The sequence below is a fragment of the Leptopilina heterotoma genome, unplaced genomic scaffold (assembly GCF_015476425.1).
Source record: "Leptopilina heterotoma isolate Lh14 unplaced genomic scaffold, ASM1547642v1 Lhet_164, whole genome shotgun sequence".
In the NCBI taxonomy this organism is placed as follows: Eukaryota; Metazoa; Arthropoda; class Insecta; order Hymenoptera; family Figitidae; genus Leptopilina; species Leptopilina heterotoma.
In genome coordinates this window covers 500,034-1,640,556 of record NW_025110880.1, presented here as the reverse complement: position 1 = coordinate 1,640,556, position 1,140,523 = coordinate 500,034, and the positions used below count along the sequence as shown (strand labels likewise).

Here is a 1,140,523-nt window from a genome sequence, read left to right as displayed (position 1 = left end):
TTTTTGGAAAAAACGCGTTAAAAGAGCAACACCACTACAGCGGGCTATAAGAAGCATTTGTTTAATAACTTTTTTTAATGTAAGGAAAGGAAATACAGTAACAATATTTTAAGTACAGTGAGAGAAATTTCTGCATAAAATAGTATTGAAACACTCAACGCGCTTCGCATGCCCTCTGTCGTGAGTTTTTGTTATGAAATCATAATGAATTCGCTCCGCAGTCATACCAAAAGAGCGTTATCCCTACGAAATGAGTATGTTGTTTTCACCAATGGCGTATGTGATATAGATGTGAAAAAAGCATGGCTACAGTTCATACTATTTTATGCAGAAATTTCTCTCAGTGTAGTTATTAACTTATATATTCAACTTAAAAATTACAAATTTTAATTAATAAATATTCCAAAATGTCCGCACTGGAGCCATTTTTGTAATGCATGTTTTATGTAAGTTAAATTCCTTCTCCGGTAAAAAAGCTTGACATTTCAATGAAATCGATTTCAGACATGTATAAATCCTTTTTTTCCTTATTCTAGAAGGTTCGAAAAATTTTTTAAGCTAATAAAAAATAAATTTTTTTTTAAATGTCTACAGTGGTGTAACCACTTGAACAATTATTGTTAAATAATTGTAAATTAAAAAAACAGGTATATTTTTTTCAATTTTTTACTCAAAATGCATTTGTTTATGCTTGGGATGAAACATCCTATACTCAGCATAATTTGTTTATGACTTTCTTAATTTTCCACATAGAATCGATTAGCGTTAACAATTTTCAAACGTTTAAAAAAATTTTTAATTTGTTTAAACAATTGGAAATTAAAAACAAAAAACGGGTCTTTCTTTTTTTTAATTTGCCTATGAATCCAATTGTTACTTTTTAAATAAAACATCTGGTTTCTTTATGGGGCTTAATGGGTATTAAATTAAATTTTATATTTGTTACAATTCTATATTAAAAATTTTAGTCTAAATTTTACTTGGTAAACTTTTATTTCACTAATTGTTTGGACATTTGCAAAAACTTTTATTTGGCGGAACTTTTTACATCAAAGATGTTTATATTGGGATCAAAATACTTTTTGCATCATTAATAAAATTTTAGGGTATTTTATGAAACTGTTTAGTACTTCAGGCTCTACGTTTGTGTAAATGTCAAAAAATCCAATTTTTTTAGAAAAAATTCAAATATTTAAAAAAATACTTAATGTATTGGAATTTTCTGGAACACATATCGGGATTTTAACCCAATTAATAATATTCCAAAATATTTTGCAAATCCGTTTAATTAATAATAATATTAATTAGGCTGATTCTAAGAAAAAATCGAAATTGATGTCCTTAATGATTTCTGTAAATCAGGATCGTCAATTATGAAAAGTTATTTTTTTTAATAAAACTACTGTACTAGATGTTCGAATTTATGGAACAAATTTATTTTTTATATGATAAACAAAAAAGATATGTCCAAGAAATTACCCTGAAAATCATTCCCTCACTATGTCCCAATTGCTAAATTTGAAGAGAATTATTAACTCAAAACGTAAAATTCCTTACAAATTGTTAATTATCTTATTCTTTACTTATATACACAGTAAAAAGAAAATCTTATTTTAAGGCACGAAAGCTGCCTTAAATTAAGATGCAACATTTTTAAGACAGTCAATGTTGAATTTACGCACGTTTTTCGTATCCTTTAACATTATAGCAGACAGTGTTGAATTTAAGGCCAATTCTCACATATTATATTGGTGGATATAGGACTGCCATACAGTATTGCTGTTTCAGTTATACGCAGTGTAGAAAAGCCATATGTATGTGAAGAACACCAATACTGTATTTTAAGAACAGAAATACAGTATTGCTGCTTCAGCTATACGTTCTAACCATACTCGTATGTCAGAATTGACAATATCATTTTTTCAGGGTGTAAAATATTTATATTTGCTTTATTTATTTCAGTACCGTCAACTGGGGCTATTGTGTGAACGCGACGTTTTTAATGAATATAATTATTAAAATGAATTATTTTGTTAATTTAAAGTTTGATTACATGACAATAGAGAGCAATAAATGTTATTATTTAATTTTTTGTCAGTTGGCAAAAAAATTTCTAAAGACGGAAAAATTGGGTCAAAAATTTTGAAAGTTCGGAAAAATTATACCAGATCTTCTAGACTTTTAATGTGTCTCATAAACTGAGCTGGATATTTGTTGTCAATTGTGTTGTGATGATACATACGCAATGCGCTAACTTTTTATTGACTATTTGAAGAGAAAAGTGGAAAAACCAGGATTCTATGGGGCTATTTTGTGCACTTAAAAAATCAAATATTTTTCAGAAATTTGTTGTTTAGTAAGTAATGAAGATTCTGTTTATCATTTTTATACATTTTTGTCTTACTTTTCTGTTAAAAAATTATAAATTCGGTTATTAAAATCATTATAACCTCAACCGGTGCGCAGCGTAATTTCAATAGATGAACTTTAATTAATATTTATAAGTGTTTCAAATTAGTTTTAATACTTTTTCTCTCGTTTCTCTTAAAACAACTTGAAAAGTACATTAGATTCTCTTTCATTATTATTCTGCGACGTAGATTTTCAATATGAAAATATATCCTTATCTTAACAATCTTAAAAACATAAGTAAAATTTTAGACTGATTATAGAAATCAAAGTTTGTCATTTAAATTATTTAATATTACTTTTATAAATCACTGTGTTTTGTTCGTATAACAATTAAATTTTTACATTATAGATTTAATTATTATAATTTTGCAATAAAAGAATAATTGTCGCTTCACAGAGTTTTTAATTATTGTGGAATCATATTAAAAATCATTCCCTCACGACTCTGTTATACCTTCATTTTCAGAAAAAATTTTTTATCTTTATATTCAATTTAAACTCAAAAAAGTTAGGGACCATGATAATATTTAAATCAAATAAGGCATAAACTATACGGTTTGTGAAAAAAAATTCAATAATGAGTTAAAATAAATTGATCAACTTGGAAAAGCCATTTTCGATATTTTTTTAGAATCAGCCTAATAATAATATTCCAGACTATTTTACATATCCGTTTAGAAGTTTACACCGAAAAAAAATATTCTTGTTTTGAGAGGACAATTCCTCTTCTAAAATCCTCTTACATTTTATTCTTGAATTAAGAATATTACTCTTCATTGGAGACTATTCCTCTACTTTTAAGAGGAATTACTCTTAAGTGGAGAATAATCCTCTTAAAATACGAGGACGTTTTTGAGCCATATATAAGAGGAAAATATTAATTGAAATAAGAGAAATCTTCTTGAGACAAAAATATTTTTTTCAGTGTAGGCTCTACATTTGTCAAAATTAAAAACAAAAAACATTTTGTCAAAATCGTATTGTTTTCGGAAAAATCAAAATATTTCAAAAAATACGAAATGTTTTAAAATTTCCTAAAATATATATCGAGGTTTTAAACCAATTAATAATATTCCAAAATATTTACAAATCCATCTAGAAGTTTAGTTTTCTTTGCTTTAATTCTATAAAAGTATTCAAAATATTGAATAACCTTATCATAATTCTTTCTTTTATCATTCTTTGTCCAACAAAAAAAAGTAAGAATCCGACAGTAATCGGCCACTTGAATCAATCTTTTTAATTAACACTATTTTAAAAGTTCAATTTATATTTTTTTTCGAATTCTTTTATGTGATGTTGTTTCTTACGATCACACAAAACTATTAAAACAATCATGTTTATAAAAAATAAATTTATATTCGTTAAAAAAATTAGTAAATAAACAAGTAAGAATACGACAGTGATCGGCCACTTAAAAAAGCTTTCAAAAACCGTACAACATTTTTTTTTCAATTACAAAAGCTTAGATTTGTTTATGATCACCTTAGAAATGATTAGCAACAAACAAAATATTTTGATCTCATACGGTTTTATAGCTATTCAAAATTGAGAAGTGTCCGACTGCTGTCTGGTTTACCCTATATATACGGTTTTTGTTTTTAACCAGCGTCAATTCTCTACCACGAATCTTGATATAATTTTCTAAATTGTTTTTTATTATTTTTATAATTCTTTTACGTATGGAAATATAAAAAGATTCATTTCTTTAACCCTTTAATGTCCAAATGTGCTGATTTTTAACTTCGGTTTCAAGCTTATATTATTAAAAGAAAAAAATTATTAAAAATTCTACAAGGACATGTCCATATGTTTTTGGGGTCGCTCTTTCGAATAACATGGTCAAAATTTCCAAAAAGTGACGTTTATTAACCCTTTTTTTCAAAAATACTTAAAAAACATAAAATTTTGGGAAGTCATTTTTTTTAAAATCCAATTTTAGTTGTGATACCGATTTTTCCAAGCCATCTAAAGTTTAAAAAACGTATTCCCGATAGTTTTAGTTTAAAAATATGCTTTGCGATTAAAGATGTTTGGTATTCTTTGATTCTAAATGGCGGCTGAAAGTGAAAATTTTTCCAAAATTTAACACAGGATGGAAACAATTTTCCAAAGTTTTTGAAATCGCTTGAAATTTGTTACTCGAGGATTTTCGAGGTCGCTGATTACGAATCTGAAGTCAGATTTTAAAAATTCAAAATGGCGAATCTAATATGACGGACAATAAAATTAAAAATGCATAGTATTCGCTTGAAATTTGTTACTCGGGGGTTTCCGGGGTCGCTGATTACGAATCTGAAATCAGATTTAAAAAATTTAAAATGGCGGATCCAATATGGCGGACGACAAAATTAAAAATGCATCGCATTCGTTTAAAATTTGTAACTTGGGGGTTTTCGGGGTCGCTGATTACGAATTTGAAGTCAGATTTAAAAAATTCAAAATGGCGGATCCAATATATACTTCATATATTGGCTTCAAATTTGTTACTCGGAGGTTTTCGGAGTCGCTGATTACGAATTCAAAGTCAGATTTAAAAAATTCAAATTGGCGGATTCAATTTAGCGGACCACAAAATTAAAAATGCATCGTATGAACTGCTCATGCCCTGTTAAATATTCTAGCATACGATAACGTCCTTGTAACCAATAGGATGAAGTTTTAATTTTATCAACCAGCTATATTGAATCCGTCATTTTGAATTTTTAAAATCTGATTTCAGATTCGTAATCAGCGATCCCGAAAACCCCCGAGTAACAAATTTGAAGCCAATATATGAAATCTCCCGCTCAGATTATCTCACATTCCGGAAAAATCCCAGGCTAATGGGCGCGAACCAAGTACCCTTGATCCTACAGCTTCCGCCGAGCGAGGAATTTATCCGACTGAGCTAATCTGTCGGTTTAAATGGATATCATATTAAATGCCATTTATGCTATATAAATTGTATGTTTAATGAAATGTATGTCAAATAAATTGCAAATAAAATGTTTTTTATACGAAATAGATTTTTTGTCAAATGAAATTTATGGTAAATGGTTTTATTTCTTTTTAATTTTTTTTACTCAATTAATGTGCCATTAAAAAATAACTAGAGGAGACTGGGGCTAAATGTTAAACAGTCAAAACAGTTAAAATTAATTATCTTTCGAACGGAAATAGTTAGAGCATTGCAGTTTTGACTATAGAAGGGTATTATCACTCTAAAATATAAATGTCCAAAGTTATGTGACATTCTGTTCATTTTTCTGGTGTCTATAATATGAAGTGTGTTTTGACCCTACATTTGTAAATTTTTACGTAAAAGAAAATTTCAACTTTAAAGTATATTTTTTGAATTTATCCTCATCACAATAAGTATTTTACTCTATTTGGGTCCCCTGAAGAAGCAGATTTATTGTCTAAAAAAATCATTTATGCAAAATTTAACATTTAGCCCCAGTTTCCTCTAATTTAGAAATTTGAAAAGATTAGTACCTTTCGTCACGCTCGCGGACAGCGAGGAATGGAAGATCGGGCTCTAGCTTGATTTCCCTGTGATGGCCCTACCAGAAATAGAAAGCCACCGCTAGGACACTTTTAGTTCCCTTCAATCGCTCGGTTTATTAAATATTCGAATAAATACACGGAGAAAAAAATGCTGTTGAATCAATGACACCCGGGCATTTTTATGATACAAAAATTTTTTTAGTTGTCGCTATTGCTTCAATAACACCATATTGTTAATCCAATCCTTTTATGGGGTTAAAAATATACAAACGATAAATTGAAAAAAGAAAATTAGGTTTACATATTTTAATTAATTTTCATAGCTACAAATACTTCTATATAAATCTTTATTTTAACTTTTTTTTTAACTCACATACACATCTTTATAATTTTTTTATTTTTTTCAATCGAACAAATTTCCCCTAAACGGCTAAAAACACACACACACACACAAACTTATTTTTTTTCGTCAGAAAAACACGGTAATACGACATATTCCCGAGCGGTCACCCATCCAAGTAGTAACCGCGACCAAAGTTGCTTAACTTCCGTGATCGACGGGAACCGGCGCGCTGCATTGTAATACATCCGCTTCTTAATATCAGTCGCTTACTCTACAGTTAAATGCCGTGCTGGAGTTTTTTCTCTTATATTAAGTAATATTTTTTTTTTTTTTTTTTTTATTGTTTATACTCCTGCCCTATTGGCCTTACGCACTTCGACAAGAGTCCCCGAGAAATACTTTTTGGATTAAGCATAACCATACTACTTAGAAATTTTCTATATATTAACCTAATTTGCGTCTACAGCCGACTTTATTAGGAGTACTCGCATTCCGCCTGGACCACCCGTCAATGGGTTTTCTCGCCAGAGAAGAGGGAAACTGTAGAAAACCTCTCTGAGTACAACCGGTTTATTGACAGTCGAGTTCTAATGGTGTGTACCGGACAATAATCGACGGTGCACATCATTATACCTCGACGTCAAACCTCCCGCTCAGATTGTCTCACGTGCCGGAAAAATACCAAGCCAAGTGGGCGCGAACCAAGGGTACTTACCCTTGGTCCTTAAACGACCGCCAATGCGAGGCATCTATCCGACTGAGCTAATCTGTCGGTATATTAAGTAATAAAAGAATTTATATTTCAGGGAATTTATATTTAATCAGTAATTAAATAAATATGTTATAATCTAAACTGAGTTTAGTTTCGTGTCGACTTGAAACTAAAGTCACTTTGTTAATTTAGTTTCGTGTTAACTCAAACACTAAAACAAAATTAAACTTTCGAGACGGTCCCTGATTATAATAATAAATAAATAAATAATAATAATAATAATAATAATAATAATAATAATAATAATAATTTTTATTTTAAATTTTATTAATTAATATTTATTATTAATTATTATTTATTATTATTATTGTTATTATTATTATTATTATTATTATTATTATTATTATTATTATTATTATTATTATTTTTTTTTTTTTTTTTTTTTTTTTTTTTTTTGCTTAGGGAATTTTGGGAAATCTGTTTACAGATACCTTGGATTCCGCACTCCAAGGTTATGTGGGGTTGGTAAAATAAAAAAAAGGGAATTTAAAAAAAAGGATAAATAAATAAATGTTATAATAAATTTAATAAACTGGCGACCTACTACCAGCCCGACCCACTAAAACCCGTAACCCTTCTTTTGGAGCCCTTTACCCTCCCTCGGAACTGTCGTAAGACTTTAGCCTTCGAGGGAGGCGCTCCAACTCTATCGCTGCTGCGACTTTGTTCTGTGTCTGCGGTTCTCCTGCGTCAATAGTTAAAAAATTTAAAACTATTTCAATATAAAAGCGGAATTAACAGCACAACAACAATAAAAAACAAAAATTTTAAGAAGTTTAAAAAGTCAAAAGATAAAATTATAAACGGATATATAAAAAAAAATAAAAATAAACGCGTATAAAATATTGAAAACATAAAATTGTACAAAGATGAATAAAAAAAACAAAACAAATTAAAAAAAATGTATAGGGACAAATAAATCACAAAATAAATTAATAAAAAACAAACAAACAAATTAAAAGCTGTTTAAATTACGCTTTTTGGCGGCCGTCGAGATCCTTCCTCGACATAACCGAGATTATGAAGTTCTCGACTTGCCGCCAATTCTCTTCCGACTGGGTCATCAGCGATACCATATTCTCCGGTGTAACTTGACTGTTTACACCTTCGAACATGGCCCGCCTCTCCAAGTCCCATTTTTTGCATGAGAAGAGGGTGTGCTCCGCGTTGTCCTCAGGGAACTGGCAATATGCACACACCTCGTTCTCGCGTAATTTAAAGCGACACAGGTACGAGTTAAAACACCCGTGACCTGTGAGCGCCTGAGTCAAATAATAGGAAACCTGACCGTGTTTCCTATTTATCCAGGTGGCGAGTGCCGGGATAAGGCGATAGGTCCATCGACCTTTTCCCTCACCATCCCATCTTTCCTGCCATCTTTCTATGAGCCTGTGCCTCGCTTCTTTGCGGATCAGGCCCTTGCTTGGTCTTAATTCCTCATCCCAGGAACTGCTTTCTTTAGAAAAGAGAAACATTTCTTCCCTTTCCCTCGCCAAGAGATCTGCTGGCGGGACACTTGCAAGGACCTGCACAGCACTCGTAGATACCGTCTTATATGCAGAGATGATACGCGTTGTTATCGATCTCTGCGCCGACAGTATCTTTTCACAGATGGTAACACATCTTTTACTCCTCAGGGATGGGGCCCACGCTGGTGCTGCATAGAGCATTTTAGCGTGGGCGACACTCGCCACCAGTCTTCTTTTTTGTTCACGGGGTCCGCCAACATTTGGCATTAACCGTGAAAGATTAGCCGCACACTCGATCGCCTTATTCGACGCCGTAGCCATGTGGTGGTGGAAGTTTAACCTTCCATCCAACTCCACACCAAGGTATTTAATTTGTTTACTCCACTTGACCTCGAATCCGTCTATCACGATTCGTGGGAGCTCATAACCACGTCTGTCTGTGACTAGCAGTGCCTCGGTCTTTTCCAGGGCCATTTCAAGACCTCTGGTATCCAGCCAGCTTTTTGCTAGTCGCAGACATTCGTTCACCAATGTCCCAAGAGCCTCCTCACTCTCGGCAGTGCACACGAACAACGCGTCGTCCGCAAAGCCGATGATCATCGCACCTTCGGGCAGATCCATTCGCAGAAAATCATCGTAAGATACATTCCATACAAATGGACCCACCCTCGAGCCTTGAGGAGCCCCACGCTGCATCTCTTCCCTGAGAGTGCAGGTGTCTCCCTCATATATAACCCACCTGTCGCTAAGATAATTATCCATTATCCGCAACAAGTAGGGCGGCATGTTTTTCTTTTCCATCGACTCGATGAGATCTTTCCATCTTGCGGAATTAAACGCGTTGCGTATGTCAATTGCTACCAACGCGCAGAAGCTCTTCTTTTTCCCAGGTCCCAATTTGTTTTTTCCTGCTTTGGCTATGTCCACAACTGCCTGGATGGCATCAACTGTGGACTTGCCTTTACGGAAACCAAATTGGTAATCGGATAGACGATTCTCTTCGGTCAAGTGGCCCTGCATTCTCTGGAGAACCATATCCTCTAGAAGTTTACCCATCGTATCTAGCAGGCATATAGGCCTGTACGATGAAACCTTATCTAGAGGTTTTTCACCTTTCCTTAGGAGGACTAACCTCTGTCGCTTCCAGTCGCGGAAGAACTCTCCTCTCTCAAGGCAAAGATTGAAGCATCGAAGCAGAATCTGGGGTGAAGTGTCGATTACCAACTTTAGGATCTCGTTACTTATCCCATCGATTCCAGGCGCCTTGCCTGTTTTTAATCTTTTGCCTGCTTTTTTCAGTTCACTAAGTGTGAAGAGTTCCTCCTCTTCGACTTTGCAAAAACTCCAGTCCCTTCTAAGGTATGGTTCTGCAGGAGGAAACAAAGAACTTATTATCTTTCTGACCCAATCGGGATTGTCCAGGCCGGGGGTCTTTTGCCTCGTCACTAATTTCTTAGTTACGATTTTAAAAGCCAGACCCCATGGGTCCTTATCGACCTCCTCGATTAGGTCCTTCCAGCTACGGCGTCGCGACTTGCGGATCTCTTTCTTGAGGTCCTTTTTCGCCTCCTTGAAAGCCTCTTTCAGCAAGGGATCTCCCTTAGAACGGGTATATGTCCTTCTTGCTTTGAGGCATTCCTTTCTCAAGGAGGACAGTTTTTCTGACCACCAGTGCAAGGATTTTTCCTTGGAAAGGCGCCTTTGCGACGTGGCATCGACGCATTGCAAGCGGTGACGATTATATTTCGCACCGCTCGCACCTCTCCATTTAGACTTTTCGGCCTCCTCACCCAACCAGAATCCTCAATTAAGATAGATTCTTTTAGGGACCGGCTGAACTTCTCCTTGTCGAGTTTCTTAATGTTCCACGAGAAGGTTTTGCGACTAGGATTATTATTATTATTATTATTATTATTATTATTATTATTATATTATTATTATTATTATTATTATTATTATTATTATTATTATTATTATTATTATTATTATTATTATTATTATTATTATTATTATTATTATTATTATTATTATTATTTTATTATTATTATTATTATTATTATTATTATTATTATTATTATATTATTATTATTATTATATTATTATTATTATTATTATTATTATTATTATTATTATTATTATTATTATTATTATTATTATTATTATTATTATTATTATTATTATTATATTATTATTATTATTATTATTATTATTATTATTATTATTATTATTATTATTATTATTATTATTATTATTATTATTATTATTATTATTATTATTATTATTATTATTATTAGTATTATTATTATTATTATTATTATTATTATTATTATTATTATTATTATTATTATTATTATTATTATTATTATTATTATTATTATTATTATTATTATTATTATTATTATTATTATTATTATTATTATTATTATATTATTATTATTATTATTATTATTATTATTATTATTATTATATTATTATTATTATTATTATTATTATTATTATTATTATTATTATTATTATTATTATTATTATTATTATTATTATTATTATTATTATTATTTTTTTTTTTTTTTTTTTTTTTTTTTTTGCTTAGGGAACTTTGGGAAATCTGTTTACAGATACCTTGGATTCCGCACTCCAAGGTTATGTGGGGTTGGTAAAATAAAAAAAAGGGAATTTAAAAAAAGGATAAATAAATAAATGTTATAATAAATTTAATAAACTGGCGACCTACTACCAGCCCGACCCACTAAAACCCGTAACCCTTCTTTTGGAGCCCTTTACCCTCCCTCGGAACTGTCGTAAGACTTTAGCCTTCGAGGGAGGCGCTCCAACTCTATCGCTGCTGCGACTTTGTTCTGTGTCTGCGGTTCTCCTGCGTCAATAGTTAAAAAATTTAAAACTATTTCAATATAAAAGCGGAATTAACAGCACAACAACAATAAAAAACAAAAATTTTAAGAAGTTTAAAAAGTCAAAAGATAAAATTATAAACGGATATATAAAAAAAAATAAAAATAAACGCGTATAAAATATTGAAAACATAAAATTGTACAAAGATGAATAAAAAAAACAAAACAAATTAAAAAAAATGTATAGGGACAAATAAATCACAAAATAAATTAATAAAAAACAAACAAACAAATTAAAAGCTGTTTAAATTACGCTTTTTGGCGGCCGTCGAGATCCTTCCTCGACATAACCGAGATTATGAAGTTCTCGACTTGCCGCCAATTCTCTTCCGACTGGGTCATCAGCGATACCATATTCTCCGGTGTAACTTGACTGTTTACACCTTCGAACATGGCCCGCCTCTCCAAGTCCCATTTTTTGCATGAGAAGAGGGTGTGCTCCGCGTTGTCCTCAGGGAACTGGCAATATGCACACACCTCGTTCTCGCGTAATTTAAAGCGACACAGGTACGAGTTAAAACACCCGTGACCTGTGAGCGCCTGAGTCAAATAATAGGAAACCTGACCGTGTTTCCTATTTATCCAGGTGGCGAGTGCCGGGATAAGGCGATAGGTCCATCGACCTTTTCCCTCACCATCCCATCTTTCCTGCCATCTTTCTATGAGCCTGTGCCTCGCTTCTTTGCGGATCAGGCCCTTGCTTGGTCTTAATTCCTCATCCCAGGAACTGCTTTCTTTAGAAAAGAGAAACATTTCTTCCCTTTCCCTCGCCAAGAGATCTGCTGGCGGGACACTTGCAAGGACCTGCACAGCACTCGTAGATACCGTCTTATATGCAGAGATGATACGCGTTGTTATCGATCTCTGCGCCGACAGTATCTTTTCACAGATGGTAACACATCTTTTACTCCTCAGGGATGGGGCCCACGCTGGTGCTGCATAGAGCATTTTAGCGTGGGCGACACTCGCCACCAGTCTTCTTTTTTGTTCACGGGGTCCGCCAACATTTGGCATTAACCGTGAAAGATTAGCCGCACACTCGATCGCCTTATTCGACGCCGTAGCCATGTGGTGGTGGAAGTTTAACCTTCCATCCAACTCCACACCAAGGTATTTAATTTGTTTACTCCACTTGACCTCGAATCCGTCTATCACGATTCGTGGGAGCTCATAACCACGTCTGTCTGTGACTAGCAGTGCCTCGGTCTTTTCCAGGGCCATTTCAAGACCTCTGGTATCCAGCCAGCTTTTTGCTAGTCGCAGACATTCGTTCACCAATGTCCCAAGAGCCTCCTCACTCTCGGCAGTGCACACGAACAACGCGTCGTCCGCAAAGCCGATGATCATCGCACCTTCGGGCAGATCCATTCGCAGAAAATCATCGTAAGATACATTCCATACAAATGGACCCACCCTCGAGCCTTGAGGAGCCCCACGCTGCATCTCTTCCCTGAGAGTGCAGGTGTCTCCCTCATATATAACCCACCTGTCGCTAAGATAATTATCCATTATCCGCAACAAGTAGGGCGGCATGTTTTTCTTTTCCATCGACTCGATGAGATCTTTCCATCTTGCGGAATTAAACGCGTTGCGTATGTCAATTGCTACCAACGCGCAGAAGCTCTTCTTTTTCCCAGGTCCCAATTTGTTTTTTCCTGCTTTGGCTATGTCCACAACTGCCTGGATGGCATCAACTGTGGACTTGCCTTTACGGAAACCAAATTGGTAATCGGATAGACGATTCTCTTCGGTCAAGTGGCCCTGCATTCTCTGGAGAACCATATCCTCTAGAAGTTTACCCATCGTATCTAGCAGGCATATAGGCCTGTACGATGAAACCTTATCTAGAGGTTTTTCACCTTTCCTTAGGAGGACTAACCTCTGTCGCTTCCAGTCGCGGAAGAACTCTCCTCTCTCAAGGCAAAGATTGAAGCATCGAAGCAGAATCTGGGGTGAAGTGTCGATTACCAACTTTAGGATCTCGTTACTTATCCCATCGATTCCAGGCGCCTTGCCTGTTTTTAATCTTTTGCCTGCTTTTTTCAGTTCACTAAGTGTGAAGAGTTCCTCCTCTTCGACTTTGCAAAAACTCCAGTCCCTTCTAAGGTATGGTTCTGCAGGAGGAAACAAAGAACTTATTATCTTTCTGACCCAATCGGGATTGTCCAGGCCGGGGGTCTTTTGCCTCGTCACTAATTTCTTAGTTACGATTTTAAAAGCCAGACCCCATGGGTCCTTATCGACCTCCTCGATTAGGTCCTTCCAGCTACGGCGTCGCGACTTGCGGATCTCTTTCTTGAGGTCCTTTTTCGCCTCCTTGAAAGCCTCTTTCAGCAAGGGATCTCCCTTAGAACGGGTATATGTCCTTCTTGCTTTGAGGCATTCCTTTCTCAAGGAGGACAGTTTTTCTGACCACCAGTGCAAGGATTTTTTCCTTGGAAAGGCGCCTTTGCGACGTGGCATCGACGCATTGCAAGCGGTGACGATTATATTTCGCACCGCTCGCACCTCTCCATTTAGACTTTTCGGCCTCCTCACCCAACCAGAATCCTCAATTAAGATAGATTCTTTTAGGGACCGGCTGAACTTCTCCTTGTCGAGTTTCTTAATGTTCCACGAGAAGGTTTTGCGACTAGGAGCTTCCTGTCTCTTTCCTCCTCGTGTGTCTCCCATTGAGACTGAGAACTCAATGTACTGGTGGTCACTTGCTGTATATTCCTCAGAGACCCGCCAGTCGCTTATGCGGCTAAATATATTAGACGATGCTATCGTTAGATCTATTATCGATCCGATCGCACCTCGTCTAAACGTCCATGTTTTTCCCCGGTTTACAACTAATAAATCGTTCTTGGAGATCATTTCTCCAATCAGAATTCCTCTCTTGTCGAGCCTCGTCTCACCCCACTCTGGCGACTTTGCATTAAAATCGCCAGTGATGATGACATCCAGCTTGGATTCTATGAGGCTCGATTCTAGGTCTTCTATATTGGCTTCGAAGGTGGTCAGCGGGTCGTTGGGTGAGAAGTAGCAGCTATACATACGTATGTTAGCCACCTCTATCCACACAAACCCGCTGCTTGTCTCCAAGAACTTGTCAACCCGCAATTCTGGGTTGCACAGCTTGATGGCGGCTCTCTTCGCCTTATCCTGATACCAAGGTGCGAGGTCGCTTCCTTGATACTGCTCACTGCAGAACAGGATATCCACCTCATTTTCCCTAGCTGTTATTATTATTATTATTATTATTATTATTATTATTATTATTATTATTATTATTATTATTATTATTATTATTATTATTATTATTATTATTATTATTATTATTAGTATTATTATTATTATTATTATTATTATTATTATTATTATTATTATTATTATTATTATTATTATTATTATTATTATTATTATTATTATTATTTATTATTATTATTATTATTATTATTATTATTATTATTATTATTATTATTATTATTATTATTATTATTATTATTATTATTATTATTATTATTATTATTATTATTATTATTATTATTATTATTATTATTATTATTATTATTATTATTATTATTATTATTATTATTATTATTATTATTATTATTATTATTATTATTATTATTATTATTATTATTATTATTATTATTATTATTATTCTTATTATTATTATTATTATTATTATTATATTATTATTATTATATTATTATTATTATTATTATTATTATTATATTATTATTATTATTATTATTATTATTATTATTATTATTATTATTATTATTATTATTATTATTAGTATATTATTATTATTATTATTATTATTATTATTATTATTATTATTATTTATTATTTAATTATTAATTATTATTAATTAATAATTATGTTTTATGTTGACAAAGGGAAAAAAAATAGTTATTTCAAAATTAGTTATTTCAAAAATAGTTAAAGCAGTTAATTTAGTTAACTCTGTATATAAATTATGGAAAAGATTTGTGTACAATATGAACATTATTTTTTAATAAAAAATTATATACTCAAACAATGTATAATTACATTAGAACTATTTGAAACAAAAAATGAAAACAACACTGTAACTTATAAAATTTATTTTTAATTTATTTTGCTTATTCACTTATTATTATCTTTAAAACAAAGTATAAAATTATCCTAAACTCTACTTGAGAAAATTTCGATAATTCGACAGTTTACTATTTTGAGAAAAAATTGTTTAAAAAATTAAAATAACTTATTATTTTATCTATATAATTAATTGGATTTCCTAACCCAACGTTTGCGCATTGAGATATCGACTCGATATCTCTGTCCAGAATTTATCAGGGGCCTTACCAGTTTTTTCCAGTATGAATTTCCTCTCTAGATTCCAAGTGGGATCTAGGGAGATATTTCTAATCCGGATTTCCTCACAAGAATCTTGCCAGTTCCAGTCAGGCTTTCCTAGGCTAGATTTTCTGGCGTGGTTCTAGCTAGAATCCAACCATTAGTAGGGAAACTTAGGGAAATTTCTACACGGGTTGTTTAATAATTATTTATATGATAACTAATCGTCAGATTTTGAAATAAAACTGCCAAAGTATGCAATTAGATGAAACAAATGCATAAAAAAAACATTACATTTTTTGACCGCACCAAACTATAAATATATTGACAGAAAGGTAAAAAAATAGTTAAATTATATGAAGTTTCATACGAACGAATAGAGTGGGGAGTTAAACTGTCTCTCTCACTCTCACTGCCCCACTCTAGTAAACGGCCCAGTAAAATTTTGGCCAGAGCCAGCAGCGCGACTAATACCTTAATTATTTTAAAACTAACTTAAAAATTAAAAAAAAATTACAAGAGATCATTATAATTATAATAAAGAATTATTAAACTTAATTATTATTACTTAAAGGCGCGCATTTTCCGGGTAAAACTACTATTCAATCAATTCCAATCATATTTTAAATATTTTTTTCAGATTCTACGTATGGTACACTTCGAGTACCACACGTACGATAACGTACGAAAATTCTCGAAAATAACCCTTAACATGTTTATTTATTTTTTAACAGAAAATTTTTGCAAACTTTTTATTTTAACAAGATTTATTATTTCGCAACGTTAAGATTGGATTCATAAACGAAAATCTGCCAATTTGGAATAAATATAAATCCTGCTTTTGTGCTATAAACTTGAAGAGTTTAAAGCCATGAGTTTAAGTTTTGATATACTGTGGAATATTTAAATCTGGAAATCCGGGTCTTGTTGGAAAAGCAGGTATATATAACTTATGTAGTAGTGACTAGAGAGTCACTACTAGTCACTCTCTCTCTATCTTTTACTCTTTTTTTGTAGACCGATCGTTTGAGCTTGCAATGACACAGCAGACGTTTCGGCGCACCAGAGGAGCATCATGGGAATGGCCATTTATGTCCCTCCTAAAAGTGGTCACAAACCATGCTCCGCGAAGAAACGATTTGCCCTCTTTTGCATTTTACGTACTGCTAAGCGAGCAACGTAATCCCAACCGCTGGGATTAAGGCGCATCGTGCTTGACAAAATCCCCTCGACTTGAGCTACAAGTTTAAAGGGGTTGCTTTGGGCGGTGGTCCACGAAACCATTAATTTTCGTCGGATCTCATCATCCAGTTGTAGTTTAAAGTTACTAGTTCTTAATGCAGCGCTACCAAGTTGGTGCTGCGCGACAGAGATGGAGAGAGTTTACACTTTATATATCTATATAGACATGTCCTCGACAGTTTCACTGAGGCTTGCGAACCAGTAAAGCCCCAAGGCAATGTCGAGTAGGCAACTCGGATGGCCAACAACCAGACAGAAGCTTAATAAATTACAATCGTGTTAATGACATCCCAAGAGCGATAAAAGAACATTTCTTAGGTTATTTGTCAAGATTCAGTTGCTCTCTCACACTGAATTATGATATCCTGTCAAAAGAATTATCAATTGCTATAAGTGACAAACTCATTTTCAGATGTTCGAGATAACGATGAATCATTGAGCACATGATGTTGATTATAAATCAATAAAGAATCCGAAAGCTTTATATTTAATACGTGCGCCACTTAATATAGATATATCTTTGGGGATTCAATTTATTTGTCAGGGGAGAGTTTAAAAATTAAATTGTATATAAATCAGACTCTTGGGCATTTATTACTGGATACCTACTTATTATTGAATTATTAGTCTCTGTGTCTCTTCTTATTTCAGGCATGAGTGTTTACAATTATACACTTTGATAGTCATTAGATTTTTTTATTATGTTCCTAATTATTACTCTCACAATTATTCTTTTTCAAATTATAAGATTGATGTTATCACTCGGTCGTATTAACAATTTAGGAAATTTTAAAATCTGACTGAACAGGACTGCTATTGCTGTGCTGTTGAAACGTAAAAAATAAATATTTTATTTTCATTGACTCGGAGTGATCAGTAAGGGTAAAGAATTTAATTTGCAGCTTTAAATAATTAAAAGTCGTATATTAATAAAAATTTCAATTCTCTGTCAGTAAGAAATATTTGTTAAATTTAAGATTATGTGTTACCTTAATCGTTTCTTATTGACAAAAAATTCTTATTTTTATTCAAATCCAACTTTTAATTGTTTAAAATGTAAATTAAATTCTTTATGCTTCTATCGAAAGGTAAACAAATTTAAATTTGTCTTTTTTTAAAATACGAAATTGTGACTTTGAACTGATTGTTTTTCGGATTCTTCATTAATTTTTAAAATTAAAATGTAAGATTATTTAAACCAGAATTATACTTGAATTATACTTGAACTTAATACTTATAATACTTATTATACTTCAACTTAATACTTGAAAAATGTTTTAAAAATATCATTCTACACTTTATTCAATAATTTGTTAATCTTATTGATTATTTTTTAATGCAGTTTTTAAGAAAATGCTATAAAAGCGAAAAAAAATGAAAAAAAAAATTCTAAAAGCAAATCTAAGGGTGAAATTTCTGAGTTTCTTCATGTTTAAGAATGAAATTCTTTTCGCTCAGTCTTAAATTTTTTACCTCTGAATTTTGGGTACCTGTAAGTTTCTAAATTTTGAACTGCAAAGTTTTGAAATTTCTAATCTTTGTACTTAATTTTTTGAATCTCCTAATCATTAGTTTTGCAGACTCTTTTAATTTATATCTCGAATTTTTTATCTTTTATTTTTAGGTTCTTAAATTTCTAGACATTTAAAACATAATTCCCTAAATTTTGAGTGTCTTACTGTTTTAGTTTTTGGTTTATATTTTTAAGTTTATAATTTTCAAATTATTGATATTTATAAAGAACTGTAAAATTTGAAACTCAAAATTTCTAGTTCCAAAATGTTTTAGTTTTGATTATCAAAAAGCTAATTATTATTAACCTCTGATTTTTAGGTACCTCAGTTTCTAAAGCATTAAGATTTGATTCTCTAAATTATATTATTCTCAATCATTTAGTTTTTGGTCTTAAAGACTGTAAGCTCTAAATCCCAAAGTTCCTAGTTCTTAAGTTGTTTTAGTCTTCTCGTTCTTAGCTTTTAATTGTTGACAACTAATTTCTAAGTTCTCTAGTTTATAAATCATTAGGGAGGGGGGGTAATAAGGTCTAAACGGTGAAAAAAGCATGTTTTTAAGAATTTTTTTTTTTGGCAATACGCAAAAAATTAATTTATTTCATCGCTTTGCATATAATATTGCATCATTTGAACAATATATCTCTAAATTTTAATTAAAAAATATTAAGAATTGAGCGAGATAATGAGATTTTCCTCAGGCGACTCCAAAAAAAAAATTGATTTGCGATGTACGCTCTAACTCGCAACAGAATCATCCAAAACAAAAAAATTAAAGTGCATTTGTTATAGGAGATGTTTTTTGAGGAAACACTGGGAGCTTTTTTTAATTACCAATTTTACAATAACAAATTAATCGATTTTTTTATAGCGAAAATCGACTTTTTGGCTTTCAAGTGCTACAAAAAATCGAAAAATAAAAAAAAAATTCCTCCTAGCGTTACCTCAAAAAACATCTCTTTTAACAAATGCACGTTGATTTTTTTAGATGATTCTATTGCGAGTTAGAGTGTACACTGCAAATCAATTTTTTTCTGAGGCGCGAGAAAAATCTTATTATCTCGCTCAATTCTTAATATTTTTTAATTAAAATTTAGAGAAATATTTTTCAAATGTTGCAAAATTATATGCAAAGCAATAAAATAAATTAACTTTCTGCGTATCGCCAAAAAAATTCTTAGAAACATACTTTTTTTACCGTTTAGACCTTACCCCCCCTTAAAACTTGATGCTTTAATTTCCATCTAACTTTTTAAAAACTAAAATAAAACTAAACCTAAAATAAAAAGAGTTTTAATATTATATAAATTTCTATTCAAAAAGAAATATTTTTATTTTAAACCTCCTATAAGCTCTAATTCTTTGATTTTATGAAGTCTAAGTTTCTAAACATGGAAGTTTTTAATATCTAAATTTTAAGTTTTTTAATGGGGGCTTTCGTAGCTTTGTAATTTTTTTGTAAAGTTTGTTGTTTAGATCAGAGTTTCAGATTTCTAAGAGTCTTTAAAATTTGATAATCTCATATTTCTCAGTTTTAGGTTCCTTACAGAAAAGTTTTCAAATAGGGAGCGTTCACAAAAGATGTCACGTTTTTTGGGGGAGGGGGGGTCTCTGGTAAACGTAACAAAATGTATTTTTACATGTGAAATTGCATGACAGGGGGGAGAGGGGGGTCTAAAATCCCGAAAAATTGCGTGACATCATTTGTGAACGCTCCCATTGGTCATGTTTTAGGTCATTTTTTTAATGGGGGTTTTCGTAGCTTTGCAATTTTTTTGTAGGGAATTATCTAATTAATTAATCTAGGTAATTATCTAATTTTTAGGTAACTAAATTCTCTAAAATTATGTCATCTCTAATCTCTGAATACTTTCAAGCCGAAGTTACAATTTCAAAATTAATTAAAGTATTGTAATAGTTAATCATATACACGGAGAAAAATGGAAAAATGATTTATGCAGTCAGTGTAGTACTCCTTTATAGAATAATATGTGACAGGTACACACTATAGTATTAGAAGTTTCATAGCTGAAGACTTTGGGACTCAACACAAGTTATCCCACACTGAGAAAACTGGAGTATTGGACTAAACATCTGGAGGGACAAATCGTTCATATTTGAGAGTTAGCTATATTGGATAACAATCTAAATGTTCAAATTCACCATTGACAGATATTCGTGCCATTTCTCTAACAGAGGGACAAATTAACCATCTTGAGAAATCCCTTCCTTATCCGTCGCGAAATGAATAAATATGGCAACCTAACCCCTAAATTAAATAGGGTGATGTGGGGTGATGTGCAACGTTTTTTTTCGTTGGACGAAAATCATGTCAAATAATTAAATTTTTAAATATTTCAAAATTGAATGACTTAGAGGCATTATAATAGAATATTCCTGCTTTATTAGATTTTCAGAATTTTAATTTTTTCTTACAAATTTTTCGCTTTTACAAAAACGTCTCTTTTTGCATTTTCCAAAAAAGTTGGGGTGATGTGCAACACCAGTAAAATTCAGGTATGTAATGCATAAATATCAATGAAAATCTCTTTAATTAATAATTTTAGGCAATTTCAATGCAAACTAATCGAAATCTGCCAAAAAAAAATTTACTAAAGTATAGTTGACCTCTAAAAAATGGAGATTTCACCAAAGAAAAAAAAAAATTTTTTTTGTTTAATTTTTTACTTATTCATGACTGAATAAGGAATATAATTAAAGGAAAATAACTAAGCATTTTTTATTCATCATGTGAATCGCAGTTATCTCACGTAAAAAGTAGTTACGTCCACCCAAAAAAAAAATTTATTTTAGAAGGACTATTTAACTCTCTTCATAACCAAAGGAAACATACACTTTTTGAAACTCCGAATTTGACACTCCAGTTTTCTCAGTGTATAAAATAAATTAAAACCCTTCACGAAACGACTAGAAATGTAAAGCGCGAGAAATATTTCCTTCTCGAGAAATTTAAGTCAACTTTCGTACAGCAAACCTATCTGCGAGCTGTCTCGTGAGTTTTATATCAAAAACAAGCTACTGAGGGCACAAACAAATGGCAATACTTGGCTCTGTTCAATATCGAACTGTAGATCAGAAATCGGCGGTGTTGCACATCCCCCCATGTTTCACATCACCCCACATCACCCTACGTAAAATGTCAGAATAGTATATTGTGCAACAAGTACAGAAAGAAGCTGTTTTCCGACGAGTGCAAAGTGTGCTGCTCCGAGCGAAGCGAGGGCAGTAATTTGCACAAGTTCGGAAAATCTTCTTTCGTACGTGTTGCACACAGTACTTTGTGCAACACCTGTTAACCGAAAAAAGTAATTTTTATACTTTTCTAATCAATAAATATAGTTTTATGTTCATTATAGTGTATATTATACTGTTTACAGAAAAGTGTGCAGGAAAGTACACTTTCCTGCACACTTTTACATGTGCAGAAATTGACCACTTTGTGCTGCATTTATGTTAAAGAAAAGTAGCTCTTTTCCAGCAGGTGTTGCACAAAAATAATTTCGCGCGCATCAGATCGTACACATTTTCTGCGCAACTTTTAACCCTCAGATATAATGGAAGAGAATATACAAGTAGATTTCCATTATCAATTCAAAATTTATTTTAGAAGGACTATTTAACTCTCTTCATAAGCAAAGGAAACATACACTTTTTGAACCTCTGAATTTGACTCTCCAGTTTTCTCAGTGCATTCATCAGCTTAAACAAGACTGTTTATATAGTCTAAGAGGGAATAAGAGTATAAAAAATTGTAATGAGAAATTACTTTCTCATGTAATTGTTAAAAGAACGCGGCAGTGTACAAAACACAAGTCAATAACATAAGCGAATATTGAACAACTAGTACTCAGTCCAGTTCTTTCGAAAAATGAACGCCGTGCACATAAAGTAGATACCTACTCAAAAACCACAAGTTATTCTCTCTCTCTCACACTAATATGGTCGTTCACTTATCTTACCGTTTCACTTACTCTTACTACTCTCAACTATTATGCAGTGCAGTTAAGTTAATTAAATTATTAAATATTGCTGTGAGAATAATTAATTATACATTTCATTCAAGGTCAATTCACTATTTTATACCCGAAAAAAAAGAATAATCAAATTTACCATGAGGAGAGTCAAACTTGAAAAAGGTTAAGAAAAAATAAATGTTTTTTATTTATTTATTATTAAATTCTAATAACCGTATCAAATTTAAACTAGTTGACAATATTATTAATTCAATATTATGAATATTGTTGACATCCATACTTACATTAATTACAAAGTAAAATCCACGCATGATCTAATTTATTTCATTGGTAAGGGATGTTTCTTAAATAGGAAATTTCCCTCATCGATTGCGTAGCCGAGAGGCTTAATGTAAAAGCGTGCGATTTATAATTATATGCGTATATTTAGTTGTATGGTTAGGTAGGTGTTCAATCTCGTATGATTGTAAGATTTTCCGATGCATTTAGTTGTTAATTGTAAGTATGAAGATGTGGGAAGAATAAAACTTGTGAATTAATGAATATGAATATATAAAGAGTGCATTTAACATATTTTTCTTTTTTTTTAATGATTGGTTATTGTTTTTTTTATATAAAATTGACGAAGTGAATAAAAGGATAAACACTCGTTTCGTGTCGCGTCGTCCATTTATTTTGACAGGTTCCGCGCCTGCGTTTCTTTTTGTGAAAATTTCGAAGTAGGGGACTGAGTCCAGTTTCTCTACTATGCACACTGCAGCGCGCCTTATAATCTTCGCCTGTGTTTCAATGCTGTTTACAGTGAAATTTGGAACTAAGGCCCTCTATACACTATACGCAATACCCTAAGATGCTTGATGGAAATGAATTAATGTACTTTTACTGGACTGAGTCCTGTTTTTTCAATATTGACTCCCAGTTTTTCAAATTCCATTTTTCTCAGTGTAGTTCTAGGTTTTTTAGCTTAAATTTTTAGAACTTTAGATCAAAATTTTAGGTCTCTAAGATTCTCCATAAATCTGTAATCTCTAAAATATTTTAAAATATTTAAGTACAAATTTTTAGGTCCTTAAATTGCTGGTCTTAAGATAGTATATGTCGAAAAAGAAGCTTTCAAATATAAACAAGAACAAAGAGAAAAATTTTCTGGATGTAAAAATATTCTTCTCGTTGTAAAGCAAGAGGGATTAAGAAATCTTGTCTTGCCTTTCTTATGTAAGATTTCATTGTTTCGTTTTATGTTTTGTTTTTTGCGGCACTAAAAACACAGAAAATTAGAGCCATTGATCCAACTTGACAGTATTACTGTCAGTTTTCAACATAATAAAAACACGTTGAGAAAGTTTTTGAAAAGAAAGTTATCGTCCCATCAAAGCCTTGTAATATAACTTTTTTATCCTATTCCCATAAAACAGGCTAAAAAGTTTTCTAGTTATGCGCATCAGTTAACATGTTTTTACGACCAGTTTCGCAACTTATAATATTCCTTTATATCCACACTCCATCATATTCAACCAAAGATAAAAAGCTAACTATCCTAATCAAAAGTCAATAAATAGATTAATTATTTCTCAAAAAGGAAAAAAAGGTAATATATCGATTTCAGTGTGAATAAATATACAATTTACGCGAGTGTTTTATTAGGTACATTAAAAGTGTTCAAAACGTTTGGGAATTTAATTAGAATCGGAAAATACGAATCGTATTATGACCAGATAGTCGAGCGTTGGCGCGTGTCGAGCATTTTCAGCGACCCCTGAGATTTTGGATTCCTGAACGTGACTCGCAAGCTCGACGTATTCCGTCTCAAGCGTCAAGTAGAAGAGGAGGCGCCGAGTGATAAGCAGTTAAACTCTCTACGTTTGGTCTCTCAGCTATCTCACCTAAAGCTTTCCTGTAATTTCTTTGACTGTCTAAAGTGCTCTTCATTTATTCCTCCACTTCTTCAAAAGAGGAGCCAAAGAAACTGGGCCGAAAACTTTACCACTTGCCGTTTATCGCATAACTTTTATTATTTTAACTTATTAAATTTCATTCCATTGATTTACCGCACTTTTTATTCAATTTCAGACAAACAGAAAAATATCATCCTACCCATCAACAAACTTACAAATTTTTACACATTTCTTTTTGTTTAATTTCGTCTAAGAAAATTCAATAAATAAAAAATAAAAAGTGTTTATAACAATTTGAAATAAAAAAATGCTTTCCAGTAAAGGGGACCTTACACGACTAAAAATTAAGTTATTTTTTACCATCGAATTACTATTTCATTTTTATAATAAACTACCGTCATATTCCTCGCTCGCTAACGCTCGCTCGGAAGACATTTTCTTATTTATTTCCACTTACATAAATAGTTTTTGAAGTAAAAATTATGTTAAAAAAATTTTTAACGTCAAAAACTCTCCTGATTAAACTAATTTTGTTTAAAAAAATCTTTAACTTCAAAAACGATCCTTATACCTCATACAATATGAATGCAGGCTAATTGTTTATAACATTTTTACACCAATAGGTCTTTTCAAAAAATTATGTAATACATATATGTTTTCGTAGTGGTTTTTAGTGTAGAATCAGTAGATAAGTTTTTTATAAAAATCGATTTTTCTTCATTTGTTTATAAAAAAAAATTGTTAAAAAAATATTTTTTTAACATTCAACGACAAAAATTATCATTAGAACCCATGCCAGGATTTCAATAGTTACTTTTATTATATCTGCATTCCTTTGCCTATAGGTATCAATGGGTTAATGTAAAAAATCTTTTCCTTAAAGCATTTTTTCAGTTAGTAGAAAATAAATTTGACACAATAACGTTTGACTTTTGTTCCACTGAAGACCATAAAAATAAAAAATTAGAAATATAAGCCTGGATAAAGTGTGGATGAAAAGACTTTTTACAATAAAAAAGGAAAATAATTTTTATAAAAAAGTTAAAAATATATAGTTAAACTGTTTATAATTAACTATATTAATTTGAATGATCTTTCATTCTTTCATTCATTCACTTTTTCTGTCCCTCACACTCTGAAGTTGTCTTTTACTTATACTTTTGTTTTTTGTTAACATTATATTATTATGTTATAATTATTTTTATTTTATAATAAATAATTCAAATTTATAATGATAAATAGAAATCATCAGAATTTTTTTCACATCTTTTCATTAAAAGACTAAAATTTTCTTAAATATTATGTTTTGTCAAATTGAAATTATTTTTGTTCTTTACTTCTAAAGAAAATTAGAAAATTGTTAAACAACTGTGATTAAGAAATAGAAAATTTATTTATTTTGCATTATTTTTGTTTATGAATCACAATTTCTTTAAACAAAATTATTATTTTGTTTTAGAAAAAGAAGACAAAAATTTGCACAAAAATCTTATTTTTAATCTTCTTTTTTTTGGAACAGGATTTACCACAGAAATTTGTTATAAAACATGAAGAAATCGATCATTCCGATTGTACTTTTCGCTGAATTCATTTAAAATTTTATGAAAAAATAATTGAAATTCTACATTGTATTTTATTATTTATAGAAATAATTGAATTTTTTCATCGATTTTAATTGAAAAAAAATTAAATTCTTCAGAAAAATGTTATTATTAGAAAATTAGTTGAATTCTTGCCCAAAAAATTAATTAAAATCTTTCAAATCATTCAAATTTTACAAACAATTTTATTATTTTTGAAAATAATTTAATTTCTCAGAAGAATTTTATTATTTTTATGAAATTAATTGAATTCTTTCCAAAAAATTGATTAAGATCTTTGAAATAATTGAATTTCTTACAAGAATTTTCTTACTTATGAAAATAATTAAATTTATATGAAGAATTTTGTTAAAATTTTAAAACATAATTTAATTCCCCTAAAAAATTTAATTATTATTTATAAAAAAAATTGAAATCCTCTAAAAAAATTTACTTACTTAAAAAAATAATTGAATTCTTTACAAGAATTTTATTTTTTTTTTAAATACTTGAATTCGTCAGAAGAATTTTATTATTTATGAAAATAATTGAATTTTTGTAAAGAATTTTGTTAAAATTTTAAAAAATAATTGAATTACCTAGAAAAATTTAATTATTTATAAAAAAAATTGCATTCTTTAAAAGAATTTTGATTAAAATCTTTGAAATAAATAAAATTTTGTAAAGAATTTTATTATTTTTGGAAATAATTGAATTCTTAGGAAAAATTTTAATATTTTTTATATTAATTGAATGTTTGAGAAGAATTTTTTAACATTTTTTTTTTAATAATAGAATTGTTTTGTGAAATTTTAGTAAAATAGTAATTAAAATTTGAATTATTTTTGGGAAATTTTATTAAAATAGTAGATATTGAAAATCATTAAAATTAGAAATTTTTTTGAAAATTATTAAAATTAGGACAATAATTTTTTTGACGTTTATGAAAATAATTAAACTTTGGAGAAGAATTTTGTTATTTATAAAGTCAATTGGCATTTTTACGAGAATTTTTTTAAATTTTGAACATAGTTGAATTTTGTAAGAAGAATTTTATTTTTTTTTTAATTATTATTTTTAATTATTTCAAAATTGATTTTTTTTAGTGTTTTCAACATGAATTTAAATTAGAAAAGTTTTTTTTTTTAAATCTAAAATGTCGGATACAATATGGCGGACAAAATTAAAATTTTATCAGATTCGATTAAAACTTGTTACTCGGTGGTTTTTAGGGTCGCTGATTACGAATCTACACTACCGGTCAAAATTGAGAGACCATCCATTTTCAGGTGATTGAAAAACATTTTAAGACATAAAATGTATGGAAACTAAAATATTTTGCTTTTTATTTTTTGAAAGATGATAAAATTTTGAAAAGAACAAGATCTTTTAGAAGTCATTTGGCCAATATTTTATTTAGATATTTTTAAAAAATCGTCATTTTCAATGTCTTACAAAAATTTGAATAACTTTTAAAATAATGAACGCTTTTTAATGATCTTAAGCTTATTTTACAGGTCATTTGCTACACTATAAGAATTACTTATAGGCATTAACGTGTAATTTTTTTCCTAGAAAATGCAGGCCGTCAAAGTTGGAACAAAAAAATTCAAAAAATTTGGAACAATTTTTCTGTACTAAAAACTATTTTAGAAAATATATAAAACATTATATGGTGTAGATTTTTCAAGAAAATTTAATAAAAAAATACGTTTGAATTTTAAAAATTATTTTTCTGTAAATAAGAATGTTTCAAATTCTTTATATTTTTTTGGTTCAAGTTTTTATTTTAGAAGTTATTCAAATTTTTGTAAAACATTGAAAATGGCGATTTTTTAAAAATATCTAAATAAATTATTGGCCAAACGACTTCTGAAATATCTTCTTCTGTTCAAAATTTTATCATCTTTAAAAAAATGAGCAGAAAAAAATTTTAGTTTCAATAAATTTTATGTTTTAAAACGATTTTCATTCGACTGAAAATGGGTGGTCTCTCAATTTTGACCGGTAGTGTAAAGTCACTTTTTAAAAATTCAAAATGGCGGATCCAATATGACGAAAAAATTTTCAAATTTATCCTATTCCCTTAAAACGTGTTACTCGGGGGCTTTTGGGGTCGCAGATTATGAATATAAAGTTACTTTGTAGAAATTGAAAATGATGAATCCAATATGGTGGACAAATTTTTAAATTTGATCAGATTTAATTAAACAGTGTTACTCAGGGGTTTTTAGCGTATCTGATTACCAATTTGAAGTCACTTTTAAGAAATTCTAGCTTCATACTGTTCTATAATGTAAACAATTTGTTATTATTACAAACTTTAAGCGAAATGTATTAAAATTCGACATTTTTTCAGTCATATGGGATCCACTATTTTCAATTTTTAAATTGTGATTTCAGATTCGTAATCAGATACCTTAAAAACCCCCGAGTAACACGTTTTAATTATATCTGATCAAATTAAAAAATTTTTCCAACTTATTGGATCCGCCATTTTTATTTCTAAAAAGTGATTTCATATTTGTAATCTGTGGCCCCATAAGCTTCCGAGTAACACGTTTTAAGGGAATCGGATCAAATTTAAAAATTTTTTCCGACATTTTGAATTAAAAATTTTTAAAAAGTGACTTCAGATTCGTAATCAGCGACCCTAAAAACCCCCGAGTAACAAGTTTTAATCGAATCTGTTCAAATTTGAATTTTGTCCGCCATATTAAATCCGCCGTTTTGAATTTAAAAAAAACTTTAAATTTATATTCAGGGACCCTAAAAACTGTTAAAGAATGAGTTACAAAATAATTTACCCCGTTTTTTGCTTTTAATTCATAAAAGTATTTTGAAATTTTTGGACCTTTTGACTTTTGACAGCTCTATTGGCATCGGAAATGAAAATTTGCAAAAAACGCCCATCGGCATCTCAAAGTACATGAATAAAGAAATCTTTTAAGACCTAGAACGTTTAAATCCATCAAAGCAATTTTTTTAGAGCTCTGTTCGTGTTGACGTGGAATTTCCCTTATTTATATCAAATATGCAATTATTTTTCATAATTAATTTTTTTAATTTAGACCAATATCTCTTTAATTGCGTGAAATAATTATTTATGTAGTCCTTATACCAAATTTATAATAAATAAATTAATGTTCTTCCATTTGCATACGTAAAAGTTATTGCATACATAAATTAGCACACTAAAAAAATTATCTCATTCAAATAATTTTTTTATCTATATATTTATTTGATTTAAATAACTTGAATTATGCGAATATACGAAACTTTTTTCTTAGAAAATGCAGGTTGGCAAACTTAGACCAAAAGAATTTAAGAAATTTGAAACAATCTTATAAACCCCTTGGCTGTTTGAAAAAATAATCATATGATTGGCCCAAAATGTTCAGAAAAATCTGGTAGATGAATTTTTATGAAACTTAGTATTCAAGGGTTTTTGGGGTCGCTGAATATAAATATGACGTCAAAAAAATTCAAAATGGTGGATCCAATATGTCGGACAAAATTTTAAAATTTTAAACAGATATTATAAACAAAAAAAACAAAGAACAGAAAGTGTAATGTAAAACCTTTGCAGCCTCCACGCGGCACATTCTGGGGTCATGATTCGTTTTATCAGTTAATGCAAAGGATATAGAATAGAGTACAAAATTTGATAAAAATCGTGATGAATTAAAAAAATTACGTCCCTCATTTTGAATTCATAATTTTTTTATTTTGAAAGACAAATTTAAATTCAGCGACCCAAAATATCCCTAGATACTGATATTGATAAAAATCCAAATGAATTTCAAAAATGCTGACCGCCATTTTGAATTTTTTAAAATTAAGTCAAATTCGAATTCACCGACTCCAAAAACCCTTATACACTAAATGAGACTTATATTAAAAATAAATTTTCATAAATTTTACTTGTTTTTAAATTGTTATATTATTTAAAGATAATAAATAATCATTTATTTATTACTTAATTTAGGATCATTGGAATCAATAGTGTGTTAATAATGATGTAAAACAATTTATTTGATAATTTACATAAGAAATTGCATTTATTTTGCGCTAAGAAGTTTACTGCCCAACGGTCGTTAACAGGCAACGGGTTAACAGAAAAATAATTTTTTAAATTCAAACATATTTTTTTACTAAATTTTCTTGAAAAATCTACATCATATCATGTTTTATATTTTTTAAAGGATAGTTTTTTGTACAAAAAAATTATTTCAAATTAAAATTTTTGTGTATAACTTTGCCGACCTGCAATCCCAGTAAACAAAAACTAATTGAAATAAATTAAAAAGAATTCACATAGAGCTTTGTGACATCCTGCTTTGTGACAAATACGAATTGGAGCTATGTTGCAATTTTCCTGAATTCGTCAAACTGTATTGAAATTCCAAACCTTCTATTCTTACTAATTCAATGGACAAGTTTTGGGGCCTTTAATTTTTTTTAATTCGCCAGCACGAATTAAATGCATGCCTTGGTCATTTCTTTCGAATGCGAAAGGCAAATTCAGGCAAATTGAATCGAATTCAATCGAATATACAAAAAGCTTGAATGAATCCTGCTTTCTACCAAAAATCTTAATTCATTTTAATCTGTTTGAATTAGTTTTTTTTTACTGGAATCTCTAAAAAAAAAATTACACGTTAATGTCTACAAGTAATTCCTATTCTGTAGAAAATAACCTTTAAAGTAAGCTTAAGATCATTAAAAGTGTTCATGTTTTTAGAAGTTATTTAAATTTTTGTAAAACATTGACAATAATGATTTTTCAAAATATCTTACACAGAAATAGAATTGTTAAATCTCAATACTCAATAATCTAATTCTTTTAACTTACATTACAATTCAACACTTCTTATTTTGGAAATTTTGTATTGTAGAAAAATAATTTTTAGATTGTGTATGGATAAAAAATTCAATTTTGAAGTTCTGAATGTTGTTCGCATGCTTTATAGTGATAGAACACTACTGCTCATGCGTAATAATGATAGAATACTACTGCGTATGCGTTATAGTGATAGACCACTTCTGCGCATCCTGACATTCACAGAACACAACTGCGCATGCGTACTATTGATAGAACACTAATGCGCATGTCTGACATTAATAGAATACTACTGCGCATGTGTACCATTGATAGAACACTACTGCGCATGTCTGACATTTACAAAACACTACTGCGCATGCGTACCATTGATAGAACAGTACTGCGCATGCCTGACATTGATAGAATACTACTGCGCATGTCTGACATTGGTAAAACACTACTGCGCATGCCTGACATTAATAGAATACTACTGCGCATGCCTGACATTGATAGAACACTACTGCGCACGTCTGACATTCACAGAACACTACTGCGCATGCGTACCATTGATAGAATACTACTGCACATGCGTATATGTATGTACAATGAGTATGTATATATACGATACGATGAATAAATGATAAAAGTCGAACGCCCGAAGATGAAGTACGGAGTTACACGACCGACGGACGACAAAACGACGACGAATATGTTAATATTATAGGAGATATAATATATATATATATTATACCCAGATAGCCAAGCGTACTGATTGTCATTTTCCAGTACGGCGTGCTGAGATTATTCTCGTATTGTACCACTACAAAATAATTAAGTATATACGTATTGGTACGGTACCAGTATAACGACGGTATGTCGTACGACTAAAATTGTAAAATAAAAGTACTCCATAAAAGTATGAGGCTAGTATAATACCATGACGTTGTACTGTCATTTATGAAAATATAGCATATTCGTACGATACAAGTACCATACCGGTTCACCGTACTCTGCGTGGTAATGCGAACATAACCTAATTTACTTTACAGTTGTCAATGACATATGCCTCCAGTGCACATGGTGCAATGATTTTTTGTTGAAAAGCTGACTTTTAGGATGCAATACAAAAGTTGTAATATTTGTAACATGCAAAGGTGGGCAGAAAAGCGTTAATCCGTTAATCGTTAATTAACTTCGTTAATTTTTTCGTTAACTATTTAACTTTTAAGTTAATTTTAAAAACAGTTAACGGACTTGTTAACTTCCGTTACATTTCTCTTTCGTTAACTAAGGTCCGTTAAATTTCTTTTTTTTTTAATTTTAATTACCCTACTAAAAATAAAGTCACAAAGCGACAGAAATTTAGTCAGAATCTCTGATGATTTTAAACTGCTTTTGTTATGATTGCAGCCACAGAACATCAGACTTAAGTCATATGTTTAAGCATAAAAATTCAAAAGTAGTCAGGTTTTTTATACAAAGTCGACACCCTCTTTTACCTGGAAAAAGGTCAACTGACAGTCATAAAATTGAAGGAAAATCTTTTTATTTGTTTACGTTTATATTTATTTAAACATTATACTTGTTTTTCATCGACTTAGAATTCTAACGTTATGTTCTTATTATTTATACAATACGCTGGGTTAGTGGAAAAAAAGGACACCTCGAATTTTGGTTGAAAAAGAGGACACCTCGCATTTTAGTTGAAGAAAAGGACACCTCGAAAATATTAATTTTATATCAATTCTCGTTTGGCGATACTATGTGTAATGTAATTGTTTTTTGAGTTTTTGTAATAGAAGATTCAAGAACATATTATCTTCATAGTTTTTTGAGCACAGAATCTCATAAATCAATTAAATTACACAAATTATCGTCAAACAAAAATGCATTTAAAATTAATATTTTCGAGGTGTCCTTTTCTTCAACTAAAAAGCGAGGTGCTCTCTTTTTTAACCAAAATTCGAGGTGTCCTTTTTTTCCACTAACCCATTGAATATCCTTTAGAACTTAAATTCAAAAATGATATTCTTTTTTATTTATCAATTACGGTTTTCGAGATACGTTACAGTTTCCTTAAAAAATGTTTTTATAATAAATTTTAGATATTTGTAATCGTGGAGATTTTTAGATTCTGAATTTATATTGATTTCACTTGAATGTTAAAATTGCAAAACTTTTGAGCAATAAAAATCAGGTTGGAGACCCCCGAAGCTCATAACAAAAAACCCACGATTCTATTGTGAAAAAAGGGATACGCACAAATTTGAAGTTTTAACGGTACTTTACATTTACCCACTATATTTTGGTGGGGGCTAAAAATAAAAAAGATGAATTCAATGAGAAATAATCACAATCCATAATAATCAGGATTCAACAGGAGCATAAAAAACCCTTTAGTCAGAATTAACCAAAAGCTTCAGAAAACGTTAAAGTAGTCACAAAACATCAAATTTTCTGACGTTTTCTTATTATTCCTGATTTTATTTTTAGCAGGGTATCATAATAAAAATATTTTGTCGAAACTTTAGTTGTTTATGAAAGTAAACATGTGTCTCTTAGATTTGATGTAAAAAAATAAAAATTAATGAAAAAGAACATTTGTTTTTTTGTACATTAGAATGCAATTACGAATTTTTTTAAATTTATGTTAACTTTAACGGTTAACGTTAACTTCCGTTAATTTTCTTGTTCGTAAACGGATTAACTATTAACGAAGTTAACTTTTTCACTTAACGAATTAACGATTAACGACGTTAATTTTTAGGTTAACGGTGCCCACCTTTGGTAACATGTGTCATTATATTTAAATTAGAAATCAGTGGTTTAGTTTCTATTCATCTATATGTAATATGTGTATACTATTAATCTCAAGTGGTTTTGCTTTGTCATGATGCTTATATTTTTATCATTAGCGTATTCTAATTACTACAACAATGGACAACTTCTGATTTTTAAACTGTTTTGTGCTTTACACTTGAGAAAAAATTTTAATTCAAGAGTTACAATAAAATATATATAGAAATCGCAATATTTTTAAATAATTTTTCTTATAGATCACATATACATGTGTTATCATTTATAGGTTAGAACGTCCAAATTATTTTCCTTACAATAAAGTACTTTAGATTATAAATGGCTATTATCACAGTTATTTTAATGAATGTTTAAAAATTAGCAAAGCAAAACCACCTTAGAATTATTTAATTAAAATACTTTAAAACACTGATTATTCTAATAAAAGTAAATGTGGTTACAAATTACATGATTTACATAATATCTTTAGGTACAAAAAAATAACTCTTTTAATAAAAATAAATTACTTCAAAATTAAATTGATCTTAGTAATGATTCTTTCAGAAAATTTATCATCAAATATTAAATTAAAATAGTTAATACTTAATACAGACTAAAGCACTAGAGGGGGAAGGATATAAAAGGCTTTACACGAAGTACTAGTATAGTACGAATACAGTAACCGTACGATAAACTAAATTACAAAAACCTTCAGTACACCATACTATTATCGTACTCGTATTATACGAGCATAAGCATACTGGTACGATATACTAGTACAGTACCTGTTACCGTGCGAAGGTAGATGGCGAGTACAGTACCAGTACGATTAATACGCCATAGTCGTATTGTACATGCATCGTACTAGTACGCTGGTTATCTGGGTATATATATTTTTTTTTTAGTGATGCCGAACGACCAAACGATGAAGTACGGAATTACACGAACGACAAAACGACAGCGAATATGTTAATATTATAGGAGATTTACTGTTAATTTATTTACCTACCATTAATTTATTATGAAATTTTTAATGAAATTAAATAAATAAACAACATAATATTAATTTATTATGTTATAGAATGCAAAACTTTTAATTTTATTAACTAAATAAAAAAAAAAAAAAAAAAAAAAATTTCTTTGTCACCTTGAAAGAAAGGAAAAAAGCAAAATGTTGTAGAAATTCCTTAGGAAATGTTTTGTAATTATTTCCTTTTCGCTTTGTTTAGAGTTTATCTTTAATAATCTCCGTCAGTTTTGAAGGAAAGGAAAAGTCGACCATTAGTATTTCTGATGAAGCTTGACGTTAATGGGCGTAGTCCTTGTTTTTCAAATAAGAAACAAATAAAAAAATCGTGAACTATCAATGTTGAAAGAATTAATTATATGCTAAAATTGTAATTAAAATGAAAGTGAATGTTTTTTAAAACACCTTCTAAGAAAATATTTGGCATTACTCACTTAAAATATTGGCCCCAGAAGACTATTTAGAAAGTAGTTTGGATATTAAAAACTCACCTGAAACAAAAAAAAGATAAAATTAATTAGGATTTTGTTTATTTTTTAATTATAAAGTCAAGATTGCTCTGTAAATTAGGAATATTGCTTCATTTTTCAATTATAATGGTATTTTTTTAAATAATTTATATTTATTTATTTTTATTTATTGCACCCAGAGCAATGTTTTATTTGAACTAAATATAATATATTCAGGTTAAATAAATACTTGTTTTTATTTTGCTAAAAATTTTATTACAATTTTTAAAAATAATTGAATTTCGGAGAAGAATTTTATTATTTATAAAGATAATTGAAATTTTGACTAGAATTTTTTAAAATTTTAATTTAATTAAAATTCAATTTTTTAGTTTTTTTTAACTAAAATTCTTCTATAAGTCCATTATTTCTAATAATTAATTAAATAAATATTAAAAAATTTAATTTATTTCAGAAGATTTTAAATTATTAAAATTTTTCTAAAATTTAAGTTCTTTAATTCTAATTAAATTAATTAAAAATTGAAATTTTATAAAATTTTAAAATGAAACCTTTTTAAGTTTATTTATTTATGAAAATTGTAAACGCAACTTTTTTATAATTTAATTAATTTTAAAATATTTAAGTAAAATTATTCATTAAATAATTTATAAGTAATAATTTTATGATACTTCTTCAAGAATTAAGTTATTTAAAATAAATTATTGTCAGAAATGGAAAAAAGGTTTTGTATTAGAATTCGTCGTATAGTTTTATAGTTTATGAGTTATTTATTTGTAATTGTATGGTTAAATATAAATTTTTTTTTCATAACGAAATAAGTTATTTAGAAATAGTCTATGACAAATAAAATTATGTCGCCTCTCATGTATATATGAAATAGATTGGAAAAAATAATATTTCGAATCAAATATGTTTCTCGTTTCAAAGTACACCGCAGAATTGAATACGAACGATCAAATTATGATATTGATTCAATAAGGAAATAAATACTCAGATACCGTTCGATGGGAACAATAGTACATTTTCTTGATCTGAGAAAAGGAAATATCAAATGGAATTTCACGATAAATATTAAATCAATGATTGTCAAATGAAATGGGGAAGTAAATAACAAATCAAAAAAAAGAAAGAAATGAAAAAAAGAACAAGAAAACTAAATTACTGCAGAAAATTGAATTAATTGAATAAGGATAAATTTATCAAGAGAAAGCAACATCGATTTCGTTTTCAATTTAATGTTCAATCAAAATTCATTCACAATTATCAGAGAGATCTGTATTTTAGAAAGAGAAAAGAAAGAGAGAGAAAAATACTATGTTCTCGATAAAATCGACAAATTCTCATAAGAAAATAGGTCACCTTAGAATAAATTTGACCTTCGAGAAAATGATATTTCGCGGTGAGTAATCAAGTTAGAATGAGTGAATTTTTAGCATACGTGGCATTTAAATTATTCAATAAAAGAATGAAAATCAGCTTGTTTGGTCACGTAGTTCAAGTCCATGAGACGGATCCAAAACTTGGTGAAAGTCTAGGGTGGGGGAGGAGATAGAGAAAAAGATCGCCATACGTGTCGCATTAGAACAATCGTCCCTAGTCTTCCTTATCGTTTGAAAGCCTCCTAATGCTTAAAGAAGAGAGAAAAAGGGGTCGATGCCCCCGGTAAAAGCTCGTGAGTCGCAAATCCTACAGCTAGCATTCAAGAGCCGACGTCGGACGAGCGTGAAACGTCGTTAATCACAGTCGGATTCGGTATCGAGTTTCATTCCTCCCCACCTCTCGTCTCCCCTTGCAGAGTAACCGTTTATGTCCGCTCAGCACTTGGGCTTTTCTCCATCTGACGAAATGAGGTTGGAAGCGGAAGAAACTTTTTGAATTCCCGCCTCGTTTCCGGACGCAGTGGAGGGAAAACAAAGATTCCCGCTTATTATTATTGAGAGCATATTATCGTCGTTAGCAACTAGGCCTCTCTTTCAGTGAGGGCTCAAGGAACGGCGTGGCTCGTTAATCTTATAGGCCGCTATGACCGCCGGCTGCCTGTCCCACGATCGATAGATAGCGAATAGTTGGACTTCTTCCGAGAACATTTATCAGTTCCTTTTTATCACGTATACTTTCCAGTCAATCGTCCTGCGCAATTCGACCTTTTCACCATCATTTGCAAATAGCTACAACTTACATTATATACGTATACAATATACCTATATATTGAAAACTGCTCTCTTCTCTCTCTATTGCTCTCCATACGTGGATGCTGTGCATCAATCAGGCACACTTCAGATTAATCATTACGATGGTCCAAAAAAGTACAGGCATTTTTTTTAATTCACTCCCAAAATTTGTTTAGTTTTTTCTAACTTTCATTATTATTTTTTATTTACTGTTCTATTTTCTTTTTTTTTACGCAGTCGTAAATTAAAGAGTTTTACTAGAATGATTCTATTGACTAATACTACAAAAAATTTTAATTCCGTAAAATTTCTACTAAAATAATTCTATAGAATTTCTGCACGAATTCTAGTAAATATTTTGTAGAAAAAGAGAGAGATAAGTTATTTGAAAGCAAGAATAAACGATGAAATGAATATATATATATATATATGTAAGTAAAATAATAAATTGTGTTTGTTAAATTATAGATTAAGAGAAAGTAAAAAAAAAGTTTAATAATAATTCGCTTCATTTCGTTTACGGGTCATTTCATTTAAATTGTCATAATCGTGTCCTTTGCCAATGAAAACTATTTGTTATAGTTTTTGGTAAAATTTATTTTCCAATGTCGTGAAATGCAATCTCTTTTAACATTTTTTCAACTTGCAAGCATGTAAAGATGCTATGTATAATAATGGCAGAACGAAATGCAGGCAAAATGTCATGAGTGTCCCATGTCCAGGAGTGAATTATTATAGTTTTCAAGTGCACGTATTTTCGTTATATTAATTTATCACAAGTAAACAAAAAATTTGCAGTGAACTATAACTTACATATGTAAGAAAAATTAACTGCTGATAACTTTATTTAATTGTTTAACCCTTCTAAAAAAATAAGAATGACGTGTCCCTCGCTTTTACATTATTTTACTTGGAATGCAAAATTTTGTATTTATGCGTGTTTAAAGATTTATCCAGGGAGCAAATAAAAAGCTGTTTTACTGACGAATCCGCAGCAGAAGATAACGGCGAATCAACTTCAAAAAAATTGAATACCGTGTTTCCAAATGAAGTTTTACGTTGGGGCAGAAACGAAAAGATTTAAATGTAATTAGAAAACTGTCATGAGTGTCCCGTCTTAAAAATTAGTAAATTAATATTTAATATTCAATATCAGAATGAAATTAATAATAGTTTTGAATTCTCTTTCGAATGAGACCAGAATTGTCGATATAAATATAACCTGTTCATAGATATAAGCCAAAACGAGCAAAATGTCATGAGTGTCCCACAAAGGAGGAGGTTCCCTAAGGCTTATATTTTGGCTATTTGGGATTTTGATTTAAATAATTAAAATGTATATTTTCATAAATAAGAATTATATTTTTGTCGATTTTAGTCGAAACGGGGGTGTTTTAGCCAGATTATCCTTTGGATACTAATTTTTTTTTCAAAAAAAGGATGTGGAAAAGGCACAAAAAAAATTTCTAAATTATAATGCAATTGACTTAAAACTTTATACTCGGGGGTTTTTGGTCTCGCTAATTTTAAATTTGAAGTCGGATATTAAAAATTCAAAATGGCGGATCCAATACGGCGAAAGAATTTTGTAGAACCCGAAAACCCCCGAGTAATGAGTTGAATATTTTTTTCCAAACGAATGTAATGAGTGTTGTATTATGTCATGAGAGTCCCAAACCTTAAGCCCAAGTTTTACCTTCGAACAGTTCTAAAATGTTAAATAAATAGGCATAAAACTATTTTTCTCAACTTTACCAATGCATTAACTGTTAGAACAGAGTCATAAAATAATATATTAATAGCAAATTCTTATTTTCTTGGCGAAATGAAAATGTAATTTTTTTATTTGAACTCACTTTTCTCTGTATTTTGTTTAATTTAAAAAATTTTCTTTATCAAATGTGACCTTATAGTGAAATTTATGGTTCGTTTGAGTTTCATAATTGTAAGAGTATCGAAACAATACTTGTCCCTAACAAATTAATCATCATTAAATTTTAAATGGAAAATTTGCAGAAATTTTTTTTTTTTAATTTTACTATTTCTGACGAAAAACGTCTCTTATGTGAAATATATCACTTTAATTGCGCGACCACTATGAATTTCGTTAATGTAATATATATATATATATATAACTGTTTAAAAAATTTGGTTTAAATTACAGAATCGAAACTTGCTACTTCAACTATTGTTGAGGCTGAAAATGACAATGTAAATGAAATGACCCTTATGAGAGAATTTTTATGATATCTAGGCGGTCATTTAATGAACTGAATTGGCGCGAAATTAGAAAAGAAGAAAAAAACCTCTGCCAAGTTGTATATTTTTTTATAATCTTGGTGCTCATTTCATGAACACTTTGCTTCCTCATAGAGATAATAATAATCGAAATATATGAATAACTTTTTATAAATATGGTAAAAGTGATTGAATCTTGGGTCAATCAATGTATTTTTAAATGACCTACAAGATAGTTATAATAGTTTAATAGTTAAACAAAAATTTTTAGTCAAACAAGTTGAGAAAATGTCATTTTCCACAATTTTTGGTTTTTAATATATCAATAATTTCGAAATTTATTATCGAATTAGGTTCAAAAATAAGTCAATCGAATCGTTTTATAATGCTCTACAAGTTGGTAACGATAATTTTATTTCAAAAAAGTCTTATTTTCCAAAATTTTTTATTTTTAAAAATTTAATATCTCCGGTTAATATAGACAAAAAATGTTCAATAAGCGCTCAAAAGATTCGTCTAAGAAAACTCTACAAAATTAGAGAAAAACATTTATTGGTGTCCTAACATTTTTTTTAAGTTATGGGCAAAAATAGTATATTACATTATAAGGGCAGAAAGTTCGAAATTCCTGCACTGCGCGAAATGATCATCGCGTAGTTTAGGGCTTTCGAATTTCTGCCCGTGTAATGTATACTATTTTTCATTATATACGGTCGAAAGTACGCTCGCTAATTTATTTTTTAAGAAAATTGCAATCGTATTTCATTTGACAGCCGGCCATCTTTATTTACTTTTGCTCCTCGCTTCAACGCCTCTAGCGGACACTCGCGAAGCTCTGGTTTTGTCTCTGTCTTTCTCTTGCAAACAATATTCGCCTGCCCCGACATTTGATGCACGAGCGAAGCGAGTGCTTCTGGTCGGGGGCATGCACGAAAAAAAATGTGAAAAAGATAAATTAATATTATATTTTCAAAAGAATTTTTCTGGTGGTACAAAATTAATTTTATGTTTCTAAAATTCTAAACGTTCTAATGAACACAATTTCATTATTTTTTCAAATTATTAAAATTTTATTATAACATTTTGGCACGTATTAAAAAAGAAATTAAAAATTTTTTAATTATTTTATTTTTGTTTTTAATGTTTATTAAAATAAGTTTTGAAAATAATTATATCAGCAAAAGATTTCGTTCATTTCAATATTCAGAGCTTGTGAATAATAAATTTATAAAGTATAAAAAGATTTCTTGATAATTTTTTTTCTCATTTTATATTGCTATAACAATTACTCGTTAAATTGTCATTGAATTCGAAATTTTCTTATTTACCGACAGTAGTGTTTTTACCGACAGAGAATTCTTTTACTTCCGCTGTAATAGAGGTTGGGTATGAAAATCAACCAAAGCACAAATGTTTGACTTTCTTCTGCGAAATCGCAGAGGGAAGTACGTACTTTCGACCGAGGTATGAAGAAAACGATTTTTTGAAAAATTACATAAAAATCCCAAAAAAATATAGTTAAACTTTATGAATCGGGCTAAAAATACTCTTATATTACGTCCGCACGTGAGACCTAAAATTTAAAAAAAAAATTTGTCCCCAAACCTCTTCATAATCTTCAGATATTTATGAAAATGTAATGTTTACACACACACAGACATACGGAATGACATTTTTCAAAAATGTCATTTTTGAACTCCTAAGGTCAAATAACATAAAGATATGTCAAAAAATCGAACTCGAAAAATTTTAGTATTACAATTAGTACTTCCTCTATGAGGAAGTAATAATAATTAATAACGTATCAATGTTAATATTATTAATAATGTGTAATTAATTGATATGCAAAATCAATAATTAATATTTATACAAAAAAATTTTTGTAAATTTCTACCTAATATTTACTAGAATCATCATGCTGGTAATAATTTATAGAATTTTTTTGATTTGGTATTTATTTACAGGTACACGCATAGAAAGGGTTTGCTGTGGCAGCGAACATTTTGCTGCCACAGCAAACCTTGTTCGTTGAAATATGGACAGCGAACAAGTTCGCTGTGAGATCAAACAAGTTCGCTACGACAGCAAACTCGACTAAATTTTTACTAATGTTTGCTGTCACAGCTAACATGTTCGCTGCCAGTGCAAACTTCTTAGCTGTGGTAGCTAATTTTCAGAGATTTTACAGCAAACATCTGTTTACTGCTGCAGCTAATTTCTTTTTTTCCGTGTATTTATTTACTTACGTTTTTACTTTATATTCAAATTTTTTTTTATTCCCAGGTGGAAAAATCCCCAGGGAAATGCTCTTTTAAATTTCCCACAGAATTTTTATTCAAAACTCCGTTGTAATTCCGATATCATTCCGCTAAGAGCATCAATTAAATTAATTATTAACTACAACTGAAATTCTGATTTATGCTTGTATGCAAAGTATTAGTTGTTCCATATAATTATTACGTAAACAAAATTCATGTACAAAAAAAATTATCGAAATTCTGGTCGGAATTACATTGAAACTCCTGTCTTAAGTTAATTCAATAAAAAGTTAATTATTAACAACAATTATTTATGTAAACAATTGTGGTTTGTTGAAATAGTAAATAATAATAATAGTTAACAAACTATAAAATTTTAACAGTTTAGTTTTGAACATTTTTAATTCAATTAAGTGCAGTTTTCATGTAGCCTAAAGTGTCGAATACTATACACGGAAAAAAAGAAATTAGCTGCAGCAGTAAACAGATGTTTGCTGTAAAATCTCTGAAAATTAGCTACCACAGCGAAGAAGTTTGCAGTGGCAGCGAACATGTTAGCTGTGACAGCAAACATTAGTAAAAATTTAGTCGAGTTTGCTGTCATAGCGAACTTGTTTGATCTTACAGCGAACTTGTTCGCTGTCCCTATTTCAACGAACAAGGTTTGCTGTGGCAGCAAAATGTTCGCTGCCACAGCAAACCCTTTCTATGCGTGTATCCTTAATCAATATGTCCGTTTGCTCGTAACTTTCGGCACAACCAACGAATAGATCTTCATCTCTGGTGTCAATTAGATCAATTATTTTGTTCTCAGACATTTTTTATTTGTTTTTCTGTAATATTTCTTGAATATCTAAAATTAACATAAAAAAATTAAAATAAAAGTCACTTATGGCCATCTTACCCAATAATACATGACTGAAGTAAACATTAAAATGTTAAGTAAATAAAATAATTTTTCCATTCATTTTTTGCTTATATCGAAGCGTGGGTTATGCACTACTTAATAAAACTCAATAACAATATAACAATAAGAAATCTGAAATTCTCAAATTATTTTGAACCCATGCAAAAAAATGTAGAAGGATTAAGCTTTCATTTTAATTATTTTTCAACAAATTCTGTAAAATATTTGAATTGGCCATCTCTCCCGGACTTACCCTAATTAAATTTATGTGAATTAAAATTTGTTTCTAATTATATTTATGTCTAATCAAATTATTATTTCAAGTAAATTTTGTGCCAAACGAAATTTATATCAAGTGATTTTTATGTCAAATGAAATTAACGTCAAGTAATTTTTATGTCAAATGAAATTTATGTCATGTGATGATTATGTCAATGGATATTTTATTGAACGATTATGCACAGAATACAATTTAACAAGAAATAAAACAAACGTGTCTTCTTTTATCATTTTTAAATATAAAAGCAATGTTCTCATATTATAACGATAATATTCCTTGAATATATAAAAGGAATCAAATAAAATGCAATAGGTCGCAAAAATTGTCCATAAGTCACTGAGCGCTACACTATTTATTTTTGTAGCTATATTAAGCGATAAGCTTTTATCTGCGAATGATGTACTATATTGCTTTCAGCCGCCTGGTTGTTTCGCAAAGCTCGGCAAAGATCAGGGGATTCGCCTCGTTACACTTTTGGCGATAAAAAAAAGTAAAGCAACAGACACAAACGAGCTTGTATGATGACCGCGTGGGATCAAAAACCCTAACAATAAATCAGAAAAAGATTTCTATTATTCAGCATCAATCGAGAAAAATGATAACAAAATATGTTTTTCTATTTAAAGAGAATTAAGAGTCTTTGGTCGTTTGTGCTTTATTCTTATATAGTAGTTGAGAATATTGCTAATTTAAAATAATTGTACTTTTGAATAATTTGGAATAATCAGAGTTTGAAATTATACACTGTAAAAATTTATTTATTCCTTGGGGAGTTAACACAGGGGTGTAAAGTTTTTACTCTCTTTATCCAACTCCCTTGGCATTAACTCCCCAATGGGTGCGACTTTTATAGAATCTCCTGGGGAGTTAAAATTTAACTCCCTTTTTTTACAGTGTAATAATGCAGGATAATGGTAAAATTAGAATTATGGTAGTTTCAAACAATCTTAATTTGCAACAAGGGTAGTGTAGGACAATGGTAATTCGGAATAATTTATAACTGAAAAATGATAATTTGGGACAGTAGTAATTTAAAAAATATATGAGTGCTTTATTTTCGTTTGTAGTCAATTAAGATTTGAAAGTCATTCTTTACCATATACTGTGATTAACAGGAAAAAACGGTTATTTACAGTACTTGGAAGAAGAAAAATAAAAGGGAAGAGGATGCATAAGTAGTCAATAATTCAGATTGAAGTTTCCTTAGGTTTCAACTTTAATTTTTATGACTGCATTGATTTTTACTTGTCACAACTACTCAACGTAATTAGCTTAACCCAGTTCTACATGATACTTGCTAATCAAAGAAATACGTCTATTAATTGAGACAAAAAGCTTATTGCTACTGTTTCCTGTTTTTATATGTCCATTAAAATCATCAACTAAGATATGACCCTACATCCGAGATTATTACTGATTATTAGCATTGTAAAAGTTAACCACCAAAAAAAAAAGAAAATCAAAATCAATGTTGGTGACGCTTGTGTTTAAAATCGAGAATTTGTAACGTTAATAATTTGAGACTAAACTGAGAAAAACATTTAATTTTAAATTGAATTAAACTTATTTTGTTTAAATCAAACTTAAAATACTTTTGCTATACATACATTGTAAAAAAACGGAGTTAAATTTTAACTCTCCAGGGGATTTTATAAAGGTCGCACCCATTGGAGAGTTGAAGTGAAGGGAGTTAAAACTTTACACCCCTATGCTAACTCCCTAAGGAATAAACAACTCAAGCGGGTGTTGATGAAAGGAGTTATTAAATTAACTCTCTTTTGGAGTTGATATTTAACTCGAAAACTTTTACACCGGTGACCATCAACTGCCTAAATTTTTTACAGCGTATAGTCAAGCATATTTAAGTTTTATTCAAACATAAATTATGATAAAACTGAGAAAAAAATTCTTTTTAATTAAAAAATAAGTAGCCAACCAAAAAAAATATGTTTGAATTAAACATATTTTATAATTGGATTAAACGTAGGGGAGAGTGGGGCAAACCAGCCCGGGGATAAACCGGCTAGGTGTCAATATCTACGAAATGGCGAAATTGTCAAAAGTGTTGTTTACAAATTTGAAACCACCGTGTGTAGTATACCTTACTTTTTTTAATTTGACAGTTTTCACATTTGTTTGTGAAATTATTATTAATTAGAATGTTTTTTTCATTAAAATATTTACTTTCAATGAAAAATAATTATTTTCTAATGAGAATTAGACCCTTTAATATTGTTTCCGTAATAATATCAAACGTGCTTGTTTCTCTCTAAATCTGAATAAGTGAAATTTTCACTTTTTTTATGTGTGAACCTTTTTCTCACTTATTAATAAGTAGAAACTACTTATACATAAGTGAAATATTCACTTTTTTATATGTGAACTTGTTTTCACTTATCAATAAGTGAAATCCGCACTTATGTATAAGTGAAATATTTAGTTAAAAAGAAATTCATCTGCGCATTATATTATAATTTATTATTTATACCTACTTTTGAATGTTTAAAAACAATGTTTTTATCATTTCAGTTAATATATTAGAAATATTTTATTTTATTTAATTATAAAAATTGTCATTTAAAATTTAATAAAATTTTTTAAAAATATTCAGTTAAATATTATATTAACAGTAATCTAATAACTAACTTTTTATTTACTAAGTATTTATATACATATATAATAAGAGAAATTTTAAACAAAACGTTAAAGTAGAACACAATAAACTATAACTCTTTATAAGTATCACCCAATAATTTTCTATGAGTATAAGGCAACTTATTAAGTGGCATTGTAGTGTTTCTCGTTGATCATAAAAGTTAAGCGACATTGCTTGCAGTTAATATTAGGATGGGTGACCGTTTGGGAATTTAGCTTAAAAAAGTTGAAAAATTGATATGTTTTATAAGTTTCAGACTGATAATGAGAAGAGAAGAGAGTGTTAAATAGTTGATAGTAAATAAATATTTTTTTATATAATATTGATCCTGATTATTTATTTACATTCACTTCTTAATGTCTGAGTATTCACTTATCTCATAATTGAATATTCACTTATTCATAAGTGAATGAAATTCACTTATTCATAAGTGAATATAATTCACTTATTAATAAGTGAATATAATTCACTTATTTCATGTGTGAATATTCACTTATTCTACGTGGAAGAGTTTTGAAACATGGAATAAGTGAATATTCACTTAAAATAAGTGAAATTTCACTTATTCCGATTTAGAGAGTTTGTTATTAAAAAAAATATTTATTTCATTAAAATTCAATCCAGTTTTATTATTTACATTACTACAACCATTGTTCACATGATTCTTCATGTTTGTTGTTATTGTAGATTATTCAAATGCAATATTTTAGATAAAAAACCTAATTGGACGGTTTACCTTAGGGGGTGGGGCAAATCGGCTAGTTTGCAAATTTTTTAAAGTTAACACAGCAACTAAACATTAAAAGATAAAATATAGGCGTCTCTGGGAAAAAGTTGCGCAATTAAATGATCTTTCAAACAAGCCAATGAAAAATGAAATCGGTTGGTTCATGAGTAAAAAAACCGTTAGTATGGCCGGTTTGCCTCACTCTCCCCTAAATTTAATTATTATACAGAAATAAGAAAAAATTATTTTTTTAAAGATTGTGATTCAAAAGATTTCAGGGTGAGAAAATGTATAAGAGTGATCAAGGTTTTTAAATTTTCTAAAAATGTTTTCAAACACTAAAAACTAAAATTTTTGTAGTAATTCTAGAAATTTGATATTTTTCAAGTACTTTTCATATAATTCTCTGACACTTTCCTAATATCCCTCAGAAATTTAATTTTTTCTATTACTTTTCCCTAAACCTGTGGTAACTATGTTTTACTAATTTTTAAATAAACTAAATTTTTAATAAACCCCGGGTTTATGGTAATTTACAATCCTGATAATTTGCAACAATAATGGAAATTTAAGACTACTTTAATTTAGGGTTAGTCCGGGGGAGATGGCCATAGTTTTTTTAAAGTGCTGTAAAAATGATAAAAAAGCGATTTACGTCTAAACTTTTATTGATAATAATTAAACATTGAACACTTAACTTTAAAGTAACGAAAAATAAAATAAAATATTTTCATAGGAACAATCTCAAAATTTACATTTTGTAAAAAGTGCATTTGTCCATCTCTCGCAGAATGTCCGGGTGAGATGGTCACATGTGTGCGGGAGAGATGAACAATACTTATAATTTTTTAGTTTTAGCATAAACTTAATTTTTAATCGTTCAAATTACTTTTCTCTTATTCTGGTCACATTTTAAACATTTGTCATGGGATTCGGTGCAGTTTTCATCTCCATCTCTGGTGTCAATTAGATCAATTATTTAGTTCTCAGGCATTTTTAATTTGTTTTTCTGTAATATTTCTTGAATATCTAAAATTAACATAAAAAAATTAAAATAAAAGTCACTTATGGCCATCTTACCCAATAATACATGACTGGAGTAAACCTCAAAATATTAAACAAATAAAATAATTTTTTCATTCATTTTTTGTGTATATCGCAACTGGGGGTTATGTACTAGGGGAGAGTGGGGCAAAGGCACTAGGTTTACATTTATCGATGTATATTTTTTAAATTAAGCAATTAATTTATGCGGTCTTTGTTTTCTATTATTCTAAAACTAATCAACAAGAAATTTTAATAGTTGTTATTTAGTATATTATAATTATAAATACATTATTTAATGAAATTTAAAAACAATGCAAAAAGTGCCTTTGCCCCACACGCTGAGGCAGCGACGTTTTCGCTTATATTTCTAAAAGAAAGCATTTATAAGCCTTAAAAAATTAACAATTGATATTTATTAGAATAATATTTACGAAACATAAGGTTAACAACATATTATTAAAAGAATTAAACTATTTAAATAAAAAATAAAAACTTTTAGTGATTTTAACCTTATATTGTGAATTAATACATAGAAAATTCGAATATTCAATTGTTTTTAACCAAATTATGTTCAATATTGCCTTTGCCCCACATAACAAACTTTTTTCTTACTTTAAATTTAAAATATTTAGATACAAAATTAAACTAAAACACCACGCCAGTTGTGTGGAAAAATATTTAATTTATTTACATGTTACGTTTTTAAAAATTAAATACTTAAACTTATGTTTTAAAAAATAAAAGTTTGTTCAGTAAAATTATCATTTTATTTTTGCAAAACAATTTTTTTGTTATATTTCTTAAAATATTTGATATTTTTAGGTTTTTCTTTTTTAATCAATTGGTCTGGTTGCATTGCAGCTTAATTTTTAATACCAATTGGAATAGACAGAAAATAAAGGAGATATTTTAAAAAACGTCTTTGCCCCGCATAGCGCCTTTGCCCCACTCTTCCCTACTCAGTAAAACTTCAAATTAAAAAATCCGTTAAAAAGTAACAATATAGCAATAAGAAATGTAAAATTCGCAAATTGTTTTGGACCCATGCAAAAAAAAATGTAGACGGATTACGCTTACATTTTCATTATTTTTCAATAATTTGTTATTTAAATTTATTAGTAGTCACAAAAGGTTGAAGAATAACTCATAATAAGTGATATTTATTTACAAATTCTGTAAAATATTTGAACTGGCCATCTCTTTCATATGGCCATTTCCCCCGGACTTACCGTAGAACAATCGTAATTCTGGGATATTAGTGATTATTTAGGGACAATGATGAACAAATGATTAATTTATGACAATGGTTATCATGAAACATTGATAATTTACAAGTTACAACAAAGGTATTTTGGTACGAAAATAATTTGAGTCAATGTTATTTTTGATTTTTATTATCTAATAATACCTCCAATAATATTTCGATCAAATATACCAATTAACATAGAAGATGAAGATATTTTTTGTTGATCAGAGTCAATATATTTTCGAAGATGTTTATTAATTGTCAATGAACTGATCATTATAATTATTTTACATATCTAGCTTTCGCTTCTACAAAGTGAGGCCTTATCAAGAATATACAACACTGTTAATAACATGTGTTTAAAACACTCTTAGGATCCTCCTCCATTTGAATGTTTAAAAAATTTGTTGTGTTTGTTTTATTGTATGTAAATTTTTTATTGTTTTATGGATTTTATCTTTTGTATTGACTCCGAATGGAGGAGGATCCTAAAAGTGTTTTAAATTTTATGTTATTAAGGGTAAGTCCAAGGTGTGAAATGTAAACAAACCAAAAGGTAAACAAACCAAACACAAAAATCGTACTTTTGTAACAGCCATTTCTCTTACAAAAATTAACATTTTTACACTTTCTCTACAAAAATGGAAAATTAGAGTTTCAAATTGTCCAAAAAAATCATTTTTGGCTATGAGCAATAAAAAGCAATTAGTGAAATAACTAATTAAAATGACCAGAAAAATAGCATTTTTGACGCGTCGCGAAAAATAAACTGTTTGAGTATATCAACCGCACGGATGATGAAGAAGTTCCATGTCAGCGATTGGACCTTCAACATGTGGAAGGGTAAATTTTTCCCTTTCTTTCTTGAAATTACAAGAGAAAGGGTAAAAACTTCTTCATCGTCCGTGCGGTTCATATAGTCAAACACTTTATTTTTTCGCGACCTGAGACTTCGTTGCTCTCTGCGCAAGCGCAGAGCGTACTATGAATGCATTGACAGCACCATGTGGAAGTGCACATTTTGTTTTGATTGAAACTTAGTTGTTTTCTCATTTTTTTCACCTATGCAAGGCGTAGTTACCAAATAGAGTACGTCAGTTCACCATTTTCATAAAGAAAATGTGAATTTGTATTTATTTACGAAAATGAGACCTCGTGCAAAAATGCTTCACTATGCGCTATTTTGAAGCATTTTTGCACGAGGTCTCATTTTCGTACATAAATATAAATTCACATTTTCTTTATGAAAATGGTGAACTGACGTATTCTATTTGGTTACTACGCCTTGCATAGGTGAAAAAAATGAGAAAACAACTAAGTTTCAATCAAAACAAAATGTGCACTTCCACATGGTGCTGTCAATGCATTCATAGTACGCTCTGCGCTTGCGCAGAGAGCAACGAAGTCTCAGGTCGCGAAAAAATAAAGTGTTTGACTATATCAACCGCACGGACGATGAAGAAGTTTTTACCCTTTCTCTTGTAATTCCAAGGAAGAAAGGGAAAAATTTACCCTTCCACATGTTGAAGGTCCAATCGCTGACATGGAACTTCTTCATCATCCGTGCGGTTGATATACTCAAACAGTTTATTTTTCGCGACGCGTCAAAAATGCTATTTTTTGGTCATTTTAATTAGTTATTTCATAAATTGCTTTTTATTGCTCATAGCCAAAAATGATTTTTTTGAACACTTTGAAACTCTAATTTTCCATTTTTGTAGAGAAAGTGTAAAAATGTTAATTTTTGTAAGAGAAATGGCTGTTACAAAAGTGCGATTTTTGTGTTTGGTTTGTTTACCTTTTGGTTTGTTTACATTTCACAACTTGGACATACCCTTAATTGATAGTGTTGTATATTCTTGAAAAGGAATCACTTTGTAGAGGCGAAAGCTAGATATGTAAAATAATTATATTGATGAGTTTATTGACAATTAATAAACATCCTATACCAATTAACGTTCCCTAACATTTTTCCTAATTGTAAATTCCTAATGAACGTGTTTCCTAATACTTACTTTTTGAAGTAACTTGAGTGCAATATTTCTAACTCAAACTCATATTTCTGCTTTATATTCATTTCACTTTTGAAAAGAATTAAAGAAAATTTCAAGGGATTTTTCTTAACTTAAACTTATTTTGAGCAATGTCTCTCAAGTTAATCTTAAGATAAGAAAATAAATGAAAAAATACATCGAGAAACTGTAACCAGGTTAAAAGCAATGGTTTTCTTTTGCTTCGTTGGACCGGTTTAGATTTTCCCTACCGGAGTTATAAACTCTCCTCTCTTCATCTTAGCGTTGCATTTATTTCTCACAAGGGAAGAAATTCTTTGCCGGAATATGTTGTGTGTTTAGACTATATAACCCAGAGAGAAATGCTTCTCTTTCGCGCGCGTTTCTCCTTTGCCATATATACATCTATATATCTATACATATAAATACACCGAGTCTCATCTTGTCCCCCTTGGTAATTAATGGGCGTCCATTAAAGTCTTTAATATCGCGAGAATGAAATCCGTTACGAGTGCGTTGGATGCGGTGCGGTGCTGCGGTATCTATTATAGCAGAGAAATAGAGTGAGAGAGAGAGAAGGGGGGAGGATATACAACACAAACGATGAGCCACCAGTCATTGCTTGGCGTACCGCCGCTTGGATTCGAACGACACGATAAATTGGAACTCATAAACGCGCTAGCTTGTTTTTATCGGGAAAAATTAATTGTGCAAAAGTCGAGCAGTGCGCGGATGATAAAAGGCAATAAACGACAAGCAGTTACGTTCAAAATGAATGTACACATTTTTTTAATTTTTTCTGCTATTTCTTTTTTTTTGCTTCCTTTGTTGTGTCAAAGTTATTCTCCACTCGATATAAATTTTACAGGGCTCAAGAGTTGAAAGAAATTCCAAATGTTTTTGATATTTTCCAGTATTTTGCCTTTAATTGAAAAATATTTTTCTAATTATTTCCTGTTTTTTTTAATATTCATGATGTTTCATTTTATTTCAATAATTTTGAGTTTAATTTTACGAATGCTGTGAATTTTTATTGCATTTTTCTTTGTACTGAATCGCTGATTGATGCTAGTAAGTGAAAATGAAAAATAGTATCAATTTCGTCGTGGAAAAAATACAACTATTTTACTAAATACAATTATTGAAATAATTATTAATTATAACTATTCGAGCGATTATTAAAATTGAACGTAATAGTATTAATTTATCAACTATTTATATTATTTACTTTATCTCGTTTATGAGAGAACTTTTATGCCATCTAGGCGGAAATTTACGGAAGTATATTGGCGGGAAATTCAAATTTAAAAAAAGTGGAATAAACATAGATTTATAAATATTTATGCAAATGTAAATTAATTATATTTGATTAACTTATAGCTATTTTCTGTAAAGCTGGTTGACAATCGTAAATCTTTGAGCGGAAAGTTGCATATAATCGGATTTTGCAGAGTGAAGTAACTCTGGTGTGTATATTATAAACACACAAGCTCGTTACCTCATATCGTCAGGAGAGTCAGAGAGTGTAGTTACCTTTCAAAGAACTTGTTTCACCTCTCGTGATCGGAATGCCAATGTTATAACTTATATACGTTCACTGCGTGCCGGTATGCGGTTCATCTCTGACGTAATAACAAGACATTCTGGAAGCTTTTTTGGGGGAACAAGGTCACAATGACGGGCATTTATTATTATGCCAGACTCGAAAGAAAATTAGTTACCTGGGTTGTCCAACGGTATTATATCCATGGCATCGGTGTTTTATATATAAATATATGTGGGTCGAAACGTGACTTGATACGTTTTATCAGCCGTTCCATATCAAAATCGACGCTGACAATCTCCCCTCTCACACCTCCTTCTCATCGGTTGCAAATCATGCATGACACTATTCTATTTATGTATATATTGTCAATACTAACGTGTGCAGCTTTACATTCATTCAATTTTGATGCTTCTGTACATGCCAGAAATCCTCATTATCCAATCGAATTACTGTTCATCCGAAAATAGTGAAATTGGTTTTTTAGTGTTGCGTCATGTCGCAGTTTAAAATTCATTTGTATTTATTGATTCTTTCTTCATTGGCAAAATGTCATTAAAAATTTTCGTTTGCCACTATTCATTATTTCTATATAATTGTTTGTATAAATTATTCAGATATTTTCAATCCTCGGAGCACGCACCTCGCTTTTTCCGACCATTTTTTAAACCTCAATCAGTTGGTCATCTTTTCTATAAATTTAAATTTGGTGACGAAATATAGAGAAAACAGGATATAAGTATAAATTATCCTTGAAACTTCCATGTTTAGTTTTAATTATAAATGGTTAATAATTAATAGCCTGGCTTTTAAAATCGTTGCTAAAAAATTAGTAACGAGGCAAAAGACCCCCGGCCTGGACAATCCCGATTGGGTCAGAAAGATAATAAATTCTTTGTTTCCTCCTGCAGAACCATACCTTAGAAGGGACTGGAGTTATTGCAAAGTCGAAGAGGAAGAACTTTTCATACTTAGTGAACTGCAAAAAGCAGGCAAAAGATTAAAAACAGGCAAGGCGCCTGGAATCGATGGGATAAGTAACGAGATCCTAAAGTTGGTAATCGACACTTCACCCCAGATTTTGCTTCGATGCTTCAATCTTTGCCTTGAGAGAGGAGAGTTCTTCCGCGACTGGAAGCGACAAAGGTTAGTCCTCCTGAGGAAAGGTGAAAAACCTCTAGATAAAGTCTCATCATACAGGCCTATATGCCTGCTAGATACGATGGGTAAACTTCTAGAGGATATGGTTCTGCAGAGAATGCAAAGCCACTTGACCGAAGAGAGTCGTCTATCCGATCACCAATTTGGTTTCCGTAAAGGCAAGTCCACAGTTGATGCCATCCAGGCAGTTGTGGACATAGCCAAAGCAGGAAAAAACAAATTGGGACCTGGAAAAAAGAAGAGCTTCTGCGCGTTGGTAGCAATTGACATACGCAATGCGTTTAATTCCGCAAGATGGAAGGACCTCATCGAGTTGATGAAAAAGAAAAACATGCCGCCCTACTTGTTGCGGATAATGGATAATTATCTTAGCGACAGGTGGGTAATATATGAGGGAGACACCTGCACTCTCAGGGAAGAGATGCAGCGTGGGGCTCCTCAAGGCTCGAGGGTGGGTCCATTTGTATGGAATGTATCTTATGATGATTTTCTGCGAATGGATCTGCCCGAAGGTGCGGTGATCGTCGGCTTTGCGGACGACGCGTTGTTCGTGTGCACTGCCGAAGGTGAGGAGGCTCTTGGGACATGGGTGAACGAATGTCTGCGACTAGCAAAAAGCTGGCTGGATACCAGAGGTCTTGAAATGGCCCTGGAAAAGACCGAGGCACTGCTGGTCACAGACAGACGTGGTTATGAGCTCCCACGAATCGTGATAGACGGATTCGAGGTCAAGTGGAGTAAGCAAATTAAATATCTTGGTGTGGAGTTAGATGGAAGGTTAAACTTCCACCACCACATGGCTACGGCGTCAAATAAGGCGATCGAGTGTGCGACTAATCTTTCACGGTTAATGCCAAACGTAGGCGGACGATAACAACGCGTATCATCTCTGCATATAAGACGGTATCTACGAGTGCTGTGCAGGTCCTTGCAAGTGTCCCGCCAGCAGATCTTTTGGCGAGGGAAAGGGAAGAAATGTTTCTCTTTTCTAAAGAAAGCAGTTCCACGGATGAGGAATTGAGACCAAGCAAGGGCCTGATACGCAAAGAAGCGAGGCACAGGCTCATAGAAAGATGGCAAGAAAGATGGGATGGTCAGGAAAAAGGTCGATGGACTTATCGCCTTATCCCGGCACTCGCCACCTGGATAAATAGGAAACACGGTTAGGTTTCCTATTATATGACTCAGGCGCTCACAGGTCACGGGTGTTTTAACTCGTACCTATGTCGCTTTAAATTACGCGAGGACGAGGTGTGTGCATATTGCCAGTTCCCTGAGGACAACGCGGAGCACACCCTCTTCTCATGCAGAAAATGGGACTTGGAGAGGAGGGTCATGTTCGAAGGTGTAAACAGACAAGTTACACCGGAGAACATGGTATCGCTGATGACCCAGTCAGAAGAAAATTGGCGGCATGTCGAGAACTTTATAATCTCGGTTATGTCGAGGAAGGATCTCGACGGTCGCCAAAAAGCGTAATTTAAACAGCTTTTAATTTTTTTTGTTTGTTTTTTATTAATTTATTTTGTGATTTATTTGTCCTTATACATTTTTTAATTGTTTTGTGTTTTTTATTTATCTTTGTACAGTTTTGTCTTTTCAACATTATATACGTGTTTACTTTTTTTTCTTTTCTTTTTTATATCCGTTTGCGATTTTATCTTTTGACTTTTTAAATTTCTTAAAAAATTTTTGTTTTTTTTATTATTGTTGTGCTGTGAATTCCGCTTAGACTATGAAATAGTTTTAATAATTTTTTTTAACTATGGACGCAGGAAAACCGCAGAGAGAAGAAGAAAGTCGCATTACCGACAGAGTTAGAGCGCCACCCTTGAAGGCTAAAGTCTTACGACAGTTCCGAGGGAGGGTATAGGGCTCCAGAAGAAAGGTTACGGGTTTTAGTGGGTCGGGCTCGTAGTATGTCGCCAGTTTATTAAATTTATCATAACATTTATTTATTTATCTTTTTTTTATATATTTCCTTTTGTTTTTATCATACCAACCCCACATAACCTTGAAGTGCGGAATCCAAGGTATCTGTAGGCAGATTTCCCAAAAGTCCCTAAGCAAAAAAAAAAAAATGGTTAATAATAATTATATTGTTGATAATAATTATCGTCCATAAGATAATAAAGTAATCATTATTTTAGAATTTTAATAAAACAATATACATAGCAGGGACCGTCTCGAAAGTTTAGTTTCGTTTTAGTTTCTTTAAATTAACAAAGCGACTTTAGTTTCGAGTCGACACGAAACTAAACAAACAAAATGATTTTAGTTTCGTGTCGACTCGAAACTAAAGTAACGTGTAAATAATATTAGTTCAGTGTCAACTTGAAATTGAATTAACTGATTAAATTAAATTTCGTGTCGACTCGAAAGAAAAGATTGAAAAACATAATTATTTAGTGTCAATCACAGAAAAATTGTTTCCCTTGACATACGTAACTCGAGCAACTTAAGTAATTAATTAATTAATTACGTAAAAAATGAACTTACGTAAGTTACGCAACTAGAATGTCTTACGTAATTATTGGAACAATCATAAGTTTCGTAACTGCAGTATTAATTAACAGAACTTACGTAAGTTACGTAATTAGATTAACTTACGTAAGTCCTATTTCTTACGTAACTTACTTTAGTTATGTTATTTACTCTGTTTACGTAACACACGTAAGTTTTCTAGTTACGTAACATACGTAAGATAGTCTAGTTACTTAAGATACTCTTGTTCCATTAATTACGTAAAGCATTCTAGTTACGCAACTTACGTATGTTACTTTAGTTATGTTATTTACTCTGTTTAGGTAACATACGTAAGTTCCATTAATTACGTAACTTACTCTAGTTACGTAATTTACTCTGGTTACGTAAGTAACATTAATTACTTAAGTTGCTCAAGTTACGTAAGTCAAGGGAAACAATTTTTCTGTGATTGACACTAAGTAATTATGTTTTTCAATCTTTTGTTTCGAGTTGACAAGAAACTTAATTTAATCAGTTAATTTAGTTTCAAGTTGCCACTAAACTAATATTTAGACGTTAATTTAGTTTCAAGTCGACACGAAACTAAATAGTTTCAAATACTTTTGTTTTTGGATTATTCAAGAACTGAAACGAAAGTAATTTTGTGCAACACCTGTAAGGAAAGTAATACTTTGCATGCCTGTAAAGTAGGCGCAAAACAGTACTTTGCTGCACTAGTGCGGCAAAGTGCTTAAACTTTTGGGTTTTTTTGGTGATATACATACGTATTTGTTTTCTATTTGTAGAATACCTGTTTTTTACAGTAATATACGCGTAGAAAACCACGTATATTACGTGCGGTAACATACGTTCCAAACCCTGCTAAACAGTACGTATGTTGGCGTCAACTAGCGTTTCCAAACAGCTTTTTTTATCAAAACCAAAAGGTGTTGCACAAAGTACTGTGTGCAACACGTACGAAAGAAGATTTTCCGACTTCGTGTAAATTGCTGCCCTCGCTTCGCTCGGGACAGCAAACTTTGCACTCGTCGGAAAACAGCTTCTTTCTGTATTTGTTGCAAAATATATTATTCTATTTAGTTTCGTTTCAGCATTGGTCCTTGCAATATAGATATAATTATTTTCAAGAAAATAATATAATAAATTTAATAATTATTATTGTTGTCAATAAAATAATACTTATTAACAGTAAAAAATTTCAATTCAAGAACTTATTAAATCCTAATGTAAAATACAAACTCAATTTTAATAATTAAAAAAAAGATTAGAGAGAGCTTTCCATCAAAATGTTAAGCATTTTATAGAAAAGATGTGTGAAAATGCTTTAAGTTTAAAGTGTTTATGTCAGAGCGTTCGAATGTTGAATGAATATATATATATATATATATATATATATTGGAATAGCGAACCTTCCGGTGGTGAAGCAATGCTCTCGCTTAACGGGTTATAATCGGAAACACTCGTAACTCCGCCTCGTGTGACAGTCCAATGTCCCACAAAACAAGACCTGCGGATGAACCCTATCCATATTCATTCTCTGCGCTCAGAACACCTCACCGCACTAGTGGGTCAGCACGAATAGCCATTCCCTCTCAACAGCGATTTACTAATGAAATAATGCCCATGTCACCATTAAAATCTACTTTTCGTTTTTTATTCTTCTCGTCTTATTATTCACTTTGGTGTTTTTCTCATTTTTCTCTAAAATACGATTAACTTTGGCCTTTTGTGGAATCATTTTAACACTTATGATAAAATTGAAAAAAAGTATTGAAAAAACCGATAAAGATTGTCAAAATTAGCAAATATTAAAATATTAATATAAAAAAATTAAAAGAGTTTAAATATGTTTTAGTCAAGTATATTAAATATCTTACTAGCAGTACCCGTGTAGAATTAAAAATAGGATTTAATAAGGCCCTCACAGAGAAAAACTGAACTCAAAATGAGTCGAAAAAGTGACTCATTATGAGCTGCAACAAAAATGAACCTCGCAGATGGCGCCACGTTCTATGTCATTTAACATGGACTCATTTTGAGTTGCAACAAAAATGAGTCCAAGTTTTTTCTGTGCTGAATAGACGTCCTTTTGTTTAGTGAGGCATAAACTAGGAAAATTAGTCAGGACCCGTTTAACTTCGTCACGCTTGGAAAATCAGGCGATGATGTGGAAAACTAGAGAGGTTCTAACTAGATCGCCCTGTCACTGCCTCAATAGAAAAGCAGAATGTGGGAATTGAATTATAGGGCTCTTTAGCGCCTCACTATTTTTTCTAAATACCCAACTAAAAATTTACGACCGGCGCTATATTGCACCAGTAACACTGAACAAGTCACTAAACAAACACAATTGTAAACAACACTGATTTGACCAATCAACCTGTCACTATCTTAACACTAACACTAACTCGCACGATATGAATCTACTTTCTCATCGTCCTTATATACTAAACAGAACATTTCTTTACTGCTTGCGAGAAATAGTGCAATATTTTGAAATTTAAAAATCTCAAATATTTTTGCTCAACTAGTTTTCATATTTTAAATAAAATTTTAATATGCGTTTAGAACTATTTTTCTGATTTATTTCATTGTTTATTATTTAGAAATTTGGATTTGTCAATGAAATTGAAAATTAATTCAAATACCTATTAGGGGCATAAATAAATACCAGACAGATTTCCCTGTTTAGACAAAAAGGGCATTATAGTCAGAACCTGATTGAAATATTCAATAGAGGCATAAGTAAACTCAGTCAGTATTCCCTATTTGGAAAAAGAAGGCATTCTAGTCAGTACATCGGTGCCCTTTCACTGCAAAAAGAAGTATCTTAATTTAAGATGTTTTGGTAGTCATTTCTAAGATGTTTTGGTAGACACTTTTTAGTTACTTGAAACATCTTAATTTAAGATGTTAAAAGTATCTTCGTACACATTTTCTGTGTATTTTTGGGGGAAAAAGTTTTGAGGTTAACTATGGGCTCTTATGGAAGACACTTTATGTATCTTAGTTTTTAGTAACTTACACTTATGGCGCATCTTACGATTGTCAAGTAACTTATCGCTAAACATCTTATTGCAACAGAAACATCTTAATTTAAGATACTTTAAAGAACTTACCAAAGTATCTTACTTTTCTAAGATGGAAGAAATATCTTCATCACTGCTAAAACGTATAAGGCATCTTAAATATCAGTAAGATGCTTTAGAAAACATCTTATTTTAAGATGTAAGATACCATTTTTCCATCTTACATCTTATTTTAAGATATCAAAAAAGACTCATATTTTTGCAGTGTCTTCAAATAAGGTAAAGTCGGGAAATTTCCACACGGGTACTAGTATTTGAATATTAGAATTCTATAATAGTAATCATAGTAGAGTAAAAAATACTATAGACTCGTAAATTCAAATTTTCCGTTATAAATGTTCTAATAGTAGTATAAGTCAGTATTAGTCAGACGATTAAAAGTGACGAATCTTATTTAGACAATTTTAAATAGTGAATGATCATTTTAGTCAGACGTTGATTTAAAGTTCTCGTCACTTTATCAGTCGGAGTAACAGCGATATTCTGTCAGACCTTCCAGTTTTCTGTAAATTAAGTCTTAGTGGAAAGAACCCGTAATAGTCAGACAATCCATAAAATTTAGCAATCAGTGTTAAAAACAGTATTAGTGTCAAAAAACTTAGTTTTTTCCAATTCTGGCTAGTAGTAAATGTGAAATTTAGTCATATCAGACGTAATAAAGTCTAATCTTGACTTTAGTAGAATAAATCAGTTTTAGTCATACTTTAAATTCTAATTTTTCTCTTAGTAGTATAAGTAGTTACCAGTCAGACATAGTGATAATCGTCTTCTAGTTTTAGTACTAGGAGTACTAGTAATTTTTAGTCAGACGAAATAAAATCTAATTTTTATTTCAGTAGTAAAAGTCATTTTTTGTCAGAATTCCAACACACTTCAAAATTTCTTCATCAATAGTATAAGTATTTTTAGACATGGAAAAGTGACAAATGTGTTCATGTTTACTTCTAGTAGTGCTGGTAGTCTTTATTAGACATCATAAAGTATAATTTTTTATTAGTAGAACAAGTTACTTTTAGTCAGATTCATTAAACCCTTGAAGCATTTTAATTACTGGTAATTGTAAATGTTCGTCATTATAAACAAAATGTTCAACTAGCAGGAGTAACAGCAATATTCTGCCAGACCGTTCTGTTCTTTTTATATTTAAAATCAGTAGTTAAGGTCAGTTTTAGTAACAAAGAACTTGACGAAATTTTTTTTATTTTTGCAAGTAGTAATTCAGTCAGACGTGATAATATCTAATTTTGATCTTAGTACTATCAACACAGAAAAAAGTAAGTGTTGTATTAACACAAAATTTGGTATTAAAACGACACGCAACGCTTTATTACCAGTGGTGTTATTTTAACACACCAGTGGTGCTCTCTAAATTTGAATTAATAAAAATGTTTACTAATTTGAATTAGTGACTGACTTTTTGCTTCTGAATCAGTCAATTTTTCCAATAAATAGTAATGTCTACTAATTTATTAGCCAAATTTACTAATTCAATAGCAAAAAGTTAGTCACTAATTTAAATTAGTAAACATTTTTACTAATTCAAATTAAGAGAGTGTTATCTTAACACATCCAGGTGTTATTTTAACACTACTTGGTGTTAAAACGGCACCACTGTCTGCAACACCAATTTCAAATAACACGCAACAAATTTAACACCTACTTTTTTCTTTGAATGCTAAGAATCAATTTTAGTCAGACTTCTAACAAACATTTAATTTTTACATCCTCATAGAGGAAGTATTGTAATACCAAAATTTTTCGAGTTCGATTTTTTGACATATCTTTATGTTATTTGACCTCAGGAGTTCCGTATGTGTGTGTATGTGTGTGTAAACATCACATTTTCATAAATATCTCGAAATCATCAAGAGCTTTTGGGTTGAATTTTTTTTTAAATTGTAGATCTCACCTGCGGACATAAAGTGAGAGTACTTTCTGATATATTAATAAACTTTAACTAAATTTTTTTTTTATTTTTAATTTTGCAAAAAAACGTTTTTTGCCCATAACTTTAAAAAAATGTTAGGACACCTATAAATGTTTTTCCATAATTTTGTAGAGTTTTTTTAGACGCATCTTTTAAGCCCTAATTGAACATTTTTTGTCCTTATTAACCGGTGTTATTAAACTTTCAAAAATCAAAAATTTTGGAAAATAAGACTTTTTTGAATGTTGAAAAACGTAGAAATAACTTTAAAATTATCGTTATCAACTTGTAGAGCATTAAAAAACGCTTCGATTGACCTATTTTTGAACCTAATTCGATAATGAATTTCGAAATTATTGGTATTTTAAAAACCAAAAATTGTGAAAAATGACATTTTCTCAACTTTTTTGTTTGAAAATTTTGATTTAACTATTAAATTATTGTAACTATCTTGTAGGGTATGTAAAAATACATTTATTGGCTCAAAATTCAATCACTTTTACCATATTTATAAAAAGTTATTCATATATTTCTATTATTTTTATCTCCATGAGGAAGTAAAGTGTTCACTCTCTAAATTTGAATCAGCGAAAAGTCGCTGATTCACCAGCCCAGAGTATGCAGCTGATGAAACAGCGTATATACGCTGGAAAATCAGTGCATATACGCTGTTTCATCAGTGTATATACGCTATTTCATCAGCTGCATACTCTGGGCTGGTGAATCAGCGACTTTTCGCTGATTCAAATTTAGAGAGCATGAAATGAGCACCAAAATTATAAAAAAAATATACAACTTGGCAGCGGTTTTTATTGGTAGTATAAATAATTGTTAGTCATACAAAAAACAAAAGTGACAAACTTGTTCTAGTTTTTCTATTAGAAATACCAGTTATTATAAAAATCTACTTTTGATCTCAGTAGTAAAAGTAAGTTGCAGTAAGACTTTTAACACACTTCTAATTTTGAGAAGCATAAATATAATATATAATTAGTAGTATAAATAATTATTAGTAACACATAATTGACAAGTTAAGGGACAGGGGGTAAATTTAGTTTTCGCATTAGTAGTGCCAGTAATTTTCTTTTAGACGTCCTGAACCTCTATTTTGGTTTTCAGTGGAAACAGTCGTTTTTAGCCAGACTGATTCTTCATCAGTAGTAAAACACATTTTCAGTGAGACATTATTCAAATTTTTAACTACCGGAAATACTTAAATGAAAGCTCTATTTTCCTCAGTAGCATGAAATTCATATCAGAAATAATACAACACTACGAAAAAAAACTAAAACTGAAAATTTATTTGTTACTTAAAAACCACATCTCTTTTTTTCATTCGTGAATGGCAAGTAATTCAAAGGCAATTTGGGCTGGAATCCAAAACCACATTTACATTCATTTTGCACACGAATGATCATATTTGACGCTATTTCATGGGAATCATAAACGAGTATCCGCGCGCGCGATCGTTAGATATACTGATAACGAGTAATGTTCGATTGCCCGCGACCAAAGTACGAAATGTAACGATTCCGTCCTGCTGACGCATAGAACAATTTGCTGGCCATAGCACGATCAACCCCGATGAATATGGATTTTGATCTCTCATATGGGTTATAGAGGAGGGGCGACACTCCCCACCATTCTTCGCACAATAGTTGACCATTATAAGTGACATATATGCTCGACTTGCAACTAACCCAATGCATTTGATATCCAACTTTATTGATATTGCTCGAATTATCACACACTACTGTCCCGGCTTCAAATCTGTGGAGTTAACGGATTCCATATAGATACATTCCCATAATCAGAATATAATTTCTTATCAACACTCACCTGATGCCCGCGAATCTTTATCGTTTTAGGGAATATCACGCTGAATTATAGATCGCTAAAATTGATAATGTAATATTTCATTAGTAAATTTCAATTTATATTAAGGCTTTAATATATGTATCTTTACTGATGTGATTGACCAAACTAAATTTGTTATTGATATTTGTTGTTGCTTGAAAATGATTCTTACCCAAGCAAAAATTTCTGTCAAATGCCAGTATTCACAACAGGCGCAGTATTGCACCAGTACTGGCATACCAGCAGTTGGCTTGCCAGTACAGGTTTAGTACTGGCTTCAATAAAATGTCTGTACTGCGCCAGTACTGCCCTTTAAGACTGGTATGCCACTACTATGCCAGTACTGTGCCAGTATTGCTAACACGGTAAACTGACAATTGTCATAAAAATATGTTCCACATAAGTTACAATTAAAAATATTTATTTTAGAAATTTATGGAAATTTTTGCGGTAATTTATGGAAATTTATAGAAATTTTCGCAATAATTCGTAAAGATATGAAAAGCAAAAATTATCATTAAAATTTTTGATTTCAGTCATATATCGAAATTTTACGGTAATTTATGGAAATTTATGCGGTAATCTATAAACATTTTGACGTTAGTTTATAAAACTATGTAAAACACAAACAAGAACTAAAAAAATTAACATCGGTAATTTATGGAAATTTATGAGATAATTTATAAACATTTTGACGATAAATTTTTAACTAAAAAATTTAACGTTGGTAATTTATGGAAATTTATGGAAATTTTTGCAGTAATTTCTGGAAATTTATAAACATTTTGACAATAGTTTATTAAAATATGTAAAACACAAATTAGACCTAAAAAATTTAACGTCGGTAATTTATGGTAATTTATGGATATTTTCGAGGTAACTTATGGAAATTTATTAGGTAATGTACTAATTTCATTTTTTTGAATTTAGTTCAATTAAATAATAATTTAACTAAATTATACAGATAAACGCTCTTTATTAATTGTAAGTGTAAAAGGTGTCGAAAATTAAAATTTATTGTCCTGTAGCTTCGATAGGGTAGTGGTTAGAGTGTCAGGCTAGAAGTCCGTAGGTCGTAGGTTCGATTTCCCACAGTGGCAAATTTTGTTTTGTTATAGGTTTGCCTTTATTCTACGTTGTAAACATTAATTTGATTAAAAGTTAAAAGTTGGGGATTATTACATGTTTGCAAATATAAATTAATTTTTTTTTTATTATATTAAGATTGAATTTAAATAAATTTTCCACTAGATTGGAAAATAGACGGTCTGGTCTGATTCAGGCCAGCGTCAGAAGATTTTTTTTACACGGATACTAAACCAGTACTGAACCAGTACTGCGCCAGTAATATCAAACCAGTACTGAAAAGCGTTATCATTTCGGCAAATGCCAGTACTGGTTCAACCATGGCGGCCAGTACTCCACCAGTACTGGACAGTACTGCGCCAGTTGTAAATTTTTGCTTGGGATTATCGGACATACGTGGGTTTTTACTACTTCCACATTCAAAATAATTTAAATATTAAAGGAAGCTATTTTTATTTTTATGTCACGTTTCAGTGTTATAACATTCAAAATTAAATTCAACAAAATATAAGAATTTTTGTGTATAAACGAAGCAATATTCTTAAAATAGTAGAAAACCCAATAGCACAAAATTTTCCATTCACATTTCTGGAATATTCCATTGAATCATTGGAAATGAATGAAATATTCCTACTATATTAAAATTACAATATACCAATGGTATTGTACCAAAGTTTAAAAAATTAAATAAATTTTATAAAAATAAACCAAAATTAAACTAATAAATAAATAAAACATGAAATTAACTTAAATTAAAAAAAACATTTTTTAATCTTTTTCAACTTTTGTACAATAGCTTTAGTAAATTCTAATCTTACTTAAAAATTCAATTATTTTGGTTTTAATATCAGAAATGAAAGTGATTTTAAGACTTTTTTGAAGTTTGTATTAGTAGTGTACTTTGAATTGGTCAAACATTAAAAAGTGTTTATGAATTTAACAGCAAAGGACATTCTTAGTCAGACAACAATTTTAATGCTTCTTTTCTTCCATTACTGCTAAATTTAATTAAAGTTAGTAAAAAACAATTTTAACAAGTTTCAGTAATTTTAGGAACAAAATAAATTAAACAAAAAAAAGATAAAAATCAGTCAGAAAATTAGTGAAATTTTACTAATTTAGATTAGTAACAAAAATTTTGATTCAGAAATCCTAATTTTTTGTTAAAATGTTGATTAGTAGTAGACTAATAAATTGGCCAGACTATTAAAAATGACTTTAGAAAATTTTAAGTAGTTGGTATTGGTTAGCACTATTGGTCAGACGACACGTTTTAATCGCTTTAAATTGATATTTCAATTCCTAATTTTCAATATGAATATTATTAAATTATTAATTTAATAGTAGTATGAGTCACTATTGGTCAAACAATTAATCAGAAGTAATATTTTTAAAATATATTAAGTAGTGAGTGTCATTCTTGGGAAGACAACAATTTAAACTCTTTAATTTCGATATTAGTAGTAAAAGTAAGTTTTAGTCACCCAGTATACATATAGTCGACAGACATTTATTAACAAAAATAGTTTCTATAACACTAGTTACGGTTACTTTTAATTGAAATTGCTATTTTTTTTATTAAAATCAGTTCCAGTAGAATGGTAAAATTTTTGTAGAATATTTAAACTTATAATTTTTATAATTATAAAATAATTAGTTGCACAGAAACAAAAGAATTTCTGTTATCTCCATTTTCGAAAACTGACAAAATGTTAGTAATTAGATTAATTAGAGTGAGAATTAGAGTGTAATAAATAACAGAGTAGTACACTTTTTTAAAGGAATTTATTTAAATTTATTTGTAAATTGAAGAATTTTATGTGAATTTAGCAAATAATTTATAAATATAATTACGAATTTGTAAATTTTCGCAAATTTGTTATGAGTAAAGAAGATATTAGTTATTTGAAACTCAGTAAATAAATGAATAAATTTATATAAATAATTTCAAACAGTATAAAAATAAGCAAACAGGATAGTTAAGAGCATAAATTAATATTCATTCAATATTTATTAACAATCGAAACAGTAATATTTGTTTCTCTAAGATGTAGATAAAATTCCAAAGATTATTCAATTTCCAGATGAAAGTCAATTATTAACAGCTCAGAAACCTATTCAGCTATAATGTCAAGATTAAATTAATAAAAAAAATTGCATGTAACTGTTATAAAATTACAATACAATAAAGAAAATAATGATTAATAACAATTATTGTGAGAAATAGCTTTTCATACTTTATTTTTTATTTTGTTTGAGTAATGATAAAAGAGACAGGATTCAATATCGTAGAATTTCATATTAAAATTGTCGAGTTTGTTTGTATATTTATATCCCATTCGTAAGTTTTATGAACCAACTTTATAGTATGACTGGTTTTAGAAAATAAATTATCCTGTTTTATAAGCACTGTTTTCTTACTTGGTCGAGAAATCGGTGCAACTATCAGGCTCTAAGATAACTTCTTTACTATTAGAATTTCAGAAAAGTAATTCCAAGTGGCAAAGTTCACAACATTTCGCGTAACATTTTTTTTTCTTTTTGCCAACACTTGGACTCGTTTTAGCTTTTTACCTACTTACGTTCAAATGTCGCGTGTCGTCGCAATGGCAATTGCATTTAGTTTGAATGACCCTCGTTCCTTTTTTTTAGCCACCTTCGCCTAAAAGGCTTGCACTTTATATGTGAATCACATTAGAATTCAAAGTTATGAGGTGTAAGATAGTGGTTCTTTTTTATTTTAAAATAAATGTATATACATATATAAAGTCGTTTTTGGATGAGTTCAAAATGATAAGCAGTAAGTTTGCTCTTTAGTGTCTACCAAAAGCTATCTTGAGATTTCATTTTATTTCTGACCGAGCTGAAAATATTTTTCATTTTACCCGGTGAAAGGATTGCTTTCTCCAGCGAAAGAGAACTCTTTCTTTCTTTCTCTCTAACTCTATTTTTCTCTCCCCATCCCTTTTCCCTCCTACGGGGTATATAGAATCAAGGAAATTGTCCAACTTGGAAAATACCTTCGAGGGAAAGAAACTGATTTTTCAACACTGGCGGTAAAAGGGGAGGGGCAAAGTGATAAAAATTTATATTTTTTATTTCCACCAAGCTAGAGAGAGAAAGATTTTGCACAATTTAAATATCAACACTTATTTTGATTTCAAGAAAAAAAAATTAAATTATTTTTGCAAAAAAAGTAAGGGAAATTGTCTTTCAATTTATACTTTTGTCGTCATGTAATTGAAGGATGTTGCATTAGACGAGGAAGAGGAAGTCTCTTGATAATAATAAAGCAAAATGGCAAAATTATATAATCGTGGAAATAAAACGTTTGAAGAAAAGAAGAGGAGAAGAGGTCGCTTGTAACAATAATATGATGAATGAGTCGACTATTATATGATGTGCAAAAAGATGATATGGTCAATGTCCTTTTATAAATATACACAAGAATTAAATATATACACTATGAACGTCAATGTAATAAAAATACACAATACAATAAATTTTTCTTTTTCACTCACAATTTAACGCTTACAGTTCAGATAAAATAACGGTATTTATAATTAATGGTAATTTCCAAAAAACGCAATTTTTAAATGATAATTTAATAGATATTAAAATTGAGAATTAAATTGATATTTAAATTCCTAATTTGAAATATGTATATTATGAAATTATTTATTTAATAATTATCATAAAGATTCACTACAATTTCAATTATATAATTATTGCCTCCTCATGGCAGAATTGTTTTACCGAAAATTTTCAGGTTCTATTTTTTTACGTTTCCCTAAATGTTATGACCTAAGAAATTCATAAATCATATTTTTTAAAAATGACAAATTGTACTCTAAAAATACTCTACTACTAAAAGGTACTCAATACTTTAAAAATCTTGAAAGATCAATTTTTTAAAACTATAGATCTTATCGAGGACATAAAATTAATAGCCTTTAAACCAAATTCATTAAAATATTAAATTTATCTGTTTTTTTTTGGATTTTCAAATTTGTCAAATAAAGTTTTTCGCAAATATTTTCAAAACAGTGCTTTATGATCTATGTTAACTTTTTTTCAATTCTGTAGAGCTCTTCAAAATGCGTCTTTTGACATATTAGTCAACTTTCTTTTGCAATCGTATCTAAAGTTAGTGACATTTCAAGAATTGGAAATTTTGAAAAAGTTACTTTTTGTTATTAAATTTTCATTTTAGTTTCAATATTTTCTATATTTATTCAATAGAAGCTTTAAAAACAAATTTTATGCCACATTTACAAAATTCAAAATGGCAGATGCAATATGGCAACCAAAATTATTGGATTTCACCGCAATTCGCTTGAAACTTTTTACTTGAAAATTTTTAGGCTTGTTAAATATAAAATCCATTGTTCGGTAATTCTTTAGTAATTAGTTTTTATTAAAAAGCATCAATTTTGAAACTTTTTCCGTTTTGAACATTATCATTGAAACCGAAATTTCGAATTTTTTAAAATTCTGTCACCGAATTTCAATTTTACAACTAAAAATCCCCGAATAATTACTTTTAATCGAATGTCGTAAATTGAAAATTTTTTTTGATCGACATATTAGATCCAACATTTTTAATTTTTTAAATCTGACATTAAATTCGAATTCAGTGCCCCTAAAAACTCTCAAGTACCTAAACATCTTTTGACACAACTTTTATAAAATTTTGTGGTCATACTGGATTCACCGATTTGGATTTTTTAATTCTGCCCAATGGGAAAAAACCATTGGCGCATTAATGGCCCAATAATGGGAGCCACCATTCCATTATTGTCCCATTATTGGCACCCAATAATGGACCACTAATGGTAAAATCGTGGGATGTCCACGCGCCGATGCCAATAATTGGCAAACCATTATTGGCATATTATTGGACGGGCAGAATAAAATTCTACAGATATTCGTGAGAATGCTGCCTCCTTATATACTTTTTAAGTTTCATGTTAGTTCCGAGAGAGTTTTAAGCAACACCTCCTATGGGGCGTTGAGCGAACTACATACTTACTACATGATAATTTCTGCAGCGTCGGTAAGTAATTGTATGTAGTTCGCTCAACGCTCCGTAGGAGGTGTTGTTTCAAACTCTCTCGCAACCAACATGAAACTTGAAAAGTATATAAGGAGGCAGCATTCTCCCGAATATTTTTGGAATTTTATTCTGCCCGTCCTCTCCTATTTTTGCACTGATGGATGTGAGGTAAATAATTTTTAGACTCTGAACGAAAGGGTTATTCACATTTCGATGTGATAGAAAATAATAACCATTTCTATAAAATAATTAATTAAAAAAATTAATATTTTTAATAATAATAAATACTAATAATAATAATAATAATAAATAAAATAATTATTAAATAAATAAATTTATTATTTAATAAAATTTAATAAAATTTTTTTTTATTATTGGTTTTTTAATGGCAGCCAATAATGTGCCAATAATGGTTGCCAATTATTGGCATCGGCGTGTACATCCCACGATTTTATCATTAGTTGTCCATTATTGGGTGCCAATAATAAACCTAAAGAAAACCAATGGCTTCCAATATTGGGCCATTAATGCACCAATGGTAGACTAATGACTATTTCCCATTGGGTGATGAAAAATTTAATTTCAGCGACCTTAAAAACTTTAAATACACGGAAAGAAAAGGTCTGGAAGAGATATCCATAAAAATATTGTTAAGCAGAATATTGTTGTGTTATCCAATTCAATGGAAGACACAACTTTCAGAATGGAAGCACATTCCTTATTCAATGGATGAGGGAGCCATATTATATTGTTGAATCAAATATGGATGTGACATCCATAGGCATGGTTGGACTTACAATTTATGCTATGGATTTTCACATACGGCTGCCTCATCCAGGGGTTGGGACAAGTCACACCCAGAAAGTCTCCCCCGGACAAGTCCTCCCAGGACAAGTCTCCACGGACTTGTCCCCATGGGACAAGTCTTCCCATAGACAGCTCCTCCCAGAGGACAAGTCTTCCCAAGGACATCTCTCCCCAGTAAAAAATTGTTTATTTAAACAGTGACAAATTAAGGACAAGTCTTCCCAGGACATCTATCCCCAGTAAAAATTATTTATTTAAACGGTAGCACATTCATGACAAGTCTCCCCGGGACATCTCTCCCCAGTAAAAAATTGTTTACTAAAACAGTGACAAATTCAGGACAAGGCTCCCCGGGACATCACTCCCCAGTTAAAAAATGTTTATTAAAACAGTGTCAAATTCAAGACAAGTCTCCACAGGACAAGTCTACCCGGGACATCTCTCCCCAGTAAAAATTATTTATTTAAACGGTGGCACATTCAGGACAAGTCTCCCCGGGACATCTCTCCCCAGTAAAAATTATTAATTAAAACAGTGGCACATTCAGGACAAGTCTCCCCGGGACATCTCTCCCCAGTAAAAATTATTAATTAAAACGGTGTCACATTCAGGACAAGTCTCCCCGGGACATCTCTCCCCCAGTAAAAATTATTCATTTAAACGGTGACAAATTCAGGACAAGTCTCCCCGGGACATCACTCCCCAATAAACAATATTCATTAAAACAGTGGCAAATTCAGAACAAGTCTCCCCGGGACATCTCTCCCCAGTAAAAATTATTTATTTAAACGGTGGCACATTCAGGACAAGTCTCCCCAGGACAAGTCTTCCCGGGACATCTCTCCCCAGTAAAAATTATTTATTTAAACGGTGGCACATTCAGAACAAGTCTCCCCGGGACATCTCTCCCCAGTGAAAATTTTTTATTAAGGGGGAAGTCTACTGTGACAAAGGAAAAAATAGGTTGATTTTTGCGGATTTTTTTTTTCTAACAAAATACGACTTTGACATTAAATTAAATTAAACCGTGTTAAAGTAGGATGTTGAAATTTAATAATTTAAAAACTTTAAAAGATAAATTTTAAAAACTTTAACTCACGTGTCCTTCGGACAAAGAAATTGTAAAGGTAGTGGATTCCCCCTTTACTTAGTTTTTACTTCAACTAAGAGGTTGAGAACCCTATACTCTTTGAATTTGGAGAAGATAGGATAATTATTAGGATGTTTAATAAAATATAAGCAAAATTAAGATTAAACATTATAAGATATATATTTTCTTAATAAGTCCCTAATACAAATAAATCTAATTTTTACGTGTGTAAAAAGTAATTCTGTACGTGTGAATGAGATAATCGTGTGTGTCGTAAAATGTAAGACGTTTTTACTCACTACTTGGTATTCTGTACTTCGAAATTCGAATCCAATGACGAATCTTGTTTTTATCCTCTTTACTGTGAACTTTAATATTCCTTAGATAATGCACAATGCTGAGACTTCAATTCTTTTATTCTTTAATATAATTTATGATTTCTTTTTTATTTTCACTTCTTTTATTTTAATATTTCTTTTCAATTCCCTATATTTAATTTTTATTACATAAATTCTCTTTATTTATTTTCTTTCACTATATTTCAATATTTTCCTTATATTTCTTTGATTCCTTTAATTACACACTTTAATTATTTATATTCAAATATATATATTCAATTCAATCTTTTTTAACTTTTTATCTACTTGTATTATTCTCAATTAAATTCACTTTTTAAAAACAAACTTTTTATTCGACCCTTTAAACTCTCGGTATATATTCGATTAATTCACACGGCCTTTTTGCCGGACTTGGAAAAATGCCTGGCCAAATCTGTTGGCTCAAAACAACAGGTATCGACGACCTGCGACTAATTACTGCAGGCCTTAATCGCCTGGGCTCATTGTCGGCTCTATGGCCCGGACTAAACTGCCCAGATTTCTCAGTGTCAATCAATTTTATTGAAAGACGATTTAGTGGGGAAATCGTATGTTAAGTTCATTGTACTTGACTGTTGTCAAGCCAATTTCTGCAATCTTGCAGATTTAGGCAGTGGCGTAATCCGAGTTCAGTGACTTAGATGCACCACTCCTTATATTGAGCAATTTACTTTTCATATTTTCTAACTATTCCTCAAAAGAGTCAACAAACTGTTTGTCCAAGAAAAGGAATTTATTAAGAAATACCGTATTAGATTTTTAGGTTTTTCACCTCAAAATTGTGAAACTTCAAGGAATGTTAAATTCAATTAAATTACTTATTTATTTATAATTAGATTATTGATTTATAGAAATGCATTGGATTAAAATATCAAAACGAAGAATGTCCCTTTCGTGAAATTACAATGGTTGTTCTTGTGTAAATGTTTCATGATGTCTTAACAAAATCTTGTGTTGTGTGTAAATGTTGTATGTAATTTTAGTTTAAATATAATTAAAAGATATTAACAATATAAAAAGTTACGGAGTTCGGCCGTAACAAACCGTCCTATATTATATATTCAAGTATTTGTAAAAAAAATTTTAAGTCGAAATATTCAAAATTGCCGTCGTGGCACTCCTTTAAGCGCAATTTCGCTTCCTTCAAGCGCAAAAAAAATGGTTGTCATGTACATATTATCGAATCTCGTCTGACAAAGGATTTTGACAATAAAAAATTTTGTCGCCGAAAAAAAGAATTCTTGAAATTTTTTTAATTTTTGTTTTACATTTGATTTTATTATTGTTTATATCAATTAACCCATTAACGCCTGAAACCTCAGAAATGTTGTGTTTAATTAAAGATTTAATTTCATATACAAAAAATGCTTCATGCAAGTAACTGAAGTGTTTCTTTATGTTTTCGGGGTCGCTCTACAAGATTCCGGGCTCAGATTTTAAATCTATCGCAAAGAAAATTAAATATGGCAAATTTTGTGCATCAAATTGCAAAAAAAATAAAAAAATTTTTTAAAATAATTATTTCTTTCTGAAAACATTTTTTTAAACGAATACAAGTGTCACAATTTGGCACAAACTTATTGAACTTTCAAAATATATGAAACCGAAAATAAAAAAACAAAATGGCGGCTCCAAAATGGCGCTAATTTGAGAAAAAAATCATTCAATTCCTTTTATGGTGCACCGATATTTACCACGGCTATGAAATCTAACAGAACTTAGTGCTTATATGTTTTTGAGATCGCTCATGACGAATATATAATCGTATTTTCAAAATTCAAAATGGCGGATACAATATGGCAAACAAATTTTTTTTTATTTACTCGATTCGTTTGAATTTTGTTACTCAGGGGCAGGGACCGTCACGGAATCAAAACAAAACTAAAAAATACTTTTGTTTTGATTTGGATATGGGTATCAGAATCAAAATTCTACTCTATTTAGTTCTGATTCCAATATCAAAATCAAAATTCCACTCTATTTCGTTTTAGTTTTAATATCAAAATTAAAATTCCACTCTATTTCGTTTTGGTTCCAATATCAAAATCAAAATTCCATTCTATTTAGTTTTGATTCCAATATCAAAATTCTTTTTTGTTTTAATTTTGATAAAATACTACTGCGCATGTATAAGTCTCACTGAACCTAAATTTTGTTGCAAATGTCAAATATATCAAAAGATAATATCGTTTCTACATACGAAATCGGAAGTAGAATTCGAATCGACTTCTGTTTCTATAAGAAAACCGAATTGCAGTATTACAGTATCAGAATCAAAATAGGAAGTAAATTTTGTTTCGTTACAGTATCAAAATCAAAATAGAAAGTAAATTTTGTTTCGTTACAGTATCAGAATCAAAATAGGAAGTAAATTTTGTTTCGTTACCGAATCAAAATTAAAATACATTAATAATTTCGTTTTGTTTTGGAATATCGTAACGAAATAAAAGTTTGATTTCCGTGACGGTCCCTGCTCAGGGGTTCTTGGGGTCACAGATTATGAATTTGCAATTGGACTTTCAAAATTCAAAATGGCGGATCCAATATGTCGGACAAAAATTATTTAAATTTATTAGATTCGCTTGAAACTTGTTTCTCAGGGGTTTTTAAGGTCGCTGATTATGAATCTGCATTTGGGTTTTCAAAATACAAAATGGCGAATCCAATATGGAGGACAAAAATTATTTAAATTTACTAGATTCGATTGAAACTTGTTTCACAGGGGATTTTGAGGTCGCTGATTATGAATCTGCAATTTTTTTTGATGGATTTTCTTTGTATTTTGCTATATTCTGCCTTATTCTGACTGTTCTGCCTAATAGATGGTCATCATTTTCAAATTTCAGGCGACTAGAATTGATTAAATAATTTTTGTCCGCTAAATTGGATCCGCCATTTTGTGTTGAGAAAATCCAATTGCAAATTTAGAATCTGCGACCCCAAAAACCCTTGGAGTAACAAAATTCAAGCGAATCGAGTAAATTTTAAAAAAATTTGTCGGCCATATTGTATCCGCCATTTTGAATTTTGTAAATCCGATAGCAGATTCATAATTTGCGACCCCAAAAACCCCTGAGTAACAAAAATTAAGTGAATCGAGTAAATTTTAGAAAAATTTGTCGGACATATTGGATCCGCCATTTTGAATTTTGAAAATCCGATAGCAGATTCATAATTTGCGACCCCAAAAACCCCTGAGTAACAAAAATTAAGTGAATCGAGTAAATTTTAGAAAAATTTGTCGGACATATTGGATCCGCCATTTTGAATTTTGAAAATCCGATTATATATTCGTCATGAGCGACCTCAAAAACATATAAACACTAAGTTCTGTTAGATTTCATAGCCATGGTAAATATCAGTGCACCATAAAAAGAATTGAATAATTTTTTCCTCAATATAGCGCCATTTTGGAGCCGCCATTTTTTTTTAATTCCGCTTTTGCATATTTTGAAAGTTCAATAAGTTTGTGCCAAATTGTGACACTTGTATTCGCGTGAAACAAATATTTTCAGTAAGAAATAATTATTAAAAAAAAAAATTTTTTATTTTTCTTTTACAATTTGATGCACACAATTCGCTATATTTAATTTTCTTTGCGATAAATTTAAAATCTGAGCACGGAGTCTTGTAAAGCGACCCCGAAAACATAAAGAAACACTTCAGTTACTTGCAGGGAGTATTTTCAGTATATGAAATTAAATCTTTAATTAAACAAAAATTTTCAGAGGTTTCAGGCGTTAATGAGTTAAATAAAAAAAGATATCGACAAAATCCTTCGTCAGACGAGAGTCAATACTATGTAGATGACAACCATATTTTGTTTTTTTGGTTTAGATCACCCAGACGTGAGATTTCATGTACACCGTTTGTGCACCTAAAAAAGGACGAAATTGCGCTTGAAGGAGTGCCACCACGGCAATTTTGAATATTTAGACTTAAAAATTTTTGTATCCCACATGCACAAAAATGGCGCTTTTGGATAGCTGACGACAGGGAGTAAAGTCACTCATTTGTTCGACCATATGAAAATGGCGTCCATTTTCTCCCATGTGCAAAAATAACAGTTGACCCCATGCGTTATTTTTGCCCAAGGGAGAAAACGGCCGCCATTTTCATATAAGTCGAACAAGTGAATGACTTTTACTCTCTGTCGTCTGCTGTCTGAAATCGACACAATTTTTCACTGGGGAGAGATGTCCCGGTGAGACTTGTCCTGGGGAGACTTGTCCTGAATTTGTCACTGTTTTAATAAACATTTTTTAACTGGGGAGACTTGTCCTGAATATGCCACTGTTTTAATAAATATTGTTTATTGGGGAGTGATGTCCCGGGGAGACTTGTCCTGAATTTGTCACTGTTTTAGTAAACAATTTTTCACTGGGGAGAGATGTCCCGAGGAGACTTGTCCTGAATTTGACACTGTTTTAATAAACATTTTTGAACTGGGGAGTGATATCCCAGGGAGACTTGTCCTGGGGAGACTTGTCCTGAATGTGCCACCGTTTAAATAAATAATTTTTACTGGGGAAAGATGTCCCGGGGAGACTTGTCCTGAATTTGCCATTGTTTTAATAAATAATTTTTACTGGGGAGTGATGTCCCGGGGAGACTTGTCCACTTATGGCATTATTTACTTTTAATATTTACATTTGGGGAGAGATGTCCCTGGGAAGACTTGTCCCATGGGGAGTTATGTCTCTGTGGAGACTTGTCCGGGGGAGACTTTCTGGGTGTGACTTGTCTCATATTCCCTCATCCATATAAACTTTGGTTGGGAGATCCATAGTTAGTTTAAAATTTCGATACATGTTGCGCGCAATAATTCATTATCATGGTATCCATTTAAAAATGGTCGTCTCAATTTGTCCGTCGCGTCGGTTTCCTGTCACGTCTATACATATATAATCGCGTTGTGAGTTTATTGTGTAAATAGTGTTATAATTGTTTATTATTTATAATCGTTATTGTCTATTTGTGTTTATGTAAATTCATTTTCATGAAATATGTGTAGAGTAATATAAGGAATATTATATGCTCAAATATTGTAGTTGTGTGTATAGTGTAGTAGATAGCGTTAGTGTTTAGTATGCGTTAGGTCTAGGGTTCGTGTCTCCCCCCCATCGGTTAATAATTTATTTCGTTAATATGCGGTTATTCAATAAGTGGTGTGTATTAATTAACAAAAATGTGTATAAAATATCTCAAGTGACATGGAATTTAATTAATTGAGTGATTCAAATTTTTTTCTTTCCCATTTCCATTACTATGGATCACCCAACCATAGATCTTTTGCTGCTTCAACAATATACAGCCAGCCATAGAATATGGATGCAGCAACCTTAACTGTGGATATCCTGTATTTTTCAATATAATATGGCTGTGATATCCTTGTATCTGGATGTGTCAACTATTCCTTTTTCTCCGTGTATGGTTGAATTATATTTTTGCAGAAACTTTTTTGTCCGAAAACGATTTTATTGACAAAACGTTTTTCAAAACGTTATTTTAAAATTGGTAAAAAAAAATGAGGTTTGGAGTGACATAAAAATGAAAGTTTCAAATTATTTTATAATAATTATCATGAAAAATATCATTACTTTTGAACTTCACTGTCTTTCCTAATCGTTATAGACTTTTCCACAAAATACCAGCTCGATTAATTCGATATTTGAAAATAAATTTTTCAACTTTAAAAACTGACCGACAAATTGACTTTGCTACGATGCGATCACGTGATTTGCCATTCACATGCCATTAAGTGTTTTAAAATTCAATCAACTGTAACATTTTCAATAAATCATAACTTCAGTAATTGTTACTTTAAACTTTGATAGAATGAAATTAAAAATTGCAAACTTCAAAAAGAATGGTATTTTCCAAAGAATATTTCAACTATATATATGCAATTTGCAACTTTGACAGCTTTGAAATATCAAATAGTGGTTGGTTTTTTTTATTTAATATTTCTAAAGCTCCATTCTAAATGGAGTAAAAAAGGATGGCAAACTGTTACGTGTAAAGAATTTATGGAGCTTGAGATTGAAATGTTTACAATGGCAAGTAAAACTCAAGAAAACAATTGAAACAAAAAGCACGAACGAGAGGTAGACTGAAAGGAATTAAGAAACAAACGTTTGCGAAGGTGTAAAGTAAGAAAAGCGAGTAGTGTTAATAGACTTTAGCACACTTTATGGTTCTAGTTTTCTGGTATAACTACGCTCGAACATTACAAAATAAAGTTTTATTTCTATTTCCTCCATTTGTCAGATAATACATTTAATTCCCCTAAGGACTTATAAGTTATAAACATAGATTTTCTTTTTCTCCAAATATTTAAAGTCTCTCCATATCTCACTTTTTGTTTCGTTTCGACCTTTTTTCATTTCAATTTATCGTCTAAACTTTTTTTGACAGCAGGTGGAAAAAAAATTCCCTTTGTTTCAAAGTACACATTCAGTAGACATACACATGTTTGAAATATTGTTTTCCACCGGTGCGTTGCGAAAATGAAAAGTTGATTTCGTTGAATAGAAAATACAACAGGAAACAATTTTACGAAAGTTTTTCAAGTCTACAGAAAAAAAAATTGTAAAAGTTATCATAATAATGTAAGTTTTTGTACCTATATTTAAAAAAAATAGTTTTTTTTGTTCATACAAAAGAAGAAAGGTGACACAAGTAAAAAATTTGGATCGATAGTTAAAATCTACGTTTGGTAGTGATTCAAAAAGTTTTTGTTGACCAACACTCTTTTCCAGCAATGCAAAAGTATTTCGCTGGCAATTTTAAACTACACTTATATCAACCGTCATTCCCAATAGAAGAGAGCGCGAAACTCTCTATATATATATATATATATATATATATATATATATATATATATATATATATATATAGAGAGAGAGAGAGAGAGAGAGAGAGAGAGAGAGAGAGAGAGAGAGAGAGAGAGAGAGAGAGAGAGAGAGAGAGAGAGAGAGAGAGAGAGAGAGAGAGAGAGAGAGAGAGAGAAGAGAAGCGAAATTTCCAGCGAAAATGCCATGTTTTGGAAAATTAATGGTGTGTACAGTTGAAAATAAAGTACCGAGCAAGGAGAATAAGTTTGCGTTATCCTAAAGAAGGTACTACCCCCATATCCCAGTTGTTTGAGGATATGCGTGTTCGGTATCTAGGAGAAAAGCAGTTGGGGGTTACATTTCGGATGACGTATCTGCGTTTAGTAAACACAACAGTAAGTTACGTCGTGTGGCAAACGACTCCTCCTGTGACAAAACAAAGTTTGATACGTGTGTGCATGAGAAACCCTGCAGCTTCGTGGCTCCTTTTATAGTGCGCGCCTAGAGCGCCTGTTTACCCGGAAAAGCAATTACGGTCTGAGCGTAACCGCCACCCATATCATCGCCCACTTTTCCCATATATACGTATACATACACACAATTTTCCCACTTTAATCCAATTCTTTCATTTTTTTTCTCTTTTTTTCACCGACGCTTTGTAATTAGCACGTGTCCGCTTTGCGATGCATATAAATAGCAAGCCGAAGGCGCTATAGAAAAACTTGTCGGAATTAAAATATCAAACTGAAAGAGAAAGATAAATAGTCTCTCTCTCTCTGTTGAAAAAAAATGCCTTTACGTTCTTGTTTCAAAATAATCCTGCTGAGTTTAGATTTCGAATTGTGGGCCCGTGAATGGTCCTATCTTCGCAGTACCAGTCAATTGTGAAGAAGTGATTCTAACTTGTCCTTCTCAGTTCTTATTATGGTTATTCAAAACTTGTTTAAAAAAAATTGGATTGTAGGCAGATTTCCCAAAATTCCCTAAGCAAAAAAAAAGTTATTAAATATTAATCATTAATTATATTTATTTAAGTAAAAACGTTTAATTTAGTGCATTAAAATAGCTTTTCTTTATCAGTTCGTAAAACATAATTTATTGGCAAATAATATAATATGTGAGGAAAATTTTCTAAAGTGAAGACTATTATTTTTGATACATATAAAAGGAAAATATGCATATTTAGTTTAGAGGAATCCGCATCAAATTAACATTACTTTTGTAGGGTGTGGAAATACTAAGTTCCACAGAATTTTCTTAAATTGTTATAATTTCGGTTTTTTTTTGCATAAATGTATTTTTTAGTAAATACTTCTAACATATTTATTAATAGAAAACTCAATAAATTGTAAACCTAGAAAAAAACTGCATCCCTCAAAGTGTACTTTATAAAAATTGTTAAAAAAAACTCGTCTAGATGTACTGTTAAAAAATTATTAACTACACTGCAAAAACAAGTGTCTCATTTTGAGACGTTTTGTTCCATATTTGAAACACATAAGATGTCTTAGTCCACATATTTGAAACAGATATGTGTCTCATTTTAAGACGTTTCAAAGTGTCTTTCACATTTAGCAATGCATTTTGAGACACGAAATGTGTTTCGAGTATCCGTCTCACACTAAGAAGACGTTTTACGTGTCTTATACGCATTGAGTTACCTTTAATGTCTTAAAATGAGACACGAGATGAAATTAAATGTCTCAATATAAAACAGATTTTGTATCTCAATGGTTTAAACACTTAAAGCAACTCATTTTAAGACACGAGTGAGATACCAGTTTTTGCAGTGTAATAATGTTCGTACTCATTCATTCTTTCATTTTTCCGTGTGTCTACACTTTGAAGTTAGTTTTTGTGTATGCTATTGTTTTTTTTTCTTTAAAAAATATTGTTTGACAAATCAAAAATATGCAGGTATTGTTTCATGATTTATAATAAAATAATATTAGAAATTAGAAATCTTTTAAAAAATTATAAATTATGATCTTGTTGATTATATGCTTTTTTTATAACAAATTTGGTTTGACTGATCTAAATTATGCAAATTTTTCTCCTTTTTATTTATGAAAAATATTAGAAAATTGTTAATTATTAAAAAATTATGGTTAAGAAATAGGAAATATTCCCATTTTTATTTCTCAATAACAATATCGTTCACAAACACATTCTATTCTTTTGGAAAAAATAATATTACATATTCCTGTTTCTTAATAGTTTTGTAGCAAATTCTCAATTTTTATAAAGAAATAATTTGGATCATTTATATTTCTGAATTACCTGTTTAGATATTGAGGATTGCTTTTCTTTATTTAAATTTTATATTTGGTCAAGAGAAAAAACCCATTTTACAACTTAGACGTGCATTTTGAGAAAAGATTAAGATTAACCGTACAACATCATAAAATATAGAAATTCTTTAAATATTGAAAATAAAGATATACCTTTTTTCCATTGTAAGCGTAAGTGCAATTTGCAATAAACCGAACAGATGTCAACGCAATTAAGGTTTATGAGTTTTACTTGAAAATCTCAAATTCAGGTAAATTAAGGGTCTCAGAAAAAAAAGGTTAGTTTCCTTCCCACGCGAGTGCTAATAATTTAGAAACGCCTTTAACTAGTTAGTAGCCAATGACAGCCTTTTTTCTTGCAATCATCCACTACTGCTCTTACAGTAAATGTATCTTTCCCTTTTTTCAAAATGTATACTAGAAACTAAAAATTCAGATTGTAACCAGATTCGGAACTCAGATCATCTCTCAGTAAATTTAATAAACACAAAATGTTATTTAATTCTGTGTCTTTAATTATTTACATGCCTTATTAATTTAATGCATGCGCAAGAAGTTTTATTTAATTAATTAAATTTTTCTTGTTCAACTTCATCATTACAAATATTATCATTGCTTTAATAAAATTCAAAGTTTTTTAAAAATAAATAAAAAAAATGTTTATAACTTCTATTTGTCAATTACAAAATTTAATTGAAAATTTTTGAATTTTTAGAAAATAAAGGAAAAAATTTTATTCAAAAAAAAAATATTCTGGTACATTTATTTACGAATTTCTTTAGTTGTAAAATTATTCGAAAACATTAATAACTTTATTTTTAAGTAAATAATTAATCATTATTATTTATCCATTGGAATTAAGATTTTCAAAAATTTCAAATTGAAATCTTTTTGAAATTAAACAACTTATAAAAATATTGTTATAAAACATCGATTGCTCCGAGTCGAAGAATCGGAGTGATCAATTCCTTCGTGTTTTACAACTAGCGACAAAATCATTATTTTATATTATAAGAATATTGTTACTTCTTCAACATTATTATCATTTCAATTTAATTATTATTTTCTAGAATTTTTAACTGAAATTCTTGTCTAAATCAACAGTTTTTTAAAATTTATTGAAAAAGTTGTTTGATTTGTTTATTTGTTCATTTGTTTACAATTTTTCAATTTTACAAACTTTTGATTATTCGGAAATTCTTCAATTAAATATACCTATATATATATTAGAAAATAAATACTTTATATAATTTTTTAAAAAATTAATTATACCTACAGAATTGTCAGTTAAAAGTATGAAAAATTCAAATTCAGAAAAGAATTTTATTATTTATAAAGATAATTTGAAATTTTGCCGATCATGTTTTTAAACTTTTGAACATAATTGAATTTCTGCAATCATTCGTAAATTCTCCAAAATTAAATTTTTTTTAGTGTTTTTAACTAAAATTTTTCTGAAAATTCATCATTTTTAATAATTAATTAAATATATATATTAAAAAATTTAACTTATTTCAGAAGAATATAAATTATTAACATTTTTAAAAAATCTAGACGTGATACGTAATTTTGAAATCCGGAATCGTGTTCAGCATACAAAAATACATCGGAAACCACTCTGACATCTAATAAAAATAAAACCTTGTAGACCTGTGAAATTAATAAAATTCTTTCTATTTAATTGGAAAACCAAACCGTACTAGGGTGATGCAAGAAATTTTTTTATAAATTATATTTATAAAAATATTTTAAAATTGTATAATAATATTTTTCCATCGAACCACGATATTTTTCAAGTGAATTTAATTTTTCGAACATTTCTAAAGATGAACATCATGATTCTTTTGAAAAATATGAGTTTTTATAGATTTAATAATATCAAAATAAAAAATGATATATTTTTCCAATTTCAAATACATGAGAAACGGGCTTAAAAGTACGGTTTAGTATAATTTTATTAAAAAAAAGAAAGGGATATTTTTTTCGATAAGCTTCAATCCTAGGAGTGAGAGCAAAAGAATTACTACTTTTTTCACCTATATTTATTTTTGGACTACCTTAATCCACACTCTTTAACTATAGTAGAAAACTTCTAACTTAGGTTAAAAGAGTAGGTTTTTGCCACAGTCTGTGAAAGATCTTAAATTGAGATCACAACGTTTGCATGCTGTTATTGGTCTCAGTTTGTGACTCTTGGAAAAACTATGTACAAAATTCAGAATTCAGTTACTAAATTCCAGATAACAATGTCTTTGACATGTTTAATGGCCGTAATGATCAGTTCATTAGGCAGCTAATCATCCATTAAATTATCGTTTGATGATTGGCGACAAGGATAATTTATCTCGCAATAATCTAATTAGCTTCCAAAGCCATAAAATGCAAGTAAGTTGTAAATGAAATTGCGATAAGGAAAGGTGTTAACAACAAGGCGATATATTGAACAATTTTATGGTGACGATGGTGATGATGATGCTGCCATTGCTGTCTTTTAGAATATTGCGAATCAACTGTCACTTTATGTACCCAGGAAATTACACTATTAATAGGCAGAACATAAAATCGATTGATTTCAATAAATATAAGAAAACGGTTATTTGAACTAGATTTTGAGAACCTCTGAATGGAACCAGAATTATCACTGATCGTGCGGTTGCCTGTCCGTCACTTTGTCAACATGTGCATAATCTGATGCAGTTCTCCCGTTAAATCATGTGGGCAACTGCATTCCTGACAATCAGTAGCGTACTCGTCCGTATGTACTACGCGGCTATACATATAACGGACGAATGCTGAACAGTGTAATCGGTTCGACTGATTCCGTGGTAATTTAGAGCCGCTAAACGCGTGATTGCTTCTATAAGCTTCCGATAATTTTGCAGAAAACCTCTTTGCACTGTTCTCTCTCTCTCTCGCTCACTCCGATTTTGTGGTCTATATGTGGCAATTATATAATAGAGTGCAATTTCGAGAGAGAGAAAATGAACTGACGCAAATTCAAGTACGAGGTGGTAATTCGATTCGCCTAGAAACTCGGAAATCTCTCCCTCTCATTCTCTCTACTCATCCACCTACATGTTTTCGTAACAATTATCGTTTGCGGTACTCGCATTTGTCTTTTTCATGGTATATGTGTTTTGATATCAAAACTACTGCCCACGCATATCTTGTTGATGGAAACGTTCTTAAATAATGTGTTGCTCTTGGGTTCTTTCGTATGCCATCAGATCATGATAATCTTAACAGTTCAGACCTGAAACTAATCGCAAATGTAATCTGCACTTTTCAAGTGATGTGTGGAAAAAGCACGTTTTTCTCCTTTGGAATTCTAACACCAAGATTCTAACTTGTTTTTAACATTTGCTCTCCCAAGTCTTCTTCTATATTGGTTGATGATCGCATCTAGATTTTTTCTTAAATTGATAGGAAATTGATGCGAAGAATTAAATTAACTTTCGCGCTGCCAATGGTCACTTAGGGTGAATCATGAATGTAAATTTTGTAACTCATCAATTTAGTTAGGATTTTAAGTCACTAAACAAAGTTTGCATTAATTTTTTAAAATGAGAAAATAAATTTTTCTATTTCGTTTTATTTATTTATATAATTTTTTTTATACTTAAGCTTGAGAACTATTGACCTACTCCGGAGCAAAGTTGACACAGCTAAAAGAAATCAGGAAAATCAACGAAAAGTTAGGGAAAATGAAGGAAATGTCAAGAAATTTTATTAAAACTACTAGAAAAATATCCACACTGAAAAAAATGATATTGTTGATTTTGTCATACGAGTATGGTTAGGACGTATAGCTGAAACAGCAATACTGTACCATAAATATATTTTTTTCAGTGCAATTTCTAGAATTACTACAGAAATTCTAGTATTCAGTGTCCAAAAATATTTTTGAAAAACACGAAAACTTTCTCTCTAAATTTGAATTAGTAAAAATGTTTACTAATTCGAATTAGTGACTGACTTTTTGCTTTTGAATTAGTAAATTTTACTAATAAATAGTATTTTCTACTAATTTATTAGTAAAATTTACTAATTCAAAAGTGTAATATATTTAAATTAGTAAAAATATAATAAAAATAAGTTATAATCACAAAAATAGAAAATGGATCACAAATTATAAAATAATAAAGAAACAAATTTAATGATAAATCGTCCAACATCCTTCCGGCAGGACGAAAAAGACTCAGGTGAGTCCCTCCAAAATCACTAAAGAAAACTAACATGGATTCAGATAAATAAAAAATGATATATATCATTGGAAAGGTAACGAAACAAGCTTTCAGCGCATATAAATATCGAGCTTGTAAGTTCAAAACTAAGGGCTGGGTAGTTTGAAGAAGTTCAATTTTCCAAAAATTCACATAATTTTTAGTCACAGAATGACGAAGCCCGGTCCTGCCGGCAGGACGCTTTTCGCTTTATTTAAGAGACTACCAAGCCCAGGTTTATAAATTTAAAGACTCGATATTTACATCATTTGAAAGCTTCTTTCATTACCTTTCCAACGATATATTTAGTTTTATATTTATCTGCTTCCATATTAATTTTATAGAGCAATTTCTAAGGGACTCGCGCCTGAGTCTATACTCAAATATACTGAAAAATATTAAAAATGAATTTTTTTTAATTAAAAAATTAGGTTTCATTCTTTGAACGTTTCTGAAGAGAAAGAGACCTGTCCGGTCAAAAAATATTGATTTTTGGGGATTTTACATTAAATTTACGAAAAAATGTTTTTTTCACTGTTGAAAATCATAGCAAGTTTGAAGGATTTGAAAAATGGTTTAATATTATTATTTTAAAAAATCAAAAATATGGATTTTTTCGTCTTTTCGTCTACTTTAATCCCAAGGAGTGCCAGAAAAGAAAAGTTGAATTCCCTTTTTTTAAAAGCCTTTTTTTCGAAACGTCCTTCCGGCAGGACGGGCGCTTGGACGATTTATCATTAAAGTAGTAAATTATATATTCTCATGAAAATTATCAATGTCAATCAAAAAAAAAATATTAATCAGTCTCGAGACTATTGTGATAAAAACATCAAATATTTCGCCCTTGTCACACACTCACAAAACATACACACACAAGTCAAATAATAATATATACATATAAATAGAACGAAATACAGTAAAAATCACAAATAAAATTGATCAAATAAAGTAGTGAGAAGAAATTAAACAAAAATGAACAAAATAAATTGTCATCACTTCCCTTTTTATATAGAAGTAGTTTTGCGGGTAAATTCGGCGGTCTAGAGCGATCCGGAATGGCTTGGGTGTAGTTTACATGCGAGATTCCCTCGAGTTTACTTTTATTCCTTAGGACTGCACCATTTAGCGTCGCGGAACTGGACCAGGATACTGCCAGGATTAGTTTCAACACCTCACTTCACGGACTCTGCTGCTCTTTCCGAGATTAGTTCTTTCCGCCCATTTATTATCATAAAAGCGCCACACTAAATCAATAAAAAAAAAACCCCGAAAATAAATAAAAACCCTGAACAATAATTAATTGAAATAAAATATAATTTCCCTTCTTTTTATAATTTACCTCTAAATCTTCGGCGTCGGACTCAGATGTATGGCGCGGAAATCCCCTTGTACTTCAATCTTTTTTGGTAAGCAATGAGGCAGAGAGTCCGCGAAGCGACGAATTTATTAGCGCGTGACAATTTTCCCACCCAAACCAAACGAATCCCCCTACACCCATCATTTCTCCGAAAGGCCCTTCGTTTTCCACGAATTCTCTCGATGTTTTCGCCACTAGCACAAGCTGCATCGTATAGGCGCTAAATTCAATTTCTTACAAAAGCAAAAAGTCAGTCACTAATTCGAATTAGTAAACATTTTTACTAATTCAAATTTAGAGAGTTAAATTCTCCTTCAAATTTTTTCCACTTTAAGAACTTTTGTGATTAAATTTTCCAACAATGCCCTTAAGTTATCAGGAAAGATTTTAGTCACAGGCAGTTGCAATTTTTATAATTAATTAAATTTTAATAAGTTTAAAACTAAAATTTTTGAAAATTTGTATTGCTGTGAAGAAATTAATAAAAAAATAATGATTAGTATAAAAAGCCAAATTAATGGGTTCAAGTTGCATATAAATCAATTTTATTTCAATTTAATTACAATTGTAATTTTTATTAAGTACTTAATTTTGAAACGATTTAAACTTAAATTTAAAAAAAAAGTTTCAAAGAGTTTTATTAAAAAGTTTAAAAATTAGGATTTATAATTTCTATATAGTTTCTATAAACTTTTTGAAATAATTAAAAGTCCCAAAAATTTTATTAAAATAAATGAATAAATGAATTTTTTAAGAGTTTTATTGACATTTATTAAAATAATTGAGAAAAAGCCAAAGTTATTTTATTTTTAAAAGCTAAACACTTTTAAAGTTTTAATTTAAAGATTTTTTTTCTAAATTATTTTTTTTAAAATATAAAATTTTTTAAGGAATCAGAAAAAAAGTAAAATTTCTGCTTGTACATCAGACTAAACAAAAATTAAATTTGTGTGGCAACAAGTCAGAGAAGTCAGGGAAAAGTCATATATTTTTATTTAAATTGCTGGAAAAAATTAAATTTTTAGAATTCATAAGAAAATTCCGAATTTTAGAGACTTTTCTGTTAGCCTCATAAACTATGCACAGTAAAAAGAAAGACTTATTTTAAGACAGAAAAGCGGCCTTAAATTAAGATGCAACATTTTTAAGACAGTGAATGCTGAATTCACGCAAAGGATTTTGTATGATTTAACATTATAGAAGACAGTACTGAATTTGAGACTGACCTTAAATTAAGAATTACTTTTTACTGTGTGAAAGTACCACGAATTCTAATACAAAACCTTCAATTCTTTTACTTCTGACAATAATTTCTTTTTACATATATCTTAGTTAAAAACAATAAAAAAATAAACTTTGGAGAAGTTACAAATGATTACAGAAATATAATTATTTTCAAATGTAATAAAATTCTTTGCAGAAATTTAAATATGTTTAAAAATGTTTTTAAATTCTCATCAAAATTTAAATTATCTTTATAAATAATAAAATTCTTCTCCGAAATTCAATTGTTTTAAAAAATTTCCCTCAATTCAATGATTTTCAATATATGATTTGAAATCAAAATGGTTTCGAAAATTAATTCTCAAAGAACTTTTTTAAAATTAAAATAATAATTGAATTGAAGTTATGAAAATAATTTTTAAGAAATTACAGGATCAATATTGTTATAATATAAAATAATGATTTTATTACTCGGTTATCTTTAATTATTATAAAACAATATTTCTATAAATTGTTGAATTTCAAAAAGGTTTAAATTTCAAATTTTTGGAAAGTTTAATTCTTATAGAAATATAATAATGATTAAATATTTATTTAAAAAAGAAGTTATTGATGTTTTCGAACAATTTTACAATTAAAGAAATTCGTAAATAAATGTAATAGAACATTTTTTTGAGTATCTAATAATTTTTAGAGTGAAGCAGAATATTCTTTAGGGTAAGGGAAAAAGTCAAAATTCTGTCTGTAAATCAGGAAAAAGTCAGAGAAAAACAAAATTAAATTTTTGTGGCAACCCTGTTATACTAATAAAAAAGATTTAAATAAATAATTTGCTTGTTTAAATGACAACCAAATAACTTGGTTCTCTCAATTAATGCTCGAACGAAACATTTTCCTCAGTGTTTACCTGCAACAAATGTAGAAAAGAATATTTTTGATTTATTTGTAAAACACAGATGGTCGCGATAGTCCATGTACACAAAAATCTTGATAGCGAGAATGTTAAAAATAAAAATTAGATTAAGAAATAAGAAGAAGAATGAACAAGAAACATATTTTGGGAAAGAGATATTCGTATCAAAGTGGAGGAAAAAATGTTCATAATTCGAAACAATTTGAAATGAAGTTTTGAGAAATAATTGAAGTAGGCACTTTGATGGGTTTTCAACACGTCCTCTGATGAGTTCAGTGTGTCGAAGACGTGACCTTCGGAAAGTAATCAACTTGTCGCGCGACAGAACAGAAGCGGGGGCGGCGTCTCGCGTGTCCACTCGTCTTCGTAATTATACACCAAGCGGAGTCGAAGAACATCACAATCTTCGCCTGCTTGATGCGGAGAATCGCTCTCTTCTAAACGCCACATTTAAAGGAGTATCAGTAACCTACAGTGTTCGGTACCGTTACCAATTCTGCGCATACCAAAAATGGCTTTGCTTTAGTTACGATGGGAATTTTGCAAGTGGTAATTTAGCTCTACCCTGAGCAATAAATGGCGGCCACTTCACGCACTTTGGACTTCCGCGGTAGCTCGTGAATGCGCCGATGAGAGATGGATTCAGAAGGTCAAGATCGCATCCATCTCTCTCTCTCCTTCTCTCTCAGCGAAGGAGTCGATTGAAAACATTGATAAACGACATTCATTACACATCAAGTGAAGTTTGCGATCACGTAACATGATGATTCTTCATTACCTACATTCATTAAATTAAAAGTCCCGATGAGATGTACCGTTTATCTCTCAGTGAATCGATTGGTCTCGTGTGGGTCGTTCGCCCGCGAAAAATGACACTGCAATTCGTTTATTTTACTTTTTCGTTTTTGTTTTTCATAGACCGTTTCATAGAACCGTTTTCATAGATATCGGATCGTTGAATCATTGGAAAACCAAATGTTCTGGAAATTTCTTTTTATATTCGATTCGCAAAAACTTTTACTGTATTTTATAAAGTAACCAATGTGCTGAAATTAATTAAAGTTCAATACATTAATTTAACAGAATTATTATAATCCAGTTTATAATACAATTTGTCCATTTGGAAAATTAGATATTTGTATTATTTGCAATTTTATAAGCTCCTTCTCTCATTCTTGCTCGATATTAATAATTAATTGGGAAATATTTTCTGTTTCAGGTGAGTGCTGATCTTTTGTTGATATATTTGAAATTTAGGGTAAGTTATTATGTGTTATTAAAACATATTAATTCCGTTCTCTATGAACCAAGTGGAAAAAATTTTCCATACTCTATTCGAATCAGATGAATATTTTTTCTCGGAACATCATTCTACTTTTGAAGAAATTTATTGGTGCCATTTTTGATTTTAGATTTTCGAACCCAATTATCTAAATTCTAATACCAATAATATTCTTGCTAGAATCTTATAATTCACTAGAAACAAAAAAAAATTCTATGGTTATTTTTAAAATTCCAGTGGAATTCCCAAGAAAATTATTATTGAAATTGAAGAGGAATCTCGAAATGACGTTTCCCAAGAAATCTGTTTAAATAGGGAATGCAAATTTCAAATCAATAGTTTAAAAAAAGTTAAATTTTCTCCAAATCGTATTTATTATATTTTATTGCCTGAAATAGATTGGTTAAATAAAAATTCTACATTAAATTTTTTTTATTATTGATTGACTAATAAATCATTCCAAAATTGTTTAACTATAAAAAATATTTATGAGTTAATAAACTGTGGGTCGTGCTATTGTTTTTAATTTACTTCCAGTGGCTAAAATGCACATTGTCACTTATCAATTATTGAGTGGCGCATTTTATTTATATATATATATATATATATATATATATATATATATATATATATATATATAGTCGGCCCGTGTGGAAAATGAAAATTGGTCCTAGCCAGGTCCTACCTATTTTGCCCTGTTAATAGCTTGGTCTTAGGTTGGCAGTGTAGGTTGGACCAACAATGGGTGGTGATGCGATTCTAGCCTGGTCCTAACTTGGGAGCCTAGTTAGGACCAGTTTATTTATATATTTTATTATAATTTTAATTAGTTTATAATATTTGCTAAAGAAATAACCTAAATTATTAATAATAAGTATTAGTTTTAATTAATTATTATTTTTTTCAATTAAATGATGACCAAAAGCGAATTCATAAATAATGTTAGTATATGTAGAGATTAATATATATTCCTCTAATATATACATTAAAAATTATAAAAAAATGAGAAATTTGTTAATTAAATTATTTTACAGTATATATAATCATTAAATCGCATACTTTTACGAATACAATGCAGAAAAATCGGAATAAACGCAAACCTAAGAAGTAAATAAAATCTAACGCACGCGGGAATCGAACATCGTACATTGTTTATAGAATGCTTATTATTAAAATAAGAAGAATTTATAATAATATTTGGTTGACCTCACATGTGTAGCTTAATAATAAATAAAATTCAAGTTAGTTGCCAGGTAATGGGACGTGGCCAGTGACTAGAACTTTTACCTTATATTAGAAAGTGAAATTGAGAAATGAAATGTGAGAATTGTAAAGTAGGAATAGCAAGTGGAAATTGAAAGATGGAAATTGGATTTTAACCCCTTCGCAGTAACAATATGATTCCATCATATTTTATTAATTCAAATTTGATGTCAGATTTTTAAGATTCAAAATAGCGATCCAAAATGGCGACGACAAGAATTGAAAAATTGCTCCGACTCGTTTGAAACTTATTACTCGGATGGTTTCAGGAGTCGCTTATTACGAATCTGATGTCAGTTCTTCAAAATTCAAAATGGCGGACCCAATATGTCGATCCATTTTTTTTAAATTTAACTAATTTGTCTAAAAAGGTTTACTCGGAAGTTTTTAAAGATACAATTTTTAATTTTTTAATTCTGACATCAAATTTAAATTTATTGAACTAAAAAAGTCCCCGAGTAAACATTTTAGACAAATCAGTCAACTTTCAAAAAATTTGTTCACCATATTAGATCAGACATTTTGAAATTTGAAAAACAGGCATCAATTTCAAATTCAGCGACCCCTAAAACCTCCAGGAAACGAATTTTGATCGAATCGCATCAGTTTTAATATTATCCGACATATTGAATTTTGTAAATCTAAAATCAAATTTGGATTCAGCGACCCCGAAAACCTCTTAATAATAAATTTCAAGCAAATCTGTTCAATTTTAAAAATCTTTGGTAGTTATATTGGATCCGACATTTTGAATTTTGGAAATCTGACATCAAAAATTTAAATAAAGAATTTCGAAATATAGGAAGTGTAAACTTGAATAGAAAAAGTAGGCAATTTAAAGAACTGGGAACGGAAAATTGGAATTAGAAAACGAAAAGTCGGAATTCAAAAATAGGAAGCATGAAATTGGATAGAAAAAGTAGGAGTAGACAATGTAAAATAGGAAACAATGAAAAAGTCTTATTTTTCGATCCTCTGTCTTGAAAATCAATGCATTTTAAGATGTTTTTGATAACTTAGAAGTGACTACGATAGTATCTTAAAGTAAAATGCCTTCTTTTTACGGTGAAAACTCTTAATCAGAAAACGAAAAGTCGAAATCACCAATTTGGAAGTTGGATAGAAAAATTAAAGAAAGTGTAAAAAGAAATAAAAGTGAATTTGAAGAAAGTAGAAGATAAAAATATTAAATTAGAAATAAAATACATAGTATGAATTGAAATAAGGATACCCTAAAATAAATACTATAACTAGATTAAATTTTTCTCCGATTAGCCACAGGCGCGGATCCAGGGGGGGGCACAGTGACATGCCCCCCCCCCCCCCGAGAATTTAAACTTCCTGGAATTTTTTAAATAAAAATTTCATTCATAATAGGTCATCAAGCTAGCGTCTAGCAGATGGCCCCCCCCAAGAACCTTGTCTGGATCCGCCTCTGATTAGCCAAGATTTTACCCTCTAGAAAAACCAACTAAAAAGCCACGATTGGTATTTTGAAAATAAATTTCTCAAGTTCTTCTTTATTTTTCGAGCTCAGTGTTGGTGATAGGTTGATAAATGAGTAAAAGGTGGTTCCGAAAATTGGCGTATTTTTTTTAACCACCACCTCTCTCCTGCTCTGAAAGGGAGTAAATTGAACTAGAGACAGTCAGGAATAATGAAAGTTTTCTCTCCCCACCCGATAACTATATAAATCGGGTTTCGCATTGAATACAACCCACAACGGGGGATCGGGTATGTAGTGAGAACGCGGAAAGAGTCAACGACCAGCGAAGGGAAGGAGGCGGAGACTTTCCGTTAGTCCGTAATTTTCGGGTCTACCGTTTACGTTGGTCTGGGTTGGGTGGAAGGGGAAGATGGATGCTCCTTTGCCAAGCTCGCGGCTCGACCCCCGCGCTCTATATACAGAGCACAAGCACTTTGATGCAAGACCGAACGGAACGTCTCGTGGAAAGGGGTCCATTAGTGGAGCCATTTGAATATTTGCAAACGGTGCAACCGGGTATGGAGGTTAAAAAGATGTAACATACTGGCACGTCATTTCCACTCAGGTTTGAAACTGTCGTCTCAAGGGTCTCTCTCTCTCTCTCTCTCTCTCTCTCTCTCTCTCTCTCTTTTTTTTTTCTCTACTTCTTCTTCGACTACTTCTTCTTCTACTTCTTCTCGCTAACGGAACCACCTCAGCAGTGTAGCCACTTAAAACTTCATTTTCGAGGACGTAAAAGCAATCGCGGATGAGGGGGAACATAACAATTTCGCAAATGGCACCTTTATCAGCATCTCTTTTTCTCGCACAATACATTTTGCCCTTCTCATCTCACTTAACAAGTTATGCGATACCTGTGTCGGATTTTTGTGGTACCTCATTTCTTCAAGTGTGGGTTGCGATGTGATACAATTCGCGAGATGATGCGAAATGTTTCCGGTACTCAGCTTCTCTCTTCTTTCGTTTTCTCTTGATGGACGATGACCTTTTCACGCTGCAAAACGTGTTTTGTTTTTCAAAATGTTGACCGTTAAAAACGAAGAAATTGCTCAATCCTGCAGGCAAGATCTTTGCTCTTGATGCGAAACTTGTTTCATCCATCAGATTGAAAGAGGGGATTCAAAAAACCTCGGCAAGTGCGCAAAGGACCATCAATTTCGCAGCTTCCCAAGATTGGTTGTCACTTTTAATCTTGGGTCATTCCTGGCAATAAATATAAATCTAATATTCGGAATTCAAATTTTATTTATATACTTTTATATATATATATATATATAAATATATATATATATAACTAAGGGTCAATTATTATTGCACTACTTGCTTCAATAATGGTTGCTTTCTATAAACCTAACCTTGGGGCAATCTTGGTAAAAAATTTGGTTTAATATTTGGAAAAATACATAGTTAGTTTTTACATCTGTAGTCTTGGGTCAATTCTATCAATAAAATGTGGTCCAATATTTTTAAAATTCGTAGTTAGTTTCTTTACTGAAAATCTTCGGCCATTTATGGCAATGAATGTACTTCAAGTATGTAAAATTATGTTTGATTTTTTCACCCCTTTACATAATGTCAATCTTGTCATTAAAATTTGGCACTTTTTGGTAAATTCATGGTGGATTTGTACAATTATAACCTGGGTCCAATCCTGGCATTAAAATTTGGTCCATCGTATACAAAATTCGTTATTGGATTTTTCAGTCATTTTGGGCCAATTCTGGCAATGAAATTTGGCTCAATCATAATAATTCGTGGTCAATCTTCATTCCACGTCATGGATCAATCCTGTCAATAAATAATTTTACCCAATTATCAAAATTTGTTGATGGTTTGTGCACTCGTTATCTTGGGACAATCCTGGCCCTTAAATTTGAACCAATTTTTAAAAAATACATAATTGATTTCTAGAATCATGCCCAGAACATACAAAAGTGGTATTTGAACACCGAATTTGGTTTTAAAATAGCACACAACAAATTTTACCCTCGTATGTAGCGCCAGTTTCTTTGTCGATTAAACATTGACTAACTTCACACGCAACAAGAATTAACTTACACCAAATTTTCTCTGTGTGACCATGGGGTATTTGGAAATTGATTTTTAAAACCCTTTTACCTTGGGCCAATTTTGGCATTGAAATTTGAGCTAATATTTAAAATTCGTAATTAATTTCTTCAATCACCAACTTGGATCATTCCTGGCAATAAAAACAAGTCCAATATTCAAAATTCGAGATCATTTTTACACTCTTTCACCTTGGGCCAATACTGGCAATAAAACTTGATGCAAACAAATCTGTTTTTGGTTTCTAAACTCATAACCTTGGGCCAATCTTGGTAATAAAATCTGGTTTGATATTTTAAAAAAATTATAGTTAATTTTTCTATTTTGGAACAATCCTGGTACTAAAATTTGATTGAATATTAAAAAAATTCGAGATTGTTTTTCACCATTTTACCTTGGGACAGTCTTGGCAATGAAAGGTTGTATGATATTTTTAAAATTCATGATCAGTTCCCTTAATGGACATCTTAGGCCACTTCTATCAATGAAGGTCAATGAAGTTTGATTTTTGCACCACTTCACTTTGGGCCAATCCATGGCAATAAAATTTGAACCAATATTCAAAATAATTTCATGATTGCTTTCTACGCCTCATCACATTATACTAATCCTGTTGGATGAAAATTACTAAAATAATGTGTCAATTAAATTCCTAATTATCGCGCGTCAAAAATGTGATTATCATTAATAGATAGCGATTGTGAACCGCATAGTAACGGTCAAATGTGCTCGAAAACAGGTTTATAATGCAAAAGCGGTACTTTGAAAAAGACAAAACAGGAACACGGATCCGTTGAATGTTATCAAAACGGATTTTTTCCCAAGCAAAGCACCGGTTTTGTTGGACATGTGAATAGAAGAGACTTGCTGATCAAATTCGAGCGATCTAATGTACTAAAAGTTTCACGACAAAAAGCACCCATAACATAAACAAATAGATAATGGAGACGATGAAAACTGGCGATATTAATATGAGAAAAGGAAGGAAAGAAAAAATAGGAGAGAGAGAGAGAGAGAGAGAGAGAGAGAGAGAGAGAGAGAGAGAGAGAGAGAGAGAGAGACCTACGCCCTTTATTGAAGCAATTGAAAGCAGGGACGATGAGGAAGAGTTTTCACGTTACCAACTCCAATTTAGTTGCAAACTTGCATTCCGCGGTTTAACTGCAGTAAACAATCGTACAAGGCTAGTGGCCGGTTCGCTGCAGTTGCTACAGTTATACGGGCTACATTCGATAACTCGATACCAGGGGGACCGTTGGTGTATACATATATATATAAAGCGACCTCTCCTTTTCCCACATTTTGATCCGATTAGATATCCACGTCTTTGCAATACACAAGGGCAATCTGCATAATGAGACCTGCCGTTTCTCCTATTTCGTCGTCATCGAATAAGGGTCGTACCGAATAGAGAAAAAATCCGAGGGATATGTGTGCCTAAGCAATGGCAGAGCGATCTCAAAGTCCTGGACACAGGAGGATCTATGAAGTCGTTAGTCACGCTTCCTGGACTCTCGCGTCTCTCTTTCTGTCTTCTTCTCCCAGTTACTCTCCTTCTCTCTCTCTTCTCTCTGTTACTCTATGGTAACATTTTCTCTACTCTGTACCTGGTTGTCTTCAAGCTACGGTCTCGGTGCCTTTTAATTATCCGACCGGATGCCAGACCACCAAAGTACTTATTACAATCCGGAATAAACGAAAAAAGGAAAAGATATATTAAAAAAAGGACAAACAAACACAAAGATATGCAAGAGAAATATTTCAATCAAATTTCTTCGAATCAAATCAATCATAAGTATGAATCAAATGTAAAGAGATATTTATTTTCTGTATTTTAATATTTATTATTAACAACGAAAGAAGTTCGATTTCAAAATATCCGGTTATTCTCTATCTCTCATGTATAATTATATACTTTACTCTTTGTAGTCTTAATTTGCTTCAAGGATTCCTCAAGGTCAGGTTACTTGAATGTATGTATGCAATTGAGAAACTACCCATCACAATTGTTGTATTCTACGAAAGTCTGAACATTTTAAGGGGTAATATATATTTTTAAAGTTTCAAAGACTTACAAAAATATGAAACTGGGTGCCAGTTTCAGCTTCATTACAAAAATAAAGAAAAATGTTTGATTTTGATAAAATTTTGTCTACACGGAGAGAAAAAACAAGGCTTTTCCCCATGAAAAAATATGCATTTAACGCGTGAAAATTATCACAGTAAAAATGCAGGACGCTCACGGGTTTTCCCGGTGAGATTCTTGCAACGAGCTAAGGCCAATAGGGGCTAAGGCATGGCCTAACCGCTAAACGCAAGAAATTCATCGGGAAATCCGGCGAAACTCCTACCTGAAAAAGGCATGAAATATTTTAAAACAAAAAGACGACTAATTTTTGGGAGAGAATTTTTAATTTTCTTCAAAGAACACTTTTTTTGGGATACAAATTGCAGTACTACGTCTATGAAACACTTTTTAAAGAACTTTCAAATGAACGAAATTTATTTAATTCTTCTTTAAATTCAAATTTTATTTTAATAATATATTACGTCACGTAACAAAAAATAATTTATAAAGTTTCGAGTTATTTAATTTTTTGTTTTTATATTGCAGTTAGAAATTTTTGAAAATATTTATATTGGCAAAAATTTTTGTTCATAAATAATTTTTAAAGCTCACCATTTCTGAATTATATTTCCGATTAATTTAAAACAAATTATTCAACTATCCATTAAACATTGTACCTGGAATGTTCCATTAAAATATTAAATCCCATACAAATTTTTTTAAAACGCAATTAAAAATTTCTCTTAAAGTATAAATCTCTCAAACTCAGAGTGTTATTGTAAGTTTGAGAAATTAAAAAGAATTTTATTCAATAATGTGAAAACAAAATAAAGAAATTTAATAAAGACCTTCATTTGAAGATTGAATTTAATTTTTCATTCCACACTTTTTTCCTATTATAAAATATATACTAAGAAGGAAATGGAAAAATAATGGAGCAAATCAGGTAGCTGAAATATAAACTAACTGTGAATCGTATTTAATGTTCTTTTCATGACCAATTTTGCTTCCTTATTATGTTTAGTCAGTAAATAAATTTGTTTTTCTCACAGAAAACTAGTCAGGAGGTATATTTGTAAAATGTCTAACGTTAAATAAATTATACCAACTTTTGTTTATATCTGACACAAAACCGACAATTCCGCGCGTAATAAAATTATTAAAATAATTTTTTCATTTTATATAGAAAACAAAAGTGTTGAAAACAAAATTTATTTGATATAGTTTCACGGGAGGCGTAATATAAATTTAGTTATAATCATTTTTCAAATGATGTAAAATAACAAATAAAATGGAAATAAAGTAGTGGGTGTGATATAAAAAAGAAAATGTTACAATAAAGATAATAAAATTGGAATATAACAGTTGCCCAATAAAATTATGTCAATTTTGTTTTCTCACCTAACGACTATATTATCAATAAATTCTGCGATTCTTTCCAATAAAAAAGAAAGTTAAATTAATCCATCATTATTTTTCATTGCACCATTTCGTTTTTTTAAGGGCATGTGGAACCAGCCAACTTCAATTGATACACGGAGAAACTTTTTCTTCTAATATTGAATATATTTGGTTATCTTTATTCTAAAATTACGTTAGAATGTGAGAATTTTTCGTGCGTTGTGCTAATAATTTGAACATTAATACGAAAATATGATAAGTTCGTTATATATTAAGCAACCTTCGGTGTACAAAAATTACTATCTGCATTAGAAATAGTCTTATTTTTCTTTAGAAAAGAATAAAATGCTAGTTTTTGTTTGTGAAATAATACGGTAATTCTAACCTTTTTTCCACATATAGATAGAATATATAACAGACATTCTAACGTAACATACCAATTTTGGAAGGACTGCGGGCGGACTTAACCGGTTTCGCCCGAGCATCACCGAGTCCATCACCTGACGTCGCGAACTAACCCTAATGTTTTCGAAGTTGAAATTCACACGTGTATGAAAGAAAAAAACCTTTTATTAATAAACGTGAATGTCTCCTCATGCCAAATTAAATTCAAGAACTGTTCCTCAATATAACATAATTTTTTTCACGACTTTTACTTATTTACATAATTTGATTAGTAAGTTATTTTAAAAAATGCTCTCTCTCGAAGGCACATATTTTTCCACTCGTTTAATATATAAGGACGATTCAGCTGTGTACTTCTAACGAATCGTGCGATCTTTCGGTTTCCGTGACCAATCGTCGTGTCTTTACTTGCGTGTGCGTGTGTGCGTTATTAATATAGGTTAGGTTCTTACGTCGTGTTAAATAGATTTACCTACAGTTACAGTGACATACACTAATGCCATCTACCATCAGATCCAAGTATCACTATCGTCTCTATGAGTATCTATAGACAATTAATTTGTTGTGTTTCTTTTTAATTCATGGCTTTCCCAACTTTGCAAAAATTATTATTTTCTTTCTAAAACAACATACTAATTTTCGTTAGTTTCCTTATGAAGAACTGTAAAATATATACTGAATGAGTGTTTTTGATAGTCTCAATAGCAATTTCTATAACCTATGTCGTTTTTCCCTTGAATCTAACCTAACATACTAAAATGTCTCACCAGTTTTAAGAATTAGTGGTATTAAAAGTCTCCGTGTACGTATGTATTAATATTCCCACCGGTTTCCTTAAAGAATATAAAATAAATCTTAATGAAATTAAGGAAAATTTTATTTCAAACGTAAACGCATGGATCTTTAACCCAATTAATACAAAAATTTGCTTTAAAATATTATTTTTCATAAAATAAAAATTTTGATATTTTTCCAGAAAAAAAGACAATCGAACACAAATTATTATGGAAAAAAATGAAAAAATTTATATTTTTCTATTTAAACTTTCTTTTTTTTATAAATTAAATTTTGTATTCGATTGTCTTTTTTCCTCAAAAATTGTCAAAAAATTAATGTTTGAATAGAAAAATATAAATTTATTTCTTTTAATGATTTGCGTTCGATTGTCTTTTATTCTTGAAAAATATTATGTATTAATTGAAGTTGGCTGGTTCCACATGCCCTTAAAATTATCAACATTTTACTGCAAAATTTCGAAAATTGACCAAACCAAATATCAAACTAGGAAAACTGGTGGGACCATGACCGAAACCTTGTTTTAATTTAAACAAAATCTTCCAATTTCTGTAGGTAAAGTAATAAAATCTGACAATTTCTCTCTGTCTGTGCAGTTTGATATCAATTGTAAACTTTTTTGATTCTCTTTCCCCTCTAAACGTTTCTCTGCGAATTGCAAAGGCAATGTGTTTCATGTCCGTCTCCCCCCAACCCTCTCCATCGGAGGTGATACGAAACAAAGTGTTGTATTGGTTAGTAAAGGCACGTTCACTTGAAAAATCACAAAACACTTGATTTCCTCTCGTGATCCTTGTGATTAGCGACAGTGAATCGTTGGAAACCTCTTCGGGACAACATTGGATGCTCGTAGGACATATCAGACAGGTGAATCTCTTCAGCAAAGGCAAACGGCGCGTGAAACCTTATGTTGCTGTCTTCAGGCATGCTACCGTATCGAGTTACGTTCGCTATATATCCAAGAGAGAGAGAGAGAGAGAGAGAGAGAGAGAGAGAGAGTCCACGTTCAGACACTATTTTATTTATTTTTCTTTTTTTTTTTGCTTTTCTTTTACGACCAAAGTGAAAACCTTGACATTGTTTTCTTTGTTTCGTTCCACAAGCGAGAGCTATTGCTTTCATTTTATTGCCTTTAAAGTTCTCGCCTAACCTGTTTAGGTGGACAAACCTCAAGTACTCGCCTCATGCATAAGGAACCAAAAATTCAATTATTCCCGAAACAGTTTGTTGCATTATGGGAATTTATTTTTGCGGTTCTTAGTTGAAATTTTTTTAGAATTTGTTTCTTCTTTATTCTATCTTTTTTCTTCGGCATTATTTCAGTTTCATTAATTCATCTTTATTATCTAATCTTTACTATTTCATCCGAAATTTTATTTTTATTGTTTCTTCTTGTTCAACAAATTTTGAACTTTTTTTCAAAATTTTTATTTCCTTTAGATTTTGAATTTAATTATATTTATATTTGGTTAAATTTCGATTTTGGGCCCTTTTAGTAAACTCTGGGTCTGTCAAACGTAGATTTGAGCATTATTCAGAGTTCACGTTCAGAGTTCCAATAGTGAAGCATATGGGCATGAAGTTATTAAATAACATGACCTTAAGGAGGTTGCTAACCTTAACAAAACATCAAAAATAAAAAACGGTTTTTAATACAAACAAAATATTTTATAAAATAATTTGAAACAATTTTAGATCACATTTACACTATTAAGAAATAATTAACTTAAAGAAATTTTTTTTTCAAAATTTTTTACCAACAAATGATTTTTTTAACATTTAGACTTTTTTCTTTCTCAGGCAAAAATCGCATTTTTAACTTTTAAATTTTTAAATAAGGTAAAAATAACACAAACATAATTTTAAAATAATTTGCCCCTAAGTACCTTTCTTCAGAGCGCTTTATAAATAATAGCTTACTTTTTAAAACATTCTCTATAATCGTAATTATTTTAATATTGTTAAAAATATTTAATTTAAAAATGATTTAAGGGGAGGCACCACCTTTATTTTGACCCCTTTAAAATTAAATTATTAAACTAGGTAATATTTTTTTTCTTGCATCATTTTTAACCTAAAGATATAAGATGGTAAAAATATTTAATTTAAATTTTTTTTCTTTTCATTTGAATTTTATTGCAAATCCATGCGAGAAGTTGTTTAAAATTGTAAAATGTGCTTGGAAAAAAATTCGCGTTAAAAAATATTAAAAACATTGTCAAAATTGACGTTTAGCTCATTTTTGTGGTCAAAACCTTAATTATGCAAAATGCCATGATTTTTAACATGAAAATAAAATTTGGAAATTTCTGCAAAATTTAAAGATTTGAATTTTAAAAATCGATCTTCTGTAAAAGTTTTTAATATTTTTCAACCCCAATTTTTTTCCAAGCATATTTTACAATTTAAAACAACTTCTCGCATGGATTTACAATAATATGCAATAAATGAAAAGAAAGAAATTCTAACCTCTTCAAAAATTAAAATTTAATTTTTAATTTAATTTTTGACCATTTTATATTTTCAATATACAAATATTCATTTGCAGAAAAGAAAATTTTTTTTTTTATTTTAAAATTTTTTAACTAAAACATTACTTTTATAATTTTTCTTCTTTGATTGGAATTATTCCTCTAAAAGTAAGAAATATTTTTTAAAATTTTTTGTCGTTTTTCTGCACGCAGCTTCAAACTGTTAAAAAAATGACAGTTAATAAGAAATATAAAAGAGGAAAATCCTCATAATTGGAAAGGAAAACTTTAGTGCACACATGTAAGAGGAAAAAATATTGCAAAAAAGATATCTTTAACGTTATTAAAATAATTAATATTGCACACTAGAAAAAAGATAACTAAAAGTATATATTTGTAATAAAGCCTATGCAATTATTTATTTGTTGTAAATAAAAATTTTATTTATCACAAACAAAATTTATTTTAAACAGATAAATAATTTAGTAGGCTCTGAGAAAAATATTTTTTTCTGAGTGTTAATAATATTTTAATGAAGAAAATAAAATATTTTTTACAAAAATTGGACAAAAATTACGATGTTTGCCTAAGAGGAAAGAAGAAGTCTAAATGTTAAAGAAACCATTAATTGACAAAAGATTTTGACTCAAGTTAATTATTTTTCAATAGGTACAACCAAATCTTACAAAATGGTTTCAAATTAATTTGTATCACATTTTGTTTGGTTTAAAAAACATTATTTTGATGCTATTGTAGGGTCACCAACCTCCTTTAATTTAAATACTCCCGAAACATTTTTTCTTTGATGAAAATTCAATTTTGGTTCTTAGTTGAATCTTTCTTCTTCTTTATTCTTTCTTTTGAATTATTTTATATTTATTATTTCATCTTTATTAATCCATCTTTATTATTTCTTAATTTATTCAGCAATTTTTAACTTTGTTTTGCTATTTTTAAAATTTTTATTTCCATTTACATTTCTTTTGGTACACTTTTAATTCTATGCTCTTTTAGCATACTCTGGGTCGGTTAGACCCAAATTTTTGTTTGTATTTTTCTTCATTGTTTAAAATTTTTATTGCAAATTAGGTGACGCAGGGGAAAAAAAGTTGTAGACAGGGGAATTAAGGTCCCGCAGGAGCGTAGCGGCTGCCCAAACCTCTTTCCCTCAGACTTCATGTCTGTAAACTCCGATTTGCAACCGACTTCACATTTCAATAAAACTAAATTTATTATTTAAATTGTTCATTAACATAAAAAATCTGGGACTTAATCCTTAGCTGTACATGATTAACAGAAAAAGCTCGATCATGAAAAACTTCAAGACGGAGCAAACAGTGGGATATTTTTTTCCTTCCAATCTGAAGTTGAATAGAAATAAGGTAGGTAATAGAAATAAAGCAGTGAGCATCGACGTCTAATAAAAATAACACTTCATTTTCTGTGAGAATTGTTGTTATAGAGTGCAGGATACAATGTATCATTAAAGTTGCGTTTACAGAGCATATCTTGAATTTTACTGCTCTAAATGAGTCTTTTAAAGGTAGCATATTCACAGAAATTTGCAATTTAATGCAATAAATTGTATATTTCAAGATCACTTTTCTCAGAGCAGTATCATTTAATGATTTTTCGTTATTTTTCAACATTTTTCTTATTTTATGATTTCGTTTTTATAATATGTATCATGCTATTTTTTCTTCTCTTTCTGACCATCATTTATACTTTTTTGACGCAAGTAAATTGGAAGATGCACACTATAAGTAAACTACAGTCATCCATAAATAGTATGTATGATATAAATAAGGAGTTGTTCAAAAATTTTCAACAGCATAAGTATATCATTAAGCAAATGTTTATAGCTGATACGAAATTTTACAACTGCAAATGATACTTTACACATTTCACTATAAGGAATGATTGATTTTAAACAGGTAAAAAGGAGGTTCATTTAAAAAGCTATCTTCTTTACCAATCAACGCACCTTTTTTTATTTAATGGACTAGTCTTCTCCTCTCTCTCTCTCTCTCTCTCTCTCTCTCTCTCTCTCTCTCTCTCTCTCTCTCTCTCTCTCTCTCTCTCTCTCTCTGCCCGAGGTACTACACCAGTAGCAGCATCATTTAAGTTATGTTTAATTTTTAATGCTTTACTTTAATGCTCTTCGTGCTTTTTTCGCGTGGCTAATACTGTTGTAAAAATTTCCTGAGCAAACTCTGTAATCTTCAGCTCATTAACTGAAGCCAAAAGACGCGGAAGTTGTTAAAAGTAATATCAAGTAAGAAAAAGAAATATTCAGTGCAAAAAAGAAAAGAGGATAAAAAAAATATTAAAAAAGAAATTCGAGTAAGTTAATCAAAGTTAATAAGAATTTACTTTTTGGCCAGAAAGGAATCTAATGTGCATGTGTGTGACACATTCGTAAGTTTTGGGTTTGGAGATGTGGCTTAAACTTAATTACTTTAGGAGTTGGGTTAACTTGACCCACGATGAGTGAAACAACATGTTTCTACACCTGCGGGCGTTCACTCCTGTTAACGAGCGTGTAATATTTACGTCACCTCCGATAGAAGGTCGTTCACATCTCTCTGAGCTGACACATGCATGATCACTGAGACCAGGTCGGGCAAGGGCGCTGGCCATTAGCTATGATACCGTGGGCGACGGAAATGTTCTCCACTGTAATCACCCCTCAGGAAACTGTTGTTTGTAACACTTCAAAAATAACTCTACGATTTAAATCTCATGACTACAGTATTTTTTTTTTTCATTTTTATTTTTTCTCTGTGACTCTATTTCCACTCCCGCAATCAGTGAAAGAAAAAAATCATTATAATTTATTTCAGTCTAATAATAAATTACTATTATCAAATAAACATTTACTTTAAATCTATTCATTTTTATCTAAATCAAATAAATTTTATTTGAATAAAATAAATTGTAGATATTTGAATCAATAATTTAAATATAAAAAATATAAACAAGTTGTAAATCCAGATGTTCATTACATGAACATTTTGCTTCCTCTTTACGATCAGCAAAAAAAATTTGCTTCCTCGTGGAGGAAGCACCCAATGGGAAATGCCAGTGTAGTGCCGATGTTCACCACTGGCTTAGTACTCAGACGATTGTTCGGCGTAGTCTAGCCGAGCCTCGACAATTAGTGCTGGCGCAGTACAGAATTTTTGTTTCGCCAGAGCTTGGACAAGCCACGGCGGTAAGTGCTGGCTGAGTATAGAAAAATTGTTCACGACGCTCTTTGCCAACATTGCTTTTTTGACATAAACTTGAAAAAAATTATAAAAAAAAGTTTATAAATGTTTATAAATATAAATTTATTGAAAAAAATTAATATTTTACTTTTCAGTTGTTCATATTTATTCTTAATAAATTTAATAATAACAATTTAACACAATTGTCTAATTTTGTAAATAATAAATTATTTAAACAAATTAAAATTATAAACAAAATTTAAACTTTAATCTCAATAATAATTTGGTTCCTATTAAAATACTATTATACTTCTTACTATGAATAAAAAATTATTAAGAAATTACCACGTAATTTAAGAATTACGTAAAATGTTAAATACAATAAATAAAATAATTTAATTTAATTATTAAAAATTTAGTTTAACTTATTTTACTTCAATTTATTATTTCTAACGTATCCCTATTTTTTTCTCATCTTTGACTCAATAATTGTATGTCTGAATGATACGGAGATATTAAAATTTTACTGCACACACGTGTCGTTAGCATAGTGGTTAGAGCGTTAGTCTGTTAGTCCGTAGGTCGTAGGTTCGATTCCCCTCGTCAGCAATTTTGTTTATTTTCATAGGTTTGCGATATTTCTAGATTCCAATCGTTAGGTACTAAAATATGAAAATCTAATGCACACTTACTGTAATTGTTTATTATTTAATTTTTAAATGTTATAAACAATTTTTTTCTACTTAATTTACTATATCCATTGTTAGTCTCCATCTTTAATACAATTTCTTTAAGAAGAGAAATATTTTATGAATAATAACTATTTATTAATATTATTTACCATTTTGTTGTTAAATTATTTATAATTATGAATTTACGACTAATTAATAACAATACGGCATTTATTGCGGCAATATTCTCAGCCAGCACTGGTCCAGTGCTGCGCCAGCGCTGTCTGGCAGCACTGACAGACAGTACTTCGGCAGCGCCGGACGGCGTTATCATCCCAGTGCCATGCCAGTGCTGGCTCTCAGCCTTGCCGCCAGTGCTGCCAGTGCTGGCGCAGTACTACGCCAGTTGTAAATTTCCCATTGGGCATTAACGATTTATTTCATTTTTAAATAACTTTTAGTAAAAAAGTGAATTTTTCAAATCTGATTGTAATTAATTCTATAATTTTCAATAGAATATATACTTTATATACATCAATCGATTCGTCTTGATGCAAAGAATAAGATTTTTCATTTATTTTTCAATAAATAATAACATTTTATTGTACAGCAACATGATTTTTAAGAAAAAATGAATTTTTATTAATAGTGCAAAATTTTGGTCTATAATTGGTTTTAATTCTATAAATTTAAATACAATATATACTTTATATATACCAATCGATCCGTCTTGGTGCAAAGAATAAGATTTTAGAAATAAATGAGTAAGATTTTCTTATACGGCAACATAATTTTGCGGAAAGAACTCATTTTTTGATAAAAATGCGAATTTTTCAGCTTTAATTGTGATTAACTCTGTAAATTCTCATACAATTTATACTTTTTATATACCAATCGATTCGTCTTGATGCAAAGAATAAGATTTTATTATATATTAACTGCAATAACCAACTTAAAAAAAATTTTTTTGAAAAAAAAATTTTATTCTGAGAATTTTTTAAAGTCTATCAATCTATTTCGAGATATTTTTATGATAAATATACCTGGTAAATTTTAGCCAAATTCGTTAAAACCTTTTCGAGTTATCGTGTCCACAAAAATCGGGATCCACACACACACACATACACACATCCACACATACATCCGGACAATTGTTCAGGGTCTTATATAACATAGTCCTATATAGAAGAAAATTTGTTAAAAGGATTTTTAAAAATTTTGTAAATTAAAGGACTACAAAGCTTCCTCACGAGGAAGCAAAAACATAAAAAAAACATTTAATTGACTTAACCCTCCATCCGTCGCATGGTGAGAATTTCCCTCACCCAGTTTCTTTTTTTATTTATAACTTTTAAAATCAGGGACCGACACGGACACGAAAAAAAACGAAAATTCGTGTCGTGCCCGTGCCCGTGCCGTGCCTTGGCACGACACGAAAAACGTTTTGTAATTCGTGCCGTGCCTTGGCACGACACGAAGTTTGCTTGGTATTTCGTGCCCGTGTCAAGTCACGACACAAATAAAATTTTTGAAATGTGTTGTGCCAAGGCACGTTTTAAAGGCACGCATGGAATATTGTGTAGAATCTCAAAAGCAATATTTAAGGCACGACACGATTTAGTAAGTGTAACTCGTGTCGTGCCTTGACACGGGCACGAAATACCAAGCAAACTTCGTGTCGTGCCTAGGCACGGCACGAATTACCAAGCGAACTTTGTGTCGTGCCAAGGCACGGCACGGGCACGACACGAATTTTTCGTGAAAGTCCCTGTTTAAAATACAAAAAATTATAATTTCATATTCTCGGTACCTTTTACGGCACTCTTCTTCTTTACATTAAAACAATTTTGGTGTTTTTTTATATTTTAATTTCTTTGTTATTGAATTTGAAAGCAGCAAATGTCGGGGATTTTTGACGCGAAGTTTAATTTATTATTAATTTTTTATTTAAATAATGAACAGGAAATAAAAGTTAATTTTACTGCCAATAGGTTGTTTAGAAATTCTAATGAACATTAAAAAAAAATTTGGCATTTTAGAACAAGTTTGGACTAATTTATGAGGGTGAGAATTTCCCTCACCTGCGACGGATCGCGTTACAAAAAAAAGTGCGACGGATGGAGGGTTAAATAAAAACTACTTGATATAAATAAATATTTATTTGATAAGAGATAATTATTTACATGAATCAAATTTTTTTTCAGTGTAAAGACTAAAACAACTTCTAGAAAACAGTAAAGATAATAATAATAATAATAATAATTTTTCATAAAGTGACGCGTTTCGAAGATAGGGACCAAAAAAGCCCAATATTTTAATTTATGTTTTTAATTTTTTAAAAAAGTGTACAAAGGGGGATCAAATCTTAATATAAGTCATTAATATTTAAATCTTGATTACATATAAAATATTTAATAAAAACTTATTTTATCGTTATACATCCAAGAAAAAACGTATAATCAATGTAAAACTTACACAAACAAAACCCTTTCTACCTTTTCTAAAGAACGCGTCACAAATTTTGTATTAATAATTCGAGAAACAAGTAAATAAAATATTTTCTTAATGCTAATCGCAAAAGTAGAAATAATAAATAAAAATAAATAATACAGTGACAATAAATACAATACTAAAGCAACAAGTTGTAAATCCAGATGTTCATTACATGAACATTTTGCTTCCTCTTTACGATCATCAAAAAAAATTTGCTTCCTCGTGGAGGAAGCATTAACAATAAATATATTTCATTTTTAAATAATTTTTAATACAATTTAACATTTATAAAATAAAGTGCATTCGTCTTAATAGAAAGAATAAAATTTTCTTATACATATATGAATCTAAATAAACAAAAAAATTTTTAGTAAAAAAGTGAATTTTTCAAATTTGATTGTAATTAATTCTATAATTTTCAATAGAATATATACTTTATATACATCAATCGATTCGTCTTGATGCAAAGAATAAGATTTTTGATTTATTTTTCAATAAATAATAACATTTTATTGTACAGTAACATGATTTTTAAGAAAAAATGAATTTTTATTAATAGTGCAAATTTTTTGTCTATAATTGGTTTTAATTCTATAAATTTGATTACAATATATACTTTACATATGGGTGATTTGCACGTAACTGTAATATTTGGCGGCGTCACAGAAAACACATTCAAAATAAAAAATGTTTGCTTGGGTATGGATACATTTCTCAGGTATATACAACAGGTATATAAAACCTATTCGCAACCACAAATATGTACAAATAGATATTATATTTTTTGATAAATTGCGGAATTCCCTCCAAAATTTCAGCTCCGTGGCGTGTCCGTTTTTTAAAATTTTAAGTTAAAATTCAGAAATTTTATTGAAAACGCGGAAACTGGAAACGAGAATTTTTGTAATATGAATTATGTATATAGGTGAACAATTTGTACATATAATGCATCTTCTAATACTTCTTATAAAATTATAAAATGTAAAATAGTTTTGTCCACAAATTTTTTCAATTTTGTAATAAGATTTTTTTTCCTATAATTTAACTGTTTATATCACATTTTAATGTTGTCTGAAAATTACAATCTAAAATAAGATCCATTAGCAACAAATATCAGTAAAAAAGAGGTTCAAAAATTGGAAGTTCTACACTCAAAAACAATTTTTTTTTGTAAAAATGTGAAGGTCACAAAAAAAGTGATCAGTACCGTGGTATTACTATTCTTTTAATCTAAACACTCTCTGTTGTAATTATTACGATTTTTTTGAAGATTACAATAGAAACAAATTATCTGCCCAAAGAAAAGATTTATTTTGCAAAATTGTCGGAGTTAGGTTAGTTTAAATGTCAAATGTCAGCTCCGTGGTGTCACATAAAATATCAGCCTGTGGCGTACAGTGTGAAGGTGCAAATTCATGGATCAACAGTTGCTACAATAACACATATTATAGAAGAGGACAGACATAGTTGTGTCCTTTTATATTTCAGTGAACCGTATTATTATTATATATATTTTAGGCAACCGTTGACTTATTAAAAAACACCTTAATATTCGAAAAAACACGCCTTTATTTTTGGTGCTTAATTTAAAATGTCTTTATGTCAACCATGCAGAAGCACAGTATTACTGTTGATCGTAACGCTTTCATTTGTGAATACTTTTCTGAAATTAGTTTTATGCGCTAATTTCATAATGTTATGAAAATAAAATTCTCTGGTTATGTGAAGCTGATAGTAAATAGTAAATATTTTTGCTGGGGCTATTTTGTGCATCAAAATGCTTTTTTTAACTCAGTGACGCTCAGTGATTTATTCAAATTCAGAATTAAAAGAAAATCAACTTTTGCTTATACTTCCTTCTGAAGGTTTCCTATGAGTTAGTCAATGAAATAAATTTTTTTGTCGGAGTTGTAGTCATTAAAAGTTGTGCACAAAATAGACCCCGGGATGGGGCTACTTTGTGCATTGATCTTTCTGTTTTTATAATGTTACGTAAACATTTTTTTGATCCTTTCTTATTCATTAAATCTTTTGTGTAGATATTTCAGAGTAAATTAAAAAAGAATAAGATATTAAACAAAAAATTTTGTAAATATTATACAACAAAATGTAAAAAAACAATAAGATTTTGCTAAAATCATGATTTATTAAAAATTAACAACCTTTCTTCAAATTTTATATTACTCAGAAAATAAATAACACTTTTTCTTTTTAAATATACATTTTACAATAATACATTATGATAATTATAATACTATCATTTAAACACATGTAAATAACTTTGAATCTCATCATTTCAATAGGAGCTTTTTTAAATGTTTTGAATATGATATTTTTCAAAAACTTGAAATTAATATTTTAAGGTTAAATGAATAACAATTTAATATCTAATACACTTTTCAAGTTATTAGAGAAACGAGAGAAATAGTTTTAAAACTAATTTGAAAAACTTATAAATATTAGGGGAATGTAGTCAAGGTTGGTCTACTGTCTAGGTAGGCCACTCGCGTTTTTTTGTCAAGTTCACTAGCGCCACATACGCGCATAATTGTCGAAGCTTGTCTTAGTGAAACCTAACTTTTTGTTCAATTACATTTTCGGAAAATAAAAAATTGTGTTTTCTGTGACGTCGGTACAAAAAAAGCTCAAAAAAAGTTTTGTGCATAATGTGAAAAACCATTAATAAAAGATAAAAAACAAATTGAATCGTCAAGGCAAGTATGCAGAAAATTTGTGGGACTCATGGTTGAAAGAAAAACAAAGTAAAAAATCGAATCCCGAAACGTATTTCTTTATGGTTACAACAATTCGGTAATGTTACTTACTGTCAAGGTTGGCCACTATGTGTTTAAAATGCGCAAAGATGAGGACGAGCTACTTCATTTGCAAAAACTGCAATTCTGTATAACTCATAATATAATTGATCATCTTATTAATATTTTTATTTAATTTTATTAATATTTTAGTGCAAAATTTTTTTTTATTTATATTTATTTTTTTATATTGTTTATTGTTATTATTTTGTTATTTCATTAAGTTACAAACTGTAAACAATAAAGAATCAATTTTCCGTAACTCCAAACATGTTATTTTATTTTTTAAAGATTAATGCCCTTTGAATTTTAAACATGGCCGACCTTGACTGTAATGGCCAACCTGGACTACAAATTTTTTTTTTTTTAAATCTTTATAACTTTTTCATTTTTAAACCTGTCAATTTACTTTGTACAGAAAAAATGTTCCTATTAAACAGGACTTTCCAACCATATACTTCAATTGTCCAAATTCATTTTTAAAAAAAAGTTATAAACAATAGTCAAAAAGGTGGCCGACCTAGACTATGTTCCCCTAATTAAAGTTAATTTTTTGCCGTTATGTTCCTCACCGGTTGAAGTTTTAATAGTTTTAAGGATTTTAATTAAATTATTTTTGGTTTTTTGACAAAGAAGTTCTTTTTAATAATTTTATTTATTAAATATACCTCGTACATAAAGTATCCCCAGTTGACGGCAGTATTATTCAATGCATAGGGTGGTCAGCTCCGTGGCAACCAATTTACGAAAATTTGTTATAATTTTTTTATAATTATAGCTGTAGTAAAACCGTTCAAATTACAACTATATTATGCCCTAATGATGAGGAAAAGTGATATTTAACATTAAAAAACAAAATTTTTTATCTTTTAAAACTGATCTTGAAATTGCACAGTTACGTGAAAATCACCCATATACCAATCGATCCGTCTTGGTGCAAAGAATAAGATTTTAGAAATAAATGAGTAAGATTTTCTTATACGCCAACATAATTTTGCGGAAAGAACTCATTTTTTCATAAAAATGCGAATTTTTCAGCTTTAATTGTGATTAACTCTGTAAATTCTTATACAATTTATACTTTTTATATATACCAATCGATTCGTCTTGATGCAAAGAATAAGATTTTATTATATATGAACTTCAATAACCAACTTAAAAAAATTAAAAAAAAAAAAAATTTTCTAGAAAAAAGACAAAAAAAAAATTTTTTTTGAGAATTTTTTAAAGTCTATTAATCCATTTTGAGATATTTTTATGATAAATATACCTGGTAAATTTTACCCAAATTCGTTAAAACCTCTTCGAGTTATCGTGTTCACAAAAATCGTGATCCACTCACACACACACATCCATACATACACACACATCCATACATACATCCGGACAATTGTTCAGGGTCTTATATAACATAGTCCTATATAGAAGAAAATTTGTTAAAAGGATTTTTAAAAATTTTGTAAATTAAACGACTACAAAGCTTCCTCACGAGGAAGCAAAAAGGAATAAATGTATAATTTTTGTAAATAAATATATAAAAAGAATTGAATAGATAAAGTAATGAAGTGAAAATGAATTATTAATTTAATAAAATTATAAAGTAAAAAAGAATTTTAAAATGTTTTGAGTTAAACATTATTTTTGTACTTTAAAAATTAATTATTAATAAAATTTTCAGTATCTGAAGAGAACAGATAACGCTATAAGTAAATATTTTTTTTTTTATTTTGATTGGAAAGATTGATAATTTCCAACATTTAACAATAAAGCAAAAAGTTATAAATAAATAGACAAATAAATAGTAGATAAGGAAACAGTAAAAAATAGTAATTAAACATAATAAACTATAAAATAATAAATAGAAAAAAACCGAAAAGAGGAAGACTTTATACTAATCAACTTTTTAAATTGCAATATTATAAATTAAATTGTCTAATTCTTTAGAATTACAAGTTGAATAAGACGTGAGTAAACAAAAGTTTTTAAAATGTTTTCTAGGAAACTACTTGAGACAAACGAGGTTTCTCTGTTTAAGGATAGATCTTAAAGTCTTATAAAGTAGAGACTTAACTTTTTTTCGTTACTTTTGCACGATTAAACAAAATAATGTCTCAAACACCACGTTGATTTTATTATTTTTTATCAGATTTTCTTATTCCACTAAATCTTTACTTTTTGTTAAACTTTAAACTATATTAATGACAGTACTATTTAAAAATGTCAACTTCTTTAAAATTAATCAAAAAATATAATTTTATAATATAAATAATATTATATAAAATAATATATTTTATTATATATTGATTATTATTAATATTATAACACTAATAGTAATTAACAATTATTATTAATCATTTTTAATATTTATAATAAAATATAAAAATTAATAATTATTTATTATTATTAACATTATAATATATTGATAATAGTTAAAAATTATTAGTTATTTTTAATATAATAATAATTAACAATATTAATTCTATTCTTTTAATTTCCATTACATTTTTCGTGTTTTTTCTCCTAAAGTAAATTTCAGTCACTTAACTAGAAATGCTAGGGGAGACCGAGGTGAGTTGAAACGATTTTTACATTATCCAGTATAACTCAGCCAAAAATTATCCTATTTTTATGAGATTTGTATTTTTGGATAAGTAGTTTTGTGTAGTATGTGAATCAAAAATTAAAAATGTAAAAAGTTGTAAGGGTTTACAAAAAAATTGCAAAATCCAAAATAGTTCCCAGTGTTACAACTCACCTAGTACCAAGGTGAGTTGTAACATATGTCGACGTTAGTTGTAACAGTTGCAAATTTTGTGATTTTAATGAGAAAAATTAATTTTTAATGCTTCGTTCAGTTAGTAAAGTAAATTTAATTGGTTAGTAAAGACATCTTATTAATAGAAACGAATAAAACACTCGTTTTAATACCTTAATTTATTTTTGGAATTAGGTTATCACATATTTCGCTTCCTTTAACACTAATTAGATATTTTAAACCAATCTTTGGTATTTAATTACGATCTATAATAACAATTCGAGCTTTACAATAGCGAAAAATAATATTATATAATATATTTTATAGAAATTAACCAATAATAAAATTTTTTCTGCGAATTTTTAAATAATTAAGGAGTAGGGGAGACTGGGGTAAACCCGCTCACTTTTTTTCAGATCGGTAAAAATCTAGGAAATTATTCTCTAAATCCAAGTTAATTTATATCATTTAAAAGCTTATGATTTCTACTAAAAAAATAAAAAAGAGTTTTTGAATTATCTTTTTTAGTTTTACTTAGAGAAACTTTTTAATACACATAATACCAAATTTCGAAATCACAATTTTCCAGGGTAAACCCACTCACTTTATCTTTTTAAGACGGAACAGTTTTATTTTTTAAATATTAAAGTTCGTCTTATTCCCGTCTTAAGTAAGATTTATTATTAACAAACTATGAGTTCTATAAACAATTCTATAAACAACAAATTGGTTTGATAAATAATGAATGTAGGTTTCATGAATTACAACCATGGATTTAAATAATGTTATATTTTATTAAGAGAAAGTAAAATGTAGTTACAATTTTGGTTTTAATAAGTCATAAATTTTGTTATTGTTGAAGTATAATATGTAAAATTATTTTATTTTAAATTTTAAATTTAAAACTAAGTGAGCGGCTTTACCCCGACTTCACGTGAGCGTTTTTTTTTCTGACACCTCTAAAAACTTTTGATCGCCTCTGATTCTATGTTGAATTCATGAAACTAAACGAAAGTTTGTTAATATAAGTTAAATGTTAAGTACTATTCACAGTACTAATATCTCCATCTTAAGTTGAGTTCATAGCGTCAAATCGCTAGTGAGCGGGTTTACCCTGTGAGCGGGTTTACCCCAGTCTCCCCTAAATTAGAGTAAGAAAATTTATGAGATCAATATTAATCAAATTAAACCAAAAACTAAATTAAAAATGAGCAACAAACTCAATAATAACAAAAAAAACCTATAGAAAGAAATTATTTTGACTTTTGTATAGGAAAGAGCAACTCGAAAAATGTTTTCAATAATATTTTTTTTTCCTTTGGAAAATATGAAAGTGATTTACACGAAAATTTGTAAAATTCTAAATACTTTTAAAGCCATAATATAAAACTTTTTTTACTTTAGCAAAAATTAAAACAGTCTCTATTCGATCAAGCACAAATTTGCGTAAACCTAGGTGAGTTAAAACAGCCTGTTACAACTCGCATAGGTGTGAAAAACTGTGCATCGGTTCGAATAATTATTTTTTATTTTAAATTTCGAGACTGACACTAAAAAACAAAACCATTTCATGAAACTAGGATATCCAACAGTTATTAAGGTAAATATTAGAATAACAAAAATATAATATGTGTCGAATAATAAAGTATCAAAATTTCGGCCGAAAACTTACTTTTAGCAATTTTTTTGCACATATATTAAATACATCTCAAAAACTTTTCTCAGGTGGTCAAGTAAATTTGCATCAAATAGTGAATCAGAAATGTAATAAATTCACGCTTTTCACAATTTTTAAAATGTCATAGTTTTCGAGAAATCGTCTTTGTTACAACTCACCTCTGTTACAACTCACCTCGGTCTCCCCTACTATGAACTTCGTTTTAATAAAACAATTTCAACAATGATTCATACATTTTCAGTGTATTTTTCATTCTCGCACACATTCTCGTGACTCATTTTCCAATTGTTTCTTCAACAAAATGACGTTTTCTTTTTTTTCTGTGACAATACATACTTGTTATGCATACCCAAAGTTCCTAACCGTTAAATACAATTTTGTTCTCTCTTAGCTACACTTCTTTTGTTGGCGGGGGAGGAAAAAATGTCTCTCTGGCATTTAGCAACATTGTAAGGAATTTTACACTTGTAAAAATATACAGAAAGGCGACGATCTTTGAATAGTTAACATCAGATAAAAAAATATGTCCTCATACGTGCTAAGTTTATGTAAATGTCTTATATCTTTTTTTTACTTGGAAACAAAAGAATTTTAAAATATTTTAATTTGAAGATTTTTTTAATATATTAATAATATAAGTAAAAAATTTTAAAGTAATGCAATTCAAGAAGGGTTAGAATTTAGAAAATTGTTAATTTTTAAAATTTGTTCCCTTTTTTTAGACATTTAATAAAAAATAAAAAGAGAAAAATAAATAATGAATTTTTTCTTTTGATGCTGAAATATCGATAGGGGTGTCTTTTTTATTCTTATTGCAAATTGCTTGGCTTGTTATTTAATAAATATGAAGCGTCATCTTTATTAATGTCTATTAATGAAGGACTGAGGGAAAATTAAAGATGGCACAGACGATTATCTATATCAAAAAATAAATCCTCCTTGTTTTCCCTTATAATTGAACCAGCAAGAGAAACTTAACGAGTTAAATCTTATGGAATTACTGAAGCACTTAAGTCATTAGTTCATCTCATGACTCAATTACATGTGCTGCTAAGGCTTATTTCGCTGCCTTTACTTTTCCTCATTTTATTTCCCCCATGAGACGAGCTTTTATTGCAAACAAGAATAATCACCATGTCATTTAAAAGAGTTGATGATTACTGAAATTAATGTTCAGAATTTGCCATCTTTCAAATATAGAGAAAGTCTCGTTTAAATTTTTTCTTTTTTTGTACCTTTTTCTCTTTAATTAAAAATCCCCACTGAGCATTTACGTTTATTACAGAATCTGCAGATAAGAAGTTTTCCATTTTAATTCTTTCCCCACCCTCTCTACATACACATTTTTAAAAAAAGGGAGAAAAATTTCCACTGACTTTTTCTATGCAGAAAAGTATATTAAAAATAAGAAGAAAAAATGATTAATACGAGATTCTAACTTTAGCAGAAGCACTCCTGAAAATAAGTAAAAAAAGAAAGAAAAAAATGTAGAGAGAGCTGCTGATAAAAGCACAATTTATTCGACGATTACGTGATATCGCACTTAATCCACCAAAAAAGTTACCAGAGATAAGTGGTACTGCTCGTATTTAAAGCTAAATGGGGTATAAATGCAAAATCAACTTACAGTTGAATTTTGTTTTTGAAAATGAAAAACTCGTTTTGGTATTGAATTCAACTTTAATTATTGTTTTGAAATACGGTTGTACTTTTATTGTATAAAAGTTTTCTTTTAATAAATTCATACAACTATATTTTTCTTTTTTATAATAAATTTCATTATCTGCAATGAGTAAATAAAATCATTTTTTCCAAAGTCCTAAATATTCAGTTCTAAAAATATTTTTGTCATTCAAGAGAAGATTCTAAAATGACCAAAAGGACACTATTTTTCAAATTACCTCTAAACGTAGTTTTCAATTCCGATCATAAATTAAAGTTCGATTTAAACGATTTTAAATGAGGAAAATTAATTCTCAAAAAAGTTTTCATATATCACTTCGACCAAGTTCTTGAATTCTCTACTTGAATTTAATCATAAAAATACTTCCCCTTTTTCCAAATCTCAATTTTTAAACAGTTCCCAAAATAAACCCTAAAAAATAAAAATGGTTTTGATTCCGATCCTAAAATTGACACTGCAAACTAATGAATACTGAAACAAATACTAAAATTAATAAACACAATTAAATATTATCCTAATGATTATGAAGCAACTACCAAAAACTAATCCTTAAAATATTTTTGCACTTTATATATTGTTGTTTCCACCAAAAATTATATAACTGGATCCCAAATCGTAATAAATTTGCCCTTCTTAACTCCTGCTACGAAAACTAATTCTACAACAGGACCTAAAAGTTTCCTTGATATTTCACTTTAACCAAAATCCTATTCTCAAATCCTGAAACCCAATAACTCACCAAAGTCTCCTATTGTTTGGAGCATTGTGCATAAACTAACTCCTCATAATTATCTCCACAAATTGGATCTCAGTTTAGACCCAAGTTCTTCAATTCTGTTTCTCTAAAGTTACTAAAATACCATCTAATTTTCCCATTTTATTTTCTTTAAATTCAACAATTTTTTCCACACACACATGCTTATACAACAAAAAAATATTCTTAAAAGCGGAAGAAATAATCTCTCAATAAATTTAAAGAAACTATTTAGAAAATTGTTTCCAATTATGGTAAACTGCATGACACAATTATGTTTAACTGAAATATTTCAAAGTAAAGAAATACCATAAGAAAAATAGCGAAATCTTTTGTTAATTTGTTTAAGAGTTAAATTTCTATAAAGTTATCTCATTTTCCTTTCTCGGTAGTCGTATTATTTTCTCTCTCTATATATACAACCCCCTTCTTCTATTAGTTATTACTTTAATAGCGTGACTGATGCATGGAGGATAGAGGGGGGAAAATAAAGTAAAAAGAGACATTCTACAAGACTTGAGCCCTAAGAATATTTTTTGAAAAATTCTTTTCACTGCTCTTAAGTATCTGATCGTTAAGTTTCTCTCTCTCTCTCTTCTTTTCTCGTTCGCCTACAATCTTTACCATTTTCTTGAACGATTACGTGGGGTAGTATGTACTGCGTAGCAATTGGCATCGTATTAAAGGCAAAGTTCCCCTCTTTTCCCTATCATTCCGCCGCCCTATTCTCGTCTCCAGATCACAAATCCTGATGTGCAGGTTTTTCCCTGCCAACCGATGCACAGCCTTCGGGCGTCTGGATCATCCAATTATTTTCGAGCGAGCCAATATTTTATTTTCGCGGTCTCTCGATCGCGGGTAGAGCACCGACAATCATCGCATGGTCATCGCTATCAAGTTAACTGTAACCCGTCCGCAAGCGGTCCGTGTGGTCAGTCCCACGCACATGTGGGATTGAGCGATCGGCGGCGCGTTAGATTTATAAATACACAAATATTTATACAAATGTTGAAAAGTATTTTATATATATTATATAAATATAGCCACGCTGCCCTTCCGTTCATTTCTTTTACGATTAATTTAAAATTTTAAGAATCTGATATGAAATTCGCAATCAAACATTCAAAAAACTTTTAATATATCAGTCTAATGGAAAATTTTAATTATTTTTCGAATATCGTCCTCCATATTTAGACGTTTAGAGGCAGGAACTTTATAAGCTTGAGCATAAAAGCATAAATTACAAAAATGTTGTCTAGTGTTAAAACTCACATTAAAAAGTATTTTTGAACAAATAATAATTACAATTTGCCAAAGCATTAAAAGGCATGATTTTTGTTTCTAAGCAGCACAATGCTGTTTGAGCACATATATGTCGCATAGTTCAATAACTGACTAGCTGCGAAGTTGTTAAAATATCTACTGAAACATCAATTATTTTTAACTTACAATTTAAAATTTTTAAAATCTGACACCAAATTTGTAATCACTGACCCAAAAAACCTGTGTACGATATGAGTTAGAAAAAACACGAAGTCGAAACTGGGACCCAGATATTTGTATCCATTATTTTTGAAAATTAAATTTTAAAGTTAAATATTATTATTCTTTAAAACCAACATAAAATTTAGTGAAATTAACTGGGTGCTGACGACTGGGTGATAGTTTCAGCTTCTTAAAAAAACATTATGAACATTTTAAATTTACGTCGAAATATTGGATCTGCCATTTTTAATTTTTTAAGTGTTTATCTAATTTTTGACCAGGAAACAAAATTGGAAACAGTATTTTTGGTCATTGAATCCTTTAAATTTAAGCTGTTATAAAATGTTTTTTGAACAAATTTTAATTGAGAGATGGAGTGGCCCATTTGAGTAAGAATGCTTCGTATATTAAACAAATATTATAAATGTGTGATTCTTCTGAAAGTTTCTTTTTGTATATCTCGATTACTTTTATAAAATCTGGGATTCTGGGATCAAAAATCTGCACGCATGGTTGATGAAATATACAATTTAATCTTTAATTGAAAAAGTAGAGTTCTTTTAGCGCATTAGATTATTAATAAATATAAGAAACCTTCTAAAAATACGATGTATTTCTTTTTTCTCAAAATTTTAAATTTCTGTTTGGTTTAACGCATATGAGTAATGTACTGTAGGATTTAGGTTAAGCTATAGAACTAATTAGAAACGTTCAAATTTTGTTTAGAAATGAGAATAAATAGAAAATTAAAATATTTTTTTCCTTATCCATTATTATCAAATAAATATATATACTTCAAGCAAGTACTTTTTATTTAATTCAAATAAATTTTATTTCAACAAATAATTTCTCTATTTGAGATAAATACAATTTAATTAATATTAATAAAAATTATTTGATACAAATAAATACTTATTTGATATAATAGTCAAGTAATCTGTTATTTGAATCAAGTAAGTTACCAAGCTTTTATTCTCCGAATATGACTTAGTAGAAAGTTGCTTATGAAATGATGAAAATTCGTTCACCAAATGATTTAGTAATAATTTTTCTAGAAATTAGTGAAATTTTACTAATTGTTAGTATAATTTTACTAACAATTAGTAAAGATGCTATATTAAAAGTCGATAAAACAGTTCCACTAATTAATGTAGTAAATCCGAAGAGGGTGGCAGGTATACATATATATAACACAGAGAAATATATACATTTTTCTGTGTTTACCTTGATTCCTGCTTTCAACGTTTCGTAGAAGATCGCCATTGCACAAAGAAAGAAGAAGAAGAACAAAAAGAAGAAGAAGAAGAAGAATTTCTTCAACTCATCCGACTGCTCTCAATTCCCACTGCAGCGAGAGTCTTATAAGAATTCAATGCGCACACAGCGAAAAAAGACTCCCTCGGCAACCTTGCCAAATATTTCTTATACACACTTTCAATTCAAATGCCAATCCTCAGACAAGTCGCTGGTAATAAGAATTTCAATTTCTACAAACCGCGAATTCACCTGTTCGCGCCCTTTCATCGAGATTAAAATACAAAAAAAGAATAAATATAAAAATACATAACTATAGCTCATAGGTGTGCATTTTTCACGAAATGTACATTTTTCTCTTGTCAATTTTTTTAGAAAAGTTTCTTCAAGATTTCTTTTGTACACGTGTGTACACTTTTTTTCCTTGAAAAAAATTCGATGCCAAACGCAATATTTTGGCATGGATTTTTTTTCATTATGTGTCAAATCTAAATATATTTTGGAATTTCTGGGACAAATGAAGAATTTTGTTTTTTTGAGAGACGGGGAAATAAAAAATTAAAATCACTGTAAATTTTGTAAGTCAAATATAGTAATTTATGATTAAACATTTTTTAATGCAAACTTATTTTCAAAATTATTACAACTGTGATGAATCAAAATAATTCTTTCTTACTTTTAGTAAGATATTTTTTCTTTTTTCGATATTTTTTCTATACTAGAAACAACGAAAAGTTTTATATAAAAATTTATACAAGTTACTTCAGTTTCCTCTCCTTTTCTATTTACCATTTCACTTTTTGTTTAACACTTTTACTCTTTGTCGCATAGCATTTTAAACTTCTTAACGTTCTTCCACATTTTTTTCCCTACTCAACTTGGAAATTTTCTTCTGACTTGTAGTCTAAAAATCAATTAAAGCAATATATACAAGCCTTCGGGGAAGAAAAAAATCGAAAATGAATTATTTTTTAATGTTCTATTGTTATTTGACGTAAGTCATTCTTGTTCTAAAGCCGCAAACTTTTATTGCTCCTCACAGTTTCTTGAACCTTTGTAAACCTGAGAGAAGAATATACAGTATATGTTCAAAACAAATTCAAAAACACTGATATAAAATAAAGCTGATTAATTTTAAATATTTCTCACTCTTTCCTACTTATTTCTTGATAAAGTTTTCTGTTTACGAAAATAATTTAAAAGTGTAAATTTTTCTTCAAATAATATTCACCATTAGAGTAATTGCTGTAATTTTTGGCGATTGAAAACCAACAAAGAAAATCGAATGCAAAAATTAACGGAGAAGAAATAAGTAATCTCATAAAAAATTTAAGGGGGGAATGGAATCTAGTCGAGTTAAAAAAGTTCCATATTTTGTAGCAAGTAGGGGAGAGTGCGGCAAGACGGGGTACTTAAGGTTTAAAGCGCAAAAAAACGAAAATTATCGAATATATACTTTATTATTATTTTTAATTATCATCTTTGGGAATCAGTCTTTCGTAAAAAAGGCGTACAAAGGCCATCTGTTTCTTAAAAAAGCTTATAATTAATAATATTGAAAAAATTGCAAATCTCCCCATCTTGCCCCACCGGCGGGTAAGATTGGGTACTCAAGAAAGCAACCTATTTCTGTCGACAAATTTCACAAGTAAAGGTTGCATCTTCATCTTCATGCATAACTGCAGTGAGCCCATTGGCCACAGACAAAAAAAGCAGCCCAACCTCCATTTGAGTCTAAATAATAACCATTACAATAGAGACAGGTGTATTTTCCATTTTACCATCGCTAATTGATGATTTAACCTGACAAGCTTTTTTCTTTTTGGTCACTCTTATTTTATTCAGTCTTGATTTTAGTAGTTTTCTTAACTTCTCTTATTTCTCTTTGTTTTTGCTTAATTTGTGAACCCCGTCTTGCCCCACTCTCCCCTACCCCATCTTGCCCGCACCTACGAAATTGAATAATACGATTAATTACTACAATTTACGATTCAACAAAGAAAAAAAACATATGCTTCCCTTCTTCTGTAACCCTTGCCAGTTAGAAAAAAATTTATACAGTTCATTAACTGTTATTATTAAATAATAAACGCCTCCTAAAAAAAGTGAAAAAATGACAAGAAAATCGTCAAAAACAGTTTTTTTAGTAAAACAGATAAAAGATTTGTTCTCATGGCTTTTAGGTTTTGTAAACAAGAAACTATCGTCTCGGTGCAGTATTATGTAAAATATAATCGCGATTGGTTAATTCGTTTGTTAAATAAGGCCGGTACCCCGTCTTGCCCCACTCTCCCCTAACTAAGATCAAAAGTTCCGCAATTAAAAAGAATTCAGGTATTGAAAGAAGAATAGTAAAATGAATTTGAATAAAGCAAGAAAGAATCAGTTCATGGACAAAAAATTTTTCTCGCTTATGAAATTTGAAAAGAATAATTAATGAACAAAACCGTAGAACGAGAAGTATTTCTTTTAAAATTTATTTATAAAAAAAATTATTTTTAATTAAATTATAATTCTTTTAGGTGAAAATTTTTTACACTTTGAATTGAAAAACTAATTTTCCTCAAAATGAAAAAAAATGAAATGAAAGTAGTAGAAGATATTTAATGTATATTATGAGAACATGCTTTTTGCACTACCTATGTAAAAGTGGAAAATCGATCGAAAAATTAATCTACCGAGAAGAAAATAAGTAAGAAAAAAAGAGTAGCACGAGAAAACATTGAATATTGGCGTCGATATTCATTTTTCGTGTGAAACATGTCGACAGACGTTTTTAACGGTGAATGTAATTAATTTCGCGCCCGTCCACGTGGCACTCCCATTCATGCCCGAAGTCTTCAATTACTTCCTCGCCGCCTCACCCCCCTCTCGGCTACCCCCTTTCTTGTAAAACGGATGTTCACCTCCGAGAACACATAATTTTTCCAAGGAACGAGAAGGCCGATAGGAGTGCAAAAAAGAGTGCATGCGAGGGACGGAGAAAGCAATAGAGTTAAAGAGAAAAAAGATTTAAGAAAAATCGAAAAAGGAAAAAATGGGAAAAAAGAAAGAATAGACAAAAAGAAAAGAGGAAGAATAGAAAACAGAGATGGAAAAATTAATCAAAGAAAAAATAAAGAAGGAAAAAAGAAAAGAGAGCAAAATGAAGAAAAGGGAAAGAAAGAAACGAAGGGAAGAATAAAAGAAAACGTGTGAAAAAGAAAGAAAAATTGTGCATATAAAGAATACGGTTAAAAATGAAGAAAAAGAAGAAATAAGAAAAAAAAGAAAAAGAAGCAGAAAAAATGGTTAAGAAGAAAAATTGAGGATAAAGGAAAAAAAGGAAAAAGAGAAAAATAAAGAAAAGGGGAATTAAGAATAAGAGGGGAGAAAAAACAAGAAAAAAGCAGAGAAAAAATATGATGAGAAAATTAAAGAGAAATGGGTAAGAAAAGAAGAAAAAAAGTCAAATAAGAAAGAAAAAGGAAAATGAAACGGAAAACAAAGAAAGAGAGAAAAAAGGAAACCTGTAAAGAATGAATGATTAAGGTGAAGTGAAGTGAAAGAAAAATTGATAAAAGGAGAACAAAATGAAGAAAATGGGGAGGAAAAAGAAAAGAGAAAAAAAAGTAAAAATAGAAATGGAAATAAGTAAATATATGGGAATAAGGAAAAAAAGGTTAATGAAAAAACATAGTAGCGATTGAAAGATAAAAAACAAAATAAGAAAAAGAGAAGAATAGAGAAAAAAGAAAACAGGATCGAAAAGAAAAAAAGGTAAAAAAAGGTGAAAATATTAAAAAGGGGAAATAGTGAAAAAGAAAGAAATGAAAGAAGAAAAAAAGCGAAAGAAAATGAAAAGAAGAAATGAAATACAGAAAAAGGAAAAAAATGAAAGAAAAATAATTAAAAAAATGTAATAACCCAGGAGGAAAAGTCGGACGAATGTCGGATTATACAACCGCCTGGGATCCGCGCCCGTACGGACCGCCAGCACCGATGGTCTGTACCGATTCGGATCCTAAAATGCAACCGGCGCGGAACAGATTAGGCTCCGACTTTTGGATCCACCTTTCTACTTTCGTCAGTACTGGCGCGGTACTGGATTTGTTCCGCCTGCAGATTTCATTCTTCTACGCGCGTCGGAAGAATGACGGATATTAGGTCTGTACTGGCTCGGTGCTGGGGCGGATCCGACTGCGGATCTCGTCATTTATTGTTATAGTTTACATTATCAGTATAATCATAAATTTATTTTATTATTATAATTAATTATTACAATAACTAATTGCATTTATTATAATATTATTATTAGTTAACCAATAAATAAATTAATAGTATTCATGCAAAGGAAGAATATAAGAAACTTAATTTTTTCATTATATATATAAAAATCCAACTTTATTAATGTGCAATTAAATAAATAATTTTTAATAAATAATATATTAATTTGAAAGAAGTAAAATATATTTAACTTGAAAGAAAATGTGATCAATATATTATAATGCCTACAATAAATACCTAACATATTAAATACAATATATAAAAAAGAGATTATTATTAATTAATTTATTATTAATTAATTAATAATCTCTTTTTAATTTAAACAATATATTAAGTAATTATTTATTGACACTTTTCTGCAAATTAAATAATTAAAAAAATGTGTTGTGCATTAAAATTTTATTCAATTTAATACTATTACTTATATGTTATAAATTGTTTTGCAGTGAAGTTATGTTCATATTATTCGATACATTATGTAATAAAATATTAAAAAACATAATAATAAAAATATAACATTTTTTTTAAACGAAATATTGAAATATTCATAAATACACATTCAGTAAAGTATTGAAAATATACCGGTATTACAACAGTTCGTATTTCCAAATTGCCTATTGCCGCGTAGTAATTTTACAATTTTTATTTCAGCTAGTGAGACTTGAAAGCATTTAAGATTTGAGAGTTCCATGCGAGCGTAGCATAGTGGTTAGCGTGCGAGATTTCGGTGCGTAAATATTCGGTTAGGCGTAGGTTCGTACCCCCAAGCGTTAGGATTTTTCAAATGTGTATGTAATAAAAAATTGCGTTTAAGTGTATAAAGAAATAAAAAAATGTGTAAAGTGAACTGTCAATGAATTGTCATCCGTATTTATCTTTTGCAATTAATTATTATTTTTTTATTGATATTTGTTGAAATTATTATTTTGATCCGAGCCGGTTGTCAGGCGGTAGAATGCCAGCATTGCCAGCGCACATCTGGCTAGGAAATGAAAGATCCGCAGTCGGTACAGTGCCGGGTCCCAGCCGGTTGAATTATACACGGAACGGCTCTTCGCGGCCGGTTACCGGGCGGTAGAATGCCAGTTCCGAGACGGATGGCCAGCCAGCTCCTGGCCAAGTCATCTTTTGGTAGAATACCAGTTCTCGGGCGGTAGGCAGGCGGTTCCCAGCCAGTACCACTACTCCGGCGTCGGTACAGGCGAGGATCCGCGCCGGTTGCAAATTTCCCACTGGGAAGAGAAAATGGAAGAAAGAGAGTAAAAGGAGAAGAAGAGAAAAGATACTCTCTAAAACTGAATCAGTGAAATTTGACTGAGAATCAGTGACTCTATTTTCGTGTTTTGAATCAGTGAAATTTCACTGAAGATCAATTAAAAATGATTGAAATTTCAATAATTTTTCACTGATTGGCTAATTAAAAAATAACTGAAATTTTCAATATGTGTGAAAGAAATTTTTAGTAGTTTTTTAATTGGCAAATCAGTTGAAAATGACTGAAATTTCAGTTATTTTTAACAGATTTTTAGTGAAATTCCACTGATTCAAATCGCAAGAATAAAGTCACTGATTCTCAGTCAAATTTCACTGGTTTTCAGTGGAATTTCACAGATTTAGAGAGTACAAAATAAAAGGAGAAAAGAAAGGAAAAGACGATTAAGAAATAAATAAGAAAGAAAATAAATTAAATAAGAAAAATGGTAAAAACTAAAAAGGAAAAAAGAGAAAAGAAAATAATAAGAAGGACAAAATAAGAATAAAGAGAGAAATAGAGAAAAGAAAATAAAAGAAAATAGATAAAATAAATGAAAAGAAGATAATAAAAGAGTAGCAAAAAGAATAGAATAGAATAGGAAAAAAGGGTAAAAACAAGAGAAGAGAAAAGAAAAAATAAATGGGGAAAAGAAAGAAAAAAGCGGAGAACGAAGAAAATAAGAGAAAAAAATAATTCATAATTTTTTCATTTTGCACTTTTTTATAATCCACCTATTTTTAAGAAAAATGAATATTCAAAAAGCATCACAATATTTTCTGATCGATTTTATTTTATGACCATTTAATTGCTATCCAAAAATTACTTTAAAAATAATTTTGTCGAATATTTAAATTATTATTTTCTTGATATAGTTAAAAATATCGGTGTACCCTCCCCTTTAATAAGAAAAAAATGGTAAAAAGGAAAAAAGAGAAAAGAAAAAATAAAAAGAAAAGGAGAAGAACAAAAGGAGAAGAAAAGAGAGAAAGGGGAAAATAAAGAAACATAAAGAAATATAAAGAAAAATAGATGAAATAAATGAAAAAAAGATTAAAAAAAGTAACAAAAGGAAAAGAGAGCAACAAAGAAAAGAAGAGAATCAAGCAACGAATGAAGCAACTGCAAAAGACAGTGATATAGAGAAAGAAAGAAGAATATAAGGTGGACGATCTGAGAAGGATGAGAGTGAAAGATACTGTTGGATAATGTAGAAGGAGTGAGAAAGAGAGAGAAGAGGGGATGCACTTCCATGAGAGCCACCAGACTAGACTTAGGAAGACCGTGAAGGTGTACCCAGGGGGCTATTAACCGTACGCAAACAATGATATAAAAGCGGAAGTAGCTGTGAGCAGCGGCGCCGCTACTGCCGCTAGGTCTTATCAGAATTCCATTCTTGCAAGGGAATGTGATAAGAGAGAAAGGTGTCTCTCTTCTTTTTCTTTTTTTTAATACACATTGCGAAAACCGCATAATTGGGAGATCCCACAATGTAAGACGACTTAACACACATATATATATATATATATCTGTTAGGCTTTTTACTTTTCTACGTCCGGTAAACATGATCCTCCGCACTGCTTTTTATTTCTTGTTTTTTTAGCTTTTTGATTTATGTACTCTGCTAGGTGAGTATTATGTGTAACAGGTTTTGAACCAGCCCCAGTGCAATTAACACAAGAGAACAATGTGGTATGACGGCTCTTGTGGGGGTATTTAGAGGTACTTTGGAGTTTAAGAAAATCAAGAATGAATTTTTCTCTAAAAGATTCAAAGTATTTTCGAGAAAATTACGTTGTAAACATTTATTTGTTTTTATATTGTAGAAAATTATGAATTTCACTTGGATAAATTTTCATTTAGCTAAATTTTCCATATTGAAGAATCCTTATTCTGTAAAAATTTCACTTAGAAAGATTTGTATTTTGAAAAATTTTTACACAGAGAGGTTTTTATTTAAAAAATAAAATTTTATTCAAACAAATAAATTTTAAAGAAAAAAAATTCTCTTTCAGTTTTCTATTTGGCTAAATTTTATTTAGTATAATTTTCAATTGTTATTTACTTTACCAACATTTGTTTTGGAAAATCTCTACAAAAAAGTAATTTCTGTAAAAGTTTGTATTATTTAAAAAAAATTCTGAAAGTTCTATAAAATAAAAATTTAGTTTAAAACTAAACAGAAATTAAATCATAAATAAAATACAAAAAATTCTCTTTAATGTCAATTCTACAAAATTTCTCAAACTTCTGCCAAATAAAAATTCTAGAAGTTTAGAAAAGTAGAAATTTTGTCCAATAAAAATTTGTCAAATAGAAACTCTTTAGAAATTATTAAAATTTTCTTAAGTGTTTATTTTCTAAAGTAAAAATTCCTCCAATCGTAATTAAAAAAATACGTTAAGTAGAAAGTCATATAATTAAAAGTCTTGTTGTTTGGAAATCTTGCTAAATATTCAAAATTTTTTGTAAATGACAATTTTCTTTAAATAAAAAATATAAAGGATAAAAAATTCTAGTATATAAATTGAAGGCACTTGAAACAAATTTTTAGTTCTCAACACAAATTCTCCTAAACAAAAATTATCAAATAACTTTGACACGAAAAATTTTTATTTCAAATAGTTTCAAAGATTTTCAACTCTTTTAATTGTTTCTCTAAATAATATTAAAATTTTCTTGCAATCATGAAAAAATTAAATATTTTTATACATTCTAATATTAAAATTAACTTATAAAAAATGTAATTAAATTATCGTTCAATAAGAATTTTTAATAACAATAAAATTCTCAATAAAAAAGACAAAAAATTTAAAAGGTTCTAATTTTTCAAAAAGGAGAATTATGTACGTTATATGCTTAAAATTTCCTGAATCTTTTTTCTTGCAAAGTTCAAAGAACCTTAATGAAAGTGAATTACAAATCCGTCTTAGGAATAAAAAAAGAAGTGTTTACTTTTAATGGGAATCCATCATTCGCAAAGATGAAAGAGAGAGAGAAAGAGAGAAATACAGAGAGAGAAAGAGAGTGAAAGAAAGGGGGGGGGGCACAAGACGATGTTTATCGTTCCGTTTTAGGTGCGTTTAATTTTTCAAACATTGCGCACAATTTGCCAAGCTATTGTCGGACAAGGGAAAACTATTTCATTGCCATAAGATAACCGCGGGGCAAGTTGCCCGAACGTATAAATTTCTCCCAAGCAGAATTTCGCTTCTGCGTGCCATTAAGATGAAATTAAAGTGAAATACCCCAAGAGTGGATGAATATATCCGACGATCTGTTACATTCTGACGTTGTAATGGCAGGTTTTTAGTAATTATTATCAACGCTCAAGTTATACTGCTAGTATTTCCTTGCGCTGCAAGCGAGGAAAATATTATGCTCTCTTATTTACAATTAAGTGACTTAAAATTTATTTAACCTTTTATTAATTTTACATAAATTTAAATAATTTAAAAAAAAATTACACTTTACTCTTTCGGTCATTTATTACATGCAAAAATAAATTAATAATTTTCCAAATTATTTATTTATTTTGAAAGAAATGCTTTTTCTATTTTTAATGACTTATTTATGAGAAAGTTGATCTAATGATATCAAAATGTGACAAAAAACGAATCAAAACGTTACTTCGCAAAACTTTTGATTCGTTTTTTGTCTCAATTTAATATCCTTAGAAAAACTGTGTAATAGAAGATTTTATAATAGGGAAAAATTAATACCAGAATAGTAAAATATTAATTGTCTGACTAAAAATTTCTTTTACTATAGGCCTAAAAAGTAAAAAATTAAAAATGTCTGAGTTAAATTTATCTTTACTACTAAAACACAATGTTAGATCTTAAAATACTTGCAAAGATTTAATTTACAAAACTTTTAATAATTTGATATACACTGAAACCCCACTTATTTGAACATGGTTCACGCAATTCGACACGAAGTGTCGCGTTTATTGGTATTTTGATCGACATAACCTATTTTGATGACGTAATTCGATAAATTGACATGATTGGTTGGTTTTGTTTGAACTCAACCAATGGGAATGTAAGTATCTTTCCATTGGTCGCGTACTGCGCATGAGCTAAAATAAGTGAGGTTAGTGCTGATTCTAACTACAAATAACTGAAGCAAAAACGGGTTCAAATAAACGCGACTTTAAGTAAATGAGACTTTAATTAAGTGGGGTTTCAGTGTACTTAAAAAGATTTTTACTATTTAACTATTTTTGCAATATAAAAAACTCCAGAAATTTAAGGTACTACTACACTTTAGAAGGCTCTTAAAAGACCAAATTAAAAAAAAATTTTCTTAGATCTTTTATTATAAATATTTAAAAAACTTTTTTGCCTATATTAGTACATATTTGGAGAATAAAAATAATGGTTTGTTTTTAATTTTTATTTAATATCATAATCTGCAGACAGCATTCAGATCGAAACTCCAAAAAGTTAGTTGTCCAATTGCGGACAGTTTATCTCAAGATTGACAAATCGGAAACAAAAAATCCAAATTGCTTTTTAAAAAGGAAGGTATCTTGCATAGAAATCTACCACCAATAATGAAAAATCGACTAAAATAAAAAATAGCAGATGTTTTAATAATTTTTGTCAAAATACACTATGTTTTTCAGTATTTTTCTAGTCTGCAAAAATGTTCTTTTTTAATTTTTTGATCATTTTTTGGTAAATTGTCACACAGGACATGCTAACAAACAAAACGAGTTATCATTTATTAAAATCGGTTTAGTAGATTCAGAGATAAACTGTCCGCAATTTGAGAAAACGTTATTTTGAGAAAAACGCGTTTAAACTTATATGTATCGTTAGAGGCCATCCATAAATTACCTAAAATTCTTTTGCAAATTGAAACACCACCATTTTTTTTATTTCAGACACTGTTACATACATTAGCACCAATGTTTCTAGTGGTCGTAACAAAAAGCTGGACCCCACCATCCCCTTAAAGACTTACTTAATTTGTCAATGACTTTTTACATTAATTGAATATTTTTTGAAAAATTTACTTTTATTTTTTACAATTGGTTATAAATACTTTAGGAGGTGTTTTCTGAAGTCATAAGGAGTTAAAAAATATAATAAAAGAAAATAAAAATTTTTTTAAATTCTAAAGTGTAGTAGTACCTTAAAAGGCATTGTCTGACTTAAAATTACTTTTATAATACATGCATAAAAAGTCCCACTTCTGGTGCAAGGAAAATATGCGAGAAAGGGTGTTTTATAGCGAACGATCATATAAATATTTCCGCGCATGCGTATATTGTTCCTAGTCTCTTTATTTCACACTTTTTACTTTATTTCACAGTTTTCATTTAACAGCCAATCAGAAACGTTGTAGTGACTTGCTATTGCGCCATCTGTGAGAAGAAAATCAAATTAGAATGCATGTCGGTAAAAAAGTCTACATGACTCGCGCCATTTTCTGAGAGTTTCTAACCTTCTTGATGAAATCGCTCGCGTGAAAAATTCTGTTTTTATTCTTTTATCATACTTTTTATTGATACGTCTAAAGCTGTTTTCGGCACTCGCCCCGAGTTAACTCCGGGTTAATGGTGATTGGTTAGACCAACAGAATGTTTTTGATGATTGGATAATATTTAACTCGGGGTTAACCCTGGGTGAGTGCCGAAAACAGCCTAAGTACGCGACTAGGTTTCAGGGGGTTTTGCCCCCCGACGCGTCCGGTCTCTTGATGTATTAGAAAATGCCATTCTTTGAAATGTCATAAATTATTATTATTTTGAGTTGGTTTTTTTGTAGTCGGGGGGCTCCGCCCCTGGACCCCGTCGGGGAAGACCCCCCGAACCCCCCCCGCGCGACCAAACCAGTCACACTAACAATTGCTTTTGCAACTGGTAAAGAGTATAAGATTTAAAAACATTATCTGATTAAAAATACCTTTTTGACAGAAAAAAGAATTTAATTTTAAGAATTTTATTAAAATTAGAAATTTTATTGAAATTAGAAGCGACTTACAATTAGAGAAAGAGAAATTCAACCGATTTGTCTGACCAAACATTACTTCTACTACTTAAAAATACAAATAGGTACCGAAATATTAATTTGAATAAAATTCACTACCTACTAATACATTTTTAAAAATTAGAAAATTACTGTCACAATTAATACTATATGTGACGCTCCACGAGAAAAGGGACCTTATGACAAGAGTAAACAAGGTCCCTTTTCTCGTGGAGCGTCACATATATATGTATAAAAAATGTAAATTATTTAGTCTAACTATAAATTACTTTTACTAATGGTACAAAAAATTTCGAGATCAAATTTGTCTTATTAAGTTTTAATTCAATGGGTATGTATCTTAGAATTTTATCAAGAATCTTTCTCTCTCTCTCTCCATCTTTCTTTTTTCTCTGGGAAATTGTGTTTACGGAAGGTTGGATCTAAGAACTAAGAATTCCATGCGCTGCGGTTTTTCAACGCCCTATTCTCAGCACTCTCCTACCCGCATCATGAGCAGCGACCTTTTGTTTCCAACTATACGTAAGGTAAGGCTACAGCGCATTAATTGTCCAGCGGAGAGACGAATTTCAAACCAGAAACTTTATCTTGTGAAAAGAACAAGAGAGAGAGAGAGAGAGAGAGAAAGAGAGAGAGAAAGGGAGAGTCTTTTTTATTTTTAACGAGGTCTCCTCTTTTGCGTCTTTTCCGTTATATTATATTTTCAGTTTTTACTTTTCGTTTTATGCTCAACGTCACGGTTGCCCCGGTTCGCGTTCTCGAGAATCGAAAGAGCGGACATGCATATTCATAAGAGTTATTTAATCCGGCCGCGAGAAGATACAGCCACCGAAAAACAGATGAACGAGCATCACTTTGTTCCAAAGAACTTGCGGTCACACTCATACACATATATATATATATATATATATATATATATATATATATATATATATATATATACTTTATACCCAAGATTTTTTTCAACAGAAAAAAAATCTTGTAATTATTTCACATTTTTTCCCTATATCTATATTTTTCTACATCAAACAATTTTCGCTATTTACCTCTCTTTTCTACTTTGAGAATATAAAATAATTTCAACAATTTTATAAACTAATTATTTCCACTATCAAAGAATTTTTTTGCACCCAAGTTTAACAAGTTTGTGATTTTAATGTTAATTGTTACAAGAGTATTAAGAAGAATCGTAAAACGATTGAAATCTCGTTTGGAGTATATGATAGTTGATAAAAAGATATGCTGAATCTTAAAAATTCTGAATTAGCATTCAATTTTTTGTAGAGTAGAAAATTTAAAAATTTAGAAAAATTATTTGCGTAGAATAAAATTTAATAGATGTTAGATGCATCTAATGTAAGTGATGGCCAGAGTAGGATTCGAAAGTTTGACTAGAATTGTTCCTTATTACTACTGTGATGAAATGATGAAAACGAGAAGAAATTGAAAGTCTGACGCAAAATTTACTTTTACTTCTTGCGTAATATTTGTACGAATTAAAATTTGTCTGACTACATTAGTCTGACCTGAACTTTATTTTATACTACTGAGACAAAATTTTTGGCGTAATATAAACAATTTTTGTCAACTGTAAATTTACCAACTTTTACAACTACATACTTTTATCAACTATTTTTTAATATCAAAATTATACAAGTTTTGAACTTCTAATGAAAAGTATTTTTTACTATACTAACGCTAATAACAAGTAAACTTTTTTGATTAGAATAATTTAAACAATAAATTATTGAATAAAAATTTATTTGATGCAAATAACCAATATTACTTGACTGTTATCAATTAAATATTTACTTGAATCAAATCATTTTTATTTGAGTCAATTAAATTATACTTGCTTCAAATACTGAAATTATTGATTCAATTACAATATTTAGTTGCCTCAAATAAAAATTATTTGGTTCAAGTTAATATTTATTTGATAATAGACAAGTAATCAGTCATTTGAATCAAATAATTTTTTTCAATGTGTCTGACTGAAATTTACATTTACTACTGTTTACAGAATTGTAAGAATTTTACGACACATTTTAACTGAAAATGCCTTTGACTACTAGTAAAAGTTTACAAAAAGTTCGAAATTTTATAATTAGAGGAGACTAGGTGCAGTTGTTTCAATTTTGATAAAATCAGTTACAGTGATTAGAGTTTAACTACAGATAGTTTGGTCATACATGTCTGACTAAATAATTACTTCTACTACTGGTATTAAAGAATCACAAGAACTAAACTTTTCGCCTTATCAAAATTTAAATTTATCAAAATTTAAAAAATATTGACTTCTACTTTCACTGTACAAAATTACAGTATGAAAATACCAGCCATTTTTAGAAACTGGATTATTTTTCCTTTGTAACAAATATCCAATTGACAAAATGGAATTCAAGACAAGAGCAGAAGAAACAAGTCTCCAAATGGAAGTCTATAGCATAAAGAAATAATTTTGAAAGGCGTGATTGAAGATTAAAGAGAAACGTTATTGAAAAAGGGACGAGAGTTTTAAGAATGAAGATAATGATTTCCTATGTTGTGATTAGTAAGAAATGGAGGCAGAGAGAGCGAAAGCTAGAAAGAGAAAATGAATAAAGTGTAAAGAAGAGACTTTAGTCAAGAAACAGGAACTGTTTTTTCCAGTGTCTATATGGAATCAAAGTGGCTGGCACGCTCGTAAGAATCTGTTGTATGTAATCATTTTAATTATCGTGGTCATTATCACTAGTCGATATCCAAGAGAACTCTCGATAAGTTGATATAGACTAGGGATTTTCAACAACATTCACACAATGTATTGCTGGTCGGCAGGCGATGATGCATAACGTCGTAATTCACTGTCTCGTATAACTTATGGCATTCTATGCTAACGTTGACGGGCATTTATCGTCAGCGTTCTAATTGACACGTTAATTTCCCACCCGGAGATCGGGATCTTAATTGCGACGTTAAAAATGTACTTGCTCGAGAAACAGCACCCTTTAATTAGCCCCACGGCCAGATCTTCAATGTCGCGCGCGCTCTCTCTCTCCGGTAAAAGTCCATTAAACACAATACACAATATTCAGTAGACAATATACAATATGCCTTAAATATCACGCGCAATGTACAATATACAGTATAATGAATATCATAATTATTTGTGTAATTATATACATATATTAATGATATAATAAAGCGTACATATTATAATATATAATATACAGTAGGTATATAATAGTAAATATGCAATGTATTGTTATGCAATATGAAATATAAAATATGCCGTATATAGTAATCAATAAGTATATAATTATATAATATACCTACAATATAGAATATATAAATATAATACACAATATACATCATATAACATAATAAAGTGCTTCGATTTCAGACATGGTCCAACTCTGACTATAAGATCCAACCTTGACTACATTTTTTTTAAATAACTTTTAAAATTTAAATCAATCAATTTACAATGTTCAGAAAAATCGTTCCTCTTTCTTAGATCTTTCTAACAATATAACTAAATTGCCTAAATTTTTTTGTTTTTAAATTTATAACCAAAATTCAAAAGGTGGTCCAACCCTAACTATGTTCTCGTAAATAATATTAAATATGCAATAAATCAGGGTTGTCACAAGTCAGAGAATTCAGGAAAAAGTCAGGAAAAGTAGAATTGGTCAGGAAATCGGGGAACAGTCAGGGATTTTTATTAAGAGCACTGAAAAAAATTAAATTTTTAGAATTCATAAGAAAATTCTAAATTTTTGTGTCTTTTTTGTTTGTCTCATAAACTATGAAATTAGCACGAATTTTAATACAGAACCATCAGTTTTTTCCACTTCTTACAATAATTTCTTTTTAACCCCTTGGCTGTCAACGAGATTTCCACTGTTTGGGCCAAAAGTGTGTTGAAAAAATTTTTAATGGATTTTTATGAAACTTGGTACCCTAAGGTTTCTGGGGTCGCTGATTACGAATCTGACATCAGTTTTTCGAAATTCAAAATGGTGGATCCAAGATGGCGGAATTTTTTCAAAATTCGTCGAATTTGCTTGAAACTTCTTACTTGGGAGTTTTAAGGGTCGCTGATTACAAATCTAACATTAGTTTTCGAAAATTCAAAATGGCGGATCCAATATGGCGGACAACGAAATAAAAAAAACCCCCGAGTACTACGTTTCAAGTCAATCTGATCAATTTTTTATTTTGTTGTCCGCCATATTGGATCCGTCATTTTGAATTTTGGAAAACGAACGTCATATTCGTAATCAGCGACCTCGAAAACCCCCGAGTAACCGGTTTCAGGAACATTTAAGAAGTTTTTAATCACCTTTTTTAAGTTGCGCATATATATGCGTCATGAACCACTTTTGGTATAAGCTAACCCTAGAAGAATTTTAGTTAAAAAAACTTTAAAACATTGAATTTTGGAGAAATTACGAATGATTGGAGAAATTCAATTATTATTAATAGTAATAACGCTAAATTTCAATTATGTTCAAAAACTTTCAAAAATTCTCGTCGAAATTTCTTTATAAATAATAAAATTCTTCTCCGAAATTTTCAAAAATTTTAATAAAATTTTTGGCAAAATTTCAATTATTTTCAAAAGTTTTCCTCAATTCAACGATTTTCAATATCTACTATTTTAATAAAATTATTCTAAAGAAATCAATTATTTACAAAAAAATTTAATAAAATTCTACGCAAACATTTAATTATTCTCATAAATTATTTATTTATTTTTCATAAATAATAAGAATAAAATTCTTTATGAAAATTCAATTTTAAAAAACAAAACACATTGAATTATTCAATAAATAATTATTTTTTGTATTTAAATAATTAAATTCTTGTCGAATCTTCTATTAAAAATTGATTTAAAACTAAATTTCAGTTAAAATTTTAGATAATAATTAAATTTTAAAAGCATTAGAGCTTGAATTTTTTTAAATAATTGAATTGAGTTTTAAAGCCGATTTGTCAGCCATTTAGAATATAAATAAGTACTATTAGGTAATACGCAACTTTTTATTCTAGTTTGGATGTTGTACCTATAATAATATATTTTTTATTCTAATTTTAATTTTTGAGTTGCTCTGCGCAAAACATTTAGATGAACTTTTCAAATATATTACAAGCTGTTTAAGTGAACGGGTAATAAAAGTATTTGTTTGTACATAAGAAGAAAACTATACTCAAAACGTATACAATGTTAATTTTTGGAAATTGAACTAAATTAAAAATTTATTATAACCTTTATAAAAACTGGTGTTGGGGGTTAAAAAGCCAGGGACAAAAATTCTTTGAATATTATGTGAAATTCATTTGTTTTCTGCTTACACTAACCTTCTTATTTTACAAAATTAATTAAACACGACGAAAAAATAGTTCAAAGTGAACTAAAAAAATAAACAACAAATAAACAGTTACAACGAAATATGGTATGTGTGGTGAAACTTAAAGAGGACTTTTAGAATAGGTACGAAAAATTTGTAGTGTAAATTAAAAACAGGTAAACTTAAGAAAATATTCAATTTTGCTTGCTAAAAACTCTTTAAAATTTATTAAAATATTTTAAAAATAAGCTTATTTGTCATATAAATAAAGAAAAACTATAAAAATACCAAAATTAATGACATATTTTGCTAAAATCGCGAGGTGGCTTTTTCCCCTCACCAGGTGGTACAAAAAAGCCAGTTAGAGTGCTTTCGTAAAACTCTTATAACTTAGTCCTTTCATGGGATAAAAAATATTTATGTCAAGAATTTTTAAGCTTAATTACTAAACGTTCAATATCAATTGGAAATTTGAGAAAAAAAATTTTTAATTCAAATTTTATAGCGTCAAATGTAAAAATGTGACTTTTTTACTCCACTCTACTCTATATAATTAATTAAAAAATTTTCGAATCAATCAAAATTTTGCAAAAGTGAATTTTTGAAAATTCTCAAATAACTTTTTCAAAGTTTATTAAAAATAATTGACTTAAAGAAAAATTTTAGTTAAAAATTGTAGAAAATAATAAGACTGTGCGACACATTTTTCTTTCCCGGTTGGCTCTTGTGCTAAATGATAGTACAAATAAACAGTAATTTAACCCTCCAAGGGTTTTTGAAATGTAGATCAAATTTATTTTTTATAAACCTTTGAACTTATGCTCATTTTTGTGATATTTTCAAAAATTTTCAATCTTTTGCTACACTGAAAAAAAAAAGTATTGAACCAAGAAAATTTTTCTTGGTTGAAGCAAATCGTGGGATTGAATACGGCCAAGACTATTAAAGTATTGATTCAAGAAAACGATTTTCTTGACATAGGATATTTGGGAGAAGAACATATATTCTTGATAAAAGAAAATATGCAATTCGACCAAGAAGTTAGTCTTCTTATACGAAGTATGAAATGTATTAAATGAATAAAATATTTTCTTGTTCTAAGAATATATATATAGTTAATTGAATTATTTTATTTGATTCATTCAATTTTTTGTAACGTTCGTTCAAGTAATTCAAGATTTAAATGAAGAAAACATTTATTTTGTGAGAAGAACAGATATTCTTGATCCAAGAAAATATGGAATTCGACCAAGAATTTAAGTAGCATGTAAGAAATGCAGAATATATTAATTCAAAATCATTTATGTATCAAATCAAGAAAGTATGTTCTCTGTCCAAGAAAATATTTTCTTGATTTGAGAAAATTTATAGATTTCAATCAAAAAAATACTTTCTCAATACAAGTAAATTATTTACTTAAATTACCCCCCCCCCCTTACCCCCATCCCATCTTTTCTAATACTTAGGTCAAACATTTTTATTATTTAATTAATTAACATTTATATTTTTTATTTAAATAATTAAATAATTGTTATTTTACATATATATTTACATTTAATTATTACTTAACACAAATACAACAAATATACCTTGAAAGAAAATTTTCCACGGTCGGAGGAATTGAACTCGGGTTGCACGCACCAGAAGCCGTCACGCTACCACTATGCCATCCTAGCCTCAATGGACAGTTTTCAAAAACTGATATTTAAGTTGCATATACATTTGAAGAAAAATATTTTCTTGGATCAAGAACACCGGCATTGTGTTAAGTAAAAAAAAGTTTCAAAGCAAATAAATAAAATGATTCGATTCAAGAAACATGAATTCTCCACACAATACTTTATTATTTTGCTTAAGAACATGATATTCTAGATTCAATACTTTTTGGTACTTCGGAAAAGTAAAATATTTGGTTGAAATAATTACATATTGAGTTCTGCCAAATACTAAATTGTTAATTCAAGAATTCTGTTCAATGCTAATAATTACTTGACACAAGAAAATGAATTTCTTTCTTCAAATAAATATGGGATTAATTGAATGTAATTTTTAATCAACTTGAAACAAATATTTACTTATATTAACCTTCGTATTTTCTTGAATCAGGATTATATGAGCGTTGAATTAAGTAAAAACTTTTTTAAAGGAAACAAAAGAATGATTTAATTCAAGATCTTACACTTAATTGAATTGAATAAATAAAATATTTCATTCCAGAAAATATAATATTCTCGCAAGAAATTAATGATTTTGAAACATGAGAATATAGAAATGCTTCAAGTAAAAGAAATGCTTAGATTAATTAATATTTCTTTGAAACAAAATAATTTTTAATTGAGTTGAAACAATTATTAACTTGTATTAATCTTCCCATTTTCTTGGCTCAAGACTATGGGTGTTGGATGAAATAAATAGTTGCTTTAAAGGAAATAAAAAAATTATTTGACTCAAGATACCAAATGACTCAAGGAAAATTACTTGACGTGAGAACATGATATTCTTGATTCAATACTTTTTCGAGACTTGGCGCATGTAAAACAGTTCGTTTGAAACAGTAAGATATTTACTTATGTCAAACCCATATTTTCTTATTTCAATAACTTTGATCAATGCTCAAAATTACTTGACACAAGAAAATAAATTTCTTCCAATAAGAAAATATGGGTTTGTTTCAAATAAATCAGGCCAAGAAAATGCATTTACTTGATTCAATGAACTTTTTTTTCAGTGTATATTTAAGTAGAAATATGAATTAAGTAATGAGTAAAATATAAGTATTAAATAAATTCTAATTAAAAAGGTGTAATTATAGTACTTAATTGGAAAAGTGATTATAAAAGCTAATTTATCGAATTTTTCTGTATTTTTTTAACAATTTTTTTATAACCATAATGTAAATAAATAATAATATTTAAATTGTTTAACAATTATTGCATGCTTATTTTGATAATTTTTTACTCTTAAACAATTAAATAAAAAACTTTGTCAGGGTACAGTTTCGATAGATTTTTTCATGCTCTTTCGATTGGAAATAAGCACATTAAAAAAAAAATTTTTTTTGACCTAAAAAAATCAAAATTAAAAATAAATTTGACTTTTTGGGGGGAAGGATACGATTTTTTTTTTTTAAACGAAAACTAAGGTTTCTACTGACCGGAGCAATGTTTAAGAGGAAAAAATTATTTAACAAAAGCATTGTACCGTAAGACCCCTTGATCACACATCTAATCATTTTTAGAGTGAATGGAAATATTCTTTGGGATCTGGGAGAAAGTCAAAATTATGTCTGGAAATCAGGGAAAAGTCGGAGAAAAACAAAATAAAATTTTTGTGGAAAGAAAGGTACCTATGAAAAAAATCATTTTAAAGTTATGTTTATTTCATATATTATTATGCATTATGAAATATAAAATATACAGTATATAATACTCTCTAAACTTGATTAGTAGTTTTCTATTAATACTATTTCAAATTAGTAAAAGAGATTATAGATTAGGTATATATGATATATTATACAATATGCATTATACAATAAACAGTGTGTAACGAATAATATATACTATAAGTGTATATTACACGGAGAGAGAATATATATTAAATTTTGTAAAAATATTTTCAAATTGGGGAAAAAGTGCGACAAAGCGAAATTTTGATATAAAAAATACTAAACTTTAAAAAAACTTATGTGAAATTTAGTATAATTATATCAAATATCAAGAATATTAATTAAATTCTAATATAACTTTAATAAATTTCACAAAACTTTTTTTAAAGTTTAGTATTTTCTATATCAAAATTTCGCTTTGTTGCACTTTTTCCCCAATTTGAAAATATTTTTACAAAATTTAATATATATTCGCTCTCCGTGTAATTGAATGATATAAGCAGATCCCTGGGAAAACATTCAATTCCCTTTCATTAAACTTTTACTACAGTCTCGAAACTCGGAATAAAGCTCTTATCCGCAAAGCAACTTCAATTAGATAAAACTAAGAAACTGTGGAGGCTGGGTCGAATCTCGAGGATCGGCTTCAAGGTTGTACGGCCGATTAAGTATTACAAATAACTCGTTAACAGGGAAAACTTGGGTCTCAAGTTTAACGAACCTTCGTAACTTTTAGTGGCTGATGTCTGCGAAAATATATAACGCAATATTCGTATATGAATGGATAAATCTGATGAGACACTTTAACCGGAAATTGTATAGAAAGCTTTACCAGCTTTAAGTTTTACGAAAATTAAATCAACCTTTCAGCAAGAGCAAAAAAAGGGGAAAACTCAAAAGAAGAAAGAAAGAAAATCTTCTTTTATAGATCGTTTTTTTTTATATTAACTTCACTTTTAGGAAAGTTGAATAAAACTCTGTATTCAATAAGGTAAATAAGAAAATGTATTTTTCAGACTGCTGAAAGTGTTCAATTTTTTTTTTCTATTTAATGTTTCAGTCAATTTAATTTTAAATTAAGTTTAGTTTTTTAAATTAAATTGAACTAAACTAAATTAAATTATACTAAACTTATTTAGATTTAGCTGAATTAAATTTTCAATTTAAATAAACAATAAAAATATTTAAAATATTACATTTTTCCCGATAAACAGGTATTACTTGTTTTATTACTTAGGAATTATTACTAATATTCTATCATTTAGATTTTGAATTTAAAACAGAAAAATTTATTTAATTAAATAAAAAGTTAGAATAAATTTAATTACTCTAACAGTTATTACTAATAAATCATTGAGATTTTGAATTGAAAACAACAAAACTTATTTAATTATTACTTATAAATTATTGAGATCTCGAAGTGAGAACAACAAAATAGACATTGTATTAAGAACAATATTTGGAATTTTGTAAAGAGCACTTGCTTTTTTAATATCTATTTGATTATAAATTACTTGATTAATCAACAGATGTGTTGATTGTGAAACGAAAGAGGTGAGAATCAAGAAATAAAAGGTAAAAGGACAGTGCGAAATCGATAAAGCCACGAAACTGCGATAAGGCGAATCCCATTCTCCCACGATAGGGAGAAGACTATTGTGCGACTAAACTTCATTATCCGGACTAATTATTTCGAAGTTAGTTGAACGATTCGCCACAATGTAATGGCTGAGGAAATAGTCACGACGACGAGGACGAAGGAGAAAGGGGTTAAAAGAGCCACAGCGAGAAAGGAGCATAATCCCAATCTTGCTAAATTAAATCCCTCTAATGTATTTCATTGCTGTAATTAAAAGCTCAAGCATCTCTAAAAAATTTAACCAATTTCGTGTCAAATCACACTAATTAGCGCTTTCTGACACTTTTGGAATTATGATCATTTTTTTGTATTTTTCCTCTATTCTTCCTTCTTTTTTGTGGGTAAATTACGAAATTAAAATAATCCAAATTTCAACGAAATTAAATTAAACGAAATGAAATAAAATTTTTTAAAAAACTTTTTACAAATTTTTTTTCAGGGTGTGAAATCTTTATTTTAATTATTATTGGGATAAATAGAAAAATTAGTAGGATAAAAATTTATTTTTCTGTTTCTACTTCTCTAATTGTGAAATAATTTTAAAATTAAATTATTAAAATGAGGTGGATTATTTTTTACTTTGATGACGAAACCATTGATTGACAAAACAGAAAATTTGTTCCGATTTAAAACAAAATTGGGTCTCTATAAAATTTATAGAAATAAATTTTTTCCTGATGAGGAACTATGAAGTTCGAAACTATTTAGTTGAAATTAATCTCTTCTGAGAAATAAATATATTATATTTACATCTGAAACCCATATTCAGGCCTTTTCATTATTTCACAAAAAATAAATTTTATTAAGACCAACAAAATTTTGGTTGTAAAATTTTCTTGCATTTTTCTAATTGCAAAATTTTTAGATATAGAGGAAATAATATTTTGCTGTCATGAATAAAACAGTGGTTTTGCAATTTTCTTTCCCTTTTTTTAATTGAAAAATAATTAGGTTAAATTTGTAGGAAAAAATATTTTGCCATGAAGACAGAACTTTTCATTGACCAACTAGAATTTTTTTTTACTTTGCAAAAAAAGAAAATTTTTATTGATGAAAAATTTTATTAAGCTAAATGAGTTGCTTTCACAATTTTTAGGGTTCCGTACACCTACGGTGTATCGGCGGAACCCTATTGGTGAGACTCTGTTGTCCGTAGCCAAATCGTGTCCCCCCCCCCCTAGCGGCTAAACTATTTGACCTAGAGAGCTCAAATTTGGTACAGATATGTATTTTCACACGTAGATTACAGGAAAAATATAGAGAATGTGTTTGGAGATGATGGTCATAGCGTTGTCAAGGAAATAACAAGATTTTTGGCCAAAAATGCATAAAAAGTGACCATCCCCCCCCTTAACTTCTAAACTATTCAACATGGAGGGCTAAAATTTGGCATACTAGTGTATTTTAACGCGAATATTACAGGAAAAATATAGAGAACTTGCTATGTATTAATGTCCATAGCGTTGTCAAGAAAAAACTAAAAAAAATTAAAAATTTTTTTTTTTTTTTCTAATTTCTACATTATTTGATGTAATTAACTAAAAATGGGTTAATTAGTCTATTTTTACAGTCTGATCACAAAAAATATATTTAAAAATCTAAAAAAAAAATTAAAAAAATTTTTTTTTTTAGATTTTTTAACAAAAAATTTTTTTTTACATTTTTTAAAAATTTTTTACAAAACTTTAAAAATAAAACAATAAAAACAGCAACAAATTTTGTTCCTCTACTTATTATTGTTTACAATATTAGATATATACAATACTTTAATTTTTTTTATCAAATGATATTAATATATTTTTTTAATTGTTTATTTTAATTCTACCAATTACCGATAAATGTTGCAAGTATTGTTTTAATATTTATGTACGGAACCCGCCATTGCAGTGCGAGTTCAACTCGCACTTGTCCAATTTTTTTTTCTTTAATTTAAAAACAGAAATTAAAAAAAATTATATTTACATGGTAAACAATATTTTGATATAACAAAAAAAAAAACGTTTTACTAACCAAACAGAAAATTAACGAAACAAAAAAATTTTAATAAGCCAACAAATGTTGGTTGAGTAATTTTTTTCTTTCTCTAATAGCAAAATAATTGAACTGGGTTTACAAACAAAAAATAAAGCCAATTTGGAGAAAATATGTTTCCACAGCGAAAAAACGTTTGATTAACTTAACAGAATTTGTTGGCCGTTATAAAAAAGTTTGATCGATCAAAAAATTGTATTAAACCAATCAAAAGTTGATTGCTCAAATTTTTCCTCCTTTAATTTAAAATTAATTAAAAAATTATATTTACATGGAAAACAATAATGCCCCCTTAGAAATGAATAAATGCATATTTTATTATGACAAAAAAACATTGTATAATCGAAACTGAAAATTTTAACAGGTAGAAAAAGAATTTGTTGATAAAAAAAAACAAGTTAAAAAATATTTTTCTATTACAAAAAAAAAATTTGGTTAACCCAAAAGAAAATTTTTGTCGACAGAATAAAATTTTGATTGATTCAAAATTTATTGTACCAAAAGAAAAAAATTTCTCGACTCAGCAAACAAAGTTTGATTGTCGCAAATGTTTCTTCTTTCTACCAAAACAAAAATATTTCTCAGTCACTCTCTCAATAAAAAAAGGCCGAAATTCAATTCCCTCTTTTGCCTTGAGGGGAAATTGATTGAATTTCATCAAAGAGAGCCAATATGAAGAAAGAAAGGAGACAAATAGTAGTCAATTTATTAAAATCCAAGACGATTTCACAAGCGTGCGGAATTACTTAATTGGAAAACTGTAGCTTGAAGTAGGGAGTTGATTCAAACTTTATAGTGTCGATTCTTTAGAGTGAAATTCGCATTGGGAGACAACACTTGAATGTAATTCGAAACTCGTACAGTTTAGGTATTTTAATATCGAAATTCCCTCCTTTCTCGCGAGGTTAGAGGAAATTTTCACGAAACTTCCCTTCTTCACTATCTCCCCCTCGCCTCCCTCCTTCGAGAGCAACTCCAAGAAAAAAGCCTTTCTCATAAATAAGGTTTTAAAGATTCTCAGCAGAGACTGGGCACAGTATATATGCAACATTGATTCACTGATTTCTCTTTCTCCCACTCTTGTTGAGGTAAAATATATCGCGAAGCAATATTGGAAAATCCTTTTTGTAAAACGTTGAGCAAAGAATAACAACTTAGGATGACAATATATCCAATAGTAACCAAACTTGGTGCTGAAAAGTTGTATCATATGTGTCGCGAATATTGTGGAGAATTCATTTTTTTATCAAAAAATTTTCACAACAGTTATACACTCCCTCTCAATTATTTATAATCTTTTCTCTCGCTGATCCGTCTTAATCCATTTGTTGAAATTCTTTATTAGCTTCCAATTTCTTCGTTTCTTTTTGAAGGTTTTTTTGGGGGGTTCATTTAAAAAATTCACTCAAAAGCACTTTGGGTAATGCCCCCCATTATTTTAGAATATAACACCAAGATTTTAGAAAAGATCTTCAAGAGCACATACCTCGAGATGTTTTTCGGGTTTTTTTTATTGCGGTTACACACTGGGACCAGGGAAATTGATGACGAACGTGGTGGTGATTGCACGAAGAAAGTTTGCACACTTGAGGAGAGCTCGGTGCCCTTGGACTTGAGCCCGTTCACGGCCACAACCAACACAGAAATGCTGGGATTGCAAGGCGTGCGGCCACTTTTCCTGCCGGTACACCTTCAAGTGGGAGGGGGTTTTACTCTCTTGGCAGGTGGAATGTTCAACCATCAGCAAACGCATATTCGCAAATTATTATCAGTCATTGATATTAGGGGATAAATGAATGGAAAAAAGTGGGGAAAAAGAGTCAGTGCGGGAGCGGATGACGGAGACAGGATTTTCAGACACAGTCAAACTTAAACCACTGAAAGAATTATAAAACTATTGACTACTGAACTGAATTATAAAGACATGGTAATAACCTTTTGGTTTTGAATTTAAATATTGCGCCATTATAACACTGTTAGTCACCGTCCAGGGCTGTTTTCGGCGTTCACCCTGTGTTTAACACCGAGTTAATCCTGATTGAGTGGTTCCAACAGAATGTTAAAAAAAATATTACCTATTAATGATTGGACTTTCGTGAACTCGATGTTAACACCTGGTGAACGCCGAAAGCAGCCCAGATGTCATGAAAACTCGAGATATAAAGAAATATTAAATATTTAGGTTATTACTTAGACCATAAATTATCACATAATTATCATATTGAAGAAAATAAAAATAAAGCATCATATGTGACGCGACACGAGAAAAGGGACCTATCGCCGCAAAAGAGAATTTTACAGGGAGAGCGTTTAAAGCGACGCCATGTGCAGAAAACCCGTGTATTTACGCGTATATGCTTAACTTTCGGGCTTTATATTATTAACACTATTTAAGTTTTTCAACTTTTGATTTTCTCACGTGAAAGAGCAAAGAATAACACAGGCCTGCAAATTTTGGCTTAGTTCTGTTACAGAAAAAGAGAAAGTTTTAAAGTTTTTAGCTTCTAGCTTTCATCATGATTTTAAGTATTTTATTTTGAAAGTCTTGAAGCCCCCTGTATTGAGTTTCGGTTGTATTTGACCAAATTGCAACTGCGTAGACTATGACCGGTCTTATAATTTGTTTGTACAAAATTAATTTGTTTTTTAAGGAGATAGTGCTTGTCCTACCTATTAAATAATATAGCATTGCAGCTTCAATATATGTGACGCGACACGAGAAGAGGGACCTATCGTTAAAAAAATCGATTTTGAGATTATAGTGCTATTCGACAGATTACACAGGCCTGCAAATTTTGGCTTAGTTCTGTTACAGAAAAAGTGGTAGGTGATTCTTATAGCTTTTTTGACGTAGAATACGAATCCGGTTTCCAAAATGGCCCATCACGTCAGGATTTCTTGTAATATTGCCTTAAATAGCCAAAAAATGGCTATTTTGGACACTTTTCGGAATTTTTTTTGGTTAACCAAAATTTTTTTGTTCAATTTGCACAATTGCATCGTATAGTACTATATCTAAGCTTTAAAACCCATTTTTCAAAATTGCTTTACGATTTTTTTAAAAAAAGTTATGTAGATTTGAAATTAAATGCCATTTTGAACTTCTTTATACATATACATTTTCCTAAATAAAAAAATTTCAAATCTACATAACTTTTTTTTAAAAAATCGTGAAGCAATTTTGAAAAATGGGTTTTAAAGCTTAGATATAGTACTATACGATTCAATTGTGCAAATTAAACAAAAAAATTTTGGTTAACCAAAAAAAATTCCGAAAAGTGTCCAAAATAGCCATTTTTTGGCTATTTAAGGCAATATTACAAGAAATCCTGACGTGATGGGCCATTTTGGAAACCGGATTCGTATTCTACGTCAAAAAAGCTATAAGAATCACCTACCACTTTTTCTGTAACAGAACTAAGCCAAAATTTGCAGGCCTGTGTAATCTGTCGAATAGCACTATAATCTCAAAATCGATTTTTTTAACGATAGGTCCCTCTTCTCGTGTCGCGTCACATATATTGAAGCTGCAATGCTATATTATTTAATAGGTAGGACAAGCACTATCTCCTTAAAAAACAAATTAATTTTGTACAAACAAATTATAAGACCGGTCATAGTCTACGCAGTTGCAATTTGGTCAAATACAACCGAAACTCAATACAGGGGGCTTCAAGACTTTCAAAATAAAATACTTAAAATCATGATGAAAGCTAGAAGCTAAAAACTTTAAAACCTGTGCACGAAACTTATGATATCAAATTAATTAAAGATTATATTTTTATACAAAAAAAATTTTTATAATAATATTAAGAACATAGATGAGTTAAAAAGGGAACTAATCATTTACAATAATAGAAGTCAATTTCCTTTTAGAACTACTTATAAATTACCTTATGATATTTTATTATATGATCTTAATTGAATGTCTCAGCATTATGCTTTTGTTTCATTTTTATTGTATTTTGTTAACTATTTTTAAGTATATTTAATTTACACTCAAATCACAACACTAATTAGTTTTTAAAACAATTTTTACTAAAAGAATCTTATTTAACACATTTATCCAACTTATATTATATTATAAATAATATAATAATAAAATAATATAGGGTAGGGTGGGGCATTACTATTCGCGGGGCGAAACTATTCTATAGTCCTGGAGAGAAAACTATTCATCCGATTGAAGTCCCTTTTACACTGTATACTTGTCATATGAAATGAACATTGTACGCCACATTTGAGCTTCTGGCGCCATCTATCATAGGATTTAGGTACCCAAATGTGATTTTGATATACTCGCTTACTTGTTTTCAGTTATTTAGTCTACCATTGTAAATAGTGATAAACGGTCGGAAAAATTATTTCTAAAGTAAAATTTAGAGCTGAACACGAAAATCATAATGGATTTTTGATATTCTATTGTTCAAAAATTTTACAAGTGTTTTTTCAAAAAATGTGCGGATGGGGCGAAACTATTCGCCCACTGATGACAGCGAAAACTACGAAACAGTGTATATTTTTTTGTCTTCTTGTTTTTAGGTTAGAATGGTAAGAAATTGGAAGAGAAAAACCAGAAAAGCTCCTCCAATTAACAAATTAATTTTTGTATTTTTTTAAGTATTATATCATTAAGGGTTCATACCACTTTGTAATCTTCAAAAAAGCAAAATTTTTTTTATTACGGATTTCGATAGTAAAATATGTCAAAAATGTGGTGTAAAATTTTTAGAAAGATCCCAGCACTCAAACTATTTTTATCAGTGCTATTTGAGCGCGAACACGGCTATGTAAGTATACAACACAAACTTTAAACGCGTTTTTCTCAAAACCACATTTTTCCATGCTGCGGGATGTTTTTTTCGGAAACTACTAGACCGATTCTCAAAATTTTTTTACGAAAATCTTCGTCACATGTGTGGGTATCGCCGGAACTAGAATTATTTAAAAATATTAATTTTTACTATTTTTTTTAAACCGAAAAAACTGCCAAAAAAACCTTAATTTTCAAAAAAAAAAATTTAAATTGACGCCATTTTGTTATTTTTGCATAAAAATTAACCCCTTAGCAGTGTAGTCAAAATAAGCTTTTCGTGCCACAAATGTGCAAAAAAAATTTTTTTTTTAATTACTTGGTATTATTATATTTTATGTTTTTGGGGTCGCTGAATCCGAATATTTGACCAAAATTAAAAAATTCAAAATGGCGGCTTAAAAATTTAAAAGTTTCCGTATTTGACTAAAAATACTCACTTGGAGGTTTTTGGGATCGCTGATTTCGAATATTTGGTTAAAATTTAAAAATTCAAAATGGCGGCTTCAAATTAGCGGCTTTAAAAATTGAAAAGTTTCCTGATTTGACTAAAAATGCTCACTTTGGGGGTTTTTGGGGTCGCTGATTTCGAATATCTGGTTAAAATTTTAAAATTCAAAATGTCGGGCTTCAAAATGTCGACCGAAAAAATGTTAATGTTTTCGGATTTGGCTAAAAATGAGCATTTGGGGGTTTCTGGAGACACTGAATTAGAATATTTGGTTAAAATTTTATAATTCGAAATGGCGACTTCAAGATGTCAACTAAGAATTTAAAAGTTTACGATTGTGGTTATAAATAGTTATTTGAGTCTTTTGGGGTTTATGTTTTTATATATGTATAATATATTTTACATATATTATATTTTTATATTTATATATATTTACACGATCTATTTAAAACACCGCTCTTAGTCAAATCCGGAGTCACGAACTATTTAATTTAATTACTATTATTAAATTTTTTAATATAGATCGATTTTGAGTATTTCACAATGTTTTAAAACATCGGACATATTAATTCCTCTGCTTTAAGTTTTAAGAACTAATTTGAGAACTTTAAATTTTTTTTGTCGCCATTTTTGAGCCGCCATTTTGAATTTAAAATTTTTGATTAAATATTCAGATTTAGAGACCTCAAAAACCCCCGATTGAGCAATTTCAACCAAATTCGTAAACTTGAAAAAAAATTTGGTCGCCATTTTGAAGCCGCCATTTTGAATTTAAAAATTTTAACAAAATATTCGAATTCAGCGACCCCAAAAACCCTTAAGTAAACATTTTTAGTTAAATCTGTAAACTGTTAAATTTTTTTGGTCGCCATTTTGGAGCCGCCATTTTGAATTTTAAATTTTTGACTAAATATTTGGATTTAGAGACCTCAAAAACCCCCGAATGAGCATTTTCAGACAAATTCGTAAACTTAAAAAAATATTTGGTCGCCATTTTGAAGCCGCCACTTTGAATTTAAAATTTTCAATAACAGATTTGGATTCAGCGACCCCGAAAACCCCCGAGTAGACATTTTTAGCAAGATTCGTTAACTTTTATATATCTTTTTTTTCGATCCCGCTATAGCGGTCTTACACACTGGGGGCACGAACTATTTTTGCCTCTATAGACGTCAAACACTGTGAAGGGGTTAAAAATTCTAGTTCGGGCGATAGGCACTGTCCTACTGAAGATAAATCAACTTGAATTTTGTGTTTTAGATTTTTCTAATTTAAGAAATCAATCCCGCAGCTGGCATTGGTATTTTTAGCAAGTCTAAAATTATTGTTAAATTTTAAATAAACAAATAATATATTTTTAATAAAATTAGGTTTTTTTTAAAGTTAAAGAGTGTATTTATTGAACTAAAAAAATGCAGATCAATATAATCCATAGGAATCATAAAAAAAATTCTAGAAAATAGCTTCATTTTCAAGCGTGGAAAGTGGTATGAACCCTTAATAGCTGCAAGAATAGTTTTGCCCCTCGGTTTTTTCGACATAAAAAAGGGTTTTCGTAAAATCGCTGTAGTTCGGAACAGAATCGAGTTACAGCAAAATAATACATGGAAAAATTGTAGTTAAGAAGTCAAGTTTTCAAACGGTCCTACTCATTTTTTTTAAATACATTTTTGAGACTCAAAAATCCAAACAAGAATAGTAATGCCCCACCCTACCCTAAATCAAAAAATATATCTTTTAGTTTTGACATGTTCCTGGACCACAATTTGTTATTAATAAAATCATTATAAACAAATGGATAACAAAAAGTAATGTTCCTTTTTCAGAAATACTTAATTTTCTATTCATCCTTTATTGGGGGAAACGGAGAAATGACAGTGAATTTTTATATTGACCAGGAATTTTGAAATGTTTATCAAAAGTACTGGAAAAATACTACATTTATAGAATTCATAAGAAAATTATAAATTCTGTTGTCCAACGTGACAGACTTAAAAACAAGAAAATATTTAATTTAATTTAAAATTTCTAACAATAATTGAATTTTATAGATTTGAAATTTCATTTCTTTTAAATAATTTTGAGAATAATTTTATTTAAAAATTTAAAAAATAATTGAATTTTATAAAAGTTGCCCTTTCAATTTTTATAAATAATATATGAATAACTAGAAAAGCTGGCTATGTAATGTATTATATTATGTTAATTATAAAATTTTTTATTGTCAATAATCAACTTCAATTTTAAATAATTTCAGACACAAAATTTAAAAAATCTAACTTTTTTTTTTTTTTTTTTGCTTAGGGACTTTTGGGAAATCTGCCTACAGATACCTTGGATTCCGCACTCCAAGGTTATGTGGGGTTGGTATGATAAAAAAAACAAAAGGAAATATAAAAAAAAAGAAAAATAAATAAATGTTATAATAAATTTAACAAACTGGCGACCTACTACCAGCCCGACCCACTAAAACCCGTAACCCTTCTTTTGGAGCCCTTTACCCTCCCTCGGAACTGTCGTAAGACTTTAGCCTTCGAGGGTGGCGCTCCAACTCTGTCGCTAATGCGACCTTCGGCTTTTCTCTGCGGTCATCCTGCGTTAATAGTTAAAAAGTCAAAACTATTTCAATATAAAAGCGGAATTAACAGCACAACAATAAAAAAGTCATTGCCGAAAACTTAAACATTTATGCATAACTTTTATCCTCAAGTAATAAAGGTTCCAAAAATACCATTAAAAAAAATTCTGTTTATCTGTCTAATCGGCTTGACCGATTAGATCGAAATTTTGCAGTCTTTTAGGTATTAGTCCAACTTAAAATCTTAGCCATTTTTGATTAAAAAATATTAAGCTGAACAAAAGTTATAAATTCAAAAAAAAAATTTCTTATTTTTTGCAGATTGTTATACCTAAATTTATTAATTATATACATATATTAGGGTGGTTCTTATTTGGGCGATGTTTCCAAATCTTCGGTCTCACCCTAAAATCTTAATCAAGGTATAAAAAAAAATTTTCCTGAAAGTTTGAAGCAAATCGAACAATATTAACACGAGCCTCTAGTCGACTGGAATTTTAAATGGAAAATACATGTAATTTTTTCTGGAAATTTTGAGGTCATTTTGAAAAATTTTAAAATGGCGGATCCAATATGGCGGACATAAAAAATAAAAAGTCGTGCAATTCGACTGAAACTCGGTACTCGGGGGTTTCTAGGGTTGCTGATTGCGAATCCGAGGTCAGTTTTAAAAAATTCAAAATGGCGGATCCAATACAGCGGACATAAAAAATACCAAAAAAATGTAAAAAAATAAAACCTTAGATTTGTAATCAGCGATTTCAAAAACCTCCGAGTACCGAGTTTCTGACAATTGAACGACTTTTTATTTTTTATGTCCGCCATATTGAATCCGACATTTTGAAATTTTTCAAAATGACCTCAAATTCGTAATTGTATGGAATCAGTAAGTAATTTATTTCTACATTAATGTAAAAAATTAAAAACAAATAAAAATTTTTTTCTTAAAGTTATTAATTTTTGAAGGGAAAAAGAACATGTTTTTTGACACTATTTTCAATAAGGCCTACTTTGGTAACATGTAACTCGTTTAATGAGAGTCCTATGATATTCCTGATTTTTTTCTACACGGAGAGAAATTTATAGTAGTGGGTAACATAATTGTGGTTAGGGTGACCATCTTTAATGCTACGTATACAGACAGCTATCTAGATAGTCACCGTTACCATCAATATTATCAGGAGTAACATCTTGGTAGTACGGGGTAGCATAACTATATTTTTTTTAGCATCTGTGATGGTTGCCAGTAGCATAATGATAGTATCGTGTAACATCATCTTTTTAACATCAAAATCTGACTATCCATTTCTCTCAGTGTATGTTCCTTAAATCTTTCTGAATAATGTTATTTAATCAAATAACCGTTATTATAATAACTTTTTGAGATTATTAAACGAAACCGTAGTTGTGTTATCTTTGTTGGAAATTAAGGTTCGAAGATGAGACAAAGCATACGTTACGGAAAATACGACACTGCTTACGATTCGCCAAAGAAATTTTGGAAAAAAAATTATTTTAAGTAATTATTTGCAAAAGTATTTTCAGTTTTTTGCTTTATTGCACCATTAGCAGTCAGGTGCATTCTACTGTAAGTCTTTTTGTCCGAGACTCCAAGTTTAGCACTACTACCTTTTTTTGGTCATTTTTTTCTGTGGTTGAAACTGATTTATAACTTTAAAGATCTGGTTTCTAAGGATGTACAAAGGTGTAAACACCCAAAATATTTTTCCTGTCTTAAGAAATTCAAAATTGTATATATATATATATATATATATATATATATATATATATATCAGGGACCGCCACCGACACGATGTGACACGAAAATCATGCGCAGTAGTTAAATGAAATACTAAATTTAAGTGTTAATATAAATAAATATGTCCCTTTTGCGGCTGGATATCTCAACTTTTATAAGAATGCCAAAGTTTATAATTGATAAAAGAGCTGTGATTAATGTTAAAAATTTTGATGAATACTGTTTTTTATGGTCTATCATTGCACAAAGATATCCAGCTGAAATGAATAAGGAACGTACAAGTTCACACCCTCACTTTAAAGATACTGATTTAAAGTTTGATGATTTTGAATTCCCCATTTCTCTCAGCGATATTCCAAAATTTGAAAAATTAAACAACCTGAGTATTAATGTTTATGGAATTAATAAAAGTAATAAAAAGAATGAAATTGTTCCACTTTATTTAAGTAAAAACAAATCAAATGAACCTACTTATCACTTGTTAATGATTGAAAATACTGAAATTGATTTAGACGATGATGATGATGATGATTTTCAAAATAACAAAGTTTATCATTTTGCATTAATTAATAATTTATCTCGTTTAGTAAGTTCACAAATCTCAAAATCAAAAGTTTATGTCATTTTGTACACGAAAAATCATTTAATAATCATAAAATGGATTGTGATAAAATAAACAAGTGTCGAGTAATTTTGCCTAAGAAAGAGGATAAAATTTTACAATTTAAAAATTACAGAAATAAAGAAAATGTTCCTTTTGTCGTGTATGCTGACACTGAAAGTCTCTTAGAACCTATTGCAAGTACACACACAAACACATCAACATACCAAAAACATATCCCGACAAGTTTTGCTTTCTATGTGCATTGCAATTTCGACGAATCTCTTTCAGAATTTAAATCATATCGAGGTTCAGATTGTGTTGATTGGTTCATGATAGTATTAAAACAATTAGCTGAAAAAGCAAATTCTTATTTTACAAATATTATTCCAATGAAAAATTTAACTATTTTACAACAAATTCAATTTAATACTGCAACAGTTTGTCATATTTGTGAAAAACCTTTTGAAATAGATGACATTAAACACCGCGATCATTGTCATTTCACGGGAAAATATCGTGGTCCTGCACATCAGGGTTGCAATGTAAATTATAAAGATTCACATATTGTTCCCATAATTTTTCACAACTTGTCAGGATATGATGCACATTTCATTATTAAAGCTTTAACATCGTCTTTTGAGGGTGAAATGAAACTGTTACCAATAAACAAGGAAAAGTACATTTCATTTTCAAAGTATGTTAAAGGTACAAAAGTAGTATTAAGATTTCTTGATTCATTTAGATTTATGCCAAGTAGTTTAGACAAATTATCCTCCTATCTTGAAAATGATGAGAAAAAAATTACTAAAAAGTATTGTAAAAATATGGATGAGTTTAATTTATTAACAAGAAAAGGAATATTTCCTTACGAATATGTTAGTAGCTGGGAAAAATTAGAAGAAGGTCAATTGCCAGTAAAAGACTCTTTCTACTCTAAATTAAATGACGCTCATATTTCAGACGAAGACTATGAACATGCTTGTAACGTATGGAAAACGTTTAATTTAAAAACAATAGGAGAATACTCTGACTTGTATTTACAGACTGAAGTTCTACTACTTGCCGACATTTTTGGAAATTTTAGAAAAACTTGTTTTACAACTTATAACTTGGACGCGTTACATTACTATACTGCCACAGGACTGGCATTTGACGCTATGCTCAAGTACACAGACATAAAACTTGATTTGTTGACAGATGTGAAAATGTTGCTTTTTATTGAAAAAGGTATAAGAGGTGGAGTTTCACAATGCTCAAACAGATACGCGAAAGCTAATAATAGATTTATGGAAAAAGATTTTAATCCCCTAATACCAGAATCTTACATTATGTATTTCGATATAAATTATCAGTATGGTGCTTCTATGAGCTATAAATTTATCTTTGTGAATGAAATTAACTAAAATACATAGAGTTTTAAAATTTAAGCAAAAGCAGTGGTTAAAACCCTACATTGATTTAAATACCGAGCTTAGAAAAAAATCGAGTAATGAATTTGAGAATAATTTTTACAAGCTAATGAACAATTCCGTATTTGTCAAGACAATGGAAAATGTTAGAAAACACAAAGATGTTAGATTAATAACAAAATGGGAGGGAAGGTATTGCGCGAAAAATTTGATTGCTCAACCAAACTTTCATAGTTGCACCATATTCGATAAAGATATGGTCATTATTGAGATGAATAAAACAAAGGTATACTTTAACAAACCAATTTACATAGGATTTAATATTTTAGACATATCAAAAATAATAACATATGACTTTCATTACAATTACATTAAAGAGACTTTCAGTGATTCTGCAAAATTACTCTACACAGATACTGACAGTCTTGTTTATCATATTACAGTGCCAAATTTTTATGATTATATTAAAAGAGATTTACATAAATTCGACACATCCACTTATCCTGAAAACAACATTTATAATATACCACTTGCAAACAAGAAAATCCTGGGTCTTATGAAAGACGAAAATAACGGTAAAATTGTAGACGAATTTATAGGTTTAAGATCAAAACTATATGCATTCAAGTTATGGGGTGATGAGGAAGCTAAAAAGAAAGCAAAAGGGGTAAAATATTCAACTAAAAAATAGGATTCGATGATTTTAAGCATACTCTCAATGAAAATAAAAACCTGATCCGATCTCAGCACTTTATACGCAGCAAAAAACATGAAGTATTTACTGTTAAACAAAATAAAATTGCTCTATGTTGGCAGGATGATAAAAGAATTTTGATACCAGGGAAAACTGACACCTTTCCTTGGGGTTACCAACAGCATGATCCAATGGAAATAGATGAAATTGATGTATAAAATGTTAGTTTGTATTAGTTCTCTACTGTTCGCTTTATATAATTTTTACAATAAATTATACTTAAAAATATTGTAATTTATTATAATAAATAAATGTAATCAAAATAAATGTTGTTGTTTCTTATACCTGAAAATAATAGGGTTAGGTTAGGAATAATAATTACAGTCCAATTGATATTTTGTAATTTTATTGAGGAAAAAAATATAATACACATTTTAAACTAAAATACTTAAATATTACAGTTGTTGCAGAACCATGTTTTTAAGTTTATAACGTTCTGAAGAGCACAAGTAAAAGTTTTCTTGTTGATTAAATGTTTTGAACAAGTTCCAATACATGTTTCAATGTTTAACTTTTTTAATGAAGGACAATTTAAATCATTCATATCGATAATTTCAATACAATATTTTTCATCGATTAAGCTTTTTAACCATTTTTTCTTCTCTAAACCTTTAACATAAATTGTCTTTGCTTCTTTAAACACATTTTCTAAAATTTATTTTAAATAAACGTACGGTACATCACCAGCATTCCAACGAATACCATGGAAATTATTTTCTAACCAACGATTGATACATTTATATTTGTTTGTGACGCAATTCCATGGACAATGAGGTTGAAAACCATATTTATTGGTATTGAATCATTATTTACAGAAACTATAGCTAATTCTTTTAAAGCAAATTTATTAATTGGCAATTTGAATCCTTGCACATCCATCAAGTACTGCATTTTTAAATCAACTAATCTTATTACTCGTAGAGAGTTAAATATATATAAACTTAAAGTTAAACAATTTTTTTAACAATTCCACTGATTGGTTTATATTCAACGATGCGGTCATGCAAAATTAAGCAATAAGCTGAAGTATTGGCGGGAAAATTTTCTTTTGATTTGAATTCTAGGCGGATATCAACTGGTCCACTTTTTAAAGACTCATTTTGTTTTGAACAATCCACTACAACTAAAGGAGCATATTGTAAAAATTCTTTTTTTGATAAAATTGGTTGAGACTCTTTACTATAATAAGAAGCTTAAAAATTTGTAAACATTTCATATAAAGTAGAGTACTGATTTCTACCAATATTCAGATTCATGTTGCCATAAGGATAACATTGTGAATTTAAAAATAATTTTACATCAGATAAATCACAATGATCAAAATAACTAGAGTTTTGAACTGTATTATTTTTTCTGTTTCTCTGAAACCCTAATACAATAAATCTAGGTTTCTCTAATTGACTTGAAGTTTTTACACTCCAAATATGCTTAGGAGTAATTGGTAATAAAGGATATTCCTACAATTCCCAAGTTCTAAAATTTATTGGAATAGATGGATCTTTTTCAATATATTTTAATAATTTAAATTTTCGAGCATCTGATAATTTTATGTATGGTAATAACCATTCAATTTTTTCAATGACAATTTTAAACTCTTCTAAAGGTGCTACTTGCAACACTGCGTTAGCATCCGTTCTTGATCTGATTAAAATAAGCTCATGTTTAGCGTTAATAATAACTTTTTGGTAATCTTCAGCAAAACCAAAAATCATACTTAAAGGAATACAAACATCAAAATAACCTTGTGCATTTGTTAAGGTTGGTTCATTCGTAAATTCTAACCAACCAACATTTTCAAGAAATTTATTTTGACTAGCATCCAGAGAAATATAATTTTTCATTAAACTTGTAAGACCAACATTTTTATTTTTATCAATTTCTACACCATTAAGTTCATACTTTGCTTCTTCAAATAAATGACATATGCCATTAGAAATTAAATTTGTACGCTCTAGAGCTGTTCCATCAAGTTTTACAAGTTTTCCAGTGATGTGAATCGAGCTTTTGCTTGGAAATAAGCAATGATCCTGATTCTGTACCGTAATGCGGATTTCGTCACTATTGTTGTATGTTGATGAGGTGTATGGTTGTTGCGCATGAACTTTATAATGAGCAATAGATTCATCAAAAATTACTGGTGAATCAATATTTCAAATTTCCCCTTCCATAGCAAATAATAATACGTTGAAATACAAAGGCACAAATACAAGTAAAAATAACCTTAAATCTATTTTTTACTCTCTTCCTTTTTTTACAATCTTTAGACTGAGATTTTTTAGTAGTTGCAGGTTCTGAGGTGTTAATCTCTTTAAGATTCGCCGACGACTGATTTGCTTCTGACATGGTGTCTTAATTTTATAACCAAAACCAATCCTTTTTCTATTATTAAAAACAATACCCATTATTTTAAGGATTTAATATAAAGCCTTATTGTTAAAGTTTCCCCTCGAAAATTAACTAAATTTCCGTCTTGGTCTACAATTCTCAACTGAATATAGTCTATGGTCTTGACAGCGACTGGCAAGTAAATGACGTGATTTGGTACTTCCACTATTTTATATCCTGGTGGAACAATAGGAAAAAATTCATGAATTGTATGCACTTTTTTACCATTAATGTATGCTCCCGTTGTTATATTACATACTACTCTTAATGAATTTATTTTAATGATTGATACTGGTTGATCAGACTCATGGTATTCTTGAGCTTTTAATTTGCGAGGTTCTCCTCCTAACAAAAACAAATCCTAACAAACTACCTAGAGAATCATTGGGTTTAAAATTAATTTCTTCATCACAATAAACTGTACATTTCAATGTATTATTGTTTGGTTTGATTCTAAAATTAATTCCTTTATTTTTTAAAATTAAATGCAAAACTTGATCAATATCACTAACTTCATAACTTCCTGTGGATATAATAATTTCTTTATTTCCTACGTAAAATTTATTCTTTCCAACATCTATATTAGGAATAGAATTAAAAGTTAAAAATTTAACAAGACCAAGAGCATAATTTTTAAAATTAGACAACTCTATTGGTGGAAAAAATTGAGATTCTAAGATGGAAGAATTTCCAGACAACGTTAAAATAAGTGAATCGTCCATGATGAGGTCAAATTAACAACTGACATTTAAACTAAAAATATCATTTATTTATATGCAAAGTATACAAATCAGGAATATTCAATTGATTACATAAAAATTTAAGACATAAATGTCCGCATACATATGTATTATAGTTTTGATATCGCTTATGATTATATTTTATGCTACCAACACCAAAATACTTAACAAGATCCGAAGGTGGTCGAAGATTACCAAAACTATCAAAATATACGATTTTATCTTTATTCTTTTTATATGCACACCAATGTGTACCAGGACCATCTTTATCATCTAGATTTATTATTGCAAATTTATTTTCTTTAGGACCACGCATAGGTAGTTCATTTCGCATAAAAACTCCTCGAAAATATGGAATTTTTAAGCGCTTTGCAAATTTTAATAAATCTAAGTCTGTTAGCGCACGGTGAGGTAGCTTTACTTCAAGTTTTTTGACTTGCATTCTTGTCCTACTTTGTATGGTTTTAGATGAAGGCCTAGTCCTGCTTTATATGGTTTTAGAAAGAGACCTTTTTCTAAGGCAATAGATTCCTTTGTTTGATTATGTCGCTTGCTTTCCTGTAGTTGACGTTTTGCAGAATTTGCATCATTTACAGCTTTTGCTATGCCAGCTGCTCCCCCTGCGAGAGCCCCTGTTGCACTTAAACCCGCAAACAAAGGAATAAGAAAAGGTAAAATTCCTCCCACTTTAGCAGGTATCGGTAAAACTCGAGGTTTATTAATTTTTCGCCTGCCACAAGCAATTTTAACTGCCAAACGTGCACCTTCAAGTGCTGATTTAATAGTAGACTGTGCATTTGTATCTAATTTCATAGATTTTTTAGCTGCGGTTACAATCTTCCTCAACGTTGATTTTTTATTTTCTCTCTTTTTCTTCATATTTTCTTTTGACTTGATTCCCATGCCCAATTTTGATTTGACCTTCATTGCATTTGTTATTGCGTAAGCTGCAGCTCTTTCACTATAATTTGCGTCAGGAGCAAACACACGTTGCCAAGCTTTATCAGCAAGTACTCTATCAGCTGCGTTTCTCGTTTCTACACTTTCCCTATTTTTCGAATAAGAAATATCGTGCTGTTTACAAGCAGCGTCAAGAGGGTTGATTCCTGGATCACCTCGTGCTAATCTTTTCGCCAATTTTGTTCCTGGACCACAGTATTGATATCCAGGTATGTGAAGTTCGAAAGGTAATTTGTTGATAATTTTATTCAAGACACCTCTACCTCGTCTTACTCTTTTCGAAGTTTTCTTTAAACTAGTTTGTTTTCTATTTACACCCATATTTATATTCTTTTCGGTGAGAAAACTTTTTCAAGACTAAAGTGGAAATCTATATAACCAATGTATTTATAGTTTTTTGTCATTTGACTACAAACAGTCGACCTTTAATGATCTAGCAAAAAAATTAGGACAGTAATTGGCGATTCAAACAGTTCAAGCAGCGCCACTGTTGGAACTAATATATGCAGGACAGCTGGTCTATGTTTCTGTTTGTTTACTTAAACTTTGTAATGATTTTAATAAAATAATTTATTTAATTGTATAATATACAGTTTATTTATTAAAATAATTATAAAGTTTAAGTAAACAAACAGAAACATAGACCAACTGTCCTGCATATATTAGTTCCAACAGTGACGCTGCTTGAACTGTTTGAATCGCCAATAGTCAATTATCACAGTAATAGTCAATTATCCCAGTTGCCTCTGACAGTAGGGCCTAAAGTGGACCTTGCCCAAAGCATGAAAAAGTTAACCATCGACACAAAATCGCAAACATCTCCTAAGAAATTAGATCCACATAAACGTCATTATTGGACTTGCATGCAAACGTTACAAGTGTCTACAGTGAACTGACATTGAAACTATTAAAAACCTTGTATTTATAGTTTTAACCTCAGTTATCGTAAGAATGGAGTTTGAAGCACAATCGATCAAATTGACAGTCTACAATTTTGACACTCTTGTTCAAGATTGTAATAAGAAAACAGAAAATCGTCATGGAAATTTATTGCCAAATAGTGTGCGAGGAATATTTTGTGGGCCGTCAAATTGTGGAAAGTCAAATGCTTTACTTGCTCTTTTAATACATCCCAATGGATTAAGATTTGAAAATGTTTATGTGTACTCAAAATCGCTTTTATTTATGTCAAACATATGCATGCATTCCAAAACATTTAATACGTGACAATGTTAATTTACTAGTTTTATTCAAACAAGATGAAATGAATCTTAGACATATTTATGATGATCATGTAAATACTGATATGACATTTATGGAATTTAAAAAACTTTGCAACTCTTGTTGGAAAAATAAGCATGATTTTATTGTGATTGATAAAGATCGTGATATTAATGAAGGTAGATATAGAAAATGTTTTGATTGTTTTATGAAATTAGAGAAATTATATTTTTTGTAAACAGTTTCATTCAAGACATTGGTCTATCAACATGTCTTCTACGCACTTGAAACATTTGCGAAAGCAAAAAGATATTCTTGGTCAAATTGCGAAAGCCAGTGATGCTATTCGACGAAAGCACAGACTGATGAAATTGGGCAAGGAAGAAATTGAACAGACTTTAAATAATACCTTTAAACATATAGTGACACCAATTCAGAAATTAGTTGACGACATTGAAATTGTCAAACAAATTCGACCAGTAAAAATTGAAAGAGAGGGAGACCTTCCTTTAGAGTTTGAAGAAGATCAAGAAGTTAAGAGAGAGAATGATTTATTTTTAAGAGATGACTTATCATTTGCAACAGCTGCTGATGATGGCGATAACGGTGATGATTATGATGATGATAACGGTGATGATTATGGTGATGATGATAATCATTATGATGATGATGATGGAGATGTTAATGGAGATCTACATCTCCATTAGATAAAACAGAGAAAGATGGTGCTATTTTATATCTTCAAATGTTGGATGAAAAGGGAAAAGATTTAGATCCTTCATATGGAGTTCGCAAATTATCTAAAGGGCAATTAATGATTGGTAATTCAGGAATAAATTTTGAACAAAATAACATTAGTGTAGGTAATAAAACATATCCTGCAACGAAAGGTTTACTTGAGCTTTTATTCAAAAAAGTTCCAGAAGAAGCTGCTTTAAGTGTAGTTGATCAGGAAAATTATAAAAATATTGTAATATCAACTAATGCTCATAAAAAATATGACAAAGCAGATGGCGCTGTTAGAGATAAAAAGAGTTTAAAATATCTAAACTATATAGCAGTACATTCTGGTGAAGGTTTAATTCCAGAATATATGACTCAACAAGAAGATGCAAAAATTGATTATGTTTATTGGGATGATCCTAATGAATTGGTTGATCGTTTAAGATTGCTCTTAGCATCTCAAGCAGCTGTAAATCCCAGTCATAATAATGAGATTATATCAATTATTGAAGAGTTGAGAGAAGCTGGCATTGTTTATTAATTAACAGTTGTAGAAATTTTTATCATTTTCATGATAAGTATCGACATATTCGGACGTCAGTTTAAAAGCACAGAAACTTCAAATCGAGGTCCACCAGGAATTTGTGAGCGATTTAATCGTACTTTGAAGAATAAAATGTGGATGCAATTCAGTTTACGTGGTAATTACAAATGGATAGATATATTAAGTGATTTAGTAAATGCGTATGATAATAGTAGACATCGGACAATAAAAATGAAACCGAAAGATGTAAATGCTCAAAATGAAAATAATTTGTTGTTTAATGTATTTAAAAAAGTTGCAGTAAACAGGCAATATAACAAATTTAAAGTTGGAGATAGAGTACGTATAAGTAAAATTAAACATGTTTTTGAGAAAGGTTATACACCAAATTGGATTACAGAAATATTTACTATAAGCGATGTAAAAAATACTAATCCAATAACATATATATTGAAGGATTATCAGGAAAATCTAATAAGTGGATGTTTTTACGATCAAGAACTTTCTAAAGTTAAATATCCAGATGTATATTTAGTTGAAAAAGTATGAAAAAAACGAGGATCTAATGTATTTGTAAAATGGTTAGGTTTTGATAATTCTCATAACAGTTGGATAAACGAATCTGAATTATAATGTATTTGAGAAAGGTTCAAATAAAAATAAATTGAATTGTATGCATTCTTGTATTTATTTATCCTCTCTTTTACAATAAACGACCATTTATACATTGAATATTTGACATTTGATGAATAGCTTCATTTGATATTTGTTTACAGTGAAATGTGACAAGTTCCAGCAATAACGTCTCTAAATTTAAAACATTAGTTCTTCCCATCACTTTTTAAAGTATTCTACTGTAATGTTTTTTAATAAAATCCGTGGCATGTTTTGTACACTTTACATTATTTTTAAAGATTAATTCTGCAATAGACTTTACAATTATATCATTACTATACTGCAAATTGAATTTTGATAGTTCTACATATTTTTGTTTGACACAAGGAATAAGTTCATTAAATATTGCAAATGACGTTTCACTAAATATAAAAGATTGATTTAAACGCTCAATTGATATTAAACGATATGTAACACTAAAACGTATTGTAAACGTTTCACAATCCAACACTGTTGCATCACAATCTCCATTGAAAAATTGTATGATATGTTTTACTGCATCACACAAAAGGCGCCATTCTTGAAGCTCCAAAGACAATGATACTCGTGGATGGCTGCTTCTTAGTTAAATTTTTGGTATTATTTTTCCATTTGTGTCCAGTTCTGCTCCAACGACAACTTGTTTTGTAAATGATGGATTTAAGTTGTAAATTTTTGATAATAACATTTCTCGACATGGTAAATATGACATTTTTTTGTCTTCTACTGGTCAACTCCCTCAGGAACAAACTCTATTTGATTGTAAAGTCCTCCACGATTTCTTGAATATACCACCTCTTACAGCTTCTGCTTTCAGACTGTTGAAAAGATTTGCATCCTCTTCAAATATTTTTAGCATTCTTGGTGGTAGAAAAATGTTAAATTTATTATTTATTTCAGCAATAACTTTCAGACCAAATTTCGTATCAATTTTTCGAATGTCTGTTACTTTATAGAATGCATCGATGGTTAATTCCTTTATTGTTTTGGTGACCAAGACTTTGCTTGCCTTGTTTAATTTATCGAAATTCATTTTTATCACTTAAATTTAAATTTTGAAATTTTTTCACTAAAATATTTAACTGTGACCTTTCTTTAATTAAACTTTTAACTTTAGCAATTTCTTGTATTAATTTGTTTAATCGCACTTGAATTTCACTATGCTTTGCTAATAATATGTTCATCAGCCAACTTAAACTGAAGGAATGATTTCGTTTAGAAAAATTGCTCTCTTTATATACACAAGATATGACCTATTTAACCTTGAAGTTAATTATAGTTTTCTTAGAATTGCGGTAAGATCAAAAGCATTCTTATGAAAAGTACCGAAAATGTTTGTAAAAAAATTCCTTAGATAAAACTTAGTCAAAACAAAATAAATAAACTGTATAAAGCAGACCGGAAGCAATAAATCAAAGATATCATAAACAAGTACATGGGAAGAATTCTTTAGATAAGAACCTAATAAACAAGATATCAAATTACATGTAAAACAATAGCTTAAATAAAGACAATAATTCCAAGAAATAAATAGGTATCAAATTACACGTGAGAAAAATTCCTTAGATAAATCCTAAACCGGAAGCAATAAATCAAAGACATTATAAACAACAAGTTAATGGTAAAAATTCCTTAGATAAGAATATATCAAATTACTCAAGCAAAAATTCTAGGAAGTGTGACGTCATATCCATCTCAGCATCATGGTCTGAATCACACCCTCCCCCGTGATGTCATATCCGCCTCAGAATCATGGTCTGCCCCCCCCTTTGTGATGTCATTTCCGGCTTAGCATCATAATCTGAATCGCACCCTCCCCCAAATGGTTTGAGTCTGAGCTAAAAGTGTCGGTGCAGGAATGTGTATGACGTCATTTCCGCCTCAGCATCAAAATCTTCCCCCCCACACACACAATGGTTTGAGTCTTGGCTAAATGGTTTAAGACTGGGCTAAAAGTGTCGGTAACATGTCGGTGCAGGGATCGTGAGTTAGAACCGGCACTGCCTATCTACTACTGATTAGTTATGACTTTTTCAAGATATACATAAACAATAAAATTTCAAAAATTTTACAGTAATGTATACATAATTATATTGTTTATTTTATAAATTTTGAATATCCTATAGTATAGGGGAGAGTGTTGATGGTTGGGTCAAATTTTGACTTTTGCCTGTAACTTCCGTTATATTTCAAATTAACGGAAGTTAATGTTTTTGTTTTCTCGCATATGTCTGGAATGATCGTCTAAAATGCATTGTTTTTCCTAAGCATTGCAAAATTATTGGATCATAAGTTTTGATGTTATAGACATTTAAAAAAAAAAATTTTTTTATAAAATTAAAAAATATTTGGCAGATAAATTACTAACTTATAGGACAACTCATAAAAAAAATTGGGGATTTATTGATCAACATTTTTATTTTAGTTGGACATTTGACGTGAAATCCGCCATGAATTAGTGAAAAATAAATCAATTTATAAATTTTTTTTGCAATAATGTTATCACAAAACTTATTCTCTAAATTTGAATTAGTAAAAATTTGAACTAATTAGAACAAAAATGCGATACGATATTTCTAAAAATTAATTTTCAAATAATAATAAATAAAGTAAATAAAAGGAATAAAAAACCGCTGGCAAGTTGTACATTTTTGTTATAATTTTGGTGCTTATTTCATGAACACTTGGCTTCCTCATTAAGATAATAATAATAATAGAAATATATGAATAACTTTTTCTAAATATGGTAATAGTGATTGAATCTTGAGTCAATTAATGTATTTTTAAATACCTTACAAGATAGTTATAATAGTTTAATAGATGTGGACGTCCACATGAAAAGGGCCCATATTGTCGCTTCTAGTTTTCGAGATAATCGCAATTTAGTAATTTTGTAGCAAAATCTTAATTTTTTAAAAATTTTTATTATCAATCTACATGTTTTGACAAGTCGAATCGTGCGGTTTTCATTAATTTATCAATAATTTAACTGTTTGATTTCATTGGTTCTTTAAAAAAATAAAAAGGGCCCATTTTTTCGGTCATTTGCAATTTTCTCATAATAGAAACAGTCAAAAAATTTTAAATAAGTTTAATATCTATTCTTTTTCTTCAAATGACACAATAAAATTATACCTAATCATTAATCTTGTAAAAAAATGATTTTTTAATAGAAAAACTGTCCTTTTTAGAAAAGGGCCCATATTGTCGATTTTTCGTATTTTCAAAATTAAGAGGGGGGGATGGTTTTAAAAATTTAAAACCTATTGGTTTTTAATCTTTGTGGTACCCTGGACTGTAAACAATTCCAATCTGAATAACTTCCCAGAAGAACCAGAGATATTGATGTTACAGTCTTTTTTTTCGTAATTGTCAAAATGAAAATTTGGATATTGCGTCAATTTTTTCATAATAGAGACTGTCAAAAAATTTTAATAAGTTTAATATATCTATTCTTTTTCTTCAAGTGACACAATAAAATTGTACCTAATCATTAATCTTGTAAAAAATGGTTTTTTAATAGAAAAACTGTCCTCTTTAGAAAAGGGTCCATATTGTCGATTTTTCGTATTTTCAAAATTAAGAGGGGGGGGTGGTTTTAAAAATTTGAAACCTGTTGGTTTTTTTTATCAAGGTGCCCTGAACTGGAAACAATTCTTATCTGAATAACTTCCAAGAAGAACCAGAAATACAACAATTAGTTGGTATCGCAATCTTTAATTCCGTTTCTCTCGAAATGAGGTTTCTGGCGTTCTAAACTTTGAAATTCCGTAACTCAGCGAATTTTTAACCAAAAAAGTTCTAAGACCACTCAAAATTTTCCAAATTTTGCTAGAAATACGCCCATATAGATAACTCCAATAGTGCCAAAATGAGCCCTTTTCATGTGGACGTCCACAGATAAAGAAAAGTTTTCAAAAAAAAAGTTGAGAATGTGTCATTTTCCATAATTTTTGGTTTTTAAAATACCAATAATTTCGAAATTTATGATTAATTTACGACTAAAAGTAGTGATACTTTTAAAGTTACTTCTACATTTTACAACAAAATTTTCAAAAATGTCTTATTCTCCAAAATTTTCGATTTTTAAAAGTTATATCTCCGGTTAATATGGACAAAAAATGTCCAATAAGGGCTCAAAAGATGCGTCTAAAAAACTCTACAAAATTAGAGTAAAAGATTTATAGGTGTCCTAACATTTTTTTTAAGTTATGGGCAAAAAGCGATTTTTTGAAATATTAAAAATAAAAAACAATATAGTTAAACTTTGTGAATCAGGCTAAAAATACTCTTATATTATGTCCGCACGTGAGACCTACTATTTAAAAAAAATTCATCCCTAAAGCTCTTCATAATCTCGAGATATTTTTGAAAATGTAATATTTACACACACACATATACGGAATGACATTTTTAAAAATGTGATTTTTGAACTCCTGATGTCAAATAACTAATAGATATGTAAAAAAATCGAACACGAAAAATTTTGGTATTACAATACTTTCTCTATAAGGAAGCAGTAAATTAAATTCTGTTTTTCTTAGATAATAAATTTTTAAAAAACTGTATTTTGCATTAATATCAATTTGTTTTTCTACAATAATTTTTTAGTAACTATTTTTGTATTTTAGAATTTTAAATTAATATTAGGGGAGGATGGGGCAAGGATAGTTAGGTAAGACGTTTTCGGATCTAGCGGCCAAACCTGAATATGTATCTGCAAATGAGTATTATTTTTGGAAAGCCTGGTTATTTGGCTATAATTTTGCTATACATTATTTAGCTGTAGACTGCAATCCCTACAAGATACGAATGAAAAAATAAAAAAAAATTTTAACTATCCTTGCCCCAGTACCAGGACAAGGATAGTTAAAAAATCCGAATGTTAAAAATGTCATAGAAAATCAGTAAATTTTTGGTTTCTATATTTTATTGGATTTAGACTATTCAATATTGATATCTTAAGTATTGACAACATGTTTTGAACATTTTATAAATATTGATTATTAAGTACATTAAAATTTGTCTGAACTAGAATCTGAGATTTAACTAATTTTTACAGCTGTGCAAAATAATTCTAACCGAACTGTTCGAATTTTTTCGCTTAGTTCGAATGTCGAATATTCGACATTCGAGTTACTACAAAATTCGAACCGAACCGAGTTTTGTTCGGTTTTGGAACGCTAAAATGTCGAATTCTAAAATTCGACATTTCAGTCGCCTAGTTCGAATGTCGAATTTTCGACATATGAGTCAGTCCAGTTCGAATGTCGACTTTTCGACATTCGACATTTCGGCGCTCCAAAACCGAACAAAACTCGGTTCGGTTCGAATTTTGCACAGCTCTACTAATTGTCTTCAGACGACCACCAATTTCTTGTTGGTCGAAGCTCAATAAGTTTCGTTTTCCGTATATAATTACGCATCATTATGTACATCAACCTAAAAAGAACAATTAAATTTTTTTTTATAATTTGCAGTCACATTAGCAGTATTTTATCGAGCCGTAATAGCTCTAACTATCCTTGCCCCGTGAGCCCATATTTCAGTTTTTTCTAAATTTTAAGGAACGACGTAAATTAATTTGAAAATAAATACGATATTCGTGTTCAGCAGGAAATTCCACTCCGGAAATGGAATATTAAGTATTATCTCGCAGCAAATCTAAGGAATTTATTTTGAACACGTTCAATTCTGATTATGTGGAAGACATAAAAAGGAGACCAGATTATAAATGCGTATTCAATTTTTGATCTGGCAAGCGTCAAGTATAATAATAACTTTTCCACTTACATGGAAAAGAAGAATAGTCGTTCCTGTCTACAAAGAGGGGAACAAGAATGAAGTTACTAATTACCGCCCAATAATAATTCTTAGTAGTATTGCAAAAATATTTGAAAATCTTATGTTTGATGAAATATATAGACATTTAGAATCTACTATAATTGAGAAGCAGCATGGTTTCATGAGAGGTAGGTCGGTTGTTACCAATATGAGTCTTTTTTCAAATGATGTACTTCGTAACCTTGAAGCGGGATATCAGGTTGACACAATATACACTGATTTCTCAAAGGCATTCGATAAAGTTGATCATGCTATCTTGTTGGCGAAGCTTGAAGCCATGGGATTTACAAGTGACTTACTTGTATGGGTAAAAAGTTATTTGCTCGACAGGTTCTTATCAGTTCGTATAGATTACCATTTTTCAGATGTCTTTTTGGCTACCTCTGGTGTACTATGGCCATCTCCTCCGGACTTACCCTATCCTTTTTTGACAGTGTAAAATACTTTTGAAAATTTTTTTTTAATTATCAATTGAATAATTATAATTATTCAATTATTATTTTATTCAATTATCAATTTCAATTATTATAAGAGTTCAATGGTTAATTATCAATAAAAGTTTAGACATAAATCACTTTTTTATAATTTTTACAGTACTTTAAAAAAACTATGGCCATCTCCCCCGGACTTACCCTATCCTTTTTTGACAGTGTAAAATACTTTTGAAAATTTTTTTTCAATTATCACTGTAATTTTTAACAATAAATTGCTTTATTTTGTAATATTTTATTAAATAAAAATATTTCGGGAGGAAATTATACCCTATTTATTAAAAAAAAGTTACACGGTGGATTTTGGGGCCGCTGAATACGAATCTGAGGTCAGTTCACCCACGTGAAACGATTCTACGGTAACCACTCTACGGAAATTCCGTAAAGAATTTCCGTACGGAATTTTTGCAAATATTCCACATTGTATATTTTTGTAGAGTTTTTTATACTTTTTAATATTATTTCCTTATTATTATATTATTTTAATTTTTAATTCTTTTTCTATTAATTTTACACGGAAAAAAATCCTTAGCTGATAAAAAACTGTTAAACTGTTATAAAATCAAATTGGAGTTGGTAACATTTTTTTTAAAGTTATCGGAAACTCTACAAAAATATACAATGTGGAATATGTGCAGAAATTCCGTACGGAAATTCTATACGGAATTTCCGTAGGATGGTTTCCGTAGAATCGTTTCACGTGGGCTTGAAAATTCAAAATGTCGGCTCCAATATGGTGGACATGGAAATTAAAAATTGACTGTATTCGCTTAATAGTACGTTGTGCACTGAGTAGTGTACGCGGTGCTTTGTGTAACACCTGTTTACCAAAAAAGTCATTTTTATACTTTTCTAATCAATAAATATAGTTTTATGTTAATTATAGTGCATATATTATACTGTATACAGAAAAGTGTGCAGAAAAGTACACTTTTCTGCATAGTGTGCGTCAAAGTAATCAAAAGTGTGATGCAGCAAAGTACACTTTTATGCATAGTGTGCGTCAATGTAATCAAAAGTGTGCAGCAAAGTACACTTTTCTGCACACTTTTAAGTATGCAGAAATTGACCACTTTCTGCTGCATTTATGTTAAAGAAAAGTAGCTCTTTTCCAGCAGGTGTTACACAAAGGTTATTTTTCACAATACAAAGTTCCGCAAATATACGCAGTATTTTGAATTATTCTAAAATCTACCATTTCTGACCAAATGCCACTAAATTCGAAGTAACCCAAGTTTAAACTGATGACTGATGGATAACTCACAATGTTGCATTGCGTAATTACAAACGTTGAACAGTGATTAGGAAGCCTTCATCTCTCATAAATTTGATAATAAATCATAAGGGGCGACAAAAGCTCACAATGTGGAAAGAGAAATTCAATGGTCCTTGGAAGATATATGTAAATTTCGAAAGCCCCATTAAGTATAGGAATAGTTGGTAATATCGTTAATTTGAAAGCAATGTTGTTACAGGTTCACTCCCTTGATTATTTAATTATACACAAACAATCAGAGAAACTTATCTACACTAGAATTTATTTAAATATCCAATTATTTATTATAATAATTATATACAACCTTAAATAATTTGCATACTAATTCTAAAATCATTTATGTAATACAATATTAGTGCAACTGATTAAGAAAACACTTACAAAACTAATTTAACTAAAATGATCTTTAAATTGATCATTTACTATATGTATCGAAATTAACAATTTACATGAACTAATAACTAAAATGAAGATGAAAGATAATATAAAAACTTTTTCAGAAAATATTAACTTTAATTATCTTTTCGTTTAAAATTATTAAATTGAAATATGATTATTTATTTTAAGTATTATAATTTCGCAACAGTTTAACTAAGAATCATCTACTATATAACTAATGTCATTATTTATTGTCACTTATGCACAAGATAAGTACATAAACGACAGAATAATGTCATAGGGGAGAACGGGGCGTAATGGATCAGGGTCGTAATGAATCACTTCAATTTATTCAAAAGTGATACGTCAGAGTAATTTCGGTTTCCGATCAAAATAATGTACTTGGTATACTGTAAGTTTGTAACAAGTTTCATTGTTATTCATTTACTATTGTTAAAAATATGGTAGAAAAAGTGATTTTGACGCTTGAAAGTAAATTTTTGAAGTCTTTGTTTTTTTATTATATCTTTTTCAAAATTACTTGTAAAAAATTTTTGTATGTCAGGTTTTGAGCTATTTAAACATTTGTTCTTAAAGAATAATTCACAATTTTTGTTTAATACTTACGGTATTAATAAAAAATAACAAAATTTTCAACAAACACTTCCGGGGCGTATTGACTCGCTTATTCTATTAGGAAAAACCTATTATGTTTAAAATATCTTGTAACCAATCAGAGCGCGCGTTGGCTCAGTCGAGCCGGCCACAAAAGTCGCTATTCCCTGAAGCAAATTAAACAGGGAAGACCGTACTTTCGGCTGGGGGATACAGAAAAGAAATTTTTATTAAATATCGTTTTTATCTTTCATATGTTAATACTCAAGATTTAAACAATGTCGAGTAGAAACAAATTTTTTCCAAATGTATGAGAAGAAAAGCTATTGAAGGCATCATTTATTTGTTATTTGCATTAAAATAATAATAATAAAAATTCGAAATTCAAAAAAGTGCTTCCTTAAGTTTCTTAAAAATTTATTTTTGAGTGTTTTAAAAAAATTTGCAAAATTTCGACAAAATCTATGGGCTGTTCACTTCTTTAAACAGGAAATTGCATTTTCAAACCACGCGACGCAACGCGTAGTGTCCGCTCGCTAACGTGACGCGCTATATTCAATATTTAATTTCTCAAAAACAAAAAAAAAACAGTTTTCTAAAAATTAAGTATTTTTTGGGAAAAAACCTCAGCTTTCCAATAAAAATAAAATAGAAAAAAATTGGACAAGTGCGAGTTGTACTCGCACTGCAATGGCGGGTTCCGTACACAAATATTAAAACAATACTTGCAACATTTATCGGTAATTAATAGAATTAAAATAAACAATTAAAAAAATATATTAAAATCATTTGATAAAAAAAATAACTAAAAAAATTAAAGTATTGTATATATCTAATATTGTAAACAATAATAAGCAGAGGAACAAAATTTTCAAAATCATAGTTCCTCTGCTTATTATTGTTTACAATATTAGATATACAATACTTTAATTTTTTTTAGTTATTTTTTTTTATCAAATGATTTTAATATATTTTTTTAATTTTTTATTTTAATTCTATCAATTACCGATAAATGTTGCAAGTATTGTTTTAATATTTGTGTACGGAACCCGCCATTGCAGTGCAAGTTCAACTCGCACTTGTCCAATTTTTTTTTATTTTTAGTTAAGAAATTAAAGTCAGAAAACAATCTCTCATTTATTCTCTTAAAATTTCACTCTTCCTTAAAATATATAATGCCACTTGTTTAAACTAAAAAAATTAAAAAAAATTTTTTTTTTTTGGAAAAAAAATTAAAAAATTTTTTTTTTTTGATTTTTTTAAAAAAAGTTTCTTAAATAAATTTTTTGTCGTCAGACTGTAATAATACACTAGGATACCAATTTTCAGCTCATTAGGTCAAATAATGTAAAAGTTAGGGAAAAAATTTTTTTTTTTTAAATTTTTTAGTTTTTCTTTGACAACGCTATGGCCATCATTACATATCAAGTTCTCTATATTTTTCCTGTAATATTCGCGTTAAAATACACTAATATGCCAAATTTTAGCCCTCCATGTTGAACAGTTTAGAAGTTAAGGGGGGGGGATGGTCACTTTTTATGCATTTTTGTCCAAAAATCTTGCTATTTCCTTGGCAACGCTATGACCATCACGTCCAATCACATTCGCTATATTTTTCCTGTAATCTACGAGTGAAAATACATATCTGGACCAAATTTGAATCTGGACTAAATTTGAGCTCTTTAGGTCAAATAGTTTAGCCGCTAGGGGGGGGACACGATTTGGCTACGGACACAAGAGTCTCACCAATAGGGTTCCGCCGATACACCGTAGGTGTACGGAACCCTAAAAACGAGCCCGAAGATGTAAAAATTTAAATTTTATCTTTAATTTTCAAAAATTTTTGTCAAAATCAAAAAGTTTTCTAAAATGGACTACGGCAATCGAAAGCTGATGAAAAAATCTAAAGAAACCATTTTCGAAAACTATTTTTCATTGTTTCATTTAAATACAATAAATAAATGAAGTAGTGCGTGTCGCATCAAAACTAAAAACTTTTACTTCCTCCCCTTCTGATAATTTTTGATAAAATTCAAAAATATTTGGCAAATAAATTACTAACGTATAGGACGACTCATAAAAAAAAATTGGGGATTAATTAGTCAACATTTTTATTTTGGTTGGACATTTGACGTGAAATCCGCCATAGTTTGCTCCAACAGAAATTATTTTATTAAATGCAATAAATAAATTTCAATACATATTTTACTTAAAAACATGCAGTGTTTTCGTTTTACTAATTTTCTAAAATGTTTTTCCAACAAGTCAATTTTTCAAAATGCTTTAAAAACTCTCTTTCTTCTCTTTGAAATGAAAGGAAACCTAAAATACTGCATAAGTTTCTCTCGCGAAACTTTTCTTGAAAGTTTATTTTCTCCGGGAGCAAGGATTAAAGACAATTCTTCTACCGACAAATAAAAAAAGAACATTTCACCAGAAAAACATGAAAAATCGTAAACAGGAAAATTCTTCGCATAAGAAAACAAGATGATAATAACAAAAATAATAATAATAAAAATAATATTAATAGCAATAGAGTAATAATAATAATAATAATAATAATAATAATAATAGTAATAATAAATAATAATTCTGTAATATACATAAATTATGAAGAGGGATTAGAGAAAATCAGATTTCACTTATTAAGAATAATTTACTAAAGTAAATTTATGCAAAAAGGATAATTGTTTATCATTTTAAAAATAATAAATACAGTTCTATATATATATATATATATCTAGTTATTATTGCTTAATTGAGCCTCCGGAAAGTATAACCACACATAAAATTCTGACGCCCATTGAATTAGCATGGCGGTCAGAATTTTATGTGTGGTTATACTTTCCGGAGGCTCAATTGATCAATTTAACTTGGAACTGAAAAAAGCAACAGTATTCTGAGAAAATTAAATTCGAGTAAATTTTGTTTTTCTCCTTTTATTTAGAGAAAACTTCACTCTATAAAATTGGTTCTTAAGAATTTAGGTTTCAAGCTTGAAAACTTTTCTTGGTTACTTTTCTCTAACTGGTAAGTGCAAATTAAAAAGCTGCAATGCACATTTAAAATCATTGAATTTTTTTATCAAAAGATATACAAAGCAAGAGAAAAAATTCAAATTGAAATCAGAATCAAATTAAATGAACTTTAAGGGTAATTTTTTTAACAACTTTTTTTAAAAATAAAATACGTATTATATTTAAAGAAAACATGTGATTTACTTATATTTTTTTTAATTTGCAAAAAGATTTCGCCATTGTTTTAAGGTTTTATTAAATGTTTCTTCTTATTTCTTCTATTTTAGGATTATTTTACAATAGAATTACTATTGTAGATGTGCCATAACAAAAAAACTAATCTAAAACTATTGTAAGAGCAAGACTTTTTTTTCTCTTCACCCTTTACACTTAGTTTTAAGGTGTTTCTAAAATGCAAAATTGATTATAAAATATATTTATATATTTCGTAGGCAAATAGAAGAATCCGGCATTTAGCTTAATGCCTAGGCATTGGGCTAAATGCCGGCAAGTACATAAATAAATCGTGAAAAATGGTTATTTTTCTATTTGCCTGAAATCAATTAGTCATTTAGCTTATTGACTAGGCGTTAAGGAAATTGCCTAAGTAGCACCCGGCAAATAGAAAAATGAGAATATGTGCATGTGTCACTCAACAGAAATATTAAAAAAAATATGTCAAAATTAATTAACACAAATATTTTATTATCAATAATAATAATAATAATAATAATAATAATAATAATTCTCAGGGAAGAGATGCAGCGTGGGGCTCCTCAAGGCTCGAGGGTGGGTCCATTTGTATGGAATGTATCTTACGATGATTTTCTGCGAATGGATCTGCCCGAAGGTGCGATGATCATCGGCTTTGCGGACGACGCGTTGTTCGTGTGCACTGCCGAGAGTGAGGAGGCTCTTGGGACATTGGTGAACGAATGTCTGCGACTAGCAAAAAGCTGGCTGGATACCAGAGGTCTTGAAATGGCCCTGGAAAAGACCGAGGCACTGCTAGTCACAGACAGACGTGGTTATGAGCTCCCACGAATTGTGATAGACGGATTCGAGGTCAAGTGGAGTAAACAAATTAAATACCTTGGTGTGGAGTTGGATGGAAGGTTAAACTTTCACCACCACATGGCTACGGCGTCGAATAAGGCGATCGAGTGTGCGGCTAATCTTTCACGGTTAATGCCAAATGTTGGCGGACCCCGTGAACAAAAAAGAAGACTGGTGGCGAGTGTCGCCCACGCTAAAATGCTCTATGCAGCACCAGCGTGGGCCCCATCCCTGAGGAGTAAAAGATGTGTTACCATCTGTGAAAAGATACTGTCGGCGCAGAGATCGATAACAACGCGTATCATCTCTGCATATAAGACGGTATCTACGAGTGCTGTGCAGGTCCTTGCAAGTGTCCCGCCAGCAGATCTCTTGGCGAGGGAAAGGGAAGAAATGTTTCTCTTTTCTAAAGAAAGCAGTTCCTGGGATGAGGAATTAAGACCAAGCAAGGGCCTGATCCGCAAAGAAGCGAGGCACAGGCTCATAGAAAGATGGCAGGAAAGATGGGATGGTGAGGGAAAAGGTCGATGGACCTATCGCCTTATCCCGGCACTCGCCACCTGGATAAATAGGAAACACGGTCAGGTTTCCTATTATTTGACTCAGGCGCTCACAGGTCACGGGTGTTTTAACTCGTACCTGTGTCGCTTTAAATTACGCGAGAACGAGGTGTGTGCATATTGCCAGTTCCCTGAGGACAACGCGGAGCACACCCTCTTCTCATGCAAAAAATGGGACTTGGAGAGGCGGGCCATGTTCGAAGGTGTAAACAGTCAAGTTACACCGGAGAATATGGTATCGCTGATGACCCAGTCGGAAGAGAATTGGCGGCAAGTCGAGAACTTCATAATCTCGGTTATGTCGAGGAAGGATCTCGACGGCCGCCAAAAAGCGTAATTTAAACAGCTTTTAATTTGTTTGTTTGTTTTTTATTAATTTATTTTGTGATTTATTTGTCCCTATACATTTTTTTTAATTTGTTTTGTTTTTTTTATTCATCTTTGTACAATTTTATGTTTTCAATATTTTATACGCGTTTATTTTTATTTTTTTTTTATATATCCGTTTATAATTTTATCTTTTGACTTTTTAAACTTCTTAAAATTTTTGTTTTTTATTGTTGTTGTGCTGTTAATTCCGCTTTTATATTGAAATAGTTTTAAATTTTTTAACTATTGACGCAGGAGAACCGCAGACACAGAACAAAGTCGCAGCAGCGATAGAGTTGGAGCGCCTCCCTCGAAGGCTAAAGTCTTACGACAGTTCCGAGGGAGGGTAAAGGGCTCCAAAAGAAGGGTTACGGGTTTTAGTGGGTCGGGCTGGTAGTAGGTCGCCAGTTTATTAAATTTATTATAACATTTATTTATTTATCCTTTTTTTTAAATTCCCTTTTTTTTATTTTACCAACCCCACATAACCTTGGAGTGCGGAATCCAAGGTATCTGTAAACAGATTTCCCAAAATTCCCTAAGCAAAAAAAAAAAAAAAAAAAAAAAAAAATAATAATAATAATAATAATAATAATAATAATAATAATAATAATAATAATAATAATAATAATAAAATATTTAGTAAAATGTTTGAAATAAAATGAAAAATATAATTCACAAAATAAAATTACTTAGACGTTTTGATTTCCAATATAATGCAATATTAATTGTGGGATAGATTCGAGTGCTTGTTTGTAAATCAGTATTTTTGTTTTTAATTGAAAATTTGAAATATGCACTTTCGAAAACTGATGATTAAATTTATATTGTATTTATATTGTACAAAATCGAAGAGAGACTAACTACGATTTCCAATATTATAATATTGGAAATCGTAGTTAGTCTCTCTTCGATTTTGTCAACTAACAGTTGTATTTTATCAAAATGGCCTGTGTTGATAGAGTTATATTCGAAAAAAAATGTAAGGAAGTTATTAAAGGTTGTAGTAATCGAAATAAGTATGTGGAGTGAAAATCAATTGGAAAATGTGAAGTCAATTTTAAAATTTCTGTTGAGTGACACATGCACATATATTCTCATTTTTCTATTTGCCGGGTGCTACTTAGGCAATTTCCTTAACGCCTAGTCAATAAGCTAAATGACTAATTGATTTTAGGTAAATAGAAAAATAACCATTTTTCACGATTCATTTATGTACTTGCCGGCATTTAGCCCAATGCCTAGGCATTAAGCTAAATGCCGGATTATTCTATTTGCCTACGACACATATATATGGGCAATTCCACGCAAGATTTACCTATGACCTTGAAAATTCGGTTAAACATTTTTTTCTCAATCTATATGGAAAAAAAAAGAAATACGTGTTTTTTTATTTTTGTTTAATCGCCCAAATTTTCGAGTTATGAATTTTCGAAATTTTGGATTTGTAACTGTAGACATATTTTCAGTAGCTTATAAGTCTGAAAATATTGAGTATAGAAAAAACTTGTCAAGAAATAAAAGTGTTAGTTTTCTTTCAACTTTTAAGAAATGTAAAAAAAAAATTTTTTTTTAAATTTTTTATTAAAAAAAATTTTTTTTTATAAACAAATTAATTTTTTTTAACTTTGGACCCTTTTCTTTTTTATTTTTTTAAAATTTATTTATACCTTATAATATACAGAAGATTTTCCAAAAAGTTTTGGAGTGGGCCGACGCGTTTAATAAGTTGTACAAAATTTTCAAAAATCACGTGCAAGGTGCTCGTGTTCTACGAAACGCCTCACAATGGAATTTTTTTACAATTTACTTTTCAAAAAATGTCTACAGACTAAAATTTTTAATCGATTCGAGTATTTTTTGTTTTAAATAAAAGGAGAACAATTTCTGAACATATCCCTCCATGCAAACCTAAGAATCTTCAATTGTTTATAATTTTTTTTTAAATACAAAAAGTTAACAAATTAGTTGTGTAGTTTCCTTTAAAAATGAATGATTATTATTTTCTTATTTTGCTACTACACATGTCCTAAATTAGATTCAATTAATATAATATATGACCACCAGATAAATAGTAAAACATAAAATAATTTATCTAAACACTTATAAACAATATTAGTTAACAAATAGTTAACTTTGGTTCCTCTCCATAAAAAAACTTTGTTCTTCCATATTCATATTGTACTTTAGGTTCATTTAATGAATACATCTCCCTTTCGTTAAAAAACAATTTTTAATTGTTATAAACAATAATAGTTAACAAATAATGAACTTTGGTTCCTCTGCACCAAAAAGAAAATTTTTTCATAGTTTTCATTGAAGTTTATTGCAAAGAATGTTTGTCTCAAAATAAAACAATAAACATTTTAATGTAATAGTATATTGTGCAACAAGTACAGAAAGAAGCTGTTTTCCGACGAGTGCAAAGTTTGCTGTCCCGAGCGAAGCGAGGGCAGCAATTTGCACGAAGTTGGAAAATCTTCTTTCGTACGTGTTGCACACAGTACTTTGTGCAACACCTTTTGGTTTTGATAAAAAAAGCTGTTTGGAAACGCTAGTTGACGCCAACATACGTACTATTTAGCAGGGTTTGGAACGTATGTTACCGCACTTAATATTCGTGGTTTTTTACGCGTATATTACTGTAAAAAACAGGTATTCTACAAATAGAAAACAAATACCTATGTATATCACAAAAAAAAACCCAAAAGTTTAAGAACTTTGCAAATTTATATATATATATATATATATATATATATATATATATATTAAATTGTTTATAGTTATTGAACAAACTATTTCATACGTTCACTATTTTTTAACATATATTCATTGTAATAAACTTCAATGAAAACTATGAAAAAAATTCTTTTTGGTGCAGAGGAACCAAAGTTCATTATTTGTTAACTATTATTGTTTATAACAATTAAAAATTGTTTTTTAACGAAAGGGAGATGTATTCATTAAATGAACCTAAAGTACAATATGAATATGAAAGAACAAAGTTTTTTTATAGAGAGGAACCAAAGTTAACTATTTGTTAACTAATATTGTTTATAACAGTTTAGATAAATTATTTTATGTTTTACTATTTATTTGGTGGTCGTATATTATATTAATTGAATCTGATTTAGGACATGTGTAGTAGCAAAATAAGAAAATAATCTTTCATTTTTAAAGGAAACTACACAATTAATTTGTTAACTTTTTGTTTTTAAAAAAAATTATAAACAATTGAAGATTCTTAGGTTTGCATGGAGAGACATCTTCAGAAATTGTTCTCCTTTTATTTAAAACAAAAAACACTCGAATCGATTAAAAATTTTAGTCTGTAGACATTTTTTGAGAAGTAAATTGTAAAAAAATTCCATTGTGAGGCGTTTCGTAGAACACGAGCACCTTGCACGTGATTTTTGAAAATTTTGTACAACTCATTACACGCGTCGGCCCACTCCAAAACTTTTTGGAAAATCTTCTGTATATTATAAGGTATAAATAAATTTAAAAAAAATAAAAAAGAAAAGGGTCCAAAGTTAAAAAAAATTAATTTGTTTATAAAAAAAAATTTTTTTTTTAATAAAAAATTAAAAAAAAAAAAATTTTTTTATATTTCTTAAAAGTTGAAAGAAAACTAAAACTTTCATTCCTTGACAAGTTTTTGCTTAACTCAATATTTTCAGACTTATAAGCTACTGAAAATATGTCTACAGGTACAAATCCAAAATTTCGAAAATTCATAACTCGAAAATTTGGGCGATTAAACAAAAATAAAAAAACACGTATTTCTTTTTTTCCATATAGATAGAGAAAAAAATATGTTTAACCGAATTTTCAAGGTCATAGGTAAATCTTGCGTGGAATTGCCCATATATATATATATATATATATCTATTTTTAATTGTATTAAATTAATTATTTGTTTATTTTATTTCTGTAATATATTTGCTTCATTTTATTTATTTTTGCTTCTTATATGTCTTCTATTTGGTTATTGGAATATTTTTTAACTATAATTCAAGGGAAAACTGAGAAAAGAAAAAAATCGACAAAAATAAAAAAACAAAAAATATATATAGGGCAGAGGGCCCCAAGGTGGACATCCTCAGGAAATTCTTGTGCAATAATACTACAAATGAATAACGATAAAATTGTGTGTTATAAAATTTTTTTATAACTTTTAAAAAATGTCGTCTTGGTCCTAAGGTGGCCACCATGCGTTTCAATGTAAAATCACTTTTGAATTTTTTACGATGTAATATTTCACGGTGGCCTTGAAATATTTTAAATACTATTGACACATGCCCTTTCCAATTTTTGCATAAAACGTTTCCACACCACCTACAGAATTGATTTTAACTTAAATCAAAATCGCAATTTCATTTAAATCGGTTAAGAAGTTTCCGAAAAAATGAGTTTTTTTTAGGTTTTATTTATATTTATTTAAATTTTTTTTTTAATTGTCTTATCTATATTTATAACATATTTATAATACTTTCTGAAAAAAATGAGTTTCTTTATTTTTCTTCCCCCCTCCATAACTCCTAAAGGAAGTTTAAAAAAAGCGGCCCAATACGCGATTTTGATTTAAGTTAAAATCAATTCTGTAGGTGGTGTGGAAACGTTTTATGCAAAAATTGGAAAGGTCATTGTCAAAAGTATTTAAAATGTTTCAAGACCACCGTGATTTATCAAAATGTATTATGGAAAATGTAAACTTTATCGATTCGGAAAATTTTATGATAAATAATAAAATAATTTAGTTTTTAATGTACGAAATAGGATAAATAATTAACAATATTTTAGAATGGCTTCTTATAAGCAAATAAAAGTGTTTGAAATTATTGATTCTGTGACTATAAGCCAGAAACAATACATTCCAGATAGAATTACCTTAAATTGATTTTTGCAACTATTTTTTTAATTTTTTAGATAAATATTTTGTTGTTTGTTTATTTCATAAAATGTATTTATAAGAAAATTTTAGAGAAAAGCAAATATATTTAACTGTAAAGGCAATTGAACATATTTTCAATTTTGATTGTTTGACCTAGCTTCTGCAAAATCTCTTGGAGGCTCTTCAGATTACTATTATCTTACCTAAGTTCATTTGCTGAGTAAATATAATTTTTTTAAAAATATAAACGTATAAAATATTTATATAAAATATCAATACATACACGGAGAAAACTGGAGTATTCAACTAACTATCTGGAGGGACAAACAGACTATATTTGAGGTTAAGTTTTTCGTAACCATCTCGGAGGGATAAATAGACACTCCGATGATTAATTTGACTAACTCGGAGGGAAAAGTTAACTATCCAGAGAATCAGGCTTAACACTCAAAACCTAACCCTCTAAGTTTGACTATCCAGTTTTCTCAGTGTATAGTTCTCGTAAGTAAATAAATGAATAAATTTATGTTTTCTAACTTGATCTTATTTCGAATTGTTTATGACAAAAAAATTCCGTTTTAATCCCAATTAGCTGATTGATATTATGCGAGAAGAAATTTTGATGAAAGGAAAAAGGAAAGATATTACTTCACGGAGGTACAGTAGCGTAGGAACCGGGGGGGCAGTTGCCCCCAGTTATATACATATTACATTGTTAAATATATCTATATATGTAGTTTGCCCCCCCGGAAAATGATTCTTTCCTACGCGGCTGCGGAGGTAACCAATTAATCGGGTCTACCTCTCTGTCCCGCATAACTCTTAAGGACGATTACAACGATGACTCGGTGAACGAGTAAGTAGAATAGACACACTCGATGTTTGCAAAGAAATTTGATAAGTGTGGATAAATCATTTTAAAACCAATATAGGAAAGCCTCTAATCAAAAACGTTGTTCGTTTGAAAATGAAAAACGAATTCGATCTTTAAAAGTAACTTCACTTATTTTCTCATTTATAGATTCGCTGTTCTAATCTCTGAATCCGAACATAAGCACATAAATGATTTTATCAGAGGAAGAGGGAAATTAACATATTCTCTCTCATCCCTTAAGTATTGCACATTGCTTTGCACACTATAAAGAAAATAAATTATTATAACAAATATTACAAAAGGGATTTTTCTATATATAATCCATTGATAATAATTATTAATTTCTCAATAATCAACATTTTTTATTCTTCTTTAAAATTTTCTACTCTTTATTTTGCGAATTTTCATAAATTTTTGCCTTTTATGTATATGAATGTATAAAGGATCTGAGAAAATACGTAATAATCATAACTTTCTTTCATTGAAGGAATACTTGTCGTAAAAAAAGTAAATTAAAAATTCCGCGCTTCGCTGCTGTACGATTCTTTCATAGAAATTGAATTCTCGCAAAAGTTCAAGTTTTAACTTGTATTTTTTTTCTCACACACATACACAAAAGTATAAGAGAGAAATATTTGAAAAACTAGACATATAACACGCATTCCTCTCTCAAAAAACTTTTTAATAAAAAATTAATTAATTTTTTAATTATTATTTATTAAAAAAGTTATTCCTGTATTTAAACAGAAACAGAAAAAGGAAGATAATGAGAATTTTTTTATATACCTGTTAGAGATAATTTTTGATTGAAAAAAATAACTTTTTTCGAACTTATTTAGAAAAAATGAAAAGAAGAATAAAATATTATTTAAAACAGTAATACGGTTATGAAAAATTTATATAAAATAATTATTTTGTAGTCTATAATTTAATTACAAAGTTAAAAAAATTATGGTCAATAGGAATTTCGATAAAATAAAAATTCAGAAAATCAGAATTGAAGTAAATTCATGCACCTAGCGAATTGAAATAGAAATTTCGAATTTTTTAATTCTGTCATCAAATTTCAATTCAGCATCTGTAAAATACTCGGTAAAATACCATCAACGTGTTTCAAGATTATGTCAAAAAAGTTCTATAGAATGACTCTATAGAGCATTCTATAGAGTATTCTATAGAATATTCTGTAGAAATATTTTATAGAATTAATTTTAAAAAATATTTTTTTTTTTAATTTCTGCACGAATTCTATAGAATTTGAAAAGAATTATTTTATAGAATTCGTGCAAAAATTAAAAAAATATATTTTAAAATAAATTCTACAAAATATTCTATAGAATGCTCTATAGAGTCATTCTATAGAACTTTTTTGACTAAGTATCTGATTAAATTTTTTAAATTTTTTGTTCGCCATATTGTTTCCGCTATTTCTAAATTAAAAATCTGGCATTAAAAATTAAATATAGATTCAGTGAGCCCTAAAACTTTCGAGTTCAAATCGAGCGACCTCAAAAATCTCAAATATTACACTTTATTTTAGATCTTTTTTGACTTGAATTTGAAACTAAAAGATTCCAAACTGCAAGAATCGTGATTGCTAATTTACTTTGTTAATATGTAGTGCCGTAAATTGGGAAACAAAAATACTACAAAAGAGGAGATTTAAGAATTTTGCAATTAGAAATAGCCAGGCGAGAAGGTCGGGAAGAAATTTGGAAAATTTTTGCAATTACGAGACACTATATCTATATTTCGCAACATATCTTTCCTCTTTTGATGGTTATATGAAATAACCGGCCAGCAGTGACGGATGTCGTTTATGCACCGCTTATAAACCTTTTCCCTTTCACAGTATATTCCGTAACTATGTTCCCATTCGCTTTAATCGTGAGGCTGCGTGAGTAGTGGCGAATATGAATTCTCTCTATGCCCATGATTTTTCGTTTCGTTTCACTGTTTAATGTGACTCTGGCGCTAAACTCAAACAGACGGACTTCTATTGTTTTTGGTCATAATATAGGAATACTTCCTACCAAGTACAAAAGCAAATTTTGAGAAAATCCCTTTTATTTTATAGACAAAAGTACATTTTTAGTAGCCTATAATTGTTTCCAAAAAAAGAATCATCATAATTTTCTTTTCAATTAGGAATTGTTTGATTTGAAAAAACTACAAGAATTTCGTGAATTTCAAATAATTTTGGTCGAATAATTTCTGTTTTTGAATTATTTCATTTTTCAATGCACATTGTTTTTTCCATATTAAACGTGTTACGTTTCTATTAAAAATAATAGTAACCGTGGTATAAGAACGAGCGATGTACTTTCGGAAGTCGCTAGCAATTTTCTCGCAAGATGGTAAGTCTTGCGAAAATTATTTATTTGTGAGTTTATTATTGCCTCAGCTCTATGGGAGCTGTTATGACGTTGTTCTCAATTAAGGATAGAAGAAAAATATAGATTTAGAGTTATAGAATTTTTATTATCAGAATAGGTTAACTATATAGGTAGGTATACAATGGTTAATTTCACCCAATAGTTACAGTTGTTGTATCGGCGTGTATTCGCACAATTACTTAATATTACTTTTAAATGTTTTATTTAAAAGGCAAAACGTTTTAAAATGAGTTAGAAACGGGATTAAAACGATCCATAATAATCGAAAACCGTATTCGAACCTAAAAGCTTTACATCAAGACCCTGATTGTTTTTAATACAAAGACTTCTGATAAATACGGAATTCGACGGCACGAATAATTTAACAGACTATATCTTTGGTATAATATAAAAAGGGCATCTGCCTGATGGGACAAATCTTTGGTTACTTCGGTAAGAGAACGGAAGAAAATGACAATTCGGAAGAGAGCTTTCCACCTTTTATGCAATAGTTCCCACTCGCGGAAAAAGGGCGCAAAGCAGTGAGTAGCCAATACGGATGTTTAGAAAAATGTAGGTCGTCTTCTAGACCAATCTGGAGCCGAGCTATTTTAGTTAACCAATCAAATTTAACCGAACAGGCCCTAGGTTATTGAACTTTGCCTCGAGTGGGGTCACTATGCGTTGGATATCCCTCTTTAGAGTCGTTCTTATATAATACAAATTCGAAGAATTATTACATAAGTTGAATTTTGTTATTAACAATTCGTACGTTTACAATTGATTTATGCATAAACATCGCCATAATGTTGTTAAATATAATTTTTGTTTATAGGAGAATTTATCTGTAATAATGTTCACACATGAAATTATATAGTAATATTAATATAATTGGTTGAAAAACTTATCGTAAGAATATCTAATTGTTTAAACGATTTCAACTTTGATTTGATTTAATATTAAAATCTCATTTAGTGGGATTAATGGAATATACACATAAGATGACTAATACCTTGAGGTCAACAGGAGTTATTAAGCATTCTTTCGCGTTTCTCTTATTCTCTGTCGTTATGATACGTTCATATCGCTTAGAGTGTCGAATGCTTAACACTTCTGTCGTCAACAAGTGCATGCTTGTTTGTATACGATGCATGTGACAAATATGTTACATTAGAATTTGCAATAAGAAAAGAAAAAGTTACTGCAAACGTAACAGCCTTCCCCGCTTAGGAATGTTATCGTCCTCGATAATATCTTAATCTAGACTTCGCATTTTACATTAAATTTTTCATTTTTTTGGTATTTTGTTTTGGCGAACTTTTAATACAAATATGTGTATGGTGTTGCATAGTGTGAATTTATGATAGGAAGGTGTTTACTGTGGTTATAAAAGGGATACAGAGGTTTCTTTAAGGAAGGTTCTTGGTAAGTATAATTTATAAGGTTGGTATAAACATATGAGATGAAAAGTATTTTATATGGAGTTTATAATACGTGACCGCTATGTCGGAGAGCATATGTTTAGATTTTCTTTGTATATAAACGTTAAGAAAAAATGTAAAAATTGGTTCGTATATACACTTGGACATTCATCCCTTCTTCTTGGGTAAAATTCCTTGGTATGACACTTGATGATGAGAAAATATCAGAAGACAGGTCAGTTCTTTTCTGCAAGATGTCCGGTGCAGGTCAGAGTCGTGAAATCCTTTTGAGTGCGGATAGTGATAGCTTAGAATTCCCATTGGATGTTCAACAATTGGGAATATTACCGGTGGTTGACATAAATAATGATCCTATGCCTGGTACGTCCCGACCAAGAATTGAAACTGTGGAAAGCTGCTCCAGGACAAGATCAGGTGCTGCAGTGGATGGTCATCGAAGACAAGGTAGTGTGGAGTTTGTTCGTACGAGTCCTTTAAGAGGCAGGAATAATCCCCCGGGTGTAATTCCAATAAAACGGAGACGCCGAATACCTCCATCTGAGAGACGAAATAGATCAAGGCCTGTTCCACAGAGTAGTTCTCCGATACATAATGACACCATAATGGAGTTTTCCAAATTAATGAACCAATTGACCAATAGAGTGTCCTTTTTGGAGGATAGCCACTGTGTTTTCATTGTTACTATGTGGGGCTTGCCTATGATCAATCCGCCGTTGGAAGTGGGAAACATCTTTAATGATTTGTTGAGAATTAACCCCACTGATGGGACAGGCATCATAGATCACTTGCCTGAACCAAGACAAGGAGTAATGATTAGATGTACTTCGAAAAATGTGAGGGATTATGTCCTGCAGTCTCATGCTGTGTTAAAGCGGCATGGGATTTCAGTAGGAAGGATGTAAGGAGGAGGTTAGGAAATTTTGAGTATTGTTTTGTTTGTATATAATATGTGTTTTGTGATATTTAATAGTTGTGCTAATATTTGTTAAAGAATATTGAGAGAGAAAATTATTACATATATTTTTGTTGATATTTTGGTATAAAGTGTTAAATAGTTTGTTTACATAGGCGATTGTTGTGTGTTTGTTTATATGCAACCACATGTGAGACATATTGTTTTTGTTCTAGTTAAAGAGGGGTGTCTAGGTGCAATATCACAGGATTGTGATATTGGAATGGCTGACATACGTGTCAGGGATGATTCTGGTGAGTTACAAAGTGAAATTATTAATTTAATCATTATAAATTATTATATATGTCTCAAATGTGCATACATACTTACATAAATTTATATTGAATTAAAATTAGTGTTAAAATCAAATTCTTATAGACGTTAATATGCTCTGTTGTAGTTAAAGAGGGAAGAGGTAAATCGCTTGTTTCAAAAGCCCAATCAAAATTTCGAAAACTTCCTGTTCCGGAGGAAGACGCAATAACTCCCATTTTTATTGCTGAAGAAGTTCTGGAGGAAAATCCTAATTTATTAATAGAATATCGCTCTCCAATGGGCATGGTGGAAAATTTGGATGGAAATTATTTCGTTTCTCTTAGAAAAAGCAAAACTACATAGTTTTAATAAGGTTAGATAAATTTCAAATAGAAAAGAATTTAACAAAATTTCTGGTCCAGTATATATTCTAGAGGAACTTGTAATAGGAACGAGATGGTGAAGGTGATATTCATAGAGAGAAGTTTCGAATTCGTTTTCTTGTAATTTTATTTGTAGTAACAGTTTTCCTACATATTTTGATGGTTTTTCGATCAAAATTTAAATTGACATAGCGTGATTTAAAAATTCAACGCAATTAGCAACTGATTGGAATAGTTTAATCTTATTAGGATCAATTGGGATGATTTGGTACAATAATGCGAGGAAAACATTGGTTAGTACTCTTCTGTGTTCGTCGAAGGTTGGACTAGCTATTATTATTCCTAGAGGAAGGAAAATGATATTTTCTTCTTTCCATTTTGGAAATATTCGCCGTAGCAAATTTAAAAATGTTACTTGAGAACCTTTTATTGATGAAGAAAGAGAATTAAACTGATATTTTCCGACTGGAGTAGTAAATGCAGTTTTTGACGCGTCTTCTTTATTAATATTTATGTAACCATATAATTCTTCCATTTCTAAAATAGAAAAGTATGTGTTGGTGTTTAACTTTCCTTTAATTGTTGGAACCTTTTGAAAATTTGGTATGTCCGAAATAATTTTTCGATTTAAAGTCATAAAGGGTATGCTTATTCGCCATTGTGGTTCGTTGAAATCGGATATTATTTGTCGAGACAAGATTACTTCGTTATTAAACTTTGAATCGGATGGTGTAATTACTTTCATTGAGAGAAGGGTATTCATTTGATCAAATATGTTTGCTTGTTGCAGAGCAGTGTATTCTGTGATCTTTTTATAGGATCTTTTAAATATTTTCTCATTTTTTGTACTTATTCTATGCTCCATAAGTGTTCTGAAACCAGCATTTTCTAGGACATAGATGTAATTTTTGATTATCTGGATTGAAAATTTTATTTCTTCTGTATTCAGTTGTTCGAGTTGTAAACTTTCGAATATTTTGGTTTTTTCGGAATCCAATACAAGATCGGGATCTTGTTCGTTCATAATTGCTGAAAATAAGGATTTGCAAAATTAAAATAGGGGTAATTACTATTATTAATTTGTTAGTACGGTTAGTGCTGTCTATAAGATAGCAATATTTGAGATTAATTTTACTGTCTTGTATTCAGTTTCAGTCGTGAGCAATTTTTATTTTGTCCATGTGTTTTTGAAAACGTTGCCCTTCTTCTCCTTCAAGAATGACATTATTTTTATCAGTTATATCAATTATTTTATAGGGTCCATGGTATCTTTTTTCGAATTTATGAGTTCTAGGTTCTTTTAAAATGTAAGCTGAATCTCCAATTTTACCTTGAAACTCGTTACAATATTTGTCGTATTTTATTTTAGAACGTCCTTTTGCTTGAATTAAATTTTTAGCAGCTATTAATTTTATTTCGTTAAGACGTGTAATTAATTCTCGAAGATAGGTTCCGTATGTTACTAGTTTTTCATCTGGAGGAAAAGCAGTTGGTGCTCTTGCAACCTTTCCAAAAATTAATTCATAAGGAGTAAAATTTGTACCTTCATGTACTGACGTATTAAAGGAAAACATCGCAAAAGGAATAAGACGATCCCAGTCATCGTAATGATTAGAGTAATGTTTTATAAATTCTACGAGGACTGTGTGACTTCGTTCTAGTGATCCATTTGATTGTGGTCGGTAACCTGATGTAGTCAACTGTTTTACTCCAAAAATGCGGCAGAGATGGTTCATTAATTTGCTGACAAAGCTTCCTTCTTTATCGGTTAATATTGCTCGTGGGGCACCAAATTGGTCAAATAAATTTCTAGCCATAGCATGTGCTATAGTATTCGTTTTAATGTCAGGGAGTGGCACAGCGATACAATATTTCGATAAATTATCTTGTATTGTTAGTATGTAGCTATTTCCATCTGGGGTGGTTGGTAATTTTCCCACAGTATCAAGAGAAACTTTATCGAAAGTATCAATTGGGGTGTCTGTGATCAGCATAGGTTCTCGTATTCTAGATCTGACTATTTGTTGTTCTTGACACGGTTTACAGTGTCTAATGTATTCCATAACATCATTTTTCATACCTGTCCAAACAAATCGTTCTCTTATTCTTCTGTAAGTTTTAGTCATTCCTTTATGACCACCTACTAGGCTTTTGTGCATTTCAGAAATTATTTTTGATCTGATTTCGATTGGAGGAACAGATGCTTTTCCGTAACATAAAGTTATTTTAATCATATCTTCATAGAATATTTCTGTTAGAATTTCTGTTAATTCATTTGGTTTTAAACTTTCTAAATAATTTCCAAGTAAAGAAAGACGTGAAGTTTTGATGTTTTCATTCATTATAACTGTTTGTAAATTTTTAAAGGTGGTTCGTAAATTATCTAATTTTAAATCGTTACTATGTTTATTCTTTATCATGAGAGTGAATATTTTTGAACTTCCACGTGGTGTTATTAAAATTTGTCCTAACTTTGGATTTTGTAATTTTATTTCTTCAGGATCTATGATTCCTAGGTCTATCAATAATTTATCAATTGGTGTTAAAAATTCACAATTAGCGGAAGTTAAATGAATGTAATTATCGCGTTTGTAAGTGAGGTTTTCTCTACAACTTTGAACAGTTATGTTTCTCGCGTAAAAACCTTTTGTAAGAACGTCACAATCATTGCTTATTTTGTTTGTAATTCTTTCAGGTTGAGGTGAAGGTAAGGTAATTAGTTTAGGTGTTTCTATCACTTGAGGTAAAGGTTCTGTTTCATTTATTTCAGGAATTTCTTGCATATATAATTTTCGTGGTTGTTTTTCTTTGGGTTTTACAGTAATATTGATTTCTTCATCTTCTTCTGGTATAGTGTGGGGTAGAGAAAGTCCTGCAGTAAAAGGTGTGGATCTAGCTGTAGGTTTAATAGCAGTAGAAGGAGTCGTTAATTCTCGGGAGAATGTAGTTGATGTAGATTGTGACTTTATATCTTTATCTTGGTCAATTTTGTCAGTGTCTTTATTTTGTATTTGAATGGGGGGAATTTCTTTTCCGGTGTTTAGTGCAGTTATTTGTTCAGTTCTTTTTACTAATTTTTCAATTCGTCTTTCTAGTTCTTCATCTTCATCTTCCGTGTCGTAAGGGTCTAAATTTTCAAGAGCTGATAGTAATTCTTCATTTTTCTCTCCTTCAGATAGGGCTTCACAAGGGATCATAGTTGGTTCCTTTTCTAAAATATTTTCGTGTTCTTTCAAGGATATATTAAATTTTTCAAAAGATTTTTGGAGTTCGTCTCTTAATTGTTGTCGTGTTTTATTTAAAATTGATTTGTTAGTGGATTGTATTTCGCTGTCAGAGTCACTTTTTGGGGGTCCTTCTAAGTGTATAGGCTCAATTTCTGCTTCTATTATTGGTTCATTTTGATCTTGGGTTTGTTCTAATTCATCTTGGAAAAAGGGGTCCATAACGTATTGTGGTGGAGCACTTTTGAGTGGAGTAGGAAATTTAGTAGGATCTGAAGTAAGATTTACACTTGGGAGAACGCTTTGTTTTCTCCTCCAAATGGGAACAGGGAAATTTGATTCTGTCGATTCTTCGTCAGATTCGGATTCTTCGTGTTCCTGATTATCATCTTCGTTGTCAGTACTATCCTTTTGTATTACAATATTTTCTTTTGCCTTACGGGGGTGTTGTCTTGTCGCAATAGAAGTAATATTAAATTTAGATGGCGGCTTAAGAAAAGAAGTTTTCGGTCCTAGCTTCGGTTGGTATGATGGTCGGTTTTTTGCACTCTTTTGCACAGTTTGTAAATTAGGTGCGGAAGTTGAAGCGACAATGGTTGGTTTAGAGCCAGGTTTAGGATTTACAAATATTCTTGGTTTTTGAATTTGTTTAGTGGTACGAGACGTGCTAGGTTTATTAATGTCCTTATTTTCCTCAGTAAGATTTTTACTTGATGTAGTTGGTTGGTCTGAAGATGTCTTACCTGAACGTGTCGCTACAAAAATTTTTGAATGTGAATCATCGTTAGTTGTAATAGGGTTTCTTGATAATGCGTCTGCATTACAATTTAGTTTTCCTGGTTTATATTTAAAAGAATATTGGTAGTCTCTTAACTTTAAACGCCATCTTACAAGTCTCTGTCCAGGGTCTTTAATACTATCAATCCATCGCAATGGCTCATGATCACTTACTAAAATGAATTCACGTCCATACAAGTAAGGACGAAAGTATCTTACCGCATATAAGACTGCAAGACATTCTTTCTCGGTTGTAAAGTAATTTTTCTCGGGTCCCGTTAGAAGTCTTGATAAATAAGCTACTGGGTGATCAAAACCATCCTTCTCTTGGCTTAATACTGCTCCCATTGCATAATCAGAAGCATCAGTTGTTAATGTAAAAGTTTTATCAAAATCTGAGTATTGTAAAATAGGTTCTTGACATAATGCGTTTTTAAGGGTTGTAAAGGCCTCTTCATGTTCAGGGGTCCAGATAAATCTCTTTTCCTTTTTCAATAAGTCAGATAGGGGTTTAGCTCTCTTAGAGAAATCTTTTATAAATCTACGGTAATATCCTGCAAGTCCAAGAAACTGTCTGATATTTCGGACGTTAAGAGGTACTGGAAAATTCCTTACTGCCTCGATTTTCTTTGGGTCAGGTTTCAAACCATCTTTACTTATTATGTGACCCAAATAAATTACTTCTCTTTTTAAGAATTCGCATTTTTCAGGTTGAAGTTTTAAATTAGCCTTTTGTAATTTGGAAAATAATCTTTTAATTTTCTTTTCATGTTCGTCTAAATCTTTTGCGTAAACAACAATATCGTCCAAATAGACAAATAATTCTACTCCTTGGAGACCTCTAAGGACTTGGTCCATTAATCTTTGGAACGTTGCAGGGGCGTTTTTTAAACCAAATGGCATTCGAATATATTCGTAATGTCCATTTAGTGTGGAAAATGCCGTTTTCTGACGATCTGTCGGATCGGTCTCTATTTGGTGAAAACCCCAAGCAAGGTCAAATGTTGAAAAATACTTAGCATCGCCCAAGTGATCGAGTATGTCCGAAATATTAGGCAATGGATATGCATCCCCTATTGTCTTTTCGTTAAGGGCTCGAAAATCTATTACTAGACGATATCTTTTATTACCTTCGGCATCGGGTTTTTTCGGTACATCCATATCTTCTTAAAAGTAACTTAAATATTATTAAAAAAAAAATATCAACTTATTATACTAAGCTTATTTTAGTTCTTTTTGCGAGTATTGAAACTCGAGCGTCAAAGAACAACTTAAACCTAGCTTACAATTAATATTATGCAATAATATCGGAACTTAAAGGTAAGTGTAAATATATTAACTTATTGTACTAAGTATAATTCAGTTCCTTTCTGCGAGTATTGGAACTGCAAGCAGCAAAGAAGCAGAATTAGTTGAAATATAGTTCTTTTCTGCGAGTATTGAAACTGCAAGCATTAAAGAACAACTTAAACTAATTTAATATTTAACTTAAGATTAATATCATGCATATAAGAACTTAAATTTAGGTATAAAATTATTAACTTATGATACTAAGTATAATTCAGTTCTTTCCTGTGAGTATTGAAACTGCAAACATTAAAGACGCTGAATTAGTTCAGAAATTAGTTCTTTCCTGCGAGTATTGAAACTGCAAGCATTAAAGAACTAAAACTAACTTAAATTTAATTTAAGATTAATATCATGCAATAATATAATTAGTTTCTTTATTCGAATGTCGAAACTCAAAGACTAAGAAACTACTTAAAATTAAACTTACAAATTAACTTAAAAATAAATCAAGCCTTAAATTAAATTATATTATAATAACCAAGCAGTAGACAAACAAGGGTGTTAAATAAATTTTCATATGCAATATTGCAATAAATAATTTTCAGTGATTATGAAAAATCAAAATACTTATTTAAAACTTTTAATGAATTCAGTGGTATGTGATAAAATGATATTCGTAGTTGATGATATTCCCCTTTTATTTGTGAATGGGATTAAAATGGATTATGATAAATAAAATAAAATTTTGAACAGGCACTCAAGATTTGTGATTCTCTAACAATTACATGTGTTTCAATGGAATTTAGATGTAGAAACTATTCAAGGAATGATTTAGAAATGATTAGTCTTGTTAGAGAAGAAAAGCCTGAAAGTAATTTAATTGTGAATAATGTCAAATTTTGGCAAAATCCCACCGCTGCCACCAGAAAATTGCTTACTGTTACGTTTCTATTAAAAATAATAGTAACCGTGGTATAAGAACGAGCGATGTACTTTCGGAAGTCGCTAGCAATTTTCTCGCAAGATGGTAAGTCTTGCGAAAATTATTTATTTGTGAGTTTATTATTGCCTCAGCTCTATGGGAGCTGTTATGACGTTGTTCTCAATTAAGGATAGAAGAAAAATATAGATTTAGAGTTATAGAATTTTTATTATCAGAATAGGTTAACTATATAGGTAGGTATACAATGGTTAATTTCACCCAATACTTACAGTTGTTGTATCGGCGTGTATTCGCACAATTACTTAATATTACTTTTAAATGTTTTATTTAAAAGGCAAAACGTTTTAAAATGAGTTAGAAACGGGATTAAAACGATCCATAATAATCGAAAACCGTATTCGAACCTAAAAGCTTTACATCAAGACCCTGATTGTTTTTAATACAAAGACTTCTGATAAATACGGAATTCGACGGCACGAATAATTTAACAGACTATATCTTTGGTATAATATAAAAAGGGCATCTGCCTGATGGGACAAATCTTTGGTTACTTCGGTAAGAGAACGGAAGAAAATGACAATTCGGAAGAGAGCTTTCCACCTTTTATGCAATAGTTCCCACTCGCGGAAAAAGGGCGCAAAGCAGTGAGTAGCCAATACGGATGTTTAGAAAAATGTAGGTCGTCTTCTAGACCAATCTGGAGCCGAGCTATTTTAGTTAACCAATCAAATTTAACCGAACAGGCCCTAGGTTATTGAACTTTGCCTCGAGTGGGGTCACTATGCGTTGGATATCCCTCTTTAGAGTCGTTCTTATATAATACAAATTCGAAGAATTATTACATAAGTTGAATTTTGTTATTAACAATTCGTACGTTTACAATTGATTTATGCATAAACATCGCCATAATGTTGTTAAATATAATTTTTGTTTATAGGAGAATTTATCTGTAATAATGTTCACACATGAAATTATATAGTAATATTAATATAATTGGTTGAAAAACTTATCGTAAGAATATCTAATTGTTTAAACGATTTCAACTTTGATTTGATTTAATATTAAAATCTCATTTAGTGGGATTAATGGAATATACACATAAGATGACTAATACCTTGAGGTCAACAGGAGTTATTAAGCATTCTTTCGCGTTTCTCTTATTCTCTGTCGTTATGATACGTTCATATCGCTTAGAGTGTCGAATGCTTAACACTTCTGTCGTCAACAAGTGCATGCTTGTTTGTATACGATGCATGTGACAAATATGTTACATTAGAATTTGCAATAAGAAAAGAAAAAGTTACTGCAAACGTAACAAACGAAAATAGATCATTTTCATTTAAATTTCATTTTTAGAAGTAAAAATGAAAGACAAATTTCAATAATGAAAGAAAAACTAGGAGAATAAAATAATAAGAAATATAGTATAATTATTTAAATTTTAAGTAAATAAACTGTTTATTCTAGTGAGAAGAAAAAGAGTATAATTAAATCGTATTAGCAAAGTATTCAGTTAATAAAAATTTATTGTCTCTAAAAATAATTATGATACGGTTTGTTGTATGTAAATTCATCAGACGAAATAAAATATGCAAAGAAAGTTGTAGACTATTTTCCATATTCACATAAAAACTACTTACAAAAGATTCTCAGTCAGTACGTTTACCGTTTTTTTGGTCAATTAAATCTTTAACGATAGCGTTGGCTCAAGATCTTTGTCAGTCTAAAATTTAATTCAGAAAAGTTAATTTTACCAACCGTCAGTTAGCATAATGAAATATTTCCGCTGTTACGAAAAAGAAAAAAAAAGTAAAAATCACAATTAAACGTAATAATTAATACGAATTACGTAATATCGACGAGAAGGAACCGCCACTTATATACTTACGATTCGATACACTCGATAAAATGCAACGGTCTCGATTACAATCATAAATAATGATAATAACAATCATAATATTAAAAAAACAGAAAAAAATGTTGAAGTGGGAGAGGAAAAATTACTTTTCCGCGTCGATACACTTTGAAAATGATTTCTAAGATCGCTACGCTTCGGAAACGATCACATCTTGTTTTCAAAGTAAATTTCAACTTTACTCGACGGACATTGCAGGAGTTTGTTGTATGCCAGTCCAAGTGTAAATTTCTAAACCGTTGTTAACCAAAATTGGTCAGGATATTTGGGGACAACTCCAAACAAGAATAAACTGGAAACGTGCCTCGTGGGCAAGATTAACTCGAATAAACAATATAACTCATTTATAAATAATTGTGCACTACTCTGACTAATTTATCACGTGAGAACACATTTTTTCATTATTTTATTAATAACTCAACTTATCATAGTACTCTTGTACGAAAGGGCTCGTTTGATGCCCGTGTTTGTAACTAAATAAATAAATAAATAAATAAATTACGAAATTTTAATTAAATGGATGAATATTTAATTTAAATTTAATTTATGGGTCTTCTATTGCATTATTATAAATATAATTAAATTTGAATTAAATATACTGTGGTCTTTCAAATATTGCTTTTTTATTCATGCATTAAATTAAATTAAATTTTTAATTTAAATTTTTTTTAAATTATATTCTTGTTTGTGAAAATTTATTCTGTTGTAAAAGGTTGAATATTATTTTTTTAAATAACGTCTCAAAAAAACACATTTTTGGCACTTTTTTAAGCACTATAAAAAAAAGAACGCAATGTGATAAAAAGCTCAAATATGTCTTAAATGAGAGCTCGAACTCGAAACATTTTAAAATTTTTACATATTATTACACATATATTAAACTAAATAAAAAAAAATTTTCTAAATACCTCGGTCGAAAGTACGTACTTCTCTCTGCGATTTCGCAGCAGAAAGTCAAACATTTGTGCTTTGGTTGATTCTCATACCCCTTTATTACAGCGGGAGTAAAAGAATTTTCTGTCAGTAAAAACACCACTGTCGGTAATAAGAACACGGAGAGAAATTTATAGTAGTGGGTAACATAATATTGTGGTTAGGGTGACCATCTTTAATGCTACGTATACAGACAGCTATCTAGATAGTCACCGTTACCATCAATATCATCAGGAGTAACATCTTGGTAGTACGGGGTAGCATAACTATATTTTTTTAGCATCTGTGATGGTTGGCAGTAGCATAATGATAGTATCGTGTAACATCATCTTTTTAACATCAAAATCTGACTATCCATTTCTCTCAGTGAAAATTTCGAGTTCAATGACAATTTAACGAGTAATTGTTATCGCAATATAAAATGAGAAAAAAAATTATCAAGAAAACTTTTTATACTTTATAAATTTATTATCCACAAGCTCTGAATATTGCAATGAACGAAATCTTTTGCTGATATAATTATTTTCAAAACTTATTTTAATAAACATTAAAAACAAAAATAAAATAATTAAAAAATTTTTAATTTCTTTCTTAATACGTGCCAAAATGTTAAAATAAAATTTTAATAATTTGAAGAAATAATGAAATTGTGTTCACTAGAACGTTTAGAATTTTAGAAACATAAAATTAATTTTGTACCACCAGAAAAATTCTTTTGAAAATATAATATTAATTCATCTTTTTCACATTTTTTTTCGTGCCTTCCCCCGACCAGAAGCACTCGCTTCGCTCGTGCATCAAATGTCGGGGCAGGCGAATATTATTTGCAGAGAGAGACAAAGAAAAAACCAGAGCTTCGCGAGTGTCCGCTAGAGGCGTTGAAGCGAGGAGCAAAAGTAAATAAAGATGGCCAGCTGTCAAATGAACCACGATTGCAATTTTCTTAAAAAATAAAAAACTATTCTTTCTATATTTTTTGTTTTTAATAACGAAGAAATGACGACTTGAAAAAAAAATCTCTAAAATCTGGTAATCTAATAAATAATTTTTAATCTGTTTTTTAAACAATTTTAGTTGCAAAAAAAGGGTTACAAAAGTAAAAAGTCCGCCATTTTGTTATTTTTCAATGAAAATTTTTTATTTTAGTTCAGGCTGGAATCACTTAGGGGAGAGTGGGGCAAGACGGGGTACTTAAGGTTTAAAGCGCAAAAAAACGAAAATTATCGAATATATACTTTATTATTTTTTTAATTATCATCTTTGAGAATCAGTCTTTTGTAAAAAAGGCGTACAAAGGGCATTTGTTTCTTAAAAAAGCTTATAATCAATAATATTGAAAAAATTGCAAATCTTCTAATCTTACCCCACCGGCGGGTAAAATGGAGTATTAAAAAAACAACCTATTTCTGTCGACAAATTTTACAAGTAAAAGTTGCATTTTTATCTTTGATATCGACACCAGCACAACTGCTCAAAGCCCATTGGCCGCAGACAGAACAAGCAGCCCAGCCTTCATTTGAGTCTAAATAATAACCATTGCAATAGAGACAAGGTGTATTTTCCACTTTATACCATCGCTAATTGATGATTTAACCTGACAAACTTTTTTCTTTTTGGCGACTTTTATTTTATTCAGTCTTGATTTAAGTAGTTTTCTTAACTTCTCTTATTTCTTTTTTCTTTTGCTTAATTTGTGTACCCCGTCTTGCCCCACTCTCTCCTACCCCATCTTGCCCCCACCTACGAAATTGAAGAAAAAGGTTAATTACTACAATTTACGATTCAACAAAAAAAAAACATATGCTCCCCTTCTTCTGTAACCCTTGCCAGTTAGAAAAAAATTTATACAGTTCATTAATTGTTATTATTAAATAATAAACGCCTTCTAAAAAAAGTGAAAAAATGACAAGAAAATCGTCGAAAACAGTTTTTTTAGTAAAACAGATAAAAGATTTGTTCTCATGGCTTTTAGGTTTTATAAACAAGAAACTATCGTCTCGGTGCAGTATTATGTAAAATATAATCGCGATTGGTTAATTCGTTTATTAAATAGGGCCGGTACCCCGTCTTACCCGCTACCCCGTCTTGCAACACTCTCCCCTACCTATATTTTAATAATCCGTTTGAATTTTTTGATTCCGTCTGTTCTGACTGGAGATGTCATGTCAACCAGATTTTGGAGATTTTTTTTTCAAGTCGCCATTTCTTCGCTATTAACAATAAATAATATAGAAATTTTTTTTTATTTAGTTTAATATATATGTGTAATAATATGTAAAAATTTTAAAATATTTAAATAAATTTCACTACACTGTAAAAAATTTAGGGAGTTAACGGACTCGGGAGTTGGGAGTGAAATTTTTCGATTTAAAAATCAACTCCAAAAGAGAGTTAATTTACTAACTCCTACTAACTCCCTTCATCAACACCCGCGCGAGTTATTTTTTCCTTGGGGAGTTAGCATTTGGGTGTAAAGTTTTAACTCTCTTTATTTAACTCCCCTGGCATTAACTCCCTAATGGGTGCGACTTTTATAGAATCCCCTGGGGAGTTAAAATTTAACTCCCTTTTTTTACAGTGTATGAAAAAAAAATTCTTCAAAATACGTGCAATAGACCCAAACTGCCCCCTTAACCTTCGCGCTCCGAAGCGGTCACCCGGGGTGACAAAACAATGAAAAAAGTTGTAAATCTTCTCAAATTTTGCATTACACTTTAAAAAAAGGGAGTTAAATTTTAACTCCCCAGGGGATTCTATAAAAGTCGCACCCATTGGAAAGTTAATGCCAGGGGAGTTAAATAAAGAGAGTTAAAATTTAACACCCAAATGCTAACTCCCCATGGAAAAAATAACTCGCGCGGGTGTTGAATGAAGGGAGTTAGAAATTAACTCTCTTTTGGAGTTGATTTTTAACTCGAAAAATTTAACTCTTAACTCCCGAGTCCGTTAACTCCCTAAATTTTTTACAGTATCAAATCGAAATTTTAAGTCACTGAACAAAATCTTATCTACTTTTAAAAAATAAAAAAATAAAATTTTTTTTTCATTTCTTCTTGTTTATTTATAACAATTAAAAAAGTATGTACTAGACTACTGAAAATTGCCCTAGTGTTCATCTTGTATATTGCAAACAAATAAAAATAAAATCATCAATGTATTACAGTAAAATTGTTTTATGTCAATAAATAGACAATATCCCAAGCAAAAATCGATAACTGGCGCAGTACTGCCCAGTACTGTCCGAGTACTGGCCGCCATGGTTGAACCAATACTGGCATTTGACCGAAATTATAACGCTTTTCAGTACTAGTTTGATGTTACTGGCGCAGTACTGGCAGTCAGTACTGGTTTAGTACCCGTGTAGAAAAATCTTCTGGCGCTGGCCTGAGCAGACCAAACTATAAACTATAAATTAGCATAAATTACCAACGTTAAAAATTTATCGTCAAAATGTTTATAAATTATCTCATAAACCATAAATTACCGATGTTAATTTTTTTAGTTCTCGTTTGTGTTTTACATAGTTTTATAAACTATCGTCAAAATGTTTATAGATTACTGCATAAATTTCCATAAATTACCGCAAAATTTCCATAAATGACTGAAATCCAAAATTTTAATGATAATTTTTGCTTTACATATCTTTAAAAATTATTGCAAAAATTTCTATAAATTACCGCAAAAATTTCCATAAATTGCTAAAATAAAAGTTTTTAATTGTAACTTATGTGGAACACATTTTTATGGATTATTGCAAAAATTTCTATAAATTACTGCATAAATTTCCATTAATTAGTTCCTAACTGACTATTGTCATTTTACCGTGTTAGCAATACTGGCACAGTACTGGCGTAGTACTGGTTTGCCAGTGTTGTTTTCGCAATACTGGCACAGTACTGGCATACCAGTCTTAAAGAAAAGTACTGACGTAGTACAGAAATTTTATTGAAGCCAGTACTGAACCAGTACTGGCAAGCCAACTGCTGGCATGCCAGTACTGGTGCAATACTGCGCCTGTTGTGAATACTGGCATTTGACAGAAATTTTTGCTTGGGATATTTTGATGTTACAATGAATTTTTTATTTGTTTAAACAAATTATTGTTGTTATTTATCAACTTTTTACAAAATGTACCCAGAAAGTTGCAGTTTTTTCCTAATTTTGCAATTTACTAAACCCTATATGACTACAGATTACAATTTATAAGGAAATTATTAATTTGTTTAAAAATTGTTTAAATAATTATTCAATTTTTATTCTTCACTTGTAATAATATACCTACTTTCAATCTCAAAAAGTGTGAATACTTTTATTTGATTGGATTCACTAAAAACTTTAAAACAATGAAATGCAAGCATTTACACTTTGAGAGATTGAAATATCATTACTTCAATCTTTTTGGTGTAAAGTTGGAGTCAGATTTTTAACAGTGCAGTAATTGTGAAGTGGAATATTAGAAAGCCGTAGAAGTGTAGCAAAATTTAGAATATTGAAAGTGCGAAATAGATTGCAAGATGTGGCAAATTTGAAGTGGGATCCACTTTCAACTTTACAAAGTGAGTAAAGTCCAAGCACTTCTAAATCAAATTTAGATTGCATGAAGTTTTATCTATAAAGTTAAAAATAGTAACTAGAAAGATATTTTAAAATAAACTTTTAATTAGAATCCAAAAAACAGGAAACGGAACACAGGAAGTAAAAAAAATTGGACAAGTGCGAGTTGTACTCGCACTGCAATGGCGGGTTCCGTACACAAATATTAAAACAATACTTGCAACATTTATCGGTAATTAGTAGAATTAAAATAAACAATTAAAAAAATATATTAAAATCATTTGATAAGAAGAAATAACTAAAAAAAATTAAAGTATTGTATGTATCTAATATTGTAAACAATAATAAGCAGAGGAACTATAATTTTGAAAATTTTGTTCCTCTGCTTATTATTGTTTACAATATTAGATATACAATACTTTAATTTTTTTTTAGTTATTTCTTCTTATCAAACGATTTTAATATATTTTTTTAATTGTTTATTTTAATTCTACTAATTACCGATAAATGTTGCAAGTATTGTTTTAATATTTGTATACGGAACCCGCCATTGCAGTGCGAGTACAACTCGCACTTGTCCAATTTTTTTTTATTTTTAGTTAAGAAATTAAAGTCAGAAAACAATCTCTCATTTATTCTCTTAAAATTTCACTCTTCCTTAAAATATTTAATGCCACGTGTTTAAACTAAAAAAAATTAAAATTTTTTTTTTTGAAAAAAAAAATTTTTTTTTAAAAAGTTTCTTAAATAAATTTTTTGTCGTCAAACTGTAATAATACACCAGGATACCAATTTCCAGCTCATTAGGTCAAATAATGTAAAAGTTAGGAAAAACAAATTTTTCTTTTTTAATTTTTTAGTTTTTCCTTGACAACGCTATGGCCATCATTACATATCAAGTTCTCTATATTTTTCCTGTAATATTCGAGTAAAAATACACCAGCATGCAAAATTTCAGCTCTCCATGTCGAATAGTTTAGAAGTTAAGGGGGGGGGAATGGTCACTTTTTATGCATTTTTGGCCAAAAATCTTGTTATTTCCTTGACAACGCTATGCCCATCACGTCCAATCACATTCGCTATATTTTTCCTGTAATCTACGAGTGAAAATACATATCTGGACCAAATTTGAGCTCTCTAGGTCAAATAGTTTAGCCGCTAGGGGGGGACACGATTTGGCTACGGACAACAGAGTCTCACCAATAGGGTTCCGCCGATACACCGTAGGTGTACGGAACCCTAAAAATTGAATACAAGTGGAAAATAAGAATGAGGAAGAGGTACATGTGACGAGTAGTTGTATTTCACATCAACGAAAAAGTTTCATCAGAAGCGAATAACAAAAACAAAAAAATGTATAATGTAAACGTAAGTGAAGTTAAGAATAAAAATGATAATTGCTTTCTTAGTAAGACTTTCACACCTCTTTGTTGATGCGTAACACTTTAATTGAGTCTGTTTGTAATCTTGTTTATCCCTCAAGAGGAAGAGAGAAGAAGAGAAAGAGAGATGGAGAGCAAGAGAGAAGAGGCCCCACATAAACCTCATTCATCAAACGAAGGGGAAGCTAAATTCCTCATCAGGTTCAGTAACAAGTATCGCGGTGTGTCGTCTTGATGAAAAGGACATCAATGCACGTATAATAAGATTCCATTTCGCTAAAACCCATAGAGCCTTTGGCATGCCCTAGATCGTATCTCGATCTTGTTCGATATCTGCATATACAGCGTATGTATATTATACATATACACAACGAAGAAGCGCATTTAACGATTGCAAAACGAAATCGATCCATGGCATTTGCTAATCGTACGCGGGAATGTAACGGGGATTGAGGGACGCAGTAATTTGATCGCATTCAAGAGAAATTACATTTTGCTCAATGTTGTACTATAAATATCGTATGCTTGTATTCAACAATTTTTTCCACTAAGGGAAGACAAAAAAATCTGTTTAATGATATTTCAAGGAAATGTTATATTAATAAAAATTAACAGAGGTTTATTTTCTCTTTCTCTAGTTATAAAAGCGAGGAAATACGATATTTCGAAAGGTGTTTTAATTTTATATTCTTGATTTTAGTTTTGTTCCCTCTAAATTTCATGTTGTTAAGAAATGCTGATTTAGAAGCAACACGCAGAAAAATCCGATTGAAAATTGTGGAGTTCAGCGCTAGTAACTTAGATTTCATTCCCAAACTTGTCTACCTTTGCGGCTCCAGGATAGAAAACAGGGAAATGAATCGTAAAAGGTTTAAAGCACGTCAGTAGGCTTAACATGTTTTCGTTCTTATGCACACTTATACGCGGAACAAAGCAGACTGAACACATTGATAGGCGCTTCTTGGCGGAGTTCAAGGCAAGTCTAGTGCCGAGTCCCATACTGAATATAATGTGAGCAGATCTTCTAGTGACCTACATTATTACTTTTATTTGTCAAAATATTTACTTTTATTGGAATATTCAATTTGAAACTAAATATAAAATCTAAAAATGAAACAACTGAAAATATTAGAATACTTTGAATTTTATAAAACTTCTCACTGGGATTTTTAATATTCTTTAGATATTTAAACGTAAAATCTCTTTAAAAATTAAATACAAGTCCTTTGCCATTTTTACTAAAATGATCTGTTTTAAAACGTTTAAAGAAAGAGATTTTATTTAAATATCTACAGATTAAATAAAAATCCCAATACGAAGATTTTTAAAATTCAAAGTATTCTCTATGTTTTTAAATATTATTTCATTTTAGACTTTACATTTAGTTGCCTAAATTGAACATTACAATAAAATATAATAACAATTAGGCATTGCATAACCGGCTAAAAACAAAATAAACACACACCTAACCTCAAAATGAGATCAAACATTTCACGTAGATATTCTTCTACATTCATTTGTAACACTAGAACTTTATTACAAAACTGCACTCAATATTATATTTAAAACTAAAATTTTTATTAATTGAAACAATTAATACTTAATACACTACGAACTACACCGAGACTTCCGTGTATATCAAAAACGAAGAAACTGAACAAACGCAAGCGCAGCGCAGGCGCACCACAGAGTTTCGCATTCCTAAAAACTGTTTGGGAATGAATCTAAGGACTCTCGCACAGAACAGTCCCCGTTTAAGTGAGCGTTGATACAAAGTTTGTATCAATTGAGTAGCTGAATTAAAATAAATGCAAATAATAATAATTGTACCTAATTCTTTTCATTCAAATTGTTTTATATTCAGTCCGAAATCTGAATTTTCATTTTTCTCCGTGAAAAAGTCATTCACTGATTCAAATAGTTATATTTCTACTGATTATTATTTAGTTGAAAGAATAATTGTCAGTTAAAAATAACCGATATTCCAGTAAGCGTATAGTAACTGATTGAATTAGTCAAAGCTTTTGAAATTTTGTAGGTTTAAAATATTTTTGTCATTGGCCATGGTTCGACAGGTTTTTACCACAGTTAAAATATATAAATTTTCAGGTTTTTTAATATTTTTGATACATGTATGTAAGAGGCAGTAATATATATGTGAAGAACACCAATACTGTATTTGAAGAACAGCAATACAGATGTTTATCTTAGACAAATGTCCTAACCATACTTATATGTTAGATAGAATTAACAATATCTATCATTTTTTTCACTGTGGTTCACTATAGTTTAAACTTAGCTAAAAATTAAGAAATATTTGTGTGAAAAAAGTTTCTTTTTTTTCATGATTTTTTAGATTTTGTATGGGAAACGGCTATAAGTAATGGTGTATTAGTTGTTGGCCAATGTTTTAATGTATCCCTCAGGGCTTGTTTACTTTGGCTAAAGTCTTTGACCATAGTTAGCCAGAATTTGACATTTTGACGTTTCCGAGTGGGCTGGTTGCAAGGTTTTATGATCTGTGGAAAATATAATCCAATAAATAAACATTAGGTTATCTTTATCTAGAGAAAATGAAAACTAATTTGGTCGTTAAAATCTGGAAATTTTTTTGTAAATTTTGCCTCGTCTTCAGTAAAAATGTTTGTGCAACACCTGTAAGAAAAGTAATACTTTGCATGCCTGTAAAGTAGGCGCAAAACAGTTTTCTTAAATTTTTTTTTACTATTATAAAAAATTGACATTTTCTCTACAATTTTGAATAAATGACTTTTTCTTGTAGAATCAATAGTTTTCGAAATAAAAATTCTCAAAAAAAGTCATTTTTTTCAGTTTCCGATTTTTCAAATCTAAATATCTTGCAAAAAATTTTTTTTTGCAAAACTGTTTGGCGCAGTTATTTAGTACCCCAAGTACTACAAAGTTACAAAGTTTAAGAAAAATCGTTGATCCACCATTTGCTTTTCGTATGGAACTGCCCGCATCGTTTATTGTGAATAAGAAAAAACTTTAAATAATCAAGAATTATATATATATATATATATATTTCTTGATTATTTAAAGTTTTTTCTTATTTCATATATATATATATATATATATATATATATATATATAGACCGACAGATTAGCTCAGTCGGATAGATGCCTGGCGTTGGCGGTCGTTTAAGGACCAAGGGTATAAGTATCCTTGGTTCGCGCCCACTTGGCTTGGTATTTTTCCGGCACGTGAGACAATCTGAGCGGGAGGTTTGACGTCGAGGTATAATGATGTGCACCGTCGATTATTGTCCGGTACACACCATTAGAACTCGACTGTCGATAAACCGGTTGTACTCAGGAGAGGTTTTCTGCAGTTTCCCTCTTCTCTGGCGAGAAAACCCATTGACGGGTGGTCCAGGCGGAATGCAAGTACTCCTAATTTTCAAGTCGCTCTGTAGGCGCAAAATTAGGTTAATATATAAAAAATTTCTAAGTAGAATGGTTATGCTTAATCCAAAAAGTATTTTTCGGGGACTCTTGTCGAAGTGCGTAAGGCCAATAGGGCAGGAGTATAAACAATATATATATATATCAAGAATTATAATTCTTGATGCATTTTAAAAAAAAGAGAGAGACAGATATATCCAGAGGTTTAATTAATGTTTTTTATATTAACTATTTATGTCTAAAAAATATACAAATCACAAAATATACTTTTTACATCAACTCCAAATAAATAAAATTAACATATTTTCCAAATTTTCAAAAATCAAACATGTCTTTACCAAATAATCAGCAAGTATCCCTTCGCGATGCACTCGAATTAGTGCCAATTTTTGATGGATCAAATATTCCATTATCAGTTTTTATAGACGGTTGTAGTGAAGCGAGACAAATGTTACCCCCATTACCTCAAGTAGAGGAAAATTTAGTGAAATTAATTCGGTCAAAATTAATAGGCGAAGCGAGGAAAGCAATTGCAGGTTATAGTTATATTACAATTTCAGAACTCGTGAATCACTTAAAGAAAATCTATTTATCAAACAAAAGTATTTATCAATCACAAGGTGAATTAGGAAATATATTTATGTGGAAAAGTGAATCAGTTTTATCTTATGCTAATAGAATAAAAGATTTAGCAGATAAAATTTATGATGCGCATAAATTAAAAAATAACGGTACATTAGACGAAGCATTGTCAAAAAGTTTAGAACAAGATGCAGTTTCATGTTTTCGTCGTGGTTTACGTCCAGAATTAGAGATTCGCGTTGGAGATTGTTTAATTTTAAAAGAAGCAACAAATAAAGCACTTAAAGCTGAAAGAAAATTAAATGCGGTAGCAGATCTTAGAAAAACAAATTCTTGTAGACAAAATCTAAGTAGAGTTACTTTTACTAAAGAAGAAGTTATAATATGTGAAAATTGTGGAATTAGAGGACACACTAAACAGACTTGTCGTAGGTCAAAACAAAATCAATACCAAATGCAGTATTAAATTCTACCCTCTGTATCTCCTCAAGGTTGGAAAGAACCAATCGATATTACAAGAAGAGGAAACTCCCTTTCAAATAGGCGACCACGGGAATCCACACAACACATGCATTTTTCTAGGTCACCCCAAAATGACTTTAAAAATCAATAATTTCAAAATCGAAACCATTTTCAAAATCAAAATAATTTTCAAAATCGAAAGAATTTCCAAAATCAAAATAATTTTCAAAATCAAAACTTTTGTAACTATTGTAAAAGAACAGGGCACACTATTAGTGAATGTAGACGAAGAGAATATAATAATCAGTATAAACAGAATCAGGGAAACGAGTAAAGCCTTTCCAAAACAGGTGCGTTGGGTCAGGCAACAATGGAATGAATATTCCTAATAAAAAAGCATCTAATAATTTAGAAGTGATTAAAATCAATTATACTAAGGGAAATATTATTCCATCCATTTTTATTCAAAATTGTTCAAAACCACTTCATTTAATGATTGATACTGGTGCAGGATTAAATCTTTTAAAAGAAAAAATGCTTCATTCCTCAATGACAGTTAATACACTTAAAAAATTGCAACTTACGGGAATTAATCAACATCCAGTTTATACAATTGGACAAATAAAATTAAAAATTTTCGATTATCCAACTATTTTCAATATTATACCTAACGAAGTCCCTATAGAAGAAGATGGAGTTTTAGGCTCAGAATTTTTCACTGATAACAATGTTAAAATTAATTATGCAGAAAAATGTTTAAAAGTCAAAAACAAAATGTACCCTTTTGCATCAAAAGATTTTATAATTTTACCACCTCGATCAATATCAGACATATTTTTATTTGTTGAGAATACTAATTTAATAGAAGGTTATATCGCTCTTTTAGACACCGAACAAGGAAATTACATAGGAAACGCTTTAATCACAAATAATAATGGTAAAGCATATGTGATGCTCCACGAGAAAAGGGACCTTATTTACTTTTGTCATAAGGTCCCTTTTCTCGTGGAGCGTCACATATGTCAAAGCAGCAAACACATTATCTAATTCTGTAAAGTTACAAATCCCAAAAGTAATTTTAGAAGAATGTCAAATATCGAAGAATCTTGAAGAATCAAATAAGAATGAGCAAAATAAATTAAACATTGAAAATTATACAGCAGAAAAATTATTAGACAATTTTATGTATTCACAAAAATCAGAAATCGGATTTTATACACTAACGGGTAAAGAAAGAATTGAACAAATATTAGATTCACTTCGTTTAGAACATTTAAAACCAGAAGAATTAAAACACGTAGAAACATTAATAGCAGAATACGCGAAAATATTTCATCTACCTGGTGAATATCTTACAGCTACTAACGTTCTCCAACATAACATCCCTGCTAAAGACGAAGAACCAGTATTTACACGTCAATATCGATTTCCACCTGTGCATAAAGAATAACTTTTAAAACAAACAAGTGAACTCTTAAAAAATAAAATCATTAAACCTTCTCATTCTCCCTATAATACTCCAGTTTGGATTGTACCAAAGAAAGCTGATTCCTTAGGAAATAAAAAATGGCGGATATGGTACTCGATTTTCGCAAATTAAATGAAAAAACAATTACTGCTTTTTTCCATTGCCTAATATTAATGAAGTACTTGAAACCCTCGGAAATGCCCAATATTTTTCTCTCTTTGACTTAGCTTCGGGTTTTCATCAAATAAAAATGAATCCAAAAGATTCACACAAAACTGCTTTTTCAACACCTTACGGTCATTATGAATTTGACCGTATGCCATTTGGATTGAAAAATGCCCCGAATTGTTTTCAAAGATTAATGAATTCTTGTCTATCCGGTCTCATTGGTACAGAATTATTTGTCTATTTAGATGATATAGTTATTTTTGCAAATTCTTTAGAAGAACATCAAGAAAAATTTAAGAACTTTTTGAATCGACTAAAAGTAGCTAATTTAAAATTGCAACCGGATAAATGTGAGTTTCTCAGACCTGAAGTAGTTTATTTAGGACACATTATTGACAAGGATGGAGTTAGACCAGATCCAAAGATAATTAGTGGGGTTAAAAATTTTCCAACTTCTAAAAACGTTAAAAACATAAAACAATTCTAAGGCTTAGCAGGTTATTATAGACGTTTTATTGAAAAATTTTCTAAAAAATCGGGACCTTTAAACCAATTGTTAAAAAAGAATGTAATTTTTAAATGGAGTGAAAAACAACAAGAAGCTTTCGAAATATTAAAAGAAGAACTTTGTGAAGAACCTTTATTGCAAAGACCAGATTTTGATCAACCTTTTATTCTAACTACCGACGCATCAGGTTTTGCTATCGGCGGAATTTTATCTCAAGGCGAAATTGGAAAAGATAAACCTATTGCCTACGCATCAAGATCTCTAAACGAACATGAAGTCAAATACGATACTTATAATAAAGAAGCTCTCGCGATCGTGTATTGTGTTTTACATTTTAGACATTTTCTTTACGGCAGAAAATTTAAAATTGTTACTGACCATAAACATCTACTATGGTTTCAAAATTCAAGTGATCCTTGCTCTCGTGTAACAAGATGGAAACTAAAATTAGCAGAATACGATTTTAATATGGTATATAAAGCAGGGAAAATGAACGTTAATGCGGATGCATCATCTCGCAACCCAGTAAAAATTGTGAAAAGTCTCCAAAATGAAATTCAAATAAACAAAGAAGAAGAAGATTATTATGATAATGAAGAAGATGACTACGATGATGAAGAAGATAAAAATGTTGAAAGTGATTATTATAGTGAAAATAATGTTGATAATTTATTTAGTGATGAAGAAATTAACTGTGATGAAATTGAAGAAAAATCAAATGATATAATAAATGTAAACACAGTGTCTGCGGTTAGAGAATTGAATCTTATTAAAAGAATAATTAATGTGATTTCTGATACTAAGAAAAACGAAAAAGTTAAAAATCTTTGTCAAAATTTTATTGCGCTGAAATCACCAGTGAAAAGTGAAAAATTTAATGCTATTACTACTAGAAGTAAATCAAAGAAAATGAGTCAAGAAATTATAAATTCTAATTCGAAAAACATTAAAGAAAAAGTGAAAAATTCTAAATCAAAAGAAAAGTTAAAAGCATTTAATCAATTTGGTGAAAATACGCGAAATTTACGAAGTCGAAAAAATCTACTAAATCAATTTGAAGAAAGTGCGAAAAAATTACGAAATCCAGTTCAAGATAAAGTGCGAAATTTAGTGTCAAAAGGCGTCGAAAATTTACGAAGTGATAAGCGAAATCTACAAAATCAAAAATTAATTCGAAATCAAGAAAATATACGAATTCAAGTTCAAGAAAGAGTGCAAAACGAAGAAAAACTAAGAAATCAAATTCAAGAAGAAACAAGGAATTCTAAAAATAAAAAATCTATTTCAGTTGAAGAAAATGTTCGAAATCTGCGAAATCGTGAAAAATTACGAAAAATAAATTATAATGAAGATATTAATGAAGATTTAACTAAAAGAAAAAGAGGGAGACCGCGTAAAAATGATATTAAAAACAATTAAAAGAAAAGAATTAATTCAAGAGATAAATTGCAAAGCGAAAAATTTTATAAGAAAACGAAGAAAAACTTTCAAGATAATGACAGTGAATCAAGTGATAGTGATTTAGAATTTGTAAATTATGATAATTTTAATCAATCAAAAAATGATTTTCGTGAAAATAATTCTAGTTCTAGTGAAGAATTCAGTTATGATAGTTTCGAAGATTAAGATGAAGTTGAAAATAAAGCTGAAAATGTTAGATTAGGAGAAATAGTAGATACAGAGAATATTGATTTTTATACGAAAACACAGTTGTCGGATGAAGAGAAACGTCCCCCGCCCGAACCCCTTCCTGACTCTCCGGGTGGTTCCCTTTTAAACGCACATGATACAGATGACTTAGAAAAATCAACAAATCGACCCTCGCATAGCAATATAGTTGAATGTAAAGACCATTTAAGAATGCGGAAAGATAATTATGCATACTTTTTATCGACAACAGGTATCCCTTTGGATAATGGATCTTCAAGTCTATTTAAACAAAATGAACTCCCACAATTTAAAAATCTTTTACTAAATGAAGCTAAAGAAATTAAAAGGGAAATAACTTTTTACACATTGCATTACACATTACATTGTATTACGCAGGTAACAAATCCTCCTATTTAAAAAAGAACAGACATGTCACATGTCACAAATGTCACACCTGTCACATGTCACACATGACTAATTCCAAGTGTGTCACACATGTCACACGTCACGTACGATCAATTTTGAGGGTGTCACACATGTCACACGTCATGTATGATCAAACCTGTCACATGTCACACCTGTCACATGTTACGTATGACCAATGTAAAGTGTGTCACGCCTGTCTCACGTCACGTGCGATCAATTATGGATGTGTCACACCTGTCACACGTCACGTAAGATCAATTTAAAGGGTGTTACACCTGCCGCACGTCACGTAAGATCAATTTAAAGGGTGTCACACCTGCCGCATGTCCTGTATGATCAATTTTGAATGTGTCACGCCTGTCACACGTCACGTAAGATCAATTTCAAGGGTGTCACACCTGCCGCACGTCATGTATGATCAATTTTGAATGTGTCACACCTGTCACACGTCACGTACGATCAATTTTGAAAGTGTCACACCTGTCGCACGTCACGTGCGATCAATTTTGAATGTGTTACACCTGTCATACGTCACGTACGATTAATTTCAAGGGTGTCACACGTCACGTACCATCAATTTTTAATGTGTCACACCTGTCACAAGTCACATGTGATCAATTTCGAATGTGTCACATCTGTTACACGTCACGTACGATCAATGTCTAATGTGTCACACCTGTCACACGTCGCCTACGATCAATTTCGAATGTGTCACACCTGTTATACGTCACGTATAATTAATTGTGAGAGTGTCACGTACGATCAATTCCGAATGTGTCATACCTGTCACGCGTCACGTACGCGTCACGTATAGTTTTTAAATATTTTGAACTTTTAAATAAAGAAGTAATTGTTTAATTTTTGTGTTTATTTTTTTGTTTTATAATAGGATTATATTATTAGGGGAGACTGGGGTAAACCCGCTCTCAGTGTAAACCCGCTTACCAGCGATTTGACGATATTAACTCAACTTCAGATGGAGATATTGGTACTGTGGATAGTATTCAACTTACATTAACAAATTTTCGTTTAGTTTCATGAATTCAACATAGAATCAGAGACGATCAAATGTTTTTAGAGGTGTCAGAAAAAAAACGTTTTTTAGATTTTTAAGTTTTTCTATTATTATTTTTTAGTCTTAATTTATTTGGCAAATTTTTTTTGATGCTATTGGATGTCCTTCTTCGAAGTACATATATAGTTTTGTCTTATTTCAAAAAGATTTAATTAAATTTACTCTGAAATGTGAGGAATACACTCGGGGTAAAGCCGCTCACTTAGTTTTAAATTTTATATTTAGAATAAAATAATTTCACGTATTATATTTTAACAATAATAAAGTTTATGACTTGTTAAAACAAAAATTATAACTAAATTTCACTTTCTCTTAATAAAATATAACATTATTTAAATCCATAGTTGTAATTCATGAAACCTATATTCATTATTTATTAAACCAGTTTGTTGTTTATAGAATTGTTTATAGAACTCATAGTTTATCAATAATAAATCATACTTAAGACAGGAATAAGAAAAATTTTAATATTTAAAAAATAAAACTGTTCCGTCTTGAAAAGATAAAATGAGCGGATTTACCCTGGAAAATTTGTGATTTAGAAATTTGGTATATGTGTATTAAAAAGTTTCTCTAAGTAAAATTAAAAAAGATAAATCAAAAACTTTTTTTTATTTTTTTAGTAGAAATCATAAGCTTTCAAATGATATAAATTAACTTGGATTTAGAGAATAATTTCCTAGATTTTTACCGATCTGAAAAAAAGTGAGCGGGTTTACCCCTGTCTCCCCTAAGTATTATTTTATATTATAATATTTAGGTATGTTTTGTAATAAATTAATTAATTGTCTAAATTTTTATTAAATTATTTTAATAATTATTATTAATTGTTATTACTATTATTGTTAATATGATTTATTATTATTAATTAATTTATATTAATGAGTCTGATATAAGGAATGTTTTTTAAAGCAAAATATCAAAAATTCATTTTCCAAATTTAAATAATTCATTTCTAATTTTCATGTGTTATAATGTGTAAGAAAAAAATGAATGCAATGACTATTAATAAGAGTCAAGGTCAAACATTTGATATGATTGGAATCGATTTACGAAAAGATATATTTAATCGTGGACAATTATATGTTGCATTTTCAAGAGTTCGTTCTAGGGAATCTCTTAAAATTTTTCTTGGAGTCAACGAACATCTAACATTGTTAAAAACTATGTATATAAAGAATTGTATGTTTAATAAATTAAATACTAATTGATTAATATGATTTATTACTTAAATAAGTATTAAATAAAAGAAGAAGAAAACACGCGCGCTCGAGCGCGCGTTCGGTCTCGTAACATTAAATTAACAATTCAATCATTTAAAAATTTAACTGAAAAACTTAAAATACAATCGGTTAGTATTGCTAAAACAGCTGTCATAAATCATGTTAATTGGCGAGAAATTGAATTAATTTTAAAGGAAACCTTTCAGAATTATAGTACTACAATCATAATTTGTAAAGGTTATGTGCAATATGCAACAAAAAAACAGAGACAAATTTTGATAGAAGAGGCGCATTTTTCTGCCTTAGGTGGTCACAAAGGAGTAACAAAAACGTATAACAGAATTAGGCAAAAATATTTTTGGGAAAATATGAAACTCGATATTCAGAAGTATATTCAAATGTGTTTGCAATGTCAATTAAAGAAATTGGTTCGAGTAAAAACTAAAAATCCAATGATTATTACCGATACCCCAGAAAGTGCACTTGAGAAAATTTCAATGGATATTGTAGGACCGCTACCAGCAACTGAAAGTGGCAACGAATGTATTTTAACTATACAAGATTGTTTAACGAAATACTCTATCGCAGTACCTTTACCAAATCAACAAGCTAGTACAATTGCAGATGCATTTGTTAAAAAATTTATTTGCATTTTCGGATCCCCTAAAGGTGTTTCCGCCTAAAGATCTTTTCATCCTCAGTCAAACGGTTCATTAGAAAGATCTCATCATGTGTTAGCAGAATACCTTAAACAATTCATTAATAAAAATACTCAATGGGATGATTTACTTGAAATAGCTATGTTCTCTTATAATACGAGTGTTCATGAAGGAACTAAATGTACTCCATATGAGTTAGTTTTTGGAAGATTACCTCGATTACCGTCAAGTTTACCTTTGGTAGAAGAAGAACAACTAGAAACATATGACTATTATCTTACAAATTTAGTAACAAAGTTGCATGATATTCAGGCTCTCGCACGAAAAAACTTAATTCAATCTAAAGAAAAATCAAAAACATATTATGATCGAAAAACTAATCCTCAAAATTTTAAAGTCGGAGATAGCGTATTTTTACTTAAAGGTCCTAAACCTAAGAAGCTAGGAAATCAATACACAGGCCCACATGAGGTTCTTGAAATTTTATCTAAAGGAAATATTAAAATAAAAATTAATAAAACACCTAAAATCGTACACATTAACAGACTTCGTTTGTCTCACATTAAACATAACAACCCAATGTAAAAAAATATATATTCTTTCTGCCACAACAAAAACACACAAACTTCTATTTAATTAAAAATTGCATTAAGGCTATGTCCAAGTTGTGAAATGTAAACAAACCAAAAGGTTACTATACCAGCACTAAAATCGCAATTTTACGACAGCCAATTCTCCCACAAAAAATAACATTTTTACACTTTCTTTACGAAAATGGAAAATTAGAGTATCAAAGTTTCCAATAAAATTGTTTTTGACTATGAGCAATAAAAAGCAATTAGTGAAATAACTAGTTAAAATGACCTGTAAAACAGCATTTTTGACGCGTCGCGAAAATAAAACTGTTTGACTATATCAACCGCACGGATGATGAAGAAGTCTTATGTCAGCGATTAGACCTTCAACATGTGGAAAGGGAAATTTTTTCCTTTCCTCCTTGAAATTACAAGAGAAAGGGTAAAAATTTCTTCATCGTCCGTGCGGTTGATATAGTCAAACAGTTTAATTATGCGCGACGTGAACTCTGTTGCTCGCTGCGCGTGCGCAGACCGTACCAGGATCGCACTGACATCACCATGCAAAAAGGCACATTTTGTTTTTGTCTGAAACTCAGTGGTTTTCTCATTTTTTCAGTTATTCAAAGTTTAGTAACCAAATTCGATACTTAAGTTCACCATTTCCATAAAGAAAATGTGAATTTATAGTTATTTACGCAAATAGGAACCGCGAAAAAATGCTTCATTATAGACCGAATAGTGAAGCATTTTTTCACGGTTCCCATTTGCGTAAATCAATATAAATTCACATTTTCTTTATGCAAATGGTGAACTAAAGTATCGAATTTGGTTACTAAACTTTGAATAACTGAAAAAATGAGAAAACCTCTGAGTTTCAGTCAAATACAAAATGTGCCTTTTTTCATGGTGATGTCATTGCGACCTTGGTACGGTCTGCGCAGGCGCAGCGAGCAACAGAGTTCACGTCGCGAAAAATTAAACTGTTTGACTATATCAACCGCACGGACGATGAAGAAGTTTTTCTCTTTCTCTTGTAATTTTAAGGAGGAAAGGGAAAAATTTACCCTTCCACATGTTGAAGGTCCAATCGCTGACATGGAACGCGGTTGATATACTCATACAGTTTATTTTTCGCGACGCGTCAAAAATGCCATTTTACAGGTCATTTTAATTAGTTATTTTACTAATTGCTTTTTATTGCTCAGAGTCAAAAACAATTTTATTGGAAACTTTGATACTCTAATTTTCCATTTACGTAAAGAAAGTGTAAAAATGTTATTTTTTGTGGGAGAATTGGCTGTCGAAAAATTGCGTTTTTAGTGCTGGTGTAGTAACCTTTTGGTTTGTTTACATTTCACAACTTAGACATAGCCTTAATCATTGTTAAATCATTGAATAAAATCTAATATAGTTTTGCTGTGTTTCAGGAACATCATACAAGCGATATATAATCTTCATTGTTTTTACTAATATCTTATTATCTTTTCAGAAAATCTTATATCAAAACAAATAATATTCTAACCTTCTTTTACATATATCCCTTCTTTTTACCTTAAAAAAAAGTAAAATAAATTTTTCTAAAAAATTGTTAACAAACTAAAATTGTAATCTATTCATATTATAAAATTGAAAAATAACTATTTAAAAAATTGCTATTTTTATTGAAAGAAAAAGAAACTTCAATTTACAATCACTAGATTTTTATCGTCTTTTAATGAGAATATCTTTCAAATTAAAATAACATATGACATAAAAAAATTTTTAAAAAACATTTGACAAATAACTAAATATGATAACTTCATACAAAAAAAAACAGATTTCTCTATAAATTTTAGACACATCTGTTTCTCTAAAAATAAAATTTCTATCTAAAATTTTAGAAAACATACGAATTTTTTTTTCTTAACATAGAAAGAATACTTAAAACTCTTTTGCGTATTCTTTCTTTGAGGGAAGGGAAGGGTGACTACAAATGTTTAAAAAAAATTCTGAAAGAAATCAATTCTTCAAATAATAAAGTAACGAAATTTGTTTTCACAATGTATGATTTATGATTATTATAATTATTATAAATATTTCTTCAAACCAAAAAGCAGTTTATAAAATTTCCATTTGACATTTCTAAAAACTAACATAACAATTAAATATTATTCGAAAATGAAAAATTTAAAAAAATGTCATTAATATTGTTATCTTTGAATCTTTATGCTAATTGACATGTGAATCATCAAGTCATAAAATTTTAATTTTAAACTATAAATGCAAATGTAATTTAAAATTTTATATTAAAACTTTTAACCTCAAAATGTTATGTGATTTAACACTTTTAACCTAAACATGAATATTCTCAAATCAAACTGCTATGTATGCGTGAGATTTTAAACTAACATTTCCAAACATTAACTGTCTACTTTAAATTGTCAAAATAACTGAAATTGTATGTACGATATTAAATCTAAATTAAAACCTCTTGTCTTGAAATGTAAGCAATTCTCAAAATATTCATCAATATATGTGCGAAATTTAAAATTAATATCTCTAACTTTTAAATGAATTTAAAATTAACAAATACTACATGTTAATTATCAATGTATGTGCAATTCAAAATTTATATTTACATACCCCACAAAAAAATATATTTATGGAAATTTTTAACAATGAATGTATGAGTGATTCTAACTTTTGAAATCTATTTGAAATTTTAACAATTTATAACAATAAAATTCTCTTTATAAGTCTAACGTCTCAGTATATGTGCACATGTGTATTTATTAATCAGAACTACTCTAAAACCATTGTATTTGATAAACAATGTACTAATTAATCTTGCTAAATCTTGTATGCGTGCATTTACTAATTAAAACTCGGTTAAAATCATTAAACAAAAATACTTGCACTAACCAGATTTATTAAACAAATGTACTAGTTAATTGTATATGTGTATGTGTGCCTTTACTAATCAAAATTCTCTTAACATTAAACAAAACTAACAAAACACAAAAACACTTGTATTAATTAGACTTAATAAATGTGTGTATTTACTAATCAAAAGTCTCTTAAAACACTAAACAAAAAACACAAACCACTAAAACAAAATACTTGTATTTTGTATGAGTACGCATGTTTTTACTAACTTACATTTGTAATCCGATATTTCTATTAATCAGATTTCTTAAAGGAATGTTCTATTTAACATATTACTAAATCTTGTATGTGTATGTGTACGTTATAACTAAAGAATTAATCCAGATTATGTCTCAAACATACTAATCAAAATCTTGTTCTACGCCAAAATCAATTGTGAATCTAAATATGACACTTCCCTTTCAGTAATAAATTTTGATTGTAGTACGAATTCGAATTCAGAAATTGTTCAATTTCATTTTCCAATTTCCGAATTTTAAAGGGGGGAGGTGTCACGTCATCGCGACGTATTTGATATTTATAAAATCATATTTTGTAAAGTTAGAATCTGAATCCTCCCTTTTTCTTGTACCCCAGACATATCAATTCAAATGTGTGTCATCTTGGACAGACTTTTCTATATATGTTCATCCACGATTGTCACCCTTCTATAAGGTTACTGAACTGTCTGAAACAGTGACCAATCTACGCATGTACTAATCCGAAGGAGTCTTTCTCTTATTACCGAATGCCAAATATGGTCATGTCTATCTTGTCATTTTTCCGATTGGTTCTCTATTTACACGTGATACAATTTTTATCACTTTAACCCAGAGGTAATAAAAATGGGTGGTAAAACATAAAATTCCCCTTGTGAAAGAAAACTATATAAGGGGCCACCTTCGCCGAATTCATCAGTCCAGGAAGAGCCTTCAACTTAACTAGACGCAAGTCACTACTTCGCGTCTTCTTTGTATCAGTCGAGAAACCGCGACCAAATTAACAAGTCGTGTACTACCCCTAAACGTATTCTTCGTGTCAGTCCAAAATCTCTTCAAGTACCAAGTGCATTCTTCAAGTCTCAGTCAAGCTCATTCAAGAAGAATTTAATCAAGGAGATAATTTCTAATACGACGCACATCTCTATTTTTCCGAAGACTGCATTATTTCGACTTCAACGTCAAATCAATAATTTGACACCTGGACTCCGGACCTTTCACTTTGTCTGGCCCGAAAACATTTTAAGGAAAATCTATTGCCTTCTCTGTCTACGTTAGACGACGTCATTTCTTCGACCACACACTGTACGAAATATCGCCTGATGGGTCTATGTCTCTAATAATAATTCTTATAGGTAAGTAACTAATACTTTTACATTTCGTCCCCATCTAAATTCTCGATTGATTCTACAAAGTCCGTATTTGTTTCAGTATCCCTGAAGACATGACATTTAGATCTACTCTTTCTCTCTCACTCTAATTGTAAAGGATTCAAATAAAAACTTTAATAATATAACTTTCATTAAACAGTTACTCTTTCTTAAAACCTGTCCCTTGAAATCAGAGTGTTTCGACTCTGTGAATAAATCAGGTATGAATCACCGATGCCGGACAAATTAAATATATAAATTAATATTATGTTTAGTTTCATTCTTGAGACATAACAATTTCATCATTTAGAAAATGAAATCAAGTTTCAGTTTCCAAGAAATCAAAATATTCACAAATTTTCTATTATTTAACTTTTAAAAGCAAAACTTTAAAGCTAACTCTTTGGTATCAAAGGTATGTTGATTCAGTCAGAAGCACAATGATGCTAACTTGCACTATATTTATTTTTTCTGCATCAAATTTTCACTCTCAGTTTCTCTCATTGTCAGTAATTTAAATAGGGAGAATAGAAATAGATTTTCAAGACATTTTTTTTTACTTTTTTAATACCTACAAATTTTTTTCCAAAAGTCAGAGGCAACTTTGTAACGGATTGAGAGAAACACATAGACCATGTGTTAATAGGTATATCATTCAGCTTAAAAGCGATCTCGTGAAGCGGAAATATCCACGTTGGGGATCGCTTCCGTGCGAATACCGTTGGCGCGCAAGGGCAAAGAACGCAGACATAATTATCCCGAAATGTTGGTATTTCAGGCATTAAAAAAGAAAAAAAATCTCAACGTGCTTCCGCCACACGTTCAACCTTGAACTTGCATATATTTCTAGCGGAGGTGAATGTTCGTACACAAGGCGGATTTGGTTTTACGTAACGATTGCGTATAATGAACTCACGCGATAATCCTGGTAAAACCTTTCCACTTCCCGAAGTGCGTTCCCTGGGAGCCATGGGCCGCCGCTCGTGAAAGGAATCTCGATGATAATCTCTCACCATGAGTGTGCATTCTTATTTCGCGCTCTCGCATCAAAGCTTCAATGGCTTCGATTTATCACGTGCTTCAAAAAAAAAAATTGTACCACTTGAGTACTTTTCCCGAGGGGTTGTATATAAAAATTTTTTTTCAAAATATGTAAACGAGAGGACCCTAAAGCGTTATTAAGAGTACGCGTCAACACGCAAACCCCTCGTATAAGTATAATAAGAAATCAATTTCTCGGCAAAAGCGCTTACTGTAAATATCGTAACAGGTCGCTTCGAGTGCCGTTTCCAATCGCCCACGTTCATTTCAGTACTCTCAAAATAAATTGTAAGACCCTTCTATACTTACTCGAGTGTACTCTCGCTAAACCATATGTGTGTATATACATATAGATATATATGGGAATACAACAGCCCGACAGACAGGAATTGATTATCTCTTTACTGACTTTCATCCTATGGAATCGCCTGATTCAAAATGGCGTTTATCGACTATTTTCAATGTTTATATACCCCTTTAATGCTCTAGTCTCACTTCACGATTATGTTCTATATAAACATTCGAAAATCGATAAACAAACATTGCTGATGCAAATTCTCCATATTTCTTCATGTGAATTTTTCCTTCTTTTTTTATTTAATTTTTTTGTGGTCAACATGAATTTATAGCAGAAAAACAGTAATGCGAAAGATGAAAAACCAATCGGTTTAAAATTTTTAAAACCAACCCCCCCTTCATTTTGAAAAATACTAAAATTCGACAAAATAGGCACTTTTCTAAAAAGGACGGTTTTTTAATTAATAAACTGTTAATTTCCCCTCCCCCCTCCATTTTGAAAATACGGAATAATTTTAAAAGGACCGACAAAATGGGCCCTTTTCTAAAAAAGAGGTTTTTTAATTATAAACCATTTTTTACTAGGTTAACGATTGGGTATAATTTTATTGAGTCATTTGAAAAAAAAGAATAGAAATTAAACTTATTTAAAATTTTTTAACAGTCTCTATTACGAAAAATTTCACGAAATATCGAATTTTTCATTTCTATGAGTACAAAAACAAAGACTCTAAAACATCAATATCTCTGGTTCTTCTGGAAAATTATTCAGATAAAAATTGTTTACAGTCCAGGGCACCTGAAAGATGAAAAATCAAGAGGTTTTGAATTTTTCCACACCTCCATTTTTAAAATCGGATTACTTTTGCAAATGACCGACAAAATGGGCCCTTTTCTTTTTTCTAAAGAACCAATGAAATCAAACCGTTAAATTATCGATAAATTAATGAAAACCGCATGATTAATACAGGAAGTAATTGTTTTAATTGATTATTGTTGCAGTAAATAAGTATAATAATCATAATTAGATTAAATAATTATTATTTATTAATTACGAAAATATTATTTATTAACTTATTTACTGCAACAAAAATTAATTGAAACAATTACTTCCTGTATTAATATAAGTAATTATAAAAATCGTTTATTGTAACAATTAGTAATTGCAACATTTGTTGAATATAAAAATTATTTACTGTAACAATTTAACAATTATAATTGTTAAATTACATAATTTTTATAATAATTGTTTTTAAATAAATAAATACCTAATAAATTACTGTTATTATTGCTAAATAATTGTTGCAGCAATGAATTGTTACATTAAATAATTCTTACAACAATAATAATTGTAATTTACAAAGTTACATTGTTACATTTGTTACGTCAAAACGAGAAACCTTTTTAAATATACCTAACGTTCCTCGTTTTAAATTGGTTTTATAAATCAATCCAATTTGGGATGAGGATAAGTCAATGAGCCTACTAAATGTGAGAGAATAATTTATTTAAAAACCAACAAGAAAGAAAAGAGTTGACAAAATTACAATGAGTACAAAAATTATGAATCTTACTTAAAGAATAACGATTACTGGTGGTGTGATGATAATCTGTTGTCCGATCTCAATGGTGTTGAGCGGTAGACGAAAAGGGGCCTTTTGTTTGTTGTCCTTAGTGGTTGGGTATTAGACCTCTTGTTTACACTAATGAGATAGTGTATTGTATTGTTAAAATATCTGCTTCCTTCCAGACGGTTGTCGCCTCTTGAGCAAATTTCGATGTACTTTGAATTCACTTGTAAACTATGTGATGTTTACTTGTAGACAATTTGATGTTGACTGAGCGATGTGTACAGGTTGATTCCCAAAAAATTACTCTCTGATATCTGCAGAATTTGTATCCCTTTTATATAAAACTGTCTTCATTAATATAATGCTTTGGAATCATTCAAGTGTGGATTTTAAGTGGGGGTGTCGGGCGACAGCAATGCTGCTGCAATTCGGGGCGACTGTTGACTCTTCTACACGTGTCGATTTTGGGTAGATTTTAAGTGGGGGTGTCGGGCGACGGCAATGCTGCTGCTATACGGGGCGACTGTTGACTCTTCTTCTGTCGCACGTGTCGATATTGGTCAGATTCTAAGTGGGGGTGTTGGGTGACGGCAATGTTGCTGCTATACGGGGCGACTGTTGACTCTTCTTCTGTTTTTTAGTTGGGTTGAGGGGCGAGTCGCTCGTTGCCTTGTTTGTTTTCCTTCATGTGGCGAAGATTATTTGAAGGTCGTTTTTCTGATGCACTATCGTTATTCTTTTTACATGATTTAAAATATTACTCATCTTTCTTGAATTCATAATACTTGCAAATTGTTTAGATACATATGAGATATATAAAATATGCTAATTATAAAGCAATAATGTAAAATACATAGAATAATATGACATATAAGTAAAATACAATATAAAAAATAGGAAATACATACATAAGTATCGAAGTTAAATTAGGTATATTAACAAGAAGTTACGGACATAACACATTCAATAATTATTATAATTAATAATAATGTTTCATTGAATAATTACTTCAATGAATAATTATTACAGTATTTAAATGTTGCAAAAAATAATTGTTATATTAAATAATTCCAGACCTCGGACTGAATTTAGAAATAAAAAATACCTAGTATCAAAAGTGTCAAAATTTTCGTAATAGGTGCACATTATTTATTTACAAATAATAAATATGTTTTGTGTGTAAATAAAAAGTTTTGCGTTATAAATGTGCACTTAAAACAAAATTTAAATTATTCTCACAATAGCCATTTTTTAATCATAAAAAAGTTTTTGAGGGATAAAGTGATGCTTAAATTTCTACACTTGAGAAAACCAATGTAGTCTCCAGATGGTGCGGAAGTGACACTGACTTAATAGAGTTAAACAATTAGTATAAATGAATTTTAATGTAGGAAATTATTTGCTGATTGAGAATTTTTAATTAAGGAAGATTAGGCGTTAGTCCCGCGAAAGGCAGCTATTAACTGGGGTTCGAGTCCTCACAGATGCACAGTGCAGTCGTTCACGCAGCTTATTTTTTCAGATCAAAAATTAAATTCAAAAATATAATTATTTACCGACAACCATATCGGAATAATTATCTTAAGAATAACACCTGACTCTAAACCAAAGAGTTCAATTGACGTCTAATAGATGTCACTAATTGCTGATATAGTCGAAATCTTCCTTAATTAAAAATTCTCAATCAGCAAATAATTTCCTACATTAACTATACAGCTCTTCGACTAGTGTATGGGCTTGATCTGAGATTATAAGAAACGTGAACGTCCAGGCTGTGTTGGCATGGTGCATTGGTAGGCGTTAGTCCCGCGAAAGGCAGCTATTAACTGGGGTTCGAGTCCTCACAGATGCACAGTGCAGTCGTTCACGCAGCTTATTTTTTCAGATCAAAAATTAAATTCAAAAATATAATTATTTACCGACAACCATATCGGAATAATTATCTTAAGAATAACACCTGACTCTAAACCAAAGAGTTCAATTGACGTCTAATAGATGTCACTAATTGCTGATATAGTCGAAATCTTCCTTAATTAAAAATTCTCAATCAGCAAATAATTTCCTACATTAACTATACAGCTCTTCGACTAGTGTATGGGCTTGATCTGAGATTATAAGAAACGTGAACGTCCAGGCTGTGTTGGCATGGTGCATTGGTAGGCGTTAGTCCCGCGAAAGGCAGCTATTAACTGGGGTTCGAGTCCTCACAGATGCACAGTGCAGTCGTTCACGCAGCTTATTTTTTCAGATCAAAAATTAAATTCAAAAATATAATTATTTACCGACAACCATATCGGAATAATTATCTTAAGAATAACACCTGACTCTAAACCAAAGAGTTCAATTGACGTCTAATAGATGTCACTAATTGCTGATATAGTCGAAATCTTCCTTAATTATAAATGAATTTTAATTTTTAATTTGCGATATTTTTATGGTTTCTAATTTTTTTAGTCTTAGAATTAATTTCTTTACTAAATAAATTGATATTTAAAATTTCGATTTAAGAAATGGTACCATTAGTGGCTTTTTTAACAAAATAAATATTATTAGTAATTTATTTATAAAAATAGTAGCCATAGTTGCATGTGGTGAAAAAGTGTCGAAAAGAATCAATAGTCACTTGTGTCCGAGGTTACAGACAAAAACAGTTTAAAAATATATTAATCTTTATATTCTTGAAGTTAGTGACCGTTTATTAGTTAAATATTTTTGAGTAAGAGGCTTATCGGTCGTTTTAATTAATTAATTTATTAACAAAAGCATCGACGTTTCGGGTCGGTACCGACCCATCTTCAGGACACTATGGGTAAAAACCCATTATTTAAAAAGTCCGTATTTCCTCAGAGGGAGGAAATTCGAACTTACAGGTTAACAACGAGAAACTAAGAATTTTAATTAAAACGACCGATAAGCCTTTTACTCAAAAATATTATTCTTTATAATTTTCCCAGGGTGAATAATTGTTTAATTAAATAATTATTGTGATAAAATATTGTTACAATAAATAATTATAGTTATAATGATAAATGCAAAAAAGTGTTAATAAAAACAGAAAATATTATTATTCCTTTTCGATTTTCATAAATTTTAACATTCTGTAATTAAAAATTTTGTCAAATTTTTCAATAACTTATTTCACTTTGTGAATAACAAATAACTTTTCGTTACTATTTATGCTCGTTTCGTGTTTGATGAACCTATTTACATTGTTTTAATTACTCTCCCCTAATCAATGATTTATATTGAAAATTTATAAATCTCTAGAGTATAGGATTACTTGAAAAATTTATAAATGTCGACTGAAATATTGTATAAATTGTGAAGTACGAATAATAATTTGGAAAAAAAAGTTTTTTTTGCACTGTTACAAAAATTTGTGATTTTTCGATTTAATTCTTTTTCCCTCTCTTTTTATACTGTTCTTTTATTCAGCCTATTACCATTTGGAATGTACATTTTTTTAAAGGGGACTTTCATCGAGTTTTAGCTAACTCAATAAAAATGTCCCTTTTGAAAATTTTATCAATTTAGAATATATATGAAAGTTCACTTTTTTTATCTATCCGGTTTTTATAGATAGCAATTCTTTGGAAATTTTCGACGAAATAATTTGATCAGTAAAAGGGCTTTGAATGAAAAAAAGAATATTAAACACAACGAAAGTATTTGAGAATCTTGGCAGTTAATTTTGATTTTACTTTTGTCATTTTCTAAAAATTTCGTAACTGAAATTTTAAAACTTTTTCACCGATTTTTACAGTCATCGTCAATTTTTTAGGAGAGACCGAAGTGAGTTAAAACGATTTTTACATTATCCAGTATAACTCAGCCAAAAATTATCCTATTTTTATGAGATTATCTAAGGTTTATTTTAAAGGTCATTTGCTACACTTTAAGAATTACTTATAGGCATTAACGTGTAATTTTTTTCTTAAAAAATACAGGCGGTCAAACTTGAACCAAAAAAATATAAAAAATTTGAAACATTCTTATTTACAGAAAAATAATTTTTAAAATTCAAACGTATTTTTTTATTAAATTTTCTTGAAAAATCTACACTATATAATGTTTTATATATTTTCTAAAATAGTTTTTAGTTCATTATTTTAAAAGTTATTTAAATTATTGTAAGACATTGAAAATGCCAATTTAGGTTTTTTGAAAGTTTGCTGCAAATTTTCCTCAAGTTTGCTACAAAATTATCTGCAAGTTTGCCACGCAAGTTTTCTGCAAATTTGCCACCAAACGGACATTTTGGTATTTACCGCAAGTTTGCTGCAAATTTGCCAGGCAAGTTTTCAAATTTGGCTTTGAAAACTTGCCGCAAATTTGCAGAAAATTATTGTGCTATGTGGGCAGTCTCCCCTACTCCTTAATTATTTAAAAATTCGCAGAAAAAATTTTATTATTCTTAAATTTCTATAAAATATATTATATAATATTATTTTTAGCTATTATAAAGCTCGAATTGATATTTGATAAATAAATGATTATGGGAAGGTAAATATTTGAATAAAAAATCCAATGTGTTTCGTCAGTAATGCGACGTTTTGTTGGCTAAGGTTTGCCAACCTCATCAGGCTAACTTTATTAAAAAACAGAAAAGGCACTTTAATATTTATGAAGGTTTTTTTAAAAAACACTATTTTTCACTAAAGTAATTAACAACCAATAATATCCTACCTAATTCATTAAAACATCAAAACACTATTTTAATTCGTCATGAAAAATAAAAATTGAATAAATAAGTAAATAAATTAGAAAACAAAACATGACACATATTCCACACAAGAGATTAAATTTATAATTATAAGTAAGAAAAGAAGACATTTCTCTGCAACGTCTCAGTGTCAACTGAAATAAAATTAGAAACTGATATAAGAAAGTCAAAATGATGAAAACTAAAAGAGTCAATGAACTGATATGTAAACACAGGTGGTCAGCAAGATATGTTATTGTTTTGTCATTATGGACATGAGTCTATACGTCTAAAAAGAGGAAAAAACGTTTTATTTAGAGTGAGAATATCTTCTTTTCTGTTAATAGTGGAATGATTTGTTTTTATATGGATCATTTCAGATATTCGTCGTTTTATAAAATTTTTTTCATTGTCCAAAACCTTTACATTTTCCAATCAAAATCATGATTAAAATTTATACAATGTCGGTAAACTACAGAGTTGTCATTCACTTTTTTGTGTTCGTTTATGCGAGTTATTAAAGATCGTTTCGTCTCGCCAATATATGTTGCAGGGCAGGTTTTACAATCAAACTTGTATACAACATTTGTTCTACCCCATTTTTTTGTCGAATCTTTACCTAGTTTGATGATAGAACTAGAATTTTTGTTTATAAGAGGAATAGACGTGCAATTAAACTCTTTAAGGATATTTGACAACTTGAAAAAACATTTTTCATTAAAAGGTAAACAAACTTTTGGAATTTTACTATATATATTAGTTTTGTTATTATTATTAACATCAGAAAATTTTATTTTATTAACACGAATCTTGATATGTTTTTCAATGAAGTCTAAAGGTTAGTTATTGTTTTCTAAAATATTTTTAATTTTTTTCAAGTTGTCAAATTGGAATTTTTTATTGGATGATCTGTTTAAAATGAAACAGATGAAATGTTTAAAAGAGTTAAAAGAAAAACATAATTGTGTTTCACTTTTCTATTTTGGGTATGTGGATGACACAATTTTAGCCATAAAAAAAGAACATGTTGATCTGGTTATTGACACTTTTAACTCTTATAATCAAAAATTACAATTTACTGTTGAAAAAGAAAATTCTATTAACTTTCTCGATCTAAAGCTTATCAGAGACAACAACAACAAAATTATTACAAATTGGTATCAAAAACCGATTTCATCAGATAGACTCATTAACTATTTTTCAGATCATCCACTTCAGCAAAAAAAGAATATTGTTTATAATCTTGTAGATAGGGCATTTTCATTGTCCAATAAAAAATTCCAATTTGACAACTTGAACAAAATTAAAAATATTTTAGAAAACAATAACTATCCTTTAGACTTTATTGAAAAATATATCAAGAGTCGTGTTAATAAAATAAAATTTTCTGATGTTAATAATAATAACAAAACTAATCCTTTATAATATTAACCTATTCGTCGTCGTTTTGTCGTCCGTCGTTCGTGTATTTCCGTACTTCATCGTTCAGTCGTTCGACTTTTATCATTTATTCATCGTATAATATACATATATGTATAAAAAAAAAAAAAAATAAATTATTATATAAAATTATTATAAAAAAAAAAAAAAAAAAAAAAAAAAAATTATTATATATATATAATAAAATTAAAAATTTCAAAATAAATAGATCCCATCGTTTGCCCACAATCAGACAAGGATTAAAAATTCTTAATTTAGTACCAGTTTAAAATTTTTTTTTTTTAAAAAAATTTTATCGATCAATACATACATTCTTAAAAATTAAATTTTATTTTTAAAATTTAAAATTTTTTTTTTTAAATTTTAAAATCATGATGGGATCATCATGAAAAAAAAAAATAAAAATAAAAAAAAAAAATAAAATTGAATTTTAAAATCATGATTTTTGATGGGATCTATTTATTTTGAAATTTTTAATTTTATTATATATATATAATAATTTTTTTTTTTTTTTTTTTTTTTTTTATAATAATTTTATATAATAATTTTTTTTTTTTTTTTTTTTTTTTTTTTTTTTTTATAATTATTAATTATTTATTATTATTATTTTTATTATATATATATATAATAATACTCATTGTATACGGGGCATTCCACGCCAAGTCGGACACCTTTTGACTTTTGCATCTCCGATTTTTTTCAAATATTTTTTTTCTTTTAGTGCTGGTTGAAAGAAACTTCCATGATTTTTTTCAAATTTTTTCATGAAGTAATTTAAGAGATCTGGGTTTTTAAAAAATCACGTTTTTTACATAATTTTTTTTTTTAAATGCTTATAACTCGGACAAAAATTGATCAAATTGGACGTTCGATATATGAAAATTTTTGTTTTTACACGTAGTTTTTGATAAAAATATTAAAAAAAAATTTTTTTTTAATTTACCAAAAAAATTTTAAATTTTAAAAATAAAATTTAATTTTTAAGAATGTATGTATCGATCGATTTTTTTCAAAATTTTTTGTAAGAAACTGGTACTAAATTAAGAATTTTTAATCCTTGTCTGATTGTGGGCAAACGATGGGATCTATTTATTTTGAAATTTTTAATTTTTGTAAAACGGTAGGTAGCCAAATGCCTAACTTGCAATTTGATCAAATCACTTTTTTAAACAGTAAGAAGGTTAAGTTCGGAGAGACTCAGTCTGAAAACAGTTTTGGTTTGAAAAATTTGCGTGATTTGGTCAAATGTCAAGTTACGCATTTGGCTACCTACCGTTTTCACTGCGTATACAAAAATTAAAAATTACAAAATAAATAGATCCCATCGTTTGCCCACAATCAGACAAGGATTAAAAATTCTTAATTTAGTACCAGTTTCTTACAAAAAATTTTGAAAAAAATCGATCGATACATACATTCTTAAAAATTAAATTTTATTTTTAAAATTTAAAATTTTTTTGGTAAATTAAAAAAAATTTTTTTTAAAATATTTTTATCAAAAACTACGTGTAAAAACAAAATTTTTCATATATCGAACGTCCAATTTGATCAATTTTTGTCCGAGTTATAAGCATTTAAAAAAAAAATTTATGTAAAAAACGTGATTTTTCAAAAACCCAGATCTCTTAAATTACTTCATGAAAAAATTTGAAAAAAATCATGGAAGTTCCTTTCAACCAGCACTAAAAGAAAAAAAATATTTGAAAAAAATCGGAGATGCAAAAGTCAAAAGGTGTCCGACTTGGCGTGGAATGCCATATATATATGGATATATATATATATATATATATATATATATGGAATGCCATATATATATATATACGCATGCGTATATGTATGTATATACATATACGCATGCGCAGTAGTGTTCTGTCAATTAATGCCAGGCATGCGCAGAAGTGTTCTGTCAATGTCAGGCATGCGCAGTAGTGTTCGGACAATGTTACGCATGCGCAGTAGTGTTCTATCAGTATTAAGCATGCACAGTAGTGTTCTATCAGTATCAAACATGCGCAGTAGTGTTCTATTAGTATCAAGCATGCAGAGTAGTGTTCTATTAGTATCAAGCATGCGCAATAGTGTTCTGTTAATGTCAGACATGCGCAGTAGTGTTCTGGCAATGTCAGGCATGTGCAGTAGTGTTCTACCAATGTCAGGCATGCGCAGTAGTGTTCTGTTAATGTCAGACATGCGCAGTAGTGTTCTGACAATGTCAGGCATGTGCAGTAGTGTTCTGGCAATGTCAGGCATGTGCAGTAGTGTTCTACCAATTACAGGCATGTGCAGTAGTGTTCTGGTAATGTCAGACATGTGCAGTAGTGTTCTACCAATGTCAGGCATGCGCAGTAGTGTTCTATCACTATAACGCATGCGCAGTAGTGGACTATCACTATAACGCATACGCAGTAGTGTTCTATCATTATTACGCGTGAGCAGTAGTGTTCTATTACTATAACGCATGCGCAGTTGTGATCTATCACTATAAAGCATGCGAAGAACATTCAGAACTTCAAAATTGAATTTTTTTAACCATACACAATCTAAAAATTATTTTTCTTCAATACAAAATTTCCAAAGCCCAAAATGTTCAAAATATGAAATTTCCAAAATAAGAAGTGTTAAATTGTAATGTAAGTGAAAAGAATTAGATTATTGAGTATTCAGATTTAACAATTCTATTTCTGTGCAAGATATTTTTAAAAAATTATTATTGTCAATGTTTTACAAAAATTTAAATAACTTCTAAAAACATTATAATTATAAGCTTATAAGCTTAAGATCATTAAAAGTGTTCATGTTTTTAGAAGTTATTTAAATTTTTGTAAAACATTGACAATAATGATTTTTTAAAAATATCTTACACAGAAATAGAATTGTTAAATCTCAATACTCAATAATCTTTTCTACAGAATGGGAATTACTTGTAGACATTAACGTGTAATTTTTTCTTAGAAATTGCAGGTCGGCAAAGTTATACACAAAAATTTCAATTTGAAATAATTTTTTTGTACAAAAAACTATCCTTCAAAAAATATAAAACATGATATGATGTAGATTTTTCAAGAAAATTTAGTAAAAAAATATGTTTGAATTTTAAAAATTATTTTTCTGTTAACCCGTTGCCTGTTAACGACCGTTGGGTAGTAAACTTCTTAGCGCAAAATAAATGCAATTTCTTATGTAAATTATAAAATAAATTGTTTTATATCATTATTAACACACTATTAATTGCAATGCTCCTAAATTAAGTAATAAATAAATGATTATTTATTATTTTTAAATAATATAACAATTTAAAAACAAGTAAAATTTATGAAAATTTATTTTTAATTTAAGTCACATAGTGTATAAGGGTTTTTGGAGTCGGTGAATTCAATTAATTTTAAAAAATTCAAAATGGCGGACATCATTTTTGAAATTCATTTAGTTTTTTATCAATTTCAGTACCTAATGGTTTTTCAGATCGCTGAATTTAAGTTTGACCATCATTTTTAAAACTTCAAAATGCAGGATTCAAATTGGCGGACATACTTTTTGAAAATTTTTTAAATTCTTTTGAATTTTTATCAATTTTAGTATCAAGGGATATTTTGGGTCGCTGAATTAAAATTTGTCTTTCAAAATAAAAAATTATGAATTCAAAATGAGGGACGTAATTTTTTTAATTTATTCAAATTTTTATTAAACTTTGTACTTTATTTTATATCCTTTGCATTAGCTGATGAAACGAATCATGACACCAGAATGTGCCGCGTGGAGGCTGCAAAGGTTTTACATTACACTTTCTGTTCTTTATTTTTTTTGTTCATAATATCTATTTAAAATTTAAAAATTTTGTCCGACATATTGGATCCGCCATTTTGAATTTTTTTTGACGTCATATTTATATTCAGCGACCCCAAAAACCCTTGTATACTAAGTTTCATAAAAATTTATCAAACAGATTTTGCTGAACATTTTGGGCCAATCATATGATTATTTTTCCAAACAGCGAAGGGGTTTATATATAGATAAAAAATTATTTGAATGACTACATAAATAATTATTTGACGCAATTAACCCCTTCACAGTGTTTGACGTCTATAGAGGCCAAGATAATTCGTGCCCCCAGTGTCTTTGACCGCTATAGCGGCATCGAAAAAAAGTTATATAAAAGTTAACGAATCTTGCTAAAAATGCCTACTCGGGGGATTTCGCGGTCGCTGAATCCAAATCCGTTATTGAAAATTTTAAATTCAAAATGGCGTCTTCAAAATGTCGACCAAAATTTTTTTAAGTTTACGAATTTGTCTGAAAATGCTCTTTCGGGGGTTTTTGAGGTCTCTAAATCCAAATATTTAGTCAAAAATTTAAAATTCAAAATGGCGGCTCCAAAATGGCGACCAAAAAAATTTAAAAGTTTACGGATTTGACTAAAAATGTTTACTTAGGGGTTTTTGGGGTCGCTGAATTCGAGTATTTGGTTAAAATTTTTAAATTCAAAATGGCGGCTTCAAAATGGCGACTAAAAATTTTTTTAAGTTTACGAATTTGGCTGAAAATGCTCATTCGGGGGTTTTTGAGGTCTCTAAATCCAAATATTTAATCAAAAATTCAAAATTCAAAATGGCGGCTCCAAAATGGCGACCAAAAAAATTTAAAGTTCTCAAATTAGTTCTTAAAATTTAAAGCAGAGAAATTAATATGTCCGATGTTTTAAAACATTGTGAAATACTCAAAATCGATCTATATTAAAAAATTTAATAATAGTAATTAAATTAAATAGTTCGTGACTCCGGATTCGACTAAGAGTGGTGTTTTAAATAGTTTGTGAAAATATATATAAATATAAAAATATAATATATGTAAAATATATTATAGGGGAGAGTGGTCCTAAGTTGGCCGTGGGCCTAAGTTGGCCACCCTGCATTTCTCAGAGATGGTATACTGGACGAATCTATAATTTTGTGGTATGATATATTAATAAACCATGATATAATTTATGGACCTAATTATAATCTAAGATTCTTCTACGCATTGTGAGGACAACAATATTGTTTTTGACCAAAAAAATTTGATTTTTCTTGTTTTTTCGAGAGCAGCTACAAGAGATAAATAATTAAAAATTTCTAAATAAGTGTGTGCGCTAGTTCCTTTATTTAATGTTGTAATAAGAGGTTCTGTTGATTTTTTAAATAAATTTTTTTTATTAGCGTAATAATTTGAAACTTGTAAAAATCTACAGTGGTCCTAAGTTGGCCACCTATTGTTTTTGTTTGTTTTTATTTATGTTTTATTTCTTTTTTGTGTTTTTTATCACGAGAAAGACCGTAAAAGTGTAACGTAGGAATTAAACAAAGACAAAAAACAAAAAAAAATGGTTTAAAAAACATTAGAAAAAATAAAGTACAAAAACGCCTGTCTCTACAGCCATCCACCACTGTAAATAAATAAAATAAAATATTGCTTCATTTTCTAAACAAAAATAGTTAAATAATGCGTTTTTATTCTCCTAAATGTATCAACTTTGTAAAATTTCTGCGTAATTGAAAAGAATATGCATTTCTTCCTTATACTCAAGCGAAAAAAAGTGGTGGCCAACTTAGGACCAGGGGGTGGCCAACTTAGGACCGCTATTTCTGAAATGTCCAAAATGCAGCTTTTCACGATTTATTGTATTAAGACTACAAAAGTCATTCTATAACGTTCTAAATACCACAAAATTATAGCAAAACGATCTCTGAACACTAATATATACTTGCCGAAGTGATTAAATTTCATTTTGTTACTATTTTCGACCAATTTGCTTAGGCGGCGAACTTAGGACCACTCTCCCCTACATATATAAAAATATAAAAATATAAACCCCAAAAGACTCGAATAACTATTTATAACCACATTCGTAAACTTTTAAATTTTTAGTTGACATCTTGAAGTCGCCATTTCGAATTATAAAATTTTAACCCACTATTCTAATTCAGTGTCTCCAAAAACCCCCAAATTCTCATTTCTAGTCAAATGCGAAAACTTTAAAATTTTTTCGGTCGCCATTTTGAAGCCGCCATTTTGAATTTTAAAATTTCAACCAGATATTCGAAATCAGCGACCCCAAAAACCCCCCAAGTGAGCATTTTTAGTCAAATCAGGAAACTTTTAAATTTTTAAAGCCGCCATTTTGAATTTTTAAATTTTAACCAAATATTCGAAATCAGCGACCCCAAAAACCCCCAAGTGAGTATTTTTAGACAAATAAGGAAACTTTTAAATTCTTAAGCCTCCATTTTGAATTTTTAAATTTTGATCAAATATTCGGATTCAGCGACCCCGAAAACATAAAATATAATAATATCAAGTAATTAAAAAAAAATTTTTTTTTTTGCACATTTGTGGCACGAAAAGCTTATTTTGACTACACTGCTAAGGGGTTAAAGAGATATTGGTCTAAATTAAAATAATTAATTATGAGAAATAATTGCATATTTGATATAAATAAGGGAAACTTCACGTCAACACGGACAGAGCTCTAAACAAAAATTGCTTTGATGGATTTAAACGTTCTAGGGCTTAAAAGATTTCTACATTCGTGTACTTTAAGATGCCGATGGGCGTTTTTGCAAATTTTCATTTGCAATGCCAATAGAGCTGTCAAAAGTCAAAAGCTCCAAAAATCTCAAAATACTTTAATGAATTAGAAGCAAAAAACGGGGTAAATTATTTTGTAACTCATTCTTTAATAGTTTTTAGGGTCCCCGAATATAAATCTAAAGTTTTTTTTTTTAATTTAAAATGGTGGATCCAATATGGCGGACAAAATTCAAATTGGAACAGATTCTATTAAAACTTGTTACTCGGGAGTTTTTAGGGTCGCTGATTACGAATCTGAAGTCACTTTTTAAAAATTCAAAATTTAAAATGGCGGAAAAAATTTTCAATTTGTAATAATAACAAATTGTTTACATTATAGAACAGTATGAAACTAGAATTTCTTAAAAGTGACTTCAAATTCGTAATCAGATACGCTAAAAACCCCCGAATAACACTTTTTAACATTCAACGACAAAAATTATCATTAGATCCCATGCCAGGATTCCAATAGCTACTTTTATTATATCTGCATTCCTTTGCCTATAGGCATCAATTGGTTAATGTAAATAACCTTTTCCTTAAAGCATTTTTTCAGTTAGTAGAAAATAAATTTGACACAATAACGTTTGACTTTTGTTCCACTGAAGACCATAACAATACAAAATTAAAAATATAAGCCTGGATAAAGTGTGGAGGAAAACATTTTTTACAATAAAAAAGGAAAATAATGTTTATAAAAAAGTTATAAATATATAGTTAAACTGTTTATAATAATAATATATACGTATATAATTAATAAATATATTAGAGGCGAGCAGTAAAGGTCATATCATCTTTTAAAATACACTGATATAGGCGCTACTTAGTTAGCGCAAAGCACAAAAACTCGTAGCGCAAACTTCAAAAATTTTTTTCACAAAAACATCAAAAAGCACTTCTTTAAAAATTTAACCACTTATTAAGGCAGGTTTAAATTTTGAGAAAATAATTTTTTTAGGAAACTCCATGATGTCCTTAGCATATTTTTTTAACAATAAAAAATTATTGTTTAAACAAATTATTGAAAATTTAATTTTTTTAAACTTTTTTTTAATATTATAAAAAATTGACATTTATTTATTTATTTTCAGTTTCCGATTTTTTAAATCTAAATATCTTGCAAAAAAAATTTTTTTTTTGCAAAACTGTTTGACACAGTTATTAAATACCCCAAATACTACAAAATTACAAACTTTAAGAAAAATCGGTGATCCACCATTTACTTTTCGTATGGAACTGCCCTTGATATAAAAATTTTAATTTGTAGTATCAAATAAATAATAGTTATTTGTAGCAAATTCGAATTATTTAAGTCAAATGAATGGAATAATTGGATTTAATAAATATTGCTTTAAATCAATTAGGAAAATTACTTGATTCAGTAATGCATGGATTTTAATTCAAATAAATATTTATTTGCATCAATAAAATAATTTTTTTAAAATAACTAAATATTTATGGGACATTCCGCACCTCAACACGGACAGAGCTCTAAACAAAAATTGCTTGGATAGATTTAAACGTTCTAGGGCTTAAAAAATTTCTACATTCATGTACTTTAAGATGGCGATGGGCGTTTTTTGCAAATTTTCATTTCTGATGCCAATAGATCTGTCAAAAGTTAAATGGTTGAAAAAATTCAAAATACTTTTATGAATTAAAAGCAAAAAACGAGGTAAATTATTCTGTAACTCATTCTTTAACAGTTTTTTAAGGTCCTCGAATATAAATCTAAAGTTTTTTTTTAAATTCAAAATGGCGGATCCAATATGGCGGACAAAATTCAAATTTTATCAGATTTGATTAAAACTTGTTACTCGGTGGTTTTTAGGGTTGCTGATTACGAATCTACACTACCGCGGTCAAAATTGAGAGACCATCCATTTTCAGGTGATTGAAAAACATTTTAAAACATAAAATGTATGGAAACTCAAATATTTTGCTTTTTATTTTTTGAAAGATGATAAAATTTTGAAAAGAACAAGATCTTTTAGAAGTCATTTGGCCAATATTTTATTTAGATATTTTTAAAAAATTGGCATTTTCAATGTCTTACAAAAATTTGAATAACTTTTAAAATAATGAACTAAAAACTATTTTAGAAAATATATAAAACATTATATAGTGTAGATTTTTCAAGAAAATTTAATAAAAAAAATACGTTTGAATTTTAAAAATTATTTTTCTGTAAATAAGAATGTTTCAAATTTTTTATATTTTTTTGGTTCAAGTTTGACCGCCTGTATTTTTTAAGAAAAAAATTACACGTTAATGCCTATAAGTAATTCTTAAAGTGTAGCAAATGACCTTTAAAATAAACCTTAGATCATTAAAAAGCGTTCATTATTTTAGAAGTTATTCAAATTTTTGTAAAACATTAAAAATGGCGATTTTTTAAAAATATCTTAATGAATTATTGGCCAAACGACTTCTGAAATATCTTGTTCTGTTCAAAACTTTATCATCTTTAAAAAAATGAGCAGAAAAAAATTTTAGTTTCAATAAATTTTATGTTTTAAAACGATTTTCATTCGCCTGAAAATGGGTGGTCTCTCATGACCAGTAGTGTAAAGTCACTTTTTAAAAATTCAAAATGGCGGATCCAATATGGCGAAAAAAATTTTTAAATTTGATCCTATTCCCTTCAAACGTGTTACTCGGGGGCTTTTGTGGTCGCAGATTATAAATATAAAGTTACTTTGTAGAAATTGAAAATGATGAATCCAATATGGTGGACAAATTTTAAAATTTGATCATATTTAATTAAAAAAATATTTTTTAACAATTTTTTTTATAAACAAATGAAGAGAAGTCGATTTTTATAAGAAACTTATAGCGCTAGTTGATTCTACGCTAAAAACCACTACGAAAACATATATTACATAATTTTTTAAAAAGGACCTATTACTGTAAAAATGTTATAAACAATTAGCCTACATTCATACTGTATGAGGTACTCTCTAAATCTGAATAAGTGAAATTTTCACTTTTTTCATGTGTGAACCTTTTTCTCACTTATTAATAAGTAGAATCTACTTATACATAAGTGAAATATTCACTTTTTTATGTGTGAACTTGTCTTCACTTATCAATAAGTGCACGGAAAAAAATTTCCTGTGAAAATTACAAGATTTCCTGTGCCATCTATGAACGGCGGTTGTAGTATCCACAAACGGCTGAGTTTGGGAAATACACAAACCAGAATGAGTCTTGTCACAAACTTCAGTTTCACGCAGCAGACGACAAGCAGACGTTCACTTGAATTTTCTTGCGCATGCGTGGATTTCTTGGTGTTATAACAGATTGGTTTGTGGTACACACAAACCAGCTTGTTGGAAACACAAAACTCGCCTGCATAAAGCACAACTTAACCTATTTGTATATTTTACGAAAAATTTTGTGTTTTCTATAAGAAATTTTTTTCCGTGTGAAATCCCCACTTATGTATAAGTGAAATATTTAGTTAAAAAGAAATTCATCTGCGCATTATATTACAATTTATTATTTATACCAACTTTTAAAAGTTTAAAAACAATGTTTTTATCATTTCAGTTAATATATTAGAAATTTTTTATTTTATTTAATTATAAAAATTGTCATTTAAAATTTAATAAATTTTTTAAAAAATATTCGGTAAATAAATATTTTTTTTATATAATATTGATCCTGATTATTTATTTACATCCACTTCTTAATGTCTGAGTATTCGCTTATCTCATAATTGAATATTCACTTATTCATACACGGAGAAAAATTTATTCATAATGATTACAATAGTCTATATTACTGCTCGGATATGTGACCACTTTTTGTGATGATTACTATAGCTGTTGTAAGGAGTACAAACATGAAGGTATCCCTTACAACAGCTATAGTAATCGTTCCTACTCAATTCTTAACACATTACATAGTCTTCGTAATCATTCCAAAAAGTGGTCACATATCCGAGCTGTAATGTAGACTATTGTAATCATTAAAAAAGAATTTTTCTCCGTGTAAGTGAATGTAATTCACTTATTTCATGTGTGAATATTCACTTATTCTACGTGGAAGAGTTTTGAAACATGGAATAAGTGAATATTCACTTAAAATAAGTGAAATTTCACTTATTCAGATTTAGAGAGTATAAGGATCGTTTTTGAATTTAAAGATTTTTTTTAAACAAAATTAGCTTAATCAGGAGAGTTTTTGACGTTAAAAATTTTTTAAACAAAATTTTTACCTCAAAAACTATTTATGTAAGTGGAAATAAATAAGTAAAATGTCTTCCGAGCGAGCGAGGAATATGACGCTAGTATATATAGTAAAATTCCAAAAATTTGTTTACCTTTTAATGAAAAATGTTTTTTCAAGTTGTCAAATATCCTTAAAGAGTTTAATTGCACGTCTATTCCTCTTATAAACAAAAATTCTAGTTCTATCATCAAACTAGGTAAAGATTCGACAAAAAAATGGGGTAGAACAAATGTTGTATACAAGTTTGATTGTAAAACCTGCCCTGCAACATATATTGGCGAGACGAAACGATCTTTAATAACTCGCATAAACGAACACAAAAAAGTGAATGACAACTCTGTAGTTTACCGACATTGTATAAATTTTAATCATGATTTTGATTGGAAAATGTAAAGGTTTTGGACAATGAAAAAAATTTTATAAAACGACGAATATCTGAAATGATCCATATAAAAACAAATCATTCCACTATTAACAGAAAAGAAGATATTCTCACTCTAAATAAAACGTTCTTTCCTCTTTTTAGACGTATAGACTCATGTCCATAATGACAAAACAATAACATATCTTGCTGACCACCTGTGTTTACATATCAGTTCATTGACTCTTTTAGTTTTCATCATTTTGACTTTCTTATATCAGTTTCTAATTTTATTTCAGTTGACACTGAGACGTTGTAGAGAAATGTCTTCTTTTTTTACTTATAATTATAAATTTAATCTCTTGTGCTGAATATGTGTCATGTTTTGTTTTCTAATTTATTTACTTATTTACTCAATTTTTATTTTTCATGACGAATTAAAATAGTGTTTTGATGTTTTAATGAATTAGGTAGGATATTATTGGTTGTTAATTACTTTAGTGAAAAATAGTGTTTTTTAAAAAAAACCTTTATAAATATTAAAGTGCCTTTTCTGTTTTTTAATAAATTTAGCCTGATGAGGTTGGCAAACCTTAGCCAACAAAACGTCGCATTACTGACGAAACACATTGGATTTTTTATTCAAATATTTACCTTCCCATAATCATTTATTTATCAAATATCAATTCGAGCTTTATAATAGCTAAAAATAATATTATATAATATATTTTATAGAAATTTAAGAATAATAAAATTTTTTCTGCGAATTTTTAAATAATTAAGGAGTAGGGGAGACTGCCCACATAGCACAATAATTTTCTGCAAATTTGCGGCAAGTTTTCAAAGCCAAATTTGAAAACATGCCTGGCAAATTTGCAGCAAACTTGCGGTAAATACCAAAATGTCCGTTTGGTGGCAAGTTTGCAGAGCAAATTTGCAGAAAACTTGCGTGGCAAACTTGCAGATAATTTTGTAGCAAACTTGAGGAAGATTTGCAGCAAACTTTCAAAAAACCTAAAAATTTAAAAAAAATCTTTTTGTATTCAAAATGTATGTATTTTGATAAACGTTGCCTTCTCTAAAAGGGAAGGTGACATAAATGTAGTGCGCAGCTCTAGATGTCATAGAAAACTACTGCGCATGCATTTAACATTTACTTTGCCATGCAAATTTTCTGCAAATTTGCTCTGCAAACTTGCCACCAAACGGACATTTTGGTATTTACCGCAAGTTTGCTGCAAATTTGCCAGGCAAGTTTTCGAATTTGGCTTTGAAAACTTGCCGCAAATTTTCAGAAAATGATTGTGCTATGTGGGTGGGGTAAACCCGCTCACTTTTTTTCAGATCGGTAAAAATCTAGGAAATTATTCTCTAAATCCAAGTTAATTTATATCATTTAAAAGCTTATGATTTCTACTAAAAAAATAAAAAAGAGTTTTTGAATTATCTTTTTTAGTTTTACTTAGAGAAACTTGTTAATACACATATGCCAAATTTCGAAATCACAATTTTCCAGGATAAACCCACTCACTTTATCTTTTTAAGACGGAACAGTTTTATTTTTTAAATATTAAAGTTCGTCTTATTCCCGTCTTAAGTAAGGTTTATTATTAACAAACTATGAGTTCTATAAACAATTCTATAAACAACAAATTGGTTTGATAAATAATGAATGTAGGTTTCATGAATTACAACCATGGATTTAAATAATGTTATATTTTATTCAGAGAAAGTAAAATGTATAGTTACAATTTTGGTTTTAATAAGTCATAAATTTTGTTATTGTTGAAGTATAATATGTAAAATTATTTTATTCTAAATTTTAAATTTAAAACTAAGTGAGCGGCTTTACCCCGACTTCACGTGAGCGACTTTACCCCGAGTGTATTCCTCACATTTCAGAATAAATTTAATTAAATCTTTTTGAAATAAGACAAAACTATATATGTTGTTCGAAGAAGGACATCCAATAGCAACAAAAAAAATTTGCCAAATAAATTAAGACTCAAAAATCATGATCGAAAAACTTTAAAATCCAAAAAACGTTTTTTTTCTGACACCTCTAAAAACTTTTGATCGCCTCTGATTCTATGTTGAATTCATGAAACTAAACGAAAGTTTGTTAATATAAGTTAAATGTTAAGTATTATTCACAGTACTAATATCTCCATCTTAAGTTAAGTTCATAGCGTCAAATCGCTAGTGAGCGGGTTTACCCTGTGAGCGGGTTTACCCCAGTCTCCCCCAAATTAGAGTAAGAAAATTTATGAGATCAATATTAATAAAATTAAACCAAAAACTAAATTAAAAATGAGCAACAAACTCAATAATAACAAAAAAACCTATAGAAAGAAATTATTTTGACTTTTGTATATGAAAGAGCAACTGGCTGTTTCTATTTCAATTCATGCAGAGCGAATAGGTTGAAAATTCTAGATCAAGTTTAATATGATTTTTCTTGTTTTTTAGGACAAATAAAGAGATACGTATTTTTTGGTTTGGCGAAAAAAAATTTTTTCGCAGAGTTATGAGTATTTGAAAATTTTAAGGCACATAGTGATTTTAGAGCTAAACAGCTGAAAAATTATTTTTAAATCTTTCTAGTTTTTACAGAAATCAATATTTTTCAATTCTGTTTCTTGATTTTAGTAGTGTTTTTGATACTCTTTCTTTACAAAGTTGAAAATTTGAAAATTTTTGAAAATTAACAAAATGGCGGCCATTTTTTAAAAAATCAAAAAAGTCAATTTTCTCAAAAACATCATTTTTTAATTTTCTGCAAATTTTTGTGTGGTTTCTAGATGGAAAAAGAAACTTTTTCCAAAAGGTCTCATGTTCGCTAAAACTTTTTGGAAGTCGCTATAATTTTTTTTAGAAAATAAAAAAACTCATTATTTTGAGTAATGTGTCGACATATATATTTTTCATGTATACAAGGGTGTTCATCTTTTTTAATAGTGCTTTTGACACTTTTTCTTTTCAAAATTGCAAATTTCAAAAATTAACAAAATGGCGGCCATTTTTCAAAAAATATAAGATCTCAATTTTCTCCAAAACATTATTTTTTATTTTTCTGAAAATTTTTTTGGGGTTTCTAGATAAAAAATAACCCTTTCAAAAAAGGTGACTTTTTTAATAAAGTTAATCTTTAATATTTTATTTATTAATAAATATTACAATAAACATTGTTATTTTTAATAATTTTTAAAAATGGCTGCCATTTAGTTAATTTTTGAAATTTTTCAACTTTACTAAGAAAAGTCACCTTTTTTGAAAGGGTTATTTTTTTATCTAGAAACCACAAAAAAATTTTCAGAAAAAAAGAAAATAAAGTTTTGGAGAAAATTGACATCTTATATTTTTTGAAAAACGGCCGCCATTTTGTTAATTTTTAAAATTTTAAATTTTGAAAAGAAAAAGTGTCAAAAGCACTATTAAAAAAGATGAACACCCTTGTATACATGAAAAATATATATGTAGACGTCCACATGAAAAAGGCCCATTTTGTTGGTCATTTTCAAAAGTAATCCGTATTTTAAAAATGGAGGTGTGGAAAAAATTAAAACCTTTTGATTTTTCATCTTTAAGGTGTCCTGGACTGTAAACAATTCTTATCTGAATAACTTTCTAGAAGTACCAGAGATATTGATGTTAGAGTCTTTTTTTTGTAATTGTCGAAATGAAAATTTGGATATTGCGTCAATTTTTTTATAATAGAGACTGTCAAAAAATTTTAAATAAGTTTAATATCCATTCTTTTTCTTCAAATGACACAATAAAATTGTACCTAATCATTAATCTTGTAAAAAATGTTTCAAAATTAAGAGGGGGGGGGGTGGTTTTAAAAATTAAAAACCTGTTGGTTTTTTATCTTCAAAGTGCCATGAACTGAAAACAATTCTTATCTGAATAACTTCCAAGAAGAAACAGATATACAACAATTAGTTGGTATCGCAATCTTTAATTCCGTTTTTCTCGAAATGAGGTTTTTGGCGTCCTGAACTTTGAAATTCCGTAACTCAGCGAATTTTTAACCAAAAAAGTTCTAAGACCACTAAAAAATTTTTCAAATTTTGCCAGGAATACGCCCATATAGATAACTCCAATAGTGCCAAAATGGGCCCTTTTTATGTGGACGTCCACACATGTCGACACATTTCTCAAAATAATGAGTTTTTTTATTTTCTAAAAAAAATTATAGCGACTTCCAAAAAGTTTTAGCGAACATGAGACCTTTTGGAAAAAGTTCCTTGTTCCATCTAGAAACCACACAAAATTTTGCAGAAAATTAAAAAATGATGTTTTTGAGAAAATTGACTTTTTTGATTTTTTAAAAAATGGCCGCTATTTTGTTAATTTTCAAAATTTTTCAAATTTTCAACTTTGTAAAGAAAGAGTATCAAAAACACTACTAAAATCAAGAAACAGAATTGAAAAATATTGATTTCTGTAAAAACTAGAAAGATTTAAAAATAATTTTTCAGCTGTTTAGCTCTAAAATCACTATGTGCCTTAAAATTTTCAAATACTCATAACTCTGCGAAAAAATTTTTTTTCGCCAAACCAAAAAATACGTATCTCTTTATTTGTCCTAAAAAACGAGAAAAATCATATTAAACTTGATTTAGAATTTTCAACCTATTCGCCCTGCATGAATTGAAATAGAAACAGCCAACTCGAAAAATGTTTTTAATAATATTTTTTTTTCCTTTGGAAAATATGAAAGTGATTTACACGAAAATTTGTTAAATTCTAAATACTTTTAAAGCCATAATATAAAACTTTTTTTACTTTAGCAAAAATTAAAACAGTCTCTATTCGATCAAGCACAAATTTGCGTAAACCTAGGTGAGTTAAAACAGCCTGTTACAACTCGCCTAGGTGTGAAAAACTGTGCATCGGTTCGAATAATTATTTTTTATTTTAAATTTCGAGACTGACACTAAAAAACAAAACCATTTCATGAAACTAGGATATCCAACAGTTATTAAGGTAAATATTAGAATAACAAAAATATAATATGTGTCGAATAATAAAGTATCAAAATTTCGGCCGAAAACTTACTTTTAGCAATTTTTTTGCACATATATTAAATACATCTCAAAAACTTTTCTCAGGTGGTCAAGTAAATTTGCATCAAATAGTGAATCAGAAATATAATAAATTCACGCTTTTCACAATTTTTAAAATGTCATAGTTTTCGAGAAATCGTCTTTGTTACAACTCACCTCTGTTACAACTCACCTCGGTCTCCCCTACTTTACGATCAATTTTCAAATATTTATTCGGTAATAGTTTCAGATATTGATTTTTACTTCTTTTCACACTTTCTCATTTACATAGAAATTATTTCTCTCCAAAAAATTAAAGAGAAAATTTTACAAAAGTGCAATTTCTGAAAAAAAAGCTTCTGCATTTTTAACAAAAATTACAGAAATGAGAAAAGTTTCATTGTTTTGAAATTATAATGTCACTTTTTAAACAAAAATAAAAGTTGGTTAAAAAAAAACAAAAACTTTAAACCGTTTCGTGTGACTGGATATAAATTTTGACTTTGAAAACGATAATTTTTCATTCCTCTTGGGAGGACTTTGAACATGTCTGTAGTAGGAGTTTTGTCGACGAACTGTCGTCGTCGTCGTATGTAGAGTGTGTCATTTCTATACGTATGAAGCTTGTCGAAAGCGTTATTTTTTGGTCCAACGCGTGAACTTAGCACATCGAGTTTCCCCAAGATCCCACTCCATGAATATAAAATCACCATGAGGACCACTCAGTATCGTTAATATGAAGTCAAGCCAATTTCTATTTGTTTCTAGAACTATATATTAAGTCACTTTCGAGATACAAATACAGAATTATTAAGTTTCGAATAAACATGAATATAAGATTAATATCAAATAAAAATTGACAAAACAATTTTTACAATTGTGACAAATTTTGCTTTAAATATTTCAAAGAAAATTGATGAAGAATATTCCGAATAAATATTCCACAATTTGTGTTTTATTTTAGAAAAAAAATAATGGGTTAATAAATATAGATTAAAAAACAAAAACAATATTTTTAATATTTTTTTGATTACAGCGCATGCGTTACTCTTCTTGGAAGTATTAATTTTGACGCATGCGCAAATATAGGGAAAATAAGTGCGAGAGAGAAAAATGGAAATTTCTCTTTCACTCTCATTGACCCAACTCCAGCGCATGCGCTGAGAAAGAGAAAAGAATGAAATATTCCAATTGAAAAGAACTTTAGAGATATTTTCAAAGCAAGTGAAATAAAAATTTTATTTCGTCTCTTTTTATAGAGAAAATGTTGATATGAGATAAGTAAAAGTGATTTTTTATAAAGATACATGCAGAAAAATGAAAATTGCATAGAAGGAGATTGTAGTGAAAAAATGTAAATTGCCAAGAGGAATGGAAAGTGTAAGGAGACTAGATAAATATGTTAACAAACAAATATGCATTTAGCGTGTTTCACTTGCGTTCAAGTCGTGTTGGTTATAAAACCTCTCGAACGATCACTATTTTGTCGTGCGATTTTCTTGAATCAATTTGCATTAAAGTGCGTCAGAGCACGTAACACCGAGCTTACTTCCCTCGTTGTATAATATATTTACGCCCTGAAGGCGTATATTCACAACGCCCTTGGCAAGATTTCCGTGAGTGATCTTTCGTTCCGGCCTTGTCGACCATTTTCCCCGCTTATTTCTTAAACTTCAATAAAGCAGGAATTTAAAAAATATGTACAAGTTTTTATTTTTTTCCTCATGTTTCTTAAACGTTTAACTATATACAATGTCTGCAATGTAATTATCGTACCTACAAACAGGTTACCTATTTCTGTAAGGGTCCTATTTACACCTGTCGAGAAAGAGAAAATGATCAGTTCGTGTTTTCCCGATATGATGTGTTTATAATATACGAGGATAATCCCCCCATATAGATAACGATGAATAATAATTAGTTATTACATTCGATATATTATTAAGAGCTCTCTGGGGGTGATAGTTTTCAGAATAAGAAGAAAATTTTTGTACCTTACCAGGGAAAACGAGAAAGAGGATAAAAAAAGCATAAGAAATATGCGATCGGAACACGTGTTTACCACCTTTAAAAGCAAGTAAACTTGATTTTTTAAATCTCAGAAAAGTGCCAATTATTCTATTTCCACTCTCACCGAATTCGTTTGGAAAAAAACTTACTCATGTTCTAATGAATTTGTTTCAGAAATGTAAAATTAATAGTTATTATATTCTATTATAGAAAATTAAAAATAATATTTACTGCGATAATTTATGGAAACAAAAATCTGTTAACTGTACTAAAAATAGCTTTAATTGATTGCTCTGATCCATGAACTTCATTATTGTAACAATGTAACTATATACACTGAGAAAAATAGAGTTTGAAAAACTGGGAGTCAATATTGAAAAAACTGGACTCAGTCCAGTAAAAGTACATTAATTCATTTCCATCAAGCATCTTAGGGTGTTGCGTATAAGTGTATAGAGGGCCTTAGTTCCAAATGTCACTGTAAAGAGCATTGAAACACAGGCGAAGATTATAAGGCGCGCTGCAGTGTGCATAGTAGAGAAACTGGACTCAGTCCCCTACTTCGAAATTTTCACAATGAGGGAACGCAGGCGCGGAACTTGTCAAAATAAATGGCCGACGCGACGCGAAACGAGTGTTTCCTTTTATTCACTTCGTCAATTTTATATAAAAAAAACAGTAACCAATCATTAAAAAAAAGAAAAATATGTTAAATGCACTCTTTATATATTCATATTCATTAATTCACAAGTTTTATTCTTCCCACATCTTCATACTTACAATTAACAACTAAATGCATCGGAAAATCTTACAATCATACGGGATTGAACACCTACCTAACCATACAACTAAATATACGCATAATTATAAATCGCACGCTTTTACATTAAGCCTCTCGGCTACGCAATTGATGGGGGAAATTTCCTATTTAAGAAACATCCCTTACCAATGAAATAAATTAGATGATGCGTGGATTTTACTTTGTAATTAATGTAAGTATGGATGTCAACAATATTCATAATATTGAATGAATAATTTTGTCAACTAGTTTAAATTTGATACGGTTATTAGAATTTAATAATAAATAAATAAAAAACATTATTTTTTTCCTAACCTTTTTCAAGTTTGACACTCCTCATGGTAAATTTGATTATTCTTTTTTTCCGTGTACAAAATAGTAAATTGACGTTGAATGAAGTGTATAATTAATTATTCTCACAGCAATATTTAATAATTTAATGAACTTAACTGCACTGCATAATAGTTGAGAGTAGTAATAGTAAGTGAAACGGTAAGATAAGTGAACGACCATTAGTGTGAGAGAGAGAGAATAACTTGTGGTTTTCGAGTAGGTATCTACTTTATGTGCACGGCATTCATTTTTCGAAATAACTGGACTGAGTACTATTTGTTCAATATTCGCTTCTATTATTGACTTGTGTTTTCTACACTGCTGCGTTCTTTTAACAATTACATGAGAAAGCAATTTCTCATTCCAATTTTTTATACTCTTATTCCCTCTTAGACTATATAAACAGTCTTGTTTAAGCTGATGAATGGGATAACTTGTGTTGAGTCTTAAACTGTTCAGCTATGAAACTTCTAATACTATAGTGTGTACCTGTCACATATTATTCTATAAAGGAGTACTACACTAACTGCATAAATCATTTTTCTATTTTTCTCCGTGTACCCATGCTGCCGTCCAGTTTAACCCTCCATCCGTCGCATGGTGAGAATTTCCCTCACCCAGTTTCTTTTTTTATTTATAATTTTTAAAATACAAAAAATTATAATTTCATATTCTCATTACCTTTCACAACACTCTTGTTCTTTACATTAAAACAATTTTTGTGTTTTTTTATATTTTAATTTCTTTGTTATTGAATTTTGAAAGCAGCAAATGTCGAGGATTTTTAACGCGATGTGAGGGAACTTCTCACCATGCGACTGACCGCGTATACTCGATTTCATTTGTCATTAATTTTTTATTTAAATAATTAACGGAAAATAAAAGTTAATTTTACTGCCAATAGGTTGTTTAGAAATTCTAATGAACATTCAAAAAAAATTTGGCATTTTAGAACAAGTTTGGACTAATTTATGAGGGTGAGAATTTCTCTCACCTGCGACGGATCGCGTTACAAAAAAAGGTGCGACGGATGGAGGGTTAAAAAAGGCACTATCTACATATTTTATGAAAAATGAGTTCTTTATACCGTTGGATTCGTAATGAAAAGACGAATCTAATAGTCGTATTAGTAATTGAAAATTTTAATTAGATTAGAAGATAATTATCGGTTAATTAAAATATCTATACAGAGATTTTTGAGAAATAGTTTTTAAAGTGTCACTATCTGCAGAAGGAGACGACCTATCTACAAAATTTTCAGGATTTTCAACCCACTTGACCCCTGAAATCCTGATTTACGAGCACTATGTACATATAGGTTAGTCAGTAAACTGACCTCAAAAGTCACAAAAGTAGAGAACTATGTACATAGTGACGTTTTTCGTACACATTTTTCTCGAACTTTGGTTAATTGCTAATTAATTTGGTTAATGCTAATTTTTGTAAACAAATAAAATTATTATTATTCAAATAATAAAGCATGGAAATAAATGAACTGCATAATATGTGAGTGGTAAAATTGTGAAAATAGACATATTTCACGTCTCTATAGGTTAAGTTGAAGTCAACGCGCAGCGCGCGCATTCTTTAAAAATTACATAACTTTTTTGTTTGTTAACTAATTTATTTGAAATTTTCCAAAAAACTTCCTTAAATATTGAGGAACAACTTTCTCACTGCAACTTTGCTGAACTCAAAACTTCCCCGCATACTTTTTCTCGTTGAAAGTTACAAAGCTTCATTGTTGACACGTCATCATTTATAATAAAAAAAAATATAAACAATGAATAATTTTTCAAAATTTTAAGACTTTTTCAGTTTCAGGAGACCCTAATGAGTATACATACCAAATTGCAATCAAATTCATTTATATTTGTAGTAGATAATGCGATTTATGTTTTAAAATTTCATTAAATTTCAGAATAAAAATTTTTCACTTTTTATTTTTTTTTTGTAAAAAATAATCGTTCTATAAGAAAATGACAATAAGAAAAAAGTTGTGCTTTTTGATTTTCTTTAAGATAGCGTTTTTCAAATATCGAAATTTTGAAATTTTTTTTCCCCCTATGTTTCATGCCATTGACTGGCTTCACAAATTTCAGCCGAGCGAAGATCGAGTTATTTGACTGAACGCCTCAATTATGCAAATAAAATAAAAATAATAAAATAATTTGCAAATAAACATTTATTTTGTATTAACACATACATTCAATGCAAATTAAAAAACAATTTTAATTAATTTCTCTTTGTAAAGTTAAGATTTAATTTAATAAAAATTTAATGTAGAACATTATAATCAAATAAAATAAAGTTATAATGGTAAATAAAATGTATGTATTGAGGGGCTGATAGTAAACATGGTTTAAAATAATAACGGGAGCAAAAGTGAAATAAGTTACTTGGGAGCAAAAAGAGATTAATATTATTGTGTAATTTCTTGATAAATTAATTATACTAATGATTTCAAAACAATAATTCTAATAAAATAAGTTTTTTTATTATTGCGGTAATATTACCACGTAATATTTCTGTAATGTTACTCTAATACTACAGTAATATTGATGGGTTACTATCAGACGGACATTTTAATATGACTGTAATATAGGACTGTGTTAGAAAATAATGTATACTGGGAAAGCAAAGAAAAAGTGAAAAAATTGTTAAGTCATTATTTTAAATATGTCATATAGTAAATGCGTCCTAAAATTTTAAATGGGATTTTCTCAAAACTACATTTTTAAAAACTGCGTACAATGTAACTCGCTCAATTTTTGACGGATTCATTTGGAATTTTAACTGTAACTTCTCAGATAAATTATCTAGGGTAGTACACACGCTTTTTAAGATTCATAAATAATTAAGATTGTTATAAACAATTTAAAATCAATTTTTAGTAAAAAAAAAAATGTTAAAACTGTTGCCAATTTGTGAATTTTTCATAAAAATAAATAATCGTGGGTACTTTCCTAGCAAAAGTAATGTAGATTAACGACAAATTTTGTTTCTTTCTCTTGGTGCTGTTTGGAGAATGTTATGTTGTACACAGATTCGCTTCTCGAAAAAAACTCATCTTCTGTTTATCATCAGTTAAGGCCCTATTTTGTATCAAAAGTTAAAAATAAAAAATTTTTCAGTACCTCAAAACGTGTATATTAAAGCCTTAAAATTTTATTTTGATGCATAGAATGGTTTCCAAGAAAAAAATTCCCAAAGAAACGTTCATTTTTTAGTGCGCCTGCGGGTAGTACACGGAGAAAAATGGAGTTTGAAAAACTGGTAGTCAATATTGAAAAAACTGGACTCAGTCCAGTAAAAGTACATTAATTCATTTCCATCAAGCATCTTAGGGTATTGCGTATAGTGTATAGAGGGCCTTAGTTCCAAATTTCACTGTAAACAGCATTGAAACACAGGCGAAGATTATAAGGCGCGCTGCAGTGTGCATAGTAGAGAAACTGGACTCAGTCCCCTACTTCCAAATTTTCACAATAAGGGAACGCAGGCGCGGAACCTGTCAAAATAAATGGCCGACGCGACGCGAAACGAGTGTTTCCTTTTATTCACTTCGTCAATTTTATATAAAAAAAACAATAACCAATCATTAAAAAAAAGAAAAATATGTTAAATGCACTCTTTATATATTCATATTCCTTAATTCACAAGTTTTATTCTTCCCACATCTTCATACTTACAATTAACAACTAAATGCATCGGAAAATCTTACAATCATACGGGATTGAACACCTACCTAACCATACAACTAAATATACGCATAATTATAAATCGCACGCTTTTACATTAAGCCTCTCGGCTACGCAATCGATGGGGGAAATTTCCTATTTAAGAAACATCCCTTACCAATGAAATAAATTAGATCATGCGTGGATTTTACTTTGTAATTAATGTAAGTATGGATGTCAACAATATTCATAATATTGAATTAATAATATTGTCAACTAGTTTAAATTTGATACGGTTATTAGAATTTAATAATAAATAAATAAATAAAAAACATTAATTTTTCCTAACCTTTTTCAAGTTTGACACTCCTCATGGTAAATTTGATTATTCTTTTTTTCCGTGTACAAAATAGTAAATTGACGTTGAATGAAGTGTATAATTAATTATTCTCACAGCAATATTTAATAATTTAATTAAAAATAATAAAAAAAAAAATAATAACAATGGTAACAACAATAGAGCTAAAATTTAAAAAAAAATCCAACAACAAAGAATGTAGAAACAATAAAGTACAATAAAACTCGGTAAATATCAATACCATTTGCACCTAGAAACCATTTTGCAGCTCTTTTTCTCAGTGACTATTTTTCTCTCTCTCTCTCTCTCTCTCTCTCTCTCTCTCTCTCTCTCTCTCTATATATATATATATATATATATATATATATATATACTTTGTATGAAATTTTGTTTTTCACATACACCAACAACTCTAACGGGACCAACAGCTGTCGAGCCAACACAAAGTTTCACAAGGACGAAAACGCGTCGTCAGTTCGCAAAAGAAGTCGCGGAATAAAGGATCATGTTCAGAGACATATTTTCCATTTCGCACTTCCGACCACTACCTTAACGGCAAAGCCGACGCTGTGCGAAAGGAATTGATTTAACGACACAACAGTCTTCTCACCGACATAGAATTCGAAATCAGAAAATGGATTACCAGCCTGAAATCTATTTGAATTCAAAATCCAGTTTCTTGAATGCGGCTTGCAAAAAAAATAAACAAAAAGAAAGAAAGAAAATCGACGTTCAGTAAACAGCAAGACAGTATTTTCAATTTTAATGCCACAATCCTACATGAAATAAATATATATTTGATACCAGTCCGTTTTTTTTCTTCATCTATATATATATATATATATATATATATATATATACTAGGAGGGCTCCGCCCCCCTGCGCGCCAACTCCCTTATCTGTATTTTTTATATTTATTTTAATTTTTATAAATTTCAAATAATGTTTTATTAATATGAATGCATCATAATAAATTACAATAAATATATGACAAAATACACAGAGATCTTCACGTAATATGACAATCGTTATGGGCCTTTTTTTGACCTATATGTCAAAAATTAGATTGAATTTTGATTTATATTTTGACCCTTTTTTTAACTAAATTTGAGATTATGTTTACTGTTTGACATGAACTAATTTTTAGGTTATGTTTGAACAGGGTAAACGTAACCCCCTGCGCGTAACAATTAAATGATTAATTTTAATGGAAATTTTTAAAATCAGATGTCAGTTTATAACAACATTATTTATTGAAACTTAATATTAAGATTACGCCAATTCTTTATATTATGAAATATAGAATTTGAATAACTTTAATAGGTATGTTTAAATCTAATCTAATTTTTGACGTAACTTTTCAACTTATTACCTACACATAAAGATTACATTTATACTTGAAAAAAAGTCAAAAAAAAAAAAAAAAAGTCAAAAAAGCGACCTCATTAGGGTCATTCCAAGTGTTGATCTTTTACGTCAAAATTAAGGTCAAAAAGAAGCCTCATGAGGACCCTACAAAGGGCCACCTTAGATCAAATGTGACTTATTTTTTAACCTATAGGTTGAAAAATTGGTGAATTTTGACCTAAATTTTGACGTCTGGGAACAACCCTTTGAAGGACCCTAATGAGGTCGCTTTTTTGACGTAAAGGTTAAAATAGGTCATATTTGACCTAAATTTTTACCTAGGGTAATGATCCATTAGAGGATCCTTATGAGGCTTCTTTTTGACATATAGGTTAAAAATAGGGGGAAATTGACATATATTTCGAACAGGGGTTATCTTCAATATACTATAGGGTGCCTTAGAATCTGACCTGTAGGTTAGAATAGGTAAAAATTGACCTATATTTTGACCTAGAGTTAAATATACTATAGGGAGCCCTTAGTATTTGACCTGTAGGCTAAAAAGTAGGTCAACATTGACCTATATATAAATATACTATAGTGGGCCCTTAGAATAAGACCTGTAGGTTAAAAATAAGTCAAATTGACCTATTTTTTTACCAGGAGTTATCTTAAATATACTATAGGGGGCCCTTAAAAATCGCGACCTAGATTCTGGCCAGTGATTGGTCAGAAAATCTGGCAAGTGATTGATTAGAAATGTAACGCGCTGCTTTAGCAGTCACTGGTTAGATTATCTGGCCAGTGACTGACAAGTAACTGAACAGTTTTCTGCTCAAAATCTAGAATAAAATATAATTTTTCTTGGCTCTTTTTATTTTGTTTCTAATTACATATTTATTTGTATTTTTGTGTTTATTCAAATATTTAAGACTAATGAACAATTACTCTACCAATAACACTTAAATCTAAGAATGAAAAATTCGCACGCATGGGGGATCGAACCCTAGACCCTAAAGACACAACGCATGTGCGTTACCACGTAGCCACGGTGACTAGATAGTAACTTATCATAACTACCTGTTTAAGAACTAAAGTTCTATTCAGATTGTGACCAGAATTTCTGGCCAGTGACTTGTCAGAAGTAATGATCAGAAATCATGACCAGATAAACTGTTTAGTCAGAAGAAATAATGAAATTGTGTTCATTAGAATGTTTAGAATTTTAGAAACATAAAATTAATTTTGTACCACCAGAAAAATAAGAAAAGTAAAGTAAAGTTCTTAGTATTTTCTTTTGAAAATATAATATTAATTTATCTTTTTCACATTTTTTTTCGTGCCTGCCCCCGACCAGAAGCACTCGCTTCGCTCGTGCATCAAATGTCGGGGCAGGCGAATATTGTTTGCAAGAGAGAGACAGAGAAAAAACCAGAGCTTCGCGAGTGTCCGCTAGAGGCGTTGAAGCGAGGAGCAAAAGTAAATAAAGATGGCCAGCTGTCAAATGAACCACGATTGCAATTTTCTTAAAAAATAAAAAACTATTCTTTCTATATTTTTTGTTTTTAATAACGAAGAAATGACGACTTGAAAAAAAATCTCGAAAATCTGGTAATCTGATAAATAATTTTTAATCTGTTTTTTAAACAATTTTAGTTGCAAAAGAAGGGTTACAAAAGTAAAAAGTCCGCCATTTTGTTATTTTTCAATAAAAATTTTTTATTTTAGTTCAGGCTGGAATCACTTAGGGAAGAGTGGGTCAAGACGGGGTACTTAAGGTTTAAAGCGCAAAAAAACGAAAATTATCGAATATATACTTTATTATTTTTTTTAATTATCATCTTTGGGAATCAGTCTTTCGTAAAAAGGCGTACAAAGGCCATTTGTTTCTTAAAAAAGCTTATAATTAATAATATTTAAAAAATTGCAAATCTCCCCATCTTACCCCACCGGCGGGTAAAATGGGGTATTAAAAAAACAACCTATTTCAGACGACAAATTTTACAAGTAAAAGTTGCATTTTTATCTTTGACATCGACACCAGCACAACTGCTCAAAGCCCATTGGCCGCAGACAGAACAAGCAGCCCAGCCTTCATTTGAGTCTAAATAATAACCATTGCAATAGAGACAAGGTGTATTTTCCACTTTATACCATCGCTAATTGATGATTTAACCTGACAAACTTTTTTCTTTTTGGCGACTTTTATTTTATTCAGTCTTGATTTAAGTAGTTTTCTTAACTTCTCTTATTTCTCCTTTCTTTTGCTTAATTTGTGTACCCCGTCTTGCCCCACTCTCTCCTACCCCATCTTGCCCCCACCTATGAAATTGAAGAAAAATGTTAATTACTACAATTTACGATTCAACAAAAAAAAAACATATGCTCCCCTTCTTCTGTAACCCTTGCCAGTTAGAAAAAAATTTATACAGTTCATTAACTGTTATTATTAAATAATAAACGCCTTCTAAAAGAAGTGAAAAAATGACAAGAAAATCGTCGAAAACAGTTTTTTTAGTAAAACAGATAAAAGATTTGTTCTCATGGCTTTTAGGTTTTGTAAACAAGAAACTATCGTCTTGGTGCAGTATTATGTAAAATATAATCGCGATTGGTTAATTCGTTTGTTAAATAGGGCCGGTACCCCGTCTTGACCCACTCTCCCCTAATTATAAATGATTGACTAAGAGTGTATTTTTATGGGACTGGTGCTTTGTTTTTTCCTTAGTAACTGGTCCTAATAATGCCTTTGATGATACGTCAAATTCTATGTCAAATTTAACCAATTTTTTTACCTTTAGTGCTTTCTTTTAACCATTTGACAGTCCATGCCCCATATATGGCCACGAAAAATCGTGCAACCTTTGCATCTATGGCCATATATGGCCATCTCAAAAAAAAATACTAAACATAATTTGATTTGAGTGGCGAAGTATAGACTAAGGTTAATGTTCGTTTTTCTAAATGCTAAATTGCGGATTCAATATGGCGACCAAATTTTCTTTTAGTTTTCTTTTTGTTTTTTTTTTGTTTTATTCCAAAATTTACAAGAATAAATATTTTTAGACAAATTCATTAACTTTAAAAAAGAAGATCGCCATATTAGATACGCAATTTTAATTTTTAAAAAAGGAACATCAAATTCGAATTCAGCGACCCCAAAAACTTCCGAGAAACGAATTTCAATCGAATCGTATCAATTTTGGCATTATCCGACATTTTGAATTTTGAAAATCTGACAGTATATTCGTAATTAGCGAACCCAAAAACCCCTGAGTAGCAAGTTTTAATCAAATCCGATGGATTTTAAATTTTTTCGTCCGCCATGTTGGATCCGCCATTTTGAATTTTGAAAATCTGACATCAGATTCGTAATCAGCGACTCCAAAAATCCCCGAGAAATGAATTTCCTTTGAAACGCATCAATTTTAAAATTATCCGCCATATTAGGTCGCCATATTGGATCCACCATTTTGAATTTTTAAAAACTGACCTCAAATTCGAATTCAGCGACCCCAAAAACCTTATATATGATGAAAGCATATTTTTTTGTAAACTTTTTTTTCGGACCGATTTTGGACCACAAGCGATTTTTAACTGGACTGCGAAGGGGAATATCTCCTGTTTTAATTTACTCTAACTTATTACTATGTGTTAAGAATTGAATTTATCAAATATTAAAATAATGAGTTTATTTTATTGATTTAAATTTAATCTAAATAACGAGAAAATGCTCTTCAGCAAAAAGAAAATTAGAAACGTAGGGGACCTTTACTTTTACATAACTATTAATTTCAGTTATGTGGCAAGTATGCCATATAAATAAAAATAGAAGTTTTGAGAAATATTCTTATTAATGTTTATTTAAAGAAATGGATAAATAAATATCAATAATTGAAAATTACAATGTATACGTATATATTTTTGAGCCTCTAATTTTTAATACAGTTTTCTTTTCCAAGTTTTACCTTTATAATATTAATTCCCGTTTACAAAAAATATTTATTGACTCATCAAAAAATAGTCTTAGATTATATATAAAAATCTATGTGTGCTTTGTATAGTATTTTATGTGTGTGTAAATGTAAATTTAAATACTCACTTTTATTTTTCTTTATTTTTTTCTTTTAAATATCAGCCGTAGTCTTATTCTCACTCACAGCGAACTTCTAATCTTAGTTTATGTAACAAACAGTGTCAATTCTAGTATTTTATTTATTTATAATAAATAGGGACCACGCCCTGTGTTTTACAATTAATTGAAACAAAAATTCAAGTCTACACGACTGAAACAAATAAGAACTTCAGGTACCCTTGCCTGACTAACACTGCCCAGACTTCTCCTTGTCAATTCTTTTTATTGATTGACAATTAGGTGGGGAAATCCTCATGCCAGTTTATTGCACTTAGTTGTTACTAAGTGAAATTTTGACAGCTTGCAGAATTTGGTAATTGCAACATCTACACGGAAAAAAAAAGTTGACTAGAAGTTACTCGACTAATCGAAAGGTCTCGGATATGAAAGGATATTTTAAGAGTTTCTTAAATTGTCTGCAATTTTGAAGGAAACATTAAAACAAACTCGAAGACTTTTTAGAAACTTAGTAGAAGAAAAAAAGTCGCTGAATTTTTGTATAAAAGATGTATAGAATCTCAGCGATTTGAACCATATTTTAAGTCATTTGTGAAACAGAATTTAAAATTGTATAACAGTAATCTTGAATTCTAGAAACTAGTCGACTAGTCGCGGAAAACAGTGCGCGAAAAAGATGCGCAATCTGTTAAGCATGGATCATGGTCATGCTTTAAACGAAAATCGCAACTTGTTGTCATATTCCAGTTTCGGTTATAGTGCCGGTTAGTGAAATGTGATTTTGATTTATTGGACTAATAGTAATTTTAGTAAGTATATAGCAGTAAAATTAATGTATTATTTGTGCAGAAATTTCTCTTGTAAAAACTAAATTATATCTAACTTCAAAACTTCATGTTAATGTGATCTTTACATAGGGTTTTCGTATCATTTATTAAATATTAAATATTGACTTTATACAGACTTTATACAGATTTCAATGACAATGGACGACTTAATATTTCCGGTAAGAAATTTAGATTTGGTTGTGACAGTTAGATATTATAATATTTTAAAAATATTTTATAACTCGAGATTTTTCTTATAATTAATATTAAAAATATATATATATATATGTTTTTTTATAGAATTCGTTTTTTTCACAAGAAAAAGTACAGCAATCAGTTACCGGAGCAGAAGCAATTTTAGCTTATGATCAGTTAGAACGTAATGAAGAATATTCATTGCAAGATCTGACAACAAACAAACCAAAAGCAAGTGAAAATGATGAAGTAACCTTTAGTGGAAGTGTCAACGAAAATAACCTCGAAAGCCATCAAAATAAGCAAACAAACTGTCTTCAATCGAGTAGAAGATATTCATTTTCTGTAAGTTATTTTTAAATAAATATATATATATATATTAATTAAATATGTTCAATATTCAATTAATAACATTAGTGTAATAAATTTATAAATAAATAAGTTTATTTATTTTTATTTTCAAAAGCTAGTCGTAATTGTAATTCAATTTTAAATTGTAATAATCATTTGTTTAAGGATTTGGAAAAATTTTTACCAAGGGATGTGAATATTAACTTAGTTTATCAAAGCTACGAAAAAAACGGTTATCTAACAGAAAGAGGTAGAAAAATTTTGATACATAAATTTATCGATGAAGAGAAAAAAAATTTATTAAAATGTTACACTGATACCCCACTAATCGATTGGCCGTAAGTAATTTTATCTTTATAATGGAATATATTCATAATTTTTCAAATTTACTAAAAAAAAATTATTATTTAAATCTTTTGTAGTATAAAAAAATTAATTTTTTTTTAGTCTTGATAAAAAAAAAATTTGAGAAATACGCAGAAACTTTACAGAAAGTATTTCCTGGAGAAAACGCTGCAACTTATTTTTCACCTTTTCGAATAGAAAACAAAGTTCGAATTTCAGCGTCCGGTAAATTGAAATCGCATTTTGATTATACAAAAGGAATTTTAAGAAAAGAGGGAATAATACTTCCATTTATTCGTGAGAAAATTTCTACACAATTAGAAAATTGTAATCTGCCTGGTAAGATAATTTACAAGAACTTAGGTTTCAGTAACGTTTAATAATTATGTATTTTTTTATTAAAATTAATTTATTTTTCAGAAGATATTGCGGAAAAAATAAAATATTTAGAAGCCCATTCTGATGACCTTGAAAAGGTAAAAACTTTCTGGGCAGACACATACCAACACAGAAAAAGTATATTACAAATAAAAGAGAAGACCGTGGATGATTATCTGTGCCAATTCAAAGGTTTGAAAGAAAAAATTGGCCAAGAACTGGTATGCATTTTTTTTATATTATTTAATTAATATTTTTCTAAATTTGTAAAATATGATATATTTATATTTTATTTCCATTTATTGTGTAGATTGAAATAGACTTTCGCCAAGAATATAAATGTAAAGAGAATCTTCTATTGAAGAACTGGCCATTGATTAAAGACCACCTTGTAAATGTCTTAAAGTCTTTAAGATTAACGAAAGATCAACGAAATTATTTACAGCTACTTTCAACACTGCAAAATGGTAAATGAATAAATTGTTTTATAACTATTGCAATAACACGAAAAATAATCTAGGTCTTGTATATTTTATTAATTTTTTTAGCTGATCAAGATGTTGTAATATTTTATCTACTGATTCATCTATTTCCGGTTTCCGCGTCAAAAAAAAGAAAACGAGCTTGCGAAAGAGAAAATTTAGAACCAAACCATGAACCAAACGAAGTTGCCGACAATGTTCAAAGATATCCACGGGTAGTAGAAGGAAACGAAAAACAAGAATCATATATGATTGTGATTTCGGTAAGTTATCATGAAACGAATAATAAATTATTAAAACTAGTTAACATTAGATTACACTGTTAAATTTATAAAAGATAATTTTGTTTTATAAAGAAAATGATTTTAAACTCATGTTCTAAATTTTATAGTGTTCTTATATCTTAAAAATTGTTAGTTTACTACAATTTATTATTAAACTTATTAAAAATGATATTTTTTGTAGATTGCTAATGAGGCAGATGCTACTTTGGAAAAATTAAAATCCAAGTTATACGAACAAAAATCAACACTGCAACCACTAATAGTCGTCGTGGGCTCAATTTTCAATACCAAACAAATTTTTGTTGTCATTAATGACTTTTGGTATGAAACTGAATCATTTCTGAAGGCGGTAGCTTTAACGTTTAAAGCTTTTTTCGTATTAGATTGCTGTTATCCAAAGAACTCTAAAGATTTGTGGATTTTCGTGCAACGGGCGTTGTTCGATATAAAAATACTTGGCGAACAAGTTTCCTTAAAAGTAAGAACGCTGGAAAAACAAGTAGAGAACGTTTTAAAAAACCTTGCATAAATATATTTTTAAAAAGTTTATATTAATTTTTAAAAATGCATTCTTGTTTCGCTTGTCCGTTGAATTTTTCAACAATAAAAAATTTAGTTCTTCATGTGGAATTGACACATATAACGTCTTCTTCATTTCGATGCTTAAATTTTGGTTGTTTCAAAACATTTCCCTTATTCGATTCATATCGAAAACACATGACAACTGACCGATGTCGTCATCTTGAAAGTAATGTTAATCATAGTCTTGAATCTACCCAGGAATCCATTCCATTTGATTTTCAAGAATCAATTTCCGATAAAATCAGTGATGCCTTATTCTGTACAGATTCTGATAGTTCTTCAGATGAAGACAATGAATATTTTGAGGAAAACATATTTGCAAGAACAGACTTTGATGTTGAATTTCATTCATCAAACTTAAAATCTTCTTGTGAAGAATCTTGTTCATTCGTTGCTAATTTATATAAATTTTCCGATATTTCGAGAAAAAGAGTTAACGATATTGTAGGAGGTGTTTCACATTTATCTGAAAATTGTATTAAAGATATTCAAAATCAAATACAGAAGTCGCTCGAGGATTTAGGTAAAGGGTATCTCACTGCAGAAGAAATAAATAGTATTTTTCAAAATTTTAATTCACCTTTTAAAAGTTTAAACACAGAGACTTTACGTTTTTCGCATTTCAAAGATCATGGTACATTTATTTCACCTCAAAGTTTCAAATTGGGAGAAATTAAAGTAATAATTGAAAAAAACGGAGAAAAAAAATTGGTTTCAAAAGAAATCTTTGCTCAGTTTATTCCTATAAGACACGTCTTTAAACTTTTTTTTGAATTACCCGGTGTCTTGAATGCTTCTTTAAAATATTTGGAGGAAATGAAACAACATTCTAAAATAATATTGAATTTGGTTCAAGGATCTCATTGGAAAAAAAAGATTGCGAATTACGAAGGCAAAACTGTTTTTCCATTGATTTTAGGTTTCGATGATTATCAAACAAACAATCCTCTAGGAAGCCACAAAAGTACATCAAAATGCGGCGCTGTGTACCTAAGTTTACCTGCTCTTCCCCTCTCAATGCAATCCAAGTTAAAAAATATTTTTCTCTTTATCTTATTTAATTCGAAAGATCGAATATTATTTTCAAATAAAATCGTTTTTACCAGAGCCATGGAAGAACTTCGTTTTCTTCAAGAGGAAGGTATTTCTGTCACTGTTGATAACAAAACAATTCAAATTTATTTTATATTAGTGTTAATTGAGGGTGACAATTTAGGTCTCAATGGGATTTTAGGTCTGGTAGAAAGTTTTTCTGCAAACTATTTTTGCAGGTTTTGTTTAACAAAATTTAAAGACATTCATAACGTTCTTAATGAACGTAATTGTACCCTTAGAAATCGTCAAAACTACAACGATCTATCCTCAGAAGATGTTTTAAATTCCGGTATAAAAGAAGATTGTATTTTTCACGAACTAAAAACGTTTCATTTAACAGAAAATCCAGCTATCGATCCGCTGCATGATTTTTCGGATGGCATCTTGCGTTATGATGTGCCAATGGTTCTCAACGAATTTATATATGTACATAAGTTTTTTACGCTTGATGATTTAAATTTAAGATTGCCCGGATATGAATTTGGAGAAAACGATAACATAAATAAACCGATGCCTATTTCAGAACTACACATCAAACAAAAATATATGTTGATGTCAGCATCTGAAATGCTGAATTTGTTTCGAAGTTTGTTTCTGATTGTAGGGCCTTTCGTGCCAAGGGATAATCGTCATTGGCAATTATTAAAAAAATTAAAATCAATAGTTGAGATAGTATTCAGTAAAATTATTCACAGCGAAACGTATAATACCATCTTCTAATTCACTACAGTTCTATAATGAAAAAAATTGGACCTGTTTCTAGAATAAGTTGTGATATTTTTGAGCGAAAACACAGGGAAGGTAAAGTCACCGCTCATGTGTCAATTTGCAGAAAAAACGTTTGTCGCACAGTGGCAATTAAACATCAACTAACTTTAAATTCTAGATTCTTAAATAAGGAAGGAGTTTGTAAGTCTTTCACAACAGGTCCTATTAAGCCTACTAATGTTTATAGTTTACCTGATATTCAAAATTTCAGTAAATTAATTTTTTCACTCGAGGAAAACGTTATCTTAAAAACTAACTGGGCAATAAATCTAGGAAGCAAAATTAAACGAGATACAATAATTGTAATACCTTCTGAAGATGGTGAAATGTTTTTTCAAGTTCATACCATTTTTGTTTATCGCGATTACTTTAAAATGATTTGTAAGCAATTCGTTGATATTATTTTCGACGAACACCTGCAGTCTTACAAAATCGTTGATAAAAAATACTATGAGTTTTGTATTTTAAATCAATATGATCTAACGCAGGGTGTAATTATCACAAGCGAAAACAAAATGGGAGATGGGTATTCTTATGTATATAAAAGATGGGTATGAATTAGAAAGTGTTATAAAGTTATTAATGACAAATTGTAAAATTTTTTTATTTTAAAAGAAGACGAACTCGCTCGCTTTTTGGCTGTGAAAGATTTCTATAGAATGATAATTATTTTTCATTAACTAGTTTTTCAAAATATGTATTTTATAACGTTATTTTGATATATCAAATGTCAGGATTTTTTAAAGGTAAATGTTTTAAGTAAGTTTATTTATAAAGATTACTTTGAAACAAATTTGTAAAACAGTTTCTTTACATCAGAAATTGTTTAGAGATAAATAAATTTTTTTAAATAGAAATGAATGTTTTGTATCTTTAAAATGCATTTCAAATTTAATAGTTAATTTAAATTAATTAAAAGATATAATTTAAACATAAAGTAAAGCGTAAAATATAATATAAATATTGAATTAAAGTACAATATATAAAATATATTTGAATAATTTATAATAATAATTTTTTTAAAGTAATTATTATGTATACATTGAATAATTTAAGTTTTTCAATATATTTGATATATTGAGTGCTATTGAAAAATAACAGTAAAATAGTCTAGAACATATACTAAAATGATACTTAAATTTCAAAATTTATTAAGAAACACAATCCGAGATTTTTAATTTACAAATTGTCACACTTTTTCTCACAAGCGCTAAAGAATCCGCTCATTTAATATATAAGGACGATGAGAAAGTATATTTTCAGCTAGTAAAATTGTGTAAACGTCGATGTTATATATATATATATATCTGTGTATGCGTGCGTGTTAGTGTTAAGTTAGATAGGTAGGTAGGTAGAGTAGGGTATAGGGAATATAAACGTGTGAGCGTGATTACAATATATGTATTCAAAGGTATGGTTAAGTATGTGTGAATGTGAAGAAACATCATTGGAGGAATTAAGAATGAATATTTTTCTTTTTTTTCATTGGTCGGTCGAATTTTTCATTTTCCGCGACTGTAGCTAAGAAGTTAAAACACATAGAGCAGACTGAGGGTTTGAAATTTTCCTCGACTGTCGCTGAAAATGTATAACGCTGGCATTGTAGGTCGACGGGCGAATATTTCGTTTTATGCGACTGTCGCTTAAAATTTAGAACGATTGTTCTAATTTATATTTAAGTGTAGACTATTTTTTGAGACACCTAACGTATTTGAAAAGTATAACACTGTCTCCCGTATCCGAGAGTATTCTACAAAGTCGAAGAACTTTTAAGCGACTTTTTTTTCCGTGTAAAAATGTACCACTTTGTTATTGAGCAAGAATTGAAATCAGCTTAGAGAAACCTTTGCATTCAATATTAAAAATAAAGAAAATTCTATCTTGCTTAATTCTTTGTGCTAAATACCCGATTAAAATGTGGGTTGTTGAGAAATTGCTTTATGCTGAAATTATGAGTATTGATGTTTCAAATTAATATGTGTTTTGTGTAATAATGTTGAGTGTGTTTTTAGGTAAATAAAAATTAATTAAATGGATTTTATATAATTTAAATAAAATTCGATGTTTGTATGAGAATATAAAGATTGCGAATTTGATCGTAACACTATGCATTCATATTAAGAGAGCATGATTTGAAAATAAAAATTAGAATAAATATAAAAAATAGTTAGGGGGTTGGCGCGCGAATCGCGCAGGGGGCGAAGCCCCCCTAGTATATATATATATATATTATATTATATATATTATATATATATATATATATATATATATAGAATACTCGAATTAGTTGATTGATAGTGTTGACACTTTATTTTCGAATTAGAAATGGAAATTTTCAATTTTAGCACTCAAGTGACAAGAGAGCATATCTTATATCACATAACTGGAAATTCTTTACGTTCTATAATAATCTCGTGGGGCACATGTTCGCACCTGGAAAGAAATTCCAAGCACGAGATGACATTACCTCCTGAGACTTCTGGCACGGAAACACGCGTTGGCGCCTTTCCCAAGAGATATTTCTAAAGATGTACTCAGCTCTCTTGAAGAAGCAATCTTTTTTGAGTCTATTTCTAGGCTTCATAAGTCTTGAATGTCGAAAAACACAATAAAACACTGGTACAAGAGGAATCTTTAAAGGAAAACGAAATGAAAAATCTTTAAAATGGTATGATCTTCTTCCCTCTACTTTTATAAGAAGAAAAAGAACGAAACTAAAACAATATCTTGTCAGGAAATTTTTTTGGTAAATTCTGGACTCACTTCATTCTCTCATAAACTCTCATAATCTTATAGATTTCGTACTTGATATTTAAAATACTCTTGTATTGTTTATGATGGTGTTGATATTATTACAGTTGGAAAAGTTAGCAACGTTGATAATTATGTTACAAAGTTTTATCAGATTAAGAAATAAAAAATTAAGAAAATTTTGAGCAACAAAAGAGACGAAAATAGTGGATTTTATGGGTAAACAATGATTATGTGAAGAATGCTGATAGCAAAGATAGCATGATGATGCTAAAGATAAAATGATAATGGAAATAATAGACAATAATTACCACTAGAGTATAATGAGGATACTGCTAAAAATTTAAATTTTTGTTTTATTAACAATTCAGAAATTTAGTAGTATCATTACACTGTGGTTTTAATTATCATTTATCACTTCTATTATCATTTTATCTCCATCATGATTATCTTCTATCTTCAAAATCTTGAGCAGCTTTACATTATCACTTGGAATCCACAACAAAATGCAATAAATATTTTCGACGATCAGCATAGAAAATGGGTATAATTCTGACCGCCATTGACATCATCGGAGTTTGAAGACCGGAAGTTTCTTTTCACTAATAGGAAAGGGAATCTTCGATATTCGAAAGTTTTTTTCCTTCGTTATTATGTTATCCTGCTCTCCCTTCTCGGAAGCAGAATGAAGACGAAGGACAAAGAAATTGTTCAACGCTTCACTGTTTGTATTTATGGTTGACTCGCAAGACACAACAAACTCCGGTGGCTCGCCTTTAGTGCGATACACTGTACTTACTGATTCTTAGTTAATTGCCGTCCGTTACTCCGTTGAATGTTGGGAGGGCAATAAATAAACACGATATATTGTATTACGCGTATTGCTGTTGTATATTATTCCAAAGAGTGTACATTAGATGATGATGACGATGAAAAAAATCAAGAAGCGCACGCAGGGTGAGAAGAAAAAAGCCCCTGCACTGGAACGAGGAAATCTCATCGTTTCATAAAGTCGTTGATTTCCTCGTTATATACCATTCATACACCCCGCACGATTATCGTTACGTGTCGAGACCATGCTTATAGAGAAATGAATTGTATCCGGAATTGTTTGCTACATTTAATTGTATCGCTGATCCAAGCCAAGAGGCACGTCCTGTCTGCCCCTGCAAAAGACTTTCGAAGAAAAACCGGTTTTCAGAGTGTGTTTGAAAGCGAGAGAATCTAGGTATGTTTATAGATTACAATAGCCTCGTCGAACTATCCAAGGGGTAAACAAACAAACCATGTCCTCTCGCCTAAAGCCGTGCCACCAGTCATCATCATTTTGTTATTATACATTTTCATTTTGTTTGTCTTTTTAGGAAACGGTTTCATCAAAATTTTTTACTATTATTGTCCTGAAGTGTAATTAAATACTTCAAAAATCTTCTGTTAAACATTCTTCACGACTCTATATAGAATCCTCTGTAAATACATTAGCCATTGAAGGATTTTGTTTGATTAGGAAAATGGTATTAAATGTATTTCACAAAAGTCAGCAAAAGCTTTTAGGAGCAGTAAATTCTTATCTTATTGTGAAATTCTTATCAAATCAATTTACAATTGTTTACTTATTGATATTTACATTTTGGAATTACAAAGTTTAGAATTAGTTTCGTAACATGATAGAAAATGTATTCAGCAAAAAAATGAAGAAAAGTTTTCATGATGTTACACAGTTGAATTCGATTTTAGTTGGACATTAGATGATTAGATTGTTGCTGCTGTATCTTCTCTTACTGCTTCTTTTTATTCCGTTTCTGCTGCTTTTGCTTCTATTTCTGCTGTTGTTTCTTTTTCTTCTTTTATTTCTTCTTCAGTTATTGCTTTTGTTTCTGTTGAGGTACAATATTTGTATTCTTCTTCGTATGTTGTTTTTTGCAGCTTATGGTTCTGTATTTTCTTCAGCTTCTGCTATTTTTGCTATTGTTTTATTTTTTTCTGCTCTTGCTTCTGTATCTTCTTCTCCTGATGTTCTGCTTCAGTTCTTGCTTCCGTTTCTGTTATAGTTGCAATATTTGTATAATTCTTGGTATATTGTTTTTGCTGCTTATGGTTTTGTATTTTCTTCTGCTTCTGCTATTTTTGCTGTTGTTACTTTTGATTTTTCTGCTCTTCTTGCTTCTGTATGTTCTTCTCCTGCTGCTTCTGCTGTTTATGAAACTATTATTGCTTCTGTTTATTCATTTTCTCCTGTTGTATCTGCTGCTGCAGTTCCTATTTCTTCCGTTTCCGTCTTTTGTTTTTGTTTCTACTGGTTCTGCTGATAATGATAATAATTCTTTCAATATTGAACATGATAGTAATAATTTGCATAATGATAATAATGGTGTTAATGAAAAGTATGATTAGAATAATGATAACGACGATAATGATGATAATAATGATAAAAATACAAATCCAAAAGCAATATTCAGCAAAAAGAATAAACATTGAAAACAACGTATACCGAAGGAAGAGAATATTTTTCAGCGCAAGGGGATTAAGTGAACATCCTGGAGAAACACTAAGCACATTGGAATGCAACATTAGCTGTCGATTATTCGAGAGACGATCAGGGTTTCTAATCCTCTTATCAGGCGTTCCTTTGGCAGTATCCATATGTGTTTATAGTAATCTGCCTTGAGTGCGAATCCCAGGGGGTATCTAGTTGGAATTTCCAAAGGAGTAAACCAAGATTGCAGCACACATGTAAGGACCATTCAAATGGACAATGTATTCAGTATGTACCCACCAATTTCACCAGAATTGTGTTCTGTTTGCTGTACACACCATTCTTGTACCAAATATTCGATAATGTTAGGAGAACACTGACCCTTGTCAGAGTCTGAATTACCTCTGTCTTCGAAGGTACGTATATATATATGTATATATATATATATATATATATATATATATATATCGATTTTCCGATATCAAATTTCGTACCCACACGATTATGCAGACACATTTATATCTCTTTGTTTAAATACGTATCCTTTAATTCCAGTCATGCATCATTAGAATTTTTATCATCAAATTAAAAATTTATGTCAAAAATTGTGTCTAACTTTAACAGTGGTTTAAAAGTAAAAATTGTACAGCTTTTTTGTGGGGGATAAATTGATAAATCGCTTATTGTGTGCAAGTTTGTTATTGATAGGATTTCTCGTTTCAAAGAGAGTTTCGGATTTGGCTGTAAAGCTTTCAACTTGACAGAGGGGGACCCTTTTAAACATTCTTAATTGATTTACATCAATCTATGACTCAAGTTACTGTATACCTTTTCATTGAGTGAGTGGAAGATGTATTATCCCGTGCACTCCAGAAAATAGTCTGCGAAACATTTCGGTTCGAATAATTATTTTCTTCTGCTTCTTCTAATTATTTATCATAAAATCATCAAATATTACATAGCAAAACTTTTAATACACACCAAAGATCATTATAAAAGTTGTGTTATTGCATATTCAATTTTTTTTTAACTTGTAGGTAAAAAAGGTCAAATTACACATAGATTTTTGACCTAATTTTGACGTTTTATTTTTCCTCTCTTTTGAACTAATTTTGAGGTTATGTTTACCGTCTGACATATGACTTAATTTTGAGGTTATGTTTACCCTCTGCCCTTTTATCTAATTTTGAGTTTATGTTTACCCTCTGTCCTTTGACCTAATATTGAGGATATATTTGCTCTCTAACCTATCATTTTAACCTAATTTTGAGGTTATGTTTACTTTCTGACCTAATTTTAACCTAATTTTAAGGTTATGTTTGCCCTGTGACCTATGATCTGTGACCTAATTTTGAGGTTATGTTCTATTCTTGAATCAGCGGCGATAGCGACTATAACCTAATTTTGAGGTTATGTTTGCTTTCTGCCCTATCATTCTGCCATAATTTTGAGGTTATGTTTGCTTTCTGCCCTATCATTCTGCCCTAATTTTGAGGTTATGTTTGCTTTCTGACCTAATTTTAACCTAATTTTGAGATTATGTTTGCCCTGTGACCTGTGACCATACCCCGGTGGCATTGCTCATTTTTTCCATTGTATGAAAAGACATGAGAGCTGAAAGTGTCCACCAGCTGGCGCCAGCTATGCACGGGCCCTGTTTCAATTAAAATGCATGGGATATTGCAAAAAAATTAAATTTTCACTAATTAAAATTAATTAAATCGTATTTCTTTGTACACAATATTAATATAGAAACTTTTTAACATATTTTTTGATAGTTATAGCCTTATAAAAGAGTAGAATATTTAATTTATAACGAAATTTTCATCTCAGTTTTAGGTGGGAATTTTAAAAAAAGTATTAATTATTATTATTATTTATTATAAATTTTTTTATTTCTTATGTATTTTGAAATATTAATAGTAGTAAATTAAAAGATAATTATAAATAATTATAAAAACTTAAATATTTTTGAAAATCCTGCCAAAAATTTAGGTAGAAATTTCGTTCTAAATAAATTATTCCACGCTTTAATAAAGTAACAATTGTTACAAAATATGTTTAAAAGTTTCTAAATTCATTTCATGTAAAAAAAATATGATTGAATTAATTTTAGTTAAAGAAAATACAATTTTTATGCATTATCCCATGTATTTTAATTGAAACAGGGCCTGTGCATAGCTGGCGCCATCGGTGTCAACTTTCAACAGTTGGTACACTTTCAACTCATCAATGCCACCGGTTGGTGGCATTGATGCCACCAACCGGCTGTTTCCGATTCTTGAAACAGCGGCGACAGCAATATACTTTTGTAATATAGGGATATATATATATATATATATATATATATATATATATATATATATATATATATATATATTTATTATGCATCCAATAGATTTTGCTCCCATTAACTACTGTTGTACATCCATTCTATTTTACCTTTAACTTGTTTTATACATATTTACCACACTTTCTTGAGAGCCTATATCTCTCCCCAACAACCCATCGAATCATGCCAACCATTTTCCCACCAAGCCTTTGAGCGATTACTCTTTTGTATAAGAATGTCATTATCAGAATATTGCTTTTACACTCGGGATATTTTACCACTTCTTCATATTATTACATTCAGACAATTTCTCCTTCTTTTTTCCTTTACAGTAATTTAATGGATTGCCACTCTTTTCAGTAGGAGAAATTTCATGAATATGGGAAATTTCTTCTTCTTCTCCTTCTTATATTATAAATATTTCATAGTAAAAGAAAATTTCGTTTTCATGACATTATTATCTGATATTTATTAACCAACATCTTCTCTCTAAATCTGAATATGTGAAATTTCACTTATTGTACGTTATAAGTCGTCCTCTCGATCAATAAGTGCATATACACTTATAAATAAGTGAATTTTTCACTTATTGTGAGTGAAATTTCACTTATTATAAGTGTATATGCACTTATTGATCGAGAAGACGACTTATAACGTACAAATATGTGAATTTTCACATATTCAGATTTAGAGAGTTTGTAATCATTTTTGTTATTGTGATTTTCATTATCATTATTATCATCTTCATTACAATTATTTTCATGACTTATCACCATCTTCATCATAGTTACTTTCTTGATCAATATAATTTTTACTATTGTTTTCATCATTTTTTATTTTCTTGGATCTCTTTATTGTCATTTTTATTACTTTTATTATTTTTATCACTTTTATCTTCAGTATCAAAATTATAGTATTTTTATCGTCTTTATTAGTAGTTTGTAATTTCTCTCCTTTCGGATTTAATTTTCAACAGATCTTTATTATTGTATTCATTTTATGACTAAACGCGCATTTGATAATGATGATTCGTTTATAAAATTAACAAATTTTCAAAGTAAATTAATTAACTAATTATCCTTTACTAATACAATTCAGTATCGTTTCGGCAAAAAGATAATTAAAAACAATTACCGTTTGTAGCGAACTGAGATGTTATTTTAGGATTAAGGCTTTCAAATATTTAGAATTTTATATTTTCAAGGATATATGGGGCCGTACACATAATACGTCACGCGTCTAGGGGTAGGGAGGGGGTCTGAGAATTGTGACTAAGTGTGACATGGGGGAGGGGGGGTGAACTCATGTGTTACGTCACAATCTTTTAAATTCAAAGATTATAAGAAATTATATGTGACAATGTCACTTTTTCTAAATAAAACAAGTTAAAAATGCTTTAAACTATTTAATATCTATTATGTACCTGTTTAACATCTATTGGCATATTATTTATAATATGATGATAAATAATATATTTTCTTAATTTGAATCAGTTAAAAATCATGGTTTTAACTGACAATCAGTAGTGACTGACTTTTTGCTTCTGAATCAGTTAAAAATAACTGAAAAATTATCCACAAAACACCGAAATTTTTCTAAATATTGTATATTAAAGATTTGCTTGCATAATTCGAAAAATTTACTTGCAAAGTTTATTTTAAAATTGTGTAAAGATTTAAATTTCTCACTCCAATAAATGTCTATCGTCAAATTTTCTTAAAAATATAGCTTGAAACTTTCCTGAACATTTGAATTGCATTTTCGACTATACTTTCGTGAAAATTTTCCTGAAAATTTAACTTAAATTTTCAGGAAAGTTTCGCGCTACACATTTATTGAAGTGGGATATTTAAATCTTTACACAATTTTCACTAAACTTTGCATTTAAATATTTCAAAGCTTAATTGCGAGTAAATCTTTAGTAAATTTTTAGGAAAGTTTCGGTGCTATGTATAGGTAGTTAAACGTGACTAATTGAATCAATCAAAAACAATTGTATTGAAACATCAGTTATTTTCAACTAATTGTCAGAAAAAAAATATTACTATTTGAATTAGTGACTGACTTTTTGCTTCTAAATCAGGTATTTTTAACTGCGATTCAATAATTTAGAGTGTAAGATATAATATATATATATTGTCCAATGTATAAAATTTTCAGTGAAATTTACGTGTGTGACGTGACGTAGGGGGGAGGGGGGGTTCAAGATTTGTGACGAAGTGTGACATAGGGGGAGGGAGGGGTTAAAAAGGGTCCAAAATCGCGTGACGTATTATGTGTACGGCCCCTTATTTCTAAATTAGTTTTTCCGAAACACTTTTACTTTTATTACTTTTCAGCACATGTTTTAGGGATTAAGTTTATAGCATTTTATTACGGTACATCGGTACGTCCCTACGCTGGCCGTTTGCTTAATTGTGGTACCCGGATTATCATCCGGGTTACAATTGAATAACCTAGGTAAAAAGGTAAAAATTAAGCCTTCGAAAATTATACAAACTTTGAGAAAAACATCTCATTCGCCTCCCACCATAATTGAAAATGTAGTACAACCCAAAGAGGGTTTTTGATTATTTTCTGTAAAGACAGTACAGCTTGGGCTTTCGATTGGAAAAGACGTTTTTCCCACCAAGCCGCGACAAGAACTTATTTTTGAATAAACCTTTTATTTATGTTAATAAAATAATTTGAGTACCAATTTATTCCTTTCTCCCTCACGTTTGATAATACTTCGTTGTTAGGGAATATTTTATTAGCATATTATATTATTTTTTATTAACGGCTGTTAATTAAAACTTGGTGATTAGCAGCAGTTGCTAAAATAATAAGTTCCATATGTCAATTGAATAAATAGTAAAAATATTAGTAAATAATAAATGAACTTAAACTTAAACTAGGTTGTCATGGAATCAGTAACTAAAGATAAATATTTGATATTTACAATTAGTAAATGTTTTTTGAAGAATAATTTTTAAACCACCTTTGTCAAATATTTTTGGTTTAATAAGACATATGTCAATCAATAGTGCAAACAACAGTTAAATTGTTACTGTAATTGACAAACAATTTGTTAATAACTTTTCTCAATACACTGATGTTTAATTCCTTAGCTAAAAGTTTTTTGTCAAAAAAATTTTATTGTCTAGCAACGGTATTTCATTTTTAGCAAAATCTGTGCTAGAAATTTGATACCTAGCAAGCTTTACTAAAGATTCTTGTGGCAACATTTCTTATAAATTTTATTGCGTGCAACGGTTATCAAAAAAAAGTTTTTTTATCCTCCGTGATAAAAATTAGCTGCCTAAACAATAGGTAAAACATTTATAAGAAAATAGCGAAATATAATTTTCCAAAATTTCCTCAAATTCGCGTAAAACTTCTTTCTCAGGGGTTTTCGGGGTCGCTGATTACGAATCTATAAAGTTAGATTTTAAAAGTTTTCAAAATTTAAAATGGAGGACATTTTTTTGAAATCTGCTGAAATTCGCTTTAAACTTGTTATTCGGAGGTTTTCGGAGTCACCATTTTGATTTTTTAAAATCTGACTTAAGATTCGTAATCAGCGACCCCGAAAACCTCCAAAGTAACAAGTTTTATGCAAATTTGAAAAAATGTCTGCCATATTGGATCGTAACAATATCTCTTGAAAATTTTGTTGTCTATCAACGGTGTTTCAGTAACAGATTTTATAATAATCAACAATATTAAAAATTTACTACCTAGCATATCTTGCTAAATTAAAGGAAGAAGAAATTTGCTAAAGTTTTTTAGCAATAATTGATAGAAATTTTGTTGCCTAGCAACTATTATTAAGCAAAATTTTCTTTTAGCAATCTATATGTTGTCCATTTGCTGCTTTACAAAGTTTGCTAAATGAAAATTCCAAAGTAATAATCTTTAAATATTGTTGCTTCTTGTTTATAAAAAAATTGGAATATAATTGAAAATTTTAAAGTGTTCTTTTGTTTATTTGTCTACATCCTTTTGTAACTAGTTCACACTCACGCAAGTGGATAATTTTTTTCCCTTCTTTTCTTCATTCTCTTTTCTATAGTAGTTTCTCGTAGTCCTTTATAGCGCGGGCGCTTGCGCACGAGCCTCCACCAGTGACTAGTTACACGTATGAAATAATCTATTATCTGAAAGGGGGAGTTTATCTGGTGCGGGCATTGAATTGCCAAGGCCGTAGAAAAGTGGTGGCAGAAAAGTCGCACCGCGGTCAACGACCCTCTCCCCACCTCCTCTCTCTCTCTCACTTCTCACAGCATCATCGTGTATACAGTGAAGCATCGCGGATCGTTCATGGATACTTGCCGGGTTCTCCTCTAGTCAGGTTTACCTGTGCAGCACACCCGTTCAAATTGTATATAAAAACGCCTCTGAATAAGCTCACAAATCCACCCCTTTCATTATCGTCAGCCTTTTGAAAAGTGTTTTGTATGTTTTGCCAGTAAATTTTCAACATCTTCAGTTAAATGAAGTCTACCTATTATGAATGGTTCTTCAGACTAAGAAAGTTTTCAACAAAGAGGAAAAAAAATTTTGAAATTAATTTAAAGTGTGAATTTTTATAATATGTATTTGGAACGTTAATGAATAAATAAGGATTCAGAATTATTTTCTGTAAATTTAAAATGTTGGATCCAATATGACTGGCGTTTAAAGCCGTCTGATGCATCTTACAAAGTAACGTACTATAAACGTTATTGGCGATTCAAACAGTTCAAGCAGCGTCACTGTTGGAACTAATATATGCAGGACAGCTGGTCTATGTTTCTGTTTGTTTACTTAAACTTTATAATTATTTTAATAAATAAACTGTATATTATACAATTAAATAAATTATTTTATTAAAATCATTACAAAGTTTAAGTAAACAAACAGAAACATAGACCAGCTGTCCTGCATATATTAGTTCCAACAGTGGCGCTGCTTGAACTGTTTGAATCGCCAATATGCTTTCAAACATTTTTTTAGAATATGGGATTTTTATAGATTGTTATTTTGGAAGATGTGGAAGGTTTTCAAATGTTTTAGGAACTTTTCTAGAACGTGGATTTTTTTTGCTGCTAAGCAGGTTTTTAGGGGCACTATGATTTAAATTATTTTCATTGTAGATGTATGATTAGTTCCGAATTTTTATTTTTCAAATCTTTATTTTATCGAACTTTGCTTATCTTAAAATATTTATATTATTATTTATACATTTATTATTATTTACAATTCCAAATATCAGTTCATAAAATTACGTTTTCGAATAACAGTTTGATATAATTTTTATTAACTGCAAATGAATTTCTTTTATATACTTTTCAATTTCCTAAATATGTCATTTCTAAATATTCTTATTTTTTCAAATGAATATTTACACAAAATGTTGGAATTATCGAATTCTTCACGTCCATAAGTATTATTGTAACAAATTATTAATTTTCATGATTATTATTTCACTGAATTTTTATACAAAAATCGCATTTGAATTTTGATATAATCAAAATTTTATTGAATTGTTATTTTGTCGTAATGATTTTCGAAGTGTAATACATATCTAACCTGGTCAGTAAACTTAAAAGGACCTTACGTCCAAAGTCAAGTTTTCAAGAAAAAAGCTCTTAAACTTAACAAGTTGGATATTGATACTCCTGAACATTGAAATGTCTCGAAGCTCGTTACTCGGGGGTTTTTGGGGTTGATGATTTCATACCGCGAATTAGATTTTTAAAATTCAAAATGTAGGATCCAATATGCCAGGAGAATTTTTAAAAATTGATCAGATTCGCTTGAAACTTGCTACATGAAAGTTTTGGTAGCCGCAAATTACGAATCTGGCATCAGAAATTAGAAAATTTGTCGGTTTTTCTTGGATCCTGTTACTACTTTCATGGTTACTGATTATGGATCTAGCATTAAATGCTCGAAATTTAACTTAAGAATTTGTAATTACTTAAGAAAATGGTTCAGTGAAATTGATTATTTTTCTACTGGTATTATTTACGCCCAGGCAGCACCGAAAATTTTCTGAAAGTTGAAATTAACCCTTACAGTCCCATAATTAGGGCAAGTGAAAAATATCTACAATAGGTACAGTACCCATGGTTTTCGGGGTCGCTGATTACGAATCTGGAATCAGATTTTGAAAATTTTGAAAATTCAAAATGGCGGAGTCAATATGGCGGACGATAAAGTAAAAAATTAACCAAATTTACTTGAAAGTAGTCTTTCGGTGGTTTTTGGGGTCGCTGATTACGAATCTGGAGTCAGTATAAAAAAAATTCAAAATGGCGGATCCAATATGACGGACAAAAATTACAAATTAAACAAATTTACTTGAAAGTTGTCACTCGAGGGTTTTTGGGGTCGCTGATTACGAATCTGGAGTCAGTTTGTCAAAATTCAAAATGGCGGACAATAAATTAAAACAAGTTGTTCATTTCATGATCATTAAGTTTCCTCAATATAATATATAAAAATTGTTTAATTTTTTATTTTAGAATAATTATTTTAAAGTGTTAAGATAAAATGTCAAAAAATACAAAATTTCAATTTTTTGAGAAAATTTAAAATATTTATTAATTCTATAAATTATGATAAAATATATACTTTATATACATGAATCGATTCGTTTTTATGTCAGGAATGCAATTTTGACAAGAATTAATAAAAATTTTAATATAGAAAAAAGTTACTTCAAAAAATCCAAAAATTATTTTTTCAAAAATTAAAAAATTGTTGAAAAAAAAATTTTTTTTAGATATTTTTGAAAATCCTTTTGTCTGATTTTTGGTATTCGTGACCGTAATACACCTACAAGATTTTATCAAAATCCGTCAAGACGTGTAAGAGAAAATTTGTCCACAAGAATCGGTGACATACACACACACACACATACACACATACATCCGGACATTTGTTCCTCTCGACGAATTATATATACTACACTTGAAAATTTGTAAAAATAATTGGTTCTAAAAAATTCGGAAATCGACATCACTATAAGGCTTCCTTTATGAGGAAGCAAAATTAATTAAATTTACTTGAAAGTAGTCTTTCGGTGGGTTTTGGGGTCGCTGATTTCAAATCTGGGGTCAGTTTGTCAAAATTCAAAATGGCGGATCTAATATGGCGGACAAAATTGAAAAATGAAACAAATTTGCTTAAAAGTTAGCATTTAGCGGTTTTTGAAGTCGCTGATTCTAAATCTGAAGTCAGTTTATTAAAATTAAAAATGGAGGATTCAATATGTTGGACGAAGAAATAAAAAATCCATCAAATTTGTTTGAAAATTACGGCTTAGGTTTTTTCTAGGTCACTTATTACGAATCTGAAGTCAGTTTTTCTAACTTTAAAATAATGGACACAATATGATAGCCAAAAATTGAAAATTGACAATATAGGACTAAATGCTGTTTTTTTGTCGTTTGCCATTTTTCCTTTTATCTCTCTTGATTTTCTTTTATTTTTTTGTCGTTCCTTTTTTATATTTCGTCACTATTGTCTTTTGCGTTTGTTACGACAAATATAAAAATATTCCAAAAATAAACAAAATTAATAAAAGTATTAAAAAATTTTTAAAAACATTTAAAATGTTTAAAAAAACAAAAAAAATTTTAAAAAAAGAGATAAAACTCTGCCATTGCCGATCCCAAGCCCATATTAAAAAAGAAGAGGGTGTTTCCTAATTCGTAACTTTTTATGTCCGCCATATGGATTTATTGATCCACTTTTTTGAATTTTTAAATCTGACTTTAGATTCGTCATCAGCGACCCCAAAAATCCCCAAGAAACAATTTTAAATCAAATTTATTTAATTTTTGTCCGCCATATTGGATCCGCCATTTTGAATTTTTTAAGAACTGACTTAAGATTCGTAATCAGCGTCCCCAAAAACCCCCGAGAGACCATATTCACGCAAATTTGTTTAATTTTTAATTTTTGTCCGCCATATTGGATCTACCATTTTAAATTTGCATATCTGATTTTGGATTAATATTCAGCAAACCCCGAGAATTTAGAAAACAATTATAATTTAAAGTATATGTTACTGATTTAATTTTATTACAGTTAAGTTTAAACTGGAATAATGCGTTGCCGTGTATAAGTTTGTTAATAACAAAAAAACATTAATAATATAGATTAATTTGTTAAAAAACTACCAAACCCTATTTGTAGAAACATAAAAATAAGAAATATGCAATTATTTAAAGTTTTACTTTAAGTTATGTTAAAAAATCGGTGGCTTAAAAGGTGGTCGATATATCGACCACTGGGACTGAAAGGGTTAACTTGACTTAATTGACAATTTTCTAAATCTTTAGTCCCAAAGCTCATGAAACTTGAAATAAATCTTTAAATGTCCGCAGTTTTTCAATGTTGGGCAAAAGTTGACTGAACATTGCATGGAATTCAAAATTTTGTTTTAATTTAAATGAATTTTTTTTTAAAAGAGGAAGTTTAAAAAAAATTTTTTAAATTTTAACAAAACTTGGAAACTTCTTTCAAGTTTTAAAAAATTTTAGACACTCGTGCAATATTCAATCAATTTTTGCACTCAACACTGAAAAACTGTGGATATTTAAAGATTTATTTTAAGTTTCATAAGCTGCGAGACTAAAGATTCAGTATACTGAATCTTTAGTCTTAGGTTTCAGTCAAGTTAATTTCAACTTTCAGGAAATTTTCGGTGCTGCCTGGGCATCTTTTTACATTACTATGTTTGTTTGCTGTACAATTCTTTAAAACATTTTTGTATTTGTTCCTTCATTTGATTACCTATTTAAAACTTTAAGTGTAAATTTAATAATATATAAATTTGGGGTTTATTTTATTAAAATCAGATCAGTTTCTCAAAATTCTTCAGCCATATTAGATCTACAATTTTTACTTTTGAAAATCTGATGTCAGATTTAAACTCAGAGAACTCAAAAACCTCCGAATAACAATTTTCACGTGAAGGTGATAAATGTTTTCTTTTTAAATTCTTACGTCAAATTGTGTCCACTATTTAAAATTTAAAAAATTTTTATTTTCGATTCATGATCATCCACACAAAAACTTTCGATAAACGAGTATCAAGCAAATATGTTGAATTAGCGAAATGTTTCAAGCGAATTTATTTGATACAGTAGAACCCCGGTAATCCGAGCTCGCTTTATACGAGGTCTCGATTATCCGAGGTAGCGTCAGAAGAGAAAATACCTATTATTATCCAAGTATTGCGACTGGCCTAGTCCGAGTTATCCAAGTTGCAACATTAAAAAAGGTCCAATAATTTTTGAAAAATTCTTGTTATTTTAATAAATTGCTTAAGTTATTATAGAATATAAATATAAAATTCCCTTTCTCGTTTATAGTAGAGACTTTTTTAAAAATAAAATATTAAATTAACATATACTAAAATAAAAGTCCGTTTTATCCGAGTTTTCACTTTATCCGAGGTAGGTCCGGTCCACATAAGCTCGGATAATCGGGGTTCTACTGTACTTATATTTTGGCGCCATATTGGATCTGCATTTTAAATTTTGAAAATTTGGAAGCATATTTTAAATATTATCGTCCTCAGAAACCCACAAGTAATTAAATTCAAGCAAGTCCGATCAATTTTTATGTACATTTTTTTCTTAAGTCCCTGTGCGAGTCACATATATTATTATAAAACGATATATATTCATTCAATAAAAATGTTATGAATTTTTACACCTTTCAATCCTATTTCTTGAAGAGAAAAAAGAAACAAATAGGGAAAATCAAAAAGAACATGAAATTGTATACAAGGAGAATACACCTTCATAGTCATGCCTCTCCCTTAAATTCTTTAATTCTCCCATCCTTGTCTCTCATCGTTTTCCCTATATATTCTTTGTACTACACTACTCATCCCTTTGGTAGAGAATGTCTTTTTAAACATTTGAGCTTTGAGCGCAGTCTTGAGAGAATAAGAGAAAAAAATGAATGAGAGAGAGACTTTGAACTGTGTAATTCCGGTTGCGATTTCCGGTTGTTCGAGACGCCTGCGGTTGTCATTGTATCATGCATATACGCGGTATGGAGAAGATATACAATTGCTGGAGAGATATATAATCGCATTATTAGGATGAAGAAAGTGGATTTACCACATCCTTCTTCAATGGCTGTGTAAGCATTATTGAGGCATTGAAGCGTCTGGGTGCGATTTGAAATGATGGGATTGCATGATGGCGATATTGGTATTAAATTATTGATTTCAAGTAGCAAAAGCTAGAGAGAGATGTGCAGCATGGAATATATTTCTCAAAATTGATGCTATTAAGAATTTCTTTGATTATTTTTGGATTATCGAGTTATTTTCTTATTTATCTTTGAATGATCATAGACTCACAGTGTATATATACCTATATATGTGAAGAAAAATATTATTCAAAGACTTCTGTTTATTCTTCATTCCCTCTATCTTTAACCAATCAACAATATTATCCTCACATTTTTCCCTGCTTTTTACTCTTTCAATAATCGTTAATTCGCAGATTATTGGATTCATAAAATTTAACTGTTCCTTCAAATTTCAATTTCTATAACTGTTTATAATAAATTATTTGTAAAAATTCGAAAATCAATAATGTTTTATTTGAAACTTTAAAAAATCGTATGCAAATGGAAAAAAAGAAATCTGTCTAAAAAAAGAATTACAGTTTCATAATTGCCTCCTAACGATACTATTTTGATTCAATAAATTTGTAATATCTTGAAAATATTTACATATTACATGGGTTCAATTTTCACCTTCTGGCGATTCATTAATTATATATTGCTCTCTCTCTCTCTCTCTCTCTCTCTCTCTAATCGAAACAATATGTTAAGCTTATTGGGAGGAATGGTCTCAACTCTCTCATTAGGCAACTAGGTTCGATAAAAAAGAAATTAATGTCTTTAAAAAAAATATTTATACCGTTTGATTAGGAAACTCGTTCAAGTCATGTCCTCGACTTCTTTTTTATATAAAGAAACCAGTTCTATATATACCAATCGAAACAATTTTTATTGTGTTTCATAAATCTGAACGAAAAGTAACAAAAAAAAGTAAAGTCCGATAAATCAAAGTTTTATTGCACAAAGCAAGTCTTGTGTATATACTATATATATATACACACTTTTAAAGAGATTTCAAGCATATGAAAACCATATCTTTTGTATAGTTGAAAATTTACATAGTTAATTGACTGTAAACTGACAGATATACATTTTCAAATTATACTCTTTCATTTTATTGAAGTCGCAATTTCTTGTTTTTTTTTGTTTCTATTCAGGTTCATGTCGTTGTGAGTGTGAAAAAAAATTGCTTGTATAGGGTCACGAAGTGAGCGAAGAATGTAAAAAAGGGGGGAGAGAGAAAGAATCGTAACACAAAGGTACTTCGCGACTTTTATCGAAGAATACTTGGGTCTCACCCAAGTATTCAGCTACTCACTCCTCCGTCCTACCGACACTTCTTTTCCATCACCTGGAACTGATTCAACCTAGGCTGCTACGTTGGAAAACGGAAAAGGCCATTTCCTTTTTCCTATACTCTATCTTCTTCGCTCTTTCTCTCTTTCACTCCCCTTTTTTCAACTTCATTCTTTTTCACTCTCTCTTTCTCTCTCTTTCCTTTAGTTTCATTTTTCCTCCTCTCTGTAGGAAAATTTTTTCCCTTACCTCTTCATCTTTAAACTCTCTTATAAAATTTACAATCGTCAAAAAACTATATAATATAATATAATATAATATAATATAATATAATATAATATAATATAATATAATATAATATAATATAATATAATATAATATAATATAATATAATATAATATAATATAATATAATATAATATAATATAATATCCCAGGTGCGAAAAGTTGGTCGGGCCATGGTCGCGCCGACCAAGTGGATAGTCGTGCCGACCTTGGCAACCAAAGGTCGGCCGAACTAGCGAATTGTAACACCCGCCGTCCAGTGGCTGACATGGTCGGGCCGACTATGGCTGCCAAAGTCGGACCGACCAGGGGTGCCAAAGTTTTGCCAACCATGTGAAAGAATGTCGGCTTGACTTTGGCAACCATGGTCGTGCCGACCTTGGCAGCCAAAGGTCGGCCGAACTAGCGAATTGTAACACCCGCCGTCCAGTGGCTGACATGGTCGTGCCGACTATGGTTGCCAAAGTCGGGCCGACCAGGGGTGCCAAAGCTTTGCCGACCATGAGAAAGAAGGTCGGATTCACTTTGGCAACCTTGGTCGTGCCGACCTTGGCAGCCAAAAGTCGGCCGACCGATTGCAAAAAATTATTAATTATTTATTATTATTATTAATTATTATTATTCATTATTTATTTGTTTATTGTATACATCTTAACACTAAACGCAATCTTACACATAAATACAAATTAAAATTTCTAACGCTCGCAGGAATCGAACTCGCAACCTAACGCACCGAAGTCTAACACGCTAACCATTACGCTACGCTTACATGAAAGCCTAAGAACAAAAATGATTTTATAAGCTGCAACTTCAAACTGACCATCGGCCCGACTCTGGCCAAAGTCGGCCCGACCAAGTGAAATTAGGTTTTTTGCACTCTGGCTGCCATAGTTTTACCGACCGTCGGCCCGACTCAGGCCAGAGTCGGCCCCGACCAATTGAAATTAGGTTTTTTAAACTCTGGCTGCCATAGTTTAACCCACCATCGGCCCGACTCAGGCCAGAGTCGGCCCGACCAACTAAAATTAGGTTCTCTAAACTCTGGCTGCCATAGTTTTACCGACCGTCGGCCCGACTCAGGCCAGAGTCGGCCCGACCAAGTGAAATTAGGTTTTTTGCACTCTGGCTGACATAGTTTTACCGACCGTCGGCCCGACTCAGGCCAGAGTCGGCCCGACCAATTGAAATTAGGTTTTTTAAACTCTGGCTGCCATAGTTTAACCCACCATCGGCCCGACTCAGGCCAGAGTCGGCCCGACCAACTAAAATTAGGTTCTCTAAACTCTGGCTGCCATAGTTTTACCGACCGTCGGCCCGACTCAGGCCAGAGTCGGCCCGACCAAGTGAAATTAGGTTTTTTGCACTCTGGCTGACATAGTTTTACCGACCGTCGGCCCGACTCAGGCCAGAGTCGGCCCGACCAATTGAAATTAGGTTTTTTAAACTCTGGCTGCCATAGTTTAACCCACCATCGGCCCGACTCAGGCCAAAGTCGGCCCGACCAACAGAAATTAACCTTTTTAAACTCTGGCTGCCATACTTTAGCCGACCATCGGCCCGACTCAGGCCAGAGTCGGCCCGACCAACTAAAATTAGGTTCTCTAAACTCTGGCTGCCATAGTTTTACCGACCATCGGCCCGACTCAGGCTAGAGTCGGCCCGACCAACTAAAATTAGGTTCTCTAAACTCTGGTTGCCATAGTTTTACCGACCATCGGCCCGACTCAGGCCAAAGTCGGCCCGACCAACAGAAATTAACCTTTTTAAACTCTGGCTGCCATACTTTAGCCGACCATCGGCCCGACTCAGGCCAGAGTCGGCCCGACCAACTAAAATTAGGTTCTCTAAACTCTGGCTGCCATAGTTTTACCGACCATCGGCCCGACTGAGGCCAGAGTCGGCCCGACCAACTAAAATTAGGTTCTCTAAACTTTGGCACCCATAGTCGGCCCAAACTTGGGTGGAAACAGTAACCAAAGTCGGCCCGACTTTGGCTGCCGACCTATTGGCAGCCATAGATGGGCCGACCTGCGCCCGACCTTCCAACTCTGGCGGCCGACCAAAATTCGCACCTGGGATAATATAATATAATATAATATAATATAATATAATATAATATAATATAATATAATATAATATAATATAATATAATATAATATAATATAATATAATATAATATAATATAATATAATAAATTAGAGAAATTAAAAATTGAATTTAATGGATATTATGCCAAAAACGGATTAGAAAACATACCCAATTGGAAATTTACAACTGGAGGAGTACTAGCAGCTACGCTGACAGACATCACTTCCTGTCAGTGCTGCCAGACCGTATTGTTATTTATAGCTCTAAATTAATAATTATAAATAATTTAACAACAAAATGGTAAATAATATTAATAAATAGTTATATTATTCATAAAATATTCCTCTTCTTAATCAAATTGTACTAAAGATGGAGTCTAACAATGGATATAGTAAATGAAATAGAGAAAAATTGTTTATAACATTTAAAAATTAAGTAATAAAAACCAATGTTGGCAAAGAGCGTTGTGAACAATTGTTCTATACTCAGCCAGTACTTGCTGCCGAGGCTTGTCTGAGCTTTGGGGAAACAAAAATTCTGTACTGGGCCAGCACAAATTGTCGCGGCTTGGCTGGACTACGACAAAACAACACCGAAAAAAATCTCGATGGTATTATTAACTATGACCCTATAGTTAATCTTAATCTAGTAAAAGTAATAAGGATTCCTAATCATTATGGTTAGGATCGCTAGGTTGATTCAACAAATTCAAGCCTGGCAAAAACAACCCTGCAAATCCTAGTCAAATTGACTAGGATTTTAGTAATTTTGCCTATTTCCATAATGCGCACGCGTCTGCTTCTGTTTTGACAGTGTTTACCTCTATATCTTTCGCGTCATTTATCGTGATTTCGTAAAACGATTTTTTATCATTACTCGCGTCTATTTTTTGTACATAAAATGGAGTTCTTACATACATCAAAATTGCTGGTTTCTCGGAACCTCTGGAAATATATATAGTCCATGTTTTAGAAAGTAAACTATTTAATTATATTAGTCAATTCTTTCAGACTTTTTTCGTTAGGTTTCAATATAAATCGTCGAAATTTTTACGCACGTGGTGACAACATTTTTACTATTTTAATCGCGCAGTGTGTTTGAAAATTTACCTTTGCAATAATTTGTGTATTTAAATTTATTTTCATTTGAATGTCATAAATAATTAAAAATAAATAGTTTTTGACAAGTGTATAAAATTGTATACTCGAAATGTATAAAACATCATCTGATTAAGTATTGTATTTTGACTCGAAAATCTAGTGTCTATTAAAAAATTAAAATACCAAGTCGTGTTTAGTGTAGTGGTTATAGTTCCGGGTTTCAAAGTGCGTATTCGTTAGGTTCAGGTGTTCGCGTCCCCCCTGCGTCAAATATTTATTTCATAAGTTTAAATTAATTCTAAGGTATATAAATACAAAGTCAAATATAAATATGTTTAAATACAATAATTAATTTTTTGCTTTTTTCTTTTAATTAGTTTTTCTCTTTTATTTGATAATAAGAATTTGATTAGCAATTTCAAATAATTATGATACACAGTGTAAATCTAATATTATTCTCCTAGTCAATTTGACTATTTTTTCCTGATTACATCGACTAATTTTCCTGGTCACTTTAACTATGCTTGAATCTTATTACTTTGACCAGGATTCTATAGTTGGCTCCTCTCGTAACTAGGAAACCTAGTCAATTCCTGGTATACGGGTCCTAGGCATTTTTTTCGGTGAATCGTCTGAGTACTAAGCAACACTTTTGATTTGTTTTTTGTCTCAATTTGATATCCTTAGAAAAATTGTGAATTTATTAAAAGAATAGATATTCGATAAACAAAAAAATTGTTTAAAATAAAATTTTGATTTAGGAAAAAGTTATACAAAATAGACATTTGAATATGTAAAAATTCCTCCTTGGATATTTTTGGAGAAAAAAAAACCTCCTCCAGAAGATACATTTTTGTCTATAGAAACCATAATCTAAGTTTATGGTGTCCTTGCAGTTGATCTTTTGTTGACTTTCCAGGTACTTGGTTTCTCTCGATTGCATTCAGTTGATAATACATCCTCACTTTCAAACACGGGTTTTAACTAGAAACTAGAAAACACTCTTTGATGCTGCGGTGGAGAATTTTAACAAGAAAACTTTAAGTTTACTTCCGCTACTCTCTTTTTTGATGGAAAACCTATTGGCTAATACGCCTTGCAATCAGCAGTAAAGACGAATTGAATTTCTTTTTTAAAATTGAGTTAACATTGTTGCGTCAACTTTTAAATTCTTCTTCTCTCTGAATTTTCCTCATCTTTAGCTGACTTTCATGTTGATCAAACATTTAACTTGTGACAAAAATTTTTGTTTGATAATTAAACGGAGACAAAAGAGAATTTTTTAATTCAGTTAATTAATTAATAAATTTGTAGTTAGCTAAATAATTAAGTGTCTTACTAAGTAGTACAAATAGCAAATAATAATTAGCAATTAAATAAATAAATAATTCACTTAATAAACTAGCAGTTTATTGAATAAAGTAGTACTTAATTAATTAAATTTGTTGTTTCCTTAGTAAATAAGTAAACATGAGTAAAGTACATAAGTAATTGACTAAATAAATAAGTAACTACCCGCTTGGAAAAAGAACCATAGAGAAATCAAAAGAACTATGTCCAAAAACTGATTTACAATAGCTCAAATTACAAAAACTTTTCAACAACACGTTGTAAGGGATTTTATTGTAAAGTCATAATAAGAGAATGACAAATGAGTCGATGTACATTCGTGTGTTTTCGTGAAATGTACAAATGTTGGATTTCTTCGTCGACTTTGGCAGTTTTGTGACACTATCGTGAGTGTCGTTGGACTAAATAAACGTGAACCTGTTACCGGGGTAAGTGTACTAAAAAAGTAATAGAAAATATTCTGTGTAACGCGTGTTCTTTAATCTCATAGTTCAGGTACGTGGACCACATTTCTCTTGGCGATTAATAAAAAACCTTGTGGTGTGGATTTATAAGGAAAGGATAAGATAATATACGCTGCAAGTAGATACACCGAAAAAAATCTCGATGGTATTATTAACTATGACTCTATAGTTAATCTTAATCTAGTAAAAGTAATAAGGATTCCTAATCATTATGGTTAGGATCGCTAGGTTGATTCCACAAATTCAAGCCTGGCAAAAACAACCCTGCAAATCCTAGTCAAGTTGACTAGGATTTTAGTAAGTTTGCCTATTTCCATAATGCGCACGCGTCTGCTTCTGTTCTGACAGTGTTTACCTCTATATCTTTCGCGTCATTTATCGTGATTTCGTAAAACGATTTTTTATCATTACTCGCGTCTATTTTTTGTACATAAAATGGAGTTCTTACATACATCAAAATTGCTGGTTTCTCGGAACCTCTGGAAATATAGATAGTCCATGTTTTAGAAAGTAAACTATTTAATTATATTAGTCAATTCTTTCAGACTTTTTTCGTTAGGTTTCAATATAAATCGTCGAAATTTTTACGCACGTGGTGACAACATTTTTACTATTTTAATCGCGCAGTGTGTTTGAAAATTTACCTTTGCAATAATTTGTGTATTTAAATTTATTTTCATTTAAATGGCATAAATAATTAAAAATAAATAGTTTTTGACAAGTGTATAAAATTGTGTACTTGAAATGTATAAAACATCATCTGCTTAAGTATTGTATTTTGACTCGAAAATCTAGTGTCTATTAAAAAATTAAAATACCAAGTCGTATTTAGTGTAGTGGTTATCGTTCCGGGTTTTAAAGTGCGTATTCGTTAGGTTCAGGTGTTTGCGTCCCCCCTGCGTCAAATATTTATTTCATAAGTTTAAATTAATTCTGAGGTATATAAATAAAGTCAAATATAAATATGTTCAAATACAATAATTAATTTTTTGCTTTTTTCTTTTAATTAGTTTTTCTCTTTTATTTGATAATAAGAATTTGATTAGCAATTTCAAATAATTATGATACACAGTGTAAATCTAATATTATTCTCCTAGTCAATTTGACTATTTTTTCCTGATTACATCGACTAATTTTCCTGGTCACTTTAACTATGCTTGAATCTTATTACTTTGACCAGGATTCTATAGTTGGCTCCTCTCGTAACTAGGAAACCTAGTCAATTCCTGGTATACAAAAAAAACTATCTTCTATGTTAAAAACTACAGTAAAATATTATCATGATTCAATATGGGATTCGCTCATTACCCATAGTGTAACAGTTTTCCGATATATTGGAACAGAATTTTTGAACGTGGTGTTGAAAAGTTTTTGGAAAAATCTTATGATTTCTCCCATGGTTCTTTTTTCATTCGGGTACCCGAGTCGAACTTTTAGACCTGCTTACCTCCTGGTAAGTATAATTTAATCCTAACCTGCACCTAACAAACCCTTGGTGTTTTTTTCCTCCTGCGTAAGTTCTATTTAACTCTGGCAACTCCTTTTCAAGTCCTAATTGAACCTTAAACCCTGTATTGCTTCTACTAAATTCTTACAATAGCAAATGTTACGCGCGGAACGAGATATACAACTTATTATTGTTATGCAAATTACAAAATTTTTATTTTGAAAATTTCACGAAAGAATTCAATTATTTTCTAAAATTTCAATAAATCCTTCGAAAAAACTCAATTATTTTTATAAATAGTATAATACTTCGCAAGAATTCAATTAATTTTATAAATAATAAAATTCTTTGCAGGAATTCAATTATTTTCAAAACAATTTTAATTGAATTCCTTAGATGAATTCAAATATTTTTAAATATTTTCATAAATTGCAATTAATTTCTTAAACTTTAATAAATTCTTCGAAATAATTCAACTATTTTTATAAATACTAAAATTCTTTGCAGAAATTAAATAATCATTAATCCAATTAAAATAAAATTAAACGAAAGAATTTAATTATTTTTAAAAATTTCCATAAAATTTAATTTCAACAAGAATTTAAAATTCTCTAAAAACAATTTAATTATTCTCAAAATATTTTTAAAAAATTCTATATAAAAATTAAATTACTAGATATCTCAATGCAATTTTCAAATATATTCGTCAAAAGAATTGAAAGAATATTATTTCCAAAAAGTAATTCAATTATTTTGAATATACTTATTTTAATAAAATTCTTTGAAGAAATTCAATTATTTTCGAAACAACTTTAATTGAATTTTTCGAAAAAATTTCATGATTTTTAAATATTTCTATAAAATTCTTCATAACAATTTAATTATTTCTTAAAATTTTAATAAATTCTTCGAAACCTTTCAATTATTTTGATAAATAGTAAAGTTCTTCGCAAGAAATTAATTATTTTCAATACAATTTTAATAAAATTCTTCTTCATAAAATGCAATTGCTTTCGAAATTTCCAATTAAAATTATTAAAGAAACTCCATTAGTTTAAAAAAAAATTCAAAGAAATTTTTCAAAAGAATTTAATTAGGATTTTTAAAAATATTAATAAAATTCTTCGCGAGAATTTAGTTATTTTTCTAAATAAAGAAATTCTTTGAAGGAATTCTATTATTATCAAATTTTTTGATAAAATTCTTTGCAACAATTCAAAGATTTTCAATACATTAATTTTAAAATTGAAAATATTTGAAAAGAAAAATTAAAAACAAAAATGTAAACAACATCTAACTTCAAACTGCGAATGGGTTACCGAAACATGTACTTTTTTATTATTAATTTATAAATATTATTTTTAACTGAAATGTTTTGACATTTTTTTTAATAATAAAAATATTAATTTATGAATGTTTAAAGTAGGTTATTATTATTAAACAATTTATTTATTTGCTGTAGTGTATTAGTGTCAATAAATGCTTTATTGAATCACCAAAACCAATAACTCAACAAGTCACTGAAAATAAAGCGTCTGTGTTCAGTTAGGTTCCGTAGCATAGTGGTTAGGGCGTTAGTTTCGTAGTCCGTAGTTCGTAGGTCGTAGGTTCAAGTCTCGCGTGCGTTAGATTTTATTTATTTCGTAGGTTTGCGTTTCATCCGATTTTTCTGTATTGTATAGTTATAAGTATGCAATTTAATGATTATATACACCGTTAAATAATTTAATTAACAAATATTTAATTTAAAAAATTTTTTTTTATATATAAATGGATATGTATTAATCCTCACATATATATACTAACATTATTTATGAATTCGCTATTGGTCACGATTAAATTAAAAAAAGTAGAAATCATTAAATAATAATGCCATTTATTAATAATTAAAGTTATTATAAAAATTAGTTAAAAATGATCTCAAATATGCTATGAGCGAGAGGAAAGAATTCTGTAAGTAAGGGTCAAGCAGTATTTAATAAGGTTCTAGGAGGTAATCAGAGTTAACTTGCAATGCAAATAAACTCTGCTTTCATCCTATTACATCCTTACAAACCCTCAGTTTTAAGGAGGTAAGCAGGTCTAAAAGTTCGACTCGGGTAAGGAGGGGAACAAAGTCAGGGTCAAAATATATTTCCCTAGTAAATTTGCAGATAACTATTATTTGACTGCATAAAATAGTAAATTAGTAGATAATGAGTAGTTCACTAAATATAATAGTAAATGAATACTAAATAAAAAATAAGTAGTAAATAGTAAATGAGTAGTTGACGAGATAAATTTATAAGTTAATAGTAAACAAATTTGACTGAGTAAAATAGTAAATAAGTAGTTAATTAGTAGATAATGAGGAATTTACTAAATGACTGAATTAATTAACATAAAAATGGATATTTGACTAATTAATTTAACCGTTTATTCGATTAAATTTGTAGTCTACTAAATGAAATAGCCGCTTTATCAATTACCTTATAATTTACTTAAAAAATAAAACTCTTAAAAATTACGAATCAACTAAATTATCGACTAACAGACTTAAGCATTTACAAGAAAAAAATATTATTAACTCAAATGGAAATTAGACATTAATATCTATAATTAGAATTAAATGGATAAAAATAAATATTCTTTTTTAAGCAACTGCACATCAGGTCATTTCTAATCCTTCCATAATGATGAAACTATTAAAGAATAAATCGTTACTTTATACTATTAACTATAAACACATTCCACATTATTGAATCTATTTAGAGGATTGTAAACTGCAAATAGTTGTAACATACCGCAATGCAGAAGGGATTTTACAGTGGAATTTGTTGTAAATATTTATTGAAATATTCTCAAGACGAGACATCGAGTATAGTGATCGTTTCAGATTATAATGATTGTGGTTACGTTAACCCGTGGATTTTCTTCTTCTTAATTTTTTTTGTTAGCAAATTCCAACACATTCCTTGCGTAAGTGAAGAGGCTTATAGGGGTCGGGGGGCTTGGAAAATAAGAACCCCATCGGAAACCGTGTGGTCATGGTTTGAATTGAGCAGACCTTTTAACGGACTTCCGAAGACTAAGTCAATCCGGATGATCAGAGGGAGAGATTTGTTTTTTTTCGTTTCTTCTGTGGCATTCGTATCTCTTGGCGAGTCGCGCCTCCGGAACGCAATAAAATCGACAACATTATACATGTATGTGTACATATACATACCAAAGCAAAAGGGTTCGCGTGCACTTATATCCATACGTGTTAAACGTTACTTAGGTGCTCGTCGTGTTGGTGAGAGACGTTTTCTAAGAAGATATCGGTAAACGTCGCGTGAGGAAGTTGATTTGCCTCCAGGTCTTCAAAGTTTTCTGATAAAAGTGACCTTTCCGTTTTCTTTTCCCTCTTATTTCTTTCTTTTCTTTTATTTCCTTTTCGTTACTCTCCATTTTCTTTTCTTATAGAAAACAGTTTAGATGAATAATTATATATGTATTGAATAAAAAGACTTTTTATTGAATAATATATATAATATATTGAATATAGACTTTTTATCTCTCACATTCCCTTCGCATTTTGTCTTTTATATAACAAACATTAAATATGGGAAAATGTACATCCCTTTACGCAGGTTTTATGCAAACGGGGAAGGATAATAAACTCTTTTAATGAATCTACTTTAAAATATACAACCCTGCGTTGTTTATATTTCAATTTGTTTACTATATGCTTATGAATTATGTTATTATTAATATTTAATATTAATGAACTAAAAACTACTAGCTATACTGGCTCACAATTTCCATTAATAGAATTTAATAACATATCCAGTAATAAAGTGTTAAATGAGAATGTGTATAATTATATTTTTAAAAAAGTACGTCTTAATAATGCTCTTATGAAGTTGAAGAAAAGCAGATGGATTTATTTAGTCATGAAAAAATAATTTTCCTTTGTGTTAAATATAAATGGATGTATTTAAATATTTTTATTATATAATTAATTTTGGTGTGTAATGTACAGTATGAAGTAAGAGCACAAGTTTGGCTTTATTTTTACTGTTTTTTTATTATTTATAACTACTAGTATAATCCCAACAAAAACATCTTTGATGCAAAAAGTTCCGCCAAGTAAAACATTTTGTGACTGTCCAAACAATTAGTGAAATAAAAGTTTACCAAGTAAAATTTATAATTAAAATTTTAATAATGATTGATCAAAAGTTCCAAGTAATAGTAAATTAAGTTATTAGAAATTCTAACTGGTGAGAGAATATTAAAAAAGGACATCCCATGATTTATATAAATTCAAGATTCCTTTAAGGTACCCAGTTCACTAAATCAAAATTTGATGTAAGATTTACAAAATTCAAATTACCCAGGTAGAAATTTCAACTCCCCAAGCAAAAATTGACAACTGGTGCAGTACTGCCCAGGAGGCCCTCGAGTTAAATCCCCTCATTTTTTTTCTATTCAGGTAGTGACAGGGCGATCTACTTAGAACCTCTCTATCTTTCCACATCATCACCAGATATTTCAAGCGTGACAAAGTTAGACGGCTCCTGACTAATTTTCCTAGTTTGCGCCTCACTAAGCAAAAGGTCGTCTATTCAGGGCCTTATTAAATCCTCTTTTCAATTTCTACACGGGTAGCTATTCCCTTAGTAGACTGCGAAGGGGTTAATTAAATTATTAAGAGCATTTATCACAATTATCTTTAATTATTAGTAAACAAATTTAATAGAAACTTATTTAGCTTATAATATTAGTGAATTTAATTACTAACTACTGCGTGTTTTAGAAGACTGAAATGGTATTTAATTTAATAAACTGTTATTAACTATTATTAATAATTAATAGTAGGGGAGACTGGGGTAAACCCGCTCACAGGGTAAACCCGCTCACTAGCGATTTTACGCTATGAACTCAACTTAAGATGGAGATATTGGTACTGTGAATAGTACTTAACATTCAACTTATATTAACGAACTTTTGTTTAGTTTCATGAATTCAACACAGAATCAGAGACGATCAAATGTTTTTAGAGGTGTCAGAAAAAAAACGTAGTTTTAAATTTAAAATTTAGAATAAAATAATTTCACGTATTATATTTCAACAATAACACAATTTATGACTTATTAAAACCAAAATTGTAACTACATTTCACTTTCTCTTAATAAAATATAACACTATTTAAATCCATAGTTGTAATTCATGAAATCTATGTTCATTATTTATTAAACCAATTTTTTGTTTATAGAATTGTTTATATAACTCATAAATTATCAATAATAAATCATACTTAAGACGGGAATAAGACGAACTTTAATATTTAAAAAATAAAACTGTTCCGTCTTGAAAAGATAAAGTGAGCGGGTTTACCCTGGAAAATTGTGATTTTGAAATTTGGTATATGTTTATTAAAAAGTTTCTCTAAGTAAAACTAAAAAAAAAAATCAAAAACTATTTTTTATTTTTTTAGTAGAAATCAAAAGCTTTCAAATGATATAAATTAACTTGGATTTAGAGAATAATTTCCTAGATTTTATCCGATCTGAAAAAAAGTGAGCGGGTTTACCCCAGTCTCCCCTATCTGGTAATATTTTCACGGAGTATTTTAAAAATATTTAAATAATTTTTTGTTACTTAAAGATTTTTGAACCCTTTTATTAAAATAATTTTAACAACTTGAGTTTTTGCATAAAGTGAACAAAAATTTGTGGTTATGTCAGTGAGTAAATAAAAAACCTTTGTTCCACATAGTCATTGTATTTTATTCAGTTAACCATACATTATGTTTCGCTGAAGCAATCTAAATGTCGTTAATTTAAAATTCTAATGCATAAAGTAAGAGTATTAATGGCCGCCGAAGGGTTTTGGGTTACAAAAAGACACTTTGCACCAGATTGGAATATCATGAGAAGGTGGTCCAAGTAATTCACCAATGCCTTAGGGTTGTTTTTTCTTTTAAACTAAAAACATTTGAGGGTAAATAAATTCAAGAAATTTTTTTGAATATGTTTTTCAACAAATTTTTTCGTTTTTTAACAAATTTTTGAAAATATTTTTCAATCTTTCTCTGAAATTGCAGGTAGTTGGAATAAATTTATCTTCTATTATTACTCTTGAAAAGTATAAAAGCATGTATAATGGAATATTAACGCTCCCTAGTGAGAAATAGTCTTGATTAGAGCCCGAGAGTTTATTTAGATATATATCGCTCAAATAATCATAAACTACACTGCAAAAACAAGTGTCTCATTTTGAGACGTTTTGTCCCATATTTGAAACACATAAGATGTCTTAGTCCACATATTTGAAACAGATATATGTGTCTCATTTCAAGACGTTTCAAAGTGTCTTACACATTTAGCAATGCATTTTGAGACACGAAATGTGTTTCGAGTATCCGTCTCACACTAAGAAGACGTTTTACGTGTCTTATACGCATTGAGTTACCTTTAATGTCTTAAAATGAGACACGAGATGAAATTAAATGTCTCAATATAAAACAGATTTTGTATCTCAATGGTTTAAACACTTAAAGCAACTCATTTTAAGACACGAGTGAGATACCAGTTTTTGCAGTGTACTAAAAGAGAGAGAGAGAAAATTTTTCAAGGGATTTTGTAACCTTTAATTATTTTTTACTGATGTGCCAGTCACACATCTTATAAGTTGAATTTCTACATTTATACAAGAAATGCTTTAAACAACGCGAAAAGAGAAAAAGGGAGCAAGTTGAGACGACCCTCGATATTGTTTTTTTACGAGGGTAGCTAAGTCGTAGACAGAAGTACACAGAGAGTGAGAGAGTGAGAGCATCTGTGGAATAAAAGCATAAACTATTTTTAACCTGGATGCAACATCGGCGAAAGAGAAGCGTAAGCGAGATCTCTTGAGTTTTACGAAGCCTCAATTAAAGTCAGTGGAAACAAAAAAAAATATGGAAGAAAAGACTTTGGGTTTAAAGTCAGTGAAGTCGGCAAGAGTTCCCGGAAAGATGGGTTTACGCGCATATCTACACCCCGTGTATATTCCAACCCAAGATGTAGTATAATGCACAAGAGGAAATTTACTATCAGAAGAAGAAGAAGAGGCGAAAGATACCGCGCTCGTGCGTCTTTTTATTTTTCACCGTGAAAGCAAAAGAGCAATGTATCGTGTCTATTTTCTGGTAGTAAACCTGAATTAGGTCAAAAGTTTCGAGATTTCGCAGATCATAAGGGTGAAACAGAAATAATTCTCGCACTCCATATACACCTTCCAAGAAAACCTATTTCAAAAAGGAAGAAAAAATACTATTAAGAATCTCAAGGTCTTAGTTTTCAAATATACAATATTTTTATTACCCTTTTCCACATCGAAAAAAAAGAAAAATTCTTGAACCTATTATTAGGCCTATAATATATTTCATTATACAATAGACTTTGAAAATTAAATTTATCAACATTTTTTTGTCGAAATTATTCTTTTTCAATTTTTAGAATCTTTATTATTTTAGTTTATTTTATTACAACTTTCGGTCTTTAAGTTAAAAGTTTGTAAACCTCTGGGTATAATGTTTCTCCTAGGCTTTTAGGGGGGAATGAGATAATGGAGACACCATAAAGTTTATTGTGCTTCCACCATTAAAAACTAGTTATTTTACCGATATTGGTTACACTCAAATTATTATTATTATTGTTCGAAAATTTTATATAAATTACAACGCATATAATTATGATTTGAAATACAATATCATTTTCAAACATTATTATTTTCCAAATATTATTTTAATATACCAATTATTTAAAAATATTTAAAAATACTGTTTTAAAGTATTATCCAAACAGTATTACTAATTTAAAATATTAATTACATAATATTATTATTTCGAAACATTAATTAAACCATATTAATTAATTCAAAATATTATACAGTTATGCAATATTATTATTTCGAAACTAGAGGAAAATTTGTTTATCCAATAAAAAATTAAAGAAGAAAAAAGTGAAAAAAATTGCAAACAATCCCGAAAACAACTAAATTAATAAATAATAAGTAACAAATTATTACTATTCTTTATTTTTGCTTATAAAATAACAACTTTCGAAACTTTTTTCATTTTTCTAATCTAATCCTACCTATACATTAATTCAAATAAATAAGTAAAAATAAGCAAAGATTTTTTTAATACGAAGGTAGTAAACAAACACTGAAAAACTATGTTTATAACTCCCGGTAATGTTCAATTTATTATAATTTACAGTTACACTGTAATTGAAAAATTATATATTCATAAAATAATTTTATTAATCGGGTTGTCAATTTAATAATATTACGGCGATTGTCAGTATATGTAATCAAAATATTTTTCGAATTGTCATGAGGTGTGCAACTGAGAATAAGGAAAAGTAGTTATAGACATTAATTAACTCTTTTCTCGGTTGTTTTAATGAAGAAACCAGCAGTGCAAGATAATTCTTTACTTGAATTAATTAAGAAATGATCTAATGGGATTTATTACTTTGTTTCCTCGTTTCTCATTGTCAGATTCCTCTAAGAATATTCCATAATTATTATCATTAACCTATCTTCTTCATTATTAAAATAAACATTAAATATTAGTATGCAAATAACAAAAATTTATTTTTGAAAAATTTTAATTTTAACGTATGTGTCATAACAATTTTTTTACATAAAAATTTAAGTTCAGTTTGGTAAAAATGTCAAATTTTTGAGAAACTTTGCGCTTTTTCTTATTGTTACAAAATTACTAATCTCAAGTAACGTTTTCAAAATTCAAAATGGCGGATGAAAAATGACAGACATTATTCTAAATTGCTCAAATTTTCTTGAAACTCACAACACGGGAGTTTTTTATGGTTAAGAATATGATATCCAATTTTCGAAATTCAAAATGTCGGATTAATTTCTTTAATTTATCGGAATCGCTTGAAACTGTGGGGTTTTCTAGGTTGCTGATTACGAATATAACAAGTCCGAATTTTAATATTAAAAATGTCGATTAGATTAGAGAAGTCAAAAAATCGAACATAATCTTTAAAAATTTTGATTTTTATTATCTTCATTATAAATGAACTTTGAAATAAATATTATTTTATATTTATATTTGAAACTAGTATATATAGTTTGTGCATTATTCTAAAATTACTTAAAGTTTCTTTTGCTTCATTAGAATTGTGTTTATCTAGAAGCTTTAAGAAATAAAAAGAAGTTTTTAGTTCACCTAAAGTTTCCACAAAGTTCTCTGAGATGTTAGATTATATGTTCTTGCTTGAAGTGAGTTGCAAACTTATCAACTCTTCGGATCTATACTTCCTTCTTGTTTATTTAGGACCCGATCATTTCACTTAAAACTTTTCAGTCATTAATCTAAATTAGAGCATCTTTTAGGAATCTCAAATAGAGTTGGAAAAAATACGAAATCATTTCAACTTTTCTGTTTTCATTTTTATCATAATAAATATTTTCCATTGCAGATAAGAATTTCAAAAGTTTTTGCATAAGTTAAATTAATGATTCGAAAAAGATGTTTGTTTTTAATTATCAAAATGTCCAAGTTCAGTTTCGAATATTTTAATACAGTTGATTTGTCTCCTCTTGTTTGGTTTTTATTTTTCCTAGTGTCTCGCTAATGATTACGATATATTTTCCTGGTAGTTAAAAAAGTTTTATTTATTATTTGTTACCTTGTGTATTAAGTAAAATAGAAATGTTATGTGGAACATTTATTGTCATTCAACTTTCATAAATTAGTTACAAAATGAAAGTTTGTAAAATTTAAAAATCTTAAATGTTTTCATATAGAATTTTTCGAATCATTTCCTAGATAACAGTATGTGATAATAATAATTTGTAATATGTAAAATATAGTCAAGTCTCGCACAGTGTTTATTAATAAATAATTGCAATGTTTTGTGAGGAAAAAGACAATTTTTAAATTTTTGTTACTTATTTCCCGTAAGTGCATTCTAATTATCTCATTTGCTTACATATACAAATAATGTATTAATTCTTAAGCAAAACAAACGACCACATAGTGTGTCTACTTCCTTTTGTAAAGAAATGAATTAGTGGTGAAAAAATTTGATACTCTAAATATGAATAGTACAAAATTATCAACGAGGATTTTTATTGTACGAGATTATAACCCGGTAGCTATAGAAAGCTGACACCAATAGTTTTCTTTATCATTTTATTAATTTCCAATAATTTCTCGCTATTAAGGTTCATGTATTTATTGTGTGAACTGATTTTATTTCTTTTCAAAACGACACTATAAATTATTACTCAATTTACAATATCTTATTGGTTTTTTGAACAAATATCGACAACGGGAAATTGTTGTTAAAACGTTTAACACGTCTCCCTATATATATTTATCGAGACTGAGATTGGAATTTAGGAATGATTATTAGGTTTGAAATTTAAAACAAACAACTCTATTTTCCATTTTGTTCGTCGATAAATTGAAAATTTCTTGGAATCAATAACTTGTATGGATCTATACCTCCTACCGTGCAATGGTGTATATGTTATCAATGAACAAGCTACTTGCCTGTTAAGATCGTGACATAAAACATATTACGTCTATAACTTGTTTCCACACAACGTTCCTACATACAATCTACTGGTTCCACCACTTATGCGAACATGCGTCTAATTACCTGGCAAAGAATATATACTGTAATCTACTGGAGCGGACAATCCTTATATATAAGCCTCGTAAATATTTTCAATTTATTACAAACAATTATGATAATTATCAAAAACTCATTATCTCTAAATTATTCGCGACCCTTGAAATAATTACTACAATTTATTATATTCATTAAATGCAAAAAAAGCATTTTTTATCTTGTCACAAGAAAAATTTTTGATTAATTTTTCTCTGTGAATTCTACTTTTAAGAAAATGTTTTAACTATTTTGGTATAAGTTCAAAATTGTCGAGTTAACTATTAATAAACAGTAGTAAATAATTTTGAAATTATTTCTCTTGCGATTAGCTTTCTTTGTTGAACATAAACCTGAATAGAACTTGCAAAAGAGTGTATAACGTTTTTTTAAGCGGGATAAAGAAAAATACAGACTCAAATAATTTTGTTTTTCTCTCGTTTTTTTCTTTTTATTATAAAATGGAAAAAGAAATTGTTAATTTCACGGATACGAGGACACTTGAACAAATATCCAAGTTTAATTCGATTGAATACTTTGTAAGAGGCTTTTGAACGTTTTGTTGCAGCACACTCTCACGGGCCATTGCGGAAAAGTGATGGCAGCCAAGTTTCTTGGCGAGCCGACAAAAGTAGTCACAGGCAGTCACGATCGCACTCTGAAAATCTGGGACCTCCGCAGCAGAGCCTGTAAGTGATGCATTTATATTCATTTTTTTCTCTCATTCGAATATCAAACTTTATTATTATAATGACAATTGGAAATTATTTTCCATCTGCATGAATATTATTAGAGTTTCATTTTTCTCAATGTAAATTGTTTATGAGAATGGAGGGAAGAAAGAGTTTTTTTGATTTAAATATTTCTTTAATCCCAGGTAGAAACTACAACTCTGTACTGACCAGTCACTGGGAAGTTTTTCTAGATACTGGCCAGTGACTGACCATTAACTGGCCAGTTTTCTGCTCAAAATCTAGAATAAAATATAATTTTTGCTGGCTCTTGTTAATATATTTATAATTATATATTTATTTATATTTTTGTGTTTATTCAAATATCTAAAACTAATGAACTAATGAACTAACACTTAAATCTAAGAATGAAAAATTCACACGCATGGGGGATCGAACCCTAGACCTTGGAGACACAACGCATGTGCGTTATACCACGCAGCCACGGTGACTAAATGATAATTTATCATAGCTGCAAGTTTAAGAACTGAAGTTCTATTCTGATGGTGACCTGAATTTCTGGCCAGTGACTTATCAGAAGTAATAATCAGAAATCATGACCAGATAAACTATTTACACACTTGTCAGAGACTTAACAGCCTATCTTGTCAAGTAAATTCGCTATCAACTCAAAAAAATATATACACTGAGAAAATTGGAGGTTTGGACTAAACATTTTGAGGGACTAATTGTTCATATTTGATAGTTGACTATTAGAAAACACTCTAAATATTTAAATACACCATTTACAGATATTCAAGTAATTTCTCTTGGAGGGAAAGTGAGTTTCTGGCGGAGGGACAAGTTAACCATCTTGAGAAATCCTTTCCTTATCCTGCGCGGAATGAATAAATATGGCAACCTGAACCATATATTAAATACATTAAATGTCACAAAAATAAACAACTATTATAATAATGTTAATCAATTAATTAATTTAAACATTAAGGGGAATGTTTTAATTAATGAATTATATTTTTATTATATTTTTCATTTAGTAACACATTTGTTAAACAACAACAAAAATAGAAAAAACATTTTAAATAACCTAACCTCATTATCAGTGACATATGGTGATTCACCTTGGTAATGTTCACGCGCATCAGATTGTTCACATTTTCTGCGCAGCTTTTAACCCTCAGATATAATGGGAGAAAATATGCAATCAGATTTACTTTAAATCAATTCAAAATTAATTTTAGAAGGACTATCCAACTCTCTTTATAAGCAAAGGAAACATTAAATGTGACTCAATGCTTATAAGACACATAAAACATCTTCTTATTGTGAGACGGATACTCGAAACACATATCGTGTCTCAAAATGGAGTGCTAAATGTGTGAGACACTTTGTAACGTCTTAAAATGAGACACATATCTGTTTCAAATATGGGGACAAAACGTCTCAAAATGAGACACTTGTTTTTGCAGTGTAACTTTTAAATCAAAAATACAAAAAATTTTATATTAATTAGTAGAGAATCATATTTTGAAATGCATGTTATTTAAAAACTATGAATGTTTTAAAAAGATTGTTACTTTAGACTTTTCTGTTTTTTACCGTATGAAACTTAGAAATTTTTTTTAACATCTCACTATAAGTGATTGACTAAAATTAGTATTTTTATGAGACTGGTACTTAGTTTTCTTCCTTAGTAACTGGGCAGTTTCTGTGTCTGCGCAGGTTCTTATTTTTGATAGTGTGAAGATTTTCTGGCTAGAGATTTGGAAAAATGTACAATATTTCTTTTAATAGGATTTGTCAAGTTTTTCTAAGTGGAATTTTAAATAATTCTTCAAATCAATGTCTGGAAATAAATTCCTATCACGATTATGATCAGATTTTCTGGTCAGTTTTTTTTTCGAAAAAATTCTTTATGAAAGCAAATTAATCGGAGGTTTCTATTCCATGCTTTAGTTTAGATTCCTAGGTAAGTGTTTACACCATAATAGCTTTGTTTTATTTTTATTTGGAAAAAACAATTGACTTTAAAAAAATAGCTAATTTTTAAGGAATGAAAAAAGTGTAACCTTGAGTGGACCACTCCTAAAAAATTGTAAAAGTTATTCTTTTTTCTTTAATTTATTTAATATTTCTGATATATTAAAACAAAATTTATGCTTATGCAGCTTCAGACCATGATTGTGTCGCAATGTTTACAAGTGAAACCACTTTTAATAATTTTGGCATATATCACATCAATATCACAAAAAAATTAATAAAGAACATAAAACATAGTTTCAAACTAATTTATTGTCAATTTATTTTCTTAAAAATGGTAAACTAACATTAAAAATATAAAAAACAGGCAGTCCTCTCATGGTTATAAACAGTGGTCCACTCATAGTGAAATACAACTTTTTATGGCAGCCACCACAATTTTTTTTTGAGTCAAAATTATCACTTAATTAAACTAAGACAATCAATTTCAATGTCCAAAGTAGTAGGAAAAAAATAAGTTACCTTTTAAAATTAAATTTTACACTACTTTTACACTTCTGAATCACTTTACTCACTGTAAGAGCGACTTCTTTTTTGGTTTGTATTCTTAAAAATGCGTTACATCAAACAATAACGTACATGTTTATCGCGGAACTTAATTTCTTACGGTTTCTAGGTGCGGTGCTGCTATTCGTTTTATTTATTTCATGTTTCCGCTGTCAGATAACTTAAAAGCTCAGGTGGTCCACTCAATGTGACATTACCCTACATGTAAGTTTAAGTGGCGTCGTACCTCGAAAATGCAAAATTTGAAGCTACAGAAAAACTGCACGAGGGAAAAAAATGAAAACTATGATTTTCTTACTCAAAAAACACCTACTATTCGAAAAAAAAATGTTTTGTGCGATTGACAATTTCACTATAAACCAGTGTTAATAAAGAAGGACGTTATCAAGATCATCCCATAGATCTATATTATTAAAAAAGAAAAAATTTTTTTTATTCATTTGTTTTTTTCACTCCCGGGAAATTCCCGAGAATTTCTCAGGAATGAACTCCCGGGAATTTCTCGGTCTAACTCCCGGGAACTTTTTCACGTGGACAAGTCAGTCAAGTTTTTGCCACACGTAAAATGTCCCTAACGTCAAGTTTTTTCCAACATAAAAGACTTATAATTAAAGTCAAGTGGTAGCCGTCAAACCCTGATTAACTAGTGTGTCGAAATAAGTAAAGTCTTCATCGTCAAAGCCTCGGCTGGTGAACAGTGAGATAGTTCACAGTTTACAAATTCTAAGTTTCCCTTCACTTCTGAGTACTAAATTCAACCCCCATTTGTCCAGTTTCTATCGAGTATTGGGCAAACGTTTAAAAAAGTTTAACTCATTTCTTTATTTGAAACAACTCTAATGCAGCTAAACATTAATTCCATAGAATTTTTATTAAACAAAAAAAAAATTTAAGTGAATAGAATGACGTCTGATTTCAAAAAGGCATATGCTCTAATTTTAGATTTAATTATTGTTCCTCGATGGTAATATTTTTAAATCGTTCAATATAAAATTTGAAAAATTGTTTTTTATTAAAATTTTAATTTTAATAATAATAATATAATAATAATAATATAATTTTTTCCGATGCTTAAATTTTCAAAGTATTTTTTGATTGAACAAATTAAAAATATTATCCGAACTATTGATATCAATTATTTATTTGTCAATTTGCAATTTTGAATAAGTGAAAATTCGGCGTTTTAGGCATTCTCATATTTTTATTTATACATATTTGGTGTAGTTCCTAGTTTCTATTTCTTAATTTTTACTATTCTTCCACTTTCTACTTTCCAGGTTTTTATTAGGTATTAGTTTCTTTTGTCAAATTTTTAGTTCCTATTTTTTGGTCTTAACTTCATCTTTTTCACTTTTTGCTTTTAATTCTTCCTTGTTTGATGAAACAATATACAATATACGCTTATACAAACAATTTTAGATTCTGGATTTTGTTTTCAATTTTCTATTTACACTTAGTATTTACTTATGATTTTTATATACACTTTCTACTTATTTTCTTTTTTTCTTTTTAATGTCTACATTATACTAAGTCTTAACTCATTCCGAAATTTACACTGCAAATTTCACATTTCCATTGCTGATATCTTATTTTTAGTTCTTATTTTCTACACTACCGGTCAAAATTGAGAGACCACCCATTTTCAGGTGACGATTTTTGTGACACGAGTAGAGGTCTCGGGGCGCCCTCGACCACCACTCGTATCACAAAAATCACCCTAAAGAAATGGCTGCCTTTATCCCCTTGTTGCTTAATATACTTTTTGTTCTGCCTGCACGGAAAGTGTGTTATTTCGTGCACATGAGGCGGACGCAAAGTAAGTGATTCCCGCCCAGAGGTAAGGTGAGCGGGCGAAAAATACATTCCCGCCCGCTGCCATTATAGAAGCGGGCGCAAAATATTTCTTCGCTCATTTGTGCATCCAGTGACCTTAACTTTTAGAAAATGACATCACAAGTCATTTTTGACAATATGGAACAAACAAACAATTTATTAAAACTAGCGACATATACCTCACTCGCTAACGCTCGTTCGGTTGTATTTAAACTTATTTGTTTTTACTTATTTATTTTTATTTATTTGAACTAAGTAAATATTTACTGGACATAAATATTTTAATTTATGGTATCAAATAAATAGTTTTTTGAACCAAATACAAATTACTTAAGTCAATTAAATAGAATAATTTGATCTAATAAATATTGCTTTAAATCAATTATGAAAATTACTTGATTCAATAATGCAAAGTTATTAATCAAAATAAATATTTATTTGCATCAATAAAATAATTTTTTTGAAATAACTAAACTTAGAAGGTTAGGTTTTAAATGCTAGCCTGATTCTCTGGATAATTAGTAAGAAAAGGGCGAAGATACGTCTATTCTTTTCTTACTAATAGGATTTTCTGTAATGATGGGACATCGACATCGGAAACATCGATGTTTATAACCTCGATGTTTTAATTTCGATATTTTCGATGTATCGAGGCTTTTTTCCGATGTTTGATATTGATGTGAATTAAGTGGGGAAAAAAGGATTTTTTTAAATATCTCCTTTTTTGCCTCTAACAGTTTGTGCTTTTTTATCTTTTAAACAATTGCTCTTATCGCATTGAAAATCTTTAAACACAAATTGTTATAGGGGAGTGTGGGGGAATTGAAGCCCCTTAAGGAAAATTATTAAATAAACCAACTTATCTTTATAATAATACATTGTTTTCGTCATTTTCTACTCATTTCGTTATTTATCTTTAATTATGTTTAATTAGAAACTTAAAAAGAGAAAGTAAATTGGAAAAAAAAATTTTTTAAAAAATACATTTTTTTCTATCATCCAATTTGTGGGGTATTGGGAGTTTTCACTTAAAATTTAAAAAATTTCTATTTTTTAGGAATATTTTTTGTTTTACAATAGAAAAAGTGTTAATACTTACAATGTAGCCAAAACTTTAGACTTAGAATAAACTTTTTCCTAAATTTTAATTGAATAAAAAATTTTTGAAAAAAATTTTATTTTTTATTTTTTCCACGAAAAATTATTTTTTAATTAAAAGTTTTTTCTTAAGGTGATATCTTTTACAATTTTGAAAGAAATAACGAAAGCCGTAAAATAGTAACGAAGATTCTTTGGGCTGACACTAATTCTCCCATCCCAATGGGAAATTTACAACTGGCGTAGTACTGCGCCAGCACTGGCAGTACTGGCAGCTACGTTGACAGACAGCACTGGCATAACTCTAGGATGATAACGCTGTCTAACGCTGGGGAAGTACTGCCTGCCAGTGCTGCCAGACAGCGCTAGCGCAGCACTGGACCAGTGCTGGCTGAGAATATTGCCGCAATAAATGCCGTATTGTTATTAATTAGTCGTAAATTTATAATTATAAATAATTTAACAACAAAATGGTAAATAATATTAATAAATAGTTATTATTCATAAAATATTTCTCTTCTTAAAGAAATTGTATTAAAGATGGAGACTAACAATGGATATAGTAAATGAAGTAGAAAAAAATTGTTTATAACATTTAAAAATTAAATAATAAACAATTACAGTAAGTGTGCATTAGATTTTCATATTTTAGTACCTAACGATTGGAATCTAGAAATATCGCAAACCTATGAAAATAAACAAAATTGCTGACGAGGGGATTCGAACCTACGACCTACGGACTTACAGACTAACGCTCTAACCACTATGCTAACGACACATGTATACAGAAAAGTATTAATATCTCAGTATCATTCAGACATACAATATTATTGAGTCAAAGATGAGAAAAAAATAGGGATACGTTAGAAATAATAAATTGAAATAAAATAAATTGAAATAAAATAAATTGAACTAAATTTTTAATAATTAAATTACTTTACTTATTGCATTTAACATTTTACGTCATTCTTAAATTACGTGGTAATTTTTTAATAATTTTTTATTCGTAGTAAGAAGTATAATAGTATTTTAATAGGAACCAAATTATTATTGAGATTAAAGTTTAAATTTCGTTTATAATTTTAATTTGTTTAAATAATTTATTATTTACAAAATTAGACAATTGTGTTAAATTGTTATTATTAAATTTGACAAGAATAAAAAATGAACAACTGAAAAGTAAAATATAAATTTTTTTTCAATAAATTTATATTTATAAACATTCATAAACTTTCTTTATAATTTTTTTCAAGTTTATGTCAAAAAAGTAATGTTGGCAAAGAGCGTTGTGAACAATTTTTCTATACTCAGCCAGCACTTGCCGCCGTGGCTTGTCCAAGCTTTGGCGAAACAAAAATTCTGTACTGCGCCAGCACTAAGTGTCGAGGCTCGGCTAGACTACGCCGAACAATCGTCTGAGTACTAAGCCAGTGGTGAACATCGGCACTACACTGGCATTTCCCATTGGGATTACCCCACAGAATTCTTACAGGCCAAAATTTGAATAAAAAAATAAAAATATATAAACAAATTTTATTATTATCTCGATTTTTATACAAGTATATATATCTACACATATTCACCTATAATATAATGAAAAAGCATAACTAAATAATACGATTTTAACTACTTATGGTGATGTTTAGAAATATTTTGCATTTTACAACGAAAACTCAAAAAATACATTTTCTCTTGCCTTTACTAAAAATTTGTCAAGAATGTAATCGTTTGTTTTGGAATGATATAAACAAAGGTTGTAGAAGATTTTCTAGACATTGCAGCGAATTTTAAGGCTTTTAAGTACGTGAAATTTAAAAGTTCCCATTACCCCACGCTCCCCTACACAAAAAATAAAAAAGATATTTCAAAAATAATATTTGCCCATCTTTTAGTACTTTTGACCCATTTTCCCCTAAATTTTTTATTGAAACCAGCCAATATCGTAGGTTTTAACTTGTCCAAAATGTGAATCATCTTAAAATGCTATATGGGGCGTTCCATGGCTCTATGAACCGACGAAAATTTGGTTTTGCTTATACCCAAGCAGCACGGAATATAACCTTAAAATGAAGGGAATATTACATTTCATATTCGGAATATTCTACCCTCTGGGCACGGAAACGTCTTTATCCTAGAAACGTTCCTAAAACGTTTTTAGAATGTTTCATGTCCGCTACATAACGGCTTAAGAACGTCCAATGTTCTAAAAACGTTTTTAGAACATAAAACGTTCTTGAGACGTTATGTTGAGGACATGAAACGTTCTAAAAACGTTTTAGGAACGTTTCTAGAACGAAGACGTTTCCGTGCCCAGAGGGTAGGGATCTTAAAGTAATATTAAAATGTCCGCCCCACAGAAATATTCCAAAAATAACATTGAGGGAATGTTCCACGGTAATTTCGAAGTAATATTCCAGGATGATGTTGAGGCAATGTTCCACCGTAATATTAATGGAATATTCCAAGGAAATGTTGAATAAATATTAAGGAAATATTCCCTGGAAATATTCCAAAATTTCATACTTTGAAAAAATTTGACTTTTTTCTCTTTATCTTCTTTCTTTAGTAAAAACGATTTTCAATGGTATTTTCAACATATTTAATATTATCTGGGAATATTCCCTCATCATTACCCTGGAATATTCCATTAATATTACGGTGGAACATTCTTTCAACATCATCCTGGAATATTACTTCGATATAACCGTGGAACATTTCCTAAATGTTATCTTGGAATATTCCTGTGCAGCGGACATTTTAATATTACTTTAAGATCTCTGGAACATTCCACTGGAATATTCCGAATATGAAATGCAATATTCCCTTCAATTTAAGATTATATTCCGTGATACTTGGGTACTTTGTAATTTGATAGTGTTTAGGGTCCTAAATAAGTGTGCCAAAAAGTTTTACAAAATTTTTAATATTTTTCAAGATATTTGCAAGGGAGCGTTCATAAATGATGTCACGTTTTTTGAGGGAAGGTGGAGGGTCTCTACTAAACGTGACACAATGTATTTTTACATGTGAAATTGCATGAAATTTGTTTGACAGGGGGAGGGGGGGTATAAAATCCCGAAAAATTGGGTGACATCATTTGTGAACGCTCTTCAATCAAATAATTTCAACACTTTTTTTCAGGAATTTTTATCTCGTAAACTATATAAAAATGCTGTTTTATTAATTTTTTTGAGAAATGTTTTTTTGAAATTTTTACTGCACTATTCTTACGCACGTCACCGTCACCAATATTGTTACAATATATATTGTAACAATATTGTTACGACAAATTTGTCTAGACTTTGGGTTTTTGCAATAGACAATATAGTTGTATAATAATATAAATTTTTCTTTCTAAACCAGAGTTTGAACATTTACAAAATTAAAACCTTATAGTGGTTAGAAAATGTAAAAAATTATTAATATTTATAAAAATATAAATTATTTTATTTAAAATCATTGTGTAATAAGACAAAAATTATAAAGTGACATTTTAAAAAATTGTCATTGTACATTATACGAAATGTTATTTTTACGTATTCTCTTACTAAATCTTTCATTTTCGTCCGCTATCCTGGATTCGCCATTTTGTATTTTTAAAAAGTGACGTTGGATTCATAATCAGTGGAATTTTACTGTAAATCAGTTAAAAAGTACTAAATATCAGTCATTCTTCACTGATTGTTATTTTATTGTGATTTATTTATTATTGTAAATTTCTGTCAAACAAATAATTTTACTAAAAGTCAGTTGAAAATTACACTTACAGATAAATAAGTCATTTTTTACTGATTATCCATCTAAAAAATTATTGTTGATTTCTGTCAAACAAATAAATAAAAAAATACACAAGTAAATAAATAAGTTCCCTTACAACACAGACAGCGCAGCATTAGCGGGTGAGGTATTTACGTATATTTAAAAAAATTTCAACAGACACTACGTGCATCAACGAACCTTAAAAAATTCAACAATTTATATTATCAATCGTTTAATAAATCTATATATGTGATTTGTGTTTATGTAGGAGTTTATATCTGCATATGAGTCAGTATACATGTGTATGTAATTAGTGATTAGTGTATAAGTGTGGGTGTTTTGAGCGCATGCTTGATATTCATAGAACACTACTGCGCATGCCTGATATTCATAGAACACTACTGCGCATTCCTGACATTGATAGAACACTACTGCGCATGCCAGATATTCATAGAACACTACTGCGCATGCGTGACACTGATAGAATACTACTTTGCATGTGTGACATTTCTAGAATACTACTTTGCATGTGTTACATTGATAGAACACTACTGCGCATGCGTAACATCGATAGAACACTACTGCGCATGCGTGACACTGATAGAATACTACTTTGCATGTGTGACATTTCTAGAATACTACTTTGCATGTGTGACATTGATAGAATACTACTATGCATGTGTGACATTGATAAGACACTACTGCGCATGCGTAACATTGATAGAACACAACTGCGCATGCGTGACATTCATGGAATACTACTGCGCATGCGTGACATGACATGTATGTGTTTAGCGTATATGTGTACATACATGGGTAAATGTTTTTTGGACATGTGTGTGAGTAAAGTATTCTAATAGATGTTAGACAGATAGAAAGAGGTGTGAGTCGGTCGGTCGGTCGTTCTCTAACTTAATATAATAGAGTGGATGTGTGTGCACTTAATAACACACTTTCCATGCAGCAGGATAAAAAATGTTGTTCGCAGCACGGGCGCAAAAGGTGATAGTGTCTCAGGCGAGATTATGGGAAAACCTCGGCGACCCTACGTATCCTCGGCTTCGCCTCGGTGCTTCGGGTCCCCTTGGTTTCCCTAATCTCGCCTTCGCCAAAATCACCTATTTTGCGCCCTTAATACGAAAATAACTATTGCGCCCACATGTTAATTATTCGATTTTCTTCATTAAAATGCGCCATTTTCGACCTTCTTTTTATGTTGGCTATAAAAATGCAAAATAGGTGATTGCGACGATGGCGAAATCATATTTGCGCCCATGATGCAAACATATTTTTTTGTCCTAACTGCATGGAAAGTATATTGGCATTGAGGGCACGAACGATTAAACGCTCATATTAGTTAAAAATTAAACTCTATAATCTATATATATATATGCAATTCCACGTGAGATTTAAGTCGACCTCTTAAAATCGGGCAAAATAGTATATTGTGTGGCAAGGGCGGAAAGTTGTCAATTCCTGACCGAGTTCGAAATTTGCCGCACGAGCGAAGCGAGGGCGGCAATCGTACGAGGTCAGAATTGATATTTCCGCCCGAGTTGCACACGATATTTTTTGTCCAAATGCGCGATAAACAAGACGCATCCGTAAATTCAAAAATGAATATGCACTAATTATTAAATGTGTATGAAACATTTTTATTAAGCCTAAGGCGAGTCCGAATATTTTTGATAAATTTAACAATAAAATTTTACTTAAAAATTGACTCCGTTTTGATTTAAAGTGATAGAAAGTGATAATATAATAATTAGTAGTATTTACTTAATACTGCTAAAGCAGCGGGTGGAAAAGTGGTTTTTCCGCCCGCTGTTGGTAGTCGGGCAGCAAAAGCTTACTTTCCGCCCGCTATGCATGCACAGAAAGTCGAGTTTATCGCGCATGTAGGACAAAAATATTTTTTTTCTATTCTGTATCGAAAAAAAACAGATACGTATTTTTTTTAATTTTGTTTAATTGTCCAAATTTTCGAGTCATGAATTTTCGAAATTTTGCACTTTTAATTGTAGACCTATATTCAGTAGCTTATAAGTTCGAAAATATTGAGTTAAGAAAAAAGTTGTCAAAGAACGAAAGTTTTAGTTTTCTTTCGACTTTTAGGAAATGCAAACAAAAAATTGTTTTTTACTTTTTATTAAAAAAAATTGTTTTTTATAAACAAATTAATTTTTTTAACTTTGGGCCGGATTTTTAAAAACATTTTTTAAATTTATTTATACCTTATAATATAGAGAAGATTTTCCAAAAAGTCCCGAAATGGGCCTGATGTGTTAAATAAGTTTTAAAACATTTTCAAAAATCACTTGCAAGCATCACAGTGGGATTTTTTTACAATTAACTTTTTAAAACTGTCTGCAGCGTATAATTTTTAATCTATTTGAGTGTTTTTTGTTTTAAATTAAAGGATCTACGCTGTAGACAGTTTTAAAAATTTAATTGTAAAAAAATCCCACTATGATGCTTGCAAGTGATTTTTGAAAATGTTTTAAAACTCATTTAACACACCAGGCCCATTTCGGGACTTTTTGGAAAATCTTCTCTACATTATAAGGTATAAATAAATTTTAAAAAAATAAAAAAAAATCCGGCCCAAAGTTAAAAAAAATTAATTTGTTTATAAAAAAAAAATTTTTTTTAAATAAAAAATTTGAAAAAAAATTTTTTGTTGACATTTCTTAAAAGTCGAAAGAAAACTGAAACTTTCATTCTTTAACAACTTTTTCCTAAACTCAATATTTTCGGACTTATAAGCTACTGAATATAAATCCAAAGTCCAAAATTTCGAAAATTCATAACTCGAAAATTTGGACAATTAAACAAAAATAAAAAAATACGTATCTGTTTTTTTCGATACAGTACAGAAAAAAAATATTTTTGGCCGATTTTAAGAGGTCGACTTAAATCTCACGTGGAATTGCCCATATATATAAATGTTAAGAAGTAGTAATTGGGAAGCAGAAGGAACTAATTGGTCAGCAGGAAGTGAAAAGTATTTAGTAAAAATTAAGAGGAAAGTGAATATTTGAAGTAATGATCACTCTCAATAAAAAAATAAGAGGTTATGAAGTGTGAAAAATCATTATGCAATGTAACTTCAATATAACTATAAAAAAGAGTACAAAAATTATTCTCTATTGTTAAAAAAAATTAAAATTGGTGTAATTTTTCATAAATCTTTTTTAATCATATTAAAAAAATTTTCAGGAAAATTTAACTGATTTTATCCCTTTGTAATAATTTGAATAAATATTGCAATTAATACCCAGATAACAATCGTGCCTCGCACGTTAGTGGACCGATGGTCTGCGGACCACGGTCAGGCTAATGTGATGGCAGTGCACCAGACAATTGGTCTGAAGACCATTCGTGCCTAGCACATTGGTGGACCGATGGTTTCCGGACTATGGTCAGGTTTATGTGCTGACTATGTGACAGGCAATTGGTCCGATGACTACACTGCAAAAAATGGCGTCTCAAAATAAGACGTTTAGACGTTTATAAACGTCTTATGTGAATAAGCGTCTTATTTGAGCGTCTTAAATGAAAAACATAACCTCCAAATACATGCATTTTAGAAGGCAAATAAGACGCTTATAAACGTCTTAGAAGTGACCACGTAAACGTCTTAAACCAAGACGCCCTTTTTTTTACAGTGTATTGTGCCAGCATTGTGCAAATATAATCTGTCTCACTTATTTACAAAGTAAAGAAGTTTTAAACCGGTGTTCAAGTTATTTCTTTTCTACAAATTGTTTTTATCAACAATTTAGTCATTTTCACCAATTTATATTACTTCGCACTATTTCTATATATGTGACCTGGTCTATGAAAAGCGACCTTACGTGTCAAAAAAGCATTTTTCACTTTTTTGTTGATTCGAATAGAGTTTTTAACGTTTTTTAAGATGGTGAAACCAAAAAACCATAATTTGATTAAAAGTTTTTAAACAAACTTTTTAAAGTCAAAAGAAACAAGAGCGTAAAATTACGAAAAAACTGATTTTTTGTTATCATACAAATTCAAATAATTAAATATAACTAATTAATAATGTTACTAAATATAAATTATATGTGGACGAAATTTCAAACAAAATGTAATTGCAATTTTTAAACAGTAATCATTAAGAAGATTTTCTTTACTGGCCGACTACTGTCTGGTTCATTAAAAAAATTGTACTGTACCAACATTGTTACCGTCAACAGGGGTAATTATGGAACATCAGAAATAAATATGGAACACGTAATTCTTTTTTATGTAAAATTTTTGTGGTAAATTATTTTAATTTGGTTCTTGTTGTAAATAATAGTTTAATATATTGCCTACAAAGTTACTCAGATGTTTTTATTTTTATTGTCATTGGCAACGAGAAAATAATTATTAAACATCGAAAAAATGGAAAGGTTATTTCACAAAAGTGTAAAAATCTACTAATTTCTTCGAATTAAATTCGCGTTTAGTTTACTATTATTATCTATTATTATTTTACTCTGCAGTACTAAATAAAGTTTTCTTAATATACAGACAAAGAAAATTTGTTATACTTGCTTTTATAATTATTTATAATAATTTGTTCTATAATTGCCCCAAATGCGAGGCAATTATGGAGCAATATTTATGTTTAAATAACTCCGTCTAAAAATTTTTTTTGTAAATGGAACTTAAAGGAAATCTTTAGAAGAATGTTAACAATATATTTGAATAGCTAATAAAATTTTTTTGTACACTTTAGATTTTTAGTAAAGAAGAAACTCAAAAAATCGCGTTTTTTTGTTCCATAATTACCCCTGTTGACGGTACTTAATTTCTTTTTGGAAAAAATTGGAATTTATGTTTAGTATTAACCTGACTAATATTTAGATTTATTCAATTTCTAATTAAAAAGTAAAAGTTAATATATTCTGAAATATAAAAATTAAATTTCATATATTATTTTTGTATTACCTAGATTTAAAAATTCTTTTTTAATCAACTCAATTAACAAATTTAAAATATTTACATTGTAAAAAATTCTTAATATTCGTTATTATTATTCTTTGTATTAAATAATAAACATTTGAACAATTGTTTAATGACTTTGCAAAATAATAAACGTATCTATTTCACGTGTTTGTTACGAGGGAGATATTTTATGAGAAACCATCATAGTCTCTCTTGGTCGAGCGCGTCTAGGCGCCTCCCAGAACGGTTGAGCCCTGTAGTGCACTATACGGTCGAGTATTCGAATCTCGGGTGTCATAATCGTTCGGGAAATTCTGAAAATGCATTTTTTTATTTATTCTAATTTCTTTTTATTTTATTAACATTATTAACATCAAATTTAAGCAAAATGTAACACTCTCCTGATTTATTACATTACTTTTAACTACGTAAATTATATTTTTGTTGCCAAACCGCATTTCGGTCCTTTCGATGGATCGGACCGCGGGCTGGCGATATTTCCAGCAATGGCGCGTACATTAGGGGAGCGTGGGGGAATTGGAGCCCCTTAAGGAAAATTATTTAAAAAACCAACTTATCTTTATAATGATACATTGTTTTCGTTATTTTTTACTCATTTCGTTATTTATCTTTAATTGTGTTTAATTAGAAACTTAAAAAGAGAAAGTAAATTGGAAAAAAAAATTCAAAAAAGTACATTTTTTACGATCACCCAATTTGTGGGGTAATGGGAGCTTTCACTTAAAAATTTAAAAAATTTCTATATTTTAGGAATATTTTTTGTTTTCTAATAGAGAAAAGTGTTAATACTTACAATGAAGCCAAAACTTTAGACTTAGAATACATTTTTTCCTAAATTATAATTGAATAAAAAATTTTTGAAAAAAAATTAAATTTTTTATTTTTCCCACCAAAAATTATTTTTTAATTAAAAGTTTTTTCATAAGGTGATATCTTTTACAATTTTCAAAGAAATAACGAAAGACATAGTAACAAAAATTCTTTGGTCTGACACTAATTCTCCCATTACCCCACAGAATTTTTACAGGACAAAATTTGAATAAAAAAATAAAAACATAAACAAATTTTATTATTATTTCGATTTTTATACAAGTATACATATCTACACATATTCACCTATAATATAATGAAAAAACAGAACTAAATAATACGATTTTAACTACTTATGGTGATGTTTAGAAATATTTGGCATTTTACAACGAAAACTCAAAACATACATTTTCCCTTGTCTTTACTAAAAATTTGTCAAGAATGTAATCGTTTGTTTTGGAATGATATAAACAAAGGTTGTAGAAGATTTTCTAGACATTGCAGCGAATTTGAAGGCTTTTAAGTGGGTAAAATTTAAAAGCTTCCATTACCCCACGCTCCCCTCCCTAGTAGAAATTTGTCATAGTATCTTTAAGGGCACTGGACAGTTCCACTGGAAAATTTCGAGGCACTTTACAGTTAAACTGGCTAAAAACTATAAAGTGATGTCACGCTAATTTCTTCAAGTTATTGTCCAGTCAAATTTTACAGTTTCTGATCATCAGTCCTGTAGAAAAACTATACAAAATAATTCACTTGGAAATGTCAAAACTTTCTTTATATTGACGTTACGTATTAAACACGTACAAATTTGAAAATATAACGTTAAATTTTTTTGTCAACAAATTAAATAAATTAAAATTTTACGAAACTATATTTTTACTGTTGGTGTATCTATTGTTCCGTATAATAAATGATTTATAATAAATTATCTGTAAAATTATTTTTAAATAACTACATAATTAAAAAAAAATATAAAAATTACTGATTCTTGAACACATGTCATTTTTTTACATTAAACAACATTCACTTTTTCCTTTAATTAAGCACAACACTGAAATAAATATTATTATTTTATCACACTACAAACTTATAAGTAAACCCTAATATGAAGAATTAATTCAGTTCAAACGAAAAATATCTAGCGGTTTCGGGGAGCGAACTCGGGTCACACTGGGACGAAATACCTAAACGCACGCTTTACGCATCACGGCCGTTCTAGTCGATGGACGATTCCGGAAAAATAAGAACCATACTCTACCGGCAGGTAAAGCAGTTCCCCTTTTCATCTTTTCTAGCTCAACTGGCGAATTACTGGACAGCTACTGCATAACACTCTAAAGTTGAACTTATTGATTATTACTGTATAGAAGTTCTGTCTGTCCAGTTATTCTCATGGTACTGTCTAGGCGTTCCGTGAAATTATGTTTCAAAGTTTGTCGTGGCGTTAGCGCTACCGTCAGTCCAGCAACTGAACAGTGTTGTGTAGACATTTTCCATAAATACATCAGAGTATACACTGAAAGAAATAATTCGCGGGTGTAACTAGAATTATGTCTATTTTTTCCGTAAGGAATTAGTAATAAATTGTTACTGTCTACTGTCATTAATTATAGACAGTTCTGTTATTCAGATCGGAGAGCTATACATATGTCAACGTCAATTCATCAATGTAAAACATAACCTCACTTTATTGGACCAATTCTAACTTTTTGTATGTAACAGGTTTGTTAAATTAATATTTATACATATAATAAGAGTATATAATCTTGAAAAGAAATTGTCTTCTGAATTTAAAAAATTAGTTATTTTAATTAACTCAATTAATTGAAGCGAATTTTAAAAAAATTTTTTTTTTCTAAAGGAATTGTCATTAAAAATAAATTTTGATTGAAAAGAAATTTTTATTATTAAATCAAAATTTTAATATTAAATAATTTAAAAAATTTGTTATTTAGTTGTCAACAGTAAAATAAAAGAACAAAATTAAAATTATAAAAACTATAAACTGTAAAACCAAAAGATTTATTTTATAGAAAATATTTCGAAAATGTCAATACACAACTGTTTAGTTACTGAAACTGGCGGTAGCGCTAACGCCACGACAAACTTTGGAACATCATTTCTCGGAACGCCTCGACAGTGCCATGAAAATAACTGTACAGGACTTCTATGCAGTAATAATCAAGTTCAACTTTATATTTTCTTTAACAGTGTTATGCAGTAGCTGTCTAGTAATTCGCCAGTTAAGCTAGATTAAACTTCCATGACTAAAACTGTACAGTAACTTGAATAAATCTAGTCATGCCACGACAAATTTCTACTAGGGCTAAGCTCATCATGGGCCGGAACGGCGGTCCGCTTAATCCGACCGTGTTCCGGCATAAGCGCGCCTAAATGGCAAACATTTTGTTATATGTGTTGGTTAAATTATTGACTGATTCTAATAACCGGCAATAACAGAGGTTAATCATTATACACAGGTCGACCAGCGGCGAACCAAAATTTAGATGGAGGCCTGCTGTAGACAGGAGTTGTTTGTACAGTAGATTATATTCTAGCACGAGTAGTAATCACATTCTCCATTACCCTTATTAGTCACTGCATGATACATTACATTTATAATCATTCAGAGAAAATAAATCAAGCAATAAATCTGCATAGTCATTCAAACTATACAATAGAGCCCCAAGCTGAGCACTCTGACTATGCTACTTTTCTAACAACTCCACTTTTCTAATAAGCAAACAAAACAAATAAAAAATTCAAAACTTATTTATTTTTCAAAATAATATGTAATTTAATGACTGAACATTATTAATAAAATGAATAATGATAAATGATCGGATAAATAATTGTATCAATAATATATAATCGGTACAATAAATATATATTTAGATAATAAATACGCTTAAATATAAGAAATAAAACTACACAGTTGTTATTAGAATTATTATATTAAAAGTATTAAAAAAATTGCATTTGAGAAATTTTTTTTAAGTCTTTTGCTTGTTTTCTAATTATTCGAAAAGAATTAATTTTCTGCCTGTAATAAATTATTGCGCACAGTATTGAATAAAAAATGGTATAATAAGTAAAATAAGTATAAATTGAAAATAACAAATATATTTCACTTCAACGTAAAGAATGAAGCTACTAATTCGAAAGATAGTTTCTATCTTGATGCATCTTTACAAATATGACATTGAATAATACTTGGGAGTTTATAATGCTGCCGTAATGATGAAGATTGTGCAAAAATCATCTCTTTTTACCTCCGGTGTGTGGTGTTGGTTAATTACACCCATAATCTTCATCGTTGGAAAAAAGATTTTCTACCTCTTCGTTTTCTATTCGCTTTCATTCTGTTAAGCGAACCACCTACCCGTTCATTAATGCAATATCGTATTGAATCCTCCTATTTGAGTTAGGTAAAATGAATCTTAAATGAATACATTACAAAGAGTTGGAAAAAAAACTGTCTAGTACAAAAGACAAGACTAATGCCACCTAATGCTTTTAACACTTTATATTAAATTTTTTTTTGAAAAATCGTTTTCATTATTAGTTTACACATTGTTTTTGGGTTTCTCATCTTTTTTATTAAATTAATCAGGGACAATCACGAAATATTTGTGTTTAGTTGTATCGTGTTGTTAACAACACGTTCAGGCTTTAACCCCTTGGCAGTCTAGTTAAAAATCGCTTGTGGGTTCAAAAAAAAGTTTCCGAAAAAATATGATTTTGATCTGACGACTTTGACTTTGACCGCTTTTCAATTTTTTTTACTAAACGCGTGTTTTTCAGTGACAGTTTGTGTCGAAACATCAAAACTCGATAAATAACTTTTGTTTCCAAATTCTTTTTTAAAGTTATTGTTGAAAGAGCAATTTAAATTAGTATTATATTCTTTAGATAGGTGGCACTACGTATAAGAGTCTTAGAAAAGCCGTGTATTGTCAACCTTCTATATCTATCTTTTTCACGTTCAACTGTAAATTGTTTGTTCAAGTCAATGTAACTATGAAATCACCTCTTCAATAAAGAATAAATTCTTCATACAATTAAGAGTATTTCTATTATTATTTTGTCAGTTATGAAATTCAAATTTAATGTGAAATTGTTAATTGTAAAAGATTCTTTTTTTATCTCTTTCTTTTTTCAATTACTGAACCGTAGGCTACACTTATAATTACAGTGGAACCTCGATTATCCGAACCTCTGTTATCCAAACCGAAAATCATTTTATCCGAACTTCTATTATCCGTACTTTTTTTTGGCCTCTCGAATCTTTCAAAGGAAAATAACGAAATTTATGCCAGAAAAATCTTTAAAAATTCTAAATTCTATGTTTTATTAATATATTATTATGAATTAATATATATTTACGTATATATACTTATGTATATTTAAAAAATGGATTAAATGAAATATATATAATTCAACTGTCGATTTTTTTACTTTAATTATATAAAAAAATTAAAATCTCTATTATCCGAACTTTCGATTATCCTAACCCGGCCTTGCCTAGGTTAGTTCGGATAATCGAGGTTCTACTGTAGTTATATATTTTACAAACTATTTTGCATTTTTAAAGTCTCATATCAGACCCCAAAAAACCCCGAGAAATGAAGTTCGATATGGCCACTGAGATAAAGGTGGCACGACTTTTCTGGCCACATATATGGGCCATGAACTGTCAAGGGGTTAAGGATCGTGACATTAGAAAATAAAAAACAAACACCCCAACTTGAATCTTATTTCTTAAGGGTTTTTAAGGTCACTGATCATGAATTTGATGTCAGTTTTCCGAAATTCAAAATGTCGGATTCATTATGGAGGATAAATTTTTTAGAAGTCATCAAGTTTAATTATGCCAAAATAGGCCCTTTACATGAGAACATACACATATATAATTACATTTTTTCACTAAATAAAAAACAAAATAGAAAAAGCACTTAAATAAACTTATTTTACTTTTTTTGAAAATTAACCGTATTTTTTATTTCCATTCATGAATTGAAAAACGAAAAAATCTTCTATTCCATTTTGCGAAACAAATGAAACTGTTTTATTTGAAAGTGTATTTTTTTGTTTGAACAAAAGAATCGAAAGAGAAACATTGATGAATAGTGACGAAAGCAAATAGATTAATTAAAGTTTTGCGGGAATTGAATTTCGTTTTCTCGATAGACGTTTAACAAAAGTACGTGTCTCTATTTTAGTATTCCATGAACAATAGTGTACGAGAGGAGCGTGTGCATTGAAAAGGGGAGGTCCTCGAAAAGCTTGGATAACGTGAATGATATTAATTTGCAAAGTCCACCGAACAGAAACCTCGTTAAGGTTTCATCTGAGCTTGTTCGCCTGTTCGGAAACGAGTTTTGCAGTTTTAATTTATCGAGTTAAACGTTTGCCTCAGCGTAGAGTTTTACTTCCTATCTCGCCAGGTTGACTCTCCCCCCTCTCTCTCATTCTTTACTATTGCAGCGAATAAGTCTTTAGTCACAATAATCTCAGTGGCCCTTGGCTTAATTTTACACATTTCTTTTTTACCTGAATTAAGGGGTCTTGCAACTTCTTTAGGCATTAAAATTGGAAGATTTTAAAAAAATTATACTGATTGTCATTGTAGCTCATAGCAGAATCGTCTAAAATAAAAAAATCAAATTTTATTTCAAAATGGACGACTTAATACAGGACCTGAACCTCTGATTTCAGTGACGGATCCAAGGGGAGTGTCATGGGGGTCATGACCCTCCCCTGGGGCGAAAAAGTTACATAAAAAAGTCAGCTAATTATGGTCGTCGCTCGCCGCATCTAAGGATGACCCCCCCCCCCTAGAGTAAATTCTGGATCCGCCACTGTCTGATTTACTAATAATGTTAAAAATTACATTTTTTGTGTATCATTTATGTTAAAAAAATTGTGTTTTTGTAGATTTTTAGATTCAAAAGCTTGCCATTTTCTTAATTTTTTATGGTTTTGAGTGTTTCGAAGTTTAGGTCTATTAAGTCATATATTTTGAAATTATGTTTGATTTTTTTATTTTAGATGATTCTGCTATGAACTAGAGTGATAACTGTAACTGAAAGTAATTTTTACCAGTAGACAAAGCGCCCTCTGTAAAAGGAAGGTATATAACTTTTATTCACAATAGCTCAAAAATTCACCTAGAAAAGTTTTAACTACTTTAACAGCACAATAATTGTCAGCAAGTTTGCAAAAGCAAAGCTCGAAAGTATGTACAGCAACTTTTAAATTTCTTTGTTCGCCATTTTGAATCTAACATTTTGAATATCTAGCATCAAATTAATATTCAGCCACCTCAAAAATGATGAGAAAGAATTACCATGCGATTTTGATGAATTTTGAAAAACTTTAATCACTTGAGATATTTGTGACTAAATATTAGTAAGAAATCAACTTTTAAACCCTATTTTTATTCCTTAAAACACATTCCCAGATAGCACAGGTACTCTCTAAATCTGAATATGTGAAATTTCACTTATTGTACGTTATAAGTTGTCTTCTCGATCAATAAGTGCATATACACTTATAAATAAGTGAATTTTTCACTTATTCTGAGTGAAATTTCACTTATTATAAGTGTAAATGCACTTATTGAACGAGAGAGCGACTTATAACTTACAAATATGTGAAGTTTCACATATTCAGATTTAGAGAGTATGCGGCCCGCCCGGCACGCTTCGGCCGCCACACCGCGTGTAAGTTGTGACGCTGTGATTTAACTAGCCTCTACTGGCGCACTTGCTGTAAGTTAAACGGGCTAGCGATGGTCTGGAGTTGTCTTATACATTAGCGAACCGGAAAATCGGTAAATCCTTTTTTTATCAACCATTAATTAAAAATAGAAAATTTTTTGGACTTTTTTTCAAAATCGTTTCTTTATAAATTTTTTTTATATGAAAGTTTAAAATATATACTTTTAGTAAACAAAGTATAAAACAATCATTTTCTGTTATCGAAAATTGTAGAAAGAAATCTATCTTATGAAATTATATATTTACAATAAAGATTGTAACAAACCGAATTGATTTTAATCGCAGTTGCTTCCCACATTATTTGAAATTCGCGAATCGATGATCTATCGCGAGATATGACTAATCGATACATCGATTCTCGATGCTGAAAGCAGACGACAAAACCGCGTGCTAGCGAAAAGAGACGCCGACCGGCAGATTGTCGTGAGCTGCGCTAAGAGATTGTCGAAATTAGAATAAAAGATTGTTGCGAACAGCGCACTAAGTTATACGTGATTAGCGTCATTTCTTTGTTAAAAACCACTGTTCTTTTGTGTCATAATAAATACTTAATTAAATATAACTTCATTTGTTCAGTTATTGTTATTAATAGTGTTCGCTTCGCATTCCTAATAAGCAGAGATTCCTCATCGCAGAGAGCCGGCGATTCACACCGGTAAGTCCATCTTTTCTTTTGGCCATCGTGGTTGCAGTACTTGCAACGTTCTTTCTCTCGCTCTCTGCAACTAGTGTAGTCGCACCCAGAGAGTTCCCATCAGCTGTGTGTGAGTGTATATTGTGCTTTCCGTCGCGAGTCGAACCCGTACTTATATATATTTTTCAAACTCAATTTTTAATTTTCAAATTAAAATCTCGCGATTAGGGTTTTCACAAAAATGGCGCCCAACGTGTTTTAATTTTATAAGCCATTATTGTGAACCTTGTCACAAAAATGGCGCCCAACATATCTCAACTTTTAAAAGTAAAATTTCAAGCAATTATTGTGAATCTTGTCACAATTAATGCTCAACGTGCTTTGACTTGAATTTAAAATTTAAAAACTTTATAACGGCTAATTACCAACTTTCGTTTTAATAATAAAGCCAAAAATTTGTTTTATTTTTACAAGTCAAACAAAAATTCTGTTTTGCTTAATTCGCGAATTTCGAAAATAGATAATAAATTTTCATTTTTCAAAATCGCGTCGCAAACAACACAAGCACAAACCAGATGAAAATTCTCTAAAATTGCTCATTAGCTCGCACAATCTCAATTTTAAAAATTTATTTATTATTAATTATTGCTTCTAATATTCTATCGCTTTAAATTATCGAAAACAATTACGCTAAGAAAAGCTTGTATCGAAACGTATTAACTTTGATTATATTTTTTTGTACAATTTCGCTTTTTCGTAAAAATTGCTTATTTTTCTTTCTATAGGACTTCGCTTTTTTTGTAAAAAAAAATTTATTTTCGCGTACATTTTCTTTTCCTACAGGACTTCGCTTAATTTCTTTTATGTATTAATTTGCTTAATTTTCTGTTGTAAAAATTGCTTATATTTTCTCTTTTTGTAAAATGCCAAAATCTTATTGTTCTTGAAAAACTTCGCTTTTTCACATGAAATTTTGTAATTGATTGCCATAAACAAGAAAAAATTTATTTTTTTTGTTTATTGTCCGTGATAAAACTACCATGGAAAATTTTATTTTATTCGGAATAAAATATTAATTGTCTAAAATTCGCTTTTAGAGAATACTTGATCCAAGTTCGATAACGCGATCAAAACACAGCTGTGTTTACTTTTACAGCTCTATTGTTTTCCACAGGCATGGTCATTCTTTTTGAAGAAAATTATTCTGAAATAAAATATTTGAAATTACGAAAAAATAAATCACGCAATTAATTAAAATTTTATTAAAATTTTGAAGATATTAATAAATTACCATGATTGAAATAAAGGAATAATTTTTTTTAAACAATTTAAATTATAACAAAATTCTAAAAAATTTTTTTAACAATTCAAATTGTAATAAAATTCTGAATTTCTTTTTCTCAAAAATTAATATCAAACACCAAAATTTTTCCCCACTATTTTCTTTTGATGACTAAAAACAGAAATACCCCACCACAAAGAGGAATTTTAACTAGATCGGGCGCAAAAACAGACAAAATGTTTACAACACCTCCCCAATCTAAAAAAATGAAAATTCACAATTAGATCCCAATACTCAACAACAACACGCGCATCATGAACAAATAAATTCTCTCCACTGTTACGCCACATTATCGTAACAAAAATTTTACAAAAATTTTATATTTTATTTATCATTAATTAAAAGTAATTAATGAAATGCATGCTTAGCATTTTGAAATCGCGCAGAAAATGAACTCGGTTCAAAGACCGTAAGCCTTTTCTTCCGTCTGAAAGTACTATTTCAGCAATTAAATTGTTTTATTTTCATGACTTTCAGGTAAATCAATTAATCAAGGGCTATCATTTTTATTATTTTTATGATTCAAGAAACAACAACTACATAAGCAAATGAGTGTGTGTGTATACGTGTATATATATATATATATATATATATATATATGTTGCCTATTTTATTTAAAATAAAATGTAAAGGAAAAATTATTAACTATATTAGAATTAAAATAATAAAATACAATATATATATGTATATATATATATATATATACACGAAGAATAGACGTGAGGCTACACTCAACGCGTTGAGTGAAGACTTCCCGCGCTCCCCACGCTCCCCTTGACATTGTGCGAGAGAGAAAGAAGATTGTGTATAGCATCGAAGCGTTCTCTCTCAGGCATATTGTTCTTACAGAGTATTGCGTACTCTTTCTGTCCTGTAGCTCTTTCTCCCTCTTACCAATGGCGAATACTATTGTAATCGTCTTTTAAAAATTAAAATGCATCTTTTAATTCTTTAAATCTTTAAATACAGGGTGAATGATGGCCCAACCTTAATTAAAAATATTTATACAATTAACAATTATACGATATATAAAGATGGGAACGTTTAGGCTATTATTATTATTAATTCTATTATTATTTCTTTTCTTTCAAAAATATAATTTATCTCTCGTTTCCCTGTACCAACCTAGCTTATAAACCTTGCCCGCCATAAATTGCAAACTTGCGGAAGATTCCAATGCACATTAAAATAATTATTGACAAATGATTTAACGTTGGAATTGTAACAACCTTTTTTTAGGGTTACAAAATAGAATGGAATTTCTATTTTGAAATGTCCATTATTTCCAACTTACATTAATCCTATTTTAAGAGATTAATTAAAAAAAAAAATAAAATAAATAAATAAACAAATTAAAAATTGTTTCAATAATTAAAAGAATATTAAAAAGAAAATATTCTTTCTAAGAATACAAGAAAAAGGAATTTATTTCAACATAGTGCAATGAACCGATTCCACAAAATGCAAGTTCAGCAATTTTGGCATGGCAACAGGACCAACGCCCTGTCCCCACCTTTCCATATTTCTTAAGGAAGTAAAACTATATAAGCTCATTAATTAGATATCTAAATTGTTCAGTTCGGTTGCCGCGACCCCCAGAGGCTAGACTCTGGCATCGGTGTAAAAGAAATTTCTTAAATCCTATAACGTTCCCGTCCGATACCGAGGATCCGAATTAATTGTGTGCTTACACGAATAATTCGGTCGGACGAAAATAAAAATACAAATTACTCCGAAGTCCACGGAGGCCATTTTCAAAATTTGAGAACAGTACGGTTTCCCACAGCACAGAGACTTGAACTCTGTCGGATTAAAATTTTTTTAAATTTCCTATAACGTTCCCGTCCGGTATACAGGATCCAAATTGATTGTATGCTTATACAAGCAATTTGGCCGGACGTAAAATAAAATTTTAAACACCTCGAAATCCGCGGGGTCGTCTCAAAAATTAAAATAGTGGGGAAATAAATTTAATAAAAATCCTTTCTTGTCAAAAGACCGGCCGGTTTCGGTTGTTGCCGCGTCCGCCCTGTTTTAATGGTTTGAGGAATTAACTTAGGAAATTGATTAAAGAAAATAGGGCCATCTCAAAAGCCCACGGTGTTTAAATATATTAATAATTATAATATATTTAATTACAAAATATTTTCTGTTTATAACAATTTTTCAAGGACAATAAATAGTGCGTATTGTGAAATCTTCGCCCGTCGGCAGAAATTCTGGCGGTAGACTTAAGGTTCCAGAACGGGTAAGTAATTGTATCGTTCTGGTTAGTTTTACCCCATCCTCCTTTCTTTTATTGTTTGAGAGGCGGATGGATCCTTTCTTTAATTTACAATAATAAATCATAACTATTATTCTTAATTTTCTTTCTATTTAATTTCTTATATTTCTCCTTACCCCCCCCCCTCCTTAATTAATTTCTGAATTTTCGGCAACTAGGAAACACGAATCCCAGTAAGATAAACAGAGCTCACGCTCTGGCAGTTTGAATTCCTCCAACAAACTGGAAAATAGGGCCATCTCAAAAGCCCAAAATAATCATTATAGTTAAATCAACTATATTAATTATTTAAATATTTTCTCGTTCGTAACAAACTGATGGTGGCAGCGGTGGGATTTTTCCTGACGTTGCTACCCCTCAGAATTTAAGGGAGGAATTTTCTTATAAGGGATTTCTATTTCCTTTCGAAATTTTCACTTAATAATTCTTTCTTATTTTTAAATTTTCAAATTTCTCTATATCACCTCCTTCTTTCTAACAATGGGTATGTTGAAATAGAATTAAAAATTATTTTAATTCAATTTTGGGACCTTAATTGTAGATAGTCCGTGACGACAAGTCTCCGTGATTCGCTCACTGGAAGACAAGTCTCCGAAATTCTACTCTTAAAATAATCCTAAATAATACATTCCTTTTTGTTGAGAGGATAAGTGTTTTGGTCTGTTTTTAAGTAAATTCTCTGATTATCCTTTCTTAAGTGAAATATATATATTTTTTTTCTTTTTCTCAAAAATTAAAAATTCAAACTAGACGTTTAATTTTTAATTTTTAATTTTGTTATAGATAGTCCGTGACGACAAGTCTCCGTGATTCGCTCACTGGAAGACAAGTCTCCGAAATTCTATCACAAAATAATTCTAAAATAATATATCACTCTATAAAAGGAATAAGGTGTTGTTTAATTTTTATTTTTCAATAAGTTCTCTAATTATTCTTTCTCAAGTATAATATATATATATTTTTTTTTGCAAGTTAAAAATTCAAACTAGACGTTTGATTTTTAATTTTAATTTTGTTGTAGATAGTCCGTGACGACAAGTCTCCGTGATTCGCTCACTGGAAGACAAGTCTCCGAAACTCTATTACAAAGTACTCAAAAATATAGTTTGTTTGTGAAAGAATAAGAAGAATTTTTGTCGCTATTAAAAATGACAATGTCGAGTAATTTTGGACAAACAGGAAAGAGAACTCGCAAAAAGAATAGTCAATTTATAATCCTAATGCAATTTCTTTAATCATTCTTTTTCGAATGAAAAATTTGTTATAAGTTAAAAATTAAAATTATACGTTTAATTTTGATTTTGTCGTAGATAGTCCGTGACGACAAGTCTCCGTGATACGCTCACTGGAAGACAAGTCTCCGAAATTCTATTATAAAATACTTAACAAATTATTTCATTTGCGAGAAATAAAGGAACTTGCAGAAAGATTAGATTTCAAAATAAAATCAAATATAACAATTTTAATCAAACCAATTATACTTTTACTATAAAATAAATAGGAAAAAAAAAATGCAGTAAATGGAAAAGCTGTAGAAATTTTAAACTCCGACTCTCTCAGACAATTTTCCCTGCAACCTTTCATTTTCCAACTAACAATTTTCCTTTAATTTTTTTTGGGGAGAATTTCTTTTTTTTTATTTTTGGACTTTTCTGTTTTAACACAGAATCAAAATTTAGAATCACATATTATAAGAGAATAAGTATTTTCTTGATTCCATTTCCATTTTTTTTATGCGTATTCCATGCAAGTTACAAGGAATATTCCGCGGTGGCGATGAAAAATAATCACTAATTTAAAAATGGAATTAGAATCGGGAAAGAAAGGAAAATATTTTTCCTTATATGCTTTTCCTTATTTCATCTTATTTTTTTTGTATGCAAATGAATAAAATATCAGTTATGAATTAATTGGTTTATAATGCTCTCCAATTTGTCTCCAAGAATAATCTAATTATTCATAAAAAAAAAAAAAAAAAATATTTTTCTAGTGGCAATATAAACAATAGATTATTAACATTAAAAAAAAAAAATATCGCAACTCCAATTTTATTCTATCAAAAAAAAAAACAGTTGAAAAGAAACCTGTCATTTGGAATTCATAAATATCTAATTTTATAAATTTAAAATTTTTGCAATTTTAATTTAAAATTTCTTTGATTCCTAAAAAAAAGGGTGTGATTTAAATTTTATAATTGTTTTCTTATTTCCTCTATTAAATGCAAGAAAGTATTTGTCATCATTCTTCATGTATCGAGTTACAAAGAACGACCATGACTCTTTAAACGCGAGTATACTGGGTCACATCATTACGTCCTTGTAATTAGAATCTTCCGCATAATTTTAAGAAATACTCAAATACAACTAATAGTAAATAACAATCTGTTAAATTATCTTTTTTTTATTTCAACTTTTTTTCTCTCTCTTGAAAATTAATATTTCAATACAATACAACTAAAAATTTATTTTTATTTTTTTTTACTAACAGTTAATAAATGTCTTTTATTAATGGAAAAGAAAAACAGTTACAAAAAAAAAAATTAAAATATTTGTGATTCTTTCAAAGGATTTAAGAATCATGATAAATCAAAACATCAACCTCGAAATAAAATTAAGTCAATTAAATTGTAATATCGGCTAAACTGTAAATAAGTTTTTTTTATATTATAAATAATAATCGATAAGTAAATAAATATAAATGAAAGTAAAACTTAATTATTTAATAAAGATAATATGATCAACAAATATAATTAAGGATTTTCAAAAATAATAGACATGATAATAACACTAGCTATCTAAGTCCAGGTGGATGGCTAGTTTATATTATTTCTACAATCACTAATTAAATTATAATTATAAATTTAATAAATTAAGTAAAAATAAAAAAAATAAAAATATATATATATAGTAGAATTCTTAGGATAGAAGTTTTAGCATATAAAAAAAAAAATATATGTGTAAATAAAATTATAACAAACAATAATAAAAAAAATTATTATTAATATAATTATTATCATTTAGAAGAAAAAAAAAAAAAGCTAAATAAGTAATTTAACAAAAGTGAATTTATAAAATGTTATTTTAATTTATTCCTATATGTAAATAATTGAATTTAGTTAAAAATAAGTTTTATTAAAATTATAGTTAAACGATATGATTTTTAGCATTAATTGCAATTAATTTTCAACATTTTTATTTTATTAATTTCCCAATTAATAAATTTTCAACAATAACAATAAGATGTACAATATAAAAATATTAAATTTATTAATACAATAAATAATATGCTATGTATTAGTAATGATAACACAATAATTAACTAATTAATTAATTCTAATATTTAAGAATATTATAATATGTTTAACATGTAGATTTAGTAATGAAATAATTACATTAACAAATAAACAGATTAATAAACAATTATAAATAAAATTTATTTAAGTAAAATAAATAAATAATTAATGATTTAATGTTATGGTTATAAATAATATTTAATAAATATGGTATTAAAAATATATGCATATTACTAAACAAATAATTGTCTCTTGACCTTGCATTTTTTTTTTAATTTTAGATCATAATCAACAAAACAAAATTTGAAGCTTTTAATTGTACTTATTTAAATATATATATGAGAAATAATTGATTTTAGTTAAAATAAAATCTAGTAATATGACCCTAGCCGTTATTGACATATTTGTTTGGATATTAAAAATTTAAAGGTTGTCGTAATTGGTTGTTGGTTGTTGTTTTTGTTTTTCTCTTGCATCATAATTATTTTTATATTAAAATCTAGAATTTTATTCCCTCTCTTAAATCATAACTAATCAAAATTGGTATGACGTTAATTATTATCGAACAATTTGTTTCATTTTAAGATAGTATTAAACCTTAATTTTCTTAAAGTTTTAAATGATTTGATGGATTCTTAACAAATAATTTCAAATCTAGAAAGACCTCTTTAAAACAAATGAATAAATAAGTTAAATGAGAAAAGTTACAATTTATATACTAATGTGTGTACTAACATAAAGACGTGGGATCATGAATTAAACACGTCAGCAGAATTGCAAAAATAAAAGAGACTACCATATTTATTTCAAGAATTCACCTGAAGGTTACACTAGAATACTTGAATGTCAATTCTTATAAAATACATTAATATAGTTCCACAATTTTTTTTTTGTGTTGTTTAAAGTTTCGTTAAAATAAGACATTGATATAAAATAATTTTTATTGCTTATTTAATACTTATAAAACACGTTGCCTGATTATACATGTCCCAGCCAACCTTATTTTAACACCCCAACCAAACGGTGTTCAATTCCACAGCCCATCTCTAAAAAAAAAAGGGGAGAGAAAGCAACATTAAAGAAAGAAAAACTCGTATATTAATTTTTCAAGTAGTTAGTATATTTGTTACTCACTGTTTCCCAGCGATGACGCAATAAGGTTAATTCTTCCCAATCTTTTTCATACTCCTGTATAAAAATCAATTCAATCGCCGGGTTTACAGGGCGGTATCCCCGACGCCGTGGAATTGCATAAATATGACAATAATCGCTGAAATAGAACAGAAAGTAAGGTACAAATATATATAGATTAACATTTTATTAAAATAAATGTAATATTAAATTGATTTTTTTTTCTCTCGATTTTTGGGGGACGTGTATAGAGTGTTTTTCTTTTGCCTTTTGTGTGCGTCTTCCAGGGGTCGGTTGAGTTAATTTATTAAATAATTGTGGAAGAATTTACTAAATATTTAATAAACGTATTACTTACAATTGGGAGATATTTACGCCCAACGGACCAATGACTTTCTCCATTTGCTCTGATTGCGGAATGGCAATCACTGATGGAAATATGAATGACGAGGGACACCAATAATTCCTCGTCTCATAACGTTGTCCCCATACCCAACGATATTCTTGTGTCCAAGTGTAATCCTCTTGGGCACAGGGAGTCCCTTTGGACGCCTCTTCGTCCAAGGGCCAACAATAATGCCAATCAGCCCTAGGAGGTGCCTCTTTCCAGTGTGAGACAGTTACATGAACACTAAAAAAAAAATTTTCAGTTTGTGTCTTATACATATTGTAATAATGGAAATGATCTATTAACCATAAAATTGATTTCCTTTAAATCATGTTCTTAATCGTTATCAGAAAATAATTTTTGTAAAGCTTTTAGAAATAATTATCTTGTTTATAAATGGTTTAACAATTAATAATAATAATAAAAAAAAAAAATTTTTTAATTATTAATCCTAACGAAATATTAACAATCTTGGACAATTATGATAATATAACTAAATTACAATTACTAATAAAATACTTATAGTAAAAGAAATCAAAAAAAAAAAAAGAGAACATAAGTAAACTTACCCACGTTCGCCATTCCGGATTCTGGTTTGCAGCTTCTGTTGAATTTCTGCTTGTTTAAATGACAGCAAAGAATCACTATCAGTCACATTATTTCGAACTAACTCCAATGCAGTCATTGCAGCGGAAAATTCAAATACATTTACACTTTCCATTTTTATTATTATTCTTTTCTCACCTTCTTGTTTGAGAACTCTTTCAGTACTAAAAGGATGTAACGATAATGCGCTTCAAGTTGGGGCTCAGGATCATATTTTTGCAACACGGCAGAAATTTTCTTCTCGAAATCTTAGTATTCAACAATATATAAAGAACATATAATATATACACATCCACTCTTTTAATATCATTATTTAAAATTGCTTAAATTTTATCTCCTTTTCTATTCTGGAAACAAATTTACAGGAATATTCCGCGGTGGCGAAAAAGAAATGTATAAATTTCGATTAAAATATAATTTTTATTAATAATCTTATTGCTCCTTTATATTCTTTTCTCCTCAAAATTTAAAATCAATTTTAATTAATTAAATTAATAATTAATATTTTTATGACTTCTTTTCCACCTTTGTTATAAAGGTTATGAAAGAAAGTAGTCAATTATTTATAGCAATTTTGCCGCCTGCATTTGAGAGAATTAAGGATGGGTCAAACTAATGGTCATTTTTTTTAAATTAGGGGACACTTACGGAAAGGCAGGTAAAGGTTACTTGGTGTTACATCATAATCATCCCCGCATAAAAGTACCGTGATTACAAATACCCTATAAAGATGAGTGATTAAAAGAATGACTTTTCTCATTTCTTTCTCTTGTATGATGAAAATAACGCGCTAAAATAAGTAATTTTAATAACACAATGTAAATGAAATTTAATCTCATCAAATATATTAAATTTGGAGTATTCTTTGAGACAAAATGGAGAGCTATGTTTTTATTTGCAATATATCTTTTTTTTTAATATTTTTTTTATATAACAGGAATGTTGTTTATTTTATAATAAATAATATTCTTGCCTCTCAACGTGACGAATACAATTAACGAATACAACATAACGAAACGTGACTCACTGAAAACTCTGAACATAACCTAACAATATAAGACAAAATTCATAAAGCATTTTATTTAAAGGAGAATTTGTGCCAGGAATTATCCGCGGTGGTGATGTAAACATCACTTTTAACCGTGGATGAATCTTGATACTCTTTGTGCCCAATTCAGACCAAAGTTATAAAAAATATATATATAATCAGTTAATATTCACAGTAGACCAAGACATACTATACGAATACATGAAAACAACTCAAAATTCCTGACAAGTAATAACAAAATAATGGTTGCCAATTTTAACCATTATTTTCCACTGAAACTATTATTAACAATTTTTGTCTAAATTTTAGGTCTAAATAAAATTGATGACGCAACTTCTATTCCCAATATGACAGACATAATTTCGAATATTTATATTCAGCTGAATGAGCAAATCAAGGGCCCATTCAACAAAATTTTAAAAAACCAGAAGTGGATCGTCATCAGTCACTCAAAACCCACTGGTGAAGGAGTACTTTTCTTCTTCTTTCGTTTTTTTTTATCAACGAACCTAATTCGATTGCTATTTGGTAAATGCAGACAAGGATAACACACCTCAAATAAATGTATCTTTCTCTTCTGATAGATAGTAGATAACACAATGAGACAAAAATTCTCTTATTCTTATTTTATTTATATGTTAAACATTTAAAATTCGTTTGACGTGTGTTATCAGTTAAAATGGAAAATTAATGTTTACGCATCTAAATTACTAAATTATTTGTCTAAATTAAATTCAATTATTTCACGTAAACAATATTGTAAATCTTATAAAATTTTCCAGACTAAAATATAAATTATTTAGAAAGGGGTATAAACTTAAAATACACATACTAAAAAAAAAAACAATTATTAAAATCATCCTCTTTCTAAATAAATAAATAAACTTCTCCGATGCCTAAAATTTACAGTATAACCTGCCGAAGTGCAACTCGATATTTTTAATTTTTTTTTGGTACAACAGAATTTATAAAATTATCTTATAATTCAATTTTTATGGTATTTTACAACATTTCAAAACTAAGTGAAAATGATTCTTGTTGGACATTATTAATTATAAAAACTATTTAAAGTAGCGTTGCATTCCGACAGGTCCGATTGTAATCGTTTTAGAGAAAACATAAGATTGTAATCTTGAATCGATGAATGTATTTTATATTATGTATTAAGGATGAGAGTAATGATTTTCTTTAAGTTAAGGTATCCTGTTATAAAGCATTGAGTGTTCATTTTAAACTTCCACTGGTAAAATGGATAGGTTAAACAAAATTAGTGATATACTTAATTTAAGGTGGATCTTTACTGTTTTTGTATGTGTGATTTTGAAAACATGCATGAGATAAATGTTTCTCTTTAACACAGATGATTAACAAACAAATAAACAAAAATCAAATTGTTATTCAAAGCTCACATTCAACTATTGTTCTACGATAAAACTACAAATTTAAATATAAAAGAAAAACATTTATCACATGAAGTATTTATGCGTTTCCTGAAAGACATGAAACTTATGTCATAACCCAAGTTCATTTTCATTGCGACTTGCTTTCGGGGACGAAAAACGGAATTTCCACGGTGGTTTGTTACGCCACATTATCGTAACAAAAATTTTACAAAAATTTTATATTTTATTTATCATTAATTAAAAGTAATTAATGAAATGCATGCTTAGCATTTTGAAATCGCGCAGAAAATGAACTCGGTTCAAAGACCGTAAGCCTTTTCTTCCGTCTGAAAGTACTATTTCAGCAATTAAATTGTTTTATTTTCATGACTTTCAGGTAAATCAATTAATCAAGGGCTATCATTTTTATTATTTTTATGATTCAAGAAACAACAACTACATAAGCAAATGAGTGTGTGTGTATACGTGTATATATATATATATATATATATGTTGCCTATTTTATTTAAAATAAAATGTAAAGGAAAAATTATTAACTATATTAGAATTAAAATAATAAAATACAATATATATATGTATATATATATATATATATACACGAAGAATAGACGTGAGGCTACACTCAACGCGTTGAGTGAAGACTTCCCGCGCTCCCCACGCTCCCCTTGACATTGTGCGAGAGAGAAAGAAGATTGTGTATAGCATCGAAGCGTTCTCTCTCAGGCATATTGTTCTTACAGAGTATTGCGTACTCTTTCTGTCCTGTAGCTCTTTCTCCCTCTTACCAATGGCGAATACTATTGTAATCGTCTTTTAAAAATTAAAATGCATCTTTTAATTCTTTAAATCTTTAAATACAGGGTGAATGATGGCCCAACCTTAATTAAAAATATTTATACAATTAACAATTATACGATATATAAAGATGGGAACGTTTAGGCTATTATTATTATTAATTCTATTATTATTTCTTTTCTTTCAAAAATATAATTTATCTCTCGTTTCCCTGTACCAACCTAGCTTATAAACCTTGCCCGCCATAAATTGCAAACTTGCGGAAGATTCCAATGCACATTAAAATAATTATTGACAAATGATTTAACGTTGGAATTGTAACAACCTTTTTTTTTAGGGTTACAAAATAGAATGGAATTTCTATTTTGAAATGTCCATTATTTCCAACTTACATTAATCCTATTTTAAGAGATTAATTAAAAAAATAAATAAATAAACAAATTAAAAATTGTTTCAATAATTAAAAGAATATTAAAAAGAAAATATTCTTTCTAAGAATACAAGAAAAAGGAATTTATTTCAACATAGTGCAATGAACCGATTCCACAAAATGCAAGTTCAGCAATTTTGGCATGGCAACAGGACCAACGCCCTGTCCCCACCTTTCCATATTTCTTAAGGAAGTAAAACTATATAAGCACATTAATTAGATATCTAAATTGTTCAGTTCGGTTGCCGCGACCCCCAGAGGCTAGACTCTGGCATCGGTGTAAAAGAAATTTCTTAAATCCTATAACGTTCCCGTCCGATACCGAGGATCCGAATTAATTGTGTGCTTACACGAATAATTCGGTCGGACGAAAATAAAAATACAAATTACTCCGAAGTCCACGGAGGCCATTTTCAAAATTTGAGAACAGTACGGTTTCCCACAGCACAGAGACTTGAACTCTGTCGGATTAAAATTTTTTTAAATTTCCTATAACGTTCCCGTCCGGTATACAGGATCCAAATTGATTGTATGCTTATACAAGCAATTTGGCCGGACGTAAAATAAAATTTTAAACACCTCGAAATCCGCGGGGTCGTCTCAAAAATTAAAATAGTGGGGAAATAAATTTAATAAAAATCCTTTCTTGTCAAAAGACCGGCCGGTTTCGGTTGTTGCCGCGTCCGCCCTGTTTTAATGGTTTGAGGAATTAACTTAGGAAATTGATTAAAGAAAATAGGGCCATCTCAAAAGCCCACGGTGTTTAAATATATTAATAATTATAATATATTTAATTACAAAATATTTTCTGTTTATAACAATTTTTCAAGGACAATAAATAGTGCGTATTGTGAAATCTTCGCCCGTCGGGAGAATTCTGGCGGTAGACTTAAGGTTCCAGAACGGGTAAGTAACTGTATCGTTCTGGCTAGTTTTACCCCATCCTCCTTTCTTTTATTGTTTGAGAGGCGGATGGATCCTTTCTTTAATTTACAATAAATCATAACTATTACTCTTAAATTTCTTTCTATTAATTTCCTATATTCTCTTTACCCCCCCCCCCCTTCCTAATAAATTTCTGAATTTTGGCAACTAGGAAACACGAATCCCAGTAAGTTAAACAGAGCTCACGCTCTGGCAGTTTGAATTCCTCCAACAAACTGGAAAATAGGGCCATCTCAAAAGCCCAAAATAATCATTATAGTTAAATCAACTATATTAATTATTTAAATATTTTCTCGTTCGTAACACTTACTGAGAAAGTATTGAAATATAAGTTTGAATTATTTATTGTTACTAGAAACATCTGTCGGCAATAAGTCATGAAGATTTTCAATTTATTATCATTGTCTCGTTATTTATTGAAGTGATGAAAGGAATTTACTCTTGAACATATTTCGCATTTTAATGATATTATAATGCTAACTCTGCCTTGCTAAGTCAAAAAGTCTACAAGTTAATTATAATTATAATTAATTATAGTCACTCGCTTTAAGGTCGTTTTTTCCTTAATTTTATGAGCAAGAAACAACCTAATTATCTTGAAAATTAATTTAATTTTAAAATAGTTGCAATCTGTAACTACTTTTTAATATTTTTAATTAAATAAAAATACAAATGTTGAATTTTAATCTTTTAACCCGTCATTTGATTCAAAATTTGATTCAAAAAGGATAAAAAGTCCTCAAATTGTACGATATAATTTGGCGATTTTTAGAAAAATTACAAATGATTGTAGAAATTTAATTATTTTCAAAAGTATAATAAAATTCTTCGTAAAAATTCAATTATGTTTAAAAATTTTTAAAAATCCCCATAAAAATTTCAATTATCTTTAGAAATAATTAAATTCTTCTCCGAAATTCAATTATTTTCAAAAATTATCCTCAATTCAATAACTTTTAATATATCCACTATTTACATAAAATTTTCCAAATGAATTCAATTATTTAAAAAAAAATTTAATAAAATTCTACATAAACTTTTAATTATTTTCAAAGAATAATAAAAATTTCACCGGAATTTCATTATTTATAAATTTTTTTTATAAATTTTTCTCAATCATTCAATTATTTTCATAAATAATAAAATTTTTACGGGGATTCAATTATTTTCGAAAATAATAAAATTCTTTTTAGGAATTCAATTACTTTCAATAAATAATGTAACTCACAGCAGAATTTCAATTATTTTTAATACAATTTTAATCGAATTCCTCGAAAAAATTCTTAAAAACTTTATTAAAATTGGTCAAAAGAATTCAGTTTATTAAAAAATTTATAGAGAAAATTCTCTATGAGAATTCAATTTTAAGAAACATGCAATTATTCAATAAATTATTATTTTTGTATTTAAATAATTGAATTCTAGTAGAATTTTCTTATAAACATTGATTTAAAAATGGATTGCAGTTAAAATTTTAGATTATAATTGAACTTTAAAAGCATTAGAGCTTAAATTTTTAGAAATAATTGAATTTTGGAAAGGTTTCAGATTAAAATCTTTGAAAATTTGAATTTTTCATATTTTTAAATAACAATTCTGTGGAATTAATTGTTTTTGAGAAACTTCAATAGCGGATTTTTTTTTTAAAATTATTTCAAGTTTTAATTTTCTAAAATATATTTAAATGAAGAATTTACGAATAATTGAAATTTTTTAAAAATTGAATTGTAAACAAATAAATTTGAAAATACTCAAAGAACTTTTTCAAAAATTATTAAAAATAATGCATTTATAGAAGAATTTTTGTTGAAAACACGAAAAAAAATTTAATTTTGGAAAAGTAACAAATTATTGGAGAAATTCAATTATTTTCAAAAGTAATAAAACTCATTGCAGAATTTCGATTATTTTTAATACAATTTTAATCGAATTCCTCGAAAAATGTAGTTATTCTTAAAAATTTTGTTAAAATTCGTTGATAGAATTCAATTATTTCAAAATTTGTTGATAACGATTCTTTATGGGAATCGAATTTTAAGAAACACTCAATTATTCAATAAATAATTTATTTTGTATTTAAATAATTGAATTCTAGTAGAATTTTCTAATAAAAATTGATTTAAAAATGAATATAACGTGCATTTTTGAAAATAATTGAATTTTGAAATTAATTTTTTTGAAAAAGTTTAATTGAATTTTTTTATTATTATTTTAAGTTTTTATTTTCTAATATTTATTTAATTGATGAATTTACGAATAATTGAAATTTCGTAAAATTGAATATTGTAAACAAATGGATTCGAAAATTGTCAAAGAACTTTTTCGAAAATTATTTTAAATAATCAATTTAAAGAAGAATTTTAGTTAAAAATTCTTGTAAATAATAATTGAATTGTAAATAACAACAATTATTTGTTTAAACAATTGTTGAAATATCGATTTGACATATAATATTTATCGGTTATGATAACTAGCTCCATAAATTATGCATAATTAGAAAAAAAACTGTGTCTTTCTATGTGAAATGAGTAAAAAGTTAATAAATAACAACAATTGTTTATTCAAACAATTTTTTGCAATAGTCGTAAGCAGTTTAACTAAATTTCTTATTTGGATTTTTAATCTAATACTGTGTATTACTAAAAAAAAGTTAATGGTTTTGTAGAAATTTGTTGATTTCTAGTTTTATTTGAAAATGCTATAAATAATCAATAGTAAATTGTTTAAAGAAATGAAAAACTTATTTTGACATTAATAAATTAGATTACTAGGCAACATAATAAAATTGTAGTAAACAAATTTCGATGATTTCAAGGTTTTTTTTTAATATTACGCTCTCCGGGTTAAATTTAATAAATTCAAAAGTAGGGTAAGTGTACACTGTAAAAAAAGGGAGTTAAATTTTAACTCCCCAGGGGAGTCTATAAAAGTCGCACCCATTGGAGAGTTAATGCCAGGGGAGTTAAATAAAGAGAGTTAAAATTTAACACCCAAATGCTAAATCCCCATGGAAAATATAACTCGCGCGGGTGTTGAATGAAGGGAGTTAGAAATTAACTCTCTTTTGGAGTTGATTTTTAACTCGAAAAATTTAACTCCCAACTCCCGAGTCCGTTAACTCCCTAAATTTTTTAAAGTGTATCAATTACTGTAGATAAGATATTTTCTGCATAGAAAAAAGATATTTACATCAAAGGAATTGAACTTAAAATTCGTTAGATTAATAGTTTGTGTTATTAAGAAATTTTTACAAAAAAATAATGCTCTATAAAAATAGAGTTTAAACAAATTTCAATAATTAAAAATGATATCAAACGCGTCTACTACTGCGCGCTTGTGTCCATCGCTGCGCATCAGTTACTGTGACAAAACTAATGTGTATTATGTTGCTCGCAGTAATTGAAGCACATGCATACTTCACTTACTGCGGTAAACCAAAATTTAAAGTTAAATAAATAATGTAATTAAATAATAAATAAATGTAAATAATTGATATAATTAATTAAATTAATTAAATTAAATCTTTACAGACAATTGTATCAAGTGTAGTTAAAAATGATTTTTTCCAACATATTGAACAATTCGTATTTTCTTAAGTAATAAATAATTACACTTTTCACAAAAGCGCAGTAATTAAAGCACCCGCAGCAATTGATGCACTTACTCTATTTGAATTACATAAATTTTTAGTAGACCATTCTGAATTGAATTTAAAATTACTTTACTGGTGAGAAATTAATTGAAGTTAAAATGTTGCTTTGTGTAATGAAATAAGTGGGCCTCCGAATGGAATGTTAAAATCGGTATTGCTATTAAATTTGAGAGGTTTTAGTGGAGAGTTAAAGAAAATACTCTATAGAGGAAGAAAGTTGCTCGCCGAAGGTAATTCGGTAGGAGAAATTACTTAACTCTCGGATGATACATAAATTAAGTTGAAGTCGTAAAAGGGTCTGGGTATAGTCGAGCAGCCAGTTAGCGTGAGGGTGCCCCAGGGGGCTGTACAGCCCCCAAGAACCGTGGTGCCGTGGCCGAAGTGTCCGTACTCTACTCTCAACCCTTTACGATGCTATGCCACTGCCTAATAGAATTACCCTCTGAGCTAAAGTTAGTTCAGGCTAGATTGAAATCGCCGTCACATTTTTAGCTTTTATAACCATCTCAATTATATTCTTCTTCTTCTCTCGCCATATAGTCTCAATTTTATTCTCGAAAGATAAGATTTTTATATCTCTAATTCAATAATTTCTTTTTCTCTTCTTAAAAAGAAAAGAGAATTTCACTTCTTATAATTATAAGATTAAAAAGTGAATTCTCTTATAAGAAGTGAAATCAATTTTTCAAATGTATTAAAATTAATATTATATGGAAAAAAAAATTGATTTAAATTGAATTTTTTCTTTGGGAGAATTTTAATTCTCGTGTGAAATAATTTGAGAATGAGGTACACGAGGATTTCTGTATGATAGTAATCGTCGCCCTTTCGATGGGGTTGAGTTATGGAAAGGGACGTTCCTTGCGCAATAAGTCACGGGAATTACGAAATTTTTGGCTCACGCCCATCTTGAACTTCAAATCCCACAATTGGTATTAATATTCAAGATAAGGTTATTTTTTTATTGAAATAAAATTTTCTTTTTTCTATAAACATCCATTTAAACCAAAAAAGTGAATGAAAAAAATTCACGAAAACAAATTTCTTTCAAGTTGTTTTTACTGCTTAAAAAGTAAAAATTGTCTGTTATTTTTGTTGAATTTTACTATTTTCAGGGTTAATTTTGACTATACTAATAAAGAAAATTTTATCATGTGTAGTATCAGGGAATTCAGGGAAAGAAGAATTGGTCAAGGAAAAGTAAGGGATTTTTTTTTATTAAAGTACTGGAAAAAATTTAATTTTCGAGAAGTTACAAATGATTGCAGAAATTCAATTATTTTCAAAAGTAATAAAATTCTTCGGAGAAATTCAATATTATGACATCTTCAAAAATTAAAGAAAAATTCTCGTCAAAATTACAATTAATTATCTTTAAAAATTAATAAAATTCTTCTTCAAAATTCAATTATTTTCAAAAAATTTAATAAAATTCTTGGCAAAAATTAAATTATTTTCAAAAATTATCCTCAATTCAATAATTTGCAATATATTCTATTTTAATAAAATTTTCCAAAAGAATTAAATTTTTTTAAACAAATTGTAATAAAATTCGACGCAAACATTTAATTATTTTCATTAATAATAAAAATTTTAAAGGAATTTAACTATTTACAATTATTTTTATAAATTTCTTCGTAATAATTCAATTATTTTCATAAATAATAAATTTTTTACAGAGATTCAATTATTTTCATGAATGATAAAACTCATTATAGAATTTCAATTATTTTTAATAAAATTTTAATCGAATTCCTCGAAAAATGTAATTATTTTGAAAATTTTATTTAAATTCGTTGAAATAATTCAATTATGTTCATAAAATTCTCAATGAAAATTCAGTTTTAATAAGAAACATTTAATTATTCAATAAATTATTTATTTTTTTATTTAAATAATAATTGAATTCTCGTAGATTTTTCTAATAAAAATTGATTTAAAAATAAATTTCAATTAAAATTTTTGATGATAGGTAATTGAATATTAAAAGCATATTATAGCGTGAATTTAAAAAATAATTTAATTTCCGAATAATCGAAATTTTGTAAAATTGAATTGTAAACAAATGCATTTGAAAATTCTCAAGGAACTTTTGCATAAATTATTAAAAATAATTGATGAAGAATTTTAATATAATTTTTGAAAACAATTACATTTTTCGAAGAATTTACTTAAAATTGGATTTAAAATAATTGAAATCCTGTGAAGAATTTTATTATTTAGGAGAATAATTGAATTCTTGCAACAAATTTTTTTTTCAATGTTTTTAAATAATTGAATTTTTTTTGAGAAATTTTATTAAAATAGTGGATTTTGAAAATATTTGAATTTCGGCAAAGAATTTCAATATTATTTGTGAAATGTAATTGAATTCTTGTAAAAATTGTTTGAAAATAATTTTCATTTCTCGAGGAATTTATTTAAAATTGTATTAAAAATAATTGAATTCTTGCAAAAGATTTTATTAAAACTTTTGTAAATAATTTAATTTTTTTTTTGAAAAATTTTATGGATATTTAAATTATAAATTTTATTTTTTTAAATTAATTAATTAATTAACTATAATAATTTCAATGTTCTTTCATTCATTCACTTTTTCTGTCCCTCACACTCAGAAGTTGTCTTTCATTTATACTTTTGTTTTTGTTATCTTTAGATAGATTGTATATTATATTATTATGTAATAATTATTTCTATTTGATAATTAATTAATTGTCTATTATAAGAATATTGTTAAGCTGTAACTTTATAAAAATTATTTTCATCATTTTAATTCAATTATTATTTTCTATAATTTTAAATTATTTTTTATGAAAATAATTGAATTCCTTAAAAAAAACTTTATAATTTATAAAAATAAATGAATTCCTGTGAAATTTTCATTATTTATGAAAATAATTAAATGTTTGCATACAATTTTATTAAAATTTTTTTAAAATAATTGAATTGTTTTTAGGAAATTTTATTAAAGTAGTAGACATTGAAAATAATTGAATTCCTTAAAAAAAAACTTTATAATTTATAAAAATAAATGAATTCCTGTGAAATTTTCATTATTTATGAAAATAATTAAATGTTTGCATACAATTTTATTAAAATTTTGTTTAAATAATTGAATTCTTTTTGGGAAATTTTATTAAAATAGTAGATATTGAAAATAATTGAAGTTACAAAAATTTTTGAAAATAATTGAAATTAGGATAAGAATTTTTTTGACATTTATGAAAATAATTGAACTTTGGAGAAGAATTTTGTTATTTATAAAGATAATTTGGGATTTTTACGAGAATTTTTTTCAAATTTTGAACATAGTTGAATTTTTTTTTTAAATATTTGAATTTCTGCATTTATTTGTAATTTCTCGAAAATTCAATTTTTTTCAGTGTTTTCAACGAAAATTTAAATTAGAAAATTTTTAAATTCTATTGCTAATTTTATTTAAAAAAGGCAGTAAGAAGTTAGTAATTGTTGCTAGTATTTATTTAAAAAGAAGTTATTAGTGTTTTTGAATAATTTTAAAATTACAGTAATTCATAAATAAATGTAATAGAACATTTATTTGAGTATCTAATAATTTTTATAGTGAATCAGAATATTCTTTAGAGTCAGGGAAACAGTAAAAATTTTGTCTGGAAATTAGGGAAAAGTCAGGGAAAAACAATATAAATTTTTCGTGGGAACCCTGTTGTGTTAATGGAATAACTTTAATAGACTGTCCGTCAAATTCTCCCTTAAGTAAAATAAGATATTAATATATTAATATTAATAAAAGTAATTGAAAAAAAAATAAGTGGAAAATTGTGGAAAATTATATATATATAGATGAGGTGGATGAAAAAAATGGCAATCGACTTTGAAAAACATGGCGCATCCCGCACGTCCTTATTTATTCCCGTCTAAAATCTCATTCGGTTGAAATATCAGGTTATACCCGACGGAACGTGCATTCTCGGTATGATTTTTCATTAAAGTGTCTCTCGCAACTGAGATATGACCGGGACATTGAATGTAGCGGCTCCCATGAGTGTGACAAAGAACACTGCATCGTAGTTGTTGTAAATTGAAGAAAGATAGCGAGAGACTATATTCCGTACAATATTGTGGCTTGATATATTACTAGCGCAGTTTTCCCACGAGTGCGATAAAGACACACACCGGGTATGTACAGATCTGTGCACCACACGAAGAGAAATTGCGGACTGTTTACGTGTTCTTTTCTTTACCCTTAACTTTTTGACGTCTCAATACGTAATTACAAGTGACGCACTTTCTTACGAAAATTATCGAATAGAAAACGGAAATTTTTACTTCTTTTTTTTGTTTTATTTGGTGATAAATGCATTTATATTTTATCAGGAAAATATTCGAATTTTGGTTACACTAGAGTGTCAATCAAAGGGACTATTTTAATTTTTACATTAGAGGGCATCTCGCAGTAGTCACTACTATAAGACTCATACTCAATCGTACTTAGGTCACTTAAAAGAGAAACGAAGCAAGAGGGCAAGAGTGGGGACAGTGAGAGTGAGAGAGCGAAACTAAAACTTCTCTTTTACTCTCATTTTCCCCCTCTCCGACGCCAGTGTTGCGTCAGGGAATTTTGTTCATTATCCTGAAAAATTGTGGTTTTCTAAAGTTATTGTGTTTATTCTTAAAATCTAATACAAAACCTACAAATTTTTCTATTTTTGGCAACAATTTCTTTTCAAATATCTAAAAAAAATTGAATTTTGAAGAAGTTATAAAATAATTGCAGAAATTCAACTATTTTCAAAAGTAATAAAATTCTATGCAGAAATTCAATTATGTTCCAAATTTTTAAAAATTCTCATCAAAATCTTAATTATTTTCGAAATAATTAAATATAATAATAATAATAATATATAATAATAATTTCTCCGAAATTCAATTATTTTCAAAAATTTTAATAAAATTCTTGGCAACATTTCAATTATTTAAAAAAAAAATTTTAATCAAATTCTACGCAAACATTTAATTATTTTTCTAAATAATAAAAATTTCACAGGAATTCAATTATTTACAAATTATTTTATAAATTTCTTCGAATTCAATTATTTTCATAAATAATAATAAAAATTTTTTAGAAATTCAATTATTTACAAATTTTTTTATAAATTTCTTCGCAATAGTTTGAATATTTTCATAAATAATAAAACTCATTGTAGAATTTCAATTATTTTTAATACAATTTAAATCGAATTCCATGAAAAAATGTAATTATTCTTAAAAATTTTATTAAAATTCGGCAAAAGAATTTTAATTACCTATTTAAAAATTTGTTGATAAAATTCTTTAAATGAGAGTTCTATTTTAAAAAACATTCAATTATTCAATAAATTATTTTTATATAATTGAATTCTTGCAGAATTTTCTAATAAAAATTGATTTAAAAATTAATTTCTTTTAAAATTTTACATTTGGTTCAAGTTTAAAATAATATCTTTTCAAAATTTCAATTATCTTTATAAATAATCAAACTCTTCTCCGAAAATCAATTGTTTCAAAAAATTTTAATATAGTTCTTGGCAAAATTTCAATTATTTTCAAGAATTTTCTAAAAGAATTCAAGTAATTAAAAAAAAATGCTAATAAAATTCTACACAAACATTTAATTACTTTCATAAATAATAAAAATTTTCCAGAAATTCAATTATTTGCAAATTTGTTATAAATTTCTTCTCATAAATTTAATTATATTCTTAAATAATAAAACTCATTGCAGAATTTTAATTATTTTTACTATTATTTTAATCAAATTCCACGAAAAATGTATAATTAGGTATATTCTTAAAACTTTTATTAAAAAAATCGTCAAATTAATTCAATTATTTAAAAATTAGTTGCTAAAATTCTTTATGAGAATTCAATTTTTAAGAAATATTTAATTATTCAATAAATTATTTATTCTTGTATCTATTTGAATAATTGAATTCTCGGAATATTTTCTAATAAAAATTGATTTAAAAATTAATTTTAGCAAAAATTTTAGATAATATTTGAATATTAAAAGTACTATAGCGTGAATTTATAGAAATAATTGAATTTTGAAAAGGTTTTAAATTAAAATTTTTGAAAATTTGAATCTTTCAAATTTTTTACTAACAATTCTGTAGAAATAATGTTTCTGAAAAAGTTTAATTGAATTTTTTTAAAAACTTTTTGTTCTAATATATACATTTAATTGAAGAATTTCCTAATAATCGAAATTTTGTAAAATTAAATTGCAAACAAATGGATTTAAAAATTCTTGAAGAACTTTTTCAGAAATTATTAAAAATAATTGATTTAAAGAAGCATTTTTTTTATAAATATTATAACTCATTGCAGAATTTCAATTATTTTTAAAACAATTTTAATCGAATTCCACGAAAAATGTATAATTATTCTTAAAACTTTTATTAAAAATCGTCAAAAGAATTCAATTATTTGAAAATTTGTTAATAAAATTCTTAATAAGAATTCCATTTTAAGAAACATTCAATTATTTAATGAATTATTAATTTTTGTATTTAAATAATTGAATTCTCGTAGATTTTTCTAATAAAAATTGATTTAAAAATGAATTCTAATTTACATTTTAGATAATAATTGAATTATTAAAAGCATTATAGCATGAATTTTAAAGAAATAATTGAATTTTGAAAAGGTTTCAAATTAAAATCTTTGAAAATATGAATTTTTCATACTTTTAACTGACAATTCTGTTGAATTAATTTCTTTTGAAAAAGTTTAATTAAATTCTTTTTTAAATTATTTCAAGTTTTTATTTTCTAAATATTTAATTATAGAATTTCCGAATAATCGAAATTTGGTAAAATTGAATATTAAATAAGGGGATTTTAAAATTCTCAAAGAACTTTTTCAAAAAATTTTAAAAACAATTGATTTAAAGAAGAATTTTAGTTAAAAATTCTAGAAAATAAGAAGTGAATTGAAATGATGAAAATAATTTTGAAAACGTTACAGCAACAATATTCTTTTAATTATAAAATAATGATTCTATCACTCGATCAGCATTAATTGTTTATAAAACTTGAAGAAATGGATCACTCCGAGTCTTCGACTCGGAGTTATCCATCTCTTCATGTTTTTTAATATTCTTCTAAGTTGTTGAATTTCAAAAGGTTTGAATTTGAAATTTTTGAAAATCTTAATTTCTACGGATAAATAATAAGGGTTAAATATTTATTTAAAAATGAAGTTATTGATGTTTTCAAATGAAGAAATTCGTATTTAAATATAGTAGGACATTTTTTTTAATTTTTAATTATTTTCATAGTGAATTAGAAATTCTTTAGAGGCAGGGAAAAAGTGAAAATTTTGTCTGAAAATCAGAGAAAAAAAAATTTATTTTCGTGGTAGCCCTGATTTTTTATGTAATTATTTTTAATATTTTTTAATAATTGTAATTTATTTTTCAGTTACTTGGTCCAGAAGAGGAAGACTCTTCCGTTTTGAAAGTTGACACGCTGGCATCGTATCGTTGTTTTCGCTCTTAAGAAGCAAAAGTGAAATGTAAGTATTTTTTTTTATTCACAAAAGAATTTAAATATAAAAAATAAATTCGATTTGTATCTGGGCGGTATGTGAGAGAATTATCAACAGTGAGGCGAACAGTTTCTTTTTTAATTTCCATGAATGATAAATATTTGTCACGGAAATCGAATTTTGGTTATTTATTATTTGTTGAGCAATTGGCATAGAGAACGCGTATTGTTAGAGTTTTTTTTCGAGAATATCTAATTTTTGTAGGTATTATTAACAATAGTGATAGATCTATTTTGGTGGGTGTCAATCAAAAAGAAAAAAAAAAAAAAAAGAAGAAGAAATAGAATAGAAGTGGTGTGTGAGGATAGAATACGGAAGAGACACTTGACTTTCCCATTTCCTCTGCAAACTGACGCTGGTACGTATGCATATAGTTAAGGCGCGAAAGTGACAATAGTTCTTGGAAGTTTGTACCACAATGGCGTCCACTTAGCTGAACGTCCGCCGGAAGACGGAGCTTAATGTGTTTGATCAGGACGAGCGGGTCATCATGAATTGTAGCTCATTCAAGAAAATTCGATATCCGTTTTGTCAGGTTGACTCATATCGTTTTGCCACCCTTCCTTCTTTAGTTTATATTGAGGAAATATATCGATTATCTCTTTCTGAGAAAAATGATACTTGTGATAAAGTGCAAGCTTCCCGATTGGCTTTTGTTATGATAAAGGGAATATTTTTTTCTTTTTCATATGTAATTGGTATTTGATTCATTTTGAAGCGAGCTATTATTAATATTATTTTTAGCTACTACAAGCACTAAAAAAGTCTTCTTTTTCTTACCAGCATGTGACTATAGAAATTCAATGGTAATTTTTTCGAACCACTTTTCTCTTTAAATTTTTAATAAATTGAGCTGGAATTTTGTAAGAAAGTCTAAAATATAATAAAGAAGGGCAGTGATGTGCAAAAGTTTTAATTATTTAAAAATAAATTATAATAAAACACTTTGAAATCGGTAAGGACGAGAAATTGATTAGAAGTGACCGTGACAACAATTATTTTCAAAAATTTTAATAAAATTCTTGTCAAAATTTCAATTATTTTCAAAAATTTTCATCTATTGAATGATTTTCAATGTCCACTATTTGAATAAAATTTTCCAAAATAATTCAATTATTTTAAAAAATTTTTGATAATATTCTACGCAGACATTTAATTATTTTCATAAATAATAAAACTTATTGTAGAATTTCAATTATTTTTAATACAATTTAAATCAAATTCCATGAAAAAATGTAATTATTCTTAAACATTCTATTAAAATTCAATTATTTTCATAAAGAATAAAAATTTTATTGGCCTTCAATAATTTACAAATTTTTTATAAATTTCTTCACAATAATTCAATTATTTTCATAAATAATCAAATTTTTTACAGTGATTCAATTATTGTCGTAAATAATAAAACTCATTGAGAATTTAAATTATTTTTAATACAATTTTATTGGAATTTCCTCGAAGAATGTAATTATTTTTAAAAATTTTATTAAAATTCATCAAAGACATTTAATTATTTAAAAAAGCTTTGCTATAATTTATTTATTACAATTTAAGTAGGTATTATTGTCAACACATTTTTATTTAAATTTCTTGAAAGAATTCGATTATTTTCAAAAATTTTAGTGAAATTCTTTGTAACAATACAATTTTTTTAAAAATAATTTAAATATAATTCTTCGTATAAATTTAATTAATTTCAATAATTTATCAAAATTCAATTATTTTCAATATCTACTATTTCAATAACATTACACTAAAGAATTCAATTTATTATTTAAAAGGAAATATTATTAAAACTGGTCTCAAGAATTCAATTATTTTCAAAAATTTTAATAAAATTCTTGGCAAAATTTAAATTATTTTCAAAAACTTTTCTCAATTCAACGATTTTTAATATCTACTACTTTCATAAAATATTCCAAAAGAATTCAATTATTTAAGAAAAATTTTAATGTAACTCTACGCAAAAATTTAATTTTATTTTCATAAATAATAAAAATTTCATAGGAAATCAATTATTTTGAATAATTATAATTTTAATCGACTTTCTCGAAAAATGAAATTATTCTTAAAAATTTTATTAAAATTCGTCAAAGGAATTTTAATTATTTATAAAGTTGTTGATAAAATTCTTTATGAGAGTTGAATTTTAAGAAACATTCAATTATTCAATAAATTTAAATTATATTTATTTTTGTATTAAATAATTGAATTTCCGTAGAATTTTCTAATAAAAATTGATTTAAATATGAATTTCAGTTAAAATTTTTATATTTTTACTAATTTAAATTTAGAGAGAAAGTATTATAGCGTGAATTTTTAGAAATAATTGAATTTTGAAAATTAAAATTAAAATTAAAATCAAATTAAAATCTTTGGAAATTTGAATTTTTCATACTTTTAACTAACAATTCTGGAGAATTTTCTTTAAAAAGTTTAATTGAATTTTTTTTTGAAATTATTTCAAGTTTTTATTTTTTAAATATTTAATTGAAGAATTTCCGTGTAATCGAAATTTAGTAAAATTGAATATTAAATAAATGGATTTTAAAATTCTCAAAGAACTTTTTTAAAAATTATTAATAACAATTGATTTAAAGAAGAATTGTAGTTAAAAAATTCTGAAAAATAATAATTGAACTGAGATTATAAAAATAATTTTTAAAAGTTACAGTAAAAATCTTCTTATAATATAAAATAATGATTTTTTCACTCGGTGACTATTAATTTTTTGTCCTAATATTCATTTTCACTAAATTTGTCATTTGTAGAAACAAATTTTAAAATTTTGAATTTAAAGTTCAATTAAATTAACTTGATTTGTCAGAAAATATTTAGTTTCCAAATCTTTTTTATTAAAATATTAGGTTAAGAAGATTTCTTATTTACTTCCACTTGATGTGCATTATTGAATAAAAAATCACAGTTTTCCTGGATATTCTCTGATTGAAGTTAATTTTAAAATTTACGCCATAAAGTTTCGGTAATTTACAATTTTGTAAAGTAAAAAATAATCCAATTTTGCCTGATGAGAGTACAGTCAAAAATAATAATTCGTTACGAATGTAAAAATTCGGATAAAGTAATTTTTACTACATTGACATATGTAGCAAAACTTAAAAAGTTTTATACTTCTTTAAAAATTAACTATTTGTGCAGAATAAATTTTACTGCGTTCGAAGTGAATTTTACTGTGCATAGTAAAATTTTCTTTTCAACTAGCGAAATTTCACAAAACTATCAAACGGCGATTTTTTTTTGTTACTTTGTAAATAGTAAAAGCTACTTTAAAGTTTTTCCGCGTCGACTGTCTCTATAGAATAAAAATTTCGGATAAATAAAAATTATTCGTGATGACAAAGTAAAATAAAAATGGAACTAAAAAATTCCTTATGAACTTCGGTTAATTTTGATACGATGTGAACATCAATGAATCGAAAGTAAAATAAAATCATATAATAATAAATTGAATCAGCATTGAAGTTTATTAACGGGAAAAAAAATTCACCCCTTTTCAACAACTCATCTCGACAAGTAGAAACCTCAAAATTCGTATATTTTCTGTCGGGGCTGTTGAGATGGTATATATATATCTATACATACATACAGATATACGTATATATATAGAGGAAAGGGACCGGAGTCCATTGATTCGCGTATCATCGTAATTTCACGGTGCGTTACCTACGCGAAATAACTCGGGGGACGTCGTCGGCGCATCCACCTTCGGCTTTAAACAAGCCACGAAATTGGTTTACTTTTGAGTCAGAAGTTGGAGCTATCTCTCTCTCTCTCTCTCTCTCTCTCTCTCTCTCTCTCTCTCTCTCTCTCTCTCTCTCTCTCTCTTTCTCCCTCTGTCTCCCTCTTGTGCTCTTTTAGTAAAGAGGAATTGGAAGGACGAGAGAGGTATGGTGAGTTGAGGGGGATATCGTTTCTCTGGAGCGAGAAAATTGTGGAGAGAGTGAGAGAGAGAGAGACTGAGAGAGAGAATGCATATACTGGGAAATAAGAGGGGTGGGTTGAGAGTAGAAAAGGGGGGTAGAGGAAACTTGAATTACGCTACCCTGAAACGACAAGGCCATGGTAAAAAAAACATCGAGCCTAATTTCGACTCCCTCCCTTGACTCGTTTTATTTATTTTTTTTCTCTTCCTGATCCTCCTCTCTCTCACGCGCGCTTCCGACCAGGGAATTAACCTTTTAAATTGACTCACCTACACCTATTTCGCCTTGGTTATATAGAATTGCTTATCCCATGGACCCCGGTTTCATCGAAAATCAAACCTATATGTGTATAATCGGCTATACTGACGAGTCACTTTCTTTATAGTTGCAACCGTTCGGTTGGTTACGTATCATGATTGAGTTTTTTAGGGAAGAGAAAAAAGATCATTTTTTGGTTCACATGTGATGTAAACATCAATTTATTATTCAATTATTGTTCTCAGGGAATTGAATAATAAATTATGTTTTATAGGGATTATTTTTTTACCGTTTTTTTTATTATTATACGCGTATATACAACGCATTTCAAATTCGACGCTATATTTGTCTATTAAAGCTTTGTGTAAAAATCGCATTGACTGTCATTCCCTTAACTTGCAGTGAAGTAGTTAAATGAGAAGAAGCGAAAAAGGGCAGGAGTGGGGACAATGAAAGTGAGAGAGAAAAACTCAAACTTCTCTCTTACTCTCATTTCTCCCACTCCGGCGTTAGTGTGGCGCTTCTACATGTAGTTTAGGTACTTCGCAATTCTTCGGTGTAAACAAGGGCAATGAATTGAATGAAACAATCTCGAAACTATACATTTAAAGGTTTAGTTACAAATTATTTTTAAGTCGATGGTTTAGTAATATTTTTGTTAAAAGATAATTAAAATACTATTAATTACTTATTTTTTAAATTAATTTTCAGTGACATGATCCAAGTGGGAAAGGCTCATCGCTTTTAGAAGACATCCTCAATCGCAGATCTCTCTCAAGTCGCATCAGTAAATGTAAGTTTTTTTCTCATTTCTTAAGTTTACAAATAAAATTGATTTGCATCTGGGCGGTATGTGATGCAATTGTGAACTATAAGTGCATTTGAATTAAAGAAATATAATTTTCTTAAATATATTAAGAAAAAGTAGATTACAGGGATTCTACAAGTCATGGAAAACCTGTGTGATTGAAATTCGCGCTCCTTTATTATTCAGGGTATAGTCTCAAGATTCAGTTTATCAATTTCCCTGACAATTTACTGACATTAAAATTACTTTCCCTAACAAAATTCTTTTTACAGCAAGAAAATATTAATGTTTACGGAAAATGAGTAAAATTTATGAATTTTAATAATTTCTAATATGTAATTACAATATTATAATTTATAACCCTTTCTGAATTTAATTATTTTCTACAATTTCCAACTAAACTTCATCTCTGAATTAATTAATTTAATTGATTTTCCAAAGTTCTTCTAGAATTCAATTATTTAAATACTTAAACTCAATTTTTTATATAATAATTGTGACTCTCCATAGTTTTTTATTAAGTTATTAAGGTATAATATTTTCAAAAAAATATAATAAAGAAATTCTTACGATTAATTTTTTAAAAATATTTTAAAATAATTTTTGAACGGTGATAGTTTTTCATTTTTAAAAAATTCCCAAACAATTAAAATTTGGTAAAATCTTTTAAAAATATTAAAATTTTTGTAAAGTATAAATAAAAATGATCAAATTTTTGAAGAATTTTAATTATAAACATGACCATGATTTCTCAAAAATGTTAATATGACCAAAAAGTAAATTTTTAATTTTAAAAAATTATTACAAAACAATTCTAATAATTAGTTTATAAAAATATGTTATTAATGTAATTTTCCGAAAATAATTGTATTTCTTAGAAGAATTTTTGTATAATTGAAAAAAACTAATAAATTTTTTGATGAATTTTAATTAAAAATTTTGAACATTATTTTCTCAAATGTTAAAAATAATTCTAAAATGTCATTATTTTTGGAAATATGTAATTGAAAATATTAAAAATATTGAATATTGAATATTGAATATTGAATTTCAATTTGCAATTAAAATTCTTCAAAAGTTGATTTTCAAAAATTTTAACAAAATTCTTAAAATAAATTAATTATTTTCAATTAAATTTTACAAAATTTTAACTATTGGAAAACAATTTTTGAAAGATTTGTTTATAGTTATTTTTTTGCATTATAAAAATCAAAATAAGTTGCACTTTTTTACTAAAAATTCTGGTATTTTGTTGCAATGTTTGGAAGAAAAGTCGAAAAAGTCTCAATTTTCTTAATTTCCCTGACAAAAAATTTTTTTCATGACATTTATCATCAGTGAAATTTGGCTGAGAATCAGCGATTCTATTCTCGCTCTATTATACTCTATTCTCACTGATTCTCATTTGAATCAGTGAGATTTGACTGAAGGTCAGTTAGAAATGATTGAAATATCAGTCATTTTTCCTCGCGTTTTTCACTAATTGGTCAATTAAAAAATTAATGAAAATTTCAGTTATTTTATAATTTTGACCAATCAGTGAAAAATGACTGATATTTCAATAATTTTTAACTGATTTTCAGTGAAATTTTCCTAATTAAAATCGCGATTAAAGTCACTGCAAATTGGTCAAAAATTAAATCTATTCATTTTTAGAGAAAAAATTGAATATCCACAAAATAACGAAATTGAATTTATTTGAAATAATAATTTAACTCTTGAAGAGCTGTTATAAAATTATTAATATAAAGATCCACAAGTTTTGAACATTCAAATAAACGAAATATTTTGTATTAAAAATATTTTCATGAATTACTGATTGCAATAAAAGTAACAATTTTAAATTCCACTTAGAATTTTTAAAAATTGAATTTTATTTCTAGTGATTCAAAATTATTGTAATAAAAATTTAATTTGAGCAAGAAATAAATAAATTTTGTTCATTTGAACATTCAAAACTGTAGGACCATATAAAGTTAGTTATATTGATGAACTTCCGAATAATTAAAATTTCGTAAAATTGAATTGAAAACAAGTGGATTTCAAAATAATTTTATAGGTGAACTTTCTTTTTTTCTTGAAATAATTGAATTCTCAAAGAATTTTTTCAAAAATTATTAAAAAGTATATTGATATAGAGAGGAATTTTAATTATAAATTCTATAAAATAATTGAATTGAAATTTGAAAAATAATTTTGCAGAATTTATTTTAGCATTATTATTCTTATAAGTTATTTAATTTTAAAAGGTTTGAAAATTAAAATTTTCTAAAATCTTAATTCTCGCGAAGAATATCAATAATGATGGAATATTTAAAAAAATCATTGATGTTTACGAATAATAAATTTTACAATTAAAGAAATCTGCAAATAAATGTATTAGAAACTTCTTTTTGTGTATATCTATAATTATTTTTAGAAGGAATCAGAATATTCTTAAGTTTTAGGAAAGAAAAGTTTGAACTCTATCTGGAAATCAGGGAAAAACAAAATCAAATTCTTTTGCAATTCTGTTTTAGTTTGTGAACAGTAAAAGTTACTCTATTTTTTCTGTCTAAGTTTAAAATTTAAGAATGCTGTCACAGTTTTTCTGAGGATATCAAATTGAGACAAAAAACGTATCAAAACAATTTTGAAACGTTCTTTGTCTCAATTTTGATATCCTTAGAAAAACTAGTGGAATGCCTAGCTACAGTTTTAAAAAATATTCTATTTTATTTCATTCGATTTTTTAACAATTAAAATTAATTATCATTTCAACTTCTGTTTGTGATCCTTTTTCTCAAAATAAGTATTATTTTACTTCTTGATTTTCAATGTATTTCCAAAGTCGTTTCACTTATAAATAAGTTTTACGACTCTTCGATAAATGCAGTAGTTTCACTTTTAATCGAGTTTGATGATCTTCTATTTTCCCCGCAAAGAAGAAAAAAAAAAGTTTCGCTGAGATATTTATGGATGTTCCTGTTTTCATAAGAGAATTACCAGTAAATGTTTTATTAATTCAAAGAACGTCGAGGGTCAAATGTCGCAATCTTTTTGGGGGGGCTGAAATCTTGTGGTTGAATCGCTGACGCACCGACATATATATTTATATGTATATGTGGCAAAGAAAATGGAGGAGAGTTTCATCTTAAATCCCTTAGCCCTTCAAGCCCCAACCAATAGAGCTCGTAAAATCGAAGTCCCGACCCCTGAAAGTAAATCCCAAACATATTTTCGCGATGTTAGCGAATTCCCTCGTTTTTGGCTTTTCTGCGTGTACTATACATGTATATAGGCAAGTGATCGCCATAGAGTATTCCCTCATAGGTCGCAGGAAACGTCCCAAGGGAAGTGTTATCACAAGGTCTTTTCAGGATGACGTCTACTTCTGTTCCTGTTACGCGGTCATAAAATGAGATCGTGATTTAACGTCAGTAGAGGTGGCAATAGTGTATACTAAAAGAGAAATATAAAAACGGAATTTTTCTCATCTCATATTTAACTCGCTCTTTTAATTTGATTACAGGGATCACAGACTCGTATTATTACCTTTTTTCCTTCGATAAATTTTGTCACCTATTTTGTCCCATTTTCAAAATCCTTTTACAAATCCTTTTGGTTGTTACACACTCAGGAAATATTATACTTACTTCAAATACAAAAATAATTTTAAGCGTTTTTTTAAATTTAAATCAGTTTGCGAGCTTAATCCTTTATATAGGTAGAAAATGTTTAATTTTATTCAAAAATATTATTTGTTTAAATAATTATGCTTAATTCAAATATAAATTGCGTTTTGGTTTAAACAAAAAATATGTTTCAAAAGTGTTTATATTTGATTCAAAGTTACAAGTTGATAATAAATAATTTAAAACAGGGTTGCCACAGGTCAGGGACAATAATTTCTAATTAAATAACTTCATTCATAAATAGATGAACATTCAAAAGGTATTAATTTGAAATTTTATGAAGCTTCAATTCTCGTCAAAATTTCAATTATCTTTACAAATAATAAAATTCTTCTCAAAAAATCAATTATTTTCAAAAAATTTAATAAATTTCTTGGCAAAATTTTAATTATTTTCGAAAAATTTCCTCAATTTAATCATTTTCAATATATACTATTCTAATACAATTTTCCAAAGAATTCAATTATTTAAAACAAATTTTGATAAAATTCTACGAAAACATTTAATTATTTTCATAAATAATAAAAATATCATAGGAATTCAATTATTTTCAAATTTGTTAGACATTTCTCCATAATAATTCCATTATTTTCATAAACTATGTAATTTTTTACACTGATTCAATTATTTTCGTAAATAATAACATTTTTTTTAGGAATTCAATTATTTTTATAAATAATAAAACTCATCCCGTGTAGAAATCACCATGCTATGCCTAAAATGATTATTGGCCCTAGCTTGGACCTAACTTGGCAACCCCTTTTTATATATCCTAGGCTGGTCCTAACTTGGTACTAGCTAGGAGATCCAGTTATGACTTAGAAAAATTTTTAGGAAAATAAAGTGTTAAAATTGATACATGAAAAACATGTAAAAATTGATAAATATTCTCAATTAATATTTATAAAATTAATTGATAATCATATTTGTTTAAACAATTTATTGTTTGACATAAATCAGAAAATTATACAAATACTATAAAATAAAGTTAATTTATTAATTTATTAATTCAGCAATTGTTTAAACAAATAATTGTTATTTACTAACTTTTTACACAATCAACCTAGAAACTAGCAGTTTTTTCTAATTTTGCAATAAGTAAATACTCAGATTAGTTAATTGCAAAACTTTAAAAGACTACAAGTGTCTAGATGCTTTATTGTCTTAAGAATTAATAAATAACAACAATTTTTTGTTTAAACAAATGCTGAATTGTTAAAATTATAAATTATCTTCATATTTCACTACTCAAGTGTAATAATCGCGAAGTTAGATAAAAAACTGCAAATTTTTAAGTAATTTGTTACAAAAGTTAATAAAACAGCAAAATTTATTTATTTATTTAAACAGATACAGACTGCAATATAATTATCATTAGTAAAATATATTTCTAATTTCGTTCGCTAATTTTAAGTTTCGTTTAAGTTGGTGCTAAACACTAAGAGATATTGCAATTCGAATGTGGGCTGACCCACCCAGGTCCAACCCAGGACCTACCTGGGCTTCCTACTTTCATTAGCAAAAATTTCTAAGTCCAAGTCTAAAAAAATTTTTGCAACAAAAAATTAATGCTTAAAATGATTTAGAATAATGAAAAACTTGTTTTTAACATAAATTTTTTTGACATTTTTTTAAAAAGTGGATTACCCGCTTAATTAATTAGGAAAAATTTCCAAGTCCAAAAGACGAATATTTTTTTTAGACCAAGAAATTAATGTTAAAAATGATTGAGAACAATGAAAAACCTGTTTTTAACGAAAATGTATAGATATTTTTTTTCTTGATATAATATAAAAATATTAATTTTTGAATTTTTATATTTGGATATTATTTTATTATTATTGTTGTTGTTAAACTATTTTTTTTATTTATTATTGTGTATTAGTGTCAATAATTACTATATTGAATCATCAAAAGCAAGTCCACAAGTCACTGACAATAAAAATTTTGATCTCAACTAGTTTCATTAGCATAGTGGTTAGGGCGTTAGTCTCGTAGTCCGTAGGTCGTAGGTTCGATTCTCGCGTGCGTTAGATTTTATTTACTTCTTAGGTTTGCGTTTATTCCGATTTTTCTGCATTGTATTCGTATAAGTATGCAATTTAATGATTATATATACTGTAAAATAATTTAATTAACAAATTTCTAATTTTTTTATAATTTTTAATGTATATATTAGAGAAATATATATTAATCTCTACATATACTAACATTATTTATGAATTCGCTTTTGGTCATCACTTAATTGAAAAAAATAATAATTAATTAAAACTAATACTTATTATTAATAATTTAGGTTATTTCTTTAACAAATATTATTAACTAATTAAAATTATAATGAAATAGAAAATACTGTCTGAGATGGTCCTTTCTAGGTCCTAAAATGGACCCGTAAACTGGTCCTAACTAGGCTCCCAAGTTAGGACCAGGCTAGAATCGCATCACCACCCATTGTTGGTCCAACCTACACTGCCAACCTAGGACCAAGCTATTAACAGGGCAAAATAGGTAGGACCTGGCTAGGACCAATTTTCATTTTCCACACGGGATAGCAGAATTTCAATTATTTTTAATTAAATTTTAATCGAATTTCTCGAAATAATGTAATTATTCTTAAAAATTTTATTAAATATCGTCGAAAGAATTTAATGATTTAAAAATTTATTGATAAAACTTTTTATAAGAATTCAATTTTGAGAAACATTCAATTATTTTCAAAAAATTTAATAAATTTCTTGGCAAAATTTCAATTATTTTCAAAAAATTTCCTCAATTTAATAATTTTTAATATCTATTTTAATAAAATTTTCCAAAGAATTCAATTATTTAAAACAAAGTTCGACAAAAATTCTACGAAAACATTTAATTATTTTCATAAATAATACAAATATCATAGGAATTCAATTACTTATAATGAATTCAATTATTTTCAAATTTGTTAGACATTTGTTTGTAATAATTCCATTATTTTCATAAACTATGCAATTTTTTACACAGATTCAACTATTTTCGTAAATAATAAACTTTTTTTTAGGAATTCAATTATTTTCGTATATAATAAAACTCGTCGCAGAATTTCAATTTTGTTTAATTCAATTTTAATCGAATTCCTTGAAAAAATGTAATTATTCTTAAAAATTTTATTAAAATTCGTCGAAAGAATTTAATGATTTAAAAATTTATTGATAAAATTCTTTATAAGAATTCAATTTTCAGAAACATTCAATTATTCAATAAATTATTTATTTTTGTTTTTTTTATTGTAACATAAATAGATAAATAATAATTGAATTCTCGTAGAATTTTCTACTAAAATAGTGATTAAAAAATTGATTTTAGTTAAAATTTTAGATAATAATTGAAGATTAAAAGCATTATAGCGTAAATATCTAGAGATAATTTAATTTTGAAAAGGTTTTTAAATTAAAATCTTTGAAAATTTGAATTTTCCATACTTTTAACTAACAATTCTGCAGAATTAATTTTTTTGACAAAGTTTAACTGAATTTAAAAAAAAAATTATTTTATGTTATTTTTTAATATATAATTAATTGAATAATTTTATCATTCGGTCATGTTTAAAATCTATTGAATTTTAAAAGGTTTAAATTTGAAATTTTTGAAAATCTTAATTTCTATGGAAAAATAATAATGATTAAATATTTATTTAAAAAAGAAGTTATTGTTATTTTCGAAATAATTTTACAATTAGAGGAATTCGTAAATAAATGTAATAGAACATTTTTTTGAGTATCTAATAATGTTTAGAGTGAATCAATATATTCTTTACGGTCTGGGAAAAGGAAAAAATTTCGACTGTATAGCAAAGATATTTTAAGTTTGATTTAAACAAAATTTGTTGAATCAAATAAATCGTTTTCTCTCTTTTAAGCCTTTTCTTTCTCTCTTTTCTTGATAATTCTAATCGTCCTCTTTCCAAATAAATAACATAAGAATGTCTTTCTTTACCTAATTTGCATATCTACTCTTCATATAAAGGGAAAACTTTTTTCGTATAAAGAAATATATTCTCCAAGTAATAAAATTATTGAATAAGTTCAATAACTCTTTATTCTAACTTGTCAGAATATCGATTAAAATGTTAATTTGTTTCATCCAACTAATTTTGTTTTCAAATGTTCTTAATATAGGGAGATAAAGTTTTATCAATGAAACATTTGTTTGGAATTAAATTTACGGAAGAATAAAAATTTCACTCGATTTGAAACAATTTCCCCTGAGATTAGCTATAGATTATTGGTTAGAATTCAATGTTTTTGGATACATTGAATTTATTTTTAAATTATTATTTAGACTGTAAAAATTTAAATTCTTAGAAAAATGAGGTAATTTTGTTTATTAGTTTATGTTTAGTGTAAGCATTGAAGTTATTGAGGAGATATAATTAAATTTTGTATAAGTACACTTTGTATCAGTTACATCGAATCATATTGGTATAATTGGATAGTGAACTTTTTGATGGTTGAAATTCGAAGGAAGTCAGTGTTATAGGTGGTAAACCAGTGCGTATCTATAGAAGCCCGCGGCTAAAATCCCATGGGTCCCATAACCGACCAACAGTCACCCTCTTTCGACCTATGCCCCTTTTGGTTATCAGTTACTACACCATATGCACGAATGCAGACTAAATTCCTTTTCATAATAATCTTTGTTTCTTTTTTTCCTTCTGCAATAATTTTTTACGCCATTGTCGGTTTTTTGGTTTTAGGATATATCGAATCGCATATGTTAAATTTATTTTTCGGTTTCATTTATTTCGTTTGGTTAAATTTTTATTCGCTATCGGATTTCATGGAATTGGAAATTGTGAAAGTCCCTCTCATAATTGATAATCAAATTTTCAATTACAAAAATTTATACTTAAATAAAATTGTATAGATTCGTTCTTCGTGTGAAATTTGAATTAAGAAAATTTCTACTTAAAGGGGTTCCACAGTCGATTGGATTTTAACATTGAAGCTCAATGTAAAAATCGAATTGACTTTGACACCCCCGTAAGAGAACTTTTGTTTTATCGAAATTCTCCTTCAATTACCATTGTTGACTTTTCATTTCTGCGAAAAATAAAGAAATCCCGAGACGGAAAAAATTTGCAGTCGCGAAGAATCGAACTCCAGACCTTGTTGTTCTAAGTGCAGTAGACTTACCACTTAGCCATTCTTCTTATTAATCACTTATTAATCCATTCAAAATTCTATATCTCCATAAATAATAGTCCGATTTGTCTCAAATTTTCAGAGAATACTTTTGAAATGGTATACTTTTAGAAAATGTATTTAAAAAAAAATCGATTTTTTTAAAATCCTAAGTGTACGTAACCCCTTACATTTTAAATTTTATAAAATTTAAATTTTTAATGAATTTAATTAGAAATTTTAAAGAACTTAGATTTTTGAAAAATTTTAATAATTCAAATTCTTCTGGAATTAGTTAAACTTTTTAATTTATAGGTTTAATTAATTATTAAAAAATGCAGATAACTTCTAATTTATATTTAATTAATTATTAAAAATTGCAAATGATTGCAGAGATTGAATTGTTTTCAAAAGTAATAAAATTCTTCGCAGAAATTCAATTATGTTCAAAAATTTTTAAATATCTTTTACAAAATTTCAATTATTTTTAAAAATGATAAAATTTTTCTTCGAAAAATCAATTATTTTCAAAAATTTAAATAAAGTTCTTGTCAAAATTTTAATTTTTTTAAAAATCCTTCGCAAATACTTGGTTATGTTAATAAATAACAAAAGTTTCACAAGAATTCACTTATTTACAAATTTTTTTATAAATTTCTTCGCAATAATTGAATTTTTTTTCATTAATAATTTCTTACAGGAATTCAATTATTTTCATAAATAATAAAGCTCTTCGCAGAATTTCAATTATTTTTAATACAATTTTAATTGAATTCATTGAAAAATATAATTATACTTAAAAATTTTAGTAAAATTCTTCGAAAGAATTCAATTTTAATAAATATTCGTAATTATTCAATAAATTATTAATTTTTGTATTAAAATAACTGAATTCTCGTTCATGAAATGAGCACCAAAATTATAAAAAAAATATACAACTTGGCAGCGGTTTTTATTTTTGTATTTATTTGATTGTAAAATAAATAGATAAATAAATATAAATAATTGAATTCTCGTCGAATTTTCTACTAAAATAGTGATTAAAAAATTGATTTCAGTTAAAATTTTAGATAATAATTGAACATTAAAAGCATTACAGCGTAAATTTTTAGAGATAATTGAATTTTGAAAAGGTTTTAAATTAAAATCTTTGAAAATCTGAATTTTTCATAATTTTAACTGACAATTCTGCAGAATTAGTTTTTTTCAAAAAGTTAAACCGAATTTTTTTAAAAAATTATGTCATATGCTTTTATTTTCTAATATATAATTAATTGGAGAATTTTCGAATAAACGAAATTTCGTGTAAAAATTTAAATGTAGTAGAAATTTAAATTTGAAATTTTTGAAAATCTTAATTCCTATGGAAAAATAATAAGGATTAAATACTTATTTAAAAAAGAAGTTATTGTTATTTTCGAAATAATTTTACAAGTAGAAGAATATTCGTAAATAAATGTAATAGAACATTTTTTTGAGTATCTAATAATTTTTAGAGTGAATCAGAATATTCTCTAGGGCCAGGGAAAAAGACAAAATTTTGTCTGGAAATCAGAGAAAAGTCACTGTCAGGGTCCGCATTAACAAAAAAATAAAATAAATAATTCAAAATTCTAACTTTTTTATACATGAATTTAAAATTTTATTTATACACAAAAAACGTGAAATGCTTTGTTGTATAATTTTTTATTTGATGTCATTAAAATTCATAATGGCTGCAACACGATGAATATAAAATAAGAGGGAGAAAAAAAAGAAATGAAAGAAAAAAAAATGTCGGAGAAAGAAAAGAAATTTGATGTGCAAAGGATGATCGCGAAAGTAAAACTGAAAAGTCTCTTTGTATTCGTTCGACGACGACACTTGTGACATTTTCACGTGACAATATAAGAGAAACAAGGACGAGCTAGTGACAAAGAGAGAAAATACAATTCTTTCTGATTCTCTCAGTGCCGTTGGAAAAGACACGAACGCGATATTGCGTATACGTATTCCCAAGGGGTGGCGATGGTTATTTTTATTTATGAGGAAACCACCATGAAAAGGGACACTATATACCCCAACTCTTGTTTTCACCCCCTTCCTTTTTCTCCAGAATCCTCGGGGATTTTCACAACCTGTGTTTCCTCCAACAAATCTGCTTAATCGGTAATTGCTATTTTTTTTCCTTCTCGAGAAAATGATAATAATCGGATTTTCTCATCAATCATTGGGATTTTATTAGTAGTATTTAGATTAATATTAATTATTTTTAATTATTGTTCATTTTTATTATCTTACTTTTTCTTTCAAGATGTACAATGAAAAAAATTATTTTATTCAAATAACTTATTTTATATTTATTATCAAATAAAAATTCACTTGAATCAAATAATTTTTGTTTAAATTTAAATTTAAGAAATTTATTATACTTAGTTTTTTATTTTAATAAATTAAATAAATAAAATTATTAAATAAATAAATAAATTTATGTTTTTTCGTATTATCAATAAAAAAAAGGGCTTTCGAGTTGTTTTTAATCTTCTTGGTGAACTCGACTTCCCGGACTGCTCCGTCTCGCTTGACGTAGTCTGGAGATAATAGACTAATTAATTCCGTCGCTAATTGCCAACGACTATATGACCGTATCACGGCTAATTGGTTTGAGTTATTGTACTAGGCTTTCGACCTGCGCTTTTTGTTTCCAGACTAAAGCCCACAGGGCATACTTTTTTATTCAAACTTCAATTGAATGATTCCGTTAAGAAATTTGTTTCATGAACGAAGTTATTCGTTTAAAGAGACGCAATTGACAATTGTGGAAAAATAATTAATTGTTAATTAACTAACGCTATTTACCAGGGTTGCCACGCTTTTGCTCATTTCAAATTCCTTGACTTTTCCACGTTTTTAAAACTATATTTATATTTTACAAAATTAAATAATTAGTCAATATAATTTTTCCATAAGAATTAAGATTTTCAAAAATTCTAAATTCAAACTTTTTGAAATTAAACCAATTATGAAAAATCGTTATAAAACATGAAGAAATCAATCACTCCGAGTCTTCGACTCGGATGTTTTATAATAATTAAAAATGACCGACTGATAAAATCATTTTCATAATTTCAGTTCAATTATTGTTTTCCAGAATTTTTAACTAAAATTCTTCTTTAAATCAATTGTTTTTAATAATTTTTAAAAAAAGGTTTTGAGAATTTTTAAGTCCACTTATTTAATATTCGCAATTTTACCAAATTTCGATTACTCGGGAATTCTTCAATTAAAAATTTAGAAAATAAAAACTTGAAATAATTTTTAAAAAATTCAATTAAACTTTGTTTTAAAAAAATCTACAGAATTGTTAGTTAAAAGTATAAAAAATTCAAATTTCCACAGATTTTAATTTGAAACCTTTTCAAAATTCAATTATTTCTAAAAATTCACGCTATAATACTTTCTCTCTAAATTTGAATTAGTAAAAAAGTTTACTAATTTGAATTAGTGACTGCCTTTTTGCTTTTGAATTAGTAAATTTTACTATTAAAAAAAAATATTAGTAGAAATGACTATTTATTAGTAAAATCTGATAATTCAAAAGCAAAAAGTCAGTCACTAATTCAAATTAGAAAACATTTTTACTAATTCCAATTTACAGAGTCGATTATTTGGAAATTCTTCAACTAAATAAATATATTAAAAAATAAAAACTTCAAATAATTTAAAAAAAAATTCAATTAAAATGTTTCAAAAAAATTAATTCTATAGAATTGTTAGCCATAGGTAACGAAAATTCAGATTTTCAAGGATTTTAATTTTAAACCTTTCGAAAATACAATTATTTCTAAAAATTTACTTCAGAATGCTTTTAAATTCAATTATTATCTAAAATTTAAACTGAAATTTATTTTTTACCCAATTTTATTAGAAAATTCTACAAGAATTTAATTATTTAAATACAAAAATAAGTAATTTATTGAATAATTGATTGTTTCTTAAAATTTAATTGTCATAAAGATTTTTATTAACAAATTTTTCAATAATTGAATTCTTTTTACGATTTTTAATAAAAGTTTTAAGAATAATTACATTTTTCGAGACATTCGAAAAATATTTGAAATTCTGTGATGAGTTTTATTATTTATGAAAATAATTGAATCCCTGTAAAAAATTTTATTATTTATGAAAATAATTGAATTGTTGCGAACAAATTTACAGAAAAAAAATTGTAAATAATTGAATTTTTGTGAAATTTTTATTTTTTATGAAAAAAATTAAATGTTAAAGTAGAATTTTATTATAATTTTTTAAAAATAATTGAACAAATTTGGAAGAATTTTTGAAAATAGTAGATATTGAAAATCGGTGAATTGAGAATAAATTTTGAAAATAATTGAAATTTTGCCAACAATTTTCTTAAAATTTTTGAAAATAATTGAATTTTGGAGAAGAAGTCTATTATTTATTTATATGTGTACGGGCACAAAGCACTATTATTTTGAAAAATAATTGAAATTTTGACGAGAATTTAAAAAAATTTTTTAACATAATTGAATTTTTGCGAAGAATTTTATTAACTTCTGAAACTAATTCAATTTCTACAATCATTTGTAACTTCTCCAAAATTCAATTTTTTTTTAGTGTTTTTAACTAAAATTCTTTTAAAAATCTATTATTTTTAATAAATAATTAAATGAATTTTCTCAAAACTTTGCCAATTATTACTGAAATTGATTTTAAAATTAATTTTTATCAGAAAACTCTGCGAGAATTCAATTATTTTAATACAAAAATAAATAATTTATTGAAGAATTAAATGTTTTTTAAAATTGATCTCTCATAAAGAATTTTATCAACAAATTTTTAAATTGGTAATTTAAAATTTTTTTGTCGAATTTCGATAAAATTTTTAAGAATAATTTCATTTTTCGAGAAAGAAGATTAAAATTGTAATTAAAATAATTGAATCTTCTTAAAAAATTTGATTGAATTGAGAAAAGTTTTTGAAAATAATTGAATTTTGGAGAATTATTTTATTATTTATAGAGATAATTAAAATTTTGAAGAGAATTTTTTTAAACTTTCGACCATAATTGAATTTGTGCAAAGAATTTTATTACTTTTGAAAATAATTGAATTCTTTCAAGAAATTTAATTAAAAATGCATTGACAATAATACTTAAATTTTAATAAATAAATTATAGGAAGGCTTTTTAAAATTGAATTTCTTTGATGAATTTTAATAAAATTTTTAAGAATAATTACATTTTTAGAAGAATTCCATTAGAATTGGATAAAAATTATTGAAATTCTACGATGAGTTTTACTATTTATGAAAATATTGAAAACCAATAGTTTTTTATTATTTATGAAAATAATTGAATCACTGTAAATAGTTTGGATTATTTATAAAAATAATTGAATCTCTGTAAATAATTTGGATTATTTATGAAAATAATTGAATTATTGCGAAGAAATTTATAAAGAATTTGTAAATTATAGAATTCCTTTGAAATTTTTATTATTTAATTAACTCATTTAAAATTGAAATTTTACAAAATTGCAAATTAAAACCTTTTGAAGTTTATCTATATTATTTTGAAAATTGTAAACGCAACTCTTTTAAAATTGAATTATTTTTAAAATATTTTAGAAAAACTGGATTTTAAAAATAAGCACAATAACTTTATAGAAAAAAATAATTTTCCAGGATTCCGATCAAGATTCCCCGACTTTTTCAGGTTTTTTCAAGGTTTATAAAATTCCCTGACATTTCCAGGTTTTCCAAGTTACGTGGCAACCCTGTTTACTTATTTTAGTGATTAATTGAAAATTCGTTTCGAACGTAATACAATTTTTTTTATCAGAGAAAAATTAAAAAAAAAACAGTCTATTTTCTGACTTTAGTTTCGAGGGAACTAATTATTGAAGAATAAACATTTGGTAATAATTATATGTTGTGAGGACATTTTTTCTTATCTTTTTGAAAATTTTTTTTTCTTGGTCTATTTTCCTTTTGTTTTAATAGTGTGATATCACTTAGTGTTTCTTACAGTTCTTTTTTCTTTTATCGTTTGGTGTTATTGTCATTATTATTGCTTTTACACACACACACACACACATTCAAAGGAATAGTACAAGTAAAAGATCCGCCGTGTTTTGCAAGGTTCGCGTGTCCGTAATGGCCTCTTGGCCAATTACGATGCTAGAAGCCGGTAACAAGACGCTGCTTAAAAATAATAAAAATATAAACTTGGCGCGATTAAGGCCCACTTTGAATTACAGCGCTCTATTCGTATTCCATTACCGTGCACGTCAATCACTTCTCTTTAGTTTATGCATTGCCTCTGGGGTTTCTTTGACAAAACTTTTCGTTGACGATATTTATCCACGTGTATTTGCAAACATTGAGAAAACATGAGACAACACTGTTTAGATACTTGTATAGGAAAAAAAAAGATTTCTTAAATTGAAAAGAAGTGTGTTGTTTGTAAATGTTGTAAATTGTTTGTAAATTGCTTTCCAAGTTTTCTCTTATAGTGTAAGAATTTTGTTTTTTAAGCAAAAAAAGTATTTATTTTAGAATATTTATTTCTATTGAAAAAATTTAACATTTTATCTGATTTATAGGGTCATCTTTTTGACCTTTTCTCACTTTTTTAAAATTTTGTCCCTTGTTTTGTAAAATTTCACCTAAATATATTTTATCTATTTTCTGAATTATTTAAATATTTTTAATTAAAATTTTTTTAACAATTTTAATTTTTTACCTTTTTTCTATTAAAATTTTAGTTAACTGTGTATTTAATTCGTAAAAAATTTTAATCATTGGAATTGAATCGTGAATTTTTAAAAAAGGGTTAACATTGAAAACAGTAAAAGTTCTTTTTGTTATCAATCGTCATGAAAATGACTTTTACGATTTTTAGAAGTGAGCCTTTTTCGAAATTCACAATTTAATTTTAATTCGTTTTATATTTAATTAAAGAAGAATATCTTATGGACAGTCAAAAGCGAAGATAATCCAGTGCCATTATTTCGTAATTTAAAATATAAAAACTAATTACAGGGATTACAGTTAGTCTCCTTTTTCCCCAATTTATCTCCTATTAAATTAATAAAATTCCCTAAAATACCTGAAATCATGTATGTTCTCCCCTTTTCCACTTTAAAAAAAAAAAAAAATTACAAAAATTGTCATTCTTTGTAAGTTAAGAAACAGCAGTTGTTTTTTGTAAATGAAAATTCTTTTTTATATTATTTTCTCAGAGTTTTAAAAATTTGATTTTTTCTATATAACTCGCAACAAATATAAAGTAACTTTTACTTACTGGAAATAATAATTTTTAATAGAAACATTTTAGTTTTTTCATACTTTTTGTATACTTTTTTAAATTTTCTTCCAGCGAAGTACAATTTGTTATTAAAAATTACTATTTATAAAGTAAATTTCACTACTTCTGAGGTAAATTTTTCTAATTTTTGTAAAGAAATTTTCTTTGGATGTATTCAAAGTTATTTTAGAAATAATAATTTTTAAATGTAAATTCTAGTATTTTTGGAGAAAATTTTGCTAAGTTTAAAGTAAAGTTTACTAATTTTTTACTGAAATTTTCATCGGATATAGAAATTTTTAAACTTTTTTTTGAGAAAAAAGTAATGAATTAAATTTTGAATATTTGAAAGAGTTAAACGTTTTATTTTAAATAAAAATTATAGTTTTGTTATTTAAAAATAAACAGAAAAGTATAGTTTTTATTTAAATGTTACTTTTAATTATTCAAAATGTTAAAAATTAAGTTTTTCAGTTTTTTATTGACACGAAATAAAAGTTTAATTCATTTGATGTAAAATACAAAATAATAGAATTGGCTAAAAATGCTTATACTCGGGAATTTTTGGGGTCGCTGAATCTGAATTTTTATAGTCGAAAGATTCGAATTTAGTGTTTCCGAAAAAATTAAATTTGGTTTTTGAAAATTAAGATTTTCAATAATCTTAATTTGAAATCTTTCGAAAATTCAATTATTTCTAAACATTCATGCTATAATGCTTTTAATATTCAATTATTATGTGAAATTGCAAAAAAAAAAAAATTAATTTTCAAATCAGTTTTAATTAGAAAATTTTACGAGAATTCAATTATTTAAATACAAAAATAAATAATTTATTGAATAATTGATTACTTCTTAAAAATAAATTCATAAATAAATCTCATTAAAATAATTGAATTATGGCTAAGAAATTTATATATAACATTTGTAAATAATTGAATTTCTGTGAAATTTTTATTATTTTGTGAAAATAATTAAAGGTTTGTGTAGAATTTTATTAATTTTTATTTTAAATAATTGAATTCTTTTGGAAAATTTTATTTGAATAGAAAATATCTATTAAAATTCATTGAATTAAGAAAAAAGTTTTGAAAATAATTGAAAATTTTCCAAGAATTTTATTAAAATTTTTGAAAATAATTGAATTTCGGAGAATTTAATTATTTCTAAAAATAATAGAAATTTTGACGAGAATTTAAAAAAATTTTTTAACATAATTGAATTTCTGCGAAGAATTTTATTACTTTTGAAAATAATTGAATTTTTTAAATCATTTGTAACTTCTCTAAAATTATGCAAATTATATCGTACAATTTACGGACTTAACGGAGCTTTTTTCAAAAGAACGGACAGTTATATTTTATTCAAATTTGTTTGTTTGGTTGGCTATATTTATTTTTGTATTAAAAAACTTTTTTTTTCAGTGCAATTATGTAATCGGTTGACTTTTGTAATTTTCGTAATTTTAGCATGAGTGAAAAATATAATTTAGTCTGATATTTCAAATTATGGTATCAGTAGAACAAGTCAATCGCAGTCAGACAATTTTTATTTCAATTCTGTATTCAGATCGCTTAAGTCAGTTTTAACACTTTACGTAATTTTTCGATTCTCAAACAGATTATCGCATCATTTTGTAGTTTTTGCCACCAGTAGAAAAATCTCGTTTCAGTCAGACATTTTGTATTTTTATTATCGTAGATCTAATATTAAGACATTTTCTATCAGTAAAAATCTTTTTCCAACTCTAATTTCTTTCCTAACCCCAAGATAAAAAAAACGACTTTCGCAGCTACAAAAAGGAATACATTACGATTCCCATCCAAATAACTGTTCGTAATAAAAAAAGAAGGAAATATGTTTCTCTAACTGAATGCAAAGATGGTATATGTGTTGTGGGTGGAAAATTAGCAGCGATATCACGAGAGACTATTTCAAAGTGAGGCTTAGCACCCTCGTGTTCCAAGCATCCAGTAAAGCTCGTTGGGGTGATTTGTTAAGCCTGCTAACAAATAGAACGATAGATGGCGACGTTTCAGCCCCTAGTTGGCTGCTTCATTGCCACCCCCATAAAACCGATACCAGTCACCCTGTATATATAGAAGAGGACGAATTACACGCGGATCACGGACCAGGTCTTTGACTTTCGATTTGCCACACTCCGAAAACCTATTACCGCAACGATCACTAACCCACCACGAGAGAGATGCGCGCTACCAATTTATTCTTTTTGCATCGTACACACGTTCTTTAATTTACCACTATAACTGGGGGGAGAGTACTAATTCATTGTCAAAACTTTATTGCCTTCAGTCAAAGCAAATTTTTTTCTAATTCTCATCTCTAATTTAAATCTCTATACTCTGAACTTTATCATCAAAAAATTTCTAGTTGAATTCAGAATTTGAAAAAAATACCATTTATAACCCCATCACACACTGAGAAAACAATATATTTGAATCAAACATAATTATCTTTGCAGGGCTCGGATTGTGCGACTTTTTCGACTTTTTTCGACTTTTCTAAGGAAATGTGACTTTTTTCGACTTTTTTATGAAAAGATGTTACATTTATTCACAAATTTCTTTCAAAGTTTTCGAAAACATCAATAACTTCTTTTTTAAATAAATATTTAATTACTATTTTTCCACAGGAATTAAAATTCTTCAAAAGATTCAAATTCAAACCTTTTTGAAATTAAACTAACTTATAAAAAATTGTTATAAAACATGAAGAAATCGACCACTCCGAGTCTTCGACTCGGAGCAATCGATGTCTTCATGTTTTATAATAATTAAAGATGACCGAGTGATAAAATCAATAATTTAAATTCGAATACTTTATAAAAAAAAACCGCTGCCAAGTTGTATATTTTTTTTATAATTTTGGTACTCATTTCATGAACACTTTACTTCCTCATGCAGATAAAAATAATAGAAATATATGAATAACTTTTTATAAATATAGTAAAAGTGATTGAATTTTGAGTCAATCAATGTATTTTTAAATACCCTACAAGATAGTTACAATAATTTAATAGTTAAATAAAAATTTTCAAACAAAAAAGTTGAGAAAATGTCATTTTTCACAATTTTTGGTTTTTAAAATACCAATCATTTCGAAATTTATTATCGAATTAGGTTCAAAAATAAGTCAATGGAAGCATTTTTTAATGCTCTACAAGTTGATAACAATAATTTTAAAGTTACTTCTACGTTTTTCAACAAAATTTTCAAAAAAGTCTTATTTTCCAAAATATTTGATTTTTAAAAGTTTAATAACTCCGGTTAATATGGACGAAAAATGTTCAATTAGGGCTCAAAAGATGCGTCTAAAAAAACTCTACAAAATTATGGAAAAACATTTATAGGTGTCCTAACATTTTTTTAAAGTTATGGGCAAAAAACGTTTTTTTGCAAAATTAAAAATAAAAAAAAATTTAGTTAAACTTTATTAATATATCAGAGAGTACTCTCACTTTATGTCCGCAGGTGAGATCTACAATTTAAAAAAAAATTCAACCCAAAAACTCTTCATGATTTCGAGATATTTATGAAAATGTGATGTTTACACACACACACACACACACACACACACACACACATACGGAATGACATTTTTAAAAAATGTCATTTATGAACTCCTGAGGTCAAATAACATAAAGATATGTCAAAAAATCGAACTCGAAAAATTTTGGTATTACAATACTTCCTCTATGAGGAAGTAAAAATTTTTTAAATTATTTTTTATGCAAATAATTGAATTATTAGGAAGAAATTTATAAAACATTAGTAAGTAATTGAATTTTGCCAAAGAATGTAGATATTTACAAAAATAATTGAAATTTTGAAGAGAATTAAAAAAAATTTTTTTTTAAATAATTGAATTTCTGTGAAGAATTTTCTTACTTTTGAAGATAATTGAATTTTGTAAAAAAAAATGGATCAGTACTTTCGAAAATAATTAAATTTCCAAGATGAATTTTATTATTTATGAAGATAATAAAAAATTTTAACGAGGAATTTAAAAAAAATTTTGAAAATAATTTAATTTCTGCGAAGAATTTTATTACTTTTGAAAATAATTTGAATTTCTAGAATGAATTTTATTATTTATAAAGATAATTGAAATTTTGACAAGAATTTTATTAAAATTCTTTGCAAATAATTGAATTTCAGAGAAGAATTTTATTACGTTTTGAAAATAATTGAATTATTACAAATATTTTTATTAATATTTGAAAATAATTGAATTCATAAGAAGAATTTTATTTTAAATTTGTGAAAATAATTGAATTTTTGCGAAGAATTTTATTACTTTTGAAGTTAATTGAATTTCTGCGAAGAATTTTATTACTTTTAAAAATAATTAAATTTCTATGATGAATTTTATTATTTATAAAGATAATTGAAATTTTGACAAGAATTTTATTAAAATTCTTTGCAAATAATTGAATTTCAGAGAAAAATTTTATTATTCACAAAGATAATTGAAATTTTTAACAGATTTTTCAAAAAAATGTTTAAAAGTAATTTGAATTTTGCAGAAGAATTTTGATATTTATAAACATAATTGAAATTTTGAGGAGAATTGAAAAAAAAATTTTTGAAAATAATTGAATTTCTGAAAAGAATTTCCTTATTTTTGAAGATAATTGAATTTTGCTAAGAATTTTATTAGAACTTTTGAAAACAATTAAATGTTTAACCCCTTGACTGTGGATGACGTGTATACACGTCATGAAAAAAACTGGCCCAAACAGTGGATGACGTGTATACACGTCATGGCCCGAACAAGAAAACATCTTAACGTATATTCGCAAAAATTTTTACTCGGGGGTTTTTGGGGTCGCTGATCACGTTTCTGAAGTCAGATTTTCAAAATAAATCATTTTTCATCCAAAATGGCCGCCAAAAATTTTGAAAAATTTCAAAAGTGGATAAATTCTTTTAGAAATTCTTACTCGGGGGTTTTTGGGGTCGCTGATCACGATTCTGAAGTCAGATTTTCAAAATAAATCATTTTTCATCCAAAATGGCCGCCAAGAATTTTGAAAAATTTCAAAAGTGGATAAATTCTTTTAAAAAATTTTACTCGGGGGTTTTTGGGGTTGCTGATCACGAATCTGAAGTAAGATTTTAAAAACAAATAATTTTTCATCCAAAATGGTCGCCAAAAATTTTGAAAAATTTTAAAAGTGGATAAATTCTTTTAATAATTCTTACCATTTAAACTTTGAAAAGCTAATAACAGATTCGTAATCAGCGACCCCGAAAACCCCCGAATAACGAATTTTAAGCGTATTCAATGAATTTTTCAAAATCGTGTCCGCCATTTTGGAACCGCCATTTTGAATTTTAAAAAACTAATGTCAGATTCGTAATCAGCGACCACGAAAATCCCCGAGTAACGATTTTTAAGCGAATCCAATGAATTTTTCAAAATCGTGTCCGCCATTTTGGATCCGCCATTTTGAATTTTTGAAAACTAACACCGGAATCGTAATCAGCGACCCCAAAAACCCCTTAGTACCTATTGTCATGAAAATTTATTTACAAGAAGGTCTTACACATTTTGGGACCATTTTGTTATATTTTAGCTACACACTGAAGGGGTTAACAAATTTAAATTGTCTGATAGCATTCGGGTGGTGGTGCTTCTACTTAAAAATTGAAATAAAATTCTCTATTCTTCAGGATTGTGTGGGGCTCAGTCCCTACTAGAACTCTGGTAATTTTCAGATTATTAGAATTGTTATATTTGGAAGAAGTAAATTTTTATTTTCATTTTTAACAAATTTAAATTGTCTGATAGCATTCGGGTGGTGGTGCTACTACTTAAAAATTGAAATAAAATTCTCTATTCTTCAGGATTGTGTGGGGCTCAGTCCCTACTAGAACTTTTGTAATTTTCAGATTATTAGAATTGTTATATTTGGAAGAAATAAATTTTTATTTTCGTTCTTACCAAATTATGATTGTCTGATGGCGTACGGGTGGTGGTGCTACTACTTAAAAATTGAAATAAAATTCTCTATTCTTCAGGATTGTGTGGGACTCAGTCCCTACTAGAACTTTTGTAATTTTCAGATTATTAGAATTGTTATATTTGGAAGAAATAAATTTTTATTTTCGTTTTTACCAAATTATGATTGTCTGATAGCGTACGGGTGGACCTGCTACTACTTAAAAATTGAAATAAAATTCTCTATTCTTCAGGATTGTGTGGGGCACAGTCCCTACTAGAACTCTGGTAATTTTCAGATTATTAGAATTGTTATATTTGGAAGAAATAAATTTTTATTTTCGTTTTTACCAAATTATGATTGTCTGATGGCGTACGGGTGGACCTGCTACTACTTAAAAATTGAAATAAAATTCTCTATTCTTCAGGATTGTGTGGGGCTCAGTCCCTACTAGAACTCTGGTAATTTTCAGATTATTAAAATTGTTATATTTGGAAGAAATAAATTTTTATTTTCATTTTTAACAAATTTAAATTGTCTGATAGCATTCGGGTGGTGGTGCTACTACTTAAAAATTGAAATAAAATTCTCTATTCTTCAGGATTGTGTGGGGCTCAGTCCCTACTAGAACTTTTGTAATTTTCAGATTATTAGAATTGTTATATTTGGAAGAAATAAATTTTTATTTTCATTTTTAACAAATTTAAATTGTCTGATAGCATTCGGGTGGTGGTGCTACTACTTAAAAATTGAAATAAAATTCTCTATTCTTCAGGATTGTGTGGGGCTCAGTCCCTACTAGAACTCTGGTCATTTTCAGATTATTAGAATTGTTATATTTGAAAGAAATAAATTTTTATTTTCGTTTTTACCAAATTATGATTGTCTGATGGCGTACGGGTGGACCTGCTACTACTTAAAAATTGAAATAAAATTCTCTATTCTTCAGGATTGTGTGGGGCTCAGTCCCTACTAGAACTCTGGTAATTTTCAGATTATTAAAATTGTTATATTTGGAAGAAATAAATTTTTATTTTCATTTTTAACAAATTTAAATTGTCTGATAGCATTCGGGTGGTGGTGCTACTACTTAAAAATTGAAATAAAATTCTCTATTCTTCAGGATTGTGTGGGGCTCAGTCCCTACTAGAACTTTTGTAATTTTCAGATTATTAGAATTGTTATATTTGGAAGAAATAAATTTTTATTTTCATTTTTAACAAATTTAAATTGTCTGATAGCATTCGGGTGGTGGTGCTACTACTTAAAAATTGAAATAAAATTCTCTATTCTTCAGGATTGTGTGGGGCTCAGTCCCTACTAGAACTCTGGTCATTTTCAGATTATTAGAATTGTTATATTTGAAAGAAATAAATTTTTATTTTCGTTTTTACCAAATTATGATTGTCTGATGGCGTACGGGTGGACCTGCTACTACTTAAAAATTGAAATAAAATTCTCTATTCTTCAGGATTGTGTGGGGCTCAGTCCCTACTAGAACTCTGGTAATTTTCAGATTATTAAAATTGTTATATTTGGAAGAAATAAATTTTTATTTTCATTTTTAACAAATTTAAATTGTCTGATAGCATTCGGGTGGTGGTGCTACTACTTAAAAATTGAAATAAAATTCTCTATTCTTCAGGATTGTGTGGGGCTCAGTCCCTACTAGAACTTTTGTAATTTTCAGATTATTAGAATTGTTATATTTGGAAGAAATAAATTTTTATTTTCGTTCTTACCAAATTATGATTGTCTGATGGCGTACGGGTGGTGGTGCTACTACTTAAAAATTGAAATAAAATTCTCTATTCTTCAGGATTGTGTGGGACTCAGTCCCTACTAGAACTTTTGTAATTTTCAGATTATTAGAATTGTTATATTTGGAAGAAATAAATTTTTATTTTCGTTTTTACCAAATTATGATTGTCTGATAGCGTACGGGTGGACCTGCTACTACTTAAAAATTGAAATAAAATTCTCTATTCTTCAGGATTGTGTGGGGCTCAGTCCCTACTAGAACTTTTGTAATTTTCAGATAATTAGAATTGTTATATTTGGAAGAAATAAATTTTTATTTTCATTTTTAACAAATTTAAATTGTCTGATAGCATTCGGGTGGTGGTGCTACTACTTAAAAATTGAAATAAAATTCTCTATTCTTCAGGATTGTGTGGGGCTCAGTCCCTACTAGAACTCTGGTCATTTTCAGATTATTAGAATTGTTATATTTGAAAGAAATAAATTTTTATTTTCGTTTTTACCAAATTATGATTGTCTGATGGCGTACGGGTGGACCTGCTACTACTTAAAAATTGAAATAAAATTCTCTATTCTTCAGGATTGTGTGGGGCTCAGTCCCTACTAGAACTCTGGTAATTTTCAGATTATTAAAATTGTTATATTTGGAAGAAATAAATTTTTATTTTCATTTTTAACAAATTTAAATTGTCTGATAGCATTCGGGTGGTGGTGCTACTACTTAAAAATTGAAATAAAATTCTCTATTCTTCAGGATTGTGTGGGGCTCAGTCCCTACTAAAACTTTTGTAATTTTCAGATTATTAGAATTGTTATATTTGGAAGAAATAAATTTTTATTTTCGTTCTTACCAAATTATGATTGTCTGATGGCGTACGGGTGGTGGTGCTACTACTTAAAAATTGAAATAAAATTCTCTATTCTTCAGGATTGTGTGGGACTCAGTCCCTACTAGAACTTTTGTAATTTTCAGATTATTAGAATTGTTATATTTGGAAGAAATAAATTTTTATTTTCGTTTTTACCAAATTATGATTGTCTGATAGCGTACGGGTGGACCTGCTACTACTTAAAAATTGAAATAAAATTCTCTATTCTTCAGGATTGTGTGGGGCTGAGTCCCTACTAGAACTCTGGTAATTTTCAGATTATTAGAATTGTTATATTTGGAAGAAATAAATTTTTATTTTCATTTTTAACAAATTTAAATTGTCTGATAGCATTCGGGTGGTGGTGCTACTACTTAAAAATTGAAATAAAATTCTCTATTCTTCAGGATTGTGTGGGGCTCAGTCCCTACTAGAACTCTGGTCATTTTCAGATTAATAGAATTGTTATATTTGAAAGAAATAAATTTTTATTTTCGTTCTTACCAAATTATGATTGTCTGTTGGCGTACGGGTGGACCTGCTACTACTTAAAAATTGAAATAAAATTCTCTATTCTTCAGGATTGTGTGGGGCTCAGTCCCTACTAGAACTCTGGTCATTTTCAGATTAATAGAATTGTTATATTTGAAAGAAATAAATTTTTATTTTCGTTCTTACCAAATTATGATTGTCTGTTGGCGTACGGGTGGACCTGCTACTACTTAAAAATTGAAATAAAATTCTCTATTCTTCAGGATTGTGTGGGGCTCAGTCCCTACTAGAACTCTGGTAATTTTCAGATTATTAGAATTGTTATATTTGGAAGAAATAAATTTTTATTTTCGTTTTTACCAAATTATGATTGTCTGATAGCATTCGGGTGGTGGTGCTACTACTTAAAAATTGAAATAAAATTCTCTATTCTTCAGGATTGTGTGGGGCTCAGTCCCTACTAGAACTTTTGTAATTTTCAGATTATTAGAATTGTTATATTTGGAAGAAATAAATTTTTATTTTCATTTTTAACAAATTTAAATTGTCTGATAGCGTACGGGTGGACCTGCTACTACTTAAAAATTGAAATAAAATTCTCTATTCTTCAGGATTGTGTGGGGCTCAGTCCCTACTAGAACTCTGGTCATTTTCAGATTATTAGAATTGTTATATTTGAAAGAAATAAATTTTTATTTTCGTTTTTACCAAATTATGATTGTCTGATGGCGTACGGGTGGACCTGCTACTACTTAAAAATTGAAATAAAATTCTCTATTCTTCAGGATTGTGTGGGGCTCAGTCCCTACTAGAACTCTGGTAATTTTCAGATTATTAAAATTGTTATATTTGGAAGAAATAAATTTTTATTTTCATTTTTAACAAATTTAAATTGTCTGATAGCATTCGGGTGGTGGTGCTACTACTTAAAAATTGAAATAAAATTCTCTATTCTTCAGGATTGTGTGGGGCTCAGTCCCTACTAGAACTTTTGTAATTTTCAGATTATTAGAATTGTTATATTTGGAAGAAATAAATTTTTATTTTCGTTCTTACCAAATTATGATTGTCTGATGGCGTACGGGTGGTGGTGCTACTACTTAAAAATTGAAATAAAATTCTCTATTCTTCAGGATTGTGTGGGGCTCAGTCCCTACTAGAACTCTGGTAATTTTCAGATTATTAGAATTGTTATATTTGGAAGAAATAAATTTTTATTTTCATTTTTAACCCCTTGACTGTGGATGACGTGTATACACGTCATGAAAAAAACTGGCCCAAACAGTGGATGACGTGTATACACGTCATGGCCAGAACAAGAAAACATCTTAACGTATATTCGCAAAAATTTTTACTCGGGGGTTTTTGGGGTCGCTGATCACGTTTCTGAAGTCAGATTTTCAAAATAAGTCATTTTTCATCCAAAATGGCCGCCAAAAATTTTGAAAAATTTTAAAAGTGGATAAATTCTTTTAATAATTCTTACCATTTAAACTTTGAAAAGCTAATAACAGATTCGTAATCAGCGACCCCGAAAACCCCCGAATAACGAATTTTAAGCGTATTCAATGAATTTTTCAAAATCGTGTCCGCCATTTTGGATCCGCCATTTTGAATTTTAAAAAACTAATGTCAGATTCGTAATCAGCGACCACGAAAATCCCCGAGTAACGATTTTTAAGCGAATCCAATGAATTTTTCAAAATCGTGTCCGCCATTTTGGATCCGCCATTTTGAATTTTTGAAAACTAACACCGGAATCGTAATCAGCGACCCCAAAAACCCCTTAGTACCTATTGTCATGAAAATTTATTTACAAGAAGGTCTTACACATTTTGGGACCATTTTGTTATATTTTAGCTACACACTGAAGAGGTTAAGATGAATTTTATTATTTATAAAATTTTGACCAAAAATTTAAAAATTTTTTGAATATAATTGAATTTCTGCGAAGAATTTTATTACTTTTGAAAATAATTGAATGTCAGAGAAGAATTTTATTATTTATAAAGATAATTGAAATTTTTACAAGAATTTTATTAAATTTTTTGTTAATTAATTGAATTTCGGAGAAGAATTTTATTATTTAAAAAAATAATTGACATTTTAAAGAGAATTTTTAAAAAAATGTTAAAAATACCTAATTAAAATTTTGCTATGAATTTTATTAAATTTTAAAAAATTTTATTCCTGATTTTTTGATATTTGTGTATCTGTTGTTGAGAAATGTGATTTTTTTTTACAATTTTGACAATTTCGTGTTTCTTTTTTGTCGTTTTTTCTAAAATTTCATACGACTTTTTTGGAAATTTGATGCGACTTTTCTTGACTTTTGTTGTAAATTTATGCGACTAAAGTGACTTTTAGCGACAATCAGGGCTCGAACCAGTGAAATTATTTTAAAAAAAACGGACTTTACGGACCAAAAATGAAGATTTTTTTGGTTCGTAAAGTCCGTATTTTAATAAACAGCTAGGGTGTCTGACTATGACTGACTTTTACTACTACTGATACTACTACTACTACTACTACTACTACTGCAAAAACTATAATGATTCAAACTAGTTATTACTACTTCCAGTTTTTTTTATCTGATAAAAAGTTGCTTTTTTAAGTCTCATTAAAATTATTTAATTTTTAAATGTCTGACAAAAATTGTCTGTTACTACTGATATTAAAATTAATTAGGATAAACGTTATCTGACTTAATCTAAATTATATGTACTGACATTGCATTGAATCATTAAAACCAAAATTAACAGAAATTTAAAAACATTGTCTGGACAACACGGCTTTTTCCACTTGAACCATTTTTATTTACTTACTTTTACACTCGTCTTTTTGCCTCAATAATTGACCATAGATTTATAAGTCGTATTTTTTACTATTTCAAATTAGTAGGCCGACATACTACATGAATTAGTAGTTTTCTATTATAGCAATTAAGTATAAAACTACTAAAAATTAGTCAAAACTGTTACTAATTTAATTGGTAAATGAATCCGCAATATTTTATTAGTAGAAAACTAGTAATTCAGATTTAGAGAGTCCGCAAAGTAAAAACTGCAATATTTATTGAAATATACACTAAAAATGTAAAAATAATACACAAAAAAAAAAATAGAATGGAATTTTTTGACAATAAACGATTAATTCAAAACAGAAACAACAGAATTAAAATTACGAAACCATCTAAAAACACCTGACCGATAATATAAATGGAAATATCGTGACGACGCTTCAATTAAAACAACTGTCAGATATATTTCTCTGCCATTAATGAAAACGATCAAGATGATGGTCGGCGTTGAATTCTGACGAGACTCGGGATGCTCATAAAATAATAATTACAAGGGAGAAGAATCGAGAAAGAGAGAGTGAGAGGATCTCAAAATATCGAGTGGCATTTCGACCAGTGAATTATACCATTCCTATATATATATATACATATGTATATTGTATAATACTCATGAATGAACATGTGGCATAGAGACATTTCATAGAGAGACAAAGAGGGGGAGGAATGGTGATTTTTCTCAACCCCTCGATTTGGCCTGAACGCAGAGGAAAACTTTAGCTCGCGGCAAAACGCGACGTGAATCAGTACCCAAGGTGACCGTAAATCTGTCCCCCTAGAACCATCATGCAGTCATAGTGTAAGCCCCAATGGAAGGCTCATAACACCCGCGGACAAGTGTTATGGTATGGCTTATAAGTGAATGCCACCCTCTAATCGGAAAATACGAGCGCGATTGTCGCGAGGGGCTCAAAGCATTTTGGTTTTCGCTCTCTTTCCTCCAAATAATGCTGCACTAACTCCAGTCGCACACACCTCTCTCTCTCTCTCTCTCTCTCTCTCTAACCCACAATCCCTTTCCACCTTTATTTTATTTTTTTTTATTACAGTTTCTTCTCTTCCGCTTTTATGAGCGAATTTGTAACTTTAAATTGGTTGACACCCCTGTCATGTCAAAAAAAACATGGAATTTAACCTTCTTTTTATTAGCACTTTTCAACAAACGAAAATCTATATAAAGTCGATAAAAATAACTAAAAGTTTATCAGGGTTGCTGGAAAAATTTAATTTTCTCTTCTACTAATTCTTCCCTGATTTCTGGAGTGAATATTGACTTTTCCCTGATCTCTGTAATAACAAATTCAAGGGGTTTACTCTCTAAATTTGAATCAGTTGAAAATAAAAATCAAAAAACCTATTAAAATAATGTTTAAGTGTTTCTGCTTTATGAGGAAAAGTATAACAATTTATTAAATTGTTTAAACAATTAATTGTTGTTATTTTTTTATAAAGTGTAATTCAGGTTAGAAATTTCTAGTTTTGTCTTAATAGTGCAACTTTTCATGAGAAAAACATCTACTAATGATAAAAAATAAATTAATTAAACATTGTTTAAACAATTAATTGTTGTTATTTTTTTTTATAAAATGTACGTAAGGAATTAAATTACTAGTTTCTTATCAATTGTGCAATTTTTCATGAGTAAAATATCTACTGGTGATAAAAAATTAAAATTATTTATTTAGAAATTATTTAAACAATTAATTGTTATTATTTTTGTCATAAACTGTACTTGGGGCTAGGAAATTTTTTTTCTGTATTGTGCATTTTCTTGTAACTACAACATTCAAGTATCAAAGAAAAACTAAAAATGTATTATTTAACCATATTGTTAAAACAATTTATAGTTTTTAATTTTTCAATTGATTGTATTTAGAAGAAACTAAAAATTTCTAGCCTAAGTGCACTTTATGAAAAAAAAATGACAACACATTGTTTAAACATTTTTAAAATAAATTATTTATTATTTTTTATCATCAGTAGATATTTTATTCGTGAAAAGTTTGATTAATTTTTTATCATTAGTGGAAGTTTTACTCATGACAAAGTTCACAATTGAGAAAAAACAAGAAATTTCTATCCCGAATTACAGTTTATGAAAAAATTACAATTAGTATAGTTTAGAAAAAAAAATAACAACAATTAATTGTTTAAACAATATTTAATTAATTAATTTTTTATCATCAGTAGAAGTTTTACTCATGGGAAAGTTCACAATTGAAAAAAAACTAAAAATTTCTATCCCGAATTACAGTTTATAAAAAAATAACAATTAATTGTTTAAACAATTTAATAAATAGAGGCGCATGAAAAGTCTCCAATTTTTATTTTCCGAATCTTTATTTTATCGAAATTCTTTTTATCTAATAAGAATTAATTATAATTTCTTTTAATCGAAAGAATAATTATCAAAAACATTATCTTTTTGAATGACTAATTAACAGAATGTTTAATACTGCGAAAGAAAATTTTTTATAATCTTCAAATAACTGAATTATCATTTCTAAAAATTATTATTTTTTATATTTCTTATTTACACTAATATTTTTATTTTCTAAATGTCAATTTTGATAAATATTATTTTTTAAATTTGTTAATAACTATAATAATTATATTCCCGAATTATTATTCAATATAATTCAAATAATACCGAATTACCAATTCTTAAAAAATTTATTGTTCCTAATAATATTTTTTTAAAATGTGTAAATGTTCTAAATTCTAAAGTCTCTAAATTTTGTTTTATCGAAATATCTTTTGTTATAAAACTTTTTTCTTATAAATGTTTTTCAAAATAATTTTAATTTTTACGAATTAATATTACTCATAATTTTCTTTACTCCTAATCATTCTTCTTTATAATTACTATATTTTCTAACATGTATTTCTTCTAACTATAACTTTACCGAATTGTCACTTCTCATAATTATTATTATATCGAAATATTATTTTTCAAAATTTTTGTAATATCTAATAATTTTTTATACAAATTTTTTTATTTTATAATAACCAGTGTTTATAATTTTATTTTATTCGAATAATTATTTCGTATAATTTCTTTCTTACCGAAATTATATTTTAAATAATTTTTTATTAATCAATTTTTTATTTTTCCTAATATTCATTTTTCCAAATAATTCTTTTTCATAATTTTTATATTTCCTAATTCGTATTTTACATAACATCCATTTTTTCTAGCATTTAAATTCTCTAATTTATTCTTTTCCTAACCTATAAATGTCATAATAAGAATTGCACAGAATAGTTATTTCACATACAAAATTTACGGTTTCGACGTTTCCCATCTCTGAAGAATATGGCGCCAAATTTGAAAAAAGTTTATTATTTTATTATTTAAAAATTATTAATTATTACAAATATTGTTTAAAACAATTAAATATCATTAGGAAAATTGTTTTAAACAATATTTATAATAATTAATAATTTTTAAATAATAAAATAATAAACTTTTTTCAAATTTGGCGCCATATTCTTCAGAGATGGGAAACGTCGAAACCGTATATTTTGTATGTGAAATAACTATTCTGTGCAATTCTTATTATGACATTTATAGGTTAGGAAAAGAATAAATTAGAGAATTTAAATGCTAGAAAAAATGGATGTTATGTAAAATACGAATTAGGAAATATAAAAATTATGAAAAAGAATTATTTGGAAAAATGAATATTAGGAAAAATAAAAAATTGATTAATAAAAAATTATTTAAAATATAATTTCGGTAAGAAAGAAATTATACGAAATAATTATTCGAATAAAATAAAATTATAAACACTGGTTATTATAAAATAAAAAAATTTGTATAAAAAATTATTAGATATTACAAAAATTTTGAAAAATAATATTTCGATATAATAATAATTATGAGAAGTGACAATTCGGTAAAGTTATAGTTAGAAGAAATACATGTTAGAAAATATAGTAATTATAAAGAAGAATGATTAGGAGTAAAGAAAATTATGAGTAATATTAATTCGTAAAAATTAAAATTATTTTGAAAAACATTTATAAGAAAAAAGTTTTATAACAAAAGATATTTCGATAAAACAAAATTTAGAGACTTTAGAATTTAGAACATTTACACATTTTAATAAAATATTATTAGGAACAATAAATTTTTTAAGAATTGGTAATTCGGTATTATTTGAATTATATTGAATAATAATTCGGGAATATAATTATTATAGTTATTAACAAATTTAAAAAATAATATTTATCAAAATTGACATTTAGAAAATAAAAATATTAGTGTAAATAAGAAATATAAAAAATAATAATTTTTAGGAATGATAATTCAGTTATTTGAAGATTATAAAAAATTTTCTTTCGCAGTATTAAACATTCTGTTAATTAGTCATTCAAAAAGATAATGTTTTTGATAATTATTCTTTCGATTAAAAGAAATTATAATTAATTCTTATTAGATAAAAAGAATTTCGATAAAATAAAGATTCGGAAAATAAAAATTGGAGACTTTTCATGCGCCTCAATAAATAGTTATAGTTTTTTTATAAATTGTCATACTTTTTTTTATAAATAGGAAATACTCAAACATTATTTTAATAGGTTTTTTGATTAATTTTCTAAATTAATGAAGCTAACAAAATATTTTTTACGATTTTATGATTTTTTTTAATACTTATTGTTATTAAAAAAATGTTTAAAAACAAAAATTCAAAAATCGGGCTCGAGAGATCGACAGAAAATTTAATTACGAAGATTTAGAAAAAAAGAAAAATCGTTTTGGTCTAAAATTGTGACCTGTAGAGTGAACTTTCAATAGTTCACATATTTGACGCCATATTTGGTCCGACATCTTGAAATTTTAAATTCTAGTTTACGTTTCTTGAAAGTATACAAATTTTATGCACCTATAGTTGAGAATTTAATTTTATTCATACACGTTTTCTGAGTAAAAAATAAATTATCAAACTTGAAAAAATGAAATTGTTTTGTGTTGTACACTATATAAAAAAGATTAAAATTTTAAAGATATGATAGTTAGGCTACATAGCAATCGATTAAATGATAACTGAAAAATATTCATGCGCCTTCAGATGATTCTATACACCTGATAAAATTACCTTCTTCTGAATCGAAATTGAAAAATGCATTTGAATATTTTATTAATTTTTGCGTTGTCCAATTTCTTCGCTATTATTAATCTCTCTGGAACCTCTTTTGAAGGTGCGAATATATAGTACACGCAGGTGTCTGTATTCTAAGACAAGTAGGTGTCTTTCCTTACAAAAGGCAAGAAATCCACGTAATAAATGATCTTTTCTCAAAGGGTGCCAAAAGGCTCGGAATTGTCTAACAAGGCTTGGAACGCCCCAGGTTGCTGGACTTTCATCTTAACCGACTGAGAATAGACTTCATCTTCGATATATAATCATCTCTTTCGAGTGATTCTAAATGACTCGAATTGGTAAATTCAGAAAAATATTCTATCAACATTTTTTCATTTTTGTTAAAATTTTTTTTTTGCGTTTCGAGTAGAAATTGACTGCGTAAACTCTGAATTAAATAAGATTCAAATTCTTCTGGAATTAGTTACAATTTTTAATATATATTTATAATAAATTTCTAGAAGAAAACAGTTTTTTAAACTGTAAAATAAAAAAAAAATCTGGTTAAAAACACTTTAAAAAATTGAATTTTGAAGACGTTACAAATATTTGCAGAAATTGAAATATTTTCAAAAGTAGTAAAATTTATAATGGATTTATAGAAGAATTTTAGATAAAAACAATAAAGAAATTGAATTTTGAAGAAGTTACAAATGATTGCAGAAATTCAATTATTTTCAAAAGGAATATAATTTTTCGCAGAAATTCAATTATGTTTAAAATTTCTTAAAAATTCTCTTCAAAATTCTTGGCAAAATTTCAATTAGGTATGCAATTTTTCAGGTGGTTGTTGTTTATGGCTAATAGGTAATTGTAAAGCGTTGTGAAGTCATAAAATGTTTTTTGAAAAAATTCTACGCAAACATTTAATTATTTCCATAAATAATAAAAATTTCACATAAGAATTCAATAATTCAAATAATAATAAAATTCCTTACATGGATTCAATTATTTTAATAAATGATGAAATTCTTTTTGAGAATTCAATTATGTTCATAAATAATAAAACACATCGCCGAATTTCAATTATTTTTAATACAATTTTAATTGAATTCTTTGAAAAAATGTAATTATTTTTAAAAATGTTATTAAAATTCATCAAAAGAATTTAATTATTTAAAAGTTTGTTGATAAAATTCTTTATGAGAATTCAATTTTTAGAAACATTCAATTATTCAATAAATTATTTATTTTTGTATATTTAAATAATTGAATTCTCATGGAATTTTCTAATAAAAATTGATTTAAAAATGAATTTCATTTCAAATTGATTACAGGACAAAAAATCTAATCCAAAATCAAAAAATCCAAAATAAATAAAAATTCTTGACAAAAATTCAATTATTTTCATAAATAAAAAAATTTCTAGAAATATTTCAATTATTCTATTATAAAATTTTTAAAACAATTATTCCAAGAAACAAATAAAAATAGTTATAAATTAATTTGAATTTTAAAAGGATTTGAAATTTGGCTGAAAATTTTAATTTCTATGAAAGAATAATAAAAATATAATTTATAATTGAATATTTATCTAAAAAACTATTGATTTTTTCAACAATTTTGATAAAATTCTGTACAAAAAATCAATTATTTTTTTCAATATAATTCCAATTTAATATCTCAATTTTTTTCAATGGAATTTTTAATTCCTTTGGACTTTATGACTAGGACAAAAAATCCAAAAAATAAGTACAAAGTGAAACTATTTTTTTTTTTATTTTTTTGGATTTCATTTATACTTTAGATATTTTGGTTTAGACTTTTTGTTTTGGACTTCTTGTCCGGATACCATTAAAATTATTTAATTGATAATTGAATATTGGAAGCATTATAGCACTTTTAGAAATAATTGAATTTTAAAAAGTTGTCAAATTAAAATCTTTGAAAATCTGAATTTTTATACTTATAACTAACAATTCTGTAGAATTAATTTTTTTTAAAAATGTTTGATTTAATTTTGTTTGAAATTATTTGAAAATTTTATTTTCTAATTATATTTAATTGGAGTATTTCCGAATAATCGAAATTTCGTAAAATTGTAAAGAAATGAATTTTAAAATTTTCAAAGAACATTTTCAATTAAATTTAGTAAATTTAATTAAAAATAAGAATTTTAGTTAAAAGTTGTAAAAAAAATAATTGAATTAAAATGATGAAAATAATTTTGAAAAAATTGCAATAACAATATTCTTATAATATAGAATAATGATTGTTACTAATTTAAATTAAAAGAGTTGCGTGCAGTAATTAAAGTACAAGAAAATTTCAATTACTGTGACGAGTAATAATTTAAACTTAAATAATTAAATTAATAATACTATCGTAACTTAATTATAATTTATAATAACGAAGGCATCAAATTAACAATTATAACAAGAAAGATTAAAAAAGTAAAGTAAAAAAAAGTAAAAAGTAAAGAAAGTAAGGTAAAATAATGTCGATAAATATTTTTCTTAATTGATGAAGATTGAAAATAGATTTTTCAAACATTTTGAAATAGTTAAAAATTCTTAAACAGTAAATAATAGTAAATAATGAATAATAATTGCTAAAGTCGCAGTAATTGGTACACTCGTAGGAACTGGTACACTTACCCTATAAAAGGGATCAGAAATCGATTTTCTCTTGTTTATCTCTCTCTCTCTCTCTTTTTTTTTTGACAGACGACATTAGGGACGACGAGCGTTTTGTAATTATCAGGACAATGTAAATTGTAACCTTGAGTTCTTTTCATTGGCTCATGAGTTTTTTTTTTCTAAAGTGATGCTTTAAGAAGCATCTATAGCGAATTACTGTCGATTCGGATGGTTTGGATCGGTTTTGCGCCCGTAAAACGCGTTTACCATCTATGGGCGCGAAAAAGACTTAAAATAATACAATAAAATTCTCGTGCAGAACACTATATAATACACTGAACTGGCTTTCTTGTAGCCGTTTATTTTAATTTCCTATTCACGCTATTGCAGCGGTTACTCCTTTGTTCTTACTCTGGACTTATGTATATGTATATATATAATAATCGTCTTCTCCTCTTTTTCAAAATTTTTCTTTTTACCCTTCCCTCTGTAAATTCCATTCCTATATTTATATGAGCGGAAAATTTTATTATGTAACTCTATAGAGAAAACAAAGTGAAAGAATGAAAAGAAAATTGTACTTTTTTGTTTATTGTTTTTTGAATATTTTCAACTATTGAATTATTAAAGTATTTATTCGAATAGATATTATTCTCGAATTTATTTGAATTCAAATTGAAAAGTTGTAGTAATTTTTAGACATACAACCAGGGAATTGTTTTATTTAAATCAAATAAAATTTTACTGAAACCAAATAAAATTTATTTGAAACAAATAAAAAGTCTTGTAGGCTCTGAGTCAAATATATCTTTTCTCTGGGTGAAGAAACAATTAAATTTCGAAAGGTGTTTCAATTTGAAATTTTATAAAATTTTAACTCTTGCAAGAAAATATATTATACTTTAAATACTTAAATAACTATTTATAAAGATTATTGATTATTTTGAATAATTGAATTCAGAAATTTTGTTGAAATTATGCTTTTGAAAAATTTTAATTACATTTTTTGGAGATAATTTTAATTCCAGAAAGTAACTATAATTAAAAAAAAGTCAAATAATTGAGTGTCGTAAAATTCCACTCATTTAAATTTAGAGACTAGAGTCTCGAATTAGAATTGTGATTTTTTACAGAAATGTTCCTTTTGTTTCGGAGAAAATAAATGTTAGTAAATTAAAGACTAATGATTACTTTTATTCAAATAATATTTACGATATTACTAATGCTGTACATAGCCTGAAGCTTTGTCGATATTCTTATATTGATTTTCTTGAAATTAAATTCTTTTATTGGTTGTTCAATTTTTCATTGTGGATTTTCACACTACTTTTTTTTACTATTTTTTGAATTTGCTTGTATATAGCCAGTAGCACAAACAACACTTAACATTGAGGTGGAAAGCTGCAATCAGCCAATCAAGTTGCTCCCTCTAGGCGTTCAATACCATCGCGTGAAAGAAATAATTTTAAACTTGAAAAACGATAAGGAAGTGAGAATGACTTTTTCAGAATTGTAGTTTATGTTTATAAGCGTGTGAAAATGTCTTAATTTTATTCTTAGGACGTGTAATAATATCTATAGGAAGCACAACACCATCATCTATAATCTAACCTTCAATTTTCCTATATACTGATTCTATAGAGTTCCTCTAATTCAATTCCTTAGAATTCATTTCATTTATTTACTCGAATTTGCCAATTGAACAAATTGTCATTTAATTTTTGTTTGAAGAAATTTTTTTTCAAATTAAATATTGTACATTAGCCAAATTTATATTTCAGTTAATTTTTTTTTTACGAGGCTAATTAAAAGGTGCCTTTTTCAAAATTGTTTTCAAGTTGTGTTTTACATGAAAAATTACTTTTCGGATTTGCCCAACCAGTGCCCGGTTAAGTTTTCCTTTTTGAAAACTGTTGGGAAAATGGATTTTTTGCCACTAGAATAAGAGCAGTGTAAAAGAAAGGGGGGGGGGGATTATTGTATTATCTTTAGAAGTCTTTTTATTTGCTAAAATTGTCTTCCGAGTTGATAATCAGGGCCAGTTTAAGTTTTCCTAATTTGATAAATGTTGGAAAACTCCATTTTTTGCCACTAGAAACAATAATAACAGGGTTGCCACAGGTTCTGGGAAATCAGGGAATTTTAGGGAAAATAAAATTGGTCAGGGAAAAGTCAGGGATATTTATTAAAGTATCTGGAAAAAATTGAATTTTGGAGAAGTTACAAATAATTGCAGAAATTCAATTATTTTCAAAAGTAATAAAATTCTTCGCAAAAATTCAATTCTGTTCAAAAATTAAAAAAAATTCTCGTCAAAATTCAATTATCTTTAAAAATAATAAAATTCTTCTTCAAATTTCAATTATTTTCAAACATTTAAAAAAACATTCTTTGCAAAATTTCAATTATTTTCAAAAAAATTTTCTCAATTCAATGATTTTCAATATCTACTGTTTTAACAAAATTTTTCAAAAGAATTCAATTATTTAAAAAAAAAATGTTGATAAAATTCTAAGCAAACTTCGCAATAATTCAATTATTTTCATAAATAATAACATTTTTTACAACAATTATTTTCATGAATAATAAAACTCATCATAGAATTTCAATTATTTTTAATACAATTTTAATTGAATTCCTCGAAAAATTTAATTATTTTTGAAAATTTTATTAAAATTTCTCGAAAAAATTCAAATTTGTTGATAAAATTCTTTATGATAATTCAATTTCGAGAAACATTCGTTTATTTAATAAATTATTTATTTTTGTATTTGAATAATTGAATTCTCGTAGAATTTTCCAATAAAAATTGATTTAAAAATGAATATCAGTTAAAATTTTAGATAATAATTGAATATTAAAACCATTATAATAGCATGAATTTTTGAAAATAATTGATAATTGAATTCTTTAGAAGAATTTTAATAAAATTTTTGAAAATAGTTACATTTTTCGAAGAATTTACTTAAAATTGTATGAAAAATAATTGAAATCCTGTGAAGAATTTTATTAATTTATAAAAGTAATTGAATTCTTGCAATGAATTAAAAAAAATTTTTTTTCAAATAATAGAAATAATGTAAAGAATTTTATTATTTATGAAAATAATTGAATTCCTGCATCGAATTTTATTACAATTTATTTAAATAATTAAATTCTTTTGAGAACTTTTATTAAAATTGTAAATTTTGAAATTTTTTGAATTTCAGCGAAGAATTTCATTATTTGTAAAATGTACCTAATTTAATTCTTGCCAAAATTTTTTGAAGATAATTTCATTTTTCGAGAAATTTATTTAAAATTGTATGAAAAATAATTGAAACCATATGAAGAATTTAATTATTTATGAAAATAATTGAATTCTTGCTTAGAATTTTATTATAATTTTTTGGAATACATAATTTAATTTTTTTTTTTTTTGAAAAATTTTATGGAAATTAAAATTTTTATAAAACATGAAGATATCAATTACTCCGAGTCGAGTCTTCGACTCGGAGTAATTGATATCTTTATGTTTTATAATAATATTCTTCTAAGTTGTTGAATTTTAAAAACGTTTGAATTTGAATGTTTTGATGAATTTTAATTCATATGGAAAAATAATAATTGAATACTTATTTAAAAATTTAGTTATTAATGTTTGCGAATAATTTTACAATTTAAGAAATTCATAAGTAAATGTTATAGAATGTTTTTTTGAGTATCTAATAATTTTTAGAGTGAATCAGAATATTCTTTAGAGTCAGGGAAAAAGTGAAAATTTTGTCTGGAAATCAGGGAAAAGTCAGGGAAAAATAAAATTAATTTTTTGTGGCAACCCTGAATAAAAAAGAACGTAAAAATCGTACATTTTTAAGTCGTTTTACATTAAAAATTACTTTTTGGAGTTGCCTAACCAGCGCTTGGTTAAGTTTTCCTTTTTGAAAACTGTTGGGAAACTGAATATTTTTCGGCTCAAAACAGAGTAAGGAAAATGGGACGAAAAAATTATATTTTTTAAAATCGTTTTTTAGGAAAAGTTAATTCTAATAACTGCCTAATTAGCGCCCGGTTAAGTTGGCATTTTTAAAACTATAAATAAATTAATTCTTAAAAATTTAAATCAACATATTCGATCAGTAGAATAATTGTATCTATAGAAGCATTTAAGATGATGAATTAATTTTTGAAGTTGCCGAATCAGGGCCAGGTTAGAATTGCTCTTTTGAAAACTACAAAATGATTAAGATTTTAGTACTCGATTTAACAGATTTAGAATCGAAAAAGCATCGCTGCTTTAAAAATTGTTTAAAATTAAAAAAAAAAAATTATTTTGGGTGCCAACCAGCGCAGCGCCCGGTTAAGTATTCCGTATTGAAAATTGAGACTTCTGTCTCTAAAAACTAGTAAAAAATCACTAGTATCGGGAAAAGAGGAAAAAATTGTATATTTTAAAATCTTTTTAAAATTAATTTTCAGAGTTGCCCAATTAGCTCCCTGTTAAGTATATGCAGGGATTTTGTACAATATAAAAAATAGATTTTTCATAATAAAAATAAAATTTTTGAGTGGGAAATTAATTTCAACAGCGGAAATCATTTATAGAGCTAGAAGTCATCTTTGAAGTTGCCTAGTCAGCGCCCGGTCAGGCTGGTCTTAATGAAAAATTATTTTCTCTTTCTGCTAAACAATATATATCCGCGTTGGAAAAAAACTACCATTTCTAAAAAGGTTAAGATGACGAACTATTCATTAAATTTGCCTGGCTAGCGCCCTTTTGAAAACTATTTGAAAAATTCTCTCAATTAACGATTGGATTGTAAATTGATAGTAAAAATATTAATTCAAATCATATTTATTGATATCATTCATAGTACTTTGAATATTAATTTAAAAAATAATTTAAGTCACTGAATTGTTTCTAAATAGATTAACATTCACTTAATTGAAAAGAATACTTAAAATTATTTTATTATTAAATTAAAAAAATTTGCCTAATTTTGAAATTGTATATTATTTACAAATTCACAATTCCAAAATGAAGACATTAGTTTCCGCACAAGGTATATGTATATATATGCAAAAGGAACATCATTTCGTCGTGCGCTACGAACATGACCGTTAAGCTCTCGGTTTTAACTTGCAAGTGCCGCGTCTCGAGAGTCGTGTTGCGGGGCATAAAAGCTACCGTAGTGATGTCGGGACGTATAACGTTTAACATTTAAGCCTTTAGAAGGTTGTAAGGTTGGCTCCCTGTAATTATTGTTGAGGCGCGGCGCCTTGAGGTCTTCATTACGACGAGCATCCTTGTTATTTCTCTTTATATCCAGCACGTATGTACGTCAGTACGTACATACTACGTACTTACCTCTTCAAAATAAAATAAAATTAAAAGAATTTAAAAATTCGAGTCAAAGCGAGAGTTAAAAAGAAGATGAAAAAAAAGAAAGCATTTCGAAACTTTTGCCTTTGCGCAAAGAAGTCGTAAAGGATCTTTGGTTAAAGGAGGAAAATGAATACGAATGAATAGTTTTTTTTTATTTATAAGTTTTACGCAGACTTGATACATTTAAAATTTTTACATTCACTTAATTTTTTAAATTATAATTATAAATAAATTTATGTAATTGAATTAATTTTTGTGTTTTGTACTATACTTTAAATAGGGCTTTAGCAGGGGCTCAGCCAGTTCCTGACAAGGCCCTCGTTAGGTTCTCATTTAAAATAATGCAAAGTTTGATAAAATATTTATATATTTAGACACTAGTACAGAAAATTCTTTCCTTTATTTTAGTAAGGAAACCTATTTTAAATCAGTTTTAACAGGGAAATAACTTGTTTTTTTTTAGTTTTAATCAAGTCCCTGTTAGAGCCCTATTTTAAATTAAGCAAAAGTGGGATTAACCCACTTTTTAATTTAGTTTAATTCTTTAATTAGTTTAAATTAAACTAAATTAGTTTTTTTAATTTAGTTGCCCGAGTAAAAGTTTTTTTTACTCTTCCCAACTTAGCTTTACTTTAAATAGAGTTTAATATGGGGCAAACTAGTTTTTCTACTTTCAGAAAAGATCCTTTTTTGAGTCCTATTGTAAACAATACAGAGTAGGGAAATTCATGCACGAGATTAAAAATTTCCAAATATCCAGAAATTTTTCCACCTTGCTTCACTTAAAATAGGGCTTAATATAGTTCTAGCTAGTTTTCCTAGTCATAAAAAAGGCTTTTTAGAGTACTAATTAAAATAACACAACGTAATAAAATTAATTTATGAGTTTCAAAACTTCAAAATATAGTTACTTTTCTAGTCATTTTTTCATTTTTTCCCACTTGAAATAAGGTTTTAGCAGGGAACTAACTAGTTTTCGTAATAGGAAGCAAGGCACCTATTGTAGTTCTATATGAAATACAGCAAAGTGAGTCAATTTCTAAACACAATTACAAATTAAATATATAAACTTCTTTAGAAAATTCTTCACTTTGCCTCACTTGTAATTGGGTTTAATTAGGGGGTTAGCTAGTTTTCTTAATATCAAACAAGGCCTTTGTTATTCACCCATTTTAATTAGGACAGAGTGTGACAATTCTTAAAAGAAATTAAAAATTTTTTAATTTCGTAACACTTCCAGAAACTTTTTTACTTTTTCCCATTTGAAATAAGGTTACAGCAGGGGACTAACTAGCTTTCTTAATAACAATAAGCAAATAATATTTTCCTCAAAAACTATGTAAAATTACTACGAATTCTATTGCAAAACATTCAATTTTTTTTATTTCTGAAAATAATTTCTTTTTATATAACTTAATTCTTGAAGAATTATCATAAAATTATTGCTTAGAAATTACTTATTCAATGAAAAATTTTACTTAAATATTTCAAAATTAATTCAATTTCAAAAGAGTTGTGCGTTTACAATTTTTATAAATAGATGAATTTCAAAAGGTTTCAATTTGAAATTATAGAAAATTTCAATTTTCAATTAATTTAATTGGAAATTTTGAAAAACTTAGATTTTTGAAAAATTTTAATATAATTCAAATTCTTCTGAAATTGGTAAAAATTTTTAATACATAGGTATTTAATTAATTATTAAAAATAATGGATTTATTGAAGAATTTTAGTTAAAAACATATAAAAAAATTAAGTCTTTGAGAAGTTACAAATGATTGTAGAAATCCAATTTTTCTCTAAAGTAATAAAATATTCTTCGCAAAAATTCAGTTATATAAATTTTTTTTTAAATTTTCGTTAAAATTCCAATTATCTGTAAAAATAATATTCTTCTTCGTAATTCAATTATATTCAAAAGTTTTAATAAAGTTCTTGGCAAAATTTCAATTATTTACAAAAATTTGCCTCAATTAAATGATTTTCAATATTTCCTATTTTAATAAAGTTTTCCAAAAGAAATCAATTATTTATAAAAAAATTTAATAAAATTTTACATATACATTAAATTACTTTCATAAATAATAAAAATTTCACAGGAATTCAATTATTTATAATTTTTTTTTTTTTAAATTTCTTCACAATACTTCAATTATTTCATAAATATTAAATTTTTTACAGGGATTCAATTATTTTTATAAATAATAAAACTTATCGCAGAATTTCAATTATTTTTAATACAATTTTAATCTAATTCCTCGAAAACTGTAATTATTCTTAAAAATTTTATTTGAATTAGTCAAAAGAATTCAATTATTTAAAAATTTGTTGATGAAATTCTTCATGGAAATTCAATTTTAAGAAACATTCAATTATTCAATAAATTATTTATTTTCCTATTTATTTAAAAATGAATTTTAGTTAAAATTTTAAATAATAATTGAATAGGGGTAAGTCCATGCCTAAAAAATCCAAGTTGTCGTCAACTTCTTCGATTTTGTTAAAACTTCGAAATTTTGCAATGGAATACATGCCAGTAAAAAGCCCAAAATCGATTTCGGAAAAATTTTTAAAAATTTTGGATTTACGAGGTTTATAATTTTTTTTTCTGAAATTTTGAAAATGATATATCTCAAAGAAAAATGAACGAAATTTAATAAAATTTTCAGGAAATGCTTATTACTTACTAACAATTCAAAGAAATATTTCGTCAAAAAAAAATTATTTTTTTTTTAAACAAATTAATTAAAAAATAATTTTTAAATAAACCATTTTTTGAAAAGGTGTCAAATTAAAATTTTTGAAAATCTTAATTTTTCATACTTTTAGGGAAGAATTCTGTAGAATTAATTATTATTAAAAAGTTTAATTGAATTTTTTCTGAAATTATTTGAAGTATTTATATTTTTTAATACTTACTTACGAATTCAATTAAAGAATTTCTGAATAATTGAAATTTCGTAAAATCGAATTGTGAACAAATGGATTTGAAAATTCTCAAAGAACTTTTTCAAAAATTATTAAAAATAATAAAACTTGGTCATCTTTAATTGAGGGTCCCAATCAAAGAACCGGTTTTTAGTTTTTGAGACTCAAAATTTTCGATCTCTAAATAAAAAAAGGATTTAAAATTTCAATTTCTTGAAAACATTTCGTAATTGTATAAAGATTACCAAAATGTTTTTTAAAAAATTGGGATTAAAAACAGTTTAATTTGTGACTTACAGGGCAATGATTTTGAGCTTAAAAAAATTATAACCGGTTCTTTGATTGGGACCCTCAATTATTATAAAACAAGAAGAAATCGATCTCTCCGAGTCGAAGACTCGGAGTCATTGATATCTTCATATTTTGTGCTAATATTCTAATAAGTTGTTGAATTTCAAAAAGGTTTGAATTAGAAATTTTTGAAAATTTTAATTCCTATTGAAAAATAATAATGATTATATATTTATTTTAAAAATAAGTTATTGATGTTTTCGAATAATTTTACAATTAAAGAGATTCGTAAACAAATGTCAAAATTTTTTTTGGAAATCGGGCAAAAATAAAATGAAATTTTTGCGCCATCCTGTAGTATAATTTTTGTATAGATATTCCTCTACTTTTCCGCATTAAATTGATCCTTTGGCTTAATTTAGAATTAATTATTTAAGTATTAATAAATAATAATATAAATATTGATAATAATAACAGTAATAAAAATTTAATAAAATTTAAAAATAAATTGAATGAATTGAAACTTGAAAAATTGAATTCTCTTATCTTACACCCCTCATCGTGTTTTGTAACAGAAAAATTGTGGGCGGTTACAATATTCCAATTACTTGAAATAATAATTCGATTTTATATAGTGCACTTGAAATATTTAAGGTACGAATGACTTTTAATATTATCGTACACGTGTAATTAATTATGGGTAGTAAATTCCCTGGCAATTGGTGCCAGATTAAATTTCATGGGAAAGTGTGCGATGTAATGTAATGTAGAGCGATGCGTTTATAGTGAAACGGTCCTGGTTAACGCGAGGAATTCGTACGGGGCGCCATATTTCAGTTACATTGTGCGGGGGTGGCGTTCGATGCTTCTGCTCGGTGTTCGTTGCCATGGCAATTAATTACCTTCGTCCCTTCCCAACTGTGGATACGAGTCTAACGGGTGTGTCGCGAGAGATACTCTCAAATTCTCCCTCTCTCTCACTCTTTCGAATGACGACGACCACCACGATCCGAATTCATCTTCATTATTCGACAAATTTACAAATTTCCATGCCTTCATCCTCTCGTACATTATTTTGCGTCTGAATTCAAATTAACAAGCATTATCAATGCCAATTCGTATAAAATTTATGGTAATTAAATTTAGATTTTGTAATTAAATTTCGTTATTGAGTTTTATTTTTAAATTTATGGAGGAATTAGATTATTTTTCGGTTGTTTGGGATTTTATATAGGATGGTACGTAATTGGAATTTTAGATTAAATTTGAAGTTGATTATTGATTCGAATTAGTAAAATATCGGTGAATCTGTATTCACAAAATTCAAAATGTTTGATTCAGTACGTCAATCACAAAAATTTTTTATTTGATTGCATTCGTTTAAAAAACTTTTGCTTGAAATTTTTATGGTTATTAAATGTGAATTTCACAATTAAATTTTAATCTAACAACTGTAAAAATCCTGACTAAAAAGTTTCAAGTGAATTTGGATAATTCTAAAAAATTTCCTATTCGCCATATTGGACCATTTTGAAGTTTTTAGATCTAACATTAAATTGAGAATCATTGATCCTGAATACATGAAAGGGAGACAAAAAGCAAGATTTTTTATTTGGAGAAAAATTGGTAGGATATAAATACATATTTTTAAAAATAATTTAATAAATTATTGTTAAATATATTTTTTTTTATTGACAATATTTAAAAATCATGAAAAATATTAAATTTTGATGGGAAACGAAAATTTAGTTGAGATTTGTGAATATTTTTTTTTGTACAATATATATACACAGTGTAGGTCAAAAGCAAATTTAGATATAATCGTGAATTTTCCCCAGTAGTCGCTGGGAGATAATAGTGTAACTGATAGTAGAGGGTAACTAGTCTTCTCCTCTCTCCTTCCACATTGCTTCAATTTTCGACTCTCCTACCGACAATTTTCGGCCGCCCGAAACCCATTACCAAAGAAAAATAACACTCTCAAAGTTTCGATCCCGAAATAAAGATTTTGTACATTGCTCTTATTCTCCTTTCATTGTCTTTCCTGATGAATTCTCTAATTCATGAGATCTTTAACTTTTTATCTACTTTTCTATTATTCTATTTACTGCAATGTCAATTATAATTAATTAATTTATATTGATTAATTTTATTAATAATTAAAAAAAGAAATGTTTTCTTTTGTATTTTCGTTTAGGCTATATAACTGTATCAATTACTGCGGCATTCCAGCTAAGATATTTACTCTATAAAAAATATTTATTTTAAGGGAATTGTACTTAAAATTCATTAAATTAATAGTTGATGTTATTAAGAAGTTTTTACAAAAATTAAAGTATTCCTATAAAAAAGAGCATATAAACAATTTAAACAATTTTTGGGGTATTTACCCCTACTTTTCTCAAAATCCTGACGTACGACGTAATTTTAGAACCCGCAGTATCGTGTTCAGCGCATAAAAAAAAATATATCGGAAACCACTCTGACAACTAATAAAAAAAAGTCATATTTTGTACACCTGTGTAATTTAATATTTTAAAACATTATTTTCCAAAAAATGTTTAAATATTTTTGATTTCACTTTTTCTCGTGATTAAAAATAATTTTTTTTTGTTTATAAATATTTTAATATTTTCTAAAAAATATAATTTTCGAAATATATTTGAAAACCATCTTCTTTCTCAAATCGTATAATAAATTTCAATAAATTTAATATACGAAAGTTCAGTAAATTTAAATTTAAATTTTCTATTTAAAATTTAAAAAATTTACTTTATAAACTTCTAAGAAAGAAAATATTTAATCGTGAATAATATTCAAATCACTGAATAATCATTTCTAAAAATTCATATATATATATATATTATTTACATTAATATTTTCATTTTTGAATTATTAATTTTGATAAACATTATTTTATAGATTTCTAAATAATTATAATTATGTTCTCGAATTATTTTAGAGTAATATAATTTTAATATTACCGAATGTTACGAAGAAAAACACTCTTAAGATATCTTTCCAAAGAAACTAACACATCTGATTTTTAAATGAAAAAACGAACTTCTAACTTCAAAAAATAATTTGATTATACTAAATTTTTAAATAAATATTATAACAAGGAAGAGAAAATTCGAAAAGAATCTTTCATTTGTGCAAATTCATTTGTGCTTTTTCGTAACACCATTCAAAATATCATTTGTTATAAAACTTTTGTTATAAACTTTTTTTGTTATAAACTTTCTAACCTGTATTTTTTCTAACTAATATATAAATTTACCGAACTATTATTTCTCATAATTATTATTATATCGAATCAATATTTTTCATAATTTTATTTTTACGTAAAATCCATTTCTTCTAAGATTTAAATTCTCTAATTAGATGTTTCTTACGTTGGAATTGAGGTGAAAATTTGGAAATTTCAATGTGAATGTGATAGAAGACAATAAAAATAGTTAAATTTGTAGAATGAAATTATCTATTTATTTTATTACAGAAATTTACATTGTGAATTATCCTGTAATTGTGATATTCTACAATGAATCAATTTTTAGCGAGAGACATCATCCATTTCGGCAATAAATGGTGGTATTGGTTCCTCTGCAATATCTGTGGTTACGTTTGCCTCCTCAAAATTCCTCGCGCAAAGATAGTAAGGTCCAGTAGGTGAATTGAGTTGCATGACGCAATAAGCTTAAAATTATTGTAAAAAGGTCAATTTTAGCATTCTTGGTAAATGAAAACTGAAATTTAATGCACTTTTAAACTTTTATCACTAAAAATCTCAAAAACTAGTATTTTTGTATTACAAACTTGACTTGAATTTAATAATTTTATATATAGGACGTCCCTTTTTGTCCGTGGACATCTGGGGACAATGATGGTTTTTGCCCTTTACAAAATTTGATTCCTAATATTAAACTGTTTGTTTTAATGAATAACTCATTTATTCCACCACCTCATAAAATTGAACCCCCGGATCGTAGAAGGGCATATAGCCAATGTAATTCAAATGAGCTATATGCCCTTCTACGATCCGGCGGTTCAATTATTCTAGGGAAGTTAAAAAAACAGCATAATGAAAAAACTCTTATTTATAGTGATTTAAAAGAAAAAATTTACGCAATAGCAGAGACCTACTTTTAACTGCATTTTTCCCAGCTGCCCTTACATAAATAAAAATAATTTTTATTCAATTTAAATTATCTCACTTCTGCCAAAAGTAATTCTATCTATTCCTACATATTCACGTTCATATTCTCTGCAATTGTAAAATGGATGATGTCCAGTATTTAAGATATTTTCTGTACAAAAGTCTGTAAATTAAATTACAAAATCAAACAGTGATATTTACGTTTCAAAAGTAATAAACTTTTTTTTAAACAATTCTATTGACTACAATAAATAATGAAAGTAAATAATAGATAAAATGCGACTTACGAATTGCTTCCCGTAAGTCATACAAATCGTAAGCGTTGCGTGTCGTGCAATCACGATAAAATGCAAACAAAAATAAAAAGACAGCAGCAAACCGCATAATTACGAATTTTTCAAAATTACTTTATTACAATTTATTCTTTTACTTTAAAACGTTTCTAATACTGTTTCTTTAAGCGTTTCGAAGGAACAAATTTTAATTTTGTCAAGGTCTATTTATAGCTGTTTGTAATCTTTGAAAATAAAAAATACTTGTTATAAAAAAGAATAATAATTTTTTTATTAGCATGTTTATATTTTGTTGTATCAGTTGTTTTTGAAATCTTTTAGAAAACTATAAATTTAGATTTTATGAGTTGAGGGACAATATCAAATTTGTAAAGTAAAAGACATATTAGAAATATCAATATTTGTATATCAACAAAGTGAAAGTTTCTCTCTAATAGATACAGCAGTAATTGAACAAAATCAAAAAATAAGTATATGAAATTTCTTGATTTGAAAATATTTTCAAAGTCTTCACTTGTAAATCAAAAATATTGCGTCTCTGGTGTTTAAACAGAGGAGAAACGTAACATTTCATCAACAATAAAATAAAGTGACATGAATTTTGAAATATTTTTCAAAAACCAATGGAAAAATGAATTTATTTTCGCGGAAGTTATATCGCAGACGAGAAATCGTTTTGCGGACACACGGCAAATCTCTCTGGGGGACATAAAATTGTAATCTAATTTGTCCTGAGCATGGCAATGGATGCGGGTTAGCCAATGAAGTCATCCTTACACCTTCTGCCCGAGACGCAACGTTTAATCATCATAAATTTCGCAAGAAACCACAAAGCAGCTTTCCTCCGCCCGTTTCTGCGCCCGTTCCGCCAAAGCGGTTCCTCTCGCGGGAGACAATACGTCACTGCCCAAGAGCTCAACCTTCCCTTAATAAAAAGAACAAATTTTTTTTTTTCTTTTCCACTTCTTTTTTTTGCCCACTCCCTTAGAAAAAAAAGGATATCATATTGTTCTCCATTTGTTGCAATTTTTCTATTCGAGAGATAATTTAAATTCATGTCAAAAGAATTTTTTATTTATGTATAATTTATTATTTGATAACACTATAATTTATAATTAATAAATTGACATGAAATAATGAGTACTTTATTCACCTGAAAGCCATCAATGCATCAAAATGCACATTATTGTCCTAGGGTAATAATAGATACTTTATTCACCAGCGAGCTGTAAATAAAGCTTCTATTATTGCCCTAGGGTAATAATACATATTTCACACACCTACGAGCGGTCAATAAAATAAACATTTTTGCCCTAGTTGTCCTAGGGCAATAATGGATACTTTATTCACCTGCGAGCGCTGAATAAAGCTTCCATTATTGCCCTAGAGTAATAATATATATTTCATACAACTGCAAGTGGTCAATAAAATAATTAATCAATTGCCCTAGGTTAATAATAAATACTTTATTCACCTGCAAGCGCTAAATAAAGTGATCATTATTGACCTAGGCTATTAATGAGTACTTTATTCACCTGCAAGCTATTATTGCCTAGGGAAGTAATGAGTACTTTTTTCACCAACTAGCGATCATTAAAATGACCATTATTGCCTTAGGATAATAATGGATACTTTATTCACCTGCGAGCGGTCAATAAATTGTACATTATTGCCCTAGGGCAATAATGGGCACTTTATTGACCGCTGAGTTATAAGAGGGAACTTAGTATGTACCTGTACAGGAAAGTAAAATGATGATAAAAAAAATTAAATAACAAAGAGATAAAAAAGAATATCCATGTAATTAAAAAATTAATTTCGTTTAAGCGAATTCGACACTTAAGAATCATGAAAGCTTTTAATATTAAGCCTATTGAATAAATGAAATTAATAAAGTCTTTCTCGCTTACGCCTTTTAATCGATTTCTCTTCCCATTTTTTTTTCATTCTTTTTATTTTTGAAAAAAGGTGTAAAAATCCATTGGCCTTCGGTATTTCACTTATAGAGTTGTATGTATATATTTGAATGGTGAATCTTGAGTGGAAAAAAGGGGCCTCTTAAAAATTCGAAGAAATAAAAATTCATTTTTATATACCTCCACCGAATTTGATTTATAGTCGACCTCAAGATCCTCTTTGTATTCTTCGAACGAGTCCTGAGGATCTCGTTCAATGGCTCGTTTCTGCTTCTCTAATGCGCCGTGACCACTCGAGAATTTTCTATTACTCACAAATTGATTTGGATTTCTCTCTTTCGTTTTTCTGTTATATACTTTTATGAACTTGGGACATATATATAAAAATGTATATATTTACACTTACAAGTAAAAAAAGAGGGGAAAAAACCGTCACGGAATTAGAGCATGGGTGAAATAACATATTATATACAGGAAGTATGATTCGACAATGTAATTCAAAAATGGGTATATTGGAAATCAATTTATTGGTTCAGTAATAATATTATATCGAGGCACTTGATAAAGTACAAAGTACAAGTTTTAAGTAAAAAAAAATGTTATAAATCAAATTTTGTTTAAGAAATTAAAAATTTTTTTTGGAAAAAATATTTACAAAATTTTTATTTGTTAAAAACGATTGTAAAATTATTTGAAAACATCAATAACTTATTTTCCTAAATAAATATTTAATTATTATGTTTCCACAGGAATCAAGATTTTCAAAAATTTCAAAATCAAACCTTTTTGAAATTTAACAACTTATAAGAATATTTATTATAAAACATGAAGAAATCGATTACTTTTGTAATTCATCAGTTTCTTCATTTTTTATAATGAATTAAAGATAACCGAGTGATAAGATAATTATTTTATATAATAGAAATATTTTTACTGCAATTTTTTCAAACTTATTTTTTATTATTTTAATTCAATTATCATTTTCTAGAATTTTTAAATAAAATTCTTCTTTAAATCAATTATCTTTAATAATTTTTGAAAAAGTTTTGTGAAAATTTACAAATCCATTTGTTTAAAATTAAATTTTACGAAATTTCAATTATTCAGAAATTCTTTAATTGAATACGTAAGTAAGTATTAAAAAATAAACACTTCAAATAATTTCAGAAAAAAGGTAATTAAACTTTTTCGAAATAATTAATTCTACAAAATTGTTGGTTATAAGTATATATAAAAAGTTAAAATTTTTAAAGAATTTAATTTCAAACCTTTTAAAAATTTAATTATTTCTTAATATTCTTGCTTTAATACTTTTAATATTCAAATATTATTTAAATATTTAAAGAATTTGAATAATAAATATTCAAATTTTAAATTTTAACTAAAACTCATTTTTAAGTCAATTTTTGCTAGAAAATTTTACGAGAATTCAATTATTGAAATGCAAAAATAAATAATTTATTGATTTCTTTTGACGATTTTTAATAAAATTTTTAAGAACAATTACATTTTTCGAGGAATTCGATTAAAATTGTATAAAAAAAAATTGAAATTCTTCTCTGACTTTTATTTACGAAAATAATTGAATTCCTGAAAAGAATTTCATTATTTATGAAAATAATTCAATCCCTGTAAAAAATTTTATTATTTATTGAAAATATTTAAATTATGGCGAATAAATTTATGAAAAATTTGTAAATAATAGAATTCATATGAAATTGAGGAAAATTTTTGAAAATAATTGAAATTTTGCCAAAAAATTTTGCTCAAAATTTTATTCAAAAATTTTTAAAATAATTGAATTTTGGAAAAGAATTTGATTGCTTTTGAAAATAATTGAATTTATGCAATTATTTATAATTTTTCCAAAATTCAATTTTTTAGTGTTTTTGAGTAAAATTCTTCTGTAAATTTCGTCTTCCACTATTTTTAATAATTAATTAAATATATATATTTAAAAATTTAATTAATTTTAGAAGAATTTAAATTATTAAAATTTTTAAAAACTTAATTAATTTTTAAAATTTCTAACAAAATTCATTGAAAATTGAAATTTTATATGATGTCAATATTCATCTATTTATGAAAATTGTAAATGCAACTCTTTGATGTAATTAATTTTAAACTACATAAGTAAAATTTTTATACCAGAACTTAGACTTTTGTGTATGCTTTTGTTTTTTCAATATTTCTTATATTTATCCATTTAACCTTTTTTTGCTTATAATAATTTTTACTTTTATTTACAAAAAATACAATTTAATATGAAAATGAAAAAATTTTTTTAAGTATATGTTTAAGCACAAAACAAAAAGAAACCACACGCGCGCGTTATTTTAGTTACAGTTTTATTAATAAACAAGAAATATTTATTATTAAACAGTAACTAATTATTATTTATTAATGAACAATAACTGAATATTCGTAAAGTAAAACTAATAGTAAAGAATAATTATAATTAGTTATTGTTTACTAGTAATCAGTTATCTTCTCTAATAATTAGTTATTGTTCACTAGCAGTAATTTTTTCTCCTAATAATTATAGTTAATTGTAACCAATAATAACGAATAGTATTCGTAATCTATGTTTTCTCTTCAACGCTGATAAAATCAGCGCCACTCAACCCTTAGCCCTTGTAAATTAACAACTTTTGTTACATCATTATGATTTGTGTTAAATGTATATATTCTTGAAACGGTTAAAAGCGAATAGTACTTAACCCATAATTCATAGTACTTAGAATTGCACAGCGAATCGAATTGAATTCGTCGCTTCCTATTATAAAGCCGACAAGTCGTATATTTTATATACATATACGTATATATAAGTTTGTTTCTTATTCGTTTTGTATTCACATATATATACATATGACGCGAAGTGAATGCGTTTGCGTTAACACATACTTAATTAGAGACTCGCGTGCATTCCTTCGGAAGTGAGTTTTACTCTTGAGACTGAACAATTTCCAAGTACTGAATAACAAGTCAATCTCTCAACTCATTAACGTCCACGTTAGTGGACAATTACTTGTGTAACTACGTTTTATTTTATTATTAATGTAATATTTTTTTTCTCTTTTTTCGTATTATTCATGTTACTAACGAAATTCTCATTCTCGAGTGAAAATATATATCCATTTAAAGTGTGAACGTGCTTTAAAAGAAATTCATTTCTAAATTATTATCTGTATTATTATCTGTTATTATAATTATTCTAATTATAATGATAGTAATGGTAATAAGAATATTAATAATTATCTATTTAGTACCAGTAATTATTGTTTACTATATAGTTATACATATTACTGATAACACAGGAAGTTTTGGATCCGTGCAACAGACACCAAGAAGATTTAAACCTTTTTTTGTTTTTAATTTCCAACTGTTTTACAATAATTTTTTTAAAATAATTAATAAAAATTCTATAAGATTTATAAAAACTATCAACTGTTTTTTGTATGAAAAATTAAGAAAGTTTTGTATAAGCCATTCTTTTGTGAATGTTATATTTTGTTCATAAAATTGTTATGAACAAATTATGCTTGGGATGAAACACCCTTTATCCCTTCTAATTTTTTTATAACAAATTTATAAACAAAATACGACAAAATAAATAAAAATAAATAGAAATAAATAAAAATAAAATAAAATAAATAAATACCTATAAATAAAATAAAAAAAAATAATAAAATAATAAATAATAATAATAATAAATAAAAATAATAATAAAATATAAATAAATATAAATAAATACACAAAAAATTGCACATACAAAACTTTTCTAATTTTCCACACATAATCGATTGGCGTGGACAGTTTTTAAAAACCTTACAATTTATATTAGGTTGTTTGAACAAATTATTATTAAACAATTGGAAATTGTTCATCTTTTTTCAATTTGCCTATGAATTCCTTTGTTATTTTTAGTAAAAATGCATTTGTTTATGCTAATGATAAATCAATTTTTATCAAGCACAATTTGTTTATAACAATTTTGTAAACAATTAACAATAATTTGTTTAATCAAATTAATAAAAATTGTAAGTTTTTTAAAGAATGTTAAACATATACCTGTCTCTTTTTGTTTTTAATTTCTAATCGTTTAATAATAATTTGTTTAAACAAATTAATAAAAATTTTAAGATTTTTGAAAATTGTCAACGCCAATCGCAGGGTTGCCACAGGTCAGGGAAAACAGGAAATTAAGGGAAAAGTCAGCGACCCCAAAAACCCCAGAGTAACGAATTTCAAGCGAATCCGATGAATTTTTCAAAAACGTGTCCGCCATATTGGATCCGCCATTTTGAATTTTTGAAATCAGACTTCAAATTCGTAATCAGCGACCCCAAAAACCCCGAGTAACGAATTTGAAGCGAATCCAATGAACTTTTCAAAAATGTGTCCGCCATATTGGTTTTTTGAGGTTATGTCAAAATCCTGATCTGATGGGGTTAAATGGACCTCGGATTCGGATTCAGCGACCCAAAAAACATAAAGTCTACATAGTGAGACCCCCAGATCAGAACTTTTTTTTTTTGTGTGGCTGTGTTATTAAAAAAAAATGTTGATAAAATTCTAAGCAAGCTTTGCAAAAATTCAATTATTTTCATAAATAATAAAACTCATCATAGAATTTCAATTATTTTTAATACAATTTTAATTGAATTCCTCGAAAAATTTAATTATTTTTAAAAATTTTATTAAAATTTCTCGAAAAAATTCAAATTTGTTAATAAAATTGATGGTTCTATACATGAACCCTCTTTTCCTGGTCAGCTGATTTCTTCGAAAGTGACATTTAATTTTTCTGTTTTAATTTTATTAGTTTGAGATCCAATTTACAAACTTTGCATTTTTTGTTTCTATTTACAGATGTTAATTTAATTATTATTTTCTATTTATATACTCACTTTTAATAAGATTGTGTAGATGTTAATGAGTATAATAATAATGTTGAATACTACAAAATTTAATTTACTAGATTTAAAGCTGATTCACGCAGATTGTTATTTTAATGTATACACATCAAATAAATAAATAAATAAAATTCTTTATGATAATTCAATTTAGAGAAACATTTATTCAATAAATTATTTATTTTTGTATTCAAATAATTAAATTCTCCTAGAATTTTCCAATAAAAATTGATTTAAAAATGAATATCAGTGAAAATTTTAGATAATAATTGAATATAAAAATCATTAAAATAGCACGAATTTTTGAAAATAATTGATAATTGAATTCTTTAGAAGAATTTTAATAAAATTTTTGAAAATAGTTACATTTTTCGAAGAATTTACTTAAAATTGTATAAAAAATAATTGAAATCCTGTGAAGAATTTTATTATTTTATGAAAGTAATTGAATTCTTGCAATGAATTTTTTCAAATTTTTTTTTAAATAATTAAAATAATGTAAAGAATCTTATTATTAATGAAAATAATTGAATTCCTGCATCGAATTTTATTACATTTTTTTCAAATAATTAAATTCTTTCGAGAACTTTTATTAAAATAGTAGATTTTTAAAAATATTTGAATTTTAACGAAGAATTTCATTATATTCGTGAAATGTAATTAAATTCTTACAAAAAATTTAAGAAAATAATTTTATTTTTCTAGGAATTTACTTTAAATTTCACTATAAATAATTGAAATCCTCAGAAAAATTTTATAGTTTATGAAAATAATGGAATTCTTACAACGAATTTTATAAATTTTTTTTTAAATAATTAAATTCATGTGAAAAATATTACTTGTAAAAATAATTGAATTTCTGCAACGAATTTTATTACAATTTATTTAAATAATTAAATTCTTTTGAGAACTTTTATTAAAATTGTAAATTTTGAAATTTTTGAATTTCAGCGAAGAATTTCATTATTTGTGTTTTTGTGAAATGTACCTAATTTAATTCTTGCAAAAAAATTTTGAAGATACTTTCATTTTTCGAGAAATCTATTTAAAATTATATTAAAAATAATGGAAATCATGTGAAGAATTTTATTATTTATGAAAATAATTGAATTCTTGCAACAAATTTTATTAGAATTTTTGTAAATAATTTAATTTTTTTTTGAAAAATTTTATGAAAATTAAAATTTTTATAAAACATGAAGATATCAATTACTCCAATTTTACTCGGAGTGATTGATATCTTCATGTTTTATAATAATATTCTTCTAAGTTGTTGAATTTTAAAAATGTTTGAATTTGAATGTTTTGATAAATTTTAATTCCTATATGGAAAAATAATTATTAAATACTTATTTAAAAATTTAGTTATTAATGTTTGCGAATAATTTTACAATTTAAGAAATTCGTAAGTAAATGTAATAGAATGTTATTTTGAGTATCCAATAATTTTTAGAGTGAATCAGAATATTCTTTAGAGTCAGAGAAACAGTGAAAATTTTGTCTGGAAATCAAGGAAAAGTCAGGGAAAAACAAAATTAATTTTTTGTGGCAACCCTGAATCGATTTTGTGTGGAAAATTAAAAAAGATTTATTTGAGACGTTTTTTGTGAAAGTCGTATTTTGTTTATAAAATTGTTATAAACAAATTATGCTGGATAAAAGGTGTTTAAAAAAAATGTTATTTACAAAATACGACATTCACAAAAAAATGGTTCCCACAATTCTTTTTTAATTTTTCACACAAAATCAATTGTCAAAAAATGTATAAAAATTGTAATAATTATGCAACTTTAAATTAATATTATAAATATCAATTATAATTATAAATAAACATATTTATTATGATTATAATTACTATAATTCGTATAATAATTATAAATATAAAATATTCTGTGCCGCCTCAGGAGTTGTAAATTAACATTGTCGTCAGATCACGTGATCGCAAACACTTTACATGCTATTAAAGAAGCGCATGTATTTGAAATTACAAAGAAAATCAATAAAAAATAAATTCAGTAGCATAAAGAGAAAAAGTTTTTCAAAGATTGAAGTAATATATTCATAAAAGATTAAAAGTTGCTGCGGCGATGTAAATCGTTTATAAAAGTTTTCTCCTTTTTTTCTGCCGAAAGCGTCAACTCTTGATTTATCCATCAGCGATGAGAGAGATGTCGAGAGAGCGAAGATGCTCGTTTCGCGATCTTTATCGATTCGAGAAGTCACCACGCCCATTTGGAGAACATAAAGTTGTGCTGTAGAAAATGAACATAAATCTCCTTCAAATGTACTCTCGCGACTTATTCTTTTTTTTTCTCTTTACAAAATGCACTGGATAAAATAAATTCTCGAAAATCTTGAGATGAGTTTATATGTATAATATAATATCAGGCGCGATATTGTGATTATCAGAGATATCGCCTGTTGGGCCACAGAGCAACGTCTATCAATTTATAAATTAAAAATTCCATCGCACAATAGAAAGACCCCTTCTTTTAACAGGAGAAGTGGGAATTGTAGGAACGCGGAAGGGGAGGAAACTTTGAAGATGAGAATAAAAAAATTGTGGTCCATCAGGCCCCGAAAGGGGGGAGAGTATATTAACTTAATTTATTTGTCCTTTATTTGGCTGTCAGTTCGCCGACAGACGCGCCAGTGGCGTCGTCACTTCTGGAAATCTTCATTCTCTCGATTCCTCCTCACCGGAAGATAAATGGATACTGAAACAATCAGTGACGTATTCGCTCAAGGGGTTTCAACAAAGTTATTTCTCTCTCCTTAATAATATTATTATTTTTTATTATTACTACTTTTTATTACCTACTTAATATTATTATTATTATTAACATTAATGATAATAAAATCAAATAATAGTAATTTTTTTGTAGAATTAATATTTTTAAAATAATTTATTATTTTTTTACAGAAATTAAGATTTACGAAAATTTTAAATTCAATAACATATAATAACTAGAACTTGATACTATCATTATTTTATACTATAAAAATATTATCACTGTAATTTCTTCAAAATTATTTCTATTTCAATTCAATTATTCATTTCTAGAATTTTTAACTAAAATTCTTCTTTAAATTAATTATTTTTAATAATTTTTGAAAAAGCTCTTCTTTAGGAATTTTTAAATCCATTTGTTTTCAACTCCATTTTACCTAAAATTTCGATTATTCTGACATTCTACAATGAAAAAAAAAATTAGAAATTAAAAACTTCAATTAAAAAAAAAAAATTCCATTAAACTTTTTGAGAAAAATTAATACTAAATTTCCTTAAAAATCTTGTCAAGAATTTAATTATTTTTATAGATAATAAAATTATTCGCAGGAATTCAATTATTCTCAAAAATTTTGAATAACATTCTTCGAAATAATTCAATTATTTTTAAAATTGACAAAATTCTTCGCAAGAATTCAATTATTTTCAAAATTGCTAAAATTCTCAGCGAAAATTCAATTATTTTCAAAAATGATAAAATTCTTCATGGATATTCAATTATTTTCAATATATTAATTTTTACGTAATTTCGATTATTCTAACATTCTTCAATTAAATATATATTAGAAAATAAAAACTTCAAGAATTAAAGAAAAATTCAATTAAACTTTTTTAAAAAAAATTAATTCTACAGAATTGTTAGTTAAAAGTATGAAAAGTTCAAATTTTCCAAAATTTTAATTTTAAACCTTTTCAAAATTCAATTATTTCTAAAAATTAACACAATATTGCTTTCAATATTCAATAATAATCTAAAATTTTAACTGAAATTCATTTTTAAATCAATATTTATTAAAAGAAATTCATGAAAATTCAATTACTTAAATACAAAAATAAATATTTTATTAAATAATTGAATGTTTCTTGTAATTGAATTTAAATAAAGAATTTTATAAACAAATTTTTAAGTAATTGAATTCTTTTGACAAATTTTAATAAAAATTATAAGAATAAGTTCATATTTCGGAAAGTGGATTAAAATTTTAATTAAAAATAATTGAATTTCTCCGAAGAATTTTATAAGAGTTTGTGAAAATAATTGAAATTTTGCCAAGAATTTTATTAAAATTTTAGAAAATAATTAAATTTTGGAGAAAAATTTATAAAGATTATTGAAATTTTGACGAGAATTTTCGTAAATTGTTGAACACAATTAAATTTCTGAGAAGAATTATATTAATTTTTGAAAATAATTGAATTCTTGAGACGAAATTTCTTAAAATGTCTTTTTAAATAATTGAATTCTTTTATGAAATTTTATTGAAATAATAAACATTGAAAATAATTGAACTTTGACAAATTTTCGAAATAATACTTAAATTCTAATAAATAAATTGTAGCAAAGGTTTTTAAAATAATTGAGGAGCAAATTTTCAAAAGCTGATAAACCCATTTAAAAAAATTGAGATAAACATAAATTTAATATTTTAAAGACCTCACAAATCGACCTGTCACTGTTGAATGTAAGAAAAAAAATGTATTAACAACGAATTCTCAATTTAAAAACTTTTTGAAATAACCAAGATGACTTATAATTTTTATGTTTTTTATTAGAAAAAATTATTAAAACCTTTTAATCACTTAATTATGATAATGTTCAATTAAAAACAGAACGTCTTAAATATAAAAACATTGTTATAAAAATAAATTAATGCAAATTTTTTAATTTAAAATTCATTATAGTGGTTATGTGAGAAAAGTCATTTGTTTCATTTTCTCGAAATAAGAAAATATGGATTTATCAAGTTTTCAAAACTTGCTCCTCAATTGAATTTCTAAGAAAAATTTTACTACTTTTGAAAATAATTGAATTTCTGCAATCATTTGTAATTGCTTCAAAATTCAATTTCTTTTATTGTTTTTAATTAAAATTATTCTATAAAATCCATTATTTTTACTAATCAATTAAAAATATATATTAAAAAATTCAACTAATTTCAGAAGAATTAGAATAATTAAAATTTCTTAAAACTTTACATTCTTTAAGACGATTTCTATAGTTAAATTCATTCAAAATTGAAATTTTACAAAATTTCAAATTACAATCTTTTGAAATTCATCTGTACTTGTGAAAATTGTAAACGCAACTTTTTTAATATTTAATTAGTTTTGAAATATTTATGTAAAATTAGATTTCAAGAATAAACTTTAGAAAATAACAATTTTCCAGGATTTCGATCAATATTCCCCGACTTTTCCAGGTTTTTTCAAGGTTTACAAAATTCCCTGACATTTCCAGGTTTTCCAGGTTTTTAGGTTGTGTGGCAACCCTGACATTCGTCTAGTATTTTCTTTAAAGTAATTATCACAATGCATTATTATTTATAAAATAAAAATCCGAAAGTGTCCGACTACCGGTACTGTCCGACTATTCCTGCACTTTACCCTAATTAAATGAAAATTCCATCGCTTAGAATATTAGAAACTAAACTTTATTTTTACCAATATTTATGATTAAATTTAACTTGGACAGAAATTGTAAGTAATTATTAATATTAATATTAGGTAATAATAGTATTATTATTTATTATTATTATTATTATTATCATTAAAATTCTATATTATATCTAACACCCATGTTCAAAAATAATAATCAAGCACCGTTACATATATACCTGATCAAGTGGAAAAAAATTGGTGTTCCCTCAATTAGTTTGTAATCACCGGTGTATATTTAGTTTTAGAGATACAAATGTTGCGTTAAAAGAGCCATTAAATCAAGTTCCAAGAGCACGCGGAACAAATTAGTTATAGAAACAATTAGAAATAACGAAATGAGAATATTGTGTTAAGAAAATATATGATGCCTTAATAATAGGTTTCTAATCTCGTTATAAGAAACACTTTTTTCTCTTTCTTCTTCATCTTCTTTGAGAAAAAAAACCCCTTCAATAGAAATCGATTATTCTAAGAGATTTAAATCTTATCTACTTAAAAATAAATGATTTTCGTTTAAAAATAAAGTTATAACAGATTTAAAGCATCTCGATTTAAAAATAAGTGAACATATGTCGTAATAATTATCAATCATGTATATTATATGATATGGTCTTTATATTGTTTGTGATTGATTGGACACCTTTTTTTTCTTAGAAAAAAAAGTTTGACGGCAGTGATATTTTATTGGATGTCGTATTTTTTCATTTCGTGTAATCCTCGAATGTGTTTTAGTAATATATATATATATATAGAGAGAGGGAGAGAGAGAGAGAGAGAAAAAAAGAAGGAAGGAAGGAAAGTTGATAGTATAGAGAGAAGTAAAAAATATCAACAGAAATCAAGAGGCATAAGATGGTAAGGGATCGTCGACTACAATTTGACAACCATAAAAGTCAAGTTTATTCCGGGGTGATAATGCTTGTAATCCAAATATAATTCTTATTGGAGGGTGTGCCTACTGAGTTGGAGTTAGCGACCTCAGTTATTCTGTCAGATGTGTGAGGGGGGTTCGGAAAGCAGTCCCTTTTTCATGATGTTCTTGATGGTTGTACTGCTTTGGCTTTTATTCGACGAAATCACAGAACCCGCAACCCTCAGTTTTGATGCCAACAACAATTTCTCCCTCTCGCATTATGCTGGAGAATTTTCGTGAAACGAGATTCTGTTTATGTTCCTTTGAACGCGCATATATACAATGTTCATTATGGTGTTTGACAATTCTTTTATAAATCGGCAATATTTAGTATATATAATTTGAGCTTTTTAATTTCCATCTTTGAATCTGAATATCCGAATAATTATCAATTATTCAAATGTAAAAAATTTAGAAATCTTTAATTCAATTTCTTCTATCATTGAAATTACTTCTTTTATGCAGTGGAATTTTTACTTACAGACAATTTTTTGCTTTTTCAATAGTTTTTTATTTATAATCTTTTTTAGATTAATGAAAATTAATATTAAAAATACCCGAAAATTTTCAGGGTTACTTAGGGTCAGGGATTTTTATTAAAAAGTACTGAAAAAAATCAATTTTTAGAATTCATAGAAAAATTCTATTACTTACAAATTATTTAATGAATAATTTTCAAAATTAATTAAATTTTAAGAGATGGGTTTACAATTTTCATAAATTTCAGTTAACACTAAAAAAATTGAATTTTGGAGAAGTTACAAATGATTGTAGAAAATCAGTTATTTTCAAAAGTTAATAAAATTCTTTGCAAAAATTCAATTCTGTTCAAAAATTAAAAAAAATTCTCGTCAAAATTCAATTATCTTTAAAAATAATAAAATTCTTCTCCAAATTTCAATTACTTTCAAAAATTTTAATAAAATAATTCTTGTCAAAATTTCAATTATTTTTCCAAATGTGTTCAATTATTTAAAAACAATTGTAATAAAATTCTACGTAAACATTTAATTATTTTCATAAAAAAAAGAATTTCACAAAAATTCAATTATTTACTATTTTTTTCTGTAAATTTGTTCGCAACAATTCAATTATTTTCATAAATAATAAAATTTTTCACAGAGTTTCAATTATTTTTCGAATGTCTGGAAAAATGTAATTATTCTTAAAAATTGTATTATAAACTTCGCCAAAGAATTCAATTATTGAAAAATTTGTTGATAAAATCTTTATGAAAATTAAATATTAAGAAACAATTAATTATTCAATAAATTACTAATTTTTGTATTTAAATAATTGAATTCTTGTAGAATTTTTGAATAAAAATTGAGTTAAAAATGAATTTTAGTTAAAATCTTAGAAAATAATTGAATATTAAAAGCATTCTGAAGTAAATTTTTAGAAATAATTGAATTTTCGAAAGGTTACAAATTAAAATCCTTGAAAATCTGAATTTTCGTTACCTTTGGCTAACAATTCTATAGAATTAATTTTTTAGAAACAGTTTAATTGATTTTTTTTTAAATTACTTGAAGTTGTTATTTTTTAATATATTTATTTAGTTGAAGAATTTCCGAATAATCGAAATTTTATACTCTCTAAATTTGAATTAGTAAAAATATTTACTAATTTGAATTAGTGACTGCCTTTTTGCTTTTGAATTAGTAAATTTGATTAAAAAATAGTAATTTCTATTAATTTATTAGTAAAATTTACTAATTCGAAAGCAAGAAATCAGTCACTAATTCAAATTAGTAAACATCTTTACTAATTTAAATTTAGAGAGTAAAATTGAATTGTAAACCAATGAAAAATTTTGTAAACCTTGAAAATTCTCAAAAATCTTTTTTAAAGTTTATTAAAAATAATTGTTTTAGAGAAGAATTTTAGTTAAAAATTCCAGAAAATAATATATGAATTGAAATGATGGAAATAATTTTGAAGAAGTTGTAGAGACAATATTCTTATAATATAAAATAATTATTTTATCAGTCGGTCTTCTTTAATTATTATAATTTATTGAATTTAAAAAAGTTTGAATCTCAAATTTTTGAAAATCTTAATTCCTATGGAAAAATAATAATGATTAAATATTTATTTTAAATAAAACTAATTAACTATTTACGTGTTTATTTATTTCTTTTTCTTTATTCTTCTATTAATTTACTTTAATTATTTATTTATTTATTTCATTTCGGCTTTTTTATTGGTTCAAAAAAAGTAAAGCTTCTAGAGTGAAGAACCTCATCTAGGAACAAATAGGTAAAGATTTATTAGTTTTATAAGGAGAATAAATTTTTCTTAAATTTTATTGTTAACTTATTTTTTTAAAAGTATTTTCTTCTTAATGTTAATATTCGAGAATTTGTGGTCTATTAGTTTTTTCCGAAAATACGGGCGTTTCTATATTTGGAAATCGATTCGATCGTCATCGACATTGAAAAACGACGCAAGTTCCCTTATTTTGTGCGTCCCCTTAGACTTTTCGTTGAGGTGTTTTTTTTCATAAATCTCATTCAATGTCTTTCAATCAGAGTGATCGATGATACATTTTTCCTTGTTAGAATTTTTGGTACCTTTTGAACTTCATCATTTTCAACCTTATGTGTCGGAGGTTAATCAAAAAATGATTATCGAACAATATTAATGACAACTATACACAATAGAATCTATAATTATTACTTTAAGGGAGTATAAAAATTACAGAGAATACGTATTTTTAATTTAATATAATTTTAATTGTTCTCCCACTAATTGAGAATTCTCTGTAAATTTAATTATTCGAATACTCTAAATTAAAATTCTGTTTCTAATTTCTATATAACTCTAAAAATTCTATAACTGTTCTCATCCAATCAAAGCTAAAAAAATTTAATCCCTTGACATGGGTTCAAAATAAAAATTTACTTTTAACTTTGAGTTAAAATTGTCTTAAAATTTATGCCACCTTGAAAAATTCATTTGCAATATAATTTTCAGGAAAAAATAGTTTAAATTGAATTAAAGAATTTGATGAAAATAACAAACTTTAATTGAACAAAAAAAACTCAATTTTGATTTATAATAATTTATTTTTGCAAAATGTTTGGATGAATTCTTTTTATAAATACAAATAATATAAATAAATTATAATCTTCTAGTCTTTTTATTTTTTGTATAAAAAATCAATGCTCAAAAAATGTTAAGTCAGTGAATTTAAAATGATATAATTTTATCTATAAAATTCTGTTTTTAATTTTTGCATTAAAAATTTTAATTTGTTGTAAAAAAAATGTTATAATAAAATTAATTATTGTAATGAATTATTTGAACAAATTTTTGTAAGTTTATTTAAAAAGTTTTTAATGACAGAGTGTTTAGAGAATATATAATTAAGAAGCTCTCGGGAAAATTCATTTCCCTATTATTTCGAGACGTCAGTCACGTGATATATGAATTTATTTGATATCGTTATATAGAGAAGGTTGAACGCGACCTTAAACGAGAAAGATGAACATGAAGGATGAATTGTTCTAATATCAAGTTTTCGGCAAAGTTAAAGTTTTGCTTTAAACATATTATACGGGTTTATGTATACGGAAGGCGTGTTGGTCGCGTGTTATGCATCAATCATCCCTTTTAAATATACTCTTAGTTATCGAAATCGAGTCTCGAGAAAATAATTGCCACTAAACGCTGTCACAACGTTGACTTGGTCACGTGTCGACATAGTCCATTGATAGGATAAATATTGAAATAATCAAAATCAACAAATAGTAATCTAATCCATACTTAAGTCCTCCTGTGAAAATAACAAAAAATTCTCTGTTTCGTAAAGATTTATTTTTTGAATTAAAAAATTTTCTTTAATTTTCTTCTTATAATTGAAAAAAAGAATTTATTTGATTCTAATTAACGATTACTTGGCCATATTATCAAATTAATATATATATATTTACTGCAATAAAATAATTTTTATTTAAGTCAATTTAATAGTAATCGGTTATTTAAATTAAATAAAATTCTCAGAAAAAATATATTCAAGTCACACCCAGAGAAAAATTTTATTCAAACCAAATATAATTTATTTGAGTTAAATAAAAGTGTATGTGTCTCAGAGTCTACTAAATTATTTATACCGTAAAATTTTATTAAATTGATCAGGGAATTCAGGGAAAAGTCAGGGAAAGTAGAATTGGTCAAGGAAATCAGGGAAAAGTTAGGGATTTTTATTAAAAGTACTAAAAAAAATTGAATTTTTAGAATTCATAGAAAAATTTTGAATTTTTGTCTTTTTTCTTTGCCTCATAAACTATGAAACTACCACGAATTCTACCACAAAACCTTCAATTTTTCCTATTTCTGACAATAATTTCTTTTTAAATAAATTAATACTTAAAAAACTATCATAAAATTATTACTTATAAATTATTTAATGAATAATAATTTTACTTACATAAATCTTTCAAAATTAATTGAATTTTAAAAGAGTTGCGTTACAAATAATTGCAGAAATTTAATTATTTTCAAAAGTAATGAAATTCTTTTCAGAAATTCAATTGTGCTCAAAAAAATTCAAAAAATTCTCTTAAAAATTTCAATTATTTTTTAAAATAATAAAATTCTTCTCCGAAATTCAACTATTATCAAACATTTTTAATACAATTCTTGGCAAAATTTTAATTATTTTCAAAAATTTTTCTTAATTCAATGATTTTTGATATCTACTATTTTAATAAATTTTTCCAAACGAATTTAATTATTTAAAAAAAGTTTAATGGAATTCTACGCAAACATTAAATTATTTTCATAAATAATAAAAATTTTACAATTCAATTATTTACAAATTTTTTATAAATTTCTTCGCAACAATTCAATTATTTTGATAAATAATAAAATTTTATACTGGGATTCAATTATTTTTTTTTGCAAATCAATTTTCAATTCTAATTCAATACAAATTCAATTCAATAAATAATAAAACTCATCGCAGAATTACAATTACTTTTTATTACAATTTTAATCAAATTCTTCGAAAAATGTAATTATTTTTAAAAATTTTATTTAAATTCGTCAAAAGAACTTAATTATTAAAAAAATCGTTAATAAAATTATTTATAAAAATTCAATTTTAAGAAACATTTAACTATTCAATTAATTATTTATTTTTGTATTTAAATAATTATATTTTCGTAGAGTTATCTAATAAAAATTAATTTAAAAATGAATTGCAGTTAAAATTTTAGATGATAATTGAATATTGAAAGCACCTATAGCACGAATTTTTAGGAATAATTGAATTTTGAAAAGGTTTCAATTTATAATCTTTGAAAATTTGAATTTTTTTTTATAATAATATTCATATAAGTTGTTGAATTTCACAGAGGTTTGTATTTAAAATTTTTGAAAATCTTAATTCTTATGGAAAAATAATAATGATTAAATGTTTTTTTTTAAAATAGAAGTTATTCATGTTTTCCAATAATTTTACAATTCAAGAAATTTGTAAATAAATTTAATAGAACATTTTTTTGATGATCTAATAATTTTTGAGTGAATCAGCATATTCTTTAAATTCAGGAAAAATGTCAAAATTTTGACTGGAATTCAGGAAAAAGTCAGGTAAAATAACAAAAATTTTATTTTCTTCTCAACCCTGTTAAAGAAACATTGAATATTTTCAAAAATTTTCTAAAATAATTCACATTTTAAAGGGGGCGTCCTTAAATTATGTATGCCATTTAGGAGGAAGGGGGTGTCTATAGCAAGTTCTTATAAACAATAGAAAAAATTGCGGTATTGTATGTAAAATATCTTACAAGAGAGGTAGGTGGGATCAAATTTTCCAAAAAATTGTCTTACGTAATTTAGTGACGGTCCCAAAGAATTTATATTGATAACTTTTTAAATTATTAAACACAAAGAGTCAAAATTGATATTATAAGCGGAACCAGAAAAAAGATCAAAATTCTATCTCGAAATCGTGGAGAACCAAAATGAAATTTTTGTACCAATCCCTGTAATAATTTTTACATGCGCGATAGAAAATGAATAATGATTTTTGAATATAATGTAATGTTTATGGATGAAAGTATGAAGAGATAGGATAGATCAGTGCTTCTGACTGGGCTCGGAGCTAATAAATTCGCGAGGATCTCTGCAGTGCCGGGGGCAAAAGTTTTTTAATCGCCCACTGTGCATGAAACCAACAGCGTTTCGGAGGCAGAAAAGCGACTGTGAGGCACTGCACCCTCGGGACAGCGACCGAACCGGCCCGTAGCGCTGGTTGCTTGTCATTTTAAATCACTGCCACTGCTCGCTCTCTCCCTCTCTCTCTCTCACCCTCAAAAAGCTCATGGTATCTGGGACCTAACCACCCTGCGCGGTGAAGCACCCTTCCACCCAGAAGCTATAGTCGAAATCACCTGAATTAAATTCCCTTTTAGTTTAGCTCGCACTAATGATATTTACGAGCGCTATCACATGCTCTACCCCCCGAACGCTGATAGGATTCAGAGACACCGTGGAGATTTCTCCTTCCCGTAATTAACATGATACAATTCGCCCTGGAATTTTACTCGCGACGAATCTCTCTACAATCTGCTGATTTATTTCTTTAATTGTTTTCTATTTTACTAGGCGAGTTCATATTTTTATGTTTTCCTTAATTCCTTCGGAGTTTGGTGAAAATTACGTTTTCGGTTCAACTAAGAAGCAAAATAGTATTTTAAAAAATAGTTTTTTCAGTTATAGAGAATTTAGAACAGAATTAGTCATATTTATGGTTGCTGAGGTTGCTAAATTAAATATTTCTTCGTCAGAATTGAAAAACTTAAAATGGAGGATCCAATATGGCGACCAAATTTTTAAAAATTGATGTATTTGTTCACAAATGTGAACTGAATTCAATGTCATTAAAAGAATTTAAAATAACAGATCCAATAAGCTAGATTCAAAATTTTTAATTTTATAATCCGACTTATTGGATCCATTTTGATTTTTGAAAAACTGGCTTTAGATTCGTAACAGGGTTGCCACGCAACCTGGAAACCTGGAAAACCTGGAAATGTCAGGGAATTTTATAAACCTTGAAAAAACCTGGAAAAGTTAGGGAATTTTTATCGAAATACTGGAAATTTGATATTTTATAAAGTTTATTCTTGAAATCTATTCTTACATAATTATTTCAAAATTAATTGAATTTTAAAAGAGTTGCGTTTACAATTTTCATAAGTACAGATGAATTTCAAAAGATTTTAATTTGAAATTTTAAAAAATTTCAATTTTCAATGAATTCAATTAAAAATTTTAAAGAACTCAGATTTTTGAGAAATTTTAATTATTCCAATTCTTCTGAAATTAGTTGAATTTTTTAATATATATTTTTAATTGATTATTAAAAATAATGGATTTTATAGAAGAATTTTAATTAAAAACAATAAAAGAAATTGAATTTTGAAGCAATTACAAATGATTGCCGAAATTCAGTTATTTTCAAAAGTAGTAAAATTCTTCTTAGAAATTCAATTATTTTCAACAATTTTAATGAAATTTATGGCAAAATTCCAATTATTTTAAAAAACTTTCCTTAATTCAATGATTTTTAATAAATCTACTACTTTAATAAAATTGTCCAAAAGAATTCAATTATTTAAAAAAATTTTTAATAAAATTCTACGCAAACATTTAATTATTTTCATAAATAATAACATTTTTTACAGGAATTCAATTATTTTCATAAATAATAAATAACTCATCGCAGACTTTCAATTATTTTTAATACAATTTTAATGAAATTCGCCGAAAAATGAAATTATTCTTAAAAATCTTATTAAAATTCATCAAAGAAATCCAATATTATTTTAAAAACCTTTGCTACAATTTCTTATTAGAATTTAAGTATTATTTTCTATAAAGTTTTAATTAAATTTCTTTAAAAAATTAAATTATTTTCAAAAATTTTAATGAAATTTTTTGTAACAATTCAATTTTTTTTCAAAATAATTTTAATAAAATTCTTTTTAGAAATTTAAATAATTTCAAAAATTTGTCAAAGTTCAATTATTTTCAATGTCTATTATTTTAATAAAATTTCATAAAAGAATTCAATTATTTAAAAAGACATTTTAATAAAATTCGTCTCAAAAATTCAATTATTTTCAAAAATTAATATAATTCTTCGCAGAAATTTAATTTTGTTCAATAATTTACAAAAATTCTCGTCAAAATTTCAATAATCTTCATAAATTTTTCTGCAAAATTTAATTATTTTCTAAAATTTTAATAAAATTCTTGGCAAAATTTCAATTATTTTCACAAACTCTTATAAAATTCTTTGGAGAAATTCAATTATTTTTAATTAAAATTTTAATCCAATTTCCGAAATATGAACTTATTCTTATAATTTTTATTAAAATTTGTCAAAAGAATTCAATTATTTAAAAATTTGTTTATAAAATTCTTTATTTAAATTCAATTTCAAGAAACATTCAATTATTTAATAAAATATTTATTTTTGTATTTAAGTAATTGAATTTTCATGGATGTTTTTAGTAAATATTGATTTAAAAATAAATTTCAGTTAAAATTTTAGATTATTATTGAATATTAAAAAAAAAATATAGCGTTAATTTTTAGAAATAATTGAATTTTGAAAAGGTTTCAAATTAAAATCTTGGAAAATTTGAACTTTTTAAACTTTTAACTATAACAATTCTGTAGAATTAAGTTTTTTTAAAAAGTTTAATTGAATTTTTCTTTAATTCTTGAAGTTTTTATTTTCTAATATATATTCAATTGGAGAATGTTAGAATAATCGAAATTACGTAAAAATTAATATATTGAAAAGAATTGAATATCTACGAAGAATTTTATCATTTTTGAAAATAATTGAATTTTCGCTGAGAATTTTATCAATTTTGAAAATAATTGAATTCTTGCGAAGAATTTTGTCAATTTTAAAAATAATTGAATTATTTCGAAGAATGTTATTCAAATTTTTGAGAATAATTGAATTCCTGCGAATAATTTTATTACACAGGCCAACAAAATTTTGTGGCTCAACCAATGGAAGCCGATTCTTACAGGATTTTGTCCGTAGAATCCGAATTTGACTTTGAAAATATTGGATTGGCTCTAGTTTTCGTGCAATTTACGTTTTAATACGCAAAATACGCATTTTTTGCATGGATGTAAAACCATACACCGAAACAGTAAATGTTTCCGCATAGGACCAAATTGAAGCCTAAATACTGCTCTTTAATATCCAAAAACAAAAAATTTTATTCATATACAAATTTAACCTTTAATGTCCAATGGTACATACGCTGTTTCATAAACTTATTGAAAATAACATTAATGTTGACCAGGTAAGGCAATGTAAGTAAAAATTAGTCTCTCTGGGGGTATTTGTGTTCGCTGCTTACAAATCTGTATTCAGATTTTAATATTTAAAATGGCGGATTCAATATAGCGAATTTTTTTTTTAATTCTACATTTTTATCATAAAGGTGTAAACTATTTTTTAAAATTGGTCCGCCATTTTTAATTTTTATATTTCATAGCAGATTTATAAACAGCGACCACAAAAAGCCCCAGGAAGACTAATTTTCACTTAAATTGACTTACCTGGTCAAAAATAATGTTATTTTTATTACGTTTATGGAACAGCGTATGTCTAATTGGACATTAAAGGTTAAATTTGTATATAAATTAAATTTTTTGTCTTTGGATATTAAAGAGCAGTATTTAAGCTTTAATTTGGTCCTACGCGGAAAAATTTACTGTTTCGGTGTATGGTTTTACATCCATTCAAAAAATGCGTATTTAGCGTATTGAAACGCAAGTTGATTGAAAACTAGAGCCAATCCAATATTTTCAAGGTCAAATTCGGATTCTACGGACAAAATCCTATAAGAATCGGCTATAACATTTTAGTCAACATGCAATTAATAAAATTTTGTCGGCCTGTGTTATCTATCAAAATAATTAAATTCTTGACAAGATTTTTAAGGAAATTTAGTATTAATTTTTCTCAAAAAGTTTAATGGAATTTTTTTTTTTTAATTGAAGTTTTTAATTTCTAATTTTTTTTCATTGAAGAATGTCAGAATAATCGAAATTTTAGGTAAAATTCAATTGTAAACAAATCGAGGGGGTAATTACTGGTTATAATGATGTACACTCTAATACACTAAATTTTCCTGATATTACGCGTATTATCTAGTATTATAGGGTATTACAGGGTATTACTGATTATTACCTCTATATTATGTGGTATTACACTGACGTAATAATGCTCTATTACACTTTATTACGTGACTATTACGGGAGGAGCGTACACGCCAATACACAAGTAAATACCCCCTCGAAACAAATGGATTTCAAAATTCCCAAAGAAGAACTTTTTCAAAAATTATTAAAAGTAATTGAATTAAAGAAGAATTTTAGTTAAAAATTCTAGAAATTAATAATTAAATTGAAATAAAAATAATTTTGAAGAAATTACAGTAATAATATTTTTATAGTATAAAATAATGATAGTATCAAGTTCTAATTATTATAAAACATGAAGAAAGCGATCACTCCGAGTCGAAGACTCGGAGTAATCGATATCTTCTTGTTTTATAATAATATTTTTATATGTTATTGAATTTAAAATTTTTTAAAATTTTAATTTCTGTAAAAAAATAATAATGTTTAAATATTTATTTAGAAACGAAGTTGTTGATGTGAAAATCGTAGGTACCGTACCCTTTGTAGATATACATATTTATATTTATCAAGTGTCCTAATTATAGGTTAACTATATAAGCAACTAAAATAAAGAATAAATTAAATGTTGATAATTATTTATTATTATTATTATTTATTGGTAGCATTTATAAAAATTATTATTACATAATTACAATTGTACGTAATTATTATGTTAATTTATAAAAATGTGAATTGGAGGAGCTCATTATAAAAAAATTGCTTAATTTATCAAGAGCAATAATAAACAACACACACGTTGGAGAGGAAGAAATAATAGACAACGTTAATGAGAACGTTTGTTACGTTTCTTTTAATTCCATTTCTCCTCGTTTTATTTTCATTTTCACTCTCGGGATAAATATACAACATTCGTTCGCGGTCCATTCGTCCTTGTAATTAGCGCTCGTGCTATGTGTCCGCGCTAGGTAAATACAACACACGGGGGACCTATCTACCCTGGGTAATTTATTCGCTATGCTACTTCACCTTATTATTGTATTAAGCGTACCAACGCCACCGGCTGTGGCAGCGAGTTAATTACGAGAGCTGTTAACTCGAAGAAGTCGTTACTCGACTGTTACCATCTATGAACACACAACTGTGTCCTGTACACTGAGACATTATACTATTCTCCTTTTCTCTACCTGTTGACCGACCGCGATTTACTTTCTTCAATTAAATTTCAACATTAAATGTATTTCAAAAGATCTTAATTATTTTATGTTTAGTACTATAATATGTTATTTCTTATTCAATAAGAGTATATTCTATGGGTCTGTTTAATTTGATCCTTTCATTTGTTACCATAGATTATTATTCTGTGATCAATAGAACATGTGACATTTTTTTAGGTCAACAAATAAAGACTGCATTTACTATAATTGGGATTTATAGTGTCTAATTTAAGACATTTACTTTTAAAGGATCATTACGAATCTTTGGAACTATGATATACAGTGACTCCAAAGTAATAACGCGGCTTATATGATTCTCTCTTTGATTAGATATTCGTAACTTGTCCTTCTTGTATCCTAAAATCACTCTTAGTAATACATTTTTTATTAGTTCTTTATAGCAGAAAATTTTTCACCATAAAATATGTTGTTGATTTAAGATAAACATTTTAAAATGTCAAATTAATTTCATAAAACGAACAAGGTTTAAAGGTTTGAAGACTTATTCTTGATTTAGATTGATGAAATAATGATGATTCATATAAATATATTATTATTGACTTGATAAATTCTTATTGCTATCTAAAATTTTGCACACGGAAAGAAAAAGTCCGTCAATCATTAATAGACTAGTATATTACTTTGAGACGGGACACAAAATCATTCAATGGATAACATACTTTGAGTCACAATCAGTGACGAGTTGCTTGCTAAAATTTAGAAAACTGTCATCAATATATAAAACTCGTTCACTAAAATTTAGAAAACTGTCTATTAAATTTTCTATGACTATCAAAAGCATTCAAAAAATTCAACTTCTTTCAGAATTATCCCTAATTTTAGACACTATTTGGTACAGAATGAACACATTTTTTTCGTTGCACAGTTCCGATATTTTATTTACACTCTTAGACGCTTTAGACCAACACATTTTCCAACACATTTTCGCACTTATAATAACTACACGTAGAAACGCACACTTATAACACTTTAAGTTTAGAAGCGAACTGTTCTTATATACCAAATAACAAAATTTTTCACAACTTGTGAGAAATGATTTTGCACTAATAACTACTTTTTAATTGGCGAGAAATATAAAAGAAAATATATTTTCATCGAGGTCAATTTCTAGACGCAATTCAACTGCAAATTATTAGTTAAGTTAAATATTCACATTACACATAATAGTATATAGGGATATGTATAGCAGACAGCAAAAACACATGGACTATAGAGAAACCGGAAGAAATGCGCATCGGTACACTGCGCAACAATGCGCTAGTGAAGAGCGCCGATTTAGAATACGAGTCAACTAACGTTTCACAAACTTTCACTAATGATTCGTAAACATTCAAACAGCCATTGATAACAATTCAGCATTAAATCTAAAACAATTGGTCACATACTGGCATTCTAATCAATCCATGACTCGTTTTCAATCGTTAAGTAAAGTTAAGTAACCATCAACGGAAAAAGTGTCCCGTCTCAAAGTAATATACTAATCCATTAATGGTTGACGGACTTTTTCTTTCCGTGCATTTTTGAAATATTTTAAAGGAAGTAGAAAGTAAAATTTTTAAAGAAAAAGCTATGCCTTAAGAAACGTAACGTTTCATAATTAAAAAGACTTGATTTTGAATATTTTAATTTTTGGAATTCTGGAGCAAATTGAAAAAAAAAATATTTTTACTAGTTGTTTTAGAGAAAAAATTTTTTGAATCATAAAACTTATTTCTGATATTATAGGTAACCGTTTTTATTGAAATATGTATCCACTTTGTGTATCTATGTAACATTCTGAATGTTCTGAATAATAAATATTTTATTCTAAAATTTTAGTCCAAACAAATTCAGGGTTGCCACAAAAAATTAATTTTGTTTTTCTCTGACTTTTCCCTGATTTCCAGACAAAATTTTCACTTTTTCCCTGACTCTAAAGAATATTTTGATTCACTCTAAAAATTATTATAATTATAATTATACTTACGAATTTCTTAAATTGTAAAATTATTCGCAAACATCAATAACTAAAATTTTAAATAAGTATTTAATAATTATTTTTCCATAGGAATTAAAATTCATCAAAACATTCAAATTAAAAAATTTTTTAAATTCAACAACTTAGAAGAATATTATTATAAAACATGAAGATATCAATTACTCCGAGTCTTCGACTCGGAGTAATCGCTTTCTTCATGTTTTATAAAAATGTTAATTTCCATGAAATTTAAAAAAAAAAAAATTAAATTATTTACAAAAATTCGAATAAAATTCGTTGCAAGAATTTAATTATTTTCATAAATAATAAAATTCTTCACATGGTTTCAATTACACTGGGTTACAAAAAAATGGTCATATCGTGTTTATTCAAAGTTTCCTGTGTTTATTGAAAGTTTAGGTGTCACTGAATAAGAATATACCAGAAAAACATTTTTTCATTCGGTCATTCCCTTAAAAAACGAGTTTAAAGTCTCAAAAGCCGTATTTTTAGCACTTTTTGAGGCAGCGTAACAAGAAAACGCAACATGATAAAAATCTCTACAAAATCTTAAATAAAAGACTAAACCTTCAACTTTAAGGCTCACAACTGAAAAGTACTTAAATAATCATTGAAAACCTCCTTAATCAAGCAGTCGCTACCTGAAATTGTCAAAAAAAGCTAGAACAGGAAGCAATTGGTAAAAATCGATTTCCCTAACCGGATTCGGTTGCAACTTGTTACTTGAGGTTTTTTAAGGTTTCTAATGACGAATTGGAACTTAGATTTAAAAATTTTAAAATGGCGGACTAAAAATAATGAATTCACTCAATTTTTCAAAATTTGCGTTGATAATTTTAAAAAATTGAGTCCGCCATTTTAAAATTTTTAAATCTAAGTTTCAATTCGTCATTAGAAACCTCAAAAAACCTCAAGTAACAATATGCAACCGAATCCGGTTGGGGAAATCGATTTTTACCAAGTGCTACCTAACCCAGCTTTTTTGATAATTTCAGATAGCGACTGCAGGTTTTCAGTGCTTATTTAAGTACTTTTCAGTTCTGAGCCTTAAAGTTGAAGGTTTAAGCTTTTATTTAAGATTTTGTAGAGATTTTTATCATGTTGCGTTTTCTTGTTACGCTGCCTCAAAAAGTGCTAAAAATACGGTTTTTTACACTTTAAACTCGTTTTTTAAGGGAATGACCGAATGAAAAAAAGTTTCTCTGATATATTCTTATTCAGTGACACCTAAACTTTCAATAAACACAGTAAATTTTAAATAAACACGACATGACCATTTTTTTGTAACCCAGTGTTATTTTTAATACCATTTTAAATAAATTTCTCGAAAAATGAAATTATATTTAAAAATTTTTTGCAAGAATTAAATTAGGTACATTTTACAAATAATGAAATTCTTCGCTGAAATTCAAAAAACTTCAAAATTTACAATTTTAATAAAAGTTCTCAAAAGAATTTAATTACTTGAATAAATTGTAATAAAATTCGTTGCCAAAATTCAATTTTTTTTACAAGTAATAAAATTTTTCACATGAATTCAATTATTTAAAAAAAAATTTATAAAATTCGTTGTAAGAATTCCATTATTTTCATAAACTATAAAATTTTTCGGAGGATTTCAATTATTTATAATGCAATTTAAAGTAAATTTCTAGAAAAATGGAATTATTTTCTTTATTTTTTTGTAAGAATTTAATTACATTTCACGAATATAATGAAATTCTTTGTTGAAATTCAAATATTTTTAAATACATACTATTTTAATAAAAGTTCTTGAAAGAATTCAATTATTTAAAAAAATGTAATAAAATTCGATGCAAGAATTCAATTATTTTCATAAATAATAAGATTTTTTACATTATTTCAATTATTTAAAAAAAATTTGAAAAAATTCATTGCAAGAATTCAATTACTTTCATAAATTAATAAAATTTTTCACAGGATTTCAATTATTTTTCATACAATTTTAAGTAAATTCTTCGAAAAATGTAACTATTATCAAAAATTTTATTAAAATTCTTCGCAAGAATTCAATTATCAATTATTTTTAAAAATTCATGCTATAATGATTTTAATATTCAATTCTCGAATTTGAATTATTATGAAGAATTTTATCAACAAATTTGAATTTTTTCGAGAAATTTTAATAAAATTTTCAAAAATAATTAGATTTTTCGAGGAATTCAATTAAAATTGTATTAAAAATAATTGAAATTCTATGATGAGTTTTATTATTCATGAAAATAATTGTTGTAAAAAATGTTATTATTTATAAAAATAATTGAATTATTGCGAAGTTTACTTAGAATTTTATCAACATTTTTTTTTAAATAATTGAATTCTTTGAAAAATTTTATTAAAACAGTAGAAGTAGATATTGAAAATCATTGAATTGGAAAAAATTTTTTTGAAAATAATTGAAATTTTGCAAAGAATTTTATTAAAATTTTTGAAAATAATTGAAATTTTAGAGAAGAATTTTATTATTTTTAAAGATAATTGAATTTTGACGAGAATTTTTAAAAATTTTTGAACATAATTGAATTTTTGCGAAGAATTTTATTACTTTTAAAAATAATTGAATTTTTGCAATTATTTGTAACTTCTCCAAAATTCAATTTTTTCCAGATACTTGAATAAATATCCCTGACTTTTCCCTGATTTCCCTGACCAATTTTACTTTCCCTGACTTTTCCCTGAATTTCCTGAATTTCCTGAATTTCCTGAATTTCCTGATTTCCCTGACCTGTGGCAACCCTGAAATTATTTGACAAATTTTTTAAAGTCTTCTAATCTTTTAGTTTTTTAAAATACTGTCCTTAATCACTACGATTTCTGAACAATGTTTTTAAAAAAATTTCCGATTAATATAATTTTCCAATTATATTAGATTTTTCAAAAATATAAAAAAAGTATTAAGGTGGTAAATATTTCTTTAGATACTAGAATTTTTTTGCTTTATGTTGTATAGTATTTATATAGTCTGACATAAAAAATAAAAATAGAATCATTGTTGTTCCAATTTTGATGTTAGATTTTCTTTGTTTTTTCTCTTTGCTGATATGATTGTTCGAATTCGAGTGTTTGCTTTGAATATTAAAGAGTGGGGGGAGGGGAATTACAACCCCTTGACATGTAGAAATGCACTGCACCCCCGAGAATTTCGAGGTTTTGCCGCGTTAGGGATTCTCCAAAGTGGAAACTCGACTCCCGCAGCAGGAAACGTCCGCGATGAGACTATAATCAAAAGACCTCTCGACCTCCGCTTTACTTTAACGATAAATTCAATGCTTTTTGATCATCATTTTATCAACTTGACAGCAAAATGCCACTCCCACCAACATGTTTTTTTCGAAAAAGTTTATTTCTGTTTTGCAAATATATTTATAATGCAAATATTTAAAATTATTTTTGGTTATTTGAAGCATTATTTTGTTAACGACAAACAATTTTTTTTATTTTATTTACACACGTAAAAATAACGTCTGAAACCATTTAGATATTAAAACTAAAATTATTGAAAAGTACCCTATTTTTAAGCTTAAAGATTGAATCAATTTAATTTAAGGATTCAAAATACTCTCAAAGTATCAAGGATAAAATTCTGTCAAAAATGATTCTAAACGTTCATCTTGTGAACGGTTTTTGTTAAAAATGGATTGAAATTAAGATCTATTTTGCACTAAATATCATTCAGTTTGTAAAAATAATTCTTTTTGGCATTTTCTTCTTTTGCAAAAATAAATAGAATTTTTGTTTTAATTTATTGTTGAACGGATAGAATAGTGCGTATTTTATTCTTGTGTAAAAGTTTATTTATCAGAGAGTTATCAATATAGTATGTTAATTATAAAATAATCTTTGCTATATAGAAAACATTATTTACTGCTGTTTTCCTTTCAATTGACTTCATTTACTATCAAGTCTCGATTGAATCTAAATCTTCCAGAGACAAGTGATATAGTAAATAACTTGAGCAATAGATTCTGAGCTCTGAATAACTTGGAGTTGCTTTTTTTTTATTTTTTATCAAGAGAAAATCAATGAAAACAGTGGAAACCGTCTCCCACGCTCAATAGACTATTAATGAAGGCGCTTAAAGGTCGACCTCACTTCCTCTGATAGCGGCGTCTTAAAGTCTGCTAGGTTCAACCCAGCTGCCCGTTTACTCTCTTCACATGTATAATTTTCTCTCTTTCTCTCGATATTAATTCTCTTTTTCACTCTTACTGTTTTGATATCTATTACCTTCTCCCTCTTTTTCCTCTTTCTCTTTTTTTCTCTTTTCCTCTCTTTGCTTTTCTCTTTTTCTATTTTATCTCTCTCCTTTTCTCTTTTTTCTCTCTCTTTTTCTCTTTTCCTCTTTACCCCTTTTTTCTCTCACTCTTCCTCTTGTCTTCTTTATTCTCGCACATCATATAGGATATTAATTATACGAGGCCGATAATGAGTGCGCAACATAACGAGTTCGTCTAATTGGTTATACGAGATATGAAAGTGCGGGGGCCAGAAAGATTTGTATTTTTTTTCAAACGAGAAAGAATGATTGCAAAATACAATCATAGAGTAGACAGGAAGTTGGTTTCATCAGAGTCTTATTTCGATTTCGTAGAAAATCTCGAATGCAGCATCAATTCAACGGAGCTGAAATGCTAATGTTGTGTTGGGTTTTCGAATCTTTTGCAAAGAGGGCTTGTTTTGTGTCAGGGGTGACGTCCACTTTTTTTCCTAAGAACACCCTGAAGACCTTTTCTAGATCCTCGTTCTTTTGGAACGACGACAGAATTGAGAATGAGCTTGTTGCTTTGGATAACAAAAAACTATTTCTATTATTTTTTAATATGATATATACGATTGTTCGGCAATTTTATCTCGTTTTGATAAGTTTTTTATTATGTTTATAGTAAATATACAAGGGAATCTAATGAATTAATATTGTAGGAGTTAATCCATTATTTTATTAGTCGTTTAGAAATGTATTATTAATAGGTGCGCACTGTTTATCAAAAAGGATCAAATGGCAACGAATTGATCTCAAAAAGTGGATCAAATCAGAATTTGATCTCAATTTTTGGATCATTTTGACCTTTTCAGAAAAACAGTGCGGTTGACAAAGTTTTGAAAAAATTATATTTATGTGATTAGGGTTGGGGTATAATTTGTTTGGCAATATCATTAACAACTGTATTATCTAATTTTAGTAATGCTTTTGCAACTCTAGAATTTTTTGTTTTATCTTAAAAACTTACAAATCACAACGAATTTTACAACAAAACTTTAAATTCTATTCAAAATATTAATTTTCGATTCTATTCTATCATAATCTTTATTTTCTATTTTCAACAATAATAAATGAATATTAGAGAATGTGGAACGAAAAAATTTTACTTGAAAATGTTTTAAATAATAATTGACTTTTGCAAGAGTTCAATAAAAAAAATTTTTAGAAGCAAAAATTCGATTTAATATTTCAATAGTGTCTATCTATTTTGAAAATAAAAAAAAGTTGTTGAGAATTTCTCTCGATTATTTAAAAAAAATTTCAATTAAATTCTTTAAAAATTCAATTATTTTTAATAGAACTTTAGAAAGTTTTAATTATTTCAAAAATTTTCAATTACTTGATTATAAAAATTTAATTAACTACAAAAAATAGAACTTACTTATGGGTCAAAATTTATCATTATTTTATAAAGAAAATAATGATTTATAATTATTTTCTGCAAAACTTTTCAAGAAGTTTATTTATTTAAGTTTATTTATTTCAAAAATTATTATTCACATTTTTAATTTGATTAATTTTACTTATTATTATATTAAATCGAAAAAAAGATATTTTCAAGAATGTCAAAATTTTGAAACTCCATAACTCAAAAAATATTTTAACAAATTCACTAATAACTTATATAATTACCCCATATTAGAAAAATCTTATTTTTCAGAATTTTTTATAAAATATTTAGAAACTGCAAATTTTCATAAAAATTCTAAATTAAATCTTTTTTAATTTAACTAATTAATAAAAATTTTAATAAAAAGTATTTAGAAATTAAATTTTTTTAGAAGAAATTTTGAGCTTTTTAATATGTTGCTTTTTACACTTACATACAATTCGATTTTGATTCTTTGTAAAATATAGTTGTATTATCAATATTATTAATTTTAATAATTTAATTGCGATCAATTCAATTTTACAAATATTAAATTAATTTTACAGTTCTTTATTTAAATTTTTAGAAAAATTCAAATATCTTTAAAAAATTTCATTAAAATTTCTTAGAAAAAAAATATCAAAGTTTTTAAGTTTTTTAAAAATTTTGTTGAATATAAAAAACCGCAGAATTAATGTAGCAATTCTAGAAGTTTGATACTTTAGAATACTTTTGATTAAATTTCCAGATATTTTCCTGACTTTTCTCTGACTTATGTAAACCCTGCTATTTATTAGTAAATAAGTAACTAGAAAAATAGTCCAGTTGTGATAATTGAATTAGTTACAAAAATATTTATTTATTGTGATATAATCTAAAATGAAATTTAACTACTGATTAGTCATTATTAAATATTTTATCAGTAGAAATATTCCCTACTAATTAAATCAGTATTTAACATTTTACTATTAAATTAGTTATTTTTAACTAATTCAAATTTAAAGAGTAGAGGTAGTAAACAAATTTCAATTTGTTTTATCTAAATCGAAATTAGTAGAAAGTTAGCAAGTAATTGGTGAAAAACCGACCACTAAATGATTTAGTAATGATTTTAATAGCAATCAGTAATTACAATTAGTAGAACATTTTTAGAATGTTTTCTCTTGAAAAGGATGGTGGCTACCATCGAAACGTCGAGACAATTATATTAATAATAATAAATATGTTGACTAACTAAAAATTGTCTTCAAAATTTTTTAATGAAAAATTTGGATTCTTTGGCCTAAACCTCAAAACCCAAATTAGTAGAACTGTTTTATTCAAAGTCGATAAAACAGTTATACTAATTCATTTATTGAGTTAAATAGCTAATAATTAGTGAAATTCTATTAAAAAAATCATAACCTATACTTTAAATGATTTTAGTGTTGCTGATTACGAACCCAATGTTTGTTTTTAAAAATCCAAAATGGCGGATCCAATATGGCGACAGAAAAAGATCAAAATCACACGAATTTGCTTGAAATTTATGAATCGGGGGTTTTTGGGGTCGCTGATTACGAATATGAAGTCAGATTTTTAAAATTCAAAATGGCTGATTCAATGCGACTGATGAAAAAATTAAAAATCGATCGGATTTGCTTGAAACTTGTTACTTGAGGATTTTTTAGGGTTTTTGGTTAAGAATACGAAGTCTGATTTTAATGTTTCAAAATGACCCCAAAAATAAAAATATACGTTAAAAATCGTTCCTGCTTTTTTGGGTCCAAAAAGTTTACCAGAATTTGTAAACCTGGGTAATTAGTCATATTTTACTAATCAAAATCAGGAAAAGTAGATCATGAAAATAACTATAACTTTTACTATTTCTTAGTATAGAATTTTACTAAATCAGATTTGGAGTGTAAAGTTTAAAAATTTTAAATACCGAACTGAACAGTTTATATAGTTACCAACAAATTAATTGAGCAATAAAAAGAAATTAGAAATGAATATTTTTACTTTCATCTTACATTATTTTTTCTTCCTTTTTCTTGTTTAATTATTTATTCATGATTTTTCTCTTTGAAATATGACAATAAGAAAAGAAAATACGTTGAATCATTATGCGCACAAAAAGAATGAGGATGTTGACGTCGACCATCCTTGATTTTTCTACATAAATGATGATAAAATTATTCAAATTTCAGTTAAATCGTATCTCTCGAATCTCGCACGTATTCATTATAAAAAAAATTGTCTACATACTTTCATTATAATACTAATGATTTCCACTAATTGTACTCTATTTTTTTTCTTGCAGGTGAATCTCAATAGGCAAATAAATACAATTTGCATTCTTCGTTCGTAAGTTCTGCAAAAATGGTGAGTCATTATAGATTATTAATCATTATTGTAATTTTCTTTCTTCTTAAAATACAATGGAAAACCGTGTGAAAAAGATTCACACGATTTTATAATATTCTGTCGTAACACTACATAGAGGAGATGAATAAGAGATGCAATATATTAATCGAGAGTGTAGTCTAAAATATATTTGGATAGATAAGAGATGAGATAGAGAGAGAGTGTGTGTATCTGTTATGGATCAAGGTATACCCGATGTACTTGGTGATCTCTCGAAAAGAGCAACAAATCCAGTGGCTTTATCAGCCATCGTCGGGTGTAATCCAATAGGTGCTTAGCGTAAAATCCCATAATCGATAGTTTGCTTAACCCGACGTCACGTGGCGCCACGTGCGAATCTCCATTAGCTCTTATATACAAGGGGTTTGAAGCATGCCTAACTCAAAATGTATACAGATACATCGATAGCCTACACACACACGATCTCTGTCTCTATTTCGAGACTATACACCTCGTATAAGACCCGTATCTCTATGTTAATATGGGAATGCAAAACCCACCAGTAACTGATGGAGGGGAATTCGACATGCCCCGTATGTCGCATCTGGGGCGACTTTCCTCCTCTGATTTTCACCTAGGGTGTTTCACCTAACCCCGTCTGTATTATGCAAACAAGGCACCATATACCACAAATTGATCCAAATAAAATTGGAGAAATATGTCTGCAATAGTGGGATGGGAAAGTGTTCTTTTTTTTCATTAAATGCCTATAAATTTCTGGATAAATGCATATTGTATAGTGAATCAATTTTCTGTATAAAAAAAAGGAGAAATAGAAATTTGGGGAAATTCCAATGTTCATTAGGGAGAAATTTTATTTTCATTTCATTTCCAGTTGTCCCTACACAGAAAAAAATATGTGTTAAATTTGTTGCGTGTAGTTTTCAGATGATGGTGTTTTAACACAATTTTGGTGTTATTTTAACTCCATTTAAAATGTATATTAATTTAACACCCTCTAGTGTTAGTTTAACACGCTCTAGGGTTATTTTAACATCAATGAAGTGTTAAAATCACACAGTGTCTGTTAAAAATGTTGCGTGTTGTTTTAACACTACTTTTAAAGTTAAAATAACACTTCTTTTTTCCTGTGTATTTTTATATGGTAAGTTTTTATTGACTGTTTCTTTAGGAGAATTTACAGATCTTTATTAGAATTAGAAGGTTATTAGATAATTAGATAATAGAATAATAATTGTTATTAGATAATAGAAGGCAATTGGAATCCTTTATTAGAATTTCGGTTTAGCAGAAATTTGTTTAAAGTCCGTAAAAGTCAGTTTTTTAAAAAAAGGTCCGCAAAGTTCTTAATTTGATTGAAAAAGCAAGAAAAGTTCGTAAATTGTACAATATAATTTAGAGAATTTTTGAGAAGTTACAAATGATTTCAGAAATTCAATTATTATCAAAAGTAGGGGAGAGGATTGCAGGTTGCCACACCTAAGCTTTTTTGCTCATAACTCATTAAAATAAAAAAAATAATTTATATGAACATACCGTCGGAAAGAGGACCTAAAAAGCTACAAATTTGACCCATAGATAATTTAAATTGTCAAAAAATAAAATTTTTACATATTAATTTTTAAAAATGATGTGAAATTAACGTTTCGAAATTTAGGCTTGCAGGTTAACCCACCTTGAAAAAATGGTAATAATATGGAACAACTTCAATAAATTTATTAAATTTCACTTACATTTAATGTTTCTGAACATAATAATTTAAATTTTTTAAACAGTTTATTAATAAATAAAATTTTTTTTAAATAAAAAATATTTTTGAAAAATAAATTTTTTTTTTTAATTGAAAATCAAACGAAAACCTGCAAACCGCAAAGTGAGTCAACCTGCAATTTTGAACTCAAATTTTCAATTATCTTTATAAATAATAAAATTCTTCTCCAAAATTCAATTATTTTCAAAAATTTTAATAAAGTTCTTAACAAAATTTCAATTATTATCAAAAATTTTTCTAAATTCAATGATTTTCAATATCTACTATTTGAATAAAATTTTCCAAAAGAGTTCAATTACAAATTTTAATTAAATTTTACGCAAGCATTTAAATATTTTTATTAAGATAATAAAAGTTTCACATGAATTCAATTATTTTCATAAATAATATAAAATTTTTGTAGGGTTTCAATTATTTTCGTAAATAATATAATTTTTTTAGAAATTCAATTATTTTCATAAATAATATAAAATTTTTGTATGGGGATTCAATTATTTTCGTAAATAATAAAATTTTCTAAAAGAATTCAATTACAAATTTTGATAAAATTTTACGCAAGCATTTAATTATTTTTATAAGATAATAAAAGTTTCACATGAATTCAATTATTTGCAAATTTTTTTTAAAGTTCTTCGCAAGAATTCAATTATTTTCATAAATAATATAAAATTTTTGTAGGGATTCAATTATTTTTGTAAATAATCAAATTTTTTTAGGTATTCAATTATTTTCATAAATAATATATTTTTGTAGGGATTCAATTATTTTTGTAAATAAACAAATTTTTTTAGGTATTCAATTATTTTCATAAATAATCAAATTTTCACTGGAATTTAATTATTCGAAAACACAAGTTTCATAAGATTCTTCGAAAAAAATCAATTATTTAAAATGATTTTTATAAAATTCTTCGCTAGAATTCAATTATTTAAAACAAAATTAATAAAGTTCAACGTAAAAATTCAATTATTTTAAAATTTTTTAATAAAATTCGTTGCAAGAATTCAATTATTTGCAAATTTTTTATAAATTTCTTCGCGAGGATTCAATTTTTTTCATAAATAATATAAAATTGTTACAGTGATTCAATTATTTTGGAAAATAATAAAATTTTTTTTCGTAATTCAATTATTTTTATAAATAATAAAATTTCCACAGGAATTTAATTATATTCTAAAACACAATTTTCGTAAGGTTTTTCGAAAAAAATCAATTAGTTAAAAGATTTTTATAAAATTATTCCCTAGAATTCAATTATTTAAAACCAAATTAACAAAATTTTTCGTAAAAATTCAATTATTTTTAAAAATTATAGGGGAATGTAGTCAAGGTTGGCCTACTGTCTAGGTAGGCCACTCGCGTTTTTTTGTCAAGTTCACTAGCGCCACCTACGCGCATTTTTGTCGAAGCTTGTCTTAGTGAAACCTAACTTTTTGTTCAATTACATTTTCGGAAAATCGAAAATTGTGTTTTCTGTGACGTCGGTACAAAAAAAGCTCAAAAAAAGTTTTGTGCATAATGTGAAAAACCATTAATAAAAGATAAAAAACAAATTGAATCGTCAAGGCAAGTATGCAGAAAATTTGTGGGACTCATGGTTGAAAGGAAAACAAAGTAAAAAATCGAATCCCGAAACGTATTTCTTTTTGTTTACAACAATTCGGTAATGTTACTTACTGTCAAGGTCGGCCACTATGTGTTTAAAATGCACAAAGTTGAGGACGAGCTACTTCATTTGCAAAAACTGCAATTCTGTATAACTCATAATATAATTGATCATCTTATTAATATTTTTATTTAATTTTATTAATATTTTAGTGCAAAACTTTTTTTTATTTATATTTATTTTTTTATATTGTTTATTGTTATTATTTTGTTATTTCATTAAGTTACAAACTGTAAACAATAAAGAATCAATTTTCCGTAACTCCAAACATGTTATTTTATTTTTTAACGATTAATGCCCTTTGAATTTTAAACATGGCCGACCTTGACTGTAATGGCTAACCTGGACTACAAATTTTTTTTTTTTTAAATCTTTATAACTTTTTCATTTTTAAACCTGTCAATTTACTTTGTACAGAAAAAATGTTCCTATTAAACAGGACTTTCCAACCATATACTTCAATTGTCCAAATTCATTTTTAAAAAAAAGTTATAAACAAAAGTCAAAAAGGTGGCCGACCTAGACTATGTTCCCCTAATATAATTCGTTGCAAGATTTCATCTATTTTCAATACCTACCATTTTAATAAGATTTTTAAAAATAATTGAATTATTTAAAATAAATTTATTAAAATTCTACGCTAACATTTAATTATTTTCATAAAATAATAAAAATTTTACAAGGATTCAATTATTTACAAATTTTTTTACAAATTTCTTAGCAATAATTTTATTATTTTCATAAATAATAAATTTTTTTTACAAAGATTCAATTATTTTCATAAATATTAAAACTGATTGCAGAATTTCAATTATTTTTAATTAAATTTTAATTGAATTCCTCGAAAAATGTAATTATTCTTAAAAATTTTATTAAAATTCGTCAAAAGAATTCAATTATTAAAAACTTATTAATAAAATTCTTTTTGTGAAAATTAAATTTTAAGAAATATTCAATTATTTAATAAAATTATTTTTGTATTTAATTAATTGAATTCTCGTAGAATTTTCTAATAAAAATTCATTTAACAACTAATTTTAGTTAAAATTTTAGATAATAATTGAATATTAAAAGCATTATAGCGAGAATTTTTTGAAATAATTGAATTTTCGAAATGTTTCAAATTAAAATCTTTGAAAGTTTGAATTTCCTATACCTTTAACTAATAATTCTGTGAAATTAATTTTTTTGGGAAGGTTTAATTTAATTTTTTTTAAAATTATTTGAAGTTTTTATTATCTAATATATATTTAGTTAGAGAATTTCCAAATAATCGAAATTTCGTAAAATTATATTGTATACAAATAAATTTGAAAATTCTTAAAGAACTTTCTCAAAAATTTTTTAAAATAATTGATTTAAAGAAGAATTTTAGTTACAAATTATAAAAAAATAATAATTGAATTGAAATGATGAAAATAATTTTGAAGAAGTTTCAGTAACAATATAATATAAAATAATGATTTTTTAATTATCTGCTTAGGAAAATATTAATTGATTAGAAAAAGCAAAGTTAACAATAGTAAGAAAGCGAAAGTCAGTTAAAATAAATTTTACTAAATTCTACTGCAAAAGCAAAGAAATGAATTCAAACTACAAAACTATAAATCACATTTAAATCCAATATTTGTTTATTTTGATTGACCATATTTATATCTGATTCAGTTGAAATTTGTCCCTTTCACAATAATAATAAATATACGTATATCTATAAAGTGACTCATTATAATCCTAATATGTATTTATCTGGGAAAGTTTAAAAGGAGTAAAATGTAGTCCCCCATTTTATACAAGGGTAGATTATGACGTTTACTTAATAGTCCATGGCTAATTGTTGGACCTGAAAAACAATTTTTACGGCGATTAGAATTAGAGCGAACGGACGTACATAAGAAAGAGATCCGTTCCCATGACGCATGAAACGAGCCGTACGTAATCAAGTGTGCATACAATTCGACGTGGTTACTCAAAATCACTAAATGATTTGGGAACCACCTACAGTCTGATACAATTTCCCATATTAATAATGATTGCTTCTCAATTTATTACCAATTATCCATAAAAAAGAATGCCAAACAATCAATATATCACGTCTTTCTTTTGTTCCCACACGTCTGTTTTTTTCGTATTTTCTCAAAAGTATAACTAAAAACGAATGCTTAGAAAATTCGGAACGTTTAAATGAATGAAATATTTTTTCTATATTTCTTTGTTTCTTTTTTCCTTATTTAGTAAAATAATATTAAATTTTACTGATTTTTATTAGTGAAATATGACTTAATTGTTAGTGAATATTTAGAAATTTTTCAGTAGACTTTCACTAAATTGATAGTCATCTGATTCATTAAATAAATTAGTCAAACTTTTTTGACGATTAAAAAGACAGATCAATTAATTGTTAGTAAAATTCTATTAACAATTAATAAAATTCCACTGATAGCTAATAACATTACTAAACCATTTGCAGACTTCGCACTCAATAATTAATTTTAAAAAAGTAGCAAAAAGTAGAGCTATCGAAAAATTAAACTTGACGACGAAACAAGCTCGTTTTAGACAATTCACAAAACTGACAAAAATTACATTCTATATATTTTATTTTCCTAATTTTTATCAAAAATATTTACTTCTTTCTTATCCTGCTAATAAATTCAATTCCTGCAACGAATTTTATTTATGAAAGAATTTAAATATTTATAAGATTAATTTACTTCTTGCCAAGAATATTATAAAAGTTTTTAAATAATTGATTTCTTTCGACTAATTTTATGCAAATTCTAATTTAAAAAATTGAATTGCTGAGAAATTTCTATTATTCATAAAAAGCATTGAATTCTTACAAAGATTTTTACAAAAAATTTAGTAAATAATTGAATTTTGTTTGGAAATTTTATGAAAATTGTAGATATTGAAAATCATTGAATTGGGAAAAAAGTTTTTAAAAATAATTAAATTTTACAAAGAATTCTATTAAAAAATTAATTAATTCAATTTATTAATTTTTGAGAATAATTGAATGTCTGTGTGGCATTTTATTAAATTATTATGAAAATAATTGAACTTCCAAAAAAAAATTTATTTACTTATAAAGTAATTTAATTTTTTGATAAATATTGGTATTTATGAATAAAATAATTGAATTTTGCAAAGAATTTTATTAAAATTCCTCAAAATAATTGAATTTTCAGGAATAATTTGGATATTTATCGACATAATTGAATTCTTCTGATGAATAATTTATGTAAATAATTCAATTCTTCAGAAGAATTTTATTAAAATCTAAAAGAATAATTAAATTATTTCAATTAAATTTAATTAAAATTGTATTTAAAATAATTAATTTCTTTCGAACAATTTTATAAAAATATTTGAATATAATTGAATTCTTCCAAAGGATTAAAAAAACATTCTTTAAATAATTGATTTTTTCGAGGAATTGAAATTAAAATTTTAAGAATAATTACATTTTTTGAGCAATTCGTGTAAAAATATATTAAAAATAATTGAATTCCTGCGAAAGATTTTATTAGAATTTTTTAAAATAATTGAATTTTTAAGAAAAAATTTGTTACTTTTAAAAATAATTGAATTCTTGTGATGAATATTGTTATTTATGAAAATAATTGAATTTTGCAAAGAATTTTATTAAAATTCCTCAAAGTAATTGAATTTTCGGGAATAATTTGGTTATTTATCGACATAATTTAATTCTTCCGAAGAATTATTTATGTAAATAATTTAATTCTTGGGAAGAATTTTATTAAAATCAAAAAGAATAATTTAATTATTTCAAAAAAATTTAATTAAAATTGTATTTAAAATAATTTATTTTGTTTCGAACAATTTTATTAAAATATTTGAAAATAATTGAATTTCTGTGAAAAATTCTAATATTTTTGTAAATAATTGAATTCTTCTAAAGAATTTTTTAAAAAAAACTTTTTTTTTTAATAATTGGTTTTTCCAGGAATTGAAATTAAACTTTTTGAGAAATTCCTGTAAAATTGTATTAAAAATAATTGAAATCCTGCAATGAATTTTATTATTTAAGAAAATAATTGAATAGTTGCTAAGAATTTTACTAAAATTTTCAAAAATAATTGAATTTCTGAAAAAAATTTTATTATTTATAAAGATATATATATATATATTGGAATTGAATTTTGGACAAATTTTGCTAATTTTTTTTAACTACTTGAATTCTTTTGCGAAATTTTATGAAAATACTAGATGTTGAAAATAATTGATTCGTTTTAAAGAATTTGATTATATTTTTGAGAATGGTTTTTTGATTTCTAGAATTATCGAATTTAAAGTAGTGGAAATTCTTATAAAAAAAAAAAAAATAGTAGTTTTTAGTACAGAACAGAACAGAATTTTCTCTGGTTGTTCAAAACTTGGAGAAAATGAAAGCAGAAAAAAATTTGACATGTTGCATAAGAACAGTAGTCTATTAAAATTCAAGATTTTTCAAACAATTATGATTATCAATTTAAATATAATTTTGTGGAATAATTTAAAATCAATAATTTTTAATCCTAATAATGCCAATGATATAAAAAATTAGAATTGTAATGATAAACTGATGGAAGTAACAGTTGGTATACGATTACATTAACTCGTCATTAAATTAATTAAGATTAAACTAAAGTGTTCAAAATGTCCATTTCAGTTTGTAATTATAGATTAAAATTCGGTCTAAACAAACTGTTAAGTTTCCGTCTTTTTTTTTGTTTCGTTTTCTTAATTTGCGATAATAAATAAACCCTATACGAATTTCATATTCTTAAGTATCATTAATTTTTATTAACTCGGCAAACTCTTTATGAATTACCGAAAAAATTTATCAGTTTTATGACTTATTGCTAAAATTAAAGCCACTCATCATCAGTATTGGATAATTTGACATTTGATATACAAATATATATAATTTGAGTTGGAGATTATTAAATGGGAAATTGCGTCATGAACGAGACTGTAATGTAGGAAAAGAGAAATATATATTCTATGTGCATATAGAATAAAGAGGAAACTATATAGAAGTAGCATATGTATATATATATGTAAAAAAAAGAAGAATAATAAGAAGGAAGAAGAAGGGACTGCCGCAGAGATAAGGCCTTTGAATATAGCCGCAAGGTCAGTTTGGAACTGACCCCAGCATCCTGCCTTGGCTACGAGTTCGAGTTTAATGAATAACTATTGAATCCCGCCTATCGCTGCCCAATAAGAACAAAAACGATTTGGCCGATTGCTTGTGACCGGGAAAGGAAATCACGCGTTTCGCGATTGTCTATTTATATAATAAGGAACTTGTGGGTGTTTTAAAATAAGTGACGTTCAGTGAGAATCTATTCAACCGTCCTGCAAGATACTATACAAAGATTATTGTTTTTTGTGCATATATACAAACACGCACAATACAGTGCAAATCACGTAAGTAAAACAATACAATTTTATTACCTGAATGAAAATTGATTATTTAATCACTTATGAAGTCATGCAGTCGCTTACATTGAAAAAATTATTTATTTGATTCAAATAACTGATTACTTCCCTATTAGAAATAAATATTCACTTGAATCAAATAATTTTTATTGAAATCTAATAAATTTTGTTTGAATCAATGATTCCAGTATTTCAACCTGGAGAAAAATTAAATTTATAATAAAATATTAGTGGTTACTGGCTATGGATTCCTCTAGTTTGGGACTGATTACTAAACTGTTTTAGATTCGATGTTATTTTACAAAACTGATTATTTAACTATTTTAGAAGCAGTGTTGTACTACATGAATCAATATGAAAATTTTATAGTGAATATTGTTCTTTCAGATTCGATTTTTTGCCGTGAAGCAAATACCATTTAATAAAATCATTGTTAACTTAAAAGTATCAAATCACGGTGGTCTTGAAACATTTAAAATACTTTTGACACGTGCCCTTTTTAATTTTTGCATAAAACCTTTCCACACCACCTACAGAATTGATTTTAACTTAAATCAAAATCGCGTTTTGGGCCGATTTTTTTTAAACTTCTTTTAGAACTTATGGAGGGGGAAGAAAGGTAAAATTTATTTTTTTCGGAAAGTACTTAACCGATTTGAATGGAATTTAAATATGTTATAAATATAGAAAAGACAATTTAAAAAAAAAATTTAAAAATTTTTTTCTAAAAAAAAAAATTAAAAAAATTAATTTTCAAATTTTCAAAAAAAAAATTTTTATTTTTTTAATGATACAACTTTAATTTTTTTAAATACCTTAGAGTTTTCTCTGTAATATATATTTTTTCCAGATTTTTGACAAATATAGTTTTTTCAAAAAATGATTCTTTTGAAAAAAAACTCAAAAATTCATTTTTTTCGGAAACTACTTAACCGATTTAAATGAAATTTATATATGTTGTAAACATAAATAAGACAATAAATAGTGTAATTTAACGATCACTCTGAGTGATAGAATCATCTCTAGTCCTATAAATAAGACAATTTAGAAAAAATATTTCAAAATATCAAAAAAAAAATGAATTTGAAAATTTTCAACAAATTTTTTTTCCTCTTTAATATATATTTGTTGCAGATTTTTTAAAAATGCAGTTTTTCCAGAAAACGACTTTTTTGAAAACAAACTTTAAAAACTCATTTTTTCGAAAACTACTTAAAAAAATTTTTTTTTTTTTGAAAATTTTAAGTTAATTGATTTAGAATTATTTTTTAAAATTTTGAAATATTTTTTTAAACTGTCTTATTTATGTTTATAACACATTTAAATTTCATTTAAATCGGTTAAGTAATTTCCGAAAAATTGAGTCTTTTTTAGTCGTTTATTGAAAAAACTACATTTTTTTAAAATCTAGAAAAAGGATATATTAAAGAGGAAACTAAGGTATTTTTTAAAAGAAAAATTAAAGGTGTATCATTAAAAAAATCAAAAAATTTTTTTTTGAAAATTTCAAAATTAATTTCTTTGAAATTTTGTTGGAAAAATATTTTGAAAATTGATATTGATACTTTTAAGGAAACTTTTCTTAAATTATATAATTATTAAATTAATAAATAAAATTATTTTATATTTATCATATAACAAAATTATTTGACTTAAATAAATATTCGTTTCATAATTGACAAATAATCGTCTAATTAAAACAAATAATTTTTTTTCAATGTAATATATTGATTGTTAATAATAAATATGTTCATATTTCTCTATGTTCTATGTCCCATGTTCTAATAATTTTCTTAAAAAGTTTCATGTGTCCTAAGTGGGCCCATAAGGAATTTTTATTGCATAAATTTTTGAAGATCTCACACCCAGTAAAGAGATATATTAAACTCAAAGCCAACTTCATTTTTTATTTGTTTCAAATAAATTTTATTTGATTAAATAAAAGTTATAAATATGTCGAATAAAATTTTTATTTAAAACAAATAATTTAGTAGGCTTTGAGACAAATATACCATCCCCAAAAATATACACGATGGTCAAAAATTTTTAAATTTAATTTTTAAAGAGGTTAGAATTTAAATTTTTTGACCCGTTTTATATTTTTACAAATCCATGCGAGAGATTGTTCAAAAATGTAAAATTAGCTTAAAAATATAGCTTAAATATAGCTTAAAAAATATACGTTGAAAACTATTGAAAGATTTTGAATTTTGAAATTTTGAAAATTTGAACAACCTCTCGCATGCATTTGCAAAAATATATAACGGATGAAAGAATAAAATTTCCTATTTTTTGGAAATTTTGAAATGTTTTTTGCAAAGCATGCATGCTTTGCCTTCTTTATACACTTTAGTTGATGTTCAAATAAAAAATTTATTTGGCACAAATAACATGCTTTTTGGTTGAAATAAAATTTTTATTTAAATCAAATAAAAATTTATTTGAATCTAATAAAATTTTGTTTGAAACAAATAAAGTTTATTCGAAACAATTGAAGTTTACTCGTAACAAATAAAATTTATCTGGAGCAAATAAATAAGTCAGTATTCTCTGAGAGAAAAATATATTTTTTATGGATAAATGCTATTGCGTTTTTCTTTTTTAATATTTGTTTACATTCTTATGTTGTTTTTTACGTTATTTGAATTTTATATTTTCCTAGGCTTTTACGTCTTCTAAATTTATGTTGTTTCGATTTTGTACTGTTTCCACACACAGAGAAGTATTTTATTTCAACAAATATAATACGTTTGTGTTAAATGAATTTATATTTGTCTTACAGCGTACTAACTTTTTATTTGTTTTAAATAAAAATTATTTTCTTTAGAACCAAAATTTTTATTTAAACCAAATAGAATTTATTTGAAACAAATAAAAAGTTTAGTTAGCTCTCTGAGTTAAATTTTCATTTCTTGAAATAAATTTAAAATAAATTGCTATTTAGCTGTGAATTAATGTACCTTTTCTCTGAATGCATTTGTACACTGAAAAAAACTTGACTCACTCTCTAAATTTGAATTAGTAAAAATGTTTATTAATTTGAATTGTGACTGACTTTTTGCTTTTAAATCAGTAAATTTTACTAATTAATAGTAATTTTCATTTCTAAATACTAATTTCTACTAAATTTACTGATTCAAAAGTCAGTCACTAATTCAGATTAGTAAACATTTTTACTGATTCAAATTTTGAGAGCAAATAACCGATTACTTATTTAAAATAAATATTTACTTGAATCAAATAGTTTTTACTTAAATCAAAATAAATTGTATCTGAACCAGTAAATTCTGAATTTGAAGCAAGTACCTACCATTTAATAGATTTGAATAAAAATTATTTGATTCAAGTAAATATTTATTTTTAATAGCCAAGTAATCCGTTATTTGAGTCAGATAAATTTTTTTTCAGTGTACAAAGTTGAGAATTTATCTTACTTTTGTTAATTGTTGATTTGCAGTGTTTAATTTGTTTATAATGTTTAATTATAAAGTTAAATATTTTTAACTATGTATTAAAAATTGTCAAGATCATTATATTATTCAGTTTATTAATTATTAATTGATAATTTTATCTCTTGAATTATCATTATTACAACAATTTATTTATAATTTTTAAACTAATTATTAAATGATACTTATTATTGTTACATAAATACTACATTGCATATATTTAACTTTGATAATTGGAAAATCTTTAATTGTTATTAACTGCACAGATTTAATAATAATTTATCGAATGAAGTTCATTTTAAGTCAACTATTATTATAGTTCGCGTATTTTAACATACAGCTAAACGATGATAAACATTTATTGCATTTTAAATATTTTTTTTAATTTTTCCTGAGCATAGCAAATTGATTGGTCTAAAATTAAAAAGGTTAGATAAAAAAAATATCAAGGTTGAACCTTATAGTCAGGGTTGGACCATGTCTGGAAATTGTCTTCTAATCGTTTTTCTGTTTGTTATAAATTGTTATATTTAATTATTATATGATATATAATAATAATAATAATTATTATTATAATTATGTATAAGTTAATTATTAATATTAGTAGATTATTTAAAAAAATAAAGAATTAGAAAATTTATTTTTTTTTTGTATAAAATAATTTTAATTACTGGTGGAAAAAATTAAAAACCGTATTATTATAAAAGGATAGAATTTCAGACATTTAATTAATATTTATAAAATTTTAATTAATTGAAATATAAATTATCGCCTTCAATATGCCGATGAAATTATGCTCCAGACGGATTAGATGCGATCAAAAAATTAAAAGAAATTATAAACCGTGTAAATTGTTTGAAGACAGCTGCAGTTCACGCTAGACGAACAGGTGCTTGTTTTGAAAAGTTAAAAATGGGCCTTTCGCGTATATATATTTCTAAAAGAAAAGAAAAAAAAGTACAAGGGTTGGCGAATTGAAGAATGAGGACTATATATATATACAAAAGAGGGGGTTGGATTTTTTTGATCATCGGTGGGAAAAAATAATGAGAGGGCGGATTCAAGCGTGCCGTTCGGATAATCTTAAGAATACCTACAAGAGAATATGGTGCCATCGAAATGCGCGTATTAAGATGGGCCTAAGTATACATTTTATTCGTAACGTGTTCGCCATTACCCTACAACACACCGAGGCCACGGGCTAAGTAACGGCTCGCAGTTGAGGGTCGAACGCTCGTAATGCGATGTGTGTGCAACATAAGTGGCCATCAGCCAACATAAACAATCGCCGTGGTAAATATATGGTTGCGGAGGCGACGCTCTCTCTCTCTCTCTTCTCTCTACCTGTCCATATGAAATCCTTTGGGGTCCTCTACGGGACGCAAGCCAATGTATATGCGTATGAGAGGCATTGGAGACGGTGCCTCGTAATGGAGCCATTATCGCTGGATAACTTCATCATCGACCATTGGCGTAAGCATTACCGCTTCCACTAAGTCGATACATGTGGTTATTCTCTTCCTTTTCTTTTCTTTTCTCTTTTTTTTCCTTTCTTCAACGTCGATTGGGGAAGATTATCACTCTCTTATGTATATGAACACATCGTAGATTTTGAATGTGAATAGACGATTCATCACTTTTTACATGCATTCATTGTGATTCATTCATTATTTTAGAGAATTTATTGTAGAGGAACATTCGGAATTTTTCCAGGTTTTTAAAACTACATTTTTTGACAACAAAAATTTAATTTTGTTTTTCCCTGACTTTCCCTTAAACTCCAGACAAAATTCTTAGTTCTCCTTGAATTAAAAAATATTCACATTCAGTTTAAAAATTATTACCTACTCAGAAACATGTTCTATTGCTTCTTTTTTAAATAAATATTTAATCATTATTATTTTTCCATACGAATTAAGATTTTCAAAAATTTCAAATTCAAACCTTTTTCAAATTAAACAATTTTAAAAAAATTGTTATAAAACATGAAGATATCGATCACTCCGAGTCTTCGACTCGGAGCAATCGATATCTTCATGTTTTATATATCTGAGAAAGTTTCTTTAAGAATTTTCAAAATATTTGTGTACAATTTAATTTTACGAAATTTCATCGATTATTCAGAAATTCTTCATTTAAATATATATTAGAAAATAAAAACTTCAATTAATTTCAAAAAAGTTCCATTAAACTTTTTTAAAAAAATTAAATCTACACAATTTTCAGTTAAAATTATGAAAAATTCAAACTTTCAAAGATTATAATTTGAAACCTTTTAAAAATTCAATTATTTCTAAAAATTCAGGCTATAATAGTTTCTCTTTAAATTTTAATTAGTAAAATTGTTTACTAATTGGAATTAGTGATTGACATTTTGCTTTTGAATTAGTAAATTTTACTATTAAATCAGTAGAAACGACTATTTATTGGTAAAATCTGCTAATTCAAAAGTATAAAGTCAGTCACTTATTCAAATTTAGAAAGCTTAATATTCAATTATTATACAAAATTTTAACTATAAAATGCACATTTAAATCAACTTTTATTAAAAAATTCTACGAGAATTCAATTATTATTTAAATAGAAAAATAAATAATTTATTGAATAATTGCATGTGTCTTAAAATTGAACTCTCGTAAAGAATTTTATCAAAATATTTTTAAATAATTAAAATTATTTTAACGAGTTTTAAGAAAATTTTCAAGAATAGTTTTATTTTTGGAGAAATTAGATTAAAATTGTATTAAAAATAATTGAATCTCTGTAAAAAAAAATTTGATTGAATTGAGAAATGTTTTTGAAAATAATTGAAACTTTGCTAAGAATTTTATTAAATTTTGACAAGAATTTTATTACAGATTTTTAAAATAATTAAATTCTTGGAATAATTTTATTAAAATTTTTGAGAAGAATTGATTTATTTTAAAGAATTTTATTAAACTTTAAAAAAAATTAAAATATTTCAACAACTTTAATTAAAATTGTGATGACAATAATTTAAATCGTATAGGTAAAGAATTTTATCAAAGTCTTTGAAAATAATTGAATTCTCTAGAACAATTTCATTAAATTTTTTTTTAAATATTTGAATCTTGTTGAGAAAGTTTATTAAAATTTTATTGAAAATAATTGAATTCTTTGAAAAAAATTTTATTAACAAATATTTAAATAATTCAAATTCTTTTGAGGAATTTTAAGAAAATTTTTAAGAATAGTTTTATTTTTGGAGCAATTAGATTCAAATTGTTTTAAAAATAATTAAATCTCTGTAAAAAAAATTTGATTGAATTGAGAAAAGTCTTTGAAAATAATTGTATTGTCTAGAAGAATTTCATTAAAATTTTTTTTAAATATTTGAATCTTGTTGAGAAAGTTTATTAAAATTGTATTGAAAATATTTGAATTCTTGAAAAGAATTTTATCAACAAATTTTTAAATAATTCAAATTCTTTGACGAATTTTAAGAAAATTTTTAAGAATAATTTCATTTTTTGAGAAATAAGATTAAAATTGTATTAAAAATAATTGAATCTCTGTAAAAAAATTTGATTGAATTGAGAAAAGTTTTTGAAAATAATTGAAATTTTGACAAGAATTTTATTCAAATTTTTGAAAATAATTGAATTTTAAAGAAGAATATTATTATTTATAAAGATAATTGGAATTTTGACGAGAATTTATTTAAACTTTTGACCATATTTGAATTTCTTTGATGAATTTTAATCAAATTTTTAAGAATAATGACAACTTTCGAGAAATTTTATTAAAATTGCATTAAAAATAATTGAAATTCTGCGATGAGTTTTTATTATTTATGAAAGTAATTGAAAAACTATATAGAATTTTATTATTTATGAAAATAATTGAATTCCTGGGAAAAAATGTTATTTTTCATGAAAATAATTTAATTATTGCTAAGAAATTTATAAAAAATTGATAAATAAATAGAATTCCTGTGAAATTTTTATTATTTAATTCATTTATTCAAAATTGAAATTTTCTAAAATTTCCAACTAAAACCTTTTGAAGTTTATCTATTTATGTAAACGCAACTCTTTTAAAATTCAATTAATTTTGAAATATGTAAGTAACCCTGATACATTATACCGAATCTTTGGCCAAGATTCGTCCTTTATTGAATCTTCAGCCAATATTGGCTCTTTATTGAAAATACGAAATTGGTTTCTACAGTCGCAACATTGAGCCAAATAATCTGATAATTTTTTTATCTATGACTTTAATAGTTAATTCTTACCTAAATAGTTAATTGGTTCTTTTTTTTATCTAAATTTACCAATCAATAAAATTTCACGAATTTCAGAGAAGACATGTAATTGAATTTTGCCAAAGAGATTTTCTTGGGAAAAAAAGAAAACGAGACACGGAAATAATCTTGAATCAAAACACAGATATATATATATATATAATCTTTGAATGACTGTTGTCAGAATGAGATGAAGATGATCAGAAACGTCTTTTGCGGAAAAGACGATTTTCCTAAGGAAGAAAAGTTTACCCCAAAGCGAAACTTCAAGTTAACCAATGAGAACTCGACAAGGAAAATACTCAATACATTTTATTCGAGAGTCGTTCTTTCGAAAGCTCGTCCTTCTGTTCCTCGGGTGTGCTGACTCTGTGGTTTCTCTTTAAATCTCAGTCTTTTTTCCTCGGGACCCTCCCTTCGATCCGATTACTCGTTTCCACCCTCTCTCTCTCTTTCTCTCTTTCCCCTCTCAGTAAAAACTCCAACGACTCCCTGATTCGCGGTTCTATCAGTATAAAGAGTATCACTGAAAATTGCCGAGAAATGTTTAGCCGAGCAAATTTTATCTCGAAAATAAACATGTGTATACATATATTTATTTCATAAAATTCCTGAATTTTAAAGTTGGAAAAAAAGAAATTTCTCCTCAATATAAAGCATGTAAATTATAATTTTCTTCGAGTATAATTATTTTAAATATTATTTTAAGAAATATTTTTTTTCCACGAACAACATATACGCGATGAGATGAGAGTGCGAGTTTATACAGGTTATATACTTTTTATCAATATGAAAAACAAAAAAGGGAGTAAAAAAAAAGTCACGAAAATTACCCCGTTTTGTATATCCAAGAATAACATATCACATCTTGGAAGATTTTGATCGAAGAACTTCATCTTCGTTAAATCACCCATTTTTTCCTTAAATATAATTGCCACCAACGAGAGTTTAAGTAAGTATATATTATCCAACTCAATTCGCTCGTCGTTTACAAGTGAAGGTATATTCGTGTGTGAATTTCACGTATATAAAGATGTGTGCTCGTGTTTCGAACGAGAGATATTGATATAAACAGGGGGCAGGACTGGAATGGAACGTGCTTTGTAATCATGGCCCCATTACCCATCGGAGGTGGTCAATCTCCCTTTGGATGTCCGTTTCAGACTCTATATATATGTACGACTTTTCACGCGGTTTTTTATATTTTTCCTTTTTGTTTTTGTCTTTTTATTTTTTAAGTCTATATTCCTTTTTTTGTATTTAATCGCTAATATAGGAGCACTTATATGCCGTGCGAACTACGCTTCATAAATAATTGAGCATCTGTTGCGCACAGTTTTTCTAAGGATAGCAAATTGAGACTAAAAATCAATCAAAATTGTTGCGATGCAGTTTTAATATGCTTTTTTGTCACAATTTGATAATCCTTAGAAAAACTGTACTTAACACTGTTAACTTGAAAGTACACAAATTGCAACGAATTGATACAAAAAATATCAGTGATATGGAAATGTCAGGGGATTTTTTAAAACCTTGAAAAAACATGGAAAAGTCAGGGAATTTTGATCAGAATCCTGAAAAATTATTGTTTTCTAAAGTTATTGTCCTTAATCTTGAAATCTAATTTTACTTAAATATTTAAAAATTAATTGAATTTTAAAAGAGTTGCGTTTACAATTTTCATAAATTAGATAAACTTTAAAAGGTTTTAGTTTGAAATTTTAGAAAAGTTCAATTTTGAATGAATGCAAATTAAATAATAAAAATATCACAAAAATTCTATTATTTACCAATGTTTTATAAATTTCTTAGCAATAATTAAATTATTTTCATGAAAAATAACATTTTTCACCAGGAATTCAATTATTTTCGTAAATAATAAAATTCTATATAGTTTTTCAATTACTCTCATAAATAATAAAAACTCATCGCAGAATTTCAATTATTTTTAATACAATTTTAATGAAATTTCTCAAAAATTGTAATTATTCTTAAAAATTTTATTAAAATTCATCGAAGAAATTCAAAATTTCAAGAATTCAATTATTTTTAATACAATTTTAATAAACTTTCTCAACAAGATTAAAATATTTAAAAAAAAATTTAATGAAATTCTTCGAGAGAAATCAATTATTTTCAAAAGCTTTGATAAAATTCTTTGTACGATTTAAATTATTGTCATAACAATTTTAATTAAATTTGTTGAAATATTTTAATTTTTTTCAAAAGTTCGTAATAAAATTCTTCAAAATAAATCAATTCTTCTCAAAAATTTTAATAAAATTATTCCAAGAATTCAATTATTTTCTAAAGCTGTAATAAAATTCTTGTTAAGAATACAATTATTTTCATAAATAACATAATTTTCGCAGAAGCTCAATTATTATCAAAAAAACTGAATAAAATTCTTGGCAAAATTTCAATTATTTTCAAAAACTTTTCTCAATTCAATCAAATTTTTTTTACAGAGATTGAATTATTTTTAATACAATTTTAATCTAATTTCTCCAAAAATGAAACTATTCTTAAAAATTTTCTTAAAATTCGTCAAAATAATTTTAATTATTTAAAAATATGTTGATAAAATTCTTTATGAGAGTTTAATTTTAAGACACATTTAATTATTCAATAAATTATTTGTTTTTCTATTCAAATAATTGAATTCTTGTAGAATTTTTTAATAAAAATTGATTTAAATGTGCATTTTATAGTTAAAATTTTGGATAATAATTGAATGTTAAGCTTTCTAAATTTGACTTTATGCTTTTGAATTAGCAGATTTTACCAATAAATAGTCGTTTCTACTAATGTAATAGTAAAATTTACTAATTCAAAAGCAAAATGTCAGTCACTAATTCCAATTAGTAAACAATTTTACTAATTAAAATTTAAGGAGAAAGTATTATAGCCTGAATTTTTAGAAATAATTGAATTTTTAAAAGGTTTCAAATTACAATCTTTGAAAGTTTGAATTTTTCATAATTTTAATTTTTAAAAAATTTTCAAAATTTTTAAACTAAAAATTGTGTAGATTTTAATTTTTTTAAAAAAGTTTAATGGAACTTTCTTGAAATTATTTCAAGTTTTTATTTTCTAATAATATATATATATATATTTAACTGAAGAATTTTCGAATAATCGATGAAATTTCGTAAAATTGAATTGTATAAAAATAGATTTGAAAATTCTTAAAGAACTTTCTCAAAAATTATTAAAAATAATTTATTTAAAGAAAAATTTTAGTTAAAAATTTGAGAAAATATTGATTGAATTGAAATGATGAAAATAATTTTGAAGAAGTTATAGTTAGCAATATTTTTATAATATAAAATAATGATTTTATCAGTCGGTCATTTTTAATTATTTATAAAACATGAAGATATCGATTGCTCCGAGTCGAAGACTCGGAGTGATTGATTTCTTCATGTTTTATAACAATTTTTTTAAAATCCTTTAATTTGAAAAAGGTTTGAATTTGAAATTTTTGAAAATTTTAATTCGTATGGAAAAATAATAATGATGAAATATTTATTTAAAAAAGAAGCAATAGAACATTTTTCTGAGTAGGTAATAATTTTTAAAATGAATGTGAATATTTTTTAAGTCAAGCGGAGAAGTAAGAATTTTGTCTGGAGTTCAAGGGAAAGTCAGGGAAAAACAAAATTAAATTTTTATTGTCAACAAATGTATAGTTTTAAAAACCTGGAAAAATTCCAATTTTTTCACCTGGAAAATCTGGAAAAGTCAGGGAATTTGAAATTATTATTTAAGTTCTTATTGGCAGTTTTGGCCTAAGCCTTCCCAGGAAAATAAGTGTAATTTTTAGTACACAGTAGGTATAACAGTTAAATAGAATTCAAATATTAAAACAATATTGTTCTAATGTTTGGCTTAATATATATATTCTACTAATACTGTTAATATCTGTCCAATATTCGGCCAACTTTCATCGTAATTATTCACCGAATATTTGGCTAAATATTGCACCAACTTCTATTGATATAAATAGTAAAATTTAACGAATTGATATAGTTGTGTATTTATATAGATTGAAAAGAATCCGAGATCCAATTATTTATTACAAAGGAAATTAATTAGCCTTCCTTCAATCATTGTATACTTGATATATCATGTTATTCCATTATAATAAATTAGTTAAAGTTCCAATTGTCGCTCCGATCATAAATTCCAAACGAATCGCGTAGACACAATAAACAAAACTGATTGCTATACAAATTGATAGAAATATTCTGTTTGAATATAGTGATGCGAGGAGAATAGAGTAATAATAATAAGAAGAAGAAGTAGAAGAAGGAAAAGAAAAAGAAGAAAATAAAGAGTGGAATAGATAGATGAAGGGGATTGTATTTATATTATATTGAATGGAGAAAGAAAGGTGAGAAATGAATAAATGAAGAGATGTCATGATAAAGGATGAAATCGAAGGAAATGAAAGAGTATAATAAGAGTGGATGGGAGTGAATTAGGTTGTCGAGGTGGGAATTAGATAGAGACAGATTGATGCTATTCCTTTGTTTTTGCGTGTGCCAGGACTTTAAACGGTGCCAAGATAGATTGGCAAGTCGGCAATACGGTAATGGCGCGAGATAGTGCGCGCTGTGTGTCTATACGTATATACATATATACGTGTACATATATATGCGCGACTCTTTGAAATCCTTGCGCGCTAGATGTAATGGACAAAATATACGCCGCGCGATGCCACGGCGGAACGTATAATAAGAGTGTGATTAGCATTATTTACGGCCGGTTAACTATTAACCCATAAATCAAACAGGGACCACATTATATATCCCTTCGCCTCTGTGTGTTCGTGCGTACGCCATCTCTCTCTCCCTCTCTCTCTCTCTTTTTCTCTTTGGTCAAGAAATGGTATGGCACGAACTCCACAGTCTACAGATCAACTACCCGATAAGCCTCGATCCGAACTAGAGTTTGTAACTATCCTCTCTAGCGGGCGTGATTTAAGGAGAAAATACAGAGGAGAGAAATTGAATTTTTTTCCTCTCTTGCTAATTATGTCACGATTCTTAATTTTAATTTACTTTGATAATCGATTGGGAATATTTTTTTTCTAATTTTTTATTGGAAGTTATGATCCTTGTCTTTTGGTTATAATTCGTATGTGTTTGTCGTCTTTGAATGTGGAGATTATTCCTTTGCGAAAGCTCAGTATAATAAATTCCAAGATTCGGAGTGAAATTATCATTTTTGGGAATTATTTTTAGTAACTATTATTCTAAAAAATTATAATTTTTGAACTTAGGGGACAATTTTTTTAAAATCTTTATAATTTTTATAATTTTTTTTTTTATAATTTTTTTTTTAAAGTTATAAACAAAGTTTAAAAGGTGGTTCAACCCTGACTATGTTCCCTTAAAAATTATAAAATTCGTTACTCGGAGGTTTTTGGTGTCGCTGATTACGAATCCGATGACAGATTTCGAAAATTAAAAGAGGTGAATTCAATAAGGGCGAATTCGATCAATTTTTAAAAAATTGTCCACTATATTGGATTCACGATTTTGAATTTTCGAAATCTGATATCGCATTCGTAATCAGCGACACCAGAACCCATGAGTAACAAATTTGAGAAGAATTTGATTGATTTTTAGAAACTTGTCCGCCATCTTGGATCCGCCATTTTGAAAATTTAAAAATTGACATTGGATTCGAAATCAGCGAGTCCAGAAACCCTTAATCAGAGATTTTTGTAACTTTAATAGCGCTTAACTTAATTTTACTGTTCACTAAATTTAGTGTAAAATTGTCATTTATAATCCAATCGAGGTCCACAAGGGCCCAAAAATTTTTGTAATAAGAGGATTGCTACAAAAATTTAATTTTGTATTTCCCTGACTTCCTGATTTCCAGACAAAACTTTGTCTTCTTCCCTAAAGAATATTCTGATTCACTCTAAAAATTATTAGATACTCAAAAATTAACAATAACTTCTTTTTTAAATAAATATTTAATCATTATTATTTTTACATATGAATTAGGATTTTCAAACATTTCAAATTTACACCTTTTAAAATTCAATAAATTTTAAGAATATTATTAATATAACAAGTACATTATAAAAACTAAAAAAAGAAAAAATTGTTTCGTTTTTTAACCGTTATTTACGATTTGTAGAGGGCCCCAAAAATTGTCGATCTCAAATTTGTAAAAGTTTGCGGTGCCCCGCATAGACCCTCTCCTGACTGTCTAAAATTAAAAAAACAAAATTTATTCTTCAGTATACATTAATACCTAGTGGACGTATATGATGAAATTAAAAAAAGTAAAAAAAAACGAAAATGCGGTACTTTTAAAGTCAAAAATTCAAAAGATCAAAATCATCATTTCTTAAAAATTGACTTTAAAAGTACCGCATTTTCGTTTTTTTTACTTTTTTTTAATTTCATCATATACGTCCACTAGGTATTAATGTCCCGAGTAAAAAAATAGTACGGCCTATGTTTTTTTTGATTTTAGACAGTCAAGAGAGGCTCTATGCGGGGCACCGCAAACTCTTACAAATTTGAGATCGCTATTTTCGGGGCCCTCTACGAATCGTAAATGACGGTTAAAAAACGAAACAATTTTTTCTTTTTTTAGTTTTTATAATGTACTTTAAGGTGCAAAAATCGTTTTTAATATTTTAAATAAAATGACTGTGAAAAAAAAACATTAAAGTGGGGCCTATTTTTTGCCTCCGCAAACGCAAGTACGCCTTAAAATTTAAATCAATTATTTTTAATAATTTTTTTAAAAAGTTTTTTAATAATTTTCAAATCCATTTATTTACAATTCAATTTTACACAAAATTTCGTTTATTCGAAAATTCTTCAATTAATTATATATTAGAAAATAAAAGGATAAAATAATTTTTTTTTTTAAATTCAGTTAAACTTTTTGAAAAAAATTAATTCTGCAGAATTGTTAGTTAAAAATATTAAAAACTTAGATTTTCAAAGATTTTAATTTAAAATCCTTTAAAAATTAAACTATATTTTTAAAACTTTACGCTGTAATGCTATTAATGTTCAATTATTATCTGAAATCCATTTTTTAATCAATATTTATTAGAAAATTCTACGAGAATTTAATTATTTATTTATTTATTTATTTTACAATCATTTAAATACAAAAATAAATAATTTATTGAATAATTGAATGTTTCTCAAAATTGAATTCTTATAAAGAATTTTATCAATAAATTTTTAAATCATTAAATTCTTTCGACAAATTTTTATTAAAATTTTTAAGAAATTGAAATTGAAATTCTGCTATGAGTTTTATTATTTATGAAAATAATTGAATTCCTAAAAGAAATTTTATTATTTACGAAAATAATTGAATCTGTGTAAAAAATTGCATAGTTTATGAAAATAATGGAATTATTACGAAGAAATTTCTAAAAAATTTGAAAATAATTGAACTCATTGTAAATAATTGAATTTCTATGATATTTTTATTATTTATGAAAATATTTAAATGTTTTCGTATAGAATTTTATCCAAATTTGTTTTAATTTGTAAATAATTGAATTGTTTTGGAAAATTTTATTAACATATAGTACGTAGAAATTAAAAATCATTAAATTGAGGAAATTTTTTTTAAATAATTTGAAATTTTGCCAAGAAATTTATTAAATTTTTTGATAATATGTCATTGAATTTCGGAGAAGAATTTTATTATTTATAAAGATAATTTCAATACTTTTACTAAAAATCCCTGACTTCCCTCACCAATTCTACTTTCTCTGACTTTTTCCTAAATTCCCTGATTTCCCTGACCTGTGGCAAGCCTGAATAAAATAGACAACAATAAAAAGATTAAAACCTAAACATTTTTTACTGTTTGATGTGCGGAAAAAATTAGCAGAAGTTACTCAAATATCTAAAAATCATCAAAACTTTTATTATTAAAATCCCAACGTGATGGAACATTTTGAAGATCAGATTCGAATTCTACCCAAAAAATCCTAATACAAGAATCACCTCTTCCATATAAGAAAAAGGTAAAATTTCGCAGGCTTGTGTCAGAGATGAAGTTAATTGAAACGTATTTGTGTCAACTGATGTACAGTGTGTCAACCGTGCCTCATTGTCTCTCCAATATGTAGAAAATGAAGCAAAGGAGCAATGGGATGCGAGTATGGGAGGACGAATGAGTTGTTGGAGAGGCGACTGAAAGAGCTTTACCAAGACAGTGCCGGGTTTGTGTAGGAGGAGTGAAAGAACCTTTGCTAGTCGAGCATTCAAGGCACGTGATCTTGGCTGCCAGTGGTACGTCATTCGCCCTGCCGCTAATCAGAACTAACCGCCGTCACGTGCTTTGAATTCAAAAAGAGATCCGACACTCTCGAAACAAAGACATCTATATAGCATGTTGGTGACACATTCAGTTTTCTTGGCTGCAACATAGAGTCCAGCTTTGAGCAGCCATCTTTGCATTCCTCCTCCAAAACCTTCCTCTTTCTCTCTCTCTCTCTCTCTTTCTCTTACCACTGAGTCTTCAACGAGGAATATACCGACTCCTTCATTTTATGGCCGCCCCCGGACGATCCGCGCCTGAGCGAAGAGAACTTTCCCCTTTTCTCTCTTCACTCTCATCGTTATCGTTTCTCTCACTCTATTTCTTTGTTTCCCCTCGTCCCACTTGATTCCACTCTTCTCTCTCTCTCTCTCTTTTCATGTATATACATACTCCTTCAATCTTCTCTCGTGTGCACCCTCTTGTTTATGGAGACAATTTGACTTGCAAAGTGACCGAGAATTCAAGACTTGAGGTACTACATACACACGAAACGTATATAAGGGCGCAAAGACTCTTGAGCGAGCTCTTGAGGCACACACAAGAAACGAAGTTTTGGTTCGCGAAAGAGAGAGTGAGAGAGACGGGATTTATTTCCAAGTAGAAATTTCTACGATCAAACTGTCTGATGAGGTTTGCCAAGAAAATGATGGTGCGCCGCTTAATTCCTCTCGAAGGGAGGAATAATAAAATTAAGGGAGCTTGAAACATTCAGGATGATTTAGTTTTATGAAATTCTCTTTTATTCAGACCGCCGTTATTATCAGCGAGCGCGCAATTTTTTTTTTCGGAGAAGACAGTAGCTTTTTTTATTTAGCATAAAAGTATATTGTTCATGAGTCATTTTTTAATTATAGTTTTTATTCAATTTGAATTTCGCGCCAATAAATTATATTAGATGTCCGATAGATGGCGAATACGTTGCTCGTAATAAAGTACGAAGTGGACACGTTTGGCGCGCTAAAAAGTTAATATTACTGTTATATTACTATTACTAATACAATATATAATATTATATTTCTTTAAGATCGATTGCATTATTATATAATTCAAAGGTTTAATTTTACTAATTGTAGTTAAGATAAAAGTGAGGCATTATAACGATTAAAAGAAATTTACTAATTTAATTATGGATGAGGAGGTTGACTAATAGAAAAATTAGAATTTCACTATTGAATTAGTAGTTTTTGAACATGAAATAAATACTAATTTATGGTAGAAAATTATTGACTCAAATAAATAGTAAAAATTATTCAAGAATTTATTCCACCTGCGAACGCCAAGATCACCGTTAGATGGCAGTTCAGTTGATGAAACGAGATTCCACGCCATCTGGTGATGATCTCGGCGTTCTCAAGTGGAGAAATTAGACCACCATTTCGGTCCATGAATATTTCATAAAACTTATTTGTTAGATTATTTATCAGACAGAATTTCTTCAAATAGAATATTCATATAGCTGCGATTTAAAAAATTTCGATTTTAAATTAATGTGAATTTTTATAAACTAAAAAATTTACTTAAGAGTCTTTAACTGATTAAAATTGTAACTATAGCAACAATTCGCGCGCTAAAGCGTGCGGCTAACTTCTGTCTTTTTTAAATAAAATTAGTAATTTTAAAAATAATAGAATTTAAAAATTTTCTAATTTAAATTTTTGTTGAAAACACTAAAAAAATTCAAATTTGGAGAAATTACAATTACAATTACAAATTACAATTACTCTGAGTCTTCGACTCGGAGCAATCGATATCTTCATGTTTTATAATAATACTTTTATGAATTATTGTTTAATTTAAAAAAGGTTTGAATTAAAAATCTTTTTTAATAAATAATAATAAATAATATAATTTTTAATAAATAAAAACAATAAATAAATAATGTAGTGATTGCAAGTTAAGCTCAAAAATATTAAAATAATTCAATTATGCACTTTTGGCATATAAATTAGAATTTATTATTTATTTTTAACTTTTATTATAAAAATATAAAATAAAAAATAAATAAATAAAATATAAAAATATACAAAAAAAAGTATATTGCAGTCAATATTAAACCCCTTCGCGCAGTTTAATATAGTTAAAAATCGCTTGTGGGCCTAAAACTAAACGGTACGAAAAAAAAGTTTCCGAAAAAAATATGATTTTATCATAAATAAGGTTTTTGGGGCCGCTGAATTCGAATTTGAGGTCAGTTTTTCAAAATTGAAAATGGCGAATCAAATATGGCTAGCAAATATGTCGAATAATTTTAAAATTGATGCGTTTCGATCGAAATCCATTTCTCGAGGGTTTTCGAGATCACTGCGGTTATGAAACTGAGGTCAGGTTTTCAAAATTCAAAATGGCGGATCCAATATGGCGGACAAGAAAATTAAAAAACAAGCAGATTTGCTTAAAAATTTTTACTTGAAGGGTTTTCGGGTTCGCTGATTGCGAATCTGATGTCCGATTTTCAAAATTCAAAATGGTGGACCCAATATGGCGGACCTGCGCATTTTTGACAATTTTTAAGTTTCGGAGTAAAATCAAATCTGATTTTAAGCCAGAAAAGAAGTTTATATTTAAGATAAAACATTTCTAAAACAGTCAAAACGTATATATCTATAATAAACTAAACTATCTGAAATAAAATAAAAAATAAGTAAAAATGAAAAAAAAATGCGTCAAAATAAGAACTCTGCATCATATTTTAATACCTGATAATTTTTTTCATGTTAACTCATAAATTATACGTGATATCAATAAGATATGTTAGAATGAAATTAATTCAACGAAATCAATCAATGTAATTATTTTCGCGTTGATAATATTTTTTTATTATAATAATTCTTGGAAAAGAAATTACAAAATAAAAAACAATTGCAAACGATTTCGAGTGGCATATTGACCTTAATTTTGTATAACTATTTTCCATAATAATCACTGTTATTTCAATTAAAATTCATTGCGACCCAATGGAGCTGAAAAGTTTTCATTAAGCTTGCAACGAGCCAATAGGGACTTGACGTCCTTCGAGGAGAGGACATTATGCAAGATTCAGTGAACCAGAAGCAAGAGTCTACACTTTCGGAATATCGAATAATTAATCATCATCCAGCAAAATGATAAACTGAGTTTCAAAATCTTCTCTTCAGCACACTCTTAATTAAAACGTATATATATATATATAATTATTAAATAGAATAACTATATAACAATGATAAATGCGGTGCGTCAAAGACGTATTGGAGGTTTTTATCATATAAATTTCGAGGAAAAGAGAAAACGTTGATTCGTATTTATTAGGTCTGGATGACGAAAAAAGAGATTATAGGTCAAGGGGTTAAACGAGAGTCTTAAAATTCAGTAATTAAATCACATTTAACATGTTTTATATTGGAGCATTGAGTAAGAGTATGATTATAATTGCTGGAAATATATTTAATGCCACGACTACTTTTTTTTGGTTGAATTAATTCTTTTTAATTTTAATTTTTACTATGTCTGCTCTCTAAATCTGAAAATAGTTCAAATTATTTCTTACTAAATTTTTAGTAAAAGAAATTAGAATTGATATATATCAAATCATTGTTTACGCTAATTTTTATAAATTTAGTCCCAAGTTTCAATACAACAATTTAAAAAATTTTTTTTTTTTGCACTCTAAATCAGAATCAATGGAATTTTCACTAATTCAAATTTAAAGTGTTTATAATTCAAATATTAAAAAGCCTTCTCTTGAAATTTTTATAATTTTTATCTTGGGGAATAGTTGGCACGTTCACGTATTTTTTGAATGGAACTACAATTTTTTCAATAAAATTTTATATATAAATAATAAAAAAAAGGTACAATATTCTCTCTACATCTGAATTAGTGAAACTATATTATAGAGAAAACAATTCACTTTAGTAAGAATGTTTACTAATTCTCAATCAACTTTCACTAAAATTTCAGTAAAAAAATTACGATTACCAAACGAAACAGTAATATTTAACTAAAAATAAGTGAATATATTTATACTAATATGGATTAGAGGCTAATTTTTTACTAATTAAAATTTAGGATCTTTTTATATATTTTTCCATTAAATCAATTGGTGTTAAAAGTTTTGAAATTTTTGCACAATTTATTTAAATTATTATTGTTCAACACTTAGAAATTGAAGATGAGAAACAAGTATAATTTTGTTACACTTTTTTTTATTTAAAAACAATTTAAACTCTTGAAATTTAAATTAATAAAAAGTTGACCAATAAATTAAAATTAGTAAGTATTTCCAGTAATTCTTAGTAATTTTTCACTGGAACTTTGTACACAGAAAAAAAATTGTGTTCAATTTGTTGCTTGTAGTTTTCAGATGGCGAAAAAATAACTGATTTTCAGTAAAAGATAACTTAAAATTACTCTCTATATTTGAATTAGTAAAAAAATTTCACCAATTTAATAAATTAGTGACTGAATTTTTGCTTCTGAATTAGTAAATTTTACTAATAAGTAGTAATTTCTACTTATTCATTAGTAAAATTTACAAATTAAAAAGCAAAAAATCAGTGATTTATTAAAAAAAATCTACTAAAACGTCTGTTATATTTAACTGACAATCAGTTATTGTTAACTACACTCTAAATCTGAATCAATGAACATTTCATTGATTTCAATTCAGTGGACGAGTTTTTTTTTATTCATCAGTGGAATTTCACTTAGAATCAGTAAAAACCACTGATTGTCAGTGACATTCCACTGATTCATCAAAGAAAACTCGTCCACTAATTTGAAATCAGTGAAATTTTCACTGATTCAGATTTAAAGAGTATATGATTATAGTAAAAATATTACTATTTGAATTAGTAACTGACTTTTTGCTTCTAAATCAGTTATTTTGAAGTGATTCAAATTTAGAGTGTCGATTAAAAATGTTGGGTGCAATTTAAACATACTACATTTGTTGTTAAAATAATACTTTTTTTTGTATAGTAAAAAATTTTAAATTACTAAACAAAAGAGTAAAATTTTATTAAGAATTAGTAAAATTTTTCTCAACTGCGTTAGTGTTCTTATTTTTAAAAAAGCGGGGGTTCTACCAGTCCCAACCCAATTGAAAAAATTGTTAAAAAATGATTTATATTTATTAAATAAAAACATTTTTTTGGTTAAAATAGCAGAACTTAACTTCTACTCTCAAAATCTAAATTAGTAGAATTCTACTAACAAATAATAAAATTTTACTAATTTTTAGTAGTTTTCATGGAAGACTATTCTTTTTTTCAATTAGTATAGAATGTCACTAATTGTTAGTAAAATTTTACTAATGTTTCAGTAGAATTTCACTAGTTGAAAGCCGCACTGAATGAATGAGAGTTTCATTAAATTACTTATAGTGAAACTGTTTTACTGACTATTTATAAAACAGTTCTACTAATTGTTATAGTAGAATAAATTGTACTAAACAATTAGTAAAGTTTTACTAATTTTTAGTAGAATTGTTACTAAATCATTTAGTGGATGACTTTTCGTCATTTTATTAGTAACTTTCTACGAATTCAGATTTAGAGAGTAAGATTAATTACAGAGTTTCCTAAAGATATCAATATTAAGGTCGTATTTCTCCGGTTGCTACTCTTGAAAAAATTGATTTTCAATAGATTTCCTTCAAATTTTGAGAAAATATTTCTTCGGGTGCCTTTTAAATGTGGTAAAAATGTCAAATTTTGATGTTTTTTGACACAATTTGATAAGAAAAACTGTATAGTTAAAACAACTCAAGCAAATATGTTGAGCTAATAGTTGCAAAGTATTTATTTCAGTGTACACTTTAAATCTGAATTAATAAAATTTTAGGTACTACAAAATTCTAAATTTTTACCAATTGTTAGTCACTTTCACACAGTAAAATACAGGGAATAGTTTTTATGTCAGGGTCGTTTTTACTCCTTTAAACGAGATTGAAACATATGTGAAGTTAATTGAGCAATTGTGTCTTTTAATGAATTATTTTGAATTGAATGAAAATTAGTGTAATTGTTTTATCGACTTTTAATAAAACAGTTCTACTGTGATTATTATTGAAGCTCTGCTATAACAGTTAGTAAAGTTTCACTGTTTGCCAGAAAAATTATTACTGTAAAACGAAATTATTTGGTGAACAACATTTCGTCATTTGGCAGTATGGTAACTTTTTATTAATTTATCAGATTTAGAGAGTACGAAAATCGAATTGGAAATGTGAAATTTTAATTGCAAATTTTTTGCAATGTTCTTACAATAATATATACATTCTATAGCTGCAGAAAAATAGTTGACCGCACAATTTCTCAGACTAATCAACATTAAATTATCCTTTCCCCGCCTGTTAGGTTCATAATTTTATGAGAAGAAGTTAATTTGTACTGTCTGGTTTTATGGGATTTAAAATTGTCCCTCATAAGGAAATTTCCTCGGCTTTGTGTGTATACATATATATATATGGAGAGAGATGGAGAGAGAGAGAGAGAGTTGGGTGTAATTCTTGTGGCAAACATGTAACAAGGAGGTAACGAAGGAAGTCGGTGAGTCTCTAATTTACACGACCACCAGATTCTACAGCACTTTCCACCTCTGACTCACTCTCTTTCTCTCTGTCTCTCGTAGAAAGCACTTGGTACTAGCGAAACTTTGCCGACGATTAAAACGCTTTAGTAATTAACTGGGTCTCTTCACCTTACGCGGTAACAGTTACCAACTCACACACACTTCCCCTCTATTTCTGTCGTTTCTCCTGTCCCTCTTGTTGCATATTTAGGGGGTTGCCGGTTAGAAGTTACCCCGGCAACCATGTCTACTAGTCCTCTTCTACCCGTTGCTAGGGAAACCTCATCCTCCTCCCTCACCCTTTTTCCCTCTTTCATATATCTCATCCTCTTCTCTCATCCTGCTGCATTCACCGAGATTCAATTCTTGAGGGTGCGAGAAACGAATTCGTTATAGGTGAGAAGAGAAGACGAACTTTTCACTGTATATATGTATATATATATATATAGGTACTGCTGATGGAGAAATAGGAGCAGAAGAAGGAAAAAGAATGCCTTGCACCTTCTCTCTCTCTTTCCCTCTTTCAGTCGGTGATTGTATTTGATGGCGAGCCAGAGGACGTGCCAAATGGATTCGACCTTGATTAAAGTCGATTCTGCTCTTCTTCGTTAAAACTTACCCCGCCACGAATTCTCCCGCATGTAATCGAGATTTATGCGCTTGTAATGGCGACGAGCTTGAAATTGGTGATTATTTGCCTCTAACTTATCTAGCGGCTTTCCCACAAATTATAAAATTAAACTCTATCCTTATTCGTTTTACTTTTTCCCTAATTATTTTCTTTTTCTAAACTTATTTAATCGAATTTGTTTCTTCGCATTTGAAAAAATGGAGGAAAATAGAATTGTGAAGGATCAGTGCAAGATTGATCAGTGACGATTGCTAATGCAAAAACCAATTTCATTAATATTGTGGCATGAGATTAAAATTGGGTATAAAGAATTTATTTGCGTCATAAGATTTATCACATGTATCCGCAAATTGTCATTTTACCAAATTGTCGCGCACTTAACAGAATTTCCACGTGACCCAATTGTCATTTGACCGATTTAAAATCTCACCGAATTGTTATTAAACGGTTTCTAAATTTAACCAAATTGTCATTTTCATGAATTTTTATTTGACCTAATAACAGAATTTCTACTTAACTGAATCGTCATTTGTACGATCAGAAATTTAATCAAGTTATCACTTAAATTATTTAAAAATTTGAATTAAATTTAAATTTTAAATTATTGTTGAACATTTTGGTAAAATAACAATTTTAGTTAACTGTCAGTTCGGTCAAATAATAGTTCGGTTAAAAGACACTTCGGTTAAATAATAGTTCGGTAATAAATTGACACTTCGGTAAAATAATGCAGGATTGCCACAGATCAGGGAATTCAGGGAAAAGTCAGGGAAAGTATAGAATTGGTCAGAAAAATCAGGAAAACGTCAGAAATTTTTATTTGAGTACTGAAAAAATAAATTAAAAAATTAAATTTGTAGGATTCATAAGAAAAATGTTGTCGTATTTTTTGTTTGCCTCATAAATTATGAAAAATTACCACAAATTCTAATACAAAACCTTCAATTTTTTCTATTTCTGACAATAATAACTTTTTAAACAAACTTAATTCTTCAAGAACTATCATAAAATTATTATTGTAAATAATATAATAAATAATTTTACTTAAATATTTTTAAATTAATTAAATTTTAGAAAAGTTGCGTTTACAATTTTCATAAATAAATAAACTTCAAAAGGTTTTCAATTTAAATTTTTGAAAATTTCCATCTAATTTTCAAAAACTTAGATTCTTGAAATATTTTAATAATCCAAGTTCTTCTGAAATTAGTTTTATTTAATTTTTTGATATTTAATTAATTATTAGGTAAAAATCATGGATTTATAGAAGAATTTTAGTTAAAAACAGTAAAAAAAAATTGAATTTTTGAGAAGTTACAAATGTTTGTAGAAATTCAATTATGTTCAAGAATTTAAAACAATTTTCGTTAAAATTTCAATTATCTTTAAAAATAATAAAATTCATTTCCAAAATTTAATAATTTTCAAAAATTTTTTATAAAAATCTAAGCAAACATTAAATTAATTTTATAAACAATAAAAATTGCACAGGAAGTTAACTATTTACAAATTTTTTATTTCCTTCGCAATAATTCAATTATTTTCATAAACAATAAAATTCTTTACAAAGATTCAATTATTTTCATAAATAATAAAATTTTTTACAAAGATTCAATTATTTTCAGTTTATTTTTCGAATTCCTCGAAAAATGTAATTATTCTTGGAAATTTTATTAAAATTCGTTATTTTTGCATTTAAACAATTAAATTCTCGTAAAATTTTCTAACAAAAATTGATTTAAAAATGAATTTCAGTTAAAATTTTAGATAATAATTGAATATTAGAAGCATTATAGCATGAATTTTTTAAAATAATTGAATTTTGAAAAAGGTTAATTGATTTTTTTTTAAAATTATTTAAAGTTTTTATTTTATTTAATTGGAGAATTGTCGAATAATCGAAATTTTGTAAATTTTTTTTTTTTTTTTTTTTTTTTATTTGAAAATAGTTCGTGCAGCCCATGATTATAAAAATTGTTGAAGGGCAATATTTTTACATTACAGTACATTTAAATATACATAAAACAAAAGAAAATCAATTATCTTACAATAGAAATTAATTTGTAGTATGAAAAATTAAAAAAAAAAATATTAAGATACAATAAAATAAAATATTATAAATTTAGTGAAGAAAAAAAAAATAAAAAAAATTTTATAAAGTTTTGTCGGATAATAACAATGAATTGTAAACAAATGGATTTGCAAATACTCTAAGAACTTTTGCAAAAATTTATTAAAAATAATTGATAATTGTTTTTTATTTCTTTCAAGTAATTTTAATAAAATTTTTCCTGTGAAGAATATTATTTATGAAAATAATTGAATTCTTGCAATTAATTTTTATTACATTTCTTTTAAATGATTAAAATCTTATAAAGAATTTTATTACGTTGTTTTAAATAATTGAATTATTTTGAGAAATTTTATTTAAATAGTAGATTTTAAAAATATTTGAATTTCAACGGACAATTTCATTATTTGTGAAATGTAATTGAATTCTTGCAAAAAATTTTGAAAAATAATTAAATTTTTCGAGGAATTCATTTAAATTTGTATTAAAAATATTTGAAATCCTATGAAAAATTTTATTATTTATGAAAATAATTGAATTCTTACAACGAATTTTATTACAGTTTTTTAAATAATTAAATAATTAATTGTAAAAATAATTGTAGTCTTTGATATCTTCATGTTTTGTAATAATATTGAAATCCTAATAATATTGAAATATTGAATATATTTGGAAGAGTTTGGAAGAATTTGGAACAATTATCGTTATATTATTATTGTACAGAAATATTAAAATACAATTGATGTTTAGTAAATATAATTACTATATGTATATATACAAAAGACGGGTGCAATTTTAATAGAGAAATAAATTTTCTGTTTCTTTTTTAATGTTAAGAGTGAGTGTGTAAAAAAGAAAAAGCAGAAGAGACAAGTGGAGAAAAAGGATGCAGGTTTATGAAAAATTGATCGACCGCGATATCTCACGTTTAGGCGAGACTCTCCTAGTGAAGGAACCAGGGCACGCGCAGCTCGTACATCAAATCCTGCGGCGACCCGAGCTGTGCTTTAATATGAAACTTAAATAACGATACACGAGCACTATGACGGAAATGGGAAATAATCTCGTGGATATAAGTTTCGTGGAAAGAAGAACAGAAGTAGTGAAAAGCAAAGGAGAGACACTATATACGTATATATAGCAAAACTCTCTTTTTTACACTCTTTTGTCCTTTCTCATCTCTCTCCTTCTGTCTCTCAAAAAAGGAAAACTTTCTTTTTATTTTAAATCATCTTTATAGGAAAGTTTAACTAAAATCTATTCGTTTAAAAGATTTCTCTTTTGCACCGGAAGAAATCGAAAATAAAGATAATTATCTGTGCTGAGTAGTAAAGCCAGGTTTGGGCCAGGTTTGTCAATTTTTACATTATAGGCGCTTCTTGGAATTTCGGTCAGGTCCCAAATGGGATCACAAGATGAAGACATTTTTAAACCAGAGTAAAATTTAGTTCCAGTTATAGGGTCAGATTTGTCCAAACTATCACTGAGAAAACGATTTATTTGATTCAAACATATTTTGTTTAAATCAAACTTAAAATATCTTTGCTTTTGAAAAATTTGAATAATAACAAATTCTTCTGAAATTATAGTTTTATTTAACTTTTTAATACATGTTTAGTTAATTATTAAAACTAATGGATTTATAGAAGAATTTCAGTAAAAAACAGTAAAAAATCGAAATTTTGAGAAGATACAAATTTAATGCTAAAATTCAATTATTTTCGAAAAATTTTTAAATTTCCTCGCAGAAATTCAATTAGGTGTGTTCAAAAATTAAAAACAAATCTCGTCAAAATTCCAATTATTATTTTTATAAATGATAAAATTCTCCTCCAAAATTCAATTATTTTCAAAAATTTTAATAAAATTCTTGGGAAAATTTCAATTATTTTCAAGAAATTTTCCTTAATTCTATTATTTTCAATTATCTACTTGTTTAATACAAATTTTCCAAAAGAATTCAATTATTTTAAAAAAATTTTCATAAAATTCTACGAAAATATTTAATTATTTTCATAAATAATTAAATTTTCACTGGAATTCAATTATTAACAAATTTTTTATAAATTTCTTCGCAATAATTCTATTATTTTCATAAATGATAGAATTTTTAAAGAGATTCCATTATTTTTATAAATAATAAATTTTTGTTTTTTGGAATTCAATTATTTTTATTAATAATAAAATTCATTGAAAAATTTCAATTATTTTTAATATAATTTTAATCGAATTCCTCGAAAAATGTAATTATTCTTGAAAATTTTATTAAAATTCGTCGAAAAAATTTAATTATTTAAAAATTTGTTGATAAAATTCTTTATGAAATTTTAATTTTGAGAAACATTCAATTATTCAATAAATTATTTATTTTTCTATTGAAATGATGAAAATAAGTTTGTAGAAGTTACAGTAACAATATATTATTATAATACAAAATAATAATTTTATCACTCGATTTTCTTTAATTATTATAAAGTTATTGAATTTCAAAAGGTTTGAATTTAAAATTTATGAAAATCCTAATTACAAATTTTAATTAAAAATGAAATTGAAACTTTTTAAATTTTTAGAAAATAAAGGAAAAAATTTTACACAAAAAAATGTTCTGTTCCATTTATTTACAAATTTCTTTAATTATTGTAAAATTATTCGAAAACATCAATAACTTTTTTTTTTAATAAATATTTAATCATTATTATTTTTCTATAGGAATTAAGATTTTCAAATTTTCAAATTCAAATATTTTTAAATTCAATAACTTATAAGAATGTTTTATAATAATTAAAGATGACCGAATGATAAAATCATTGTTTCACATTATCAATTATGAAAATAATTGAATTCCTTAAAAAAAATTGAATTGTTTATAAAAATAATTGAATTATTGCGAAGGAATTTATAAAAAATTTGTAAATAATTAAATTCCTGAGAAATTTTTATTATCTATGAAAATAATTAAATGTTTGCGTACTATTTTAGAGGAATTTGAAATTGATTTGAAAATAATTGAACTTTGGGGAAGAATTTTGTTATTTATAAAGATAATTAAAATTTTGATGAGAATTTTTTTTAAAATTTGAAAGATAATTGCATTTTATCACTCTTGAAAATAATTGAATTTTGCAATTATTTGTAATTTTTCCAAAATTGGATTTTTTTAGTGTTTTCAACAAAAATTTGAATTACAAATTTTTAAATTCAATTATTTTTAAAATTGCTAATTCTATCCTAAAAAGTTGTTACTAGTTTTATCAAAATTGTTAAAGATAATTGTATTTCTTGGAATAATTGTTTTAAAAATTTTATAGAATAATTAAAATTTATCTAGAAATTTTTTTATTTATGAAAATAATTGAATTTTTGTGGAGAATTTTTTTAATTTATGAAAATAATTGAATTTTTATAAAGAATTTTATTATTTATGTAAATAATTAAAATCCTGCGATTTTAACGTTGAACATTTTAAATTCCGATTTTATAGCATAAAAAGTAAAAACGTCTCGTTATCACATGTTTCATTATTTATTTTCGACATTTTTATTTATTTTAAATTTTTTGACTTTGAACATTTTTACTTTGGATTTTCTGTACTTTGGACTTTATTTCTTGAATTTTTCGGTCTGGATTTTTTGGATTTAATTTTTTGTCCTTTAATCGTATTGCATATTTGCTTCATATAGAATTTATTGAATTTAATAATTATTACAGATTTTTCTAACAGTGTAGAATCAAACTTAGCCAACAATAAAGGACCGATATTTAATAAAAGCGGAAAATATAGTTGTAGGACTAAGTTTTATAACCAATTTTCAATTTCCACTCGCGGGTAATAACACGTTGCATACGAATTTCCACATCGACTATGCATATAAAACCTGATCAAGATACGCAGGATAAAACAAATAATCTCTATAAAACGGAATAGGAAATGGAAAAAGTCTTGTAAATTGATTTTATATAATAAAACGTTGTTTGTATATATACACGCAGTGTAAAAGCAATTTGGTCGATCACTTTAAGAAAGTCATAAAAAGATCGCAGCCAACTTGAGTGTATATAGATATAAGTGCGGGTACTTGGATGGTCTCGATATGCAGACTCAATCGTAACAGACTTTTTGGTTATTGCAATAAGTCCATAAAGATTAGATTCACATGCCACTTTTTCCCCCTATACGAATGCGGGATCGTTAAGTAAAATATGTGTAAACATTTCCCTTTTCTGAATTATAAAAAGTTAATTATCGCAGACTGATTAGTAATATGAGCTTTTAACATTCCCATACGTATACAATTTGCACAAGTTAATTTCCTGTTTTCAACCAGGAGTTTATAAACTGTAATAACTCGGGGTAAACCGTAAATTGCGAGTCTATAGAAGAATTTCTATTCGATGATTTTCATTTCTGTATTACTATAATATGCGTAGAGTATTTAATGTCTATAATCTGCTATTTTCAATTTTCGATTTTTTCAATCTGTTCGGCTTTTGATATAGACAATTGTGAGAATTAGTTAAAACTATTACGATTTCATTTTAATAAACGAATCGGCACTATATTTTATTAGTTGAAATGAAAAGTAAATATTTCAGATTTTACTCTCTAAATTTGAATCAGCAAATTTTTTTTACTAATTTGAATTAGCTGCTGACTTTTTGCTTTTCAATTTTATTAAATTTTAGTATTAAATTAGTAGATGATTATTTATTAATAAAATTTTGCTAATAAATTAATATTGCTCAGTTAAGAAAATTTTTTACTAATTCTTATAGTAGAATTTTACTATTTCATTTGGTGATCTAAAATTTTTACTATAAAGTTTTAGTGAAAAATTACTAAGAATTATTAGAAATATTTACTAATTTAAATTTATTGGGCAACTTATTTACTTCTTTCTTATTTCTAATTTCTGAGGGCTTAACACCAATAATTTAAAGATATGTAAAAATTTAAAAACTTTTAACACAAATCACTTTAATGGAAAATAATGTAAAAACACCTTAAATTTGAATGTAGTAAAAAATTTAACCACTACTATTTCACATTTAAGTAAAAATAGTCACTTATTTTTAGTTAAAAAGGGTTGCCACAGGGTTTCCATCAGGGAAAAGTCAGGGATTTTTATTAACAGTACTGGAAAAAATTAAATGTTTAGAATTTACAAGAAAATTATGAATGTTTGTGTCTTTTTGTTTGCCTCATTAACTATATAAAATTACCACAAATTCTAAAAAAAACCTTCAATTTTTTCATTTTTGACAATAATTTATTTTAAATAACTTAATTCTTTTGAAGAACTGACATAAATTTATTACTTATAAATCATTTAATGAAGTATTTTTTTTTAAATTTTAATTTCAATTCTGTTTGAAATTAGTTTCAATTTGAAAAATTTCAATGAAATTTTTTAAAAGAATTCAACTATCTAAATAAATATTAAAATTGTTTTGAATTTTCTTTCCAGAAATTCAATAATTATTTTCAAAAAATTTTCAAAAAATTCTCGTCAATATTTCAATTATCTCTATAAATAGCAAAATTCTTCGCTGAAATTGAATTATATTCAGGAATTTTTAAAAAATTCATTGTAAAATTCAATTTTTTCCATAAATAACAATATTCATCACAAGAATTCAATTATTTTTAAAAGTAACAAAATTCAATTATTTTAAAATATTTTAATAAAATTAATTGTAAAATTTCAATTATTTTCAAAAAATGTTTCTTAATTCAATAATTTGCATATCTATTATTATTTTAATAAAATTTCCCAAAGGAATTCAATTATTTTATGAAATAATGAAAATTTTACAGGAATTCAATTATTTAAAATAGTAGAATTTGCATAAATTTTTTCGAAAAAAGTCAATTGTTTGAAACTTTTTTATAAAATTCTTTGCAATAATTCGTTTATTTCCATAAATAATAAAACTCATTGCAGAATTTAAATTATTTTTAATACAATTAATTATTTTTAATCGAATACGTCCTAAAAATGTAATTATTCTTAAAAATAATATTAAAATCAGTCGAATTAATTCAATTATTTAAAAATATGTTGATAAAATTCTTCATATAGGAATTCAATAAATTTTAAGAAACATTCAACTTTCAGTAAATTATCTATGTTTGTATTAAAATAATTGAATTCTAGTAGAAATTTCTAATAAAAATTGATTTAAAAAATAATTTCAGTTAAAATTTTAGATAATAGTTGAATTTTGGAGAAGTTACTAATAATTGAAATTTTTAGAAATAATTGAATTTTGTAATGGTTTCAAATTTTTCCTACTTTTAATTAAACATTCATTGGAACTAATTTTTTCAAAAAGCTTAATCGAAATTTTTAAAAATATTATTTCAAGTTTTTATTTTCTACTGTTTCCGAATAATCGAAATTTCTTAAAATTGAATTGTAAACAAAATGAATTTAAAAATTCTCAAAACAACTTTATCAAAAATTATTAGAAATAATTGATTTGAAGAAGAATTTATTTAAAAATTGTAGAAAATAATAATTTAATTGAAATGATGAAATTATAATTTTTAAGGAAATTACAATAACCATAATATTCTGGAAATCAGGGAAAAGTCAGGGAAAAACAAAATTAAATTTTTGTGGAAACCCTGTGAAATATTACTATTTTTTTAGTAATCGTAATTTTTTACTGAACTTTTAGTGAAAAATGAATTAATAAATGATTGAAAATTATGTTAGTAAACCTAACGGGTCGAAAAAATCGATTTCCACTTTTTTATCGATTCTTATAGTAAACGGTCCGCTTTTTCCAATGCAATAAACTGCAGCTTTCTAGCTAAATCTGACAAACTTTTCTAAAAATTAATCAAATTCGCTTGAAACTCGTTACTCGGGGGTTTTCGGGGTCGCTGATTATGAATCCGATGTTAGTTTTTAAAAATTCAAAATGGCGGATCTAATATGGCGGACGAGTAATAAGTTTTAATCCATTAAAATGTTCAGAAGTATCAAAATCAACTTTTAAACTTTAAAGCCGTTTTTCTTGAAATCTTTTTTTCGGAACGTATATAGGTCCGTTTTAACTTTTCTTCACAGAAAAGACGGATAATCTAATTTTAAGAAGCGCCTACTTAAATAGGAGCCAAGAATATTCCCTACTTAAATTAAGTGGCCCCGCTTAAATTAAGTGGGAAATATTCTTACAATAAGAATATCAATCTTATTGTAAGAATATTTCCTACTTAATTTAAGTGGGGTCACTTAATTTAAGTGGAGAATATTCTTGGCTCCTATTTAAGTAGGAGCTTCTTAAAATTAGATTACCGTTTCTTCTGTGTTGTCACATATAAACAAAGGTCAAAAGGTGGTCCAACTCTGACTATGTTTCCCCTCCTAGGTTTTGTTAAAAGTAAAAAAGTCCTGCCGAGATAGTATCAATAATATAGCCCCATTATTGATTTTATAGCACATAACTTGGCAATTTCCAAACGACTATATAAATTTTCCCCGCATATAAATGAGCCTAAAATAAATTAAATTTTAAGGAATTTCTTCGCATAGCGCTAACAAGGTGTTGTTGCGAGTTTAGAAAGAAATGAAAGTTACGCAATAGCGTAATGGCCGTCGGGTAGGCACATATATATATTGTAAATTTGAGAAGGAAGTTCCGGCCGGGTGTAACAGGAGGCGAATAGCGTCTGGTTTTTGTTATCGGCTAATTGGAGGGGAGGGTGAATTCTCAAGGTGAAGGAATTTAGTGGGGTTAATTTTAATTTCCTAATTTTTCCCACCCCGAGGTTATATAAATATATAGAAAAGTGGGAGGAGGCGAGCACGACTGCAGGTAATTTCCTTCTCAGGAAGAGAATAGAGACGTAATTACTTAACGCCTTTAAAAAATACCCCCCCCCCCTCTCTCTCTCTCTCTCTCTCTTTCCAGCGTGCGGTCTTATTAAAAGAGTATATAACGCCCCTGCCCGGGTGGAAGCCAGTGCGAGATGGAGAATCGGAGGAGAAAACGCCCCTCGAGGGGTATAACATGCATTACTTAGCTAAAGTGAGAGATATAGTGGCTCAAGATCCTCGCGGGTGAAAAAAGATCACTTAAGATCAATCAAGATTTCTTTGATAAATGCACGAGCAAGAGGGAAATGATTTCAGTTTTCAGCGTCGATAAAAGTGTCATTGACTCTTATAATTCTTCTTTTTGGAATAAAACTCTGGTATAGACTTTTTTTTGGAAATATAATTTGAGAAATGGAAATTGAATTTCAATTCCTAACGGGATTTTATAAAAGTTCGTATCATTTTGGAGTTGAGGCAAAAGGAGTTAGGAGTAAAATTTGATTTCTGTACTTTTAACCAACTTCCAAAGTTAATTCGAATTATAACTCCCAAAAAGTTGATGGTAAATTTTTTTTTTATTTAACACTTGTTTAACTCACTTTGGAGTAGATTTTTAACTCGAAAAACTTAACTCCCAACTGTTCATGCCGCTTACTTATTTTTTTTAGTTTCCTTTTTTGCAAATATCGTTTCAAAATTAAAGCAATCACTGTAAAAAGAAAGGTACTAATTTAGTACCAATTTTGGGTACTAATAAATCGTCATTTGGTTCTATTTTAATACCGAAAATCAGCTCTAATTTAGAACCTTTTATTTACAGAAATACTAAAATTGATAACAACTTTAAAAAATCATGAGAAATTATTATACGAGGAAAAAAATGTTGAAGATATATACTTTAAAAATTCTGGTTGAAAATAACTTTTTTAAAACTTTAAAGTGACGGCGGCTGTAAATCACGCACCATTTGTATACTTTTGACAATGAAGTATGAGAATATCTTTTTGAAAAATGTAGATGACCTGCTTTTGAAAAATGCAAATGACTTTTTGAGAAAATAAGAAGGAAGTATTTTTATTGCGTTAAGATTTGTAAACACATAGAAATCAGCTTGACTTTATTGCAGAAAGATAAAATTTTTCACTCCATTTTATTAACTTCTTGAGTCTAAAAAATTACATAACCAAATAATAATTATATATTAGAAATAATATAACTATAAAAATTTAAGAAGTTAATAAGCAATCAGAATTTGAAGAGAAAATACCTTTCAAGTTAAAAATCAACTCCAAATGTTAATTTATCTCATTCTTGTAAAGTTTTTTTTTAGCAAATATGAAAAAATAGGAGGGGTTGAGTATAGAAATTTGTAATCTCTAAATTTTACTCCCTCTGCTTCAACTCGAAATATGGGTCTGATTTTAAATCAGAAACAAATTTTAACTCCTTGACTATTTGCAAAAATAACTTACAAAGAATCTAATAATTTAACTCTGACAATTTGAATTATATAACAAACTTTTGGAGTTGATTTTCAACTCGAAAACTTTTATTGTTTATACTTCATTTGCCATTATCTATTGAAATTTCTATATTACCCCTACTGTGGGAGTTGAAATCACTCTTTATTTTCTTAATTTTTAATTTCATTAATAAACTAATTCATGAATTAGTATAGAAGAGTTCCTAATGAAATGACGAAAAGTCGTCCATCAAATGATTTAGTAATAATTTATCTAACAATTAACTCCAGTGTTATTTTAATACCAAATGTAGTGTTAAAATCAAACATTTTTCTGTTTATAATAATTTACGAGTTAGAATTCAACTCCAAGAATTTAACTCCAAATTGAAGTCAATCTAAGACTTTGCAGAGTTTCTATCAAAAGGATGAGTTTAGCATCAACTCCCTCGAGAGTTATTTCGTATAATTAGAAATGGTGTTAATTTCAGACAGAGTTAATCTGTGCGGAGTAAAATTTGAACTTTTTCTAACTCCCTTTTTTGTAAATCGCAAAAAGGTCTACGACTGCTAATAAAATATCCTCCTGAGAATTAAAACTCCGTTCCTTAACAGTATAATGAATCTACTATTCCTAAAAGTACAAGAGGTGTATAAATTCCTAATAAAAATAAAACGAATATTTTTGTTGGAAAGAACACCCCTTTTTCCCGCAAAAAATGTAACAAATTTTATATCCACTTTAACAATTTTCAAACTGATAACAATTCATAGAAAACGTTATCAGTTATCCGCTGTATAAACAGAAGAGCGATAGATTGATAGTCGTTATCAATTTAATCAAAATGAAGAGACTTGGAATCTTCTTTTTTTGAGGGAGAAATAGTGGAGCGTAGCAATTGGTTTATTCGATAAGACTAAGTATAATATATACATCTAAATAATATGGAAAAAGTTGGAAAAGATTTAAAGCCATGGCAAAAGATCGTCATGATCTTGATCATTCTCATCATCAATTCGGATGAAAACATGAGCATTTGAAATGGTCGTGAAGATAGACAGGGTGAAATGAAAATGAGGGGTGGTTTTTTAGACTGTATGTGCGATAGTGGTGGTGGTGGAGTAGAAGTGTAGGGAGGAGCCATCTTGCGGCCGGTTGTAGGGTAGCTGCCAATTGATTTGTCCCCTCCAGTGAGCCACGCTTCGCGGAAGACAAGAAGGGCGTCAATTTCAATTCCAGTTGAAAAAAGTTGTACACAGAAAGGCGGAGTCAAACATGGAATTCTCGCTCGACGATTCGTTAGCGATAGCGTGAATCCCCGGTACCCGCTCAAACCAGAGCCAATCGGCTTTCTCTTGGGTGGAAACAGAAACTGGTTTAAGGTATCGTGGACCGAGGGGAGCCTTTGCTTCAACTCTCGAGGCAGATAGTGCTGTGCCGTTGGCTCGCGCCGTAGTACTTTCCACACTAGCCGGCTTTCTATTTACTTAAAATTTGTTTGTGTCACGCGACATTATCAGTAAAACTGATTAACACAAACGGTCAGTGCTCCTAGTGCTCCCTTTTTATTTTCCAGTTGGAAAAAAAATCACCAATCACGGAACATATATATCTGTGAGTGTGTGTGTTTGTGCGGAGAAAGTAATAATAAAAATTGACACGTGACAACTTTAAGTGATGTTTTCATGACTGCAATTGTGTAGAAACTCATCTAAAGGATTTATATATTTAACACTATAATCACATTAGGTGAATTTGAACATCATTAGGTGACTTTTCTAATGGATACTTTTCTGGAAAAGTGAAATTAGCGTTCCGACGGAAAGAAATGTTTTCGTTATTTTAAAAGAAAAAAAATATAATTTTCCTTTAGCGACGGATGAGAGAAAAATAAGTTTGAGGGGAAAAAAAGGTGAAAAGATTGAGAGGGTCAATGAGAGAGTGTGATTAATGTGAAAAAAAGATCTCCGTGACGGAGACTAAAATTGTCAAGTTGATTCCAAATATGGTCCTTGAACCAGGAGGTGGTTTGTCATTTCCACCGCCTCCTGGTGGTGGTTCTGCCGCCTCTGGTGGATCACTTCTTGGACCAGCGAGATTGTTCCAGAGGGCGACACCTGTTTTTCCATTTCACCTCGCAGGATGGCCACCTCATCATCAGGTTCTTGGACAGGTGCAAAGTCAGGTTCAGCAAACGATGCAGGCGCAGCATCAAGCTGCTGCAGTTGCCGCTGCACGTTTCTTGAATCATCATCATCCCCATCATGCTCATCCCGCCCTGGGAAATCATCCCCTTGTGCCTGCCATTGCCGCTCATCATCCCGCTGCTCATCATCTTCATCATTCAAGCGATCATATTGATGATGACGATGACAAGAAAGGTAAACATACAGATACTAATCTCTAGCATCATTGTTGTGAAAAGCATCTAATCAATCACATTCAGTGTCTTTGATTCTTGAATGTTGATTCTTGATTTTATGAAACAATAAGTTTGAGGGGAAAAAGGTGAAAAGATCAAGAGGGTTTCATCAAAGTTGGTTGATTTTTGATGATATGAAAAGTTGAGACTGGCACCCAGTTAATTTTTCAAAATTTTATGTTGGTTTTTGGTAAAAAAAAAATGAAGCTATAAAATTGGCACTTAAGTTGTCAGCATCCACTTAATTTTCCAAAATTTCATGTTGCAACCCTTATTTATATGGAATAAAAGAAATATCTTTATCTTGACGCTTGATTTTTAATTATGGACCTTTGGATCTTGATCCTTAATTTTTGATTCTGGATCCTTGGTTTTTTATGTTTGACTTTCTATTATAGATCCTTAATTTTTGGTTATGGATTCTTGATTTTTGATTCTGGATGCTTGAATTTTGATGCTTGATTTTTGATTGTAGATCCTTTATTTCTTAATCTTTGATTGTTGATACTTGATTCTTGGTCCACTGTATCAAAAACAATGAAGAAAAAGGAATTATTGATGCGCACAACTAACAATTTTCATTTGTTGTTGAAGCACACTTTTTGACATCACAACAATTTGGAATTGCTTAGTATCTAAACTTGAGTTGTTTGCAGTAACAACAAACTCAATTGCTTAGAAGGCAAATAGCTCTGATTCTTGATCAATTCTTTGTACTTTATTTTTGGTTTTTGATTTTTAATTCTGGATTTTTGATCTTTGTTTGTTGGTCCACTAGAACGAAAACAATCTCTAAATCTGAATTAGTTAAAAATGACTAATTAATAGTAAAATCTTGGCTGACTTTTTGCTTCAACAATTAGTAAAAAGTAACTATAATTATTAGTAGATTTTGAAATTGTTGTTGTAACATAACTCTTGTTTGCTGCCACAACAAAACTCAATTGTTGATAGACTTGCAGCAACCAATCGGACTTTTATTTTTGTATTTACAATTCCGGCAGTAAATATAACAATCCTTATACTTTGTAAATATGTAGATCCTAGCTAAATCTCACTAAATCTGAATTTAGCGTTGACGCTAAACAGAGAAAACAATTTCTCTTCGCAAAATCAAAAAGAATCATAATAGTTAAAAGAGTGCCCGCCGGAAAATTTTTTAACTTCCAAGGTATAAATGAAACGTGAAAATAGTGACATCTCTAAAAACTCGAAATATTAATTTCAGCGTCGACGCTAATTTTAAGGACATAAATATATGAGTAATCAAAAAGCCATTAATTAATTACGTGTGAACAAGAGTTTCATAATCGCGGAGGGTGGAAATAATAAAGAAATAAGGGAAATTAGTGAATTTGTTTAGGGATTAGGGGATGTAGGGAAATTAGGGATTAGGAGAAGTAGGAAAATTAGTGATTAGGAAAAGTAGGAAAATTACTAATCAGGAGAAATAGGAGCATAGCTCGCATACTCATTGTCAGTTATATGAACTTAAACGACTTAGAATTGTGGTCGTTTTTCGGTTTGAATGCGCGTCGTCGCTCCTTTATCGTATTCCGAAATATCAAGAACAATGCCTGGGAAATGGCCCAGTGGGAATTCTGTAACACGGTCAATCATAAGATCGTTCTTAGCATTCCCCTGGGATCACTTACATGGCAGCCTCTCTCTCTCTCTCTCTCTCTTTCGTTTCTCCGCCCTTCTTCCGACGGCTGGAATCACGTTTCGCACAGAAAGCACCGCACGTTGAGGGTGGAAATCTGTTTTTTACGTGATCCCATTCGCCACCCTTAAATCCTTGTTTATATATCGTTGTAGGAATCATACGCAAGAATACCTCTTATGTACCATTCGACTTTTTTTTGGGAAAACTGTCCCTCGATACAGTAGTCCCTCTATATCATTTGAAAAAGTTACCAATTGGCGCGATTTCAAAACGGAATTGTACTTTTTTTAATCGATTACTAATTCAATTCTTTTCTGTTGTAATCTATTCTATTCTAATTATATTGGTATTCTATTAGGTCTTGCAATAAATCTACTAGGTTTTATTATATTTGTATTGTTTTATTATAATTTTATATAGTTTTACAATAATTTAATTCTGTTTTATTGTAATTTTATTGTTTTCTAATAATTCAATTGCACATTTTATTGAAATTCTATTCCTTTTGATTATAATTGTATTATATTTCGCAATAATTCAATTATGTTTTATTGTAATTGTATTATGTTTTATAGTGATTGAATTATGTTTTATTATAATTTTATTATGTTTCATAATCAATTATGTTTTATTATAATTTTATTATGTTTCACAATAATTTAATTATGTTGTATCATAATTACATAGTTTTACAATAATTCTATAAAATTTTATTAAAATAGTATTTTGTTTCACAATATACTTCGATTAGGTTTTATTATAATTCTATATTTTTACAGTAATTCAATTAAGTTTTATTGTCCTATTGTTTACTAATAATTCAATTAATGTTTTATTAAAATTATACTTCATTTTATAATTACGTTATTGTTCTATTAAAATTCTATTCCGTTTTATTGTAATTTTTACTATGTTTTATTATCATTCTATTAGTTTCAATAATTTTTAAAGCTTTTTAAAAATGACATTGCTTTTTCTATAATTTTATTACGTCTTATGATTTTATTTTACGTTTTTTATTATTATGCTGTATTATGATTCTATTATATTATTGTATTGCTATTGTATAATAGTTTTGTAATTCTATATAGTTTTTTCAATCGTTGTATACATTTCCATAGTGAAATAATAATTCTATTTTGATAACAATATTAATAAACAATTCTATTTCAATTTATTAATTTAGTTAATTAATTAAAATTAATTTATTAAAATTCAAGTTCTATTATACGTTTTATCATAAATCAACTATGCTTAATTATATTTATATTATTATTTAAAATAATTATATTATTTTTTCTTAAAATTCGATAATTTTTATAAAGTTTCATTAGTAATTAATTAATAATTAATCAAGCGTTCGAATTATGGAATATTAGTAGAATAAATATATGTGTTTGTCTTAAACGAATAATTGAATTTAATACACAAATGCTTTTTAGAACAACCTATAGGCGATAATTGATTCAAGTAAATTTTATACTCGATGCAATAAATATTTATTTTTACCGAATAATTATTTTCATCATAAATAAATAATTGAATTATTGTTTATTATTGAATAATTAATATTAATATAATTAATAATTACTTAAAATTTAAATACATCAATTCAATAAAAATAGTTAATTTAATTATTTCATTATTATTACTGTTACTAATTATTATTTGAGTTTCTATTTTTATTATTTATTTATATATTGAATAATTTTTAATAATTCTACTAATTCTTGGTAATTATATTACAAATTTATAAAACAAAGCCTTTTCTATGCACAACTTTTATATTTTAGTTTAAACTTGAATTTATTATTATATATAGTTTTGTTATTATAATGTTTTATTAATATGAATGAAGTGTATTTACTGTGAAATAATAATAACATCACATAGTGAGGAAATTGCGTGAATAAATGTTTCTATTTCTTAAAATAAAAGTTAAGTGAAAAAAATTCAAAAAGGATGCAATTATAAAAAAGGAGAAATGTGAATTTTGATATAATTTGAAAAGAAAGACGTAAAAACTATTATAGAATATTGAATACATATTCATTAGGTTTGTAATAAAAAGAATCGCTTGGTTGCATTCCGAACAGTAGAAATGTATACTGCTTCTATAAAAAAATATATATATACATATAGAGTTTGCTTAAAATTTTAGATACAATCAAATAATTACGTACAAAAGCAATTAATTGTAACAGGACACCACTCGGGAACTATCATTATCACCTTTTGTATAGTACTGTATGATAGCATTTAAAATTAGAAACTAGTTATTTGTGTTCAAATTGAAAAATGCGCCTTCTTGTTAGGAGTCTTATTTTATATGTGTTATACGCGATAATCTGCTGTTGCGCGCATTTATTCACCTATTTAAACTTTAAAATGGTTTACTATCTTCAAACAGAATAATATTTAAAAAAAACTCACTTTAATTTTGTTCCGTTTTCCATGTTGTATTAATTTTTTATTGTTTTTTAATTTTTTTAAAACTGTTTTTTAATTTTTCAGTGTTCTATTTTTAACTGTTGTAATTTTTCAAATTTTTCACTGTTTTTCATTTAACACTGTTTTTAATTTTTTTTGTTTTAATTTTTCTTTGGTTTCCGCATTTTCTATTTTTCTGTTTTTAATTATTTATACTTTTTATTCTTTCTAATTATAATTTTCTATTGTTTTCAATTTTTTCTATTTTATTTTTCTTTAGCTTGAATTTTTTGTACTTCTCATTTTTTATTTTAATTTTCCAAATAATTTAATCTTTTAGACATATATTTTTAATTTATGTTTTTAGTTTTTCACTGTTTTTCCTTTTTTTGTTTTAATTTCTTATTTTCAAGTTTTTTTATTTCAATTTTTTTATTCTTGTCAACTTATTTAATTTCCCATTGTTTCTTATTTTTTCAGTTGATAATTTTTCTTTTTTTTTAATAATTTTAAAAAATTGGCAATCTTTTTTTCTCTTTTTTACTGCTTTGCAGTTTTTCTTGTTTCAATTTTTTCTATTCATCATTTTTTGATTTCAAATTTTCAATTTTTTTTGTTCTTTAATTTTCCACTGCTTTAACTTTTTTTGCTGTTAATTTTTTATTGCCTTCAATTATTTTTAATTCTTCTATTTCTCTCATTTTATTTAATTTTCTATTATTTTTTACTTCTTCGGTTTTCAATTTTTCTTTTTTTTAATTTTTACTGCTTTGCTTTTTATCTTGTTTCAATTTTTTCTATTTTTATTTTTTTCTCATTTTTTTAATTTTTTTCTACTGTTTTTCATTTCTTATGGTTTCAATTTTTGACTTTTTCAATTATATTCGTTTTTAATTTTCCTCTTTTTTCAATTGTTTTTAATTTCTCTATTTCTATCATTTTATTAAATTTTCTATTATTTTTTACTTCTTATTTTTTAATTTTTCTGCTTTGCATTTTTTCTGGTTTTAATTTTTTTTGACTTAATTTTTTATTCTTTTTAATATTTTATTATTTACAATTTTTTTTTTATTTTCTTTTTTTAACACTATTTTCATTTTTTCATTATTTTTAGTAATCAACTGTTTTTAAATTTTTGTGCCCTTCAAAAATTTTAATTTCTGTTTACTATTTTTTTTTTGTTTTTTTCTTAATTTTTTATTTACACTATTTTGCAGCTAGCTCTATTTTGCAGTGTATTTTCTATTCAGTTGAGTGAATTTTTGTTACTTCAATGTTATCTTTTGCTTTAAATTCAAAAATATTTATAAACTTTCGTTTCATTTTTTTTTGTGAATTTTTTGATAATTTTTTTGAAACATGAAGCATAACTGGATAAAATTGAATTTCGCTAGAAGATTTAAATGAACTTGACTACTGAAACATGGAAAATGAACTTGTCTAATGGATTGCAATAAACTTTTTTGACAGTCTGAAACGATTTTAATTGAAGCTCGTGATAACTTGAGTTTTATAATTTAAAAATTTTCCCATTTGAGAAATTTCACATTTTAACGTGCAGTTTATTGACTGGTATTGCGAATGTTTTAAATTTATAATTTTTGATTTTTTGTTTTTTTTTTACATCAGATTTTTAACTAATTAAAATTTGGCAAATATTTTTTTTTTAAATTTAGTACTTTAAAAAGCTTGAAATTTAAAAATCTTGGTATAATTATACGATTATTGATATAGTTTTTTAATTTGAAAATTTTAAATAACGAGCTGTTTCAATATTGACATGTGTAATTAAAAACTTGATTTAATCACGATTAACAATTGAGATTATTGACCATAATCTTGAAGATAATGGGATTGAATTAAATCATTAAAAAAGCTAGCTGATTGCGTAATTACCGTCGCGAGAATGTAACGCGTACAAGCACTAGAGGGTTTTCTCAGTTTACATGATCGTTAAACTTTTTAATACTTGATCATTAAACTTGTGCCAGGAGGATTAGTCAAGTGTCCATTTTGAAGCACTTTCCTCCTCTCGGTCCAACATGTGTTCACCGAGAAACATATATTATATCCTATATATATATATATTCCATATACACATTGCTCTCATTTACTCGAAAATAAAATTAAAATAATAATACTAAAAAAAATCTTGTTTTTGCATTTTTTTAAAAGAGTGCGACTTAATTTTCTTCTCTTTGTATAAAATTATACATAAGAAAAAACGTAAATTTGCGTAAATAAGTTTTTACAACAAGGAAAAGGATATATTTCTGTCTCAGACTCTGCTAAATTATTTATTTGTTTTAAATAAATTTAAGAACACAATTTTTCTAAGGATATCAAATTGTGAAAATATTACTGAAATCTCACCTCGTTATATTCATAATTGTTAACTTGTTTTTATTCTTCGTAAAAAAAATTCTATAGAATTTTACCAAAATGATTCGATAAATAAAATTCTATTGAATTGTTCTATTAAAATTCTACGGAATAACTAGAATAATTAATTAATTAATAATAAATAATAAATAATAATAAATAATTAATAATAAACAGAATTTGTAAATGAATTCTAGTAAATATTAGGTAGAAAATTACACAATTATTCTTTCAGAAATATTAATTAATTGTACATTGTAAATTAAATCTTCCTTCTTTTTAAATTTCGCGCCAATACAGTTTATTAAATTGCCGCCTAGATGGCATGGAAATTCTCTCACAAACAAAATGAAGTGAAAGAGTACAGGAATCATGGTAGCGAAAGAGAATTGTTTCGTTTCAGTCTCAGTTAAAAAGATTCGACAGAATTTTACTATAACAATAATATTCTGTATATAATATATAAAATAATAATAATTTCTACTTACAATAATGTATAGTATAATAAGAAAATTTCTATTTAAATTCTAGTAATTTTTGTTAATTTTCTAAATAAATATAAATATATTTTGTTTGTAAATATATTTAAAACAGATGATTGCACTTTTTAACAAACTTCATGTACTCTTTAAATTTAAATTATTAAAAATATTTACTAAAATTTCAATTAGTGATTAACTTTTTGCTTTTGAATTAGTAAATTTTATTAACAAATTACAGGAAAATTACTATTTATTAATAAAATTTACTAATTAAACAGCAAAAAGTCAGTCACTAATTCAAATTAATAAACATTTTTACTAATTTTAAATTTGTAAAATTAAATAGTAAAATTCAAATTTAAAAAAAAAATATTCCATATGTCAAAGTCAATAATGACTACAAAAATTATTCAAAAATTTCATAAATATTAATTAACTGTGAATTTAAAGAAACGAATTAATAATTGTGTATATAATAAGATGAATAATAAAAAAACGTCGAGATAAATAATAGTGTTAAGAATAATTATAAAATCCATTAATTATGTCTATAAATAAATAAAAGTATAAAAGAAGATTAAATGATCGAAAAATACATGAAAATTTATAATGGAAATAAAAGAATTACAACCATGATTAGCGTTTATGAGAGAATTTCCATGCCATCTAGGCGGCAATTTAATGAACTGAATTGGCGGGAAATTTAAAAAAAAGAAATGCTACAAAATTATTTTTAGTGTAATTCTACAAAATATTCACTGAAAACTTTCTCGAATTATTTATTAAAATCATTAGTAAAATACTATAGAAATTTTCTCTCACTAAAAGTTTAAAGTCTTCAGTTAATTAATAAAGAAAACAATCATTTCATTAAACCTCATATCGAATTAGGTATACTATTGGAAGAGAATATGATTTACAGTGGGACTTTCCGCATAAAACAGTTGGTAATAGGCGAGAATTCTCTTTCTTTCTCTCTCTCTCTCTACCTTTTGAGAAATGTTAATTACATCCTCACTATAATATACTCGATCATGATAAACTGTCAGAATGTTTTACGAGTCCTGTCTCTAATAGAGTCGGCATATCTCCCAATGAAAATCCTCGAGGTCTGTTATTTTCAAACCTCCACCCCCCCCACTCTCTTTCTCTCATAAAAAAGGTACAGCAAAAAAAAAAAATCGAGAATCTTATTTCGATTTTTTTGTCACCATCTTTAGCGTTTCTTGTGTTCTAAACAACTAATCGTAAAATAATATGATAATGATAGAGAAAATTTATCAGATTTTTTAAATTTGGAAGGAAAAGCCTTGAAATAGAGTATAATGTGTGAGAGAGAAAGAGAGAAGACGCGCATATGAAGGGAATGAGAGGGGAGTGGAGAAAAAAAGGGGAGAAATAAGAGAGGCAGAAAAGGATAGTGTGGTGGTGAAAGAGGAAAAACAAAAACGAGCCGACTTGGGGTAATAACTTAATTTAAACTAAACTACAGTTTAATAATTCTTGGCCAAGCCAGGCCGTGGAAGATGCAGCGGGCAACCAGCAATTTCAGAGCCGCCGTTAACTGCCGGTCGTTAGTCCCTTTTCAAAACTTCTTTTCTCTCCCTTCTGGTTGGGGGCATCCCACCGACTTTTACATTTTTTTTTCTTCTTTTTCTTTCCTTTTTTTTTTTCTTTCTCCATTCCCCTTTTACCCCCGTCTACCACTCACTTTTACCCCGTGCGCGATCATTGCTGCCGAGAATATCGCGCGCCGTTCTCTTTCGTACCAGCTTTAGAACTACCAGAACGCGAGCTAATTTTCAAATACCGTTGCGTGTCCACCGTAAAAAAAATGGGGGGACGAAGGGGGAGACTCTCGAAATCTCGCGCCGAGAGGAGCAAATTGAATTGTCAAAACTCCACCCTTTTCCTACACTAACGATCCAATATGTCAAATTCTCGTCAAGAAGTGTCAGGGGATTTTATTTTATTTCTGTTTTCTTTCGATTTTCTTTATTTTCGGTCACTTTTAATATTTATGAAATTTTTGGTGGTTTGCAATTTAGCGGACGTGTTTTCTATTGTGAATTAGAAATTTTTACTTGGATAAAATTTATTGTGAGCATTCTGTAAAATTTTACTAGAATAATTATTCAATAGAATATCTACATAAAGTCTAGTAAATATTAGATATAATAAAAAAAATATACTGAGTAATTTACTCAGTTACTATTTTTAAAGATATTAATTACATACCTCCCTATTATTAACATATTATTAACATGCATCACAGTTGGTCCCCTTTTGTCCCCTTATTTCAGTTTTATCCCCCTTTTCACCGTTTTTGACGATTTGTCACCTTTTTCCCTTATTTTTGCTGATTTGTCCCCTTTTTCACCTTTTTCTAATCAAAAATAAGGAAAAATAATTAATTATCATTCAAATAGTTAAAATATTATTATTAATAGTTTTTTCTAGAAAAACAAAAATTCTAATACAAAACCTTCAATTTTTTCCATTTCTGACAATAATTTCTTTTTAAATAACTTAATTCTTGAAGAAGTATCATAAAATAAAACAAAATCATAAAATGACTTAGAAATTATTTAATGAATAATTTTATTTAAACATTTCAAAATTAATTGAATTTTAAAATTAGTTGCGTTTACCATTTTCTTAAATAGATGATCTTCAAAACATTTTAATTTAAAATTTTATAAAATTTCAATTTTGAATAAATTTCATTAGAAATTTTAAAAAACTTAAATTTTGTTCAAAAAATTTTGAAAATTTTAATTTTAATTTAAATTCTAAAATTAGTTAAATTTTTTAATATATCATATACTTATTTCATTAATTATTACAAATAAAGAAATTAACGAGGAATTTTAGTGAAAAACACTAAAAAAAATTTTTGATTTTGAAGAAGTTTCAAATGATTGCAAAAATTAAATTATTTTCAAAAGTAATAAAATTCTTCGCAAAAATTCAATTATATTACAAAATTTAAAAAAATTCTCGTCAAAATTTCAATTCTCTTTATAAATAATAAAATTCTTCTTCGAAATTAAATTATTTTCAAAAATTTTAATAAAATTCTTGACAAAATTTCAATTATTTGCAAAAATTTTCCTAAATTCAATGATATTCAATATCTACTATTTTAATAAAATTTTCTAAAAGAATTTAATTATTTAAAAAATTTTTTATTAAAATTCTACGCAAACGTTTAATTATTTTCAAAAATAATACAATAATTTCACAGGAATTCTATTATTTACAAATTTTTTATAAATTTCTTCTTAATAATTCCATTATTTTCATAAATAATCAAACTCATCGCAGAATTTTAATTATTTTTAGTAAAATTTTAATCGAACACCTCGAAAAATGTAATTATTTTTAAACATTTTATTTAAATTCGTCGAAAGAATTTAATTATTTAAAAATTTGTTGATAAAATTTTTTATTAGAATTCAATATTCGAGAAACATTCAATTATTCAATATAAATTATTTATTTTTGTATTTAAATAATTGAATTCTCATAGAACTTTCTATAATAGAAATTGATATAACAGTGAATTTCAGTTAAAATTTTAAATAGTTATTGATTATTAAAAGCAATATAGCTTGAATTTTTAGAACTATAATTGAATTTTGAAAAAGTTTCAAATTGAAATCTTTGGAAATCTGAATTTTTCATATTTTTAACTAAAAATTGTGTAGAAGAATGAATTTTTTTGAGAAAGTTTGTTTCAATTTTACTTGAAATTATTTTTTTGAAAGTCTTTTTTTTTAATATATTTAATTGAAGAACTTCCGAATAATTTAAAGTAAAATTGAATTGTAAACAAATGAATTTGAAAATTCTCAAAGAACTTTTTCATAAATTATTTAAAATAATGGATTTATAAAAGAATTTTAGTTAAAAAAAACTTTAAAAAAATTTAATTTTGGAGAAATTACAAAGTTTATTTGAAATTATTCGAAGTTTTTATTTTCAAATATATATATTAATTGAAGAATTTCCGAATAATTCGATTAAATTTCGTAAAATTGAATTGTAAACAAATACATTTGAAAATTCTCAGAATTTTTAAAAAAATTATTGTAAATAATTGATTTAAAGAAGAATTTTAGTTAAAAATTCTAGAAAATAATAATTGAATTGAAATGATGAAAATAATTTTGAACAAATTGCAGTAAATATATTTATTATAGTAGAAAATAATTATCTTATCACTCAATCATCTTTAATTATTATAATATATAAATCGAAAAAGTAAAAAGTAAAATAACATTTATAAAGTTACTAAAAGCGTTTTTTATCTTTATATTTTTATTTTTAACGTTACTTATTGTTTTCGAATTGTAAATCATCTTGGATACAAAAAATAATGAGTTAATATTAATGAGTTAATAGACAAAAAATGCAGTCAATGAAAAACAGACTCTAAATTTAAATAAATGAAATTTAACTGATTATCAGTATTTTTTAATTCACGACATTACTTTATTTCATCAGTGAAATTTGACTGATTGGCGGATACGAATTAACTAATTGCTAGTAGAATTTTACTGATTACCATACTAATTAATTCGATTGGTTCAATTTTAAAATATAATCACATATTAAATACAGTGGTATTATTGTTTTCGTATGATCTAGTTTTCAAAATCAATGCTTCTTCTGTTCATTCAGTATTTTATGATTAGATATTTCTGTTGGCTGTCGCTTTTTTTGATGAATGATGATAATTTTCATACTGTTGAGGTTTTAATCTCTTTAACATCTGGTTGCAATTTTTTATTCCTGTCAAATGTGAGAATGAAAAAAATTACAAAATACAATGATTCAATGAGGAAGCAATAATAAAATAAGTAGATGAGTTTAAGAAGGGAAGAAGCTTAATGTAAGAGAAGAATGAAGTTTTATTTTAAACTCCCAAAAAATTGCATTTTAAAGAAAATGTATTTATTTTAAGTCTACTTTTAATTAAACTCGTTTAAGTAAATATCATTTTTGATTAAAACCTTACTTTAAAAGGTTAAACCTTTAAAGTAAGGTTTTAAGTCTTAAAATGGACTTTATTTAGTTTTAAGTTTTAAGAAAGGCTGCTTTTCAATAATTTTAATTTTAAAACATACACTGTAAAAAAAGGGAGTTAAATTTTAACTCCCCAGGGGATTCTATAAAAGTCACACCCATTGGAGAGTTAATGCCAGGGGAGTTAAATAAAGAGAGTTAAAATTTAACACCCAAATGCTAACTCCCCATGGAAAAAATAACTCGCGTGGGTGTCGAATGAAGGGAGTTAGAAATTAACTCTCTTTTGGAGTTGATTTTTAACTCGAAAAATTTAACTCCCAACTCCCGAGTCCGTTAACTCCCTAAATTTTTTACAGTGTAAGATGATAAAAAAAATTGCCTGTTTAGATTGGTGCATGTTAAAATCCAATTTTCTTGTTTTAAACAAATTTTAGCTTAAAATTTCCATTTAATTTGTTATCAAAATAATTTGCAATTTTTTTTCAGAATCTAACTTATATATTTATATAATTATAAACACTATTAGTGATAATTTTTGATTATTTAGTATTTCGTATTTTTTTCCACTTCGAAACAAATTCTGATTGATATCACGTAATTAATTTGTAATACACCATGTCTTTTAATGGAATTTAGATAATAAAAAAAAATTCGATTAAATTCCTTGTCGATAGTGAGAAATTCATAGAAATCTATTGTTATTTGAAAATTGAGAAATTTTTTTTTCTATTTTAAAACGAAACTAAGGAGGATTATAAAGACGATTTCTAATACAAAATTGATTCTATTGACAGTCTAACGGGTTTTTATTTCGATTTAACATAATCTATCGGCACATTATGTGTATATATATATACAAGGCTTGAATAATTGTATGGTATTATAGTTTCTCGTCTATATTTCGTTCTGTTAACGTATTAACCTGCGAAGCGTAACTACGTTTCACAACAAAATTGAGAGAAATTCAATCAGAAGATTTTAATTCTTCATCATCGCATATTTTTATCGAATTCTAGAGAAGTTATTGTTTTTAAGAATAGGATTTATTTCGAATAGAATTCAATAAAGTTTATAAAATAAGAGATTGCGTTTAAAAATAAATAATTTTTTTGTTGAGTTTATGAAAAATTTTGCAGCCTTCTTTTTTTTTGCCTAATGCGTGTGACAGTTGACATTTGACACTTGGGCAATATTTACGAGATTTGCACAATTTCCATTATTTTTTATGTTTGCTTGTAGTGCAGTGAATGGAGCGATATTTTAATATTCCTCGGAACTGTAAAAACGAGAAGGTGGCCTGAATAATTGACTCTTAACTTTATGTTACATTTTATTAAAATGTATTTAAAATTAGACCTCATAGTGCAAATATAAAATTATAATATTGAATATAGAATTAATATAACATTGATTCGTAAGTTTTATAACTTGCGAATGAATTTTATATGAATTTTATAACCAATGAATTTATAAATTATTTACAAAGATTTGCCAATTTATTTATAGAAGAATATGCAGAAACACATGTAGAATAAAAACAACAAAAAATATTTTAAAAAATTTCATTAATAAAAAACTAAGATCTTTAGACTAATTATTATAATAAATTATAGTTTCAATAATTATGATTTAAAGAAATATTTAATAAATGTTAAATTAATATTTAATAAATATGAAATTATTATTTAATAAATATTAAATTAATATATAAATATACATTATATTAATATTTAGTAAATATTAAAAATAATTTAACCTGTAAATTTAAATCTAATTATTAATTTCTCCAATTGTTGAATATAATTTGCGAACTTGAATTAAAAAAATTTTTAATTTATATTTTATTAATTTTTAAAAGAAAATGTTCGCAGTCTATTGAAAAAAATGTCTGAAAAATGCAATAATAGAAATTGAGTTTGATTGGTTCGTTATCTAAATACATTTCTATTATAAATATATATGAACACGTTCATTCGAGAATTATTACATTTAGATTTGTAGTGATAAATGATTAATGCAATTATTGCTCTGCTGTCATAAATGATTATAATCTAATTATCGTATACATAGAAGAGAGCCAATATAATGTATATAATCTTAGGTTACGTGAGGTTAATCACATGAGAATATTATTTTTACCCCTTTCTTCATATTTATAAAAGTAACCGGCTCTCTTTGAGAAAAATAAAATAATTACTCTCTCGATCATGCAATATAAATATGTATCTATACCCTTATTATTTATGACATCTTCAACCTTCGATCTCTTTTTTTTAAAGAAAAAAAAATTTTTTCCCCCTCTCTATAAACAATTCACTTTTCCATATTTATGTTATTTCTATACTTTTATATTTTGCAAAATATTATTTTTATGATGGAAAAAAATTTACAACCTTAGAATTAAATTTTCTTGCTAGGGAAAAATTAAAATTGTTTATTGAAAATATTTTTTTTATTTGTTATTATATTTAAAATTAAAGTCGAAGTTGGTTTAATGTGTGTGTTTTTTTATTGAATTTGTCTTACAAGTTAAATAAATTTTTTTTCTGGAAAAAATTGAAATTGTTTATTGGAATTTTTTGTTTGTTTGCTAATTTCATTAATACTTTGACTTTCATTTTCAGTTTCATTTTGACAAATTTTTATTTTTACTTTAATTTTCACTTTTATGAATTTTTATTTTCACTTTCATTTTTACATTGACAAGTTTTCATTTTACCTTTTATTTTCATTTAATTAGATTTTTATTTTCATTATCATTTTCACTTTAATAGATTTTTCATTACTTGCACTTTGAAAGTATTTTTTTTTGCACCTTCTATCACAAGTGAAAGTGAAAATAAAAATTTATCAAGTTGAATGTGAAAATAAAAAAAAAAAAATTCAAAGTGAAAGCATTTTGATAAATTTTTTTTCAGTTTTATTTTAATAGATGTTTTTTAAAATTCATTTTCACTTTGAAAACAATGAAAGTGAAAAAAAATCTACAATAATGTAATTTTTAATAGGTAATAAATTTGGTTTTAATTTCATTTTCACTTTAATTTTCACTTTTATGAATTTTTATTTTCATTATTTTTTTTCTGCATCTTCTATCACAAGTGAAAGTGAAAATAAAAAAAAAATTTTCAAAGTGAAAGCATTTTGATAAATTTGTTTTTAGTTTTATTTTAATAGATTTTTCTAAATTCATTTTCACTTTAATAGATTTTGAAAGTGAAAAGAAATCTCCAAAAAGTGAATGTGAAATTTTATCAAAAATAAAAATCTATCTAAGTGAAAATGAAAGTGAAAGTAGAAATGAAATTACGTAATCGACCCCCAGAGGGTCGATTACGTAATTTCATTTCTACTTTCACTTTCATTCTCACGTTAATTTTCACATTCATTATCACATTAATTTTCACTTTCATTTTTACTTTCACTTTGATAGATATGTTATTTTTAAGTTTTCTTTGATAGATATTTTCCTTTTATTTTCACTGTCACTTTAATAGAAAGAGAAAATAAAAAAAAAAGAAATAAAAAATAAAAAAAAAGAAAGTTAAAATTAGATTTCCTTTCAGAAAAAAAATTGTTTATTGAAAGTATTTTGATATTTATGAATATTCCTTTCATGATATTTAAAATTAAAATTAAGGTTTTATTGTTCCACATGTGTAACATTTTTATCGCGAGTTTGTGTCAAAAAGAAAAATGCTGTCACACTGGAGTTTATCTATATATATGAAGAAATGTCAAGACGTATTAAAAATCGTTAAGATTGATCTCTTTCATTTTGTCATCTTTTTTTTTAAATATATACGCACATAACTGTGGGTGTGGATTTATAAACCATCAAGAGAAAATTTTTCTCTATGGTTTGTACATATATATCGTGTTAGGCAAACTGGGATTTTTTTTTCTTTACTTTCTTATCGGCAAAAGCATGGTCCGCGCGATGTGCGACGGAGTATAAAAAAAGGAGAAAAACATTAATTAAATAGTTTGAGTTATAGCGGGGGTGGAGGCTGATACGGCCCGGCGGACTATAAATACGCGCGATATTTATATGCCCCGCTAATTGTCTTGGCTGATAAGAATCTCCCTTATATTACTTTTCGAGTTACTTCTTCGCTCAGCCCTAATCAGTTCACTGTGCGACTAAATTGTTACGTTCAAAGAATCAGGGGGCGCCTCTTGTTAATTTTACCCTTTCCAAAGTTAATTTCAAGGCACGTTCGCTCTTTTTTTTCTCTCTTTTATTGACCAAAAAATTACTAATTTGATTGTATTCATTTGGTAAGAAGTGATTATTAGTTTATTATTTTAATGACTCATTCAGGGAAATCGATTTCTATGATGAAGAAATTAAAATTTTTTTTAATGCTTTTCGGAATAGTGCAGAAAAAACGATTCTTAATTTCTTTTGTATTTTTATTTTATTCTAATTTTTAAATTAGAATTTGTAAATTTTGTTTTATTTCAGTAGATATACAGGGTTGGTTCTGGATACAGATTCCTTTACCGACATTTACCGACATTTGAAATAAAAATTGGTCTTATTTTTTCTTTGTATTATTTTTCTCGAATAGAAGGGATAAGAACCATTTTTTATTTCAAATGTCGGTAAATGTCGGTAAAGGAATCTGTATCCAGAACCAACCCTGTATATCTACTTATTTTTAATAAATAATATACAATTTTTTTTAATTTCTAAATTTAATAAAATTTAAAGACAAAAAGAAGAGAAATAAAATAAAAATTTTAAAACAAATTTTTAAATTAGAATTTATAAATTTTTGTTCAATACAAAATTTAATTTACACACAATAAAAATTAAATTTAAATTTTGTATTTTTAATTTACGAATTTCAATAAAATTGATTTGTTTTTATTTCAATAAAATTTATTAATTTTTTTTATATAATTGATGGGAAACAAGTTGTAATTGTAAAATAGTACAAAAAATTTCAACATAAAAATGAAAATTAAAAGAAATGAATATTCTGTGTAGAAAAAAAATTGAAAAACAATAATTAAGCGTAAGTGTCGAAAAGCGAAATTTAAGAGATTCTATAAAATTGAGTAAAATTTTTTTTCACTTTACTTTACTATGGGAGATTATAAAATATAAACTTATTTGACTGGCATGAACATGAAATTAAGTTAAATAACATTCTTTGCATAATTTACTTTTCACTTCGGTTCATAAGTACCAAAAAATAAGCATAAACCAGTTCAACGGTTTATAGTGACAAAAAAGTTGCCTAACAATTTCTTTCACACGTATTTATATTATATTATATTATGGTCGGATAATCATGGTGGTGTCATTAAAATACAATATTTCTTGAAAAGTGAAGGATTTCTTTAGCACTGAAAAGAGAGATGAGTGTTTTAATATGGCAACGATAAATAATGCCTGAAAGGACTTAAAAAAATGTGTATAAATTTAAAAAAAGTATATAATTTTTTTTTTCATGTAATTGTTCTACTGTAATTTATTTCGATATCATTAAATTTTTACGGAAGGTTGAAAATATTTTTTGTGGAATTTTTAACAAGAGGGGATAGAATTTATTTCTGGTTTTTTTTTGTTTGTTTGTTTATAAATTATGGATGTTTTTTTTTTTTGGTGAAATAGGACACGGCAATTATTGAATTTTGTTATTTGCAATTTACACACGCTCGTTCACGTTCAGGTGAAAAGCCATTGACATTTGCATAAATTTTACGCATAAATTACTCTTTAACAATAGTGTATGACATGAGTTTTTATTGACAAGAAAAAGCGTGTAGTTTTTTTCGTAAAGAAATAAACATATCATTTTGTATGAAAACATATTTTTTTTAAAAAGAAAAAAGAAACACTTAATTTTATATAAGATAATTTTATAACACAATTTTTTAACAAACGTTTTTTGGTCTCAATTTTAGTTTTAATAGAAACAATAAAATTTATTAAAACTCTTTTCAAAAAGAAGTTGTAAATATCTTTTTTCATTTTTTACCCTTTTTTTATTGCAAAAAAAATTTTGCAAATAAATTCTTTTAAATAAATTCCTTCAAATAGTTTTTTAAAACAATTTTTTCAATACTATTTTTCGAAGCAATTTTGCAAATTAATTTGTTTAAACTTAAACAATTTTTCGATACTATTTTTCAAGATAATTTTTCAATTACTATTTTTTAAGTAATTGTGCCCGCATATTTTGAGTAAATAAATAAATAACAATTTTTAAAAGCAATTTTTCTAAACTATTTTTTAAATAAAGTTTTTAAAACAATTTTCCGAAACTATTTTTCGAAACTATTTTTAGATACATTTTTTAAAACAATTTGGCAATAATTTTTTTCGAAATAATTTTTTTTTTGTAGGAGTTTTATGAGAAAATTTAAAGAAAAATTAATATCGATTTCACAACTTTGGTTTATAGTTCTTTTTACATGAAAACATCTCGTTAGTTTCAAAATTAAAAAAAGGATATTTTATTCTCATAATTCCATATCAAATTATTGATTGATTCATTTTTATTGATTCGTGTACATTAGTCAAGGATAATAGAATATTATTATCTACGCATTAGCAAATACAAATTTGATATAAATATTTTTTTTAAAAAAACGCCTCTTATTGCGTGATATAAAAAGAAGAAAAAAAATCCGCAAATATGCATATTCACAGATGTGATAATTTATAATTGTATTCTATTACTAACTTGAATGAAAAACATGGTATACAACAACGACGACGACGACCAAATATTTTATCCACAAAATGGATAAAAAACTCATTTGTTAAAATTGAGTTATTAATTTTTTAATCTCACTTGACCCTAAAATGCTTTACTCGTATAATTATCAGCCAACGATATTTGATAACCAATCAATCCTCATTTTTACCATGTATGTAATAAATGTAACAATGTTTTGTCTCTGAATTTGTTTTCCTAAGCATTTAGTAAATGTCTGATAAATATTGAATATATATTTTTTTTTCTTATTTATTTATCAAGAAACTTATCCTTCCAGCTGGGAAATAAATTTATCACAAGTTTTTTTGAATTTTATTTAATTTTTCTACTTTTTTCTAATTTTTTCAAATTTAAATCAAAATCACATTTTTATTTATTAATTCGTAGAAATTTTGTAATTAATTAATAATTAATATTAAATAAATAAAGAAATTAATTTCTTATTAGTTAGTTAATAATTTATACTAATTAATTAATAATTGATAGTAATTAAATAATTAATGAATTATGAATAAATAAATTAACTAATTAATAATCAAAACTAATTAAGCTCGTTAACCTACCAACAAATCAAATTAAAAAATTGATAGAAATTAATTAATAATTAATATTAATAATTAATTAAAAATTCACATGAATGGACTAATAATGAACACGTATTAATTACTAATTAATATAAATTTATATATATATTAAATAAATATTTAAAAAATACACAAAATATGTATATTTACTTGGAAGAATTCACGCGATCACCGGTGAAATTTAGCCCGAAGCGAATGGACCAACTGATAATTAAAATTGTTATTTATTACATCGACTCTAATCGAGCAGCGGCTCCTTGCGTAACGAACATTAATTAGCCTCTGTCGGATTACCGCGCAAATTTTTTTTCAAAAGTGGCGAGACCCTCTCAAAGTGGTAGATATTGGCGAATAAAACGTGTGCGTTGATTCTCGTCATTTGCCATGGATTGGAGAATATGATAAAAAGAAGAAAAAAAAATTAATTCGTATATATATGTATATAAGTTGGACACAGAATCCTCAATCGACTTGACCAAAGATTGCCTTATGTGATATTTCGTAAATTGAACTTTATTAAATTTTATTAATTATTATTATTTTTTTGTTTTTTAATTAAAAAACATATCTTTATACTTCGAAACAAAAATTTTTTTCATCAATATTCACCTTATCGCAGGAAATTAAAAAAATATTTTACGAATTTGTGAAATTAAAAAATAATGTATCTCTGCTGTTTTGATTTGAATATTTTTTAAGCTTTTTTTTACTTCTTCAAATTACAAGAGGAAATTGGAAGAATTTTTTTACGAGTTATTTTTCATAATTTTATTATATTCCCGAACTCTGTAATTGAGAAGCGAGTGAATATTACAAAAAAAAGTGTATATTATGACAATTGTCTCGCGACTTGGTTGGGCAATTAAATCGATTGGCATATGGGTTTGTCGGGGTTAATGAATATAAACCGATTTCGATCGGTCGTTTAAAACAATCGACTGACCGTCCAGTCGCACGTCAAACACGCAACTAGGATAATATTAGCCAGAAAAATGACACGCCAAGGGGGTAACAACCTATGGTTATAGTGATCGGAGAGGCGAGAGGGTGGCAAAAACCGTCAGTAAAGTCGTGTGTCCTGACACGCAATTTGTTTCATATACTTAAAACCTTTTGAGTGCGAGTGCACAAACTCTCTTCCCTCCCTTTATATCTATATATTTATTTACAACCCAACAATAGCACCACTTTTTTTTAAATTTATCACCACTTGCTGTTTATTTTTACGGAATCCTTCTAATTGTTTCCTAAACATTCCGAGTCAGATTTTTTTTAATCTTTCAGTTAATAACTGTGTTTTTGGAAATGATTTTCAATTTTTATTTGATGGAAAAAATAGTTTTTGAATTTTTATTTTAGTTTTTGTTTAGTGTTTTTTTTATTTTTATTATGCATTTTATCTCTTTATTTAGTTTGTTTAGACTTTAAATGAATAATTTAATGACTAAAAACAAACAAAATAAAGAATAAAAAATGAATTAAGGACTAAACAAACAAAATAAATAGTTATAAAAATAAAAATATAAATAAACTATAAAAAATTTTATTTTTGTGTTTAGTCTTAATTCGGTAGTCTTTATTTTGGTTTTTATTTTTTATTTTAGTGTTTAGTCTTTATTTTAGGGCTTAGTCCATAATTTGTTTTTTTAGTCTTTATTTTGGGGCTTAGTCCTTATTTTGTTTATTTAGTCTTTATTTTGATTTTTATTCTTTATTTTGTAGTTTATTCATTATTTTGTTTATTTTGTTTTTATTTTGTTTATATTCAGTCTTTATTTTGTTGTTCAGACTTTATTTTGTTTATTTAGTTTTTATTTTGTTGTATTGTCTTTAATTTGGTTTTTATTCTTTATTTTGTTTATTTTGTTTTTATTTTGTTTATATTCAGTCTTTATTTTGTTGTTAAGTCTTTAATTTGTTTATTTAGTTTTTATTTTGTTTATATTTAATATTTATTTTGGGGCTTAGTTTTTAATTTGTTTATTTAGTAGAGATGTGCAAAAAGCTCGAAAAGTCGAGCCGAGCCGAGCCGAAATTTTTTCGAGCCGAGCCGAGCCCAAGCCGGCTCGATGTATCGAGTACACGAAATTTTCGAGTACTCGAGTGACTTCGAGTACTCGAAAAATTCGAGTACTCGGGTAAATTCGAGAACTCGATTAAATTCGAGCACTCGAGTGAATTAGAGTACTCGAATTTTTCGAGTACTCGAATTGATTCGAGCTTTTGACTTACTAAAAAAACTATTAATAAGTAAAAAATTTCGAATTTATTTGAATTACTGAATCAATATTTCTATTTGATAAATATAATAAATGCGAAAATTCTATAAATTTTCTCTAGAACTCGAATTTACTCAAGAGCTCGAAAAAATTCGAGTACTCGAATTCCCTCGAGTGCTCGAAAAATTCGAGTACTGGAAACTATTCGAGCTTTTTACACAGCTCGGCTCGGCTCGAACTCGGCTCGAGCTCGAACTGATTAGGCTCGGCTCGGCTCGGCTCGAGCTCGAACTGATTAGGCTCGGCTCGGCTCGGCTCGAAAAATGAAAAGCTCGAAAAAGCTCGATCGAGCCTCGAGCTTCGAGCTTTTTGCACAACTCTATTATTTAGTCTTTATTTTGATTTTGATTTTTTATTTTATTATGTAGTCTCTATTTTGTTGTTTAATCTTTATTTTGGTGTTTAGTCTATATTTTGTTTTTTTAGTCTTTATTTTGTTAATTAGGTTAGTTTGGTATTTATTTTGTTTATATTTAGTTTTTATTTTGGGGCTTAGTCCTTATTTTGTTTATTTAGTCTTTATTTTGGTTTTTATTCTTTATTTTGTTGTTTAGTCTTTATTTTGTTTATTTAGTCTTTATTTTGTTGTTTAGTCCTTATTTTAGTTTTTATTTTGGTGTTTAGTTTTTATTTTGTATTTTTAATCTTTATTTTGGTATTTATATAGTCTTTATTTAGGTTTCTACTCCTGATTTTGTTTATATTTAATGTTTATTCTAGTGTTTAGTCTTTTTTTGTTTGTTTACAGTCTTACTTATGCTGCTTAGTTTTCATTTTGTTTCGTAGTCTTTATTTTGTTTATTTTGTTTTCGTTTTGTTAGCTCAATCTTTATTTTGTTTTTTATTCCTCATTTTGTTTATTTACTTTTCATTTTCTGCTGGAAAAATATTTTCAATTCAATTTATTGTCTATAGATGGATTTAAATTAGTGAAAAATAATACTGACAAGTAAAATTTTTTGTTTTGTATTCTATAGCATTGAAGATCTATTTGAGACATTGGCTTGATTCGTAATAAGGTGTTAACAACCATAAACCACCTCTAGTATATAGGATAATTATATATTACATATATCATCATTATAATTTTCTCTGCGTGACTCGCATACTATAACTATGTTATGTACTGAATCTATAACCACAAAGTTAAAATCAACTATTAAATTATATTTTTAGTATAAACCGCAGTTAATCTAATGTATAAGAAAGACCTGCGTATATAATTGGTTTTCTATTTTACTTGTAGGATTACAGATGATATAATTTTCAGAATTTTCCTTGTCGCATGAACTTTTCTCGATTATAATTGTTCGTTTGTTTCCTTTTTCTTTTTTCGAAGAAAAATATATAAAAGTAATACATTTTTTCCGTACTAAAATATGCGAAAATTTTGAGTAATAATAAAAGTAAAATTGTTGGGAGGAAATTGAAGTTATTGGTAGTTATCGCTATTTGGAATGTTAGGGATAACATCTCAATTTTCTCTCGTAAATAAAGAAGCGTAAAACAAGATTTTGTTTTTTTGTTCAATTTTTTTTTTGTCGACAACTCGTTGTTTAGCTAGGATTCATAACCATCTCATCAGGCCCTTCAACCCCATTGCCACATATAGCCAACGTATCCATGAATTGCACGCAAAGGTATTAATATATAATTAACCGGGCACGTTGTAGATCCTATCTGGTAGAACCTTCTTATCGTCCCTCTCAATACAAGCACTACCCGTATTATGTTAACCCTCTTCTTCTTATCCATCACTTGGCGAAATATTTGAAAAGTACCTTCCTGTCGATTAGAAATATTTCTTCAAAATTAATTTTTATAAAATTTCGATTCTAATGTCACTTTGAAAAAATCTACTTTATTCATACTGTAGGTATAATTAATTTATTTTAAATTAAATTCAAACAAAAATTTTGAAATAAAAATCGTTATAAACTTTCCGAATTAAAAATCATCCGCCTTTGTGATAATTGAAGTTAATTGTATGATTTATGATTTGAAAAAGTTATTCAACTTTTCATATTAATGAGAAATGAAATGAAACTCGCGCTTGTAGAAGTAAATTGTGTATTACTTGCGGCAAAAAAAAGAGGCGCACGGAGAGACAAATTATAATTAGAGTTAATACTCCATTTTCTATAGAGCACGACTTAACTGCTTATGAGTATTATAAAGTTCATCAAACCACATACTATATGATTAAATCGACCAAACGTTCTTCAGCAATAAGTAAATTCGTTTCTAATTAGAAACGTTTGTATCACACTGCGAAATTTAAAGGCCATTTCCACCAAATGGCATAATACAGAGGTGAAACTAGCACTTTAAAACCCTCTTTTAATATTCCCCCTAACAATCTTAACGATGCTTCAAAAAGATAATTGTGTTCTAAAGTAGTTCTTTCATCATCTTATCAAGTTTTTTTTTAAAATTCAAAGTTTATACAAAGTCTTTTTGGTTCTTGACAAGTTTATTATATGTAGATTTTTATTATTATAATTTTTATTAGTTTAATATATTATACACACTTAATTTCGTAGGATCGTATTCGCAATTTTCGAATTATACATACAAGATTACTAGTTGATTTTATTTTTCAATGGTACAATTTAGAACATCAATTTTCCATGTATAAAATATATAACAATGGAAGATTTGAATATGTACTAGCTACCGAAGGCTAGATCAAGAATACTCATCATCATCATCGTCGTCGTCGTCTTCGTCGATAATATGAGGTGCAATGATGTTGAGCTCAATGTGCTTGAAGGCGTGTTGGACCGGCTCTTATTATATTTAATTCAAACTTGTTCAGTCTGGTTGGGGCGGTTGACGAAGAGAAGAGTGCTGCCGGATCAGAGGGGGGAAATCGAGGGTTGAAGGAAGAGAGGAATGGAGGGAGGGAGAGAGAAAGAGGATGTAGTAACCGGGCGTCAGGAGGATTGATGGCGTCTAGATGCAAATGTAGTCAGTCCAAGCACGCAAGCAACGTATCCACCTACCAACGCCTTATGCCAGTTAACGCCTTACAGCTTAATAATCACTATCTTCTACCCCCCTTTTTGCCACCCCACCTCACTTGTTTTGCCCTTGTCGAAAACAAGTCCCAGCTAAATTACTTTATTAACCCTTTTCCCTCGGACTATTCTCCAGTTATAGGACAATGTTATTTCTTTGATTATTATTCCTCTTCTTTTATGCTTGATATTCGTATAGGTACACAGGGTATTATTCAATTATCACAAATATCATTCTTGGTGATTGAATAATTGGAATTATATGGCATTGTTTTTATTCCGGGAAAGAAATTGTTTTGGGTTTTTTGCTGTGAGAAATCAGCTGTTGTTGATAGTGATCTACTGTTGGTAGTAATTGTTGGTTAGTAATAAGGAAATCGTAATTTAAATGAAGTTGTAGGTAACAAATTTTGAAGTACTAAAGCACTATGGTATGTTTTTAGTAAAACAATAAGTTTTAATGCTGTAAATTAAAGTAGAAGGCACATCTGAGCAAAAATAAGTGTGAAATACTATTTAGCAGATTATAGGACTTGCTAGTTATTTGCTACTTAATACCACTTGGAACATCAAAGTATTAGAAGTCCTGAGGTTTATTTTCATAATGTTTGTATAAAGAAGAAGCATATTAATGATGTATCCCTCACTGTTGTAGTAAAAGTTTATAAACTTTTACCATAACAGTAAGGGATACATCATTAAAATCAGTTTGCTGATTGTTTAATACTTGTTTGATAATTTCTTAATACTTGTTTGATAATTGTTCGTGAATTCCTTGATACATCTAAACAAATGAAGTGGTAAATCAGTACAAGAGTTTGCTAATGCTTTTCCGCTTGATACTGCTTGCAGCATTAAGTATATGATTCAGCTCTAACAATAATTTTTAATAGTGATATACTTGTTTCTTTTAATAGTAATACAGTACTGATACACTTTTTTCTTTTAATGGTAATTCAGTCCTAATACACTTGAACCATTTGTAACATAGTGGTACATCATAAGAGTTTATTAATACTGATACGACTTGGATTGTCAAGTAGCACATCATTAAGATAAACTTTTCTATTGTTTAGTACTTGATACTTCTAAAGTGGTACATTTAGTATCAAAATTTTGAACTGCTATTCTGCTTGATAGTGCTTGCAGCATTAAGTGAATCAGCATTAACAAAAATTTTCTCAACTGATGCATTATTTGAACCGCTTGGAACATCTAGAGGTACATCATAAGAGTTTATTACTATCTTTTGGTATCTAGTAGCACATCTTTTAGAACATTTAGAAGCATTTGTATGTTTTTAAAGAATAGAAAAAGCACATCTACTACAAAAACAGGTAGTTGATAATTAAGAAGAGTTTGCCAATTGTTTAGTACTTGATACTTCCAAATAAATGAAGTGGTACATCAGCAATAGAATTCGCAAAATAATTTCTACTTTGTACTATGTATACAGCATTTAGTAACTCAGCATGAACAAGAATTTTCTGTAAACTGATTCTCTTGTTTCTTTCGGTATTAATCTGATACAAATACACTTGAACATCTTGCAACATCTGAAGGTACATCATAAGAGTTTATTAATAAAATAACTTGTATTGTCAAGCAGCACATCATTTAGAACTAGTGAATTGAATTTTTGTTTTAAAACAAGAAAGTGGTAAACATCAATAATGGAATTCACAAATGCTTTTCTGCTAAGTAATGTATTAAATGATTCAACATTCACGTCAAGTACATCATTAAGAACAATTTGATAATATTCTGCCTTTGCTTTTTGTTTCACTTTCAGCAAATGGAACATCTTTTGAGGCCATGGTACATTTGCATGATGCTTCTAAAGGTGACAAAACTGGTTCATTTTTCAAGTATACTTTTTGTCATCTCCTGCAGGAAATTCTATAAAAAAATAATTCCACTTACTTCTAATATTATTTAACTTGGCGTTATTCAAGTTTCTTGACGTTTGTGTACTGCACATCAACATGTGACAAATAGGAAGTCATTAAAAAAAACAATTTCTGCAAATTCCTGAACTTAAAGAAAAAATTTTAAACGATAAGAAAAAAAAAGATAACAAGAATTCTAATTAGCAAGTTTTTAAACTGTATTTGCAATTAAGTACGGCACATTATAAAAACAATTGAAGCGACTAGTAAAACAGTTTAAGTAATGATGCGAATGTTTGATGCTAAAATAATTTTGTTGTATATTCCGTAACGAAATGATTTTCCTCGATAGTCAATTTTCTTCCCCCTCCCCTCTCTCTCTCTATTTCTCATGACCGTAAATGCGTGTAAAAAGCACTTGGCATTTTCTCTCAAACATGTTTCAATGTATAAAACCCCGCGGTTAAAGCCACACGGCACATTGCTTAGTGTTATAGTGGCTTTTATGGTGGTAAAGTCGCAAGCGAAGTGAGTATAACGAGTAACTAACATAATCAGCGCGCTCGTAGAGCAGAATTATCCCTTCACGCCTTCGACTTACGATCGTCTTAAGCTCGCTTTCAAAAGAACATTAAGTTTTGTTGAGAGAGAAAGAGTGAGAGATATACTCGACATGCTGCTGCCGCGCGCCTTTTATTCACGTACTTTCCATTCGGTCCCAAGCGCCATTCTTGCTGCAATTAATGTCCCATACCGGAACTCTAGTGATAAAATTAAAGACTCCAACAGCGTTGAAAGGATAAACGCATTTTCTCTCTGTTGTTTCAGGAAAAAAAAGGGGAAAAACTTTGTGTTGATTACACCTATTGATGTGTAAAAATAAAGCAGTTTTCTTGTTTTATTTTTGTGAATATAATGTATGTGTTGTAACAAACTACTCGTGAAATTACATTCTCAACATGGAAATAAAATAACATCACGTTGGGAAATAATTATTACTTATTTAACTCTCTGATGGTTTATGATTTTTGATGGAAAAATTAAATTATTATTTTATTTGCAAAAATTTATGGCCGTTTCCCATACTACAAAATAATATGTATCACTGCTAAAATCTAGCAAACCATGGTCGAAGACAAAAGTCGTACTTTTAAGTATTCAAAATATTCATATTTTGACCATATCAGAAAATCTAGCAAATCATCGAAAATAGGAGAAGTAGATTTGAAAATTTCTATATTTTGATTATGGTCACAATTTAGGAAACCATGGCGAACGATAAAACTATTTAAAAAACCAAAAATTGATATGTTTTAAACATAGATAAAATTTAGCCAACCTAGATTTTGGAAATGGTCAAAATATAAAATTTTTTAAGTTTTAGGTCATAGTTTTCTAGATTTTGACAGTGGTAAATATTAATTTGTAGTATAGAAAACGGCCATAAGCAATAATGTATTAATTACGCTATTAAATAGATTAAAACAATAAAGAAAATAAAAAAATATCCCAAGACAATACTAATCACAATGGAAAAAAAGTTATTTAGCAAAATATCGAAGCAATTAATCACCATACAATAGTAAAACTATTATTCCAAAGCAAAATGAAGACTTAATTTCATCAAAAATTCCCATAGAATGTAATTAAGGCCAATGGAATACGATACATCAAATACATCACTCTTGATATTATAATGAATTCTCATTTATGTCTCGATACGGTTGTTGCATTTTCGCATATATATATATATAGAATAAAAAATATATATATACCACATGTGCATGCACTTTACATACGAAAAAATAGTGTACACACAAGGTCAATTATTGATTGCTACCTGCCGATCGAGCGTGTCTAAAGTGTTACCACTTTTAATATTGCTTTTCGTATATGGAGTGTTTGTGTTTAAATATATAGTGAATACAATTTTTACCTCTCTGTTTGGGTATAGATTGGCGGATATTATTACACAGGTATGTTTCATTGAGAATAAGGGCGATGGCGAAGAGATGGGGGGGTTTTTAAAAAAAAAAAAGAAAAGTATCGGTTAGTGGTGCTGAGTCGATGCATTTAATGCACCTTCTCATACACTCAAAATAACAGGCAATTAAATTGAAACGGCTGCGTGCTTGAGGACCGGATCGAAACTCATGTGCATCGATTTTTAATCCGGAAGACGCTCCCTCTCGGTACTTTTCCACTCCTTCTCTCTCGCTCTTTTAATTCACCTCAATAATATTCTAAAAATGCTAAACTATTTTGGCAATATTATTGAGGAAGTGGTGAATTAAAAAAAAAAGTTTTTTCTACTTCACTTGCTCGAAAACATAATTCTAGGTCGAATTTGAAAATTGGTTCTAAACAACGTCCTTTTAATAATTTTAATCTTTTGTTAAATAATTAAAAAAAATATTTGGTTCTAAGAGTTTTTAATTTTTTTTTCGTATTCTTGTAAATATATATACTAAATTGTTATTAAATAAATATATTTATTTATAATTTATAACTAAATAAATATATATTTAACTTATAGAAAACTATCAACAATTCGCACGCTAAAGTGCGCCGCTAACTTCTTATTATACCTTTTTTTAAATAAAATTATCAATTTTAAAAATAATAGAATTTAAAAATTTTCCAATTTAAATTTTTGTTAAAAATACTAAAAAAAAATTCAATTTTGGAGAAATTACAAATATTTGCAAACATTCAATTATTTCAAAAAAATAAAATTCTTCTTTTACATTTTAACTATATTTTCTATTTCTTAATCACAGTTGTTTAACAATTTTCTAATTTTGTTTAGAAGTAAAGAACAAAAATCTGCATAATTTCAATTTGCCAAAACATAATATTTAAAAAAAAATTTAGTCTTTTAATGGAAAGAAGTGAACAAAATTCTGATGATTTCTATTTGTCGTTACAAATTTTCAAAAAATTAAAAAAAATTAATTATAACATAATAATATAATATACAATATCTACAGTTAACAAAAAATAAAGATAAACAAAAGACAACTTCAGAGTGTATGAGACAGAAAAAGTGAATGAATGAAAGAACATTCAAATTATTGTAGTTAATTTAATCATTATTACTCCATAGGAATTAAGATTTTCCAAAAATTTTAAAATCAAACCTTTATGAAATTCAATAAGTTATAATAATTTAAATATCGATAAAATTTTTCAAACAAAATTAAATTATTTACAAAAGTTTTAATATAATTTTTTTGCAAGAATTTAATTATTTTTACAAGTACATAATAAAATTGTTCACATGAATTCAATTATTTTCATAAATAATAACATTATATGGGGGAGAATGGGTTAAAAAGGAAATGTGTAAAGTGGTGAATGAGGTGTGGGAGGGAAAGGGGTGGCCTGAGGAGTGGAAAACAGGGCTAATAGTACCAATCAAGAAGAAAGGAGAAGGGAAAAGGGTAGATGAATATAGAGGAGTCACCTTGATGCCGGTGGGATACAAGGTGTACGCGGAGATTCTGAGGAAGAGGTTGGAAAAGAGGGTGGGAGAACTTGGATGCATACCTGACAATCAGACAGGATTCAGAAGAGGAATGGGGACGATTGACAATATCTATGTATTGAATTTTTTAATAAATAGAAATCTAAGAAGGGATAAGGGTAAATTGGTTGCGGTTTTCGTAGATTTTAAGGCGGCGTTCCCGTCAGTAAACAGGGGAATTCTGTGGAAGGTTTTAAAAGAAAAAGGAATTGAGGAAGACTTGGTGGAAAGAGTTAAGGAAATGTACGTAGACACAAGGGAAAGAGTAAAAATTGGAGAGGAGTTGGGAGAAGAATTTTGGTTGGGAAGAGGACTTAGGCAGGGATGCCCATTGAGCCCAATATTGTTCAACCTGCTAATAGCAGACGTAGAAGAGAGGTTGTCAAAGAGGGGAAAAGGGGGAGTAATATTGGGAAATGGTAGGGTATTCTCGCTAGCCTACGCGGATGATATGGTGTTAATGGCAGATGATGAGAGAGGAATGAAATTAATGTTGAATGAATTTGAGAAGTATGTTAGAGATAAAGACTTATGTATAAATGTGGGAAAGACGAAAGTGATGAGGTTTAGAAAGAGAAGAAAGTGTGAGAAAGAAGTATGGAAGTTGAATGGAAGTAGCATAGATGAAGTGAATGAGTTTTGTTATCTCGGATACTGGCTGCAGTTTAACGGGAAACAAGGTTTGAATGCGGAAAGAAGAGTGGAAAAGGCAGGAAAGATTATGGGAAAAGTGTGGAGCATAGGTATGAGGAGATTTAAGAATGATTGGAGAAGAAGAGTGTGGATGTTTGATATGCTAGTGTGGTCAGTCTTAGGGTATGGAGTGGAAATTTGGGGTTGGAAAGAAGTCAGCAGTATGGAAAGTATGCATGAGAGATATTTAAGATGGACAATGGGGTTAAATCGAAGCTGTCCGGGGTACATGCTAAGAGAGGAAGTTGAGAGAGAGAAAATGGTAGTAAGGCAGAGAAAAAGAGCGATTGGTTTAGAGAGAAAGTTTGCGGAGGGGAAGGGAAGTGGGCTAGCGAGAAGATGTTGGGAACTTATTAAAAGGGAGGAGGGAAAGGGAGGGAAAAGTATGACTATCTGGGAAAAGGAAAGATGGGGAGCATTGGGAGAGATAGGAGAGAGGGAGGAAAGCGTTGAGAAAATAATTGGGAAGTGGAATAAGAAGGACAGGGAAAATAGATGGAAAAAGATTAGAGAGTCCAGATATAATAGGTGGTACAAAATGGTCAAGGAAGAAGGGTTGCCGAAATATTTAGTGAAAATAAGGGATGAAAGGAAAAGGAATAGAGTGTTAAGGTTCAGAATGGGAGAGGGAATGAATGAGTGTAAGTATTGGATGAGTGAGGATGAAAGATTGTGTAGAGTGTGTAAATTTGAAATTGAGGACTGGGAGCATGTGTTGGATAGATGTGGAAGAGAGGAAGGATATGAGGAAAGAAGTATAAGTGAACGGGTATGTATGGTGTTAAGTGGAAATGGGGAGGGAGAGAAATGGATGAAAGAAATAGAAAAAACTAGAGCGAGGGTGGGAACGTAGAAATAATTCTTAGTTTTATAATTGACGAAGCCAAATTGGGCACAAAGAAGCTGGAAACGGAAACCCAGGCACTTGGCAGATAGATTTAGTTTTTATATTAGGTTAAGGTTAAAATGTTAGAATTGTAAGTTATCTTTAAGGTTTTTTTTTTGTATTGGAAGTTTTGCCTCGAACCCTGCGGCTTGTGCAGGGAGAGAGTAATAAATAAAAAAAAAAAAAAAATAATAACATTATTTAGAGGATTTCAATTATTTTTAATACAATTTTAAATATATTCCTCGAAAAATGTAATTATTTTCAAAATTTTTTTGCAAGAATTCAATTACATTTCACAAATAATGATGAAATTGTTCGCTGAAATTCAAATATTTTCAAAATCCACTATTTTAATAAAATTTCTGAAAAAAATTCAATTATTTAAAAAAATTGTAATAAAAATTTGTTGCAAGAATTCAATTATTCTCCTAAATAATAAAATTCTTCACAGGATTTCAATTATTTTTAATCCAATTTTAAGTAAATTCTTCGAAAAATGTAATTATTTTCAAAAATTATATTAAAATTCTTCAAAAGAATTCAATATTATTTTAAATACAATTTTAAGTAAAATGTTCGAAAAATATAATTATTTTCGAAAATATTATTAAAATTATTCGAAATAATTCAATTAACAATTATTTTTAATAATTTATGCAAAAGTTCCTTGAGAATTTTCAAATTTATTTGTTTACAACTCAATTTTACGAAATTTCGATTACTAGGGAATTCTTCAATTAAATATATTATATTAGAAAATAAAAACTTTAAATAATTTTTAAAAAATCAATGAAACTTTTTCAAAAAAATTAATTCTACAAAATTGTTAGTTAAAAGTATAAAAAATTCATAGATTCAAAGGTTTTAATTTGAAACTATTTTAAAATTCAATTATTTTTCAAAATTCACGCTAAAATACTTTTAATATTCATTTACCTATCATCTAAAATTTTTAACTGAAATTCATTTGTAAATCAATTTTTATTAGAAAATTCTAAGAGAATTCAATTACAATATAAATAGAAAAAAAATAATTTATTGAATAATTAAATGTTTCTTAAATATGAATTTTCATTGAGAATGTTATGAACATAATTGAATTTTTTCTACGATTCTAAATAAAATTTTCAAGCATTATTACATTTTTCGAGGATTTTGATTAAAATTCTAAAATAATTGAAATTCTATAATGAGTTTTATTATTCATAAAATAATTGTCTGGTATTTTTTATCTTTTCGTTAATTTTGACGAATTTAACTTGCAATTGTAAGTTAAATTCGTCAAAATTAACGAAAAGATAAAAAGTACTGGACAAGTAAAAAAAGTAAAGATAAAATTAAAGACTATTTCTATTTAAATAATAAATTTCTTAAATTGAAATTTTTCGATTGAAGAATTTCTTTTTAGAATCAAAATTCATTTTCATTTCAAGATAAAAAAAAGAAAAGTAAAACTAAATTGCAAAGAAAAAACGAATAAAATAACTTTTAGTATATTTTTATGGTTAAAAATAAATTTTATTAAATTTTTACAAATTTCTAACCATTTTTACATATTTTGAATGCTAATAAATTTTATTATTTCCGAAGTAAATTTTGTTAATGTTTTTAGTGAAATTAAGTAAAGTTTTTAAATTTTACTATATACGAAATAAATTTTAGAGAAATAAATTTTTATTATTATTATTATTATTATTATTAATATTATTATTATTATCATTATTATTATTATAACAATAGAAATAATTATAGTAATTATAATAAAACTAAGAGTCTAATAATAATAATAAAAATAGTAAGTACTAATGAGAATAATAATAATAATGAAAGTTTCTCGGAATGATATAGCCTTACAGCTGTGATTTTTCTTTGAAAAATTGTTTAATTTTTCAAAGAAATATGATATATATGATGAAGTAATTTTTGTCCAATAATTAGAAAATGGTACATTTCTGGCATTGATGTGAGGTTATATGTTGGTGCGTGTGCACGCGACCAACTTTTGCTAGTATAGCTATATAGACGATTGCTTTCTCGTTTCCTACTACTGTCAGTTTATCTCCCGACAAATTGATTCTCAGGACGGCTTCGGAAGCTTCTGTCGTTATTAAGACTATTTTCATTTTTTCTTCTTAAAAAAAAAAAAAAAAAGAAATCGTCCTCAACTTTTATACTGGTTTTGTATAATCCTGAGTGACGATTACAGCAATAATCTCTTTGCGTTGAAAGAAGCCCAGAAATAAATGAACTGAAAATAATCATGATTATATGTCAGATATTAAATTTATAAATATAAATATATACATATACATGTGAATAAACGAGTTGTCCTATAAAATAATCCAATGTCTGCGAGATTTTTTTTACTGAAAATTAAATTCTCAAAGGAAAAACAAAAATTGATAAAAATTTTATTTTCGAATTTTTGTAAGAAAATTTCAGACGTCTAGTTAATATGATGTTATCGGTAGAATTTAATTTGAATTTTCGATGATAATTATTCGTTTTAATGTTTTTTTGTAATTTTATCTTTATGTGTTTGTTGATTATTTTTGTTTATTTATAGCTGTTTGGATTTATATTGACACCGGAGAAAAGGAAGAAATTATCATTTACTTTATACTTTTCTAGTAAAACCTGAATATTGTCTAGAGATTCAACGTATTTTTTATATAGTCCTAAAGTTTTGCACGTTCAAATGAACGTTTATTTCAATTTTCGAAAATTCTAAGTGGAATTTGAATTCTTTTACTTTTATTGCAATCAGTAATTTATGAAAATATTTTTAATAAAAAACATTTCGTTCATTTGAAAGTTCAAAACTTGTGGATAATTTTTTTTAACAATTTTTCCTGTTTCCGAATGCGAGTAAATTTTATACTATTTATGATAAGTTTCATATAATTTCACTGAAAATTTACTTCAGAAATAATAAAATTAAAAAATTTAATTTAATTTTACCAAAATTGACTTCGAAAATGTTACAATTAAAAAATTTGAAATAATTTCACCGAAATGTAATTTGAAACAATTAAATTTACTTTAGAAATAATGAAAATTTTTAAATTTAACTTTATTTTACAAAAATTTACTTCGGACGTAGTCAAATTTTAATTTATTTCTCTAAAATTTATTTCGTATATAGTAAAATTTAAAAACTTTACTTAATTTCACTAAAAAACATTAACAAAATTTACTTCGGAAATAATAAAATTTATTAGCATTCAAAATAAGTAAAAATGGTTAGAAATTTGTAAAAATTTAATAAAATTTATTTTTAACCATAAAAATATACTAAAAGTTATTTTATTCGTTTTTTCTTTGCAATTTAGTTTTACTTTTCTTTTTTTATCTTGAAATGAAAATGAATTTTGATTCTAAAAAGAAATTCTTCAATCGAAAAATTTCAATATAAGAAATTTCTTATTTAAATAGAAATAGTCTTTAAGTTTATCTTTACTTTTTTTACTTGTCTAGTATTTTTTATCTTTTCGTTAATTTTGACGAATTTAACTTACAATAAAGTATTTTTTATCTTTTCGTTAATTTTGCCGAATTTAACTTACAATAAAGTTAAATTCGTCAAAATTAACGAAAAGATAAAAAATACCAGACAATTATTTTCATGAATAATAAAAGTCATTATAGAATTTTAATTATTTTACAATTTTAATCAAAATCCTCGAAAAATGTAATTATGCTTGAAAATTTTATTTAGTATCGTAGAAAAAATTCAATTATGTTCATAACATTCTCAATGAAAATTCATATTTAAGAAACATTTAATTATTCAATAAATTATTTATTTTTGTATTTAAATAATAATTTAATTCTCGTAGAATTTTCTAATAAAAATTGATTTAAAAATGAATTTCAGTTGAAAATTTTAGATGATAGGTAATTGAATATTAAAAGTATTATAGCGTGAATTTTTAAAAATAATTAAATTTTGAAATAGTTTCAAATTAAAATCTTTGAATATATGAATTTTTATACTTTTAACTTTTAATTCTACCGAATTGTTATTCGGTAGAAATAATTTTTTTGAAAAAGTTTAATTCATTTTTTAAAAATTATTTTAAGTTTTCATTTTCTAATATAATATATTTAATTGAAGAATTCCCGAGTAATCGAAATTTCGTAAAATTGAGTTGTAAACAAATGAATTTGAAAATTCTCAAGGAACTTTTGCATAAATTATTAAAAATAATTGATAATTGAATTCTTTCGAAAAATTTTAATAATATTTTCGAAAATAATTATATTTTTCGAAGATTTTACTTAAAATTGTATTTAAAATAATTGAATTCTTTTGAAGAATTTTATTATAATTTTTGAAAATAATTACATTTCTCGAAGAATTTACTTAAAATTGGATTAAAAATAATTGAAATCCTGTGAAGAATTTTATTATTTAGGAGAATAATTGAATTCTTGCAACAAATTTTTATTACAATTTTTTTAAATAATTGAATTTTTTTCAGAAATTTTATTAAAATAGTGGATTTTGAAAATATTTTAATTTCAGCGAAGAATTTCATCATTATTTGTGAAGTGTAATTGAATTCTTGCAAAAAATTTTTGAAAATAATTACATTTTTCGAGGAATATATTTAAAATTGTATTGAAAATAATTGAAATCCTCTAAATAATGTTATTATTTATGAAAATAATTGAATTCATGTGAACAATTTTATTATGTACTTGTAAAAATAATTGAATTCTTGCAAAAAAATTATATTAAAACTTTTGTAAATAATTTAATTTTGTTTGAAAAATTTTATCGATATTTAAATTATTATAACTTATTGAATTTCATAAAGGTTTGATTTTAAAATTTTTGGAAAATCTTAATTCCTATGGAGTAATAATGATTAAATTAACTACAATAATTTGAATGTTCTTTCATTCATTCACTTTTTCTGTCTCTCTCGTCAAAATTAACGAAAAGATAAAAGAAAAGTAAAAAAAAAGTAAAGATAAACCAGACTATTTCTTTTTAAATAAAAAATTTCTTATATTCTTGAAATGTAAAACGAATTTAATAAATTAAAATCCTTTATAAAGAGATTTTTCAACTTTGCGCGTGCAAGAAACCATAAATTATATGCATATTAGTGAACGTATACATATTAATTTACGGGAAACCAGGTACAACGGACAATTTTAATTAACACGGTTGCTGTCAAACATTACTGAATATTTTAATAGGAAAAATTGCGATTATCGCGCATGTACCTTTTTCTTTCTCTCTCTCTCTCTCTTTCTCTTTCTTTTTTTCTCTCTCTTTTTTTATCCTAAAGCAAATCGGCAATAAAGCAAGTGAAAATGAGCAACCTTCGTCGCATCCGTGAATTATCGGGATAAAGATCGAAATTCAAGATGAGTGAAGCCGGTTTCACCTGTAATATTAAATTAAAATAAAATATCGACGGTAATTTTCCTTAAGTTCTTGATCGACATACACACACGTTTATATAATATGTATATCGATTTTGATCTTTAGTTTTTATATTGAGATTAATCTCGTTTATATATATGCTTTCGAGAATATTATATACTGATGTCTGTATTTTTTTCTCTTTCCTTTTTTTTTTAAGATGTGCTTTCTAGAAATAGGGAGTTATTATAGAAAGGAGAAAATTACACAGATTTGTATAAATTTTATTATATGTATTTTTCAAAGTGGTAAATGCCTCGCGTTTATATAATATCTACCTCCGTGTAATATATATATATATATGAAAAATATTCTTTACGAAATGCAGTTTTTTCGGAAAACAAAATTCTTGACGGGAAATATTTTTATTTTCGAATTTCGTTATTGGAATTTACGAAAAAATGAATTTTTCACTCTTTTGGGTTTAAAAAAGAGACGAACATTCGATTCTAGGGAATAACATTAATTTTTAAACCTAGGCTAGAGCCTAGGTTTAATTAATTAATGTTATTCCCTAGAATCGAATGTCATTTTCTTCCCTAGGGTCTAAATGGTCCATTTTCCTCCCTTGGATATCGAAAAGTATTCTTCGCTTTTGAAATCAGTTATTTTATTCTTATATAGTTAAGGAGTAAAATCCCTAGGAGTGTAAAGTCCATAGGTTAGAAAAATCCATTTTACACTGTGGTGAAAAACTTTCTTGATAATTAATTACAGAAAAGTGATTATCATTGATCTTTATTAAATAAAATAAATGGTAGTTCCAGTTTAAAGCAAAAGAAAGAAAGAGTGTAGAATAATTGAAAGAAAATATGAAGACATAAATTATAAATATAAGAACCCTGGTTATATATATTTAAACGCTTGGGAAGTAAGACATAAAAGTTCTTTTCCAAAGGTGTTTAATTTTGTTCAAGACTCTTCAGGTCTATATCTGTTAAATTATTGAAGGCATTTCTGTTGGATGTTTTTGACGCAAATAAGAAAATATAACGTCTTTTCATTTGAGGATTTGCATGCACATTCCTTTTTTACTCTTCCTTTTGCCCCACGAGGAATTACTGGCGAACAATAAATACCGATATAAACGCACAGTTCGCATGTATAAACACCCGTGGGGATGATTTCGAGAAGAAATTCAATTTCGTCAAGTAGGATTAAAAGGAACAGTCAAGTGTATTATACCTGAAGGAATCTGGTTTACAGTCCTGTTTTTTTATGGAGCTGTTCGTTTTAAAAGACGAGAGAGAGCAGAGCTTTCTTCTTCTTCTTCTTCCTTTCAAAAGAGAACTGCTCGCTTCGATTCCCCGGCGGCAATATCGCGCGCGTCCAAGTCAAAGTGTAATAGATTGATTCTTCCTTTCAGTGGAATTCACCTGTGTGATTCCGGGAATATGATCCAATTGTAAATTTTGCCGATGCAAAAGGATTAAAATTTATATATTTATATTCCTTAAGGATTTATCATGCGATGTTTATAATGCTCGAGGCGGGAAAAATCATCATTGGAAGTTCAGGCATTAATTTACGTAATTAGATGCGATTTATCCTGCGAGTACGCCCCTGAATCACACCGAGACTTTATGAATGTGTTTGTGAATGTGTGTTGTGTATAGTATAGTTGTAACCGAGACGCGGATGAATATCGATCGAGACTCTCATTATTGATAATCTATAATCCATAATAAGCAGCTAACCGCAGCGGACAGTGGCAGCTTGAAGGATTATCTCACCTTGTAACACCTTAGGAAATCACGACACACTGTGACTGGGTTAGTTTACAGCTGCGATCATCCTTTACTTTATATTTCATCCAATGTCTTCGATATTTATTTTTTTTATTTATTTTAATTTAATAAATACGTTTATGCGAATTTTTTTTTACCAAGACATTTCTTTTCCTTGGGGAATATTTTTGACACTTTTTAAATTTGAAAATTACTGTATTAATTTGCTCCAGAGAGAAAGGAACAAGTTACTTTAGGAGTTACTTTAGGAAAAATCAAGGGAAAAATTTTGGTTATAGAAAAAAGTTTAAACAATCTGTAGAAAAAATCATGGAAACAAAGAAGCTAAAAAACTATTTTTACTCTAGGATGTGTTGTCTATTGGATAGCGTTCTCAACTTATTGTGATTTATTATCTAGGGTTCGAATCTTGGGAATATTTGATTTTTTTTATATCCAATAGTTGAAAACAGTTTATGTTTTAAAAAATGGTATTACCAAGAAACTACATATAATTGCAAACATTTCCAAATAATTGTTTCTAGTTTTTAGTATTTTCAAATTTGTAATCTATTTTTAATGGTACAAATTGTTGCATTTGGGTTAGAAATTGTTTTAGTTTATATTTGTTGAAGTTTATTATATTTCCAATTTATTGCAGTTACAATTTATTGTAGCTCCAATTTATTTTTGTTCCAATTTAATGTAGCTGCAATATGCTGTTGTTTCAATTTATTGTACAATGCATCTAATTTATTGTAGATCCAATTATTGTATCTCCAATTTATTTGTAGTTTCAATTTATTGCAGTATTAATTTATTATCGATGATAATTCAAATTTATGGCAATTCCAGTTATCGATAAATTCAATTAAGCTCAATTGTAAGTAGCTTCAATTGTCAGCAGTTCTTCTTAATAATAGTTATAGTAGGTCCAGTTTGTTATTAAGTAATTTTGGGTGGTTTTCCAATTTAATAACATTTTTTTGGTGATAAAGGTAACAATTACTAGTAGTTATAGTTAGTAAAACACTACAGATTATATTTCCACTTGTTTTCAGAACCAAATTGATAATAGTTTCAACATTTAGTATAGTTCCAGTTGATGGTAGTAAACAATTTGTCTGAGACTAATATTATAACTATAATAATCTTCGTATTTCATTTTTTCCACACTTTGAAGTTAGTTTTTGTGTATGCATTTGTTTTCTTTTTCTTTCTTTAAAAAATATTGTTTGACAGATCTAAAAAATGCAGGTATTTTTTCATGATTTATAATAAAACAATATTTGAAATTAGAAAATATTAATATTTCATGTTTTATAATAATTAAAGATGACCGAGTGTTAAAATAATTGTTTTTTATTATACTGCGAATAATACTGAATAAAACCAAAGAAAATATTTCACGCGCAAGACAAATATTAAAATAACAAAAAAAAAACACATTGTCATAAAATTGTTTCTCTTAGACAAAAGCAAGAACTGGAAGTTATTCTTCGACACTTCATATTCCGCTACTATATAATATTTGTTATAGTTTTCATGTATATATAATTTTTTACATGAAACTATTTACAATCTCATAAACAATGTTATAACGACTATCTGTAAAAATTATATGAATTATTTTAATAAGATTTCTACTTTTTTTTACGATTTTTAGCCGTTTTTAAGAAAAATAAACATTTTCATGGTCGTTGCGAAGTACTGATTGCTCATTCCTGGTTTATTAGCTATTATTATAATTTATAAAATTGCACGCATGCAACAAAAAGTGAAGGGATACCAATAACTTTATATTTATATGCAGTGATTTTCTTTCTCTCTGCAAAAAAAAGAGCGAATAACAAAAAAAAAACACTGAATCTCGCGCCTCTATTGATTTCTAAAAGTAACAATCAAAAATTTATTATTCTCAATAACAGAAATATAACACAATTTTTGATTATAAAAACTCGGCTTATTTCATCTTCGAGATTTTATTTTCATAGTTTATGTTATCATTTCTTTTTTTTATCCCTTTTATATATAAATCTTCTTTTGTTTCGGTATATATAGAAATCATGAAATCCTTATTAGAAAAAGATATAAATCATAAAATTCCCTTCTTCTTTATCGAAAGATATAAAAGTTCACTCCCTTAATGTAATATATATATATATAAATAAATATGAATAAGTTATGAGACATATATTTCTTTCTTGTATATACTTTATACAATAGAGAAGCGAATCGACAATTTCTAAATCACCCACATTGTTCAAGATATCTGCATAAAATTTTCCCTCGTACTGATAAGGATAATTCTTGTATATATCTATGTAGAGAATATATTTTCTCATCTTTAGATAGAAAGAGAGAGAGAGAGAGAGAGAGAGAGAGAGAGAGAGAGAGAGAGAGAGAGAGAGAGAGAGAGAGAGAGAGAGAGAGAGAAAGATCAATCATAATTCTTGGGTCTTTTATTCAATTCCACAAGTCGCTATTAGCATACATATGAGTCCAAAACAATCGAGAGGACAGATTTCCGTCTCGGATAAGACAAGAGAAGAATGTGAATTGTTGTCATAAAATCATGAAATTCCATGTTTATTCAATATATCGGAACAAAGTTGGACGCGGTTTTCTTCTTATCGGGCGCAGAAGGGTCAGGGGCGGACTGTGAGCGCGAGCTTGCCGCCGTTCTCGAATGGTGGAGGGGGAGAGATTCACCGGGAGGGACGGCTAATTTCATCGTGATAAAAGGAGGACCAGTGAATATATGCTCCTCCCGCTTTTATATATACAACTATACATTTTGCCTCGAGGCATACATATAAAGAAAAAAGAATGAAGAGAGAAAAAAAATTATTAATCTCCTTGAACAATGACCAGACTGTATATGATATAAACAAAATTCACTTCAACATTCATGTAATCAAACTATACTGATTTATTTTAATATTTTTAGATTTCTATACGAAAAACAATTTAGTTTTGCATGTTTGTGAAAATAATAATTGCATGTTTATGCTTTTTTTTCTCTCTCCTTATTATTAGAAAATGCTTCTATCTGTTTTTAATATCTTCAAGTTATTTTTGATTGATTATAAATGTATGAAACAAATTTATGCGTAATGGAGGAAAAATAAGTTGATCGAAGTTATGAATAAGAAACAATTTTTTTTGGGGAAAAAATATGAAACTTTTTGAGAGAGTGTTTAAAAAAAAAATAGGCCTCGGATTGTAACAGAATTTTTATAGAGTTTAATTTTTATTCAATAAAATTTTTATTCATTCGAATTTCTATTTGATCGAAATTTTATTCAATCGAATTTTTTCCACTTTTATTGGTTACTTTAAATTCTAGTGAAACGATCTTTTTTTTGCTCCTTAAAATTGATCCGAGGCCTAGAAAGATAATAATGGAATAATAATGAAAAAATATAGTTTGTAAAACTTTAAGTATAATTTTCTTCCAACTGTAAATTTTTTCTGATTTGGAAAGATTGTGAACATTTTCTGGAAATTCTATATCTGAATTCCAAGACAGAAGATTAATTTTCATTCCAATTCCTTTATTCGATTTTTTACAGATTTTGCAGATTGAAATTTTGCCTGAATTGGAAATTCATCATTCAGTTGGAAACAAGATTGAATTTCAGATTTCGATTAAAATTGTTATTGGAATTCGAGGAGAATTTTAGGAATACTTTACAGTTTGGGGGAAAATTTTACCAAAATAAATTTTTGAATAGTAATGAGTATAAATTAGAAAAAAAATTACTTTCAGGTTGCGATGGAGAATCAGACGAAGGTGGAAGCAAGCGTAGAAGAAGCAGGACAAATTTCAATAGTTGGCAATTGGAGGAACTGGAACGAGCTTTCCTCTCGAGCCATTATCCCGATGTATTTATGCGGGAGGCGTTGGCTGTGAGACTCGAACTAAAGGAGAGCCGCGTTGCAGTAAGTATTAAAATAGTTAATTGGAAATTTTTTATTTTCTTTAGAAAAGAAATACTTTTCTAAAACAAATTTAATGATTCTCATCATAATTTTATGAAAATGCGATTTTAAAGAAAAATTTTAAAGATTTCTCATACATACTAATTTAAATAATTTTCTAAATACTACAAAAAATTGCAAGTTTCCCTTAAGTTTTTGCTTCAGTATTGCAAGGAAAGATTGCTGCAAGCTTACTAAAAAAACGTTGCAAGCTTTCCGAAAGTTTTTGCCTCAATATTGCTTTGTAACATTAGCAACATTGTCAAGCAATATTGACACAATGTTGTTCTCAAATATTATGCTATTTAGAATTAATCGAAAAAATTTCACCTTCACTAAAAGGTAAATTTTGATACGTTTTTGTCTCAGTTTGATATCCTTAAGAAAACTGTGATATGATCGAGATTACATATAATTGAGTCTCTCGACTATTTGTTATCAGCAAGAAAAAAATTTCATAAAGTGGGTAACAAATATGAGGAACGAATTGAATTGAGATTAGTTTCTTTGTAGATATTTCTTTTAATGTGTTTCGCGTATCAGAAAAGGGTGCATAAAGAATTTTGTGGGGAGATGATTTTCAAAGATTACTTGGCAAGATAGGCGCGAATATTTGAATTGAGTTTAGATTTAACTTGATGTGAGGGTTGATTCTCGACAGACGTTTAGGGAGTATTGGGATATTCGACCTTTTGACTTGGAAAGATCTCGCCAGTAACTCTTACCCTCTTTTTGTTTCTCTCTCTCTCTCTCTCCTTTACTCTCTTTCTCTGGTTTTTGGTCCCCTCTCTTGGGGGTAGTTAGTCCATCTGCTAGAGCTGTGGTTGCTCTCTTGCTCTCTCCTCTCTTACATCTTTTGGAAAATACGCGTTCAAATGCATATGGGGTGCGAAAGCCAATGGGGAATTAGAATTCCTAGTATCTTATCTTATCTCTAATGACATCCACTTGTCACGTTTTCTTTTCAGAATACAAAACACAATTAATTGTTGTAGCACATCACATTAGTTTCTGTTATTGTGGTCTATTTTTGTATACGTATGTGTGTGTGTAGATTTATGCTATGTGTTAACGTTTGTGATGACGGATTAAACTTTGATTCAAATATTTGTAGTAGTTACAAAATAATTTAGCTTCATAAACTTAATAGTTACTGCTAATAGTTGAATTTTTATGTATTAATAAAAAATTAACCAATTAGTGTTAATTTCAGTTGTTAATTGTTACAATTAGTAGCAGTACTAGATGATAACAGTTTTAGTTTATTATAGCTCTAATTGTCTGTATTTTTGACTCTAGTGACAACTTAAAATGATAACAATTCTTGTTATTACTAGTTCAAGTTAATTGTACCTCCATTTGTTAGTACACTGGAGCTTCACTTCTTTTCAGTCTCACTTATTTGTAGTTGCACTTATTTTCATAATTTTCTTCTTCTTCTTAAATGACTTGAGGCTTAGCCAACTGTCAGAACAAACACTTAGAAGAATGAGAATTAAGAATCAAAAATGTCCATGAAATTGGTTAATGTGAACAAAAAAAAAATGGCGTCAAACGCAATTCGGTAAACTATATAAATCTATGGCGGTTGATGAACACGTGTTGGGAGGTAAAGATGTGAATTAAATATTTATACTATTGCAAATATGAATTTAAGTTAAAAAAAGTTAGTTTAGAATCATCTCCTCCGAATACTTGAAGTTAGACACTTTAAAAATACAAATAAGTCAAAATTAGAGAACTATAGACATTGTGAGGTAAATCCTTGAATTGATGCTTGAGAACTGTACTTGGGAACGGTCAAAACCGAACCCACAATTTCCAGTCTCACTTATTTTCAGTTAAAAGGTTCTCCGTGCGTTCTCATTGGTTGATGTTAAAAAATCCACCAATCAAATCAACTCGAATATTACGTTTCAGAGTGAAAATAAGTGCGACTCTGCCTTTCAGTTTGTTTGGACTTGCGGTGAAAATAAGTGAAGCTCTAGTGTAATATACAAATTTTTGTTTTTAATATTAGGAGCTATTAGTGTCAATACCAGTTGATTAAAGTTTTAGCTTACTATAGCCCCAGTTGTTAGAAGCACCAGTCGAAGAGAAATCCAGTTATCAGTAGTTCCATTTCGTGGCAACTAAGCAGAACAACTATACTATCAAGATGATGATAATATCCAGACCATTCATTACAGCTCTAGTTGATATAGTAGCTTCAGTTAATACCACCAGCTAGTAACAATTCCAGTTTATTAATAGTTTCAAGTAGTGATGATTCCAGTTGTTAATAGTTCTAATTAGAGTCAATACAAGATAATGATAACTATAGTTTATTATATGTCCATAGTTGGAGATAGCTTCCGTTGTTAGTAGATTTCATTACTATCAACTACAGATGGTGGTTATTCCAGTCTGGCCTGATTTCAGTAACTAATTTGTGTAACAACTGGATTGTTACTTCAGTTGTTAGCAGTACCAATTCTTGTTTTTAATAGAAGCTATTAAAAATATCAGTTGGCAATACCAAATGATGACAGTTTTAGTTCACTTGAACTATACCAGTTATTAGTAGTATACATATCAGAGCAATTCCAGTTGTTAATATAGTTTCAATTAGTGACAATATTAGATGATAGTATACTTTCAGTTTACTACTATACACACTGAAAGAGATGATTACGGTATGTTAGGAATTTGGTTATGTTTATGAATTTCTGTCAAGTTGGGCTGTTTCTATTCCAGCAATACTATATAGGTAATATAACCTAAATTATGCCTGTACCTTCTATATTTTTCTTTCAGTGCAGTTGTTGGTAGTAATAAATTGTTAGTTCTTAGATGCAATTCCAGTTGTTAATAGTTTCAATTAGTGACAATATTAGTTGATACCAGTCTCAGTTCTCTACTGCTCCAGTTTTTAGTTGTAGTACGAATTTTGTAGCAATTCTTGTTTTTAATAGATCCAATTAGTCATAAAACTGCTGACATGACAGATGATGCTTTCAGTAAATAATAGTTCAAGTGTATTGTTTAAACTGATAGTAGTTTGGGTAACTATAAATAATTACAGTTTGTTATTTATGGTTCAATTTTATTGTATCATTAGTTGTATCACAGTTTTTGCAATCTGAATTAAGCTCCTTGACATTTAGTAGTGAAACAGGGTTTATTGTTTTCATTACTTAATTGTTGGGTTTTGAATATAAGTAAAACACGTGATTGTATTTTAACAATTAATTTATTCAGTTAAATGCAGGATTAAATATATATAGAGAACAGACAAAGTTTATACGATAAAAACGAACGTTGTTACTCTGTTAACTGTTCATTGCCGACATTAATGTAACACTTATTAATGATTCACTAACTACAATTTATCATTATAACTTTACAATTTATCATTGCTTCAGTTGATGGTATAGCTCAAGTTGTTAGCAGTGCCGTTTAGTGTCATTTTCAGTTGATGATAGTAACAATTTATTGTAGCTCCTATATAGCTATAATTATTAAGCTACTAACATTTGATAGTTAGCTTAATATTTTCAGTTCTCAATTTGATATCCTTAGAAAAACTGTGTTTGCAGCAGGGTTTGTTTCAGTTGTAAGTGGTTCTAGTTAGTACTTCCAGTTTCTAACTAAATTTGCCTCGTTACGTATAACTTAACTAAAAATATGCAAATTCAAAATCGACTTCAAGATGCCGATTACATAAGACTTTAAGAAAATCCTCCTTGAAGCATCTCGATGACGAGATATGGACGTTGGAAAAATTGAGAAGTGAAGAGAGGGAGGATATGAAAAGGGTGGCTGTCAATTTCACGGCCGGTCGGACAAACGCTTTTATGCGGGCACCCTCCCGTTACATACGTCTGCTCTCTATAATTCTATATAGTCATCCATAGGATATTTATATTTATGCGCTTAGACACGCTTCGAGAAGCATATGTGGTGTGTGCGCGCGCGCATCTCCTACGCAAATCCGCAGATAATTTATCTAACCATTTGGCCCTTACAAGAAATCAGAGACATTTACCAAAAAAAAAACCCTTTTTTTTCTTCTTCTACTTCTCCATTGTACTTTCCCCCGCAAACAAACGAAAGAATAAGAGATTTCGATGATAATTTTCTCAAAACCTGATGTGTGACGTTGAACAATATCTTTTAGGACACGTGGGGATATGTCCTTGTTCTCTGGTTTGTGCGAAGATTAGATAGGAAATTAAGAGATTTGTCGGAGGGACTGTGAGCAGACGGTGAACTTTGAATTTGTGTGAATGTGTGTGTGTGTGTGCGCGGTGGCCTTTTTGGGTGAGTTGAGAATACGATCCAACCTCTCGTGTTGCTAAACAAGGGGTGTAAACTTTGCTTTCAGCCCGATTCTCAACACTTTCCACGAAAGGAACCAAGAATTGGGAGGGGGAAGGGAAGAAGGAGGAGGGTGATAATATTGGTGGATTAAGCTTTATTTCCCTCTAATTTTCGTGGAATGCACTTTTTCAGTTTACTTTGTTGCACCTTTCGTATTGTTAGGAATTTAATGAAACCTGTATTATTACTCAATTATCTTTCGCTTTGCGAAGTTTTTTTTTAACTTCTTTTTTTCTATTTACTTATGAAAAATAAATGTTTTTATCGAATAAACAAATTAAATTCTTGTATTTTATCTTTTTTATTTATATTTCATATTATTATTATTGCTTTTTTTATTCTAAGTGGCATAGCATAACTACACGCGCGCGTGAATTTTTCATTACCATTGTTACTATAAAAGATTTTCTTTTTGAATGTAAGATATTTTTTATTAAATAATTCGGTAATAAGTTTAATTCTTTAAAATTCAATTATTTTCCTAATTTTTAATTAGAATTCTTCAAAAATACGATTATATTTCAAAATAATTTTTAAAAGTAAACAAATAAAATTCATTAAAATGTAAAATTTATTTCAATGAAATTTGACAAAATTTTCAATTGTTTTAATTTTTTAAAATTATTTTTGGAAATACAATTTTTTTTTAAATTTTAATTACATTTTTTAAGGGCATTTGAACCATTATGTCATCATATGCCCTTAAGAAACAAAGTTTTTCGGAATTTTTAAATTAATTTATTCAAAACTTTAACACTTTTTGTTAAACAAAAATTTAAATGTTATTCATATTTATTTTTCCACAGAAATTAAAATTTTAAATAATTTCAATGAAAAACCTTTTGAAATTTAATTATTTAATTCTTTCATTTTTGAATAAAATTATTCAAAACTTTAAGAATTTTTAAAGAAAAATAATGTAATTAATAATTTTTTAAAATAAAAATTTTAATATTTTTATACTTTTGCTTCCCTTAAATTTTCAAAGAATTTAATTTTAAAAATCTTTTAAAATTTAATTAATTCCCAGAATTCCTGTTATAACGCTTTCAATATTCAATTATTTTCTAAGATATCTTCAAATATATCTTCAAAAAATTTTAATTAAATACTAGTTTTCAAAAACCTTATTTTTTCAGATTTTTCCGAATTAAATCTTTCAAATTTCAATAATTTTTGTAAAATAAATATTTAATTACTTATTGCTTTTTATTTGCTTAAAATTTCAAAATACTTTCAATGTAAAATCATTTTAAAAATTTTTTATGGAAATTTGAACTGTACCAAAGTCTTCTAAAATTCAATTATTTTTTAGAATTTTTGAATAATATTATGAAAAACTTTGAATTTTCAAGGAAGCTAACAAATTAATAATTTTTTTATTTTTAAATATTAGGTATTATACTTTTACAATAATTAGAATTTCAAAGATTTCAATTGAAAACCTTTTTGAAATTTAATTGTTTCTAAAGAATCCAACTTTAACACTTCTAATTATTTTCTAAAGTTTTAACTAAATTTCCTTTTTAAAATCAATTCTTATCAGAATTCAACTACGATAATTTAATTATTTAAATAAAAACATATTTACAAATTTTATATTAAAAATTTTTATTTAATACTTATTTTTTTCATACTTTGTTTCATATTTCTACTTCACATTTTTTATTTTACATTTTATTTTCTCTTTTTTTTACATTCTTAAATTATATTTCTATATTGTAAATTTTTACTGTATATTTTTATTTATGTTCCGATCATACATTTTTATTTTCGATTTTTTTTTACAATTTTTAATTCTAGGGTTTATGGACAAAACGTTTTTTTTAACTGACCTTTCCAAAATTAGAATTATATTGTTTTTTTTTTTTAAAGAAAGATGACTATTTTTATTTTCTATATTATTTAAAAATTGATGATCCGTATTATTTTAAAGTTCATGTTTTATATTTTATTTTTTTGTTTTATATATGTTTATTATGTTTCGAAATTTATTTCCATCATTTGTCAGGGTTGTTATTCACAATTAAGTATCTAAATGACGGTCATTTGATGATTATGAATTAAGATAGAAATTCAGTGCTTAAATTTAATTGGCAAGAAAATTACGAAAGCTGCGGGACAATTTGTAAGCACGATGAATTTTTTTTTTCTGTAATTAACTATATGTTTAAAAATAGTGAAGTTTTTTTTTTTTTATCAAGCAAGTTTCTTATCAACATTTTTATTACTTTGTGTATGAATTGATCAAAAATTGCCATTTCACAGATTTATAGACGCGACTCGTTTAGGAATTACTCGAAAACGACCTTTTTAACGCAAAACAATATAATCTTAAATTTTGGAAAGATCGCACAGTTAGAAAAACATCAATTTTAATTATTTTATAAAATTTATTTAATCCAATTGAATATAAATTTGTTCATCAATTATGTAGAAATCGATTTTCAATTTTAAAATATACTAATAATGAAAAATTAAAATTTCGAACTAGTTTTATCATTAAGGTAAATTTATGAGTTCGAGTAATTTTTGCAGAGAAAGTTAAACGCTCGACGAGAGTGGAATGTTAATCAGAAACGACTAAAATGTCGCGCGAGAAGATGGTCGTTTTAAGTGTTACTAAAATGTCGCTTGTTAGTTTAGCAGTTAATTAGGATTGCAAGGTTTTCTCATTAGCAGAGTGAATGTGGCGAGAGTGGGTTGACGAAGGGTTGTTTTCGATGTAGAGAGAGAGAGAGAGGGGGGGGGGGGGTCGTTTGCGTGAGAGTTAGCTGTTTATAAGTGTGCTTTGCAACATTGGAGCTTTTAGTCTGGGCTACCAACCTTAGAGTGATGAAGACGAAGAAGAGGAAGAAAAAGATGAACAAGAAGAAGGAAGAAAAAGGAGGAAAAAACGAAAAAGCAGAGAAAAGAAAGAGGAGAGAAAGAAAAAAGGAGAAAAAGAGAAAGGATAAAAAATAGAAGAAGGAAGAAAAAGAGAAGAAGAAGAAGTCATAAGGGCAAGTGACGTGACTTGGCCAGGGTGTTTTAGAGGGTTGCAAAAGAGGGCTATTGATCTCGTGCTCGCGTGAGACCAGCGCCATTTACCGGCCGCGGTTACCCTTTGTAACTAATGTCTTCATTCTCTCAGACCTCTTTTTCTTGAATTGTCGACTTTATAATGCCACACTCTTATCAAAAGCGCAGTGTGACACGATTTCCCTTTGTGCACGAGTGTCACTTTAACACCCCTGCACCTTGTCGATTCATATCTCGATAACTTCTCGTTATTTTAATATTAATTACTTATTTATAATTCTGATGCGTTCATTTTATATGCGGTCTAATAGTGCTGTTTCAATTAACTCAACTATCGATCGTTTGTAAATTAAGTTTTTCCCTTTTTTTTCATTTCACATACATTCTCAATTTAATGATAATTATCACAATTTCAATTATACAATTTTTTTTCGTTATATTTACAAATTTCAATTATAAAAATTTTTTTCATTATATTTAACAATTTTTTTAAATTATATAATTTTTTTTTATCACATGAGAAGGTATTATTTTCATTATATTTAACATAATTTCTTTCTTTAGTCTGCAATTTCTGCTTTAATTAACAATGTTATAATTACAGGAATCACAGTTAGTTCCCTTTTTTACCTGATTGCCATTTTTTTCTTTTTATTTCCTTTTTATTTCCTTTTTATTTTCTTGAATTAATGAAAACACCTAAAATCATGAATTTTTTTTTCTCTTTTAAAAAGGAAATCTTAAGAAAATTGTAATTTTTTTTTTTGTAAGTTATGTTTTAAAAAAAAATTTTTAATTTTTTGCAAAGGTTAGAAAAATGATAATTTTTTGAAACTAAAATAATTTATGCAAATAAATTCTATGATCAACAGAATTACAAATTTTTTTACATTATTTTACTAATTAAAAATAGACTGATCAAAATTTTTTTCTAGCTTTTATTAAATAAAATCCAAATTGTGGGTCAATTTTGTCATTTTATTTCTGAATTGCATTTTCACTTTTGTTTTAAAAGATTTTTAATTTCACTTTCATTTTGACAGATTTCTGCTTTCACATTCATTTTCACTTTTATAAATTTTTATTTGTACTTTCATTTTTATTTTCATTTTCACTTTAATGGATTTTTATTTATTTTTATTATAATAACACATTATTATTTTCCTATTCATTGTTACTTTTATTTTGCACTTTGTTAAATATTTTTACACTTTCACTTTGAAAGATTTTTATTTTTCACTTTTTATCAAAGTGAAAGTGAAAATAAATATTTAACAAAGTGCAAAATAAAAGTAAAAATAAAAATCTATTAAAGTAACAGTAAAATCAAAGTAAAAATGAAAGTGAAAGTCGAAATAAAATTCAAATTACATAATCGGTCCCCTGTTTGGAGCAAATTTTACTAAATCCGCAGTAAAGTTCATGGAATTTTCAAATAAAAGGAAAGTTCTAAGAAAAATTTTGATTCAAAATTTAGAAAAATTGCAGACCACGGAAAGTGGTAAAAAAATTGCAGATCATGGAAAAAATTTTTTAAAAAATTGCAAACCACGGAAAAATAAAATAAATATCAACAATTAACAGAAAAAATTGTACAAAGAATTTGATTTAAAAAAGATGCAATTAAGAAAAAGAGTAAAAAAAGACTAAAAAATCTTTTTAATAAAATTATACAGTCAAACCTGTCGGAATGCATCTGTATTTCTATTTTAAAAATTTTTCCGAATTCCAAAATATCCAACAAGAATTATTTTCACTTAGTTTCAGAATATTGTAAAATTATTACACAACTAAATTATAAAACTATTTTTTAAGGTTTGTTTACTGTAATAAAATTTTAAAAATCGAGTTCCATTCGACAGGTTTCACTGTACGTTAACATTTATTTTTTTACTGTGATCCTTATATAATTATATTTTTTTCATTTTTAATTGCAATTTATAATTTCATTATTATATTTACCGTTTTTAATTGCGACAATTTTTTTAATTACAATTCTGATATTCTATTTGAAAATTGACAATTTAATAATTCTATTTCAAATTTTTAATTAAAATTAACAATCTCAGTGAATTATGTGAATTGTTTTAATTAAAAGATAGTGTGATAATAAGATATTGTTAGAATTTATGGTAGTTGTATTTCGAATTTATGGTAGTTGAGTTTAGTTTAGTTTCTTTTTATATTCAACGATAGTTTCGAACAATTATTTTCAATATTTATAGCACCAGTTTTAATTAATGACGCACTTTAAAAATAAATTGAATATTTCGTTGTCCCAATTTAGTAAAGCGAATTTATATATGGTAATTGTGGTGTATATATAGTTATGTTTGTATGTTTCAAAATAATTATGTTTTAAGTGATTTGTTTTATTCTGATTGAATAATTGTTTTATTTATATCGAAAAATTTTCCGTTTTCTCCGCATTTATAAAGGAAAGTATAGCAGCTGGTGGAATTTTTTTTCTTTTATTTAAATTTATATATGTAAACATTTGATGATGATTTGCAATGATTAGAACATTTTAACTTTAAGAGACATAAACATGGAAATTGATTCGCGATAAAATGTTTCATTAGAACGTGTTTTCGAAGGAAAACTTGTTTCAATTGCTCTTTGCAATTAGTAGTTGTTAAAATAAATATATTCGCTCGCATTCTGCTGCTCTCAACAGTTTTTATCAATTACGCAAGAAATTAAAAAAGTTTATCAATTTTTACAATTGTTGTTAATAAAATATTTTGATATCGCGGAAAAATTGGAATGGAATATAAAATTGAAAAACTGTTTTTAATTAATTTAATAAATATTTTTATACGTTTTTAAAAATAGAATTTATTAATTTTGGAAAAAAAATTATTTAAACATTAATAAATGATTTAAATAAACAATCAGATAATGTTAAATTTAAAGTAAAAAAAAAAAATTATAAAGTAAATTTTTTCTGTTTTTAATTAATTGATGAGAATTATTACTTTTGAAAATATTTGCATTGTTTTTGTTTTGCCTTGTTTTGGAGTTTAATTTATCGTGTATTATTTTGATTACAGGTGTGGTTTCAAAACCGCAGAGCGAAGTGGAGGAAAAAGGAGCATACAAAAAAAGGACCCGGAAGACCTGCGCACAATGCGCATCCACAAAGTTGTAGTGGCGAACCAATTCCCCCGGAAGAATTAAGGAGAAAAGAACGCGAAAGGCGACAGAAAAAAATCCTAAAAGCCCTCGAAAGACAACAACGAAAATTAGCCGCTAAGGTAAATTGAATTTATCATTTCTTTTATTAGTAAAATAATATTAATTGATAAAAGTAAATTTTAAAGAAACACTGGACACTGTGAATTGCTTTTTTATTTATAATTTGTTTATTATTATTTGATTAACTTAATTTTAATTATGTAATAATTTGTTTATTATTATTTATTCAATTTATTTATCATTATTTAATAATTTGTTCATTCTTATTTAATTAATTAAGTAATTAATTAATTAATTAATTAATTAATTCCAATTATTAAAAAATTTGTTCATTATTATTTATTTAAATTATCAGTATTCAATAATTTGTTTATTATTATTTATTTAACTTATTTAGCATTATTTAATAATTTGTTTATAATTTATTTAAGTATTTATTTATTTAAGTTATTCGCTTATATTTATTTAATCCATTTGTTTCAAAAGAATCAAATTATTTTTCGAAAAAAAAAAATTTTACAATTTATTCTTTCAACGATAAAACAAAAATATTTTCATTTATGTTCAATTTTGAAAATGAAAAACGATATTACTGTGTTTATTTTTATTTTTGAAAATCTGTCAGTTGATTTTTTAAACGTAACTTTCATGCGTGTGTTTATCACCGTCAAGTTGAAATTTGCAACACTCTCGCGTGTATTACAATTGCTCCTGGTATAATTGCAATATATTTTCGCGTAATCATAAATTTCGTGAACCACGTGACTCTCGCCACACAATTGGATTTTGCCAGCCCGCAAACATAAAGTATGCAAAATATATGTATATACGTGTATGTTGGGTATATATTCACAGTGAGAGAAAATACTTCCACAGGATAGTATAATGAAACGTTATTCTTAATTCCTTTAATCATGTAAAATGTTTTTTTTTTCATTCGCGCTTGGCAAATATGCAGTAGCACACACGAGACAAGGATTTAGACACGTCTGTCACATACGCGTTTAAACGATAAATTATTATGTATCGAGAACTAACATTTATCTCCCAGGCAAACTATTGCATTTACAGATAAATAATAATTAATTTAACTATGTAAATTATTAATTATCTCTGTCTGATTTCCTTCTTAAATTACATATTATTACGAATTAGAAAGTGACACATTTCAAGTAATACAAAATAAATTGAATTTTAATTTTCATTGCGTTCTGTTTTTTTTTTAACTTTCTTATTCAATTAGCAGGCTTCGCATAGTGTGATTTTTTTGGCTTTTTTTTTACTATTTTCAAAAAAGGCGACTTTCTACCACTTATTTTCAAAAAATGCAACTTCCAAATATTGCAAAAAAAATATCACTTTTATATTAAAAATTTCCAATTTATTTCGATTTTTATAGTGTGAAAAATAATTATTTATAGTCAAATTTTTCCAAACATATTTTTGAATAAATTTTATAAGATTATTAAATTTTTGAAATATATAATTAAAAAATTATTAAATAATTGAAATTTTGTAAAATTTTGGTGAAAATAATTGACTATTTATTTAAATATTTCGTTAAAAGTTAATAAAATTAAGTTTCAGAAAATTTTAATTACAAATTTTGAAAATAATTAAATTTTCAAAAGTTTTAACGATAAGTTTTCAAATAAAAATTTTTAATTAAAAATTAATGAACATTAGCTACAAGAAATGATATTAAAATATTTTTTAAAATGAAATTCTTAGAACTTTTTCTTTATAATTTTCTGAAACTAAATTATTATCAATATTTTTAATTCTAGATTTCCGAAAATTTAAATATCTACAAAAAAATAGTTACATTAAAATTTTTAAAGAAATCCAATTTTTTAGAATTATTATTAAAATTTTTGAGTAAAATTACATTACAATATTTTTTAAAAAATAAGATAATTTCTTTGTCATAATTTTTGAAAATCAAATTTCGAAATGTTTCAACTTCAAATTTTTTTAACAATGTTTGAATTTCTAAAATTCTAATAAAAAATTTATCAAATAATTAATTACTTTTTTCAATTGTGTTATATGTTCTTTACAAATTTTAAATTATTTTCAAATAATTTTAGCAAATTTTAATTTTTTGGAAATTCTATTATTTTTCAGAAATTATTTGAAAATATTTTTAGAAAACTAATTTTTAAAATTTGTTTAATATAATGTTTTGAAAATCAATTATTTATTAATATTAGCCCGTGTAATTTCAATAAATAAATAAATATTTTCAGTTACGCATTTTCAAAAATTTATCAGTTCAAAAAAAATTATGAAGAGTTACAAAAAAACAATAGAATATTGTAAGAGTTATTAGTAGAAATTTTTAAAAACAATTGAATTTCGAGAAAATTAAAATTTATATTTTCGAAAATTTGAATTTTTAATAATTTTATTGAAAATTCAGAAAAGTGTTTTTTATTAAATTTTCCAATAGTTGAAATTTTGAAAAAACTAATTAAAATCAATTGAATTTTAGATACATTTTGAATTTTTTGTAATAATTGAGTTCTTGGAAATTTTCACAAAAATATTAAAAATAATTGATTAAAGATTTCTTTTTAAAATGTCTGGAAAATAATTAAATTTTGAAGAAGCTATATGACTCGAATTTTTAGAACTAATTAAATTTCAGAATCGGTTTCAAATGATGTTTTCGAAAATTTCAATAGATGTAGTAGTTTAATAATATTTAAATATTTATTTTAAAAAAATATACTTTATAAATAACTTTAGTCTGAAATTCTAAAGAATAATTCAATTTTACAAGAATTACAGTTGTAATTTTAAGAAATTATCTAATTAAATTTAAGAAGTTTTGAAATTACAATTTTTAAAAATTTTCAATTCTTGGGGAAAAATAAACAACAAAAAATATAATATATTTAAATATAATTATTTAAAATAAACTAATATTAACTAAATTTATAAGTTCTAAGAAAATAGGTTTATGAAAAATTTTAGTTAAAATTTCTTGCATATAATTTAATTCCCAAAATTAATAAATTGACTTTACTTATTAAACAATTAAAGAATTGAAATTTTCCGAAATTTGAATTTTAAGTAATTAAAATAAACGATTGGAATATTTTATAAAATTGTTTTTGAAATAAAATTTATTTTTAAAACGATTTTTAAAATTTTTTTTAAATTGATTGTGTTTTTATAATAAATAAATAAATATAAAAAAGTATTTAAAAATAATTGAATTTTACAAGAATTAGAGAAAAAAAATTAGGAACTAGAGAGAAAAAAAATTTTTTGTCAATCAGGGAAAAGTGAGAGGAATAAAAAATCAAATTTTTTCAAGAATCCAGAATAAAATCGACTAAAACGGTTTTTTGTGCGCGTTAAAGTCGATCAGAGGCCTGAATTACAGTTACCAAGAGTATTTTCCTTCTTGAAAGAAAATTATTTCTTGAAATAAAAATCGCGTGACTTGAATAAAAATTAAAGTGTTAATTATATTTTTTTGAAAATTTATTAAGACCTAAAGGAAAATGTGATATAAGGTATCAAGTAAGTTTTTGATAAAAAGGTTTCTTGGATATAGAAAATAAATCAAAATTGTTTTTTTTAATGAGTTTAATTATACAATTAAGTGAAAAAAATGGAATAATTTAAAGGAGAAAAGAATCAGTTAAACATTTCAACTTGACGGGAGGATGCGTGTTGCAGATCTTGATTGTAATTTCAATGACTGTTCAATTAGTGAGTTAATTAGCCATCAGAGAGTAAAGAAAAGATGTGCGCCGCACACATACACACACACACACGTACTGATTTCTATCATCTCTTGAACTATCAATTTATTTTCCCCTCTCATAAAAATGAGTACGAATCGATTTAATAAATCTAACGTTTTTTCGTTTGATTTTGTATTTTTACAGGGAATCTCCGTTGACCTCTCGACATTGCGAGCCGAATGGGAACAACGAAGCGCCGCAGCATCAAGTGGCAATTCCTTAGGTTCATTCGGTCATTTGAGTAACAATAATGAGGGCAGCAGTATTTCCGGTTCGGGCAACGATGCAAACGAAGAAATTGATGTCGTTGGCGGTCTCGATTCATGCAGTGACAGTGACAGCGAACGTGTTGATTCAACCGCCGACGGTTCAATTGACGGCGAATGTTATCCCCGTTTAATTGATCAAAAATCACCAAACTCATCGAATAATCATTTGCAAAATGCAAATTCGGGTTTTCATATTAATTTAGATATGAATCATCAACAGGGAATAAATCATTGGGGTTTGAGTCTGTTGGAACGAAGACGTGAACTTGTTAGTTTGAGTAATTCGGCATTGAGAACATCATCGAATAATAATAATAATAATCATCATCATCATCATCATCATCATCATAGACTGATTTCACAGCAAAATGATCGTGTTTTGCATGACGACGAGGTGCAGAGCAGCAGTATTGATTTGTCTGTGAAAGGTAGGGAGGAAAGAAAGAGACTGAATCCATTCTCGATAGACAGCCTCCTTGGCAATAATCGGTCCAGTACGCCGATTATCGTCAAACAAGACAGGTCATCGACACCCACTCTCTCCAATGGCAGAGAATCAACGACTCCCACTTCCATCACATCCCCCATTTCCTTACCGACTTCACCCTCAACCACGTAGTCTTCTCCAAGGGTTTAAGGAAAACTAGCGTTACCAATTTTTCTTTTGCTTTAGTGTATATCACGTTTTTTCTTTTGGATTTTTAATAAAATTCGATTTTTGGATAGATTTTTTTGGCCAAGTGTTGAATAAACGTTAAACAATTTGATTTCCTTTTTTGGAGAACAGAATTTTGATTTATTTTGCCAAGTATTGAATGATAAACATTAAAAATTAAAATCGGATTTGTCTTTTCAAAAAACGAAATTTGAATTTATTCAGCAAAGTGTTTAATGATCAACAATAAAATTTTTTAGTTGAAAGATAAAATATTATCAATCTATCCAAATCAAAAAAACATCTGTTTTGCGTTTCGACGACACAGTCGTCCTCTTCAAAAACTAAAATTTATTATAAAAAAATTAAAAATTTGTTTATACATAAAAAAATACAATTAACATTTACCGATAATATCTCATCTCTCAACTAAACAATTTTAACCGAGTGATAAATTCAACATCATAAATAAAATTTTTGTTTTCGGAAAACGGAATTCGAATTTATTTAGCGAAATATTTAATGATCAGCAATAAAATTTTTGTTTTCGGAAAACGGAATTCGAATTTATTCAGTGAAGTATTTAATGATCAACTATAATTTTAAACTAGTGGATTTATTTTTTCGAAAAATAAAATTTGAATTTATTTAGTGAAATATTGAATGATCAACAATAAAAATTGGAGAATAAAATTTATATTTTCGGAAAGCGGAATTCGAATTTATTCAGCAAAGTGTTTAATGATCAACTGTAAATTTTGAATCATCGGATTTATTTTTTCGGAAAATGGAATTTGAATTTATTTATCGAAGAAAAATATTTAGCGAATTTAATCGACAATAAAAATTAAAAAATCAAATTTCTTTTTCCAAATAACAGAATTTCGAGTTAATTTACGAATTTGATTTTTTTTAGTGAAGTGATAAATAATTAATTACAAAATCTGAACAATTACCTAGATTTATTTTTTTCAGAAAACGGAATTAAAATTTTTTTCAGCGAAATATTGAATGATTAAAAATTAAAAATTAAATTATTCAGTTTTGAATTAATCGGAAAGTGAAAAAGAATTTGAAATTGGAAAATGTTAAATTTTTTCAAATTAAAGAATTAAGGAGCAAATTTAATCTAAATATTTAGCAATCATTGTTAAATTTCATTCGTTAAATTTTGATTAAAAAACAATTCAATAAAGAATGATAATTATTCTAAATGATTAAAATTCAAATATTCAGCTTTAAATTAATTGGGAAATTTGTGAAAAAATTGAATGTTGAGAATTGTAACATTAGGAAAAAAATTAGAAACTTCACAGAAAACACTTAATATTTAGTTATCATTGTAAAATTTTGAATGAATATTTTTAATTAAATAATTAATTCAAAAAATAGTTTAATTAGTAAATATTAAAAATATATTAAATTTTAAACTTGATGAGCAGCACTAAATATTTGGTGATTACTGTTAAATTTTGTTTATGATCAAAACTAAATAATTAATTATCAATACTGTTCAGTCAAAAAATTTTTATTCAATTTTAACTTCACATGAAAATCACAAAAAGAAATAAAAATCGTTAATGTAAATAAAAAATGGAAATTTAAAAAATATCAACATTTTTTTGATTAAAAACTTGATAATCAATACAAAATATTGAGTGATCGTTAAATTTTGATTAAACAATAATTAATACACTGAATGATGAAAATTCAATTATTTTATTAAAATAATGGAAAATAATTGAAAAGTCCAAAAATAAATAATAAATTCTAATAATTAAATTAATTGAAAATCAGAAATCGAGAAAGAAAATGGAAAATTGAATTTTTTAGAAATGTTAATATTTTCAAATTTAAGGACTTATAAAGACGAACATTAATTATTTAGTGATTATCGTAAAAATTTGTCCGTAGAGAAAATATTTTAACCTGTTAATTAATGAAAATTCAATTATTCATTTTAAGTTCATCGGAAAACCAAAATCGTAAGAATAATTAAAAATTTCTATTTTTAAAAATTATGCAGAAGTCAATAATCATTTCTAAATGTTTAAATTTTTATTACTAAACAATAAATGATCAAAATTTAATCATTCAATAATAAATTAATCAAAATTCGTGAATGTTGATTAAAAATACAAATTTTTAAACTAATTCATCGAAAATAAAGAAAAATAATCAAAACTAATAATGAATTCAAAAAATAAATTTCTAATTTAATTAAAATAAATTTAAAATTTAAATATAAAAAATGATAATTAAGGACTAAATTTTATTGTCCTTTCATTTAGGAAAGATTTTCTTTATAACTATTTCAAAATCGATTTCTTTTTATAATAAATACGTTAATAACCAAAGTAATAAAATATCGTTTCACAAAATATTGTATTGCTTTAAAAAGAATACAACACCTTGTCTTTCAAAACCAATAAATTGATTTAATTAGGTCCTTAATTATTATTTAAAGTTTTAATTAGAGACGCATTTAAGTTTCTGATTGAAAATGAAATTTCCCAGGAGAATAAATCCTTTGACATAATTAGAAATTTAATTTAGCTAAAACTCGTTTACTCGGGAAATAAATTTTCTGAAATTAATTTAATCGATCGAGATGAAGAGTTGATTAAGATTTTTTTCTCATAATTTCCATTAAACCAGTTAAAAGTTAATTTTCGATGAAAAAATATAATTTTCATTTCTCTCTTTTTGATAGATATTTATTTTTTATTTTTCTATATTCATTTTGTAAATAATTTAGTTATATAAATTGAATATAATAATATTTTTATTATTTATGTGAAACTTATTGAAAATATTAATGTTTATTGATAATAATTGATATTTATTGATAATTTACAGTTTTAATTAGAATTATTATAAATAATTTCAATTGAAAATATAATATTGCTTGGATTTTTAATTCATGAAAATCAATACTATTTATATGTAATATTTAAACTTTGAATGAATTTAATTAAGTTTGTTCTAATTAAGTAAAATCCTAATTAAGTTTTTCCTCGAAAATTTGTATGAAAATGTAAACAGTATTTTTTGTTAATCGGAAATTTGCTTTGAATTTAGAATTTCAAGTTAAAAATTAATTTCGAAATGATTTTATTTTAGTTTCAGTAATTGTACTTTTTTCAGTAAATAAACATTAAAGAGAATGTACAATAATTAATCGACTGAAATATTATTTAAAAAAAAGGAAATTATTTGAAAAAAGAAAATGAAAATTGGAAAAGAAAAATAAAATACGAAAAAATTTCAAAGGATAAATAATAAAGTGGAAATAATTGAAATTTTAAATCGAAAACACTCTAACACTGTAAAAAGGACTAAAAAGAAAGAAGGGAAATTGTAAAAATAGTTTTAATTAAATTTCAAGTAATAATTAAAAATAATAAAAAATTTCCTACAAAAGATAAACGATTTACTAAAGCAAAAATATTTTAGGTAACGCTAAACTTATATCCTCTCCACATATCTTTTTTCTAGCTACAAAACCATTTACATTCCCAATCGAGAGGCAAATGTGCAATAAACGAAAAAGAAAAAACATCGTGCAACGTCGCGGTCAGTCCCTCTTAATAAAAAGAAAAGAAAAAATTGTTTTTTTTCCCATATATCTATTGTCGCGTCGTTAATTTATTATTATTATCATGATCATTATAATTAAGAGGGACTTGCCATGTACGGAATTTGAATTTATCGAAAAAAATGTGTATTTATTGTAAATAGTTCGACGCAGTAATTTAATTGACGTAGTGTTTTACGGAAAAAAAGTCTAATGTTCGACGATTTGCGAATATTATAATTTAAAAGAAAAAAATGAATTAAAAAAAAAATTGAAACCAGCAATATAGGGTTATTGTGCCCCAAAAAAAGTGTGTAAATATGAGTGTGTAGGTAGGCAAAAACAAAAAATGACTTGTAAGAGAAAATAATTATGACTTAACAAGCGCAAAAGAAGAGATAGAACGCCATAAAAATTGAGATTCAAAACAGTACCTACCGTATATCCATTATAAATATATTAATTTATTCTCAATACACTGATTTATTCATTTTTCCTTATCAATTCCATATTATAAAATAACAATTCCATTGAAAAATTTATAGCCTCCCTAAAAATGGTAATTAAAATCATCTATTTAATATGAAATAATTATCGCTGATAATTTTTAATTGACATATAATATATTCTTTTTTCGAATATTTTTTTTTATCATCAAATTAAGTGCGTCATAAAACAGAAAAAAATTGTTTAATTTAATATCGGCATTTTATGAACAGCAAAATATGCTTATTAATGTTTTTCTTTTTTTTTAATATAATTGCAGTTTGAAATATAATTAACATCAATGCCTTTCTATAAATAAAAATAAGTGACAATGCTTCAATTAACTGTGGAATTAAATTTCAACTCAGTTGGAAAATAAAGATAAAAACTGATACTTAATTATTGTGATTGACTTTTTTCTCTTAATTTCTTGTAGTTTCGAAATTTATAATTTATTTATTTCTTATATTTATTTTTCTTGTATTTTCATTCTTTTTGTTTTATTTGAAAATTTATCAAAAATAAATGTTTATTTAAAAAGAAAAAATACTTGATATTTTGAGAACAAATGAAATAATTATTTTCATTTTAGTAAATTTGCTGAAATTATTTTCGTTATGAAATATACCTATTTTTAATGTTGTAAAAAGTTATTAAATTTCTTTTATGATGAAATGGTGAAATAATATTGGCAGTTATAAAAAAAAAACGTTTTTCTTTCCTGCGTATCGATTGGAACTTTCAATTGAGAACCTATTATTTCTGGATTTAATATGAAGAAAAAAAAACTATCACGCAAACAGCGATTAAAATTATTTATTCACTTACACCTCGTGAAACACCTCACGCAATAAATTATTTATTTTTCACTGTTGAATTTATAATCCCTCACTTTTGCCTCTTATTACTATTATTTTCTTTTCTGTTTTTTCTGTTAAATCTTATGTTTACAAGTTTCTCTCAAATTTCATATATTGACATTTTTTTTTAATGCCAAATAACAGAGAATTATAATAAAAAAGTAGTAAAAATAATAGAGAATTTTAATGAAAATAATCACAAAAAATCGAAATGATAATCAAATCTAAAAAATTGTAAAGACAGTAAAAAAATCAAAAAATATATTTATTTTATTAGATGATAATAGTAAAAAATAGTCAAATATTAAATCGAAAAAAATAATAATAATAATGATAAAATAATGTTAATATATAATAATAATATAATTCAAATAAATAAATGAATAATAAAAAAATCATTTTTATTTAATAATTTTTTTATTGCTCAGTAAAACTTTTGGAAATTTCTTAGTTTCTTAAGTTGTTTTGAATTGAATAAATAAAGAAATATAATTTTTGTCTCCATTAAAATAAGTGGAGGATAATAAATTCACATTAAATAATAATTTATGTAATATAAATTATGATTAATTGTACAATGGAGAAGAATATCTGACAATTTTGTTAACAGGTAATAATTGACTTAACATATGGCGAAGGTAAATGTAGCCTGTGTTAAAAATATAATAAATATTTTTGCAAAAGTGTTGGTATACATATATAAACACACTGCTTGGTTAGAAGCACAAAAAACAAACTCTATTTCACGGATGAACTAAAGCCATGGAAAGTGAAGTGCAAATTCTAAATAATTCATGACAGAAAAACATGAAGAGCATCATTCAAAATTTAAAAGAAAGGAAAGGAAAAAAGAATATATCTTCTCTATTATTTTCATCCAAAGGCTTATATTTTTTTTCTCTAGAATATATGTGAATTTTTTTCTTTATTTCCTTCTTATTTCTTTATTCAGCACCTCTGCAATTCAATCTTTATATAATTCATTTCCTTCTTTTATTCCATTTTGATAATAAAATGCCTAGTATAAATAAATTCTTGATAGTTTCAATCTGTTTTGAATAATAAATTTCAGAAAATTTTCTTTTCACTTGATTTTCTGAAAGAAGAAAAAGTTTATATTTTTCTTTTGTTTTTATTTGATCTTTCGTTTTTTAAGGATATAAATATACTTTGGGCGAGATTTATTAGAGTTCTCTTTTTTAGAATTTAATTTTAGATGAATTATGAGTTTGATAATTAAAAGTTTCAATTTAATTTAATTTGATGAATTGAAAATTGGTGAAATTAATTTTAGTTAGAAATACAGCGAATTATTAATTTTTAATAATTAACATATATATTAATATTTCATTATTTATGTATGTTTCTTTTTTTTCGAATTTTTTCAAGGACATTCGTTTATTTATATATAGATTTTATTAAACCTGATGGATAATAATTACAAAATAACTAAAACTATTAATAATTTATATGATAATTATTTTTAGAAATATTTTTTCTTAACTTTTTCCTTTACTTTTAAATTTTGTAACGTTTTCATATTTAATTTGTTTAAGTTGTATTAACTATACATATTTTTTATTTTTCAATTATTTATTGCTCATTATTATTAACATTCTTATTATAATAATTGAACTACTTAAACAAATTTTATTATTTATGAAAATAATTGAATTCCTCTGAAATTTTTATTATTTACGAAAATAATTAAATGTTTGCATACAATTTTATTAAAATTTTTTTTTGAAATAATTGAATTCTTTTTGGGAAAATTTATTAAAATAGTAGATATTGAAAATCTTTCAAATTAGAAAAATTTTTGAAAATAATTGAAATTAGGACAATAATTTTTTTGACATTTATGAAAATAATTGAACTTTGGAGAAGAATTTTGTTATTCATAAAGATAATTGGGATTTTTACGAATTTTTTTTTTTTGAAATTTTAAACATTTTATAAGAAGAATTTTATTTATTTTGAAAATAATTGAATTTCTGCAATTATTTGTAATTTCTCCAAAATTGAATTTTTTTAGTGTTTTCAACAAAAATTTAAATAAGAAAATTTTTAAATTCTATTATTTTTAAAATTGCTAATTTTATTTAAAAAAGACAAGAAGAAGTTGCTAATAAGAAATTGTTGCTAGTTTCATTACTATTATTCAACTACCAAGTATTAATATTAATTACTATTTGTTATTATTTATATACTAAATATTACTATCAAATTACTTATTATTAATTTTTAGTTACTAATTTTAACTATTAAAATAACTTGTAAGAAATAGCATAATTATTTTTAATAATGTTTATTTTATTAACACTACAAAAAAAATTTTATTTCCTTTAAATAAGCGCGATTACTTTACTGTAATCAAATAAATATTTACTTCAATTAAATAATTCCAATTTAAATCGAATTAATTGTAACTGAATAAATAATTTCAGTTTTTGAAGCAAATATCATCATTTTATTGATTACATTAAAAATTATTTGATATATAAGTAAATATTTCTGTACTAAGAGTCAAGAAATTGAAATTCATTTATATATTAAATTTTTTAAATACATTAATTTATATTAGAAAACAGCTCCAACTCTAGATTTTTTTAGCAAGAAGCAATTTTTAATTAAAAATTATTTCAAGAAAATTGTGAACAACTTTTTTTCAGTTTGTATCATTAGAAATTTCAGTCCAGTAATGATAATAATTGTTGTTTACAACATTTATTTTTTTCTATCTTTTTTATTATTTATTTTTTATCTTTTTTTTATCATTTTTATTTTATTTTCTTTATTTCAAATTAATTATAAATAATATATAGGGGAATTTAGTCAGGGTTGGACCACCTTTTGAACTTTGTTTATAACTTTAAAAAAAATAAATTTAGTCAATTGAGTTATAATGTTGGAAAGCTCTACAAATAAGAAATACTTTTGCTACACATCGTAAATTGATTGGTCTAAAATTATAAAAGTTATAAACATTTTAAAATAAAATTTAGTTATAATATAAGGTTGGGCCATGTCTGGATAATGATTAAAATATTCTATAAAATTACTAGGATAAAAATAATTTCAATGATCATAAAATAAAGTCGGTCAGAAAATATTTTGACCCTTTTTGAATTTTTATTTTTCTTAAAAATTCATAGATTTTAAAATCCATTCGTAATTTTGTAGAAAATATGTTTTTGTATCCACAAACTAATTGCCGAGTGAAAAAATTTAAATTATTTTCTGACTGATTGAATTCATTGAATTGAACATTGAATTCCACTCAAAAAATTACTATAAAAATAATTTTATGCAAGATTTAAATAATTTTCTTGATAATAGTTAAAACTGTAGTTACTTGATATAGTGAAAAGAATAATTAAATTTATTAAAAATTAAAAACAAAATTTCCGATTCTGTAAAAGACTTTTAAAAATTCCCAAAAGATTTGTTTTTATTTTTTTTTAATTTTTAATAAACAATGCTTTATTGATAAGAACAAAAATATGATTATAATGGAGCGGAATAAAGAAGTATATAAGCGCATTAATGCGCGTTTCTCCCGGTTGTAGATTTTAGTAATCGGCCTCGAGATGAGAGGATATGTTGGAACAGTGAAAACAATTTACGGGATTTTTTTATGTGTTTTTTGTATGAGGATTTCTTTTTTATTAATACACGCGTACATATGTCCAGTTTTATCGCGATGCACGAAACTCACAAAAAGGGGGGGCGCGGTTTTTGTTAGACTCTCGCGCGCGAGAGAGAGAGAGAGAGAGAGAGAATCTTTATGCGAGCAGCAAGGTGTAACTCCAATCGAGTCCAATCCAATAGATCAGGCGGCAGATGCTCCTTCGCTGGTTATTATCCAGAGGTCGTAGGTCGATCGCTCACATAAACCATTTAGTCTCGATCGACTATCGATACCGATATTTCCCAGACGTATCGGTTATCTTCTCTGCTCAATCTCACTCCGACAAAGCCACGCCACATTCTCTCTCGCGCCCGCAAAGCCCCACCCACACGGTTCAGATTAAATATCTGGATCTGCACGTTTTGCACACCTCAAAAACTTTTTAGAGATTCATATATATATATATTTCATAATAAGGGGGCTTTTTGTTAAGGATGCCAAACACGAGATTCGCACGCGGAATCTTCCCTCGTAAATTTCGAAAATGATTTTCTATGCATCTTGGGATTTCAATCTCCTCTGCAACTGGGAGAAAGAAAGAAGGAGATATTTACAGAACCACCCAAGTGTGCAAAGTTTCTGATTCAAGAGAAAATGGTGGCAATTTTTTTTTTTTTTTGGACTTTTTGTGTAGAAAATTTTAGTTTTCCTTTAGGAAGAATATTTAAACTTGAAAATAACGCATATAGCTAGGATTGAACTAATCTTGATGGAAATATTCGTTCAAAATTTTGTAACTTTATTTGCAATTTTAACTTCTATTCTATTCTATACTTTTCAAAAAGAAATTTAAATTTTTTACACAAAATTATAAATAACTCTCAAGGTTACCTGAACTAATATTGATTAAAAAAAAAATTGGCCCAACTTGAAGCCAAATCTTTCGGGATTATTCTGGGGTACGATTTTGTAATTTGACCTAGACTTTCATAGTGACGAAAGTCAAAGTCAAAGGCAAATAATTCATATCAAAGACAAATTACAAAATTGCATCTCCAGTAAAAAATTCGAAATAGTTTGACTAGAATGACTCTATACATAAAAAGAAATAAACAAACCATAAAAATCCAATAGAATTTCTACATTCCTATAGTAAATTTTAAGTAAAAATTTACTAACCGAATCTCAATTAGACATATGTTTAATAAAATTAAAATTAATTTTAATTTCCAGTTAACAGAATTTATATTTACTCGTATTTCCATTTTTCAGAATGTCCAATTAATTTATTTTTCATTTAACAGATTTTTTATTTTAAAGAATTATTATTTAAACGAATTTTTATTTACCACAATTCTTATTTACACTGTAAATAAAAGGTTCTAAATTAGAGCTGATTTTCGGTATTAAAAATTAAAATAGAACCAAATGACGATTTAGTACCCAAAATTGGTACTAAATTAAATGTACAGTTATTTTTACAGTGTAAGAATTCTTAAAACGTTGAATAATCATTTAAAAGAAATTACAAATGGCCGACATATTTTCAGCGCTAATTTTAAAATTAGCCAATCAAACATTTTTTATACATTCCGATTGGTCAATTTTAAAATTCGCGCTGAAATATTTCGGCGGCCTTTATAATTTCTTTTAAATGAGAATTCACATTTTAAAGAATTTTTACAAATAACCATTCGTTAAAATAAAAATTTTGGTGAAATGTAAATTTTGCCATTTAAAAATTCGGTTTATTTAATATTTTGTTAAATAAGAATTGTGGTAAATGAAAATTCGTTTAAATAATAATTCTTTCAAATGAAAAGTCTGTTAAATGAAAAATATATTAATTGAACATTCTGAAAAATAAAAATTTGAGTCTAATTGGCACAAATAGTTGTCTCAATCTTAAGCCGAATTTAGGACCGCAAAGTTTGTTCTATATTTAAACCTATACAACGGAAAGAAGATTTTTTTTAACCTTTAACAGAAAACTGGGGTAGTTTGGTACCCGAAATTTAAAACATATGTAAAAGGTTTTATTTTACTGAAAAAGAGGTTTAGTATATAGGGGAACATGGTTAGAGCAATTCGGCAATGGTACATTTTGTCAAGGTTGGCCCACCATTAAATATGAACTTGACAGATACTTTTTAAATAAATATAAAAATAAACATTGGTACACACACATGCACACACATTTTGCCAAAGATATTAGAAAATTAATATTAAATCCTACAAATTTTGTTTATTATTTCAAGTTAGTTTAAAGTGTTACGCGTTACTTTTTTGTAAAAGTAACGTATTACTTTCCATGTTTTTTGTATTCGTAACCCTTTACATGTTGTAAGCAAAAAAGGATAAATTTTTCGTAACGCTAAAAATGTTATTTTATTTTTTAACGGTAATGCCCTTTGAAATTCAAACATGGGCCAACCTTGACTGCATATTTTTTTTTTGAAATCTTTATCACTTTTTCATTTTAAAACTGATCAATGTACTTTGTTCAGCAAAAGTATTCCTATTACACAAGACTTTCCAACAATATACTTCAATTGACAAAATTAATATTTAAAAAAAAGTTATAAACAAAAGTCAAAAGGTAGGCCGACCTTGACTATGTTCCCCTACTGAATTTTTTTCGTTTTTCAGTAAGAAAGACGATGGTATTATTTTTCTTCTTAATAAATTTCTTAACCTCTTGGCTGTCAACGAGATTTCCACTGTTTTGGCCAAAAGTGTGTTGAAAAAATTTTTAATGGATTTTTATTAAACTTGGTACCCTAAGGTTTCTGGGGTCGCTGATTACGAATCTGACATCAGTTTTTCGAAATTCAAAATGGTGGATCCAAGATGGCGGAAATTTTTTCAAAATTCGTCGAATTTGCTTGAAACTTGTTACTCGGGGGTTTTAAGGGTCGCTGATTACGAATCTAACATTACTTTTCCAAAATTCAAAATGGCGGATCCAATATGGCGGACAGCGAAATAGAAAAATGATCAGATTGGCTTGAAACTGAATACTTGGGGATTTTCAGGGTCGCTGATAACGAATCTCAAATCAGTTTTTCAAAATTCAAAATATCTGGTTCAATATGGCGGAAAATTTTTTTAAATTTATTGAATTTTTTTTAAACTGGTTAATCTGACATCAGTATGGTAATTTTTGGTGAAATCAAATTTCGATAAATACCCTGAAAAAATAATGACAGATTCGTAATCAGCGACCTTAAAAACCCCCGAGTATTCAGTTTCAAGCCAATCTGATCAATTTTTTATTTCGTTATCCGCCATATTGGATCCGCCATTTTGAATTTTGGAAAACTAATGTTAGATTCGTAATCATCGACCCTAAAAACCCCCGCGACTATTAACTATCAGATAAATAAAATTAATAATGATCAGAGTCCCAAGCCGTCCGATATATTGACGAGATAAAATGTCCTAAAGTTTAGACTATAATTTTGGGTCAAAATTCGTCTAATATTTTAGTTTGAGGATTGGATTTGATAATCGAATTGATTTGATATTAATCAAACTAGAAGAATAAGAAAGTTTTTTAGTATATCGAAATAAAGTTTTTTCCGGTATACAAAAATAAAAAAAGTAAGGATTATTAATTTTGTTTCTCTTAAGAAGTCGTTGCCATGTCGCAAAACTGATATAAACTATAGTAAAAGTCTCAGGAGACAAAGTAATTGTCTCCCCCCTCTCTCTTTTTCTATGGACAAAAAAAATATATATACAATATAGGAAAAAGATTATTTTCTCATTTATCTCATTTTTGGAGAAGAAGCGTCCATAACTACGCGCAAGTGACTGTTGCAAGAAACATTTTTTAATATATATAATACGTAGGTAGAGAGAGAGAGAGAGAGGAGTTACATATAAACAGATACACGTTTGGTATACCTACTCGTGAACATCCATTTATGTACATACATAATGGGAAAAGACCGTGGCGATGCGAGCCAAGAGACGGGATTTTATGGGTCCCTCAGATATTGAAAACCTCTCTCTTCCTCACTCTTTTTCTCTCTTGCACTCTTTCTCCCGTGTACGGGCGGAGATTCAAGATAAAAAATTAATAGCCGCTTTTGGCAGGGGCCCCGGTCTGGCTTAACTGGCGGGAACAAATTTTATTACCAAATTTTATTCCGCTTACGCCAAAAGATATGATATAGATAGCTCTATGGACGCTATATGTTTGCTGTATAAGCATGGGCTGACTTTACCCTGATTTATACCACTTAGAATTTTCCTTCAGCACATGGAGAATTCAAAGTTTATTTTTCGCAGAATGTGTGGAAAATTTATTTTCTCAAATTGTTGGGAAATTTATTTTCCTCAGAAAAGAAGAGGAAAATTCTTGTTGTTCTTTGTTGGGAATGAAAGGATATTTTTTTTTGTAAGGAACCAAATTTTTTGCAGGTGGAAATTTATTGAAATGGCCTATACTTCGCAACACTATATTGATACGTATTTTGTTTAAATTTTATATTCTTCGAAAAACTATGTAATCGAATTTTCATTAAACTAAACTGTCATTTAATCAAACTGTTTAACCAAATTGTCGCCTAAGCCGATTTTCAGTTTATAGAACTGTCATTTAACCGTATTGTCATTTGACAAAACTCATTTAACTGAACTATTACTTAACCGAATTGCCATTTAACCGAGTTGTCATTCAACAAAGTTGTCATTTAACCGAACATTTATTTAATTTAACTGACATTTGACCGAACTTTTTTGACCCAACTGTCAATTGATTGACAATTTAACCGAATTGCCATTTGCCCGAAATATTATTCAACTGGACTGTTAATTAAACCAAAATATAACTTGACACAATTTTTACTTGACAGAACTGTAATTTAATGGAATTATCATTGTACCGAATTGTCACTTGATAGAATTTTGACTTTCCGGAACAATATTAATTTACCGAAATAAATTAAACGGTTCCGGAAATTTGGTGAAACTGACATTTAACCGAATTGTCATTTGACATAATTTTCATTTGACAGAGCTGTCATTTGACGAAAGTATCTTTTGATCGAACTTTATTTTTACTGAAATGTCAAATGATAGTTCAGTCAAATGACAGTTTGGTTGAATGACAATTATAGGTGTAAGGGACAATTATTTACTTCAGTTAAAAAGCAGTTTCGTTAAATGACAATTTCTTTAAATGACAGTTTGGTCAAATAGCTATTCGATTAAATTTCAATTCAGAACATTTCACTTAAATGACTATTAGGTCAAATGACAGGTACTTTAAATAAAAGTTCAGCTAATTGACAATGTGGTTATAAAGGAAAAATTACAGTTTGATAAAATTACTATTCGGTCAGATATCAGTTGAATTTAATGTCAATTCTGTTAAATTACAGTTCGGACAAATGATAGTTCTATCAAAAAACATTTCGGTTAAATGACATTTTTTGATAATTAACCATTCACTTCAATGACAATTAAATCCAATATTAGTTCACTTTAAAAACAGTTCTGTTAACTTGCAGTTCGGTCAAATGACAGTTTAATAAAATAGAAATTCGGTTAAATGCCAATTTAGTTAAATAACAGTTCGGTTAAAAAGACAATTTGGTTATTCGACAGTCATTCGGTTAAATGACAGTTAGGTTTGACTAAATGACAATTTGGTTTTATGATAATTTGGGTAATTAACAATTCGGTTCACTGACAAATTATGTCAAATATTAGTTACTTTTAATGTCAGTTCTGTAAAATTTTACTAAAATTACACTTTGGCAAATGAGAGTTCAGTCAAATGACAGTTCGGTTATTAAATAATAATTTGGTTAAATAACAGTGTAATCACATTATTATTCGGTTAAATAAGTCTTCAGTTCTGTCAAATTATAGTTCAATTAAATAAAAGTTCGGTTAAATGACTGTTTTGTTATATGATAGTTTGGTAAAATAATTTTTTGGGTGAATATCACTTATTTTTGTTGTAATTGTAAATTTAATTCCGGATTTGACAAAAAAAAAAAACAGAAATTACAGCGACAGTTTTGGTTTTATTCTTTGTAAGTATAAGTATCAGTTCACATTTTTTCGCGAAATGATTGTATATTATCCCGAGAGTGTTTATAGTAAATGTAAAAGTAATAAATAGAAGGTAGAGTTTATGATACAGATGTCAAAATGATGTTATCTCGATGTAACGTTATGTAATATAAAAGAAGTCTAGATGAGAGGCGAGATCAGTGAAACTATATAATCTTGATGCCGAAATCAATCATCAGTTGTAGAGAGTGTCAGGGATGAATTTTTTCACGAATATGCATAAGCCATACCATCCCCTTTAAAATGAACCCCTTTTTCTTCTTTTTATCTTTCGTTGCACCACCTCGGTGGTGGTAAAAAAGGGTTTTTTTTACACCCCCTGCACACCTCCTGTATATGCACCTCTAATCTTTTTCTCGTTGCAATATTGTCGATAAGTATCTCGAGACGGCTCTCCAAGGCACGAGGTACGATCTGCGTAGTGGTACATGCCACATGATACTTTGATGGCGGCCAGCCAGAAGTAAATCTAAGGTTTACGAGGCAGTACCGCCTCTTACTAGCACCTCCTCGAGCACTGCCCACAGTTCCATGGGGCAAAGCGAAGTAAGTTGCACGGTTCTTAGGGTCTACGACCACTCATAATTCTCATAATAAATCGTTTCACGAACAACCGACGCGTTGTTTTGTGCTGCACTTGTGATCCATATATATATATTATACATAAAGGAAGAAGCTGTCCAATGAAATGATAACATTGAGAAGTCAATGTCAAAATTCATCATCCTCTTCATCTTCGATTTTAAAATGATAGGAAATTCTGAAAATATTTTCTGAGAAGGCGAATAGGAGGTAGTAAATTTATTTTTTACTCTGATAATGGAATTTACCTGGGAATACTATTCTTGATTTAGGAACACTTTTTTTTAATCAAGAGTACTTTTGGGGCCATCCATAGACTACGTCATCAAGACTGAGAAAACATTATTCACTTAATTCAAATACAAAAATAATGTTTAGTGTATTTGTTTAATTAAAATTATTTTTAAATTGAAGAAATTATTTGTTTGATGTTTTTATGTAGGGTACACTGAAAAAAAAATTTAATTGATTCAATTAACCGATTAATTGACTATTATCCATTAAATATTTAATTGAATCAAATAATATTTATTAGAGTCTATTAAATGGTATTTGATTCAAATACTGAAATTATTGGTTCAAATACCATTTAATTGACTCTAATAAATATTATTTGATTCAAGTAAATATTTAATTGATAATAGTCAATTAAATGGATATTTGAATCAATTAAATTTTTTTTCAGTGTAAGGGGCCTCAAGCTGGACAACCGCATCTTTTGAACGACTGTAATTCCTAAATATAATTAATAATAATATACGCCTTAAAACTGCATCTCCTTAGCTAACTTTTTAGCAAACCAATTTTGCTTTTCAAAAAAGTATGGCCCCAAGGTGGCCACCATTCAAAAATCCACTGAAAAATTAAAAAAATAGTTGCAAAAATCAATTTAAGGTAATTTTTATTTGAAATGAATTGTTTTTGGCTTATAATCACAGAATCAATAGTTGCAAACTCTGTTTTTTGCTCATAAGAAGCCATTCTAAAATATTATTCATTATTTATCCTATTTCATACATTAAAAACATTTTAAAATTTCAATTTTGAATGAATTAATTAAATAATAAAAATTTCACATGAATTCTACTATTTTGAAATTCTTTATAAATTTCTTCACAATAATTCAATTATTTTCATAAGTAATCAAATTTTTTAAAGAGATTCATTTTTTTTTGCATAAATAATAAAAAACTTTATAGGTTTACAATTATTTTCATAAATAAGAAAACTCATCGCAGAATTTCAATTATTTTTAATACAATTTTAATGGAATTTCTCGAAAAAATGTAATTATTCTTAAAAATTTTATTAAAATTCATCAAAGAAATTCAATTATTTTAAAAAGCCTTCCTATCTAATTTATTTATTAGAATTCAAGTATTATTGTTAATACATTTTTAATTAAATTTTTTGAAAGAATTAAATTATTTTCAAAAATTTTAATGAAATTCTATTTAACAATTCAATTTTTTTCAAAATAATTTTAATAAAATTCTTCGTAGAAATTTAATTAATTTCAATATCTACTATTTCAATAAAATTCCACAGAAGAATTCAATTATTTAAAAAGACATTTTAATAAAATTCGTCTCAAGAATTTAATTATTTTCAAAACTAATAAAATTCTTCGCAGATATTCAATTATTATCAAAAGTTTAAAAAAAATTCTCTTCAAAATTTCAATTATCTTTATAAATAATAAAATTTTTCTTCAAAATTCAATTATTTTCAAAAATTTTAATAAAATTCTTGGCAAAATTTCAATTATTTTCAAAAGCTTTTCTCAATTCAATCAAATTTTTTACAGAAAAATAAATAATTTTTATTATAATTTTAATCTATTTTCTCGAAAAATGAAATTATTCTTAAAAATGTTATTAAAATTCGTTAAAAAAATTTCAATTGACTATTTAAAAATTTGTTGATAAAATTCTTTAAATGAGAGTTCAATTTTTATAAACATTCAATTCTTCAATAAATTATTTATTTTTGTATTTAAATAATTGAATTCTCCTAAAATTTTATAATAAAAATTGATTTAAATATGAATTTAAGTTAAAATTTTAGTTAATAATTAAATATTAAACTCTCTAAATTTGAATTAGTAAAAAAATGTTTTCTAATTTAAATTAGTGACTGACTTTTTGCTTTTGAATCAGCAGATTTTATTAATAAATAGTCGTTTCTACTAATTTAATTTAAATTAAATTAAATTTTTAATTTAAATTTAAAATTTCTATTTAAGGCAATTTTAAAATCTTGGCGTCAATAGTTTCATCAATTGTAAGTTAGAAAAACTATTGACACCAAGATTTTAAAATTGCCTTAAATAGAAATTTTTTATAAAGACGAATAATTAGATTTCATTTTTTGCTTATGTTAAACATGAAATTAAATTTCATATTATTTGTTACAATCCAAAATATAACGTGAAACATTGACTTAATTCGTAAATCTAACTAGTAAAATTAATAAAAATGAATCAATATAAAAACGTTAGTTATAAATTTTACTTGGTAAACTTTTATTTCAGTAATTGTTTGGACAATTACAAAAACTTTTTGCCTTTGCGGAATTTTTTGCATCAAAGATGTTTTTGCTGGGATAATTAATTTAACGAAGAATTTTAATTAAAAATACTGGAAAATAATAATTGAATAGAAGTGATGAAAATAATTTTGAATAAGTTACAGTAACAATATTCTTATAATATAAAATAATGTTTTAATGATTTTATCAGTCGGTCATTTTTAATTATTTTAAGTTGTTTAATTTCAAAAAGTTTTGAATTTAAAATTTCGGAAAATCTTAATTCTTATGGAAAAATTATACTAATTAATTATTTAATTTTGTAAAATATAAATATGTAGTTTTAAAAACTTGGAAAAATTCCGTTTTTTAACCTGGAAAAGTCAGGGAATTTAAAATGAGAAAAAGCGTGTGGTAACCCTGAAAAAATATTACTTTTATTCTTAGCAAAATATTTCTTCAATTTGGAAGAATTTAATTCCCTCAAAGAAAGCGAAAAATAAATTTACTCTTAACAAAAAAAAAATTATCAAATTAATCAATTTCTTAATAATTAAAATACGAATTCTTCAATTTTGCGCTTATAGATTTTTTGCTCGCCTTAATTTTTAATTTCCGATCCCATATAATACTATATATGAATACCTACTTTTATCGAAGGAAGTTAACGACTCACATTAGAGAATATATATATACATATAAAATTTTTATTCGCAAGTGTTGGTTTGAAACGGGATCAATGTCTTAATTTAAAAAAGAAGCTAACCTTGAAAATTCAAAGATCCCTAAGTGGATTCGTGCATCTTTCGGGGGTCGAGAAAGAGAGAGTATACGTTTGACAGCTGTTGGATGATTTTATAATTGAAAAAAATCATGGAAGCAGAGGCTAGGGGCATCAATTTAGTCGATTGTCCACTCTTAGTCTGGAAGTTATAGGGCCTGAACTCTTCTTCCCGGAGAGAAAACCTACTATAGATTATCAGGCCTGTTATTACGATCCAAGAGCGGAGGTTTTTTCGGGACTAAAAATTGGTTTTTAATGCTGGGTTCGTTGCTTTCTTATGACCCGAGGGCCCCCCTGTTGGTAATAACTATATTATCGAAGACTACGACCACGCTTATGCTTATATATATATACGGATCTCTTGTACATATATACATATAGAAAAACACTATAGTGATATAGTCGTTGGTTAAAACAGTTTTCTATAGATTAGACCTTATGCCCTTATAAAAGCGATTGTTTCAAAAAGGATTTTCGAACATTTCATCTCAACAAGCTATATGATGAATTTTAAGAAAAATCATCAAATTTATATAATAATCTTTACAACTCATTTATCTCAGCTTAATTATATACACAGGACGCATCTTCAATATATAATGCTTTTTGATATTGTATTTTCCTTATAGTTAAAAAAAAGTCCCAATATAATAAGCTTCTTTTAATAAATCATTTTCTATATTATAATATATTCTTTTATCTTTTCCGAGGATTAATTTGTTTTTATATATTGTGAAATAATTCTTTAGGCAAATTAAGAGTTGGCTCAAAAGTTATTTCATTAATTATTTTTTTTTGTATTTATGTGAATATGTAATAATTTAAAAAATATTTTACGATCTCTTCAATTCGGAGAAAATTCTTTTTTTACAGAAAATTTTCTTGGAATTGAAAAGTATTTTATTAATTAAAGATATTAAAGAAAAAGTATTTTTTTTAATTAAAGTTTTCGATAAGCGTAAAAGAAAATCTTCCAGACCGAAAAAATTTCATTTTTAAGTAGACTTGAATACTAAATAATATTTCTTTTGAATCCGTTTTTTAAGTAGACACGAATATTCTTTACTAAAATTAGTAAATTTTTTAGAAATATTTATCTTGTTTGCAGGAAAATAAAATTATCGCTTTTGTTTTGCAAATAATGGAAATTATTTTTATTTTTAAGAACAATTGCAGGCTACGCACTCATCTACATACCTATACTATTTAATACTTTTTTACGTTACGCTACTATTTGGGTACTTTTTTTAGACTTCAGCCACTAAAAGCTACTATTTCTGTTTTTTTTTTAGAATTTTCATTGCTTTAAATTTGCTAATACTAGAAATCAAAAAACTATTCTCAAAAATTATAATGAAATTCTTTAAAACAATTCAATTATTTTCAAAAAATATTTGAAATTCAATTATTTTCAATATCTAGTATTTTCATACAATGTCGCAAAAGAATTCAACTATTTAAAAAAAATAATAAAATTCATTCAAAATTCAATTATTTTCATAAATAATTAAATTTCCATAGAAATTCAATTATTTAAAAATATTTTTGATAAAATTTTAAGCAAGAATTCAATTATTTTCATAAATAATAAAACTCATCGAAGAATTTTAATTATTTTTAATACTATTTTAAATTAATTAATAGAAAAATTCAATTATTTTTACATATAAAAAAATTAATTATTTAAAACAATGTTTATCAAATTCTTATGAAGAATTCAATTATTTAAAAAAATAACAAAATTATTTACAGAAATTCAATTCTTTTTAAACATTTTAATAAAATTGTTCTCAAGACTTCAATTTTTTTTAATAAATAATAATATGCTTTTTAGGAATTCAATTATTTTCAATATCAAGTATTTTCAAAAAAATTTCGCAAAAGAATTTAATATTATTAAAAAAAAATTGATAAAATTCATCTAAAATTGAATTATTTTCATAAATAATGAAAACACAGAAATTCAATTAATTTAGAATAGCATTTTCAAAAAAATTTCGGAAAAATCAATTACTTAACAAAATTCTTATACAATTCTTCACAATAATTCAATTACTTTCACTAATAATAACATTTTCCATGGAAATTCAATTTTGTAAAAAATTTTTTGATAAAATTCTAAGCAAGAATTCAATTATTATTTCATAAATAATAAAACTCATCGAAGAATTTTAATTATTTTTAATACTATTTTAAATTAATTAATCGAAAAATTCAATTATTTTCACAAGAATTCAAATATTTGAAATAAAATTTTCATAATATTTATTATATTTCGAAAACATGAATTATTTAAAACAGTGTTTTTAAAATTTTTATAAAAAATTCAATTATTTTTATAAATAATTGAAATAAATTCAATTATGTCAATAAGCAACAAAATTATTCCCGAAAATTCAATTATTTTGAGGCATTTTAATAAAATTCTTTGTAAAATTCAATTATTTTAATAAATAACAATATTCATCACAAGAATTCAATTATTTCTGAATTATTTAAAAAAATTCTAATAAAATGAACTATAACTTATGTTTGAATTAAATATATTATTTGAACCAAAAATTATGTTTCATTTAAACATAAATAAGTTTGACTGTATAGCAAAGATATTTTAAGTTTGATTTAAACAACTTTTGAAAAATTACCTAATAAGAACTTTCTGAAATAATGAAATTGTTTCTTTTTTATCAAAAACAATTTTTTTTATTTGCAAAAATGTTTGCATTTGAAAACATTTTATTTTATTCAAATTAGTTTCTCCAACAATAAAGTATAAAACTTCAAACTATTTATTTAAATTGAGACATAAAAGTGTTTTTACTCTGGAAAAAAATGTAGTAGTATACTCTTTTTCGTAAATTATACCACTGTATACGAACTTTTAATATGTAAATAAAATAATAATGCATTAAAATTTTCTTGCCAAATATGTTTTTAATAATGTCCGTCGAGGAATCTTTTAAAACCATAACATTATCTTAAACGTTCATTATCCAATCTTTCAATTTTCAAAATTCAAAGCATGCGGTTATATCTCTTGGTTTCTTTTTCTTTTTTCAAGAGAGAAGAAATCTATCAATGAGGCGAAATGGCACTGTTTTAAACAGTGGGTGGAGTAGTTGATCGAAAAGTGTTACTCGATCGATTCTCTGTGGAGATAATGGATTCTTTTTCTGCACAAAAAAAATTTTTAAAAAAACGAAACAAAAAAAGGAGGAGTGAGAAAGAATTCAAAAAGGGGCATCATCATCATCATCATCCCCCCGCCTTCTTTATTTCGTTTCTAACAAATTTTGCCACTGCTCTCGCACACTAAATCAAAAAAAAAAAAAAAAAAAAAAAATGAAAAAAGATAAATAAAACTGGTCTGACATCCTTCTCGACTCTCTCGCGTCTAATAGAATTCGACCAATTATCCCACGCAAAGCACCCTGTTACCTAGATTTCTATTAGCCACATATATTATATTCTCGGGAACGCCAAAAGGCAATTATCTGTGAGAGTTGGTAAAAAATGGATCTGGGACGTTATTAACTTTATGAGTATATGGGACCCGTTGACGTGTGTTATATACCCTCCACCTCCTCCTCCTCATCCTCTCTTCAGGTTGTGTTCTTCATTAGAAATTCGCAAGCTGAAATTCTTCAGGTGTGCTATAAACCCTATCATAAAAATTTTACTCCTTTTTTTGTTAAAAAAAAACAAAAAAAAAAAAACAAAACAGAAAAAAACTCGGTCCAATTTGTCGGAAGATCATGTCATGAGACCGGACATTGTTGCCCCTTGATGAAAAAGAAATATAGAAAATAAAGATTAGATGTTACAGATTAACACATGAGTCAACACATTTTTCGGTGTTATTATAGCTTCTGAATTGTGTTGAGTAAGACATCTGCTGAGATTGATTCACAATGATATTTCATAGTGTTAGATAATAATCAACACTATGCTATTTAATATCTTTAACATTCTTTTCATCACTATTCCTTTTTAATAAGCTTTTTGATTAGATCGATTTACTTTTTTATTCTTAATATCATTTTTATTCAATATAATTATTTTTATTATTATTACAATAGTAGTAATAGTATTAAATAATAATTATAATGATTATTATTATTTAATTGTTATTTATGTTAACTTTCATATTTATATAAATTTCTTTTTTTATTAGGTACTTTTATTATCACAGTAGAACATCTATTATCCGAACTTCAATTTTTACATCTATTTGGTTCAAAAATCTCATAAAAATAAAGAAATTTTATTGACCAACCACCTGATTTTTAATGTAAATACCTAAATGAAGATATTAATGCCATTTAATAGTGTATAATAATTTTGAAACAATCATTTCTTCATAAATATAATTGAAAATAATTGCAATTTCTATTATCCGAATTTTTAAATATCTGAATCAGGTCCTGTCTGAATTTATTCGGATAATCGAGGTTTCACTGTATTTAAAACTATTACATTCATTATTATTAATGTAATAAAGAAAATAATAATAAAAATAATTAATAATAAAAATTTCGTCTTTATTTGTTTATTTAAATAAAAAATAAACAAATATAGTTGAAAATATAATTGATTAAAAGCATTATTATTCCCATGAGGAATAATTTCCAAAAATTTTCCAGAAATCCTTCCACATGAGTTATTTTCTTCATTATTATTTATTCTAATAATATAATTTATTTATTTATCATTTTACCAATAGAATTTTTTTCCATTTCTGTTTCAGATTCAAGGAGAAATTATTGAACGACCGGTGAGTTTTTTTTTAGAAAAAACCCCTTTTAATTATTAAAATATTCCCTAATAAAATTCATAAAACTGAAATTATATTTAAACGATTTTTTATAGAAAATGTAATTTTTATCGCTTCGAAGCGGAATTTACAATTTAAATCATTTTTAATTCGAAATTTATTTTTCAATACAATAAAAATTTCATTTTTTACAAAATCTTTTTTCTATCAAAATTTTTTATTTAGCAGAATTCATATTTAGCTGAATTCTCTTTGTCAAAAATTTTTACTTATAATAAAATTTAAAACTTTTATTTTACGAAAAAAATTGTTAATTAAACAATTAAATTAAATAAATGATTTAAAGTACTACAAGTCAAAACGAAAAACAAAATCAAAATTCTTTGAATTGTTAATTAAAGATATTATTTTTCTAGAATTTTCATTCGTAAACATGGAGAATATCAAGAATATTAATTACATTCTAATATAACTTTACTAAATTTCACATTATAAGTTTTTTTAAATTTTAGTATTTTTTATATCAAAATTTTGCTTTGTCCCCAGTTTGTAAAATATTTTTACAAAATTTAATATTTATTCTCTTTTCGTGTGAAAAAATTTTGTTTAGTTAAATTTTGTTGTAAATGCTTTTATTTACACTGCAAAAAAATCATATTCTAAATTTAAGAATATAATCTTGGCTCCTATTCAAGTATACTTTCCACGTATATTTTATTCTTAAACTTAGAATATAATATTCCTTAAATAAGAAACAGTTCTTAAATTCAGAAATATTCTTATTTTAAGAAACTTTTCCTATTTTAATAATATTATATTCCAACCTTAAGAATAAAATACATGATAAATATACTTAAATAGGAGCCAAGATTATATTCTTAAATTTAGAATATCGTTTTTTCCGTGTACTAATTAAATTTTATTAGGTTAGTTATAAAAAATTTTTTTTTTTATTTATTATTTACTTTTAGTATTTTAATTTTTATTAAGAAAATATTATTTTACAGAATTTTTAATTTTTCTAAATCTGAATTGGGTAAAAAGTTGACCACTATAATTTGAAGTACCTATTAGTAAGAAAATTTACTAATTCTCACAATTAGTGATTTTCTACTTTTTCGCCTAATTTTACTAATTCTGACAATTAATAATCTAATTAATTTAATTTAATTAATCGTACTTTAGAATTCAATTACATACTAAAACTGCACTTAAAACAAGTTGTTCATTTTATGACCATTAAGCTTCCTCAATATATAAAAATTGCGGTTTTGCAAACTTTTGAAAAATTATGTACAAAAGGGTTCGTCCAGAAGATTGGTTAAAAATAAAATTATATAAATCATTTATAAGTTGTTGTATAAATATTTGGTGAAATTTACACTTTCATTTGCCAATTGCTTCTATTTTATGATAGAATAATCATTTCAAAATATTAATATTAATATTAAATTAATTATGAAAAAATACCAAATTTGAATTTTTTGTGAAAAAGAAAAATATTTATTAATTTTATAAATTTTGATAAAATATATACTTTGTATACATCAATCGATTCGTTTTCTTGCCAGGAATGTAATTTTGAGAATAATTAATAAAAATATTAACAAATAAAAAAATTATTTCAGAAAATACAAAAAAAAAAATTTTCTGAATTTTAAAAAAATTGTATAAAAAAAAATTTTGTACATATTTTTGAAAATCCTTGTGTCAGATTTCAGGTATTAATGACTGCAATAAACCTGCAAAATTTCAGGACAATCCATCAAAATTTGTCTGAGATAATTTGTACACAATTTTTGTGACATACACACACACACACATACACACATACACACACACATACACACATACATACACACACACATACATCTGGACATTTGCTCATAATTGAATATACATATGTTCTAGATGAAAATGAGTCCATATAACCTTGTTTTGAAAAATTGAAAATCGTCACCAATGCAAAGCTTCCTCATGAGGAAGCAATTAGTCAAAATTTTACTAATTTAAATTCATATTGTTTCACAGAATTTTCATTATTTTAATGCGAGAATCTTCTAAAAAAATTCGCTACTTGAAAATTTAGAGAGAAAAAAAATTTGCACTTGAATAAAAAATAGAATATTTATTTTTTCTAATGAAAAAATTTGTTGTGGAACCTAGTCAGGTTTGAACAACCTTTTTTTGAAAAATATATTTAGGCAATTGAGTGATATTGTTGGAAAGTTCTACAAAAGAGGAACACTTTTGCTGAACATCGTAAATTGATTGGTCTAAAATTAAAAAAGTTATAAAAATTAAAAAAAAAGTTTATGTAGTTAGGGTTGGACCATTGTCTGAAAATCGAAGCGCACTATCGGTAAAAAGTAAAATAACATTTATATTCTTACTCACTCTCTAAATATAAATTAGTAAAAGCTGTTTACTAATTTGAATTAGTGATTTAATTTTTGCTTTTGAATTAGTAAATTTTACTAATAAATTAGTAGAAATGACTATTTATAATAGTAAAATCTGATAATTTAAAAGCAAAAAGTCAGTCACTAATTCGAATTCGTAAACATTTTTACTAATTCAAATTTAGAGAGCAGGTCCAACCCTGACTATGTTCCCCTATGTTAATAAAAAATTTTAATTTATTCAAATTCGGCTAAATGAACATTTTAACTGAATTGAATTTTTCATCTAAATTAAAAAAAATCGAATTATTTCTTTGAGAATGTCGACAATATTAAAAATATTTATAATTCTGGGCAAAAAATACTCAAACCATGATATTGACAAAAACAGGAAAGCTGGTCAGGTCCTTGCTAAAGTCTTATTTCAAATATAGACCAGAGGAAAAATTTTGCCCTTGGCATAAAAAAATATTATATTTAACCATTTGTGGTAAATTTTATGAATTGAATATGAAATCGTAAGGGACATTTGGTGTTTGGGTTTATTGTTGATGGTACATGGTGCGCGGCTTCGAATATATATTTGCGTAGCTAATAAATTTCTATTAACGTGTAACTGGGCAACGTTCGAAACAATTGCCCATTAAATCGAACGGTCCCGCAGCAGATAATAACTAGCAATAATCGTCCGGACCACTGCACTACATATATACACATTGCGAGTTTATATTCGGTTATTCAGAAATGCGCGGGGGCCCCATTCGACATATTGGTACGAAACAAGCGAGCATCGGTAATGAGAGGCCAATTAGAACACCCCGTCGATGGAATTATCCCCCTTTTCCCGACCATTCGAAATTCAAACTGGCTGCCGTGAGTGTTCCTCTTAATGCCTCGAAGGCACGCGAGCAGCTTCTGCAAACGTGCGAGCGCGCCTTCACATTCAGATCACGACATATCAACTTTGATCGACTTTCAATCTTGACTTTCACCTGAGAAAAGAGAATTTTCAGTTTTTTTTCTTTTCTAAGAATAAATGGACGTAATACTTTTAATTCGAGTTGTAAGGATATAACCTAAAAAGAAAATATCATTTTTGACAAGTGTAGATAATTTATTATTATTATTTTTGTTTGATCGATTTTAAGAAGAAAATTATACTTCCTAACAGCGTCGTTTTTCAAGACACAAATTTTTTCTGAATCGGAAATAAATTCTAAAAAAAACCAAATTTGATATTCTACTCCAAAAACTGTTAAAAACAATTGTTACTCGTCGTTTTGTATAAGACACAAATGTTTTCTGAATCGAAAATAAATTCTAAAAAAGTTCTCAGTACTTCCGTGTATCGGAAAAAGCTATTTTTTAATAAAAAGAAACCTTCAATTTGATGAAGAAAAGCCCAAATTTGATATTTGACTCCAAAAATTGTAAAAATAAATTTAGAACTCTAGTGTTGTTTTTCAAGGTACAAATTTTTTCTGAATCAGAAATAAATTCTAAAAAAGTTCAACTCAAATGGGTACAGTTGCAATTTTGAAAAATAATTCATCATTTTATGAATTATTTATTTTTGTATTTAAATAATTGAATTTTCGTGGTTGAACTCTTATAAGAATTTGATGTAAAAAAGAAAGTTAGCTAAAATTTTAGAATATAACTAAATGTGTTTAAGTAGGATTCTTTATAGAAATAATTAAATTTCAAAAAGTTTTTAAATTGAAATCTTTGAAATTGTAATTCTAATTCTAAAAAGTATAATAATATTTAAATATAAAAATGACTAATTTGTTAATTTCCTTAAAAATTACAAGTTTTGAATAATATACAAAATTCTAAAAAGTAATTGAATTTTAGAAGACACAGTTCAAATCTTCATAAAAAATTTTTCAATTTCTAAATTTTAAGAAAATAAAGAACCATAAGCATTTAAATATTTATTTTTCAAAAATAATTGAAATTTGAAAGATTTAATTTGGAAATTCTGAAAAAAATGAGGTTTTTGAAAAATAGTAATTCAAATATTTTGAAGATATACTTGAATTCCCGAAAATAATTTTAAAATAAATTAAAACAATTAAAAGGTTTGTAAAATTTTATTAAAATAAATTATACATTTTAAACAATTTCATTTTTTTATGTTTAAAAATTTTTTAGATATTCCTAAATATAATTGTATTTTGAAAATACATTATTTTATGAATTTACAAAACTTATTTTATTTAAATAATTCAATTCTTGTAGTAAAATTTTGATAGGATAAAAATATTAAAATTTTTATTTTAAAAAATTATTAATTAAATTATTTTTCTTTAAAAATTTTTCAAGTTTTGAATAATTTTATTCGAAAAGTCTAAAAAATAATTGAATTTTGTAAGAATTACTGTTGCAATTTTTAGAAGAAATTTCAAAAGGTTTTTCATTGAAATTATTTGAAACTTTAATTCATGAGGAAAAATAAATAAGAGTAAGTTTTTAAATTTTTGTTTATTAAGAAGCATAAAAAAAGAAAGAAAGAAAATTTTGAATAATTTAATTTAGAAATTTCGAACAAAGTTTCTTGAAAAAACGTAATTAAAATTTTTAAAAACAATTGTATTTCCAAAAATAATTTTAAAAAACAATTGAAAATTTTGTCAAATTTCATTGAAATAAATTTTATATTTTACACATAAATAGAACTAGACACAAATTTTAATTTACATAAATTTAATTTGACCTAAAATTCATATAATAAATTGCTTTTAAAATTCGAGCGCACATGTTTATGTCAAATGAACTGTATGTTAAATGAATTTTATGTCAAATGATTTTTTTGTCAATTGAAATTTATATCAAGTGAATTTTACGGCAAATAAGAATTATGTTAAATGATTTTTATGTCAAATGAAATTTATGTTAAATGAAGTTTATGTCAGATGAAGTTTATGTCAAATAAAATTTATGTCAATTGAATTTTATGCCAAATGAAATTTATTATGTCAATTGAATTCTATGCCAAATGAAACTTATGTTAAATGTCAAATAAATTATATGTCAAAATAGAAGAAATAAGAGTTTTTAAATTTAAATAAATAGCTTTCAGTTTCAGCAGACCGTTTCTTTCACTTATAACTGTAAAACTATGTAAAATACACTGTAAAATATTTTTTTCAACTCGGAACAAGTTTTTCTACTAATTTTGTGAGCTGCACTAGCAGTATACGTAATTTTGACTCTAAATGTCTTTCAAAAAATCTGAAAAAGAATCTTACATATTTTTTTGGTAAAAAAAACTCTAATTTCGGTTTAACGTTTCAGAAAATAAAAAAAGAATTTATAGTCGAAACGCCCTAATATATACACGTATGCAAAAAGAAAACTACTTTGTATATAACTATCTGAACAAAAATCGTAAATGGGGTCTACAAAAGAATATATTTCGTGACTTTCTTGATTTTCCTTTTTTTTTTGTTTATTCGCCAAAATGCACTTTTTCAAACATCCGTTCTTTTTCCTAAGAATTAGAGAGTTGTATAGTCAAAAGAGAAGATAAAAAAATTGCCAAGTACGTGTGTTAACAACTCGTCATTCGTTTTTTTGACAAGAAAATTAGTTATATCTGTCGACACATCTTTCGTTTCTTGAAATTTTGTCTGCCTCAGGGTTAATTGGACTCTAGCATATGTTCTCAAAAATTTCACGAACTGACCGACTTTTTAAGTTGTTTTCCCTTCATTCGACACGCGAAATCGACCCAGCATCATACAAAATAAAGGACCAAAAAATCCGAACATTTCGACGGCTTTCAAAAAAAAAATTACTTTCTTTTCTTTCTTCTTTTCTTGAAATCTTCCCTAGTATATAATAAGTAAAAGATTCCTATACTTTAAAAAATAAAGATCTTCTCTTCAAACCGATTACAACTAAGACATCTTTATTATTTCAAATATTTACTTAATTCCAGATTAGGAAACTGATTTTAATACCTAAGCTTGTCTTACTTTTTATTTTAAGTCAAAAATAGATTAAATTTATGTTTTCAATTCTGAAATTTTTTATTCAAATGCAATTTATTTCATTTAACCTTCCATTGATTGTTCCATTCATTGTTTAAAGAATAACACAGGCTGACAAAATTTGTTGATTAAATCCGAATCTAAATCCGTTAAATTTGATTCTGGCTTCCTCTTTAAAAAAAGCTTTACTTGCACAGAATTTCAAAATTCAAAATGGCGGATTCAATATGGCGACAGAATTCCCTCCTAGATAAAAATTTGAACTTTTTACGCCAATATTACCACTTATACATACACTAAAGTAACAAAAAAAAAGAAAATGTAAAAATAACAAAAAGAAATGTTAACCTGAACGAAATATTACAATCAAACGAAAAAAATAAATTCATCTGACAGTTGAAAGTATTATTTCGGTCGCACTCAATTTGCAAAGCCGTATACACATATAAACATATACACGTATACATAATTAAGAAAGAGCCACGTGCTACCGTCGTGTCGATCAAAGATTTATAGTTATTAATTTTATAATAGACTCATCAAACGAGGCGTGTATATATTCGAGCGATACGTGACGTGAAACATCGTGACGTGGTCACGCTGCTTGGACTTAATAGATCATTTAATAAAAAATAAACAGGTTCCGCGAAATCAAACGAAAATTTACTTCTTTTTTTTCATTAGAAGAAGAAGAAGAATAAGAAAAAAGAAATAAACAAAAAGAGGGGATGTATAATAATCATTTTTGTCGAGTCATCTTCAAAACATTTGTCTTCTCCTTGTGCTGTTTACAAACTGCGTTTATTCGCTGCCAAGAAGGCGTGTCCTGTTGTTTAAAAGGGAAAATTTCACTAAACTAAATGAATTTTCCACTTATCCGAATTTGTATCTTGATATATCATAAACGAAAAATCTCCCCTATCAATAATAATGAGACGTTTGTGACTTTATTTTTATTAAACAAATTTTAATCTACGGGACATTATTATATTTCATTTATAGGGTAACAAAATTGCAAGATGAGATTTGTCATTTCTTTTTTATTATTTACCAGCAACAAAAGCTAACTTTTTAGAGTAAAATTAACAATTTTAAAAATAATAGAATAGAATTTAAAAATTTGTAATTCAAATTTTTCTTGAAAACACTAAAAAAATCCAATTTTGGAAAAATTACAAATAATTGCAGAAATTCAATTATTTTCAAGAGTGATAAAATTCTTCTCATAAAATTCAATTATCTTTCAAATTTAAAAAAAAATTCTCGTCAAAATCCCAATTATCTTTATAAATAACAAAATTCTTCCCCAAAGTTAAATTATTTTCAAATCAGTTTCAAATTCCCAAAAATAGTAAGCAAACTTTTAATTATTTTCATAAATAATAAAAATTTCTCAGGAATTCAATTATTTACAAATTTTTTATAAATTCCTTCGAAATAATTCAATTATTTTTATAAATAATAAATTTTTTTTTAAGAATTCAATTATTTTCATAAAAAATAATTAATAATTATAGAAAATAATAATTGATTTGAAATGAAAATAATGATGAAAATAATTTTGAAAAAATTATTGTAATAATATTCTCATAATATAAAACAATGATTTTATCACTCGGCCATCTTTAATTATTATAAAACATGAAGAAATCGATCACTCTGAGTCTTCGACTCGGAGCAATCGATATCTTCATGTTTTATAAAAATATTCTTATAAGTTATTGAATTTAAAAAGATTTGAATTTAAAATTTTTGCGAATTTTTGAAATTCTTAATTTCTGTGAAAAAATAATATTGATTAAATATTTATTTAAAAAAAAAATTATTGATGTTTTCGAATAATTTTACAATTAAATAAATTTGTAAATAAATGTAACAAAACATTTTTTTTTAAAAAAATTTTATCCGACATTTTTAATTTTTTAATTTTAAAGTCTAATTTAGATTCAGCGATCCTGTAAATCCCCGAAAAACGAATTACCATCGAATCACTACTATTTTGAAACTATCCGCCACATTATGTCGCCATTTTGAATTTTTATAATCTGACATCAGATACTGAATCATTGACCCCAAAAATCTATGATTACTCAAAATAGATTTAGTATTTCTTTCGTCGAAAGGTGGCACGGCATTTTATTTTTAAATTAAAAAAAGTAGTTTTCACAATGCAGCAAACTGATTTTTTCCACTTAGTCTTCAAAAAAAAATTTTAAAACTATTTTTTTTTTTTTGACTTAACTATTTTATTTGTTTTATATTCAAAAGTTTGTCAATATTGAGCACGTAAACAAAACTAATTTCATTAGGTAACAATAAATTTTAAAAAATCAAAATAGAGGGAAAATGAGGAGGTGCGAAGATAAAAAAAAAGTTCTTTTTGGATATTTTTGAAATTGGAGTGGTTTCTAGTGTTCCTTTGTTCGTTTGACACAATCCCAGGTCCCAGAATTGTATCGTTGTTTTTGATATTACAGTGGTTTCCAATGTATTTTTGTCTGCAGAAGACCATCTGGGGTCCCCAAATTGCCTAGCATGTCAGGATTTTGAGAGAAGTGGGCGTAAAGACCCAAAAAAAATGTTATATTGTTATTTTTGATATGGGAGTGGTTTTCAATGTAATTTTGTCAGCTAAAGACGATCCGGGGTCTCGAAATTGCCTAGCACTTAAGGATTTTGAGAAAAGTGGGGGAAAGACCCAAAAAAAATGTTGTATCGTTATTTTTGATATTGGAGTGGTTTCCAATGTATTTTTGCTTGCAGAACACTATCCGGGGTCCCAAAATTTTCTAGCACGTCAGGATTTTGAGAAAAGTGGAGGTAAAGACCCAAAAAAATGTTGTATCGTTATTTTTGATATTGGAGTGGTTTCCAATGTATTTTTGTCTACAAAAGACCATCCGGGGTCTTAAAATTTTTAAGCACGTCAGGATTTTAAGAAAAATAGGGGTAAGGATCCAAAAAAAAATGTTGTATCGTTATTTTTGATGTGGGAGTGGTTTTCAATGTAATTTTGTCCGCTGAAGACGATCCGGGGTCCGAAAATTGCCTAGCACTTCAGGATTTTGAGAAAAGTGGGGGTAAAGACCCCAAAAAAATGTTGTATCCCTATTTTTGATATTGGAGTAGTTTTCAATGTATTTTTGCTTGCAGAACACTATCCGGGGTCCCAAAATTTTCTAGCACGTCAGGATTTTAAGAAAAGTGGGGGTAATGACCTGAAAAAAAATTATTTTTTTTTTTTTTTTATATTTTAATAGATTTTAATGCATTTTTGTCCGCTGAAGAGGATCCGGGGTTCCAAAATTGTCTAGTACGTCAGTATTTTGATAAAAGAGGGCGTAAATACCGGAAAAAAATTGTTTAGTTATTTTTTATATCAGAGTGCTTTCCAATGTCATTTTATCCGCTGACGACGATCCGAGGTCCCAATATTACCGCAATCACGTTAAGATTTTAAGAGAAGTGGAAGTAAAGACCCAGAAAACCTGTTTTTTTGGGATATTGACTCACAGTTTTCTCAAAATCCTGACTTTTGTTAGGCAATTTAAAGACCCGGGATGATTGAAATGAAAAATATTGAAAACCACTTTTATATCAAAAATAAAAATTCAGGCTTGTGTAAATCATCTAGAACGTTAGCAAAGAAAGCATTTTAAAGCAAAGAAATATTAATTGAAGAAGAAAAAGAAATAATGGAAGAAATTGAAGAATTACAAATCGAATAATAGAAAAATAAATTGGAAAGTTATTGGCATTATTTGTGAAAGTAAATTGTGTATATACAGTATAGAGATTAGAATTGAATAATTGAGTAATATAATTCTGTTACGTTTGCGACTTTCGATAAATTTCCTGCGTGAGACTGTCCTTAGGGAAGAGGTTAATGCTAAACGGTTACGAACAAGTAACATCTCACTTTCACGATAGACAAGACATCGTGGGGTATAATTGGATAGGTCGTCTCTAGTCCACGGCATTCAGTATGCTCTCTCGCTATCATAACTTATAAAGCAAGGTGTGAACTCTTTAAGCGTGATGTCGGCTCGTCAGCAGTCAGGGAAGGTGTTGGGCCACGATCATTTATTATCTCGAGATTGAATTTCTCCTCTCTTGGCTCGGACCGCGCCTCGGTTTAATTAAAATATCGTTATGGGTAGGCGTGGATTCGTGCCGCTGTATAGCTTTTCCCCTCTTTTTCCCCACCACCTTCAATTTCGAACAAGATGAGACTGAACGGAAAGAAATAAATAACAAGCCGAGAGAGGAAAATTACTAATCCCAGCTTCCGTGGTACTGTTTGACTTTTATGGTCTTTAAAGACAGTCTAATAATCGAGTAACCGTTCCTATGAACTATCCTCTATATAGATATATATACCTATACAGTTGTACAACATAGAAATCAGTTCGAATCAAATTCAAGTGATTTACCTGTTACTTTAGAATACTTTTTCAATATCTCTCTTTAAGAGTTGTTTGATGCTTTTTTAAATATTATAATCAGAGGGGAATATTTTTTTATAAATATTTTTTAAAAAATTGGAAATGTTATCTGAAAAGTTTCATGAGTGTGTATTATGTAAAATTTTTAGAAAGGAATATTCCGAGGTAATCAAATAAATTGCCTGGGAAATTAACTTCAAAAAAATGCAAAGAACTAGGTGTTTTAAAATTTTATCTCGCATTTTGGGGTTTAAAATTTGATTCTGCCTGCTAGTCGAATATGGAAAATTACGAAGGCCCCATTTCTTTTGGCTTTTTTGATTAATTACTATAAAAAATTCTGGGTTGTCACATATTAGTTAAGGAAAATGTCTATAAAATGTCGAACGAAAATTTGAAAATTAGAGCCATGCTCATGAAAATAAATACTCAAAGGTTTTTGAGGTCAGAAATAAGCGACTCTTTCTATTAGTGACTATTGAAAAAACAAATAACTCCTACAAAATGCAGTTTAGAAATAAGTTAAGAGCTATTATTAACAATGAAAAAAACAAATTTGAACTTTTCATACTTTTAATTAAAAATTCTGTAGAATTAATTTTTTTCAAAAAGTTTAATAGGATTTTTTTTAATTATTTGAAGTTTTTAAATTCTAATAAATATTTATTTAAAAATTGTCAGAATAATCGAAATTTCGTAAAATTAAATTGTAAACAAAAGGATTTGAAAATTCTCAAAGAACTTTTTCAAAAATTATTAAAAAAACAATTGACTTAAAGAAGAATTTTAGTTGAAAATTCTAGAAATGAATAATCGAAATGATGAAAATAATTTTTAAAGAAGTTACAGTAACAATGTAGCAAGTTTTAATTATTATAAAACATGAAGAAAGCGATATTGTATATATAGATTTTCAAAAGTTTAAAACTTTTGAAAATCTTAATTTCTATGAAAAAATAATAATAATTAAATATTTATTAAAAAATAAAGTTCTTTAGAGTTAGGAAAAAAGTAAAAGTTTTGTTTTGAAATCAGGGCATTGGGCCTTAAAAATTGATTTTTTCTGAAAAAAACTAGATTTTAATTCTGAAAAAATTCACATTTTCTTCCTTGACTATTTTTAAGTATCGATTTTTGGTGGGATAGTTTTGTCAGATAAGTCGAAACCTAGAAAACCACATTAGACCGCGGGACTCAAACATTGGGCCTTAAGAAATGATTTTTTTTGAAAAAAATCAAATTTTAATTCTGAAAAAATTCACATTTTCTTACTTGACTATTTTTAACTATATCGATTTTCGGTGTGACACTTTTGTCAGATTCCTACGTACCTAAAAATCTACATTAGACCGCGGGACTCAAACATTGGGCCTTAAAAAATAATGATTTCTAAAAAAAACTAGATTTTAATTCTAAAAAAATTCACATTTCTTCCTTGACTATTTTTAACTATATCGATTTTCGGTGTGACACTTTTGTCAGATTCCTACGTACCTAAAAATCTACATTAGACCGCGGGACTCAAACATTGGGCCTTAAAAAATAATGTTTTCTAAAAAAAAACTAGATTTTAATTCTAAAAAAATTCACATTTCTTCCTTGACTATTTTTAGCTATCGATTTTTGGTGGGATAGTTTTATCAGATAAGTAGGAACCTAAAAAACCACATTAGCCTGCGGGACTCGAACATTGGGCCTTAAAAATTGATTTTTTTTTAAAAAACCATATTTTAATTCTGAATAAATTCACATTTTCTTCATTGACTATAGTATAATATTACCTGCTACTTGAATTAATAATATCCATCAAATATAAATCATAGAAAACTGAATAAATTTCAGCTGCAATTATATATCAAACCTCGTACATAGAATATTGAATAGAAATTAAATAAACTGAAAATTTTATAAACTATATAAATTAATTGTCAGTTTAAAGTAAAGACAGCGATTTTTGTATATCGAGAAAAACGATAACCGGTTTTTTCAGTGCCCTAAAGGCCTTATCGTCTAGTCACTTAAACGGTAACAAGGTATTGATAATCAAACGAACCAGTTTGAAGCTTTGTAACACAGTTTACACGGCTATTCGCATAGTTAGAGTCAATTCTCTCTCCTGAGGAATATATAATATTGTGTTGTTAGCGGGGTCTCTCTTTCAATATTGCCTTTTCTCAAAAACCATATAGATTCTCGTGTCCTTTGTTTCGAATCGAATGGGAGAAAGAGAGAAAGAGAAAATATTCGATTATCGCGCTTACCAGTTGGTATAACGATCACGGTCCCGCCTCCTTTGGAAAGCAGCTCCACCTTTTTCCTTCATCCTTCGCGCTCTTCATCGTCCTTGTCGTCCTTGCGACGTGCCATGCCAGCGGCGAAAGAACCGTCTTTTTACATTTAAATTAATTTGTACCGATTAATTTTTAATTAAAAACGTCGAGGCGAGAGAGTTGAGGCCTCGCCCTCTCAATTCCTGGTATTTTTTTGCCCCGCGAAACATTTCCCTTTTTTTTTCTTTTGCATTGCCTTTAAAAAGCTTACACCATATATATATACATATATAATATGATATTCCAAGTGTTGGTTTGATCGCTTTTTTACCAGGTTTCATTTTTAAAGTATCGAGTCTTACACGAAACCCCGAGAGTTCCAGTCACGCACCTTTAATTTTCGTTTTATCATTTTTCTTTTTCATATAACGAAAAATGGTCTTTAATTTGCGACTCAAGATCAATTTACGAATTCCGTTTCAATTATATTTTATTATATATTTATGTTACGTCTTGAAAATTAGTGGAAATATTTATAACAAAAAAATTTAATTGTATTCTACTTTTTAATTATTTTCCCTCCTCTCAATAATTGAATTAAATATTTTATAATTGGACTTCAACATTTTTTTTATGTCAAATAATAAACAATAAAATAATAGTCAAGTACCTGTATTATTTTATCAAATAAATATTTACTAGACTTATCAATGATAATTATGTTTCATTCAAACTTGTTAGTTATTAAAAAGAATTATAAAAAAATTCTTTGTATATTTTTCATTAAATAAAAATGAAAAAAGTGAATGAATTTTCTAATTTTTCATAAACTTATATATTTCGTATAATTAAAAATAGTTATTTGTCAATTCACAATTTTAATAAAGTAAATTTTTTTTCACATATCCTATACTTTTTATTGAAACTTTTAGAAATAATATATTTCTATTTTTAAAAATGTCGTTAATTGAAAAGAAATCTAAAATCGAATTACTATTTATTGGGGTCATAAATTATAAGACGAGGAGAAATTAATTCATTAAAGTAATAAAGACTTCTTTATAAGAGAGAGGAGGATTTCATTTTAGAAGCGCAAACGTTTTTTTTTCTTTTCAATCAAATTAGCATCATCCACGGTAGTCTTAAAATTTGTGTACAAATTTCTTTTTCTTCCATTATATACCATATTCGTTCAGAAAAAGAATTTTTATTATGTAAAAAAGAATCATAAATTTCAAGTTTACAGGTAGCTGGGAATATCATATCTGTTTTGCTTTTTAACATATCAGAGAGAAATAATAGTTATATCCTTTCTTCTTATGCAAAATAAATACAGATATAAATTGAGGGAAAATTAAATATATTGAAGATTTCGATTTCGACAGGAGAATTTTTTGCTTTTAAAAGTGGTAAAGCAGCTTCTTCATTTTTAAAATCTCTTGCGCGTACATATTAAGCGCGGCGAATAAATAATCATTTTCTGCTTATTAATTATTAATTAAATATTTCTTAATAATTATTAATAATTAAAGTATTATTATTAGGAATTAAATTATTATTAGTAATTAAATTATTATTAGTATTTAAAATATTATTAATAATTATATTATTATCAATAATTAAATTATTTATCATAATAAATAAATTTAAATAATAGAATTACATGGAGAGGGAATATATTATTAAATTTTGTAAAAGTATTCTGACAATTTGGAGAAAAAATGCGCCTATGCCAAATTTTGATGTAAAAAATATTAAACTTTAAAAAAATTTATGTGGAATTTAGAATAATTATATCAAATATCAAGAATATTAATTAAATTTTAATATATCTTTACTTAATTTCACATAAGTTTTTTTAAAGTTTAGTATTTTTTATATCAAAATTTTGCTTTGTTAAATAGTTAAATTTTTCCTAAATTTATTGTAAAACACTTTTACAAAATAAATTAAATGAAAAATGGATAAATAATTAAATAATCAAATAATTATGACAAATCGAAATAATATTAAATAATATTGGTTTTAAAAAGTGAATTAAAAATTTATTTGTTAAGAACAAATATTATCTTGTTACAAATAAATATGGACACTAGCAACAAATCACGCGCTAATGCGAATGGCTAAATTCTTACTGCCTTTTTTAAATAGAATTAGCAATTTTAAAAATAACAGAATTTAAAAATTTTCCAATTTATTTTTTTGTTGAAAACACTAAAAAAATTCAATTTTGGAGAAATTACAAATAATTGCAAAAATTCAATTATTTAAAAAAAATAAAATTCAACTAGGTATCTTTATAAATAACAAAATTCTTCTCTAAAGTTCAATTATTTTCATAAATGTCAAAAAAGTTCTTGTCCTAATTTCAATTATATTTTCAAAAAATTTTCTAATTTCAATGATTCTCAATATCTACTATTTCAATAAAATTTTCCAAAAAGAATTCAATTATTTAAAAAAAATGTAAATAAAATTGTATGCAAACATTTAATTATTTTCATAAATAATAAAAATTTCACAGAAATTCAATTATTTTCATAAATAATAAATTTTTTTTAAGGAATTCAATTATTATTTTCATAAAAAATAATTTTAAATTCTAGAAAATAATAATTAAATTAAAATTATGAAAATTATTTTGAAGAACTAGAAACTGTGCAAATATTTTTCTTCTTTTTCTAAAACAAAATAATAATTTTGTTAAAAAAATTGTGATTCATAAACAAAAATAATGCAAAATAAATAAATTTTCTATTTTTTAATCACAGTTGTTTAACAATTTTCTAATTTTAATTAGATGTAAAGAACAAAAATCTGCATAATTTCAATTTGACAAAACATAATATTTAACAAAATTTTAGCCTTTTAATGAAAAGAAGTAAAAAAAATTCTGATGATTTCTATTTGTCATTACAATTTTGAATTAATTATGTATAAAATAAAAATAATTATAACATAACAATTTAATATACAATCTATCTAAAGATAAATAAAAAACAAAAGTATAAACAAAAAACAACTTCAGAGAGTGAGGGACAGAAACAGTGAATGAATGAAAGAACATTCAAATTATTATATAGTTAATGATACACATAATTTCTTGTTACAAATAAATATTTATATGATACAAATGATTTTTGATTAAAATAAATATTTATTTCGTACAAAAAATATTTTTTTGATAGAAACAAATATTTATTTGAAACTGAAAAATTTTTAAATATTTATTTTAATTATTATTTAATTATTTTTTTTAAATATTTATTTGAAAAAAATCCAGCAATACATTTATTTGAATAAAATATATTTTTTTAGTGAACTTTGCACAGTATTTTTATTGCTATGAAAAATCATTCATCAATATAATCTATAGTCACCATTTAGATTTTCGACATAAAAGATATGACCTTCACTTTAAATATACATATATATGAAATAAATGTGTATATATATGCAACTGTGATTATGTGCCGCTATAGAAAATTTGAAGAGATTAACTCAGGAATTTACTTCAGTACATTCTTTCAAAAGTTATAACATAAAGAAACATTACTAGGTGTAATAAATTCTACTTTAACAACCCAGCAAAATGGCAATTTATTTTGCTCTCTTTCTGATTCGAAAATGAAATAACTGTCTGACCAATTCAACATTTATCTTTTGAAGAGGCTTTGATTTTTTTTTGTTGTTGTTTTGTTTTGAGGAAATAGATAAATGATGATTGAAAGAGGACAAAAGTTTAGTGGAACAAGTGAGAAATTTTTTTTATTATTATTATTTCTCTCTCTCTCTCTTTTTTTATATCTTGGGGCGAAAAAAGTGAGAGGGAGAGAGAAGGTAAAGGAATCGGCTCTCTCTCACGAAAGAGGCAATGCGGCGTTCATAAAACGGCCGTAAAACACTAAACGGCTGTAAAGCTGCCGCCCCAAAACGCGCGAAGAGTCTGTTGTTTAGCTGTTGCAGGCCGTGTTTCTTTTGCGGCCTGGCAATAGAGACACGCACCTTTGGCGTTAAATCACCCCACGACCACGCCCCGAACCCTTCGCGTGTGCCCTCTCTCGCCCTTCGAAAGGGGGGACCCTTTTCGTATGATATCTCATCGTGTCTCATCTCTTACTTCTTTTTTTTGTAGTGACCTCGCGGAGAAGGAATTTCATCAACCCCCTAAGATCCTCTCTCTGCCTATTCGTTGACCCTTGTTTTAAATTACTAGACAATTTTTGAATTTTGATTTAGGGTATTTTTCGTAAAATTAGAAATTTTAACTGGACACTAGTCGGGGCCCTGTTTGAGCCTGATTACAGTCGGAATCAGAGACCCTAAAAACCCCCAAATTAGTCATTTTCATGATCTTAGTCCGAAATATTAAAATTACGTCCTCCCTATTGAATCCACCATTTTGAATTTTCGAAATCTGACATCGGATTCGTAATCAGCGACCCCAAAAACCCCCGAGTAAAGAATTAGAGACGAATTTGATCAATTTTTAAAAAACTCGTCCGCCATATTGGATCCGCCATTTTGAATTTTCGAAATCTGACGTTGGATTCGAAATCAGCGACTCCAGAAACTCTTGATTAGTGATTTTCTTATCTTTAGCACTTAAATTAAATTTACAGTTTGCATTTTTTCTAAATTAATGATTTTAACCTTAGAATTTGTTTAAACAATATATTATAAATAAATTTTTATATTCTCTTAAGTTTTTTCTTTTTAATTTAAATCTTTTTTCTTTGAACCAATTGATTCTGTAGAAGATAACATCTTAATATCAATATAATAATAACAATTAACAAAATATTTACTATTTATTTATTTATAAATCTAGTTTGTTTATAACAAATTTTAAACAATTGTTACACTTTGTTTCTATTTCAAATGATTTGTAAAGAATAATTTAAATTATTTAAAAAAATTTTTTCGTAATCTGATATAAATTTCTCAGATGAATGATGTAGTTTAGGGTAAATTTTGTTTTAAACAATTCACAATTTGTTGTGAACAATTATAAATAGTTTTTTAGCTGAAATCTTTATGTAAATATAGTTTAAATATTGAATTTGGAGTTTTAAAATAATAATAAAATATGTAAAATAAACTTTAAGAATTTTATTTCTAGAGAAAAAAAGACTTTTATTTCAACAATTTATTATTTATAAACAAATAGAAAATTTATTATTACAAATTTTTGTTAATTTTATTAAAATGAGAATGTAAAAAGAAATTTATAGAAGATCCTGACAATTGTTTCTTTTTGTAATGTTTGTAAAAATTTATTTATTTATTATGACTATAAACAATTTTTTATAAATAATTTAATTGGGAAAAAGTTGTAAACAAATTTTATTTTGTTTACACTTTACAAATTTTAAAAAAATATAAACAAATTTCTTGTTTACAAAATTCAAATATATAATAAATATTAATAAATTTAGGAGATTGATGAGCATACGAAGCTGACCAATGTGTTAAATAAATAAATAAATAAATAAATAAATAAATAAATAGATATTAACAATAAATAATTAAATAAAAAAATTATTGTGTATAAATAAATTGGTAATAGTATAATCTAAATTGCATCATACAGAAAGCTAAATATATAATAAAAAATAAGAGACATAAAAAATAGTTACAATTTCCAGAAGTAAATACAGTACCGTCCGAAATTGTCAGTCCACCCATTTTCAAAGGAATGACAAAAATTTTTTAACATAAAATTCATGAAAAGTAAATTTTTTTTTTGGTTTATATTTTGAAAGACGATAAAATTTTGAAAAGAATAAGACCTTACAGAAGTCATTTGGCCAAAATTTGTAGGAGATATTCTTAAAAATCGTCATTTTCAATGTTTTACAAAGATTTGAATAACTTCTAAAATAATGAACGCTTTTTAATAATCTTAGGCTTATTTTAAAGACCATTTTCTACAGAATAAGAATTACTTATAGGCATTAACATGTAATTTTTAACTTGGAATAAGCATGACGTCAAAGTTGGACAAAAAAATTCAAAAAATTTGAAATAATATTATTAAAAGAAAAATAATTTTTGAAATTCAAACATATATTTTTATTAAATTTTCTTGAAAAATCTACACCATATCATATTTTATATATGTTCTAGAATAGTTTTTAGTACAAAAAATTGATTTCAAATTTTTACAATTTTTTTGTCTAATTTTGACGTCATGCTTATTCCAAGTTAAAAATGACAGGTTAATGCCTATAAGTAATTCTTATTCCGTAGAAAAAGACCTTTAAAATAAGCCTAAGATTATTAAAAAGCGTTCATTATTTTAGAAGTTATTTAAATTTTTGTAAAACATTGGAAATGACGATTTTTAGGAATATCTTCTACAAATTTTGGCCAAATGACTTCTGTAAGGTCTTATTCTTTTCAAAATTTTATCGTCTTTCAAAATATAAACCAAAAAAAATTTTAGTTTTCATGAATTTTATGTTAAAAATTTTTTGTCATTCCTTTAAAAATGGGTGGACTGACAATTGCGGACGGTACTGTAATTGTTTAAAGATTAACGTTCCCCTAATTGGAATAAATTTCTCTCCACTATATTTAGTTCTAAAAACCATTTTGTTCGTGTTTTATATCATTTTCATAATAACAGGGCAGTTATGTAAGAATTATTATTACAAAAAAAAGAACAACCTTTTTTTCCCTCATTAATTTTATTTCTATATCACCAAGGAATAAAAAAGGTGAGAGAGAACGGCACATAAATTTTAATTATCAAATTAAATATCGATAATTTTCCAATTCTTTTAATTACACATTATATCTTCTTTCCTTTTTTCTAAAAATAGAAGATTATTAGAGATTTTCTTCTCTTAATAAAAAAAAAATTATCTATATTTTGTAAATATATATTCAAGTCTACACTCCTAGAAGTGCATTTTTTATCCACTCAATAAATTATAAGAAATTAAATAAGTATACGAGGGTAATAACAGAATTTACTGTTGAATAATTATGTTTCGCGTGTTGCTGAAAATCAGTTATACTTAATAAATAAGAATAACTGAGAAGCAGAACATGTTGAAATTTAAATAGGGATGCTGCAAAAGAATCAACCGGAGAATATGAGTATATTTAGCATTTTTGTCGTAGGCCATCGTAAATAGTAATTTTTCTTGTCAGCTTTTGCAAAAATAAAAAAAGAGGAGAAAAAAAGAAGATGCTTTGCATTTCAATTGAAGGCACGTTCATTGTATATGCAAATTGCACGACACTACTTATATATATGATACACGCCACATATATACATATATATACACAGTTTAAACAGGATGCTCTCGGTACCTTTGCATGTTCAATAATTCCCACTAATCAAAATATGTTTCGTAATAATTTTTAATATTTCTAAAAAAGATGATTTTTTTAGAATTAAATTTCCTATTATTTTTGATTGTATCCAATTTTACTATTTTTCACATCTAACATTTTTTTTTTAGAAAAATTGCTATGCTTCAGAAATTTGATTTAATTTATAAACTTCTTTAATTTTTACGAAAACAATGAATAAACTACAAATTTATTTGTAGATAATTTTCAATAATTGTTTGTCTAGAAAAAAAGAAAAAATAACGTTTCAAATTATCGCGCGTTTTTCTACCAATCAGACAAGTTTTCAAGCGCATGCGCTCAGGCTAATATTGCACATGCGCGTTATGTATCTAACCATCGGAAAGCCGCCATCGTTTGGACGTACAATTATTTTTATTACTTATTATAAAAAATAATAAGTTGTTATAAAAAATTTTTTAAACAAAAATATTTGTTTTTTTATAATCTAAACATTACTTTTTACGAATTGTTCCAATTAGGAAATTCGTTATCTCTATAAATTTAAATTATCATTATTGTTCATAACACTTGAGGCTAATTGAAAACAAATATCTAATTATGCTTCAACGATTGTTTAATAATTATTGTAATTAAATAATAATTAATATTATTATTTATTAAAACACAGATATTTGTTTATAAAAAATTATGACAAATATAATATTTTATCATTTCACAGTTCAGGTCAAAAATCCAAAATGTTTTAAAAAATTGAAGACATTTTTAAACCAAAAACTTAACCATTAATAAAAAATATATTTTTTTATAAAAAGTTATGACAAATATAAAATTTGTTTATAATATTTAAATTTGTTAAGGAATTATTTTAAACTAAAAAGCGCATAAATGAAAATATGGAAAGAATTTCAAATATATATTTGTGTGAAAATTTTCCTGTTCCTGAAATTTTAACCGTGAAAGTACCAAAGACTTCATCGGTCTGTTTTATGGACAATAAAGAATGTTTCAATATTGATGATGGATGCTTTGAATGGTTCAATAAGTCATTGTCGCAGTCAAGTTTAAGAGAAATGTCTATTTTTAAATTTATTACCAATAGACAACTGGAAAAAGATTTTCCATTATATTTTTGTATTTTATTGTTAAAACTTGGAAATCATTGCAATTTCAATACATTCTTTTTTTTTTTGTTATAAATATTAATTTCAAATTATAGACTCCATTTAAATTTATAAATACACTGATTGTGTCTATATTGTGTTTATATATATAATTGTATATTCCCAATGATATGATTATTGTCATTAAAATTGTATACTATTATCATGAGGGTATATGTATAATTGAAAATGATAATGGCATTGCTATATTATTAGGTTGATACAATTCTATACTTATTACGGCTAGTAATTCATATGTATTTTTTAGACTCTTTCTCAAATCGATAAATTGTGAAGCAAAGTTTTTTTATTTTATTTTATAACATTAATAGTTAGTGATTAAAATTAATTACAAATTATTCTACTAATTAGAAAATAATAACTATATATTAATAACTTGTTAACATTATATTAGCATTAATATTAATAATAATTTATTAATATTCTATTAATAACTCTCGAATAAATATATTATTTATTAATATATGTTGTTTTTGCATTTTTGCATTGTACATTATATTAACGATATTTTCGTTTTGTTAATAACAAATTATTAATAATTGCTAATACTTTCTTTTTATTCTAATTAAAAAGAAAATTTAATAAATAATAGTAAAATTTAATGAAAACTTAATAATGAAATACTTATAATTATGAAAAATGTAAAAAAAAGCTCTTAAAAATCTTGTAATTGTCAGAAAGTTGATTTATGCTTTTTTAATTCTTAATATGCAAATGATTTAAATTATAATTATAAACGATTTCTTTTAACTGCAAAATGTTTCTTAGAAAATAATTTTTTTAAACAATTTATGTAATGTTATTGATTTATTAATTGTTAAGTTATCAATTTTTTTTTTTTAATATATTACATTACTTATAATTAATTTTAATAATTATTAAATATTTTACTTTAATATTGTTTAATACTTTGTTAATAACAAATTATAATTAACAAAATTGTTAGTCACACATTTTCTTACAATTTAGAAATCAAAAAAAATATCAAATAAATCAAATAAATCTTACAATTTAAACCGAAATCAAAATGTTTTACATATTACTTTTTTTTAATTACCAATTTATTTATATTATTTAAAACAATTATAATAATGCAATTTTAATGCCTTCGCAATCTGGTGAAAAAATCATTATTGGACCAAAAACGGTAAAAAAAATTCTAAAAAATTAAATTTTGTCATATTTAAGGTTTCTGGCGCCACTGAACCGGATTTTAATGAAATATTTGCAAAATTCAAAATAGTGGATCCAATTCGTCAATCAAAACATTTGTTCAATTTAGCAATTATAAACACCCTTAACTAATAAGTTTTAAGAAACTCTGGATAATTTAAAAAAATTTTTTATCTTTATATTGAATCCGACATTTTTCATTTTTTAAATTTGACATTAAATTCTGATTCAGCGACCACAAAAATCCACAAGTGTTTTTTTATTTTGATCAAAGTTCATCAATTTTTAAATTTTCCGCCATCTTAACCCCTTGGCTGTCAACGAAATTTGTCAACGAGATTTCCACTGTTTGAGCCAAAAGTGTGTTGAAAAAATTTTTAATGGATTTTTATGAAACTTGGTACCCTAAGGTTTCTGGGGTCGCTGATTACGAATCTGACATCAGTTTTTCGAAATTCAAAATTGTGGATCCAAGATGGCGGAATTTTTTCAAAATTCGTCGAATTTGCTTGAAACTTGTTACTCGGGGGTTTTAAGGGTCGCTGATTACGAATCTAACATTACTTTTCCGAAATTCAAAATGGCGGATCCAATATGGCGGACAACGAAATAAAGAACTGATCAGATTGGCTTAAAACTGATTACTTGGGGATTTTCAGGGTCGCTGATTACGAATCTGAAATCAGTTTTTCAAAATTCAAAATATCTAGTTCAATATGGCGGAAAATTTTTTAAAATTTATTGAGTTTGTTTGAAACTGGTTAATCTGACATCAGTATGATAATTTTTGGTGAAATCAAATTTCGATAAATACCCTGAAAAAATAATGACATATTCGTAATCAGCGACCCCAAAAACCCCCGAGTACTACGTTTCAAGTCAATCTGATCAATTTTTTATTTTGTTGTCCGCCATATTGGATCCGCCATTTTGAATTTTGGCAAACGAATATCATATTCGTAGTGAGCGACCTCGCAAACCCCCGAGTAACCGGTTTCAGGAACATTTAAGAAGTTTTTAATCACCTTTTTTAAGTTGCGCATATATGCGTCATGAACCACTTTTGGCCAGTTTAGTTTTGCGCATATACGCGTCAGCGACAGTCAACGGGTTAAGTCGCCATATTGAATCCGACATTTTGAATTTTTAAATTGACATCAAATTTCAATTATAACTTGTTTTAAACAGAATAATTAATATTTTTTCGTTTATTTATTATATTATATAATTTTAAATATTTATTAGGTACACAAAAGGTTGTAATTAATTGATGATATTAAATTTTTTTTCCTACTGAAATGAGGAATTTGAAAATTGAAATTAAATAAACATTTGCAATAAATTTTGCGTTCGACGAAAGAATTTGGTTATCAGAAGAAAGTTTTTAGTTGAATGAATAAACAAATATTTAGTTAACTGTATAGCAATGCTTTTATTCGATTTATTCACTCAAAATTTAACATGCTTGAGTCAAACTTTTTTCTAAACTAACTTTTTTTAAAAATTTTCTTCTAACTAAAATGACCTTTTTGTTTATTTAGAATTTTAAAAAAGAATTTATTTCCAATTGTATAGAAATCAACAATGTTTTTATCACATGTGATTAATATGACCGCAGGAAAAAAGAAATGATATAAAAAGCGCATCGCAATGATGATTCGAATTGGTTTTTCGATGTTTTGAAATGTGAACCCAGATGTTGAAAAAGATGCTCGCGCGTATAGGCCCAAAAATCTTGTCTGTGTGCGTAAAAAAAAAGAAATGATCGTCCGATGAAGATGTTGTGTAAAACAGTTCTCACACCTCGGAAGACGAAGCGGCACACGGTCAAAGGCCCCCGCGGGGGGTAAGGCCCTCGGACCGTGAGACTAATTGATACGTAAGATTATGTTCCTGGTCTCTCCTGAGCCCTCTTTCCAACCTCTCTTTCTCTCTCTCTCTCTCTCTCTGCCTTTTTCAGCCTCACCTCTCGGAAGAGCCAGAAGAGAAGGAATGATGGGCCCGGGCACTAAATTCCTCGTTCGAGTCAATTTCCTCAGGCACGCTCGTACGTCGTCGTGAGGCACCTGGACAGGCGAGTATAACGTCTCCATGAAGAATCCTTCAGATTCTCTTTTGCGAAATGCGCAATACTCTTTTCCTCTCCTCTCCTCTCTCTCTCTATCCATTTCGAATATCGTTTTGCAATTTATGACCACGTTCTACGAGAGAGTCTTTCCACGTTGAAGAAAATTTTTCGTCCCTACGATCTATACGTATTTACGTTTTGCATGTTAGATGTAAATATATTTCTATATTCGTGTGTAGATATCAGAGGAGCGATAAATGTCCAGATTTATCTCGAAATTGTTCATGTTTAGATGAAAAACGCGTTTTTAGAGGTCGATATTTTCTGTCACATTCGGAATTGTGTTGTAAATGAGTTTTGTGACCTGTTCACCTATTCGACGTTTATATTAATATGAAAGAAGAACTTTAAATTGGTTTGAGATTGGACTAAATTTGACTGAAAGATTAAAATATTGGACGAAAATCCCAAAAAAATAAAAAACCTTTTCAAGGTTTTTAAGATCGATCAATTTGATCTGTTATATTAATTAATGATTCCAAAAACCTAAGTTCTAACCCTTTGACGGGGGTTTGGCATTTAAAATTTTTGAAAACTAACACTAGATTTGTAACCAGTGACTCCGAAAACCTTCGAGTACCATGTTTCAAATAAAACAATTTAATTTTTTAAATATCCGCCATATTTGATCCGACATTTTTATTATGATAAATTTTATAAAATGTTATCGAATTTTACCCTTTGAAGCAAAATTCACAGTTGTAATTTGAAAAATAGTATCTGAAAAGTGCCTAAACTTAAAAAGTACCTAAAAAGTATACCTATGTTTTTCAGGTTAGTAAAAATAACGAACCAACTTTTGGATTCTGAACCCGGATTCGGATTTAGTGACCCAAAATACGTAAGAAATGGCTACTCTACAAAAAAATATTTTTTGTGGGGCTGTATAACCATCTACCCAAAAAACGCCCGAATAAATTACAAAGGAATTAACTATAATAATTTGAATGTTCTTTCATTCATTCACTTTTTCTGTCCCTCACACTCTGAAGTTGTCTTTTGTTTATACTTTTGTTTTTTGTTACCTTTAGATAGATTGTATATTATATTATTATTGATAGTAAATGTTAAGCGTGTAACGTGATATTCAATTTATTATTGTTATGCAAATTACAAAATCTTTTATTTTCAAATATAAATTTTTTTTTAAATTTCATAATCAAAATTTAAAAAATTTACTTATTAAGTACAAAATTAATTATTACTGTTCATATTTTCAAAATTTTTTTTTAAATTTCACGAAAGAAATCAATTATTTTCTAAAATTTTAATAAATCCTACTAAATAATTCAATTCTTTTTTTAAATAGTAAAATATTTTACGAAAATTCAATGGTTTTCAAAACAATTTTAATTGAATTCCTCGGATGAATTCAAATATTTTTAAATATTTCCATAAATTTCAATTATTTCCTAAAATTTTAATAAATTCTTCGAAACAATTCAACTATTTTTATAAATAGTAAAATTCTTTGCAAGAATTAAATTATTTTCAATTCATTTTAAATAAAATTCTTTTTCATAAAATTCAATTGCTTTCAAAATATTCAATTAAAATTATTAAAAAAAAATTCCATTAGTTTAAAAAAAATTCAAAGAAATTCTTCAAAAAAAAATTAATTAGGATTTTTAAAAATTTTAATAAAATTCTTTGCGAAAATTCAGTTATTTTCCTAAATAATAAAATTCTTTGAAAGGAATTTTTTGATAAAATTCTTTGCAACAATTCGATGATTTTGAATACATTAATTTTAAAATTGAAAATATTTGAAAAGAAAAATTTATAAAAATGTTCAGAAACAAAAGCAAACAACATCTAACTTCAAACTGCGAACAGATTACTGGAACTTGTACTTTATTATTATTAATTAATTAAAGTTATAATTATTTTTAATTTATAATTAATTCCAAATTGTAATGGCAAATAGAAATCATCAGAATTTTTTTCACTTCTTTTCATTAAATGACTAAAATTCTATTATGAATATTATGTTTTGTCAAATTAAAATTAGGCAGATTTTTGTACTTTACTTCTGGGTGATTCTTCATTCAGTGGTCACTTTTGCTTCCCCACTGTTCCCTATTTAATAACTTGAAAAATTGTTATCAAATCTACTTCAACCTTTTGCATAATTAATCTTCAATATGTTTTTTAGTAATATCATAATCGAAAAAAATTTTTAATTTAAAACAAAAGTTGTAATTCAATTGCAAATGTTCAAAAAATGCACATTTGTCGTTTCTCCACACATGAATCATGAAGTTTAATATGTTTTATTTTGCACAAACTTTATTTTAAACGTTTTTTTATTTATTCTATTCGAAAGTTCATCTCAAAAACTAAGTTTTTGTGTGTCGTTTTCTAATTTCCATTAACAAATCTGTGTAAAAATATTTTTTTAATAGTTTCCCCACTTTTTTTTTTATTTGGAACTAGAGTTTACAATTTCATTGATTTTCATTAATTTTGTTCCCTTTTTTAGTGCGATTTTATTTGCCATTAATATTATTAAGTTAATAAGTTGTTTTTATGTTAAATTTGCAAAAAAAAAATATAATTTTTAGACTTAAAACTACCAAAGTTACTATTATTTTATAGCGTATTTTAATGGTATGTAAACTCTATAGTTCCTAATTTCGTTTCGCGTAATGGAAGTGTTTTGTTTTTTTGAATGAATATTATTAACCTCGATTAACCTGTATCAAAACATGTAATTTCAATAACAGGTATGAGTAAAAATATTATTTATTTATTAATTAAAGTAGTTTAAAGTAAAAAAAAGAATATAAAGAATTTTTTTCTATTAAAACATGTTTATTTAATTTTAATTTTGGCATGAGTTTCGAAAATTATTTGATATTTTGTATGAAAGTGTTTGTTTATTTAAAATTTATTTTTTCTATATCTAAATAAAAATAAAAATTTTATATTTGAATGTTACTTATTTTTAATTTAATAAACTTGTTCAGAGTACATTTTATTTGTTTATTTACACTATTTATAATTATTAACAGTCGAAAATTAACTTTTTCAAATAAATTATTTAACCTTTGAATTACAAATTTTTAAATTGTTTCTATATAAAACTAAAGAAGGAATTAAGCTCAAATATCTATAAAATAATCATTCCCATGCTTTATTAAAAAGATCTACATAAAAAATTTTCCAAAAAATTAATTAAAAAAAAAAATTTAACATATTTAAAAGTTTACCATTTTGTGGAGAATCACCCTTCTAAACAAAATTTGAAAATTGTTAAACAACTGTGATTAAGAAATAGAAAATATATTTATTTTGCATTATTTTTCTTTATGAATCACAATTTTTTTAACAAAATTATTATTTTATTTTAGAAAAAGAAAAAAATATTTGCAAATCTTCTATTTTTAATCCTATTTTTGGAACAGGATTTTCCACAGGAATTAAGACATTCAAAAATTTCAAATTAAAACCTTTTTTAAATTAAACAATGCTTTTAAAAGTATTGTTATAAAACAAGAAGATATCGATTGCTCCGAGTCGAAGACTCAAAGTGATCGATTTCTTCATGTTTTATAATAATTAAAGATGACCGTGAGATAAAATCATCAATTTATATTATAAGAATATTGTTACTGTAATTTGATCAAAATTATTTTCATTATTTTAATTTAATTATTATTTTCTAGAATTTTAAATTATTATTTTTCATGAAAATAATAATATTGTATTCCTTAAAAAAATTTTATTATATATGAAAGTAATTGAATTCCTGTGAAATTTTTATTATTTATAAAAATAAGAAAATGTTTGCATACAATTTTATCAACATTTTTGTGAATAATTGAATTCTTTTTCGGAAATTTTATTAAAATAGTAGACATTGAAAATAATTGAAATTAGAAAAATTTTTGAAAATAATTGAAATTAGGACAAGAATTTTTTTTGACATTTATGAAAATAATTTTATCTTTGGAGAAGAATTTTGTTTATTTATAAAGATAATTGGAATTTATGCGAGAATTTTTTTCAAATTTTGAACATAGTTGAATTTTATTTATTTTTTTTGAAAATAATTGAATTTCTGCAATTATTGAATTTTAAATTATTTTTGAATTCTGAAAACTGACCTCGAATTCGTAATCAACGTCCCTACCTCAAAGAATATGTTTGATTTTTAAAAATTTTCTCCTCCCTTTCCGGCTTTGTTAAAAGATTAAAGGATTCCAGTAATTAAAAATATTGTCAGCCACAACTTTGAATTTTGAAACGTCACCGAATTCATAATCATTTACCTTAAAAGTTCCTAAATAGCAATTTTCATAAAAACCTAGTCATTTTTTAAAAAAAGTTCTCCATCACCCAGATAACCTGCTATCTTGCAGCATTCTTGCGGCAAGCAATGAAATTATTTAAATTATTTAAAATTACCTCCAAACAGTAGTATACTGACACAGTAAATCATAAGATATATGTTAAAAAAACGATGCAGCTTAAATTTTCATAAAAAAAACACTAAAATACTCCATTATTTTTTTATTTCGTTTCTACCTTTTTTTCACATATAAAAAGTGTAAAATAAAAAAAAATAATAAAGTGTTAAGAAAATGACCAATTAGAAAAATGAAGTGATAAAGAAACGGCAATTTAGTTGAATATTATTACTTCATAAAATGGTGAGATAAATTTTTTTCGTTTCGCGCTCTTATATTTATATTTTTATTTTTTTTTTTTCTTTCAATGTTCGACTCGGCTCATCAACTCATTTATCTCCATTTCATTTTGAAACTTTTGAAAAATTTCGTAATTGATCAGTTGCGTGCAAGAGAACGGCAATTTATTTTGTGCTTTTCCCTGGATCACTTTATTGAATGGTAATTGGAGAGCCAAAAAACCTCGCGCGTTTACACGCAACTCTTCAATTACAGTCGATTATTTTCAATCAGGAAAGGATTTTTTTTTGCAACCCCTTTTTCTTGCCCCCACCATTCCCAAAAAAAAAAATTATCCTTGCAATCAAAGGGTTTAAAGAAAACATTTTTTCTATATAAGTTGAGCCTTCAATCGTAGGATGTCTTTTTAAAAATTAAATACAGCTCCGCAATAATGGATTCGTCGTTTTAAATATCGTAAATATTTGTATAGTAAACAACTCCGAAAAATCCTTAGGAGTAAAATTTTTTGCAGTAAATCCGAAAGTTTGCCAAATTTCCGCCATATTTGATCCGCCATTTTGGATTTCGAAAATCGCACACTAGAATCAAAATAATCGCAACCAGCAAACGTTAAATTTTATTTTTTAATCTAGAATTATACCTGCAATCAAAGGGGTTTTTTTAAGAAAAGAATTTGATATAATAGTAAGTTGTGCTTTCAATAAATTTTTTTCTAATATCACCTTCTTCTATTTTCTACGATGATTTTATAGATTCTATGTATATATGGGAATTTTTGGAATACAATAATAATTGCCAATCATGGAATGGCCCTTTTCTTCATGAAAGAAATATCAATCTCACAGGTGTTGGATAATAGTTTTTATTTTTCATGTCTCGATAAATGCGATGAAAAGATGAAATGATTCGGTGCGCGCGATGTATATCTGAATGAATTAGGACTATATATAAGGCCCCCCGCGGGTTGCGTTCGATTTTTTTTGGCGAGTGGTTAAGTAATATATTATCGCGGTGAACACACCTGGCCGCGTGTGGACGGGCACACAAAAGCATCGGCCCAAGATTGAGAACGATCGTGACTCGTTAACACCCTTGAAAACAACACGTTGACCACCGACTAAACACTTTCATTGCTCTCATCCCTTTTACAAGATCAATATAACTAAATCTGAAACGGACTTTTCATATTATATGAGACAGTCCCACGCATGTGTTCGCGTTTCATATATTCTATATATATAATGTGTATTATAATCGTAGTCATCAATTATTATTTATTAATCGAAAAATATTTGCCAAGAGAGAATAAAAAGAAAATTAAATAAATTATTAATTAGGGACTGACAAAGAAAAAAAAATTAAAACTTTTTTTTTTTAACAAAATTGATTATCCTTTTCAACTTCAGTTGTTTGGGGGTTTTTGATTAAGAATGTTGCATTACATTTTCAAAATTCAAAATGGCGGATACAATATGGCGACCAAATTTTGAAAATTCATCGAAATTGCTTGAAACTTGTTAATTGAGGGTTTTTATGATCGCTGATTACGAATTTGACATTAAAATTTTTAAATTCAAAATGGCGTATCCAATATGGCGACTAAATTTTACAAAAATCATCTAATTCGCTAGAATGTTGTCTCATGGGGGTTGGTGAATATTCTCCCTCACATAATTAAAAAAGCAACGTTTTCTCTAGTGTGCAAACTGTCATTTTGCTTCGTATTATTAAAAAAGTGCTTTCTTTCACAAAATTAAAAAATTTGTTCCCTTTTTTAGGCTCGAAATGATTGTTTTTCCCCCCTTAGTAAAAAAATTAATTTTCTACAAAAAATTTGAAAAAATTGCTTTCGTATTGTGAAAGAAACTTTTATTTTTCTACAGTGTAGAAAAATGATTTTTCTCTCTAGTGTGTGAAAATAATTTTCTTATACAGATTAGGAAAATTGTTTTCTCATTGAAAGTATATAAATAAAGTTCTTTTCCTGATATGGAAGAAAATAAATTTTTAAATCTGTGAAGGAAAATGTTTTTTTTATTATTCGAAAGAAAATTAAATTTTCCACACTGGAGAGTAAAATGCTTTTTTATTCAATGAAGAAGAAGAAATTTGTTTATTCTATAAAATTTCAATTATTTGCAAGACTAAAATTTTATTATACTAATGAAAACTATAAATCTATGAAAAACTATTAAACTTTATTAAATTATAAACCTAGTACGCTAAAATTCTACTAGAACATAGTTACTGGAAGAAGCAAATATAGTTTTGTCTCTTCGAAGAAAAACGACGATTTCTGTCCACGAGGGCACAAAAATACTTGCTTTTCATGGATAGAAAAATGTTTTGTTTTATATTGAGAGTGTTTATTGTCATTCTTTATTAACATTACGCAGCAAAATGAATTCTCCCTAGTGAGCAAAGTTGTATTTTCTAGCCCTGATTTTCAAAACGATTTTTTTTAACTTGTAAAATATTCTCCCTAGTGGTCAAAATTCTATTTTGTATTTAAAGCTTCCTTATTTTACCACAATTAATAAAATAATATTTTCCCTAGTGGGTAAAGCCTTTTCTTTTTACCCTAGAGAGAAAAATAATTTTTCCATGTCCCTAGGTAGTAAAAAGATCTATTATATCACTGGATAGTGAATTGAAAAAATAAATTAACGAAAACAATAAGAAGAAATTGTGTAAGTTTAGTAGTAAAAAGCAGCTAAAACTTTTCACTCTGAGCAGCTTTTCACTCTGAGAAAAAAAAAAAAATTTTTTAGGTCTATTTTAAATTTTTAACACTGGAAATTAAGCTAAAAAAATATAAATTATCAAGGAAGCAAACGGAAAGATTGTGCAAGGGCAGAGAAGTAAGGAAATCTTCCGCTGAAATAATATTTATGAAAAAGGTGCAAGATTATGTAATATATGAAGTGCAACCAGATATATATTCAAAAGAAAAAAAAAATAAATAAAGATTTCTAAATGCCAGTAAACGACAAAAATAACGTAAATAACAAATGTCAACGAACTTCTTAGACTGCTAATCCTAATGCTTAATACCTTGAACAAAAATCCCATAAAGTCCATAAATTTACGACACCTAAGTTGTCCTCACACTTATGAAGCAGAAGCCGCACGACGTTCTCTCCTCTCTCTCCCTCTCTTTTGCTCTCTTTCTCTCTATCTTACACTTTAATCAAGCACAACGTCTTTCTCTCTCGCTTCATACAACCATCCTTCTCTATCGGCTTGGAGTATAATTCAAAAATTCAAATTACATATTCTATTAGGTGTGAGCCGGCGGCTATGGCGCAGAAGAGGGATGATGGCACTTGCGGTAATAGAGAGAGAGAAGAAGAGAGAGTGAGAGAGAGAGAGAGAGAGATCTTATGGTGGTCCTGAGGGCGAGAGGACCGCTGCTCTCCGAAAAAGGTACTTTGGCTCGGAGAGGGGGGAAAGACAAGAGGGACGCGCGGAGTAAGAAATGAGAAAGAGTGTAATAAATTGGCGGCGAGATTATTCTCGACGTGCATTAAGACGTCAAGCAGCGACGGACGCCTTGGAAACTATTGCCCGACACCTTCTGCGGCATGGTTCGTACTCTTCTTCTCTTGTGTCTCTCTCTCTCTCTCTTTCTTTTACTCCTTTTTTCACTCCTTAACCTTCTGGCTAAAGTTTCACCACAACCTCTCTTTCTCTTGTACAGAATGCATCACCAACAAAACCTGCGTGGTCGCATCACACATATAAAAAAGCAAGAAGAAAATTTTGCTCGTCCTCATCAACTTGAGGTGCAAATGAACCGACCTTTATATCCTTAAAGCGCGTCCTTTAGAGAAAACGCGTCCTCTATTCTATAATTTTTAGCTTATCCGAAAATAAATCCGGATATGGTAAAAATTATAAAATAGAGCCGATGAATTCAAAAAATAGTCCGACATTTTGAGTTCTCATTTAAAGATTTTCGAAACTCAAAACGGATCCGTTTCGAAAATCTTAAGTCAAAATAATTAAATGAACCCAAAGACTTTCAAGGGTGACAATTTGGAAAATCTGAGTTCGATTTTTAAGTAAACGACTCGAGAAATTTTCCGAAAGAACAATTTTGAAGAGATGCTGTATTGTAATAGAAATTTCGCCATATTGGATCCGCCATTTTTTAATTTCGAAAATCTGACGTTAAATTTGTATTTGAACAAAACTAAAAGTTTTCATATAACATTTTGAATAATCTAATGACAACTTAAAATTGTCATTTAGAAGAAAAGACAGGGTTTTAAAGAAACAATTAAAAGTAATTATTTTTTAACGAGGAAGCAATTAAATTAAAAAAATTCTCTGTCATAATGGGTCCGCCATTTTGAATTTTGAAAATCCGATGTAAAATTTGTAGTTAAATGTCTCCAAAATCATTTACAATTTGAAAATCTGAGGTAAACTTAATATTAAACGTCCCTTTGTGGGACGTTTCACTTAGGAACACAATTTTTTAAGGCAAAACCGAAAAATAATAATAATAATAATAATAATAGTCAAACTCATTTTAGATTCAATTGAAAGATATTTTTTGGTTCATTTAAAGAAAGAATATATTTAATTCAAACATAAGTTATGGTTGATTTTAAATTAATTATAATCAACTTTTATACTGTAAAAAGGATTGGTACTAATTTTGAATTCTTTTTTGTATTTTATTTTTTATTTTATTTTGGTACTAAATCGTAATTAGGTTCTATTTCCATACCGAAATCAGCTCTAATTTAGAACTTTTTTTTACAGTCTATATTTTTTGTTTAAACCACAACATAATATATGTTTGAATTAAATATAATTATTCAAACGAATAATTTTTTTTGAATCAATGCAGTAGATATTTTCTATATATTTCACTGAGAAAATATTGTAGGGGAACATAGTCTAGGTCGGCCACCTTTTTGACTTTTGTTTATAACTTTTTTTTAAAAATGAATTTGGACAATTGAAGTATATGGTTGGAAAGTCCTGTTTAATAGGAACATCTTTTCTGTACAAAGTAAATTGATTGGTTTTAAAATGAAAAAGTTATAAAGATTTAAAAAAAAAAAAATTTGTAGTCGAGGTTGGCCATTACAGTCAAGGTCGGCCATGTTTAAAATTCAAAGGGCATTAATCGTTAAAAAATAAAATAACATGTTTGGAGTTACGGAATATTGATTCTTTATTGTTTACAGTTTGTAACTTAATAAAATAACAAAATAATAACAATAAACAATATAAAAAAATAAATATAAATAAAAAAAAATTCTGCACTAAAATATTAATAAAATTAAATAAAAATATTAATAAGATGATCAATTATATTATGAGTTATACAGAATTGCAGTTTTTGCAAATGAAGTAGCTCGTCCTCAACTTTGCGCATTTTAAACACATAGTGGCCGACCTTGACAGTAAGTAACATTACCGAATTGTTGTAACCATAAAGAAATACGTTTCGGGATTCGATTTTTTACTTTGTTTTCCTTTCAACCATGAGTCCCACAAATTTTCTGCATACTTGCCTTGACGATTCAATTTGTTTTTTATCTTTTATTAATGGTTTTTCACATTATGCACAAAACTTTTTTTGAGCTTTTTTTGTACCGACGTCACAGAAAACACAATTTTCGATCCTCCGAAAATGTAATTGAACAAAAAGTTAGGTTACACTAAGATAAGCTTCGACAAGCATGCGTGTAGGTGGCGCTAGTGAACTTGTCCAAAAAATCGCGATGGCCTACCTAGACAGTAGACCAACCTTGACTACATTCCCCTACTTAAACAAAAAATAAAAATAATTTAAGATTTTTTTGTTTAATTGAAATTAATTTGTAAGCTTAATCCCAATATATAGAAAATATTTACTGCTTTGATAAAAAATTATTATTTGTTTGAATATTTAATTTGAGTTTGAATATTTAATTCAACCATATATTTTGTTATGGTTTAAACAAAAAATATATTAAAAAAATTTATATTTGATTCAAACTTAAAAGTTGATTATAAGTAATTTAAAATCAAACACAACTAATATGTTTGATTTAAATATATTATTTTTTTTTAAATGAACCAAAAAAATATATTTCAATTAAACTTAAATATGTTTAACTGCATAGCAGAGATATTTTATAAGTTTGATTTAAACAAAACTTGTTTGAATCAAATAAATCGTTTTCTCAATGTAAATACTTTGACTTTGCTTTAAAATTGTCAGTTTGAAGGTTGTTTAATCTAAAAATATAATATTTTACTTCATACTTTTTTGTAGCATTTCCAGGAAATTGAAATTATATTTAAATACAAATTTGATGTTAAATTTAAAAAAATTCAGAATGGCAGATCCAATATGGCGAAATTTTTTTTAAAAATACATGATCACGAATTTTAATTAAACAAAATTATCTGAAATTATTTTTGTATTTAAGTGTAATGTTTTCGCCATTTTCAATTTTATAAAATCTGACATAAGATTTGTAATAAAGTGACTGAAAAAGATTCAATTTGCAACAATTATAAAGCGAAGCTGTGCCATTAAAGAAATTCCGACACATTTTGGTAAATCTGAAGTCAATTTGTGATTAAACGACGCCGAAAATCTAATTAATTTAGATAATTAAAGTAATGCGGTAATAATTTTGATGTGAAACCGAAATTTTGTCATATTTTCCGCCATGTTGACTCCGCCATTTTGGATTTTAATAATCCGGCTCCAGAATTAAAAATATTCAAATTAGCGCAAATGCTAAATAATGTTTTTTAATCATAAAAGTGATTTAATTAAAATTAATGATTTATAATTAGTTTTAAAAGATTGTTCCCTTCTTAAATATTAAATTTATTTCTTCAAAATTTTAAATTTACTTCTTCAAAATTAAAAATTCATTTTTTTAATATTCAACATTTTATTTATATTAATTTTCAAAGAGTAAAATACTCGTCATTCAGTGCTTAACACAAATTTGTTCAAATTGCAGTTAAATTAGTATCGAAAAAAATTTTTATTTATAAATAAGAAGAAGATAAAAAAAAACTTGTTATCCGTGTAAAAACGTCAAAGATATTTCAATCTGTGTCAAAATAACAGATCATCATATACAGAACCGTGGAAAAAAATTCAATAATGCATCCAACGGTTTAAATATACACATATATATAGGTATACATGAGGCGACCAGCAGTCTTCTGTGCGCGGCATTTCAAAGATTCCTGCTTGTCTTCTTATGTCCATAAATAATCGTCCTCGGATTAAAAAGCGACGTTGACCGCCTTAACCGCAACCCAGGATACTGAAATTTTAGGTGCCGCGCCTACATTTCTATAACTACATGATGTATACTGTGAAATATAGTTATAAAAGACAAGTTGAAAAAAATTCACAGGTGAAATAGTAGGCGGGATTCAATTCTCAAAATCTATGGATTTAAATGTTTGAAAATTTTACCAAAAAAAAAGAAGAAGAAGATATACATCACTTTGTAGCAACAAATGAATAATGTCTTTATTATTCGTTTTCGAAAAAAAATATCAATAAAAAAAAAAGAAATGAAAATTTAATAAAACTGTTAGAAAAAAATAAAAAAGAATTATTTTTCGTTAAATTTGTCTGCCATAATATTTCAAAAATATCTAATAATTTTATATCTTACTACAAAAATAATATATTCGATATAATTCGTAGTCTATCGAAATTATTTTTTTTTATTGTTACTCATGAAAGTCAGCGGGAGATTTAAATCACACGTCACACAATTACAATGCCTCGGGAGAGTGAAAAAGGGAGAGAGAGAGAAAAAAAAATTTGTGTACTCATGCATTTGACTATTGTGATAAATCACAGAAAGGAAGTCATAATTAAAAGATAATGAAGTTCTGTGTTAATGTTGGCGTACAAAAGCGATTAGTTTGACAAACGTCAAGCAAAGGAAAGATGAAAACGCATATAAAGCAATATTATATAAGTTTGTAAAGGTTTTGCTTTATAATAAGAAGAAGAGGCAAATGCCATGATATGTACAAATGAGAAAACAACAATGGCTAAGCTTCAAGGAGTGAGAATGAGGTGCGAGAGTGGTCAGTTTGTTGATAGAAATTGAGGCGACGGGATGAGAAGGTGGTTGCTTGAAAAAAAAGAAGAAAGAAAAAATAAAAGAAGAAAAAATAAAAGAAGAAGAAGAAGAAGATAGAAATGATCAAGGAGGATAAAAGGAATGGGAAATAGAAACGAAGAGAAAGAGAAAACACTAATAAAAGTGAGAAAGAGAAAAATGATAAGAGAGACAGAAAAAAGAATAGAAAAAGGTAGAAAAAGACAGACTGAAAGACAGAATAAAAAATAGAATAAAAGACAGAATAAAAAACAGAATGAAACACAGAGAGATAGAAAATAGAAAAAAAAGACAGAAAGATGGAAGAAATAAAGATAAAAAAAGAGGATAGAAAGAGAGAAACAGTGGGAGATAGAAGGAAAGAAAGAAAAGAAGAAATATAGAGAGAGAAAAAAAGGAAAGGTAGAGAGAGAAAAAGGAAGAAAAACGAAGAAAGAGAAATGAAGAGAATGAAGACAGTCTTGCCCAACGACGATGCAGCAGCTGTTGGCCAAATTAAGTGATCATCTCGTCATCGTCAGTTGAGCCGCCTCGAAGGAAGCCTTAAACTCCAACTCGTCTTGAATTCACGGACTCGCGATACGACCGCAAGCCACGTGAAATTAGCATCGGAAGATCATAAAGGAAAGGGTGTATTGAGAATTGGATAACTCAATGCGTGTGTAAACCTCCAGAGGTCAAATTCGAAAATAGAGGAAATTATTTTTAAAAAATTCCAAACTCAATTCCAAACTCAATTTCAACTCTTTATTTTGATAAATAATTTAATAATTTATTTCTAAATCTAGACATTTAAATAATAAACAATTGTATTTCTTATCAGTAAAACAGAAAGATTACCTTTTCAAATTAGAGCGCGTTTTTCTAACTAATCCACAGTAGTCTTAATCTGCAATTTACTGCTCAAAAAAGTGCACAACCTTCAAATTTTGTCGAAATCTCGTACATTTTTTTAAACACTCAAAAATAAATTATTATAATAATTTATTATTATATTATTTAAATTTAGTTTCTTATAAGAAACTAAAGAAAACACTTTTTTGAACTTAGAATTTTCATTATTATTTTTTAATGCAAATAGCAAATATAAAAGATGACTTCAATAGCTTTTCTTCTCAGATATTAGGAAAAAAATGTTTCTTCTCGATATTGCTTAAATTTTATGAGCATTAACATACGAAAGATAAAAAACGATATTTGGACAATAAAATTTTTTTTATAATTTTGAACAACATTTAACTATAATAATTTAAATGTTCTTTCATTCAGTCACTTTTTCTGTTCTTCACACTTTTGTTTATACTTTATACTTTTGCTTTTGTTATCTTTAGATAGATTGTATATTATATTATTACTACAGCAAATGTTACAAGCGAAACGTGATATTCAATTTATTATTGTTATGCAAATTACCAAATTTTTTATTTTCAAATATAAATTTTTTTTAGATAATTTCATAATCAAAATTTAAAAAATTTACTTATTAAGTACAAAATTAATTATAACTGTTCATATTTTCAAAATTTTTTTTTCAAATTTTACGAAAGAATGCAGTTATTTTCTAAAATTTTAATAAATCCTTCGAAACAATTCAATTATTATTCTTTTGAATATTAAAATCTTTACGAAAATTCAATGGTTTTTAAAACAATTTTAATTGAATTCCTCAGATGAATTCAAATATTTTTAAATATTTCCATAAATTTCAATTATTTCCTAAAATTTTAATAAATTCTTCGAAACAATTAAACTATTATTATAAATAGTAAAATTCTTCGCAAGAATTCAATTATTTTCAATTCACTTTTAATAAAATTCTTTTTCATAAAATTCAATTGCTTTCAAAATTTTCAATTAAAATTATTAAAAAAAACTGCATTAGTTTAAAAAAAATTCAAAAAAATTCTTCAAAAGAATTTAATTAGGATTTTTAAAAATTCTAATAAAATTCTTTGCGAGAATTTAGTTAGTTTCCTATATAATAAAATTCTTTGAAGGGAATTTTTTGATAAAATTCTCTGCAACAATTTGATAATTTTCAATACATTAATTTTAAAATTGAAAATATTTGAAAAGAAAAATTATAAAAAAGTTCAGAAACGAAAAGAAAACAACATCTAACTTCAAACTGCGAACAGATTACAGGAACTTGTACTTTATTATTGTTAATTAATCAATTAACGTAATAATGATTTTTAATTTATAATTAATTCAAAATTGTAATGACAAATAGAAATCTTCAGAAATTTTTTCACTTCTTTTCATTAAAAGACTAAATTTTTGTTAAATATTATGTTTTGTCAAATCGAAATTAGGCAGATTTTTGTACTTTACTTCTAAACAAAATTAGAAAATTGTTGAACAAATGTGATTAAGAAATAGAAAATTTATTTATTTTGCATTATTTTTGTTTATGAATCACAATTTTTTTAACAAAATTATTATTACGTTTTAGAAAAAGAAGAAAAATATTTGCACAATTTCTATTTTTAATCTTATTTTTGGAACAGGATTTTCCACAGGTATTAAGACATTAAAAATTTCAAATTTATACCTTTTTTAAATTAAACAATTTATAAAAATATTTGTTATAATACATGAAGATATTTCTTAATGTTTTCTAATAATTAAAGATGACCGAGAGATAAAATTATTATTTTATATTATAAGAATATTGTTACTGTAACTTCATCAAAATTATTTTCATCAATTTAATTCAATTATTATTTTCTAGAATTTTAAATTATTTTTTATGAAAATAATGAAATGTTTATATCCAATTTTATTAAAATTTTTTTTAAGTACCTAATTGAATTTTTTTTTGGGAAATTTTATTAAAATAGTAGATATTGAAAATCATTGAAATTAGAAAAATGCATTTTATTTTTGAAAATAATTAAAATTAGGACAAGAATTTTTTTGACATTTATGAAAATAATTGAACTTTGCAGAAGAATTTTGTTATTTATAATAAAGATAATTTGGATTTTTACGAGAATTTTTATCAAATTTTAAACATAGTTGAATTTTATAAGAAGATTTTTATTTTTTTTAAATAATTGAATTTATAAAATAAAAATAATTATATCATAATAATATAATATACAATCTATCTAAAGTTAACAAAAAGCAAAAGTATACACAAAAGAAAACTTAAGAATGTGAGGAACAGAAAAAGTGAATGAATGAATAAGAACATTCAAATTATTATAGTTAATTCTTAAGGAAAAAAAAAATATTTGAAGAAAAAAAATATAATAAATAGGGGAAGGTAGTCAGGGTTGGACCACTGTTTGAACTTTATTTATAACTTCGTTCAAAAATTGAATTTCGGCAATTGAATTATATTGTTGGAAATATCTAGAAAAAGAACACTTTTGCTGAATATCGTAAATTTATTGGACTAAAATTAAAAAAGTAAACATTTGTATATTTATTTGTAAATTGTGTGTCAAATTTATAGTTAGAGGGGGTCCAACTCGCATAGGTGACTATGTTCACCTACACTAAAAAAGTAAATAAATAAACTTAAAAAAATAAAAACATAAATAGACATAAATATATAAAAAATTCAATGAAAAGTTTTTAAAAATTTTTTTAATTAAATTTATTTAGAAAGATTTTTTCGAAATTTTGTTGAAAAATTTTGTTTGTATGGAAAAGTATATTGCAGTTCTAATGGTGAAGCGCAGTGGAAGAAAAACTGTTGGTGGAAAAAAAGTAGTTGAATATACGATTATCACAGTGAAAAGTTAAATTGTGACAGGCAGAAATGGCGGAGGATATTTTATCTGAAAAAGGTCATGTGATCAGTAGAGAATCGGTCTGTGTGAGCGGCAAGTTGGCGTTGAAACAATGAACCGACCAACCGGCGCGTCCCACGCAAATCTCTCGGCTTAGCACCCCTACATTTGCTCGCCACCCACCCCTCTTACACTCTCTCACTCTCTCTCTCTCTTCCTCTCTCCTTCCTCGACACTTTGCGGAAGGGTGCTTCTCGTGGATTTAGACGCCCTGGTAGCCATGGCAACTGACTGCGACCGACCTCTATATACATATATATACATATATATATATATATATCTCACAAACTTCTTGCATCTCAGATCTTTTTTATTAACATAGAACAAATGTCATTTACGATCTCACTCGCTCTTTTGCCTTTCTGCGCAAAAACTAATTTAAATGTCGGGTTTTAAAACCCAACCACAGAGTTTATGCCCCGAAAAGGCAACTTAATTCTGTTTCGCTTTCGCGGTCCTTTTTACTATTGCAATTTACGTCAGCCAATCACTTTTATAACTTCATTTGCATAAGGTGAAAAAAACCACTTTTATTGTTCTTCGCGTTTCAAAATTCTAGATGTGCTTACAATGTATTTATGTTTGTGCGTATATACAGATTATTTGCAAATACTGATTATTTAAATTTGTTTTATTTTTAATTTCTTTGTTTTTTTCTGTTATTGCATTTTATTGACAATATTTTTTTTTCTTTTATTTTATAAGTCAAATATTTTTATTAATCACTTGTTCTATTTAAATTAATAATTTTTAGACGCTATAAATTCTTTGAAAAAATTTGACAGAAAAATTAAAGGCAATAAGTTATCTTAATCAGAGATATGGGAAACAGCCTAACCGGAAGTTTATTAGGTAAAATAACTATTCTGTGCAATTCTTATTCTGTCAAATAAAAATTCGTAAAACTGTAAATTAGAGGATTTAAACCTTAGAAAAAATAGGTTTTATGTAAAATACGAATAAGAGAAAATAAAAATTATAAAAATTAATTATTAGTAAGAATAAATATTAGAAAAAATAAAAATTTGAGTAATAAAAAATTATTTAAAATATAATTTCGGTAACAAAAAAATTATGCAAAATAATTATTCGAATAAAATACAATTTAGAAAATATAGAAATTATAAAGAAGAATGATTAGGAGTAAAGAAAATTATAAGGAATGTTAATTCGAAAAGGTTAAAATTAGTTTGAAAAACATTTCTAAGAAAAAAGTTTTATAACGAATGATATTTCGATTAAATAAAAGTTAGAAATCTTAAAATATAGAAAATTTACACATTATAAAAAAATATGATTAGGAACAATAAATTTTTTAAAAAATTGGTAATTCGGTAATATTAAAATTATATTGAATAATAATTCGGGAATATAATTATTATAATTATTAGAAAATTTTTAGAAATAAAAATTCGATGATTTGAAGATTAAAAAAAATATTCTTTCGCAGTAATAAACATTCTGTCTATCGGTCATTCAAAAACATAATGTTTCTGACAATTATTTTTTCAATTAAAAGAAATTATAATTGATTCTTATTAGTTAAAAAGAATTTCGATAAAATAAAGATTGGGAAAATAAAAATTGGAGACTTTTCATGTGCCTCTATTTTTTGAATATTATATTGAATCACAGTTCAAATTATTGCACGTACTTTAAAATTAAAAAATTAAAATTAAAATCTGTGTAAAATTTATATTTTATATTTAGGTAATGAAGAGTTGATAATGGATTGTCATTTGTAAGCAGATTTTAATTATTATATTATAATAATATAATAATTTATATTATAATTATTATAATTTTATTGATTATTTTAAGATAAAAGTGGAAAAAACCTGAAAATTTAAAATTCGTCCGCCATATTGGTTGCGCCATTTTGATTTTTGAAAAATTGACATCGGATTTGTAATCAGCGGCCCCAAAAACGCCCGAGTAACAAGTTTTAAACGAATACGATCAATTTTTAAAAATTCGTCGGTCATATTGGATCCGCCATTTTGAATTTCGAAAAACTGACATCGAATTCGTAATCAGCAACCTCAAAAACCCCCAAGTAGTCATTTTCATTAGCTTAGCTTTACTTAATTTTTTATTTTGTAATTTTGTTGTAAATCTTGCAATTAACATTCTTTTTTCATTATTGTTATAATTAAAAAATTGACAATTCTTTAATGCAATATAAATTTTTTTTCTTAAAGTAGAATTGGATGTTTGGTAATAAAAAATATTTTAATTTTTGTCAAAGTTATGAAGGTTTGAAGTCAAAAGTATGGTTTCGATCGAAATCGCTAGGCGTTAAAGGGTTAAAAAGAAAAAGTTTAAAACAAATATAAATATAAAAAAAGCAAAAATTATTACAACAAATAAAGAATGAAAAATAATAAAAATTTTACATTAAAAATATCAAAATAGTGAATTAAAATTTAAAAAATATTAAATAAAAAAGAGCTTTTAAAAATGTTTGTCTTGCTTTTTTTATAAATAAATAAATATTGTTAGGACTATTAAAGCTTGTTGCTATGACTATTTTTAAAGTCACTTTTTTTATTTATTATTATCTAAATAATATTATTTAATATTATTTTTTCACTTCTATTTGCCAGCAATTAATGTAATAAATTTTCCAACAACGCAGGAAAAAACAATTATTTGGGGATGTGATATGTAAAAAGTGATTTTCGAGTTTTATCGCACACGTTGCCATCGAGTGGAATTGACACCCCTTAAAGAAAATGAAGGTAAGATGGACTCTGAAAGTCGAGTTCTTTGTTCTTTAAATAGAGCCAGTGGTCGTTTTTAGATGAGGGTTTAGGACCTTATTTTTTTTCCTCACGATTCATCCCCAAATGGAGAGAAAGAGAAAGAGAGAGGAAAAGAGAAGGTAGTTGGTCTCGATTTCCTCCCTTCTTTAGCTCCCTTGTACCTTTTCGCGAAAGTTTATCACCCTTGCTACGCTTCTATATATATATATGTATATCTATATCTGTGGGAGGGTTTTCCTTCACAGAAGAATTTGTCAACCAATTCCCAGGGATCAGCTTTGAATCGAAGGGAAACCAAATCGAATTACGTGAATTTTCTCTCTCACAATGACTCTTTTTTTGCGGATAAGTAGCTGATTCACGTCCCTCCTTCCTTTTTTCTTCCTCTTCTTCCTTAACTTCAGTCCCTCGTCCACTGTATACTGAAAAATAAAAATAATTCTTCTTGATATGTGTATCTATAAGAGGTCAATCGTTCGATGGAGATTTTTTTGTGGAAAATTTGAAAAGATAAATATTATATTAAATTTTATTTTAATTTCTGTAAGACGAATTAAATATTTTTTATTAAAATGATTATAATAATTGTTGCAAATATTTATTTTATTTATATTTATTTGTTGTTTATTCTCAGATCGTTTCTTACGATTATATAAAAATTCAAAATGGCGAATCCAAAATGGCGTCTTAAGTTTTAAAAGTCGTTTATTTTATAAATTTAAATTAATTAAAAATAACTAATTTGATAGAAAAAAAATCAGTTACTGATTCGAAATTACCTTAAATACTACAAATTGATTTTTAAGTAGAGAAAGTCTGCCATAGACAGACATACATTAGTTTAAAAATTTTGTTATTAATTTTACTGAACTTTTACTTAGAAATTAAAGAAAATGAAACTTAGAAACTTTACACAAAACTTCTTTATAAATTATATTTTAACATAATTTTTTAATTTCAATAATTTGAAACTAAATTACTATTTTTTATCTCCAATTATTTTTGAAGTAGAGAAAGCAGGTTACAGTCAGACAGGATTTTCCCACAGACGCTGATAAACTATTTTTTTAATTTTAGATTTATATTTCAATTTCAATTTACTAACAAATTCGACTATTCGAAACATTAATTTAAAATTAAATAAGAATTTTAGTGGTATTGTTTTTAAGTAGAAAAAGTAGTTTGTAGTCAGACATAATTTTCCCACAAATGTGGCATTTTTTTAATTTAAAATTTATATTTCAAATTAAATTTACTAGCGAATTCTATTGTTCGAAGCATAATTTAAAATTAAATTAGAATTTGAGTGGTATTGTTTTTAAGTAAAAAAAATAGTTTCTAGTCAGACAGGATTTTCCCACAAATGTTGATAAAGTAATTTTTTAATTTTAAATTTATATTTCAATTTCAATTTACTAACAAATTTGACTATTGGAAACATAATTTAAAATTAAATAAGAATTTTAGTGGTATTGTTTCTAATTAGAAAAAGTAGGTTGTAGTCAGACATGATTTTCCCACAAATATTGCATTTTTTTTAATTTTAAATTTATATTTCAAATTAAATTTACTAGCAAATTGTATTGTTCGAAGCATAATTTAAAACTAAATTAGAATTTGAGTGGTATTGTTTTTAAGTAGAAAAAATAGTTTCTAGTCAGACAGGATTTTCCCACAAATGTTGATAAATTAATTTTTTAAATTTACATTTCAAATTAAATTTAGTAACCAATTCTTCTATTCAAGCAATAATTTTAAATTGAATTTCAATTTTTATAATTCCAATTGTTTATAAGTATAAAGAACTGTCACAGACAGACAAATTTTATATAAAATTCCTACATTAGTTTTATTGAATTTTATCATAATACTTTTTTTCCCGTGTGGAAAATGAAAATTGGTCCTAGCCAGGTCCTACCTATTTTGCCCTGTTAATAGCTTGGTCCTAGGTTGGCAGTGTAGGTTGGACCAACAATGGGTGGTGATGCGATTCTAGCCTGGTCCTAACTTGGGAGCCTAGTTAGGACCAGTTTATGGGTCCATTTTAGGACCTAGAAAGGACCATCTCAGACAGTATTTTCTATTTCATTATAATTTTAATTAGTTAATAATATTTGTTAAAGAAATAACCTAAATTATTAATAATAAGTATTAGTTTTAATTAATTATTATTTTTTTCAATTAAGTAATGACCAAAAGCGAATTCATAAATAATGTTAGTATATGTAGAGATTAATATATATTCCTCTAATATATACATTAAAAATTATAAAAAAAATTAGAAATTTGTTAATTAAATTATTTTACAGTATATATAATCATTAAATTGCTTACTTATACGAATACAATGCAGAAAAATCGGAATAAACGCAAACCTAAGAAGTAAATAAAATCTAACGCACGCGGGAATCGAACTTACGACCTACGGACTACGAGACTAACGCCCTAACCACTATGCTAATGAAACTAGTTGAGATCAAAATTTTTATTGTCAGTGACTTGTGGACTTGCTTTTGATGATTCAATATAGTAATTATTGACACTAATACACGATAATAAATAAAAAAAATAGTTTAACAACGACAATAATAATAAAATAATATCCAAATATAAAAATTCAAAAATTAATATTTTTATATTATATCAAGAAAAAAATATCTATACATTTTCGTTAAAAACAGGTTTTTCATTGTTCTCAATCATTTTTAACATTAATTTCTTGGTCTAAAAAAAATATTCGTCTTTTGGACTTGGAAATTTTTCCTAATTAATTAAGTGGGTGATCCACTTTTTAAAAAATGTCAAAAAAATTTATGTTAAAAACACGTTTTTCATTATTCTAAATCATTTTAAGCATTAATTTTTTGTTGCAAAAATTTTTTTAGACTTGGACTTAGAAATTTTTGCTAATGAAACTAGGAAGCCCAGGTAGGTCCTGGGTTGGACCTGGGTGGGTCAGCCCACATTCGAATTGCAATATCTCTTAGTGTTTAGCACCAACTTAAACGAAACTTAAAATCAGCGAACGAAATTAGAAATATATTTTACTAATGATAATTATATTGCAGTCTGTATCTGTTTAAATAAATAAATAAATTTTGCTGTTATATTAACTTTTGTAACAAATTACTTAAAAATTTGCAGTTTTTATCTAACTTCGCGATTATTACACTTGAGTAGTGAAATATGAAGATAATTTATAATTTTAACAATTCAGCATTTGTTTAAACAAAAAATTGTTGTTATTTATTAATTCTTAAGACAATAAAGCGTCTAGACACTTGTAGTCTTTTAAAATTTTGCAATTAACTAATCTGAGTATTTACTTATTGCAAAATTAGAAAAAACTGCTAGTTTCTAGGTTGATTGTGTAAAAGGTTAGTAAATAACAATTATTTGTTTAAACAATTGCTGAATTAATAAATTAATAAATTAACTTTATTTTATAGTATTTGTATAATTTTCTGATTTATGTCAAACAATAAATTGTTTAAACAAATATGATTATCAATTAATTTTATAAATATTAATTGAGAATATTTATCAATTTTTACATGTTTTTCATGTATCAATTTTGACACTTTATTTTCCTAAAAATTTTTCTAAGTCATAACTGGATCTCCTAGCTAGTACCAAGTTAGGACCAACCTAGGATACATAAAAAGGGGTTGCCAAGTTAGGTCCAAGCTAGGGCCAATAATCATTTTAGGCATAGCATGGTGATTTCTACACGGGTTGTAGAGCTTTGTGCTCTAAAAGTGTAAAATGCTTTGCGCTCTATAATAATCTATAACACCCTTCTATAATCAAAATTGCAATGCTCTAACTATTTTCATTCGAAAGATAATAAATTTTAACAGTTTTGACATAGTTTAACATTTAGCCCCAGTCTCTCCTACTATTTTATCATTTATTAATTAGGTAAAATTATAATATTTATCGTTACTATTAAAATTTATTTATCACCTGTGAATATTCAAACAGAAGAATCGAGTTTATTTTCAATTTAAGAAATGTTAAATGTGATGATTCTCAGTGTGCACGTTGGCGCAGTTGTGCGATAAATGTAAAGTGAACTGTTAAAAACAACAACGGAATAAAATAATGAGAATGAGGGTTTGACGTTAATTGAATAAACATTGTGTTTTTATATTAAAACACGTTTGACATTTGTTTTCGAAAATAAAATTATTATTGGATTCTTAAAGACCATTTTATTTATGCGAATATAACCAGATGGAGATTGTTTGCGCCCTCATGTGTACAGTCATAATATTATTCTTTAGGCAATTAATTCAAACACTGCAGTTAATTTATTGTAGGGAAGTTTTATCGAACATGATTTTTTTTTAATTATTACTAAATAATTAGTATTTAACATATCATTTTATAATTGTTTTTATTTGAGACTAATAGGTGCATTTATTTTAAAATATATATTAGTTTATTTGTTTTAAATAAAATATTTATTTGTAAGAAATAAATTCACAGTAAATCGTGAGGTATTAAAAAGTGTTACAGATTAAATTAACACCAAAAAAGATTAAAATAATAAACATTGGTATTATTTTTTACAAGGAATGAAATTTTAGTTCATTAAATTTTTAATTATTATAAAACATGAAGAAATCGATCACTCCGAGTCGAAGACTCGGAGTTATCGAGAAATGACCAACTGATAAAATCATTATTTTATACCTATTATAATAATATTGTACTTCAAAATTATTTCCATCATTTCAATACAATTATTATTTTCAAGAATTTTTAAGTACAATTTTACTTTATATCAATTAATTTTAATAATTTTCGGAAAAGTTCTTTGGCAATTTTCAAATCTATTTGTTTACAATATTCAATTTCACGAAATTTCAATTATTTCTAAATTCTTCAAATAAATGCATATTAGAAAATAAAAACTTCAAATAATTTTAAAAAAAAATTAATTTCAAAGTTCAATTATTTCTAAAAATTCACGCTATATTGCTCTTAATATTCAATTATAATCTAAAATTTTAACTGCAATTCATTTTTAAATCAATTTTTATTAGAAAAAATCTACAAGAATTTAATTATTTAAATGTAAAAGTAAATAATTTATTGAGTAACTGAATGTTTCTCAAAATTGTATTCTCATAAAGAATTTTATTAACAAATTTTAAAATAATTGAATTTTTTGTCCAATTTTATTAAAACTTGCAAGAACATAATTACTTTTTTCAAGAAAATCAATTATAATTGTATAAAAAATAATTGAAACGCTGCGATGGGTTTTATTACTAGTAAAAATAATTGAATTTTCAAGAAGAATTTTATAACTCTTAAAAATAATTGAATTTCTGCAATAATTTGTAACTTTGAAAATTTTTAAATTTATTCGTTTACAATTCAATTTTACAAAATTTCAATTATTCGGAAATTCTGCAATTAAATATATATATTGAAAAATAAGAACTTGAAATAATTTTAATAAAAATCCTATTAAACTTTTAAAAAGAATTAATTCTACAGAATTGTTTGTCAAAAATATGATAAATTAAGAATTTCAATGAATTTAAATTGAAACTTTTTCAAAATTCAATTATTTCTAAAAATCCACGTTATAATGCTTTTAATATTTAATTATAATCTAAAATTTCAATTGAAATTCATTTTTAAAACCATTTTTATTAGTAAATTCTACGATAATTCAATTATTTAAATACAAAAATAAATAATTTATTAATTTTATGTCTCTTGAAATTAAATTCTCATAAAAAATATTATCAACAAATTTTTTAAATCATTAAATTCTTTGGACGAATTTTAATAAAATTTTTAAGAATAATTATATTTTTCGAGGAATTCGATTAAAATTGAATTATAATATTATAAAGAATTGAAATTCTGCAATGAGTTTTATTATTTATAAAAATAATTGAAGTCCTAAAAGAATTTTATTATTTATAAACATAATGGAATCCCTGTAAAAAAGTAATTATATATGAAAATAATTGAATTATTGCGAAGGAATTTATAAAAAAAATGTAAATAATTGAATTCCTGTAAAAAAATTTATTATTAAAAAAAAAGTAATTGAATGTTTGCGTAGAATTTTATTCAAATTTTTTTTAATGATGGAATTCTTTTGGAAAATTTTATTGAAATAGTAGATATTTAAAATCATTGAATTTTAGAAAACTTTTGAAAATAATTGAAATTTTGACAAGAATTTGATTAAAATTTTGTTAAATAATTAAAGATCAGAGAAGAATTTTATTATTTATGAAGAGAATTGAAATTTTGACGAGAATTTTTTTAAATTTTTGAACACAATTGAATTTAGTAACTATGTTACTAAGTTAGTTAGTAAGTTAGTAACTAACTTAGTAACTTACTATTCTCCCTGGAGAAGCTAAATTCGTTGAATTTTTACAAATCGTTGACTTTGGTGTTTTATTTAAAGTAAAATTTTATTTATTGTTAAAAATAACATCAAAATAGATTATTTTAATTCTTTCTGGTGTTAATTTAATCCTAGAGGAATTAAACTGTTGCAGATTTTTGTAATCCATTCTGGTGTTATTTTAACACCTCACGTTTTACTGTGTTTTTTTTAATATATATATACATTTTTATTTTAACATTTATTTTATTTATTTTTAAATTTTTATTTTATTTTTTTTGTTTTTTTTAATATATATATATATTTTTTTTATTTTAACATTTTTTGAGTCGATATTAAAACCACAAAAATGTTCATAAAAATGTTACATTTTACAACAAAAAAATAATGTTATTTCTTTATTTTAACATTCAATTTATAGTTGTAATAAAATTAAATTTGTCTTTAATGTATTCTATTGAATTTATTTATTTTATTAAATTCGTGAAGTATAATTAATTATCGTCAAGTTTTGAGAATCCTGTCAAAATAAAGTATACATAAATTTGTGAACATGTGTGTAAAAAACATAACGATACTAGTTATACTAAAAAGTAAAAATAAGAATTGGATATAGAATTTATCAGTCAAGTTATTAAGCGTGTAATCATTAAATAGATTGGCGAAATGAAGTGTGTGCGTTACGCACATTTATAAAGGACTAGATTACACATACATTGGTGTATATATAGGGAAGCACCTGCATTTCACAGGTGCCCCTATATGTGTGTCCAGTTGAGGCGCATATACTCTTATCGTCTGAGAGGAAACGTATTAGCGCATGGTATTAAATTATGGTCAGCCTCAGGCTCACACGGGGATCCAGTGATATCGCGCACATATAATGTGGAGCGTATACATAGTAAAACGCAACGCGATATTTGTCTCACTCTCCTCTCTCTCTCTATATATATATATATATATATATATTTATCCGCACACTCCGCGCGCCAAACCATTTCTTTTTTTCCCCCAAATTAACTTTACCGCAATTGTCCCAAGTTTCTGGGATAATTTCATTTGGCAGACTCCGACTATGTTGGAACTCAAGCCGAATTGCCCCCTGGGTTATTAGTCGAGTGCAAATCTCCACTAACCTTTTTTTTCTACAAGAAACAAAAACAACAAAAACAAGGGAAAAATAAAAACCCTTTTTCCTATTTGTATCTCCGAAATATTTTTACTATACCTCTTTCCGCTCGTTAAACTCCAGCTTCTGACCAGTACTCTTTTTTACTTAAATGACTCTTTTAGAAAAAAAAACGAGGGAAAAAAAAGGTAAAGAAAATAATAGCCAATCTGAACTGTATTGGGGATACTTTTTTTCTATACAAATAAAACTGGTTAATTCTTTTTCTTAATTATATTCTTAATTGGAAATAATTGTTTCTGATTTACAAATAATAGGATTATTATTTGAAGAAAAATATTTGACTTTGAGAAAAGACAAATTTTTTTAAAAATCTAAGAATTTTTTTCTTTTTACCTATTGCATATTATTGCAAATCCATGCGAGAAGTTGTTTAGAATTGTAAAATTTGCTTGGAAAATATTAAAAATTGTAAGAGGAGATGAATTTTTAATATACAAATCTTTAAATTTTACCGAAATTTCGTCAGTCTCGAAACTTTAATTTTTTGAAATTTGATTTATGGTTTTTACCATGAAAATGAGCTAAACGTAAATTTTAATAATGTTCTTTGGAATCAACGCATCAAATTATGTAAGTGTACACAGTTTAGAATAAACTTAAAAGTTCAAGGTTTGCAAAATTTCGGCAAAATGTAAAGATTTGAATATTAAAAATCGATTTTCTGTCACAGTTTTTAATATTTTTCAGCGCCAATTTTTTTCCATGCATATTTCACAATTAAAAACGACTTCTCGCATGGATTTGCAATAATATGCAATAGGTGAAAAGAAAAAAATTGTAACCTCTTCAAAAATTAAAATTAAATATTTTTTTGACCATCTGATAGGTTTTTAGGTTAAAAATGATGCAAGAAAAAATATTACCTCTTTTAATAATTTAATTTTAAAAGGATCAAAATAAAGGTATTGTCTTCCCTTAAGAAAGAATCTGACAAACAATCGGATCAAAAGTTAGTCCAATGTCATAAATTCGTATTTTAAAAGAGAAGGTCACATTAAATTTTAAATTCCTTTCGGTAGAAGTGTAAGGGATTTTATTTTCTACATTTTGAACAATTAAAAGTTATATTTGAATACAAATTACACTTTTTTGTCAATAGTAAATGATTTAAGTAACATAACGTAAAATTTAACAAATGTTTTTTATTGACAGAAAATTATAATTTTTATTCAAATGCAACTTTAAATCGTTTTAAATGTTCAAAATTAAATTCTTCGCCTTTCCACCAAAACGTAATTTAAAATTTAATTTGTCTTTTTCTTTTAAATTACAAAATTATGACATTGGACGAACTCTTGTTTTGACTGTATATAAGATTCTTCTTTAACCATTTTTAAAATAAATAAATTTGAAGGTTTTTAAATATTTTTGACGTTTGCAATTAGTAGTTTTTACTGCACAGTAAAACGTGAAGTGTTAAAATAACACCAGAATGGATTAAAATAATCTGTAACAGTTTAATCCCTCTAGGATTAAATTAACACCAGAAATGATTAAAATAATCTATTTTGGTGTTATTTTTAACTGTGAATGAAATTTTACTTTAAATAAAACACCAAAGTGTTGACTTTGTAAAAATTTAACGAATTTATCTTTTCCAGGGAGAATAGTAAGTTAGTAAGTTAGTTACTAAGTTACTAACTAACTTAGTACCTAACATAGTTAATAAATTCAATTGTGTTCAAACATTTAAAAAAATTCTCGTCAAAATTTCAATTCTCTTCATAAATAATAAAATTCTTCTCTGATATTCAATTATTTTACAAAATTTTAATCAAATTCTTCTCAAAATTTCAATTATTTTCAAAAGTTTTCTAAAATTCAATGATTTTAAATATCTACTATTTCAATAAAATTTTCCAAAAGAATTCCATTATTAAAAAAAATTTTGAATAAAATTCTACGCAAACATTCAATTATTTTCATAAATAATAAAATTTTTTACAGGAATTCAATTATTTACAAATTTTTTTATAAATTTCTTCGCAATAATTCGATTATTTCCATAAATAATAATATTTTTACATGGATTCAATTATTTTTATAAATAATAAAATTTTTTTAGGAATTCAATTATTTTCATAAATAATAAAACTCATTGCAGAATTTCAATTATTTTTAATGCAATTTTAATCCAATTCCTCGAAAAATATAATTATTCTTAAAAATTTTATTAAAATTCGTCCAAAGAATTTAATCATTTAAAAATTTGTTGATAACCTTTTTTATGAGGACTTAATTTCAAGAAACATGAAATTAATAAATTATTTATTTTTGCATTTAAATAATTAAATTCTCGTCGAATTTACTAATAAAAATGGTTTTAAAAATGAATTTCAGTTAAAATTTTAGATTATAATTAAATATTAAAAGCATTATAACGTGAATTTTTAGAAATAATTAAATTTTGAAAATGTTTCAAACTAAAATCATTGAAATTCTTAATTTTTTATATTTTTGACAAAAAATTCTGTAGCATTAATTTTTTTTAAAAGTTTAATAGGATTTTTATTGAAATTATTTCAAGTTTTTATTTTTCAATATATATTTAATTGCAGAATTTCCAAATAATTGAAATTTTGTAAAATTGAATCTTAAATGAATGAATTTGAAAATTCTTATAAAACTCATCGCAGCGTTTCAATTATTTTTCACACAATTATAATTGAATTTTTTGAAAAATGTAATTATGTTCATGCAAATTTTAATAAAATTGGACAAAAAGAATTCAATTATTTAAAAATTTGTTACTAAAATTCTTTATGAGAATTGAATTTTGAGAAACATTCAATTGTTCAATTAATTATTTACTTTTGCATTTAAATAATTAAATTCTTGTAGAATTTTCTAATAAAAATTGATTTTCATTTCATAAAAATGAATTTCAGTTAAAATTTTAGATTATAATTGAATATTAAAAGCAATAGGGTCAGAATTCGTGAAATTTTCACAGAAAATAAAAAGTATTTTTTTTAAATCGAAATGTTGAAAAAACATTTCTATTTGGCGTTCATTCATTTAGGAGAAATAAAATTTTGTATCAAAAGTTGCAAAAAAATTAATTTTGCAATAACTTTTATAAAAAATAATGTTTTTTTCTGTTTTTTGGTGGACACATTCTTAAGGCCAAATGGAAATGTTTTATCAACATTTCGATTTAAAAAAAATACTTTTTATTTTCTGTGAAAATTTCACGAATTCCGACCCAATATAGCGTGAATTTTTAGAAATAATTGAATTTTAAAATTAATTGTTTTGAAAAAGTTTAATTAAATTTTCTTTTATATTATTTGAAGTTTTTATTATCTAATTATGCATTTAATTAAAGAATTTAGGAATAATTGAAATTTCGTGAAATTGAATATTGTAAACAAATGGATTTGATTTACTGTGTGATTCTCAGTGAAATTTCACTGATGAATGAAAGAAAACTCGGCTCTGAATTGAAATCAGTGAAATTTTCCTGATTCAGATTTAGAGTATTGTTCATATTTAATTCTAATTTTTCCGTTTCCACGCGGGCGAATAACTTTTTGCTTTTGAATTAGAAAAATTTACTAATAAATTATTAGAAATTACTATTTATTAGTACCTAAAATTTACTATAATTTAAAAGCAAAGATGAGTCAGTTACTAATTTAAATTATTATTAAACATTCTTACTAATTCAAATCGAGAGATAAATACAAACAGAATTGGAAACTACTGAAATAATAAATAAAATTTCAAATAAATGATAAGAAGTGTATAACAAATCATAATAATATTAATAATGATTATCACAATCACAGTATAACGTAAACAATTTTAATATTAAGATACATCGAAAATATTATCAGATGATCTAAATTTGTATTCGAATCCCCTCAAATATATTCTCAAATATTAATCACAAAATTCTACTGATCATTAATAAATTCGTCTCTGATGGAAATCAACAACCTATATATATATATATGTATACCTGCAACACAAAGTTCGCTAACTAATTTTTTTAACTGACCAAAGAGAGATGGAACGCAACATTTCCAAGTCGATAATAATATATTATGTTGAGTATGAAATTATAAAATATAAATATAACGAAGTGGAATGAATTAGAGTGGAAATGATAAATTTATGATTTTAATTTGCGAGAACGGGACGAGAGATGAGAAAAGGTGTATACATATATAGTATATGTAGAAAGGGTGACCCCTCCGAGCTTTTGCGAATGCTTCTGAGCTATATATATATATATATGTATAAGTGTGAGATGGAAACGGCGCGCGGTACGAGGTACATTCATCACAAGTTATTAAACAAGGTAACAAAAGGAGACGGGACTCGGGGCGCGTAAAAAAGGCGGTAAGATAGAATCGCCTAACTAGTATACTCCGCGATGATAGATGACCATAAGGATTAAGCGTCTGTGCCCTCTATATATATACACACATACACACACATATATATATACGTTCCTCATCTACCTCTCGATCTATATTATTGTATATTCTCATTTAGTCTTTGTCGAATTAGATTTACTCGTTACCAACTTGAGACAAGATCAAAGAAGAAGAAAATAAAGCGGAAATTTAATTAAATTCCAGTAAATTATTTTCATTCACCTGCAAATTGGGAAATGAAGAGATCAAATATTAATTAACTGATAACTATGTTAATTTTCTTCTTCTTCTTATATTTTTTGAAAGATTAATAATTCATTCAAATAAATATATTTACTGTTAGACAATTATAAAATTCTTTTTTTAATTAAATGAATTGAAACGTTCTCTTTGCGGTATTAAAAATAAGCGTAGAATTAATAAAATTATTTATATTTAATTAATTACAATCAATATACGAGAATTAAAATATGACTCATACACTGCTGTTTAAAAAAAATAACTGATTTAGAAACAAACAGTCAGTCACTATAAATAGTAATATTTCTACTGATCATTTAATTAAAAATAATATAAATAATTTTTAAATTTATTTTAAAAATAAGTTTTAGTTGTACTATCCAAAGAACATGATTGTTTAGATGCTAACCAAATTATTTTAAAAATAAATAATTCTGTTTTTTTTTAGCAAATTTTAGTTCTACTGTGGCTTACCTTTTCTGCCTAAAAATCAATTAAACTTAATAAATATAATAATTAATTCATTCAAAGTTATTTTCATAAGAATAAATCATGCCTTTTATTTTCATATTTTTTGTTCACTTTTTATTTTGTATTCACTTTAGTAAAAATTAATATGCAAATTATGTTAATTTTTCCGATAAATTTAAACAAAATTGACATAAATTTAAAATTGTTTTTTAACTTCCATTTTTTAAAAAAAACTGTTAATAGACAAAAATTTTGATATGACTCATAAATTAAATATTAATATTATTAATATCTCATGATAATTATGTGACAGATGAAAATAAAATTTTAATTAATTTTGAATGGCATCAAATTTCTCTCAATTTGTAATTACAAACACTGTACTATGTGAAATGTTCAAACAACTATCAGATTAATTATTATCGAATTATTTTTATTAGATTCATTATACGATTATTTTAATAATCAGATTGAATATTTGATCCTTTTTATGATCAGATTTAATATACATAATATATTCATGAAAAAAAACAATGATGAATTTCCATTTTTCATGCATCGTTGACTTTATTAAATATTAGGAAAGTTTTACATTTAAAGTCGAATTTATACAAGAAGAAAATTATTAGGAAAAAAATATGAAAAATTGTTGAAAAACAATTATTCGATCCAAATAATTAATTATTCCTTGAAAATTTGTTAAATAAATATCTAATAATATTAAATACTAGCAATAATTCGCACGCTGAACCGCGCGGCTAACTTTTTAGGGTAAAATTAGCAATTTTAAAAATAATAGAAATTAAAAATTGGTTATTCAAATTTTTGTTGAAAACTAAAAAAAATCCAATTTTAGAAAAATTACAAATAATTGCAAAAATTCAATTATTTTCAAGAGTGATAAAATTCTTCTCATAAAATTCAATTATCTTACAAATTTAAAAAAAAATCTCGTCAAAATCCCAATTATCTTTATAAATAAAAAAATTCTTCCCCAAAGTTCAATTATTTTCAAATCAGTTTCAAATTCCCAAAAATAATACGCAAACATTTTATTATTTTCATAAAAATTTCTCAAGAATTCAATTATTTACAAATTTTTTATAAATTCACTCACAATAATTTAATTATTTTTATAAATAATAAAATTTTTTTTAAGGAATTCAATTATTTTCATAAAAAGTAATTAAAAATTGTAGAAAATAATAATTGATTTTAATAGATGAAAATAATTTTGAAAATGTTACTGTAATAATATTCTTATAATGTAAAACAATGATTTTATCACTCGGTCATCTCTAATTATTATGAAACAAGAAGAAATCGATCACTCCGAGTCTTCGACTCGGAGCAATCGCTATCTTTATGTTTTATAAAAATATTTTTATAAATTATTGAATTTGAAATTTTTGAAATTCTTAATTTCTATGGAAAAATAATATTGATTAAATATTTATTAAAAAAAAGTTATTGATGTTTTCGAATAATTTTACAATTAAAGAAATTCGTAAATAAATGTAACAGAACATTTTTTTGAGTAAAATGTTTTCCTCTATTTTCTAAACATTTAAAAAGTATCAATTTCATTTTCAATTACAATTTGTAATTGACAAATAGAATAGAATATGTAATGTTTCATTTCCAAAAGAAAAGAATAAGTTTCTGAACAATATTGTTATTGAGAAATATAAATTATGCATAAAATGGGTATATTTTCTATTTCTTAGTTATAATTTTTTAATCATTAACAATTTTCTCATATTTTTTATAAATAATTTAGCAAAATTTATTTATTAATCATAATTTTTTTATATTCTCTAATTTCAAATATTGTTTTATTATAAATCATGAAAAAATACCTTCATTTTTTCGATCTGTCAAACAATATTTTTTAAAGAAAAAAAAAAATAAAAGCATACACAAAAAGTAACTTTAAAGTGTGGACAGACGGAACGAAAGAATGAAATACGAAGATTATTATAGTTAATTCAATAGTTTAAAATATAATTATTTATTATTTTATAATATTAAGTAATTTCTAAATTCGAATTAGTAAAAATGTTTACAAATTTGAATTAGACTTTTTGGTTTTGAATTAGTAAATTTTGTTAATAAACAGTAATTTCTGCTAATTTGTTACTAAAATTTACTAATTTAATAGCAAAAAGTCAGTTACTAATTTAAATTTAGAGAGTATTAAATAGTAAATACTTAATAATATAATAATAAATAATACATTATATTGTTATCAAAATATTGTTATTATAATTATTATTGTTATTGCTATTATTTTTTATTTATATTTACTTAAGAAATTTCTATTGAATAAATAAATATTTGTTATAAATAATTCAGATTTAAAACAATATTAAATACTTATTCAATAATTATTTATTTTTGAATATTTATTTTAAATAAAAAAATTACTTTTTCTTATAGCTCATTATTCGACTTAAATAAAAAATTAATTTGAGACTTAAATGTATTATTTATTTGAGAACAGTAAAATTAGCGTCTGATGAAACAAAATATTTCTTTTCAGTATATTTTTTAGAATAATAAATTAAATAATTCTAATAATAGAATAATAATAATTAAATAATTTAATAATTTAAATATTAAATAAATATTAAATAAATAAAGAAATTAATATTAAATAAATGAATATTATTCAAGTTTTTATTTATTAAAAATTTAAAATAAGCAAATGTTATTTATAATAATTAATATATAATCGTGCACTAAATTAGTTGTCACAATTTCCATTAAAATATATCCCACAGTAACAAATTCATTTTAAATCCAATGTACTATCAAGATGTCTAATTATAGAGATACATATAAATACATTTGCAGTGTGAAATACAATTATTAACTTGTACGTTTCGTGTAATTATATTTAATCTCTGATTTTCATTAACACGCCCTCTTTGTATTTTCCTCTCACACGTGTGCGTTTATATTTACAGAAAATGCTCGAACTTGAGATTATAGTTTGTGACCTCGCACGTTTTCATTAGATACGAGAAGAAAATTTATACGCATTCCTACAAATTCTCCCCCCTCCCTCTTTTTCCCAGCCCTTTTCTCTTATTCTTGAATTTTGTACCAATTCACCCCTTCCCCTTACTCTCTGTTACCTGAAACATCAATTAAAATTCGTTCGTGCGACGTGCAACTCGCGGTCGATGCGCCTCTGTTTCATGCGATCGCCCGACGTTTTTAATTGGATTAGAGAGAGAAAGAGAGAAAAAAAATAAAAGAAAAAAAGAGAAATATTCTGAATGACCTGTGGAAATAGTATGAGTGTGAGAGGAAGATAGGAAATGTTTCGAAATAGAAAGAAGAAAATTAAAAAGATTATGTGAGTTGAGGAGAGAGGGAAAATAATTTTTGAAGTACAGTCGAACCTGGTTAAAGTTAAACATGGAAAAAATGTCTCATTTAGTTAAAAAAAACTCGACTTTCAGAAAAATCATTTCAATAAAAATTAAAATAATAAACTATATAGATTCAATTGTAAACGATAGTTTATACAGTCAAACCTGGCAAAGTGGGACGGATATTCAGTTTTAAAGTGTAGGCAATTCTTTATTAAAAATAACTTCGATTTACAGTTGGGAGAAAATATTTAGTAAAAACTGGATTAATAAACAATACTTTTAGTTAAGGCTGTGTTGTACAGTCAAACCTGATAAAGTTGGACAAATTATAATTTTTAAAGGAATTAGAATATTGCAATTATTTAAATATTTTAAAATAAAATTATACTTTTCAACTACAGTAGAAACTGTCTGAATCGATTTAGAAATTTTTCTAGCATTTGCTACTATTTAATAAAAGTTCATTTACTTCCAGAATATTGTAAAAATTAAATAATTATATAATAATATTTAAACATTGAAGATTGTAAAAAAATTGTTTATTTCAGTTACATTTGGACAGATTCTACTGTATTAGGATTTATTTATTCATTTTTAATTCGCAAATAATTTCTCGTACTTTATAGTGTATAAATTCTATTAATTTATTATGGAGACTTAGGATAGAAAAAACTATTAATTGCCTTCTTAAATTAACCATATTTTTTTCGTTTTCATAAATTAATTAACATATAAATATTTTTAAAACCTGTTGAGAAAAATAAAGTTCATTAAAATTTTTTTCAACGATTTTCAATGCTCAATTCTCGTTTCGTGAGCTCTCGGATATGAGGCATGTTAATTATGTTTTCAATAAATTTTAAATACATTGAAATGAATTCAAATTGCGGATTAATATTAAACGCTGGAAGCTAATTGGTCTGGCCATTATGTTACGTTAATGAAACATTAGGTGGGCAATCTGTTAGCATCCGACGGAACTAGCTACATTTCCTTCCGGTACTTCTGGCGCCATCTAGCATTATTCCTTGCAAACCGGAAATTAGCAATTTTGCTAAATATTTCTTTATTACCCACTGGATATTAATTAATGTTTGTCGTTTTTGAATAAAAAAAAAATATTATATCTACCGTAGTAAAATTGATATTATTGTGATTTAAGCACACATTTTTGTATGAAAATAATTAAGTGTGGAATGTTTTATGCAAGTAGAAAAAGAGAGCGAGTAAATCTTGTCTGAGTGTGAGAGGAATTTTCTACTTAAAAATCAATTCAAGTTGGTTATAATAGAAATTTAGTTTCAAATTATTTAAAGTAGATATCAAAATTGTTAATGTTTTAGAAATAAAAATAAAAATTAATTAAATTAATTGAAAATTTAGAAGAAAATTAATGTCTGAGAGTGATGGACTTATTCTACTTAAAAACAAGTTGAATTAGGAAATAGTGATTTAATTCCAAATTATTATAAACCAGCAACAATTCGCGCGCAGCTAACTTTTTAGGGTAAAATTAGCAATTTTAAAAATAATAGAAATTAAAAATTTGTAATTCAAATTTTTGTTGAAAACACTAAAAAAATTCAATTTTGAAAAAATTGCAAATAATTGCAGAATTTCAATTATTTTCAAGAGTGATAAAATTTTTCTAATAAAATTCAATTATCTTTTAAATTTAAAAAATATTCTGGTCAAAATCCCAATTATCTTTAGAAATAACAAAATTCTTCCCCAAAGTTCAATTATTTTCAAATCAATTTCAAATTTCCAAAAATAGGGGAGCGTGGGGGAATTGGAGCCCCTTAAGGAAAATTATTTAAAAAAAACCAACTTATCTTTATAATAATACATTGTTTTCGTCATTTTCTACTCATTTTATTATTTATCTTTAATTATGTTTAATTAGAAACTTAAAAAGAGAAAATAAATTGGAAAAAAAAAATTTTCAAAAAAAAAATACATTTTTTGCCATCACCCAATTTGTGGGGTATTGGGAGCTTTCACTTGAAATTTAAAAATTTTTTATTTTTTAAGAATATTTTTTGTTTTCTAATAGAAAAAAGTGTTAATACTTACAATGAAGCCAAAACTTTAGACTTAGAATAAATTTTTTCCTAAATTATAATTTAATACAAAATTTTTGAAAAAAAATTAAATTTTTCATTTTTCCCACCAAAAATTATTTTTTAATTAAAAGTTTGTTCATAAGGTGATGTCTTTTATAATTTTCAAAGAAATAACGAAAGCTGTAACATAGTAAAGAAAATTCTTTGGGCTGACACTAATTCTCCCATTACCCCACAGAATTTTTACAGGACAAAATTTGAATAAAAAAATAAAAATGTTAACAAATTTTATTATTATCTAGATTTTTATACAAGTATACATATCCACACATATTCACCTACAATATAATGAAAAAACAGAACTAAATAATACGATTTTAACTACTTATGGTGATGTTTAGAAATATTTTGCATTTTACAACGAAAACTCAAAAAATACATTTTCCTTTGTCTTTACTAAAAATTTGTCAAGAATGTGATCGTTTGTTTTGGAATTTTCATTTTCAATTGAAATTTGTTATTGACAAATAGAATAGAATATATGTAATGTTTCTTTTTCAAAAGAAAAGAATCAGTTTCTGAACAATATTTTTATTGAGAAATATAAATTATGCATAAAATAGGTATATTTCCTATTTCTTAATTATAATTTTTTAACAATTAACAATTTTCTCATATTTTTTAAAAATAAAACGAATAAAAATTTGCATAATTTAGATCAGTCAAACGAAATTTGTTATAGAAAAAAGCATATAAAAAACAATATTTATTTGTTAATCATCATTTTTTTATATTTTCTAATTTCAAATATTGTTTTATTATAAATCATAAAAAAATACCTGCATTTTTTCAATCTGTCAAACAATATTTTTTAAAGAAAAAAAAAAAATAAAAAAACAAAAGCATACAAAAAAATAACTTTAAAGTGTGGACAGACAGAATGATAGAATGAAATATGAAGATTATTATAATTGAACAAATTTCTAACTAAAAATTTATAAAATTTTTCATCAATTTTTAGTAGAAAATTCTGCCTGAACATGACAGACTTTTTCTACTTCAAAAGCTGTTATAATTCAAAGAATAAAATTTCGTTTCACATTATTTTAAATTAAATAAAGTATACTAAATAAAATTCAGTGAAATTGGAAAATAAATTTTTTACGAAACTTTGCCTGATTATGACAGAATTTTCTACTTAAAAATAATTTAATATATATAGTAATAATTTTTTCCTGATTATTCACTGAAAAAAAAATTTATTTGATTTAAATAACCGATTACTTGATTATTATCAATTAAATATTTAATTATATCAAATAATATTTATTGGAGTCAATTAAATGGTTTATAGTTCATATTTGCTTCAAATACTGAAATTATTGGTTCAAATACGATTTAATTGACACTAAAAAATATTACTTGATTCAAGTAAATATTTAATTGATAGGTAATAGTAAATTAATCGGTTATTTCAATAAAATAAATTTTCTTTAGTGTTTAAAATAAAGATTTTACGAATAAATTTAATAGAATTAATACAGAAATTTTCTTTTATTTTGCCAAATTATTGCAGTTTTTTCTACCTAAAAAAATTAAATAAAATCAATAAAAACAACATTTTAGTTTAAAATAATTTAAAATAGAAAACATTTTCGAAATAGATTTTCTATTAAAATAAACTTTTTATACATATTTTCTGAGAAAATAACATCTGTCTGTGACCGTCCTTACTACTAAAAGAGTCATGAATTTTAAGGAAATAGTAAATCAATATATAATTGTTTTAAATAAAATACTCATTATATCAAATTTAATAAATTTTTATAGAAAATAGTAGAAATTTCAAAAATATGTTTTGTCTGACTGTGAAAGTTTTTTCTACTTAAACACATATTTGTTGATATTATAGGAACTGTATAATTAGAGAATAAATAAATACATTAAAGTAGTTATAATTTAGGTTAAAACTGATAGAAATATGAATGACGAATCTAGTCTGACTAGTACAATTTTATTCTACAGCTTAAAAAAGTTACTAAAGTTACTAAAGTTACTAAAGTTGCTAAAGTGGAAAAAGTGAAAATGTTCCAACATCGAATAGTAGAAAATAGAAAATGAAATATTTATAGAAGTTACCGAAAGTAACACTTAACTTGAATTAGTTACTAAAATAGTAATCAGTCTGATTTGTCTGACTGTATCGGTTTTTACTGCTTAGATCAATTTTTTGTACCTATATTGTAAAAATATATTTTATTTATTTCACTTATTTATTTTATTTCATATTTTCGGACATTTTGGTACTAAAATTAATAGTACAAAACATTAATAACGAAAAATATTCTCTAATTATGTTTTTCTACTTAAAAAAACTCTTTAGGATTAGTTAAAAAATAGTGAATGTTTAATTAGCCGCAGGATTAATACAAAAAAATGTATTAAAATTAAAGTTTAGTACAAAATTCATTTCTTTCAATCAGTTAATAAAATACGTACATTTGTCTGACTGTGAAAGTATTTTCTACTTGAAAATATTTGAGATTAATTGTAAAGTAATGAGTGTTAAATTACTCGCAAATTAATAGCGAAAAAAAAGTAAAAGTTGTGAAGATAAACTTTTTTCTTCAATAAAAATAGTAAAAAGTAAATATGTTTGTCTGACTAAAATAGTTTTTTCTACTTAATAATGTTTTAAATTAAATCCAAAGTAGTGCATGTTTATTTACACCCAAATTAATACTAAAAATTATTTTTAAGTTTAAAACGACATTTTTTTCTTTATAATACGAATATAGTAAAAATATGTACATTTGTCTGACTGTAAACTTTTTCTACTTAAAAGTCAGTTATTAATTTTTCCTTTAGTTATATAAAGTACGAAAGTTTTCCGAAAGCATGTTTATCGCAAAGTTTTCAATTAAACTGGTAGCTATATTATGGTGAATAAATATTGTCTGACTGTAACAGATTTATCTACTTAAACGCATGCAGAACTAAAACAACAACTGTTTAATTTAAATGTCTCAGAAAATAATTAACTGTCTATTGTGTAAAGTCAGATTGTAATCAATCGTTTAATTTCAATAGAATTAAATAAATTTTTAATAATCATTATTGTCTGACTAAAACAGTTTTTTCTACTTAAAACATTTTTTAAATTTTTAGATGTCCCAAAATTTTGTTTCAATTTCATTTCAATTTAATTTCAATTTCATAAATTGTGAAATTGTATAAAAATTATTTTACTGTGACAATTTAATGCAGTATTTTTAAAAAACATTAAATGAAATTAATTAAAATTTTAATAATCAATCTTGTCTGACTAAAACCAAGTTTTCTACTTAGAAATTTTTTTTAAAAACAATTGAAATATTAGTGTCCTAAAATTAAGTTCAACCATGAAAATTATGAAATTGTTAAAAAAATATTCCTAACTGACAATTCAAAGTACAGTTTATTAAAAATTCTATAGTAAATGAACAAAATAGAAATATTTTGCGGAAAAAGGGTTTGGTCATTAATAGAGTAACTTCTGTAAACGCTATTATAGACTTTCATGTTTCTTTCTTTTTTATTCAATTTGATATGTCCAGGATTGGCGAAGTATTAAAGATACAGATCGAAGAACTTTGTACAAGAGTCGTATAATTCTTTTTCTCGACACATATAGACAGAAAGAGAAAGAGAGTGAGAGAGATAGAGTTAGAGTTAGATAGAGAGAGAAACAGCATCTCAATTAATTTTATTGTTATTATTGACGACTCGCTAAATTATATTTTTTTTCTTTCCTTTTTTTTTTTTTTTGATTCATGACAAAAAACTACATCTATCATTTAATGTTATTTAAACTTCCTTTGATTAACTATACAAGTGATAAATTTATTTTTAGTTTTAGGTTATTTTTTTAACAGTGAATCTCCTACTTTAAAGGGGCAGATTAATAACATTTATTTTTTCTTTAAGAGAGAAGATAAACAAAAGAATATTTTTTCTTAAGTTTTGAACAAAAAAATTTGCAAAATATTTTCTTTTTTTGAAAAAATATATTTAAAAAATATTTCTACTGAGAAAAAAATGTATGTGAAAAATATTGCTAAATATTATTACCTATTTAGAAAAAGTAGGTAAGAACTATTTTTATTTGAAAAAAGTATAAGTTAAAAATATCTCTTTTTTAAATAAAAATATTTATAAAGAATGTTTCTTTTTTGAAACAAAATATATATAAAAAATATTTCTTTTTGGAAAAAGTTTTTTTTTTAACTTTAAAATAAATTGTTAGGACTGGAAAGTTGTTGAATTAAAAATGTTTATTAAGCTAGAAGAAAATTGTTTTTTTCAACATTTATACACATTTTTTCAGTCTTTTAAAATTATTTATAAAAATTCAATGACGGTGATTGAATGTTATTCTGCCGCTTCAAAGTGATTCTGATTGTTTTACATGGCAATTTTTTTTTATACAAATTCATTCAACAATTCAAATCACATTCAAACTTTGGCACTCTTACAATACAAATCAGTGAAAACGCAGTAATTCTCAATCAGTACGTAATTTCTATTAATTATTTTAAATAATAATTTTTAGCAGACAAAAAACGCAAGAATAAAAAAATAAAATAAAAATAGCAATTTTATAAACTTTTTAAGAAAAAATGTTTTACTGATAATCCGTGGAATTTCACTGATGAATTTGGGAAAATTTTTGATTTTCTTATTTTGATTTGAATCAAATTGTTTGGTTGGTTTTTATTTAAAAGAAAACTTTTTAATGGAAAATTTTACTGTTACAAGTCGAATTTCTTTGATTTTCGTATATTTTTTGATTAGTTTTTATTTCAAAGAACATCAAAGAATTTCTTGTAATTGTTTAGAAGAACAATATTTTCTAAACAGAAAAAAGAATAGTAAAGATAAATAAAAGTTAAGTAATCTTTCTAATAAATATTTTTTACTGATAATAAATGGAATTTCAATGATGAATTTTTGAAATTTTTGGAAACTTTTTGATTTCCATTTTTTACAAATTTTTTAATTCGTTTTTATTTGAAACAATATAAAAGAATATATTTTATTTATTTTGAAAAATAATTTTTACTAAATTATTGATTTTATTGCAACTTTGATTCCTAAAAAAGTTTTGATTAATTTTTATTTCAAAGAATATTATTCTTTGAATAATTTTTTTTACATTTGTTTTAAATAGTAATCTTTAAAATCGTTTAAAATTTAGATTTATTTAGTATGTACATTTAAAATAATTTTCATTTAATTTTTTATTTTTAATACATTTTTTATTGATTTTTTAATAGAATTTTCTTGATGAACTAGTAAAAATTTATTTATGAAAAAAAAGATAAAAAAGAAAATTAAATCTCTGGATTGAAATTATTAAAATATTCAAAAATTCAAATTTAATGTAACTGAGTATTGTAATTTAATTCTAAATCGTAAAAAGTTGAGCCACTGATTTGGAAATTAGTGTGAAAATTTTCACTGATTCATTTTTTCGATTGTACCTTATTTTTATAAACAACAATTGAGTATTAAAACAGGCAAAGCTTTCTCGGACGAGAGAGACAATTATTTTCATTTTGATTTTTTTCTATATATATATATATTTATATATAATCTGTCATTTCCTGTGAGTTAATATTTACATATACAACCACTTTTTCTTAATCACGAATTTTCACGATTTATTTCTTCTTTTTATATATTACAGAACAAATGTAAATATTTAAAAAAAAATCGTCTCTTCACAAATAGTCATTTTTATCAAAATTTTTTTTTCATTTTGATCATGCTCTTGAATCACTTTTTTGAAATTTGACAAGTTACATTGAACTGTAAATGAAAAAATGTCCTCCTCAACTTCCAAAAATCTAGTTTTTTCTTTCATTTATATTAATGTCAACTAGAGTGAAGACTCATCTTCCTGGAGTTACCTTGGAGTTGGAGGAGGAGGTGGTGGTCATACAGCACTTCCACTATAAAAACCAATTCCCGGACCTCTTTTTCTCTTTTCACATTCCATTGTGCTAAATGTATTTTGTGCAATTTGCGATTTTCTTTTTGGATTTTGCAGTGTCATACTACGTAAACTTGAATTTGAACTGGAACTTGTTCCCGGTTCTGATACTCTCAACATTCCTGAATGAATTGTACCAAAATTTTGATAGATGTATTGTGGTTGTATTGCAGAAACTGAGGGCGCTGGATGCTTCAATGTTATGGGCACTGTTTGGCCAGCGAGGCTGTTGTATCTGTAAGTCAAATTTTTATAATTATTATTATTATCACTATATAATAATCATATATTCTGACATAGGAGAATTGAGGGAAAAGTCAGGAGTTTTTATTAAAAGTACTGAAAAAAATTAAATTTTTAGAATTCATAAAAGAAAATTCTGAATTTTTGTGTCTTTTTTTGTTTTACTCATAAACTATAAAATTACCATGAATTCTAATACAAAACATTCAATTTTTACAATTTCTGGCAAAAATTTCTTTTTAAATAACTTAAATCATGAACAACTATATATCATAAAATAAATAAATTATTTAATGAATAATTTTACTTAAACATTTTAAAATTAATTGAATTTTTAAAGAGTTGCGTTTACAATTTTCATAAATAAATGAACTTCAATCGGTTTCAATTATAAATTTTATAAAATGTAAACATTGAATGAATTTAATTAGAAATTTTAATGAACTTAGATTTTTGAAAAATTTTAATAATTCAAAATTTTCTAAAATTAGTTTAATTTGTTAATATATATTTAATTAATTATTAAAAATAATGGAATTACAGAAGAATTTTAGTTGGAAACACTAAAAAAAAATTGAATTTTGAAGATGTTACAAATGATCGCAGAAATTCAATTATTTTCAAAAGTAATAAAATTCTTATCTCAAAATTTAATAAATGTTCAAAATTTACAAAAAAATCTCGACAAAATCCCAATTATTATTTTTATAAATAAAAAAATTCTTCAAAAATTCAATTATTTTCATAAATTTTAATAAAATTTTTGTCATTTCAATTATTTACAAAAATTTTACTCATTTCAATGATTTTCAATATCTACTATTTCAATAAAATTTTCCAAAAAGAATTCAATTATTTAAAAAAAATTTTAATAAAATTGTACGCAAACATTTAATTATTTTCATAAATAATAAAAATTTCACAGGAATTCAAATATTTACAAAATTTTTATAAGTTTCTTCTCAATAATTCAATTATTTTCATAAATCATAAGACTCATCGCAGAATTTCAATTATATTTAATACAATTTTAATTGAATTCCTTGAAGAATGTAACTATATTCTAAAAAAATTTATTAAAATTCGTCAAAAGAATTCAATTATTTAAGAATTTGTTAATACAATTCTTCATAAGAATTAAATTTTAAGAAACATTCAATTATTCAATAAATAAAATTTACTTTTGTATTTAGATAATTAAAATTCTCGTAGAATTTTCTAATAAAAATTGATTTGAAAATGAATTTAAGTTTAAATTTTAGATAATAATAGAATATGAAAATAATTTTTAAGAAGTAACAGTAACACTAACAATATTCTTCTAATATAAAATAATGATTTTGACACTCGGTTCTCTTTAATTATTATAAAACATAAATAAATCGATCACTCTGAGTCGAAGACTCTATCTTTATGTTTTATAACAATATTTTCAAAGTTAATTATTTGTAAATAAATTTAACAGAAAATTTTTTTCTTTATTTTCTAAAAATTCAAAAATTTTCGGATTCATTTTCAATTTAATTGAAAAAATGACAAATATAAATTGACAAATATAAATATAAAATTCAATCTAATTAGAAATATAATTTACAAAACATTTTTTCCTTTATTTTTAAAAAACTGTGAATTTTATTAAAACAATTGAAATTAAGAAATCGTTATCTTTATGTTTTATAACAATATTTTTAAAGTTAATTATTTTCAAAAAGTTTAAATTTGAAATTTTTGAAAATCTTAATTCTTATGGAAAAATAATAATAATTAAATATTTAAAATATTTAAAAAAAAGAATTATTGTTTTCGAATAATTTTACAATTGAAATATATTTGTAAATAAATTTAACAGAAAATTTTTTTTTAATAAAATTTTTTCCTTTATTTTCTAAAAATTAAAAAATTTTTTGGATTAATTTTCTATTTAATTGAAAAAATGACAAATATAAATATAAAATTCAATCTAATTAGAAATTTAATTTATAAATATTTTTTTCGTTTATTTTTAAAAAACTTTGAATTTTATTAAAACAATTGAAATTAAGAAATAGAATTGATTCAAATTATTTCCTTATGAAAATTGAGAATTTTCTACAAAAAAATTAAGAAACGGAAATATCTAATGTTTTTCTTAACAAAAGAAAAAAATGAGTTTGTAAACAATATTGTTATTGAGAAATAAAAATTATGCATTAAATGGGTATATTTCCTATTTTTTAATAAAATTTTTTTAACAATTAACAATTTTCTACTATTTTTTATAAATAAAAAGGACAATAATTTGCATAATAATTAAGATCAATCAAACGAAATTTGTTATAGAAAAAGGACATAACAAACAAAATGGGTATATTTTTATTTGTTAATCATAATTTTTTAAAAATTTTCTGATTTGAAATATTATTTTATTATAAATCATGAAAAAATACCTGCATATTTTCGATTTGTGAAACAATATTTTTGAAAGAAAAAAACTGCGTACAGAATGAATGAAAGAATAAGAAGATTAATATAGTTAATTATTATTATAAAATTAATTAATTAATTTACGAAAAAAGTAACTTACTAATTTTTATTTATTTAAATTTATTTCAACAAAAGTTTTTAAACCTTTTCAGTAAAAATAGCGGTACTATTTTCTATGACGTAAAAATATTGGTAAGGGTTGGAGAATTTTATTATGCCTGGGGAAATTTTTTGTATACAGCATAAAGAAGCAGTTAGTATGATGATCAGATATACATATAGTATAAATATAAAAGATGTGTATACCCTCATATAAATAAAAGAGACATAAAAGTGACTAAAATGAAAAGCAGGAGGGGAAAGATTTATTGCAAAACTATAAGACAGAAGACTTTGTGTTTTTTTTAAATAAATAATTGCTATTGCTTTATCTGATCATTAAATTAACAATCAAGATTTGACACAATAATGTAATAATTACGGGTCAATTGGACCCGCATCTGTATATATACATATATATATATATATGTTTGAAACCGTCGGGCAATTTATAATATTGATAATTTAACTTTTCTTGAAGTTGTACACACAGCGTATAATAATTATATTGAAGAGAGACCGGCTTGAGGATAAAGAGATTCGTATCTTCAATCAGGTGCTAATCTACAAGATTATATAAATGCAAACTCTTAAACGAATCAGAACAATTTTTTCTTTTAAATATTCATCACGATCATTCAGATGTATTAAATTGCAGAACAAATTTTTATTGAAATAATTTCAAAATTTTTTTTTATTACAAATATACATCCGAATTTTAAAGAGGGATAATTAATTTTCCTCTACATAGTTTATATCGATTAACAGATAATTTTCATTAATTAATTTTATTAATTAAGTTAAATAGGATAATTAGTATTTTCCTAGTATTTCATTAGAAATTTACTAGAATTTTAGTAGTTCTTTACAATTATTATTAATATTTTACTAGGATTTGACTATTATTTTGTTATTATTATTATTTTACTAATATATCACTAATATACTTAACTAGTATTTTACTGGAATTCTAGTAATACTTTTTTGCAACTTTACTAGTATTTTGTAAAAAATTTATTAGTATAATTATTACTAGTACTAGCAAATGTTACGCGCGCGAAAAGTGATATTCCATTTATTATTATTATGCAAATTATAAAATTTTTTAATTTCAATTATAAATTTTTTTAAAAATTCATAATAAAAATTTTTAATTCCACTATTTAAGTACATGTATTTAATTTTTATTATTATTTATATTTTTCAAATTATTAATATAATTCTTCGCAAGAATTCAATTATTTTTATAAATATAATAACATTCTTCTAAAGAATTCAGTTATTTTTGTAAAAAGTAAATTTTTTTGCCAAAATTCAATTATTTTCAACAAAATTTTAACAAAATTTTACTAAAGAATTCAATTATTTTTAAAAAATTTTTAATAAATCCTTCGAAACAATTTAATTATGTTTTTCAATAGTAAAAATCTTAGCAAAAATTCAAAAAAATTTCACGAAAGAATTCAATTTTTTTTAATTCGTTATATAACATTTTTTAAAAAAAATTCAATTATTTTTAAATAATTTAAGAAAATTCTGTGCAAGAAGTCAATCATTTTTTTATAAATAACGAAATTCATCATGGGAATTCAATAATTTTTAATAGAATTTCAATAATATTTTTCGAAAAAATTCAATCTTTTTCTAAAATTTTAATAAATTATTCGAAACAATTCAATTTTTTGAAAATTTTTAATAAAATCTTTGCAAAAATTAAATTATTCTCTATATATGTTAATACAATTTCTTTAATGAATTAAATTATTTTAGAAAATTGTAATAAAATTCTTCGCAAGAATTCACTTATTCTCAAATTTTTTAATAATGTTCTTCGAAAGAATTCAATTATTTTTAATTTTTATGAATAATAAGATTCTTCTGCAGAGTTTAATTATTTTTGTGAAAAGTAAATATTTTTGCCAAAATTCAATTATTTTCAACATAATAAAATTCTTCATAACAAATTAATTATTTTTTAAAATTTTAATAAATCCTTCGAAACAATTCAATTATGTTTTTAAATAGTAAAATCTTTGCAAAAAATTCAATTATTTTCAATAAAATTTCACGAAAAAATTAAATTTTTTTTAATTCGTTATAAAATTTTTCAAAAGCATTCAATTATTTTTAAATAATTTAAGAAAATTCTTCGCAAGAATTGAACTATTTTTTATAAATAACGAAATTCATCATGGGAATTAAATAATTTTTAATAGAATATTTTAATAATATTTTTCGAAAAAATTTAATCTTTTTTTAAAATTTTAATAAATCATTCGAAACAATTCAATTTTTTGAAAATTTTTAATAAAATCTTTGCAAATATTCAATTATTGTCTATATGTTAATAAAATTTCTTTAATGAATTAAATTATTTTAGAAAATTGTATTAGAATTCTGAGAAGAATTTAATTATTTTAGGAAATTGTAATAAAATTCTGAGAAGAATTTAATTATTTTAGAAAATTGTAATAAAATTCGGAGTAGAATTTAATTATTTTCTAAAAATTTTAATGAAATTCAATATAATTAAATGTTTAGTTTAAATTATTGAGACAAACGATTATTTTAAAAGCTTGAAATAAATTTTCCATAAAATTCAATTTCTTTAAAAATTTTCAATTAATATTATTAAAGATAAAATTCTTCAGAAGAATTTAATTAGAATTTTCAAAAATTGTAATAAAATTCTTCACAAGAATTCAATTATTGAATTCAATTGTTGAATTCAATTGTTGAAAATATTTGAAAATAAAAATTATGAAAAATGTTGGGAAACAAAAAATCAAACAACAACTAACTTTAAACTGCAAACAGGTTTTCCAGAATACAACGATTATTATTAATATAGATTATTCTAATAATTATCAGTATAATTAATGGAATTCTAATTATAAATATTTAAGTATGATGTAATTGTAATTATACAATAATATTTTTAAATATAATTAACATAATTAGTCTAATAATTAATATAATTTGTTAGGATTTTTCTAATATTAAATTAGTATGTAACTAAAAACAAAAAACAAAGTTTTTCTAAGGATATCAAATTGAGACAAAAAACGAATCAAAAGTGTTGCAAATCAACGTTTTGATTCGTTTTTTGTTAAAAAATTCGTCAAATTCGTTTTGAATTTTTGCAAAGATTTTATTAAAAATTTTCCAAAAATTGAATTGTTTCGAAAAATTTATTAAAATTTAAAAAAAAAATTGAATTTTTTCGAAAAAAATTATTAAAATTGTATTAAAAGTTATTGAATTTCCATGATGAATTTTCTTAAACTATTTAAAAATAATTGAATTCTTGTGAAAAATTTTGTAACGAATTAAAAAAAATTTAATTCTTTCGTGAAATTTTATTGAAAATAATTGAATTTTTGCAAAGATTTTACTTTTTAAAAGAATAATTGAATTGTTTCTAAGGATTTATTAAAATTTTTTAAAATAATTGAATTCTTTAGTAAAATTTTATTATGATGAAAATAATTGAATTTTGTCGAAAAATTTTACTTTTCACAAAAATAATTGAATTCTTCAGAAGAATGTTATTATTTATAAAAATTAAAAATAATTGAATTCTTGCAAAGAATTATAATAATTATATTATATTTTTCGTTTGAATTTGATATCATTAGGAAAACTGTGAAAGTTTTTTGAAAGAACCTATTAATAAACTTTAGATTAAAAAATAAAAGTATTCTTAGTGGAAGAAAAATGGTAAAAAATATTTCGAATTATTCTTTTGGGACATTTTTCTTTACAGAATTATTTTTTTGTAAAATAATAATTTTTTATAGAATTATAAAGAAAAGAGTAAAAATAAATTATGCAATTTTTCTTCTTATCATTTTATGGTAAGAGAATTCTGCCATACCTGGTGTCATAACCAAACGATGTGTCGAGTAGGGATTCTGCATTGTCGGTATAAATTTGATAACTGTCCTTATCGCTAAATGTTACTCTAGGATCTATTGTCGTCGCCTGTTCAACTCTACAGGCAAATTCTCCATATCTCGGCTCCTGTCCACTGGGATGCTCCTTACTCTCACTGAATGTTATAATATTCTGTCTCGATTCGGAAAGAATGCGTGAATCCATGAGACCCTCCTTATCAGCAAATCCACTTAATCGTGAATCAACAACACTCTGATCTGCCTTATCAACAAAAGTGAAACGTGGATCGGGAATTTTACCCTCCGGATAAGTAGGCAACATGTGCGGTATTTCTGCTTTATCCACATAACTTATCGACTGTGGATTCGAGGAACATATATCGGGCGCTGATTTACACAATAAAGAAGTTCCTTCCTCCGCCACTTTTTGTGTAACTGTTCAAAAATACAAAAAAATATTTTAATCGTCTCATCATATCTACTTTTTTTTCATTTCTATTATCTTTGTTTTTTATAGAATTTGAAATTAACACTGTTTATTAAGGAGAAGCTACTGTTAAAAAGTATATCATTTGGTTTATTATTCACAGTTAGGAGTTAATAATTTAATAATCTATTTTAGTATGCAGATTGGTGAAGCAATTTACGCTTCGATATTACAGGCAGCAGTATTATTGTTATTTATAGATGCTATTAAATTGAGGAATATATTTTTAATTAATTTATTGCAAGGGAAAAATTTGTATAATTAATAAATATTCGTAATAAAGTTATTGCTGAGAAGTATACAATTAATAATAAATTAATTATAAATTATAGAAATTATGATTTAAAAATTATAATAAACACGATTTGTAAATTGTAGTAATTACGATTTATAATTTCTTATATTTAACAAAAAAAAAAAATCGTGCCAAATCTAATTTGAAATTATCAGTAGATAGTGAATTTCACGTCAACTCATTACTAATATTTTCATGACCTAATAGAATTTAATTAATGCTCTGTTTACACAATCCTTAGGTGATGAAAAAAACATCTCCAATTGTTTTTTGAACAAAAAAATAAAAAATGTCGGAGATACAAGTCTCTGAATTTTTTGGTACTATTTTTTTAAAAATTCTGTAACCTCTGTTCCAAAAATCTAATTCTGGGTTTTTTTTTGTTATAAAAATAAAAAAATTTGAAAACACAATATTTTCGTAATTGCGATTTTTATTTTTCAAATACGTAAAAAATAATGCAAAAATTTTTTTTCTTAATTCTAATAAAATTTATTATAAAATATAACATTTTCTACACAATTTCCGATATTGAAAATTTTAATTGGATTAGAACAGAAGTTACAGATTTTTTAAAAATAGAACCAAAAAATTCAAAATCTTGTATTTCCGACATTTTTTTATTTTTTCCAAGAAACATTTGGAGGGTCATAAAAATATATGTGTTGAGTTGACGTGGAATTCACCAGAAATTCTTAAATTTTTTGTGTTGCTAATTTAAAATTTTAGAATCTAGGAAAATTTTTAAAATTGTTTGATCACTATGTTAGAGCCTCCATTTTGAATTTTAAAATCTGATATTAAATTTAGATTCAATGTTTCTCAAAATCAGTGAGTCAACTTTTAAAAAATTTTGGTAGTCGTTAAAAATTTAAGAAAAAAGACAAGAAGATTTTTCTAAAATTTAAAATAATAATTAATAATTCAAGAAGATAATTATTATAATTGTTAACAAATCTATAAAATAATTTTTATCAATGTTGAGAATTGGAAAATAAAAATATTAATGTAAATAATAAATATAAAAAATAAGAATTTTTAGAAATGATTATTCGGTGATTTGAAGATTATAAAAAATATTTTTTCGCAGTGATAAACATTTTGTCAATTGATCATTCATTACAAAGAATTTCGGTAAAATAAAGATTCGGAAAATAAAAATTGAAGTCTTCTCATGCACCTCGTTAAATGATCTTTCTTTTTGCTTCCTCATGAGGAAATATTGTAATACCAAAATTTTTCAAATTCGATTTTTTGACATGTCTTTATTTTATTTGACCTCAGAAATTAAAAAAAAATTAAACTTTAAAAATCTAAAATTTTAGAAAATAAGACTTTTTTAAAAATTTTGTTAATAAATGTAGGAGTAAGTTTAAAAGTCGCATAAACAATAATTTGCAAAGCATTAAAAAACGCTTCGATTGACTTCTTTTTGAACCTAATTCGATTAGAAATTACGAAATTATTAGTGTTTTAAAAAACATAAATTGTAAAGAAAGTCTTATATTGGAAATTTTTTTTAAATGTGGAAGTAACTTTTAAAGTCTTATAAATTACTTGTGGAACATTAAAAATGATTTCAGAAACCTGGTTGCAAGTTTCAGACTTCGCACCCGATAATTAATATTAAAAAAGTAGCAAAAAGTAGCTTTCAAACTGAAAAAAGTAGTAAAAAAGTTGCTATCAAAAAATTGAACTTGAAGACCGAAAAAATTCGTTTTAGACACTTCACAAAACTAACAAAAATTCCATTCTATATTTTATTTTCCTGACTTTTTTCCTAATTAACATAAAAAATATTGACTTCTTTCTTATCCTGTTAATAAATTGAATTCCTGCAACGAATTTTATTATTCACGAAAGAATTTAAATATTTCTAAAAATAATTAAATTCTTGCCAAGAATTTTATACAAAATTTTAAATAATTGATTTTTTTAGACTTATTTATTATTTTAATGCAAATTCTAATTTAAATAATTGAATTCCTGAGAAATTTTTATTATTCATGAAAAGAATTAAATTCTTAAGAAGAATTTTGCAAAAAATTTTTAGATAATTGAATTCTGTTTGGAAATTTTATGAAAATAGTAGATTTTAAACATCATTGAATTGCTAAATGTTTTTAAAAATAATTAAATTTTACAAAGAATTCAATTAATATTTTTGCCAATAATTAAATCTTTGTGAACGATTTTATTAGAATCTTTTAAAATAATTGAATTTCCAAGAAGAAATTTATTACTTTTAATAATAATTGAATTCTTGAGATGAATATTGTTATTTATAAAAATAATTGAAATTTGTAAAGAATTTTATTAAAATGTCTCAAAATAATTGAATTTTCGGGAATAATTTTGTTATTTATTGACATAATTGAATTCTTTCGAAAAAATATTTATGTAAATAATTGAATTCTTGGGAAGAATTTTAATTAAAATCTAAAAGAATAATTAAATTATTGAAAAAGAATGTAATTAAAATTGTACCTATTTATAATAATTGATTTCTTTCAAACAATTTTATAAAAATATTTGAAAATAATTTAATTCCTTTGAAAAAATTCTAATATTTTTGTAAATTGTATTCTGCCAAACAATTTAAAAAAAATTATTTTTGGAATGGAATTTTTCAACAATTACTGTAAAATTCTATTACAAATAATTGAAACCATGCGATAAATTTGATTATTTATGAAAATAATAGAATAGTTGCTAAGAATTTTATTAAAATTTCCAAAAAAAATTAAATTCCTGAGAAGAATTTTATTATTTATGAAAATAATTGAATTATAGCGAAAAATTTTGTTAAAATGTATAAAAAGATTTGAATTTATTTTAACAAATTTTGTTATTTTTGAAAATAGTTGAATTTTCCATAAGAATTTTCTAAACATTGTTTTAAATAATTAATTTTTTCGAAATATAATAAATATTATGTTTATTTTTAATAATTGAATTCTTGTGGTAAACTTTATTTGTGAAAATAATTGAATTTTTCGATTAATTAATTTAAAATAGTATTAAAAATAATATTGAAATTCTTCCATAAGTTTTATTATTTATGAAAATAATTCAATTCTTGTTTAGAATTTTATCAAAATTTTTTTTCATATATTGAATTTTTATGAAAAATTTTATTATTAGGGGAAGTAATTGAATAATTGGGAAAAATTGTATAAAAATTTTGTTAAATAATTGATTTTTTCAACATTTTTTTGAAAATGCTATTCTAAATTAATTGAATTCTTGTGGAAATTTTAGTGTTTATGAAAATAATTGAATTTTGGATGAATTTTATCAATTTTTTAAAAATAATTGAATTCCTTTATGAAATGTTATGAAAATACTAGATATTGAAAATAATTGAATTTCGAATATTTTTTAAAAATAATTGAATCGTTTTAAAGAATTTGATTATAATTTTTGAGAATAGTTTTTTGATTTCTAGTATTAACCATTAATGGGAATGGAAGAAGCTTTCAGTAAACTTGAGCCGAAAATATGCAGAAATTACATGGCAAACGTGTGCTTTCTGTGTACTGCATTAATTAGTTGTAAGACACAATTAATTTCACAAGAGATAATGTAGCGTAAGATATTGATTTTGAAATTTTATTTTTGATTGGTAAATTTGCATGATTCAGTACACTGAACATGAGGAGGACGTGATGAATAGTCTAAATTCCAAGTAAAACCACTCTACGTGGTATGTCATCAATCTAGGAGTTTCCGTGCTTACCCTCACCTTTCTCAGGTTGAGTAAACCCTCGACTCTGTGGTGGACCGGGTGATTTCTGATGGGTTCTGACGAGGTACTCTGAACTGAGGCCACGTTGCTCCCTCAACTTCCTTTCTGCACCGGGAACCATTACTCTTACCTATAGAACAAGAATAACAATGTTAGGCAAACTATCTAAACTAAAAGGATTATTTATCTTGGTACAATACTCAATTCAGTTGTAATTCATTGGTCCACATAATCCTTCGTCGTTGAATAATTTAATTACATCAATTCGCTTAATTGGAAATTCGACTTTTTCAACCCACATCCAGTAAATAGGAAAATTACTTAATTCTACCAAAATTGCTTTTTCTTGGTGAATATTAGTTTGATTTGGTTAAATGTTAGATTAAATTTTATTCATAATATTAGCGAGATTGTGAGTGAAGAGATTAATACTGAGCTTTTTGAATTTAAATGTGGAATCAATATTCGAGCAAGATTAGGATAAATTTTCCAGTAACTGATATTGCCTCTAATTTCAATGTTGGATCAAAATTTTCATGAATATTGTATCAACATTTACCGACAATATTGGTCTAATTTTGTGAGTATAGAAACTAGTTTTGAATCTTATATTAAAAACTAATATAAGAAAACTTATTTTTAACCCATTTCATCGAAGAAGTTTAAATTTTTTCCCATTGAATTTTTGCTCTCTAATTTTTAGGATCCGGTGGATTAAAAAAAATTTGCATATAGTTTTCAGAATCTACAAGAAAAATTAACTTTTGATTTCAGATAAAAAGTTATGATTGTTTGAACAAAAATATTTTAAACAGTCATTATAAACAAATTATGATTTTAAAGGCACAAATATTGTCGAAAAACATTTTTTTTCACATCGCTCTTATTTTTAGAGTTGCTATGAATAATTGAAAATTGTTTAACATTATTATTTAACAATGCTATGAACAATTTTATAAACAAACTAAGAATTAACAAAAATTGAAGCTGTAAAAAATAGTTTATTCTTCTACTGACATTTTTTTACTGTTGTCTTAATGAATCTTTGAGATAAATATTATTGATTGCAATTATTTAACAACAAATTGTTTTTTAACTTAGTTGAGAAATATTTACGAAAAATTGTATGCATAAAGGTTCATTCATCCTACAGAAAAAAATTATAAAAGAAAAAAAAATCGATTACTTCACTTTTAGTTCTTAATAATAAATAATTTGTTTACAAGAATTGTTTATATCTGTTTATAACTTTGATGAAAAATATTAAGAAATAAATTTAAGCCTCAAGATTTATTAACCATATACAAAAGAGGATAGTGGAAGAAAAAACTATATCTTTTCACTTTCATTTGTTGTTAATTCGGAATTTGTTTATCAGAATTGTATATAAAAATTGTTTATAAAACTATTAAATAAATGAGATCAATAATTTTTACCTCAAAAATTCATTAAGACGACGGAAAAAAGTCGATGGAATAATAAACTATTTTTTTCACCTTGAATTGTTGTGAATTCTTAATTTGCTTATAAAATTGTTTATAACATTGTTAAACAATAACGTTAAACAATAACGTTAAACAATTCTAATACTTTAACATTCATTTTAACTATAAAAATAAGAGCATTATGAAAAAAATGTTTTTAGACAATATTTGTATCTTTCAAATCATAATTTGTTTCTAAAAATTGTTTAAAATATTATTAACCCGGCGAGCTTAAAGGTTCAACTTTGTGACACCGAGCGTAACGAGGGTATTTTTAACCCTCCAATGATTTTCTATTTGAATATTAAAAAAAAACTTGAAATCATGGAAATTTTTTACTATTATTATTTTATGCTGCCTAGTAATCTAATTTATTAATGTTACAAGAAATTTTTCATTTGTTTAAACAATTTATTATAGATTATTTTTAGTATTTTCAAATCAAACTAGAAATCAACAAATTTCTTTAAAGCTATTAACTTTTTTTAGTACTACATGGTATTAAATTAATAATTGAAATAAAAAATCTAGTTAAACTGCTTACAACTATTGCATAAAATTATTTAAATAAACAATTGTTGTTATTTATTAACTTTTTACCTATTACATCAAGAAAGACGCAGTTTTTTTCTAATTTTGAAATTTTAGGAACTACTTACTTATCATAACCGATAAATATTAAATGTCAAATTGATATTTTAACAATTGTTTAAACAAATAAATGTTATTTATTAACTTTTTTCCTATTGCCCCTAAAAAAATGTAGTTTTTTTCTAATTTTGCAATTTTCGAACCTACTTATAAAAACCGATGAATGTTAAATATCAAACCGCTATTTTAGAAATTGTTTAAACAAATAATTGTTGTTATTTATTAATTTTCTTTCTATTGCACCTAGAAAGATGCAGTTTTTTTTCTTATTTTGCAATTTTTTGACCCAATTATAATAACCGGTAAATATAAAATGTCAAATCGCTATTTAATAAATAACAATTATTTGTTTAAGCTTAAGCAATTGCTAAAATAGCGATTTGACATTTAACATTTATCGATTATTATAAGTAGGTCCGAAAATTACAAAATTAGAAAAAAAACTGCATCTTTTTATGTGCAAAGGGCAAAAAGTTAATATGTAACAACAATTAATTGTTTAAACAATGTTAAATTGTTATCATTTGATAATTATTAATATTATTATCAATATTATTATTATTATTAGTATTATTGACAATACAATTATTCACCAAATGTTGGATCAATATTGACTTGATATTGACTACAAGAAGGAAATATTTACCATGTCTTCGACTGTTGGAAATCGAGCCATGTAACCGGAGACAGTTAAGAGGGCAGCGAGCTCAGACAAGATCAAGGCAAGTCCGGACAATTGAAGGCACCAACCGTAGTGATACTGAGGTAGTCCATTATCATCCGAATGACTCCTACCTGTTGAGAATGAGTATTTCCTAGGCAATTCCAATGATGCGTCCGATAAGGCAGATGCTAGAACTATCAAACCTCCTCCCAGCGATAGACCTGTGAAAAAAAAGGAAATTTTCAGTTCGCAAAAAAATTAATTTATTTTCAAAAAGAAACATTTTATTCTCAATAAGAAAAATTTTTATTATTATTTCCCAAAATAATACATATTTTTATTCATACAAAAACTAATTAATTTCTTCATTTTTCGAAAGCAAAAACTAAATATTCAATTCCAATTAATCTCATGAAAAAAGTCACCTATTTTTTAATAAAAAAAAAGAAAGTTTCAATTTGCAAATAACAAACTTTCCCTAGCGAGTTAGCGTTGAAATGATTAAAAGAAAATCTTTTTAAATTTTCCTCCAAGTAACTTGGGATTTACATAATTTCTATTAGAGAGAAAAAGCGTATCAATTCTTTCTTTTTCGATTAAAATGAATATAAATCTCTCCGCAAGGATGGAATGAATCATGTCGTATTATATGAATGTAAATGAAAAAAGCAAAAAGAAATGAAGAATATTAGCCAGTAAAATGAATTCTTCCAATGATTGTATAAAGGAAAAGGGTGATGAAATATTTATAACTTTTAAAAACGATTCGGTAAAAAAAATGGTCGTCAAAAAGTACAAGAAGGATCATCGTAAAAAAGGAAGAGAGAGAGAGAGAGAGAGAAAAATGACAAAGAAAGTTTCGCCTAACGCTCGCGCACCATCTAGATTCCCGGATATGACTTAGAATGCAAAGCACTTCCGTGTGCTTAACGCTCCGCCAAAAAGGGCCACGTAAAATGACAACAACGAAGAGATCGTAGAGAGACCCACGCGGAAGTACCTTCTTAACATGTTGCTGACTGCCTTCCGTTCGCCTACTATATACATCTTTCTATATAGATATATATACGTTCAGTGCAAGTAACCACGGATTCTATCTTGCCAAGGGGATGTAAACATTTGCATAAACATAAAAGAGACATCTCTGATCCAATCCCTTCAACGAAACGGCTCCCAAGGCTTACTTTCTGACGTGCCTTTAACCCAATAGTGCACAAATTTTCAATATCAGATGGGAAAATTGCACTTTTCTCCGTTATTCGCATTTTTCGTTTTTCTCTTTGTCAAAAGAGACAAAAAAAAGCATAGAAAAAAATTGCAGAAAGAAGTTAATGTTAGTCGATATCTTTTCATCGCATGTTGATTACTATTTTTTTTTTTTTGTTAAAGGACCAATTCCATGGAAAGTAATCTGAAGAATTTTAGATGATTTTAGCAATATTAATAATACTTTCTGAATTTGTTCCTACATGGAATAAAACTGTATAAAAATTTCTTCAAAATTTTTTTTAGTTACCACTTAGGTACTCAAAATTTTGGTTGGTTTTTCAAAAAAGGCATATAACTTTTTTCTTTGTTAACCGATGAAGATAATTAATTTTGGAAAATATTCATAACACAGGCACACAAAAAAATAAAAGTGGCTAGAAAAAAATTAAATAACAGATTGTGTTGCAAAACAGAACAATAAATTTATACACTTCTCTTACAACAAATCAGAAACAATGTCAGAATTGCTCCATTACCTACTGTTTTTTTTTTAATCGAAAAAACTACCCTTAAATGTACAAATTCAAAGTTTAAAGGCTATTGACCTAAAAGTAAAAAAGTAAGTCAAATTTGACTTAAATTTTGACCCAATGAAACGGCCCCTCATAAAAACCGTTACATTGCAACAAAATTTAGGTCAAATTTGACCTATTATTTTATCTGTTGGTGAAAAGGAGTCTCTATGAGAACTTTCATATTACATTTTATATAAGGATCTGTAGACAAAATAATAGGTCAAATTTGACCTAAATTTTTTTGTAATTTAACGGCCTTTTGGAGGGGTCTTTATGACATCTCCTATTGACAAGTAGGGCAAAAAATAGGTCAAATTTGGCCAAACAAAACATAACGGGCCTTATGGACCGTCATCTATCGGCCCATATTGGGGGTCCTTAATTATTATTTTTTATACTTTTTAACCTGTAAGTAAAATATAGGTAAACATTGACCTAAAGTTTGACGTAACGTAATTAGCGACCCCAAGAAACCCCGAGTAACAAATTTTAGATGAATTTTAACTGTAAAGGGTCAAGGGGTTAAAGTAAAAAAATAAAACTGAAAAAAAAATTAAAAAAGAATAACTTTACCCTTAAATTTTTTTAACGGAAGCATACATTTCTGTATTTTTATTTTTTTAACAACTCTAAAAAGCATCAGAATTGCTTCATCACCTCCAATTTTTTTATATATAAAAAACTACCCTTACAAGGAAAAACTTAGAGTTTACTAGAAAAAAATGAAAAAAAATTAATTTTTTAAACAGAAGCATACGTTTTTGTATTTTTGTTCTCACAATTAAAAAGCAGAGTCAGAATTAAATCGTCACCCTCCAATTTTTCTTGAATAAAAAAAACTACCCTTATATAAAGTTTATAAATTTTTTTTTTAATTTCCGTCTGAAAAATCTTAATCTTAATCTTAATCTTAATCTTAATCTTCTGATATTCTTTTTGAGTTTTTGAAAGAGAAATATGAATTTATTGTTTTGTTTTAAAAAAAAATCTTGTATTTAATTTCTTTTACTTTAAAGTTTGGATTTGCACATTTAAGGGTGGTTTTTTTCATTTAAAAAAAAGAGTGATGGCGAAATTCTAAAATTGGTTCTGAGTTGTTGGAGAAGAAGTACATAAGTTTTAATGTTATGTGACAACCTTGAATTCCAGGAATAGACTCAACACTACTCCACTGTCTAGATTTTAATTTTCGAAAATTATTTATGTCTTTTGATCGCAGTAGAATTAGTTTTATCTTAGGAACACATTTCTGTAATTTGTCCACAAATGATTCGGCGTCAGTTATTGCTTCCAAATGTGAATGCTTTAAATTGTAATCAGTAGCAAAGTGTTTTACGATTCCGCCAATTCCATCGCAGGCACCTAATAGCGATCAAAATTGAAATATTTTATTTATTTATGTATTTATTTATTTATGGATCAATAATGTTCCTAGGGCTAATCAGTCCTCTGAAGAAAAATTTTGTTAAATGAGTCCTCGAATTAATAAACTTAAATTGCGTTTAAACGGAAGCTTTACAATGAGAAAACATTATATTCAATTCAAGTAAGAAAATAATTTTAAGTGATTTTGTTTAATTGAAATTAGTTTATAAGCTTTATCCTAATATAAAGAAAATATCTACTGCTTTGATTCAAAAATACTATTTGTTTGAATAATTATGTTTAATTCCAACATATTTTCTGTTTTGGTTTAAACAAAAAATATGTGTTTGATTCAAACTTAAAAGTTGGTTATAAATAGTTTAAAATCAACCATAAATTATGTTTGAATTAAGTATATTATTTCCATAAATGAACCAAAAAATATGTTTGAATTAAACTTAAATTTGTTTGACTATGTACAGCTAAGATATTTTAAGTTTGATTTAAATAAAATTTGTTTGAATCGAATAAATCGTTTTCTTACTGTAGTGATAGCCGAGTGGAAATAATTTTTAACCCCTTCACAGTCAATTAAAAATAAAGTTTATGTATACCATAAATGTTCAAAATTTTTTTTTTAAAAACATAACATTGTTATATTGTATGTTTTTAGGGTCACTGAATCAAAATCTGTGATCAAAACTTCAAAATTCAAAATGTCGGCTTCAAAATGGCGCCTAGAAATATCCATAAGTTAACGAATTCCTTAACTTTAAAATTTTTTTAGTTGCTATTTTGAAGCTGCCATTTTGACCAGGACCGCTAAATACGAATTGTTTATTGTAAATTCGAATGCAAACAATTGAAATTATTTAATACTGTTTTTTAAAATGTAAGTGAAACATTTAATAGTGATTTAAAATTAATTTCGTTGTATTTTTTTTAATTTACATAGATTTTTATACAAAAAAATTTTTTTTTTTTTTTTTAATTTTTATCTACTGTAAAAATTGTTTAGCGAATCTGATTTTTACATATTATATTGCTAATAGCAAGACGATAGTAATAAAAAATCAGCAAAAAATATAAAGGTGGAGTTTTTGAGAAAATCGACTTTATAGTTTTTTTAAAAAATCGTCGCCATTTTGTTAATAATAAATATTTTTGAAAAATTCTTGTGGATTATTAAAGAGTTCAAAAATACACATTAGAATTCCCAAAGAAAACCTTAATAGACTAATTACGCCAAAAGTTATATAGATTTGAAGAAAAATATTGAGTATTTTTGAAAAAAAGTATATAACTTTCAAACACTGATAACTTCAAGGGAAATTTTTTTTTTCCAAATCGGGAAAACACGTATCTCTTAAGGTTATGTTATTCAGGGGTCACGTGACTCATAGTAAAGTATATGGGGCACGTGACCACTGAATAACATGCCCTTAATTTCTTGTGAAAAACAACATATTTCATTTCCATAGCATTCCGTGATGTTAAGTGGAGAATCTGCCTGATTTGAAATGGAACCCGCCCCTATTAAAATAATGTTTGAGTGTTTCTGATGTATGAAAAAAAGTATAACAATTTATTAAATTGTTTAAATAATTAATTGTTGTTATTTTTTTCATAAACTGTATTTAGGGCCAGAAATTTCTAGTTTTTTCTCAATTGTCCATTTTTTGTAACTGAAACATTCAAGAGTAAAGGAAAAAATAAAAATTAATTATTTAAACACTGTTTAAACAATTTATTTTGTAAATTTTTTAATTTACATAAAACTTGAAACTTATTATTTAACCATTGTTTGAACAATTTATACTTTTTAATTTTTCAATTGATTGCTAATTGTAAACTAAAGTTATTTAGCTAAAGCTAAAAGTTGCTTTTCCTAAGGAATTTCTAAGGCGTTCTATCTTTAACTAACAGCTTTAAGAAAAAATTGTTATTTTGCTATTAATTTTGAAAAAAATTGCTGAGCAAGTTATTGCTCTTGGTAAAGTTACTTTGCCAACAGTGCTATTAGGTAATAAATTTAAAAAAAATTGCAAATAGAAAATTTTACTTTATAACTGTTGCCAAGCAGCAAATTTTTAAAAGATCCGAAACAATTGTTTCTTAGCTCTAATTTTATTTATTTATTTACAAAATCAATTTATATAATTTAAAAACTATTTATCATATTTTCATAAAATTAATTTAATTAAAATTTAAATATAATTTATAAAAATTGATATGAAAATATAAAAAATTAAAGAAGAGATTAACGTACAATTGCTGAGCAATCTAAATAAGAATTTAATAATTATTTTGCTTTTAATTACTCAGATAGTAAACAACTTATATAGATGATAAACAATTTGTATTTACTTATAATTAATTCATTATTTACCATGATTTCAAACGATCTTATCGTAGAGATAAAAAGATCCTGCGCTATGCATTTTAATAAGTGAATTAATTTGAAATTGGAATTTTCATTATTTCAACCTACAAAAGCTTATGAACTGCAGAGAGATAAAATTGAAGAAAGCGAGGGAAAAGGGTCTTTTCCTTTGAATTAGAATTATTGATGATGTTTATTGCAAGTTGAAGTGAAATAAAAAGCAGTGAAACGAGATAAGGAAAGAAAAAGAAGAAAAAGAAGAAAAAGAAAAAAAAGGAAGGGAATGTCTTTCGACAAAATCACAATTAGATTGGTCTTTCCATACTATAAGCAAAGAAATGAAAGAATACTTCCTTGAATATCCTAGCAGGTTGATAGTATCTTTTTTTTTGTCGCCTTCTCGAAGGAAAACGAATTTCGAAAGATGGTTAAAAGGAATGAGAAGGAAAAACAGAAAAGACAATGCATCGAGTGAAAATACTTTTTCCTTTCGCAGTCTCGTCTTCTATGTATAAATATATGTGTGTGTATATTCTTTATTCAGTATCGTGCCAACAGATCGTAGCACGATTTTCCATTGAGTTAAAGTGATTCTAAAATTTATAAGTGTAAAAAGATTTTTCTTCTTTTTCAAAATAGAAAAAAGAATTAATTGTTCTGTACTAAGAAAAAAATTTCTTTTTCATCAATCGAATTTTTCGCTTTTTTTTTTTGTTTCCACTTCCCTTTTGCTTTCAAATTGTGATAAAATTCCAATTCGCTACATATGAGGAAGCAATATTCTTTACTTATACTTGGAACTTTATGGATAAGGTAACGTCTCGAGGACATTGGTTGCACTTATATTGAATTGCGAATCCGTCACGACATACACTCCACATTTCCCTTTCTCACTCTTTAGACTGTTTATTTTCCCTGCACGTTTCGTATATTCCCGGGTTTTATTGGTCGAGGCGCCATACCTAAGCCGCTCTTTTTTTCCTGCTTTCACCTTTAAGGCAAATATTTATCGGGGGATGAAAAAAAGTAGACAACATGTCTCTAGTTACTTGTGAGTCAATAATTTTATGTCTACCTTTGACTTGTCAAGGTCTTTGGTGGAGGAAGAAAATTTTCATTTTCGCACTTTGGTGTAAAAAAAATTTATTCTTGGTTCAAAAAAATATACTTGATTCACAGTAGTATTTTTCATTCAAAATTCTGAATTTAATTAAAGAAGTAATAGCAAAAATTCGCGCGGCTAACTTCTTGCTACCTTCTTTTTAAATAAAATTAGCAATTTTAAAAATAATAGAATTTAAAAATTTTCTAATAAAAAGTCTTGTTTAAAACACTGAAAAAAATTCAATTTTGGAGAAATTACAAATAATTGCAGAAATTTAATTATTGAAAAAAAGAATAAAATTCAACTATGTTCAAAATTTGAGAAAAATTCTCGTAAAAATCCCAATTATCTTTATAAATAACAAAATTCTTCTCCAAAGTTCAATTGTTTTCATAAATGTCGAAAAAATTCTTGTCCTAATTTCAATTATTTTCAAAATTTTTCTAATTTCAATGATTTTCAATATCTACTATTTTAATAAAATTTCCCAAAAATAATTCAATTAATTGAAAAAAATTGTTAATAAAATTGTATGCAAACATTTAATTATTTTCATAAATAATAAAAATTTCACAGGAATTTAATTATTTTCATAAATAATAAAAATTTCACAGAAATTCAATTATTTTTATAAATAATAAAATCTTTTTAAGGAATTCAATTATTATTTTCATAAAAAGAATTTTAAATTCTGGAAAATAATAATTGAATTAAAATAATGAAAATACTTATAATACTTTTATAAGTTGTTTAATTTAAAAAAAGGTTGAATTTGAAATTTTTGAATGTCTTAATTCTTGTGGAAAATCCTGTTCCAAAAATAAGATTAAAAATAGGAATTGTGCAAATATTTTTTTTCTTTTTTTAAAACAAAATAATAATTTTGTTAAAAAATTTGTGATTCATAAACAAAAATAATGCAAAATAAATGAATTTTCTATTTCTTAATCACAGTTGTTTAACAATTTTCTAATTTTTCTTAGAAGTAAAGAACAAAAATCTGCATAATTTTAATTTGACAAAACACAATATTTAACAAAATTTTAGTCTTTTAATGAAAAGAAGTGAAAAAAATTCTGGTGATTTCTATTTGTCATTACAATTTTTAATTAATTATAAAATAAAATGATTATAACATTAATTAATTAATTAATTAATTAATAATATAGTACAAGTTCCTGTAATCTGTTCGCAGTTTGAAGTTAGTTGTTGTTTGCTTTTTTGTTTCTTAACTTTTTTATAATTTTCAAATAAATTTTTCAAATTTTCTAATTTTCTTTTCAAATATTTTCAATTTTAAAATTAATCTACTAAAAATCATCGAATTGTTGCAAAGAATTTTATCAAAAAATTTGATAATATAATAATAGAATTCCTTCAAAGAATTTTATTAAAATTTTTAAAAATCCTAATTAAATTCTTTTGAAGAATTTCTTTGAATTTTTTTTAAACTAATGGAGTTTCTTTAATAATTTTAATTGAAAATTTTGAAAGCAATTTTATTAAAAGTGAATTGAAAATAATTGAATTCTTGCAAAGAATTTTACTATTTATAAAAACACTTGAATTATTTCGCGCAGAATTTATTAAAATTTTAAAAATAATTAAAAAAAAATGATGTTTATCACATGAAAAATATACCCATTCTGTTTATTAATTACTGTTTTCTATAACAAAATTCGTGTGACTGATCTAAATTATGTAAATTTTTCTCCTTTTTATTTATTATTCACGTTTCTTAATATTTTTGTGGAAACTTTTTAATTTTCATAAGGAAATAATTTGCATCATTTCTATTTCTTCAATAAAATTGCTTTAAAAAAATTCAAAGTTTTTTAAAAATAAGGAAAAAAAGGGTTATAAATTATATTTGTCAATTACAAATTTTAATTGAAAATGAAATTGAACATTTTTGAATTTTTAGAAAATAAAGGAAAAAATTTTCCTAAAAAAATGTTCTGTTACATTTATTTACGAATTTATTTAATTGTAAAATTATACGAAAACATCAATAACTTCTTTTTTAAATAAATATTTAATTATTATTAAATTATTTAAATACAAAAGTAAATTATTTATTGTATTATTGAATGCTTCTTAAAATTTAATTCTTAGAAAGAATTTAATTAACAAATTTTTAAATAATTGGATTCTTTTGACGAATTCTAATAAAATTTTTCAGAATAGTTACATTTTTCAAGGAATTCGATTAAAATTGTTTTAAAAATAATTGAAATTCTGCGATGAGTTTTATTATTTATGAAAATAATTGAATTTCTAAAAAAAAATTTATTACTTATGAAAGTAATTGAATTATTGCGAAGAAATTTATAAAAAAATTTCTAAATGACTGAATTCCCGTTTATAATTAAAATAAGATTCTTGTGAAATTTTTATTATTCATGAAAATTATGAAATGTTTGAGTAGAATTTTATTAAATTTTTTTTTAAATAATTGAATTTTTTTAGAAAATTTTATTAAAATAGTATAGATATTGAAAGTCATTGAATTGAGGAAATTTTTTGAAAATAATTGAAATTTTGACAAGAACTTTATTAAAATTTTTGAAAATAATTGAATTTCGAAGAAGAATTTGTAACTTCTTCAAAATTTAATTTTTTTTAGTGTTTTTAATTAAAATTCTTCTATAAATACATTATTTTTAATAATTATATATATATATATATATATATATATATATATATATATATTAAAAAATTTAAATAAGAGAACGTTCACAAATGATATCACGTTTTTTTGGGGGGGGGGGTACGTGACACAATGTATTTTTCACATGTGAAATTGCATAAAATTGCGTGATATGGGGGAGGTGAAAATTTCAAAAAATTGCGTGACATCATTTGTGAACGCTTCCTTAATTTTAGAAGAATTTTCTTATGAATTCTAAAAATTAAATTTGTTTCAGTACTTTTAATGAAAATGACTGACTTTTCTTGAATATAAATAATATTTTCATTAAGTTCTGCTTTCTTTGACAGAATAATATTTTTAATTTACTATATTTTTGATTAAAAATAATATTTTTCCTGAATAGAAATCATAAATACAAGGAAACCTCGAGTCGAAATAATATTCTTATTAAAATTCCTGACAAATATTTTCCAGTTACTGCATGAAATTTTTTGTTCATTTCTTTTTTTCTTCTTTTATTCTCCGAAAGAATCACGTTTGTTTCATAATTTTCGTCAGAATATTCAGTCGAGTCTCATTAAATACCATTGTTTCTGATTCGTTTAAAGTTGAAAAAAAGAAAAAAAAATGTTGCAATCAAATTAGCAACTGTTCTGAATCGAAACAAAATCATGGCAACAAAGTTGATATTTCTCAAACAAAATGTTGATCATTTGAATGAACATAGAATTTGTCTCGAGGGATTTCAGAAATGATTATCGCCTTCTATTTCAAGTATTGAGTTTACACTTTAGATGAGCGTTAGAGATTGTGATCGACATTAAATTTACTAAATTGCAAACTAAACTTGGAAAAGTTTTTTAATAAAAGAAAAAGAGGGAGAATAAAGAAAATTCCCATCTTGATAGTGGCTTTTATTGATATTGCAGCTGTTTACATATCCCAAGCTCGCGCAAGCAAGTAACAACGGGGGAAGTCTTGTTACCTGGAGACTTCGGGGCCCTTTGCTCAATTAATTAGTAGTAATTGCAATCTAGACGAGAAACCTACAAGTAGAAGCATGGCAGGAACGAGAGATGAGATTGGAAGTTTCATTCAGTAGCAATGCTCAACCCATCCTCGTATTACCCAAACACAAGCACGTATCTTGTGTTCAGAGGCGTAACGTTCTAGAAAGTGCTTTAGATCAAAGTTGTCAAACTTCATCTCGAATCAAATTCTCCAACTACACCCTTCTTCTCTCCTCTCCTTCTCAAATGTAAAATTTAAACTAGTCTGTTTGAGAATAAAATTTTCCCTTTTCTTATGTAGTTAGCTTCTTATATTGTTTTTTATTTCTTTTTGCTTTAATTTGAAGAAGAAATTTTTGGTGCATTAGTATGCCCAAATAATTAGTATTAGTCCCTTTATTTGATAGAATTTCTTGTAGTCGAATTTATATTTTTCTTTATCAAGGAGTCCACGGTACCCTGGAACCAATTACAACCGGGGTATATCACTGAACATTTTCCAAAAAAAAATTTCAAAATCCGTCGGGCGCTTTTTTTTAAATTTCAATTTTAGTGTTTTTAGCGACGAATTTAAAATAACTTGTTTAAAAAATTATAAAAAACATAATTAAACATGACATTTCCCGTAGAATCGAAATATGACATTAGCTTTCGAAGGTCAATTGAATAATTTAAAAAAAATTCCGCCATATTGGATCCGCCATTTTGAATTATTGAAAACTAACATCGAGTTCGTAATTAGCGACCCCAAAAACCCCCGAGTAACAAAATTTAGGCGAATTCAATAATACTTTGGTATTTTGAAATATAGTGACCAAAACTTTCAAATTCTACTTCATTTTTGACGTTATATTTGGTCCCCCATCTTGAAATTTTAATCTCAAAAGTATACAATTTTTATGCACTTATGGTTGAGAATTGAATTTTATTCACATACATTTTATGGATAAAAAATTATTAAATAATATAAAAAAATAATTATAAAGAAATAAAAAATTAAATTAAATTAAAAACTTTTAAGAGATGTAAAGTAGAATTTAAAATTTCAAGTTGGCGGACCAAATATGGCGTCAAATATGAAGTATAATTTTAAAGTTTTGGTCACTATATTTAAAAATACCAAAATGTTAAAATTCACCTAAAAATTTGTTACTCGGGGTTTCTTGGGGTCGCTAATTACGTTACGTCAAACTTTAGGTCAATTTTTACCTATATTTTAAACTACAGGTTAAAAAGAATGAAAAGTAATTATTTTATATATAGATCCTTTTGTTAAATGTAATATGAAAGTTCTCATAGGGACTCCTTTTCACCTATAGATAAAATATTAGGTCAAATTTGACCTAAATTTTGTTGTAATGTAACGATTTTTATGAGGGGCCGTTAAATTGGGTCAAAATTAAGGTCAAATTTGACTTACTTTTTTACTTTTAGGTCAATAGCCTTTAAGTTACGTCAAAATTTAGGTCAAGCTTGACATATGTTTGACTTCAAGGCAAAATTTACATATTTTTGACCTACAAGTACAGGATTGATACGTTACGTCAAATTTATGTCACACTAGACCTATTTTCGTTATGTTCGTTACGATACATAAAAATTGAGGTTAAATTTGACCTTTCTGACCTACAAGTAAAAAGTTTGTAAGTTACGACAAAATTTATGTCAAATACGACATTTATTTTATGAAATAAAATAAAATTATAAATAAATAATTAATTTATGAAATAAAATTCGGACCAGAAAGTGGGTCTTTTTTAGTAAATTTAATAAATTAGAAAGGAAAAAGTCGAAAAAAATGAAATAATGCGAATACAATGGGGCGCATGATTATTCCCCAAATGTCATTTTTCCGAAATGTCATTTTACCGAACTGCACTTTTGCGAATACTCATTTTTGCGAAAAGCCAATTTTGCGAAATGCCACTTTTGCGAATTGTCATTTTTTCGAAAAGCTATTTTTGCGAATCGCCATTTTTACGAATTGTCAATTTTCCGAAAAGTTATTTTTGCGAATCGCCATTTTTACGAATTGTAATTTTTTCGAAAAGTCATTTTTGCGAATTGTCATTTTTGAGAAATGTCATTTTTGCGAAATGTCACTTTTGCGAATCACCATTTTTACGAATTGCCATTTTTGCGAAAAATCATTTTTGCGAATTGACATTTTTGCAAATTGTCATTTTTGAGAAATGTCATTTTTGCGAATTGTCACTTTTGCGAATCGCCATTTTTACAAATTGCCATTTTTACGAATTGTCATTTTTGCGAATAGTCATTTTTGCAAAAAGTTATTTTTACGAATTGTTATTTTTGCGAATTGTCATTTTTTCGAATCGCCATTTTTACGAATTGTCAATTTTCCGAAAAGTAATTTTTGCGAATCGACATTTTTACGAATTGTCAAATTTCCGAAAAGTCATTTTTGCGAAAAATACAATAGAAAACTTGTAGGTCTATAAATTCACTATTGTATTTTTCGCAAAAATGACTTTTCGGAAAATTGTCAATTCGTAAAAATTGCGATTCGCAAAAATGACTTTTCGGAAAATTGAAAATTCGTAAAAATGTCGATTTGCAAAAATGACTTTTCGGAAAATTGACAATTCGTAAAAATATCGATTTGCAAAAATGACAATTCGTAAAAATGACTTTTCGCAAAAATGACTATTCGCAAAAATGACAATTCGTAAAAATGGCTATTCGTAAAAATGGCGATTCGCAAAAGTTACAATTCGCAAAAATGTCATTTTTTTAAAATGACCATTCGCAAAAATGGCCATTCGTAAAAATGACTTTTCGCAAAAATGGCTTTTCGCAAAAATGACATTTCACAAAAATGTCTTTTCGTAAAAATGACAATTCGCAAAAATGAGTTTTCGAAAAATTGACAAATCGTAAAAATGACGATTCGCAAAAATGACTTTTCAGAAAATTGACAATTCGTAAAAATGGCCATTCGCAAAAATGACAATTCGCAAAAATAGCTTTTCGCAAAAATGACAATTCGCAAAATTGGCTTCTCGCAAAAATGACTATTCGCAAAAGTGCAGTTCGGTAAAATGACATTTCGGAAAAATGACATTTGGGGAATAATCATGCGTCCCAATACAATTATTTATAATTAAAAAGAACATTTTTATTTTTAAACATTTTTCTTTATTTGAGAAAGACCATTGTTGCAAATTTGTTAAAAAAAATATTAATAAAATAATTATTTATTTTATGGGATTTTATATTTTCTAGTTTTTATCTTGTTTCTCTTCGAATCGCAACAACCAATCAAGAATTTGTCCTTGATTGTTTAAAATAATAAAATTTAATAATTTCTATCAATTAATATAGAAAAAGAAATTCAAAAGAATTTTAGAACAAATATTTTGTAATTTTATATTGTAATTGAAATTCACCAAAATATTGGATTATTTTGTAAACTTGTGATTGTTTGGAAAATCTAAGAGACCATGTTTACTAAACTGAATAGTTTGATAACAAAAGAACGTGTTATGTTCAGTGACACATGTTATTAAGAAATTTAATTGAATTTGTTATAAGACTATAGATTTTCGACCTTTTAACTTGAAATACTTTAATTATTTTTCTTTGATAAAATATTTATACCAGAAATATTTTGATTGACAAGAAATAAATTTTATATTTTCAAACTAAATTGAAGCAGAAAATTTATCAATTAATTAAAAAGAATAATTTAAGAATTAAGAATGTTCAGCGTATTTATAAAAAAAATTATAAATAAATAAATATAATTATTATTATATTTATTTGCTTCTCTATTCCATTTAATTTGTATTTCTTATAATATTTATTTATTGTTGTTCTTCCACGTTTAAGTATTAGAAATGATTTATTATTATATAAACAATTTTTAAATTAATGAATTATTATAAGCGATATTAATTTTTATCATTTAAAAAGAGTTATTATAAAAAAATTGTTTTCTTATTGTTGGTAATGGATATTATTTTTTTTATTATATTTAGAATGTGTTTATAAAATATTCAACTCAATAAATTTTAAAATACTTTAATTATTTAAAATTTACATTTTTAATTGAGATAATATTTTTTATTGTTCAATATTTTTTATTTAATAAAATTATTAAATAAAATTTTTTATAATAATTTTATGTTAAAAAAAATTTTTAGCCACGAAAGTATTTTTTAAATCAAAAGATATTATCTTTTTATTTAAAATTTATTTTTCATTTATGTTTTCATATCAAAAAAATCTTTTAACTTTGAGAAAAAAATTTTAGCTATATTAATACTGATTGATATTTTTTCAATTTTTTTTTTACGTGTTTGGGTGAATTTTTTTTTTTTATTTTGCTTTTCCAATCAGTATAGAATTCTTTGTTAAAAAAATGTGCTTCATTGACAATTTTTTTCAATGTGAAATATGAATCAGTGGGTGTGCTGTTATTTTATTGAAGACAGAAGCCATGTGACGTCCTTTACTACAATCCCTTTACTACAATCTGAAGGTAAATACAGCTAAATAAAATAGTTGCACAAATAAAAATTGTATTTTTATTACATCTTCAGATGTTTATCTCTTTAGATAATAAATTATTAATCTTACACTTGTAATTTTAATAGAAATTGCATAATCTATTGCTTTGATAACTTTTGTTATTTTCTCATTGATTTTTATTGCTAAGTGAACAACCATTATTGTTATAATAATCGTATTTTCTTTCTAATTACCTAATATTAAATATTAGACAATTAATAATTTTATATTTATTTATTTTTACTGCATTTATTTTAATCTCGATTTCTCGGGTGGTTATCGGAGTCGCTGAATCCGAATCTTTGGTCAAAATTAAAAAATTTAAAATGTCGGCTCCACAAAAATTTTTTAATTTTCGAATCTTTCCATTTTGATAGTTTAGTTTTGCTTGTAGTTTAAAGGAGAAGCAAATATTAATTAGCGTTATTAATTAGAGAATAATTAAAATTAATAATGAATAAATGAATTAACAATACCGATGTATATTCAGAGAAATACGAGATATCGAAAATCTATAATTTCTTGAAATTATGTATAGTAACTTGGGTAATAATTTTTGTATGTAACGATATTTGTGTCATTTAGTTATTTATCCATCAAAGTGACTTGTACATTATTTTCTATTGATGCAAGTTTCCGATAAACACGCTCAAATTGATACAACACAAATATAATAGGGAATCCTCGTATAGCATTTGAATTGACTAAATTACTCGATGCTTTGAATTTGCATCGCCCCTGTATCGTTGCCGGTGTGGTTGAGTATTTTGTGTCAAAGAGGGTATAGTTTTGATCAAATTTGAAATAGTTGAAACTCATTTGCGAGTTTCTGTTTAATTACAGTTGATGTAACGAAGGTATATAACAAATTGAGAAGTGAAAATAATTTATTTTGTGTTCCCCCTTTTTGTGTTATTAGAAGAGTACTTACTCGTCTCTCGCTTTCCATCTCTCTTTCTATATATTTCTCTTTTTTCCTTTCTTTGCTTTTTTTCTCCTTTTTTTTTGGGGGGGGGGGGATTTTTATCATCTCTAAGAAATCAGAGCTTCCGACCTTGTTCCCAGTGTAGGGTTTGAAATATTAGGTGAGGGGTGTGTGTAAGTGTGCTATATATGGGAATATTTCTGGTATGGCCGCAGAGAGCATAAATTTAGAAAGTGTCGGCAATACTTTATGCCGTTGGGATTAAATAACTTGACCCACTGGCAACATATCATGCGTACCGTGTTCTCTTCTGTAAACAGTCCTCTTCTAAATTCATGTTTAGCCCTACGAATTTTGTGCGTTTCTCTCTCGCTATTTTGCTCGCTCTCTCATCCTCTCGGTTAGAAAATAAATACTTCTTTTCACTGTTTATTTACTGCAAAACACGTTTATCCAGGAAAAATTGTCTCTTTTTGCGCTTTTGTTAGAACTTCTTTTCGCGAGTAACTAATTTTCCGATTTGCTATTTTTTGCATTTTCTACTTTTTGTTTTGCTATACAATTTGTTTTGTTTTTTTACCTTTGCTATTTTTTGCTTTGAATTTTTTTTTCTTGGGATTTTATTTTGCAATTTTTTGCTTTGTTATTCTTTATCTTGCTATATTTGCCATTTTTGGCAGCATGTGACTTATAAACCTCCAATGTTAATTTTTCGATCAATTTTCTCTTAATATATGGAATAGGTAAATTAAGCTGAAATCTTAAATATAAAAATCTAAAATTTTGTGTAAAATATATGAATAATAATAATAATAATTAATTAGTTAAAAGTAATGAAAAAGAAAAGAGAAAAATTGTTTTTTTTAAATTTGCTTATTAAAATGAAAATCTATTTCTTTGATTCAAAGAAAAGATTTCTTTAAACCAAAGATTTATATCTATTGTTTATAACAATAGATTAAAAAAGTTGATTACTAATAGATCAATAAAAATAATAAATTAATAACACATAAATAATTGATTTTCGATTTTTAATTGTCGAATAATTATAGTTAATTTTAATAATTAGGCTATTATAATATAGGAAAATGTGTTAATTACTGAAAATTGAAGCTAATTGATCCTGTAATAGATTTAATGAAAGGAAGTTGCGGCATTATGAAACTTAAGGATCCGTAAGGAACATTATACCCTATATTTTTCGGTTTCGCAATATGCAGATGATGACGTGGTCGAAATTGCAAACTCGTCGAGTCTCGTAGTTGCTTTAATGATGCCGTTATTAAGCAAACTTTGGATGCTTCTATATACATAACATTGCCTCCCTCTCACTCTCTCATCCTCTCTTAATATTAGCCGAGAAGAATAGCTTTCTTGCTTACAATAGTGTGAATTTGATGTACAAGAATAATGTTAATATTCTAATAAATTGATCTCGAAAATTCTCATTAAAGAAAAATTCAATTAAACACTTTCATCGAATATACGTCACTTTCAATATCAATCATTAAAGGCATTTATTACAAAATTTACTCAACTGCAGTCAAATTGAAATGTATGTCCTTTTTTGTTTGGCGTACATTTTTTATAACTTCTCTTTTAATAATAAATGTTATTTAAAAAATAATAAATATTAAGAAATAAATTATTTATTTCAATAAATTAAAAATTTATTTATTTTAATAAATAAAAAATTTAAATAGAAAAAAGTTAATGTGAAAAAAATAAATAATATTAAACAAGTTTTATTGATTATATTTTACATCTTTATCGATTTTTAAACACCTTGTTGGCTTTAAGACATCAAATTGACATTTTAAATTGTTTATCTTGAATTACCAAAAAGTTTCAATACTTCAACTTAAAAAGTTCTATAGAATTCTACTAGAAACATTCTATATATGAATTCTAGTGAATATTCTGCAGAATTTCACTAGAATGATTCTATAGAATTTCTACATGAATTCCACTAAATTTTAGTGATTTTTAATTAGAAAAAATTTTCATTCGTGAAAAAATATTTTTCAAGTTTATATTATTGTGTTTTATATTATTAATTAAAGATGTCAAATTAATAAAATCATTATTTTAGATCATAAGAATATTTTACTTCTTCAAAATTATTTTCATCATTTCAATTCAATTATTATTTCTAAGAATTTTTCACTAAACTATTTCTTTAATTCAATTAATTTTCGAAAAAGTTCTTCTATACTTTTCAAAATACATTTATTTACATTATTCAATTTTACAAATTTCAATTATTCGTAAATTTTTCAATTAAATATATATTAAAAAAATGAAAACTTCAAATAAAATAAATTCAATTATACACTTTTTCAAAAAAATTCATTTCAAAATTCAATTATTTATAAAAATCCACGCTATATTGCTTTTAATATTCAAGTATTATCTAAAATTTTAACTGAAATTCATTTTTGAATCAATTTTTATTAGAAAATTCTACTAGAATTCAATTATTTAAATACAAAAATAAATAATAATTTATTGAACAATTGAATGTTTCTTAATATTTAATTCTGGTAAAGAATTTTATTAACATATTTTTAAATAATTGAATTCGTTTGACGAATTTTAATAAAATTTTTAATGATATTACATTTATCAAGGAATTCAATTGAAAAAAAATAATAGAAATTCTGCGATGAGAATTATTATTTATTTAACTGTTATTATTTATTAAATTATTATTTATGAAAATAATTGAACCTTGTAAAAGTTTTATTATTTAGAAAAATAATTGAATTATATTGCAAAGAAATTTATAGAAAATTTGTAAATAATTGAATTTCTGTGAAATTTTTATTATTTTATGAAAATAATTAAATGTTTGCGTAGAATTTTATTAAAATTTAAAAAAAAACTTGAATTCTTTTAGAAAATTTTATTAAAATATTAGATATTGAAAATCGTTGAATTGAGTAAAATTTTTGAAAATAATTTAAATTTTGCCAAGAACTTTATTAAAATTTTTGAAAATAATTGAATTTTGGTGAAGAATTTTATTATTTATAAAGATAATTGAAATTTTGATGAGAATTTTTAAAAAATTTTTAACATAATTGAATTTTAGTGAAGAATTTTATTACTTTTGAAAATAATTGAATTTCTACAATCATTTGTAATTTCTCTAAAATCCTCCAAATCGTACAATATCGTACAATTTACGAACTTTTCGTTCTTTTTTAATCAAATTACGGACTTTACGGACATTTTTAAAAAAAACTGACTTTTACGGACTTAAGTTTGTGCCAAAAAAATTGGACACTGGAAATATTTGATCCTGGTTAAGTTATTTAGTAGTCACGTGTCTTAAATTTATTAAAACACGTAGCAACTGCGAATAACATGAATTTAAATAAATTTTCACTTATTCAAATGTATAAAAAAACTTTAATTTTTTTCCCGTGCAATTAATATGAAAACTATCGTTAAAATTGTCAATGAAATAAATTTGACTTTATTTATAAAAATATAAAAGAGAATTTCTAATGAAGCATCTAATTATCTTTTTTCTTTTTTTCTTTTTTTGAAAGGCAGAGATATGTGGGAGGCAAAAGGAAAAACCACGGAAGATGATTGAATTGGTTTTATTTGGAGGAAATGATATGGAAGAAATGACAGAGTTTTGAAATTTGTATAATGAAGCTCTATTCTTCCTGATGGAGCAAGGGTGAAGGGGGGAGGGAGGGAGGGTAAGAGAGATAAAGAGTATGGGAGAGGGAAGGGTGCTGTTCACGAATATAATGAGAGAAACAGAGAGAAAGAGAGGGGGGGAGGGGGGGGATTCTATTGGACAGAATCGAAGGACGTCAGTGCATATACAAATTTACCGGACGGTCGTTTGTTCGCAGCATCCATGCCTGAAACAACATCGCTCAAATACCATTATACACATAGAGACCAGTGGAGAGCACGAAATCCGGCATTCGATCGCAAATCTCATTGATTTCATTTTGCCTGGCTCGAAACGAGGCTTTATCGTTCGTTGTTGTAAATACCACCAATGGTTTATCAGATGCAACCAGCACCATTCATTGTCTATATATATATATAAATATACAAATATATATATACATATATATATATACACCTCGTGATGCTTAATGACCTCATAATTCATCTTTCAGAACTATATACATATATATGTAGACCAATATTCTAATTCCAACAGACTCGATAGAGAACTATCAACAAATCATAAATTAATATTGAAAATGTACAATTCTCATTCAAAACGAAATAGTGCATGTGTTTATGTACATAATATTTTTTCATTATTCTGTCAATTATTTTTCAATTCACTGGATTTTTATTATATTCGAAAATAAATTAATGTTGTGAATTATTATTCTTACAAAAATTGAACGACGACATGTGAGTAAACACTTACAAATCTAGATGTTTTTTTATCTACTTTGACCGCCATATTGGATCCGCCATTTTGAATTTTCAAAATCTGGCATCAAATTCGTAATCAACAATGTTTCGAGGAAAATTGTATGTATAAAAAATTTTAAAAACTCTTCTTCTAAATCGGTTCTTGAGTTTATTTTCTACTCTCTAAATTTGAATCACTTAAAAATCATTTTTCTTGTAAAAAATAAAGTATATTAAGCTTATTTTTTGAGAATAACTCTGAAATATGATAAGGAAGGACAGTGAGGTCAAAAAGATTTAATATTTATAAGATTAGTTATTAGAAAACACTTTATAATTGTCAGTTGTGACGGTTATTTTTAATATAACTTTTTTTTACCAATTTTAAAATGTTTTCTAATAATTAATTATTGAAATATTAAAACTTTTGCATCTCACTGCACTGAGAGAAATTTTTCTTTTTAATTGAAAAATAAGTAGCCAACCAAAAAAATTTGTTTGAATTAAACATATTTTATACGTTTTTAATATATTTTATATATTGTTCTCTCAGTGTGCCTTTTCTCATTAAATTATATATTTCAGAGTTGTTCACAAAAAGCAATAACTTAATTTATTTAATATTTTAAGAGAAAAATTGTCGAAAAATTAACACTAAATTTCTAACAGTCACGTGCTGTTAAATCACCTAATTATCATGCAGTTTAAATAAAAACAGAAAGTCTTAAATATAAAGATATTGTTGTGGAAATAAATTATTAAAAAAAAAGTTTTTAAATTAACAGTATAGTGGTTATGTGAGAAAAGTAATTTGTTTAAATTTCTCAAAATAAGAAAATTTGGATTTATCAAGTTATGAAAACTTACTCCTCATTTATAAAATGTAAATGAACAGAAATAATTAAAAAAAAACAATTTTTAAAAAACTGCAAATATTATAAAAAATGTAAAGTGTTCAAATAAGATATTATTATTAGCAACAATTAAAACAATAATAAATTTATTTAGGGTGTAGCGTTTTAACGTTGTAGAATTTAAATCGTTAGTAAGAAAAAATTGATTTGCCTCGAAAAACATTTTATTTGTGCTAAATGATTTTTTTAAACTATTGAAAACACTTCAAAAATTAGATTATGTTTTAAGAATTAAAAAAGGATGTAGACTGTAAATTTCGATAAAGCTCCGTAGTGCTGAATGTAAATTGAAAATTTAAATGACTTGTAAATGAGTCAGAATTCGTGAAATTTTCACAAAAAAATAAAAAGTATTTTTTTTTAAATCGAAATGTTGAAAAAACATTTCCATTTAGCCTTAGGAATGTGTTCACCAAAAAAACATAAAAAATTTCTTTTTTTTATAAAAGTTATTGCAAAATGAATTTTTTTTGCAATTTTTGAAACAAAATTTTATTTCTCCCAAATGAATGAACCGATTTAAATGAACCAAGAGGGAATATAAAGGGGATAAAATATACTTTCGTTTAGAATTAAAAAATTTGTAAAAAGTATATTTTTTAATATTTATTTAATAAATTTTTTATATACAATTTATCTTTTTTAATGTTCTACGTCTTTTAAAAATTTGAAAAAAATCTCATCAGACAATTAAAACCATAAGAAATCAAAATCCGTTGATAAAATTTAGGAGCGACAATTCTTTTAAAAGTTATAATGAAAATTATATTGCGCGGGGATGCGATTTTGATGCTTTTCAGAATTAAAACATGACTAGCAACAATTCGCGCGCTAAAGCGCGCGGCTTACTTCTTGCTGCCTTTTTTAAATAAAATTATCAATTTTAAAAATAAGAGAATTAAAAAATTTTCTAAAATAAAGTTTTGTTGAAAGTACTAAAAAAAATTCAATTTTCGAGAAATTACAAATAATTGCAGAAATTCAATTATTATTTTCAAAAAAAAATAAAATTCTTATAAAATTCAACTATGTTCAAAATTTGAAAAAAATTATCGTGAAAATCCCAATTATCTTTATAAATAACAAAATTCTTCTCCAAAGTTCAATTATTTTCATAAATGTCAAAAAAATTCTTGTCCTAATTTCAATTATTTTCAAAAACTTTTCTAATTTTAATGACTTTCAATATCTACTATTTTAATAAAATTTCCTATTATTTAAAAAAATGTAAATAAAATTATTTGCAAACATTTAATTATTTTCATAAATAATAAAAATTTCACAGGAATTCAATTATTATCATAAATAATAAATTTTTTTTAAGGAATTCAATTATTATTTTCATAAAAAATAATTTAAAATTCTAGAAAATAATAATTAAATTAAAATGATGAAAATAATTTTGATGAAGTTACAGTAACAATATTCTTATAATATAAAATAATGATTTTATCTCTCGATCATCTTTAATTAATAGAAAACATGAAGAAATCGATCACTCCGAGTCTTCGACTCGGAGCAATCGATATCTTCATGTTTTATAACAATACTTTTATAAGTTGTTTAATTTAAAAAAGGTTTGAATGTGAAATTTTTTAATGTCTTAATTCCTGTGGAAAATCATGTTCCAAAAATAAGATTAAAAATAGGAATTGTGCAAATATTTTTCTTTTTTTCCTAAAAGAGAATATTAATTTTTTTTAAAAGCTGTGATTCATAAACAAAAATAATTGTCACTCCTAAATTTTCTCGGCGGATTTTCATTCCTTATAGTTTTAATTGTATGTTGAAATTTTTTTCAAATTTTTAAAAGACGCAGAACATTAAAAAAAATTGTTTATAAAAAATTTTTTAAATAATTATTAAAAAATAAAGTTTTTAAAAATTTTCTAATTCTAAGCGAAAGTATATTTTATCACCTTTGTATTCCTGCTTGTTACATTTAAATCAGTTCATTCATTTAGGAGAAATAAAATTTTCTTTCAAAAGTTAAAAAAAATTCATTTTGCAATAACTAAAGGTCATTTTCTTTAAAAAGAAAAATTTTGTTTCTTTCTTCTAATAAAGGTAATAAAAAAAATGTTTCTAACACAATATTCAATTTTTGAAATAACGAATAATTAAAAATTAAAATTTGCGACAATTTTTTAATTCTTGAGACTTCTTTAAAAAGTCTTAATAAAAAATAGAAATTATGCAAATTTTTTAACAAAATTGTGATTGAGAAACAGTAGAAAATATGCAAAATAGTTTCTATTTCTTAATCTTAATTTTTTTTAACAATTTTCTAACTTTTGTTTTATCAAAATTATGGAATTTTACAAATTTTAGGAAAATAAATATTAGAAATCATAACATTTTTAGAAAAACTTTTTTAGAAATCAAATTTTGTTAGAAAAACCTTTTTTAGAAAACAGATTTAATTAGAAATTGCTTTTTTTTTAGACAAAAAGGATTAGAAAATATTTTTTAGAAAAAGTGACCACCTACCGATCTTGAGTTGAACTTAATTTCAAAATTAAAATAAGATTCCTGCAGTTAATTAGCTCGACGTAAAATTCAAAATCAAATTATTCATATATACTTTGATAAGAGTAAAATGAGAATATAAATTCACACCTAACGTGATCTTGAATGTGTATATGGTTACACACATATATATATATGTTAGGCTCAAAAGCCGAAAACGGCCAATGGCCGAAAAAAACAGCCAAACCTAGTTTTGGCAAGTGCAGTTTTGCCAAAACTAGGTTTGGACGTTTCACTTCGGCCATTGGCCGTTTTAAATTGACAAAACTAGTTTTGGCAAATCGACATTTGCCAAAACTAGTTTTGGCAATTTGAATTTGGCCATTGGACGTTTCCAATTGCCAAAACTAGTTTTGGCAATTTGACTTTTGTCAAAACTAGTTTTGGCAATTTGACTTTTGCCAAAACTGGTTTTGTCAATTTGACTTTTGACAAAACTAGTTTTGTCAATTTGACATTTGGCAAAACTAGGTGAGGCATTTCAAATTGTGAGAAATTGAAAGAAAGAAAGAATAGAAAAAGAAAGACCGCCGTATTAATAGGAAATTTGTTTAGAATTAGCATGTAGTCTCTCACTCTTTTCTGTCTATATATTGTTTCTGTATTGAATGATTGTGTGTATGAAATAAGAAATCGTCAACAAGGTAAATTAGTCTGTATAAAGGTAAATTAATCTTTGTAAAAATAAATAAGTGTTAAAAAAGTTATTTTAATTAACTTTTATGTGCAAAATATTAATGGATTTTTGTTAGAGAAATTTCATCTTATTGTAAATAATATTAATCAATGACACATTTTTAAATAAATATATTCCTATTGTATAACGAAGCGGTCTTTCTCACAATTTGAAATGCCTCACCTAGTTTTGCCAAATGTCAAATTGACAAAACTAGTTTTGGCAAAAGTCAAATTGACAAAACCAGTTTTGGCAAAAGTCAAATTGACAAAACCAGTTTTGGCAAAAGTCAAATTGCCAAAACTAGTTTTGGCAATTAGAAACGTCCAATGGCCAAATTTAAATTGCCAAAACTAGTTTTGGCAAATGTCGATTTGCCAAAACTAGTTTTGTCAATTTAAAACGGCCAATGGCCGAAGTGAAACGTCCAAACCTAGTTTTGGCAAAACTGCACTTGCCAAAACTAGGTTTGGCTGTTTTTTTCGGCCATTGGCCGTTTTCGGCTTTTGAGCCTAACATATATATATATATATGTATATATATATATATATATACAGGTCAATAAATAAGAAATTGAATTTTATGCTTTTTGCTGTCACTCCTCGTTAGCGATTGAATAAATGATATTTGTATACGCAGGGTAAAGTATCAAGTTACGTAAATTAATTCTTTTCTAATTAACGTAACGTCGTAAACATATATTGTGTATGTTTTACGAGAAGGGAATATTTTAAAGCATATATTCTATATATATATATATATATAGATGTATGCATACGACGATAATAATTAATGCCAAGCACTGCGACGAGCTGCCATGGCCGATGAGAGAACAAACTCTCCATACGCTCGAGGGAATCAAGCCCTTCCATGCGGTACGTTCACGCGACAGCACGCTCTGCTAATTAACGTACTCACAGCACTGTAACGTCAATATCGGTCACTTTTATAAAAGTTACCGATATGTACAAGCCCTATGAACTCGTAGCCTTTTTACTCTGACATCAAAATTCTTATCAATCAAAGCATATAAATAATCTCATTATTATCAATTTAGAAATATGTTTAGAGATTTATTTATTTTTTTTAATTTCATTGGAACTGGTACGTGGATTAATTTTTTGAAATTGGAAATTTAATACCTTCATATATATGAATATTCTTTGAAATATTGAAGAGGCGAAATTTTTTTCAGAGTATTCGCTTTAAATGATATAGATGTAACACGCTTCATTCATTACTTTAATTTCAATCAAATATTTGCATGTAGGATAAATTCATTTATAAAAAATATTTCAATCTGGGATTATTTTTTTATTCAAATAAAAAAAATACTCTTCAACTAATGAATTTTGAAGTATTTTTTGCATGGATATTAATGGGAAAAATTATTTTATGAAAAGCTTTTTATAGTGAGAGAAAGAGATAATACCTACTCAGATAATTTCTACTCTTTTGAAATGTTTTTTTCTTCAATTCAATTCGTTAATGTTATTTAATTATAATTTTATTTATAGAAATTTTTTAAATTATTAAAAGCATTCCACTTATTTTAATTAGTATAGTAGAACCGTGTTTTCATTAAACAAAATGTTTTTAATATATATCTCTCTTTGAAATTTTACTGTCGCAGTAGTAAATTAAATGTTCAGTAAAATAAAGAGATTTCAAATTTTTTACAAAATTTTAATAAAAAATAAGAAAAAGTTGTAATTAGACGTCGCTTTAAATTTGAATTAGTAAAAAGGTTTACTAATTTGAATTATTGCCTGACTTTTTGCTTTTGAATTGGTAAATTTTATTAATAAATTAGTAGAAATGACTATTTATTAGCAAAATTTACTAATTCAGAAACAAAAAGTCAGTTACTAATTCAAATTTAGAGAGTAAATTCAACAATTGTCGAGGATGGTTCCATTTGTCGTGGAAACAAATTTTGTATTTTACTCAAACATTAAATCACAATCTAAATGCAAAAAGTGAAATTTAAATTTAAAAACAAGAATTTTTTTTTGGCAGTAGTAAAAAAAGCTTTTGACGAATAAAATGTTTTCAATTTTTCTAAAATTTTTTTATCAGTATACTTTTTAAATTTAAGTTAGTGAAAAGTCGTCCACTAATTGAAATCAATAAAAATTTCCACTAATTCTTAGTAAAATTTTATCCTTTATCAGTTTTAAATGTTTCTTTTTAAATTTTTAGTGGAAATTTACTTAGAATTACTAGAAATTTTTACTAAGTCTTTGCAAGTTTCTTGATATCTTGGTATCAGTAATAAAATGATTATTTGTCCAGACAAATTTTTTTTAATGTTTCTACCGGTCTCAACAAACAAAATTGTGGTATTAATTTTTCACAAACACACATAGTTTTTCTAGGGATATTAAATTAAGACAAAAAACATATTAAAATTGTTTCGATGCAACATTTTGATGCTATTATGGTTTCAATTTGAGAATCCTATAGAAATTATTTGTTAAAAATGATTTGGTTTTAATTTAGAGACACTTTTTTTAAAAAAACAATTTTTTAAAATCGTAGTAAAGAAAAATGTTACGTAGTTTTTAAGTTTATTTTTATTTTTATAAGTATTAAATTTTGAGGTGTGTAGTTAAGAAAATATAAAGACAAAGTTTTTTTAATCTGTTAAAACATTTTACCATAAGTAGTAAAAAAAATTTGAACCCGACAAATTTGTTTTCAATTTTTCATAAAATGTTTTTATCAATAGTAATATAAATTTTCAGTGATAAAAAATATTTTCAACTTTTTGTTTACTTTTTTTTCAATTAATAGCAAAAAAATGATTAAATGATTTAGGCAATTAAAACTTTTGCTATATTTTATTAAGTTTTGATATCCGTAGTTAAAACAATATTAATTCAGACAAAGTTCTTTTAATCTGCTAGAATATTTTATCATTAGTAATAAAAGAAAGATTTAGTAATTCAAATTATTTTCGTTTTTTGGTTATTTTTTGTTTCTTAGTATAAAAAAAAATTCAGGCAGTCAATATAGTTTTGATTAAATTTTTTAAAATTATTTTTATTTTATTTATTATTATAATTTTTAAATTATTAAACAAATATGAAGTCAGATGAAGTCTTTTTAACGATTTAAATAATTTTTTAATTAGTAGTAAAAGAAATATTTAGTCAGAAATAAATTCTCTATTTAGTCTGTGAATAAATTTTTTTTTAGATTTGTGGAAAAGTCAAAATATTTATGAAAATCTGTAGTTCACAAAGAATCAAAAAAACACTTTAAGCCGTTTTTTGAAATTAAAAATTTTTATACCTTTTTTTTATAACAACAAATTTTTGCATCATTTAAGAAAAAAATGAATAACTCAAAACTGTTTTGCTAGAAATTAATGGGCATTTTTTTTTTGTGGTCAGTGAATATCCACTATTTTAAATAAACTTAATTGTGAAAAAAAGTTTTGAAACATTTTTAATTTTTAATAACAATTTTATAAATAATTATTAATTTTATGTTTTCTAGAGCAAGGATTGTAATGAGAATTATATGGAAGTTACATAGTCTTTGTATTTCTGAAAAGAAAAATCTGTATTTCCAATCACAACCAAGTTAGTCAATTTTATTTTTTATAGAAGAAAATGCAAAAAATGTAATTTTATTTCTAAAATCTTAAAATATTCGTAGAAAGTGTATAAACAAAATCGTGTCAAGAATTAAAAAAATACGTATTTCTTTATTTTTCGAGTAGAATAACATTATATCGCATTGTGAAAATAATTCGAAATATGTCATCGGACTGCCTACATGATTTGAAATGGATCCAAATTTTTGAATTTGTTTAGGGACTTATTGAACTAAGCAAAGTAATTAAAAAGTAATCAAATTTATTAGAATTTTTTTTAAGTGTTTGAAGTAGTAAGTTTTAAATTAACAAAGCTTCAAACTAGTAAACTTTCGAACTAGTATTAGTAAAGTTTCGAAGTAGTGAAAATCGGATTTAGTCAGACAAAATGACAATTAATATCTATCTTTCCATCAGTATTTAGTATAATTGAAGCAGCCTCTAGCAAAATTCTTCCTGTACTAAATTATCTCTGGAGAGGTTAAAGTTTATTAGTATAATACATGTGATTTTGAAATTGCAACATCAAGATGATGGTTTTCATTGAATTTTCCTTGCCATGTATATATGTGTGCACGATACTTTGAGAGATGCATTCAATTCTTGAAAGCAAGAGAAACAGGTCCTGGAGGATTTTCTTGACCACAGCACACACATAAGGGTATAGGGTTTTGGTCAATTTGACCGCAACTCGGACTAGGAGAGAGTTGTCCTTTGAGTCACGTTACAATTTCAGTGTGTGTGTGTGTGTGTGTGTGTATCTTGCCATATGGGAGAAGATCGTTTGTGAGCTCTGGAGTTGACATATTTCGCCGTAGGGTCTTGCCTAGTCAGGATGTCTGGGGTCCACCACCAACCACCAGACTAGTTTCTACACGACGACGACGACGATGATGATGACTACGACAACGAATGGTCAGAGGTTCAAGGGTAAATAGTGATTTTAACCAGAAGCACCACCCTAGGGACTACTTCTTCTTTCAAGCAAACTCCTTGATATCCTCACTGGCAAATGTTTTCTTTGCAAAGATACCACACACATTTTCTCTGTCCCTTTGCTCCATTTTAGATATTTTTTGAAAGTAAATAATATTTTCGGTATGTGTCTGTGTGTCAAGCTGAAAATGCGAGAAAATCTTCTTCTTCGATGTGGTCTTGATTCAAAGAACTGGAATTTTGTTTAAATATTTGCACTTTTACTATTGATATTAGAAAAGCGAAATAAAAAGAAATTAAACAGTCTGACTAATGATATTTTTTTGGCATTGAGAATTCAAAAAAAAAAAAAATACTTTGACGTAAACTAATATTTCTACTACTTGTGATATAATTATAATCTGTCGACATTGAATGTTCTTTAGTACACTCAGAAAAAAATTTGTTCGAAACAACCAAATTTTGGTTGAATCAACCAAATAAATGCATTGCTATACAGTCAACCAAACGTTTTTTTGATTCAACCAAAAAATTTCTTCCAATACGTTTATGTGTATTAACCAAATGGTTATTACACTTAACCAAAAAATTTTATTTAATATAACTAAAAAATTTGTTTATTTCAAGAGAAAAGATTTGTTTAATTCAAATAAATAGTTTTAGTAAACGTATTTGGTTCATTTAAATAAATATTTTTGTTTACTTAATTTTGTTGTTTATTTTCCTCTAATAATATTTGAATTTCCCAATTTAATATTTTCTAGTACGTATTATTGGTTAATTTATAATTTATTATGTAATTATTGATATTTTAAAATTATACATATAATAAATTATAAATTAACCAATAATATGTATACTAGAAAATATTAAATTAGGAAACTCAAACATTATTAGAGGAAAATAAATAACAATTAAGTAAAATATTATATATGTATTTCTTCATATAAACAAAATTACTTAATTATAAAAAAACATTTGAAATATTACATTAAACATATTATAATTATGATTTTTATACGTGCACTCAGAAAAAAGTTTATTCGAAACAACCAACTGAAAACTTCACAAAACCTTTTTGTAAATATTCTTCTCACTGGTACAAATTAAATATTCAGTAAGTCTAAAATGAACACAATGTATTTAATATTTATTTAACCGACACTTATAATTTTTTTTCTTTGATTTACCGATTTAACAAATAAATTTGACGCGAACGCGGACTTTAATAGACAAGTGAGATCGCCATTTTTTAATTCACACATGTACTTTTTGAGACAAGTAAATATTTTTGTTTGACTCAAATAAAATGATTTGGTTGAATCAAACAAATTTGTGTGTTGTGTCGAACAAACTGTATTTAACTAAACAATATTCTCTATTCAAAACACAAATTTGGTTAAATGAAACAAACAACTTCAAATAAAAAGTTCTTTCCAATAACCAAACAAATTTTACGTATTTATTAAAATAAACCAAATTTTTATTTAAATCAACAAAATTGTTTTATCGTGACAAATAAAATAGGTTAATTAAACAGTTTGGTTAAGTGAAATAAACTTTTTCTCTGAGTGTACTAAGAATTTAAAAAAAGTCTTTTTTTTATTAAAACAAATTTTACTACTTAAAATACATCTGTCTGACTAAAAGTGTTTTTTATTGCTTGTAAGACTATAACGACCTGAAATAAATTTTTTCTAACTACTACATCACTAATTACTTACTCTCTGAATTTGAATTAGTTAACAAATACTCTTTTCTACTAATTTATTAGTAAAATTAACAAATTACAAAGCAAATAGTTTGTCACTTATTCAAAGTAAACATTTTTACCAATTAAAATTTAGAGAGTAGGTAAGAAGTTTTTTCGAGTGACATTATTTTGACTACTTACACTAAAAAGACAAACGTAATATGTCTGACTAAACTTTTCCTTTACTACTGAAACAGACTGTATAATAATTTAATGAACTAATAATGTAAACTAGCAACAATTCGCGGGGCTAACTTCTCACTACTTTTTTTTAAATAAAATTAGCAATATTAAAAATAATAGATTTTAAAAATTTTTTAATTTAAATTTTTGTTGAAAACACTAAAAAAAATTTAATTTTGGAGAAATTACAAATAATTGCAGAAATTCAATTATTTTCAAAAAGAAATTAAAATTCTTCTTATAAAATTCAACTATGTTTAAAATTTGAAAAAAATTCTCGTAAAAATCACAATTATCTTTATAAATAACAAAATTCTTGTCCAAAGTTCAATTATTTTCATAAATGTCAAAAAAATTCAAGTCCTAATTTCAATTATTTTCAAAAATTTTTCTAATTTCAATGACTTTCAATATCTACGATTTTAATAAAATTTCCAAAAAAGAATTCAATTATTTAAAAAAAATGTAAATAAAATTATATGCAAACATTTAATTATTTTCAAAAATAATAAAAATTTCACAGGAATTTAATTATTATTTTCATAAAAAATAATTTTAAATTCTAGAAAACTAAATTTAATTAAACTGATGAAAATAATTTTGATGAAGTTACAGTAACAATATTGTTATATATCAAACAACAATTCAACAATGCACAACAAAATTCTTCTTCAAATTTAAATTATGTTCATAAATGTAAAAAAAATTCTTGTCTGAATTTCCATTATTTAGAAAAAATTTCAAATTTCAATGATTTTCAATTTTAATAAAATTTCCCAAAAAGAATTTAATTATTTAAAAAATTTTTTAATAAAATTGTATGCAAACATTTCATTATTATTATAAATAATAAAAATTTCACACGAATTCAATTATTCTCATAAATAATAAATTTTTTTTAAGGAATTCAATTACTATTTTCATAAAAAATAATTTAAAATTCTAGAAAATAATAATTGAATTAAAATGATGAAAATAATTTTGATGAAGTTACAGGAACAATATTCTTATTATATAAAATAATGATTTTATCTCTCGGTCATCTTTAATAGAAAACATGAAGAAATCGATCACTTCGAGTCTTCGACACGGAGCAATCGATATCTTCATGTTTTATAAAAATTCTTTTATAAGTTGTTTAATTTAAAAAAGGATTGAATTTGAAATTTTTGAATGTCTTAATTCCTGTGAAAAATCCTGTTCCAAAAATAAGATTAAAAATAGGAATTGTGCAAATATTTTTCTTCTTTTTCTAGAAGAAAATATTAATTTTGTTAAATAAATTGTGATTCATAAACGAAAATAATGCAAAATAAATAAGTTTTCTATTTCTTAATCACAGTTGTATAACAATTTTCTATTTTTGTTTAGAAGTAAAGAACAAAAATCTGCATAATTTCAATTTGACAAAACATAATATTTAATGAATGAATATTATTATAAATGAAAGAACATTCAAATTATTATAGTTAATTTATTAAATTAGTTTTTTTAATGAAAACAAAAAAATAAATACCATTGATATTATGTAAACAGAAATTAATCTGTTTAACATTAACTTTTTACTTAAAGCAGTAAGTCAGTAATGATTCTACTGTCAATGTTTTTATAACATTTAAGGTAACACTTACAATGTTTTTTTTTATTATTAAACTTGAATTTTAACTTCGTACAACTATTAAAAGAAAGCTAAAAAAATTTCAAAAGTTTTTTTATTTATTTATTTATTTATTTTTATTTATTTATTATTTTTATTTTTTTTATTTATTATTTTTTATTGCAATTTTCATTGTTATATCGGTATCTACGTATCGTCTAAGGTATAAAATCCGTATTCCCGATAGCTGTACTTTAAAAATATGCAGTAGTTTTTTTTTTCTTTTTTTCATTTTTCATTAAAAAATGGCTACCTCAAAAACCCCCGAGTACCAATTTTTAAGCCAATCCGAATGATTTATATTTTTTCTGTCGCCATTTTGGATCCGCCATTTTCAATTTTTTAAAAACTAACATCATATTCGTAATCAGCGACCTCAAAAACCCCCAAGTACCAATTTTTAAGCCAATCTGAATGATTTTTATTTTTTTGGTTGCCATTTTGGATCCGAAATTTTGGATTTTTTAAAAACCAACATCATATTTGTAATCAGCGACCCTGAAAACCCCCGAGTAACAAGTTTCAGGTGAATTTGGTAAATTTAAAAAAAAATCGTCCGCCATATTGAATCCGCCATTTTGAATTTTTCAAAACTAACATCAGATTCGTAATCAGCGACCCCATAAACCCCCAAGTAACAAATTTCAAGCGAATTTAAGCAAATTTAGAAAAAAAAATTGTATGTGTAATAAAAAAAAAATTTAGCGTTCGGGCGCCATTTTTTAATGAAAAATGAAAAAAAGAAAAAAAAACTACTGCATATTTTTAAAGTACAGCTATCGGGAATACGGTTTTTATACCTTAGACGATATGTAGGTACCGATATAACAATGAAAATTGCAATAAAAAAAAAATTTCATCCAAAAATCTTGCATTATTTGGAAAATTTCATTAAAAGAGGGGGTTAATTTCATTTTTTGGAAATTTTGACAACGCCATTCGAAAGAGCGACCCCGAAAATAGTAAGAAATGATACTTTTGAAATTTTTTTAGCTTTCTTTTAATAGTTGTACGAAGTTAAAATACAAGTCGGAAAACAGCACATTTGGGCGTTAAAGGGTTAAAAGAAAATCTGTCTAAGAATTCTTTTACTGTTGATATCAATGAACAAGAATCATTATTACTGACTAAAAGGTTTGCCTAATTATATAATATAATTGTGTCTGGCTATAATCGCCTTTTACTACTAATTTTAAAAAACTGTAAGCAGTAATAAAAATCTTGTAGACAGTAATTTTATAACTACATTAATCTATGTTTACGTTTTTATTACTATTTTCAAAACTGTTGACACTAACTAGACAAGAATAAATGTCTGACTATATCTGACTTTTGCTACTAATTTACGTAGTTGACGAAAAATTTATCGTTACTACTACACAGGAGAAAATAAGTGTTATTTTAACACTAAATGTAGTGTTAAAACAACAAGCAACATTTTTAACCGATACTGTGTGATTTTAACACTTCATTGGTATTAAAATAATCCTAGAGCGTGTTAAATTAACACTAGAGGGTTTTAAATAAATATACATTTTTAATGGGGTTAAAATAACATCAAAATTGTGTTAAAACAACACCATCTGAAAACTACACGCAACAAATTTAACACATATTTTTTTCTGGGATGTCATCGGATGCCTGCATCATTTGATATAGATCCGGTCAAGAAAAAATTAAAATAATAAAAAAATAATAAAATTAAAAAAATTATGAACTGTAAAGTTGAAAAAGATTAAGTTATTAGTAAGAATAATAAAGAGATTAAAATAAATAATAAGAGAAAACGATGTTGAAACTGTTGAATTACGAGAGATGAGAAATAAAGTGATGTAACGATTGCCTGAAAATTCTGAATTAGAAGAGGAATGATAACATCGTGATAATAAACGTTTAACAAAATCGTTTCAACGATTGAGAATGAAATAGGTTGATAATAGAGCCAAGAGCTTTGATATTATGCACACCATTTTCTCCTTTATATATACATATATATCCGTATAAATGCGGCGAGCCATATAATGCAAGTTATGATTACCCAAGAAACTTGAGACTTGGCCCTTCATAGCTGCTGCATCAACGTTAACGCCTTCGCCCCTATCCTCTCTCTATTTAGTCGACTTCTGTTCTAACCCCTCTATTCTCTTGATACCCTCCACATTTCGTCATATCAAGATCCACTCTCTCTCTCTCTCTCTCTCTCTCTCTCTCTCTCTCTCTCTCTTTCTCTGTCACCCTCTCTATTCCCCTTTAACCCTCATCCTTTGCTCCTTCCGTCATATCTTCTTTCCGGTGAATGGATTTCGAGTGCAGAGAAGAAAAAAAAAAGTCTCATTTTGCGGGCGACCAGACAAAAAAGAAAATGATGGAAAAAAGAGGAAGAGAGAGAGAGAGAGAGAGAAAACGAAAACAATAAAAAAACCCAAACCGACCAACACCATATTTCAAGATATTTTTCCTTCCAACTTTCAGAATTTACTCGAAAGAAGAAAATCTCCTGGAGTTGCCAAAAAGTTGACACTTGTATTAAAAATAAAATTGTTCACAAAATGAATAGAATGAAAAACTAAAGACAAATAAATCCTATGGAGTTAATATCAGTTTCATTTGAACAAGTTTTCATTATTTTACTCGACAAATGTACTTTAAATGACAAAGAAAAAAAATTCATTCAAATAACGGATTATTTATTTATAATTCACATTATTATATTTATTATTAAACGATATTTTATAGATTTCTTTTGTTATTTTTTTCAGTTTCTATCAAATAATTTCTATTTCTATGAAATCATTTTTACTTGTATTAAATGATTTTTATATGTATCAAATAATTTTTATTTTTATCAAATAATTTTTTTTTTGAATTGAATACTTTTTATTTATATCGAATAATTTTTTTTGTATCAAGTACTTTTTATTTCAAAAAAAGTGATAAATTCAAAAAAAAAAATTGTCTGGTATCTTTTAAAGTTTACAATAGTAGTAAAGAAAATAGTTCATATAAAAAGAAATTTATTTCCAAACTGTTTGATATCAGTAGTAGAAAACAATTTTAGTCAGACAGATTATTTAGTTTGTTAAGTATTAGTAATTAAAGTAATACCCCTGAATTCACATTAGTCAAATATAAGAAACAATTAAATTACATAATTATAATCCCTCTCTCTAAATTTGAATTAATAAAATTTTTTTCTGTATTTGAATTAGAGACTGACATTTTGCTTTGGAATTAGTAAATTTTATTAATAAATTAGTAGAAATTACTATTTATTAGTAAAATTTACTAACTCAAAAGCAAATATAGAAAATATTTACTGCTAATTAAATTTATTCAAATAAAAAATAAATTAATGTACCTATAAATTAAATTTACTAAATAATTAATTAAATATGAATATATTTTTTTAAAGCAACCAAAAAATATGTATTGAATTAAACTTAAATATGTTTGACTGTCTAGCTGAGATATTCAAAGTATGATTTACACAAAATATGTTTGTTTCATATAAAACGTTTTCTCTGTGTAAAAAATTACTAATAATTATTATTAAAAATCTTTTTAATCTATAAAAAAATAATGAAAAATTTGTAAAAACTATTTGGAAAATTTTTTAAATAAATTAATAAAAGATTTTTGTCAAACAGTCAGACAAGTTAATTTTTGTGTATCAAATTTTAGTACAATTAAAAACAAATATTTTAGGTAGACATTGTTTTCTTTGTCGATTAGTAGTAAAAATCGATTATAGTCAGGCATTCTCGTCCACTTAGTAACATTGGAAAAAGCATTTAGGAAATAGTACATTATGCAATAATATACCCTTTATCTCCCTAGGGCTATAATGGTTACTTTATTGACTGCTGGGTTATAAGGGGGAACTTAGTACGCGCCTGTACAGGTAGATAAAGTGACCATAATACGCCTGAGTTGTATAAAAGAATTTATTATTGTTCTTTTCAATATTATATCTGACACTCATAAAAAAGCGAAAATAGTTGTTTTCCTTTTGAAATATCAAATATTTTTTTTTTTTTTTTTTTGATAAGTTAAAATATTTTCAATAAAATTGTGCAAAAGTGGACAGAAACTGGGACGGGGAAGGAAACTGAAACAATCACGGTATGCAAATTTTATTTATTTATTACTAAACAAAATGGAAGTTTTATGAAAAAAATAATATAATTTGTTTGAATAATTATTTTAATTTAAATAAATATTTTATCTGCTATAAAGCAAAAATTTAATTAAATACATCCCTTGATTTCAACACAGAAATGCAAATAATAATTTGTGTAAAATGACACTAAATTTATATTTCAATTAAATTTAGTTTTTAATTACATTTACCAGCAGATACATTTGAAAGAACGTTAATTGCATTTAACTGTAGGTTAAATAAGTTTAAATTAAATGTAATATATGTTTGCTTTAAAATTGTTTCTCTCTGCGTGTATTACTATTTTTTTAACATTTTTATTTTTTAGTATTATTTTTAATTTTTTTATTATTATCATTAGTAGTTAAAACATTTACAGTTAGAAAGATATATTATTTTTTATTTCTAGTGAATATCAGTAAGATGAATTAATTTTTGTCTGTACTGTTTTCATCGTCAATTAGTAGTAATAGTCATTTGTAGTCAGACATATTTATGTTATTTAATTATTGTCATTAGTGAAATATTTAAGAGACGAAATATTTAAGTCAGATATGATAATTTTTTGTTTTTTTAGTATCAGTAAGAAAAGTATTCTCACTCGATTCTCGAGTGAGAAGAGATCGATTATTTAAAATCAGTGGTAAAAAAAGGTTATAGTACTTTTATCGTTGATATTTATATTTTTTAAATTTATATTTTTTAAATAGTTCCTTTAGTTTAAAATACTTTTTTTTAGTTCAAAATTATTTTCGGTTACCAGAAATTTATTTTTGAAAAAAAAATGCCATAGATTTTAATGAGGACTTATTGTTAAGAGTGGTGAATATAAGTAAATGTTACTAAGTAGGTTAAGTCAATCAAAGTTCAGACATAAATAGTTAATCTACTTTTGAAATTTTGTTTTGTTCGGAAAATATTTTAGAAGAAGAAATTGATACGGCACACTGGATATCAGAGACAGTGTGGAGCAGTGAACTAAATTTGTAAGTAGTATAAGTCAATAACGGTCAGACATGGTCTGGATATTCACTGTCAGCGATAATCACATTATCAAAGTATGTTAACTTGTTAACACAAGTTAAAGTGAATTATTATCCGTAATTATATTAAATTCTTAGCTCTTTTTATATTCCCAAGCTAATTTCTCTCAAAAAACAAACAAACATAATATGATAATAATACAAAATCTCCCCTATTTGTAGACAAATTTTTTTCAATATACTTCTCACAGAATAAAATTATTATTTAACGTTATATGTTTTTTATATTAAAAAATTATCTTCTATTATAAAATGTTTCATCTAAAATATTATTTTTTTAAAAAATATTATAAAAGTATGTTTTACAAACTAGTAGGAAAAAAAATGACTAAATGTGAACATAGTAAAGATTGACAAAAAAAACGGTAAAATTTGAAATGTGAACTGCACGGGAGTATTTTTCGAAATTGCCAATCAGACGCGGATAGTTGTGTTTGGAAAATGATAAATTTTTGCATCAGTACTTCTCTCGAAATAACTGGAATTGTTAGTGGCTTCAAAACCAGTTACCCATACCCAATTTTTCAAAGCCCTGATTCGATCAAAGTGCTTTTACGAGGCATGTCCTGCATAACTTTTGTTGTACGCTTTCTCTATATCTATATCTATATCTATATATACAATGTAACATGTTTTTCGCGCAGGTCAACGACCTCGATACCGAAAGTAGATTCGATCAATTTTACCCCCCACCATCCCCCCTTAAAACCCGATAGCTAGAGGGGTTTGGCGAAACAAGTTGAGAAAAATACAAGAACATTACTATGGAGAGCTGCTGGATAGAGAGAGAGAGAGAGAAAGAGAGCGAAATTGAGAGATGGGGGGAAGGGAAGCACAGTGGTGATGCGTTAACGTGAATCGAAAAGTTGATAGACTCTCTGTACGCGTGCATCTAGACATTCTGCCACTGTCACATTCAATTCCAAAGTCCTCGAGTTTTCCAGCAAGGCACCATTCTTTTCAACTTTATTCAAATAGAACGTTCTTTTCTTCTTCTCTATTCTTAGTATTCAACTTGAAAGCTTCAAGCTTCATATATATATATATATATATATATATATTTTTTTTTTTCATTGCGACCTTTTTTCATGTTTTAACGAATATTTCTGTGACCGACTTATTTAAAATTTTCTTTCATAACTACGAGGAAAATACGTTTTTAACTGACAGCTTCTTTTCAAAAAAAAAACTTTCCAGAACAGACAATTGTAAAATTGTTTTTCTTTCGGAAAAAGAAATTTCCTCTATTATTTCTTTTTTCCTCATAATTTTTAAATTAACGATTATAATTAATTAACAATTATTTCTTATTATAAAAAAGTAGTACATTTGCTTATTTATTTACAAAAAATGCAGTGATGTATAAAAATAATAAAAGAATCTATTTCCCCTATTGGTTCCTATTTACTCCAATTTTTGAATTAAAGATTGTAATTAATTAATGTAACTTTTAATTAACTCTATTAAATTACTAGTTACAATTCGCACGCTTACCCGCGAGGCTGATTTCTAACTCACTTTTTTAAATAAAATTAGCAATTATAAAATTATAATAGAACGTAAAAATTAATTAAATTAATTCAAATAATAATAAAAATAATAATAATATATTTAATTTAATTCAAATATTTTTTTATAAAAATAAAATACGAATTGGAATATATAGTTTTAATATTATTATAATTATAATAATGATGTATTCCGACAAAAAAAAAAATTAAATTAAAAAAAAAAATAAATAAATTTTTAGAATTCGTAAGAAAATTACCAATTTTTGTGTCTTTTTTGTTTGCCTCATAAACAATGAAATTACCACGAATTCTAATAAAAAAAACCTCCAATTTTTTCAATTTCTGACAATAATTAATAATTTCTTTTTAAATAACTTAATTCTTCAAGAATTATCACAAAATTATTATTACTTGTAAATTATTTAATGAATAATTTTACATATGTAAATATTACAAAATTAATTCAATGTTAAAAAAGTTGCCTTTACAATTTTCATAAATAAATGAACTTCAAACGATTTCAATTTGAAATTTCATAAAATTTCAATGTTGAATGAATTTAATTAGAAATTTTAATGAACTTGGATTTTTGAAAAAATGTAATAATTCAAAATATTCTAAAATTAGTTAACTTTATCAATACATATTTAATTAATTAATAAAAATAATTAATTTATAGAAGAATTGTAGTTGAAAACACTACAAAATATAAATTTTAAAGAATAGTTACAAATGATTGCAGAAATTCAATTATGTTCAAAATTTACAAAAATATCTCGACAAAATACCAATTATCATCTTTATAAATTGAAAAATTCTTCTTCAAAATTCAATTATTTTCAAAAATTTTAATAAAAATTCGTGTCAAAATTTCAATTATTTTCAAAAATTTTCCACATTTTAATGATTTTCAATATCTACTATTTTAATAAAAATACCTAAAAGAATTCGATTATTCAAAAACAATTCTAATAAAATTTGTACGCAGACATTTAATTTCTTTCATAAATAATAAAAATTTTACTGAAATTCCATTATTTTCAATTTTTATAAATAAGAAAATTCTTAATTTTACAAAACATTTAATTGTTCAATAAATTATTTATTTTTGTATTTAAATAATTGAATTCTCGTAGAATTGTCTAGTAAAACTTGATTTTAAAATAAATTTTTATTTAAAATTTTAAATAATAATTGAATATTAGAAGTATTAGAGCGTTGTGGAATTTCAATTATTTTTAGTACAATTTTAATTAAATTCCTTGAAAAATATAATTACCAATTCTAAAAATTTTTATTAAAATTCGTCAAAAGAATAAATTTAATTATTTAAAAATTTGTTAATAAAATTCTTTATAAGAATTAAGTTTTAAGAAACATTTAATTATTTAATAAATAATTTACTTTTATATTTAAATAATTGAATTCTCGAAGAATTTTCCAATAAAAATTGATTTGAAAATTAATTTTAGTATAAATTTTAGATAATAATAGACTATAAAAATAATTTTTAAGAAGTTACAGTAACAATATTCTTATAATATAAAATAATGATTTGTTGTTACTTGTTAGAAATTTCTTGGCTATTTTTCCACCAGTTGTTCAAATAATTCTTAATTTTTTTTTAAATTTAAGTAAAAACTGTTAGAAAAATTATACTTTACAAAAATTCAAGAATTTTCATTTAATTTAAAAAAAAAATCTTTTAAAGTAACAATGGCAATGAAAATTTTACGTGCGTGTTGTTATGCTAATTTTTTATATTAAAGAAAAGAATTTTGTTTATTTACTTACAAAAATGTAGTAGGTAACGTTTATGATAAATTAACAATTCGTTTTTTTATATAAAACCTCATAATGTAGTGATGTAAAAATGAATAAAGAGTAATGCAGTTAAAAATATTAAATTTTTTTTAATTATTTAATTGCCAATGATAAAATGGATAGGAATATTTATTTCAATATAGGAATTATAATTATTCGAAAATTTAAAGGAATGCTTTTGTCTCTTTGAAAATAAAATTATAATCTTATTAATTTGAAATTAAATTAATTATTAGGGGAACATAGTCTAGGTCGGCCACCTTTTTGACTTTTGTTTATAACTTTTTTTTAAAAATGAATTTGGACAATTGAAGTATATGGTTGGAAAGTCCTGTTTAATAGGAACATTTTTTCTGTACAAAGTAAATTGACAGGTTTAAAAATGAAAAAGTTATAAAGATTTAAAAAAAAAAAAATTTGTAGTCCAGGTTGGCCATTACAGTCAAGGTCGGCCATGTTTAAAATTCAAAGGGCATTAATCGTTAAAAAATAAAATAACATGTTTGGAGTTACGGAAAATTGATTCTTTATTGTTTACAGTTTGTAACTTAATGAAATAACAAAATAATAACAATAAACAATATAAAAAAATAAATATAAATAAAAAAAATTTTGCACTAAAATATTAATAAAATTAAATAAAAATATTAATAAGATGATCAATTATATTATGAGTTATACAGAATTGCAGTTTTTGCAAATGAAGTAGCTCGTCCTCATCTTTGCGCATTTTAAACACATAGTGGCCGACCTTGACAGTAAGTAACATTACCGAATTGTTGTAACCATAAAGAAATACGTTTCGGGATTCGATTTTTTACTTTGTTTTCCTTTCAACCATGAGTCCCACAAATTTTCTGCATACTTGCCTTGACGATTCAATTTGTTTTTTATCTTTTATTAATGGTTTTTCACATTATGCACAAAACTTTTTTTGAGCTTTTTTTGTACCGACGTCACAGAAAACACAATTTTCGATTTTCCGAAAATGTAATTGAACAAAAAGTTAGGTTTCACTAAGACAAGCTTCGACAAAAATGCGCGTAGGTGGCGCTAGTGAACTTGACAAAAAAACGCGAGTGGCCTACCTAGACAGTAGGCCAACCTTGACTACATTCCCCTACTAATTGAATTGAATTTAAATTTCACAAAAGAATACTTCACCATTGATGTTGAAATATTTATTTCCGAAATGTACGGAGATAAAGTCAGGTAGAATTTTTTTTTCTTTGTCAAATGTAGATTAAAAACTGTAAAAATACTCTCTCATTCTGTTAAAATCGGATGAAACGCATATCATTCAAAGGCAAATATTTTATTCTACAGAGATATTAAACGTTTTTTTTTTTAATTTTTAAAATTATTTTTGTATTAATAAGTGAATTGTAATTCACTTTTTTTTAATTCGCGTTTTGCGTTTTAATTAAATTTGCAAATCGTTTTTCCCTAAATTAAAAAAAAACCTAACGTAAGGTATTTGTTAATTTTAAAGTTGAATATAATTTACTAAAAGAAAGTTTGAAATAATTTGGAACTAAAATTAAACTTTATTTATTGAAGAAAATTTGGAAAAGATTTAATTGACTACTTTTCCTTTTTTTACTGTAATAAAAAGAAGAAAATTTGTGTAAAATTTAGTTAGACAAAAAAATTCAAGTCCGTAAAGTCTGTATTTTTAAATACTTTTACTGTTTCGAGCCCTGTGTCTCACTTCTTTCCCCCTTTTTTTTACTAATATCAAAAAGCAACCTATTCGAAATAATTATTACTTATTACTAACTTGTATAGTTATTACACTGACACCTGAAATTTGTCTGACCTAAATTATTTTTTACTACTTAATAATTTAATATACTATAAAAGTTTAATAATTTTTTTGATCAAAGTTATATTCTTTTTTTAATATACTATTAAAATTTTATAATTTTTCCAATAAAACCACATAATATAAAATAATAATTAAATTGTCCGACTGATAATTTCTTTCTTTACTAATTCTTTAATTTTGTCTGACCAAAACTAATTTCTACTACTTGACTTGACAAATACGAAAAAAAAATAATATTTATTACTAATATTCAATAAATAGAAATAAAATTTAAAAAAATGCAATTATTGAGTGAAAAAAATAATTACACACTTTATTATTAGAATATTCTTTCCAATTTCAGAGATTTTTTTTTTGTTTTGATAATGTCTGTGCGATATCCGCCAAAAAAAAAAAAAAAAAAGATTACAAACGAGATAATGGCAGTGAAATGAAAAAATCTCGGCGTGAAAGAAAATCGATTACTGCCAGTTATAGAGAGAGGGAGAGAGAAAGAGAGTGCCTATCTGGAAAAAAGGTCTGCTTAGCATAGAAAACTCATCTCTCGACGCAGCAGTGGTAGTAGAGGAAGGCTTGCGTTTCGCGGGACCGAAATTTTGCTAATGCTCTCTCTCTCTCTCTCTCTTTCTCTCTCTCGCTCCGTGCTTTGGTACCAGTTCGCTTCCTGCTTTCTGCCTCGAGTAACACGAGTCTTTGGAGCGAAACGACGACTAGTTGGCTCACGTTACTCCAATCCCCCTCTACTTCGCCTTTTCTCTCTCCCCCCCTCCACCTTTTAACCAAAAGCCATCACCATCCTGGTGTTCCTGGCGACAAAACCATGTGCTTTGCAGGGGGTATGTTATTAAAATGTTGAATCTCAGCACCTCACGCGACGTGAAATCAATTTTCCTTCTCGTCTATCCCCTTTCTCGATTTATATATATATATACATATATGTTACCGCATTACTCGACTACGAATGTAATTTAGATTTCATCAACTCGACTTCTAGCGTCTGCTTAACTTCAGGATTAAACCTGACGCTCAAGTTTCTGTCTTAAAGTCTTTAATAATAATATCGACTGCGACTGAGCAGGATATAAACTCTCATCATGTTCATCTCTCTTATTTCTATTACTTAGCTTATTAATATACCAAAATAATAATAGTGACATTAATAAAAATTATAATAAGAACAATAATAGGTAATAATAATAATAATGTTTGCACTGTAAAAATAGGTGAATCTTTTATAAAATAAAATTAAATCTGATTTTTTTTAATATATCATTTTTTCTTTCTTTCATCTTAGAAGAAGATGTTTTCAAAAGTATCTTATTGATATCCAAGATGTTTTATACGTTTTAAGAATGATTGAAATATTTCTTTAAATCGCAGAAAAGAAGGTATCTGAAATTGAAAATAGAAAAAATTAAAATAGAAAAGAAAGTATCTTAAATTAATATATTTCTGACGTAATGAGATATTTAGCGATAAGATACTTGTGAAAAAATCTTTAAATAGATATTTTTAAATTAAAAATGGATCTAATATGACGATAAAAATATTTCGTACCAAATAAATTTTTACCGTCATATTAGATTCATTTTTAATTGAAATATATCTACCTCATTATAAGATTTTTCAAAACGTTTTGATATATATTTCAATGTTCAATTTGAAATATTAAAATGCAATGACTTTGAATTCATTGTGATCGGAAAAGTATCAGAGCAACAAAAAGCGCAACAAGTATTAAGTAGTAGTAGTAGTAGTAGTAGTAGTAGTAAAAGGTTATTTTACAAAGACATTATGAGGCGCATGAAAAGTCTCCAATTTTTATTTTCCGACTCTTTATTTTATCGAAATTCTGTTTAACTAATAAGAATTAATTATAATTTCTTTTAATCGAAAAAATAATTGTCAGAAACATTATGTTTTTGATTGACGGACAGACAGAATGTTTATTACTGGGAAAAAATATTTTTTATAATCTTCAAATCATCGAATTTTTATTTCTAAAAATTATTTTTTATATTTAAAAGTTTATAAACTTATTCTAAGTTTTATAAATATAAATTACAACAAATTTCACAGTATGAAATTGTATGTATAATAAATTTTTTAAGTACAATGATTATTTTTCATAATTTCTATAAAATCTTATTGTAAATTAACATAATTTTTAACTTGTGAAATGGAAAGTAATATAATTGTTAAAAATATATTTACTGCTTATAATTTTTATGAAATCTAATTATTATTTGAAATAATTACTGTTTTACATATTTTTTCATTAACCGAAATTTAAATCCTCTAATTATTATTTTACATAATTTCAAATTAATGAAAGTTTTATTTCTTATAATTTTTATTGCATATAGAAGTATTACATAATATATTGTTTATTTTATAAACTGTTAATTTGGTTTAATTTTTATTTCGCCGAATACGTGATTCATACTGTTGGGACTCTAGATAGTCCAAATAAAATTGTCGAGATTTTCGTTTAATTTTCTTTATTATAAACTTTATAAACAAAGATTGCAACTTGAATCATTCTTGACGCAGACTAAAAAAAGAACTACTAACATTCACAAAGAAAATTCAAGCGCGTCTTTACATTTCTGTTGATAAAGTAGAATTTAACCTTTTCAAGATTTCAAATCAAGCGCGCGAAACATTCAAACATTCAACATTCCGCCCACTAAATTAACGAAGTATAATTTTAATCGCAATATGTTGGTAATTTACAAAGTTTTGAGATTGCACGCTTTAATTGTCCATTTTGAGTTTTTAAAGTTACAACACGAGTTACAGAGTCTTGACCGGGGTGAAGTTGAAGTACTCGCCCAAGTTTCCATTTCGTCGGTGCGACGTTCTCATCTCGAATAAGCACGAGATCGTTGATCGCAATTTCCTTTTCATGCGTCTTCCATTTAGATTTTGCTTGCATTGAACTGACGTACTCCACGGACCATCGATTCCAAAAATTCTGATACAATGATTGACATAATTGCCACCGATTCAACCTGTTCATTGGAACATCGAGTAAATTGACATCTGGAATTTCCTTTATCGATTCTCCAATTAAGAAATGTCCTGGCGTTAAAGCTTCCAAGTCTGTAGGGCATGATGAAAGTTGACAAATTGGTCTTGAGTTTAGACAACTTTCAATTTGAGTTAAAACTGTGTATAATTCTTCGAAAGTAAGTAATGAAGAATCCATTATACGCTTCAAGTAGTATTTGCAGGATTTTATACCAGCTTCCCACAGTCCGCCCATGTGTGGTGATCCAGGTGGTATAAAGTTCCATTGAATTCCTTCTTGAGACAAAGAATCCGTTATAATATTTTTTTCTTTCCGCAAAAACTCATATATTTCTTTTAATTCTCGATTGCATCCTGTGAAATTTGTGGCGTTGTCGCTAAAAAGTTTCTGAGGAGATCCTCTTCTGGCAACAAACCTTCGTAAAGCGGCTAAAAATGCTTCGGATGTTAAAGCAGATACGGCCTCCAGATGAATTGCCTTCGTGGCAAAACAAATAAACAAGGCAATATATGACTTTTGTGTTTTTCTGCCACGACCCTTATTAACCAAAGTGATGATTGGACCACCGAAATCGACACCGGTGCAAAAAAATGGTCGACAAGGTTGTACTCTCTCTTTTGGTAACTGTCCCATTACTTGATTCATCGAAGTTGGATTGTTTCGAAAACATCGGAGGCACTTGTGAACGACTTGTCGAGAAATGCTTCTTCCACTTAATGGCCAAAAGCGTACTCGAACTGCTGACAATAATGCCTGGGGACCCGCATGTAAATTTCTAATATGCTCTTCTTCAAATATCAATTTTGTAAGTTTATCCTTGGCTGGCAGAAGAATAGGATGTTTTCTTGCAAATGACCAATCGGTTTTTGCTAACCTGCCGCCCACTCTGAAGATTCCGCTCTTGTCTAAAAATGGTGATAGAGAAAGAAGTTTACTAGTGAGTTTTAATTCCTTACTCTTCTCTAAAATTTTGATGTCGTCTTCGAAATGATTTCTTTGAACTAATTTTACAAAAATATCCAAAGCTCCTTGTAGTTCTCGAGTTGTTAAATTTGATGTATTTTTCTCGGATACTTTTGATTTACAATTGTGAATAAATCTTAAGCAGTATGCGAGAATTCTCTTTAATTTCGAAAGAGATGAATGATTTTCCAAGAGTTGTAGAATTATATTTGTGTGAACTTCAGATACAGTGTGTACATTAATCGATTTTCGTTCCTCTCGCCTAATTTCCGTTTCGACATCTTCCGAATCCGTAAGATCATTTTCTAATTTGGTTTCAACAAATTCGATTGGTGAATTTGTTGGTCCGTTCCACCATAAATCGTTATTAAGCAGATTGGCTGCAGTTGAACCCCGAGATATGATATCAGCTGGATTGTTTTCTCCTTTAATATGGTGCAAATGATGAGCTGGAATTAGACCTTGAATTTCAAAGACGCGATTGGATACGAATGGCTTCCATTTTGACGCGTCTCCTTGAATCCATCCTAAAGTGATCATGGAATCGGTCCAACAATAAATTCCCTCGATTTCGAATTTCAATACACTTTTAACGTGATGCATGAGTTTTGCCAACGTTACTGCTCCACATAACTCCATTCTCGGCAAAGAAATCTCTTTTATTGGTGCGACTTTCGATTTTGAACAGAGTAGTGACGTCGATGTTTCTCCAAATTTGTTGATGCTTTGCAAATAGATACAAGCGCCGTATGCCTGTGTAGAAGCGTCGCAATATCCATGCAGGAAAATCTGCACGTGATCATTAGACAACACTCTTCTCGGAATTGAAATGTATTGAATATTATCTAAATCGTTTAAGTAATTGATCCATTTCGTTTTCAAATGATCAGGAACAACGTCGTCCCAATTTAGATCTAGTTTCCAAGTTTCTTGCATTATCATTTTCGCTACGATCACGATTGGTCCCATTAACCCTAATGGGTCGTAAATTCTTGCAATAACTGACAGAATTGATCTTTTCGTTAATATCGGTTTAATCTCGCACGCAGAGAACTTAAATTTATCTGTTGATGGCTGCCACTGAAGACCGAGCGTCTTAATAGTTTCGTTGTTGTCGTCAATGTCAAACTGGATCTTCGTTTCTCGTTTTTCCACTGGAACAGACTCGATAACATGCTTTGAATTTGAACTAAATTTGTGGAGTTCAAATCCTCCCAAATTCATTAATTCGATCATTTGATTGATTAGTTCGATGGCTTCTTCTTCGGAATCAGCACCTGTTTGAAAATCGTCGACGTAACAACCTTGATGAACTGCTGCTGCTGCCTTGGGGTAATTTTCCTCTTCCAGTGTAGCTAATCGACGAAGACATTTAATTGCTAAGTATGGCGCGCAGGCCTGACCGTATGTGACGGTATTTAATTCGAATTCTTGAATGGGTTCGTTTTTTGAAAATCTAAATAATATTCGTTGTAGTTTACGATCGTCTCGATGAATGAGCACTTGTCTGTACATTTTAATTAAATCTGCGGTTACAGCAATTTTAAAACATCTGAATCGTAGTAAAATGTTAAATAGGTTTTCTTGCAATGCAGGTCCGATGAGTTGAATTTCATTTAAGGAAAGTCCGGAACTTGTCTTTGAAGACCCGTTAAAGACGACGCGTAATCTGGTTGTGCTACTTGATATTCTTAAAACACCGTGATGCGGTAAGTAAATTATTATTTCATTCGGATCTGCATCGCAAGATTCCACTCGTCGCATATGTCCTAATTCTAAATAAGTTCTCATGAAATCACAATAGCTTTCTTTCAATTCTAGATTCTTTTCAAAACGATTTTCTAAATGAAGCAAACTTTTAATCGCAATGTTTTTTGATTCACCTAAGACTGATCTATCTACTTTGAGTGGTATACGTACTTCAAAACGACCCGTTGAATCTCGAGTGGTTGTTTCGTCAAAATAATCTTCGCATTTTTTCTCTAAGATTGACAAAGATTCCTGTTTTGAGAAGTTACAGTCTTCGAGTTCCCAAAATTTTTGTAATTCGTCGTTAAATTGATTTTTATTTTCGAAAGAAGTAAATAATACGTTTGTTTGGAGATGACACGCTGCAGAGAGGATTGAATTGCTTCTTTGAATTGCACCCGAGACAATCCAACCTAAACAAGTATTGTGAAGAACTGGCAAATCTTCGCCCAACTTTAGTTTTCCTGTATTAAATAAATCTAGAAAATATTCCGCGCTAATAATCATATCAATCTGACTTCTTTTATTAAAATGATTGTCTGCTAATTTAATCGTCTCTGGAATGTGCCAATCAGAAATATCAATTTGAATGGAAGGTAAATCATTTGTTACTTTCGGAATCGCTAAACAATAAACGTTTGTTTTGAAATTTGAGTGTTGTGACGCTATAACAATATTACAAGCTTGATTCACATGACTCGATGAATTATTTATGCCAGAAATTGGATTGTCGACAATATCTCTTTTTACAATACCTAATTTGTTACACGCTGTATAAGATACAAAATTTGCTTCGCTAGCAGAATCCAATAAAACTCGAATTGGATGATAAGAACCGTTAACATGTTTTGCATAAACAACCGCTGTTGCCATTAAATTATATTTTGATTTTTTCGCTTCGCTTTGTGAATGACAAATTGTCATATTCGAACTAGTTGCTTCTTGTGAAAATTGTACAGGTAGATTTTTACTTTGTGATTCGTTAGATTCTTGTGTAATTGAACTTTCGTGACTTTTCGACGGTAAACATAACAAAGTATTGTGCCTTTTGTTGCACTGGCGACATGAACTATTTTTACAATCTTTTACAAAATGACTATCTCTAAAACAATTGATACAAATTCGTAGTCGTTTTATTTCTGTTATTCTATCTTTAACTGACAAAGACAAAAACTTCTCGCAATTGTACAAATAATGATCTCCTTGACATAAAAAACATTTTGTTTTTTGAGCTAGGGCGACTGTCGTGCGATTCTCGCCAAATCTACTTGAAGATCTATTTCCCTGAATTTTACCATGATTACTTGAATTATCTGGTTTTGATACGACCTTCTCTTGAACACCTGTGAACAATCTTTTAAGCATTTTACATTTTTTTTCCAAGAAGTCAATGATTCCATCAAAGGTCTGATCTGAGGCATTTTCAGATTCGCAATGTTGTTCCCAGGAACGCCGCGTAATATTATCTAATTTTGATTCAATCATATGAACTAATAAAGCATCCCAAGAGTCAACAGGAAGTCCCATCGACCGTAAAATTCTAGTGTGTTTTTTTGCATAATCAATTAATTCACGTAAAGAATCAGAAGACTCCTTTTGAATTTTGGGAATTTCGAATAAACATTGAATATGGTTCTTTTTAATAGACCTTTGATCGTCATATCGTTCTTGTAATAAGTTCCATGCTATCATGTAATTTTCGTCTGACACTTGAATTGCCTCAATCACTTGTGCCGCACTTCCGCGAATTGAAGTTGACAAATATTGAAATTTTTTAACGTTAGATAATTCTTTATTGTTATGAATGAGAGATTTAAACATATCAGAAAAGTTTTTCCATTGTTCGATTTTGCCATCAAATTCCGGTAATTTGATTTGAGGCAATTGAATGTCAGACTCTCGAGTTTGTACCCTGTCAATATTAAAACGCTCAAGCAACGCTGCTTGTTGTTCCAATACACGAGTTAAAATGTCATTATTACCATTATTACTTACATTAACCGTTGGCTCTGGTGTTTTAAACAAATATAATTCTCCTCGAATTCTATATCCTCCTGATTATCTGCTGCGAGATCCTCGTTTTCGTCCGCCATTTCGAATATTGCCGTGTTAATGTGCTTGAATTCCTTGAGAACATCTTCTAGTTTTTCCAATCGCAAATCGAGTTCCTCTTTATCTGGTACGATAACATCGCTGTCAAGACTTCTAATGAATGTGTCTAAACGTTTTAATTTCGCCTTCACGTAACCTCTATCTCGTCGTAATTGTTTCAAAGACATGATAAAATTCGATGAAAAAACGTGGTTAACCTCAAAACTAGGCTATTTCAGTTTCGTTGCGAATACTAGTTTATTCGCTGTACTCATAGATCGCTATCCTGATCGAAGGACCAATGTTGGGACTCTAGATAGTCCAAATAAAATTGTCGAGATTTTCGTTTAATTTTCTTTATTATAAACTTTATAAACAAAGATTGCAACTTGAATCATTCTTGACGCAGACTAAAAAAAGAACTACTAACATTCACAAAGAAAATTCAAGCGCGTCTTTACATTTCTGTTGATAAAGTAGAATTTAACCTTTTCAAGATTTCAAATCAAGCGCGCGAAACATTCAAACATTCAACACATACAATAAGTAATATTCTACGAATTAGTGAAAATCTATTGTTAAATCAATAAAAATTTATAGTTAATTTGTAAATTATTCTGCGAATCAGGTATTTGGTGGCATGGAAATTAAGATATATAAAAAGTTTATAAAATAAACAAATATATTAAATAATTCTGTGCAATAAAAATAAGAAATAAAACTTTCATTAATTTAAAACTATGTAAAATAATAATTCGAGAATTTAAATTTCTGTTCTTGAAAAAATACAGTAAAACAGTAATTATTTCAACGAATAATTAGATTTCATAAAAATTATGAGAAATAAATATATTTTATTTTTAACAATTATATTACTTTCAATTTTGCAAGTTAAAAATTATGCAAATTTATAAATTAGATTGCATGCAAATTATGAAAAATAATTATTCTACATAAGAAAATTTATATTACACACAATTTCATAGTGTGAAATTAATTGTAATTTATATTTATAATATGTAGAAAATCTATAAAATCAAAATGCAATTAGAAAAAAATTATAATAAATTTCTATTCTCCGTATCCTAATAATGTTAACATTAAATTATAGACACCTACCAATCGAGTAAATAATGATTATAAAGTTCAAAATTTCGTTAAATAACAATTAAAAAGTTGATAATTTGGATGCAATCATGCGCCCCGGAAAATTTATGTCAGAAATTTTTTTATTTTTATATCACTAGTAAAAGAAATTCGAATTAGACATGACCATTTTCTACTTACTATTTTTACTATCAGAAATATTAAAATGAAAAATATTTTAATCGCAAATAAATATTTATATTTTGTGAGTAGTAAAAAAGAAGCTTAGTCAGAGATGTATTAATTCTCTTCTTTCAATGTTAATAGAAGAAAATTTAAATCAGACATATTATTTAATTGTTATCAGTGGTAAAAACCAACTTTGGTCAGACAGTGTGCTAAATGTACTGGTTTTAAGTAGTAGTCACATTAGTAGTAAAAGGAAATTCTAGTCAGACATGACTATTTTCTACTCATTATTTACTTTCAGAAACGTTAAAAATAAAAATATTTTAATTCCAACATAAATAATTGTGGTAAGTAGTAAAGGAAATGCTCAGTCAGACGTATTAATTCCTTTTTACGAAAATTAGTAGTAGAAGATAATTTAAGTGTTTTCAATTTGTATCAGTAGTAAATGGTAATAAAAATATTGTAATCATATATAAATATGTATAGTAAGTAGTAATAGAAAATGCTTAGTCAGACGTATTTATTGAAACAGTAGTAAAATACAATATTAATCAGATAATTATGCCTCAATTCAATTCAATTTTCAACTGAAGATTTACTTCTAAAAGATGATTACTTTCTTGACGTTAATTATAATTTATAATTAAACTTTTTCTTATCAGTCAATCCAGTGACAAATTTGAAGAGTAAAAAGAAATTCAAGTTATAAAAAAAACTTTCCATATAGTTTCTAGAAATTATACCCAACTAATTAATCATTATGTAATTAATCACTTGACCTTAACTTTATGATCAATACTTTTTTTCCAATTTAGACATTCAATTTTTTTTCTTTTGAAGCTCAGATAGTTTTTAATAACTTTATTAATACTAACATTCGCGGCGCGACTATGGATTATGGTTTAAACTTTAATCATTAAAACCTTCTCTAAGAAGCTGTCTTTTGGCACAATAAATTGCAATTTTCATGAATTTCAAGAATATCTTATTAAAATTTTATAATGTAAAAACACAAGATTAATTTCTATATTCTATTTTCTATAAAATTTTAATCTATAAAATTCTATAAAATTTTAATTTTTAATTTTTTTTTTAATCCAAAAAACATTTACTATAATTAAAAATTTTATTTTACAACAAATTAAGTATATCATAATTTAAATTAAGGAAACACAATTTTATGTGAGAGAAACTTAAAAGTTGAAAACGAAATTTTTTTGTTAGTTATATTGATTCTTCTATATTTTATTTTAATCAGTAGTAGATGATAATTTAAGTCAGACATGTTGGATATTTTTGTATCAGTAGCAAACGCCAATTTTAGGCAAACATTGTTTTTTTTCTAATTCTAATGATATTTACTATTTCACCGAAAAAACGATATTCTAAATTTGAAAATATAATCTTGGTTTAGAATATAACATTATTAAAATAAAAAAAAGGTTTTTAAAATAAAAATATTTTCGAATTTAAGAACTGTTTATTATTTTATAATTTCTTATCAAAATTATAGAATTTGACAAATTTCGCAGAAAGATAAATATTAGAAATCATAACTTTTTTGAGAAACTTTTTTTAGAAAACAGATTTCATTAGAAATAAATTTTTTTTTTTTTTGACAAAAAGTATTAGAAAATATTTTTTAGAAAAAGTGTCCACCTACCACAAATATTTCTAGTCAGTAGTAAAGAAAAGCTTTAGTCAGACATTTAATTTTCTATTTAAAAATCAGTAGTAGAAAATAATTTGAGTCAGACAAATTGTATATTATGTTTTAGTATAGTAAAAGACAATTTTAGTCAAATATTACTATTTTCTATCAGTAAAATTTTAGTCGTAAAAATAGTTTTAATTACACTGCAAAAAGAGGTGTCTTATTTTAATTTTTTTTTAATTTAAATTTTATTAAAATTTAAATTCTTTTAAAATTTATATTTTTTCTTAAATTTAAAATTTTTTAGTATTACGAATGTTTAATTTTTATTGGTACTAATAATCAATTTTAGTCAGATGTCACTATTTTCTACTTACTATGTACTATTAGAAAGTTTAATAGTAATAACAATAATTTAAATCGAATATAAATATTTTTGGTAGGTAGTTAAAATCAGCTTTAGTCAGACATGTTAATTCCTCATTTTTAAAATAACTAGTAGAAAATAATTTTAATCAGACGTATTGTTTAATTTTCTTATTTTCTCATCTAAGCAGTAGTAAAAATCAATTTAAGTCAGACATTTTAATATCTAAGTATAAATATTTATGGAATATTCTTTTTTATATTCTATCATCTGAGCAGTAGTAAAAATCAATTCAAGTCAGACATTTTAACATCTATGTTTAAATAAGTATGGGAATATTCTTTTCAAATATTCCCAATGTTTCAATGGAGTTTTCCAAGAATATAAATGAAATATTCCCTACTATTGGAAGAAGAGAAAATTTTCCTTCCTTTTTTTTTTCTTCTCCATATAAAGTAATCAATTTTTGTATAAGTCGACTTAAGTAAAGGTTATTTGAAAGTCTAATCATTAAAAGAAGATAAAAGTGAAGAAAAGAAAGTGGTTGCAGTGACGGGATGGTGAGGGTAACTATACATACAGAGAATGGATAGATGGTGTAAGGAGGGATGAAAGATGGGGGGAGGGGGGTGTGGTATAGAGGTTGGTGTTGGTTTGAAAGTCGACGTAAAAGATATAAGAAAATTACATTTCAAGAAGGACCTTCACGCTTCCTTCGTCTTAGTTGAAAAGTTAGAAACGAAGAGGAGGAAATACTATGGCAAAGAGGAGGTATAACCTCTCTCTGAATTCCGACTGTTGATTTACAATGTTTGGTCTCGAATATTAATTTAAACTTCCTAGAGCGTGCAGGCGGTTCGTGGTCCGCACGACCGAGCTTCGTAACCGACGAAAGTTTAAGCGCACTTTTGCATAATTGAACATTCTTTCCGGGCCGCGTGGTTTGGATTGAATGGGGTGGACTGCAAAATCCCCCCCCCCTGCCTTAAAAAGGACGGTAAAAGTGCATTGCTTGAAAACACATTTGATTTTTCAAAAAGAAAACTGAAAAAGTCCAATGCACTCCTTTTTTTTCTTTTTTTTTTTTTTTTTTTTTTTTTGATGCATTGTTGTTCGAGAATGAAAAGTTTACTTTGAAAAAAAAGGAAGGAAAGTGGAAAAAAAATTGGGAGAAAAAAGTTTTTCAACTTTAGTAAACTCTCATAACTTGAATTCACTGAAGGTATTATTATTTTATGAGTATTTGATCCAGGTCAACATTTCCAACATCAACAAAACTAGAAATTGACAAACTCAGAGGAGAGATTTACGGATAAAATAAAATAATTTATCTGTGTTTTGTTTCTTCTGGGGAATCAGTTAAATGCGCGTTTCGATTACTGGACTAATTGGTCCAGTAATCGAAACACATTTAATTAACTTATGAGTTAATTAACTAATGAATTATTTACATATAATCGAATTAATATTAATTAATTAACTATTTATTCAACTATTTAAATATATTAGAGTATTAAGCGGTTAAAAATATTAGACTATTATTCTAATGTTATAGCTATAATGTAAGGGCACTAGCCTGTATATTATCTAAAATAAATAAATAAAAATAAATTAATTTTAATTATTAATTATTAATTACTTAACTATTATCAGTTAATAGTTAATATTTAATATATTAAGTTAATAGTATTTTTTTTTCCTTAAAAATTTTCGATTTAAAATGTAAAATCCACATTTTTTCTGCCGTTATTAATTTTCAATTTTTGCAACATTAAAGAAAAATTCTCTTCCTCCATAAGGGAGAATGAAAATTTTCAATTTTCCTGTTCTATAACAAATTTACTGCTGAGAATATAACTGATTTAGAGCTATTTAAGCATCGGTAGAATAACGTAACGCTAAAAATGTCGTAAATTCTTTTAAAGATCCAAAGGCCTCTGGGACAACATTTCATAAACTTGAAAAACTTTTATCTTCTACACTCAAAGTTATATCCTATCGATATCAAGCTCGGGAACTTTTTTTTTCTCTTGCCCCCGTTATGATAAAGTTATTTTCCTTCTAGTAGAAATTATATGATATTTAAAAAGTTGAAAAATAGTTATATATAGTTATAGTTTGAAGTTTCGTAGGTACATGTAACATAATTTCTGAGGAAGAGAGAGAGAATACACTTTTATACATTATATATTGCCTTTGGGTTTAGATGTAGTTTAATGGGAAAAAATGTATTTTTTTAAAGAAAAGAGTTCAATAAGAAAAATATGAAGAATTTTTTTTTTCTCTTCATAACCAAGGAGCTTAATTAGGACATGGTTTTCTTGAGACAATTTATATATAATTTTTAAGTAACTTCAATTTTTAAGCAAATCTATGTTTTTGTAAAATAAAATGCTTTAAAATATAAAATTTATTTTAATATTTGAAGTTATTTTTTTTCTTAGGTAAGAAAATGTTTTTAATTAATTATTTTCGGGAATTCAATTATTTTAAAATTGGTATTTAAAAAAATGTATAATTAAAATTTTTTCAAAAACTAAGTTTTACAGAATTTTTAATGAAAATTATTTGGAATTCAAATTTTTGGAAATTTCAACTCGAAACTTTTTTGTAATACTTTGTACCATAACTCTTTTAATATTAAATTTTTTGAAGAATTTTTAATTACAATTTTTCTCTACATCAGTTATTTTTAATAATTTTCATAAATTTATTGAAGAAGTGAACAACTGAAAGTGGCAATGAAAAAAGGAATTAAAATCTATTAAAGTGAAAGTGAATATGAAATTCAAGTCAGAAATTAAATTATAAAATCAACTCCCAAACCATTTTTAGGTTTTCAATATTTTTATTGCGATAGTAATAATAATGAAAATTATCATAATTATAACAACAATGATATTAATTTATATTATTATTATATATTATATATTTAACTTTCTTAACAAAGAATATAAATAATATATTAGACGATGTACTTTTGTGTTGACCAGACTAAATTGTATTGAAAAATGTTTAATATAAATAATATTTTTTTAGAGAATTTCCACTACTTTTAATTCGCTATTTTTCAAAAAAAATTTCGAAAAAATCAATTATTTAATAAAATTGTATGCTACTTATTTTTTACAATAATTCAATTACTTTCACTAATAATAAAATTTTCCATGAAAATTCAATTTTTAAAAAAAATTTTTCATTAAATTCTAAGCATGAATTTAATTATTTTCATAAATAATAAAACTTATCCAAGAATTTCAATTATTTTTACTACTATTTTAAATTAATAATCGAAAAATTCAGTTATTTTCACAAATAGTAAATTTTTGCACAAGAATTCAATTGTTTAAAGTTTAAACTAATAAAATTTCCATAATATTTGTTATATTTCGAAAAAATTATTTATTTAAAACAATGTTCATACAATCCTTATGAAGAATTCAATTACTTTCAAAAACAATAAAATTCTTCTCTGTAATTCAATTATTTTTAAGAATTATAATAAAATTCCTAGCAACCATTCAATTATTTTTATAAATAGTAAAATTCATAGCAGGACTTTAATTATTTTTAATACAATTTTACAGGAATTGCTCAAAAAATGTAATTATTCTTAAAAACTTAATTTCAATTCCTCGAAAAAATCGATTATTTAAAAAAATGTTTTTTTTAATATTTTTTGGAATGATTTCAAGAAAATTGAATAAAATTTCCCACAGACATTCAATTATTGGACAAATTTTTTAGTAGAATTCTTTGTTAAATTTAATTATCTTTAAAAACTTTTTGCAATTCAATGATTTTCAAAGCCACTATTTTCATAAAATTTCCAAACAGAATTCAATTCTTTAAAAAATGATTTGTAAAAATTTTCGTAAGAATTCAATTCGTTTCATGAATAATAAAAATTGTAATCAATTTAATTAGTTAAATTAATATTTGCATAAAATTATAAATATATTTTAAATTCTTGAATGAATAATAAAATTCGTTGCAGGAATTCAATTTATTATCAGAATAAGAAAAAAGTTAATATTTTTGATGAAAATTAGGAAAAAGTCAGGAAAATAAAAAATTTGGAATGAAATTTTTTCAATTTTGTGAAATAAATAAAACTAGTTTTTTTTTTGCTTTTTTAACATTGAAAAAAATGACAATAATCCACAAAAGTTGATTTTCAAAACAAACAAATGAATGCAGAGAATTTGCTAATGGAAAAAAAACTTACGATTATTATAAAGTACCTATTATTAGGTATTAATTTAATTATTTTAAAAAGCAAATCATATTTTTTTGGAAACTATTTTTCTATCGTCTTTATCCTGAAAACGATTTTTTCACAAGGGTTAAAAATATTTTAGAAGCATCGTGAGACTATAAATTTTAGGGTTACAATTTACAAATTAAAGAAATTAATTTAAATATCCCATTCAAAAAGTAGGGATAAAAGTAACAGTTTTTATTAAATCATTTTTTATTTACATAGAGTTGGTAAAAATCTGAGCAATAAAAAAAATAATTTGAAATGATGTTTTTGCTTTTCGAAAAAACTTTGTGGTGGTACTTTTCGCAAAATACTATTAAATAGATTGCATGGGAAAGTGAGAAATGGCATAGAAGAGGAAATTAATAAACAAAAGAGGGTTGTCGACCTTTCCATTTACGTTTTACGAAAACCCGAATATGCTCCCATTTATCTCAACTCTGACAACACAGAACGAAGAAGACGAAGAAGAAGAAGAAGACAACGACAACGATGACACGAGAAGCAATTTCCTATGCTGTTACAGAAGTAACATGACAAGAGCTTTCCTGGAACTTACCAACTATAAATGTAATTTCTTTTGTAAACGATTAAACAACTTAATGTATATCTCTTTCTCGCGAGAGAGGAAATAAGCGTGCGTGATGCATCACTGCATCATTATATATAATTTACGAAACTTGTTGAAACGAAATTTACAAAGTAAGTTTTAGCAGCCACGGAGAGAGAGAGAGAGAGAGAAAATAAGGAGCTAAGGGGAAAAGAAGAGAGAGAGAGAGAGAGAGAGGAGGAGGAAGATTGTGATGAGTTTAAATTCTCGAGAAAACGAAACTATCTCACTCAGCTTGATAGTGTATATCTATATGAAGATACGTGTGTATCGTATTGTCTTATGCTCTATGCCTTTGTGCTCCTCGCGGCTTTCCCTTCGAGGTTAATGTACCAAGAAACGCATTACCGCGAACGCTTAAGGGAGCGAAGAGTAAAGACCAACGATGAGGTCATAAACGACTACCATGGTAGTCACGTAAAAAATAAAAATAAAAAAGGTAAATTGCACACTCTTAGAGCACCATCTCCCTTGAATATTCAACCCTGATGTGAGAGTGTCAAGCCGCCGGATATCAATCAATCTCCCAATCTAAGTATATATACCTACTATACCCGGTGATAAAACAAACCCTTTTGATCCTTAAATTGCATTTTTTTTCTCATTCCCTCAGAGATTTCTCTTTTTCTAAATTGATCCAACATATAAGAGATGAGAATTATTGATTTTTTTAAAGGTTATCAAATAGAAAAAAAATTAAATTATCTATTGAGGGGACTTTCTGGTCAAGGATTTAAAAAAAATTGATTTTTCTTCTTATTGACGATTTTAAAAAACCATTCGATTCTTTTATCCAAAAAAACTAAACATCTATAAAATTTTACATTTCTACACACAGAGAAAAGATATATTTGACTCAAAACCAAATAGACTTTTTATTTTGTTTCGAATAAAATTTTATTTGTCTCAAATATATGTTTTACTATAGCAACAATTCGCTCGTCTAACTTCTTACTACCTTTTTGAAATAAAATTAGCAATTTTAAAAATAATAGAATATAAAAATTTTCTAATTTAAATTTCGGTTGAAAACACTAAAAAAATCAAGTTTGGAGAAATTACAAATAGTTGCAGAAATTCAATTATTTAAAAAAAAAAAATTCAACTGTGTTCAAAATTTCAAAAAAAATTCTCGTAAAAATCCCAATTATCTTTATAAATAACAAAATTCTTCTCCAAAGTTCAATTATTTTCATAAATGTCAAAAAAAAATTCTGATCCTAATTTCAAATATTTTCAAAAATAAAATGCATTTTTCTAATTTCAATGATTTTCAATATCTACTATTTTAATAAAATTTCCCAAAAAAGAATTCAATTATTTTCATAAATAATTAATTTTTTTGAAGGAATTCAATTATTATTTTTATAAAAAATAATTTAAAATTCTAGAAAATAATAATTGAATTAAAATGATGAAAATAATTTAACAATATTCTTATAATATAAAATAATGATTTTATCTCTCGGTCATCTTTAATTAATAGAAAACATAAAGAAATCGATCACTCCGAGTCTTCGACTCGGAGCAATCGATATCTTCATGTTTTATAACAAATACTTTTATAAGTTGTTTAATTTAAAAAAGGTTTGAATTTGAAATTTTTGAATGTCTTAATTCCTGCGGGAAATCCTGTTCCAAAAATAAGATTAAAAATAGAAATTGTGCAAATATTTTTCTTTTTTTTCTAAAACAAAATAATCATTTTGTTAAAGAAATTGTGATTCATAAACAAAAATAATGCAAAATAATAAAATTTTCTATTTCTTAATCACAGTTGTTTAACAATTTTCTAATTTTGTTTAGAAGTAGAGAACAAAAATCTGCATAATTTCAATTTGACAAAACATAACATTTAACAAAATTTTAGTCTTTTAATGAAAAAAAGTTAAAAAAAATTCTGATCATTTTTATTTGTCATTACAATTTTGAATTAATTAGAAAATAAAAATAATTATAACACAATATAATATACAATCTATCTAAAGATAACAAAAAACAAAAGTATAAACAAAACGGAACTTCAGAGTGTGAGAGACAGAAAAAGTGAAGGAATGAAAGAATATTTAAGAGATTTAAAAGATTTTTTTAAATTAAAATTTTTGAAAGTGAAAGTGAAAGTGAAACTACAGAATAGCACCCCTGTTTTGATTTAAACAAAAAATAATTTAAGAGTTTAATTCAAACTTAAAAGTTAGTTATAAATAATTCAAAATCAACCATAACTTATGTTTGAATGAAATAAATTATTTCCTTTCTTGTAATATGTAACAATATCAAAAAAGATTTTTTGCAATAAATAACATATTTCTTATAATTTTTAATTTTTATTAAAAAATTAAGAAGAGACTTCGACTATATTTTTAACTATATTAAGAAAATGATTCAAATCTTCCGTAAAATTATTTTTATAGTAATTTTTTGAGAGGAAATTAATGTTCAGAAATTATTCTGACATGTTTTTGTATCAACAAAAAAATTCACGAATTAAAAACTTAATTTTTACAATTTTTAAAGCATTTAAAAAAAAATTGTTTTATAAAAAACGTTGCGTTGAAAATGCTAAAAAATACCATTGCAATTCAATTTTTAAATGTGGAAATTCACTTGTTTATTTTTCTAACTAATTTCATATCATAATTTTTCTATATTTCATATTTTTTAAAATTATGATTTGAAATTAGTTGGAAAGATAAACAAGTGAATTTCGATATTAAAAAAATTCAATAACAAGAGCTTTTTCAACCTAAAAGCAATGTTTTTTTAAATGCTTGAAAAATTGTAAAAATTAATTTTTTAATTCACAAATTTTTCTGTAGAGACACAAAAACATATTTTCTACAAAATTTATAGATGCATTTTAAAATCTATCAACTTCTAAGAAAAATAAAAATTCAAAAAAAGGTCAGAATATTCTCTGACCATTGATTTCCTCTCAAAATATTACTATAAAAATAATTTTGTGGAAGATTTAAATCATTTTCTTGATATAGTTAAAATTGTAGTCAACATCTGCCCTTAAATAAATAAAATATATTTAATTTTTATTAAAAACTTGAATTTTATAAAACTTTACATCTGAGGGTTTTAGGATTCGTTGATCATTAATTTGAAGTCAGTTTTCAAAATTCAAAGTGGCGGAATAATTTTTCAATATTTGTAGGAATCGTTTGAAACTCGTATGGGTTTCCGGAGTCTCTGTAATTACAAACTTGACATTCTTTTTTAAAAATTAAGCGCCTGGATGGAATAACCATTGGATCGTGATTTCAAAAATGTTAACAAACTGCAAAATGTAAATTCAGGATATTATTAATAATTTCAGTTTATCAAAAAGTATTTTATAATCACGGCAATTAGTTTTCCAATAATTACTTGAAAATGAGTTCATAATTGCGAATTCTTTATGTCACATTACTGAAAAACAAAAAAAAAAACTAAAAATTAATAACATTAACCTATTTTTTTGTATTTTCTTAAGGGGGTGTCAAAGTCGTATGGTGACAAGTAACCGGTTCATACATTGAAAATTTTTTGTTAAATATAATAGAAATAGTAAATAGAAAGGTAGGAAAGGATTAAATATTAGGTTAAAAGATATTTTTATTAATGAAAATAATAAAAAATTAAAAAAAAAGATTAATTTTTATTATACCGACGTACGTTCAGACTTTAGCTTTTTTCTTAGCTAAGCGCTAACAGATGGCGCCATGCAAGTCTTTCAGGCGATAGCTAAAAATAGCTAATACGAGTTTCGTACACTTAGTCAGTATCTGGGATTTTGATTTTTCATTTGGATAGGCGGATACCAAATATTGATAAACTTGTGTTGTATATGTAATAAAACATACAAACAATCAAATGAATTGACGAGAGAATTGTTATTATAACATTTCTTTTATGTAAAACTAATTTTTTTAGTGGTAGGATTATTTTGCTTTCATAATACAGTTTTACATAACCTAACTTGTCAAATCATTCGCAGATTGTTTTGTTTATCAAATAATCTTTTATAAATAAACCAAATATAATCTACAAATGAACATAATGTTATTAAAAGAGAGTTATTTTTCTCATATATTTACGATCTTTATTTTTATAGTTATTTTTCTTTGGTTTTCTGTAATTTATGAATTAAATTATTATTTTTATTTGTTTGTTTTTATATATACGTTTATACGTATATAAATTATGTTTTTTGTCTATTAATAAAACTGTCAAATAGAAATTTACAAAATATCTTTATTCCCTTTCAGTGCGTGTATACTTCTTTCAATATTCTAAGTATTTTTTCAAAAAAAGTACTTTTACACTTTAGTATGAGAATAATGTGTGTATTATATTTGCTTATAAATACAATTTTTAATTTGTGCATTTTATACACTTATTTACACGATTCCATTATTTCGTTCTAAAACAAAACTTGCATTCTAAGAAATTTATATGCAACACTTTTTATTAATATCCTTGAAATTTGAACAAGTGAATATTCACTTGTGAAAACTCGTCATTGTATTAACAGTGTAAGTACACTTACTGAAATTAAAGGACGAATTTTAGTATTTCTCAAAATTATAAAATAAATTATCACTTTAAAATTTACTATTTATAATAATAATAATTATATAAAAATAATTTTAATTTGATCAAATTTTTATTTTGTAATATATAAATTTTTAACAATTTTTAATATCAATGAATTTTCAATTAATGAAATATTTTAAAAATTGTCATTCATTTAGTAAAATTATTATTTTACATTTTCGTACTAATTTTTACTGAACCATGGAAATTCTAATTAGAAATATCAGAATATTTCTGGCAAATTATACGCCGAAAATAGCGATTGGTTACCACTTTTATTAAGTTATTAAATAAGATGTAGTTAAGATATTAATTATATATTCTTTACTTATTTATATTATATCTATATATCTTTTTCTTGAGATATATAATAATATAAATATACAGTAATTTTAAAATATAATAAAATATCCTGAAAATTGTGGAGAGACTCATACGAATTTAATTGTGTGAATTATTTGTGTATCAATTACATTCAAAATTATAGATTTTTTTTATTTTTTGAGATTTAATTTCAACTCAAACGCATGCAATTGTATAAGTCGAATACTTTGTAAAACAAAAAATTGTATAAATTGAATTTCTTTGTGATTTGGAGACAAAATTCATAGCCCTCTCTTTATCTTCAATTTTTACACAATATGAGTTTTTATTTCAACGCATACACATAGAATTGATTCAGTTTAAAACTGCTATGTTAGAAGAAAAATATTTTTCAGTAAACTTGATCACAATATTCATTTCATACACATGCAATTGTATGCATTGAATTTCTTTGTGATCTATAGACTAAATTTATTTTTCTTTCTAGTCCATATATGGAATTTTTATTGTAAAAAAAAAGGTTTTCTAAATTAGAACTAATTTCGGTATTAAAATAGAACCAAATTCCGATTTAGTACCTTTTATTTTACACTGTTCATTTCAACTCAAACGCATGCATTTTTATGAGTTGTATTTATAATAGAAAAATATTTTTAGGCAAACTCACTCACATCATTCAATTCATACGCTACACATGCAATTGTATGAATTGAATTTCTTCGTGATTTACAGACAAAATTCATAGTACTAGCTCTCTTTATTTTTGAATTTTACCCTATTTGAGTTTTTATTTCAACGCATACACATAGAATTGATTCAGTTTAAAACTGCTATGTTGGAAGAAAAATATTTTTCAGTAAACTTGATCACAATATTCATTTCATACACATGCAATTGTATGCATTGAATTTCTTTGTGATCTATAGACTAAATTTATTTTTCTTTCTAGTCCATATATGGAATTTTCACTGTAAAAAAAAGGTTTTCTAAATTAGAACTAATTTCGGTATTAAAATAGAACCAAATTCCGATTTAGTACCTTTTATTTTACACTGTTCATTTCAACTCAAACGCATGCATTTTTATGAGTTGTATTTATAATAGAAAAATATTTTTAGGCAAACTCACTCACATCATTCAATTCATACGCTACACATGCAATTGTATGAATTGAATTTCTTCGTGATTTACAGACAAAATTCATAGTACTAGCTCTCTTTATTTTTGAATTTTACCCTATTTGAGTTTTTATTTCAACGCATACACATAGAATTGATTCAGTTTAAAACTGCTATGTTAGAAGAAAAATATTTTTCAGTAAACTTGATCACAATATACATTTCATGCACATGCAATTGAATACATTGAATTTCTTTGTGATTTGCAGACTAAAATAATAATTTTTTCGAGTCCATATAAGAAATTTTCATTTCAACTCAAACACATGCAATTTTATGAGTTGTATTTATAACAGAAAAATATTTTTAAGCAAACTCACATGCAATTGTATGAATTTAATTTCTTTGTAATTTTGAGACAAACTTTATGGTCTTTAGTATTTTCTCGAGTCATACTACAAAGTTTTTTATTTTAAGTATACGCATACAACTTGTATGAGTCGACCAATCTTCAAAAGAAGAAAAATATTCAGCAAACTCGTTCACGTCATTCAATTCATACGTATCCAATTGTATGAATTGAATTTTTTGTGATTTTCAAACCAAACTTATGGCCTTTTCTTTATTTGCAGTTATACTGTAGAGTTTTCCTTTCAACTCGCACATGTAATTTTATGCATTGAATGCTTTATAATATAGAAAAATATATTTTAGCAAATGTTATTACATTATTCTATTTATAGGCATGCAATAATTGCATGTTATATCCTTGTTTGAAAAAAATTGTCCTTTTTTTAACAAAATCTACAAAATAAAAAAATCATTTTAACAAAAACTGAATTAGGACACTTTTAAAATGGGATGCATATAAAAATACAAAAAAGTAGGTAAAGTAGGAAAGGATGGGATTTAATATATTTACCTAAAAATAGTGAAATATGTTATTTTTACATTTAATTGCTAAATTATAAAAAAAGTGATCAAAATTATATGATTTTAAGTAGGTACATTGTCCAACTAGTGGTGAAAATAAGTGATTTTGCGAGAGCAGCAAACACTAGCAAAATCAATTTTCACAACGAGTTCCACGCGACATTTTCTCCAACGCCTTGCGAGGAAAGGTTTCTTTGTTAGTTTTGAATAATTTTAATTTAGTATGTGATTGAGTTTTATAAAATAACAAACAAATTCTCTGAATGAAGAGCCAGTTGGACACAAAATAAATCTCGATAAAAGATAAAGAAAAAAAAGTGACGTTATAATTTATTTTCGCCACGCTAAATTTACTTTTACTACGACAAATGTTACTTTCACCACTCCCGTCAAAGTAGTTGAGAAAAGTTCTGCTTTCGACACACTTTTTTAATATGGAAAGTGCACCTTTCAGAACAAACGTTGGAGAAAATCTTTTACGTTTATCGTGTAAACTAATCACTACTCAGTTGCATAAATCGGATTGTCCTTTGTCAGAATTATTTTAGCGTTTATTTCGAAATGGGTTATTAACACTTTCTTAAAATATTTAATTTATCCATTATGAAATAGTTTCTAAAATAATTTTAGCATAAAGACAGTTACCATAAAATATAGGGTAAGTGTGGGTATTTCTGCAAATTTTTAGTGTAGGTTAACTTTGAGAAGCTCGTCTAAGTTTACGCAAAAATGTAATGCAGTTTTTTCAATTACAAATTAAAGTTCATTTATTATATTTTCCAAATATATTTGTAGTTTGTTACTTTGTATTTGTTACTTATTTGTAGTTGAAAAAGTAAACTCAAAACTAATTGTCAACACATGTATTATTGTTGACTCGCGAGTAATATTGTAAACGTATTTAAAAATCGCAATAATACTAACATGCAGTAAAAATTCTGCTACTAATATAGTTTTAAGTATTATTAATTGAATATCAATAATAGATAGGTAAATTAATATATTTTTCAAATAATAAAGTGTACTTCTTTGATAAGTAACACTGAAACGTGTATACTATAGTGAATATTGGAAATATCAACGGTTTTTAATATTCATTCATGACTGACATATTTGATAATTTCACAGAATTTTGTCATAATATATTTTAAATTCAAATAAATAAATTAATAATTTTCGGAATGTACATTTTTATGAGCTATTCTATCAAGTAAGATTTAAAATAATTTTTGTAATTATTTTGAAAAAATTAGGCGTATATTTCAAAATGAAAATAATAATTTTTTAAAAATCGCAATAATTGTGTCACTCGCAGGAATACCCACACTTACCCTATCTTATACTATTTGACCAATTTTTTAACATTTAGAAATTCTGCATTTTACTTGACGTTTTAAAGTAAAATTCATTGTAAATTCTCCAAATTCTCCAAAATACGTACCTGAAAAAAACAATTATTGCTTTAGTACACTTTCATAATAAGTTTGTAATATATTGTATATAATAATAATTATTATTATGCTTATAAAATGAGAAAATTAAATTTATTAACCTTCGTGCTACCAATCATCATCCGAAAAATCCAAGTAATACAAATTTTACAATGATTAAGCTTCGCACTCCATTATGAGTTTCAAAAAAGTAGAAAAAAGTAGCCTAGATGAAAAAAAAGTAGGAAATACTAGCCTTGGTGCCAAAAAAAATAGTATATATATATTCCAGGGTATTTAATATAATTGAAATTTTGCGATGAGTTTTATTATTTATGAAAATAATTGAATTTTTATTCAGAATTTAGTTATTTACTAAAATAATTGAGTCTCTATAAAAATTTTATTATTTATATAAAAATAATACAATTGTTGCAAAGAAATTTATAAAAAATTTGTAAATAATTGAATTCCTGTAAGATTTTTATTATTTTAAAAAAATAATTAAATGTATGTGTAGAATTTTATTAATATTTTGTTTAACCCTCCGTCCCACACATGGGAAAAAATTACGACTTTACACACGCTTAGAGAAAATCCCTCACCACATAGTAAAATAAGCAACATTACAACATAAACAAAGGAATCAACAAAAATTTAGTTTTAACACAAACTTACAAATATGTAGTAAATTATTCTAAATTATAAAATTAATAAAATTAATTTTCGGTCTCAAAAATAAAAATTAATTACACGAATGCACATCTTTGAAGGAATTCTACTTGACATGTAAAAATAATGTAACATTAACAAATAAACAAAAAAATCATTAAACAATTCATTTTAATAATATAATTATAATATAATTTTGTCATTAACCTACAGTGGAACAAAAAATGTTTTGAAAACTTCATTCTTTTATTTAACATAACCTCACTTTTTCGAGTTTTTTCTGGCTTTGAAGCTTTATAATTAAATATTAATTATGTTTAAACTAAATGTTTTTTTAGAAATGTGTTGAGGAGTAAATTGTCGAAAGGTATAGAAACTGATTTTATTTTGCAATGAGGAAAACAAAAGTTATTTAAAAAATACTGAAACCGTAGAGGGAATCCCTCCCTAGGTGTGTGACGGAGGGTTAAATAATAGAATTCTTTTGTAAATTTTTATTAAAATAGCAGATATTGAAAACACAGGCACACAAAAAAAAAAAAGTTTCGTGGCCGAGACACTACAGTAGTATATTCCCATGTATTTTTGGCCGCTGAATCCGAATCTGAAGTCCGAATGCTCAAATTGGTTCTTTTTTTTAAGTTATACTCAAAAAACGACTCAAAACACGAATTTGAACCACAAAAATTTAAAATTTTTTTCGTGACATGACAATAGCATATTTTCATGTATTTTTTCCCGCTGAATCCGGATTCGAAGTCAGAATTGACAGATGTGCTCAAAATTTTGAGCTAAACTCAAAAAACGACTCAAAAAACCGAATTAAAATGACGAAAATGAAAAATTTTTTCTGTGACACTGCAAAAGTATATTCCTATGTATTTTTTCACGCTGAATCCAAATTCGAAGTCAAAATTGACAGATTTGCTCAAAATTTTGAGATAAACTCAAAAAACCACTCAAAAAAAGACTCAAAAAACCGAATTAAGATGAAAAAAATTTTTTATGACACTATACTACTATATTCCGTACTCATGTACTTTTTCCCGCTGAATCCGAATTCGCAGTCAGAATTTTGAGTCAAAATTTGAGTCAAAATTTTGAGATAAGCTCAAAGAATTGATAAAAAAAGCGAATTAAAATAAAGAAATGGAAATTTTTTGCTATGACACTACATTACAGTATTTCCATATATTTTTACACTCGGATCTCGCATTTGAAGTCAGAATTATTCTAATGGCTCAAAATTTTGAGACACACAAGAAAATCTGTTAAGTTACAAAAATTAAAGTCAAGAAACTCTACTTTTCTTGCTAGTACACTACATTAGTATATTATCATGTTTTTACTTCTGCTTCTAAATTCAAAGTTAAAATTATTAAATTGGCTCAAAATTTTAAGTTAAATCCAAAAATGCTCAAAATTTAATTTAATGCAAAAGAGTTCATTTTTTTGGTATTCGGTAGTGTATTCTCATGAATTTTATATACGCTGAATACAAATTCGAAGTTAGAATTATCAGAATGACATAAAATTTTTTAGAACTCAAACCCTGGTTACAGGTACAAGCATGCATGCTTTTGAGCACTTTTAATGAAATCCAAAATTTTGAGCCACTTTGAAAATTCTGACTTTGGAATCACAGTGAAGAAATACATGGGAATACACTAGTGTAGTGTCATAGCAAAAAATTTCCTTTATTCATATTAAATTACATTTTTATCAGTTTTTTGAGTATATCTCAAAATTTTGAGCAAATCAGTCAGAAATCTGTCAATTCTGACTTTAAATGCGAGATCCGATATGGAAATACTGTAATGTAGTGTCATAGCAAAAAATCTCCATTTCTTTATTTTAAATCGTTTTTTTTTATCAGTTCTTTGAGCTTATCTCAAAATTTTGAGCAAATCTGTCAATTCTGACTGCGAATTCGGATTCAGCGGAAAAAAGTACATGAGTACGGAATATAGTAGTATAGTGTCATAAAAAATTTTTTTCATCTTAATTCGGTTTTTTGAGTCTTTTTTGAGTCGTTTTTTTGAGTTTATCTCAAAATTTTGAGCAAATCTGTCAATTTTGACTTCGAATTCGGATTCAGCGTGAAAAAATACATAGGAATATACTTTTGCAGTGTCGCAGAAAAAATTTTTCATTTTCGTCATTTTAATTCGGTTTTTTGAGTTTAGCTCAAAATTTTGAGCACATCTGTCAATTCTGACTTCGAATCCGGATTCAGCGGGAAAAAATACATGAAAATATGCTATTGTCATGTCACAAAAAAAATTTTTATTTTTTTTGGTTCAAATTCGTGTTTTGAGTCGTTTTTTGAGTATAACTCAAAAAAAAGAACCAATTTGAGCATTCGGACTTCAGATTCGGATTCAGCGGCCAAAAATACATGGGAATATACTACTGTAGTGTCTCGGCCACGACACTTTTTTTTTTGTGTGCCTGTGAAATCATTATTGAATTCAGAAAAAATTTTAAAAATAATTAAAATTTTGTCAACAATTTTATTAAATTATTTAAAAACAATTAAATTTTATTGAATTTATTGAATAAGAATTTTATTATTTAATAAAAATAGTTGTAATTTTCAAAAAAATTTTAAATACTTAAATTACTGCGAAGAATTTTAATACTTTTAAAAATAATTGAATTTTTCCAATCTTTTGTAAATTCTCTAATATTTAATTTTTTAGAAATATTTTCAAAAATTTTAGTTCTTTAAAATTTTTAATTTAATTCATGCAAAATTTAAAGTTTATAACTTTTTAATTTATTTAATATAGAATTATTATTATCTACAATTTTAACTGAAGTTTATTTTTAAATTAATTTTTATTAAACAATTCTTCGAGAATTCAATTATTATTTAAATTGTATTAAAATAATTGAAATTCTGCGATGAGTTTTATTATTTGTGAAAATAATTAAGTTCCTAAAAAGAATTTTAATATTAACGAAAATAATTGAATCTCTGTAAAAATTTTATTATTTCTAAAAAATAAATAATTTAATTCTTGTAAAATTTTAATTATTTTATGAAAAAATTAAAAAGCTTGCGTAGAGTTGCATAAAATTTTTATTAAATAATAAATATTGAAAATAATTTTCTTGAGGAAATTTTTTGAAAATAATTAAAATACATAAAAAAAATTTTTGATAAATTTTGGACTTTTATGTAATATACAAAAAAACATGTTGGCTACTCGGGGTGGACATTGTTAGACATTATACAAAAAATAGTTGGTAGCGCGATTGTTAAAATAAATTTTTTAAACAAAACTTTGTAAAGTAGTACATATTTCAACTAACCTCATTTATCGATCAGGATGTCGATGTGGACACTTCTCCGAATCCAATATCCTTCATTCAAATTTTCCATCGTTGAAGCACTTCCTTTCGTGGGTTTATTTGTGTCAAATTTTGTTTCTCTGAATAAACTTCTGCTCCATGATGATCTTTTTACTTTCTAAAATACGTTAGCGAAATTAATAATTAAGTTGTTGATTAACTACGCGTAGTTAATCATATTCAATCATATTTTGTCTATTTAAATAATAATTTAAAAAGTATCGTAAATTTCATACGCGCTAATAAACCTGTTTCATAGTCATTCAACACTGCAATATTTTTAATTAAAAGAGTACAAGCTAAAAAATTTTCAAAATATTATATAATTTCCATCTCTTTAAAATATATCTAAGCATATTTTATATGTGTAGATACAGAAGAAAAGTAGTTTTGACTTTAACATATTGACATATTCACATAAATAGTAAGAAATAGTATTATTTAAAAGAAATTATAAATATTTTTGACAAATCTATAAAGACATGTTTTTTAGGAATAATTTTTAATATTACTAGATTCTGAATTAATATTAAAAAAAAGAATGATATCTACTAAAGATATTCTTATATTTTAAAATTTTCATATTTTAAATTAATTTTCACTTGTTGCACTTTCTACATTATCTTAACTTTTGACTTAATTTAAAATTTATAATATTAATTTTTAGGTACAGTGTGTACTATGATGACATTTTATTAACAGGGTTGCCACAAATATTTAATTTTATTTTTCCCTGACTCTTCTCTGATACAAAATTTTCACTTTTTCCCTGACCATAAAGAATATTCTGATTTACTCTAAAAATTATTAGATACTCAAAAAAACATTCTATTACATTTACTTACGAATTTCTTAAATTGTAAAATTATTCCCAAACATGAATAACAAAATTTTTAATTAAGTATTTAATTGTTATTTTTTTATAGGAATTAGAATTCTTCAAAACATTCAAATTCAAACATTTTTAAAATTAAACAACTTATAAGAATATTATTATAAAACACGAAGATATCAATTACTCTGAGTGTTAGACTCGGAGTGATTGATATCATTATGTTTTATAAAAATTTTAATTCCCATAAAATTTTTCAAAAAAAATTAAATTATTTACAAAAATTATAATAAAATTCTAAGCAAGAATTCAATTATTTTTAATACAATTTTAGATAAATATCTCGAAAAATAAAATTATCTTCAAAAATTTTTTGCAAAAATTAAAGGTACATTTTACTAATAATGAAATTCTTCGCTGAAATTTAAAACTTTTCAGAATTTACATTTTTAATACAAGTTTTTAACAGAATATAATTATTTAAATAAAATGTAATAAATTTCGTTGCATAAATTCAATTATTTTTACAAGTAATACAATTTTCCATATCAATTCAATTATTTAAAGAACAATTTGATGAAATCCATTATAAGAATTCCATTATTTTCATTAATTATAACATTTTTCTGAGGATTTCAATTATAATAAATGAATTGAATTTTATTATTCATGAAAATAATTGAATGTTTGTATAAAATGTTATTATTTATGAAAATAATTGAATTATTGCGAAGTTTGCTTTGAATTTTATCAAAAAATTTTTTTTAAATAATTGAATTCTTTTGAAAAATTGTTTTAAAACTGTAGATAATGAAAATCATTGAATTGAGAAAAATTTTTTGAAAATAATTGAAATTTTGGAAAGAATTTTATTACAATTTTTGAAAATAATTGAAATTTGGAGAAGAATTTTATTATTTTTAAAGATAATTGAATTCCTATGAGAATTTTTAAAAATTTTTGAATATAATTGAATTTCTTCGAAGAATTTTATTAATTTTGAAAATAATTGAATTTCTCCAGTAATTTGTAACTTCTCCAAAATTCAATTTTTTCCAGTTACTTAAATAAAAATCCCTTACTTTTCCCTGATTTCCCTGACTTGTGGCAACCCTGTCGACAAAAGGTACAAGAAACTAAAGTACCATTTTGAGAAGGAGCGTCAAATTTATATAATTAAAATACCTTGTGCTCTATGGACGATTATCCCTTTTTGGTGGAAGATCAACGAACACTTTCAATGGAATTTTCTCTATTTGAAATGGTTCACATTCTGGTAAATTAATATTATATTCCTTGTGTCCCGATGATTCGGCGTCATCAATTCGTAATGTGAATCCACGCGATGTTCTCAATTTTAAAACATCATTTTTCGTTATTTGCAAACTATCACTAGAAATAATTAATTCTACATTCTGCACAAGACCGGCTAATAAATCCCTCGTTGAATTTAATGAAACTGTTGGTTGTGTTTTTGCCACTTGAAACAATAATCTCGGACCAACTTTATAAAAACCTGGTTGTTCAAATTTTCGTTTAATTATCAGTGCATTTAGTCCCGGCTCCACTATAAATTCATCACTGACAAGAGAATTATCAAAATCACATTTTACATTTGTGGACGGTTTTCGATGTTTCGTGCTGTCCGATCGTCTTATTGGTATTTTTACAATTTGTGGATTTATCTTGGCAAGAAATAAACTTTTGTCCTGTTGTTCTTCGAAAAATGAATTCATTGTTGTTAATAAACTCTTGTATATTGATTTCTTTACGTCTATTGTACACTTTAATAATCTGAAATTAAAATCAATGAATTAAATAAAATTTAAAGAAGAAACAAATAGAAATAATTTTTTAATAAATAATAAATAATTTTTTAATTTAATTAAAAATTTGATTTGAGATATTTACAAATCCTTTTGTGGTTCGATTGGTAATTTCGTTCCTTTTTTTCTATTAGGCACCTGGGGCTTCTGTATTTCTTCAATGGATGCTGAAGCAAGATTACATTTCACTCCTCTTGGTAGTGAACTTTGTACAATAATTTCTATACTAACTATACAATCTTGAACCACTTTGTCCGTAACATTAACTTCCATACTGAGTATTGTGAAACAGTCCATTAATTCACTGAGCAATGGTTTTTGGGAAGACAATAATTTCATATAGACCAATAATTCCTCGAAATGTTTGTGCCGCTAAATTTAACCATCCTTCGTCCGTATATTATGTTTGTAAGGCATCGGAGAAAAATGCAACGGCCTTTTGATTTTCATTTAATTCAGTATAAAAATTTGCAAGATCCTTGCCAATTAAACGCGCCGATCTTATATGTCCTATATGCTTATAAGTTCCCATTGCCAATTCAGCGTGCTCAAGAAATTGTCTTTTAAATGCCTCCTTCGAGGACAATGCCTCTTTTAATTTATCATTTGTTTTTGGTTTTCCCATTGCTTGTGGTTCTGAATCGCCAATTCCGGCAATTAAATAAACAACCGTGTGTAATTGTTCACTCGATGGTTCACTGCCCGGCATGAGACCACACAATTTTCCCAAAGACTCCAACTAAAATTTAAATATTTTCTTATTCTAAATAAATGTTACAAATGTCAAATTTTAAGAAATCAGGCCTCGGAACGACTTTAAGGAGCAAAAAAGTCGCTTCAGTCGATAAAAAATACAAAAAAATTGTTTATTTAATTCAAACCTTACCTTTGGCAACTGGCCATAAACTTGCGGTATGTACAGAACAGAGATCAACTTGTTGATTATTCTCTGAATTTGACATCGACAATTGACAGGCGTGAAGAACTTCTAAAGCACAGAGAAAAGCCCAACATTCGACAGCACCTTCTGGTTTTTGAATTTCCAAAATTTGAAGTTCGATGAGTGTATTGTCAATGAATGATAAACACCTTTGCGCAATCTATTGGGAAATTTGCAATTTTTTTTTAGATTTCGGTATTAATTATAATTTTTCGTAAAAGACTGTAAATTACCTCCCAAGGCATATTGCGTAGCAATAACATTGCCGCCTGTCTGCCGAACAAATAACTCCTTAGATCTAATAAGGAAGCTTTACATTCAGCCAACATCAGTCTCAATTGATGATCAACGGTGTACTGAGCCAAACCGCCGTGTCTGGAAATTAAAATAACATGGAAATTAAATTAAAAACATTCGAAAAGAAAGGAATTCAGACTTCATATTCGATAATTAATTTTAAAAAAGTATCAAAAAGTAGCTATATTTTTAGCTATATATTTTTTCTCTAATCCTGCTGAGAACTACAATTCCAAATTTTTGAAAATTATGATCTATATATTTATATAAAATTCTTCAAAAATACAATTGTATTTGAAAGTAATTTTTAAAGGAAAACAAATAAAACTAGTTAAAATATAAAATTTAATTTAAATTGTTTACAGGAATTAAAAAACAATAAATTAATAATTTTTAAAAGTAAAAATTTAAATATTATTAGTTTTACAACTAAAATTTTCAACGATTTCAATTTAATAATTGAATGTTTCTCAAAAATTTAATTCTTTTAAAGAATTTATCAATTTTTATAAAAATAATTGAATTTCTGAAAAATTTATTATTTATGAAAATAATTGAATAATTGTGAAGAATTAGAGAAAGAATTTATCAATTTTTTTTATAAATAATTGAATTTCCGAGAAGAATTTTATTATTTATGAAAATAATTGAATTCTTGCGATAGAATTTTATATAAAACTTTTAAATTCATTTTTTTCGAAAAATTTTTGAAATATTTAAAATAATTCAATTCCTGTGAAGATTTTATTACTTATAAAAAAATTGACTGTTTGCGAAGAATTTTATCAAAATTCTTTTATGGAATTTTATTAAAATTGTAGATATTGAAAATCGTTGATTTTCAAAAATCAATCAATTTCCTGAAATGTATATCGAGATTTTGACCTAATTAATAATATTCTAGAAATCCATTTAGGAGTTTACGCTCCACGTTTGTCTAAATCTCAAAAAATGGCTATTTTTTCGGTTTTCCTAGCTTAAATTCTATAAAAATATCAAAAATATTCAAATAAACTTGACAGAATTATTTCTTTTTTGATTCTTTATCCAACAAAAAAGAATGAGCCAAATCGGTTAAGATTTACTCGAGTTATTCAATTTTATCGAAAAATAGCCGATATTTTTTTTTTACTTGGCGGCGATTCTCTACCGCGAATCTTGATATTTATTTCTGAATGTAAAATTTATAGGAATTATAACCGAATTCATTAGAATAAAATAAGTAAGAAATTAAAAAAAAATAGTTTTTTGGAAATAAAAAGAAAAAGCTCACCTCCGACATTTTAGTTGAGTTCAAACTGTGTGAAAAGTGCGTCTAATTCATCATATTGTATCAAAGTCCCGCCATGTAAACCTAAGACTTCTAATACAAATACAAGTTCTTCCTGCAAAAATACAAATTTCAATATTTAAATATACATTTTACTAAAAAATTCTTCATTCTTAATTTAGAAAAAAAGTCTCACTTGTAGAAGAAAATAATGGCAAAAATTCCAACCGAGTTGATTTCGCTTCTCGCGATGCTCCTTAATAATTTCTCTAAATCGTAAAAGTGCTTTGTCATATGCTGTTAGTGTTAAATGCCTTATTCGTATAATTAGACCTCTCCATGATTCAACCGATCGAGATTTAGATTTAATTGGATTTATAACTGATATGCACCTGCGAAAAGAAAAAAAATTAATAACGTACAAAAAAATAGTAGCTAATCTAATCTTACTATTGTAAAATTGTATTTTACTATTTTAAGATTGTAGTTTACTATTTTGGAATTATAACTGTAAGAAAAAAACCACTGTATAGGGTTGCCAGAGATCAGGGAATTCAGGAAAAAGTTAGAGATTTTTATTAAAAGTACTGAAAAAATTATATTTTTAGAATTCAGAAGAAAATTCTGAATTTTTAGTGTTTTTTTTTGTTTGACTCATAAATTATACCACGAAACCTTCAAAACTTTTTTCTATTTTTGACCAGAATGAATTTTTTAATATTATTTAATTATTTCGAAAGTTTTAATGCAATTATTTTAAAAAATAACAAAATTCTTCACAAAGATTCCATTACTTTTAGGATTTCAATTATTTTTAATACAATTTTAAGTAAATTCTTTGAAAAATGTCACTATTTTCAAAAATTTTGTTAAAATTCTTTGAAAGCATTCAATTATGTATGTATTCTTAAAAATTCAGACTATAATGCTTTTAATATTCAATTATTATCAAGATCCTAAAGTTCTGAACGTTCAAATGAACGAAATTTATTTATTTCTTCTTCAAATTAAATTTTTATTGCAATTATTTTGCATCACTATCCAAAAAATTAATAACTGAGTTTCTAACCGTAAATATTTCAGTTTTAAAATTTTTTGTGATTAGTAATTTATAAAAAATGTCTTCAATAAAAAATATTTCGTTAATTTGAACGTTCAAAACTTGAGGATAATTTATTATCTCAAATTTTAACTGAAATTCATTTTAAAATCAATTTTTATTGGAAAATTCTACAAGTATTCAATTATTTAAATACAAAAATAAATAATTTATTGAATAGATGAATGTTTGTCGAAACTAAATTATCAAAAAGAATTGTATCAACAAATTTTAATTTTTTTCCAGAAATTTTAATAAAATTTTCAAGAATAATTAAATTTTTCGAGAAATTTAATTACAATTGTATTAAAAAGTAATTGAAATTCTGTGATGAATTTCATTATTCATGAAAATAATTGAATGTTTGTATAAAATGTTATTATTTATGAAACTAGTTGAATTATTGCGAAGTTTGCTTAGAATTTTATCAAAAAATTATTTTTAAATAATTAAATTCTTTTGAAAATTTTTATTAAAACTGTAGATATTGAAAATCATTGAATTGAGAAAAATTTTTGAAAATAATTGAAATTTTGCAAAGAATTTTATTAAAATTTTCGAAAATAATTGAAATTTGGAGAAGAATTTTATTATTTTTAAAGATAATTGAATTTTTATGAGAATTTTTTTAATTTTTGAACATAATTGAATTTCTGCAATCATTTGTAACTTCTCAAAAATTCAATTTTTTCCAGTTACTTAAATAAAAATCCCTCACTTTTCCCTGACCAATTTTACTTTTCCTGACTTTTCCCTGAATTACCTGATTTCCCTGACCTGTGGCAACCCTGATGAAGCCTTGTGATAAACAATTATTCAATTTCTTACCTTTGATGTTTTGATTTCCACTTTCATTCGCACTATATGCAGTAAATATAATCATGCACGAAACTTCAGAAACTTAGTAGAAAGATCCTGTCACAACACGTTTTATACGCACGAAAATATGTTGTATGATTATAACTCCAGAGTAAAGTTTTTAAATATGAAGAAATTCTCCAATGACTAATATTCACAAAACACTTGTTGAACATTCAAAAAGTTCCACTTCTGTTTGTTTTTGTTATTGTTAGATGTTTCACTTGAGTTGTTTTGTCCACACGCACACGGATCATTTGCAATCACCAGTAAGGGGTTAAATTTGATTGGTTCTAACGAATCTAGTTGCGTTTATGGCGCATTCACACCTTTGGCGACTTCCTGCGCGTGCAAGCAGTCGCAACTAGAGTAAAGGAGAGAAATATAGAATTTGACTTATCTAACTCTCTTACTCTCATGTGTTTTCTGCAGGCAGGCGCCACCATAAAGTCCAACACACAATAGGTTCGCGAAAGTCGTTCGAGAACGAGACGCATGAGATAGACAAGGACACAAATATATCTCTGTCCTTTTCTAACTCAATAACGTATTACTAATTATGACAATAAAAAATGAGAAAAAATTAAACGTTTAAATTATGTTGTGAAATTAAAAATCTTATCAAATTAAAAAATAGTAAGCAGTAGAGCTGTGCAAAATAATTCGAACCGATGTCGAAAAATTCGACATTCGAGTTAGCCCAGTTCGGAAGTCGAATATTCGGCATTCGAGTTACTATAAAATTCGAACCGAACCGAGTTGTGTTCGGTTTTAGTACAAGGAGAGACCGAGATTATTAATTTTTGTATAAAATCACACTAGAATTTACAATTTTCACATTGCAACCACCGGAAATAAAGGGAACCTTTTGTATTTTTTACTATTTTCTATACACTAAGTCACTAATCCGACAAATGTTCACCAAATTAGCAAAGTTTCTTGACTAATGGAGACAAACTGGAAAATTTACAGTACTTACGAAAAAGCAGTTTACTTTTAACAACTTATTATAAGACATAGTTCTTGGGACAGGAATAAATGCAAAATTTATTAATTTATAATGGTCAATTTCTGAGATAACGAACGACCTACGTTTCACTTTATATTTAATTATTGTAGATAATATCCAAATTTATTTTACATACGCGAAGCATAGTCACTGTCAATGATCTAAATCTGAATTAGTAAAATTCTACTAATTCTTAGTAGAATATTACTAATTGAAATGGGGAAAAGTCGTCCACCTACTCTCTAAATCTGAATTAGTAGTTTTCTACTAATGAAATAGTGCGGATTCGTTTCCTGTGCATATATAAAGTACTAAAGTATTAGGCATAATAAAAAAAATTTTATAAATATGTCAAAAAATGGCAATCCAAAATTTTGCTAATACAAAGCTTCCTTTATGAGGAAGCAATTTAATAATTATACTAATTCATTAGTAAAACATTAACCTACTAATAAAAGGTAAAATTTCTACTAATTCAGAATTAGAGAGTAATAATAAATCTTATCAGAATAAAACATCTAATTATAATCTTTTACATGAGAGGAAAAAGAGTGGATCTTTTATCCTTTTCTCTCACTATCTTGTCAATGTTTATGATTAGAGGTTTCATTCAACTTGGACTGATAATAATATATAATAATTTTAATTATAAAAAATAATTAAATACACATGGAAAACGTTCAAAGGGGCTTCCCAGATAGAACTTTGATGCCTACAACGACTAAAGAAGTTAGTCACATTCGGGAAGTACAGTCACATTCGGGAAGTACACCCCAATAGCTTCTGAAATCTGCAGCTACAGAGGTTACAGGCATGACACGTGAGCAATCGACTGTTGTGATTACATCATGAATAGACCTAAAGGCCTTTCTCCAATAGGTTCACAAAACTCTGCGTTGCGTCGGTTGCTATGGTAACACAGACAGCCTTAAAGGCCTTTCTCCAATAGGTTTTAAAAAGTGTGCGAAGGACTGCGTCTGCGTCGGTTGCTATAGCAACACATGCTAAAATCAACGCAACGCAGTCATTTGCACACTTTTTGAAACCTATTGGAGAAAGGCCTTCACTAGAGTAAAGGTGCTTACATACCTTTGGTATTTGGGTTAAGCAATTAAGATGCTTGCACACTTCCAAATTTTTGGGCAAGCATCGAGTTTTCACGATCGTGAAACTCACGTCACGAAATATGATTGGCTCTCCTTAAAGCGGAGTAAAAATAAACTTTTGTCAAAGCCAATCATATTTAGTAACGTTAATTTTAACGACATCGCTCGCCAAAAAATTTGGAAGTGTGCAAGCACTTTCACTTCCTTTCTGTCGAATAGAAAAAAACCATGAGTGTGAGAGAGATGAAGATACATGTTCGCTATATTTCCATTCATGGCCTAATTACAAAACTCAACTCAAAACGCTGTCATGGGACTGCACCCTGAGGCTGGAGTCCCATGGTAGCGTTTTGCGTTGCGTTTTGTAACTAGGCAATGAGTGCAAATAGAGCAAACATACAGTACGAAAACCTAGCACGTCAGTCATATCCCATGAGTGGGAGTGAGACAGACTTATGCGATTCCCATACTTTCCTATGACTGACGGATAGCTTTTCTTACTGTATATCTTTATCTCTCTCACACTCATGGCCTAGTTACAAAACGCAACGCGAAACACTATCATGGGACTCCAGCCTAAGGGTACGGTCCCATGATGAGCAGAAAACACAATGCAAAGCAGAATTTCGTAAGAGTGAAAAGAATAGTGATATCTGACTATCTCTCTTGCACTCACGAAATTCTGTTTAACATGGGGCTGCACACCCTGAGGGTGCGAGCAGAAAAGTCGACCGAAAGCAGAAAACCATGAATGCAATAAAGATAGGTAGATATTATTGTTCTCTTCACTCTCATGATTTTCTGCTTTTGGTTGACGAATATACCTCTATTATCTCTGTTTGTATAAAATAAGGGTAAACAAACGTTGCTAACCTCAAAAACATACATTTTAGCATATTCTGAAGTTCCTGTGAAATGTAAAGTGTTAATTTCACTACAATTATTTTATAGAATGCGTTTCAATTACATATATGTAGATAGAAAGTGTTTAAAATCCATTAAATTTGCAAAACATTAAAAAGAAAATGCAAAATTTTTTCTCTCATAAGAGTTGCGTTGCGTCGTCTGTTTGTTTTCCCTCCAGTTATCTGACGTCACAACTGAAATAGCCTAATTGTGCTTTGGTTTTTGTAACTAGGACATGGATGTGAAAGATGGAGATATATGTTCGTTACATTTGCACTCATGGACCAGTTACAAAATGCGAGGAAAAATGTGCCTTGAGGGTGGAGTCCCATGGCAGCGTTTTGCGTTGCGTTTTGTAACTAGGCCATGAGTGCAAATAGAGCAAACATATATCTGTATCTCTCTCACACTCATGGCCTAGTTACAAAACGCAAAACGCTATCATGGGATTCCAGCCTGAGTGTAAAGCTGTATCTACATAGCGAAAAAAAGTGAGAAACGCGCAACGTAGACGCGAAACGCGAGAAAAATACATGGCAATTTCTCACGTTTCGCGTCCGCGTCGCGCGTTTCTCAACTTTTTTCTGTATTGTAGAGGCAGCATAAGAAGGACAGAAGTATATATCTTTCTTTCTCTCTCTCATTATTCAATGCAAAACACAGCGTTGATTACACCCTAAAGGTGCTTGCACACTTCCAAATTTTTAGGCGAGCGAGGTTGTGAAAATTAACGTTACCAAATATGTTTGGCTCTGAGGGAGCATTTACACCTTTTGTTAAAATTGTCCAGATCGGAAAATTTTTCATTGGAGTAAGAAAGACAGATATACCAGTCTATCTCTCTTACTCCAATACTCCAACTCAGTTCATTTCGGCCGTTCTAGAATGAGCTAAAACGAGGCAAAACGCAACGAAGACGCGACGCGTTCCCATTTGATTAGCATTGGGACGCGTCGCGTCTTCGTTGCGTTGTGACTCGCAGAATGAATACGGATACGGGAACAGGACAAAGCAAAAGAAAATGACAGAAGCCGTCTGTGTCCTTTTCTTTCTCATGCTGTTCATTCCGTTTAGGCCTAAACTATATGACGGCGGCCATGTTCATACATAGTATTCTAAGGGTACAGTCCCATGTTGAGAAGAAAGCACAATGCCGAGAATATAACAGACCACGAAGTAGTATAAGGAGACTTAACGCCCATGTAAAGTTCAAAAAAACATGGCCCCAAACAAGGCGAAGCCTATCTCAAGTTTTCCGGTGTTCGACTGTTCCGCGCGACCTCCTCGGGAAAATTTACAACTAAATAGTGACGTCTGCTTTTAAAGCACTGTGAAGTGTTTACATTTGAATGACATAAATAATAATTTAAATAATTACTTATTATTTAATTATGGGAGCAAAATAAGACTATTTGACAGTACGTATGAAAGCTTACTTTCTTTTCAAATAATATTCAGCATTATTTTTTAAAGAGATCATGTTTTTTTGACTGTATTTACATTTATTGTTTTAGGTTATATTTATGTAATTGATTTTCACAGACACGAAAATACATAAATAATTTTTGTTTTTAGATAATATTAATTATTAAAAAGAAAAACAAAGAATCATGGAATATTCGATGGAAAAACTTACATTTGAAGAGTGTAAGATCAAATTTAATAAATCACAATTACCTTCTGATAAGTGGTATATTATTTTTTAAGTTTTTATATAAAATTGGAAGAAGATTGTGTTACCAAAAATAGAGTTGTCATTCTTAAAGATTTGAGTATAAAAATTTTCATTAATGATAAACTTTTTCCTCTATCTCAATTTATAACAATGAAAAATCATATTCTTACAATTTTATAAACGAAATAAATTCTTTGTTTCTTGTCATATGATACCACTTATCAGAAGGTAATTGTGATTTATTAAATTTGATCTTACACTCTTCAAATGTAAGTTTTTCCATCGAATATTCCATGATTCTTTGTTTTTCTTTTTAATAATTAATATTATCTAAAAACAAAAATTATTTATGTATTTCCGTGTCTGTGAAAATCAATTACATAAATATAACCTAAAACAATAAATGTAAATACAGTCAAAAAAACATGATCTCTTTAAAAAATAATGCTGAATATTATTTGTAAAGAAAGTTAGCTTTCATACGTACTGTCAAATAGTCTTATTTTGCTCCCATAATTAAATAATAAGTAATTATTTAAATTATTATTTATGTCATTCAAATGTAAACACTTCACAGTGCTTTAAAAGCAGACGTCACTATTTAGTTGTAAATTTTCCCGAGGAGGTCGCGCGGAACAGTCGAACACCGGAAAACTTGAGATAGGCTTCGCCTTGTTTGGGGCCATGTTTTTCAACCCGTCAAGTCTCCTTATACTACTTCGTGTAACAGACGATAAATTCTACAAGAAATTAAGAGAATGTAACATAACCTCATTTTTGTCATTACACTGTGGTAAATTCGATTTTCCGACGTTGTGTTTTTATTTAGTAGTTGTTATTTTATTTATTAAATATTTAAAGATTTAAAAAAAGACAAAACCAAAGAGTGTAAAATGGAAATATTTGAGAAGCATTGAATACAAAAACAATTAAATTTTTCTGCAAATTTTGTAAACAAGAATATGACACAAATGCTATATATATTAAAGGTACTTGCACAGCTCTATTAACTGCAGGTTGTCATGGTAACACATAAGAGAAAGAGAGTCAGAAAATTCAAATTAAATGTTTTTCTCTCTTACTCTCGCAGCAGAGCTGAGCTGCCTTTATTCACAAATAATTTAAAAATATTTGTTTAAAAAATTTTATATTCATTGTATATAATGTAAAAAATAATCCGTATTCTTTATTATTGATTTATATATGTCTATATTCACAAGTATCTAAACTTTTATTCGTACTAAGTTACGCATATTTTATAAATCTTATAAACGTAAATGACCTTAAATTTATAAGATAAAAAATATGTGATTTTACTTTTTTTATTTACATATATAACATTAAGAATTCTTTATGGTAAAAGTAATCATCGCAATTGTGCTAAAATATATGTATATGTATTAATGAAAATAATAAATATACATTATTTAAATAAATAAACTTAAATTTTCAAAATTCTCATTTACGTCATTTTATGTGTCGGCGCTGCGTTATTAAAAGTATACATAACCTTTAGTAGTATTCTCTCGAAAAAATTATAATTTTTTTACAGTGTACACTCGTGCTCATCGATGCCTTCTACCAGAGAAGGCACTAATTTCACAAAGTTTGCCTACCTTCTATACTGTCTAAAAAATCAGCCAATGGAAAAGCCATGGAGAATAGACTACAGGAGACCAAACTGCTATGCTCGTACTTCAATATAGCCGATCACTTTTGCGTCGGAAGCTAATCTTAGTTCAAGAATAATATAGAAATTGGGCAAAACTTGTCAAATTTGTGCCTTCCCTGAGAGAAGGCATCGATGAACACAAGTGTACTGTATGCTATTATTATTATTATAATTATTATATACTGTATATTTTAATAATATAAATATAAATAAATATTTTACTAATTATACAGGAATTGTGCTTTTAATATTGATCATGAATATAATAGGGGGTGGGGGTTAAGATAATTGTTACACTTAGCATAAAAATGGCGCTAATGTATGTAAAAATTTGTTACATGGGGGAGGGAAGGATGTAAAATGGCAAAAATAAGCGTTACATAATTTAAGTATGGCCCCTAACGAATAAATGTTCATTTCAGTTGAAATAAGAAATTCTTTGTGATGTACAGATTAATTGATAAATTAATATTCTTTTTATTTTAAACATTGCTTCCCATGGTGATGTAAAATTTACATTTTAACATTCTTGACAGAAATAAATTTTTCTATCCTATCTGGAAAATCTATAATTTATATAATATAATATAATGTAATATAATAATAATAATAATAATAATAATAATAATAATAATAATAATAATAATAATATATTATACGTAATAATATAATATATTTTTTTCTATCTATAATTTCTACCAACGGTGTAAATGTACCTTTAGTCATACACTTCGTTCACAAATAAATTTTTTAAATAAAGTTTGCTACTTTTCAGAACAATATATCTTTTTATTTTCCCAAAATGTTATATTTGCGAATTATCGCTAAAAAAGATTTACATATATAGAAAATTTGAATTATTTTTATTTTTCTAGGGAATTTTTTCCCTATATAGACATAGAGGTTGTCAACCAACAAAAAATTGTTTACGAAAAAATAAAACTGTTACGATTTGACACAGTTTATAACCTAGAAACAGCAATAAAGTTACTGACGTTTAGTGCAGAATTGTGATTTAGCTGTGATCCTCGTTTTTCCAAAAAATAATTTTTGTAAATAGTTAAACTACTGTTATAAATGCACCCTAATCGATTACAGCGAATCGACACTTTGCAATCGATATTTGAATATCGAATCGTTCTCGAACTGACTGTCTCGCTCAGCTGTCACATTGTTTACAAAATGCATTTTACTGAAAAAGTAAATCAATTTGTTTATTTTTATGTCTAATAATATAATAGGTGTCATCTGGTGTAATTTTTTAACAATTTAGAGTTTCCCAACTCGGGAAAATTGTCGTTTTTGTAGTTTTTAAAACATGACTGTCATTTTTTTGGATAAAACATTTTTTTTATGAAATGTAATTTACCGACATTATATTTTATAAAACAAATGTTATTTAAAAATAATAACTTTACTTTTTTTTGATAAATAATAAATTTTTCAAAAGTTCATAATATTTTTGCTTGTAGTTGTTTTCACATCACGAATATTTACAAATGAATAATAAAAACAATTTTGACATGTTTTAATAATTTACGGTTGCTTTTTAGACGCGCCATCTCTTCACACTTTCTGGAAACATTTACATAAATAAAACCTATAGCACAGCTGTCAAATACAGTCATTATCTGAGTAATGGTAATTAGTTTAAAATAAAGTTTTTATTTATTTTTGAGTGTGTAATTAGTTTCATCCTGTGTGTTTGATAAATATATTCAATTTACGAAAAGGAAAAAATATTGTGTTTCTTCGTTTCAACGAAAAGGCGGTCGTGCTTTGCGATGTGGTGAAGGCATGGATAGAGGAAAACTGTACATATTTAATTCATGAAAAATAATTATTATTTAATAATTATTAAAACTAAAATATTCATCCTATGTATTTTTCTCTCAAAATCAATTTCCCATAATTAACAAAGCATTATATTACATTTTCTTTAAGAAAAGACGGTCGCAAGTTTTTCAATAATTTCAATCTACATGTCGATAAGTGGGATCCCCTTAACGTCAACTCATTTTTTGGGTATTAATCGTACCTTACTTCAAGTAAAATATATAAAATATAAAATATATTCGAAATCACGCCTTTATCAAAAATAAAGAAAAAATATCTTAAAAATCTCTAAAAACAAATTTTTTGAGTATTTATCCGCCTTTTTTTTAAATCTTCTATTTTTTTTTCTTACGCATCTGGAGCTCAAAATGCACGTTTTTAGCTTTAATTTAAGACGTCACTAAAATTTCTAGCACTTCAGGTTAAGGAGAAAAATATAAATATAAAACGCTCGCCATATTAGATCGTCCATTTTTAATTTTCTAAATCTGACTTTCGTTTTATAAATAGCAACCCAAAAATAATAAATAGCATAATTGCCAGCAAAATATTCCTCGTTTCTTAAAAATGATAAATTTTGAAAAGAAATTAAGTCTACGACTCATTTTGATCACAATTAAATATTTATTCAAATAAAAATGTTTAAGTAAAAGGTAAATTATTCAGGAAATTAATTTTTTGTGTTTGGATTACATAAGAAATAAAATTCATAGCCAAGTTAAATAAAAATACAAGCAGTAGAAAGTAATATTTTTTAATAACTACGAAGAAGTTAAAATATTAAACAGCAAGGAAAAACCAACAGGTCTTTTTCATTTTAATCGCCCTGAGGCAGAAAAGAAGAGATTAAGTTTTGTGGTATATATTCCACCATAATTGAAGATTGAATGAGTGAAATCTATGAAAGAGAATGTGACAGCTATCACCCATATTTATTGGACAACTTTATCCCCCATAAGCTGTGTGTGAGGTTGGGAGCGAGGGTCGAAGTTGAGCCTTTGTAAATCTCAGAAAATGTTTCAATTAAGAATTCTGTCACCTAACTTGTCACTTATATAATACACCCACCAAAGTTGTGATAATAAGCAGCTTTTTTTCTCCCTACTGAATTTTTAAAAAACCTTTCGGGCATTATTAATAATAATCGACATCGATAATCTTGCTGCTGGTGTCTAAAAATAATAATTTATTTTCTTTATTGAATTTGAAGAAAAATATAATATAGGGGAATGTAGTCAAGGTTGGTCTACTGTCTAGGTAGGCCATCGCGATTTTTTGGACAAGTTCACTAGCGCCACCTACACGCATGCTTGTCGAAGCTTGTCTTAGTGTAACCTAACTTTTTGTTCAATTACATTTTCGGAGGATCGAAAATTGTGTTTTCTGTGACGTCGGTACAAAAAAAGCTCAAAAAAAGTTTTGTGCATAATGTGAAAAACCATTAATAAAAGATAAAAAACAAATTGAATCGTCAAGGCAAGTATGCAGAAAATTTGTGGGACTCATGGTTGAAAGGAAAACAAAGTAAAAAATCGAATCCCGAAACGTATTTCTTTATGGTTACAACAATTCGGTAATGTTACTTACTGTCAAGGTCGGCCACTATGTGTTTAAAATGCGCAAAGTTGAGGACGAGCTACTTCATTTGCAAAAACTGCAATTCTGTATAACTCATAATATAATTGATCATCTTATTAATATTTTTATTTAATTTTATTAATATTTTAGTGCAGAATTTTTTTTATTTATATTTATTTTTTTATATTGTTTATTGTTATTATTTTGTTATTTTATTAAGTTACAAACTGTAAACAATAAAGAATCAATATTCCGTAACTCCAAACATGTTATTTTATTTTTTAACGATTAATGCCCTTTGAATTTTAAACATGGCCGACCTTGACTGTAATGGCCAACCTCGACTACAAATTTTTTTTTTTTTAAATCTTTATAACTTTTTCATTTTAAAACCAATCAATTTACTTTGTACAGAAAAGATGTTCCTATTAAACAGGACTTTCCAACCATATACTTCAATTGTCCAAATTCATTTTTAAAAAAAAGTTATAAACAAAAGTCAAAAAGGTGGCCGACCTAGACTATGTTCCCCTAAATAAATAATATTAAAATAAATAATTAAAAATAATAAATTAAATATTTAAAAAATATAATTAGAAACGGAATTTCGAACTCGGTGAAACATTATTTTAGATGTGAAGTAAATTTATCAATCCTCCAAGTCAAAGATTTTTTTTTTTTTACTTTGAGAATTGATAAATTTGCTTTACATCTAAAATTAAAAAGTGTTTTTTTTTAAAAATAATAAAATATAATTTATTTTCCCGTTTCTTAACAAAAAGATAATAAAATATTTTCTTTAAAAAAAAGAGGTCCATAATGTAAATATTCATTTTTTTCTCAAATTTACAATGAGAAAAATTGGAAATATATGAAAAATAAAAATATGCAATTATAGTGAAGAAAAGAAAAATAATTTTCAATTGATAAAATATAGAGAAAATTAGTCTCATTCTTAAGAAACGTTAAATCAAAAATTTTCCTTTTCTAATTTAATGAAATGAAACTTTTCAAGTGGCGTGGTTGAAATTGAGTTAAATTTCTGATGAGTTTTCTTTAGAATTAAGAAAAGAGAAAGTTTCTTTGAAGAGTGCTTTCTTATTTGATTGTTTTCGCGGGCAACTAACTCTCTCTCTTTCTCTTTTCCTTTAGAGTTTATACTCTCACCTGCCAGCACTTTACCTCCCACTTAATTCTCAAAACGCCGAAAAAGGGAAACAATTTCGGTCGAATGCGTATTCCTTTTAGCGATTTGGCAAACCTCGACCATCAGAAAAGAGAAGCATTCCCGTTTCCTTTTTCCGTTTCGCTCTTTTCGTTTTCCTTTCTCGTAGCGAATCACTGAGCAATAATCAAACTTGAAGAAATTTCGAGAACCTTTTTCCAATGTTGATTTTTCAATTCTTATATATATATAAGAGGTTGGAAAATTAAAATTTTTTCAAAGAAACGGTATATATTACTAATTTCAGTTCGAGTAAAATTTTATCGATTTCTCGAAATTTTAATTTGAATTTTAAATTTTTAACATTTAAAGTTAAATTTTTAAATCTGAATTATAAATGAAATTATATTTTTAAATGTAAATTATAATTAAAATAAAATTTTTTAATTTAAATTATAAATTAATATCGAATTTTTAAAATTAACTATATCTAATACTTTTGGTATTTTTTTTCTGTCCATATCTGAAGTTAGTCTTTTGTGTATACAAAAAAAATTGTAATATAATCTATAAAAATTTAACAAAAAACAAAAGTTTTTCGTTAAATTTTTATAGATTATATTATTTTTTTATTTTATAATAAATCCAAAGTTGTTATTTTTAATTACTTAAAATAAATGTTTATCAATTTTTTAAAAAATTTATTGTCTTTATTTATTAATTATTATTTTATTGAGAAAAAAGAAATTATTGTAAATTTTTTCCCTTTAAAAAAAATAAAACTTTATAACAAAAATTGTAATTGACAAATAGAAATAATGCAAATTTTTTTTATTTCCTTTAAATAAAAACATAAGGATTCGTTAATAATATTTTTCAATCACAATTTCAAAAAAAAAATCTTAAGTATTTAAAAAAAAACTTGAAGAATTAATATTTTTCAATCGCAGTTATTACCAAAATTCTGATTTCTTTAGAAATAAATAAAAAAAAAATAATTCCTATTTTCTAATCACAATTTTTGTAGAAAATTTTCTACTTTTCATTGAAGAAAAAGGCTAAAAGCATCAAACTTGCAAAGTTTTTTGTTATTTTTCTGTACTCACGTGGAAAGTTTTAGTAGGGACACTATTTAAATTTATAAATATTTTTTACATTTCTATTTTTTCATTTCTATTAGAAATTTATTATTAAATCTTTCTTTGTAATAATTTTATTTTCTTTTTTGCTTACAATACTATGACTAATTTTACGAAAAATAATATTCAAGAATTAATTTATTGCCAACTTTGAGAATAATTAATTGATTAAAAATTTTGATTGTAGAGGTTTTTTAAGAAAGAATATAATTTATAGAAACTAAAATCTTTTAATTGTACAATTGATTATAGTTATTTATAGTAATAATATTAAATTTCAATTTATATTTTATTTTTAGAAACGAATTTTGAATTTTAAATGTTTAAATTCTATAATTTTTAAAATTATTAATTTTATATAAAATAGTAAAGAAAAAGTTAACATCTAGTTAAGTTGTAAATTACATTCAAGTTTAAAAATTAAATTATAAATTTAATTAAAGTTTTAGATTAAAATTTTGAAAATAAGTAGTAAAAGATTATTTTGGTCAGACAAATGATATATTTTTGTAATAGTAGTTAAAGGTACTTTTCGTATTATAATTTTTATCAGGCGGACGCATTCTTTTTTGTGACAGTAATAAAGAATAGTTTTAGTCAGACAATGTAATTTTCTATTCTGAATTATACAATGTTAGCTGGACTTGTTTTTTTTTTGCTTTTTTTGTATCAGTAGTAAAAACAGTTGCAGTTAGACATTGATTTTTTTATGTAAGTAGTAAAAGATAGTTTTAGTCAGACATTTTTTAAAATACAGTATTATGCAATTTTATCTGAACTTTTCCATTTTATAAAAGTAGTTTGCAGTCAGTTACAATCAGCCATTAATTTTGATTTTTTTCGTTTTTAATAATAAAAAATCGTTTTATTAAAAAAGTTTTTCAGTTTGATTTACATATTTTCAGCTGAAGTTTTTTTCTCGTTTTATAGCAGTAGTTAAAGAAATTTACAGTCAATCTTTTTGTAATTTTTTAACGAATTTAATATATAATTATTGTTTAATAATTTCTTTGTTCAGCGCACTTTATTTAATCTAAATCAATTTCATTGAATTCATGCACATTCGCAAAAGACATGAATATACATTTTTCAAATAAATTACCTTAAACTCTAAAATAGAAGCCAATTATTTTTATTTTTAAACTTCCTTTTCTCGTATTGGAAAAATACACGCATAATAAACGACACACATAAAAATATTTCATCAGTTTGAAATAATGTTGTGAATTGTGAAAATAAATAATAAAAAAGACTTTATCACAAACGTGAAAATAAAATATCAGAGTTTTATATGCGTTTTTATATTTTCCTTGGAGGGAAAGAAAAAAGAGAAGCAAAAGAGAACAAATTTTACAGTCATTCGTTAATTAAAAATGTTCGCATATAAAATGATATATGAATCAATTTCAGTAAACGATTTTATTTCACCTCTGTTTTATATTATTTTTCTCTCATTCTTTTCAAGAAATGAAAATTCTCTTGCGGATGCGTAAAATCAAAGGAAAATGCATTTTCACGATGCATCCCCATTTCAACGATTCCAATTTCAAGAAAACGGTAACGTCCCATGCATTTCATGAAATGAAGAAGATTGAGGAAAGTAAAAGAATGTGCAGTTGTAAAACTGGCTGGAAGTTTTTTGCTCTTTGCAATCAACTCTATTTCATACTATTTTAACTGTTTCTCTATTACTGAAATTATTTTTTTTTACTATTATTATTATTATAATTCTTACTTTTATTACTATTATTATTTCAATTTCTTCCATATGGGAAAATGAAAATTTACTCTTTTCTCTTATTTTTCTTTCGATTTCAAATAAAGAACTGATTATTTTTTGATTGATGAAAAAAGTATAGTTTCAGTTTAATCCTCAACTTAACAAAAACAGATTATAGTTCATAGAATAAAAAAAAATTAAAAATATTAAATTGTGACAAAAACAAATAATAAATAAAATGGTAAAAAGAGGAGATAAATTTACTTTTTGCAAATTAAGCGAGAAGCATTCAATTGAAAAGCAGAATAAAATTAACCTTCGCCGAAAAAAAATAACAAAAAATAAAAAAAAGAAAGGGATTTTTATGATGGAGTGATAAAAAGTTTTTCCACCAATTACAGTGCTCACAGCAGTTTCAATCGTTTTAAACTCTCGTTTCACGATTACCAGAAGTCGACAGGTGGTTCCGATAGTTTGTTACGTCTGCAGGGTGGTCGTAGATTACGGTGTGTTTTGCACTATAACAAATGGTCAACGGCCTCCACTCACTTTTCTCTTGGTGTCGATACCATTTACACCGTAACTTACACTATAATTGCTGGACAATAAATTTTAGGTTAAATTCTTTTTATTCTTTACTACTTTTAGCAAAGAATATGTTTATTTATGATTTTTGCGTAATTGTGCTTTGTTATTTTTAACTTAATGTTCGTTTTCAATTCTTTTTAAAAAGGACCTTTAATTTTTCAGTTTTTACACTTTCTGTCTGACTAAAATCGACTTCTACTACTTATAATACAAAGAAATGGATTTTGTCTGACTAGACTGACTTTTACTACTGACAATGTGTAGATAATCCGTCTGACTATAATTATTTTCTTCCACTGAGCCATCATGGACAGAAAATCAGTGATTAAAAAAATTACAGTTCAAAACTTGAATTTATCGTTCTCATAGTAAAGTCATAAATTAAATCCATAAATCATAAAAGTGTCTTTATTTTTGCTACTAAATTCACGAGTCTGACTAAAAATATCATTTACTACTGAACTTACCCAAAATTTCAAAGGAATGATTAAAAACATACTCTTTTTACTAATTTCCAAACAAAAACTGTTTTTTTAACAGTGAATTTATTAGTAGAACTAAAGAACTTCTACTAATAAATTCCCGTTTTGTCTGACTAAAATTGTGTCTTACCACTGATATTAAATATGAATTCATTTTCAATTAAATCGGTCTTATTAAAATTATTTTTTTACTTATTTACGAAAAAAACTAATTTTCTAAAGTGTCGTTACTCTGGTTACAAAAGTAAAAAATTAAAAAATTGGCTGACTAAAATGGTCTCTTACTACTGATATAAAATGTGAACTTATTTGAAATAACAACGGTCTGACCAAAATTATTTTCTACTACTGATAACAAAGAAAAAGGGTCTGTCTGACTAAACTGATTTCTACTACTGAAAATAAATTATTTTCTTTTACTATTTTGATAGAAAATGAACTATTTTTTTGATTATGAGTTTTTTTTACTAATACCTATTGATATTGGAAAAAAACATTAAAAAATTTCAATAAAGACACAATATTTTTAGAGCTAAGAATTAACATAAAAGGAAACTGAAGTTTTTCTTGAAAAATAAAAAATATTGTAGAAAATAACGATTTTTAATTCATCATGAAAATAAGAAAAATGTACCGCAAGTAGAAAAATATTTTCTTTTCCTTTCACCATCCAATCGTTGCTCGAACATTATATTAAATTCTCGCTCTACTTTTATCTTTGATATTTCACACTTGTCTCTCTTTGATTTCATCTCATACACTTTTTCTCTCTCTCTCTTTCTCTCTATTTCGCTCACTCTTCATCACATCTCAACTCAATCTTTCCTTGTTCAAAAGAAGTTGCACTCCATGAATTCGAGAATTCGCAAGCAATCCTTTAAAAAAAATGTTGGATAAAAGCAAACGAACACGAAATATTATTTGCAGTCGACTCTAGTAATAATATTAAAAAAGCAAAACAACTGGGAGGAAGTAAAAAGTTTTATTTTAAATTTAGGAAAAAAACATTTTAAAAAGTTAGCTAAGAAGTAAAAAATTTGAGATTATGTTTGTAATTTTTGGAACGAATATAGGCAAAAGGGATCATTTCTCAAATTTAAATCACTGATGTTTAAGTCTTCATTACATTTGAAATAATTAATAATAACTGATTTTAGTTTTAAACAATTAAACAGAACCAAAAATTTCAGTATTTGAAACAAATACCATTTAATTGATTCAAATAAAAATTATTTAAGTTTGAAGTTAATTTTTGTGTATGTTCTTTTTTAAATATTATTTGACAAATAAAAAATATACTTGTATTTTTTCATGATTTGTAATAGAATAATATTAGAAATTAAAAAAAATTAGAAAACTTAAAAAAAAATTTTTAAGTCTATTTCTTAATTACAATTTTATTAATAAAATTCAAAGTTTTTTAAGAATAAAGTAAAAAGAAAATGTTATTTAGAAACTTCTTTAATTGTAAAATTATTCGAAAACACCAATAACTTCTTTTTTAAATAAATATTTAATTATTATTATTTTTCGACCAGGCATTAAGATTTTCCAACATTTCAAATTCAAACCTTTAACTTCATCAAAATTATTTCCATCATTTCAATTAAATTATTATTTTCTCGAATTTTTAACTAAAATTCTTCTCAAAATCAATTATTTTTAATAATTTTTAAAAAAGTTCTTTGAGAATTATCAAATCTATTTTTTACAATTCAATTTGACGAAATTTCGTTTATTCAGAAATTCATCAATTAAATATAGATTAGAAAATAAAAATTTCAAATAATTCCAAACAAAATTCAACTAAACTTTTTCAAAAAAATTAATCCTCTAAAATTTTTAGTTAAAAGTATGAAATATTCAAATTTTTAAAGATTTTAATTTTAAACCCTTTTAAAATACAATTATTTTTAAAAATTTTAAACTAAAATTTATTTTTAAATCATTTTTTATTAGAAAATTCTACGAGAATTCAATTTTTTAAATACAAAAATAAATAATTTATTGAATAATTGAATGTTTCTTAAAATTTAATTCTCATAAAGAATTTTATCAACAAATTTTTAAATAAATAAATTCTTTGAACGAATGTTAATGAATTTTTTATGAATAATTACATTTTTCGAGAAATTTGATTAAAATTGTATTAAAATTAATTGAAATTTTGTAATGAGTTTTACTATTTATGGAAATATAGGAATAATTGCGAAAAACTTTATAAAAAATGTGTTAATTGAATTTCTGTGTAATTGTTATTATTTTTGAAAATAATTAAATATTTGCGTAGAATATATGATTTTTATAGTTATAATTGCAACTATATTCCAATTCATATTATTTATTTTTATGAAAAAAAAGTTGAATGAAAAATTCTTAAATTCTATAATTTTTAAATATGCTAATTTTATTTTAAAAAAGTAAGTAAAAAGTTGCTAGGAATTATTATATTTTAGTTATTATAATTATTAAATTTTCATAGTTTGTAATTATTATACTTATATGAGGCATTCTTTCTCAAGTGGGCCACCCCTTCTCTCCATTTCAAATTTAATCCAAAAATCTTTTATAATAGCTCAAATTAAAGGTAAATATGTCAGCTTTTCAATGCCGTTGGGCCCTTTTTGAAATATTAATTTCCTAATGAACTATATATAATTTAATGACAAAAAACACTATGACCAATTCTTTTTCATATTAAAAAAAGAAGAAAAACCCAATTTTAAAAATGCTACAGGGCCTACAACATTAAATTATATGATAAATTAACAAAATTTCATATTATTTCCTAAAATTAAAGATGGCAAATCTAATATGGCGCCCAAAATTAGAAAAATTTATAATTTTTGTTCAAACTCACCATAAAGGGGTTTTTGGGATCGCTGATGACGAATTTGGTGTTAGTTTCTTAAAATTCAAAATGGCGAATCCAAAATGTCGGACTTAGAAATTAAAAATCAATCGAATTTGACTAAAATTTGTTATTTGAGGGTTTTTGGGATCGCTGATGAAGAATTTGGTGTTTATATTTCAAAATTCAAAATGGCGAATTCAAAATGGCGGACTTTAAAATTAATCGGATTTGCCTAAAATTTGTTATTTGGGGGTTTTTGGGATCGCTGTTGACGAATTTGGTGTTTGTGTTTCAAAATTCAAAATGGCGGACCTAAAAAATTAAAAATCAATCCGCTTTGCCTAAAACCTGTTTTTCGGGTGTTTTTGAGATCGCTGATAACGAATTTGATGTCTATGATTAGGAATTTGATGTCAGCTTTTGAGAATTAAATACAAATTGGACAAATTATCGTTATTTATTTATTTAAAAATCTAAGTTCTTTAGGGTTATTTGAGTATCGCTTTATTCATAATAATTTCTATACAAAACATAAAAATCAGCAGCAATCACATAGCTGGCAATTAATATTTCAGCGTTATTGCATTCAAAATATCGAATTTCTAATACTCAATATAGAATCGGCAGTCCCAAAAATATCACAGTAATGAATTTTTAGCAAATCTGATTAATGTTTCATATTACGTTAACTATATTAGATCCATTATATTGAATTCTGAAAAGCTGCCATCAAATTCCTAACCATAGACATCAAATTCGTAATCAGCGATCTCAAAAACTCCCGAAAAACAAATTTTAGGCAAAACCGATTGCTTTTTAAATTTTTAAGTCCGCCATTTTGGATCTACCATTTTGAATTTTGAGAATCTGACATCAAATTCGTAATCAGCGATCTCAAAAACCCCCAAATAACAAATTTTAGGCAAATCTGATTAATTTTTAATTTTTAAGTCCGCCATTTTGGATTCGCCATCTTGAATTTTGAAAAACTAACACCAAATTCGTCATCAGCGATCCCAAAAACCCCCAAATAACAAATTTGAGACAAATCCGATTAATTTTTAATTTCTAAGTCCGCCATTTTTGATTCGCCATTTTGAATTTTGAAAAACTAACACCAAATTCGTCATCAGCGATCCCAATAACCTTTTTATGGTGAGTTTGAACAAAAATTATACATTTTTTAAATTTTGGGCGCCATATTGGATTCGCCATCTTTAATTTTAGGAAATAATATGAAATTTTGTTAATTTATCATATAATTTAATGTTGTAGGCCCTGTAGCATTTTTAAAATTGGGTTTTTCTTCTTTTTTTAATATGAAAAAGAATTGTTCATAGTGTTTTTTGTCATTAAATTATATATAGTTTATTTGGAGATTAATATTTCAAAAAGGGCCCAACGGCATTGAAAAGCTGACATTTTTACCTTTAATTTGAGCTATTATAAAAGATTTTTGGATTAAATTTGAAATGGAGAGAAGGGGTGGCCCACTTGAGAAAGAATGCCTCATATGTATTATACTGTTATTATATAGTATAATATATTTATTATATTTATTATACTATTATTTATTATAATTATTATACTTCTATCTAAAATATAATAATTTATTACTTTATTAATTTTTTAATTCATTTTTTTTTATTAAAAATTAAAAATTTATTTTCCGATAAAAACTTTTACATTTGATTGTATGTAATTTTAGATTAATTAAAGATCAACCTATAATAAATTAAGATAAACAAAAGCGGATATTTGAGTGTATTACTAATGCGAAATCAAAATTGTGTACTTGTCAACAAATATGACAAATAATTATCATTCAACTGCGAATTATAAATTTTCCGATTAATAATGAAATATTTGTGACAATAAAATTAAACTAATTAGAGAAATGTTTGGACAAATTTTACCTTTTGCGGTTTTTGTAATGGTACTGCTAATTAAAGTACAGCAATATTCCCCTTTCTTCTCTTATTTTTATTAATAAAATAAATTTAATCAACTTTCTATAATTTACAATCTGAAAATTTAAAAAAAAATTTGTTTAAAAATTTTCTTTTTACTTTTAAAAATTTTAAGAATTTTTAAAAGTTTTAAATTTTAAAGAAAATTTTAAAGATTCAATTCACTGTAGTACGTTTAAAATAGTTGTCAGTAAAAATGAAAATGGGAACAAGTAGGATAAAAATGAAGTCAGTAAAAATAATTCATGAATATGAAAGGTTAATGGACAGAGAAGATTATTTATTCACGTGAAATAAATTTCTGCTTGTCGAGATAAGTAAATAAAAAAAAAAGAGAGAGAGACAGAGAGAGAGAAGAAAAAAAGAAGAATAATCAAGTGATGAAAATTTTAACAAAAAGAATTTTTTTTCCCCTTTTTCAAATCTACCGAGGCATGAATTAGATGAATGGGATCATCAATCTTGCACACGAGTAGACGAACTTGCAAATATGTAGAACGATTACCTCGTTAGTACAGACACAGCAGATGCACGTGCATAATCCTCGATTCTATGAGAAGAAGGCTGAACGCAAGGGAGTTTCCGGCAATAACTGGAACCAGATTGTTCAATAATCCGATGCGACAGCGAGTTAAGTGGATCAGGATTGTCCGAAAGCTTCGTCGAGTAGATATGGTTATTATGCTTCGTTGAAAATGCTTAGTCAGTCAACACACATACATATACACATTCACGTAAGAAAATTTAACGCGTTAAAACTTACGATATTCACGAAAATTTCGTATATATTTATTATTCAACATCAAAATTTCTCTTGCAGTTGCTTATGGAAATTATTATACTTTTTGCATTACTTATTTCCTTTTAACGAAAATTATTATCGACAAATAACATTTTCAGAAGCACGGAATATTCCTTTCACGTTCCTTGAATATTTCATTAACATTCCTAGATGGAATATTACCGTTCACAATAATGGAAGTTTCCATTGGGAATATTACATCCACATTTTGGAATATTAAAATGTTCTTAATATATAAATATCCTTTGGAATATTCCTTTAGAATAATGTAGGAATATTTGGTTTCTATATTTTAGTAATATTCCATTGAGATATTATTTTTTAAATTTACAATTTTTTTAATTTTTGATGGAATATTCCTACATTATTCCAAAAGAACATTCCAAAGGTCAGATATTTTAATATTCCAAAAATGTGGGTGTAATATTCCAAATGAATATTTATAATATTTCATTGGAATATGAATGGAATATTCCGTTCTATTTCTGATAATATTGATAAAAATCAATGTCTGATTAGAAACGTATTTTACTAATGTTAATAACAGAAATATTGTCTAATTATAATTATTTATTTATAATAAAATAATCAAAGTTATTTCGAAATGTTTTCCCAAATAACACAGAATATTTCAGGAATGTGAATAGAATATTCCATCCATATTTAATAATATCAAAATCTCCGACCTTTAAAATGTTCCTTAAGATAATGCTGGAATATTCAATCAAAATATTTTAAGAATTACATTTAAATTTTATAAAAATATTTTTTTGTACAATTTATTTATGACATACTAATCAATTTTCACATCATTTAAATACATCTATGAATTTATTTAAACTAGAAAAGTACCAAAATTTAAAAAGTAATATTCCTATGGAATATTTCAGTAATATTTCAATTACAATACTTTGATAGAATATTCCTTCAGCATTACAAAGGAATATTCCAATGATCGAACATTTTATTATTTCAAAAATGTTTCAATGAAATATTCCAGGAATATGATTGAAATGTTCTCTTGCTATTGCGGTTAACTATTTATATTTCGAAAATTATTAATTAATTAAAATTTGAAATTTTTGAAAATTTCACTGTAATTTTTGTTGGAATGTTTCTTAAGATAATGCAGGAATATTTATTGAAATTATTGTAAGAATATTCCATGGAAATTTTATAAAAATATTTTTTTCACAATTATTAATGACATATCTATTAATCAATCTTCGCTAATCAATCTAACGACATTTATATATATATATATTTATCAATTTATTTTGATCTAGAAAAGTTGCAAATTTAAAAAAAAAAAATTTTTTTAAATTTAAAAAAAATTTTAAAAAAAATTCCAATGGAATATTTCAAAAATATATTCAATAAATGTTCAATATGTCAGACACTTTAATATTCTGGAAATATGTTTGAAATATTTTCAATAAATGGAATTTGTTCCCCAATAGCATGGAATATTCCCCCCCACATTCTTGAAATATTCCATTAAAACATTGAAAATATTTCTACTATATTCTAATTAAATATTACAACCTTATTCCAAAAGAATATTTCAAAGTTTGGATATTTTAATAACCCTAAAATGTGGATAGAATATTTCAAAGAAATATTTACAATGTTCGAATTAAATATTCCAGGAATATGAATGAAATATTCTGTGCTTGTGGGATTATTGATACTACGAACATTGTTAATTTTATGAAATTTGGAATGTTTCTTAGAAATAATTTAGAAATATTCCACTGAAAATTTTGTAGGAATATTCCTCAAAAGTATCGTATCGACATTCAAAATACTGTAAGAATATTTCATTGGAATTTTCTAAAAATATTTTTTTTTTATTATAAGTAGGATTGATGACTTTACAATTTTTCTCTATTTCATAAAATTATGAATTTATTTTGAACTGAGAAAATTAAAAACTTAAAAGTAACATTCCATTGGAATATTCCTATAATATTATCAAAAAATATTCCTACTATATTCTAATTAAAATTTTTGTTATTGAATATAGCTAAATTATTACAAAAAAAATTGTTCCAATCATTAGATATTTTAATATTCCTGAAATGAGGATAAACTACTCAAAAATGTTCAAATAGAATATCTCAGGAATTTGATTTGAATATTTTATGATATTTCAGTAGTAATAGTAAAAAATATCACGGAATATTCCATTCGCACATTGGGAATATTGCAAAGGAATATTCCATCCACATATAAGGAATATTAAAATTTCTAAACCCTTGGAATGTTCCTTTGGAATAATTTAGGAATATTTCATCAATTTATTGTGTAAATATTTCATTGGAATTTTACAAAAATATTTTTTATTAGTAGATATTTAAATATCTATATATAGATATCTATATATATCTATATCTATATATATCTATATATATCTATATATAGATCTATATAGACTATATTATAAATATAATATTTTATTTAAATATTTTTTAATAGACAAATTAACTTTTAGGTCAATTAAATAAATTTATTAATTTATTTCTAAATTTATTAATTTATTTTGAACTGTAAAAATTGTAAATTTAACAAATAATACTTCTGTGGAATATTATTATATTACAATGAAATATTCCTACGTTCTGCCAAAGAATATTCCAAGGGTTGGACATCCATTCCTAAGATATGGATGAAATATACCAAAGGAATATTCTAAACTTTTCAGTTAAATAATATTCCAGGAATGTGAATGAAATATTTCGTGCTATTGGTGTCTGATCAACGAGACTTTAAAAATAAATTGATTGGAAAATTTTCTGGAATTTGATATCACAAGGGAAAAGAAAAATTTTTAGTCAGACTGTTGGTAATCTCAATAAAGCTGATGTTTTATATTTTGGCAAGAAAATATTACTGAAATTTAAAGAAAAAAGCTGACGTAAACTGACTTTTTTTAAGTGATAATAAAAAGACGGAGAAATAAAATGGTCTGTCTGACTAAAACTATTTTCTACTACTGATGCCAAAACGACTGGTGCTATCATTTATCATTTCTTCGCTTGATATTAAATTGTGAATAAATTAAATTAAAATAATCTTAAACAAGTGACCCAAGAGGATAATGTTAATTTAAATTCTTTTTCCTTCTGTATATTATGTAAAGAATGATAAAAAATTCTTTGTTTTTATGATATTTTCACCTTCTCTCTCTTTCTCTCTGTTTTTCCCTCCCTCTCTCATCTCTTCAAATTTGCTTTTATGTGATACTTTCCGTTTTACTGAATTCCTCTTGTGTTATCACAGCATCTATGTGTTTAGCTCTCTCTTTCTCTCTCTCTCTCTCTCTCTCTCTCTCTCTCTCTCTCTCTCTCTCTCTCTCTCCCCGCTATCTTGTGGCTCACATATGTATTCCCTTCACGAAAACGTAATTACGCTCTTTGCACATAAAGCAGAAGGTTTTCGCGGTCTTTTTGAACTTTACGTTTACTTCTCATGTACAAGCATCTCGTGCCCTCTTGGTTTTGTTTTTTTATTCACCTTCATTTTATTTTGCTATGAAAAAAAATGTTGTAAAATTACAAGTTAAAACGTACATAAGTCTTCGTTTAGGAAGGTTAGAAGGGCAAAAAAATAAAATAAAAATGCGAGACGGAAAAAAACGGAGACAAACAAGGTGGACTCCTTCACTCATTTACCACTTTCTGGAGAGAAATTGTTTTTACTCAACTAAGATCGATGGCGTAAATGTTTGAGAGAAAAAAGTTTTCAAATTACTGTAAATTCAGTAGCAAATAGTAGGTGATTATTTTGTTAGACTTGTGTGATAAATAATTATAAAAAAAGAATTAATAATAGTAATTTTTTAATAACACAAAATTAATAAAATTAATAAACATTAAAAGGTATATTGTAAAATATTGTTTGTGTGATATAAGTGATAAAAATCTTTTTATGTCATACGGAATTTCTCGAATTTATATTTATTGAATTTTGTTATTTTATTTGGAATTATTCTTCTGCGGAATATTCCTTTGACATTTAAGGAATATTATAAAATATTCAAATAAATTATTATTTTATTTTTAACTTAAAAAAGTTGAAACATTCCAAAGGAATATTCCTACATTATTCCAAAAGTCCAACATTTTAATATTTTATGAATATTGATATGAATTAATGAATTTTTATGAATATTATTTTATTATTATTTATAATGTCTCAATAGAATATGTCAGGAATGTGCATATAATATTCTGTACTATTTGGGTTATTGAAAGTATTAATTATTATTCATTGTCTATGAGTAATAAAAAATGAAATTTCAAAAACAAATTTAAAAGTTAACAATTATCAAACGTTTTTATATTATTTATGTTTATTGTAAAAGTCGCCACGTAATTTAGATTTAACAGCATGTGACTGTTAGAAATTCAATGGTAATTTTTTCGACCACTTTACTCTTTAAGTGTTTAATAAATTTAGCTGAAATTTTGTAAAAAAAAAAGTCTAAAATATAATAAAGAATGTCAGTAATGTGCAAAAGTTTTAATAACTGAAAAATAAATTACAATAAAACACTTTGAAATCGGTAAAAAAGTGAAATTGATTAGAAGTGACCGAGACAACTGATAACTTTAAAGTAATTTGTAATAGTCTTTAATTTTTAAAATATTAAAACTTTTGTACGTTAATTCTCTTCTTTTTTGTATTTTAGACTTTCGTACAAAAATTCAGCTGAATTTATAAAATATTTAAAGAGAAAAGTGGTCGAAAAATTGCCATTGAGAACCTCACAATCACATGCTGTTAAGTATCAGTAGTAAAGGGTGATTATAGTCAGACATAGAAGTTCATTTCATTATAGGTAATAAAGAGTAGTTTTAATCATACAAAATTGAAACCAAACATTTGAAGTAATAAATACAAATTTTAACCAGAATTTTTTTTTCGTAATAAGTAGTAAACAAAAGATATAGTCAGACCATTGTTTTTCAATAAAAAAAATTTAGGAGTACGAAGTTCTTAAATAATATCAGTAGTGTATGTCAACAATTATCAGACAAAATAATTTTTTTGCATATTTCTCATTCTGTTAAGTAGTAAAATATAATTATAGTCAGACATTTTGTCAAATTAATTGAAAAATAAAAATTAATTGGCAAATTAATTCCTCAATAACACGGAATATTTCAATAGAACATTTGGAACATTCCTTTGGAATATTCTATCCATCTTTTAGTAATATCAAAGTGCCCAATCTTTCAAAAATATATAGGAATATTCCATTGTAATTGGAATATAGTAGGAATATTTCATTGGAATATTACCAGAATATAATTAGTACTAATAAAAAAAATTGGAATTTTCCTAATTTCAATGGAATATTCCCATAATATTTTGATGGAATATTCCTACATAATTCCAAAGAAACATTGCAAAGATCGGGCATTTAATATTCTTAAAATGTAGATAATATTTCTTTGGAATGTTTCGAATATTACAATGGAATATTTCAGGAATGTGAATGGAATATCACGTACTATTTGCAGATTAAAATTATTCAAATAGAAAGAAAAATGATTATTATTAGTAAGAAATTAGCAGTAGTAAATTACTATTATTATTAGTAACAAATTAAAACCAGTGAAAAATTATTAATTATGAAAAATTATTTATTAACAGTGTAAATTATTAGTAGTCAAAAATTGATGACAGTAAATGATTGCGGATAATTTGTTGATAGTTTCATTGGTGATAGTAAAAAATTATTAATAGTATAAATTTGCTTGTAGTTACCTACAAATTATTAGTATTAAAAAATTATTAGTATAGTAAAAAATAATTTATCGTAAACAATTATTAGTAATAAAAATTTATTAGTCGTGAAAAATTATTAGCAGTAAAAATTGTTAATATATTATAAAAGATTACAAACAATAGGAAATTATTATTAAACAAGAATTAGTAATCAAAAATTATTTGTCAAATACATTTTTGTTGTGAGTTACAGTAGTATAAAATAATTTTAGTCAGACACTGTAATTTTTTTTTATTTTTTTTTCCAAGTGGTACAGGTTGATCTATCAGACATGAAGGAAAAAAAATAAAAATAATATTCAGTAGAAATATAAAAAAAATGATACAAGGAAGAATAATAAAAAAATAGTAATAAGTTTCAGGTAAAAAATTGTGAATAGTCAGCATTTTTTTTTGTCAAGAATTATCGAGACGTGTGTTTGTGGAAAAAAGTATTTTTCGAAGAATATCTCGATTTCATCTTTATATTGACGGTGTCAAATTTAGCAGCAATTTAGCGCCAAATTTTTAAGGGTGTATTCGTTGCCAATATATCGCTCGGTGAAAGACCTTGTGCAATACACAAGAAAAGCAACTGTGTTGTGCTTTTTTAGTTTCGGATCACGTTTCTGAACCCACGTCGTTGTGTATCAGCTACAGTTTCCTCTGTCGAGTGAACAATGTGATTCTTGATCTCTCTCGACCTTATACCAGCGCACATAATACTCTGGTGAAAGAAGCCAAAGTAAAAGGAAAGGCCGGTGGTATATTGTTGAGGATCAAGGACCTAGAGAGAGAGAGAGAGAGAGAGAGAGAAAGAGGCAAAAGGGATCGAAAGAGAGGGTCAGTAGCTTAAAAGCACCTGAAAATATTTTATATACTATATATACTCTGAATGACTATACTGACTGAGTTTAGTACTAGAATCGAGTAAATATGCTTTGTCATACGAGAAGCAACTTCATAAGGAACAATTTCTAATGCCACACGGATTTTAAAGTGACACAAAATGAATTTTCTCTCTCTCTCTCTCTTTCTCTCGTATCCTGGATTTTCCCCCTTCTCTCTTTCTCTCTCGTTTCATGAATAGTTGCGATTCTCTCTCCCAACTATTTTCGCTCTTTAACTTCACTTTTATGCTGGTGATAAACCACAAAATCTCAAGGTGAAGTAAATTTTGCTGAATTCCCACAGGGATTTATGAAAAGAATGATAGCCGAGATTCTGATTTCGATTCATGATTCTTTACGTTATGTTCTCGTTAAAAAAAATTTTTTTTCCTATTTTATTTTTTCAAAGAGTATATCTTCTGGAATGAAAACAATTTTCTTTTAGGTTGCAAAGAAAATTTTTTTCTGAATCTAGTAAAAACGTCATAATTTTTTTTTTTAAAGGGAATAAGTTTAGTTTGTTTGAAGTGAATGAAAATTTCTCTGAATCGGGTAAAAATTCAATTTTTTTTTTAATTACAAAGAAATGGTTTTACTTTCTTTAAATTTGAAGTCAAAGAAAAGTTCTCTGAAATAGATTTAAAAAAAAGGTTTTTTTTCGCATTGTAGGGAATTGAATCAATAGTCAAATCAAAAGTTACTCTGAGTCAATATTTTTTTACTTGTTTTTACGGAAATTCAGGTAAAAAATGTGATAAAATAAAATAAATAAAATAAAAATGAAAAAATGGAATTTATCGAAAAAAAATACTTTGAGTCTCTATATTCGTCCTTGAAGAAAAATATTTTTCTCTAAATCAAAGAAAATTGTTTTAAATCAGTAAATTACATTTTCCACTTTATTAAAATAAGTAATTTTTTTTCATTGAATATTTTTTTTCTAAAACATATTTTATTTTCGTAATGAAATATAATTTTCTTATCTTGAATAACAAGTTTCTTCATTATTTTTCTACTTTTTTGAATTCGAAAAATAATTTTTTTTATATTAAATGTTGTATTATAATGTTATAAATTAATAAATTTACAAGCAGAGTAAATCCTAATCTTAAATAGCTACACATATTAAAATATCATAAAAATGTCATAAAATTGAATTAAAAAAATATAGAGTAGAATGTCGATTTAAAAAGCCAAATTGATAAACCATTTTCAATGAAATTGTCAATCATGTGAGAATTTCCGGTCAAATTATTGACTCTTTCCATTAGTGTATAATAAGTGAATGAACACGATATCACATCAATGACATTTAATCCAATTATTATGCAACAAATGCTTTTGATAATTGGTTTGTTTATCAATAACAAGCATTCGATATAATTTCGTGTTTTATACATATATACATACAATATCAAGTAATTGGGCATCAAATGCCCAATTTGTTGATTGATCATTTAAAAGGATATTTTCCTCTTTTCTCAAATTTCTTTTCCTTAAATTACTTCCTTATTTTTTCATTTTTATTAAATTTAATTTCTTTTTGAAATTCTAAATTTTACTAGTTAAAAAATAGTCTTTTTTGTGAATAAAATTTTTTATATTTTGAGATTGTATTTTTGAATCGAAAATATTTCTAAATTTACAAAATAAGAAAATAAAATTCTAATTTTACAAAAGAATTAAATTAAAAAGAAATAAAAATTAATGAAGCATTGATTAGATTTAAGAATCTTTTCTTTGATTTTAATGTTAGAATAGGAAAACGATTTTATAAAACTAGTTTTCCCAGTGGCACAGAAAATTCCATTGGAATTTCTGGAATATTCAATTGAAACAGAAATATTCCATCCACATTTTGAAAATATTAAAATATTAAAATCCTTTGGAACAATTAACCATAACAATTAAAAATTTATGAAAATAATTAAATTATTGCGAAGAAATTTATAAAAAAAATTGTAAATAATCGAATTCCTGTGGAATTTTAAATATTTTTGACAATAATTAAATGTTTATGTACGATTTTATTAAATTATTTTTTAAATAATTGAATTTTTCTCGGAAAATTTTATTAAAATAGCAGATATTGAAAATAATTGAAATTAGGACAAGAATTTTATTGTCATTTTTGAAAATAATTAAACTTTGGGAGAAATTTTTGTTATTTACAAAGATAATTGGGATTTTAACGAGAATTTTTTTTAATTTTAAACATAATTGAATTTTATGAGTAGAATTTTATTACTTTTGAAAATAATTGAATTTCTGCAATAAATTATTTGCAATTTCTCCAAAATTGAATTATTTTACTGTTTTCAACAAAAATTTGAATTTAATTTAATTGAAAATGAAATTTTTTAAATTTTTAGAAAATAAAGGAAAAAATTTTACTTAAAAAAATGTTCTGTTACATTTATTTACGAATTTATTTAATTGTAAAATTATTCGAAAATATCAATAACTTTTTTTTAAATAAATATTTAATCAATATCATTTTTTCATAGGAATTAAGAATTTCAAATTCAAATATTTTAAAATTCAATAACCGAGTGATAAAATAATTGTTTTATATTATAAGAATATTATTACAGTAACTTTTTCAAAATTATTTTCATCATTTCAAATCAATTATTATATTCTCCAATTTTTAATTATCTTTTATGAAAATAATTGAATTCCTAAAAAAAATTGTATTATTTATAAAAATAATTGAATTATTGCGAAGGAATTTATTATCACTCTTGAAAATAATTGAATTTCTGCAATTATTTGTAATTTTTCCAAAATTGGATTTTTTTTAGTGTTTTCAACAAAAATTTGAATTACAAATTTTTTAATTCTATTTTTTTTTAAATTTCTAATATTATCCCAAAATCTTAGCCGCTCGCTTTAGCCCGCGAATTGTTGCTACTGTAGGAATATTCCATTAAAAATTTAGAATCTAGTCAAAATATTTCATAAGATACCGATAGGAATTTTGCAATGGAATATTAATTTAAAAATGTTCTTTCTTCACTTAAAAGTTAATTGATTTTATTGAAAAGGCGCGAATGTTAATTGGCATATTATTAATAATACTAAGAATAGTAAACAAATATTTTTACAAAATTCCAATTGAATATTCCCAAAATATTTTGTTGGAATATTCCTAAATTATACCAAAGAAAAATTCCAATAGATTCGAAAAATCTAAAAAATTCATTCTGATATTTCTAAAAAGTGCTGGAATATTTTTAACGTTTCGATAAAATATTCCGTGCTATTCCATATTCGAAAAGAAAAATTCTTACAGAAAAGAAGTCCGCAGGGAATTTATAAACTCTCACAGAATATTATTTTTATTTTTTTGCGGGGAATTTATTTTTCCAAGTGAACATTATTTTTATAATAAAGAGCAAAAAAATGAAAATTGTAATCTCTGAATGTTGACACTTGAAATATTATATATTTAACAGTAAATTGAAATGAAAATCCCTAATTTTAAATCCCCTCTCAACGATATTATATATGTAATTTTACAAAGATTTTGATTTTCTCGAGGTGTAGGTGTTCACGTCAAGATAAACCCTCTCCGCCCTCGACTCCACTTTTCTTCCCCGCCTCCCTAATTTCCATTCTACTTTGCTATTTAGATTCAAAACCCTCTTCTCTGTCTATATACTTGAAAACTTACCGCCAAGGAGAAATAAGCCGCAAGCCACAAGGGTCCTGTGATCCGAGCAACAATGACCGATCATTGCCGATATCGTGCCGGCAAATATCAGGACTGCCGCTGCTACTTCAAATGGCGCTGATATTCTGCAATAAAAAAAAAATGCCGGGGCAAAATCGTAATTTGCATTTTAAAAAAGATGGGAGGAAAAAAGAAAATAGTAAAATTCCCTTCTCTCGGTTATAAATTTTCATGTCAGATTTACAACATTTTGACCATCCCACTCGTAAAATAATATATACGATATATCCATATAATATACATACGTACGTATGAATTTTATATGCATATACATACTTAATTATATTCTAAGAATATCTTTACAATTTTATTTTCTACACATCAATTCCAATGTTTTCCACTAACTAAATATTTCACGTTTTCGTGAAATTTAATTATTTTAATTTCTCAATTTTATTCTTTTTACTTTGTCAATATTTTCACCTGAACTCTAAATTTAATTTCTTTAAATTAATAATTTTATACTTTTTATTTACAATGATTTATAATTTATTTTATTGTTATTTATTATTTTATTAAATTTGCATTTAGTTTTCAGTTTCATTATTTTTTCATTCATTCTATTTTACGTTCTCAATATTATTTGTCCTGAACATTGAATTTATGTTCTTTTTATCTTTTATTTTTTTAATTACATTGTTAAAATCGTATTGTCCAATGGAACATTAGGTACAACCTTTAGAATAATCCTTTGAAATAATGGAGAAATATTCAATAAAACCAGTATGGAATTATTCCATTAAAATTTTTTAATAATATTGTATGAATATTTCAATGGGTTTTTATAAAAATATATTGTTGGATTATTCTAGTGAAATTTTGTCAAAATATTTTTTACTGTTATTGCTATAATTAAAAAAATTTTAATAAATTTTGTCGATATTTAAATAAATTAATTTTATTCCACTTACATTTCTGGAATATTTTATTCAAACAAGGAATATTTCTTTGGAATATTAATCAACACGAACATTCCATACATATACTCAGGGAATATTAAAATGCCCTTCTTTTGGAATTTTGCAAGAATATTTTGTTGGAATGTTCATGAATATTTCGATCGAATATTAATAAATACCAGCAATTTTAAAAATAATAGAATTTAAAAATTTGTAATTCAAATTTTGTTAAAAACACTAAAAAAAATCCAATTTTGGAAAAATTACAAATAATTGCAGAAATTTCAATTATTTTCAAGAATGATAAAATTCTTCACATAAAATTCAATTATCTTTCAAACTAAGAAAAAATTATCCTCAAAATCCCAATTATCTTCATAAATAACAAAATTCTTCCCCAAAGTTCAATTATTTTCAAATCAATTTTAAATTTCCAAAAATAGTACTCAAACATTTTATTATTTTCATAAATAATAAAAATTTCTCAAGAATTCAATTTCTTACAAATTTTTTATAAATTCTTTCTCAATAATTCAATTATTTTTATAAATAATAAAAAAACTTTTAAGGAATTCAATTTTTTCATAAAAGATAATTAAAAATTGAAGAAAATAATAATTGATTTGAAATGATGAAAATAATTTTGAAAATGTTACTGTAATAATATTCTTATAATATAAAACAATGATTTTATCACTCGGTGAGTTTTCATTATTATAAAACATGAAGAAATCGATCACTTCGAGTCTTTCGACTCGGAGCAATCGCTATCTTCATGTTTTATAAAAAATATTCTTATAAGTTATTGAATTTAAAAAGATTTGAATTTGAAATTTTTGAAATTCTTAATTCCTATGGAAAAATAATATTGATTAAATATTTATTTAAAAAAAAAAAGTTATTGATGTTTTCGAATAGTTTTACAATTAAAAAAATTCGTAAATAAATGTAGGTAACAGAACATTTTTTGTTATATTTTATGTAATATTAATATTCCAAGGTCGGTTATTTGAATACCTATTCCTAAAATGTGGTTTGGAATATTTCCAATGTTCCAATGAAGTATTCCAGGAATGTGAAAATAATTATTCCGTGCTATTGGAGCACATTAATTTACTTATTAATTGTTAATTGACTAATTACAAAAATATTTGTTTTTAAATTATTTATTAATTATAATATACATTATATTATAAATTATTATTAATTAACTGCTAATTAATTTATCATTTATTATGGAGTAAAATAATTGTATAGAATTTTGTTATGAAATTGATATGTTGAATTTTCTCTTATTAGATTTGGTTTAAAACTGAACACATAGTATTATCTATTATTATAATATAACAATGAATGGACGGGTACATAACTTATTTTACAAAAGAGTTGACGTTGCTGTATTCTATAGAAGGCATTAAACATGAGAAGACGCATGAATAAAATATATATACATGTGAGCAACTTTAGGAACTTGGCAGCTTTACTAACAGAATAGAATTTCTCCTAAAAGACGACTTTTCCTCTTTGACCTCTTCCAGTCACTTACGAATGCAGAGAGAAGTAAATTAAAAGGTATCCTGGAAACTTGGGATTGACAATTTACAGATAATAGAAAAAAAGAAAAAGAAAAGTTGAGAATAATTTTTAAACGCGAGCAAGAAATTTGCAATCTACCATATTTTAATTTCAAACATGGAAAGAGAAAACTTAATCTATTTAAAAAAAAATTCCATTGTAATTTATAAAAATTTTTAAATATAATAACATTTCTCAAATATCAAGGAATATTCCATTTACATTCTTGGAATATTCCAATGACCAAGTGATAGCTCAGAAAAATAATAATAAGGAATATTTCATTGGAATATTATGAATAATCCACATAAATATTTTACATATATTCGGGAAATATAAAAATTGCCCTGCGATTGGAATATTGTTTCGGAATATTCATAAATATTTCAGATCAATGAAAAAAATATTTTTAACCTTTTTATAATATCTATTATTTTCTACTAATGTTATTTAAAACTAATAATGTTATGTTTATACCATATACAAATATTTATAAATATTCCAATGGAATATTACTGTAATATTTTTGTAGCACATTTCTATAATATACCAAAAGAACGTTATTTCAATGGTAAAAAAATTGTAATAAAACTTAAATATTGTTAAAATCTTCCCTTGGAATATTCTCAATATTCCAAAAATATTCCAGGAAATAAAGTAATCCAATGTTTTTACATTATTCCAAAGAAATATTCCAAATATATTTCCAAAATATTTTTGAAATATTCGAAAACATATTCTCAGTGATTTATTGATTTTCAAAGAATGTTACTGGAATATTTTCATAAAACTCCAATGGAATATTTCTAAAATATATTAAATGAACATTCTATATGCCGGGCATTTTAATATTCTGGAAATAAGTTTAAAATATTTTGAATAAAGAAATTCGTTTCTCAATAGCATGGAATATTCCCCTTACATTTCTGGGATACTTTATCAAAAGACCATGGGAATATTCTGACTGATTCTAAATAATGTAGTAAAATTCCATTGGAAAATTAACATTGGAATATTTTAGGAATATACTTATTGGAATATTAATTTTCAAATTTACAATTTTTTTTTAAATTGAAAATAAATGGATTATTTATTTAATTGACTCGAAAATTGATTAATATTATTACTAATTATTTATACAAATAATAAGAAAGAAATATTTTTACTAATGTCCACTGGAATATTTGCACAATATTTCGAAGGAATATTACAAGCTTATTTTAAAAGAATATATTCCAATGATCAGACATTTTAATATTCCAAAAATGTGAGTAGAATATTCGAAAGTAATATTTCCAATGTTCTAATGGAATATTCCAGGAATGTGACTGGAATATTATGTACTATTGGGGTTGATTTCATTTTTAAGATTCCAGTGAATTTTCTGAGAGTGTGAATTAATTATTCCTATAATATTCCAGTAGTATTCTACATTCTTTGAAAGGAACTTTAGTCTTGGAATATTTCTAAAATATAGATGGAATATCACAAAGGAATGTTCTTTAAATGAAGATGGAATATTCCAGGAATGTGAATGGAATATTTCGTTGTATTTTTGTACAAGTGTCGGAAATTTTTAAGCTTATGGAATGTATTTTCAATATTCCATATAAATATTCTAAATTTTCCTACTTTCTATGAATATTTCGTGGATGTAAATGGAATATTCTTTCAATATTCTAATAGAATATTTTTTTATTATGACAAAGGAACCTCCCAAATTTCTCGAAGATTATATAATATTCCTGGAATATGTTTGGAATATTCCAAAAAAAGATTCTCCATTTTGCACGAATAAAATTTTACGTAGAAATGTGAATAAAATATTTCGTTGTATATTTGAAAAGTTGTAAAATTTGATATTAATTACAAATATGCAAGAGGGGAAATTATTAAGATAACCTTTAGATTCAATTATCAATAAATCAGAAATGTATAGTCGTTTTAATGAATCCGGTTATATGTAGATGGGAATGACCGGGCCAATAAATTATCTTCGATAATATCTTGTGGGACAAAAAAAGTATGTACATGTATAGTGGAAATCCTAACTCTGCGAAACGTGAGCATACATGTAGGTTCGTGAGGTCAGGCAAAAGCTTAATTATACTAACTAATCTCCAGTTGCTGCACGAGAGTAAACGAATTTTCGAGACACTGATTTTGTTGCTCGAAACTATTAAATTAGTCAGTTCAGTGGCTCTTTGTATTTTATTTCACATTTTTTTTTTATTTTTTTTTTGTTTTCAACATTAGAAAGATCAAGTTTTTTAAATGTGAAAATTTAGTTTTTATTCTTGAAATAATGAATATTACTTTTTTGTCTTCATGGTAAAAATAGTCACAAAATTTTACTAAAAAAATCCATTCACGTTCCTGGGATATTCTATAATAACATTATTAGGAGTATTCCTTTTGTATATACCAAAAACATATTTAAAGAATTTTTAAAATATGGATTTACGAAGAAACGAAGAAAGAAACACGAAGAAACCAACCACTCCGAGTCTTCGACTCGAAGTAATCGCTTTCTTCGTGTTTTATGATAAATTTAAGATGACAGAGTGATAAAATTATTATTTCATATCATAAAAATATTGTAACTATAAATTCAAATTTTCAAAGATTTTAATTTTGAACACATTTCAAAATCTTCGGAAGGATTTAAAAAAAAAATTTTGAAATAATTCAATTGCTGCACAGAATTTTTTTGCTTTTGAAAATAATTGAATTTTTTCGAAGAATTTAAAAAAAAAATTTTTTTTAAATAATTGATTTTTTCGAGGAAGTGAAATTAAATTTTTAAGAATAATTACATTTTTTGAGCAATTTCTCTAAAATTTTATTAAAAATAATGTAAATCATGCGATAAAGAAAATAATTGAATAGTTGCTAAGAATTTTATTAAAATTTTCAAAAATAATTGAATTACTTGAGAAGAATTTTATTATTTATAAAAATAATTGAATTATTGCGAAAAATTTTATTAAAATGTTTAAAAAAATTGAATTTCTGTGAAAAAAATTGTTAATTTTAAAAATAATTAAATTCTTCATAAGGAATTTATAAACATTGTTTTAAATAATTACATTTTTTTGAAATATATTAAATATTATGAAAATTTTATTTTAAATAATTTAATTCTTGTGTAAAACTTTATTTGTGAAAATAATTGAATTTTTCGATTAATTAATTTAAAATAGTATTAAAAATAATTGAAATTCTTCGATGAGTTTTATTATTTATGAAAATAATTGAATTCTTGCTTAGAATTTTATCAAAAATTCTTTTTTTTTAAATTGATTTTTCTATGAATAATGTTATTATTAGTGAAAGTATTTGAATTATTGTGAAGAATTGTATAAGATTTTTTTTAAATAATTGATTTTTTCGAGGAAGTGAAATTAAATTTTTAAGAATAATTACATTTTTTGAGCAATTCCTCAAAAATTTGTATTAAAAATAATTGAAATCCTGCGATAAACTTTATTTTTTATGAAAATAATTGAATAATTGCTAAGAATTTTATTAAAATTTTCAAAAATAATTGAATTCATTGAGAAGAATTTTATTTTCTATGAAAATAATTGAATTATTGCGAGAAATTTTATTTAAAACGTTTAAAAAGAAATGAATTTCTGTGAAATAAATTTTTAATTTGAAAATAATTGAATTCTTCATAAGAATTTTATAAACATTGTTTTAATAAATAATTAAATTTTTTGAAATATATTAAATATTATGAAAATTTTTATTTTAAATAATTTAATTCTTGTGTAAAACTTTATTTGTGAAAATAATTGAATTTTTCGATTAATTAATTCAAAATAGTATTAAAAATAATTGAAATTCTTCGATGAGTTTTATTATTTATGAAAATAATTGAATTCTTGCTTAGAATTTTATCAAAATTTTTTTTTTTTAAATTGATTTTTCTATGAATAATGTTATTATTAGTGAAAGTATTTGAATTATTGTGAAGAATTGTATAAACATTTCGTTAAATAATTGATTTTTTTGAAATATTTTTAAAAATAATTTAATTTTGGATGAATTTTATCAATTCTTTTTTTAAATACTTTAATTCTTTTGCAAAATTTTATTGAAAATACTATAGATATTGAAAATAATTGAATTTCGAATTTTTTTTTAAATAATTGAATTGTTTTTAAGGATTTGATTATAATTTTTGAGAAAAGTTTTTTGATTTCTAGTATTAGCGAATAATTCAAAGTAGTGAAAATTCTCTTGGAAGAAATTTATCGTTGGTGAAGCTTTTTACTTTCTTGTATTTAGGGCACTTTTAGTAATGAAAATTAGTTTGCAGTAGTAAATGATAATTTTGGTCAGACAGTATTTTTATATAAGTAGTAATATAAAATTTTAATCCGACAGATTCTGTTTCGTTTTTAATCAATTTAAAAAAGACTTGTTAGCCTGATAAGTTATTTAACATCAATTCCAGTTTAAGTAGTCAAAGACATTTTTGGTCAGACACACATAGGCATTTCTTAATTTTGGTGTAAGTAGTAAAGGACAGTTATTAACAGACATTCAAGTTTTTTGTGTTTTTTAACTACTTTTCTTAGTTGCTTGAATTCTAACTCTTAACTAAATGTTAAGTAATTAAATTTAAATTAATTATTAAATTTTTTATTATATTTATTAATTTTAAATTAATTAATTTTTTATTTTATTTATAAATTTTAAAATAATTATAATTAATTATAATTAATTATAATTAATTAATTAAAATTAATTTATCTAAATCTAAATTAATCTTTCCGATTAAAATTTTCTATTCCAACTGATAAAAAAATATTGTCTGACCAAAATTGTCTTTTACTACTGCAAAGAACTAGTTCTAAATTTTAAATCTAAATTCATAAAAGTAATAATTAGTTTTATTGAAATTTAAAATTTTAAGTTAAAGTAATAAAATAAATAATTCAGACATAAAATTTTCTTTTTTGTATTAGTAGTGAACGAAAAGTCCCATTAGACATTATTTATTGTAAATTTAATATCAAAAGAAAAGTGCACTGTGAGTGAGGCTTATTAATTATTAAAGCTTCAATAGAGATAGTGGAAAGCTTATGAGTCAGCTAAGTTGATGCTTGCCTTTTGTGATAGAAAGCAGTTTTGATCAGGCATTAAACATTTTGTGTTCATTATCAGTAGTAAAAGGATTACAAGTTCCACTTGTTGTTAGTTCGTTAGTGTTAGTATTGGGCAGAAACAGTAACACTGTCTGTATAGTAAATTTTACTATTTCTTTCGTAGCTAAATATTTAGAATTCAAGCAACTAAGAAAAGTAGATAAATTTCAAAAACAACTATAAAAACTTATTGCATTAACTACATTCTTAGTTCTTTTAACTACTTTTTTGTGTAGAATAAAATTTTTCATTTATAAATAAATCAGACACATAAATTTTTTCTTTTTAGTTTAAGTATAGTAAAAATCAAATGTAGTCAGACAAATTTTAATAGTAAATTTTAATGGTAAAGAATACTTTTAATAGTTGGGCAAATTTTCTTATTAACTTTAAGTATTTAAGACTTTAAGTATTGTCAGATGTATTCATTATTTCACTTTCAATATCAGTAGTAAAAGACTTACATTAGTCAGACTATTTCGTCGTCTTTTCAGTATAATTGTGAATTATAGTCAAAAAAACGTAATTCTTCGCAATAAATTTAAATAGTGAAAAGCAGTTTTAGTGAGAGAAATTTAAAAATTAAAATTTCAATAGAAAAAGACAGATTTGATTAGACAGATTGAGGATGTTAGCAGCAAAAAAAAAGCACTTTTCTGACAAATTTGTTTTTTTATCAGTAATAAAAAGCAATTCGTATCCAACAGATTGATTAAAATCGATTTTTCCAACTATAGCTTCCATTTTCATGTACCGAAAAGGAACATTATTTAAAAAAATAATCTCTGTTAACCATAAAAATTATCAACTTTTTTCGATCACTAAACGACGTACAGATATAAAAATTTGAAAATTGTCAATTTTTAATCTTCTTTTTTTTTATTCATAAATAAGAATTAATCGGGATAAAACAGCTATGTTTAAAAAAAAGTGTATTTTTTCTATATGTATATTCTTTCCATCTCTAAATTTCCCACGGGAAGCACACGAGATTCAAATGAATAAAAATTTCCCATTTCTTCCTATATATGTATACAAAGTTTAAACTTATGCGTTCTTTTATTCTTATTAAAATTATATAAAATGAGAGATTTTTCTACCTATGTATCTAGTTAGATATTTTATTAAAATGGATATTAATAGTGAAAGGTGTGTTATGCATTATTTTCATAAAACTGGATTTTCATTTTTTTTTAGCTCTAAAGGATTATTAAGTGTTAAAACTGTATTTTCAGACGTAAAGCTAGATTTAAATGGTCTTAGCGTCTATTCTCTCTTCGTCTCTCTCTCTGTCTCTCTCTTTTTCTCACACTCTTGAAAGCGCTTTGGATATAATATAGTTGGGAGGTGATGTATCGCGCGCGCCACCCCAACTGAAGCGAAGGAACTAGGCGCATTGTCCCGAGCACTTTGAAATATCCCACAGAGAGACGAAGACAGAGGAGGTTAATCAAGATTTGTGGTGGAAGAACGAGCTTACTGGGAATCCCAGAATGCCAACACATACCCGAAATTCTGATTGATCTATAGGCAAACTTTAAGCTATAACAAATTTCACATATCTTCAAATTCCTCGACATTTCTAATTCAAAATAAATTTACACAAATTTCCTCATAATTATAACTAGCAACATATACCTCACTCGCTAACGCTCGTTCGGTTGTATTTAAACTTATTAGTTTTTACTTATTTTTTTTTTTTTATTTGAACTAAGTAAATATTTACTGGACATAAATATTTTAATTTATGGTATCTATTAAATAGTTATTTGAACCAAATACAAATTACTTAAGTCAATTAAATAGAATAATTTAATTTAATAAATATTGCTTTAAATCAATTATAAAAATTACTTGATTAAATAATGCATAGTTTTTAATTAAAATAAATATTTATTTGCATCAATAAAATAATTTTTTTGAAATAACTAAACTTAGAAGGTTAGATTTTGAATGTTAGCCTGATTCTCTGAATAATTAGTAAGAAAAGGGCGAAGATACGTCCATTCTTTTCTTACTAATAGGATTTTCTGTAGGTAATGATCAGGGTGTTTTTTTGAAATTTTTACTGCACTATTCTTACGCATGTCACCGTCACCAATATTGTTACAATATATATTGTAACAATATTGTTACAACAAAGTCTAGACTTTGGGTTTTTGCAAGTCTAGACAATATAGTTGTATAATAATATAAATTTTTCTTTCTAAACCAGAATTTGAACATTTACAAAATTAAAACCTTATAGTGGTTAGAAAATGTAAAAAATTATTAATATTTATAAAAATATAAATTATTTTATTTAAAATCATTGTGTAATAAGACAAAAATTATGAAGTGACATTTACAAAAAATGTCATTGTACATTATACGAAATGTTATTTTTACGTATTCTCTTACTAAACCTTTCATTTTCGTCCGCTATCCTGGATTCGCCATTTTGTATTTTTAAAAAGTGACTTTGGATTCATAATCAGTGGAATTTTACTGAAAATCAGTTGAAAAGTACTAAAATATCAGTCATTCTTCACTGATTATTATTTTATTGTGATTTATTTATTAATATTGTAAATTTCTGTCAAACAAATAATTTTACTAAAAGTCAGTTGAAAATTACACTTACAGTAGTGTTTCATTCGAGCAACACGATCCGAGAAACGAACAAAAAACGATTTTCTTTTTGTTTTGATAACCAAGCTGTCATGTTCGCTCGTCTTATTGAAGTAAATTTTCATAAATGTTTATTTACATTATTCGAAGATAATTAAATCTTAAAAAATTACTATAAAAAAATTCTAATAATATTAGTTTTTAAAAATATTATAATGTTATTTTTCGAAAATAATTGAATTTCTTAAAATAATTCTTATATCCTAATTTACCTTTAAAAATTTTTTTTAAATTTTTGGTAATTCAATTATTTTCAAAATTTGCAATTAAAATTCTTCAAAAAATTGTAACAAAATACTTGAAATAAATGAATTATTTTCAATTAAATTTTGCACAATTTCAACTATTCAAAAAGGTTTCTATTGTAGACATATTTGAAAAATTTAATTGTGTTAAAAAATTATTCAAAGAAATCTAAGTATACTTATTTTTAATTATCTATAACTTAATCTATTGAATTTAGAAAAATTACATCAAGAGGACAAAACTTTGTTCTTTCGTCTACTTTTGAATAATGTTTAGAAAACTAAATTTTTATTAATGTTTATTAAAAAATTATTTTATACCTAAAAATGTTAAATTTTTTTAATTTAGGCATGATTACAATCACAGGCACACAAAAAAAAAGTTGTCTGTTCATTGAACAAGACCTACATGTCTTATAGTATTTTGGCCCCCTGAATACGAATATGAAGTCAGAATTGCTCCAGCACCCTCTGTTTTTTTTAAATCGAAAAAACTACCCTTAAGTCTAAAATTCAAGAATTAAAGTAAAAAAAAATAAAAACACGGCTTTCTTCGGAGTAGAAGAATATATTTGTGCGTTTTCTTCTTTCAACAACTCAAATAATGTCAAAATTGCTCCACCACCCCTGTTTTTTTAAATAGGAGAAACTACCCTTAAATCTAAAATTCAAGAACTAAAGTCAAAGAATGAAATAACCACTTTTTTGCGAAGTAGAAGAATATATTTATGCGTTTTCTTCCTTCAACCACTCAGAAATATTGTCAAAATTGCTCCACCACCCCTGTTTTTTTAAATGGGAGAAACTACCCTTAAATCTAAAATTCAAGAACTAAAGTCAAAGAATGAAATAACCAGTTTTTTTGCGAAGTCGAAAAATATATTTATGCGTTTTTTTCTTTCAACAATTTAGAAATAATGACGAAATTGCTCCATCACCCCCTGCCCTTAAATCTAAAATTCAAGAATTATAGTAAAAAATGATATAACAGGTTTTTTCCAAAGTAGAAGAATATATTTATGTACTTTTTAAAAAAGCATCAGCATTGCTTCATCACCCTCTTATTGATTTATATTGAAAAAACTACCCCTTTAAGTATGAACCCAGAGTATACTAACAACAATAAAAACAATTAGTTTTAGACAAAAGCATACGTTCCTTTATTTTTGTTCTCATAACTAAAAAGCAGAATCAGAGTTAATTTATCATTATTTGTTGTTGAAAGAAGAAAACGCATAAATATATTCTTCTACTCCGAAGAAAACCGGTTATTTCATTTTTTTTCACTTTAGTTCTTGAATTTTAGATTTAAGGGTACTTTCTTCGATTTAAAAAAAAGTAGGGGTGGTGGAGCAATTTTGACATTATTTGAGTTGTTGAAAGAAGAAAACGCATAAACATATTCTTCTACTCCGAAGAAAGCCGTGTTTTTATTTTTTTTACTTTAATTCTTGAATTTTAGACTTAAGGGTAGTTTTTTCGATTTAAAAGAAAACAGAGGGTGATGGAGCAATTCTGACTTCATATTCGTATTCAGGGGGCCAAAATACTATAAGACATGTAGGTCTTGTTCAATGAACAGACAACTTTTTTTTTTTAATAATAAAAATTAAAAATAATTATTTTTAATTTTTATTATTTGAATACACAATTAAAAATAATAATAATACTCCGCAAAAAAGCCCAACTAATAGAAAAATAAAAAAGTAGGTTAATTTTAAATTTAGATCCAACTATTACAATGTTATAGATTTATTAAGTAATATAACAAGTAATATTATATATATTTCTCTAAATAAAGATGTCTATTGACTTTTTAAAATTGATTTTCTTAAAAATTTCTTTATTAAAAGTATTAATATTTAAATTTTATAGTAATTGCTGTTTTAAAAAATCAATCCGGGAATATTTATTTTTGGTCCGGGAATTTAAAAATAATAATTCACTAGACACCTTGAATTAATTTTTAACTTGATATAATAATTTTAATTCACTAAAATGAATTTAATTTTAGTTTTTAATAGAATTAATAAAAAAGAATTTAAATGTTTTTGGATATCGATTTTTTTCAAAAAATAGGTTATTATTGTATTATTTTTAGTTGTCAGTTATGGGAAAGTCGAGAAGCAGTCGAGAAGTTCGGTCGATGACAATTAGAAAATTAGACGATACGATTTGACAATTAACAAAAGAATAAACAAGATGATCGTTTGAAAACCAAAGACGATAACCAAATAATCGCTCGAAAAAATGAAATTCGCGGATCGAAGTGAAACACTAACTTACAGAAATATAAGTCATTTTTCACTGATTATCCATTTAAAAAATTATTGTTGATGTCTGCCAAACAAATACAGGGTTGCCACGGACCTGGAAAACCTGGGAAACCCGGAATTGTCATGGAATTTTTTTTCAGTCATGGAAAACCTGAAAAATCTGGAATTGTCAGGGAATTTTATAAAGCCTGATACTAAAAGCTCAATTTTTTGTATTTGAGTCGTAAAAATTTCAAGTTTTCAAGTTGACATACAACTTTTTGATTTTAAATTTAGTGCTTACAATTGAAATCAATATGGCATTTCTAAATTTTAGTTTCTTTTGGTCTCTATCTTCCTTTAAATAATTTTTAAATTAATACATTTTACAAACCCCAAAATGTTATGAAACTGAAGCTACCAACTTTTATGCAATGAAAATTTTTTCTTTTGCTAATTGTTTTTTAATGTAAGAAGCCCTTTAAAAAATTGCAATCGAAAAAAATTGCTTCTGAAGCAAGGAAATAATAATTTAGTTAAAATTTCGGGATATTTGGAAAATCTACGAAAAAATAATTAAAAATCACTAATTTCCTTGCCTTCCTTAGATCCTCTTACAATTTTTTTAAATGACTTGTCACATTAAAATAAATAATTTGTAAAAGAAAAAATTGCTTATGAGGTGAGGAAATAATAATTTTGTTTAAATAATATATGGATTTTTCGAAAATCTGTGTAAAAAATCAAAATTAATAATTTCCCCGACTTCGATCTTTTAAAATTTTTTAAAAGGCTTCTAACATTAAAATAAATAATTAGCAAAGAAAAAATTGTCATTGAATAAACGTAGGTAACTTCAGTTTCATAAAATGTTATTAAAATGCTTTTTAAAATACTGGTTTAATAATTGTGAAAAATTCTAAACTTAACTAAATTTTTAAATTTAAAAAGATTTGCTCCTCATCTTTCTTCGGAGCGTATCTCAAATAACCTTACAAATTTTAACTTAATTTTTTGTTAATAATGAAATTAAAAATTAATAATTATTTTGTTAACAATTTACTTAAAGGATTTTATACTTTTTGTCGTAATTAGCTAAAAACATACCAAAACAATTTTATTTCTGGTTTGGAATTTTTTAAGAAATGGTCTGGAAAACCTGGAAAAGTCATGGAATTTTAAAATCGATGTCTTGTGGCAACCCTGAAATAAATAAGTAAATACACAAGTAAATAAATAAGTTCCATTACAACACAGACAGCGCAGCATTAGCGAGTGAGGTATTTACGTATATTTAAAAAAATTTCAACAGACACTACGTGCATCAACGAACCTTAAAAAATTCAACAATTTATATTATCAATCGTTTATTAAATCTATACATATATGTGATTTGTGTATATGTAGGAGTTTATATCTGCATATGAGCAGTATACATGTGTATGTAATTTATGAACATGTGTGAGTATACATGTACATGTGATTAGTGTATATGTGTGAGTATACATGTGTGGGTGTTATGCGCGCATGCTTGATATTCATAGAACACTACTGCGCATGCCTGATATTCATAGAACACTACTGCGCATTCCTCACATTGATAGAACACTACTGCGCATGCCTAATATTGACAGAACACTTCTGCGCATGTGTAATATTGACAGAACACTACTGCGCATGCGTAACATTGACAGAACACTACTGCGCATGTGTAATATTGACAGAACACTACTGCGCATGCGTAACAGTGATAGAACACTACTGCGCATGTGTAATATTGACAGAACACTACTGCGCATGCCTAATATTGACAGAACACTACTGCGCATGCGTGGCACTAATAGAACACTACTGCGCATGCGTAACAGTGATAGAACACTACTGCGCATGTGTAATATTGACAGAACACTACTGCGCATGCCTAATATTGACAGAACACTACTGCGCATGTGTAATATTGACAGAACACTACTGCGCATGCGTAACAGTGATAGAACACTACTGCGCATGCGTAACATTGACAGAACACTACTGCGCATGCGTAACATTGACAGAACACTACTGCGCATGCGTGACATTGTGAATATGTATACATTTGTGTTAATATTATTTTTAAAAGATATACATATATATACGGCTAGGGTCGGTCGGTCGGTCGGTCGGTCGGTCGGTCGTTCTTCAACTTAATATAATAAGAGATTGTGAATTATAATAATTATTTACAATTTGAAATTTCAGAAAAATTTCATAAATAGCACAAAATATTACATTTACATTGTTGAAATATTCTATTGAAATTTGTTTTTCTATGAAAATTGTTTATAACATTTTTAAATATTGCTAAATAATGTTAAATTAAAGTTTAAACGTTAAGGGGACATTCCAGTTCAAAATGTCAAAAAAATCGATTTTTTTTTGTTTTTATTTTCGGATTTCTTATAGTGTCAAGAATACTCTCCTAAAATATTATTGCAAAATTCGAAGTTAAACAAAAGTTATACATCCTTATTCTTCGCCATGTCAAAGATGTTTTTGTATGCGGATAAGCGCAATCGAATGATTTAAATGTTTTCTCATTTGCATTTTTTAAAAAAGACAAACAAAAATGTATTTGGTGTTGCTGACCACAAATTAGATATCAAATTTTCAAAATTAAAAATGGCGGAAAAGAAAATTTTTTTATTTTAATTTTTTTTTCGTTTAATTTTTTTTTTCGTCCACCATATTGCATCCGCCATTTTTAATTTTGAAAAAATGATGTCATATTCGTAATCAGCGACCCCAAACCCCCCCGTAACGATTTTCAAGCAAATCCAATGATTTTGAAAAAAAATGTCCGCCATATATATCCATATTGATCCGCCATTTTGAATTTTAAAAATTTGATTCCATATTCGTAATTAGCGACCTCAAAAACCGCCGAGTAACGATTTTCAAGCAAATCTGATGATTTTTTTAAAAAAATTTCGAAACTTATGAACAAAAACTTTGAATGCATTTTTCTCAAAATGTCTTTTTTTGATCTGGTAAGAGTGATATCTCGAGTTCTTCTGAAACGATTTTAAAAAATCAAACGGCTTTTGATTCAGCGTCATCATGCCTATAAGTGGAACCTCAAAAACTGGAAAATTTCCAACTCCCTCTTTTTTTATAAGAGAAATTCTGAATAAATACACCTTTTTTTTGCATATTTTGGAAAAAAAGTACTCTAAAAAAAGGGGGGGAAGAAAATTCCACTTTTTTGAGGTTCCACACCTAAAGAAATATCTAACGAAGAGAATGTCACTTTGTTTTTGGTTTTATCTGTTTTAGAAAGTTTGGAATCGATCTTACCACCGAAAATGGGCATTTTCGAAAATGGCGTATATCGCCGCCATTTTGAAATAAAAATGAAAAATTTTTTTTTTACAAATTCTTAAGTAAATTATTTATTACATTAAAAAGAAATTTTTTAAATAAATGTCATAGTTATTTTAATAATATATACTAAAAAAGCCTTCTTTTTGCCTGTTTTGAACTGGAATGTCCCCTTAAGCAACATTTTAATTACAAGAGAGCATAATAAAATTAAAAAATAATTTTTTTCTACCATTCTATTTCATGTTTTGCAAATTGTTTATAAAAATTGTTTACGACATTCTTAAACATTGCAAAATAATTTAGAATTAGGTTTTTTTACTTTCAGTATCCATTTTTACTGCCCCCCCCCCCCCCAAAGAAATAATTGATGAAAATAAATTTTTTGCTTCCACTTTAGCCCATAGTTTTCAAATTGTTTATAATATTGTCAAATTACATCAAATAACAATATTTTTTGTTGAAGCAGGCATAAAAAAATATAATAATAAAAAGCATAATAAAAAAAATAGTGTTAACATTTTTTAAAATTATTATATATAATAGATGTAAATGTTTTTTGGATTATTTAACTTAATTATTTAATTTATTAAATAATTTAATGATATTTCTTTCATTATTTAATTATTAAAAATTATTTTTCTAAATTTGAATATTTTGGCAGACATTTTTGAGGCGCCATTTTGAAATTTGAAAAAATTTGTTTTCGGCAGCATGTCTATTTTATAGTCCCCACATTTTGGACGCGATATTTTGATGTTCCGGATTTTTTCCAAACCGATGTCGATTAAATAATCTGATTTGAAAGAAAAGAACACTAAAAAACGGCTTTTTTTGTTTAAACAATTATAACTTTTTATCAATAAATCGAAATTGAAATTTTCTTTCCGATTCTAAAAGAGGACACTAAAATCCATTAGAAAACCTTTGTCTTGATTTTTTTTAAAACCGGAACTCGTAGAACAGAAAGCTCGAACCTGTACTAAGAAAAATAGACATTTGGGACTAAATGGGTTAATTTTATTTATTATCCATTTAACATAAATAATGTTTCTGGAATACTTTATTAAAACATTGGAAATATTCCTTTTTAAATAATCCATACACATTTCAGAAATATTAAAACTTCAGACCTTTTGAATATGGTAGAAAAATTCCATTGGAAAATTAACATTGGAATTATATTTTAGGAATATTGTAATTGGAATATTAATTTTAAAGTTTACAATTTTTTTTTAATTCAAAATAAATAGATAATTTATTTAATTAATTTAAAAATTGATTAGTATATTACTAATTCTACATAAATAATAAAAAAGAAATTTTTTCATTAATATCCAATATTTACACAATATCCACTGGAATATTTACACAATATTTTGATGGAATATTCCTATTTTACTGCTAAGGAACATTTTAAAGATTATAAATTGTAATATTTTTAAAATATGGATTGAATATTACAAAAGGACTATTCACAATGTGTCACTAGAATATTCTACGAATATGAATGGAATGTTTCGTGCTTTATGGTATTAAAACAAATATTTATTTCATAATCCAAATAGCACGGAATATTCTATTCACATTTCTAGATTACTTTATTAAGACATTGGGAATATTTATTTTTGAATATTCCATACAAATTTCAAAAATACTTAAATGTCTAATCTCTAACCTTTGCAAAAATGTAGGAATATTTCATTGGGAAATTAACATTGGAATATTTGAGGTCAAATTAATAACTCTTTTATTTCATAATTGATGATAAATTATAAAATTACAATGGAATATTCCCACAATATTTTGATGGAATATTCCTATATTATGCAAAGGAATATTCCAAAGATTGGATATTGTAATATTTACAAAGTATGAATTGAATATTCGAAAGGACTATTTTCAAGTTTTTATTTGAATATTCCAGGAGTGTGAATGGAATATTTCGTGCTAGTTGGGATAAAAAAAATTTATTTTATAGTCAAATAAAATGAAATATTCCATTTTATTTTTTGTAATGCTCTAAGGAGTAATGTTGATATTATTTTTAAATGTGTAAAAAGTACATTCTGAAGGCAGAATATTTTAATTTTTTTAGAATGTGATTAATAAATTCCAAAGGATTATTTCAAATAATCAAATGAAATATTCTCTGGAATCGTGGAATGTGAAATATTCTGTACAATAAAAAAATCCCCAATAACACGAAATATTCTATTAATATTATTGGAATATTCTATTGGTACATTGGGAATAATACAAAGGAATATTTGACTTACATTTTGGGAATATTAACAAAGAATATTCCATCCACATTCTGGGAATATTAAAATGTCCAATATAAATAGATAATTTATTTAAATGGCGCGAAAATTTATTAGTATATTATCAATAATACTAAGATTAATTAAAAAATATTTTTGAAAAATTCCAATTGATTATTTTTACAATATTTTTCTATGTGAATATTTCTACTTTTTTCCAAAGCATGAACATTATAAATTTAAATTCTCAATATTCTAATAAAATATTCCTAATCAATATTCCCAATATCCTAATGAAATATTCCAGGAGTGTGAACAAATATTGTAACTGGAATGTTGTAGGAATATTTCATTGGAATATTATAGAAATTTTCCATCGAAATATTACTATTTAAATCTACAACTTTTTTAGTTTAAAATAAAAAGTTAAATTTATTTTAATGGCATTAAAATTTACTGGTATATCATCAATAATACTAATAATGAAACATATTTTTACAAATTTTCAATAGAATATTCCCGCAAAATTTTGATGGAGTATTCCTATATTATTCCAATAGGACATTCTAAAGGCCTACCTTTAGAACAATTTAATATTTAGGACTATTTAATATTTTTTAAATTGATATTTTAATATTCCTAAAATGTGGTTAGAATATTTCTTCAGAACATTCAACAATATTTTAATGAAATATTACAAAATTTGAAATAGAATATTTCGTGCAGTTAAAAAAAAAATTGCAATAAAATGTATAATAAATTCAAAACATAAAAAGTGTTTCTACTCGTATAATAAAAATTTTCGACAACAGTTATTTGATAATGGGTAAATTTTGTTTTAATGAAACATATTTCTCTTATTTAAAAACATTAACTGATAATTAAATGCATACTGCATAATTCAGCCGCTAGTTAAAAAAGTGAACCGCAAAATTAAAAGTGGCTAATAAAAGCTTCATAGTTTAAAACTGCTTTATAATAAGTCCGTTTAATTATACGTTGCCAGAGAATATATACGATGGGGAGGATACAAAAGGCAAAAGATGTAGTATATGTGTTTGCATGTATGTATATATATATATACATTTATATGTATTATATATATACAAAGAAGTTTATTTGCTGATACTTTTATCCGACGCAGTTAAACAGGCACTTCTCTTTGAATAAAACGGCATCAAATATAAGCACAGTTAGCAAAAGAGGAAGCTTTCGTATCTGTTTGTTTCTCACTCAGAAAACAGCTGCCATAAAAAGATAGAGAGACTTTTATAAGGTAATTTGTAGTAGAAAATGAGCTAATTTACTTATACTTTTTTTCTTTTCTTTCTTTTTTTGTTTTGTTCAGAATGACATGATTTATGGATGCGGGTTAAAATGTTGGACGGTTACGTTATAGAATTTCATTTTTCTAAATATAATCATTACTTCAATTAATTTGTTTTTTTTTCACTTAGAATTTTTCTTCTTATAAGTTTTCAAGAATATTTTTCAAATATTTTGTTCAATTTCATAATAGAATATTTATAATAACTATAAAGTAAAGATGAAATTGAAAAAATTAATTTTTCACGAATATATTCCAATTACAATATTCCAGGAATATTACAAGAGAAATTCCAAAAGAATATTTAAAGATAAAAAAATGAAATATTTTAGAAGAAGATGGAATATTTGTTTTGAAATATTGCCAAATGTTAAGATAACAAATTATTACAGTTATTAAATAATAATATTAATATAAATAATAACTAATAACAATATTGTGGTTAATTTAAATATTTCCAAAATCCCGATGGATTATTTTCTTGTATGAATATTCAGAATATAAATGAACTTTATAAAAATATTCAAATAAGATGAATCGAAATATTTTGTGTCGTAACAAAAAATTTATTAATTCTAAGTTTTATATGTTTTCTCTAAATTATAAATTCGAAAGAGAAAATTTTTTAAGTGCTCGTGTGAAAGCTCTTTTAGTAATTGATACTTAGCATTGAGGGTACGAATTGATATTCAGGGAATGATTCAACTGAATCTACCACTTGAATCGTAATGATTTTAACCGTCAATCTGTTTGACTATCGTCTCCCCCCACCCCTTATTGTTCTTTCTTGGGGAATAAATTTTTTACCCATTGATTGATACTTCAATTTAGTACTAGCAGAATAAAGAAAATATATAAAAACTGTATTGTCGTAGGAAAATTCTGTAAATTATTCGTAAAATAATTTTTACTTTAAAAATGCTCAATTGAACAGAATATTTTATTCACATTCATGGAATATTTCGTAAAAATATCAGGAATAATGATTATATCTACATTCCATTAGAATAATGTTTCGAAAAGTATTTTTAGAATATTAATAGTGGAATATTCCTATAATTTGCTAAAAGAATATTTCGTAATTATTCCAAAGAAATATTTCTAAACTATTCCAAGGAAATATTTATAAATTATTCCAAAGGAATATTTTTATATTATTCCAAAGTAATATTCTAAAACTATTCCACGGAAATATTTCTAAATAAATATTGCAAAGTAATATTCCTTAACTATTCCACGGGGATATTACGAAAATATTCCAAAGTAATATTTCTAAATTATTTCAATGAAATATTACTAAATTATTTGAATAGAATGTTTCTGAATTTCTCAAAAAGAATATCACTGATTTCCTACAGAATCTTCCTAAATTATTAGGTCGGAATATTTCTACATTATTCCAAGGAAAAATTTTAACGATAGAATATTTTAACATTCCTAGAATATTCTTCTCAGCTGGAAATGTTCGATAGAAATGAATGATTCTACAATGATTCTATAGAATTTCTACATGAATTTTACTAAATTTTAGTAATTTTAAATTATAAAGAATTTAAATTCGTGCTCTCTAAATCTGAATCAGCGAAATTTCACTGATTCTCAGCGATAAGTATGCCACTATTTTAAAACAGCGTATATGCGCTAATTAATCAGTGAAGTTTCACTGATTATTTAGTGAAATTTCACTAATTCACAGCGCATATACGCTAATTGAAATAGTGGCATACTTATCGCTGATTCAGATTTAGAGAGTGAAATAATATTTTTCAAATTTATATTATTCTGTAATTAAATTTTACATTTGATTTCTATGACAACATTTAGACAAAAATTGTCGATTTCTTCATGTTTTTATAATAATTAAAGATGGCAAATTGACAAAATCATTATTTTATATTATAAGAATATTTTACTTCTTCAAAATTATTTTCATCATTTTAATTCAATTTTTTTTTTTAAGAATATTTCACTAAAATTTTTCTTTAAATCAGTTAATTTTCGAAAAAGTTCTTCGACAATTTTCAAAATACATTTATTCTATTTTACAAATTTCAATTATTCGTAAATTCTTCAATTAAATGTATATTAAAAAAATAAAAACTTCAAATATAATAAATAAATTCAATTAAACTTTTTTAAAAAAATTAATTTTGAAATTCAATTATTTATAAAAATTCACGCTATATTGCTTTTAATATTCAATTCCTATCTAAAATTTTAACTGAAATTAATTTTTCAATCAATTTCTATTAGAAAATTCTACTAGAATTCAATTATTTGAATACAAAAAAATAATTTATTGAATATTTGAATGTTCAATGTTTCTTAAAATTTGTATTCACATAAAGAATTTTATCAACAAATTTTTAAATAATTGAATTCGTCTGACGAATTTTAATAAAATTTTTAATAATAATTACATTTATCGAGGAATTCGATTAAAATTTTATTAAAAATAATTGAAAATCTGCGATGGGTTTTATTATTTATGAAAATAATTGAATTTCTAAAAAGAATTATATTATTTAGAAAAATAATTCAATCCCTATAATAATTTTATTTTTTACTTTCTAAAACTGAATCAGTGAAAGATTGATTTTCAGTGATTCTATTCCCAGTCAAATTTCACTTATCTTCAGTGGAATTTCACTGATTCAGATTTATAGAGTTTAAAAATAATTGAATTATATTGCGAAGAAATTTATAAAAAATTTGTAAATTAAATTTATTATTAAATTGAGGAAAATTTTTGAAAATAATTGAAATTTTGCAAAGAATTGTATTAAATTTTTTTTAAATATTTGTATTTCGGAGAAGAATTTTATTATTTATAAAGATAATTGAAATTATGGCGAGAATTTAAAAAAAAATTTTGAACATAATTGAATTTCTCCGAAGAATTTTATTACTTTTGAAAATAATTGAATTTCTGCAATCATTTGCAATCATTTCTAATTATTTTTATTTTATAATTAATTCTTCATGTTTTCTAATAATTAAAGATGACTGAGAGATAAAATCATTATTTTATATTATAAAAATATTGTTACTGTAACTTCATCAAAATTATTCTCATCATTTTAATTCAATTATTATTTTCTAGAATTTTAAATTATTTTTTTATGAAAATAATAATAGAATTCTTTAAAAAAAATTTATTATTTATGAAAATAATTAAATGTTTGCATACAATTTTATTGAAATTTTTTAAAAATAATTGAATTCTTTTTGGGAAATTTTATTAAAATAGTAGATATTGAAAATCATTGAAATTAGAAAGATGCATTTTATTTTTGAAAATAATTGAAATTAGGACAAGAATTTTTTTTGACATTTATGAAAATAATTGAACTTTGGAGAAGAATTTTGTTATTTATAAAGATAATTGGAATTTTTACGACAATTTTTTTCAAATTTTGAACATAGTTGATGTTTATAAGAAGAATTTTCTTTTTCTTTTTAAATAATTGAATTTCTGCAATTATTTATAATTTCTCGAAAATTGAATTTTTTTAGTGTTTTCAACAAAAATTTAAATTAGAAAAATTTTAAATTCTATTATTTTTAAAATTACTAATTTTATTTTAAAAAAAAGGCAGTAAGAAGTTAGTCGCGCGCTGCAGTGGAATTCGAAGGGAAATTATTATCAGAATTTCAAGGGATTCTCTATAGTGAGCACTATCTAGGGAATTTTTAAAAATAGAAGAAAAAATATTTATAAAAGTCAGAAAAGTTAATTATCGGAAATTTCGTATGAAATTTGTTTTCATTTTAATTAGAATAATATTATTGGTTTTCCCTTTTTCTTTTTTAAATTGAATATTTACAGTAATATACATGGTAAAATTGTCTTTTCATCTCTGGTGCATTATAATGTAAAATGAAAATAATGTTATATAGACACGGACACATACTGAATGTTGGAAAATTCATCGTCATCTTCATATAATGTGGACGAAAACTTGCAAACGCTTCTGCACCGCTGAGCTATAATAAAACTGCTATGCGGGGGATATTCCTCGCAGCCAATATCTATGCCTATATTTCATCCGACACCATTACTTTTCCCTCGCAGGCAAGAGTACGGATCCACCTCTTTTGAAGCCAACATATACTTTTTTGCATTAAACGATGTCGCTCTCACTCTCTTTCTCTCTCTCTCTCGCTATTTGAATTTGTGATGAACATTCCTCGAACGAGTATAAAATGAAAGCGAACTAATAAAACTTCCTCATTAAAGCTTCTACAAGGGGAAAAAATATTTCATTATTATATTTTAGCTAACATTTTTTTTCATTATTTCATTATCAGGTCATTTCAATATTTAACTTTAGATTTTAGAATAAAATGTATTTAATATAGTATTTATATATATATAAGACATTGGGAATATTCCTTTTGAATTTTCCATACACATTTCAGAAAAATTAAAATTTCTGACTTTTGGAATGATGCAGGAACATTCCATTGGAAAATTAACGTTGGAATATTTTAGAAGTATTGTAATTGGAATATTAATTTTCAAATTTACAATTTTTTTTTAATTCAAAATAAATGGATAATTTATTTAAACTTTCATAATAATTATTTTGATGGAATATTGATATTTTATTTCACACGAATTGAAAATTCCAAAGGTATATTTCCAATGATTCAAATGGGAATATTTCTTATAATGTGAATAAAATATTTCGTACAATTAAAAAATCCCCAATAACACGGAACATTCCATTATTATTATGGGAAAATTCTATTGGAACATTAGGAATATTGCAATTGAAATTTTGATCCATATTTTGGGAATATTACTAAGGAATATTCCATTCACTTTTTGGGAATATTAAAATGTTCAAAATAAATTGACAATTTATTTAAATAACGCGAAAATTTATTAGTATAACATCAATAATACTAATAGTAATAAAAAAATATTTTTCAAAAATTTCTATGGAATATTTTTACAATATTTTGATGGAATATTTTTTCTGCAAAAAATCTTATAAAAAAAAACTTTTGATTAAAAAAGAATTTTATTTTTAGTTTAGAAAAAAATAAAAATGTAAATTTTGCAGTTATTTTTACTAAGAGAGTAACAGTAATTTTTTTCTGTGTAAAAGAATCTTGGAAATTAAAATAGAGTCAGCTGACTGTAAAGATTATTAATGGGGTGTGAAGAGAGAAAAAAAATATAAAAGTGAAAATGTGAAAAAAAAGAAGAAAAACGGAGAAGAGGTTAAGGGATAGGAACTTGAAAGAAAGCGAGTGAACGTAAAAGGAAAACTGAGATATACTTGTTCGTGTATGTATCGTGGTAAATGGAGCATGTCGAATATCGACAAGTCTCTTCATGCCTCTCACAATTCTACGACACTTCAATTTTCCACTTTTCTTCTGCTGCTGCTGCTACTGCTTTGTGAATCCACTCAATTTTATTCTCAATGACATTTGATTTTTTGGGGTTTTTCGTAAGCGTTTTAAAAAGAAAAAAAAATTCCATTTCAAAAACCCTATATATATCGTGTAATATCGTGTGACATTTTTTTAAAAATATATTTTATATTGTTATTTTTCACTTCTTTGTTAGAAAAGAAATATTTTAAATTGTTTATTTCTCTTATTTACTGTTTATATTTTGAAATATTGTATTTTTAATGGAGTAATATTTTGAAAAATATTCCAAAGTTATTGCAAGTTTTTTGGTAATAAATATTCATGTAATATTTACATTTATCATGACTTAAATGTGGATTTGAATACTACAAGAATATTCCATCGAATTTTGTATAATATTCAACTGGAATATTCGGAATATTTGAAAAACCTTACGTCAAAAATTTAAAAATTAAAAATTGTATTTTTTTGTAAATAAAATACTCTGGAAATATAAAGTGAATCATTTGTAAATAAAATATTTATCATCGAAATAATATCTAAATATAATTTAATATTTAAAGCTTTTTTGAATATTTTAATTAATTTTAATGTATAATTAGTTTAAATATTTTAATTACTCTAACATTTACATTAATAAAATGTTTTTAATTAATTTAATATTTTCTTGTGAATTGAAATAGATATATATGAACGAAATATTTCAAAATTAAATTCCTCCTTTAAAGGGAATTAAATTTAAATTAATTAAAGCGAAATAAAATTTCTCTTCTTAGATAATATAGAAGAAGGAGAAAATTATTCTTTCCTTTGTTATTCCCCTTCTATTTACACTTGTAGTGTGTGATAATAATTTGCATGGTACAAAATATGCGGAATGTTGATATATTTAGCATTCTCTTTAAACGTAATTATTACAGAATTTCTCATGAAAATTTATGCTTTTAATGAAAGATTGAGAAGAATTTCAAATGGTATTCATCCAAAGATGCCCAGACTTGACATTTTTTTTTAAATTTATAACAATATTTTAAATTTCCTTTGCAAATCTAAATAAGTAAAATATTTGAGTTGAAACAAAATAACAAAAAATAAAGTCACTGTCAAGAAAATAACTAAAACTTTTATAGAAGAAAATAACTAAAATAATTGTCAATGGTATTTATTAAACAATTTGAAATATCACAATTCTCTTTTTTTGCGATCTCTCTCTTGAATTTTTTTTCTCGATTCACTATAGGATTCTCTTTGATGCAAAATTATTTTTTTATTTTCTATGGAAAATAATTTCAATTTAAAAGGAAATTATAAAATTTGTCAAGAATTTTATTTTAAAAAAATACATAAGACAAGCACTGTACATTTTTTTGTATTTCTTAAAAATATTTTTTAATTTAAAAATTTTTTTTTAATATTTTTTAATTCTTATTTTTTTATTTAAATAATTAAATAGTAAATATTTATTTAGAATCAACGAACAAAATAACTATAAATAAGTTTTGTTTCTTTTTTACATTTTCATTTAGTTATTTATTTATTCTTACATTTTTATTTCTTTATTATTAATAATTATATTTACTATTATAATTACTACTTCTTTTGCAGAAAATAAAACGAAATTGTTTATCTAAAATATAATCCATACTATAAAAACTGAAAAATTAAAATTTTAAAATGTAATTAAATTAATTGAAATTTAATTAAAAAACACGAAAAATTATTTAATAATAATAATAGGATGATTCTTTATTTTTCATATTTTGTAAAATATTTGCGAAATGTTTCGTTCCCAGGAAAATAATATTTTCTCATATGCTTAACAAGATTTATTTCGAATGCGCAGTTAGTTATAATTTCTGACAGTTTCTGTCAAAACTTAAACTGAAAATTATACCCCGAAAAAAAAAGGGAAATCTAATATTGAGAGGAAAATTTCCCTTCGAATATATTTTTGCGCGTGATTCTCACTAAACAATAATGTCTACCTTCGAAGTAGATGACTTTCTTTCTTCTAAATTTAAAAGTAAAAATTGCAAAAGTTTTGCTTCTTCTTCTTCTTCTTTGTTTTTTCACTTTAAAAATGTCTTCTGGGACAATCAATAGAGTTTTTTTTTCCTCTTCAGAAAATTTCAATATAAGACTTTTCAAATTTTTATCAGGACAGATTTTAACTAATTTGTAATTCATGGACTGTTAAAAATTTTTTTTATCTTCTAACTAAAATTAAAAATTTTACTTATTTAGATTAGTTAACTTTTTAATAATTCAGATTAATTAAAGTTTCTATTCTAATTGAAATTCAAATTTCTACTTTTTCAAATTACGGTTTATACTTGGTATTATTAATTTTTAATTAATTTCATTTGAACTCTGATCGGTGAAAATTTTAATTACTTCACATTTGTCAAAAATTTAACTAATTCAAAATAGCTAAAATTTCTACAATTCAAAATTAGCTAAAGTATCTGCTAATTCAAATTAGTTTAAATTTTAAGTAATTCAAATTATAGTTAACTAGTAACTAAAATAAAAAATTCTAGTAATTCAAATTATATTTTCTACTTTTTTTCAAATAAGTAAAATTTCTTTACTAGAATCTTCCTCAATAGCAAGAAGTATTCCATTAACATTCCTGGAATTTTTATTAGAAAATTCTACAAGAATTACATTATTCAAATACAAAAGTAAATAATTTATTGAATAATTGAATGTTTCTCAAAATTGAATTCTCATAAAGAATTATATCAACAAATTTTTTAATAATTTAATTCTTTTGACGAATTTTATTTAAACTTGCATGAAAATAATTACTTTTTTCAAGGGATTCTATTTCAATATTTTAAATTCATTTGTTTACAATTCAATTTTACAAAATTCCAATTATTCGTAAATTCTTCAATTAAATATATACCTTCCTATTAGAAAAAAACTTGAAATAATTTTTTTTTAAAATCAATTAAACTTTTTCAAAAGAATTAATTCTACAGAATTGTTTGTTAAAAATATGAAAAATTAAGAATTTCAATGATTTTAATTTAAAACTTTTTCAAAATTCAATTATTTCTAAAAATTCACGCTATATTGCTTTTAATAGTTAATTATAATCTAAAATTTCAACTGAAATTCATTTTTAAAACAATTTCTACTAATAAATTCATCGAGAATTTAATTATTTAAATACAAGAATAAATAATTTATTAATTCACTGTTTCTTAACATTAAATTCTCATAAAAAATGTTATTAACAAATTTTTAAATAATTAAATTCTTTAAGACGAATTTTAATAAAAATTTTATTTTTTAAGAATAATTATATTTTTTAAAGGAATTTGATTAAAATTGCATTAAAAATAATTGAAATCCTGTGAAGAATTTTATTATTTATAAAAATAAATAAAATAATTGAATTCTTGCAACGAATTTTATTAAACTTTTTTTAAATAATTGAAATCCTATAAAGAATTTTATTTTTTATGAAATTAATTGAATTATTGTGAAGAAATTTATAAAAAAAATTTGTAAATAATTTTATTCCTGTAAAAATTGTTATTATTTATGAAAATAATTGAATGTTTGCGTAAAATTTTATTCAAATTTTTTTTTTTTAATAATGGAATTCTTTTGGAAAATTTTATGAAAATAGTAAATATTGAAAATCATTGAATTTGAGAAAACTTTTGAAAATAATTGAAATTTTGACAAGAATTTTATTAAAATTTTTGAAAATAATTGAATTTAAAAGAAGAATTTTATTATTTTTAAAGATAATTGAAATTTTAACGAAAATTAAAAATTTTTTTTTAACACAATTGAATTTCTGCGAAGAATTTTATTACTTTTGAAAATAATTGAATTTTTCTGCATTCATTTGTAATTTCTCTAAAATTCTTCAAATTATATCGAACAATTTACGAACTTTTCGTTCTTCTTCAATCAAATTACGGACTTTACGGACCATTTTTCGAAAAAACTGACTTTTGGACTTGAAGGAAATTTAAGGACCTTTTTGGGATTTACGGACCAAGTTCGAGCCCTGCAAAGATCGAACATTTTAATATTACCAAACTGTGGATGGAATATTCCTGCAATATTTTCAAAATATGGAAAGAATATTCCTTTACAATATTTACTGTTTTAATGAAATATTCCAGGAATGTGAATAGAATATTCCATCCTATTGGGGTAGAGAGATTCAACGAATAAAAAAATTACTATATCAAAGAGAAAATTCATACTTTATTTTTGCAAACAGAGGTGTATTTTTAATATTTAGTAGAAAAATGAGAAAAATGTAAATTTTGTGTGAGTTATTCTTGAAAATTTGAAGTATAGAAAGCAGAATCTATCCATTAGATGCGTATAGTCTATTTGAAAGGAACAATTTTGACACTTCATAGTTTTGCCTGTAGAAACAACGCTCGCCGTTAATAACTCGAGCTTGCGAGTCGTTGTCACAGTAAATAACAATAAAACTCAGTATGATAGTACCTGTAGGCACCGGTCCTGGCTTTCAGCCAGTAACATACCGGGCATGGCTATTCACTCTCTCTCGCCCTCTCTCAACCCCCTCAAAATACAAGCCACCATCATAGAGAACACACACCTCCAAATGGCCGCATGCCTGCGTATGAATGTTTGCTATGTGGTACGCTTAATGCTGCATTACGCACTCTGATAAGCCCCCTCCTCTTCTTCAACTCGAATCCTTTCCCATTTCACCAAATATAATTCTTTATATAATTCCTCCCATAAAATTATATTACACTCATCACTATAATTATAGTACTCGAAAATTTCTCCTCTATTTTCAAATTATTTTCACTAATACATATATTCCTCTAATCTTCTATAATTGCTTAAAATTCTATGCAAACTCTCTGTCTCTCTCATCTCTCTATTTTCAATTTTAGCCTTTTAGATTTCATTTTAAAACGTTTAATATTCTCTCTATTTGGGGAAAATATATTATGGATATGATTCTTCTGAAAATGACATTTTGGACGTTATTGATAAATTTTGTCAAAACTACTCGCTATTAATTTCTGACAATTTTCATTTATAAAAATGAACTATAGCATCTACGTTAGCATTCTACGTTAGTTATTGAAAGAATACAATTGATGATTAATTAAAACTATACAATTTTCGTTCTTATTTATTTTCATTATTAACCCCTTGACAGTGCTGAGCTAATATATGTATGGCCAGAAAAGCTCATAAAAAATTTGGGGTTTTCAGGGTCGCTGATCACGAATATTAAGTCAGATTTAAAAAATTCAAAATGGCGGATCCAATATGGCAGATAATTTCAAGATTGTTGCAATTCGAACGAAATTCATTTATCGGGGAGTTTTGAGGTCGCTGAATTCGAATTTGATGTCCGTTTTTCAAAATTCAAAATGGCGGAATCAATATGGCGTCCAAACTTTTTTAATGTTGACAGTTTGTCCAAAATGTTTGCTCGGGGTCTTTTGGCATCATTAAATCCAAATTTAATGTTAAAATTAAAAAATTAAAAATTAATGTCGTCAATAAAGCAAACGAAATTTAAAATATGAATTTAAATCTGTCGTCTGACTGAAAAAATGCAAAAATGAACTTTTACAATTTACAATTTCACATTAAATTCGAATTTTGTAACTTTAATAACTTCCGAGTAAATATTTTTACATAAATCCGTCAACTTTTAAAAAATTTGGTCGCCATATTGGATCCGCCATTTTGAATTTTGAAAATCTGAGATCAAATTCGTTATCAGCGACCCCGAAAACCCCCGAGAAATGAATTTCGGTCGAAACGCATCAACTTCAAAATTATCCGCCGTATTCGATCGCCATATTGGATCCGCCATTTTGAATTTTGGAAAACTGACCTCAAATTCGAATTCAGCGACTCCAAATGCCTTATATATGATGAAATCACATTTTTTTGGAACTTTGGAAACATAAAAATCATTTACTCAAAAAAAAAGTTAAATTTACTGCGTATAGTTTTCAGTCAATGATATTTTAACACCCAATTCAAAATTATTGTTAATTTAAAATGCTCCAGTGTTATTTTAATAATCCGATGTAGTTTTAAAATCACAGAGTGTGGGTTAAAAATATTGCATCTAGTTTTAACTCCAGATTTAGTGAATAAAGAAATTAAAATTTTTTTTTGAGGGAGTGGAGTTTTTTTGAAAAATATTTTTTCATTACCTTGGTCATAAATTTTACCTTTCTATATAACCAAAGAACAATTCTTTCAACATATGCGAATTGATTTATTCACTCAAAATTCCATTGAATTATTTCTCTCATTTTTCAATTAACTCTCTACTTTCAATATACCAATATATTATTCTCGCAATATTCTATAATAAAATATTCCATTTATGTTCCAGTAGAAAAGTTTTTTTCTTAATATTCAAAAATAAATACTCTAAAGAGCAACACAAAATTTAATAATATTCTTCTAATTTTTTAAATAATATAAGAAAAAATTAATGGGATATATTATATTCAACAGAAATATTAAATATTTAAAAATATTAAATATTCCATCAAAATATTGTGGAAATATTCCAATGGAATTTTGTAAAAAAAATTTTTTGCAATCATTTTTCGCTATATTTGAGTAAATTCAACAATTTATTTTGAACTGAAAAGGTTGTAAATTTAAAAAGTATTATTCATATGGAATATTCCTATAATTTTACAATCAAATATTCCTACTATATTCTAATAGAATATTTCTGTATTATTTCAATAGAATATTTCTAACTAATATTCCTAAAAGGAGATATAATATGCCAAAGGAATATTCCAGGAATGTGAATGAAATATTCCGTGCTATTGGGGTATTAAATATGAATATCAAATATAAAAAAGAACTATTAAATAGTTAATAATATTTTTAGAAACATAGATAAAAAAATATTCAAAAAAAGATTTTTTAAAAAAGGAATATTTTTTGTTTACATGACATTAATGAAATATTACTGGAATGTTAAATACTGAAAATATTAAAAATATATTTGAAATATAAGTGACATGTATTTTTATGAAATTCCAGTGGAATATTCCCATAATATTTTAATGAAATATTCCACCATTATATTAATAGAACATTCCAAAGTTCGGACATTTTAATATTTTTGAAATGTGGATATATATAATATTCCAGGCGAATATTTAATTATATAATAAATATAAAAGAAAATAAATTAATTAATTTAAATAATTTCTTGTTTAAAAAAATAAATAATACACGTTATAAATGAAGCAGTTTAAATTTTTGTTTAAAAATTCTAGAAAATGCAGTACACATTTGAGATAGTACGTATCGTAAAAAAGAATATTAATGATATTCACTGTGCAAGCAGACAATCAAACAAAGAATAAAAAAAAATCGAATCGAGCGAGCTTTATAATTTTTTTTATCTTAGATTTGATTTTAAATTCAATGATGCAAGACGCAGGAAGAGAAGATAAGGTAGAGATCGAAATCCGAGAACAATTTTTAAACAAGAGAACTTGGCGACAAAAATATTTTCCATCTCAATATCTTGACAATTGGGAAGAAAACAAACGTTAGCTTGAGAGTTTTTGAACTTCTCGGGAATTCTTTACAGAGAGAGAATCCATCATACTTTTATTCTTTTTGTTTTTTTTTCTGTTCTTCTTTTTTTTCTTGATTTTTTTTTTCTGTTCATATAATGGATAGCGTCAGTAGTTCTAAGATTAATATTTCATGAAGGAAGGATCAGGCAACAATATTTATGTATACCATTTATTATAATTTTACGGTTTTATTAACTAGAAAATGCTTTTTCTATAAACAATGTTATTATTTTTTTTAAATTATTTATCTTTTTCATTTTATATTTTTTTTCTTTGTTTTCAATATACGGTTAAGTTAATTAATTTATTATTTATCATTTTATTTTTTTTCCCTTCTTCAAATTATTAATTTTTATTGTATTTGTTTAATTATTTTACATTGATGAATTTTTTTTTACTTTAGGTAATTAATTGATTTATTATGAATTATTTTAAATTATTCACTTTTTAAAATTAATATATTTAAAATTAATTAATTCTAAAAATAATAATAATAATAATAATAATTAATTCGATTCAAGTTTTTTTCGAAATTAAAATTTCTGCAATGAATTTTTTATAAATAATTCAATTATTTTTGCTTGTTTTTAATAATTTGAAAATATTAACATATTTTTAATTTGATTTTTATAATTTTCCCTCCGTTTTTAATCTACTCTAATTTATTATTTACACTTTACTTTATGATTTTTCGTTTAAATTATTCGTTTATGTATATGATTATTAAAATTGCTTTTTATTTATCAAATTTTTATCATTTTTAATTGATTCATTTCGAATCACTTTTATCAAAATTAAAGTTTCTTTAATGCTTTTTCTGTAAATAATAATTCTGTTATTTTTACTGTTTTAAAAGTTTGAAAACTTTCTTTCTTTCAATTTTATATTTTTTTCTTCTTTCTGCAATGTTAATTTTAATTAACTTTATTACTTATTCATTGGCTTTTTTTTATTCTATTAAAGTTATTTATTTTTGTTCAGTTAAATTGTTTTTTAGTGTTGAAGCTTTTTTACTTTAACTAACAGATTTATATTTATTTAATAATTTAAAATTACAAATAATAATCAATATAATCAAGATAATTTTAATTTGATTTATTTTCTTCAATGCTTTTTCTATAAATAATATTTTTATCTTCGCTTTTCTTTAATTCGAAAACTTGCTTTCTTTTCAATTTTATAATTTTTTTTCTTCGTTTTTCATTTACATTAATTTAATTAGTTTCATACTTGTCCTTTTACTTTATTTTTTTTCTTTCTTCTAAATTATCAATTTTTATATTTATTTAAATTGCTTTTTACTGATAATTTTTTTTTTAAATTCTATTAATTTATTTATTTTGATTCACTTTTTTGCAAAATTAAAATTTTCTTTAATTGCAGGCAAATAATAATTTCGAATTAAAGAAAAAAGAATCCGCAAATTCATGCGATATTATTATATTTAACGCGAGTGGCAAAAAAGAAAACCTCTTAACGTTAAGGATTATTTTTTTCAATTTTCTCAATGAACACTTGCACGAGAACGTACTCTCGATTTTCTACCTTTCGAAAACCAATTTTAGTTTTATTAAATTTTTATGTGCACTTTACAAAATCTCATTTGCTAAGAATTTCATTTCCTATTCGATACCAATTTTTTTTTAAAGAGTTTAATTTTTTTATTTTTTTGAGGGGGGAATTGACAAAAAAAATGAATGTTAAAACTGTTTTGAATTTTTTTTTTTTTTGGTCTTCAAACCCATCTTTAATCTTCATCATAAGAAATTAATGGAGAAAAGTGCTGAAAAATGTCAAAGAAAGTTCACGAGATGAGAAAGGGTTTCACCAGGAGAAAAGTGTATATAGTGAGTAATTGATATAACTTTGATTACAGGATTATATCGAGCGTTAAGAGAAAGAGTGTATATATGTGTGTGTGTTAAAAAGGTGAAGCGGCGGTTTAAAAGGTTTTTCAAATTAATTTTCCCATTTTGTCCTACGGGAAATGGTCGAGCAATGACAGAGGAGTTTTTCTCTACTTTTTAAAGAGCCAAGTGTCTAGAGAGGGTGAAAAGGGGTGAGAAACGGTGAAGAAGGAAAAAAGAAGGAGAGGATCGAAAACAAGACACTCGAAATCGAAAATTCAATTTTCCATCGAAGTCAAATAGAATCTTTGGTACATATATATTAACTTTTCCCCTTGTTTCTCTATTCTCCCAAACTACACGAAAAGTATAATATTGCCAATAGAATTGCTAATTTCACTATAAACACTCTCGAAGTATGGTAAAAGCGACTGTTTGATGCAATCACTTTGGGCTTCACTCTCAAAACTCTCGCAATAACGACTTAATAGGTAGTAAAACTTTACAAAGGATCACGTTTTATATCAAACAGATTAAGCGTGAAATGCATTTGGGAAGAAATTAACTAGTGAGAGACATATTTTCTCGAAATGATTTTACCAATTTCAGCATTATAACTTTCGAAATTAATGACATTTTTTTTCACATCAAAAATTAATCATAATTTTTGAAGTTTAATAAATTTTAACGTTCATGTTAATAATTTAAAAAGATCCATTAAAAAAAAAAAATTACCAGACTAAAAATTACAGATTTGTTTTAGAATTAATTATTTTTCTTGCTTTAATTTCAACACTTTCTCATTATTTTAATAAATGCTGCGTAGTATAGTTATTAGTTATGCAGCTTCTATATTTCGGTTCAAAATGCTAATTTTATTTAAAAAAAAAACAATAATATGTAATTTTTTTTCCTTCCTTGTTCACCTCTCATTTATTGATACATTTTTTCTTATTTAATAAATTTTAAATTTCCTCTCCTAAAAGCAAGAAATATTCAATTCACATTCCTGGAATATTCCTCTGGAATATTCTATCCACATTTTAGGAATATTCAAGTGCCTCATCAAAATATTATATGGGAATATTTCATTGGGACTTTGGTAAAAATATATTTTTACTTTATTAGAATTATTGATGATATGATTATTAATTTTTGCGCCATTCTATTTTAGGAATATTCAAATGCTCTATTTTTAATAGGATATTCCATCAAAATGTTGTAGAAATATTCCATTGGAATTTTAGCGTTAACATACTTTTTTTTTCTTTATTAGGATTATTGGTGATGTGCTAATCAATTTTCACGCTATTCAAATAAATAAATTTTTTTTTTACTGAAAAATTAAAAATTTAGTATTTCTCTGGAATATTTAATATAGTATTACAATAAAATATTCTTAGATTATTCCAAAGGTAGAACTTTCCAATATTCCTAAAATGTAAAAGAAATATTCCAGAAACGTTAATGGAATATTTCACTGGCATTCCAGAAATGTCCCATTGAAACATTAGGAATATTCCAAGGAATATTTAATCCTCATTTTGGGAATAATAAATTATCTGAACTTTAGAATGTTCTTTTAAATTAATGTAGGAATATCACAATCTAATATTCAATCTACATTTTAGGAATATTAAAATGTCCGACTTTTGGAATGTTTCTTCATAGAATAATGTAGAAATATTCCATCAAAATATTGTGGGAATATGCAATTGAAATTTTGTAAAAATATTTCTTTATTGCTATTATTATAATTCCTGAAATATAATAATGTCTTTTTACCACTCATATAAATCATCAGTATATTATTTTGAATTGAAAAGTAATATTCCATTGGAATATTGATATATTTCAACGAAATATTACATTACTATATTCAAATAAAAATATTCCTACGGAATATTCGTACATTATTCTAAGGAATAGTCTAAAGCTCGTCAATTTTAATATTCCTAAAATGTAGATGGAATATTTCGAATGAATATTCCTAATGTTTCAATTGAATATTTTAGGAATGTTGAAGGAATATTTTTTACTATTGGAGACATGTTATCTCGCGAATTTTTTATTACTTTTATTAAGTGTATTAGAAATTAATTTATGTGTTATGTTAATATTGTTCTAAAATTATTATTATAGTGAGTAATTATTTATTAGTAAATATTATTTTTTATTCATGAGGAATCTAAATATAACACATTAACAATAATTTATTTATGTTTCAACTTTTGGTTTTAAAAATATTTTTGATGCAAAGTAAATTGTTATCCGTTACTTTCAATTTTTTAATTATTTTGTATTATTTTAAAACCGCATTGAAGAATAAATTTTTTTATCGAGATTATTATATATTATTATTTTATTATTATTATTATCGAATTGCTATTATTAGAAACAAAATAAAAATATTAATTTAGAATAAAAAAATTATTTTCTAAATATTTATTCACTTTTATTTTAAACAAATATGTATTCAGTAAATTTCAATATTCCATCCAATATTTTAAAGCAGTAAAAATGGATGAAAATTTTGTTAATATTTTTTTAATCTTTTGCGCTTCAAATTTTTCATATCATAGGTCACCTTTTTTCATATCACTAAAATATTTTTCCATTGCAAGTCTCTTAAAAATTTCAAGGAAAACAATAATTTCTTTCTTTAATTTTGCATTTTTACATTTTTAACTTATCTTTAATAATAAAAAATACAAGTTTCGTGAAAAAATATTTCTTTCGTTTTAAAAATTATTTAACGAAAAAAAGGAATACAATTTAATTTTGTTAAAAATTCAATGCACTACACAAGCTTACGTTATTTTTATTCTCCGGTAGAATTAATTCATTTTTTTTCATTTCAATTTTTCTTTTAATTTTTAAAATGTTGTATTTTTAATTACTACGCGTGTTATGTTTTTCTAGTGCAATAAAAAAGTTGATTACTTTTTTAAAAAGGATTTTGCTTTTTTTTCATTTATTTAATTTTTACTTATTTACTTCTTTTTTACTTATTTAATTAATTATTATTTATTTCATTAAATTTGATTTATTCATAATAATGAATAAATCATTTTTATTAAATAAAACTTAATCTGGCGCACAGTTATCAGCAAACACTTAATTTTTCAACATTTGACATTGGTACTTACACAGTGCAACATTTTTGAGGTCATCGAATGTGCACTAAGTTTTGACTTCAGTTTCTAAAAGTACTTATCAAAACTAGCAAAAACCTATTTCAGTTTTGCTAGATTAGCTCGGATTTGAATTTTATCGACATTTGAATTTTTTTTTGAATTTTTACATTTTTCAGTTTTCTGATACGGGCGAATGGGAACACTGGCTATTAAAAGTTTATTAAAGAAAATTCGCAATGGTCACAATTTGAAAAGCAATAATCCTTCTTTAATTACAGAGAAAGAAAAAAAATTTGGTTGAAAATTGTTCCAGTTGCGAATTTTTTTTTGGCTTTTTTTCATTTTTTTTGGTTTTATGAAAAGGGCGGGTGAGAAAGCTGGCTATTAAAAGATTATTAAAAAAAATTTCGCAGTGGTCACCATTTGAAGGGCAATAATTCCTCTTTAATTTCTGACATTGAAAAAAAATTTGGTCGAAAATTATTTGAGTTATGAATTTTTTTTTGTAATTTTTCAAATTTTTCGGTTTTTCTAATACGAGAGGGTGGGAACGCAATCTATTAAAAGTTTATTACACAAAATTCCCAATTGTCATAATTTGAAAAGCAATAATCGCTCTTTAAATTCTGATAAAGAAAAAAAAATTTGGTCAAAAATTTTTCGAGTTATGAATTTTCTTTTGACTTTTTCACATTTTTCGATTTTTTGATAAAGCGGGTGGAAACGCTGGCTATTAGAAGTTTATAAAAAAAATTCGCAATGATCACCATTTGAAGAGCAGTAATTCCAACCTAATTTCTGACATTGAAAAAAAAATTTGGTCGAAAATTGTTCGAGTTATGAATTTTTTTTTTACTTTTTCACATTTTTTAATTTTTTGATCAGGCGGGTGGGAACGTAGGCTATTAAAAATTTATAAAAAAATTTCGAATGATCACAATTTAAAGAGCATTAATCCGTCTTTAATTTCTGCCCAAGAAAAAAAAATTTGGTTAAAAATTGTTCAAGTTATTAATTTTTTTTACTTTTTTTTAATTTTCGGTTTTCTGATAACGGAAGTGGGAATACTGAATATTATAAATTTATAAAAAGAATTCGTAATGGGCACAATTTAAAGAGCAATAATCCCTATTTAATTTCTACGCAAGATAAAATATTTGATTCGAAATATTTGGTTTCGAAAAAATTAAAAAAAAATCAAAACCCTCGGTTGCACAGGACCGCGGGTATACAAATGTACAGAAATAAATTAAATAACACGAATAATTTTCTACCAATTTTTTTTCATTTATCAGAAATTAAAGAAGGATTATTGCATTTTAAAATTTGACCGTTGTGAATTTTTTAAATTTATTTTTAATAGCCAGCGTGCCCACCCGCCCGTATCAAAAACCGAAAAATGTGAAAAAGTTAAAAAAAAGCATAATTAGAACAATTTTTGACCAAATTTTTTTTCTTTGACAGAAATTAAAGAAGAATTATTGCTCTGCAAAATGTGACCATTGCGTTTTTAAAAAAGAAAAATTTAATAACCAGCGTTCTCACCCGCCCAGATCAAAAACAAAAAAAATTTGAAAAAGTACGAACAAAATTCATAACTCGATCAATTTTTGACCAAATTTTTTTTTCAATGGCAGAAACTAGGGAGGAATTACTGCTCTTCAAATGGTGACCATTGCAAATTTTTTTTATAAACTTTTAATAGCCAGCGTTTCCATCCGCTTTATCAAAAAACCGAAAAATGTGAAAAAGTAAAAAAAAATTCATAACTCGAACAATTTTTGACCAAATTTTTTTTTCAAAGTCAGAAATTAAAGAGGAATTATTGCTCCTCAAATGATTACTACTGCGAATTTTTTTTTATAATCTTTTAATAGCCAGTTTTCTCACCCGCCCGTTTCATAAAACCAAAAAATGTAAAAAAGCCAAAAAAATTCGTAACTGGACCAATTTTCGACCAAATTTTTTTTTCTTTCTCTCTAATTAAAGAGGGATTATTGCTTTTCAAATTTTGACCATTGCGAATTTTTTTAATAAACTTTTTATAGCCAGTGTTCCCATCAGCCCGTATCAGAAAACTGAAAAATGTGAAAATTCAAAAAAAAAATTCAAATGTCGATAAAATTTAAATCCTAGCTAATCTAGCAAAACTGAAATAGGTTTTTGCTAGTTTCGATAAGCACTTTCAGAAACTGAAGTCAAAACTTAGTGCACATTTTATGTGTTGCACTGTGTTATTAAACAAAAAAAAAAAGAGATATTTGACTTTCAAATTTAATTTCTAAAATGAAGTTGGTGCTGGCAAGTGGGTAGCAGTTTCAGATTCATTTTTATTTATTTTATTAATTGTTATTTCTTTACTCATTATTTATTTACTTCTTTTTATTAATTTATTTTTATATTTTTTATTTATTTTAGCTCGATTACAATGAATTTTTTTTTTATTCACAGTAGGACCAGATTGAGTCAAAATCGGACCAACTTTAGCGATAATTAGTTGCTTCCTAAGAAAAGGTTCACTTTTACGTTAATTATATTTTTGATCTTAAGATCTACAAAAATTGTTTTTTTATATTTATATTTTCAAACTAAACTTAATTGTCTGATTTTATTAAATTCTATAGTTACTTTAGTAGGTACCTAATGAAAACTAAAAAAATGATAAGTTTAATAATTAATAATAATATTAAAAATAATAAATAAATAAATTCTTTTGTAAATTTCACTGACAAAATATTTGTCAATTATCTAAATTGCAGAGTGTATTTTTTTATTTTGTAAATAAAATTATTTGAAACTTGGAATGTATAAGAATCAATATGAGGACAAGTATTGGGCGTGTTTAGTAATAATAATAATAAATGTTTTGCCGGTGAACAAAAATGGTATTGTAATCTGTTTAGTAAATGGACGATTTTCTTGTTGCCTATGGTCGTTCCTGGATTCTGGGTATAGCGGCGCTTTATTACTTCTAAACAGGCTGACCGAGCGGTATATTACTCTCGGACGGTTCTAACGGGTCCTGATATATTGCTTGCGGGCCTGCCAAACCCCTCTGCCCAATATTCCCAGAGCCATGGCATTGCTGCAAGCTTCTGCGGGCGTATTCGCGCGCGTCCCTTTTCCTTGCCGGCCAAAACTATTAATTTTGGTTTGCCTGACCGTGTTCGGGTGGGATAATTCAATTTTGGGGCCGCAGTGCACGAAATTAGTGAATGATATCGGCGGTCGATGTCGCGGTCTCGCCCACTCTTCTCTTCTCTATACATATACATATATACAATCAATTCAATTAAAAATAAAAATAAAAAATTGAATGATAAAACTTTCTTCCTTTTGCCAGTCGAAAATTAAATTTTTTCTTTGTTTTTTAAATCAATATTTTGTTTTCCAAAAAGAGCAGAAAAAAATAACTCAGCGGGCGAAAAATTAGAAAAATATTTTTACTTTTTGTCGTTGATATATCTTTCTTCAGTTATAACAGGGGAAAAGTACGATTAGCCAGGGTTGCCACTTGCCATATGTCGGGGAATTCAGGGAAAAATCAGGGAAAGTAAAAATATTTCATTTCTAGAATTGATAAGAAAATTCTGAATTTTGTTGTCGATCAGCAAAAAATATAGAATTAAATTAATTAAATTAAATTAATTAATTAAATTAATTAAATAGAATTATGTTAATTTTAAATTCTTTCGATTTCTAACAATAATTAAAATTTACAGATTTGAAATTGATTCAAAATTTTAAAAAATTCAACTCTAATAAAATTTTTTGAAAGAATTCAATTATTTTTAATAAATTCGATTAAAATAACAACTAATTACCATAAAAATAAATAAACTATTATAATAAAATATAATTTATAATAACAAGACAAACGAAGACATTTAGTCAAAGATTCTTTAATGTTACTCCAATTAAAAGATAAAAAGATTTTAGTTCACAATAATAAAATAAAGTACAGTGAAACCTGTACTTTAGAATCTGGAGTCAAAAATTTTAGAATGAGTTAAAATAAAAATATAAAGTAAAAAAATAAAATTAAAAATAAATAAAAATACAGTTAAAATTAAATTGAAAATTAAAAATTAAATACGTTAAAAACGTTAAAGACTTTATTATAATTTATAATAAATTTATAATAAATATAATTTGTTATAAAATATGAAATAAGACAAATATACCATGAAAAATGAAAATAAAAAAAGGAATTAAATTGTTTTCAACGAGGTTTTCAATACACTTTCAATTAAATTCGTTGAAAAACTTTGGAAGAATTCAATTATTTTCATACACATAATTAAATTCTTCGCAGGAATTCAATTCTTTTCAATATAATTTTAATAAAATTTCTCCATAAAAAATTATTTTTGAAAATTGTTATTAAACTCTTTATAAGAATTCAATTATTCTCAGTACAGTTTTATTCAAAAGAATTTAATTATTTTCAGAAAGTTTCCATAAAATTCAAAACAATAAATAAAATTATTTTTAAAAATTTAAATAAATATGTTATGTAAAAAAATTAAATTATTTTAGATTCAAAATGATAAAAAGTTACAAAAATTACAAAAAGGAATATAAAATTAAAAATTATTATAAAAACTTATCAAAAATGTTATTGTACCTAAAATAGAAAAAATTACACATTTTTAACTCGAAATTGTGGAAAATAAATTAATGTCTACATTTTTTTTGCAATAATTAATATTATCACAAACTTATTCTCTAAAATTGAACTACATAATTAGAACAAAAGTTATATGAAATTCTAAACTTTATTTTTTTAATTCAACATAGAACAGGATATTAAAATTGCAAATGAAATTATTTTTTATTTAGAAAATAAATTTAAAAAAACTGTATTTTTAATTAATATTAATTACTTATTCTACAATAATTTATAATTAACTATTTTTATATATTAGAATGTTAAATTAATATTATTAATACAGATTGAATTTCAAAAGGTTTCAAATTGAAGTTTTAGAATAGTTGAATTAAAAATTCTGTAGAAGTTAGTTTTTTTAAGTATTTTTATTGGATTTTTTCGAAATTAATTTTATTTTTAAATAGGTACAATATTTAATTAAAAAAAAATTTTAAATTATTGAAATTTCAGAAAGTGTAAACATTTGGATTTCAAAAATATTTTAAGTGTACTTTTTTTCTTTGAATAAATCATTGAATTTTTAAGGAACTTTCTCAAAAATTAATTAAAAACTGAAGTCAATGATCACTCCGAGCGAGACTCGGAGTGATCGTTTAACTTCAGTTTTCAATTAATTTGACAACCGAGTGATAAATTCGTTTATATCATTTTTCAAAAATTATTAAAAATAATTGAATTAGTGAAGAAATTTTAGTTTTGAAAATTCCAGAAAATAATTAAATTTAAATCTTGAAAATAATTTTTGATAAATTACAGTATCAATTTTTATAAACTATTGAATTTCAAAGGATTTGAAAATTGAAATTTTTAAAAATTTTAACTTTCTATAAAAAAATAATAACAATGATTAAATATTTATTTAAAAAAGAAAAATGTTAATGTTATGAATAATTTAAAAATGAAAGGTCACTTTTTCTAAAAAATTAAGAAATAGAAACTATTTTGCATATTTTCTGTTTTTCTCAATCACAATTTTGCTTACAAAATTATATATTTGATTTTGTGAAAGTGGAAAAGATTTTATAAAATTATTATTCCTTATTACAATTTGTTAACAAAATTCTGTTCTTCTTTGAAAAAAAGAACAAAAAAAATTTGCATTATTTTTATACAAAAATTTCTAAAATTAATTTATTTATAAAACATTTTTTTAGAAATTTTAAATATTTTTAGGAAAAAAATCCCTATAATTTCTATTTGTTAATTACGATTTTTAACTAGATTATTTAAAAATTTTGTTAAAAAATTTGCCTAATTTCTTTTTTTTATTATACCTAATTTTTTAAAGAAATCTCAAGTACTTTTTTTTAAAGAATTAAAATATTTTCGTAAATTTTATTTTTTAATCATTTGTTATTTCAAAAATTGAATATTACGTTAGAAACATTTTTTTTGAAAATTACCTTTATTAGAATAAAGAAAATTAGAAAATCACTTTCATTAGAAAAAAGCTTTTTAGAAATTCACCTTTCATTTTACTTGTATTAACTAATTGTTTTTTTAATTTAAAAAAACAAAAATTTTATTATTATAATAATAATAATAATAATAATAATAATAATAATAATAATAATAATAATAATAATAATAATAATAATAAATCTATGAAAATTATTATTTAAAATTAATTAAATAAAAATTATTTTAAAAAGTAGATAAAATTTATTTATATAATAAACATGATAAGAAATGATAATAAAGTACGTCGAATAATAGTTTTCGTAAATATAATAATAATAATAATTTTCGTCACTTGAATATAAATTCAAATAATGAAAACAATGTTTAGTGATAACAGTATAATTGTTAGAACTTTAATGATGTAAATATTGAAGTAAATTGTATTCTCTTAGCAGTCATGAATTTTCTCTGTTTGTAGGACTTGGATTTAGTGTTGAGCATTTAAAGGAGATTACGCGAAAGATCGTGGAAATTTGCAAAGCCCGGAAGTTAGACCTGGGGATCATATAGAATAATGCCCATCTACAAGAGGTAAGTACGAATGGCCATTAGATACTTCTCTACTATACATTGTAGCTATTCAAAGTTGCTGGCTGCCCTTACTTGAGTTTGTACACATAGACCACACCGCTATGCATTTCTATCGGCTACTTAACCCACCCGGAAAGGGACTCATTTCGCAATGCCGTTATTTCCGGTTTAACAGGGCCAGAATACTGAAGTGTAGCATAAGAGCGCTGCTTTACAATCAGAGTTCAACTCGTAATACCAAAACCATCCCCTCAAACAACCTCCCCCCCCCTCTTTCTCTCTCTCTCTCTCTCAAATCGATATCAAATTGCGTCTAAATGAAATTACAAGTCAAGTTACAATCCAATTACTATTTGCATTAATGCGCTAATTAATTTATCGCTCTGGTATTAAATTGATATAATTGGCTTATTATAATAAATAATATTTTTTATTGGAGACTATAAATGGTCGTAAAGTTGGTACTTGATTTTATATCAAAAACATACATTTTGAATTAGCGGAAATTATTATTTGTTTATTTACATTTTTTTCTTACTTTTAGATGTAATGATATTTAAAAATAATCGGCGATATTTGATCCGTCATTTTGAATCTTTAAAATTTGATGTCAAATCCCGAAAACCACCAAGTAACAAGTTTCTTGCGAATTTGTTTAATTTCTTAAAATTCCTCTGCCATATTGGATCCGCCATTTTGAATTTTTAAAATATGACATCAGATTTGTAATCAGAAAATAGATGCTATATAAAATACGAATTAGGAAAAATAAATATTATAATAATTAATTACTTGTCAAAAAAAGAAATATTACAAAAAATAAAAATTCGAGTAATAAAAAATTATTTAAATTATAATATCGATAACGAAATAAACTAAAGGTAAAAATTAGTTTGAAAAACCTTTCATATTTTCAACAGTCATATGCTATTATTCTGTTAATTGCACAAAATATTGAAAATCTAATTTTAAAAAATAGAACATCAATAATTTTTATATTTTTATTGCACAAATGTTAAACTTGAAAACAAAAGTAATTAAATTTTGTAAAATAAAATAAGCATTTAATCGGAAAAAATAAAATTTACGATTTATTTTCTTTTATGCGCTGCAAAATTTTAAGACTTTTTTCATAAAATTTTTGCGTTTCATTTTTGTAGATTTATTGAAATTGTTGATAATTGCAAAAATCGAAGACGGAAATAACTTTTCGTTTTTCTACAAGTTTTTAAACTTATACATACATATATATTCGAGATAAAAAGTGTGATATGAGAAGGCGACTTGGTATGACAAACTATGTGAGCTGTGGAAAAAAAATATTTTTGAATAAATTTATTTCTTTTTTAAAATTAAAATCTTCTTGTTGAATGCATTTACTAATACAAATAGTAAAAGACTTGATTTCTTATTTTAAAAATAATTTCTTTATTATTATACACTATAAATTTATTGTGTTTTATAAAGATTCATTATTGAAATAAATTATTTCGTCGCTGCTTTTATATGTATTCTATCTATAAATCGAATACATAGGAAGAGTAAAAAACATAGTACAATTGTTTTAATATAATAATAATAATAATAATAATAATAATAATAATAATAATAATAATAATTTTGATTCCTTAAATTCTTATTCCTTAAAAAATATCCGATAAAATAGACGAAGAAAAATACCACAAATAATGGTTAATATTAACTGTTGGCAGTATTTTTAAATAGCGGAATTTTCAGTTAATATAATATTAATTTATTATAGCAATAATTTATTGTTTTTAAAAAATTTAATAACAGTTGTACTAATCAAAAAAGTGGTTTTCAAAAGTAAAAAAAAAGAATTGAAAGTAGAAAATAAATGGAAACTGGACAAAAATGCATTCATTCGAGAAACTTGGCATTTAGAAGAAATAATGGTAAACTTTTATAAACGAAATTTTATGCCCCCAAAGGTAATAACAACTAATTGTACGTTATTAGAGTTTCAGAGAGTACACGTAACGGACGTATAAACGTGCCTTTGTATGTTACCATGCCTGTTTGCTACAGTTTGCCGTCTGGATTAACAGTGCTTTATTATTCGCAGATTTTTTTTTCCGAACCAACAAATTGCTTCTCTTATTAATATAATCTGCCTTACTGGAAAATATCTGTTTAACTATAGAACATTTAGAAAAAGAATAAAAGAAAACTCGCATCGAAGTTGAACCAGTAGTTTTTAAAAATTAAACAAAATTTCCGCAAATATTCTGAAAATTAAATTAATAATTAATACTAGTAATTAACAATTAATCAGTAACATTAAATTGAGAAAAGTGATTTTTTCATTCAGAAACTATTTTTACAATTTAAAATTATTTTTTCGCTTTGAAATTTGTACCTAAAAATTTCAATTTTTAGCTAGAGATTTCCTTTTTTTTTGTCGTTCAATTAAAATGTGAATTTTTCTGAGACTAAAAGTAACGTCGGAAATTGACTTTTAAAGGTTTTTTAAAAACTTTTTTTCTAGATACAACGTGAGCATATATTGAATTACCTTGAAAATCTCAACGTTGAGTCGAATCGTTTTTCTAGCAAAACCGCGGACGCGTAAATTATTTTATACCCCTTTCAACGGGCACTAATGGCCTGTGCGGGGCCACGATTAATGGCAGACGGTCGAGCAGACCGTTGAAACGGCTATAAGCGTCCAAAACTCTCTTCTACCCCTTTAGTTTCTGGTCGTCATTTTAAAAAAACTCACATTTTTGCAACTCCAATAAGTAAACAAAATCCATTTTCTGCCGAGAATTTAAAAGCTTCAACGATTTTTTTTTATTTATTCAATGAAATAACTTATAATGTGTATTTAATAGTTGGAGAATTTTTATTACTTTTACAATAGCATGAAATATTCTATTCAAATTCCTGGAATATTCTAAAGGAATATTCGAATATTGTGTAACAGAATATTTGAATATTTGAAGAAATATTCCATTTACATTTTAGAATTATTAAAATTGTCCTTTGGAATTTTCCCTTCATTGTAAGAAAAAATAATTTAGAAATATTCTTTCAAAATATTGTAGGAATATTCCATTAGGATTGTGTAGAAATAATTTTGTTATTCTTGGGGTTGATTACGTAATTTCATTTTTATTTTCACTTTTATTTTCAGTTTCATTTTCACTTTTATTTTTATTTTTAATTTCACTTTCACTTTGATAGATTATTACTTCCATTTTCATTACAATAGAATTTTATTTTTACTTATATTTCTACTTTCACTTTGATAGATTTTTTTTCTTTTTATTTTCATTTTCACTTTGATAATATTTTTTATTTTTACTTTCATTTCTATTTTCCTATGACAATTTTTTTATTTTATTTTCACTTTCACTTTGATAGAAAGTGAAAATATAAACCTGTCAAAGTGAAAATGAAAATAAAAGTGAAATAAAAATGAAATTACATAGTCGACCCCCTGTAATAAAAACGTCATTATAAAAGTTAAACCCGTCTAATATTAAAGAAATAAACAAATAAATTATTTCAAAAAAATATTTCAAATGTCGGTCATTTTAATATTAATTTATTATTTTACAGTATTTTATTAGTTTTCTATTATATTATTTAATTTAAATTAAGTTATTATTATTGTTATTATTATCATAAATTTAATATTAATATTTCAGAATTGTAGATGAAATATTATAAAATGTTTTCAATGAATATTCCAAGAATGAGAACAAGATATTTTTTCGCTAATTGAATATAAAAAGATAAATAAATAGAACATATTTTTTGATACTGAAAATTTTTGTAAGTATGGAATTTATTTATTAAAAAAATTGTGTTACTTTAAAAAAGAGTATTCAATAAAAAAAAAAGTTTAATTAAAAAATTTATTGAAACATTTACGATGATAAAATGCCTTTCACATAATGTAAAATAGAATTTTCAATATTTTAATTTTGCTTCATATTAAGTTTCCAACCTGAATATTTTTCAAATATAAAAATTGCTTCATGTATCAATATTAAAATATTTGTTTGAGGTACTTCTTATTTGAATTTTAACCCCTTCACAGTCGAGTGAAAATAAAGTTTTTGTGCCATAAATGTTCAAAAAAAATTTTTTTTTTTTAAATCATGATATTGTCATATTATATGTTTTTGAGGTCACTGATTCAAAATCCGTGGTCGAAAAGTCAAAATTCAAAATGGCGGCTTCAAAATATCGACCTAAAAAAATTAAAAAGTTAACGAATGCGTTAACTTAAAACTTTTTTTTTGTTGCCTTTTTAAAGCTACCATTTTAAATTTTGAATTTTTGACAACGAATTTGGATTCAGCGACCCCGAAAACCCCCGAGTAAGGATTTTTAGCCAAATTCGTTAACTTTTAAATGTCTTTTTTTTCGATGGCCCTATAGAGCCCATGGACATACAGGGCACGACATTTTTATGGCTCTATAGAGCCCACTGACAGTGAAGGGGTTAAAACGATAAAAAAGAAAATAAAAAAGATTAATTTTAATATATGGTGAAAGGCGGAAAAGATAAATTCTTCTTTAAATTAATAATAACGATATATAAAAAAATGTAATTAAAAATTAATTTAAATCGTGATTACTCAAATAACTTAATTTTTTTGACAGTATTGAATATTATTAAAAGGATTATTTAAGAAAAATTAAAATTTCTAACTTTAGTTCAACTTCTATTATTTATTATTAATATTTTTTTAATGAATAGAAATAATTGAAATTAAAATTTTCTATTAAATGGAAAAAGTAATTTTTTGTTAATAAATTAGAGTAAGATTAATATTATTCACAACTCTCATCCCCCCCGCCACAAAAAAAAAGAAAAGAGAAAAGGTATAAATTTATTATTAATTTGAAAGTTGTTTTAATATAATTCCTAAACCAATTGATTTAAGAATTATTTTAAAACAACTTTCAAATTGATAATAAATTTATACCTTTCCTCTTTTCTTTTTTTTTGTGGCGGGGGGGATGAGAGCTGTGAATAAATTGCATTCAATTAACTTCTTTGAAATCGCATTCTCAAGAAAGTATTTCACCCAACAATTCTGTGGATTCAGCCACGTTGAAAATGAGATTCAAAGTGGTAACTGAACACAGTGGCCATTTAAAATGGCTCAAAATCCAGCGAGAAACACTGCGGAGAAATGAATGCTGCAGTTTCTGGTTTTGCCAGAGAACGCCTTGCTAATTCGAACGTGGGCTCTCTTTTTTTTTTTTTTTTTTTTTGTTTTTTTGTTTATATTCCCCTGGCATTCGTATACCATGCAGTTTCACATATTGTCAACCAAAATAAAAAAAAAGAGGCAGACAAAAACACATAAACAAAAAAAGAAAAGAAAAACGTCAACAGAATAAAAAAATAAAATTTTAAAACATGTGAAAAAAGAAGAATATTTCTTTTATTTAAAACGAGAGAGGGACTGGTACATCGCCACTCAACGATTATGTAGAATTTTATTCTATCTGACTGAGAAAAAGGCAGTTTTAAGCTGTTGTAGTGAAATACAGAGCAAGAGAGATAGAGAGAGACAGAGAGAGAAAGGAAAAGAGTATCTTGCTGAAAAATCTTCTTTTCGAGTATGAATGATAATCCGGAAGAAAATCCAGGACGATGAGTTTGGTGGAAGCAGTTAAGTCCACAATAAAAGAATGAAGAGCATTAAGATTTTTGGGAGATGAATTTTTCATGAATCATTTTCTATTATCTAACTTGGACTCTATTAATGTCCATCCTATAAATTTCATATTGATTTTTATCTCATTAAAAATATACTTTGAGAAAATAGAAAAAAATTTAGTATACAGAAAAAATCCTGCGAATTTAGTACTCTCTTATTTGAAATAGTAAATACTATTAAATGAATTACTATTAATTACTATTATTAATAATTACTATTATTACTATTAATAATAAATAAATTAGTAGTTTTCTACCAGTTAGTAGTAGTTTTTCTTCTAAAAAATTAATCAAAAATGTTCCTAATTCAATTGGTAAACGAGTTTGCACTATTTCATTAGTAGAAAACTACCAATTCAGATTTAAAGAATACAAACAGTAATTACTTCAAATAGTTATTAATATAAACACTAGTTACTACAAATAATTTACAGTAGTTATAACAAACATTAGATTCAATAAAGAGCAGTTGCTATTAATAATAGTTTCTACTATTAACAATAATTTCTTTTAACACTAGTTAGTATTAACATTAGTTTCCAAATCCGTCCATAAACACTAGCTTCCATGAATAATCGGTACTATAAATAATAGTTACTATTGAAAATAGTTATAGTTATTATAAACAATTTATTATAATAATAATAATTATAATAACAATTATAATAACAATTTTATAATAACAATAGTTATTATAAACAGTAGTTGCTATTAGCAGTACCTTTTTATTAACAGTAGGTACTATTAATTAGAGCTACTATGAACAATGTATAGTTTCCTCTATCAACATTGCTTTACTATTAGCAATAGTTAATATTAGAAATAGTTATTTATTAGTATTACTTTTTTAGTTTTTTATTAACAGTAATTACTAATAACGACAGTTACTAGTAGTAATACTTTCATAAGCAGTAGTTAATATTAGCAGTAGTCACTATAAGAAAAATTAATATTAGCTATAGTTACTATTAATAGAAACTACTACTAACAATCGTTCCTACTAACAGTAGTTGGAGACTGGAGAAACAGAAACTACTATTAGCAATAGTTTCTATAAGCAGAAGTTAATAATATCAGTAGTTATTATAAGAAATAGTTACTATTATCAGTTGTCTCTGTTATAGCTATACTATTAACAGTAGTTACTATTAACAGTAGCTACTATTAACAATAGTTACTTGTAATAGTAGTTACTATTAACAGTATTAACAATAGTTACTTGTAATAGTAGTTACTATTAACAGTATTAACAATAGTTACTTGTAACAGTAGTTACTATAAACAAAATTTACTTGTAACAGTAGTAACTACTAACAATAATTATTATTAATAGTAGTTACTATTAACAAAAGTTACTTGTAACAGTCGTTACTATTAACAATAGTTACTTGTAACAGTAGTTACTTGTAACAGTAGTTACTTGTAACAGTAGTTACTTGTAACAGATGTTACTATTAACAATAGTTACTGTTAATAGAAGTTATACTATTAATAATAGTTACTGTTAAAAGAAGTTACTATAAATAGTAGTTACTGTTAATAGAAGTTAATATTAACAGTAGTTACTGTTAATAGAAGTTAATATTAACAGTAGTTACTATTAATAGAAGTTACTAGTAACAGTAGTTGCTATTAACTGTAATGACTACAAGTAGCAGTATCTTTTAATTACTATTAATAACAGTCTAAATTAACATTGAATACTATGATTAATATTTTTATTTCACTTTTATCCAGTAGTCGGGTTTACAAAATTTTACCCTTTATAACTGTAAAAAAGAAAAAAAAATCCTAATGATAGATAAATCTTGCACAAATCTTTGTTTTACAATACCAAAAAAAAACCAATAAGAGTTGGTTTATCTCTAATTGCTTCTGTAATTATCAGTATTCTTAGTATAATCAGTATAATTAATATAAATTAACATTTTTTAAATATTAAATTTATTATCTAATTTATTTTCCTATTTTTTTTTCTCTAATTCAGTAAGCTCCTAATTTTCTTAAGAGAAATCTTGTTGCACTTTTTTTCAACTATTTGAATTACTTCCACATATACATAGTACATATTATAGTATATATGTGTATACACTTTTAAGCGGAAATGGGAGAATTTTAAGAGAAATGAGAAATTACTATTAATTTAATGGAAATTCTGTCGCTTTCTCGTGCGCTAAATGCTATTAGAAACACTTTATGGGGACTAATGCGCGCAACGGCGGAAGCACTTTCGGTATACTCAACGTCTCGAGGATACTGTGACTGCTCTCATGTCAAGACAAGGAAAGGCAAAAGTCAAGTTAAAACGAAGTTCTCGGTGTGAAATTTCAAACGAGAATTATGCGATGATGATATCGGTTTTATTGAGGACGAAACTTATCTCTTGACGACGATCTATATATATATATATATATATATAAATATAAAAAGAAAGAGAGATAGAGAGACATAAAAAAAGGAAGATATCCTTTTTAAAGTGCCGCACATATTCGATTACAATTCCCTCTGAAGATTTCTCTTCAATTTTACATATTTTAACTAGAAATACTCTTGAATTTTATAATCACAAAGAAGATAAAAAATTTACTTCTTCGCTTTAGAGAAAATCAACCGACTTGCAAAATATAATATCAATTTCATTTTGAAAATAATTTTTCTTTTTAATTGCAATTAATATGAAATTAAATTAACACTTCTTTGTAAAATTAAATATGTCTGTGTAATTTAAGAATTTTTTTCCATCGACTTTAAAAAATTGTTTTCAACTTTTTTTTTATATAAAAATAATATCTTTTAGTGGCAATATTATATTACAGTTACATTATCTTGCGCTCATACTGTTAATGGTAAATTAACTAAAAAATTTTATTCCAGGGATTTTTTGGAATTACTGAATCTGAATTTAATATTAGGTATAAAAAATTCTTTATTAAGGACAATAAAAAATGTTAAAAATTATGCTAGCATTAAAATTACTAAATTAAAAAAATTTTGGACGATTCCCATATTGTATCCGACATTTAAAAATTTTTAAATTTTACAATGAATTCGAATTCAGTGAAGTTAATTATTAAAAATTTTGTTCGCCATATTAATTAACAAAAAACCCCGAGTAAACGTTTTCATAAGAATTGGGATGTTAATTTAAAAAAAATTTTTGCTCGCCATATTGAATCCGACATTTTGGTTTTTTAAATCAGATATTAATTTCGAATTTAGTGATCCCAAACACCTAAAATACGACTAAATTAAATTTTTTAGAAACTTTTTTTTGAACATTCTTTACTTAAAAAGAATTTTTTTATTATACTGCAAAAAGGTTAATAAAAGTAATAGTAAATAATTAATATTGGTAATAATAGTCAGTAATATAATAATTTTAAATTAAAAATATTGTTGCTTTTAACCCCTTCACAGTACAGTTAAAAATCGCTTGTGAGCCTAAAATGGACCGAAAAAAAAGTTTCCAACAAATTTTTATTTCAACATATATAATGTTTTTGAGGTCGCTGAATTCGAATTTAAGGTTATTTTTTTTAAATTCAAAATTTCAATTATTTCCTAAAATTATAATAAATTTTTTGAAACAATTTAACTATTTTTATAAATACAAAAATTCTTTGCAGGAATTAAATTATTTTTAATCTTTGAATAAAATTACATAAAAGAATTTAATTATTTACAAAAATTTCCATAAAATGCAATTTTAACAAGAATTTAAAATTTTCAAAAAAAAAAAAAAAAATGCAATTATTCTCAAAATATTTTTCAAGATTTTATATAAAAGTTAAATTACTTTCAATGCAATTTTTAAAATAATATATTTGTCAAAAAAATTGAAAGAATTCAATTATTTTCAAAAAATAATAAAATTCTTGTGATGAATTCAATTGTATTGAATATACTTAATTTTAATTAAATTCTTTAAAGAAAATCTATTGATTTCGAAACAACTTTCATTGAATTTCTCGAAAAAATTTCATTACTTTCAATTATAATTCTATAAAATTCTTCATAATATTTTAATTATTCCTTAAAATTTTGATTTATTCTTCAAAAAATTATAATTGTTTTTATAAATAGTAAACTTTGTCGCAATAATTCAATTATTTTTATAAATAGTAAAATCCTTTGAAGGAATTTTAATTATTTTCAAAAAAAAATAAAATAGCTATCACTATTTACAGTGTATAACCGTCTGGAATTATATATCGGGATTTCTGTTGATTTTTCACTATTTTTAACCTTCGCGCTAATAAAGATTTTTGTATACGCTTTTTTATTTTTATGTTCTAAAAGCGATTAAAATTCATCAAAGTTTTTCTATATAATTATGTGTTAATACAATTATACTGTATTTTAATAATGTTTTTAATTTTTTATGCATCTTGCATTTGTTTAAACAATTTATTATTGCAAAATCATGTAATTTTTAAATAAACAAAGAGATTAGAAAATTTTTGACAACATTTTTTTTAGCTTTAGTTAGTATTAAATCAACAAATTAAAGGCAATATTTAATGAAACGAGTCATAAGTATTATTAAAAAATTATTTAAATAAACGATTGTTGTTATTTACCAACTTTTTACAGAATGCACCTGGAAAGTTGCAGTTTTTTCCTAATTTTGCAATTTACTAAAACTTATATGATTACAGAGAAAGAGTAAAAATTGAATTATATATTAAACAATTTTTAAACAAATTATTGTTGCTATTTACCAACTTTTTACAGAATTATTTGAGTTTTTTGTTATCTTTAGATAGATTGTATATTATATTATTATGTTATTTATAATTATTTTTATTTTATAATTAATTCAAAATTGTAATGACAAATAGAAGTTATGAGAATTTCTCGAAAAAATTTCATTACTTACAAATAGTTCTATAAAATTCTTCATAATAATTTAATTATTTCTTAAAATTTTGATAAATTCTTCAAAAATTTTTAATTATTTTTGTAAATAGTAAACTTTGTCGCAATAATTCAATTATTTTTATAAATAGTAAAATCCTTTGAAGGAATTTTAATTATTTTCAAAACAATTTTAATTGAATTCCTCGGATGAATTCAAATATTTTTAAATATTTCCATAAATTTCAATTATGTCCTAAAATTTTAATAAATTCTTCGAAACAATTCAAATATTTTCAATTTACTTTTTATAAAATTCTTCAACATCATCAGAATTTTTTCACTTCTTTTCATTAAAAGACTAAAATTTTGTTCAATATTATGTTTTGTCAAATTTAAATTATGCAGATTTTTGTTCTTTACTTCTAAACAAAATTATAAAATTATTAAACAACTGTAATTAAGAAATAGAAAATTTATTTATTTTGCATTATTTTTGTTTATGAATCACAATTTTTTTAATAAAATTATTAATTTGTTTTAAAAAAAGAAGAAAAATATTTGCACAATTTCTATTTTTAATTTTATTTTTGGAACATGATTTTCCACAGAAATTAAGACATTCAAAAATTTCAAATTCAAACTTTTTTAAAATTAAAAAACTAATTAAAAAACTAATTAAAGATGACCGAGAGATAAAATCATTATTTTATATTATAAGAATATTGTTACTGTAACTTCATCAAAATTATTTTCATCATTTTAATTCAATTATTATTTTCTAGAATTTTAAATTATTTTTTATGAAAATAATTATTGAATTCCTTAAAAAAAAATTTATTATTTTTGCAAATAATTGAATTTCTGTAAATTTGTATTATTTATGAAAATAATTAAATGTTTGCATGCAATTTTATTAAATTTTTTTTTAAATAATTGAATTCTTTTTAGGAAATTTTATTAAAATAGTGGATATTGAAAATCATTGAAATTAGAAAAATGCATTTTATTTTTGAAAATAATTGAAATTAGGACAAGAATTTTTTTTTGACATTTATGAAAATAATTAAACTTTGGAGAAGAATTTTGTTATTTATAAAGATAATTGGGATTTTTATGAGAATTTTTTACAAATTTTGAACATAGTTGATGTTTATAAGAAGAATTTTATTTTGTTTTGAAAATAATAGAATTTCTGCAATTATTTGTAATTTCTCCAAAATTGAATTTTTTTAGTGTTTTCAACAAAAATTTAAATTAGAAAATTTTCAAATTCTATTATTTTTAAAATTTCTAATTTTATTTAATAAAAGGTAGTAAAAAGTTAGCCGCGCGCTTTGGCGCGCGAATTGTTCCTAGTAATAATAATTATTAATTATAATAAGAACAAAATTAAACAAAATAATAATAAAAATATTAATAAGAATAATAAATATTATTGGTTTCAGTAATCACTACTTATGAGAATAAATAAATAATAATAATAATAATAAGTGTTGTGGTAATTTTCAATTCAAGAGATAATAGGAGCGAAGGATAATTTTGATGGAAATGATTTGAAAGTCGACGCGGTTGTTGAGAATGGTTCACCATGAAGGGAAGAAAGCGAATCAAGCCTGAGGCAAGGCGTGAGACTACTTCGTCGAAAGCTCAAAATCCCTGGGGATTCCCAAGGGACCTTTTCACTATTCTTCCAGATGGCTATTCAGCTACATGTTAAATGATACTGGCAATGCTCCCGCCACCCATTTTCCTCACTATCGTCCAGGACTCATCATTCGCTCTCCCGCTTTTCCCAACTCACTCATTCCTCTTGTTTCCTTCGTTTCAAATTCACCCTCTTCCCACCCCTCCCCATCCCCCTTCTCATCCCACTTACCCTTCATCTTGCCACCTCGTTCTCCGGTGGACCATTGTTGAAGCATTCTCATTGTCTCTCTTCGCGCGCATTGCTGTGCCATCACATGAATGAAAAGCGAAACGATGGATACACGTCGACCCAACCTATAGTCCCTTAGATTTCATAGGAATCTGCCTGGACCGATTTTAATCACGTTCTTGTTTTCAAAAAAAAGAAAAAAAATTGTAGATGAAACTATTTATTCACTAATATTGTCACATCACTCTGCGTGATTATATAATTCTCAATTATTTCGCAATTTACATGGGGGAAAAATAGAAAGTATTTACTTTCTATTTTATCTATTTTTATGGCTCAATTTTTAATAACTAAGATTTAGAGAGGAACTCCTCTCTAAATTAAGTGAAAAATAATTGGGTACAAATTTCCATAAATAAATAAAAACTTCAATTTATAAATAAATTAAAATATTGTAATTAAATTAAATTAAAAAAAAACTAAATTAATAATTAAATCAATTAAAGCAAAGAAATTTGGAACAATAATTTAATTTTAAAACCGTAATTAAATTTTTTGTTTGCGTGAAAAGAAAATTCTTTTTATTATATTTATTTTTAACTGTGCTCTATATAGCTGAGCTTTTACTTCTATATAACGATTTTCGTTTAATGAGCCCTGAATAAAATCGAGAGAGCGAAAAATTGCTAATAGCTGCTCATTTTACGAGCTTGACTCGTCGAAAAAGTGTTTGTGTGACTTGAAAAGAATGAAGAAAGAAAAGAACATGAAAGAAGCGAGAAAGAAAGAAAAAAGGCAATCGAGTGCAATTTCCATTGTCTCTCTCTCTCTCTTTCTTTCTTTTTTTTCCTCTCTCTCTCTTAATATTCAAACCTCTCGTTGACTCTTGATGGCACTTTCACCTTAATCAATGTGACAGAAACAACGACATGATACGACTCCCCCCCTTCGTTCCCTACCATCCGGAAGCAATATACTTCCTCTTAATTAAGTACAATTACTCAGGATCTATTTTATTATTAACGAGACAACAGCTTGCGCAATTTAGATCTATAGACCTTACGACCTAAGTCATTGGAGTGCAACTGGGAAAAGATTTGTACCAAATTAAGATAAATTGAGAATAACACATTCTGCATTATTTTTATTTTAAATTGTATGTTGAGTGTTTACACCCAGAGAAAAATATTATTTAAACGAAATATATTTTATTTGAGTTAAATAAACGTATATTTGTCTCAGAACCAACTAGACTTTTTATTTGTTTGAAATAAATTTTATTTGGTTTAAAATTTTAAATAAAATTTTATTTATCTCAAATATATGTTTTATTTATGTCGAATAAAATTTTTATTTAAAAGAAATAAAAAGTCTAGTTGGTTCTGAGACAAATATACGTTTATTTAACTCAAATAAAATATATTTGGTTTAAATAATATTTTTCTCTAGGTGTATATATATACTAGGGCCAACCCCCTATCTCTATTTTTATATTTATTTTAATTTAAATTTTTATAAATTTAAAATAATGTTTTCTTACACGGAAAAAACTGCATGGTTGGATATCCATTTTTAAGGTTATCACATCCATATACCACATCCATTTCTTTAGTTGACACATCCATAGAAAAAAAATGGATATCCCGTATTTTTCAATATATATGGTTGTCCCAACCATGCAGTTTTTTCCGTGTATATGAATGCATCATAATAAATTACATACAACCCCCTATCTGTATTTTTTATATTTATTTTAATTTTTATAAATTTCAAATAATGTTTTTTTAATATGAATGCATCATAATAAAGTACAATAAGTATATGACAAAGTACACATGGATTTTGATGTAATGAAACAATCGTTATTGACCTTTTTTAACCTATATGTGAAAAATTAAATTAAATTTTGACTTACATTTTGACTCTATTTAATTTTAAAGTTATGTTTGCTTTCCCACCTATTATTTTAACCTAATTTTAGCGTTTTATTTTTACTCTCTCACCTATAACTTTTTAACTAAGTTTGAGGTTATGTTTTCCTCTAAAGGAAAATAAATTTTAATAAAATTTTTAAAAATAGATGTCAGTTTATAACATCTTTTATTGATTTAAACTTACTATTAAAATTTAAGTCAAGCTTCTTTTAACTTATAGGTCAAAAATATTGTTAAATTTTAATATAAGGTAACGACCTCTTGAAGTATCCTAATTAATTTGCTTTTTTGATAAGTAGGTCCCTCAAATTTGACCTAAATTTTGAGGGAAGGTCAGGTCAGAAGGAGTTTTCCCGACAATTTTTGCGGTGTAGATAAAAACTGCTCTTAAAATTGACCTAAATTTTGAGGACAGAGGGAATTGTTCGTCAATTTTCTCCGTTTAGGTCAGAATCTTTTAAAATTGACCTACATTTTGAATTGTTTGTCAATTTTTTACCTGTAGGTTAAAACTGCCCTTCAAATTGACATGAATATTAAGGACAGAGGGATTAGTTTGTCATTTTTTGACCTGTAGGTTGAATCTGCCTTTAAAATTGACCCAAATTTGTCGAGCAGAGGGAATTGTTTGTGAATTTTTTACGTTTAGGTCAAAACTGCCCTTAAAATTGACCTACATTTTGAGGTCAAAGAGAATTGTTTGTGAATTTTTTACGTTTAGGTCAAAACTGCCCTTAAAATTGACCTACATTTTGAGGACAGAGGGAATTGCTTGTCAATTTTTGACCTGTAGGTTAAATCTTCCTTTAAAATTGACCTAAATTTTGAGAGCAGAGGGAATTGTTTGTCAATTTTTGACCTGTAGATTAAAACTGCTCTTAAATTGACCTGAATTTTAAGGGTAGAGGGAATTGTTTGTCAATGTTTGACCTGTAGGTTAAAACTGACCTTAAATTTGACCTAAATTTTGATGGCAGAGCGATAAGTTTATCAATTTTTGACTTTTAAGTCAAAACTATCCTTAAAATTGACTTAAAGTTTGAGGGCATATTGGTTAGTTTGTCAATTTTTTACCTGTAGGTTAAATCTGCCCTTAAAATTGACCTAAATTTTGAAGGCTGAGATATTAGTTTGTCAATTTTTGACCTGTAGGTTAAAACTGCCCTTAAAATTGACCGGAATTTAGGTCAAATGTAACTTGTTTCTGACTATAGGCCTACCTTAACAGTGGGTCAACCTTGACTATGTTCCCTCTACTATAAGGGGCCCTTAGAAATCCTGACTCTGCGGCGGCGGCGGCGAAATGTTTTTATATAATAGGGAGATATATATATATAAAATTAGAAATTGGAAAAATCAGTAAAAATAACTAAAAACTGCATTAATATTAATTATTTTAATTAATTATTAGTTTTAATACTTATTATAATTACTAATCAAATATTTTGTTTTATTGATCAACTCTTATAAATAGGTATATAAATCTTTGATAGGTATAACATTATAAAAATTAATATTATTATAAAAAATAAAACACTAAAATTATCACTTGTGGCAGCCATTTTTAATCTAACTTTTTTTTTTACCAATTTTAAAGTGTCTTATAATAATTAACTAGCAACAATTCGTGCGCGGCTAACTTCTTACTGCCGTTTTTAAATTAAATTAGCAATTTTAAAAATAATAGAATTTCAAAATTTTCTAATTTAAATTTTTGTTGAAAACACTAAAAAAATTCAATTTTAGAAAAATTACAAATACTTGCAAAAATTCATTTATTTTCAAAAAAAAAAATAAATAAATAAAATTCTTTTTATAAAATTCAACTATGTTCAAAACTTGAAAAAAATTCTCGTAAAAATCCCAATTATCTTTATAAATAACAAAATTCTTTTCCAAAGTTCAATTATTTTTATAAATGTCAAAAAAATTCTTGTCCTAATTTCAATTATTTTCAAAATTTTTTCTAATTCCAATGATTTTCAATATCTACTATTTTAATAAAATTTCCTAAAAAGAATTCAATTATTTAAAAAAAAATTTAATATGTTAAGATAAAAATGATCGAATAATTAACATTAAATTTTCAACAGTCATATGCTGTTAATATGTTAGTTGCACAAAATATTGAAAAATTTAATCTCAAAAAATAGAACAACAATAATTTTTATATTTTTATTTCACTAATGTTAAACTTAAAAACAAAAGTAATTAAATTTTGTAAATTAAAACAAGCCATTTAATGAAGAAAAATAAAATTTATGATTTAATTCTTTTTTCAACAAATTTTTGCGTTTTATTTTTGCAGATTTATTGAAATTGTTAATAATTGCGAAAATCGAAAATGGAAATAACTTTTCGTTTTTCTACAAGTTTTAAGACTTATTCATTCGAGATAAAATGTGTGATAGGAGAAGGCGACTTGGTATGACAGACTATATGAGCTGTGAAATAAATAATAGTTTTTAATAAATTTATTTCTTTTTAAAAATTAAAATCTTCTCGTTGAATGCATTTACTAATAAATAGTAAAAGACTTCATTTTTTATTTTAATAATAATTTTTTATTAATATATTTTAAAATAAAAATTTTATTATGTTTTATAAAGATTCATTAATGAAATAAATTATTTCTTCGATGCTTTTATATGTATTCCAGTTATAAATCGAATACATAGGAAGGATTAAAAACATAGTACAATTGTTTTAATATTTATCGCATCTTACTTATCGCATCTTTTAAAATTTACAAATAGAAACAGATTATTTGTAAATTTATATATTTGTATAATTAACAATTTTTCTTCTTCGCAAATTTTTTTATTTGATAGAAAAAAACCTTTATATGGAACAACAAAAAATTGCTCCATTAGTGAAATTTTTAGTTGTTTCAATTAATATTTTCGCTATTTTAAAGAAACTAATAGCTGTTCAAGGTGAAGGTTTCTTTTCGTGTAAAATCTCTATAATTCAGATTTAAAATTAAAATTGTTAATTTTCTTTTTCAAAATAAAATTTTTTTTTTAAATTTTCTTTATTAAATCTGAACTTTATTTAGAAAAATTAAATTTAAAATAAATAAATTCTAAAAGTTTTGTTCTCTATATTATGAGATAAATGAAAATAGTTAAAAATGCACTAGTTTGAAATTATGATTGTTTTTCACATAAAATAGACGCAAAAATGTTTGTTCATACTAGAATAAAAAATTGTTCAACTGCAAAAAAGAAAAAAAAATATATTTCAAACTACAAGTTTTTTCGCAAATAATTATAAAATAAATTTATTCTTTTTTAAATAGAATAAAGTCCTTTTGACTTTGAATGAAAAAATACGAAATGAATTTTTTTCCCGTGATAATTTCTAAATATTGCGTATATAAACACTTTATAAAACATCTTGCTCCGTTTATTCATTATAATTAATATAAAAGAGACGATAAAGAACGTTTTGTTGGGTATTGTTCATGCGCGCCTTTCATATTTCAACAGAAATTGCAATTAGTGTTATATCCTTAAGAATGGGTATTTTTAATTACACGTGCATTTTTTTAAATCACACTCTCATAACTTTCATTTTATGAACGCTGTAAAGTTTTTGCTTTTTTTTCAATTATATGAGACGTTTCGTTTTATTTTATTAACTTATTTGACGTAAACATTATTCTTAGAGGTTCACATATATTTACATTCTTCTTCTGTCTTTGTCTCATTCTATAAATGACAAATTAAAATTATTAATAATATTTATTATTTATATTTGATTTTCATCAATTAATGTTTATTTATTTAATTTTAACGAGAAACTATCATTTATAAATAATCTAGCAATTAAATAATTTTGATTCATTATCAACAATCTCAACATTGTTTTTTTTTTAATGCCAATGATTTATCAACCCATCAATGCCCATGTCTGAATTTTAAAAATTTATTTAAACAATTACTTTTTTGTTTATTTATAATTTTAAAGACGCACAAGTTTTTAAACGGTCCTACTCATTTTTTTATTTTTTTTTTTTTAATACATTTTTTAGACTCAAAAATCCAAACAAGAATAGTAATTAAATAAAATAAATAAAAATAAAATATTTTCCATAATTTTCTATTTTTAATATATTTTGTTATTTTAAACTTCATTGTATTATATTAATAATTATCCTATTGTTCGTAAATTTAATTCGATCTCTAAACATTAAATACGATGTGAAATATGTTGTATCTAATCCTTTGTGAGAACCCTTGTAAAATCCTATATATTGCTAAATAGAAATCCACAGTTTTGTATGCAAATACACAAATGAAAATTCCTATATGAATTCCTACTTCAAATTATGTGCTGAATTCCTATGTAAAAAAAATACCACATGTATTCTTATTTGAGTTTGCGGAATTTTTAATATTTACGTTAGACTCACCCTTAATTTTCTCGAAAGAGTTAAACAATAAAATTAATTTTTTTCACTAATTTTTCATTTTATTTTATAAAATTTAATTATTTTTGTTTTTAATTTCAGCATTAGTGAAATGATAATAAAAGAATTATTGATGTTTCTTTTATGAGATTAGATTTTTCAATATTTTTTAACAGCTAACTTATTATGTCTTTTTTATGATAAAGTCACGAGAATTTTCAGTATAAAAGCGGCGACTTTTAGATAGTTTTTCATAGTCAACTTTGAATCTCTAATTCGTTTGTTAACTCTAATTTGTTGGTAAGAAAAAACTTTTTCAGAATTAAAATATTTCATAATCTAGAAAGTTATGTATAAATTTTAAATTATGATTTTTTTAATCCAAAAATAAGTAGCCAACCAAAAAAATATGTTTGAATTAAATATATTTTATAAATCCCGATGTCGATTTTGTTCCTTTAAATTTCATTTCATTTCTATTCTCATTCTTTAAATTATTCCAGTTTAATTATATATTTTTAGAAGCTATAAATTATTTTTATATTTTAATTTAAATTTATTTTAATAAAAATAAAATAAAAGAATAATGACTGTTAAAATAATAATAAATTTTAAACTTTTTAAAATGTGAACAATATCACACAATAACATTGCAATGATTTTATTGTTCAAAGCAAAATGAAAAGTTTCGTTTCGATTCTAATCGTCGCAGTTATGAGTTTTGTGCTTGTGACAGAAATCTCTGGAGCGAGAATCAGGTAAAAATATTTTTAATATTATTTTATTAATATTATTGTATTTATTGTATCATTAATATTATTGATACAATAATTTTAACATTTTCATTTTCAGAAAAAATGCATATGGACGCACATCTCATATTTGGAGGAAGTAATATTTAAAAATGCTATATAATATATATTATTTGGAAAATTTTGGAGTTTTGTTATTTTTTAAAAATGTTTTAAATTTATATAGCGAATAAAGATATGTAAACTGAAAGAATTTCAATAAACTTTCCTTATGTATAATCTGAAATTTTTCTTGCTTTATAATTAACCTTGTAGTTAATCGAAAAACAAGACCACATTTAAATTACAAATCTTCTTATTTAAAAAGAACATGAATGTTACATGTCGCATTTTTTCGAACGATTCAATATGTCTGCTTTATTTTTTTTTTATAACAGAATTATTAATTTTTATCCTATTTTTTATATTTTTCTATATTTTTATTCTTACTTTAATTTTAATTTTAATTTTTTATATTTTTCTATATTTTTATTTTTACTTTAATTTTAATTTTAATTTTTTATTATTATATAATTATTAATTTTCAGTATAATTAAAACTGAATTACCAAAATCGATTTTGACTGTTTTATTGTTATCTCTAATCTTTAAAATATTTTTCTTACTTTAGCAATTATTTTTACTGCCTATTATTTTTTTGTATTTTTATTTTAAATTCATACTTCTTTATTTGCAATTTAATTTTCATTTACGTTTAATTTAATTAAGGTTTATTCATCTCTTCGATTTCTATATCTTTCTCTTTTCTTTTTTGATAAATTCATTATCCAATAATCAGTAAATTCAAACTTGTTTTTTAGTAAAATTAAAATTTTTTGTTGTTCAAATGTTTAAAATTTCACGTTTTCCTTTACTTTCAAATTATTACGAATTCTCCATTTTATTGCATTCTTTTTTTTTATTTTTCTCGAAATAAAAATAAATATTACTTTTTATTTTCCATTTCTTGTTTTTGATTAGATTAGAAACTGAAAAAAAATATTTTATTGCATTTATTTACGAATTTCGTTAATTGAAAAATTATTCAAAAACATTAAAAATTGTATTTAAAATAAATATTTAATCATTATTGTTTTTCCATAGGAATTAAGATTTACAAAAACGTTACTTTTCGGTGTATTTCTGTTTTTTTTTAATATAAAATGCTAATTTAAATTTAAAAAGTGTTCAAATATTCAAAATTTAATTTATTTTCTTTTCAAGTTGTGAGAATAAAATAAAATTATTAATGCTATTGTTCTAATCGTCGTAGCAATGAGTTTGGTACTTATGACAGAAGTCTCTGGTTTGAGAAGCCGGTAAAATTAATAAAAAATGGTACATACATACATAAATTATTTGGAAGATAATTAGAGTTTGGTATTTTTAAATACTTAATTTAGCGCATAGCAATTAATGAATATAAATATGTAAACTGGAAGAATTTCAATAAAATTTTGTTTGTGAATAACTTTAAAATAAGGTAGGAAGGTACAATAGTTTTAATATTTTTGAAAATAATATAATAATAGTTTTGAGAAGTTGGTAAAAAATAAAATTGAAAAGATTTATTAACGAAAACTGCAGAACACTTAAAAAATTAAAAATGTAATTTTGTTGCATATTAAGAAAAATCAAATTGAAAATTTCTTGACAGATGAAATTGTTAATTTTCTCTAAATGGATGTAAAAAGAGAGTAGAGAAAGGAAGATGGAGAAGAAAAAAAGGATTATTTTTATTTAAACGTTTTTCTGAAACCAGAAGTTTTTTGGCGTCAAACAAATTTGAAATTGACTTTTATGTCTTTTTTTTTGCATGCAACGTCTATAGTGATAATTGGTTTCGTGCCGGAGCGCATCGGCTTAATTAAAAAGCATAACTGTCTCCTATCGTGTCTCTCTCTCTCTCTCCACCTCCGTTATATTCTTGAACCAAGTTGCACTTTCCTCTTTCCTGGCTAGTACCCAATTCTCTCTTTCTGATGAAATCCGACACAGGACCAATGGCTAATTTGCAGCTTGCCTTTCAATTATATAAGCCTCTCATCCCTTTGTATTGGCGACTGGTTCTAATTAGATCAAAAGCCTTCACTATCCTGAGGGATAATTATTTCATTTGCTTCCTGATTCATTCTCCATGGCGAAGAAATTTTTAACTAAACGAATATGTTTAATATATATATTCTATTTTTTTATTTAATAAATAAAGTTGCTCTCTAAAGAATTAGTAATTAAAATTTAAATGTTTACTAATTTGAATTAGTGACTGACTTTTTGTTTTTAAATTAGTAAATTTTACTAATAAATATAGTCATTTCTACTAATTTATTAGTAAAACTAGCAAAAAGGCTAACTTCTTACTTACTTTTTTAAAAATAAAATTAGCAATTTTAAAAATAATAGAATTTAAACATTTTTAATTCAAATTTTCGTTAAAAACACTAAAAAAAAATTCTGATTTAAATTATTTTCAAAAAATTTCCTCAACTTAATGATTTTTAATATCTACTATTTTAAAAAAATTTTACGAAAAAATTCAATTATTTAAAACCAATTTTAATAAAATTGTACGCAAACATTTTCTTATTTTTATAAATAATAAAATATTTTTTAAGGAATTCAATTACTGTATAATATTCTTATACACGGAGAGACAATATATTATATATTATATACATATATATTTTGTAAAAGTATTTTACAATTTGGGGAAAAAGTGCAACAAACCGAAATTTATACAGAGAAAAGAAATAATATGAAATTTAGTAAAATCATATTAAAATTCTTGATATTATTTTGGTATAATTATACTAAATTTCATATTATTCCTTTCACTGTTTAGTATTTTTTATATCAAAATTTCACTTTGTCGCATTTTTTCCCCAAATTGTGAAATACTTTTACAAAATTTATTATAATTTTCTTTCCGTGTAATATAAAATAATGATTTTATTACTTTGAATTTAAAATTTTTGAAAATCATAATTCCTATGAAAAAATAATAATAATTAAATATTTATTTAAAAAAGAAGTTATTAATGTTGTCGAATAATTTTACAATTAAAAAAATTCTTAAACAAATGTAACAGAACATTTTTTTTCCTTTATTTTCTAAAAATTTAAAAATTTTTAATTTCATTTTCAATTTACATTTACAATTGACAAATAGAATTTAGAAACATTTTTTTTTCTTTATTTCTAAAAAACATTTTCTACCAAAATATTAAGAAACGGGAATATGTAATGTTTCTTTTCGAAAAGAAAAATTTCTTAAACACAATTTTTTAACAATTAACAATTTTATTTAATATTTTTATAAATAAAAAGAAGAAAAATTTTCATTATTTAGATCAGTCAAACGAAATCTGTTATAGAAAAAAGCATAACGATAAAGAAAATTGATTTGTTAATCATAATTTTCTAAAAGTTTTTTTTATTGATGTTTTGATTCATATAATAAATTTGATATTGTTTAATTTGTGCATTTTCTTTAGAACAGGAAAATGTATATGTATATAACATTTAATTAACGTTTTGAATTAAAATTATCAGAATAGATTTATATGTAAATATTTAAAATAAAAATTGTAATTTTCTTTTAAAAAACTTTAAGTTAAATTAAGAACTATTCGTCATTATTCAACAATTATTTTTAAAAAAATAGTATATATTTCCATTCGTTAAATGTTCAAAATAGAAAATTTGAAAAGGCAGAAAAATTAAATCAAGAGAGATAGAGAACGAAATATTGTTTTGTGTGTTTAATTTTAAAAAAGAAGAAAAATCTTCGTTAGAATAGAATTTTTTTAAATAAAAATATTTCTTCTTCCTTTTTTGAAAATGAAATATTGTTTTTAGTGAAAAAATTCGCGATTCGTTAGAAAAATGTATATTTATTTTTTAGATACTTTTAAAGTTGATATTTATTTTTTTATTAGAGTCTAAAAGTTTTGGTATTGAAAATTAATATTTTCGACATAGATTTAAACTTCCTTGTTTATTAAAAAATAAGTCTTTTTTACTTTAAAAAGAAAGTAAAAAAGAAAATGGAGTACTTAGAAAATTTACTATTTAAAATTTGTAATTATTTTATTTATTTTTTTTTTTGAGGGGATTTTATTTTGTGTGTAAATATCATATGAGTCTACATTTATTGGGGATAAAAGATAAGCTTTGAAATTTCATAAATTAGCATTGCATTCACATACCTACTGCCACGGGGTTTTGCAGTGAAGTAGTTACACTACTGTAATGTACCCTAATTGAATTACCTTGTATCATTGGCAGTCACGTTGAGTTGGATGATCACTATATGAAGAGCAATATTTCATATGCATAAACACTATATCTCCTGTGAAAGTCAAACTGAATTTTCCAATGTAATTTTCGAAATTGAAGACAATAGAAGAATTAATGTAAAATTGGAATGGTAAATTATATCCGTCGAGAAATTCAATTTTGATTTCTTTATTTATTTCTTTGACGAAAATAATAAATGTTTTGTGAATAAAGTAATGATAATAGAATTTGATGACCAATTGTTACTTTTGCTACTGGCATGGAATTTATGGTATGGTCTGAGCGAAAGCTGAATTTACTACTGATACCAGAATTCTAGTATTTATTGTCTGAACAATAGTTTTACTTTTGGTATAATAATAAATAATAATTACTCAATTTTCTGACCAAATGGTATTTTTACTACTAATTTTCTTACCACACGCTACTTTTTACTACTGGCACAAACATAATTGTGTTGTCTGACCAAACACTTATTTTACCACTGATATGAATATTTTATCATCTTACCGAAAAGAAAATTTACCATTGATGTTATAATTACTGTATCGTCTGACTACTAGTACAATTAAAATGAAAAAATAATTTATGTTTTTTGCTGAATAAAAATAAAAATAAATAAAAAAAATTTCTGAGTGAGTCTGTTGAAAACGATTCTTTACTACTGAAATTTTAGTCATTTTTAGTCTGACTAAAATTAACTTTTAAATAGTTACTTTGCGACAAAATTCACTACTGTCAATAAAATTACGTTTCTGATCAAACATCACTTGTACTACTAATATTAAAATAATATTATTATGTCTGACCCGAAGCTACTTTTACTACTGATTATAAAATTAAATATATTATTTACTTTGAATTAATGATATAGACTCTTTATTCCTTTATTATTTTTCCATAGGAATTACGGTTTTCAAAAATTTCAAATTCAAACATTTTTGAAATTAAATAACTTATAAAAAATTGTTATAAAACATAAAGAAATCGATTGTTCCGAGTCGAAGACTCGAAGTGATCGGTTTCTTCATGTTTTATAATAATTAAAGATGACCGAGTGATAAAATCATTTTAAAATACAAGAATATTGTTACTGTAACTTCTTCAAAATTATTTTTATCATTGCAATTCAATTATTATTTTCTATATTGAAAAAGAAGAATTTTAATTAAAAATAATTAAAATTCTTCTTAAAATCAACTACAATTTATAATAATTCTTGAAAAAGTTCTTTCATAACCCACGTGAAAAAATTCCCGAAAATTTTCCGGGAGTAAAAAAAAGTAAAAAACAAAAGAATACAGAAAAATTATTTTTTTTTCACTCCCGGGAGATTTCCGAGAAATTCCCGAAAACCTTTCTAATTGAGGGTCCCAATCAAAGAACCGGTTATAATTTCTTTAAGCTCAAAATCATTGCCCTGTAAGTCAAAAATTAAACTGTTTTTAATCCCAATTTTTTTAGAAACATTTTGGTAATCTTTATACAAATACGAAATGTTTTCAAGAAATTGAAATTTTAAATCCTTTTTTTTATTTAGAACCGGTTCTTTGATTGGGACCCTCAATTGGGAATTTTCAAACTTATTTCTTTACAATTAAATTTTACAAAATTTTGATTATTCGAAAGTTATCTTCAATTAAATTTATAATTAAAAACTAAAAATTTCAAATAACTTAAAAAAAAGTTAAAAGTATGAAAAATTAAAATTTTTAAATATTTTAATTGTAAAACTTTTAAAAATTTAATTATTTCAATTATTATCTAAAATTTAAACTAAAATTTATTTTTAAATTAATTTTTATTAGAAAATTCTATAAGAATTCCATTATTTAAATATAAAAATAAATAATTTATTGAATAATTAAATTTTTCTTAAAATTTAATTCTTATGAAGAATTTTATCATCAAATTTTTAAATGATTGAATTCTTTTGACGAATTTTAATAAAATTTTGAAGACAAATTACATTTAGCGAGGAATTCGATTAAAATTGGATTAAAAATAATTGAAATTCTACAATGAGTTTTATTATTTATAAAAATAATTAAATTAAAAAAAAAATTTATTATTGAAGAAAATAATTGAATTATTGCGAAGAAATTTAAAAAAAATTATTACTTGAATTCCTGTCAAATTTTTATTATTTTTGAAAAAAATTGAATTTTTGCGAAGATTTTTATCAAAAAATTTTATAAGTAATTGTATTCTTTTGAAAATTTTATTAAAATTAATAGATATTGTAAATTAATATGAATTGAGGAAAAATTTTGAAAATAATTGAAATTTTACCAAGAATTTTATTAAAATTTTTGAAAATAATTGAATTTCAGAGAACAATTTTATAATTTATAAAGATAATTGAAATTTTGTCGAGAATTATTAAAAATTTTTGAACATAATTAAATTTTTGCGAAGAATTTTATTACTTTTAAAAATAATAAAATTGCTGGAATTATTTGTAACTTCTTTAAAATTCAATTTTTTTTAGTGTTTTAACTAAAATTCTTGTATAAATCCATTATTTTTAATAATTAATTAAATATACACTACCCAAAAAAATACCAATCTTTAAATCACAATTTTTCTGTAAAAACAAATGTCAGAAAATTAACAAATATATCATTCAAAGCTTTTACTATTGTACATTAAATGATATTCATTTGAGAATTTAAATAAATTACTTAAAGATTTTAACAATCGACAAATATTTTTAAAAAATTAAAAAATGAAATTTTTTTACAATTTTTAAAACTTCTGCATATTTTTTAAAAATTGTACACAAAATTTAAAACTTATATAGATGCTCTGACATTTATAATGATATCCTGCGAACCAAATAAGATTTTTTAACTTTTTTGGTCTTAAATTAAAGTTGAAACTTGAAGGAGGACATCGATATAAGTTTTAAATTTTGTATAACATTTTTTAAAAATATTCAGGAGATTAAAAAATTGTAAAAAAAATTTTCATTTTTTAATTTTTTAGAGAAATTTGTCGATTGCTAAGATTTTATATTTTTTTTACAAATATTTTCAAATGTTTATCTTAATATTAAGCTTAATATTATAAGTTTTCGAATGGTATATTTGTTAATTTTTTTTACATTTGTTTTTACAGAAAAATCGTGATTTAAAGATTGGTATGTTTTTGGGCCATGCACGTGGAACTGTACCGATAATTTCCCACGGTAGTGTTGTATATTAAAAAATTTAACTAATTTTAGAAGAATTCGAATTATTAAAATTTATCAAAAATTTAAGGGCATTTGAACCATTATCACGTCCCAATTGGTAAAGCATGTGTTCTAAAACTGTGACGACATAATGGTTCAAATGCCCTTAAGATTTTTAAAATTTCTAATTAAATTCATTCAAAATTGAAATTTCATAAAATTTCAAATTAAAACCTTTTTTTAATGAATTCTAAAAATTTTATTTTTTCTGGACTTTTAATAAAAATCCGTTACTTTTCCCTTAATTCCCTATGTTAGATTATATGATTACTATAGTTGTAATAGTACCTATTAAAACTATATTTCAATTCATATTTTATTTTTATGAAAAAAATTTGAATTATTTTTTACATTTCATTATTTTTAAAATTGATGATTTTATTTTAAAAAAGTGAGTAAGAAGTAAGCTTATACGTTAACGCGTGAATTATTGATAGTTATATAAGTATAATATGAATAATAATGAAAATAATTTACATCACTTTTAAAAATTTCAAAACTAAAATTATTTTATGGAAAAAATATTTACAAAAGCACAAAATTTTTTCAAAAAAAAGTCTATTTGTAATGTTTTGTTGTTATTTTGAGAGAACTGTATATATATATATATATATATATATATACATATTTTGTTTTTGTTGTTGTATTTCAGTTTCCAATACATTTCCGTTAACACTCATGGAAGCCTACTCTTTTATATTTACTGAAGAAACGCAGTCGTTCGTTTCTGTCAATAAAATCCGAATATTACTTTTCAATTTCATTTCGTTGAAATTTTCTCAGAAACGACTTTCAGTTTGGGTTGCTCTTCCGTATAGAAGTGTATATACCTATATATATATGTCTGTTGCCTCTAGGTGTTATAAAAGTGGAAGCCGTGAAAAATTCTCACTGTGTTTCTCGCACAGTTTTTCTCATACTGTGAAAAGGAGGGAGAGATTTAAGGACATCGTGAGTCCAAGGAGAGACCAGTCGTATAACGAAAAACAATTTTCGTTTTCCGTGTGTCTCACAACGCGCGCGGGAAAAGGGATTCAATATATATAAACATATATATGTTATATATGTATATATATATATATTGCTCTCGGAATCCTCCACCCTATAACAGAATTATTGCCATGACGGCAGTCGATACACGAATGGGGCGGTCGAGTCGACCCAGTACGCGTCATACGAAGGGGCAAAGGGGAGGGGGATGGGGGTGTCTTTCCTGCCACCCACCAATATTGCAGTGGCGCTTCAACGAGAAACATGCTTCACCGTGACAGTGCCGCTTCGTTATACAACAATCCACAGAGACATCCACTCGTGGTTTCAATTCCATTACCTGAATTTGAGAATAACCTTTTTCATTTTTCGTTATTTCCTTTTTGAGTTGTGTTTATTTTTTCTTTTTTTCGTTTCATTCATACTTTTTAATTTTTTTCCTACTCTGTTTAATTAATTGCCAATTATCGTGCGTTTACACAGATTAATAAATATTGGATTTTGAAATTTTCATTTTATTCACTGACCTTAAAGGTATTTTTCCCTGACATATATTACATGGAGAAAAAAATAAAATAGCTTTCACTATTTACAGTGTATAACCGTCTGGAATTATATATCGGGATTTCTGTTGATTTTTCACCATTTTTAACCTTCGCGCTAATAAAGATTTTTGTATACACGGACTACCGATTAGCCACCCGGTATGGTTGGACGCTTTTTTATTTTTATGTTCCAAAAGCGATTAAAATTCATCAAAGTTTTTCTATATAATTTTGTGTTAATACAAATACTGTATTTTAATAATGTTTTTAATTTTTTATGCATCTTGCATTTGTTTAAACAATTTATTATTGCAAAATCATATAATTTTCAAATAAACAAAGAGATTAGAAAATTTTTGACAAGATTTTTTTTTTAGCTTTTGTTAGTATTAAATCAACAAATTAAAGGCAATATTTAATGAAACAAGTCATAAGTATTATTAAAAAATTATTTAAATAAACGATTGTTGTTATTTACCAACTTTTTACAGAATGCACCTGGAAAGTTGCAGTTTTTTCCTAATTTTGCAATTTACTAAAACTTATATGATTACAGAGAAAGAGTAAAAATTAAATTATATATTAAACAATTTTTAAACAAATTATTGTTGCTATTTACCAACTTTTTACAGAATTATTTGAGTTTTTTGTTATCTTTAGATAGATTGTATATTATATTGTTATGTTATTTATAATTATTTTTATTTTATAATTAATTCAAAATTGTAATGACAAATAGAAATTATGAGAATTTCTCGAAAAAATTTCATTACTTACAAATAGTTCTATAAAATTCTTCATAATAATTTAATTATTTCTTAAAATTTTGATAAATTCTTCAAAAATTTTTAATTATTTTTGTAAATAGTAAACTTTGTCGCAATAATTCAATTATTTTTATAAATAGTAAAATCCTCGGATGAATTCAATTATTTTTAAAACAATTTTAATTGAATTCCTCCCAGGCGAGAACTGACGCTGGATTCAGGCTTTACGGAACCTTCGTTGAGGCTTGGTCAACATTGATCAAGCCTTGGTGGGACGGCGGAACGAAGGTTGCTTCTAGCTATAATGTAACACTTATTTAAGACTGACGCTCCAGTCTTTGTTGTAGATTGGCGTTCAATGTTCAATCAATGCTGCGGAACCCTATAATGCAGGACTAAAACAAGGCTGCTTCCACTGTTCCCAAATTTACGCGTCTCTCGCGCTCATTCAATATAATATGAAAATATGAATTGTATATAATAATAATATTAATAATAATAATAATAATAATAATAATAATAATAATAATAATAATAATAATAATAATAATAATAATAATAATAATAATAATAATAATAATAATAATAATAATAATAATAATAATAATAATAATAATAATAATAATAATAATAATAATAATAATTATTATTATTATTATTATTATTATTATTATTATTATTATTATTATAATAGTAATGAATATTATTTATAATATTTTTATTCATGTTATATGCGTTTGTTTGGAAATAAGTTACTATTATAATAATTATATTATTTTCATATAAATAATATATTACTAACAATAAATGTCATTTGAAATAGTAATATTAAAAAAATAATTTTAGTAAAAAAAGACAATTTTTCTGTTAATCGATACATTTTTTTCTCTATTTTTTAGCAGACTTCTTAACACTATTTACAAACATGTTCACAAGTTTTTATTCACAACACAACACACAATTTTATTATTTTATATAACGCTTAAAACAAAGAATGAAAAATATTCGCTCGCATGTGGGATCGAACTCACGCACCCCGCCCCTAACGCATACCCGGAAGTCCTAAACGCACGCATTTAACCGCTCGGCCACAGAAGGCTGGAAGGCACCTCGCCTAATCTACTATTTCAATGCCAGCGCCGTATATTCTGTATATACGGCGCGTCACTCAATATTTGTTCAGCATGGGACACCAATGTTCGTCCCATGCTCGATTAAAGACTCGGTCAATCTTGATACAATATTCACTTTCTTTTTATTACCGTGTGCACTGAACAATATTAAATATTAATATTTATAAATTATTTATTATTAAAATATTTTTTATGACAATTTTATAAGTTAAATTATATATATTATTTTTTATCTTGTTCAGTGTCAAATTATTATTTTCAAAGTTTAAGAGTTTCGTTTATCTGAAAAATTATTAGTGAAAAAAATGTTCATTAGGTAGTAATAAATATTTATGCTTAGTAGTTTTACACTAGGATTAACTGTTTAGTAAATATTATCAAAAAACTATTTTCTGTCAAACGCGCGCGACTAAACACAAATAACCTTGAAACTCCAGCATTACCAACTCAACACATACGTTAAACTCTTAAGTTGGCAATGCTAAAGTCTCAAGGTCATTTGTGTTTAATCGCACGCGTTTGACAAAAAATAGTTTTTTGATAATACATATTTACTAAACAGTTAATCCTAGTGTAAAACTACTAGGCATAAATATTTATTACACCCTAATGAACATTTTTTTCACTAAAAATTTTTCAGACAAACGAAACTCTTGAACTTTGAAAACAATTATTTGACACTGTGCAAGAAAAAAATAATAATGTATAATTTAACTTTATTTATATAAATCTTATATAATTAATAATAATAATTATTATTATTATTATAAAAAAAATAATATTTAATTTTTATTTTTAATTTAATATTTTTTTATAATAATAATAATAATAATAATAATAATAATAATAATAATAATTATTATTATTATTATAAAAAAATAATATTTAATATTTATTTTTAATTTAATATTTTTTTATAATAATAATAATAATAATAATAATAATAATAATAATAATAATAATTATAATAATTATAATAATTATTATTATTATTATTATTAATAAATTAATAATTAATATAAATAATATACACTAAATAAATATTAATATTTATTTACCAATTGATATCTTAATAATAATAATAATTAATAATAATTTTTAAATAGTATACAAAATTATCATAAAAAATATTTTAATATTAATTAATTTATAAATATTTATATTTAATATTTTTAAGTGCACACGTCAATAAATAAACTGTCAAGATTGATTCAGGCTTGAATTAAGATCAGATGTTCGAGCTTCACTCACGAAGATTGACCGAGTCTTGAATCGAGCATGGAACGAACATTGGTGTCCAATGCTGAATCAACATTAAGTGACAGTGGTATAAAGACTGTTTCAACACTGGGTTACCCAGGCTGGGCGTTCAAGGCTCAATAAATCTTCAATCCATCGTCAGCATTGGTCTTTCGCGCCTGGGCTCGGATGAATTCAAATATTTTTAAATATTTCCATAAATTTCAATTATGTCCTAAAATTTTAATAAATTCTTTGAAACAATTCAATTATTTTCAATTTAACTTCTAATAAAATTCTTTTGCATAAAATTAATTTTAAAAATGAAAATATTTCAAAAGAAAAATTATAAAAAAGTTAAGAAACAAAAAGCAAACAACATCTAACTTCAAACTGCGAACAGATTACCGGAACATGTACTTTATACTTATTAATTAATTAATGTTATAATTATTTTTTATTTTATATAATTAATTCAAAATTGGATGACAAATAGAAATCATCAGAATTTATTTCACTTCTTTTCATTAAAAGACTAAATTTTTATTAAATATTATGTTATGTCAAATTGAAATTATGCAGATTTTTGTTCTTTACTTCTAAAAAAAATTAGAAAATTTTTAAACAACTGTAATTAAGAAATAGAAAATTTATTTATTTTGCATTATTTTTATTTATGGATCACAATTTCTTTAACAAAATTAATATTTTGTTTTAGAAAAAGAAAAAAAATATTTGCACAATTTCTATTTTTAATCTCATTTTTGGAACAGGATTTTCCACAGGAATTAAGACATTCAAAAATTTAAAATTCAAACCTTTTTTAAATTAAAAAATTCGGAGCAATCGACATCTTCATGTTTTTAATAATTAAAGATAACCGAGAAATAAAATTATTATTTTATATTATAAGAATATTGTCACTGTAACTTCATCAAAATTATTTTCATCATTTCAATTAAATTATTCTTGTCTAGAATTTTAAATTATTTTTTATGAAAATAATAATTTAATTCCTTAAAAAAAATTATTATTTATGAAAATAATTGAATTCCTGTAAAATTTTTATTATTTATAAAAATAATGAAATATATTTACATACAAGTTTATTAAAATTCTTTTTAAATAATTCAATTCTTTTTGGAAAATTTTATGAAAATAGTAGATATTGAAAATCAATGAAATTAGAAAATTTTTTGAAAATAATTGAAATCAGGACAAGAATTTTTTTGACATTTATGAAAATAATTTAACTTTGGAGAAGAATTTTGTTATTTATAAAGATAATTGGGATTTTTACGAGAATTTTTTTCAAATTTTGAACATAGTTAAATTTTATAAGAATTTTATTTTTTTTTTTTTTGAAAATAATTGAATTTCTGCAATTATTTGTAATTTCTCCAAAATTGAATTTTTTTTAGTGTTTTCAACAAAACTTTATTTTAGAAAATTTTTTAATTCTATTATTTTTAATATTGCTAATTTTATTTAAAAAAGGTTTGGAGGAAAAGTTAGCTAATTTTTTCTAGTTGGTTTATAAATTGTAATCTGTATTCATATAAGGTTTAGTAAATTGCAAAATTAGGAAAAAACTGCAATTTTCTAGGTGCATTTTGTAAAAAGTTGGTAAATAGCAACAATAATTTGTTTAAAAATTGTTTAAATAATAATTCAATTGTTACTTTTTATCTGTAATCATATAGAGTTTGGTGAATTGCAAAATTAAAAAAAAACTTCAACTTTTTAGGTGCATTCTTTAAAAACAACAATTTGTTTAAATTTAAACAAATAAAAAATTCATTGTAACATAAAAATATATTGTATTTATTGACATAAATCAATTTTACTGTAAAACTTTGATGATGTTATTTTTTTTTTTTTAAGAAACAAAATAAACACCCAGACAATTTTCATTAGTATCGTACATACTTTTATAATTGTTATAAATAAATAAGGAGAATTGTAAAAAAAAATTTTTTTTTTAATTTTTCGAAAGTAGATAAAATTTTATTCAGTGACTTAAAATTGCGATTCGATTGACGCAAAAGTCGTGCAGAACAACATTATTTATTGCTTCAGTCGCGGTAAGCGCGAATGTTAAATTTGTAAATTTTGCTTTAGTTTCGAAAGAAAAATTAGAATTTTCAATGTATTTTCAGTGAAATTTACTCTCTGGAAGTTTACAAAAGTTTGACATCGCATAAATAAGGAGAAACTCCGAAGATATTTGATTTTGCTTTCGATATTCGTTTACACTGATTTTGAAACTTTTTTAAATTTATTTTATTTCCTCACTTGTCTGAAAGATTATTAAATTTTGTTAATTTTCTTTTTAAGGGTATAGGATTCACCGAAATTTTTAACTATATCAAAAAAATAATTTTTAGAGTAATTTTTTGTGAGGAATTCAATAGTCATAAAAGAAAATCGGTCATAAATATTTTGACCTATTTTGAATTTTTATTTCTCTTAAAAGTTAGTGGATTTTGAAATCCATGCGTAAAATTGTAGAAAATATGTTTTTGAATTTATAAAAAGAATTATCAAATAAAAAAAATATTTTATAATATTTACAAGGTAACAAGAAACTTTGTAGAAAATTTTATTATTAACAAATAATTAATTTCTTTAATTATTAATAAATAATAATTGATCTGAAATACAAAAAAAAAATCCATTAAAAAATTAACTCTTATGATTTTTGAACAATGTCGTTAGTTTTGATTAAAAATTTTTTAAAAAGTAAAAAAAAAGTGAAATAAATAATCTTGTTATAAAGCATAAACACATTATTTTTTAGCCAGAAAAAATGGAACTTTTTTATTTGTAAAAAAATTGCATGTGTAATTATGAAGAATTGTAAATAGTCCGATGAGAGAAACTGAGTGAAACAAAGAGAACGAGAGAGAGAGAGAGAGAGAGAGAGAAGCAAAGTTGTAAAATATAAATCCCCAGCTGACGTCTTGTCACTGTCAGATGACTTTTTCCAATCCTCTTCTCGTTACTTTTTTCTCCTTCATACAGTTTTTTCACAATGCTATTGATTCCCCTTTCTTAACGATGTCTTTCCGACTAATTTGTAATTCCACTGATGTTGAAAATTTTGCTCGCTGAAAAACTGTAAATTTATCAAAATTTTCTTTTCGTTTTGTTTTAATCTCATTTCATCTTTTTACAACAAAAATTTATATATTTTCTAATTTATTGTTTTTATTCATACAACTTGTATAAAAATTGTGAAGATTTCTTTGTAAATTTTATGATTTATTCATCTTTATTATTTTTATGATTACATATTATTTATTGTAACGTATATATACCTAGAAAAATGTTTCTATGTTTAATTCAAAGAAAATTTCTTTGAATCAAAGAAATTTTGTTATTGCTTAAAGGTCAAAGAAAATTTTCTTTGATTCAAAGAAATTATTTCATTAAATTTTTTTGTTGACAGTCCACGTAAATAAATCTAAAAAAAGTTATAATTAATAAATAAAATAAACGCAAATTTTTGTTTTGCAATATTCGAAAATATTCATTCATTTCACATTAAATTAACTGTAATTAAAAATTTCTAAAAAGTTTAATTTTTAAAAGTAATTCACAAGAGTAATTTATGTTGTAAATAAATAATTAATTGTAAACAATTTAAACAATTGGATTTTATAAAGACAAAAACCAACTTTACTTCCTTGTTTGTGAATTAATTTTTTCTATTTTAGGTAAATTTTAAATTACACAATAAACATTACTTAATTTTTATCTTCTGTTCAATAAATAATCTTATTTTTGATTAAAATTTATAAAGTCTTAAAATTTATGTCTATAAAATAAAAAATCAATCTAGCATTGAAATTGTGATAATAAAATAGATTAGTGGTTGCATATGAGTCTACAGTGTATCAGGTAAAGAGTTCGATTCCTGTGTGAGTCAAATATTTTCTCATATTTGTTAAAAATTGTAAATAAACGCAATGTTCGTGTACATAAAAAATGTTCGAGAATCATCAGAAAACGGAAAATACTGCAAACAGTTAAAAAAAATAGGTTCAAAATTTTTGTTGAATTTTCTTAAAAGGTCATGCATGAAATATGAAAATTTTGAAGATTGGAAGAAAGTATATTTAAAGAAAGACGTTCTCTCCCTGATCTAATTTCGAAGGAAGCCACTTAATTTAAATGTCTGGCTTCTCTTATATTCTCAACCTCCATCCTCATCCCCTTTATCGTTCCTTTGGGGACGGAATTAATTGCTTCTTAAGGAACTGAAATTATGTTTTCAGGAGTTACTCCCTTAGTTGGCTAAGATTTCTCTCTGTAAGTTGAGTACTTTAACGACGCAGCGACAACGTCGTCATCTCTATCTCTTGTAATGAATTTACTTTCGAATGTAGAAAAAAAATGAGTACTTCGTGTTTTTTTATTTGTTTTATTTTTTATATTTCTATATTTTTTTTATTTTTCTTTAATTTTATTATTTCTTTTTTTTTTCTTTTTATTTATATTATTTTTTATTTCTTTATTTTTTTTTTGTTTCGTCGTAAGTATTTTTTTGTCAACGTGTTTCAAAATAAATTCTCCTTTAGCGATTTTTCTATTTGCTGCTAACGAAATGATTGACATGAATGTCATACTGTGTCTATATACATTTAGTATAGAGGGAAATAAAAAATATCAATTTCGAAACAGTCGTATGTTTATTTAATCTATTTCATCACTTTTACAGCTTTTCAAAAAAAAAAATTTTTTTTACCTGGCACTGACATTTATTATGAACGAATTTTTTTTTTTTTGTTGAATTTAGATTGAAGGGAAAATATTTTGTCACTTTTGTCCTTAGCGTCAGAAAAACATTTTTTTAACAACTGAATTTACCTTTTTTTAAATCAAAAATTGTAATTTTAATTTAGTGACTGAAAATTGCTTATAAAATAAAGTACCTACAGGAATTAAAAGAATTTAATTAATATTAGATCATAAATTATTATTGATGGCAAAATTTCCATTAAAAAATATTAAGACGAAAAGGAAAAAAATTATAATAAGTGGTTCGACTTTTACATGATCACTAAAATGAAAAAATAATACTAAATTTATTAACCTTTATCTATAGAAATTAGAAACGAATAAAAAAAATCATAAAATAATATTATTAATAACACTAATCATTTTTATTCTTTTATTTATCCGTTTCTTTATTTTTAAACTTTTATTTACTATAATTTTATTTTTATTACTTGAAACTCGAGAAATATCTGTCTGACCAGAATGTTACTTTTACTACTGACATTCCACACAAGTTGTGTAAATTTAGAACCTCTTGCATCGTCGAAACTGACTTTTATTACTGATACCAAAACTATTCGAACACTTGAAATTTATGTCTGACTAAAACTTACTTTTCTACTGATATTCTGATCTCAGAAAAAAAATAAATATATACGAATATTCATAAAAAATTTTTTAAAATCCAAAAAGTTTGGTGTATGACTAATATTTACTTTAAGGAAGAATCTGACGGACAGTCAAATCAAATGTTAGTCTAATGTAAAAATTTCGTAATTTAAAAGAAAAACACAAATTAAATTTCAAATTCGTCTTGGTGGAAAGGCGAAGAATTTAATTTTGAATATTTAAAACGATTAAAAGTTGCATTTGAATAAAAATTACAATTTTCTGTCAATAAGATAAATGTTTGCTAAATTTTAGGTATTATATTTCTTAAATCATTTATTATTGACAAAAAATTATAATTGTCTGACCAAAATTAAGTTCTACTACTTATTTAAAATTTAAAACATAAAATGAGTTGGATTTTCAGTAATTATTTTAATGTAAATAAGGTGGAAACTATTAGCGACTGAAGATGCAAATTTTTTTTTTATAATATTAACTAAAATTAAAGTCTGACTCAATAGACACTTTTACCATAGTCTCAAATATTAAAATAATGATTAAATTATTTATATAGTCGATTAAATTTTAGTTTTCTATTCATAAAACTAAAAAAACCTGTAGATATGTCTGACTAAACATAAGTTCTACTACTTATTCCAAATTTATAAGACCTGAAAAGAGCTTTATTTATAATGTCAGTATTATTTTAATGTAAAAGGGTGAAAACTGGTAGCTACTATGTTATTACATCGAATTCTTTACAATTTTAACCAAAAAAAAAAATTGTTTGACTAAATGAGGACTTATTACTGATTAAAATAATTAGAATTATGATTAAGAATTTTAAAATAATAATTCAGCCATATGTAAGATTGCATTGTTTTTAGTTTATAATGTCAGAAAATCTACATACATCTAACACTTATTTACTTATAATTGTACTTATTTGAAGAAAATATAGTATTTGAAATAAATTTCACTTCCAAAAATTAATAATATTAAAAAAAAGAAGTCTAACTGAAATTAGTAATAACTACTGGACCAAAAAATTCATCATAATTTTAATCAAAAGACTTCTTAGACGTACACTAAGCAGATAGTTTGAAAAAAATTAAATTGCTAAATATGTTAGTTATTATGAAATAACAATAAATAATAAAATAACAATACAAAACAATACAACAATAAAAAAATAATAGTCAAATAAAAAAAAGAATAAAAATAATAAAATATACATCAAATCAGTTGTTGAACGTTTAATAAAAGTACCTCAAAAGAAAATTCCGTTATTATTTTTATTTTCTTTTGTTAACAATTTAATAAAAATTAGCGTATTACATAGGGGACCGTCCATAAATTACGTAACACGTTTTTAGTGAAATTTTGAACCCCCCCCTCCCCCTATGTAACAAGTTGTAACAAAATCGTTTTACACCCCCCCTCCTTATCAATGTTACGTAATTTTTAAAAATATTTTTTTACTAACGTTTTTCGAAACAAATTTGTTTATTACTGTTATTTTTAGTATTTATATCGTACAATAGCAATACAAAATTAAGTTAAATATAAAAAACATTTAGAGGAATAATTTTATTAATCATACTGAACAACCAAAAATATAACATTGATTTTTTAACAATAAAAATTGTATATTATTCCCAAGAATCGGTTCGCGAAATGATTCGATTTTTACTTATATTGAAGTGGCGGCAAGGGACAGCTTTTAAAAAATTTATCCATTATAAAGAGATTAAGTTCCTTATAAATATTACGTAACAATGATGATTGACCCCCCCTCCCATGTAACATATGATAACATTTTCTCGAACCCCCCTCCCCCCTAAACGTGTTACGTAATTTATGGACAGCCCCTAGAGAGAATAGAGAATAACAGAAAGTAAGATAAAAGTAGACGTCAATTCTAACAATAGTAATATAAAAATAGAAAAATGTCGGGAAAATTTTCTCTATAAATGAAATTACAAGGGAAGTCATATTCTTTTGTTGTTATTAATTTTCCTCGGAGAATGCATTTTGTGAAGTTGGCAAAAGTAGAAAACAAGAGAGAGAGTGAGCGAGCGAGCGAGCGCTTACAATATATGAAATTAAATCATCGCTTGTATACACACGATACTTGTTCGTCTTACTTTTTCAGTTTCTATTTCTTCTACTTTTTCTTCTTCTTCATTTTCTTCTTTACGTCTAGTGTAGCGTTTGCCCTTAGTTTTCATATCGAGTTGTAGGAAACTTGAAAGGACTTCATCCTTTATCCCTCTCTCTCTTTCTCTACTCACCTTCACTTAAAAGTCACTCTTCTGGTTATATATTCTCACTATTGGTTCATACTTCGTGAATATATACATATATATATATATATATATATATATAGAAAGAACTGTGTGAAATTGACAACGTGTGTGCGTTTCACATTGGAATTGCAAATGCAATCACCGGGATAAAAATTGGCTGTCATCTAACGTGAAACGAAAAAAAAGAAGATAGTCAGGGGTTATGAATTAGTTAGAAAGAAAAAGATACAACACCTACATATATATATATATATATTAATGCTAGTAAAAAGAATGACAACCAGAGAAAATAAAATTGCGATCGTTAAACGTACTTTAAAATCGATTTCGATATATGTTGAAACTTTTGCATATCATGGAAATCTATATAAATATATAGGTGTATATATAGCTACACAATCTCACATACATATAATATATATATTATATAGGTATATATGTGTGTGAATTTGAAGAGGAAAGGTCGAAGATGAAAAGTGGGAATATTCCGAGAAATTGCAATCGTGTCGATTTCTCGGTTTTCCTTTTACGATTCACGTGACGAATGCTAACTTCTTTCCTGGTGGCAAATGATATCTCTCAAACAAAACTCCATTCAACTTCTAACGATTTGGAATTTTAATTCATTTTTTCCCCCTTTATTTTGATGATTCTCTATTAATTTATGTAAAATCATAATTATAAATTATAATATATAATAAATAATAATAATAATAAAAAAATATCTTTGCAAAGGATAAATAAATAAAATATAGAAATAAAAAAAAATATTACCTGGTTGAGAAAGTGAAACACAATTTTAATGGAAAAATACGCTTTTTTTATTAAATTCAACTTTTTATTACATCTCACACGATTTTGATTTATATCTGTTTTGAATTTAAATTGTTATTTTTCGAATTCAATATTTGTTTTTTTTTGGGAGGAGAGAAATTTATTATATCCGTAACTGACAATTTTTATATAAATAAATATATATTATTATTTATTTACGCACCTATGCATATGAAATTTTTGATAACAGAAAAAAATTTGTATTCTCTACTTTGGTAAATTGGAAATATTTTTTAATTTTGTTTCACTAAGTATTCTTTTTCAAAAAAATTCGAAACAAAACTTTTTGATATATGGCTGATAGTTTAATTGAAATTTGTTTTTACGAATATAACAGATTAAATTTGTTATTTTAGTTAGTTTAATCAAATTTTTTGGGATAATTTTCTCCACAATTTTCCGATGAGACAACATTTTAGGTGAATTGTGGATACAGTTGATACATATTAATGCTTCATTACGCGAAATTTGATGGATGCTACAATTTCCAAAATCGTGTATATCCGAATAATTGTCGATGTTAGTAAATATTAACGTGTAATTTGAATATCTTAATAATATTTCAATAAATATTATTTTCAATGATTTATTAATTCTTCTGATTGCTGGCAATAATATTTTGACTATTAAGAATGTTTTCTAAAGCAAAAAAATAATATTTGTCATTTTTCACTTTATACTTCATATATTTATGATAATATTTGTTTATGTCTGACCAAAAATTGACTATAACTACTGATACACCGAAAAATCAAAACTTAATAGTTTTATAGTTAATTAAAAGTGAATTTAACTATTGGTACTATAATTTTACAGTAACCATACATTATTTGTGTCTGAACAAAAATTGACCTTTACTACTGATTTACGGAGGAATAAAATATGAGTATATATACATTTCATTAAAAAGTTAATTTTACGACTGATAGTAAAATTTTACGGAATTTACTAAAAAATTTGTGTCTGATCAAAAATTTATATTTACTACTGATTCACTGACGAATGAAAATTTAATAGTTTTATTTAAATAAAAGTGAATTGTACAACTGATAGTAACATTTTACTTAACCTATGCAGAATTTGTGTCTGACCAAATATTGACTATCACTACTGATTCACTTAAAAATGTAGTTTAATTCAGAGTTTGTGACTGACTAAAAATTGACCTCCACTACCGATTCAGACTAAAACCTTCTTTTTGTTCCTTTGGAATAATTTAGAAATATTCCATCAAAATAATAGTGGGAATATTTTTATGGAATTTTGTATAAATACTTTTTTATTACAATTTTACATGTTATACTAATTAATTTTCGGGTTATGTAAAAAAATTAATTTATTTCGAACTGAGGAAGTTGGAAATTAAAAAATTAATTTTCCAGTAGAATATTGTTTTAATATTCCAAAGCAACATTCCTATATTATATTCCAATGACAATCTTTTAATCGAATATTTCAATTATATTTCATTATTCCAATGTTTGGAGATTTCAATATTTTTAAAATGTGAATGGAATATTCCAGGAATGTTAATGGATTATTCCTTGCTATTGGAGACTAGAACGGAAATTATATTGATCCATAACAAAATGTCTGATAGTAAATGTTTTATGACTTTTACTAGTGACGCTGATTTTTCCTTTCACAGTTTCTTTTTTTTGAAAGTATCAAGTTAATAATAAAGTGGATCAAATTGATACCAAAAATTTAGATCAATTTTTTATTTGATCCACATTTTTGGTATCAATTCATTGCAATTTGATACTTTAAAAATAAAAGTTGTTTTATATTCAATATATTATTTTAAATTTCGGAAAAAATAATCAGGTTCTAAGAAGAAAAAAATGAAATCTAAGAATAATAATATTATTCTTGAAAGTCACTTAACAAGAAATGCATTTGACTTTCCTTGTGGATTACCATCAGATTTTCAAATATGATTTTCTTTGCGAGGAAATAAATCTTAAAAAGAGAAAGAGATTGCATAGAGCGCGAAAACTGTCAAGATAGAATAAAATATTTTCCAGCCAACAGTTTTTTTTTTCTTCTTTTTCCAGAATTATGAGAACAATATCTTGACCGATAAATGCACCTGGTATTTATATATCATATGTTCAACAGGTGACGTGGTGAAATTGTTACTATTTCGTCGCATGATAAAATCAGGCAGTTAGCTTGATACAGACCTGCAATACTCTAGTCTCGGTTAAACTCTAGGAGTCGGTTTGCCTATTAGCTCATTTCCGGTTAGCTGGTGAACCACTGAATCCCAATACCGTCATGTGGTGCATCCAATTGCATTTGCTCTTCTCTCTCCCTCTGTCTTTATCTATATCTATCTCTCTATAGACAGACTTTGAGAAACCACAAGATTTCCAAAGTGCATGTGTGTATGCCCACCACAACATCTCGTAAATTTTCATATATATAAAAAAAAAAGGAAAAAAAAATAAACATACATATACTCGTAAAGACTGTGGAAGGCAGGAGGAGCTCTGACTCTGAAATATGTGGCCGGCGCGCTCCGTTACGAAGACGTATAACCAAGACGCGAGAGAGCCCTCGCTCACCTCTCAATGATTTGTACTCTGCTCTTGGGGTTGGTTAAAAAAAATATATATATACCTCATCCCTCGACTATAACCACTTTATTTTTACCCGACCTGGATTTCCCTCCGCCGAATAGAGCAATCTCTTCACTTTTGAATTTTTCCTTTAGCTCTCACACCGGGGATATACACTCTCAATTTGAATAATGACGTAAAAAATTGCACAAGGGGTATTTTGAGTGTCTTCATTTCAATTCAAGTTTCCACTCACTGTCTATAGATATAGAAAAATATACAAAAAGCTTTTTCCACAATTGACGATTTCTTACAAAGATTCCTTTATATACATATATATATATATATATATATATATAATGGAAATTGAGCGGAAACAAGTACTTCATCTTTTATAAGATGTTTTACAACTATTTACAATTATTGGAGACAAGCTAATATTCACAGTAGTTACAAAATCAAAATACATAGAGACAGTTTACACCGTAAGCCTTAAATATAAGCCTCCGCGCGCATAAACGGATATTCCTCCAAGAACATATATTTGCGCCTGCGCGAACACGTGGTCAAGGCAAACTCTTTCACAACACAGCTGCAGGCAAACACTTTGCGCAGACGCGAGTATATGCTCATGGAGGCATATCCGTTTATGCTCGCGGAGACTTATATTTAAGGCTTACGGTGTAAACTCCTTCATACACAGTAAATCGTGAGGTATTAAAAAGTGTTGCAGATTAAATTAACACCAAAAAAGATTAAAATAATCAATTTTGGTGTTATTTTTTACAATGAATGAAATTTTAGTTCATTAAATTTTTTTATAACTATAAAACATGAAGATATCGATAACTCCGAGTCTTCGACTCGGAGTCATCGATTTCTTCATGTTTTATAATAATTAAAGATGACCGAGAGATAAAATCATTATTTTATATTATAAGAATATTATACTTCTTCAAAATTATTTTCATTATTCCAATTCAATTATTATTTTCAAAAATTTTTAACTACAATTTTACTTTATATCTATTATTTTTAATAATTTTCGAAAAAGTTCTTTGGCAATTTTCAAATCCATTTGTTTACAATATTCAATTTCACGAAACTTCAATTATTCCTAAATTCTTTAATTAAATGCATATTAAAAAATAAAAACTTTAAATAATATCAAAGAAAATTCAATTAAACTTTTTCAAAAAAATTAATTTCAAAATTCAATTATTTTTAAAAATTCACGCTACATTGGGTCGGAATTCGTGAAATTTTCACAGAAAATAAAAAGTATTTTTTTTAAAACGAAATATTGAAAAAACATTTCTATTTGGCCTTAAGAATGTGTCCACCAAAAAACAGAAAAAAACATTATTTTTTATAAAAGTTATTGCAAAATTAATTTTTTTGCAACTTTTGATACAAAATTTTATTTCTCCTAAATAAATGAACGCCAAATAGAAATGTTTTTTCAACATTTCGATTTAAAAAAAAAATACTTTTTATTTTCTGTGAAAATTTCACGAATTCTGACCCTATTGCTTTTAATATTCAATTATAATCTAAAATTTTAACTGAAATTCATTTTTATGAAATAAAAATCAATTTTTATTAGAAAACTCTACTAGAATTTAATTATTTAAATGCAAAAGTAAATAGTTTATTGAATAATTGAATGTTTCTCAAAATTTAATTCTCACAAAGAATTTTTTATTAACAAATTTTTAAATAATTGAATTCTTTTGTCGAATTTTATTAAAACTTGCATGAACATAATTACTTTTTTCAAGGAATTCAATTATAATTGTATGAAAAATAATTGAAACGCTGCGATGAGTTTTATCATTAGTAAAAATAATTGAAACCTTATAAAAAGAATTTTATTACTCTTGAAAATAATTGAATTTCTGCAATAATTTATAACTTCTCTAAAATTAATTTTTTTCTAGTGTTTTTAACTAAAAATTTTCAATAAATCCATTATTTTTAATAATTTTTAAAAAAGTTCTTTGAGAATTTTCAAATTCATTCGTTTAAAATTCAATTTTACAAAATTTCAATTATTCGGAAATTCTGCAATTAAATAGGTATATATTGAAAAATAAAAACTTGAAATAATTTCAATAAAAATCCTATTAAACTTTTAAAAAGAAATAATTCTACAGAATTGTTTGTCAAAAATATAAAAAACTAGGAATTTCAATGATTTTAGTTTGAAACTTTTTCAAAATGTAATTATTTCTAAAAATCCACGTTATAATGCTTTTAATATTTAATTATAATCTAAAATTTTAACTGAAATTCATTTTTAAAACCATTTTTATTAGTAAATTCTACGAGAATTCAATTATTTAAATACAAAAATAAATAATGTATTAATTTCATGTTTCTGGAAATAAAATTCTCATATAAAAAATGTTATCAACAAAATTTTTTAAATCATTAAATTCTTTGGACGAATTTTAATAAAATTTTCAAGAATAATTACTTTTTTCGAGGAATTCGATTAAAATTGCATTAGAAATAATTGAAATTCTGCAATGAGTTTCATTATTTATGAAAATAATTTAATTTCTAAAAAGAATTATTTATTATTTACGAAAATAATTGAATCCCTGTAAAAATGTTATTATTTATGAAAATAATTGAATTATTGGGAAGAAATTTATAAAAAAATTTGTAAATAATTTAATTCCTTTAAAAATTTTTATTAATAAACCTTTATTTCGGACCGTTTTTGAACCACAAGCGATTTTAAACTCGACTGCGAAGGGGTTAAAATAGGGATAGAAATTTCTAAAGGAATATTCTTACGATTTTGATATGACGAAGTAAATGTTTCTGAATAAGAAAAGAATTATAAAAAATGGGGGTTTTTTAATAATAAATAGAAATGTCTTTTATTCCAATAGCACGAAATATTTCAATAACGTTCCTCATATATTTTATTGGAACATTGGGAATATTCTTCTGGAATATTCCATCCACACTTAAGGAATATTAAACTGTTCGACTGAATATTCCTCCATTACTTCAATGGATAATTAGATATGGAATATTTCATAAGTCGAAAATTTTATTATTCTTAAAATGAAAGTGGAATATTCCCAACGTTCCAATGGAATTTTCTAAAAAGTTAATAGAATATTCCGTGCTATGTAGTATTTTAATTTTAATAAAAATAAATTTTACTGATGATAATAGAGTATGTATAAAATTTCTTATATGCAGATTAATTCAGAATCTATGTCTGTCCGGAAATTGACCTTTACTACTGATTCACCGAAACATGAAAATATAGTAGTTTTATTTGGGTAAAACTCTAAAAGTAAATTTAACTAATTGGTATAGTATAATTTTACAGAATTCATACACAATTTGTGTCTGACCAAATATTGACCTTAACTACTGATACACCGAAAAATAAAAAGTGAGTTTATATTCACTTCACAAGAACTGAATTTTACTACTGATAGGAAAATGTTACAGAATTTACGTCTGACTAAAAATTGACTCTCACTACTGAATTACTGATTCACCGAAAAATGAAAACTTAGTAGTTTTATTTAGCTAAAAGTGAATGTAATTATTGGTAGTATAATTTTACAGAATTAATACAGAAACTGTATCTGACCAAAAAATGACCTTCACTACTGATTTATCGAAAAATTCAAATTTGTCCGTCTTTCTTGAGTAAAAGATGCTTTTACTATTTATACTAATAGCAAAATTATTTCAATTTATAAAATGTCTGACTAAAACACTACTCTCAATAGCACACGGAATATTTCATTAACATTCCTGGAATATTCTATTAAAATATTGAGAATTTCATGCTATTAAAGAATGTACAGCAGATAACAGAAGATAATAATCTGTTTTTTTTCAGAATTTTTGTGTAAGAGTCCAATTTATAAAAATTTATGGTGGTAAAAAACGTTCACAACTTTCTTGCTAGGCAGTCAGCAACTTGGATAACTATTAATTTATATTTTGAGAGTGGATATTAGGTATTATAAGAAAATGTTATTATAGATAATATAGTTACTACAAAAATAGTTTAGAAAATAGGTAATGCAAAAATAATTTAGATAATAGTAACTGCAAAAATAGTTTAGATAATAGTTACTGCAAAAATAATTTAGATAATAGTTATATTGTAAAATATAATTATTGTAGATATAAGTTACTATAAGTAATTATAATTATCATTTAAAGTAATACTTTGCAACGATATTTGAATATTCACGAAAAGAAAATCCACTGGCACTGTATTTTAATAATCCCCAAAATTGTGGGGATAAAATTCTCTGGAATGGAATATATTGAAAAAAATTTGATGAAAGAAAAAAAAGTTTCGTCTGTCATTACTTTTTTAACTACTTTCTAGAATTACAACATAACACTTATATCAATGGTGCACTTATCGTATTCTTTAGATTCTCCAAAGGATGTGCGCTATCTAGATGCCTGAAAAAAGGGGCGGACGAGAGAGAGAGAGAGAGAGAGAGAGAGAGGGAGAGAGAGGGTGCAATGTGGTGGTATTAAAGGATGAAAGGATTTGGTTTCGACGTATTTTGCCTGTAATCCGAACTACCCTTTTTCCACCACTCCTCCCCTATCCTCCCACACCTCCCTCTCCCATCGGACTCGACGTCTTTTCGAATCGACTTGGGAAAAGAAGTCGAGGAGTTTGCTTAAGACGGGATAGACTCTCTCTCTCTTTCTCTCTCTTACTTTTTCTTTTCTCTCCTTTCCTCTCCCTGCACAAGTTTAAGCCCGTAGATTTAGACGATTTTTCGAAAGATGAAGATTAGAAGTGCAATCGACGCAATTGTCTTTCTAACTCTAGCAATTTTGTGAGCTCATAGGATTATGAGAATGTCTTGATAATAATGTCGATCTTCGACTGATATTTTTAAGGGAATAGAAGTAATTTCGTAATTTTTCTCTTTTTTTCTTATCAAGAACTTTTATTTATTTTATGGGGTGTGATTATAGTGCGAATAAAATAACTTTTCCTTCAGGCGAGCCTTCAAGTAGGAGAGAGGGGGAAAAGGAAATCCTACTTGAATTATTATTATTATTATTACAATCTCTAAATATAGTCTTTATAATGATAAATTTACAATTAATTACAAACCACTTAAAAAAAAATATTGGTACATTTTTCTAAAATTATGAATTAATCTGCAGAGTGATTCCGCAAAAAATTTATAAAAAATTCCACAAATATTGTCGTTTATCTTCTCCACATGAGAAAAAATGTCATCGAATTCTTTGATGTCATTAATATTGGTATCCATGTTGTGACTTTTTTTTAATATTCCAAATAATCCTTTCAAATGTAGATGGAATATTGTTTTGGAATATCTCCAATGTTCCAGTGGAATACCCCAGTAATGTGAATGGAATATTCCTTCCCGAATAGTACAGAATATCCTATTCATATTCCTGGAATATTCCATTGGAACATTATAAATATTCCTTTGCAATATTCTAAACACAATTTGAGGAATTAACTATAATAATCATTCTTTCATTCTGTCTGTCCACACTTTGAAATTAGTTTTTGTGTATGATTTTGTTTTTTTTTTCTTTAAAAAATATTGTGTGACAGATCGAAAAAATGCAGGTATTTTTTCATGATTTATAATAAAACAATATTTGAAATAAGAAAATATAAAAAAATTATGAATAACAAATAAATTTTGTTTATTATATGCTTTTTTTATAACACATTTCGGTTGACTGATCTAAATTATGCAAATTTTTCTCCATTTTATTTATAAAAAATATAAAAAAATTGTTAATTGTTAAAAAACTATAAGAAATAGAAAATATACCAATTTTATGCATAAATTATATTTCTCAATAACAATATTGTTCAGAAACTCATTCTTTTTTTTAAAAAAGAAATATTACATATTCTATTTTATTTGTCAATTACAAATTTTAATTGAAATTAAAATTGAAACTTTTTAAATTTTTAGAAAATAAAGGAAAAAATTTTACTCAAAAAAATGTTCTGTTACATTTATTTACGAATTTCTTTAATTTTAAAATTATTCGAAAACATCAATAACTTTTTTTTTAAATAAATATTTAAACAATATTATTTCTCCATAGGAATTAAGAATTTCAAAAATTTCAAACTCAAATCTTTTTAAATTCAATAACTTATAAGAGAATATTTTTATAAAACATGAAGATAGCGATTGCTCCGAGTCGAAGACTCGGAGTGATCGATTTCTTCATGTTTTATAATAATTTAAGATGACCGAGTGTTAAAATCATTGTTTTATATTATAAGAATATTATTGCAGTAACTTTTTTAAAATTATTTTGATCATTTCAAATCAATTATTATTTTCTATAATTTCTTATTATTTTTTATGAAAATAATTGAATTCCTTAAAAAAATTTATTGTTTATAAAAATAATTAAATTAATGCGAAGGAATTTATAAAAAAATTTGTAAATAATTGAATTCCTGAGAAATTTTTATTATTTATAAAAATAATTGAATGTTTGCGACTTTGCGTACTATTTTTGTGAATTTGAAATTGATTTGAAAATAATTGAACTTTGGGGAAGAATTTTGTTATTTATAAAGATAATTGGGATTTTGACGAGAATTTTTTTTAAATTTGAAAGATAATTGAATTTTATGAGAAGAATTTTATCACTCTTGAAAATAATTGAATTTCTGCAATAATTTGTAATTTTTCCAAAATTGGATTTTTTTTAATGTTTTCAACAAAAATTTGAATTACGAATTTTTAAATTCTATTATTTTTAAAATTGCTAATTTTGTTCTAAAAAGTTAGCCGCACGCGAATTGTTGCAAGTATTAAAATATTCGACCTTTGGAATATTTCTTTGGAACAACGTAGAACTATTTTATTCGAATATTGCAGAAATTATTCCATTGAAATATTACTTTTTCAATTAACAACAAAATTCTTAAAAAATTCCAGTAGAATATTCCCACAATATTTTGATGAAATATTCCTACATTATTTCAAAGGAATATTCCAAAGGTCAAGCATTTTAATTTTTCTAAAATTTAAAGAGATAATCCATTAATATTCCTAGAATATTCCATTCACATTTTAGAAATAGTAAAATCTCCGAAAATTGGAAAAATGAAATATTACAACCTTTAAAATATTCTGTTAAAAGACTGTCATTGAAATGTTATAGTAGGAATGTTGGTTTTGAATATTAAGGGGATATTCCATAGAAATATTCCCACAATATTTTTGGTGAAATATTCCTATATTATTTCCAAGGAACATTCCAAAGGTTGGACATTATAATTTTTCTAAAATTTGAATTGAATATTCCAGAGGAATATTTCGAGTGTTCATATTAAATATTCCAGAAAAGTTAATCAAATATTTTGTGCTGCTGGAGTGGCTATTATTAGGGTTCAAAATTATTTACTTTTAAATTTTTAATTCGATCTTTTACTTATTTTTTAAAATTTTATTTCATTTTAATTTGATATTTTGAAAAATACACGATACAAAAGACAAACTTTTCAGAATTGACTTTTAATTACTGTATGTAATAATACTTTAGGTCAATCGATAAAGACCTAGTTACAAAGTCTCTCTAACTAAAGGCGATAAGAGGAGTTAGTTGTGGGGGGGGGGGGTGAAAAGGAGCGGGGGAGGGATTTGTTACCAACGAAATGAATCGAGCTTGAAGGTTTTTTAAAAGTAAAAGAAGAGAACCGCTTTGGAGAATACTCCTTTGTTTCCTAGCCGACGTTTTGTTTCTAGATTATGAGCTTATGAAGTATTCGTGTTTATCTACCGCAAGCGCATGGCCAGAAAGTTTCGAGTTAAGCTCAAAGAGATCCGATCTCTCTAAAATACTGTCTCAACTTGAGATTAATGTCACCAACAAACATTATACTGTCTTACAATTTTGAAAATTATCCACTTTTTATTACTTTTATTATCAGTTTAACTAAATTAATTTCAAAACTTATCTATTATAATCAAAAAACAATAGTTCACTTAATTATTATTATTATTGTTATTATTTCTGTTTATACTTTTTATCATTAATTATTTATAGAAAATTGAGGGAATGTTTTTAATAATTTCTATAAAATTTTTCTACAATATTTTGATAGAATATTCCGACATTATTTCCATTGAATATTTCAGAGGTCGGATATTTTAATATTCCTGAAATGAATGGAATATTCCATATGAATATTTTTCACGTTCCACTGGAATATTCCATATAAATATTCCTAATGTTCCAGTGGAATATTTCATATTAAATTGTCCGACTTTTGTAATGTTCCTTTTCGAATAATATAGGAATATTCCATCAAAATATTCTCGAAATATTCCATTTGAATTTTTAAAAATATGTTTCAATCATTATTATTTCATTATTATTTCCATATAAATTGAAATTTATTTTCAACTGGAGAAGTTGTAAATTTAAAAAGAAATATTTAATTGGAATATTCCTAGAATATTCCAATGAAATGTAATGAAACCTAATACAGTGAATACTGTATTAGACTTACAATGTTCGAATGGAATATTTCTATATTTTTCCAGAGGAATATTCCATAGGTTTAAAATTTTGATATTCTTTAATTGTAAATGGAATATTCCAGGTATATGGATATTACAGGAATTTGATTAAAATATTCTGCGCTATTTGGTGGATATATTTGAGTTTATGGAAATGATATTTTAATTTTAATTATTAAATTTTTTTTTATAATTATTAATATTGTAAATATTTTTTTTTTTAAGACCACTATTAATTTTTTACAGAGTTTTACTAAAACTCTGACTGATTTTATAAACAAATATTTATTTATATAATAAATACGTATATACATGTAGATTTTGTTTGTATGGAAAATAGTTTTTTGCATTCACGATTCATCGATATTTGAATTATATGTAACTTGAAATTAATTCGGAAAACGTAGAAATTTCATTTATCCTGTTTGAATTTAATTGCTTGATGTTGGACGTTGCTTTAGTCTGCGGTGCAAATTCGATTTAACAAACAATTTCCGATTTGATTGCTTAACAACTTTAGCCACATTTACTAAATCGGGACAAAATTTTTACAGTAGAAAAATATATTTATATTCTTTCTTTTGTATTAACTATGAAAATAAAAAGAAATTAATAATAAAATCGAAATTATATCTTTTTTTTTAAAAAAAACTCTAGGACTTTTGAAATAATTGTTAACAATTGTTAATTTTATTAAAAAAAAAAGTTTCTGCTTTCTACAATAACAATTTTTTGTAATGAGTTAAAATTTCTCAATTATAATTATTGCAATTATACATTTTATCGTTTCGTAATAATTTTTTATACAATTTGTTACAAAAATGTTTTTAATATAATGTTCAATATTTTTGAAAATAAAAAAAAATACTTGTACAGAAAAAAAGGTAAATTCTCATTAGTCGTAATTAAAATTTCCCTAATTAGCATTCAACCGAATGTTATTTTTTTCATTATTCTCTCTCGTTTTCCTCAATTTGGTAAAAATAAAAAGAAATTGAAAAAAAGAGAAAGAAACATTATAAATCATAAAAGTTATGATAAGTGAAATTTGGTTAAATGATAATTAGGCTTGTTTAAAATTATAGTTAGTAAAAAGTTTAATAAAGCCAGAATAATTATTATGAGAATAATGTAAATTTTTAATAATTCTGTCTCTCGTTTATTTATTAAATCACGAAAAAAATTTAATTTTTCGTATTAAGCGTAATTTCGTGAGTGTAAAAATAATAAAGATAAAAATAAAATTTGAAACATGCGGTCAATAAATTCATTCATTAATTTTAATTTATACGCAATGCGAAGTTTTAAAAAAATATTGAATTACCTAAAGTAATTAATTAACTAATTTAGATACAGTACAATTTTCCTAAATTCATTTATTAGTTTAATTATTATTATTTATTAATTTTGTGGTCCTTAATTATTAATTTAATTACAAATAACTATTAGTGTAAATATTATTAATTATTTATTTTTGGCCCTTAATTACTAGTCTAAATATTATTACCTAATTGATAATTTTTTTTACTTTTAATTATTAATTTAACTATAATTATGAATTACTAGCAAATTATTCTAATAATTGAGTAAAAATTAAAATTGAATTATTAAAACCATTAATACTGACCTCATTTTCGTGACGACAATTGGAGTGAAATCAAGTTGCGATAATCCTAAATCCTCGGATTTTATGTCATCGAGATTATTGTACTTCACTTGTCTACAGCTCAGTGTGGGTAAACCTGAAAAATAAAAAAATTTTTTTTAATTATTTAAATCTCGATTTTTTTTACCGCTACTGCTGTGCTTCTGCTTTTCGACAATGATAAAATCCGGAAATTCTTCTTCACCCCTCACCCCTCCCCTTCCACCTCTACACTTGTACAATTTCTCTTTCACTCTTGCCCGGTAAACTTTTTTTTTTTTTCCTCTTTCCCCGCGCACGTGAATCGTAACGTATCGCGACGGAAATATAACGTTGGCCGCGTTAACATCGAAAAATCTATAGGTTATGTGTGCACATATCCATAAATAAATATGAATGTTGTATGAGGACGATGGAATCGAAGAGAGCTCGTGTATTGGGAATGCAATTTTAGTGCAGAGAACCTTGCGCGATTTATCGACCATGATGTGGAGGGTCTGGATCGATTAAAATTGATATTTTCTGATGTAAAAAAAAAGATATTGTTACTTTTTTTAGCCTCTTGTTTCAAATAAATTTCCGTTTTGAAAAAGGTAAAATTACAATAGTAAAAAGAAAGGGAAATAAAAAAATTATTGTTGGTCGTTTTCTTTTATTTTATGAAAAATTTTATTCACATTCGTTTTGATTTTAGAGTGTGCGAAATTTATTCTTTGATTTATGTTCAATTAAATATTTATTTACAATACCATTTTTAATAGTAGCAAATTTATCATTTTCGATAATTAAAATTTACTATTTACAACTTTATATTTTGATCGAAATTAATATGTGCACGAGGAAGAGAAACTAATTCACTATAGCACTGAATTCCTTGCATTCCTTTACAACATTTGAAATATTCTAAATACGTATTAAAGAAAAACAATATTTTTCAATACCATGTAATTTTTCATTCACATTCCTGGAAAACCGGAAATATAACGAAAAGTGTATTTCTTCCACATTTTATGAATGCGTTACAATGAAATAATGCAACCTTTGGAATGTTTCTTTAGAATAATCTATCACTATTCTATGGAGAAATTTTAATTGCAATGCCATATTCAAAACTATTTTTAAATTGCTTATGGAATATTCTTTTGGAATATTTCCAATATTAGAATGAAATATTCCGTGCTATTGGGGTTTAAATATTTTTTTTAATTATTAATTCCAATATTATTATTTCAAGAAACATTTCAGAGGTCGAATATTTCTAATGTTCCAATGGAATATTTCATAATAATATTCCTAATATTCCAGTGGAATATTCTAGGAATTGGTTTAGAACATTTCGTCATATTACGATTCATTTTAGAAATATTAATTGTCCGACGTTTGGAATGTTCCTTTTGGAATAATATAGGAATATTTCATCAAAATATTCTGGAAATATTCCATTTGAATTTTCTAAAATATGTTTTAATCACTATTAATACAATTGTTCATATACTATTAAATTTTCGCGCCGTTGAAATAAATTATCAATTTATTTTGAACTGGAAAAGTGGTAAATTTAAAAAGAAATATTCTAGTGGAATATTCCTGGAATATTTCAATGAAATGTTTCTACTGTATTAGACTTATAATGTTCGAATAAAATATTTCTACATTTTTTCAAGAGAAATATTATAAAAGTTTAAAATTTTTGTATTCTTAAAATGTGAATAGAATATTCCCAACGTTCTATTGAAATATTCCAGAAATATAAAAGGAATATTTCAAAAATTAGAATATTCGGTCTTATTGATGGATTTTTGACTGAATGAAAATTATATTTTAATTTTAGTTTGAACAAAATTGGTTTGATTCAAATAAATGGTTTTCTCAATATATTTATACCTAATAATAATTTGGAAAAACTTTATGTAAATTAAAAAATTCAAAATGGCGGATTTAATATGGCTAGACAATAAAAATTCGAGTGATAAAAAATTATTTAAAATATAATTTCCTAATATTTATTTTTACAAAATTTTGCAAAATTTTTGTAATATCTAATAATTTTTTATACGCGATTTTCTTTATTTTATAATAACCACTTTTTATAATTTTTTTTTCATTCGAATAATTATTCGAATAAAATAGAATTATAAAAATAAGTAACCACTTTTAATATAGCAACTTTTTATAATTTTATTTCATTCGAATAAAATAAAATTATAAAAAGTGGTTATTATAAAATAAAGAAAATTCCATAAATAATCATTAGATATTACAAAATTTTTGAAAAATACTAATTCGATATAATAATAAATATGAGAAGTTTATAATTCGGTAAAGTTACAGTTAGAAAAAATACAGGTTACAAAATTAGTGATTATAAAGAAGAGTATAATTAGGAGTGAAGAAAATTATAAAAAATGTTAATTCGACAAAGTTAAAATTAGTTTGAAAACATTTGTAAGAAAAAAGTTTTATTACAAATAATATTTCGATAAACCAAAATTGAAGAATCTTAGAAATTAGAAAATTTACACATTATAAAAATTATGATTAGAAACAATAAATTTTATAAGAATTGGTAATTCGGTAACAATAAAATTATATTGAATAATAATTCGAGGACATAATTATTAACAAATCTATAAAATAATGTTTATCAGAATTGACAATTAGAAAATGTAAATATTAATGTAAATAATGAATATAAAAAATAAGACCTGATTTTTAGAAATGATTATTCGGTGATTTGAAGATTATAAAAAATACTTTTTCACAATAATAAACATTCAGTCAATCGGTTATACGAAAACAATGTTTCTTTAAATTATTATTTTGATTTAAAAAAATTATAATTATTATAACTATTAGAGGTGTGCAAAAAGCTCGAATAGCATGGTCGAGCTCGAGTTTTAGTTATACTCAAAAATATTTGAGTGCTCGAAAAATTCAAGTGCTCAAAATTATTTTAGGTTTAATACTGCACGTGTCGGATGGAATTTGGTTCAATTTCGGATTGATTCTGCTCAGCTCTGCTAGAAAAATGAAAAGCTTGAAATACTCGATAGAGCTTTTTGCACAACTCTAATAACTATATATAATTAATTCCTATTACATCAAAATAATTTTGGTAAAATAAAGATTTGTAAAATAAAACTTGGGATCTAATCATTAGTAATTTACATTATTTAAAAAGTTCTGCAAGAACCTTAAATATGTCTAAATTTTTTAGAATCATTTGACGTACAAACAATCAAATCAAATCAAATCAAATCATTTTTTTTAAAATAATTTGATTTGATTTCCCATTATCAAAAAAAGTTGTCATTAAAAGTTAAAACTAATGCTTCCCATTAAGAAAGAAGAATTATATTTTGAAAAATAAATGATTTTGTTGGTGTGAGAAAATTGTTTGCAATTTGACCATTGAACGACAAGAATGATGGGTGGATAGTGTTTAAACGGAGGTCGAGAGTAGGTTGAGAGTGAAAGACAGCCAATTTTTGAGAGTGCACCTTGAAATAATCATAGCTCGCTCGTAAGTGGAGCGTTTCGCTGTAGAACATTCTCGCAAATATCCATCTGCAGCTGTAAGTTGGTAAAGCATAGTGCTTGATGTTGAGTATACGAAGACTTGCAGTGGTGGTGGGGGTGGAGGCTAGAGGGTGAAGGGTTTGAGGGTTGTAAAGACGCGGAATAGTCCGGGAGATGCTATATAATATTCATGCAGCAATATTGCATCTTGAGTGGTGCCATTAGACTGTTGGAGCATCAGCCGCGACGCGATCTCGGCTACTAGTTTGTTGTTCGCTCTGAACAACAGTAAATGTTCAAGTACATTCTCTTCCCGAGAGGTATTTCATTCTATATATGTATAGAATAGAAGAGTGTTTGTGAGTGAGAGAGAGAGAGAGAGAGAGAGAGAGAGAGAATATCGACCAATTTGTCGGACAGTAGATTATGGCCTTGCAGTATCCAGTAATTACGTTATTAATTTTAAATTGACTTTCACTATACGATGTATATATAGTGAATTGCCGCCCCTTTCACGCGATCCTCTCCTCATACACGTCATACCGATATAACTGGCTTTTCCCATCCATTTATTATTGAAGAGCAAATGCTGCTTTAGGAAAATGCACTAGTCTGATAACCGTTTTCGATGTGATCGGCTTCTACTGATCTCATTACTATTATTATTTTCTTTTTTTTTCTCTTTTCATCTCTACACCCTCAACTATTTCAACGCTTTCAATTTATATTTCCTCACTTATTGATATTTCATTTTACTTTGCGATTTTTAGCTTTTAAATTTATTTTATCGGTAAAAAGTATAAAAACTAAAAAGTGATTTTGTAAAAATAATGGAAAATTGACTGAAATATAAAATAAGTATAAAAAATAGACTGTATAGGCGCGTTCGCAGTTGACACAAATGGAATATCTAATCAATTCCATGATATAAGTGATAATGGACATTAATTAATTAATTCGATTTGATTTGATGCTCTAGAATACAAACCTAATACGATATGTTAAATTGTAATATACTCAGTAAATATATTAAGTATCTATTGGCCATAAAATTTTTTTCTATTTTAAACACACAAATTTTTAAGTATTTTTTCAAATTGTCAAAATTTATGTATTTTTTTCAAAATTGTCAAAATTTACGATGTAAAAAAGTGGCCCAAGATGGGTATCTTCAAAAACTCTCAAATATCTCTTATCGATAACAATTTATGCTGTTTTAAAGAAAAAATTCTAAAAAAATTCAAAGTTGTTTATCTTCAATGTTTATGAATATTTTTCGAAAAAAGTTTCACTACTTTTTTAGTTGAATTTAAGAGAACAATAATTGCTCATCTCTAAAACTGTGAGATTATAGAATTGCAAGGGGATAATTATAATCATAGGAAAAAGTATTTGATTTTAATTTTCTATTTTTACTATACTGAAAACCGTGTATAATTATTATCTGATCGAAATTCGCTTTTTCTACTGATAATCGAATTACATGTCTGATCAAAGATAAGGTTTACTACTGATATATTGAGTACTACCTTTGTCTGACTATAATTTACTTTCACCACTGATACAATAATTTAAGTTATTTTCGTTTAATCATAACTAATTTATACTATATTGAAAGAAAAATTACGAAAATTGAAAGTGATTTGTCTGACAAAAAAGACATTATTTACTACTTATTAAATTATAGAAATTAGTTTATTTATGTCTGACTAAAGATTCTTCTTACTACTGAATTTTTAAAATAATTTTTGCATTTAAGCAACACTTCTAATTTTACTATCCAGGGTAATATTTAAATTATAATTATTATTAACAATTTTCAAAACATTTCTTTCAACATTTTCAAATCCTATTCTTTACAATTCATTTTTACGAAATTTCATCGATTATTCGGAAATTCTTCAATCAAATATATATTAGCAAATAAAAGCTTTAAATAACTTAAAAAAAATTCAATTGAACTTTTACAAAAAAATTAAATCAACACAATTTTAAGTTAAAAGTATGAAAAATTCAAACACTCAAAGATTATAATTTGAAACCTTTTTAAAACTCTATTGTTATCTAAATTGAATGTTTTTTAAAATTGAACTCTCATTTAAAGAATTTTATCAACAAATTTTTAAATAGGTAATTAAAATTCTTTTGACGAATTTCAATAAAATTTTTAAGAATAATTTCATTCTTCGAGAAATTAGATTAAGAATGTATTCAAAATAATTGAATCTCTGTAAAAAATTTGATTGAATTTTATTAAAGTTTTTGAAAATAATTGAAATTTTGTCAAGAATTTTATTAAAGTTTTTGAAAATAATTGAAATATTGCCAAGAATTTTATTAAAATTTTTGAAAATAATTGAATTTTAGAGAAAAATTGTAATATTTATAAAAATAATTAACATTTTGACTATAAATTTTTTTAAACTTTTGACTATAATTGAATTTCTGCTAAGAATTTTATTACTTTTGAAAATAATTGAATTCTTGAGACGAATTTTTTAATAATATTTCTTTTTAAATACCTACCCAATTATTTTTAATACAAAAATAAATAATTTATTGAATAATTGAATGTTTCTCAAAATTTAATTTTCATTAAGAATTATATTAACAAATTTTTAAATAATCGAATTCTTTTGACGAATTTTAATAAAATTTTAAGAATAATCACATTTTTCGAGGAATTCGATTAAAATTGTATTCAAAAATAATTGAAATTCTGCAATGAGTTTTATTATCTACGAAAATAATAATTGAATCCCTGTAAAAAATTGTATTACAAATTAAAAAAAATAATTAAATCTCTTCAAACATAAATTGAATATTTTTGAAAATAATAGAATTATTGCGAAGAAATTTATAAAAAATTTTTAAATAATTCATTTCTTTTGGGAAATTTTATTAAAATAGTAGATATTGAAAATCATTGACTGGAGGAGAATTTTTGAAAAAAGAATTGAATTTTTGAAAAAGAATTTCATTTAAAATTTTTGAAAATAATTGAATTTTGGACAAAAATTTTAATATTTATAGAGATAATTGAAATTTTGAAGATAAATTTTTTAAACTTTTGACCATAATCGAATTTTTGCATAGAATTTTATTACTTTTAAAAATAATTGAATTTCTTTGATGAATTGTAATAAAATTTTTAAGAATAATTATACATTTTTCGAGAAATTCCATTAAAATTGTATTAAAAATAATGGAAATTTTGCCTAAATTTATTTTTTAAAAATAGTTATAAACAAAAATCAGAATGTGGTCCAACCCTGACTATGATCCTCTGATAATTAATTTTAATTAATTTTAATTTTAATTTTTATGTGGAATATATAAATAGCAAACATATAAAAGAAAAAATAAGTCATGAATAATTAATAATTAATTTAAAAAATCTATGTACTATCCTTGTAGTAGGTCTTGTACTACTTAAAATTTAAATGTTGTTATAGAAATAAACATTTTTATTAAATGAAGTATAAATTTTATTTTAACAAATTTTTATCAAAAACTATATTTGCGAGAATATTTTAATTATTTATATTTATTATTTTGATTAAAAAAATAATTTAAGCAACAAAAATTTTCTTCTCCTTAAAAAGCTGCATTTTGTCAGAATCAACAAATTTACATTCTAATTCGTTAAAATCCCACAAATACCACATTCTCTTCTCTTAAGGGTAAATTTTTATTCTCAATTCCAAACGTACACAAGAAAATGGATACACAACAATAGCTGATAATTGTGTTGTAACAAATAGAAATCTACCTTTTAAATTGTCACTCTATATTTGTAATACACTATAGTTTTGTATTCCATTGTCGACATACTAAGAGCTTTTTCATTCCAAGCGAAATTCACTTCAATCTTTAATACATGAGTCTCCTGTTTCTTTTGTTAATCCGATTATTCGTTATTTTCAAAATAATAACAGGAAAAATTACGAAAATAAATAATTTTAAAATACTGTTTAAAATACTAGCAATAAATAAATAAAGATTATAATTTATAAATAATGTTTGCTTTTGAAAATAACAAGCGAAATGTCGAAAGTTAATAATTTTTAAATTCCAGAATTTCAAAAAGAATTTTTCGAAAAGATTAAAAATTATTTATTTTAAAATAAACTTTTATAGCCCACGTGAAAAAAATTTCTGGTGATGGTATCGAGAAATTCCCGGTTTTAATTTTTATTTTCACTCTTGGGAATTTCTTGGTATTAATACTGGAAATATTTTTACGTGAGAGTAAAAAATAAATTCAAAATTATTCACTTTCTTTAATTTTTTGTTATATAAAAAATAAAATAAATAATATATTTTTTTAATGTAACAAAAAAAAAATAACGAAAATAAATAATTTTGTTTTTGTTGTACTAAAAAAGTAATTTTCTGGAAAAATTTATTTATTTGATTTTTCCTTTTAAAAGAAGGAAAGATTTATCTTGAGTTTAATAAAATTACAACCAAGTTGGCATTTTCCTCAACAAAGAAAGATAGATTAAAAAAATAAAAGCACAGTACAAGATCATAAATGCAAAAAAGAATATGATTATTTAATGTATTTGAGTAGTAAAAATATCTGCGAATGACATTGTTTATGAGTTTTGATTGTTACAAAAAGAAGGAGAGGCAAGGTGAACGCGAGTCTGAGCATCGCTTAAGGCTTTGCTTCTCAAGGGAGAAAAAAAAAGACATCGAGAAATTGGAATAGCTTGGAAGCATGGTAAAGGTCTGTCGGAAAAAAGGGGGTGAAAGTACACCAACGAGAAAGAGGAGTGCAGAAAAAAAAGAAGAGAGAAAAATTAAAAAAAAAAAAAAGAAAATCGGACTCGAGTGCCAAAAGAAAGGAAAAGGGATAAAAAAAAGTGGAAAGCACTTTGAATTTCTTTTTTCTTCTTTTTTTTTATTGCTCGGATTAAAAAGCATTCTCTAGACGATTGTTTGTAATTCCGATGAAAAAGCCAAGTGATAGAAAATGCCTTCCGGCTTGGAGAGAAAAATTCTTGTTGATATTAGAGACTTGCACAGTGCCAGGTATGAGATTCTCTTTTTTTTTTTTAACAAAAAGAAAGAGTAAGAAATTGACTGCTTAAGATGAGATTTCCCTCAAGCAGGTATTATGCTTGTTAATTGGCTTTTCTTAAAGAACAAAATTTCCTATACCCCACGGACTCTCGGTGCGGATTTTCCGAACTTAATTATTTCGTTAGTGGGAGTCTTTCATTCAATAATTCCCTCATTTCATTGCTTTTTCAAGTGAATTTATATTTTCAACTGATAATTCATTTATTTTACCGATTATTCAGGAGTTTTTATTATAAATTATTTTTTTGTTGTTATTATAATTGAAATTATTGAATAAAGTCGCAGTAATTTATTAATACTATTTATATTCCTGGAATATTAATTTGGAATATTCCATCCACTTCTTAGATATATTAAAATTTCTGATCTTTGGAATGATCCTGTAAAATACTGTAGAAATATTCCTTCAAAATGTGGTGGGAATATTCTAATGGAATTTTGTAAAAAATATATTTATTGATGATATTCTAATCAATGTTTGCGACATTTAAATAAATTTATCAATTTATTTTCAACTGATGTAAAAATTGTGATGTAAATTTAAAAAGTAATATTTTTATGAAATATTCCTACAGTAAGAAAAAAATTTATTTCATTCAAATAATCGATTAATTTTATATAAACAAATAAATATTTACTTGAATCAAATAATTTTTATTTAAATCAAATAAATTACATTTGAGTCAAATACCTAAATTATAGTTGAATCAAATAAATAATTTAAATAATTTTTTTATTTAAATCAATTTAGTAGTATTATAGTCAAATACTGAAATTATTTATTCAAATATAATTTATTTGATTTAAATAAAAAAATTATTTGATTCAAGTAAATATTCTTGCATTATTCGAAAGAAAAATGTTCCAAAGTTCAGAAACTTTCCGTGTTACTCAATAATTTTTTTTCAAATTGTCAACTTTTGACGAATATTTGTCAACTGGAGACAATTTATTATTTCTCTTGTCGCAATGAGGACACAAAAAAAGGTGATAAAGAGTGAAAGAAAGAAAAAAAAAATTAAGTATATTTCGACTTACATGAATACAGATAGCAAAAGTTTATAATGGATGCATGAAATTTTCATGAGCCATCTTTTCTTTGCCTTTTGTATCCATTTCCATATCTTCTGTGAATTCACCAGAAACGCTCGTATCGTTAAAGAATCCTCGAACTTTTGTTCCGATAACATCTCACCTTTTTTTTGACTTTTGACAATTTTATTATATTATCAAAAAAAGTCACTTCAATGTTTCCTTTTTCTTCCTTCAAAAAATTTTTATTTTAAAAAATGTCTCTCAATAAATATAAATAAATAAAATGAATAAAATTTTTTTGCTGTATTATATTAAAAATTATTGAATAGTAATAACTACTATTATAAGTCATGGTTGGACCACCTTTTGAACTTTGTTTTTATTTATTTATTTATTTATTTAATTTAAAAATTTTAAATTTAAATTTTTGTTGAAAACACTAAAATAACTCAATTTTGGAGAAATTGCAAATATAATTTATTGCAGAAATTCAATTATTTTCAAAATTAATAAAATTCTTCTCATAAAATTCAATTATGTTTAAAATGAAAAAAGATTGTCGTCAAAATCCCAATTATCTTTGTAAATAACAAAATTTTTCCCCAAAGTTCAATGATTTTAAAAAATAACAATAAAATTCTTGTCCTAATTTCAATTATTTTCAATATCTACTATTTTATTAAAATTTTCCGAGAAAAATTCAATTATTTAAAAAAAAAAATTTTTTAATCATACACAAACATTTAATTATTGTCAAAAATAATAAAAATTCCACAGGAATTCAATTATTTTCATAAATTTTTAATTATTATAAATTATTATAAAACATAAAGAAATCGATCACTCCGAGTCTTCGACTCGGAGCAATCATTTTCTTCATGTTTTATATCAAAATACTTTTATAAGTTGTTTTATTTCAAAAAGGTTTGAATTTGGAATTTTTGAATGTCTTAATTCGTGTGAAAAATTAATGATAATTAAATATTCATTTAAAAAAGAAATTATTGATGTTTTTGAATAATTTTACAATTGAACAAATTCGTAAAAATGTAACGGAACATTTTTTTTGAGTAAAATTTTTTTGCTTTATTTTCTAAAAATTCAAAAATTGAAAAAAAAATTTTAAAAATGAAAATTTGTAATTGACAAATAGAATTTATAAACATTTGTTTCGTTTATTTTTAAAAAAACTTTGAATATTATTAAAACAATTGTAATTAAAAAATTGAAATAATATAAATTATTCCCTTATGAAAATTGAAAATTTTCTACAAAAATATTAAGAAACGGGAATATGTAATGTTTTTTTTTCACAAAATAAAAGTATGAGTTTGTGAACAATATTGTTATTGAGAAATAAAAATTATGCATAAAATGGTTATTTATTTACTATTTTTTAATCATAATTTTTTAACAAATTTTCTATTTTTTATAAATAAAGAAGAGAAAAATTTGCATAATTTAGATCAGTCAAACGAAATTTGTTATTAAAAAAAGCATATAATAAACAAAATGGGTAAATTTTTCATTTGTTAATCATCATTTGTTTTTAAATTTTTCTAATTTCTAATATTTTATTATGAATCATGAAAAAATACCTGTATATTTTCGATTTGTCAAAACAAATTTTTTTTAAAGAAAAAAAAAAACAAAAGAATACACAAAAAATAACTTCAGGTGTGGACAGAATGAAAGAATGAATTATAGGATTATTATAGTTAATTAATTGTAATTATTATAATTATGGATTATTTATTTATTTAAAGATAAATTACCTATGTTATATAATTATATTATTTTATTATATCTTAATAATTATCATTTTTATACAGGTGAAAAAATTATTCATTTTATTTTGTAAAGAAATAATTAAAAATGTTAATTAAAAAAATATTTCAATTAATAAACTTTTAAAATTTCTTTCTACAGAATCGAATTTCGATAATTAGTTTTAAAAAAAAATTTATATTTATCGAGAGGTTTATCAAAGAAAAGTATTTAAAAAAAAAATATAATTAGTCACGTACACATTTATTTTTCCATTTAAAAAACAAAACTAAAGTTAGAAAACAAAAATAAAAAAAAAGAGATAAAAATATTTCTTATCCATAAATTCCATGTCTCTCCTGGAGGCAATTTTTAACTTAAAATTGTCAAGAACTTTAGAAAAAAAAACTTTTTTTCCTCCTTCTTTGCAAAAAAAGAAAAAAACGCAGAAAATACGAACAGGAAGTTATGTGCAAAAATATATAAGAAGATGCAAAGAATATAACTCTTTTATAGTGCTTTCAAAACAGAAGTTAGCAGGGAAACTAGCAAAAAGCAAGAGAATATGTGTAAGTTTACCGAGAGCATACACATACAAATAGAAATAAGAGCAGGAGAAAGAAAAAGAATATAATATCAAAGAGTAAGAGAGACAGAGAGAAAGAATATTTAATATCCCTTTTGTCTCGTTGAATAAATCATCTTAATTATATTTCAGATTTCATTGAATTTTTCAACGAAGAAATGACAAAAAAAATGAGAATGAAAAAAAAATTGTTTGAATGTTCGATATATTGACTCTCGAGGGGTACGCTATAGAGATAAAGCTCGTGAGTGATTTTTCATCTCATGTTCCTTCAACGCTTTTTATCCAATTCCACTGAGGAATAACGGTAAGAGGGAGAGAGAGAGAGAGGAAAGGATCGAAATATACTGAAAGTCGAATTCTCAAGTATTATATATATATTTGTGTGTGTGTGTGTGTGCGAAATGTCTTCGCGTGGCGCCTCTCAGTCAGTCAAATACTGAACTTAACTATTCATCAGGCGTTTTCGCGGCTTCGTGCTTTCCCCTCACAAGGCGTGGAATGCTTTCGAAAGTGGGATTCGCGACTAACCCGTAACCGCCATTATCACCATCCTCTTGACTTCAGAGCGTCAGTCTCGCACCCTCCCTTCCACACGGCACCATCACTTACTCGCATCAAAGTTTCTTCGAAGTAAAACCACCCCGAGGGCACATAGGGTCGAGAGATGTGTTGATCGATAGAAAGGGAAATATTAACGACGAATTGAGTAAAAGTGAAAGTGAAAATTCATTTTCTTCTCTGAGATTAAAAAGAAACATTTTGTCTTATTTACTTAGTGTTATTATTTTCTTTTTTTCTTTTTCTTTTTCTTTTTCTTCATCTTCTTCTTCTTCTTCTTCTTAGTTTCGTTATAAATATATGCCAAGAGATATTTGCTATGATAATAATTTTCATAGTGATGACAGGCAATTCCTTAAGGAAATGACGAATAATAAATATTCTCGAGAGTAGCAGAAAAAAAAAATTGACAAATATGTTTTTGTGACTTATTTCTGATAAATGGAAAAAGTATATTCATTTATTAAATTTTATTCGTTCGAAGAATTTAGGGAAGATTTTTTAGTTTTATTTTTATTTTTCTATTTTTGTTCATTTTTTCGATGTTATATTATTGAATTAAATGTTTATATTTGCACATAAAAAAGGAGTTGATTCTATTTCATAATTATGTTACTACTTCAATATTACGGAATATTCTATTGGTATTCCTGGAATATTTCTTTTCAATACTGGGAATGTTTATTATAGATTCTAACCATATTGAAGGAATATTAAAATATTCTACCTTAATTTTATTAATTATTTTATAGATTTTATATTTCATTAGAAATACTCAAATTTTTTGGAATATTTAATTGGAAAATTTTTTGCAATACTTTTTTGAAATATTCCAACCACGTTTTAGAAATATTAAAATTGCTGACCTTTGAAATGTATCTTTGGAGTGCAGGAATATTCTATAAAAAAAATTGTGGTGATTTTCTATCGCAATATTGATTCCAAGAACATTTTTCTACTCCATTACAATAATACAATATTCCAATGGAATATTTCTAAAGTATTCTGAAGGAATATTCAAAAGATTGGATATTTTAATATTTGTAATCAGCGACCCAAAAAAGCCAGGAATAAAAAGTTACAAGCGGATTGCAGTAGATTTTAAAAAAATTCCATGGAAATTCCATGCAACTTCTCCATGGAATTTCCGTGGAGTTTCCATGGAAATTCTGAAAGTTTTTTATTTTAAAAATATTTTAACATTTCCAGGATTGTCATGGGTGAGCCAGGGATTTTTATTAAAAGTACTGGAAAAAATTGAATTTATAAGAAGTTACAAATGACTGCAGAAATTCAATTATGTTCAAAAATTTTTTTAAAATGCCACGTCAAAATTTCAATTATCTTTAAAATTAATAAAATTCTTCTCTAAAATTAAATTATTTTCAAAAATTTTAATAAAATTCTTGACAAAATTTCAATTATCTTTAAAATAATAAAATTCTTCTCCAAAATTTAATTATTTTCAAAAATTTTCCTCAATTCAATCATTTTTAATATATACTATTTTATAATAAAATTTTTCAAAAGAATTCAATTAATTAAAAAAAAGTGTTGATAAAATTTAAAGCAAAAACATTAGGTACATTATTTTTAAAAGTAATAAAAATTTTTACCGAGATTCAATTATTTTCATGAATAATAAAACTCATCATATAATTTCAATTATTTTTAAATACAATTTTAGTCCAATTCCTCGAAAAATGTAATTATTCTTGAAAATTTTATTAAAATTCGTCGAAAAAATTGAATTATTTAAAAATTTGTTGATAAAATTCTTTATGAAGATTCAATTTTGAAAAACATTCATTTATTCAATAAATTATTTATTTTTGTATTTAAATAATAATTGAATTCTCGGAGAATTTTCTAATAAAAATTGATTTAAAAATGAATTTCAGTTTAAATTTTTGTATAGTTATTGAATATATTAAAACCATTACCTATAGCATGAATTTTCAAAAATAATTAAATTTTGAATATTTTTGAAAATAATTACATTTTTCGAAGAATTTACTTAACATTGTATTAAAAATAATTGCAATCCTGTGAAGAATTTTATTATTTAGGAAAATAGTTGAATTTTTGTAAATAATTTTTTTATTGCATTTTTTTTTAAATAATTGAAGTCCTGTGAAGAATTTTATTATTTATGAAAATAGTTCAATTATTGTAACAAATTTTTATTACATTTTTTTAAATAATTGAAATCCTGTAAAGAATTGTATTATTTATGAAAATAATTGAATTCTTGCAACGCATTTTGTTACAATTTTTTTAAATAATTCAATCATTTATGTAATGGAATTCTTACAAAAAATTTTTTTAAATAATTAAATTTTTTGAGGAATTTTTTTAAAATTGTACTAAAAATAATTGAATCCTATGAAAAATTTTATTATTTTTGAAAATAATTGAATTCATGGGAAAAATTTTATTACTTGTAAAAATAATTGAATTTTTGGGAAGGATTTTATTAAAAATTTTGTAAATAGTTTAATTTTTTTTTTTTAAATATGGAAACTTAAATTATTACAAAACATGAAGATATCAAAAACTCCGAGTCATCGACTCGGAGTGATTGATATCTTTATGTTTTGTAATAATATTTTTAAAATTTATTGAATTTCATAAAGGTTTGAATTTGAAATTTTTTGAAAATCTTAATTCATATAGAATAATAATAATGATTAAATATTTATTTAAAAAAGAATTTATTGGTGTTTTGGAATAATTTTACAATTAAAAAATTCACGAAATCTCCACGCAAATTCCATGGAATTTCCAACGGGATACTTCCATGGAATTTTTTGACGTGGGGTCGTCTGCCGTATTGAATCCACCATTTTGAATTTTGAGAAAGTATCAGATTAGTAATCAGAGTCACTGTAAACCTATTGGAACATATTTTTTCTTCATTTAAAAAAATATTCCAAACATTCTAGTATCACGGAATATTTCTTTCGTATTTATGTAATATTCGATTGGAACAAGGAAATATTCCCACCATATTTTAATGGAATATTCTTACATTTTTCAAAGGAATATTCCTAAAATATTCCAAGGAAATTTTTGTACTATATTCCAATTACAAGATTTCAATGCAATATTCCTAAAGTATTCTGAATGAATATTCAACCGGACAGATATTCTAATATTCCTAAAATGTGAGTGAAATATTCCTAATGTTCAAATGGAATTTAATATTCCTAAAATATTTTTAAAATATTCCAAATGGAATGTTAACAAAATGAACTCTAACATTGATAATTTCCTTAATAATACACGGAATATTTCATTGACATTCCTGAAATATTACAGGAAATATATCAGAATTCTAGATAAAGCAGTTTTAAATTCTTTTTAATATTTCTTTTTTGGTTTCGCTTTGTTTTTGATTTTATATTTATTAGTTTGGATTTGAACAATATTTATTTTCAACTTTATGACATTTTTGTCTTGAAAAGCATTGTTTCCTTCTTAATATTTTTTTTCCGACAATGCGATTTTTTTACTACCTAATAAAAAATTCTTATCTGTAAATACACTTTACTTTTTCTAAAAACAAAAAAAATTTAGTAGTAAATGGTTATTTAGTCAGACTATTATTAATTATAAAATAGAAAATGTACTTTTCAGTAATTATAAAACTGGTTTATCAGAGAAAATTATAGTAGAATAAATTTGTAAATTCAAAGATTTGTAGTCTTGGTTTCAAAGTTTGGAATATTTGGAGTTTTGTAAAATAAGCTCAACTGTTTAAGAAGAATAATTACTTTTGCTAAACAAAACTACTTCAGTAGTGAAACTTTGTTTTAAATCAGTCAAAATGGATTTTCGAGTGAATAAAAAGTAGTAAAGATTCTAGTATTTCAATAGTACATATTAGTCCTGTATTAAGTTATCAGAATATTTTTACATCAAGTATAAAGTTATAAATTTTATGTGTATTTAAAAAAAAAATAAAAAACCTACCTAAGGGCACCAAGTTTTTTTTTTCCTTTTTTGCAGTAGTTATTCATCTTTAGAAGAAAATTTTTCAGGAATGTGTATATATATACTACTCTCGTCGTAGATGAGAATAAATTTACTATGAAACATGTTTGCCGCGTGTAAGATAGAGGCGCACAACAACAGCAACAACAATCCCTTTTTTAGCTAGTACTGATGAGAAAACATTTTACGGTAAATTTTGCTTGAAATATTACACACGGTAGCTATACGAAGTACAGCTCGTTGGTTTGATGTCGTTGAAAAGATGCTGCTCGTGATAAAATGTGGACGATAAATCCGCGGCACCAAATCGGAGCAGTTACTCCTTATATTTACCGTGTGCGGCTGGAATCCAGTACTTGCTTTCAGAGCAGGACCATATATAGAATAATTTCAATTTACTCGACGCGCCTTTCTCACAAAACGAGTGTATGTGTAACCCCCACGTTTCAACATTTACGACTTGAGGCAGTTAAAATTTTCTTTTTCGACAAATTATTATTGTATGACAATATTCTTCAAAATATAAAGCTCTTTAAATATGAAATTGTATTATTATTAAATTTTCTAATTTTCTAACTTTCTTTTTTCTATTTTCTATTCTATTTAATCTTGAGAAAATTTTTTTGTTTTAATATCTTTTGAAACAATTTCACCTCAATTAAGAAGAGGTACAGTTGCAATTTTTAAAAATAATTAATTATTTTATGAATTATTTATTTTTGTACTTAAATAGTTGGATTCTCATAGTTAAATTCTGATAAGAATTGACATAAAAAAAAATTTTAGTTAAAACTTCAGAAAATAATTAGAAGTGTTAATGTAAAATTCTTTAGAAATTATTAAACTTCACAAAGTTTTTAAATTGAAATCTTTAAAATTATAATTGCTGTAAAATTATAATAATATTTTAATATAAAGAATTATTAATTTGTTAGCTTCCTTAAAAATTATAAATTTTGAATAATATTAATCAAAAATTCTAAAAAATAATTGAATTTCGGAAGAATTGCAGTTGAAATTTTTCGTAAAGAATTTTTAATATGGTTTTTCATTGAAGGTATTTTTAAATTTTAAGCAAATAAAGAACAATAAGTATTTAAATATTTATTTTACAAAAAGATTGAAATTTGAAAGGTTTAATTTGCAAATTCTGAAAAAATTTGGTTTTCAAAAAATAGTAATTAGAAGTTTTTGAAGATATACTTGAATTTCCGGAAAATAATTTTAAAAAAATTGAAACAGTGGGAAATTTTGTAAAATTTTATATTAAAATAAATTTTATTTTCTTCATCTTTGAAAATTATTTATAAATATAATTGTATTTTTGAAAATACATTATTTTATGAATTTATAAAAATTATTCTATTTAAATAAAGAAATTCTCGTCTTTGAATTCCGATAGGAAATAATTTAAAAATTATTTATAATTATTTATAATTTTAAAAGATTTTCAAATTAAATTCTTTGAAAATTTAAGGGAAGCAAAAGCATAAAAATGTTTAAATTGTTATTTTAAAAAAAATATTGATTACGCTATTTTTCTTTAAAAATTCCTAAAGTTTTTAATAATTTTATTCAAAAATTGTAAAAAAGAAATTTTTGTATCTTAGAAGAATTACAGTTGCAATTTTTAGAAATAATTAAATTTCAAAAGGTTTTTCATTGAAATTATACTTTTTTAAAAATGAAGAATTTTCATTAAATTTTAAAAAGAAAATCTTTTAAATGAACAATGGCAATAAAAATTTCACGCGCGTGTAGTTATTCTACTATTTTATTAAATTCAATACATAAAAAAACAATAATATTATTATATTGCCTTTTAAAACAATTTTTCACAAAGTATCTATTCAATAATAATCTTCTTTATAAATAAGATCAGACTTTTGTCTGTACATTGCATAGAATTTGAAATTTCATATTTAGTTTTTCTATTCGAGTAGTAAGAATTCCAAAAATGACAATAAAAAAATTATGTATGTATGTATGTATGTATGTATGTATGTCTGTACGCAATATTTTGTCCGGGATAAATACAAAGACTACTTGACCGATTAAAACAAAACTTTACAGTCTCTTTGGTCTGAGTCTAACTTAAATTTATAGCCATATCCGATTGAAAAATATTAAGCTGAACGAAAGTTATAGCTTTTTTCACAAAATTCAAAAAATCAAAAAAATGCAAATTTTTTAAATTTTTGTCAAATTGATGTGACACTTTTTGTAGCTACTTTTTAATGTAAATACAACTAATTTTTACTATAAAAATGAAATATAAATAATTAATCCGAATTTTTAAGCCAAAATCATATTTTTGATTTTCGACAAAATTCTTAATTAATTTTTTTTGTTGAATATTGTTTAATTTTTTATTAAGTTGGTAGTGATATCGATTGATGTTTTTAAATTTTTAATTACATTCATTACATTTATTTTATTAAAAAGTTTAGAGTCATGAATTTGATGCCGATTACAAATTTTCTAAAATCAATTAACGTGAGAGTTTGCAAACAATTTCTATATTGATATTTTCAGGTTTTAAGTTTGAAAATTTCATAGTATGTATTGTCATATTTAACATAGAAAATAAAATATTTATGTTCAATATAAAGAGTATACAGTAAGAGTATCAATAATACTGAAATTTGACTTTAGCGGGCACTGGGACACAAAAAGTCCTTAAGATGCCATTAGAGAAAATTGGGATTTATGAATCAAGATTTTCTTTTTTTAAATTTAAGAAATGTTTTAGAAATGGCTTTGAAAATAAATAACAAATTCCTATTTATGAATTAAAATTGTTCTTCTTGAATTTTAGAAATGTTTGGGGTATGTTGTTGCTTTCCAAAATTCTATGCGGGCATTACGCAAAAACGGGTAAAATGTAAAATCCCATGTGGAAATTTTTAATAGGGATATGGAAAAATTATACCATACGGTTTTACATAGGAATCAATATGGTTTCCTTTATAAAAGTGGATCCCATGTAGATTTCCTATGTGGGAATCACATAGGAATGTGGATATGTGTTATAAACGTGTTATAATTTCTACTAATACATTTAACAGAGTGTCTATTAATCGGAAAGGTATCCCGAGAAATAGCCGGGAATTTAATTCGACTAGAAAAATCGGGAATTTTCTTATCTAATTAAAAAAAGTTTTATTATATTAATTCATTTTTAAAAAATTGTTTTTGCTTTAATTTCTATTGATGTAATATTTTTATTTGTCAAAATTTAAGACCTACTTTCAGATTACAATATAGGTCTTATTTTTGATTTTAGCAGTCGTAACGTGGGGTCTACTTGCGATACAATTAGTTCGAATTAGACTCTTATATAACTCCAAAAGCTGGTGGAAAATTAGTATTAATTATTAATGCATTAATTAAAATACTACGAACGCATAAAGTACTACAAATTGACAAATACTGTTCTGTAAATCTGAATTAGTTGAAAATACTATTTGATAGAAAAAGTCATTTACTGATTCAAATGGTAATATTTTGATAATGAAATAGTTAATGGTAACTAATTATTAGTTTTTCCCAGTCAAATTAAATTCCCAATTGGTAGACACCTGTTCAAATATATTAGTAGAAACTAAAACCCGTCGAAGACGGGTACGACAGCTAGTTTAATAATAAATCGAAATAAAATAAATTCAATATTAAACTAAAATTCATCTCGATAAATAATTGAAATAAAAATGAAAATTATTGATATCCATCAATTTTTCTCCCTCTTCTAATTGTCAAAGTGATGCAATTATTGCTGTGATATGAAAATATTCAAAATGTCAGTTTTTATCAGTCGACCTCGTAAATCATTTCTCTCTTTCTCTCTCGCTCACATCAGATGAAAATCTCAAAATGTCGTAATGCTCGTTAATCATCTATTCAGATAAAAGGACACGTAACATAATTTGTTGCTCGTTTACTGTAATTCATTCCAAGAAAAGAAGAATGAGTAATCAATTTTAATTTTTTCAAATTAATTTTCAAAATGCACTTGTAAAACACAACTAAACAAGACAATGGTTTATAAAAAATTTTGTCCGAGTACGAGATATGAAGGTTCATAAAATTAACATAATAAAGAGTTAATAAAATTATCATAATAGTGCATACTCAATTAAAAATTCACACGTACATATATATTCATTTTTCTTTTTTTCATAAATACAATAAAAGAAGACATAATAAACGATTTTTTTTCCAAATTCATTCCCTAGTTTCTAAAGATAATAAATTTTAAAAAAACAATTTATTTCATTATTTAAATTTTTATTCTTTTTTTATTATTACAGAGCGAAAAAATTATACTCACAAGTATAAATGTGTTTCGCTAGAGGAAAATAAATGAAAATATTTTATCAGACAATATGTTGTATGAAAGACTTAAAAGCTTAAAATACAATAAAAACGATCGTTTAATAATTGGAAAAATATTATAAGAAATAGTTACAGAGAAAATAGTTTTAAAGGGGATAAAAAATACTACTGAAGATATAAAAAATTGGAAATAAAGTAAAATTGAACTATGTAATTGAAAAAAAGGAAAAAGCGGGTGAAACATAAAATAGCAAAACTAAATTAAATGAAAAAAGAAGAAATAAAAAAATAACGAAAAAATGTATTGTTAGATAAGAAAGAACGAAGTGAAGTAATGAAAAAAACGAAAAATGGTAAAGTTTTAAATGGTACTTAAAGAGAAAATTATTTAAAAAATACTCTCTGTAAAGTTATACATTTCTAACTTAGAAAAAATATTTTTTTAAATATTTTTGTTTTATTTTCAATTATTAATTTTTTATTAATATTTATAAATTTTATTAAGTAAATAAATAATGTTTCTTTTCTATAAGTTTAAATTTACAAACAGGTGCCCGTTTATAAATATATAAATAATAAATTTTTTTAATTTTCAATTTTTTTAATTTTTAATATTTTTTAATTGTAAATGAGATTTTTGTCATTTCATTAAAAGAAAAAATGAAGCACTTAAATTATGGGTAATGGAGTAATGTTTAGTTATCTTTTTTAACTAATTTTTTTCAGGACTTGTAGAAAAATGCATTATTAGTTTGAGTGTCGCATTGTCTAAATATTACTTTTCCGTGTTTTTTGCGACGTATTTAAAATCCTGCCACGAAAATAAGAATTGTACTTGCACTCCCCTGGTTCAGAGTTAATTTGAGTAATTTCTCAAGCTATTATCTTGCAAATGAGGATGCGCTTGCTTACGTAAGTTTGTTTGCCCTCGGACAAGGAGAGTTTATTAAATATCACTGGGAACTTAATTTTCTAGTGCAGGTCTTTTCTCAGCAAAAAGCAAACAAAACAAAACCAAAAAAAAAAGAAGAAAATGTCACGACGATTGTAGTTTCTTTCTTTCTCTCTCTTTCTCTCTCCTTCTCATTCTCTCTCTATGTCACGTAAGATACTTATCGATTTTACAATAGAGTTCATCTATTTTTACTCTCTCTCTCTCTCTTTTTTTGTTTCTCTCTTCTCTTTTCCGACGTTGCCTACATCCGAACATGGTTCTCCGATTTTATTCCCTCCTTCATATTATGCTCGCTGATCTGCAGTTAATGAGGCGAAAACAAGCGCCTGAGAATATCTGATAAACTTGAAACGCATGTTACTCGTTCGTGTATTCCTAAATTTTTTTTATCTTCGCTGCATTGCAACTGAATTTTTTTTAGACTCAATCTCGATTTTTTTCTTTTTTTCATCGAATTTAGCATTTTCAATTGTAGAGAAAAGTTTTCAAATACTATATCTTTTTTAAAAAAATTAACGTTTTGTGGAGCAGGGTGAAAAAATATAAGAAATGTTAGTTTCTTCTTAAGGAAACAATTTTCAACAAACGGATACTTTTACCACTGTAAAAGAACTATTAATTTAGATCCAATCTTGGATATTAAATAGTTATTTGGTTCTATTTTATCACCTGAAAGAAATTGATTTCGACAGACGGGACTGTTTTCATTTTCGTATATTTTCTGTTTCGGAAGTTCGAATAAGTTTTAATCAAACAGAAACCGACCACTTAAATTAATTGATATCGGTTAAAGGAAATTTTAGTGAATTAAAATTAATACATTTGTACTAATTAATTATTTGCAATTTTAGTATTTCTGTTTTAATTACTTTTAAACGGATAATTTAATTATCGATATTAAAGAGAAAAAAAAAAAAAAAACTGTATTTTGATGCTGGCAGTCATAATTATTTCCATCCACACTTATTTTCATTTTTTTTTATCTTTAGATTTTTTTAATTTAATTCCACAAAAGAAGTACCTGGAATTTAAGTAGTAAAAACTTCTTTCAGTCAGAAAGACTCAAATTTGTAATTTTTATAACAGTCATTTATGGTAAATATGAAATTGTCGCTAGTGATGGTAAATTTTAAACGCAATAGTAGTAATAGTACGTTTTGGCTGGACAATGACATAATATCTGTATCAGTAGTTAGAGCAGTAATTAGTCAGACAAATATATCATTTACTCAAACGCTACACTATAATATTTGTATTCCTAGTAACAGTAGTATTTGGTGGGACAATACCGTAATTATTATTAACTCTCTGTCTACTATGATGATCCTTATCGCCAGAAAATCATTTGCAAAAATAGATTTTCAGTCAGACGACAATAAAATTTTAGTATTAATAGTACATGTTGCTTTTAGTTATATGATATCGTAATTTTTCTACGAGCAGTAAAATTTTAGTACTAATAGTAAATATTACTTTTAGTCATATGATACCTTAATTTTTCTATGAGTAGTAAGATTAGTGTTCGGTCAGACAATACTACAATTTTGTTATTAGAAATAAATTCGACCTTTTTGACAAACGAAAAAAAAATGTTCAGAAGCATAATGGCAAGTAGTAAAATAAGTGTTTGGTCAGACATGAACGTAATTTTAATGTTAGTAATAAATTTTTCATTTGGTCAGACACTATCAGAATATTTGTATTAGTACCAAAAGTAGTAGACTTCTTCGGACCGTAGATTTACTAACATTTAAGTGGTATAAACAGTATTTGGTCAGACAATACAATGATTTTCGGCAGTATTGAATGGGGTCTTGATAGTTGATTTAACTGTAGTTAAGTTATTATTTTTAAAGTTCATGAGAAAACTCTGAATTTTGATGTTTTTTTTTGTTTGCCTCGTAAACTATGAAATTACCACGAAATTTAATACAAAACCTTCAATTTTTTCTTTTTCTGACAATAATTTCTTTTAAAATAACTTAATTTTTCAAGAACTATAATAAAAATATGACTTATAAATTATTTAATGAACCATTTTTACAATTTTCATAAATACTAGACTGATAGAAAAATTTTAGTTAAAAATACTAAAAAAATTGAATTTTAGAAAAGTTACAAATGATTCCAAAAATTCAATTATTTTCAAAAGTTATAAAAATTCTTAGCAAAATTTCAAAAAAAAAATTTTCAAAAAAATCTCGTCAAAATATCAATTAACGTTATAAATAATAAAATTTTTCATCGAAATTTAATTAGTTTTAAAAATTTTTTTTTAATTTTTGGCAAAAATTCACAGGAATTCAATTATTTACTAAATTTTTTAAAAATTTCTTCGAAATAATTCAATTATTTTTATAAGTAATTAAATTTTCACAGGAATTTAATTATTTAAAATACAAAATTTCATAAAATTTTTCTAAAAATATCAATTATTTAAAAAGATTTTTTATAAAATTCGTCGCAAGAATTCAATTATTTAAAAAAAAAATGAACAAAGTTCTTTTCAAGAATTCAATTATTTTTTTAATAATAAAATTCTTCACCGAAATTCAATTATTTTCAAAAACTTGAATAAAATTCGTTGCAAGAATTCAATTATTTTTATAAATAATAAAATTCTTCACCGAAATTCAATTATTTTTATAAACTTGAATAAAATTCGTTGCAAGAATTCAATTATTTATATAAATAATAAAATTCTTCAAAAAAAATCAGTTATTTTTATAAACTTAAATAAAATTCGTTGGAAGAATTAAATTATTTTCAAAAGTAATGAAAATCCTTCGCAGAAATTCAATTATGTTCAAAAATTAAACAAAAATCTTGTCACAATTTCAAGTATCTTTATAAATAATAAAATTCTTCGCAGAAATTCAATTATTTTAGAAAAATTTTAATCAAATTCTTGGGAAATTTTTAATTATTTTCATAAATAATAAAACTCATCGCAGGATTTTAATTATTTTCGAGACAATATTTAAATCAAATTCCTCGAAAAATATAATTATTCTTAAAATTTTTATTTAAATTTATCAAAAGAATTCAATTATTTAAAAATTTGTTGACACAATTCTTTATGAGAATTCAATTTTAACAAACATTCAATTATTCAATAAATTATTTATTTTTTAATTTAAATGATTAAATTCTTCTAGAATTTTCTAATAAAAATTGATTTAAAAATGAATTACCGAATAATCGATTTATTATTTATGAAAACAATTGAATTATTGCAACGAATTTTTTTACATTTTTTTAAATAATTGAATTTTTTGAGAAATTTACTAATTTACTACTTGTAAAAATAATTGAATTCTTGCGAAGGATTTTATTAGGATTTTTGTAAATAATTAACTTTTTTTTGAAAAATTTTATGATAATTTAAATTATTAAAAAACATGAAGAAGGCGATCACTTCGAGTCTTCGACTCGAAGAGATCGCCTTCTTCATGTTTTTTAATAATATTCTGATAAGTTAAATTTCAAACAGGTTTGAATTTGAATGTTTTAAAAAATTTTAATTCCTACAGAAAAATAATAATGAATAAATATTTATTTAAATATAAGTTATTGATGTTTTTGAAGAATTTTATAAAATTATTCAAAAACATCAATAACTATCTAATAATTTTTAGAGTGAATCAGAATAGTCTTTAAGGTCAGGGAAAAAGTGAAAATTTTGTCTGCAAATCAGGGAAAAGTCAGGGAAAAATAAAATTAAATATTTGTGGCAACCCTGATATTCTTAAATGAAGAATATTTTTTTTCAGTGAAGAGAAATATATGAATTTATTGTTCTGTTTAAAAAAACAATCTTTTATTTAATTTTTTTTTGACTTTAAAGTTTAAACTTTAATGTTTGGATTTGCACATTAAAGGGTGGAGCAATTCTAACATTGTTTCTGAGTTGTTGGAAAAGAAGTACATAAATTTATTGTTCTGTTTTGCAACACAATCTGTTATTTAATTTTTCTACTTTAAACTTTGAATTTGTACATTTAAGAGTAAGTTTGTCGATTTAAAAAAACAGACGCTGATGGACAAATTCTGATATTGTTTCTGAGTTGCCGAAAGAGAAGTACAAAAATATATTGTTCTGTTTTAAAAAACAATCTTTTATTTTATTTTTTCTACTTTAAACTTTGAATTTGTACATTTAAGAGTAGTTTTTTCGATTTTAAAGAAAAACAGAGGGTGATGGAGCAATTCTGACTTTATATTCGTTTTTAGCGGGCAAAAATACTATAAGACACGTAGGTCTGGTTCAATAAACAGACTTTATTTTTTTGTGTGCATGTGTTATAAATTCCTTTGTAGATTAACTAAACATAATTACAATTTATTCCTGTAAACAAGTGACTACAATTTTCTATTGAACAACCAGTTTGTATATAATCTCTTCACTACAGAATTTCTATCCGCTCTATAATTTAATAAATAATCTCAAAACTAAGAAGAGAAAAAAAAAATGAGTGAGTAATTTCTTATCAGAGTATAAAAATAATGTTCTCAATGTGGTGCATGTCGGGAAGAGCAATGAACGGAAGTAACTGAGAATAAAGTTGGGGGGGGGGTAGAGAGACAGAGAAAGTACACGTTCAGGTCATGGTAGATGTAGGCACTGATTGGATCACACCCTTAACTACACTCTGATGACCGCTCGGCACATGGTTGAGCGTTTCACCTGGGATTTACGTCCCTACTTCGATTATCGTTTCAGTGTCGGTGCTTAGAGCACGCTTGCATCACACACACAGACAAACACTCACACATTTACCGACCTTTTTAGCAGCATTCTCCCAATTCTCCCTCACTTCCGGTATCTCTGGATTCTCTCCAAGCTTTCTCTCTCTCTCTCTCTCTCTTATCTAAGAATGGTCAACCACGACCTGAATTGCCAGACGGCGACATAGTAGTTGCCTCACCAGGTTTTCATCATAACTCGACGTCAAACCCAAGTTTCCTAAACTTGCTCTCTCCTCGGATCTTCCACACCCAATTTCGTCCAGTAAGGTATATATATCGACGTCTCAACAGGATCATCTTCTACTCCCTCTCCTTCTCTCGTTCTCCTCTCCCCACTGAAATCGATCTTTCGACTTAACGATGTGTCTCTCAGCATCCTCTTGGGTTAGTTAAAGAACTAACTTGCTGGACCCAATTTCCAAGTTTCAGTTGGAACTTGAAGATCGAGGTGGAAGTTGAAATGTGACTAGAGAGAGAGAGGGGGAGAGAGGGGGACGAAGAAGGATAGGAAGGGTTACAATCAATTTGATTGAGGCCAGAGGCGGTTTTTGGTAGCAGAAGCCGGAAGGGAAAACCACCCTCCCCCACCCCTTAATGATTTCAGGCTTGGAAAGTGGCCTCGTCACGAGCAATTGGCCATGCTTTCGCGCTCGAATGAAAAGCACGAGAAGCAAGTCCAACCAACTCTCTCTCTCTTGTTACAACAAGCGAAAGCATCCGTGAGTACTTACTCAAGAGAGGTTAAATTCAGTCTGTCGATGCATTGATGCAATGTGAATATAGTACCGAGCACATTTGTAAAATCACGCATATATTTTTTTTCTCCCTCTCTTTTTTTTTTTTTTGATTCTCGATTCGATGAATTGCGTCTTTGTTCGAATTCTTTTTTTCGTATTTTTTTACTGCCCCCTCCACCCCTCTCCATTTCTGCTCTTCCACAATGGCAATAAAAAAAAGAGCTGATTGAGTGAAATAACGTATTTCAAAATCACTGGTAACGTACACAGAATATACACTTTTGAAATTATATTTTGCGATTTAATTCTATTCCTTTGTATGAGTGGAGGAATGGAAAAAAAGATTGTTTGGAAATGCATTGAAAAATTGAATATATTGTATACTGTACACAAAACAACTATTTAAATGCAATATTTTAAATATGTTGTTATAAAAGAGTTTGTGTCTCGCTTTACAGTTGAACAATGTCTATGCTCTTTTATAGTTCAGACGGAAAAAATTACAAAGTTTCCAAGCATGAATGAACTCACAAAAGCGGTAAATTAATTTCTAGTAATTAAAATTTAAAAAGACTGGGATTCTTTTAAATATCGTTGGTGTAAAAAAATGTATTGTGCATGATGTTTGACTACTACTATTAAATATTATTTTAACCCTAGAACCGAAAACTAGGGTGATTTTGTATTCGAATAATTTATTTGAAATAGTCTTTCCTTCCATTATAATATTAATAAAGAAATTTTTTTTTCGATTTTTGGAAGATGATGAAAAAATTAAAAAGATTAACTTTTTTAATAAGACGACGTTTCGGAGGCTTGGTTCGCCACCCTCGTCGTCAGGTTAACAAAAAAAAAAAAAAATAATTCGTCAATATTTAAAACCAACATAAATAAAAATAAACATAATTTCTCGAACATTAAAATTAATGAAATTATACACATTTCTATAAAGAGTGTTTAGTCAAGAACTGAATCTAATTATTTTTCACATTTTAAATTAAAATTATATTTTAAATCATTTGTCATTTCTCGAATTCTTTGCAATTCTTTATTCTGTCAAATAACGATTCGAAAAATTAAATAAATCTGAAAAAAGTTAACATCTCGAATACCCATTTTTTATAATTTTGTATTCATATAATTATGTTGCATAATTTTTTCGTTACCAAAATATTTTATTTTAAATAATTTATCATTGCTCGAATTCTGTGAAATTCTTATTCCGTCAAATAACGATTCGAAAAACTGTTAATTAGAAAATTTAAATCTTAGAAGAAATGGATTTATTAGAGGAAATACGAATTAGGAATTAAATAAAAATTTTATTAATTATTTGTAAAAATAAATATTAGGAAAAACAAAAATTCGAGTAACAAAAAATTATTTAAAATATAATTTTGACAACAAAAAAATTGTGCAAAATAATTATTTGAATAAAATAAAATTATAAAAAGTTGTTATTATACAATAAAGAAAATCGTATTTATAAAATTATTAAAAATTATAAAAATTTTGAATAATACTAATTCTGTGTAATAATATTTATGAGAAATAATAATTTGGTAAATTTATAATTAGAAAGAGCTCTCTAAACATGAATTAGTAAAAATGTTTATTAATTTGAAGTTTTGAATTAGTGGCTGACTTTTTGCTTTTGAATTTGTAGTAAATTTTACTAATAAATAGTAATTTCTATTAGATTTTAAGTAAAATTTACTAATTCAAAAGCAAGAAGTAAGTCACTAATTCAAGTTTAGAGCGATTAGAAAATATAGTTATTATAAAGAAGAATGATTACGAGTAAAGAATATTATAAGAAATGTTTTCAATAAATTAAAATTTAGAAATCTTAGTAATTAGAAAATGTACCTACTCATTATAAAAAAATATGATTAGGAACAATAAATTTCATAAGAATAGGTAATTCGGTACTATTAAAATTATATAAAATAATCGTTCGAGAACATAATAATTATTATTATTAGGTATTATTAACAAATCTGTAAAACAATATTCACCAAAATTGACAATTCAATAATGTAAACATTAATGCAAATTATAATTATAAAAATAAAAATTTTTAGAAATAATAATTCGGTGATTTAAAGATCATAAAAAATATTCATTCACTATTTATCCGTTCAAATAATTGTATTTTTTACAATAAATCAAATTTGAATAATTTTCTCTTATAGTGCATCTATTTCTCTTTCAAAATTCACCGACATTTTTTAATTTCGTCAATTTTTGGAAAAACTACAATTTTTGTTATAGAAAATGTTAACTTTGAGAAATTTTTGGATTCTATTTCGTTTTTACATCTTTTTTTTTACACTTCTTTATACTTTATTAAAAATTAAATAATACCATTGCCTTCTTTACAAAAAAACAAAAGAAATTACTATAATAAACCTCTTTTTTAAGAAAAATATAAACTTTTCACAAATGTTTCAAATTTGGGGTGCAAACCAACCCCAGTTTTTGAAGGTAAAAAAATCATATTTCCGTTCTAGGGTTAAAAATACTTTTTATTCTTGCCTAGCAACAAAATGACTCTTAGCAAACTATTTTAATTTTATTTTTGATTTCAGTTCAAGAAATGAAATCAAATGAAAAATTTAACTTAAACTTCAAACGTCAAAAAAGAAAGCATAATGTCAAAATTTACAGGTCAAAAGAGTTGTAAGTAAAAAACTTTCAATAATAATATTTTCGTCAGTCGCTTCACTCTCGAAATTGGAAAAAGTCTAAGCGTTACCTTTTCTTTCAAAACTCATACACTTTGAAAAAAAAATGGCGGAGGATGGGGAAACTTTGGGAAAAGTTTTTAAAAGACTTGAAAAATTCTATAAAATTACAAGAGACTTAAGATTATTGAAAATTGATGAAATGGCTTTGAAATATTTCATGTCGCGCACTCAACTCATCCACAATATAGTTTGCTTTAAAGGATTTAAAAAAAACTTTAAACCTTTAAAATGTTCTCAGAAGTATTTACCTATCATTTTCCCCTTACAGATAATATTCGAAAACTTTTCTCGCTAAAAATCTTTAAAGAAGAAAAGATAAAAAAAAATATAATTTGCAAAGCAATACCTACAATTCTCTCTATTTTTTTTAATGTATTTAAGAAAGAATTTAATTTTAGCCGAATTAGTTTTATTTTTTGATGCGATAAAGTAAAAATACTATTAATTAGAAAATAATTTGGAAAATTTTCTTTTTCTTTCTTTTTTGAAAAAAGTGAATCAAGGAAAAAAAGTAATAAAAAAGAAGAAAAGAAAAGTGAACGCTGAACTAATCGAAAGTAAAATTTAATTATTTTGTCAAGACAACGATACTCGATAATATAACTTTCGCAATTGTTTTCAAATTAACGGTGACGTTTCTCAGAAGCAATAGAGGAGAAGAGAGAAAGTCCTATTAAAAGCTTCCATCTAAAGCGAAAATAACACCTGAGACTTTGTCAACCGGAACTCAATTAAAAGCAAAGGATGTTTCACGCGACGAAGTGCCAATGCTACTGACAGGAAAAGTGTTGGCATAGTGCCAACCCAAGTTTAGTAACGATAAAAAAAAGAATTTAAAGACAAGTGTTTCCTCAGAATCCTCGTCGAATACAAATCTTTCGATAATTTTTCCCCTTTTTGTCACTAAAACCCAGCGCACATAACTATTAAGAAAGAAGAGTCTATAAAATACATTTACTTCAGATCCTATAAAGCGAGTTTTTTATTTATTTATTTTATTTTTAATTATCTAAATCTATATAAGGGTCAAACCATTTTATTTCGCCTAATGTATTTTTGACCTTCATAAAAAATTTCAATACTTCGGGAAAATATTCTTACATGTTTTGGGATTGCGAAATGCACAATGATTTGTAAAAAATAATTTCATTTCATATAAAAAAAGATATTATAAATTGAGAGTACATGAAAAAAGGTTACATTGACAGGCATTACAAAATATTTAAAATAGGAGTAATCTCTTTAAGAAATATAAAAAAAGCGATTGCTATTTATTTTTAAAGACTTAATTTGTGATTTAAACTTGATAAAAGTATCAAATAATTTATAATAAACTGTAAAATATGTTATTTAAGTTTCTGTATGAAATGTCAAAAATCGATCATATTTAACAATTTTTTTTGACAAAGTAATTTAATTTTCGTAAATCAGAATTATTTAAATAATAAGTATTTTAAATACACTTTATTATTATTTAAATATTTTTTTGATTATCAACTGATAAATATAAAAAAATTTACCTTAAAAATGAACCATTCTTCATTTTATCGGGATTTTGAATGTTTGTAACTTCGTTGGAGAAAACCCGATTTATGCCAAATTTTTGGAGCATGTTGATTAAAGCAATGTCTTCCTGCTACTAAAATTTCGCGATGGGTTTTGCACAAGTTTTCAAAAAAAATTGATTTAAAAAAAGTATTTATTTTGAAGGTTAATGACAAGTATTATAGCTGACTTGAAGTTGGTTTGTTTTAAACTGACTTTAAAAAAATCGTTTTATTTTGAATTTGACTTTTATTGCAAGTAGCAAACCAACTTCAAGTCAGCTATAATACTTGTCATTAACCTTCAAAATAAACACTTTTTTTTAATCAATTTTTTTTGAAAACTTGTGCAAAACCCATCGCGAAATTTTAGTAGCAGGAAGATATTGTTTCAATCAACATGCTCCAAAAATTTGGCATAAATCGGGTTTTCTCCAACGAAGTTACAAACATTCAAAATCCCGATAAAATGAAGAATGGTTCATTTTTAAGGTAAATTTTTTTATATTTCTCAGTTGATAATCAAAAAAGTATTTAAATAATAATAAAGTGTATTTAAAATACTTATTATTTAAATAATTCTGATTTACGAAAATTAAATTACTTTGTCAAAAAAAATTGTTAAATATGATCGATTTTTGACATTTCATACAGAAACTTAAATAACATATTTTACAGTTTATTATAAATCATTTGATACTTTTATCAAGTTCAAATCACAAATTAAGTCTTTAAAAATAAATAGCAATCGCTTTTTTTATATTTCTTAAAGAGATTACTCCTTTTTTAAATATTTTGTAATGCCTGTCAATGTAACCTTTTTTCATGTACTCTCAATTTATAATATCTTTTTTTATATGAAATGAAATTATTTTTTACAAATCATTGTGCATTTCGTAATCCCAAAACATGTAAGAATATTTTCCCGAAGTATTGAAATTTTTTATGAAGGTCAAAAATACATTAGGCGAAATAAAATGGTTTGACCCATAAAAAAATTTATTTTAAAATTACATATCTATGAAATAAATTATTTTTCAGTTATCTACATCATTATTTTATAAATGAGAATTGTAAAACTAAAATTATAAAAGAAATTTTTTTTCGAATAATTAATTCATCAAAGAATTTTTTGCTAATTAGACACATTTTATACGGAGAAATTAATTGAAATGTATAGGGAACTTTTACTTTGTCTCACACAATTTTTCATTATAGTGAAAGAATTTTTTTTCGAAAAAAATAAGAAAAAGGTTTTTAAAAAAAAAAAAAAAACCAAAGAGTTTGAATGAGTACTCGCAATACTTACCTGGTTCTCTTATTGCCTCTTCTTTTAGAGGCTACGTGAATTTACAAAGATTGAAGCCTCATGCCACCTTTAGTCTCGTTAATGGTGCACTCTAGTCTTCTCGAACCTTCCTTTTTATACACGATACTCTTTCGTGCAATCTCCCCATTCCTATAATTTAGCTTTCTTCAACAACTTCTCATTGAAAACATCGATAAAGTGAATCTTCAATACGACTTTTCTCTTTTTTCCCCTAACTTTATTTATTATATTCATTTATTATTTATAATTTTCACCTTTTTAATGGTTTCATTATTAATGAATAAATTAATTGCCTTTCGTGGTAATTGATATTTATTATTATTAATTAAAGGGCTATTATTAGTTTAGGTATTATTATTTTTATACGAAACTTTATAACTACACATATCTATACGAGTTTTTGTGTTAAATTATTTTTTCAATCTTATATAAACAATTTTTAAATTTTTAGTTTAGACGTTAAATAATAAGTTTAAAAATGTCCAGTTTTTTTCCACATTAATAAGATAAATAGCGTAAAGAAAGCAAATAATATTTATTCTGAACAAGCTTATTAAATGACAATTGAATATTATTACAAAATATTTAAACACAAATCAATTTTTAACGATATAGAAAAAAAAAAATAAAATAAAAATAAAATATATTTCTCCTATATAGTAGAAAAACAAATTTTCAAATAAACGTAAACAATAAAAATTTTTCCTTTATTTATTTCCAATAACTGATGAAATTCATAAAAAAGACACATTAACGACAAAAAATGTTATATTTTCATTTTTCAATCAGATATTTAACAAAAACCCAATTTTCAATAATTTCCCTAATGTTTTTTAAATCTTCTGAAGAAATTAACGTTTTTTAACATTCATAGGGTCATTTGAAAAGTATTTTTTTTTATAGAAATGGGATTTTTTAAAAACATGTATCTACATACAATACTTCAGAAAATGCCAGTCACGAAAGTTTATAATGAAAAAAGTATACAAATTTTAAAGGTACTTTTACAATTGAGAAATAATTTTTGAAAATCAAATACATGTGCTTATAATTCAAAACTTTATTCGAAGTTTAAACATTTTTTTAAAATAACGAATTTTATAGATCCTTTTTTTAGCATCTAATAGTAATCATGATTTTTGGAATTTTCTTGATACAAAATTTTAATGAATTACACTTTCTAAAGTAATGAACGTAAATAAATTTTTGTAAAAAATCTCAATTCGAGAAAAAATTGCGATTCAAATCAACCTATGAACATTAAAAATACATTAATTTCTTTGGCAGATATAAAGAAATTTAGCAAATGACTTAATCTGGGTTTTTTGTTAAATATCTGATTGAAAAATTAACATTTTTTTATCGTTAAAGTGTCATTTTTTCAGAATTATATCACTTTTTAGAAAATAAAAAGGAGAAAATCTGAGATGTGTTGTTGCTTCGGATTTATTTATTTTGAGTAAATTTCAATATTCCAGAATAAACATTGTTGAATTATTTTCTCTTAATTATTAAATAATGATTTTTATTTTTGTTATAAATAAATAAATAGATAATTTTAATTATAAAATCAATTTATCATTTGAATTTTTATATATGAGTGATTCTTCTGAAAGTGACATTTTTGATGTCTCGATTAATTTTACAAAATCTACTCTCTAAATAATTATTATTAATTTCCATAGTAAAAATTTAGCACTTACTTATCATTTAAAAAAAAATTAAACAATTTTATTCATCTGCATTGATGCAGTAACTAAAATAATTTCACCTCCGAAGCCTTTTTAGCATTTTTTTTCGAACTCTTAGAAATTTTTTAAAAATAATGTCAGAAAGTACAATGTTTTTTCTATAAAAACATGCATTTAAAAAATTTTGAGACCTCAGTTTTATTTTTGATAAAAATGTTTAAACTTTGTCTTCAGTTTTAGGTTAAAATTAATTAACGATGATTACTGATATTTTTATACATTAAAAATATCCTAAAAAAAATTTTAATGCACATTAAAATAAAGCTGAGAATCTGATGTTTTATTTCCCTATTTATTATTTATAAAAAGAAATGTTTTTCTTTTGTTTTTAGTATTTACCTGCATTATTTTGAAAAAATTAGGGGAGAGTGGGGCAAAATGGGGTAGGCGGGTCAAATGGGGTACCTCTGTTTTTCCATGATAGATACTTTTAATTTTTTTTTCCTCGACATATATCATTTATGTTGATAAGAAACTGTTATTAATTATGAAGACACTCCAAAGAAAATTTTTTTTCAAAAGTTATACAACTTTTAAGTTTTAAGCAAAAAAAATATGAATTTTTTTCAAAATTAAAGTGCTCTCCAAACTTTTTGGGATAATGCATTTAATTTGGCAAGTGTGGGATCTTTTTCAGTACTTATTCTAGAGTAATTTCCAATAGAATAGATTGTTTAATTGTTTACAATAACTTGTAAACATTGCATTTTGTTTTAATATGCAGTGTGGGGCAGAATGGGGTACCTAAGTGTGGGGCATGCCGGAAGCTACGCCGTTTCATTAAAACTATTTAAAAACATTATATTATGCATATTTAAAGGTTTCCTGCAGAAGAATCGATATTTTTGCTTTGAGGCATTTATACTATCGATGTTTCATTATCGATATATCGATATTTTGCAATATCCATGTTTTTTTTGTTAAATTCTAATAAATATTACTTGTTTTTTCGTAGTAATAAAGAATCCTACTTTTTGTTTGTATTTATAATCTCATACAACAAGAATTTAATGAATTTTGAAAAAATACTTAATGTTTTGTATAGTTATTTGATGCCACCCCATTTTGCCCCACGGGTGGGGCAAAATGGGATTTTAGCACTTTCTTAAAAAATACGATATAAGTTCTTTCAAAAATTTTTTTCTCCGCTATTATCATAATTTCCTCAAAGCTAAGTGTACAAAGAAGAATTCTGAAGTTTAGCTGAATCGATTTATTCGTTTGGTTCTCTGTAAACAGCCAATTTCAAAAAGGTACCCCATTTTGCCCCACTCTCCCCTAACCCAAATAACCATCAAATCTGATACTTTACCTAGATTTATATTTTAATCGAACTGAATATATTTGGTATTAAAATATGCAAATTATTATTTTTTAAGAAGTGTAATTTTATTTTGGATTACGTGGACAATATTAACGTGTATTTTTAATAAAAAAAAAAAACTCGCGAATCAAATAAAACTAATCTAATGGAGCAACAAAGTCAATCTTCTTTAAAGAAGAGAAACTTTAATATTTTTAACAATTAATTTTGCGAAACTCAAAAATCTTACCCTTAAGTATAAAATAAAGTAGTTTCAATATAAAAAACCATATAATTAAAAAAAAATAAATTAAAAAATTGTAAGTTTAAAAGTAGTACTTTCAGCAAAATCACTCATATATTAAAAGTAATTACCATTTTAAAAATTATAAATTTAAATAATTATATTTTTCCGTTATTTTTTGTACAACTTTTCGTGTTTTACATACAAACCTGCACTGAGAAAATAATTTATTTGATTCAAACAAATTTTGTTTAAATCAAACTTAAAATATCTTTGCTATACAGTCAAACAAATTTAAGTTTAATTCAAATATATTTTTTGGTTTATTTATAGAAATAATATATTTAATTCAAACATAATTTATGATTGATTTTAAATTATTTATAATCAACTTTTAAGTTTGAATCAAACATAAAATTTTTAAACATATTTTTATTTAAACAAAAATTATTTTTAAATTAAAGTAGTAGATATTTTCTATGTATTGGGATTAAGCTTACAAACTAATTTCAATTAAACAAAATCACTTAAAATTATTTTTTTACTATTAAACTTTTAAAAATCTAAAATTTTTGTGAAAATAAGACTTTTTTGAAAATTTTCTTGAAAAATGTAGAAGTAACTTTAAAAATATCATTACCAACTTGTAGAGTATTAAAAAATATGCTTTGATTGGCCTATTTTTGAACCTAATTCGATCATAAATTTTGAAATTGGTGTATTTTAAAATTTATTTATTATTATTATTTATTTATTTTTTTTTTTAAATTGGTATTTTAAAAACCAAAAATAATGGAAAATGACATATTTTCCCAACTTTTTTGTTTGAAAACTTTTCTTTAACTATTAAACTATTATAACTATCTTGTAGAGTATTTAAAAATACATTGATTCATTGAAATAAAATATAATTACTCTAATTTGATTCGGAATTATTAAAATTGAGAAAGTAAATTTTAAATCCCACCCGTTATATTATCCTCATTAGAGGACAATTGATGTGGATCCCTTAGCGATTTTAATACAGCGTTGGAGAGGAAGTTGAGAGTCGATATTGTCAATTCATCCGTGTCGGTATTGATGAAAGTGTCAATTTTTCAAATCAGAAAGCGATTCCCCAAGAATTTTTTCTCTCTCTCTCTCTCTTCTGGGAAACGAGAGATTGACGAATAAGTCGTCCACTAATTAGACTTTGTTGGGAGTTCCGAGTTAATGCTAATAATTTAACCATTCGACCCCGCAGGCTTGACTCAACCAGCCCCGGGAAATCTCGCTTAATATAATCTCCTTATTAGCTCTTCTCCCTCACTTCTGGTCCCCATCATTTTCCCGAGCACTTCCACCATCACACCCCGCCCCCTCTAACTATTGCTACCAGCACCATTGCCTATCTCCATCTCTCCTCTCCTTATTATATCGCAATCTCGACCCTTATAGTTGCCCCCTTCCACTATACATGATCTTTGCGATTCTTCCACCTTCCGTTGTACCTTCCCGTCGTCTATCAAGATTTTCTTGCAGATTCAATATCATTATTCACTCGCACTATCTCTCTCTCTCTCTCTCTCTCTTGAGCTTTAATAGCTTCAAAAAAAAAGAATATTAAATCACGCAGTTTTTAATTTTCCCCTACAATCGATATTTTATACTCATACACACGCATACATATATACACTTTAAAAGTTAATTTAAATTTCGAGCTTTTGTTTTACTTTGTGAAAAAGGTCGATAAATGAACGAGTGGAACAGAAAGTTAATAAAAGAAAAAAAATAATAAAAAAATATACTTGATAGCAATAAAAATTATTTGGTAATAATAAATGAGTTTAGTTCAAGTCAGCAAATAATAGTTGGAGAGTATTTTAATAATAAAAATAATTGATTAATTTTAATTAATTAAAAATAAAATTAAAAATAAAATAATAATATAGTATTCAAATCAAATACAGAACTGATTAGGGATCGTCCATAATATAGTATATAGACGGCCCCTTACTATTAAACACCAATAGCGTCTGACTAAAAGCCGAATTTACTACTGATCGCAGAATTTTCTTATTGTCTGACCAAATACTTTCTTTACTACTGATATTATTATTAATCTATCATCTCAACACATACTATGATTAGATGCTCAAAAAAAAAAAAAAATTCTATTGCATTTATTGACAAATTTCTTTAATTGTAATATTATTCGAAAACATGAATAGTTTCATTTAAAATAAATATTTAATCATTATTATTTTTTCATAGGAATTCAGATTTTCAAGAATTTCAAATTCAGACCTTTTTTCAATTCAACAACTTTTATGAGAATATTATTATAAAACATAAAGATGAGCGAGTGATAAAATCATTATTCTATATTAAAAGAATATTGTCAACTGTAACATCTTCAAAATTATTCTTTATCATTTCAATTCAATTATTATTTTCAAGAATTTTTAACTAAAATTCTTCTTTAAATCAATTATTTTTAATAATTTTTTGAAAAAGTTCTTTGAAAATGTTCAAATTCATTTGTTTATAATTCAATTTTACGAAATTTCGATTATTCGTAAATTCTTAAATTTCTTCAATTAAATATAAATATATTAGATAAAAATAAATACTATGAATAAATAAATACTTCAATAAATAATTACAAAAAAATTCAATTAGACATTTTCAAAAAAATTTATTCCACAGAATTATTATTTAAATGGATAAAAAATTTAGATATTCAAAGATTTTAATTTGAAACCTTTTCAAAATTCAATTATTTCTAAAAATTCATTGTATAATGATTTTAATATTCAATTCACAGAAAAAACTTGGACTCATTTTTGTTGCAATTCAAAATGAGTCCATGTTAAATGACATAGAACGTGACGCCATCTGCGAGGTTCATTTTTGTTGCAGCTCATAATGAGTCACTTTTTCGACTCATTTTGAGTTCAGTTTTTCTAAAATTTTAACTAAAAATCATTTTTAAATCACTTTTTTTTAGAAAATTCTACGAGAATTTAATTATTTAAATACAAAAGTAAATAATTTATTAAATAATTATTTAATGTTTCTCAAAATTGAATTCTCATAAAGAATTTTATGAACAAATTGTTAAATAATTACATTTTTTGACGAATTTTAATTAATTTTTTAAGAATAATTACATTTTTCGAAAAATTCAAAATTTTTTTTTTTTTATGAAAATAATAATTTTGAGTTATTGGAGAGAAATTTGTAAAAAAAATTTGTAGATAATTGAATTTCTGGGAAATCTTTATTAATTATGAAAATAATTTAATGCCTGCTTAGTATTTTATTAAAATTTGTTTTAAATAATTGAATTCTTTTGAAAAATTTTATTAAAATAATAGATATTAAAAATCATTGAATTGAGGAAAATTTTTGAAAATAATTAAAATTTTGACAAGAATTTTATTACAATTTTTTATAATAATAATTGAAGTCAGAGAAGAATTTTATTATTTATAATAGTATTCTGGAGAAGAATCTTTTTTGAAAATAATTTAATTTCTGCAATCATTTGTAACTTCTATATAAAATTCAATATTTTTTTAGTGTTTTTAACTCAAATTCTTCTATAAATTCATTGTTTTTAATAATGAATTAAATGTATATTAAAAAATTTAACTACTTCCAGAAAGAATTTGAATTATTAAAATTTTTTAAAAATCAAAGTTTTTTAAAATTTCTAATTAAATTCATTGACAGCATGTGTTTGTTAGATTCTCAATGGTAATTTTTTCGACCACTTTTCTCTTTAAATATTTAATAAATTGAGTTGAAATTTTGTAAGAAAGTCTTTATTGTATTTTAGTAGACTTTCGTACGAAATTTCAGCTCAATTTATTAAATATTTAAAGAGAACCTAACAAACACATGCTGTTAAAAATTTCATTGAAATTTTATAAAATTTTAAATTGAAACCTTTACACGTTCATCTACTTATGAAAATGATAAACGCAACTTTTTTAAAATTCAGTTAATTTGGAAAAATTAAAGAAAAATTATTCGTTAAATAATTTATAAGTAATAATTTTATGATAGTTCTTCAAGAATTAAATTATTAAAAAAGAAATTATTGTCCAACTTTGACTATAAGGTCCAACCTTGACTACATTCTTTTATTGTTAAAATATTTATTAATTTTTAATTTTAGATTTGTAGATTTTTCCAACAATATGACTCAATGACCTAAATATAGTTTTTAAAAAAAGTTATAAACAAGGTATAGAGTTTATGGCACACCATAAAACTGTAGGAGATTTGTTTTAATTTTTCAGAACGTTCAAAATTTTCAATACAAATTTTCCGTGTTTAGGAATTTTTTTCTGTTAACTGACAAAGAATTAAATAATAACAATTAGTGCCCTCCATTATTATCTAGTTGAACAATGTAAAAAAAATAATAGCCAATAAAAACAACTAATTTTAAGGATTTTATTGATCAAAAACCTTGCTTGCACAAAATAACCCCCGGGTGGACAGAATATCTCCTGGTTGCAATATTTATATTATATTATACAGAAAAACTGTTAAAGTGAGACATTGAATTATTAAAAGTTAATTTTATAAAGAAATAAAATAAATTTTTAAAAAAATTCAATACAACCATAAATCAAAACTTTTAAAATTGTGCAAAGAACTTCCAAATGAAATGTAAATAAAGAGGGAGAATAAAGAAGACAAAGATAATTTTTATACAAAATCCACATAACTAGTGTAGACTAATATTCCTAAAAAATATTCTTAAAAAGAAAATGAAGGAAAAAGGATAAAAATTTATTTCTCCTTAACTGATGTTACCAATTAGTGGAACATTTATATACAGAGAGGAAAATAATAAAGAAAAAAAAAAGAATCTACTAACATAAAGGTCAGTGACAATAATTTTCACAGCTTCCAATGGACCTTTCCTTGGTACCAAGACCTTTATCGTGACAACGGGCCTTATCGTACATTTCCGCTTCGACGAACGACAAGCTCATTCGGGAAATCTCGCGCCAATTCGGTGCAAGTTCAGTTTACTTTGGGATCTTTAAGGCCATTTAACACATTAACCTCATTTTTTTTACAATAGGCCGATTAAAATGTCATTGTCATTGGTAATAAAGTTACATGCGATGATAAACTAGAAAAATTTCTACAAAAAAAAATTATTTTTTTACACCCTCGTTACAAAAGAAAATGGATATCATTTTTTTTAAAAGTGAAAAATGATGAGAGAAGGGGTCGAAAACTTTTTAATTATGAGCTTTTAAAGTCTGAGTGCCTTTTAAGCGTCGACATATTAATTACAAGCTTTTACATTTTTAAATGTAATTAAGTTAAACTCGTTCCAATTATATTTACTATTTGTATCTTACGATCCTTATGATCTTAATGAATATAAAAAATTGTATGAATTTTTTTTTTCAAATTAATTTTTTCTTTTTTTATTTAAGTAAATATAGAAAGGTAAATTTTTTTCGGAAAATAAAATGCAAAAAGAAATATTAACAATGTATATTATTAATTATTATCGTATGTAAAAAAAAATTAAACATAAACTGGTAGAAAACTGTAAAATAATTAGAAAACTTGATATAAGCCTTGTTTATTTAAAATTAAAGATATTTCTAGACAGTCTGTTTTAGGTTCTTCAAATATTTTAATCTTAAACTTTTTACTTCCTTTTTTAAATGAAATTAGCAATTTTAAAAATAATAGCTTGTAAAAATTTTTAATTCAAATTTTTTTGTCATAAAAATAAATTATGAATTGGAATAAAGTTTTAATATTATTATAACTATAATAATCACATATTCTGATATAGGGAATTCAGGGAAAAGTCAGGGATTTTTTTTTAAAAGCAGTGAAAAAGATTTAATTTTTAGAATTCATAAGAAAATTCTGAATTTTGGCGTCTTTTTTATTTGCCTCATAAACTATGAAATTATCACGAATTCTAAAACAAAACCTTCAATTTTTTCTATTTCTAAAAATAATTTCTCTTTAAATACCATAACTTACCTAATTCAATTTTTTCTATTTTTAAAAATACTTTCTCTTTAAATACCATAACTTACCTAATTCTTGAAGAAATATCATAAAATTATTACATAGAAATTATTTAATGAAAAATTTTACTTAAATATTTCAAAATTAATTGAATTTTAAAATAGTTGCGTTTAAAATTTTCATAAATAAATTAACTTCAAACGGTTTCAATTTAAAAGTTTTTAAAATTGCAATGTTGAATGAATTTAATTAGAAATTTTAATCAACTTAGATTTTTGAAAAATTTTAATAATTCAAAATCTTCTAAAATTAGTTAAATTTGTCAATATATATTTAATTTTTATTAAAAATAATAATGGATTTATGAAAGAATTTTAGTTAAAAACACTAAAAAAATTGAATTTCGAAGAAGTTACAAATGACTGCAGAAATTCAATTATTTTCAAAAGTCATAAAATTCTTATCACAAAATTCAATAATGTTCAAAATTTTAAAAAAATTTCGGGTTTTTGTTTGTTTTTTGTTTGCCACGTAAACTATGAAATTACCACGAATTTTAATACGAAACCTTCAATTTCTTCTATTTCTGACAAATAATTTCTTTTTAAATAAATAAATAAATTATTTAATGAATAATTTTTACAATTTTCATAAATACTAGATTGATAAAAGAATTTTAGTTAGAAATACTAAAAAAAATTGAATTTTGGAAAAGTTACAAATGATTCCAAAAATTCAATTATTTTCAAAAGTAAATAAATTTTCGCAGGAATTCAATTATTTAAAAAATACAAAATTTCATAAAATTTTTGGAAATATATCAATTATTTAAAAAGATTTTTATAAAATTCGTCGCAAAGAATTCAATTATTAAAAAAATTTAACAAAGTTCTTTTCAAGGATTCAATTATTTTTATAAATATAAAAATTCTTCACTAAAATTCAATTATTTTTATAAACTTGAATAAAATTCGTTGAAAGAATAATTAAATTATTTTCAAAAGTTATGAATATTCTTCTTCAGAAATTCAATTATGTTCAAAAATTAAAAAAAAATTCTTGTCAAAATTTCAAGTATCTTTATAAATAATAAAATTCGTCGCAAGAATTCAATTCTTAAAAAAAAATTCTTCACAGAAATTCAATTATTTATATAAATAACAAAATTCTTCACAGCAGTTCAGTTATTTTTATAAACTTGAATAAAATTCGTTGGAAGAATTCAATTATTTTTTTAAATAATAAAATTCTTCGCAGATATTCAATTATGTTCAAAAATAAAAAAAAAAATTCTTGTCAAAATTTCTAGTATCTTTATAAATAACAAATTCAATTATTAAAAATACAATTTATTTTATAAAATTTTTCGAAAAATATCAAATAATTATTTAAAAATATGTTTATAAAATTCGTCGCAAGAATTCAATTATTAAAAAAAAAAAATAAAATTCTTCACCAAAATTCCATTATTTTTATAAACTTTAATAAAATTCGTTGCATGAATTGAATTATTTATATAAATAACAATATTCTTCACAGAAGTTCAGTTATTTTTATAAACTTAAATAAAATTCGCTGGAAGAATTAAATTATTTTCAAAAGTAATAAAATTCTTCGAAGAAATTCAATTATGTTCAAAAATTAAAAAAAAATTCTTGTCAAAATTTCAATTATCTTTCTAAATAATAAAATTCTTCATCAAAATTCAATTATTTTTAAAATTTTTAATAAAATTCCTGGAAAAATGTAATTATTTTTAAAAATTTTATTAAAATTTTTGAAAAGAATTCAATTTATTTAAAAATTTATTGATAACATTCTTTATGAGAATTCAATTTCAACAAACATTCAATTATTCAATAAATTATTTATTTTTTAATTTAAATAATTGAATTTTTCTAGAATTTTCTAATAAGAATTGATTCAAAAATGAATTGCCAAATAATCGATTTATTATTTATGAAAATAATTGAATTATTGCAACAAATTTTATATTTTCTATTATAAAAATTGAATTTTTTTGAGAAATTTTATTACTTGTCAAAGTAATTGAATTCTTGCGAAGGATTTTATTAGGATCCTAAAAATGACAAATTTAAGTCTGACTGAAACGATTTCTACTACTAAAATTCACGACATTCTTTTGTTTAGCAAAATTGCAGTTAGTTATAGCTAAATAAGAAAATGTTAATTAACTAATGTTTTTCTTTAAAAAATATTGTTTGACAAATGGAAAATATGCACAAGGTTGCCACAAATATTTAATTTTATTTTTTCCTGACTTTTCCCTGATTTCCAGACAAAATTTTCACTTTTTCCCTGATTCTAAAGAATATTCTGATTCACTCTCAAAATTATTAGATATAGTAAAAAAAAAAGTTCTATCACATTTATTTACAAATTTCGTTAATTGTAAAATTATTCAAAAACATCAATAACTTCTTTTTTAAATAAATATTTAATCATTATTATTTTTCTGTAGGAATTAAAATTCTTCAAAACATTCAAATTCAAACCTTTTTTGAAATTCAACAACTTTTAAGAATACTATTTAGTATTTTTTTTTTTTATTTATTTATTTTTTATTTTTTTTTTAATATTTTTTTTAAGAATACTATTTAGTATTCTTAAAAGTTGTTGAATTTCAAAAAAGGTTTAAATTTGAATGTTTTGAAGAATTTTAATTCCTACAGAAAAATAATAATGATTAAATATTTATTTAAAAAAGAAGTTATTGATGTTTTTGAATAATTTTACAATTATCGAAATTTGTAAATAAATGTGATAGAACTTTTTTTTTACTATATCTAATAATTTTTAGAGTGAATCAGAATATTCTTTAGGATCAGGGAAAAAGTGAAAATTGGCATGCCGTGAAAATTTTGTCTGGAAATCAGGGAAAAGTCAGGAAAAAATAAAATTAAATATTTGTGGCAACCTTGTGCATATTTTCGATTTGTCAAACAATATTTTTTAAAGAAAAATATTAGTTAATTAAAATTTTATCTTATTTAGCTAACTAACTAAATGGTTATTTAACTAACTACAATTTTGCTAAACAAAAGAATGTCTTGAATTTTAGTAGTTGAAATCGTTTCAGTCATACTTAAATTTGTCATTTTTAGGACAGTAGTAAAAGTCAACATTAGACAGACAATATGCAAATAACGGTAAATTGTAGTAATAGTATGTTATTCTGTTTCAATAAAATACCAAAATTTAACATAAAAAGTAAAGAAAAAATTGTTTTCAATTTTTAAATTGGAATAATGAAAAATTGAATTCATTCAATGAGAGTATGAAGTTTGTATACAGGAAGAGATAATTTTCCCCCTATTTACCGTCTAATGACAATGAATAAATGGCAAAAACAACAAAAGATTATCAATTTGGCAAAAAAAGAGGGGTAAAAAAAAGTAGAAAAGTTCTTTTCACTTGTTACTGAATTGTGTAGGTGAGCAGACGACTATGAAATGCTGCTGCCGGTTGTTGCTGCAAAATCAATATCACTCTGCCCAACCGGTGGTGGTTCTCTGTCGTTCCTCTTTCTCTCCTAGACACCCCACCCAAAGTCTTTGCTCCCTTCGGGTTAACCGCGACTTTTCGCATCCCTCGCTTCCAATGGCTTCTTCCATTCTTGTACGCCCCGTATCGCGATTTTTCTCGTCAAATTACCTGACACTGGTAATGTCAAAGGATTTTTTTTTATATTTTTTTTTTTTGTCACGGGAGTTGCGTGCTACTATATAGGGGACGAAGGGCGACAAGAAAACCACCGAAGAAGTCACCCATGAAATATGGTGTGCTAGAAAAGAAAGAAGATTTCCCAGAGACGAGAAGTAAAATCTCAAGTGCAGCTATTTTTATCTCTTTTCTCAAAGATTCCACGTCAGGCAAACTTTTTTCCGATTCCACTTTTCTTTTTAGTTTCCAATTTCCTTTGATGGGTATTTATAATTACTGATTTCTTAACACTGCGTACGTTTCTTTTTTAATAATTATTTTTCCAAAAAAAATTTATCTTCTTGCTTAAAAAAAAAAAATAACAAATAATCGAAATTCAATATTCACTTAGAAACGAATTAATATTTATTTTACATTCTAATAAAAAAATGAAAAAGTTTGATTAATTTAAGTAAATTTTGTTAAAAAAATTATTATTTTAAAAATTATTATATTAAATTCGTTGCTAAATTTATAAAATAATTGGGTTAAATTTAAAAATCATGCAATTGAAAAAATTCATTTTGATTCATATTTTTATCTATTTTTTAAATATGTTGAAGGCAAGAAAAAAAATGTATTCTGTTATTTTATTAGAAGGACGTTAATGCAAATCGACTACAGTTGCTTTTGCGAGAAAGAGAAAAAAAAAATAAAAAGTATCGCCTCGCGGTTATTTGCCTGGGAACGTGAATAAAGAGATTCTTCACCAACAAGAAAACTGCATTAGGAGAATCTCTTTTAGTTAAAAAACTTTAGGTTAAACGAAGGTCGCTGAAGTGAAAAGATATTTCACGCAAAAGACTTTCAACTCTGTCTTTTATTATTTCCGCACCTCTTTCTCTTTATTGATTCAACAAGAATTTTGACTATGAATCACAAAAAAAAAGTAATAAAAAACTTAACGCGCGAAACTTTTGATTTCAATTTTAAAAGTTGATGAGAACAAACTTTTCAGTGGATGGTTTAAATTTTTTATAGTAGCGTGAAAAGAAAAATTAAAAGAAAATTAAATATGTATTAATAACAAAAAAGAATTTATTCACATGTTAACAATTAATGACAAAAGTTTAAACTTTTTAAACTCCTGTTGTATATTTAGTTTTTTAACATATTCTAAAAATTTAAATTCAATTTTTAAAAATTTAGATTTAATTTTAAAAGTTAAAAAATTTTGAACAAGTTTTAAAATTTAGAATATGTTGATTGAAAAAAAAATTCTATAATTTAGTAAAAAAATATTTTGAAAATGTTTTGGAATTTGTTGTTTACGGAAATTTTAACTTATTTACTGATTATTTATAAATTAAAAAGTATTTTTTTCGGGAGAAATTCTATAAATATTTTTTTCGAGAGCAAAAATAAATGGAATTGAAAAAATTAGTATTTTTATTCAAAGTTTTTATTTATCAATTTAAAATTCTTAAAAATGAAAAATTATTTTTAAATATTATGATTATAAAACTAAGGCAAATATTTCTTTTTTATTTTATCCTTTTTAATATTTACTTTCTTTAGAAATATTTTTAAAAAATTATTTCTTTTGATGGTTATATTCAAATTTTTATATTTTTTTTCTTTTGTAATTTAAATATATTCTGCAATATTACGAATTTTTTTATTTAGAAATGTTTCTAAAGTTCTGAACGCTTAAATAAACGAATGTATAGGTACTTTTTTTTCAAATTAAAATTTTGTATTTTTTGGTCGCACAACAAAAAAATTGACTGTCAAGTTTTTAAATGATAATTTTCAGTTTTTAATTTTTTTTGCGCAAACAATAATTTATGAAAATATTTTCTTTGAAAAATATTTCGTTAATTACGACGTTAAAAAATTATGGATCATGAAAGTTATGGTTAAAAGTGCAGGATTGTAATTTAAAAATGAAAAACAAACAAATAAAAAAATATATCACTTTAATTTTTAACAAATTGTTTGTCATTAAATATTTTTTCTAGTAACTGTCTTTTTATTATATTTTTGTTCATATAAAAAAATATTTTATTTTTGTTTTTCAGTTACGAAATAAAGCAGCTATAAATATGAAATTATTTCGAATTGATGAAAAATTATCTGCAATTTTTTTCGATTTAAGAAAAAAACTGTTAAAAAGAAAATTATTTTGTATAGCATAGATTGCGTGATCTAGCTATGATATATATTATTTATTTGCAACTCTATTTTTCGCAGAATGTATCAACAACTATTGAAAAAGAATTTAAAGAAGAGAAATTTCTTTCTTCATTTATAAAAATTTAGAAGTATGAAAAATAATTAAAATTGTTAAACTTTGTTTAAAAAAAAAAAAATTCAAAATCTGAACCATTTTTAAAAATTTGCGATTATCTCTTAAAATAAAATCGACAAAGTGGTCCCTTTTCATGCGGACGTACAAAAATAATATAATTTGAAAACATAATTAGTATGATAATTATTATTATTATTTACAAAAAAAATTAGTTTCAAAATTTTTTACCTCTCAAGCCAGTGATATTTATTCTACTATTGGTATGCAGTTTATATCAAAGATTGTAAAAAAAATTGTTCATATTAATAAAAAATTATCTTAAATTATTTGTCAATTTTTTTATTTAAAAAAAATGTACAAAAGAAAATAATTTTTTAAAGCATAGATTATGTGACCTTGCGATAATATTTATTTGCAACTCACTTTTTTCGAAAAATTATCAATACACATTAAATTTAAAGAAAAAATAAATAAATTCTTTTATGAAAATTCAGAAATTTAGGAACATGGAAATAATAATTATTAAAAAATTAATTAATAATTATTAATAAATAATAATTCAAATTTTTAAATGCTTTTGCGTTTTAGGCCCACAAGTGATTTTTAACTGAACTCCGAAGGGGTTTAAATATTTTACCACTAAATATATTTTAATTAAAACTTTATTTTATTTCACATCATTAATTTTTACTAAATAGATATCAAGAATTTTCAATCTTTGACTAAATTGAAAAAAAAAAATTCATATTATAAATATAAAACGAATACAATATCACTTCCTTGAATATAAATTGAACATATCTTTGAGTACATGTAGTTTTATATAGTCGATGAAAGCAGCACCAAAAAACAGAGAGAAAATTGATGATACTGCAAACGTATTGGAATTCATTTTTACACGGCTTGTTTGCCGAGTTATATGTATATCTATTTTTTTTCTACACTGCCTTTTTTTTGCACATTTATTGAAACGAGCCGAGCAACACTTTCAAATCTTCTTCTATCGATTCACATTGATCACAGACGATTGAATAAAACATCATTGTAACTGAATATTTTCTAGAAAAATAATCCCATCAATTGTTATTAAACTTGCAATATTTTCTCCCTTTTCGCCTTTTGTTCAAAACAAAAAATTTTTTTTTTAAAGAAAATTTATTATCCTGCATTTAATTTCTATTTTCTATCTATTCTACACTACCAATCTATCTCTTCTATAGATAAAATTTGTACCACCATTTCTATTATTTTATTATTTTATTATTTTTTATTATTGCTTTTTATTACTTTTATTTTTTATTATTATTATTATTAGCATAATGTTGAAATTACTTCGATAAAATAGTTATTATATAATTAAATAATTCTAACTGAACTTAATAACTTTTGATTAAATTTTGAAACTATTAATGATTTTAATATTCTATAATTTTACGATAATTAAATATATACCTATATAGTTAAGGTTATATTAGAATATTATGGAAAATGATTATGGTGTGTGTATGTGTGAGTGTGGGTTATTAGAAAAACTTTTCAATTTTTGTAACGTTGAAAATTTAAGTGTTACAAACTTTGATAATTTAAAATCGTTAATGTATGCTTGTTAAACACAGTTAATCGATTGAAATTAATTTTCCAACTTTGAGCAAAAGGCAAAAGCCTTCGAGCTGAAATTATATATTGCATGTAAATAATATACATTAAATATTTGAACAAAATCATAATATTACCTAAAATTTCAACTAAATTGTGAGTAAATTTGCAATAATTCAAGCATAAATGTATGATATATATATGTACAGTTATAATCATTAGTGAAATTCATAAAATAGTTGTAAATAATTAATTGAAATATTAACTACTGTGGGTTTTATTGATCATTATTAGTTTCTTTTATTTGTTTAAAAGTAACAAGCATTTTTCCATTTTTATTCATTTATCTACATTTTTTTTTAACAAAATAGAAATTAAAAAGAAATAAATTAATTTTGTTTTAATTATTTTTTTAAATAATAATTTGAAATTTAATTTAATAATTTTTTTAATAATAATAATTTTTCATTTTCACAGAATTATTTATATTATTTTATATTCGTTACAAATTTTTTTTTTTATAACATTTTTTACTATTGTTTCAAATGCCTGTCATTTATTCTCGAGTGTAATATTTTTTTTGTAGAATTTTTGTCAATCAGAGAGTCATATTCTTGAAACAGTTTACGAGAAGACAGTATATAGTACTATATAAACGCTTTTACAGTATTGCACTGGTGCATGTAAATATTTATGTATATATGTATATGTATGTTTATGCTACTAGAGAAATGTGCAAACAAAGACGTTGAAAAGGCTCTTTCGTTAAAATGAGCTCACTCGCTGCTACATGGTTGATAACATCATGAAGAGCACATTTTCAGACAGAATTTGCACACAGACTGAGAAACGAACCAAAAAGAAAAAAAATGCGTGTGTATCTGTTTTTTTTTTATTTTCAACACAGCCGTAAAAAAAAGGGAGAAATTTGTATTTTACTAAACACTTTTCAATTTCTCGTAACAGGACTCTTAAAGGATCGTAAAGTCACTATTTTTTTTTCTTTTCGTTTCCCCCTTCTTTTTTTAGTTATTTGAAGCAGCGGCGCTTTCGGCCCAATTCAAATTACATTTGCATGTCCGACACGAAAAAAAACTTCAAAGGCTCTTTTGACTTTTTCAAAATCCAGATGGATCCTTTCGGACTAAGTAATTTTCAAAGTACCTGATCGGAATCTATTTACATTGGGAATGGTTTGATTTACTTCACTGACGTTGTACATACATAAACATATACACATAAATAAATTTATAAAAAGTAATATGCAAATACAGTGGGTGATTGTATGAAAAATACATTGTAAATGGTGTGAAGGGGGAATTGTTATTTTCGTTAAAAAATTATTATAATAAATTTTCTTTTTTATGTTTCAGGTGATTTTTTTCTTGGATTACTTATTGTCACAAAGGTTCCCTTTGTAAGTAAACGCAATTAATTAGTACTTAATATTATTTATAAAAATTATAAAAATCAGTGTCTGTTATTATTTATTTCGATTATTTCCAATTATTATTACTTGCAATTATTTTCAATTACTACTAATTGAAATTATTTTCAATTACTACTAATTGAAATTATTTTCAATTATTATTTATTGAAATTATTTTCAAATATGAATGCAATTGTTTTCAATTATGAATGCAATTGTTTTCAATTATTAATAAATGCAATTATTTTCAATTATTAAAATGCAATTGTTTTTAATTCTAATTAAATGCAATTATTTTTAATTATTATTCATTGCAATTGTTATAAATAACAATTATTTCCAATTATTATTAAAAGCAATTATTTTCAATTAATTTATTACTGAATGCAATTATTTTTAATTATTATTTAACGCAATTGTTTCCCATTATTATTAAATGCAAATATTTCCATTTATTATTAATTGCAATTGTTATAAATAAAAATTATTTTCAATTATTATTAAAAGTAATTGTTTTAAATTAGTATTAAATGCTATTATTTTGAATTATTATTCATTCGAATTATTATTTATTTCAATTACTTTCAATTATAATTAAACGCAAATGGTTTCCATTTTTTTTTAAAAGCAATTGTTATAAATTATTATCCATTGCAATTGTTATTAATGTCAATTACTTTTTAATTATTATTTGTTTATTATAAAATATTATTTGTAATTAATTGCTGTGATAACTAATTAACAATTTTCAATTTTTAACTGATTAGAGTAATGCAAAATTGATACATAATACTAAAAAAACCAGTTTATTTCAATTTTTTAATAATAATATCGTTTTAATATAATTTTATTAATAATATTTAATTTAATTTAATTTAATTTAATAATAATATAATAATATAATTAAGTTACTACTATCAATCCTTACTTGTGAATTTTTTGTTTTACTTCAAGTAGAAAATTGATAGAAAAAAATGGACAGAAAATTTATTGTCAGACAAGAATTATTTTTAGTAAAAAAAATTAGTTTGTCTTAATTAAAAAAGTGGTTTTACAAGTTCTCGAAAAAATTGTAGGCAAAAAGAAAGTTGAAAATTTACAATCCCTCAAAAATTAATTTCATAAAAAGTAATTATTGCCGTGTGACAAAATTAAATTTATATTATCAGGGAAAAGAGTTGTTTTCAAACAAAAGTTTCTTTCAACAGAGAAATTAATTATCCATCATAAAAAGTTACTCGAATGACTTGATAATATATTGAGAATAATTAATAATAAATAATAATTAATATTAAATGATACAGAATAAATTAAAAAATTATTAATAAAAAATAAATTAATAAAAAATTAATAAGTTAATAAATAATTTACAAAATTGGTGAATTAAAAATAAATTAGTAGATTAATAATAAATTAACACATAAATAATAAAAAACGAATAAAATATAAATGAGTAAATTATTATTAACCCCAATAAAAAAGTTCTATCGACAAAAATTTTTAAAAAAAGTTTTCATACAAGTAGAAAAGTAAATTGTCAGACAAAATATATAACCTAATGTAGAATAAGATTTCTTTAGAAAGAAATGACTATACAAATAAAAGAAAAAGGTTTTTGTTGATAAACTTTCTTTAAAGTAGAAAAAGTAGTTTAAAAAGTATAATTAAAAAAAAACTTACTGAATAAAAATTGAAATAAAAAAACAAAAAACCAAAAAAAAGTCATCGATATGAATTGAGAAATAATTCTTCCTAGATAGAAAAAAGAATTATTTTTTAAGAAAATTTCCCTTTTTCCTGGCTTAATAGAAGCTCAAACTTTATTAATAATGCAGAGATGTATTGTCCGAAAAAGCAGCTTATGAATACCGCAAACAGAGTTGGACAACAAAATAACTATGGTTTGGCGAGATGGCAAGGGAAAAACTTCCGTCTGACTATGAAAGCTGCTTGGGTATTATGCCGGATTTTGCGGTTACCATTGGTTCTCAATGTAACTACTACTGTGACTCTGCCGTTACCATCAGGCGCATAGTTAATATGTGCATCATATACATATATATTCACTATAGAATACATTTTCGATTCATGAATCTCTCAAATAAACTTTTCTACATGTTTATAGAATGTGAAATTGTCAAAAGCTTTCATCTCTTTCATCAACAGGATTTTTTATTTTTATATAAATTTACACTAAAGCTATAATTATAAGACTTTTACTATTAATTAAACGAAATAAGAAACATGTTCCAATTTTAGAGTTTTTCATCTGCTTTAATAATAGAATTAATTAATTAATTAATTAATATTATTTTAATTATTACATAATTAATAATGCAATTATACTGAAACAAATTTTTTTTTTTATTCAAATAGCTGATTAATTGACTATTGTCAATTAAATGTTTACTTGAATCAAATAATTTTTGAGCCGATTAAATGATATTTTCTTCAAATACTCAAATTTTTTGTTCAAATACAATTTAATTGATTTAAATAAAAATTATTTGATTCAAGTAAATATTTAATTGATAATAGACAAGTAACCGATTATTTGATGGAAAATAAATTTTTTTCCTTGTAATAATTACATGATGTTTTTATTAATGTAATTAATTAGTAATTGCATAAGAATTAAATCTTATTAGTAGTAAGGATATTAGTAATTAGAAATTGAAATAACTAATTAACTATATTAATCTTCGTATTCTTTCGTTCATTCTGTCCGCAGTTTGAAGTTAGTTTCTGTATATGCTTTTCCTTTTTTTTTCTCTAAAAACTATTGTTTGACAAATCGAAAATATGCTGATATTTTTTCATGATTTATAAGAAAATAATATTACAAATTAGAAAAAAAAAAAATTATGACTAACATATAAAACATATATCCATTTTGTTTGTTATTTGCTTTTTTCTATAACAAATTTCGTTTGACTAATCTAAATTATTACGCAAATTATTCTCCATTTTATTTATAAAAAATTGGACAAGTGCGAGTTGTACTCGCACTGCAATGGCGGGTTCCGTACACAAATATTAAAACAATACTTGCAACATTTATCGGTAATTGGTAGAATTAAAAAAAAAATTAAAAAAATATATTAAAATCATTTAACTTTTGACGAATTTTAATAAAATTTTCTAGAAGTTACATTTTTTCAAGGAATTTGATTAAAATTGGATGAAAAACAATTGAAATTCTGCTATGAGTTTTATTATTTCTGCAAATAATTGAATTATTAAGAAGAAACTTATAGAAAATTTTTAAATATTTTGATTCCTATGAATTTTTTATTATTTATGAAAATAATTGAAATTTTGACAAGAATTTTATTAAAATTTTTGAAAATAATTGAATTTTGAAAAAGAATTTTTTTATTTATAAAGATAATAATTGTATTATTTTTAAAATTGCTGATTTTATTCGAAAAAGTGAGTGAAAAGTCAGCTAGTAATAACTATTAGTAATTACTTTTTAAGGTTGTAAATTACTAATAATTAATTGTTAGTTACTGATAAATTAAAGTTTTAATATATTTAATATTTGCTTATTGATATTAAATACAATTTTCGTTTGAACATGACTTGTTTTTACTACTGATACAAATATTTCACGAATTCGAATGAATTTTTACTATAATTTTGTCTGACATTAACTGTTTTTTACTACTGATTGTAAACTTAAATAAAATTCTCATCTGACTATAAATTATCTATTTTCTGATCAACTAAATTGTTACCTAATGAATAATTTACTATTTTTATTTTAATATTAGTAGTCGAAAACAATTGCTAATGAGACGGATTTTTGTCAAATTTCTTTTGTACGTTTAAAATAAATAAAGTCATACAAAACAGAAAAGTGCAACTTTGAGATTAATAGTAAATTTCAGGTGATAGTGGGATAAAAGCTTTTCAAAATTATTGCAATTATTTTCTAATTTTTTTTTTTTAAATGTTAGTAAGGAAAAATTTATGTTTCATTTTATTGACCAGTGGTAAAAGTAATTTACGGTCAGACAGAGTATTTTTAAGAAACTTTTAGAGGGGGAGATTTTTTCCCCTCATATATAGTTTGTGAGAGAGAGAGAGAAAAAAGATTTTAAACGCTTGCTATTTCCAAACTAAGTAGTAAAAATGGGATTTAGTCAGACAAAATGATTTAGAGTCTTAAAAGTTTTATATCAGTAACACAAAAAGTTTGTTTTTACCAAACAGATTTTGATTTAAGTGAAAAAAAAAGTTTTTTTTGCAAGGGAAAAAAAATACAATTTTTTACTCGTTTAACGATCAATTTCTTTTTTTTCCTTTTTATTGCACTTTCTAGATAATAAATTTTCCACTGATTTAAAAATTTTTTTTAACTAAAAAATAATATATTATCAAATATATTACATAAATATTAGTTTAAATACTTTAAATACAGTAGTTTAAAAATTGAGATTTATTTGCACTACTTGAGCGATTATAATATGTTTGTATATTTTATATATGTGAAAATACATATTTTAGAGACGATTAAAGATCTTGTTGTGAGAACCCTCTGCCTATGAAATGTTCACGCTCAATATCGTTGGGACTGAGAACAAGCCACCTTTTGCACAATGGACCATCAATTTTCAGAACGTACTTGCATTCCACATTCTGCATATAGGTCGATAAATACCTTATCGCGTTCCGATATACCCAAACGCTTTGTAATGCCAATAGTAGACCAATACTGTTGAGTGTGTACGCTGCAATAAGAACCTTTCACGGCAGATATATATGAAATCGTATAAAGATAAATAAAAAATTTGAAACTCCTTTACATTTGAACAATATAATCGATATTATTAATTTTATTCCACAGCATAAAAAAATCAAGAGAGGAAAAAATCTTGTATTTAAAATTTTTATTGTTATACTAAACTTCAAATGGCGTCAAAAACAAAAAAAAAATAATAATTCTGATAAAGGTGTTTATTTAGGATGAAAATGTTAAATTTTTTACATTCTACATATAATAAGTAGTATAAGTATATTTTAGTCAGACCATCGAGTATTGTATTTTATTCGAAATACATATTTAAAACTTTCCCACTATATTGAGAGGTTATATAGACACCGTCATTTTAAATTTGTTTATTACGACATTAAATTTCAATTTAACAACTGTAAAAAATTAGTAAGTAATTCTAAATAATAGTTACTTTTATAGGGAGGGTTCGTCTACATTTTTAATCATACTAAGAAAAAGATTTAAATTATCCATAAAATTATTATTATTTTTTTTTTTTGAGAAGAATTCAATGGTCAGAAAGTATTTTCACCCTTTTTGAATTTTTATTTTTCTTAAAAATTGATAGATTTTAAAATCCATCTGTGATTTTATAGAAAATATATTTTTGTATCCACAAGAAAATTGCCGAATAAAAAAAAATGATTTTAACTATTTTTGAAGCATTTTTTCGAAAAAAACAGCTTTTTATATTTTATATTTCTTATTTTAAAAAGTTATGATTTGAAATTATTTAGAAAAAAAATAAACAAGTAAATTTTCATTAAAAAAAAATTGGATAAAAAATTAGTATTTTTAATTTTTTTTCATTTTATTCTCCTTCACTATAATTATTTTTTAGCATTTTTAACCTAAAAATAATATTTTTTTGAAAAAAATGTTCAAAAATAGTAAAAATACATTTTTCATTCGGCAATTTTTTGTGGATACAAAAACATATTTTCTACAAAATTACGGATGGATTTTAAAAATATTAGATTTTTACACAGGAAAAAAGAAGTGTTATTTAAACACTAAAATTAGTGTTAAAACAACACGCAACATTTTTAACAGATACTGTGTGATTTTAGCACTTCATTGGTGTTAAAATAACACTAAAGAGTGTTAAATTAACACTAGATGGTGTTAAATTAATTAAAATTAAAATTAAAACAACACCATCTGGAAACTACTCGCAACAAATTTAACACATATTTTTTTCTGTGTAAGAAAAATGACCCAAAAGGGGTCAAAATATTTTCTGACAGATTTTATTTTCTGACCATTAAATTCCTCTCAAAAAATTACTATAAAAATAATTTTATAGAAGATTTAAATTATTTAATTAATATAGTTAAAAATGTATCCAAAACCTCCCATTAATTAGACAAGAATGTTTAATTTTCTGTAGTCTAAGTAGTACAAGTTTATTTTAGTCAGACATTTACTAAATTATCGCAGTAGCTTTTCTAATAGTAGTAAAATAAATTTTTAAAACAAAATCATTTTTAAATTTGTTACGCATTAATAATATTAATAGTCAGTTTTTTAAAAATGATTAAAAGAATTGAGAGTAATTTAAAAAAAATAATTAAAAATAATTAAATTAAAATTAATTAAAATGATTTTAAATAGGAAAATATAGTCCGGGTTGGATCACATTTTAAACTTTGCTTATAATTTAAAAAAAAAAATTTAGATAATTAAGTCCTGCGTAATTTTGATCGAAACAACTAAATTGAAAAATTTTCTGTATTTTTGGATTACCGAATATAAATATTAATAAGTGGATAAAATAATAAAATTATAACAAAAATTAACCATTTTTCTTTTATGTAGGTAATTTTTGTATGACAAACATTTTCTACTTGAAGAAATATTCTTCTGGTATAATTCTTTTCCACTTGAAGTAACTTTCAACTCACCGAAATCTTCTCCAAATTTCTTTTTTCTTATTTTCACTGTAAAAAGAAAGTCTTAAAGCTCTTGCAATTTAAACGTATTTTTTCTGAAATTCGACTCATTTTTGGGCTTAAAATAAAAACAAGACAACTTTAGGTCCTAAAATAACATTTCTAATCTGAAATTAAGCTTTTCAAATTAATTTTTTTAAATTAATTTTTTTCAAATTAATTTAATAAAAAATTGTGTCATTCGGTCATTCGAAAACATAATGTTTCTGTAAATTATTATTTTGATTTAAAGACAATTATAATTAAATACTTACTAGATAAAAAGAATTTCGGTAAAATAAAGATTCGGAAAATAAAAATTGAGCTATATTCTAGCACTTTGAAATTAAGACAATAGCCTGATGTAAGTTGTTTTAGCCAAAAACTATCATTTTAAAATAAATTTTTTTTACAGTGTTATTATCAGAAATTTCGTTACAAAAGAAAAATTTTTTTTACTTGTAAGAATTTTGGCACTTTTTGTCCGTTTTTAAATTTTTTCTATTTTGTTTTATAACTTTCTATAGTTTCTATTGCGAGAGTTACTTTTAGTCTATTAAAAAGTTTTTCTATGTTACTCTTCGCTTTGTTTCGTCAAAACTTTTTCCTAAAATTTTTTCTTCTTCTGATAAATTTTACTCTTAAAGTGAAAGTGGTGAATTACAAGTTTGTACTTTTGGAGTGAGAGTATCAAATGTGAGAAATTTCTTCTTTTAAGTAGAAAATAGAAAATTTTGCAAGTAAATAAAATATTGAAATACATCAAAAAATGTAATTTTATAATTTTTGTCAATTTAGATAAATGATTGGTTGACATTTTTAATTTTTTGTTTCTCTTTGCCTTCATTTTTTCTCATTCTTTTTTTGTTGTAAACAAATTGCCCCAGTTTTGAAAAGTTTTTCTCGTTAGATTGGTATGGGTTTTGTGGGAAGGAAGGAAGTAAGGAAGGAAGGCTTTGGGTGCAACTTAACGAGCATAATACACGTCAAAGTTCTCTCTGAAAGTGGGCACACCTGGTCCTAGTATACGAGCGGAGACTTCGTCGAAGTTGGTCGAAGTTTGTGGTAAAGTGCGTGATCCAGAGAGTCGTGTTAAGCTATGGAAGAACGGATCTGGTTTACTTACTTAAAGGAAAATTTACAAGCGCAACCGGCACACGTGTTGTGAATCTAAGCTAAAAGTGATTTTTTTTATTTTTTTTCACCACCTCCAATCTTATTTTATCCTTTTTATTTACTTTTCTTCTTTTTTTTTATTACGATTTTTTTGGGTTTATGAAATTCTCTTCTTTTCATTTATCTCTATTTTTATTTCTTTTGTTTTCATTTTAGTTTCATAAAACTATAGCAAAATGATAAGCTCGAAACGCGGTATTCCATTATTATTTTGTAAATTAAAAAATTTTATATTTTCAAGAATAAATATCAATTTTTAAATTATTACAGATTTTAAATTTAAAGAATTCACTTATTAGGTAAATAATATTAAATATTCTTGTTTATTATTACTCAAGAATTGTGAATAAAATTTATCGCAAGCATTTCATTATTCTCATGAATAACAAAATTTTTTAAAGCAATTCAATTATTTTCAATACAATTTTAATAAAATTTCTCGAAAGAATACAATTATTTTTAAAAATATTAATTAAATTCAATTATTTTCAAGAATTTGAATATCAATTGAATTATTTTCAACAATTTTGATAAAATTCTTTTTAAAAAAACTTTATTTTCAAAATTTTTAATAAAATTCCTTCAAAAAATTCAACTATTTTCAAAAATTCAGATAAAATCCTTTGAAACAATTCAATTACTTTTATGAATTGTAAAATCCTTTTGCAAGAATTTAATAATATTCATAAATAATAATATTCTATAGAAAAATTCAATTATTTTCATAAATAATAAAATGTTTCGAAAACATTCAATTATTTTCAACAATTCTAATAAAAAATTCTTTGAAACAATTCAATTATTTTTATAAATTGTAAAATTCTTGTCAAGAATTTAATCATTTTCATAAACAAAAAAAATTCTTGGCAAAAATTAAAATATTTTTATAAATAATAAAAATTCTACAAAGAAATTCAATTATTTTTATAAATAATAAAATGTTTCGAAAAAATTCAATTATTTTTCAAGAGTTTTAATAAAAATTCAATTATTTTCAACAATTCTGATAAAAAATTCTTCGAAACAAATTAAATTATTTTTATAAATTCTAAAATTCTTGGCAAGAATTAAATTATTTTTCTAAATAAAATTCTTCTGAGAAATTCAATTATTTTCAATACAATTTTAATTAAATTTCTGGGAAAATATTCATTTATATTCAAGATAATTTTAATAAATTTTCTCTAACAGGTTAAATTATTTTTAAAAATTGTAATAAAATTTTTCTAAACACTTCAATTGTTTTCAAAAGTTTTTAATAACATTCTTTGTAGATTTCAATTATTTTGAAAACTTTCAATTAAAATTACTTTAAAAAATTTACTTACAAAAACTTTCATAAAATTGTTTAAAAGAATTTAATTTTGTATGAATAATTTTAATATAATTTAATAGGAAAATTGTTATTACAATGAATAACACGATTATTTTAAAAACTTAAAAGAAATTCTTCTTAAAATTCAATCATTTTCAAAATTTACAGTAAAAATTATTTTTAAAAAATGCATTATTTTAAAGAATTTTAATAAAAATCTTTACAAAAATTAAATTATTTTCAATACAATTTTAATTATATTTTCTCGAAAGAATTCAATTTTTTGCAAAAATGTTGATAAAACTTTTTTAAATAATTGAATCCTTGACAAAAAAATTTATTATTTCTGCAAAATTTTAAAAAATAAGTAAATTTTTGAGAAAAATTTTATTAAAATTGTATTTAAAATAATAGAATTCCTGTGGAAAAATTTACTGTTTATTGATATTATTGAATTCTTTCGAAGAATTTAAAAAAAATATTTAAAAATAATTTAATTTTCCCTAGAATGCAATTAAAATACTAATTAAAATAATTGAATTCTAGCGAAAATTTCAATATTTTTGAAAATAATTGAGTTCTTGAATTGGATTTTATTAAAAGTTTTTTAAATAATTGAACTCCTGTGAAAAATTCAATTTTTTTTAAAAATAATTGAATTTTCTAGGAGAATTTTTACAAAATTTTTAAGAATAATTGAAATTTTTGAAGAAATCAATTAAATTCAATACAATATTGAAAATAAGTGAAATCTTGATAAGAATTTTATGAACTATATAAAAATAATTGAATTTTTTACGATGTTTTTTATTACAATTATTGAAAATAATTGAATTCGTCATAAAATTCAATTATTTTCAAAAAGATTTTCAATTATTTTCTTTATTTCAGTTTCAAAAACGAGTCTTACTTTATTTTAATTGTAAATACTGGTTTATGTTAATTTTTTTTGGGTTTAATAAAATGTTCCCTTGTTTTAGAAGAAGTGAAAAAATTAAGTCGATTTTTCCAAGAACTTGTTATATTGTTGTAAAATAAAAAAGTTTACCTCTCTGACGTTAGAGTTGAGGAATTCTAATGGAGGCAAATGAAAGCAGAAGCTGAAAAAAGGGATCAGCAGAGAAAAGAAGATATCTGAAAGGGTACAATTGTAAATTGGGGACGTTATCGAACGCGAAAGCCAAAGTAACGAGCTGAACCCGTCAATCTTTTCGTTTTCTCCTTGTTACTAAATCTCCGGTGAGAATCCATTTCAATCCTCTATTTTCCACCAGAAAGAAATTCTTTTTTTACTACAAAGAAACGAAACATGTACGTGTATTTTTTTTATATACGTATATAAAGTTCTGCATTTTTACAAAATACTTTTTCTCTGAATTTCCACTACTTTTGCCTGTGTATTACGCTTTTTTTCATAAATCTTTTCATTTTTAAGCGAAAAGCAAAAAAACAGCATATATTCTGGAAATGTTAGATTAAACTTTGAAATATAGAAATAAAATGCAAAAAAAAAAAAAAAAAATTCAATAAAACGAAAATAAGGAAGAAAAAAGATAACTAACAGAATATTGAAATATAAATAAATAAAAATGCACCAAATGGTTCAGAAAACTAATGAAATATAAAAGTTTTTATATTTTCAAAAAATACGATTTGTGAGAAAAAATTTGCTATTTTTTGATTAAAATCATAAAGAAAAATTTATTTTTTTTAATACAGGTAACCGATTCTTTTTTTTTGCCTTGGAAAAGAAACATTTCCTTGGCGGTTATAACTTGGTTTCTTGTGTGAATTAGAAAAAAGTGGAGTTTCCGGAAAACTTTAAAAGTTCAGTCTTCATTTCCCCGCACCTTCTGTTCGCACCCATTGAACCTACGAGTCTTTCGTGGCGCGCCAAGCGGGGTAAATGTTCTCGCGAAGGAAAAAGAGAGAGAGAGAGAGTGAGTGAGTGAGTGAGAGAGAGAGAAAGAGAGGAGTGGTCACTAGGGGTTGAAAAGATGAGGGCGTCGAGAAGATAGAGATGGTTTGTCGCTTCTTCCTAACGACAGTTTAAAAAGTTGGCCCAATGTCTCCCTCGTGATGGAAAAATATTTGAAATTTCACGATGAAGCTCTACCTATCTCCTTTGCTTCGGCGCAATTCTTCACAAACATTTTTCTCTCTCGCATCCTCTCTTCCTTAAAAACTTAACTTTTTCACATATGAGCAATTCCACGTGAAACGATCAAGGGTAAATTTAAATTTAAAATTAAATTTAAATTAAATTAATAATTAAATTATTTTATTTAAAAAAAATTTTTTTTTTAAATTCAATTTAACATTTTTTTTTCACTGACAAAAATATAACCAGTCCGAGTCAAATAAGAGAAAATTTTATTTAAAATTTTAAATGAAATTTTTTCATAATTATAAGACATGAAGATATTGATCACTTCGAGTCCTCGACTCGGAGCAGTCGATATCAGCATGCGACTGTTAGAAATTCAATGTTAATTTTTTCGACCACTTTTTTCTTAAAATATTAAATAAATTAAGCTAGTTTTTTGTGAATAACTCTAAAATATAATAAAGAAGGGCAGTTATGTGCAAAAGTTTTGATAATTCAAAAATAAATTATGAAAAAAACATTTTGAAATCGGTAAAGACGAGAAATTGATTAGAAGTGACCGTGACAACTGATAATTTTAAAGTAATTTGTAATAATTGATTTTAAAAATATTAAAACTTTTGCACATCACTGCCCTTCTTTATTGTATTTTAGACTTTTGTACAAAATTTCAGCTCAATTTATTAAATATTTGAAGAGAAAAGTGGTTGAAAAAATTACCATTGAGAGCCTAACAATCACATGCTGTTTTAAAGAGAAAAGTGGTCGAAAAAATTACCATTGAATTTCTAACAGTCATATGCTGCTAAATTTTACAAAACTTCGATTATTCGGAAATTCTTTACTTAAATATATATATTAGAAAATAAGTACTTCAAATAATAATTTCAAGAAAATTCAATTTAACTTTTTCAAAAAAATTAATTCTACAGAATTGTTAGTTAAAATTATTGAAAATTCAAATTTTCAAAGATTTTAATTTGATACCTCAAAATTCAATTATTTCTTAAAATCCACGCTATAATGCTTTAAATATTCAAATTATTATCTAAAATTTTAACTGAAATTCATATTTCAATCCATTTTTATTAGAAAATTCTACGAGAATTCAATTATTTAAATACAAAAATAAATAATTGAATTTTTCTTAAAATCGTATTCTCATAAAGAATTTTTTCAACAAATTTTTACATAATTGAATTCTTTTGACGAATTTCAATAAAATTTTTAAGAATAAATTACATTTTTCGAGGAATTCAATTAACGCGTGTATTAAAAATAATTGAAATTCTGCGATGAGTTTTATTATTTATGAAAACAATTATTGAATTCCTAAAAATAATTTTATTACCTATTTTATGAAAATTATTGAATCCCTACGAAATTTTTGTTATTTATGAAAATAATTGAATTATTGCGAAGAAATTTATTAAAAAATTGTAAATATTTGAGTTCCAGGGAGACTTTTATTAATTATGAAAATAATTAAATGTTTGCGTAGAATGTTATTAATTTTTTTTTATAAATTTAAATTCTTTTGAGAAATTTTTGAAAATAAATGAAATTTTGCCAAAAATGTTATTAAAATTTTCGAAAATAATTGAATTTTGGAAAAGAATTATATTATTTATAAATATAATTTCAATTTTTACGATAATTTAAAAAAAATTTGAGCATAATTGAATTTCTACGAGGAATTTTTTATTACTTTTTAAAATAATTGAATTTCTACAAACATTTGTAATTTCTCCAAAATATATCGTGCAATTTACGAACTTTTCGTACTTTTTCAAATAAATAACTGACTTTACGGACGTTTTTTTTTAAAAAACTTATTTTTACAGACTTTAAGTAAATTTACGGATCTTTACGGGATTTTCGGATTTAGTTCGAGCTCTATGGTTTGTATAAAAGTAATAAAATCCTAAAATATCAACTTTTATAAAAAGTAATTGTATTAATTATGGGGATTGCAGTTATGCTGTTTTCAGCGAAATTATTAATTTCAAATCAGTATTATTTCTATAAAACTTTGACAGTTATCAAATTTTTTATAGTGAATTGCAAAGCATTTTTTGTGTACTTTTCAATTCAAAAACTAATTTTTCAAAAAAAAAATGTTAACCTTTATTTTAAAAAATAAACCTTTTTTTACAATTTTCACAAAAACTACCTCTTTTCTCATTTTTTATCATTTCCACTGGAAAGCTGAGATTTTTTTCAATTTTATAAATTCTAAAAGTGTACAAACAATGGGATTTCAAGAAAATCCTATTTTTTTAAATTTACTGGAAAATATCTCAGCTTTCGAGCTTTCCAATAAAAAGAAAAACAAGATAAAAAAAAATAAAAACAAGTACCTAGTTTCTGTAAAAATTGAAAAATAAGGTTTAGTTTTGAAAAAAGAGGGGTTAAATAATTTAATTTAAAGAGTTTTAAAATTGAAAAGTGCACAAAAAGTGCTTTAAAATTCACATAAAAATTAAAATAACCTTATTCTTCTACAAGTTATGTCAATTTGAAATTTTGAATGAAACAATGCCCCTTAAAATATTTTATTTTAGTTTCAAGAATATTAAAGTGTCCGGCCTTTTGAATATTCTATGGAATAATGTAGAAATATTCTATCAAAATTTTAAGAAGGGGATGTAATTTGATAAAAAAAAATTTAAACAATTTTCAGAATTGATTAAAGTCAATTTTTTTCTATTAAATGATAGATTTTATTTGACAGTAGACAATTTTATATGACACATAGATACAATTTTGTAAAGTTTACATTCACAAATGTACAAAAAAAATTTCTGTTTGAAAGAACATGATATTGTCATATTGTATATTTTTTGGATCGTTGAATCCGAATTTTTTGTAGAGAATAAAAAATTCAAAATATCGACCAAAAATTTTTGAAAGTCGTTAAATTTTAAATTTTTTGGTAGGTGGTTCAGTGGAATATTATTCAGAATTAGTAGAAATATTTAGAGGAACATAGTCAGGGTTGAAACCTTATCCAAGAAAGGTCCAACCTTATTTATTCTTTGAAAAAAAAAATTTTTTTTAATCTGCAATTTTCAAAATAACTACTTTACTTGAATGTAAGGCCAACAAGAAAAATGTTATTGTTCCCACTAAATGATACGTTTGATGTAGAAGAAAAAAAATTGTTCAGTATATTTTTATTGATTAGCATTTTATTTTAACAAAATAATTTACTTTGAATAAACAGGAAATTTTTTTTTTTTATTTATTATTTAAAAATTATTAAAAATTATTTTCAAATTTTTCAAACTAACTTTCATGGAAATATTATGAAAGAATTTCTATGGAATTTCTATGAAAATTCCAGAGGGCACTTCTCGAGAAATTTTTCTGTTCAGAGGAGAACATCGAAATAAGATTTAAAGAAATGAAAAAAAGAATATGTTTTAAATTTTTTTTGTCTTTTTTTGTATTAACTATTGCTTGGAATTTTTGTTTACCTATTGTCTTCAATTTCAAAGTTATAAGATTCATTCTCTTCTATTATTACTTTTATACATAAAGAATTTATCCCAAGAATGTAATAACGCTCCTTTATGCCTGGGCTTTTTCGTCTTTTCTTTCAGTAATCCTCTTGCTGAGTCGCTTTATTATCAGCATTTTTGAATTCTCGTATTTCAATCTCTCCTAACGGGGCGTTTCATCAAACATTCATACGTCTATCAATATATATGTATATATATAAAATAAATAGCTTTGTTATTTTTATGTTGAGCTCGATTTCCATGAATTTTTTATTTTTCTGCTTTTTGGTTTTATTTAAAAAAAAATGAATTTATTGGAGATAATAATGTTATTATTATTAGATATTATCATTATATTATTATTATTATTATTATTATTATTATTATTGTTGTTGTTATTAATAATATGAATAATAATACTTATAATTTATTATTTTATTTATTATTTTTTTAAAAGGCAAATAAATAAAAATAAAAAATTAATAATTAATACAAATTTATTAAATTTATTTAAAATATTAATAAAATAAAAAACTAATAGTAATAATAATAACTTACTATTAAGATTTACGTAAATGTTGTTGTTTCCCTTGCGAAGAATGCATTGCGACTTTTTTTGTGCAATAGAAGAAATGCATTCATGAGAATTTCAGTAGTCTGACTCTCCATACTGGGATAGTAGCAATAGTTAGAGTATTTCTCTCAGCGACACTTGAAATTCCCGAGGACATGATGTTTTGCTCGAGGCAAATTTGAATAAAAATTCTCAATAGCGATACAAATAATATAGACAATACTACTTTCATATTACAATTTCAATTCTCGCTTTTTCACTTTCACTTTAAAATAAAATGATAAAAAAATTCTAAATTCTACTTTGATCAGGTTACTAATTAAATTTTTTTTTGTGTTCAATAAATTTTTACTCACTTTTTCTCAATTTGTTAATTATTATTATTATTAGTATTATTAAAAGAGTAAATAGGTAAAAGGTAAATAAAACAAAAATATTCGGATAATCACGTAAAAGATTAAGTTACTAATTAATTAGTATTATTAAAATTAAATTATTTTTCAAATATACTTTCTTATTTGTAATGTATAATTCAATTAGAATTAAATTAAAATTACTGGGGACACGTTAAATTTTGCAGTATAAACACGATTTACAGTACATTTATTATTTTAATTAATTTCCTACTTTGGAAGAAATAAAAAAAATTTTTCTTTAGATTACTTTTTTTATATTCTTTTCGTAAAAGTATTCGCGTGAAAAAAATAATCGAATATTAACAAATTCATGTACAGTAATGAATGGAGCGTAAATTTGTCGCTATATATATTGCGAGAGGCTTATATAATTGATGAGTGAAAAATAAGTTTGAGACTCATCCCTATATTTTTTTCGAGTTTGTTTTCGCATCAGATAGTCGACTTTCAGTGCGTGAAAAAGTAAAGCCTACCTCGGAAACTTCAATTCCCATTTGAGTCCCCTTTTTCCTCTGTTCTTGTATACATACATACTATATAGCTGTCTTCACACCCTGCACGAAAAAAAGTTTCTCGTGAATTCCCAACCGTAACGTTCAATTTGGCGGAAGGGCAAAGCCCCTCTGAGATTTTCAAGCGCTCACAACAGAGCTCCATGGCAGGATAATTTAGTTACGAAAGTCGAAAAATTGTTCCTTTTTTTTTCATCAAATCCAACCATTAATTACGATAACATAAATAACAGTCGAATTAGTACCACTGACAAGGAATATATACAGAAATTTCTAACTATTTTACGATACTTTTTTTTTCACCAGTAATTTTTGTTTTATGGAGAAAAATAATATTAATCAATAACTTTTCTTATTGGAATAAGGATAATAAATTATTTCCATCTGTTTAATTACGATTATAATTATAATCACAATAAACAGTTTAAAAAAAACAAAATTATAATTTTTGTGCGTATTCAGGCTTCACAGTCCCCCTAAAAAGTATTTTAGGGGAAATAGGGGACTGAAAATTAAAAAATAGGGGACTTTTAGGGGACCATAAAAATTGGTTAAATAAAGATAAAAATATAATTTATTTATACAGGGTTCCCAAAAAAATTTAACTTTATTTTTCCCTGACTTTTCCCTGATTTCTAAACACAACTTTGACTTTTTTCCTGACTCTAAAGAATATTCTGATTCACTCTAAAAATTATTAGATACTCAAAAAAAATGTTCTGTTAAATTTATTTACAAATTTCTTCAAAAGTAAAATTATTCGAAAACATCAATAGTTTTATTTAAAATAAATATTTAATAATTTTTTTATTGGAATTAACATGTTCAAAAATTTCAAATTCAAACCTTTTCAAATTGAACAACTCATAAGAATATTATTATAAAACATAAAGAAATGAATCACTTTTATAATAATTAAAGTTGACCGACTGACAAAATCATTATTTTATTATAGGGGAATGTAGTCAAGGTTGGTCTACTGTCTAGGTAGGCCACTCGCGTTTTTTTGTCAAGTTCACTAGCGCCACCTACGCGAATATTTGTCGAGGCTTGTCTTAGTGAAACCTAACTTTTTGTTCAATTACATTTTCGGAAAATCGAAAATTGTGTTTTCTGTGACGTCGGTACAAAAAAAGCTCAAAAAAAGTTTTGTGCATAATGTGAAAAACCATTAATAAAAGATAAAAAACAAATTGAATCGTCAAGGCAAGTATGCAGAAAATTTGTGGGACTCATGGTTGAAAGGAAAACAAAGTAAAAAATCGAATCCCGAAACGTATTTCTTTATGGTTACAACAATTCGGTAATGTTACTTACTGTCAAGGTCGGCCACTATGTGTTTAAAATGCGCAAAGTTGAGGACGAGCTACTTCATTTGCAAAAACTGCAATTCTGTATAACTCATAATATAATTGATCATCTTATTAATATTTTTATTTAATTTTATTAATATTTTAGTGCAAAACTTTTTTTTATTTATATTTATTTTTTTATATTGTTTATTGTTATTATTTTGTTATTTCATTAAGTTACAAACTGTAAACAATAAAGAATGAATTTTCCGTAACTCCAAACATGTTATTTTATTTTTTAAAGATTAATGCCCTTTGAATTTTAAACATGGCCGACCTTGACTGTAATGGCCAACCTGGACTACAAATTTTTTTTTTTTTTAAATCTTTATAACTTTTTCATTTTTAAACCTGTCAATTTACTTTGTACAGAAAAAATGTTCCTATTAAACAGGACTTTCCAACCATATACTTCAATTGTCCAAATTCATTTTTAAAAAAAAGTTATAAACAAAAGTCAAAAAGGTGGCCGACCTAGACTATGTTCCCCTACAAGAATATTGTTACTGTAATTTCTTCAAAATTATTTGTATCATTTCAATTCAATTAACATTTTCTAGAATTTTTAACTAAAATTCTACTTTAAATCAATAATATCAATTATTATTCAATTAAACTTTTTCAAAAAAATTAATTCTACAGAATTGTTAGTTAAAATTACAAAAAATAAAAATTTAATTCTACGAGAAATCAATTATTTAAATACAAAAATAAATAATATTGACTGCTTCTTAAAATTTAATTTTGACGAAGAATTGTATTAAAAACTTTTTAAAATATTTAATTTCTTTTATGGAATTTAATTAAAAGTTTAATGAAATTTATTATATTAAAGAATTTTATAACAATTTTTGAAAATAATTGAAAACTTTTTGAAGAATTTTATTCAATTTTTTGAAAATAATTGAATTCCTGAGAAGAATTTAAATAATAATTTTTGTACACAATTGAATTTATGAGAAGAATTTTATTAAAATTTTTGAAAATAATTGACTTCTTGAGAAGAATTTTTCAAAAATTTTTTACAATAATTTAATTCTTGAGAAGAAATTTTCCTATCTATTTATAAAGATAATTTAATTCTTGACGAGAATTTTGAAAAAAATTTTGAAAATAATTCAATTTCTGCAAAGTATTTTATTACTTTTCAAAAGAATTGAATACTGTCAAAGAATTTTATTATTCATGAAAATAATTGAATTTTAAAATTAATTTTATTCAAATTCCTGAAAATAATTGAATTTTGTCGACGAATTTTGCTATTCATTTATAAAGATAATTGAAATATTCACAATTTTTTGTAGATTCTTTAAAAATAATTGAATTTCTGCGAAGAATTTTATTAATTTTGAAAATAATTGAATTTTCTCAAAGAATTTTATTAATTTTGAAAATAATTTAATTTTTGCAAAGTATTTTATTACTTTTCAAAAGAATTTAATTCTTGTGATGAATATTGATATTTATCAAAATAATTGAATTTTAGAAAAGAATTTTATTATAAAATTCTTAAAATTGAATTCTTTTCTCAAGTTTTAATATAAAATTTTTAATAATAATTGCATTTTTCAAGGAATTCATTTAAAATTGTATTAAAAATACTTGAAATTCAGTGATGAAAATAATTGAATTCGTAAATGAAATTTTATTATTTATGAAAATAATTGAATCTTTTCGTAGAATTGTATCAAAAAGTTTTTTCTATAATTAAATCTGTTGATAAATTTTATGAAAATAGTAAATATTGAAAATTATTAAATTGCAAAAAATTTTTAAAAGTAATAATTGAACTTTTGCAAAGATTTTTATAAATTTTTGAAAATAATCGATTTTTTGGCGAAAAATTTTGCTATTTGTAAAGATAATTGAATTCTTGACGAGATATTTGTGAAAATTTTTAAAAATAATTGAATTTCTTCGAAGAATTTTATTACTTTTGAAAATAATTGAATTCTTGGGATAAATATTGAAATTTATTAAAATAATTGAATTTTGTAAAGAATTTTATTAAAATTCCTAAAAATTATTGAATTTCTGTGAAGAATTTTATTATTTATCAAGATAATTGCATTAAAACTTTTGTAATAATAAATAATATTACAAAAAACAACCAACTTCTAAAAATAATTGAGACTTGACTTGACCAAAATACTAATCTTACAAATTTTATAAATTTCATGAAAAATTTCATCGATCATAAATTTCAAGATTTGAAACTTTCAAAACAAAAGTTTCCAATTAAAAGCTTCAACGGCACTTTGCTAAATTTGGAAATTTAGGGGAAATTTTCAAAATAGGGTACGTTTAGGGGCCAAAATTAAAAAAAGGGGACTTTTAGATGTCAGCCTGCGTATTGAATTTTTTATTTTGAAAAAATTTTCATTCTGTTAACTTTTTATTTTCGTAACAATAATGCGTTTCGATTTTCAGACATATACGTTCCCCATAAAAAAATGTGTAAATAAATAATTCAATATTGTCTTTTAATAGAAAACAAATGTATATTTATTTATTAAATAGGCTTAAAATGAAAATTTGCGATATAGATTTTTTTATATATTATAACAACAAAAATGTGTAATAAAGGTTTGCTTGATAATTTAATTTCAGCTGGTGAAATGAGTCTTTTCTCTTCTAATGCGTCAGGAATTTCTAATTTGACGCTTCCTTAGAGAATTCTTCCAATTATCAAAAATAATCCCTTGATGATGTTCCAACAGCTGCGCAGTCTTAATATCGGAGAAATAATAAAAATATCCTGAATACTTTTGAGACTTGGAAAATATTAATAATTTCTAGAAGTTAATTTTTTTAATTAGCCACGTACTCTGTTGTATAATTTTTCTTTATTTTTTCTTTTTTCTTTTTTCCTTTCGTTTTATTTCCTTTTTTTTAGTGATTCTTATGCATTGATCCTTCTTTCTTTCTCTTTTACATCCAAAAAAACAGTATCAATGGAATTATTTATTTTTTAAATTAATAATAATAATTAATTTTATTAATAATTAATTATCTCAATAGGCAAATTAGTTTCTATAATAAATTAGTGCATTCCTTTATTGTAGTCATTAATTTGACTATTGAGTTAAATAAATAAATTAATGAATAAATAAATAAATAAATAAATAAATAAAATTTTCAAGTCACCTCTCATCCCTATCGGAAAATTTATATACACCATATTCTTCAAATCATCTAACAAACTTTTTTGACAATCACGAAAACAGCCGAAAACCATTAAATATCAGGATAAATAATTATCTAAAAGAATTTAATCCACCCCCACTCAAATCTATGATTAGAAATCTCTCTTTTCATCCACCGTGGGAACCTCTAACAATAAATGTCAATATTGAATTTGCCAAATATGACAAAACTATAACACCATCGTACACCTTTCAATCTATATTTAAAGAAGAAGAAGAAAAATATCCAGAATATATGAAATTTTACACAGATGGATCAATAATCGATGGAAATACAGCTTGTGCCATCACCTCTGAAACTGAAACCTTATTCTCACCATATTATTATTTTGGATTCCGGCACATCAAGGAATCATTGGAAATGAAACAGCAGATAAAGCAGCAAAGGAAGCAACAAAAATGTTACTTATAGACCCCACTGCAACTCCAAATATTTCAGAAAATAAAAAATTTATCTTCAATAAAATAAAAGAAATATGGGACTTTCAATGGAAAAATAAGTTAACTAAACTTCATAACATAAGAGAAAATACAATGGAACAACATCTATTTAAACCTAAAAATCGTCATCAAGAAACCATCATCAACAGACTTAGAATTGGACACACAAACTTTAGTCATCTACACTTAATCACCAAGGAACAACCAAATAAGTGTTCAAGATGCAACTCCCTACTTACAGTTCAACACATCTTAGTAGACTGTAACAACCACATAAGTGAAAGAAACATTATAAATTTACCAGTGCAATTAAGAAACATACTAAATACACCTGACGGTTGTGAAAAAGCAATTAAATTCCTAAAATCTTTAAACTTATTAAAAACAATTTAACCATTTATAGAAAAAGCTAAACTGTTATTGTTATATTTCAATTTTCCTGTATTTTACTATTGTAAAGATTATTGTAACATAATTATGTTTAAATGTTAATATGAACAGTCGCTTATGACCCACGTTATTAAAGCGACTTTAAATAAACATATTGAAAAAAAATATCGCTTCAAATATCTCAACAAATTGATCCTCTGCATGAAACATTAAAAGATGTTTCCTTAAGAGTTAATAATATTGAAAGTTCACTTGCTGAAGGATTTACTCGTATGGACACAATTGAGAGTGATGTAGAAGGTATAAAAAACGATATTGTATCTTTAAATGATAAAATTGACAATTGCTCACAATAAGTTTTTTCGAAATGTTTGAAGGAGTTTGAAGAGCGCTTAAACAGAAAAAATAACATTGTCTTCTTTAATGTACCTGAATGTGATAAAAAACAATCTAAAGATAAAAACTCGAATTATGACTCTGTAGTTGTATCGCAAATTTTGAAATTTTTGTCTCCGGACAATGTTCCTACTATTCGTTCCATTAATCGTCTTGGTCTTCAATCACAGATGTCATCACAGATGCGACCATTGCGAGTGTCACTGACGCTTGAGGCAACTGTCAAAATTCTGATCAAAAACTTCGTTACACTCAAGTCCAAACACATGGCTTTCCCGGAAGTTATTCCCAAAAATCTCTCAATCTCGTGGGACAAAACTCCAGTTCCAGTGCAGGAATACATGGATACTCGGAAGATGCTGGAGGATCGAACATCAAGGGGAGAGAAGGGATTGAAGATTGTGTACACGCGAGGAACACCGCGCATTGTCATGAAAACACAGAGTTCTCCCACTACATCAACATCTACAACGAGCCACACATCAGCTGTGATACACACAGACATGCAACTAACCCACTAGACACTCCCTCCTCTATTAGTCATGTTATGAGCAAGTGGCCTTCGAGTCTTTCTTTTTATTATCAGAACGTCAGGGGTTTGCGAACAAAACTTCATCTTTTACGACAATCTATTTCTTTGCATTCTTAGCTGTTAGCTGTTATTCGTCCAAAACTACCAGCGGGCACTTCTGCAGCGTTCACCGCCTGTGCAATTGGCCCTTGCGGGATAATCGCATCTGAATAGTTTGGTTTTATTGTTGTCCCATCCGGTATGATATTTCCAGTCATATGTCCAACAAATTCTGCAATCGGCAGCGGCAAAGTTAAATCAGTAGGAAAAGCCGTTAGTGGATCATCATACTCCTGGTATCTGTCTTCAACATTGTCTGTACGAATTTTATGGATAATCGCAGCTTGTAGCAACGTGTTACATCCGTGCATAAATGCGCAACGGGGTAGCGTTGTCGAAAACTTGAGATCCGTCATAAGTAATTCGTCATACACCGAGTCTACGACCATTGGAAACTTTGAGAGCTCGAGATTCTGTTGGAAGAATACATTCTCGGCAGTCGCACCCATATAGGGGCCTTGACCATACAGAGGTACATCCAGTGCTGGCGCATCCTGCTTCGCTCTATATTTCGAAAGATCGACCTCATTCATATCCTGCTCTTTCGGCAGTTCGTCTCGGTTTCTTATGATGTTGTAGCATTTACAGAAACGTGGCTTCACAATGACATAAAGGATTCGGAACTAGGTCTCGTGGGATATGACATTTTTTGTTTTGATAGATGTACTGCATCCAGTGATAACCGACGGGGAGGGGGAGTTTTGTTTGGTGTTAAAACAAGATTAAATAGTTTGTTAATAGTTTCACAAATAATAACTTTAGAACATATTTTGATAAAATTTAAACAAAACTCAGAATTATTTATTCTCGGACTTTTTTATTTTCCACCAAATTCCGATTGATTGTTATGCATCGTTTTGTAAAATTCTGGAAGATGTCTTTATTGACTAGCCTACTGCAGTTTTTTGTTTTCTTGGCGATTTTAACATGCCTTTTGTTAAATGGTCTTACGATACTTATGATTCACAATTACGCATACCTAACTTAATGTGTACACGTTCTCAATCTCGAATAGCAAATGCATTTTCTGATACTTTAAATTTTTTAAACTTAAATCAGCTAATTTTTTTCTCTAACTATCATGGTACAATACTAGATATGATATTTTATAATTCTTTTAACTACGATTTATCTGTACCTAGTGATTCGGTACTTTCTATTGATAATTATCACCCCCCATTATTATTAAATATTTACTGTGATGTAAATTGTAATATAAAAAGTATACCTGATACCATTAACTTTAAATATGACTTTAAGAATGCAAGGATGGCAGATATTTGCACTTTTTTAATTAACGTCGATTGGAAAGTAGTCCTGAACACTCCTGATGTAAATGAAGCTGTTGATATTTTTTATACATATATGGGTGACTTCAAATAAAAGGGAATTCTGCCTTCGGTGTATGTAAAAAAATAATTTTCAATTAAGGGGTTATCAATATTATTTTCGGATGATTTATATTCTCAAAATTACGGAAATAAAATTCACCGAGCATTACATGCCAGAATTTTTATAAAAAAAATTATTTTGTTGCAGAATACCGTCAAAATACTGAAAATGGGGGACAGTAATGACATTCTGGCGAAAATTGAATTTCAGTCATTACATAAGTGTTTTAAAATATTCTGTGCAAAGGCATTCGAATATACTTGCAAATCTACCTGGAAATTCGTTATTCCTATAATTAATTTCTACCATTTCCTGGATTTTGGGGGACGGGACAGTAATGACTAAATAAGATCGAAATATTCTGCCGTATTTTCTGCCTGCCTGTCAAATAATAACGATAAACCGAAGGTAGCAAATTATTTTTTTATTTTCGAGATTATGAATCAATATTATAGAAAATTTAACTCTAAAACCTATAACTGAGAGTAAAAAATTTTAAGGAGACTTGAGAAGTAAGTAGGTTTTTTCCAAGGTAAAATTTAAAAAGTGAGAGACATCTGTTCATGATTTTTTTTGCGTACAAAAATTAAAAAATTTTATCAAAATGTGTCGAGTTATCAGACTATAAGGGTAGATAAAGCAGTGGAAATTTTTTTTAAAGTTTCAAAAGACATTTGAGAACATTATGAACGTTTGAAACTTACAGAAGTAGCCCGGGGACAGGGACAGCAATGACATTTCTGCCTATTTTTGTTTGTTTCTAATGGGTTATCTCGTTTTCTATTCTGCCAATTGGTATTAAACTTGGAGGGTAAATTTATTTCATCACTAACTACAGAAAAAAGCTTCACATATTTAAATAACATTTATTTAATTGATAATTATAATTTAATAATTAGTATAATAATTAATAGTAATTATTATTAATTCTAATTATTTTATTACGAAAATGAAAAATTCGACTACTTTATAAAAATAGAAAAAAAAATTTAGTAAACTCGTAAAAATCCCAATCCTTTCGCTTTATACAATTAGGAAAAAAGGGAAGGTGAAAATGGCTCATAGTAAGGGATAAAAAGTCAAACCATTAAATCTAGTAGAGTAAACATTCAAAAATCTCCTTCTAATCAAAATATTTACTACATCTATAAAAAAAGAGAGAAAATGAGGATAATAATATTAAAGCCTTTTACGATTGCTTTTATTGCTTAAAAATCAAGTAGATTGTAGACTGTAATATTGAAGATAGTACAAACAAAACCTTTACATCGATACAATCCTTTGAGTGATGTTTGATACGCGATATCAGATAACATTAACTCATCAATTTGAAAGATCAAACAAGCCAACCTTTTGGTTAAAGCTTCAAAGCCAATTTCTGAGATGGATTCTCAGAAATAAAAGCCCGCAGGAAGAGAAAAAGAAAAAATTCAAAAACTTATAAAGATTTATCGAATATGAGTAATTTTGGCAATTTTAAATGATTTTATTTAGTTTAACTTTTTAATATTGAAATATAGGTACTTATTCTGTATTATATGTGTATAGTAAACCAGTCAGTTAATTTAATAACTCAATTACTCTCACAGAGAGTAATATTTACCATATATATGTATATAACAAGATCTTTTGTTAATTACGAAACATGTAATTTAGTTAAATTTAGAAGCAAAGTTGTATAAATGCCTTGTTGATTTAGTCATTTCGAGTTTCTAAATGAGAATTAATTAATTTAATAGTGTTAGAGAAATTCTAATTTTAATTAAATTTGTTTTTATTGTTAATTGAAACATGTCTGTAATGTAAAAACATAAATGACTCATAGTGATAAATCACTGTTTGTAATTAATTCTCCAGTAATTGTAAATGGATAATGCATTATGAACATTTTTCATAATTCTAAAATATTTCAATTTAAGAGATTATTCAACTTTTCACTTTTAATTTCATAATTTATTTGTTTTTTATTTAAATGGGTTTAAAAAATCAAAAAAATGTTTAATAATAAAAATAATAACAATAATAATCAATATTAAAAGGAATAATAAAAATAATAATAATAATAATTATTATAATATTAATAATAATAATAGTCTAAAAATTAATTTCTGGAATATTTAAATTCTTAAAAATTCATTTTTTATTTGTTTAAAACAATTCTTTTAAAATTAACCAGAAAAGAAAACGCGCGCGTTGTTTTTTTGGTACATATAAACATTTTTAAAAACATTTTTCATTTTTATATTAAACTAACTTCTTACTACCTTTTTTAAATAAAATTATCAATTTTAAAAAATAATAGAATTTGAAAATTTTCTAATTTAAATTTTTGTTGAAAACACTAAAAACAATTCAGTTTTGAAGAAATTACAAATAATTGCAATTTCTTCTCCAAAGTTCAATTATTTTCATAAATGTCAAAAAAATTCTTGTCCTAATTTCAATTATTTTCAAAAATTTTTCTAATTTCACTGATTTCCAATATCTTTACTATTTTAATAAAATTCCCCAAAAAGAATTCAATTATTTGTAAAAAAAATTTTAATAAAATTGTATGCAAACATTTAATTATTTTCATAAATAATAAATTTTTTTTAAGGAATTCAATTATTATTTTCATAAAAAATAATTTAAAATTCTAGAAAATAATAATTAAATTAAAATGATGAAAATAATTTTGATGAAGTTACAGTAAAAAATAAAAATAAAATCCTGTTTCAAAAATAAGATCAAAAATAGAAATTGTGCAAATATTTTTCTTCTTTTTCTAAAACAAAATTTTTTATTTTATTAAAAGAAAAAATTGTGATTCATAAACAAAAATAATGCAAAATAAATAAATTTTCTATTTCTTAATCACAGTTGTTCAACAATTTTCTAATTTTGTTTAGAAGTAAAGAACAAAAATCTGCATAATTTCAATTTGACAAAACATAATATTTAACAACATTTTAGTCTTTTAATGAAAAAGAAGTGAAAAAAATTCTGATCATTTCTATTTCTCATTACAATTTTGAATTAATTATAAAATAAAAATATTTATAACATTATAATTAATTAATTAATTAATAATAAAGTACAAGTTCCTTTAATCTGTTCGCAGTTTGAAGTTAGATGTTGTTTGCTTTTTGTTTCTGAACTTTTTTATAACTTTTCTTTTCAAATATTTTCAATTTTAAAATTAATGTATTGAAAATCATCAAATTGTTGCAAATAATTTTTTTTTAAATTTCCTTTAAAGAATTTTATTATTTAGTAAAATAACTGAATTCTCGCAAAGAATTTTATTAAAATTTTTAAAAATCCTAATTAAATTCTTTTGAAGAATTTCTTAAAATTTTTTTTAAACTAATGGAGTTTCTTTAATAATTTTAATTGAAAATTTTGAAAGCAATTGAATTTTATGAAGAAGAATTTTATTAAAAGTGAATTGAAAATAATTGAATTCTTGCGAAGAATTTTACTATTTATAAAAATAGTTGAATTGTTTCGAAGAATTTATTAAAATTTCATGAAATAATTGAAATTTATGGAAATATTTAAAAATATTTGAATTCATCCGAGGAATTCAATTAAAATTGTTTTGAAACTAATTGAATTCCTTCAAAAGGATTTTACTATTTATAAAAATAATTGAATTGTTTAGAAGGATTTCTTAAAATTTTAGAAAATAATTGAATTCTTTCGTGAAATTTAAAAAAAAAATTTTGAAAATATGAACAGTAATAATTAATTTTGTACTTAATGAGTAAATTTTTTAAATTTTAATTATGAAACTATTTAAAAACTTTATATTTGAAAATAAAAAATTTTGTAATTTGCATAACAATAATAAATTGAATATCAGAGGGACAGAAAAAGTGAATGAATGAAAGAACATTCAAATTATTATAGTTAATTTTCTAGTTATTAATTATGGTAGGTACTAATTTAGTAGTAGCTTTTAGTTTTAAAAATATAAACTTCAAAATATTTCATACAAAAATTTAAATATTAAATAGGTAAAAATATTATTAAATAAAAATATATTCACAATAGAATTATTAATTGTAAATATTTTGTTTGTAGGATTTTTAAAAATAAAAAAACTGCTTTTGGTCAAATTTTTTTATTTTCGTCAGCCCGTAGATTATTTTAAATATAAATTGTTGTCAATATAAATTATAATATAAATTGTCAATTAATCAGTCAATGATTGACAATTTGGTTTAAAAATTCAAAAATGTCAAAGATGAGAAATTTTTTACTATTCTTCATAGTTTTAGCAAAAAAAAAAAAAATTGTTTTCGAAATATTTTTTTGAAAACAAATGAAAAAATATCACTTTGTAAAAATGATTTAGCCTTCGTGGGGAAAATATAACCTTAGAAAAAATTATCCTCTTTAATTGAAAGTTTATTGTCATTATTATTATTATTATTTTCACCTGAGATATTTGTCATCCGGGACAACTTAAAATTATTACCTCAATTTATAGACTTTCTCAAATAATTAGAAGTTGCTCTATATTTCACATGAAATGCTTCTCCCATTCCTGTCTTTGTGAATTACTCTTAGATTCCCTTTCTCGGTAAATTTATTGATTCAATGGTATTGCTTCGAGTTGGTCTATTAGTTTGGTCCTGTAATTAGGGTTGTCAGTCTGTCAAAAAAGACTCTCTCTCTGACTCTGTCTTTGTCTCTCTCTCTCTCTCTCTCTCTCTCTCTCTCTCTCTCTCTCTCTCTCTCTCTCTCTCTCTCTCTCTCTCTCTCTCTCTCTCTCTCTCTCTCTCTCTCTCTCTCTCTCTCTCTCTCTCTCTCTCTCTCTCTCTCTCTCTCTCTCTCTCTCTCTCTCTCTCTCTCTCTCTCTCTCTCTCTCTCTCTCTCGTTCTTTCTACTCTATATAGTTGATTGATTTCTCCTGCGCAAAGTTTATTTTCATTTGAAACAGTGAAAGCATTCAATATATACTTTAAGTTTCGTCATTTCCTGTTTTGTGTGGTAAAGTTTATTCTTGGAATTGAAACAATAGTAGATATAGAGATAGATAAAATAATAGTGTGAGAGAAAGAGACACGAGAAATAGTGAGAGAGAAATTTCTATCAGATTGAACGCATGTTCCTAGAGGGAATAGATTCGCCTATCGTCACTTCCGGTTAGTTAACCTTGTTTTAAGCTCGCTCTACTCTCAATTTCCTTTTCGTTTGAAATTTCAAGTCACGATTTAATGCTTTTGATATAAACTCATTTGGTAGGAAGTATTGTTTAAGATTATATGGGTGATTCTCATGAAACTCACAATTTCAATGTGTCTCTATTGATTTTACAACATCTGTTCGCTAATAATTATTTAACAATTTTGATAGTAATTTAACTCTTTATTAATGTTCATAAGAATAAATAAATTATTTTACGAATTTATACAGTAGGTAAAATAATTGATTGATAAAAACATTTTTGCACAAGAATAAAAATTTAATTTAAACATTTCTCACTCATTTTTAAATTTATTTAATTAATTCTTAATTAGGGTCAAAATGATCCATTGTTGTCAACGCAAGTTTAAACTAACTTTGTTATTAGTTTTAGATTGTAATTACTTGGTAATAATAAATCATATTTCAAACTACATATCGAAAATATCCTGAACAAAGTTTTAATATTAAAATGAAACTAAGGGAGAAATTAAATATTTATAAGGGAATATTATTTATAGGAAATCAGTAATTTCAATCATTTTATCAGACAAATATTCTTCCAATTATTTTCGAAACGTAAATCAGTAGATGAAGTCAATTTTAGTCAGACTATTTTCTCAATTTTCTTTTGAATAGTAGTTCAAGTAAATTTATTAGTCAAACAAATACTTATTAGATAAAAATAATTAAGAAATGAGTAGTATAAATAAATTTTAGTCAGACGAATGTAAAGGAACATTTTTCTCTAGATAATCAGTAGTTTATGTAAATTTCAGTCAGACAAATATGTTATCAATTATTTTCAATTAAAAATAAGTTGTTATTAAAGTCAATACTAGTAAAAAAAAAGATTTTAAAAATATTTTCGTTCCTTAAAATCAGTTAATTAAGTTAATTTTAGTCGGATAAAGGTTTTGACAATCATTTATAATTGACAATCGGTAAATAAAGTCAAGTTTAGTTAGAAGATTCTTTTCTCAATTTTTTTAGTAGTTAAAATCAATTTTAGTCACACAAATATTTTTTCAACAAGTATCAATACCAAATGAGTAGTTTAAATTAATTTTAGTCAGACAAATCCTAATAACTAATGACACTTGGAATTCAGTAGTTATAGTCAGACAAATCTTTTCGCAATTATTGTCAATTTGCAATCAGTAGTTGAAGTTATTTTCAATCAAAGAAATTTGTCAACAATTTTTAATAAATAATTAGTAGTTAAAGTCAATTTTAGTAAGATTAATATTGATTAATTATTTACTATAACAACAAAATATACAACAACAAAAATACATGTTTTAATAAATATTATTTACTATTAGTCAGATAGATCTTAAGTTAATTTTTTTAAAATTATTATTGCAAATCAAATTTATACACATAAATATTTTCACTGAGAAAACAATATATTTGAATCAAACACAATTATCTTTGTTATACAGTCAACCAAAAATTATTTTTGACTTAAACATAATAATTTTGATTCAATACATTAAAAGTTTGATTCAATAAAAATTACATTTAATTCAATTATAAAACATGTTTAATTCAAAAATATTTTTTTTTGGCCACATAGTTTTGGATTAAAAATTTTTTTTTTCAAAATTTTCAATGAAAATTGTAACGAAATCAGTAAATTACTATTCAAGTATAATTTAAGTAAAATAACATTTAATAGAAATTTTAAATTAAAAATTATATATTATGTATATTACGAATCAAAAATTGCATTTTACAATCGAAAATTCGACAAGAATTTTGGTATTAGAAATTTTTTACAAATTGGAAAAAAGCAACAAAATAAAAAATTCCTAAAATAATGATTTTTAAAAATATTTATTTCAACTGAATTCAATTATATTTAATTAAAATTTAATTAAATTTAATTTAGTTTAAAATTTAATTTATAATTTAATTAAATTAATTTTTTGACATATTTATCTTTTTTCCGCACATATTTAAAACCATAAATGTTCATATTATCATTATCTGTACTTTCCGGGGACACACAACAAAAAAATAAAATAAAATTCATATTTCCCCCGTTGCTTTTTTAAATGTGTCACATTATAATTTGCGAATGAGATCGAAAATACGAAATTTCTCTCATGACAACTTAGCGTTTGCTGCTGGTGGCATTTAATGGACGTGCACTTCATGAAAACAGCTAATGCATTGTTCGGTTTAATAAACCGCTGGCAAATAAAATTAAATTCGTAATTAATAATCCAGGGGCGCACTCGAGTTATCCGGTTGACAAACAAACAAATATTTACCCCGGCCAACTACAGCCGGCGGTGGTCTTTTTGATTGCACGTTTATGAAACTTGGATCGTTTCCGCGAAATTAAAAAGATTCGACTTGATAAGTGGCTTTGGCCTCTTGCCACCCCATTTTCTCCCTTAATCCTTCTTTTTCAATTTCGCCCCAATCTGGAGAAAGCGAAAATTCAGATTCAATTTTTGTTCTTGGAAGGAGGATGAAAAATTGTCGGCAGTGTCATGAAAGAAAGAGAGCGAGAGAGAGAGAGAGAGCGAAAGGTGATTCGCGACAAGTCATGAGACGAGAAACCAAAAGGTGGAAATGTTAAAAAGAGAGGGAGAGAAATTGTCAGGAAAAATGAGAACTGAAAATTGATCGTCTAAGATCTGACTTTCCTCTGTCGCCTTTTTCTCCCTTCTTTTTCTTTTACTCCTAATTCTTTTTTTTCTCTCACTCTCTCTCTCTTTGAAGGAAAAAGAGTTTTTCTTCATTTCTCCCTTTTCGTTGAACGTAACTTCTTTTCAGAAGGTTGTCGCGCGCTAGTCGGAAGAAGTTTTGGTCATGCGTCATCTTAATTGGCTTAATGTCGACAAGTTACAGGCAGAAAACAGACTTTTTTTTTCATCTTTTATTTCCTTCCTTTTTTTTATTTTCTCTTTTCCTGTCCTCATCCCTTGAAAAGAAGGGAAGCAAAATTATCGCCAAGTTTTTTTTTCCATGAGAATAGATGCCTTGAGGGGTGATTCCAATGCTCAAGTCAATGTTAGAGCGTTTAATTCAAATATGAACGACTTTGCCTTTGGCAATGGCTCTAAACGTGCATTACGTGTCTTTAGTGTCATTTGTCGGAGGGGGAAAAATTTATGGTCCTTGTGGTGAGAAAAAAAGAAGGAGATAGAAAAAATATATCTTCTTAAGGATATGTTGAAAAATTAGAGAAATTTTAGATACACAGTAAATCGTGAGGTATTAATAAATGTTGCAGATTAAATTAACACTAAAAAAGATTAAAATAATTAATTTTGGTGTTATTTTTTACAATGAATGAAATTTTAGTTGATTAAATTTTTTTATAACTATAAAACATGAAGATATCGATAACTCCGAGTCTCCGACTCGGAGTGATCGATTTCTTCATGTTTTATAATAATTAAAGATAACCGAGTAAAAAAATCATTTTTTTTATATTATAAGAATATTATACTTCTTCAAAATTATTTTCATTATTTCAATTCAATTATAATATTTAAAAATTTTTAACTACAATTTTACTTTATATCAATTATTTTTACTAATTTTCGAAAAAGTTCTTTGGCAATTTTCAAATCCATTTGTTTACAATATTCAATTTCACGAAATTTCAATTATTCCTAAATTCTTTAATTAAATGCATATTAGAAAAGAAAAACTTCAAATTTAAAAAAAAATCATTTCAAAATTCAATTATTTTTAAAAATTCACGCTATATTGCTTTTAATAATATTCAATTATAATCTAAAATTTTAACTGAAATTCATTTTTATGAAATGAAAATCAATTTTTATTAGAAAAATCTACAAGAATTTAATTATTTAAATGTAAAAGTAAATAATTTATTGAATAATTGAATGTTTCTCAAAATTCAATTCTCATAAAGAATTTTATTAACAAAATTTTAAATAATTGAATTCTTTTGTCGAATTTTATTAAAACTTGCATGAACATAATTACTTTTTTCAAAGAATTCAATTATAAGCTGTATGAAAAATAATTGAAACGCTGCGATGAATTTTATTATCATTAAAAGTAATTGAATCCTTAAGAAGAATTTTATTACTCTTGAAAATAATTGAATTTCTGCAATAATTTGTAACTTCTCTAAAATTAAATTTTTTCCTAGTGTTTTTAACTAAAATTTTTCAATAAATCCATTATTTTTAATAATTTTTAAAAAAGTTCTTTGAGAATTTTCAAATTCATTCGTTTACAATTCAATTTTACAAAATTTCAATTATTCGGAAATTTTGCAATTAAATATATATTAAAAAATAAGAACTTGAAATAATTTTAATAAAAATTTTATTAAACTTTTAAAAAAAATTAATTCTACAGAATTGTTTGTCAAAATTATGAAAAATTAATAATTTCAATGATTTTAATTTGGAACTTTTTCAAAATTTAATTATTTTTAAAAATCCAGATTATAATGCTTTTAATACTTAATTATAATCTAAAATTTTAACTAAAATTCATTTTTAAAACCATTTTTATTAGTAAATTTCACAAGAATTCAATTATTTAAATACAAAAATAAATACTTTATTAATTTCATGTTTCTTGAAATTAAATTCTCATAAAAAATGTTATCAACAAATTTTTTAAATCATTAAATTCTTTGGACGGAATTTAATAAAATTTTAAAAGAATAATTACATTTTTCGAGGAATTTCGATTAAAATTGCATAAAAAATAATTGAAATTATTATTTTTTATTATTTATGAAAATAATTGCATTCCTAAAAGAATTTTATTATTTATATAAATAATTGAATCCCTGTAAAAAAGTTATTATTTATGAAAATAATTAAATTATTGCGAAGAAATTTAAAAAAAAATTTGTAAATAATTGAATTCCTGTATAAAATTTTATTATTTATGATAATAATTGAATGCTTGCGTAGAATTTTATTCAAATTTTTTTTAATAATGGAATTCTTTTGTCAAATTTTATTCAAATAGTAGATATTGAAAATCATTGAATTTCAGAAAACTTTTGAAAATAATTGAAATTCTGACAAGAATTTGATTAAAATTTTGTAAAATAATTGAATATCAAAGAAGGATTTTATTATTTATAAAGAGAATTAAAATTTTGACACATCATGTGTTACTGTAATTTTATTCTATAGAATACCCTTCTTTTTATTTTAAAACTTTTTTAAAATACCTACTAAATTTTTTATAATTTTTTGTAAAAATTGGAGCACGGATTTTTTTATAGAATTTATTTTAAAATATGTATTTATTTTTATTTTAAAATATATATTTCTTATTATTTATTTTTATTGAATTCTATCTAATTAATCATTTAACTCTTTAAATGAACCTCACTAAGAATTTAGTAGATAATGTGAATTTCGGTCAAATAAATCTTTTCGTAATTATTTACAATAGAGAAAAAGATATAAAACTCCTTTCTAGTCAAAGTTTATTCAAATATTTTTTTTTACTTAAAACTCAGAAATAAGTAGTTAAAAACCAAATTCAAAAGGACAAACCTTTTTAAATAGATCTCAGTAAAAATTCATTAAAAATAAAAAATATTTTATAAAATTTTCCTAAAATACTAAAATATCTCTTTTTTTTATGAATTTATTTTAAATGATAAAAACAATGAGAAATCCAAACATTAAAAATTGTCTAGTATTAATCGAGCGATAGAAATATTTTTCACATTTATGGTAATAAAATGGACTCATCGTTAATTAAAATATCTGCTTTCAACTTTTTTTCTTGCTTTCTTTACTTTTCCAATTAAAAAAAAAATTCTGTTTGAATTTATTTTTAATCCAAATTTTTTATTATATTTTCCCAATGCTGTCTATCATTTTTTTTTCATTTCTATCCCTATTAGTTCAACAATAATTTTTCCTTCAATTTTTTAATAAAAAAATTCTTTCTAACTAGCGCTCTGATAAAATTTTTATAAATCTGATGTTCGTCTACAAAAGTTTACTTTTTGTAAAAAAAAATCAAAAATAAAGAACTAAGAATTGCATGTAGATGAGAAAAAATTTGTTATACTACGAGATTAATTTTAACTCGTTTTTACAATTTTGTTCTTATTATTTTCTTTTTAAAAATTTTTGAACATTTTCAAATACACAATAAAGAAAAAGGAAAGAAAATATCATCTCTAAATAAATATAGACTGAGAAATGCAAATAATTTTTTTATATCTTGTGTTGAAATTTTTCAAAAATTTCATATGCACAAATAGTATATATATAGAGGGAAAACTCTTGTGTATTTTAAAATATGTTATGTTAGTAACAAGCTAAATGTAATTAAAATATATGCCTCAAAGAGCAATGCGTTTCGGTTGAGATTAATATCGCAGTACAGAAAATTATATTGCGTCAGATAACACCTGTAATGAAAATATCTCGTTTCATTTCAAATCATTAAAATACAACGAAAATTATGCTGAAATAACAGTAATTACATTCGGTTGTATACATGTATATGAAATAGGACCTTTATGTACAAAACTGCTCAATATCAGCATATCAATTAAAATTATAATTAAAAACACAAAAATAATATATAAAAATATGCAAGTTTTTTAGGTTGATGAAAAAAATTTAATAAAAAACTGTCATTTTGGCTTCTTCGCTCTTGTGTAGGTGAAACATTTGATATTTTACTCGATCCCCGGGCTTATTTTTAATTTTAACAAAAAGCTTTATTTGAAATCAGTAGTGAGAGTCAGTTTATGATCAGACAAAATTACCGTATATAAATTATATTCTGAAATTCCAATATTAACGGGGTTCAATATTTCAGAACTTTTTTAATTTCTCTTAAAAAATGTATATCAACACTAAAAATAAGTTTCAGTCAGACACGAAGTCAGTTTTGACTGGGAAAATATTTCCTAATATGCTAAGCAATATAGTAAAAATAAACAGAAATAGTTTTTTAATCAAAATATATTTTTAAATAGTAGTTTTATTCTATAAGTTGTAAAAGTAAGTTTTCGTCAGCCACAAGTGAAGATTCATGCAAATTTTTCTGTTAGCAGTAAAAATAGAGTTTAATCAAGATAAAATTTTTAAACGATTTTCTCATTTTTTTAAAAAAAGCAAAAGTTAATTGTAGTTAAAAAAAATTTTCATATTAATTCTTAAATTATGAGATCAGACGATTCTTTTCGAAATTTTTTAAATTAGTAGTTAAAATCAATTTTAGTCACATAAATATTTTTTAAACAAAAATCATTACGAAATAAGTAATTAAAATTAATTTTAGTCAGACAATCCTTCTCCTAATAATTTTCAATCGAAAATAGATAATCAAATTTAATTCTTGTCAACCACAGCCTCTTTGAAATATTCAATTTTGATTGAAAATAAGTAGTTAAAGGAATTTCTAAAAAATAAATAAATAAAAAGAAAAAAATCTATAAATAGAATAAGATTATATTTGTTATTAAATGTCACCTTTCAAACAGTTTGAAGCTGCGTTCAAAAAAACAGAAAACAACTTAAAAATCTTCTTTCTAAAATAAATTTGTTTCATTTTTAGAGGAATAATTTCAATCAAAGAAGAAAGATTAAAATTAATGTTTTAATTAAAAAAATTTCAAATATAGACAAAAATTCCTCTTTTTTGTAGATGAATATTCGTATATTGAAAATAAAATGTAAAAATAATTGTTCAGCGGAATTTTCTTCTCACTTTGACATTTTATTTTTTTCGGTGAAGCTTTTGTCAATTATAGTTAATTGAATATCAGCACTTAAAGTTAATTTGAATCTGACGATTCTTTTTTCAATTTCATAAAATTAATACTTGAAGTCAATTTTACTTTTCGTTAGACACGAGTGTAGTAGTAAAATTTGGTATAAAACAGAAAAAATTATTTAAGTAATTAAACAAAAGAATTTGTTTCACTAATTTTTGAAAATACATAAAAATTAAAAAAAATTTCTTTGCAATTTACGTGCCAGTAGTAAAAATTTATGTTATAATTTTCTTTCTTCCAATGAAGCTGATTTTATAAAAAATTTCTCTTTCTAATAAACGTAATTTCCAAAATCTTTTTATTCAATTTCGTTAAAAAATAATAATAAAAAATAGAAATTATGCGAATTATTTAACAAAAATTAAAAATAATCTAGTTAGAAATCGTAATTATCAAATAGAAATTATAAGGATTTTTTTCCTAAAGATATTTAAAATTTTCTAAAAAAATGTTTGATAAATATTAATTTTTTAAATTTTAGTATAAAAATAATGCAAATTATTATTTTTTTTCAAAGAAGAACAGAATTTTTATAACAAATTGTGCTAAGAAATAGTAATTTCATAAAATTTTTTCTTCTTTTTCAAAAAGAAACTTATAATTTTGTAATTAGAATTATGATTGAGAAACAGAAAATATGCAAAATAGTTTCTATTTCTTAATCTTAATTTTTTAACAATTTTCTAACTTTAACCAAAATTATGGAATTTTACAAATTTTAGGAAAATAAATATTAGAAATCATAACTTTTTAGAAAAACTTTTTTTAAAAATCAAAACTTGTTAGAAAAACTTTGATTAGAAAACTGATTTCATTGGAAATCGCTTTTTTTTAGACAAAAAGGATTAGAAAATATTTTTTTAGAAAAAGTTACCATTTTCCAGAAGTGATTCCTAAAAAATTTATAGAAAAATTACAGCAATTTTTTAATATTTTTAATTTACAGAAATCATCCAGAAAATTTATACATTTTTTTTTCAAAATCCACCTCTGGAAGTTTTCCAACAATCCTAGTAGTAGATCCAAATTTTGGTCCGGCAAATATTTTTTTCTCCCGTTATGTATGCAAAAAAACTTTTTTTCAGATTTTAACATAATATTAAGTTAAGTAATAAATAATAGAAAATTAATCAAAAAAGAGAAGAGAAAATTTTATATCTTTCCTTTTATTTTTCGGTAGAAAAAAAAGAAAGAAAGAGAATAGAGAGAGCCGGATTTTTTCAGTAGTACGTAATTTTTTCTTCTTTTGCGCCGACCTTTACTTGAAGTAATGAGCGATAAACGGGGTTAGGCATGCATAAATCATCATATCTTTCTAGAAATCCAGATCCCTTTGAGACTATTTTTAACTCCATTGTTTAAAAAAAAATTCTTTTTTCCTTTCATCCTTTTTTTTTGCATTAAAATACAATTTCAACAGGTTTTTGTACGATTACTTTTTCCCTTTACCATCATTTTTTAAATTCAGTTTGCTTGTACATATACAGTAGATAAAAATTAATCAACAAAATTGATTGATTAAAAAACTATATTTATTTAAAAAAAATTATTATTTTTCATACAGATTTTTTTCAACTTTTTTTAATTAATAGGACTTCAATACAAACTTTTTTTTTTAAATTTATATTATTAATTTTTTTATATTTTATTTTTATTTCACTGTATTTTAGAGGTTTTTTAATCATTTATTAATTATTATTCTACTTGGTTTATATGTTCATATTTTTTTTTTTGTAGGTAAATATTTTACTTCGATATTTCAATACTGTTTTTTGTTAATATATTTTTTAAAAATGAATTTTGCAAAAGAGAGTTAATAAAAAATTTTTTTTTTTAATCAATTAATAAAAATGACTTCAATAAATTAGTAAAAATTAGTTTTATTTAATATTAAAAATTGATTCGATTGATTAATCAAATTTAAATTGAAAATTAAATTAAATTAAACCTCTTATCAATTTCTTTATTAAAATGAATTTGAAGTTATAACTAACTGATTCGATCAAATTTTCAATTACTTTTCAAAGGATAGTTTAAAGAAGAATTGGAAAACTAATGAAATTAAAAAAGAAGAAAAATAAAGAATTATGAATCTTACAATTGTTTGATAGAATGTTTTCCTTTTTGTTGGTATTTAATTTTCACAAAAGCCTTTGATCTGGAGTTACAGTTTTTTCGCCAATTGATAAACGAATGTTATAACACGTAGCATTCAGCACACGACTCAATGGACAGCGATCGAATTTAATTAATGGAAATGGGTTCACACCGGAAGGGTTTCAGGCGTAGAAAATGGAATTGGAGGCGAATCGCAGGGGCTTTCTCGAAACAAATAACTGTCCGTTATAGAGAGAGAGAGAAAGAGAGAGTGTGTGAGAGAGAGAAAGAGAGTCGTAGGAGAGATTATCGATCGAGAGGCGCAATATATTTTGAGACTTTGGAATTCGATTGTTCGTACAAATCTCGTGAACGATAAAGATCAAATTCCGATATCGAAGACCGCCGATTGGTGGTTTTAGAAGACCCTTCGTCCAACTGACAGAGAATAGACCAGTAATGAAATTCCACTTTTCCTCTTTCCAACTATATATACACACTTCTCAGAACAACTGAAAATTTTACCTATTTTTCGCTTTCTAACTAAATAACAATTTCTTGGAATTTTTCTAATTTTCTAATAATATTTGAACAATATTTTCTATTAGCAGCAAAATTAATTGATTTCAAAATTTATTTATTTCTGCTTAACACGAAAAAACTTATGGATTTCCAGTAGTTTATCCAGTAATTAATCTACACAGAAAAAAAAAGTCTGACTCCGTTTACACCTTAAATTCAGCCCATGTATTTCACATAAGTCTGTCCTTGTTTAATGGGGCTGACTCCGTTTACACCTTAAATTCAGCCTCGAAAACAGGCTAAAAGTAAAACTTTTTTTTTAGTGTGTAGTAGTGCTTTTTCATAAGTGCAGTAGTGAAGGTCAGTTTTAGTCAGACGGGCCTTTTATTCTTATTGAAAGTAATTGAAAGTGTTAACACTGCATTTTACTTACACGAAATGTTTCCAAAATCACATTATTTTAATTATTCTAGTAGTAGAAGTCAGTTTCAGTCAGACAAACGCATTTTTATTTGATCTAAGTAACAGAATTAAAATTGAATTTTAACTAAACGACCCTTTTCCTGAAACATATTAATTCAATTCTAGTAGAAAATGTCCGTTATAGTTAGACGTGATTTAACTTCAGTTTTAGTACTAGAAATCAATTTTAGTTAGATGTGGTTTCTCTAAATGAATAAAACGTCTGTTTCAGTAGTAGAAGTCAATTTGAGTCAGTCAGAAAATTGATTTTAAATTTTATGTAAATCGTTGCAGTGAAATTGAATTTTTGACCCACACGAAACGTTTCCAAAATTATATTATTTTAATTCTAGTAGTAAAGATCAGTTTCAGTCGGACGGACTTTTGATCCTTATTTAAAATAAAGTAACAGTATAGTAAAATTAAATTGTAGTTAAAAGAAACTTTATTCTTAAATTATGTTAATTAAAGTCAAGTAGTAGAAATCAGCTTCATTCAGGCAGGACATTACCTTCACAGAAAAAAAAAGTTGTATAAATTTTGTTGCGGGTAATTTTAACCAATGCTTATTTACATAGACAGTGGTGCCAAACCAAAATCAGGTTAAAATTTATACTTTTTTTCTTGTGTTTATGTAATTAACTTGAATTTCAGTAGTAGAAATCAGTTATAGTCAGACGAATAAAACGTCTGTTTCAGTAGTAGAAGTCAATTTTAGTCAGTCAGGAGTTTTATTTTAAATTTAATGTAATAAGAAGTAAAATTACGTTTTATTCTCACAAAACGTTATGGAAATCATTATTATTCAATTCTAGTAGTAGAAGTCAGTTTCAGTCAGGCGGACGATTTATTCTTATTCAATTTAAGTAGAATTATAGAAAAATTAAATATTAACCAAACGAAATTTTTCCGAAATTATATTAATTAAATACAAGTAGTACAAGTCAGTTTCTGTCAGACCAGACTTTCTTTTCATTTAACTTGAGTTTCAGGAGGAGAAATCAGTTATAGTTAGACGAGTTTTTTTTTAATGAATAAAACGCCTGTTTCAGTAGTAGAAGTCAATTTTAGTCAGTCTAAAGTAAAAAGTAAAAAGTAATTTAAAATAATACAATTAAATTTGATGCAATAAGAACTAAAATTACGTTTCATTATCACGAAACATTACGAAAATCATATTATTTCAATTCTAGTAGTAGAAGTCAGTTTTAGTCAGGCGGACGTATTATTCATTTAAGTATAGAATTATAGTAAAATTAAATATTAATCAAACGAAATTTTTCCGAAATTATATCAATTAAATACAAGTAGTAAAATTCAGTTTCTCTCAGACTGGACTTTCTTTTCATTAAACTATAGTTTTAGTGGAAGAAATCATTTTTAGTTGGACGAAATTCTTTCTAAATTTATTAACTTATTTGCTAATTATGTTAACGACTGTTTTAGTAGTAGAAGTCAATTTTAGTCAATTAGACCTAACTTTTTTATTTTCATTTAAACTAAAGTAGGAAAATTATATTTTAGTCAAATGAAACATTATTAAAATCAGTGAATTTTAAATTAAGTAGTTGCAATCAGTTTTAGTCAGACAAACGTTGTATATTTTTATTAAATTTAAATTGTACTTGTATAATTGTGTAATATTGTCCTATATATATATTTATCAAAAAAATTTCAGCTCTTTTAAATGCAGAAAAAAAATATTTCAAAAAATGTAATATTTCACCTTTTTTTAAAATCTAAAATATTTTTGACTTTTTCTTCTAAAATCCACTATTTTGACAAAACTTTGTATTTGAGATTGATGCACTTGAGAAATTCTGTCCCTTATTATTAAAATATTTTGAAAGTTACTAATAAATTTTCAGTAATAATTCTGTAAAAATTCGTTTACAAAACAGTAAATTAGATTTAAAATCTTTGTATTTTTTAATTTTTTTATTATCGAAAATGTGCGGAACATTTTTAAGTTAAAAGCTCTTTCAAACATATAAATCAGAAATCGATAAAACAAATATTTGATTTTTATCAGATTATACAGCGAATATGTTTGATCAAGTTAACTGATCTGTAAATTTTATATATATTCTCAACTTCCGGTTCATACTATTGTACTCAATTTCTAGTCAAAAACATATTTGTATAGAAATTGATTTGCACATGAGTTGAATTATAAGTAATCTACTTTTAAATATTGGAGTTTATTTTTCTTTTAATATTTAGAGTTTATTATTAGTTTCATCTTTCCTCGAAAACAAAAACAAAAAATTATTTATTAATTTGCATTATGTATTCAGTTATGATTTATTTTAACAATGAAAATTAAAAATGAAAGTAACAATACAAATATAAGTATAGTAATGAAAATAAAAAAATAAAAACCAAAAATAGTTCTTTAGTACCTGTCTTTTTGTAGTATATTAAAATACCGACTTATTTGCAAGTCTCGCGTTTTCACTCGTGCCAGCGCAAAAGGAAGAGAAAGACACGACTAATCTTACCGTGAAGGAGGAAAAAGTATACTGAGAAAGAGAAAAAAGGAGAGAGAGTGAGAGGGAGGAAGGATGGATAAGAATACTGAACAAAGTATGGCTCACGATTAACGTTGAATTTCACTACTGGCTTTTAGCAGTTGGCAGCGTGCAAGGAGGGATTATTCAAATTTTTATTTGTTCCGGCTCCAACTACAACGTCCTTGTCGCTTGCGTTTTCGTCAAAAACTCTTACTATGACTCAGAAGCAAGCAAAAAACTTGTGAAAACACTTTTTATCGTTATTGAAATGCCACTCTCTAATAAATAACAATGAAAAATTATTCTAAAATTAAAATTTTAATACTAAATAAACACAAAAGGGGATAAAAATCAAAAACTATGTTTATTCTAAGTAGAATTTAAGAATCGGAAATTAATTAATTAATTAATTAAAACTATATTTATACTACAATAAAATCCGAAACTCAATTTTTAAATTATATGTGGAGACAGTTCTAACTCGTAGTCATTACTAAGTGATATGGCTCAGTGGTTTCGTTATCAAAGTCGTTTGTGGCTTCTAGGGGTGAAAACAACTCTTAAATGAAAAGTAATAAGATATCTTTTAAGAAATATTAATTATTTATCAACTTTGGTATTTAAGGGCTTTTTGGGTCTCTGATTACGAATCTGGTGTCAGATTTTCAAAATTCAAAATGGCAGATCCAATATGGCGGACAACTTTTTTAAAAATCGTTACAATATGCCTGAAAGTTATTATTCGATGCTTTTTGGGGTCGCTGATTACGAATCTGATGATAGGATTTCAAAATGGCAGATCTCTTAAAGATGAAAATTAGAAAACATTTAAACATTTACACAAATGTGCCTTTGCATATTGGACATTTCTTTAATGACAAAGTAATTTCTAATAGAAACTTTGTTAATAAATGAGAAATTTTTAGTTTAAAAATCGATTGAAATAAGAAATTTAGAATATTTAATTGCAATGAAGAAAAAAATAATCACACAATTAAATCTCCCAAATTTAATTTTAGATTCGTAATATTTATTCTTATTATAGATCCACCATTTTTAATTTTGAAAATCTGACAACAGATTCGAAATCAGCGACCCGAAAAACCCCCGAATAACGAGTTTCAGGCAAATTGGATCGATTTTTAAAAAAGTTATCCGCCAAATCGGATCCGCCATTTTGAATTTTGAAAATCTGACATCAGATTCGTAATCAGCTACACTGCAAAAAATATGTATTTGATTCAAATAACCGATTAATTGACTATTATCAATTAAATATTTCATTGAATCAAAAAAAAAAATTTTTTAATTTTTGTTAAAATTACTCAGAACAAAATTTTCTAGAAAACCGTCATTTTGTAATTTTTATTTTTGTTGTTGTTTAATTTATAAATAAACAAATATACTGATGTAATGTGACTTTTTTCAGAACATGTAAGGTTTTTTTTTTTAAAAACAAAACATTTTTTGGTTCATGTAAAGAAATAATATATTTAATTCAAACATAAGTTGTGGTTGATTTTCAATTATTTACAATCAACTTTTAAGTTTAAATCAAACATAAAATTTTTAAACATATTCTTTGTTTAAATGAAAACAGAAAATATGTTTGAATTAAACATAATTATTCAAACAAATAATATTTTTGCATCAAAGCAGTAGATATTTCCTATATATTGGGATTAAACTTTCAAACTAATTTCAATTAAATAAAATCACTTAAAATTATTTTTCTATTTAAATGAAGTATAATGCTTTCTCAGTGCAACAATTAATAGAAATATTTACAATAATGTAACATACAACAGTTATAAACAATATTCTTAAACAAATTATTATATGTGTCATTGTACACAAGATAATTGGCTTAAATTTTTTTACTCGGAGGTTTTTGAGGTCACTGATCACAAATCTGGTGTTTGGTTGTAAAAATTCAAAAATAATTGAATTTTTTCAATAATTTGTAACTTTTCCAAAAATAAATTTTCTTTGTGTTTTTAACTAAAATTCTTCTTGGTATAAACTATAAATGTATTATTTTTAATAATTTTTGAAAAAGCTTTTTGATAAGTTTCAAATTCATTTGTTTACAATTTAATTTTACAAAATTTCAATTATTCATTTTCAATTTTTTTTTCAATTGTTTTTTATTCGTAAATTTTTATATTTAATTAGCCTTCTAGTTTGATATAGGTACATCGATTACAGGACAAAAAATCCAATTCAATAAGTCCAGACCGGAAAGTCCAAGAGAAAATGTCCAAAGTACAAAAAATCCAAAATAAAAATGCCTAAAGTCAAAAAATCAAAAATAAATAAAAACTTCCAAAATAAATAATAAAACATGTGAAAAAGCCACGTTATTTCTTTTATGCTATAAAATCGGAATTATTTGCAACATTTTTGATAAAATTCTTTACAAAAATTCTATTATTTCGAAACATAAAAAAATTCTTCACAAAAATTCAATTATTTTCATAAGTAAAAAAATTTCTAGAGGAATTTCAATTATTCAATAAAATTTTTAAAACAATTATTCCAAGAAATACAATTATTTTCAACAATTTTAATGAAATTCATTACAAAAATTTAATTATTTTCAAAAATAAAAAAATTCTTCACAAAATTTCAATTCTTTTCATAAATAAACGAATTTCTAGAAGAATTCCAATTATTGTACAAAAATTTTTTAAACAATTATTCCACGAAATACAATTATTTTCACCAATTTTGATGAAATTCTTTATAAAAATTTAATTATTGTCAAAAATAAAAAAAATTTTCACAAAATTTCAATTATTTTCATAAATAAAAAAATTTCTAGAAGAATTTCAAGTATTCTATAAAATGTTTTAAAAAAAGGAAAATTTCATTCAAGGCAACCATTTAAATTTTTATAACTCAATTTTTTTCATTGGATTTTTAATTTCTTTCCACTTTTTGACCAGGACAAAAAAACCAAAAAAATAAATCCAAATTGAAACTATTTTTTTTTACTTTAAAAGTGGTTATACAAAGAAAAAAAAAATACGTCGTATTGTTGAAGAATACGCGACATACAAGGAAGAAAAAAGAATTTTGAAATACATGGAAGCCATAGCGCACACCATTGTTCATTAATTTTTTTTTAAATAAAATGTAAAATTTTAACTTCTTAATAAATTAATTTTTTGGAAAATTAGGAAAATTAATGCTATTAGGGAAAAATTAATAGAATTAGGAAAAAAAGATTAGGAAAATAGGATTAAGAATTTAGACTTTAGGAAAAACGTACTTGCAGGTTTACACGAAATTCATTTGTTAATTTAGCTTCGTGTTACCGCAAACCTAAAATTACCATTTGAAATTTAGTTTTCTTTCAACCAAATACTAAAAAAACACTGTTTTTCTAAGGATATCCAATTGAGACAAAAAACGCATCAAAATAGTTGCGACACCGGAAAAAATATGTGTTAAATTTGTTGCGTGTAGTTTTCAGGTGATGTTGTTTATACACAATTTTGGTGTTATTTTAACCCCATTTAAAATGTATATTAATTTAAAACCCTGTAGTGTTAATTTAACACATACAAGTGTTATTTTAACACCAATGAAGTGTTAAAATCACACACTGTCGGTTAAAAATGTTGCGTGTAGTTTTAACACTACTTTTAGTGTTATAATAACACTTCTTTTAAGCAACTATGTTTTTTTGTCTCAATTTGATATCCTTAGAAAAACTGTGTAACACATGGATTTTAGTTTCTTGTCAACTTGAAACTAAATTAACAATTTAGTTTTGTATTATTTTAATTTTAAACTCATCTGATTATTTACTGGGATTAATTAAATTTATTGATTGAATCAGATAATTTTTTGCTCAACCTAAGATGACTTCTATTATATTATTGTTTCCGGTACGACTATTGAGAATAAACGAGTTCAAGTTATATGCGAAAGAAATGCGTCGTCGATTCTCTGCTCTCTTTCCTTTTTTTTTTTTTTTTTTTATTTTTATCTCTAAAGCTAACTCGACATCGTTTTATGTATAGTCATCGACGCGGTCGTCGCGCGTGGTGAATAGTATAGGAAACTGAGGGGCACCAAAGAGCGCTTCTGCGGCTGCCGCTTGATGTATTCTGGATTAATGCAAACGGCTAATGTTATGTTAATGCCTCGTGCAGCGGTATTAGCGGTCGTGCCATGGGTACCGTAAATACAGCTTGGCAAAATCCCCTGTTAACCGATGCTTCCTCTTTTCAATGCTACTACCATTTTTCCAACGCAGGCCATTTTTTTTTCCTTTGCAAAAAAAGAAGAAGAAACAGAAAAGAAAAAAAAATGTTGCAGACAAAAGTCGTAATGTCATTTTGTTTCTCTTCTCTTGTCGATCTTAAGATCGACCTACCCTCACAAATGTCGATCCGGTGGGAAAAAAAATGTGAGGAAATGATTAAATGTTAAAATGTGGAAATTGCACTAAGGAAAATACGTGCGGGAATATCTCCAAGGCATTAAAAGGCAACATCGAGTTGAAGGAAATTTAAACAGAAGTTTAATGGGAAGCATGTCTCTCTCTCTCTCTCTCTTAGCAATGCTCGTGTGCAAACGTGAACCCATTCCCATTCAGACAATTGTCTTTTATATTCTTTCGCAAATATCGTTCATTTCCATTCTTACAAAATCCATTTATATTTTCATTTCATACACTTTTATCCAAACTTTATTATACGCATTTTCTCGTGTGTCTTTCTTTCTTGTTATTTTTTTACTCCCCCCCCCTACACTTCTTGAACACCTTATCTGTCTTTCTACTTATCACTGGGGATTTAAAATTGTTTGCCATTTTTAAGTTTCCCTTTCACTACGTTATTGTGAATTGCTTTTTTATTACTTTAACTTTGAAATAGTTTTCAATGTATTTCCAATAAAGGAATTTTTTCTGATGTTCACTTATTATTGTAGAGAAAGAAGTAAAAATTAAGCCCGTCACTTGGAGAAATTCGATAATTCATTTTTTTTTCTTTTGTAAATATAATAGAAAAGTTTGATGGATTTCTTTCATTTTATTATTTGTTTCTTTCTTTTGATACTGATTATGAAAGAAAATAGAATTTTTATTTACAAAAATCTGACTTAAATTTTAATTTACTAATTAGGTAAAAACTACTAATTAGTAGATCAGACCAGATCAATTGTGTTAAAAAAATTTCATTGATTTTCTAAAATGTTAAAACTTCTGTTAAGTAATAATTAATTAGAACTAATGTAATTTTGTCATTTTTTGTATAATTTTAAACTCACTTTGTATGAAAGGATAAAAATATCTACAATATGGTTCATGTCTGTCTCATGCATTTTTTTAATTTTAGAATTTTTCTTGTTTAATGGAACTAACTTTTACTACTGACGCTGAAAATACCTATAACTTTTCTCTTGACTGACATAAGAATATTTTTACTACTAATTGCAAAATTTTGAAGATTGTATAATTTTTCTTGTCTGACCTTAAAAGTTACTTTTACTACTAATGTCAAAAAATATCTGAATTTACTTTGTATGACGTTAGACTAATTTTCTTATTGATATTAACAATACCTACAATCTTTGTTTTTTTGACTTAAAGATCTTTTACTACTATATAGAAATATTTAAGAATTACAGATCTCCCTGATCTGAAGGTACATTTACTGTTGATGATAAAAATAACTACACCTTATGTTATGTCTGACGTAAGCATACTTTTACTACTGACAGTAAAAATACCTACAAGTATTGTTATGTCTGCAGTGAGCATAGTTTTACTACTAATAAAAAAGTTGACAGAATTTCTTGTCTGATCTTTAGCTACTTTTACTATAGATACAATGGTACTAACAATACCTATAATTTTTGTTGTGTCTGACTGAAACGTTCTGTTGCTACTAATTATGCTTATTTAATCATTCTTTATTTTACTAAATAAATTGATAGAATTTTGCAATAAGTGTAATTTTTTGGTATGATTTAAACTTTTTTTATCAATAGAAAAATACAAAAATTAAAGCTGTCTGATCCGAAGGTATACTTTTACTACTAATAAAAAAAATCAAAATTAAAAAAATTTATCAAACTATTGCCAATGACTTTAGTCAAAGTATCCAAGCATTGAGCCATAGCACAGTAAATTGTGAGGTATTAAAAAGTGTTGCAGATTAAATTAACACCTAAAAAGATTAAAATAATCAATTTTGGTGTTATTTTTTACAATGAATGAAATTTTAGTTCATTAAATTTTTTTATAACTATAAAACATGAAGATATCGATAACTCCAAGTCGAAGACTCGGAGTCATCGATTTCTTCATATTTTATAATAATTAAAGATGACCAAGTAATAAAATAATTATTTTATATTATAAGAATATTATACTTCTTCAAAATTATTTTTATTATTTCAATTCAATTATTATTTTCAAAAATTTTTAACTACAATTTTACTTTATATCTATTATTTTAAATAATTTTCGAAAAAGTTCTTTGGCAATTTTCAAATCCATTTATTTACAATATTTAATTTAATTTCTAATGAAATAAACTTCTTTGATAATAATGTTACAAGGTTCACAATGGCATTGCGTAACATAATGTTTAATAGAAACTGAGATTATTTAATTTGCACATAATAAAGTTTCAACCTAGATTTAAGTTAAAAATTCATTGTTATATTAGATTTAGGAGTACTTTTGTACGAAAGGGCATGTCCCGTTATGTTTCTTAAATAAATAAAAAAATAAATATTCAATTTCACGAAATTTCAATTATTCCTAAATTCTTTAATTAAATGCATATTACTCTCTAAATCTGAATTAGTAGTTTTTTACTAATAAAATAGTGCGGATTCGTTTACCAATTAAATTAGTAACTGTTTTTACTAATTTTAAGTAATTTTTTACTAATTATTAGTAGAAAATTTACTAATTTAAAATAGTAAAAAATACGTTCCACTAATTAAATTAGTAATTTTCTACTAGCAATTAGTAAAAAACTACTAAAAATTAGTAATAAATGTTATTAATGCAAATTGGTAAACGAATCCGCACTAATTCAGTTTTAGAGAGTAGAAAATAAAAACTTCAAATAGTATAAAAGAAAATTCGATTAAACTTTTTCAAAAAAATTAATTTCAAAATTCAATTATTTCTAAAAATTCACGCTATATTGCTTTTAACATTCAATTATAATCTAAAATTTTAACTGAAATTCATTTTTATGAAATGAAAATCAATTTTTATTAGAAAATTCTACAAGAATTTAATTATTTAAATGAATATGTAAATAATATATTGAATAATTGAATGTTTCTCAAAATTCAATTCTCATAAAGAATTTTAGTAACAAATTTTTAAATAATTGAATTCTTTTGTCGAATTTTATTGAAACTTGCATGAACATAATTAATTACTTTTTTCAAGGAATTCAATTATAATTTATAATTGTATGAAAAATAATTTAAAAGCTGTGATAAGTTTTATTATTATTAAAAATAATTGAATCCTTGAAAAGAATTTTATTACTCTTGAAAATAATTGAATTTCTGCAATAATTTGTAACTTCTCTAAAATTAAATTTTTTTTAGTGTTTTTTAACTAAAATTCTTCGATAAATCCATTATTTTCAATAATTTTTAAAAAAGTTCTTTGAGAATTTTCAAATTCATTCGTTTACAATTCAATTTTACAAAATTTCAATTATTCGGAAATTCTGCAATTAAATTTATATTGAAAAATAAAAACTTGAAATAATTTCAATAAAAATCTTATTAAACTTTTAAAAAAAATTAATTCTACAGAATTGTTTGTCAAAAATATGAAAAATTAAGAATTTCAATGATTTTAATTTGGAACTTTTTTATAATTTAATTTTTTTTAAAAATCCACGTTATAATGCTTTTAATATTTAATTATAATCTAAAATTTTAACTGAAATTCATTTTTAAAACCATTTTTATTAGTAAATTCTACGAGAATTCAATTATTTAAATACAAAAATAAATAATTTATTAATTTCATGTTTCATGAAATTAAATTCTCATAAAAAATGTTATCAATAAATTTTTTAAATCATTAAATTCTTTGAACAAATTTTAATAAAATTTTTAAGAATAATTACATTTTTCGAAGAAGTTGATTACAATTGCATTAAAAATAATTGAAATTATGCAATGAGTTTTATTATTTTATGAAAATAATTGAATTCCTAAAAGAATTTTATTATTTATAAAAATAATTGAATCCCTGTAAACAAGTTATTATTTATGAAAATAATTGAATTGTTGCGAAGAAATTAAAAAAAAAAAATTGTAAATAATTGAATTCCTGTAAAAAAATTTATTATTTATGAAAATAATTGAATGTTTGCGTAGAATTTTATTTAAATTTTTTTTAATGATGGAATTCTTTTGGAAAATTCTATTGAAATAATAGATATTGGAAATCGTTGAAATTTAGAAAACTTTTGAAAATAATTGAAATTTTGACAAGAATTTGATTAAAATTTTGTAAACTAATTGAATATCAGAGAAGAATTTTATTATTTATAAAGAGAATTAAAATTTTGACGAGAATTTTTTAAAATTTTTTAACACAATTGAATTTAGTAACTATGTTACTAAGTAAGTCAGTAAGTTAGTAACTAAGTTACTAACTTACTATTCTCCCTAGAGAAGCTAAATTCGTTGAATTTTTACAAATCGTTGACTTTGGAGTTTTATTTAAAGATTTAAACTAATATTTTATTCATAGTTAAAAATAACACCAAAATAGATTATTTTAATTTTTTCTGGTGTTAATTTTATCCCAGAGGGATTAAACTGTTGCAGATTATTTTAATCCATTCGGGTGTTATTTTAACACCTCACGTTTTACTGTGAGTTTGAAACTTTTGCCAACAATTACGCTATTGCTTATGACCGTTTCCTATACAACAAATTAATATGAATCACTTACCAATTTTAGCAAACCATGGACGAGGACAATAAAATAGACAAAAGTATTCTCGTTTTTAGTCATGGTTTACTATATATTTTAGCAATGATACATATATTATTTTGTAACATGAAAAATGGCCATCAGCAATAGTGTTTTAATTGTTGGTCATTGTTTCAAAGTAGGACTCAGAGCATGTTTACTTTGGCTAAAGTCTTTGTCAATAGTTAGCTAGAATTTAGTACTATTTCCATTTCCACGCGGAAATACAAAAACTACTTTTACCATTTAAACTGTGATTTAAACACTCTAAATTTTCCACGTCTAGTTTTCAAAAATGACACTTCAAACATAACTTACAAACGAATTTGAATTACTTTAGAGATGCTGATAATAAGGTTATTTGTAATTCGAAAGAGCCCCCCCCTCTGATCAAATCTTCCTAATTTCCGGGATCACGCGCTTAAAATTCCACTCGTGGCATAGGTCGTCCCCCCTCTTTGCTCCCCTTTCCCCAACCCCTCTGGCTTGAGGGCTCTGCAATGGATATAAAGGGGTTTGAAACTCGTGGAATATAGCGTGCTCTCTGGCAGTAGTAGCAGCAGCAGGAGCATAGCGCGATTTCGCTATAAACGCCGTACACGCAGACACCGTATTAATTTCGTATAAATTCGGTGAAACTGCACTTCGCACTCGGAATTACAAAATGCGATTTCGACTGGTAATCGTCGGAAAGTCTCGTTAGCGATTATTACAGTTGGACAATTTACGTACACTGAAGCGCACGCGAATCCTTTGAATCCTATTGAATTTTTTTCTCTTCTTTTTTTTTTTTTAATTTTTTGTATTTTAATGTAAATTTGATGTAATTCAGATACAAAATATAGAGATGCATAATATGTGAGAGTTGAAAATTTAACTTCAAAGTGATATTTATCTCTTCATCATGCGTCATTATTATTTACATTACAAAACATTTTTCTTAAAAAAATGTGGATTTAAAACACATTTCCTTTGTTGTCGGGGAACTTTTGTTACATTTTTTTTTTAACTCAGAGGATAAAAGTGTCTTCATTAGACCTTTTATGGTGAAAAAGACGTGGAAATTTTCTTTCTGACACACACACACACACATAAGGATTGGACAACCGCTGTTCTTCTCTTATGATAAAACGTTGAATAATTAATGTAAAATTTTAATTTTGACTTTTAAAATTTTTTGAGTTTAAATGCTTTAGAGATAAGGGATGAGAAATAAACATATTACATGAGAAAGTAATTGTAAAATGTAATATTTCAAAATAAATTACAATAATTAGCGAATATTATTCTGTAATTTTAATCATCAGTAGTACAAGAGCATTTTGATCAGACATTGTTCTAAATTTTAGTTTACATCATTATTAGTAGTAGAAACAAAATTTTAGGTCATGCAGAACGTTCTTAAATACGTTTTCTCAATGTGAAAAATTCTTTGAATATTTTCGGAAATATTTTCGAAATTTTCACAATGTAGAAAAGTATTGTAGTTTCTTTCATAATTTAATAGTAAAATTAGCAGTAGTATAAACAAGTAACAGTCAGACATTGTTTTAAATTCTCATCAGTGGTGTGTGTGTAAGTAGTATAACCCAGTTTTGGTTAGACGAAACAATTTCTAACCCTTAATACTACTTAGCGACAGTAGTATAGAAAAAATTTAGTCAGACGTCATTTCTTGTTAATATTCCTCATTACAAAAATTATTTATTTTTTTATTGTTAGTTTCAGCTTTATTATTTTAATAAGAAATTAAATAAAAATAATATCAAAGTTACAAAATTTTTGGAGGAATAATCCAAAATTAGTCTCTAATAACTAATTCTATAATTACTCTGATTAATAAATTATTGTATAAACTATTCTTAAATTTTTTTTTCGATTTCTGAATTACGTACTCAAAGTAAATAGTAAATTCAATTATTAAATTGAATTTAATTTAGTAAAATGTACCTATGTCTCTGATCAAAATTCATTTAAATAGATTCAAATGAATTCAAAGAATTTCAAGTTACTCCAAGATGCATTCACAGAGAATTAAAGTGGATTGAAAGTTAATTATCATAAATATAATGGGAATTTAATTAAATTACATTTTAATTTTTAATTAATCTTAGAGATGAATTTTTCGACAAATTTTCGCTTAGCTTTATTTTAAATGAATACAGTAGTATTGTAAATAAAATTATTAAATTTTATGCTAAAATTTTTGTTTTATAATCGAATCTTTAACCTCCGAGTGGTTTTATGTTTTAAATTATAGAAAATATTTACTTTAGAATAAAACTCCTTAGGTTAATATCATTAGTAGTATAAGCAAAGTTTCGTCAGTGATCGTATTGAATTTTTCTAATTTAAAACATTGTCTGACTAGAACTTTTTTATACTACTGTTAAATTGTATTATCATAAGAATTAGATTAAACAAATATAAAAAATTCTTTAGTTTTTATTATATTTTGTATTATTTTTTGTATATATTTTGTTATTTTGTATATTTTTTAATACTTTATATTATATTTCATGTAACCCATAATACTGTATTTATAATACAAAATTCATTTCCCTGAACTTTTAAAAGAACATTCAAAAAGAAAAGAAAATAATAAAAAAATTCTCAAAAAATGATAAAATAATTTTTAGCCGTATTCGTTTCAAATTTCGAGGTCAAAAATGCGAGAAAGATTACTTAACTCAACTTGGATGATAGTATATAGCAATATAAGTTTCTCTTTTTTTTTCTCCCTCCTTCTTTGAAAGTACTTTCAACCCTCTAGAGTTTGCCCTTCGACCTCTCGAAAGTAGAAATCGTTTCCAGCTGTGTTGCACTTTTAATACCAGTGGAAGTTAGCTTGTCAAGTTAAAATGTTTCAGTGCTCATCTTTACTACATAAAAAACTAGTCTCTAAAACTAGCGATAAAATTTTACATAAAATGGTTTAATATTAAATTTCATTTTTTTTCACATTTACAGTTTTTAATGAGATTCTTTTTTTTTTTTTTACTTAATTTTCTTTAAAAAAGATAAATTGGATTTTCTGAGATTAAATAATTATAAGTTATGACAAGTTTAGTACAAAATTCTGAGTTTTTTTAAACAAGGAAAAATTTATATATTTTTCATTCTCGATTAATCATAATTTTTTTTAACAAAATCTCGAGTATTTAAAAAAAACACTTGCAGAATTTCTAGTTTTAATTCAGAATTTTTGCCAGTATTCTGATTTATTTAGAAATATATTTAAAAAAAGGCATAACTCCTATTTTATAATCACTATTTTTGCAAAAAATTTTCTGCTTCTTTTCGGATAAAAAGACTAAAAGCATCAAACTTTCAAAATTTTTTATTATTTTTCGGCACTCAGGTGAAAATTTTTAGTATGAATATTATTTAAAGTCATCGTAAATATATTTTTATATTTATATATTTTTTTTTTAATAAAAAATTTATTATTAAATCTTTCTTTGTAACAATTTTACTATTTTTCTTGTTAACTACCTATAGTAAGACCAACTTAATGAAAAACAATATTCAAGAATATTATTGACAACTTTAAGAATGAATTAAATCTATAGAAACTAAAATTTTTTAATTGTACAATTGAGTTATTAACATAGTAATAAAATTAAATTCCAATTTATATTTTATTTTTATAAAAAAATTTGAATTATAAATTTTTAAATTCTATTATTTTTAAAATTGTTAATTTGATATAAAATGGTAAATAAAAAGTTACCCGGGCGCGAATTGTTGACAGTAACTAATAACTATAAACAACTATAACTCTCTTAATTTGAATTTTGAACTAGTAAAAATGTTTACTAATTTGAATTAGTGACTGACTTTTTGCTTTTTAATTTGTCAATTTTACTAATAAATTGGTAGAAATTACTATATTTATAGTATAATTCAAAAGCAAAAAAGTCACTAACTAATTTAAATTAGTAAACATTTTTACTAACTCAAATTTAGAGAGAATAATATAAATTCACTCACTGACTTAATTGGAAATATTTCTACTAATCGTATGATAGATAATGATGACTAATTAATAGTTAAATTCACTTTTAGTTTTAGGTTATGTCAAAGCAACTAAAATTTTCTTTAACTAGTTCAAATAGTCAAATTTGTTTATTTTCTTAGTTTTTATTTACTAAACTATTAATTATTTATTTCGTACTAATTATTTCGTAATAATTAGTTATTTTTCGCTAATAATCAGTTATTTTTTACTAATTGCTAAACTAAAATTCAGACAAGATTTTCCTAACAAATTATTTCTAACTAAATCAGATTTAGAAAGTAGAGAAAAATCTTTAATTCTCTGTGTCCATTATAAGTAGTACAAGTATAGTTTCGTCAGACCCTCAAGTGAGTAAGTAAGTTGCGTCTAGTTGGGTCAATTTAGTCCAACTTAGGTCAAGTTAACTCGAGTTAGGTCAAGTTAGATGAACTTAGATTATATTGGGTAAGTTAAGGAGAATTGCTTTAAACTCAAAAGTGCTTAGCACTTTTTTTTTAATTATCGTCAAATTAATTTGTTTTCTATTAGGTAGAATTACACTTTAAAAGGAAAGTGACAAATTAAATCCTACTTTGGCTACAAATTGAAACTTATATTTTTTATACATAAAAATAGCAATAATATTTTTTACATGTTTTTTACATTTATGGGGCAAAATTACTCAACTGCCCAGGTCAAAAAATGAATTTTCTCGAAACTTTGCCAAAATGTTACTATTATTAGTAGAATTGTAAATATAAAATAGTATTGAATTTGATAAAATATTTTTTGAGTTACAGAGTTTCGAAATTTTGATTTTTTTTTTTAAATGCTTTTTTTCGATTTAACATATTGATAAGAAAAATTAATCAAATTAAAAGTGTGAATAGTGATTTTGAAAGGGTTTTTCACGAGTGACAAGCTGGTGATGAAAAAAAATTGTTTTTTTTTCAATTTGACCTTGAAACATAAATTTTTTGACCTGGGCAGTTGAGGAATTTTGCCCTATATTTTTATTGCATAAAAATTATAATACTTTAGATTTATAATCAAAGTTAGATTAGTTTGAAATTATTTCTCCCTCTCATGTCAAATTTTTCTTTCACCCTTTTCTATTTATGCTAGAGTAAATTAATTTATACATAGTTTTTCGTTATGAACAATTTTCCACCTCTAATTTGAGCTAATAACTCAGAAATCTGAAAGCGTGATAGATCTTGTGGTTTTCTCGTATATAGTTCTGCTCGGAAGTTAACCTGTCCGACGTTTTCTCACGGTCCGTTGCTTGGAAAAGTTTCCAATTTAATTTAGTTACTCTCCGTGTCTAGGTTCCATGCGAGGGATAGCCCGAAGCTTCGAAGTCTGAATAACAATGGAAGGGAGTAGGGAGAGAAAGAGAGAGAGAGAGGAAGATGGAAGGAAAACGAATTTTCACTCTATCTTCGTATACATTTTCTTGTCGTCGCCTACTCCTTTATAAGATTAGACTTAAGCCTCTTTGTAAGTTCTGAACTCACAACAAGTGTTGATAACTTGCACTCGACTTGCTTCTAAGTAGAAATTGCTTCAATAGCAGAAGGTTAAACAGAATAATCATTAAATGCAAAAGAGAGCTTTCGACTTCCTTATTGAAGAATCAATTTTATTTGACGGAAATGAAGAAACTTTGAAATTATATATTCATTTATAATTATTACAAAAATTTATGCTTGTAAATAAATTATAGATAATTCTTGTTGGAAAATTTAAAAATAATTGTTTTCTGTAAAAGGAATTAGAAAGTATTTAGTAAATAAATTATGAGCAATCTTGTAAATTTTTCTAAAAGTAATTGTTTTCTGTAAAAGGGAATTACAAAATGTTTAGAAAATAAATTATCGTCAATACTTTTTATAATTTTTTCTAAAAGTAATTTTTTTCTGTAAATGGAACTACAAAATGTTTAGAAAATAAATTATTACCAATGCTTGTTGAAAATATATAAATAAATTCAATAAATTTTTATCAAAATAAATATAATAATAGATGTGTAAAAAAATAATTCTAATAAAATACAGAAATAATTACAAAATACTCTTTAAACTATCGTCTCCCTTCTTGTGAAAATAGAAAGAAGCATTAGGTGAAAATTTCTCTTCCGAAACGAAGAGAAAAACACCCGAACATTGCAAAAAAGAAGATAATGATTTTGATAGTCAAAAAGCCATTTTCGAGCAAAGAAAAAACTTCCCCTCAAAAAGAAAAAAGAAGAAATCGTTTTCTGTTGGAAAACCGACAATTAATTATTACTTGCTAAGACTGGTTTGCAAACAATTTGTCTTCATTGTCGAGGAACGACTTATCACACGGTTCGGGAGTTGGGTGCTGGAAAGCAGAGTTGTGTCAGATCTGCAAGGATAAGAAGAATTTCGTTGGAAAAATATAGAGTAGACGACGAAGAAAATAAAAAAAAAAAAAATCTTTTCTTTCCCAAAAAATTAAATGTCGAATATTAAGGAAGTTATATTAGAAAAAAAGAATAGAAGATAAGTTAAAGGAATAAAGAAAATTAGAAAAAGAAGTAAGAAAGAAGAAAATTTAAAAGAAAGAAAAAATGAGAAAAGAAATAAAAGTTCGAATATATTAAGGAAAATAAAGAAAAGTTTTTTCTAAGTATACAAGCAAAGAAAGTAGAAAAGAAAAGACTAAAGAAGTTAAAGTAAAAAATCAATAAGAAGGTGAAAATTACAAAATAATGGACAGGCGACTAGAATGAAGAAAAACGAGACGCAAAAGAAAAGAGAAATTTGTTGTTTTTAAAAATAAATGGTAAAATTGAAAACGAAACTGTATTCAGTTAGTGATTCAATATTACCAATTTTTATAAAATTTATTGTTCCGAATCATATTTTCTTATGTGTAAATTTTCTAAATTTTAATATTTCTAACTTTTATTTTATCGAAATATCATTTGTTATAAAACTTTTTTCTTAAAAATGTTTTTCAAACTAATTTTAAACTTTTCGAATTAACATTCCTTATAATTTTCTTTACTCCTAATCATTCTTCTTTATAATTTCTATATTTTCTAACTTATATTTCTTCTAACTATAACTTTACCGAATTGTCACTTCTCATAATTATTATTACTTAGAATTAGTATTTTTCAAAATTTTTGTACTATCAAATAATTTTTTATACAATTTTCTTTATTGTATAATAACCAGTTTTTATAATTTTATTTTATTCGAACAATTATTTTGCATAATTTTTTCGTTACCGAAATTATATTTTAAATAATTTTTTATTACTCGAATTTTTATTTTTTCTAATATTTATTTTTACTAATAATTAATTTTTATAATTTTTATTTTTCCTAATTCGTATTTGACATAATATCCATTTTTTCTAAGTTGTAAATCCTTTAATTTACAATTTTTCGAATTCGTTATTTGACAGAATAAGAATTGCACAGAATAGTTATTTTTGTAGAAGTAGTACAAGAGAATTATTTAATTAGACTTTGCTTCAAATTCTAATTACTTTCAAGAACAAGTAGTACGAAAAAAATTTAGTCAGATTTGGATTTAAATTCTAATAACTTTTTACTAGAAGTAGTACAAAAGTGAAAAAATCATCGACAATAATTTAAATCAAACTCTAATGAAATTGTCTTTTATTTTTTCAATTTTCACTTTTTTGTTAAAATAGTAGAAGAATAGTAATCTATTCTTTTACTACTTGAATTAAATTTAGTCAGACTTGTTTCAAAATTACATATTGTTTCAGTTGAAGTAGTATAAGACAATATTTAGTCAGACTTTGATGAAAATTTACATATATTCTGAATAGAAGTAGTTCAAATGAAGATTTAGTCAGACATTTAGGTAAATTCATATAAATTTTTAGTTGAAGTAGTATAGGAGAAGTTTTAGTCAGACAAAAGACTTCTAATAATATTTACAGTGTCAGTAGTGAAAGAAAAAGAAGATTTTAATTAGACTATTTTATAATTTATACACTTATAATTTCAATCGGAAGTAGTATAACAGAAGATATAGTCAGACTTTGATTCAAATTTTTGTAGATTTTCAGTAAAAGTAGTATAGAAGAAGGTGTGGGCAGACTTTAATTTAAATTCTCGTAACTGTTCAGTCGAAGTAGTACAAGCGAAGATTTTAGTCAGACTTAAGAATTTTCTTCCGAATTTTTTATTTGGAAATAGTGCGAAAGAAAATTCAGTCTAACTTTAATTGAAATTCTCTTAGCTTTCTGCCATCAGAAGCTGTACGAAAGAAATTTCTTAAAGATTCTTGATAGTTGTTTAAATTTCAGTAGTATAGAATATTTTAGTCAGTTTTAGTTTTTAAAAACTTGTAAATTTAGTCTTAAGTAGTACAGGAAAATATATTTAGACAAACTTTATTTCAAGTGTGCTTGTATTTTTTCGGTAAAAGTAGTTTAGCGGAAAAGCTTTAGTCAAACTTTAGTGTAAGTAGTACAAGAAGAGCTTTAGTCGAACATTTTCAAATGCATTTTATTTTTCTCTCACAAGTAGTAAAAGTAAGTTAAGTCGGACAGTGTATATAATTCTCGAAAATTTAGAATCAGTAGTAAAAGAAAATATCAGTGAGACAGATTGTACGATTTCGAAAATACTGACACAACAAGAGAAAAAAAAATTGTTGCTTCCTAATCCATTTAATCCAATAAAAACCCCTACATCTGTAAAACCATAGCTACAGAGGTGTTACAACTGGACCATTTCGATCTTAAAGAAAGTGGAAAGAGAGATGTCGTAAAATTGCGCTTCCCAAACCTTTTCCCCGGAATCCTGTGGGATCTTTCTCTCCTTCCTTCTCTCTCTCTCTCTCTCTCTCTCTCTCTCTCTCTCTCTCTCTCTCTCTCTCTCTCTTTCTCTAGTTCGGTTTCGAAACAACGCGTCTCGGATTCTGCAGTCCTTCTCTCTATTTCTCTTTTTTTTATTCTCTTTCCTTACTACATTCATTTCATTTTATCTTTTCTCCTTTTTTTCTGGTGTCTTTCTCTCATTCGAGAATGTAGAAGAGTTTCGCCGAAAAGAATGAAACAGAAAACTCGTTGTATGTTGTTTCGAGACAAAAGCGGAAAAAGAAATTCGAAAGTTGAGTTAACCTATCTGAAAATGTTCCCTTTGTTGAGTTTACTTTGAGCCTTGGTATAAGTTTTGTTAAAGGAAAAAGGAGTTTTGGTACAGAAGAGGATATAACGAATCTTTATTATCAACGTCGTCACACAGTTTTGCTTCGATCTTGATTGAGCAATTCCCCTTGCAGTTAAGGTTTTGCTGTGTGTGTGTGTATGTGCGGGGAGAAAAAAGGTGAATAGATTTTTTTTTAGGGATTCCAATAAATTGCTTCGTGATAACTAATGATTGTGACATTAAATAAAAATCGTTGGTTCGAATTAGTGACTGTCTACAGATGGGAATGGAAGTTGGGGGTTGGAAAAAAATTGATAAACGAGGCCACGTTATTATAAAACAATTGATAGATGGTCTGACAGGGCGGCGTTCTTAGCTTTGCGCTTTTTTTAACGCAAGATATTTTACTTTTCGTTCACTTCTTCTTCTTCTTTATCTTTTTCTTCTTTTTCTTTCTTTGCCATGTTATTTAGTTTTAAGTTTTTAATTCTTTACCACTAGTTCTCCTTTCTTTCGCTTTTTGGTTCTTTTATATTTCTTCTACTTTAATTCACTTATTCTTACTTTTTTCCACTTTCACTTTGAGTTTTTTATTTTCACATCTAGTTTCACTTTGATAGATTTTTATTTTCATTTTCTCTTTTACTTTGTCAGAAATTCATTTTTATGTTCATGTTTAATTGACAGAATTTTTATTTCACTTTTATTTTTATTTTGACTTATACCTATTTTTAAATACGTTTACTTTCACCCTAATAAATCTTCACTTTCAATTAAATTTTTTCTTTATCTTCTATTAAAGTGAAATTCAAAATAAAAATCTATGTAAGTGGAAGTGAAGAAAAAAGGAAAAAAATCTATCAAAGTGAAAGTAAAAATGAAAATCTGAAAAATACGAAAGTCAAAATAAATATGTGTCAAATCTGATACTTTCTTTCACTACTGATATTAAAAAGAAAAAATCCCAATCAATGTCTGACCTATAATTCTCTTATACCACTGAAAATAAGAATCCAAAGTATGAATAATTCTATTTTTGACTGAACAGCTGAAAAAGAATAAAATTTCAGATTGCAGAAGTTTTTTGAACTACTGAAATTAAACTGGAGAAAAAAATAAAATCAGAAATCTCGACTAAAAATTCTTTTTTACTGCTGTCCATTGAAAAAAATCTTCCTCCTGACTAATACTTTTTGCACTACTGATTCCTAAATAGCAAAAGAATTTAATAATACTCCTAACAAAACACAATTTTACATATCAAACTAAAATTACAAAGTTTCGTCAAAGTCTGAATAAAAAAAAATTTTTTTTCTCTTTAAAAAATATCTCTTTGATAAAAATATTTTTACAATACAGTTAAATTTTTTTTTCTTTTTGCTTAATTTTTTTTTTATTTCTTTGAAAGATTGTAAAGAATTTTTCCATGTAAAGAAAAATAAATACGTTTTAGAGCTTTGTTGAAACTAATTTTACCAAAGTTTGTATAGTTTGTGTTTGAAGCATTTATCGGACAAATTAGAGGGTATATGGAATTCAAGGATCCGGGTACCGGTAAATTTGTATGGCTTTTCTTGTCAGTAGAAGAAAAGTTACCGCACACATGCCCCTATGTTGTACATGCGGGAATTTCTGGCATGACTCCTTCACTCACGTTTGAAAAGCATTTTACTCCCACAAACGACATTTGCTTGCATTCTAAAAGCTTGTACAACGAGAAACTCCAAATGGAATATCAATACTCGTCTTTAGTACATCAAGAGAGTTCGCATTTTCTATGCATATACAAAATATATATATATATATATATTATTTGAAATATAAAATTTATATAGAACAGTAGAAAATATATACACAGTTTTTCTAAGGATATCAAATTGAGACGAAAAAAGTATTTTTGCATCGCAACAATTTGATACGTTTTTTGTCTCAATTTCATATTTTTAGAAAAACTATGTATCACTATAAACTATTTTTTATATATGCGGGCAATTAATTCTACTTGACATTTTTCTGTGGCATTTTAAAATCGGTTAAACATATTTTTTTCTCATTCTTTATAGAAAAATGTTAAATACGTATTTTTTTATTTTTCCATATTTGACAAAATTTTCGAGTTATGAATTTTCGAAATTTTGGACTTTAAAAAGTAGACTTATTTTCAATAGCTCATAATTTTGAAAGTATTGAGTTTATTTTTTTAAAATTTTAAATGAAGAAAAATTATTTTTTTATAAACAAATTAATTTTTTTTAAATTTGGACGTGATTAATTCTTATTTTTTTTTATTTATTTATACCTGATAATATGCAGAAAATTTTCCTAAAAGACCCGAGATAGACCGATTGAGTTTAAGGAGTTTAAAAAATTTTTCAGAATTGACCATATAATAAATTATTTATTTCTATCTTTATTGAAATTAATAAAAACACTTTTGTCTGTATATTGCTCGAAATTAATTTTTTCTTGTATAATTTATCGATTTAAATAATAAAGAATGACAATAAAAGAATTTCCGCAATTTGCAATGTTGATCAAATGAAAATTCCAATTTTTTAAAATTCTGTCAAATTAGTAGAAAATTAGAAATAAACATTAGAATAATAAATAAAGAATCTACTCCCAGAGAAAATTTTTATTTAAACTCAAATATATTTTACTTGAATTAAATTACAAATTTTTAATTTAAATTTAAAATTTATTTCTTCTGTCAAAAAATCCCTTTAAATTTTAATTTAATTTGAAATTGAAAACTTTTCTTTAATTTAATTTAAAAACTTTAATTAAAAATTCTAATTTTTTAATTTAGTTGAATGGTATGTTAAATTTTGAATAGTAAACAAATTTTTGAAATCCCTTGTTCAAAGTTTAACTAACAGAAAAATGTTCAAATATTTTGTTCTTGAAAAACTTTTCGAAAATGTAAGGACCAAATAATGTATCAAAATTTTGCTGAGATATTCCAGTTACATTATTATTTTCGTTCACTGGTGAATCTGAGAACGAATAGAAAATTCTCTCATTGTATCTAGAATTTTAGAATGTGTCAGCGTTTTACTTCTATTCATCGTCATTCTTGACTTAGTTTCATTTTGTATTGTGTTTTTGAGTGTTGCCTACACTATTTCCACATTTTTCTCTGTTGAATTTTTTATTTTCTACAACTATAGATTTTTCTTTCTTGTTGTATAGCGTAACGCTGTATAAAAATATTAGTGGTGTATAATAATATATCATACATTAATAGTCAAAGAACGAAAAGTAGATTTAATTTTACCAAAATAAGTATTTTTGTATTAAAAAAAAAGTATATAATTTTAATTTTTAAATTTAAGAAATAAAAAGCTAATTTTTCCTTTCAGCAGAAAGTAATACAAATATCACGAATAATCAATAAATTAAATTAAAAGTTAAATAAATTCGGTTTGTAATCGATATTTGATGTATTTTTTTTCCTTTTTTTAAAATTACTTGAACCGAAAATTTTTACCTCCAATTAAATTAAAGCAAGTAACGAAACTTTTAACTCCTTTTTCATCGCTCCAATGATTTCTATAAGCCGTAATCAAGTGAAAAAGGCCATTTTTTACAGACTGTACTTGCCAACAAGAAAACGAAGCTTCACTAGTATGAAAAGGAGAAAGAGAGACAGAGATAGAGAGCGCAAGCATTAAAAAAAAGGGAAAAAAATCTGAGAAAGTCGTGAAAATAAGAAGAAAATAACTTTGACTGCTACTCGGTAGCTTTCAACCATTCCAACACTCGAGTTCAATTTGAATGCTTCCGTGAATCATTATCTAGAAAGAATGATATAGATTTTTTTTTTTTGATAAGGCTCTAGAGTTTTTCTAGAAAGCTGACGTAATTGAATTTTCTTTTGAGTATGATTATTAACGATCTCTGCGTAACTATTCGTGTAGACGTATAAAATAAAGGAATCATTGTAAAAAAAAACAATATTGTAAGACATTCAAATAAATATATAGATATATTGTAAATACTTAATATAATATATAATCTTCGCTGATTTTCGTTGTGAATGAATAGAAAAATACTTATTTTTTTATTATGATTTTAATAAATATTTAATGATGCCTCAACGCTCATGAAATTTTACATATCTTTTTTCATTGGGAAAGATTACTTTTTTGTAAATGTACTATAAAATCACTAAAAATAAAAGTTTTTTGAAAATTTTTTCAATAAAAATTTTTACAATTTTTGTCTACTTTTATCATTTTTTAATTAAAAAGAAGACCAATTTTTGCACGAAAAATAAACACTTGTTTAAGTTAACTAATTTAAATTAATTATTTTTGCTATGATTACTTTCCTTAAAATATTTACTATAATAATCTACGTATTTTATTATTTCATTCTTTCATTCTGTCTGTCCACACTTTGAAGTTAGTTTTTGTATATGCTTTTGTTTTTTTTTTCTTTAAAAAATATTGTTTAACGAATCAAAAATATGCAGATATTCTTTCATGATTTATAATAAAATAAGTATTTGAAATAAGAAAATTAAAAAAAATTATATTGTTTACTATTTGGCATTTTATTTAGGAAAGAAAAATGTATATAACAATTAATTAACGTTTTGAAACCGGTACCGGTTTTCTCATCAGAATTTATTAAATAATATTTATTTATTAAATAATTTATTAAATTTATTAAATAATACACTTATTCTTAATTTACTAATTTGTATACTTGTTTTTTATTTGTTAACTTTAAGTATTTCTTTTTTTTAAATTACAATTTTTATTTTAAATATTTACATACCATCTATTCCGAAAATTTTAATTCAATTAATTAAATATTATAAACATTTTCCTATCCTAAAGAATATGCCAAAAGTTAAAGAATATCAAGTTTATTATATCGGACGAGACATCAATAAAAGAACTTTTAAAAAATTATGAATTTATGATTTTTATTTATAAAAATATTAAATAAAATTGTGAATCGTTGAAAAATTATTTGAAATTTTTATAAAATAAAGGAAAAAATTTTATTTAAAAAAATGTTCTGTTACATTTATTTACGAATTTCTTTAATTGGAAAATTATTCAAAAACATCAATAATTTATAATAAATAATAATTACGAGTGATGAAATCATTATTTTATATTATAATAATATTGTTACTGTAAATTCTTCAAAATTATTTTCATCATTTCAATTCAATTATTATTTTCTAGAATTTTTAATTACTTTTTATAAAAATAATTGAATTTCATAAAAAAAAATTTTGATATTTATAAAAATAATTGAATAATTGCGAAGGAACTTGTAAAAAATTTTGTAAATAATTGAATTTATGTGAAATTTTTATTGTTTATGAAAATAATTCAATGTTTGTGTAGGTACAATTTTATTAAAATTTTTTTTTAAGTAATTGAATTCTTTTTGGAAAATTTTATTTAAATAGTAGATACTGAAAATCATTGAAATAAAAAGAATTTTTGAGAATAATTGAGATTTTGCCAAGAATTTTATATTAAAATTTTTGAAAATAATTGAATTTCGGAGAAGAATTGAATTATTTCTAAAGATAATTAATTGGGATTTTGAAGAGAATTTATTTTTAATTTTGAACATAATTGAATTTTTTTTGTTGAAAATAATTGAATTTCTGCAATTATTTGTAATTTCTCCAAAATTGAATGTTTTTAGTGTTTTCCCCTCGTGTTTTCAACAAAACATTTTCATTTTCCGTGTAAGGTCGTAATTTTATCTTTGTTCACAAAAACCTTGAGCAATATTTCTTGAAAAATTAAGGAAATATTGCAAATAATTCTATAAATGTATATTTTGAGGAGAATTATCAAATATCAGCAATAATAAATTTTAAAATAATTTATTTAAACAATTGTTTATTTTTAATAATAATTTCTTTACTACTTTAATTGAAAATTAATAAAAGTTGCAAAATTAGAAAAAATAGTATTTCTCAAGATGAATTTTAAAATACTTGAAGAACTATAATTATAATCAGATTCCAAAAATATTTTTAAAAATTCATGCAAAAGAATATAAAAGTAAAAAGTTGTTTATTTCTTGAAAATTATGAATTTTGACAAAGAAAAGACAATCGTTTCTCATTTTAAGATAGTAAGAAAATGTTGCTAAATATTGCTAAAAAATTGTAAATTTTTAAAAGGAATTAAATTGATGATATTAGTTAAACATTTCTGAAGAAAAGTAAGATAATGCGATAGAAAAATATTCATTATCACGATTTGAAAGTAAATTTACCAGAAACTGTTTTTCCACACAAAATACATGTTAAATTTCATGACTTTACAGGCACCATTAAATATTAATTTAATGACAAATAAAAAATATATATATTTCATTTTTTCCGTTTGAAACATATTTTTTCTAAATTTAAGAAAATTAATTTATCACTTTATGTATAAACGAATTTAATAATAATGGTTAACTTTCTAAATAGAAATATTATAAAAGCTATCAAAACTAACATTATTGCTAAATAATATTTTTTAAACTAAAATAAAATTTTTTATTTTTTAAATAAAAAATTCTATTTAAAAATTTCAATAGAATTTTTTATTCAAGTTAATGAAATCAGTATTCACTTTAAATACTGATTTAAATAAAAATTGATTGAAAACATTTACTTAATAATATATACAAGTAATCATTTATTTTTATATTTTTAATCAATTTTTCCTTTTCAGTGTACAAATTTTAAATAAATAAAATACGAAAAATGAAAAAAATACTTACGAAATGTAACATTTGAAGGCTTGATAATTTTCGGACATACTTTGAAGAGTCCGAGTTTAAATTTGACAGAGACGAGATTAGCGATATTTCTTGGCATTTGTGGCAGTGAATATCGTTCCTCAGTGTGGAGCCATGATGGTCCCAAAAGTGCAGTGGTTAACGCTGCTAATGCAGCAAGACCACAAAAAACTCCACATCTTGTCATCCTCGTCCCACCAGTTCCTCCGGTACAACACATTTTTTTTTCCTTTCTCTATCCTCCTTTAATATTAATTTCAACTAAGTCATTTTTTTCCATAATTTACTCATACTTTCAAACCCGAAAAAAAAATTATTCCCCTTTTTCTTTATTTATTCCACTTTTTTCTCATTTTTTTTCAATAAAAATGTAGAATATGCCTTTTATTTTACTTTTTCGCAAGAAAAAATTTTAAATATTAATGAATAATAGAGATTAAAATTTGACGTAACATGTTTAACATTACACGTTTCCTTTCCTTTTGATGTGCTCACTATTCATTACGGTTTGACGAGAACAGAAGACACACACACAAAAATGCACCAACAAAAAAAAAAAAAAAATGAGAACGAAGAATCACCGGAAATTCGAGAAGATCCACAGGTCCACGACTGGCATTCCGTGGATTTTCAAACTCACGTCACGTGCCCGTCACATAGGTTTCAACACGGATAGTATCAGAGCTTCCAGCACACATTGTTTTACGAACTCGAAAATGATTGAATTTTCAGGAGGCGTTTCTCATGAGCATTTTTGTTTGTTTTTTTCAACTGAGAAGAATAATAATGACAATTTACATTTTTTGAGATAAAGTAAAACAAAAGTGAATTACATAATTGAATAACAAACATTTATAGAGTTTACTTTATTGAAAGTGGAAATTTTTGATTTTATTTTCTTAGTTAATAACATTATAATAAAATTGTGTAGAATTTTATTTTTTTATTTTCTTGATACATTTTTTTGTGGGGAGACTTTTTGATTAGTTTTGAAAATTATTTTTCGTTACATTTTGCTATTTTTAGTATTAATGCGTTTTTAATCCAAACAGACTGATTTGTGCTGAAAATTCATTTTTTATACTGTGTCAATTCGTTTCTAATCAAAACGGATGAATTTGAATTGACAAATTTTTTTTAATCCGTCTCAATTCGATTTTAATACAAACAGATTGATTCAGAAAAGAAAAAATTCTTTTTAAGTCTCAAATCGTTTTTAATGCAAACAAATTGATTTTGAATAAAAAAAATATTTTTAATTCTGTGTCAATTCGTTCTTAATATGAAAAGATTAATGTAAATTAAAAAAAACATTTTTTATTTATCATCATTTCATTTTTAATCAAAACGAATTGATTCAGATTATAAACTTATTTTTAATTCAGTATTAATTAGTTTTTAATCGAAGCGGATTGATTCCAAAAAAAGTATTTTTAATTCCCTCTCCGTTCATTTTAATCCAAACAATTTTCAGTTCTAATCAAATTGGATTAATAAGGAATGAAAAAACTTTATTCCGTATCAATTTGTATTTGATATAAACTATTTAATTTGGAAAAGAAAATCCGTTTTCAATTGGGTCTTAATTCGTTTTTATTTCAAGCCGATTTATTACGAATAAAATAAATATTTTCAATTTTGTCTCAATTTCCCTTTAAACCAAATGGATTGATTCGAAATAGAAAAATTATTTTTAATTACGTCTCAATTAGTTTTTAATCCAAACATATTGATTCCGAATAGAAGAAAATATTTTTAATTTTGCCTCAATAAATTCTTAATTTAAACGAATTGATTTGGAATAAAAAAAAATATATTGAATTCCGATTCAATTTGTTTTTAATCTAAGGAAATGAATTTGGAATAAAAGAACTATTTTTAATTGATTTATTTAATTTCTTAACTTTCTTTAATTCCGTTTTAATTTTTTTTCAATCCGAATTTATTTTGAACGAAATAAGAGTATAATAAGATTTTTATTCTTGGCCAAAAAAAAAAATTAGATTCGTAAGAAAATTTATTAATTTGGAAAGAGTTTTTTCTCAATTAGAAATGAATTTAGATTATAATAAAAACTTATTAACCCCAAAAGAAATTAGAACTTTCGTCATGAATTTTTTTTTCTAATTAATATTTTTCTAATTCTATTGATAATAATTTTGTTTCATTTTTGTAAAGAATGTTGTTTTATTTTATAATTACAAAGCAAAAATGATAAAAATTCTAATTTTTTTTCTGTAATAATTTTTTTTGCGCGAAAATGAAAAGTTGAGAAAAAAATATTAATGATGTTTGAAAATTAGTGCATGAAGAATTTCCTTGACTGAGCGCGGGTCTTTAATTAGCTGGAATGAAGGGAATTCATTAAGATATAGGATATTCCGTGTGTATAAAGACATTAGGGAATCTGATTGAGAATAGTAGAAATTCATTGCGAATTAAACTAAACGGCACGTGCCAGACTAGAAGAGAAGCCTCAGGAGATTCGATAAAGTCAAACTCAATAACTCGTTCTGGATAACTCGCTTATCGGAAGTCAGATTATTCGTCTTTCATCGTCTGAAACATTTGCGCTATCGCCTTCTCGACCGGTAAATCAGTAAGTTCACCCCTTCCACCTCTTCATTTCTACTATTTCGTATATAATATGCATTATATATATATATATATAAGGATGCTGCACTACCGGAAATGTCGCGGCATTATATAGCCAGTGTTTTGTATCTACAAGAACAATTTCCAGACTACAATTATTTACAACTGTCATAGCAACCTGGGAAAATTGGAAAATACGTTATGTAATTATCGAAGCGAAAGCTATTGCGAAAATTCCCTTTTGGTATTACATATGTAAATTATAAAACTTTGTAAGTTGTAATTTTTAAAATGATCCACAGAAGGTAAATTTATGTATTAAACTGAAAAAAAATTATCTTTCAAATAAAATAAAAATATAGTAATAGTAAATTAATCATAATAAAATAATTAGATAATTATTTTTGTTTTAGAGCGTTAAATTAGAATGCCGATTGTTACTGTCATCGCTTCGTCAAAAGAATGCCCTATTGGTGAGATTTTTTATGTTATTTTAAAAGCAATGATAAATAATTAATAAAAAATATTTTTGAAAGAAAATGGACAATCTTTATATAAATATTAATATTAATCGAAAAATTATTAATTTTTCGAGGTAAAAGAATTTTTCTTTCTTCAAATATATTTAAAATTTTAATAAAAAAAAAGTAAAGATTGCCCTTATTTCTTGAAATTAAATAAATTCCTCTATTTCAATAAAGGAAATCCTCAAAGAAACAAACAATTCTTTTTTGAGTGCAATACAAGATAAAAAGTTTTAAAGCAAGAAAATCTTAAATTTCCTTATTGCAAACAAAGTTGAAAAAAATTCCTATTGTAAAATAATGAGAAAATAAAACCATCAATTGACGATCGTATAAAGTGAAATGAAAAAAAAAGCTTTGACGTATATAAAACAATAGCTTCCTCTGGAGGAAAAAAATTCTCCGTTGAATAAAAATAGAATGCAATATTATACCATAATATTCGATAGATAATTAAAACTTTTACAATCAGAAAATTTTCAAAAAAGAAAATAGATAATTCTATGAAGATAAAAAATATGCACATTGGTTTTTCGAATTGTTCCTCATCTTTTGTACATAATTTATTGAAAATACTTTATTATCGAATAGCAACAATTCGCGCGCTAAAACGCGCGGTTAACTTCTTACTTATTTTAAAAAAAAAAAATTAGAAATTTTAAAAATAATAGAATTTAAAAATTTTTAATTCAAATTTTTGTTGAAAACACTAAAAAAATTGAATTTTAGAGAAATTACAAATAATTGCAAAAATTCAGTTATTTTTAAAAGTAATAAAATTCTTCTCATATAATTCAATTGTGTTAAAATTTTTTTTTAAATTCTCGTCAAAATCATATATTTACTATTTTAATAAAATTTTCCAAAAATAATTTAATTATTTAAAAAAATTTTTAATAAAATTTCCCAAAAATAATTTAATTATTTAAAAAAATTTTTAATAAAATTTTACGCAAACATTTAATTATTTTTATAAATAATAAAAATTTCACAGGAATTAAATTATTTACAAATTTTTTATAAATTTCTTTGCAGTAATTCAATTGTTTTCATAAAAAATAATTAAAAATTCTAGAAACTAATAATTGAATTGAAATGATGAAAATAATTTTGAACAAATTGCAGTAACAATATTCTTATAATATAAAACAATAATTTTGTCTCTGGGTCAACTTTAATTATTATGAAACATGAAGAAACCGATCACTCCGAGTCTTTGACTCGGAGCAATCGCTGTCTTCATGTTTTATAAAAATATTCTTATAAAAGTTATTGAAATAATGAGTATATTTCCTATTTCTTAATGATAATTTTTTAACAATTAACAAAATATTTTTTATAATTATAGAAAGGAGAAAAATTTGCATAATTTAGATCAGTCAAACGAAATTTGTTATAAAAAAAAACAATTAATAAACAAAATTTATTTGTTAATCATAATTTTTCTAAAATTTTCTAAATTTTCTAATTTCAAATATTATTTTATTGTAAATCATGAAAAAATACCTGCATATTTTCGATTTGTCAAAAAATATTTTTTAAAGGAAACAAAACAGAAGCATACATAAAAACTAACTTCAAAGTGTGGACAGACAGAATACATAATTCATTGAAATACTTTATATTATAGATTACAGAATAGTTTTAAAAATCAATTCTAAATCACATATCTTTAGGCTCGCCTTCAGGTATGAGACAATTGAACAATTTTTTACAATATTTTTCTATTTAGTAAAAGCGGGGTTAGTTAAGTGAAAAATTTAATTTCCCTTAAACTTTGCGAGAGGCCATTTAGACACAACTTTGAAACAAAAAAAAATAAGCGACACAAAATCCAAGGAATAAAGTGCCAAGAAAGTAGAATCATTTAAATATCTTCTCTCTCTATATACGTGACCAACAAGCGAGAAAGTTTAATCCTCATTGCATTAAATTGAACTCTTTTTTTTTAAAAAGAAAAAGATGAATATATTTTTGAAATGCAGAAGCTCTAAAACTACAATAGAACATAAAACCACTGGTCCAAAGAGTAATCCAAAGGAGAAGTTTTACATTTTACAGCAAGCATTAAAGACAGAGTTGAAGGAGAGAGAGAGAGAGAGAGAGAGAGAGAGAGAGAGAGAGAGAGAGAGAGAGAAAAAGAGAGATGAAGAAGAAAATAAAGAAAACCGGCGTGTGTATTTCAAGTTTATCTTTTAAGAAAAATCTATGTGTTACGAGAATCATCAAACATGCCTTAAAGTTGTTTCGTGCACTTTTCAACTTGAAATGTGAAAGATGAAGAGAGAGAGAGAGAGAGGGAGATTTTGATGGCGTACTTGTCGCCGCATGACGCTGGCAACAGACTTGAGAGGCATCTTACAAAGATCGGTTCGTTTTTCCTTTATTCTTTAACCCCCGTGACTTGAAATTCCTTCCGGTATATATACACACAATATACTTTTACACACACTCTTTTTCCAAAGGTTTCCTTCATTTTTTTTCCTCTCATTTCCTTCTGGCTTTCTCCCTCGTCAATGTGAAATCACCCTTTAATGGGTATTTAAAAAAAAGGGAGAGAGAGAGAGAAATGCCAAGCCGCGTAAATTACATTTACGAGGGCAACCACTTTGGTTTTAATGGTAGTCGATACACTTCTCTGTATTTTATCCAAATCGATGACTTTACCCCTCCTTTCTCCTCTCCAGTATGTGTATTTTGAAATGAAACCAATTTTCTTCTAATATGTTCGAAATGTAACTGGACATGTGTATATGTCCATATTGAACTTTCTAAAAAAAATTACTATACATAAAAATGATTAATTTTAAGTTAATTTGTTTAAATAATAAAATTTTTTAAAAATTAAATCCTTTCTTCCTCTTTCTTAGGTTTGAAAAAAATTATGAATATTATTGATAATATAAGAAAAGTTTCCTTCAATTTTTAGCTTGGCGTTATTTTTCAATTTTGAGAAAGAAATTCCTAAAGATTCCAAAAGCAGATGCTCCGCTTGGCGAGGCGTCGTCCGCCAGGTTAAAGAGGACTCCACTAATAGAGTTTATAAAAATTTTTTATTATGTATTACTTTTTAACGCTGGTATCTAGAAAATTACTAAGAAGGAATGTTAGAAAAATTTTAAAGTGATATTAATTTTAAGAAAATTTACAAGAAAATTTTATTCGTCTTAGGACATCAAATTTAAAAATATAATAATTTTTGTGATAAAATTAATTTTTTAATATTAGTTCACAATCCTTGTCAGCATATAAAAAAACCGCTGCCAAGTTGTATATTTTTTTTCATATTTTTGGTGCTCATTTCATGAACACTTTACTTCCTCATAGAAATAAAAATAATAGAAATATATGAATAACTTTTTATAAATATGGTAAAAGTGATTGAATTTTGGGTCAATCAATTTATTTTTAAATACCCTACAAGATAGTTACAATAATTTAATAGTTAATCAAAAATTTTCAAACAAAAAAGTTGAGAAAATGTTATTTTTCACAATTTTTGGTTTTTAAAATACCAATAATTTCGAAATTTATTATCGAATCAGGTTCAAAAATAGGTCAATCGAAGCGTTTTTCAATGCTCTACAAGTTGATAACGATAATTTTAAAGTTACTTCTACGTTTTTCAACAAAATTTTCAAAAAAGTTTTTTTTTCCAAAATTTTCGATTTTTAAAAGTTTAATAACTCTGGTTAATATGGACGAAAAATGTTTAATTAGGGCTCAAAAGATGCGTCTAAAAAAACTCTACAAAATTATGGAAAAACATTTATAGGTGTCCTAACATTTTTTTAAAGTTATGGGCGAAAAACGTTTTTTTGCAAAATTAAAAATAAAAAAAAAAATTTAGTTAAACTTTATTAATATATCAGAAAGTACTCTCACTTTATGTCCGCAGGTGAGATCTACAATTTAAAAAAAATTTAACCCAAAAACTCTTCATGATTTCGAGATATTTATGAAAATGTGATGTTTACACACACACACACGCACACACGGAATGACATTTTTTAAAAATGTCATTTTTGAACTCCTGAGGTCAAATAACATAAAGATATGTCAAAAAATCGAACTCGAAAAATTTCGGTATTACAATACTTCCTCTATGAGGAAGTAATATTTTATAAAAAATATAAAATATAACTATTTTAATAGTTATATTTTTTAACGTTTATTTTTATGTAGCTACAAAAGCTAAAAGTTTACCATAAAATAAATTCTTCTCTAAATTATCACACATCATGAAAATATTAAATGTCAGTTTGTCTAAGTTACATTTAAAGTTAGTAATTTTTTTTTAAATTTGTGAAAGAATTATGCTTGTAATCTTACTTTTAAAGTAAGATTACAAGCATAATTCTTTCACAAATTTCAAAAAAAAATTTAATTAAAAACTTTAATTTTTTAAATAAGAAATATTATATTAGTAACTTTGATATACTAGAAATTAACAATTCTGGTGCTTTGCAATCTTCAAGAATTTCTTTCTCAAAAATGAAAATTAACGCCATGCTAAAAATTGTAGGAAAGTTTACTTATATTTATCAATATTATTTATGATTTTTTTCAAACCTAAGAAACAGGGAAAAAGGATTTTAAATATTAATAACAAATTTTATTATTTAAACAAATTATCTTAGAATTTATCATTTTTATTCATAGTAATTTTTTTTAGAAAGTCAGAAATATCTTGATTATTATTTTCAAAAGTCGTATTCTACAAAAAAGGTTTTTTTGAAATTTATTCTAAATTTTAGTAGTAAATAAAAGTTGATTTACGTAAAGAAAATCCAATTCCACCCTTTAGGGAATTAGTAGTAAAAGAAAGTTTAAGACATAAAACTAAAAAGAATTTAAATTATTTGAATGCGAGTGATAAAGCTAAATACAGTTCGAAAATAAATCGTGTTTTCACTAAAGTAGCAAAGGTAAATTTAGGTCAGACATGGATTTTAGTGTAAGTAGTTGACATTAATGAAATACTGTAACTTTAAGTCTGATGTTCGTTTATAATTTTCTGATAATACTGATTCTAATATAATAATTTTAATAAATACGTCTGACTGGAACTGTCTTTTACTACTCGTATTCAAAAGTACGTTTTACAAAACATGTATTCTTTTGTTAGTGGACAATATTTGAAAATGAAATCTAACGTCTGATTAAAATTGTTCATTACTACTGAAACTTGATAATAAATAAGTTAAAAATCTGTCAAGTCTGACTCAAATTTGCTTTTACTACTGATAATATAATGATTACATCTCTAAAGACGTATATTTTTTTACTACTGATTTTAAGTGGAGAAAAGTTTTTTAACCTTCATATTTACCTTAAACCGACTTTTACTACTACTGACAATCATAAAATGGTATGCATAAAAAAGTAATTAAAATTAAAAATATGTATAAGAAGGGTAAATATTTTCCACTACTGATTCCAAATATTAAATAAATAAAACGTCGTTCTTCTTGAAGCAAACCATCTTCTGCTATTGAATAATTATAATAATAATAACCTCAATATTACTTAATATTCCATTAACATTCTTGGAATATTCCATTACAATAAAAGTGTATTCCATTACAGTAAAAGTGACCCCCTACCTTGAGGAATGGGGTTCACTTTTACCAACAAACCATCAGTTCCAAAGTTTTGTTTTTCCAATTTTATTTTTTCCAAAAATTTACATTTCCAAACTGATTTTACCAAAAAAAAATTTTACCAGAAATATTATTACAAAAAAAAATTTTTATCAAAAAATTTTTTTTATTAAAAATATTTGCATCTTTTTCAAAATTCATTTATTTTTAAAAATTCATGATATAATGCTTTTAATATTCAATTTATTAAATTTAATAATAGGGTAAGTGCGGGTATAGTCGGACAGTACTAGTAGTCGGACACTTCCGTGTTTTTTGGCAAATAAATAATAATGCATTGTGATAATTACTTTAAAAAGTATACTGGACGAATGTGTGAAGTTTATATTTTATTAAAATAGTGTTATTTTCGAAAATAATTAAACAAGAAATATTTTATTTAATGTTTTAAAAATCATGGTGTCCGACTATAGATACAACCATTTTCGAGTAGCGCGATGAGTGGCACAAAGTTTTGTTGATAATTAATCATAAATATTAAAACTTATAGGGTTTAAATATTATATTAATAACTTCTAATATGCTTTAATTCCATTTTCCAGCAGATAGCAATTAAAAAATTATCTTTTTTACTTTATAAATTCAAAATATTTGACAGATGTCCGACTATAGAAACAAGGGGAAAAAGTGTCCGACTACTAAAGCATTCGTAATTTTTTATTAAAATGTTTATATTTTATTAAATACTCAACTATTTGTAACAAATTTATATGATTTTTAATCCTGAAGAACTCCTTTAATTAATAATGTGCTTATAAACACAGTAGATATTTGCTATTTCAAGAAAAAAAGCATAATTTAAGATTGTATCCTTAAGTGTCCGACTACTAGTGCATTTACCCTATGTGAAATATTTACTGAAATTCATTTTTAAATATAAAAATAAATAACTTATTGAGTAAGAATTACATTTTTTGAAGAAATATTTAAAATATCAGTAGTAAAAGGAAGTTATAAGTAGAAAGAGAGAGAGAGAGAGAGAGGGGGTGGGGCAGAGTCTTCCTGCCGCAAACGAATATTTACTGGTAGAAAAAAAATGCTATGGCGACACTCAGCCTGGTAAACAATCCGACACGTTTTCTGTTCTTTATACACGTGAACGAATTGCTTTTACCGGTAAAATCTATCGAATAGTTCGTATATGCAATTGATTTTGGTTAGTTGGCAGGAGCACAAGTTCGTGCTTTACTCTCATTCTCTATCTCTACCTCACACACACTTTCTCTCTCTCTCTTGATGAACGCAAATGAAATATATTAATGGTGTCGTCGTCAACCTGTTATTGTCAAGGATTTACCGTTGAGAGGCTCGTTAAAATCTATTCGGTAAATGAAAGCTACCAATTTAAATATCGAAAATCGTTTCCCTTTGCAAAAGCACTACACCGACCTTTTTTCGTTTAAAGAATTTTAAAAGCCTAACGGTATTAATTTAAAAAAAACATTACATAATACTTACTAACAATGAGATTAATATTAAATGTACTTTTTAAATGTCATTCTTTTGAGTGTAACTTTTGCTTACTGTATACTGATATTAAAATTAAATGTATCTTTTTAATTATTTCTCCTATAATTAAGAGTTTTATTTTTGTCATTAATATTAAATATATTTTATTAAACATTTGTCTGGGCATAATTAATTTTTACTACGAACAGTAATATTAAATCTATTTTAAAAGTCGATTCAAGTCAGACATAAAGTTTAAAAACTCCTTTAAAATTATGATCAGTAGTACAAAAAAAAAAATAATAAACAGACATGAATATCAATTTGAGATGGACTTGTCAGATTTTTACCTTATTTAGTATAAAGTTTTAGTAGTAATAATCAATTTTAGTCAGACGTTAGATTTATTTTTTTTAAATATTTTTATATTAACAGAATATATAATAGAAATTATAGAATATAGGAAACTATAGACGAATATCAGACTTAAAGTTTAGAGTACTTCATTAATGTCAACTACTTACACTAAAATCCATGTCTGACCTAAATTTATCTTTGATACTTAAGCGAGAACACGATTTATGTCCGAACAGTATTTAGCTTTATCACTGCGGCTCTAAAATAATTAGAAATTTTTTTAGTTTTGTGTGTCTTAAAGTTTCTTTTACTACTAACTCTTAGAAGAGTGAAACTAAATTTGCTTTGTGTAAGTAAATTGTTATTTAAAACTAAAATTGAGAATGAACGTCAAAGAATCGTTCATTGTAGAACTTGCGACTTAAATAAATGAAAAACAAAGAAAATTATGTCTGACTAAAATTTACTTCTTCTACTTGTAAGTTACTTGTGTTAAAAATATTGGCACTAAAATAGAAATGAATAAATATTTATTAAAATTAAGAAATATGATCAAAAGAAAAATTTTAAAGATATTTTTCTGACTAGAATTTTCTTGTACTACTTGAATTTAAATTTGTTGGTCTGTCTTGAATCTCCTGTTACTACTGATTTTTTAGCTGTAATAGTGAAAAAAGATATTGTTATTATATTAAGAACACTGATATACTTGTAGAGTAACAAGTTGATATTTTCGTCTGACTGGGACTTTCTTGTACTACTTTAACTAAAAATTTCATTTGTCTACCTTAAATCTACCATTATTTCTTCAACTATTGACACTCTCTAAATTTGAATTATTAAAATATTTACTAATTTAAATTAGTGAATGACTTTTTGTATTAGTATTTTGCATTTTTGAATTAGTAAATTTTACTAATAAATAGTAATTTCTACTAATTTATTAGAAAATTGAACTAATTCAGAAGCAAAAAGTCAGTCACTAATTCAAATTAATAAATATTTTTACCAAATTTGAACCTTGATGCAAAAATTGAAAAGAACGTATAGTCATGAATATTAAAAACACTGATAGTGAAATATTTTTGTCTGGACAGAATTTACATGTACCATTGGAACATATGTTTGTCCGACTGGAATTTTCTTGTACTACTTAAACTGAATATTACTTTTTCTTGGCTAAAATCTACTATTATTACTGATTTTTATCAGATTTAAGAATAAAAGACGGTGTTATTGTCCTGAATATAAAAAATATTGGTAGTAAAATAGTTACAAGTTAATATATTGTTGTCTGACTGGAACCTTCTTGTACTAGTTATACTAAAAATTACTTCACAGTAAATCGTGAGGTATTAAAAAGTGTTGCAGAATAAATTAACACCGAAAAAGATTAAAATAATCAATTTTGGTGTTATTTTTTGCAATGAATGAAATTTTAGTTCATTAAATTTTTTTATAACTATAAAACATGAAGATATCGATAACTCCGAGTCTTCGACTCAGAGTTATTGATTTCTTCATATTTTATAATAATTAAAGATGTCCAAGTAATAAAATCATTATTTTATACTATAAAAATATTATACTTCTTCAAAATTATTTTCATTATTTCAATTCAATTATTATTTTCAAAAATTTTTAACTACAATTTTACTTTATATCTATTATTTTTAATAATTTTCGAAAAAGTTCTTTGGCAATTTTCAAATCCATTTGTTTACAATATTCAATTTCACGAAATTTTAATTATTCCTAAATTCTTTAATTAAATGCATATTGGAAAATAAAAACTTTAAATAATATAAAAGAAAATTCAATTAAACTTTTTCAAAAAAATTAATTTCAAAATACAATTATTTCTAAAAATTCACGCTATATTGCTTTTAATATTAAATTATATCTAAAATTTTAACTAAAATTCATTTTTATGAAATGAAAATCAATTTTTATTAGAAAATTCTACAAAAATTTTAATTATTTAAATGCAAAAGTAAATAATTTATTGAATAATTGAATGTTTCTCAAAATTCAATTCTCATAAAGAATTTTTAGTAACAAATTTTTAAATAATTGAATTCTTCTGTTAAATTTTATTAAAACTTGCATGAACATAATTACTTTTTTCAAAGAATTCAATTATAATTGTATGAAAAATAATTGAAACGCTGCGATCAGTTTTATTATTAGTAAAAATAATTGAATCCTTAAGAAGAATTTTATTATTCTTGAAAATAATTGAATTTCTGCAATTAAATATATATTGAAAAATAAAAAATTGAAATAATTTCAAAAAAAATCCTATTAAACTTTTAAAAAGAATTAATTCTACACAATTTTTTATCAAATATATGAAAAATTAAGAATTTCAATGATTTTAGTTTGAAACTTTTTCAAAATTTAATTATTTCTAAAAATCCACGTTATAATGCTTTTAATATTTAATTATAATCTAAAATTTTAACTGAATTTCAAATTTTAAAACCATTTTTATTAGTAAATTCTACAAGAATTCAATTATTTAAATACAAAAATAAATAATTTATTAATTTCATGTTTCTTGAAATTAAATTGACATAAAAAATGTTATCAACAAATTTTTTAAATCATTAAATTCTTTGGACGAATTTTAATAAAATTTTTAAGAATAATCACATTTTTCGAGGAATTCGATTACAATTGCATTAAAAATAATTGAAATTCTGCCATGAGTTTTATTATTTATGAAAATAATTGAATTCCTAAAAGAATTTTATTATTTATAAAAATAATTGAATCCCTGTAAAAATGTTATTATTTATGAAAATAATTGAACTATTGCGAAGAAATTTTTAAAAAAATTTATAAATAATTGAATTCCTGTAAAAAATGTGATTATTTATGAAAATAATTGAATGTTTGCGTAGAATTTTATTTAAATTTTTTTTAATAATGTAAATTCTTTTGGAAAATTTTATTGAAATAGTGGATATTGAAAATTATTAAATTTTAGAAAACTTTTGAAAATAATTGAAATTTTGACAAGAATTTGATTAAAATTTTGTAAAATAATTGAATATCAGAGAAGAATTTTATTATTTGTAAAGAGAATTGAAATTTTTACGAGAATTTGATTAAAATTTTGTAAAATAATTGAATATCAGAGAAGAATTTTATTATTTATAAAGAGAATTGAAATTTTGACAATAATTTTTTTAAATTTTTGAACAGAATTGAATTTAGTAACTATGTCACTAAGTTAGTTAGTAAGTTAGTAACTAACTTACTAACTTACTATTCTCTCTGGAAAAGCTAAATTCGTTGAATTTTTACAAATTATTGACTTTGGTGTTTTATTTAAAGTAAAATTTCATTCACAGTTAAAAATAACACCAAAATAGATTATTTTAATTCTTTCTGGTGTTAATTTAATCCTAGAGGGATTAAACTGTTGCAGATTATTTTAATCCATTCTGGTGTTATTTTAACACCTCACGTTTTACTGTGTTTCTAAATAAATCTACCATTACTGATTTGTGACGGAAAAATTCAAAAAAATATTTAGTCACTCTCTTCTATCTCGAATTTTCTTTTACCACACGTAATGAATTCTATGAAAAAAATAAAAATAAATAAAAACAAGAAATACTTCACATCCTAAAAAATATCAACAAAAAGACAATAAAATTCATTTATTCCTCCATAATATTGTGAAAAAATTCGCCATCCACACTCTTTCGAGACGTAAATCAATAATTATTTTTCTTGTCATCGTTTTCTCGTCATTCGCGGGTGGGAATTTTTTTTCAATTTTTTTTTTGTTTTTTACGTCTCGTCACAGTGTGCGGGCACTTGCAGCGCGCGTGTCAGAGGCCGTAATTCGTGTGAAATTCGTGCAAGTGGCGTATCCGTTTCGAAAGCGATAAGAACAGCGGCAAACGAGTGAAATATATGTGAAAAGGGTGGTCGTTCAAGGGGGATGAAGAAGAGAGAGTGAGTGAGTGAGTGAGTGAGAAAGAGACAGAGAGAGAAAGAGAGAGAAGAGAAACGAATAGGATTGGTGAACTGAGTGGTGTGGTGGCCGCTCCAGAATCGTACAAGGGGGAGGTGCGGGTTTTAGGTGGCGGAAAAAGCGCGTAATTCTTCGCTAGGACGGCGCACAGACCGTTAATGGATTTCTAGTTATGTGGAAAAACCATTAAAACGTTTGCTCGCTCTCGAAGAAATTAATTCCGATTGCCGTTATCGCGAGTACTTGTAAAAAAGAAGGGAATGGATCGAGATTAAGACTCGGGATCTTTCTCTCTCTCTCTTTCCATATATATATATAATACCGGAAGTAGAATGAGAATTCGTTTTTTACTCACTATACATGAAAATCAAAGCGTGAAAAATGTATAGTATCTAGTTTTTTTTGAAAAAAAAAATTTTTATCATTCTCGTGAAAAATCTCTTTTAATCTACCAGAGAACAAAAATCAAGTTAAAAAAATTTAATTCCTTATTTCTAATTTCAACAGGAATTTTTTATTTCAATAATTTTTAAAAAGAGTTTCACCTCTGAAAATTTTTGATTCTTTTTACACGTATAATAATATAAGTTTTGTAGGTTATATAATAGAGAACAAAAAAACACCCCTGAAAATTTTTAAAAAATGAAATTTAATTTTTTAAATACTTTTTTAACTTGAATATTTTTTCACGGAAGTATCGAGTTCGTTTGAAAAGAATATAAACACTTATAGACATTAAAAAATGAATTTTTCAAAGAAAGTAAAAATATAATATTTTTTCTTAAAACAATAAATATTTTTACACTTTAAATTATTAATTTGGTTTAATAAATATTATAAAATTTATTCAGAACAAAAAATATATTAATTTTAGAAAAAAACCAAATTAATAATTAAAAAAAGCTCTTGAGACATATCTTTTTTTAGGAAATGAACAATTTTTTCAAACTGAAGTATTAGTGTCGTTTCGTAAAAGTTATTATTATTATTAATAAGGCCTTTTCGTAATTTTTATTTTATTATTTTATTTGATTTAAATAAAAGCTTCCACTAATTGGAAATCGAATTTTTAAATATTTTCGTAGTTTATTTTTTATTTTATCTCCTAAAAATAATAAATATATATAAATATTTATTTCAAGTATTACTAATAAATTAGCTTCTTTCACCTTCTTTTGTTTGATTGAAATAAAAAGTAAATAAATTAATTTGTATAAAAATTAAATTAGAAAAACCTAAATAATATTTCCCCCGAAAAAAAATTTATTAGGTATATATTTACTTGTTGTGACGCTTTTATTATTACAAAAAACAATGTAACAATAACTTTTTATTGACAACGACGAAGCAAAAAATAAAACAATGACGAAACAAATGCTAAAATATTGATAAAACAAAGGAACAAATATCAGAATAAAACAAAATATGAACAATTCTTTATTGCAATAGGATTAAAAAACAATATCATTTTTATATTGAAATTCGTCGTGAAAAATAATTTCTTACACGGTGTATAACAATAAAAAATTTTTGTTTTCACTGTTTATAACAGATGCGCGCTTGGACTTTGGAGGTTTTCTGGTTAATCTCTCAAACGTTATTCTCTTGTCTGGCTGGCAATGAAGCATAAACGATTGTTGAGTCCCGTCATTCGATGGAGGGGTAAAAATAAAAAAAAAAATATAATTCTAACACAAAAATCCTCTCTTTTGATGTTGCAAAGTATACAATGTATGTGAGAAAAAATGATGAGAGTATTTTATACACTTGAAAAATTTATATTTCGATAGATTTTATTTTTATGACATTTATCATTGTTTCATATATATAGATCTCTAAATATTGTAAATATATATATGGGTACATATAGAAAAGAACAAATTTTTTAATATAAAGCAAAGTTGATAAAAAATTTAATAGTCTAAAAAATTCAAAAAGTAAGACAATGAACTCGAGAAAATTGTATCAATAAAGAGTTTCTCGGCTTATAGTCTTTCTCTCTCTCTCACTCTTTCTTTCACCTAAGCTGCTTTCCGCTTTAGTAACTGAAATATAGAAAACTAATTTCAAGTAACTGTACTATAGGGAAGTTACAAGTTTCTTTCGCTTTTTTTCCTTTTTCTTGTTTCTCATTCCTTTTTATTTTTCTTTTTTGCTTCTTCGTTTTTACCTCTCTTTTTATTCTTTACTATTCTTCTCTTATTTTCACCTTTTTGAGGTCGGTATTCCTTTCATTAAATTGTCGAATTTATATAGACTCCAATAGTGCGGAATATTCTACATATTCACATTTCGGGAATATTTCTTTGGAACATTGGCAATATTCCATCCACATTTTAGGAATATTAAAAAGTCAGACTGTTGTAATATTGTAATATTCCTATAATATTCCAATGAAATATTTCTAGTACATTCCAATGGAATATTCTAATATTATTTCAAAAGAACATTCCAAAGGTCGGAGGTTTTAATATTTTGAAAAAGTAGATGGAATACTCCTGAGGAATATTCATATGTTATAAAATTTCAGGATATTCCAGGAATATCCTGTGGAATATTCCGTACCATTGGGGAAAATATAAATATTTTCTGTTATTGTTTTTTATTCTTATATTAAATTATTTATATAATGTTATTATTAATATTATAATATTATATATATTACAATAATATTATATAGGTATGTATATGTATATAAAATTATTTTAAAACATTTAAATGTTATAAAAGAATAGTTTAAATTTTTCAGTACTCCTGTCTAAATATGTAATTAAAAAATTATGTAAATAAATTATTTTATATGAAAAAGTTTACATTATTCGCATTTTGAAATATAATCTCGTGAGACAAACTAACGAATTGAATAGTTGTCCGTTACATTCACTTTACTCTGTTTAGCATTATCCGTCCCATAGTAATTATGCTCATGTATCTGACATCTAATACCCTTAGTGTCTAGCAATATCGCTTCATCACTAGAATTTAATTACTATTTATTGTATATTTAGTTTATAAATTTCTTGGCTTTAGTTGTATAAACAATTTTTAATTTATTTTTTATTTTGAATTGTCAAAATTATTAATAAATAAAGGAAATAGTTTTATTTTTTCAAGGGAATTTTAGTATCAGTAGAATACGTCTGTCTTGGGCAGACATATTATCTTTCAAATATTCTTGTTGTTGTATTTTCATTCCTATTTGAATTTTATTATTATTACATGTTCAGTAGTACAAGTAAATTGTAGTCAGACATTTACAGTAGAAATTATAATTAAAAATAATTTTGTTTTCTTTTAGATTGTAACTGTATTTTACTATTTTTATTCAGAATTATATTATTGATACGATAAACGAATTTTTAATATTTTGTCTGACTATAATTGAATTTTGCTACTGACTGTAAAAATATTATTTAACTTTCTGCCTAACTATGATTGTTCTCTGCTACTGATTTTGATAGTAAAAATACTATTCAATTTATTCGTCTGACTATAATTGTTATTTACTACTGATTTCAATAATAATAAAAATATTCTTTTAATTTTTTGTTATCTACAATTGTTCTTTTCTACTTACTTTGATAGTAAAAGTGTTTCTTAATTTTCTGTCTGACTACAATTATTTTTTACTACTGATTCAAAAAAATTATTCGATAGACTTTTTCTAGTATAAATCACTTTTAATATTTTTCTAAATATTTTTTACATTTTGCACTTAAAATTAATGACAAATTTTCAACCCTAATTATTTTTTTTAACTAAAAACTAAATAAATGAATTTATTATTCAAAATAATTTCAAAAATATTAAAAACTTGTTTTTATTTTAGTTCTTAGTAGTAAAACATATTTTTCGTCAGACATAACATTTAATTTGTTTAATATTATTATTTGTAGTTTATATTACTTTCAGTTATTCATTTCTTTCTTTTGTACAGCAGTAGACAAAAATAATTTTTCTCAGTCATAATAATTAAAACTATTGTTAATTTATAACAAGTAGTACTGGAAAATTATAGTCAGAAATTATAATGCTTAATCCTTTGTTATCAGTAGCACAATTTGTCTCTAAATCTAAGTTAGTAAAATACAACTAATTGTTAGTAAAAACTTTTCTGATTTTCAGCTTTAGAAATCAGTAGCAAATAATTAATTATTGGTAGAAAATAACTAAAAACTAATTATGGACAATATTAGTCAGTAAAAATGTACATTTTCTACGAATGAGAATCAGTAGTACAAAGAGAATATAGTCAGACGTTTAATTTTCGGTCATTTTTGTCATTTAGTAAAAGAAGTTAAGTCGAACATAGAATTTTTTTCTGTACCATAGTATTAGTACTATCAGTACTATCAGTACTATCAGTAGGATCAATAGTATTAGTAATATTACTACTATAATTAATATCAGTAATATTAGTACTGTCAGTAGTATCATTAATATCAGTAGTATTAGTACTATCAGTAGAATCACTATTATCAGTAATATTAGTACTATCAGTAGTATCGTCAGTATTAGTAATATTAGTACTATTAGTACTATCATCAGTATCAGTAATATTACTACTATCTGTAGTATCAGTAATATTACTACTATCTGTAGTATCAGTAATATTAGTACTATTAGTACTATTAGTACTATCTGTAGTATCAGTAATATTACTATTATCAATAGTATTATTTGTATCAGTCATACTATTAGTAGTAAATTAATTTATAATTTATTTATTACTAATGTTAGTAGTATACTGTACTATTAATAGTTTCAGTAGTATCAGGAGTAACAGCAGTACTTTATTACAATTACTATTAGTAGTACAAAACAACTTTAGCAAAATTCCTTTTAATCCGTAATGCTTTGCACATAATGAGATGAATTTTCCCCCAAAATAAAAAATAACAAAACTGTTAATTGACCCAATGAATAAATTGATGAGATTTATTCTCTAAAAAAAATACCTGAATCAGCTCGTATAATGAACATTCTTTTTTTTACTCTCAACGTTCGCATGCTCGATTATACACCGCAAATTATTTTTCAAGACCGTGACGCTCGTTATCGTATTGAGGATCATTAACAAAGCTTCACAATAAAAACAAAGACAAAAAAAAATAAAATATAGAAAAGAAAAAAAGACAAATCTGACGGTTGTAAATAAAGTTTTACTACATTGTGTATAAAACAGAAAGACTGAAAGAAGAAAAAAAAAGAAGTAATAAAAAATAAATACAGAGCTATATAATCAATATATAGAGAATGGGAGAGCATCGGCAAGTGGGCGGCATTAGCTCTTCCGGGCGTGAATCGTGGCCAAGCCAAACTTTTAATTACCCGGAACTTGAAACGAAGAAAAGAGCGGAAACAGTGGGAGTTCGACCGCGTGAGAAAAGGATGAAAATATCGCCCGGCAAAAGCTTCTCTCATTCCAATATAGACATTTTGAAAGGCTTCTCTTCTATAGCCACCAGGTCGTGGTCGTACACCGGAACTAAAATACTCTTATCCGCGTTCATCGGGGTGAACAAAATAATTCAAGAAAAAGAGAAAAAAAAAGGAATTTGAAAAGAGAATAAGTTTTTTTTATTTATTTTTTCTTTAACAGAATTAATTTGAATCTCGAATTTGCGTTACAATATTTTTTTTCAACTCCAACTGAGAAGAAAATTTCACTTTTTTTTCTGTAGCGGAAATTTTTTTTTTCTTCTATTTTTTACACCATTTTATTTATTGGTGAAAAAAAGGAAATTTTTTTTTTACGTAGGGAAAATAAGTAAACGTTGCCGCCCAACTACACGTGACCTGGATTTTTCAATAAAGTCAAATTCAACGTTACCTCTGTCAGGAAAGAATGAAACGTATTTAATGGATGACAAAATCCATCAGGAGAATAATTTCTTTTTTTACGTATATTTCATATTCTCTTTGTTACAGAATTATGACATTAGTGATTTTATTTTTAATTTTTCATATTGGGAGGGTATTTTTATTGAAATGAGAATTTTTTATTCTGAATAAAGTGAAATTTTCAACTTTTATTATTTATTAATATAAATTTGGTTCCTTTTCATTTTTTTTTAAATTTCTGTTTACAGTAGGAAATGCATTTTATATTTTAACTTTAATTCTTGATTTATAAATTAAATTTTATTTGTTTACAATTTACATTATAGTGGATGCATTTTGGAACGTAATAGTTTTTTTTAACTTTGAACAGAATTTTTTTTGAAACGAAATTTATTTTTCAATTTAATGATATTCAATTCCATTACTTTCAAATGTGGCTTAAATATTTTTTTATTAAATGAAAGACCCTTTTTATCAAAGAGAAAAAATTACATTTTTATTTGCAACAAAATTTCATTTCAACGTTTAAATTAAATTTAATTAATTTTTCTATTGATAAAAAGCTGCTTTTTAAAAAAAAATATTTTTTTTTGTAAAAAAGTATTATCCTTCTCCACATCAAAATGTAATGTTTTAGAATTCATTTTTTTAATTTAAATAAAATATTTTTAATTTAATAATAAATTTATTGATTAATTGATAATGTAAAATAGAATTGGAAATGAAAAATGCTCTTTTACTTAAAGCAACACTTTTCTTCTATGGCTGACTATAAATTGACCTTTACTACTGATTTTGGTAGTAAAAACATTTTCTATCTTTGAGTCTGACTAGTTTTGTTTTTTTTATTTAATATAAATAATTTGTTGTACTACAAATTCTGTATTTTTGTAAATAAATAAAAATAGTCAGACGTTTTGGTTTTTAATAATTTTTTCATCAATAGAATTACAATCAATTTTTTACTATCAATATTTCTATTTATCCAAAATGTGCAATAATTGTTACTTGCAGTGAAAAAATGAATTGAAAAAAATTATTTCAAACAAATGAATATTTGATTTTTAAAATTTATATTCGTTTGCTAGTCATAAAAAACAGTTTAGCTTTTTTTTAAAAAGTATTTTTTTTATTGTCGACAAAATTTACTGGTTAATTTTTAAAATTAAACTTTATAAATTTGAATTTTTTATCCTAAAATTTTCATTTATTTCAATAAATAATTTTCGCTCAAAAAACTTTTTCCACTTAAAGGATTTAACTTTTTCCAATAAATAATTTTTACTCATATTAAAAAACAATTTTGTTCATTAAACCAAGCTTAATTAATTGCATTTTATAAAATTTTTTTAATTTAGAATTATAATTTATAATTAAATAATAAATTGTTGAAGTAATTAATATTTCAAAATTAAATTTAATTCACATATAAAATATAAAAAGGTTTCTCTACTTCAATATCAAATTATAATTGGTTTTGTTTTATTTAAAAATATCCCGTGTAGAAATGGTGGTCGGGTTCTAGTGGGGACCTCACCAGTTTACCCCATTTGAAAAAGGGCTCCAACTAGAGAAACTGGTGGGGTTCTAGTCGATTTTGTCACGCTCTAGTTGATAGGGCCCCGACTAGAAGTTCTAGTTCACTTCTACCGGTTTTAAAAATTATTATTTTTCAACTTAACTTATTTATAATTGAATTCTCCATTCATATTAACATTATTAATGATTGTTGCACACGAAAAATCTCGTGCCTATGAGGGTTCGAACCTTGGACCTTGGGGACACCAGACGGATACACATACCTCTCGGCCATGATAGGTTGGATGGACTTCCGCTTAAAGTACATCCCGTTTGGAAATTCCGCCATTTGTCCCTATCTCTAGTAGGGCTCTCGCTAGATTCTGACTAGAATCTCTAGTCGAGAAAAACTAGTCGGGTTCCAATCTAATTCTAGTTAGATGATTCTTACAAGCATTATTTATTAAAAAAGTTTGCATATTATTTGATTACTTAATTTTTTAATTATTTAAACAAAATCTTTTATTTATTAAGTAAATTAAAAAAGAATAAACCATAAATAAATATTAATTATGTGGATATAATTAATTTTTATTAACTAAATATTGTAATATATTATTTATTATTATATTATTTATTATTATTATTATTTATTAAAACAATTATAGTAAATATAAAAATATAAAAAGTAATGTAATAAATTAGTTATGTTTAATTTTTCAATAACGTTATAGATATAATTAATTCATAATATTTTGAATTTTAGGGAGTTATTATTCATCACTCTTATTTAACTCTGCATTCCTAATGATAGTTAATAATAATTAATTATGACATTATTGAAAAATTAAACATTACTAATTGCAGTGCTTTTTATATTTACTATAATTATTATAATTATATTATTCAATTTATTATTGTAATTATAATATTATAGCATCTTTTTAATTATTATTAAATACTTGCATTAATTGTGAAAAACATTTTAAAGTATAATTGCACATACATATCTTTTTAAAAAAAAATTATTTTTACGAATAATATTACAATATTTAGGTAATAAAAATTAGTTATACCCACATAATTAATATTTATTTATGTTTTATTCTTTTAATTTACATATTAAATAAAAGATTTTTATTTAATAAAATTGCTTTATTGGAATTTTTTGTAAAAATATTCTACAATATTTAAAATTTTGTTTAAAAAATGTTAAAAAATTAAATAATTAAATAATATGCAAAATTTTTTAATAAATAATGCTAGTAAGTTTTTCTATCTATTAATCTGAATTATTTATATCTATAGAAAGATAATTTATGTATGTCATACTTGTACACTAGTTTGTCTAGTTTGAAATCGATAAGGTCCTAGTGAGTTTTTTCCAGTCTGAATTATCTAACTAGAATTTGATTGAAGCCCGACTAGTTTTTCTAGACTAGAGATTCTAGTCAGAATCTAGCGAGGTCCCTACTAGAGATAGGGACAAATGGGGAAATTTCTACACGGGATAGTTTTCATTTTCAAAATAAATTAAATTTTTTAACTATAAATTTGATTTCTGTTTTTTATAATAAAAAAAATATTTTTATGTACATAAATCATTGTTGTATTAGACTTTTATAACTAAATTTGAAAAAAAAAAAATTTGAATTGAAACTAATTAAATTAATCTATTAGTAAATACAATTTCAATTAGGTTTGAATTTCTAATGAGAATTTTCATAGCAGAAATAAGTGAATTGTTTTGTTAATTAATAGAAAAATAAACTAACTGCACAAGAGATAATTAATGTAATTAATTAAATAATAAATGAAATTAAATTAGTCAATAATAAATATAAATACTAATTAACTTAAAAATTATATTTAAAAATATCATCTCCATTAAACTGGGGGAGAGAAATATCAAAGAAATGAAGAATAATAAAAAAATATGTAAAAAAGATAAAAGATTTACACTTTATCAAAAAGCATTCATAGGTCGAAATTTGGACAGGTCATAAGTTACTTTAGCCATCAATCCGTTTCACGTTTCCAACTCCCCATTGTACGCATTAAACCACCACACGATGACGGTCATTGGACATTGCTTTCAAATGATGCTTCGAGTGTAGTTTCCTTCCGTTGAAAAGCTGATAACTAAACGAGGAAAAGTCCTACGAGTTATTGTCCAACTATTTTTTTTTATTTTCTCTTTTTTTTTTGTTCTATGTGCCATGAGTGTAAACCAACAGTAAATTTTCACGTGTGTAATCGATACACGCAATATGAAACTCGTAAAAAAAATTGTTTTTTGTTTCCTCCTGTATTTGTCAATAATCCCTTGTAAAATATCAATTTCAAAATTTGTCTCTCGATTTCACGTAAAGTTGGAGAAGTATAAGTTTTAATAAAAGTTAGTTTCGATTTAAATACATAAATAATTTCCTAGGATTCCAGTTGTGTTCTTTTTGGATTTTTTTTATAAAATCCAAAGAATTTGTTTATTATTTATTCAAAAATACACTGAAAAGTTCTGCGGTCTTTCTCTGTTTATTAATTAAATATTTTTTATTAAATGCTTGATTTACGAATCTGTTTTAGTAATGGTAACTATTATTTCCAGGAGGAAAATATTTCTTTTTTTTATAAAATCAAAAATTCTATGATACATTTTTTGGCGAAACAAGTTTCTATTTTCGGATAAAGTTTACAATTGGTTAAAAAATTATTAATAAATTGTAAACTTTAACCGGAAATAGAAACATTTTTTTGTCTAAAAATGTATAGTTAAAAATTATTAATAAATTGTAAACTTCAACCGGAAATAGAAACTTTTTTCGCCAAAAAATGTATCACAATTTTTTATTTAAAAAAAAAATTATTATTTCCCTCTAGATATAATATTTGACTGATACTAAAACAGATTCGTAAATAAAACAATTAATAAGTACAAAAAAAATTGCAAAACTTTTCACGGTATTTAATCAAATAATAAACAAACTCTTCGGATTTCATAAAAAAATACAAAGAAACAACAGGAATACTAAGAAATTATTGTATAAAATAATTGCGTAAATAAAAGAGATTTTTTAACCAAAATGAAAAAATGGGCTATAATTTATTTCTTATTTGAAACTATAAATGTTTGTTAATATTCTAATATTTGTTTTAATTGGTAAAAGTTTTGCACATTTCGAGGAAAGGTAAAAGGAAAATTTAAAGTTTTCATCAAAATGAAAAAATTTTTCTCTCATATATCCTGGGGTGGAATTATTTTCCAGTTGAAACTACTGAAATTGTTTAATATTCGCGTATTATAATTCAATGATTCTTGCAGTCTCACCTCTTATGAATTACATTTATAAATTAAAAAGAACATCACAAGAGCACGGCACTTTTTTTTATTAATTTTTTTTCAAAACACTTTTTCTTCTATCTAATCTTATGTTATACCGTAATAAACAATTGAAATAAAAAGAAAAATGGTAATTTTTATTTTTTCATAATTTTGAAAATTGCGAATTCACGTGTGTACGATGCTTTTTTTGACGTCAAGAAAAAGCGGACTACTTGCGCGAAAGTCAAAAGCATACTGATCCTTTGAATCACACGCGCCACCCCCTATGTTGCAGACTCCCTCGAACGAGTAATTCCGACACTACACCACGTTCAACCACCTCCAAGTTCAGCGCACTCGATCTCTTTATGTGTATATGTATATAGTAGTGTACAGAAGCTGTATATATAAATATAATACAGTATATGACGCCCTATGTTGAGATAATGATTAATTTTATGTAACATGCGCCTAAAGTAGTATTTATGTTTTGTTTTTGATATAACATTGTTTCTATTCCATTTGCTTGGGAATTTTGCGGTTTCATCGTTTATTTTCAAAAAAACATTTATCTTCATCTTTCCTTATTTTAATATTTGACGTCTCATCGGGATTTATTTCTTGACGTGCAATATTTTATAAGTATTTGATAATGCTTACTTTTTTGGGTTTTTTTTTTATTTTGCTTCTTTTTAGGGTTCCGTACCCCGGTAGGAACCCTATTGGAACGGTTACAAAAATGACCATGTACCCCCCCCTAGCACTCACAGTTTTACACCTAGAGAGCTAAAATTTCGTACACGTATGTATTTTCACGCGTAGATTACAGGAAAAATATAGCGAACGTGATTGGGATTGATCTTCATAGAGTTTTTTTTCATAGAGTTCGACGAAAAACATCAAATTTTGGCCATTTTTCGCAAAAAAAGGCATGTACCCCCCCCCCCCTAGCGCTCACAGTTTTTTACCTAGAAAGTTGAAAATTGGTATGCATATGTATTTTCAAAAATGGATTAAAGGAAAAATATAGCGAACACATTTGGTATTGATCTTCATTCTGTTTTTATCAAAAAAGTCAAAAATTTTGAAAATTTCGAAAAAAATACATGTATCCCGCCCCCCCTGGCGCCTACATTTTTTTACCTGGAGAGCTGAAAATTGGCATACTTATTCGTTTTTACGCATAGATTACAGGAAAAATATAGCGGAAGTGATTAGAATTTATTTTCATGGCGTTTTCATCGAAAAACTGAAATCTCTTTTTGCAAGCTCGAAAATTCTTTAACCCTTGCTGGTTCTCTGAATTCTTAATCTAGTGGACTGGCGTTATACATTTTTATTTATTTTTTCGTGTGGATTTCAACAAACATTCAGAAAAAATTATTGGAATTCATCTTCATATATTTTTTTGCGAAAAACTAAAAAAAATTTTCGTTTTAAAAAAAGTGTGTACCCCCCCCCCTTGGTTTTCACAATTCTTGGCCTATTGGACTGCAGTTTTGCTTATTTTATGTATTTTCGTGTGTAGATTCCAGGAAAAATATAGCGAACATGATTGGATTTGATCTTCATATTATTTTCAGCGAAAAACTCAAAGTTTTTAAAAATTTCGTCAAAAAAGCGTGTATTTCACCCTAGCACTCAAAGTTTTTTACCTAAAGAGCTGAAAATTGGTACACTTTTGTATTTTTACGTGTAGATTACAGGAAAAATATAGTGGAAATGATTAGAATTGATCTTCATTCCGTTTTGAGCGAAAACCTAAATTTTTTTTTTCAATTTTTCATAATAATAATTATACCTATGCTAGTTCCCTCAATTCTTAGTTTAGTGGACTGGCGTTATATATTTTTATTTATTTTTTCGTGTAGATTTCAACAAACATACAGAAAAAATTATTGGAGTTCATCTTCATATTTTTTTTTGCGAAAAACTAAAAATTTTTTTCGTTTTAGTAAAAAAAGTGTGTACCCCCCCCCCTTGGTTTTCACAATTCTTGGCCTATTGAACTATAGTTTTGCTTATTTTATGAATTTTCATGTGTAGATTTCAGGAAAAATAGACCGAACATGATTGGATTTTATCTTCATATTTTTTTAGCGAAAAACTCAAAGTTTTTAAAAATTTCGTCAGAAATGCGTATTTTTTACCCTAGCGCCCACAGTTTTTTATCTGAAGAGATGAAAATTGGTTATTTATTTATTTTCACCTGTAGATTACAGAAAAAATACAGCGAAAAATATTGGAGTTGATCTTTATATTTTTTCATCAAAAAAGTAAAAGTTTTAAACTTGGGTACGGAACCCTCGGTTTTAGTACGAGTTCTACTCGCACTTGTCCTGTTTTTTTAAATTTTCTGTTCTTTCAAGCTACTATTTTTTTACCCTTTTTATTTTTATAATTTCTTCTTCTTTTTCTTTATTTTTTATTATTTCCCCTGAATTTTCTTAAAATTTTTCAAAATTCTGTTTAATTTTTTGCATTTTGTTTTTCTATTCGTACTACTTGTTTTCTTGCCTTTCATCATTTTACAAAAAAAATCATTTTAAATGTTAACCCTTTAACGACGAGATGTGCTACTTTTGAACATGAATTTCAATCTCTTACAATTACTTTTTACAATTACTCTTGCAATTACTACTATTTTTGGGGTCGCTCTTTCGCATGTTGTGGTCAAAATTTTCAAAAAATGATATTTAACCCTTCTTTTTCAAAAATACTAAAAAAGTCAAGTTTTTTTAATGTAATTTTTTTCAAAAGAATTTTTTATCCCACATGCACAAAAACGGCGCTTTCTGATAGCAGCCGACAGGGAGGAAAGTCATTCATTTCTTCGACCGTATGAAAATGGCGGCCGTGTTCTCCCAAGGGCAAGAAAATTAGCTGTTCACATGCATTTTTCTTACCCAAGGGAGAAATCGGCCGCCATTTTCATACAAATCGAACAAGTGAATGACTTTTACTCCCTGTCGTCTGCTATCTGAAATCGCCGCTTTTGTGCATTAGGAATAAAAAATATCGTAAGTAACACGAGAATAAAGGCAGCCAATTTCTTTACGCTGATTTTTGTGACCCTCGTTCCGGTCTCGGGGCGCCTACGGCGCCCTCGACCTCCACTCGTGTTACAAAAATCACCGTAAAGAAATGGCTGCCTTTCTCCTCTTGTTGCTTAATATACTATTTTTCTCTGTCATAACGCTTTTCAAATAAAAGTATCAAAAACGTGTTCCCGATAGTTGTACTTGAAAAATATTTATTTCTAATTTTTATTTTTTTCGATTTTGAATTTAAAATGGCGTTTGAAGGACAAAAAATTTTCCTTATTTTACGTAAGACGACAAACTTTTTCAAAATTGCTCAAATCTGATTGAAATTTGTTACTCGGGGGTTTTCGGGGTCGCTGATTACGAATCTGATATCAGATTTTCAAAATTCAAAATGGCGGATCCAATATGGTGGATGAATTTTTAAAAAATTGATCGGATTCGCTTGAAACTCGTTACTTGGGGATTTTCGGGGTCGCTGGTTACGAATCCGATGTTAGTTTTTCAAATTTCAAAATGGCGGATGTTATATGGCGGACGAAATAAAAAAATTGTTCGGATTTGCTTGAATCTTGTTACTCAGGGGTTTTCGGGGTAGCTGATTATGAATTTAATATCAGATTTTTAAAATTCAAAATGGCGGATTTTATTACTTTTTTCTACTAATTGTAAGAGATTGAAATTCATGTTCAAAAGTAGCACATCTCGTCATTAAAGGGTTAATATTAATTTTATAAAATTTTGAACATCACGGAATATTGTCTACGGATTTTTATGAAAATTACACATTTTTTCAGGTAAAAATATTTACTTTAAAATGAAAATAAAGTTGATAAAAGAAATTAATTTTTAAATAAAAAAATATTTAAAACAATTTTTTGTTTATTTACTCCTCTGTGAGAAAAATTTTATTAGCGACCGGATCCATATCAAATCATGCAGGCAGTCCGATGACATATTTCGAATTATTTTCACGATGAGATTTCTTATTCTACTCGAAAAATAAAGAAATACGTATTTTTTAAATTTTTGATACGATTTCGTTTTTACTTTTTACGATTATTTTAAGATTTTAGCGAAAAAATGACTTTTTTTGCATTTTCTTTTATAAAATTGCGTAACTTGGGTAATTTTCAACCTTTCTCGTTGCTCTTGGGCTAATTTTTTTCCTTCTTTTATACTGTTTTATGAAAAATTACGCAAAATAAAAAAATAATGAAAAGCAATGATAAAAATTCAATTTCTCGAAAAAATTAAATCAACTCGAATTATTATTCAATATAATTTTAATATTACCGAAATATCAATTCTGATAAAATTTATTGTTTCTAATCATATTTTTTTATAACGTTTAGATCTTCTAATTTCTAAGACTTCTAAATTTTATTTTATCGAAATATTTAACTTTTTCACTTACTTTTTCCTTAATATTTTCTTAACTATATCCTTAATTGTTTCTTTAAATATTTTCTTAACTATTTCCTTAACTTTTTCCTTTATAATAAAGGGCTTTCTCTTCATTTTTTCCTTAATATTTATTATTTATTAATAATCGCTAACTTTTTTAATTTTTCTTCTCTATTGCATTGTTATTTTTCAGTGCACTGAGTATAAAGGAAAATAATTTAATACTTTTGTCCCCACATACAGTTAAAAATTAATGTAGATGCTTTCTTGCGTGTATTAGAAGAAAGATTTTTTTTAATAATGGATTTCTTAGAAAAAATAGAGGAAGAATCCCTGACAAGTGATTGGTTTCCTTAATTTTTTCCTTAACTTTTTCCTTCATATTTATTAAAATATTTAATTTATATTTTATATTTATTTAGGTAAGTTTTTTTTATTTACCCTGGGAAATTGTGATTTTGAAATTTGCCATATGTGTATTAAAAATTATCTATAAGTAAAACTAAAAAAGATCAATCAAAAACTCTTTTTTATTTTGGTAGTAGAAATGATAAGCTTTTAAATTATATAAATTAACTTGGATTTAGAGAATAATTTTCTAGATTTTTACCTATCTGACCAAAAGTGACCGGATTTACCCCATCAGTCTCCTCCAGATGTTTAAATGTTTAAATGAAAATTACAACGTGTTTGTAATTTTGATTTCAATATTAAAGTTCAATTTTCGGTGAGTTGAATAGTTAGAAAATGTAATTAACTTTTCAGTAGTAAAATTAACGTTTCACTTCGTTTTAGACATACATAATAAACTCCTCGTTATAGGTATTATTAATTGTTTAATTAATTACTTTATTAATGAATGAATAAACAAGTAAATACAAAACTGAATAAGAAAAAAAAATTTCAAATATTATAATTTGTAAGTAGTAATAGTAAAAATTTGTCAATTTTTTACTATAAGACCGTTACTGTCAGACAGAAACACTTTATAAAATTTGTGTCATTTGTTCAAAAATTTTTGAAATGTAGGGAAAATAATGAAACAGTGACACGAGGAAGATACACTATTTCTTGTTATTCTAAGGATTATAAACAGTAAAAGTCATTCTTCCTTAGAAAGAAATTTATTGCTTGTCTGAAATCTCAGTTATAATAATAAAAATAATTGTCAGTAAAGCCTAAAAAGTAGAATAAATGAAATTTTCAGTTCAGGAAAATCAGAAAATATTAGACAGACAGAAAATTTTTTTAGATATTTTAGATTTAGTAGAAGAACGAATAGAATTGAATGACGAATGTTAAGAATTAATTTTCATGTAATTCTGAGTATTGTAAGTAGTATAAGTTAGGTTTGGTCAGACAGACACTTTAAGTCTCTTTAATTTTACCAACAGTAAAAAAATATCTTATTAAAACCAAATTTTTTTATAACAAATTTTGTTTACATTCTTAATTATAAACCAGAATTTTAAAAACTATAATTTTTGTTTTAATTTATTATGTTTGTAAATCTTAAAAGGAATTTAGAAAAAAATCTTTTCATCAAAAAGGTAATCTGTTTGTGAGTAAACAAGTTGATAACTTAATAAATTCATGGTTCTTTTTTTAGTGGGAAAATAAAAAATAAGATAATGGAAAAAAAGATTAAGCTGAAATTAGTAAATTCGATTGTACTGCAATAAGTAGAGAAAGAAACAAATTTTTTTTTCAATTTTGCAGTCAAGTTTTCCCGCTGCCTCTCTCACTATATATATAATTATTCTATAATAGCCAGTGCAGGTGCTGGCGCGTTAAATTGGTAATATTTTACTTGAGCCAAAAGCTGAATTTCCCCGACTTTTCAATTATCAACGTAAATATTGAGATAGAATGTCTCTCACAATTATTATGGATATATTTCACTGACATTAATTTCTATTTTAATTTTTAATTTCCACTATATGTCAAAATAAAAATTAATTAAAAGCTTATGTTAGAAAAAATATTTCCATAAAATGAAAAATTAATTTTCTCTATTATTTTTTAATGCACAGATTGTCCAAATTTAATTTATAATCCTTAACCAATTATGCAAAATGAGTAACAAAAAAATTATATCACTTAAAAAATTTTAATTTAAGAAAAATTAATTCAACAAGAAATGTTCATTTTTGAAAAATTAATCAAAAAGAAAAATTTTAATTTCAATTTTAATTTCAAGATGTGTTTTTGACAATTAGTTTATTAAACATAAATATAATAATAATCCTTTCAATTGTAAATACATTGAATGCAAATATATAAAAGTGGAAATAGAGTAAACTCGAATACTAAATCTGTTCTTTTGTAATTTATTGGACATTTTATTGAAGTTTGCACCTTTATAGTTTTTTTTTTTTTTTTTTTTTTTTTTTTTTTGGTACATGGAAATCGAAATACAACTGGACTGCGTGAAATGAAATTTGATGGAGGCGACAAAGGGGAATGAAACTAAAATAAAATGAAATAAAAAAAGGTGTATTGCTTTCATCCAAAAAGTTTATCAAATGTATTTTCATTTTAAATAAATAAAACGCATTTATTTGTTTATTTAAATTGAAATTGCTATTGAAAAAAATTTTTCATCCCTTTAATATTTATATAAAATATACTCTCGCGTGTTCAATTTTCTGACAATGTCGGAAATCAAACAAACAATTTTCCCAATGCACTTGTTTAATACTTCCCGAAAAGTTTTTTTTAAAAAACTTCTCCATATACCATAACTACAACACGCAAAAGTTTTATACGTCATTTTCATGAAAAGTTTTCCTCTTCCTGTTATAAAAATATTCTCACATCATCTCAATGTACATACCTATATATATTTGACGTACATCTCTGTTAGGAAAAGTTTATTTAATATTTTCTCTTCTGTGAAAACTTACAATTCATCTCGCAAATAAATATTTTTTATTAAATTGTAAATGTGAATAAACAAATGTTTTTGCTTCCTCATGAGGAAGCTTTGCATTGGTGACGATTTTCAATTTTTCAAAACAAGGTTATATGGACTCATTTTCATCTAGAACATATGTATATTCAATTATGAGCAAATGTCCAGATGTATGTGTGTGTGTATGTATGTGTGTATGTGTGTGTGTGTGTATGTCACAAAAATTGTGTACAAATTATCTCAGACAAATTTTGATGGATTGTCCTGAAATTTTGCAGGTTTATTGCAGTCATTAATACCTGAAATCTGACACAAGGATTTTCAAAAATATGTACAAAATTTTTTTTTATACAATTTTTTTAAAATTCAGAAAAATTTTTTTTTTTGTATTTTCTGAAATAATTTTTTTATTTGTTAATATTTTTATTAATTATTCTCAAAATTACATTCCTGGCAAGAAAACGAATCGATTGATGTATACAAAGTATATATTTTATCAAAATTTATAAAATTAATAAATATTTTTCTTTTTCACAAAAAATTCAAATTTGGTATTTTTTTCATAATTAATTTAATATTAATATTAATATTTTGAAATGATTATTCTATCATAAAATAGAAGCAATTGGCAAATGAAAGTGTAAATTTCACCAAATATTTATACAACAACTTATAAATGATTTATATAATTTTATTTTTAACCAATCTTCTGGACGAACCCTTTTGTACATAATTTTTCAAAAGTTTGCAAAACCGCAATTTTTATATATTGAGGAAGCTTAATGGTCATAAAATGAACAACTTGTTTTTTCGATATTCATATTTTATATTATATTTTATGTACCTATTTCTTATTCTATTTTGTCTGTTTCTGGAATTTTTTCACTTTTTTATAATTATAATTGAATTAGTTAATTTATTTCCAAACTTTTCATTAATATTTTGTTTAATAAGTTAAATTTTTAAACTACTATGGTTAATTAGTGGTAATTAATTTTAGAATGAAATTGTAAAATCCAAAAGTTTCTTCAACCATCAGATTCACGTTTCCCTCAGGCTTTATTCTACATCAAGCTTGTGCTCATTTTTTGTATATTTTGTAAACAAATACATTACTGCAAAGTTTTTTATCCCGCCTTCTATTTCATATTGAAACAAAATTTTTGACAACAAACCCCAAAAATTTGAATGTATTTTTCAAAAAACAGATAACGGAGATATTTAAAATTGTACAAAAATTGAATTTCTATTTTAAATAATTTAATTCATGGAAGATTATCATAGAATTATTTATTATTGATAAATTATTTAGCGAATAATTTGACTTAATTATCATCATAATCATAATCATAAATAATAATTAAAAATAACAATTATAACTAGCAAATGTTACGCGTGCTAGTGCGCGGAACGTGCTATTCAATTTATTATTATTATCTAAATTACAAAACTGTATATTATCAAATATGAATTTTCAAATGATTTAAAATTCAAATTTTTAAAATTTCAATTATTAACTAATTTACGAATTAATTATTCTTGTTTATTAATTTTAAAAATTTTAATAAAATTCTTGGCAAGAATTCAGTTACCTTCGTAATTAATAATATTCTTCGCATAAGAATTTAATTATTTTTATAAATAGTAAAATTTTTTACTAAAAATTCAATTATTTTTAAACAAAATTTTAATAAAATATTTCAAAAAAATTAAATTATTTTCTGAAATTTTAATAAATTTTTCGAAACAATTCAATTTTATTTATAAATAGTAAAATTATTTGCAAAAATTCAATTATTTTGAATACAATTTTAATAACAATTCATGAAAGAATCGATTTTTTAAAAAATTTTTAATAATATTTTTCGAAAAAATTCAATTATTTTTAAAAATTTCATGAATTTGTTATAAAATTTTTCAAATAAAGAATTCAATTATTTTCTAAAATTTACGAACCAATACAATTATTTTCTAAAATTTTAATAAATCCTTCGAAACAATTCAATTATTTTTTTAAATAGTAAAATCTTTGCAGAAATTCAATTATTTTCAAAAAAATTTCACGAAAGAATTAAATTTTTTTCTTAATTCGTTATAAAATATTTCGAAAAAATTAAATTATTTTCTGAAATTTTAATAAATTTTTCGAAACAATTCAATTTTATTTATAAATAGTAAAATTATTTGGAAAAATTTAATTATTTTTAATACAATTTTAATAACAATTCATGAAAGAATCGAATTTTTTTTAATTTTTAATAATATTTTTCGAAAAAATTTTATTTTTTTTTAAATTTCATGAATTTGTTATAAAATTATTCAAATAAAGAATTCAATTATTTTTTAAAATTAAAATTTCACAAACAAATACAATTATTTTCTAAAATTTTAATAAATCCTTTGAAACAATTCAATTATTTTTTTAAATAGTAAAAACTTTGCAGAAATTCAATTATTTTCCAAAAAAAATTTGACGAAAGAATTTAATTTTTTTCTTAAATCGTTATAAAATATTTTGAAAAAATTAAATTATTTTCTGAAATTTTAATAAATTTTTTAAAACAATTCAATTTTATTTATAAATAGTAAAATTATTTGTAAGAATTCAATTATTTTGAATGCAATTTTAATAAGAATTCATGAAAGAATCAAATTTTTTAACATTTTTAATAATATTTTTCGAAAAAATTCAATTATTTTTAAAAATTTTAATGAATCCTTTGAAACAATTCAATTATGTTTATGAATAGTAAAATTAATTGCGAAAATTCAATTATTTTTAAAAGAAAATGTCACGAAAAAATCCAATTTTTTCATGAATTTATAATAAATTTTTTCAAAAGAATTCAATTATTTTCTAAAATTTTAATAAAATTCAATAACTAAATGTTCAATTTCAATTATTAACAAACACGATTATTTAAAAAACTTGAAAGAAATTGTTCATAAAAGTCAATTTTTTTAAAAATTTTTATTTAAAATTATTAAAGAAACTCTATTGTTAAAAAAAAAATGTAAAAAAATTCTTAAAAAAGAATTTAATTAGAATTTTTTTAAATTTTAAGAAAATTCTTTGCGAAAATTCAATTACTTTCCTAAATAATAAAATTCTTCGAAGGAATTCTATTATTATCAAATTTTTTGATAAAATTCTTTGTAACAATCCGATGATTTTTAATACATTAATTTTAAAATTGAAAATATATTTAAAAAGTAATATTATTAAAAAAGTTACATTAAAAATAAAAAGTTAATTAGAATTAAAGGTGAAAGAAGTTAACAATTTTTCCGAATCAATCTCACAAATAAATCGGAAAAATTGTTAACTTTTTTCACCTTTAATATTGATTACCGAATGATAAATTCATTCCCTTTAATTAATTAGAATTGTTATTTGTTTGATGTAAACATTTATTATGTTAATATAAGTTAATATAAGTATTAAGAATATTAGCGAAAAATCATTATTGAAACATACATTATTATTAACAATTAGATTGGTAATTAAAAGAAAAGTCACTAGTTTGATTTAATCTAATTGTTAATGTTTATTTATTTTTTATTAACAATACACAGTGAAAGTAATTTCAAAATTTTATATTTAATTCAAAAAATAATTTACCAAATCTCAATTGTTTATGAACATTTTTTGGTCGTAATATTTATTTTTTTTAAATTTGAAAAAGAACACTAAGCGGGAATAATTCAAATGTTGTTTTATTGTAGTACATGCATCTCGAGAGCGCGACAGCCTTTTCCCACTCAATTAGCCAAGTAGGAAATTCATGTATACCTTGCTTTGTTTTACATCTGGTATCGTGCACCTGCAATGTAAGCACACGAGTAATTAGGCAACCTCTGAGTCGGGTTTGCATCTTATAACGGAACATACCTTTTTGTTCCGGACTCGCAAAACCTCGTCTCGAACGGAAGTCTCGTGATTAATTTAAACGAATAAGGAGGGAGTGGTTGACAAAAAAGACAATTTCAAAGAGCAGTTAAACATTCAGAATCAAAACAAAAGAATTTGAAATTTTACTCTTATATTTTATTACAAATGATTTTTTGCATCGCGTATTTAAATTTTTATTATAAATTCTCTATTCTCAATTAAAATTTGATGTGAGAATTAAAAAAGTTATATTTCTAAAGATAAATAAAAAAATTTTCTTCCAGATTTTTTTCAGAGAAGTTAATTCTATCAATAGAAATTAGAAAGTAAAAAAACATAAAACAAAATGTTATTTTGTCGACTTGCGACGTTTTATGATTTGGTTTACCATCTTCTCAGACTAATTTATTTAACAAAATAATAAATTAATAAATATACAATAATTATACACATAAAATTAAAAAACAAAAATTAATAATATTTCCTGAGTATTTAAAGCAGTATTAATAAAATGATTACATAGAAAAAGCACGCGACAATTTTCGTCATTTCCATGAGTCAAAATTAATCAATATTTGTTGTAAGAAAGAAATACATTTTATTAAGAAAAGAAATATCTTCATTCTTATTAACACCTTCACGAAGCGCATAAATAGACCCCAATTTTTATTTTCCGAATATTTATTTTACTGAAATTCTTTTTATCTATAATAAGAATGAATTATAATTTCTTTTAATCGAAATACTAATTTACAAAAACATTATGTTTTCGAATAATCGATTGACAGAATGTTTATTACTGCGAAAGAATATTTTTTATAATCTTTAAATCACCGAATTATCATTTCTACAAATTCTCATTTTTTATATATTTATTATTTACATTAATATTTACTTCGTCTAATAATCAATTTTGAAAAACATTATATTTAACCAGGGTTTCTACAAGTCATGGAAAACCTGGAAATCATGGAATTGTCATGGGATTTCATTTTGATTCATGGAATCATGGAAATCTTATGGAATTTCTAATCGGATCGTGGAATTCTTTTAGTTTTTGTTGCAAACCCGTGGGATTTAAATTCGCGCTCCTTTATTACTCAGGATGGTCACAAGTTTCAATTTATTAATTTCCCTGACAATTTACTGACATTAAAATTACTTTTCCTAACAAAATTCTTTTTACAGTAGGAAAATATTAATGTTTTGTGGAAAATGAGAAAAATTTATGAATTATAATAATTTCTAAAATTTACAATTATAACCCTTCCTGAATTAAGTTATTTTCTACAATTATCAACTAAATTTCATCTTTGAATCAATTAATTTAAATACTTTTTTAAAAGATTCTTCTAGAATTCAATTATTTAAATACATAAACTTAAATTTTTTTTAATAATTGTGACTCTCTATAGTTTTTTCTTAAGTTATTAAGGAATAATATTTTCAAAAAATTAGAATAAAGAAATTCTTACAATTTATTTTTGAAAAATATTTTTAAATAATTTTTGAACAATAATAGTTTTTCAATTTTGAAAAATTTCCAAACAATTGAAATTCGATTAAATCTTTTAAAAATAATTGAATTTTTGTAAAGTACCTATAAATAAAAATGATCAAATTTTTGAACAATTTTAATTATAAACAGGACCATGATTTTTCAAAAATTTTAATAAGTCCAAAAAGTAAATTTTAAATTTAAAAAAATTATTACAAAAACAATTCTAATAATTAGTTTTTAAAAATATTTTATTAATTTTTCGAAAATAATTGTATTTTTTAAAAGAATATTTGTATAATTTAAGAAAACTAATAAATTTTTTGATGAATTTTAATTAAAAATTTTTAACATTATTGTCTTCTCCAAAATGTTAAAAATAATTCTAAAATGTTATTATTTTTGGAAATAATTGAAAATATTAACTTTAAAGATTTTTAATTAAAATTTTTGATAATTCAATTATTTTCAAAATTTCCAATTAAAATTCTTCAAAAGTTGATTTTCAAAAATTGTAACAAAATACTTGAAATAAATTAATTATTTTCAATTAAATTTTCCAAAATTTTAACTATTCAAAAACAATTTTTGAAAGGTTTGTTTATAGCTATTTTTTTTGTACTATAAAAATCAAAATAAGTTGCAATTTTGTAATAAAAATTATTGTATTTTGTTGCAATGTTTGCAAGAAAAGTAAAAAAAGTCGCAATTTTTAAAAATAAGTCGAAAAATTTCAGCTTAATTTATTAATTATTTGAAGAGAAAAGTGGTCGAAAAAATTAACATTGATTTTCTAACAGTCACATGCTGTTAATATAAAAGAGATCGTGAGTTAAATTAAAAATTTTTTAATATTCTAAATTCTAATGTCAAATTCGGATTCAAAAACTCAAAAAATCCCCGAGTAACGCATTTCAATTGAAACGCATCAGTTTAAAAATTTTCCGCCCTATTGGGTTGCCATATTGAAGCAGCCATTTTGGATTTTTTAATTCTACCATGAAATTTCAATTTAGAAACTTTAAAACACTCGGACTAACAAATTTACATTAAATATAGTTAATGTTTAAAATTACTGTTCTTCATATTGAATTAAATTTATTATTTTTTTTTATTTATTGCATTTTTTGACGTCAATCACTTGACACGAAATTGCTCACATATTTACTTCCGTTATTACTCAAGTTACGTTATTTTTTTCAAAATTTTTTTTTTTAAAAATAGACCAGCAGCAGTCGTATCTCAGTGGAAGCGATGATAAAAGATATTTATTTTTTCCGGCTTTTCTTTTTAATGTTCCATTGATCGTAACTGTGTGGCTAAACAGATATGCAGGCATTTGAAGAGCGAGCGTTAAAGTTTCCTATCGAAGTAGCCTTTATAGATCCTGCATTAAGTTTACGTACTGGGGGGATCACATAAAACTGTCCGAAATGCACCCACACCTAAACACTCACACACACACACATGCAGACAGACACAAATGGTTTAGCGACCTGGAACTCTGGACAACCACGAAATACTGTGGAGAAACTATCCGTTATCGGCTGTAAAGTCCAACCTGTGCCTCGATCAGCTCGAATGCCCTTGATGCGTATATCACTATACCTACGCGTCGTCACATCCGTATATCTGTCCCTCGCTTTTTTCCGCCTCCACCATCTTTGCGGGCTACCAAGTTGCTTTCTTCCTCTGATCTATTATATATCGTATTTTTTAGACAATTTTCTTTTTTCTCCTCCACATTTCTCTATTCGCAAAGTCTCTTCTTCACCTTATTCCCCAACCCATCGCCGTCTTCCACTTTCACCCTTCATCCCATCCACACCGAGTTCATCCCTCCCCCTTACTCTATTCTCGAGGAGCAATTTCGCGGGTGAAATTCAACATATGTGATTGTATTGTTCGACTTGGCGATTTCTCACCAAGGATTCTTGGTCGCACACCTGATTTATCACGCACACGTTATTAGCCACACCATTCAGTCTCACAGTTCAGTTTCAAGATCTCACACGTTAATGAAATATCTTTGTCACTTGGTATGAATTTAATTTGAATTTTTGAAATATTAGTTTTTATGGGAAAATTATTTTGCTTATCACTATAGAGTATTCTATGGAAAGGAATATTGATGGATTATTGATCTGGAATATTCCAATTATTATAATCCAGGAATGTTAAAATATCTGACATTTGAAGCATTTCTTTGGATTAATGTAGGAATGTTTAATTGGAATAATTTATTGGAATATTGCAACTTGAATATTTTATAGGAATATTTAATTGAATATTTTGTGTAGTACAAATGTTACTTAGTAAAAATATTAATTTATAAAATAGTATACTTAGTAAAAGTAATATTTAGTAAAAATTCTACTACTGTAAATTCTATTTAGTGAAAATAGTACTTCATAAAAATTAACTATATTCATCTCCGTATTCTTTCATTTATTCTGTTCGCAGTTTGAAGTTAGTTTCTGTGTATGCTTTTTTTAAATATTGTTTGACAAATGGAAAATATGCATGTATTGTTTCATGATTTATAATAAAATAATATAACAAATTAGAAAATTTTAAAAATTAATATTAATCCCTTGACAGTCCATGGCCTATATAAAACCTTATATATGATAGAAGCATATTTTTTTGTAAACTTTTTTTTCGGACCGTTTTTGGACCACAAGCGATTTTTAACTGGACTGTGAAGGGGTTAATTTTCACTTTCATCAAAATTAATTTTCACTTTCACCTTAATTAATTTTCCCTTCCACTTTCACTTTTAATTTCACCTTAATTAATTTTTCTTACACTTTCACTTTTAATTTCACCTTAATTAATTTTCACTTACACTTTTAATTATAAATTTTTTTGATTAAAATATACAAATATTACACCGAAATTTTATAAGTATTATCATCGAAATATTCTATTAAACTTACTTGTATATTCAATTATTTAATAAAAAAAACAAGGCTTCGGAGATGAAATTGTATGTTTACTGGGTCAAGCATATAAAATTAGATTATTTATAATAAATAGCAATAATTTTTCTCCTTTTTTAAATGATATATGAGTAAATTAAACATAGACTCTCAATTTTATTTTAATGTGCATTAAAATTTTTGTAAAGATATTTTTAATTTATAAACAATATATTGTATAGTTTATTTGTAATTTTGCAAAATGAATTATAATATTTTCGACAGTAATAGTTGTTTAAAATAAATTTCTGTAAACTGAATTTTATTAATATCTAAAACAATAATTAAATTATTTCGAAAAAATTTAATTAAACTTGTATTTTAAAATAATTGAAATACTGCGATTAATTTTTTTATTTATGAAAATAAATTAACAGTTGCTAAGAATTTTATTACAATTTTTTAAAATAATTCTTTATAAGAATTTTATAACCATCTATAATTGGTATTGTTTAAAAAATATTTCATTGACGAACTATTAACGTGAAATACTGATTTCCAAAAAGAAAAATAATAATAGAGAATGTCTGTATGACTAAAAATAAATTGAACTACTGATTTCTAAATAAAAAACTTAGAGATACGTTCTGTCTGACTAAAATTGACTTGAACTACTGATTTAGAAATCAAAAACTATAGAATAGGGCTGTCTCGACTAAAATTAACTTGAACAACTGATTTATAAATAAAAAAAATTTAAAAAAGGTCTGTCTGACTGAAATTGACTTAAACTACTGATTTACAAATAAAAAGTCTGTGGAGAGTATATGTCCGACTAAAATTAACTTGAACAACTGATTTTCAAATTAAAAAAATCTAAAAAGGGCTGTCTGACTGGAATTGACTTAAACTACTGATTTACAAATAAAAAGTCTGTGGAGAGTATATGTCCGACTAAAATTGACTTGAACTACTGATTTACAATTAAAAACCTATAGAATAGGAGATGTCTGACTAAAATTGACTTGAACTACTGATTTACAAATAAAAAAATTTAAAAAAAGTGTTGCCTGACTGAAATTGACTTAAACTACTGATTTACAAATGAAAAGACTATGGAGAGTAGATGTCGGACTAGAATTGACTTGAACTATTGATTTAGAAATTTAAAAAATCTAAAAAAGGGCTGTCTGACTGATATTGACTTGAACTACTGATTTACAAATAAAAAAATATAAAAAAGTGTTGCCTTACTGAAATTGACTTAAACTGATTTACAAATGAAAAGACTGTGGAGAGTAGATGTAGGACTAAAATTGACTTGAACTACTGATTTTCAAATTAAAAAAATCTAAAAAGGGCTGTCTGACTGGAATTGACTTGAACTACTGATTTACAAATAAAAAAATATAAAAAAGTGTTGCCTGACTGAAATTGACTTAAACTAATGATTTACAAATGAAAAGACTATGGAGAGTAGATGTCGGACTAAAATTGACTTAAACTATTGATTTAGAAATTTAAAAAATCTAAAAAAGGGCTGTCTGACTGATATTGACTTGAACTACTGATTTACAAATAAAAAAAATTAAAAAAAAGTGTTGCCTTACTGAAATTGACTTAAACTACTGCTTTACAACTAAAAAGTCTGTGGAGAGTATATGTCCGACTAAAATTGACTTGAACTACTGATTTACAATTAAAAACCTATAGAATAGGGGATGTCTGACTAAAATTGACTTGAACTACTGATTTACAAATAAAAAAAAAAAAAGTGTTGCCTGACTGAAATTGACTTAAACTAATGATTTACAAATGAAAAGACTGTGGAGAGTAGATGTCCGACTAAAATTGACTTGAACTACTGATTTACAATTAAAAACCTATAGAATAGGGGATGTCTGACTAAAATTGACTTGAACTACTGATTTACAAATAAAAAAATAAAAAAAAAAGTGTTGCCTGACTGAAATTGACTTAAACTACTGATTTACAAATGAAAAGACTGTGGAGAGTAGATGATGCACAAAACTTTTTTTGAGCTTTTTTTGTACCGACGCCACAGAAAACACAATTTTCGATTCTCCGAAAATGTAATTAAACAAAAAGTTAGGTGTGTTAAAGTTGAAGTTAGTTTTGATCCTTTTTATCCGGAAAGATGTTTGTGATAAATAAATTTTGTCTTATAGGATCTCCAGAAATTAATTTTCTTTATTATGCCGACGTTTCGATCCCATGAGCGGGTATCATCATCAGTTAATTTGACTGCCAGTAATTTTTTTTAATTAATTTTACCATTTTTTGGTTTAATAGATATTGTCAATTTCAGTAAGACTGATAAAATTTTGTTTCTTTCCATGTAATTATTATTAAGAATAATAAATGCTAATTGCAGTCAGATTTTTCTAATTTCTCGTGACATTGCTACTAGTTATTTTATGAATTTACTTTACAAATTTTATGAGAGTAGAAAAAATTAATTTTAGTCTGATAAATTGAAATTCTTACACATGTATGTATTTGTTAATACAATGTAATTGTTATAATTTTTCACTCAAAGTTATTTGCACTCAGACTTTTAATTTTGAACCAGTAGTAAATTTTATGTGTAGTTGTCAATAAATCATATGTGTTATTATTTTATTATCACACTGAAAAAAACTAGGTTCACATTGAGTAGCCTACGCTACTCAATTTTAAACGCAATAAACATTGAATCTCGTACGTGGCGTCATGTTTTATGGCGTTTAACATGGGCTCATTTTGAGTTGCAACAAAAATGAATCCAGGTTTTTTTTGTGGCAGTGATATAGGTCAGCTTTGATCAGACACAACTGTATTGAATTTTACTATAATAAAGCTAACATATCATCCTTCAAAATTTTATGTAAAAATTACAATTTCTTCAAAAGAAAACCAACATTTATAAAAGATAAAGAAGAGAGTATTAAAAAATTCCCTACTTATTAATTCTTTAGCAAATTGAAAAGCATAAAAGAAGTTTTTGTATGTTTTCAAAGAAATTTTTTATTTTGCAAAAAAAACATTTTTTTAATTAAATAAATGATACATTGAGCAATATTTTCCATTAGTGAGCATGTAAAATCCTCTTAAATAAATCTGCAGAAAATGATCGCTTGTTACGGTGGAAAATTTTCTCATTCAACATGTACACATATACTGTACATATATATATATATATATATATATATATATATATATATATATATATATGTGAAGGTCTTTATTCGTGATACGCAATATAATGACGATGAAGAGCTTTTTATTCAAGACCCTATTATCATAAGCCGGAGTTGAGTGTTAGCTAGTTGTTTGAAGCAAGATGGAAAAGCCCTGGCTATTCTGTTGGAAGCTTATGTTTGATAATATATATGTATATATACATCAAACACACACTTAGTCTTCTTCCTCTTCGACGAAGGCATCTCTATATTGTGTGAATGTTTGTGCGTGTGTTTGTGTGTGTGTATGGGGAAGAGAGCCAGTAGTTGTATGTACAGAGAACGTAAATACCATGATTGATGGGGCAGAAACAGCTCGTGAATCGTTGGCCTTTCTCGCACCTCGCATTTTCCTCAGAAGTGTACATGGTGCTACCACAATGAGTCCCACAGGACCCTCCTCTGGGTACTTAGCGCTTTCACTATATCTCGCTTCTCACTCACCATTGTTAGCATTGTTTGAGTATTCAATTCAACGTCAATGTCTATCATCCTCTCTGTGAAATTCTTTTCCAAAGTACTCGAAAATACTTTCACTTGTAGAGTGCTCGTGATTTGATATTAATGGAAAATTTTCACATTTTTTTTCCTGTCTTTCTTTTTAATTATTGTTTAATCAATTTTATAAAAATTATTTTTCAATACCATTGCCATAAAAAAAATTAATTATAATATTATCAATCCCTTAACATTCTGGTCAAAAAATCGCGACCAAAATATATGACGTTTTGTTTAGAAATTTTTATAAATTTTAATTTTTTAGAAATTCAAAATGGCTACTTGAAAATGGAGGCCAAAATATCTAAAATTTTGAATAGTCAGAAAAAGAAATTGCAGGCACACTTTCTCATCATAAGTAACTAAGATTAGTATAAAACTGACATCTATGATAAAATTTTATCACTATGACTATAATTTAACAATATTTTAAACTATTTTCATAAAAAAATGTTTTTTTTTAAAGAGACAAATAAACAATCGTTGTAAACAAAGTACATATTAACAATAATTGAACATAAACAAATCGCTTTCTATTTAATAAACTTTAAACGCTTTATTTAATAAACATTTACTTTAAAAAAAATTTGAATTTATAATTAAAATTTGTTCTTACTCAAAGTACTTGAAAATATTATTATTAAAGTGTTTTAAAATATCCATTAATTTATATTTGTTCTTATTAATATCCCACTAATTACACAGAAAAAAGTGAGTGTCATTTTAACACTGAATTCGGTGTTAAAAGTGTCTGCATCAAACTTTAGCTCGGAAGTGTTATTTTAACACCGAAAATAAGGTAAATTTTCTATTATAGAAAATTTATCCTCACTAAAATTACCCTACCAAAATTTACCCGCATCAAAAACAACACTCGCTTTTCTCTGTGTACAATAAATGCCAAATTTTGAATAATTGTTAATTTCTATACTTATTTTTTTTTTTTTAGTACACTGTAAAAAATTTAGGGAGTTAACGGACTCGGGATTTGGGAGTTAAATTTTTCGAGTTAAAAATCAACTCCAAAAGAGAGTTAATTTCTAACTCCCTTCATTCAACACCCGCGCGAGTTATTTTTTCCATGGGGAGTTAGCATTTGGGTGTTAAATTTTAACTCTCTTTATTTAACTCCCCTGGCATTAACTCTCCAATGGGTGCGACTTTTAAAGAATCCCCTGGGGAAGTTAAAATTTAACTCCCTTTTTTTACAGTGTATTATTTTTTAATACATTTTATTAAAAATGTTTAATTTCTCAAATAAAGTTTTTAACAACATTTTTACTTCTCAAATGTAAAATTTATTACAAAAGTTTTGAAATTTTGAAAATAAATTCTTTCAACAGCAGAATATTAAGAAAGAAGAATTCTGGAAATTTAGATTATCAGTAATCCTTTTTGCAAAATTATTTTTCAAAGTATTCGAAAATTTGTTACCAAAGAAATTCGATTTGTAATTAATATTAAATTTCAAAAATCCCATCTACTTTATTTAGTATTTTTGAATCTATTTTCTAACTCTTACTATTTAATACTCTAGTTATAATTTCTTTTCCCATAAAAATTATATATTTTTCGATTAAAGTTTATAATTTTCTGTATCTACGATAAAAATCATTTTATGTACCATAAAATTTTTAATTTTATTACTAGAATTAAAGGAAGATGGTCGCTTTTAAAAAAATATTTTCTCATTCTTATTTTTCAAAAAAGACTATTTTAATAGTAAAATGAATATTTAAAAAAATTTTTTTAACTAGTTTCAATTTCTAAAAAATGAAAAAAATTTTAAAAATTGAACTTGATTAAAATAATTTTTTAGATTGAAAAATTTAAAGAGCCAAATTAAAAAAAAAGAAAATATTTCAATGGCGTGATTGTTTAGAAAATTTTTTTTTTTTAAATAAACATAAACCTTTAATTTCACATGCAGTACTGCTTTGGAAGTTATTTACATACACTTTTATTACGACAATGTACACAAATCAAAAATAATTTACGAGTCATTTATGTATTTTATCGTGAAGAAAAGAAAAAAAAATTTATTTTATGTTCTATTGAGAATTGTAATTCGGAGATTACTTTTACTAGTTCTTATTTAGAAAAATTTCAAATAAACAAGCAAGACATGACATTTACTAAGGATAGAAAAATTCTAGGTCTGACTGAAATTGACATGAACTACGTGTAAAATAACTACAAAAAATAAAATAAAAATTGAAACTCAAATAAATATTTATGTTAGTTTTACTAGTTGCTGGAATAAAACAAAAATTAGTAATAGAACATAAAAGAAATAAAATAGATAGTAGTAAGAAATTTGTTTTCAATTTTTTACAGTAGAAAATTAATTACTTTCCAATTTGTTGAATAGCTTTGTGTCTACTTAATGTCATTATTGGGCGAGGAATGTCGAATGGATAATCTCGATAGTTTGGTCAAAGGCAGGCAACCGATGCTAAGTGCGTTATGTTAACGAGTTGAGGCTCGATTGATATTAGGTGGTTGCTTTGTCCAGGAATTTGCTAATGTGGCCTTCAATTTCAACCGGAAATTAAGTTAACTTTTCCAACGTGTGGTATTTGCATACACAAAATAATTTACCAAAACCTAATTTTTTATTAATTAAATTATTTTATATTATATATCCAAAAATGTTTGATCGAAATACTGCAAAATTTATACGCACGCTAAATAATAATATCAACAAAATAATTTCTCATGTAACGAGAATTAAATAATAGTTTTTAAAAAATGAAAATTTTAAATTATTGGTTTTCAATTATTTATTAAAAATTTGAAATTTTAACATATTTGTTCATACAGAGTTAATTTTCATTAAATAATAATCTATTGTTTTGTAAAATAATTAAATATATATTTTAATTTTATTGAATTGAGAGAAAATTAAATTGTTAATAATTAATAATTAATTATTGTGAATTATTAAAATTAAATTGCTAATAATTAATTATTAGTTATTGTGAATTATTAAAATTAAATTGTTAATTATTAAGTTCATGATGTAAACACTCAGATGTTTTAAGTGTTCATCACTAACTTTATTTTATTTCAAAAATTTTAAATCAGTGAAAAAAGATAGTTTTAGGCAGACAGAACTGTTTTATTTCACTTGATCGATTGGGGCATTATTAAAAGTTAACTACTTTAAAATTTTTACGTTTTCTGTAATTTTGTTACCAGTAGAAGTTTTTAATTTATTTCAAAACTTTTAAGTAAGTAGAAAAAGTTAGTTTCTGTTAGACAGATCTGTTACATTCCATTTAAATTCAAGCAACAATTATTATACAAGTGTATTACAGTTAAATTTTTCAATACTTTTTGTAATTTTTCTGACAGTATCTTTTCTTAACTTTCGAGTTTTTCTAAAAGTAGAAAAAATCGATTTAAGTCAGACAAATTAAATTTTTTAATTAATTAAAATTTACAGTGTTCAAAATTAATTAATTATCGAGTAAACTACAAAAATTATGATTTAGTGAGAATAATTAGTTTCAATTAATAATTTGTTGACAAACTTTTTATTTCTTTGTTATTTTGATACCAGTAATTTTTCAAATTCATTTTACACATTTTGTTTTAGTAGAAAATGGCAATATCAGTCAGGTAGATTAAATTTAGTTCATTTTTATGTAATAATCAATATCAATGACACAATTAGTAAACTTTAGTTTCAGCCATAGTTTGCTCTTATTTTATTATTTTGCTTTTTGTAATTTTGCAAATTTTTCGTCAGTGGAAAAGAAAAATTTTAGTCAGACAGAATTTAATTTATTTCACGTTCGTACAATTTTGATATACCAGTAATAGTATCAGGCAGAAGAATTTATTTTATTTTAGTTTAATGCAAATGTTAATACCAGTAGTAAAAGTCAATTATAGACAAACTTTTTGCTTGATTGTGATTTTACTACTAGTAATTTTTCAAATTCATTTACAAATTTTCTATCAGTAAAAATAGTCGTAGTCAGACAGACAGAATATATTTTATTTCCATGTAACTGATAATATAAGTAGTAAAATTTAGTTACAGTCAGACGTACTTTTTCATAATTTTGCTATTAGTAATTTTTAAAAATTTTACAAATTCTGTGAGAGTGGAATAGGTTAATTTCAGTCAGAAAAATTTGATTTATTTTACTTTAATGTAACAGCTGACACTTTTTTTATTATTTTAAATAATTAATTGTATAAATCGAATAAATTTTTGTTGATTAAGGGGAGGGTAAACCTATATTTTCAACTATATGAAAAAAATATTTTAAATATTTAATAAAATTATTTTTATAGTAATTTTTTAAGTGAAATTCAATTCAATGGTTCTAAAAAAATGGTCAGAAAATATTTTAAACGTGAACTTTTATTTTTTCTAAAAATTGATAGATTTTGAAATCCATACGTAATTTTGTAGAAAATATGTTTTTGTATCCATAAAAAAATTGCTGAATGAAAAAATTAATATTTATAAATATTTTAGCACTTTTTCAAAAAAAATAGTTTTCAGGTTAAGAATTTAAAAAAATATGATTATTATTAAATTTTAATATACGAAAACTAATTTATTTTTTTTCTAACTAATTTCAGAAGATTTTTCAAAAAATTATTAAAAATTTATTCGATAAAGCATAATTTTTTGAAAAAGCTTATGTTCTGAAATTAGTTAGAAAAAAAAACAAATGAGTTTTAGTATAATAAAATTTAATAATAATCATATTTTTTAAAAATCTTAACCTTAAAACTATTTTTTTTTGAAAAAATGCTAAAATCTTTGTAAATATTAATTTTTTCATTCATAAATTTTTTTATGGATATAAAAATATATTTTCTACAAAATTACGTATGAATTTCAAAATCTATCAATTTTTAGAAAAAATAAAAATTTAAAAAGGGTTAAAATATTTTCCGAACAATTTTTTTTATGAGCATTGAATTCCTCTCAAAAAATTACTATAAAAATAATTTTATTACATATTTAAAATATTTTCTTCATATAGTTGAAAATATAGGTTTACCCTCCCATTAAAATTATTCCTTTTGTCATAAATGGATTTCCTTTGAAAAACAAAAGAAATCTTTTATTCTTTAAACTTTTTTTATTTTGTCCATAAACGTCAAATATTTTTAATATTAAAAGATTTCCTTTACAATAAAATTAATTCTTTTACTCATTAAAGGACTTGTTTTAAAAAGAAATTAGTTTTATGTTTAATAGATCATTTTTCTTATTGTAGTAATATTTTAAAGTCATTTTACTTGTGAAAATAATTGAATCGCTGTAAAAAATTTTAACTAAATTTTTATTTAATTTCAATTAAAATTCTGCGATGAGTTTTATTATTTATGAATTTAATTAAATTCCTAAAGATAGTTTTATTATTTATGAAAATAATTGTAAAAAATTTTATTATTTACCTATAAAAATAATTGAATTATTGCAAAGAGATTGATGAAAAATTTGTTAATTGAATTCCTGTGAAATTTTTATTATTTTTAAAAATAATAATTAAATGTTTGCGTACAATTTTATCAAAATGTTTTTTTTTTTTTTTTTTTTTTTTTTTTTTTTTAATAATTGAATTCTTTTGGAAAGTTTTATTAAAACATGTATTAAAAATCATTGAATTGAAAAAAATTTTTGAAAATAACTAAAATTTTGCCAAGAATTTTATTAAAATTTTTGAAAATAGTTGAATTTCGGAGAAATTTTTTATTATTTATAAAGATAATTGACATTCTTACGAGAATTTTTTTAAATTTTTGAACATAATTGAATTTTTACGAAGAATTTTATTACTTTTGCAAATAATTGAATTTCTGCACAATTGATTGTAATTTCTCGAAAATTGAATTTTTTTAGTGTTTTCAACAAAAATTTGAAAAAAAAAATTTTTAATTCTATTATTAATTTTTAAAACTGCTAATATTATTTAAAAAAGCAAGTAAGAAGTTAGCCGCGCGAATCGTTGCTAGTTCAGTAGTAAAGTTTATCTTCAGTCAGACAGTCTACATTTACTGAATGTTCGATTTTATGCCAGGTGATTGGTAATTCCTGTAGTAGATGTTGGTTATTTAAATAGAAATTTTTGTAGTTTTTTTGCCAGTAAAAATATTTTTTACAAATTCAGATATCAGTTAACAAAAATTTTTCTATTATAACCTGCTCTTTCATAATTAAAAAAAAAATGTCTATATGAAATACCAAATGTATAAAATATTGTTTTCAAAAGGTTTCTTTCAATTGGCGAATTTTTAGCAAATCGAAAGGGTTTCTTTTTTATTAAACACGCATCTATTGTTTCGTTTCATCTTTAATTAAAAATACATTTATTTAATTTCATTGTAACGAAAAAGAAAATATAACTCGCTAATTGGTATATGTCTATAGAGGTAATTGTATAGCATTTTACAGATTGTATTTCAACATTCGAGTGGTTCCAGTAATTTGAGTGTTCTATCAAATTAGGAAATTCTGTTCATTTTGAAACGAAGTTTATCTGGCAAATACTCGAGCTCGTTTATATCAGGCAATTTTTTTTTTTTCAACACAATTTATCGTCTGAATGAAGAGAGAGTAATGAATCAAGCGGTTATTATTAACTCGTAAAGAACTAGCTCCAGTTTATAGTGGCGTTCATAAAACCTGTTTCGCGTCAAAATTGTTTTCATCATATAGTCGAGGGAGAGAGAAAGAGAGAATAAGGGAGTGTAAAAGAGAGAATGAGAGAGAGAGAAAGGGGTTGGACGGGAATAAACGCTCATTGTTGGACGACATAATTGAAGCGGTAGTGCAGCCAATCATTATGCCAACTACGTGCAGTCTGTCACGAATTGGGGCAAACCGAAATCAAGCCAAATCAAACCTTACTAAATTGCAGAGCACACGGCCTCGACACAGTCCCAAGGTAATGAGCCAGGTTGATTGTTGTATCGAATTTCACTGGACTTCCAATATCTCCAAGACCCCACCTATACCTGCACACACGATCAGTTTTGCAGGATCAATTTTTCTCGTTGAATTTCTTTTATTGTATTTTCTCGTATATTTCCTTCAGTTCGAAGGAAAATAAATTTCCTTCTCTGAACCAGAAACTTGATTGTAGGAGAAGAAAAGTCCTTTTTTTTGGACTCGATTTCAGCTCATTTTTTCTGAAGCAAAATTTTAGAGAAAATATTCTTCCTTTACTATTTAGTATATAGAAAAAGCTGATTTTAAATGAATATTTTAATTATTGTTAACTTTATATAAACTAGCAATAATTCACGGGCGGATAACTTCTTACTTCCTTTTTTATAGTGACGCACGACGAGACTCTGTCCTTTATTAAAAGAAAAGAGATGAAAATATAACATATTCAATTGTATTCATTGTTTTTCACGCGAGATTCTCAGTTTCTCGAGACGAACCTCGCTCCAAAGTGCATCACTACTTTTTTAAAAATAAAATCACCTATTTTAAAAATAATAGAATTTAAAAATTTTTAATTAAAATCTTTTTTCATAAAAATAAAATATAAATTGGAATATAAATTTAATACTATTGTAACTATAATAATCATATGTTCTGAGACAGGGAATTCAGAGAAAAGTCAGGGATTTTTATTAAGACTAGAAAAAATTAAATTTTTAGAATTTTTTTTTTGTTTGACTCACAAACTATGAAATTACCACGAATTATAATACAAATTGACATTACCAAGATGACTTATAATTTTTAAGTTTTTTAATAGAAAAAATTACCAAAACCTTTAAATCACTTAATTACGATAATGTTTAATTAAAAACAACACGTCTTAAATATAAAAACATTGTTATAAAAATAAATTATTGCAAATTTTTTAATTTCAAATCCACTATAGTGGTTATGTGAGAAAAGTCACTTGTTTCATTTTCTCGAAATAAGAAAATATGGATTTATCAAGTTTTGAAAACTTTCTCCTCAATTTTACTTCAATATTTTAAAATTAGTTCAATTTTAAAAGAAATGCGTTTATAATTTTCATAATTATGTTAAAATAATTTTTATTAAATTTCAATTTTGAATAAATTTCATTAGAAATTTTAAAGAACTCAAATTTTTGAAAAATTTTAATAATTCAAATTCTTCTAAAATTAGTTACATTTTTTAAATAAAATATTTAATTAATTATTAAAAATAATGGATTTATAGATGAATTTTAGTTAAAAACACTAAAAAAAATTAAATTTTGAAGAAATCCAATTGTTTTCAAAAGTAATAAAATTCTTCGTAAAAATTCAATTATGTTCAAAAATGTTTAAAAATTTCAATTATCTTTATAAATAGATAATAAAAAATTGCTCAGGAAATTCAATTATTTTCAAAAATTTGAATAAAATTCTTGGCAAAATTTTAGTTATTTTCAAAAATTTTTCTCAATTCTATAATTTTCAATACCTACCTGTTTTAATAAAATTTTCCAAAATTTATTTTCAAGAATAATAAAAATTTCACAAGAATTCAATTATAAATTTTTTTTTATAAATTTCTTTGCAATAATTGAATTATTTTCATAAATAATACAATTTTTTAACAAGGATTCAATTATTTTCATAAATAATAAAACTTATCGCAGAATTTTAATTATTTTTATTACAATTTTAATCGAATCCATCGAAAAATGTATATCTAATTATTGTTAAAAATTTAATTAAAATTCGTCAGAAGAATTTAATTGTTTAAAAACTTATTGATAAAATTCTGCATGAGAATTAAATTTTAAGAAACATTCAATTATTCAATAAATTATATAATTTTGTAGAGTAGAGGGCCCCAAGGTTTAAAAATTCTAAACTTTGTGGTAATTTTGTTTACATATAATACAATAATATTATAAATAAATATCGATAAAATTGTGTGTTATGCAATTTTTTGATAACTTTTAAATAATGTCGTCCTGGCTCCAAGGTGGTCACCATGCGTTTTTATGTAAAATCACTTTTGAATTTTTTTACGATGTAATATTTATTAAACTATATTATGGAAAATGTAAATTTTATCGATTTGAAAAATTTTATGATGAATAATAAAATAATTTATTTTTTAATGTATGAAATAGGATAAATAATTAACAATATTTTAAAATGACTTCTTATAAGCAAAAAACAGAGTTTGCAACTATTGATTCTGTGATTATTATAAGCCAAAAAGAATACATTTCAAATAAAATTACCTTAAATTGATTTTTGCAACTATTTTTTTTTAATTTTCAGTGAATTTTTGAATGGTGACCTCCGTGGGGCTACTTTTTTTTAAAGCAAAATTTCAGCTGTTTTTCCAAAGTCGTCTAAGTTCTTTTTTCCTTAGTAAAATAAAAAGTTTTTTTGCTAAAAAGTTAGCTAAGGAGATACAAATTTTTTTAGAAATTTTTTTTCATTTTCCTGCTATGTTTTTCATTTTTTTTCTAAACAGTCGATTTTTTTGTTTTAAAATCTAAATCTTATATTTCTTATTCTTTCTTGTGTTACAAAAAGAACTTAAAAAAAATTCCCTGAAGAGGACAAAGAATAAAAAGCTCTCTCTTACTCTCACTCTCTCTCTCTTTCTTACTGTCCGTCTTTCATTGTGTCGATTACCATATTCACAAACTTGAAGAACCATAAAACTTAACTTGAAACCATAAAACGTTTCCAGATTCGAAAGTTTTTTACGTCTACCGATAAAAATCAGTTCTAATGAAGAAATATTTCATGAAAAGCGATAAAAAAAACTTAGCTGTGCCATTATTCATGGATCGTTGACGTATTAACGAAGTGTGTCTATCGTAAAACGTAAATTTTATTATTGAATATGAATTTCCTAATTATACGGAAAATAAGTGGAAGGTTAATATATTGTATACATACATATATTTATAACTATACATAAAAGTCGTATATTCTGATTGCTTTTCGTTTACGACTATATTTTCCTCAGAATATAATACACGTAGAACTTTAAGAGTCATCTAATTATATAATCTTCTTTATATTATTATTTTACTAAAAATAAAGGATTTCATTTAATTTTTTCATTATTTGTTAATATTCCTTAAATATTAATTTATTATTATTATTATCTTGTATTTATTATTAATATTATTATAATTACTACCTCATAGAAGCAATGCGTTTTACAAAAATTTTTAATTTCTATTTTTCACATTTCTTTCAGTTTTCTGACTTCAGAAAAAATAAATTCCAACGCTTTAATTCATTGACTGATTATTTTTTAAATGTATTAGTTTAGTTAGATGTTAAAATTAGTTTCGACCAGAATTTTTAAATTAAATGATAAGATGTTACTTTTTTTCTTTTATCTTTGATCATTTTTTTTAATGGTTTATAAACTATTTAGTTTTGATTTAGACACATTTTTGTGAAAGAAAAAATTAATCCAAAAATGGTGTATTTGTTAACATAATTTTTTGTAAATATTTTGATATTATCACCAAAGGAGTGTTTGCAGATAATATTAATCTGAATCCCATTATGTCATGAAAATATCTATGCTTTGGTGTCATGGAATCCATCAGCGGTTATTATTATTTTTATTATTATTATTTAAATATATTAATACTATATTATTATACTACTAAGTTAGAATATACATATATATTTTTTTAGGTAAATAACTTAACAGTTTAGAAAAGTTTTGAGACGAAGTGGATAAAAATTTTGCTTTTTAAGTAAACGGAAATTTGAATAATATTCAGAGCATATCAGATTGGTCGGAATAAAGGTGAATTACAGTGAGAAGGGTAATTTTGAAAATTACTCGACGTCGACACAAACCTTGATAGGATGTAGGATGAGGCAAACCCCCCTGTGACTGACGTTATCATGGTGCATTTGGTACATTTCGTGTACTTGCTATATGCAGAATATATTCCCAAACGAATCTGTCTGACTGACTGCGACAGGTTTGTCCTGACTCGTTTTTATTTTCCGTTGTGAATTTAAAAAACAATTTATACGCATGCATAAATATTACCGTATTGTGAGAATTTTTAACAATTTTCGCATCATTGTTTTGATACAAAAAGAAATTTATTCTTAGAAGAAAAACTACTATTTTGTAACTATATTTTAAAAGAGAAGTTTAAAATAATTAAAATAAGAAAAAGGTAGGGGGAATATAGTCAAGGTTGAACCACCTTTTGAATTTTGTTCATAACTTTTTTTTAAAAATAAATTTAGGAAATTTAGGTAACGACAGAAAGTCCAACCCTGACTATGTTCTCCTACAGGTTTGCCACAGGTCAGGGAAATCAAGGAATACAAGGAAAAGTCAGGGAAACTAGAATTGGTCAGGGAAATCAGGGAAATGTCAGGGATTTTTATTAAAAGTACTATGGAAAAAATAAAATGTTTAGAATTTGTAAGAAAATTCTGAAATTTGTGTCTTTTTGTTTTCCTTATATGAAATTACCACGAATTCTAAAAAAACCTTAAATTTTTTCTATTTCCGACAATAATTTATTTTAAACAATGATGATTGTTTATGAAGTATTTTTTTGAAAAATTTTAATTTCAATTCTGTTGAAATCAGTTCAAATTTCAACGCAATTCTTTCAAAGAATTCAACTATCCTAATAAATATTAAAATTCTTTACAGAAATTCAATTATTTAAAAAAAAAACCTAAAAAAATTGTCAACATTTCAATTATCTTTATAAATGAATATAGCAAAATTATTTGCCGAAATTCAATTATATTCAAGAATTTTGATAAAATTCATTGTAAAATTCAATTATTTTCATAAATAACAATATTCATCACAAGAATTCAAGTATTTTGAAAATTAATAACATTCCTCGACAAAATTCAATTATTTTCATAAATAATAGTATTCATCACAAGAATTTAATTATTTTAAAAAGTAATAAAATTCAATTATTTTCAAAAATTTTAATAAAATTCATAACAAAATTTTAATTATTTTCGAATATTTTTCCTAATTCAATGATTTTTAATATTCTACTATTTTAATAAAATATTCCAAAAGAATTCAATTATTAAACAAATATTTTGATAATATTCTACACGAACATTCAATTATTTAAAAAAAAATTTCACTGGAATTCAATTCTTTAAAATAGAATATGCATAAGTTTTTTTGAAAAAATCAAATGCTTTAAAATCTGGCATTAAATTCTTTGCAGTAATTCAATTATTTTCATTAATTTTAAAATTATTTTCAAGGATTTAATTATTTTCATAAATAATAAAATCATTCGGAGAAGATAAATTATTTTCATAAATAACAATATTCATCATAAAAATTCACTTATTTTCAAAAGTCTAATTTTTTCTTTCGTCTAATTTTAATCAAATTTTTAATAATAATTACGTTTTTTAAGAAATTCGATTAAAATGGAATTATTTAAAAACAATTTTGACAAAATTATGCATGAATATTCAATTATGTTCTAAAGTAATGAAAATTTCACAGGAATTCAATTATTAAAAATAGAATTTGCATAGATTTTTACAAAAAAAAAATCAATTATTTGGAACTTTTTTATAAAATTCTTTGCAAAAATTCAATTATTTCTATAAATAATTAAACTCATTGCAGAATTTCAATTGTTTTTAAATAATACAATTTTAATCGAATTTCTTAAAAAATGTAATTATTATTAAAAATTTGATTAAAATTCGACGAAAGAATTCAATTATTTAAAAATATGTTGATAAAACTATGTATAAGAATTGAATTTTAAAAAACATTCAATTTTATTATTCAATAAATTATCTATGTTTGTATATAAGTAAATGAATTCTAGTAGAATTTTTGAATAAAAATTGATTTGAAAATTAATTTCAATTAAAGTTTTAGATATAATAATTGAATTTTAAAGAAGTTACTAATAATTGCAAATTTTAGAAATAATTGAATGTTGTAAAGGTTTCAAATTAAAATATTTGAAAATTGAAAATTTTCCGAATAATCGAAATTCCGTAAAATTGAATTGTAAATAAATGAATTTGAAAATTCTCAGAAGAATTTTTTCAAAAATTAAATTGATTTAAAGAGGAATTTTATTTAAAAATTGTAGAAAATAATAATTGATTTAAAATGATGAAAATAATTTTAAAGAAGTTACAGTAACAATATTTTTTTATTTTAAAATGATTTTATCACTCGGACATCTTTAATTATTGTAAGTCATTGAATTTCAAAAGGTTTGAATTAGATATTTTGAAAATCTTAGTTCCCATAGAAAAATAATAATGATTAAATATTTATTTAACAATGTAGTAATTGGTGTTTTTGAAAAGTCAGGGAAAAACAAAATTAAATTTTTGTGACATGTCTGTCCTAGTAAATATATTGAAAAAGTTTAATTCTTATTTAAAATTTAATTTTTGTTATACAAGATATTTAATAATTAAATTAAAATAAAAAATCGGTATAAATTTTTTCTTAACGGTATTTTCTTTTTGTTCTATAAAATAATGAACATTTTTCTGGGCGAATCTCATATTGCAAGTTAATTAAAATTCAACATTGAAGTTGACTTTACTTCATTTGGACAAATATAAAAGGAATCACGTAATCTTTAATGCAAGTGGGGAAAGGGTTTCTCCATCAAGCCATTAAAAAGTAAGCGTTTACCCCATTCCCTAGAATATCTTTCATCGACTTTAGCGAATTAATAACCTTAATTCGTATGCAAACAGTTTTCTCTCTTTTTCCCTCTCCTTCTTGCCTCTCGAAGTTCTGAGCTTTAAAATATCGAACTTTTGAACAAGATCTACAACACGATGCCTGACATTTCACGAGTTTGAGAGATCAACTTTCCTGTTTAAGATTTACGAAAGTAAAAATAAAAAATATGATCTTAAGCAATCAAAAAATAAATTAAAATTTTTTTTTTACTTTCTTTGAGAAAAAAGTAATTATTATATTTAATTATTATTTAATTGATAATTTTGTAATTGAACATATTCGTTATGTTTCAGGTAAGTACAAAATTTTATTTACAATTTTGGTGAGTCGAAATTATTTATTAGTCTTTTTTATTTTTTTGAAATACTTTTGAAAGTTAAAATATATTCTGAAAATTCGAGGAAACTTATAAACGAATTAATAGTGAAAGAAATGTTTTTAAAACTCAAATTTAGTTACAAAGTATAGAAATAAGTAACTTATCAAATTTATGAGTTCAACTGATTTCAGAATTTTTAAAAGAATGAGCAAAAATATTTTGTCTACTTTTTAATGGTAATTTTTTTACATAAATACATATAGTTATAATTATAACTATATTTTTAAGTGAAAAAATCCTTCAAAAATAGTAAAAATAAAAATTTTGATTCGCAGATTTTTTTGAGGGGATACTTTAACTACATTTCTAACTACTATCAAAAAAATGATTTAAATCTTCCATAAAATTATTTTTATAAGTATTAATCTTTATTGAATTTAATGATCATAAAATAAAATCAGTCAAAAAATATGTCGACTCTTCTTAAATTTTTATTTTTTCCCCAAATTCTCTAAAAAAAATTGGTTGACTTTAAAATCTATACGTAATTTTGTAGAAAATATGTTTTTCTTTGCCCAAAAAATTGACGGATAAAAAAAATTAATTTTTATTATTTTTGAAGCATTTTTTCAGTAACAAAAAACATTGTTTTTAGGCTGAAAATACTATAGAATGCCGTTGTTACTCAACATTTTTCTAAAAATATGAAAAATATGTGCAAATTCAAATTTTTTTTTATTTTTATACTATTTTCGGATCATAATTTTTTCATATAATAAATAAAGAATAAAAAAAAATTATGATAAAATTGTTATTTGAAAGTAATTAGAAAAATAAACGAATGATTTTTCAATTAAAAACATTTAGAATTTTCAACCTTAAAACAAAGATTTGTGTTTCTAAAACAGTGCTTCAAAAATAGTAAAAATCAATTTGTTTGATCCGCAATTCTTTTTGTGGATACAAAAACATATTTTCTGATTCTGATTTTCTATATTCTGATCCTTTTTTGATTTTTCTTAAAAATTGATAGATTTTAAAATTCATCCGTAATTTTGTAGAAAATATATTTTTGTATCTATAAAAAAATTGATTTTTACAATTATTGAAGCATTTTTTTCAAAATTGTTTTTAGGATTTTATATGGAAATTCGCTTGTTTATTTTTCTAACTAATTTCAAATTTTAATTTTATCCTAAATTAAAAACATTAAATACAGAAAAATATGTTTATAAATATTTTATAATGTTTATAATATTTTATAATATATGTAATATTTTATAATATTCATAATATTTTATAATATTCATAATATTTTATAATATTATTTGAAATTAGTTATAAAAAATTAGTAAGTGAAATTCCATATAAAAAAATTGAATAAAAGTGGTATTTTTTAGCATTTTAAACCTAAAAACAAAGATTTTCTCAAAAAAATGATTGAGAAAATGTAAAAATCAATTTTTTCATTCGACAATTTTTTTTTAGATACAGAAGCATATTTTCTGAAAATTTACCGATTGATTTTAAAATCTATGAATTTTTAAGAAAACTAAAAATCCAAAAAGTGTCAGAATATTTTCTGACCATTAATTTCTTCAACAATTTTTTTTGAAGATGTAAATCATCTTCTTTATATAGTTAAAAGTGTAGTCAAAGTCTCCCCTTAAACATAGGGTTCAACAAATTAACGATGAGTTTTAAAAAATATTTTTTTGTTCAATGAAAAAAATATATTTTTTATAGTTGAGACATTTTTGGAACAATTTTATATTATGACCATTGAATTCCTTGGAATAAAATTGCTATAAAAATAATTTTTAAATTTTTTTTTTAGGTTTATTTAAGTATAGTTGAAAATATATCCGAACCCTTTAATTATTGAGAAAGTAAAATTTAAAATAATTGAGAAAAATAAAATTAATTATGATTGAATTGAATTGAGTTCTTTTCATGCGAATCGCGTACAAATTATTATTCCATAACATTGCCTACAGATGGCGAAGAAAATCCATTACCCATTAACGAGATTGAATGTTAAGGCAAAGAGCTCATTGATTTGTTAGCGTCAACATTGCGTAAATTATTATTAGATCTAAACATTGAATTTGCCTTTAAGGGAAGAGATGAAAGCTTTATTGACAATTACATTGACAAATAATAGACAGGTGGTATCGAGTTATAATACGTACAAGGTAACAACCGCGCAAACAGCAAGAGTATTAGCATTAGTCGAGAGGCAAATAACAGTTGTGTTGTAAGCAACATGTTCCAGAGATTCAGTGAGGACTAATTCATTCTATTAAACTGACCACTAACCATCAGCCACTAACTACTATATATAGGTATATATGCACTACTATATACATTCAGGTATACATAGCTGTATAGGTACATAGCTATATATTTTGTGTGCTAGAATGGCACAAGCCATTTTGCATGTACTCAGATATCACACATGTCTTGCAGCGAATCACCGATAACCTTTATGACTCGAGATACTAACAACTGCCACAATTCTGAGAAACTATTCTCCCATCCCCTTCAACCCTCCCATCCAACGCAACGCCCATCTCACCAGTGCCATTTCAACGTGAATTTACCGACTGATCTCATTCCATTAGGAGCACCGCTTCTTGCATTCCTGCACGCCTATTATTTATCCCTTTCACAATAGTGAATTCGACTCTTAGAAGAACCTTGAGAAATGAGAAAAGGAATGCGAGTAGGAGTTTGAAAAAAATTACTTTAATAAAAATAGAAAACAAATTTTATAGGGGAAAATAATTGTGAAGATGCTTCTAAATTTTTTTTTTTTGTTTCTGGTTTTTAATCAAGAAAAAGGTTTTGCAATAATGCAATAATGTTGAATTACTTCAATTTTAGGTTCGCAATTAAAATCTCGATTAAAATTTATAATTAAAATATGTGCATTTGAATGCAATTTATGTAATTAAAAGTTAATTAAAATTTTGTTATTCTTATTTTATCGTCTAAAATCAGTGATAAGAGTCAATTTTAGTCAGACAAAATTTATTAATAAATAAATAGATTTATAAAGCTTATAATAATTGTGAATTAAATCAGTTTTTCCATCGTGGGCAGACAACAATTAATTAATTTTATCAAGAATTCATAATTTGGTAAAAATTAAGAAATCTTTCTTAGAATCAGTAGTAAAAGTCAACTGTACGATCAGACAAAACTGAGTAATAAATATTTGGATTTATCACTCGGTTGTCTTACTTAAATAATATATAACACTGAGTAATGTTTGAAAGTTAATTATGAAATATATGATAATTGTTATAATGAATGTAATATGTAGAATCAGTAGTAAAACAAAGTTGAAGTCTGCTAAAAAACTAAGTAATTTTTAAATGTAATAATAAAATATAAGATAATTATTAATTAATTGGGAATTTTAATGGAATCAGTAGTAAAAGTCAACTGTATTCAAACAAAACTAAAAAATTTTTAAAAATTAACCATTTAGTATAGGCTAAATCAGAGGGAGAAGGCCATAGTTTTTCAAAGAATTGTAAATATTATAAAAAGCAATTTTTATCTAAACTTTTATTGATAATTAAATATATTGAACACTCAACTTTAAAATTACGAAAAATAAAAAATACTATTATTAATTAAGAATTTTTCTAGAATTAGTAGTAAAAAGTTAAGTAAAAAGTTAAGTGAAGAGTTAAGTAAAAAGTTAAGTAAAAAGTTAAGAAAAAAGTTAAGGAAAAGGCAATTGATAATAACAATTGAGAGTAGTCCAATTTAATTGTTCGAAAAAGATTTTTTTTTTAAAAAGCAAGAATAAAAAAGTCCAGTAGGGGAGAAAACGACAAAACTATGTAGGATTGCATAATGGTTAAGCTTAGATGTAAAAAAATAATAAACAACGTCAATTGTTAACAACAATTGACAGCATAGTCAAATTTAAGTTTTTAAAAAAGAGATTTTTTAATAAATAAGAATAACAAATAATCTAGGTGGTGGGAATGAAAGAACTATGTAGGATTGTTTACTAATTAAGTCTGGACGAGAAAATGATTATCAACAATGTCTATTGTTAATAAAACTTGACAAAATTCAAATTTAAGTATTCTACTAAATAATGGAAATTTGTTTTGTGACAAAGAGAATTGCCACAGGGCACTGTAGTTCATTTTTCTTTACTGAACTGCCGACGGTTTCCCCCTTTCTCTAGATACGTTCCTGTGGTGACTACGAATATCATATTTTTGTATTTTTTAGACAGATTCACTTTGTTATTTGAAAATTCTTCTTGAAATTAATTTTTGTTTATATTTTAGCAATAGTATTTTATTATTTGTATTGTTTATCTATAAGTTGTTTAATTATTAATTTTTTTTAATTTGAAATGATTTTGACTCGTCTGACTTCAAGTTGAACACAGTCCACTGCATGATCCAAGTAACAAGGTCTCGCCAAAGTCGGGCTCAATTTTAACTCGGTTCGCGCACCATAAAAAAGCCGACCAATCATAGCGATTACCTGAAGCGACGACCATATTGAAGCGCTAAATTTTGAATCAAATACAGAAACAAATTTAAAGAACATAAAGAATAATAAATTAAAAGTAAAATAATTCTTTATTAAATATTAATATTTTTTATTAAATACTTATTATTAACTTGATACATAACATTCACATATATTGGTTGCTTGGAATCTTGAAAATCAAATTACTATTTATTGCAATATTTATTATTATTATTAATAACTTTATATTTATTAATATTAACAATAATTAAAAATAATAATTATTATTAAAAATAAAATAACATTCATAATAATTTATTAATATTAATTACTATTTATTGTAATATTTATTATTATTATTATCAATAATTTTATACGTATTAATATTAATAATAACAATTAATAATATTTATTATTAAAAATAAAAATATATTAATAACAATAACAATCTTATTTTCTGGATTTGAAACACATTTAAAAATACGCGGCTAGACTTTCAATATGGTCGTCACTTCGTCCGCATTCTGATTGGTGCTTGGTTCCACGTTTTTTTTGCCTGCGCGTGGCGAGACCTTGTTACTTGGATCATGGTCCACTGCGACAGAACGAGATTGTATGAGAGACGCCGAGTCGAGCACATGGCGAGTGTTTGTAAATTTTTAAGGTTAGAACCTAGTGTGTTGAGATAATCATAAATTAGAACAATTTTGAGTTATCGAAGTGTATGAGCACTGTTAGTTAATTATCGTGAATCTAACTATTTAATATTGAAAGCTGAGTGACTTGATTAACTCAAGAGCGGAGTTGTATTATTGTTATAATTGTTTGGCGTAGACGCCGATATTATAACCTCTGAGGACTGTGTCAACCAGCGATCAAATTATTGTTAACCTCAGGTCCAGCGTTTGTAACGATAAAACATTACCATTTGGTGAGTTAATTATAATAGATTGAATATTGTTCTTGATTTGCTTGTATCAGTGAAATCACCCCCCCCCCCCTTTTTTTTGTTCAAATAGAGTCTCAAGATAAATTTAATAGAATAATTATAAAGAATATACTTCTGATATTTTAAGTAAAATCAAATAAAATAACTGACGCTTAACTAAGCATTTTGTTAATAAAATTTGAGTTAAATAATTATTGTTTAACAATTTGAAGGTGACCATTATTTAAGCGTCTTATTATACTTGGCAGTAAAAGTAGTTTGCTGGTTCAACTAATAATTCTGTCAAGTGGAATTTATTTAAATTCAGGCCTTATAAATACGATTAATATTCCTTTTTTTTGTATTTGTTTAAATTTACAATTTATTGGGTGACAATAAATTGGCGCTCAACGTGGGGCCCACCAGCGTTTTTCTACCACTGAAACACTAAGCAAAATTTATTTGTTTGATTTATTTATTGATTGATTAATTGTCTGTATTTAATATTATTGAAATTTGATATTTATGTGTATTTTTTATAATTATTTGAATTTTTATTTGAAGTTGGTTATGTGCGAAAAGAAATCCTGAAACGTGCACGATTTTTGTCTCGTGCATACATTTTGAAATTTATTATTGTTCGAATGCAAATTTAACAATAATCAGGATTAAATTGGATTTATTTAATTTTTCCTGTGTTAATTATAATGAATTATTTATATTCTGTCAAGAAATTAAAGAGGAAATTTTAGCCATACAATTAAAATTTTATACCAGTCAGAATTTCTAAATACAAAATGGCCGATCCACTATGGCAAACAGAGTTTTTAAAAATTATGTACATTTTTCTATAAATCGGTATTCCAATATTTTTTGAGTCGATAATTAGGAATCTGATGTCAAACTTTAAAAATTAAAAATGGACTATAGGACATAGAGAATAGATTTATTGAGTACTTGATATTTACTTCTAAGAATCAGTTTCTTCACTAATGGAAGTTGTCGAGCTGGTCTTTGTTCCTTTTCATCATATTATGCTCGGAATTATTTTATTTTTAAAGTGAAGCTTCTCAATGTTTACTGCTTCTTCTTGATTGTTCCTCTATTTTAATTTTTAAATTAAAACTAAAAAATATCGAAAGATATTCTGATTCAAAAATTAGAATTTAAATTCATCTGAATAAAACTCACAATTTTGTATCTAAAATTTCTGTATTTTCGTATTCACGCAACGAATGAAAATTATGTACTCAAATAACGTAACAAAGAACAGCTCGACAACTTCCATTAGTGCAGAAACTGATTCTTAGAAATAAATATCAAATTCTCAATAAATTCATCGTCCATCCCTGGCGGTTTGGGTTAACGTAAGTCTACCCTAGTTATGGTAGGTTTTGGGTAGACTCAAAAAATTACTATTATTCAATGAAATATTATCAAATAAATTATTGGGAATTATAAAGGAACAGTTGTAAAGTAAATTTTTGAAGTATTTTATATATAAATTGAACAATTATAAATAAATTATTGATATCTGAAGTGACAAAGTAGTTTCCAGTAAATATAGTGTGTTTTATATAGCATACATATTTAGTGAATAAAGAAAAGGAAAAATTAGGAAAACTTATTTAATTTGACAAAAGTAATCATTAAAGCATTTATTTATTAAATATTTAGGGCAAATTAATGTTTACTTATTCAATAATTAATATTTAAAGTTGTGCAAAGACAATTAATAGTATATTTAATAGAATATAAAAAATAAAAAAGCTGAAAGTAAATAGAAATAGTGCTACAATCAATTATACTACAAAAGATAAAATAGGCAATTTTTCTCCGTTTTTCTAAAATTATTAGAAAGTTTACTTTTTAGACCAATTAAAATGAGATTTTAACTCCTCCTACTTTAAGAAAGCAATTTTTTTTTATTCGTTGTTTCAACAGTACAAAAAGGAAGTGAATATTTAATTTTAGAAAAGTTACATTTAGTCTTAACGCATTAAGAAAAAAAGACTTCTGGACAATAAAAACAAACTCCTCCTATTTTCAAAATGCAATTGAGGGGCTGGATGCATCCAGCCCCTTAATTTTTTATTTGTTGGGGTTTGGGAGTTGAAATTATATGTTTCATTTTTTAAACATACATTTTTTCCATTTTGTTTAGATTAACGAACAAATAGAAAAATTGATTTTAAAAATAGGAAGAGTTTGAATATTTTTTCGTGAGGGGTTGAGACAAAATTTTACATTTTTCAAAGTTTAATATTTGCTCTATTTTGTTTATCTTAACCAACAAATAAAAAAATAGCTTTCTTTAAGAAGGATGAGTTTAAATTTTATTTTATTGGTCTAAAACATCCATTTTTTTGGGCTTGGAATTATGTTTTATTTTTTAAATATTAATTTTTTCTTTATTTTGATTAACTTAACCAACAAATAGAAAAATTGATTTTGAAAATAGGAGGAGTTTGTTTATTATTTTTATTGGTCTAAATCATTCATTTTTTCTTTGGGGGTTGGGATTATATGTTTTATTTATCAAATATTCATTATTTTCTCCATTTTGTTTAACTCAACCAACAAATAAAAAATTGCATTTGAAAGTTGCAATGCAGATTCATAACGAGTAATGCCTTAGTCTCAAAATATACCTTAAACAATATTTCTGGAATTTTTTTGTGTAAATCTTTGCAGTTTCATTGTTCATTACTTTTAAAGAAACGAAAATAAAATCCTTCAAGTATTACGTGAACCAGAATTACCTGAAAAAGCCGATATTCCTTGGGATACAGTCTATGATGCTGCTGAATCACAAACAATATTTATTTCTGAAGCATTTCCAGCGGTACGCGTGGAACTTACTTCCAACGTGACCCTGCGTAAGGAATATGAAGGTGGGCTGAAAACAACGGAATTTGGTGAACAACATGAACAGCAATTTGACACTAGCGCGGGAATTGAAAGTAATATTACGGTAGTGTCAACGCATTCGACTGAATGTCAAAAGACCCACACTGTTTCTAGTCGTTATCTATTTCCCCCTCGTTGATAGTTTCCACCTCTAACATGACATCGACTAGCATTGTCACTACCTCAATTAGTTCGGCAGCACCCCAATTTACCAGCGCAATAGTTCATACGACAACTTCTTCGTTTCCTCGAATATCCTCCGCTGTTGTTCCAAAAATGGTTAAATTGCAACAATTTAGTCACATGCTCGAAGATTCGGACTACTACAGTTACCGAGAGTTGAGAAATGAACAACGACGTTTAGTAGAAAATAATATTGTTAACGTGGACTTAAAAATGGCACGTTCAATATTGGAGATCAAGTACTCTGGACAACGCATCAATTATCCAGTGGTGCTAAGAAACAAATTTGCGACTAAATTAGCACCCAAATTTGAAGGTCCATTTAAAAACGTGAAAATATTATCTCCATTGGTTTACGTATTAAGTACACAAAATAGTCACAGGATCACAAAACTGCACGTTTCAGAACTAAACAGCATGTGACTGTTAGAAATTCCATGGTTATTTTTTCGACCACTTTTCTCTTTAAATATTTAATAAATTGAGCTTAAATTTTCTAAGAAAGTCTAAAATGTGATAGAGAAGAGTAGTGATGTGCAAAAGTTTTGATAATTCAAAAATAAATTATAATAATACACTTTGAAATCAGTAAAGACGAGAAATTGATTAGAGGTGACCGTGACAACTTACAATTTTAAAGTAATTTGTAATAATTATTCTTAAAGATATTAAAACTTTTGCACATCTTTGCCTTTCTTTATTGTATTTTAGATTTTCGTACAAAATTTGAGCTCAATTTATTAAATATTTAAAGAGAAAAGTAGTCGAAAAAATTACCATTGAGAACCTAACAATCACATGCTGTTAATCGTTATCTTCTGCCACGAATGTTTAATAATTAGTATTATTTTGTTCATACTGTTTCAGTTTCCACCGATAATAATTGTTCGGATACCAACATCCCGAATTAATATTTACCAGCGTTGTGTGAAGTCAGAGAGAGAGTTTGTTTTAGAAGGAATAGTCCGAAATATGTCAGGATCATCAGGGAAGAGGTCATTCCATTCTGAAAAAAACAGCAATGAATCTGACCTTATCAGCTGGGAGGATGTACCTCCAGAAGAGCCATCGACCAGTTCCAGGAGCCGGAAATCTTCCTATTATACTGATGATGATGTGTCATCAGCTGGCAGAGATAGACAGAGAAAGGAAAGAAAAATCGAACATGGAAGAAGCGTTCTTCCGATCATTAAACGAGGTGTAATGTTTGGGAATCTCAAGCCGATTCCCACCGACCCTAGAGTTGATCCACCGCTTGGATCATGTATCAGCTGTTGGAAGATGGGACACAAGCGCAGTGATTGTCCTAACCCTCAATATGGTTATTGTCGCAATTGTGGTAGGCGTGGAGTCACCATGACTGAATGTCCTCGCTGTGCTGATCAACATAGAATTGACATGTTGAAGAAGTATGGTAAAACTAATTACAATGATTTCAGGTCTGAACGGATCGCAAAAGTTAAAGATAGAATGACAGATTCAGGAAAATTGAGCGTACAAGAGAAGCTCAAAAGGGACGTTGATCAAGGAAGCAGCGTTCAACTAATAGTCAAGAAGCTGAAGAGGGATGAGTCTGAGGTAGAGGTGATCACGATTCCAAAACAGAACATATTGGATGTAGGCCGAGGAACTCAAATGTCAAAAGTGGTCAAATTAGAACGTCCTGAACAAATAATCCTAGAAAAGGAAAAAAACGATGAGAGGAGAGAATCAACAGAGGAGGAAGAATTGGATCGGGACGAGGCATGGGAATTGTTGGAACAAGTTCCAACAGCAACATTAATCCCCCCAAAATTACCTGTAGATATGTCGATTCCACCGCCAAATTGGGCCTTGCCATCGCCCACAATCGCACCACCAATGCTGCCAACCCCAGTAACACACCAAAATGCACCAATACCAACGTTTACCCAACCACCGCCGATGATATCGCAGCCGCCAATCCAGAAGGATGACACGGACCGATTCATCGAGCAAACGCGCTCCTTAGTTCAAGCTCTGGCCGGATTACCAGCTGATGCGGTAACACTGGCCATGAAAGAATTTTATGAGGAAAGACGAAGAGTTATCGACGGGAGAAAATCAACAGATAAACTCTAGGAGTTCGTTCAGTTTAACAAAAATTTATAAGTTTTGTTTCATCTTCTTTTTTGTTTATTATATTTGAGTTCTTTATTAGCGGTTAATTTTTTAGCATCACTACAGGTAGTGACGAATAATTTAATTATTAATTTCGTTTAATTTGAAACGATTTTGACTCGTCTGACATCAGGTTGAACACTGTCCACCGTGGCAGAACGAGATTGTATGAGACGCGCCGAGTCGAGCACATGGCGAGTGTGTGTAAATTTTGAGGTTAAAACCTAGTGTGTTGAGATACTCATAATTTCGAACAATTTTGAGTTATCGAAGTGTATGATACAACCTAAGAGGACTGTGTCAACCAGCGTTCAAATTATTGTTAACATCAGGTCCAGCGTTTGTAACGATAAAACAATACCATTTAGTGAGTTAATTATAATAAATTGAATATTGTTCTTAATTTGCTTGTCTCAGTTAAATCACCCCCCCCCCCCCCTTCCCTTTGTTCAAATAGAGTCTCAAGATAAATTTATTAGTGTAATTATAAAGAATATTCTTTTATTATTTTAAGTAAAAATAAATAAAATAATTGGCGCTCAACTGAGCATTGATTTTGTCAAAAAAATTTGAGCTGAATAATTACTGTTTAACAATTTGAAGGTGACCACAATTTAAGCGTCTTATTGTACTTGGCAGTAAAAGGAGTTTGCTGGTTGAACTAATAATTCTGTCAAGAAAATACGGACGAAGAGAGCCATTAAATTAAGTCAAAATTCTGCAGCAAAAAACATGTCAAGCAACATAAAAAGGTACATTATTAACAAGAAATACTAAACTGTGTAATAAAGATTAGTACAAAAAAAATTTCCAAAAAACTTGAAAAAAAAAAAAAAAAAAAAAAAAAAAAAATTTGACCGAACATAATTTCTACATGTAAATCCAAAAAAATGGGCAGAATTGGGTAATTAGGGACAAAGTTAGAGCATTTTAAAGTTGGCGAAAACCCCTCAAAAACCACAAATTTTTCAGACTATTTTTGTCACGTTTTACAAAAAAAAGTCGAAAAAAATATTTTTTTTTTATTCGCACAAAGAGGGTTCTTTGCAGAAAGTCCTAACGAGTCAGAAAAACGTAGGCTGAGTCAAAACAGATGATTAGAAAAAAAGTTATAGCAATTTAAAAATGGCGAAGTGTCAAAAAAACGCTCCAAAACAACCGAAAATTTAAGGGTTGAAAAAACGCCAATTTTTGGCATGTTTTACAAAAAAACTCCTTAAAAAATGTGTTTACAGAATTTTCCCCAAAAGAAATTTTTTTCAGAAACTCCTAACGAGTCAGAAAAATGTAGGCTCAGCCGAATCGGATAATTAGAAAAAAAGTTATAGCAATTTAAAGATGGGTATACGTTAAGTGCATTTTTGCATTTCAAAAATGGCCTGATCAAGGACCCATTTCTGGGCAATTTTGACAGTTATGACGTCATTTTTCGAAATTTTTCCGAAATTTTTTTTTTTTTACCTAAATGATATTTTTTAAAATCCTTTGAACTGGAGCATCTCTGGGACTCACCAGAAGTGATTTTAGAATAAAAAAAAAGTTTTGAAAAATTTTTTTCAAAGTTGATAAAAATTAAGAAAAAAATTTTTTTTCACGTTGCCGAAAAAAATTTGGCTTTCTAAACAAATCAGAAGTATGTAGGAAAAAAATGAGCCGAATGTGGTAATTAGGGACAAAGTAAGAGCAAAAATTCCAAAAAATTTATTAAAAAGAAAAAATATGTGTGCAAATTTAGCAAGAAAAAAAATGCAAAAAATTTTTTCTTCATGACGCCCTTATAGTTCTAAGTTTATATACTCTTCTGGAGTGTAAATCCAAAAAATTGGGCAGAATTGGATAATTAGGGAGAAAGTTAGAGCAATTTAAATTTTGACTATTGAAAAAACACCGATTTTTAAAAAGGTTTTTTGCAAAAAAAAGGAATAAAAATTTGTTTTACAGAATTCGCACAAAGAGGGTTCATTGCAGAAAGTCCTCACGAGCCTGGCGAACCAAGTCTGAGTCAAAACGGATAATTAGGGACAAAGTTAGAGCATTTTAAAGTTGGCGAAAACCCCTCAAAAACCACAAATTTTTCAGACTATTTTTGTCACGTTTTACAAAAAAAAGTCGAAAAAAATATTTTTTTTTTATTCGCACAAAGAGGGTTCTTTGCAGAAAGTCCTAACGAGTCAGAAAAACGTAGGCTGAGTCAAAACAGATGATTAGAAAAAAAGTTATAGCAATTTAAAAATGGCGAAGTGTCAAAAAAACGCTCCAAAACAACCGAAAATTTAAGGGTTGAAAAAACGCCAATTTTTGGCATGTTTTACAAAAAAACTCCTTAAAAAATGTGTTTACAGAATTTTCCCCAAAAGAAATTTTTTTCAGAAACTCCTAACGAGTCAGAAAAATGTAGGCTCAGCCGAATCGGATAATTAGAAAAAAAGTTATAGCAATTTAAAGATGGGTATACGTTAAGTGCATTTTTGCATTTCAAAAATGGCCTGATCAAGGACCCATTTCTGGGCAATTTTGACAGTTATGACGTCATTTTTCGAAATTTTTCCGAAATTTTTTTTTTTTTACCTAAATGATATTTTTTAAAATCCTTTGAACTGGAGCATCTCTGGGACTCACCAGAAGTGATTTTAGAATAAAAAAAAAGTTTTGAAAAATTTTTTTCAAAGTTGATAAAAATTAAGAAAAAAATTTTTTTTCACGTTGCCGAAAAAAATTTGGCTTTCTAAACAAATCAGAAGTATGTAGGAAAAAAATGAGCCGAATGTGGTAATTAGGGACAAAGTAAGAGCAAAAATTCCAAAAAATTTATTAAAAAGAAAAAATATGTGTGCAAATTTAGCAAGAAAAAAAATGCAAAAAATTTTTTCTTCATGACGCCCTTATAGTTCTAAGTTTATATACTCTTCTGGAGTGTAAATCCAAAAAATTGGGCAGAATTGGATAATTAGGGAGAAAGTTAGAGCAATTTAAATTTTGACTATTGAAAAAAACACCGATTTTTAAAAAGGTTTTTTGCAAAAAAAAGGAATAAAAATTTGTTTTACAGAATTCGCACAAAGAGGGTTCATTGCAGAAAGTCCTCACGAGCCTGGCGAACCAAGTCTGAGTCAAAACGGATAATTAGGGACAAAGTTAGAGCATTTTAAAGTTGGCGAAAACCCCTCAAAAACCACAAATTTTTCAGACTATTTTTGTCACGTTTTACAAAAAAAAGTCGAAAAAAATATTTTTTTTTATTCGCACAAAGAGGGTTCTTTGCAGAAAGTCCTAACGAGTCAGAAAAACGTAGGCTGAGTCAAAACAGATGATTAGAAAAAAAGTTATAGCAATTTAAAAATGGCGAAGTGTCAAAAAAACGCTCCAAAACAACCGAAAATTTAAGGGTTGAAAAAACGCCAATTTTTGGCATGTTTTACAAAAAAACTCCTTAAAAAATGTGTTTACAGAATTTTCCCCAAAAGAAATTTTTTTCAGAAACTCCTAACGAGTCAGAAAAATGTAGGCTCAGCCGAATCGGATAATTAGAAAAAAAGTTATAGCAATTTAAAGATGGGTATACGTTAAGTGCATTTTTGCATTTCAAAAATGGCCTGATCAAGGACCCATTTCTGGGCAATTTTGACAGTTATGACGTCATTTTTCGAAATTTTTCCGAAATTTTTTTTTTTTTACCTAAATGATATTTTTTAAAATCCTTTGAACTGGAGCATCTCTGGGACTCACCAGAAGTGATTTTAGAATAAAAAAAAAGTTTTGAAAAATTTTTTTCAAAGTTGATAAAAATTAAGAAAAAAATTTTTTTTCACGTTGCCGAAAAAAATTTGGCTTTCTAAACAAATCAGAAGTATGTAGGAAAAAAATGAGCCGAATGTGGTAATTAGGGACAAAGTAAGAGCAAAAATTCCAAAAAATTTATTAAAAAGAAAAAATATGTGTGCAAATTTAGCAAGAAAAAAAATGCAAAAAATTTTTTCTTCATGACGCCCTTATAGTTCTAAGTTTATATACTCTTCTGGAGTGTAAATCCAAAAAATTGGGCAGAATTGGATAATTAGGGAGAAAGTTAGAGCAATTTAAATTTTGACTATTGAAAAAAACACCGATTTTTAAAAAGGTTTTTTGCAAAAAAAAGGAATAAAAATTTGTTTTACAGAATTCGCACAAAGAGGGTTCATTGCAGAAAGTCCTCACGAGCCTGGCGAACCAAGTCTGAGTCAAAACGGATAATTAGGGACAAAGTTAGAGCATTTTAAAGTTGGCGAAAACCCCTCAAAAACCACAAATTTTTCAGACTATTTTTGTCACGTTTTACAAAAAAAAGTCGAAAAAAATATTTTTTTTTTATTCGCACAAAGAGGGTTCTTTGCAGAAAGTCCTAACGAGTCAGAAAAACGTAGGCTGAGTCAAAACAGATGATTAGAAAAAAAGTTATAGCAATTTAAAAATGGCGAAGTGTCAAAAAAACGCTCCAAAACAACCGAAAATTTAAGGGTTGAAAAAACGCCAATTTTTGGCATGTTTTACAAAAAAACTCCTTAAAAAATGTGTTTACAGAATTTTCCCCAAAAGAAATTTTTTTCAGAAACTCCTAACGAGTCAGAAAAATGTAGGCTCAGCCGAATCGGATAATTAGAAAAAAAGTTATAGCAATTTAAAGATGGGTATACGTTAAGTGCATTTTTGCATTTCAAAAATGGCCTGATCAAGGACCCATTTCTGGGCAATTTTGACAGTTATGACGTCATTTTTCGAAATTTTTCCGAAATTTTTTTTTTTTTACCTAAATGATATTTTTTAAAATCCTTTGAACTGGAGCATCTCTGGGACTCACCAGAAGTGATTTTAGAATAAAAAAAAAGTTTTGAAAAATTTTTTTCAAAGTTGATAAAAATTAAGAAAAAAATTTTTTTTCACGTTGCCGAAAAAAATTTGGCTTTCTAAACAAATCAGAAGTATGTAGGAAAAAAATGAGCCGAATGTGGTAATTAGGGACAAAGTAAGAGCAAAAATTCCAAAAAATTTATTAAAAAGAAAAAATATGTGTGCAAATTTAGCAAGAAAAAAAATGCAAAAAATTTTTTCTTCATGACGCCCTTATAGTTCTAAGTTTATATACTCTTCTGGAGTGTAAATCCAAAAAATTGGGCAGAATTGGATAATTAGGGAGAAAGTTAGAGCAATTTAAATTTTGACTATTGAAAAAAACACCGATTTTTAAAAAGGTTTTTTGCAAAAAAAAGGAATAAAAATTTGTTTTACAGAATTCGCACAAAGAGGGTTCATTGCAGAAAGTCCTCACGAGCCTGGCGAACCAAGTCTGAGTCAAAACGGATAATTAGGGACAAAGTTAGAGCATTTTAAAGTTGGCGAAAACCCCTCAAAAACCACAAATTTTTCAGACTATTTTTGTCACGTTTTACAAAAAAAAGTCGAAAAAAATATTTTTTTTTATTCGCACAAAGAGGGTTCTTTGCAGAAAGTCCTAACGAGTCAGAAAAACGTAGGCTGAGTCAAAACAGATGATTAGAAAAAAAGTTATAGCAATTTAAAAATGGCGAAGTGTCAAAAAAACGCTCCAAAACAACCGAAAATTTAAGGGTTGAAAAAACGCCAATTTTTGGCATGTTTTACAAAAAAACTCCTTAAAAAATGTGTTTACAGAATTTTCCCCAAAAGAAATTTTTTTCAGAAACTCCTAACGAGTCAGAAAAATGTAGGCTCAGCCGAATCGGATAATTAGAAAAAAAGTTATAGCAATTTAAAGATGGGTATACGTTAAGTGCATTTTTGCATTTCAAAAATGGCCTGATCAAGGACCCATTTCTGGGCAATTTTGACAGTTATGACGTCATTTTTCGAAATTTTTCCGAAATTTTTTTTTTTTTACCTAAATGATATTTTTTAAAATCCTTTGAACTGGAGCATCTCTGGGACTCACCAGAAGTGATTTTAGAATAAAAAAAAAGTTTTGAAAAATTTTTTTCAAAGTTGATAAAAATTAAGAAAAAAATTTTTTTTCACGTTGCCGAAAAAAATTTGGCTTTCTAAACAAATCAGAAGTATGTAGGAAAAAAATGAGCCGAATGTGGTAATTAGGGACAAAGTAAGAGCAAAAATTCCAAAAAATTTATTAAAAAGAAAAAATATGTGTGCAAATTTAGCAAGAAAAAAAATGCAAAAAATTTTTTCTTCATGACGCCCTTATAGTTCTAAGTTTATATACTCTTCTGGAGTGTAAATCCAAAAAATTGGGCAGAATTGGATAATTAGGGAGAAAGTTAGAGCAATTTAAATTTTGACTATTGAAAAAACACCGATTTTTAAAAAGGTTTTTTGCAAAAAAAAGGAATAAAAATTTGTTTTACAGAATTCGCACAAAGAGGGTTCATTGCAGAAAGTCCTCACGAGCCTGGCGAACCAAGTCTGAGTCAAAACGGATAATTAGGGACAAAGTTAGAGCATTTTAAAGTTGGCGAAAACCCCTCAAAAACCACAAATTTTTCAGACTATTTTTGTCACGTTTTACAAAAAAAAGTCGAAAAAAATATTTTTTTTTATTCGCACAAAGAGGGTTCTTTGCAGAAAGTCCTAACGAGTCAGAAAAACGTAGGCTGAGTCAAAACAGATGATTAGAAAAAAAGTTATAGCAATTTAAAAATGGCGAAGTGTCAAAAAAACGCTCCAAAACAACCGAAAATTTAAGGGTTGAAAAAACGCCAATTTTTGGCATGTTTTACAAAAAAACTCCTTAAAAAATGTGTTTACAGAATTTTCCCCAAAAGAAATTTTTTTCAGAAACTCCTAACGAGTCAGAAAAATGTAGGCTCAGCCGAATCGGATAATTAGAAAAAAAGTTATAGCAATTTAAAGATGGGTATACGTTAAGTGCATTTTTGCATTTCAAAAATGGCCTGATCAAGGACCCATTTCTGGGCAATTTTGACAGTTATGACGTCATTTTTCGAAATTTTTCCGAAATTTTTTTTTTTTTACCTAAATGATATTTTTTAAAATCCTTTGAACTGGAGCATCTCTGGGACTCACCAGAAGTGATTTTAGAATAAAAAAAAAGTTTTGAAAAATTTTTTTCAAAGTTGATAAAAATTAAGAAAAAAATTTTTTTTCACGTTGCCGAAAAAAATTTGGCTTTCTAAACAAATCAGAAGTATGTAGGAAAAAAATGAGCCGAATGTGGTAATTAGGGACAAAGTAAGAGCAAAAATTCCAAAAAATTTATTAAAAAGAAAAAATATGTGTGCAAATTTAGCAAGAAAAAAAATGCAAAAAATTTTTTCTTCATGACGCCCTTATAGTTCTAAGTTTATATACTCTTCTGGAGTGTAAATCCAAAAAATTGGGCAGAATTGGATAATTAGGGAGAAAGTTAGAGCAATTTAAATTTTGACTATTGAAAAAAACACCGATTTTTAAAAAGGTTTTTTGCAAAAAAAAGGAATAAAAATTTGTTTTACAGAATTCGCACAAAGAGGGTTCATTGCAGAAAGTCCTCACGAGCCTGGCGAACCAAGTCTGAGTCAAAACGGATAATTAGGGACAAAGTTAGAGCATTTTAAAGTTGGCGAAAACCCCTCAAAAACCACAAATTTTTCAGACTATTTTTGTCACGTTTTACAAAAAAAAGTCGAAAAAAATATTTTTTTTTTATTCGCACAAAGAGGGTTCTTTGCAGAAAGTCCTAACGAGTCAGAAAAACGTAGGCTGAGTCAAAACAGATGATTAGAAAAAAAGTTATAGCAATTTAAAAATGGCGAAGTGTCAAAAAAACGCTCCAAAACAACCGAAAATTTAAGGGTTGAAAAAACGCCAATTTTTGGCATGTTTTACAAAAAAACTCCTTAAAAAATGTGTTTACAGAATTTTCCCCAAAAGAAATTTTTTTCAGAAACTCCTAACGAGTCAGAAAAATGTAGGCTCAGCCGAATCGGATAATTAGAAAAAAAGTTATAGCAATTTAAAGATGGGTATACGTTAAGTGCATTTTTGCATTTCAAAAATGGCCTGATCAAGGACCCATTTCTGGGCAATTTTGACAGTTATGACGTCATTTTTCGAAATTTTTCCGAAATTTTTTTTTTTTTACCTAAATGATATTTTTTAAAATCCTTTGAACTGGAGCATCTCTGGGACTCACCAGAAGTGATTTTAGAATAAAAAAAAAGTTTTGAAAAATTTTTTTCAAAGTTGATAAAAATTAAGAAAAAAATTTTTTTTCACGTTGCCGAAAAAAATTTGGCTTTCTAAACAAATCAGAAGTATGTAGGAAAAAAATGAGCCGAATGTGGTAATTAGGGACAAAGTAAGAGCAAAAATTCCAAAAAATTTATTAAAAAGAAAAAATATGTGTGCAAATTTAGCAAGAAAAAAAATGCAAAAAATTTTTTCTTCATGACGCCCTTATAGTTCTAAGTTTATATACTCTTCTGGAGTGTAAATCCAAAAAATTGGGCAGAATTGGATAATTAGGGAGAAAGTTAGAGCAATTTAAATTTTGACTATTGAAAAAACACCGATTTTTAAAAAGGTTTTTTGCAAAAAAAAGGAATAAAAATTTGTTTTACAGAATTCGCACAAAGAGGGTTCATTGCAGAAAGTCCTCACGAGCCTGGCGAACCAAGTCTGAGTCAAAACGGATAATTAGGGACAAAGTTAGAGCATTTTAAAGTTGGCGAAAACCCCTCAAAAACCACAAATTTTTCAGACTATTTTTGTCACGTTTTACAAAAAAAAGTCGAAAAAAATATTTTTTTTTTATTCGCACAAAGAGGGTTCTTTGCAGAAAGTCCTAACGAGTCAGAAAAACGTAGGCTGAGTCAAAACAGATGATTAGAAAAAAAGTTATAGCAATTTAAAAATGGCGAAGTGTCAAAAAAACGCTCCAAAACAACCGAAAATTTAAGGGTTGAAAAAACGCCAATTTTTGGCATGTTTTACAAAAAAACTCCTTAAAAAATGTGTTTACAGAATTTTCCCCAAAAGAAATTTTTTTCAGAAACTCCTAACGAGTCAGAAAAATGTAGGCTCAGCCGAATCGGATAATTAGAAAAAAAGTTATAGCAATTTAAAGATGGGTATACGTTAAGTGCATTTTTGCATTTCAAAAATGGCCTGATCAAGGACCCATTTCTGGGCAATTTTGACAGTTATGACGTCATTTTTCGAAATTTTTCCGAAATTTTTTTTTTTTTACCTAAATGATATTTTTTAAAATCCTTTGAACTGGAGCATCTCTGGGACTCACCAGAAGTGATTTTAGAATAAAAAAAAAGTTTTGAAAAATTTTTTTCAAAGTTGATAAAAATTAAGAAAAAAATTTTTTTTCACGTTGCCGAAAAAAATTTGGCTTTCTAAACAAATCAGAAGTATGTAGGAAAAAAATGAGCCGAATGTGGTAATTAGGGACAAAGTAAGAGCAAAAATTCCAAAAAATTTATTAAAAAGAAAAAATATGTGTGCAAATTTAGCAAGAAAAAAAATGCAAAAAATTTTTTCTTCATGACGCCCTTATAGTTCTAAGTTTATATACTCTTCTGGAGTGTAAATCCAAAAAATTGGGCAGAATTGGATAATTAGGGAGAAAGTTAGAGCAATTTAAATTTTGACTATTGAAAAAAACACCGATTTTTAAAAAGGTTTTTTGCAAAAAAAAGGAATAAAAATTTGTTTTACAGAATTCGCACAAAGAGGGTTCATTGCAGAAAGTCCTCACGAGCCTGGCGAACCAAGTCTGAGTCAAAACGGATAATTAGGGACAAAGTTAGAGCATTTTAAAGTTGGCGAAAACCCCTCAAAAACCACAAATTTTTCAGACTATTTTTGTCACGTTTTACAAAAAAAAGTCGAAAAAAATATTTTTTTTTTATTCGCACAAAGAGGGTTCTTTGCAGAAAGTCCTAACGAGTCAGAAAAACGTAGGCTGAGTCAAAACAGATGATTAGAAAAAAAGTTATAGCAATTTAAAAATGGCGAAGTGTCAAAAAAACGCTCCAAAACAACCGAAAATTTAAGGGTTGAAAAAACGCCAATTTTTGGCATGTTTTACAAAAAAACTCCTTAAAAAATGTGTTTACAGAATTTTCCCCAAAAGAAATTTTTTTCAGAAACTCCTAACGAGTCAGAAAAATGTAGGCTCAGCCGAATCGGATAATTAGAAAAAAAGTTATAGCAATTTAAAGATGGGTATACGTTAAGTGCATTTTTGCATTTCAAAAATGGCCTGATCAAGGACCCATTTCTGGGCAATTTTGACAGTTATGACGTCATTTTTCGAAATTTTTCCGAAATTTTTTTTTTTTTACCTAAATGATATTTTTTAAAATCCTTTGAACTGGAGCATCTCTGGGACTCACCAGAAGTGATTTTAGAATAAAAAAAAAGTTTTGAAAAATTTTTTTCAAAGTTGATAAAAATTAAGAAAAAAATTTTTTTTCACGTTGCCGAAAAAAATTTGGCTTTCTAAACAAATCAGAAGTATGTAGGAAAAAAATGAGCCGAATGTGGTAATTAGGGACAAAGTAAGAGCAAAAATTCCAAAAAATTTATTAAAAAGAAAAAATATGTGTGCAAATTTAGCAAGAAAAAAAATGCAAAAAATTTTTTCTTCATGACGCCCTTATAGTTCTAAGTTTATATACTCTTCTGGAGTGTAAATCCAAAAAATTGGGCAGAATTGGATAATTAGGGAGAAAGTTAGAGCAATTTAAATTTTGACTATTGAAAAAAACACCGATTTTTAAAAAGGTTTTTTGCAAAAAAAAGGAATAAAAATTTGTTTTACAGAATTCGCACAAAGAGGGTTCATTGCAGAAAGTCCTCACGAGCCTGGCGAACCAAGTCTGAGTCAAAACGGATAATTAGGGACAAAGTTAGAGCATTTTAAAGTTGGCGAAAACCCCTCAAAAACCACAAATTTTTCAGACTATTTTTGTCACGTTTTACAAAAAAAAGTCGAAAAAAATATTTTTTTTTTATTCGCACAAAGAGGGTTCTTTGCAGAAAGTCCTAACGAGTCAGAAAAACGTAGGCTGAGTCAAAACAGATGATTAGAAAAAAAGTTATAGCAATTTAAAAATGGCGAAGTGTCAAAAAAACGCTCCAAAACAACCGAAAATTTAAGGGTTGAAAAAACGCCAATTTTTGGCATGTTTTACAAAAAAACTCCTTAAAAAATGTGTTTACAGAATTTTCCCCAAAAGAAATTTTTTTCAGAAACTCCTAACGAGTCAGAAAAATGTAGGCTCAGCCGAATCGGATAATTAGAAAAAAAGTTATAGCAATTTAAAGATGGGTATACGTTAAGTGCATTTTTGCATTTCAAAAATGGCCTGATCAAGGACCCATTTCTGGGCAATTTTGACAGTTATGACGTCATTTTTCGAAATTTTTCCGAAATTTTTTTTTTTTTACCTAAATGATATTTTTTAAAATCCTTTGAACTGGAGCATCTCTGGGACTCACCAGAAGTGATTTTAGAATAAAAAAAAAGTTTTGAAAAATTTTTTTCAAAGTTGATAAAAATTAAGAAAAAAATTTTTTTTCACGTTGCCGAAAAAAATTTGGCTTTCTAAACAAATCAGAAGTATGTAGGAAAAAAATGAGCCGAATGTGGTAATTAGGGACAAAGTAAGAGCAAAAATTCCAAAAAATTTATTAAAAAGAAAAAATATGTGTGCAAATTTAGCAAGAAAAAAAATGCAAAAAATTTTTTCTTCATGACGCCCTTATAGTTCTAAGTTTATATACTCTTCTGGAGTGTAAATCCAAAAAATTGGGCAGAATTGGATAATTAGGGAGAAAGTTAGAGCAATTTAAATTTTGACTATTGAAAAAAACACCGATTTTTAAAAAGGTTTTTTGCAAAAAAAAGGAATAAAAATTTGTTTTACAGAATTCGCACAAAGAGGGTTCATTGCAGAAAGTCCTCACGAGCCTGGCGAACCAAGTCTGAGTCAAAACGGATAATTAGGGACAAAGTTAGAGCATTTTAAAGTTGGCGAAAACCCCTCAAAAACCACAAATTTTTCAGACTATTTTTGTCACGTTTTACAAAAAAAAGTCGAAAAAAATATTTTTTTTTTATTCGCACAAAGAGGGTTCTTTGCAGAAAGTCCTAACGAGTCAGAAAAACGTAGGCTGAGTCAAAACAGATGATTAGAAAAAAAGTTATAGCAATTTAAAAATGGCGAAGTGTCAAAAAAACGCTCCAAAACAACCGAAAATTTAAGGGTTGAAAAAACGCCAATTTTTGGCATGTTTTACAAAAAAACTCCTTAAAAAATGTGTTTACAGAATTTTCCCCAAAAGAAATTTTTTTCAGAAACTCCTAACGAGTCAGAAAAATGTAGGCTCAGCCGAATCGGATAATTAGAAAAAAAGTTATAGCAATTTAAAGATGGGTATACGTTAAGTGCATTTTTGCATTTCAAAAATGGCCTGATCAAGGACCCATTTCTGGGCAATTTTGACAGTTATGACGTCATTTTTCGAAATTTTTCCGAAATTTTTTTTTTTTTACCTAAATGATATTTTTTAAAATCCTTTGAACTGGAGCATCTCTGGGACTCACCAGAAGTGATTTTAGAATAAAAAAAAAGTTTTGAAAAATTTTTTTCAAAGTTGATAAAAATTAAGAAAAAAATTTTTTTTCACGTTGCCGAAAAAAATTTGGCTTTCTAAACAAATCAGAAGTATGTAGGAAAAAAATGAGCCGAATGTGGTAATTAGGGACAAAGTAAGAGCAAAAATTCCAAAAAATTTATTAAAAAGAAAAAATATGTGTGCAAATTTAGCAAGAAAAAAAATGCAAAAAATTTTTTCTTCATGACGCCCTTATAGTTCTAAGTTTATATACTCTTCTGGAGTGTAAATCCAAAAAATTGGGCAGAATTGGATAATTAGGGAGAAAGTTAGAGCAATTTAAATTTTGACTATTGAAAAAAACACCGATTTTTAAAAAGGTTTTTTGCAAAAAAAAGGAATAAAAATTTGTTTTACAGAATTCGCACAAAGAGGGTTCATTGCAGAAAGTCCTCACGAGCCTGGCGAACCAAGTCTGAGTCAAAACGGATAATTAGGGACAAAGTTAGAGCATTTTAAAGTTGGCGAAAACCCCTCAAAAACCACAAATTTTTCAGACTATTTTTGTCACGTTTTACAAAAAAAAGTCGAAAAAAATATTTTTTTTTTATTCGCACAAAGAGGGTTCTTTGCAGAAAGTCCTAACGAGTCAGAAAAACGTAGGCTGAGTCAAAACAGATGATTAGAAAAAAAGTTATAGCAATTTAAAAATGGCGAAGTGTCAAAAAAACGCTCCAAAACAACCGAAAATTTAAGGGTTGAAAAAACGCCAATTTTTGGCATGTTTTACAAAAAAACTCCTTAAAAAATGTGTTTACAGAATTTTCCCCAAAAGAAATTTTTTTCAGAAACTCCTAACGAGTCAGAAAAATGTAGGCTCAGCCGAATCGGATAATTAGAAAAAAAGTTATAGCAATTTAAAGATGGGTATACGTTAAGTGCATTTTTGCATTTCAAAAATGGCCTGATCAAGGACCCATTTCTGGGCAATTTTGACAGTTATGACGTCATTTTTCGAAATTTTTCCGAAATTTTTTTTTTTTTTACCTAAATGATATTTTTTAAAATCCTTTGAACTGGAGCATCTCTGGGACTCACCAGAAGTGATTTTAGAATAAAAAAAAAGTTTTGAAAAATTTTTTTCAAAGTTGATAAAAATTAAGAAAAAAATTTTTTTTCACGTTGCCGAAAAAAATTTGGCTTTCTAAACAAATCAGAAGTATGTAGGAAAAAAATGAGCCGAATGTGGTAATTAGGGACAAAGTAAGAGCAAAAATTCCAAAAAATTTATTAAAAAGAAAAAATATGTGTGCAAATTTAGCAAGAAAAAAAATGCAAAAAATTTTTTCTTCATGACGCCCTTATAGTTCTAAGTTTATATACTCTTCTGGAGTGTAAATCCAAAAAATTGGGCAGAATTGGATAATTAGGGAGAAAGTTAGAGCAATTTAAATTTTGACTATTGAAAAAACACCGATTTTTAAAAAGGTTTTTTGCAAAAAAAAGGAATAAAAATTTGTTTTACAGAATTCGCACAAAGAGGGTTCATTGCAGAAAGTCCTCACGAGCCTGGCGAACCAAGTCTGAGTCAAAACGGATAATTAGGGACAAAGTTAGAGCATTTTAAAGTTGGCGAAAACCCCTCAAAAACCACAAATTTTTCAGACTATTTTTGTCACGTTTTACAAAAAAAAGTCGAAAAAAATATTTTTTTTTATTCGCACAAAGAGGGTTCTTTGCAGAAAGTCCTAACGAGTCAGAAAAACGTAGGCTGAGTCAAAACAGATGATTAGAAAAAAAGTTATAGCAATTTAAAAATGGCGAAGTGTCAAAAAAACGCTCCAAAACAACCGAAAATTTAAGGGTTGAAAAAACGCCAATTTTTGGCATGTTTTACAAAAAAACTCCTTAAAAAATGTGTTTACAGAATTTTCCCCAAAAGAAATTTTTTTCAGAAACTCCTAACGAGTCAGAAAAATGTAGGCTCAGCCGAATCGGATAATTAGAAAAAAAGTTATAGCAATTTAAAGATGGGTATACGTTAAGTGCATTTTTGCATTTCAAAAATGGCCTGATCAAGGACCCATTTCTGGGCAATTTTGACAGTTATGACGTCATTTTTCGAAATTTTTCCGAAATTTTTTTTTTTTTACCTAAATGATATTTTTTAAAATCCTTTGAACTGGAGCATCTCTGGGACTCACCAGAAGTGATTTTAGAATAAAAAAAAAGTTTTGAAAAATTTTTTTCAAAGTTGATAAAAATTAAGAAAAAAATTTTTTTTCACGTTGCCGAAAAAAATTTGGCTTTCTAAACAAATCAGAAGTATGTAGGAAAAAAATGAGCCGAATGTGGTAATTAGGGACAAAGTAAGAGCAAAAATTCCAAAAAATTTATTAAAAAGAAAAAATATGTGTGCAAATTTAGCAAGAAAAAAAATGCAAAAAATTTTTTCTTCATGACGCCCTTATAGTTCTAAGTTTATATACTCTTCTGGAGTGTAAATCCAAAAAATTGGGCAGAATTGGATAATTAGGGAGAAAGTTAGAGCAATTTAAATTTTGACTATTGAAAAAAACACCGATTTTTAAAAAGGTTTTTTGCAAAAAAAAGGAATAAAAATTTGTTTTACAGAATTCGCACAAAGAGGGTTCATTGCAGAAAGTCCTCACGAGCCTGGCGAACCAAGTCTGAGTCAAAACGGATAATTAGGGACAAAGTTAGAGCATTTTAAAGTTGGCGAAAACCCCTCAAAAACCACAAATTTTTCAGACTATTTTTGTCACGTTTTACAAAAAAAAGTCGAAAAAAATATTTTTTTTTTATTCGCACAAAGAGGGTTCTTTGCAGAAAGTCCTAACGAGTCAGAAAAACGTAGGCTGAGTCAAAACAGATGATTAGAAAAAAAGTTATAGCAATTTAAAAATGGCGAAGTGTCAAAAAAACGCTCCAAAACAACCGAAAATTTAAGGGTTGAAAAAACGCCAATTTTTGGCATGTTTTACAAAAAAACTCCTTAAAAAATGTGTTTACAGAATTTTCCCCAAAAGAAATTTTTTTCAGAAACTCCTAACGAGTCAGAAAAATGTAGGCTCAGCCGAATCGGATAATTAGAAAAAAAGTTATAGCAATTTAAAGATGGGTATACGTTAAGTGCATTTTTGCATTTCAAAAATGGCCTGATCAAGGACCCATTTCTGGGCAATTTTGACAGTTATGACGTCATTTTTCGAAATTTTTCCGAAATTTTTTTTTTTTTACCTAAATGATATTTTTTAAAATCCTTTGAACTGGAGCATCTCTGGGACTCACCAGAAGTGATTTTAGAATAAAAAAAAAGTTTTGAAAAATTTTTTTCAAAGTTGATAAAAATTAAGAAAAAAATTTTTTTTCACGTTGCCGAAAAAAATTTGGCTTTCTAAACAAATCAGAAGTATGTAGGAAAAAAATGAGCCGAATGTGGTAATTAGGGACAAAGTAAGAGCAAAAATTCCAAAAAATTTATTAAAAAGAAAAAATATGTGTGCAAATTTAGCAAGAAAAAAAATGCAAAAAATTTTTTCTTCATGACGCCCTTATAGTTCTAAGTTTATATACTCTTCTGGAGTGTAAATCCAAAAAATTGGGCAGAATTGGATAATTAGGGAGAAAGTTAGAGCAATTTAAATTTTGACTATTGAAAAAAACACCGATTTTTAAAAAGGTTTTTTGCAAAAAAAAGGAATAAAAATTTGTTTTACAGAATTCGCACAAAGAGGGTTCATTGCAGAAAGTCCTCACGAGCCTGGCGAACCAAGTCTGAGTCAAAACGGATAATTAGGGACAAAGTTAGAGCATTTTAAAGTTGGCGAAAACCCCTCAAAAACCACAAATTTTTCAGACTATTTTTGTCACGTTTTACAAAAAAAAGTCGAAAAAAATATTTTTTTTTTATTCGCACAAAGAGGGTTCTTTGCAGAAAGTCCTAACGAGTCAGAAAAACGTAGGCTGAGTCAAAACAGATGATTAGAAAAAAAGTTATAGCAATTTAAAAATGGCGAAGTGTCAAAAAAACGCTCCAAAACAACCGAAAATTTAAGGGTTGAAAAAACGCCAATTTTTGGCATGTTTTACAAAAAAACTCCTTAAAAAATGTGTTTACAGAATTTTCCCCAAAAGAAATTTTTTTCAGAAACTCCTAACGAGTCAGAAAAATGTAGGCTCAGCCGAATCGGATAATTAGAAAAAAAGTTATAGCAATTTAAAGATGGGTATACGTTAAGTGCATTTTTGCATTTCAAAAATGGCCTGATCAAGGACCCATTTCTGGGCAATTTTGACAGTTATGACGTCATTTTTCGAAATTTTTCCGAAATTTTTTTTTTTTTACCTAAATGATATTTTTTAAAATCCTTTGAACTGGAGCATCTCTGGGACTCACCAGAAGTGATTTTAGAATAAAAAAAAAGTTTTGAAAAATTTTTTTCAAAGTTGATAAAAATTAAGAAAAAAATTTTTTTTCACGTTGCCGAAAAAAATTTGGCTTTCTAAACAAATCAGAAGTATGTAGGAAAAAAATGAGCCGAATGTGGTAATTAGGGACAAAGTAAGAGCAAAAATTCCAAAAAATTTATTAAAAAGAAAAAATATGTGTGCAAATTTAGCAAGAAAAAAAATGCAAAAAATTTTTTCTTCATGACGCCCTTATAGTTCTAAGTTTATATACTCTTCTGGAGTGTAAATCCAAAAAATTGGGCAGAATTGGATAATTAGGGAGAAAGTTAGAGCAATTTAAATTTTGACTATTGAAAAAAACACCGATTTTTAAAAAGGTTTTTTGCAAAAAAAAGGAATAAAAATTTGTTTTACAGAATTCGCACAAAGAGGGTTCATTGCAGAAAGTCCTCACGAGCCTGGCGAACCAAGTCTGAGTCAAAACGGATAATTAGGGACAAAGTTAGAGCATTTTAAAGTTGGCGAAAACCCCTCAAAAACCACAAATTTTTCAGACTATTTTTGTCACGTTTTACAAAAAAAAGTCGAAAAAAATATTTTTTTTTTATTCGCACAAAGAGGGTTCTTTGCAGAAAGTCCTAACGAGTCAGAAAAACGTAGGCTGAGTCAAAACAGATGATTAGAAAAAAAGTTATAGCAATTTAAAAATGGCGAAGTGTCAAAAAAACGCTCCAAAACAACCGAAAATTTAAGGGTTGAAAAAACGCCAATTTTTGGCATGTTTTACAAAAAAACTCCTTAAAAAATGTGTTTACAGAATTTTCCCCAAAAGAAATTTTTTTCAGAAACTCCTAACGAGTCAGAAAAATGTAGGCTCAGCCGAATCGGATAATTAGAAAAAAAGTTATAGCAATTTAAAGATGGGTATACGTTAAGTGCATTTTTGCATTTCAAAAATGGCCTGATCAAGGACCCATTTCTGGGCAATTTTGACAGTTATGACGTCATTTTTCGAAATTTTTCCGAAATTTTTTTTTTTTTACCTAAATGATATTTTTTAAAATCCTTTGAACTGGAGCATCTCTGGGACTCACCAGAAGTGATTTTAGAATAAAAAAAAAGTTTTGAAAAATTTTTTTCAAAGTTGATAAAAATTAAGAAAAAAATTTTTTTTCACGTTGCCGAAAAAAATTTGGCTTTCTAAACAAATCAGAAGTATGTAGGAAAAAAATGAGCCGAATGTGGTAATTAGGGACAAAGTAAGAGCAAAAATTCCAAAAAATTTATTAAAAAGAAAAAATATGTGTGCAAATTTAGCAAGAAAAAAAATGCAAAAAATTTTTTCTTCATGACGCCCTTATAGTTCTAAGTTTATATACTCTTCTGGAGTGTAAATCCAAAAAATTGGGCAGAATTGGATAATTAGGGAGAAAGTTAGAGCAATTTAAATTTTGACTATTGAAAAAACACCGATTTTTAAAAAGGTTTTTTGCAAAAAAAAGGAATAAAAATTTGTTTTACAGAATTCGCACAAAGAGGGTTCATTGCAGAAAGTCCTCACGAGCCTGGCGAACCAAGTCTGAGTCAAAACGGATAATTAGGGACAAAGTTAGAGCATTTTAAAGTTGGCGAAAACCCCTCAAAAACCACAAATTTTTCAGACTATTTTTGTCACGTTTTACAAAAAAAAGTCGAAAAAAATATTTTTTTTTTATTCGCACAAAGAGGGTTCTTTGCAGAAAGTCCTAACGAGTCAGAAAAACGTAGGCTGAGTCAAAACAGATGATTAGAAAAAAAGTTATAGCAATTTAAAAATGGCGAAGTGTCAAAAAAACGCTCCAAAACAACCGAAAATTTAAGGGTTGAAAAAACGCCAATTTTTGGCATGTTTTACAAAAAAACTCCTTAAAAAATGTGTTTACAGAATTTTCCCCAAAAGAAATTTTTTTCAGAAACTCCTAACGAGTCAGAAAAATGTAGGCTCAGCCGAATCGGATAATTAGAAAAAAAGTTATAGCAATTTAAAGATGGGTATACGTTAAGTGCATTTTTGCATTTCAAAAATGGCCTGATCAAGGACCCATTTCTGGGCAATTTTGACAGTTATGACGTCATTTTTCGAAATTTTTCCGAAATTTTTTTTTTTTTTACCTAAATGATATTTTTTAAAATCCTTTGAACTGGAGCATCTCTGGGACTCACCAGAAGTGATTTTAGAATAAAAAAAAAGTTTTGAAAAATTTTTTTCAAAGTTGATAAAAATTAAGAAAAAAATTTTTTTTCACGTTGCCGAAAAAAATTTGGCTTTCTAAACAAATCAGAAGTATGTAGGAAAAAAATGAGCCGAATGTGGTAATTAGGGACAAAGTAAGAGCAAAAATTCCAAAAAATTTATTAAAAAGAAAAAATATGTGTGCAAATTTAGCAAGAAAAAAAATGCAAAAAATTTTTTCTTCATGACTCCCTTATAGTTCTAAGTTTATATACTCTTCTGGAGTGTAAATCCAAAAAATTGGGCAGAATTGGATAATTAGGGAGAAAGTTAGAGCAATTTACTCGTTTAACGGGCGAATTTTAAGTAACAGAGAACTTCCAGTGAGAAAGTTGTACATTATGGTCCAAAAAAGTTTTTTGGGAAATCATAGGGTTAATAATTAATTAGTGTTGATATGGTGAATGTTTAAAGTTGCTAGGAGCCGAACGTGTTCCACGCGCCACTGGTCATAACCTATGAAACAACACTCCCGAGTGCCTATGGCGAGTGACGCGTGCTGTACGTTTGGTCGCTAGCATCTTTAAACATTCACCATTTCAAAACTAATTAATTATTAACCCTATGATTTTCCAGAAAACTTTTTTGGACCATAATGAACAACTTTCCCACTGGAAATTCTCTGTTACTCAAAATTCGCTCATTAAACGATAGACGTGAAGATTGTAATTCGTGATTTTTACATTAATAAAGAAAAAAATTAATAACAATTTTATTTATAAGGTAAAAGTCCCAATTATGGGACGCTGTTTAAGCTAAACTAAATTTCTTGGAATCAGGAGTGTTAATATGAATAATTAGGGTATAGATTGAAAGATTGATATGTTATGATTAATATTTAGACCCTAAAATGGTTATTTTTCATGAAATAAAAATAATATTAATTAAATTATGAAACTCTGCACTGCACTAATTATGGGACGATGATTTCTGTATGTACGGGTGTCCCATAATGAATGTTGCTATTATGAGACATTTATTTAATTCAATAAGTAATTAGAATTCTATTGACTTATCTTAATAATTTGAATATTAATTATAAAGAATAAAATACAATATACAAATTCTGGTTTAATAAATAATTATAAAACTAATTTTTCTGGTAGAAAATTAATGCGAAAAAACTGAAAATATTTGAGGTTATGTTTGCTGTATATAAACATTTCTTATTAATTTAAATGCTATACACAAATAATTATTTTTTTTGTAGGATAATGAAAAGGCCTAGATACGGTTATTTTATATGATGTTTATTTTATAATCCCGACTAGTTTCGAACCATATGGTTCCTCATCAGGGGATGAACAATTTTACAGAAAATTATCAATTATAAAACTATTATATAATTATAAAATTATAAACAAATATTTGGTTTACCAATGGGTTCTCCAATATCCTCAAGTGCAGCTAATATTGTCATGGAGGGTATTGAGGATAAAATTTTAAACAAAATCAAATATAAAATTATTTTTTATTTTCGATATATTGATGATATATTAATTTATGCACCTTCAAATAAGGTGGACGATATATTATGTAGATTCAATTCTATCGATAAACATTTAAAATTTACTTTAGAGTTATCTAACAATAATAAAATTAACTTTCTAGATCTTTCCCTTTCAATTGACAGTAATAATTTTATTGAAACAAATTGGTTTCGTAAATCTATATGGACGGGCAGATATATGAATTTCTATTCACACCACCCTCTAAGTTATAAAATAGGTATTATATACACTTTAGTTGATAGGGCTATTAAATTGTCAGATCAACAATTTCATCTTGAAAATCTTAACATTGTTAAAAAAACATTGCTACTTAATGGATACCCAATAGATCTGTTAAATAGAAAGATTTCACAGAGGTATAATGCTCTTACCAATAACTTACATAGAAAAATAAATAACAACAATTTTCCAATTGAAAAAATGATAAGTATACCTTATATTCAAAATTTTGATGAAATACTTTTTAATATATTTAAACAACATAAATTTAAATTAGTTTTCACTAACTCTAATAATTTAAAAAATTGTATTTTTCCAAAATTTAAAGATCAAACAGAGAAATTTCAGAGAGTTGGATGTGTATATAAAATTCAATGCAAAGATTGTGATAGTTGTTATATCGGAGAAACCTTAAGACATCTTAAAACTAGAATAAAAGAACATAAACGATATGTCACTCACAACCAAAATATTAATGCTTTAACTAATCATACTTTTGATAATAAACATTCTTTTGATTTTGACAATACAAATATTTTACAAATTGAAATAAATAACTGGAAAAGAAAAAATTTGGAAATGTTCTATATAAAAAATAATACTAATAGTATTAATTATAGAACAGATAAAATATAAAATAAAAAAAAAAAAAAAAAAAAAAAAAAAAAAAAAATAAAAAGTTTAATAACATAGAAATCTACTTTACCTATCATACCTGGACCCTAATACACAACCCAACCTCTCTGTCATAACTCTCTGTTCATAGAAGTGTTTCTACAAAATTTATAAAATTAATTAAATTGTTTTATATAAAATGTTTTTTTTTTAAATTTTTTTTACAATAAAAAAATTTTTTTTCCTTTTCTATACTTGTAATGTTCTTCTAAAGGGTAAGAAACTTTTTCATTTTTTTTTTCTCACAAATTAAAACATAACCTCATAAAATCTTTTTAAATTAAAATTAAAACAATTTTAATTATTTTTTTCAGATATTTTAATCCTTTTTGAAATCTTTTTATGATGTGTCCAATATTTGGATAATTTTCTGTAAAATTGTTCATCCCCTGATGAGGAACCATATGGTTCGAAACTAGTCGGGATTATAAAATAAACATCATATAAAATAACCGTATCTAGGCCTTTTCATTATCCTACAAAATATATAATACGGTCAAACAAACAAAAACTACTACAAATAATTATTCTTTTAACGTGTAAAATTTTTTGAAATAAGTAGAAATTTCTTATGGCCAATTTTAATTGCATTTATTTTATTTTTTGTAATACTGTCTCATAATAGGGACAAAATTATAACTTGTCCCATAATTGGGACCTTTACCTTAAAGAAAAGAACTTTTTTCTTTTTTATCATTCGTAAAATACCTTAAGACCCATTTTCTTTTTTGTTTCATTGAAAAATTTTTAAAATTGGCTGAAATATCGCGAGTTGAAGTGAAAAATGTCATTAAATTTACAGTTTAAGAAGAAACAGTTTTTCCAAAATATTTCGAAAACGTTAATAGATACAAAAAAATTGCATAAGAAAAAAATATGCGCAATGAAATTTCCTATAAGGATGTGTATTTAAAATAGTTAAATTCAGAAGTTGAATTTTGAGTGTCCAGGGGACTTAGATTTCGGCCGAGAAAAAACTACGTGACCTTCTATGATCTATATTCACTACCCTAATATGAACTAAGAATGATGTTCGCTAGCTTGACACTCAACATTTTTATAATGTTTATTTGTGGCACTTATATGTGTAATTTAATTAGGGGTGGGTTTTGGGGTGTGAGCGCCGGTTCTAACCTGGTGGGATTAGTTGCTTATAATTTTAGAAAATTTTTAGCGTTTTTAGTTTTCCAATATTCGCACAAGTTCACTTTATTTGTGGCACTTATATGTGTAATTTAATTAGGGGTGGGTTTTGGGGTGTGAGCGCCGGTTCTAACCTGGTGGGATTAGTTGCTTATAATTTTAGAAAATTTTTAGCGTTTTTAGTTTTCCAATATTCGCACAAGTTCACTTTATTTGTGGCACTTATATGTGTAATTTAATTAGGGGTGGGTTTTGGGGGTGTGAGCGCCGGTTCTAACCTGGTGGGATTAGTTGCTTATAATTTTAGAAAATTTTTAGCGTTTTTAGTTTTCCAATATTCGCACAAGTTCACTTTATTTGTGGCACTTATATGTGTAATTTAATTAGGGGTGGGTTTTGGGGGTGTGAGCGCCGGTTCTAACCTGTTGGGATTAGTTGCTTATAATTTTAGAAAATTTTTAGCGTTTTTAGTTTTCCAATATCTGAACAAGTTCTCTTGATTTGGATAATTCTTATTATTACCTATAAATGTGGTATTTACATAGGGGTTGTTTTGCACCCCGAATATTAAAATTTTTGTAATTTTTTGATTGATATTTGTTTTATTTACTATTCTGAATAAGATTATTGAAAAAAGTTCCTTATATTTAAAAAAAAAAATTTCGTTCAAATGAACGTTCGGAACTTTAGGGTCCTGAATTTATTTAAATTCAGGCCTTATAAATTCGATTAATAATCCTTTTTTTGTATTTGTTTAAATTTCCAATTAAAAAAAAAAATTAAGGAAAAAGTTAAGTAAAAAGTTAAGGAAAAAATTCAGGGGAAAGTTGAGGAAAAAGTTAATGAAAAAATGGATGAATTTTTGAAATTATTTACAATTTAGTGATTCATTAAAAATGTATTAAAAGTTTTCATAGAATTAGTAGTAAAAGTTAATTGTACTTAGATAAATATTCCAGTCATTTTAAAAATAACTTATCATTTTATGAAAGTTAATAATTAGTATCGAAGTATCAATGGCACCTAAAAGTCATTTTCAGACCGATTGCAAAATTTTTGTTAATTTCTTTACCAGTAGAAAATGAAATTTTGCATACAGTCAAGAAATTTCTAAAAATGTATTTACTTATATTCGAAAAATAAGTTTTATAAAAATACAGAGAAAATTTTTAAAATGTCAATGATATTTGACCAAATGATTTCTTTAACCTTCTACTAAATAATTTATACTTTTTAAAAACTATAAATTTATTTATTACCTTTCGTTTATATTTAAGTTCTTGTTGCTTAAGTTTCACTTTATAAATTATTTCTATTTTTTAACGAAGTTACAATGTAAAGTGGAAAGGTTTCTTTTTATATTATTTTAAAATACAAAAGAAAGGAAAGGAATAAAATAAATGAAGGAAGTAAGTAAGAGGAACGTAAAGTAAATGAAGGAAACTGCAAAATAAGAGTAAATGTAGAAGAAGAAAAAACTCGTGTGTGTGAAGTATAATAGTGAGAGAGGAAAAAAAATATATATAAAAATAAATAAAAATATAAATTTCTTATCGAAAAATGTATAAATTTCCTCCTAAGAACAATTCTAATAAAATAAAAAAATATATAATAAAATTTAAATATAAAAGAAATGAGATAATTTTTTATAATTTTGTTTTTAAGGCAAGGGAGTAAGTACTTTGTGAAAGTAGATTTTAATCATTATAGTGGAGATTATACAAGTTCTTTGTCCTTATTTTTAAGAGGTAAAAGTGGAATTCTTTTGTTAAAATTGTACACCAAAGTCTTTTTCCAGACAAGAGGAATGTGCGCGCATGTGAAGCGCACGTGTTTCAATTTCATTGTATTTGGTACTACAAGGAAAAGGTTCATATACTCCTGGAACATATCGTATACCATTAAAAACTAAAGTTTGTTCTGCAATATATACCAAAGACTAATCTAATGAACGAGCCGAATTCTATTTTCAAAGTAATAATTCATTTTTCTCCACTTGCCCTGTTAAACTTTAAAATACAATTATCTTGTTAACATTCTTTTTACTCAAAACGAAATTTTACGGGAAAAAAAGTATAATTCAATATTAATTTTTAATATGAAATTTTTAAATTTAAAACGACGCAAAATATATTACTTTTTAACTTTTAATTTATTTTATAACTTATAAATGCAAATTTTTTACCATCTTTCTAAAATTTATCGCTCGTTTGTATATATTTTAATAAATTTACAATTTTATTTTACAATAAACAATGTTCAAAAGAATTTTTTTTTGGTGGTCCAACCCTGACTTTTTTCCGAAAATATTTATTTATATTCATTTTTACATTAACATTCACCGAAATTAAAATTGTGAAAAAATCTAAATATGATGAATAAATAAAGTTAAGAGAAAATTTAAATTTCAAATTTTTTAATTAACATTTAAAAATTTTTTTATTTGAAATGAACAGTGAAATTCGAAAATTGGTAATTATAAATTTATTGTTAATTCCTGAAATATGAAAATGAGAGAGAGAAAATTGTAAACTTTTGGATAAAGATAAAAATTTTATAGAGAAAATAAGATATTTTGTTACATGCATCGGATTAAGCCCTTCTGAAAAGAGCGTGAATGATGTGGAAATAAATTTATTTATTTAATAAAAATAAGAATTTAAAAATAGATTTTTTTTAGCTCAAGGATTTAGAAAAGTGAATTAAAATGTAATATAATAATAATAAAAGTAGAAAATAATTCTTCTTTTTTAATGGAGTGAAATGTGAGGTATATAAAGATCGTTAAAAAGAGATTTTCCAGATGTCGAATATATGTGTAACCTCGCTTTTCAACATATGTCTAATCCAAGAGCAAGAGATTTCGTACACATAGTCAGAGAAAATCCAAAGTACAATCAAGATACCTACATATCCTCAAAACTGATGTTATCTGAGAAATATATTCAGGTGGGATTTAGTTGGTGCGAAATGGAGCTCGCAAGAGATGTTCTCTCATTTCGTCAATTTTCTCTCTCTCTCTCTCTCTCTCTCTCTCTCTCTCTCTCTCTCTTTCTATGTTACATACTACATTATATTTTATATCATATAAATTTACATTATTTTTCAGCATAGAAATTATTTTTTTATTCATAATAACATAAGCAAATGAATTCTTAAAAATACGAGGGACAATAAACTGTGCAAAGAACTGCGCAAAGAATCATTTAAAGAAAAATTTATTTTAATTGAAAAAATTTATTTTTTATAACATAAAGAATGTGATTCTAAAAGGAACGTAAAAAACTAATCTCAGAAGGAATTATTGTATAATTTACAAAAAAAAAATAAATTTTAAAATCAGAGTAAAAAAATTGTACTTTTCGAAATATCACCCACGTATGTATAGTGTGGTAAATACTGAGGATTTTCCGGATAAAAAAATTTTTTTCCATAAAAAAGGATTATATACACGTATGTATATACTATACGTATTCGTTGACATATATAGTCGAAGACAGGATGTGTCTAGTGAAGCGAGTTATTCCTCTTGTATATGTATATGATGCGAGACTATCCAAATTGAGACTCGATCGAATCGATAGCATCTTCCGTAGACCGTCTGCGGTTTCCGTCATTCTAATAAAATTTCGAAATCCCATTCCCTGAGTATAGATCGACAAGAAAGCACTTACCCTGGTGAATAAGACCACACGACCATATCACCTTTCACTTTATTCTTTCTCACTTCTTTCCTCTTTTTAACCGATTATCAATTTATTTCTTGCCTTTTCTCTTACTGTACTTTTACTTCCTTTATTTCTTTCAACTTTTTTTTTTCTTTTTTAGTATTCGTTCTTTTATTTAAAATTTCAAATCGGCTAAAAGTAATAAAATGGTGAATAATAAAAATGAAATCTTTCTTTATTTATTTCCTCTCCTTTCTTTTATATTCATTATTTATATTATTCTTTTAATTAAAAAGCAAAATATTGTTGAAAAATAATAAAAATAAAGTATTATTCATTTAGTTCATTTTATTTATTTTATTTTTTATAAAGTAGAAATTAATTAAATTTTAAAGAAGGAAAAAATTTTATTAGTATATTTTTGAAAATAAAGAAATTTTACCATCAGTATTTTTGTATTAGTAGTAAAAGGACTTTTTAGTGACTTTATGAAAAAACTGTATTTTAAGTCTTACTAGTGGATAAAGTAAATTTTAAACAAACGAAAGTACACTAATCTTGTTACATTTTGGTCTTAGTGTTGAAATTGAGTCAGGCAATAAATATAATTAGACATTTAAGAATTATTGACTAATTGAAACCGATTTTTACTACTTAAGTGAATTTTTCATCAATTTAAAAATGTTCTTATTTGTCAAAAACTTACTCTTCCTAATGACAATACAAATTTTAAAATAATATTAAAATAAAAAACTTACAGAATTTCCTTCACGTTACCCTCATTTCCGGACAAAATTTTTAATTTTTCCCCGACCCTAAAGAATATTCTCATAATCTCATTCACTCTAAAAATCATTAAATATTAAAAAAAACTGTACTATTAAATTTAATTACGAATTTTTTTATTGTAAAATTATTCCAAAACACCAATAAATTATTTTTTAAATAAATATTAAATCATTATTATTATTTAATAGGAATTAAGATTCTTAAAAAATTTTTAATTCAAACCTTTATGAAATTCAATAAATTATAAGAATATTATTATAAAACATGAAGATATCGATCACTCCGAGTCGAAAACTCAGAGTTATTGATATCTTCATGTTTTCTAATAATTTAAATTTCCATAAAAATTTTTAAAAAATCAAATCAAACTATTTACAAAAATTTTAGTAAAATCCTTCTCAAAATTTCAATTTTTTTTTTACAAATAAAAGCATTTTTCACATGAATTCAATTATTTTCATAAATAATAAAATTTTTCGTATGATTTCAATTATTTTCAATAAAATTTTTAATAAATTCCTCAAAAAATTGAATTATTTTCAAAAATTTTTTGCATGCATTCAATTACATTTCACAAATAATGAAATTCTTCGCTGAAATTCAAATATTTTCAGAATCTACTATTTTAATAAAATTTCTTAAATGAATTCAATTATTTAAAAAAATGTAATAAAATGCTTTTCAGGAATTCAATTATTTTCATAAATAATACAATTCTCAACAGGATTTTAATTATAAAAAAAAAAATTTAATAAAAATTCGTTGCAAGAATTGAACTATTTTCATAAATAATAAAATGATTCACAAGACTTCAACTCTATTTTAAAAAAATGTAATAAAAATTCTTTACAAGAATTCAATTATTTTTCTAAATAATAAAATTCTTCACATGATTTCAATTATTTTTAATACAATTTTAAGTAAATTCATCGAAAAATGTAATTATTTTCAAAAATATTCAAAATTCAATTATTTTTGAAAATTCATGCTATAATGCTTTTAATATTCAATTATTATGTAAAATTTTAACTGAAATTCATTTTTAAATAAATTTTTATTAGAAAATTCTACGAGAATTCAATTATTAAAATACAAAAATAAATAATTTGTTGAAGAAATGAATGTTTTTCCAAATTAAATCCTCATATCCATAATTTTATCAACAAATTTTTTAAATAATTCAATTTTTTCGACGAATTTTAATAAAATTTTCAAGAATAATTACATTTTTCGAGGAGTTCGATTAAAATTTTATTAAAAATAATTGAAACTCTATGATGAGTTTTATTATTTATGAAAATAATTGAATCTTGTTAAGAAAAAGTTTATTATTTTTAAAAATAATGTAATGTTTGCTTAAATTTTATCAGTACTTTCTTTAAATAATTGAAATGTTTGGAAAAATTTTATTATAATGTAGTAGATATTGAAAATGATTGAATTGAGGAAAATTTTTGAAAATAATTGAAATTTTTTCAAGAATTTTATTAAAATTTTTGAAAATAATTGAATTTTGGAGAAGAATTTTATTATTTTCAAAGATAATTGAAATTTTGACGTTGCACTTTTAAAAATTTTTTAGCATAATTGAATTTCTGCGAATAATTTTATTACTTTTGAAAATAATTGAATTTCTGCAATCATTTGTAACTTCTTATAAATTAAATTTTTTCCAAAAACTTTAATGAAAATCCCTCCCTGACTTTTCCCTGATTTTCCTTGACCTATGACAACCCTGGAAATGTTAAAGTATTTTTAAAATAAAAAAAACTTGCAGAATTTCCATGGAAACTCCACGGAAATTCCATGGAGAAGTTCCATGGAATTTCCAGGGGATTTTTTGACGTGGGATAACATAAGTTTTACTTCTTTTTATTTTATTGAATTCATTATTAAGGAAGATTTTAATTAAAAAAATTAAAGAATATTGTTTTTGTTACGTACGAAATTTATTTCAGTTAGAAAATTTTATTAATTTTAACCGTGCAAGTAGTACGAGTATTTTTTAATCTAAAAAATTTCTTTTATTTCCTTTAAGATGTTATTTACTATTTATTAAAGTAAATTAAAAGTTAAAAACTTAATAATATTTTTGTTACACACATATTGAGTTAGAAAACTTAAATAATTTTTACCGTACAAGTAGGAAATGTACTTTTTAGTCAAACAACGTATTTTATTTTAATTGTTCTAATTTTTTAAAATTCTTCTACTTCTATAATTATAATTCTAATATTTGTTAAACTCTTACAATTTACTTTTACAAATTTTTTAAAATCATTCCACTTGTTAATCTAAGTAGTAAACTTGAAGTTTAGTCAGACATCACTTTTGAATTCTCACTGTTACACTTTTAACAAATCAGTAAAAAAAATTGTTTAATTTACAATTGATTCATATTTCTTACAACTTTCAATTGTAATAATAAGTAAAAAAAAATGTCTGACACTTTTGAAAGAATATTTTTTTAAAAAGAATTTTGTTATGAATTTTAAAGACTACATGTACAATAATTACAGACTGTAGGTGACAAAGTTTATTGAGATAAGAATTTTCCTTCTTTTTTTGCTTCATCAAAATATTTGCGAAGTTTCAATATAGGGGCGCGCGTGGTACTTAGTATTCTCAGAACACAAGCATCAATTTAGGATACAATACAGAGGCAGTAATCATTTCGTCGTCTCATTAGTGACACAAGGGGGAGAGTTGAGAGACTAGTCAAGCGCAAAATAAAGGAAAAGCTGTTCCATACAGATGCGAGTGGCAAAAAAAAAATTTACTCAAATCTCAAGATTTATAAAAACACACCTTCAAGAATTCTTTTTGATAAATCTTGCATTTGTTTTGTACTTTTTATTGAATGTACAAGAAATATTTTTCTAATATTTTTCATATTCTATTTTTTTATTCTTTCAAATTTGTTTCAATTTATATTTTAATTTATTTATTCTTTATTTATTGTTTGCTTTTAGGTGCAGTTTTTAGTTTTTGGTAATTTTCTGTTAATTTCAAATTCTCTTAATTTTATGATATTAATTAATATACTTTTTATTTCCAGTATCATTAATTAATTCACTGAATTATTTTTAATTTAAAAATAAGATTCTAATTAAACTTTTTAAAGTACAAAACTTTTTATTAACCGAAGTTTTGTAGTTACGAAATATAATCCTATATAAGAAAATTTCTCATTGATTTTTCTTCAAAGAAATTTTTTTCGATTACACAGCAAATAAAATCAACAAGAGGTCAAAGAAAAAAAATTCAGCTCTTACTCCATATGAAATGAAATAAAAGAAAGGTCATTGACTGAAAAGAGAGGAAACTTCATACAAGGATAAAAATTATGTTTTGAGAAATGACACTAAATTACTGGTTAATCGTTACTTGTATTTCAAGTAGAAAAAAAAAATCCATAAGATCGTCGCGAAAGAAACTAAGCGCGTCGAGAGAGAACTAACTATAATTAAAGAAAAAGAGATCGAGGACCGCAATAATAGAAAAATACCAGTCAGAAGCAATTATCCACTCTCTTGCGATTTCAATTCTCGTAATTTCGAGCTTCCCAAACGAAACTAAATTCCTTCCGTTAAACTAAAACAATAGAGAGAAAGAAGAGGAGCCGCGTCTTTGGTGGTTGAGAAAAGAGAGGAGGGGAGTTAAGACTTTATCGCCGGTGAAATGTCATTTAAGATTAGAGCACTCTTTTATCATCAAACGAGAGGGAAATGTTGAGACTTGAAAATTAGACTTTGAGGGGGTTTTGAGAAGAGTGTTTTTTTATTAAAAAAAAAAAAAAAAAAATGGGGGCAAAATGAAAGGAGAACCACGGGAACGATATCAAGAGTGAAATACAGGGAGTACATTGGGCCGAGAGTATTTTATTGATGGTGATAAACATTTTTATAGACCCCATGCGAATTACTATAGTTTTTACAACCTAAGCTCGATCTACAAGACCACGACTCTTTTTCTCGAAAACCCTCTTTGGTGCTCTCTCTCTCTCTCTCTCTCTCTCTCTCTCTCTCTCTCTCTCTCGTCACGAAGTTCAGCACTATTAAATAGACCAAGGATGTTAGGTATATCACCCCACAAAAGTGGAAAAAAATGCTGAGTCTTCAATTTTCGTCTGATTTTTGAAATTTTTTTTTTTCAGAAAGAAAGCTAATTAATTAATTTAATAAATGATTTAAAACTTATAAGAAGGTGCAGTAGAGGCGCATGAAAGGTCTCCAATTTTTATTTTCCGAATCTTTATTTTAGCGAAATTCTTTTTATCTAATAAGAATTAATTATAATTTCTTTTAATCGAAAAAATAATTGTCAGAAAAATTATGATTTTGAATGACCGATTGACAGAATATTTATTACTGCGAAAGAATATTTTTTATAATCTTCAAATCACCGAATTATTAGTTCTAAAAATTATTATTTTTTAAGTTTATTATTTACATTAATATTTTTATTTTAAAATTGTCAATTTTGATAAACATTATTTTATAGATTTGTTAATAATTATAATTATTAATATTTTCATTTTAAAATTGTCAATTTTAATAAACATTATTTTATAGAAAATTATTCAATATATTTAAATTTATTAAATATTTAAATTTATTATTCAATATAATTTTAATATTACCGAATTACCAATTCTTATAAAATTTATTGCTCCTTATTGTATTTTTTAATATCCTGTAAATTTTATAAATTTTAAGATTTCTAAATTTAATTTTATCGAAATATCATTGGTTTGTTTGTAAAACTTTTTTCTTCGAAATGTTTTTCAAACTAATTTTAACCTTTTCGAATTAACATTCCTTATAATTTTCTTTACTCCTAATCATTTTTCTTTATAATTATTATATTTTCTAAATTATTATTATATCGAATTAGTATTTTTCAAAATTTTTGTAATATCTAATAATTTTTTATAAGATTTTCTTTATTGTATAATAACCAGTTTTTATAATTTTATTTTATTCGAATAATTATTTTGCATAATATTTTTGTTACCGAAATTATATTTGAAATAACTTTTTATTACTCGAATTTTTATTTTTGCTAATATTTATTTTTACAATTATAATTAATTTTTATTATTTTTATTTTTCTTAATTTGTATTTTACATAACATCCATTTTTTCTAAGAATTAATTTATCTAATTTACAGTTTTTCGAACCGTTATTTGACAGAATAAGAAATGCCCAGAATAGTTATTTTTCCTAATCTTATTCTGTCAAATAACAATTCAAAAAACTAATTAGAGAATTTAAATCTTAGAAAAAATTGATGTTTTGTAAAATACGAATTAGAAAATGTAAATATTATGAAAATTAATTATTTGTAAAAATACATATTGTTTTTTGTAAACAACTCTAAAATAGAATGAGAAAGGGTAGTTAAATGTAAAAGTACTTGCGAAATCAATTTCAATTATAGAATTAAAAAAATTTTAACCTTCAAGTAGTACGAGCATTTTTTAGTCAGACAACTGTCTTTAATTTCCTTCATGATATAATATTAATACTTTAACAATTTTCAGTAAAAAACATTAAATTAACCCGTAGGATTACTGATGAAATTATTTTTAGTCAAAAAAAAATTATTTTAATTGTGCAAGTAGTAACAGTAGATTCTGTTCAGACAAAGGAAGTTGTAGTTCTCTTATTTTATTGTATTTATTATTAAAGAAGATTTTAATTAAAAAAATTAAATATAATATTGTTTTTGAAAGTTGACGAATTTTTCTAAAATGTTTACTTGGGAGTTTTTGGGATCACTAAATCCAAATTTGATGTCAGAATTAAAAAAGTTAAAAAGTGTGACATTAAAAACTTTTAAGTAAAACATTTTTTTGACAAATCCGGCAGCTTTTAAAAAATGTGGTCATTATATTGGATCCATGCACAATATTTACTGATAAAATATTTACATTGTGACGAGAAAGAAAAATTAACAAAAGAAAAACTGAATTTTTAGTTTATAATAATAAAGAAGAATTTAATTAAAAAAATAAAATAATATTGTTTTTGTTGAAATACATTTCAATTAGAAAATTTAAATAATATTTATCATGCAAATAGAAAGAGTATTTTTTGGTCAGACAAATGTTTTTTATTATCTTTAAGATAGAATTTTTAAACTTCAAAACTGTTAAGTAAAAAAAATAAATACTGCTGATGGAATAGCTACTTGTGAAATTATTTTCAATGAAAAAAATTAATTATTTTAACGGTCAAGTAGTAAGAGTATTTTTTAGTCAGACAACTATCTCTTATTTCTTTTGAGACATAATATTAATACTTCAATAATTTTTATTAAAAAAGTTAAATAATGCTGTTGGATTACTGGTGGAACTATTTTCTTTCAAAAAAATAAATTATTTTAACCTGCAAGTAGTAAGAGTATTTTTTAGTCAGACAACTGTTTTTTTTATTTCCTTCAATATGAAGGAGTTTACACCGTAAGCCTTAAATATAAGCCTCCGCGAGCATAAACGGATATGCCTCCATGAGGATATACTTGCGTCTGCGCAAAGTGTTTGCCTGCAGCTGTGTTGTGAAAGAGTTTGCCTTGACCACGTGTTCGCGCAGGCGCAAATATATGCTCCTGGAGGTATATCCGTTTATGCGCGCGGAGGCTTATATTTAAGGCTTACGGTGTAAACTCCTTCTATATAATATTAGCACTTTAACAATTTTTAAATAATTTTAACCGTGCAAATAGAGAGAGTATTTTTTAGTCAGACAACTGTCTTTTATTTCCTATAAGATATTGTATTAATTATTAATACTTTTTTTTAAATAAAAAAATTAAATATGTTATGCTGTTGGATTAATGGTGAAATTATTTTCTGTCGATAAAATAAATTATTTTAACGTGCAAGTAGTAGGAATATCATTAAATTCTAAATTTGAAATCAGGATTAAAAAATAAAAAAATTGTCACTCTAAAAACATTCAAGTAAAAATTTTTAGAAAAATCCGTCAGCTTTTAAAAAATTTAGTCGCTTTACTGGATCAATCTACAATATTTACCAATAAAATATTTACATTTTAACGAGAAAGAAAAATAAACAAAAGAAAAACTGAATATTTAGTTTATAAAATTTTTTTCAAAACCAAAGTAAAATTTGATCGTGTATGTAGGAATAAATAAATGAAAGTATGAAAAGTAGTTTGAATGAATCGATTGAATTTTTAAAGCAATTTCCATTTGCTTATTTTTAAATCACAACTCCCTCGTTAACATAAAAGACGAATTTTTTTTCATTATTTACTCTTGAATAAGAAGATCAAAACTTGTGTATATATTCTCGTAGCTATTTAACATAATTTCTACTGTCTCGCATCTCCAAGAGAATTTTGAATTATATTACCTCTTTATAACAGTACTCTACTTTGACATTTATTTGACTTTTCATCCAGAGTGCAATCTATCATGACGATTGTGCTAAAAAAATTGTTTCTCTTAAATTCCTGTCGAAAAATTATGCCATTCTTAAAATTTTTTGTTATTATTTGTTAAGTTCAAAAAACCGAATTTTAAAGAATATTTAAATAAATTATATTTTTTGTCTGTAAAAGTATTTTTTTTCCTTGACTCTAATCGTTGATATCAACAATTTATTATTTTTATGACATTTTTTATTAATAAAAGTATTTCTTTACCTTGATTCAAATTTTCAAGTAGTCCCTGACTTGAATAATTTATTATTGAGATCCATTTGATGAAATTATTATTTATATACATAATTATATTTTTCTTTATTGATGTTTGTGATTGTTATTATTTTTGTTGCGATTAATCGATCAATGTGACAGAATACGTGACATTGTTGAATATTTTTTGTTTTTCTTTTTTACAAAAAGTTTAAACTGTAAGAAATATTGACATTTGTTTTGTCTTTTTTTTCAAAGGGGTGGGGGAAGGGATTTTCCTTTGCTTGCGAGTCAAGAAAAAGTATCTAACTTGAGTTGACAGTTCTCGGATTATAGCCAATCGTTTCAGTGAGAGAGAAAATCTTCTCTCTACTCTATATATAGGAGAATGGGTCTTTGGACGTTCGAGAAATGCCTTATTATATTTCTCGTGCTTGACTTCCGGTAAGCTCTAACGCAGCTTGCACATCACGTTCTTCCCGCAAACAAGCCGCCTAGGCAGGGGAACCTGTCTCTCTTCTCTCTCTGTCTATATATATACGTATAAAGTATCGATCTCACCGTGATATTCATCCTTACACTCACATCTTAGCGATCGGTAAACCAAGAGACTCATCAAGAGTTTGCCTACAGGGGACTCGATAAATTTACCTAGACGTCTAAATTGCATTTACCATCTGCTTATCAAAAGAACTTCTCCATTTGTTTCTAAAGGAATTTTAATAGTAGTTTATTGACAATTCACTTTTTGATTCAGATTTTTTTTTTTTGACAGGAAAATTTGTCATTTTTCTAATTGCAAAAATAGAAATCAAATGATACAACATATGAAAACAATGGTTATGAACCAAAATTTCCGTTCGAAATTGCAACGAATTAGAATTCATTTAAATTTGTAGAAAAAAAGTGTAATTCTAAATTTTAAATGAATTCTGAATAAAATCAGAGTAAAACATGAGGTGCTAAAATAACGTCAGGATGGATTAGAATAATCAGCAACAGTTTAATTCCTCTAGGATTAAATTAACACCAGAAAGGATTAGAATAATCTATTTTGATGTTATTTTTAACTATAAATGAAATTTTACTTAAAATAAAACACCAAAGTCAACGATTTGTAAAAATTCAACAAATTTAGCTTCTCCAGGAAGAATAGTAAGTTAGTTACTAACTTACTAACTAACTTAGTAACATAGTTACTAAATTCAATTAATAAATTATTTATTTTTGTATTTAAATAATTGAATTCTCGTAGAAATTACTAATAAAAATTGATTTTCATTTCATAAAAATGAATTTCAGTTAAAATTTTAGATTATAATTAAATATTAAAAAAGCATTATAACGTGGATTTTTTAAAATAATTAAATTTTGAAAAAGTTTCAAATTAAAATCATTAAAATTCTTAATATTTCATAATTTTGACCTTCAATTCTGTAGAATTAATTCTTTTTAAAAGTTTAATAGGATTTTTATTGAAATTATTTTAACTTTTTATTTTTCAATAAATATTTAATTGCAGAATTTCCGAATAATTGAAATTTTGTAAAATTGAATTGTAAATTGAATGAATTTGAAAATTCTCAAAGAACTTTTTTAAAAATTATTAAAAATAATGGATTTTTTGGAGAATTTTAGTTAAAAACAGTAAAAAAATAATTTAATTTTAGAGAAGTTATACAAATTATTGCAGAAATTCAATTATTTTTAATAGTAATAAAATTCTTCTTAAGGATTCAATTATTTATACTAATTAATTAAAACTCATCGCAGCGTTTCAATTATTTTTCATACAATTATAATTGAATTCCTTGAAAAAAGTAATTATGTTCATGCAAGTTTTAATAAAATTCGACAAAAGAATTCAATTATTTAAAAATTTGTTAATAAAATTCTTTATGAGAATTGAATTTTCAGAAACATTCAATTGTTCAATTATTTATTTACTTTTGCATTTAAATAATTAAATTCTTGTAGAATTTTCTAATAAAAATTGATTTTCATTTCATAAAAATGAATTTCAGTTAAAATTTTAGATTATAATTGAATATTAAAAGCAATATAGCGTGAATTTTTAGAAATAATTGAATTTTGAAATTAATTTTTTTGAAAAAGTTGAATTGAATTTTCTTTTATATTATTTGAAGATTTTATTTTCTAATATGCATTTAATTAAAGAATTTAGGAATAATTGAAATTTCGTGAAATTGTATGTTGTAAACAGATGGATTTGAAAATTGTTAAAGAATTTTTTCGAAAATTATTAAAACTAATTGATATAAAGTAAAATTGTAGTTAATAATTTTTGAAAATTATAATTGAATTGAAGTAATGAAAATAATTTGGAAGAAGTATAATATTCTTATAATTTAAAATAATGATTTTATTACTTGGTCATCTTTAATTATTATAAAATATGAAGAAATCGATCACTCCAAGTCGAAGACTCGGAGTTATCGATATCTTAATGTTTTATAGTTATAAAAAAATTTAATGAATTAACATTTCATTTATTTTAAAAAATAACACCAAAATAAAATTTTTATTAATATTTTATTAGCAATAGAAATCATTATAATTCAGACAACTGAATTATTTACTTGTATTACCAGTAAAAGTAATTTTCAGTCAAGTAACATATTTTCAAAATTCGTTCAATTTGGTTTAGTATCTGTAATTTCATCAGTAGTCAAAGTCGAGTTTATTCAGACAGTCGAATAGATAATTTTTTCAATTTAACTTCGGTTCATTTAAAACTATAGAAAAATTAATATTTTATTTTAACATTAAACATATGATATAATTTTCTAATATTTGAGAAAAATTATTTTAAAAAATATTTTACCTCATGTGGAAAGACTTTTGTAATTAAATTGTTAACGAATGTAAAGAGGGATATTTATCAATATTGTTTTGAAATATAAGTATGTTGATATTTATTATTAAGAAATGTGTACATTAATTGTATATTATTTATTATCTCATTAATCTTTATATACCTTGGCACGATCACAAATCTAGAATCTTTCTCGTAACTCTCAAGTTTTAAGAGGATTTAGTATCAAAGCTCATATAGGCAACGAAAGACCCTACCTATTTCTAAGCCATTTAACTCAATAGAAATTTACAAGGCACTAATCTTGTAAATATCGTCACGAGACGGAAAGTTTCCCTAATCACGACAGTCACAATTTATAAAAAAAGATTCTAGAATTATTTGTTCATAATTATTATTTCTAATTGTTTGTTTTATTTTTTATTGCATTTTTTTAACTTTTTATTATTCGTTAGTAACAACATTATTTTATTATCTTTATTGACTATTAATAATAATATATATTTATTTTTAAGATTATTCTTCACATTTATTATATTTTTGTAAAGTTTATTATTATCAACAATACTATATTTATTGTTAACATTATTATCAACAATAATATATTTATTGTTAACATTATTATCAACATTACTATATTTATTGTTAATATTAATGTCAACAATACTATATTCATTGATAGGATTATTATTAACAGTAATGTTTTTATTATTGTTAAATACATGAACAACAAATATTGTCATAGTAAATGACAATTAAAGCCAGACAATTTTTTTTATATTTATAATCTTCTATGTAGTGTAAGTCCGTTTAGTCAGTCCAAACTTTTCCAATTCTCTGCAATGGATTTCTACTAAATCAAGTAAGTTTTAGAGATAATTTTTTGACATTTAAGTATCAGTAGTAAAGGAAATTTTAAGTCAGCCTTTTTTTTACTTTCTGTAAAATTTAATACTTAGAATAAAGTAACTTTAAGCTTTGATAAAATTAGTTACATTCAAATTAGCAGTAGAAATTAATTTAGTCAGACAAAGAGGTCTCTAATTCGTTAAATCACATTTTCAGTAGTACAAGTATATTTTAGTCCGACTGATAAATTTGTGGTCCATTTTCTGCCAATATTAAAAAATAATTTTTTTAAAGATTTTTATTTTATTTTTATTAGTAATAGTCAGTTTTAGTCAGACAAATCTTTTTATGTTATATTTTAATTTTGTTTCCAACGCTTTCAATGTTTTCGATTGAAAGTTTCAATAAACTTTTTCTGTAGATTTCTGTCAATAGTGATAGGTATTTTTTTTTACAAGGAAAGCATTTTAAACTTTTTGGTTTTTTTGTATCTAAATAAGTTTTTATGGGAAAAGTATTTTAGTTCTTATAAATTTTATATCAGTGGTGTAAGTACTCTTTAGTCAGACTCTGTTATTTTGGATGTGGATTTATTATTTGTAGATTAAAAAATAATAAAAAGAAAATCGATTTTCTGTTTTTACTTTAGTAGTAGTATTTAGTTTCAGTCAGACACTACATGTTTAATTATTTTTTATTTACTTCTAAGTAGTACAAGATCGTTTTAGTCAGACAATTTTTTGTGAGTAGCAAAACGAGTATAGTTTAATATCTTATTAAATTACTATTAAATAATAATTACTTATTACATTCAACCATTAGTAGTGAAAGTATGTTTTAGTCAGACAAGGCATTTTAATTTCTAAGTAGTACAAGTGTTTTTCGGTCAGACAATCTAAAACTATTGAGTATTTACTTTCTAAGAAAATCAATATACTAAATTGGCAGTAATCATCAAATAAATTAATTAGTTCACTTCAAACTTCTTGTTATTTACATTTAACAGAAGTGAAAAAAAAATTAAATATCCAATTAAAATTGCGCTTCCTGAGAAAAATAAGCTACGTCCTTTTACAATCTAATAAAACCTTCTTCTATATAATTGAATAGTCTCTTAAAGTGATAAATTTAGTGACTAATAAGATAAAAATTGTACATCGAGGAGAACTTTTATTCCTTGTGAGCAAAAATGGTTTTCTCGCTACATTACTGTATATATGTACTACATAGTAGTGGTGAAGGAAGGGTGATCTCGGAGAAGGGGGTCAAGTGAAAAAAAAGTTAAGAATATAAGGGACCTTGGAAACAAACGATCGTATTTTTCCTAAAAGCTGGTGCCTTGGACCGAGGGCTGTGAGAGCTTTATCGTTCTCCCTTTGCACGTGTACGTGTGTACATATGTGCTTTTTGTCTTGGACCAAGACCCTCATCAAATTTCCTGTCGTCGAGAAGTTCGCACAGTTTAACGTCATCCTCGGGCAGTTTGTTTAGGCTGCAATGGCCACGAAGGACGTTTTACGCCAAATGGATAAAGATGATCGTCGTCTCTGATAAATGGGCTTATCGCCAGATTTTCCCTGTTCCCAAAAACACACTTCCCCCTCCTCCCAATTTTTTTTCCCTTCTACCCTCTCAACATTTAAAAAAAATAGACATCTCCCTTTTTTCAATTTAATCACATTTTTCATTTGTTTTCAATTTTCTTCTTTTTCTTTTGCTTCTAGAAAATAGCTTCATAAAATAGAATTTTAAGAAAAGAATTTTATACGACCAGAAATTCCAAATTTCAGTTATATTCAGTTTGCAGTTGCAAAATTTTCATAAATCACAATTGTATGGGAAAAATGTTATAAGTCCGGAATATATTTTCAGTTATGGATTAAAATAATCTGCAACAGTTTAATCCCTCTAGGATTAAAGTAACACCAGAAAGGATTAAAATAATATATTTTGGAGTTAATATTTACTATGAATGAAATTTTACTTTATAAAACACTAAAGTCAACGATTTGTAAAAATTCAACGAATTTAGCTTCTCCAGGGAGAATAGTAAGTTAGTAAGTTAGTTACTAACTTACCAACTAAATAACTTAGTAACATAGTTACAAGATTCAATTGTGGACACAAATTTTTAAAAATTCGCGTCAAAATTTCAATTTTCTTTATAAATAATAAAATTCTTCTCTGATATTCAATTATTTTACAAAATTTGAATCAAATTCTTGTCAAAATTTCAATTATTTTCAAAAGTTTTCTAAAATTCAATAATTTTCAATATCTACTATTTCAATAAAATTTTCCAAAAGAATTCCATTATCACAAAAAATTTGAATAAAATTCTACGCAAACATTCAATTATTTTCATAAATAATAAAAATTTTTAAAGGAATTCAATTATTTACAAATTTTTTTATAAATTTCTTCGCAATAATTCAATTATTTTCATAAATAATAACATTTTGACATAGATTCAGTTATTTTTATAAATAATAAAATTCTTTTAGAAATTCTTTTATTTTCATAAATAATAAAACTCATTGCAGAATTTCAATTATTTTTAATACAATTTTAATTAAATTCCTCGAAAGAGTGTAATTATTCTTAAAAATTTTATTAATATTCGCCCAAAGAATCTAATGATTTAAAAAATTTGTTGATAACATTTTTTATAAAAATTTAATTTCAAGAAACATGAAATTAATAAATTATTTATTTTTATATTTAAATAATTGAATTCTCGTAGAATTTACTAATAAAAATGGTTTTAAAAATGAATTTTTAGTTAAAATTTTAGATTATAATTAAATATTAAAAGCATTACAACGTAGATTCTTAGAAATAATTAAATTTTGAAAAAGTTTCAAACTAAAATCATTGAAATTCTTAGTTTTTCATATTTTTGACAAAAAATTCTGTAGAATTAATTCTTTTTAAAAGTTAATTAAGATTTTGATTGAAATTATTTCAAGTTTTTATTTTTCAATATATATTTAATTGCAGAATTTCCGAATAATTGAAATTTTGTAAAAATGAATTGTAAACGAATGAATTTGAAAATTCACAAAGAACTTTTTTTAAAATTTTAAAAAATAATGGATTTCTTGAAGAATTTTAGTTAAAAACACTAGAAAAAAAATGTAATTTTAGAAAAGTTACAAACTATTGCAGAAATTCAATTATTTTCAAGAGTAATAAAATTCTTCTTAAGGATTCAATTATTTTTAATAATAATAAAACTGATCGCAGCGTTTCAATTATTTTTCATACAATTATAATTGAATTCCTTGAAAAAAGTAATTATGTTCATGCAAGTTTTAATAAAATTCGACAAAAGAATTCAATTATTTAAAAATTTGTTAATAAAATTCTTTATGAGAATTGAATTTTGAGAAACATTTAATTATTCAATAAATTATTTACTTTTGCATTTAAGTAATTAAATTCTTGCAGAATTTTCTAATAAAAATTGATTTTCATTTCATAAAAATGAACTTTAGTTAAAATTTTAGATTATAGTTGAATATTAAAAGCAATACAGCGTAAATTTTTAGAAACAATTGAATTTTGAAATTAATTTTTTTGAAAAAGTTTAATTAAATTTTATTTTTTATTATTTGAAGTTTTTATTTTCTAATTTGCATTTAATTAAAGAATTTAGGAATAATTAAAATTTCTTAAAATTAAATATTCTAAGCAAATGGATTTGATAATTGCCAAAGAACTTTTTCGAAAATTATTAAAAATAATAGATACCTATAAAGTAAAATTGTAGTTAAAAATTGTTGAAAATAATAATTGAATTGAAATAATGAAAATAATTTTGAAGAAGTATAATATTCTTATAATATTAAATAATGATTTTATTACTTGGTTATATTTAATTATTATAAAACAGAAAGAAATTGATCACTCCGAGTCGACGACTCGGAATATAGTTAAAAAAAATTTAATGAACTAAAATTTCATTCATTGTAAAAAATAACACCAAATTTGATTATTTTAATCTTTTTTGGTGTTAATTTAATTTGCAACACTTTTTAATACCTCACGATTTACTGTGTCAAGGATTCTATGGAAAAAATTCTACTTAACGGAATTTTTTAATCTTCAGTAAAAGTTTTCTATTTGTTTTCCTTATTTTTTGCTTCTTCAAAAATGAAAAAATCTTAATAAATCATAATTTTAAGGAAAATGTTCACTTATTATTACATTGCTAAACTAATTTTAAATCCAATTGGTTTCGAATTAATTTTTCTTTCCTATTTTTCACAAAGAGGAAAAAAGGAGAAAATATTTCAAAAATCTTTGATACGAGAGAAATTTTTTTTTTCATCTGAACTTCTCGATTCTTAGAATAGTGCTTTAGACTGAAGAGGATCTTCCGGATCCTCTTTTTTTTCTTTTTGCGTTTTTTCTTTTTTTTTGAAGAAAATTCCCCATCTCTACATTACCTGGGAAAACTTCCGGCCTTCCAACGATGTGAAAAAGCTCACTTCTCTAAAGAAAACACGATTACAACGGATTTCTAATAGAAGCCCTGCTCTCACAAGATCAAACATTTAATTTCGTTTAAGAAGTTGCGAAAATCTAAAAAAGAATCGAATCGAATCTTGTTACGTGTTTAACTTGACGTTAAAAGGTTCATTCCAGCTGTCTTGTAATTGGATAGAAAAGCGGTAGTAATAAACAGAATGAAAAAGGGTGAATAAAAAAATTTACAAACAGAAATAAAAATTCAATGTTAATTAATTGACATTGGAAGAGGAAAAAATAAATTGAAATATGAGAAAAAAGTATTTAGTGGAGTAATAATTTAATAATTATAATTAATTGTGTTGTAAAATGAACATTTTTTAAAATCATATTATTATAACAAATTTAATACTAATAATATACTAATATTAATATTATTTTATAAACTACATCAATAATAATTTGTGAAATTATTTATTTTATTTATTATTTATTAATAGCAGTTTTTACAATTGTTAACTTTAATTTTTTTGTTTACCAACGTACAATCTGAGGTCATGTTTATAATTTTTTTTTAAATTTTCCTATTAATAATTTCTGATTGAAAATCGAAAATTTAATTTCGTTTGAAATGTTACGATATTTTTAAAAAGAAAATAAATAAATGAATCGAATCTTGTTACGTGTTCAACTCGACGTTACAAGTTTCATTTTAGATGTCTTATAATTGGATAGAAAAAGGTAATAAACAGAAACAGAACAAAAGACAGGAGTAAACAAAAAACAAAGTAAGAGAACAATCACAATCATTGTGGATTATTATCTGATATAAAGCACTATGGATGAAAACAATATTCTTTTAAAATTAAAATTCTACTATTTTTTGTTCAAATCTCAATAAATAGAATTATGTGTAAACTTTATTCTAACTAATAAAGTAACTTATTTAATCAGGGATTAAATTAAATTTTTAAGTCATTTATTACTGTAATTTGGTAAAACTGTTAAACACTGTAAGTAAACAAATCAAAACATAAAAATTGAAAATTATGAGCAATTAATAAAATAATATTTAAAAAAAATATTATTTGCAACATTTGTAAATTGGTACTTTTTGTTTTTTTTGTCATTGTAATAATTTTTAATTGCAAATTGTTAATTGTAAATTTCAATTGTAGAATGTTACGAAAACAACAATGAAAATTAGTAACAAAATAATTTAGAAAATGAATTAACAAAAATAATAAAAATTTTCTAATTATTCAAAAGATTTAATGTAACTTTATCATTTTTAATCACTAATTTTTAGTATCAGTAGTAATTGTAAGTTTAAGTCAGACAAGAATGTTTATTCCATTACAAGTAGTACAAGTATATTTTAGTCAGACTGAATGTCAATCAAATAATTTTTATTTGAGTCAATTAAATGGTTCACTTCATATTTGCTTTAATCACTGAAATTATTGGTTCAAATAGCAATTCATTGACTCAAATAAAAATTATTTGATTCAAGTAAATATTTAAAAATACAATTATTTTTAATCTTCATTTTTGTACTACCTTAACTTTCATTTTTGGTGCATTACATTTTTTTGTGTTTGTTTCATATAAACACATTGCCTGAGGTACTTCCGGAGGTCCAAAAACATCGAAATCAATCAAAAACTGTCGATTGAAAATTTTTCACGAAAACAAAGCTTTCTATGAGGAAACAATATGATTGTTAATAAAATAAAAAGTTTATTTCATTCTAATTAACACAAATTAACTTTAAACAAATCATCTATATTGATAATCGTTGTGTTTCGGTAAACTGTTCGCAGTTTGAAATTAATTGTTGTTTTCTTTTTCGTTTCCTAACTTCTTTAATAGTGTTTCATTTTAATTGTTCTAATTTTAAAATTAATATATTGAAAGTCATTGAATTCTTGCAATGAATTTTATCAAAAAATTTGAGAGTAATTGAATTATTTCGAAGAATTTTATTATTTATGGAAAATAATTTAATTCTGGACAAAAATCTTATTAAAACTTTTTAAAATTCTACTCAAATTCTTTTGAAGAATTTCTTTCACTTTTCTTTTTAAATAATGGAGTTTCTTTAATAATTTTAATTGAAAATTTTGAAAGTAATTGAATATTATGAACAATTTCTTTCAAGTTCTTAAAATAGTCGTGTTTCTTAAATAACATTTAATTATTGAATTCTATTTAAGTTTTAGAAAATAATTAAATTCTTCTCAGAATTTTATTACAATTTACGAAAATAATTTACTATCATTTAAGGAATTTTATTGAAATATAGAAAATAATTAATTTTTTTCAAAGAATAGATAATATTAAAGGTTTTGACATTAATTAAAATCTTCCAAAAAGTTTGTTTAATTTATTAAATAATTAACTTCTTTTAAAGAATTTCTTTAATTTTTTTTAAACATTTTTTGAAATTTTTTAAAATAATTAACTTAAACAGAATTTTTTTTTAACTATTGAAAATTATCGTACATAATAATTATAATTAAAATGTTTTGAATGATTTATGAAAATTTTAGAAAATAATTAAATTCTTTCAAAAAATTTTATTAAAAATTTTAAAATAATTGCATTATTTCGATAGGTTTATTAGAATTTTAAAAAGTAGTAGGTACATAATTGGATTTTTTCAAGAAATATTATTAAAAATTTTTTTAAAATTGAATTCTTTCATGATATTTTTTTAAAATTGTATTAAAAATAATTGAATTCATTAAAATTTTAGAAAATAATTGAATTATTTCGTGAAATTTTATTAAAATTTTGTTGAAAATAATTGAATTTTTAACAAAGTTTTACTATTTATAAAAGTAATTGAATTCTTCCAAAAAAATGTTATTATTTATGAAAATAATTGAATTATTGCGAAAAATTATATTAAAAATTTTTTAAAATATAAACAATTATAATTAATTATATACTAAATTAGTGAAGTTTTTAAATTTTCATCATCAAATTATTCAAAAATAAAAAATTTTTAATTTGCATAATAATTATGAATTGAATAGCACGTTCCGGGCGCATAACATTTGCTAGAAAGTAAATTAATTAACTATAATAATTTGAATGTTCTGTCATACATTCACTTTTTCTGTCCCTCACACTCTGAAGTTGTCTTTTGCTTATTTTTATCACTTTCATTCAATTATTATTTTCTAAAATTTTAAATTATTTTTTATGAAAATAATAATTGAATTCCTGTAAAACTTTTATTATTTATGAAAGTAATTAGATGTTTGCATACAATTTTATTAAGATTTTTTTCAAATAATTGAATTTTTTTGGGAAATTTTATTAAAATAGTAGATATTGAAAATCATTGAAATTAGAAAATTTTTTGAAAATAATTGAAATTAGGACAAGAATTTTTTTGACATTTATGAAAATAATTGAACTTTGGAGAAGAATTTTGATAATTGGGATTTTTAAGAGTATTTTTTTCAAATTTTGAACATAGTTGAATTTTATAAGAAGAATTTTATTTATTTTGAAAATATTTGAATTTGTGTAATTACTTGTAACGTCTCAAAAATTGAATTTTTTTAGTGTTTTCAACAAAAATTTAAATTAGAAAATTTTTAAATTCTATTATTTTTTAAAATTGTTAATTTTATTTTTAAAAAAAGCAGTAAGAAGTTAGCCGATCGCTTGAGCGCGCGAATTGTTGCTAGTAAAAATTAATTCTAAAAACATCTAAAAAAAAGTTAAAAAATAATTAAGAATAATGTTTTTATATAATGGTAGGTAATTATTGAGAAATAAGTACCGAAAAATTTATAATCCTTTCGGATTAGTTTTACCTTGTATTTTCTAATAATTATAAATATTTTCTGATCTCAATTTCCTTGACTCATTTCCCGATTCAATTTTGAAATTAAAGAAGAAAAAAGAATCTTGATAGTTGAGACAAAGAGAAACTAATTGTTAAGAAAAATAAAAAAAAAGAAGAAGCTAAGTGTTTCTTGAATGGTCTATTAAGTCAAATTTCTATGGTAAATGACATAGTTTAGTATTTTTTTCACTTAGGAAGAGAGGGAGAAAATGACAGAATGGTTGGAATTCGTCAACCACCATGCTAATTATCTCTCTGCTAAACAATAGACAGAACTGCACAAAGGCTGAGATTGAAAGACGTGGAGAACCGCAGTGGAACCGGATGGATGGGACGAGGTAATGGAAGAGGCTACCAGTAAGAGGATGACAATCATGAAGGACCCAGGATCGCTTCTCTGCCTTGAAACAAGACCATAGTGATTCGCGAAATGGGAACTCGACGGATCTCTCAAGTTCTCAAGTAACCTCGAGGGTGAACTTTAGAGAAAATCAATCGTTTCGAAAGCAGACTTTCCAGTTAGTTGTGTGTAAGGTTATTTATTATATAGACTTTTTTTTACAGAAAATCAACTTAATTCCAGTTCAAAGAAAAATCCATTGTTTCTGAGTTTGAGGGAAAATTATTTTTTTTCCTCCAATTTCATTGTATTTTTCTTTTTGAAAAAGTAGTTCATAAAAAATAATCAAAAGTCAGAAAATTTAAAATTGTTTCCTGTCCTTCGAACTCTGATTTAATTCCAAGAAAAATTCATTTTCAAAAATTTCTCATTAATAAAAATGAACGTTAGAAAGATGTTAAAAAATATTTTTTAGAACCGAAGACTTGACAGTATTTCGAAAAATGATAACAATAAACAAATGAAATTATTTTTTTTATGAATTGTTATTATAGTATATGTATCAATTAAAAAAATTAAATTTATTTTTAAAATACAGTTAATGAAAATTCCTTATGTTTAAATGTAATACAAATCACGTGCTCGCGAGTAGGGTTGATATATTTTTAGAAAAAGAAATTCACCCTGAATTCTTTTCTACAATTCAGAACATATCTTGATTTTGAGAGATTTCTGATGTGGAATATATAAGAAATTATGCTAATCTCCAACAACCAGATGCACTTATCTATCTTAACCTATTTGCTTTATGAGTTAGCAAGTTCTCAAAGTGCCCAGGGCTTTCTAAAGCTCTAGGCTTCTCTTCTAGTAAGTTTCAGTAGGCTTCCAGCTTCTTTAAATTCAAACATTTCTGCTTGGAAATTCAAATTTTAAAATAAATCTTCAAAAAAAAGAAAAAAAATTATCAAAACTGCGACTGAGACAAAAAATTATTATTAATAAAAATAAATATTTTAGCAATAAAGGTATATAAATTTCCCATCAAATGTTCATCTGGAATTTTTGTAAAAAAATTTGTTTATTTTAAAATTTAATAAACAAATAGAAAAAATAATTTTCTTTTGAGGAGTACCATTTTTTTTAAAAGCTGAGAAATTGTTTTAAAATGGTTGGGATTAATGAAAAAGCTGTCGAAAAATAGTTTTTAGCAACGTTGTTAATAAAATAAATTTTTTTGCTTTTGTTATAAACAAATAAATGGAGGATTACAGTTTCATGGTTTTTATAAACATAGTTTGAAATCTTTTGAGAATAATTTGACAAAATTAACAATAGTTAAAGTTTACAAAGTATTTTTTCAAAAATTCATTTGTTATTTATAAAATTAATAACAATTAATAAATAATTATGACGTTATTAACTTTGAGATTAAAAAAATATTATTTTCTGAGCAGAATAAATTGTTAATTATTATATTATGAACCTGAAATTATATACTTACTTTCTATAGACATTTCATAATTGTTTAAACAAATCTTAATTAACAAATGCACTGTTTCGACTTTTTTTTAACTTAAGAAATTCGTTTCTTCAGTGTTACGTGTATGTAAGAACTTATTTTATGTTTTGCAACAGTGATTAATTAGTGCCAATCTAATAATTATTTAAACAATTATCAGTTAACAAATACACTATTTGGACTTTCGTGAGTGTAAAAACTTCGTTCTTTAACAGTTTTTGTTTAAATTGAAAAATTTTCTTATTATTAATCAGTGCTAAACTGAACTTGTCGAAAGCATATTGCATCGCCGAAAAATTGAAATTGTTTAAATAACTAAGAAAAATTTCAATAAATATTAGTTTTGCGATAAATTTTCTTAGTTATTTAAACAATTTTAATAAATAATTGCATTGTAGGGACATTTTTGGACGTTTTATTCTTTTGTTAAAATATTTTTATCTTTAATTGTTAATGCTACTTATTGGTAAAAATAAGAGAAATTGAAGCAAAACTTTGTTTTCATTAGAAGATATTAACTGTATAATTTAATCTTAAAACAGAATATTAATTTTTGACCAAAAATGTTTTATCAATTTGTTTATAAAAATGATAAAGTTATTTAAAAAATAATTTATATTCGATGACAATCTCTGGGCAACTTAGAAGAAAACTTAATTGGAAAAATTTGATTTTTTTCTGTCCAAAAATGTCCCTAAAATACTATTGTTTATTAAAAATGGTTTAAATAATATTTAGAAAAATCATCGCAAAACATCAGTTTCATTAAAAAAAAGATAAATTGATAAATTGCAATAAGCTGCAGTAAATTTATAAAAAGAAACAATTTCTTTTAGGCACAACTGCTCCTAAAGTGTAATTGTTTATATAATTTGTTTATAAAACTGATTAAGTTATTTGCAAAATAACATTTTAATGAGGATACTCTCCAGGCTGCTTAGAAGAAACATTAATCGTAATAAATTTGATTCACTTCTGCGCAAAAATGACAAACAAATTTTTTTAGTCCTATCTTCGCCTAGAGTGTAATTGTTAATTAATTTTTTACTACTTACACACCCCCAGACATAAAATGTATGCAATATTGAGTATGTAAAAAAATTTTTGAAAAGTTAAAAAAATAATTTTTTTCACTTTACATTAACATTAATAATTTATAAAAAAAAATTTAAAAAATCGACTTTCACAGATCTTTTTAGAATTTAGTTCTGAGTAGGATGAGGGGAAACAATTTTTAATTTGGTTGAAAATTGTGGTCTAAAAGATAATTTGAACTAAATTTTGTCTTTTTATCCCACTGTGGAGCACAGCAAACGCGGTCTTTTTTTTAAATACACGTGATAAAATAATTTTATTAAAATTCATCAAACAGAACGAGAGGAAAAAATTTTTCAATACTGTGATACGTAAAAATTGTTTAAACAATAACTCTTAAAAAAATTAAAATTTTGCATAATCAACTTTGGGGTCTAAAAACTAAAAAACAAAACAAATATATGGAAAATAAATTTAAAGGTCAATTAGAACCATCAGAATTGACATGATTTGGAGAAATCGAAGATTCATTGGTGATGCAGGGGAGTGAATGAAAAGCATTAGTCGAAAGAGTGAGAGCTCCATAATTTGTAGTCGAAGGGAATCCACTTCGAAATTCCCGAGTTCTGAGGGGTTGAAACATTCCCGAAGGAGTCATAGCGCCAGTATATTCATGGAAAGATGTATATATATATATATATATATATATATATATATATATATATATATATATATATATATATATTCATATATGTATAAAACGGTACAAACACAGTTTTGGGATTCATTCTAGTATAGGCTGAAATTACTGTATAGGTACGGTGTGCATACAAATGCAACGAAAGGCTCATGCACAGTTCCATACATGCGAACGAATGCGGCTACCTACATGTACATATGGAATCTCAAAAGTAGATATGGTACCCAGCGGTTAGACCTTGCGTACTTACCTGCATAATTCACAACACGACACTTGTGGAAGATATTGAGGCGAAATATATTCACATATAAATATATAGAGCAGTTCAAGTAATTGCTTGAATCTGAGTAAAAAAAATTTTCTCTTCGAATCTCAGCTTTCAATATAATTTAAAATGTATAGCATATAGTGTATATAAAATATTATTTATACATATTTTATGCATGAAATAGTTTTATTAAGTCACGCTCGAATATAAAGAAGAAAATTTTTTTCTCCAATTCAACGAATTTCATTGTTTGCTTTCACAGTAAAACGTGAGGTGTTAAAATTTTAGAGAAATTACAAATGCATTGCGGAAATTCAATTATTTTTAAAAGTAATAAAATTTTTCGCAAAAATTCAATTATTTTCAAAAATTAAAAAAAATTCTCGGCAAAATTTCAATTATTTTTAGAAATAATAAAATTCTTCTCCAAAATTCAATTATTTTCAAAAATTTTAATAAAATTCTTGGCAAACAATTAATTATTTTCATAAAATAATAAAAATTACACAAGAAATCAATTATTTACAAATATTCTATAAATTGCTTCGCAATAATTCAATTATTTTCATAAATAATAAAATTTTAACAGGGATTCAATTATTTTCGTAAATAGTAAAATGCTTTTAAGGAAAACAATTATTTTCATAAATAATGAAACTCATTGCAGAATTTCAATTATTTTTTATACAATAATTTTAATCAAATTTCTCAAAAAATGTAATTATTCTTAAAAATTTTGTTAAAATTTGTAGAGAGAATTTACTTATTTAAAAATTTATTTGATGAAATTCTTTATGAGCATTCAATTTTAAGAAACATTTAATTAATAAATTATTTATTTTTGTATTTAAATAATTGAATTCTCGTAAAATTTACTAATAAAAATGGTTTTAAAAATAAATTTCAATTAAAATTTTAGATTATAATTAAATATTAAAAGCATTATAACGTGGATTTTAAGAAATAATTAAATTTTGAAAAAGTTTCAAATTAAAATCATTGAAATTCTTAATTTTTCATATTTTTGACAAACAATTCTGTAGAATTAATTCTTTTTTAAAGTTTAATAGGATTTTTATTGAAATTATTTCAAGTTTTTATTTTTCAATATAATATTTAATTGCAGAATTTTCGAATATTTGAAATTTTGTAAAATTGAATTGTAAACGAATGAATTTGAAAATTCTCAAAGAACTTTTTTAAAAATTATTAAAAATAATGCATTTATTGGAGAATTTTAGTTAAGAACACTAGAAAAAAATTTAATTTTAGAGAAGTTACAAATAATTGCAGACATTCAATTATTTTTAAGAGTAATAAAATTCTTCTTAAGGATACAATTATTTTTACTAATAATAAAACTCATCGCAGCGTTTCAATTATTTTTCATACAATTATAATTGAATTCTTTGAAAAAAGTAATTATGTTCATGCAAGTTTTAATAAAATTCGACAAAAGAATTCAATTATTTAAATATTTGTTAATAAAATTCTTTATGAGAATTGAATTTTTAGAAACATTCAATTGTTCAATTAATTATTTACTTTTGCATTTAAATAATTAAATTCTTGTAGAATTTTCTAATAAAAATTGATTTTCATTTCATAAAAATGAATTTCAGTTAAAATTTTAGATTATAATTGAATATTAAAAGCAATATAGCGTAAATTTTTAGAAACAATTGAATTTTGAAATTAATTTTTTTGAAAAAGTTTAATTGAATTTTATTTTTTATTATTTGAAGTTTTTATTTTCTAATATGCATTTAATTAAAGAATTTAGGAATAATTGAAATTTCGTGAAATTGAATATTGTAAACAAATGGATTAGAAAATTGCCAAAGAACTTTTTCGAAAATTATTAAAAATAATAGATATAAAGTAAAATTGTAGTTAAAAATTTTTGAAAATAATAATTGAATTGAAATAATGAAAATAATTTTGAAGAAGTAAAATATTCTTCTAATATAAAATAATGATTTTATTACTTGGTCATCTTTAATTATTATAAAATATGAAGAAATCGATGACTCCGAGTCGAAGACTCGGAGTTATCGATATTTTCATGTTTTATAGTTATAAAAAAATTTAATGAACTAAAATTTCATTCATTGTAAAAAATAACACCAAAATTGATTATTTTAATCTTCTTTGGTATTAATTTAATCTGCAACACTTTTTAATACCTCGCGATTTACTGTGTTATTTTATTGATAATTGTTTATTTTATATTTTTATAAATTGTTTTGCCCTACAAAAAAGGAACGTAATTAAATGAATTATTTTTTTAACAAATCACAGTTTTTTAAAAACTCGACATTTGTTAAAAACTAGTTTGCATAATATAAATTTATTTTATACTTTTTTATTTTAATAAATGTACTGAAATGTAGTCAAATATAATTTAATTTAAATTTATTTAATAAATGAATAAAGTTTATATAAAAAATATTTTATTATAATAAATAAAATTTTAATTTTGTCTTTATACATAAAATTTTTCGTTTCTTCCTTCTTTTGGGATAAAATAAAAATATCTTCCTCAGTGGAAATTAGTCTGATGAAAAAAAAACTATATTACAACTTTTTAGTATTGAATATTTCAGTATACTATAAACTTTAACAGGTGCTTCCACTTTGAAATAAAAACTTTTATTTTATATAACTTGTAAGGAAAAGTTATAAGAGAAGTTATTTATTAATGAAATGCGCAGTTGCAGAATTTGAATTATAAATGGCTTCTTTTAAATATTAAATTACTACATCTTTTGCCAAGTTAATCATTATAGATATTTAAATGAATTTTTAATTTACATAATTATTTTAATTTCACAATATTTTTAATCAAACTTGTAAAAACATTGTAAAGTTCACGAGGCTGTTGTTATTTTATAATAATTATAATTATGTTTCTAATTATATTTATATTAATTAATTAATATAATTAATTATATTAATAAATAAAAATATTGTAATAATACCATCCTTTTCACTGAAGAAGATATTTTTATTTTGTCAAAAAAGGAACAAAAAACTGTAGTAGGTACATATAATTTAAAAATTAAAATTCTATTCAATATTTATTATTTAGTAAAAAAAAATTGTCGAGAAACAATCTCTATAAAAATTCGTACAATTTTTATTCCTTGGGGGAATATTTATAATAATAACAATAGTAATTGTAATAATACCAATACATTTTTATCTGTTCGCAATTCTTCAGCTGATAATATTATTAAAACTTTTATTATACCTTTTTTATTTTTGTTAAAAAACATAAAAGAAATGTGAAATAAAAAAGCGAATAAAGGGAATTAATTGCCAAAGAATGTTTTTTTTATCTTTTATTGGTTTGTATTACATTTTTGCTATATATAAGTTTATATTTACATTCACAATTTATCAAACATCAGCTCCAAAGAATTTGGCTATTGCACAAACGAACCAAGCACTAAAGATTTTACCTGAAAATAATATGAAATGTTATTTTTTATCGACATATTTTTACTTTTAATTATTTATCTATTTATATTTTTTATATTTTTTATATTTTATTGCATTTTATTGTACTTTATTTTCTTATTTTAAAATAAATTAGTTAAAGTTCATGAACAATTTTTAATATAATTTTGATAGTAGAAAGTATTTAATTTCTGCATCGGAGAAAAAACTTACGACAAATTTTTTTTCCCAGCGGTTCCAGATTACCACAATATTCATTCTTTTTAAGAACTCTACCTATTTCTTGCAATCTCTTTGAATCTCTCGTTATACTTCCTTCTTCTGCATCCTTTTTAACTTTTTCTGAAAAAAGAAGATTATACTTTTTTTTTATATAGAAGACAAATATGAATCCTTCCGTTTCTTTCATATTTGTGAAATTATATTTTACATTTTTTTTTCAATGTATAAAGAATATTCATTTTACCACAAATTCCGTCATTTAAAAGTTGCTGTATTTTTGTTTCTAATTTGTGAGCAGTCATAATTCCTCCTTTTAACTTTGCCATTTTGTCTATAAATAATAAAATTCCTTTTGATAATTTTTCTCATTTTTTTATGTATATAATTATATATGGTATAAAATATAAAAAAAATTTAATTTAAGGAATAATCTATAATAATATAATTACTGATAAATTAATAATATTGTAATTGTTATTTGGAAATAATTTTCTTAAATTATTAATTAAGTAAATAAAGATTAAAGTAGAGATTAAAGTAAATAGAGAATAAATACCTAAAAATGTTTTAATAAAATATAATTAGTATTAAAAGTGAATCTAATAAAATATTTAATTTTAATTTAGTTAAATTTAATTTACATAATTCGAGTTATTTTATTTTAAAAGAATATATTTATCGTATCTATATTTAAATTCTCTTTAGATATATTAATTCGGGAATATAAACGTTGAGGAATATTTATTTTACCGCAATAAGATGAGATGCCACTGAATTTTTGAACGACTCTCCCAATAGCTACATATTTTTCGTAGTCATCTGGGAAAAGTAATAGAAGTAAATCATTTGGCTCCTCTTCTGTAAGTGAAAAAGAAATTTATTTACAAAATGTACAATGAATTATAAAATCTATTTAATGGCATTCTATTATTATTCTACATTATATTATTACAATATTGTATTTAAATTTACTTACGACAGAATGAATTGCTTTCAATTGTGTCAATTAATTTTTGATAATCTTCGTGATTATTAATCTTTATTCTTGCTCCAGTACCAAATTGCTTTTCGTATTCAAATAAAATAGTCTCGCTAATACTATAACAATAGTAGCGGTTATTTCTTACAAATATTTGACGTGGTCCACACATAACTGAAAAATTAAAAAAATTTGTTTTTAAATAAACAAAAATATATTTTTTACTCCCCATTGTAAATGTTTAATAATTATTATTAACAGTTCAGTGTTGTTATTATAACAACACTGAACTGTTATTAACATTGAATCATTTATTGTATTTAATTTATTTAAATCATTTATTTATAATAATACTTTTTTTTATTAAATAATTAATTAATTTATAATAATTCGTAAGATTTGCATTTTTTTATAATACAACAAATGAATAGGTATTAATTATTTATTTCCGATAACGAATCAATAAATTTTAATTTACTCACGTTCAGCAGCACTTCTATCAGCAAAGCCTTTAGCCCATTTTTCTCCTTTTTGACACCAAACGGCAGAAATTAGCAATAATAGTGACAAAATTTTAATACAATTCATTTTAAAGAATTTTACAATTATACAAGTTGAGTATAAAATCTCTTTTTTAAATTTACTTCAAATGAAATTTCTTTTTATAGTAAATTTTTCTTTTTTAATCAAATAAATTTCTGTTTTAATTATTCTTTTTTCATTCAATCAATATAAATAAAAAATTACATTGTTATTTTACTTTGTTTCATTATTATAAAAATTCCTTTACTTATTTTTTCAATAAAATTTTTACACTAACTTTTATAAAAAAAAAATTGATTATTTTGTATTGAAATATTATCACGGCTTTTGTTATCAATTTTAAAGCAGATGCAAATTTTATTCTCCATAATAGATATCTGATTATTTTGTTTGTATTGTAAATCATTTCATTTCAAGTTCAATTGACATTTGAAAGAATAATTTTCTTTGTAGATAAAAGAGAATAAATTTCTTGAGTATTGAAATTTTTTTCTTTACTTTATAAAGAATTTTGTATTGTCATTTTTTTATTGTAATGACAATTTATTATTATTACTGATAAGAATTTCTTGGAATTTTGATATTTTTCTTTTAGCTCAAAAGAAAAAAAAATGGTTACAAGTATAGTAGAGAACGATTTCTCTTATCAATACGTCCGATTTTCACACATGTTGACAATTGGTTGGGAGAAATTTTTTGATTTTCTATTTTCCTTTTTTTTTGTGATAAAAAATATGCATACAATATGTGAAACTCGAGACACGAATGTGACCCACATAATTCAAAAAAATGTGAATGTAGAAAAGAAAGTAAGGAAAATCTCGTGTTCGACGATGTGAAAAGCAGAGCTAGACGTTCTCGATAGAGTAACTAAATCCGCGAATATGGAATGGTGTACGAAAAGATAAAAAAAAAGAAATAAAGAATTTCCCTTTTTTTTATTTCTAAAAATATAACACGCTTAAATTTTTCAGAAAAGAATTCACATATTATTGAGAATTTTTCACAGGAAAATCCCACTTATTCATTCTTTTTATAAACTTTTCAACTTTTCTGACCATGAGAGATTTAACAAAAATTTTATCTTCCATCGACATTTTTTTATTCCATCTGCATTTTACACTTGTGAAATTTCATATTAAATTATAAAATTAAAAATCCACTGCTTTTATTGCGGATTAGTAAAATAATATGACTTATGAGAATTTTTTTCTCTTCTATTTTGTCAAATCGAATTTTTTCTACACTCTGAAACGTTTTCTTTTGTATGTAAGGTAAATTTAATTATCGTTTAATATACAAACGACTTTATTATAAATAAATAAACACTGGCAACAATTCATGCACTAAAGCACGTGGCTAACTTCTTACTACCTTTTTGTAAATAAAATTAGCAATTTTAAAAATAATAGAATTTAAAAATTTTCTAATTAAAATTTTTGTTGAAAACACTGAAAAAATTCAATTTTTGAGAAATTACAAATAATTGCAGAAATTCAATTATTTTCAAAAGAAATAAAATTCTTCCTTTAAATTTCAACTGTGTTCAAAATTTGAAAAAAAATTCTCGTAAAAATCCCAATTATCTTTATAAATAACAAAATTCTTCTCCAAAGTTCAATAATTTTCTTAAATGTCAAAAAAAATTCTTGTCCTAATTTCAATTATTTTCAAAAATAAAATGCATTTTTCTAATTTCAATGATTTTCAATATCTACTATTTAATTTACTATTTAATTTCCCAAAAAGAATTCAATTATTATTTTCATAAAAAATAATTTAAAATTCTAGAAAATAATAATTGAATTAAAATGATGAAAATAATTTTGATGAAGTTACAGTAACAATATTCTTATTATATAAAATAATGATTTTATCTCTCGGTCATCTTTAATTATTAGAAAACATGAAGAAATCGTTCACTCCGAGTCTTCGACTCGGAGCAATCGATATCTTCATGTTTTATAACAATATTTTTATTAGTTTCTTAATTTAAAAAAGATTTGAATTTGAAATTTTTGAATGTTTTAATTCCTGTGGAAAATCCTGTTCCAAAAAGAAGATTAAAAATAGAAATTGTGCAAACATTTTTCTTCTTTTTCTAAAACAAAATAATAATTTTGTTAAAAAAATTGTGATTCTTAAAGAAAAATAATGCAAAATAAATAAATTTTCTATTTCTTAGGTAATTACAGTTGTTTAACAATTTTCTAATTTTTTTTTAGAAGTATAGAACAAAAATCTGCATAATTTCAATTTGACAAAACATAATATCTAACAAAATTTTAGTCTTTTAATGAAAGGAAGTGAAAAAAAATTCTAATGATTTCTATTTGTCATTACAATTTTGAATTAATTATAACATATAATATTTGTACAACTAGTAGGTTGCATCATCAATTCATTTTTACAATTTACAATTTTAATGTAATGTATTAAATTTTTTCTATAAAACTATTAACAGCATGTGACTGTTACAGAAATCAATGTTAATTTTTTCGACCACTTTTTTCTTAAAATATTAAATAAATTAAGCTAGTTTTTTGTGAATAACTCTAAAATATAATAAAGAAGAGCAGTGATGTGCAAAAGTTTTAATAATTCTAAAACAAATTATAAAAAAATACTTTAAAATCGGAAAAGACGAGAAATTGATTAAAAGTAATTTTGAGAACTGATAATTTTAAAGTTATTTTTTAATAAATAATTTTAAAAATATTAAAACTTTTTCACATCACTGCCCTTCTTTATGATATTTTAGAGTTATTCACAAAAAACTAGCTTAATTTATTTAATATTTTAAGAGAAAAGTGGTCGAAAAAATTAACATTGAATTCTGTAACAATCACATGCTGTTAAATAATTTGTAATTCCATAGTAACGCTTTTAGTCGTCATGGAGTAATAATAGACATAAAGAAACAATTTTCATAAATTAGCCAAGGAAAAAGGAAATTAATTTTTATTACTGAATTTTGAATTTCTGATTTAAGAAAACTTGCATTAAAAATAAACAAGGGCCTCACTTGAAACTCAAGTCAGTAAATAGTAGTTAGTATTTTATACGGATTTCGAGAAATAGACAAAGTGTAAACAAGTCGGAGATAAGTCGTGAATACAGTTAGTGCAGTGAAGGTCGACTCAGTGATTTCGGCAACCGGTCATAAAGTGTGAGGCGACTTTTATTACTATTGAAAGGATACCTACGAGTTGAAACCGTTAAGATAACAAACACAATATACAACAAGTTATTTTAAAAATAGAGGGAATATGTAAAGTCAACACAAAAAAATTATCTTTTTCTATGTTGTTTTCCAATTTTCATTGATAAATTTGTGACACTGAGAAAACAGTGTATTTGAATCAAACATAATTCTTTTTCTTATACAGTCAACCAAAAATTATTTTTGAATTAAAAACAACAGGTGTGTATTAAAATAATTTTTTATTTATTAATTAAAGTAGTTATAAGAATAAGAAAATGAATATTAGACAATTTTTTCTATATTTATATCATTTGAATTTAGGCGTGAGTTTTAAAAATTATATACTTTTTTCTGTGAAAGTGTTTATATATTTATTTTTTCTACAATATATCCTTAAAAATTAATTTGTATTGATATATTTTGTAATATTACTTTAATATTGTCATTTAATAAGCTTGCTCAGAATACATTTTATTTCTTTCTATACACGATTATTATATAATAATAATCGACATAATCTGTCCTCACCTGAAGTTAGTGTTATTTTATTCCAATTTTTTGTTTTATAGTTCGAATTTTTATGTCAAAAGTTTGACAGTTAATTTTTAAATAAAAAAATAAGTGGAGTAAGAAAATTTAACTCCAATTTCAAAAACTGAATAAAAAGGTACAGTTGCAATTTTTTTTAAATAATAATAATTAATTATTCTATGAATTTTTCTTTTTTTTATTTAATATTGATTTAAGAAAGAATTTTAGTTAAAACTATAGGTATTTAAAACAATTAACTTATTTATTTCACTCAACTAATTGGATATTTGATATAAATAAACATTTGACACAATTAATTTATTTTATCGCTTCAAGTAAACTAAATTATTTAATTGAAATAATGCATTATTCAATTCAAATATATTATTCAATAGAAACAAATAAACAATATTTGGATCAAATAAATAACTTATTGAAACCAAAATAATGAGTTATTTGAAACATTTAATTAATTTATTTCACTCAATTAATTGGATTTTGATATAATTAAAAATTATTTGGCGCAAATTAATTTATGTTATGGCTTCAAGTAATCTGAATTATTTAATACAAATAATGCATTATTTATTGTTAATGAAGTATTTAATAAGAACAAATAAAAAAATAATTGGATCAAATAAATCACTTATTGAAATGATAATAAATGAGTTATTTGAAACTATTAATTTATTTGTTTCACTCAAGTAAATGGATGTTAGATATAAATACAAATTATTTGTTCTCAATTAATTTTAGGTAATTTTATTTTAACAATATAAAAATCTATTATATTAATAATAAATATGTGTTAAATGTATTAAATATAATAAATTCAGTAAGATTCATATTAATTTAAGTCAATATTTATTAGATCCAATTATTCCATTTATTTGACTTAAGTAATTCGTATTTGGTACAAATAAATATTTATTGGATAATAGACAATGAAAATATTTAATTGAGTCAATTAATTTTTATTTGATTCAATTAAATTTTTTTTTAGCGTAGTTAAGTTAATAACTATTATTATTAATATAATTAATATATTAATATATAATATGTCAGAAATATTGAAGAGGGAGAGAGAGAGTTCCTTGAGAAGGTCAAAATACTGAGGAAGCAGTAAAATTCTCTGACGTTAGGAAAACTGAGCCTTATTCATCCTCCTCTCTCCTCTCTCTCTCTCTCTCTCTCTCTAACCACATTAAACTGCCCCCAAATGTGGCTTTTTCACTGTTCACTCCGCCCCCAAATAAATCCCTTCGACGGCGAGTCATAATTTATATAAGTGCGCATTGCGCTTCATTTATTATCTCTAATGCGACATAAAAGTAAAGTCAGAGGGACATTAGTATAAAAGAAGATGAAAACGAAGGAGGTATGTATAAAGAATCGTTGTCGTTACATTTAAGAGAAATTCTAAAAATTAATGGTTGTTTTAAGTGAATAGTGACTCGAGTTTGTTGCTTCTCCAAAATATTCGTAACAATAATTTTTCCCTCTGTCAAAAAGTGCGAGAAGCATTTCATGATTTTATTTTGAAAAACTAAATATTTTTAGCGAATTCTGATAAATTTTATCGCTAATAATTTTAAATGTAATTATAAAATATTTAAATTTTCTTACTCCACTTATTTTTTTATTTTAAATGTACACTACTATAATGTTGAAAAAATTATTTCACGAAATTTATATTCTTTCTAATTACAAATCACTAAAATTTAGTAGAATTCATGTAGATATTCTATAGAATCGTTCTAGTGAAATTCTATAGAATATTCACTAGAATTCATATAGAATGATTCTAGTGAAATTCTATACAACTTTTTTAGCTGGGTTCCCTTAATTTTGATTAAAAAAAAATTTTTTTGATTAATGTTCATAGTTTTTCTTATTAATAAATATAAACAATTACAACAACTATGAATCTAAATAATATATTTTCTTAAAGATTTACATCAACGTGTAAAAAGCTATATTTTCCATCAACTTGAGAATGGATTATTCGAATACTTCAAAAAAGAAAAAAAAGCTTCAGGGAAATGAAGTCAGGTCTAAAAAGCCGCAGTTACATCCTTTATTGCGGCAGTAGTGGAATCGCATTTTAGTCAGACCGTCTCGGGCATAAAAGGGAGTGATATTACATCGTTAGTATAATAAAGCGAGTAAAATGCAATTTTCCAACGAATATATTTATATGTTGTGCTCGTTATCCTCATGTGAAATGCACGTATAGGACTAATCATAATAATAACATCAAATACTACAGTTTTACATGGTGAATGAGTGAGGGAAGAATAGAAATTTATATACATTTCTCTGTTGCACTAAATATATATATATATATAGAGAGAGAATATTTTGACAGTGTAGAGAGAAAGCCATAGAGATATTGTGTGCAAAACACTATCTGTAACATTTTCAACGAGATGACTTCTTCCCTCTGCATTTTTCTTTTTTTTTCTTTTTACCCTTTCATCCTCGTCCCGCTATCCGCGTATCATCGTTACAGTTTGTCTCTGTTTCCCATACCTTTCTTCTCTAGGTTTTCAATTTCTCTTTTTGCCCTTTTTCTCTCTCTCTCTCTCTCTCTCTCTCTCCTGTTTACTCTTTTTTACTCCAGTTTCCACTCTTGAATCCGGAAATGCAGCGGATCTATACGAACCTGTGCGAACTGTAATAATTCGCAAAACATTTTCCGGGACTAAATTATTTATTATCTCGCAGGCTTCTCTCACTCCCTCTCTCTCTTTCTCTTTCGGTAAGAGGGGGAAAGGTTGTGAGACAGGTGACCCAGGAAGGAAGATATTATACGTCAACGTGTGACTCGGAACATAATGTTTTGTATCCACAGAACTCATATAATCTTTTATGCGAATATAAGCTGCTTTTTATAGGTGGGGAGAGGATGTAATCGTGCATTTAAAACAGGCAATTAATCTTTTGATGAAAGACACAAAAAGGAAATTTGTTGATGATGGACTTTTTGATATTTCTAGAACAAAAATTAATTTGAATGTAATTTATTTTTATTTTTTTGAAAATTTAAATTATTCTCTTTGAAATATGAAAATATTAGTAAAGAAAAAGGCAAAGAATTTTGCTATTATTAAGAAATATTTTCTATTTGACGAAGTAGTTTAATTATTATTTTTCTATTTACCTCATTAAGTTGAATTTACATATAAATTTGTTTTTTATCAATCATTATTTATTTTATTAATATTAGGCGCATTTTACCACAGTAAATCGTGAGGTATTATAAAGTGTTGCAGATTAAATTAACACCAAAAAAGATTAAAATAATCAATTTTGGTGTAATTTTTTACAATGAATGAAATTTTAGTTCATTACATTTTTTTATAACTATAAAACATGAAGACATCGATAACTCCGAGTCTGCGACTCGGAGTGATTGGTTTTTTCATATTTTATAATAATTAAAGATGACTAAATAATAAAATCATTATTTTATATTATAAGAATATTATTACAGTAACTTTTTCAAAATTATTTTCATTATTTCAATTCAATTATTATTTTCAAAAATTTTTAACTACAATTTTACTTTATATCTATTATTTTTAATAATTTTCGAAAAAGTTCTTTGGCAACTTTCAAATCCATTTGTTTACAATATTCAATTTCACGAAATTTCAACTATTCCTAAATTCTTTAATCCGTTGACTATCGCTGACGCATATATGCGCAAAACTAAACTGGCCAAAAGTGGTTCATGACGCATATATGCGCAACTTAAAAAAGGTGATTAAAAACTTCTTAAATGTTCCTGAAACCGGTTACTCGGGGGTTTTTGAGGTGGCTGATTACGAATCTGACATCAGTTTTTCGAACTTCAAAATGGCGGATCCAAGATGGCGGAAATATTTTCAAAATTCGTCGAATTTGATTGAAACTTGTTACTTGGGGGTTTTTAGGGTCGCTGATTACGAATCTGTCATTATTTTTTCATGGTATTTATCGAAATTTGATTTCACCAAAAATTATCATACTGATGTCAGATTAACCAGTTTCAAACAAATTCAATAAATTTTAAAAAAATTTCCGCCATATTGAACCAGATATTTTGAATTTTGAAAAACTGATTTCATATTCGTAATCAGCGACCCTGAAAATCCCCAAGTATTCAGTTTCAAGCCAATCTGATCAATTTTTTATTTCGTTGTCCGCCATATTAGATCCGCCATTTTGAATTTTAGAAAAGCAATGTTAGATTCGTAATCAGCGACCCTTAAAACCCCCGAGTAACAAGTTTCAAGCAAATTCGACAAATTTTGAAAAAATTCCGCCATCTTGGATCCGCCATTTTGAATTTCGAAAAACTGATGTCAGACTCGTAATCAGCGACCCCAGAAACCTTAGGGTACCAAGATTCATAAAAATCCATTAAAAATTTTTTCAACACACTTTTGGCCCAAACAGTGGAAATCTCGTTAACAGCCAAGGGGTTAATTAAATGCATATGGGGCATTCTCCGTCAGATTTTCACTCAAAATTTTTTTTGGATTAAAACAATTTTTTTCGAATTCTATATGAAAAATAAGTAAATACGTGTTTTTTTATTTTTTTATTTGATCAAAATTATAAAAGTTATGATTTTTTTAAATTTAACATCTTCAGAAGCAAAAGATTTTTCTAACACTTTTAACTCCGTTATACCAAAAGATAAAAAATAATGTAATATATGAAAATGACTTGTTTTTTCTTGAATATTTCAAATATGTAATAAAAAATAACTTTAATAAAGCGAAAACATTAAATAAATTGAAATTTCTTCAAAAATGTGACTTTTCTCAAAAGCGAAGTAATTGATTTTCGATTTTTTTCTTCCATTACAACCACTGATAAATGTAGAAATTTTTCCCACTTATGCCAAAGTGGTGTTTCTTTAGGGTTCAAATTATATTTAAAATTATGTCAGTAGTTGCACAGAGTTTTATTCGAATTTTACACTTTTTCAAAATTTAACCTTCAAAAACAAAAGAAAACGAATGTTTAGTGGTTAATTTCTTAATTTCCTTCTGTAAAATCTGTGCAACGACTGATATAATTTTAAATATAATTTGATCCCTAAAGAACACCACTTTGGCATAAGTGGGAAAAATTTCTTTATTTATCAGTGGTTCTAATTAAAGAAAAAAATCGAAAATCGATTACTTCGCTTTTGAGAAAAGTCACATGTTAGACGAAATTTCAATTTATTTAATGTTTTCGCTTTATTAAAGTTATTTTTTATTACATATTTGAAATATTCAAGAAAAAACAAGTTATTTTCATATATTACATTATTTTTTATCTTTTGGTATAACGGAGTTAAAAGTGTTTCAAAAATCCTTTGCTTCCGAAGATGTTAAATTTAAAAAAATCATAACTTTTATAATTTTGATCAAATAAAAAAATAAAAAAACACGTAATTACTTATTTTTCATATAGAATTCGAAAAAAATTATTTTAATACAAAAAAAATTTTGAGTGAAAATCTGACGGAGAATGCCCCATAATAGAAAATAAAAACTTCAAATAATATCAAAGAAAATTCAATTAAACTTTTTCAAAAAACTTAATTTCAAAATTCAATTATTTCTAAAAATTCACGCTATATTGCTTTTAATATTCAATTATAATCTAAAATTTTAATTGAAATCCATTTTTATGAAATGAAAATCAATTTTTATCAGAAAATTGTTCAAGAATTTAATTATTTAAATGCAAAAGTAAATAAATAATTGAACAATTGAATGTTTCTGAAAATTCAATTCTCATAAAGAATTTTATTAACAAATTTTTAAATAATTGAATTCTTTTTGTCGAATTTTATTAAAACTTGCATGAACATAATTACTTTTTTCAAGGAATTCATATTCAATTAGAATTCTATAAAAAATAATTGAAGCGCTACGATCAGTTTTATTATAAGTAAAAATAATTGAATCCTTAAGAAGAATTTTATTAATCTTGAAAATAATTGAATTTCTGCAATAATTTGTAACTTCTCTAAAATTAAATTTTTTTCTAGTGTTTTTAACTAAAATTCTTCAATAAATCCATTATTTAATAATTTTTAAAAAAGTTCTTTGAGAATATTCAAATTCATTCGTTTACAATTCAATTTTACAAAATTTCAATTATTCGAAAATTCTGCAATTAAATATTATTTTGAAAAATAAAAACTTGAAATAATTTTAATAAAAATCCTATTAAACTTTAAAAAAGAATTAATTCGACAGAATTGTTTGTCAAAAATATGAAAAATTAGGAATTTCAATGATTTTAATTTGAAACTTTTTCAAAATTTAATTATTTTTAAATATCCACGTTATAATGCTTTTAATATTTAATTATAATCTAAAATTTTAACTGAAATTTATTTTTAAAACCATTTTTATTAGTAACTTTTACGAGAATTCAATTATTTAAATACAAAAAAATAATTTATTGAATATTCGACTGTTTCTTAAAATTGAATTCTAATAAAGAATTTTATCAACAAATTTTTTAATAATTCAATTCGTTTGACGAATTTTAATACAATTTTCAATAATAATTACATTTATCGAAGAATTCGATTAAAATTGCATTAAAAATAATTGAAATTCTGCAATGAGTTTTATTATTTATGAAAATAATTGAATTCCTAAGTAAATTTTATTATTTATAAAAATAATTGAATCCCTGCAAAAATGTTATTATTTATGAAAATAATTGAATTATTGCGAAGAAATTTATAAAAAATTTTGAAAATAATTGAATTCCTTTAAATTTTTTATTATTTATGAAAATAATTGAATGTTTGCGTAGAATTTTCTTCAAATTTTTTTTAATAATGGAATTGTTTTGGAAAATTTTATTGAAATAGTAGATTAATAATAGGTTATTTTAATCCTTTCTGGTGTTAATTTAATCCTAGAGAGATTAAACTGTTGTAGATTATTTTAATCCATTCTGGTGTTATTTTAACACCTCACGTTTTATTGTGATGTGATTCTGTCCTTTTGCACATGTGATCTGCATACTTTAAACTATTATTTAAAACATTTTTGAAAATTTTTTAAATGGTCGAAGGTCTATAAAAATAAACTTAAAACTTTCGTTTTTACTTTTTTGGGTGAAAAATCATAACGATATTAAAGACAATTGAATTTACTATAAAATAGTGAGATAATTTTTTCTATTTTATACACTTTAATTTAAATAGCAGTATTTTAAGAATAGAGTTTTTTTAATCAAAATTTTGGGTTGTTCGCTACACGGAGAATGCCCCATTAATTTTTTTTTATTTAAAGAAAGTAGAAAAAAAAATAAATATCAATAAATACCTACTTGAAAATACTAAAACTGATTACCTATTAATTTCAAAGTGTAAAATACTAAAAGACTTATGTCTGACTATAGCGATAGTTTACTACTTATATACTGATAAAAAATAAATAAAAATAAGTTTTTTTGTCTGTTCATGATTGACCCTTACACAGTAAAAAGAAAATCTTATTTTAAGGCACGAAAGCTGCCTTAAATTAAGATGCAACATTTTTAAGACAGTCAATGTTGAATTTACGCACGTTTTTCGTATCGTTTAACATTATAGCAGACAGTGTTGAATTTAAGGCAGCTCTTAAATTAAGATTTACTTTTTACTGTGTACTACTGATTTTTTAATGAGACAAATCAAAAAAATTATATTTGACTAAAATGAATCTTATAAATATTATTATATTCAGAGAAATTTGAATTTTTTGCGTACATTAATTTTTCTGACTAAAAATATATTTTTCTACTAATTCCCTAAATAATTATGGATACAAAACTTATGACTTACTTACTATAGCAATCATTTTCTATTTAAATAAATAATGTAAGAATTAAAATGTGAACTTTAGTGCTAATTACTTAAATAGATAAACCAAAAATTTATGTCTGACTAGAACGGTCCTTTACTACTTGACTTTTATACGTTTGTCTGACTGAAAATATTTTTACTACTAATTCCATAAATACTGAAATATAAAAAAATGTCAGTCTAACCCTATTTTGTGCTAAAAATTTTTAAAAAGTTATTTTTTATGTTAGTAAAAAAGGATCAAATTTAACCTAAATTTAACGTTACTTAAAGTAACAGACCCTATGGTGACCCTTATTGGGTCTCCTTTTGACGTGTAGATAGGTCAATAGGTCAAATTTGAGCTCGAATAACCTTAAATGTTCTTGAAACTAATTTTGATGTTAATGTTTGCCCTTTGTCTTCTGAAGTTGGATTCAAATGACCTCATATGACCTTGTGTCCTCTGAAGTTGGCCTTCGTTTTAACCCTCTTGCTTCGAAGGAGGCTTAAGTAGATAAGCCGTAAATACTTATGTCTGACTACAACGGTTCTTAACTACTGAAACGAAAATCAAATCTTCCATCTCCCAAAAAATATTTTTTTAGTACTGATTCTACAAAAAATGAAATATCTACAAAAAATATGTTTGATTACAGTGATAGTTACTACTTAAATTGTATTTATTGTATTTTTTTCTTTTACGAAAAAATTTTCAAAAGTAGGGTGAAAAAAAAATTTAAATATGGACACCACAAAAATTAGCAGAATGTCACATAACTCCGGACATTTATTTAGGGTGATAACACCCTTCTATAATTAAAATTGCAATGCTCTAACTATTTCCGTTCGAAAGATAATGAATTTTAACTGTTTTCAAAATTTAACTTTTCGCCCCAGTCTCCCCTACTACTGATTAAATTAAAATAAATTTTGTTTAGTTAAAAAGTTTTCCATGGTCTGCCTGGCTGATTGAAATAGTAAGGAGAATTAAAATTTTAAAATTATTAATTTAGATACCATATATTGATATTATATTAATTGAAGTGAATAAAATTAAATTTAGTTTTATAATTTTTATATATACAAAATTTTTTTATAAATATAATAAAGGTTAAAGTAAAATTTGAAATGTAAATTAAAAGAGATAATTGACTTCTAATTTAGAAATAAGAAAGTACCTCATCAGTTTCCTACAATTTCTTGTTTTTTTCTCTCAAAAACAAAAATTAAAATTTATTGTTTCTCAAATAAATTTTAATTGTAAATGTAATGATAGAAATGTTGAAATCTTTATTACAGTTTTGTATACTTTAAAGAAATCCCTCTGCGTTTATAAACTGCAAAATTCCAGTTTCATTAATTACTAAATAAACATCTTTTTAGTTGTGAACTTTAAATCCCTCCACTCCCCTTTCCGAGTTTCAAACTTGAACGCGTGGACTGAATCTTATAATTTATTTACTTAAATCAAGAATTAGGGAGAACTTTAGACGTTAAGTAAGCTTTTAATAACTTATCCTTGAAATTTTCCTTATATTCTTAAAATCAATTTTAAAATTATAATATTCAAATTTAACATAATTTATTTTGTTTTCGAGCATTTTTAGAAATAAAATTTCTGTTAATTTCAAATTTCAACATTTAAAATTTTAAAGGTTTTATGAAGTTGAAATTTGATTAATTAAAATTTTTGAAATAATCCAAAGTTTCCTCATATAGAAATTTCTTAAAAATGAAAATTTTCAAATATTCAAAAACTCTCTTATTTAAAATTTCCGACAATTAGAAATCTACTTAAATTGAAATTTTTGTTTATAGAAATTTTTGTTAATTGCAAATTTTGTAATGTGTAACACTTTCTCCAATTACCATTTGCTTTAATTAAAATTTTTCTCCTGTTAGAAGTTTCACACTAAAGGAATTATCGCTAATTTAAATTTTCTGTAAATTAAATATTCTGTGTTATATTTAAAAGTTCTGTAAAATGAAAAGTTTGATAATTAAAATTACTATTGATTATAAATTAAAAAAATGAAGCTTTCGTTTGAATGGAACTATTTCTCTAAAAAGTTAGATTATTATTTTTGTATTTAATTTTAATTTTAATTAATTAAAGTTAATTTTAGTTTATTGAAAAAAAATCGTTTGTAATTAAATTTATTATTAAATTTCTCGTATTAAAATCAAAAGAATAAGAGATTTTAATAATTTTACTCAAACAAAAAGAAATAAAAAAACAAATAATCGAAAATAGAAATATTTTTAATAGTTCCATAATTTTTTCCTGATTTTCTACTTTTAATTATAATTAGTCGAAAAAAATTTATAGTTCCAGGTAGGATAATAATTATATTAAATATAACTATACGGCTTTAAATATTTAAGTCTTTGACAAATCAAAAAAAGTTTTTAAAAACCTTAAATCTTTTTAGGTAATATTTGAGGTAATAATAAATAAAAGTAAATCAATATTTTTTGTTTTCTATTTTTTTTTAATTCCCAGAATAATTCTTTTTTATAGTAAACCTGAAAAATCGCTACAATTTTCCATTGGAAAAATTTGTAAGAACGTGATTTCCGACGTCAATCTTCGTGCAGAGTCTCCTGGTGAAAAAAAAAGAAAGTCAACTATTCTTGGTTTGAAATTTTGTCAAATGGTTTTACAGGTGTAGAACGACGTGTAATTGGTTAACGTTTTCTGTCTGAATTCGTTCTTTAACTTTGCACGAAGGAAAGCGCAATAGTATAGCTTCTTTTAACGAGACCACCGTCCCTTCAAACCATTACTCACGAAATTGCCCGTTACTTGTGTTAGACCTCTATCTTTTCTCTCTCTCTATTTCACTATATATATACAATATACAAGTATATACAAATATATATATATATATAGTATATATATTTCCGTCAACAACAAACTCGTTTCATTCTCTTGTTATACAACCACATTAAATCAGTGATGTAACAAAAAAATTTTTTTACGTCCAACAATCAGTATTGAGACACAAGAAGGATAAATTTATTCTCCCCTTTTTATGACCCATATTTCCTCGGAAGTGCATTCCCTCTCTTTTACTACAGTAAAAAAGGAAAGGGAGAAAAAAAAACACGAAACTAAAACTTTTTCAATTCCTCTAATTGCCAATTACTTATTTATATTGAAAAGCAAAGTCTTATACTTTTAAAACAAATTATTCTTATTATACGTTCATCTGACTTTTATAATTTCTTGATATTCTGTCATGTGGAAATTTTTTTTTATTTTTCAACATCTTTTAGTTTTTAATTTCAATTTTAAAACGCAATTTTTTTAAGGTCGACTTCTTCGATAATTAGTTTCTCTCAATTAATGAAGAATTCAAATTTATTTTTTTAATTTTCTAAAATTAAAGGTTTCCTTTTTACATTTTACGAAAATTAATATTTGTTTTTCTTTCTTTGAAATTAATTTTTGTATTTAATTTAATATTTCGCAAACTTCTGATTTGGGAAAATTTGAGAATTTCTGAATTAAAAACTACAAATTAAAACAAATAAAATAGAGATAAAATTTAAATTAATTAATTAGTAATTCAAAGGCAACATATTTTATTTGGAATTTATCGAAACTAGGTCAAATTTATAATTTCAGAATGATAATTATTATACAAATATAATAATAATAAATAATAATGAAAGATAATTACACAAATATAAATTTACATAAAAAAAATCGTTTTCTTTATTCAATACGAACAGTACTTTGTACGAATGTGTATGAATTATTTTTTCCGTTTTTATTAAATGAATAAATAAATAAATATATATGTTAAAAAGTACTTTTATAAATATGAAATTGATTTAAAAAGTTTTTAAATTGATTTACAAGTTATTGACTTAATTAAAAACTTTATAAATTAATTTAATAGATTCAAAATTGATTTCAAAAGTTTAAAACTGACTTTATAGATATTCTATATTGGTTTAAAAAGTTTTAAATTGATTTGATAAATTTCTAAATTGATTGAATAAATAATTACTCGATAATCTAACGAAATCTGCAAATATGAACAATATAAGAAATAAATGGGAATAAATTTTAAAGACCGCTTTTTGTGAAAATTATAATGATAAATGAGAACGTATAAAGACGTGTTTGGTTGTCAGATCACGTGATTAAACAATTTTTTAAATGGGTATTTAGGTGAAAATATATTTGCGGGTTTATGCTCGCACTTTGCTGCTAACGACCGTCGGTGAACGTGCGTGATACCCAAAAGCTCAAGTGATTTACATTTACGATCACTCATCTCTGCCTCAACCAAGCTCGTACTGCAGCTTATTAACTCATTCGTCTCAACTATGAATAATTTACCAACTTGACACACTGTATTTTCATCTATATATGTATATGCGTATATATGTATGTATATTCCTCTTTATTTTTTCTGTCATTGTATAGTTTAAGAAATTTCCCCCAAGGCAACTGAATTTAAACAACAAATTTATATTATTATTAGGTGAAATTAAATTACTTTACTACTAGAAGTATAGAGTTTAAAAAAGTCTGACTTAAATCGGCTGAGACTACTGATAATGAGATTTATACATAAATTACATGAAGGAGAAAAAATAAAAATGTATAAACTGCCACGTCGAAAAATTCCATGGTAGTACTCCCTGGAAATTCCATGGAATTTCCTTGGAGTTTCCATGGAAATTCTGCAAGTTTTTTATTTTAAAAATATTTTAACATTTCCAGGATTGTCTCATAGGTCAGGAAAGTCAGGGAAAAGTCAGGAATTCTTATTAAAAGCACTGGAAAAAATTGAATTTATAAAAAGTTATACAAATGACTGCAGAAATTCAATTATTTTCAAAAATTCATAACATTCTTCGCAGAAATTCAATTATGTTCAAAAATTTTTTAAAAATGCCACGTCAAAATTTCAATTATCTTTAAAAATAATAAAATTCTTCTCCAAAATTCAATTATTTTCAAAGATTTTAATAAAATTCTTGGTGAGCTTTCAATTATCTTTAAAATAATAAAATTCTTCTCCAAAATTTAATTATTTTCAAAAATTTTTAAAAAATACTTGTCAATCTTTCAATTACCTTTAAAATAATAAAATTCTTCTCCAAAATTCAATTACTTTCAAAAATTAAATTTTTATCCAAAATTTAATTATTTTCAAAAACTTTCCTCAATTCAATCATTTTCAATATCTACTATTTCATAATAAAATTTTTCAAAAGATTTCAATTATTTAAAAAAAGTGTTGATAAAATTTAAAGCATAAACATTAGGTACATTATTTTAAAAAATAATAAATTTTTTTTACCGACATTCAATTATTTTCATGAATAATAAAATTCATCATAGAATTTTAATTATTTTTAATACAATTTTAGTCGAATTCCTTGAAAAATTTAATTATTCTTAAAAATTTTATTAAAATTCATCGAAAAAATTAAATTATTTAAAAATTTGTTGATAAAATTCTTCATGAAGATTCAATTTTGAAGATCATTCATTTATTCAATAAATTATTTATTTTTGTAGTATTATTATTCTCGTAGAATTTTCTAATAAAAATTGATTTAAAAATGAATTTCAGTTAAAATTTTACATAATAATTAAATATTAAAAGCATTATAGCATGAATTTAAAAAAATAATTGAATTTTGAATATTTTTGAAAATAATTACATTTTTTGAAGAATTTACTTAAAATTGTATTAATAATAATTGCAATCTTGTGAAGAATTTTATTATTTAGGAAAATAGTTAAATTCTTGTAAAGAATTTTTCTTACATTTTTTTTAAATAATTGAAGTCCTGTGAAAAGTTTTATTATTTATGAAAATAGTTAAATTGTTGTAACGAATTTTTATTACATTTTTTTTTAAAAATAATTGAAATCATGTAAAGAATTTTATTATTTATGAAAATAATTGAATTCTTTTAAGAAATTTTAATAAAATAGCAGATTTTAAAAATATTTGAATTTCAACGAAGAATTTCATTATTTGTGAAATGTTCTTGAATAATTGCAAAAAATTTTTGAAAATAATTACATTTTTCGAGGAATTTATTTTAAAATTATATTAAAAATAATTAAAACCCTGTGAAGAATTTTATTATTTAGGAGAATAATTGAATTCTTGTAAAGAATTTTTATTATATTCTTTTTTTAAATAATTAAAATCCTGTAAAGAATTGTATTATTTATGAAAATAATTGAATTCTTGCAACGCATTTTGTTACAATTTTTTTTAAATAATTGAAATTCATTTAAGTAATTTTATTAAAATAGTAGTTTTTGAAAATATTTGAATATTATTTGTGAAATGTAATTGAATTCTTGACAACAATTTTTGAAAGTAATTAAATTTTCTGAGGACTTTATTGAAAATTGTATTAAAAATAATTTGAAATCTTAAGAAAAATTTTATTATTTTTGAAAATAATTGAATTCATGTGAAAAAGTTTATTACTTGGAAAAATAATTGAATTCTTGGGAAGGATTTTATTAAAATTTTTGTAAATAGTTTAATTTATTTTCTTTTTTTTTGAAAAATTTTATGGAAATTTAAATTATTACAAAACATGAAGATATCAATAACTGAGATCGATATGTTCATGTTTTATAATAATATTTTTATAATTTATTGAATTTCATAAAGGTTTGAATTTGAAATTTTTTGAAAATCCTAATTCCTATGGAATAATAATAATGATTAAATATTTATTTAAAAAGAATTTATTGGTGTTTTGGAATAATTTTACAATTAAAAAAATTCATAATTAAATGTTATAGAACAGTTCTTTGAGTATCTAATTTATTTTGGAAACCTAGAGTATTTAATTTTTCATTACTAGTAAAGCCATATTCAACTATTTACGTAAATCTATCTAGAAATTTGTATTATTCAATCTAGTAATTGCAGACAAAATCATTTTTGACAGGAAACCAAACGTGAACTGAATTGGCTATTTTCAGTTCATTTGTTAATGTAATTCCATTTAGTTACTTTCATTATTACTTTGGTGCTCTAGATAATAAGTTATGTATTAAATAAACAAATGAGATTTGAATTAACCTAATTCAAAATTTGATATTTAAATATTATAGAATATTAGTAAATCAACCATCAAAATAGTTTTAAAAGCAACTTTCACTACTGATCTTTTAAGTAGCTTGTCTGACTATAAATATTTTCTACTACTGATTCTATCAATATTGAATTTGAAAAAAATGTCTGACCATAGCGCTAGATTGTCACTTAATGCTTTTAATACCACTTAATACCATTAAGTTCCAAAATAGATCAAAAAAACTCATGTCTGACTAAAACGTTCTTTTACCACTGATATTTAAAGAAAATTTAAATTTTTGTATGTTTGTCTTACTAAAAATCATTTTTACCACTACTTTCGTTAAATACAATTCATGGATAATAAATATTTACTATCCATAAATCCATAGTAAACCAAAGTAAAAAAAAAACTCCCATAAAATATTCAAATACTAAAAACAAGGTCTGACTGTAACTATCATTTTCTACTTAAATTTAGAAATAAAGAATAAAAATAACGTTGAAAGTGAGCATTACTACGGACTTCTTAATTTTATAAATACACAAATAGCTATGCCTAAGTCTGACTAAAACAGTTCTTAACTACTGATCGGTACTTAAAGAAAATCGAAATTTTTTACGTTTGTCTGACTGAAATTTTTTTTACTACTAACTCTCTAAATACTAAAATTCGAAAATTTTTGTCTATTTCAAGAATTAAAAATTTTTATCTCCGAAAAGCAATCTCTTACTATACTTTTTATATTAAAATAAATTTATGATAAACTGCCGTCTGGCTGAAACTGTCATTTACTACTAATATTAACGTAACGTAATATTAACGAAATTTAATAAAGTTTTCTTGTTCTTGTGTCTAACTGTAATTAACTTATACTACTGAAAAAAAGAAAAAATACATACTACAAAATTTTATATGATCTAAATTCAGTAACTAAACTTGTTGCTATATTAAAAAGATTGTAAATTTACTTCTCTGACTAAAATAAAAAATCGTTTACTAATATAAAAAAATATAAGAAATTTACTAAGTAAATTGTTTTTATTTATTTATTTAAATCTCAGCCCTCAATCACGTGGATCAACAATGGAAAATAGATGAAAAATAAACAATAGTAATTTTAAAGTATAAACAAAATATTGTGACAAAAAGAACAAGTATCAAAAAATATGTTGTTTAAATACAGCAATATTATGTCTCTGAATATAAACGTGTTAGTCGATTAAAAATTACTGAAATTATTTAAAAACTTTTATCATTCGATGATATTATCAAAATTTATTGTATATTATTGATAGAAGATAAAAGATAGAAAATTCAAGCATACTTTATCAATGAATGATCTCATAATTTGACAGATAAACTTTCTGCGCGTCTCTTCTTTGCCGACGATTGATTTTCAACTCTCAGCGGTAACCGAGAAATCTACGAGTTTATATTTGATGGAAATTCAAACAGATGTCAGCAGCAAGAATGCAAGACGAATAAACTAATATATAATAGGTATAAACATTATAATTAATTTGCAAATTGAATTATAAAAATTATTTTAATGTATAGCATAAAAAATAAAAAAAAAACAAAAATTTTTTAAAAAGAATAGAAAATTTCAATTGAATAAAAATTTTTACCATTCTGTACTAAATAACGGTAAATTTAATAAATTATTTTCTTCTTTTCAATTAAAAATGTTTAAATATTAATTGAAAATAAGAATGATTTAAATTAATTTTAAAATGTTTCGTTTTAAATGTTTAAATTATAAAACATGGAGAAATTGATTACTCCGAGTCAAAGACTCGAAGTGATCGGTTTCTTCATTTTTTATAATAAATTAAAAATAACCGAGTGATAAGATCATTATTTTATACAATAAAAATTAAGATTTTCAAATAATTTAATTTGAAACCTTTTCAAAATTCAATTATTTCTTAAAATTCATGCCATAATGCTTTTAATATTTATTAAAAAATTCTACGATAATTGAATTATTTAAATGCAAAAATAACTAATTTATTGAATAATTACATATTTCTTAAAATTAAATTCTAATAAAGAATTTTCTCAAAACATTTTTAAATAATTGATTTCTTTTGACGATCTTTAATAAAATTGTTAAGAACTATTACGTTTTTCGAGGAATTCAATTTAAATTGTATTAAAAATAATTAAAATTCTGCGATGAGTTTTATTTATGAAAATAATTGAATTCCTAAAAAGAATTTTATTATTTATGGAAATAATTTAATCCCTTTAAAATTTTTTATTAGTTATTGAAAGTAATTAAATTATTGCGAAAAAATTTACAAAAAATTTGTAAATAATAGAATTCATATGAAACTGAGGAAAATTTTTGAAAATAATTGAAATTTCGACAAAAATTTTATTAAAAATTTTTAAAAAATTCAATTTTGCTAAGAATTTTATTAAAAATTTTTAAAAAATTGAATTTTGCCAAGAATTTTATTAAAAATTTTAAAAATAATTGAATTTTGGACAGGAATTTTATTACTTTTGAAAATGATTGAATTTTTGCAATAATTTATAATTTTTCCAAAATTCAATTTTTTTAAGTGTTTTTGAGTATAATTGGTTTATAAATACACTATTTTTAATAATTAATTAAATATATATTAAAAAATTTAATTAATTTCAGAAGAATTTGAATTATTAAAATTCTTAAAAACCTAAGTAATCTTTAAAATTTCTAATAAAATTCATTGAAAATTGAAATTTTATAAAATTACAATATTCATCTATTTATCAAAATTGTATCCGCAACTCTTTGAAAATTCAATTAATTTTAAACTACATGCAAAACCGCATGCGCGCGTTATTTTTGCTAGTTATAAATTAAATTTAAAAATTGAAAATTCTAATAAAAAAACAAATGAAAAAAATAATACCTAGGATAATTTTTGCATAATTGGAAAAAATTTAAATATTATTTTTGGTTTTTGTTACTAAAAATTAAGAAAGTTAAAAATTCATGATGTTAAATTAATTAACTAAATATAGTTCCACTAGGAAGATTTTGTAACAATCTAATTTAATTTTATAAACTTTTTTAAAATTATTTTTTAATATCTTTTTGTGTAAATTTTTAAAGTTTTAAAAATTAATTTTTAAAGTATTAAATCTTCTTGTTTTTAATGTAACATCTATTTGTTGTGTGTATATGAAAATTATTTCCAAATTAACTTTATAATTTTCACTTTATTTAATTTATGTTAAATTATTTTATCATAATTTTCGTTTTTCGTGTACCTTTCGCACATTTAGGAGGAAATTAGTTCATGTACCTGGTGAGAGTATTTATTTTAATTAAGAGACATAAATTGCAACTAGTTGTCGAGTATAGCAAATGAAATGTTCCCTCTTAACCCTCTAAGTAAGTACAGTAACAATGTGTTATCCTGTGAAAACAGGTTCCTAAACAAAAGCCATTTCTGCACGATTGCTCGGCTCGTTGCAACGAGTGTATATATATTCCCTTGTAGCAAGTGTCTCATGCATTCAAAGTACAAGTCGTTTCTAGTGTGATTGTGGTTCAACTCTTCAAGTTGTATCCATAACCATATAACCAGTTGATGAAAAAACCACAATTCCCAACATTCGTCTCACGTTCTTCCACCGCATTCGGTCAATAAATTCAGAATTCAAAAATTCATACACGCAATATTTCCGCGTGTGGAAAAAAATATTGTTCTTCTCGAAAAGGAATGAAAATTTAATTTTCTTTGAATTAGCCGAATATTCAGAGAGGTAAAAAAATATTTTCTACAGTTTTTCCTTTTTGAATAGTGCTATCAAGTTTGATTTTACAAATACTTCGTAAAAATAGCGATATTTTATAATAGAGTTACACAAATGCAAATATTGCTTCAACTTCATTCACCCCTTCGCAGTCCAGTTAAAAATCGCTTGCAGCCCAAAAGCGGTCCGAAAAAAGTTTACAAAAAAATATCATTTCATTATATTATATATAAAGTTTTTGGGGTCGCTGAATTCGAATTTGAGGTCAGTTTTTTAAAATTCAAAATGGCGGATCCAATATGGCGACCTAATATAACGGATAATTTTAAAATTGATGCATTTCAACGGAAATTTATTTCTAGGGGGTTTTCGGGGTCGTTGATTACGAATCTTATACCAGATTTTCAAAATTCAAAATGGCGAATCCAACATGGCGGACGAAAAAATTAACAATCCACCGGATTTGCTTAAAACTTGCTACTTGGGGGGATTTTTGGGTTCGCTGATTACGAATATAATGTCAGATTTTCAAAATTCAAAATGGCGGATCCAATATGACGGATAATTTAAAAATTGATGCGATTTGATCGAAATTCGTTTCTCGAGGGTTTTTGTGGTAGCTGAATTCAAATTTGATGTTCGTTTTTCAAAATTCGAAATGGCGGATTCAATATGGTTACCTAACTTTTTAAAAGTTGATGAATTTGTCTAAAAATATTTATACTTGGGAGTTTTTAAATAAAACAAAAAAAAGTATTTCATTTACAAAAATTTTCATTGAAATTAGCGTCAACGTTATAAGGGTTGGCAATATTATTATTTGGCATGATGATTAGCATTAGAATTAAGATCAACATCATTAACAGAAAGAACTTAAAAATTAATTTGATTTGCATTGGAATTAGCGACAACTATATTAATATTATAAGTCTGATTATTAGCATAATGGCCATTAAAATTAGTGCTAATATTATTGACGTTATCAATTCTACAATTAGCCTACTTGTAATTAGAATAAAAATCATAGAATAATCATTTTTTTAATTATCAATAGCTTTCTTAACATTAATATTAGTGTCATTAGTGTTCTTAGCATCACTAGCGGTATTAGCATCATTAGCGTCACTAGCGTTAATATCATCACTAGCATAATTAGCATCAATAACATCACTAGCATCATCAACATCACGATGAATAAAATTATTGTCATTAATTATAAAAATAATAAAATAACATTTTACTTTATATTCTAGTGGAATAAAATTTTAAATTCAACTTTATAATGTGACATAAAATTAGAGTACCGGTTGTTAAATAGTGACATGGAAATTTATTTCTCTCCCTATTGAATGAGTTCGCAACTTGTGTGTAGCATTGCATTCTCAAACTCATTTTGTATTGAGAAGTATCGAGCTTGATGAGTAATGTGTGCCAGGAAATAAACGATTTCATAATTAATATATGTGAAATTAATCACCGCACTAGAAAATTAATGCACGAAAATTACAGTCGCGTTTCAATTAATTTTCTCCAGCTGAAAACGACGTTATACGGTTGGTTAAAAAAAAACCTCCGTTCGATTTTTGAAAGGAGTGTCTTTGACGTGATGTCAATCGCAGTATTTTTTTTTTTTTGCGATCCTCCTTTTTTTAGAGGTGGTATTGTTTTTTAGTTTAAGCCTATCTCTCGCTTATTGCAATTACTTCTTGCAGAAATAACATTTTGTTTCATTTTCACTGTGTAGAGTATCGGAACGACTGTTTTCTCTGGTTGCCAATTTTGTTTCAAAAGAGTTTGAATTTTTGGAAAAAATGAAAACTGGGGAAATGATTTTTTTTATAAAAAAGTTAACTTCAATTGAAATTTTCACTTCTATTGTTATATTACTTACATTAATAGTTCTTCTTTAATGTTTTTATTTTATTTTAAGAATACATTATGTTAAGAAAGACATAATGGAGTTGCGTTTACAATTTTCATAAATAGATGAACTTCAAAAGATTTCAATTTGAATAAATTTAATTAAAAATTTTAAAGAACTTAGATTTTTGGAAAAGTTTAATAATTCAAATTCTTCTGAAATTAGTTAAATTTTTTAATATATATTCATTAAAAATAATGTATTTCTAGAAGAATTTTAGCTAAAAATTAAGAAAAAATTTCGAAAGAAATTCAATTATTTTCAAAAGTACATAATAAAATTCTTCGCAGAAATTCTATTATCTTTATAAATAATAAAATTATTATCGTAAATTAAATTATTTTTTGAAATTTGAATAAAATTTTTGTGAAAATTTCAATTATGTATTTTCAAAACTTTTCCTCAATTCAATGATTTCCAATATTTACGATTTTAATACAATTTTTTGAAAAGAATTCAATTATTTTTAAAAAGTTTTCTTAAAATTCTACGCAAACATTTAATTATTTACATAAATAATAAAAATTTCACAGGAATTCAATTATTTACAAATTTTTCATAAATTTCTTTTCAATAATTCAATTGAGATGTCCGATCGAAGAAGGGCACATAAACAATGTACTTTAAATGAGTTATGTCCGGAAGCTCAATTATTTTTATAAATAATACAATTTTTTTATAAGAATTCTAATAAAAATTGATTTTCATTTCATAAAAATGAATTTTAGTTAACATTTTAGATAATAATTAAATATTAAAAGCATTATAGTATAGATTTTTCGAAAGATTTGAATTTTGAAAAGGAAAATTTGAATTTTTCATACTTTTAACTAATAATTCTGTAGAATTAATTTTTTAAAAAAGTTTAATTTAATTTTTTTTGAAATTAGTTGAAGTTTTTATTTTCTAATGTACAATTAATTGAATTAATAATATAATTAATTTAATTCAATTTAATATATTAATTAATTGAAGAATTTCCCAATAATAGAAATCTCGTAAAATTGAAATGTAAACAAATGGATTTGAAAATTCTCAAAGAACTTCGTCAAATATTATTATTAAAAATAATTGCTTTAAAGAAGAATTTTAGTTAAAAATTCTAAATAATAATAATTGAATTGAAATGATGAAAATAATTTTGAAGAAGTTATAGTCAAAATATTCTTGTAATATAGAAGAATGATTTTATCACTCGGAATTTAAAAAAGTTTTAAAATTGAAATTGAATTTCAATCTTAAATTTTTGGAAATCCTAATTCTTATGCAAAAATAATAGTGGTGAAATATTTGTTTAGAAAAGAAGTTATTGATGTTTTCAAATAAAAAGTATATGGAGTGTATAACTCCTTTTTCATTTTAAGCCAAGTTTTCAAATAAATAATATTACAATTAAAGAAATTTGTTGGTAAATGTAATAGAACATTTTTTTGAATATCTAATAATTTTTAGAGTGAATCAGAATATTTTTTAGGGTCAAGGAAAAAGTCAAATTTTTTTTTTTAACCTAAAACTGAAGACAAAGTTTAAATATTTTTATCAAAAATAAAGCTGAGGTCTAAATTTTTTTTAAATACATATAATCATAGAAAAAACATTGTATTTTCTGACACTATTTTTAAAAAATTTCTAAGAGTTCGAAAAAAACTATAAAAATGTAGTTTTCTTAAATTTTTTTTTAAATGATAAGTGTTAAATTTTTACTGTATAGAAATTGATAAAAATTATTAGAGAGTAGATTTTGTAAAATTAATCGAGACATAAAAAATATCACTTTCAGAAAAATCACCCACATATAATTAAAGCGAATTGAAGGGAGAAGCTAAAAATGTAATTCCACAATTTCAGGGAGATTATAAAAGCATTGATAAAAAAGAAAATGAAAGAAAGTAATCCAATAAAAAATTATCCCCCGACTCATGTCCCTCAATCTTGTTTTCAGCATAAAGTGCAATATATTTTTATTCATAACGAGTATACACATTTTTACCACAGGGAATATTGGGTAATCGTGAAATAACTATAATTTTAATAATAATAAAAGTGTAGAGTAATCTCGTGGGTATAAAAGCTCATCACAACTTTCATTATTTCTTGGCGTTTGCCCTGATGGAAAGAAGAAAGTTGTGTACCGGATGAATATCATCTACTTTGAGGAGAAATCCCAGTATGAAATCTTGGAATATCAAGCTTTCTCCCTCTCTCCCTCTCTCTTTGGCGAATGTTTCCGGTTTACGGTGGCATTCCAATGGCGGGGCTGTCTTAGTTATTCCGGAAACGTTCCTCCCTCTTCGAGGTCGAACCCCCTAAAGTAGGACATTACAATGCGATCTGTGTTACTCATGGAACGGGAAAAAGATCGAGAGTTGGACGCGCGCGCGCGAGTTGCCCCTATAAATATTTATACAAGAAGTGCAGTTTCGTCGGAACAGTTTGTCGTATCTCGGATCTTTTCTGGACGCCACAAGGATCGTTACCCCTTCCTCTACTTATATGCACATGTACGCTTTTATTGTACTTGAAGAAAGGAGAGGTACTTTAAAATGCCACGAAATCAGCACAATGAAATCGGTTTTGTCCTAAAGGAAGTTATTCATGTTCTGGCGATTTGCCCACCAAGTCATATACTGCATCGCAAAAAAAAGGATCAAAACTTTTTATTTTTATTATTTTCGTAAACAAATTTACAATTTCAAGAGCTTTTATGATCATTAAAAATATTCTCATAACTAGTTGTCGTATCCGTCTCTACACTTGTATTGGTAAATTAAAAATTTTATCTTTATTGCTCAAAACCTCTTCTAATTTTTAGAAATTTATTTCATCAACTAGTTTTTTTTATTAGAAAATGAGGCTTTTAAAAAAAAGACTAATAAATTTTAAAATAATACCTACACAGTAAAACGTGAGGTGGTAAAATAACACCAGAATGGATTAAAATAATCTGCAACTATTTAATCCCTCTAGGATTAAATTAACACCAGAAAGGATTAAAATAATCTATTTTGGTGTTATTTTTAACTATGAATGAAACTTTACTTTAAATAAAACACCAAAGTCAACGATTTGTAAAAATTCAACGAATTTAGCTAGTATAATAGTATAATAGTATAATAGTCAGTTATAGTAAGTTAGTTACTAACTAACTTAGTAACATAGTTACTAAATTCCATTGTGTTCAAAAATTTTTAAAAATTTTCGTACAAATTTCGATTCTCTTTATAAATAATAAAATTCTTCTCTGATATTCAATTATTCGATAAAATTCTAATCAAATTCTTGTCAAAAATTCAATTATTTTCAAAAGTTTTCTAAAATTCAATAATTTTCAATATCTACTATTTCTATAAAATTTTCCAAAAGAATTCCATTATAAAAAAAAATTTGAATAAAATTCTACGCAAACATTCAATTATTTTCATAAATAATAAATTTTTTTACAGAAAGTCAATTATTTACAAATTTTTTTATAAATTTCTACGCAATAATTCAATTATTTTCATAAATAATAACATTTTTACAGGGATTCAATTATTTTTATAAATAATAAAATTCTCTAAGGAATTCAATTATTTTCATAAATAATAAAAGTCATTGCATAATTTCAATTATTTTTAAGGCAATTTTAATCGAATTCCTCGAAAAATGTAATTATTCTTAAAAATTTTATTAAAATTCGTCCAAAGAATTTAATGATTTAAAAAATTTGTTAATAACATTTTTTATATAAATTCAATTTTAAGAAACATGAAATTAAAAAAATAATTTATTTTTGTATTTAAATAATTGAATTCTCGTATAATTTACTAATAAAAATGGTTTTAAAAATGGTTTTCTGTTAAAATTTTAGATTATAATTAAATATTAAAAGCATTATAACGTGGATTTTTAGAAGAAATTAAATTTTGAAAAAGTTTCAAATTAAAATCATTGAAATTCTTAATTTTTCATATTTTTGACAAACAATTCTGTAGAATTAATTCTTTTTAAAAGTTTAATAAGATTTTTATTGAAATTAATTCAAGTTCTAATTTTTCAATATATATATATTTAATTGCAGAATTTCCGTATAATTGAAATTTTGTAAAACTGAATTGTAAACGAATGAATTTGAAAATTTTCAAAGAAATTTTTTAAAAATTATTAAAAATAATGGATTTATTGAAGAATTTTAGTTAAAAACACTAAACAAAAAATTTAATTTTAGAAAAGTTACAAATTACTGCAGAAATTCAATTATTTTCAAGAGTAATAAAATTCTTCTTAAGGATTCAATTATTTTTACTAATAATAAAATTCATCGCAGCGTTCCAATTATTTTTCATACAATTATAATTGAATTCCTTGAAGAAAGTAATTATGTTCATGCAAGTTTTAATAAAATTTGACAAAAGAATTCAATTATTTAAAAATTTGTTAATAAAATTCTTTATAAGAATTGAATTTTGAGAAACATTCAATTATTCAATAAATTATTTACTTTTACATTTAAATAATTAAATTCTTGTTGAATTTTCTAATAAAAATTGATTTTCATTTCATAAAAATGAATGTCAGTTCAAATTTTTAGATTTTAATTGAATATTAAAAGCAATAAAGCGTGAATTTTTACAAATAATTGAATTTTGAAATTAATTTTTTTGAAAAAGTTTAATTGAATTTTCTTTTATATTATTTGAAGTTTTTATTTTCTATTATGCATTTAATTAAAGAATTTAGGAATAATTGAAATTTCGTGAAATTGAATATTGTAAACAAATGGACTTGAAAATTGCCAAAAAACTTTTTCGAAAATTATTAAAAATAATAGATATAAACTATAAAGTGAAATTGTAGTTAAAAATTTTTGAAAATAATAATTGATTTGAAATAATGAAAATAATTTTGAAGAAGTATAATATTCTTATAATGTAAAATAATGATTTTATTACTTGGTCATCTTTAATTATTATAAAATATGAAGAAATCGATGACTCCGAGTCTTCGACTCGGAGTTATCGATATCTTCATGTTTTATAGTTATAAAAAAATTTATTGAACTTAAATTTTATTCATTGTAAAAAATAACACCAAAATTGATTATTTTAATCTTTTTTTGGTGTTAATTTAATCTGCAACACTTTTTAATACCTCACGATTTAATGTGTAAATTTATAAATATTTAAAGAATTTTTCAAATAATTTCGCCATTCCCTTTTTTTGTATCATAAAATACGGTCTAAAAAAATTTTAATAAAAAGAATATTTCATTAAAAAAAAATCGCCCAAGAATTAGCGAGGATATAGGAAGGAAGAAAAAAGAAGGGGAGAATTAAGTGATTGTGAACAAAGGGCTTAATCTTTTCACACATTTTTCCGGCAACTACATATATAACTATTGTTCTCTGACAAACCATGCCACTAATACATCGTCATAACTCATAAAAAAAAGCTATAAAGTCCTGTCGTGCGACATAACGCGGTATACGAGCATCATTAAGTCGAGAATGTGACACCAACCACGAGAATCAAGAGAAGGCCTTTTTTTTATTGCACACCTCTTTCGAGCAAAATGTGAATCCGGCAAAAATTGACGCCTGAATAATAAAAGTTTCAGAATATTACAAAATGATCATAAATAAAAATTTTTAATTACTAAAATTTTAATACAAAAAAATTCTCAATACAAATTTTTCAAATTTATTTCATAATAAAGAAATTCTTTTTCCATTTTTAATTAAATATCTTTTATATTTTTTTTAGAATTTTTAATTGGAATTTTTAATTTTAAAACTTCGATAGAATAGCTCCAAAATTTACTAACGTTTGTAAAAATTCTGAAACCAAGGAATTAATTCATTAATGGATAACAAATTTTAAAATAATTCAAATCAAAAGTTTTAATTATTCCTTCGAGCCTAGAGTGCCGATTTGCCGATATAAAGTTGAATTATCGAGGTTAATAATTGAAAGAGCCCTTTTTCTCCTTTATTTCTCTTTTAACCCTTTTTTTTCTTCTACTCTCACTCGTTCCCTTCTTTTTTTTCTGTATAGTATCCTTGACTCATAAATTTTTTTCAACCCCTTTTTACCATATGATGAAAAAGTTGGGGAATCGAAGCTTGACGTCTGCTTTAGTGCGCTCGTGTACTTCATTAGTTAAATTAATTTTCGTCGAACCATTTCTGACGGCATGAAACCCTTAGAGACCGATACGGTTCTTTCCATTAGGATATTGAGTTTTCAGTTATTTAAAATTTTTAATCCACTTCTTTAGAAATGTCAGAAATTTTTTCTAGATTTTTGATTGATCTGAAGTAAGAAAGTTCAACGCCGAAATGGTGAAATATAAAAAGTACTGACGAGAAATTAATTTTTTGTTTAAATCGAGAGAGAGTAATAAAGTTGGTAAATGTAAAATAATTTATACATTTGTATTTATTGAAAATTATTAATAGAAAATTAAATGATATTTTTTTCTTATTTTTTAAATCTTTGCAATGATAAAAATAAATCTTTGAAGAACCAAAACTTTTCAAAATTTTGTAATTTGCATTTGACAGAATAAGTAGCATAATTTTGTAAATAAGGAATTTAATTAGTTTATTTATTAGTAGTATAAATAGTTTTTAGTCAGGCAAAAAACTAATTTTTAAAAATTTTAGAAATTAGAATAAAGAAATATTTTACTCGGACTGAATTAAAAAATTGAACTTCAAAACGATCAAAAATTGTTTTAAATTTATTTATCAGTAGTATGAGTGAATTTTAGTCAGACAGAGCATTAATATTGATAAATTATGTAAATAGAAGTAAAAATTTTAAGCGATGAGTTTGAAATACAAAAAAAGTTTTTTATTTATTTATAAATAGTTCCATAAGATTTACATTGAAAAATTTTTCGAAAATTATTTATCAGCAGTATGAATAAACTTATTAGTCAGACGGAACTTTACTTTCTTCAAATTTTGAATGTAGTAGTAATAAAGCTAAAAATTCAATTTTGGAAAAATTACAAATAATTGCAGAAATTCAATTATTTTCAAAAAAATAAAATTCTTCTTATAAAATTCTCGTAAAAATCCCAATTATTATAAATAAAAAAATTCTTCTCCAGAGTTCAATTATTTTAATAAATGTCAAAAAAATTCTTGTCCTAATTTCAATTATTTTCCAAAAATGTTTCTAATTTCAATTATTTTCAATATCTACTATTTTAATAAAATTTCCCAAAAAGAATTTAATTATTTAAAAAAATTTTTAATAAAATTGTATTTAAACATTTCATTATTTTTATAAATAATAAAAATTTCACAAAAATTCAATTATTTTCATGAATAATAATTTTTTTTTAAGGAATTCAATTATTCTTTTCAGTCTAGTTAATACTTATAAACAATGCAATAAGATTTTTATTTGAATAATTTTTGATGATCTATCAGTAGTGTAAATTAATTTTAATTAAAAAAATATTAATTCTTTGAACTATTAATTATTATTATCAATTAGCGTTAAAATCCTTTCAATCAGATTTAATATTGAGAAAAAAATATTATCCGTTATCAGTAGTGACCACACTTTTTAGGCAAATGCATCTTTATTCTCAGGAATTGTGGATTCAGTGGAATAAATAATTTAAATCAGACAGAGTTTTTTCCGTTTTTATCAAACGATTGTGATAAGTAGTATAGGTCAGCTTTAGTCAGACGGATTACATTAAAAATTTAAAATTCTTCCAATTTTGTTACCAGAAAATAGTTTTAAACCAGAAATTTAATTTCTCTTTATTTTCAGTAGTAGAAGTCAACTACAGTCAGCCAAAACGTTTTTTCTTTGTTTTTCCCCAATGGGCAATAAATTTACCAAAAAGAACACTAAAATCTTTTTAAATTTGAAAAAATTAGTAAAAAAAAAATTCTTGTTATAAACTCATTAGTAAAATGTTTTAAAAAATGTTAAAAACAATGTGTAAAAAAGAAATCTTTCAAAAAAGGTCAATTTAAAAAAACAATTAAAAAAAGAAAATAAACAAAAATGAAAAAATGAAAATACGCAAGAAAGAATTTCGAGGAAAAATTAAAATTCATCAAAACATTCAGTAATTACATAGTAAACCATTATTTTTGTTCAAATGAAATAATGCGCAATGCAGATAAATGTCTTGATTTAATGTATATAATTATACAGATGCATTTTCCCCTTCTCTCTAAAAAACATGATAGACGCTTGACAATAAAAAATAAAAGAAAGAAGAACGCAACGCGGGAAAGGGGTAGCAGTAACAATTTGTCTGCAATCGGTTTTCCTACTGTTGTACGCTGAGGGTAAATGCGATAGTAGCGCACACCAAAAGGGACTAGTCCATGGCAGTATGATAATTAACCGCTTCGCAAATACGGTTCGCTTTGGTGCATTCCATAAGCCAAAAATCCACTCTCGGTGTAGAATGCGTCAGTTCAAAGTAAAGCAAATACAGGCCAGAGAGATAGAATAGAGTTTGACTATAACATACCAGTTCAAATCAGAATTATTCGATAAAATACTATTGCGAGTTATATAACCGACCTCCCCCCTTTTTACCCCCCTCTTCCGACCATAATAAGTTTGAACAATTTTGTCAATCAATCATTTGAATATTAATTATTGCTCTAATATTGGAGAAAATTATTTTATATTTACTTTATTACAATTTCATCAAAGCAACAATTCCAAATAACAATATAAAATTTATTGATTAATTAATCTTTCTTTGAAAATTAAAATTAACTATAATAATTTGAATGTTCTTTCATTCATTCACTTTTGCTGTCCCTCACACTCTGAAGTTGTCTTTTGTTTTTTCACAGTAAAACGTGAGGTGTTAAAATAACACCTGAATGGATTAAAATAATGTGCAACAGTTTAATCCCTCTAGGATTAAATTAACACTAGAAAGGATTAAAATAATATATTTTGGTGTTATTTTTAACTGTGAATGAAATTTTACTTTAAATAAAACACCAAAGTCAACGATTTGTAAAAATTCAACGAATTTAGCTTTTCCAGGGAGAATAGTAAGTTAGTAAGTTAGTTACTAACTTACTAACTAACTTAGTAACATAGTTACTAAATTCAATTCTGTTCAAAAATTTAAAAAAATTCTTGTCAAAATTTCAATTCTCTTTATAAATAATAAAATTCTTCTCTGATATTCAATTATTTTACAAAATTTTAATCAAATTCTCGTAAAAATTTCAATTCTCTTTACAAATAATAAAATTCTTCTCTGATATTCAATTATTTTACAAAATTTTAATCAAATTCTTGTCAAAATTTCAATTATTTTCAAAAGTTTTCTAAAATTCAATAATTTTCAATATCCACTATTTCAATAAAATTTTCCAAAAGAATTTACATTATTAAAAAAAATTTGAATAAAATTCTACGCAAACATTCAATTATTTTCATAAATAATCACATTTTTTACAGGAATTCAATTATTTATACATTTTTTTAAAAATTTCTTCGCAATAGTTCAATTATTTTCATAAATAATAACTTTTTTACAGGGATTCAATTATTTATATAAATAATAAAATTCTTTTAGAAATTCAATTATTTTCATAAATAATAAAACTCATTGCAAAATTTCAATTATTTTTTATGCAATTTTAATCGAAATTCCTCGAAAAATGTGATTATTCTTAAAAATTTTATTAAAATTCGTCCAAAGAATTTAATGATTTCAAAAATTTGTTGATAACATTTTTTATAAAAATTCAATTTCAAGAAACATGAAATTAATAAATTATTTATTTTTGTATTTAAATAATTGAATTCTCGTAGAATTTACTAATAAAAATGGTTTTAAAAATGAAATTCAGTTAAAATTTTAGATTATAATTAAATATTAAAAGCATTATAACGTGGATTTTTAGAAATAATTAAATTTTGAAAAAGTTTCAAACAAAAATCATTGAAATTCTTAATTTTTCATATTTTTGATAAAAAATTGTGTAGAATTAATTCTTTTTAAAAGTTTAATAGGATTTTTATTGAAATTATTTTAATTTTTTATTTTTCAATATATATTTAATTGCAGAAATTCAATTATTTTCAAGAGTTATAAAATTCTTCTTAAGGATTCAATTATTTTTACTAATAATAAAACTGATCGCAGCGTTTCAATTATTTTTCATACAATTATAATTGAATTCCTTGAAAAAAGTAATTATGTTCATGCAAGTTTTAATAAAATTCGACAAAAGAATTCAATTATTTAAAAATTTGTTAATAAAATTCTTTATGAGAATTGAATTTTGAGAAACATTCAATTATTCAATAAATTATTTACTTTTACATTTAAATAATTAAATTCTTGTAGATTTTTCTAATAAAAATTGATTTTCATTTCATAAACATGAATTTCAGTTAAAATTTTTAGATTATAATTGAATATTAAAAGCAATAAAGCGTGAATTTTTAGAAATAATTGAATTTTGAAATTAATTTTTTTGAAAAAGTTTAATTGAATTTTCTTTTATATTATTTGAAGTTTTTATTTTCTAATATGCATTTAATTAAAGAATTTAGGAATAATTGAAATTTCGTGAAATTGAATATTGTAAACAAATGGATTTGAAAATTGCCAAAGAACTTTTTCGAAAATTATTAAAAATAATAGATATGAAGTAAAATTGTAGTTAAAAATTTTTGAAAATAATAATTGAATTGAAATAATGAAAATAATTTGGAAGAACCCGTGTGGAAAAAGCCCAAGTTCGCCCGAATAGAAGTCGGTTTCTGGTCAGGGGCTAGATGGACTAATTTTTCACGTAAAAGGAATATCAGATCTGGTAGGGGACAAGTCGGGTTTAGTTTTTTGAAAGCCTTACTAGGAAATACTTGAATTCTGGACAGTTTAATTTCAACTTAAAAAATTTAAAGTTATTATCTTGACTTAAAAGTAATATTTCTTAATCCAGAATTTCTTTTTTTATATTAATAAAGTTTTTACCTGCCACTGAATCTGCATCTTTAGTTGAAAACTGGAATTTTTTTATTTTGACTTCAAAATAACAAACAAAAATTTTCAGTTATCAAATTTGACACAATAACATACAATAAATATATAAAAATAGAAAACATTTAAATATAGAAAATATAAAAAAATAGAAAATTATATTTAAATTAAATTATAATTATATTTCAATTATTTAAATGTAGATCATATAAAAGTTTTGAACTTTTCAAAATTTAATTATTTTCTGTCAAACTACACAGCTGATTAACAATAAAATATAGAAAATTAATACTGTTTGTGTTTATAAACGTGTATTTTATATTAAAAGAAAAAGTAATATGTGTAAAAGTTTAGCAAAGTAAAATTCACTTATGCAAAAGGTTTAACAGAATAATTGTATAGGTTACAAAAACTTAAACAAAGTTTATGTGTAAATTATATTTTTACCTCGATAAATTATCTTGTTTGAAAATTCTTCAGAATATATTCTTTTTTTAGAGTTGAAATTATTCTTCTATTTCTGCTTCGAATTCTAATCTTATTGGTTATAAAAAAAAGATAAAGTTTTTTAACCCTCAAAAATGACAGTTATAAAAAAGATGAATAATTTCACATTATTATTTTAACCTTTTAATTTTCAGGAAACCAAAGACATAAAAACAAAAAATTTTCCAAACATTTCCTGTGCATTGAATAGCTTACTTTTTCTTTTAAAAATAAAATTGAAATTTGAGCAAGTCTTCTTTGAAGAGGTTGCTTTTTTAAAACCTAGTGCGAGCAGTTATTGTTCCAGGATGTCAATTTGACATTTCAATTTGTTTTTGCATATAAAACACAAGTTTAATTACGAATTAGTTAAAAAAAATAATTTTCAAAAAACCATTATAATATTAGTCAGGCCCTAGTAGAGTGCTCTTAGATTTCGCCCAAATAGCCACCGAATAAAATGGTGTATCAATTCTGGCTGGGATCCAGCCAGAAGCCCGATAAGTGCCCAGGTTACGTCTATGATCCCTTCCCATAACACGACTAGCGCCCAACTTTAAGTCGGGCTCCCCGGCCATGGCACGGCTAGAGCCCAGATTCAATTTCCACACGGGAAGTAATATTCTTATAATATAAAATAATGATTTTATTACTTGGACATCTTTAATTATTATAAAATATGAAGAAATCAATCACTCTGAGTCGAAGATTCGGAGTTATCGATATGTTCATGTTTTATAGTTATAAAAAAATTTAATGAACTAAAATTTCATTTATTGTAAAAAATAACACCAAAATTGATTATTTTAATCTTTTTCGGTGTTAATTTAATCTGCAACACTTTTTAATACCTCACGATTTACTGTGTTGTTATCTTTAGATAGATTATATATTATATTATTATGTTATAATTATTTTAATTTTATAATTAATTCAAAATTGCAATGACAAATAGAAATCATCAGAATTTTGTTCAATTCTTTTCATTATAAGATTAAAATTTTGTTAGATATTATGTTTTGTCAAATTGAAATTATGCAAATTTTTGTTCTATACTTCTAAACAAAATTAAAAAATCTTTTAAACAACTGAGATTAAGAAATAGAAAATTTATTTATTTTGCCTTATTTTTATTTATGATTCACAATTTTTTTTAACAAAATTATTATTTTGTTTTAGAAAAAGAAGAAAAATATTTGCACAATTTCTATTTTTAATCTTATTTTTAGAACATGATTTTCCACATTCAAAAATTTCAAATTCAAACCTTTTTTAAATTAAAAAACTAATAAAAATATTGTTATAAAACATGAAAATATCGATTGCTCCGAGTCGAAGAATCGGAGTGATCGATTTCTTCATGTTTTCTAATAGTTAAAGATGACAGAGAGATAAAATCATTATTTTATATTATAAGAATATTGTTACTGTAACTTCATCAAATTAATTTTTATCATTTCAATTCAATTATTGTTTTCTAGAATTAAAATTTTTTTTTCTGAAAATAATTGAATTGCTCTGAAATTTTTATTATTTATGAAAATAATTAAATGTTTGCATACAATTTTATTAAAATTTTTTTTAAATAATTGAATTCGTTTTGTGAAATTTTATTAAAATTTTAAATATTGAAAATCATTGAAATTAGAAAATTTTTTGAAAATAATTGAAATAAGGACAAGAATTTTTTTGATATTTATGAAAATAATTGAACTTTGGAGAAGAATTTTGTTAATTATAATAAGATATTTGGGATGTTTACGAGAATTTTTTTCAAATTTTGAACATAGTTGAATTTTATAAGAAGAATTTTATTTATTTTTTTTTTTTTGAAAATAATTGAATTTCTGCAATTATTTGTAATTTCTCCAAAATTGAATTTTTTTAATGTTTTCAACAAGAATTTAAATTAGAAAATTTTTAAATTCTATTATTTTCAAAATTGCTAATTTTATTTTAAAAAAAGGCAGTAAGAAGTTAACCGCGCGCTTAAGCGCGCGAATTGTTGCTAAAGTTAATATTTAATTTTTATTCTAGTTTTTAATGTTTCCTTTAGTAATATTTAAATCATTGTTTTAAACATTTTTCAATTTATATTCTAAATTTTAAATTCAGTTAATAGGTAAACTTTTATTACAGATTTTAACTTATATGTTTATTCCTAACTGGGGTACTAAAATACCTCAAAATTATTACGCCACTGAAACGTTAATTTTTATTTTAAAAATTAATACAGTACTTTTTAAAAAAAGAAACAAAATAGATTTTTTTCATATCTTTAAAAAAGTGTGATAGAAAAATAAAAAAACCGCTGCCAAGTTGTATATTTTTTTGTATAATTTTGGTGCTCATTTCATGAACACTTTACTTCCTCATAGAGATAAAAATAATAGAAATATATGAATAACTTTTATAGATATGGTAAAAGTGATTGAATTTTGGGTCAATCAATTTATTTTTAAATACCCTACAAGATAGTTACAATAATTTAATAGTTAAACAAAAATTATCAAATAAAAAAGTTGAGAAAATGTCATTTTCCACAATTTTTGGTTTTTAAAATACCAATAATTTCGAAATTTATTATCGAATTAGGTTCAAAAATAGGTCAATCGAAGCGTTTTTTGAAGCTCTACAAGTCGGTAACGATAATTTTAAGATTACTTCTACATTTTTCAACAAAATTTTCAAAAAAGTCTTATTTTTCAAAATTTTGAATTTTTAAAAGTTTAATATCTCCGGTTAATATGGACGAAAAATGTTCAATTAGGGCTCAAAAGATGCGTCTAAAAAAACTCTACAAAATTATGGAAAAACATTTATAGGTGTCCAAACATTTTTTTAAAGTTATGGGCAAAAAACGTTTTTTTGCAAAATTAAAAATCCAAAAAAAATTTAGTTAAACTTTATTAATCTATCTCAAAGTACTCTCACTTAATGTCCGCAGGTGAGATCTACAATTTAAAAAAAATTCAACCCAAAAGCTCTTCATGATTTCGAGATATTTATGAAAATGTGATGTTTACACACACACACACACACACATACGGAATGACATTTTTTAAAAATGTCATTTTTGAACTCCTGAGGTCAAATAACATAAAGATATGTCAAAAAATCGAACTCGAAAAATTTCGGTATTACAATACTTCCTCTATGAGGAAGTAATACGAAAAAATACCCAAAAATTTGAAAAAATTGACGTAGTTTGAATCTTTACTAAGGTAGCAAAATAACCAAATTAGGAAGTCTAGGGTTAATCAAAAAAAAATTTTCAGTTAAAAAATAAATTTTTTTCCATTTTAAATTCAAAATTACAAAAAATGTTATGAGTGAATAAAAAAATTTTTTCTCGATCCCTATAATTATATACTTCTCTTTAATATATGCATAATAAATTTTCCAAAATCAAGTACACTCATTCGAGGGGAAATAATTTAAATTAAAATGCACTCTCTCGAGGAAAAAGAGCCAAAGTCAAAGGAACTTTCAGTGTGTCGTACGCAGGGAGACGTATACGATATTAATAATATTCAAAGCTTTATATGTGACTTTCAGTTCCTCAACTTATTTCTATAATTCTCGAATATTCATGGAAATTAGATGCGGAAATGAGCATCAAAAATTTCTCCAATCTCATTTTTAAACTAAAGTATAGTAATTAGCAGGCACAATATTAATAATTATATTATTATTTAGTTTCATTTAAATTCTAATCGTATAAATTATTAATAATAATAAAAGCTGTAGCTTTTACCTTCTATTTTTCCAAAAATTAAATATTGCAAGTGAATTTTTCAATTAAAAAGTCATTTTTTTTATAATTTTTTAATGACAATTTTAATTTTTTAAATTTATTAAAATCAAATATATAATTAAAAGCGGAATATTTCAAATATAAATATTATGTAATTTAAATTAAATTTTGAAACATTTAAAAATATAATTTAAATTGAAATTTTGTTAAAAGTAAAAACTTTTCTTTTGATGAGGAGAGCTGTAACTTTTTTCTAATACAGAATGCAGTTTTTATAGTAAATTATATTTAATTTCTCATGTGAACATTTCATATATTTCAGAAATTCTAAAAGCTCGATTATCTACAAACCCTCGTATTTGATCGAACTTGCAATCGCTTTCAACCTTTGATGATATCAACGATTCTTCATTAGAGTAATACGTATTTATCAAAATTATTTGCAATTTAATTTATCTGGTTTGAAATTAAATTTGCACATAATCAATTTTTATTATTAGATATAAAATAAATTGTAATTAAATAAAATATAAACCCTTACATAAAACATAATTGAATAATATAAAAATATTTTGTATGAAGAATTATTATTTATGTAATTTATATTTATAAAGTAAATTTATTAGTTATCTTTTAATTAATTTATTAATATTCATTAATTAAATTATTAATGTAGTCAAATTTATAAAAAAATATAATTAAATACGATAGTAAAAAACTACTGATTTTTATATTATTTAAATTAATTTCTTATCCGAAATTAAAAAATTTAATCAAGTTTAATCATTAGATTTAAATAAATATTAAATAATAATTGTAGTGAAAGGATAATAAAAATTATGTAGTAAAATAAATATAAGTATACTTACCTTGTATACCTACTTTCAAAAAATTTGCTAGCTCGTAAAATAAAATATAAAAAGTACTTTTTGCAGCAAACAACATTATTTTGAATTTTTAATCTATCTTTTTCTTCAAACGAAAATTTTTAAAAATAGATTAAAGATTTTTAAAAATAATTATTAAAAAAAAAATTATAAAAAAGGTTCCATTTTTAGTTTCCAATTAAATTTAGTATCCTTTAATTTTTGTAATATCATTCAATTTTAATAAAAAACTAAGAAATTAAATTATTAATTTTATTTGTATTAATTAATTATCTTCCTTTCTCAATTAATATTCAGTTTTCAATTTACAAATATAATAAAAATTTTTCTTTGCAAATTGTAATTGATATTTGTCAAAAAATTCTCAATTTATATTTCGTACTATTTATTGTAATTAAAATTATAAAAAATTGTTAATAATTAATATTTATTAGAAATAAAATTATAAAATTATTAGTTAAGTTTAAATATTAAAAAAAACATTATTAAAGGGATATAGGTGAAGGAGGAAAAAAGACAAATAATTTGCACAAAAATGTTAATATAATAATAACAATAATATATAACTTATATGCATGTATACATGTTTCTTATGACAACAATTTCTTAGTTTTCTGCTTATTTCTACCCAATTCGTCGAAAGCATCACGCGAACTTGATTCCATAAATCATACAGTTAAACTGGAGATTGTTTGTAAAAAAAAGAGAAGCAAATCCTGACCGCTTGTGTGAAACTTTCGACTCACCTTTTTTTTTAATTAACATAATATAATATATGTATATATTAACATTTTCCTTGTAATCAGTATATATAATATATATAAGGTTCCTACCTAAAGCAGTTTTACAAAATCTTGGACTTTGAATTTTTGTTATGTAATAATATAAATAAAAAGAAAATGGCGAGCATGATTTTCCTCCACCTTAATTCTAATTGAGTTTAACAATCTTATAATAAACAAACAAATAAAATAAGATTAAAAACAATACCATCTATCTTTTTTATTTTTTACTCTGCAATTATCATTACTGTCAAAATAATTTATTCTAAATAACAGTAAATCAATTACTTTTTTTTTATCTTAAAAAATACATTTTTCAATTACATAATAATCATAGTAATAGTATAATAATAGTAATAAATGTTATAATATTCACCTTGAAAAATAAATTCTTTTTCTTTACATAAACAATAAATAGTGTTAGAGAAATATAGATGATTCGAAACTTTTTTAAAACTTAACATAAATCTCGATTCCACAAGAAAATAAAAGTTAAGATTCTATACAATAACAAAGATTTTATCAATACAAGTAAATTTTTGCTTATTCTACGTAAATCTTGTCGTTTCTTTTATTTGCTTGGTAAAAGTTTTCTTTTTTCTGTTGAATATTACGTGTGGAATCGATGCGAAAAAGTGGAGAGAGAGAAAGAGAGTTGGTGAGGAGGGAAAACGAAGTTCTTCACAAAGAGCGACAAAAAGTCTTAGTTGTGATGTTACTTTTCCTCAAAAAAAAAACAAACAAACAAAAAACTTTTCTTAACAAAACTTTACAAAGTATCAAAACAGAAAAAAAGAAGAAAATTTTTTTTTCTTGTAAAATATTTCATTTGTATAAATCCCTAGACGTGATTTGGACTTTCTTTTTTTTTCTTTGATTTTCTAGTCACGCACTCGAATTTTTTTTCTTTATTCACTATATTCTAAAGCAGAAGTAATATTTACATATTTGTGTATATTGAGCAAAAAATTATTTCCTAATAAGTACGTGATTTTTGAAATTTACATTCTTCGGATACTATTCTTGATAAACAGTTTTCTATTAAATTTTCTTTATTTTTCTTTTTGAAAATTTTTCTTTATTTTTTTTTTTATTAAAAATCTCCTTTTTAATGTTTTTCTGTCTTTCCTTCAATTTTTATAAGGAATGGTTTGCAATCCCTTCAGTCTTTATTTTAAATTTTGATAAAAAAAATGAGGAGAAATGTAGAATTTATAAAAAATTTAGTATTATTTTGTTCGTAAATATTTTTACAACTGTTAATATAATAAAATTCAAAATATTGTCTGGTTAAATTTTACTTTTACTTACAATAATTTTCTTACAATAATAAATAAAATAATGTAATAATTATAAAAATAATTCCCGTCTTAAAAAAATAAAATTTTTCAACAAAAAGTTTCCTCATTTATCTTTTAATTACATGGTAAAATTTTTTAAATTCGTTTTTCATTTTTATCAAAAGAAGAAATTAAAAAGAAATTTTGGATTTTGCAAACTTTTTCGAAAATTTGTTTAATTAAATATTACTTCATTAATTATTGAGTCGTTAGAATAATCTATTTCATTGCAATATTTCATAACATGATAAATCTAGATTCAATTTCCAACTTGTAATATTACACCTAATAGATTTTAAATTTTAACATGCAAATTTCCGTATTTTTTAAAACTTAGCAAAAATTTCAATTCTTTGTAAATTTTAGAAGAAATTTTTCTCGAGGAATAAAAAAGGTAAATTTTCATTCAAATAGCAAACCGAAGAATGTTCCACTATTTCACTTCTTTTACACACATATAGACGGAAAATTTATTACAATTTTTTTTTTTATTTGGCAACATTTATTTTCTGCTGGAGGGTTTCCTTCACTAATTATACTTTATAAAATAATACGATAATTATTATTTTCATTTCCTGAATTATTTTCGTGATGTAAAAAAGCAGCAGTAAAATTGTTGAATAAAATTCTCTCATCGCTAATTGTCATTAGTCGTCAGCATTTTACAAGTGCGAACAGTGATTGGAAAAATATTATGTTTTATATATATTTTTTATATATAGAAGGTCGATATATGGCAGTTTCATTGACAAATTGCGTGGCTCGGCATTGGATGCATCATATACAAAAGCCAAGCGAGCGTCGAACCTCGGGTTTTTCGAATTTAAACAGCATCCCGATTATTATTCTCTCGTGTCTGGGTTTATAAACAAACTTGTCGGTTGAATGCGATGTCGAGGGGAGATTTTGAATGCGAATGCAAAGCTATCTCCCTTACTTCAAACCAAAACTGATCCACACATACATTTATACATATATATATAAAACAAAATTTCTCATAGAAAATTGTCAAAGGTATGATGTGCAGTATATATCCTATATCATTTGCAGAAAATAATTTTCCGAGAAAGAAAAAATCTTCTTCTAAAAGAACTTTTTTTTACACAATATTTTTTTTGGGTGATATATTTTGGGTGGTATTTTTTTTTACATATTTCTTTTATTTTTCATTTATTCCTTGAATCAGTAATTCATTTTAAAAATGTTTAAAACGAATTCTGAAATCTAAATGAAAGAAGTTTTTGATAGTCGCTCTTGTCAATGGTAGGAAATTTTTTTTTTTGTTTACTTTCCATTGATGAAAGATTTGATTTTCATAATTTTGAATGTATTCTTTAACTACTTTTCTGTAAATTTACAATTTTTGATATTTTATTTACCTGTAGTGTACATAAATTTCAAAAAAACGAAAATTTGATATCTTGAAATTGTGGAAATAGAAG

General features: G+C 26.1%; 7 protein-coding genes and 1 long non-coding RNA gene across 14 annotated transcripts; 3 read left to right on the top strand and 5 right to left on the bottom strand.

The window, feature by feature from the left end:
• Nucleotides 1–329,811: 329,811 nt before the first annotated feature.
• LOC122499069 lies at nucleotides 329,812–332,056 on the bottom strand. Its single transcript, XM_043607139.1, has 4 exons — nucleotides 331,506–332,056; nucleotides 330,907–331,179; nucleotides 330,552–330,687; nucleotides 329,812–330,463 (listed from the first exon to the last, which is right to left on the bottom strand). The coding sequence occupies exons 1-4, from the start codon at nucleotides 331,655–331,657 to the stop codon at nucleotides 330,422–330,424; spliced, it is 603 nt and encodes a 200-aa protein (XP_043463074.1). The 5' UTR covers nucleotides 331,658–332,056; the 3' UTR covers nucleotides 329,812–330,421.
• A 15,200-nt stretch (nucleotides 332,057–347,256) lies between these two features.
• LOC122499063 lies at nucleotides 347,257–1,040,854 on the top strand. 6 transcript variants are annotated; one of them, XR_006301297.1, is made up of 9 exons: nucleotides 347,257–347,351; nucleotides 352,298–352,379; nucleotides 435,795–435,856; nucleotides 563,062–563,088; nucleotides 631,684–631,747; nucleotides 799,051–799,163; nucleotides 903,459–903,502; nucleotides 974,106–974,165; nucleotides 987,229–987,419. XR_006301297.1 is itself a non-coding variant. In XM_043607134.1 (6 exons), the coding sequence occupies exon 6, from the start codon at nucleotides 1,039,285–1,039,287 to the stop codon at nucleotides 1,040,410–1,040,412; it is 1,128 nt and encodes a 375-aa protein (XP_043463069.1). In that variant the 5' UTR covers nucleotides 792,168–792,193; nucleotides 794,951–795,013; nucleotides 799,051–799,163; nucleotides 903,459–903,502; nucleotides 974,106–974,165; nucleotides 1,039,180–1,039,284; the 3' UTR covers nucleotides 1,040,413–1,040,854. The 6 variants fall into 6 exon arrangements, 3 of the variants coding, with proteins under 3 accessions (XP_043463069.1, XP_043463068.1, XP_043463066.1); XR_006301298.1 differs by lacking the exon at nucleotides 903,459–903,502; XR_006301296.1 differs by lacking the exons at nucleotides 974,106–974,165; nucleotides 987,229–987,419 and adding an exon at nucleotides 905,373–905,666.
• Nucleotides 400,250–401,440, bottom strand: LOC122499067. Its single transcript, XM_043607138.1, has 3 exons — nucleotides 401,235–401,440; nucleotides 401,006–401,110; nucleotides 400,250–400,487 (listed from the first exon to the last, which is right to left on the bottom strand). The coding sequence occupies exons 1-3, from the start codon at nucleotides 401,329–401,331 to the stop codon at nucleotides 400,345–400,347; spliced, it is 345 nt and encodes a 114-aa protein (XP_043463073.1). The 5' UTR covers nucleotides 401,332–401,440; the 3' UTR covers nucleotides 400,250–400,344.
• Nucleotides 480,755–540,683, top strand: LOC122499062. Its single transcript, XM_043607130.1, has 4 exons — nucleotides 480,755–481,706; nucleotides 524,298–524,470; nucleotides 534,946–535,149; nucleotides 538,996–540,683. The coding sequence occupies exons 1-4, from the start codon at nucleotides 481,331–481,333 to the stop codon at nucleotides 539,737–539,739; spliced, it is 1,497 nt and encodes a 498-aa protein (XP_043463065.1). The 5' UTR covers nucleotides 480,755–481,330; the 3' UTR covers nucleotides 539,740–540,683.
• Nucleotides 630,870–996,592, bottom strand: LOC122499061. Of its 2 annotated transcripts, none has more exons than XM_043607128.1 (8): nucleotides 996,367–996,592; nucleotides 971,080–971,868; nucleotides 852,239–852,353; nucleotides 754,710–754,834; nucleotides 645,523–645,761; nucleotides 642,739–642,871; nucleotides 638,193–638,646; nucleotides 630,870–631,745 (listed from the first exon to the last, which is right to left on the bottom strand). In XM_043607128.1, the coding sequence occupies exons 2-8, from the start codon at nucleotides 971,315–971,317 to the stop codon at nucleotides 631,454–631,456; spliced, it is 1,596 nt and encodes a 531-aa protein (XP_043463063.1). In that variant the 5' UTR covers nucleotides 971,318–971,868; nucleotides 996,367–996,592; the 3' UTR covers nucleotides 630,870–631,453. The 2 variants fall into 2 exon arrangements, with proteins under 2 accessions (XP_043463063.1, XP_043463064.1); XM_043607129.1 differs by lacking the exon at nucleotides 996,367–996,592 and adding an exon at nucleotides 995,050–995,331.
• On the bottom strand, nucleotides 720,006–724,365 carry LOC122499066 (trafficking protein particle complex subunit 10-like). Its single transcript, XM_043607137.1, has 6 exons — nucleotides 723,837–724,365; nucleotides 722,106–722,301; nucleotides 721,913–722,024; nucleotides 720,576–720,717; nucleotides 720,289–720,502; nucleotides 720,006–720,141 (listed from the first exon to the last, which is right to left on the bottom strand). Exons 4-6 carry the CDS (start codon nucleotides 720,669–720,671, stop codon nucleotides 720,098–720,100), a joined length of 354 nt encoding a protein of 117 aa, XP_043463072.1. The 5' UTR covers nucleotides 720,672–720,717; nucleotides 721,913–722,024; nucleotides 722,106–722,301; nucleotides 723,837–724,365; the 3' UTR covers nucleotides 720,006–720,097.
• A 21,320-nt stretch (nucleotides 1,040,855–1,062,174) lies between the features above and the next one.
• Nucleotides 1,062,175–1,062,636, top strand: LOC122499068. Its single transcript, XR_006301299.1, has 2 exons — nucleotides 1,062,175–1,062,374; nucleotides 1,062,474–1,062,636. It is a non-coding gene; the product is annotated as an uncharacterized LOC122499068 (long non-coding RNA).
• Nucleotides 1,062,637–1,094,623: 31,987 nt separating this feature from the next.
• LOC122499065 lies at nucleotides 1,094,624–1,096,617 on the bottom strand. Its single transcript, XM_043607135.1, has 6 exons — nucleotides 1,096,455–1,096,617; nucleotides 1,095,970–1,096,146; nucleotides 1,095,744–1,095,851; nucleotides 1,095,238–1,095,324; nucleotides 1,094,985–1,095,113; nucleotides 1,094,624–1,094,773 (listed from the first exon to the last, which is right to left on the bottom strand). Exons 1-6 carry the CDS (start codon nucleotides 1,096,558–1,096,560, stop codon nucleotides 1,094,712–1,094,714), a joined length of 669 nt encoding a protein of 222 aa, XP_043463070.1. The 5' UTR covers nucleotides 1,096,561–1,096,617; the 3' UTR covers nucleotides 1,094,624–1,094,711.
• Nucleotides 1,096,618–1,140,523: the final 43,906 nt, after the last annotated feature.

What these genes read in the sequence shown, in the direction of transcription:
- LOC122499069 (XM_043607139.1), bottom strand. Translation starts at nt 331,657, where the DNA reads ATGGAAAGTGTAAATGTATTTGAATTTTCCGCTGCAATGACTGCATTG. An exon ending in ATCCGGAATGGCGAACGTGG is followed by an intron (nt 331,180 to 331,505) that starts GTAAGTTTACTT and finishes TTTTTTTTTTAG; the next exon opens with TGTTCATGTAACTGTCTCAC. An exon ending in TGCGTCATCGCTGGGAAACA is followed by an intron (nt 330,464 to 330,551) that starts GTGAGTAACAAA and finishes TTTTTTTTTTAG; the next exon opens with AGATGGGCTGTGGAATTGAA.
- LOC122499067 (XM_043607138.1), bottom strand. Translation starts at nt 401,331, where the DNA reads ATGCGGTTTGCTGCTGTCTTTTTATTTTTGTTTGCATTTTATCGTGAT. An exon ending in TGACTTACGGGAAGCAATTC is followed by an intron (nt 401,111 to 401,234) that starts GTAAGTCGCATT and finishes TTTAATTTACAG; the next exon opens with ACTTTTGTACAGAAAATATC. An exon ending in TAGAATTACTTTTGGCAGAA is followed by an intron (nt 400,488 to 401,005) that starts GTGAGATAATTT and finishes AATAATTTTAAG; the next exon opens with CTTATTGCGTCATGCAACTC.
- LOC122499062 (XM_043607130.1), top strand. Translation starts at nt 481,331, where the DNA reads ATGGTCCTTGAACCAGGAGGTGGTTTGTCATTTCCACCGCCTCCTGGT. An exon ending in TGATGACGATGACAAGAAAG is followed by an intron (nt 481,707 to 524,297) that starts GTAAACATACAG and finishes AATTACTTTCAG; the next exon opens with GTTGCGATGGAGAATCAGAC. An exon ending in TAAAGGAGAGCCGCGTTGCA is followed by an intron (nt 524,471 to 534,945) that starts GTAAGTATTAAA and finishes TTTTGATTACAG; the next exon opens with GTGTGGTTTCAAAACCGCAG.
- LOC122499066 (XM_043607137.1), bottom strand. Translation starts at nt 720,671, where the DNA reads ATGTTGGCTGAATGTAAAGCTTCCTTATTAGATCTAAGGAGTTATTTG. An exon ending in TACGCAATATGCCTTGGGAG is followed by an intron (nt 720,503 to 720,575) that starts GTAATTTACAGT and finishes ATTTCCCAATAG; the next exon opens with ATTGCGCAAAGGTGTTTATC. An exon ending in TTTATGGCCAGTTGCCAAAG is followed by an intron (nt 720,142 to 720,288) that starts GTAAGGTTTGAA and finishes TTTAAATTTTAG; the next exon opens with TTGGAGTCTTTGGGAAAATT.
- LOC122499061 (XM_043607128.1), bottom strand. Translation starts at nt 971,317, where the DNA reads ATGTGTTGTACCGGAGGAACTGGTGGGACGAGGATGACAAGATGTGGA. An exon ending in GTTTACTCAACCTGAGAAAG is followed by an intron (nt 638,647 to 642,738) that starts GTGAGGGTAAGC and finishes ATTTTTGAACAG; the next exon opens with TTACACAAAAAGTGGCGGAG. An exon ending in TCGTTTGGTTATGACACCAG is followed by an intron (nt 631,746 to 638,192) that starts GTATGGCAGAAT and finishes TTTGACTTACAG; the next exon opens with ATACAACAGCCTCGCTGGCC.
- LOC122499063 (XM_043607134.1), top strand. Translation starts at nt 1,039,285, where the DNA reads ATGTCAGGATCATCAGGGAAGAGGTCATTCCATTCTGAAAAAAACAGC.
- LOC122499065 (XM_043607135.1), bottom strand. Translation starts at nt 1,096,560, where the DNA reads ATGAATTGTATTAAAATTTTGTCACTATTATTGCTAATTTCTGCCGTT. An exon ending in TGATAGAAGTGCTGCTGAAC is followed by an intron (nt 1,096,147 to 1,096,454) that starts GTGAGTAAATTA and finishes TTAATTTTTCAG; the next exon opens with TTATGTGTGGACCACGTCAA. An exon ending in GCTGGGAAAAAAAATTTGTC is followed by an intron (nt 1,094,774 to 1,094,984) that starts GTAAGTTTTTTC and finishes TATTATTTTCAG; the next exon opens with GTAAAATCTTTAGTGCTTGG.